This window comes from Rhea pennata, chromosome 11, assembly GCF_028389875.1.
Source record: "Rhea pennata isolate bPtePen1 chromosome 11, bPtePen1.pri, whole genome shotgun sequence".
Taxonomy (NCBI): domain Eukaryota; kingdom Metazoa; phylum Chordata; class Aves; order Rheiformes; family Rheidae; genus Rhea; species Rhea pennata.
The window spans coordinates 15,465,000-16,429,181 of NC_084673.1; the positions used below are offsets into that span (position 1 = coordinate 15,465,000).

The window sequence follows — 964,182 nt, forward strand, 5'->3', positions numbered from 1 at the left end:
TCATCTTTCCAATTTATTTCAGCTTCTTCACATTCTGTTTCCTGAGGGAGTGAAGGACATGCCCAAATACTCCAGGGATAGTTTATTCTCCCTGCACATTATAACTTCCTCCTTCAAGGAGAGTGGCTTATGAGCATGTGAAAGCTGGAATGTGTATAACAACAGCTGTGTGCTCCTTTTTTTTCTTCTTCTTCTTTTAAAGGATATGCTGCTAATCAGTGTGGTGGGATCACAGGGAGCCCGATATACATTTATTTAAATCTACATACCTACATTCTTCAGCCTCTATGTATGACCTTGAGTTGAAGATTGCTGAGCCATTTCTGGATGTGAACTCAGGAGAAGCACAGAGCACTGAAGGATCCAAGAGCTGGCAGGGTCTCTCATTTAGTAACTACCCTGAAGGCTCTTTCAGGTGGTTAGAGGCTTGTGTGCTGCTGGAAAGGCCCCTTTATGGCTACAACCTAAACAAAGAGTACCCAGTATTTTTTCTCAAGAAGACGATGCAGAAGAGGCTGGTATTGCTGCCAAGTTAACCTGTGGACCTTGCTGCTCTGGGCTTTGCAGATGCAAAAAGTGTATAGAAAGTGATTATAAAGGTCAAAAAAAAAAAAAAAAAAAAAAAATCAGATCAAGTAAATGCAAAGTACCCACCTCAGCAGAGGTTTACTGGGCTGGCAGAGAGAGTATCACAGTATATGTGCCCTACTCCTTGGGCCTCTGTCACTGCTCCTTGTAGGGACTGGACCTGGGGCCAGCTGTGGCTCATTTGATCCTGCACAGGTGGACTGATGGGGTCCTGCTGGGGGACACACAAGTGGAGAGGAATCTTTCATTCTGCAGATGCCCCCTCCTGAGGCTTCCCAGGTGAGTCTAGGTGTAAAAGACCTGATGTAAAGCCCACTAATAGGAATAGAGAGACTCCTTTGACTTCCCTACGGATCAAGAGATAAGGAAAGCTTTTCTACATAAAATCAGGGCTGATTCTGGATAGGAGGCGGAGAGAAGGACATGTAAAGGCACAGATCCAAGGGTTTTTTGTTGTGTCATTATTAATTAAAATGCTTAATAGGAATAAAACTCAGGTCAGAATTCTTCCAGTCCTGCTGTGCCTTATTGTAGGCAAATGCACATATAAAATGCAGGAGAGAGATTGCTGGTTCAGAATTCTGCAACCAAATCAAGACTCTACATCCAGCTGGAGCTGTGCAGTTGGGTGGAAAAGCTTTTCAAAGCTCTGGGAAAGCCTGAAATCTTCACTTCAACTCTCAGCTTTGTGTAGCAGGTGATTACTCAGGGAGATTGTGTCAGCTTCCAGATTGTTATCCCCCAAAGTCAGCCAAACCATACAGAAATATGCAGTATTCTGTCTGGTGTGTGGGAGCAGAGCGTGCAGCGTTGGTGGAAAATCGCAATTCATGGCTCCGCATACATGGATTGACGTGATATCAGATGTTTTCCACCATCAAGTATTCACAGACAATTGTATTTGCCAAAATAGCCAGATTCAGCCATGCAGTTGTGTGTTAGCTTCTGTGCTTTATGCTGTCTGTAGAAGCACGGCTGATACTTGATCTAGTGTGAAGCCTTTTGGGACACAGTCACCCCTCTGAAATTCTTGAGCAGGTTTGAATCAGTTGCATGGGCTAGTACCAAGCTAGTGCTTTGTGTCATGTGGCTGTGACATTTTTGACTGAGTGCTCTGAGCCTTGAAACTGAATTTACCTTCTTGTAGAATCAGAGCCTGTCTGAATTCTCAGTGGTTGTTGAATATTTGTGAACCTAATCACAGTCCTGTGTGCATGGCAGAAAACGGAATTGAGCCTCCCCACTTCCAAATAAATTTACAACCTATTTTCTGTCTGGCCAGTTCTCCTGCTGCGGGTCTCCTGGCTGTGGGTCTGTTCAGTAATTGCGTTCGCCTTCGTCAGCTTCTCTAGAGATGCCTAAGTCCTGATGGGAAGAGGATGGTGAAGTAATTCTCTGTGTATGTATAGCTGTTAAAGCACTTTAGGAGGAAAGGTACTATACTAGTGTAAGATGATCTTGATGTTATTGGATTATTACTACATCTGAGAATAACTTAAGGGAGTAGAGAAAATGGCTTTTAAAATTGTAGGTGGTCTGTTTTTCCCCTTGGTAAAAGTACTTTGTTAAAAAGCTAATAAAAGATTGCTTTTAGTGAATATGAATGCTTTTATTGTATTTCTCTGAAATTTCATGGGTTGTATAAGAATATGGTTTCAGGGGGAAAAGCTAACTGGAAAAGCACACCTTGCAAAGCTGACATCTCTGAAATGTTTCTCTCCAGACACATTAGCCAGCTAGTGCTTCTGTGCTGTAGCAATGCTGCAAGGTTAGTCTGATGTGGGGAAAACTGCTCCTCTGCTTGATTTGAGCTTTAGCTGTGCTGATGCCTTCAGCGATCACAAATGCAAGCTCAGTCACAGCTGAAATGCTTTGCATGAGCCCAGAGGGGTTTAACATTGTGCAGGGACAGAGCCATTTCAAGGGCCAAGGAAAATCTGCTTATCCTCTGAAAGGCCAGGTCCTTGAGTTTGGCTGAAATCCCAGTGGACATGTTAACACTGTAAATTTGCTTGTTGAGCTGGGAGTATCTCTGAATTGTCTCTCCTGTTCTAGAAGTCTCTCGCCTGCTTTGACCTTCACCATGCTTTCTTTTTTTGACTTCTAAAACTTAGCTGTCCCTCCTGTGAGGAAGAGGTCTGCTATTCTTTGCACAGTTCCTCTTTCAAAGCCCTGCAAGCACTTGTCTGACTGTACCTTCCAGGCACTGATAGCAGGGACTCCTGGCTGTGGCCATGGTCACAGTCTCCAAATAGAAGGGATCAGAAAAGCCCAGCTGTGATGGCATGGCTCCACGTGAAAGGATGGGGTCATTCACTACGAGGAATTTCCCTCTGCCAGTGCCAATAGAAGTGGAGCTGGAACTCAGCCCTTCCACATTCCTAAACCCTAAATTCAGCTGTGATGATAAGGACACATGTTCCTACAATGGCAGTTTTATTTTGGAAATGAGTGAGCGTAGACGCTTTCTAAGCTGCCTGGAAAATAAGTTTAGTACAAGCAGTTTCTGAAAGAATTATACTAGCCACCTCTCTTTCAATAAGCTTATCCCAATTTAAGTTTCAGCCTGCCCTGACATAGGACAGGATTGGTGCTGTAGGAAGAGGCTGCACAGTAAGGATGCAGGGCTTGTTCCATGCTTAGGATTGTAAATCAGCAGCAAATTCAATCGCCAGATGTGTTTTACTGAATGTCCCTACACATCCGTAAATGATGTTCCATACTGGCATTTCAGAAACAATAAGTAGTCCCTAGTTCTGTATTTTCTTTAATTAAAATGTATTCAAAGTATGAGTGCAGATCAAAATTTGAATTGTAATGATTTGTTCTTAGCAGTGGTCAGCACTCATTCCCTTTCAGCTCTTGTGTGTGTTCTCTAACTGCATCATGAGAATTGTTTTATCTTCCTGGTTTTGAATCTGATGGCAGAAAAAGAAATTATTAACAAAACCTTGACTTCAGAGGTCCTTTTCTCTGCCTCTCAGATGCTTCCTCTGGGATGAGTTACTCTGCTGCTAACTCTGCAGCAGACTGCTGCTTAGAAAGACATCTTGGTAGTAAGAGGCTGTTTCTTCTCCTAGCTGTTTCTTCTCCTACACATTCTCTCCCCAGGCTGCTCCAAAGCCTGATGGATTTGGGAGAAACTTAGATTCAATTCCGTTTTTGCGGTACAAAGTGAGGTCTGCTGGAAAGGTAGAGTTTAGTCTCTCCTATTAGTCACAGTTGGAACGGACAGAAGTTGGACGAGGACATGGGTAAGTGGTAGCGGGAGGGCTGTTCCCTACTGAAACCTTGGCCAGAAGGGGGCAGCAGGAGGAAAAATAGTGAGGTAACTGGTCACATCGCCCCAGCCCTACACGAGCCCTGCAGAACGCTTCACTGAGCAGATCCTGAAAACCTTGTGAGATGTGAGTTGCAGACGCTTGGCTGACCGGCTCCCCTTTGGAAAAGGTCCATGTCACCCCTGCAGCACCAGCAGGGTGTTGTGAAGGTGAGTTACTTTTAAAAACCCAGCCTAGGAGGTCTCCTAGAGACATCAGCTCGTAGAAGTCAAGCTGAGCATGTGGTTGTTACTGCCAACAGGGCTCCAGTGTGAAAACACAGCTCTGCTAAAGAGCTCTTAGTCATACAACAGAGAGAAGCATCATGCGGGCTTCCAGCCTTTCATCTCCTGTTTAGAAGAACAGCATGAGGAAAGCAGCAATCTGTAAACTTTCTGCTACCTCACAAGCACTTTTTAAACCAGAAACCTGCAGAATTGAAGGTGCTGATCATGCTGTGCTCAGGCCACGAAGGACACAAAGGTTGGCTAGGCTGGCAGTCTGCAGCTTCACCCGTCTCTTCCCTGCTGCTGCAGGAGTCCCTGGGATAGATGGTGAAACTGATAGACTTCTCTGGGTACCTGCTTGTAACACTACCCTTTGGGTACTGTTCTTGTCAGATTCCTCTCTTCCAAACATTGATGCTGAGTGGTAGGCACCATAAAGAGTTTATGCTCCTGGTTCCCACACCGGGGCAGGTGAGGTCTGCCCATTCATCGCTTTCTGTCCCATCAGAGAAATGTTAACATGGCACAGTGCTGTGCTGTGTGAAGAATTTGAGTTTCCTTGGATCGTTCAGTGAGGTCCACAGTGGTTCATACCTTATTGGGGTAATTTAATGCAGACAGAGCACTGAACTTGTACAATTATACTATTTCTGGCATCTAAGCTAATTTATTGAAAAATAGCTACTTATAGCATATACACCCCTGTAGCTGCATGATGACACTTCAAAGGTTAACACAATGCCTCAATCTGAACATCACAAAGTATGAAAAATAAATCTATCTTCAAGAGAAATTGATTTTTATTTCTGATCCAGATAGCATTCAGCTCCTTGGGCTGCTCTAAAAGACAAATGAAAGCCCCAGACCTTCACAGGCACACTTGTAGCCGCCCTGGGACTCCCTAGAGGGTGTAGACAACCCTTCAGGGCTCTGCCAAGCTGCCCTGAGTGAGCTGTAGCTGGATCTGCTTGGGAAGACCAGAGCACCATATACATGCTAGAGAGGGCTCTTCATCAAAGATAGGTCTTCACTACCCTTCAAGTGTCAAAAGGGGCAAAGCCACAGGGAAAAACCCTGCATCGAGGAGCTGCTCAAGGCTACTGCAAAACCTTCTACATCTCCTCACAGACAGGCTGCTCCCAGCTCTGTGTTCCTTACTGCTGCTGTGATTTTTTTCCACATGCAGTAGCACAAGTTGTCTTCCCAAACTTGAATCCGTCCTCTTCGAGTTGTGTCTGGTGCCCGACCCAACCTGGTGTGCTGCATTTGCTGCTCAGCCATTGACAGCCCATGGAACTGGGGGCTTGCTCTATCTCCCAGTTCACTGTTATCTCAGAATCTTGGGTCATGGCCTGGAGTTCCTCAGGTAAATGTTGAGAGTAGATATCATCAACCCAGCCTTGTTAACAGCTCTGCACCCAGGGCATTGCTTCCGCATGTGCTGCTTGTCAGTCCTCCGGTTTAGTTCTTGCACTGTAACTTTATCTCTTGTTACTGTGACATCTCCCACTGCCTCCAGACGAGCGTGCTGCTCTAGTGCACTCCTCTCTCCGCAACGCAGCACTTCAGAGAAGTCTGTGTAGTGACACAGGTTATTTTATTATATTGTAGGACTGTATTTTCTGCTGTGAAAGAACATTTACTTTACATAAAGGTTTTGACATTTTTATAGAAATGGCTATAACTGTTATTTCATATGAGGAAGGATTTACTAAGCCAGGGTCTGGATGTCATTCTTGTGCTATGCAAATGAGCAATAATAACACTTCTTCAGTACTGGCCTAGTACTTGAACCAGTGCTATTAGATCCTGCCCACTTCCCTTCAGTCTGCTTCTATCAGACTGCCACATTAGGCCACAACCTAATCAGAATTCATAAACCAGCCCAGACTTGTCCTGAGATATGAGGCTGCAAAATTAAAGCTGAGTTGCATAATATGATGGTTGAGTATCAAGAGGGGAGCAAGCCAAGGTATTTTCAAAGCATGGTGCATTGAATGAGGCACCATACCACCTTGTTTACTTTTGATTATGAAAAATTTCACAATAACAATACAGTGGAAAAAAAAAAGAAAAAGATTAATTTATCTCACTGCTCTGATCTACTTACCTGTCAGGCAGTAATATCCTGCTTTTTGTAGTTCCTGGAGTGGCTTCCACTGGAGGCCATGCAGTGTTCTCCTTGAACACTGCTACTATTTGCTCTGCTTTTATCCCAAAGATAGCTATGGAAAAGAGCTGATGGGCTTCTGGCGCCTGACAAGACTCCCTGGAAAATGTTTGGAGGGCTCTCACTGCATCCCCTGTGATGTTTAAGCCTTCATCCTTAGAAGATAAATCTTAGTACTTCAAAAAAAGTTTTCATCTAGTTAGAGTTTTGATTGGTGGTTATATGGTATACTTGAAATTGAAAAGTAGCATAGTATTTACCAGCAATAACGATCTTCCCTTGCATAAAAGGAACTGAGTAGGGAAATGCTATCTCTTTCTGGCATGTGGTTACCTTTTTGCCAGGAGAGCCTTCTTCAGTCTAGGGTTTGCCCCCCTGAATCTGTTCCCGAACAGCTTCTCTCCCAGACAAACAAACCACATAACCACATCCCTCCTTACAGGGATACCTTGCCCAGTGATTCAGTGGTTAGACCTGAATCTCAGAGCCCCCAAACCCTGTAATCGGTTTCTGCTGCCCAGAGGCTTCAAATCCCAGCTGGGAGAATTCTTCCATTCCTCTTGAAGTTGTCCTCTTTTTTTTTTTTTTTTTTTTTTTTTTTTGGTGGTGGTGGTAGAAGTATTCAGTAAAGTAATGAAAGAAAAGGTCCCATGACTTTCAGTTGCAGGTATTAAGCCATTTATTTGGAAAACAGAACATCAATGAATATGGATTTTATACTACATAGATACTAGATCCTAAACTCTAGACTAAAATTCAAATTTCTCTCCTCTGGATTATTTTAATCCTCAAAGACTCACTCTCTCCATCCCAAATAATTTGAATTATTCCACACATGAATGAGTAGTCCTCCCAGTCCTCCTATTCCTGGCTGTTCAGGGGCAGAGGGAGATCTGGATTTGAACTTTTGTCATGTACTCCAGAAACAGAACCTATTTTTCCCCAGCCTGGGATGACCACTCTAACCAGCAAAACTATGTAAATGGAGTGGGGAGAATAGCTGCTTCTCCAGCTTCTGTATCCTCTGAAAATACCAACCAAATCAAGTCCTGTAGATGAGAAAAGCAGAAGAACACCTTATCTGTGGACCTGGATGAGATTCATGTGTTGGCTAAACACCAGTGGTTCAGCTCACTAAAGCCCAAAATGCTTCTGGGTTTGTGGCTGTATCTCATCCTGGCAGAGATGTTTGGCAGTTTAGGTGGTCAGGTGAGCCCAGGAATGCACCTGCAAGAGACTCCAGAGATCACCATTTTGGACCCAGAAATCTTGGGCTCTGCATTCTGGTCTGTAGATTTAGCCTGATCTGATGTACAGAGTGAAGAAATACATCTTTGAGGAGTTTCTAAACACAATTTGGTAAGAAAATTATTCCTTTGAGTTTCATTCTTTTTTTCACACGGGAAAGCTAACAATATTCTCTTCCCAGAACGATTCCAGGAACTGTAATTACCTTTTTGTGTATCAAAGCAGCAGCATGTTTCTACCTAGCCTTGTCTCTAGGAAGATGATATCTTTCTTGGGAAATTGTCACCTTCAGGCTGGCTGCTCTCCTGCAGCTATGACAGTACACAGGTTTCCCCCGTGCTGTGCTCATAGTAACCTGCCAATATTCATCCATGCACTGGCAATTTTTTCACTGCTTTCATGTCTTTTGGGTCAGACTCTGGCCACATCAGTAGTTCTTCATAATGAGACAGTCTCCAGCTCTCAATCTAAAATTTCTATAATATGATACTAACTTCTTTTTTAGTGAGTATTTGTGCCCAAGCAAAACACATGGATAATTCAGATAGAAGGCAATATTCTGTACTAAAGTCTACATTGGATATTGGCATGCACAACTCCTGCTCTTCCCAAGCCAAACTCGATTTTGGGAGGCTGTAAAGTGAAGCTGAATACAAGGACTTCAAAGCCCTACTGTGGCACCAGCCAGAGCAGGGGCTGGTTGCAACTCCAAGCTGTGGAGAGGGCAGGCACATGCCCTGCAGCCCTTGGCCTCTCCTGACACGGCTGAGAGGAGAAGGGAAGGAAGTGGGAAGGAGATGAGCAGGTTTCTACAGCTACTACTGCTCATTCCCTGCTGAGCAGCACCATCTAGAGGAACTTGCCTGCCCACAAGAGCTCAGAAACCAGCCTGTTGCAGAACCAGAGAGGAGGAAAGCAACTTGTCCTGTTCTCTATTGGAGACCCATAGCTTCTCCCAGACAAGTGGTGAGGTCTGGGCTCTGCCCTTTGGCTAGGTCCCAAGGAGGAGCTTTTCACAGGGGGAGTGTGTGGCAGTAGGAGCACGTAGATGTGCCTGTGGTTCGACCAGGACTGCCTAGAACCCTAGTTGGGGGCAGATGGCATTAAAGAATTTATTTCTTTAACTTATTGCAACACTGGCATCAGAATTAATCAGGCCTGGGAAGCACAAATAGGGGGTAGTATTTTGGCCAGCCACAGATGATTTTCATGTTTGTTTTTGCTCTCTACACGGTTGGAATTTGGAAAAGACCTCCAGATCTGAACTGATCATCACCAGGGTCTCTCCATCACTTGAGTTAGGCATCAATTCATCCCCATCCCCTGCTCCCAAGGCTCTAGGAAATCCAGGAGCTGGTAAGAAGAATCAAGACAGTTTTCACATCATTTCAATCCCTGTTGCCTGCTCAGCTCCCTCAACAGAGTAATTGATTAAAGGGCGATGCAGGACAGGCACAGACAAGCTCTGGAAGCAAAGCATCCAGCCAGCCACCACATTTCTGAGTTTCAAAATGAAGCTCTGCTGTCTTTCAGAGCCTCTTCTCTTGCATACTGTATTGACCTGCAGTTTGACCAAGTGAATCTAGGTTGATCTAGGATGCTGAAAAGTAGTAGAGAAAGTCTCTGGTACCATTTTCCTGATTGCATAACTTGGAAAGGGTTAAAGAACAATTAGAGTAGAGACATAATTTGCATCCCCTCTAGGGGATCCTCTGTAGGTATTGTGCTCACCTGTCAAAACAGGCAGCTTATTTGCAGCAATACTTTGCTGGGTATCTGGACTGAGGTCCTGCAAGACGGACCTTGTTCCATAGCTGCGTGTGAAACTTGGTGTTCCTCACGTCCCGTGAGCCCACATTGGTGAAGGAGAATATATGATTCTCCGAAGCAATGCTGGGCTCTGGGATACGGTGGGCTGAGGAGAAAGGTCCCCTGTGGCATCATGCCTATGCCTTTTTAGAACACACTTTATTGTACACTAAAAGCATACAAGGTCTGAATGCTTAATGTAGAGGAAGAGTTGGTCCACATCCTTCTGCTCCAGGTTGCTACAGAGGCTGACAAATGCTACTATGATCAAGCATCAGTTGCCTTCAGTGCCAGTCTCTCACTGGGCCATCAGTCATTGTAGTTTTTGTATGTTGTACAAACACTGTAGTTTTATATATAATGCCATGAGTTTTCATTTGTAGTCACAGAGAGTTTCAAATGTCTCAGCTTCAGTGCCAGATCTGGGAGCTGACCCAATCACAGAATTGTAGAAATGCTTGTTTGAGCCTACCCTCCAGCTCAAAGCAGGAATCCAGTCAGCACTAGATAAGGCCAGCCATGGCTTTATCTAGCTAAGTCTTGAAAAATTTCATCATCTCTACGCAAACTTCCTAGCAAAGAATAGTAAATCTAGAGACTGCCTCCGTCCTCAGGGTTGTTAACAGCAGCTTCAGTTTCGTAGTTAGTCAGTAGATCGGTGATCACGTGTCAATGTAGTATCAGCTATTTCTCTAGCCCATTTCTCCCCCACCACTCTCCACCTTTCCTTCCATTGCTTTTAGGTGCTTTAAGACAATAAATACTTTCCTCTTGGACCACCATCAGGTGTGTTTGTTTGTGTGTTTCTGATGGCTGGAACACTTCCCTTGAAACGCAGCAACATGTTTGCTAGTTAATGCTCCCATGGGAAAGATCATCATAATTTTTTCACAGCAGTGAAAGGAACACCCTAATCCTTAACAGAGTTTACTGATAACCACAGTTACATCATAGTTGTATCCATTCCTCTATTTATCAGACTAGCTTTGAATGGGACCTTCTAAACTGCAGGAAAATTAGCCAGAATAAATCTTTCTTCCTCTGCAAGAGTAGGTTACTATGCCTTAATGCAAGTTTTCATGAAATATCCATCAAAGGTGAAATCCCTAGTAAACTCAGCAGAAAAAGTAACAAGCAAGGCAAAGAACAGCATCTGCAAGGAAGAGGCATAAGATTCAATGAAATGAGAATATTGTTTATTTAGAAAGCTATTGCTCTATCATTGAAAGGAATCAGTGAAACAGAACCATCCGTCATCTAGCCTTGGGCTACTGTTGAGTTAATGCTCAAGATTTTCATGTTCTGTACACAGTGTACTCAGACATGTACCATTCACTGCATCCTTTGCAGCCTCAAAACATAAATGATATGTCTTATATTTTATATTTTCTAATATTTTTATTTTCTAACTTTAATTATTGCCTCTAATTCTTACCATGAGGGGATTCTACAGCACAGACGTTTCACACAGCACCAAGTAGATAACTACTCTGAGGCTACTTCTACTGCTTAAGACACCAGTTTTAAGTCATGGATGGGGGAGGAGGTGGGGTATTATTCTTTTGATATCTTAGAGAAATACTTGACAGGGGAAAAGGGTGTTTTCTCAGTTTCCCATGGGTTATGGGAGTGCATGCCTGTGTGGGAGGGAGGTCACAGGGTACAGCAATGAGACCTGAGGTAGTGGAAAAAGTTACAATAGTGGGAAACAAAGAAAATCTTGCCCAGACTTCTACTGCTCAAGGTCCTTCAAAGCTCCCTGTTCTCTGTCAGCTTCTCAAAACACGCAAGTCCCTACATGCAGACCAGTCTCAGAGGGAGGGTTGATGCATTTGCCTTTATGCTGCTACTGAGAGGAGTAGAGGTGATGAGAAGTCTTCACTTGAAAGGAGAGGGTCACCATACTGAAAGTAAGGTTGATAAATACTAGACTACTCAAAAAGTGAGATATTTTCCCCTTCACATCTCTCTGTACCTGAATCCCATCCAGCCTAGGGGTCTGTGGATGAGGGTCCTCCACTGCCTGATAGAGAGCTGCTCAGAGGATCCTCCCATCTATCCTTTGGGGCTACTGAGGAGTCCACAGTAGCCAGCTTAGAGCTTTTTGTCCATTCTTTGTTAGTCTTTGAAGAAAATCAGAAGATCTTTGAGGTTTCAATACTGAACTCCTCTGAGAGCATCAGTAATTTTTCCAAGTGAGAGTTAAGGGCTATGACTGACTGTCTGTGAGTTCCCAAAGGAGCAGCAGGCCGGTCTACCACATGTCCTAGAGAAGCATTTTTGAATCTGGTGCCCAGGGAATGTAATGACTTTCTCCCATCTTTCTGGCTCCCCTGCTCCAGTGGGGCTCTTGTAGCCACTTCCAGGTTCAACAGCACAGGCTCCATGGTGCCGGGCACTCCAGTAAGGCTCGCTGAAGCAGTGTTGGAGAGGAGCAGGCAACACGCAATTAGGGAGGAGATCTAAAATAAGCTGGCAGGTGCTGATGGCAGGCATGTGATCTACAGAAGTGTCTAGAACTAGCTCTGCAAATACTCTCTCCAAAGCCTTTACTGCCCTTTTTGAATCCTGTCTCAAAATACCTTTCATTTTCCAGATTTTCATACTCCAGATCCTTCCTACAGTTAAAAACCAAACTGATATGTATTTGGTCCTCCATGCCACATCGTTATAAATTTGCCATTGTTTGGAATTAGGGACCATTATAGATCATTGAAAGTGTACAGTCAAACTTTCCCATAGATATTTGGGTATGGTCATACAGTTGCTACTGCTGAGTGACACCTGCTATGTTTGCCTTTTCCCAGGAACAAGGTGATAGTCTGTGCTTTGGACTAAACAGAGCATTTGGCCTGAAAGCCCTGGGAAGTGAGCAATGATAAGCCATTGATTCACTCTGCAGCATTTGCCTAGTGACTTGCTCCTTCTTGCACCTCGCAGGAAAGCTGGGGGGAAAGAGAAGTTTGACTTGCAACTATCTGTGCTTATTTGCAGAGAAAGTATGAACTGTGTTAATCTGCAAGTTAAACATAGGTTATTCTGGCCTCCTTTGAGCTGTGTTCACTCATCTGAAAGCCAAACTGAGGTTCTGACTGGATTCAAATATTTTGGGGGTAAAGTGGATCAAAACAAATAACTCCTGTCAATGCAGATGACCTTGGAGATTTTTATTAATGAATTAAGCTGCCACATGCAAAGGACAGTATTGAAACCACAGTCTCAATTAAAATTTAGCTACTTTATTAATTAAGCTGAGCAGGTCTGGCTTACATCCTAAACTGCTGGCATCCAGTAGTGCTATAAAAATATTGCCATTTGTTTTATTGGAGAATGCAAATAATATCACCGTTATACTGAAGAATGGCTTAGCATGTAGCAGAATAGGGAAAAAAGAAGATTAATTTTATAATGTTTCATAAATTTTGTGATAGGCTTGGCCCAGGGCGCTGGATCTCTGCAATGCAATGTTGTGGGCAACCATGCAATGTGCTGTGAATTTTGTTCTGAAAAGTTGGGTTCTTGGACTAGAGCATCATGAAGAATTAGCCAATTCATTTATTTTATTTTTCATTTTTGTGAAATATCTTTCTTCCTGGACAGTAGAGGTTCATAAAATAGGTAAGAGTATATGGAGTGTTGCTGTAGTCGTGATCTCTTAAAGAAAATGTAAGATGAAGGGTTTGGTAAGCAGAAGCAACATCTTTTACTAGATCAACTGACATCACTGTCAGAAAAAATAGGCAATGTTCCAGGACAAAAATCCTTATTATTCAGCAAAAGAGGCATAGAGCCCCTAAAAGTGTCTATTTGTTCAACTCTGTAAGTTAGTGCAAATGTTATCTCTCCCCACAAATGCCTACTTTCTTACACAGGAATTGTCTCCCTGCACTGTGAATCCAGTCACAAACGTGTATCTTCCCCCCCCACCCCCGACAGTGTCAAGCCATGACTTGAAACAAAGGCCCCATCTCATAGCTGCTCTCTCAGCTACACCATCTCCTCTGGGGCTTAGCCCTAACCACATAAAAACATTTACAAATTCTAATTATAAGCCAGTGGTTCACCATTGATGATGCAAAGCACTGCTTGTCTGTTGCTGGGAAATTTCATTTTTAAAGTCCAACCATTGGGGTCACTTGGCAGTTCTGCAAAACCAGGCCTTGTAATCTGAGTCTATTCCCGGCACCTGTAACCATGGTCCTTTCCCCGCTCCAGCTCCTTTTCTGATCTTCTGTTTTATAGCTTCCTTTTTTGATACACTACCATGGAAACAAACTTTGACTACATATATGTATGTATGCATATGTGTGTATGTATGTATTTATATATATAACTTCATATATATCCTTGAATATATATATATATATTCACAAGCTAGTGGTTTTGTTTTTGAATATTCTCTTCTCAGTTTTCACCTTTCCAGCAGTGCTCCTGCTGTGGGAATTCCTTTTCTCCTGCTGCCCCTAGATGGTATTGCTTCAGCAGGCCCCTTCACACCTGCTCTGCACCTTTTCTGAAATGAAGACGCCCCTGGAAAAGCATCAGCATCAGCCCCCTATGACATTGCAGGATGCTCCATTCCCACATGATACATTCTCAGTCTGAAGTTCAAAATTCTCTCTTTACTCCAAAAGGGCCCAAATGGACGGAATTCAGCACTTAAACGAGGGGATGCGTTAACATGTTACTGTTAATCTTTTGCAGGCAAACTGCCAGGCAATTCAGAGACCAGCTGCAGCATGAAAGAAGTGGAGGAGACAGCAAAAGCACTGGAGATGTGTGGCCGGAGCAAACAGACCAAACAGACATTTTCCTTGCATTTGCCGTTTGCTGGGACAACCAGGAATCCCTTCAGCAGTAGGTAGTACTATCTGTGTGCACACTGCCAGCAGCTGGGACAGCGTCCCAGGGAAGGAGCTGCTTCTTACGAGCCTGATTTCTTATCTTCTTCAAGCACCCACTGGTGACTGTTGTTGAGGACAACCTATTAGGATAAGTGGACCTTCGGTCTCAGCCAAATTGGCAGTTGTGTTGTAGCACAGTTTCTGCTTAAGGGCAAATTTATATTAGCTCTGTAATCCACAAGATAAGACAGGTCTATGGTCTGCCTGAAATTTCAGAATACTTGAAGCATAAAAGCTGAAGCAAACTGACAAGACTTTTTGAGTGCCAGATCTTTCAAAATAACTGAAACAAAAATGTGAACAAAAAGCTATTTTTTCACAGTCACAGAAATGTTGGAATAGAATCTAGCATTTCCCTTAAGTGCTCATGACAGAAAATCAGTTAAACACTCAGGAAATTATTCAGCACAGCTGTTACTAGTCTAGTGCCTGAGTGGATCAGTGTAACAAAATATAGAGCATTTTTGCATTAAAGAAGAGTGATTTGCACTGGTAAGCCTTGAGTGACTTGCTCCCGTTGAACACTTGATATGCATCTGTACGGTAAGCTGAGGTGATGTGAGACTATTCCACTTCTATGTTTCCTTGTTTTGCTATTCAGCTCTTATGTCCTTGCTATTTGGCAGTCTTAGGTCTTAGCTACCTGATATGGATCTTAAGAAACAAATGGGAGCGCTCCTCTGAGCTACATCCACTGCTGAAAATAAAAATCGCTTTACTTCTAAAAAATCCGCCGTCTGTCCTGCATAAACAGCAGCAAACGCAGGGAAAGGCCTCGCTCCGCGGCCCGCACCCGCGCCTCTTCGTCGCCATGGAGACCGCGAGGCGCCGCGGCGCACGCCGGGACCGCCCCCCCCCCCCTCGCGGTCACGTGAGCCGCGGGCGGGCGGTCAGCTGACCGGAAGCGGCGGGAGGAGGGTGTCGCGGCGGCGATGGAGCGGTACGACAAGGCGGCGCTGAACGCGGCCCCCGCGCTCGACCTCAGGTGGGAGGCCGGGAGCTCGGGGGGGGGACTGGGAGGCGGCGCGGGAGGGCGGGGGCCTGGCCGCCGGCCGCAGCCCGCGCTGTGACTCCGGTAACCAGCCGGGAAACGTCTTGTTCTCGTCGCGCCCGCGCGGGTGGGCGCCTGGCGGGGCGCCCCCCCCACCCCCACACGCACTGGTGCGGCTGGAAGCGAGTCATGGTGAAGGGCGAGGTCCTGAGCGTCCCTCTGAAGCTGCGGGCTGCGCCGCTTAAATGCGCGAGAACGTCTTGTAGCCTCGTCCGGGAGAGGTGCCGCTGGCTTTGGGGTGCACGTCGCTGCCCTTTACTAAATCTCAGAGGATGAGAATCAATTTTTGTTTAAATTTCCACTCGCCTTTCCAAAGAAACATCAAGGATGAAATGTGATTTCAAGCAGTGTGCTGTGGCACAAGTGTGTATGGATAAAACCTCCTGAGGCTGCTGATACAAAAAGTGCTGTGCAAGCGCCTGTGAGTTTTAAGAATTATGCATCCTGACTTGGGTTGTTTTTGCTGGATATTTGTGTTTCGAAGTCTTAAGGCCACAGGCCACTGACTCTGGTAACCTTTAAAAGTCAGAAGGGCATTGCTTGGCTTATGTGTTTACATCAGCACCAAATAACGCAGGCAGCCAAGTGGAGTGAGTAAAACTTAGCAGAAGCACACAAATGGAACCTGTGTGTGGTGTTGAGTAGAAATAAATCTGTTTTAGTAGATGAAGTCTGGGGAGTACCTTATCAAGTACATAATCTTTCAGTGTGACTGTCTTGTTCAATGTCTTTTAGGTTTGCACCTGTGAAGGTGGAAAAAAAAATCTATTTTGATGCATTGGCCCCATATTCTAACAATTGTTGCAGTTTTTCCAACTTTCTGTCTAGAAACTGAAAAATTATTCTAAGTAGATAGACAACACACAGTAAAAATAAAAAGGAACTCCATTTCCAGCAGTTAACCTGTTAAGTCGATCCAAGTACTTCTCTGTGTATCCTAGCCTGTGGTATTTGTCATTTTCCTACACTTGTAGTTCTTTTTTTCTGAAAGAAAAATAGGGAACTCGGAAAGATTTGACACAGAACACTGTCATTCTCATGTGTCTCTAATATTAGAGATTTAATAAATAGGAAATAATATACTGAAAAATGTTAATATGAAACCCATGGTTTTAATGATAACAAAGTGATAAAAGAGAGAAAATTCTAAATACATTATTAATCTTGCCAGGAAACTTTAACTAGCAGAACTGTTGCATCATTTTGAATATTGTCATTTTCAGTTCCACTTAGCAAATGCATACTTGAAGTCTTCTTTGCTTCCAAGTGACAAATGCACCCAATTCTTAAAGTAACTGGCTTATTTTTCCTGTTCTGAACAAGTTGATGTCCTGTGTCAGGGATATATGTTGTGATTTCTTTCTATGTATATTTTTTCTTGTTTATTTCAGAAATGAGGGTTCATTAACATCAACCTTAAGAACACTTCTGTTCTTCACAGCTTTAATGATCACATTACCTATTGGGCTGTATTTTTCATCAAAGGCTTATATATTTGAAGGTAATTCTGTTTCTGCTGATTAGAAATACTGTTTAAAAAAGAGGAAAAACAGCCTCTGATAGTTTCTTTGTCTTCCTCCCTGTTTGTTCCTGTTTTGAATGTCTGTTCCCTTTTGCAGGCTGAAGGCGCTGTAATGTGTAATTGAAACTGGAAAGTGATATAAATGGTCATTACATCTTTCCCTGCATTGATCTGCAATCTAATAGTCGCTGTTGTTTGTTATAGAATGATTTGTATTGTATATAGAAGCAGCATTCCTGTTGCCTACAGAGTATGTAACACCTCCTTTCAGCAGACCTTTATCAAAATCATCAGGGTATGTTTCCTGCAGGCGTTTTGAACTAATCATGTATTCAAGACAGAACAATTTTGTATATCCAGTTTATTTTTTGATTTTTTAAACATACCTGCATTTATAAGCATAAGCCATAAGCCTGGCTCCAGACATTGAATGTGGTTGCTTTTAGAGTTTTCACTCTAAAATAAGAGGGGAAAAAAACAAGAGTGATTTTTAACTGCTCATATGCAGTGGTTCTGTTAAACTGCTAACAGCCAAGTTTTAGCCTTGATTCTGCAAGGCTATAATAACTTCCTAATAGAGCAGAAGAAAAGCATCTCTTTCAAGAGGAGGGAGGGAGGAGAGAAGAAGAAAGCAAGCACATGCTCTTAAAAGCAGTTAATGAGCCTATAACTAAGTTCTAAGGTCTTTCAAGATGATTCTCCATTGGTGTGTGCTTCTATATGTAGTTCTGAAGCTGAAAACCTGCTAAATAACTTTCAAGATGCATTTTATTGTTTTGGCTCTTCTACCTGAGGCATAGCATAATTTGGCAAGCTGAGCCTTAACTTTGCTTTGTCAGTTAATGACGAGAACTGCCATCAATGATGGGATTGATTTTGAGTTTTTTTGGAATGAGTGAATGAAAATAAGTGATATTTTGAAATGCTTCTGGTATCTGAAGTCTTAATATTTTAGTAACTGAGGAGGAATCATTGTGTTATGGTCTAAGCATGCAACTTAGAAGAGCTCTAAATTTAATTGTAGTTCTACTTTTGTATCCTTTTATAATGGCAAATATACCTCAATATCCTCTTTCCAACAATAGAGGATTGATTTTCTTTGTAAGATAGATAAACAGAGGGGGAAATTGATTATGCAGTTTATTTGGTGCTAAAAGGTAATAGAAGAAAAAAGGAATATTTAGAAACTATTAACTTCCAAAACAGAGCATTTGTCTTAAATGTTGAATACTTGCAATGTTGCTTTATGCTAGAAATGTTTTAAGACGCGTGATTATCATGGTGAATTCTTTTCTATGCGTCTTTCTGAGCTCAGTCTTTTGATACGAGAGTAACTACAACTTTGGTCTGAAACAATTGTGATTTGATGTTTCCGAGTTTTTAATAACTAATACTCTTTACTCTTTATTTCCTCAGGTACCTTAGGAATGTCCGACAGAGACAGCTATTTTTATGCTGCCATAGTTGCTGTAGTTACTGTTCATGTGGTACTTGCTCTATTTGTGTATGTGGCATGGAATGAAGGTACTCGACAGTGGCGGGAAGGCAAACAGGACTAAAATGAAAATCATCACCCTGCAATACCTACAGACTGTAAATAGAATTTTTGTGAATTGTGTTAAAAGCATTCTTCAACATAGTATACATGTGTACAAAGATGAGGCTAGTTCTTCGACTATGTTTTGGTTAGAACAAGACTTATGCTCATCTCAGATATGTGCCAGTATTTTCTCTAATGCTGGTTAAAGTTGTACATCAGTTCCACTTAGGAGAGGCTGACTAAAGAGATCTTCACCTGAAATTAGAACAAAATAATTGTGTATTTCAGAGGGAGGGAAAAAAATCATGTAGCCATTTTTACCATTCTTAATATTTTTCTGGCCGTCTTTGGAAATAGCATTGACATGATGCAAAAATTATGTTTTTCAATAACTAAGTTACTAGTTATAAAAGCTACATAACTTACTAGCCAACTCAAATGGGAAAGGTGTGATTCCTCTTTGCTGTGGAGAGCTTCCCTATTTTCAGAACATACAGTTCAACTGAGCATTGTTTTGTGCTAATCAATATGCTAATACATATGCAGTCTAATTTTGTTTTTGCTGTTGGAAGTGGAATAAAGGTAATGGCTGAACAAGCAGCTCTTGGAAGTGGTTATGTTGTGTAGAGGCTTTTTTACTATAGAAACTGAAAAATGCCAGAACAAGTTGAGGGAATCTGAAAAACTTGCGAAGGAACAACTACTGACGTTTGTTAAAGCTTTGTCAGTGTTTTTCTATCAAAACCAAGAAAAAAGTTGCTTTCTGACTTCTGTTATTCATTTGCAGGAAAAGTCTCAAGTTAGAGAATCATGTAAGATGAATAGGTTGTTTAAATAGTAATGCATGGTAGATATGTCTAGTGACTCTGTAATGCATTTGCAGTAGTATGTTTGTTGAGTCAAAAACACTAGATGACTTTTGCCTCCTATAGAAATTAGTCTTCTAAAAAAAATGCGTTTCCAGTTTTAAGTCACTACAAAATTAGAACTGGTTAGAAACTCAGGTGGTGTCTTTTTAACGTGAAATGTCAGCTTTGTTTTTTTCATTTTTGAACGTGATTTTTGATTATGACATAAAATTCAACCTTTAATTTCTTTTTCCAGTGTTTGGCATGGGTTGCCATACTACTGTTTTGCTCATCATCTGCTGTCCACAGTTAATCTTGATGATGCAAAGGAAATGGTATAGTTTTGGGGGGGAGGGGTGTTGTTTTTTGTTTTAGTGAATATTTTAAGTTGTGGTTGCTCGTGAACTTCTATGCAGGTTCCTACTTCTATATAGTTGTATTGGTGGTGGTGAAATTTTAGACAAAGTAACAGCTATAACCAACTCTAATGGGCAGTAGAGGAGTGAGTGAGATCTAAGGGAGAAGACAAGCTGTAGCCATCTGCAAATGTACTTTATGAAGCAGAACACAAAAGTTGTCACATTATGGAAAACTTAAAATTTATAAAGAAAAACAAGTTGTATACTGTGGAATGATAAAACATGTTAACCACTTTTTTTTTCTTGTTTGTTTATAGGGACTTTCTGTAGTAAAACCATGGTGAAATTTTTATCTGCCAGGATAATAACCTGAAATTCGTTTGACTGTTGCGTTGCTGTTAGCAAACTTGTTAATCTATATTGAAAGTATTTTTCTCCCAAGGTTTTGACAATGCATAGAATTTTCCTAATGCTGATGACTGCTTTTAAGCTATTGTGCTTTAAGTCTTTCTGTTCCTTTGAGTTTTCCAGTTGTTATATCAGTTAAACATTTTCTAGAAGCTTTTTGTTTAGTATAGGACTTGGAATGTTTTTGCTACTACATTTGGCCTTTGTAAAACTTACCTATTAATATGACAACAATCAGCTAACCATGCACAGTAGCTACAGGAATGTGTTCCAGGGCTCTTTCTCCTCTCTTCCACCCTATTCTAGATGTGCACCAACATCCACAAGGTGTGCTAGAATGCAACTGAAGCATTAGCAGTGAAGCTTATTGCTACTTTGTAGCTTTGCACTAATGCAAATCAATCTTTACTTTTTGTTTCTGAAACATTAACTGTTCTCATCCAGTGTTAGATTGCTGCTGGCACACTGGAGAACCATCTTGTAGAAACTTCAAATTCAAATTTAGTTTGTACAATGCCATATTGAGGTTTTTCTGTTTTCCAGTATATAAACTGTACATTGTATAATAAATACTGCCTTTTAATAAAGGATTACCCTGCAATACAAGTTCCGCTGCTGAGATCTAGTAAACAAATACTTGTGCTGAACATATTTTGAATTATGTCTTTAATGCTATTTGTGTGGCACAGCTTATAACAAACAGATCAGCTTTAACGTGGTTTTCTAGCATTTTTATTCCTTTATAATGGAGTATAAATGGGAAAACTGCTATTGTTGTTCATTAGCTTGGTATTGTGCTGTATCTGTTATTTGTTTCACATACTAAAATCCCTAGACACTAAAATTGTATTTCCTAGGAAGGATAAGGAAATAATTGCTTGTTAAAATTGTTTAGTTACAAACATCTGAAACATTTGATCACTGTAATGCCTCAGCAATTCAGAGTAACAAGAGCTGAGTATTAATCAATCCAGAGGAAGATCTTTTCTTTCAAGGTAATGCGTTGGTCCACTGTGTTCTCTCTGAGAAAATAAGGTGACTCATGGGTCTCTGGGCAGCCACGTGTGTGTATGTTGCCTGTTTTTGGAAGCTGGAACAACCGCTTAGGTAAGTGATGCGATTAAAACAGTCAAGCAGTGGAATTGCACCATTACTGGAGAGCTCAAAAAAACCAAACTGTAGCCGTATGATGTGGAATGTACATGCAATTAGACACTCTGTCGGGATTCCTGTTGTGCCTTGTCAATACAAAAATTAATTATGCTTTAGAGCTTTATTGCAGTCTCTTTAGGTTATGTTTACTTTCATGTATCTAATATCCCTGTTCATGTCAAAGCTAATTCTCAGTCGCATTTTTTTTATTGTGCAGTGGCCACTGTGATTGTTCTAGAGTTTGCACAATACTGTATAGAGTTGTGGAATGATCAATATTCTAGTTACTTTGTTTTTTGTGTAAAACAGTAATGTAAACTGTAAAGTGGTACTTTAAGTGTGTGTTCATTTTGTTAATATGAATGGAGTTGGGACAATTGTTATTAACAAGAAAAATGTTGGGAAAACCTTGCCTGCACAAAATGTTCAGTACTTGAAAATCTGTCATTTAGATACAGACCATTATCTGCTTGTATAGATTGATAATTTTGCGGTTTAGCTAAAGCAAAGTGTTGTATCTAGCAGTGAGTGAATATTTTCCCTCTGCAGTCTAAGTGGGAAATCCCTGGAACGTTCCCCAAGTTTAAAAATAGTAAAGGCAACTGTGAGCATTAAGAACTGGAAAATCAGTAACTTTTCAAAATTGCTTTAATTTTATTCTGTACTACTTTATGATCTCTCTGTCTGGCTTTTAAATACTTGCAGAAAACTGTAGTAGGTACCCAGCTTGTGAAAGTGTGTAGGTGAGCAGCTTTGGTTTGTGGTTAAGGATGCCTGATTTAAATAATCTATTACCTGCTAGCACTGAGTAGGAAGTCTCCAGAGACAATAGTGGTATTGACAATCATGTGTTGTTAACTGGAACTGTATGTCAGATATAACACTGGTTAATGTATGCAAACATTAAACAAGTCTTTAAAACATATTTAAAACAAAGTAAAATAGTACCCACCTTTTATTACTAGGCAGGAGCGAGCCTAGGAATAACTAACGTGTACAATTTTAAAATTTTATTTATTTTTTATGAAGACTGAACTCCTGTGTAATCTTCACAATGATGATTGTTCAGTACTGTGAAATTGGTCTAGAGTTTGATTTTTGTCATGCTGCACTAGCGGTATGACAAACTAGATGGCAGGCTTTTCTGTCAGATCCTTGTGATGGCGGTGGGAAAGTTGATGCTGTTCTGGCCAAAAAATTATATTCTCATGTAGTGCATTGGTGAACAGTAACATTTTCAAGGTTATTGTACTTTTGACAGCTCTTAAACAACTGCCCAGTTATTCTAGCCAGATTAAGTATGCTTAGGTGTCTGATGGCCCACACAGTTGGAGAGGGTGCTCCAGGCCTTCAGGTAGAGGGGTCGTTGGTGGCACCTCAGTGAGTAAGAGGTGGGAAAGGAGAGGGCCTTTAAAGAAAACTAAGCTTTAAGTTATTACAAACAACATAATATGGGTATGATTAAAATTTAGTTAGGCTGGAGCCCATGAGAAGGGAGGGGAGGAAGGGTTTTACAAAAGCAAAGGAGTGCCTTGCGTGGAGGTAGGGTAGCGTGAGAACTGGAATGTGCTGGCGCCGCTCAGTGTTTGATGACTTAGGCACCATATTTTTCTTTTCAGAAGTGTTTATCCTGCTGTTCTCTGGGGGATTATGCAGAGTCATTGGTAGAAATATTAAATGTAAATCACACAGAATAGCAAGCCAGTTCCATTTTTAATTTTTAGTTGAAGTTGTTCATAGGTAGACAGCTTTGCATCTTTTGTGGATGATCTGGGACACATTTATTCTGCTTTCAGATGTACAGATGCACATTGTTACTAGTTCTAGTGAGTCATACCTTAGAGCAGGGTCACGTCCTTGGAGTGTAAATTGTATATATAATTTTTTAATACCAAAGAGCAACTGCCATTCTAACATCTCATTAGCTCTAATCAACTGTTGCTTTAAGTGAGATGCACAAGCTTCCTGTTTCAAGTTCACACAAAACAGGGCTTTCTGTTTGATTGCTTGCAGGGGGAGGCTCTCTTGTGCTTGGATGGGGCTTGCAACAAGGAAATACTGTGTAGTTTGGGGCCTTGCAGTCTTTCTCATATCTGAAGATAACATGTTGCGAGTTTCTGAGATGGAGGGATGCAGTTTGACTTCCTTTACTAGGAAGACTGAATCACAGCAGTGTGTAACAAAGCTGACGTGGGGTTTAAGACAGAAGTAAATTCTTGAGACCTGCAGTTTATATTCAAATGGTGTTTAAGAGTTTGGCAGAAGTGAGATCTTAATAGAAAGCAATTTTTTTTAAGATGCCAGCATCTCTGCTTGCAGTTGGAAAACAGAAGCAATGGTTTTGTCATTTCTGGAAGGCAGAGGTCTGACTGGGAAGCTTTGTGGTAAAGGATGACAAGGGAGAATAGCTTGGAAAGTCATGTAGTTATCTTGTTAGCTCCTCTGCTTTCTGGCTGGGGCTGCGCCTCAGCCCTGTCTGAATCCTGCTGCAAGTGCTGTGCACTGCAGCTGCAGCTCCAGTGGCTTGACTGTTGGGTGCAGCACTCCTTCAGTGGCTGTCTTAGTGTGGTGTCTTCTAGGCACAGAAGTTCATCTTGTTTCAAACAAACAAACAAAAACTCCCCAAACCCAGATTTGGATTCTTGCTACATCATTATTTATGGGAATCTTCTCACTGAGCCCCTAAAACTGAGTATCTGGGGCTGATTTTTTGATGCTGTTTTGCCCTCATGTTGCTAAAATCTCTTTTGGCTTGAGGCTGTTGGCTGGTTCGTTCTTGCCTGGGTTGAATCCACATGGCTGTTTCGTGTTTTTAGGAGTGATCAGGTGCTTGGTTTCAAATGTACTTTTACAATAGCACAAACTAATCGTAGACCTAGAGAAAAGCTTTTGATGCTTCTAGCTGGCATGTGACACAGCATGGTTTAATAGTTATACTGTAAATGGCCCAGGGCACAAGGTGTGTGTTGTTAATAATAATAATAAAAAAATTTAATTGAAGGATGATTTATGAGTGAAAGTTACAGCAGTCAAAGTTGAGCAAAAACTGCTGTGGGTGTGGGTCTGTGCAGCAGGCACCACGGAGGAGCTATTTAATAACTCTGCTGTTCTTCCTCCTCAAGATGCAAACTTTCTCTAAAGTTGTATGACCTGTCCTCATCAAAAATATGGCTCTCCTGATGTCGGAGATAGAATGGAAGTACCAAAGTGTAGCTCCGTGTCTGGAACGACTCAGACAGTTAAAGGGAACCAGTCTTTGTGTAGGTGGTCTTGTGCCTGGTGGAAGGAGGGAACGGAAGGACCCACTTTCTTCTCAAACCTCGTGCCAGTTTGAGCCCTTTCCTAGAGCAATTGTTACAGCAATTGACTTGAAGCATCATGATAGAGCAGTTTTCTTTGCAAGACTGTGTCACTTCTTCAATATAGTGTTTTTTCTCCTACGGTAATATATACCCTTGACAAAATACAAAACCAAAGGTGACTGAAAACTTGCGTGTTTGAACAATTTTGGTGGTTGTGTGTGTTAGATACAGCTGTGTTTAAATGTGGAGTGACTGTAGATCATAGTCTGCAGAATCAGCCCAATGTCCCTGAGAGAGCACAGCTGGTATGATGCCCACACAGTATAACTTGTGTATTTAATAGCAGAGTTCTCTGCTTGCCTTCATGTTTAATGGCTCCAGAAGAATTATTAGAAATATTCTTGAATAGCTGCTGTTTCATACTGTTTTACTTAATAAAAACTGGATCCTTTCTTCATTTTTGTATTTGAAATGAAATTATAATATCACCTCTTTCACAATAATAATCGACCATTTACATATTAAGCCAGTTTGTTTATACTTAAACGGCATTTATTTCTGACCCATTATATGTTTGCAAGAAGCAAAAAGTTCCTCACTCTTTCTTAGCTCTTCTCCCTCTTCATGTCTCTTAGAAATTTGTGAAGTGTTTTTGGAAGCAAGTGAATACTTTTTTACATTTATTGTGATCCCTAGTTGAGATTACATTGATCTTTATAGGGAGAGCTTTATATATCACTTGATGGGGATGGTGCCCTTCTGCTTGTATGTTTTCAGAATTGTTAGTGCTTTCGGCTCTGAAATTTGAGGCATAAAATGTAGTGCTGTTAATTTTTGTAAAATGGAAAATTTTGTCAGCAGTGTTTGTCACGGGCCTTGGGAGGGGTAGTTAACCACTCTAAAATAACAATGTTGTGTTGTCATGCTTATTGGATGCAAAACAGTTCAACACTGCTTTCAGATGTAATTTTATTTTAGCACATTACAAAATCTAACATTTAAATCCATTGAGTATAATTGTCAATGTGATCCACTCTGTCTTCACTTCTCCAGCTCTTAAAGAAAACTACTCTGAGCCTTTTGGTAGGGAAATCTTAGACAGCACCTGGGAAATGGATGATGCAGCTCTTCAAGCAGCTCTTCTTTGGCAAGGCAAGTCTGCCAGTGCCAAAAAGCTGTGTTTGCATTAATTCAGGCTTATGCAGGGGATTAACTTGGAAGCAGAGCTGAGTGGCTTGTGAACTTCCTACCTCAGGTCAGCTGTTCTCTAAGTGCGTGGCCTGAACTGCAGTTTGATGGGATAAACAAGTTCTGCGTGTGCTCTTTATGGACTTCGTTCAAAAGGTAAACAGGTAATTCTGCACAGTACTAGAATTAATTTGCTACAGTTCTATTCAGTTAAAGACGGAGCACTGCAGTAATCTGACTGATTATAAAATGGGCTCAGTTATCATATGTTAAATAGATACAATGGGTTAACTGATTGACCAGTGAGCCAGATGCAGTAATTAATTTTGTGTTTGTCTTGTCTCCGTGAATTCTGCCAAGGCAGTTCTCTTTCAGCTTAAAACCCAGCACTTTGCTCTACCTCAAAGATTACTGTACAGATTGATAGACCAGTAAGACAAATTGCCATGTTTGTGGAAGCTGATGTGCTCCAATCATCCTATGATGAACTGCTGAGACTTTGCATCATTAGGGAAGTTTCCTTGCTTGTGATCCTGGCTTTTGAGGAATTTACAAGGTTGATCCCAAGTCTGCTGACAATGTGAAATACAGAAAATCAGCTATTGGTAGTATGTATAGCAAGAGTACTGTGATGTGGATGGATTACTGTGATGTGGATGGGTAAAAAGAGCTGTACATCAGTAATGGGGAACTGAATGACTTCCTCCTCTCAGGTGCATTCCTAGCACAGAAAAACATAGTAGTGTTTAAAATATAGAGCAGTATAAAGCCATCACTTATTTTAATGATCTTTGAAAAACACAAGCTGTTTTTAATACTTCCACAGAAAAAAGTTCTAGTTAAACTAGAATTTTTAACCTTGGTACAATTTAAGCTATTTAGTTTTTATCAAAAAGAATTGCTTTCAGAAACTAGTGTGGGTGTTGATGGATTCTCCCCCCCCCCCCCCAAATATCCTGCTTACTTCTTTTGTGCAAAAAAAAAAGCCATCATGGAATAGTACCTGTATCGCAGTATCCACAGGGTTCATTGTGTTACAACAGAACATTTAACCTTCCCAGAAACTGCACCACTAAGTTACCAGTTATGACTGGAAGTAGTAAGGGCAAGTAGTGCTTCCCCTTAAGTGCTGCTATTCCTTGCAGCAATATCCAAAGACTTGGGTAGGATTCCTCTGCACTGCATCTTTACGAAGGTACAGTAAGAGTTGGTCACTCCCCAAAGAGGCCACTGTATAACTGTACAGGTTGGGCTAGCAGGATATTGTGAAACAAACACAGCAAGTGCCTTAAGTGAAAGAAGAGAGGTATTTAGAATAGTGCATTTAGTAGGTGGTAAATTCCTGGGGTTCCTGGGGCTTTGAATCAGTGGATATGTGGGGTGTCATCTGATTTTGTGTGGCTTTAGATATTTTCTAAAGTCTGCAGCTCTCACTGTAATGCCTGCTTTTCTTCTCTGTTAAATCCCTGTCTGCTTTGATCTTTTTTGTTGGTCAGCTGGCTGTAGACCTCTTTAGGTTTCTTTCAAGCTTACATTTTCTCCTCTGATACTTTCCTCCCAGTTCCTTGTAACATCTTCCAAAAAAAAAAAAAAAAAAAAAAAGAAAAAAAAAGCTATTTGAAATTGGATGCCACCAGGGGATGATACTGCACTTTGCTGTGTGATTCTATTATTTTTTTCAATAGCATTAGTGTTGTGCTTCTGTTCTCCTTCACACTTCAAAGCCACCACCCCTTCATTTGTGCACAAAATTCAACTAGGAATGAATTCTGTGGTCAGGGTCTGGAATCTGTGCGTGGTAGTACTTGTGGAAAGTATTGGTATGAGACTGATGGAAAAATAAGGAAGGGAATAAATGGTAACAAAATTAAACCAGTATATATTCCCTTATTCTTCATGTATGCCTTTGAGTATGTACATGTCTTAGCTCAAGTTAAGCAGTTTTGTCATGCTTGAATATATTTTCTCAAACAATAATCTGCATTTGTCTCCCTCTTCCTCCTCTCCCAAAACATCATTTTGAAATTTTTCTGTATTCAGAGAATATTCTTTCATAATCAAAATGCTGCATTTCTCTTTCATTTTTCTAGAACAATTGGTGGAACTGTTTTTATTAATCTTTTTATTACTAAAGTGCTTCTATCTGCAATACACAATAGAAGCAAATGAATTGATTTTTTTTTGAGACAAGCTTGCTTTTTATCCTACAGAAATGATGACTCATGAGATTCAGCCAAGCCTCATCTGTATTCCTCCTCCAGCTAATAAGTTAAATGTGAGTTTTGTGTTTATATTAAAAGGCAGCCTGTGCTTACCTCACCAGGGTGCGTGTTTGAACATTGAGTTCACAAGAGAAAAATTCCCTGCCACGGTAGAACTGCATCTCTGGGCGTTAAAGAGTTTTGTAAAGTTCTTTCCCTGAGTGAGGAAAACAGCATTAACTCATTGCTCACATTTACAGTGATCCTTGCCTGGTGTGGTGGTAGCTCTTCATGGTGATACCAGAAGGTTTATGGCTCTGATGCACAAATAAATAGCAGAAGCCAGACTTAAAACATTTTGTCTTTGGGCATGTTAATCCTGCAGCCAACAGAGCGCACCGGGATGTACAAGATGGTATGCTTATCTATGTTAAAAACACCGTTCAGTATTCTAACTGAAACAGTCCTGCAAATAGTTGTGCTGATGTTAATAGAGGGGAGCATGGAGCATAAAAATGAACAGAGGTTACAGGAGTTCAAGACAGTGTTGCTGCTGAGGTCCCCTGCTGTGAAAACGCACCCTAGCTGGAGCTGACTCCCATGTTCCTGCAGCCAGGCTTGCTTAAAGCTAAACCAGGTGTGGCCATGGTACTCTGCAGTGTGGATGTGCCCTAAGTTGCAGGTAAGAGAGAAAGAGAACTAGATCAGTGCAATTTACTGTATAAAAGGTATATGAGTCTTCTGTCAGCTTACGGCGTTTGCACTGGTTTTTTATGATACTGAGCAAAGGTCAGCAAAGTGTCCCTGGTGGCAAACCTTGGTCTAGAGCCTCCCGTGGCTGGGTTTCTAGGCACGGTGGCCATTCTTACTATTCTTGTGGGGGGAAAAAGATTCGCTTTGGTAGAACTTTGCTCTGTTTCTTGTGGTGTAGTAGGAAACAGTATTGTGGAGATCAGCCCATGGCATGTAACATGACTTTACTGTTGGTCACTGGTCTGACAGTTCAAGTGGGGAGAGAAGGCAAGGCAGAAGGATTTCTCTGGTTTTACTATTACTTGGGAGATGGAGATACTCTGTCTCTGTGGACAGAGATCAGTCTCTGTCAAGATGTCTTGCTATGCTTGATCTGTGCCCAAGCTGTTGTTTTGACTGGGGATGGATGTTTTTCTATGTTTCTTTTAAATACAAAAATATACTTTGTTAAGGAGAAGATGAACAGTAGATGGTGACCACATTTGGCCTTCTAAGGATATATGCTTCCAATTATGCCAGTAACTGCCTTCAAACTACCGACTGGTTTTGCTGCAGTCTCAGCTCTTCTATGAGTACACTGGAATGGGAGCTGTTTACCTGTTACAGTGAGGATAACATGACCCTGCTTAGACTGTGAAAACATCAATCACTGGCTCCATCTGCAGCCCATTTGAGGATGAACTTTGTTCAGGATGTCAACAAGATCTACCTATTTTAGTGCGTCCGTGTTTTTTGTCTCGTGGTGGATCAGTTTTAAGGCTGCCCACTGGCTTGGTGCTGCACACTTGAGTGTGCAGGGGGGTTTGAGAACCCAATCTTGTCCTCCTAGGCAGGGGAGAACTGTTTCAACTTGTGTAACTTTTATAGCCTTAAGGGAATCTCCTGAAAGAATGGAAAAAGCAGGGGGGATTTAGCTGCAGAATTTCAGGTTCTCCACTAATTAGCCCTTCATTAGGATACAAGTCCTTTGGTGTGAATTTAAAACCCCTTTAACAGTGTAGAAAGGTCTTTTTCACAACCTCAGAACCAGCCTTCCCATCTTAGCCTAGGGCACTCTGGCTGGTATGCAGCATGGTGTGTAGGGTGGCTAAAGGGAGCCAAGGGACAACAGCAGACCTTGAAGGAAAACACAGAACACTGTGTAGGTTATTGAACAGACAGAAACAGGAGCAGACTTTCTTCGTGCTTGTTTATGCAGCTTTTTGTCCTTTACTGATGGACTTGGTATGGGTAGAAGAGAAAAGATGTGGGACAGATCTGGGGTTTTTCTTACCCTGTGAACAATGTTGTTACAGATCAGATAGGGCTATTCCCTTTAAACTCCTTGTGGCTGCTGTGTATCTATGCCTCTCTCTGTATTAGCTTATCGCCTCCAGTAGCTCTGACACGTGGTTTCAGTCACAGGAATCAAGCCAGTGTACCTATAGCTGTTTCCAGGCTATGTTTTAGGTGTAGCTTTAGGAGCCAGCACACTGCTCTTGGAGATGGAGGGGCTGAAACCTATGAGATATGTAACTTCTTGGCTATATGAAAGAGTTGTCATCTCTTTGATATCTATTGACATGAGATATGTGGAGGAGTTTTCTCTTCTGTTGCATTGCATAGTTTAATTTATTAATGTATTAATTCATTAGATTACCGGAGCTAGGAAAAAAAAATCAGTTTCCTCACTTATGTTTCTAAGGGTTTTTTTTTTCTTGCTCTTTTCTGCTTCTGGGAGTTCTAGCATTTAATGAAACCTATAATCATTAGCAAGTCCTTTTCCAGTGCTTTATACTTTCAAAGTGTTTTGCCAACACTAATTAGTTATGTTAGTGTGAGCTGGAGTTCTCTGTATGAAAGCACAAAGAACTTTTGCTGTGCCCTCTTTCTTATGTGGAAGTAGTGAGTATACTGTGGCCCCATGTGTCTGCACAAAACTCCATTTTGAGTGCAGTAAAGGGAGTGTTCTCTTCTTTTAGAGAGCACTTAATGCTAGTTAAATGAAAAAATCCTGATAGGAGTGCACAGGAGTTGAAGACTTTCTCAGAGTTTCTCAGTCCACCTTAATGTGGGGTGGTTCTGGCAGAACAAACAGAAGGCATATCCTATATATGAATTTAACTTACTCTCCCCCCAAAACCTGTTTGTAGGCAACTCAAACCAGGAGCAGTACTGGAGCAGTACTGAGGCTGCTGTCATTCAGGATTAGGAAGAGTCTGAGGAACCAGTTACATTACAAATTGATTACTTTGGAGAACTGGCCTTTAAAGCTGGCTTGCAGGTGAATGTTAGGGTTCTCCATTTAACCTCAAACTCCTGGGCAAACAAGGTTTTGACTTCTGTTAAATAGCTGAGTAAGATGCCTGTTATATTAATTTGTAAACTTTTTATCCTTTTGTGATGTAAATATTGTGTAACCTGGAACAGGGCTAAGCTCCTGAGTCGGTCTTGTCTAAATGTTGATCATCCTTTGACTATAGGTAGTGTGCAAGGCCAATGCAGTGACATGGGTGTGAGGTCCAGTTTGGGACAAGTCTTTTGCCCTTTTGTTCCTGCTGGACTTTCACAAGAGCAAGCATTGTTTTTCCAAGCACTCATTTTGATTGAAATCTGGAGAAGTAAAAGAAAAGAAGCAGTTTTGAAAAAATAAATCCACACTCTGAACATGATGGTGGTTTTGTTTTTCTTGCTTTGGTTTCTTTTAGTTCCTTCTATTCAATCACTGCACCCTGTCCTGTCTTCATAATACTGTTTTGTAGATATTGGGATAACTGGCACGTAACTAAGTCAAGAAAGTTGAAATTATTTTCCAGGAACAGTAAAAACTCTGCACATAACTATCTCCTCTCTTCACCATTCCCTGGGATGGGAGGGACTGGCTGTAATTACAGAGGCTGCCCCATAAACATGTCTGTACTCTCCCTTGGCCTGAGCTACAAGCATCTTTCTGCATGACTTCAGCTGTGGCCAGGCTGTCTGCAGACTCCTGTTAAAAGGGCTTTGTGGAGATTTTGTGGCACCTTTATTTTCCAGGAACTCTCCACTGCAAGTATATTGCTATCAGTGTAGTTCTTGCTATGAGAACTTGCGGAGGTGTAGCTGCTTTTATGGTCATACAGGGCACAGAGTTAAGCTTTACATCTCATAGGTGACAATACATGTTGTGTACTGTTTAGTGTCCTTCTGTCTTGTGAAATACGGTCTGTAAGAATAAAAGGTGGAAGCAGCCCTAGGCTCTTACAGCTTTGTGTTTTCCAATGGGGAAAAACACTTCAGGCAGGGCAGTATATGGAAGAGGAGATCCCACCATGGCAGGAATGTGAAGTTGATCTATATGTTGTGGTTCAAAGACTACAGGCTCTGGTGGGAATTCATGCTCCTGGCTTCCTACCTCAGTTAGGATTTTGGTTGGAATTAGGGCAAACCAAGCCAAAAGCTGAAGTGAGACACTTGCTGAAAAATATTAGGTAGCTGCATGAATAGCTAAGGAATGTCTTTATAGCTTGACAGACGCTTCCTCCTCCCCATTTTATATGAAGACAACTCCAAGTGAAAAAACTTCATGATTATTTTATAGCCAGTGGGCCAAGAGAGGTCTTAACCTTCTCCCATTTCTGAGAGAGAGAAACATCAAGACTTTCAGCTGGTTTCAGTGAGCATGGGCATTTCAGCATTACTAATACAGAAGAAAATCCCTGTCATTTCCGAACCTTCCCAATTCAGAAAGTAATTCTAAAGTGTACTATTATGAAGATGTCTGTATAAAAATGTCTTATTTAGTGGATAAGTAACTTGCGCAGTCCATATCTTCCAGTTTGATAGTGTTTCATATAGCATGTTATTAGTTACCTCATTCATTTATAAATGCGTGCTTGTTAAGAGAGAGCTTTATTACAAAGCACAGGGGCTGTTTAAATGCTTGTAAGGGATGAGCATAATTTATTATGAGCTGAATGAAAATGCTTGTTACAACCTTAAAATATAAATGGATTAGAATATAGCTGGTGAGAAGCATGAAAGTGATTACTAAACTGCAGAAATAAATGCGCTAGAACCCTAAATAGAATTATAATCTTCTAAGGGGAAATTGCTTCCTCATTCATTTATGATGGAATTGTGATTGCCTTTGTTTTAGTCCAACTTTGAGTCAATGCCTCCATGAAAATCTCATGACTCGCCTTCTAAAATGACATCAAAGGCGAAGAGAGAAAAACAGACTTGACAAAACCAGGTCACTACATCAGCAACAGCAGAGTGGGCTGAGCAGCTCTGCTTCCTAAATCAAAGCTTCACTTCAGGAGCATTGCTGTACTCCCATTAATGTGTCACTAGTGTTACTCTCAGCAGCGAGGAACAAAATTTGTCACAGTAGCAAATAAAGGGCTGGAGTGCTTGGCGAAGCCTGATTCTTCCCTTCCATAAACACTGCTGTCCTGCGATGAGGGTATGGAGATGTATGAGGCAATCCCTGTGGTAGTGTCTTGGTCCCTGATAGGCTTCAGAGCCAAGCCCTGTAGAAGTTAGCAATGAGGAGGATTAGCCAGTCCTTCACGCCTAATCATTACCAGTGGAGGAACTAAAGTGTTCTGCTAGCTCTGTGCTTCCAAAAAAAGTAAGGCTCCCTCAGTAGTCCTGACTAGGAGCTTCTAGGAAAGTGGGAGACTAAGGATCTTCTTAAGCATAGACATACCTGAATTCTGTGAATCATGAGAAAATCTACTGACCTAGTGTGCATCTCAGACTTCCTTCAGAGGGGAGGGAACTATCAAGAAAGCATTGTGTTCCTGTTCTCCTATGCTTTCATCCTGTGTATCTCTGTAACAGCTGTCCAGCAAGGAACTCAGGGGGATTTTTTTTTTTTTTTTTTTTAAGTGAATGTCTTCCTTCTTCCTTTCACATATCTGGTTTCGGAATGAAGTGACTAGGGAAAGTATGAATGAAAGACATTTAAAATATTGCTAAAGAGTCACAAGGGGCTGTTTTATTTGATTGAAACTTTCTATTTTGTGTAGACTGAGCTCTGCCTGGGAGGATGTTTCATCTCACTTTAGGCCTCTATTCATTCCTGCACAAGAGAGTGTAATTCTACTTTTATAGGGTGAAAGGCTTTCAAGGAACAAGGAAGGCTCGGTATGGACCACCACATACACTTATGGAACTGCCATATACGCAATATAACTCCTTTGTACAAAATGTAGAACTGTGATGGTGAGAGAAGGATGGTAGGATGGGAATTAGCGGGCGTTTGCTAGTAGGACTTTTTGCTCCTGGATCCCAAGCAACAGTGTGCTCCAGCCATTCTGGTGAATAGCAGGTTTAATATATAGCCAAAGCTTACTAAGATCAGTGTGTATCTGGCATGACAGAGGAATTAATATCTTATATGATATACCATAACATACTGTTTCTTGTGTTTCATGCAAAGTTGAGATGCTGAGATGTGTTGGCTTTGATAGCTTGCTGCTGTTTGAAGAGAGTGAATAACTACAGGAGAGAAGAAGTGTATTTGTGTATGTTTTGGAGATTTAAATAATCAGCAATGGCAGAGTGCCAGGACTTCCCCGTGGGATATGCTCATTGAGCAAGCAGTTTGAAATGGAGAGTAGGAGGTAGGAAGCTCATACAGGTGTCTGTATGTCCAAGAACAGCATCTGTTCTTACCAACAGGCCTCCCCTTTTGTGTTGCTTATTTCTATTACTTGCTGTAGATGAGATCTTCGACTGGATCTTTGACTGTGCAGGTGCAAAGACAGACTCCTGGTGTTACTATGTGAATAATAGCAGTAGAGCATTCAGTCTGTTACCAATTTCACTAAATCCATCCAACAGCACTCATAACAGATGCTAAATGGAAGCTACGCTGCACTAGTGTTGCTGTTTGTATGGGACACCTCAGGCAACATTTGCAGAAAACAAAGAGCTAGTCTCTGGTGTGAAATGTCACAAAGAGCAACCTGCCTCCTAAAGGAGCAGCTACAGAGAGCTGTAAATCTGGAGTCCTCTTTTGTGCTCCTGATCCAGCCTTGCCCTCGCCCGCAGCCTGGGTGCGTTTTGTCAGCTGAAAACCCCATCAGCCCTATCCCATGTCTTTCAGTGCGAACCTTGGAGTTAGGGTTGGTCGCCTCCCCTCACAATGTCTTCTGAAAACACTGCAGGAACACAGAGAAAGGGGACACCTGGGACTTCAGGGGGTGCACATCAGAGGTGAGCTGATGACTCTACCGAGTGCATGTGAACACTTGCGTGCAGAGCCCTTGTGAGCTGGTGTCTTCCCTGCCCTGACCCAACAGGTCATCTGGAGGGGTAAACTCGAGCAAGATAAAGATAAACTTTCTTTAAATATTCGAAAGACCTGCCTTGGTTTCAGCTGAGTTAATACCAGTACAGACTAAATGACTTCTACTTTCTTGAGTTTTTCTGGGTAGGGTTTTAAGCAGAGCATGTTAATAGTGATTTGGACTCTTAGGGATTTTAAATGACATTCTTGCTTCTTGGTGTAAACAGAAGGTGATAGTGTAGCATGTGGGAGGTCTTTAAGCTTGCCTTCTAAATTTGCCTTTTGGAAGATTACAGCTTTTTTAAGCTTTTTGTTTCATCTTGAGCACTGACAGACGCAAGCAGGTGACTAAAGGTACTCGCAAAGCATTTTAATGTGCTTTTTCCTAAAATCTTCTGAGCAGCCAAGCCCCTCCCACCTCCTCCAACCACGGCTCCACCTTCCTATCTGCATTTCATAAGAGTATTAACGCTGTAATTAATAGGAGTTGTATAACAGTACCTAATTAAATTCTGATCATATAGTGTAAATTTAACTTGATTATCGTTAGCCTCAGTGAACTCTGCAGGAGATTAATCCTAGTGATTCAATCAGCACAGAAAGCAACGGTGCCAGTTCTGCAGAGGACTAAAATATTAGCCTACAGAAACACGGCACACTCTGAGAACCTGTGAGATTGTGGCATATACACAGCAATAACCGCAGGTGTCAGCAAGGGGATTACTGTGCTACTGGGATCTCACAGTTTCCAAACTGGTTAAAACCCATTAGAATGCCAGCAAGCTCCTATAGCACGGATCTTAAAATCACTGAATAAGGAGTCTGTGAGAGGATTATGGCTTACGTAAGAGTTTTATATCTGTACTAAAGCTACAGGCCTTGTATGTTTGTGGGGCTGCATACTGCGTCCACCAATAATTCACGGATATGAGTACCTACCAAACAGCTAAAAGCCACGTTTTATTTTAAATGAGATTTCAAGTATAGGACCTGATCCCTCTGTGGAAGCTGATGGAGTTTTGACCATGGGAACAGAGCTAAGGCAATAGAAGTTATTTACTTATTTTGGTTTCTCCAGATTAAAATGCTGAGTTCTTTGCTTTTGCACATCATGCTAAAGAATGTTTCCATTTTCCTATGCTACAATACCAAATGAGTCTTTGGTAAAATAATCTTTTTTCCTCCATCTAGTCCAGAAGTGCAGAGCATGATTTTTGTCCTGTCTTTCACTGAGCACATCTGTTTGTTTGCTGCTAATAATAGTTTGATCAATGGGGCTGATTCCTGCGTATTCTCAGTGTGACAGTAGTCCAGAAGATCCAGATGACAGCAGTAAAAGGCCTTTTGTATTTGTTGCTTTTTCCAAGTGTTCTGTGCTTAATTAAAAGCAAAGAGAAAGTTTTACTCTTGTTTGCATGAATGGTCACATCAAACAGTACAGGAAAATCTAGGCCAAGCTGCTTTCAGCAGGCTAAGGAACATTATACTATTGCACCCTGTCCTTTCACAGTAGCAATATCTCTTAATAAATGTCAGTGACCTTTTGAACTTTCTTTGATATGGTTAGTTTTTCTTTTTATTAGTATCCCTAAGCCCACCTTGCCCCTCCCCAAGTCGCCATGGAGTGGCTGTTGTTCTGAGATGTGTCTGTGTGGGATGGGAAATGAGAATTATCTCTGAGTGGAAGTGCAATTGGTACATACTCATTGCCTACAGAAATGGTGCCAGTTATATAACTCTCGCTATGAGTAATAAGGCAAAACTCTGTCAACTCTTCTGCAGGAGATTTCAGAGGGTTTGGTGCTTCTGGCTGCTTTGAAGGTAAGTCAGGAATATGTTTCTTGTGGTGGTGGTGCTGCATGTGTGCGTGTTAGTATTTGCACTACTGAAAAGGTGCTCAGAATTACAGGCTTAAGTGTATTTGCAGCCGGTGTTACTGCTTCCTGCAAGCACAGTCACTCTGCATAGTTAGCATGATGCCTGAAACTCCATTTGTTACAAGATTATTTTCGGATATTGATGCTTTGTGAAGTAGCTCTATAACCTGTTTGTAATTTTTTTTCTTTTGGTTTCCTGTAAGATGAGTATATGTCTGAAATGCATAATTAAGAATATATTGTACTGCAGTTTAAATGGCTTTCTCTTAAATTTTATAGTGGTAATAACGCTTCATGAGAGAAGACTATGCTAAGGCAGTGAAATGCTTAACAGGTAATGATCACAAGATGTTGAAGGTACTTAGAACAAAACTTGCTGGTGTTCTTGCTATTTGCACTTGCAAAGTTCTGCTTATTTGCAACTCAGCTGGAATGTTTCTGTGTTTGTCCAAGAGAAAAACATTCATGTTGACTAGTAAGCGCAGTATGTATGTCTGAGGGCTGGATACTCATGTCTATTTTGATTTAAGATTGCAGCAGTAGGTCTAGATGTGTTTGCTAGTGTGACAAAGTAGCTGACTTGCATGTGATGTACTCTTGCAGAGCTATTGTGTCAAATGTGCCTTTCTGAGAGCACAAAGTGGTCTCGGTTTGCAGCAAGATGCACAAGGAAGAGACTGCCTGAGCTTTTGAGGGTTACGCTGTGGAATTGCTTGGTCTCTGTGTGCCCAGAGTGTGTGCGAGTCACTGATGAAACTGCCGAGTCTCTTACCAAAACAGAAAGGCTGAGGAAGGGGTCTGTGAATCCAGAATACTAACCCAGTTAATTTAAGTTTGGGGGATTCAAACAAAGAGAAGAGACGCAGAAGTGAAATGAACCTAAATAAGCAAGGGACTCTGAATTATTCACAAACAGAAATGTTTGTTCCTGAACAGTCAGGTGCCTACATTCAGAGCAGCCCCAGGCTACAGGACTGGCATTGCAAGGGTGAACGTTGTCCTAAAATGAACTGTGTAACAGAAAAATCACTGGGTATTAGAGGCAGGCTCACATGCTGCTAGAACTGTGAATCTCCTGTGCTCAGTTTTTAAGACTCTCTTTTGTTATCATCTAAAAGCTACTTGATGTTACAATTCCTGTCACTTTGGCTTTTGCATTTGTTCCTTGCAATGTTCAGATGGAATAACAATATGTGGGCTTACTTCCCCTTTCATCTTTTCTTCTCCTTTTACTTAACTAGGATCTAGTGGTCCCATAGATCAGGCCACATCCTGTCTGGTTGAGTGATTTGTGTGTGAGGAGGTGGGTGTAAGCAGCAGCACATAACCTGAGGGCTGACTCTCACTCCAGACTCATTTAATTCCATGAGGACTTGTCACCAAACAATTTTTATGCTGAACTTCTGGGGTGATGAGTAATTGAATGTGTTCTGGTCACTCAGTTCCTACCCTTAGGAACTACAAAGGCCGAAGCTTTATTTTATGAGGAGACTTTGAGGCATTTAGCACAGCCAGCACACTTCTGCAAGCTAGGTTGCTTAGCAAGGATCACGGTAAGAGGTTATGAATGGGCCCACAACCCTTAACTACTGTTGGAGGTATGTGCTGGCTTTAGGCTACATCATTCTGTGCCCCAGAGAGGACAGTAGATGAGCGGTAATTACAATACCAGGTGGCAAAGTGTCATTCATCCTTCTATGATTCCAGGCATGCTCATGAGATCATAGATGTAGTTTTAGTAGTGTTCCAAAAAGTACCAGCAGTGCAGAATAACAGACATGTACACAGTGCAATGGGTGTGTTTAAAACCTAGGTTTAGATTCTCTTCTTGATCCAGATGGGTTCCTTTCCTAAGTCAGAAATGGATCACGAAGTTGAATATGTGATTGGTCTTTAGATAGAGAGCATCTATCTCTTGATGGCCAGTTCCTGGTTAATCCCTGCCAGAGGCAAAGAGCAAATGGTTCCATCTGCAGGTTGAGGTCTAATTGAAAGAGGTTTAATGGAGCAAGTCTGTATCCCAATAACAGTTGCCTACTGACAAAACAGAAACAGAGCAATTCAGATGACCAGACCACTGAGCAAGGGCACACTGATGAGAGCTTATGTCAAGGTATTGAACTGCAAGTTAGTTCAGATTGTTGCTTTTTTTTTTTTTTTTTTTTTTTTCCTTCTTCTTCTTCTTCCCTTGGACAAGAATTGACCCTAGTTTTGAGTTGGGTTTTTTGTTCTGGTTGTTCAGGCTTTTTTTGCCTTTTTTTTCTTTCTTTCTTTCCTTTTTTTTTTTTTTTTTTTTATTTTTTGGATGATGGTCCAGCTGAAAAATGTTATCTTTTTAGAGCTGTTCCTCACAAAGACTCCTGGAACTGAAGCACAATGCCAAAGTGCTCTCTCCTGTCCATCCTCTCCCTACCTCTCCTTTGCCAGAAGGTGCAGGATGCATTTTGGCTCTGCTCTGAGCTGTACTACCTGACATTCTCAGTCAGATCAGGGTCTTTCAGAGCTGCAAAAGGTGAGCTTGAGCTGAACTCATTCTACTGGGAGAAGACCAGGCATATTCTTGATTCCTCCTCTCCAGAAAGGGCGAAGTATGTGATGCTTCACCACCATTTTCCTTAGGGCACTCAGCAGGTCCTGTTGATCTCATCTTTTTCCCAGCAATCCCTCTAGGGTACTTCACTATAGGGACATGCATGCTTAGACATGGATTTTCTGGTAAGCCTCCTCCTCCTTGCCCTCTGTTGCCTGTTCCCTACCATAGTGCTGACTCCGTTTGGGCTGTCACCCATCATTTATGCCAGATTTAGGAATGAGAAGCCATGATGCAATGTTGAGAATCTGAGTGGTGCTATATTTTGGCAAGGGGCCAGGAGGTATCTAGGGAAGGGCTTTAACTCTTCTGTTTCATCCACTTGTGTTTTCTCTATGTGAGCTAGTTTCAGCTAGTTGCAAGCTAATGAATCAGTTTGATCCTGAACTTGGAAATGAACCAGAACACTTCAGTCACAAGTGAAAAATGCACTAGTACAACCCACCTTCCTGGTTCTCCCTACTTCTTGGGTAGAGTGCAGTTGAATAGAAGCAACACAGGAGCGGCCAAAAAACAAACACTGGTAAAAGCACAAAATTAGTCATAAAAATCATTGTTGGAAAATCACAATTGGAAGTGATGGGTAATCGTACTGGGAACTTAAACATAGACTTCAAGGTGTGGTTAGCTTTTTGATCTATGTGGCACTCTCCTCAAGCAGCAAGATAGCAGCTGGTCAGGCAGCTGGACAGGCAGCAACCTCTACTTTGTTTCCAGGTCTGAGACCAATTTGTACTGCAGGTATCAGCAATCCAACAGATTTCTGCAGAATTGCAAACATGCGGAAGAGAGCAATGGAATCATTGTGGTATTGGTGGCTTGCTAGCTTTGACAGCCCCACAGTTGAGCCCAAAGCGTCACGGCTGACTCCAGGGTCACATCCCCTACACATAGCCAGGAAGGCAGCCTGCTGTGGTGGGCTCTGAGAACTGGTGACCCAAGCAGGTCTGACAAAGAGCGAGAGTCTTGCCCCATGTAGAGAATGGATTTCTCTTTATATGCATTCTTATATTTAATTGCCATTGTGAAATGGTAATAAAAATTTAAAATATCATTATAACATTCTGTGGAGCTGGGATGTGGAATTCAACTGTAAGTTTCTGTTGCTGGCTGAACTGCTCTAAGTTTATCTGCACTCTACCATTAAACTTTTTGTGAACTGCTTTCTGACTAGACTGATGTTGCTACTGTTGTTTGTCACTGACTTTGCTGGATATAACTGTGTTAACAGCTTTCCTGAGTCTGTCTTGTGGAAGAAATTTAGCCTGGTTAAAAATCCTAGTGACCAGATACCAGAGCAAGAGCTTCCCCCAAGGAGTAACTAGCTTCTTGAAGGAGAGTTCTTTTGATGTAGGTGAAGGTGATAGACTGTTCTGTCTTCCTGACCTGGGTACGTATTCTAGGAAAATCCCTGTGGAGATAATTTAATATCACTGAACTCTTCTCTCCCTGATGCAGCCAAAAGAATAGTATCTCCTCTGAGAGACGGTGGAGGTGCAGTGCTGCATTACAGTACAGTATCTAATGCTGAACAGCTTTGCACCTGTTACAGTGATGCTGTATTAGTTGACAGCTATTCTACCAAAGGTACCAGCAGGTAGTTTCTCTGAGGTTTCTTTTACTTCCTTTAAAACATCACAAGGAGAGATGCCTGTTGGACTGAAGCTTTGGCATTTGGCTTTCTGCCTCTTGAGGTTTATAGGGCTGGAGTTCAGCTGAGATAAACCAGCACAACACTGGAGGTAGTGCCAGCATATGTTGGAGAATAACTTGGCCCTCAGCACACACCTCCCACCAGCTGTCAGTCACCAGAATGAGTAGTTTGGCCCTTTATTTTGGGTCAGGGCGATTCCAAAGGAAGCTGATTATGAAGTTCAGCTACAGTTAGAGCACTAATAAGAGCTCTTCTTCCATGTGCAATAAATATATTTCCTTGGCCACACTGCTGATGTCAAATGCCTGGTTTCATAAAATTGTAGGACCCTAGTTTTCTTTGAAACCTCTTTCAAAGTTAATCTGAAAGTGGCAAACAAACTGAGGTAACTGAGGAGGTGGAAACAGGGCACAAGACTGCATAAGCCTATCACCTTAGGAAACTAGATGCAACAGCTTGAGTTTTGCCAGCTTTTCTAAAACGTTTGTTCCCACTCACTTAAACTTAAGTGAATGTTTGAAGCAATTTTGTTGCCTTACGAAACATGGTCAGTGCTCTGTCTCTCATTCATACTGGAGACAACTGTGTACATGTTTGGTCGTCAGGCTATCTACTATTGAAGGCTAGTAGAGGGTCCCCTTTAGCACATTTATTTGGGTTTTTGTCTGGGATGTGTGTTAAAACCACAAAAACAAAGTGGAAGCAAATATATCTGCATATGTAATCATCAGATAGTAATAGCATTTGGTCAGTTCTGGGATGAATTGGACCAGAACTCTAAGTGAACAGTTTTATTTCTCTTACCAGACCCTGATAAAGCTATGATGTTGCTGGCCAAAAAAAGAGAACACATCATGTGAAAGCAACAGGAGTGTTTTTGTTTGTTTGTTTGTTTTTTTGTTTTGTTTTGGTTTGGTTTTTTTTTTTTTTTGGAATATTACTACCTGTCTGAAATTACTCAAGCAACTGTATTGTGGAGGAGGAGGGTTTATGGACTTGCATTGCATGTTTCTAGGATAAATCAAAACTGTATCTACCATTCAGATGAGGAGAACATTAAAATGTAGGTGATACACTCAAATAACCCTAAGAACTTTGGCTGTGTTAACCAATTTCAACATTATAAATAACCATATATCCTTGAATGAAGGCGTCAGTGATAAAAGCCAAGGGTTTCTTATACTTAGCCACAGTATTTGACTGTACAGAGAAGAGTGTTTCAGATAATGGGAGGGATTTATGTTTCCTGTTGAAACTTTGACATTTTAATTGTGTGCTCTTCATGCCGCCCTCTTAAATCTTGTTGCCTCTTTGTTGAACTTGAGAACTGTAAATGTTTACACGTTTGTTGCTGCAAGGGTAAATGAAGAAAAGTCCTTGAAAAGTTTTTGGAAGAAACAGTGTAATGGGGTCAGAGCTTGGCTGCTGTAGGCTACCATGGCTTTATTAGCCCAAGTAAGAGGCATTTAGGCCAGAAATGTATCCTTTACCACAGGCAAGTGGTGTCAGAGCCTTTCTCATGACAGGGCAGCAGGGGATCCCTGTTTAACTGTTCCACAGTTGCTTTGGTGTCCAGGGATGGAAGCAGTATCCCACCTCTCTCCTGTTCCCACCTGCAGTCCTCTTGCTTTTAAGACATTGCCCATTGCATGGCCAACCCGTCTTGCCTGCAGGTTGCAAGAGGAGCAAGGTCAGAGCAGTGAGAGTGCCAAAGCAGTGATACAATGTAAAGCAGGAGTTGTTTGTGCAGATTTGGGAAATGAGGCACACTGGAGAGGAGCCTGCTGCAAGTTGGGTGTGTGGGCTGGACTGCATGTGGCAGCAGAGACCAGTGACATTCCTGGGCAGAACAGAGGGCATTGCAGGGTGCTGCGGAGGCTAGTAGGAGCTGCCACGTGTCTCTGAGGTGTCCTCTCATTGCTTTCCAGAAGCAGACAGACTTGATGCCGCTTCAGGCAGGCACAAGGTATTTCTGTAGCGGAGGGCTGAGTATGCACATACATTAAAAGGAATCTACCACTAGAGTAGACAGCCTGAGTGGCATACCTGGCTCCTGGCTTTGCAAGCGGCAGGCAGGGGTCCCCTAATCTCCATAGGATACATCAACAACTGCCCATTTTCTTGCCCATCCATGGGCCTTCCTTGTCACATCAGCAAAGTGCCGCCTCGTGGTAGCTGCCAGAGCCTTGAGCACCAATTTTTATTCCCCTGTCAACAATCTCCCCAAGATAAAGCTGTTTGATTCATTTAGCAATAAAATGACTCTCTGGTGTTTATAAATCTTCAGGGTATTAAAATAGGCTTGAAACCTACAGTGTTTTCTTTCATGAGTTTGGAAGTGGCTTAGAGCTGGGCTTGACTGACAGTCCAGCCACTTCTTGCAATATAAGTTCTTTGTGATGAGATTATGCTGAATCCATTTCTTCTTTGGTCACTCTTCACCCCCTGCATCCTTCAGGGTGAGCTGAGCTCCAAGAGTTTTGCTCCAAGCATCAGTAAGTGAAGTTCTCAGCATGCAAGTCTCTGGACGTGCCCTGAGAAAAGGGGAGCAGGGTCGGAGCAAGCATCATTAGAACTGTCCCAGCCTCAGAAAATAAAGGGTTTTTTTTGCAGGGGAGAAGAGTAGAGAGGGAGAATGATTTCAAACAGGCTAATAAAAAAAAAATAAAGTAAATAACAGAATATTCTTCCATTTCAGTGTAACTCTTGGAATGTTTCCTAGGATGTCCTTAAATAAGAAAGAGCTCATTGTTAGAGAGTGGGATGTTCTTTCCCTACAGGTGTATGTTAAAATACAAACACTTCATTTTCTTCACTTGGAGAAATTATTGCAGAATAGCTAGATCTTAGAATTACTGTGAAGACCTCTGTGAAATCATTCTCTTGGGTTGCATTAACTGAGAAGTGCTACGTCTGCTCAGGTGCAGGGTTTCAGTTGTACAATACAGGAAGGGAACAGTGCCACATACAGTCTTGCTGCCTTGCTATGTGTAAAGGGGAACCATAAGTTTGACAGGCTATTTTTTTAACCTTTGTCATCGACAGTGAAATTGGAACTTTTAATTAACCTGTATTGAATGTCTTTTAAGTAGAAATGAATCTTTAGTAAACATGGCGTATTTGCCTAAATCTGATTTATGGAATCAATTTTCTTCTAATTCAAGTATTTTGCTGCAAGAATTAACATATACCTAATTACTACTGAACTTGTTTTAATATTACAACACAAAAACACTTATGTAGAAGGTGGTGATCTTCCCCTGTGTGCATCCTCTTATTTGCCTAGAAAAGTAGTCATGTTCTCCCTGCTGACACTGAGCACCTTAAGGAAGGTGCGGAGCCCTCTTGGCTGGGGACGGAGTACTCATGCTCTTCAATACTTTGGGAGTTGAGCATAAGGAAGACCAATAAATTGCAGTGTTTTCATTGGCCTCAGTAGGCTTTTGATTAGACTGCCTTTCCCTGCAGACTCTGTGATTTGGCTCTGCAAAAGGATGAGTAGAAAAGGTAAATACAGAGCTTGCATCCATGTTTAGCCATCCCAGTCCCCCAGATGTGCTGGTCTTCCGAACTTACTTGCTTTTCTGATCTCATTTTGACTAGAATGTGATTTTGACTTTCCATAGGTGGGTGAATCAGGCAGCCCTCTGCCCAAAGTACTTTTGATACTCTGATATTCTGATACTTTCTGATGGAAAATAATTTACCAGCTATGTATTTATTAATAAGCTGATTTTGTAAAGAGAGGGAGCACCATGTCTGAGCTCCTGTGGCAAGGCTACCTAATAATATTGGACAGCAGGCAACTGTCACTTTTGTTAAATCTGTCATATTGCAGGTAAGCTGATTACAGTATGCAGTTGAGGTGGACAAAACAACAGTGTAATCCACCTTAGGGCCTACTCAAAGTCAAATTTGGAGTTTACTCTTCTTGAAATCACAGTTATCCCTTGGAAATGATTGTCTCAGAGGCACAAAAAAAGCTAAGGAACCTGATTTGTGAGGAGCAGAAGCAATGTGGAATTTGTTTTTACATGCACGCACACACACACACACACACACACACACACACAAATATATACATACATACATATATATATAAATTCTTGTACATTGCTTGAAAACACAGCATAGTGATTTTCACACAACCTAAGGAGTTGGAATAGACCTTACATACAAAAAGCAAATTATTTGTGGCCCAGCTGGTAGAATCAGCCTCTTTTAAGATCTCTCATCCTGTGGGAGCTATGGCAAGTGGCACACAAAGAGGATCTTGGCTGTCTCTTGCTATTCCCTATGTAGCAAGATGCCAGTCTGTAGCTGAAAGACCTTGCTGTAACTTCACCTGTACCAGAGCTAACACAGCCCATGTACTTCCATATAGCTTTGTTGCCAGTTTGGGAGACTGGGAAAGCTGTGGGCCCTGCTATACTTTCCTTCATCTCTTGCTGGTGTTCAACTATAGGTTCTTCCTCCCTCCTGTTATGTCTAGTATGACTGTCCCTTCATGCTTTTGGAGTAGGAAAATGGACATAGTTTGGTTTCTCTCCCTGTTCTTAAAGCTGACACTTCACCCATTGATTGCAAGGCACAATCACTTTTGGAAATGATCCCTTGAGTTTTGGCCTTCATTTGGCCAAAGCCCTTAGCAGCTCCTTAAATATGAATAGATAATTCCATTGATGGAGATACTGCTTAATGTTAAACTGCTTACATCTATTTCTGCGTCACTCCCTTAATCTTTGGGAGCCTTTATGCTAGATAAGTGTTTATAAATGTAAACTTTAAATCATGCAGTTTCCTCTAACAGTGCTGAAGCATATGGGCGTAGTGCCTGAGCTTTATGGAACAGTAAAACTCAGTGTTGAATGCTGTGAATAGTTTCCTCTCTGCAGATCTTCATATTTGCTCTTAACAACCTTTCCTCTGTGGCATTTAATAGAGTTTAAGAGTATCTTCATTGTGTTCTCTGTAAATGTCCTGTTGTTTGCGTAGTGCCCCATGTGTAGAGGATGCTTGCTAATAATTTTGTCTTTATTGTAGCTTTATGAAAAGCTCCAAATGAGGTTGGAGGGCTATATTAAGCTGGGACAATAGATAGTGCTTAGTGTTTGAAAGCTATCGATCACAATGTGCATTTAGAAATCAGGAGATCATAGAAAACATGCCTGGAAGGAGCTTCAGGAGGCAGGTTTGTCTGCTCCCCACAAGGAGACCCACAACAATCAAAGTAAAGGTATGTGGCGAAGTGACTGCCAGAGTTAAAGTGCAGGAAAAGGGGACAGGAAAATATTTTTAAACATAGTTTAAATGCCTTATTAAAATTACTTAGTAATAGGCTACAGGTTCAATGCAGAGTTCCTGGCTATCAACCTGCTAAAACCAACAGCAATCATATGCTTCTGAGATGTAAAACCAAGATCTCTACTATTTTCTACAGATATTGGGGAGTTCATGAGACTCCTTGATGGCTCTTATAAATGATGCGTAGTGTGACTGAGGGTGTGGTTTCATGAGTAATGATCTAGGACCAAAAAAGGCAATCCTATCTTCTACTTCCTGCCATCTTCATTGCATCAGCACAGGCATTTTTGTGGCAAAGTAGTTAATTTTTTTAAAAGATCAGCTTTCTCTTCCACCTTTAGCTTTCAACTGTGATTGCCCATGCAGAGGGAGCTGGGAACAGAGAAAGTGCCTCTTCAATGGCAAGATGAGCTTGAGCTGGTCATGGAACTGCGCCCCGAGGGCTGCAGGATCAGGCTGTTCCTAAAAGTCAAGAGCATTTTAATGTATGAGGTGTTTATATCCTTTCTTGAATTGTTATAACGAGGATAAAGTGATGGCAGGCATCAGGGTGATGGAGTCACAGAGCTGAGCCCTGGAGAAATGCACCCCAGGCTCCTCTGGTGTTTGCCCTCCAGATGTGTTTGGGTTACTGACTGCTAAACATAGAAGAGCTGAAAATGCATTATCACTGTTCTGAATTTCAGATAATTTGGTGTATATTACAAGAGAGCTCATCACTGGTAGCTTTGACTAGCTGTAATACAGAGGCTGTTGAAAAATACAGTTCTATTACCATAACAGTATTTTGATCTACAGGAGGAAAAATTTATTGAAGTTATTAGCCCCAAAAAGTGAAGACATTTCTATTTGGAATAGTGTCCACAAGTCCATGTAACTGTACTTTGAAGGTGGGAAAAATGTTTACTGATATATTTGGTTGTGTTCTCTGTGGTTTTCAGCCAATGGGTTGTTATGGAGAGTTTCAGCAATTTACAGGAGATGCTGAACAGTCTAGGATTTCATATATTTTTAGATGGCTCTTCACATATGAGGTCTACAAGGATCAGCATGCTGCATTGCCACTGAGGAGAGATCCAGTGAGAAGCTTATGCCTTAAAAGCACTCCCAAACTTAGCCCACCTTCCAGATGGGAGGTCTACCTAGTAAGGACTTGAGGGGCTTGGTGAGAAATCAGTGGACAGTACTGGGAAACAACCAAGATGACAACTTCCTCAGAGGGGTTTAAGCTGTGCCCAGTCAGATTGATGTGTGCTTACCATGATGGTTAAACCTCCGCTGTCCAATTTATGTGGAGGCTACTGCTTGGGTTTAAAGTTAAGTATCAGTATACCTGTTTGTGGGACCTGAAAACAGCTCGAAAGAGACAGAGATGCAGTCCCTAAAATCCCTTCATGATCTATTCTCAGAAGTTTGGTACCTATTTGCTACCCTGTTCATAAAATTCGTGTTCAAAGCAAGCCAATGGCCAGGAATACTATCAGTTAAAAGGGTTTGGTGGGAGAGATCTGAGAATAAATTCCCCAAAGCAATGTAGAAACAGAACTCTTCTGGGTAAAAAGGCTTGTTTTTTAATTCAAGCTATCGATTTTTTTATTTAAATTATGCATACAAATTGGGACCAGCTATAGAAAATACTTTAAAAACTTACATATTTAAATAGTGTGACTCTTTTCATAAAAAGAAAAAGCATAAAATAAAATTCATAAAGATGTTATTCTGCCCATGTCTGTGGAATGGCTCAAAAATTGATGCAGAAATCATCATTTTTTCTATGAAGCTTTACATGAATTTAAAAAAGGGCTCTTGAGTCTTCCTTTTCTCGGATCCTTGCTATGTAGATACTTGAAATTTGTTTTTAAATACTGCTGCTCTGCTGAAGTCTTAAAGGAGCCCGATTCATACATTTTACTATGTAAGTGATCATTTTTCCCAGTAATCTAGGACTGTGCTGCACTCCAGAATGAAAAATAGCAAGGTGCAGACATCAAAGAACATTAGTAAATTAAATTACCAGAGTTAGAAAGCTGGCATTATATCCCTAAAAATAGCTCATCTCCCAGGAAGTGGCACCATTTAAAATTAGTGGTACAGAAAAGCAGAGAGGCCCTAGTGATCATCTTGGGCAGGAGCGAGTCTCGGTTTGTATGGGTCAGTTTATTTCAGACAGCAATCCAACATGTCTTGGAAACTGGCCCCTTTTTTAGGCATTTCAGTTTGGGCTAAGTCACTTTCCAGGAGTTTAGCACTCTCGCTTAGGAGTACAAGTGAGATGCGGCTGTGGGTTCTACTTCCCGGTGCCACACATAGCGTGTTCTGCAAATCCAGCTGTCTGTTTCTTGGCCTACTCTACACTGGACCAAGGGTTTTGTTAGAGGAATATATTTTTAAATAACATTTCCACTGGCTAGATCTTTGTTGTAGTTAGAAAAGAACTTTATTCTAAAGTGAGCACTGGTTGTGTGTGAGCTACCTGGCAAATGCTAACTGGCGTTTGCAAGCCCGGCTATGTTTACGCAAGCCAGGAGTTGCTGTTGCGGACAGGAAAGATAGGCACTTTGCTTCTGTCTGCACTCTTGAGTTTTGCTTTGGGGTGTCTTCTGTTTGCTTGTTTTGGAGAGGGTGTTTATTTAGATCTTTTTAAGTGGATGCTATTGGTAAGGCTTTTTGGTAAAGGCACTAATAGAAATTGAGCCTTAGCAAGTTGAAGCTAGGAAGCTGAGACTGGGGAAGTTAAGCCTTAGAAATAACATGATGATAATTACAGCTTTGCCTTAATGAATAAAGACTATTAAAACACAAAAATCGTGAAAAGCTAAACTGAACTTTCCACTTGCATAACAAGCCCTTTGTTGAATAGGGATGAATCTAAGTGCTAGCTTGAGTTTCACTGAGCCATATGCTGAATAAGAGTCTAAATTAATAATATCAAGTCAGTAGAAGAACTGGCTTCAGCTATGTAGGAAATTCAGGGCTATATTTTTGTTTTAAAGTGGACAAGTCTATTGCATTGTAACTCAAAAATGAGAAATCTATCTTGCATTCACCAACGCTGAAATTTGGTGGGCTGCAATGGATTTGCGTTGTGAGTGGCTCAGTAACAATATCCTGTATAACAGTGCTGTTGAAACAGGAAATAGTATTGGTGTCTGGAAACAGTTCTTATAAGGGAGAAAAAAAGCCCAGTTAGACATTGTCATGAAATAGCTCCAGACAAAGCACTGAGCACACGGCAGTGTGTAGGAAGAAGGTGCATTAAGGCTTCTATGTCTGTGTTGAATGAATCATCCAAACTTATGTAAATAACTGTCTTTTAAGCTGTATTTATCTTATTCTTATGTAGAAATCAATAGTAATGCTTCTCTTTCCTGAGCAGCAGTGATATATCAAGTGTACTATTTCTATAAGCAACCACTGTTAGGTTTGTCCATTATCCCTGTGGATCACAAAAGACCAACCAAAAGCACTTCCCCAAGACCATTATTTGGAAACTTAAACAAAAAGCTAAAACCCCTAAGCCAGGATGATAATGTTATATAATCTATTTCTGCAAAGAAAGGCATGAGAGTCTGAGTAATACGGCAGTTTAAAATAACCTTTTTCTCGTATGTGCTCTGTTAGATTGTCCACATGAAGTTTAAGATGCTGACTTAGCATAGTTGTAGTTCTCTTGAAATTTGTCAGAACCCAGTTGTAGCTGGCTGGGGACTTACTGGCAAGTTTCAAAAGCTGATATGACAGTAAGAAAAGGATCTCAACTTGTGTAAATTGAAGGCCAGAAAAGTGCTGTGCTGATCTGCTAGGCTAAATTACGTATTCTGGGAATGTTTATTTTTCGTAGCTTGTTCCAAAGATGAAGCCACTGCTCTTTCAGATGTCTTTAAGCCTTGCACAATCCTTCCATTCACTTTAAATATAAGTAAGGTAAATGTATGTGTATATTAATAGTGAGAGGGAAACTAACACGACTGAGATTTTGTGGGGTTTTAGGTGTGAACCTATGTTTGCTGAAGTCAGAGGTAAGTTTTCCATTAATAAGGGAATTAAGTCGCTATATAGTCTAACACTTAGTTTGTAACTGCCTTAATAGAATAGCTATCTAGAAAAGTTTTTGTAAATGTCAAACAAGATTTGACTATGGTTCCTTGTGGTTTTTTTGGGGGGGAATAACTAGATTTTTGACAAGAAAAAATATCTTTTAGAAATCTACTCATATCTAGAGTTTTTGTACTTAGGAAATTCAGTTAAGGGTAAATTAGTAACAGACCACAACATATCTACTTTTCTAGTGCTTGGATTTTGAAATCTTCAGCAACCTTTAAGAGGACTGGCTTCTCTAAAGGACGGGGGACTTACTAATGTTATGTACATTGAGCTTTGGAGACAATTTTGGATTTGAACCATCCTTCCAACCACTGACATACCACCTATGCTATAAACTTCACCCAGGGAAAATCCTTAGGTGTCTCTGATCTTGTACCAAGATCATCTTGTGCCACACAGCTGTGACTAGCTACCGTAACAGCAAGCCTGGAATCAGACATATGGTATGAATTTTATCCTGGTATTCTCCTTTCTAATGTTTTTGCCGAATACTTAATTCAAATCTATGGATGCCAACTTTTCAGCCCTGGAATCCATGCGGGCAAAGGGAAGGCTGCTGGCTCCAGTGCCCAAACCTTTGTCTCTTGTCCAGGACACAGCGAAGTATTTTCTTCCAAGCAAATATTTACTAAGTGCACGGAGGGAGAGTTCATATACACTTTGTTGACATTATGTCAATGCAGATTTATTCTGCTGTGTGTTTAAAAAGTTTAAGTAGCATGAGCCTTGCAAAATGTGCTGGAAAGTAAATAACAGGCACATCTTTATTTACTTAGCGGAAGAGTAACAGTTCTTTAGAAAATATGAAAGCTTTTCCGTGTGTGTAACTGTATTCACCAGCATGCTTTGGGCCAGCCCACAGCGCACACGCTATTTAAATCCCCTGTAAGCCCAAATATCAGGCTTAGGGGAGACTTAAGTGCTGTACAAATCTTGTGGTGATCCTTTGCATGGGGGACGAGTTTCATCCTAACATCTGAACACGGTGCAAACAAGCAGACAGACACAGGGCCAAATTAAATGGATGACTTCATCAGTTTGTTGTGTAGAACCGTTTATGGAAAATATTTCAGATGCAGAGGCTGAAGCTGTTTTGCAGATTTTGTCATGTTCATAATCAAAAATATCAAAAAAACAGAACAGAATACCCACATTAGAACAGTTTTGATTTGGAGGAACTTTTTGGCTGAGAACTTGGCTGTCCACTGAATTTTAAATCTCAGCTGGCAGTATTTTATAATGGGAGTCCTCATGTAACCTTTCACGGAGACTCACAGATGGCAACCATGTGAGAAGGCTACTGTGCTTTTGATGCCATCTGCATTCTAATCACCCTGGTAAAAAAAAAAAAAAAAAAAAAAAAAGCCTTATCCTATCAGTGATACATCATCCTCTGATGTCTCATCCATAAAGTCTGGTTCTGGGGCATTGAGGATTATTTATTTATGAGGCTTCTGTTATAGAAGCCTGAGATTCAGCCTGATCAATAGTGAAAAGTCAGTGCCATTGGTGAGAGCTCTAGATGGATAGAAGAAATCTAGTTTTACTGGGGCTGTCAAGCCTGCAGACGCTTCACGAGTTTAACTTTTAACCATCTGAGTAATGAGCTCTTACTAGCTTCCCTGGAATTGCCAAGGTGCTCAGAGAGGTGTGTGCACTTTTGGAGTTTGCAATCAGACCTTTAAAAAAATCTATTTGAGTTTAGAGATCCTTTTAATGTGATCGTATCGTGGCTCAAGTGCTAGGCTTATCTTTCCTAGACTGCATCCCAGGATTTACCACAGAAGCTTTTGACACTGCCTCAGTCCTTTCATTATAGCCTATAACGACCTGGGATAACAATGTTGTATTCCTTGTTTTCCAAGAAAAGCTTTCATTATTTCATAAGCAGCTGAAATATGCATAGCCACTAACTTCACTATGAAGCATGTAACATGTAGAACAAATCTAACAACAAGAAGCAGGTTTCTTGTTGGTAACGAGCCGCACTGGAGTGGCTAGGCCAAACTGAGTGCAACAGTCAAACTTCCGTTACTTTTCTCAATATCTCTACTATTTACACATAGCTGACCTTTCCTTCTCCTTCATTTTAATTTCTTTTTTGTTCTTCAAATATAATTTAAATGATATTTCATGCAAGTTAAATGCTAGAGAAATACTACTGATTGCTGTTCAGTTCAAATTGGACAAGTCTTTTGTTGTTCTAAGGCAACAAATTGCCAAATTGTCTTCTAAAACCCTGATGTAATGAACATTTTTGCAGGTCCTAATTATAGACAGGTAGAATAGATATATATTTTTTCCAAGGTTATGCAAGTATATGCATATTATTTGCTAATTTTTCCTCATCTCCACATAAATGTTTGCTGCTCTCTTACTGTGAATACGTTTTTACTGGTTGGTTGGTTTGTAGTCATCACCCGCACTTTGATATAGAAATTGCAGTGGGTGATGGTTTTTTCTCTGGACCTCTTAATAACTCTTCTTTCATCTGCCTCCTGATTTTATCTCTGCCTATTGAAATTTCGTGCATTCTGGGGGGCTGGTATCCCAGATGTTTTCATGACAATGGTGTCTTTATCATCAGGATTTCATAATTAGGCAATTATTTTTTTTACAATACAGTCATTCCAAGATTTTTGTGTAATAAGCAGTTAGATATTATAATCTGCTAGAAATGCATTTTTGTATAAGTATGGATTAGAATAGATTTTAATTTTACAATTTCAGAGATCTAAATTAGACATTGTAGTAAAGAAAAATGACTTTTTATGTCTATTAGAGCATTTACTTTTGTGTTGTGCTTATGCCAGCTAGTGTGAAATACTTCCGTATGTTTTTACTCTTAGGTTAAGTTAAAACTGCTGGTAAAAAAGATGTTGGAGAAAGACTTGTGATGGCACCAGAAAATGTAACTAGAATTTTTAGGATATCTTTAATGCCCCTCCCCTCCTGCCCTGCAGTAGGAAAGTCAAAATGTCAACAGAAATAAAATCTTAGTCAATGTGAACCAGATGGAAAGTTGAATAACTTTAAGGCATTTTGTTCTGATCCTTTAACCACTTTTTTTTTTTTAACACATGTAGCTAGAATATTTGACCAAGTTATTTAATTTCCACCTCTACCTATTCTATATGTTTGTGTGTTTAGCTGAGAGCTGCAATGGAAATAACTGCATGCAGAAATGGGCATTTTCCAATAAAAAAACATTTCCCTAAAGAAATCTCTCTGTAACTTCTCTCACTCTGTCTTAATACCATATTTGGTTTCTCAATATTTTTTACAGTAAAATACTAAGCTTTTCAAAAATTACATATTTATAAGTTCAATATTTATACAAATATATTCATTGTACATTACAGAAATTGTATAAATACAAATTGCTATTTAGCCTTGGTTTATCTTTTACTTCATCATTACTATTAAACACTGATTTCTCTGGCTGTTCAGGAAGGCAGATAGAGTTTCAAGCACCACTTGCTTGGTACCTTTCTCTGTTTCTTTGCTTCTTTTTATTATTATTAATAGAAATATTACAAAACTGTCTGGAAACTTGACACTCGGGTGCCTAGTCCGTCTCCATCTGGGTTTTGATGGAAAAGCTCCCCTGGGCTTCAGTAAAACAAAATGCTTTAAAGATGTTCACAGTGCTTTTCTGAACTGGGGCTCCGTTAAGTTCTCTCTTGTCCTGAAATGCCAGTGACCATGCTGAGATACGCTGGAGCTCACTGAAGTCTTGTGATTACTGTCTCTCTTCTGCTGGGCTCCTGAACAGCTCCATTCATGGCCTCTACGGTACTCCACAAGGGCTCTGTGAGTATCTCTCCACTAACTCAAGTGAGATGTAGGCCACTGAAATACTCTTCAAGTCTTTTTGCTCCTTTTTGCTTTAGCATCGATCCAATGATCCAACTCTAATCTGATGCTTTGTAAGAAGAGGAGTTGCTGTCAGTTGTAATTTTTTATTTTATTTTATTTGCCACTGGAACTCCTAGGAGTACAATGTGAAAATATGTGATCCACTCAGCTGTGAGGGGGATACTGATTTTGTGCTTGGTATTTGTTGTCTGACTGACTGGGACCAGCAAGTGTGAAGGGTGGGACTGTCTTTGGGTGATAAGTGCCTGAGATTACTTGATTTCCTTGTCTGCAAACTACTGACACTGTGTCCGGGCATACTTCAACTAGGGATGGTGCTTTTGTCATAGTAAAATGAAGACAGACCTTAAATAAGATGTAGGTTTGAATTCTTAGCACTCCAGGAGTTGTCCCAGAGGAAGGACAATCCTTACAGGATGTTGGATACAATCCTTTCTATCCTTACCTCTGAATACCTCTGCGCCCCCCCCCCCCCCATGCAGCACTTCCCCAAGTTCCTTCATTAACCTGGATGGAGGTAGCAAAGTTATTAGTAAAGTTATTGGCTGCTTGTCAGATTGGAGAAAGATGAAATAGGTTAGAAATTTGGGAGGAAGCAAGAGGGAAAGGAAGTACTAAGGACTGGTGGTGCTGATGTCTCTTGCCCTTGTCCTCTTGAAGGGAGAACAGGAGTGGAGGCCAGCAACAGAGCAGCTTTGGCTGTCTGAAGGTCCAGGTCTTCCTCAAGGTTCTCAAGTCTCCAATACCTTTAAAGACTAAGCTGTATGATCTCTGAATATCACTTCAGGTGAGGGTGAGAGAGCTGGAGTGTAAATAGCTAAAGCAGCTGTGGAGAAAAAAACCAGTTCTACCTTGTGCACTGCTCCCTTGGTTGTGTGGCACCAGTGCTATTGGAAAAACTTCAGGTTTCTCTGTGTGTCTGTCTGGTGGACTCCAAAGTCCAAACTTTGTCACATGGAACATGCGTGTTCAGATGGTATCTTGAGGTTAGAAACTGCCCTTTCTATTTCTGTCTAGGCTAAAATGATTTTTGTGGCCAGAATGAAGCAAATGATGACCACACGTCATCTAGCTCTTCCCAGCCAGACCCACTATTTGCCTCTAAGAAGTTAAGTAAGAGGTGACGTTGGAGTCTGAGCTGGGGGTGGCTTTCATGTTACGTGGTGCTCAAAAAGTAGGTTACTGGGTTAGGAACAGCAAGTTCTGACTGTTTGCCAGCTCGGCCTTTTTTTTTTTCCCCCCACAATGTTTATACTGCTGTGACCTGCCATGCTAAAATGAGTCTAAAATGAATGCAAGCAGTGCTTTAAAACAGTAAGATTTATTTGATTGAACTTGTCCTTCTGTACTTGCATCAGATTATTGGTTTGCAGCATGCTTGCTTTATGGTGGCTTCCTTTTTGGAAAGAAAAAGTAAAGCTAATCGGAATCCAGTTGCTAGGGAAAAAAAAAAAAAAAAAAAAAGACTGTCCTTCTTTTTAAATTATTAACTTGAAGTCAAACACTTTCCTTTAGCTTTCCAGACTCACCAGAGAGTGCAGAGACATGGCATCTGGCAGAATTCAGTAATGGGAGAATATAGTGGTTTGCACCAGGATGCGGGGATAGGATAGAGAAGGTCCTTTGAGATATGTTTGAATCTAGCTCAGGATGTTGAGTTTTGGATTAAGAGATTTGGTTTGGGGTTTGCTATATTTGAAACAACCTCCAGCTGTCTACACTGCTTTGTCCAAAACTGATGCCTCCCTCCAGAGGAGGAGTCCTGTCCTTTTTAGCATCTGTGAAGGCCGAGTTTGTCTCTGTGTGCAGTCAGGCACGCGGGCTGAGGGCAGCTCCCAACAGGATCGAAGCACCTGAGGAGAGCGAGGTGGCAAGCAGAATGTAGGAAATCTGATGGGGAACACGAAGGAAAGCAATTACGGCAGCCTCTCGACGGACGGCACGGCGGCAGGGGAGCTGCAAGGACGGAGCTGACTCCCGCTGCGGGCGGGTTGGTACCAGCCCGACGCATCAGGCCAGGTGGACCCTTCTGTGCTGTGCAAGGCTGTCCCTGTTGGCGCTGAAGAGGGTGGGTGTTGCAGCAGGCTGCGAGCCAACAGGCCCTTTTGTCCTCGCGTGGCCGCAGGGGCCGGTGCCGTGCAACGGGAGCCGGAGCAGCCACAGCCACCGATTTGGCCATGGCTTGGTGCAAGCCCTGGCCACAGAGAGGAGCCCAACTTGGCTCGCCTGCAAGTGCAGAGGACGAATTCGGTCACTTCATAGAGGTCAGATCCAGCAGCCCTTAGCACCAGTGGGATTTAGCTCGACTCTCCCAGATTTGCAGTTGGACTTAATGTCATATCGAAAGGGAAATTTCCTAAATCTTGGAGGCAAGTTTTTCTGTTGATCAGTGTCCGTGTCCAAATTTTTAAAGCCTCATCCTACCTCCCTCCTCTCCCTTCTTTTTAAGTGCAAAGAGTGGCATACACAAGGGATGAATGGCCTGGCTTCAAATGTTTGAATAATCTTCCCAATGAAAAAATATTACTAGAAGCAAAGCTTTAGAATATGATCAGTGGCTTGCTGCCAAAGCTGACTTAAGAGGAAACTATGTGGGCCATTCAGCCAAATGATTCATCGAGTTTTCAGTGCTTCTGAAAACTCATCTAAAAGAAATTAAAGACGAGAGAAAAAGAAAGTAGGATTTGAGGGAAGACTGTACCTTGTGAAATCTCTTGCTTAAATCAGATGTTCACAGAAAGGTTTCTGCCAGACCAGATGTACTAGGACAGAGAATGAACTGCATCACTTAATGCTTTTTGCCAAGCTAAAATGGCAACTAATCACAACGTATTAGCAGCACACCTAATAAATGTTTTGTGCAGCCTGCAAAGGCCACCCTCAGTATCATGGTTTTCACATGCCTCTTCATGTTTCTTGCCCAGGACTTGAAAATATTTGATTTTCTGCAACTTGGGGAAAAATATGTTGCTCAGAGAAGGGTGGGGTGGATAATCCATCTAATGAACCGACAAGTCTCTGTTTTTCAAAGTATAGATCTAGTTCATTTTCTGACCATTTAATGAAACACGAGTCAAACAGCATCATCTCTTGGAAAGCGTGTCGTTTGTAAGTGACTGTCAACCTCTCGGAGTTGCGAAGGTTCCCCACTGGCTGTGGCTCAGCAGGGTCCCGGTTATCACTGCTGGCTTACAGTTACCTCTCTGCTGGCAATCAGTTCAGAGACTGCTGGAGACTGTACGTTAAGTCTCACCCTGAAGACCCCAGTTCTGTGAGGTGCCAAGTGTTTTGTGCGGGAAGCAGCCTTACAGCGGGCATCGGGGAAGGGAACACATCACCTCCCATGTCCCCCATTCTCTGTTAAAATGCTGGATCAGGTTCTTGGCTGACAGAAGCAGATGCAGCTCTGTCGCCTTCAGAGGCACTGTGCTGATTTGTGTGGACTGAGAGTCTGACCGATGTCTGCTCAGACCCAAGAGCTCCAGAGCTCTCGGGAGAGGTGCGTGTACAACATAACCAATGTTAATTCATGCCGGATTTGTTTTTATGGGATTGTATTGATGATGATAGCTTGGCCTGGAAGTTGATCTAGATGACAATCTGTATCTGTCTCTCAGTTTGGGCATCAAGTCATTTGTGCATTTTGCAATCATAACACAGCTCAGTTCCATCGTCCTCCCTAGTGCAAAGCGTTGCAGGGTTAGTGAGGGGAAGTAATGGTCTGTTGGTTAGGGAGAGCTGTTGCATCACCTGCTCAGCGCTGGTTCTGCCCTTGCACTGCACTGTTACATGATCTTATGCAAAGCCCATAGCTGTGTTTGGCCTTGATTCCTCTATCTGCAAAACAGTGACGACAGTGCTTTTACCAGTTCTTTAGGTGATAAGCAACATAAAAAAGCAAAAATTTGTCTCTGTTCTTCATCCTTGCTAAGCAAATAAGCTCTCCAGCCTAGTATTCTCGCTTCAACAGCTGTAGCCTGAAAGTAAAGATATCGAAGGATAGTTTAAGGGTTCTGCCTAGGAACTTGCAAATCATTGTTATGGCAATGGAATATCCTAATAATACTCTCTTTCCAGTCAAAGAAAATATATATCTTCTCTGTGGATGGGATTCTGACCTAGGAATCTAGTTAGGCTTAATAAGATGTAACAGTTGCTCTGGGGACTGATAATAGGATATAGAATCCTTTATCTCTGTGTCACACGTTGAAATACAGACCAGGCCATTAGCAATTAAAACTTCTTACCATCTGATATCTGTTCAGTGGGCCTACGCAAAGTGAGGCTCAGATCAGTAACTAATGTATAAACTTTTGAGGTTGAGATTGTTTTGGGGGGGGGGGGGGTGGGGAGGTGCAGAGAGAGAGGTTCTTTGGAAATCTCATTCCTACTATTTGCCTACATTAGCACCATGGCCAGCTGTCTATAGTCAGGCAAGCAGCCAGAGAGACATGGAGCTGTGTCATTTTTCCTTCCCTAAAGATGATTTTACAAATCAAAGCTGAAATATGTTAGAGCAAGGCCCAAGGGAGAGCAGCCAGCACTGGCTCTGCTCATACCAAATTTGTTTTGGGACTAAATACACAGTGGCGTTCTCTTGGCTTATATTATACAGCAGCTATTTATGAATATAAAAATAATAGCTTGCAAAGAATGATGCATGTGTTTCTTCTCTCTGTTTCACACATGAAAAAAACAAAAATATTTATTTTCAGAATTATTTGAAAAATAGGAAATGGTGAAGAAAAGCTGTACTTGTGGCCACAAATTCATTCAGACACAGACATGTTTTTATTCCATTAATTATGCTGAGGGTTTATATTATATATTTTTTTCCTGTTTGTTTATACTGGTAAGATTTTTCTTTTTCTTTTTCATCTGAGAACACCCTGTAAGTGTGAAAGGCTCCACAGTTACTGTCAACCCTCATAAGGGCTATGGTAATGTTTGCACACAGATATTTGTATTTGAGAGAATTTTACAACAGCAGAGACCATTTTCGTTGATGGTTGGTAAAGCACAGAAGTTAAATTTTCTCAGAGTTTGAACCTGGATCTCTGATTTTTACCTGTGCTTTTACATACCCCTACTTGAGGCGGGGGGGAAATGAGTGCTTCTCAGAAGCCGGGAAACTCCATCTTTGTGTTCAAGTACCTTGAGTTTCTCAGCTCTGCAACCTACAGCCCCTAGCTGGAAGCCTCAAGCCGCTTGCAAGGCACTTGGCTGGCAGGTGGCTGACCTTCCTCGCAGCCTGGGCTCCTGACCCCGACCACCCATGGCCAGGCTGCCTGGGAGCCACCTCCCTGGCCCTTCTCATGGGAGCTCTTCAGGATGCCTCTCGCTCCTCTGGGCTCTTAGGAAGTGTTTAATTCAGGGAAGAGAGGACATTGTCTTTGGAGAAAGGTGGCAATAGGACTGAGAGAGGGGCAATTTGCACACCAGTTGCCTGGACTATGTCAGCAAAAAATACTGCTCTTTCAAGCAGCTCTCTAGCCCTCCCCCAGTGGATTTAGATTCTGGGCACCTCTGATCTCTTGACTTCTAAGTACTAGCTTTCCTCCAGATGAAAACACTGCAAGAGAGGAAGTGCTCCTCTTTCCTCCGTTTTGGATAACGCCTGTACTCCCAGCAGTGGCTCCTGTGTTGCCAAATGGCACGCTGGAGTAGCAGGGTTGGGAATCATTCAGTATTTTCTCAATATCTTTGGGAGCTTTGAGTTCCTTTGTGTCAGAGTTTATATGCCTGCTCAGAGGAATAAGAGCATTTTCATCCATGCAGCCTTTATCTACTGAGAAGGAAATGCAAAGCAGAATTAGTGGGCCAAATAGCTGGCTGATGTATAACACTGTTCGTGGTGGTTCACACCAATTAAAAGCATGGTCCAGTAGTGCTTTGGTAAACTCCATTATTACTTGTTACTTTTTTGTCATCTCTGGTTGTGGTCCACAATCTCTGACTTTGCAAGAGCCGGGCAGAATGTGAGCTGGGAATTTGTCCTTTTCCCAGGAGTACATAATACAGTGTGACATCCCCGAAATTGGCGGGTGGTTTCTTTCTGTGTTTCTGAGGAGAACCTTTGATAACATGAGGATATGATAGGTAATTCAGCTTCCCTGAGTTTATAGAGAGCAGTTTATAATAAATCAATTGGGGTCATCCCTAACTGTCATCCTGATGTACCTGCTCTAAGCTCCCAGGTTCAGAAAGATGTATGAGCTCATGTGCAGTGTTGTGTGCTCACGTGAAGAAACCCTGGCCTACCTTCGGCTCCTAGGAAGGCTTACAGAGTCACCCAGGAGCTTTTGTAGGCATCAACTTGGGTGCAGCCAAGCTGGCCTTGGGGCCAGCTCAGTGCTGGCCATGCCAAATCTGTATTATTCCTAAGCCAAGCTCCTTATTAGCCTTGTATTAATTATTAACTCTGTATTAATTAATTAGCTTTGTATTGCATCTCTTACGAGTCCTGTTCCAGGTGTGCTGAAACACCTCTGCAAACTCTGCTTAGTTGGGCTCTGTACTCTAAGTGGTTAAACTATTTCAAGAAACTGTGTTGAGTCTGATCTAAAGATCCCAGATGGACCTCGGTTTTGTTGCCTCTACTGCCATGTCATGGGCCAGACTGACTGGCCCTGTAGGCGACCAAGACAGCACTGCTGAGCTGTACTCCTGGAGATTTTCCTGGAGAAGCAAAACTTGCTTCTGATGTTCCTCAGAGCCCAGAGGTGTCATCGGCCCCACTAAACCTATGTCCTCACTTGCTGTTTGAAGTGAGAGTGAACTGATGGCTGGATTAGCCATTTGTGGTGTGGGAGGTGGTTTGCAGAGTTTAGATGAGAATAAAACTAATATGTCTGCAGGGAGAATTCTTCAATGAGTATTTTCCTTTCAGATTTTGAAAAATGCCAGAAGAGAAGAGATTGGGAATCTCTACTTCTAATGAACTGCAGAACTGAACATTCTCTCTTTCTGGGCTCACTATGTACCCATCCACAGACACTTCTAAGACTGCTCCACTTATGTTTTTCCATTTTTGTCTTTAATAGATAGTCTGAGCTAGTGATGGGTAGAGATGCCATTAAGATAAGCACCTGAACTGTACACAAAGGATCACAAGTATCCACTTGGATACCCTTAACAAAATGTTCAGCCCTTATTAAAGATAGAAGAGGGCTGCTACACAGATCAAATCATAAGATTCCCATCAGCTCTTGGATTGCTTGCCTCTCCCAAATACTTTAGTGTGCTAAGGTGTTTCCAGGTGAATTCAAAGGACAGAGGCAAACTTGAACATCAATTGCATTCTCTTAATTATACCAAAATATAACTGTTTTTGTAATCTTAAATTCTTCTTGTCAATACAGAGTGACCAAGGCAAATGTACTCCAGAGTAGGCTTTTCTGGCACCACAGGAAATGGTTAACCTTCTAAATATCAGACTGAAAGCACAATCTTGAGAGCCCGCAGCAGGCTATTTTTTTACCTGTAGGTTAAGGCTATCTAATTTCCCACTGTGAAGCACCAAGTTAAGAAAGTTTGCCGGAAATTGGGTAATTCAGCCTGTCTCGGAGTGTTTAAGCATAGCTGGGCCTTAGTTTGTGCATTCCTGGAAGCTGCTTCTAGAGCTTATGGTCATGGAACAGAATCGTAGAATGATTTCTGTTAGAAGGGACCTCTGGAGGCCCTGAGCCTCCTACTCAAAACAAGGCCATCTCAGAGAGGTGGATGGTGGATGTTCAGACTCTTGTTCTGTTGAATTCTGAGACTCTCTAAGGAGTATCTACCACCTCTCTTCCTTATTTGGTCCAATTGCTTATTTGCAATTGGAATTTCCCTTGCTTCAACTTGTTTCTCTTGCCATTTGCCTTTTTGCTGGGCATTGTGAAGTTTGGCCCCATCTTCCTGGTAGTCCTCCATAGCCAGTGCTTCCAACCTCAGGCCTTGCAGAGAACTGGCTGGGCCATGGTGTAGAACTTGTTAAACAGCATATCTACCTCAGCCTCGACAGAAGGTGCAATGGGGTCTCTCAGAAGCGGGAACAAGAGAAGCCAGCTCTTCCCTGAATGGGACAGCGAGAACAGCTAATGCTGTTCAGCATCAGAGCAGGGGAAAGCACAGTGATTCAATCTGAGAGTGTGAAACGTGCGAGAAAAGAGAAACCTTTCAGTATCTCAGTATCGTTACTTGTTAGTGAAAAGATCTATTGTGTTCTGGAGGGGTGGGTTTGAGCCTTTCCAACTATTATTCCTAATTACCTGCTAAGGGAGTGTGCTACCTCCTACCTTTGAGAAAATTGCAGTGGAAAAGAGACCCGCTTCTTGCAGATCTGGGAAGTTTGGAGTGTTTTGCCACTGCAGAGACATTTGTGCGTTTCCAAGCCCGCACGCTAGGACTTAGTTACTGGCATTTAGTCACCTTGACCTGAGATGTGCTCAAGTCTGTGATGAGCGAGTGGTGAACTGAATTCTGTCTGCAGACGAGTGGGGAACAAAAAGCTCTGAACAGTCTCTTCTCTTGACTGTGCTGAGATGAAAACTGTTTTTGTCAATATTTTGTATAAAAGTAAACGTTTCCTGTTCCAATATCTCCCCTTTCAATTTTGTCTTACAAGATAAAGAGGTTAGAAACGGGGTCAGCATTCGGATGGGAGACTTCCTAGGGAGACCACATAGCTTTGGGAAGATGGAGGCAGAGCCGTTGAAACCAGCTCCATTTTTGGAGCCTTGGCAGAGCCACGGATGCGACGTGCTGTGGCTCAGGGCAGCTGGAGCCGTGCTTTTCCCTGGCTGGTGAGTGCTGACTGCTTGCAGTATTTGCTGTCCGAGCAAGGGGCTGCAACCCTGGCTCTGTGGCCAAATCCTAATGTGAATAATTACACGCTGCCTACCTGACCTGCAATTTTAAAGGGAAAACTGCTGTTCCTCCCTTGCTGCCCTAAATCATTGGGCAATGCTGTCCTTTGCTGTTTAATAACTGCTGCTTTTGCCCTGGCTCCAAGGCTGGGCTTCACGTAGCCACACAGGGATGGCTTCATTGCTCTCTGGCTTTCGGGATTTTATGCTATGCTCTTGGTTTCCCTAGGCAGAAAGGCTCTGTTTCAGTATTATAGGATATTATTTCATTTCTCTCTCCTTTGCGGCTAGGGTTTTCTGTAAGCAGGACACTTGCCACTGCTTCTCTGACACAAACAACCAGGGGTTACTTAACTACCCACATCTCTCTAAAAATAGAAAGCCATGGCTCCAAAGTACTTGGACACGTTTTCATTAGTATATACAGTGTGTTTTCTCCAAGCTATCCCAGCCTATTAATGACAGCTCCCAAAGCTTTGGGGTTGCGGAAGCGTTTAGGAAAAATCACGTTTTCCAGACAGAGGCTGTTGATATTTCTGTAGTCTGAGATCAGAGCTGCCATCCTGCTCGTGCAGTAGGTATTGAGCACAAAGATGGGGGCGTGCAGCTTGCGCACCCGTTTCTTGCTGCGGAAATTTGTGGCCTGCTCTGCCCCAGGGAGGACAGAGACTGGGGGGGGGAGACAGTCTTGTGCTCAATGGCTGAGAAGTGACTGCGGGGAGAGGAAGGAGGAAGAATCAGAAAATGCGGAGATACATAGAAGTGTAGGAAATGGTAGGGAGAGAGAAAAAACAGCAGAGAAAAAGGCAGGGAAGGATGACATCTTTTTGTTGCAAAGGGATTAGCTGCGGGTTAGCTTTCAGATGTTTTTTGAAGTATTCTCCTGGAAAATACAGATCCTGATCAATTACAAAACCCTCAGGGATTTTTGAGGTCAGAGCTCCTCCGGGAAAGGGGAAAACTGGAACAGAGCAGTGGTGCTGTTTGCAGATTGCTTTGTTACTCTTCTGAGAAATGCAACCAAAAGATTTTGCGGAGTTTTGTTTTTGGTTTCAAGTAAAAATGTCCTTTTGTTATTTCTATGTGTGACCTGTTAAAATAGGTTCTTTAAGACCAGATAACGGGGTCAGTTTGGGATGATTAATACAAGTAACTGTCTATATATAACATAGAAACGACTGGGTCCACAGCAGGCACGTTTCCCTCAGACCCACCAGCTTCACCCTGGCAAGGATCTGTCCTGGAGGGGCTCTCTGCCTCGCAGTGCGTGGACGAACCTGGGGATCGTTTTCCCCTTTCCGAAGGTTCACGGCCTGAGCAATGGAAGTTTCCCTTTGTGGCTTGCGCTTTCTTCTGTACCCTGCTTAGCTTTTGCTGTAACCCAGCCCCCAGGTTAGTAGCCAGCGAGGTGCAACTCTTCTCCATCGAGCAGCATGCTCTTCCCCTCTTTCCTTCTGTAATTCTCTGCTCACCAGTGAAAAGGTTGAGTTGACACAAAGGTTGATTTCTAACAAACTGTGGAAAAGCTGCTGTATCCGTTTGTCTCAACATTACAATTCAGCCCTTGCTCGGGCTCGGCAGTCCTATTGCTTATTTGCATTTTTCTGTGTATGGCTCTTTCCATTTCCACACATTAATCTTTCTTTGTTAAGATTCTAACCCACGCTGAACAGACAGGAGGCACAGATGGCTTGATGTAGGGTTTTTTTTGTTTTGTTTTGTTTTGTTTTGTTTTTTACTCTTTAATTTCTACAGTTCATTGAACAGCAGCAATGTTTAAGTTACATAAACCTTAAATGTCTTTTATTTTCAATGGAAATTGTACTTGCTTAGCCTAACCCACTGCTAATCCCTGTGTGCTCCTTCAAGAGCATTGCAACTTTATTTTCCAGTTTAGCATTTGATTCTTCTGAGGAGGAGACTGTACTCCTTCCTATAGAAGTAATCTTGAGTTGGTTTGAAAAGGGAAGATTATTTGTTTCCCTGGGGATTATTTTATGACATTCTTGGAAATCCTTTTTCCTTGGCACTTATTTAAATGATCTGTATGCCAAATTGACTGCTGTCTGTATTTCAACCTCTTAATGTCAAATAAGTAGAGAGAGATGGGTACCTGCTTGATAGTGCATCAGTAAAGGAACCCAAGAAGAGTTTATTACTGTTAAATTTGGATCTGAGCATAGTTTGGAGTTAAATAGGATTGAGGTAAGGAATTCTGAAGTTTCTTAAGATATCTTTATTATAAAAAGATACAAGAGGAATTGCAGTTCAGTAGGTGATTCTGTCAAGACTTTCTCTGTGTTTATCATGATTGTCCTTGCTCAAGCATGTCAAGGAGGAAAGGTTCACACTCACCAAACTTATGCTCAGTTTGTAGCTGGACTGTCCAGTATTGTCCCCATAGTTGGTGGCATTGCTCTGGAGAGCAGGAATGTGCCTCCAATTCGCTGTCTCCTGGCCTACCTGCCACTGCTCTCCAGCAGGGAGATGAGCTGTTACCGTCCTTTCAGATGTGAACCTTTGCTCAACTACCTGCTGCTCACCATCCAGGGCTGTACATTTTAGATATGAACCCTGTGTTTCAAATAGCACTCAAATTCCTTTTGTAAAGTTCTTGAATCTTGCAAAAAAATTGCCTGCATGCTTTATTGCTTACATGATTACAGGTTTCTCCCTGAGCTTCATGGAATCAGACACTTTAAGGAGTGACTTTTTTTTTTTTTTTTTTTTAACATGGGGAGGCAGAGGATTTAGTGCTTGGGACTACTTTTTAAATTGTTCTTTTTTAATATCCACTTATACCCCCTACTCTGTGCTCGCTGTGCTGCAAGTAGTAATTGGGACTGATCCATTATACTTTAAAAAGCTGGTTAGAGGCCTGATTTATAAAATACAGAACTGTCACACAGACAATGTAGACTTTTAATGTGCTCAGGCTTTAAAATCGTGTGTTTTGACTCTTTCCAAGGTTTCCTTTTTGGCAGTTCAATTGCAGTGCTCCCTACTGGGACTTATTTAAGAGGAAGAAAGGACATAATGTACTTACATGTGTAAATGATGTATGTTTATTCCCCAGAATTGAAAAAGTGGCGAACCCAGAAGGTGAATAAGATAAGCTTGTCAACCAGGTATTCTTAGCTTTCTTTCCAGCAATTAAGATAAAGATTTGTACTTCCCTGTCAGTTGTGCCACATAATAATACAGGGTAGTTAAGTACTTTTTATAGTAGTAGAAGGTGGTGAGGGCACTTGTCCCAGCTCTCAAATACAGAGCCCACTTAAATGGGATTGAAAGTATTTAACACCAGTTGTTACATTTTCTATTTGTATTCAAAAATGGCCAGCAGTTATAGGGGGGAAATTCAAAGTAGTTCCGCTGAAGTCATTAAGTCCAAATTTACACTATCAGAAACATGAAATCAAACTCGCTCCAAAGTGTTCTCGGAAAGCTGACTTCAATTTCTTGTTTCTAGATGAGTTTGCTTACGTTATTTCAGAAGAAAACTTTTACATAGACAAAGAAAGGGAGAGTGGGAACAAGAGTTCCTCTTTCCTGCCCAGTAAGACCTAGAGGTCTGGCTGAGATGAGGCCCATAGCCTGCATATCCCTGTTTGATGAGCTAGGTCAGGACACAGGGAGAGGAAAGGACTAGACCCTGGCCATGGAGCAGGTCAAACCATGCCTTTCTGGAGTTTCCTGATCATGATACGTGTCCAAGTGCAGGCTTGGAAAGAGGGTACGCACCCAAGAGCTATGCCAGTACTCTCACGCTGTTTGCCCAGGAAAACACTGCGTGCTGCCCACTGTTACCTAATGAGTGGCTGTTGGGATCCCCAGCACTGTTGTTCTTGGAGCACCCTTGTTCCTGCAGATCATTCACAATCCATTTTATTGCTGCTTCTGACCAGCATGTTTCTTATGTGGGAGGCACTGATAGAGTGAAAGGTGCTCGAGTGCAAGCCAGCCCTACAAAAAGTGAGGTTCTCTTCCATGAAGATGAGACATCCAACTTGGATTCATTTGATCTTGCTATGTCTCTGCAAGTCCATCCATCTCCAGCTCTGCAAAGATCTTTCATGAGTGACTGCCTCTGCTATAGCCTTGCTAAGTCCTCTGGGCCACCACCGGACTGCTTGGGCTGGGTCCCTCTTCTGTGCAGTCTGGAGCATCTCAGCTGCTGCAGTGCAGTTTCTCCATCAGCTTGACAGGTCTCTGAACTCTGTTTGTAACCTCTCCCCTTCTGAGCTTAAAGATTCATGTTTTGGCACATCCTCTTCAACAGCTTCAGCCAAGTGCAGACAGAGGCACAGCGCTGATCTGCAGTGCTGCAGTGCCGAGGGATTCCCTGCAGCAGACATGACCCAGCAGTTTCCCGTTGGATTTGCATTAAGGTTCAGCTACCCTTTCATTAAGCATTATGGCCTGTCTGTGGATCAGGGATGCTGATGGCATGCGATCTATTCTTGCCTGGGAACTGAAGAGCTGCTGTCCTCCTCAACCAGTCCATTACTGTTGACTGAGGTCTACACTCCTCTGCTCTATTCACAGGCGAATGATTTTTCACATGGCGACCAGTTTACAGGCTCCCTCTGTTCGATTTTGATTTTAATGCTGAAGTTTTCACTTCAGTTCCTGGTTACAAAGCAATGATAGTCGTCATGCTTGTGGCCATATTTTCCTTTTTGCCCTGCCATGAATACATGAAATCCAGCTGAGAGCAGAGAGAATGGGAAACCTTGACTGCGCAAAGTGCCTCCTTCTGCCCACTCCCTGCCTGCACCAACTTGTCAGTGCAAGATAGAGATGGGGTTTCCTAGGTGGAGAGGGGCCAGCTGGAGGGATTGCAGCTTATCAGGCTTCCTCCAAAGCTTGTCATGTAAGATTTAACACTGAACTCAGCAGCACTAATTCCACTTCTTGCAGCTCTCCCACTGTTGTAAGACGGTATCTTGGTTATACTAAAAAGGAAGTAGTTCTCTGTGGGTGTCCTACACTCAAGCCCTTGCAGGAGGACACAACCATGCTTTCCCAGTCCATGCACAGAGGGAGATGCTGCTGCAGCCAACAGGCTGAGGGGCTGGGAGCTAAAGCAGAGTTTATAGACCCTTCTGAGGACAGCTTTCTGGAGGCTTGACACCACCAGCAGTGTGACACCACTAATCCCACTCTCAGCTGGATTAACTTTAAAAAATGATAACAATAGAAAAGGTTTCCACAGCCTCGTTAGGCAAATTTCCAAGGTTGCTGGTGCAGGCACAGTGATGCTTAGGAATGGCTTCAGCTCCCTTTTATGGCTCTGTGCAATATCTAGGTTTGCTTTTACCTTCAACAGTTGAGAAAGTGCTGCTGCTGCTTCTGGCTTTACACTTCTCCAGTCTTCATGGTATGCTCCTTTCCATGTGTAGCTCATTGAGAATCTGATTAACAGATGACACGTTTTGCTGCCAGGCCATCATAGGGAAAAGGAAGATGTTACCCGTGTTCTTGTTCGTTGTCTCTGTGGTAGTGAAGATACTATGTGAGTGATCCTAAAGCCCATGCGCTGCTTGCTCTTTTTATCTGCCTGCCTTAGTACCTGCCACTATCTTGAGAAGAAGCAGAGGCAAGGGGGAGACGACAGGAATCTCGCTCTGCTGCCAGAGCCCAGGGAAGCTGAATCTCCAGGGGGAGATTCAGGTGAATTCAAAGGTACTTCTTGCAACTCCTGTAGTCTGCGTGCAAACTCTGTTTAAAGTTGCTGGGCTTACAAAAAGACCAAGAACAAAGAATATTCTATTATCTCCTCACTTTGTTATTTCTCTTCGTAATTTATTTTAGATAAACGTAGAAAACTTATTAATAACACCTTAAAAAAGCAAAAATCAGAAGGAACAAATACAATCTAGGAAGGAAAAAGGACAGAACATGACTGGGGCCAAATCTTGCTGCCTTTTCTTCTTAGTAACATTTCCACATCCTTACAAAAATATTAGTCTATTCACTAGTTGGTTTGCTTCTCCTTTTCGGGGAAGGCAATGCAAGAAAATGAGATGTTGCTTCCTTTTCCAAATTATAGAAGCAAAAAAATGGTATCCTTGTGCAAACTGACTCCTAGAGTTTTGCAAGGTTACTACTGCAAATACTGCTTGAAAAGAAATTGCAAAATTTAGCGATTATATATATTTTTGAAGTTCTTTGCAATTTGGATACACAGCAGGACAGATGCAAAACACATTTCAAAATAAAACGCATTATCAAAGAGCAATCTACTGCCTGATTTGCAAGGGCTGTGAAGATAATGAAGCAAACCCACCAGCAATTGTTCTTTTGCAGAAAGTCCTGGTACATTTTTAAGCTACTCAGAAGCTGTTAAATAACTGGCCATCTTTTAAGCTCAGGCACCCTGGAGTGTAGGAGGTGAATAATTCTCAGGGGGGATTTAACAGTTATGTAAAATAATCTAAAGCCATCCTGGTTGCTCCAGAAAGATTATAATTAAGCAGGTTTTTTTAAATGTCTGCTATCATCAATTGATTCTTCTTTGTAACAAAACAAAACCCAAGTCTTGTTCTCATTTGCTTGAGAAGCAGTTTCTGTTCCTCTCGCTAAGAGGAAGGGGTTTCTGACACGCCGCTGAATGCGCTGCAGAGGGGCTGGATATTTGTGACACAGTATCTTTTGAATAGTAATTTTTAACATCTGATTAATCTTCCATTCTATTTGACTAGAGAAGCGCCATCGTGCTGGGCTGTGTACGAGGCATTCGGTACCGGCAAGCCCGCGGCTGTTTGGGCAGAGCCTTTCCACCGAAACCCATCGTGCGGTTCTCAGCCTTGCAGGTCTCGAGGTCGGCCCTTGCTTAGCTTAAGCCCTGCGTGCTTTGTGCTGCCCGGCGCGCGCCGCGGTGCTCCCGGCACCCTGCCTTGCCCACCCGCCCCCTCGGAGCGGCGGCCGGCCGGGCGCCCGCGGGTCAGGGTGCCTGGGGCGTCTGCTGGGCAGCGCGACACCCCAGGCACGCGGGGACGGAGCCGGGTAGCCTGGCCCTCGCCACCGCCTGGTTCGTGCCCTCCGCTCTCTTCTCCCCCCGTCCTGGGTCTCCTGCCCCCCTGGTCCCTGCTGAGAGGATATCCTGGTTAACGCTGGTGGGGCAGAATAGTCCCCGGGTTACCCAGGCTCCGTCACTGGTTAAGGAGGAAATCCACTGAGCTGCAGGCTTGGGCTGGCCACGAGATTTCGGGAGCTGCCGCCCCGCGCTCTGCATCTGCCCGCGTTGGACCTGGCCAACAGCTCCTCTGTCCGGCTCCAGAGAAGGCAGATGTGGCCCTGGGCAGCCCTGGCCTCGCGCCGCCCCGCTATTAACCAGAAAGGAGAGGGGAGCGGTTTGCTGGGGAGTACATTGACTGATACCCAATTTTATTAGAGAAACTGGTATTTAGCAGGCCTGGATATAAGCTGAGCTACCATTTCTTTTATTCTACTCTAACTAAAGCAGAACTCCTTCCACATGACTGTTCTGTGTTAGGATAGGGTAGTTTAGATGCCCTCCAATATGTTCACATATTTTCCACTGCTGAATGAAAAGGAAAAAAAAAAAAAAAAAAAAAAAAAAACAGTATGATACTCGCCGGAGGTGTCTGTGTTACTTGCTGATGGTCTACATTTCTGAGTAGCTGCTCCTCTGTAACAGGGCTGTCGGGTTTCACTATTGATTAGAGTGATTGCTTTTCTAATTAAAAGAATTCCTAAGTCTAACTATTGACTTGAACAGTGAATGTGCCAGATTATTAAAGATTAGTCAGAAAATATGTTATCCTCTCTCTCAAAAGAGGTCAGTGTAACTCGAGTAAAAGCACGTCCTAAAAATCAGAAGACAAGGCAAGGAAATGAGAAAGTAAGAGCCAAGCAAATGTTGCTTATGTAATTACGGGAAAGCAAGTAGGACAGAAGAGAGACCCGGTAGGTTCTGCGACAGGAACCTGCCACCCTGCTCAGCTTTCTTGTCCCCCCTTCTTGGGGGAAAAGACGATAATTGAAGATGTGATTCACTTCACTTACACGTGGAGGGCTTATTTCACTCAGCAGAGGCTATATGGTTAAAAAGAGAGCAAAAGTACTTGCCAGTCGTGAAATGACAGCGTGGTAGAAATGTTCTCCCTTCAGGGTGAACTTTCACAGAGCCACAGTGTACACCTATTTATGACAGATCAGGGGGTTAAAGGTGCACTCCAACCCTTTATTTAAAATATTCCTTCTCACTTCTCAACCCACCTTCCCCCCACCCCCCCAAAAAAAAAAAAGAAAAATAAAAAACTCCTAAGCTAACAGCATAACCACCCTTTTGGAAAACAGAATGAGATGCCTGCAATGAGATTTAAGTCACAGGACAGCCACCCATACTGTGCCCAACAAGCTGCTAATGGTGAGCGATGAGTCCTTCCCTGCAATCTTCTGGGCTGGGGACTTTTAGAAAAGAGCCTAAATGATTAGCCTAGAGTAAGCACCTAGCTTTTAAATAACTTAAATCAGGAGAGGTGAATCCTGCCCTCAGGAATCTAACTTCCCTAGGATGACACTCAGACAGCTGATTGCCCTAGGTGGACATTGTTCATGCCTGTTTGTGGCCATAGATCTTGTAGGTGGTTCTCAAATGTGCAGCAGTAGTTACAGGATTTGCAACATTTTACTTCTGACATCCATCACCCGGGGATATGAGAAGTCTGGTTTGCATAAATGTCAATAGATGGGCATGCTTCTGGGCAAACAGAAATGAATGTACATCACTAATGGAAATAAAAGCAGCTAGTTTGACACTAATGTTACCGTTCGTAGCATCACATGGTCTCAGAGCACATTTAGGAACAGGGGCCCTTTGGTGCTGTTCAAACAGAAAAGAGAAAAACAAGCAGAACCCCAAAGTTTCTAGTATAAGGTAATGTGAGAGGTAATAAGAGCCCATCCATCAACAGGAAAATTACAAAATAACAGTGAGGTTTAAATGGGGTTGTTCCCGGGGATCACCAGTAAAGTAAACCAGCTGCAACCCTGCTAGTGAGTCTTCTCCTGCTGTGGTGGTACATGATCAAGTCAGGCCTGCTTCTGAAGCACGCTCGTTCCGAATAGACATCAGCATTGCTAACAGTAATGTTTTAATAAACACGCACACTGAGAAAACAGCACGTGGAGGAAGAGAGCATCTCTCTGGACACGCTCTCTTCACTTCGGTAATTGAGTCTTCTCTTTTTTTTTTTTTTTTTTTCATTCTCCCCCTCAAATTTATCAATTTAGAGCACTTTTCCTTACATCAGAGAACTTTTTCCACTTCCTTGTATAAATGTTACCCTTGTCTCCAGTCCTGAAGTATTTATAGCTCAATGGCACACATAACCATTGGGCATACAGTAATTTTTCTTTGAATACTTTCCATATCTCTCCCGTGTGTTTTTCCACCCACACATGTTCCATTGCCTTATCCCAAAGGATGTCTTTATTCCGCCCTTATACTTTTGGTTTCTCTATTGTTTTTTTTAATGCCTTTCTTCTTGATGGATTGGGTCGTTTTGCATGTCACGCAGCTTGAAAGAAAATTCCCCTTTAGATGCTTTCTTTGAACCAAATCCTGTTTGTCTGATATGCACACAGTGAAATTCAATCCTGAGCAAAAGAGCTACCTACCTGCTGTGAAGAACCTATTTTGAAGGACAAAATGGGACAAAGGCCTCAGATTGGCCCCCCTAAAGGAATTAACTTCACCCACAAAACAATTCTAGTGGCCCCAAAAAAACTGTGACCTTTAGGATTGTAATTGTGTCTAGGTATTTTTGTTGGCATTTCTTATTGCTGTGGTATTTTTAGAGTAAACTAGAAATTTGAAATTCCTTAGATTTCCTTTTTCAAATATTGATAAAGTATTTTTGATGAAAAAGTAAAAATAATAAGAGTGATTCAAATTCTGCCGTTATTTTTTTCCCATTTTATCCAGCCTTGATGAGTAACACAAAGGGGATGGCTACTTGGGAGCAGCACATAATGTACGTTTCACTATGGGCTTATACAGAATCGTGTAGATTCTGCAGTGGACTAAAAGCAGCAGGGGGACTGGAAAGTGTGTATGTTGGTGAAAGACTCCAGGACTTCCATCTAGTTGGCTTAATGAAGAAAAGGTTTAGGATGACTTATTTGCAGTCTAGAAGGAGCTCATATTCCCAAGAAGGAAGAGTTATTGATAGACAGTTTTCCTTTGTGGCAGATAAAGGCATAAGGAGAACCAATGGCTAGAATCACAGAATCAGTAAGGTTGGAAGGGACCTCTGGAGATCCTCTAGTCCAACCTCCCTGCTCAGCAGGCTAGAAGGCAAAGCTAGCAGAACTCCCAGACTGATTGACGCTGCACAGGTCACCATGGTTCATCAGGGTGTGTGACAGATTCTCATGTACAGGGCAGTTTGAAGTCCTGACAGACTGTCTTGCTAAAATGCCTGTGTTAGCACAAAGATACTCCCAGCCACGGACGCTGGCAAGACCATCTCTTGCACCTTCATGTAGAGGCAGCGATGTTCAGTTAGTGGCCAGCGTTCACATACTTCACCAGGTTGGTTGTGTATTACTGTTTGGGTGCTCAAGTAGGGGTTAATTCAGACATCTTATGTGCTGCATTAAGGCCAGGCCTTTGTCAGACAACAAAGATGGATTTACAATATAGGAATATTAGCCTTTATGAACACTACAAAATATAACATCACACAGTCTGATTTTCAAAGGTCTAGAGCACAAGCAGTGCTTAGCATTTCTGAAAATCAAGCTGTAGCTAATTAACCCCTACATGCTAGTGAGTTTAATTACTTTTATCACTTAATTTAACAGAGAGAAAGAGAAGCTCTAGGCTTCTCCAAACTTAGCAGCAACTCTGTGGCCTGAGCAGAACTCAGAAGATCCTGAATAACCATCCAGTCACTACTCTTTCCCCCTTTCAAATTAACTTAGTGTTTATAACACAAATGCAATCCATTATATAAGAGAGACCAGATAAACTAGAGGAACAAACACCAAGAATACACCTGACTGCATTCCGTTTCAGAGTCGCTATGAGCCTGCCAGGAGCACATCCTGTCTTTAATTATACTGAATAGGTCTTGGTGATTTGGTGTCCTACATCAGTATTAGGAAGCTTGGGCACTGAATTGCTATAAATCAAGAGCTTTGCTGCTCTCACAACAAGCCCAGTGGGAGCCTGACTTTCTCAAAGAGCTTAATTAAAGAGTGCTTATTGTTAGCTCACCCTAGTAGCCCATTAGAGCGCTGCAGAGATTTCTGTTCTCCCGCATCATTGTGAAAAGTGGGACAGCCCTTGCTTCTTAGGAAGGTCTGTGTTCATAATCACTTCCTTACATGTCAATATGGTCCTGGTGATCTTACAGTCATGTTGCAATTAGTTGTTGATAGGTGTGAACAGAGCGTTTCTGAATAACTGTTTAGGGAGATACTGTTGGCTAGACAGTTATTCAACACAGTCATAATTTTCCACATAGCTAATACTGTGTCTGGCTGTATCCCAGTGTGGAGGATTAATGTATGACATTTCCAAAAACATCCTCAAAAGCGTGTAGGTCCCTGCCCTCTAGTGAATGCAGCCCCTTGTGAGTTGCAGAAAGTACGAGGAGCTCAGGTTCCTCTGTCATTAAGGCCCTTCAGATATGTTACTCAATTTTGACTTGCAATCCGTGTCACAGTGAGAGCTGTGCTGCGGTGTAGTTAAATGAATTATTTAGACCATAATCTCTCTCAGTCCTGGAACCAGGCTTTATTTTTTTGTGTGTGTATAAGGTCTAGTGTAATCAGGCCCTCATGAGTCTTACGCATCTTGAGCGGGATATTTTTATGTGGTTAAATATTAACAAAGTGGCCTGCATACTCAGAGGACAGGGTGGGTATGGAACAGTGATATTTTAGGCCTCTACCTATGCTTTCTATTTGTTGTATCATCTACACATGTGAAACAGAGGGGGTGATGATATCATTTGGGTTTGGCTTGCTCCCCTTATGGTACAAGTCCAGTTGTATTGATTCCCCAGCTTGTCCCATGCACACCCCAAAATCATCTCTGTACAGATGCTATCGCGCAAAGTCATTTCCAACTTGTGCCTCCTGGAGTGCTGAGAGCGAGCTTTTCAGTTTGATTCTGAGTGGACACTTCTCCACATTGCAAAAGCAGAAGTGGCTGCCTCCCTTTGAGCTGTGTTTGGGAAGTATTGCAGCCATGAAGCATGTTCCACTGCTCTTCCAGAAGATTGCACAGTTCCTGGCTCTTCTGGCCAAGCCACATCTCAAAGGAGCTGGGAGGATTCATTGAATCGGGTTTGTCCATTACTAAGAGTTATTTCTCAATGCATTTATGAAGCCATCCTACCTCCAAATTCCAACCCGGATGTTTGGAAGCTTCAAAAGAAATTTTGGACAGAGCAAAAAAGAGAGGCACTCTCATGGATCTTGAAGTTGTCCTTACTTTGCATGTCCTCCTTACAACTTCCTCATCCTTGTATACTTCATACCACCGTATGGGAGATGATACACAGATTGCTTTAACCACATGCATCATCACTGTCTTCCTGACATCTAATTTCTTTCTCTTTCCTCTTTCCCTCTTGGGCAAGTGTTTGCAAGATCTTAATGGAGAAGGAGTTTGTCCTGGAGATGAACTGATTATGGAAGAGAAGTTCTACCTGTCAGCAAGTTATGTATTCTAATATATAAAGCTGTCAGTGTGTCAGTGTTGCTTGTGCTCGGTTTCATGGCTTAATGATTTGTCCAGTGCTACTCACCATGATGTTTCACTATGGGGATTCTGTACCGATTCAGATACAGGCAAACACAAATTCTTCAGCTGTCTTTTGGCACAGGTTAAGAAACAGTGTAAACCCCTCTATGCCCACACTCAATCACTGGATGAAAAATATCCTCTGGCTGCGGTCCTGAACAGCAAGTCGGCCAGAGGGAGCTGAAGCACTGTGCAGAGCACAGTGTGTCCTGCACAGCTTCTCAAATGCCTCCAAAATGAGCTGGATTTCTGACATGAAGCAAATTGTTTGCTTTCCCCGTCCCTCTGGATACAGTAGATGCTGTGTCACAGTCAATGATAGCTTTGTGTGTCAACCACAGCATATGCTGGGTTTGGGAACCAGTTTAGGGTACGGAGCAAGGGAGTTGCTGTCCTCAGCCTGGGACACCTGCCTGTTGCAGAGTAGGTCCCGGGACAGAGCCAGCTCGCACCGTAGAAGCACAGGGAGGCAGGATTTCCCAGCAAAGCATAATCATTTTCCAGCCAGCTTGACTCATTAGGCATGTGGAGATGAAGATCCCTAGAGACCTGACAAAGGAAAAGAAATGTTGCTCCAGTCATTTCAATGTGAAAAAGATCTGTTTTTTCAAGACTTGTGGCAGAGGCAGGCTCCTGTCTTTGAAGAAGGATGTTAAGCAGCAAAGTTGCATATTTGGCTGAAGTATCCCCTAATACTACTACCCAATGCACAGCAATGCAGGTGATGAAAATATAATTGTCAGCTCATTTAGGTATAATAGTATATTTAGAGAAATGGCCAGGCAAACCAGACCAACACATTTTTTCAGGGCAAACTTGATATCATGGCAAATTGCTCTATTTCAGTGTTGTTACCAGAGGAAAGGATGGTTCCTCTGGTCTCCTTGAGCTTTTATATGTCCAGTGATGCTTCTTCTATGCCAGTGCCTACAGTTCTACTTTGCTATAGTGCTATCTCCTTCTTTAGTAGTGTATTTGGGCTGTCACAGCCCAAGGAAGGGAGCCAAGACTCTGTGTAGAGTGACCCACACCAGTTATTGTCATGGGGAAACAGAACCTGTGTCTTAACCTAAAACTCTGTTATGTTGTTGATGCTGAAAATAGTAAGTAAACCAGAAGCATTACCAAAGTGGTGTGGAACATAGTAATGAAAGCAAAGAACAAAGTAAGGAACATTCATGGTTGCTGTGAGGCTGACCCAAGCAAGTACAAATCAAAATCCAAACTCTTCCAGCAGCTGAATTTTTCTTATTTGCAAACTACATCCTTCCAAGGTTGGAATTCAAAGGCAGGTTTCCTTTGTTCGTTGAAATAGCTGTGGTATTGGAAGCAGCAGGTTACTTTATTTTTGTGCCTTTATTGCAATTGGATGACAATGTTCCATAGCTGCTGAAATCCAGAGGTGATGTAGGTCAGTGCTATGTGCTTGATTGCCCTCCTGACCGATATATTTTACGAAAGTTATTGTTGAGTGTGTTAGTCATAGGTACAGCTGTGCCACATCTGGAGATATTATGAACTGAAGAAAAGCCTACTTGTGTTACTGGGTTATATAAAATGGAGAGAGTTTGAAGCACGTAGGACAATAGCACTACCATTATCTTTTTAGCTTTATACTTGTATGAAGTAGAGATTCAGGAATGCACTTAAATCAAAGGGCTGCAGCTATGAATTGAGGATACTGGGTTGGGCTTCAAAATGGAGAATAGTGAAGTTACTGAATTTTTGCTTAAAAATAAACCAATAAAGTAAAGGAACATAACTATGTACTAACTGTGAAGTGTGAGCTTTTTGAACAAAAAGCAGCCATTTAGCTCAATTTGATAATTGCACTAATAATGGAAACCTAAATCCATTTTTTTTCATTTTATTAGAATGTAACTGGTTTTTATCCATCTGTAATTGACACATTAGCAATAATAATAATGATAATAGTAATAATATTCTTATAAAGTGTCATAGAAAATAGCCTACTGGATTTTGCCACAGTTATCCTGAAAGCTTTTTCTCTGTCCTGCATTCATGCTAGTAGAGTCATGTGATTTCAAATAATTCTGGACTAAAGACTGAGGTTCTTTCCAGTTCTCTGAGAAGAATTTTACTGAGGCTAGTGATAACCCTTAGAAAAGCATAACTCCCATCCTCACCATGCTTTATCAGTGTTAATAAGGGCTTCTCCATACAGGAATAGCTAAGTAGTTATTGTAAAATCAATTTTAATGATTGAATTCTGAATGCTTTTGCAGAAGAAAACACTATGTTTAGTGTTATAATTATACTGTGGGGGTATTTTCGACATACACTAATAGACCTCCTCTTGAAATTGATATTATCCTGGAATGGAGTAGATCAAATCACTGGAAAATGCATGCTCTTATCTGAATATATGATATTTAGTCTTTTATAATATCCTCTGTACTTAGTGACTGTTGATCTGTTGCATTTAGGTATCAACTCGTCCTTATAGAAAGATAATGACAGGCTGTTCAAGACTGCCTACATTAGACTTCTCAATCGAGGCTGATTCTTTGTGTCCCAAATTGAAGGATATTGATTAATTTTGACAGTGTCTGAAATACGTTCCTTCATTACCAAGGACTTACATACGTTTCAGACTTGTAGTGCTGTAACAAACTCTAGAATTCCGTTCTTTAAGGATAAAGACTGAGAACAAAGCAATATTGGGCACGTCCATAGCAACAGATAGTAATAGTGTAAATGGTAAATTCTGTAAGGTGCTGATGAACAACCACCAACGTCATGACAGCACTAATGGCGTCGAGCTGGGCCCAGTGTGTCTGACTGTACGTCTGGCAGGAGCCTCGGTGGATCTCTCTCCCCTCTCTCCTTCAGATGGGTCTTTTAAAATCTCCAGAACTCTCTCTATTGTATTTAATGTTTCGCACGCTTGTGTAGTTCCATCAAATGAAACAATCAGCCTTGTGAAGCTGCATGTATCACCTTTCACTGCAGACTGGCAGATTTCCACTTGATAAACTGACTCAACAAGTTTCAAACACGTCAGCTTTACCTCTTCCCTTTCCCTAAACACGAGTGAAGATCGAAAGCTGCTTCTTTCCTGCCGTCTCATCTGAAATGGCGAGCTAAGGACCTGAGTGCATTACATGTCATGGTAATACTTTTTAGCAGTGCACACCCAAAGCTACTCCTTCCACCACACACATTTCAACTAGATTATCTTCTATACTAAGTAGGATAAGATTTTCCTCATTATTTACTAAAATAATGCTGGCAAGAAAACTGTATTTTGCACAATCACTTCTCAATGTAAAACAGTTCCAGGCTAAATATATTCTTCTAAGATATGTGCTTTGGGCATCTGTTTTCATGCTGTGTTCTCTCTACAAGCAGCGTTGAAGATGCTTTTCTTTGACATCAATGTATGCAGCGTGGGTAGATCTTAGAAGAGAATTCTGCCTGAAGATTTCTGTTGTCTTTATGTTCAATCAAAGGATATAGCTCTAATTTTTCCCATTTGTAAATCAGTATGCTACTGCACACAAATTGCAGTCATATGCTGGGCTGAAAATCCTGGTTATACCTTCCAAGCTAGTCTAAAAATAGAGCTCAGGCCATGCAGCCCCCAAAGTTTAAATCCAGTGCTGCAGCCTCCAGGGTAGCCTAAAAGAATATGTATTCTTCATAGTACATTGTTACCTCTGCCGCACTCATTAGAGAATTGATATTCACGAAGGCTTACTGTCCTTTCAAATTTTGCCCATTTGATGAGGACACAGGAGCAAAGGCCCTGTCTATTACCATTCTGAGAAGATTTTTAGAAAATCTGCCTATGCGCTCTCCCCTGTGACTTCACGAGGGGACACCTTTCCACTCGCTTTGGGAAGCATATGCAATATCAGTTTTGTAATCAAAGAGATGCAATCTAGTTTTTCAAGGTTATTCTTTTTTATAAAGGTGTCAGACTTCTACAAAGTTGAATGTCTCACCTTTAGTGGTCAACAATACATACTACGCCAAAAACCTCTCAAAGGCAACTCTTGTCAGTCTTAGAGGTCATGCTCAAATAAACTGTCTGCGTACACAGGGAGCCCCACCCAATCAGCTTATTTTGTAAACACTTCAGTACTTGTTGCTAGCATAGCCTTTGGGTTCAAAGTTTTCTTTTCTTTACGTTCCTCCGAAAGAGGAAGTTTCCTGATACAGAGTGTTAAGTCCCTTCGTAGTTGCGAGCAATGGAAAGCCAACCTAAAGGGCAAAATGCTACTTCCAAAAGCTGGCAAATAAGCATGCAAATGCGTCAGCTCTGCCAGTCAGCCTCAGGATGAGTAGTCTGTCCTGTGGATATCCCAGTTTCCAGCACTCAACACACAGGTTGCAGATGTTTTTGCCTCTTATTTTCATTTTTTGCAGTCCCTCAACGCTGTGGGCTGTTTGTGATCAGGCAAAGCTGTGCATTCAAACTGCTGCTTCAGGCTGGTCAGAGCAAAGCTTGCACTGCCCCTTGTGCAGACACAGTTATCAGGGTGGCCCTGACATTTCCAGTCCACTTTGGAGATGAGTTGGTATAAGACTTATATTTAAAAGAATGGACTCTGCCTTCTGATCCGGAAAAGCAGACAAGAAAGAACAACCATATTTGCTTATTATTATTATTATTGACTGGGCAGACGCCAGTCCACTAAAGTCCCCAGGTCCAAAAATCTGAACAATAAGAAGTAAACTTTCTTTGTAGAAAACAGAAGTTGTCACAGTTCCCTCTTCCCCAGCCTGTCAGCACAACTTTAGACTTATCTGGGTTGGGTCACAGCCAGCTTGTCCTTATTCCAGCCTTGATCCTGGCAAGACACTAAATAAGCCGATCAACAACTCCACCCAGCTCCAGCAAGCAAGACCTGAAATAGAAAAGCACACCGAATGCTAACTGCAAACTAGGAGATCTCCAGTGTCCTCTCAGAAGCCACAGGGAAACACCTTGCTCAGAGACCATTCCCTTGCTTTCTGGCCCCAGTATCCTTTGATTAGTGCTATCTAAAGTAACTGATCATCCTGAAGGATCAACAGGGACAGTGGATTTTGCCCATGGCAAGCAGGAAATTAGTGCTGAAGTCACACAGTTCAGGCTGTCTGTGGTGCAGCCAATCTTGGAGCAAGACTGGCTGTTCTCTGGGACTACCAAGATCTTCTCATAGCAGGAATCTGTGCAGAGAGAGCTCAACAAATGGTCCTTTGCACTTCCTAAGGGTTGCTTCTTAAAAGGCAGGCAGTGCACAGGGGGACTGGCCTTCTTTGCCCTTTTCCTGGGCTCCCCTGGTGCCAGAGCAGGTGCTCCAGTTCGTGTGCAAGAGCCTGAAGCTCCTGCTCATGCAGCCTCATTTCAGATTCAGCAGATATTCTCATGGCCTCCTCCTCCCTCCTGCGGAAAAATCCTGGTCTGCTCTGTTGGCTTCAAACTGTAGGTTCTTCCTTTAGAGCAATCCTATTGAACACTGAGGCTTCCCCAACCCCATCCCAGACTGTGACTCTAAACTTACCTACTGAAGTTTAAAGATTAAGCAAAAGGTTTAGGAGGTCACTAATCTCTGATGAAAGCTGCTTTTCCAAGGAGAGGACCCACCTGAGTTCTGTGGAAGACTCTCTCTCGCTCTTTGTAAGAGAAACTCTCCTTCCTGCCAGGGGCTGTGATAAGCCCCTGGGAAGACGTGGCCAGGAGCCCCGTGAGACAACCAGCCATGTTGGCCAACGAAGAGGGCAGGCAGTGCAGAACTGGTTGATTCGGGCAATTGGTTGCACCACCCACAGTCATCTGCAGAGGGTTCCCAAACACACATGCGTAGACATCTGAAAGATTGTACTGCTTAATCATGACTGGGCAAAACTCCTTGTTCCATCCTAATATATTGGTCATGCTTTTAACTCGTCTTCTCCTTTGTCTCCACCACTCTCCCTGGAGGCAATTGCCTTGCTGGCGCCATTCACCAGCTGTGGCACCATCGATGCTACTGCTAACCTGAAATAGTGGGGTGGTGAGACACAGACTACTGTGTTTGCTGAGGATTTTTAAAAAGACTTTAACAAGAAAAGCCTGTTCTTTTCTCATCTGTAATTGGGAGTAGTGGTAACTTGGCCTCTACAATAAAATGCTGGTTTTCAGTGGAGAAATTCACTGGGATTTCGTATCACTTTAAGTATATGATCCTGCCTGCAGTTTTTGATTCTAATTCTCATAACTCAAATGTTCCCAAGAGGCTCGTTCAATCTGATAAGACTTTGCTCACAAGAAATTATGTATTTATTTGCTGAAGAGAAGACAGCCAGAAGGGTTTTTTGAGCAGATATAAATGTGTGAACAGTTAGGCAGAGACTATTACAACAGCTTGTGTAACAGCATGATTGAATGACAGGTAGCATTTAGTCAGCCGCCTATTTGGGTGGAGGGCTGGAGAGCCCTTCTCCCAGTGCGCTGCTGAACTTCCCGAGACATGTAAATCACACGAGCTGCTTCTGCCGATGTGGGTTAAGGGGTCCCGAAAACTACATCTCCTCTCATCTTTACTGGAAAACTGATCTATTAGAGGAATCTAAATCTTTGTCTTTTCTGACCAAAAACATGCCGAGATGGTGGGCAGTCATCATGTATAAGAGCAGAGTATGAAGATGGAAAAAAATGTCCCTTTGGTTTGAACTAAGTCCTGAAGCTACTGTTAATTCTTTGCAAAATTTGCCACCCACAGAATTGCAGCATATTAAAGTCGCCAATCAGGCAAAACTATTTCTCCGGCCGTCAGGGCCACTTATTCAAATGAAATGTCTACATGCTCTGTATTTGTCTGTTACTCAGCTGGGGCAGCACGTGAATAGCATTTGCTAAGACTGTTAGATGATACATTGGCTCCTTGTAGTACATACTGGATTCTGCATCTTTAGAACAATGTAAAATATATTTAAAAAAAAAGAAAAAAAAGGAAAGTAAACTATTGCATCCATATACGAATGGAAAATAATTTAATTATGAAATGAAACTGCTATATAGCACTGCAAAGAGGGCAAACAAATGAGAACTTAACCAAACGAGAAAATTGTCAGTCTTTCAGTGCATAACCATTTTGTTCTGAACAGCAGCAATTATGGAAATGTGCAGAAGACTGTTTCACTGATGATAAATCTGCAGTATGTCAAGCAATATTTGAAGATTCATATTTAATTACTGTGACTGCACAAATTAAACAGTGGAAAAAAAGTTGTCGATATTGTTTTTTAAAGTGGAGAAAGAGAGCCAATCCAAAGTAACATCGTTAATGTCGGTAACTAAAAGAGGTTATTTGCCTGTAGGCTGAACATTGTAATAAAGAAGGTATGTCACTTACTATGCACTTCTGAACATGTTTGGCAAGGTTAAGAGGTGAATAGCCAGAATGATTATAATCAGGGTTGGTAATGATTTTCTTAGCTAGATCCTGAATCTGAGCATATTCTTTGTGGTTTTGGTTGCTCATAACTCTAGGTCACAATTTGATTTACCTTCCCCCCCCGCAAAAAAAAATCATTTTAAAGCAAACGTGTGCCCTGAGCACACGACATGGTTTCCCAACAGCCGATGGGGCAAATTTTGGCGGCACAGTTCACGCGGTGTGTGTCCCCCGCCGCGTGTTGCGGTGTGCTAAGCCAAAGAGGACCTTTTACTCCTGCTTGCTGCTGAACTGGGCTGTCAGCCACAAGAGCAACTTGTTCTGGTAAAGAGAAGTAAGGTGTGCTCCTGGTGCCCTAACTTGCTGGCCCAAGTGACATGGGTTCAAATCCCAGCCCTGTCACTGCTGCACTCTGGCGCCTTCTGTAAACTTTTTTGCCTGGATTCCTCATGTATCAAATAGACGTAATATTTCTGTGTAATGATTACCTCTACAAAGTGCTTTGCAATCTAATATTGAAGGGCTACACGAGAACTGGTAATAAATAATACTAGACAGCAGGCAATATTGCTGTAAAATGTAGAAGAATTAATCACTGTGTCTAAAAACACCACACTGAATTGCTCTAAAGGATGCAGTGTTTTGTGGGATGTATGAATGGGAGCGTTTCCTTGAGAAGATGCACTGTGTGAAGTAGATTGTGTGCCACGCTCTGCCGCAGTTGTCATGGCAAGTATTCATATTTCCCATAGCAACGGAGCCAGTAAATAACTGTATAAAAAGCTGCCTTAAGTGACCAGGGCACAAGTTAATTCTCTCGTTGGCATCCTTAACTTGGGGGCTCTTCTTTAGATGAAGCGCTCCACTGAAAAGCAAGCTATTCCTTCTGTTTGTGTCATGTTTCCTCTTCATAGTTTCGTTATGATTCACCCACTGGTTGCTACACTAGTGACACTATCTGTGCCATGTCTATACTACTGCACGGTGCCTGAATGAACTGAAGGAGCTGAGGACAGGGCAGCAAACCCACAGCGAATGCTGCTTTACAGCATTTTGTGCAGTTGCTGTATAATGCAGGTCAGGTGAAGTTCTGCAAGTGAAAGGACCGAAGCTCTACAAGAAACAATGCACACTTTTCATTTTTAGAGTCTCTTTCTCTTGTTTTTTCTGTACTTGAAATGACTTTTATTCCATAAACTAGCAGCACCATCAGTATTAAGGGCAGGCATATGTATTAAATGGACAGGAATGGAAGGATAAAAAGTGTGGGAAGCTAGAAGGTGTCACTATAGCACAACAACTCTTGGTTAGTGATTCTCCAAAGCAATACTGCAGTTTTTAGCCATAACCAAAAGAAACCTGTTCTAAACAGGCATTTCCCAAGCAGTGGTTTGCAGTGCTCTGAGAAGCTACAAGCTTTGGTCTGCAGAACCATATTGCTTGTATGCTGGTTGAAATGAGAAATTGCATACAAAGATAGATGGTATCTGTGAGAACCATGGACACTTGACAGCAGTTGGTAAATGCAAAACAACCAAGAACCATTGTGTGGAACAGTTCACCTAGCACTTCTCTAGCTGCTCCCAGGTGTGCTGGAAAGCCACTTCTCTGCTGGCCACAGAATGTGAATCCTGTCCCTGTCCCCGGAAGAAGAAAGCAGATGGGGTTTCTCGATGTGGGCACGACTAGGAGGATCTCTCAAGAAGACAGTCAGGGATGGGTGGAAGGTCTAGGGGTCAGATGAGAAGGGTGGCAGTACTTACATCCACACCATCACCATCATGGGGCCAAGAAAAAGAGTCAAGCTTTCCAAAGAAAAAGAAATCCAATCCACATCCCACAGGTCTCGCTTCTGCAGAATGTGTCCCACATTTCATTATACCATGTGCATCAGACTGCTCTCTTTCCAGTCCCAGCCCTTCATTCACAAGCCCTGACCAAAACTGATGATTGCAGTGGACTGAAATTCCTGTTTAGATGAGGAAAGTCCAACTGTCTTGCATTTTCACTTTCTACAGAAATAAGAGCTATGTTCATGAAAATGTAATCAGACTCTTAGAGCTGCGTAATACAAACTGATTTCATGAGGTCAGTGGGGGAATTGTTTCTACTTATTTGGACTGACTTTTTGCAACATTGCTGCTAGATGAAAGTTGTCACATATGTTTATAGCATCATTGTTGATTCTCTGATGATGTTCAGCACCTCCTCTATGCCCATAAAAATGGTGTGCATTTTTGTGAGCTGAGAATGCAGTAACATCCCACACAGTTCTGTGTATTTGTTGACAAGTTTCAGTATCATTTAGGTTTTTAAACACAGTGGTAAAATCTCACAGACTTGCATTTTACCTTGCTTTTGTTTACGTATGACCACAGCAGCACAGCATCAGCAATGCCCGATGCTTTGGGTCCTTCCTGCTCCCAGGGTAAAATCTCTATTGAAGATCAGGTGAATTTTTTTATCCATTCATCATTTTATTTAGAAGGTTTCTGTGTTTTTTAAAAGGTAGAAGAAAAACAGTGGAAGGTACCCAAGAACCCTGTTGACTTCAGTGTACTTTGGCTCAAGGGTAGACATTGTTTTCTTTGGTGTGTATCTTAGAAGATCATTAAGAAAGGTGTTTGGAGAGCTGTGCCCAGAGCCCTGCATTCAGGACTCCTGTCCTTTCTAGCTGCCAGGTTATACTGTCAGTGGTCCCTCGGGGCAATCAGGCTGCTGCATTCTTTTAGAGAAGCGCTGGTAGAGCTTGTGCTCAAGAAGCCACCACTTGACATTAATAAACTGGCAGACTGTCAAGCTATGCCTAATCTTTCCTTGGTGGTTAAGTTCATGCAACTGTTTGTGGTCAGTGAGTTTACAAACAAATCACTGGTGTCAGATGTATATACAGATATACGCATCTGTATTTTTTAAAAAATCTTTGCCAGTCATGTAATAGGTGTGTAACAGAGGGATTGTTAACCCCACAGTCCTCTCACAGTGGATTAAAACTGAGCGTCCTGTCTGCAATCTACTGGGTCTTTCCACAGCCTTAAATATTCTTGAATTTAATGGCTTCTTGTCAAGCTGCAGTGCTGGGAAGGTCACTTTTCCTTGAAGAAAAAATTTTACTTCTGCACAGAATAAAATCAGGCAGTTGCTTTTCTTTTCTTATCACACTGTTGCATGCGATTTTGCAGGAGGAGAGCTCTCCATCAGCATGGTTGCATGGAGGATTAGCAGGGCAGTGTGCGCTGCAGTATTTTGGGGATGCAGATGCCAGCCATCTTAATGCCACCCTCACTTCCAATTACTCAGTTTCTCGCTGAGATTAAAATGTAGTTGAGAGCCCTCTGGCTGCAGATTAATCCCAGCAGAGCAAAGGAGATGACCAGCAGTGGCTGGGAGACAGATTGGAAGGTATGGGGACAACTAAAGCTGTTCCCTGTCTGAATTTGGCCCCACTGCTCTGCTCCTCAGCACACATTTTGTTTTTTGCTCACATTTGCAATGCAGAAGTCTGGTCAGACACCTAGTTATAGGAGAAGGATCACGTTTCAGGAAGAAACAAGGACAGCTTTCTCTCCATTATGTTTGGTGAGGAACACATTACTTCTTGTCTTGGATTCAGCCCTTGCAGTTCTCACCTGTGTTGTTGAAAACTCCATCAGATGAAAATATTAACATCTCATTTTCTCTGCGTAAGGGACAAATGAAGAGAAATGGATGCTTTTCCATGTAATGAATAATTAACCTGCAGAATTCCCAGCTGCTAGATATTGGGTCAAGTAATTAAGAGTGGGCAAGGAACAGAGAGGAACTTTAAAATGCTACTGCATTACATGTATAGAACTTAGCATCTGCAGAAGTATTAACAGGAAAAAAAATCATGTTTATCATGGATTTCATGCGTTAATTAGTAACAACTATGACTTATTTGGAAAGATGCTCTCCAGATGATGGATGGTAACTCGGCACTGACTTGTCCGTTCTTCCCCTGCGCTTTCACATGGCTTGGGCCGTGCACGTGGGTGATCCTCCAGCTGTGTACGCAGCCCTGCTGCTGTTGCCGTTGCATGGAGGTCCCTCTGCACATTTGTCCTCTGGGGGCGGGGGAAAAAAAGGGGGGGAAATTGACCCTTTAGCATAATTATTATTAATTCTCTATATTATTCTCTATTCTCTCTCCTGTTGGTAGCTGATTATACTAATTAGGGGTGATTATTGCCTATGCCCACTTAATCCGTATTTAAATGCAGCAGCCTGAATTTGTCTTCAGCACAGTCTCCCAAAGATAGAACCCAGGATCAAAGAAAATTCATGCATAGGTACTTTATCCTACGGGATCAAACTAAAATGCAGTCAAAGAGCTTTAGAGTCAGTGGCTGCTCTCACACAAGGGTAAGGAGAGGAAGAAGTAGCTCTGGTTTTGCCTAGGCAAGAATGCAAGTTATTCTTTTCACCTCTGTAAGCTAGGCAGAATAATAAATCACAAGGATTCTTAGGAGAAAATATTTTACTCCAGTTAAGACAGAACAGTTTCCTTTGTAAAAATAATAATTATTACTGAAAACATGATCAGCCATATTAAAAGTATTCTTTTATTCTTTTTCTTGGCCAGATCTCTCACTTTGGCACCTCTCAGCTTTTCAAGTAAGTACTGACATATTCCACATATCTGCAGATAGGCCCAGCGAGCATTTGCTAACCATGCTGTTACTCCAGCACAAGAAAATACTGGGTCTTAGACACCCACAAAATCCAGGTACCAATCTTGCCTCTGCAAGAACCATCTTAAACCATTTTCTACAAAATAAGATGCTCGATGATGGGAATGGAAGTGTTCCAGTTGGTTATGAAAAGCTTACGTGGAATTTTGTCCTAAATCACGTTTAATTCATTTAGGTCTCTAATTCTTTTAAGCAGCTGCATAAAGATTCAAAGCGGTGCTCAAAGATGTTATGTAGGACAGAAAGTATTTCCTTCCAGCCCACAAGGATGCGAGATATTACACAAACGGGGAAATCCTGTTCACACTGGGGTAAATGTGGTTTTGTCTCTGCCTTTAATGGAGTTTCCGTTCCTTTTTCTGCACCTAAATGAGAATGGGATTTTATTCACCTTCTGGCATGTGACTGTCATACAAACTTGAAATTTTTTTGAGTGTTTTTAAAAGAAAAATGAAGACAAAATTGAGGAAGCCCAGAGAAAAGGCACATCTCCAGAGGGAGAAGGAGCCTAATAATTGTAGGGTGCCCTCTGATGAAGAGATCTAAGCTCTAAAGACACAACCTTGAAGTGTGGCACAAATGTAAATACTCCCACTCATGCTGGAGAAGTCGCTGAGAAAAATTTCCTGGAGGTTTTCTTACCGGGGGCAGAGTACCTTGCCACAGTGCACTTTCTTGCCACTGCATGTGTGTGTTGGGGAGGGAAATGCTTAGGATGAGGAGAAGGTTGTTATGCCACAGAAAGGAAAATGTACCATTATTTCCAGGAGTTTTCAAAGGAAGCTTTAGAACTCACAAACGTCCCATCTGCTGCTCCATAAGGAATTCCAGCGATAAAGTTTCACATAGGCAAACTCTTGGGCACTGTTTTATGTTAAAATTAAATATGACTAAAATAGTTCAGAAACATCAACTATATTCTCTAAATTAAATTCAATAATTATTTATTCATCCTCCAACTTTGATTTTGTTAAATAACTAATAGTATGATTCCAGGCATGAATTAAGTCTACAGAAAATGCAGTCCTTGGAGAAGATCAAAGTGAATTCTCTGGTATTAGGCACCCACCTACAGCACTTGATCCTGAAAAAAAATTAGGTGCATGTTTAAATCATGCTGTCCGTTCTTACTGGTTCCTGTGCATGAACCTAAGCCTCTGCCTAAACATTTTCAGAGCCAGGATCAAGGACCCTTATAGATCTCAACGCTTCAAAAGTAGATATCTGAAAATGTAGCAGGCAGATGTGCTAAAACACTGCCCGGCTATCATACAAATGCTTATTCAGTCCTCTAAATCTACCACCACTATGACAAAAGATGGAAATATCTTTGGTGACATGAATATGGACGGTAAGTGCGTACAGTGGAACACAAAGGTAAAATGGCCCTGTTTATCAGGCACAATTAAAAGGAATAGAGGGTGACTAATAAAGAAGCAATTTAAAATCTTTACATGACACTGTGTCAAGGCAATAGCGTCATGCAACAGTGCCAACACAATTAACTCCACGTACCTGCCTTGCACGGCACCAGGAAAGGCGCTTCCCCACGACTTCTGCGGTCGGGGGCCGTCGCAGCGGGTACTGCTGACGGAGCACAGCCGCTTGAACTCTGGTCTGGCTGCCACCTCCCAGAGCTGCAGGGAAAAACACACAAAACCCGCCTCCTCAGATCAAGGCAAGAGTATTTTTACACTTTGTTTTCTATATTCTTTTCTCTCCTTTTTGTTTTTGTTATCTCAGGCCTCACAGTTAATGTTTTTTAAAAAACAAGAGCACAATCATAGAATTGGTGAGGCTGGAAGGGACCTCTGGAGATCATCTAGTCCAACCCTCAAACAAGTGGCCCATAAGGGGATCAAACCCGTGACCTTGGCATTATTAGCACCACGCTCTAACCAGCTGAGCTAAACCTAATCCTTACAATCTTGAATTTGTGTGTGCATGCTTGGGCGCTTGATGGGGCTGAGGTGCCGGATTCCTTGGAGGAGTCGGTTCTAGATTTAGCGCTGCATAATACAAACATTTCCTGGCTACGAGTTCTTAGAGTTTGTAATTTAAAGTCAAGTTTGTAGAACCCTTTTCTCCAGATGAAAGATTGTTATCTTGCAAAATATAGGCCAAACTATCCCTTTATTTCTTAGTTTGGTTATGTTACTATTTAATGGCCCATGTCAGATTACAGAATCCCCAAATCTGGCTGGTGACCGGGGCAGAGAGAGGCTGTAAATATGTATATTCTTTGCTATTCTTATTTTTGGGCCAAAATAATCTTCTCTTGGTCTTATTGTTACTGATGGTTCTTTGCAACACAGCACTGTTAAAAAATAATAATATAAAAAAATCTGAAGATACATCAAACATTGCAGAGTACAGCAAAAGCTGTCCAACACCCGCAGCTTTTTGAGGAATCTGTGGATTTTTTTCTTGTCAGAAATGTCTAGTTCACAGTTCTTTTTTAATTTGGGGAAGGATTTTGCTGGAGAGCGTGTTCTTTTAAATGAGATAATTGAAGTCATCTACATGAAATCTCTCTTAGATTACCACCGGAAGAACGGTCCTCGCTTTCACCCAGCCTAACGACAGCTTTGTCTCTACCTGTCAGGGTGCAATTAAAGTGGAAAGTGAAATTTCGGAGGGCCCTTTGTAGTCGAAGAGAGAGGCTGACGCTGTTCCTCCCGGGCAGGAGCGCGGCTCCCGCAGGTGATGCCCTGGAGGAAGGCAGGAAGGGTCCTCCACGCCGAGGCAGGGCGCAGCGCCTGCGTGGCCTGGCCGGCCCGGGATTCGCCGTTCGGGCGACCAGGGCGGGCGCGCAGGGCGCTTCGCCTCTGATCGCGTTACTGGCACCACTGCGGGACGCACTGAGAAATACTTTCCGCTTCCATCCAAGAGAGACTAACTGAGTGCAGAGGTTTCCTTTCGCTTGTCTGCAGCTTAATAACAGCAGATATTACTCACGGTTATTAACAACTTTCCTTTCCTCGGTGGTGTTAGACTGACATTAAAAACCCGCCGTAGCAAACCCTGTTGCCCGCTGTCTCCTTTTGGTTCGGATTTTGTGCTCTGTGGTTGGCTTCACCGTAGTGGCCAGGGGCACAGGCGCCAGCAGAGGCGGCAGTGCCGCTGCTCGCTGGCTCTTACTCGGGGCTTCTCCAGTGATGCCTGGGACTATTGCCACCCAGAAGATCTGTTTGTTTAAACCGTTTCCAAACATTTTCTCTATCTTCTCCACTCATCGCGTTTTCTCATCGTCCTGGTCCATGAGTGACTTTAAAACACCCCCCCCCCCAATTTGTTTGTCCCGCATGAGGTACGGTGCTGCCCCAGCTTGGCTGAGCCGACTCCGAGCAGCTTCCCAAGAGGAGCTGAAGGGACAGAAGAAATCTGGCCCATTTTAAAGACCGAGTGGGGCCGGGTTGGGAAGGGATTGTATGATGCGGCTGCCCGCGTTAGCAAGGCTCTGGTTTCGGTGACCAGGAGCTCCTTTGCAGCGCGGCGTTCCTGCAGCCACTCCAACAGCAGCCTTAAACGAGCAATACTTCCAGCCGCAGTTACGGCTAGAGCTAATCCCCTCCCTGAAACATCCTGCTAAAAGGGAAGGCCAGAAAACAGTCCTGATGCCAAAGCTTTTGTGATCCAGTGCTTGCAGAAATCAGAGACGTGTAAATGAGATCTGCAGCAAGCAATCAGCATTACCTAATGGGACAAGTGAAAACCAGCCCCGCCAGTGGGGCTCCAATGGTCGGCGCCCCAGCCTGACGGCGGGCCTTGCTCCCCGCCTGCCCCGTGCCACCCGAGCCGGGCATAGCGAGTGCTCTGGGGAGGGGGGGAAGCAGCTATGTCCCCGCAGAGAGGGAAGTAATTACGGCAGAGAAAAGGAAGAAAAAAAAGAAGTTGCATGAGGAAGGAAGTAGCAAATGTTAAATCAGTGACTCAGAGTACGAAATGACTAATCACGTCAAAGAACAGCTTGTTTCGGCAGGGAATGGGCGCCGATGCCTTGTCGAGAACGCACAGAGGTTATGTGAGCCGGCGGGGCTTCAGCGCGGGCGCGGAGGCCAGCGAGCGCCCTCGCGGGTGCCGCGGCCCCGGCCCGGCCCGCTGCCCCTCGCGAAGCGCCGCGCAGACGGCGGCGGCCGGGCTCTGCCGAGCTCCGCCGGGCTCTGCGCGCCCGCGCCACCGCCGCTGCTCGCCGTCGGGGCCGCCCGCGCGGGCGCGGAGCGACGCCGGTGACCTACTTTCCGCCGGCTGCTCCCGGCGGACGGCACCGCCGCGCCCCGCGCCCTGCCCCGGCCCTGCCCGGCCTCCGGGTGCCGCCGCACGGGGCGGCCGCGCGCGCGCGCGCTGCCGGCGTTCCGCGCGCGTTCTATCCCCGTTCCGCGCGCGTTCCATCCGCGCGCTGCCGGCGTTCCGCGCGCGTTCTATCCCCGTTCCGCGCGCGTTCCATCCGCGCGCTCCGGCGTTCCGCGCGCGTTCTGCTCGCGTTTCTCGCGTTCTACGCCTGTTTTGCGCGCGTTCTGCCCGCACCGCGCGTGTTGCACGGGGGCCGCGCGCATCGCCCCTCCCGCGCCACGCGCGCGCCGCGGGTTGCCTCCTGCCTGCGGCTGCCGGTGGCAGCAGGGAGGGGTGGAGGGAGCGCGCCTGTGCAATGCCAGGAGGACGGGCTCAGCCCGCCGCCGCGTTACACAACCGCCCGCCGCAATAGGCGAGTTTCACAAGTCCCGCCGCAGCTCGCCGGCAGCCCGGACCCACCTTGCGCGCCCGCTGCGCTCCGCGGCCAGCCCTGCCCCTGCCTCTGCCGCTGCCCGCGCCCATGCCATGTCTCCTCCGGGCAGCGGCACCCCGGGGCGGGCGGTAGCCCCTGGCGCCGGCAGGGCACCGCGCCGGGGCTGGGCATGGCACTGAGGGCGGCTGCGGGACGCGAATCCTCCCAGACGGTACGTACGGGCGCTGCAGCCCCCCCGGCCGCGGCGGAGCGGGGCGCGGAGGGGTCCCGCACTCGGAGCCCGCGGGGGGCTGCCCGCAGCCGCGGCGGGTGCGCTCGGCGCCCAGCGGCGTCGGGGCTACGAGCTACGGGCACGGGGTGCAGCGCGGCAGCCCCCCGCGCTCTTCCTGCAGCTTCCTGAAGGTCCCGGTGAAGTTTCGGGGAGAGGGGTGGATTTACTGCTGCAACTTAACACTGAAGTCGCCGTATTTTTTAAGACGTAACGCGTGTCTGCAGGATGGAAGCGGGGTTGCAGCGCGGTTGATCTCCCGCGCCGGAGGTGCCGGCGGGGGCCGGCGGGCGCGGGGCAGCGCGGAGCTGCGGGGCGCCGTGCGCGGAGCGGGGGGACCCGCGGTGCTGCGGCGGCGCTGGGGCCGAGCGCGGCTCTCTCACTGCCTCCTGGATTTTCTGTCCGCCGGTGAACTGTGTGGTCTGGAAGGTACGACAGAGCAAACGCTGCAAAGTGAGGTCTCCTTCCTAAATATAGAATCTAACATCCAGGTCGGAAAGTTACTCCTCCCACCAGGGTTATTGTGTCATTTGATTTTACAAACTGTTTACGTTACAAGTGGGGACTTAGGAAGGCTTTGAAAGCCCTTCATAGCGTTTCGGCTACAGATTTGTTGAATGATAACTCCAAGCGCTGGTCTTTAATGGCAGCAGTTGCCAACCGATTGCTGTGGGAGCTTGCGCTTGACCTGCGCTTCCACACTGAGCCCCGTGTGATTCGTAATGAGCTGTCACGTGTGCTGGAGAGATACTTATCCACTGGAAGTGTCCCCAAAGTCCCCCGAAGTCCCCCAGTCCCTGAAGGCTGCCAGCCCCCTGCACCCTCCTCCAGGCAGGGGATGCCCGCAAGGGGCTGCCCAAAAAGTCCAGCCACCCCTTTTTGGGGCAGAACTGGCACATTTTGCCAACCAGTGCTGTTCCCTGATCAAAGTCATATTCTTCGGTAGGGGAGTAACCCTGGAGTAGCTGAACTCCAAGCTATTAAAACGTACCATACTTTGCCCGCTTGCGAGGGTGCAGCGTAACCTGGCAGGGCAGGGTTATTTATTAGCCCGAGTTTATTGTTGTGTGCAGTGAAAGCAGAGCTGCTGATTTGCCTAATGAGACAAGAACTTCTAGTTGTGCAGATGGGAAAATGTCAGGAGTCGCTTCATTTCTGAGCACAGTGACAGTGCTCCCTGCCCTTATTTCGCCGGATTGCTGCTCGCCGGTCGCTGATGTGCTGAAACGGGAACTTGCCTGAAGAGGCAGCCGGTCACGTTTCTGCTACATAGGCTTGGCAGTCTTCAGGGGTCCTACAGGTGTTATTTAAAATTCTAAATAATTTGGGGAGTATACAGCCTTGTACTGATTATACTACAACAAAATGTACTGTTTTGTTCGGGATTTGTGCAATTTTTATAGACTTCCTCAGCTTCACCATAGTTTTCCGGTCAGAAAAAAAAATTGGATTTTTGCATTTCTAGCAGATGTATTTGGAAAAGATAGATGGTTTCCCTATGATGTACTAACCAGCGTGGAGTAGTGTGTCGCTGATGGATCGCAGAGGACCAGAGCAGCTTGTGCGCTGATACCCAGGAACGGTAGCACTGCGGCGCTGGGTCAGACACGCTGCTAATAGGTGCAGCAAGTACTCAGGGGGAGACTAAGCTCACGGGTTAAGCCAGAAATGGAAGTTTGTGTGGATGGGAGGCACTCATGTATCTTGAGCTGAACCTGCTTACTACTGAATCTTCAGAAGTTTTCTGGAAGATGTAATAGGAAAGATGAAAATTGAAAGAGGAGCAATTACTTATTGCTTGTTTCTGCTGTTCATTCAGAGCTATGTGTTAGGATTATTTGATCTAGAGGAAAAAGGAAAATTGATTTGAAATTCTTAAAATAAACTGCAAATTTCAGTGAAATTCGGTGATAAGGTATGTGACAGTTTCTGGTTTTCAGCCACTCAGTTTATGTCTGTATTGAATTATTTCACCAGTTTAAGACACATATGAAGTACTCACTTAAAAATAACTCAGGGTTAAAGATTAAAATTAGCAAGTGAATAGTTCATAATTAAAGTCTCATGGTGTTGGAAGCAACATTAAATTTCAACCATAGTGATGTTAAGTCCAACTTCTGCTCGTTAGTAGGAGAAATTTGGTACGACGTCTTTACCGTTTGAATCGAGGGCTTGTCTATACACAGAAGTTGCATTGTTTTGCCCTAAATTATGCAACCTCCCAAGATTCACTCGTAATGATATAAAGGTTTTAATGCCAGCATAGTTCATTCTTGCAAGATTAGGGGGATGATGTGTATATCAGAACAACTGAATCCATGGCTTGTACTGAAATAGTTATGTTTTTAGTGGAATAATAGGTCTTTAACCAAAATAATAATACCAATAAAAATCAAAATAATGAGGACCAGACTTTGTCAGTATTATTAAAATGATACACCTCTGTACCACACTCATTCCAACCTCTCTAATAAGGAAGTCAGATGGATACAAAGCTATATTTATTTTCTATGACCTGGATAACACCCTTCTTTCATGTGAATCTTTATTCATCAAGGCCGCGTTCTGCCCCGTCTGACCTACCCGGCTCGGGGCCGTGTAAGGCCGAGCCAGATCTGCCCCTGAGCGCGCAGCCATGGCTCCAAGGCTCGCGCCGAGGGTGCGAGGAGGAGAGACTCCCTCGCCCTGCGGCCAGCACGCCGAAGGGAAAGCGCCCCGGCGCAGGGCCTGGCCGTTATTCCCGACGTCCCCCTGGAGCCCTGGCTTTAAGTGGGATTTAAGTGGCGCATAGGCCCTCACAAGCCTTCTGTAGAAAGAGGTGTTTGCTTGCTCTGCATCTGCGCAGCCTCTGATCCGCGAGATTCAATCAAATTGCGTAGAGGTGTATACAATTAATGAGAGAATCTGACCTGCTTAATATTCCCTTATTGGCTTTGGCCTTGTCCACACCGGGAGATTACACCAATTGAGTTCAAGTCCATTTTTAACGTGATTTGATTAACCCGATGTGAACTCTTCGGAGGACGTTCTTATTTGGGTTCAAATAAACTTAATTTGGTTTAACCACAACCTGCAGTTAGTCAATTTACACAAAACTGAAATTAGCCATGCCTCCACTGAAAGGAGAACTTGCATCTCTAAATAATGACACAAGTTGCCCGTGTAAGCAGGACCTTCTGCAGAGTCTGGACTACAGTATAATTACTAACAAATCCGTAAGAGGCTGAAAGCTATTCATAGCAACGTGTATTAAAAAAAAACAAACAAAAAACAAACAAAAAAAAAACTTAAATATCCTAGTGAGACAAATGAAGGCGTCTAGATGGCCTGGTCCTGAAATACTGAAAGCACTGGCACCTTCTATCGCAAGTCTAGTAGCACGGCTTTTCATGACTTCTCAGCTGCGGAGGTGGAGAAGTGGTTGTATCTTGTAAGTGAAATCTCTGTACTGTCAAAAAAAAAAAAAAAAGTGAAGCAGGGAATTGTAGGCCTGGTGGTTTGAGTGCTCTAGTACACAGTGTCTCATGACGTATTTTGAAGGAAAGAATAATTATACATGAAAATAATGAGGAAGCAGGTTAAATTATGACAAGATTTTATCAAAGATGGATTGTGCTAGACTAATCTAACATCTTTTTTATATAACAGATTTCATAGGTGGGGTAATAGAGGAATGTAATTCATCTGAAGCCAGGCATTTGATACTATGCCGCATAGGACATCATTCTTAAAATGAAGATGCTGGCCCAATACTGGAGTTCAAAGGTGCAAAAGGAGCAGTCTAAGGAAAAGATAAAACAGTTGTACCTCAGAGAAAGTCACCTGGATGGAGGGAGGCTAGTACTGGTCCTCTAGGACTGCATGTGTTTAGTGCAGCCACTCTGACAGATGGGAAAGAAGTCAGTGTGGACTCGTGCATCGTGTGGGATGGCACAAAGTTTGGAGGTATTGTCACTCTGGAGGAGGATTGGATTTCCATACAAAAAACATTTAGAGGACTGTTGATTGGAGTGATAGCAATAAAATGAGGTTTAGTAATGCTGAGTGCAAAGTCATGCAAAGCTTGGATCTTTGAGACCAGTAACAAGAATTGCGGAAGGGAGCGAGGTGGCCGTGCTGGCCCATCAGAAGATCCCTCTGAGCCATCAAGGGGAACAGAGCTATGAAGGAGACTATTGCCATTCTTGGCTGCTCTAAGGAAAATATTGTAAAAAATACAGAGAAAAATGTGATTTTTATCATTGTACCAAGCACTGGTAAATGAGTTTTGTGTCACTCGTGGAGCAGCACACAGGGTATTGTGCATACCTCCAGACACCTCGATCAAGAAAATGTTAAATTACAACAGTAGGAGGGCTAGTGAAGTAATTATGTGAATGGAATATCTATTTTATGATGTGAGATTAAAGAGCTTAATTTGTTTGGCTTTGGCCAACTGAACAAATGAAGGGACAGGTTACAGTGAGTCTTGAGCCCTGTTGGGGCTAGGTAACAAGAAGGCAGAAAAACTGTTTAAGTCAAAGAATAGCATCAGCACAACATCAAATTATATAAGTTGGTCATGAATAAATTTGGATGGCAAATTAGAAGAAAGCTTCTAACTACCTAAGGACTGAAGTTGTGTAATAGTCTTTCAATTAGGGAAGTTGTTTTGAGATAGATCCTGATAATCTTATGGAAGAGATTATACAATTGAATAAGAAAATTCCTGGAGATAGGAAATCAAGTTTGTAGAGTTAGTCCTTGGGTCTCCAGTATTTTAGTATTTTCAAGGCAAGGTTGAAAGGAGAGTGGTTCAGGTTTTGTTTGCATTGTGTGATATTAATCCCATACATCAAGGCTTCTACTTTTTTCTAGGGAGCTGGGGCAAGAAGGACTTTTCCCTATTGCTGCAGATTTGACTTTCTTTCCCCATTTGCCCCCCTCTTGAAGGCTGGATGTTGGCCATAGCAAGAGGGGTAAAGACTTGCAGCCCAGAATCTCCTCGTAGCATTGGATTATCCCAGTTGCCTGGGCAGTGTTTTCTAGCACGCTCCCTGGACTGGCCTGCTCATCAGATTTGGAGTCAGAGAGGAGTTTTTCCTTCAGGTTGTGTTGCCAGGAGCTCTAAGCTTATTTTGTGCTTCTGGTAGTGTATTTCATGGCATATTTTCTGGGATCTATTGCTAGTGTTGTTTAATGAACTTCTTGTGGTTGCAAGGACTTGCAGTACTGACAATGCTCTTTCATCTGCCCCGCTCTTTTCTGTGTCGCAGTACAATTTTATCTTTTGCACTTCTAATGCATATCATGAGTTTGTTATGGGAGGCGAGGAAGTGGTCTAGATCTCCTGATGCATCTTGGCAGGTTGAAGAGCAGTTGTAAAGTAGGCATTAATAGCCTTGTTTCCTGAGATTAGGGGGGTGACGTTGATGTCCACAGTTTTGCCTTTCTGATATTTCTAAAATACGTTGCAAAGCTGGGCTTCAAATTAGCTCTGCTGAGGGATAAATCAGAACAAAATTCTGTGAAATGCACAAGATGATAACCTCTAGAAGAATTAAGAGATTGCTGGCCACTAGTGATGAATTAGTTTTGTTATAGGAAAGTTGAATGTATAATGTGCATTTTCTCTTATTACAAGAAAGAGAGAGCAAGGAAGAAAAAAAGAGGAAAAAGAAAGAGGGGAAAAAAAGGAAAGGAAAAGGGAAAGAGGGGGACAAAGAAGAAAAAGTAAGAGCAAGCAAGCAAGGAGAGGAAAACAGCTTGACTTAGCCTGAAGCAGAGATCACGTACCTGATAAGCTGCCTGTTAAGAGAAACTGAAATATGGAAAAATGACAGTGCAGATGGGGATTATATTGAGATTGTAAAAGAGGAAGTGTGTTAACTAAACTCCGCCGAGCTGTTGAAATGCATTGAATCATCTGACTATGACTTACGTTCTTCGGCAAACACCATTGTATAATTACTAATTTGTGGACGTTTCTTTAGTGCGTAGCGCCATGGCAACTGGACGGCTCACCGAACACTGTCGCAGCGCGCGCCGCAGCACGCATCACCGTGCGTACGGCGCGGAGGAGCCGGGGGGAGCCGCCACCGGCGGCGGCGCCGGCCGGCCTCTTCCCGCGGCCGCCTCGCAGCGGCTTCTGGCGCGAACTGGGTGTGCTTGAAGTTTTGCACGGAGCAACGACAGTCTTGGGCTCAGCCGGTCCCTGTGTTTGGGTCCACCGTGACCATCGCTGCGCTGCGGCTCTGGGCGGGGGCTTAGGGGGGCTGGTCGGGCCGCCACGGCCGCATCGCGGCACGCGGGGCTCCGCTGCCCCGGCTCTTGGCGTCCCCCTCGCCTGTAAGCCGTCTGCAAGGGGCTCCGTAAGCGAATGGGAGCTGCTGTGCCGCGTGCCGGGTAGCGACGGAAGGATTAATTGGTGGGCTGACAGCTAAATGCAAAGATACTTGTAGGTGTGTTTATTCTTGTTTACAAACTGCCTGAGCTCAGGCGAGATTTTCGAGTGTGTGGCAATGGAAGGAATCATACCCATAAAAATGCTAACCTCCTCTCTTGCTTCATCTGTTCGGCCCACAAACACACACATACACACATGCGTAAAAGAAATTAATATGGTTTGTTTGTTCTCCTCTTCTGGGCCCTGCCTACTTTAATCTTATTTTAACTCGCAGCCCAGTATGGCACGTTGCTTCAGGACCGCGAAGGTTTTACCATAAACATTGTACTAAGTAAACTGTGTTCTTGGAAAAGTAAATAAACAAGAGGTGAACAGATAACAGCTCCCACTGAATTATTTTTCGTAGACATGGCAGCATTATAAGAAGATTTTCAAGCAAAGGGGGAGTCTTTACGTGAAAGGGATCCAGTGAAGCCCTGGCCCCGTTGCCGGCGAAGGCTGAATTGCTGTTAATTCGTGTGCGTTCAGGGTCCCTCACAGAGCAGGAGCTGAAGGGCAGCGGTGCGTCCCCGGGAGTCGGCCTTCGGCGCCAGGCTGCTCGCGGCTCCGCTGCACAAGCGGCGAGCGTGTTTTTGTGCGCCGAGGAGGATGCTGTGTGTTTGGTCCAGCGCTGGCTTGCCGCAGCAAACACAGCAATTAGAGAGGCTGTAATAACTGGGGAGGGTTACACCCCGCGCGCAGGGAGTTTGGCTGTAAACCCGTTTGGCCTGTCCCTGAGTGCAGTATACACTGGCATGACTTACAGTTAAAAATATTCGCGCCGATCAAACTGTTTCTGATCAAATTTTGTTAAGTGAGGTATTAAGTGTGTGCATTGAGTGAGTCACGTGTGGCTGAAAGGCGAGACTTTGGGTCCCTCCGCTGCTGCCGTATGTATTAAAGATGAATGTCAACAGGTTGCTTTTGCTTCCAGTTGGCTAATTGGAGTGGCTTCATTTTGGAGCAGGCTTTTAATGGAAAGGGCACAGTAGGAAGTGCTAATAAAACAAAGTCTCTGTGCTGATCTTAACACTTACCTTTTCTATTTAATCTTGCTTATTGCAGAGGGCTGAGCCTTGTCATTAGTGGAGACAGTGAGTCAACATAGAAGAAGTGAGTTGCTTTCTTCTCTTTCGGTCATAAGCTCTGGGGTTGGCCTCCCACGTGGCAGGGTGATGCTGGGCTGCGTAATTGCAGAGGGAGCATATGTGAGCCTTTGGTGCCAGTCCTGGGACAAGCGATTCAGACTGATACTCTGCTGGAGTGTGGTCTTCCGTACAGCTCAGTGACTTTCTGATATGGGCTGTCTTGACATCTCTTGGGACTCGGTTCATCAACTGCAAGACCTCTCGATTATCTTTGTATCTCGCTGGGCCTGGAGCAGGAATCCACTCTTTGGGAAAGTTTGCCCAACTCAGGAACTCTTGCTAAGAATGCTGTTATATAGGGAAATTGTCTACAACTCAATTTTTCTACTTTCTAAAAATTACTCAAATTTTGGAAAGAGAGGATCCCAGAGGAGGGTTTTCAGAGTAGGAGAATGTGTATGATTCTGTAACAATCTGAGTATACTGTCTGTAAAGGGCAAAGATCCGTGGCCTGCAACGGGAGAAAAATAGATGCAATGGACTAAAACTGTCACTAAACCACTTGAAAGCAAAAGCAGGGGAAGAATCAGAACTCCATCTATCCAAAGCATGTTTCAAAACTGGAGTTGAATTCCTTATCTTGGATATATTCATAGTTAAAAGTGCAAGTAGTAGAACTATAAAAGTGGAGTGTTAGATAGATGATTGGTTTGTTCGTAATAGTCTTGCGACTAGAGGAGTAGAATTGCAGTGTTCACTCAAGGGATGGAAAAAAACTAACCCCAAAGAGGACAGCCTTTATGGTTTGGGGGGCTTTTTGGATAGAAAGCGGAGGAATATTAATAAGAGATCCAGATGGAGTAGCATCTTACTTAAAAGTTGTCCTTAGCAGTAGTGTATATTTTATTAATATGAATTTGATTGCACAGTAAGTAAAATTTTAGAAATATAAAACGTCTTCTGATTTCAAATGCTGCAGTGCTGAGGAAACTATTCTGAAATTTTCTCATATAGTCCAGTTTATGTTGCTTGAATAAGAAGTATCAGTGAGTAAATCAGATAAGAAGCTGCTTTAAACAGAAGAGAGATTTATGATGTACAGAAGTCCTGAGAGAGATGAGTTGTCAATTTAATCTCCTTTGGATTGTGTTTGAACTCTACTTTTTGTGAAGCATTCCTGACCGTTCCAGAGATTGCTGTTCAGGCACTCATACAGATTTTGTTTATACAGCTCTACAAGGTCCCTTGCAGGCAAACGTTCATTTTCTTCAGTTGTTTCTATTTGGTTCCTTGATCTTGAAGTAAAATTTGTAGTGATTATAGGTGTTGCCAGAAGTTTTCATCTGACCTAGTTGCTATTGTCAGAACTTACAAAACGCTGTTATCACAATGTATGAACAGTACAAAAAAAGAGCCGTAATTCAAATAATCTGTTTTGTCTTCGGCATCTTTGGCACACCAGTGAGGAGCTTTGCAGTTGACCTGAGAGAGGTGAAGATTTTTCTCCTGCTCTCTGCAGTAATGTGGAGTCTGGAGTCATTGCAATAAATACTCACTTTTTCTTCTTTTTTGTAAGTTCTTATCATAAATTTACTGTGGCAAAGGAGGTTGCTAGATGACTTAAAACAGATTAACTAAACATTAGATTTCTTTCTACATTTCTAACAGTGCACAAAGATGTGGGATTTACTTTTGTGTCTTTCCAGACATGAATGTCATGTTTTGTTAGAGGATCACCTCAGTTAGGTTCACTAGTAGCTGATTTTCTTGCCAGCCTTGCAGCACTTGCAATAGCCTCAATCGGAAAAGAGCCCGGATGGGGAAACGCTGTTGGAAGAGAGACCTGCGATGCCGGCGTCTGGCAGAGCGGCATTGCTGTTCTGCATAGGGGAAGAAAACATCTGTGAATATTAAAACCTTTTGACAGTGATAGGAAGATAATTCTCAAGATAATTCTGTGGCAGGCTTTGCTTTGACTCCCATCTCCTGCCAGGCTTCCTAAGCCCCAGGTCAGCAGGTTAGAGAAGATCGTGGGCTGGTTGCGTCATGCTTTACCTGTAAACACAGACCTTTCCAATCGCCGTCGGTTGCCAGCGGGATAGCGTAGCCTGTCGTCGCCCTCCTATTAAGGGTGACTGTTTCTAAACATTAACATTCATGTCAGGACTAGATATGGATCAGCACAGACAAATAATTGTCAGGAACAGATGTGAGATACCTAATCAGTTATTTCCTAAGGAAAATGAGTTTGATTGCATGAATAGTTGTAAATATTTCATCCAGCAATTCAGCTACTACGGCAGTGGTAAACAAGCTTCTGGGAGGGACGAGCGCCAATTTCTGGAGCTGTACGTGATTTCTTATTCACTTGAACCGTAGCGCAGAAGATGGCAGCTGGAGGCTCCCTGGGCGGCGTTTCGTGCCAGCGCGGGTGCCAGCCGGGGGCTCGCTTTGAGGAGGTCGAACGCGCTTCGCCCGCACGGGCTCTGCCCTGCCCTGCAAAGCGCGGAACTCGGCCGCAGGCTGAGCGCGAGCTGCGCGCTTTGCGCTGGGACCTGGCCGGGACACGGGCCGTGATTTTCGCTTCCTCGGGAGGATGAGGGCCCCGACGGCGCGCGGGCGAGCGGCGCCTCCCACGCCTGCTGCAGTTACGCCGGGATAGCTCTGCTCCCTCCTTGGAGCGTGGGCTGTGCGTGAGCAGCAATTAAGGACCCAGCCTTAACTGCAGGTTTGCTTTGCACCTCTCAGTTGTTTTAAAACCAAATTAAACAGGAGCAAAACTTCTGTGTTAACTCAAGAAACACATCATATTGCTCCCAGTGAAGATAATAGGAATTTTACTGCTGGCCTTTTGCGGAGGAGCTGACAAGGGAGGGGCAGAAAAGCAAGGAGGACGCTAGCTTTTCTCCCTGCTTAACAGCGTGTTTTCCCTCTTTGCATTTTGGCTTAGCTGTCACGAGGTTTCCTTGTGATTTATAGGAAACATGCACAAGAGCAATGCATGAAAGGAAGAGGTTGTGCGTACAAATGATATTTGCCTCTCCAACGTGGTGTGAAAACCTGACGGAACTGGGACTTTTTGCTAAAGGTCACAGACATTTTTAACTCTTGCTGCTTCATGCTGTTGTGTAGATGTTCGTCAGGGATCTTGTTGACCCTGATAGTATTACGTAGTCAGATTATCGTAGAAACAAATTCCCTTTTAATCACGTTTTTTTACGCATATACATTATGATGAGATTCTTCCCATCTGCTAGTTTTAACATGCGTCTTCCCTGCCAGCCTAATTTTGTTGTGTTAAATACAATATGGACACTGTTAGTATATAGCTCTGTGGTTTGAGGTGCTTCATTCACAAAACTGCTAAATAATAAATTTGTGCCTATCCTGATTCTGGAAAGCACAGATAAATCCCACTGCTTTTACCCAAAAGTTACACAGATGGCTAAAAATGAGGCATGTAACGATTGGTCATTGTGAGTCGAGGCGCTTTGATGCCCTTTGCACGCTGTCTCAGATCAGATGTGTTCTCATCCTGTCGCCGTTTCAGCTGCTCAGGTCTCGTCATTAAAACTAGGGCCACCGATGTCTGTAGGTGCAGCTCAGCTGTCCTTAGTGGCCGCTTTCGTAGAGCTAGGTCATCCGCAGGACGGCAGTGTCCACTGCTGCTTGCATTCAGTGTCTGCTAGAGAGAGTTGCCCTTCGAGTGAGATTTAACACTCCGTGTATTTAACTTATTGGTTGTACTGGAGTCATGATTTTGATTCTTAGTAGAGATATTCTTAGTACTAAACCATTGTAGAGATAAAATAAAGTGTATTTTTGATATGTTCTGCATGTTCACAGAGTTGTTTTAATCAACAGACAGCATTTAGATATCCAGAAAAACCGTGTATGTCCTTAGTTTTCCAGACTCCAGTGGCAGGCTGGGCGCCTCTGCCCTTCCGCGCGGGGCAGAGCCTCGGCAGCTGCCCGGCAGCGGGAGCAGCGGGTCCCTGCCTCGTCCCTGTTTCCCTGAGATAGCGGGTGGATCGCCCCTCCTGGAGGATGCAATAGCAGAAACATTGCTATTTGATCTGTGCCGTTTCTCCTGAGTCTCTATGTTTGCTCAAATGTTTTTAACTTGAGCTTTGTCTGGGAGGGACGCATCTTTTCCGGTCTTACGAAGTTTAAAAATAAAAAAAAACACAACTCCAGGACAACCGGACAATCCCCAAAGAGAAGTGGACATTCTGCTGTGCTGAATCATATTTTGTTATTTTGGCTGATTATCCATCCAGCCTTGCACATAGACTAAAAAAAAAAAAAAAAAAAAAAAAAAAAAAAAAAGTGAGTATCTTATCTCAGGCAGAATGAAGCCTTGGATCTTTGTGCGTAATATGTGTAACAATAGTGACCCTGTATTAAAGTGCTTCATGGTGACATGTTAGCAGTCTGAAAAAGATAACAAAGTAATAAGAAAGAAATAAATGATGATGTTTATCTTCCTTTTTCTCTTTCTGAATATAAGTTTTGCTTTCTTATTCCGTTTCTAGTGCAGTTTTGTGGTACCTTGCAGAATGATGAATATGATTACAGTTAATTGTTTAAATATTCTTTTATTCCTGAAGCTTTCAAAACAAATAGCCAGTTTTTGAAGAACAAATTGTCATGAGCAAGATTGTGCAAAAAAGAATATTGAATGGGAAGTTAAAAGTGCATTAGAGAAGAGAAGGAGAAAGTATGTGTGGGGGTTGTTTTGAAGAAGCAGATGGAACCAGATACATTATTAACAATTCCAATAAGTGGCAGCAATTCTTCTTGAAAAGATTTTGCAGGCTTCAGTGGTTCAAATCCATCCTTGGTGTAACTGAATTGGAGTTGCATGTGGATCAGCGTCTCTTCTGGTTCATAAGTCTTCTACTGCTATTTGAGGCAAATACTACAAATGAGCATGACTGCCCAAAATGCATTTGCTGACTATATTTATCATCTCTCTTCTTCATAGTAAACAAGAAGAGACACCTGTGTAGAAGGTCTGGTGGCCACAGAAAGTATTTTGCATCATATTGTTTAACTGGAGCCATTATTAGCTGTTCTCAGCTCAAGAGCTGTTCTTTAAGGAAGCTGAAACACAAAAGTATATTTGATCTTTGGGACTCTGCCATCATATTATATATCTGTAATGCAGTAGAAGTAAAACACTGGTTCAGAGGCTTTGGGTGGAAAATTCAGGACACCTGCAAGTGATTTTGGAAATTCTGAGTAATGAGATGAGGTTTCTCACAATAATGCTCAAGTTCAGTGCTTAATCATGCACTTGAAACAAGTGGGCTCAGACTTTATGAAAAGTGTTTACTTAGTCAGCTTCAAGGCACAGGCCAAGAAACAGCTTGATCGGATTAGTCAAGTTTGAATAGGACCAGCAACAGAGTCAAATGAGTGTGAAGCATGCTCCTGGTACACTGTACTGGAGAAATGTGGGAGGGCTGCTGTTACGGAGCGTAATCCTGCAGGATGCTGACACCTCCAGTCGCCTTGTCAGAGGGAGCTGGGCCCTGGGAACATCAGCCCGGCAGTTTCCATTTCTTGCCATTTCTCAGCGTTGCCAGCTGAGCAACGCTTTCTCTCTGAAATCCTTCTTTGCCTTCTTTTATAAAGGCTGATTCTTTTATACGTCCTCTTTCTTGAAAGGATCTTGACACTTAGAGGCAATGGGTGCGTTGCAGGTTATTCTCAGCTGCAAGATTACAGAGATGGCAGCAGTAAGGTCAGTGGGGCATGAACGCAGCTCGGCTGGAGAGCAGATGTGAGCACATCATTTAAGGAAAGCAGCTGAAAGTCTCAGAGCCAAATGAGGATAAGACAAATTTTGAAATGTAAGTAAGCGCTTTGTTTAAATTCCTTTTGACTTACATGCACATTATACCTGGAATGCTCCAGAAATGAACGCACCAAGAGGGTAAAGAAGTTTCTTATGCTTGAACTCGGGTGCAGGAAGCCAAAGATATAAAATGAGGTCAGTTAGCTCAGCTGCAGTGAATCCTTTGATATTCATTTAATGGATAAGTAGATAAAACTCTAAGTAAGCTTGCGTGTGAGACTTTGAATTTTAACTACTAAAGCTCTTTATAATTCTCTCACACGTCTTTCACATAGAGCCGTTCAGCTGTTCAAGCAACTAGTGCTGTTCCACTTCTGCTACAATATAGCTGCATGTCTCCTGAACCTATTTTCTCCTTTCTTCTGTGTATGAAGCAGAGGTGTGAGATGGGCTGGCGCTGGGAAGTTCCATCATTTTGGCAGTGTTTGGGTTTGTGATTCAGGCTAAAGTCAAGAAGTTTAATTCTAAATCAGGACTTGAGTTCCCCTCTGGTATAGGGAGGGTTTCAATCTGGTTCAAACTTATCTCTAATCCTTTTGTCATAATATTTCCTTTTTTGAATAGCTTCCTTATGTATTGAGTTCCAGAAATTCCAGGGTGGTGATATGCATGAGAAACAGATTGCAACAGAGAGCAGATTAAATTACTCAGGTTTAGGATTATTGGGGCAGAACGTTTTTTCTTTGTGTTGTTTGAATAAGGGAGAAGAATCTTTGGGGTTTTTTGATTTACTGGAAGAAGTTTGATATCAAACGAAGGTGAATCCTGAGGTGTCTTTCTGTCAGTCACTCAGTGATCACTTGAGGAAAAAAATAACCAAACATTCCTTCCCCCCCCCCTTCATTTGAGAATCACTTCTTATCAGTGCTACTAATTTAAGGAAGTTCTAAGACCATAGTCTAATACTTCAGGAAGCTTATTTTAGGAGAAGACTTGTCTGAATGCCAGTAGACAAAGCTCATCATAAGGACATCTGGATTCACTTCTTAACTCGGTTGTGTGACCTTGGGCCAGTGATTTAGATCATCTTTCCCAAAATGTTCCTTGGTTATAGGTACTTATGCTGTGTTTTGGCATTATTGAAAATTAGGCTGTAACTGCTCTCATGCAGGTACCCATAAACAGAAGCAGTTATTGTCTCAAATTCAGCTTTCCCGAACTGAGACACTCATAAAAAGAGATAAGGGTAAAATGTGTGTCCCTGATTCCTCCCTTGTACATCAGGGTCAACTGTATTTCCATTTCTCCTTGCAGCATTGACATAGTTTGAAAGGCTTAACCGGTATTTATAAGGCATGCTGAGACTTCCTGACGAACAAGCATCAGAAGAGAGAAAGGACAGTAGCCAGTCCTTTGCAAAGCATCAGAAAAGCAGACTGTTGTGCGGTAGAAATCAAAAGAAGCTGAACAAGGACCAGACTTCCAAGAGCTCCCACGTTACCAGCTGAAGGTCTCCCCAGTCCAGCATAAGGGAACAAGCAGATCTAAGGAAACATAGAAAGGACAGGGCCAAGGGTAGCCAGGCTATCTGCAGACTGTCAGTACTTCTTCCAGGCCATCCACCACTTTCCACGTGTTCCCCAGCAGCAGGCAGAGGAGCAACAGAGTTGCCTCTTTTCACAGGATGGTTCAGGGATTTACCTCTCTTTGCAGAGGGACAGGGCAGTGCAGTGCAGCAAGCCGGATGCTTCCAGGATGCTCTGATCCATATCACAGACAGTCGATCTGCGCTTGCCAGAAAGGAGCAAACTGCACTGGTGTGGATCAACTGTGCTAAACATCTGATCAGGTGGTGGAGGCATCCTGATAGCATCTGGCTTTACTCTTTAATTAAATGAACTATGTAGCCTAGCCAGAGAGAGGGATCAGACACCACCGACTTACAGTTTTTTCTTAAGAAGGCAGCTATCTTGGGACCCGAGGATGCGTTCATCAGGGAAGCTGATAGAGTCTTGCTGCTTTCATGAGTGATAGAAATGTGCATCACTTCCACAACTGCATCCTGACTCCAGGATTGATTGACTGGTTTCTGTCAGGCTTTCAGAATGAGCAGGGGTACATTTACAGGGAAGCACTGTACGTAGACGGAAGACAGACTGGTCTGGATGCTGCAGTCTGCAACCAGCTCTCGCCATCTGCAGGTCCTGCAGCATGTGAGCGGATGGACTCTCCTTTGAAGCAAATATATAGCATTTTTCTTCTCTCCAGAACAGAACAGGTTGTAAATTTGTTCTTAAAATCTTCCAGGACCCACTCCTGACAGAGTTTAAAGCCCCTGGTTTTACTGTGCAATGCAAACAGCTCTCAGACCTTACCTTTATTTTTGCATTATGAGTTGAACCTCCAGGACAGCAAAGCAAACACAAAGTGCATGTGCTCATCTCTTCAGCTGTGTCATCCTCCAACATCTGAAATGCATTTTATATACCAGACTGAGAAATAGAAAAGAACATGAAAACAAAAAATGTATTGTTTGGTGGATGTGGCATATAAGAAAGAGAGAGCAGCTAAGGGCATGGATTGCCTCTTTCAATGAAGTAATTAATGCTTCAAATTAGATATTCATTGAATATGCTTGCTATAGCATGTCATGCATCTTCTTTGAGTGAAAAATTTCCCTCTATTAGTGTAGGTCTGCCTTTAACCTGCCTGCCAGAAGATGAAACAACCAACCTATTAGACATTTTATATGGAATAAGTGATGAGAAGATTTTAAAGACTTGTATCATGATTTGTTTAGAAGAACCTTTTTCTATTTTGTGTGGGTAGTTGTTGGAGATTATTCTCTGGCTGATAGAGGTAGAGGAGAAGGTATTTAGTCTGATTAGATAGATCGTTCATTTTCTTTATCATTTAGTGATTATATTTATTTAGTGCACAAGGAGAGCCCAAGGCTTAAAAATAGATAGTTTAATGATGTGTAGACTTTTTATGTAGTTCTCTGCTTAGGATGAATTTCACCAGTAGTAAATAGAACAGAAGAGGAATTACAAGAGATATTTCAGCATAACGTATCCAAAAGACAGCTGACAACAAAAATCCCAAACCACCTCACTTAATGATGTCACAAGTACCACTGATACGAGCTGTGTCCTCTTGGTGGGAGTTGCTTGCAGCGAGGGTGCCAGCTGGGCTACCTGCGGACCAAGCACGCGGTGGTGGGGTGCAGAGGGACCTGCTGGACAGACCCTTGCTTGGTACAACACAGAGTCAGCAGAGAGTGCTGATTTCTTTTAAAGGCGTTCCTAGATGATTTGTTCTTAGAGTTTCAAAGATATTCTGAATGAAACCCTGAAATCCTTCTAAAACGCCAGCAGTGAATTTATGACCAGATGTTGGTCCATATTGCTTAAGCTACAGCATAAATAAATATTTTTTTAAAATTTGTTGGGCTGCTTCTTTCATTGCTGAAATCTATTGGGTTAACCCTGTCCCCACGACCACCATCTCTGTGTTTTGCCACAGAAGTGAATATAATGGCAAGTGCCTGGAGGGATGAAAGAGCGAACCCTGCTCACCTTTTTACATTCACGTAGCAGGAATAGTAATTTACCTTCAAACACCAGGAAGTGAGTAGTGCAGGGGTCACCCTGAATGTCACCACGACTTTCCTTGGTAGATTGCTCTGAATTTTTTGTTGTTTGGTTTTTTTTTTGCAGATTGCTCTGAGCTAGAATTCTGATTTTTAGGTTTCTATAGTCCCTCTTCCTGTCTCAATCTGCCTGTCATGCAAATAGTTTCATGAAAGCACACATCTCACTTTCCACTAAAGAATTTGATGTGAAAAACTACCTTTACTCCCATTCCCTGTGCGAAAACTGTATGTGTGGGGTTTTTTTTTGTGGATTGTTTAGCTCTAGATACTAGTCTGAGCATTCAGTTCTGGAAAGACCGTGTTAAGAGTCATACGTGTTGAAGAACTGTGTATAGGTTTATATGTATTATCGTCATTTCATGGCTACAGATGAACCCAGGTATTTGTCCAAGACTGCAGAAGAAGCATCATTTGCAGGTTCGCTTTCATCCTAGCCTGCCTGTGCCAGTAGAACTGTAATTTTTTGTACTATTTACAGTTGTGAATCAGCAGTTCTGCCTTTTGCCATGTTTTAAGAATTTTAAGAGGCTATTAGACAAATTGATAGAATTAATTAAATACATGCCCTTCTTGTTACAGAAACCCTGGAGACATTTTAAATAATCTCCAGTGTTGTATCTTCACTCTGCAAGGCTTAGGAAATCACTGGAACAGACCAAATTTGGCCAGCTATTTTCTCCAGGATCTTACAGAAATCCTAGAGAACAAAATGTTCCAGTAATTATTTTTTCTTTTCAACTGTCTGATAGATTTTTTTAAACCTTTTTTCTCCTTTTCTTTTGTCAGACAACAGCATATCCTGGTTTAAAAAAAAAATAAAACCCACCGCTGTTCATCCCGGTGTCTTTGCTTTCAGGGCTGTGTCCCCGTTGTGTCTGGCGCTCAACAACCATCACGATTCTGGGGCGCCGTTTGCTTGGCAAATGCCGCTCACATTAGCATGTTGTAATTGAGTCAGTAACACTTTCCTGAAAAGGTTAAATTCTGCCTTTTAAAAGTTAAATCAGCTGTTCAGCTGTCAACTGCCAACATGCCCTCCTGTTGCCTCGGGAAGAATGAAACACGGGCGTGCTGACATCTAAATCGTGTTGCTGGAGAAGGCACTAGCTCCCTTATTCATGGCTACGCTGCGCTACAGAGAGTGCTTCGTCTTGTATTTGAGGGCTCTCCGCTGAATTCATTGCATGTAAAATGTGGGGAAGTTATTAGCACAGCACGTTCCCATAATTAAAAAATTCCTACAGTTTAGATTTGAAGACTCCCCAACTGCCACATGTTACTCAAGTCCAAAATTTTGTGAGCAGTTAAATATAGGCACAGCAGAGTTTATAGGCAGAGAAAATATTTCTGATTAGACCAATTGATGTAATTGGAAGAACAGTGAAATTACTTAGGCCCCTTTTGCAGGTGAACAATAAAAGCTTTATCTTGCAGCTGATCTTGAAGAAATCTCTCCAGCACTGGATTTACAAAGTGATCTTTACCTTACCTTCAATGACTTGATCACATAATTTAAATTACGGATGTAATGAAGCATTCATAGGAACTGTTGGGTTTGGAGGATAATTCTTACTAATGTTGTGTTCCATTAACAGGCGTTATCCTCAAGATAATGTTAATATTTTGATGATTTGCAATAATCCAATAAATAAACATTTTCTGATGTCAGAAGATTGTAGTTTTCGTTCCTGAAGTCAGACAATTCTGTAAAACAGATTAAAAAAAAGAAATCTCTTGCTTTCTTTCTCATTCTCTCTTCAGGAATAATTGTACCAGAATACTGCAGGCAGCGTGAAATAGCACTTTAACTATTAGATGTTCTTCTGAGAAGTCCATTTGTCTTGTTAAGGCTGTCATACTCCATTACCCTTTCTGTAACCCTGGAAACGACATAAAATACTATGATAATAGAAAAATCTAAAATATAACTTGCCTTGGAATTTCTGTGAGCGTTTTTTGAGGCTCTCCCTGTACAAGGACAGGAAGAATCTTTTCCCCCCACATTAAGGGTATTAAGGAGTGATGCAAACACATTTCTCTGTGGGAAAACTGATCATCACTGATATGGGGTGAGAAAAAGATGCTGGCAGCACTGACAAGCATCCTCTCTCCTTGCCTGCTGGCAGAGTTCAGGAATCCTTCCCTCCAAGCATTGCAGAAGAGGATTTTCAGTAGGCAATAAATAAATTTTGATCCCTCTGGTTAATACAGTTAAGGTCAAAGAGATTCTGTCTGTAGCTATTTAAAATACTCTTAACATGCAGACATACTGCTGTCAATAGTGCTAAGTGCCTTATCTTGCTGAGGAGTGTATACGACCCTTATGAAACTATTCTTAAGTATTCTGGTTACTATATTTAGCTCCAGCTCATAACAAGACAAAAAGCACTTAGCTAAATGTAGTCCTGAAGTGCTTAATCCAGTTAAGAATATTTTGTCCTTAGATGTCTTCTGCTAAGACTTTTTATAGCTCACCATCCTGCTGCATCATGCAAAAAGCTTCGTGGTGTGTTTGGGCCTGCAAATTGTTTTATGGCTGGTTATTCTGTCTAAGCACCCGAATCTGTTGTTGAGTGAGGGTGTCCCACTCGGGCAGACCTGGGAAGACTTGTCCCCCTGCCCCTTGCAGCGGCCACCATCCATGCTGCAGTGGGCGGCAGTAGCTGCTCTCAGAGGCTGCAGAATCAGGGCTCCGTATGCTTGTTTAGCCCTGGTAAGCGTTAACAGGACCGTCATCTCACTCAGTGCCAAAAGAGCCTTTCTGAAGGTACTGCTTCGCAGTCAGACTGGTTGGGAGGACAGTCGTGTGCACAAGGCAGAGAACTTGTCTGGCTTCCTGGGGGTTTCAGGTGGGAGACTGTCGGACTGTGCAATAAGAGGCAAGATGGAGATTTCTGCATAAAGTTTTGCACTCAAAACTCAGGAAGAATACTTTTGTTTGTTTGAATTCTTACATACTTAAGCCTGAATAAAAAAAATGTTCTCTGAAAATTGCAATGGATCCATTTGTCTTGTTTCCACATTAGCTCATTGCTTTGAAAAAAAGCATTTTCTTTATGCATGTATCACTGAAGTTATTAAGACTAAGCAGAATTCTGGGCTGCTTGTCCTTTGAGAAGAGAAACAGCTATATAATTTTGAAAAAAATAGGACTAACTGATGAGCAACTGTGACTAAGATAAGAATTTCAGTTCTATTTTAGGTCAATAGGATAGCAAGATCTTAGCTCCTTTTGAACTAGGATAGACGTTTGTAATACTAACATCTAGCGTAAGACTGCTGTGAGAACAGAAGCATAGCAGGTCCATCATATTTAAACTTGTTACGTAGGTGTTAGTTTTAGTTACTGTTTCACTGGGGATATCAGTAGTTGCATAAGTTTTTCCCTGGAAGTTCATATTCCAAGCTGAAGATGATCACTTAATCTCAACTGTACCTTCTACTGAACTACTTACTACTAAAACACATTAAGTATTTTATACTTTTGTACTGCTTCTATTGTTTCAGTGCTTTCAAGCCTCTCACATATAACTTCCATGCTACAATTTATAGTCAGCATATTGCAGTTTCTCTGAGACAAATCTTTGAGCAAATGGGCTGGCAATTGCATTTAGCTGTAATAAACAGGAATTTGGCCTCCTGGCTCATCTAACTCATATAAACTGCTCCTGCAAAGCACTCTCTCTGTACCACTGGACTGCACCTGTGTTACTCGTAGTGTTTAGCAGTCATCCTACACTGGCAGTTCCTACATCTTTCCTTTCTGCCCTTTCCAGTATGCCTATCTGATGTGTATCTTCCAGCAGTTCTTCAGCTGGCTTGTTTCCTTCCGCTTGTGGGGTTTTCACTCATCTGAAAAAGGAAAAGCTATTGCTAGTCCTGCAGAGTATTAGAAATGTAGATATGTTTGTTTGTCCCCCATATTTACAAACATTTTGTTATTGGTAATGTCACAAATTTTTTGCAATGTCTTGAGCTGATTCTGAAAGTTAATGATAACAAGAAAAGCAGGTGGTGAACCTGTAGCTCAAAGCCAGCAGGTCACTCAAACCGCATTGAAAGTTTCTTAAATATGGAAACCCAGCACTTGGTTGTTGTTGAAGATACTACTGTCAGTCACAGACTGCTTGGTTGTAACTGTATCCTTCCTGTAAATTAGGGTTGCTTAAATCAAAATGTGTTTTGACGGCTGCGGTTACAGGGGTGAACACTATAGGGTGGATATAGTCAAAGAGATCAGAGAAAGAAGAGAGAATATGACAAAGATGGATAACTAAGAAACAATAAGCATTAGCTATAGAAAAAGAAACATTGCAACAAAAATTAAGTGTTTGGGATAATTAAAATCATCAAAATCTTAAAATTCATAGTAATCAAAAAGGAGGCACTCATGTCATGTCAGTAGGAAACCTTAGCGAGGTCCGAAATCCATCCTTAGGGACTTATTTGTGGCTTGCACTAGCTCTAAGTGATTGTGTTTGTCTTGAAGGTTTTTCATCACAAGATTGGACAAATCAAGTATGGAATATATTTGCTGCTTTTCATAACATACGCACCAAGTAAATTTCATATTTTGGAAAGGACTCATACTGATTCTTAGTGACCCCAAGCTAGTAGGGCCATTCCTCCACACTGCTGGGCCACATTATTGCTTGGAAATGGGAGCTCAGTTGGGCACTACCTGGCTTCTTCTGCAAGTCCAATGGAGTAAACAGTGCACACAGAATCAAGAGTCCCAGAATGTTGTCCCAGCTCTTCAGGTCCTGGAGGCTTTGCTGAGCTTTGACCAGTTATACTTGAGCCTGTTTCTAATTTACCGTGGTAGACTTTTTCAGCCTGAAGTGATTTCTATTTTAACTGGATTTGCTTTTCCTTGCAGGATTAATTTTTCTCCATCTCCATTTACATGGTGATAAGAAGTGCTAATCCCACTCAGTCAGTCTGGACTGATGAATCTGAGGAGTAGAACAGGTAATTTCTAATTTGGCTCCTTACTTTCAGTGACCCAGGCAGTGAGAACCACTCCCTCTCTGTGGTGTGTATTCACCTTTTGAGACAAAAGAAATCATTTCATTCAGTTTTCCTCTGCCCAGGTCTTCTGCAGGGAGGGAGATCCTCATCCTGGAGCAGGGAATCGAGGGTAAATTTTTGTTGCTTTATTATGAGCAGTATCTTTGACTTCCTGTCAGTTGTGGGTACTTCTATTTCATGTTACTTTTATAGCCATATAGTTGTTTGGGTTTGGAGTAGCCTCAAAAAAAATACTTGCACTGCCCCACAAAGAGTGTTCCTCGGGCACCGAGTATGGTAGGAAGGTTTTACCAGTGAAATTACTCACTAGTGTTGAAGACTGGTGGGTGCTGAAGCCGGGGATGGATGTGATCTCCAGCCGCTTTGGAGCTGTCTGAGGTGGGCTGCAGCCCAGCACAGTGGGCGCCGGGCAGTGAAGGCTGTGCAGTGATGGTGGCTGGCTTGCCTGTGTCTGCCTGCCTCGCACATCTCAAACGTGGCTCTCTGTCCCACTGTCTTAGCTAGTCTGAGTCACAGAAAGCAAACTACCAGTTAAGAAATTATCCTCATCATGTCTAATTTTCCATCATTTCATGGGACTTGAGAGTACCACGTCCCTCTTGGAAATTTTTGTTGCAAAATGTTCTCCTTCCTGTGCTGCATTAACAATTAGCATAAAATAAAAACAACAGCCCAGAATTTTTTTTTTTTTTGATGTAATGACAGACAGGGAAGCCAAATCACATTCTCTTCCTTCCCCTGGATAAGCCAGGGGAGGAGCAGTTTTAGCTTGAAGTCTTAGGTATGAATCCCAGTGGCAGGATGGCTTTTGGGTAGTATGTTTAAAGGCCAGTGGAGTTAGGAGCAGTCATTGCCTACAGTGGGCTTTGGATGAATCTGTCTATCATATGGTCCCTCAGATCTTGTGCTGGTACCCTGTTGTTGTCTAAGAGTAATCCTTCTTGGAATCAGCACAGTTTCCTATGTCCTCCTGTGCTCTTCCACTGGGAAAGAAATCTTAGATACTGTTTAACCACTGCAATGCAGTCCAGCAGCTGGGTTGATTTCCCAGCACAGGATCAAGCACGGTACCATCTGGCACAGACCAGAGAGTGAAATTGCAGTTGCAGAGTAGCTGCTATTTCCTGCACAGAATTTTGTGCAGATTTTGCCTGTCCGTGGTGCTCCCCTGGCTGCATTAGGCAGCTGCTGGGCTTGCATGTGGCTGTGTCAGAAACACAGAAGGGGAGAGTATAAAAGCAGCAGAGGGGTTACTGGCTCTTACCTCTTTCCCTGTAAAACTGCACTTATTGAAGCTGTATATTTTGGCTTTTAGCAAAGGTTTCACCTCTCAAGCTTCAGTACCTGGTGCAGAAAAAAAAAAAAAAAACTGCATAAAAGATTGGAGGTTAGGGAGAGGGAAGATAAAAACATCTGGGATGTCATGATGTACAAAGCAGTAAGCTCCATGGGGTTGAATTCTGACATCCTCAACAAAACCAGAGAATATGTCTCAGTAAGTACTGCTGTCTCTTCCTTCCAGAGCCCTGTGTTGTGTAGACGAACTGATGGATGAAGATGAGAAGGACAGGGCAAAGAGGTAGGAGTGGGTCCACAGGGCACAGAGGGTGGGAGCTCTCTCAGCGTGCGATTGCAAATGTCTGATGTGTAAAAACTAGTTAGAACCACGGATGTCAGAGGCAAAACTCTCATTTAGTTTACAGGCTTTGTATAGCAGACCAAAAATAGCATATTTCTGTCACCATTTTCAAGCCTCTCATGGTGTATTTGACCACCCTGTGGCAGGTTAATCAGCGTGGGGGTTGCTAGATTACATTGTCTGGCCCTCAGAATCCCTGATTATCCAGCGCCTGTTTATTATCCTGATGTCCTAACATGTCATTTTGTTGACACCATGCAGCGCTGCTCACCTGGGGTAGAGTTCCCTGGGAAACTTAGCGGACAGCCCTGCTTTAGCAGCCTGTGAGTTAGTCAGTCTCCCTTCAGAGAAGCATTTGGTTCAGTTCTAATTAGTCTTTCTACATTAGTGCCAACAGAAGTGGGTATGAACATAAGAGCTGAGCTGAGAACCTCCAAATGCCAATCTGAGTCTGAATGGAAATGGTTTCTGCATACCACACTCGATCTAGATCACAGGAAGCATGTGTCATCGTGAATATGCTTGTAAAAAATTAATTACTGCTGGAAGAATTTGTATGAAAATAAGGTTACCTCTGATATGAGCACTAGAAAAAACATTTTGGAAGAAACTGAATAGATTGGCTTTTTCCTTTATTGTTTTTAATGGAGGGGAAAACCTTAATAAAACATTATTAAATTGTATTAATGCAAGTTGGAAATCAGTCTGTGGTTTCCACAGCCAGACTGTTAACATACACAGTTTCATATATCACACTACTACCACTCCAGATTTTCAAAACCAAGTATAAGAGTACGTGTTTGGCTCTATTCCGTAGTTGTCTGCATGCAGCATCCTGTATGCATAAGCTACTTCTGCAAGTAGAAGTCAGGAAATAAGGAATCCTTCTTTTTTTGGCCCTTACATCTGTGTGAACTAACTGAAAAATAAAAAGGCTTCTCTTTTTGGAGGAATTTGGCCCGTAACACTTTCATCTCGTTACCACCACTTCTGAAATGAACAAACAAATGAGAACTACTGCTGAAATGAATGTGAAGAGATGGTCTTGCTTAAATAAATATGTTGTGTTTGTTACCTCCAGATATCCTTGCTGTATGTGAGTTCAGGCCTGCTGCAAGGCTGTAAGCATCAGCAAAGCACTTAAGTCCAAACCTAATTTTAAACAAATGAGCATCCAAGCAGAGTTTGGATTCTTACATTTTAAGTGTTTTGCTGGAACAGGGTCTTTTAGGCCCCAACAGCTCAAGTCCTAGGTCCTTCATTTTACTTAGTGGCATTTGTTTTTCTGTCACCCAGGGCATCACGCAACAAATCCGAGAAGAAAAGGAGAGACCAATTTAATGTCCTCATTAAAGAGCTTTGCACAATGCTGCAAGGCCACGGGCACCCTCTCAAGATGGACAAGTCTACAATCCTGCAGAGGACCATTGACTTCTTACAGAAACAGAAAGGTGCTGGAGAGTGCTGGACCCTTTCCCCAATCTCCCGGTGTCAAAGGCATTGGCTCTGCATCTGGTCGGCAGCTGAGTTCTGCTCAGAAGATGAGTGCTGGTTTTCCCAAGCATCTAAAATCTCCATAGATGGCAGGAACACTAAGCAAGGGGCAGAAAAAGGCGTAGCAGTTGGCCTCAGGAAATTTGCTAGGTTTGAATACATTGCTGACTGGTTAAACAAGGATATACTTGAAAAGATTCAGTATTGTATGGTTTTTAATGTAATGACATCACTCCATTTCCCTCACTGACCTCTGTCTCCCCTGCTATGTTTTGTTCTCCTTTTCCTGCACGTCCTGCTCTGTTTTCTATTCCTGGATGCTTTGATATTATCTTGTCACTGTCTGCTGTGCTCTGTAGCTTGCTTTTCCACAACTCTCTCTTCCCCGTTTTCCCTTGCCCAGTCCTCTGTCACCATCCTACTACCCCTGGGCCTGTTAGATCTCTGTCTATAATCTCTCCTTCTGTACATCCCCATTTTTTTCAGGGCATTGTGCCTTTCACAGCTTCCGTCCCCTTCCTCCTCACTTATCGTCCTCTTCCTTGGCTGTAGAAGAGGTAGGTTCACCAGCTGTGCTGACCTGAAATTGTTTTTCCAAGGTCTCTTCTTCTCTGCCAGCTGTACCGGTCCCCAAATGCTACTTCCCTCTTTCCCTAGAGGACTAGTGGAGAGGAGCACCAGGTGCCTCCTGGGTCCTCCTGCCATGTGCTATGCACACTCAAACAGGGCATGAGAGAGGGAAGAGCGGAGGAGCATCATGCATCATAAATGCATGGAGAAAAATGTTTCTCTACTCTGTTCCCAGGGTATCCTGGGCTAGGAGGTGGCAAGAGGCAGCCTGTCCTGCTGCCTGTAGACCCATGTGAGTCCTCCTGAAGTGGCAGGGTTGAGGGCCCTTCCCGCTGTCGGTGGTGCCGAATACCACCGAGCCTGCAGTACCTTCAGTGATTCTGCCGAGCTTACTCTGAAATTAGCACATTAGTCTTCATTTTTGAATGATTTTTTCAGACCACCCAAAATCTATCCTTTTTCTTTTCTTGATTTTTAATGGCATTTGTATCATGATGGCGTGGAAAATGACTGTTGCATATAGGAAGGCTTTGTACAGAGAATGATCTCAGGATGAGTCTTCTGAAAGCCTCTTAAAAGAAGTCTCATGTTACTTGAAAATGAAAAAAAATTCTCCAACTAACATGAGTCATATTGCTTTTTTGATGTTTTCTCTTTAAGAAATCACAGCACAGACAGAAGCCTGTGAGATTAGACAAGACTGGAAGCCTTCATTTCTTAGCAACGAGGAGTTCACCCAGTTGATGTTAGAGGTAAGAAGAAATTAAAGCTACATAGATTAGTGAGCACTAATCAGTTCAGTGGAGTAGTTCAGAGATACAGCTCCTTTCACCTGTAGGTACCGATGTTAATGATTGCTACTGTGCTGGCACATATAATCCAAAGCTGACTGAGAGCACTGTTGTACTGAATGCTTTGCAGACATAGAGTTAAAAAGAAGGTTGCTTCCCCTTAAAGAAAAATAGCTTTTCATTCAGGAATGAAGACCAATTTGGGCCAGATTTGGCCTGATGAGAGAGGAAAAACAGAACTGCCCTTCTCAGAACAGCCACTAAAACTGGTAGTATTAGCAAAAACTTGAAAGGACCTGAGAAATACAGAGCAGCTCTCTTCCTCCCACATCCCATTAGCATCTTTTCCTTGCATTGCTTTCACATGCATTCAGCAGAACAGCTCTGATGCTCTCACCTATAAAAACGTTTGGCTGATCTAAAAACATCCCTCTGCTTTGTTGAAGAGCCTGCGTTTTCCCCAGCCGTTCTTAAAGACGCAGCTTGGGTTTTGTGCTGTCTGCTCCTGTGCCTAGGAGCTCTCCTGCCCTGTGCAGGCAGCTGTTGCTCTTTGCCCCTCCAGAATAAGGGTGGACGCTGGGCTGAGCTGGGAGGTGCTGCAGTGTCTTAGTTGTTTCTTTTCATCGGGATGTCATGACTCACCTCCCTGGAAAATTCTGTTCAGTCTTTCTGGGAATTTCTCTCACCAAACAAACTGGTTTGTTCCAGCTGAATCAAAACAAATCCCCCTCGAGAAGTTACTGGGGGAGACAACCCTTTAATAACTGTCAGTTTGCTGGACTATATTAGGCCGTCGGCTAGTTGACTTAAAGTCAAAAGCTCATCTGTTCTGAGAGAGTTTATTTTCAGCTGAGGCAGAGCACAGCACCGAGGTGGGGAAGAACTGGCTGTTAGGGAAGGTGGTGAGCACTACCTCTGCTCAGCATCCTCTGCTCCTGATGGACTAAGCTGCAGAGCACCCTTGTGGCGTCTCCAGAAGAGCTGCCTTCGTGTGCGGTGCTGATCAGAAATTAAATGTCCTAGATCCTGAGAGCTGTTACAAAAGAATAGGAATAGAGACTGGATCAGTGGTACAAGAAGCTGTTGCAAAGAATAGGAAAAACACTCAAAGAAGAATTCAGTGTCTTCAAATCCAGGCCAGAAACCACCAAGAATAAGAAAGGAAAAACAGAACAAAATTTAAAATTGTTGAATCACTAGCCTAGCAAATGAATGCTTTAAAATAAATAATGCTTGAAATCTCACCCATGATAGCCACAAATAACTAAAAATACAGCATTGTGTAATTTGTCTGTTTCTACTTTTTCATCCAGCCATCCATCCATTCATGCGTCATGCTGAGTTTGCCATGATGATATCTAGCATCTCCATACACACTGAATTAGTTAACTATTGTGTAATTCAAAACATATAATGAAGTGATTGAAGTCACCAAGGTTGTGTGGGTGTAGAAAATTTAGCAACCAGTATCTTGCTTCATGTTAAATAAGTACTCACTGGATGCAAAGTGCAAGTCAATTTAATATTAATGAGAAAATACAAATATTAAAAGAATGCTGAATGAGACATCATGTGTCATTTTTATTTTTGCATATTGAACCATCATTACTTTAATTGACTTATGTTGGTTTTAGGCTGTTAGAGGCATCACCTTTGAAATAATTAGCCTACTGTATTGTATGCTAAGTTGTTCCCTAACATAATAGTTCTTTTCTTTTTCTTTTGATTTACCTTTTATCGTTAGGCATTAGATGGCTTTCTCATTGCTCTTACCACTGATGGGATTATTATTTATGTATCTGATAGTGTCTCATCTCTACTTGGACACTTACCGGTAAGTTCTGACAATGCAATGTATTGAAAAATCTTTCCCCTGCCTTAACGCAGCCCTGGTATTGCAGTCTGGGGTCCAGAGGGGCCTGGGTCAGGTGCCCAGCAATGGGCTGCAGCCATCCAGGGCAAGCGCTCTGGGGCCAGTTAAAGCTGCTGCTCTTTCTTAAAATGACAAGTATAGGTGATTCAGCTGGGGTAGATGTGTTTCACATCTTCCCCCTTCCCAGGCACCCGATCAGCATCGTGCAGGAAACCAAGCTGGATCAGGAGGCCCCCAGCAGTGCCATGCCTCCCAGGCACATCTGGCCCCAAGCCTGCCAGAAATGCCATTGCTTTCCACAGGCTGAGAATTGGGCTGTGCAAAAGAAATATGTTTCTGCCAGAACTGCAGGATTCGAATGCAGTAGCCAGCTTAATCTATGTGCATGAACAGGAAATGCGGGCTAACTGGTGCTTGCACCAGTCTGTTACCCTTTAAATCATATTTTACATACGGATCGATAACACTAGACCCTTGGTTAATAACATATTGCAGTAATTGTAGTGCAGGGCTTTACCATTACTCTCTGTGGACTTCCTGGCCGCGCAGTGCTTCAGCAAGGGACCCACAGGGTGATGTCACTCTATGGAAAGGACTGCCACAAATGGCAGTCCCCTCGCACGACTGTTTCCACTCTGTTGTGTTTGACATCAGCCATGGTATGAATGTCATGACTGTGGGTGGGGAATACACTGACAAACCCTTAGGGAGTAGCGCAAGCTCCTGTGAATAACAGATTCTCTCTTAGGGTCTGTGAGTTAGCTAAAAAAATCTATGCAAAATCACTGTAGTCATAACTCTTTGCTTGACTGCACATCTGAAGAAGGTTCTGGGTGGTGTTTATCCCATCAAGTACATGGAAAATCTCATGCTTATGAAATCTGTACTTGCTAAAGCTCTTCTCAGATAATTTAAAGGTGATTTTACTACTAAATCTATGCCCTTTCAGTCACATTAGGTCTTGCTGCTTTGAGCCCATAGTTGTCAGTAACAAATATGGGGCATAAGATTTTCCTGGGAGAATTTCTAGAAGTCAGTTAGTTGTTGGGTGCAACTTGGGTAGAAGTTTCTGCTAGCCCCTCAAGAACACTTTCGCTTTTATCTAGTGTCAAGCATGAGACATAGATGATGGTGTGTGAGGACAAATTTGAACACACAGTTAACCTGACTGGATATCCTAGACTGCAAAGTAGCAGACACATGCTGACCCTTTGGTAGAACCATCTTGGTCAGGATATATAGGTTTATCAGCACTGAGCTGCTTGGCAAGTCAAGTTGATTTTACCAGAAGTTCATCTAGAACACAAATGGAGGATGGAGAAAGAGCTCTCCCACTTCTGTATTGTTTCCAAAAGGAAATGTTATAAGTTTTCATTCTGAAATGATATTACATATCCTATTCTATTCCTATGGTGTCAAGGTTTCTTCTCCAGCTTGTTTCTGTCTGTAACTGCAAGGCAACCTCTGGAACCCATTTGGCCTTTTACAAATAGGTAGCATTCCCAGGGTAAAATAACCTATGGATTATGCCCTGCCCTAAATCTGTTTGCAGAGAGTGTGTGACTTTTCAAGTTGTTTCTTAAGTATAGGAGCACTGTATGTCACCTCAAAGAAAGCTCTGTTTTTAAAGCAGCACTTTCTAGTGTAGCTTTCTTGTATTAAGCATCTGTGCTAGATGGGCAGCATTTGTGTTCTGCTGTGGGATGAAAATGCATGTGATTGTGGCAGGCTGTACCGTTGAACATGACAAAGCATTCTTTTGTATCAGTCAGATTTGGTGGACCAAAATATATTAAACTTTCTGCCTGAGCGGGAGCAGAGTGAGGTGTACAAGCTCCTTTCTCCGCACATGCTCATGACAGATCCTGTTGCAGCCGATTTTCTAAATGGTAAGCTCTTCTCTTGTCTGTCTGGCAGGGAAATTTGCCAAAGGCAAACAGCTCCCAAGGGGAGTCTACACAGTGCTCTCCAGCTCTTTAATTCTCCTGCCTGCCATTTATGTTTTGTTAAATTCACCTTTAATATATCTGTTCTTTAATGCAGCGCATCGTCCAGTGTTCCAGTATGTTCCTACTAGTTGACCTTTGCTTTGGACAGGCTTTGTCTGACTGTTTGCTTTGCTTTGTAGGGCACAGCAAAGTTGCCCCGCATCAGATATTTCTCCCTGGGTGGGATGCTGGACCGAGCCTGTGAGAGGAGTGGGGAGCTTGGGGGAAGAAAGGGGATAAGAGGAAACCTGGAGAGGTCTGGCAGACCCTTCATTCCTTAGGACACTCACATGTCTTAGGGTAGTGTAATTTAAACATCAGCCTTCCTGGCTGAAATCTGGGACCAGATCTCCATGGCCGGCTGTTGCCTCGCTCCTAAAACGTCCCTTCGTCCACGATTCTCCTCAGAGCACATCCCAGCACCAGAGCTTGAAACCACATCTTCACCAGCCTCCGCTGGGAGAACACCCACCGCCCTCTCGTCCTCTCCTGCCTGGGGCCGCCGGGGCCTGGCCGCCCTCACCCGTTTGCACCCTCATGGGAGGCTCACTCAGGACCCGGTGCTGGCTGCAGCCTGGGGACAGTTTCCCACTGGCTGCAGATTGCCTGGGCTAATCCAGGGAGCTCATACTGCAGGCGTAAAATGCCATAAGGGCTTGGCATGCTGCCTGCCGTAGCAACTGGAAGGACTTAGGGTGACTTTGATGCCCTTTGGCTCAGGATCCTACGGAGCACTGCCAGAACGGAGCATTTCAATGTCACTTCGCAGCTTTGCATGAAATCCTGCCCGTGCTGGAGGCAGAGGCAAATGCCACCGACTTCAGCACAGCCAGGGCTTCCAGCCAGTGCAGCAGGGTAACTGTAAAGCCACAGAGGGGTCAGGGTATATTTCCTTAAGCAGAAACAGGTGATCATTTCTCCTAGTGGATGTGTATTTACGTATGGCTATCAAGAGCATCCTAGCAGAATGTGCTCAGATACCACAGTGACAGAGTTGGTATAAAAACCTCCAGCGATTAGATAAGTGGAGTGTGCTAAAGTGCAGACTTCTAGTAACATTGTGTTTGTCTCCCTCTCTTTCTCTCATTTCAGCGGAAAAACAAATAGAGTTTTGCTGCCATTTAGCAAGAGGCAGCTTAGATCCAAATGAACCCCTGACATATGAATATGTGAAATTTGTAGTGGATTTTAAATATTTTACTCATGGTGAGTTACTACTCCAGCCTACTTTACCTCTGCCTCTCTCCTTTAAATTGTGTCTTTATCCATAGCTGCGTAAAGACCTTGTTTCAATGAAAATGTCCCCTAATCAGCAGGAATGGAATGTGCTGCAGATATGTTAGAAATGTTTTTCATATAAGTCCTGGGGATGCTGCTGGTCAGAAGAGTACAATCTTCACACTGCTCTGCTTAAAGAGGTGGTGCAGGATCAACCCTACATTTGGCCAGCTGCCATTTTTAAAGCAGTCTATTTATTCAAATAACCAGTGAATTTAAATATTCTGTTTCATCTGTGGCAATGAAATGGCACTTCTTAAAAATGAAATAGTTTGAGAAACCCACAAAATCTTGAATCTTGCAGATGTTAGGTTGCAGAAAGGTGCTATTTCCTTGCTCTGAGCTCTTCATCACACCTAACATCCAGTGTAAGCTGTCTTACTTTGTGTTGAGAAGAATGTTCAGGGCAGAAAAATGGTATCAGGAGTTGTTTCTGTATCTTCTTGGTCCTCGATCTGTGATTGCAATGGGACACTTGGAAAACACGTGCAGGAAAATAGCAAAAATACTGCAAAGCCCTCCACCCTAAAAGTCAGCTGAATATCGTTGCCCAAACCACAGTCTTCCAGCCTTCTTACAGACGTCCCAGCAGGGAGTCTGTAGGTGCATGTTCCGAGCTGATGAGAGCTGTTTCCTAAAGCTTTCCCACTAGCCGGGGGGAGGTGGTTACGAGTGTGCAACTTGGAGCCTAAAGGGTCATGCTTTGGTTAAGGTTGATGTGTACCAGTGTGGCATCACACTATGGGCCGAAGGAACTCACTGCTTGGGTTTCATCAGTCGTTGTACCTGTCTTAATACGAATAGAAATGTCATCGTCTTCTTTTAAAATAAACATATCCGGTTGTATCTAGTGCCTCCACCCTCCTGTAATGGCTTTGAGTCAGCTATTGCACGAGCTTTCAGGTCAGCCACGGAGGAGCAGATTTGCCTCGTAGCAACTGTTCGTCTCGTCACGCCGCAGTTCTTAAAGGTGAGAGCTCTCAAATTGCATTTTCCCTTTTATTCTGGAAATCAGCACTCACTTGAAGAGCCTAGTGCTTTTACCACAAGCGATGTTCATAGCTGTTGCAAGAGGAGCCATGTTGCAGGAGCCTCTCAAAGAGTATACTTGGCAGTGTAAATTGTTTGTGCTGAGGATTTGTTAATCAGTGAGGACACTGCTGTGTTTGAGCATATTTAAGAATGAGGGAAAACGGGAGTTTCATTTGAGAAGAGGTAGTTGCGTGACGGGACATTTCAGAGCAGCAAGCTCAGGAAGTACCTATAAAGGTGACCAGCTAAACTGCCTGAAAAGTTGCAACTGCTGAAGAAATGTATTGCACAACTCCCTTGTGTAAAAGCAAGCCACTCATACTTTAAACTCTGAACATCGTATTTCATGGACCCTTTTCTCCTACTCTTTAAGGGTCCTGTGGCACAGCACAGTAGCAACAGTGATAACAGCTGTAGGTGCTTTTTGCTTGACAGAGCATTATCGAGCTTGGTTTGAAGCTGAAACCTGTTGCTGGCATCTGTCTTCAGTTGACAATATTTAAAACACAGTCAGGGGGAATTTTTCCTGCAGACTGCAAGACGAGGCCCTTAGGCTATTTATCCTAACTCTAAAAGTGACTCAGCCCAGGGTAAATTATTTAGGTGATTTTCATCAGTTCATGCCTGTATAAAACAAGGCTTCCATATTCCTTAGAGGAGAAAAATCTGGTGTTTTTAAATCTCTTTGTTTTACTGGGGTTTACTATACAGAGACGGTGCATTCTTAGTGTTGACAGAGGGCTGCTTTTGTTGTTCCCTAGAATTAAATATCTGAATGTGCCAACTGTTTTGCAGGAGCTCTGCAATGTTGAAGAGCCATGTGAAGAATTTACATCAAGGCATAGTTTAGAATGGAAGTTTTTATTCTTGGACCACAGGTAAGAGATTTGGTTTTGGTCAACGAAGAATAAACAAACTGTAGTTTAAAAATAGAAAATGCTGTGTAGCTATTGCCTGATATCCCATGCGGAATAGCTCTAATTAAATTAGACTACTTAAGTAACAATACTCTGAATTTACTCATCAGACCTCCTGAAAGACTTTGCCCTCTTTCATGTTTTAGGCAACTAATAAAATAAGTAAAGTGAAGGGAAAATGTCTAGAAAAATTTCCAACTTCACTGAGATATTAAGTTATTGAAACTGAGCAGTGTGTGTCCTGTTCGCTCTGTTAGTTTAGCATATTGAACCATCTCTGTTTTCCATCTACATGTTCCAATAATTTTTTCTAAATTTTTCACTATATCAATAAACTTTAGGTTTTTACCTTGATAGATGATGTAATTCATAAAAAATAAAAATGCAGAGGAATAGATTGTTTAATTACAGATGTATTTTTGACTAAATAGAGTATGATGGTCTAGGATAGGGCTTGGGGAATGAAACTGTCTGGGATCATTTTCTTGAGTAGATTAGTATAGAATTCATGTTCTTTGGAAGAAGCTGGAGGTTTTTGCTAGCTCTTTAGCTTCTGTATATTTGGCATATATGCAAGTACACAATGCAAAATCCTATCCTTTCCATTATCCCACAGAGCACAGCAGCAACTGTCTCTGCAGAGTACAAGCCTTGCAAAGCTAGAAAAAGAAGAGTATGAAATAAGCCTTATTATGGGGAAAAATAACCTAAATATCATCTGCACATTTAGTACAAGAAAGAGAGAGAAAGAATATAAATAGAACTTGCATTCATATAATAGGCAAGATGTGTTTTCCGTGTGTCAGACCTGGAAATGTAGAACTGTCCGTGTGAAAGCATTATAGTTAATGCTGTGTGGTTTGGGATAGTCTGCAATTTTTTGTGTCATCTAGATCTCACAGGAGTAACTTTGCTTCCCTTTATTTGGTCTCTCCAATAACCCACATCAGCAGGTGATTATTGTTCGATTCCTAAATCCCTTATTTCTCCATCTAAATAAGTGAGCTGGTTTTCCAAAGGGCTGTGTCCCCAGCAGCTCCTGTGAATCATGCAAGTAAGAGCCTTGCTGAAACGTATCAAAGAATCTTTTGATGAATCTGGGTTATGACTCAGAGAGGAGTTTCTCTGCTGCCGGGTGCTCGCAGCCACTCCAGTCCCTCTGATATCCCCAGTGAGGAAACCACTATTACAGAGAGTAAATTAAGTTAATATAGATGCCGAGCCAGAGTTTGTGACAGCACCGGATGTAAGCAGTGAGCACAGACACAAGAATCGGAGAGGAATCATGTGGGTTGTCTCATTTAATCGTTCATTCAAGCCTCTATCCAGTACAGACCTCAGGATCTCTAGCGCACTGTGCAATGTTGTTGAATATTTAGCTGTTTCTTGTTTATTTACGTCAACTCGCGTGGCCTGGTGCTGAGAGGGGTGCAGTCATAGGAGCAGTGGGTACCCAGCAGTGCTCGGAACCTGGCCTTCGGCTGCTAAACTAATATATATGACACTGATACAAAGTGGAGTGATGATAAATGGTGCAGAAAGCATTCTACATATCTGGATAAACATTAGAAAACTAGGAAAATCAGCATCCTGATCTGCATATAGGCATGCGTAAAGGAAGAAAAGCTGTGTACTTTGATAATGATCTGTTTCTGTTCTGTCCTGTGGTCCTCTCCTCATTTTCCCTTCATGGAATTAAAGATTGCAAGGTCTCATCCTGCAGTTCCTGCACTGGGAGGTTGTTGGCTTGAAGTCCCATCCTTCAGACTTTTGACACCGTCACCAATCCCATACTCAAGAAGCTCTGAGAAAACCGTGCAGTCCCATTTGCACAGCCAGTTGCAGGCTGGAAGTTGAACTACCAAGGCACTTTCAGATTGTTGCGCAAGCAAGCCAGCTCCTTGTCAAATGACAGATTTGAAGGATTTTGTGGTTAAATTCTAATTTAAAGAGTCTTGGTGAAAATCATGAAAGCATAGCACTTTCCTGATCAGCTTAAAACATTTATCTGATGTGCATCTGAAAGACATTATTGTCATGAAGCATATCATTAAAGACTCGAGAGACATTGGCACATTTGGCTAAAGAGGGAGAAAGAAAGACACTTTAGTAAGTACACATATTATCATCATTAACAGAAATCTGGGTCGCATGAAGAAAAGGAACACAGTGCTCTATACAAAGCTATTTGAATAAATAAGACCATATTGTGGTAGAGACCACTGTGTGTTAAGTGCTCTCTGTTTCAAGAGATTTGAGAATGTGGAAGACTGATCCTTCCAGATAAGTCATTATGCTGGGCACATTTTAGGAGATTGCTCAGACTCCAAGAGTACAGATTTAGAGCTGGATTGCTTGGCCAAGACAGTAGGACCCCCCAGAGGTCACAGAGTCGATCCATCCAAACCCAAATGTACTTACACTTAAATAATTTTTGCTTATGTTCTTGGCCTCATTATGGCATTCATCTTCCTTAAGAGGGTCATTTGACACACCAAGAGAAAGGCAGTGTAAGAGGCATGTTTAATAGGCAGTGACACCTTCAGACTGTCCCAGTTTTGAAACATTAACTGTTTCGGTAATACACTGCCATCTTTATTCCCGAGGAGCACACTGAATTTGGCAGTTGATCCTCATGCTATCAGCACATCCAGCAGGCAAAGCAAATAGGTGGAGCAAAATGCCAAATTAACACAGCATGGACAAATCCTGCCTCACAGAGTACGTGTGGTGCTTTAATTGATGCTAGCCGGAGTACACTGGCATGCTAGAGGACAGAAGGTGACTTGCTGGAATAGGAAGTAGATGTAAACATTGTATTTTTGACCTTTTAGTGCTGTTTCATAATCCTAAAAAAGTAGGCTCCAGTGCAGGCTGCGTACAAACTCAGTTTGGTTAGGACAGCAGTTTAAAAAAAAATCTTAAGAAGTTTTGCCTAGATCTAGACTTGATAACAGATAGTCAGAGAAGTTATTTCCCCCTAAGCATCCCCTTACTTCCTAGATTCCTTCTCTACCTGACAGAGAAATAACAGTCCTTAAAATTAGTCCCATACCTATTGTCCTCTTTACTGCCAGCCTAGGAACATTTTTGCTGCTTTGAGTTTCCCGAGATTTTCCATGGGAACAATTACTTTCTCTTTTACCTAAGCAGGTCCTGACAAGCATTGTGGCTTCCCACTTATTCTTTCTTCTACATTTACTAACCAGATGACATTTACTTCCAGCCTACTGGATAATTTTACTCAAGCTCTATATGAACATGAACATCCATAGCGTTTCTGAAGTTGCATGTCTAACAAGCATGCTTAATGGACTGAGTCACTTGCCTGCGTACATGCCCTTCTCTACACCCACGTAATGAATAGGCTATGAAACGATAAACAGACACCTTTTCATTTACTCAATTTTTACATCTCCCGTGTTGGTTTTTGCTTGTATGTGAAAAGGTCAACATGCACTCCCAGCTTCCCTGCCAAGTGGCTACAGGAGATCGTTTTGATTGTTAGGATCGCAGAGTGTCTAGCATGAAGTCACAGTATCAGGTTTTGTGTTTACTACCTGCTCTCCGCTTCCCTTCTAGGGCTCCACCTATCATTGGATACCTACCCTTTGAGGTCCTGGGAACATCAGGGTATGACTACTACCACGCAGATGACCTGGAGCTTCTTGCTAGGTGCCATGAACACTGTAAGTTCCTCTCCTTCTGCAGCATGCCTGACTTTGGTCTCCTTTTTCACTTGTGCAAAACCTTTTACTGTCATCACAAAAGGCATCCTTCTCTAGGGAGAAAGGGCATTCTCTCTTCCTTTAAAAGATTATCTGAGATGATGCTTCACCGGGAAGTTGAAGCAGTTCACTGTGGAATTCACACAAATTGGGAACTGTCTGTGCAGGTTTCCCGAATTGGCAGGTATCCCGTTTGAACACAGTGTCTGAAAGTGAAATTACATTAATGAATGGGCAGTCAGAACTTCCCGCCCCCTGCCCCAGCTTGTGAGAGCAGCCCTGATCCCTGGGATTTTGCTGATTGCCACGGCTTCTGGGGACTTTCTGTTCCAGTTGACTCTGGAGCTAAATGACAGGCTTGGCTTACTGAAACGCACTCGGATTGCCTATCTGTGCAATTAGGTGTTGTAAACTTCACTTACTGTTAGCGAAATGGTTCTGGAAATTCAGATCTTTTATACAGAAGTGCTGATTACAGATTCCCTATGGGCTACAACAGTTTAATCTCTATTGATCTCAAAGTAGTTTTGCTGAAGAGTAAAAGCCCTGCAGCCAGCTCCTCATTGCCTGACACAGGGGCTTGGGGGCATCCCTGGAGAGCACAGGCACCCTGGGCACTTGGGAATGCGCAGTCCAAAGCACTCCACACAGGATCAGATTGGGTTCAAGCACTCCACACTGGGTTGATTGCTGGGATTGGGGACCTTTCCTTCCACTGGGAATATCTGTGGGGGAAGAAAAGTCTGTGAGCTTTCAGCCTATATTTTTCTTGGCATTGCATCTTTGTGAAGATAGTTTTCCAGTTCTGGAGGTTCCTGAGCTGATGTATGAACACCAGAGAATCTACATGAGCCCTATGCGAGGTGAAATACTGTGACCTACAAGAGCGTGTGTGGAGCCAGATCCATAGGAGCACTCAGTCTGACTACTGCTGCAGTGTAGCGTGCTGCCGAAACACCAGGTCCCACTGAAGGCTGGAGCTGATGCAAGGAAGGGCCAGAGGTGACAGGAAACGTGATCTAATAACTAGTGCGGTTTTCCTACCAGATGAGCATGTGAAATGCTTTACCCTTCAGACTACATTTTCCATTTTGTTGCATACCCTTCAGAACAAGATACTGAACTAGAATTACCTCTGTCCTCCAACTGGTTTGCATTGCCAAGAGGTGTAGTGAAAAGTAACTAGGCATGTTGTAAAATGCATCTAGATAATCAGATATTTTGCCAAGAAGTATTGCTTACAGGTTTCCTGTTGGGCAAGCTCGCCATCAGTCTATGTACTCTCTGCTTGAGAGGAGAGTTTTATCAAAGGGAAACAAGGATACCCAGAGAGTGGGGAAAACGGGATACTATAATTAGTCTGAGACGCAGAGCAGCATGATACAGGAACGCCAAGAAACTCAACAGACTCCCCAGCACATGAGCCAAGAGGCTTTTTGTGACTTTGTTTCTGACCATGAATTGCAGACCGCCCCCATCTACCACTTACCCACCATGCATATCAAATACTATAGGATCTAACAGAGAATGGAGAAGACGACTTCTACTCCAAAGTGTCAAATTTCCCCACTCCTCCTTCCCCTCACCTTTTCTGCGCTGATCAAGACAAAGTGCTGTGCATAAAACAAGCATCAGGGGAAGCGTTTTGCCTGGCTGATCACACAGAAGCAGCTATGAATGGGGCTAGACACAAGTTATGTCAAGTGCAGCAAGCACAGAGATGGGAATATTAAAGGAATATTCTTAATTGCTCTCAACTCTGGTACTTCTTTAATGCTACTTGTTTAAAAAGGCCATGCAGACAGAAGTGAGATGCTTAAGCAGATAATGCCCTGTTGCTAATAGGTGCTCGCAGTTCGATGTACGTACTAACTGCGTGATCTGAGAGTGGAGTCTGCTCGTTCCACAGAGACTCCCTCTGTTCAGTGGTTGGCACCCCACATCCCTGTTAGCAACTGATGCCCTCTTAGACGTTAAAAATCTGTTTGCAAAACACACCTGCAGGAAAAGACCTTTCAATCTCGCTGTGAACGCTGGCAAAGTGAGGTGCTGGCAAAATGGTTTCTGTGAGGTGGCTCAGGAAGCTGCTGACGGGGCTAGGAATTGAGTGGTTACCAGCACGGCACCTTAACCAGAGCTCCTTCTCTAAACGTTTCATCTAAAGCCCATCACTGCTACTGGGACTTTGTGAAGAAGTTAGTCCTGCTACTTAACAATGTAGAGATTTGCAAGCGTGTAACAATATTTGTGGCTGGACAAGTTCCCCTTTGCCAGGCTGACTGCTGTGGGCAGGCACCTTGCCTGTTGTGAAGTGAAATGAGTTTGCTTAAACCACATTTATATTTCACTTTGCATTCATTATGGGTATTTTATTTGCATTAATTATGGGTATTTTAAATGAGCATGTTTTATTTTGTACTCCCAGCAGTCTGGGAGCAATTAATGTGGTCAATTAATGTAGTTCCCTCATTATGGTCCCGTTACACTACATCACCTGTCATTTTTCTGGACATACCTTGATATACATACCAGGTCTGTTTTTAGGTCTGTATTTAGGTCATCTCACAGAGGAAAACCTGTCCTCGACAGCTTAAGTCTAAGCAGTTAAACTGCTAGACTCTGCTATTGTATTGTTTTGTGCCATAATTAGGATCCTGACTTCAAGCCCGCTGTCTCTGAGAGGCATTCATTCTCCTGTACTTGCGAAAGGCCAATACCCTGTTTAACTGATGTTGTTTATTCTTTTCAGAGAAGCTCAGTGCCTGTGTTTGCCAGTAACTGACTATAAGAACAATCTTAAAATATAAAAAAAAGAACCCAAATAATAATTCAGTATGTGGTTATGTGCGTGTATCATGCTTATGAAGCAGCAAAAGCAGTTTTAGTGCAGTATCAGCCTGAAAGAGGAGAAAGGACATTTTATTAACTATCATTACATTAAGAAATCACCATAACTCTTTTTTTTTTTTTTTTTTTTTTTTTTTTGCTGTTAATTCCTGTCTTCTTTTTTAACAGTGATGCAGTTTGGAAAAGGCAAGTCCTGCTACTACAGGTTCCTGACCAAAGGGCAACAGTGGATCTGGCTGCAAACACACTACTACATCACCTACCACCAGTGGAACTCCAAGCCCGAGTTCATCGTGTGCACCCACCTTGTGGTTAGGTAGGAATAACCATCTCACATCACCGCGTGTCCTCCATGCTCTGCTGGTATTGTGCTGTTTTGTGTTAGCCAAATATATGCTGTGTGTCTTGATGCACTTTGATGATGCATAATTATAGAAAACTATTATGATAGGCAAGTTGGAAAAAAACGTAATGTGTTCTCATTGCTCTTTTTTGGCAACCGGACCAAAAGCCTAGAAGCCGCCGCTGGCTGCGGCTATCACTGTGTCACATTCCACTTTTGTCCCTAGCGATGACATGGCCACGTGAAGGATTAAAGCTATTAAGAATCCGACAGCTTTATGAGTGTAAATGGGATCATACATCTCCCACAAAACCTTTTGATCAGAGCTTTAAATATTTATGACTGCATGTTAGCTGCTGTCCTGGTATCCGTATTCGTAATGTAAAATTTAGCCCATGATCCCCCCCTAGCGGGACGCTGTTCTGTACTGGGAGAACCAAACCGCCGGGCCGAGCTGGGGGGAGGTTCCCACCTTGCGGGCCGGAATCTGGCCCGTTACCGCTGACAGCTCCGTGTGTTAATGGTGAGCATATAATTACTGGAAGGCTTGAGAAGGTGGCAGCATACTCATTTGATCCGTTAGCTTGAGTAGATGTATTCCTCAGATGTATTCTTGTTCTTCACTGACAGGAATCAGGATGTGATTCTTTTTTTTTTTTTTTTTCAAACATCTCAAAGAAAAATACACTAGTAGACTAGGATTATTTTTGATATTCTCAAATGCAGACTGAGAACATCTTACACCAATAAGCAGGTCTAAGTGGTTAGAATTGTGTGTGCTGATACAAACTACATGACATGCTATTTTAAGCAAATGTTTTATAGAGAGATTGCTTTTGAACCGTGTTGTTTCTGCCTTCCTTCAGGGAATTCGGCTGCACTTTAGGCTCTGAATTTACTGTGTGTGGACTTGTTTCTTCCTTCTGCTTCCAGTACCTCTTAGATACACCACTATACCTAGTGATATAGTCTTAAATAGACTTTGAAATATAGTTCTGTCCCTGAGGGTTTAGATATATTACTGAAACAGAGAATAGAGCTTTAGTCTTAAAAAGTGAATTGAGGAAAACTCAGGGCCTACAGCGGTTTGAGTTCAGCTCAGCAACTGCCATTACCCCCGCAAAGGTTACCATCCATTAATACTTCAGCAAAATGAATTCTGGCTTAATTCTGCACCCCCCAGAAACAGGGTCCCGTGCCCGAGCGAGGGGGTCGGTCACACGTAGCTGCGAGGGCCTTCGCTGGCACTGCCGCGGGTCTCACTGAGCTCCAGCACAACGTGTGAGAAATTCGTTCTTGATCATTGGCAGGCTAGAAAATGAGCATACGTTTCCTATGGCAGTTTACCTGCAAAGAAGCTGTGGGATCACTTTTCCACCTGATTGTGGAAAATGGGAAGCTCCTGCGTTAAGAAAATGATCATGAGGACAAAGACACCTATTTTGTCTTCAAAGACCAAGTGCACTTTGCCTTTAGTCTTGCCTTAAAGCATCCAGGGCCAAAATGTGTGAAGGAATGTCTACATTTGTGCGGGGAATTACTAGTACAACTGCTCACATAGACCCTGTAGTCTTGCTAGGGTAGAGTGGGACTGTGACTCTGCACTGGTGTTTCTAATCTATGGCTGTTCAGCACTTGCATTTATTCACAGCTTGTAAAGCAGTATGACAACACTGCTCTTAGCACCTTGTATGTGAGTGTGCGTGTGAGTGTGCGTGTGAGTGTATGAGCTGTGCAAAGCCAGTGACTCCAAATGAAAACTCTTCAGGGACCTGTTTGTCAGGGTTGTTGCATAAAGTAAATATTCAATGCTTACATTCAATGCCTACCACTGAATAATTGTGGTTTTTTTTTTTTTTTTTTTTTTTTTTTTAAGTTATGCAGAAGTTCGAGCTGAAAGAAGGCGAGATCTTGGCCTTGAAGAGTCATCAATTGAACTGGCATCCTCCTCTTTAAAGGTACCGTGGGCCTTCTCAGTTAAATGAATAGGCTTTTGGCCCACACAGAATCATTGCTTGTTAATCTTAGGAAAATACCTTCTCTCTCCCTCCAAGCCATCTATTGGGTTACAACTCCAACAGACCCTGAGAATTTTTAATGCTACATGGCTGTAAACTGCCCCTTCTTGTTTCAGGCATAAATAGGCAAATTGCAAATTCAGGAGTCGCACTGCTGCTGTTCTGCTTTATCAGATCTTCCTGAGACCTTTACTCAAATGATAACTGAAGCAAGCTCGGTTCAGAAGGCGAATAATAAAGCTGGAGCTGGAGCATAAGTTGATGCCGTTATCACCATTCCTCAGCCGCAGCGAATCTGAATGCAGAGCAGCACGGCAGGGAGCACAGCCCTCTTCTGCTAATGCTGGCTCACGGGTGGTGATGGGGCAGTGCCTGGCAGGGAAGGGGAAACGATTCTTATTCGAGGTCTCTTTCCAGCACTGGGCAGGATCCTACCCAGAGCAGGACTGAGATTAAAGCACTAATTGCCATGGCTTGAATCAGTCTGGCATCCCAACACGCCTGCTCAATTAACAGGGTCATTTCGATTACATTTAAGCTCTTCTTCTCAATAGTTTACAAATAAGACCAGTAATCAAAGTGATTTTAAGTGGATTGTTGGGTAATTATCATTCCATTAGCCTTATTGCTCTTCAGATATTATTTTACAGAAGCCCTTTGGAGGGAAGAGCAGGGGAAGCTGTCCCAAAGACCTTTCTGCACTCGAGCAAAGGCCACTTTGCAAACAGCTGCTTCTATCTTACTACAGCACAGTTCCTTCTGTGTCTTCCTTCCCTCCTCTGTCGATAGCCGAGATATTTTTCTACAGACATTAAGGTGCATCTGTCAGTGTAAGGTGTTGGTGGCTGGAGGAGAGGCAGAGGGAGCAATTGGTTCATCTGCTGGAGGGGAACAGGAAGCTGCGGAGCTGCCAGGGAGGCATGTGGAGGGTGACACCACGGCCAGTGTGGTCACCCATGCCTGGGAGGTGGAAAGTCTCCCCAAAGAAACAGGGCAGAAGGCAACTAATTATAACCGCGCATTTCCGTTCGCACGCAGCTCCGCGGGTGCCAGCGGGGAGGAGCAAGCAGTGCGGCAGCGCAGGGCGCAGTCCCCGCGCACTGCCTGTCGCGCCGGCAGCGAAACCTCTCGCCCCATCGCGCGGGCGGACAAGCGTGTGCTCGGGGAGCCCGGGGAGCTGCTGCCGCCGCCGGCGACTGCCGCGCGGCGAGCTCGGATGCCGAGCGGGGCTCTCGCGTGCCCGGCTCGGGGCACCCGGGGCTGCGGGTCCCCGTCCCGCGGGCTGGCGGTGGGAACGCGCGCCGGCAGCCCAGGGCCGAGGTGAACCTGGGGATGATCCCGAGGACCCCGTCTGCACCCGGACACGCTGCGCTTCGGCCGGCGGTAGTGCACCGGGTGGCTGCTGCAGCCTTCGGTGCTGTTACGCTGCAGTGGGGCCCTCTGAGAACCCGATCTCAGCCTTTTTCCCCCGAAACCGTGCAGTCAGAGAGGGGAGTGAAGCAGGAGGTCCCCTCCGATGCTGCCTTGTCCTGCTAATAGTGTCGCTGCTTGTGCTTCGCCCTCACAGAGCCACGGCAGCTACCTGGACGTGCGGCAGTGCGGGAAGAGCCAGGAGCCGAGCCGAGAGGGAGTGTCGCTCTCGTCCCACAGCTCCCGGCGCTCCTCGCACACGGCGCTCTCCGACTCGGCGTGTAGGTGTCGGCGCCGCCCGGGGCCGCGCGGGGGGCCGTGAGGAGCGGGGCTCGGGGCACAGCAGCCTGCCAGCCCGCAGGAGCTCGGCTGGGAGCTTTCCAGCGGCTCCGCGTGGCTCTTTGCTGTGGCTCAGCTGATGGAAAGTGCCTTGCAAAGCTGGAGTAATCTGGTGTTTATTGGAGCCCACGGCATGTGCGGTGTGGGGATCCAGCTCAGCCCGAGCTGACTCCTGCGTAATTCCCATCTTTAGGAAATTATTGCTGCAGATGTGTTGGTGAGGACCACCAACAGCCTTTGGCTGTGAGCAGCAGCAGCTGCTGCGCATTGCCTATGCAGAGAGTTCAGGCTTAGCCAGGGTAAGCGGGCATGGGTTTGATACGGCCTCTGATTGCTGCTGTATCACAATAAACCTTCCTTTTTCCAGCCACATCGTCAATGCGGCACACAGACACCAGCACTCCCACCAGGCCGTCAGTGCCAATGGGTCAATCAGAGAAGGCAGCTTTGCGCCTGGCATCAAGTGGAAGCACTCAGGTAGGAGGCCCTACAAACCTCCCTGACAGATATCATAAAGAAATGAGCTGTCAAAAGCCACTTCACAGCAATGAGCCTTGCAGGCCTACATCCCCCCGTCAGCTGGGTGCACAGAGCCCTCAGAGAAGTCTGATCCCATCCCATGATCCCATCCCATCCCTCTATGCTGGCCTTCAGGGTTGCTGAAGTTTCCCAGGGCTGTGAAGGAACTGCCTGCTCTCAGCGCTGGTGGAGCGGTTGGGCAGAGGTTGCATGGCTGCCCCTTGTCTTCTGGAAGTCAGTTCACGCCTCCAGGTCATGTGCATCCTCATACCACAAGCCCAGTTTTCTCAGGGCTTGTACACATGAAATGAATTTCATCCAGGATGTTCAAATGATGTTCAAACTGAGGATTTAGAGTTAGCAGGCAGGCATGCCAGAGGTTAAATTCTCTCTTTAGACACATCCTCAAACCTCCATGTGGAGTTCATCAGTGATGTCTGTTTGGCTAATATGATTTGATACAACACCAATGAGCAAGTCTTCTGGCATTGTACAGTAGAAGTGCTGTGGACCTAAAATAAGGTAAAGTTTTCATTTCTAGGCCATAGCAACTCCTCAAGCCCCTGTTGACCACCTCAGTCAGCATCCTGTGGCTCAGCCGGCAGTTCCCTCTCAGCAAGCTGTGATGGTACGTGTTTTATTTGTGTTAAACGCGCTCATATGTCCTGTCCACTGGGCAGACTTAGTGGCTGCACTCCACTTTGTTGCTGAACGGGGGATTGAAGAGGCTTGTGCAGGCTGTGCAGGGCTATTCTGGCCATGAAGGTAGTGCAGAATGTCCGCTGGAGCACGTCACTCAGGCGTGCCTTTGGGTGAGAGCCATTAAACACACGTAGGAGTAACAGGTACTAGGTTAGTGATGATTGAGGTGAGAAGCACGTCTCTAGAAAGCTCCTGTGCTCTGTGCAATGCATTAGCGCTCTCTGCCTTTGTCTCACCCTTAGGACTAGCTCTAGGCATTACAACCAGCTCTAGACAGGAGATGACGCGTTTGCCTTGCTCCAGGAGCAGTGCAGGGGCTGTGATGGGATTTCAGGCAATCACAGTATGGATCTTGTTTTGTTTCCTGTTCTTGGGAGGAGCAGTCTACCTCGTGCTGATAATTTCATTCTCTCCGTGCTGGTGTCTCTACATTGATTGGCATACCTTGGGGAGAACGAACTCTCCATCCTTCACACCTGTCCATGTGCCAGGGAGGGAGCAATGGTCTCTGGCTGCCCTTGCCAATCCAACTCACCACATGAGGCCAAGGTGGCTCCCAGGGACAACTGGAAAAGATGAAGTGTTCAATGCCCTTTTAGTTTCTCTCTCTGCAATGGAGATTTTCTTACAGTGAGATTCTTACTACCACTTACTCAGCAAGAGATAGAGCAGGTAGAACAACAAATGACCAGTCTAAAAGAGTATGTAGATTCATCCAGGCTGTTAGGGCCTGCTGAAGATTCAGCTCTGAATTATTAGTGACTGACTCTAAGATCTGGTAGAGGAAAGTGGTATCACAGAGGGATTGAGATAGGCAAGGGGGGAAAAAAGCTGGAGCTAGTACATCATAACTAGTCACTAAATCATAACTACATAGTGAAGTCTCATGCTCATAGGGTCATGTAGTAAATAAACATCCAGTATCTGAGTGCCCAGAACATAACCAAGGGATTGAAGACAGCCGACTTGGGATGTTAAGGATAGGTCCCAGGGTGGGATTACAATCCAGCTTAAGCCTGGCTGTTGGGAAATACGACCAACAGCAGCACTGGACCTCCAGGCTGGAGACCTTGCAGTGGTTAAAATTCAAAATGTCTGCTGCAAAATGTAGGAGGTCCAAAATCAGCACAGTATCATGTTTAAGAAGGAGGGGAATCACATGCACAGATGCTGCATCTAAGCAGAAGTATAGCAGAAGGCGATCTGGAGCGAACCACAGCGTGTGAGCTGCCATTCTGGCAATATAGTAGCACTTTGGGTTAACTAAGCAACTTGCATTTTTTTGTCAGTGTCATCTTTTCTATGTCAAAAGCTGTTTCTTAGGTAATAATGTTTCAGGAAGCTGCCTGCACAGGCACCATCATTTTTCTGAAGCCAGCACCATCACAAATTTGCGCAGCAGCGCTGGTCCCGCCTGTGACCTGTTCTCTGTGCTCCACAGCCAGTGTACCACTTCCCCGCGCAGCTGGGGATGATGCACCAGCTGAAAGAGCAGCTGGAGGAGAGGACTCGCATACTGCAAGCTGACATCAAGACGCAGCAAGAGGAGCTGCACGTCATCAAGGAGCAGCTCCAGCTAGTGCAGGACTCCAACCTGCAGGTGCGCAGCCGCCTGTGGGTGCCTGGTGCTCACCTCTCTGCTCTCCGGGGACCCACAGACCCTTTGCTTTGCCTTTTGAGCACTCATCAGTAACAAGATTGTCTGCAGCAAAAGTATTTAGAAATGTGCTCTGGTTAGATTGGTAGTACAGTGTCTCAGATGTGTGAGTGGCTGGAAAGGTATCCCAGAGAGAGGAAGCATCAGGATCTCTCTAAGTGTTGAATCAGTAATTTTCCTGATTTGGAAAAAAAAAAATCCTGAAGAAGTGATCAAAATAATCAAAAGCACCCTCTGCAGGAACTGCTCCAAGGTTTAATGGCTGATTAACCTTGCTGCATCCCTAGTCCATTCCCAGATCCCTAGTCCCATTCCCAGATCCTTTGTACCACTTCTATGAATGGGGTGGGCATAACGGGGCTGGAGCGCCCCTGGCTCTGCGTAAATATTCGGGCACAAGCCCAAATATTTGGTTCCTGTTATCCACCGTTCACTTTGCTGCTGGACTCAGCGTGGCTGCTGCTGCTGCACTGTAAACCCCCGTAGCTCGTGGCTGCCCGTGCAAGCCGTGGGGACGGGCTGGGGATGTCTCTTGGGACACACTGGAGGTGAGAGCGGTGGGTGTGAAGGAAAGGAGACCACAAACAGTTGCACACACACGACTGGCCGTGTCCGGGGGCAGTGAGAGACTGCCTGATAGCATTGCACTCACAGTACCACTTGCTTGATGCCACTGTGTCAGAAGCCTCAGAAAACCCAATTTTTAGTAGCAAAACGGAAGTACCAGCTAGCGGCAGTAGTGTAATAACTGCTGGGTCAGCTGGAAGGGTTCCTCCCCAGCCGCGAGGGCAGCGCTGCCCCGAGGACGGGCTGCAGAGGCCCTGCCAGAGCTGGTGCTGGCACCACCGGGCTGCTCACAGCAGAGCGGGGAGGCCAGGGGACGGCGTGGCTGCGCTCTGCCCGGGGCCAGCCAGCGCAGCGGGAGCAGTCCCTTCGCTCAGGCGAAGGAATTCACTCCCCGGCGTCGGCAGGCCACCAGCTCCGAGCGACGCTCGCTTTCCCCAGCCAGGCCACCCCCGAGCTAGGCGAGCAGAGCTGAGACGTTCCCCACCTCGTCACCCTGGGAGCTGCTTTGTTAGATGAGGGGGATGCAGAGCACGGGGATCGTTTCGTTCTGCGCTAGCGGTGTTATTGAGCAGAGCTTGCTGTTAGTTAGTCGAGCAGGTCGTTAAAACAAGAAACCAGTGTATAAACTGCAACAACTCCTGTATCTCTTTTTTCTTAAAGATGTTGATGCAGCAACCGATACCCTTAGTTTTTAACAACGTGCCGCACCAGAGTCCAAGAAGGCCGTCGCAGCAGCAGCAGCAGCCTGAGACAACCAGGCAAAGCACAGCCAAGAAGTTGCAGCAGCAAGGCCTTACTGGGACAAAACACTACTGTGGCCCTCACTTACCGTCCCCACGCCAATTCCTTAGGGAACCTGGTGGCCCGTCCTCCCAGGTTGCTAGCTACCGCTTTATCTTCATGCTTGTTTTCTGGCTTTCTAAATAACTACGTGTCAGCTCCTAGGGATAAAACTGATGCGTAGGAGAGTGTCCCCTTGCTGGTTCGGTGTTACACCTAGGCTGAAGGGAGCCCTTGGTACCTGTACCTCCCTCTGTGGTCCCTCTTCTCTCTCGCTTGTGCATGTTTTAGTCTCTAAATGGCATTAAAAGATATGAAGAGGAAATTGCAAGCGATGTCAATCCCGTGTCAAAAAAAAAAAAAAAAAGAAAAGAAAAAGAAAAAAAAAGAGGCCTAAAAGCATTAAATCACTGCAGACCAATGAAAGCATTTCTCCTAACTTCAGTAGAACTGTGTAGGAGAACGGTTTGGTCTTCTGTCTCATTTCCGTTTTCAGTTACACCAGAATGCATCTTTCGTAATCAGTGAGAGTTGTTATAACCTAATTATTTAGAGAACTAGGCGTAATTTTAAAAGTTTCTGTCTTTTTCTATCTGGGAATGCCTGGAAGCTAGCTTTAAAAAACAACAAGTTTATCCTCACTAGACCTAAGTCCAATACATAGATGGCCACATCTCCTTGGGAAAAAGCTTAGGTAACCAAAATTGAAAAAAGATTGAAAATGACTGCTTTAAAGGAAGCATTAGAAACATGTAAGGTTTGGATTTGCAGCCCTTCTCCCTCGCGCCTGTCCTCGCCCTTCCCCTGCGGTTTGGCCCGAGACCGTCCGCTTCCCCCGCGGGGCATCCCGGCGCTGCGGTGCGCGGGCGGCGGCGCGGAGGGCTTGTCGGCCCCGGTGGCAGATGCCCCGGCGTTGTCACTTTGCTCAGGGAGAGCATGCCACCACTAACTGTCCTTTTGCCAACTGCATGCTTAAAGGCCTTATTTTAGCCTTCTGGTAGGAAATTAAAAAAAAATGTCGTGTGTGTCTGTGTCTGCGTTCAGGTGCAGCAGCAGCACCTGATGAGAGGGAGCCAGGCCCAGCAAACGTGTCTGCCGGGACAGATGAGCATTTCAGTGCCCCTCTACAACAACCCCGTGGTGTTTCCGCAAGCGCATCCCGTTACCGTGCCTGCGCAGATGCCGACTGAAGTCAGTGACAGGCAGCAGCAGGCTGACTACAGCCAGGACAGGAGCCTGAGGTACGCGTCCAGCCCGCGACAGCCCCGGGTGCCGCGGCAGGGACGGTCCCTCCGCAGAGCCGGGGCTCTGGAATGGGTTACGGAGGGGCGAGATCTGGAGCCCGTCTCCGGCAGACTCTGTGTGGTTTAACAAATGCTGTCCCAATGTTCTTTCTTACACTTTCTTTTCCTCCGCTTGGCAGATTCGTCGCAGAGCAGCAGATCTTGCCTCCCCCAGTACAGATGCAGCCGATTACCGGCAGCACAGTCCGGCCTCCAGCCCCGTCGCCCATTTTCTCCCCGTCGCTGATGATCCCACACACCAGTTTCACTTCCCACCAGACCAGCACCCCAGTTCATCTCCATCAGTGGCCACAACAACAGGTTCAGCAACACCGTCTCTACCTTCAGGTAATGAAGGGGAGGAACCAGCAGGTCTAAGTCTTTGGGATCCTGGCCCCAGGGTGGTGGAGGGACAAGGCTGCTCTGCAGCTTCTTGAGCTGTTGCCCGAAGCTCCTTCCCGCAGAGGATGGAAGTTGCACATCCAGCAGAATTTGCTGGGCTTCCAAGAAGCATATTTTAGCTCTCCATCGCTGCTGGAGTCTTCTGCTGGGCTCCACAGAGGGTCTGTCAGTACAGGCAGGGCTTGGTTCACCTTTGTGCTCGCCAGGCGGCAGCTGTCATGCTGGTAACACCAGCATCCCCAGCTGCATGTCTGCAACCTGTAGCCTTGCCGGGTAGTGATGACCTTAGGGCTGTGGCTCACGCCCCTTGCTCAGGTCCTCAGCATCAGCCCCCACAGCAAGAGGGGCTGATCTGACCCGTGCCTCCCACCCCGCCCTGCAGATGCACAGCCCCGAGCCGGTGCCGGCAGGGCCGACCCAGCGCGTTTTCCAGCCGTCTCACGCCGCGCAGCAGAGCCCCTTGGGCTACTTCGTGCACCCGCAGCAGCCGAGCCGCCCCGCGCAGGGCCAGCCCTGCAGCCTGCCCGACGTGCCGGAGATGCAGCTGCCGTGAGCGCGGGGCCGGGCCCGCGGCAGGACCTCGGCCGCCGCAGCCCGAGGCGGAGAGGCCCCGCAGCAGGGCCGTGTCCATGAGCGTTTCCCCGCGGGCAGCCCTGCCGGCGCGCGGGGGGGGCCTCGGCCGCGAGCAGCTCCGGCTCCCGGCTCGGTCCGTCCTCCGGATTGGAAGTCCTAGAAGTCGCTGGAGGCGAGCCGGGGCCGCCTGGGGAGGGAGGGGGCCGCGTCGGGGGCCACCACGCGCCGGCGGTCGGCAGGACCCCGCCGAGGCGCGTGTGCATAGCTCACTGCGGTGTCGGGGGGCCAGCGTGGATTTTGGTGGGTTTTTTTTTTTTTTTCCTTTTCTCTATACCTCAAGCCCACAGGTTTTGTTTTCCAGCCGATTGGATAATGCTGCTAATTCACATAACACCACTTTTGCCTGAATTTCTTACTCTTGTTATACCAGCTCACAGCACAACCAGTAAGATATTTGTCCTGGTTCATTTTGGTTAACAAGTGCAGATGATAAATTTATGTGGTTCTGACTCCCTGTAGCCGATTTTTTTTTCAGGTTACAGACAAAGATTCCTTGCTCTTACGGCAGCGTTATTTTGTTTCAAGTGGGTGTTGCTGTACATGTTTCTTTACACCTAAAAACAAACAAAAAAACCCGTATGACAGCAAACTTTCTGGTTTTGCTAGGTCATGTTTCAATCTGACAAACCTAAAACTGCTTAAACTCGCAGTGCCGCAAGGGACGTCACAAGCCCGGAGGTCAGCAATAAATTGTATTTTTGTAAATTGTCACTTTTTAACTATATATGTTTATATTTATGAATTGAAAAAAAAATGTTTATTCCTCAGTGGGTATATAGTAAAGTGTCCCTACTGTTCGTGTCTTTCCAAAGGAAAAATGAAAATGTACATTTTCGAGGCGGGGTTGGTAACCGAGTGCTGCTTTGGGCACTGTTAGAGCTCAGAGGTAGGCGCTGGTTTATGCCATTACTAGACGCTTTCCAAGCTAACGGTCGGTCAGGAACAAATGCAGCTGGGGGCATGGTCCAGCCAGTCAGAGCAAAGTTTAGGGACAGGCTAGTGTTTAACCGCTAGCTAATCTAAGCAAAAGTCTTTTTATTTATTTTTTGCTTGCTTGCTTTTTTTTTGCGTTTGTTTGCTTTTCGCCCCGCGCAAGCTGCTGTTTTCCAGCTCCTTGCTGCACGGCGCCGGGGCGCTCGGCGCGGGGCTGCGGGGCGCCGCGGGGCCGCCCGGCCTTGGGGCTTGGCGCTGGTGGGACCGGGGGGGCACAGGAGGGCGGTGAGGGCCCCACCGGCGCCCACCTCCCGGTGACGGCGGGTCAGAGCGGCCGGAGGGGCTGAACCGAGGCCCGGTGCAACCCTCGTCCAGTCGAGCCCGCTCCAGCCCGGCCTCGGGGAAGGGCCGCGGCAGCTCGTGCTCGGGGGCAGCGCGCCGGCCGGCGCCAGCCCTGCGCCTGCGACCGGCAGCCTTCGCCGTAACGTGTATGTGTATAAATATATATATAGTTTTATATATATATATTTATATGTATATAGTCACAGTGTGTGTATGTGTGTGTGTCTATATAGAGAGACACACACATATTGTATACACACATATACATACATACATACATATATATATATATATATATACTCACACACATATATATATATAGGTTGGCTGCGGTTTTGTTTTTTAAAGCGCTATTACGTTTAGGATCCTCGCTGCCCAGATACCGAGGGGGTCTGGCTGGGGGGAGGGTGGGGGTGTTGCGTTGGGGTGTTTCCCGGGCTTGGCGCGTGCCAGCGGGCAGGAGGGGAGGCGCACGGGGAGGCGCACGGCGGGCGGGCGCGCGCGTTTCAGAGGCTGGGGCGGGGAAGGGGCTCTCTGGGGAGGGGTGGGCTGCTTTCCGAACAGGGCCAGGCAGGTAGCCGAGGCAGGGTGGCTTTGCTGGCGTTGCTACAGCCCTCGAAGCCTGGCTGCGGTCGGGTTCGGGGTCTTTCTTTGGGGGACGGGGGGGTTGCGCAGCGGGGCGGGGGCGCGCAGAGCCCCTCCGACGGCCGCGCGGGGCTGCACAGCGGCGGCCGCCCCGGCACGCGGCCTCGCTGCAGGGAGCGCGGGCGGGCAACGGGGATGTTTACACGTTAGATTGGCCTTGCCACAGCCGAGGCACTATAAACCACGCACTTTATCCTGTGCCCTACGCGCTGCCCCGGCGCGTTCCCGCCGTCTGCCCCGGCCCCGCTCCTCGGCCGGGCGCTGGAGGGAAAAATCCTTTTTCGGGGGCCTGCTCAGTCTGCCTCCAGGCCAGGGAAGACTGAACCAGGACCACGGGATTTTTGCCTTAAGCTCGTTCTGTCTCTCCTCCCGAACTAAAGCAAGCTCTTTATTCAGGTTGATTTGTATTCGTTTACCTCGGTGTTAGCTCCGACCTGTGTTTTGGGGAGCTGTTTGGAATTGGGGGTTGCTGGTGGGTTTGGTTCACCCTGGGTGAACCAGGTGCTTACAAGAAAACACACGTTTGGCCCCTCGGTCACAAGCAGACGGGAGGAACAGGGCAGAGGCCTCCCGAGTCAGGGATGCGGCTCCAGGCCGTGTAGACCTAGAAATGTCCCGAGGCTTTCTAGTACATGAACACCTATATACTGTATACATACATATATGTGCGTTTTCAATAGAGATATGTGTGTATATATATCTCCACACATATATACAGGCCACACAATTCCAGACCTCTGAAAACACAGGCAGCTTTAATACAGTCTTGCACTTTTAGCATATTTGTACATATAAGCTAAAGTCTGATGGATATAATCAGGCTGGTTTGACAAACACAGTGAAAAGTTACTGTACATAATGTAACATAACATAACCATGTAAAAAAAAGAAAAAAGACAAGAAATACCTTAGAATTGTCTATGAATCTTGGTTTATTTTATATGAAGTCAAATATAGATACATTTATAAATGTTACTATTCTTAAAAGTATTTTGTAATGGGAAAAAGGAAGTGTCTTATGAAGATGAACAGTTAAGATTTTATTGTCTTGAATCTATGTTCCTGCATAGCTCCATTGGATGGGAGCCTGTGCATTTTGACAAGCTTTAAACAGATTGTACATAGTATTTTCAAAAAAAATAAAATAAAATAAATAAAAATAAAAGCATACTTATAAGAACTCTAACACGCTCTGTAGTGCTTTTTGCTAGGCTGTGTGAGTCAGTCTGGGGATCAGAATCTGCTCCTGGCTCTCTAGGAGGTACAAAAGCAGCAGTCATCTCACATAAATGCATAGGAAGAAAGAGAGGACAGGATGGGGGGGAGGCTCACGAGTGAGACTGGGATTTCCATAGCCAGCACCAGAAACAACAGGGGGAACTCTCAGATTAGGAAGAACAAGGCATCAGAGGTAGTATCTGCACACTACAAATGTTTTAACTTGGGTTACAAAAAACAGATTGAGTTATGCTATTTTTCCTGGGCTAGTTTACCTGCCATTCCAACACCTGAATCAGGTTGTATGCAAGGCTGAGTTAGTCCCATGCATCAAAATCTGGGTCTCCTCTTTTATTTCATTTCCCCTCCGCTTTGGGGGAGATTGAAGTCCTGGAATGTTTTTAAATGGCTTGGACCTTGCTTTGGAAAGGACTGACTAAAAGTGGCTTTAATATGACCAATACTTTTGAAAGGATTTTTGAAAAATCCCATCATAAAGAATAGTGCCTCAATTGGATTTTTTTTCTTAAGTGAAAAAAAAATTATTTAACACCTCATTTATTTTAAAGTATTTAACTGCATACAATACTTTGTATTTAAAAGCCAATCTGCCAACACAAATGTGTTGTCTTCTTGGTAAAGTGACAACACCAGCAAAAAAAGACAAAATATCTGATTTTTCTGGAAATAAATTGGAATATTTCATTTTGTTTTAATCCAGATAAAAACTGCAATCATACACAAGAATTTTGTATAGTACAACTGGAGGAGAAACTTTTAATTGAATCAACACATAGCAAACCCCTCTAAAAAATTTTGTACGTTTTTATGCAGCCATTAGAGCGATGAGCAAGTGGCTTGTCTTAGGAACAGATCGAAACAGTGCTTTTGCTGAACCACACGGCAGACATCATTTCCAAGGCCCAGGAAATGCTTCTGATTGAAAGTGCTCTCTCCATGGTGGAAAGGGCTTGTTTTTTCGTTGTCATTTGAGCTATTCCCTCACGTTGCGTGTTCAGGCCCTTTGGCATGACCCCATAGAGACACCCCTGAACGGGTCAGAGAAAGGGAGTCAGCAGCCAGCTCCTGATGACGGTCAGTGCTGCCACCATCCAGCAGAGCATGGGGAACACTGACAGTCCCTCTGAGCAGCGCTTTCTGGATTGCAAGCATGAGGGAACATGTTTACCAGCTCTGCTGGCCATTCCCATGGGCTAATAATTGGGTTGAAAAAAAACACATTTTATGTGCATATATAACAATAATAATGGCCCAGTCATAAGAGAAGACTGTATAGTTTACACCAACAGCCACATGAAATTTTGGAGGACAACACAGCCATGGCATAGCTGCCCAGTCACACTGGCACCACTGCAGCGGGTAGTTCAATTTGAAAACTGTATAAACAGCATACCACTACTGTCAGCAATCTGTACCCTAGCTGTAACTGTTGGTTTTGTACTGATGATATACATTTATTTATTTCCTATGACTGAACCCTCTGCAAAAAAGCCAAATAACTTTATGAAAACTTTGTCCTCTATTTTTTGGTTTGCAGAAGAAATTCTTTTGTCAAAAAATTCCTCCCAACTTCCTCACTCCATTCAGCATGCCCTCCTACACTTCAAACCAGCTTTTTTTTTGTTACAGAAAGAAGTAACATAAATATGTGAAATGATACATCAATACTCATTTAAGCACACTGCTTCCTATTGAGGAATGAGCCCTCTCAAATTCCCAAAACACTTCTAAAATCTTCAAGTTACAATATCAGTGGAAAGTCCCTCCTTAAGAAGGAGCTGAGTAACTCTGAGTTAGACATCCTGCAGCTGCCCAAACTCTTCCTGGCACTTCTGCTTAATGCAGTAGCTACCAAGCTACATGCGGCAGCTGACCTCTTGCAAGAGACATGTGCTCACCCAGTGTCCTCATGCAACAGGATGTGAATCTGGGTTCATCTTTGCATCACCAAGAACTTCAGACAGCCATAAGGCATGGAGAGCTCTGCCCCGCCTCTGCAAGGCTAGAAAGAAGAGTGATAAAGTCGAGGAATCCCCCTTTGGGGCTGAAGACAGGGAAAGAGCTTCTATTGCTTTAGCCTCCTCCTTCCCAACTGAGCCTGCATGTATTTGTTAGCCAGGCTATCTGCACCACAGGAAGGGTAGGAAAGTGAGCTAACACTAGTTTTGGAGTTATTCTGCCCCATGCAAAGTAAGAGTGTTCCTCAACTTCAGTATGTTATGACAAACCAGGGCAGCAGCCCAGCAAACACACCTGCAGGTCACAGTCCTTGGCTCCAGCCTGGATTTACTACATCAAGATCTTCCCACAATCCATGAGCTCAAAGGAGCAAGAACTTGCCATTTAGGCAGTCACTCAAGTCGTGCCAGTCTGCTGAAAGCAACCTTCTTCCAACCTCTGCCCTGCTGGGGCTGGACACATGGCCACTCTGACTAATCTTGGTGGATCAACCTGTAGATATGTGACGGGAAGGATTTAAATAGATATTACATTTTGAGGGTAAAAGATATAAAGAAGTTGAATAGAAAATCCATGCAGCTAATAAACATTAGTATTCCCCTAAACATCCAAGCATTTTACTTTAAATGTATTTTTTTTTTAAAGTATATATATGCTGGTAATTCTCTGTTTACAAACAGATTTAACTGCTTTATGGACAAAAGCTGCTATATAACTGGTAATGGTTCTACAGTCTCTCGGATTGACATTAATGAAAACTAACGTTTTTAAAAGAGTATTCAGTTTTGCATAACCAAACCATGTAATATCACAAGGCTTTGTATTTCGCAAGTTCCTTCAGTATAGCTTTTATATTTTTATTTTAACCTGCATAAAACTGTGTTTTTCCAAACATCCTGGTTCTCCACCAAAAAAGTCATTGAGTTTCACCGATTTCATGTCTCTATGATGCATTGCTTAGTAAATACTACAGATCTTTGAGTACATCTTGAAATTAAGTATCCACAATGATTCTACAAAAGCATTTTGTATGAGTAGCTGCATCTATTTTCAAGGGACTACATTAATTTCAGCATGATTGCTTTGCATAAGAATTACTCACTGAGCAAATCTTATCTAATTAAGTCCTGGATGAGAACATCAGTTCATCTGCTTTGTATTTTTAAAATAATATTGTAACTGTATTTACTCGCTGTTTTCAAAATCTACTACAGTGGTGCCCTAATTTGCCTCAGAAAAATACATCTGAATGGATAATTTGTGTATTTTATGGATAAATATACAAAGCAGACTTATCAAATGTGATTACTTTATGAAGGCTTCTGAAGAAAGCTGCCTCATTTCTCAAATTAATGATATAGTTTTTGAAATTACTCTTTGTTCAATAAAACCTTATTTTACATTAATTCCTGAGAGCATGGGGCAGGAGGGTGGAAAATAATTCATACATTCACTACTCTTGATCAAAACTTCTTTAGAAGCAGCATTGGAACTTTAGTACCCATTGCAATGATGGCATTTCAACAACTGCTTATAAAACAAGTGGGATTTTAATTATATTCCTCATTCACTTTAGTATTGCAAAAAAGGCATCCAACACTGAGTAACCCTATCCCCATTCCACTTCTTAAAAAAAATACAACTTATAAAAATAATGCTGTTTTACAGAGAAAGATTGTCATATAGTCTTTAGAAACCCATTTTTAACCCATTTTAAGGTCAACAGAGAGATGTCTTTTTTTCCTTTTTTTTTTTTTTTTTTTGTTATAAAAATACAAGCACTTTCCTCTTTCTCTAAAAACCCATTCTAGCACAAGCTACCTAAGGTCAACGCTTATCAGCATTAAAACCGCTCAAGCTTGCCTTCACAGGTTTTTCACCATATCATTTTATATATATTAAAAATTCCAATTCAGATTCCAAATTTTGTTGTTGCCATTAATCCAGGCAGATACAAAAATATAACAGCAGCAATGATCCAGAGAGCTATAGAAAACAAGGAATAATTACAAGATTGAGGTGTGGACTCAAGAGCAGAAAAAGGAGCAACTATTCTGAACTATTCTATCCTTCTGTTATGTAAACACTAACAAAACCATACAACAAAAATCATACTTTTTATCATGCTCCTGAGAAGCCAACAATGGCTCCTCTTGCAAGACAAATAACAATCACTGTGCAGTGAGACAGCAAGAAAGATTTAGTCACTGCTTTCCCTTGATTTCAACTATGTACACCGGTCTTGGCATACACATGCCAAGTGACTTTCACCCCTTTCACATGTATTTTAAGAGGATGGGTACGTAAATGGGAAAGAGTATCTCGTATCTAGCTAGAAAAGTAAGAAACTAGCTGTAAAGGGTACTAGCTAAGGGCCACGTTGGGAAAAAAAAAAAAAAAAAGAGAGAGAGATGTGGGCTGGGAGGATGCAGTCCATGAACTGCCAGTAAGGAAAGACTGCTGGGATCTGCAACAGTCCACTCCCATCAGCAACATCAGAGCAAGGGAATTGAGAGCCCAGCAACTTTCTTTTCTAACCATATGCTCTTGTAGCCAATACAGACACCATTTCAAAGCCTCTAATTATAGTCTTTACTCTGCTTTGTCACTAGTCCACATGCAGGTTTAGAAATAACTATTTAAACTAATCTGGAAATCAATCTCCTAGCTGTCGCTATTCATTTTAAGTAAAAGTGGATGGAAATCGTTACATTCATTGCAATAACAGAAATGAGTCTGGAGAGCATACAGTGTTAACAGCTGTCATTCAGAAAGGTTTGTCAAAGTGCCATTCATAGATCACACCTAGTATTTCCTAGCAATGTTGCATATTTTAGTAACATGGTAAAAATAGTTTATTCTTCAGTCCTTTTTGGACTGAAACTTATGAACAATGCAAGAAAGTGATTGTGCTTGAAACTATTTTTATTTACATAAAAGCATACTGGTATCTGATATTTAAAGCTAACTCTTCCAATCCCATTTCCTATGTAAACTCCACACTCAATTTCCATAGTAGAAATCTTTTTGCAAGCGCAGAGTGCACTTACACTCTGCCCCAGAGTGCAAAAGTGAAGAAAATTATACTCTGCTTCTTGCTTTTAGTTGTAACATTTTAGCACTCTCTATTTTAGCTTTTATCTTATGCGGTTTCTCAAAAAATCTCACAAAGGCTGGCTCATTTAGTAAGGATGCCAGAATCTGTTCAAAGGCAAAAGACCACCCGTGGTCCTCGCTCGAAGTCTGTGCTCTACTGCCTTCAGCCTGCTCAGAGCTGCTTTCCTTCTGCCCTTTGTTTGAGACTTCAGCAGGCAACTCCATAACAGCAGCTGGACTTTTGACTGGTGACATTGGACTCTGCAGTCTTCTGCCAACTTCTTCCATTTTCAAAAGGAGGCTGGTAACTACTGCTATAGCCCGATATAACAGCTCCTCCTCAGGGTCCCCATGGAACAGATTGTACAGGGTTTTGGAGAACTGGATGAACTGTGACTACAGATAGATACAGAGGAAACTATTCAGAGAACAGCAACCCAACAACTCTCCTGCTTCATTGCTTTCAACCCCAGACCACTGTCACTAGGTGCCTAGTACAACAACAGCTCTGATAACAACAGGCACAAGGGACTAGCTTTAATAAACTGAGGTATATCTGAAAGTTCCTTTCTATGTGAACTTACAGTTACACTAGTTTAAAAAACACAATCTAATGATTAATGTGAAGGTATGAAATGTAAGAGATCCTACAAATCTTTTGGAAAACCACTAACAGGACTTAAAGGATAAACAGCAAACAAAAACTGATTCGTGAAAGACTCGGACATAGGCAGTTTTACCTGATTCATCCTCGGCAGATCCTTAATATTCTCTTCTTTTTTAATAAGTTCATCTTGCCACTGCTTCAGGTATGCTTGAATATCAACCTTCCCCTTCCCTACTTGAACAAACAAACAAACATGAACTAAGACCTTTCCCTGAGGGATTAGGAGCAAAAGAACTGGTGTCCTCAGGACATTCCTGTCAAACAGAGTTGCGGGGCTTAGCATTAAACAGGATTAGAGTTTACATCACATCTTCCTCACAAGCACTACATTTATAAAAGTGGGTATAACATTAGCACTATGCTTAAGATCATGCAAAACACCATGATATTAATTACTCTACTTCCTCAACATATACTTTCTGAACTCCTCTCCCCCAAAAACGCATGGTTACCAACTGTCTCCAGGATTCTCTACCTTTTCCTGGGCTGCTCTTCAAAGCATCACTTTCAAGACTATCTGCAGCAGAGGCAACTACATTTAGGAGAAAAAAAACAATTTGTTATTTCTTTGAGAAAGGAAGAACAAATGTTTCATTTATTTTTATCAGAAATTCCTCGATTCAGAAGCAAGACCCTCATGGATCCCTGTGTAGTCAACACAGATTAGGCCAAGGAAAAACTGCATGGTCAGATTTGTACAATTTTGAGCTATACAATTGTACAACAATAGCAACAAATACCATGAGCCACAGAGAGGCTGGAGATCTCAAAAGAATCTGCAGTCACATATATCATCAAGTACATATTCCTGATAATGCTTGTGACCATGTGATGAACTGTGGGTGAGAACAGTACCCATATTACAGATGTGCTACTTCTGGATAGTTCATAAAAACTAAAAAGGATCTGCCCTCCAAGCAAGTAAAGAGGCACAGCTTTCCTAAGAGGATATTTTATCAACCCCATAAATTCATACCCCACAAATTTTTTCAACACATTGATTTTAAAATGGAAGCAAAGAATTTTGAAACTCTGGCATACATGCATCAAATAATTATGGACTTGGATACCAAAATCCTTGAGGCAGGAAATACACCTTTATGCCCTGAACGCAAAAAGGAAATAGCAGCACTTCAACAAATAAAGTATGGCAAAAAAAAGGTTGAATGAAAAATACTGACCAGATATACTGCCCTATTTCCATGTAAACAGTTGTGGCCTTTGAATTCTGCCATCAGACATAAGCAGTTCAGAGCAAGGATCTCTGTTCTTTGTACAGCGATCACTGAAATGACTTGTGACTGAGGCTTGCTACCACATACATAAATAATATTGCTAAAGAAGAACTGCTTTAAATAAGAATGCCTATCCACAAAGAAATACTACACTACAGTGTATGAAAATACAACTATCTAGAGAAGATCTTCATATAGGATTCATGTCAAGAGTGACATGATTTGCTGGTACAGATGATTTCAAAACAGCAGTTGAAGGCTTTCAGAAGAGAGCTCCCCATCTTTCAGCACATAATAGGAACCTTCTGCTATTTTGTGTGCAAATCCAAACATTCTGGAGCTTACCACTGAGCTGGCTGAAGTGGATCAGTTCTTCTTTTGAAAGATCATCACCTTTGGAAGGGCTTAGAGATTCTACTTCAGTAAAAGCTGCAATAAACAAATTAATAAGTTGTTTTCAGGGCTCCCAAGAATTACCAAAATAGTAAGAGAAAACAAAAGCTTCATACAGACATATTGTCCCTATTAACAAAGCAGAAATGGTGTTTGAGATTATGCCCTTCCCAAAGAAAACATTACTCTAGAAGAAATATACATCTGTATTACAGTACCGTAGCCCGTGACAGCAGGAAGAAAGGTAAAGCTTAAAAAAAAAAATCACAAAAGATGATAAAGGATAGGAGGACAGGAACAGCCCTCCCCAAATGTCAGTGCTTCTCACTTACCTGGAGGGATGTGTAACTTAAAAAGCAGCTTGAGTTTCTCAGTGAAACTTCCATTATACATGATATCTGTTAGAGGAGAGAGGCAAGACAGTCTGTTCAACTGGATGAACTTTAAAATACCTTGTTAATCTAAACAATTTCAACTGAGAGAGGTTGGAACTAGACATATATTCTACCTTACTCCACATATAATTAGAGATTAAGGTTAAGGGAGGCAACACCCCTGCAGCTGAACCTTGGTTTGTCTGCACTAAGGAAAGAACATTGCTTTTTGACATTTCATGATACTATCCTATTCTTAAGTACATCTGAACATCTAGAGATGCACAAAAGCATGTCTCTCTGACAGACCATAACATACCTTCTGTAATGTGCTAAAACTATGGTTACAAAAGAAAGTACAGCCAGAGCATACAATATCACTTATCACATACTAAAATGAAACCACAGCACCAAATAAATATATCACTAGAGTCCCCTCATCATTTTCCCTTAAATTTTTGCTTCCTGCACAATAGCACTTTGAAAATAAGATGAAAGGAAAACAACAGTAAGTCCAGACAACTTTCAGTTCCCCAGATATCAGACACCGGCCATATTGAATGATCTGTGTATGAGGTAGTTGACAATGTGAGGAAGCATTTATCATCAACCAAACAGGTTGGGCAATACAATCACACTATTTCCTAACTTTCTGATACTTTGACGGTAAAGCCATTTTAAAATATAATCTCAAATGGGAAATTACTCTCTGCAGGATTAACGTTTCAGTAAAGTTACTAGTTTGTGAAGCCTAATGCTAGCCATTTCATGGTCAAATATAGACAAGCAAATTGGCACAGCTCTCCAGCTAAAAGCTCTTATCATCCACCTAAAGAATGTAGCACCCACTGTCAAACTTATGTAATCTGAGCACTTGACTTGCCATTTAATCTTTGCATTTAATGTTATGCAATAAAGATAAAACTATTTCAACTCTGAGTTAAAAGACTAGTTTCCTTAAGCTCCTTAGATATAACATGGAAGGAGATACACAGAAGCATTTCCAGGACTCCTCCAAGGACAGAGTTCCCTTGGCAATGTGCTATGTATGCACTGTTCTCATACCAAGAACACAGGCAAATTGTTTGAAGTTTATAAGGCAATCAGAGTTCTCATCCATAAGTCTGAATGTCCACAGTGCAAGTGAGTCTCTGTTTGCACAATGTGACCACGGGCTCAGGAGATTACAGAGAACCCTGAATTGTTGGCAATCAATCCGATACTGGTCAAGATATGGCAGACTGGCATCATGGTGTCGCAAGACAGGACTATTTACATTCCAATAACAGGAAAGAAAGTGCTCCTTCTGCAAAGGAAAGGCAAAATGTTAGGTGATATGAAAGGACAATTATCCCTCTGGGTGAAAGATGTGGGATGTTAACTACATCACTGGATTTACAGTTGACATGCAAAACACATGTTGAATCTAGCTTTCATCTGGAATTGTTAAAATTGTTACACACCTGTAGTACAGTCTGCCATTAAGATGGATTTTTGATAAATGAGGAAAACAGCACATTACCTTGAATAATTCATAAAGTTCTTCAAGGTCATTAGGACTGAATTTTACATCTTGGGACACAACACGTAGCTGAAGCAAAATTAAGAGAAAATTAACTAAATGATGAGTCTTCCCATCTGTTAGTCTATAGCATAAAGTTCTGGAAGCCTTAATATTACATTAAAAGACATAGTTTGAATATTCAAGGTTTTGGCATGTTACAGGTAAGAGTAAGAAGAAAAACTTTATTTTAAAAGCAATCAGATTATGATGGACTGGAAGAAAATTTCTCACAGAAAAGGGAGCTTAATGCAAGTCACATTGTTTGCACACATTGAGCCTACACTGAGGCAAGAGAGACAAAATTGAGTGCCAAAATATTTACAATAATGCAACATATAACTTCTTTTATAAAAGAGAAATGCACATTCAGCCCTTATCAGTGAAGCTGAAACTACATTTGTTTAATGAAAAAAAAAATCACAGCTTTTAAAATCAAAGTTAGCTACAAGATCAGGCAGATCTATTTTTGCAATAGGTACGTTTTATAAAACAAAATACAACAGCTAAAATCTTGATGCAATCAACAATATCCAACATCATTTGTTACCAGTCACATTTAGTAAAGAATGAAATACTGCTTGTTAAGTATGCCATTATCATCACCAGTTACTGGAATTGAGCCACTGAAGAGAACAGGCAAAGAAAGAAAGGTCCTTGCAATACTTGCCTTCATTTAGGAATCTGAACTTTAAGGATGATGGCAGCGAGAGTTGCCACACTACGCATGCATTACAGGACACCCACACACACCACAGACATAAGAGACAACCTTTGTTAATTTGCAGTACAATAATCTCTTCAGTGACATTTATGATCACTCCCTAGAGCAAAAATGCAAGTAACAAGTTGTTTTATTGTAGCACTATGGGAATTTTACAGTGCTTTATGTCTCTAAGAGAAATGCATTAATAATTCAACAACAGCTGAAAAAATACAGGTCAACCTCTTCCAATTAATGCAGAGTGTCAACAGATATGGTAGCCTTTAGAAGCTGTCTGTGACATTACTTGTAACAAGAGCAGAAGGTCATGCTGTGATTCACAGATTGAAAACATCATACGCCAAGACCTCAGTTAGCAAATACCTTGCAGATGAGAGGGAGTTCAACCTATAAAATGATTTATTTGGCCTCAGAAAGTACAGCTCATCTCAGAATTTTCTAAAAAAGAAGGAATTTTATCAGAGGAAAGGACTGAGCTCTCTCAAGACACTCACCACATTCTGCTTAGTTGTAGCTTCTAGTGTCTGGATAACATAAAGCCTGTTCCTGCAGCGCATGCTCTCAACATCCTCGTATCGAATATCGCCATATCTCTATGAGGAAAAGTATAAGTCTGTGAAATCAACTGCCGCTAGACACATCTAAGCAGATGTGTTCATCTTTCTTGCATCTAAGCATCATACAAATACAGATATCAAAACAAAGCAAGACCCTAGAAACTCAGCAGAGTCATTTGCTACAGCACTAGGACTCCCCATAAACAGTGCAACTCTTAAAAGGGCAAGTGTTTCAAAGAACGATGGGAAAAGAAAAGCAATTCTGGAGTAGTTCACTGTGGATGGAAAAACAAAGGAAGGGACCTTTCACTATACCAAAAGCAATTTGTTTTCCTCAGTGGCTTTGAAAAGCAAATCAGTAAAATGAGCACCCCAGAGAATCATAGAATCAGAAGTTATATTGGATATTAGAATATTATACTCCAAGAGCAGTTACACTGAATATTAGGATATTTTCTGACTAAAGGTAGAGAAGCATTACAACAGGCTTAAATTCTTGCAAGTTCTTTTTTTTTTTTTTTAAAGAGAGTTTTAAGAACAAGTCAGTATATTTTTCAACAATGATCTGGGTGTCTTCTGGGCAGGGAGTTGAACTAGATGAACTCTGGAATTCTCTTCCAGAACTGAATTTCTATATTTCTACAAAAACCTTCAGTCTTAGAAAAAAAGGGGAAGCAGAGCAGAAACTGCACCACTGAGTCATAACTCTTTCACTGGTCTGGCTCCTGGGCATTGATATTGTGCAATGGCCTCAATGAGAATATAAACAAGATGTATAATCTAACCCTGAATTAGTACAGTAAATTAAAAGCTACATGTTCTTCCATTCAGTAGTTAAACATGGCTTCTTCATATCAGATTAGACTGTGAAAGAATCAATCTTTCAGTTGTGCCTGAGTCATTAAGGCATAAAAGGGGACATCATTTCAAAATTCAACCTCTGTATCTTTTCACTTTATCTCATTTATCTTCCTAACACTCATGTGAAGCAATGGTATCACACAGAACATCTCTGTTCCTTTATTCACTATTAGTAATTAGGCCTTTCTGTGGGATGACAACTCCTTTGCAGCAATCGTCGCATTTTGAAATTTATTTTCATTCCACAGTGATATGAAAAGAAAACCTCTTGCTAAAACAGAATTATGTTGAAATGAACCGTCTGGTCAAAATAGGAAGTGAGAAGTTCACTCTTACTTTATATCAACAGTTCTCTAACAAGAGGTTGAGACACTTGGGAGCCTTGTAGAAATTCACTTCAACTAAAGATACAAAACTTGCAACCAGAAGAGGGGTCACGAGATAGAAAAGGCAATATAGGCCTTTGAACAGGGCTGCCAACTTGGGAGTGAGAAATTCAGGTTCAAGGTTCTGCCCAATTCAGTGTTTAAAAACTATACCAAATTACAGGCTACTTTCTTGGACCAACAAACTGCCTGTAAAGGCAGAAAGAGAAAGGCAGTTTCTTTTGCATTCTCTTATCTTTCAGTAATGATTCCATCTTTGTGAAAGCTTCGTTTTCCACTTCGAATTGCAACACTTCATTATTGATCACCTCTATTCTTTAACCTGCAACCATTCCCCTCATTGCTATGAGATTTCACCATGACAAGGAAGACCCATAAGAATGTGCAATTCTTCTTACAAGGATCTTAAAGTGTTTTACAAATATGATTGATCAGCACAACATTCTTATGAAACAATACTTGATAGCAGAAGCATAGAAATTTTACATGATTAGTCCAACACTACAGAGCGTTCAAGAGAACTTGAATTCCTGATTCTTGCCTTTTGCTCTTCCTACTAAAGCAAAGCCTCCTTCTCAGTGAGACTCAGAAGAGACAATTCCATTCCCTTACATTAAACCAATAACAGCTACCTAAACTCTTCTGAATCAAGACCAGGACATTTTTCCCAAAGAGATGTATTATGGCTCTTTTGCTGGAAACATACGATTGAGAGTCATAAAGACAGTATCACAGGGATAAAAGAAACAGGCTAATAGAAAAAACAAAACATGAACAGATCTCTTTTTCTTAGCTTGCCTTTCATTTCAGATGGACTGGGCAGAAAACTTAAAACACAAACCTATCTAAAAAAGGATAGATCTAAATCATGCCACGGAAGGAAATGGCTAGTGAATATCTGAGGATAAAAGGAGAAGAAGAAACTAAAGTTATTTCCTCCCCAACACAGAGCCACAAAAGCTAGATGCTGCAGAAAACAAAGTTACAAGTTGAAAGGAAGTGGTAAAAGATCATAACTGGCATTTCTTATCCAGCATATCTCAAAATGTCCATTTCATCAATGCAATAAACTACTGAAGCACATCCAGTTTTCTGCATTAGTTGCTATTTCAAATGTTACCACTCTCTACAACACATAGTAAGCAGTTATCAACTTAGTAACTGCAAGGGCTGCTTCTCCTCTACCTTCTATTTGTCACTTAATTGACAATGTACAGGGACTAACAGTGAATAAGGGATGCCAACACAGGATCTATGAAGAACCCAAGAAACTCCACTCTGAAGCACTGTACCAAGTACAGTTCAGGCAGTTTGAAAAGAAAGGAAAAGAAAAGAAAAGAAAATATCAAAAGACCTCAAAAACAAACCTATTGCATAACGTAACCTACAAAGTTTTCAGTGAGGCTCAGCAAATTACAGAGCCCAGTCTATGCCAGTCTAGAGGGGTCTTCTACTTCTCTAGTTTGTGCAATGCAGCTGTATTTATAAGGTAGCCCATGAACTGGGAATACTGCATGTGATGGGAAAACACGGCCATAATAAAAATACATACTTCATTTGACTCTCGGATCAAATCGGTAATGTCCACTTTTGGGTGGTCACTCTTCGTATTGCTGAGGTTGGAGCCCTGCTGCACAGTGGGAGGCAAGGGACTGTCTTTGTTGGTGACACTGTCAAAAAACCTGCATGAAACGAACATATCACATCAGCAGTGAAAAGCAAGCAGGATATGGGAAACAGTCAGCAAAAACCTTAGCAGGAGCAGTATGCATATGCTGTAACAGAACCACAGATGTGCACCACTGGAGCTGGCTACCCAGGGAAGACTACGAAGCCTCAAACCTTGGCGATTTTCAAGATGCAATTAGAAAACAACATGGCTTATGTGATCTAGTGAGTGCAATAGTCCTTTTTTGAGTGGGAAATTGGACTAGTGACTTCTGGAGACCCCTTCCAACCAAGCATTCTCTGGTTCTCTGATCCATCTAGAGGATGAAAAAATAACCAGGAGAGAAGAATGGAGGCTTGTGCTGCAGTGTGAACGAGGCAATCTACAACTCCCTCAGGTGCAGAAGCCAAGACATGCCTGATATATACCTACCTATTCATCACACATACATCAAAAGCCTGAACAGTCCCATTACGGAGGTCAGCCTTTGCCAACACTGAGGAACAGAAAGGGAGGAACATATCTCCTGAGAAATAGCTTCCTTTGTCTTGAGGAGAGGCACACTATTGAAACGATTTTTTAAAATATACCAGAATGCTGCTGGCTGCATTACCTGTGCAATGGAAGTGGTACAGCCAGATAAAATGTTGAAAGCAAGAGCTCAAAAGGAGTTCACAACAATCATCATAAGCTTCGATTCTAAGAGGAAGCAGCAGCATTCGGATCAAGTGGAAAACTAAATTTCATTCTACTTTCATATTTTAAATTTTAATGCATTTAAATTGGGTAAATGTGCATTTACTACTGGTGCTTTTTTAAAATGGTAAAAATTTTAAATGAGCACAGTTAGGTCTTACAATAAATACCAGTCTGTGCGGTTTAATAAAAAAAAATATTTTACTCATTAATTCAGTAGCGCTTACTCTTTTCAAACATACAATATTTAAAAGTCTGACTAAAAGGAAATTCTTACTATTAGCGTATAATAACTATAACTTGTGACTCATATGGCACAGTCTCAGCAACGTTCGCTATTCTAATATTCAATGACACATAATCACAGCAGCCACAAAATCAACCAAATTTAGGAAGGCAGTGAAGCCAGTATTGTACGTGTTTTGCTTGTAATACATTGCTTAAGAATGCACTTTATGTTGCATATTTAACTTTCTTCAAATATAATACAGAATAACCATCTGTTCATGATTGTCCCCAACATTTTTTTTGTCCCATATGTATTATCAGCTATTAGCAACAAAGGACCTAGTAGCCTGAACTACAAAAACGCAACTGCGGAACAAGTTGTTACTAAGTTAATGTCCAAAACGTTTGAAAAAGTCTACCAGCCTCTAGATTACGTGGTCATTAAGGAAAGCCACCTTCAATAAGTGATAATAATTTCAGAAAAAAAAAATAAATAAAGGTTTTACTTTAAAACACATAAAGTGGCAACAGTTTTAGAAGTTTAACAGAAAATAGAATTTTCAGAAGTGCACTTCCAGCCCCCCTTCCAGAATTTCAGCCTGAGATGAAAACCAAATTCTTCAGAAGCCTTTGGAAGTCTTGGCCAAATGTCTTCTCAGCTGCCCCCACAATGACATATCTATCTGCTACGCTGCCTACAAGAATAATAGTTACATTAATACCTGTTGAGAACAGTCACTGCTTCTGCATCATCCTTACATGTCAGCAACTTTTCAATATTGTAGTCCAGCACTGTGAGGCCGAGCTGCAAGATTGCCTTTATTCCATCATAGAAGAAACAGTCCACCACATTGACTGCACTTTCAATAGGCAGCACACTGATAAAAAGGGTAAGGAACCAGGAGAGAGAGACCGAGGAGAAAAAAGTCATGTCCGACATGTGATCTGTCAACTGAGGCAGATGAACCCTGATGAGCTCCTCAAACACTGCCTGATCTACCAAGGCACCTGCAGGGAGAGGACAACAAAACCACCACCCAGACCTTAATACAGAGAAGCATACTTTTCTTAAGAGTGCTGGCCAGAAATAGAAACCCTACCCTACTGCAACATTGTTATTGGGTGGGGGGGGGAGGGAGGGGGAAGAAGAGGGCACCACAGAGGCCTCGCTGCATTGGCATCAACTCCATCCCCTGTGCTGGGACCCATGCACTCAATGCACAGGGCCAGAGCCTTACTGCATGCTGTGAAGTACATTAGTACTTCTGTGGGTATCTGACTACTGATGAGGATTCTCCTGACAGATGATACGCCCACTCTGCAGTGAGAGAGAAATTTCATGTGCGATTTTCTACTCGCATATATATCTGCAAATACTGAGTAATGGATCAAAGAATAAGCATGGGAGCTGGAGCAACTACATTTCATTTATTTAAGCTAAGTTTCAGATTAATAGTATGATTTTCAGAAAAAATTCCAAGAGAAGAGTATAACAGTCTAAATGAATGCTTCCTAAACAGTCACCCTTAGAGCAATGACAATGCTTGAAAGTCACTACTCATGCTTAAGGAGGGTCTAGGTAGGTTCTGTTACTCTCATTTTCTACTTTACAATGCTGAATCATGCCCAGAAATTTCTCTCCAATGTTCAGATTTCAGGCCGTTCCTTAATACTTGTTCTCAATCAATGATCACTTATATTAAATTCTAGATATATAAAAAGACAGAAGGATATTACCAATAATTCGACGATTGAAATAATCAGGTAGCATTCTTTCACAGACCACAACCAACAGCCAGAATGCTTCCTCCTCTTTGGCATACAGCAGAAGTACTGATGTCAAAATATTCATTGCCTGCAATGTTTAAACACAAAAGGAAGCATTCACAAGAGAAGATAGTATAAATTCAGGTTTGTCAGATGTTAAAATTCCTATTTCTGAAGGTATTTTACAGCACATATCTTTAGAGTGCTAGGATAAAGTACAGCTGTATCCACTGTAAGACCCTTATCTCAGTATCATCAAATGCAGAGCATAGTATATAAGTTACAAAAAACTAAGTGTTAGAAGTCTGGCAGAAATACAGAGACATATATTCAATAGACATGCAGCACTGAACAGCAGATTCAAGTAAGCAGTGAGAGCTGATGTTATATAGTAGCATGAAATGAACAATGAGAGTGAGCCACGGAGCAAGAAATCATAAATAGCTGCGTTATTTTACGAGGCGCCGCTATACTGCTGTGGTGAATTAATGTTTAGACAACCAGCACTAAGGATCTCAAGACTGCTGTACCTGACAATATCCAATTTGGGGATTCCTGTATGCATAAGCTGTAAGGACTCTCCTGAGTGCAGAAATTCCTGTGTCACTTTGAAAAGCAGGATGCTCTGGTAAGGAGCGACGCAAATCTCGTTCAATTTCATCAGTAGCTAAAGTGCATGTTCCTAAGGACTTTTCCACCAACTCAGTGTAATAACCAGGGTTGGATGCCATATCATTTACAGCACCTGCCAATACATTTTATTGCACATCAGAGGACAATGGTAAAGTATTTACATGATTCTCTGCGATTCGTACGAAATTTTGGTGACCACTGAGGTTACATACCTCATGAATCTCCAGATATTAATGCAGTCTTGTATCAGAGTAACTCTACTGAAGCTGATGGGATTACACCATAATAAAAACAGAAAAGCAATATAAAATAAGGCTTGGAGCAGATCTAAGTGGCTTTTTGTTACAAACTTGATTCTGACTTGTTTCTTTTTCTCTGTTCCATTTTTAAAAAGCTTCTTTTTACCTACTATTTTGCCAAATTTTCTGGCAAATGCAATAGCTTACTCTCTGTAAAGCTGATAAAAAAGTTACACAAAACTAAACAAAGGACTGAAACGTATCTGTAAGAAGTATCCGTAATTTTTTTGCCAACACTGTTCAAAACAGTGACATCAATCTGGTAACAGAAGTATAAATGCCTAGGTAATGCTCAAAGAATGCTAGCAATGATAAATCCATGTTCCCACGTCCTCAGAAAGAACTACCATGAGCCAAGAGAATAGGCTAAAATTTATCTGTTATGATAAACTGCTCCTTCTAGAAGGACAGCAGAAAGCTTCATCCAGGAAAACACAGCGAGAATAGCTAGCAGGTTTGGTGCTGGGTGGCTCCTCAAAATCTGCAGATTATTTTCTTGATCAGACACAGCCTTCCTATATGACTCTCAAAAGTAGCAACTGCTGATTTGATCAAAGTGTTGTACTGAATGGGAGTAAAAAGTGAACAGAGTTGTTTTAAAATAGCCTTAATTCCCTAGACTTCTATTTCTGCTGAGTAAGTACTCGGACACAGATATGTTCTACAGAAGAAAGCCACAAAAGCACTCAGCACTTCAGCACGAGATCCCATATACGTGAGTAAGTTCACAATCCTCGTAAGTCTCATTCTTTGTACCAAGCAACACTGTATAGCAAATAGCCACTAATGCTGTGGCAAAATTCTCTGCCAGAAAAACACTACTTGTCTGGGATGCAATCCTCTCAGAAAGCTTAAATCAAAGCAGTTAAAAATAGTCCCACAAATATGTTTTTCTTTTAAGCAAGTAAAGAGGCTTTGAAGAAACCGATTGTCCCTTTGAACTTTAAGAATGCAACATGTAGTCTTATCACCATTTTTTAACTGACTGTGTGGTAAAAACACAGATTCAGGTTTAGTTTGAATTAATGCAGAACAGTATAATTTTATCTATTATTTTGAAGTGTTTTTCTTCAGAAAGATCTAGATATACTGCAGATAAGGGCATTTTTTGAACAGAATCCGGTCAGTCAGTATCCAGAACATTCATATAGCAAGAGTCTACAAAAATGAATGAATTATATTTGTTATGCATTACCTGAGAAGAGCAGCCAGAGTTCTCCTCTTAAGGTCTCTGGAATCCCTCTTACAACAAGATCTCGAGTCTTTTTTGTCCGAAACATACTGACACCATGTCCACGTTCAACAAAGAGGATGTTCCAGGACTGCTCTTTCATTTTTTCTTTCAACTGTGAACAGGTAAAACAAAAGACTAGTATGTTTACTGGAAGATTTTCTCATGTTTCAGAGGACATGCACAAATTTGCTCTAGGTAACATTCAGAAAAACTGAAAATAGCAGCTGTGGTATTAATATTGGTACCTGAAAATAAAACTGATGCAACTGTGTGCATATATACACTTGTGTGTGAGTGTGTGTGTGTGTGTGTGTAAACAACAAAAATTTCTTGATAAAGAGCAAAGCAAGAGAACAAGGAAAAAATACAAAATTGAACGAAAGCAGTAAAAAAGAGAACCAGGAAAAATACAAAGAAGAGAAGGCTGAGATTGCTTATCCGTGGTAGCAATTTTCTCTGTGTTAAGTTGAGAGCTTTAACAAAAAACATGAGAAAAAGTATTTGGTCATGATGGTGCAATGTAATCATATTGGTGACTATTTGCGAAGTCAACTCACACTGTCACAGACACCTGCTTCATCACACAGATAAATTATCATACTTTGCTTTCAACATGTCTATGAACTGTTCTTTGGTAACAGCAACAAACATACACCAACTCTGATAGAGATGAAGCAAGATCCTACAGACACTCAACAGTCAAAGTAGCTTGCTCTCCTTTTCTAATTCATCATGATTTGATGCATTATATTAGCCCGACAGATTTGGAACAGAGTGGGTACCAATGGTGGAAAGCAAACACAGGGATAGCATGGCATCATTATCCAGCCACAGCTTCTCAGTCTTTCCCCAGTTTATTTACACGAACTCCACATAGAACTAGGATTAGAATCAATAATCAGTAAAACATGCAGGAGAAAAAAGTCTAGTTAGATTGAGGGGAACTACTAGCTGAAAATAATTATGCACATATGGGTTTTACATTTAATCAAGTATTTATCAGTGAGAAACAACACTTTACAATCTAGCAGTTTCTGTCAAAATACAAGACTATATTGTTTGTAAAACCTGCTTCCCAGAGTGGAAACTGCAAAAATTTTTTAATCCAACCAGACTGAAGTTACAAGCATTTGCCTGAAGAATAGAAGAGAGTGCAGAGAACTGAGGTAGTGAACTAGATCCTTTATAAAGTACAAGATTACTAACAAACTATTGACTATGCACCTAAAAAGGAATTAAATTTCTCTGAAGCAGAGAAACTAATGATCAGAGGTCCTAAACCATGGGAGGCTTCAGGTCTGAGACAGGGTGAACAGTACTGCTACATTTCTTATATATGCAACAGTAAGACTTAACATTGTTTAAGCAGTTAAAGGTAATCTGCAAAGAAGAAAAGTAGATTTTGCCCAATTTTTTTCAACATGCTGTAAGAAGTAGGACTGAAAAATTCAGATTCCTGTCATTCCTGCACATAGAAAATGGGTTTATTTTCTGATATTTCTAATAACAGAAATTCTATATCTGATTATACTCAATTTTACTTAGACTAATTTTAAAATAAAACCTTTCTGCCCAGAGAAGCAAAAACAACATGATGTGCTGCAAGCAGAATTTAAAAAGCACCACGTTATTCAGAGCATGACTTTGGTAGACAGAAGTGAAGAATGCTGCAATGAAAAAATGAAGTCAATTGACTGATAACATTCTCCTTGTTCCCATAGGGTTTGAGTAACTGTGTATCTTGATAAGTCAGACCAATAAAAAACACGTTCACTATCACAAAACAAACAGCCTCCTCCCCCTGAGGCAGTGGAAGAGCAGGAGAAATTTGTTCCATGAAGATAAGGCATATCATTAGTAAATAAGAGGAGCAGAAAATCAAATGAAGCTTTGAAGAAGCACCCTGTGGACCCAAAATACAGAATACGCAGATGAAAAGACTGGCAAAGCTCCAGAGGAAATCAGCAGCCTTGTTGGAATACTTTCTGAATATACTTACGTCCATTCCAAAAGCTGTTGGTCAGTTTATCCCTTACCATTTTAGAGTCTAGATTCTCAGCATCCTGAGGATGGTAGACTGTCATCAGGGCTTCTGTACTGACAGTTTTGCTGTTATCCCTCTGACCCATTTTTGAGTGTCCTTCATCAAAATCCTTTGGAGTGTCAGAGTCAGAAAAAGCTGCAACCTTAAAAGAATTGGGGGGAGGGGGGTGAAAGACATCAATAATGGTAGTCATAAATGCCAAGAAGTCCTTCAAGGAGGAGAATGGATACCAGATGCTGTTTCACTTCTAGACCATCATTTCTTATGATGCTTTCAGTTATACATACCACATACAGCACTGAAGTTTACACTTACACAAAATACATATTTGCACGAACAGACTTCAAACATATGAAAAAACAAAGTAGTTGGTGACCTGCACAATCAAGTTTCAGGAGACAGCACTTGAAAAAATCCACCTGTACAGTCAAACATGTATTCATATTTTGAAAGAACAAATACTCATAAGAATGAGTACCATTATAGATATCAATCAGTCACCACTTCGGTTAAAAAAAAAAGATTTAAAAATGGAGCCATATACAAAACTATACAGAAATGCTTGAAGGCATTTCAAAACTAGTGTTAAAACCTGGACTGCTTTTCAAAACATGACGGAAAATACAGTAAAAAGACCTGAAACATGTTGCATTCACAATAACATAATTGGTCACTACATTTCTCTTCACTCTCTTTCATATGGGCATAGTTACTTATTTTTCCACACCTTAAAAACAGAGCTACACACTTAGCAGGGTTTGTCAAAATAATACAGATATAACCCAAGCAAGGGCAGTGTAAAGCTGAATGCCCTTGAGCAGCAGACTTTATCACTCAGGTCTCCAAGGACTGTGCTGTACCCTTATCAGTTTAGCATTTCTGCTGCTATCACATTATTTTTCTCTTATTACTCACTTGTGCCTTTTAACCCTTCAGAATCAAAGTTTCAAGGCAGAAGTTTTGCTGATACACTGATCAGTTTCCACCCACAGCATCTGTATGCTTCTCCGCCCTTACAACTTTAATTTTAGAGGCTATGCCAATTGATTCTGCTTAATTTTTCTGTGCTCCCCTAACCTCTCCCCAAAAGGAAGGGCTCACTCAGCCTACATGGATCTCCAGCTTCTCAGGCACTGGAGAGACTGGTGAGACTTTATACATCTGCCACACATTTAGGTATTAGGTTAGCAAGGGACAGCCAATCCTTGGGTTGGCTGCAAGTATCTGTTCAGTTCTGAGCCATGGCCCTCAAACATATAATGTGCCTTGTTGGAAAGAGAGAAGTGACATCTCTCATCATTCCTGGCATCTGCCATAACATAAATATGAATATTCATAGGTATAAACAAGCAAATTTTACTTTTTAATAAGTAAGGACACACAGGGTTCAAACATTGAAAATTTCCACTGTCAGTGCTAGAGCAATTTACTCAGCATCTTCCAGTGCTTACTGAGTTAAGCTACCATAGATTTATCCTACAGTAAAGTCCTGTCACTCAAAACTAAGGCATGCCAAAGCAGCTAAAGCCTAACAGCCTACAAACTACCTTGCATCTGACAGAGCAGGATGTTATAGATGAAAGGTCTCTGAACTCACATGTCAAGGTAAAAGTCCCATTGACTTCAGTACAGAACATAGTTCCAAATAAGGGGAGCTCTTCAACAGAGATCCACAGAAACTATAACACATAATGTTTGTTGCGGATGTTTTGTCACTTGCTTTATTGTCTCATGCACGTACAGATTTCTTCACATCTAGCAACCACCTTACAATCATTCCATCAACTTCCTGAGCCAAATAATCAGCTGGCAAAAACTGACACAGCTACCTATGATTTCACATCAGATTGGTGGATTTTGCTTTAAATGAAAAGGACCTGAAGATAAGAGATGGGAATATAATTTCAAAAAAGACTGTAAAATTCAAAATTCAGACAATCCGAAATCTAGAGGTAAAGCAGGCATTCTTGCTCACCTTTCACCTAGATTCATGCTTAAACATAAAACATTACATGGTGAAACATCGAAAACAATATGTAAATTCTTATTAAGACTAGACAACCTTCTTCCTATAAATAGGTAATAGGAAATTAGAATTAGCCAGGCAGTTACCTCTGTATTTATGATGTGCTGTGGACTTGAAGCTGCACCACATTTGATCCTGAGTTTTGCCACAAGCTGTTCAAAATCTCTAACCTCAGTGAAACGAAAAGCTGTTTTTCCTTTGGTACTAATGCTGACTCCCCTGTTGGCTGGATCTGCCTTATCCACTCCTACAACCTAGGGAAGCAAAGATGCATAAGTTCGTCAATCCATCTTAACAAATTTTATCTGCTTGCTTCCAAAAGAGGAAAAAAGATTAAAAATACCTGTGTACATGAAGCAGTACTATGAAGCATAACACGAGCAAAATTAATAATGCAGATGACAAACTCACCTCTTTCAAGCACTGTGATCTGCAGGTATTTTAGCACAAGGCAATAAATATTATGGGATAGATTTTTAGCAGATTAGCATTCATGATGCCAACTATCTTTGAAAAGGTATTTCTAGATTTACATACTGAGCTTGTTTGAAAATCTTGTCTCCTCCTACCTGCAGAAGCTGTTACTTTTCTTCTTACCATATAAGAACAGACAACACATGGCTCTTGCAGGTAACCAAGTGAAGCAGGTTTCACAGGAACTAGTTTCCACTGAGAATATCCTTTCAAAGACAGCTACTATAAAACATGACAGCTGGAACCAATCTTAATTGTCATGATGGAACAGTTATGGATTAGAGTAGTTAATACACTTTATTAATGTAAGTACTTTGAGGGAAATAAACTCCTAAGACAGTCACGAATAGTTAGACTGACTGCCTTTGCTGACGCTTTTACATCGCTATAGGCAAAGAGTGAAACACTACTGAAGTGAAATAAGTCTGCAGTACTGTAGAATAAATAGCAATGTCCTAACAATGCCCAAGGGAGAATTTAGAGTCAATTCATTTAACACAATCTCTTCTTGTTTACCACGGTTTATGGAAGTCACTATTGCTTACAGGACTACCAATAGACAGTCAAATAAACTACATAGTCTGGGTGGGGAATGCCAAATGTGTTGCTGAAATTAATTGAGTTATATCAGAAATTAATCTGAATAGGTGAACAACATTACCAAAAATTCTGTTCAAATAAATAATTCATTTAAGACAACACATAGAAGGGTAAATTTTGCACCAGGCTTACCTGCTATAACTACATTGACATGAAACAGTAAATCATACCAAGTGAGAATTCACCCCACTATGTCAGATATCTTTTATGTCTACATCAGGCAGTACCCAGAGACAGTAGATAGAGCAATTACAGAACCTGGTAATTTCAAGGCTATTTTAAAATATATCTGGGTGCTGCTGAAAAGCCTGTAACATTGAAAGACTGAAATGTGGCAATGTCCACAGATCACATGACAGTAGAAGTTCTCTCTTCTAAAAGTTCTTCCACAGTCTAGCTATAGTACCTTGTAGAACTATGAACGACTGTTGAGTCATTTACTTTATGGCCCTTGTTCTATCTATTGAGAATGTCAGCTGCAATGGCACTGATATTTGTCCTTTTAAGAATATAAATGGTTTTCTCTATAGATCTTCAAACAGACAGCACTGCTCAACTACTGACTTGAGCTAGCGAGCTAAGGAAGAAAGATGGCAGAACAATTACCAGTCTTTAAAGAATTGGAGAGAGTAGAGGATCCTACTTTTTAGCATAAGAATCTCTCATTAACTCAACCTTAAGAATTTACTATAAGCTTTTTTTTTTCTTTTTGAACAAAAAAAAGAGGTACTAAAAATTGGGATTCTGTACCTAAGTATAAAAATCAAAGTAGACAGAAAAGGCAAAGAGGATACAGGGAAAAAAAGCTAAAGCTGAAACATGAAAGCAGTTCTATAAGCCACAGGATTCCTACATGCAGCATCTAGGAAAGGAGAAATACATACGACATCAAGTAAATTAAGCAGATTCTAATGAAAATCTGTACTAAGAAAAAAAATTACTACTCTGGCATTAAACTACACAAGTGCAAAACTCTCAGTATTGCAGTTTGCATTACCTCTCTTAACGGAATGATTACACTGCACAAGCTGCCATCCTGGCTAGCAAAGCAGATATAGTTTTCTGAAATGCACATTTTCCCATGGGCGTTGAAATGACTGAAAGGAATCCATAAGAAGCACTCATGAACTTCCTTCAAAGTCTCTTCTTTGGGTAGCCTGAAGAATGCACTAAACTGCTCACTGTGGGCACGACTCTCCAGGCCTCTAGATTAAAAATAAATAAATAAGTGATGGAGGAGACAGAAGAGGAAAATGAAAGAGTTTAAAAACTCCTTATCTATAAGAAAGTCAAAATGTCTTGGGAGAAGTCTAATTTAAACAAGTACTATATCACACACTCCTACAATTTGTGGAGTTGATCTAGACAGCTGCCACACATTCAGCCTCTTCCTCAAACAGGCAACAGGCAGGACCAGATCTATATACACCCACTTAACAAAATAGTTAAATGCCTCACTACATATTAATGTATTTAAGCACATTCTCAAGTGTTTACAATATGCTAAAGCTTATTAACTTAAGGATCATTTTTGAGATGTTGAGCTTAAATGCAGCATGAAGCACATCACTGAATCGGGGCCTAAAAACAGTGGAGAAAGAAAAATACTAATAGTCCAATCTTCTCTGCTTACCAACTCATCAGAACAATCTATTTAAACCTAAAACAGGTTTTGGCTTGACAGAGGGCTAATTAGCTAGAAATGTAGCACATGCTGGAGACATCTGCCATGGGATAATTCTTTACAGATAACTGTAACCAGAAACAATGTTTTGGCAGTAGAGCAACATCCATCTCCAGCACTGCTACCAGACTGAAATATCAATTACTCAGGAAATATAGCCTAAAACAAGTTTAATTATCAGTGTAATAAACAATTTAAAAGCTTTCTTTTTCTTTTCTTTTTTTAATTGTGAGTGCAAGGGTCTCTAAGAACTAAGAAAATGAAGTTAGTAGAAACAGATAGTGAAATGTGTAAGAAAAATGCTTTTTCATCTTTTCTGATTTGCAAATAGATAACATGCTTCCAAACACATCTGAAGTCCCCTTTCTGTGAATTTAAATTACCTGACAATGGACTTGCTTCTCTTGGTTACTTTTCACAGTAACTAGCTGTGGTCCATAGGTCCACAGATCAAAACCCAAAAATTTAAGTGAGAATTTGGACAGTTTCCTGAGGAATGTTGAGGACAACATTCTCCTCAACAAAAACAGAGTTGAGGAGGAACTATATATTTATCATAAGGAATAACCACACACCGACTGAGAAGGGAGGACTCTAACCAATAGTTCTTTTGTTTTTTTGTTTTCACAAACATCTTTTATACAGCCCAAAATACTTTCATAATTAAAGCAAGCCATGTGCTAATCTGCAACTCAGTGATTTTATCACTGATCTCCAGTACTGGGAAAAAAAAAAGAAAAAAAAAATCACACAGTTACTATCTACACACACGAATTAAATTATTTATTCTTGTATTCAGGTCTCCCTTTGGAGACACTGCAGCTCCATTCTTGATTTTCTACACCTAATTGAGGCTAAAACACTTTTTAAAAAACACAAGCTGCTACATTCCCTAAGCTGAAACCTAGTGCTGAAGGTTCGATACATTTCTGCCTTCATATAGACTTTTGATACTACAAAGTAACAATGAATTATAATGCCTCATATTGTTTTGATCTCAGATTTTAATAAGATGCATTAAGAGAATACCTGCTTTGTAGGTATTTGCATATCTCCTTTCCCTGTCTTAAAAAAAGTACCGAACACAGAGCAGACAAACTACAAATAATACATTACCTCTTGGTGATCTGCAGAGGGTCATGAAGGACTAGGTCATTTTCAAATGTCTCTTTGTCAAAAAGCCTCCTAACAGCATAGCTTGCCAGCTGCTCCATGAGAAGAAACGTTTCATTAATGTGCAAAAACATGGAAAAGTAGTGATCTTCCCCACGGGAACACACATGAATGCTCTCTGTCAGGATCACATTCGAAGTCTTCTCAAGTTTTGATATTTCATCCCAGGAGATAATTAGTTTTACTGAAAATACGAATAGAAACAGATGTGAGTAACTTCTCTTAGCTGCTTACCCTCATATTAGGCAAAGGAAAGCAGTAGACAACAGAACTAAATAAAATGTAAACAGTACAGTTAAATCATAACCAATTTGAAATGGGCTACAAATCCACAGGCACAAAAAGCAAAGATTCTCTTCACAATTCCTATGGAGTAATTCTGCTAGCTAGAATCTTATAGAAAAAAATACAAAGACACACCATGTATGAAAACAAAATGTTACATCATCTATTCTTTGCTCTAATGCAAAACTGCAGATTGCAGACAGCATCATGTAAGCTATCCTGTTTTAAGTTTACCAATAGACCTTCTTCAAGTAAATTGACCATTTATTGCATATTTAGAGGAACCATGCCTCTTAGCCATTATGAATGAGAAGTAGTTGCATATATCTGCTTAGAAATTATCCTGCTTTTTAAATATTTTCTAGTTTTTAGTTTTATATAGTTATTGTTCGCATTACTATATACATTTGTTTGAGCAGTTCAAACTAATGTCACATAGAAAAAAAAGGTGCAAGTATCACCAATATGTACTAGATCCATAGAAAAATTAAGCAAGTCTCTGTGTGTGAAGAAATAACTCATCTTCACAGATTGAATTCATCCACAGCATGAACTACAGATAAAGACCCTTATTCACAGTCAGTCGCAGCAGCTCTGCCTTCTTTATGAACCTTATATAGAGAAAGAAGGTTAACAGACACTGTGTTGTAAGTTTTCCAAATGTGTATATTCCCATAGAGTATTTTTAGTTTGCTTTTTTTTTCTGCTCTGTGTTGAAATCTGCTCATATGTGAAATAACTCACTTAGGACATAGGAAGAATTCTGTCAAATCTGAAAAATACATAAAAAATATTAAGGAACTACATTTAGCATCAGAGCTTACTTACTTTCTGCTCCCAACAAAAATGAGTAAAAGCTAAGAAAGTTGGTACTAAGATAAAGCCATCCTTGGCAAGGCACTCTGCCCCTCCAGTAACTGCACGAGTAATAAGTAACCAACTTCTCTTGCTCAGGTAATCCAAAACACTTTTCAAATTTCATAAGACCCTCACGAAACTTCTCAGGATCTTCTTCTTTTACAAAAGAACCTTTCCCCTCTTCAGCAATCAAACCCTAAAACAAAAGAAGCAGTTACTTTACATACGTGTCCTTGTGGGTAGGTGTCATACATGCAGATGCATACATACAATACAGAATGCTCCTAACAGGTAAGTTTTCAAACAGGAAGAATGGTCTGATGATCAAAACACAAAACAGTCACAAATAAAATGTGCTATTTCTAGGTCTCCACACAACCCAACCACTCCCTAGTAGGTCTCCCACACAACCTTAAGTAAGACACAGCCTCAGATTTCCTCATCTGAAAACAAGAGCATTTTCCTCACTTTGTCACAAGAATTTATAAATATTTAGGATATATAAAGTGAACAGCTACACCTTCACAAAAACCCATATATACTTACTAGGCATTATCAATATATATTGTGAAATAATTTATCTTCAGTTTTAAACCACTATTTAAAGTCATCTGGACAGTGCTGTCCTTTCCTGTTACTTACTCTTATCTTTCCTTGGACAAAGCTCGTAATATCTTCATTTGAATCAAATACAGATAAAGTCTTCATAACATTGTGTTCTAACCAGTCCCAGTGTTCTGTTATTTCTTCTCTGCTGGTTCCTGTTTGAAAGGGCAAGGTAATAGCTCTTAAAATTAAAACAGATTTTAATCACTTAATTAAAAAAAAAAAAAAAAAAAAAAAAAAAAAAGCTAAATAGGACTCAAATTTATCAAGAGAAAACTCAGCAAGTTCTAGGTTCAAAAACTATTTTAGATATACAAGTTGAAATTACAAGTCTCAAATTCTATTGTCCAACTCTTGTACATTAAAAATGTATGCTATGTTTTCATCTTTCAAGCTCTTTATGCAGCTATATTTCTGCTCTATACATCTCAGCTTTTGGAAGCATCTCAGCTTTGTCAGTACTGTATGACTTATTGCAGTACTCGGACTTGCCTTCTCAAAGGTCTTCAGTTGAGTAAAGGTGCTCAGAATGGCTAAGTTGCAAGAATGCCAAATTTATAAAGTCCCTGTAAGAGCATCCAAAACTAAGACTAAGAGAACAGTGGACTTCTCCCTATCTGAAGCAACAGTGCAGCGCTCTCAGCACAGCAGGACCTCCCCAACACAGAGAGCAGAGCATCACTAGAACACACCCAGTCTAACAAGTAGGGCACTACCCTGAAAGGTGGCAAATGTGTGCTCAAATTCCTAAGACTAGTAAAGAAATTAAATCTGGGCCTCTGATATTCTCAGCTGTGGGCAACCAGTTCCTGGAGGAGGATTCCAAGATGCAGATCTACCATGCAAAAAAAATTCTAATAAATGTAATGATGTAAAGCATACATCACTGTAACCAAGAAGGTTGCAAAGATTTCTTTTTGGATACATGAAACAAACATTTTTGCTGCCAATAGCAAACAACTTAATTACTACTTACTTATGCTCAACTTAAGTCATGGTTTTATCTCATACACACTTTAATTATCTCTCTAATTGTGACAAAGTTTAGGCAACCACAATTCAGAAACAATGTCATTCTATCTACAATAACATCCTGCTCACATTGCAATTTCCAACAATGCAGTGTTTTCGTGCAGTCATAAGGTTTCACAAGAGGACCGAAGCATAGCTGCATCTCGGATGGAGAACATACACCCAATTTAATTCCTAATCCCAGAAGAAAAGAATCACTGACTCATACAAGCTGAATAATCCTTGAAATAACTTTTTGCGCCTCCAGAATTAGTACTATTTTATTCTGGACCCTCCAGAACCCCAATACACAGGAATAAAGAACGTTTTCTTCTACTTCTTTACATACATACAAGAAGAAGAAGAACTTAGAAACCCTGTTATCAATAACCTTAAGGACTGTATGAACTGTAGAGCCAAGACAAATTCAATGTTCCAAAATACAAAAACTGTATTTCTAAAATCCTTAGAGAGAAAGCAAGTCTGTTACTCTATTCACTTTACAGTACTTTTAATCTTAGTTTCAGAGAGCTACCATCTACTGCATACTGAACGTCACTGCAACTTCATAGCAAAGAAAAACCTAATTTATCTGAGCTTTCCAGAAAGATATGTAGATTAGTATTTTACTTTAAGTGCAAAGGAAAACTCTTACCCACTAGTTACTTTTTACAATCAATGAAATGTGGTAAGCCAACTACAAAATTGTTACTGTAATTCTGTTTATCCTTTTCATATACCGTTACAAAGTATGCCAGCAGTAACAGATAATAGAGCAGAGATGATACAAGTGAAACCACAACAATAAAGATCCAGCAAATTCAATACTGAATCAGTTCTTTAAAGATAGGCAGCTTTCTCCAACCCATCAGAAGGCGGGGGAGAGGGAGAAGGAAAGGGAGGGAAGCATTTATCTGTGTTTGAATGAAGGGAGTCTAGAGTACAAATTAGTTGGCGGTTTCATCCTCTGCAGGAGTGTTCACAAATAAACTGTCAGTATAATTGCGTACCATCAGCTCCCCTGAAGAAGAACACAACATTAACAATTTCTTCTTTCTAAATTACTTTGTAAAGACTAATTAAACAGTTTCCACTGGACTCAACAGAATTAAACAGGTTGCAAAGGAAAAGGTTGTACCACTGTTAATTCTAAGAGAGCACCAAGACCCTTCAACAACACTTCAAGGACTGTCACAGAAAGCAGGTAATCTGAAGTTATAATACGAAGAGTCCATAGATACATTCTGGGAAACTGGAACCATGTAATGCTGTCAATCTCAAAAGTTTGTAATCTCAGGAGCATCACTATACCATTACAGAATAATTTAAAATAATTTAGAGGTCATTAGAATGAATAAGGATAAGGGAAGATTGCTCTAACCCAAATGTTAATCCCTTCCTTTGTACCTTGACTAAAAGAACATTTTTCACTCTATAAACTCACTTAACTTCTATATAATAATACATACCACATGCAATGGACCAGTAAACTTGAGAATCCGGTGTCTGATGCAGGATGCGAAATGGGGCCACTTTTGATGTAGAATCCAACACTGCATCTAGGGTTCCCACAAGAAGACCTGTCGCATTGGAAAAATAAAATGTGTACAGCATAGTGAAACTAAGGTTTTTAAATGTACACTCACCTCTAATTCCTTACTTAGCGAACAAGAATGCCACCCGAGTAAAGACTTACTCTATATTGACCTCTGAGAAACTAAGTACGAATGAAAAAAAATCAAGAGGTGCACCCAGAGGGACCTTTTGAGGAGATGGTATCATTTTAAACTGGTGAAAGCCACTGAACACAATCTGAAGGTCGGGAATGTTTTGAGATGCCCATGGAAGCGATAACAATCCAGATTCCAAGCTGGAAAGTAATATGACACCTCTAAGCCTTCAATGAGCTCAAGTGGCATTTGAACTACCTCTCATTCAGTAATTTATTGTTATTTTCCTTTCCAGTCAAAGGAAATTATAATTCCTTTATGCCTGATTTATAAAAATACCATCCACTGTTTTCAAATAAGAATAGCATATCTTATTTTCTGTACATATAGAAGTTTTGCTGCTCATTCTCGGTATACACACACTCCATACTGTAAATACAGAGCTATAAAATACCTGCCATTCTTTATAAACAGTTTATCAGATGACTCGTACATGCAATATGGAAAACTAATATCTCATCCTACCATCCCAAGCATAAGAATATTAAAGTGCATTATTCCAGCATTTACTATACATGCAAAATACAATGGCTACACCATCCTCTTACCAATAGATGCTAAATTAACTTCTATTACACAGAGTTCAGATCACAGAATAATTTTATTAATGAGACACACTTCATTACTCCATAAGGAGTGAAAAAATCCTGATAAAACATGTGAGTATGCATTTTATCTTAACTGCAGAAGTTTTTCTTCCTGTACAGCAGCAAAAGAGGTTAGCTTAGCTATTTTTAAAGTAGCTTTCAAATCTAAGAAGCAAAGAATTCTAAAAGGGGAAGAAAAACCCATAGAGAAAAAATATAAGCTTTGAGATCCCAATATGCAAGTAAATTTTTTTCTTCTTATTACAACAGTAACAAAAATACAAGCCACAATAATTTCTTCCTGTATTTCCTATGCTTTGCATCCTTCTAGCATGGCCACATAAATGGAAAGCTCAAACAAAGCAAAGTGACTAGGGCAATCGCACATAGCTTTTCTTCTACAGGAAAACTGAAAAATAACATCAATAAAGCATGCAGATACCCAAAGAGATGCTGCAAAGTCTGTTTCATAAATCTGCTGAGATCATGGACATGGGACATTCTGAAAAAATGCTACAGGGAAAATAGCTTGTTTGCAAGGATAATACATCCCTTAGGACACCTCGATGTACCCTTTTGTAGGTAACTGAAGTTATCTTTTGATTAAGGCTTTGAATATTCTATAGAAGCAACAGATTGAGATGATTTCAACTGGATCCATCAAAAGTTCTTTCAGAATTTTTCTGATGGCTTCTGGCACCTTTCATTCCACCTTCTTTCCATTAACCCTCTTTCTAATTCTGAAAAATGTCAAATATGAGAGACTATAAATACAATGAAGTATAGTAATACAAAATAGAGCAAGTCTAGACAGTCATCTTCAGAACACGATTTTCCTATGGATACACTTCCAGCACAGGACCTGTGCAACTTATCTTACTGTGGCTATTCAAGTTTCAGAATGATTTTGCTTCATTTCAAAATAATGAAAGTGAATAATAATAATAAAAAATCCCAAACCTAAAGACCAGTAAATCACATGAATCAAAAACATCATCTTGTGTTGTCTGCAACTCATAGATTGTAAGTGACCATAAACATCACCTCCTCTTGCAAAGCAGAGGGGTTTTTTATAGTTTATAACTGAAATCAGACACTGAATAGATAATACAACATTTATGTCTGCTTAAAGCACTTTGACTTACTGAATGAGTCACAACATCGAGCTCATCTCAAAGTTGTCTTTGCTTTAGCAGATGTTTTATTATCTCTATCACCATTTTCCTAATATCATTTTCTGATATGATACATGGTACAAGGACATTAGTCACCATTTATGAGGTTGATACAACTGCTAAGCCCGAAGGGATGATTACGCCACTGCATTAGAAAGCAGTCCTCCCAAAAATGCCCAAACAGTATCTATTTGGAAGGTCATTAGATTTTAGACACAACAAACTGTAGCAGGTTAATATCAGTCACTTCAAAACTTCTACTGCCAGTACTGCTTTGTCCATGAACATGATAAAGACTCCAGGTTTGCGCTTAAGGTGACATACTCGCTACATTATGAACTACAAATTTCATGGCTTTGGTAACTAGCATACCTGCAAGTAATCAGTAAAGTTACACCTTCTTACCATCGTGCTAAATGTGCTCTAACTACCAGCTACAAATTTTTTTTGAATATCATATTATCAGTCAGGGTTTCTGTAACTACAAGTTGTTCCACGGATCTCAGCAAGAGCTCCCTTTTATTGCTTTTTCCCATTGGGAAAAATCAAGAATCATATTCACCCAGGGAGCTGTGACCAGTGCTGAGAGTTTTACTGGCACTCTGCTAATTCTGCTCACACAAGTCTATTGAAAAATGATTCATACCCAGGGTTACAAGCAAAGATTTAAAACCCACCTGTATAATTACAAGGATAAAATCAGGTAATACAGGAGTAGGGAACAAGAGACTGGTAGCTAGCACTATTCAAAAATTATACATCTACCTTTATTAACACCTTGACAACAAAGCTAATTCAAACCAGCTTTATTAGCCTTACAAATGACAAATTCTATGGCTTCTTGAGCAGCCACTGGTTTTAAAAGTAGAATAAATTCCTTACTTCGAGTTACTCATTCCTGGCCAAAAAAAAAAAAAAAATGCTAGCCAAAAACCAAACAACACAGCAGCCTCCCTAAAGGATTCCCAGTCATCTGAAATGCATCCGGCCAATGACTACAGCTGGTTAATGTTAACACTTTCCTACGAACAACAAATAATACAGAAGAATGGTAGAGCATTCCCATGTTAAATGGAAGGTTTTCCAGTCAACCACCATGTAGGTGTTCAGGTAAGAGTTTTCCTAAAAAGGTAAACTCAGAAAACACCAAATAAGAACAGATTCCAACCAAGATTCTGATTTTAGTACTAAGAAGTACTGATTTTAGTGAACAGAGAACACATGCTGGGTACAAGGACTGCTGAGCTGTGTTCCCAACCCCTTTTTTCAGTTGCTGAGATTCTAAGTTTGAACTACATAATTCTAATAGTCATTTCATCCTGGCACAATATCAGTAATTTCTAGGGGAAGTATACGAGTTATCTGTGGTCCCTTAGGAACCCTGAACAAGAGATGCCAAGAGTGATCTTATTGCTTTGGTATCTGTGTTTTTGAAACTGTTACCCATATCACAACAATATCCCTATTATAAGTATCAGTACAGAACAGAGATCCAAACCTCATCTTCCAATGAATAAACACTGAAAAATACAGAATGGGAGTTCTCTGTGGCCTCTCAGGATATATTACTGCTTGATTTTAATGCAGTGTTAAGAAAGCCACAGCAAGGCTCTCCAATATCCTTAACAGGCACTGGATCAGGATCAAGAACTAAATATGGGTAAATTCACCACACTGTGAGTTTAGAAAAGGCTTACTTTTCCAAATAGCTAAAATTTGGAATCAATGAGCAAGGATTTCACCCAAGTTTTTTCCAATTACTGCACTGGAAGTAACCTGCCCCTGGCAAAATGAAGTCACTTGCAGGTCTCTGCCAGATAAGATCTTAACAAAACCTTTCAAAGGTGCACCTAATTCAAGCTATTGATTTGTAGATGGATATATTAAAAGAGAAAGTCTCCATGAGCACAACTCGAATTACAAACTACAACACTTGTCACAAGCAAATGAATAAAGACAGCCAGATTTATTTATGGGCTTTAATTATTGCTATTAACGCAACATGACAATCATATAGACTATTTAAGTTTATTACAGACTATTCATAAGTACCTATTTAAAAAATCCAGCTGAGCTGAGTGAGGCCTGAAAATTTACACAGCCAGTAGGCACTGACGTAATGCAAAGGTAACAGGAAAAGTTTTCATCCAGGTGACCAGAATTCTTATTCCTCAAGAATTCCTTATTGCGAAAACATATCTCTAGTAATAAAAAAGTTGTCTACTTTGTATCAGCACAGTACCACAAAGCATCTAAATCTTGTACATTCAGTACTAGGTCCTCTTCCCCAAACAGGAGATTCAGGAAACAGTGTAACAGTTTCCAAACCAACACATTGTTATCATTGTAAATTTAAGATTAAATTTAAGGAAGCATAAACAGAGCTATATTACATTGCAAAGTCCCATCGCAGTCCCTTAGAGCCAACAAAGATTATACAAATTACAGCATTTACAGAAAAGAACTAACTTAACCTCTCCATAATGAAGGCAATGGGAAAAAGTGACTTAGGCCGTGTCTGCAAATTGCTTGCTAATGAAAAACATTACCTGCAGCTCTCAAACAACCAATTCGGGGACAACCAGAAGATCATACACCTTCTACTCTTACCTCTGCTCAAAGTGAGACTCCACGGCTTCCAGTGAGGATTTCACCCAAATCATCATCTAGACTCACACTGAGGCACAACTTTAGCTATGCACATAGACAGCAATGCATATTTACAGGAAAAAAAATTTTTGCTTTTATGAAAACATTTTAAATTTCTCAGTTATTTGAGTAAAACAATTAGGAAACACCCTAAATATTTAAATAAATAGGGTAAAATACCCTAGGAAATAAAGAGCAAAGAAAACAGAACAGCTTTGAACTAAGGATATGCTCTTTCCACAAGTCTCTGAAACATATGGTTGACAGAAGATCAACATTAGCGGATATAATATCAAAAAATGGAAACAAACTTTCTCAGCAGCCTCAAACTAACATTCCCAGCCCAGTGCAGATGATTCAGCACTAACATAAAGCAATGTACCAGAGGTAAAGGCTTGGATCATCGCCTTCCCCACGATCACCCTCCCATTATTTTGCTGCAGAGATCTGCACCAAAATGCATTAGCAATGAATTTTGCTCTGAGTTTTACCAAGTTATTGCAATAAAGCCTGATATGTTACATAACTGCCTGGCACTTAGCAATTTGGAGACAACACCATCACATTCTTCCAGATTTATTTCACCAAGTATATCAAAAGAGTACTCATATTTATATTTTACAGTATTTTTCATCCCATAATCTCAAGACGTATTTCTGCCATAGCTGCCAGTTAAATTTTTTTTTTTTATTGCTGAGATTCTTCTGTTACCCTTTTCTAGAAGGGTGCTATTATTCTGAAGCAAAGTTAGCAGAAGCCTGCTCTCTCCTTTGTTGTTTAACAGCAGTTTTATGATCAGTAATTAATGGTATTAAAAAAGTACCAGTATCTCCTGATTTACTAGACTGGAGATACTAGTAGACATAAAATATTAGTAGACATAAAATATTTGTAAGACAGTAACAGCTCCTTACAAACAGGACTGTTGTATTACCACAACACTGGTCAGATCCATAATGCTAAGGTCTTGGAAAGCAGCCACTTCAACGTACAGTTTAGTCCTCACTCTTAGTTGCAACTGCAGACAGTGATATTCTGCAGCTACAGCCAGCTTTATTTTGATAGTAACTGCTCGTTTCTATGACCTGAAGAATTCAAAGGCTGATCACAGCAGAACCAAAGGGGAAAAAATATTGTAAGATGAGTAAGTTTTTAATAGTAAATGTTGTTCATTTTGATCAGATGTCTGTTATACCTCAAGACAGTATTATGGAAGAAATGAAACCAGCTCTGAAAGCTTCCTAAGCTTTCAGCATATAACTCTTGACTACCTCACAGTACTCAATAGGATCCTACAGATAACGCTTCGCAGCAAGAAATCCAGGAGAAATCTTAGGAGGGGTTTTGAATAGCTATGCCCTGAAAATTAGAATTTTAAGTCTGAGGAAATACAAGACATTAAAATAACCTTAAACATTTTTTTCAGTTATTTTTCTAACATAAAATCAACCTGTTAGTAAACTGTGAATTAAAATGAAAAATAAATCTTGAAGATAATGCAATGCCTAGAAATAACAGTAAGGAGTAAAATCAATAGAAAATATTTTAAGTATGTGCAATACAAAGATTTAAATGAAACAGAAATCCTTTGCATGAGCAAGCAAAGAAGAATTTAAGTAAACCAGCTGGAGTTTAAATAGACTACATTTTTCAACAAAACCTTTTTAAACCAGAAAATGCAGGTTCTTTGAAACCAAAGCTATCAGCAGAAACATAGCATATCTTATATATTTTCCACAAACTACGCTTTTCCAGGTTCAGTGCATAACATAAAGGGAGAAATATATGTCAAGTTAAAATTAATCATTGAAGTACTGCCAAATTACAATGTGGAGACCCCAACTGTAAATCCCTACTGCAATAAAAATATATGTACAAAGACAGGCTAAAGCTTCATTTCAGAAGGGCAAATTGTTTTACAGAGCATTTTGGGTATTAAAAGAGAGAGAGAGAGAGAGAGAGAGAGAGAGAGAGAGAGAGAGACTAAAGCACAATCTTCACTAGGTAAACTAAGATCCAAATACATAATACATCATGAAAAGTCACCATCTCAGTGTATTTAACTTAAAATACATGAATGCCGGCTTGTGAACAAGACTTTTTCCTATTTCTTCAAATTAAGCACAGAAGTCTCTTTTCTTTCTTCTTTCTCCTCAAATGAACCTGATCTCACAACTAAGAAACCTCAGCTTAATGAACTACATAGCATGAGTTGAGATGTAGGTGTTCTTACAGATGTAAAATAAGTTAGCTTAAGCCTTCAATGAAAAAGATTTCATCTCTATCTACTGCAAATTAAATAAGTTATGGTCAGGAGTCAGGTAAGAAAGACACCAGCAACTCACTGAACTAAGCTGTGTATCCAAGCCCTTATGTAAAAGTATCTGTGGCAATAAAGATATTCTGGGAAGTAGGAAAACTAGAAGTACAATTCTGAAAAATGGTAAATATTAGTCTCCTTGTTAAGTACATACAGAGAAAAGTTTCACAGGTATCACAGTGCCTGCTTCTCTTTGCTTCTGTTCAGCTAAAAAGCTATATAATGAAAGAGACAGAGAATTCAGTACAGAATCATAGCTAAACACAGAGGTGACAAGAACTCCTGCAACGTTTAAACACTGCAGTACCACCTCTAAGGACCAAGTAGAGGAGACTACTTTAGTCACAGTTCTTTACTCTCTGGCCCAGTGGTATATCTACACTCTGCAACCATACAGAGAGTGCTGTCTGCTCCTGCCAAAAGAAACAAACACAGATGAAGCTTGCAAGGCTGTTAGGGATTCCAGTACTTTTAATGACTATTTCTAAAGTAAGCCACACCGCTTTTTCACAAAAGCATGTGGCATGGTGCTATAGACCGAACTGGTAAGTGAAAGCAGCTATCCTGAGGACTTGGTGGAGCACAAGCTTTGCATCTTCAGCCTCACATCCAATCCCTCTGCTCTTACAGTTTCCACTTCTTCAGCAAACCATAACACCTCCCGCAATTGTTGGCAGTTTGATTTCACATCTCCAAGGGTGGCGACTCCTGTGCACCCAGAGTGCACTTGGTGCTGTGACTCTGGAAGTTAAGGATTATATCCTCCAAATTACGCCCTAGTCATTTTCCTGCCTTCCATCCCCAGTCATAAACATGCTTTGTAAGACAGTGGCACTATTTGGCTCACAAATACATGCACTGCAAAATAATCTTTGCTCTAGATGAAAAAATACGCAGCACAGATCTTTCAAGACCTTTATTAACGAAGAAAGCAGGTTTACCTTTCAATTCCCATCACAGCTAGGAATCTGCTACAAGTAAGTCCCAGAAAAAGCTCAGTCTGCTAAGTGGCTGCAGGTATAAATGGTCTCTGCTATTTATGTTAATAGGCTATATTTAGGAAAGCCACAGCATAGACCCTTATGTTTTGAAAAGTAAGCACCATTTTTGCTGCATACTGAGCTTAGTCATAGCCCGAGTCTCATCTCCTTGCTTTCCTACTTGCTGTTCCTACTAAAATAAATTTCTGTAAGTTTGTGAAAAGATCACCAAGTACTTTTGAATGGGTCCAATGGAAAATTCTGTTAGAGCGAAGCTCATCATCATCGATATCCACTTCTTGGTAACACTTTAACATGACTCCTTGGACAGACAGTAGATGAAGAAAATTCTCCGCAGAGCACACGTGCATTGTGTCCCCTTCCTCCCACCTCCTATTCATGAGCTAGCCAGGGACGATGCAGACAACAAGATATATATTTTAAAGAGCAGCTGCACCAGCAGGGTCCTTCTATTGATTCAGGATTGCAATAATTGCCAAAAGAAATCCAGACTGAAGTGTCAGGACTTTTCCATGCCTTAAGGAACTCCCTTTTTTCCCCAGCATGGAACACACAGCAAGCTGGGAAGACTAGTTGCAACCATGTATTTTATCAAGAAATTTTTCTCTCTCTCAGTTCCATTTTACTTAAATTTCTCAAACAGAAAGGCAAATGAAAACAATGGAAGCAGAAAACAAATAATTTGCTTTCTGATGTTTCAGTGAAAGATCGGTATTTTGTGACAGTAAATACTCATTTATATAACTACTCCAGAAACACCTGTTTTTTAATTAAGCTCCTGTCTAAACTGTAACTAAAGCAACATTTTTGTGACCAACATGCTTCATCTCACTGTAACCATTTCTTAGTTACAGTGTATGCATTCACTATGCAGGCTTTGAGTCACCGTAACTGTGCTTTGGCACACAGGCCATTCCGCCTGCCCATAGCACCTCTGCAAAGACACAATGGCCAGACAGGACTTGGTCACAAGACTGCACTGCTAGACACACAGCAACTATTTGGGGATAGTCTACTACACCGAATTATCAGGATGTAGAACCAGTCAAACAGGTTAAGATATCCGTAACCTTAGGTGAGGTCTAAGAAAGAAAAGCAAATGAAATGTAAACCTAAGCAGGTGCACACCTAAAGAAAGAGAGCCAAGTCTAAGCAAAAACAGCACAAAAATATTGTTACTGACGACGCTTAGTAGGCGATTAGGAACTATGCTACATGTGGGCACAAGTCGTAAGAGCTAACTATCACCAAAGGATTACAAACCGGTTCTGCTGTAACAGTCAGTCCACAAGTGTCATATACACAAATCTAAGCACAGATTTCTTTATAAGCCTGATACAGTACAAGAATTCCCAGCTTTCATGCAAGCAAGCATCTCTGTTGTCATCTATCCCTTTCTCTTCAGTCTGTACCTTTCTCCTGCTACTAGCTGCTTCCTCACACCACATCTCTCCTCCCCTCCTTACACTCTAGATTACTATGTGGACTTCTGCATTCTTGGGAATAACTTGCTACAGCTGCCGCCACAGGTAATCCCCATTACCTCTACTCACCCCGCAGCACTGTTTATCTCCTCTTCCACTCCTATCCCGCAGCCCAGCCTCTCCCTTCCCTCAACACATGCTTGCACTGCTGGCTGCCTCTTTCATTCAGAGCTCCCCAGCTCCTCAGGGCTGCCTGGCACCTCGCACCTTATGTCTCACCAGCTGGGAAATGCTGGTCAGGAGAAACAGAACAAAATTTTACTCGGCACATTTGAGGTGATCTCATAACACAATAGCTATTCATTGTTTTTTCTACAGTAAGCTCTAACTTTGAGTGACGTATAGCAACATAAAATTAAAATCAGACAATGGCAAATTATGTTACTTTATACCTAGAAGGTCTGAATATTTTCATACCTACAATACAAATTTAACTCTTCTTATTCATATTTCCTATCTTAATTCAGAAGCATTTCACTATTTTAGTTTCTTGAAAAAGGCAACTTGTACAGACAAAACCTGTATAAACCCAATACTATGAGAAAAGCTATAAAAATAAAATGTGCAATGCCACAGATAGGAAGGCATACTACAGGAATTATCCCATCCACACATTTTTCTGCACTGTAAAATACCATCAAGGACAGAAGACTAGCAGTAGAGGTCTCAGGTGCAGGAAAAAAAAATCAGTTGGACAAGTGTGACCAGCTGTAAGTATACAAAGATGTTTTTTTTAAAAACGTAACTTCGAAGAACATGAATACCTAATTCTAATTCACGTTAGTTACATTTTTTTAATTAATTCTGTCATACAAGAAGACAACATACCAGCTTGGCTTGCTTTGGTCTCCAAAGATGTCAAGGCAGAGAACAGCCAGCCTAACCTACAACACCTCCATGGTTGAAAAGCATCACCCATGGTTCTAAAGCCAAAGCTTCACATTACCTACTTATCTGTAAATATTATGATATTTCTAGAAGGGCAGGATGGGGAATTTGGAAATGATTTAACATTTCCCTCTTTCCCTGCAAGTAGCTCACATACTGATGAAGGATGCCCTACATTGATCTGCAAGGTCTCTACAGCTGAAATCCTTCAGTCAGAAGTTTGGACATTGGATTTTTGCCAGAATGAATGTTTCAATGAGACAGTTAAACTTCATGTATAATACAATCCACTTAAATATAACTCACTCTACAGTGACACAATTAGAGAGCCTAGAAAACAGAGAGGTGCAACTCATACAAAACCCTGAAGCTTTACTCTTTGCTTTCCAGTGGCATTTCTCCTCAAAAGGGCCAATGAGAGCTGCCACCATACTATGAAGCATTCTAGTTTGAAGAACTAAGGTCTTAGTAGTAGCCAGGGTCCCTGCAGTGCACAATGATACAAACAGACAATAAACAAGAATAGAAATTCACATCTTCAACTTCTCATGAGACAAAGTTTATTATACCGAGGTCAATGACCTGTCAGTCACCTGGTACATCACCACTCTCTCTTCCAGGAAAGTGCCATCATATGTTTATTTTTAAAAGGTGAGACCAGAAACACCAGAGCATGAGCTTGTTCTAAGCAGCCTGAGATTCAAGCCGGAAGAGGGACTCAGAAATAAGCAAAACAAGGCAGACTGGCCATTCCTCCAAACCTCTCCCCTTCTGAGAGGCCAAAAACCTACTTGTGCCAGGGCCTCCGCTGGGGCAGGGGGTCGTTAAGCTAGCACAAGGCGCCGGGCTGCTGACGCGGCGGCGCGGAGCCCTGCGGAGCCGGGCAGGCCCCGCGCAGCCCGGGCGGCCCCGCCGGGTGCCTCGCCACGGCGCGCAGCCGCGGGCCCCATCCCGCGCCGAGAGCCCCGGAAACTCCACCGCCGCCCGCCGCTCCCCACGGGGCGCGGGGCGCGGGGCAGCCCAGGAAGGCCGGGGGCCGCACGGCTCCGGCGGGCCTCCCCGCTCCGCGGCGGGGCGCCTCAGGCCCAGCGAGCCCCCCGCCGAGGCGGCCCCGGTACCTGCGAGCCCGCCTCCGCCCTCCTCGCCGTAGCCCCGCCGCCTCTGCAGCACGAAGTACTGGTTGGAGCGCTCCAGCACCCACAGCTTAAGGGCATTTTTCAGCAGCACCTCCTCGGGCTTCAGCCACATCTCGGCGGCCGCCTCACGCCCCGCCGCCGCCGCCCATGCCCGCCGCGGCGCCCGGCCTCCCGCTCCCACGTACGCAGCGAGGCTGCCAGGGCGGCGGCGGCGGCGGCGGCGGCTGCCGCCCCAGGGGCTGCCGGGAAGCGTAGGCCGCGCCGCCGCGCCCGGCCGCGCCGCGCCGCCGCCTCCGGACTACAGCTCCCGTCGGGCGCTGCGCGGGCGGGCGGCCTCCTCGGCTCGCGCCTGCCTGGCCGTTAGGGGCGGCTGCGGGCGGGGCCGCCGCCTTCGGGCGCGCGCGCTGCGCCGCGGCGGGAGGCTGCCGGCGCCTCCGGCTCCTCCGGCCCCCGGGGTTCGCGGCTAGAGGCGGCCTTCTCCTCCCCTCACACGCCCCATGCCCCTGGGGCCCCGCCCGGCAGCCGCCTGGCGCCAAGCTCGCTGCTGTCACGCAGGGACCCCCTCGCCTGAGGGGTATTCTTAATCCAACTTTTATTTTATTTTTTAGTGAGCGCTCTCACTGTTAGTCAAAGAAGAATTTTAAGTCTTGGCCAAGCAGAAATCAGATTTCAGCCCAAATGAGAGACAACCATTTCCCCAGAAATATTTCTGTTTGCCTTTTACATTATTTTCTAATCAGAACCAAGCCTTACACCACTTCTGAGGCATCAGGAACGCTTTTCTGTTCCTGCAAACAAGCAGACCAAGGAGCAGAAAAAAGTACACGGAAAACTCGAAGGAACTGAGCCGGGACCGTCCACATCACTAGGAACGCCTGACATGACTGCCCTACCTGCTTGCCTTGCTGCTGGGACTCGAGGAACAGGCCTGCCCCAACGGCTGCTAAAACAGGCATATATGGTCAGTATATTTACATTTCACTTGCTCTGGGCTCTGCTTAGAGCTCTTGGTAGAAGATGGCACATACACTATGCACAGATTACAGACTTGGCACTTCTGTCACTTCATCCTTCCTTTCCTTCATCCCTTTCCACAGTCCCTAAGGATTTAATTCCCAAGAACATTTCTGCTAGCCACTCGTATAGCTGTGAGCACAGGCAAGGCAAGTTTTTGCCAAGCACTCACAGCAAGATACTTGACAATGTCTGTCCAGCTCCAATGACAGAAGAAAGCATTTACCGGCATGAAAGTAGAACCAAGTATGCAGTCACACTTAATTCAGTACAAGTCTTCAAAACTGGATGAATTGCACTGGTGTGAGATTTAAAAAAAATCATTGCTTCATAGCAAAATAGCTCCAGTATTAAAATGATTTACCTTTGTGACTGAGTATAGATTTGACTCTAATACTACCGTTTTCATTTTACCTGTGTTTATGACAGGACAGAGTAGGAAGCAACAAGTTTCCTGTTCTCTCCCTTTAGTAGTAAGGAAAAATGAATTCAAACTCATTAACCAACATGTAGTAACTAACAAGAATAAAACATTAATGAGACAAGGCAAACAGCTTCAAGATGTATTAGCAGATTGTTCTTCACAAGGGAATTTGTTCAGTCGGCCCACCTGAAGTGACTGAGAGTCTAACACGCACTAACTGTTCCCGTGGGTATGTTATTACTGTGGCCGTTCCTGGAGATTTACCAGCAGAACTGATCCAATGATTCCTGCATGGATGCTGCTGTTCTATGAGCATTTCCAGAGGGAGTGTTTGCCATTTAATTTTCTTCAATTAGACAAGCCTTTGGATAGGAAACAGACATGTAGAATCTAACACGGCTTCTAATGCTGATGGCTAATTGTATGGGGAGATGACAGACGACCTTAGCATTTCCTACCCAGAGCTTGGCACCTGGCATCTTACACTGGCTGAACACATTATGACATACATAACTTTCTTATTGAAGCTTCAAACTTTGCTAATCAGATGGTTTTGCTGTTAAAAAAAATAAATAAAAAACAAATTCTTCTGCTTAGAAACTATGTCTGTTTTGTTTTCCTCTCTCCTTCTCCCTGGGTTCAAGGTCCTGGATATCTCTCTTACATTCCCTCAGGAGCTGACTTCTTAATCAAATACTATTAAAATGTCCTCTTGGAGGAATTTATTTATAGACACAAATTCTTTCTTAATCAGTGCAGTCATCCTACAGTTTAATCAATGCATTCATAGCAAGAGAGATCCATTTAGAGCTGCAGAATTTTTCTTTCTCTGTATTAAGGGCCTCCAGGAAATGTTATCCCTCAAGCAGCCACAGCCAAGCTATGTAACCAGATGTTTGCTTCTGTCTGTATTATTAATAAACAACCAGCAACAGTGGGACACAGCAGAACAACCTGAATATCACAGTTCAGTCTTAAGTTTCCCTAAGACCCAAAATTAAATTGTCAAAGCCAGCAGATTTTCTTTCATCTACTCCAAAATGCCAGCCATTATCCCTCTTTGGAAGCAGTGCACTATCCAATCTGCATAGGAATAACATTCGTATAAATCTGGCCGAGAAGGCAGGCTATCTTCTGAGCTAATGCATGTCAAACATGGAACAAAATTGCATTAAATCACACAGCCAGGATGCGTGCATTTATTTTGTCCAACTATTAGATCACTTGGTAACTGCAGATATAAAGTCTGAGATAGATTTGATCTCACCATTTTGTAGAGAGTTCAACTGCCTTTTAGACTCAGACTGTTTTTATACATTTGCAGTCCCTCCTGACAATCCCTCTTTTTCTTTAAGCAAGACCTCACTGTTGTAACTACGTTTCTATAGTGACACCTGAAAAATTCCCTCTATGTGAACAAATTATTTTCTTTCAGCCTTGGATTAACAATAAAAATCACACTGCTGTATAGTCTGGTTTACAAAAGCCATAGCAACCTAGTATCAGGTCATAAGGCTACCTGTTCTTCCTCTCCTGCTGAGGAATTCTTTCCCAGGCTCTGTTAGAGAACATGGAAGCATTTCTGAGTGAAACGTCTAGATCAGAGCTCTTTCATGGGGAAGAGATAAATGACAGCAGCAAGTAAACACACAGGAGACGCTTAACCTCTTCTGTTTTCTCTTTGGGGGAGAACAATTGAAATGTCTACGTGACCCAGTGGAAATATTAACAAAGTCAAACGAGGTATACATTTTTACCAACTGTTACCACCTGTAGGCACATTATTTCTAGCATCTTACATTCAAATGTTAGCATATACAGCAAAGCCCAATGCCACTGCATAAGAATTGCAAGCTTGCATAGCTTTTCAGGAGCAACCCTATCCTCAGGCAGACTCCTGTGTGCATCTTGCTTAAAGGAAGTCCATTATGCCATAAAACATATATGCCTACAACATATGTACAAACAGACACTGAGTCATTTCAAGACTGCAATATCACAAACTCTGTTGCATAGTGCTGCGCACAGGTAAGGACTAGAGACAACCCTATTGGAACAATTGCTATCCACAGAAACTTGAAAATACAAAGTTAGCATGCAGTCTTGAAATTCCTTCTAAACTAGGAAGAAACGTAGCCATGTTCTCAAAGGAAAAACCTCTGCTGAGTTCAGTGAAATAAGAAAACATTTTCTCAAAGTGAGAAAGCAACTGATCTGATCTCACTGTAATAGGTTTCGATTGCATGAAATCTGCACTTTCATTTTTAAACAAAATGCCTCTATACCTGGTATTTGCAGAGTCTGCACACACACAAACATGTCTGACTCTCATCCTAAGATGCAAAACTAGAAAAGAAACATTAAGTGTCCTAGCTTAGCAGTAGTCTAAATACTGCTTAGTTACGCACACTGCTTTTATTCCCTTTACAGTACTTCAGAGTTGTTGCAAGAACTTTCAGAATTTTTCTGCAGATCAGCATAGCTGTCCTGAGCTCAGCAAGTTCACAGCTTTACAGAATACATATACAGCATCTGATCCTACTGTAGTATGAGCAAAGATCCTGACTACATTGTTCTGCTACATCCTCCAGTACCAGTGCATTCCTTGAAAAAATGCTCTGTGAAACTGTACTCGTGGACTTGCCATCAGAAATATCAGCAGTAGAAAAAAATGCAGGCTTATTGCTCTTAGAAAATAGTAAATAGAAAGACTTGAAACCTATAAATACAAAGCACCACAGATGCATAGATCAGAAGTAAAAAATTCCAAAGCATTTTTTGACACAAAGAATTGACCTGAATCCCCCCCAGCCCTTTTTTTTTTTTTTTTAAATGAAATCATTTTTCTGTTAAACACAGAAGATCAGCAATTTATTTCATGGCAGCATATTCTCATGAAACTACTGCCTTACTACTTGTACACCACCATTAACTTGTAAATGGCTTTTGAAAAGAAAATAGTTAAACAACCAAATGTTTATTTTTATATTTACTTGTTTATATTTACTACTTGGCTGTTTCTTGCTCTGCTTCACACTTCAGCTGTAGAGTAGAAAGATAATCACAGCTACCAGCACAATACAGCTTCAGAATGAAGTCAGACTACACTCAGACTTACAAATTGAGGACATAACTAAGGCTTCCTGGACTGGACTTAGAAGTCTGCAAAACAGCATCAACATCAGACTGGTAGGGTAGCAATCCTGCACTTCATGTAGTCATTCCCTTGCCTTCCCTATGAAATAAGCTAAAAAAGCAGAAGCATAAGGCTGTAACTACTAAGGAATCTACCAAGGAATCTGACACCTTTTTACTACATTTAACATTGCAGTACTGAACATCTGCAATTTAAGTACTTTCAAAATGCCTTAAGACCAAGTGAACAAATACCTTTAAAGGGATGGATGCCAAAGGCAGACCTGACCATGAAAAGGGAAATGTAACAAGCTGACTGATCCAAAGAGATCATGTAAGCCTGCCTTGTGCCAGCCTGCATCTAGAACAGCAGTTCAGAAGTACAATCAAGCAGCTCACTCAACATCCTTCTGTACTTGCACACCCAGGAGGCCTCTTACAAAAGGGAGGATATGGCTCAAGACAACACATGCCCTTGTGTTACTCCTTTTCTCAGCACACTTCAACCTCTTTTAGTTGCTTAACCTTGATAACCTTGCCCTAAAGCACTCGTTTTTCCTCCTTGTAAAGCACAGCTCCTAGGGCTTAGGTCTCTTGACACAATTTCAGTCCATATGACAATAGTATCCTGTGTAACATTAGCAGTCCTTATTCCAAATAGTTTGATCAAGCACTGCTACTATCGGCCTTTCAAAACTCAGTTCTGGGGATGTGGAATGGGGCAAATTAAGATAACTGAAAACAGCATCAGTTTCTATATAACAGCTAGTACCAAACATTCAATGTCAGTCATAAGCAGGTCATCAGAATATAGTTTTATTTACATTTTCGTTTTCAAGTTCAATACAAATCATAAGTATTTACAACAATTGTAATTACACTACAGATAAGAAAATGCATTGCTTTTCCCCTCCAGATTCAATAGTACTTTATTGTAGACTTTCAGACAAAGTTCTACTAGCATTAGAAATAAACCATAGGTACAGAGATAAAAATAAAGTGCATATGCAAGATGCCCTTAGTTACCTTTGTTAGACAAGGCCATAGACTTAATATTGAGGCACCCAGTGTTCCTCCTGATCCCAATTCAACTCCTCAAAGATGGCAGAAAACTTCTCCAATAATCTGTTGCATTTACAGGACATCAGCTGTCACTGCCACAAGCAAGACAATGTACAGCAATAGTCAGCAGCATTATTCAGATGTTGGATTCTTTTCCTGATGTTGCATGAACAAAACACAGCAGATCCTTTGAGAAGAATACATCCTTTCATTTTAAGCTGTCTTCCTGAAGTCATATCAGACTTCCACAAAGCCAGGACTCCTGCATATTGCTGGTGCTAGAGATGATCATAACACAAAATCAGGTAGGCTCTTTCAGACTGTTTAATATTATTATTAAAAGGTTTGAAAAGTTCCTGGAATTGTTCTTTCTACAGTATTGTGCAAGTCAGGTTTGGCCTGTCAGCCTGAAGCCCTTTTTCCCCTTTAGGACAGTGTTGTAGGTGGACTGGAGTTGAGAGATAAAGAGATTCAATCAGTTTACCAGATACCTAAAGACACTGTGGGCAAATTCCAGTTTGACAGACATTAGTTTGTATTTTGTCCTATCAAATTAGTGCACAGAAATGGTAAAACAGTGTTAAACTGAACAATTGTGTCTGCTAAGTATTAGACCAGATTAAAATGAATGTCTGCAATGAAAATCATAAATCAAAACACAAGGAAAAGAAAGAAAGTCAAACAATTCCTAGCAGAGACAGCTACTACATAACAAAGAATTGTCTCCTTATTTAAAAGTACTCAAAGGCTGAACAGAACCTTTACTGAAGATGGAACATTTGGTTTAGTGTTTAAATCTGATGGTTTTCTCTACATGCTTAAGACAGCTTTAACTCAAGAGTGCTAAAACTAAATTTCACATGGGAGATACAGTTTTAAGTATTGCAAACCATGTAATTATGATTTAAATAAGTCTACTCTCAACATTTCCAAGGCAACATTGCTGTTTCAGTCATCCACCAGGTTCTTATGGTGTTTTTTGTACATGTGACAGCAGTTGGCAGCTCCTTGCAGAAGGTTTTCACCATGTTGCTGGGCATGTTTTTAGGTCCTGACTTCACGAACTTGTGTTTCATCTGCTTCAAAAGTTGGGTTATCAAGATGTGGAAGAACATTCACAGTTGAGGGTTGGGATTCATTATTTACAAGATGTATGTTGTCATCTATCCAGAACAAGAAAAAACAAGTTAAGGCAAGCTTCACTACCTTAAAGAAAACCCACATTTTTTCTTCTCAAGCCTACTGCAGTGGTCTCTTCACAACACTTCCTAAATAGTGGGAATCCAAAGCTATGCCTCAACTACCCCTCTTCCACTGGCCTTCATTAGTTTGTGAGCCTATTAGCTGTTATTTCTAGATGTGTCCACTAGGCTTTGGAATTCACTCCTCACTAGGGTTGAGCAAACAGACTGTACATCAAGTGACAGAAGGCAGTGAAGGCTACAAGATCCAGCTATAAGGAGATTGAGAAATCTCATATGACTTTAAGGGCTACTGAAGACAGGCATCTGGAATAACTCTCAGAGACTAGTTTCAGGATACAGAGTGATTCAGAGAGAAATTCTTTCCCCACAGACTAACTTTGTCAGGCTGACATTAATGCTTGTTTTTGCCACTCAGAGTGAGAATACATATGAGGGCCTGTGAAATCTAAATAGTTCAGATTCACTTAATTTACTTCTAGGAATGCAAACTAACTTTGATGTTTTGCTTAAAGGAAATACCCTCTCTTCTAGTGAGGTGCCTAAGCAGGAGCACTCCTATATACACTTTATTTGCTGGAGCAAGATGTCCCACAGGTGGCAGCAAATCCCATGCTTTCTAGGGATGGCTCCAGTGGGAAATAAAAGCTGACAACCAGAATGCATCCTTTTCACCTCTGAAAGCTTCCCCACTTACTCTTCTTTCCAAGTCCATTCTACAATTCAGCAGAGAACCACACTAGTTTTGTTCTGTTTACCTAGAGTCTTTACACTTTCAAAATCAACTGCAACACTGAGCACATCTTGACAAAAATAAGCAGTAGGAAAAAATTTTTCAGTACATGTGTTCTTGTTTAAAAAGATAAGATATTCGAAAAAGCTAGTAGTCTTTCTCAGTAAAATTTCTCTGTGAAAGTGTTCAAAGATGACTCAGCCTCTGTAAAATCTGAAATTTGGTATGAAGTATTTGCAATTTCTATTCATCATCTATACAAGAGCAAAACTGACTCCCTAGAAGCTTTCTGTAAGTAACTGCTCAAAGCAGACAGATCTAGTGGCAAGGCAGCACCTGCTTATTCACAATGTAATTTCCAAAGAGATGAGGTGTGGGACATCTTCAAAAAAAAAAAAAAAAAAAAAAAAAAAGGCCCTTTGGCCTTTAAATAGCCTCAGATTTTCAGTTCAGTTTTTACTCAAGTTTAGGTTGTGCTTTAATAAAGAATAACTAGCAAGTATAAATGCCAACTGCTTAAAAAACAGGAGGTTAAGATTACTCTGAAAAACAGCAAGCTCAAGGTGTTCAAGCACTATTAGATGTTACTCAGAAAGAAAAAGAAAAAACCCCAATTCATAGCATAACCAATGAAAGTGCAATGCAACCTAACAAGGCAGGTGAGGTGAAGTAATATACTCACTTTCTGATGGTGCATGTTCTTCCAGAACAGATTCATCTGCTCCTTGTACAGAAGCATATCCAGATGATGCAGTTTCACTATTACTATCCTCTTCATTAACTGAAGTAACATTTGATGTTTCATTGGATACTGTGGCTTGCACAGACTCTGCCCCATCTTCTATATCCGCCTTTACGAAAGGGAAGCAAAAATGGTTAAGTTACAACTTTGTGGAAAGATGCATCTTTCAAAGAGGCCAATGCTTTGCAGAGACTGGAGTCTAATGGACTTCAGGCCAGAAAGAGGTTTAAAATTGAAAAAGCTCTACTGTAAACCTCCAGCCTAATAAGTGAAAGCCAGTTACTGCCTAGTTAGGGTGGGAGGTTCAGATGCAGCTTCTGTATTTTTCAGCCAGTTCTTCCCTTTTTTCTGCCCAATATCAGGAAGAGAGATTCCTCCTTCCACTAAGTGCAGTTTTCTACCCTCTAGAAGATCTCTGCCATACATTTCAGCTGGTCCAGGCAGTGGCAGGCAATGGCAACAGTATCTTTCTTCAGTATCTGCCACCATGACAAGTAACAGAACATACATCAGGCATTTCTTATGTTTCCCTACTACGAAGTTGCATGTGTTAACCTATCCTCTGCTCAAGGACTCTGAGTATTTATAACTGAACAAAGGCTGGTTTCAAGTACAGTATTAATTACCAAAGCCTGCCTAAACTTCAAGAAACACCTCTAATTGCAAATAGAGCAATTCTTCCGTCATACATAACAACCAATTTAGATTGCCACTTTGCCCAATGCTTTAGACAGATATCAACTCAGACCACATCAGCTGCAGGATTCACTAACAGGGGTATGCTCTACCATTAGTCATGTAGCATCCCACAGTTGACATGCAAGGTTGGTGCTTATTTGCATTCTAGAGGCAGCATAAAAGAGCTCAAATGCTGTCAACTACACCAGCAAACACTGCTAATGGCATTTGTCACTAGGAAAGAACACTGACTTACCTCAATGCCCAAAGCTTTGAGTATGTCACATTTGCACATGGGGCATGTCCTGTGTTCCAGAAGCCAGGGATCAATACAGTTCTTGTGGAAGAGATGGCTGGTGGGAGAAAGTACCCAACAAGTTAAGTTTCACACCAGAAAACTGTTTATACAGCTGCTGTCAAGGCTCATTTAGAAACACTGGGAATTCATTCATTCTAGAATGAATATACTTATTTTGCTCCAAGTTACAGTTGAAACTAATGGCATGTTTATCACTCACAGCCTGTAACTGTTTTTTGCTTAATAGTACCTCTGCATGACTCATTAAAACACTCAGCACTATTATTTGTGCTACACTTTTTTTCAAACTGTACAATAGGTTCTTAGCTGATAACCAAGACAGGTATTGACATTAAATTCTATACCTCAGTCTTAGCTCTAAGGTCAACTTTTACATGACAAAATGCCACTGTTTCTGTTAAAGCTATATAGAAAATCATCTAATTAAGTTACTTCCTCAAGATAAACCCACTCATTTACTTTATGTATGTAGTCACTGTCTATTCCAAGTGGATAGAAGGAATGTAATATAGTTCAGCCATTAAAGATGCTAATGTGTGCCCCTGTGAAGATACTCAGTTCCAAAGTGGGTCTGAATTCGGACACAGGATGGGAAGACTACTTGAAATTCTACTTGAATTTCCCATCCTCAGCTGCAGCCTACCTATCTCTTCAGACTGAGTAGAACCAACAAGGCAGATGAACACTGTTCAATATTAATCAGAACTCTTCTATGAGACACTACACTTGAATCTTGTACAAGCGTTCTCCAAATAGGCCACTATAAGCAGCACATCCTTTCAGCTGCACTAACAGAATGTCATAGTACATCCTCAGACTTCCTTGACGCATGCCTATTTTAAGTACTTGTACTTAATATTGGTTCATGTGCCTCTGCAGTTAAGTGTCTAGGGTTTGACTATCAGGATAAGAATGCCTTCTGCAAACACATACACCCCATATACTTAGATACCACTGAGGTGACTCACACTAGACTCACAGGAACATCTGATAGCTTATTTCTTTTATGGATACTAGTTACATACTTGCAACAAGTAGGCTCTCAGTGTTGAGGTCCACCACCAACATTCAAGTACGTTCTTGCTGTAAATACCAGTTTACAACTCACATAAGAGTACTGCAGTATAGTTTTGGCAGAGTTTATCAAGCAAGCACAACCATCTTAAGCTAGTGCCTATTAGAGCTACATTTGATCACAAGAGGAATGAAGCATCACAAATATATTTAAAAGCAGTAAGCATACTTTTGAATGTATCCACAATACATTCAAAAGAAGTTACTCTGCTCTTAACTCATATTTTGTGTGCAGGTTTATATCAAGGTTAGGAGGGTTTATAGGGAACTAACAGGCAAAGTCAGCTCTCCTATCAGCTAAAAGTATCTAGAGCTTGTCTAAATGCCTCCCCACCCGTGGGGCTTAATTCATTACTAAACAGGACTACCTACTAGCATAAACCAGACAAGACAACTGAATAATCATTAACACACATTCCTGAAAGCTTGCTCAGTTTTGTTTTATTCTAAACTACTAAGCACTAAAACAAGGAAGTTTGTCAGTAACACCTTAATGGACCAACTTCTTGGTATCAAAACAGCAGAGAAGTCCTATTACTTGGAAACAGAAAACTTTTGCAAAACTGTAACATTTTGCAAGGCTACAGTCATCTGTAGAAGGTGACTCCAGCTCAAATTAGATAACATTTGATAGATAACACTGCTCAGAGCTGAACAGCAGCTTCACTTTTTTCCATCCTTCAGAACTTGATTTTTCCTATATAAAAATGTTTCCAAGTACTTTTTTGTAACCCTTCCCATGTAAAAGCATACTCATACAAAATTTATGTAGTTCACACAGCATTTAACTTAAGCATTCTTGTAGCCATCTCATTTTGGAAGTTTTGCCAAAGCAGTCCCATTCAGGAGGCTTATGCAGAAATCACACTGGAAAAGTTTCCTTAAAACCTAACAAGGCTTCACTCCTCAGCTTAGGAACAATTTTAAACTTCAGGGGCAGTTGGCTATTTTGGTTAATACTTCCAAAAAAGGATGAGACCTGTTAAAAATAATTTTCCAAAGTAGAATCAAAGCTATAGTTATCTACATGCAAGTACTGCAAAACACCAGCAAGTCCAAATAGGTCCACAAATTATAACATTGGTACTACAATACTAGGCTTCCATATGAGCACAGAATTGAGATACAGTAGTAGAGAATTCTAGAGGAATAATAATAATAATAATAATAAGCTCTATTTTGGTCTTAATTTCAGAGAAGGCACACAAGAATAGAACAGCTTTCTTCCAAACCACAAAAGTCAGCATGGTTTAACAAATTGAGATTACCAGGCTGATATCTGTAAGAGCATGATCCTCTAAGTAACCAAGCAATCAATAAACCAAGTGACAAGAAACAGGCATAGCCTATCATCTACAATTTAGAGGTAATATTTTTATATACCAGCAAAGAAAGAAATCTTAAAAAGACCTTGGAATCCCTTCAGACAGGCACTGCGGTCAGCTAAGTTCAACTTGTCAATCAACTCACAGTAGAAATTTTAAACACTGTCAACTGGTAGCACAAATACAGTATTTACACAGTTCCTGTAGTTTGAAACACTGTAACAGATTCAAGACTTCTTGCTGTGCAAAAACTTAATCAGTTTGCTACCATAACAGGAGAAACAATTAGTAGAGGCATGTTTCAAGATACTGGATTACAAGGCAGTTCAGAAGACAACTTACTTGCAAGTTAGAATGCGCACTACTTCGTTTGGCTTGTATACCTCAATGCACACTGCACAGCTATCTCCATCAGGACCAGTTTCCTAAAACAATGAATTTAGAGCGTTAACCAACTTTGAAAGCTTTGCTTGAGCTACAGTCAGATTTACTGCAGACACCAGGGGGTCTACCTAAAGTAATCTAAAGCAGTCCTTGCATATAATCTTTTATATAAGCACGTCTTCTGGACTACTCATAGTAGAGCTGACATTTGAACAGAAGCATTAGAAGTTTATGTCCACAGTTTACAAACACAGCTGCAAGCCATCACTGTATTATTTTAGGCACTACTTCAGAGGCTTAGAAACTACTACCTCCAATTTTGGTCACAAAAAAAAATAGCATGGGAAGCCAACTAGTGATACTAGTTTACCTTTAAGCATCCATGCCAAAAAAACAGCACCTTTTGCCTCAAGCAGCCCCTCAGGTAAACAGTAACAGATTTATAAGAATGTGCAAACTTGAAAGTTTGAAAAGGGACTTGTCTGAAAGATGAATCAAGTCTGCAGCAGAAGGCAAAGGGTTCAAGGAGGCTTCTGCATTCTTCTTCTCCAGCACTAAGAACCAAGTTGTAGATTCTGTGCCAAAGGTGCATCATAAAGTATGGGAGGATTATAGGGTTAGCTATACCTTGTCCCCTTGCTTCAGGGTGCGCAGCTGTAGCTGTCCAATGGCCTTCTTTGCCTCAGCTTTTAATCGTCGCTGTAATAGAAAGCAGTTCTGATTAAACAATCATTTTTCCTCAGAAGCTGCGGTTACAAATATTTACCAAAGCACCTAATGCAATCAGGCATCCATTTTAACTCATACGTTATTAAAACACACGTACTACACCCACCTCAAAAAGCATGATTATGCTGTTTAGAAAATGAGACAGAGGTTTCATGTGGTTGTTGAATTCAGATGACATACTAACAAAACATTTGGGCATGCTTTGTTTTTACCAAGCCTTTTCATAAAGCACAGGAATTTCAAAGGTTTTTTTTTTCTTTTAGAATCTGGGAGATACCATCCTGATCAGATTAGACTTGCCAAAACAAACAGAAACCTCCAAATTAACTTGGAGAACTGAATATTTTGTATCTAACAATCAGCAAGTTTAACCAGGGATTTTATGACAGCTTCCTGGCACAAACTCAGTACACTGCATCCTGACAAAAGGCAAGTTTCCTTATCAATCAGCATGAGTGCCACCAGCACACCCTGAACTAGTCCTCTGCCATGTCTGCTCTGCAGAGCACAAACAGCTCAGGAGCCTACAGCTGAGCATGGACCACTCCTGTTAAGTGGAAGAATGCAGTTTTATCTCAATATTGGTTCAAAGTAACATGAACAGAATAAAAACCTCCTTTCCCTGGAAGCTATTTCTCCCTTAAAACAAACAAAAAGTTCTTGAAACAAGGTGTGATACAAATAACTAGCCTCAGGTGAATTACAAGGCAGCTCTAATAAAAGCTGAGGAGGAAGCTGAATTGCATTTCTCTTCATCCAATTTGTTTGATGTTCTCAGGACATCAAGACACAGACAACCAGACAACAGAAGCCCAGCTTGCTTGGCAACTGCTCCTGCTCAGCTTTCACTACAAAGCATTTAATTAGCACAGGAGCAACATCTGTTTAAAGGTCACAAAAGCTACACCAACATCAAGAATGACTGTCCTCTCCTTTCCTGGGGCAGTTATTGCCTAGGGATACAGAGGAGTATCAGGCAGCTCCAGCTCTGCTACAGCAGTACCACATGCTGGCCCAACACAGCAGTTCTCTGGGACAGAAGACTAGAATTCTGCAGATAACCAAAAATGCTGTTTAGGACAGGAACACCTGTTCTGTGACCTTTTCAGCATTACTCCCTCCTACAGATTTCACTTCATTACAAGAATTTGGGGGCTACAGTCGCAGGTGTGATTACAACAGCAGAAGTGCAGCAATATTGCACTTCTCACATACAGCCAGAACAATATGTCATAGTTTCTTGTTATAAATTGAAAACTAAACTATCTAGCAATGCACTACCTCATATAGTATCTAATCTATGCATCTAATGTCAGGCCAATACTATTGGACAGGACTTAATTGGCTGCATCATTAATAATTTACTGAAACAATATTTTAAGTTTTGCCTGAGCACAAGTTTAATTGCTGTTCATGAAATGCATCAATGGCAAAGTCACCTTTAACACTGATTTTAGTAAATACATCAGAACACCCCTCCAGCAGAGTGGAGAAAGGTTGCACAAGGAAGATTTTATGGGATAGCCTATCATGAGATCCAGGATACTCTAGGCTGGAATGTCAAAAGTATTCTGTGAGGTCAAGTTTTCTGAGCAAACTTTAAATGTTAATGATGTTAAAAGCCAGCTGACCCAACAAGTCTAGAAAAATAGCTGAGTAGGTTGAGGCAGAGGAAAGAAAAAACAACTAAACAAGAGAACCCACAGAAAAAATAAGATATTATAAGACAGGTCAAACTGGCTTCTATCCAGGCTCTGACATGTTAGAGAGGCACCTAACCAGGAAAGTTAGGCTTTCTGTCGCTTAGTCCTCAGTCTTTTCTGGTCCAGGTCTGCAAATTCAATCTACAACACTTTCCATGAAAGAGTGCCTTCCTAGTCCCCCACGAATTCAGTGATGACAATGTAGACTGGCAAGCTCTACAGAGGTCAGGAACTCCTGCTTCCCTCCTGTAAGCTAAGGGAAGTTTTTGCCCACAGATGGATACTGTCATGGAAATAGCTTTGAACTGTGGCAAGCTGAGCAACTTACCTCCTCTAAGGCCATTAATTGGGTCATTTTTCAGCTGCAACATCTAATCTTCATAAAAATCAACAGAAGTGAAGACTCCAGCTTAAATTAGAAACCAGGCCATAGAGTAACATCACTGGCTGCTTTGACATGTTAAGAAAAGCTAGTATATTACAGAACTAAGTTTGTCAGTACTCTGCTGACTAGAATAGTAATAGCAAGCCACATATCATACTTCCTTTCCTTTGCTTTTCTGTCTTCTTGATACTGCAAAAGACTCTGCAGAGATGGTGACTTGAATTTCAACCCCAAAAGAAAATTGCATTCAAATAAACATAGCAGGCTACAAACAGTTTAATTAGTTGACTCACAAGGATAAAGATACTCTATTTCTGTTCCATTAAGACAGATCACTTATTACTACATTTTTGTTTTCACTTGGACTACAACACAACATGCATCACTGGCACTTTTCAATATTTACTCAGCTTTTAGAAAAAGGGGTTTGCACAGATTTACATCACTAAGTTATATGCAATTCCTGCTAAAGTGAGTGAGGGACAGAGCTGCTGCCTTCAAGAAAAATCTGCAGTGCACGAAGTGTTTGAAACCTAGGTTATATGCAATCAAAGCAACTAGAGACTGTCATTCTGCCAGAAAATACAAGTAGTCATACCAGAAGTACAGAAACTGTTGGCAAATGGTGACGTTTAAGTGTACCAAATGGCCTATCTACAAAAGAGATTGCTTCAGCAAGCACTGAAGTCTGAACATTTTTCCTCAAGACAAAGGAAGGGAAAAGAACATTGCCAGAATAATAACACCTGAAAACAATCCAATTCAAGCAGGGGTTACCGCTAGCTCCATGCATGAATAACTCATGTTGTTAGCCAGAGTCCTATTTTGAAGAGACCTTTGCAGAAGACACAAAGCATCTAGAAAACAGTCTTCCCTGTCTCAACCCAGAGCATGACTCTTTCCAGTTCAGAGCAAGAGTTCCCCAGGCCTGAAGCTCACTCCACAAGAATATGCCAAGTATTCAAGGATCTGAAGAAGCAAGTGGCAAACTGCAGAACATTGTTATATCACGACTAGCTCATTGTAGCTCTCTGTCCAAAGCAATTAAAAGCATTCTTTTTGGCTAAAGCGAGTCTGACACTTTGAAAGACTGAACTAGCCAACCCTCAGTCATACCTTCGGACTTCTCACTCAAGAGCATTATACTCACTTTTTTTCCCCCCACAAGAAAGGTCAAGAAAGGGGACTGAAAGAATATGAGAAGGAACACCACCGGTAAATGGATACTTTCAGAACTCACTTCTGGAAAAGGGAAAAATTATAATATTTAGTAACTATCAAGACACCTGACTTTCTTAAACACACCTCCTAGAAGGATGCATAACCCTTAGACATCTTCGTGATCAAGGAGGAAAAGCATGTTTCTTTACTCCAAACAACAGACTAAAGTCCAGATAATCTGAGTTTCCAGGGCTGGATGATGACAGGCAAGTTCCATGTGTGAGGTGAAAGCTCATAAGTGTTTGACTAGTATTTGGGGTTTCATGAAGCCAGCTAGGCAGCTAGAAGTGTTAAGTGCTACTTTCCATGTAGCATGAAAAAATCCAGCCTGCTGGCTAACAGAGAACGCTGTAGAAACACTGTTTTACTGGTTCACCTTCACTAACTTTCTTGTTATTCTTTACTTATCTAATCATTGCGTGGTCACAGTTTTTAGATACCACAGTTGAAAAAAACTACTGAAAAAATTCTATGTTATCTGAGTTTTACTTAAATAAAATAGTACACTTTTTTTCAAGATGGTAGAGAAGCTTCTCTCTCTCTCTCTTTTTTTTTTTTCACTTCATAAGCTACTGTTCTAGGGCTCCCTATCTTCAGCAGTTCAGCTAAAATCAGCTGGAATGGGCATGTCATTTGTCAATGTTATTTTTCAACCTAAAGTAAACTCTTTGCGCACATAGAACCCAAGCTGGAAATAGTCAGCAAAGGTACTAGCTAAGCAGATGATATTTTCCTAGTATCCTCTGCCACTAAGGCATTAATAACATTCATAGCTCATTAAAAGCCAGGAAGCTCAGAGAGTAGAGCTGGACTTCCACAACTGCTGGATTAAATACCCTCAAAGGAGGAAAGATTTTTGCATGATTCAGTTCACAATGACTCTTGCGGACTAGCTTCTAGGGTTCCCAGATCTTCCTGCCCAAATCTGTTTAGCATTGGAACAGAGTTCTAATACTGAAGTAGTGCTAAGGGAATGGAGGGGGAAAAAGTTAATCAGCAGGAGACAGTACACATGATTCCCAGATGTTAGCAAGAGGAGAGCATCGAGATTCAAAGCTCCAGGTCATTCCTCCCAGAATGTACTAAACAGAGATAACTCCATGTGACATCCAGTAGCAGCTATGCTATATCTCACAGGCAGACAATAGCTTCCCATGCTGCTCTTTCCAACTATTCCCTTACTGTACTCTTGTCATTTCTAGGTGTGACATGATGTCTGAACAGGAGAACAAGCTTAAAACAAAAAACTTATGGGAGGCCTAGTCTAGAACACAACAGCTGTAGCTTAGGCCAGATGCAAATACAGTTTCAGTTCACTGTTAGAGCTCTAGTCTCAATCAGTAAATTCAGAGTCTGTTGACAGAGCCATCAACCACAAGACCACATTTAGACAACAGGCTCTCAAAATATGCACCAACTCAGCCAAGTTCAGTTCCATGATTACTAGAAAGAACCCAACATTCAATTCTGATCAAGGTCCCCAAGAACATTTCTGTAATTTCCTTTGATCTCGCTGCCTGCTAAGAAAAATGGTTCTGCACATTAACATTCTGGAGAAGTGAGCCCTAAAAATTTGTAGAAGCCTGTAACTAGTCTGAGTTTCAACACCTGTTCCAACTCGAGCTCCATCAACTTATTTCAGAAGAGTCTTACTCAAGGGGCCTGAGATCTTCAGGATAGCAGAGGTGCTCAGTAGGGCAGGTCTTTTGCAACAGCAGACCTGCATGTAACATCTTTAAGTATCTAACCACTGGTGCTGAGATCATTCTCATACTCAGAGCCAAACTAGAGTGAGATGTTCACACTATTGCCATCTGTAGGAGATGAATCAGCAATAACTCTTCTTTCAGAGTTCAAGTAAAACTGACAAAGCAGGATTACAATACCAATAGACTCCTTTGCAACACAGCTCTAAGGGCAAGACTGAAATAAATGCTCATATTTGAGATGCTCACATTTTCTCATTCTGGTCATCACCTTTGAGAGGTATCATGATAGGACCTTATTCTCACTTTTCTTTTTTTCTTTCTTTCTTTTTTTTTTTTTTAAGGCTTTTGCTTAAGACCTGAAGTAGCAGGTATAAGGCAGATCTCATTAGATCATTAGACTGAAGTCAAAGCTGTGGGCACTACTATATCAGCTGATCCAGATTACTGCACAGAATAGAGAGTTACTTGCAAACGTAACTCATTAGCAAATCTCTGTCTGCAGTTTAAAACTACAATAAAAAAAAATCCCAACACTGCTTTTTTTTTCAATTCCTAAACAAGGCAAAAAAAAAAAAAACAAGGCAAAAAAAAAAACAAAAAAAAAACCCAGCAGTTTCCTAGCTTGTGGTTTACAGAAAACAGCAAAAGCCATGTGCCATTTTGCAGACATGTGTGGTTTGGTCTCCCATTACAGCTAGCACACATGTGGGAAGCACAAGGTCAGCTGAAAGCAGTTTCTCTCACCTCCTTCAATATCTCAGCATTATTGCTGCATCACAGGTCAGGGAACAAGATTTGTAGAAGACAAACATTAGTTATGCATAATCAGTTGCATTCCCTAGATAAATACATCTTTGGAAAGGCTTAAGCTGTTTAAAAATGTACTTATTAACATTTTAAGGATCACACTCTCTCCTTCATGTGGAAGCAACAAACTCAGTGATTTTGGTGCTCAACTAGTATTTCATGCTCTAGATCCACAGCATGCTGTCTCAGAGTGATAACAAGCAGTGCAACACACAACACAAACTCACCTGCTTCCTGGACTGGGCCCTTGTGATCCTGAATCTCCGAGCAGAATAAAAAATGAAGTAGCCCACAGTTGCTGCTGTGACAATGAAAAATGACACCGAGACAAAGAATATCGAGTAGTGATTCATCAAAGGACCATGCTTTTTCCCCACTTCAATAACCATAGTCACTTTCATGCCACTCTCAATCCGGCGTAAAATCTCTGTGCCTTTCAGATTGCCAATCATAATTGCAACGATGCTTCCTGCACCTGCAAAGGAGAAGGGGAATCCATACTCAGTTTCCAGGCATTGAACAGAAGTGATCTTAGCAGTTCTAATTCAAGCAGCATACAGCAGACAAAGTTGAACTGGCATGTGCAAATTTAACATGAGCTGGTGGGTTGTAAGTGACACATGGTAAATCTCCATGTTCCTGTTCAGCTGAAAGGTATTCATTACCTATAAGCTGCACAGATGAGCCATTGTTAGAATTCATTCCTCTCCATAAAGCCTCTTTTCCACATGGAACACTCGTAATTGTTTTAGAAGTAATACTTTGGTGATTTACATTTTAACATGCCTTTGAACGGCATGAAGTTAAAAAAATTTTATATATTTATATATATACACACACACACACATATATGTGTGCATGTATGTCTTCTGTGCAGTGAGGTCACTAGGGACTGTGGCACTTCCAGAGCTCACAGACTCCAGGCACATAGCTAGTGGCATAGGGATGCTCCCTGCAATGCATCTGCCTCTCTCCCTGCTCCACTGCTACTTCCTACCACCTTTCTCCTAACTTTGAAAGTACCATAGTACTTATCTGAACACTGAAAGATTAAAACCATGGCTGACCCTTTGCTTCTCTGTTTTTGGAAGAAATAGGGAAATATTTTACTGAAATTTAGCGGTGAACTAAGTTTTGTGGGTTTCTAACGCAAAGTTGGAGGGAAAACAATACTGATGTGTGGTTGGCTTTTAAGCAGTCTGCCAGTATGGTTGTATATGATTGTAACATCAGATTTCCTTGGTTGAACATCATGGCAAGCCAGAGGGACCAAGGCATCCCTTGATGCTTTATGGTAGGAAGGACCTTTAAGCAAGTCTGGACACTAAATACAGACCAGAACAATGCTGCTCTCATTTCAAGTGATAAATACATGCTAAGAATGCTTTGCACTGTTTGTGGGAACTTCTGGCAGTCCTAGTATAAGGAAGATTTTCTCAGGAGGGAGGAAAAAAGGATATGCAGTACATTGTCACTGGTTTCCCTCTAAATCAAGAAAGAAATTAAATTCAAAGACTAGCCAGTCAGGAGTCTCACTGCATTAAACTTGTAGCTCTGCAACATTCATAATAGATATTACATAGAGAAGGAAGAAAGGCTGTTACAGAACTGCTATTTTTATCTAGTCTAGCCAAAACTATTTCTAATGGGAGAGCAAATTCCTCTTCCTTCTCTCAATAAGAGAAACTTCACCGAACTTTCAGCTAGCAAAAAAACCCCCTAAAACTGGTGTTAAAGCACCAAGGCTCTCATTTGAGAAAGCATTTACTAATTTTCCAGCTTGCTCATGTAATACCTTTGATCCAAGATGGCTAAGCATCACGTCTAGCAATTCTCCCCAGTGTGACGAAACTCATCTTTTATTTAGAAAGCTCCCTGTAAGAAGTATACCACAGAAAGTCAGCCAGACTGCAACTACTGTCATTTATGATGAGCATGGGTTTTAGGTCAGTTATAAAATGAGCTGGAGTCAGGAGCAAGCAAAAATTCAGCTTGGCTCAAGCCAGGAGCTGAGACTTCTTCCTTTCATGGCCCTGGAGGAAAGTGTGGAAGAACAGGCTGTGACAAGACACTAAAAACTTGACAAAAAGCAAGAAACCTGTTCTGACCTTTCATCCTTGAATAAGCCTCACTAGTCAAATACAGCATGTGGTTAAGTGCAGTACCACATGCAGTTTAGGGACACACATTAATGTAATGTCAACATCAGCCTGCAAAACTACTTTAGCTACCAACCATCAGTTATGAATTAACTTTATGAATTTATTCCCCACCCTCCAAAAAAAATTATTATTTCCATTTTACTTCCATTTAAGTTTCAGGCTGGCTAGGTCACCCAAGATGGTATTAGAAGATTGTTTTAAACCATTTCACCACCACCCCCCAACTCTTTCCCTTTACCCAGGGTTCCTCTTGCAATTTCAGCTCTGTGTGGTAATGTGTTAGAGCAACATGTGTGAGTGGCCAGCTAGTAGAATTCAGAGAATTACTCACTGAAGCCACTAAAGAAAGAAAATTTAGGTAGATATATCCTGATCCTTCTCATACATACAAACATGCTTGCTATAAGCCAGAAATTGTTTTCCCTCCCTTCAGTTAACACTTCAGTGCTTACCCACATCTAGGGAAGGGGGGTTGTTTCATAAAGGAATGGCAAACCAGGACATGCTGGGGTCAGAGCTCAGGTTGCAGGTATTGCAGCTAACAACAACTTTTAGGTAAGAGCTTTGACACAGAGCAATAAGGGCAGAATTGAGAGGATGGTCAATTCCCAAAGCTTGTGCACTACTTGCCCATAGGCCAAGTACCTGATGATGTAAATCAGCAGTCTTCACTACTTCCTACTACGGAGGCAAACATTTAGAACCAACAATTAATTCCTGAGGGAAATCATAAGAGAGCTAACCTGACATTGCACAAAGTTAATTGAATGCCCTGTGCCAAGAAAAGGGACAATAAATCCAGCAGCAGCACCCCATTTCTGAGCCCAGTTCACCCGGACCACCTGTAGCAGAACAGTTTGGTATCACTTCAGAAGTGACTTCACTTCAGAAGTTCCTTTTGGGCAGGGAGGAAACAAGGCTCTGGCACTATCACGCAGGGTCTCTCATGGGGGCATCGTCCTTACCGGGCAAGAAACAGGGCCTCCTTTACACACTAACAGGAGCTTCAGTAATTCCTATTAGCCTGAAGCTAAGCTAGAAGTCCAAAATGTTATTTATTTAGGACTACTGCTGTGCTTCTAGAGTAAAACCAGCTAGATTCAGCCTCACCTAATGTTTCCTGAGCTGCTAGGAGTCCCATCAGGATGACACATACTGAAATAATGTCACTGTGGCCTGAAAATCAGACAGAAGCTTCTCACAGCACTTGTGAGTTTTAATTGAAACAGGCCATCTGAGAGGACATCTGAAGAAGCATCTCAAACATAGCAGTTACCCTAAACTGTCTTTTTTTTTTTTTTTTTTTTTTTTTTTTTGTTCCTCCAGGATCCAGCAAAGCAAGAAGAAAGTCAGTAACCTGTGTGTGGCCCAAACCAGACAGAAACCAAGATGCTGAGTTTGCTTCTGGCATTCAGGTGAGGCTTTCTGTAATACTTTTTAAGAGAAGTTAGAAAATGAGATGAAACTGCTGCCTCTTTAGCTAATAATGGGGTCATGGCTAAACAGAAGCAAAACCTGTTTAGTTAAACATTTCCCAGCCTCACTCCCTTTCCATCTTGTATGAAACAGGAGAGGGAGAGTCTGGCTCAAGCCCTTTCAGTAATGGTCTCTAGACCTGGAATTTTACAGAAGGTGCCTTGCAAATTATAAGGCAGTATGCTAGTCAGAGTCTGAAAGATGCTGTTTTCAGACACTGACTGACACAGATGAAGAACAAGACCTTAAATGGTTTGTTGGGGCAAGGAGAGAACTGGGACACAGACACATTTGGCACACAAGAGTACATGACTAGGGATCAGTGTTTTACCTCCCTGTATCAGGTTTACTTAAGATGCAGAGTAGAGTTGCATCTGTTTGTGCCAATATTAAATAACTATATTAAACTCTGCTTTGCAAAGACCTTGCTTGTTCCACCACTACACTTCTGCTCTCTGTAAACACAGAGTTATAGGTTTGGTGATTCAGTGGAGAAATGCAGTACTCAATATGTGTGCAGAACTGGGAGCATTAACTCTTGCACAGTAAACACTTGCTTTTTCACTTTCATTAAGGGGATTACTGTAATCCATTGCTACTCTTGCATGTGCTACAGATAAATCAATTCTGAGCCAAGCAAAGCAGGTCCTGAGAACAGCCACTCAGAGATGTTTAGCAGACTACAATACAGCTGAATCAATGCCTTAAGTGGCAGTCATTTGTAGCTAAAACCAGATTCTGTTAATAGGGTGAAACACATCACAGCAATGATTAAACCTTGGGTCCAAATAGAAATTCTCTGCTTCAAAACAAAGTATGGCAAAGTTGTGCTTTGGAGACATTGCCCAATTCAGACGAACTTGTATAATGTGTAATATATGGGAAAAACAATGCTTTAGCTCTTCGATGTGGGTAAAGCCCCCGTGACTAGTAGTCCCCTCTGCATTGCTGCTAAGTGCAGTGAGACTGCTGCATACATCAAGGCGACACTTGCATGGCAGATCCATGCTAGAAGCATCCACACTACCTTTAGCTAGTCTCTCTGACATCCCCAGCTAACAAAAAGCTTCCCTCCATAGGAGCAGCTCTGAAGAGTGCCACCACATGATCAGGCCAAAGCAAGCCACAAACCAATTCCCACAAAGGAGAGATTTTCAGACTTGCCTAATATTCTTCTCCCTCCACCTCCATGAAAGTAAGGGAGCAGGAAGCTCTAGCAGCTGAGAAGAAAGACCTCCTTCCCAGGCATATAACAAGTACAGCTACAATTTCAAGAAACAGTGCAACACCCAGAGAAAACTGTCTTTTTTTTTTTTTTTTTTTTAATGAAACAGAATCAAACTTTCTGTAGATATTGATCAATAGGCAGTAATGAACATTCCTTTCTCACTTCTCTGTTGGGACCTGTTAAGGTTATTCATCCTTTCAGGTAGCTATTAGTACAGCTTCCAGGTTGTCTGGGAAGTTTATGAAGTGAAATGGAATTACACAGCAAAAGAGGAGCTGAAATTAAGGAACGGAGTGCACCGGGTTTTGTGGTAATTATTAGTTGTGCAGCTGGAGGTTTTCTGCCCAGCCCTAAAGACTCTCTGCTGGCTGAGTAGATGAGGGGAAAGCAGTGGACATTGTGTACCTTGACTTCAGCAAGGCTTTTAACAGTGTCTCCCATAACATCCTCCTAGATAAGCTCAGGAAGTGTGGGTTAAATGAGTGGACAGTGAGGTGGTTTGAGAACTGGCTGAAAGGCAGAGCTCAGAGGGTTGTCATCAGTGACGTGGGGTCTAGTTGGAGGCCTGTGGCTAGTGGCGTCCCCCAGGGCTCAGTACTGGGTCCCATCCTGTTCAACTTTTCAACAACAACCTAGATGAGAGGACAGAGTGCCTCCTCAGCAAGTCTGCTGATGACACCAAGCTGGGAGGAGTGGCTGACACACTGAAGGGCTGTGCTACCATTCAGAGAGACCTGGACAGGCTGGAGAGCTGGGCAGAGAGGAACCTCATGAGGTTCAACAAGGGCAAGTGCAGAATCCTGCACCTAGGGAGAAATAACCCTAGGTACCAGTACAAGCTGGGGGCTGACATTCTGCAGGGCAGCTCTGAAGAGAAGGACCTGGGAGTGCTGGTGGATGACAAGTTGACCATAAGCCAGCAATGAGCCCTTGAGGCCAGGAAGGCCAATGGTCTCCTGGGGTGCATTGGGAAGACTGTGGCCAGCAGGTCGAGGGAGGTGATCCTGCCCCTCTACTCAGCCCTGGGGAGGCCTCATCTCGAGTACTGTGTCCAGTTGTGGGCTCCCCAGTACAAGAGAGACAGGGAGCTGCTGGAGAGAGTCCAGTGTAGGGCTACGAGGATGATCAGAGGGCTGGAGCACCTGCCCTGCGAGGAAAGGCTGCGAGAGCTGGGCCTCTTCAGCCTGGGGAAGAGAAGACTGAGGGGGGATCTTATCAATGTCTACAAGTACCTGAAGGGAGGGTGTCAAGGGGACAGGGACAAACTCTTTTCAGTTGTCCCATGTGACAGGACAAGAGGCAATGGGCAGAAATTGAAGCACAGGAAGTTCCACCTGAATGTGAGGGGGGAATTTCTTCACTGTGCGAGTGACAGTAGTGGACCAGGCTGCCCAGAGAGGTTGTGGAGTCTACTTCTCTGGAGATATTCAAGGCCCACCTGGATGCAACCCTGTCTAACATGCTCTAGGTGACCCTGCTGAGCAGGGAGGTTGGACTAGATGATCTCCAGAGGTCCCTTCCAACCTTACTGATTCTGTGATTCTATGATACTATGAAAGCCCTTGCTCTGATTCAGAAAGAGAAAATAAAACTTTAGAAAGGAGCTACCAGCACCCCAGGTGGAATGGCTAGAGCAGAGTAAGACTTAAAAGCCCAGAGACTACAGCTATGGTATATAGCCTTGAAAGGAAGTTCTGCCTGTCAGAGAGACTTGCAATGGGCATCACTGAACTTCCTCCTGTTTTTGACTTGAAATATATGCTACTGGGGGGCCCACCTGCATGGGAAGACCATGACAGCCCTTCAAGAACAGCTGCTATTTATTTGTGTAAACAAAACAGGCAGATTTCCTCATCTGGGATGAAAACTGAATACTACCTAGTTTACCATAAATAAAATTTAGTCCTAATGTCCTGCATTTCCAGTTGAGAGCCACTTACTGCATCAGCACATCAAAACAAGCAGTCTTCTGACTAAACTTCACCCATTCATGCTTTCATAATGACCATTCCTTCTGAGGTAGCTTTTGTAGGCAAATCTTTTCCCTTAGGAAAAGAGGGTGTTGTTATAGAAATGTGTTCTCCAGGGTGAATTGCATTACGTATTTCACTCTGTATTTAACAGAAGCAAATCACAATCTGGAAAGGGGAGAAAAGGGAGACTCTCCAGTAATTAACATCTTTGCTGTGTTACCACAACCCTTCATGTCATAAAGGACATATATAAATTTCTCAGCTAATTAACTTACTGAAAACAAGTTTACTTTAAAAAAAAAAACTTTTTTTTGGCATTTGAATTTAAGGAATCTTGGTTTCATTCCCACATTTTTTATTCATCACTTGAGTTCTATAACCAGGAAACCAGCACTGGCTTAGCCTGCTAACCATGATGCCTGCTCCTGGCATTGCATGCTTCTGGAACAGCACATTTTAAGATCTTCTTAATATACTAGTAACCAAATATAAGACACAATGTGCCTTTGAGACTTAGGAAAGTCAGTTTTGAAGTCTGCACACATCCTCTTCCTCCACAGCCGACTAAGAACATACCAGTGCTGTTACTCTTCAGTATCTAATGCCACAGAGAGCATAATTTAATCTAAGAGAAATATTAAATATTTTCTGTGCAATAATCAAGATAACACTGACAAATACAGTATATGTTTGTCAAACTTGAGACACTGGCAAAGCTTTTTATGGTGAATAATTAACTTCCAGTTGTTTGACCATTTTTCACATCACTGAAGCTAACTCAAGAACCTGGAGTTCAAGTCAGCTCCACTAACCTCACTTAAAATTGGTTCCTCAGCTTGTTCAGATGGAGCTCAGTATTGGAACTATTTTGTATTGTTAAAACTTGTTTTAATTAACCGAATCCAACTTAAATTAAACCACAAAAGCCTGTTTAATTTCAGCTTAAAGATGCAAGTGTAACCTAGGGCAAGTCCTGTAAATCTTCAAGCGCACCTTTTCTTGCATAGCAAAGGCCTGTAATGTTTCTTCTGTTGCTCACAAAGAGAAGGCTGTAAAATAGCCTGGTGGGAAACCCCCTCCAACTGCCTTTGGTAATGAACTTAACTACAATGCAGTTTGGTGAAAACTGAAATATTTTAGGAAGGCAATTGTTTTGCAGGCATTTTGAAGAAAGTAGTTATTAAAACACAGAAACACAGTAATAAGTTACTTCAGAACACGATAAAAAAAAAAAAAAAAAAGATTCCCCCTCACTCCTCCCCAAAATCCAAATTTCAGATTCATTGGTGTTCATTAGAATTCCCTTCATGGAATTCTGAAGTTTTGTACCACATTTAAGTGGAGCCAAATTTTAAGCGTCCAGTGACAGTATTATTTCACTTCATAGAGAGTGTCTTGTGCAACTACTGACTGAGCAGCAGCAGGAGCCCAGGCATCCACTCCCCAGGGAACAAGCCCAGTCTCTTCTGTGCCTTGCCTAGTCCTGCACTAGCTATACCACCATGAAGACAGAACAGTTTGCTGGTATCTCAAAAATACGTTAAATGTATCCACTTTCAATAATATTCTAACCCAACATCCAACCGACATTCAATTTTCCTCAGGATTCAACCGTTTTTTTTAAATACATAAGATAAATAGTTTTAAGCAAGTCACTCTATATAGAGGAGGGAAGAAGTACAGTAACACTATCCAAAAGTTAAGTGTTGTATTTCTGCATGCAGAAGGAGCTTTCTGACAGCCTAGAAACAGCTAGCTGATTGGAAGTCATTTAATAGTGCAGTGGCAGAGTGAACTGTATTAAAAAAAAAAAAGGGGGGGGGGATTTTTTTTTTTTTTTTACAAAGAAATTAAATAGCCATATAGAAGAGAACCAATTAACTGTTTTCTGTCATTGCTTTAAGAGGACAGAAATGAAAAATGTAATTATTAATAGAGTAAAGGCTGCAGGCATTCTGCTACAGTAGACTACATTCGAACAGAACTACTACAGGAAGAAGGGTTTTTTTAAAAAGAATTTGCATTATCTTGCAGAGACTTCTTTAGAGAATGCAGCCACACAAAAACTGTTCCAAGTGCCATGGCAATCATGCATTGCCACCCTTTTTCCAGCTCTTTAAAACTCTAGCTCACCACCATGTAAGCCATATGCTCAGGGAAGGGGAAAAAGAAAAATCACTTTTGATTTCAGTTGTCTCACACAAACAGAAAAGCAAAAAGCTAACTTTGAATTGAATATAAATTCTCAAAGAAAGGTTCTCCTTATCCACAGCATAATCACTATCTGAAGACTCTAGGGAGATGAAATACTTAGAGAAACCCCGGGCTGGGTCAAGACAGTGGCTGGATCTTTGTCTTTATCTACGTGATATGGTGTTTGTAACACAGAAATAGCTGTGCCTTCAACCTTAGTCAGAAGGGGCTAGTATTTCCCCTTCTTTAATTAGTCATCTACACACCTCTCCAACCCAGAACATTAACAAAAAGCCACTAAGAGATCAATCCAACAACTCCTGTATTTTAAAGACATAGGTCATATTGGAGTCCATTTTCAGTTGACTCTCCAAACAATCATGCAAGAATCATGTTTGTTATACTGTCTTGTTTCTTACTTTTTTTTTTTTTTTAGACCTGGATATCTTGAATACCACTTATCTCACTGTGCTGAAATAGTAACAGGTACAGGATTCCTGGTAGTTAACAATTGTACCAGTTTGTTTGGTGTCTGTTACAGGAGAAAGGAAAATAAACTAAGAGTGTACACACACTGAGATGATATTATGGACTCAGTGCAATTCATCTTGGAGGAAAGGCCGGCACTGCACACAAAAGCCACTGCGTTTCAGCATCATGCCATCATGCTACAGACAAAAGGCTTTCACCTGGTTTCAGAAAAGTACTGTGAAAGCATGAAGCCTGCATTCTAGCTCTGCTTTATTAAATGGCACAAAGTTTACAAGAAAATTATGGCTCTCATCCACACGCACAATGGCAAGATTCTTCAGGAATGCAGATCTGATTGAACAGCACCTATCCCAGCACTCACTACAGGCACCGTTGCAGGAAATTTCATCCCTATGCCCTATCCACTGTGTGATAAGCTCTTCCCTTTGCAAGAGGGAAGGGCAACTGAAGTCATAGTTACAGGAGCAGTTTCAGCCGGCATAAGCTGATATGTAGATAGTCCTCTCCCTTCCTTTCCTACTCCTGCTTTGTACTCTTCTCTTACCTACCCCAAATATTACCTGTTGCAAAGATAAAAGAATTACTTTCATGCTACTATCTGGTATTTAAAGCAACAAGCCTCTCCACTCCAATTTTTTGATTAAACTGTTTTCTTGCTCACACTATCACCTACACTTAATTAAATACATTTTCAGCTTGCTTTACATGGCAGTTGACATTATGCCTGATCTCTTCCTTCTCATTGTACAAGTCTTTCAAACTTCAGAGCTAAACATGCAACAGCAGGGCACTGAGAAAACATTGCAGAAATTGGCAGGAGTACTTGTAAGTGGGCAGCAATAGTGAGAGCTTCTAAAAGAAAAATAAGTACATTTCTCCATAATGCCCCTTCCCTTTAAAGATGAGAGTGCCTTAGAAGATCCTAAGATGGTGGGGACAGAAAGAATAGAAACCTCCTGACAGGTAATGACATTGGGCCAAAGAGAAAACATCTTGGAGAGTTCATATACACAGCACACACTTTGCCTGTAAGCACGTACGTGACTTTGCCTTGGTCAGTTTACAGCCCTCATCACCACTACATTTATTAAGAGGACTACAAGAGGGAACACTAATCTTTGGTTAATAGAATTCCTCCCTAGCTGTAGCTTGTAACTCATCTTTTCCTCAGCCCAATGCTCAGACAGGAGCCTTCACATTCCTCTTTTACCAAGTAAGAAATTCTGTCTCAACAACACTATATTTCTATATTATCTGCAAAGTTACACTTCAAGTGGTGAAGATAAAAGACTTGTCTTAATCAAGCTGGAAGCTTGGTCCAGCACGGCAGCAATAAGTACTATACTGCATGGGTACTACCACCCTTGCTTGTTTAGGGAGACTGTTTTGCAGGTTGGCCTTCAGATCAGACGCAACAGTTGCTAGCAAGTAACACACTAGCAAGTGTGGAAAACTTTTACCAAACAGGTTGGGTGTTTACTAGGAGCATGTCAAGACCACATGTGCTTTTATATCACTGGAGCTGCCATAGGTTCCAAGTGTATTCTGGAGTTGGAAATCCATTTGCACTGTTTGGTTTAAATAGTGTTAAAAAGCGATTATCTGCCAGATGAATCCAATTGCCAGCTTTTTCCTTCTGAGCCTTTTCAAGACATTTACATAAATGCTACCAGGCCCCACTTCTTAGAGCATTTAAAACATGAAATCAGAGAAAACATGAAACACATCAGCCAAGACAGTAATCTTAATAAGGGCATTAAGATGTGAAGAGAGCTGTCCCACATCTCATTCATGTTTTTTTGTCAGTGGCACTTACACAACTAAAGTTTCATCTTTCTTTCTAGCAAGTGAGATTGAGTCCACAGCTCATAGTCCTTTCTCTCAACATTCTGGCAGCAGCCAAGCACTCACTGGAAACAAGCAAGTTCGAGAAAGCTAATGGTAAATAATGCAAGTCAGCACAGTGTAAACCACAAGGCATCAGTCTGCAAAGAGACAGGTCACATCGATACACTAGGACAGCGCTGAGCCTGACGATAGCTATGCCACTGTTTGCTCTTTGGCACATTCAAGCCTGGAGGTGAACACACACTACCATTGTTGTAGGGTTGCATGTGCCCCATAAGGAAGCCTCTGCTACCACAGCTGCCACTAAGATTTTAATTCATCCTTTCATATTTCAGCAGCTCAACAAACCCGAAGAGCAAGGACACTTAACAGACCTGTTCCAGTCTGCTTCAAGGCTGATGCCTAACCTGCAGTCTTCCATGGCAGAGGTACCCAAGCTAGACCTAAACAAGCAGGGTCAGAGATCAGCAGCATGGACTGGTCTATTCTGTAGGCAACCCTAACTAATTACCATACCCCCACCATGCCCCTTGGTTGCGAGATTAGGGCCATCAGACTAGTGTACCATGTTCAGTTACCCGAATGCCAGTTTAGCTGTGACATTAGTTTAATTAGTTATACCAGGGAGCCAAGAGAACCAAATGGAGCACATGGCAAAGGCAAAGTACAATAAATACATGTCAAATAGCTATTCTTAGCTACAAAGTACAAACTCAAGGTACCACAGAAATTCAGTCCAGGCACAATGGATTCATTCAAGTCCATTCCAAATAAGGTCCTGCTGGTAGGAAGGGCTAAGTAATCTGTAGAGATGCACCTAGCAGTGGTTGAGGGACATGAGAGCAACAGTCTTAGGAAAACGCATCTTCATTCCTCCCCCCGGATATTCTCAGTGCAAGCCTTCATTCCCTGTGAAGGAGAGCAGTCATTTGTTTATACAACATTTACAAAGCACAGCCCGCCTTGGGATTACCATTTCATCTCAATCCTTCCCTTTCACAGGACCAGTTTAACAGATCACATCAGCCTTTTAATATCATGACATAGTTTTACTTTGTTTTTAAAGATCATGCTGAATTCATACAAAGTTTGAGCAGAGCACAATTACACTCTTTTGCCATATGCTGTTTCTTCTATGCATATGCTTATTAGTCTTCACCTTTCTGGAATTCTTGCAGAACAAGTTTTAAGTGGCAGTGCTACATATTTAACCTTTTCCTAACCCTTTCATGCATTTATGCAAGTTTAGACTGGAATTAGGTCCTTCTTAATCTTGTTAGCCTGGGACACACTGCTACTGTTACTTTTTAGTCAGAATTATCCAGCTCTGTTCCCCCAGAACATAGCCCTGTAGATGAAGTGCTGGCTCGCTCAAGGCACACGAGGAGAAAAGCAAAAGAAATAATCCCAACCACTTGCTGACCTGCAAGGAATTCTTCTTTGCCAACTTTAGAGATGCACTTAATGCTGAAGAACCTTCCATAGCTATTCATGTACCCTGACACCAAAAACTTTCAACAGCATTAAGTCAAGGTCCACCTTTTTAAAAAAAACAAAACAAACAAAAAAACAACAAAAAAACTCTTATTGTGTCCCTTTTCCTCCCCCCCAACACACACTGCTGTTTTTCTCCAATCAAATGTCTTTTTCAGAAGGTCAATATAGATTAGAGAAGTGCAATTATAAGCACACAGAATTGTACTTTGAAACTCTGTTCAGCCTGCCACAGAGAGGTACCATCTTTTTAAAATGAGCACAATTAAAACTAAAGTTTGCTAATTGATAAGGTTTTGTGCTTATAAAATTACTAAGCAAATATTACTTTGGACTCTGTTAGATGCTTGACATTCTACGTGTTAGAAGGGATTAAGCAGGATTTGATCATATCTGATTTGGCTATTTATTGTATTCTGCTGTTTTGATTGGCAGTTCTTTAGTAAGTTGGCATTCCAAAAAGTTTCCACACAGAAGACAGATAAAAGCAATAAAGAATTCATCAGACTAAACATATCATAACAGCAGAAATGTCTCTAAGCAGGATGACTAGGACAAACACTACTTTCAATTGCAGACACATTTGAGTCTTTAAATAAAAAGTTTCTTCAAAAGGTAAGTTTGACACTCATGGAAAAGAGCACACTAGACTTCTAGAAAAGCTTCTATTAAAAACCTAGGTGTTCTGTTGCTACAGAAATTCCACAAAGAAAAGCAAATCAAGTATATTGTGCTGTACATTCAAAGCCCACCAACAGGGATTTTCCTTTTCTGTCAGGCAGATGAGGGCTCCCACCCCATGCTGTACAAAGGAGGAACATGCTAGCTGCCAAAGCACAGGCAGGAGGAGGCATCATATGCAACACTGTACAATGACCCAGTTAAAGGGGAAATGAAGTCAGTTAGGAAATACAGACCAAGTTCACCGTTAGCAGAGCTACAGCCGTTACAGAAATGGCAGGAGCTGTAGTTGCACAAAAGCTGTTCTTTCACTAGAAGGACTCTCTCCCCCACGGCCTCTGGAAAAACTGGAGCATCCAGCACCACCGCCAGAGGCCAGAGGAGGAGATATATCCAAAACAGTGCAGTGCAGAGAAAGGCAATCCAACCAGCTCTTATCTCCTACATTTGAGCTCAGACTATGGCAGTACCCCTTGTCAGCCTTATACAAGGAAAATCATGGACTTCGCAAGACTGATTACTTGTTGCCTGCTTCCTCTTGGCCTTGCTATGTTGAAAGCCTGCAATACTGTCAAGTTTCACTGGAGAACCACAGGCCACAGAGGCTCTGCACTCCTCAAGGAGTGGAACAGAGCATTTGGGTAAAGCCACATAAGCAGAAGGAAGAGCACTGCTGTTGAAGTGAGAAGGGGGCATGAAGGTCCACTGCAACAACAGGAAAAGATACAAGTCCAAGGAAGGAAAGAAAAATGAAGGTGTAACAAGAAAGACAGTAATGGACAAAAAAAAAGGACATGGAATAGGAACAGCAGCAGCAAGTTTAGCCCCGTAAGTTTCAGCTTTACACTTCATAGAATCATAAGGTTGGAAGGGACCTCTGGAGATCATCTAGTCCAACCCTCAGCATAACCCCGTATGGGGATTGAACTCACGACCTTGGCATTAGCAGCACCATGCTTTAACCAACAGAGCCAGACTGTGCTAGGACTTGATAAGGAGTCACACAGATGAATGAGCAGTTTGACAGAAAGTCATCTTCAAGTCACTCTCCTTTTTATCAACATTCTGGTTGGAACATACCTTTGGGCCTGCAACCAATCATGTAGGATGATCAGAATAGCTAGAGCCATCAGAACATAGCATAAAGCTCAAGCACAGCATGGGAAAGGAGGCAGCTCTGATCTGAGCAGACCCCGCAGAGAACAGATGGCTCCCTTCAACAAGAGGAGGCTGCTAGGAAGCTTAAGACAGATGCTGTAGGTCTTCTCCTCGCCCAGCTGGCTAAGCAGCTAGGGGGACATAAACCTACTGAGGTCAGCAGTGCAAAAAGAGCTCCTCTCCCAGACCTGCTGGATTATACAATCCTACAATGAAGAGGGCTCAGGCAGAGATGCTGCTGTCAGTTTAGCAGGAGGGACTTACCCAACTCTAGCCAGAGCTCAACAGCATTTGTCAGCAGGTCATTTTGTTACATAAAAAAGCTCTGCCTCATGGGTCAGAGCCTATCCAGATTGTATGTTTTAAATTCTTAAAGCTGAGTACAGAGTCCCACTGCTCATTCACACAACGAAGCTCAAGAGTTTTCCTTTGTCCTGTTTCCTTTGTCTCATTTATCTCCACTTCTAAGACAGAAGTCTTCCTCATCCACTGTAAGGTGTATGGCTGTACATATATAATTATTTTTCAAATCAGTCTAAGGTTTAAGGTGACTCACTATTCATTCTTGCTGTTCCACTTCTGTCAAGACCTGGCTTCCCAAAGCAGGGAAACCCACAGTGTTTTGCTGTGTTTTCACTTAGCAAAACACAGATACATTAGGTGAGTGCACATTAATCCAACAGCCAAGGACTGGACATAAACTATCAAAAAAAAGTTCATTTTGCCCTATCACAAATATGGAACCTATTCTTCATATTGAGAGAATTCAATTTGAAAGATGGGCAGTTTGGGAAAAAACCCTGCTGGCAAGTAGGAAGCTTTTTACAGCAAGAGAATAGAAACTCCATCAGCCACTGCAAAATGGAGATACCCTTTAAGAGGGCTTTAGCCACTCACACTGGAAACGGCACTTTGCCTGGCCAAAATGACCTTTGGAAGAGCAAATCAATACCTTCCTCTGCCTATTTCAGAGCTGGTTAGTGTGTGGGACATGGGAAAAAGCCTATGTCCAAGGGTGGGGAAAACAGCCTGTTTCAAAGCCAAAATCTAACCCACACAAGCTTTATTGGCCTTAAAAAAAAAAAAAAAAAAAAACACCTAACTGCGTGCAAAGTTAAATAGATCAACTAGATGTGCTGAAAACCCAAACAAGTCGCGGCCAGAGCCACCAGACCTGCCTTCACCCCCCTGCATATCCCAGCAAGAAAACTCAAGCAGCTCCTGCTCTGTTTCAACCCACAATAGCTTTTCCAGCTATCAAACTTTGTTACTCATTAATCAAAGAAAATTCAACATTAGCGGCACCTTGAACAAGCAAGACTGACTAGTCTAAGCAGAAATTCTCGTGCTAATACTGGTACAGCAGGCAAGTCAAATAAACCCCAGCCTCCTGTTCAGTGTCAAAGCTGAATATGCTTAATAAGGACTGCATGAGCTATAGGTGAATCCCGGGCGAGCCTGGTTCTCCCAGCCGGCACCGTTCAGACAAAAGGGAAGGCTGCGCTCCCAGGCGCCGCGCCGCAGCAGGGATCTGGGGGCTCGCCGGCGGGTCGGCGCCCCCCAGCCCCAGGAGCGGGGCGAGGCGCGCCGAGCCCCCGCGCCCCGCTCCCGGCGCCGCCGCCCCCGGCCCGCTCTCCGCCGCCCGCCCGGCGCCCCGCTCACCGGCGTGGGACATGGGCAGCACGTCGTTGCCGGTGCCGCGGTAGTTGTAGATGACGGCGGCGGCGGCACCGCGCGCCGCCGCCAGCCGGATCTTCTCGGCGAAGGTGCAGCCGCCGCCGCGCTGGATGAGGGCGAGCCAGTCCGCCCCGCCGCCGCCGGGCGCCGCGCTGAAGTTGGTGAGGGCGCTGCAGGCGTTGAAGGCGTCGCGGCCGTCGGGCAGCACCAGCACCCCCGCGGCCGCCTGCAGCGGCGAGTCCTGCCCGTACAGGCCGCTCTCGCTCGCCTCCCAGCCGCTCCGGTTGCCGCCCGCGCCGCCCTCCCACGACACGTTCACCCACGCGGTCCACACGGCCGCGGCCGCCCCGCCGGGGCCCGGCGCGGCCGCCGCGCACAGCAGCGCGCCCAGCGCCAGCAGCGCCGCCCCCGCCGCCATCCCGCGCCCGGCGCCGCGCCGCGCCGCCGCCTAAATCGGCTCGGCCCGCCGCCGCCCACGGGGAGGAGCGGAGCGGGGCCGCCCCCGCCGCAGCGGCCCGGGCGGGCAGCGCCCCGTCTCCTCCCGGGAGGGCGGCTCTCCGCCAGCGCTACCCCCGGGCAACACCTCCGCCTGACCGCCCCCGGCGGCGAGGCGTCGCCTCCCCGGGTCGCCCCCCGGGGCAATGGAGCAGCCTCCCGGATCGCCTCCCGGCCGCCCGCCGGTCGCCTTCCAAGGGCAATAGGTCTACCGCCCCTCCCGGACCACCTCCCGGGAGTAGTGGATCGCCTCCCCAGATCGTCTCCCGGGGCAGTGGTTCACCCCCTGGATCACCTCGCAGGTGCGGTGTGTCAGTCTCCAGATCACCTCCTAAGGCTGGTGGATGGTCCCCCGCATTGTCGAAGGCAAGGGACCATCCCACCAGATCACCTCCCAGAGGCAGTGGGTCACCCCCTGGATCACTTCTCAAGGGCAGTGGATTGCCTCCAGTCAGCTCACAGGGGTGCTGGATCACCCCCCATCCCGACTCCCAGTGATGATGGATTGCCCCCCTGCATCACCTCCCAGGGTGGTAGATCACCCTCTAGATCACCTCCTGAGGTTTGTCCCAGTTTTCCCCATGGGAACTGAGCACCAGGGCTCCCAGCTGGCCTGCAGGAACCCCCGGATGGGCCAGCCACACAGCAGCCCCACAGCACAGCACCACCAACACCAGCACCCAGCGACCAACCATAACCCAGCCCACTTTGCACCATAGAGTTAATATTTACTGAGCACTCAGCAACATGTGCTATCAGTCCTGCCTGCAATTAGTTTATCGAGTACCAGCTTAGCCGTGCTAACTCGTTGGCTGTTGTTCTCAGTGTTATTGAACATGCGTTGTAAAACTGCCACTTCAACCAAATACTCCTTTTTCTATTTACATGTTAATTGTGTTTGTGTAATTAATTATTATTTGACCTATGCAGCTTGCAAAGCAAATTCACATTTCTTCAGGGCTCTGCAGTTACTTTTTGGACAGGCACTTTGCATTCAGAGGTCTTCTTTTCTTGCACACATTTTTGCCACGGGTCCTGCAGCTCAGTTTAGAATGCTTGCAGGATCAGTGCACGTACAAACGTGACCATGATGTAGATCCTTATGGGAGTATTTGAGGCAATAAATGAAAATAACAAGAGAAGGAAGGACATTTCAAGCTCCTCTTCTGCATAAAGCCACTTTCCTGACAGAGAGCTCCACAGGAAGTGCCCCCAGCATTAGGAATCACTGAAATACATCTCCAAATGACCATGCTTCACCATGTGCAAGTTGGGTTTCTGGAGAGGAGCCATAATTTAAATAGGATTATTCCTGTGCAGTGATTAGTCTGCTGCTGCCTATGCATTCATGAACAAAATCGGTGCACACAATGAGTCAAACTCTTTCTAATAGGAGTTGGCACTGCTTAGTTTTTAATACAGGCTTCTGGCTGAGCCTGAACCTGTGCAGCTGATAACTGATAACTCGGTGTAGATCTAAGAGAGGTTGTTTTCTGTGGCACACATTTTCCTTCATCTACACCTGTGCCCAATGCAGGACACCAAATGTTATGCAATCTAACTCAATTCGTGGGGATGTGATGGGAGTTGGTGCAGATGTGAATGACTACCTGGGAGCAAGGGATTCAAACACAGCACGCTGTGCTGCTGTCTGCCCCGCCGAGCAAGCTGCCTGGCAGGATGGGTTCAGGACCCTCTGCCCAAGAGGCTGAATCAGAAATTCATCAAAAGAGGAGGAACACGTTCAGAGAAAAACCCCAAGAAAGATCTGAAGCAGATCCAGTGTGCACCCTAGTTAATGTCTGCGAACTGCAATTTTTGGTTGCAAAGAGAGTTTGCTGCTAGAGAAAAGCTGCAACATAGTCACAATCTGAAAACTTTCACACCTCCAGATTAACCTAAAGCTCCCAACATGGACATGCAGCCCCTTGGAGACGCAGCCCCGGCAGGGCCTGAGAGCTGCAAACGATTCCAGAGCAGCAAAACTGTACAAAGCTCTAATCTCACTAAATTCATTGCTTCGGGACAAAGACGGTCTTTGGTAGTAGCAGTTCTTCTGATCCTCGTGAAAATTCTGTAAAGGGAAAAATGGAAACCTGAAACCAAGCAAAAATAAAGGCAAAAGGGGAGACAGCCTGAGGTGCTTCATTATGTCTCTAACCCTTGATAGTTTGCCACTACACTCCTAAAAATATTTCCTCTGCTCTGTGTCTGTGGAGAAATCAGGAGAAATTCTCTGATCATACAGAAGGGATATGTGCCGTTTACCAAGTGTCACAGAGACACACTGCTACACCAGGCCTTCCTCTGGCGTAGCTCACAGTACTCATCTTTGTACTGTTCGGAACAACAGAAAGTAGCAAAACCTGCAGCATAGCACAACTTCAAAGGTTATATATTCAAAGATTCCCCTTAAAGCAAGTTTATTAAAAAAAAAAAATCTGTTCTGTCCCTTGAGCAGCTGGCTGGGTGCTATAGCTAACTGGAGAGACCTGCACGACTCCACATGAACAAGGTCCAATCTTGCAAGCATTCGTTTATTTATGGCATAAATTCTGCCATGGAGCAGAATTATGACTACCCCAAAGACAATAGCGGCTTTGCCTTTTGCATCACTTTGCATCACTTGATACCATCACTCCTATGTATCACACGATACCATGACACTCCTATGTATCACATATTCACAGCTTTCCAGGATTATAGCCTAGTTCTTATCATAGTGATGTCCTGGAAGAGGCAGGCAAGTAGTTCATAACCTAGGCATGGTTAAGCAAAAATGTGGATGTTTAGGCTATTTTGATGAGAGAACACTGAATAGGCTAAGGATAGAAGAAGGGTTTTTTCAGTTAATAAACAGAAAATGTGACTCAATATACAGAAATTATCCATCCTTACTTTTGTTTCACTTCTGCTGACACCCAGTCTTCTGCCAAATATATGAGTCTTGTGACAAATAGCACTCTTATTTTTGTGTATAATACTGACAAGATAAATCTGCAGGGATACCAGCACAGAAACTGGTGGGATTTTCATAGCTCAGTAGTTCAGTGAGATCAGAACTTGGTTTTGCTGCTGAAATAGCAGAATACAAAGCAAGTAACAAAGAACAGATGAAGCAATTTGCTAAAGATCAATATTGCTTAATATGCAAAGCTCACTAAGCAAACCTTTTTGTCCTAATCTAAACAAGTTTCTCATGTTCTCATGCCACGTGTAAGCAGACAACTTACTTCAATAGTAACATGCCTAGATATAGTAAGAAATATACCTGTAAGTAATCAGAGAGACATGTTTTAATTCTGAAACCTGTTCCACGGAGGTACAGGGAACAGCAAGGCTCTGAAAACCTAACCAAGCTTTATACAATGGACATGAGCCAAACCACGCAGTTTTGAATGCCTTCAGAGCTTTAGGGATGTTTAGCTTTGGCATTTTCACAAAGAGAGGAACTGGAGACAAAAAACACATCATCATCAGGATGCAAAACTTTATGGTTCTGGGGATTTTGAATGTGATGCTTTAGCCACAGTCTCCTACCCCTATATACATTACCAGTTTATAACATGATGGTAATAAAGTGACACCAGCAGTGCAGACGTGAAAGCTGCAGCTCCTTGCTGCGTATGAACGCGTTCCTGCAGCAGGCAGGAGGCCAGGGAACAGACCCTGAGGGGGATCGCAGGGGACCCTGTTGGGACACAACTTTTCATCAGTTCCAGTCTAGCTCTGGGCAGCAATAAATAACTCCAATGCTCTTTGGCAGCTGTTGAGAAATGTGCACGCTGTCCAACCAGAGCCTGCTGACAAAAAGTCCACAACACATTTGGCAATCTCACCAACACGGAGACTAAACCTTTCACCATGCAGCAGCACAGAGCGTGGTAACAAGCCACAAAGGCTCTCAGTGTGGTTACAGACATTTTGCTGCTGCGTAGTTAATTCAGTAGCAAGTTTCTGACTCCTTGCTCAGGCAGTATTTCCATGCCCCTGAAAAGAACCAAGTAAGCAACCAGAAGGCACAACCAGAAAGTTCGCTCACAGTTTGGGTGAGGCTAGCAAAGCGAAGGAAGTCTAGCATTTGTATTGGAGAAAAAGTGAATATGCCTGCTGATAAGTGAGCCCTTCCACATAAATCCATCTTGCTTGGGATGGCGGGGAAGCGACCTTGCTGCAGGCTCTTGCGCTCCTCGCACATCCCAGCACAAGCAGCTCTGCACCGGTGCTGCGCGGCTGCAATGGAAGTGTGCCCGAGCACAAGACACACACACTGGCTGTAGTTAAAATGGGTATGTTTTAGAAAAGAATACAATTTATACCTATTTTAAGCTACATCTCTAACATTAAGAACTTTCTGGACATTCAAAATCTTCCAGAATCATAATTTGTAAATAAATCTGCAGCCATCATGAAGTGTACCCTTTACTCATCTTAGAAAAATATAGTTTGGCTAATGACTTTCAGTTCAATTACCTGTAATTCACAATAGAAAAGGGGCATATTGGATAGCATATCAAAGTAGTCACTTCCCCTAGGAAGCCAGGCAAGGACAAGGCAAGAGAAAAGCTGAGAGTTTTTTTCTTCTTTTTTCCTCTTTACATTGAACACAGGCATTTTCTAGTTTGGAGAAAGTCCATGTTGCAGTGGAGAAACAGGCCAGGCATTTGGGGGTCTGTAAGTAGTACAACAACATATTGCTACCACAATTTTTTTGAAAGAGCTTTCTAAAAGTTCCAGAAATTAAAACACTGTAGTCCATGATGACTACAGATATGAAAATGGCAGGATAACAGCATTAATAGACTTCCACAAAATTAGAAGCAGAATTAAATCTGTAATAAGATTTAAGATAAGATCTGTAAGAAGTATAGCATACAGGAATTTCTTGCCCAGATCTGATCTTTGTTTAACCTTAAAAGATCTTTTATTATTAAAAAAATTAGGCTGCATAATTTTTCTTTTCATTTTTTCCCCCATGGCTATTTGTGGAAGCTCTGAGAAGTTCAAAAGCAGGCCATGACTTTCAGATAAACAAAGTGAAATCCTGGGAATGCTGGCGCTGACTTCTATAGGGATGGCTCCTATCATTATCTGAGGCTTTATCTTACTTAAGTAAATGTTTAAGCATTTTTTTTCCAAGGTGAAAAATCTGCATGCTAAATATTGCCTTTAATGTCAGGACAGACCACTCCGGGCACTTTGCTGATGACAGACCCATAGCTTAAACTAGCTTGCTATTCTTATTGCAAAAACCACAAGCTGAAATGTATGTTCATGCCCTTTAAAACTGAGTTTAGCTCTCATTCAAACACCCAGTTCTGAATTTATCTCTTTGGAGGAAAGCTCACAGGAACACAAGAAATCTCACAAGAATACACAAAATCTCCTCCATTAGGGCAAAGTGTTACAAGACCAGGCACTGAAGCTTCCACGAGCTGCGTATGGGTCTGAGTTGTGTCTCTGGGCCTTCTCCACTGAATAATGAAATGGAAAAGAGAAGCACTTATAAACATGGAAAAAGCAATCAAAAATAAGAGCCCTAAAATGAAACTCAAGACTGAGTGACACAGCACAAAAATTCATGGACAAATATTACTCTGAATCATGAATTAAAGACAACAGATGTAGCATCTTCTAATCCAAAGATAGCTCACAGCCTTGGACTATGATGGAAAGGTCTTGAGGAGCTGACTTGCTCCAGAGTAGGCAACTGTTTGGGCTAAAGCATGCCAAGATTTAACCCACCTGGACAAAAATGAGATATGAGAATGGCACTTGTGGCCCTTAGCTGCCTTATGAAGAGGTCAGGTCCAAGGCAGAGGAGACAGAAAGGCTGGAAACCTTCCTAAGTCCTGCCTGAACATTTTAAGAACTTTCAGGAAAACCTGTGGTGATTCTTGTGGCCACAGGCAGAAGATACCACAGAGGGTTGCCCGTTCCAGCTAAGCTTCACTATGAATCTGAGAAGTCGTTTGGCTCTAACGCAACTTGGAAACTCCAGCGTACAACTCTCTGCCTACTGGAAGCGGAAAGAAAAGTGCGTCAGATCGCGTTGTACGCTGGAACCAAACACTTTCACTCGGCTGGCGAGATGTGCGCAAGAGTCCCTGGTGCCAGGGAGGCAAACACTGTTTTAAGCATTTCTGGCACAGAGGGACCAATTGTTACGACAGTGCTGGATGTGCCCTCTCCTACCCCAGGGAACAGAGTTAGAGCGCTGTCAGCTGTGGCGGGAGATACACCAGGGACAGGTGCTCACACACTGACCAAAGGTCACAGGCATGCTTCTTCCCATCAAACCACCTTGTGATTTCATTAAATTACATTTTCCACCTTCCATTTCAAAGGGAACTGGACGATAAAGAGAGACAGGCAGTAACTGGGAGCTGTAAGCAAATAAAAGTGAAGATAAAGGCATTTCCCACCGGTGACGGCAAGGAGCCTCTAGCAAGGAAAGCACTGAGAGTTCCTCTGAAAAAAAATTTTATAAGCATTCAAGAAAAGCCAAAGCTTCTAGGAAACCATGTGCTTTCCATCTGTTTTGGCTTCACATGTCAATGAGCACGCTCAAATGCCAGCGGCTGATCCTTGGGCTTGTTGATTCAGCGGTGGTCGTTCAGTGGCAGTGAAGTTTCCATGAATCAGTGGCTTCCTTCCCTCCGCAGTGGGTTGGGGAGCTGCCCATCCAGCCTGGGGACCGAGATTTTCCATGCAACGCATGTAGTGCAGTTGACCAAATGAGGAGCATCAGATGACTAGAAGCCTGAACACATTCTCAAAAGCAGAAAATATTGCCATTTAGCCTTTTGGGGAAAAAATGAGTAAAACTCAAAATGTTTGCTCTTTTTGGATTTGTACTGGCCCAGTTTCCACCTACCCACAAAAATCAGTAGCACATGTGTAAGGGACTTCTGTTATCCAAGGTACAAGTGTGTCTAGATTCACTTCATATGTCATTCCCACCAAATCCTCACAGATTTCTGCAAAAAGCCTTCACTAAGTTCAACAGGGAAAGTTTAACCACGATTCCAGCTGTCCTGACATCCTTGTTTACACGTCAGAGAGCCAAACACAGCAACTCTCTGGACAGGAGCTTTTAAGATCACACAAGTGTTACAGCTCAGCTGCCAGCGTAATTAGGGTGTAAGTGGTGACAAACTTCAGTGGCCCCAGTAATGTCAGGGAACTTTGCCAGTAGCCTTGATGTGCCGGTGGGGAGGACGCAAGCCCCTGAGCACACGCAAAAGTCAGGAAGGGAAAAAGCAATCTCTGGGGAGATGCGCGAGGTTTAGGTTTTCAGTGCTTAGCTGCTCGTGCACGGCTCGGGGGGCGGCGAGAGCGCACAGCTCCTACGCCGGCTGCTCAGCGGCAGGAACCAGAGCGGCCGGGGTGGCTCGCAGCCAGAAGCGACCAGCATTCGCTTCCGTCCCAGGAGTGCTGTTGAACCATCTGAATCAAAGATCAGTTTGAGACTAAATGATTTGTTATATTACATATCTTTTTTGCTAAGATTTATTTTGGCATGTGACTTCAAAGCCTGACCAGCCTGAACTGCAAAATTTGGAGCTAGAGGCACTGCTCCTCCCGGCCTGTGAGAAAGGAGGCTTGGCATGTTGGCTTAGTCTCAGTGGTGCCTTCCACCATATGTTTCTTTCCACATCTTCCTCTCCTTTAGATAGGAGAAATTTTAAACTACAGATTTTTTTTTCCTGATTTCCCCTTTGCCCATTACTAAGCTGAGTTCTGAGCTAAGGCAGCCTGGCCATGGCTTGAAGGACATGGCACAGTGAAGGCAACCCACTACAGGCAAACTGTTTTCCTAATGTGAAACAAACAAGATTCATAAATATGCAAACAATTATATTTACATATGTTATAGCTGTAGACAAGTAAGGTTTGTAATTCCGGTCTTTCCTAATGAGCATTTTCACTCTTTAGTGGGATGCACATAGTAATGCACTTTCATGTAATGATCACTTTATGCTTCACCAACTCAACACATAGAGCAGCAGCAGATTTTAACCAAAAACATTGACTGTGAAAAGCAAGTTGACATATGTAAGCTGAGACCATTTCTAAAAATATCAGTATTATAATATTTAAGATTAATTTCTAAGTGAGATAACAATAACTGCATCTGCAAGAGAGGGGCACAGACTGTTGTAATGTTGCTGACTCAATATTTCCACACGCAAAGCACAGAGTTTAGAGTCTAATGAAATCAATGGAAAAACTCTCACCAATTTCATAAGGTGTAAGATTTTTTTTTCTGCAGAGATCATTTTTTTCCTGTAAAGACCCTGTATCCCCGGTTAGAAAGCCTGACGAATGGTGTGGTAGTAAATTTCAATGGATATTAAATTTCAATGGGAATTTTAAAAGAAACAAATGGCCTATCCCAAAAGAAACCTAGTAAAATTTGGGTCCAAAGTGTATTCTGGAAACATCTAATCAGTTGGTACTTAGATCAGCTCCAAAATCTGAAGGTGCTTCTTTTGTTTTTGGTTTGGTTTACAAAGGAAATAAGCTATGCAATCATTGTTTGCTATCCGCCCTCACACCCATCTCTTCCCCTTTAAAATTTTTCCTGCTTATCTACAGCAATGCCCACTTTCAGCCAAATTGAGCTTGCAGACATGTAGGAGAAGCTTCCCACAAGTTTTCTAGAATTAGCAGCGGGTTGGAAGCTAGAAATCGCAGTGAGGTGCCCTGCGCCCTGGAGCAAGGTGAGACACGAGGCTCGGCAACCGTGCGCTCTCCGGACTGCCAGCTTGCTTCTGCCTCCGTCCCAGGGAGAGAACAGCACGTGGAAAAGCGAGGTTTGCTGTGTCAAGTAACAAGGAAGCGAAAAGGACCACGGGCTTGTGCTGGGAAGAGTGCTGAAGTCAGAAACGGGGAGGGGGAAAAGAGTCACCCAGGTAAAGTCCCAAGGACTGGACGCAGGGACAGGCATTAGCAGAAACCACACCTTCTAAGTTCTTTTGCTCACAAGACAACTTATTTACTGCAGGAGCCCTGCTCCTAACACCTACACCTGTCCTACAGGGGAGAGCAACCCGTTGGCTTTCCTGCAGAGCAATAAGCTCAAAAAGGAGTAGTGCAAACACCCCCACCTCGGCACAGCCTGAAGCTTGGAGGAGCTCCAAGAAAGCAATAAAATGAGCTCAAATCTTCTCAGATAATTAAGAGAGCCAAACCCAGCTCCCTCCTAGGGGGAGTGAATGCCCTGAGCTCCTTTAAGAAAGGTCTCAATCACACCCTTGGTACTGCAGCAGGAGGACTGTCCTGAAATGCGTCAGGCCAGCCCAGCTCCAAGCTGTGCATCCTGGCCTGCGCAAGGCTCCAAGCCACAGCAGCTTCAGCAGAGATGAGAATTTAAAGTAAATTCTATTTGTCTTGAGCATTTTCCCTTTAGCTGTTTATACACAGCTCCTTGCTCGGGTGGTTGTGCTCCAGCAGCTCACTTCTTGGTTCATCGGCTTTTATTGACCCTTCCGAGGTGTTTTCACCACAGCTCCACTGTGGAGAAGAGACATCAGGGCTGAATTTCACCAGTCAATGCTGCAGTGCCTCTGGGGCCTCATTTTTGTCATAGTTGCATGTGACTGTTAGGCTTCTGCTATTACATTTTTTTCTCTCCAGTTCTTGGGCTGTAACAGCTAGCATGACTGCAACTGCAATAACAGAGCTGATAACACAGGTTAAGCTGATAAGTGACTGACGAAAGCTGTGCATACTCTATAATGTACTACATGCTTGTAATTAGAAGCCAGGTTGATTGACCTGATTAGATGTTAATACTTCTTTCTCCCCCCCCCCTTTTTTTTTTTTTTTTCTTTTTTTTTAAATCAGACTAGTGGCCATCACTAAACAGAGAGTGTGAATATTCTCATTTTGGGGGAAATGGTTACCCAGAAGGTTGGCTTCTATTTCTAGTTGTGACAGTGAAAGTTCTGGACAGCTTCTCAAGCGCAATGGTTGAAATGATAATGATAAAGGGCCAGTTTGGACAAGTTTCTTTTGCATCAATAAACACGAAACATACAGGCATATGCATTTGCTGTTCTGAGACTCAACAGCATGGCAATATTTAAGAACAGAAGAAATTCCCTCTTGGCTGAGACCAAAGGCCCATCCAGTGCAGTAGCCTGTCACAGACAGTGTCTGGCACAGATGCCACCCAGGGAGAGTCCCATCACCATCTGCTGCCCACTGCATGAGTGCCCCTCACGTTCCTCTGCATCTGAACATGATTCCATATATCAGGGAAGTCAGAGGGCACAGCCTTGCCTGTTTTCTTCAGTACTTCTTTTTAGACTAATCATCCATGAATTTGTCCAAACATTTATCCATGTATATACTTAGTTAGAGAACAACTTTTATCCTAGAGTCTAGCTAAAGAACGTCATAAGAGCAGCATGTTCTTCTATCAAGGCAGACCTTCTACTGGTTTCCTACAGAAGCAAAATTTGGACTCCCTATGTCCATATACCTGGTCACAAACATGAACAGGTGGATCACAGCATGTGGTTATCTGAAATAAACCCAGCACTCATCACAAGGATTATTTTGGGAAACTAAAGAAGCAGTAATAAATATCATTGTGGTGAGTTCCTGTGATTTGCTGGCTACATGATCTGTGGAACCTGTAAAATCCCAGACCCAAATGTAGCTTTCTTGGTGCCTGTACTCTGTGGAGCCTTTAGGGATTTTGCTGGCCACCTGTGGAGAAGCAGGGAGCTGGAATGAAAACGCTCGTTGCTCAGACCATGGATGGCAGCTCAGGTTGGCTGAAGCTGGCTGGCACCTCTGAGCCAATGCTCTGAGCCAAAATATCCAGTCCAAGCCCTCTACAACAGGTTGCTCAGGGCTGTGTTCAGTCAAATTTTGGATATCTCCAAGAGTGGAGACTCCACAACCTCTTGGGGCAAGCTGCTCCTGTGTTTGAGCACCCTCACCATAAAAAAAAAAAAAAAATCTTATGTTTCTTATGTTATGGAATTCCTTGTGTTGTAATTTGTGCCCGTTGCCTCTTCCCCTGCCACTTGACACAACTGAAAAGAATCTGGCTCCTTCTTTGTGTTCTCCCATCATGCTTAACTGGTAGATGGTTGCATGCTTTGACTTCTCTGTCACGGCGCTCACTTCATCCTGCAACTCTCACTGTACAGAAGGCATGGAGTTACTTGGCCAATTTTCCTTGACAATATATGGACAAATGTAATCCATGCTATTACAAAACTGACTTCATGGAAGCATTTGAATTGCTGTTAGCAGAGCTAGTTAATTCACAAGGACTTACTGGAAAAGGAAGTTCATGGCATCTGCTTCTCAGGGACATTCCAGGAAGTTCATTTGTTTTCACACACGAGTTCCATGGGCTGTTCAAAGCTAGGACAGAGAGCCAACTTTTTCTATAACTAATAGAGGAGATTATTGAAAATGTACTGTAAGACATGAATTACTCTGAAGATGAAATATGCAATGATATTTTAGAGAGTTATGATGAGGAATCAGAGCAGGATTTTACACCAACTTCCAAAACAGAAGATAAAACCAAATTCCATTGTCAAGCATTTAGTCCAAAAGTTTATAATAGGTATTGCATCAACAGCTAATAAGATCCTATCTTGAAAGTAATTCTGAGATAACAGAAGTTAGACTTTGAGACTACAGAATGCCCTGAAAACAAGTTGGAAGGAAACACAGATCCACAACAATTCCTTTTTAATTATGGTCAGGATTGCCAATTATTTGTATTGTATGGACAAACTGAGATAGCTACTTGACCCAATTGTACAACAGCTCTGCTAGGGTCATATGCTTTATGAGTCTTGAAGGCTTTAATCTCACTTTCACTACCTGAGTCTTAGTAAATCTCCCAAGGAGGAAACAGCTCAAAACTCACTTGATATTGCACGTTAGCAGCTATGTGAGAATAGTGTTCAAATATGAGCAATAAAGGCGTTTTTACTTCCTCTTTTCCATTCTCCAACCTCCAGACTCCTATTTCCTTTTGTAAATGAACAGAAAAAAAATATTATCACAAGAACATGCCTCCCTCTACTGGTCTGTACCACCACTGCTTGCACAGGATTGTCCATAGTTCAGCTGTTCTGTCAGTTTACGGAACACAGTTATTCTGCTACAGTGCATGCTCCATACTTGTTATTTTAAAAGGTGCTTCAAAGTATCTTGCTTAAATCTAGCTATGTTTCAAAAACTAGATTTGATCATTCCTGCTAAGTATGTGACTGCACAGTACATTCAATCACCCAGTCACACAACTACCTTTTTGCAAATTCTGTCAGTGCTTAAACACTACTAAGTACTCAAGGAGTCTTCTAGGTACCCAGAAAAACGAGATACCCAAATTACAAGTATATATTTATGTGCTCCCCAAGTGTCATCTATAACAAAAAAGTTTCTTGGCGTTCGGGGGTACAACTGTCACCTTGAAGAAAAATAGTGTTATTTATGAAAAACTGAAATAAAAGTCACCATGCATTTTCAACTGTGGAGAATACATTTTCAAACAGTATCTAAAATTTGATTCCTAAATCAATATTTAGGCACTCAGGGCAAATGAACCAGCCTCATTAAGATGAAAATACATACTACTATTCCAGTTTCACTAGTATATTCAGGAGTTCAGTCATTCTAAAAATCAGGACAGTTTAACTTAAATTTCAAGGAGTTGTGCTGGAGAAATAGGTAATATAGTTGCACGTTCCATTTCCTTTCCAAAGAAAATCATGTAAGTGCTGGAACTACCAAAAGGAGGTTCATCTAGCAAAAGACTAGAATCAATCTAACTTCGTATGAATAAGACACAAACACCTACTGACAAATCTTTCAGACTAACTTGGAACATTTTCCCACTGGTAATTCTTGTAACCAGAGAGAGAACGGGAAAGCCGTTACTCACATCTTAATGTCTAAAATTTTCTGTAGTAAAAGCTATTACTGTATGAGCTTTATCGTAGGGGTGTGTATGTGCGCGTAACAGTAATCCAAAAGGCAACAACACATAAAACTGATACCAGGAAAAGAGACCTGCCTTAGAAGATGAGGAAGGAGTTACCGAGAGTGGAATTTTTTCTCTTCCCTGCCCAGCAACTTTAAACTTCTAACATTTCCTGGGCACCTGAACTTTGCTCAGAACAAAGTTAAACAGAACATTGCTGTAAGACACAGAAGGTGTTTTATGAAATTATTTATATGAAATATAGACAGAGTGTTGTGCTGTTGTAACAGAAAATAAGGTTGGCTAAAAACCTCTATTGATTTCACATTAAAGGCAGCAGGAAGCAAGACGAAGGAACCGAGATAAATAGCAGCCAAGGCTCAAAAGCCTAATAAATAACCAACGTGACTGAATTCCTACAGCTGCACACAGTAGCAGGCAAATACAGCCGCACGACTGAGGATGGCTGGCCCAGCTCTGGTTGATAGCCAGCGATAACCCCAGAGGTTGCCGTTCATAGTTTAATCATCAACTTGTAGATTGCTGGCATTGGCTAAGCAGATTTGCTCTCAGTGCCCCACCAACAGGGCTACATCTCACCTCCAAGGGTCCCTTAACCAAATAACGAGAGCGTTAGTCACCATGGCTGAATAACCCTCTCTTTGGATGATGTCACTTTTGGTAGATTCCATCCCAATAGCACATTTCCCTTCCCAGCTCTTTGAAAAGTTGTATCATTAAAAAAACAAAAAAAAAATAAAAAAATAAAAAAAAAAGAGAAAGAAAAAAGCAGCTACAAGCACTTTTTGTTTGATTGCCCACAAGCGTTTATGATACAGCGCATAGATTACCCCTCTCCCAGGCATTTCTATTTTACCTAAAGAATGTATGAGCCAACACACAGCAACGAGGGAAACAGACAGTTATATGAGAGAGAATATCCTTCTTCTATACTGTCTAGGTGAAGTCAAGAACTCACCTCACTAAAATATTTTACCCTTACTGCATCCAACACATGTGAACACTGCACTGATTTACAAGCCTTCTTTGACACCAAATAGATCTTCACATTGCATCTAAAAGAAGTGGTCCTATAAAAATCACAACTTGCCTTTGGGAAAACTAAATGAATTAAATTAAGAAAGATGAGTCTGTCTCTTGGGTGGTATATCTGCTTCTTCCAAAAGCTTAAAAATCTTAGCAGTTTTAGAAAAAAAAAATAGGGTCTGGTTTCAGAATTCTTCTTAAGTAATTGCCTTATTTCTGAAGTCAGTTCCCAGTGTCCTGTGTGAGACATCCCAGCTGTCTGAACAATGCTGTCAATGTGCCAAAGCAAGGATCCCGCTCTGCTCCCTGCAGTGCCCTACACCACCTTCCACGGGAATTGCGTTGCCGGAAGACGCCATTGAATGATGCGGATCGGCTCCAGCCACATTAACACTTTGGTCCAGCTGGGGTCACTACTGCTCCACAGGAAATTCAGCTAATGCCAATTCTGCAGCTACATAAACCTGCTTTTTATTTATGCAGATTTATATAAACTGACAAGATCCAAAATCAACCCAAAATATCAAGTTATATTTGAATCTTGATATGCTGTCCACTTAAGTCTAAATCACTTTCTCCAGTGTTGGAACAAAGTCTTTGGTTTATTGACCACACTTACATTTCCAGTAATGCATTTCACGTTCTATTCAGAGACACTAACTCTAGCATAACACTAGAAGAGTCAAAGTTAGTTGCATATTACAACACAGCACTGTGCTCTCAGTGCCATAGAGCAAATTTTTATTGTGTCATGCAGGACTTTGTCTAGGATGAATGTTCTGGGGCTCAGACTCACACGGGCTGCTCCTACTGAACAGGAGATGCATAACTAAAACCATGTACCAGCCTGCTCAAGACCTGGTGCTGGCTGACTCTTGCAAACTGTCCAGTCTGGGACTTCCTAACTAGAAATCTTCCTGAAATGTTAAGCCAAAGCAGTATAGAGGGTCTCAGCAGTAAATTGCTAGCCTCTCTAGCTTAAAAATTTGTGAACGCTGACAAAATCAGACAAGCAAGATTTAAGCCAAAGGATTCCTAGCATAGCACTACCAAAATACACCACGCAGGAAGGAACTACATATACTTAAGCTTGATGCTAAATTGCATATTAGGCATGTTGACCCAGATGAATTTACAAAGAGATGAAAGCCAAGCAATGCAGTATCACAGCTGACTTCATAGCTCCTCACTAACAATAGATTCATAGTTATTAGGGCTAGAAGAAGCCATCACGATCATCTTGTCTAATCTTTGGTTAAGGAATCCCAAAAAAGGCAGAGATAAGCTACTATTCAGAAAGGATTAAAGCAATTGAAAAAAAGCAGCAAGGTCTGCCTTGCTGTTTGCAAAGCACCTATCTATAATACAGTCACTCACAAGCTGAAGGTTACTAATGGTACTAAGTTTAGAGACTCTCTAGCCTGGCTAGACTGCACCAAGCTCAGAGCACAACAACAGAGTATTTCTTAATAAGCACAAAACATTTGAATTGCATAATACATTTTTCTTCCATTGAATATCTTGGTTAAAGCAACAAACACAAACACTCACAAACACAAACGCTTCCTTATAGCTCAACTGTGTTGTTCTGGATCAAATTTAACAGAAATGATCAGGTTCTAGAGCTTCACACCATAGTACTCACCAATATGTGACATCGGAATGGGGTAATTGCCTTTGTCTGCGGCATTGTAGATCACAGCTGCTGTTGCACCCCTTCTGGCTGCCAGCTTAATTTTTTCAGCAAAAGTGCAATTGCCTCTTTCAATCAGTGCTATCCATGGCGGTTCCATGCTGGTGAACTGGGTATTCAAGTCACAGGCTTGAAGATTAGCAGATTTAGGAATGCCCACAAGCCCCTGAGCACTAAGCAGAGGAGAGTTTAATCCATACAGGCCACATTCACACTGCTCAGACATAGACCTGTTACCAGTACTGTTGAAATAGAATAAACTCACAAAGGCATTCACAGGAAGTGTCCCTGCAGCCTTGAATAAAATATTAATAATTACGAGGAGGCAGGACAAATTGAAATTATTCTCCTGCTTCATTGCTTATTCATTTAAGTACAAAATTTAGATGTCTACAGCTATTTTCGGCTGCTGGTGGCCATTGTTAGCCCTCAGTCTGCTGATTAGCTTGAAATTTCAGTTCCCAACAGGAACTTGACACCACCCACCTAAGTCCTCAGTGCGTCAGCAAACTTATCTGGAGGCATGGGGGGAGTGAGAAGGAAAACAGGCGACACACCTACTTATTGTTACACAGGTTCTTTTAGTTTGCATCCCTGCAAGTATTCTTTGGCTCTAAGTTTCTTCTACTCTTTATGAAGCATGATTACCTCTCTCCTCCACTCACATTTCTGAACAAGTTTTAGCCTTGATGGTGTTTCATAAGAGATTGCTTTGAGGCTGCTGCTCCAGGAAGTCTCCTATTTCAACCTGAATATCACTTGCAAAGGACAAGCTCATCTTTCCTTCAGAGATGTAACTCAGGGTTCTCACTTCACAACACAATCTGGGATGCAAATGGCCTTGTTAAAAACGTCAAAACCGAACAAAACTAAAAAAAACCACCCAACACACCTTACTCATCTTACACACCAATAGCCAAGTACTCTCTTCCCCCCCCCCCCTTCCTTCTTTCTGGTCCTATCAGTCACCTGCTCTGTCAGGTCCAGCTTATTCTGGTGTTCATAATGAACTGATTTTAACATTGATTGCCATGTTAAAAGATGCAAAATCAATTAAACTCATCTTACAACCAAATGACCTTTCAGCCCATTTTTTCCCCACCCAAGTTCCCTCCTTTCAATTCTCACTGAGATGCTTGAGTTATTGTCACACAACTCTCCATTTCAGCATGTAAGTCCTCTAAGTTCCTCCCCTAAATTCAGAGTTGTAGTCCAGAACCATTGACTAGTTTCCCGTTTTCCCGTAGATCCCATTTTCTCACACTAGTAACATTTCAAATTTTGTTCTATTCACAACTTTGCAGTCCATAATGAAGGGGAAAAGGAATGCTGCACACATCATGGACAGCAGAACTGAAAGTTAATCCCCTGTAAACACTAAAAGGACAAATTACGAAGTCATCCAGACCTTCTTCTAATTTTTCTGCTAAAGTCATCCTGTATAGTGTTGCAAGCCAAGAGGAGCTGCAATAGAGATTCTTTGAATACTGAAACAGCTTTTAGAGGTGAATCTACAAAATTAAAAGAAATAATCCAAGACATCTTAAGATATAAATTCATTTATTCATAGTCTCTAGTTTTCAATGATACACTAATTCTACATTACATTAAGTTGAAACTGATCTTACCTCTAAGATCTATGACTTAAAAGTTTTATACACTCAAAAGTACCATCAGTTACACTCTGTTTACCTTCCCCTTGTTTTCCTTGAAATTAATGCTAAGAACACATAAAACACAGAAACTTAAGATTTTAGAATACAGTTTTTTGGTTGGATATGAGTATTACAGTTAGGGGATATGCCTGCAATATTCTCTGGTGGTAACATACCCTCAACAGTGGCAATACACAGCAGTACGAAAGACGATTCTTATGGTATATTTTGCACAAAGAAAGACTTTTTATGTTAGTTTCATATGGATAATTAACATATTTTGACAGTTTCACGATCAAAAATACTTTGGTTTTATACTTGCATGAAACAACACTGAGTGAAGTAAAACAGCAAGTAGTTTGACTGCAGAGACTTGAGCTTATCCTCAAGGTCTACAGCACTGTTTTGGCAGTGAGGAAGGAGATAGACAGACTGGTAGAACCATATATTAACACTACAACACTTCAAAAACTGAAGCTGGAATATTAAATTCCAAATAATTTATGTCAATGGAGTAAGTGCCTCTAAAGAATGACCCACACTATCCAAATTCCACGTCTAATACAGGTATTATATATCCTCAAGCTACACTAGGAGCCTAGGCTTCTAACATAGGCACTTCATTCTGTTCATATTGCCTTCCCACTTTTTACCATGAAAAAATTCAAATAATACTTCTGTAAAGTAAAATTATACACTTTAAAAGTCTTTAGCTCATATTATGCACATTTCACACCATTCTAATTTTTCTTTTAGAGTTAGGAAGTTCTAACATGGAGGATCAAGTGATTAATGCTACATGTTTAAAGAGTAGTAATCAGTGCAACTCAGCAAACTGAACTTTTGCTGGATTTCTATTGCATGGGATGAATTCAGTGGCTACAACAACTGAATACAGTGGCTCTGTATCAGGGTCTACCACATCAATTCTAGTATACAAAGATAATTACTTTACAAATTGCCTTTTGGAAATAATGATTTCATTAAACTTAGACTTCGACTTGAAGTATATCTAAATAAAAAACACTGGCTGACACAGTCAGCATGGCTCAGTTTGGAACACGAAGTGCTGGTGCGAATATCTTTCTCTCTAGAGCAATGACCCCTAATCTTCACATACCCATAAGCAACCAAATTACACAAACAAATTGAAAGCAACACCACGTTCTTCTCTTATTGGTGTGTTTTAATTTTGCCTTCCGTGGCCATGAATACCATCAGGTTTCAAAAGTTACTATGTATTCTGAAAGCCATGGGTTGAGAAGCACCGCTCTAGAAGTAATACTATACCATTCATATAAAATACAAACATACAATACATAGTCACATTTAATTAACTTTTACTCTCTGTGCATATTTAAATTAATGTTTTTCCATTAATACATTTTAAAACTGTAAATTATACTAGAAACAGAATAATTTTATCTATTTCTTTAGAATATTAAAACTTTCTATCTGAAGTTACCTATGAAACTGCACTATAATAGACATAGTTAAGCTTCTCCTTCAATTAACTTTAACTGAAGCTAGGTACAGAGTTGAAGCACTAAAGAAAATGTCCACTGTCCCCAGAGCAGACACCAGTAAGTCTCCTATTTGAATGAGCTACTCAACAATTGATAACAGGCTGCTAAAATGACCCAAGGAAGTTTTCTGTAAAAGAAGAATAAATCTGTTCCTATAAATTAACTCCATGAGCTTTGGTCAATAATGGTACAATTTAACTGGCAAGCTTCCAAGCTGCAGTCATTTCTTTTCAAAGACCTGATCCAAAATCAACATTTCATATGGGCAAGCTATTAAATAGCTGTATGTTCTAGCTCCTGCTAGAGAACAACTTCCTAAGGATCTAGCTGTAAAACTGATTTAAGGCCAATGTTTCATAGGCGAGGAAAAAGTGGAGTTGTTTCTGAATTCAGCAGTAGCCAGTAGCTGCTACTTGGTATATAGTCAGTTGACTATATTTTATGCAGTCCCTTGCTCTTGTCCAAGCAGCAGCTTCTTGCTCCTGCCAAGTTCCTTCATGTGTTCAGAATACAGCTATTACTAAAAAGGAAGATGATAGTACCAGTGATGATTAACAGAAAAAATAATAATAATGTGTGACAAACTGTGCACCCTGGCATGCTAAGCACTCCTTAAAAATCAGTTTTTCTCTTGCAAAGTCACAAGCTAAATCCACTATCAAAGAGAAAGTTTTGTTTTTTAATATTTCAATGTTTCCTTTGTTTAATAAATAAAATACATTAAAAACCTTTGGGTGCTACACTCACAACCCAACACTGTATGTACAAAAGTAGACATATAAAAAAATGCAGCTGACTTTGCTTAGGTAAAAAGAACTGAAGTGACTTCTTGGATCACTATCCCCAGTCCCTGGTATTAAAGGCACCATGATATATAACTCCTTTCACAAAAACAGTAAGCATCAAACTTAGAAAGCAGTTAGGCTGTCTCTAGTGCTCCCACTGAGAGATCATAGCAGAACATAAATCTGCTCCTCAAAATGATTCTAATTTCCAGCCTAAATTTATTTCACGGCAGTTAATTCTTTTGCCAACATTGCCTTTAATGTTGGGAAAGCTTGTCTCTCCTTGTAGTGCCCACCTTGACATATACATTTCCTGTGTATGTACATGTAGGCAGAGAGAGATGACAGTCTTACTCCTTGCTTTATCAGAAGATAAGCTTACTGTATTCCCTAGTCATCCTTCTTGAACATAGGTGACCACGACATTGTGTAAGAGGGTTATAATAGCCTGTTCTGAGGCTGACAAAAGTAAGGGCAACAATTGTCTTTCTTAGTTACACAGACAACAACTACAATTGCTTTAAGACATTATAACTTTTTGTTGTTGTTGTCTCTGCTAGGTCTAGGAAAGTGCAATGTGTAGAGGGTGCATTCCAAGTTACAGCAATTTTATTTCCCTCCTTTTGAACAATATATGTGTGAAAAATAAGTTATTAAGTTACATTGGATCCAGCACATCAGGTTCCACTGTCCTGTAGATTTTGCTCAGAAAGACTTCCACCTTATCATCACCCAAGTGACAGACGTCCAAGATACAGACAACATGTTTGCCATCTAGATCCACCGCTGCTTTTACAATTTCACCTTGAAGTTAAAAAAAAGTAGTTTTCATGAATGTACACTAAAAAAGTAGGCTGAATCAATGTTTTCCATGCAGTAATGTGCACACATTCAACCTTCTTTCACTGAAGGGCTAACCTGAGGTATATAAAGTGCTGGCCTACTATAAACATTCTTTTCTTTTTTTCTTCCAGAAATTTATTACCAAATTCAATCACTAGAAATGACAGTAGTTGAACTTAGATATGGAAAAGCTGAAATGTGCATTACCTAAATATTAGTGATTCTCAGATTTCACAGTTATTACTCAATGTAAATAAAGATGTATCTGAATAAAATCAGGTTGTCTGTGTAGATATATACATGCAGGAAAACACTATGCTTATATAGCACTTTCCAGTATGATACACAAATTGACAGTCTTCACTGTGTTTGTTGTTAGCTACCAGTAGCTAGAATCATAACCTGAAGGAAAATAGTTTAACAGCAGACAAATACGTCAGCTTATAGATCCTGTAGGTTGCGTTAAATCAGCTGTTCTAAGTGACTTTAGTGAAATGGAGTGATTGACTGGTACTTATTCCACTCTATCATGAAGCAGATCAAGCCAAATATTCACATATTTGGACATACATACTGACTTCTATGTCAGTATCCTTTTCTATCAGCAAATAATTGCAAATGCTATCTAGGTCATTGGGAGTTTGTTTTGAGCATTACAATATTATCTTCAAAGTATAAAAATAGGTCCAGTAAAAACTGGCTTGAAAATCCAGGATTACATCTATTCAATAAAGGTGGTTACACAGAACTCACATATACTTCATTGAAGATGTGAAAAACACTTGATCTACAAGAAATTTCTATAGAAGATTACTATCGCATTTAGAGTTAAAACAAGAAACAGCAGGTAACGTCTGAGAAAGCTAGTCTTACTTGAAAGTGGAAACATGTCATGAAGCCCTCCATTGCTACTGGCCTTCTGATGACATGCAGAGATGCAACTCATACAGGATAATAATGTATCATTTTGAATGTCCTCTATTTGAAGTAAGTGGGTATCTTCAGGACAAAACAGCGGAAGGAATGCAACATCTATTGCTACATCATGGTTTATACCTGTTGAAAAAGATACTTACATTAGCAGAATACTTCATCTCCAGTCCATTAGCAACTTCATACATCATTTATTTCTTCATTTTTTTAAAAAACCAGACTACTGAATGCTGAACACTGATAACTCATCAGAAGATTTTTATTTATGTGCCCTTTGTCCATTATGCAATAACCAAGGTCTAATAATGTATTTCAGTAGGGAATATACATATGCACATTGAAATTGGTATGATGTTATAACATATTATGATTTAAGGTTAACAATGCCGCTTGCTCAGAATACATTCAACCAGTATTTGAAGCCATTTTGCACTCTTTTTAACTCTTTCAATGGTATAAGGACAAAGTAATTCATTTTACAAACAGCGTAACTCTAAGTATGTGGTATAGCACTTGTGCAATTCCCAGAATTCTAATGGCTGTAAATACTCAAATACTTTAATCAAAGATGTGATGACATTTTTGACCAGAATCACAGCTTTTTCCAGAACTATCTTGCAATAGAAAATACAATGAATATTTTGATCTAGACTAAAGAAAACGGGCAAGATGATGAAACTTCACATACTTATTTGCTAAAATTAACTTTAAAGTGAATGCTTCTGTTCAAAATTTCAAAAGCATTTGCAGATTTTTGTCAAAAATACTTTAGTTCTTGAAGGTGGTATGAAAACAAAAAATACTTCTCCAATACTCTGTAAAATAGATGTCAGACTAGTGCTTCAAATATCCTACAAAAACAAGCTTGGTTCATTCCTCTAACAGAAATCTAAAACATCAATCATTTTTTAAACTTAAAAGAATACACAAATTCATTCAGTTACTGCTGAAGATATAATACATTCTTAATTTTACACAGCCAACACCTAAAATCTTATACTGCGAGGGCTTAATCTTCTTTGGAAGCCAAGCTACCAAATACTTACCAAGTACTGTCACTTCATAATACCCAAGGCCACTAGCACTTTTAAATTCATTGATATTTTTATCTGATCTATATTCTTTTGGCTGGTGGACTGCTGCATGAAGGTTATACTGTTGCATAAGTAAGTCCTTGTGTACATAGTCAAATTTACGCGGGATGCTTTCTGGGAAAACGGTGCTGTGATGCAAATACTTCATTAACTTGTCTTTTACTTTTGCCCACAGGTCACTCTGCCATGAATCACAAGTTCTTCCAGTCTCTCCAGTTTCAGGTATGTCACTCATTCCTTCTTGGTCTATTATAAACATAGCAAATAAGCAAATATTTAGTTGCTCATATGACCATGGAATTATACTACTTCTTTACTAAATAAGAAATTCAAAGCAAAAAAACACAATGAATTAAGCTAGGGCTGGAATGACAGTGACCAGGCATACTTAGAGGCTCGATTTGTAATAAAAATACTTACTCCACCATACGAAAGAGAACATAATTGCTTGTTTTTAGAGAGAGTACAACTTTTGCTTCATGAATATCTAGAAACCATGAAAATATACGTTTAAAATGGCAACAAGCATAGATAAATTTTTCCATCCTTTGTATAATAAATATTCTTGCATTGAAGTTTAAGCTTGATTACTTCAAATGTCTTGTTATATAGCCAACGATTCAATCTTTTTTTTCCTGATTATACATAACTTGAGGATTGTTAATGGCAAAGCCTCACACACATCATTACTCCTAGTTTTGGAGGCAAGCACTGAATGGTTTAACACCCATTTCAAAATATTCCCACTGTAGCTCAGTATCTCCATCTCATCCAAAACTTGTTCTCATCAAGTAGCCTCTGAACTGGACATCCACTCCAATATTTCCCTGTAAGCATATGCTTTTTTATTTGCTTATTTTCTTTTCAGTGCTGTAATTATTAAGATGGCATATCAGAGCATCAAAAAGCGAAGAAAACAGAATGTACATAGATAAACTTGATACAACACATGCAAGAACATTAAATGTGAAATAAGAAGTTTGATGTATTGCATTAGACAACAAGTAACAATGAATTTAAAGAAAGTTGATACTGAAATCAAAAGCATGTTACAGATTGCATAAAGCAAACTGCAGTGCTTTTTTCACAAAACTAGAATTAATCATTTGGGGAAAGAGGGCACATGGAAGCTGCTACATGAAGACTCATTTTTCTTCACCGTTTTGAAGAAATTACAGGAATTACAGTGGCAATGCATTTGAGAAAATCACTACTAAGCAACATTAATCAAAAATAAATGGAAAATTATGATATTAAGTTATCATCCCTCAAATTAAGTGTCAGCCATGGTAAAATTCACTTTTAACCTTTTCATCTTACTAACAGCATATTGTATCACCTCACATCTAGCACCATATGTTTTGGTAGCAAGAACACCAGAGCTATGCAATGCTACACCAGTGATTTAATGTGTGAAAAAGGCAGTAACGTGGAAATTTGATAATTTTGAACAAATAAACATCCATCTGGTTAGAAAGATAACTATCTGATATAACATTTTATTGGGATATTCTGTATAATTATATTACGAAAGAAGATACAACTGCTACTGTCTGTAACAAGCATGAAGACTTGATACTACAAATTCTGCAAATAAAATTTAAAAAGTTCCAGAATATAAATAGTAAGATTAAAAGTCTTTCTGAAACTTCAACCATGCTTTTCCTTTACCTTTCTCCCTCAATATATTATTGGGGCTATAATTTCCATGTCTGATCTGCACATTTGCATTTAAATTAGCATAAACAGATGCATAATTATGACAGCACAGTAGAAACAGCACCCAGATTTTTTTTTAACCATAAGATGCTGAAATCTGTAACAATGTGACCATACTTCAGAAGAAAAATAAAGCGAGTATTTGAACTTCTCTAGCCTCAAGAGAGCTTCTTAGCAGCAAACATTACTTTCTGCTTTAAATCAGTCAAAAATATAAAAACGGCTTTGGTGAACATTTAAACACATGATTTCTCTCACACAGAGTAATTAAAATGAATCATATTTTGAGTTCAGTTACCAGAAAGGTCTTTTTATATCTACTGTCTAATTATAGTACACAGCAGATGTTATTTTCTTGCTTAAGATTAGCAGTTAATTTGATCCTCAGCCTACACTGTAACTATAAAGCACTTTTCTTGCAAACACATTGGCTAGTAAATCCAAGTCAGTGCATTTCTGCTTTATAGTTATGTTCCACCTTATGTCAGAGAGCAGACTACCATACTTTCCTGCTTGTTCATAACTTCTTGCAAAAAAATAGTATCTGGAGTGAATGAAATTCCAATGAGAGTGATATTTACCCCAATACTGTTTCTTTCCTTTTCAAAATATTTTAACAGTTAAAAATACAATTTAATATTTTATTTTATTTTGGATATCTGCTTCACTTTCACACCTTTCTCTTGACTTTTCCCAAATAAATCCATGGTTATGACACTGCTTAAAAGATCTAGTACAACAGCCAGGGAAGATTTCAGACAAAACTCTTACAGCAAGGCTGTCCGTATGCCTGTCAAATGACTATTTAAGAACTGCTACTGTTGATTTAAGTTGCTATGAAACGGAGCTGCCAAGGGATGGAAGTGTCAACACTGCTAATAGGTAGCTGTAAAAGGATGGCGGGGGGGGGGGGGAACAATTTATATTCCCATGAATAACTTCTGAATTAAGGGCAGTTTCCCTTGCAGGTATTTTCAGAAAAAAAAAAAAAAAAAAAAAAAAAAAAAAAAAAAAAAAAAAAAACACAACCTACCTGGGACCATAGCAACAACACTAAGAAGCTCAGAGTAACTTTTTTTTACATTTTGAAACATTATGTGTGGCCTGAGTATCAGTAAATGGAAAAACAAGTATATGTGATTTATCATCACAGAAAACAGGTGTCCAGTTTCATATGTGTATCATAAGTAGTAAGGCTGTTAAAGAGAATATAAGCTTGCTGTCATTTAGAGTAAGCTAGCATCTGCCAACCATTAGTATTTCATGTAAACCTAACAAAAATATTGCCACTAGGACTGACACTGTGCAAGGAAAACATGCACATCCGTTTACTAGCTCAATATAATAGAATATTCACATAGTTATTTCAAACTTATGTTTGATATGAGATCATTTATTTCAGACTGCATTCAAAGTGTCAGTCAACTGAAGTTAAATAAGGCTTCTTAGGAAAGTGGAAAATAGTTCATATAAGAAAAGATGCCGAAGTTCTTACTTTTCGAATGTGGAATATGGTACCTCTGTCTGCATCTTGCAAACTCTGATAATATGACATGCAAAGAAGTCATTTAAATTAAAGTCATACTTTAAGTAGCTAAATATGCTGTGACATTTTTTTCCTACTGTTAATAAATGCATGCATTCCATGCATGCCTTCCCCTTCTCCTGCTTTTTTAAGCCAATCTGCTTGAAAACAAACACATGCATTTATTTTATGAGATCTACACAATATCTTAACAACTCTGGAGACAGTATAGTACAATAAACACTACAGCTATGTCTACCAAGAATTCCTGTAAAAATAATTATAAAAGCCCAGTTCAACTCCTCATTTTTAAAGGATGGAAATTTCACCAAGGACGAACAACATAAAGTCATTATTTATCAAACTTGCTTACAGATACACTTTCTGATTTTTAAGGATACACTTTCTGATTTTTAAGGAACATATTTTTATATAGTACCTACTGCTGGTCTTTTTCCGTTGAGTAAAACTCCACTTTATATGGTTACCTGTACAAATTTTACTTCAATGTGGAAGTTTTCTCATCATTTCAATCTCTAATATATTAAACATTTGAGAATATTTACTGTAAATTCTATTGCTTTAAAGCAACAGAACGGAGAAAACTACTGTAGCAACCTATCAAGAATATGAGTGGAGTATATTAAGACGAACTGCTGCCTTGCACAAATAAAAAGTTGAACAATGAAGACATAATATGAGTACATATAAAAGTAAATATGCTGATGTTAATGCTGGGACAGATGCTAAAAGTAGACAGATTTTTAGATAGTTACATGAATCAGACTATGTTTAGTCAGCTTTGAAAAGAGGAAAACATGTCAAAATATTTGCATGAAATAAAAAACAGACCAAGCTACACTTAATGACAACTAACAAATTAGACTTCTTCCTTTACCCCAGAACAGATTTCAAGGAAGTAATGCTTAGAACATGCGTTCATATTTCAACTGTAGAGGAAGAATAGGAATTTGATAACACTAACATGAAGGGAAAAAAAAAAAAAAAAAAAAAAACGTTGTTCTAACTACTGCTTTTTATGTTCCATCTACTTCCTCCACATCCTGTATTTGCCCCTTTAATTATGTACTTATGCAGCTTTGAGGCTATCTTCCTGAACAGGAACAATTGCATCACATAGATCACTGTTGCAAGGAAACTGTCAACAGGAGATAAAAGTCTTTTTCTACTAAGTCTACCACGCAGTGCTTCTGAGGTACAAAACTGACTTAAAGCTGGTCTAAAGCAACATTAAGAATTTATTCTCCATACTTGAAAACAGCCCCGCACTATCCCTCCAGGCATCCTCCAGAACACGTCAGGGACCTACCCAAGCGCTACAACATTAACAATACATTGCTACTGTGGCTCCCTAGAGGTTGATGCAACCAGATGCATATAAAAGCTGTCCTGTAAGGATAACTCTGTTGACTGTTTTGAACCTGAAGAGAGGAAGCAGACTCAAAACTCTATTAAAGTTAATGTAACAACTATTTGAAACATACCTGCACAGTAGTGTAAACTTTCTGATACAACCTCTCCATTTTTATTTTGCACAAAATCTTCATGCTGAAATTCATTCAAGCTATTAAAAAAAAAAAGGCATAGTGTATATATTTTAAAATCTATTTAACTTCAAACACTACACAGCAAAACTTCAAAACTTGACAGGTTTCTACTGATAAATGATACAAATTAGAACGAAGGAGCATTAGTACCTGGTTTCACATCACAAGAGGTGGAATATAGCAGTTAATGAGATGTACTGTGCTCAGTAAATCAGTTTTGAAGAGCTCAGGACAAGAATTGCATTATTACATTGCTCTATGAAATAAACAGAAAAGTATTCTACACCTCCAAAAAAAAGTCTACTGTTGGTTGCCCTTTACCAGGCATCTTTTGGGAACAGCATGACACTAAAACCTGAACGTAAGACTGCAATAGGTTTCTAACTTTATTCTAAAAGAGGACTCCAGGGCATGCTATTATACTTACATATCAGCAAACTACAGCAGTCAAAAACAAAGCAAGAATGGAGCAGAGATACCACTCCAGAATCCAAAATGATAAGAGAAATTGCATGCAGGTTTTCCTTCAAACATACTACCTTGCCAGAACAATCAGTTCAATGAAACAAACTGGATTTTTGTTTTAGTTTCATTTTTAATTATGACTTTTGAATTAACTGTAAGCAACACTATTCTCTAATAATTGCTAACCAATTGCCTAGGATATTACACAGTAGAAGAGCATAAAATATATTACTTCAGCCACACCCTTGTAAAATAAGCTCTTGGTCCCATTTATTCCTTTCTTCTTTGCTCCATTGCCCTTTATTATGATGTCTGAATAAATTTGGGGGGGGGGGAGACTATTGTGCATGATAAACAACTGAGACATAGGCAACACTATACTCAGGTACCATTAAAATTCTAGATAATCAAAATAGTAACTAACAAAATACTGTAACTGCAAATACACAGAAAAAAAATGTGAGAACAGTAAAGAAGGAATCAAACCTTACATTCTGTTTTGTGGCACATTCTATATTTCAGTTTTAAGTATTTAGAGTTTTGCATGACTTTTCCCATCTCATATTGAGGATAAATCTTGAAAAATATAATGTGAATGTTTCACAGTAAATGAAAAATATTTAAGATAAAATTTAAGTGGAAGGAAATTCATACTCTGAAACCACAGTGTAAATACATTTTATGAAGTGAACTGTCATCTGTGGGCTAAGTGTTAGAATGATCTTATTGTGATCGGCCAACTTCAGACACAAAAGACTTCTCATTTTAGCAGTAGGGACTGTACAAATTAGCTTCTAGATACTTGATTTTGAAGATAAAAAAAAAAAAGCTACCTCATAGAAAACTTTAAAACAGTGTGACCCTACTTGCTCCCCACTACCAACCCCAGCTTTTGAGCAGAGTTACGTTGAAAGTATTGGTAAATGAAAATTTATATGTGCCCTTATGGTCCAAAATATTTTTACAGAAGTTTTGAGGTGCAGGGGAACCTCAAAGATACATGCAAGATGGCAGACCTGAGTTAGTGTAGTGGTATTTTCATGCTTTTTTTTTTTATGAAAGATAGCAAGATAGCTTGTTTCCTTCTAAAAAGGTAATTCATTAATTACATCATGCCTACCATGTTGCTATTGTTAAATAAAAGAATGTTCCCATAAAAATAATATCTTATGAAGGATTTCAGTTAATTCATTTTATAAGAACCATCACAGAAAATAACTACTATTGTACATGTATAAAAATACATTAAACATTTAAACACAAGCTATACTAATAAATTTCTAACTTATTAGAAGACATTAAAAAGTATTAACAAAATAAGTCTAATTAAAAATTAATGCCTACAAAATTAACTCTCCCTTTGAAGACTCAGACTTCTCAATTAGAGAGAAGAAAATCTAGTGCACCTTTATGAAGAAATTGACACGTCAGTTAAGATACGTTTTTCTTTTTACCCATTACATGTCAACTTCACTCTTAATTTAAGCAGAGGATTAAATCAAGTCACACCTCTGACAAGTTGATATTATGGAAATGGTTCTTTTCCTCTTAAAACTGTATATTTTTCAAAGTGAGGAGATCTGATTTAGAGCTGGTAGTGCCTCTGAAAAGCACAGAAACAACTTGTCACAGTTTTTCCTAAATTCTAGCATAGATCTATGGCTGTAATGATTTCTCATACACACCCTGATGTGTTATCCTCACAGGACTGCTTCGTGCTGGACTTTGTGTGAACAGTGTAACTTGTGCTGGGCTGATAAGCAAGGGGAAATTATCCGCGTACACTGAACAGCTTAGAAGCTTCTTTTCCAGCCAGAACATCTGCAAGCCCCCTGACATAACCCAAGTCCTTCAATTCATTGCAATATGCTTTGGCTGTCGTAACCCAAAGCATTTATCTTTCTATTTGCCCATGCCAGTTTTATGAGGGCTTGCAATATACTCATTTGCTGTTCCCAGCTTGCGTTCTGCAGGCTCTCCATTTCAAAGATGCTCACTTAGGTATTTCCAGATGCATTGGTATTCACTTTTTCAGTCTTTTTACTTTAAAATATTGTCAAGGAAAACAACATTAACTGAAGTAGAAGGCAGATGAATAACTGTAGAAAGCCCTGATATAACAACGACATCTTGTGATCCACACCTGTTTCCCAGCGCTCAAAAAATAAATTAAGGAAGAAAATAGTTACAACTTGTAGTTATGCAAGAATGATGAAAGGGCCTCAAAACAAGCAAAGAAAAAACCTTGACAAACATAATAGATTAGACAAGCCTTACTTTACAAACTGGTTTGATACCAGCTTAATTGAAATGTAATGTCATGACAACACTATGATACTGTCATTTACTATGACAAGTAACAGACAAAGAGCTTTCCACAATAATTTGTCTATATAATTTGATGGTTTACTTATCAATTTCACCCCTTTTGTGAAAAAAAAGGGGGGAGGAGGTCTGAAAAAACCATCAGATTTCAGGAAACTTTCGACCATGCAAATCTCAGACTGAATTTCCCCATGTGATAGAGCACGATGGGTAGAGGAGCAGAAGGAAAAAAGGAGAAAGGGGTCTATGGCACATTAAATATTTTAGGAGTGAAACTGCAAAGATAAAAGCATACAAATAAGTTATCCTGATGCAATTTAGAGCATGAATATGAAATACATCAGCAATTCCATAACTGCAGTGCTAAACTTCTACGGATTAAAATACTAAGAAAACTACTGTGTTTTTTTCCCCCACTTCCACATAAAAATAAGCCTTTCTGAAATTCCTGATTTTTCTTCATGGACAATAAGCTATCAATTAAACTACTTTCAGGTATATTAAATGCTTAAAAATACATTTATGTTGAATGTCTCTACCAGTAAGATATAAATATCAATGATAATAATAAAGTAACCAGTTTCCTCTTACCTTTTCCTTTCTCAAACCCTTAATAATCAGAACTCTTCTTGAACATCCTGGTAATACTATATTACATCACATTAATGACAGCTACCTCAGAAATGTAGGAATTGAAGCTGTCAGATAAAGAGCCTTAAAATAAACTATTTCTATTTAAAAACAAAAAAAAAACCCTTCAACAATGCAACAGCATGCTGAAAAACTGCACAGAATACTTGACACAAAATAAATTAAGCTAGAACCTGAACTTCAAAACACATATCTACTGTTTTTATTTTGTCCATGTATTAAAATGCTTCATGGCAAAAGCTGACATTCTGCTACTTTTAAGCAACAGAACAGAAAATGATGCAAGTTTAAGGTACATTTTTTTTTCCCCATTTTTCTTCTGCAATTTGAAGCATTCAGCACAACTTCACAGTTAATTACAGAAATACTCTTGAGTTACCTTTTAATTACATAGAGTGAAACAGTTCTCCATAATCCAACACAGACTTTGTCCTCCTTTAGCTGAGGTTCTAGTACTAATGGCATAGAGTGGACACACAGGTAGCGAGGATAGTAGCAGATTGAGAAAAGCAGAGAACAAAGTAAACATGCCTTAACTTTTTGTTTCACTTGTAAAAAAATGGGGAGAAAACATTCTTTCCACCACCGCCCTCCAAGAAAAAAAAAAAAAAAGAAACATTTTTCAGCAAGCAAAAGAATCCTCAGATTCCAAAAAATGTCCTGATTTTCCTATAGACTTATGCCACAAGTCCCCCAACACTCCTGCACCACAATACCCCCACGTGCTTCCTATGTCTCATGACTACATTGCTGCTTGTTCACAAGACAGCAGGTGTCAGGCTCAGCTCAGAGACATGTATGTGCTGATGGACCAGTGGAGTTGGCTGCTGTTGAACAGAAAGCCTAACAGTTGAGTCTGGCCTGGGTTACCCTCAGGGGCTACATGACTTGAAAGACACCAGTCTGCCAGACATGTTCTTAAAGCCTGGCATCAGGCTGAATGAATGAGTTGCAGGGTCTAACAGCCATTTTTCCTACAAAATGCAGTATCTACCAAGACGGCAAAAGCAAACAAAAACGTGAGCTCAACAGAGCCTAGTTTATCCCACAGAAAGGCTTTTCTGAATACAGCTCCCCAAAAATGTTTTTTGAGAAAACAGGTGTACATGTAAAGAAATAACATTGGCTGAATTGTTAACATCTTATTATCAACTCTGTTATAACAAGTTTTGCTATATCCCTAGGATCATGATTTTTCTTTTTGGTGAGGAGGAAAGAGATGCTAAGAGGAAGCTGAACAGTCAACTAAGAGTCACAGATATTCATGACACAGGTTTAAATCACCATCTCCAAGGAAACAGACATTTAAACTGATTCACACCAAAAAGTTCTAATGTTCCTTTCATCAGGTTACTCAATCTGTATTTGGAACAAATGAGAAGAATTAAAGGCCCTTAAACAAATACTCACCAAGTCTGTAGTAAACCTAAGAAAAGGTTACTGCACAACCATTGTAATTACACTAACAATGAAGCTGCCAATTATAAATTTTAAAGTAGCTTTTATTCTAGACTAACAAATAAGAACAGGCATTTAGCTTTCATATTATTTTCCCGTTTTTAGTTATTATTTCATTAGGCTCCAGACTTGTCAGGGCTCTGGATTTAAAACTCCTACCTAGATTGCTTTTTCAAATACTTCTCTGGATCCAAACTGAGTTCAGTAAAGACTTAGGGTTGGGTAGTGGAAGGAGGAGCCAAATGAGGATTTGATTTAGCTCAGTTGGTTAGAGCGTAGTGCTAATAACACGAGGGTTGCGGGTTTGATCCCCATACAAGCCACTCGTTTGGGGGCTTGACTAGATGATCTCCAGAGGTCCCTTCCAACCTTACCAATTCTGTGATTCTATGAAATGACTTATCATGGATAACTACACTTACACCTCAGTAGCACCAAGGACCATGTGTGGCTCAATTATCACCAGCAAATCCATGCATGCTAGCACACTGTTCACTCTGGTTGATAATTAAGCATCTCTCCCTCCTACCTGTGACTTTCCTATTTAAATCGTAATCTCTAAAACAAAGACTGTGTATTTCTCTGCTCACCATGAAGGACCTCAGTTCCTATATATTTCCCTAAATACTACTACAAAAGTGTTCTTAATAGCGCATTCAACATTGTATTTCAGAATAATCTGATACGTTCAAACTAGAATTAGTGCCTAGGAAGCAAGCAGAAAATTTTAAAATCTACCCTGTTCTTTTATTTCACTTCCATACTGATTCTTAGCCTACGACAGTCTGACTTCAGATTTGTTTCATCACTACAATTATTTAACACGACTATTGTCACATGACTTACCCGAATTTCTTTGTTGTAGATCGTGTGAAATAAGCATGAGATGATACAGGAATAACAGATCCACTTCCCCTTAAAATAGGAAATTCACCATTATTGTACAGTCTTCCATTAAATTAAAATATATGGAGCAAAGATGCATGCTTTTTTTTTCAGGAGAAAAGCAAAACCTATTAAAATCAAATTTTGGAATTTTTCTTATAGAAGGGAAATCCACTAATAAATGTGAAGTAACAGTGCAAAGATAGAACTTCTGTTCACTAAGGGTTTGCTTACCTTAAGTTTTCATTCAATCTTAGTTATATTTCATCTCATATACCCTCAAAATGTTCTGAATGCCTGACCTTTTTTACATGATGAGAACTGTACATGAAAAGAATCATGGTTTGCTAGATATTTTAAGATTGAATCTCTCAATACATACTAGGCTCTGTAACACTGCATATGGCTACACTGGATTTTGCACAAACACTGCAACAATGGGAAATCCTTTACAAGCAGAAATTCTACTCTTGAAACTAACAAGGTTGCATTAGAAAGAACTTTTTTTTTTTTCCTTATATTGGATTGATATCCTTTGCCTATGCCTGACTAGGTGCAACACAATTGCATGACCTGTAACACAAACAGAAGTAAGTACTACAAGTTATTTTGAGCCTTTAGGTTACTACATTACTGTCCTCTATTTGTCTTTCTGACAGCAAGTTACAGCTGCATGGAATACCTTCCATTAACCAGAAAGATTCAAACACACAAGCACTTTTTTTTCCCCCTACAGAATAGGTACACTAAACATTATTCCTTCTGATTCTGTATTTTCAATGAAGAAATCTGATTTCTTCACCACTGTAGCTGATGCTTGTTCCACATCTAATTACTGAACTATCCCTTGCTCAAGAACTAACAACTATTTATTCAAAGTCTCCAAGATCAACAACAAAGTAGCGTAAATATTAGTCAGAAGAGTGCATCATCAACCAGACACATCTGCTTTAACCATTCATTAGCCTAACAGTGTAACCATCATCATCATCTGATGCTAACATATATAAACCACCTCTTAAGAATTGAGCTTTTAAGCTTTTTGTATGCTTTTCTGCAGCCTTGGTTCTGAAATAATTTACTTAAATACTTCTGAGAAGATTCACTACCTATTTCTACTGCTCACCGAGAAGTTACCTTTCAACCTAATACTTTATGAAAACAGCTTACTGTTCTGTATCTGTATGTAATCTGTGTGTTATCTTTCTCTTGACTGAACTCTTTCTTGGTAGTTGAGCTTGAAGCTGATGTCGTTCCCGAGGAGAGTAACGTCCACCAAGAAGAGACTTAACTTCTTTATTTTGAAGGTTTCTGGTTTTTCCCTTGTGAACACAATCTTCCTTTGACATGACAGAACTTTCAACAGATGGAGAAGCAGCTTTCTGCAACCACAGGTAATTATTTAATAGTTAAAAAAACACTTCACATGGTTGCTTCTAACTCAAAAACCTAAAATTTTGTTTTCTTCAAACAACTTTTAAAGCTAACTGAATTATTTATCCTACCTTTTGAAAGTCACAAGAGACTAGGAGGTATATCTAACAGAAATTCTCTTATCAAATTAAGATAAATTCTGTTTAGGAAGTGACAGTGAGTACACTGAAGTAATAAGCTCTCCTACATTCTATTTTATATTAATGTAAGTTACCTGGTCAGTTGATAACTTCTAAACACTTACGTACTTTTATGGAAGACTGCCAGAATACTCTCAAGAAAAGCACTAGATCATTGTTTTTAAAAAGTTTTAAACTATGACTTTCAAAACTTCTTTCACTCTCAAAATGGCAAATACAGTTAACTAAGAAGCAATATAACTATGTGCTGAGTTCATACGCAAAATTCTCGGTTCTCATTATGATCATAGTTGCCCAAGTACTATAGCATTAATTTTTAAGCACTGTACCTGAGCAGGTTCCACTCCCGAGGCATCTTGAGCTGCATTACTAAAGCTGACGTATCTTATGGCACTAATTATTCCCTGAATAGCAATGCGCTTGTGCTCCCTGTAGTGCAAGTCTTCAATCTCTCTTCCCATTTCACCTATGGCTTTCAAAATCGATTCAACTGCAAAAAGCAATTCCCACGAACAAGCTTTAAACAGAGTATCAGAATGTCTGAACACAAGACTCAAAAGAAAATTGAATAGCATTTCTGCTTAATATTTAACTGTTTTAAATTTGAACTTTTGAAGAATTTTAAACCCTTTTGTTGTTCACATCACATGAAAAAAATTGAAGAATATACTTTTTCAGCCCACAAGCATCTTTTAGTATGTACTAACAAATAGGTATCATTACTTGGTTCCAGATGAAAGTTTTGTTATATTTTTCAGTATAACTGTCGTTAATTTTGATTTAGCATAATATTCAGAGTAAAACTTCTGGTGGGAAGATCTGCAGCTCAAGTTGTTACAGTTTGCCTGCAGCTCATGGACCCATGACATTTTCTGTAAGATGAGGATTTAGCATATGATACATTTTTAGTTGTGAAAGTTTCTCTCTGTAACTTTTCTGAAAGTTATTAATGCAAACTAAATCACAAGCCATTATTAATACAAACTTGTGTAATATCTAAAAATATCTGTGTTGCTTTTTAAATGAACTGTAGTTTTAAATGCTTCGAATAAGACTGAACTGAAAAAGGCTATAAATCTTAAAGACACTTGATAGCGTACCTTTATTGTTTTTACAATATCTCAAAAAGTTACTTGGAGGGCGTGGAAAAGGGTAATAGCCACCAATGACAGTTTTCTTCATTTGATCAGCTTCACTCTGTGTTTTAGTCCACTGAATAAAGTTTTTCACTTTGGCATCCTTGGTGTATGGCTGGCCCTTGTGCCACCCTTTAAAAACAAAATGATCAGGTATCAAAGAATAAAGTAGGTTACCGTAATCAGTTTTCATCTTGAAAGTATCCTGAACAGCCCATAGAAAAAAGAATGAAGAAAAACTGTACTAGAGAATGCAAGGAGATCTACTCAATGGTGTATAATGAAATGCCTATTTTGAATTCCTTGACTAACACTTGCATTTCGAACTGAAAGTTAGATAAATATTGAACAGTAAAAAGAAATAAAATGATGAAAAAAATGCTGATAGAATACTCTTGCACATGAGCATACAAAATAAAAGATCAATAAATAGTTCTATTACACTGAAGAAGACCTACACTTTCTTCTTTCTTTTGTAATCTCAGCAGGAAAGAACACAAGTCATCTTTCACAGGTTTCAGCCAGGATTTTTGCTGAAAGGCGACTGGTAAGACATGAATTTATTGCTGGCCGATTTAAAATCAAGATACTAACTCTAAATACTAGTTTCAGCAAGTAAATTGTAACCTGAACAAGTCTGCTTCTGAACTGTGAATTGAAATGTATCTCCAGTGTTTTGCAATCTCTAGCTTCGGTTCTCATTTAGGACCCAAATGAACATGAAATGAATTCAAGTTAGAAAGAGGAAAGTTTGGACTGAAACATTTAATGAGAAAGCCAAGCACAAATGACAGAGAAGAAACACGAGGAAGAAAAATCTTAAGCTCTTCATTTAGGAACAAATTAAATCATTAGAAATCTGTTAAGAAAAAGATAAGCTTGCTTTGCTAGCCCAATCAAGCACAAAATGCTTGTCAGGGAAGACTGTGTGTATACTACTGACTAGGTTCAGGTAATTTTCTAGCACGTATTTTTCTCTGTTCCTACTCATCAGTGGTTAAGACTCAGACCCATTGGTGTGCGGGCTATTAGGAATACCGAAGGAATGAGCTGGATAGACAAACATGGGAAAGCTACACCTATCAAATCTTGTGTTCCCTTGCAATTATGCCAGTACACCACTCACCTGCAATACTGTGCTGCGCGACCTGTCTCCTGATTCAGGAGCAAATGTGCCAGAAACAGTTGCGCCTCATCCTGCCTGTGACATGCTGACTAACAATATCTAGCATACAGTATCACAGGGCCACAGAGCACTGCACTGAAGCAGAGAGTATTCAAACAAGTCCAGCTAGAAGAAACACACTTTCATTGCAGCCCAGCACCACATCCCTTTTCAAGCCATGTAATCTGCATACAGCCTTGCACATTGGGAAAAAAAAAACATAAGAGCGCTCCTTTTTTTTTGGGGGGGTAGGGTAAAAAAAATAAGTTTAGCACAACTATATATTTTTTTGTAATAAGGAAATGTGCAATCAAGGAAAACTGCAAATGTTTTTTTTCTTCCTTTTTTCTTTTTTTAAAGGAAGTGGTTATATGCATTGTTACACTATCAAATGATCAAAAGAGTCTGGAAAGAATTAGTAAATATTTGACTTAAGCTAATAATAATAGTTATGCACTTTTTAATAAGATACACCCATTAATGTCTCATCAGAATGTAACCCCCCACTTTTCTTTGGCAACGTTATTTCATTATAAATTCAAGGTTAGTTCTGATAGGTAAACTTATGAAAACTAATACTATGCACATTTTTTGTTATAAAAACAGACTTCTCTCTGTTTCAATGAAAGACATTGACCTTGAAATTACTAAAATATCTTTTTCAATGAAATAAGATTATAACTACATAAAACTGACACTAGCTTGAGTTACCTGTAATGAACATTTGACTTTCATTTGAAGTCGTAAGGTAAACTGTCCTAGAAGGATTCTCCGTGACGTCCCGTACCACTCTCATCTGTGTACACACCAAGTATGTCACTAAAGAAAAAAATGACTTCAGTTTTCCTTGATACTTCATTGATTTTAGGATTTCAAGGCTGATTTTACTGGAGTAATTTTGAGTGAGTGCTCAAACACAGATATTTCACTTCTTGACCCTGTAAATGCTTCAGCATGCATTCAGCCTTCATTAGAAGTTACAACATGGGGATATAAGTTGATTTTCAACTTGAAAGTACTGTGCAAGGAAACTTTCAACACACATATTAGCACTAAGACATGAGGAACTTCATCAGGTAGGATATCAGTGAATAAACAGTAATAATATGAACATCAGACAGCTGGGTTTCCTAAAGGAAAAAAAAAACATAACAAACATAGAAAGCACAAGAAATCAGGAGGTGCCACTGCAAAAGTTCTGAGTAAGCATATTAACTCACTCTTTAGTTAATATTTCCGTTAAACACAAGAATGTCATTCTTTGCCATTTCCCACAAAATTCAAGAGGAATGCATCCATAACCTTAACAGGGTTGTGCAGCTGGTCCTGCATCATATGATATAAAATGCACATGGCACCAACCAGTGCTAATGGAAGGGTGAGTTTTTGAAGAGAAAGGCAGCAAGAGGAAATATTTAAAGCCCCTTTAAAATTCATAATTAAGGTTTCCTCAGTTTGAAATTCATCATTACTAGCTCACATGCAATAACTAATGCAACTGGGGGATGATTTCTGTTTTGTCAAAAAGTGTTTATTCAAGGAAATGAAGATCTTCCACCTTCATCTTTCTCTTCCCCTACTCCTTCCTAATTGTTCCCCCTCTATAAAAAAAAAATCACTTATTTACAGGACAAAGGGAGTAGCAGACTTTAATGGTTTCCTTCTTACTTTATTTACCTCGGATGCAAGTGACATTGTTTCAAGTGCTTGAGGCAGGTTTTTGTTTGAAACCAGGTCAGAAAAAAAACAGCCCGAGGCCATACTGCCTATTTGCCTAGGGTATACTGGCAGATTACAGTACGATAAGGGTTGCCAATACTTAATGTGTTGCATTTTTTAAAAAAATTTGAATAACTGATCAGCTATTTGCTGATTTGAGGAGAAAATTTGGCAATTTTTTCTTAGTCAATGGCAATTACATTTAGAATTTGAAATTAGTAACCAACAAGAAAAACATTGCAAGTAATTAAGTACTATGAAGAGATAAATACTTGGGTGAATACGCTCAAACACATCTGGCTGAGATGTTGCAAATAATTCCAGAATGAATGGTTGGTCTGAGGTCCCATCAATGGCATGTGCCCAGCGATAGAGCCAGAAGTCTTCACCATGCTCTATATAAACAAATATGAAGCAAAACATATAAACATTTCTTCAAAAAGTTAAAAATGATTTGATAAATTTTGAAAGTGATATTTAAAGAAAAACCTCTCTTTCTTGCTCTTTCAGCCCGTCCTACAAATGTCACAAGACCAATAACATCACAGGAATGATTGTTTGGCAAGTCATCCAGTTCTGACCTAAAAACAAAACAAAGCAAAAAATCTGGTGTTCATTAATAATAAAACATAAAGCTTTCTCAAAAACTTCTCAGAAGAAATTTCCAATTAACATTCTATGTAATTTAGTAAAAATTAACTTCCAGCTTAAGAAATAACAAGCCTTTATTTTACCTTGTGATAAATCGATATTTGACTTCAGGCAATCCCCATTCTGGCTTCACCATTTCTTCTGGAATAATACTTATTTTAGTAGGCGGGTCTCGAACATTCAAGCTGATTTCTGATGAAGAAAAAAAACACAATAGCATTTAAGGTATGAATACAAATTCAAAAATTTTTACTTTAACGAAAAAACAACTAAAGCCAACTAATATTTATTAAATGACATATTCTAACTTCATTCCACTACTTGTGAAATTACTAAGCAAGTCTTATGACTTTAGTTTTCATCTGGATAAAGTAAGGAATTCAGGTATGGTATTCAACAATGCAATGATTAATCTGACCAATGCTAAACTTTCCAATTCTCAATATAAGCCAATTTATTCTGATCCAGCCAGATATTTTAAAAATCAACAACATGTACTAGTAGAATATTAATTAGCTATGAAATACTTTTTACACTAGCTTCATCCTCAAAAGTCACTACAATTTAAAACTGACTTGCAGAGAATGAAGTATAACAGAAGACAAAAACTAACAGCTCAGAACTTCTGTATTTGATTTATGTTCAATTAGTTATTAACACGATTTAAATATACCATGGCCATGCAGGAAAACAACAAGTCTTTTCATGTGTATTCTATTGCCCCCGAAAAATTAAATTTATCAAGCAGACTGCACAGACACTGAATAACATGGTGGAGTGTTGTGGAAGGCAAGTGGAGGAAGGAGGGTTCTGCAACCAGACAAACAATATGGCAGGAATGGTTTCAGCATCTAAAATATGCAAGATGATACCCTATTGCATCTCACCACAAGGCAAATTTTGCTGACATTCAACACCAATTTAGTTTCTGTAAGATACTTTGATTTGGGTAAGGGATCACTCAAGTAATGTGCCCAGAAAAGTAATTAAACAGGTATAAATAACAAATACAGTTGTTTATATAACAGGCCCTTTATATTTACACTATGCATCTTGAGAACAAATGTATCTTGAAGACAAATGTGGTTTGCATCTAGTGTTTCAAGACAATATTTCAGATAAAATTTCTGAGAAAAATGTTCTTGCTTTATTCATCAGTAGTTTCATCATTTTAAGATTAGGTGGAAGTCACATACTCAACTTGAGACCGTACTCTGGGATGATTCAGAAGCTAAGGTCAGTCCAACCTACTAAAACAGCAGTTTCCATCAGTACCACATAAATTCAGTGATCTGTGAGATGCACACATCACCCAGAGGCTTCTTGATGGAACTCAGGGTGCTGATAGCAACTTTTCAAGCTCTAAGACCTACAGCTGTAAACTGCAGAAGCAAGCAATGTAGACCTCGCTTCATAAAAATGTAGGACTATGCCAGAAGCACAGTCTTGTGAGAACTTTTAATCTTGAAAGCACTTTCCCTTGCAGCCTAACAAACTCTGACTTTGTTATCTTTCCAGATGCATTTTTAACAATTTACAGGTGAAAGATTTTAAGAAAGCATTGGGAAGGTGGAAATTGGAACAGATTATAAAAAGAGTAATGCTTACTCAAACAATTCAGAATAATGGATTGCCTTAACTAGCTAGCTGATGAACTTTTTGATGATGTAGTGTGTACTCTTTAAAAACCTGAAATATCAACCCATACAGGGGTATATACATTTTAGGAAACATTCAGAGAATATCGAGGATTTTTATACATATTTTTATATTAACCAAGAAACTACTGAGGCATGAATTTGAACTATATTGTCATCTGAACAAAAATAAAATAAAATAAAAAAAAAATCCAAAGCTACCTATGCTCAAGAGAATCAGTAAATCTGATCTACCCTAGGAAGTTTCATAGATATTCTGTTCTCTTTAGTCTCTGTTTTTAAAGGCCAGATGGACATAAAACCCATTAGTCCATGGCATGAAATGCTTTGCAATTTATATATTGGGAAAAAAAAAAGAAGAAAAAAAAAAGCTTTGTGCTGAGAGAAGATACTGTACATACACATTGAGAAGAACCGAATTAATTTTTTTTTTCTTTTTCTTTTCTTCCCCTTTCCCCCCCCCCTCCGCCCTTTACAGCACACTAACAGTCTGAAAGTACTCCATGGCACATCACCGTGGAGCAATTGTTTTAATTCTTCCATCACATATCTATCATCATGCACTGCCCATTGGACTCATTTCCCAAGTTGATCCCTACATCAACATTTCCACCCCACTAACACTTACAGAAATCAGTAGTGTAATGTCACTAGAACTATTTTTTTTTAAAAGTGCTATTTGTTCAAAGAGAAAATCACCTCAGATAGCAGATTTTATTATGTCATTTTGCTGCAGAAAGATTTGCAGCAATTATAATTGCTGTGAGGCTGGCTTGTAATAATCAGCAGCTTCCTCCATTCTTCTCCTCCCAAACTTCCCTTTCTGACTAAGTACTTCTCTCTTCTGCCAATTATTCACAAACACTTCAGACATTAAGATCTGTTTTTAAGGCAAAAATACACTGGACAGAGAATACACTGCTTCTGGCAGTGAAAATATTGTTTATTTTCATGCAACTGCAGCAACTGCATTAGGAGACTGTCACCATTAATAAGTTATATATACACACACCAACCTTCACTAACGCATATTTGTTTATTTCAGGGAAGATATTTGAATTTTCTGATTTTTGGCCATTATTTTGTTCCAGGTATGAGTATGTAAGAGAAAGAACTTATATTCAGGGAAGTAGGCATGAAAAAAAAATGATATAATGTAGTTTGGAAAGGTTATTTTTGTTATTCTGCAGCACTGGTATTTCTGTAGCACAGCTCTCTCAAATATCTGTCACATTAACCAACAGCAGAAAAGAAACATTTTTTGCCAAGGAATACTCTTCATCTGTGCATTACCCATGGTGCTACTGTTTCAGTAGAGACAGTGGTCATCATTCCAACTTTTTATTCAATGGAGCTTTGCAGACAGACTTTAGTGTATAGGATAAGCCCCAGTATAGGAGTCAGATCACGTGATAACAAGATTCAGTGATCTGGAAGAAGGTGTGAGCAATGCACAAATAGTATTTGTATTATTAATCGGAAAGTAGAATTAGATTAAAATATAGTACCAAAACCCTGTGCTTACAACCCCAATACTTGAAATCAGGAGTCAGATTTTTTTCATCTTTCTTAAATAAAGGTTTTAACCGATTTTGGCAAAAAACCCTTGTAGATGTGATCCAAACAAACAGAGACCAGTAACTACCTGGATGCTAAGAAACTTGTTAGAGCTAATATTTAAGGACAGGTACCACATCAGTTAATGTCAGCAATGGATCACTTGCCGTATTATTTCTGCAAAAAGCTACATTTTACCTGTTTTTGTAACATGGTTAAAAGACTTTTCATTCGTGAGACAGAGGAACAAGAGACAGGATCTTGGTTATATAACATCTGGATTGGCATGAATGAATTTTCATGAGTTATGCAAAAATGAATTCAGCTAGCTCTACCTTTCAGCAGTTTCTAATTCTACTGACAGTTAAAATATGTAAAAAGCCAGCATTACTAGAACTCGAAACAGAGAAATGAGACATTAGGCTATCAAGACAAGTCTCACTTGCCTAGAGAGAAGAAATCTTGGTATTTGAGTAAGAGGCTGATAATACTTTCTGTAAGGAGACACACATACACTTCCTTTGCCATTCTATTCTGCAAACACCTTCCACCTGAATAGCTCCCAAAGTCTCCAGTAAGAGTTTCGGTCTTCAGATCTCCTGCACACAAGAAATTTCTCATGCAGAAATGGTACCGAGGATGAAACCCATGATTACAGCAACAAATGCACGAGGCTCCGTCTTAAAATTGGGAATAAGGGGTCCATTACCAAAAAGGGCATCAGTAAGACAGGATGCAAAGTCGGAGGCAATATACCCAAAATATGCCTGTCAGGTCTATGCCCATCAAATCATAATCCATGTTTGCAAACCTCCATCAACATCCTTTTCAAAAAGGCATCTGTGTTTTATCTGCCTTGAAAAACAAACTAGAAATACACCACTTTAGTGATCAGAAGGCTGCCTAACTTCGCTGGCACTCTTGTAACTGTCAGCTGATACAGTATTTCATTTTTACAGCTATATTTCATTGAATCAAAACAGATTTCTGCAATACTTAACCAATCGTAGCAAATCTCTTCATCTGTGAATCCCCTGGGGTCGGCTGCGTTTTAAAGGGATAACTGGTTTTGATAGCATACTGCTCAAGAAGTAGTACTGTGCCAACCTTCATACTGTTATACCATTCAGGACATAATGAATTCCACAACACCATTGACATCATGCCTGAACCATCAGCAACTTCAAAGTACGCCTAAAAGGAAAAAGAGACAAAATACATTCATTTGTATTTATCACCATTCTAGTAGTGCTTCTTTTGGATAATGCATCAGCTATAATATCAGCATCATGAACAACAACTCTTTTAAAGAGATGCAGAGTATGTCCCAAAACTTGTACTGAAAACTAGAGTTGAAGAAATCTCCAATTTCTGCGTAAGAATCCACCCACAACTACCCCTGCCCAAATGCTTATCCTTCTAGTGCTCAGTAAGGGTAAGTGACACCAACTTGACTCAGCGTTCTTCAGAGGAGATTCAGGAAGTATCGTACACAAGAAATGACAGAAAAGAGAGTCTTCCTTAATAAAGTAACACTTCAAAATATTCATGAAGAGAAAGTGTAATTTGAAGGTTGAATTATTACAAGATCATTGTATAAATTGTTATGATCAAAGTATTATATGTAATTGATTTTCAAGCAAAAAGTGATTCAGAAAACAAACAAAATGAATCTCAGCTCCACCAAAATGCTCATTTTATCCACTCACCCACCAACCTCAAGCAACCGTCTGTCTTTGTCCATACTACCACTTACTCTCTTTAATATTCTCATTCCTAGATGCCAACATCTTTTATCCCGTTTCAACTCCCTCTTTTCCTAATTCCACATAATATGCAGATATCATACACATTAATTCTTGTCAGTTTACTTTCATATTCCAAAATACTTACAAACCAATGCACATTTGAAATTAAACTATTATAACATCTTTTGCTATTCCACTGTCTATCTAGTAACAACAACACACAATTCTTTCTTTTATAAAAGAAAGAAAAGACTGCATAGAGCAAAAAGCATACAAAATCTCTCTAATTTCTCCAGCTAAGTCAAGTCTGGGTATTGATTCTGCCATTAATACCAAGAAACGTGACTGATGAACTTCCATGAAAGTTAGAAGCACTATCTAGACTGTACACTGAGAAACATCAACAAAAGACAAAGACTTACCTTCATGCAAAAAGCGAATGGAAACTTAGAACAACAGAATAACACAGCCTTTCATTGAAAAGTTTTATATACCTCTCTCCCCACAAAAAAGAATTCATGTAGGTTATGGAACTTTTTTGTAAAATGTTGCCCTCCCTTCTCCACTTCCAAGCAGCACTACACAAAAATAACCATTAGGAAAAGCATTAAGAACTTTACAGTACACTAACCTAACTATCTGTAAGTCATCAGATGAAAGAATTAGGGGAAATAGATTGTTTTGTTTGCTCATGTTTTTTGGCAAAAGATAGATTAACTCCTGCTTCCATACCCAGATACCACAAAGTAACTATCTGTTAAGCTATTAAAAACTCTAAATACCTTTACACCAAAACCTCAGCTGAAACACATGCCTCAGACTTTGTACGTATGACCACCACATCCATAATTTCCATACTTTTAAGGGCTTACAATTTTTGTAAAAGTAGCCTTTTCAGCATAAATTCACTGGAGCATAATTCTTAACTGTATGTGCTATACAGAAATAATAATTTCCCAACATCCTACAACTATTGTTCAAGAGTGCTAACCAATGTCTTTGTCCCTCTTTACCTGATAAGGCATATCCATTTTTTTGTCTGGTTTCCCGTAGTACCTTAGTCTAGATTTGTGCAGCACCCTCACGAGCAGTGGCTGGAAGTGAACTCTGCTTCTCCAGGTCATTTCCAGCTGACCAAGAGAAGTCAGCTTGGAAACTATGGAAAAAGAAAAAAAAAAGAAAAAAAGAAAAAAAAAGAGCAAAACAGACTGTTAATGATTGAACATTTGTTTTTAGTAGTAAAGGTTGCAGATCAGAATTCACGTGCATTTTCTTAACGTTTCTGACATTTAAAAAGGCTTATTTGCTAATACTACACACCTTGAAACCCTGCCCTGAGCTACCTGCACACGGCACATATCTTTATTTTTTTTCTCACTTAAAAGAGACTAGTAACACTTTTTAAGTTATACAGAAGTGTTTGTCAGATGACATAGCTGCAGTAGTTCTGCATATGCCTCTGCAGCTGGCCTAACCCCTTAACAGCCACCGCATCTTCGCGGGCAGTTACTAGGTGTACGCGCTCGACCCCCAAGAGCGGCCAACACTCCGACCGCGGAGCAGGCCTTTCTGAAACCTGAGAAGATCCGGCGCAAGCACCAACGCCACGTGTTTTCCATTAAGGTTGAGGGAAAAAAGAAGAACAGTCTGACCTGAGAACCCCCCTCGCCAAGCAGCCGGCAAGGGCTGTGACGACCCGCCCCCACGGGCGAGCGCCTCACGCAACCAGCGCGTCGCTTCGGACCGCGGGGCCTGCCTCAGGGCAGCAAACGACTCGCTTACCGTCGACGTCCACCCGCGCCGCGGGCTTCTCCGCCAGCCACATGTCTCCGTAGGGGTCCTCGTTGTTCCAGAGCGGGAGGTAGTGCTTCTTCTCGCCGCGGAGGGGCGGCGGGCGGCGGCGGGCGTGGGGGCCGGCGGCGGCGGGCGCGGCGCCCCCCGCCCGCTCCAGCCCCTCCAGGCAGAGGAACCCGTAGTTGAGGCGCTTCTCGTCGTAGAAGTAGGCGCAGCGCGTGAGGCGCAGGCGCGCGCCGGCGCGCAGGTGCGCGCGCTGCACCAGGCCGTTGAGGTGCGGCGCCAGGTAGCAGCGCTGCTGGCAGGCGCCGTCCGCCACGGTCACGTCGTACCAGTAGTGGGGGGCGACGGCGGCGGGCGGCGGCGGCGCCTCGGCCAGGTAGCGCTCCACCGCCAGCACGGTGACGGGGGGCGGCTCCGCGGGAGCCACGCTCAGCTGGGAGGAGCCGCGCACCTCCTCAAAGACCCTCTGCAGCCAGGAGGCCCCGCTGGCGGCGCCCGCCGCGACCCCCCGCCTCTCCTCAGCGGGGCGGGCGCTCCCGGGGCGCTCCGGGGTCGCCTCCTGCATGACAGCTTCCTCGCGGCCCTCCCCCCCGCGCCGCCGAGAGCGAAAGCCGCCGGGGGCCCGGGCCGCCGCTGGGGAGGGGGAGGGCGGCGGGGCTCGGCGGCCGCGGCCTCCTCCTGTCACGGGCCGAGCCGGGGCGCCGCCATGGCGCGAGCGGGGCGGGGCTGCTGCGCGCGCGCGCCGCGTTCCATTCAAAGCTCCCAACGGTCACGGAGGGGGCGGGGAGGGGCCGCGGCGGCGGGCGACGGCGGGCGACGGCGGCGGGCAGAGCTCGGCGGCGGGGGGGAGGTAGCGGGGAAAGCGAAAGCGAGGGGAGCGGGGGGAGCGGGCGAAGGGCCGCCGGCTGCAGGCACCTGGGTGGCCGCGGAAAGGTGTTCTCCGGAGAGCCTCGCTTCTGAGCGCCCCCGGGAGCTGCCGGCGCGTCGCTCCTGCGGTGCGGGCCCCGCTGCGCCGGCGCTGCCCGGCCGTGAGAAGCGGAGCGCGGGGCCTGCGGCTCCGCAAGGCCCCTCAGCACCTGCTGGCCCGCGCTCCGGCGCCGGTCGGCGGCCCTCCCGCCGCGTTTCCTCCCTCCGCGTTTCTGCAGAGCTGGCACGTCATCTCCGAGGACTTCAGTTCTTATTTATTTTTTGCTAGGGTAAACCAGGGCTATTGTTCCATCTCTTGAACAGTAAATATAGGCTCTTTATTCCCTTGGTCATCTTAGCGACCTTTTGCTGCACCTGTTCCTCCTCCTCTCTTTTTTTTTTTTTTTTTTTTTTTGAACAGATTCGTAATTACTGGTTGCTGCATCCATAGCAGGACGGACCTCTAGTTGTCGGGGAACTGTCTCAGTGGACCCTCGTACAGTTGTGTTTATCGTTCTCATAGCTGCAGAGTGCTGATGGTCATAATCATCCTGCTTTTGGAAAAATTCACCTTTCTTCTTTGCTGTTTCTAGTAACAGCTGTTAGGAGAAATTCTTGTTATTGGTCCCTAAGTGCGTGACATCACATCTTTTACTGTTGAATTTCATCTTGGTGCTACTCCAGCCCTCAAGATCATTCTGTTCTCCTTTATGATATCACAATCATTTATGGTGTTAGTGAAACTCTGAGGATTAATAACTTAAATATTTAGTGCTATTACTTCTTGCTTGAAAAAGTTCCTATTCTAATCTCTCTTCATTGCTTTGTCTCTCTGTTTTTGTGCCACATACAAATCCAATTGGATTTTTCAAGCTGCTTCAAATGTTGGGCCAGAAGCAGTTCTGTATGAGCTCATAGCTTGAGAATGATTGTGTTCCCAGTCTTCTGCCTTTGAGATTATGGGGCATTTGTCTTAGGGAAATTGGAAAACTTATTGCTTGAACCATTTAAAACAAATTGAAGAATTAGATGCTGTAGTACAGAAACAAGCCTTTATTAGCCTTTAGACTAGAATTCTTGGATTTATGCAACAATGCAGTCCTTTGTGAGAAAATTTAAAACAAATCAGTTGTGTTTATGTTGAAGCCACGATGTTGAATGAAACTTTAATGATTTTTTTTTTTGGTGTACACATGATCTGATGTGTGGACTGATAAAATTGCATTTATGATTTTAAAAAATGAACAAAACTCTAAGCACCTTTTTACTAATGTTGCACAGGATGAGTGTTTCACGTTACATACAGACCTTACCCGCAGGTTTGTGGCTTAGACTTTTTTCAACTAGAAAATGAGTCATCAGGTATAATGAGGAAATCTGTGGACTGTTCGTACCTTTTCTGTACATTTGTATGTGGTTGTGATACAATTTTTAGAAGAAAGGTATCCTATTTGTAGCTTTGCTAATTGTTATGTGTACCACTGTTTTCAGGATCTTTTACTGTATTTCACTCAGAAAAGCTATAGAACTATCTTTTATAGACTGATAGCAGAGTAATATTTTATAACTTTAGATAAATTTGTATGTATTGCACAGTTCTGTAGTTCCTGTTATCTTCTTGATCACCAGCAGAGGTCTAGCTAATATACCAATTTCAAAACTGAAGCAGAGTAAATCTCTTTCTGCTCTACAGAATTATCAGCACTGGAGGAATCTGCCTTTCCATTAAGTTTTATTCAAGGACCACATGTTTTTATGACTGGCTCTGTCTGTCAGTTCCTCTGAATATGGTTACTTTGCCACAGTCAACCAACAGGGTGAAATCTGTTGCTATGTTAAAAACTGAAAGTGAAGAAATTCTCTGGAAGCACTTGGAGAATCATTAAGGATGGGTGGTGATTTGTCAGTAAGTGGCTATCATCACAGAAATCACAGGTGCATCACGTTCAGCCTGTGCTATCAGAGCATATAAAGAAACTCATTGAAGACTGTGTACAATTCTGGGCTCCCTAGTACAAAAGACATGGCACTCTTGGAGAGAATGCAGTGGAGGGTTCTGAAGATGATTACGTCACTGGAGCATCTCTTACCAGGAGAGGCTGAGAAATCTGGGCCTGTTTAGCCTGGAGAAGAGATGGCTGAGAGGGGATGTTACCAGGGTATACAAATACCTTAAGGCAGGGTATCAAGAGAATGGGGCCAGACTCTCTTTCACTGGTGCCCAGCAACAGAACAAGAGGCAATGGGCACAAACTGAAACACAGCAAGTTCCACCTGACCAGGAGGAAGAACTACTTTACACTGAGAGTGACAGAGCACTGGAACAGGTTGCCCAAAGAGGTTGTGGCGTCTCCTTCTCTGGAGATATTGAAAATACACCTGAATGTGATCCTGTGCAGCATGCTCTAGGTGACCCTGTTTGAGCAGGGGGGGTTGGACTAGATGATCTCCAGAGGTCACTTCCAACCTCAACCATTCTATGATTCTGTGAAGAAAATAAGATTATTCACATACCTAAGACTAAGTGTGTACTTAATTGCTGAACTATACTAGTGTCTGCCTCTGTAGGATCAATACATAGGCTCAAATTGTCAGCAATACTTAGGAGCCAATGCCCTCAGTTTGTATAAAGAGTATGCCTTAAAAATCTTCCACCAGTTCGCCTCTATAGTAATGTTTGTGAGGAACAGGCTATGTTTAGTAGGAAGTTTATTACATTGTGGAAAATAGTACATTAAAGGTGTCAGAGAAACAAAAGGCACAAAATAATACAGTGTGTGTTAGGTTTAAGAAAAACTTGCTTTTGCACAAAATCATAATGCTCACAATTTTTTTGCCACAGAATGTTTTGAGAACAAAAATAAAATAGCCTTTTCAATATGTTTCACCATTATCTCCTAGGTGGTTTTGTTAACCCATCCTTGAAAATAGCAGGAAGTGATTAAACAGTGCTAAAAGTAAGATCTGAGGTGATTATCCAGTAGACATCCTCTTGCCATTTAATCAGCAGTAGGCACTTTGAAGAACAGTTTAAGAAAGTGATGGACTATCAGCAGGAAGATTTCTTATACTTTTGTTACGTGTAAGTTTGATGTATTGCACAGGTCTTATGATCTATAGAAAAGTCTTTTTTATAGAGATTAAAGGTTTGTTCATGTTTCATTTAAGTTAAATACAGTTGTCTAAATATGGAATTGAACTTGTAAGCCAGCCTTTACGATAGTCTTTGGAGAAACAGTCACGCTGCATAGCAATTTGGTACCATGGAACAAACTACTGGAAAAAAAATTACTTGAGCTCCAATGGAGAAATAAATACAAAATACATAGTTTGGGTGATATACAAGGTAACTTGCACTGTATGGTTATATAGCTCCATCTTACTGCCTAGCTGTAACCATCTTTATTGCTGGTTTTTGACTGGGCCCAGATCTGCAGCTGTAGGAAGAGGCATGCTTATGACCAGGCCAGTCAGGCTGTAACAATATGCCTGCTAGGATTTTATGAGACAGGCTTTCATGAATGGTTAAATTGAGTTGAATATCTATTCTTAGATTTATAACTTAGCCCAAAATAGAGAAATTTTAAATAGATTCCCCTCTATAGGAATGGCAAAAGCTACAAAGACCAGTAGACCAGCTTGCCAACCAATTTTCAAGTTCTGATACCTGAATTTTCATACTTTTTCTCCTCCACAGGAAAAACCTGCCTGTTTGTTTGTTGGTCTCTTTTGGTGAAGGGAGAAGTTTGCTTTTCTCTTTTTATAAAAATGAACACGGACAAAACAAGTACTTGATTTGTCCCTAGCCTGGAAACAGTAGAACCATCTTGACTAAAATTAAGGGGAAACAAATCAACTGATAATAGTGGACATAGAAGATGGAAACTGTAGGCCGCAGTGCAAAATTTGACAATATCAAAAGCAAGGGGAAAAACAGGTTCTTAATAAAATCAGCACTTCTCACTGCATGTATTACTACCCTTTACCAATGTAATGCATATCTACAGTCAGAAAAAAATAAAGGTAACCTGAAAATAGTAAAACCTTGATTTTCACCTGTATGTCTTTTCACATATATAGGGGTGAGTACAAGATTGTTCATGCTGGTGCTAGAAAACAATGTCTCATTTGTTGTTAATGGTGTGGAAAAAATTGGTATCTGTACTTTTCTGTTAAAAAAAAAAAAAACGCAGAGTGAATGTTCAAGAACCAAGTCACGGGCAAAGCAGGAAGTCACAATTTTTGCTGCTCTTTACGTACAACAATTGCGCCTGATTTTGAGGGAGGTAAGCAAATAAAAGCCCCAGAGAAAAGCACCTGTGCACAAACAGAATTGTACTGGAACATGAGCTCAAGACGTTTTCTTTTAGGGTGGGGAGAGAAACTCATTTGAAGTCACTGGGGTGGAAGAATCCAGGTATACGGTGCTACTGAAGCACAGATATAACTTTTAGTGAAAAGAACAAGGATGACTGACTAGTCTGATCTACTCAGTCAAGCAACCATGTTATCTTTAAACTTCTGATAGAGATCCTACTCCACACATCAAACACTGGAAACTTGCATGCTCTACTAGACTGGAAGAGACGGATTAAAAACTTGGAGAAGGACACTCATCTTCATTAAAAAAAAAAAAAAAAAAGAAAATTGTGCCTTATGTCTTTACCCTTTCCAACTCCAACATTGACTTAAATGCTTAGTTTCCTAATTTTCACTCCTAAAGGTACAGTTACAAACTGCTATTGTGCCTTATTATGTATAGCAGTACACTTTACATGCTGCAAAGAAAACTGAGTGAGCGCACCTGAGAAAAAGTGAAAGAGCTAAATTAGCATTTATTGAATAGCACGCATAAAAGCCAGCTGCTGTAGTGTCAATACCTGTAAGCTGTCATTTCATTCTAGTTTCATTGCCTTCCATCCTACCTGATACTTGTGTAAAGAGAGAGGCAGAGGCACTTGTAAAGCTCATTAGTAGCAGGCAGTACAGTGACAGCTGTCATCCTTACTAGCATTTTGTGTAGTCTGACCTCTCACACTGTCACCTTGACATCTTTGTCTACTGCAAGGAAACATTCATTTCATTTTTATAGGCAGATACAGACAGAATGAGCTAGACATTTCTGAGTATACTGACAATTTTTTAAAAAAACTTGCTATGATTTTTACAATAGGATTATACCAATATAACAGAAATTTACAAGCAAAATATTAGTTTTGGTTTTCAGATTATTTTTATTACTGTTTCAAATGTACAATCTGAACATTGGGGACCAATAAAAAGAACCCACATACATGATGTACAGTACATAGCTTGCATTGTTCCCAGTTTTTAAAGTCACATGTCAAGGTTTAGGCTGCAGAACAGAGTTCACTATTCCTAAATGAGAGCAGTCCCATACAATACTATGTTGATGTAATACTAGCACAGACTTCTCTGGGCAAATATATTTACCACTTCTCATTAGAATACTGCATATATCAATGGAATATTGATAAGGATCCTTAATATTCTGATCTTCTCCACTTACAACATTTATTTGCATCAACGTGACTTCAAAACAAAACCCATCTATTTCAACTGTTCATGCCTTGCTTTTAAAAGTTAGTGAAAAGATACAGCTAAGGAAACTCCTCACAAAGTGAAACTACAAATTTGATGAATGTTTTGCTTAGTTAGATTTATGACATTAAAAATTAAGTCTCTGGAACTTTTTTACCTTCTTGCCTTTGAACTTTTGCTTTGAGCTTTTAACAGTTATTCAGAACTCTCATTCAGCGTTCAGACCATCAGTCATTCCAGATACGTTTCTGTCTTTTTCGTTACTTTCCTCTCCTTAACATCTCTTAACCTCCTTTTTGTACTCCCATAACAAGTTCTAGACATCCACTTCTCCCCCTTTGGCTGCTCCTGTTTACTGTGTTCAGCTTCGCCCTTCTCTTCAGTCACTTTCCTGCTTTCCAATTAATCTTTTCAACATCTCTGAGCATTTTCTCATCATCAGCCATTCTGATTTTCTCCTGATAGGCTTATGCACACATTCTTTTCCTTGTTGCCCTCAAATGCCATTAATTATTACTTGGAATCCCATTTCTAAATCCATTAAAACATTTACCTCTAATGGCCAGACTGTTTCCATATTTACACACGGATGTAACCCAAAATCATTCCAACAGCTTTACATGCAAAAAAAAAAAAAAAAAAAAAAAAAAAGGCATGAAAGTTGTCGTCCAACTCATTATAGCTGAAAAAAACTTGTGGAGCAGAATGAAAGATTAAATTCTTAATGCTATAATACACATTCCCTCTCTCTCAAACTCATTTCTTTTTTCAGTTTCAACTTACTGTCACTTTTTTGTTACAATATATATTAAAATTTAATTACATTTGCTTCTTTAATCTCTTGGCATGAGCTCTTCCAATTTCCCCTGTCCTCTGCTAATTCTTCTGAACTAGTGCCTAGCATCAGGAAAAATCTGCCTCCTACCTGTTGACACCAAAATGGGGTGGGGGGAGAATTTCATATGCCTCCCATGTAATGCAAAGGCTGATATGACAAGCACATTTAAAAAAGAATACTATATGGCAGCCTGGATTACTGACTGCTTGTAGCAAGAGCAGTTTTGAAAACAAGTTTTGTACAACCATTGGGTGCAAAATGATAGCTTTCTTTTCTTCACAGTGTCTTAGAATTTTTACTTTAAATCAAAAGCTAGTTCTTGTAGTTCTGATTGTTAGCAAATTACATTTTGCCTCTATTTGTAACTTTCGGTTTCTGTTAAGGGTTAGTTTTTTTTTCTTTCTTTTTTTTTTTTTTTTTGCTGTTGTTGTTTAAGCCTCATGTTCAGTAGCATGGGAATCCAGGCCAGGCCAAAATGTCTGTCTGGCTGGCTTATTTGCCCCTGTTTTATAGGCAACAGATAGGAACACTACTACAGATAGACCTACAGATTTTATGCAGCTCTTCCTGGGCATGTTATACTGCTCAGATTTTAAGTCTGTGCACAAACTGATTGTTTTGGATTAAAATCCATTTTGCGTATGCAACTGCACATATTTTTTAGCATGTCCTTAGGCTTGTATTTTTTGTAAGTTAAAACACTTAAGAGGAAAAATACTTCATGAAAAATACTACACATTTGTAGATAAACTAATGCTCATGAAAAGTGCTAGGTTAAACACTCTGGAAAGTGCAGTCCTCCGTGTAGGCAAAGAACATGGCAACAGTGTAGGCATCTCCAGTCTGCCCTGCAGCACCTGAGGTGCCTCCACTGGGGGTGAAAATGGTGATTTGTCCCCAGTTTGATTCATTCCTGGACTTCTCTGCTAAAGTTACGTACAAAAATACCAGTTCTGGAGCTGACAGTTGCAATCTGAGCACCTGTCAGTCACAACATCTATTAACACTAACTTAACCTGACATACTGTACAAAACAGCTACTGGTTCTAACAACTTTAATTTCACCCCTTCTTAGTCAATTTTGAATCATCATTCTTGAGGTAGACGACCAGATATTCCAATACACTTTCCCTGCACCTTTCTGTATCACATATTTCAAGTAAAATATAACCGTTTTCAAACACTGTAGCTAATGATTTCACTTTTACATACAGTGTCATCCATACTGTATCATGTCTGGAACAAGCTCTTTTGTATTGTTTTTTATTTGATGCTTTACATTTTCAAAGCACATCCAAAAATCAGCTAAATGATGATTACATTAAACCCTACAATTTAATCCTAGAACATTTATACAGTTTTATGGCCAAGTTACAAGCCCCCTGAGAACAATTTTATGGCAGAAACACTGGCACCAATACCACTGGTGGATGCAGCTTTGTTTAGATGTAATTAGCATAGAAAGCACCTGAAATTATTTATATTTTCTATTTATAATAGATCAACTCTTTGGATATTTTCATAACTATATTAAGAATACCTTTGTTAATCTTGATATCTATTTTGGAAAGATTGTATTTACATGGAAATACATGAAAACTTGATGCTTAAAGAGTAAGAAGGGGAAGGGGGGAAAAAAAAAAAGTGCCTGATCCTGTGCCCTTGTACACAAGGGTAGTGCCTTTAAATCAGCTCACGTAAGTATGGGTCACTTGAGTGAAAATTTAAAGATTCAGGTCCATAATGCGTTTATGCATAAATGATTCTGACAAACTACTATTTAAACTATTTTTACAAATACATTCTACAGTAACTGTGTCTAAAGGCTGAGACATCCAGCCCTGAGAGAAACAGGAAGACTGTCCCCTGTATTTTGTAAGATCTGCCACAAGGGGCACACGTCTAGAGTAGCTGCTTTTACAGCTCTGCCATGAAATGCACCCACCCTACCTAGGACAAGATACAATCCCTCAGGCTCCAAATCTGCATTAGGTTCCTGAATGAACAGTTGCTCTTTCACTGATTAGAAGACCTGGACAAACGTGCTTTAGCGAAACAGTAACAATTTTGTTAAAATGTAAAGCAAGCCAAAACAAATTCAAAATAAGGTAGATTCCAATGTCACCCAATATGTATGTTTTATATCTACATACAGACGTTGCCATCCAAAAAAAAGTCTTCAGTTCAAGCTAACTGTATTACACTGTCCGTGGGAAAAACAAAAAAGTACATTTTTCATAGTACAATAGGTTGTATGTTGATTACATTCCTCATTACAGTTGCTCTTTGCTAACACTGTGAATACAGTCTTGGTTTTTATCTTAGAAAATAGACCTAAACATGTTTGCAATACTTTGACAGGAAAATTGAATTCTTTCCAAACTGAAAGAACATGAATTTTGCTAAGTTAATAATGTCAGGATTCTTGTAGGTAAAAAGTGCAAAATTGCTCCAAGCATTTTACACTGCTAGCTAGAGGGAATTTCAAAACATCCTTCATTGTGATGTGATTTACCAGTTGAACAGTACATTTTGACCGAGAGTCATAAAGTAAATTTGACTGCTGCCTCCTGACTGAACAGATGCAAAGAATACCTTGGGAAAAAAAAAAAAAAGATAAGCTGTCAGTTTATATTTATGAGAATATTTTTACCCATGTAGGAGATCTGAGAGAACAATACTGTCCCACATACAATGATGTATACATTCCAATTCAGTTTTAATTCCATAAGAAACCTTTTAAAAGCAAAACAGCACTTGTGCTACAACTATGATATATTTTTGGTATATTCCCTTTTCTTATTTGGAAAGGCAGGAGAACACATTTTTTAAAAAAAATAACAGTTTGGGGGCCTAGTTTTCTAAATATAACAGTGGGACTAAAGAGTTTTCAAAAAAATATTTATCAAGCACTGCCAAGCCACATGCAAAAAATCATACTTGATTATCTGTGCTCCAGTGCTTGTGACATCTCAACTATTAGTGGCTTTTTTTTCTTGATAGCTGCTCTGATTCACACTTAGTAGCCCAGGAGAGGCAGTTTTGTAGCTGGGCATTAGAAGAATACAGTGGCTCACCAGCACTCTCCAATACACTTGCTGCGCTAGCGTCTCGCCAGCTCGTGTGAAATCTGGGAAGGCCAGGTGCAACAGGAGTTACAAATAAAAGAGCTGGCTGTAGCAGGACTCTGTCAAAGTGCAGGGTATCTACAGTGTGTGGTTTGTGGGGTCTGACTACATCTGCTTTGGGTGGAAAACTTATACTAAGGTAAGAAATAGGCAATGTAAACACGACGTTAAAAAAAATTAAATAGTCTCAGTTTCTTAGTCAACTATTACTCTTTTTTTTTCTTGCTAAATCACCACACTATAGTGATGTCTGTACCTTGTCATTTCTTTCACATAGAAATTTTAGCTTCTGTGCTTTCTTGTGCATAAATACTCCTTCCAGATTCCCTGTTTCCACAGAGCGTAGTTCAATTGCTTTCTCTCCCCAGCCCATGACCTGATTTGACTGAAGATAAGCTAAAAGAAAAAAAATGATTTGATAAGTTAAAAAATGCCACCAGTATATTTGCCTGTTACTATTAGTAAATTAGAATGCAAACATAGTCAGTCATTTGTGGGAGTCCAGTATGAAGTGAGAATTTCCAAAGCTTGTTTCAAAAAAAAAAAAGAATCACGCACAACAAATTTGCTAATGCATTTTAAATGGACAAATATTAGTTTCCGATACAGATTTGAAAAAAAGAGACTACACCAATGTGATCTAAAGCAGGAGCTATGGCTTTTTCTCCCTGAAGGTGGTAGCATGACAAGCAACCTGACCTACAGAGTTACTCTGGCTGTTCTACAGTTTCTGGGATTTAGCAGCACTAACAATTTTGCCTTTGAGTTCCTTTTTGAGCATTTTTGAGTCTAATGACCCCATTGTTCTTGCTCCACTATAGTGGATTGAAGGCAAAGAACACAGTTCTAGATAACCAAAGCAAGATAACCAAAGCCAAGTTATCTCCATATTATAGCTCTTCTTTACTTCACTCAAGAGATTAGAATCTTTCATTTGCATATTCAGAATTCCAGTCTATGTACACTATGGATACGAAAAACGAGTTCTATAGGGCTGTGGAAAGAAGCTTTGTATGCTGTAGCTATTTAATAGCTAAAAGACAGATTCTTGTCAAGACACATCTGAAGCATCTCCATTAACCTCAGTAAAGATTTCTGAATTGGTATCAGTATAAATCTGATACAAATCATTCAGAATAAATTGTTATTTTAAACATTTTTATGAAGTTTCGGAAACAGCAACTGAAATACAGGTTCCCAGAGTTATTTTTGACTGTATATATACCTTAACATTGTATATTTCAGAATCACAGAAGGTTGGAAGAGATGCCTCTGAAGAGCATCTTCTCTCTTTGTTTGGCCGACTTTCCTTTCAGTTGTTCTCTGTGCACACTGAAGGCTTGCCTGCTACTAGAACTGAAAGCAAGAAAATTCTTTCTTCTATATTCCCAACATGCCACTGCCAATATCCCAGTCATGCAGAAAGAGGAAGAAAAAAAACCTTCTAATTTGAAAAGAAAAATGGTAGATAGGAACTGAGGATAAGCGGGAGAAACAAATGAGGTTTTCTGAAATCAAACACCTGAAATCAAAAGATTTTTTTTTAAAATCTTCCTTTATACTTCAGTTCCTAGGCTGTATAACAGATCATTACCACTGTAGGCAGTGAGGAAGGTAGTCATTAAGGTTTTGGAATCACTCCAGCAGTAGCAAGATGAGCACCAAGGTAGCACCCGTGAAACATGCAGTTAGCATCTAATACAGTAGAAGATGATGAAAATATACTCAGACATTTGCTGCTGCTGCTGCTTCTTTTTTTTTTTTTTTTTTTTTTCTTTTTTTAAGCAACTGACTAAAGTTTTCAAACTTAGCTTTTAAACACAACATACACACAGGTACACTCAGATACTGGGGGTGGGAAAGAAAGAAAGGTGTGTATAGGTGTGTGTGTATGGAAACAACAGTATGAAAACATTCCATGGCTATGCTGCTTAGGATAGGTCACCTACGTCCTAAAGCAACAAAGAGTTAATCCTCTCATAACTCTTATCTTTCCCACTCTGTGAAATCTGCACCCGAATTGCCAATATCCCTGTCTGCATCAGCTGTATCCATGCTTTTGGCAGATTTCAATTTGACGGTATCCTTGCAGCTCTCAGCTTAATCAGACTCTTGCAACCTCTAGGTCATCCAGGATAAAAAGCCTTGGATGACTGGGCAAGCCACTACTGCTATGTTCAGATGAGACTTGATCTCCAAAGCAGTGTACAGTGGGAATATAATAACATATGTGGAATCAAGTTCATCCACTTACATTCTGCTGGCAGGCCAATATAGCTGAGCAACAGCAAATTTCAGTACAAATGTACAAAGTACAAGTAGCCCCAAAGCTCATTCCTGTAGCAGAATCAAAAACTTCTTTCGCAAATTGTGGCTATGAGATTACACGCCCAAAAAAGGCCCTATTATATTGTTTGCGGGGTTGTCTAGCTGTAAGCATTTATCAGTATGTGGAAATTAATTTGAAAGATAGCAGGCTGTGAAATCCAAGTTCAGTACTAATTCTTGATTATCTTCCCATGTGAGAGTACTTACTCTGGAATATAAGCGTGCCATGTGGAATTAACTGAAAACAGATTAGATATTCAGATTAAAGACTTCTTATTCTGGAACAAAAGCTCCTATACTATGAACAATTTAGGAACAGTTATTTTGGATCAACTTTCCACCTCAATAAGCCTTAGATTAAAACATCCTGTGCTTCCAACTGGCAACATTTAAGGATGTTTGTATTACACAATGCAGTGCTGCATTGGTTTTCAGCAACCCTAGACATGGACAGCTGCTCTGGTCCTTTGGACAGCAGCTCAGCAGAGCAGGTATATACAGCTTGTATAACCCCGACTAATGTACCAGCATTGCTTAAAGTTCTGGAGCAAGGTCATCCAGAGGTACCTGAGGCTCCCCTGCATCACCCACATCACAGCACATCTTAAAAGACCTACAGTTGCACACGAGCATCAATTTGGCATGGTTCTTGTTACACCTTTTACACTAGCATTACTCCCTGAACATCAAAGCATATGCACTATGGTTAAAGTTAGTATAGTGAAGTGAGATCAAAATCAGTCCCTTAACATCATGAAAGCATTAAGAATGCTCTAAAATGGGCAAGACCTGCTTGGTGTTTCCTGCTAACGGAACATATTGAAATTAAACTGAGGAGATTCCACTTTCAGGAAGTGACTGCTTTAAGAAGAAATGGTTGAGATAATTAGAAGAGATGAAAGAAATTACTGAGCCCTATTGGATCCATTATCTTCTATAAAGTGTCCTCAACACAAGCTAATGATCTCAGAGCCTCACACTAGCAGCATACTCTGAGACAACTGCACTTGGTACCACAGAACCCATGCATTGCTACAATTTCACTTCCATTCTTAAACTTTCTTTTCTTTTGTAAACTTTTCTTTCAAAAATCCCATTTCTAATCTCATGTACTGAACTTGGTTTACCACCCTAAGCAGTTAGTTATTTCTGATTTACTGCAGAATCAGCTTTTAAAACACCATAAAACACTGTAAGAATCAGGCTTTTCTGATTATCATTACAGAAATAGGGCAGGAAAAGATCTTGATGTACCTTCACCTCCAGCCACATCTCTGTGCCACAACAGAGCTATCAGTATCACTTCTGAGAGCTGTTTTTATAACCTGACCTTAGAGACCTCTTGTAATGGAGACTCCAAACTTTCTCAGCTAAGTGATTGCAGACAGATAAAAAAGTTTGAAATGAACAAACTGAACATGAATTAAAAAGATTCTGACCAGCTTTTGCTTGCATGAGCGATGACATCAGACTTCATTTTACAACAGAAAAGTGTGTACACTACTTTACAGAATTCCCTTTTGGAGAGCGACAATATCTGCATAGACATAATTCAACACAGAAAACCTACTGAACTTCTGTATACACCTTTGAGAAACTTGCTTTAGGCAAGTGAGCAGCTGGGCATGAACATTAAAAGAAGGACCTTCCTTCTTCGCTTGTTGAAGGTATCAGCTATTACAGACCATATAGATCTTAAAACTGAACACACTTTTCTGTGGAATCCTTCTTTGGCCCCTCAGTCAAACTTGCAAACAAGTATCTGGAACAAGTATCTGAAATGCAGACTTCCCCAGTCTTTGGGGAAACCATTCCTATTTTTTAGGCAAATGAAAGGAAAATGTGTGTATTGTGGGCTGGAAATGAAAATAAATCAGAGAGATACCTACAGTGTTTTGGGACGTAGCAAAGCTTGTTACCACTCAAATCCAGTCCCAAATAAGGTGGCAGAGGAGTTGGAAACTCGCTAAAGATGCTGCTGACCACAGATTAGCTACTCGCATGTACTTCTGTGTGCTTCTTCGAGATTTCCTGCCCCACAGATTAGGTAACTTTGGGAAGGGAAACAGAGGAAGGAGTCCAGAACTTCTCTTGTGCAATTCTGTTAATTAGAACAGTTTTACTGCTATTATTTACATTACCTGGATAGAAGAGGACACGTTTTCTCCCAGCCACAGCTGTGGAGACCTTTTGCTAAGTGAAAGAGGTTAGGGAGTTAAAAATCAAGAAGAAGGGAAAAAAAAAAAAAAAAAAATGCGAGGCTGAGTGAAGTCACAAATGGGGCAAATTAAGAAGCTGGCCCAAGGAGACAAATTTGTCCTGACGTATGTTTTGGTTAGATTACACTGGATAAAGGGCTAACACATACTATTCCCCAACCACCACAATAAAACTAGGAATAAATAAATTTACAACTGTGAATCTTGTAATTTTTTTTCAAATGTATATGTTTCTATGCATCTATATTTCAATGCATCTCTGCTCCCAGTTGTTGCTCATTCATCTATAACTATTTAGTGTAACTAATAACCCAACCCAGAAATGTATGAGAGGCTGCTTGTTTACATGCTTTTTGCTGGTTACTGGTGAAAAACTGCACAGGAGATCTGAACAGTAAGAATCATTTGGATATGGGCAGGCATTTTCTGCGCAAAGCTAGACAGCAATTATTTCAAGAACTGCTTAAGTATGTTGATAGAGCACTGATACATTAATACAAGCAGCTTTTGGTAATGCTATCTTGCTTCTCCACATAACATCCTTTTGGCTTCCAACATGAACACTACAAAGGGTATTCAGTTTTCTGCCAACCCCCTACGAAGATATAATTTACTACTCATATGCAAATAATGCATTACTCATATGAAAGGGCAAAAGTGCTCTCAAATCTTATTAACTTGATGTTTCCTAAATCCTTTTTTAATCTTGTTTTATAGAAAGAAATCATTATAGCTCTATTTGTATTTAGCCCTACCTGTGTGAAATATCTTCCAGATTAAATATAGATGGAGTAGCTCTACAATTTTAATTTCCCACTGGATTTAAGCTTCCTCACTCTAGTATCTTATTAACAAATCGGTCACAGAGGTCCCAACTTAAAGACTATGAGAGGCAGCTATATTTAGTTTCTCTGACCTAAATCCATCTATTACAACTATTTTTTTTAGTTTCCATAGTCACTCAAGACATTCTCACCAACTACAGAAGTTTTAATTCAAAATAATTATTTAAAGAAAATAACTGCAAAAATAGAACCCTGAGGCTAAGATGATACCCTTTTATCCGTGAAACACACGGTCAAAACTTTGAAATAAGCTCATACAGACTGCTGTCAGACCTGCTAAAATCTGTAAATTCTAAGAGAACAGTATGTTAAGTGAAACTTGCAAGTTCACCCTAAGTTTGGGCATGCAATTAGTATGGTTAGTCAAACCTCTCTCATAATAGTTACTGGTTTTGTCTGGAGCCAAAAATTTCAAAGGAGCAAGAAAATGAACAAGAACTGGCGTGAAACAACTACAAAAAAAATAGTTAAAGCTGTTTGTTTAAAATTTGAATCAAGTTATGAGTAATGGATTGGGTCAGTTGGTTCTTAGCTAAAATGTGATTCCATTTGAACGTGAAATAAATTTTGTACCGTATCACAAGACCTTACTCAAATGTGCTATGGTTGACAATTTCTGTTGCAAAGATATCTAGTTCTGCGATCCAGAAGTGCCGCAGCAGCAGCAACGAAAGAGCTCTCAAATTAACATACTGGAATATTTCAAAGGACAGCTGAGAGGGTCTGTTTGAAGGCTGCCTCCCTTTGGCTGCGGAACGTATGGAAGTATAACTAATGAAGGAGAGACGGAGGTACAGACAGACACTTTTCCTTCCGGAGGACACGTGGGGATGTTCCACAAAGAGCTAGCTGTTCACTCAGCCCTCCTAACCGTTGCCACCTGAGCAGATGCTTCATTACTCTTGTCTTAGCTTCCTGTCTCCAGATGGGATGACTTCCTAGCTGGAGATGCCCATTTATCTAGACTGACCAGAGAGACAAGTTAAACAACCAACACAGGCTGGACTCCTAGCTTCTATATTGTAAAATTCAGCAGATAGTATACCATTCTCAGAAGTGCTGTCTCCATCCTGTTCCTATTTGTTCCACTGCTCTAAAATACAGTAACAAAAATGATCAGGTCATTTTTCCCTGCAAATGATTGCCGTACATCATTTGATGCCAAAGAACAGGAGGAATGGCTGTGTGAGCGTGAGGAAAGAGAATGTCCAAAAGGCATTCTAGCTATTAAGATGTAATCAACCTTGTGAAACTGAGAATGTCACGCCTAGCCAGATGTGTACAGAAGGACTTTTAAATGCAAGTAATTAACTGGCTTAGAGAATCACATACTCAGCTGTGGTCAAACTGGTGAAGCTTTATTCACTTCAGTGCTAGCTGGGTATGTACAAGAAAAATTTTAGTGAAGTTAAGGCAGTGTGAATTCCAGGCCACAGGAATGCTTTACAAACCTACCTCATATTTCTCTGGGTTCGATGATTCAGTACTTTCAGCAATGCAGAAAAAAGGATTTAAGCTTTTTTTGGCCGACTTCTGAGGCACTCCTGCAAACTCTAGATTAAGTAAAGAAGCTCTGAGGGCAACCAGTGCCCGGTGTCACAAACTGGTAATATCCAGATAGGAGACATAAATCTAAGCAACTCTTCTTGTCATATCCTCCTTTCTAAAGCAAGATCGAACAAAGCCCTTTCTTCCATTCCTTTTTTTTCCATCTGTCTTTGGAGAAGGCTGACTTATTAATATGAGGCACTCTTTAGGACATAGCAGATAGTAAGAATAACACAACTGGAAAGACCTGTAATAGTTACAAATAATATCCATGCTTTAAAAATTATTAAAGCATGAGATTAGGGTTAGTTTTTGGCAGGACAGCAATATAAAGGCAGCTTTAAAATTCTGTTACTTCCCAAGGCAGGAAAAAGGACACTTAATCACTGAAGCATACGTGGGAAAACAAAAGAATTTAAATACTTATGAAAATCACGTATCATATATGCACACTATAAGGTAAGACATTACAGTTAAAAAAAAAAAAAAACAAAAAAAAAACCCACTTCATATTAAGTAAGCTTGCAACTTTTTGTAAGGCCTAAGGAAGGTAATTCCCGTAATGATATGCTTCTTGAAAGCTTCTGCCTCCTTCAGATAACATTTTTCAATGCAGCTTCCAATTACACTCAATATTTCTCATTAGAACTTTTCTTTTTCTGACCCTGCTTGGTAATTGCTCTTTGATCTTTATTTCTTATGGTGCTTCTAACATTAATTCAGAGGGATGTAAAATTTCAACATATCAAAGACCATTCAATTTTCAAACATGAAAAAATGGCGAACTAACTTGATATATTTTAATTATGCCTTGCAGCTCTGGGTATGAGCCGAAAAGTAAAGTGGAGGTTACTTACTGGCGAAAAAGAAACATTAGATAGCAAGTTTATAAACTTACACAAACATGAACCGATTCTTAAAACTGAAACAGTTTTGATACTCAATTTTATTCTGACAGTACAAAAAACCTAAGTTGCCTAGTAGGAATCTGCATTCTGGTGGTGGGCTATTTGCCCTCAGAACTGTTGACAATCCTCTAGAAACAACGGACCTTGTATTTACACTGGTGTTACTCTACTGATTTTAACAGAATTTCCCTATAAGTTACCCAGTTTCCTAGAAGTGGAAAGAAAAAGGTGAGCACACCTGATTCTTCACTGTGGTCTCCAGTTTCTCCAGTATGCTCACAATATGCTTTTGCACAGTCCGAGTATAACAGGCTTTTGTTCGGTTGGGTTTTTTTTTTTTTTTTTTTGTGTGTTTGTTTTAAGATGCAGATGAATAGGAGCGAGCCAAAACAGAAATTAAAGGCACCAAATAATAAAAGCAAAAATCTGCTTGGGATGTTCTTGTTTTTCCCCATACTGCTAGCTAGAAGCCCTCTAGGGAAAGTGAAGCAAACAGCTGTTAAGGCTACAGTACAGTCGGGATGTCCTTCCTACAAAGTCAACCAGAACTTTGGAGAGACTGAGAGTCTATCACAAATACCCTAGATCAGCAGCACTCTGAATTCAAAGTGGTAAAATTAAGGGGCCATTTGGCAGTGGTTATAGACCTCTTCAATGAGCCCTCTAAAGTTAGGAGTTTCTAACATAAAATGCTATGGGCTATCAACAAATCCAAGTACGGAACAAGAACACGCTTTTCTCTCTGTGATTCATTTAAATGACATAAGTAAAAACTAGGGTAGGCTGCATCCTCAGTGAAGTTTCATTGGATAGTAAATGCCTGATGTGTGAGAGTGTGATAGGAATATAAATTCCATGGTACAAATGTGAAGACCCTTTTACAATCATTGGCTGTCTTAACACAAACATACATAAATCTGTTTACTCTTTAGATATCTGCTTTGCTCTGAAGTTGCTTAGTGTGCCATACAACAACTTTCAGAGGGATACAAACCTAATAAAGAAGTCAGGTTTCATACAGCAGGACCTTACATTTAGTAAAGTGCGAGTTTTCATACATACCTACAGATGCTGGCATTTCTCCCCACTGTAAAACAGTTTCCTTTGTGAAGTGCCCATATATATCAATGTAGATGCCTTCATCTTCATAGGTAAGTAAAAGTTCCATTCCACTGGTGTTCGGGAGGATGATAATGGCATGTGGGCGAATAGTCCCCTGGATCTGAAATTGTATTTTACTAAGATTTATATCAGAAAATGGACTGCAATTTCAGTGACTATATCAATCTAACTAGGCTTGGCAGAGCAATAAAAAGAACTGGCTCGCAGCTCATGGAAAGTGAAAGAAGTGTTTTCAGGAAGGCTGTATATTTTGCTAGCTAGCAAAAATGGGCTAAACATGGGCTTTCTCTTCCTCCTCACCCCTTTAGATATTACAGAAGGTTTGCAAATAAGCCAATGTTCAATATTTCACTTCATATTTACCAGTATTACTTGCATTCAAGAAGCCAAGCAACCACTGAGAAACACTAAGATTTACTGACTCATTTGTGAAACGCTCGCATTATATAAATAGACAGAAGGAGAGTGAATAGAATTTGAATTCAAAATTATTTCAAAAGAAGATGGAGGAAGGACAAAAGTTTTCACATACCAGAAATCAGTGCTTTCACTTTCCACGATATTTCCTTAGCCTCACTCACGAGCTAAAACCTGCAAGCTTAACAGTACTTAACAGTGTAAGCAAGTTAAAAAGTTACCTGGACCTTTCAAACACAAGCTCTACTACGCCTCTCCCTCCTACATACTTTATTCACTAATAACAGTGGCCTTTGAAATGTTGTTCAGTATACATTTTCTGCATGCCACAGGAATATTCCATTTCACTTACACAAATTATTTTAACAGCTGTTCAGTGCACTAGAATCTCTCCCAGAAGCCAACACATGTCCCAAGTGAAAAAAAAATACACGTATACAACTATGAAGGTAGGGGTTTATGAAAACATTTTTGAAAGAAAAAGAGGAAAGCCTTAAAATCAATAACAAAGCATTTCTTTTCTCAAAGCACTACTCAAACCAGTATGTTAATTAAATAGTAAATTAAGCCACTGCAATTAATATTTCTATAGGAAGCACACAACTGGAGTTTCTACATCATTTCCACAAGCCAGCAACACACAGATCTTTTTTCTTCAAGCACATACATTTACACATGCCGTAGCGGCACAACGAACAGTAAAGAAGCACTGAAGCTGTACTTGCCAAACTGAATATACTCTGGCCAACCACTTGACTCCGTGCCTCCGCAACAACTATCCGTAACACTAGAACGGGTATCCAGAGTCGCAGAGCAATTTTAATGCGTTGCCTTGGTACTCGCATGAGCAATCGAAGCAGGTAAGAGATGGAGAAAGAGGTGGGGAACGAGGAAAAGAGGATACCAGAAAGCAGAAGTATCTAAAGTCAGCCTGTAAGAGTCTGGTCTGTTGCCACTACACAGCTCTTTGAGAGAATTATCTATCCAGTCTATCGATGCTCTTTAAAGCAACAAAATACCAAAAAAGATACAGCCACTGTAGCAGCAGATTTATTTCAGGTCTAAGACTCTTAAGGGAAATGTATTTTTAGTACATGCTAACTTTTGGTGGAAAAGCACACACAAATGGAGTCATGGTCCTCTGAAAGGTATTCAGAGGACATATTCAGGACATCCACCTGGGGACTATCTCTCGTCATGTACATAATTATTTTTGAAGTCTGCTGAAAAACTGAAGTGCTAAGAAGGTTCACTTTTTTCTTTGCTTTTCATATCTTGGGCAATTACACTAATAATCTTTTTGACAAGTCATTATTCACCTTGCTTAGCAACCAGCTTCCAGGGAGGACATGCAGGCATCATGGTTAGATTTATAAGGTGATGTCTATTTTCAACAGCTGCATAGTTAACAATCAAATTTGATCAATGTGGATCAAACACACCACTTAACAACAGAAATTTAAAGTTGCTTAACAAAACAGCTCTTAGCAAGTGATTCAACACATTGTTCTGAATAGCTAGAAAAGTTATTTCTCACTAAAAGAAGCTTATAGACTTAACAACCATCCTCCAACATTGTAGCTATTAGAAATACAGTTTTGACAGCATTTGAAAGCTTTCACTTGCTAGCAGGGTGATCAAGTAGCTTGCTAAGGAGGAGGCATAGGTTTTCATTTGGTTGGAAAACACCGGGCTGAGAGCAGATTACAAACAAAAAGATAAAAATGAGTTCAAGGCACAGACTGCAACATGCAGATCTGGGATCAGATTTCTTCAAAATTCCCCAAATTCCCTTTGGGTCACATTGCCTTGGGGTCTAGCAAGGCAATGGCGCTTGGATTAGCTAACTAACCCTTTGTCACTACAGAGCACTGTTGACTTCAGGGAGGTTTTCACGTGAGCAGAGAAGTCCCCTGCAGGGAGCCTACTGCCAGGCTGGAGCACTGGGCACACGACAGTATTTTGAACCTAACTCCTCAAATTTCTTTGGCTTTTGGAACCCAGAAATTTGGAAAAAAACTATCTGTAGCTAAAAAACAAATGAAAAGATTAAAACCAGAGCACAGACTTCATACTGGGCAGCCCCATGCCTGTCATTCACATCTATAGAAGAATTACTTTGTTGTTAGCTGAGTTTAAACAGGATTATAGTGGTCACCATCATTCCAGCAAACAGGTACACAATACAATATGTACAAATTAACCCAAAATGAACATCTTCACGCCAACTTCTGCTTGCAAATCTAATGAGAAAGCCCCAAGGAAAGTGTAAAAATTCTTTTGGATTTCAGGACGGTTTCATGGGCAGCTGAACAGTTAGAAGCAAATTTATTTAGTCTGGAAGCTGGGATTCTGCAAAGTCATGACTGAAATGCAAATTACAGATTGGACACTGAAGATCTGTAATCATGTAAAACTCATGTAAAAAAAAGTATGAAAAAATCATGTGCTCCAAGGTGAAGGAATTAAGACTATTCAAGGGAGCACCTGTATACACATGCTAATATATAGGACTGAGATGCAAATATTTTTATGGAACATTATTTATATTTGGGCTTGGCTTATACCTGGCTTCTCTAGCTACAGGTACTCTTACGGCAAAGGTAACATTTTTGTAGTAGATCAAAATTTAAAAAATCGCAACAGTCTTTAAAATACGGCCCAAATTTCAGCTCATTTCAGCACTATCTTAATCAGCTTGTTATTAACATTCAAAAGCACACTGGTAGATTGTAAAAGTCACCTAAATTCATGTAGAAATTTTTGTGACTTTTAAAGCTTTAGAGAAGTCCTAAACTTCCAGGAGAAATCAATTAAACACAATATTGTCCATATAATATGCCTTCTGACAAATTACAAAATTAATACTCTGAATATGAAATAAGAAAGGTTTTTAATAGAAGTTCATTGTTATAAAACCCATGTAAAAAGTAGTTTTCTATTAGCTGGCATAGAAAAATTAGTCTCCTAACTTGTGTTCTGAAATATAACACAGCGCTTTACTCAATCATTATCAACATACAACCATCATCAACATACAGCCCAACAAATAGATGCATTTACTTATTTTTTTGAAATATCTTACGTGTGTTGGAAGGTACAGGTCATACACAGATCCAGAATCCACATCAATAGCATGAAAGCCTACTAGTGAGCCATATATCACTTTTAATCTTTGTCCATTTTCAACTGTCAGGTCAACTGACAGTGGTTTGTGATGAAGTGACGTAAAGGACTGGAAAAAGAAAAAGCAGACACTATGTAACACAACGAAGCTGTTGGTTTCCAGATCAACATACATGATCTTTCTTTTCAGCGCTCAAACATTAGACAACTATTTTTGTCACAGCCGTATGTTGCATTAAAGGGGTAAGTACCCATCATCCACTGAGCTTCAAAGAAAGCTAGGTAATTCACTTGTATTTTGAAAAATATCCAGATTCTAGAAAGAGATTAAGCAAAAGCTAGGCTAAATACCATTCATGTTAAATTTATCCCTCTTTTGAGGGAAACCAGCATCAACTTTTGTGAATTTCAACGTGCATTTTGGCACTGAACTGAAACAAGTTGTTTACATCCAACAGAAACATGACTGTGACAGTTTTATGCCCGTCATCTCTGATGCATGCCAAATGATCTACATTCTCTTTAAAAGAGTATTCATTTTATCTTTAACTAGAAATAAATGTTATGCAAAGCAATGAAAACCAAAAGCAAAGAGCAGATGATAAGACAGTGAGAGACAGTGGTACATCTGAACCAAAGTGAAGTTTCACTTACCTTAAAAGCCATGAATTTGTGATAAGGCTTTGGAGCCCAAGCATAAACTTCTACTGAGTTTTTCAAAGCAATTACAAGGAATTTAATTCGCTCATATTTTACTGTAATACAAGAAGAATAATTTCTTAGGTAGCAGATGGGCACTTAAGTCAAAAACTAACTTAATCACATGGAATAACTTCAGAGGACTATTTGTAGAGGAAGAAACTATCCAGCAAGGGAGAATACTGGATTCTGGATGTTAATGTTTAGTATCGCTGATGATACTACCTTGAGTGCAAACCTGTGGTTCAATTGCTGTCAGTAAACCCAGATGACTGTTAACAACATTTATATGTTGGTTTTTGTGTGTGTGTGCATGTGCATGTGCTGAGTGACTCTATTATATTCTGCAGTCTCAATTTTCATTTCACTGCTCATGCATGGGGTTAAATCTCCCCATGTGCTAGTGTGGGCAAAGGACTCCCCTGCTTTGGGGATGAGTAAGCATTTAAGAGATGAGCAATTTCTCCAAGTTGATCAGGCTCATGTTGGGCCCACTGAGAATAAATGAAGAATTGTGTATTGAAAAAATAAGGCTTCTTTGTACATTTTGTTTTAATTCTGCTAGAGGCAAGCATTTGCTTTGGAAACAGACTGCTAAGGCCCAGCACCCTGATGCAGTCTCCCCTTATTTTATGTTCAGTGTTTGCTTGACAGGAAGTTTTAAAAGATGCAGGTGTTATACAACCAAGTTAAGGTTTGTTTTCCATGGGAGGCGGGCTTGCCCAGCCCTTGCCACTTAAAACAGGAGCACTTCATACTTCCCAAACGTATACCAGAAGCCAATGAAGAGTAGACAAGGATGGACATTGATCAGGAAAATTTAACATAGACTGAGAAAGAAAACAAACAAACCAACCAACCAAACACAAAACAATCCATTCTTTTCTTATTCTACCTGGAAAAATAGCTGTAAAAGCAAAGGTCAAGATATGAGAAGATTCACCATCAAGAAAACAGTTGCTGTTTTGTCAAAGCAGTAAGATTGGTTTGCAGGCCATTTTTTTTTCCACGGAAACCTTATTTGCATAAAAAGAGTAATCAAACTGTCAACTTTATAGGGAAGGTCCTAGCAGTTACTCAGGGTCAGGAGAAAAGTTGAATACTATGTATGTGGAGAGTCTCAGTCCAATGAAGGCCTTAAGTAACTACAGAACTTCTAAACCACTGACTGAGCAACAGACAGCAGCCATCACTCTCTTCTCCCAGCCTGTGCAGAAAATAGCTGTAACACAATCTGGTAACAGCTGCAAGGAGAGAAGCTATCTGGAATTAGAGGGAGCAAAGCATCTGCCATGTAAAGCAAGGAGATGGGGCAACAGTCAGAGACATTATGCCCAGTGCAATTCTGAAATAAAGTTGAAGAAAAACGCTGGTGTTGTGAGACTAGGATGGTTAATCAAAGGATGATTATGCAGAACTCTAAGGACAAACCAAAAAGAGCTTACCAACTTTGTAGTGTACGCAGCCTTCCAGGTCACCTACAGACACCCAGCCTTGCCGCTTCTCCACCTCCGGATCGTTACGCAAAATTTTGTTTCTTAGCCATGATAAGTAATACACTCTTAACTTATTCTTCTTCCCTGGGATTTGCAGAAAAGACAGATGGAATGATTTAGCTCACTGAAGCACAAGCTCTCCTGCACCCACAAAAAGCCTGAGATTTGTGACCTTGAAAGCAGGGGGCCTTTGTGCCTCATCAAGGTGAGAAAAGAGACCAGCACTGGAATATGAACAATCCTATGGTGTTTGGCATACGTGACTCAAGCTTCATGCAAGATTTTCATACCTGATTAAAATTTTTCCCTTAGGCTAAAGAATAGATCTCTATATATGCATGTATTATCAGAGATAATCTGATTATCTGGCATTTGCTCTCTGATGGGGAGGAAAGAATACAGATACTGCCAACAATGGCCATTTTGAATATGCAACTCTTAGTTCTAATTAACTGACAGTCCTTATGACAGGTAGCTATTTTCTTTTGGATGTCTTGCAGGGTGAGAATTACTTCGTCGTCTTTTATCTAAGTCAGCCTTTCTATTGCTTTAGCTTATAAGGATGTAGAGTAAACAGCAGTCTAGGATCACACAGTAGTCTAAAGAGAAGAACCGTATCATACGAACAACTGAAACCAGCAATGAGGGACAAACAGCTCTCACCATTATCTACCACTGAGGGTCTGGACTGCAGGCAAGTTGTAGCAATGTCTTGCTGGACCTACATCTTTTACCTCACTGTGTACTGAGCATCCTTAGAGGCCACTCTCATCCATAGGCAAATCAAGGCCTCAGTACCTTGGCAAGGTAGAATCCAAGCTCTTTGTCAGCAGAGGTTGAAGATGCTACTCTGTTTGATGGTATTGATAATTTCACAGCATAGATCACCCTGACATTATTGTTTGCACGTCTTGTTGACCACTGAATGAGGTTATTTAATGGTATTTTAATACAACTGCAATTAAATTAATGCTCATCCATCACAGGAACAAGTAAACAAACACAAACTGACCAACTATTACTTGCTGAGAACTAGTTCATTTTAAAGATATGACCCACAAACTATTTTACGCAGTAAACTGGTAATGAAATATCCCAAAACCTCATCTGAGGTGAGGTAATAAATAAGATAAATAAAATAAGAATGTAAATGTTGAAAATTCAAAATTGTTTTCTATTAACAGGAATAACTGTCCTATGATTTTTCCTTAAGAGCAAATTCCTCAACCTAGTTTATAACCTAATTCTTCTTTTTAATTGCTCCAGCCCTATTGCAGGTCAGATACTTTTAGACAATGAACTAACCTGATATAGTAATTAGCACATTGAGTCCTTCCAGAACATCCATTTGCTGGAATCGTCTCCTTGTAATTAGAGAATAAACTCTTCCTTGCCCACTTCTGTCCAACAGCCATAACCCATTCTCTGTTCCAACCAGTAAATTTACTCCTGTTAATACACAGTAAAAAGTACAATGCAAGTCACCTAATGATTCCAAGCTAACCCAGTGTTAATTAGTTTTAGAATTGATCCTTATTTGATCTTTCTTAATGGTACCTGGTGATTTTTCTGTTGTTCGGTGGATGACCTCTCAGAAAAATGAAAGAAAAAAAGAATCTCACCACTAAAGCTTTTACCCTGCAGAACACTTATATGCCCATATAACTTGAAGCATGAGTAGTTCCAATGAAGTCAATGTGTATTTAAAAAACAAGGAAAGGCCTTGTAAACATGAACTTATCTGCTGACCGTGGAAAGTATTGTAAGCACCGAAAAAACCCAAGTCCAGCACCACTCTGTTGTCACACAGGAGATCCAACTAAATGATCCAAGAATCTCTTCCAGTTTTAAAAATTAGGATCCTCCTTTCCCCCAAAGACAAGATTCGAAGTTTAGGAGGAGGACTGAACTTGTTGGAAGGGGGCTGCGGATACTAGGAAGGGGAGCGGGTGTTTGGAAAACAGTATTTTGCATAAATGCTTTCAAGTGCCAAATTTAAGGAGTGATTCTATCTGAAATCCCAGTTGCTCCCAAGAAAGCAAAGGCTCCAGTGGGCTGTCGGCACCAGAGGACGCATCCTGTATAAGAGTCTTGTTTGACTAGCATGACAGCTACATTTCCCAGTCAGCAGGTTCTAAAGAAATGACATAAAGTATCCTGCTGTAACAAGCAAACTTTTACTGGCAATGCTCTGCTGAGTACCTGGTGCTCTTCAGCCTCAGCACACATTTAATTACAGGCCTTGCTACACAGCTCTGTTCTTAATTTAAAATCTTGAGCTTCTTCAAACATACATTACACAAAACCTGTGAAGCTGCAAACCGGAAATCTACATTTCCTTTAGATAATGTTTCACCTACTTCACACATTTTTCATTCCAGAATCAAAAATTGACTAAAAGTAAAAGCCTGAGTGAGTCCCATAGATACATACATCTTTTCTATAGAAGTAGATAGATGGTTAAAACAACTCAAGAATTTATCTACTGTGAGACTAGGTCAAGGTCTTTAGTTGTTGAAAATCAGTCTGCCTACAATGATCTTGGTTTCATGCCATGCGAAGCTGACCTTGTAAAAAGGTTGATCCAGCAAGGTGGAAACTAAGGCAGGCGTGTATTTGGAAAGATTGATGCCTAACTTGCTCCAGTCTCCGATTGCTCAAATTCTCACAGAAAGATTCTTGGAACAACTAACAAACACAACAGCAAAAACTTTCAGGTTTCAATTATTTCCAGTCTTCAGAACTTGATGGATACTGGGGCAGAACTTAATCAGCTGAACACTTATTCAGGTAAGGAAGACAAAGTATCAGAAATCTACTTTGGTTCACATTACTAAAACACATGCATCTATTGGCTCTTTCAGCAAGCAGTTTTAACTCAGTGCCTGTTCAAGATGTTTCTTATTCTGATGCACAAAATCCTTTGCAACTGTAACACATCTGATTGCCATTTTTTATCAGGAAGGCAGTATCATGTCAGTGGTGTATAGCTATGTACTTAGTGAACTACTTCACTATTTTCTGGACAGGAGAGGTGCAATAAAACTGTGAAACCTGCCTGACATATACTGACACTTCAGCTGCTGCTGCCTTCCCTCCATACACAAACCCACGTGTTTGAGCTTACCCCACAAAGCAGCACAAAGGATCTCCGAGTTGAATTTCTTCTTGTATTTACGGATTTCTGGACTGTCACTCTGTGGGCGGATATTTGTTGGGTTAACGTTGACAACAGAGCCCTTCCTCACATTTGCTCTCCTGACAGGCTCGAGTTTTGCACTAGATGCTAGAACAAAAGACACATGGAATCATGAAACATGTGACTGTTTGGCTACATCTCACATTTGGCCTGTTTATGGCAGACTCCAGAGAGATTAGAAGACACCTTGGGAGCATAAGACAGCAAGAGAAAGAACCACATGTCTGGAAAATTTCTCACACATTCCTGAGTATGCACTGTGACAACACAGCGGTGGAGTAGAGCAAGCTGCATTCAGAAGAAGAGTCAGAAATAGTACAATGAAGCTCACAGCAATGTGGAGTTTCAGTTTCTGGGAGATTTTACTGACAGTTTCAATTTTCAAGCAATAAACCACCCCACCTCCACTCTCCCAAGAAAGAAAAAGAAAGGCCCAGGAATGTCATTATATGAGAAGAGCAAAGCATACTCACAAGAACTACAGGAAGGTCCTACTGGACTGGTGGGAGGGGTGACTGGCAGAAGTCTAGGATCTATGAATGAAGTAAATGATGTTGTAGATGATGTACTGCTTTTTGAAGGTGTACTTTCAATGCACGATGTCTACAATGAAAAACAAGGTCTGTTCAGGAAGATGATACTAAGGGAGCAGACAGCACATAGCAACATGAGTACCTCTGAATTTTAGATGAAATGGCATATGGCATAAATAGATGTGACAAACGTCTTATAGCAGTAGATGGACAGTACAAATTCAGTGAGAAAAATAGGAAGCCTGAGCAGGGAGTTGTGTCAGGATTCTTAGCTAGACACTGCACTGCAATGAAATAATTGGTCCCTCGAAGAGGAGAATGAGTAAGAGTTTCCTTACACTTCGATCTCTCCCTCCTGTCTCATCACCTCAGCAGAGAGATCTGAGTAATGCTCTGCTCCAGGGAAAAAGCTGTTGCCTGTAGTAAAGCTGTTTCTAGGACTTGTCTCATGACAGAGCTATTACCTACTTTCAGTAACACGCTTCTCCCCAGCAGAGATATAGCATCCCCTGCACTCGTGGCATAATTAAAGTTTCTTGAGGCTGCCAAGATGCGTTTCTCTGCTCCATGCTTCTGTGTACTGTCAACTGACACTTGTGCTGAAGGCAACCCAGAGACAGTGAGTGGAGGCAGGCCCGAGTGCTGTGCTGATGACACTACAGGTAAAGAAGCAAAGTGAGCTTTCAAGTATGTATGGGGTGTGGTGGAGGGGAAGGAAGGAGAGAAAGGGAAAAGGAGATGGGTCAAGGAGAAACACCAGGAAAAAAGGCAGAACAGGTAGGGAGCCCCTAGAAAAAAGTTTTTAGAGAAAAGGAGGGATGTGGTCAAAGATCTCATCATAAAAGAGACAGGATAGATGGAGTTAAAAAACTCTAAATCTTAGGCACCTAAAACCTAGAGGGAAACAATGGCTGAATTCATTCAATCTAACAAATCTAATTTTATCGTGTACCTTATTCACAGATTTGTTCTGAGGATCCTGGCTAGTCAGTGGCACTTTTGGCTGGTTCACAGAGGAGTCTGAAACTTGGCTTTGCTGGAGAAGATCTGGCAGGAGATAGTTCTTGCTATTTACACTCCAGAGGCCTTCTTGGGTACTAGAAATTTGTTTCCCTAAAATCTGATCCTGCACAAAAGAACATATGGTTGAAGTTCACATCTGGCATACCTCAAATGCACTATGTAAATCCAGTTAATGAGGACAATAACTAATAAGGATACAGAGGAGGGTGCTCTTATACTCTGCATCAGGTAAAGATGAACCCCACAGAAAAATTAAAATAAAAAGAAAAATACAAAAGCATATAGTAAACACCTGAGACATCAACACAGACTTCCATCTCTGAAGTACTCCACAAATGTTATTTATCTACCCTACCCCAAGCAATAGGTAAAGAAGTAACTTCATCCACAGCGACATTTGAGACAGAATCAAATGACTTGTCCTAACACAATAGATCTGACCTCTGCCAACGTCAGAAGTAGGTACTTCTCAATTCAGGACCTACATTTAGTTCAAAGCCCTTATTAATTTCATTGCTACTTTACATCTACTGAGTTAGGAAACTTTATTTTAGAATGAGCACATTCATTAGGATTCAGTATCAGCCTTGCAAACACAGTAAGATTTTATTTTGCAGCCTTCCTTGTAGGATTCCACCAGCTTTGAGGATATACTTGTCAACTACGTAAGTTATGAGACATCACACAAACTCTCTCCACTGACACTGTGGAGTACAGAGTCATTGGACCACACGGGTAAGCTTCTGGGAAAGCAATCCTAGGAGCTTTGAGAGGAAGAATGGTGAGTTCTGTAAAGCAAGCTCATCCCAGATGGAGAGGGCAATACGGAGGACTACCCTTCTTACCACAGGGTACTAGACTGCCATAGGCACTGGAATGTAAAAAGGGATGTAAGTGTTACACTGAAGAATCCCTCCTGAATTATGCCAAAGCAAAACATACTGCCTCACTCAGTTTTTGACTGGTTGAATTCAAGGCAAGTCTGTACATTGTGCTGACTTTGATAAACAACCTACTGAAATCAATTCAGCTTTATTTGAATGCTGGCCAATATTACAAAAAAAAAGTAGATAATTCTAAAATAAAAAATGTTTGCTTTTAAAAAGTCAAATAATTACCTAGAAAACAAATTGTTGCTCTAAGAAATTTACATTTTACTTTAGCTATTTAAAAAAAATAATGTGTATTAGTATTTGAGATCAGGGAATCAAATCATTATGGAGCTTTTTTGTTCAGTTGTGGGCCAGGTTTAGCTGAACTGAACCAATCTCCCTTTGAATTGTTTGGGCAGTTTAGTACATGCTAACCAATCCAAATCAGTTTATGCTGAAGGACCTGGGAAAGGGATGCTGGAAAAGGTCAGGGAGACTCAGTCGCTGTGGTTGGTGAAGTGGAGGTGGGAGGAATAGATAGGATTCTCCACTAGAGGAAGGGAAAAGGCTGGAAGGGGTCAGAGATGTTTGTGAGTAGAGGTGCAAGTCACCTCTCTGTTCCGTCTCTTGAGATTCCTTCCCCAAGCCCACCAGAAAATGGATCTCCACCCTTGTTCATCCTCCCCCATCCCCAATCTGGGACTCAAAGACCCCATCCTTTCTCCCATCCCTCAAGCAGTGAACACCAGATATCAGGGGAAGGGGAAAGCATTGGGTTGTTCTTACAGGCAAGAAATGGGTAGGCTCAATTTGAAGAGCCAGGAAAGAGCTCTGAAGCTGGGAAAGCAGAGTTAGAGAGAGGCTAGAATAAGTATTTTTATTCCTTTGCAACCATGCAGGTGGAGATGGAGAGACCGCAAAGGTGAAATTGTTTAATGCAGCACAACCATTTCTGTCACACTGCTGTTCTGAATTGGTGGAAATGAAATTCTATCATTTCTGGTATGGATCGATAAACTTTAAAATAATGGCTCACTCAAGTTCAGTTTAGATTTGAAGACAACAAACAGTGTGAGCTGCTGAGATTACATCTTGGTCTGACTCCTTGTTTATAATTCCTTCTCCAAAGAAGGGTCTGAAGCTTAGAAATCACACCAGGGGTAAAAGAAACTTTTTTCTCCTCCTACCTCTGTCACAGCTTATGTTAGCAGAAGTGGGGAAAACAGCTTGACAGCAATTTATTTTCCCTATCTGTTAAATGAGAATACGTTCAGTAACATGAGAAGTGCTCTGACATTGTATACAAGCCTTATTACTGTTTGTTTTTTTTTTTTTTTTTTTTTTTGGTTTTGACCACAAAGAACATTGTTCTGCTTTGTTTGTCTTCATCTTTTCTGTGCTAATATTTATCATCAAAGAAAAACACAAAATCACAGGACTCTTGAAGTCTTTGCTAGACACTACAGCTGGGAAGGAACCAGAACACAGCATATGAGAAGACACACGTTTGTGCTAAGTCTGTAGGGATGAAGCGTTTTTTCCCTTTTGGGTAACATTTTAAAAATTAAGGAATATTTCTCTTAAAATTGGAATAGATAAGGTCAACATTTTTAAAAATAGCAACAATACACATCAATTATGATCAACAGTATTGCTTTTTTCAGCTTCTCCAGTGCATTCAGAAAATATGTTGATAACACAAAGTACTACCGGGTCAATAACAAGGACAAATAAAGAGGCACAATTTTGTACCTACATGCAAGCATATTTATAGGAAGCACTGGAAAAATCTGAAATTGTTCATGTTTTTTCAAGGCTTGCAGCTATAATTTGAAATGACTGAGCAGGATTACATGCAAAAAGGCTGCCCAGAGGAAATGGATGCAGTGTTCATCACGTACATTAATGATCTGACTCCCCATGCGTGCTGTACCCACCCCCTTACAAATGGCCAAATTACCTTCTGTTCTGCAACGGTGCTTTGGGGTTTCAGTTCAATCCCATCTGGTACTCTTGTCCTTGAGAAATCTGCTACTCGGTTACTTAGCAGTTGCCTGGTAACAAATTCCAATTAATGAAGAGAACTACTTGGGGGGGGGAGCAGCCCCCTCCCCGCCATACACGTGTTAAAAACTGAGCATAATTAATGTTCACCAGTTACAAGTTAAGGTTCTCATACAAAAGCAAGGTGATTAGTCCATGGACATGCCTGAGCGGCCACGAGTCTGGGGGCCCCTCACAGTAGGAAGCTCTCCCACCTCAAGGGTGGCTTCCCTACAGCTCACGGATCATTCCAACAGACATGGCATTGGTCAGGAAAGTGAGAGCTGGTCCTTCAAGTAGTCCTTTGGAAATGTCTAGCTCAAAACCTGTTCTGCCTCTCCTCATACAGTGCTCTGAGGGGTGCAATCATTAGCTCCCTGCTATCCACAGAAGGAGCAGCAGTGGTACCTATGAAGGGGAGAGGAGCTGAATAGCTCTACACTGATACCAAGGGCCCGGAGGGGCAGGGCCCATCTGCTGAGGCTTACTGTGACCAACTAGGCTGGCATTTCGTAGCACTGTGCAGCAGTCCCTACAATGTGACCATCCTCTCTTTACACAAAAAGAAAGTGAAACACAAAGAGTAAAAGAATATAGGTGCTGCTGGACTGGTTCAAATCAAATGTCCATCTATCCCAGCATCCTGTCTTCAACAGTAACCAAAACCAGATACCTAAGAAAAGAACAAGAACAAGAATAGAGCAAGCACATATCACGATACACCCCTACTCTTCCAGTTAGCTACGACTAATGGAGTGCCTGCACAAGCAGTGGTATCTTTGTGTTTTAAACTGTTGGTTTTATGCAGTAGTACAACAGCCTCAAACTTCTGCCAATAAAGCTCTGACCCCATTTCTGTACGCTTTCATTCCATATTTATCTATTCCAGAGTATTCTCATTACTGCAACCCATTTAAGCCTATTAAATTTTTGTTTCTTTCCCAGTAATTAGTAAAATGATTGGATTCAGGATCCTGGTGTGAAGGGCACTACAGTGCTACTAGTGCTGAACTGCACTTGGAGTTTTTTTTTTTTTTTTTTTTTTTTATGTTGTCACAGCAGTAATAAAGAATGTGGTTTGGTGCAGAGGTCTACTGTCATAACATGAGTGTGAAGAAGTTTATTTTTCTCTCCTCCTAAAACTTGGAATGGCAGGACAAAGTAGGATGAAGTGATGAGTGCAAGAACATGCTCTTATCAGGAAAGCAAGCAGCAGGGGATCTTAAAGCATCTTAAACATCGCATGTTCTAGCAGTGGCCAAGCACGCATATGCACCTATCTTGTTCAAACTTTGCTACTGAACAGCTTATGAAGAGCTGAAAAAGAAAAGTGAGCTATATTTAGAAGAAAAAAAAAAAGTCCTAGGAAATCTAGTGTTCAAGAGGCTTTGCAAATGCTTCCTCCATCAAAGGAGGAAGTACTCTTCATAGAGTGGGAGAAATGAACATGGAATACGTATTCTACACAAGCAGGCATGATGTTGGATCACATACTATGACATCCTTTCCCTAAAACAAAAAAGGATGTGTTTGAGGAGGAATTCTGGTTCATCTCATCGAAAAGAAAACCACCACCAAAAGCTGTTTTTTCCAGTGAAAGACAGCTGCCCTTGGTCCCAGCTTCCTTGGAAACAAACATTCTCATTCGAGCTAGCAGGATTTGATGAAGAGGATATAAAGTTCTTATCCTGCATGTGCTTACATCCCTCCCAAGCACCTTTTCCTGGATATGCTTACATCCCTTCCAAGCCTTGTTCTCCTAAGTACCTCAACATGAAGGGTGGAGCATGAATATCAAAAGGTGCTCCACAGGCCAGTAAAGGAAAGAGATCATTTTCAACAGTCAACTAAAATCTGGCCCAAGGTGTTTCAGCCAAAGCCCACACAGAAACACTCCTACGGAAGGAGCTTCAGACCTGGCATTCACATGCTTTAGATAACAGTAAATATGCACTTTTTCAGGTGTACTGAAAGAGTGTGCTGAATAAGCTCCAAGATTTTCAGCACTCTCCTTCCATATCCCTCAGCTTTGAAAATGAATTCCAAAAATGAAAATCAGAGCATATGCAGGCACATTCTGCCTTCAGAACAGCGCAGTAGAAAGGACTGGTACCAAGCCAGTGCAAGACCTTGCTAACAGTGCCATAAAATCCACCTCGTCCTGATGCCTGACAACACTGCATGTGCAATTATGTCAGAAGAGCAACAGTCGTATCCCAGGGAGCTCTGTGGTACTGTGATGCATTTCAGAGTAAATCAAGTCTCTTTGCAAGAAAATTAGAAGTCTCATTCATCAATATTAAAAAATAATTTTGCTTGCGGTTCCAAATAGCATGGTTGACTGACTGATCCTCTTACTCTCTTTCATTTGGATTAGCAAGTTATTCTCACTCCATTATTTCTCAGCAGAATACACATTTTGTATGACAGGTAAAACACCACAAGATGTCAGTCACAAAATCAGCAAGAGAAACGGGAAAGCTAAAGAAAAACAGTTACTGTGAAATCAGGTTGGTAAAAGCTGCAATGTAGCATCTGATAACTGCAGCAATTTGCAAAATTACAATATTAAAAATACAGCAAAATTTTACTTATTCAAATCTTGCTTGCACCATCCCTATTTATAAATAGCCCAGGTGCAAGAATCAACTTTTCAGTGGTAATTATTTCTACTGCAGTGAAGAGATTGATTGAATACAATAGTCATGTTTAACCTGTTTTTCTTACTCTATTCTGTATTTAGCATGAAAGTACCGTCTTTTTTTTTAAGAATTCTATTTAAAAGTTGATCAATGTGAAATAATCTCTATAAAAGCACTATGTACAGATATTCAGTTAAAACAAGACATTTCCCCACTGTCCCAAGGCAGCAAGTCATCAAAGCTTATTACACTGCATACATTTGATGGAGCAAATATTGACCCCAGGAGTTCATTACAGTGAGATTAAACTGTGTAATTACAGTTGACATAAATGACTGATAGTAGTTTCAGAGGAGAGGTATTTATGGATGCCAATTTTTTCCAGATATTTAGAAGTCTGTAATAAAAAGGAAAAAAATCAAGCCAACCTTGTGTGGTTCATGTCATCTTCATCACTGCTGCCGATTTCATCACTAGATGAGGAATAGTCCGCTGCTTTTAAGAATGAATTGGCACTGTCCTTCCCCTTGGCAAAGGAGCCTGGACTCTGAATAAAGAAAACTCAGCTGATTTTTTTGCTATGTAAGAACTCATCATTAAACAGCATGTGCAGTCCCTGCAAATGTAGTTACCATCACTTCCATACTGAAAACTTTACTAGGAAGCTGGTATTTTGGGTGGTCCATCACAAGTGGATATTTCATACAGGACTATGACTTAAGACAAGACATTTTATTTTCTTAAAAGTTGATACGTGACTAACTTTAATTATATTATATTATAGTATATTATTTTCAATATTAAACTTTTATGATTTAATCTTCACATTTTGCAGGAGTATTGAAAAACTTTTTTAGTACTAAAAAAAGGAGTGCTTTGCATCAGTACCAGCAGGTCATACCAGCCTGAGTTGTATTCTCCAACCCACACCAGTCTGAGGCTTGCAAGAAGCCAGGCCTGAGCACGTGCTCGTATCCAAGCACGCTGGGTATGAAGCACCTCTGGGCTAGAAAGACACTTAACAGAACCATGGCTCACATTTGCAGAGGCATTTACATGCCAGTCCTACAAGAACTCATACACAGGGCTCCCACACTATTGACAACGACCTAAACATAAGGTCTTCTTAAGCCAGCAGAGGTTAAGGCCACCAGGATGCTACAAGCCTCATGCTGCACATGACCTGCTGCCCAGCTCTGCATTCCTCGGGGCCACCCAGGCTCCCGACAAACTTCTAAAATACCACCCATTTCATATATGAGCTCTTGCACAAGGCCCCATGAGCTCCAGTTATCTGATAGGCAACCCCTGCCCCTGCAAACAACATCAAGGCTCAGTAAATAAGATACAGAAGCAGTAATCATCCTTTCCATCAGCTGCATGTCAGCAAGTGGCAAGCAAATACATTCTTAAGCATACATATCCTAGGCAGTTATAAGGTGGATGTAAGTACAGGCTACCAGCCCAGTATTGATTTCTGGACTCCAGGCCAACTGATTAACCGCTTGTTAAAACATTAAAGACAGTCTTCCTTCTAAACATTTACTCAACACACATTCCCAGAGGGCGTGCAGGAAACCTGAGTCTCTGCACATGATCTGCACTGGACACACAGCAGACCTGGTCTGCAAGCTGATGAGAAGCACCACGACAGTGGGATGTACGGCCACATTCAGCCTCTCGGATGGACTTACTCGCTAGCAAGCTCAAGCATCACCAAAGGAGCTGACTACACAGACATACCCTTAATGGAAACTACGAACAACACAGAATTAGCAGTGGATATGAAAGACCTACTGCAATCTGGCCAGGATGAGAAGGTTTTTCAGGCTTCTTATTCTGCTGCAAGTGGTTCTGGGACAACACATTCTCTGCCTTGGCTGATCCTGGATTCCCCATGGGGGGGGGGGGAAAAAGAAATTCTTTTTAAATTCTTGTGCAAGAGAGGGAGAAAGAGAGAGAAGGAGAGAAAGAGGTGGGGAGCAGGGGAGGAGCAGTAAGACAGGCCCACACTGTTACCACTCAGAGCAGGCACCAACCCCTGCTAGCAAATTCAGGGTTTTTTCTTCTTTGCAAAGAGAAAACTTTTGCTTGTTTCCCATCATTTCTGGATGCCACAATATTTTACATGAAAGTTCATACCAATGCAGTTTAATGCTGCAACAGTAAGAAAAGCAGACCAAAACCTCAGTAGCATGCTTCCCTGTCCACCAGAAACAGTTCAGGAGACGAGAGCAAGGCTTACAAGGGGAGTGGGTGAGGCCATGCTAATCCCTTCCTCTGACCCTCTTGTTGAGGGGGGACAGCAGCAACTGCTGGGCATATTCCTGCATTAATGGTGCCAGTCTGTTACGTTCTCATGTGACTACAGACAGGGGCAGTGGAGATGGGGCAGAGGTCCTAGCCCTGTGGTGCATGGTTTCAAGAGGATATAGATACGGTGCCAAGACTTGGCCTTTAGAGAACTGTAAAGCAAAAGCAGTCTAAAGTTTAAATTCTCTAAACCAAATTGGGCTTGGTGCGAATACCTCCAAACTCACTCCCTGTGCATGTGCTCAAGCTAAAAGCAGAAAGGGATTTACCACTTCCCACAGTAATACAGAGAAGAATAATTTTTCAGACCCAACTTCCCCTCTGCACCTTGGGGGCAATATGGAGTGTAACTTTTCAGCCTCTGCTTCCCCTTTGCACATGGGGAAGTACGTAAAAAGAGCCCTCTGCGCAGATGGCGAGCCTGCTCTGCTGGCCAGCATGCCCACCAGCACCAAGCGGCAGCTCAGGGTACTCTGGAGCCAGGGCAGGTACAAGGAAGCTGCAGCACTCTGCTTCTTCTCGGATGCACTGCCTATTTAGCAGTTTGGGTACTTTACTTGCCAACATGCTTGCACTACTATTGAATACCCAGACAAACTAGATTAGATGAGCTTGAGCCCATCCGCATATGTAGATACCATGTCAGGAGCGATGCTTGCAAGTTACCAAGTGAATACGACCTTTCAATACCCCTGCTGCCCACAAAGCTACCTAGGAAGAGCAAAAGCAGCCTTGGAGACATGCTGTCTTCTGCACCCAATTTCTGATACAAGTGGCTCGTGAAGGGAGGGCAGGCAGATGTGCCCTCATCTTGCCACCCAGACACAGCAGGGAGCTCAACATCCATCTTGTTCAACAGCTTCCTCCGTCACTGTCCCACTGCTACCGTTAGGACTCCTTGCAAGATAAGGGGGAAGAATTCAAGCCCATACAAAATTGGAATTGTATTTGCTCGTTTAGATACTTCTATCGCAATGGTTATATGCGGTCAAACATTTTACAAAGAGCTTAACATTCAGAATTCCTCATTGGTCAATGAGTACCTAAGCAACTCAACAGCAGTATTAGTTTTAATGTATTTATAGTCCTTTCCTGTCCAATTCATTATCCCTGTGGGTTTGGGAAAGCAACAAACTCTTTCTGGAACACCATATGCCAGAACTAGCTGTAATTTAATGACACTTAAGAACCCAAGGAGACAGTTTAAACCACAGGGGAGGTTTTCTATTCTTTCCACGGCTGGTGAGGTTTTCATTTCCCCATGCCAAAATAGCACAGGAATTACACATCATGCAGACACTGCAAAGTTGAGCTGGGCTGCTGCATATTGCTCATCACTATACTATTATTCAAACATAAGATGACATAAGAGCAAAAGAAATAAACCCCAAGCAGTTTAAAATGTGCTTTGGATTCCTCTTGAAGCAAAGTTTCATATTCTGTACAGTTAGTGAAAGCAAAATTGGCTTGCTTGTGTAAGTGTAATAAATAAGCAATTTGTTCTTCATTTATCAAGGGTTTTTAAATTAACAATGTGAACTTCAGTTTAAAAAATAAATGACCTCATCGGCTTACTACTGTGGTTTCAGAACACTTTAAGTGTCCACCCTGCCTTTAACTGGGCATGATTCTCTGTCTTTAGTAGTCCACCTGAATGCAAAGTGGTATAAAACATTACCACTCCACAAACGGCTGTACAAGAAATTACCCTGGCAGTGACCTAAAGAAAACACCCTAAGGAGTAACCAGAGAGGAACAAGGCTGTCCGCTTCCACCCCACGGCCACATCTGCTAGAGCCCGAAGTCATGTTGTAGAAACCAAAGTCTGTATTGCAAAAGCTCTGCATAGCCATGAACAAGTCCACCATGCCCCTACACCACTACTAGTGATACCTCATTCACTACCTTAGCCTGATTCACTGTAAGCAAAGTACAGTTTTGTAGCTCTACTTTTTAATTATTTTTGCTTTTTTTCCCCCCCCTTCAGTTCCACTTTGTTTCTGTAAATAAAAGGACACTGAAGGAACGTTTTATAACCTGGTATGTGGATAAACTTATGCTTCCTTAAGCCAGAATAATATCAGAGTGCAAAAATATCAGTGTACAACAACTGCTCATCTGATTAGTGGTAATGCAAATAAATAAATAAATAAATAAAGAGTAAGTTTATGCAGAAAATGCCAACAGGTGATTATTAACATTGAATTGGGCCTGTAAATCTGTACTGTTAGCTCTGTTAAGTTTCAATAGTGTCTGTAAGTGTAACAGAACTGATTTTTTCTTTTTCTACTTCTTAATTGAGGCAATTCAGACTTTCCGCATGGAAATATGTTCACAGCTGCTTTCTGCCTTGAAAGAAGAAGTGTTTATATTTTAGGAACATGGAACCATAAAATCCAGAGGGCTCTCAGAAGCCTACCACCAGGAGACACCATAAAAAAAAAAATCCTATTAGCAAAATAGCACTTCATGTCCCACACAAGTCCCCATTTCATGTGATGGGAATTTTGCACATTCTGATTGATGAATCATTGACTTAAGAATCACCTGAGGTTGATCGGCTGCTCTGATGAGATCCCATCTCCCACTGCTTGTTGCCAGGAGAGCTACTGCTGCTGCTTAGTTTCAGAACATGTGCCCCAGGGGATGGCTGGTGAGCGTTACTAAACAAAAAGACAAAAACCAGATGAATTTTGCATTTGGGAACACAGACTGGAATGGACCTCCCAGGCCACTGAAATGAGTTTGTTGCTGCTACCATACAATATAACACCCTTGATAAACAAAAACTTCACATTCACTGTTGTTCCAAGCAGGGCCACCCAGACGCGAGAGGAGGAGAGGGAGGGGACAGTTTCCTCTGGACGTTCACGCTGGGAGATTACCCAAGTCATTACAAGTTACCCAGCTATATGTACTTTTGCCTCTTCAAATCTGTGTCACTTCTGATTCCAAAATGTCATGGCTTTTACTAATAACGAACCCTGCTCCAGTACCCTCTTAGAAGATATATTACCACCCACTTATCCGTGCAGAAAAGAACATATAGAAGAGCAAAGTAAGCTGTCAAGCTTGAAAAGTAAAACTGAGGCTCAGTTAAAAATCACAGGCCAAGAAACTTCTCACTCACAACATTGCGTTCTACCTACATGTTTCCTTTCTTCCTGGCTTCCTATAATTCTTAAGTCGAGAGCATTTAGGACTTGACTTCACTTGAAAGCTATTTCAGATGATGTTTACGACTTTGGCTCATCATGAGTAACTATTCCAAAATGCTGCACATCATTTTGTTACGTCAGTTTATTCTACTTCCCTTTCCAATCTCTCCCACCCCAGTGGGATTAGAGAGCCTGTCAGGGCTCCCCTTTACTGTTGAGCTTTCAGCATCCTTGGTCTTTTCTCCTGGGACACAAAGAGAGTATTCTAGCCTTAAGGGCAAACTGACAAATTGTCAAGATACATTTCCCAACAGCCCTCGCACATATTTACCTGCTAAAACTGCAGTCAGGCAGAGCAAAGGTACAGGCACCAGCTTCACAAGCTGTAATTAAAGTGCACACGCAGGCAGCTGGGCACAGAAGCCCCACTCCCCTAGGTGCCCAGGCACCCACCTCTGCTTTGAAACCGAGGCGCAGGTGCTGATGGGCCACAGAGCACCTGCCAGAGCGTCCGAGCAGCCCGTCCGAGCCCCTCGCACCACTCCCCACCACGATCAGACGTCAATAGCTTGGGATCTCCAGTAACCTGCACTGTCAGCAGTCACTTACTCCAATGCAAAGCGGAAGTAAAGCATCACCAAATAATGCAGAAGAGCTTAAATGACTGCTCAACATCGTGCCCATTAACAGGGAATCAGATGCACAACTTGCATGCAATCCACTGAGGCAAGCCAAATAGACTGGATCAGATGAAACAACTCATTGTAGGAATTATTACAGATGAAACACACTTGCTAGATCAGCCCTTATATATCAAAAATATTGTTTTCCATTAGAGGACAGAACTACCTTGCATGAAAAGAAGGCGATGAGCTACACGAGGCATGTTTCTCTCTAAATCAGGTATGTCAGTCACTAAAAGGAAGCTAGCTTAGACATTTCCTTAAGGTTCACGATCAAGAAATTTGGTTAGTTATTTAGTGGAGAAGCTGACTCAGAAGACAAAATAACTGTAACTGCCATTAAATGAGATATGAACCAATGTCAGTTTTAGAGTTACTGAAATTAAGGCTTTGGTTTTAATAAGCTGGCTTCAATTTTCCTATTGATAATAAATCAACATTAGTATAAGCATAAAACACAGAAAAGCTTACCTTGAAAGACATCTCTGATGGCCAGGCTGATCCCTGCTGTAAAATTTAGAGGTTGTCCTTTCAGGAACCTTAAGGATTTAATCATATGTTTTAAGATTGCTACTGATATTTTAGACTTAGTTAATAAACCTAATGCTTGCCCTGTATCAATACAAAACTGAGCTTAACCAATGTAAAAGAATAATGCTTCAGTGGTACTTCTGGAGCTGGGTCTTTCATGACACCAACACTGGAAGCTGCATGTCAGCACCAGGTTCTTCCAGTTTGCTCTGAGCCTGTGCAATCTATCAGGGTGCAGCCTGTAAGTGGTATTGTACCCTTGCCTAGCATCAGCATTATTCCTGGTCAATATTTAAAGCAGACAGGGAAACACATCTGCAGTCACTGACTGCAACTTTTCCTAGCAGAACTGCCTTACGTTGCTACCAAAAAAATAAAAAGAAAATAAACAAAAGGCACATACAACTTGCAAAGTAAAAAAAAAAGGGGGGGGGGGGCAAAACAAAACAACACAACCAAAAACCCCCCCAAACATACATGCAAATACACACACACCTCACATGCAGATATTCTGCACTGGTTCTTAGGAATTCTGTTAAGAACAGAAATATAACATCATCTGATTTACACACATTTATGAGCTTTTCTGCAGTAAGTCACAGTATTCACAGAAAGGAAATCTGCAAATGCTTGGTCTCACAACAGAGGTGTATCTACACCCACCAAATCCCACTGACACTGTGCATACATACACGCACGTGTGCACACATACACAGAATATTGTGTATGCTTAATCGATACAAATCTATATAATCTATATAAATTCGTATCTTCAGAGGCTTATATCTAGATTAATGAGACCCAGTCGATTTGCAAGCAATGAGATTTTTTACCGACTTTCCTGAAGTCAGGCACATGGATGCCACCCAGCCACAGGGGAACTGACTTGAGCAATACTAACCACAGGCAGTGCCAAACATCCTCGTTTCACATACCTTTGGGGGCTGTTCTTCATTTTGACTCATACTCCAGAATACATCGTCCTGTCCAGGGCTGACTGGTGTTGTCACCATATCTGACAGCGAACTGCTGTGGAATGCATCTCTACTAGCCCGGAAATTTTCACACTTTAAATAAATAAAATACATACTGAGTTGCACTTCCCTGCCCATATAACAGGTCCCAATGCACAACTGTCAACTATTTGGTTTGTAAGATCAAGGTTTTAACAAAAGCCTACAGTAAAGTATATTGTATTCTCATACAACACAGCCTTACTTACTTTGCTCACTATAAAGCAAGTTACTGAATTTCAGCTTGTGAAGCATGAATATTTCACAATGAAAGGTACAATAAAAAGAAATATTCAGTAAAAACATTTATGCTGTACAGACATTTCCCCATCCTGAACCTTTGGAGAAATTAATAGCTCTCTGGTGATACATAGCCAACTGCATAACTGGATGAGGTGAAACAGATTTTGCGAATTAAAGATTTCAAAAAAAAATTAATGCAAAAGTAAATGTCAAGTAAGTGAATTTCATCCAAATCTCATCAATGCTCCTATTTCTGAATTTAGATAGTATAACTATCAGAGGAATCCATCCCTCCCCAGTTGGACGTCCGCTACTGAACCAGTCTTTGCAAGCCTGCAGTCAGTGGAGACAAACTACCATCTGGGAGCGCTTATAACTCTCCGCTGGTTATAAGGGTGCACGGGCCCTCTTCTGCAACAGAGGCTTGCAGTTACTTTGAAAATCAAATTTCAGACTGCAGTAAGAAACAAATCAGAAACTACGCTCATGCTACACCTCATGAGCAATCATGCCCAAGTGCTCCAGTTTGGGACCATCTGTGTTTAAAAATATGTCTTGAATGATATCAAGTTGGGGGTATTAGGATTGCAAATGCCCTGATCAGGAAAAAACAAAGCGGCAAACAAGCCACTTTCTTACCAACTCTTCATTCCAAGTGAACACCACATTAGTGGTATGAAACTCAAGCTAGAATACTCAAAATCTGTTCCTCTGATTATTGCTGTATTAAAAAAAAAAAAAAAAAAAAAAAAAAAGGAGAAGGAAAATGTCCTTAAATTCTATACACTAATAGCAGGGTTTTCCAAAGGGAAAGACAAGGAAGAGAGCTAGAAACATCAACTCGGAGTACCGATTCTCTCTGAAATGAGAAATCTTCTTGGACATCAGACTGAGCAAGAATATACAGAAATGTCGCGTAAGCTGGGCCACCTTGAGGAATTTTTACACTAGAACCAAACTAATGTTACAGAAATAGTAAATATATTAAAGAGATGCCTGAAGCTATACCACTTTGTGCTTTTTGTTGTCGGATCCGGCATGCAGGACAGGACGGGGGCTCTCCGGAGACGGCCCGCACGCAGCACGAACGCTGTTAGCTCGTCCCTGCTCGACACCCTTCCCGGGTCGGAGGGAGCCCGTGCTCCCGCACGCTGGCGCGCCTCTGCGGGGAGACGCCTCCGGCTCAAAGGCGCTGCGGGTCCGGACCGCTCGCGGCCCTCGGGGAGAACCCTGCCGGTCGGTTTTGTCCGGCTCAGAGCCTTCGCTCCCGCGTCCCGAGCGCGTTCCTGCTCCTCGGCCCAGAGGCAGCTGCAGCCCAGTTTCCCCAAGGCTGACTCAGAGGAGTATTTCACCGATTTCTCAGCTGAGGTCTGCAAAACCTGTCTCCTGTTGCCCCAAGTCTCCTCAGGTGAGGGACACTACAAATGCATGGCTATAGTATTTACCTACTTCTCCATTAATTTTAAGTGAAGTCACCTATATTAAGAAGTAAAATGCAGTAACTGAGAACTGCGCACAATCTTTCAAGAATAAAACATGGTTATACAAACTCCCTATAACTCTACAAAACTGATTATTTCATGGCAACAGTGTTCGATATCACTAAAACATTGACAGGAAATAATTATAAAGCTAGTTAAAAATGACAAATATCCATTCAAATGTCTCTTCACAAACTCCCAGTCCAGGAAAGAAAAGTTAACTGGAGAAAAACAGTCCTGGCAACTTCACTTGGTTAAATACTCAGGTGCTTTTTCTGTCTTTTGGGGATAATATGTTCTGTCGACTTCCTTTACAGAAAATAGCTTTTTCAGCAGTTAGAGCATCTAATAATCTATGTCCTTTCATTTTGTCAAAACTACTTTTTCGTCCAACATGATTGTCACTAATAATAGCTTTTAGTTAACTGGAATTATTTTAACAGCAAAGTGTTCCCTTGAAATGACTCATCTGGGGGACAGGGATAGTTTTACAGCAAGTTTATTATTATGACTGCATAGGAAGTTTTTTTCCTTGCCACTTTTTCAACAAGATACTAAAGCTTCCTCCTAAATTCCAGCTTTTGAGTTCTGCAGAGAATTAGAAAATGATTTGGGTTGAAAAGCAGGGATGAGCAGTGCTGAATCATGGTATAAGTGCCTGGGTGCATCCAAGCTGTATACCCTCCCCACAGGTGGTACCAACATACTGTCTTTGGGCAGAGATAGACCAGCACACCAGTGCCATGTAAAGCCAAGAAGCAACACTCATTTTTGGGATGATTTCAGTAGGACCCACGTTATCTTGCGACTCCACAGCAAGGCAGAAATATCTCAGATAACACTGCAAAATGATATTGTTTTTATATTCCCTTAAGCTTCTACAGATAGAATCATTTGTATGGGAGGAAGCACCTGAGAGTAATTCTAAACTTGAGCCTTAAACTATTTTTATAATAAGTAATACTGCAAAAAGCAGCAGCAGCTCTCATATGCATAGAGCACTGATAGATGAGATGTTACTTACTAGATGTCCTTGAACCATAAAAGCACATCCTAACAAAATGAAGAGACCCTTTGCTTCCTAAAATCTGCAACACACCATGACGTAGCATAAAAGATTAGTGACTAGAGTTAGCTCCAAAATATTTAGGAGTGAGAAGTTGCAAAAAGGCAAGCTATATTGCTTTCTGGGGGATGCCCAAGTTACTGATTTGAACCAAGCCTACACACGGTGCTAGACATGTGCAAGTGTTGTCACAGAAACAGCATATGGAATGGAATTTTCTTAAACTCATGGGTACATCTGCTCTGGGATACTGGATCAAACCATGATATAATGTACAGCTAGTTATTTTAATAAGGTTTTTTTTTTCTGCTTTGGCCCTATTACTCTAAAGAATAGAGGACATCTAATAGAAAATCCTATAGAAAAAGCAAAAAGCCATTTAAAGAAATGCAGTTCCTGTCAGGTGCGTGCTAAATTCTCTGCTAGCCAGACAGCGTGAGATGCTGGGCAGGGACACAGACTCCGTGACTTAGTTCACAGAGCCTCTGCAAAATCCTGCAGTTAGCCCAGAATGGCTCCTTCCAGGACACACAGACAGAGTCCTGATCTGCCACCAGGTTGCACCTCACCAAATAAAAAACAGACAAAAAATAGATGGAAATGATGCACTTTTATCTGCTAATGTCACCCATTCCCCTTGCCAGATAATCATGTAGGATACAAGTCACTGAGAAATCCTGCTCCTTTCATCTCAGGGGCTGGGGTAAGATTTCTAGTGTAATCATTTTGAGAGAGTTTTGGGAAGCCAGGAGGTACCATATAATCTCACAGTAAGCAGTAGTTTAAAATAAAAAATAATTTTTGTCTGGACAGAATATCGATGATAGATGATGCCTCTCAGACAAACCTGCATAGATGTTCTTCAGCACAAACATCTGTCGCAAATTCAGCTTGCATTTTCGCTCTGCAGTTCCTTTTAACCTTCATGAACACAGCACCTAAATTTTGAAATTTGAGTATATTGCCTTGAGTCTTTCAATCTCTAGGTGACTAACTGGCCTATCACTCATATTGCAATATAACTTTATAAAGTCAATACTTACAACGTTAATGCACTTCCAAACATGCAACTATTAGCATCAACAGCTGCTGCCAATCAGCAAAAGGAAATGTAGCCCTGAGGAAGATTTATATACCACACATTGAAGTTCATCTGGTTTCCATGCGAACACAGCAGGTAAGACTACAGATTGGCTTCTCCCTGTCTGACATGATCTCTGTCAACCGGAGCACCGGCTTGTGCGTAGGCAACAGCCGCCGGCAGGAAGCGAAATCACGGGGCAACAACTACACATCGCTGGCTGCTGCTATCCTTGAGTAACACTAGCACTTTGAAGACCATCAGCGTGGTTTCTACCCAGGAATGTGAAAGAGGGTGATAAAGAGTGATTCATTTCTCATGATTTCCCTAAGTAGCTGGGAGATGCACTACCAAAGAGAGGAGCACCAAGAGGGAGACCGAGCCATAACGAGGTTACATGACTTGTCTTAGGTGACAAAGAAGTCCGGGTCACAGCCAGGCTGCAGCGTAGCTCCTTTCAGCCACAGAGTGCCATTTTGACAGGGCAGGACTGTTCCCCATACAGCCCCTGCTCTCCTACCGGACCCCAAACGCTGTGCAATGGCCTTGGCACTCTCCCACTTCTGTGGCGGAGCTGAAATCTTCACCTTAAGGAGGCTGCCAGCCTCCATCCAAGGCTAAGGTACACGCGCCCGTCCCGTAGACCCTGCACCAGCTCTGCAGTGTTTCAGCGCAGCCTTCTACGAGCCAGGCCACCAACCCAGCCCAGTCACAGAGCCAATAACCCGAGATGATAGACGGGCCCTGGAAAAGGGGTTGTGAAAAGATGCACAAATATTTTCCCAGCGAGAAGCTATCAGACGGAACACGGCCTTTCCTTCTGCAACGGCTGTCCACGGCGATTTGTCTGCCACCACCAGGCAGCGGCAACCCAAAGACGACAGGCACGGGCAGGCTCTGACTGCAAGATACCGAGAGCCAGCCGACCCGGAGCCGCTGAGCTTGACACAGCGCGGTGAGGCATCGCGACGGGCTCTGAGCGCGGCCGAGCTGAAACTAACCACCCAGGCCCTCCTCCTCCGGGGTCCGACCTTCCCCCTCCGACGCACAGGCCTAACGGACTAGAAAGCCCGGCCACGGGAGGCCGCAGCCGCGTGCAAGGCACGTCCGAGCCCGAGCTGAGCGCCACGCCGCCCTGAGCGCCGCCGACCAACGGCCGCAGAGGCGGTCGGGAGCTGTTCAGCCGCCCCGGAGCCGAGCGCAACCGAGCCCCTTCCGGAACAAAACCGGCGCTACGACTGCACGGCCGTCTCGTGAGGAGGACGAAGGACCACGGGAACGAAGCGCTGTGGGAATTGCAACAGCAGTACGGGTACTCCTGCCGCTGCTCGTTTCCAGAGCAAGTGGCCGTTTCCAGCTGAAACGAGCCCTGCCCACACGTGCAGCGTTTCACTCGGTTTCTGCTTGCTGTCTTGCTTGTCTTTCACTCACACATGCTCAGTCCCCTGGCAAGAGGCTGGAGAGCAAAACAACTGCAGCCTAAGCTACTTATTTCACACACTGTGAAAGAGCAAGACGTTGAAATTAAACCGAGTTTTTGGAAACACGGTGAGAACACTAAATCTGCTCTCCCAGAGCCGGTAGAAATAGCAGGAACAGAAAGGATTCTCATGCAGAACTTCTTCAGGGTGCTTCACCGTATAGACGGAGCGACCTGTTCAGGTACCGCTTCGACCTTTCAGAACAGAATTTTTCAAGTCAGTCAGGTCAGAAATCAGTATTTAACTGACAGATATTGGGTGACTTCAGTCAAATTGACAAAAATACATAGAAGCTGCAAAGATGAACATAAAAGAAGATAGAGAAACTCTTAGAAGCACCTTCAACCAGGGAAGGTGTGAAAAGCTTGGTTTGGAAGGTGTGCAGATATAAAATAAATACGTCCAAAATATTTCACATCACAACAGGAAAGAAAGCACATAGCCACCCGTGTACAGAGGGGAGAGATCGTCTGAGCCTGAGAGCCCACCACAGGACAGCATATTAGCTGGCGCACAAGCGATGGTGCCACTGTAGACACTTTACACTCAGAAGAAAGAAGTCCTGTATGCACACTGTACGTATTAATTCTTGTTCAAAGCTGTGCCCTAGAAGAGCTTTTGCCTCAAGTACACTGCTCTTAAGAGCTAGGCATCTTGCATCTGTAGCTGAAACCACCTGTTTCTTCAATAAGAGGTAAGTGTTGATGCAGCAACTGAAGAACAGAAATGGGACATCATAAATCTTATGGGCTCTACTTGGAGGCAGAATGTGACTCTGCATTGATAAGTAGCCCTTACTGCATCTCTGCATGCTTTTTGATTATTTCATAAGATCAGTAACAATCTTGCTTGCGTATGTGATCTTCAGGAATAAAAACTGGCTTTACACTTGTTTTGTAAAGTGTCACAAATATTTATGATGCCATATAAATAATATACCATCCAGGGACAGAAACAGCACATTCATTCAGGCTTTCTGTGAAAACATCTAAGAGTAATATCACAGAATCAGCACAGTCAGGCATCAAATATCTAAAAATAATTGTTATCTAAACCCAATTTGCAATGCCTAAATATAATTCCGCTTATAATTCAGTTGCAAATGGTGGCACTAAAAATCGCTGAGTTAGATTGTCACGTTCCTCAGTCATTTATGCCAGGAAGTGAAAGGAATCAGGTTTCCCATTTACTATTCTGCTTAGAAACCATCCCACACTTTCTCTTCCCCATCTGGAGCAGCAATACCATACCTGTACTAACACCACTCTTTGCATCGCAGGGGTGCAAGGACTAGAACTACTGCCAGAGCCCATCTTAGCGTGTGGTGTGGCTTCATGCCCAAGCACCGCTGACCACTGGAGAGAAGGCTGCATGCCATCACTTTTCTTTTTTCGGTCCTCGGCCTGAGAACGAGAGAAGAGGAAGTAAGCTGCACATACAGCATCAGTCTTCACTGCTCGGGTATTTTCCGAGAGCAGCACAGCGCTGCATCAAGCCTGATGGACCTCCTTGTCAGCGAGAGGTCAGCACTGGCACAATACATGCCAATACTGTCTCTCAATCTGCAACCCTACCTTTTTCATCAACCTTTTTCCCAATCTGCAGCAAGCCTCAACACGGCACATCCAAGGAAAAAGCGTACCTGAGGTGCCTCAGCTGCAGCCTGCTTTATTCCAGGCCATCCCATTTGCTACAGGCTGGGATTTTAGGTAGAAGAAATTCTCTCCCTCCTCTCCCTGAATTTTTACAGCATTCAGCCTGTTTTGCTGTGCATTTATTACCTGCTTCTACAACAGTGATATGATTGCAAGTGGCTTTCCACTTTAAAGTGCTTTTAAGGCTCTGTTGTTTGGTGTGTTAACAGTACTATGTAAAAAGACTGAGGAAAATGATCTAGAAGGAGTACAGATCCTTTCATCTCCTGGGAGCTCTACAAATTACAAAATCTTTATCCCATGGTTTTGACCTCATTGTTCTTTCTAATTTCATTCAACATTACTAATTCTTATTCTCCAGTATAAATATTTAGCATATCCTGTGATTCAGCAATCTCAAAACAGTTCTACCAGTGAACTAGAGATTAATGCTATCCCACATCCAGGTCTGTGTCTGGACGGGCATTTGTAATGGCATCTCTCACTGCAGCTGCACGTCTGTGCCTGTGTCAGGAAGTTAGGCATATTCTGCCTAACAGAGTCAAGGAACCTGCTGAGGAGACAGAAAACGAATCCTTTTAGCTTCACAGATCTTGACTGGAAGAGAGACTTGCAAAAACAAGCAACCACAGCCAAATACCAAGAAATGCGAGCCCCAGTGAACTGAGTGGTTATGCTTCTCTTCAGGCCAAGTTTAGGCATCTCCTAACACTGAAAGGAAATTTCACCATAAGAAAGAAAGAAAATGTGAAAACTAGAATGGTTTTACTAAGCTAGAAATAATTTAGCTGCTACATCCGTGTTCAAAGGGTATTTGTAAGCACTGTGCTATCGTCCAGAGGCAAGCTCCTTCAACCTACACTTTGGGCTCCCAGAACTGGCTCCAGCTCCAATCCAGGCATCAAGGCAGTGGACAAGTGTGACATCAAACCTGAGCTAAGTGTCCTCTCCTCTCAGCTTATAAGGTCCTGCACCAGGGGACTGGATGCAGCACAGGCCACGAGCTCACGCCTGCTTATAACACGGAAAATTCACTCTGACCAGCCCACAGCAGAACACGCATGACAGCAAAGATGAGCAACTCCCCGAAGAAGGCTCTGTGGCTCCAAAGACCAAACTTGAGGCTTGCAAGGGAAGGGAGGTTGTTTTATGGCTTTGGGCTTTTTTTTTTTTTTTTTTTTTTTTTCTCTCTATCTCACCTCAACAATCATTCTGGAGAGTTTTCACATATCAATAATCAGTCCTACAAATGCCACAGAGCCTTAAAAGTCATGTCAAGAACACACTCTAGGAGAGCAGGCTATCTCCACCAGTGTATAGATCTCTCCACATAGAAACTGGCATCCGTGTGGTTAATAAACTGGGGAAGATCAGTATTAACAAGAGCGAATTCACTGAGTTATCACTGTTAAAAATGGTCAAAATTTTAAACATTTTTGAATCGTTCTGAACAATTATGACTGCTGACATAGTTCAAGTCTTAAATTTCAACCAAAATATGCAGCCCTATTCCACTAATTACGATTTTAGTGGAAGAATCTGTGACTTCCAAAAAGGTTTGAGATTACATAAACGATATTTTAAAAGAATTTGTCCACAAAACCAGAACATATTATGGTAGCCACAAGAAAAACAGCATAATGCTGTGAACCTAAAAGGCAGGCAGTACTTTTTAAGAGTCCATGTGATTTTCCTTTTGTTTTTATACTGTGTCCAAATGAGCCTAACTTATCTGCATCTAGTAATATTTTATTTCACCCCTAAATTAACAGTTAACAGTGACTACGTACAAAAAATTCCATAATACATTTAATTCTTCTGTCATTTACAAAATACATGCCAAAACTAGAAATGAGTATTTGAGCTGACATTTTGTGGTTCTTTTGTCTTCTAGCTACAATGAAGTAGAAAAGAAAGTTAAATGAATTCAAAGTTGCATTTTCTCCCCCACCTCCACCTCTGGCCCAAGGCCTACCTAGCAAAGGCAAAGCACTTCCATGGACGTCTGTAACACACATTCAGCGTAAGAGGATTGCCCCTCTGTCCAGATCTGACTTACTCCCTAGCTGGAATAAGATATCGTGAAGAGAAAACAAAACGAAACCTGGCCCCCTCCTCCTTGTATAAATAATGGTTTCAAAAAGAGCTAATTCAAATTTTAGTAGTGTTTTGTTTAATCAGTCAGGACCATAAACCCTTTGGAGCTAGGGCATTTGTTAGACAGGTAAGTCGCACTTCAAACAGCCTCTTGCTTTCACAGACGGCTACTTTAACAAGGGGCTTAATATCTTTGGTCTTCCTGATTTCATACCACCACTTAGCTGTTTGCAGATTCTATTCTGTTATTAAAATTCCAACAACTGCGGCAAACAGTTAACTGTTTACATGTTTATCGACATAGAAAATTTCACCTTGGAGAGCTGGTCACAGGACACGCACACAGACTGTCACCATCAGAAGGCGGCGCTTGCTTAAGGTTAGGGACCTTAGCAAGACGCGTCGAGGAGGAGCACTCTGCCTTCCTCCCGCGGCCCCTCCTCAAAGCCCTGCCCTGGGGATGCGGGGCGGACACTTTGCTACAAATGCACTGATGCTACCACACCTGCAAACACACAGCTGTTCCCGAGGGGGGACCTGCAAGCTGCTGAGATTTCTGACACCGATCAAGTGAAGTTCTTCGCTTTAGGAAAGCAACAGTCCCATCAGCTGCAGAACTGCCCTCACAAGTGAGGATATATAACAACAACAACAAAATAAATTGCTAGGAATTGTGAGATAACGTATGTGAAATAGACTCCTAGCTGTTCACAATGTGAAGAACAGAATGAGTTGGTGGGCAGAAATACTTCCAGAATTAGCAAAAGAGAATGAAACAGATTAAAATATGTAATAAAACACTATACAGTTGCCCCATATCCATCAACTCTGAAATACCTAAAATCCTGGGAGGTAAGGAGCAAGAAAAGGCACCACAATGGGACCTCAGCGCACAGAGACCTGTGCTTGGGAAGCAGGACACAGTTCTGAATCTGGGTTATCTTGTGAACCCTAAAATCAGGCTAAGACATGTATTAAACCTCAAATGATGCTACCTTGATTCATTCCCCTTTGGAAGACAAATGAATGACACCTGGCTTACCAGCAGAAGGATCTTGCTTCCCTCTTCACCATAGTCAAACACTTCTCTGAACTGCAATAGGAATGACAGAGAGCCCAACCCTTGTCCTCCACATTAATGGAAACTAAAGGTTTTACCATAATACACATGCGTAGGAAAGCACAGGTCAAGCCCCAGATTTAGGTTTAAAGTCCAGCCTGTTTTCTGCTTCAGCACTACAAATTGCACCTACAACAAAACACTACATTGGGTGGGATGGTACCTCTTTGCTTGTGCTGCTTGAGGGAGGATGTGCTGCTGAAACTGAACTCTTGGGAGGCTCCTTTTTCTTCTGCTTGTGGTCATGCTGGAGAGACAGCAGCTGTGTCTGGTCTTTGGGGAGAGTTCGATGCACCTTCTTGTGCTGCTGCTGCTGCTGCACATCTTCCAGCTTTTTCTGACAGCAAAGAAAAAGTGGTGAAGCTCAAAGAGAACAATGTCTTGGAGGACAACAGAGTCTGCTGGAAATACTGGCTGCAGTATTTTCAAAAGAACAAAAGTGAGCAGAATTTCAGCAGGGGCAGACCAAATAGCCAGACCTCTGTGCAATAGGAAGCATAAAATGACCCCAAACAGACCATGTTTGGCTTCTGACAGAAAAGCTCGACAGAACAGTTTGGCCTTTTTTCAGCACAACACAAGATCATACTTTTCTCTTTACTTTTCCTAAAAACAGAGCGCCTTATCAAACACGCCATGCTTTCATCTGATTACAAATCTGTTTGCCTGCTGAAACATTAGGAAAACATTGTGGCCAAAGTGACCTGACAATGAGATTTCAGCATTAAAATTAACCCCCACTTCATGTTCATTTTTGAAAAAGAGATGGTCCTGCTTATAACCCAAAGACAAAGTAGAGATGCTGGAGATTTAAGCTTAAGCTGAGCTGATGCTGAAGCTTTCAGGATAAATATATTTTAAATAGTTCTATATTTATAATAATCACATATAATATTTTAAATTAAATAGACCATCTCAGCAAGCAGGAACAGCAGGGATGAAAGCACCACACTCATGGGAGTGGAAGTGCCATTGCTGTAGATAAGAGGTGACTCAATAACATACAAATAACTAAGGAAGGATGAATGGGAAAACAAGAGGCAGTAAATACATTTTTAAAAGTCCCCCTGCGGTCTGTGACTCAGAGGATGGGAACGCCCTCAGGGAATGGCGAATAACATCAGCTACAGGAGCAGGGAGCTGTGAACTGCTGTCAGTAAACACACATTTTTTACCTGCTTCTTTTCTGATTTTCTCTGGCCATCTACCACGCATCGTTCATCCTCCACAGTCCTTTTGTCCTCTTTACATCTCTCCTCTTTCCTCTGAGTGGCCTTAGCCTCTGGCCACCTTTGCTCACACTCCTGCTGCCTCCGGAGCTCTTGCTCTCGCCTTTGATGCTGGATAAGGGCCAGGAAATAACATTGCTTATTTTGCTTTACTTCTGCACCCACCAATTCTTTATGCCGGTATTCATTAACCACAAGGTCCATTTCCTGACGTGCAATCAGCAATAGGGGATACCTCATACGCACCACAGCAGCAGCAGGCAGTCACAAATTGCCACCACAATGACTGTCAAATGCTTGATGGAAAACCTTTGCCCTTTTGGCAGTCAAGGCCATTCATTTAAATGGGCATAAGAGTTATCTGTGGCGGCTGGCAGCTAAGCTAATGACAAATGCCTTCCCGTCATTTTGAGAAGGAAGGTTTTTTCCAGAGTCCCCCAGTTCTGCTGGAGCAGCACTGTGCTTCACCAATGCCAGCTCTGGGGTGTTTGCCCATGCTTGAGTATCATCAGATGCTCATGATAAGAGACATGCTGGTGATTTAGCAATGCCTGCAACAGCATAGCGTGTCAGACAGCTGAAAAGGCAGCTATCTTGCAACATCTCAGAAAGATGCAGGCCCAGGGCTCTGGATCAGAAGGACAGATTCAGAATTGGGCAACGCACATGAGAAAGAAAGCAGGATCTCTCATCCCATCAGCCTGGGCTCCCCCCGCAGAGCGCACTCAAACGAAACGCCCGGCACGTTCTGCTCCCAGAGCTCCGGGCCGGCTGTCAGCAAGGACAGAGGCCTTTTAAAATCATTTAACATCACTGTGTTCAGAAGTGACAGAGTTCTCCCAAGGTTAAAGACTGCAATACAGGTTGTGCTGACAGCTTAACACAGCCTTCTTGCCCTTCAAAGCCTACTCTCTACTGGCACATTCTTCTTTTTATTTGTGAGTGGAGGTGGAATAACAAAATAAGCGAGTCCCTACATCCTCCAGCCGCCTCCTCTGCTCTTTCTGCTGCTCGATTCGCTTCTGCCGCTCCGTCAGCAGCTGCTTCTTGTACTTCTCCTGGTCCTTCAGCTGCTGCTGCTGGTGATGAGGGTCAGAACGGTTTTTGTTCTCCTGCTGCAGCCTCAGAAATTCCCGACGGAGAGTTGACTCTCCCGGGAGATTAACTATGGAGCTGAAAGAAAAGGAAAGTTTCTCTATGACTAAACGTAACATTAAAGCAGAGTACAAAGGGCGTTGGGAATTCCTTGTTGTCTTGTGTTAGCAAATTAAAACATTCTGATAAATCTCCAGTTTGTTGGAGACATATCGGCATTTACTGTGCTACAAAACAGCCTGGAGCTGATTAACGGCTCCTTCACTTTCAACTATCCTCCCTATAGCAGAGAAAGCAGTTTTATCATCAACATCTTACACTCATCATTTATACTCAATAGCTACAAACTGTTAAAGCAATGGAGGGAACACAGGAGATAAGGGATTGAAAATAAGTTAAAAAGCCAATCTGGCTGAGGAGAGCTGCCTTCAAGAGAACAGCTTGGCTAGGCAAATTTTATATTCCAGTAATAAAAATTAACCTTGGTTCTCCTTCATCTTCATTCAGCTCATCATCTTCCTCCTCACTTCCACTGTAATCATAGTCTGTTTCATCTAAAAAAAAAAGACAAGAAAAAAAGGAAAAAAAAAGTGAACTCCAGTGAAGGATGGTGCTATTTAAGGTATTACTTTGAACTTTCCTTCTGAGCTACATGCAGCTCACAAGGAGTTTAAGTGCCACGTGTTGCCCTAGGAGGCTAAGGGATTGCAGCGTAAGGTATCAAGGCACGTAAATCACAGCCTAGTTCAGGTACTGTTTCAGTGGGCTGCCCCTTTGCACACTCCCATCTCAAATCTTTTCTCCGTGAATGGCTACATGAGTTTTATGAATCTAACCCATTTCCATAATCTGGAGGAAATCAGACTAAACCCACAGAAAAATTCTACCTCCATAACAACATTAGCAGAGAGATTCCTTCAGAACGAAACCAAGATAGGACATAAGGGACTTACACTGCCCTTCCCTGCTGTTGTATACCTGTTTTATGGTTAAGCTGAGGTTGTCAGTAAACTCAGATTAAAAACAGCACTTTTCAGATCTAAATATAACTATCTAGCATTAACTGGTCATTATCATTACATTTTTCCCCTTACGTGCATTTGTGAAAGCCTCTAATAAGCTGTCTTTCCATTCAAATGTGCTTTGAGGTCCACAGCTGAAAGTAGTCATGGAATTCACTCTTGTTATTTGAGTCAGGAAATCTACACTGCAACTGCACTTCCATTTTAGATAACAATACTGCAGTTGCCAAACCAATACTTAGAATTTGTATGTTACTTTCCAACTTTTTAGTGCTTTCCAAGTTTGCCCTCATGGTCAATAATCTTCACAACACCCTTCTGCAGGCATCGTGTAGACGAAAGAGGAGGGGGCGAGAGAGGAAACGACTGCTCAGCAGGCTACGGCTCCTTCTCCTCTTTGCACCGCGATTAGCGTGCCGGCATTTACACCAGTATCACACACTCCAATATTGCTTCTTCCAGGCTTTGCTCTGAATAATAAGACTAGCGTTTGCAGCAAACTCGGATGCTTTCGCTTTCTTCAACTGTTCTGTAAAACGGATGATTCAGTACACCCGTCTGTGCTTTGCTGGAAGTTGGAGGCCTTCTCAGGACTCTTTCATGCCCTCCACTGCAAAAGGCTTAAAGAGCACTGCCACCCTCAAAGAACTCACAAGCTAAAATTACATAGAGATGCAGCAGGCAAACGAAACGGATAGCGGGCAGGTGGATGAACTAAGGGACTAGGAAAGGTTTGCTGAACACTGTTTAGACACTCAAAAGAGTGGAGGCCTAGGATTTATTTGGGCTCCCTGATCACGTTTAGCATTATTTTCAGTGAAATCAGTGTCAGTCAGGCTCCAAAGACTTTAGCATTTAAACACCATTAAGGATCTGAGCTTTGTTAAAAAAGATTTTCAAAATGGCCCTACCAGCATCAGTGACAAAACTTTTCCACAGTTTTAGCAGTGTCAGTGCATCAGTGACATTTGTCTTGTGCTCTGCTGCCAGAAGTAGGAAGAGGACCTACTGGCTGCATGCTTTTTACTTTATTTTTGCCACTTTACCCTTTTCTCCTTTCTTCTTCCTGGTCCTGTCCAGGTGGTCTTTGAGCATGATGCGCACTTGCCGTTCATTCTGCATGTCTCGGATGAAGGAATGCTTAAGCAAGGTCTCAGTGGATGGCCGGTGCAAGTAATTTTTAACAAGGCAGCTTTCAACAAAGTTAAGGAATTTCTTTGACCTGAAAAAGTTAGAAAAAAAAAAGGGAGAAAATAATAATCCTTTTCCACTCATGTGCCAGGCACTACCCCTGAGTGACCTAAAGCACCAGATTTGCAAGGTTTCCTTCTGCACTGGAACTGTGTGAACTGAAGGTGAATTTTACTCGTGTGCTACCTTCAGCCTCCCAGAGCTGAGGACGGATGATGGAGAGAACTCCACATCGACTCGTTTTGGGGGAGGTACGCTGAATTTACATCAGTCTCAACATGATTACGATCTGGCCAACACAACAGCTCCTTGAGAAAAGTACTCTTATCCTTCTAATGTGGCAAAGATTTTCATTATACTTCAAATTTAAAAGAGAAACTAACTCTCCTTATGCCACAACGACTACCATTAACCCCTCAACATCACCAAAGTGTCCTGACAAAACGCTGACCCCAGACAGCCCCATCTGAGCCTTGCGGTAACTAAATTTCAGCCAGCCTTTAGTGACTGCATTGACTGCTGCTGTTTAGCCAGAGTTGACAAGAACAAGGCTGCTTCCCAAGGGTAAGCTATTGGGCACGAGCAGCTTACTCCAGAAACGCTGTGGGAAAAACCTTGCAGCTCATTTTAGGATTTGACAAGATCACAGTCCCTACGATCAACAGGGCTCAAAAATCCTCCTAAGCCCAAAGCTGCAAAACCACAGTTTATGCATCTTTTTACCATTTTCTGGATTTCAGTTTGGGGGGCGGGTTCCGGGGGATGAGGAAGAGCGCTCGCATGGGGTGCATGTCACACAGGGCTGCAAGGGAAACCACAAGCCATTAAAGAGCACTTCGGAGCCACCCCCACCGCGTTCCTGCCCGCTTCTGATCGCTTGGACCCCGCCAGGGTGATTCCCGTGCCCAGACAGCTCCTTCCCCAGTCCTTCGCGGATGTCCCAGCTCCGAGGAGCAGCGTGCCTGCCACAGGCCCTCCCCGTTCATCAACGGGACGCACACTGCAGCCAAGAAACACTGAGTACAAGAAATCTTTCATGACAATACGTTGTTATGGCCAATTAACCGGGATTCACTCAAAAGAAAGGCCACGTGATATATATATTTTTTATATATAAGGTTTCGGTGGGTCATGAAAAGTCTTTGATAAAAGCACATTTTTACCTAAATATAAGCTAAACTTGGGATCAAAAAACATACCTAATTTTACTATGCCTTGTTTATGGTTCAGATAAATAATAAGCTAAGCATCAACCAAACTCTTAGCTATGTAGTTTATAGCATAGGAGGAAATAGAAGAAAAAGAAAATCTGATGCAATTCAGGGAGCAGATAAACTGTCACTGGAGCAAAGCGTAGTAACTTAGGACATTTCATCAATTCTACATTTTGGGAGCTTGAGCACCATTACTCGACAATCAGCAATGGATCCTACCAACGTGCTCAGATGCTGGTTTCTTTCCAGCCCAATGTACTTCTATTTGGTGCTATTGCTGCAAAAAGTTGACACCACAAAGAACTTTGAAAAATGTAACTTCGAGCAACCCGAGACCGAGGATGCGGTCACGGACCCAAGCTGGTCTCTGAGCAAATATGGTACTCACCCCAAAAGCAGTGAGAAATCAAGATACCCCCAGAGTAAAAATCTAACTGTTGGGCCTAGCTTCCCCCATTTTTTAAAAAAGGACTTAAAACTAAAATCTTTTTTGTCAAATATTTCTGCTAATATGAACCCTGCTAATTTCTGCTTATCTGAATTCACACGCAGTGATGTACAAAGTGACGCTAACATAAGCTCTAGGGAAAAACTTCCTGTCTCCCCCGGAAATGAAGGCAAGGCGTGAAAACACGAAGCCAGGACTTGAAAGGTAGATGAAAGCAAAGGCGTGCAAATGAGCAAAAGTCGCAGATTATTTGGGAAGATACAGCCAGAACTTTGTGCAGCTGCGTGTTAGTCAAGCACGAGCTATTCTGATGCGTCGAAACGCCCCCGCTCCCCAACAGCGGACCACTTACGAGGAGCTCCTTCGGCCATCTCGATAGCCGTGATTCCCAGGGACCACAGGTCACTCTGCAGGAAAACACACAGTGCACATGGCAGCTTGCAGCATTTACGGGCCTTGTTTCGTTTTTTAAAAGTTTTCCTAGATTTCTGCCGGAACAGGTCACTTCAGCGCGCGAGTGACACACGTTCTGCTCCCTCCCACTCCCTGCTGAGTTTTCAGGAAACATGCTAATAGTCAGAAGCACCCCGTTTCCCACGTAACACGGAATAGCCGATTCATCATTTAAGCAGCCCGACCCAATATGCAAACCTCTTGCCTTCAAAATAAAAGATGCAGAATATAGCAGGCACTATTTGAAAATACATCTTAAGCCTTTAAATTGTCACCACGAGGCAGCAAGATAGGACTCCCTTGCACCCTTGCTCCAGGCCAGTAAATTCTGGTCTTAATGCTTATTTCAGAGTAGTCATTCCCGAGTTTCTACACTGAGGGAGTAGAAATTATAGTCAGGCCCAGGGCTTGACCCTCCTATCCACAAAGTCTGCAATTGCATGTTTTTGGGCACTTGAAAGGAGAGCACAACCAGGCAGCCAGATTTACACCTCAGCATACGCTGAGCTCAGTTGCCTTAGGCTGGAGTTTCCTTTATCAACTTATGTGGATGATATGGGCCAGGCTCTGACTATGGAAGGTAAATTGGAAACACTACTAGTGACTAAGTAAAAACTTCACTTGATTAATCGTGTGCATCGTTTCTCTATTTTTGTGTCTAAATGTAGCCAGATGAAAGACACAAAAATGTGACCAAATCAACAGTGGGGTTTTTCTAAAATTATCTCTTAAAAGAGACAGTGATAGAAGGCAAATCTTCAAAAATTAGAAGCGATATGCCAGCTTAAGAACATGATGGTGTCTCATATTGGATGAATGTGATTGTGCATATAACATAATGACGGCTCAGATCAGACCAGCCCTCTTTCTAAATTTAACTTTACCAACAGCGCCTTCTCAGTCCAGCTGCTCTGAGCTGCTTTATGCAAGCCGAAAAACAGTTTGCACTATGGCTTGCAGAAGAAAAACTGCTAGAAATTTAATAGATTCAGGATCCTGACTTGCTGTTAAATAACTGCCTGAAAACAAGAAGAGAAAGTCTTTTAAAGAAACATGAGAAGAACGATTACCACACGGACGTACTCTGGGGGGAACGGGAGAAACAAGCAGGCTACAGAGAATTTGACTGGGGGCTTCAAAGGGTGAGGGGCAGCCAGGTGAAAGGGAGAACCACAGCTGGATCTGTAAAGGTCAACCTGTGCATGTGCCCTTCTGCCTATCTGTTTTAACTCATTTATCATCATTTTTGTCATTTTTTTCCTCAAAGCTGGACCAGCAAGAAGTTACAGACGCAAAGAACAGCTTCCTGCTACTTTTCTCATCACATCCACTATAAATCTATGTAAAAAAAGACCGGCCCCTTGCCACCTTCTGAGTCACAGCACTGTCCGCATCAGCACTTCCAAAACTCTCTGCTGATCACTTTTAAACTACCATCTGCAGAATCTGTTCACAAGCAGGCATAAAGACATAAATGCAAGCAGATGAACTGCATTTATTATTCAAGGCACGGAAACCTCAAAAATTAGGGGTGCATGTTCCCTAATGTTTATGTAGTCTGAAAAGAACACATTCTGAAAAGCAAATCAACTGGAGACAGAGAACGAAGACGAGAGATTCATTTCTTGAGGTTTCTGCATAAGATTTATATGGTATGAAAAATAAAATAAAATCCAAGAACATTCCTTGGTCATGACTGCCATTCACACAGCGTAACTTCACACTGCCAGTGCAGCACAGAAGGTCTTAACGACTGAGACTCACAACCTCCGATTCAGCAGAAAATGGAAGTAACAACGGAAGGCTTCTGACACCACGATTAGAATTAGAGGTGGCAAAGAGATAGCACCCAAACCAAGAGAAGGTCTGGAGAGAACAGCTCCCATTAAGAGGATGTCCAGTATGTGCTCATACAGGAGCAAAAACAAGCTCAGGGGCTCTTCAGTGCAACTGTAAGGATATAGCAGTAACAGATAAGGCCCATTTATTTACTCAGCCTTTTCTGCTTGTGAGATCGGTAGTGAGGACTAGGCTGCATCAGGAAGGGTGATGCCAGCAGGTCAAGAGAGGCGATAATTCCTCCCCTGCTCAGCACTGGAGAGAGCGCACCGGGAGCGCCGGGTCCAGGTCTGCGCTCCCCAGCGCAAGAAAAACAAGGACATACCGGAGTGAGCCCAGTGAAGGGCCACAAAGATGACTAAGGGACTGGAGCTGGGAGGCTTCAGGCTGCAAGCCAGGATCATTCAGCCCAGAGAAAAGAAGGCTGAGGGGATTTTACTGATAAGTATAAATATATGATTTGGGAGTAAAGAAGGCAGAGTCAGACTCTTCTCAGTGATGCCCAGGGAAAGGACAAGAGGCAACCACACAAGCTGAAACACACAAAATTCCACTTAGGCATTAGAAAAACCTGCTTTACTGTGAAGGCGGTTAAACACAGGAGCAGGTTACCCAGAGAGGTTGTGCAGTCTCCATCCTTGAGATACTCAAAAACCAACTAGACACAGCCCTGAGTAACCTGCTGGAGCTAATCCTGCTGGGGCAGGGCTTGGACTAGACGATGCCCACAGGTGCTGGTCACCCTGAGCTGCCCTGTGCTTCTGTAACAACCAGAAATCATTCTGGGATGGGAACCTGTTAGTCTCATGCTCATAAATGAGTGAAATGAAACCAATTACTGCCAATTAACTCAGGAATTCCAGCTGAATACAGACTAAAATAGCTCTATCAGAGGAAAGTAGTACCCAGCCATATTAGCATTACTCTACTTGTCAAGCCTCAATTAACCTTTAATTTTCCATCCTGACCAGCCACCTCCCTGTATTAGAATATTGCACTTTTGCACTGACTGGAAGCTCACAGAGGTGCATTTTACATATTAACAATTCACAAAGGTAGTCATAGTGAAACTTCATTCTTAGAAAAAGAAAAAAACAAAAAACAACCACCCACACATTACAAATACTTCTATTTGCACAGTTACAATATTATTGCGGTTTAAAAGGAGGAAAGCTTTAACTTTTCAAGTTCACTGCTTGAAAAGGATTTCAACAACAACCTGCATGCTTTGCTACCCTACACAGAGTTGTAACGCTTACTCTGTAATCATATGTAGAGTCTGGGTTCTCCTCACAAGCAATGACCTCAGGCGCCATCCAATAGGGAGTTCCAATAAACGTGTTTCTCCTCCCAATAGTCCTATCCAGCTGGGCGCTTACACCAAAATCCACTGAAAAGACAAGCAGAGGTAAAGAAATGAATGAAGAGCTGTATTCATATAGCCAAATGTTCGCTCAGTTACTTTCAAACCACTTAGACACCAAATCTTTGGGCTTCAACACATATAACATCTGAGTTCCTGCAGTACATGGCATCAAGCAGCTGAAATATAACTGCTTTTTGCTTCATTTTGACAGAAGGATCACGAAGAAGATAAACAGCATGGTAAATCTAGCAGTCAGATTACAACTGACATGAACTATTCTACAAAGATATCACAGAGTAAGTTATTCTTAGTCTAAATGCTACACTGAGGAGAATTCAAGATCTTTACCTGCTGTCTGAAAGGAAAAACAATACTTATGAACATAAGAAAACTGGATGTGTCTAACAAGGCCATTTGTTAAAGTCGGAAAGAATTCTCCTATCACTGGCACTTGGTTTTGAACTGCTTTGAAGAAATCCTTCCTCGCATTTGTATACTGAAGCGCTGTCTTAGAACAGGCTGGGCAGTATACTAGTTTATTCAGCTCTTAAACTCATTATAACCAGAGAATTGTGTGGTGCTCTTTGTGCTGAATGGACACTACTTTCTCATCAAGAGTGTACCACAAAATGGTTTTCTTCAGATATGAAGAGGGCTCACATAACCAATAATTATGTGATTTTATTTTTCTTTGAACAAATCTCTAGAATACACTAGTTGGATTCACTGGGCACAGCGTGAATGCTATTCACAGAGAAGACAAAATAACAGGGAAAGGAAAGGAAAGGACAGGAAGGAGATCAGCCCTATTCTTACCATCAAGGAGCCAATTTTCTCACCTCTATTTCCTCAGTGCAGATCATCTGCATAAAATGATAGTTGGCACTACCATAATTTAACGTGCCTGTTTATCAAGTCTTCTCTAATAATAAGGTGGACCTGACCTTTGGAATCATTAAGTCTTCTGTGCTTCCAAAGGGAAATGTGAAAGTAATTTATAAATAACACGCTAAAGTGGAATGCAGCTGGACTGAGGACCTCTAGGCTTCCAAAACTTCTTTATTTTAAGATACATTTGAGCTAAATCTCTCAAAAAATTATTTTCTTTTACTGCTCTAATTAGTAAATTTGTCTCATCTTTACCCACCTAAACTCAGAGTTAGAAAGGTTTAATTCTTTTCTCAAGTATGTGAAGAGCAGCAGCACTAGTAACTGTAACAGACTAAATGCGCACACAAACACACACACCCCAAACGAAAAAAAACAATCAAATAAAACCTTTGCCAGTTTCAAGACACAACTAGTGAAAGCTGGTACATAGAAAGAGACTAAAAGGGAGGCAAAATCCTGCCACCCTTGAGCTAAACAGCAAAACTCTCTTTGACATCAGTGAAGCCAGGATTTCCTCATAAGGTTAAACCATAATGAGATTTAAAGTACTATTTTGCTTTGCTCCAGCCTACATCCATACCTCTTACTCTACATCCATAGGAAATGTTTATTATTCTTGCTCTCAAACTCTACAGTGACTTCTTTCAATTAAAGAAAAGAGAGGAGGCATAAGGGGCATCCAAATGGGAGGTGCTCTCCTTGCGATTGCTCCTTTAAAGCACTGCCAGTCATTCTTTGTGATGTTTTCTTGAAACATAACACAGACGTACACCCCAAGGGAGACATGTACTCAACTTTGGTCTTAGAAAGTTAGAAGTTGTCAACATCGACATGTCACAGCTAGAAAAGGAAATGAATAAACTCTTAAACATTCTTGGGAGGTGTCTATTAGTAACCGGTACTTTTCAGTGATAGCCCCTGCGCATGAGTAATTTCACATCACAGCCTTAATATCTATTGTCAGATTTACGAAAATCTCTAAAACCACTTCCCTTAGAGAAACGGATTAGCAGAATTTATTCCCCAAACATGTTTTTTTCTAAAGTCATCTTGTGTGAAAGGACAAGAACAACTTTGTATGCTGGGAGTTGGCTGTGAAGGCCTAGTAGTGCTGTGACCGATTAGACAGCTTCTGTGTTTGACTCCCCAGAAGCAGCTGTATTCCCAACATGCTGTGAGTGACAACCTAGCAGGAGATGCCATGTCTTTTCAGCTCTTTCTACATGACAGCCACCTCATAACCACAAATCATAAGCATTACTGACATAGCTGTTGCCCTTGGGTTACTGAAGGTTCTTTCCAAGAGAAGATGGAAATTTTAAAATTTTAATGCGGAGGACTCTAACACACATTTAAGGAAACTTACCCAGCTTTACTTCTGCATTTTCTGTGAGTAGAACATTTTGTCCTTTAATATCTCGATGGATGACATGGTGAGCATGAAGATGTGCTAAGCCCTGAAAGAAAAACAGACTTTCCTTATTCTTTCTATCTGTCATTATCATGAGCTTGGCATTGTTGCGATTTTACATTTTTATCCTTCTCAGACTTCATTAGATGCTATTAGTAACATTATCACCCCAATAATGGCAAGGAGAGAGAACAGCAACCACAGGCTGCAGCAGGGCCACCTTTACGATTCTGGAATGCTGCTTAGTCATCATTACTTCTAATAGTGCAGAATACAGGCCCTGAACACATGCAGATCAATGAATTATGATAAGAAAAATCCTATACAGCATGTATAGCTGGAGCAAAGATCATTAAGACCTGATTATGTGGAGGGCAGACCTAGCAAACATGGACAATTTATTTACATTTGTAGATGCCCAGAATCCAGACTTCTGGAAGAGTGGCTATTTGCCACAGAAAGCCATAAGCTATGTGCTCTTCACACAGGACATGGGATTAACTAGAACAATATGGGATGTCAAGCAGCCATCATGCTGGCTGACAAACCTTTGGGACCTTCTGAACTTCAGGGCCGCAGCCCATGAGCCCCAGGCTTCAAAGCCTTAAACTGATACTGCTCACTGGTGTCATGTGTTAGTGACCAAAGGCTGGGAAATGCCTGTTGTGTGGCAAATGAACAACAAAGCTCTGCTGGTACGACTCACCCTGAGAACCTCTCTGCAGATATATGCAATCCAGTCTTCCTTGAAGCAGTTACCCTTTGTCTTCTTTACCAGATCAGTCACAGAGCCGGCACCACAATACTCCATCACCAACTGCAGGGAGACAAATGCAACATCTTTGCACAGCACAGATAGGACACTGGCAGAGACACCATGGGCATCACCCGTCCCCATCATGATCAAGGTGTGGTAAACCACATGCCACCCTCCCAGATGGGAAGTGAAGTAAAACCTCTTCTTTCCCGAGTGACAAAAAATCTCAGTAGGGTTCCTCTCCTTTTATAGGTTGTGGGCACTTCTTTTCTTTCTAGAAAGTATAAATAGCCAGGAAAACAGGAATTAGCAGCACTGAAAAAATGTGGGATTTTTTTTTTTCAAAATTTTCAACTTCATTTTGCTGCAAATCTCCAAAAATACTGCAACCAAAAAACCTGGAAAGGTCATTTCTCTTTCTTTGTTTCATTGCCTGTTTCTTTGCTAGCTTTTTTAAGTTTTTCAACTGGGAAAAGGAGGAGGAACAGACAAGAAAAGGGGGAAGGAAGATAAACTCTCTTTTGTGTTTATTAAAGAAAAAAAGACAGAAGCATTTAGTTATGCAAAAAAGTTCTAACTAGAAGTCAAGAATGACAAAACAAGCATCATCACAAACTTATGCCCATCATCAAAAGAAATCACAGGAGATGGGAGATGTGCGGGGTGGAGGGTTTTTACCCTTTTATAAGATGTTCCTCGGAACACTGCCTCAGAGTTTCACCGAGGCAGGATCCAGCCGAGGTATACCGAAGCTCTGCAGAAAGGAGCTGAAAACCTGACAAACATGAACAGCCGTAAACACTTACCCAGAGCTGATCATCTTGGCCTGCTGGGCTTTTCTTAACAAATGCACCATAATATGTAGCAATATTCCGGTGATGAGAATATTTTTTTAACATATTTATCTCCAGCTTGATTTCTTCTTCTTCATTCTGTAGCAAAAGAGAGCAGGCCACTTCACAGGAGACGAGATCTCTGAGAGTCAGTGTTACCCAGAGCAGCTGGGCAATCTCTGTCTTTGGAGGTTTTCAAGACCCAGCTGCATCTTGAAAGCCCTCAGTAACCTGGTCAGATCCCACAGCTGACCCTACTTGAGGTTGGACTAGAGACCTCCTGAGGCCTCATCCAGCTTGAGTTATTCTGTGGTTTGAAGACAGCAAAGGGCAGGGTCTGAAATAGGGGACTGAATCACCCCAGTCCTTTGGCCTTAAAGAATGAGTTGCTAAGGTTTGACCTAAAGAATCAAAAATGTCCCAATATGGCTATAACAAGTTCATATCCTTCCTACCTGGGACCTAGACAGGACCTACAACTCCCCCACTTATAGTTTCTGTACACAGTAATTTAGTCATGGAGAAATTAACCAGATTTAAACGCAAATAAAATATTTCTAACACTCCATTACTTGGGAAAGCACTTAGCACGCACATCAGCCAATTTATCTTCCCAGTTCTGTGGAGGGTACTGCTCAGGGAAACCAAAGCCAAGAAAGAAGTGACTCACCACAAATCAGCCTCCAAAGCTAGAGCAAGGTTAGGAGTTGCTCCTTCCTTCTAGTTATGAGACCTCCAGACCATGCAGTATTTTTCACCCTTCTCAAATTATGCCCTCAGTTAAGTCACTGGTGTGCTAAGGCTAATACACATCACTCTAAACATCTTGTTCCAGAAACTCCTCTTTTTGCTAGCTGTGTTTTTTCCATTGTTTTTGTTTTAGCCTCCTCAGAGCAGAGACTCTCTTTTGCCCAGTGCAGCACCACACGCAATGAGACAACGTGCAGCCAGAGCTGTGGGGTGCTAATGGAGATACAAGTTACAATTATTATATTACAGGAAACTTCTTCTCAGAGGAGAGAACTCCCCGATATAACCAGGGTCTCTCAGAGCTAGCCTTTTTGTGATATTGCCAAGGAAATGGCACACAACTCTCGGTTAAATGCATGTGGATTTTGCCGTCTCAATTGCTGTCCATGCACTGTGCTGCAAGGTATCTGTGTATAAGCTAAAGGACTAAGACAAAATTGGCAATTATCTTCCCTCGCTGCAAAAAACATCCCAGCCAGCATTTACTAGCTGAAAGGGAAATAAATAAATACAAAAAAATCTGTAAGAACACAACAAGAATAGCCCAGAGCCACAGGACATTCTTCTGCACTTTTCCACAATTTTCCAGCAGCTTTGCCATGAAAGCATTCCTTTAACCATCACAACAGACTGCTCACAAAACCAGCAGCTCTGTCCTTTCTACCTGGATTAAAACATTAAAGCTGGACAGGGTGAAGCCAAATTCCCTCAAATGCTAATACATATGACACTGCTTATTAAGTTCCTTCAGAAAAAAAAGCAATCCTAGCAGACCAGAAGGGGCCAAAAACTTGCCCAGTAATATCAATCCACAGGAGAAATGTTGCCAGACCAAAGCCTAATTGTCTTAAGCTATAGGAAATAGGAAATGTAAAATAACTCCACTTGAAGCCAAATCAGCTATTTCAGAACAGCCCCTCTGTGGAACACAGGCTCTTAAGCAGCATAAATTGTATCAGATATTTCATTTGTCTTACATTTGCAATAAATAAGAAAGGAGGACCCTTAATCCTGGGCTTGATTGGGCCCTGGATGCTGAATGACTTAATTAGAGCGGGTGAGGAGGAGCCCAGTACAGCATCTGGAGTCCCCAAGAGAAATCAGAGCTGACTCCCAGACAGCAGGCAGGAAATGATCCATGAGCAAGGTCATATTTCTCTCTGCACGTGGCCAAGACAGGATCAAAGGGAGCTGAGAGCTTGTGCTGATGCTTTCTGAGAGGGGAAAGGGCTCTCCTCCCTTTGGGACTCCCGACAGCACCCACACAAGGATGGAAATGGGCTGGTGAGGAAAGGAGGCAAAGAATAAGAACTTAACCACTGCCCCCAGTCAGCGACGAGGAACTTGTCACTGATATAGGTTTCTGGTAATGGATCTTTAGGGAAGAAGAGCAGAAAAATGGACAAACAAGAGAGGATTCCTTCCTCTGCTCTGCTTCCTTCCTCCTGCATCTTGTCCACTCCTCCTACTAGGGCTACAGAATCTGTTCAATAACCATATTAATCTTTGGTAAAGGCCTTCTGCAAATTACTTAAGATCTCTTCAGATTTTAAGGGTTTTTTTCTGTTTTGTTTTTTAACTTTATCTGCAGGAACTTGCTCACTGGTTGTGCCAGACTTAAAAGCTTGCCTACTATGTCCCTCAAGACCAGCATATAGAGCTTTCACAGAGTTCCTCTTAGGGAGCTGGAAGACCTCAACCACTTCCTCAGAGTTGTTGCGTCATTATCAGCTCTTCTTCCCCTGCTCGTTCACTGGATGGATTTTGGATTCACACTGGCATGGTTCTTATTTGAGTATTTTCCATTCCTTTGCAATCCCACTTCAGTGCTTTTAAGACAACAAAGATATGCATGTGTGTGTCTGTGGAGACAGCTGGAATACCAGGTAGGCACATTTGCAATTACCGGCAAGAGCAAATAGAAAGGTCATGTGTGTGTAAAGTGATCCTTTCCCATAGCCAGCAAGACGAACCCTGCTCTATCTCATGTCCTTATTTATCTACCCAGAAGGTTGGAACCTGCACAAACTACTCTGTCCTCTCAGTGCTCAAGTGAGTTTGGGAAAGACTACTCCATTTCAGATGGAGAAATCAAGGCAGAAGCGGGATTTGGAGCAGTTCTGTCCCATGCTCCATGTCTGAGGCCAAACCAGGAATGAAACCTAGACTTGCAAAGGTTCAGCCCTACGTGCCCTGTGAGCTTGGGGATGGGAGACAGAAGCATCTTCAACTTTCCAATACATGGACATGCTCAAGACTTCTGTTTTTCACCTCCCTTGTCTTAGCATTACCATCAGCCACATTTCCCAAGGGTCTCAAAACCAGCTCTTAAATCACATTGCCTAAGAGAGGAAATAACCTCACAGATGTGCAGGTGCAAAAAGCTGTTTGCCTGCACAAACCAGTGCGCTTCTGGGCACAGATGGCTGCATGTGCAAAGATGATAGGTTCATGATCAAAGGCTGTTTCTGAAGATGTGGGCCTGTCTGCTGACATTAGGAAGCAAAGAACTAGAAGGCACACGCCTCTGACCTCAAGCGGAAACAAGATCAGCAGCTGATAAACACTCCACCAGGAGACTCCTTAGTAACGGGGCAGCACTAATGATAAGTTTCTCATTTAAATGTTGCTGTGATATCTGAAAAGATTGAAAGTAGATGACAGGGAATGACCTGCTGCAGAAGAGCTCCTTGATCACCTGCCATAGATCACATGCACTGATAGCCTGAAAGAAAAGCAGCAAAAATTCAACCTCTTTGCAAGCCCTTTGCTTGCTTGGCACCGTCAGATAAAAGGAAGCAGAGCCTGCATGGAGAGACTCACGAGCACACACTGCCCTCAGCTCCACTTCACCAATTTCAAAGGGCTCCCGCCGCCCCTTCATAACACGCTGCTGCAGCACTTCCTGACAGATGTCCAGAGGATCCCACAGTGACCACAGTATCCTGCTGCTGCTCTAAAGAAAGCGGCCCAGGGCTGCAGCTCGTAACAGCCAAGGGCAGATTTACTCAGCTCTTGGTGGGCCTCAGATCTCAGAGCTGAATAATCACAGCTGGAGCCAGGCAGGGCTTTTCTGATGAAATGATCTCTTGCTGGAAAAAAAAAATGTAGATTTGGTGAAATAGAATCTTTTGGCAGAAGCATACCAGTTTTGATGAAACATTAGCTGAAATTCTTCTTAGGCTGGATTTTCTGGTGGGAGCAGGATACTGGGGGGAAAAGAAACCTACTGCAGAATATCCAAGAGGCAAGAAAGCACCTCATGTCCCTGGGGTATGAGATATTCTGGTTCAAACCCTTTCTTCCCAAGCTGTACAATACTGATTCTGCTACTGAGCAGCCTCTCAGGCGAATGACCGAACCACAGACCGCCTGCACGGATACAGGCCTCTGTCAAATCTGCCCACCGGAATTGCCCCATTTCAAATAAGAGTTTTACTGGAGGCTTGAACTGGACGAGTCTTCTTGGTAGGGATCCAAACCACAAGGTCATGCTAATGTCCTTCAGCTCTTCTCCACTTTTTCTGACAGTGATGAAGGAAAAAAAATTGTATTTGTCTTTTTTTAATTTTTTTTAATCTTCCCATTTTTATCCACATGAAATTTTCACTCCCTACAAAAATTATTCCCTGTGCAGTACTAATCAAATTCTATAACCACCCAAAGATGCAAATGACCACAGCAGCTAAGAGCCTCACATCTCACTCAAGCAGGTTTACTATGAGAGTTTCCATTTTGCACAGGCCAAGTTCCTTGAGAGATGGTGCTCTCAGGTGCAATTTATATGCAGGACACTGCAGATGAGGATTTCAATATTTTAAAGACCTCATTTAATGCCTCAAGCCAGTTTTTCAAGCCCAAAGGAACAGAAAATAACTTAAACCTGAGCAGACTAACAATGTAAAAGAAATACCAAATCCTTGGTAGGCACTGCATTTACCACACTGAATTGCTGGAGATTTCTGCTTTACAGTTAGGACCCGCTATTACTGTAAGAGGCTTCAGTACTTAAATGCAGTGAAGCAGAGAAAGGGTATTCCGGATTTACAGATGCACCACCTCCACTAGCTCCAGCCTTACCCAGCTGCATCCATGCTCCTACCTACTGTGGCCGCAGAGCAGAAATGCACTGGCCTCGGCCAGCCTGCAGAACATCCCCACGTCCTCGGCACTGCAGCAGGTCAGGAGCACGCGCCCAGCCAGCCTGCCGGGCTCAGGAGGCCAGCAGAGACCCGGTTTCTTGCAGCTGGGCTGCCCGCCCCGCGCGCCCCGACGTGGGAATTCGCACCATCATGTCCGAAGAGGTTTGGGACCGCAGCTGCCTGCCCCACCCTGCCGCTGCACACGCAGCGTTCGCAGCCCGCTGTGCTAAACTGAAAGCAAAGGCAGTTTCTGGCAGCGCACGGCGCTGGCGATGCTGTGGCCGAGGAGAGGACATCCCCGCCCCGCTGGCGCTGGCCCCGGGGCAGAGCACCCAGCCGCAGGAGGGGCTGCCGGCTGCCTCGCAGCCGCCCCTGCCACCCCTGCACGAGCGTCGCAGCCTCCTGCGGAGGCACCAGCCAGGCTTGCAGGAAACCTGTGCTAGAGCAGAGGGCTGGATCCAGGTCTCCTAGGGCCGTGCCCTGACAGCGGGAACGCAGCCAACGCAGCACTGCGAAAGTGGAAGTAGAAATCCTGGCACTCAACCTGCAACGAGGCCAGAAAGCAGAAACACTCAAGTCCTACTGAACCAGACTTGTTCAGGGCTTGGTGAAGGGGGAAGCACCAGGGAAAACCCCTGCAGGTGGCTGCACCAACATGCTCGCTGTCGACCTCTTCAACCGTCACAACTGCTTTGGTATTAAGTGACTCAACGCGCAAACAGCACGCTGTGTTATCGTTGCCACTCGGGCCCCCAAGCAATGGGGCAGATTCCCCAGTATGATGCTGCCTCTTTAAACTGGAAAGCAGCAGTAGATCAAGCCTAACCAGCTCACAGTGTGAGCTTACAGCTGCATTTTGTTCCTAAAACCATGCAAATTCACATGTCGGTGTGAATTGCTGAATCTGGACCGCTAGATTATCTTCAGTTTAAATTTTGCTTCCGAGCAAGCATTGCTGGACACTGCATCTTGTTGCCCACATGGAAAGTAGGCTGCGTTATCTATAGCAAAGGGAAGGAAATCTTTCCAAGGTTACCTTCCTGCAGTTGTTGCTTCAATTGTTTCATCAAGGAAGGGACAGTCACTCCTGTTAACACTGCGGCCCCTACGTGACATGTTTGGCCAACCCTCAAACACTGCTGACTGACCCAGCGAGGCACAAAAGCCATCCGTACCGAAGCTCCGGATCGGTTCGGAGTCCCTGACAGGATCCATCCTTTCAACTCCTCCATTGCGGCAAGGAGGTGCTCCCATCTCAGGAATCCGTCTGCACTCAGAGCCTTCCCCCTCCTCCTCCCCCCAAAAATGAGCCCTGTGTTCACTGACTGCCGTTCCTGGGAACCAAAAAGCCAAAGCCGACCTGCACCTGGTCTACGGGGAAAAGTCCAAGCAGGCCCTGATTTTTTCCCCTGTCTTCTGAAACAATCAAAGGACACACAAAATCACGGGCAGAGCCTGCACGCGCTTGCCCAAAGTATCCCCACAGACCCAACCCACCCCGGCAGAGCCCGGCTTGGCCCGCAGCACCTGCTCCTTAGTTGAGGAGGCTCCGGCCCCTCCACAACGTGCCAAGAGGGCTCTCACTTTGTCTCAGGATTTGATGCTCCTGCCCAGTGCACATCCATGCTGCCATAGGGGCAGAACGGGGACTTGGTCTCAAGTGAGAGCAGGTGCACCCTGCTCCACTGCGAATGTCCAAGAAATGTGAGAAGAGGGAGCCTTGGCCACCTCGCTGGAGCTCAGGCTCACGCGGCCTTAAGGAGGCAAGCTGCTTCGCTGCTGGCTGCGCGCTCAAAAGGAGGAACAAACATCAATACTTAGCAAGTTTTTTGACATCATGTTCTAACACTGCCACCACTTTATAAATGTGAGCAGGAACAGCGCCAATTAAAGCGTCTCCTTCTCTCTTCTGTCAACAAACGACAAAAAAGCGCTACATTTGCAGCTCTAACATGTTCCTGCTCGCTAGCTGTCAGGGGAAGGGCACCGAGGAACGGCTGGCATGCGAGGGGAGAGGATGTGATGACACAGAGCAGGGGCAGCACAGAACTACAGGAAACCTTTTACTTGCTATCTCTGGAAACAGACAATCAACCAGAAACGAGCAGGAAGCGAGCCCTCCTCGTCATTATTAGACCAGCACAATTTGCAGAAGCGCGCTCCCCGACTGCTTGGCCACCCCGGGTCGGTTACGATCGAAAGCAAAGAACCTGTTTGTATTAACACCTCTCGGCACTTTGAAAAACAAGAAACAGTTCTCAGCAACCATAATTTATACCACCAGATCATCTTTCACAGCTACCTACAGTCTCCCGATACATCTCACCTTGGCCACAGCTTTTGTTTGTCTTGTACGTACCTCAGTTACATTCATCACTTTGATTGCTGCTAGCTGCCCAGTCTTAACGTGGCGACCCTGTTAAAATAACAAAATACTGTAGGTAAAACAAGTATGCACACTGTATAAATAGTAGCATATTACACATTTTAAAGCTAGGTTTGGGTACTGGCTTTCAATGACCTATCAGTTCCCATCTTGGGATACAGAATGACTAAGGTAAAGTTTGCTAATGTGTAATCAGCCCCGTGGCCTTACCCCGCTCTGAGGTTAAGTGCCTCTGCAGGGCTGAGTTTGCCTTTCAGTACAAACCAAGCAGAAACGTCAAAGACCTCTGTTTTCAGAGCACGATGTGGAATGAATTTATGAGTCTCCATTCAGCTCTCATTCAACAGGCACTGCCACCCCATGACCCTCCTCTTCTGGGAAATCTCTGCACAGACCCAGGAAGACCACATCAGAATGACCTCCTTGTCCTGCAATCCAGCACCTCCATGTGCTGGGGGAACACAGCGTCCTGCAGCTGGCACTGCCCCACCTCCCCAGCCACCACGCTTGGGTAAAGAGAGTTTTGGACTTCAGGACTTAAGTTTGGCAACTTTTATGTGGCCGCTGAGAAAATAAAGCTGCACATAGTTTTTTTTTCAAGGTTTTCTAGTGTGAGATGCTTAGTTTTTAACACCCTCAGTGCAGCTGAGTTAACTATGGCTCAGCTACCTCTCCCAAAAAGCATGCAGAGGCTTTGTACTTGAAATGTAGTCCTCTATGACAGTGGGCAGGAACTCGCTTAGGGTTGTGACCACGTGTATGCCCACCCACACACCCGCACCTCACTCATGAAATGCTCCCAGACCATGATCACTACCAAGCAAATGGTAACTGGGAATTTTAGAGTAGGTACATGGCTAGTTTTTGAGGATAAAGTCAGCAAAAGGGAGGAAATAGGGAATAAATCCACTGAAAGAACAAACATGATATTGAGACTGACCAAATGTGGTTTGTAAAGATGTAAATTAGAAACCGAGATGCAATCAGAAATCTTGCTGTAAATTGTACAATTTTGCAGTCTGGTTAGATCAAGTTGATGCGAAGTACAAGCATCCTGTCACAACAACCAACACTAATCTCGTAGTGCCGGATGGTATCGAGAGATCTGTGTGACCAGTGGATTGGCTGCACATCCTAACTCTTCCCCTCCATCATTCCCTTATGGCCTAAATGTTCAAAATGGGTTTGAAGCTTTGAGACTGCAATTTTATTCCTGAAATAACTGCCTGAAAAGCTGCACACTGAAGTAACTAACATCGAATAACTGGCATCAGTTAAGTAAGCCACAGAAAATCAGGAAAGCAAACATGAAATGCTGCAGTTCATAGACAAAATGATTTGCAGGTGCAATTTACGCCTGCAAAATTAAAAGCTGGGTTGATGTCATTTTAAAACCCAGGATCTATCTGTTCAAAACTGCATACGAGTGTTGTTTGTAGGAATAAGCAATTTTGCATCAAAGAAAAATGATTCCTTGTTCTCAGGCAGTATGTCACAGTCATGTTTTCTGTTACAGAAAACTAAATCCTGCTGAGTTTTTGTATATTTTAAGCGTCCTCTTTCTGTGGAAGCACTCCTGGGATTGCAAAGCTCTTTCTCATCAGCAAGAACGACAAGATTTATGTGTAACCGCAGACCTCAGGCGGAAGATAAACGAGGCACACCCTCGCCGGGCCCCGGCGCACGCCCCCGCGCGCCCCACGGCGGATCGCGCGCCCGGGGCGCCGGCCCCGGCGGATGCCTGCGCTCGGTCAGCACCCACGGCGGCTGACGTCAAGCCCGGCGAGCGAGCTTCCTCCGCTGGGGCGCTGCGCCTTTGGCGGGGGCCGTTGTTTGCAGACGTTTCCAGGCACTGAACGCCTTGGCAATATAGCGGGAATATAGGGCTTTCCACAAAATCCAGGGCTGCTAGACATGCCGGCACCCTGATTTAACTCCCCAAAGTTTGCCTGTGCTGATAACACCACGGCCCTGGCTGCTATGAACTGCAGGCAACCAACCCATCTGGCTGACAAGCCTCACTTGGGATGCCGCATATTCTGCCAAGAATTATGTCAAGAATCAACACTGACTGTCATAATTATAAAGCAAGAAGACGTGTTTCTCTTCTTTACAGAAAAGAAAAGAGAAAAGAAAAAAGAGAAGAGAAAAAAAAAAGAGAAGAGAAAAAAAAAAGAGAAGAGAAAAAAAAAGAGAAGAGAAAAAAGAGAAGAGAAGAGAAGAGAAGAGAAGAGAAGAGAAGAGAAGAGAAGAGAAGAGAAGAGAAGAGAAGAGAAGAGAAGAGAAGAGAAGAGAAGAGAAAAAAGAGAAGAGAAGAGAAGAGAAGAGAAGAGAAGAGAAAAAAGAGAAGAGAAGAGAAGAGAAGAGAAGAGAAGAGAAGAGAAGAGAAGAGAAGAGAAGAGAAGAGAAGAGAAGAGAAGAGAAGAGAAGAGAAGAGAAGAGAAGAGAAGAGAAGAGAAATCAGCAGTACATTAGCATTGTACAGGATACTGGAAATTCATCAGAATAAGGAAGAGGGAAAGGCTTGACATTCAATTTTGATTTCCAAACATGAGACCTGGTCAACTCTTCCTCTGTAGCGCAGACATCCTTTATCTTGAAGCCACAGTCATCTCTGCTGCAAGCAAACCTGCTGTTCTCACTTACTTTTACCATTGTAGATGAGAAATGCTAAATCTTGAAAAAAATGGTTTGGAAAACTAGCATTCGCGGGAAAGAAATCAGCACATCCTTCTGCTGCGTGGGTCACGCTTCACCTCGGCACAACACACGTGCTCGCCCTAACGGCGCTGCGCAGCTCCCGCCTGCTGCTGCGCTTCCGACAGCTCCCACGCCTGCCGGGGCCGGCTGCCGGCCGAGGCGCGCTCCGCCGGCTCCGCGCAGGGCGGGCAGGATCCTTCCCCCTACTTGTCTCAGCGCCAGCTCTTCCTCACACACAGCAAAGTTACTGCTAGCCTCAGGGAAACGCACTGGCCCATATCCAGCCATCCCTCCGCACAGGCTCACCTGCAGTAAACGCTCTCTGACGGGGGAAAGACGCCTTTACACGGAGGAGGTAAATTACATTAACTACCTGCACTTCTCACCCTCATGTGCTCTTTTACACTCCTTTAGGCTGCAGCAAAACAGAGAGGCTCAATGCATATGAGACTCCAAACCTTCACAAGAGGGGAAAAGGAGAAGAGCAGAGAGTAAAGAAGCCACAAAAACTCATTCCTGCTAGTTCGCTTCGATTTTCAAATCATAACTTATTTTCAACAACTATTATCACAGCTTTGGAAAAGAGATTTCCACATTTTTTGGCTGCGACGAAGGAGGTCAGGACTTCCCTCCTCCCCCCGCCCTGGAAATTTGTGCAGGGAAATGCAGAAGGCAGCAAGTTAACTTCACAGAAAGATTAACATACAGATAAGTTTGCATCTATCTTTCATCATTTATCTGAGAGGGATGGATTCTGAGACCAGAAAAAAAGAAAAAAATAATAATTAAAAAAAATCAAAATACCTTGGAAAGGATAGCTAAGTATATACAACATTTTAATCATCAGATACTAATTTTAACACCACTTTGGCACAACATGATCAATGGATTTCAATTATACTTGCATCTTTTCCTAAGATAAAAGATTCATAGTCCAGTTTCAGGTCCTTATCTTGGACAGAGAGATGGAGCTCCTCAAAAGTCTCTGCCCTTGCTCATACACCTAACAAACACAACACAGCAGAATTACATAGCACACACCATCATTTGCACCTTTAAACAATGCCAAAGGAAAAGGCAGTAAGAAATGTGGTAATAGGCACTGGAGACAAAATAATCAAAGCACCCAGGAGACTTCCTATATGTTGTTCAAGAGAGCCTTCTCCTCTCCAGACTCTAGTTGACTGGTTATGAAAAAGGAGCAGAAACGATGTCTAATGTCCCAGGCGCCCACGGTCCCCACAGGGTATCTTCCCACTAGCAGTGGCTGCACACGGAAAGGCGAGCGCGTTACTGCAAGGCTGCGTGCCACGAGGCTCACGCGCGCTCGGGAGGGCAGGTGCTCGCATGAGGAAGACTCTGTAATGCCTGCGCAGCTTAACGGAGCAGCCTAACAAATTGCATGTTACAGTTGCTTTAATGCACACACTATGACTACTCTGGCAGTCGGAATTAAAATCACAGGTTTCTGTCTTTTATACTGACTTCTCAAAGTGCTTCAAGCTTGTTTTCCTTGGTATCTTTAAAAGCAGTAAACATCCTGGAGTTCTTGTTAAAGCATGGAGACCAGTGCCTAAGTAAGGAAAGTTTTCAGCGCCTGGCCCCTTATTTTCTCATTTATCAATAAATCTCAGAGGTTAGGCGGAGTTCATGGGAACCGATACACATTGCTACTTCTGTTGCAGCCACAAAGTTAAGCATGTTTGAATTGTTTTTATAGAGGTGGTATTTTGAGTTTTTTGTTTAAAGCTCCTAGGAGCCACTGCCTGTTTTAACTGTTTCCTGACTAAATGAGATCAACAGATACACTTACTTCCAGAGAAAAGACAACCTACAAAAGTTCATCCTTTTTGGTTTAATCCAGAGAGACATTCCAAGGGAAGGAAGCACAAGAGGTATTGCACTACCAGCCCTCTGTGGGAGCTCATCCTCTCCAGATCACTAAAGGGAATCAGTCTGCTGGGATTTAAGATCCAGTGCACATTTCTTCAGAAACTAGGCAGAGTGGAGTGGTCTGTGGGACCCTGTTTCACTAACAAAAGGTTTCATCTTTCAACCAGAAGTTTAGTTTGACACATTGCAACTCTTGAGAATGCAGCCAAAACATTCAATACTTCCATCTGCAAATCATGCATATTCCTACCCAAGAATACAGTATTAAACACTATCAAGCTCATACAGAGTGTAGACTTGAACAATTCTGAAGCTCAATGACTTTCTAAAATTGAAGCACCTGCCTACACTGCAGTGAGGTGCCCAAGCTGGAAGGAATTCCCCCATTAGCTTTGAGCTCAGCTAAATTCCTCCTCTCTTGCCCAAAATATCCCCACATAAAGTCTGTTGCAATTGCCAGTTAGTCACTACAGTAACACTCTGCAAACCTGGAGTCAGCTATATGCATTTTTCAAACCTGCACCCTGCTCATCATGGCCATGTTTGCGGGAGATGCTTCACGCCAGAGCTCTGGCTCTGCTGAGCTCCAACTGCATTATTTCAGCAGGGAGACATATATGTGGAATGGGACAGATCATTTGATGTTATTTCTACTACGTATGTACTTGCCTTCTTAATTCATTTAGATAAAGGCAACATTTATCTACATCATCTGCTGAGAGTCAAGACACATTATTATTCTTTGTTGATCAAAAAAGAGTACCAGCATTAGTTGTCAAGCTATTAGCTGATAAAAGGGCTCTACGGGAATTAAGTATACTTCTATAAAGATGCACTCAGTTATGAACAATACTTCTTCCTATTAGGCCCAAGCAAAAATTTCTTGGACTCTCAGGCTCAGACCACTATAGATAACCAAGGCCCCAGTTCTCAGCAACATACATCTGAGATCGTAAGATGCTTCCACCAGTGGATCACATCTGGAAAGTCTGGTTTGATAACTTCCTTCTAATCTCTTGCACATCTCTCTTCTCCCAGGGGTGAACAACAGCTCCTACAGGGCTGTCTACTTGCTAGTGATCTGACAGATCCAAAATGGACAATATAAAGTATAGAACATGCAACACAGATGTCCTGTGACTGACCACCTTCCCCTCCTCTCAATGCTGCGCTTGGTGCCAAAGCAGCATGCAGCAGTCTTATCACATGCTTCCTTTAGCAACGGGTGCTCATTTATTTCCACATTTCTGGGTCTGTTTGATGTAGCTATCCCCATTTAGCTGCAGTAGGAAAAAGTGCATGCGAAGAACAGGGGCTGTCTGCCCTAGGACCCCAGCATAACACACGGCTGGTAGTTCTGACCATGTGGAAGTCCGCTCTGTCTCCATTTCCTTTCCAGAGCCAGAAGCACAGCCTCAACTTTCCCTCCCTTAAAAGCAGGGTTTGGCAAAGCTGCAAGACTCTATGTGCAGGAATATCTCAGATATGCCAGAAGCCTTGGCACTTGCCAACATGCACCTTGGTGCTCACACCCAGGGCAATTTCACATCAAATACACACTGTAATCAGCCACATTGCACGTGCAGAGCACAGACACTGCGTACAGGCACAAACAGCTGGAAACACCTGTGCAGGGGCCACGTGAGTCCCAGGTGACCCTTTAGACAGCACTGCCTGCCTGTGCAATCCAGAAAGCTGGTAGATACCACTTCTAGGACTTACAGGAACTTCTAGGGACTGTATTTAAGAGCAAATCCTGACTGATCAAGGTGGCTTGCAAGACCAGAGGACTTTTTCATGCAAAGGCTCTTCTCTCAGGACAGCCAGGGCAGCCTGGAAAGCCACCCTCCCAGAGCAGGGTGAAGGCCCAGCTGTTCACTGCAAGCTGTTACTGCAGGGAACTTCAGCCGTTGGTTTCTGGTTCAAAGCTCACGTACAAACTTTGAAATCTGAGCCCATGTCAGGTAAATCAGTGTGTGGCCCTGCAGTTGCTGACAGATCATGAGCTCAGGTTTCCGGGGCCCGAAGGATGGGACCCACCCTTTCGCACCTCTCCTCACCAGTCCTTCCACCCTGGTAACACAAGGAAAGCCTTTAAGAGACTACACGCCAAATGAACAACTCTGCACAGGGCTTCAGGAAACTCCATATTCTGTTCCACACGACCTTAACGAAGTCACGATCCTTCTGTTTCCCCTTCCACCTAGAGAGGTCTTTTTTGCTTAGATCTAGCTCTTTAGAAGAGATGAGCAACGCTTGCTAACGCCAACCCCGGAGCTGGCCAGCCAACGCCAGCCTTGCCGATCGCTCAGGCTGCAGATAGGCAGGAGCAGCCTCCAGCACAGCTGCCGTGGGCTCCCCTGGGCACGGTGCAGGATGCCAAGTGCATAAAACTGGCAGATATACTGCCCTTTCACTGCAGTCTAGACACAGCCACTGTTTTCCAGCACACGGCTGCCCACAGCGGACATCCTGCTGTTCCCTGGGGTCTTGACTAACGTAAACAAGTGTACCGAGCCTGGACACCTGGAGCTGCAGTGTTTTGGTGCTGAAAAGCGTCACTCTATGACAGTTTGTAAGAAAGCTCTGCCAGGAAGACTGGTTTGCACTCCTCTTCTTGGCAGCCAGTACCAAAGAGCCAAGAGGAAGGACATGAGATAACCTACTGTAGTCATAGCTGGAGCCTTCCAGCTAAAAAAAAAAACACTAGTAATGAGAAACTTTAAATGGGACAGGAATAAATAGCAAGGAACAAGATATTAAGAGCTTGGAAGTTTATAGCTTATTTTTGCTAGTTAATGGTCTGAGCCAGAGCTCAGAGTAGTTCATGCACTGAAAACTCACACTGAATTTCAGTAATGATCAAATTCTTCGGGACTGCATCATTTAAAACTATAATGAACAATCTACAAAACCAATTCTGACAGCTGCATTGGAAAAAAGACCTTCAATCCTTCGTAGATAATTATCAGTTTCAAAAAGTTTTCTTTTTAACCCTCATGAAGAACACAGGACTCTGGCCTGGTGGGAATGGGGCTACACTTCTGACCATGGCCCCTGAAAGCCTACTTTGACTGGCATCATCAAGTCTTGGTGACACTTCTGTCACAGTGTCTTTGGATGTCTGTTGTACTCTAGAGATGTAAATCAAACTCTTGTATTCCTCTAGACCATTTCTTCCCCCTTTTTTTTTGACACTGAGAGGTACTGAGATGTGAAAGGCCAGGCCTTGCCCCAGGTCAGCTCTGGCGTAACCCTTTGCGCCCTTTCCCAGCCGTAGCACGCCCTCCTTCTAAGTGACTGCTCTCACACCAGCAGCACAAGGTGCAGGGACTTCTGCAAAACCGCAGCCCAGCTGCACTGCCTGAACGCTGCTTCTATTCCAGGCAATGCTGACGATGTGGATGCAACAAAGTTGTCCTTTCGCACACACCCTCCCTTCAGCACCCAGCTTCCAGACAGTCCTGAGTCTCACCCCAAACAAGGTAGCGTGAACACTCCTGCTAGGGCAGTAACTGGAGAAAATATTCGCCCTTCCCTGTCCACCGTAAGCACCCTCCCCGAATGGCACTGGGATAGCTGTCTCTGCTATTAATGCAGTGATAGCAAGAGCAGAGAGCCCAGACTGCTGCATCACAGCAAGCTCCTGAGCTGCTACTTCAGCAGCCTGAAGGATCTGCACTGCTCTTGGGCTGTCTAACAGTAGACACCACCAACCGAAGTCTCAGGTTGAGCTGGGACTGCTTGATTGACTTAAATGGGATATTGGCTTCAGAACTAACCAAAGGCATCTTCTCACCAGGGAAGATAAAACATGCAAAGGCCACCCTTGTCCACAGCTGGCCAGTGTGGTCAATGACGTAAGTATTAATACACTGTAAATCAAGACATGCCCTTCAAGGTTTACGTGTTGTTTTTTTTTTCTCTATATATGCCAATTCTCATTTTGTTTTATCATTGGATATGTTCCAGGAAGTTAGGTAAGATTTATCACACTTTCAGAAGAAATACAGGCTAAACCATAAAGCTGAACTCTATTTAGTATGCCCCTAAACTGAATTCATAAAACATTAATAGTGAAACTAACAGGTTTGCATATAGATATATAGAGAATGAATTTAATTAATAACATCTAGTGGACTATAAAGCAAGTTAATGCAGAATTATAAGAGCTATGTACTATTTATAAAGAAAATTACTCAACAATCAAGATGTTGCACTGCATTCGAAATCAAAAATAGGATAATTTTGTAAAGATTAGCAAATGTATGTAGCAAAAATGAGTTGACTATTCAGCGAAAAATGAGCTTCCTTCCTCGCAAGCACCACTGCCCTGTTTCTGCGCAAAGCAGGCCACTCTACCTCTCCTACTGCTTTTTCCCCCAGCTTTGTTTTTTCTTGTCTCAAACACATAAATATTTTGGGCTAATCTGAAGTGAAAATATTAGCTTTATAAAGTTTAAGGGTTAACAGGCATAAAAATTTGGAATTCCTCTCAACTATGTCACATGCTTGAATAAACAAACAAAAAAAAAAGATCAGTGTAACTCACAACACTACAGAAGACAGCTAGTTAACAGCTTTTAATATACACGGCTTCCTATATATTAAAATAGCAGCACATTAGCCAAGAGAAGAGCACACAATATATAACTTTTATCAGTTATAGTCCACATGGGCCAGAGGAGAGGGATGAATCAGGGTCATTTGAATGATACCAGGCAGAACAACCTTGATCACTGGAGGCAAAGGACATTTTCTCCCCCCCACTGCAAATGACTATACCACAGCCCTCATGAACTGCAAAACCCAAGAAGGCAGTCAGCTACCAGAAGCAGTTTCTGCATCCAATTTTTTTTAAACCATCTCAGTTCCTATTTCCTCCCATTGCACAAGTGGAAACGCAGATTGTTTGCTTTGTCTGTGTTTGACTGCACACCAGCAGGAAAAGAAAATGAAACAAAAGAATGGATTGAAGCCCTTTAACAAACACGTATTTGAATATCTGCGTTCTTGCAGTATCAGTATGTTATTCAGTTTTGATCAGACTACCAGCCCCATACAAAATACAGACCATACAAGGCTACTGCTGAACCGTCAAAGAGGGAACTAGAGATCAACTGGGGGGTTCAAAAGCATCAGCACGTGCTGAAATCTGCCCCCCACCCCGAGGCAAGGCACATAGGATTGAGCTTGCTAACTGCAAAGCACTTGTGAAAATACCAGGCTACTCTAGTCGTGGTGTGAAGAAAGGAATTTTGTCCACTACTTAGTCAAAATCAGGGTGGCTATCAGAAGGCAGTGTCACCTCCCGCACCCCGCTGCGCATTTAGAGGGCTTTGGGAAGTCCCCATCCCCACGGCTTCCCCGGCACTCAGCCACGGCTCTTCAGAAGTCCTGCTGCCCCGGGAAGTTTCCAGACGGCAGGAAAGGCGAGCAGCACCGGGGCTGCCACGACCGCGCAGGGAGCAAAGCAGCCGCCGCGGCTGCACGCGCATCTGGGGACCAACTTCGCGAGCGAATGGGAGGAGAGGTGCGAAAAGCAAGCTGTTCAGTTTATCCCCCTTCCTCACGTTTTATTTATTGGGACATTAAACCCGATTTCTTTAAGCCTAAATTTCAGTACTTACATAAGTAACAGTTTAAACAGCCTTGCCATTCATCCAGGGCTTAAACATTTGTCACGCCTCTTAACATCTGTTGAAACATACTGTAGGGCTCTCAACCTCAGAAATGCAATTATAATAAGGATGCTGCTATCGAGCCATGCCAAGAAAGCGGCGATTTTGCGAACACAGGAGTCTTTCTTCCTCCGGAGCCTGGGCTTGGCGGTGCCCGTGGCGGGAGGTGCGTGGGCTGCAAACGCCCCGGCACCCAGTGCAGAGGCCTGCGGCACCCACGTTCTGCTCATCCGGGAAAACAAACAGTTTAGGGGAGAAAAAAAAAAAAAAAAAAAAAAAAAGGACAAACTCGGGCTTTGGAAACCTCTCATTTCAACCGTCCGAGGCCCGTCAAGAAACTACGTCTCGGGTGAGGTAGAAATTCCTCCACCCTAGTGAATTTTCTCCATCTGACTCATGCATTTACAGAAGCGCAGGGAACCACAGGACATCCACACGCAGCCCGTCTCTGCCGGACTCCGCCGCGACCGGTTGAACGCGCCTCCCGGCCCCCTCCCGCTCAAAGGGAGCGGAGGTCCGACTTCACGGCGGCCGGCCTCTCGCGGCAGCGGCCCCAAGGAGGTGTTTTCTTGGCTCAGCACCACCACGAAGCTCTGAAGGTCAAGCTGCACAGACCAATTACGAATCCCACGTTATGAAATTCATGTTGTAACTTTGGAAGTAATGCAGCCTCCCCAGATTCACTCTGCCAGAGCCTTCTGTCTCACATAAATTTAACTTTGCATGCGTGTATACTCTCAGTAATTGTATTACTGAATTTTTAAAAATCATAATAAAAATCCTTTGTGTACCATAAATGTTGTAATTTAATTGAATTTTCTCTTGCATACAATGCAAAATATGGATGAGGCTCTGCACAGGTTAAAATTGTGGTTTTAGAGGGTTTTTTAATGGAATTTAAGGCAGGCAGAATATACGATTTAACAGCAAATTCCAGCTGAGATGACTGCACCTACAACAATTTTAAAGGTGATTTACTTTTTCGCTCCAGCCCTGCTGTTTTCCTTGCCCAGATTACAATGGCACATGGATGTGTGTCCCTGTGCGAGGGAGCAAACTCGGCTCTACAGGGCACAGGCAGCCCCTTAGCCGCGGTGCTGAGCAGCAGTAAAATGTACTGGGAAAATACTAACCAGATGCTCCAGTACTAAAAATCTGTGGGGCATTTGATGGGTTTCTCTTGCCCCAAAAAAGCGCTCTTACTTTTATTTTTTTTTTTTTTTTACACACACATGCATGTCTTCGCACAGTATTTCACTTGGGGCTGTGGGCACCTATTCTCAGTGTCTCCCTTTGGCTCCATTTGAGGCATCATCTGCAAAAATACGGAGGGAGCTAATGGACACAATTAGTCTGTGAAAAAACACATCCGTCACTAGATTCCTGAATGAGCTCTGTATAAGATAAACTACACGACACTAATCTTGCCAGCAGTCAGTTCCTATTCTCTTCAAAAACCCTATTGGCCAGATGGGCCACGAAGCTCCAGGGAGAATGAGTTAAAAAGTGTGGGGAGATTTTCAGTAGAAAGTTGTTTTCCAAAATGAAACCAGACTATTTAATTATTCTAAAAAGAAGTCAAGTATACCTTGCTTATCCAATAAAATTAAGAAAGAATTGTGCTTCCAAGTTTACTTTCCTAAAGAAAAATCTGAATTTGAAAAGAGCGTTGGTTTTATTCTTTCCTAAACTAATCAGCTTCATATAGCAGAGGTCCAGTTGGCAAAGGCTCTCTTCCTGAGCAAACTAAAGGCTGGATGGGCAACAACAGTTCCTCAACAGCTACCAGCAGTTGCTTTTCAATGCCGTATCTTCCAATTCTCTGTATTACTTTCAGGGACTGAAGTCAATCAAGGCATGAACAGAAATGAACAGTGAACTCCTGAGAGGAAAAAAAATAGCTAAATGCTTTACAGCTGAAGAGCTGAGGAACATGAAATGGCAACGAAGAGCTATTGCCATCAACCGCACAACAAAAGCGGCCAATAACTTGTTTGAAGAACTGGTAGCAAAAGGCTAACCTCTGGAAAAGCTTTACCAGATTTTGAAACTCTCATCTCCTTGCCTTGTCTTATTTAAATAATCCAGGTTCATTTTGTTCAATGCACCATATAGTGAAGTTCACCATATAGTGAAATACACAGTTGGGTAAAATAAATGCAGAGCCCTTGCACAGGCCAGGGACTCACCTGCTCTCCTGTGACCTGCTCTCGACTGCACTAGACTGGCCCCAATCCAGTTTGTGATGGCTCCCTGCAGGACTTCCACCAACAGCTCCTTATACATCTCCTAACACTTGAGGTCTTGCATGCTGCTGACTCTCTTCTGGTCCCACTGAAATCAATGGGAATTTCTGCTAAATTTATTGCACCTGAATTTGCCCCATGAAAGGTCAAATTTCTCAAAGGGAACAAATCCTGCTTGTACCAAGTTTCTCACTGAAAAAATGTATATAGATTCAATGCTTTCTCCACTGGAGAAACTCCAGTCACACAACCCTTTGCAGGTTTGAGCTGGACTCTGGGACAGGACAAATTAACCTACACCATCACGGCAACGTGTCCCCATGTGTAACACTGCCTGAAAACAACTGTTCTACCGCTACCCAGCGCTCACTGCAAAGGTCACTACCCAACCTTCACAGAAATTGCTCTCTTCCTAAAGCCGTGGATGAAGGACAGATGAACATGACCTCGTTGCTTGTAGTTTGTAATGGCAATAGCCAGTGCAACCAGCTGCATCGCATCACAAAACATCTGTCAAGAAGGAAAAAGTAGAAAAAAACAGGAAAACAACCTGACCATTCCACTCAGCATCCAGTTTGCTGGAGAAAAGCTGAGTAGCAAATACCTGTAGCCTGGTTTATGGGTATAATGTAAACTTTAAAAACTGGCATCGCTGCGTTAACATCTTCTTCTAATTCTATTCACATTCAAAATGACTCTGAAAGTTTAATCATCCATCAGTTCCAAAATAACTTCCTTTGGCAGCTTCTTTGCACGTTCTATCATCCACATCCAGATGTCAAAATATACTACCAACAGCTCATTGCTCCTTAGGATAAATCTGGTAATAAACACAGGAGAAAATTTTTGGAAGATCAGCTGAAACTCTACAGCATTGTCAATGCACATATTTAAGTATCGCAAGCTAGGTCACCACAATCAACAAAAACGATTAAAAAAAAAAAAACAGTATATGAAAACAATACATCAAAAATCCTGCCTCCTGAGCGTCCGTATTGCCTCCTAGGTTCCGAACCTTCGGGTTCCCGGAGGCACACAGAATTCCGGAGATCTGCAAGCCTTCCTCCGGTACCAAAGACCGGAGCTTACTGAGCCAGGTTTCTCAAGAACAAAAGGCTTGATTGTTTGTGCTGTCCTTGCACCCACCCCCAATTTAACCTTGCCAGCCCATTCCAACCAAAACTGGCAGGAAGACAGAAGTCTCAGAGATGATTAAAATCCTACATGCTTGGTGCAAACCAGAGACTGAGCAGAGGAGAGCAAAACGCAGGCCAACTCCCTGCCTCCAAGGACGAAGGCCCAGCGGGGCGCAGAGGGGCCGGCGGCACCCTCCTCGCGCGGCAGCCCCCAGCAGCCGCGGCGCACGCTGCTTCTGGCCCGCCGGCAGCAGATTGATGGAGAGGGCCGCTGCAGAGGTGGCAGCCACGGACGCACGGGGGACACGGGGGTATCGCGGAAGCGGCAACCCTAAAAGATTCAGCAGAGAAACCGTGATTTGTTGAGGTCAGAGGAGGAAGATGAGATAACTAAAGACAAATGTGCAAGCACTGTATTTTGTTACTTTTAGTATTTTGTTTTACCTCAAAGAACAGGAGGTGTAAACTACTCCCAAATTTACCTTGATGTAGAAACCTGTGTACCAGCAGTACCTGCAGGCTACTTTCCTGTGTTCTTAGCATTAACATTGCAAAAGTGTTTTCATGTTTGCATCACTAAGACTTACAGAAAAAAAATGTATTTTTGACATCTGTTTGCACAGAAAAACTATATTCATAACTAAATTCAGTAACAGAAGGGCTGCAGAAAGCCAAGTACCTAACAAGCACGGGTTCTGAAACTAGCCCACCTCAAGGGGCTGGCTCACCGGCACTGATCCTTAGTTACCGCTTACTTTATAATCAAATGAGTGTAAGGTGAGCATAAAGCACTAGTGTGTCACCGTTAGCATTTTACACCCCCTTTGAATAGGAAAAAACAAATGACACTATGTGCAAAGCACTGGAAAAAATAAAGCTTCAAATACTTATCTTCAGAGACCTGGTTTGCACACATGGCTGACCCAGTTTAATTAGAAATGTATTTCCAGCTCAATTTTGTTAAGTGTGGACATGCTCATTGGCCTGCATCAGTTTTGTTTGTTATTTCCCATTGATCAGTCCAGCCACACTGGGCATCATTTCCCAAAGTGCTTATCTTTTGCATAACTCTATTCTTGCAATTTCACAGCGGTTTTAACAAAAAGAGAGACTAATATTGAGTTCTTTGGAAATTCCCCTTTATTTCTGTTACCATATTTTTTTAAAAAAAAAATCAGTTTAAGAAAGTCAGCAAATAACACTGATTTAAAATCTGATTGGTATAAGCTTAATATTCATATGTCTCATGATCCAATGAGAATAGGATTTTTATTACTAACCTGGACAGCAAACATTGGCCACAGTTAGGGCTGGGCTCAGCTAGTGGTTTTGCCCTTGCAGCAGTTATATGCAAGAACATGTTTCTGTGGTGAGGCAACAGCCTTCTACCTGCTAAAGCTTCCTTTTGTTTTTGCCAAGAAAAATGTTGGTAATAATAATTTTTTCTAAAAAAAAAAAAAAAAAAAAAAAAAAAAAAAAAGCTACTTTCCGCCAAACCTCAAGAGAGCTGTTGCTCTGCTTCAGCAGCTCCATGCACACACCTAGTTATGTATTAGCCCCAGCACCCAGGTGATGGCTACAGCAAGCAGGAAACGTTAAGCCTCTGAGCTAAAAATGAAAAGGTGAATATAGTACCAGAAAATAATTTCAGAGGCAAAGTCCTCTGCACAATCTCCTGTATTTCAAGCCCAGCTTGCTGGTCAGGCCCTCCTTCAAGGAGGTCTGATGTGCAAACACAAGTGACACAAGTGGCCCTAGCAGCCAGGACACAAGCTAGATGGGGCTTATCAGATCTCCGCCGGCTCCTGGAAGCCCACCTAGGGCTAGCAGCCAGCTCTGGGGGAACAATTCAAAAGCAGCAGCTTCCCCATTTCTCCTGCTGATCATGCTCCCAGTTTTATAAGGGAAACCCTGGGAATGAAAATATATCATGCAATCGCAGGGGATTTTGTATATCACATCACATCTATAGGAAATGAGCAGCTTAGATAAAAGCACACTTTATAACGACATTCACGTTACTTGCTTGGCATCCAAGGAAGCCAGAAAGGAAGGAAAACCCACTGCTGGCATGTGCGCCAGCAAGTCCGGAGAGACAACCCCTCTGGAAGTTCAGGCAGTGTTTACACACAACAGGATTCAACCAGTCAGGCTCCCCTTTCCTATTCACAGTTAACATAGCGTGGTGTCACCTCCATCCTAAACTCCACCAGCACCTCCGGTCCCTGCCAGACCCCAGCCCAGCTCCCGGGGGACGTCTCATTGCTGCCTTTACCACAAGACCCTGGGAACCCCACAGTCAAACCTGCTGGAGCTGGAAGAGAAGCCTATCTCTCTAAAATGAGGAATTACTCTATTTAATTACATCAAAAGGGAGAGACTTGCCAGAACTCTGCAATGTAAATTATGCAGGATACAGCAACTACACAAGCTGAGAAAGCCAAGCAGTCTTTAATCCACTCACAACGACACCCAGAAGCCAGCCGCACGGCAGACAGGGCAGGGGCTGCACGGGCTTGGAGCATCGCCCCGGACCAGCAAGGCCATTTCCATTTGTTCCTGGGCAAAGGACTGTGAACCGGACAGACTGTGTCAGAGCGGCAAGAAGCCGAATGACACCACACAAATTGCATGGGAATCTGTTGCGACTATTTGAACAGCCTCATAAATGCATGGGGTGCTCTGCAAACACATGCAGAAGCCCAGTCCCCACCTGACCATGCACGTGTGTCTAGGGGTGCACAACCCTGTGCCAACATGAAAATCCTCTAATCTCATCGTGCAAGCAAGAGAGACAGGCTGCGCAAAACATTTTGTCAGGCAGGTCCCTACATAAAACACGACGCAAAGAAAGGAAGAGGGAAAGATGGGAACGGGTGAATCCCAAATCCTCTTTCTCTAACCTTTATTCTCCAGCTTGCAGGATCAGAGACCTAAGTTTCCAGCCTTTGTTTTGCAACTTCCTCTACTAAAAACAGTTCTGACTAAAAATCTTTCAAGCGTCCAAGACAGCTGCACCAACTTTCCTTTCTTAATTCCTTCATTCTTTCTCTACGGTCAGGCTTATCTATGGAGATTAGGCTACAGTACACTCAGTTTCTCTAGACACATCCTCTTTTCCTGCCTAGGCAACCGTCCCAGTAGGCATCCAGAAACCCACTACGCTCATGCCCACCTACTCTGCAGCATGCGAGGAGGTGGCTCAGTGCATCTGGGAGATGTCGGATCTGCTTAGGCTGATCCGCACACGCACAAAAAGCCCAAAGTATCCTGAATTCACCACATTTGGCATGTACCACATCTGCAACGTCCAGATTCCAGTGCTTCACAACTGCTGGTTTCACTGGGCACCCCCTGCTCAGCAAGCGTTCACGTGCATCCGCCTGGGAAACTCCACGGAAATCTGGCAATCTTCCGTCAGGAGACGTGACAAAACATACTCTAATGTCTCTGGAAACAAGTCACCCTTCATCTATCGTCAAAAGAGGTCCATTTTTAGGAACCCCTCCCGAGGCGGGCACCTCTGGGCACCCAACAGTCTGGGGCGCCCGTCAGAACCAGACCCCACTGGCAGCCGCTGAGGGAACACCAAACACCACAGCCCTGGATTTTAGGGCGCCAGGCACACTTTGGTCCACAATACCTAGCTCGACCCCATTTATTAATGGATGATAATCATGTATCTGCTGATACAATTTGGCTTCTGGAGGCAGAAATGTTTGCAAAGATGCCTGCTGTGATAAATATTTCATGTCAGACTGGAAAAAGCAAACAATAAAGCAAAGTAGTTTTCTCCTGGCTCTTTCCTTTTTCCACATTACACGACAACCTCATGGATAATCTGTGTAAATAATACATTCAAGAGTCCATTATCTAAACCATATGCATATTTATATTGTTTTTGTCACATATTTTAGTATAATTGTACACAGGTTTGAAGCAAAGAGTAAAATCAAGAGATTTAAGTAGATAAATCTACTACAGCAGAAATAATTAGTAAATTGGTTCTCTCTTGTTGTTATTTTTAAATATCAGGAAAAATCTTTGCTAACATTTAGCCTAATAAAACCAGAAAGTTAGAAAGTGCTTTAAGTTCAGTAAAATAAGTATTTTCAGAAGGCCACCAAACATTTTTTATCTTCCTCAAAATGTTCTCACTTTTAACAATAGAGATGCAAGAAAATTTTGCATAAAAAATGCTGGTATCAAATGTAACAACTGAATAACTGTAGAGTCAGAAAATGGAATTCAGTCAATTCCAGCATGCCATAAAATTCAACAGAATATCAATATTTTGACAACTGTTTTCACCCTGTGTTATAAACATTCCTCACACAAATGCAACTGAAATACATGAATTAATTTTTACACATATATTTTAGCAATGCCAAATTAGTTCAGTTTGATAGTGCCTTCTTTTAGGATGTGCAGTCCTAAAGACAATTTATGAAACTGTAAATGTTCTGCTAACCTAAAACGTGTGTTCCAATGAAATGAAGCAAATGAAATGCAATGTTTTGACATTTCTGAAACAAAGTTGGAATATCAATTAATTTCTTAAAATTTTCCCACTAACATTTTAGTCAAACTCAGTATGTTTTGAATTTTATGAAGCTACATTTTCAAATGGCCAGTTGTTCAATATGCAGTCATCAACTAATTCTCAAAAATTAGCTCTAAAATTATGTTAATTTCTTCTAACCAGAATCCTGAGATGCTTACAAAAATATGAAGGAGGACTGTCTCTGCTTTAATAGATACGGTCAGAAAGGAGCGCCCCATACCCAGTGAACTCATGTGTTTTCAAGCACCCAGAATTTCAAAGCAGTTCAGAGCTCAGGTTGTTCCGCTCCTTTGAAAAAATGGATCAGCAACACCACAAGCAGAATTGCTCAATACTGATGCTTTCCTCAAACATCTGCCCTTTCCATAAGGATGCAAGGCACCAGCGCCCTTCAGTAAGTGCTGGCCATACCCATTAAGTAGCAAAAAATGAGTGGCAGAGCCCAAAGGAAAAGCTAGATCTGAACTGCAGTTGCCCATATCAACTTCTCTTATCTTCATGAAAAAAACGTATTATTTATATTACGGGAATGCTTAACAACACTGTCATAGGCCATGTGCTAGCTGTTACCTACTACCTCAAAATACTACTCTTGTAGGGGACTGGAAAGACCCAGTCTGCAACCAGGAACATCATCTGGATTGGTCGCTTCCTAAGATCCCAGCAATTACTACGGCTGTGATTTTATAGGGAAAAGAGGGTGGGAATGACCTCCAAAAAGTCTGCTTTTAAACACTTCTTAAAAACCTTTCACAGTGTTATAAGGTTACAAGGGAAGGATTATAACTCACAAGGGCTTTAAATAAATAAATAAATAAAAGCATGCTACTAACAGCTGAAAAACAGTTTCTTGTTTCATTTTACTCCCCAGATCTGTATTTGCAGTTCTGCTCAGGCCAGGAAAGTTGCCAGCAGCCTGAGAACAGCTGACTGCCCAGACAGGAGATGCACAATTTTAACGCATTTATGGACATTACAATTTAAACTTACTTACTGGAAATTTCATTACAAGAGGACAAGGGCCTGACCCACGCCTGTGTCTAACGACGGAGTTGTTCAAACTGAGCCAACAACAAAAATTAGCTTTTAAACTCCGTTTCCTCAGGAATGTCACTGCAGGGTAGGATCACCGATCGCTCCCTTGCTCTTGCTGCTCTCCATCAGGCTTTGCACTCTCCATCCTCAATGAAACAAGTCTCACCACCTAACTAGGAGAACTTCTGTGCAACCTCAGTACTGACAAGAGTCAAGCACACAGTTCGCAGGACAGCCAATCACCTGGCTCAGGGCTTGATCTGGGCAACAGAAACAACTCTTTACTGCTGTTTGCTTCTGCTTGCCCCAGAAAAGCAGCACAACGAAGGGCCTGCGGCTGCTGCAGTTGAGCTCCAGTGCTGTTCCTACTGCTACCCCAAGTTCAAGTCCCAACCACATATAAAACCCTTCCTGCTCAAGTGCTTTTACCTGCTGTTGAATGGCCTTCAGAGGGCAAAAGTTACACCTCTACAGCTACAACTCAGCAGCATCTAATACTATTGTTTCTTACAGTGTTTTTTCACAACATGTCTGTTCTCACCCCAGTCAGACCAACTCCAGAGGAATTACCGTGAGCTCACCTTTGCAGCAGCGAGCGCAGAATGAGACACAGCTTCACTTTGCAGCTCCAGCAAACTGTCATCCATTCTCCTCCAAAAGAGGACTGCAAGACTAACCAGACACCAAGGAAGCTAAAGGCAAGGGTGGGAAAATCAGAGGTGGGACAGAGAGGAGCACAGCCAGGCTGGAGCTCTAGGTGGTGGTGCCAGGGCAGGAGGCAGCCTAGCAGGAGATTTGAGAGCGCAGGTTGGAGGGCTAAAGTGAGCATTTTGCAACAGTCACAGTGCACAATCGCTGCTCCATGCACATTACAAACAGGGCGCTGTGTCCAATCCATGGAAATTGTTAATCCACTACAGTCCTCAGCAGGAGAATCTGCCTTGTTACCCACCAGCATATTTGCCTCTGTTTTTTCCAAAGCAAGAGCTGCAACAAAGCACTGCCGCTATGGGATTACTGGAGACCCACATTCACCATTTACATAGAAAACATCCTTTGGAGCAGGACGACTCTTTAGTTTTCTAAAATACACACCAGAAGTAATCGTTTGTTCCCAAAGATCTCATTTTGCAGGGCTTAACTGCTTAGCTCAGTATAACAGACTTGCTGAATGCTCAAAAAGTAAATTGTAAAGCTCTATCATGGATAAATCTTTTACAAAAATGGGTTCCTCAAACATAAACAAATTCAAGATATTCTTATGAAAAATACCTGAAGACTGACCAAAAAGCTCAGGAAGAATATTTACCACTGGTGAACCGAGGTGACATCTTGTTTATGTGGACAACTGGAAAGAACACAAGTGCAGCACATGTTCCATACAGTTCTTTTGACCGATTCATTACACTGTCAAGTTTTCTGCACCATATGCTGGGTAAGTCCATGAAATACACATAATAATACAAAGAGACAAATAGATTGTCAATATATTTTTGGAGATCAATTGATAGGTTCTTTTTATTAGGTTCTACTACCTATAGCCCAGAGATACCAAAGCAGCACGTTCAAAAACATACATGCCTCTTTCAGATCATTAAAACAGATCTGGAAGGTAACATTCACATGGAGCTGTTAGAATTAGAGAGGTGGAGACACAATGATGTGGGTTGCAAGGCACTGAAGACCTATAATTTATTCAGAAAAAAGGTACAGTAGTTAAAGGCAAATTGTAGCAGGGTTTATCTCAAACATCTAGAAACAACACACTGAAGTCTCTACTCTTTAAAATTATATAATATCATTGCACTCATTTATTCCAATTGCTCATCACGTGTCTGGAGAGGTTTTTGACTGCAAATAGACCATTTTTCAAAAGTTTTTCCCCCCAAGTCCACTCATTTATTCTGAAGAACATAGACAAGGAACTATTTCAGAGTTGGTCAGGCTCTGTACTGGAGCATCATAAGCTTCAGTATGCAACATGCTGGTCACTCTGATCCCAATCTTCACATACACGATTCTGTACGCTGCTGAGCAGCTGGACTATTCTAATCAATGTCATCAGCTATGCATTTAAAGTGCCGCATATCCTCAAATGGGGATTTCAGAGGTTGAACTTACTATTTCTTACTATGCTGAGAAGATAACCAATGCATTTTTAGCATGTTTTCTTACCTTAAAATAGCCTACCCCCATGACAACATCTTAAATCTTACGCAACATGAGCTCAAAATGCCACCAGTTAAGAATGGAAATGCATTGCTGTCTCCCATGTGGACAATCAGGTGCAAAACATGGAAGAGCTGGAAGTGGCAGGCCTACCTACAAATTATTTGCAAGTATTTTACTAATCTCTAATGGCTGATCTGGCACATCTAATTATTGTACGTTGCTGGGCTCAAAGAGCCTTTATTGCTGACAGTTTTTTCCATCCTTACTCTTCTATTTTTGATAAACTAGTCCTACACTTAAGAGTCTTAATTGAATTCTTCTGAAATATTCACTAACTAGAACCACAACCTTATGATTTGCTAATTAATTTCACATGTATGATCCATTATTTTAAATGCCAGTGCTGAATGTACTGCAGCATTGCCATGTAACTAAGGAAAGAAGCCAAGATATAAAAACTAAAAACAAAAACAACCCCCCTCTCATATTTCTAAAAGTCCCCATGAAAAAGAAAACTGCTCCTGGATTCAGACTCGGACCACTATACACACAGGATGAATTTCAAATAAAAGTCATTGTCACTATGTTTTCGTGTGTTCTCTAAGTCAGTCATCCAGGATCCAGTAGGCTGGCTGGACAGTAGGTATGTTGCATCTACCAAGACTCACATCTCCTGTACTCCCCAAACATCCTCCCATCCAGGTGTAGGAAACTATCAGGAAAATATGGCATTCGGTACTTCAAACCTTAACACTCTCAGAGTCAGGTCTTCGACAGTGGCACTATCATGCATTAATCTCAAGCTTGTTCTAGAATCACACCCCTGTTGCCAGGATTAGCAGATAATCTCCACTATTTCTTAGCTCTCCTGGAGCAAGGATATACACAACGAGTTGACTCCATCCAGTAGACAGCAGCAATACATTTTCTGTACGCTCCAGCCTACAATACCAAACTAGCTTTTCACGTAGACAAGACAATCAGCTACGCTATTAAAAACCCAGATAAAGAAAACAAATAGACAAACAAGTACTTCTATCAACTGCTCTTGAATCACAGAATAGCATTTCGTTATTTGTCCAAAAATAAGTGATTTCCCCACTTGATTCATTGAAATCTTAGCACCTTGAAAGATGATTGACTTGAAAACTGTAACTGACCAAAAATTATAACAAAACACCCTGAGCTGATGTGACACTTTTAATGCCTGTTCACAGCAATCTGGAGACTCTGAAATCACAGCTCTGCAAGGCCAGGCATTCCTTAAAAGGTGGCTACCTATGACCAGACCTTGGAAGGGAGGTTTTTGAAATCTTTAGCTAATATATAATCACCTTTTGGATTGCACTGAACATAATGGCAACATTTCTTAAATTTAGCCTTCCAGTAACTGCCTGAGGCACTACCATCAATTAAGGCTTTCAATACAGTCCACAGGCTTTCACACTTCATAATTTAGCATGGCCATGGAATTTTTTCCACATAGTACCAATTCTTCCTCAAAAAATAAACCACGTTGCTTTTTAAAATTTTTCCTGCTTGGTCTCATTTACTTCAGCCAGTCCTTTAATGAAATGAATTATGAAAAGCTTAAGAGATTTAAAAATTGCTTAAGATAAACGAAGAAGTCATATTTATGCTTCACTGCACCCCTGCCACTGTACATCAACAGCAGAGTAACTCATAACTTATGTCAACAATTGAAGTGTGATTTAATGCCAAGAAACAGCTGTATGAAAAAAAATGGCACTTCCTTACTCAGACCTGCTTCCTTTAGATATATCCACAGTCTTATACAATTACATAAGAAATAAAATTATTGGTCGTGCAGGGCCCCTGGGGGGGGGGGCAGGGGTAGTTTCCCTCTGCCAGCCTCAGCAGCAGCAGCCCACCTTTGTCTTCACCAGATGCATTACTGGGAACCCATCTCCTCCCTTCCGAACTTCACAGTCCCAAATCTCAAACTCTCCATGCCCTCAGATTCCATTAAAGATATAATCAACTTGTACACAAATCAGCTATAGATCTGTTGCAATTTATTATCAGCCTGCAAGATCATACTCTAAAAAAACTTCAACTCTGGGAATGTGTCAAAGACACTGACCTCTCATTCCCTAAGCTAACCAAAAATGTTGGCTCTGGAAAGGGGCTGATCTGCATCATTAAGGCAAAGGAAGTAAAAAGCCCCAGTCAGGTGCTTTTCAACATCAGAAAACTAGCAGATTGTGCAGATGCTGCTGATGACCTCATTTGGCCCATGAAAACTTCTTAGAAGGACGAGGACTCTCAGAGCACAGCTCAAAGTGTAGGATTAGCAATTCAGCAAGTTTTATTTATCTTGTTCTTTGGGGCTTTTTTTAGCTAACAAAAAAAAGCCCAATAAGCTATGAAGCGAGTCCCACAGTCTGTTTCAGACGTCATTTTCTGCAGTGTTACTGCCACCCCAGATGACAGCAGATTCAAACTTCCTTAGCTTGATTGTGAGAAGAAATTCCAAGTCCATGTGACTGCAGGTCAGAGAGGAAGTGAAATCCAACAATTCGCGTCTGACAACTTCAACAGTCTCATCTCTTCCCAGATGAGGCTTGCAGTTAAGCAATGCAAAACACTGCTCTGCCTGAAAGCCCTTACTAATCAGCAGCCCAAACAGCCACTGGTCCTCATACTTGGAAGGGTTGCTCCATCTCCCCAACAAAGCCTTCTTGGCCCCTATCACTTATGGTCCACAGGAGGACAGTTCAACTAGTGCCTGGGAAGGTCCAAACTTCCCTTTTCCACACGTGTTCAGTGGAGACTATGCAACTGGACACTATCTAATCTTCTGTACTTCAAACCTGAGGAAACAAGGGTATGAAAGAGTAAATATTCATATTCTTCCAACTGCTGGCCAGTGCGCTACCTTCAACTGCCTTCACAGAAAACCCACAGAAAACTACCACTTTCCACACTTTTATTCAGAGTCATTCCTCCTGCCTTTGGCTCCTGGAATCAAGCAATTACCTGAAAAATTCATCTGTCATTTGAAGAGATAACTAAGCCTCTAGGTCTCATGACTTCTGAGCACCACCAGATTTTTTAACAGTCATACTTTTTTCAAAAGGGTTGAAATCATCAGTTCTGATGTATTTATGTCCTACTACTTCATAAGTTGTCAAAGAATCCCCTAGCTCTTAGCCAGTTATTATATTAAAATTCTAACTTTATAACTTTTCTAAACAGCTCTAGTATTATCGTGGATACAATTTATACCCCTTTCATTTCATCAGTGTTTTTATATGAACAATATTGTCCTTCAATAAATCTTTTTCCAAATCTCATGATTAATCCTCTATTTTTTTTTATTTTTATGGAGTTGCATTTATCAAAACATATAGCCTAATGAGTCATTTTCATAGCCAACCAAGCAATTCAGTGATCTTGGATATATTTGGTTGCGACTATGTGCAAACTACTATGTGTATCTATTTTTGAATGTATGGAAAATTCTGATGCTTTGAAGAATAAACACATGCAGTAGAGGCATGACCAAGTATGCGATTTCTTTATAACTTAAATACTTAGGATCACAGGCCTATACTCTTGACTAGACAAACTACAGGATGATTCCAGCACTGCCCAATTAGCTCCATCACTCCTAGCATTGTATACATTGAGACACATCCTACATAGCAGTGAAAAGAGAAGTGAATACTATAGCCTCACTTCTTTGGTCACTTCAGAAGCAGTAGTGCTGTTTGCATCAGCCTTCCTTCAAAGGAAATGGGATTTTTGTTCTGGTTGCAAAGCCAGCACCAGAGAGACTACCTCTGAGTACACTTGCTTGGTGTGCAGCATCTTTTGCAGAGGTATTTGAAAACACATTGGAGCTTTGGACAGCATGAAAACTGTTCAAAACGGAGACCGAGCTGACCACCTGCAGTTTGGAAGCCACACTTTGTATCTGCCCGCGTCAGCTGTCCTCGTTTGCGTTCTTCAGCTGCAGGGCTCACTGCCAAACTCCAGGGAAGAGCAGCTCCGGCCCCTAAGGAGGCCTCAGCAGAAGACTTCCTTCACCGACTGTACGTGTTCACATGAACAAAGCCTTTGTTACGAGCATGCTTCCACAGAGCTAAGTTTGGCAGAGCCAGGCTTTCACAGAGCCCCTTCACCTCTCCATCACGCGAGCTGCTCGCACCCCGCGCCTCCAGGAGCTCCCCAGATGCCCACAGTCCTGCGAGGCCCCATCTTTTGGTGTCTCGCTCAGGTGCTGCGGTGGCTGCAAGAGCAGGAGAATGATCGGAGGTTCAGACCACCCACTGTCCTGAGCTGTCAGACCCTGCTCTCCTCTATACACAGTGTAGTCACAAGTTAAGAACATACAGAGAGCAACTCGACTGATCCCTTGGGTATAATCTTTAATTTTGTCAACATTTCTTGCACGTTCAACATTCAAGTGAACCATATGATCATTCAAAACATTCTCTTTTGCAGCAGAAGCTGAACTATATTTTTCCTTCCTGTTTCTGGCATGATTAAGAAGCAGCTGATTCACCCTCAACATTGTTAAAAGATATCTAGATCAAAGTTTTTCCTTTCCCTATATGAAATAAGTCCAGACATGGGGTGGGGGGCAACATTTAAGAGGCAGTTTAGGGAGTTTTAGCAACTTTCATTGGTGAAAATCCCTGCGATTCCACTGGAAAAAATGTTCCTAGATGTTTACTGGCATCTGATCTGCCCATATGAACTCTCAAGTCTTTAGTTTAGTAATCCCGACCTCAGTATCTGAATGTCAATCTCACATACAACACAGGCTTAATCAGTGCAACAGACAGTTACATGAGGAAGATCCTGTTTCCGACATAAAAATAAATCTTAAAAGTAATATGAGAAAGTAGAAAATAACGATCAATCTTCTCTGCTTCTGCAGAGAGTTCTCCAGTTTTTGAAAAAGTATCAATAGCTTCAGACAGAAACTTAAATGCAATCACAGCAAATCAGCCATGAGAAGACAGACACCGGAAGGTAACAAGTGTATGAAAAAAGGATTCATACGCTGGAATCAGAGAAAGACAGGTAGTCCTCCTCCTGCGTTTCTGTGCATTAGGGGATCAATGCAGGAACAGCCTGCACGGATATACAGATGCTCATTACGTAGGCGCTTGCCTGCAGGGAGATTTGAGGGAAATTCAAGACCAGACAGCTCCCTCCAGGGCTGCGCTTCCAGCGGGCCAGCACCGCAGCCTTTTCCTTCCCATCTTCTTCCTCTGAACCAGAATGATGCATGCTCAGTTCCCTACTTTATCATGCCTATTTTCCCTTCTTAGATCATTCTTAAGAAAGGCTTTGAAACGAAAGAACACTTTTCTAGATTACTTCTTACAGCTTAAGGTGCGCATCGCACAACGTACGTAGCACGTCACGGCAGACACACTGTTTTGCTGCTGTGACTTCTTGACTAGTAAATCTGCTCTGGTATCATGGGCAGAAATGTAGTAATGGAAACCAAAAACTTCTTGGCCTGCAGAGCATGGTTAATTCACACCTTTGTCTTGCACAGTACTGCTATTTTAGTCTAAATTGGGTATTCCACCCAATTCAGCCTAAATTTAGATATATTGATGTTAATTTGCGCCAGCCAGCTATTTAATAATTTTGAAGAAGTGGAAATAACCACAAAATAGAAAAAATGGGGCAAATGGAAGTCAGTACAAGAGCCAACACAGTAACCTGGCCTGCAGCAGCCAAAAGACACACGAACGCATCAGAAGGAAGGGACACAGAGTTTCTGAGCTGACACCGTCTTGCATCGAACAGAAGAGATGGTGAGATAAAGCACACTATTATTGAGACAGTATCTTCGGCTTCTTAAACGGTGCTCATGCTGCTTCAGGAAAAAAACCTTGATCAAGAACAGCATCATAAATTAAAGAGGCATCCAAACCTTATAGACTTGTCCATATGTCCCATTTCCAACAACCTGCACCAGTTCAAATATCCCTGCAGGGTCCTGCAAAAAGCAGAAGAAATAATGTTATTTGCAGCAAAGCAATCACTTCATAAAGGAGCAGAACTGTTCACAATCAGATGAAAACATCTGTGGCACATCTAATGATCTATATTACAGACTAATGGGGAAACAACACAGCAAATACAGTATACTACACAGTATGCGATAGTATACTGTAAGCAATATATTGTTTTTAACATTTTCAGCCAAGTTGCTCAAAACTCCACAGAAGACAACTCAATGAAGATTTGTAACATGTCAACACTTTTGATATGACAAATAAATGGAGATGCAAGAAGAATTTGGAAAGTCAAGAGATATATCCAAGGTTCACAATGCAGCTTGGTGGTAGAATAAGGAATAAGATCCAGGCTTCCTATGCCTTAGAAACCACTGAGCTAGTGTAGAGGCTGAGCTGCTGTGCTCTGCTATGAAACGGTCAGGATTAGTAACATAACAAAGGAAAGACTCTGAATAATAATATTGAAAAATATCATACAAAGCAGCTGAGCCTGATTACCTTACGAAAGGGAAATACATCATCCCAGGGGAATCATAATACCAACCACAGGCTGAGAACTCTCAATTGCCCTGTTCTGCAAACACAACAAGATGAATTTGACTGATGTACTCAAGTCTTGGCTTTGAACTCAAACTAGATTGCTGCGAATTTACACAGAAGATTCACGTGTCCACTGAACAGTGTGGCGCACGAACCACACGAGCCCAACTGGTGGCTGGCATGAGTTGCACTAAGACCAGCCACTGCAGCAGATGTCCTTCTCCAAAAACTATGCGTGAGGAGCTGCAAGGGCTCGGAGGAACATTCTGCAGCAATGCACCGGCGAGTAAACATTCACTCCTGCGTGAGCGAGCGCATTAAAAAAAAGAACAGTTGCTCTCAAAAACTCACTTGGGAGATTTATATAAAAACATTAAGAACTCAGGAGACCAGTTACCAGTTTCATGGTATCTGGCAGAGCCATTCATCAGTCCAGCTCATTTCTTGGGATGATATCATTGAGAGATTTATATAAAATATTATTAATTCCATGTGTCAGTTTTACCACATCTGTTTCAGCAATCTGTCATGTCAGTTGATGTTCATTGGTATTGCTGAGGGATGCAACACAGAAAAGTTCTTTATCTCAGAAGCACAATTTCTACAACTGTGGTTGGAAGACTTTTTTTTAAGATACAAAACCATTTCTCCATGCAAATCCTATTTTAATTATATGTTATTATTTTAATAAAAACATTGCATTCCTCATATCTGATCTAGAAGTTTTACTTAGGCATAATAACCATGGAAACACCTGGGATTTCCTCTGAGTAGATTCTGCCTTTATCACCGTGACTGTCATGACAAAAGGGCAACCGTTTTCCCTCTCAGAGCCACACAACACACACTTCCCACACTGCCTTACCGACCAGCTATTCAAAGCAGCTCAAGTGGTATCAAAATGCAAGTCCTCCTGATATCCTCAAAGATCCAGTTTAGTCTCACACTGAAGGTATTAAGCAATTCATTTTTTTCTTGAAGTTAAATGGGGTTTTAATCTTATGCTTCCCAGAATGTCAACCTCACAAGATTTTTTTAACTATTATCTTTAAACCTAATTAACAATGCATTGCCAGGCCAATTTGCTCACTTTTGGACCTGTGCACTGGCTAGTCTGTTCTGCCTCTGATTTTTAAGACAAGAGTAGTAGGGCATGTCCGCCTAGGCTTAGTCCCCAATTCCTCTTATGCAAGAGGAAGTCAGTGAAACCGCTGGGGTACAGAAGTAGGCACAGACATAAGAGGGCTTGCAACACTGGGATCTTTGTAAATCACTTGGCTTCCTTGCTGTTTCTTCATTTTTCATTTCCACTAGCCTTGGATATACATGAGCTATACTCTTAGCCGCAGCCCAGCTGGCATCAGCGACATCCCACTGTCGCTGCTCGTACTAGAGCGAGAAGTCAGGTGGTTGCCACAACCCTGACTCGCGTGTGACCTGCCCACCGAGCCGCACCTGGTCTGCGGGCTGCTCCGCTCCGCCGAGCTCCTCCCTGCAAGGGTCTCTGTGCGGAGAAGGGCCCGTGTTCCTCCCCGGGGGCAACCCCAGCAGCTGCCCCACTGCCACACCTTCTGCTGCCGAGAGGAGCACTGAGGAGTTCGGGGGGGGGGGGGGGGGTGCACAGCATGCAGAGGTCTGCAGGGAGCTGAACCACATTTCTAAATTCTGAGTATGCTGCCACTGTCCCTTACACGCAAACACGTCCTCTGTCCTCACTCTTCTTCTCCAACCTCATCTATTCATGCAAATATAATAATTTCATGTACCTCAAAACCAGCTTCCCTCTCTCCCTCCAATCAATTTCCTTCCAATTTAGCATCCTAATAGCATGTTTCTAAAGGTTTCAAACACTTCCAGAAAAAAAAGTCTAAATAGGTATTAGCTTGAACTTTAATATAACTAAAATCCTACCCCTGTCCTTGCAATTAGGCATCAGTGTCTCAAGTTCCCAAAGCACTGACTGCAGCCAATACGCTTGGCCATCTCCTTCCTTTCAGTCAGGACTCAGTAGCGAGCAGAGCCTTGCTGGAGTCATAAAAGATATTACTTTGGGCTCTGACTTCGGTCCTTGCACTGCCCTTGTTTGCTTGGATATCAGCACTGCATCCTCCACCAGCAAAGTCTTCACAACAGGCCAACTTCTTAATTATCTTGGAGCTACATATCATCTTTGATGTAGTGTTTCCTCTCAGCTAACACTGAAGCCCCATGGCCCAGCTAACCCTCCAGCAGCCAGCCCCTGCCAAACTGCAAGGCTTCCTTTAACAGATGCCAAAATCCTGACCTGAACATTCATCACTTTAAGGTTAATTACTGTAATGGACTATACCATATGCTGGTCTTCTTGCTTTCCTGCGAGTCATCTGCAGCATGCTCAAAAGGCAGCAATGAGACTGCTGATCCGGAGGCACCCAGGCCATCTACTTCTCCTCCACCCAGCAGCATGGCACACAGCAGGAGCCCAGCTGAAACGCGCCCTTCCAAATGGCTGCAGCAAAACCCATGGCAGGTGCTGGAAACACCAGCACCACCACTTAGCCCCTACCCTCCAGCACTTAACAGAGTGACTGGAGGCATTTTAACCACCTGGTTGCCCTGATGAGCCCAGCCTCAGCAAGTCTGTAATCATCACTGCTTTCCCCATCAGATCACCCAGGCCTGCCTGGGCAGTAAAGCAGCTTGGGGCAGAAGAACTCCAGGGAGATGCTTCTCCCAGCACATGGGAGCCCAAACCAGCCCTTTCCATGACCCAGGGCAGGGCACAGCGAGCCCCTGTTTGGAGAGGACAAGGCTGGCTTGCACAGGCAGGGAGCAATCCCAGCCAGGGATGACCACATGTCCTCGCTGCCCTGTTGGTTCAGGCTTCCTCACCCCAGCTGAATATTGCAGGCAGCTCCCCAGGAGCCCCTAAAGCACAGTATAAAGGAGAAGTACCTTTCTTTACATAATTTCCATGGGGCCCAGCCCCACTTCTTCTTCATCCACCTCCACTTCCCACTAAACATGAACCCCAGACTCAGGCTGCAGACATGTCAAGCATGCTTCCCCAGGATGGACACATTCCTCCTTCCCCCGCCACGGCTGAAACTTGCAGCACTCCAGAGCCTCCGGGAGGTTTCTGCATCATCCACGGTTTGACACAAAGCCTGCTGCCTGGCTTGCAGCACTCTCCTTTTGCAAGCTTACACGGGTTTCTTATCATTTATTTAGGAAGATAAGATTCATCTGCTTAAGCTCTAAAGATCTTTCCCCATTTTATCTTACTCCTCTGGGCAGAGCTAGGGGGTCTCATACCATCTTCTCAAACACGACCAACTCCGCTGCCGTTCCGCCTCTCGCTTTGGCTTGGCCTCCTAGCGATATGATTTTGCAAAAGTTTTTCCCAGCCTTTTTTTTTTTTTTTTTCCTGATATTTTCAGAAAGTAGCTTCTTTTGATTTCCTTGTCTGGAGCTCACAGCATTTTGCCACAGCTGAGCTCTTCCCCTTCCTTCTCTCCCTGCTTCCGGAGAAGAAGCTTTCCTGCTCCAGAAAAAAATAGCATTGGTCGGACTGGGTTGATAAGCTTCCAGGTAAAAAAGCAAAGTGGAACTAAGGGGCATCATACACATTCTTGTTAACTGTCTGCAGATGCAAAAGACTAACTGGGTCACTTTTAACATGCCCAAAACTGGATTACCTTAAAAACTGCAAGCCACGAGTATAATGCCAAAGATTTACAGTAAACTAGGTGAACACTGACATTTTTAGCTTTGCAAAAAACAAAAAACCAAAAACAAACAAAACAACATCCCCCCCCACACACACACACACACATTTTCCTCTGGAAAACCCTTGTTTCTTGTTTGCCTTCTCTGCACAGCTCCACAGGACTCAAACCGCTCTCAGTGAGGTCGGCAGGAATTGCCCGTCAGCTCGGGGGGAGCGAAGCGCACGGCGGGGCGCAGCCGCCGCCGCGGGAAGGCGCCGGGCTGCGCGGCGATGCGCGCTCCCCACGCCAAGCGGACAGAGCCCGGCCGCCGCCGCAGCGCGCAGCGCAGCGCAGCGCAGCCCCTGCCCCGCGGCGCAGCCGGTCCCCCCGCGAGCAGCACGCCCGGGCCGCGCCACGCGTGGCGGGACGCGGCGGGGCCGGCCCACGCGTGCCACGGCACCACCGGCCGCGCCGGCTCCCCGCTGCACGGCAGCGGCGCCGTCAGAAGAAGAAAACGCGGAGCGGGGGGAGCGCGGAGCCCGCTGCGCGCCCCGAGCGCGGGCGCCCCGTCCAGGCGCCCCGGCGCCGCGCGGAGGAGGCGGCGGCGGCCGCGCAGCCCCGCGGGGGGACACGCGTCCCGGCGCCCCCGCAGCCCCCTTACCCGCAGCGCCGCCAGGTCGATGCCGTCCAGGCTCCGCGCCGCGCAGTCCCGCGCCATGGCCGGCGCTCCGCAGCGGCGCGCGGGGAAGCGGCGCGGAGCCGAGGGCGCCGCCGCCGCCGCCTCCGCGCGGGCCGGGCGCGCCTCGCGGCCGCCCCGCCGAGCTCGCCGTGCGCGCTCAGCCCGCGCCCCGCGGGCGGCCGGGCATGCCCGGGAGGCGCTCCGCGCTCCGCGCTCAGCGCCCGCGCACGCCGCCCCCGCGCCCGGCGGCCAGCGGCAACTTCGGCGGAGACATTTCCTCGGGAAAAGTTTGCAAGGAAGTGACGTGCCCGCCGGGGGGCTCGGCCGCGCCGCAGCGCGGGGCTCCGCGGGGGCGCCGCGGCCCGCGGGCACCTGCGCGGGGCAGCCCCGCGGCGGCGGCGGGCAGCGCCCCACGCGCCACGCTCCCGCGCGCGACTCCTCCACGCGCGACTCTCCCGCGCGCAGGCCCCTCCCCCCCACACTCTGATCCGCGGGGTCCCCTCGAGACCGCGGGGCCCCGCTGGCCCCACGCAGCGCGCCCCGGCCCGTGGCTTCGGACAGCTCGTGCCCGCGGCCGGCAGGGCGCGGGGCCGGCACGGGTCCTGCCGCACCTTTCCCGGCTCGAGGCAATTTTCCGCGGAGAAAGGCAGCTCCGCGGCCCGCATCCTCCCCGCTCCTCCCCACGGCGGCAGTCGGTTGTCCGAGAGTTTATAATAAAGTCGCGACACGGAGCGCGTGCCGGGAGACGGCTCCGGTCGCTCGCTTAAACCTCGGCAATGCTCAGCTCGCCACGCGTGGAGATTGGGGGCAGCGAAATGGGGCGGACGAGGCGTTCGAAAGCGCCTGCTCCAGCCTGGGAGTTTCTCGCACCTCTCCCAGACATTGCACAGGACTGAAAGGAATTGCATTAAAGGGTATTTCAAAAAAGATTTTTTTTTAATCACATGAAAGATATAAATGAAAGGCTATACTTTGGGGGTTATTTCTTAAAAAAAAAAAAAAGGCATATAAAAACACCTTTGATGGATGGCTTTTCATACGTCCCAAAAGGCTCTCTCGGAGGTAAAGACCCCACTCCGGGGCTGCCCTCATGTCAAGTACCCAGGAACACGAAGGAGCCGCCTCGGCCGGGAGCCATCCCAGCCCCGCGGCCGGGCACAAACCCTCGTGGGCCGGCAGGCCCCGCGGCGCTGCCCCCGGCAGGGAAGGGTCGGGCACGCTGCCGGGCAGGATGGCAAAGCCTCCGTTTGGCGAGCCTGCCCTGAAGTGCTGCCGCTTGTTGGGAGCATGGGGCATGTTATTATAAACTCTGCTGCCCGCTACAGTCTCTTTTGCCCTGTAATTACGAGTGCAGAAAGAACATAACATACAACTGTGTTGTAGTGGGATGGAAGGGCTTGTGGATAATTTGGGGTCTCATAGTTACAGACAAAAAAAATCAATGGAAATACAGATACAGACTGAGATAAAAGTCCTTAAACACTCCCCGATGCTCCTCAGCACTAGGATCCTGGCCAGAATATTGTCCTCGCACAGCAAAAAGCGAGCAAAGGGGCCGAAATTCTCAATCAGTATTTTTACAATCATAGACATGAAATCAAGCCAAAGTGGCCAAAGTGCTTTCGGTGCCTATTAGCACACCATGGTGAGTGCAATGCCAACAGCTGCGTGACACAATGTTGTAATAAAGTCATTTGGCAACTTCCCTGAGAAGAAACACCGATGCATCATTCGACTTCCAAATACTCTTTTACAATAGCCCATGCTGGGTGCATTAACTGCTGAAGTGGCCCCGGCTGTATGCTCCCTGTCCATCTGTAGGCAACATATTGATGCGCCATGACGGATTTGAGGCTGGTTGCTGCAGTAAAGCATAAGAGTTTTTTGGAAGACCTAAACGTACATAATGCAGCTATATGTGACATCTGCAGAAGTCAGCACGCAGTGACCACACACTTCCCCTGCACCCTGCCACCGCTCCCTGGGGCACCAGTTGGAACATCCTGGCCCTGGTGTCACCGTCCCATCAGCCCGAAGAAGTCAAACCAGAGCGTTGCTGTCCCTTATGGTCTTCCTGCCTTACATAAATCCATCATTAGCCTTTATGCTCCTGTTACTTCTCACAATCCCCTCTCATCTCTTCCCTGACCTTTGGGTTGTCCTTTGTCTCCTGCCACTTCCAGCTTCCTTCCTGCTTCCCCGTGGGGAACTGGTGTGAAACTCATGGCTCTTTTCCACCAAATACCAGCTGTCTCTCATTCCCTGCTCCATCTTCACGAGATTTTTTGCTTAAATTAATCCTGCTTGCTTTGCTTACCTCCCCGGTCTCACCCCTCGGTGTGATAGCTGTTACTTTGTCAGACCCTTTCTTTGACAACAACCTCTTTGGGAGCAGGGAATGTTTTAACACAACTTTGCACGGCCATTCACAAACAGTGTGGTGTATGAGCTTTTATAAATGACTAGTGAGAATAGCAATAATTTACAATGCTTCCTGTCTCCCTACACCAGCTGCTGGGCACGTGCAAGGACCTGATCCTGCTTTCGTTGAGCTAAAAGCCATACTAGCATTGGCTACCACATAGCTGAAGACATTTCACAGCCTGCTCCTGCAACCAAACCAACAATGGTCATTTTTCTGGTTTCCATAAATAAAATCTCAGTGAGGAGTGTTACTCCCTGGACTGCAACTCTTTTGGACAGGACCATTGCTTGTTTGTTTGTTCCCTGCTTGTACAGCTCCTGGCACATCTCAGCACCATCTGGTTGAAATCTGCACTGTACTGGGGAACATAAAGGATGCGTGCAAGGGCCCTGTTAATACCACCGTGCAAAGCTCCATCACTCAGCCCGGAGTCAAGTTATTTTGACAGCAGGATATTGCAAAAGGGAGGTAATAGGCCAAAAATATCAGAACGACATTGGGGCAGCGGGGAGAAAACCAGTGGCTGCAAAGTAAAATCCAAATTAAAAGTCACTGCGGTGCAATTCCTGTGTACTGCTTTAAAAGGGTACAAGCGAAGTGTGGAGGGAGGGAGCCGCTGCTCCCCAGCACCCGTGCGTAGCTGCTGCCGCTTGCACACCTGGAGGGCATGGCTGCACAAATGCAGCCCTTGTGCATGCTTGTTGCTTCATTTCCACGTGGCAACAAGCTCCCCCGCAAATGGTATGGAAGTCTGGTTTTAAAACTATTTCATGCCTTGTAATATTTTTGTAGGTGTATCTCAGCGTGTCTTTGCTACATGCTTCTATCACTGCTTTTTGTCGTCTTCTGTCCATCAAACCCTGCTGCTGCTGAAGTTTCTGCGGACAGACGCACGCGCCAGTCGCAGGGGCACCTTGGCGGGCCGAGCGGCTCCTCGCTGCTGCCGCCGCGGAAGGCGGTGCACCCCTTCCCTGCAGCGGCCTTGCCGGGCAAACAGAAGCAGCAGCTGCTTTTGCCACTAATATTGCAGCAGACCCGCTCGGGGCGAGAATGCCACTTGCCCGTAGCTGCTGTGCAGAGCGGAACTGGGTGCAGCAGCCCCGTGTTTTGTCACCACCCCGCGGCCTGTCCAGCGCACCTTGCTGGTCTGGGCGCCGGAGTAACCCCCGGGAGTCGGGAAGTTCAGTGTTTCAGCTCAAGCTGCCATTTAAGACACTGAAAAACCACATTCATCTTAGTAACAAGTGAAAAGCGTCCCTTAACACAAGTCCAATCAGAAAATGCAACAAACGCAACAGATAACTGCATGCTGTTACTGCGGCTTTCCTCTCCAGCAGCTCCAGGGCAGGTCCAGCGCAGCCAAATCCAGCGACCACAGACCTGAACATAAAAACCTTCCAACCCTCTCTCCACAGAGAGGCAGAGGATGTTTTGCGTTGGAAGGGAAGTGCACGCGTGCAGGGGGAAGAGCTTCCCTTGTTTCGCCAAAGGAAATGCCATTGTGCCCAAGAAGTGTGGGGCTAATCCTGAACTCTTCTCGCCGCAGAAACTCCCACTGAATTCAGATTTGGGCCCATCATAACGCTACTACTACTACTAATTGCTGCTGCCAGATGTGACACGTGGTAAAGGAAGAGAGTGTTTAAAGCTGAGGCTTGAATTGACACGCTGGCTTGCTTCTTTTAGCCTTGTTTACGCTGGGATCTTGGCTACAGGTGTGAACAAATGTGAAGCTGGCAGAAAAATAATTAAAAAAAAAGATAACCCACAACAGTACAGGATTTCCTGTTTGCAAGAAATAATCAGCTTCTTAAAATTTGGTTTCAGTCTGAATTAGGCAAACTGACTCTTTGCAACATTTCTCGGTTCTCTGAACTTCAGAGAAGTTCAGAGAAATTATCATTCAGAAAACACTCATGCACACAGCATCTTCTCCATGAAATTGTACCCCTGATGCTGCTCCGGGAAATGGATGTTCCTGGCCCTTCCATGACTGCGGGAACAGCAAGGCTCCGCAGTTCATGCCACGTTGGCAGCTCCAGAGCCAGCCTCCCTCCAAGTCCTTCCCAGCACGTTCAGGATCCAAATTCCAGCTCTACATCAGGGAGCCCTGAAGCACAAGCTATGCTCCCTGCTATAGAGCGAGGAGGCAAATCCTGCTCTGAGCTTCTTGGCTTCCTGGCTCTCGGCTTTGTGGCCCAGTGCCAGGGCCCAACCCCGGCATGCCTGCCTCCCCCGGGGCCCTGAACCGTGCTCTCTGCCATGATCCCGAGCGCTTGTGCCAGAGGAAAACAGAATCCCTGTACATACCCGCTTTCCCTGGCACTGAAACGTTCCCCGAGAGCTTTATTTTGCTGGAAGGTTTCTGACCTTCTGTAAGAAAATTGTGTTCTGCCAACGTAAGAGGTGTCTGCACCAGGGCTGATGCAGAGTCTAGGACTCAGACACCAACGTCTTGCTTCCAGAGTAAGAGTCTTTCGTAAAATCCCCCATGATGTCTGGTTTTTATATGAACTGAAGATTTTAGATCTCTCTTCCATATTTCTTTAGACACAACCCTGAGCTAAAAAGCAATGAAGTGACACCAAAGCACATCAAATCTCCTGGTAATTACGGATTTCACCCCCTCCACACCTCCCAGGAGTCCCATAAGCTCTATTTGGATTGCTCAGCAGGGAAGGCCAGTCTTCCTGCCTACCTAACGCTTCAGCAACCACTTTGTCCTCATTTGGTTGCACCAACACCAAGTATCTGTTACCTGCTGATTACAGGAGAGTCAGTGGGTGGCAACAGCCAGCATCATATTAAGCCTAACACCCATCCATCAACAAGGTTTCTTGGCCGCTGCTTGAATCATTTCTCTTTACAGTGTCATTCTGGAAGTGATTTATTGTCACTAACGTTTTTTTTTTTTTATGAGTCCTGGGGTACAAAATCTCTGCTGCTGAAAATCTTGATTAAGTAGGCCTGCCACTAACTTTAAAGTTTTCCCTTTCCCTTCCTAATTATAGTATGGTTTCTTGCCACGAGTGACTTCGGTAGGCTGTCAGGAACAGGATTACACACTGCCAAAACCGCATAGGATTGCACAGAGCCTGGGACCGTCTTCATGCTAGCTTTGTGCAGGCTGAGTGGCGGTATTCACACAACATACATACTGCCTGACGAACACAGAAAAGCTGAGAATAGTTTCATCAGGTCACATCTTTGAAAATACTGGTACAATTTATCTCAGTTGCTGCTGCTGCAAAAAATCTTTGGATTGCAAGGCGGGGGGAAATTTAGGTTTCAGGCCACAGACACCCTGTATCTTTTAGTTACACATTGAATCCACATTTAGTTAAAAGACTTTAAAGCAAACAGACAAATTCCTCCAAAACTCCATCCACTTTATACTTCAGTGTTTCTACGATCATCCCGGCAGCTCTTTGAGATCAGGAGGATGTCTTTGTTTTCAGTGGGTTTTTGGATCAGGCACTGAATATTTCTCATGCTTTCTTCTATTTGAACTAAAGAAAATTCCACAGTTAAACTTTGTTCCAAACATATTAGGATTGGGCCAGAATGCAATACTTAAACCTGAATCTGTCTTCAGATTTACACTTTTCCGAGCTTGCTGGTGTTGGTGTTGAGAGACAGGGTTACTGCCCTTAGTAGACCGGGAATACCAGGAATCCAGACAAACAAAACAAAGCAGTCATTTCCCATACAGTCCTCGGTAGCACATACAGTAGTTTTCAGCTCTTAAAAAATTAAATAAATAATTTTTTTCCAGTTCCTGGCAGCCGTGATAGTTTAGTTTCACAGGATATCCAAAATGAGACCAAACAGCTTCCTTTCCAAACGACTCCTGAATGGACAGGCAAGTTGGAAAAAGTGCCTCTTGCTACTGTAATCACAGCCAGGATGTCCAGCTCATTTCCCAGGGCAGAATTTAAAATACAGGTCTCCCACAAAACTTGCACTGCTCAGACCACCACTCAGTGGGATTCTGCAGAAATTCATTTTCTTTTCAATTGCGTAGCAGCAGGCGTGCCTGAGCGATGTGTCCCCCAGCGCATAAACAGCACGAGAACCCCCTTCCCTGCCGGACCGATAACCTCTCCTCTACTGCGTGACCCAGGACTTGGCAGTATTGTTTCAGCGCAGCAATTCACCGTTTCTCAAGTAACACTCCGCCGCTGGAAGTTTCCTGTTTCCTTCAAGCCCGGTACACTTCCCTGCTATCCCAGCAACAGCCGAGCAAATCTTTCCAGCGAGAAGAGTCTTATTTTCTCTTTCTGGACTAAAGCTAATTTGCATTTCTGTCTTTTGGACTCTCAGTCCAAATAACTGGTTGTGATTTTCTGCAGTAACACAGGAATCACACAAGTAACTGTTTCCTTGTGTGAAAGCTGTTTCCACTACGCTTTCTCCCATTAAAATTTTTCCTCCTTTGATTTTCTTTTCTTTCCTGTTCCAGTGGGCGTTGCGCTCTGAGTACATGCCTAGTGTCCGAATACCAACATGGTATCTGCACACTGTGACAAGACCTGCATAAAGACCTGGCCTGCAAATTTTGCAAAAGAAGAAGATGATTTATTGAAATAAATTGAACTCAAATTTTATATTACTGTTTATATTACAGTATATTACTGTTAATGTAGGTATGTGCCTATCTAGAGGTTTTTCACTTCCCTCCTCTAGGACAACTAGCAAAGTTATTTCTGTAGGGATTCATTCAAAGTAGCAACCGTTTAAAATGAGTTGCAAGGAACAGTAGCTATATGTTACTAGGTCATCAGATCTCAAAAGATTTTATGAATACCATAATGAATTTCAGCCCAACATCTGTCTACTCTCTGAACCAGATGCGATTCTGGGAAAAAATAGCTGCTGCCTCTTCACAGGCAGATTTCTTAGTAATAAAATCCAAATACAAAGAAATCTGACAGAGCACAGTTTCATTGCTACCACATTAAATTTATCGGTCAAAACATGATGTGGCACACAACCAATTTCTTTTGTGAATTCCAGACAAGTTGTGGTATCTTTTCTGACAGACAGAGGTTTTTGACTTTAAAAAAAACTTGTAGGCATGGTTTTGCCAGCCAAATGCTACCCTTGGATGACTCAGATCAGAGTTCCTTTTTATCCAAACCACTGAAGTTTGATGGTTAGCTAAGAAGGAACTTCTATCTGAATCATCTGTGGTTTGGGGGAAATGTGAGATAAATGCCATTTTTGTTTTGAAAAGAAATAGACACAGGGCCTTGGGTTTGTGCCTGGCCCCTCACCTTTCTCACCCCCTCCAAAAAGGCAAATTCCAATGCAGGGATGACTTCTGATGTACTTAAAAAAAAAAAAAGCTTTGTCCTGTTTTTTTTTAATGTCCTATGCCAGTTCTCTGTAAATTAAAGAGATTTTCTCAGTCCTATTGCAAGCCTAACCTGTGCCTCACAAATTATACAATTTTAAGCTTGCCTTTAGCCACAAACATAGTCTACCTCATTACTCAAGTCCCACTTACATATCTACAGTTCCCAAGACTGTTACTTCTCCTTTTCTTAGGGGAAAAATATGTAAAAGAGGAACTGCAGTTTACGAGCCCTCATCCAGCCCTTTGGAACAAAAACTGGCCTCTGTGACCTATTAAGCGTCTTCAGGAAAGTTTCCTCTATTCTCACTCCAATTTCTGTTCAGTTCCAAGTTATTTTTTGTCTCAGTACTTCATCAGCTTTGAACATTTCAAACACACTTGGATGCCCTAGTGCAGTGCCTGAGCCTTTTAAATCCTCCTCTTGTCCTCCAGGGAATTGTTGCTCTGTCTTTGGGAGGTTGCCTACTGCTTTTTGAAGTGTTTTTTTTTTGGGGGGGGGTATTGTTGTTTTTTTATTGCTGTTTTTGAGGGTTTTTTTTGAATTGCTGGATGGGAGACTCCAAGGGAATCTCGTCTGAGCCTCGAGCAATAGCATCCTCTTCCAGCAGTGACCCATGACTACGTCCATGCCTTTTCCTGAACGTCCGTGCCAGTCTTATCTAAATGTTCTCTGTCTTCTTATATTAATAGCAGCGTATCGCTTCCAGCCAAGTCTCGGCTGCGTCTGCACCGCCGTGCTCCGTCCGCTGGTCGCTAGCGGGGCCCTCTCAAAGGGCTGTCGGCGCTTCCCTCAGCTGGTTAGGGCACGGTGCTGAAAATGCCACGGTCAGGGGTTCGATCCCCGTACGGGCCACTCGTTCGAGGGCTGGACTAGGTGATCTCCAGAGGTCCCTTCCAACCTTACCGACTCTACGATCTATGATTCCCCTGCGCCCCCAGCCCCACAGCAGCGGGGCTCTGCAGTTGCCTTGATACTGCTGCTGCACGGCGCAGCTGTCAGCTAAGACTGCAAATAGCTTAAAAAATAAATCAAAGTTGTCCAGTGGCCTAGGAGGAACTGGAAGTCACTGTGCATCTGCCAGTCATTCACAGATGTTTAGTCATGGAAGTTTTGTGGGTAGGGAACGCGTTCGTGGCAGCGGTCCGAGACAGGGCGTATTCAACGTTTCTGTTGATAACCTGGAAACAAACTGCTGCCTCGCCTGCGCAAAGAGGCAGCGCGATAACCCACGGCGCGGGGCCGTCCTGTACAGCACGGCCGGCCCAGGTACCCCAAGCCTTTAAACAACATTGGCCCTAACACCGGTGCATGCCAGGCTACATGCACCCCGTGGCGGGGACCCCCCTTCCCGCGCCAGCACTGTAAGCACGGCACGGCATGGCATGGCACGGCACGGCACGGCTGCAGAGGTGAGGGAAGGGGCTGCACCTCGCCCATGGCTTTGTGAGACGGACGCTGGAACGCCAGCTCCATTTCTGCTCGGCAGATTATTAAAAACACGCTGAGAATTAGGATTCAGCGCAAGGAAGTGGCACAAAATCTAACAACTTAAGGTCAAAATGTCTTACTGCACGCACCTTGAAGAACTAAAGCCCTTACTTTATTAATAACAGAGGTGACTATGTATTTTCTCCTAAGGAGAAAATAGCAGGTACTTGAATCACAAGAGATATAATGAGAACCAGCAGCTGAAGCAGAAACTAGATAAAAAAAGCAAAGTAGAAATAAAGGCACCACACTTGGACAGACCAGTTGGTTTCCATTTCTTGTGGGTCTCTTGCTTTCCACCTCCTAGGGCAAGTGAAAGAGATGCTCAGGCCTCAGTTCCTGCTGCTTCCAGCAGCCCCTCGGGGACTGCTGCAGTCCAAAACGACCGGCGAACGAGCCGTCCCGACCACACGCAGCGCTGCGCTTCGGCACCCCCCAGGAAATCGCTCCCTTCCCGAGGCTGCCGGGCTGCTTCCCAGTGCCTGAGCCTCGGCAGAGCCCCGAATGGGCACCCCGGAGCATATTTGGGCTTAGACTTCCAGCAGGGAGAACTGGGGATTTAAACCTGCTTCTCTTTTAATAGAGGCTTAAGTACTTTAAGGAGTTTAGCTCCATAAGCCAGTTAAGTATCCGTAACTCCTCGAGCCCTCATACCTTCTTTGAGCAGTTTGCATGCTTACACTGCTCTAAAGAGCAAAAGCCGATTCCATCTAGCCGAGTATTTCATGAGGCCACGCGGCGAGCAATCCCACGCACATCCGGGAAGTCCGGGGTCTTCCGCAAACCGGATGCGGGGCGCACCACTCCGACGGCCTCGCTGCCGTGAGCAGCTTCTTGCAGGCTTGGAAAAAGCCGGCTTCACCCGTAATCCTTCTCTTTCCAAAAGCCCGCGTTCTGGGTTATAAGGTAGTAGACGGGCTTTGGCCCACGCGCTCACGCACGGAGAGCGAGAGGAAAACAGGCCGGTTATCGTCCTCTCTCGCACGGAGGCGGCGGCGGGCCGGGCAGACGCGATCGACGGGCCCAGGGTCGCGGCACAGGCGGCAGCGCCGCCGGGCGTGCAGCACGCACCCCTCGAGTCCCGTCCCGGCGCCTGCCGGCCCTTCTTGTCTTCTTCCTCTTCATCGGTTAACTTTAAAAGCTGGAAAGTGTTAATGCATTCACCTGATACTTGAATATGAAAGCTTACCACCCAGTCTTTAAAGCAGTGGTAATTTTTTCTTTCAAATAAACAAATCAGTAATGTCTCGAAAGCTAGAAAAACACATCATAAAATTTTCTGCACGTCACCAGGCCCCTCAGTTTCCTGCAGGACATTTCTCACATCACCTTATGTAATATATACGAAAAAGAAAGTTATTGCATATCCCCCAAATGCTGTAACCGTCACTTTCCTGGGCCGCTCCTGTTTGGTAATTAATAAGTATACATCGTAACACTGCGTTACGAGACACGGCTTTAAGCTCCTGCGCAGGAGAATTAACATGCCTGCGATAACGGTACGAGTCTGTAAACAGTTGTGGATTAACATTCAGCGACCACAGAATCTTCCCTGTGATTAAAAACCCCACCAGCTGCCCAAGCTGCTTTCGTCAGGAAAGTCTGCATCATTTTGTAGCCACAAAAATGCAGCTTGACTGCTTACTTGAGGTCAGTCACGTGCTCGTGCAGAAAAGGAGCATTCCCATTAGCGTCAGAGGACGGGCGGGCTTGCTCCCCTCCTCTGGGAGCGCTTCGGCCGTGGCGAGGCTGCCAGGTCGGCGTCTCTGCTGCTGCTGCTGCAACAACAGCAGGGCCACGTTGCGCAGAGCTCACCGCTCTGCCTGCCAGCCCCAGAAAACGCCGTGGCCGGTCCCCTCTGCCTTCACAGCCCCCGGGCCGTGCCCCCCGCATCGGGCTCGCCTGCCGAGGTTGCCAACTCCTTCACACCGTTGGGTCTCGTCCTCGGTGGACCTTCTAGTAGAAGGTTCTCCTCCTGGTTGTCACGGGCCCTTCCTTGCAGGGGGCAAGGAAGGTGTCTCCAGGCTTCAGCCGCAGGCCTGCAGCTAGCGCCGTACGCGGCTGCCGCGGCGTGAGCCGTGGCCCACCGCGCTTCCTCCAGCGCTCCCCGCTCCCTTGGTTTCGTGGCGTTACCCCCAGCCCCGAGGCAGAGGATGGCCCTCCCGGGCGGCCTCCCCACTGCCCGCTCCCGCTCCCGCTCCGTCCCTCCATCACGCGCTGCCGCCGGCGGTTTGCAGCCCGCGGTGCGGCGCGAGGGCATGGGTATCGCGTTTCTGGCCAGCCTCGCGCACTCACCTTCTCGGAGCAGCGCACTCTGGCCACTGCTGGCTTTGGAGCTGCAATAACACTTCAGTTTTTTCCTAGGGTTGTGTTTTTTCTGAGCAAATAAAGAAAAAGACCATAAAAACTGTTTGGTTAACTCTGCAGTGCTTGAACATTTTTTTCTTTTCTTGGACTTAGGTTACCCCACAGAGATTGATTGGTTTTTTCTCGCATGTCCAGACATGTCTTTCTGCTCAGCCAGATAATAATTTGCCTTACTTTTGTGCGGGTGTATGGGTTTGTGTTTTCCCTTGACGTTTGTGTGAGCCATGTAGCAAAAGTCTGTTTCGAATACACATCCCCTTTTCTCTTTTTGGCTTATTTTGATGAATCTCCCGTACTGATGTCAGCTGTGCTTTTTCAGTCATATTTAATCCCTTTGTGACCACTTTTACTTTTCCATTAATGCTGCCACTAAAAGGCCTGCTATCCCGTCCTAATTTCCAGGTGACAACTGCTGGGAGGATCATCACTTACCCTATTCGTTTGTCTTTGCTGTGTCTCTTTCTATCGTTATTCTTCATCTAGTTTGGAAGGGCCTGCTAGTCCTTTCATGGCTATTATTTTCTCAAGTCCAAGAACTGAGAATAAGGCGGCTTCCAGAGATGAGCCTTACTTGGATAGCATTTCTATTGCATTTTTCTTTTTAATCTTTTGAGAGCATTTTCTGCAGTTTTGTCTCACTAACTTAGTAGATATGAAACCAGAGGCGATAAGGAAAAGCAACCAGGAGGCCAGGCCCTGGGGTAACCAGGCTCTGGGGAGGTATTGAGGGCTGTCGCCAAAGGCATGCTATGGGAAAGATAACTGAACTTCAGTCAAGTTGTAACCCGATTGCTATGGGGTCAAGAAGGAGTCTCCTGGCCTTCTGGGCAATGTTGCTCTGCACCCTTCATGGTCTTTTGCAGTACAGCTAGATCTGGCAGCAGGATTTCAGCTCACTTTAAAATTTGGTGAAATGTTTAATGTCTTACCCATGTAAAATTGGGGTGGGAGGGTCTTGCTAAATTTCTACTTCAGATGGTAAACTGAAAACGTGACCGGTGACTCCCCTCAATGTTACAGGGAATCACAAGGTCTCTGAAACCACATCACGTTAACTAGCATAGTTACAAAAATGCGCACCCTGTACCTCATGGGTAATTTTTGTCCTCAGCAGAAGCTGTTGGATCAACTGAAACCAAATGCTCAGTCTTATTACAATCTTCCTTTTAAGCCTCCCAGATTAATGGGATAAATTCTTACTTAGAGGAAGCAGGTACTGAGCCCTAGCGACTACGTTGACCTGACTCTGTCTTCACAGTGGTAAATTCACAGCAGAGAATCATTATTAATTTCAGCTGTTCTCTGTTCTGGCAAATTATCATTCATCTCCCTAAAGAGATATCTCAGTTGGAGACCTTTATTTTACCATCCAAGTGCACTGCCTTTCCCCCTCCAATTCAGCAGGCTATGATTTTTTTTGTGGGGAAGCGTATCTTGGGCGAAGTGCTGTCACATTACGCCTGACTAACATCCCCAAGACTACATGTGGCACCAGAGCATTTTTACCTTCCCCCACATACCTGAAATCTTTCACCAGGCCCTTGACTGCCTGCTCTGGAATTAGTCACTTCCTCCATGGCCTGCAGGGAAGCGAGTAATGGTGAAGAAATGTTGCTGTATGCTGGCAAAGCCCATCGTCAGAGGCTCACTGCTCGCACATGTGCTTAATAACGTTCCTCCACAGGCAAACTTCCCAGGCTGCTTGCTAGCCTCTCAGCTCTGGGGTCATTAGAGCCTTCACCTGGTTGCTTGGGGTGCTTAGATGGGCTTAAGCTCCTGGATCCACCAAGTACCGTAATACGTGGTTCCTGCAGCGAGCTCCGCTGCGCCAGCGCTGCGCTGCGTTGCAGGCTGTCCCTTCCGCACGCGGCCCTTCCCTTCCCCAGCGGGCTGTCCAGTGCAGCAAAGATACGAGCTCAACCTGGCGTCAACAGCAAAACCACGTCGTCCCCGTGAACGGTGCCTTACGGCTCAGTGACGGCAGCCCAAGCGCAAGGCAAACTGGAGATTTGCCTTGGAGATGCCCAAAATGGAGAGCTGGCCAAGGCGCCGGCGGTCAGCGGGGGGCTTCGGCTCCCGGGGCCGGGCACAGCGGCACAGACACGTTGCCATTTTTTAAGCGCTATTTAAGAAGCTAAATAATAACTTGCTACAACTTTAAATGGTCCTCAGTAGGTGCCTGGTAATATTTAGCCTTTGGACACAGTAGCTGTCCGATCAGCGCGGCTCTTCCCCTGCCGGGGAAGCGACGGCACTCGCACCCGCGCGGGCATCCCCACGCACCCGTTAGCACCCCGCGGACGTGCTGCGGCCAGCCACCTCGTCCCTCTCCTTTCTGCCCCCTCTCCCGTCAAAGCCCTGCACAAATCACGCGTGTTCTCTTAGGCTCTTCCTTCCTCGTCCTACTGATTTGTACTTTACTGTCTTCCTGTAAAACAACAAGAATCTGGCTTCTAAAATGGAGAAGTTTCTCTGAGGAGCTTCTGTGCTTTTGCTATAATCACTCCACATGCTCCTCTGACAATTCCTGTGACCTTATTTCTCAAAAAAAAAAAAAAAAAAAAAAAGAAAAAAAGAAAAAAAAAGAAAAAGAAAAAGAAAAAAAAAAGAAAAAGAAAAAGAAAGAAGAAAAAAAAGACAAGTGCCATCATCCTTCAGGTCTCTGTAGAGCTCTTCACATGCTGAACGAGCAGCCCGGGCTGCCAGCTCTCTATCTGGAGCTCCTCTTACACGTTTGTCAACCCTCTGGGTACGATGGATGTCGAGAATTATTCTTTCGTAACATTTGTTTGGCTGCCAAAAAAGAAAAATGATTAGCAGCTCAGAGGTTACATTTGCTGTATTTTGCAAGAAAAGCCCTTGGTGCGGGCTGCCGCTGTCTTGCGGGCTGCGGGAGCCGCGGCACCGCGCTCGGCTGCCTGCCGCGCGCCGCGCCGGCGTACCGCCAGCAAAACGCCCTCTGCTAAAGGCAGCGCTGAGCCTATGCCCTCTCCAGGGCCTTCGGTGTTTCAAAGACAGGTGAGATGATGAGTTTACAACATACAGTTTCCAGTTGACAAAAGGGATTGAAAAACTAATTGCTGTATTAATACAGATGTTGTTTCCATCAGCGTCCCCTCCCAATCTGTGGTTTAGCCGGGCCGCCAGGTTCACCACCGGGCAGCTCCGAATTCCCTGTGCCCTCAGGCGCACCTGGAGCTGGGCGTTTTGCAACGAGAGACCCTTCAGAAGGGTAACTGAAGGCGTCGCAGCCGCGGGTGGAAGCTTTCCCAGCACAGATGCTCGCTGCGGTCATCATGCTGGTGGGGTTAGCACTGAAGTTTGAACTTTGTTCAGCTCTTCCTGGAGTTTGGTAGTTTAAGAGCCAGAGCTCTGATATGGGTTCAGGACAGTTGTTAGGTTTAAATTGTCCTGCAGTCTAATGTTTTCCCCCCGCTGTCTCCTTTTGCCAGTAATTTGTTACGGCACACAGATTTCCTATCGCCTCATCTCCTTGCCCGGCTGTGTCCTCTCCTCCCAAGGTCACTTCGTGGCCAACGATAAGCTCCTGCGTTTCCCCATCTCTGCAGCGAGCTGCTGATCCCAAACGGAAGCGTCAGGATTCGCTCTCGAGCGCCGTCCGCGTCCCCCGAGCAGCGGCAGGGCCACCCGGGGTTGCTCTGTCTTTAGCTATTTATCGCTTAACCGAAGCGTAGGTTTATCGAGGATCTCTGCACCCGGTTTCTCATGACTCGCGGCTGCCAACCACAAGCCCAAACACTCTGTTTTGTGCAAATTGTCCCGAGGTTTCCTCCGAGCGGGAAGACTACCCACTGCCTGGGAGAGCAGGGCGACGGCCCTGCTCCGCCTTGGGAGTTTTGGCAGGATCTCGGACAAAATGGATCCTAACCTTGTTTTCTACTTGCGAAAGGCAGGAGGAAAACATTTCCCCAGCCCAGTGAGGTGTTAGATTAATTGTTTCATGATCACAAAACCTTTGATATCCTTTAATCAAAGGACTATTAAGGATTTTAAAGGTTGCTATTATTTGTGGAATAGATGTTAATTCTCTGTGCACAGTCTAAGCGGAATATAGACTCTCTCTCTCTCTTTAATGTTATTTGGGGATTATGTATTAAATGCTCCCTTTTGGGTGCTGGCAGAAGTTACCTTTAAGCCACATATACACGCTGGTTAGAATAAACAGTACTTTAAAAGCTTCTTCACATCTCATTACACCTCTTCTTGAGTCTTCTCAAAAGAGGCTAATTTACATTAAGTCTAGGCTGCACCAGGGTCTGGATTTCTCATGAAAATATGCCTTGGTAGTAAAAGTAAAGCCCCTTGCATTCCCTGCATGAGAATCACCGACACTCTTCTCCACAGCATAAATCCCAAGGCCGTGCTCTGAATCCAAAATAATTTGGATTTATGTAGGAATGAGAAGCACCATTCTCCTTGTGACAATTTTCATTTCTACCTTGGCTTGCCTATATTTCTCCAACAAAAGAGGGCACAAGATACTTTGCAAATCACTCGGTGCAGCCTGAGCACAGGCCTTGCTATGCTCTCTGGCCACCACTGGGCTGGACGCTGGAGCCCACAGTGCCATGCATGAGCATGTTGGATGCCCTGTGGGATTCCACCATTCCCTCCAACCTCAGTCCCACCACTCCAAGGGGGGCACCAGTAGTGGCTGGTGCTCACACTTCAGCCACGTCCTGGTACACACCTCACTTCGCATACCCAGAGGGGAAACTTCCAACCAGCAAAACGCTCACCACCCACTGGTGGGTACAAGGAAAATACCGACTTAAAGAAACCTACACCACTCGTCTAGTACAAAATACATTGCTTTGTGTTTGTGTTTGTCCTGGAGAGAAACTCTTAAAATATTGCAAAGCCAATTGTACACCATCAGAATGAATCAGAGGAGTCATTTGTGGAATACCTACCATGAGAACCTGGCTCAGTTTGACAAACTGTTTTTCTATTATTTATTTGTTTTCCTCCTTGGTCTGTAGCTGTATAGAGATACTGCAATGAAGTGAAAACGCTGGCAGGTCATGTTCTGCTTCTACTGGCAGCGCTGCTGCTTTGTATGCACATGACAAATATCCTGGCAAAGCTTCGTAACTTTTACTTTACATTTCCTTTGTTTGTAGATGTAGTTTTATACTTCCTTGGAGTCTCCTTATTAAGCTCTGTTCTGAATTTCTTTGGTGGCACTGGAATGATCCAACATCTTCTTGGGCAAGCCCTGCAAAGCTGTCCTTCCTTCACTATCACAAACACTGTCATTTCTTTAGGAAAGCAAAGTACATTTCAGCAACAAGAAAATGTAAATCACCATGTTCTTTCTGCTTGCAAGAACATGGCATTTCATTACTTTTCCATTTTCTGATTTTATTTTCCTCCTGTAATGAAGTATTCCAAAGCCCCATATTTTTAAATACATGCTGTTCTAACTGGGGCCAAAAAGGAAGTATTTGGAGAGTGCTGAGCCCCACGGCAGTAGGCGGGCAGCAACCAAACGGGGCAGCAGTGAGGCTGAGATGTCCTCCAAATCGCCAGGACCAGGAGGTAGAAGACACACAGTAGCGATGGGATCAGCGTTGTGGAAAAGCCACTCACCTTGCCTGACTCACCAGAGATGATGGAGTAATGCTAGTGGCATTATGGGCGACTTTCAAATGCACAGGAGCAGCAGGAAGCACGAGCTGCTACTTGGTGGGGAATTTCCACAGGCACACACACAAAGGAAAAGCACTTTTCTGTGGGAGAAAACCCAGAAAATTTCCCATCCAACAGCAAACTGAAATTTAATTTTAAAAGGATCAGAACAAGAGCTCTAGAGTGAGATAGCTGGCAAGGAATGGTATTTTCTGGGGAACTTCGCCCAATGTCCATTGAGAAGTGGACAAAAGTAATGCATCCATGCAAGTGTCATTGTGCTATACTGAATCGTCATTTTCGTCTGGAAAACCCTTGGACTCTGGCTGCTCTCTTCTTCCTTTCCCTTCTCTGCACTCTGCATGTACTCTTTAAACTTGCAACAACTCTGCAGCCTCCATGGGATCCGCCCAGGGCGAGAAGATGCACAAAACGCTGGTTGGAGGTGGTGGGTTCCTGCAGGTTGTACTTCCAGCCAAGCCGTCCCACTGCTGCCGCCTGTGTCTTAAGCTCCCAGTTGTCCCAGCGGGACACACACGAAAAGCCATCGTTCTGCGGCTCCCGCCAGCGCTGGGGGACGTCGCTGCCCGGCTGCCAAGCGTTAACGACTTTCCCTCTTGCAGCCGGGACTGAGAGACGTGTGACAGCTGCTCTGCCCTAAGACTTGGATCTGCTCAAAGACTGACATCGGAAAAGCTGCTATGAGGCTCTCCGTAAGGGCACAACTCTAAAAGCAGTTAAATGCCATGATTTCCGGCACTGGTCTTCAAATCACTCTTTCAGGCCCCTACTCAGTAAAGCATTTCTCACTGAATTAAGGAGAATTTAAGTGCGTGCTTAAGCATTTGGTTGAACAGAGAGAGCTTCTTGAATCAGAAGAAGCTACTGAGAGCAGAGCAGAAGCCCTTAAAAATCACAAGGTTTTTTTCCTAAAAGTATCTTATTTATTCCCAAGTCCTTATCTTGTTTATAACAAAGAAATGCACTAAATTCCTTTCCCAAGGCTGAATAGTCCTGCAGCACATCCGCACCAAACAGAAACAAAAATAAGTTTCATTTTAGGCAGATTAAATAAGCAAATGGTTATTAGTCTCTTGGCTTCTTTCTCTCTGTCTTTTTTATTCCTCTGTTCACAATAAACCTAGAATTTTAGGACCTAATCCAAGGTATGCTGAATTTGATGGAGCTCTTTCTGTTGGCTTGAACGGGTTTTGGAGCAGACCTGCAGACAGAGGACAGCAGTATCTTTATACAGCTTTCTCATTCAGCATCTAGAGACAGGAATACTAATTACTGAAGCACTGGTCCAGCACACAGTCCCCCCGAAACTGCTAATACTCACTCTGCCTTGTTACTTCATTCAAAACTACACTGTTTTCTGTCTGAAAATTTTCCTTAGGAAAATAGTATCTGCAGAGACTGAATAGGCTTCCAATTTCTAGCTCATTTTTATAAATAGTCTTCTGAAACGTCTGTAAAACATCGCGCACAAGGATAAGTACGCGAGAATAGTTTCCAAACGTTGCAATGATCCATCTTCAAAACGGACGCGACCCAGATCAGAAGGCGCCGGCAGCAGCTACAGCAGCGACGTTCGCTGCCGGAGCGCCCGTCGCCGGGGCGAGACCGCGCCGCCGAGCCCGGGGCACCGCCGGCCCCGCGGCACCCAGCGCCCGCGCCGGCAGGCCGAGCGCGATCGGTACGCCGCTCTCGCGAGGGGAAGGAAAGCGACGCACCCGCTTCAGCTCGTGAAGTTCGAACGGAGGAGCTGGGCCGCGTCTGCCAGCGCGGCCCCGCGGCCGCGGGCAGGGAGCCGGGGCGGAGGGCTGCAGGGAGCTGCTCGGCGCGGCTGCCCCGGGCTCGAGCTCCCAGTCCCACGGCACTCGCGTGCCAGACCCTTAAACGCTGCTGAAGGACGCGCCAGGCTTCCAGCACGCAGCAGCTTCGTCACGTGAAATTAAGGGAGCGATAGAGCTCCCGGGCTCACGTCCCCTTCCCCACACCGAAAGCAGAGGGGTACAGCCAGTTCGGGTTTACGTATATATTCTCGCAGTACTCAATATACACTTTGAAATCTTCAAGCGGACTGTGAGTTGTCATCTATAACTAAAATATAGCGATACATAGATATTACACAATGTATTTTGCAAAATGAGTGAAAAACTGTTCTTTTCATGTTACCTCAGTGCAAACATGATTGCTTTTGAATGGCTACTGCGCTAGGAGAAATATTGTCACCAGGTAAATGAATCTGCTACCCATACTTAATCATTGTAAAGAAAAGAAGCAGACCAACCAGAATATGGATTTTTTTTTTCTTTTTTTGGAGTTTGCATGCTTAATACAGAACTAGTAGGTTTAAAATCTCACTGAACATTCTATGTGAATTAACCAGATTTAAGTTGAAAAGGAAAATAATGAAAAGTACAGCTTTTCGTTTAAACATATGCAACTCTTCTCATGCAAGGTTTTAATTGTTTTTTTTTTTTAATTACACTTCGCATTAAAGAATATAGCCAGTGTAAACACAGTCTATAACACTTATAAAACAGTGCAAATTTTTTAAATTTCTGGGAGGGAGTTGAAACACACATTCATACTGGAGGTAAAATCACTTTCTTGGTAGAAAAATACGTATATTAAACACCTATATGTTCTGAACTTAACTTCACAAAAGAGCAAGTTATAGTTCAATACTGTGTAATAAATTAGTATCGTTGCTAGTTTTCCATGTTCTGTGTTTGTGTCAAATGCATAATAACACTAAAAAAAAAAAAAGAGAGAGAGAGAGAAACATGTATTATTTAAAACCTAATGAAAATCTTACAGATAATTACTGGTATAAGAGGCCACAAAATAACTAACTGGGGAAAGAAGTAATGGCAAGAATACTGAACATCCATGGGTTATTGCGCATTTGAGGTCATTCTCATGGCCTTCAGGCCCATTCGGAATTTTTTACGTCTCAGATTGGTGTTTGTTTCCATTTGGCTGTAGGGTACAATTTAAGAATCACTTAAAAATGTTAAGGATTTACTGGACTCGTTTGCTGATTGAACCACAGGCAGCTGTGAGCAGAGCACTAACTTTTACTCATGTAATCACAGAGAGCGACACTAAAAAGATACTGAGATACAGGCAAGGTTGCCTGCCCTAAAAACACTTTGGGGGACTTGCTCCAGCAGATCTTACTGAGACAAAACTCTCATGTCTACTGTGTTTTCCTTAATGCTTTGCTAAACACTGCAAAACTGGCTTTTACCTTCATTATTTAGAACTTTTGCCCTGAATACTGCTGTCTCCATGGTCCGACTCTGCAAACCTCAACCGTTTGAGTATGTGAATCCTCATGAAACATATTGGTTGGCAGAAAACTCCACTCAGTAGTAATGCGCGATGCTGAGTACCTGTATAACGCTTGTCATCCACGTGCAGCAAGAATGTTTTCCACAACAGATGAATTACTGCATCCTCATTTTACTGACAGGATCACTCACGTAAGTGAGACATGCAAGACCTCACTAGCTGCTTAAAAACACCACTTTTTACTAGTTGCACAGAGAGCAGAAATATTCCTGCTTCAGCCATATTTAAAAGGTACATAAATTGACAGGTAGATAAACAGAGAGAACTGTCTCAGGTGATTATCACTGCAATTAAAGTCAGACTGCTAGTAAACCTGAAAAATTTAGCACTTCATTTCTGAATATTGCTGTAGAAATTATTTTCTATTGCTGACATCCTCAGTAGAAGATTATTTTTAAACTGTAACTATCAATTTTGGAAAAAAAAAACCCTATGCAAAATCACACTGCCTTTACTACAAATCTTAAAACAGGTCAAGAGATCTTAAGAAATTTCAAACTAATGATTCACCAACAGACAGATAAATTTATAATTAAATTCTTTAAAAAAAGTCATAAAAAATCTGCAAAAATTGTGAAATAATCTATAATCCACACAAAAACTGTTTAAAATCCTTCTAAACATCTTCCAATATTCTAAGTTGTTTAATAAAAACACATTGCTAACCATTGACAAGGAGTACAACATGCCTCAAGAATAAAATGAAGAGATGCTGATGTGAGCAGGCGATTAACTCTGCAGTAACTTTTACTATGCACTTTATTGATAACGCTGGGAGCACTTCATCTGCATTGTTTGAGCTGGTCATCTTCTAAAATGTATTTGTGAGACAACGTTACTGGGAAGGTTTCCTCCTCCTTCCTTTTAAGAATGGCTCATCCCTTGTGGTCTACGAAGGAGATAATCATTTTTGTAGCATGACATGATACTAGAAGTTCCAATCTGTACTGAAGGATATATGGAAAAACCCAACAGCTTCTGTATACTTCAAATACTATTACATAAATATGGATGTTGGAGATCATATACAGTGAACATTTATTCATCCCAGATTGTAAACCTACTGTAAAATGATGGGATGTGTTTTTTTTCTCCCCCCTCTTTTTTAAAGGACCAATAAAACTGTACATTGAAAGATAGGAAGGACATTATTGGGTTACAAAAAGAATGTCCCCTTTGTCAAGAATTTGTAAATGTAAACAAAAAAAGTTCAAGTAGAAAAGCAAATAAGTGTGCTGCTGCTTCAAATGTATTTTAACACCCCATGGGACTAGGGTAAAGTTCTCTAAAAATGCGTCTTCATGGTGGTCATAAAGCGTTTCAAAAGCGTTCTGATCTTCACTACCAAATATCACTGGTGAAGCTAAGCTCCTGTGCTGATAAAGGTAGCAATGGGTTGTTCCTGTGCAACTCTTGGGGATCCTTCACGGTACTGTTAAGAGGTAGCTGTCCATTTAGTAGTGTCAAAGGTATGTTACAGTATGTGTGATGGTTACTTATGGAAGCTATTGGCAATGTTGCTGCTGACACATCGTATTCGTATCCTCTGCAATAGTGTCTCATTTGCACAGAATCTGCCTGATGGTAATCAGTTAAATCAGCTCGCGATTCTACCAACGTGGCAGAAGTGCCTGTGACAGCAAGAGAGGGTACAGTCTGGAGGTCTCCAAAAAGGCCCTGTTCTGCAGAATCCAGGACCTGACGCCGAGACACCACCTCCTTTTTCTTCCCTGGCATTTCAAAGACTAGGCGCTTCCAAAACTTAGAATTCAGTTTGCTGCTTTTTGGTCCTTTCCACTTGACCACTGAGAGAAGTTTGATGGTGTGCTTTAAAGATTCCACTTCAGGATAATTCACTTTCCCTTTCAATTCAGTACACTCAATCAAAATAACTTTGATTTCTCCACTGACTAGCATGTTATGGAGTCTGTTTTCCATCTCAAAAATACTCCATCCTCTCCTTAGAACATAGTCTGGAGTTAACACGATAATGAGTCTTCTGCTTTGCTCAATACATCTTGTGAGATCTTCAATGTAGGCTAAAAATTATAGAAAGAGAGAAAGAGTAAAGAGTAAAGAAGTCTATTGTATCAAAATATCAGGCTTGCAATTAAGTATAACAAAATCCTATAGCTTACTGTTCCACACCATTTCAGACGAGGGGCATTTCACAATATATTCCAACAAAAATAGGATTGCATATCACAACACGCTTATAGAATACATATAGAAAACTCCTTAGTAATATCCTCTGTCCTTTACTGTTTTTCCCCTGTTCATCTCAACACAATGACATCTACATAATATCCTCACTGTGTAAATGCATTTGAGTTAATCAAAATATACAGTTAACTTACTGAAAAAATAGAGTCCAAGATGAATGCAGTATTTGTGTAAATTTTAACATTAACACTGGTTATGATTAAAGTTGCATTGAGGGAAGTACGTTTTGGGAAGCAGGTCTTGTGTTTCGAATGTGGGACATGAGAATGCTGCAGGGTGTACAACGTGTAACCAGCAAGAGCTCAAAAAGAAATCAGCCCTTATCACATGCAGAAATCGTACTATTGCATAGAAGCATCACGGTAGCTCTTTCTTCTTTAGGTATTGACCACAAAAGCACAACGTCATTCTTCACAGCCCAATGGTCTCTTTTAATATTGCAAACCTGTGCTTCTATGTACCCAAGGTATTAACAGAAACTTCACAAGTGACAGGAACTAATGGAAAATTTAAGCATATTGGAGGTATTTATTTTCTGAGACAAAAGTGACAAAGAAAACACTATTCTTCTTTTATTCATGCACGCCAAGTAGTTGCAGATGATCAGTGTAAGCAGAAATGCTAGCCCCATCATTAGCTCCATGATGTCAGCTTACCGAACTACAAAATATTGTTGGACTTTGGTTTTTGGTTCCAAATTTCACTTGCCCCAATGATAATAGGGAGGAGATGCCAATTACACTGGTCTGACATGGAACACGATGGGAAAGAGGTCTATCCACAGACCTGATCCAAAACCCACTCATGTGAACAAACTGCAGTGAATTTCAGTAGGTTTTGGATCAAGTCCAGAAAAAGGCAAACACTTGAGGGGAAAAAAATACTAAGGTCAGAAAAGTGTTCATTGGTTGCACAGCACTATGACTGCAAACGTAGAGAGAGGAGATATATAAATAAATATATACATATATATATATACATATATATGTATTTTTAACTACATGAACTTCTTGAGCACGCTACCCAGGATGTGTTGTCTGACAACGGAGAAGCAGCACGGGTTATAAATGAAGACTTGGACACAAGAGCTGCACAGAACAGATCTTTACTCAGCACAGGGCAGGGCCTCGCTTACACACACTGCCCTCTAGCAGAAACAACGATTACAAATAACAGCATTATTCAACATCTGTTACTGCAAGACTTATTTTTATAGTCCCAGGCACCACACCACAGCATGCTTTTTCACACCACTTCCAGTAAAGTAATTAGCTACAAAATAGACCAATACGAACATTTTAAAATAGCTTATTTTCATAAGACTGAAGGCATAGTTAGCATAAAATCTGCCTTTACCAATGTTTTATTTCACCACTTAGCAGCAAGAAGAATTTTTCACAAATGAAAAAAGGCAATTGTAAACATCCTACAGACAGACAAATTTAAGACATACACATACATTACAAATGTCTATGCAACAATCCTGACTTTTAGTTAATGTTTTATGATTCTTTAATCATGCAGCATTTACAGTTATTTAATTTTTCTTCTTAAAATATTTTGAGGAAAACCCTCACATTGCTCTGTATAAAATGTTTACTCATTGATGAAAAAAATTCAACACTAAAATCCATGGGAGAGGCAGCGGAGGGGGGGCAGAGAATCAGCAACACTGAGAAAATGATAAGCAGAACTGGTGAAACAAAACTTAAGGAAAGGTAGAAATGTTCAATACAATGGAAAGAGATTATCCCAATGTATCAACAGCTCAGACTCTTCATTTTCTTCCTTTCTTTCTGCTCCCAAAAAGAAAGAATTTAGGTGGGAAGCTTCATCATTAGAGGTTGAATCTGCAAGATACAGTAAAACAACAAGCTATCATGCATCTTTCCTGAGATATTAATTCCTCCTTCAAGCAACTCAGAATACGGCTATGCACAGACAATTCTCCGCAGGACACAATACCATTCCGTACCACATATCCAGTTAGTGATAAGCACAGCTATGCATATACTGTGCGCATCTACTGAAAAAAAAAAAAAAATCACTCCACTTTCATCTCTTTAAATATCCAGTGGCAATAATTTTAATAGCAACAACCCATCAATAATCCATTATACCAGCTCAGTCAAAAACTCACCAGACTTTGCTTTAGTTGAACAGGGAATGAAGGGAGAGGAAGGTAGGAAAAATTCCCTAATTTTCCAGATGGACTCTTCTCCCCTCTGTGCTTCTCCCATGTTTTGCTATGTCCAGCTTAATTACTGGATAACGCAACAATTTCGAGTTTTTTCTTTACAGATGACTACATAGGACATTTCACAATTACTACTTGTTGCTCTTTAAAATACCAAGTTTACAACTGCCTCCCTGTATATAGCGGTCTACTGGTGCACTGAGGATGAAATACTCTATATTAAACACAACTAGAAGCCCAAAGGAAAGGCAAACAGGTTTTCAAGCCCTCTGGCCCAGACACACTGAGCATTCCCGATAACCTCAGCTTGTGACTACCACTAAACCCAGGGAAATGGCGTAGCTGAAAATGTACCTCTCAATTTTCACCTATAAAGGGAAGGAAAAGGAGCCGACAACTTTCCTGGAGCATATGGTTCTGTTGGTATGGTTCTAGAACAGGACCAACGTGTGTAACCGAAACATTTCTGCAAGGTGACGCAAATGGGAGTAGATTCCTGGCTCACTAAAGCCTGCAGGAGTTCAATCTCAATTTTCAGCAGGATCAGGCTGACAGCATAAATATACGAGTTGCTGCATCACTCACTCCGCTTTCACTTCAGAATTAAAGGCGGCTCAAAATACCGCAGGTTGAATTGTCTGCCTTAAGTGTTCAATTCATTAAAAGCTATTAAACCCAGGCTATCTGTATGACAAGTTAGGATGAAGAGAGTTGCTCTCGCCTTTCTATTGAGGATTTGTCAGCAATATCTTTGTTTTGACTAAGAAATCAAGGAAAAATTGAGCTAGGACTTCAGGATTTAAAGTATCAATTAGCATCAATTTTAGGATCCCAAATATATCTCTCTAGATACATTTCCATCAGGTAATATAGTTTCACTGAAACTTCATTTTTCCCCAAAAAAAGGTTTCAACTGCAGTGAAATTTCATTGTGGGGGGAGAAAAAGTCTTCTTAACAAAGTCACCATGGAATTATTCATTTTTATTTTCCAAAATAATATTTCTTTTAATTTTTAGCTCCATCATAAACTATAACATAAAACAAAATGTCAGCATTAGAATCAACCCACCTGATTTTATTGAAAAAGAACATTTTAATTTCAATCCAAGACTTTTTGTTTTTATAAAACACCATGAATTGAATATGACACAACACCAATTTTCAAAATGTTCGAATTTCTCATAGGTCAGAAAATCACAATTTTGGACAGCTCTATCAGTAACTTACTTGCATCACGTTCAACATGATATCCAAAGAAGGACGGAGAGCAAGAACCTTTAGACCCATGAACAAACATGGCTTCGTGCATAGTTGCCCTTCACTAATGAAAACAGATCACCTGACAGCAAATATATGTTCACTAGACACTGTTAACATATAATGATGCTGAGCTGTAGTTTGAAGCACTGAAAAACAGAAATCTGAGACATGCATCACATTTGCAAGAGTTTAACCATGCAGAACTGCCTACTGAATCTCGAATGAGCTACACAAACCAGAGGCTGGAAAGAGACCCAGACAACCTACTACGCAAACAGACTGACAGCAAGAAAATTAATGAACACTATGGACACAGAGGTGCTTACAAAAAGAAATGATTAACCAGGTTCAGACAATCTGCAGAAGCAATGGAGGGAGAGAGAAAGAACATCAAGAATTGTATCAAGTCTTACTGATATTTCTGGGAAACAAATCAGCAGTACCACAAGGACCAAGGAGTATCAACCATCAACCACAGCAGCTGGCTCCTACAACTCTGTAAGTAACCAGCTCTGCTGCATGGGTCAAGAAGACTATCACTTGAGAAAGAGTTATTTACAGGAGAATAATTCAGTCCTGATTTTCTATCTGGATGCTTCCCAAACCCTAATTCTGAATATCTCATTATAACAGAAAGTGTTAAGTGTCTTGTTTTTCTTATTAAATATTTATTACTTGTGTTAGCTCAGGCTACAACACCAGTGATGCTGACACTGCTGAAACACAAAATAGAGTGATGGTCCCTGTCCTGGAAGGCATAATCCCTGTATAAGCTAAGGGACAGCTGATGAGTACAATCTACGGAAACAAGTAAAGCAGATTAGTGTGACACATTGCCCTCTCAGCATACCACTCACTTAGCCACGTCAAGCTTTCTGTATTCAGTATGACAAGGGAGAGAGGGCTCAAGGAGGAGGAGGAGGAGGAGGAGATAGCTCCTTGCATGACAGAAAGACTGAAGTGTCTGAAATTTTAAGTTTGGTGATTGATGTTGGCACCACACTTCCTGATATTTAGAATCATAGATTCATAGAACAAAGCAAGTTGGAAAGGACCTCTGGAGGTCCTGTGGTCAATCCTTTGCCCAAAGCAAGACCAAAGTAGGTCCAGTTGTTCCTAATTAGGGCCTTTTCTGGTTGGGTTTTGAAGATCTCTAAGTTTAGAGATTTCTCTGCCCTTTAGGTCCTGCTCCAGTGTCTATCCACCCTCAAGGTGAAGAAATTTTCCTAACTGGAATTTCTGATGTTGCTGTTTGTATCTATTACCTCTTAATCTGTGACTGTGTGCCTCTGACAAGAATCCAGCTCTACCTCTGTACTTTCCCACTGGGAAGACAATAAGCTTCCCGCTTGGCCTTCTCCTCCTTGGCCTTTTCTTCAAGGAATGCAGTTCCCTCAGCATCTCCCTGAGCATCTTGGTGGCCTGCAGTGGACTCCTTCAGGGCAACCAGCTGCCTAGCTGATGCTAAAGAGCGGGCTTTTGCTCAGTTTTCTTCCACTTGCAATTGCCATTCTGTACTTTTTTCTTTTTGCTCATGCACTATCGTAAAGTAGAATATTCATACAGAGCAGACTGCCACAGATTTCTGAAAGTAGCCTGTGTTGTGCTAACCTTAGTGGTGTTTACTACTCTATGCCCATTCCACAAAACTGGGGTCACGTACCTGATTACGACTCCCTGAGGCCCCCTGGCACACAGTCCCATTGTTTTTTTCTGCCCAGGAACCTGGGAAGTTGGAATTCACCAGGTAAGAAAGCTGCAAATGGGCAGACAAAACTACAAAGGACCAGAATGGCAACAGTGACCCTTGGACACCTCTTGTCACGTGCCTGAGGTGCTCTCCAGGGGCGCTGCCAACCCCTCATTTTCCAGGTAAAAGCAGAGATTTTTATTCCGTCACTGTTGTTCTTTTAGTGCCTGATCTCTGTACCTTGGGCTGCGCTGCAAGGAGTCACTGGTGTGCCTTCAGTGCTGTGAAGATCCAACACGCACGCGCTTACAGAACAACTAGATACTGCTCTAATAGATTTGCATTGCCAGTATTAAAGGTACAATTTGACCTCTTCACTTTAACGATTTAAGATCATTTGCAGAAACAATGGGAGGAAAATATCCTTCTTTAATGCAGTCCCAATTTTGAGAGCGCTAAGTGCAAATGTATCATTCTCTTTCTGCAGACACGTCATCCTTAGCCAGACAGAGAACAGCTTAAGTAAAAACATACTATTCCTGTCTTTTGCCCCAACTGTTCAGTCTCCTCAGGTCTTCTAACACTGCATTAAAAAGCTCTCAGGGTTTCTGTGTCTAGCTGGCTGTGGGAAAGAGTTTGTTAAGAACCAAAGCCAACCGCAAACGGCACCCAGCCCTGCCGCCGGAGCCCGGGGAGCTGCTTTCCGGTGGCGAAGCAGCGTGTCGGCCCGTGAGCTCTGCCCTCCCGGCGCCAGGCCCAGCTGCGCCGGCGCTGCGCGTCCTCAGCTCGGAGCCGGAACGCAGAGCTCGGACACGCAGCGCCGGCACGGGCAGGGGAGCTCGCCGCCCGGGCCGAGCCGCGGCGAGCGCACGTCTGCCCACGGTCTCTCCCGGCTGCCCGGGGAGATGCGGAGGCTATTGGTTTTTCCCCAAAGGTTAGAGATGAACCAGCTAGATAAAAACCGTAATCAAACTTGTCCCTGAATTCTTCTGGAGTCAGCTTTTTAGTTTGTTCAGAAAAGTCTCCAAGAAAGATAAATGAAATACTATTTAACAAATCTATTTTTGCTTGTTCTCAAATCCAAAGAGCAGCTGTACGTATTGCCTCACGCCGGGACGCAAGCGCAATAACGCACACCCTCCTGTGGCAGCACCTCAAAATTGCAGAGATTACAGGAAACAACCAGCCGTGCAACACACACCTTATTTACTGCACCACTGGAATCGCATACGTTTAAGCAAAGATATAGAAGGAAACACATCAGAGCGGTGAGTGGGAAAGCGTTATGGTCCATGGAAAGACATCTACACCAAAAGACAAGGAAATGCGGTACCGGAGAGCAGAGACATTTCCTAAAAGCGCACAACATTACTATCAAACCCTCCGTTTCTCTGCAGAAACCTACCCTAAAGAGCTACGCGTCTCGTCACACCTGCCACTTCTGGAGACACACTCTCCAAAAAGTTTTGCTCGCGTGTCCCTGAAGCTCCCAGGAGGCGGGCAGCCCGCCGCCCTGCCGCGGTCCTTGCGGCCGGGCCTCGCGAGGCGAGGGAAGAGCCGCCTTCCCGCTCCCTGCCCCGCGCCAAGGGGCCCGGAGAGCTTTTAAATACAGCAGCCTGGCTCTTCCCTCCTTCCTGCCGCCTCACCCTCTCCCCTCCACCCTCGAAATCAAGTGTTCTCCCCCCTACCTTTTCCAAAGCCAAAGCATGCAAACCATACTCATTGCAGGCACGCGTTTTATTCTGCATTAATCCGACGGAGCGTTCCTGGAGCCCCGTAGGCTAGAACGGGCCCTTCCACAATACTGCAGAAGCGAGTTTCAGAGGAAAAATAGACGCATTAAATCTGTGAATGTTCATAAATGAGAATTGACGTTTTCAGGTACCCTACATTTTCAGCAGAGGATTAATGAACACCCAAAGCAATGACATGAATTTGCTGAGTGTCTGACTGACAAAAATAGACAAAAATAAAATATCTGGTTGATACAGCAATTGGAAGGAAGAATCTCATTTCAGATTAATCTGTACCTCAGTACAGCTATCACTGAAAGGCTAGATTTAAACTCCTCAATTCACTTTGGGTAATTGCTACATATAACTGCTATATTGTCAGATAGGAAACAATTATTTACTGCAGTTCTGTGATTTTTAAAACAAAACCCCACCTATTTTCTCTTCATAGTATCTAATAATTCAGTATTGCTTGTGCTGACAGAGCTAGAAAGGCTATGAGCCAAGTCCCCTTTCTGAAATACCCCACGGCAGGAGGCTAACGGGTAACACTAGTGGGACTAACTCTCCAGGACAGGGCGAAACTCATATGGCAAACAGCTCTGACCTAGAAGCTGCAAATGCAGATGATACATTCAAGTCACTGTCACTGATGGGGCTGTGGCTCCTGTCTGCCCAGGGGGAGAGCTCAGAGCTCTCTCTCCAGCTCCCTGAAATATCAGAGAAGAAATAGGCTCCAGCTTCTGGGGCAGGCACTGGCATCCGGCAACTGTACAGCAGCAGTTCCAGGTCTTCGGCAGGTGGGCTGCAAACGCAGCTGCGTTACCGCTGCTCTCGTTTGGGGTCATCTGCTCCAGCACAGCTATCGCTTTGTTTTCTTGCTCAGATTTCTTATGTTCTAGCATATTCAGAGAGAAGTTCATATTCTCTCCTAGCATTTTTCATGCAAGTGATCTGAGACAGAATTCATATAAAAAGGCATGTTTCTCATATAGGCAGCGTTTCCAATAAACGTGCTATTAAGGCAAACACACTCTGCATGCAGAATTCATCAACATGATGCACGCTCCTCAGGATCTTTTTTTGACTTGTCCAAAAAATGAATCTGGAAAGGCACATGTCACAACCACAGCTAAGAAGGTATTAGCTGTTCTAACAGACATTCAAAGTGCTGCAGACTCTTCTGACACTGCAGCAAAACTGACTGGAAATAGCCCACTGTATTTCACCCTCAGCATGGAAAACAGCAGCAAATCACTCGACTGTACGCAGCCCTCTGAGGAATTAGTATTACTTACTCAATATCAATACTGTTTAGAAATGCAACTGTTGGTCAAAACCCTAATGAAAAAATTGCATGTATACCATTAACTGGGAACTAAAGTAGCTATCTATGACACTTCAAAGGCAGGAGAAGAAGTAAGACTTAATAGGAAAGATGACTTTTACTTGCAAAGCTGCTGTGGACAAACAATTACTGAAAAGAATCCCATTTTCAATGATAAAACAGAGATTACAAAATCTTTTTTAAAAGCCTCCAGTTTAGCTACTTGTGTCTGACACAGAGGTTTTGGATGACAGCTTACTGCTCTCTCCGCTTGGAGAGGTCCAGCTCCTGTCTCCACCAAAACCAGCAGCAGCTCCCCTTCACTTTCAGTGGTGCAGGAACAAACTCTGACTTAGAGCTCCAATCTGCAGCACCGAGGAAGTGCTTCCAAACTGGCAACCACTTCACAAGAAGAGATTTTCCACATCTAGTATTTATTGTGCAGTCTGGGCCTTCACAATGCATCAGAGAGAGCTAAAACTCAAAGGTCAGAAATACTTACTTCCACTAGGGATCAGGTCCCTATCCGGAATGAAGAGCTTATATCCATAGTGCTTTTCCAGAACGTCGGGCAGAATTTCAAGCGCAAACTGCTCCTCGTCGTTATTATCACAGTCTAACGCATCAGGATCCACTTTGGTGTACGAAAGGTACGCATCGTACTCCTTGTTGTCTGTAAGAAAGCAATACCGTGCTCAGGCTGCTGCTTACAAAAGCGCTATAAAGAGCGCAGGGCGACTCAAGTCAATACCGAATCTGCAGAGAGCAACGACAAATACAAACCAACCAACACGTTCTTTCAGAAAACCTGGTAGGCTTTAAAGGCAATGCTGCAACTTTGGGGGCCACTTGACCCAGGCCACTCTGAAGTATCTGGGCCTCTCAATGTGCGAGCGGGCAGCACACCCAGGAGCCAGGGGGTGCAGGGAGGGCTGTGCCCCGGCACGGTGCCTGCAGCTCGCGCCGGGCCGCGAGCGGGGCCCACAGGCCGCTGTGCCACGCGGTGCCACACGCTGAGGTTCAGCTAGAAAGGGCAACCTTCCTCCTCTTCCTCCTCTGGGGCTTGCCTTCAGCTCTCTGCACCCAACACATGGAGTGAAGAGCCAGCAAATGTGCTGGGATCGGAGGTGGCACCAGGAATGGGACTGGGGAGTAAGAAATAGAGATTCACAAAAAGGCGAGGAGCCTAAGGCCTTCGTGCACCCCCTATCCCCCTCTCCCCTGCTAAATCCACACTGGGATTGGGCTGCCTTAGTAATACTTTTCTTTGCTATTTTGCCATAGTAATGGAAAATAGTATATTGGACAAGTCAACCTTCAGCAGTTCAGTCTCGAGGGAAGAGCACAGCTGCCATTATTTCAGAAAATGAAAAATCAAGTAGTTAACGTTGTGAGAACAAAATTGCAGGAATGTAGGATTGCTGAGCACCAATTATGCATAAAACCTTGCATACATGAAAGATAATTAAAGCAGTTAAAACTCATCAATACGTTCTGATAAAAAGAAAAAAAAGAGCTAATCATAATACAATGCATTCTCTGATGACCTTGCAACGACGATTACTTTCTTCTTATTCTTTACACAAAGCCAGATCCATCCGGGTAACAGCAACGGAAAGCACGTGAATAATTATACTTCTGTGAAAGGCAATTTGCCTAGTGTCACGAGAGCTGTATGGGAGAAGGTCCACCTGGCTTGCTGGTATTTCTCTGAAATCAACAGCTTACTAAAATGGCAGTTACTGACGGAAAAATGACAGAAGAACAAAGAGCAAAGATACAAAGGCCAAGAAGCTTTGGAGGCCTGTCCAAAACCTGCCACCCCTGTCAGTAAGGGAGCCTGCCAAAACAGTTTACGAGCAGCCAGCCATCGAGGGATCAGGGAGGCAAAATCCCCACGAACGAGAGCTCTGCAAAGGCAGCAGAGCAAACCCCAGCGTGCTGCCATGGCCAGCGATAAAGCCATTGGAGAGCCTCACAGAGGCAAAAACACATTATATTCCTAGCAACTGAATCTCCAATTTAAAAATACATGCTTAGCTTTAGGCACAGAACAGATTAGATGCTACTGAAGTGCTGGGGAGGCGGGAATGCTGAAAAACACCCCGTGTTATTCCTAAACGTACACTCCAGGCAATCTATGCACTGCCATTAAACTGTTTTCAGACTCCCAACTAACCGAGGTAACTAGTTAACCGGAATAACAATTGTCCTAGTTACCACAGTTAGTTGGTGGTCTGAAAGCAATTTAATGGGAACGTAAAGTGAAAAACATCCAGCGGAAGACAGCCTGAATACAGTACGGCTCTCAGGAACAACTGATCCCAGGCAGAGGTGGCACTGCACAACCTGAACTGACTTACACGCGAGGGGTTTCCCTGAGGAATCGGGTCACAAACTGTATTCAAGCCTCTTTAACAGACTTCTGAGCACCTCTTCGCATTCCTGTTTTCTTACAGCATGAACGACCCAGAGACACTTCACCAAACAGGCTCACTGATTTCCACAGGCTTTGCGAGGTCTTGGGGCCTTACACTGCTGGATGCTAGGCAGTTCGGACTTAAACTAGCAGCAGCTTATCTTTCGGGATTCATTTCAGTCCACAGGTTTCATCGCTTTGGGCTCTGACATCTTTCCACGCGGTATATTCAGTTCCCTGAGAGGCTGCTTACCATCCGCCGCTTCATCTCCTCCGAAGTTCTGCCTGTAGAACAGCATCAGCTCTATGTTGTAGCACTTATAGATGGTCACAAGCAAAATAAGCAGAAGAAGGATGGCTCCCAATCCTCCAGCAAGCTCTATTTTGTAGATCAAATCTAAAATTAGCAAGAAAAAACAGAAAGGCTATGATCTTTCCAAACTTAAATTGCTCTAATCTATTGTACAATCCCACACAAATTTGCACAGCTTCCTGTTAAAACCACAGTACAATTAAGTATGCCTAACTTTTTGTTCATTACCTGTTATTTAACTTTACCCATTCATTCTTTCTACTGCCAGTCTGAAATTGCCATCTAGAATGCATTTGAGGCTATAATCATAATTCTTCTGCAAAGGAATTATGTAGTGATTTTCACACCGAGGATTAATCGATCTTTAATGTGCTTGCAGAGTTTGACTGAATCTTCTGTCCTGGCAAAGTGCACCTAACATTGTATGCAGCATGTGCGAATAGATGTACTAGACATATTCTACCTCCGCTGTGAGACTCTAGTCCCCCAAATTAATATTAAACTTTGCTTTTGTATCAGTTGATGTGACCTGCCAAGCCAGACCTTCAGCTGAATCACTGGAAAATTAATTGAGCATCTAGAGCACCCAAGATAACGTGAGAAGTTGGGAGCAAACATCCAGTTGCTAAGAGCTACTTCGTTTGAGTTGTGATGGCTACTAACAGAATTCTCACACGTTTGTTTAGTATACATTATATTTTAATGGAAACTGGCTCTAGTTAAAATTTCCTACTGGGATGCTTTTGTTAGGAAACATCACAAACGGTTTGTCGCAATGTACTTCACAAATTCATTCAAACGGAATTATCCATCTTTTACAGCTGGGGAAACAGAGGCATAGGAGAGTGAAGCAATGTGTTCAAGGTCATTCAGCAAACCAATGACAGACCAAGAATATAAAATACCAGTTCAGTGCTCGACCTGACGTCAGCCATTAACTTTCACAGTAGCGTTGCTTAGCCTGAAATGTCCTCTGAACACAATATTGCTAGTAACACCACTTGGCATATTACATAGCCATAAAAGACACAAGATGACAACAGCCTCAACAGCCTATATTAGTTTAGATACGATGTCACAAAGATATTTACTGCTGTGATAAATACAATGTGAAGATATAAAAACTCTAATCCTAGAGAGACATAAAGTTTTCGTGATCTTCACGCTTCTAAAACTTAGGTCAGAAAAAAAAATTACTGATATGTCATTCGTGTCATTTTCAAGACAAAAAGAAAATTAGTTGTGTATCTTTTGGGGTTACTCTTGCCTTCCCATGCCTTGTATTTCAATAATTAACATCAGATGTCAAGTTATTCCCAATTTACAGTACCTCTGATGTCTGTCTGGTAAGAAGTCAGGGTCTAAAAGATGGAAAAAAATCTATTATAATAGCTGTTTAATCTCTCTTAGAACACAGAAAATTTATGGGACTTTTATTACACTGCATGGTAAAGCTGGCATATGTTCTTGAGATAAATCTGGTCAAATGGAGAGCAGAGTTGGTTAAAACCATTTTTCAGTGAGAAAGCAGCTTTGTGTGTTGTAGTGAAATTTTTCTCCCAGGAAATTGAGATTACTCCAAGACTGCCAGCTTAGACAGAAAGAAAATAAAGAAAATAAAGAAGGGCATTCAACTTGGTCTAAATTGACCTATGCTACCTTGCAGAGTAAAGGTCCAAGGACAGAGCTTTTTGTATAGACTGTATTATGTGGTATAGATCTGCTTTTGCCTTTCTAATACTCATCCTTCTGCCTCGTAACTCCCCTCACCTCCAGACTTAAGAAGGCAGAACGCCAAGGCTTTTGGGCTCCTTATTTCTGTTCTACAGTAGAGGCAATGGAGAAAAGCCCCAAATGCTCCGTTTTCATACCTCTCCAGCTCTGGGGCCCTGCCTCTGATTAACGCCTTTCTCCTCAGATGGTTCTCACTGAAGTCAATAGAAAGGGCAGTTAAGTAAAAGCCAGGGAACGAGCTGAATCTGGACTTTCGCCTTAATAGTGACCAAAAATCAGTAAGTAATCATATTCAGACAGATTCAGATTGAAAAAGAATTCAGCCACAACACATTATATACAGGATTATGCTCTCTGGAATATTAAATGTCCCATAAATACCTAAAAAACAAGACTCAAATATATCTAAGAAGGTTCCTCATTGTTAGTTACAATATCAAAAAAACATGTTTCCTTTATACTTTGAACAAAGGCAGCATTTCTGAGATTAAGTGTTGAGCCAACATCATTGTAATATTTACTTTTGTCTAAATGCATTGCTTCTTTCCACTAAGAGCACAGAATGATTTTATTCTGCAGTTCTTGACAAGCTATTTATGTTCCAGGACAGTTACTTAATAGTATACTTAGACTTCAGTCAGAAAAATCCTGGACTGTTTTCAAATTCATTTGAGGGAATTCTGAACTATTTCCACAACTTCAGGGATAAGTAGGTGTGTATTGTCACTCCATGTAATTCAAGTATCAAACATCCCAGGACAGCACAGAGCGAAAAAAAGAAAAAGCAATTTATTTTTTGAACTACATGAAAGCAAATAAAGTGTTCCTGAAACCAGTCAGTAAAGAACATGATAGGAACAGACAGTGGCATTCAGGTCTCAGGAACAAGCCCAATTCTGTCTTTGCATTGGTAGAGCTAGGTGTATGAAGCTGGATTTGCTTCTCTTTTTAGATACCTTCTTCCCCACTCCTCCTCCCCCTACCCCCCCCAAAGAAAAAAAAAGAAAATCCTGACTGAGGATACACACTCTGGAGCTGTCCATACACCAATGCTGTGCAGACAGCATTCCTGGATTCTTATAAAGCATTCATGAGGCCTCAACCACTAATCCAGCAAAGACTTCAACATATTTTAGCTATAATTTGGTTTTGTTTTTTACTCTCTTTTATCCTAGCCTAGTATAGGTGGACTCCTGAGTCATGCTAGTTTGGGTGCACGCAGTGGGCTGCAATCACACATTTGAAGAAAGGGCAGATGTAATGTGCAGAAAAGCACCTCTTGCCAAATGTGGAAAAGCTAACCCTTAGCAGGCAGTGCTTGGGAAGAAGAGGGACAGGGATATCTGTGCTTTCTCTTTACCTTCCCTAGGTCCCCCAACTCCTGCAAAATCACAATATATCACAACAAGAATCCATGATCCCTTCTTTGACGTGCACAAAAGGTTACTGGTCAAGAAAAGGATACTGGTTCTACCAGTCCCATTCTAAATCCTATTACAGATCAGTAAATATACTAGTATTTCCTGGATTACAGTAAAATTTCCTCTACAATCAAATACAAGCAGGAGAAAGCTAGGATAAGAAGTTTTTATATTAAGTTGCAGAAAGGAAAACTTTGGTCAAGAATTCCTAAGAACTTAATGAAAACTCTAAAAAATAAGACAATGGGACAAGCAAAGAACAGTGGAAATACTAGGAATAAACAGCATGTAAAGTGATTGAATATATATTCAATAGATATTCTATCTATCAATATTTTATCTCAGTAACTACTGAGAATGCCTAAGAGGCCTTCTACAGCCACAGTGCAGAAAGAAATGAAATAGTAGCTAAGAAGTGATCCTTCACATTTCCAAATTCTGTACCCAGCAGTGCTTCTTCCATAATTTCAGCAGAGCTCGGAAAGGTCTGCGTTTCCTTGTTATAAATAAGCCTGGCTTGTTATTCTAATGTATGCAACACAGCAGAACATTTAGCAGTGTCAACAAAGATATATTTACTATCAGTCATATATTTACTGTGTTCAACGGATGGAAAGGTAGCACGCTTTCTGCTCTAAAGAGGTTAATCCTTCATCATGATGACCAGATTCCTTACTTAAAGCTGTGATGTCCTGGTAATTTATATGTTAAATATTCATTCATGTGTGTTCCACGTTACAACTGTGTGCCCTTGTTACTCAGAATGGTTTACTCCTTTTGTGTTGTGTTTTATCCCCACTACCTAGCACAAAGTCTAATTTATGCTATGTCTCCTTTCTAGAAGGACATAAAGCTTTTCCACGCATAGGAAACTGTACAAGTAGGACTTGATCCAATAGATTTTGGCAGGACTGAATAGTTACATTCACACATATGACCTTACACATGTAAGAATAGGAACAAAGAGGGACACTGACCCAAGGATCTCCTCCCCTTAGCAGCCCTTCTTTGTCTCAATAACCCTTACCCCTCACCTCTGCTTTTATACGGGTTATCTGAGGGCACAAATTATAGCTATGGAAGCAGTCTTTAGCATCCAGCATGCTTTTAGCTGAACCTCCTGAGTAGGGGGAATGTCATGTCTACTCTGGGTAAGAGGTAGATCTGCAGCATGCTCAGGTACTAACAGAAAGGAAGACTGTACATGGCGGGAAGAAGCACTGGGAGAGAAGAGCTGCTGAGTCCCTATCATGGTCCCAGGGGGGCTTCTGCAGTCTCTTAGCAAGCACATGTCACCACAGCCTCTCTTCGGCTGTGGCTGACTTGGCCAGGGGCTGGCTAGCTAGGACAGGGCTGCGCGTTGCATCAACGCATCTCCCACTGCCGAGGGAGGAGCTGTAGGCCTTGATGCTGCAGCAGCCAAACAGAAAGCTAAGCTCTTCCAGGTACGCAGTCTTAACCTTCAACAGGTAGCACTCTGGCTAGGAGATCTTTACTTGGCTCACTCTTTTCCCCCATTTTACACTTGCTAACTCTAAGCTAGTAGAATATTTTTAAAGTATTTGTTTTTATGACATCTCTGCTGGATAAAAATGAATATAAATGAAATGAATAGAAACCTGGCCCAATCTTTCCCTACTGCATCCTACACCCTGCACTGACTCTCTGATCTTGCCTGGAGACCTGAACGGAGTGGTTGCATGTGCAAAGCTGTAGCAGCAGCGCCAGGGCTCCTGAGCTGCTTCAGCAATTTGCCTCTAAAGCCAGGACACTGGCAACTGCTGATTCCCTTCCCTATCACAGCCTATTGAAACCGTCCCCAGATGGTGAACCTTCTGCGGGATTTCACTGGGAACGTGGTGGTTGGAGAGGGCTAGCTACTTTAGCCAACACCAATAGCTCAGCGGTCTGCAAGCACACAGAGGATAGGAACACCGCTGGGATCACAGCCTGTGCGTGTGCCCAGTGAAAACATTCCTTTTTCTCTTTCAGTAAACTAATTTACAGCCAAGAATAACAGCAGAGACCTGAACAAATTATTAACTCTTCAGTCAATCTCCTGTGCTGATGGCTCTGTGGTTTCCCATTACTGTTGTATTCCGAGTGTGCAATCTTTCCTTGCTTTCCAAAGAGCTACTGTTTTACAGCTTTTGTACCTGTTAATACTCTGCATTTTTAAGATATCACAATCAAATTTAAATGTCACCCTATTTACAAATAGAAGAGGCTGCTGAATTAACCTGAGAACAGTAAAGAAATACTGTTACTCTCCTTAGCATAATGACTTCTATGAACAGCAGAGCATAGCAACACCTTTTAATTTGGAACATCCAAAACCAAATGGTTTGCTTTTTGCTACAGATAATTTGTCACTACTGGCACTCCCACTTTTAGGTAGAGTATCAAGGTAACACAATGATGAGGTAATTCTCTACTGATTTGTAGCTCCCACTGCAATGTTTTCACTCCTGCTGCAGTTAAAAATCAAAATGTATGGCAAGTGTTTCAAGTTTTCCATTTAAACAGGAAAGCTAGGAAGTGGAGAACCATGAGAATATCTAACCATATATTTTAAGAAATACATATTGTAAGATATGCACATTTTAACTCTCCCTGTCACACCACTACCTGTGGGGTACAGTCCATCAACTCTAGGTCAGATTTGTAGGGTGTTTTAGACTGAAATACTCCCACTGACTTTATAGCTGACCTGATTCGAGGCAAGCATATCACCTGCAAAGCTTATTCACCAGTGACTAAAGAACAGTTCATTAGATTTCTTTACAAACAGTAAACTGAAGCCATAGCCCAAGCGCAGGTCAGCTCCACTCAGCGCGCACAGCTGCAGCCCGGGCCCGAGAGGCCAGCAGGACCCTCGCTCCCGGCGCGGGGGCCGGCGGGGACGGGTGGGTTCTCGGGGGGCGAGGGCACAGGTAACTGATGATTACCCTTCTTGCGCAGCAGAACGCTGGCATGCTTCCGTCCGTTCCTGTTCTCCACGTGGCACGTATAGTTAGCCAGATCTGCCTCTTCCACAGCATCAAAGATCAGCGTCAGTTCAACTTCCTTCTCTCCAAGATGTTCTCTGAGGAGCCTGGAAGGAAGGATACAGCCTTCTCTTAATGCAATTAAAAAGAGGCAGAAGATACCTTAAAAAACCATGACTTATCAGTGTAAGATATGAAGTGTCCCAGGCCTCTTGCACTCCTGGAGAAGGACTTAGAGGAAATTAAAGGTACCTGGAAGAAATTTAATATAGGCATCTTCTTTGCTGTCCAAAAGCCTCTTTTCTTTTCATGTCTGTAGCAAGGAGCTGAACCACATGTAGGAAGAGGGGCAATGAGCTCAACAGTTGCACATAGCATATTTACCTCAGCTCCCCCAGAATTAATATGCTAAAACCAATGCTTTTTAAAGCAGCAATAAGCACTCACTTTCCAGAGAAGCACATTATTAAGTCATAGCAGAGCAAATTATAAGGCAATATTTTAAAGGCTGTATCTTGCTCTACATTTTAATGTAGTCTACCGTACCGGCCACAGGAGCTAGGCTACTCTGTGGAATTCTCCCTTTTCTTTTTTTCTGCTAGATTATGACTTTAAAAGGGGACAGTGTCAAGAACAAGAGCTCTTTGCTCTTTTGAGAGCACTGAAGGGAAATGCAAAATCCCCACTAAAGGAATAGAAAGCTCTAGCTGAATTTCAGGCCAGAGGTACAGTCTTTTCTGTGATTATTCTAATGCGAACATTAAAACAAACGCGAAGTAAAAGCAAGTGTTTTTTGATGACGATTTAAGACTAAAAATAAACTATCCTGTTTCCTCAAAAGGCTTCTTATCAGCTGCTCAAAAAAGTTACTGGTTCTTTCAACAAGGAAATGTAATGTCAAGTATAATCTGCGAGATCCATTGATCCTTAGTGTACAGCTGCATAACGTGTAAGGAGATAAACATAAACTGCACGATGCACGCTCAGGCCAGAGACCGTGAACGCACTAGCGCATGTAGTACTGCTGCGAGTCTAGCAGGGTTTCACCAAGAAAAGATAGTGTCGTGCACTAAGAGCCAAAGGTATGATAAACAACAGCAAAGTTCACCAAAAGAAGAAGTGTTTTCTCTGTGGACTGGTGCATTAATGGTAATCAGACACAAGGGAAAACGGGCCATTAATCAGAGTGCTGTTTGCGCTGCTTGGACACTGCTTCTCCTGTTAACCACCACCACCCCCAAACTTCTTTATTACAAACCAAAGTTTTCTGGGTGTTCAAAAACCACATGTTTTCCTATGGAAAGTAAATCATTTCACACAGCAAGTGTGAATCTCTGCATCTGAATACAAATCAGAATGGAAGTGTGTGCACATTGCACTTGAGACTCAAAGATCTAAGCCTGACTTATAAACCACATATTTATGGTAAGACTTCATACAGCATACAGCTTTTAAAGGCTTACGTGATCTGACAAAAACTCAGAAGACAAATAGAATATCCACAACAATTTATCCTCTTCCATTTTAGCTGAAAAGCTTGTAAAAGTATTTGTTTAATAACAGGTATATATCTTACTTTGGAAAAGGCTGAATTGCATCTTTTTTTTGCAAATTCATCCTCATTTGTTGTACACTACTGTATTTTCTCATTCTAGCCCTGACTCTAAGTGCTGAAAATAACGCAAAAAATGCTGAATTTGTATCACTTCTGGCCAGAATAGAAAGCATCCAAGAGACCCTGATCTGTTCACAGACTCAAATCTTTTGCTTGTGTTTCATCAGTCTAAATACCTGTGAGTCTGATAAATCAATTCTCATTTACCTATTAATTTTCTACATATACAATGAAATATTTTGTACATTGGAAAGTCTTCCTTCTCTGTTGGTAAACAACATGCTCCACAAATTTTAGCCTACAAATCATGCTACAGAGAACAAATAAAACCATTAGCAAAGAAAATATCTGAGACATTAATCTGGAGCACTTTGTGAATGTTCAAATTGTCTTGTGTTTATTACAATCAGCATATTTTACTCATGGTAACAATTATGAAGATAGATTATAATCTAAGATAAAATAAACTTTGATTGTGAATCTATTTAAAATAAATTAATCAATTCTTAACCTAAATTTAAATAATATCTGATCATCTACAGAAGAAGCTTTTATAAAAGGAATATGAACTTAGATTTTTTTTCACTTATTTTCATATTAATTGCAATCTCTATGGAGACAACTTCTTAGAATGGGCTTTATCATGCAAATGCTAACAGATGCTTAAACAGCATGTTGGTAACAAAATGCAGGAAGCTCTTAATGGGGTTAAACCTTTTATTCCTGCCTTTTTTTTTCCTTTTTACCAATACTATACAGCTTATGATCAATTAATGTCATCAATAAACACAATCACCTAAAATTTTATAATGTGTGTACAACTTTTAATTGATTGTGTTTTGCAGCTGGTCCAGAAAACACTGAGCACAGTATTTTAGGGGAAGAAAAGAAAAACAATGTCAACAAGTTAGACTTTAAAGCTGCAACAGTGTTCACTCCACACCTGTAGAGGAAGTTCTGTCCCTGTCAGGGTGTTGGGAACTTTGCCAGCAATGTTACCAACATATGCCATTTCCCACAAGTTGAGAAAATAATGGCTTTTTTTTCTAGTTTAATGTACAAACTGTAAGAATAATTAGCTCATTTAATGCATACATAAATCAGTGGTGCTTGTCAACTCCCAATAAACAGTACAAAAGGATAAGATGTAGCTGAAATGAAAAAGAAAAAAAAAAACTCTTCCTTTTGGTCAAGCTGCAGCATTTTATTTGATCTAAAACAAGATATTTTATTTTGTCTAGCGGTTATTTATCACTAAGAAAAAATGAATTAAAAAACAAAGTGTCATTTCAGACTGTTTTCTTTGAAAAACATCGAAAGAGTGTTTCAGACTGTTCAAAGTTATCTGTCATAGACTGTTTATGCATTAGGTTGAACCTGAAGTTACAAATGCTCTTCCTTTGAAATTATGTTTTCCTGAAATTCTCACATTTGATAGGATCACAGATCTAACGGCTATAAGAATGCTTCACCTGAGTCTCTTTGCAGGATCAAGGCATTAATCCAAACCTTTCCTAACCTGCATGTGAGCTGGGACTTTCCAAAAAGGCAAACTTCTATTCCTTAGACACTTGAGGACCTAGATTGTTAACAGGGATGTGAACTTTAGTCCTTCCTTCAGAAAATTGTTAACAACAGTCTGCAGATAAAAGAGCTTATTTGCATGCGTGTAAGTACTCTCCAAAGAAAAGTAGTTCAACTAACAACATGGCACGGTGGTCTTCCCTCTCAATCACTTCCCTGCATCCTGCTTCTCATTCTCTGCCTGTAAGTCGTCTACTTAAATAGCACAAGTTTTTCAGGAGAGGGATGTCATTTCCCCACTTCTCTGCAAGTACCTAAGATGGTACTTAGGTAAGTAAGCGGTGATGGCAATTTTGCCTTCCTCCCTCAGCATCCTCTCCTAACACAATACAGCAGCACATCTTGTCTGAGCATTTTGCACCTACCAATTAACTTCCATGGATGAGCAGGCAGAGCGCTGAATTAATCAGCGAGAGGAGATAAGGCTGCAGTTTAAAATGTCTCCATTCACCACTTCTCACGCTTTTAGAATGAGTTAAGCTATTCCACTTAAAAACAGAGAAGGGAGGGAAAAAAAAAGACAAACATGCTCTTCAAGCTGAGCATTATGAGCTACCTGCAAAGTGTTCTGCAGTGTCGCCCGAAAACAGAAGAGAAGCGACTCATAGGCAGCCGAGAGAGTAAGATTTATCCCTGAAAATACTTCTTTGCTGTGGCAGAGATATGGGGTTGAAATTTGCTCTGGGCTTCTCTGATAATCAGGTGCAACTGACAGCTCTGCAAGCAGGCTTACAGACTAATTCCTTGTTTAATAGTCTCATTCAATTTACATGACATTTTTATTATTGCTGTGGAAAACCAACCTGTCAAGCAAAGTCTCCTTCTCCTTTTCTCCCTATGAATTTCTAATGTGGGGAGCTTAATTCAAGGGCAGACAATGAGGCTGGTAAGAGAGGGGTCCATCACCTGTGCCCTGCAATGCTGGTTAGTTGCTTTTTTATTATGAGGCTCTCAAAAAACACCTAATAAATAATCGTAAACCCAGGGCTACACACCTTATTTATGGGGAAGAGTATTTACCAAAACAAACAGCTCCACGGCTCTGATTTGAACAGTAACGCTCAAGTCACATGCATCCTTATTTCAGTGCTTTCATAAAAGTGCACAGACTAATTGACTTGTAAATAAGCATACCAGAGATAGTGATGGATGGTTTAGATCCCTACAACGCATTTATGTGTAAACCTGCTCCCTCACCAAGTACAGAAAATACAGCGACACAGTGGATGGATACAGTCCAGGGCAAGGACAGCACCAGAAATTCAGAGTTCTGCCTCCAAATTCATGGACCAACTTAAGACAGGGGATGTAGAGGTAAAATACTAAACATTTATCAAAGGAACAACACATGGAGTGTTTTCATCCAGTTGTAACAATCTCCAACTATGTAAAGTTTCTCAGCATTAATAGAAGTGGGTTGATAATACCATATAAAAGCAAAGTGATAGGAAAAGCATCTATTTGGCAAGTTCACTACGGGTCATCAAATTTGCAACATCCATGATATTTTTTGAAATACACTAATAATTAGGTCTAGGCAGAAGATGTGGCCTGGCTCAGGTGCCGACAGAACAGTTAGCGCTGCTTAGCCTTGCTAAGTCAGAACCCCCATAATGGGATGCATAAGCGAGAACTGTCACTGTAAAAAAGTCATTTGCAAAAAAGTTTCTACCGCAGTTGCCATAGCTACTTCTAAATCAAAAAAGGAATGGCCTGTGGTAATGCTGGTAATGATGCAGCAGGCTTTGGTAAATGCTATGCTTTTAATGCCGGCTGCAATGCAGAAGACTGGGTACATGATAAGTAGCTTTACTCAGGACAAGACTCACTGGATTGCGAAGGGTCTATAAATTGAGTCAGAACATTTTATCAGAGAGAGAAAAGAGAGCTGTAACGCAATTAGTTTGAATCAAGAATATGCAATGAGATGAGGCAAAGACATACGGGAGCAAGCTTTTCAAACTCAATTTTTACCCACAGAAATGCACATAGAAGACCAGTTTGGACCTGTGCTAGTGCTGGAGGGCTCTTTAAATGCAAACCTCAAATTATCCTCCTGATGTGAAGGAAGAACGTGATGAAAATCACTCTGTCCATATAGCGAGTTATATGCTTATTACTTGCAATGGCAGAAGTTGCCAAAAATTGTCTTTTACGGTCAGGAGCCCAGAAAGGAATTGTACACGTAAAGTCTTCTGACAATAGATGACAAATTTTGTCTGTATGCAATTAAGAAGCAAAGTTAGGTCAGTTATTTTAGTTTATTTTAATAACTAGTCGTTATCACTAGTGGTTATTATGGACTGAACTTCAAATTATTGATCACACAATAAAGTAAAGGAATCTTCCTCTCTGCCTGCTCTCCAAGTAAGAAAAAATTCTGAAACTGGACCAAAAGCGAACAGTAGAACATGTAAAGGCTTTGGCTTTCTTTATGATCTATATTCATCACCTGTGTATGGGAGCTGGGACCACCTTGTCCATTGTGTAGTCCTAGCTTAGTCCTTGCCCAAAGAGCTATTGATCAAGTAATTATTTATCAGGAGAGATAAGAAGATACTGTCAGGTACAAACTCCATGAACATGCATGGGGACACAAGTGATCTTGTTCCGTACAGCTGGTATAGCATATGAAAATCAGCATCTGGAAGAAGTCAAGCACAAGCTGGGTATCAGACACCCTCACACAGTGACTTCCCTCTCTCCCTTAAATGCATGTGTTGAAGAACAAATCCTACCGTCTTTAGAAAGTCTTGGTTAAGGAGAGAGCAGAGCAGAGAGTATTATCATGGGCAGCCAAAACATTTAGTAGAGAAAAAGTATGGACATTTTGACAGGGGAACATTCATCTTTAAGATTAACAGTGACGCTGAAATTAATGTCATCTTGCCAAAGACTGCCACGAGGGGCCACGGCAGGGGACAGCAGCATTTCCACTCGAGGCTTAGATCACCCCCTAGAACAGTCAGGGACGCGGCAGCTGCCAGCTTGGGGGTTTGGTGATGAATTTTCAGGTGCACGGGGAGCAACTACATCTCCAGAGTTTATCCCTTAGAAAGGAAACTGAGGAGCTCACACTGCCCTGCTTCTAAGTCGTTCATCATTTGTTAGACAGCTCAAACTAAAAACTTGTTTAAAAATAAAACTGGCTTTTGGGACATACCACATACTTAACAGTAAATACTCCAAAAAGTACCTGACTTCGCCTTCTCTAATGTGACCTTCTAATTCTTCAATGAATTTTTCCCCTTTCATCCAGTAGATCATGGGGCCCGATTCTCCACTGAATCCAAAGAAGGCTTTGCAGGCCACGGTCAGCGGGTTGCCTGAGGACGACAATCAGAGCAAGGGTTAGACCCGTCGGCATGCCTGCTAACGAGAGAATGATGGCATCAAATCTCAATGCTTTCAATAAAATTCCCCCATTTAAAAATGAAAATAAGGGAGGATAACTATAAACCACAGGGAAAAGGATGATGTGGATTTGAATCCACCGGAAACAGTTGTGGAACGAAACTCTGAGGTTACTCATCATTTCACTATTCCTGGCGAGACACCACGTGAACAATGAGAGGGTATGGAAATGGTGGCAATGAAAGCTGATGTCAGACTGGTTATTAAAAAAAAGCGGCTGCTTCGTCAGACTCTCGAGAGCTCCGCCAGCACTGGAGAGTGCCCTCGAGAGGCAGGTATTTCACTAACTTACTTACAGCTGCCTATCCACCTGTAAAAAAGATATAGTATTAATTTCTTCCTCAGTTAGAAATCAAATGTTAACAAAAGCCTTAGTAAGCTGTTCAGAGAGCTTTTAAAGATCTCCAAGTAATGAGAGACGCCAGTGAGCACCCAGCAACACTTGTGTTACTTTCAACAGCCTTCTGGCAAAGCACAAACTTCAAAGGGCAAAGAACGCTCCCTTTCAGCTCTTCAAAAATATTCCAAAAGAAAGAAAATAAAACTTGGAAACTAGATCAGATTTCTCTCCAAGAATTCAGTGTTTAGATGGTTTTCTGTTTGGCTAGAGCTTTAGCTGTACTAGCTAGTCAAACACTCCGCAACGCCTAGGCTGCCAGGACAGATGGTTGTCTGCCTGCAGAAGAAAGAAAAAAAACCCAAATGAAGCCAGAAATTTAGGAGAACCATGCACATTCCCTGAGTACACAAATACAGCTGTTGCATCCATTTCTCTTTGCCCACTTTACCAGGCACACGTGGCCCAGGTCACAAAGCGACTGTGAAGTTACCAGCTTATACGGGAGGACAGGCCTCATCTAATGGCAATAAAACCTCCTATGAATCTTCCAGGACTTGGATCAAATGCAGAGAGTCCAAATGATGGACTCCACTATATTTGGAAGAAATGTTTTATTACGCTAGTCATTCACAGCGCTGGTAGGAGACTCTTCGGAAGCTGAAATAGAGCAGGCCTTCACTCCTCGCAAAGGCAGCTAACAAACTTCCCGCACCTTCATCAGTTACCTCTTGCACGCTTGGCACTGACAACCGACTGTGTGCGCACTCGGCGCATATCAGAGCCGTGTGCAAAAATGTCTTTGCCTAAACACCCGTAAAGCTGCGCTCATGCTTGTCTGTCCATAACTTCAGTGCCCAATTTAAGGTATGCCAAAAGAGCCTGATTACTCAGGAAGTGTAGCATTCCCAGGCACCAAACATCAGCTGCCTTTAAACTGTTTCCAAGTCAAGAGCCAAAATTACAAGCCTTTCTTAAACATCAGGGTACAGCAAGAAAAGAAAGTTTAAAGACTGTACTTGAGTTAAACTATGCTTCTCACGCACAAAAAAAAAAAAAAAAAAAAGGCAGAAAAGGAAAGGAAATCTGAATGTTTATCCTGAAAATGTTTTACAAAATCTTTCATTATCTCCATATTTCTTTATCTCCATATTCACTATGAACCCTGGTCCCACAGCTGGCCTCTGAATACATGCTGATGCTTATAGATTGTATAAGACCAGCTCAAATGCCCAACACACACAAGAGGGTGGATAATCACAGTTCTTCGCAAATCCCACAATCTGTCCACAGTCATAACGTTTCAGACTTTGTCAGTTGATGGAGAATCTAACAACATTTCTAGGCAAACATCTACTTGCACTACAGGACACTATCAGAGAAGTCCATTTTATTCTGCTGCCTATCTCGTGCTCACAGAGACAAAGTCAGCCCTGCGAGGTGCTGCGTGCCTTGCATGGGTAAAGGTGAGAATTTGACCCTCTAGCTATATCCATCTCTGTCTCATCCCATTTTTCTAACATGCTGAATGCCAGGTGCAAGGTCTTTTGTGCTGCTTGCCTCAGAGTCATGATATGTGTCTATTTAAATACCACTTAGTGATTCCTAGCATGTGGCTGCTCAGCCCATGTTTGATTTTAATGGAAAAAGACAATTATAGCAATATGAAAAAGAAAAAGGCTAGATATGGCCATCAGCAATGACAGTATATGCTCTTTACTTGGCAAATCATGCTGGACATTAAGTGTTACAGATGTAGTATTTTGCAGGGTGCATTTTTTTTTCAAACCAGCATATTTCTACTTAAAAAAAAAACTGAAGAAACAAAAATATTCCAAAGTGAGTCTAAGATTTCTATATATGTGGAGTAAATAGCCTGAGGTAGTATGATCAGTCTGAAGAAATAAAAACATTTCTATACAAATAGAAAAAGCTAAAAAAAAAATAGCTGTTGGTACACAGCTTCTGGAACAAACAAACTCAGCGTATGATTTGGGGAGGAGGCGTCACTACCCTTTATTGCAACAGCCTGCATGCCCTGGACTTGCCCGTGCAGACCTATTTCCCAGCTTTGCCATCAGGAAAAATCTGCAGAATAAACTAATTTAGCCAACAGTAACCTTTAGTTAGAGCTTCAGCCTGGAGCCCAGGACTGGCCACACCTGAACAAACCCATGGTTCATCTTATCTGCTAACACATCATTGATCACAGAAAGGTCTAAGCAATTGTATCACATGGAACAACGTATTTTTATTTCAGTGGCAGAACGATACATCAAGAATGGTTTGATGAGACCTCAAGATCCCATCCAAATGCAAACTCTCACACACCGCTCTTCCATTCCTCAAGCTCAGGTGAAAGATCTGTGCTACAGGTCTGGTGAGGACATCCCACTTTCCTGCACCTCCTTGAAGGAGCTTCAAGTTTTGCAACTCTCACAGTTCCTCTGTGGCCTAGCAGGAAAAAGTCAGAAACGGCAGTATTGGCTCTGTCCCAGAGAAACTCCTCACCTCCACAAACAGGCCTCCATAAGGAAAAAGATAGGAGATTTCCCTCTCCTCCATGTTAAGACAGCTGGCTGCCCCTGGTTTTCAGGGAATTCCAACCAATTCATATCCAGCAGAGAAACAAGGCATGTCCCATTGCATTCCACCCCAAGCAAGGAGATCCTAACGCTGTGGCCAAATTCCCCAGTTCCAGAATCTTCCTGGGAATGTGGGGAAGGAACCGGCACTCAGCAGGAACCTGCAGCAGATCCCAGTTGGGGGCTGGCTCTGAGCCATGTCACACTGTACTGAGTCCGCATCCCACGCAAAAGAAATTAGCGGGCAGTATGTAACTCTGACAAGTCATCTTGAGTGTGGCCCAGACCTTTGAACACTGTTGCTATTGCTCTGCATTCCACTATCAGCTGCTCCTATTAAGAAAAACTCCCCTTGCATCATTTAATTAAAATCATCAAAGTTCCAAGAACATATGGTATCCTGAAAGTTTCCCGTTTATAAATGGCTTCTATTTAAATGAGATAGACATTTCAGTTGCATTTTCAATTAACAAAATAATTTGCTGAAAACCAGAGAAAATGACTAGAGAGATTTGCAATGAATCAACAGCTAATGAAATGTTTGAAGAAACATGGAAAGACAGTAGAAAAGCCTCCTAGTAGACATCACTGGATGTGCTGCTTTGCTGGGGTCACCTTGTTACTGTAAAGCCTCAGGATCCACACAGAAGTCTCTACTTTAGCTTTTTTTCTTACTCTGTCAATCAGACAAGCTTGTTGCAAACTCCCAGCTGATAAGACACAACCGCTGGCGATGGAAATGACTTTTATGGCTAAATCTTATTGTATAATTTTCATCTGACCTTTTTCACAATAAATGCGTGTGAACTCTACCATACACGTGAATGTTTTTTTCTGAAGAAGAAAATTCCACAGAAATGCAATTATTCAAGCAAAACAGCTGCCCGGTGGGGAGAGAAGTCTTGGCTAGGGGTGGAGAAAGGGGCTGCGAAAGAACGTAGCCAGGCACGATTCTGTATGTGCTCACTGCAGCTTTGACACATCGTGAAAGAGAATGACAAATACTGCAGCACAGGCTTTCTGCAAGGAGGCACACTCCAAGCATCAAGTAAACGAAGCTGAAAAAACCCCAAAGTTGTTCAATCCTTTAAAAACTTAAATGTCAAGGCTGAATGACTGACCAGCACAGAAAACAAAAGCTGCTCACAGATTTTAAGACCTGTCCTATATCAAAATAATTTTTCAGAGATTTATTTGAAAATATTGATTAATTTCTCCTTTTCTCTCCTTTTGTGCAACGAGGTGTATTTTGTGGCTTATTTTCTAGCATCCATTCAGGGGTACAACACACAATTCACATTCTCTCGCATCTATACTCTGCTGGTGCTCTCTTCTTCCAGCAAATCAGGCTTTCATCCCTGGAGCAAATTACCTCATCTGAAAGCCATCAAAGTCATTTGTGGATCCTTCTTTCATTTTTCTATAGCTTGAAACATAAGTTTTTTTCCAATTCTTTTGCAATCTTGTACCTCATACACCATCACTCACAACAAGCTTGACCAACGCTTTAGCATCTCCCTGCGTGGAAGGTGCAGGCTGTTAACCATCAAAGCCCAGAGCAATTATTAATTTCCTAAGAAACCAAAAGAAATAATTACAAGAATAAAAGATAATAGTAACAACATCATCGCGCCTCCATTCTCACAATCCCATCCCGACTGTCCAAACCGAATACCAACAGTAGGAAGGCTGTGCAATTATCCCCCAAGGCAGAGTGCCAAGGCTCCTGTCATGGTAACATGAATGTTTTGAATCACAACTGTTCCCCAGTTTGCTTCCTTTCACTGAACCCTAAAATGATAGCCACGCGATTCACACACATGTATTTCAAAAGACTCAATCAACTGCTATCAATAAAGTCTCTTCTGGCAAGATGTGCCATGTCTTTAAGGGAAAGAGCTCTTCTCTGGTGGCCAAGCAGCCTCCCCTTGAGACAACGCCACCAGGAGATTTAGAGCAAGGAAACATTAAGGGGCTTCACCACACTAAAAAAGGGAAACAGATTTAGAGGGACTACATTGCACTGACTATGCTCAGATCTTTTGAAGCTGTTTATTCAGGTCCCTAAAGATTAACACGTGGTGTTAAAGTTGTTTGTATCTAGTTTACACCAGACAGAGCTAAGCCTTTGCTCATGAGGAAAGTAAGTGTGTGTCCCTAGGCCTGTACCCAACATTCCCCCTTGAAAATTGCTCTAAAATAAAATAAGGTTAATTAAAAAGTAAATAATGAACAGTGGGGTGAAGCCCAGAAAAAGAGTGCTTTTCCTTTGGCAGAAATCGGACTTTGCACAATAAAAAGCTGCTGCGAGGCAGCTGCGCTGGAGGAAGTGGGCCTGGGACCACGGCGGCAGAACCGCCAGAGGAGCCAGCTCCAGCCTCCATAGCTGCACACCTATTCTACAGAAGTTCTGTTTGGCTGGGGAAACACTTTTTCTAATGAAGCTCACAGCTGCTCCCTTGCTCCAACAACGTAGTACATGCGCCCAGCTACTGTTCTTCAGCCTCTCTTCTCCATGACACACAAATCTTTATCCTTTACCAAGCCAGAAATTTCTCCCCTTCACCTGCTCAGATGCACAGAGACCACTTGAGGGCTGTCCTCTGGCATGCAAGTGGAGCACGCTTCTCCCAAGCTGGTGGAGTTTCAAGTACCATTTTCTGCAGTATAGTGGGAGTTACACTTTCTTAATTACCAGAGCTAAGTATATGGGGCCTGTGGTAGATGTCTTCAGCGTTGTGAAGACCAAAAGACTAGAAGCTTGATGTTCTGTGACCCGTCCTATTACAGACGCCCATTGCATGGTTGCTTACAAAGAGGCAGAGGGACAGATGGACTCACTGACCCAGACAGACCTTCCAAGCCAACGACAGAACTAACTCAAAGTGCGAAAGAGGAGCCAACAAAAGAATACCTGTGTGCAAAAAGGAAGATCTCCCTTTGTAACAAGCAACATCAAGTCATTTCTGCATACCCTGACACCTGCATTTTTATCTTCAGATCCACATGGGTATTAGCATTGACTGTAATGCCAATGCTTTTATCTATTTCGGGGCTGGATGCTGTACATGTGTAGCAGAGAAGATGAGTGCACTGCAAAAAAAATCATCCTGTCAGGCCAAGTCTCTCTGATCGATGCATATGCACCTTGTAGCTCCTATCTGATAATGGTGCCTGTGTCTTTTTCCCTGAAGACTGATAGAGAGAAGTGTTTGCCAAGGAGCAGCTTCCTGCTCTTGACACATGCAGATGTTACACAGACACTTCACAGGCTTTGTTTCTTCAGTTTGCTGAGACAGAGGACAAGGAAGGCAGGTTACTTATCACATCTCAGTAAGTGTATTCGACAGGCCGTCTGCAGGATCGAATCTGACTCTCCAGGCTGTGAGGTTTACAAGGCAAATCATTGTGTCACTGACAAGAACATTATTGCTCTAATGTGCTCTACAAGTGTTAGAAACTGGCCAAAGAGCAGCAAATTGATTTAAATTCTTCTGGCAAGGCAGGCTGGACTGTGTACAATTGTGTAGTAAAAAACACATTTCCTGTTTCTTCCGAAGGACATCCTGGATATCAACAAAACAAATGCCAGGGGCAACACAGACCTTGAACTCATGAAAAACAATCTCTGTGTGTGGTAGCTTCTACCTAGTTTGCAAAAAAAGGGAAATTTTCTCCAAGTCCCTTGCAAGGCAAGGGTATCCTTTTAGCCATTCTCTTATGCTCAGTAATGCCAGGCAGCCCCAGCAACACTCTGATGTGCTGCAGCTCTAGCTAAACCTTCCCAGGCTGTGGGTGCAGGCACCCTGCTGCTGCTGGACTGAGGGGGCTGATGCTAGCAAAACTTTGGGCTGAGCTGCTGCAAAGGATGCAAGGATGGCAGCGATAGCCAACGGTGCCCACTCGAGGCTACTCTTGCAATCTGAGGCCAAACCCTGCAGCTGAGCTGCTGATCCCTAGCCCCTTGCCCAAGTACCCTGTACCAAATGTTTCCTTAATTATGTAGGCTGTCACTATACTCATTAAGTTTATAAGGTTGCCTTTAAAGTTTCAGCTAATTGAAGGTCTAGGCAGACAATCACAGGTGCCTGCATCATTCATCCAGAACAAAGACTTTCACGCTGGTTTAAAAAGGGACTTTATAATCTTACTATTCCAGCATTAGGTAATTTCTCTTAATTCAACCCACCACATCCATGCCAGGGTCAAATCCCGAAAGATGCTGCAGCTGCCAATTCATTCCTACAGAATGAGTGTTACATGATACCTCTTGGGATACATCTCCTGCGGTTCAGTATCATCTGCTTGATTGAAAAATTGCTGCTCATCCATTCATCCTGGGCTAACGTGGTGAGCAATGAATACTGATGTTAAAAAGTTTGGTGTTAAAAAAGGGAAGCTGTAGACTCTGGAAACCAGGCACCAAGACTGCCCTACTACAGTATTCAAATCCTGCATTTGGATGCTCAGTTAGAACAGCACTTAAGCAGCTCATTTTGCACACATCAGAGCGAGTTTGTGCATCCTAAAATGGCATGTCTACAGGCTTATAACCCTGAAATGTAATTGTAGTCCCAATCATGAAAACGAATAATATAGTAAAATAAGGTACTTCACTAACCATACTATAAAGATGTGAGCGCTGATGCTGTACTGCCTCCTTTCCATTTCTCATTTTAAGTCATTTCTACTTACATTCCCTGTTTCTGCTGTGTCTATTCTACACTCTGGCTTTCCTTTCTTGTTGACTCGCCCTTGTCTCCGTATGTTGAGCTCCCACCGCAACCACTATACTCTGCTTTCTGCAGTATTCCCTTGACCCTCATGCTTTTCCTACAGATTTAATGCCTCCTTCATTTTGGCTTCCAGTCTGGGTTGTAGTCTTTTGTCCCCCTTGTCCCTGCACCTGAACCTTCTCCTGGATGTGCCCAGAGAGGCCTTCCTGTGTTCCCTTCCTCTTTCTCTATTCTACCCTTCGTCCATGGAGCAAATGACTAGAGCAGACACCAGCCACTTTCATGTTCCAAGACCAGCAGCAAAGGATATGGTCTCTAATAAGCACCAATATGGTCACCTGTTTATTAGGTCTGTTTCACCTCAGCCACTTCCCAGATCTTCTAGTCCTCTTCCTTCCTCTCATTGCTGCCCAAATCCCAACTCTGTCCCCCCTCACAGGTCCATCTTCCTTTGTTTTCCACAGCAATTAGTAACACCCCTTACTGCTGAAGTTTCAGTTGTCCTTGCTGGCAGCACCAGCCACCAACTTATCCCCATGCAAAACCACCACAATTAAATCAGGTCAGCCCTGAGTTTCAGTAAATAGTTCCAAGGTCTGAATAAAATTCTCATTTTTTTGGTTCATCAGTCTGCACTGCCCAGTGTGGAGCCAGCTGCTCCAGCTGGCTCAGGTCACGAGGGGATGCTGCTGCAGCTCATCCACAACCCAGACAGGAGGACTCGCTGAAGTCAGGAGGCATTCGGGAATGGGAACTGAGATATGCTTGGGTTTTGCTCATGTCACCTAGCACACCTGATCATCTGTATTTCCTAGTCCTCTCTCAGCACCAGATTAAAGCACCACAGCAGCACTTCGCAACATGCAAACACGCAACATTCTTCAGCATCTGTTCCTATAATTTGATAATGCAGCACTGTGTAATTCTTCACAGATTTATGCCCTATTGGATTTAGATAAAGCTGAAAAAAATCTCTCAGGTACCTTATCACCTCTCTCTCTCATTCTCCCATAGCCATTCCCCAGCATCAGCTGATTAAAGCTTCCATGTTTTATTTGGTACAACAGGAGTTATAAAGTTAGTGCTAATTAAGGTGCCTGGGCTTCTTTTCCCTCCCCTTTTACTTGATTAATCTTCAAAATACATACTTAGCTGTGAGTTAAATCACTTTATCCCCATTCCGACAAAAGTCTCGGAATCCAGTGGCTGTTTGGTTTGAGCGTTTTTAGACCCAGTGAAAATAATACACCCATTCAAATAAAATTATTTTCTCTGGTAAAAAGAAGTCAGAAAATCCTATACAGTTTCAAAATCTATTCCAGCAGCCAGTAGATTTTAATCAGGATATGACTTCCAAACATTTGCATAATTAAAGATCAGCCAGGAATTAATGAACTGAAACCATTTTAAACAAAATTAATATATAAAGAAACCTGCTTTAGGTAGTGATAATAATTGCTTTAATAAGGTCAAATTATAGTGAAATAAAATCTAACTAGCCTCTAGCTATTTCAAATCAGTTTAACAGCATTTAAAAACATACATCTTTTCTCCTTTTTTTCTAGACTATTTCTTTCTCCAAATTTCTGCAAAAAAAATGGTCTAAAGGAGGTGCTCTTCACCTAAATACAACTGTGTGTTATGAAGAGCATATGTTTGTCACTAAAATGATATTTTGACAGCTGTACTGATATGTGGGAAAAAGAAATAGCAGTATGCAACATGCATTAAACTGGCTATTCACTCATATAAGAATTCTTTCACTAATACAAGTCTTTGGCAGTAAGAAAGAGCCCAATAAAAATTTTGACAAGAAAAATGCAAAAGATTTTTAGGTCTTGTTTTGACCTCAGTAGTTTATGATTTTAATTCTAACTTTCTTTTTGTTCTGCTCTTGCTTCTTACGCCCTGAGACATCACAAAACACATGACCATGAGATATTTGTGCTCTTCTCTCTGACTCAAATGAGCAAATAGCAAATATAGAAAAGAGCAGGAAAAAAATAACACTGACTAAAAGCAAGCCACAAAACCCTTAAAAAGAAACAAACCCTGCTAAACCTCTAGACAGCTTATTGCTAAGAACAAAGTCAGCGTATTTGCCATCATTCCATACAGCCTAACCCACAGTCTTTAAATTTCTAATTTAAAGAACGGAGTCAAGACCCACTGGAAGCACTGCCTTTGGCCTCGGCTACTGACTGTGACTCTTGCAAAAACAGAAAAACAGAACTAAAGCACACACGAGGGTGAAATCTCGCTGATAAAAATTTATCAGATGTTCTAAGCTCCTGCTGGAAAACAACACACACACACACACACACACACACAAGGCAAAATCTCCTAGAGCAACTTTCTTCCAACCCTTCCCCCAACGTCTCCCTCATCTAAACCATCTAAAATCCTTTATCTCATTTTCAAAACTGCCATAGGGTCAGAGTTTTAAAAGTCTTTAGTCACTGTGAGCTCAGGTAGAAGTAACACTCAAGGACTTCAGCTTTGCCGTTACTGAGCTGCAATGAAGACAGAGGCTCGGTGGGATTCCCACAAGCTGCTGGACAGCTGACTTGCCCTGACAGGAACTGCTGTGCAGTGCTCGGATCCTTTTGAAAACTGCATTAGGTTCCTCTGCGCATTTTTATGCGCACAAGTATTAAGAAAATATTTTTTTATTAAATAAATATTAAAAAAAAAGTCAAGAAAAACAGCCCTTTGGTATTCAAAAACCCCTCCCCTTGATACTGGCAATCCCAGAGGCCAGGGGAGCACATGCTGACTTTGGGTGCTGGTCCTCCATACGCTGCTCCAAAAACCCTGCTTGTGTCCCCTGCACTTGCAGGGCTCCAGGAACCACCCTGGGAGCTGCCACGTGCCTCCTCGGAGACTCAAAATGAGAAGAGGCTTTTACTCAAATGCCCTGGGTAGGCCAGGCAGGGTTCAGCCACTGTACAGGTCACCGGAAGGAGCAATAACCCCCGAAAGGCAGCAGCTAGCATGCCTCTATCGTGCTCCCAGGGACTCCACAACCCACTAAACTTAAGGAAAGTGGCACCTTAGACACCAAAAAACAAGTGTCCTGGTACCTGTTTTGTACAGGGCTGGGCACCTTGGAGAGTACCAAATAAGCTAAAAACAAAGTCTTGGAAAGCTTGCACACAGATCACCCCATGGGATTCTGCAAGCATGCAGGAAACTCTAATGTGCAAGTAGTAAACTCATGAGGTTTGTACTGCTCCTCCCCGTCACGGCCATCTGACGGCAAAGTGCTCGTCTGCCAAACCTAACCAGAGCTGCTCTGGCAACGTCCACGTGGACGCGCCTCCTCCAAGGCAGCAATGCATGAGGCAGGACTCTGGCCTGTCTCATCAGTGCTTGATTTAAAGTCAGCGTTTCCTTTCATTAGGCGCATCATGCAGAAGACCAGGCCTTATATCCTGCTCTGACAGCCAGAGGAAAGATGGATACTTGCCTTTGACGACTCTTTGCTACTACTTGCCTCCTGTTATTACAGACATCTGTCTTCTCTTTTTGCCTGTTCTTCTCCCCTTTTGCTCTAGACCAGACCTGTCCTTCAGCCTTATGCAGACACCTCTGCCCACCCTTCTGAGAATGTACATAAAGTAGCAGCAATTACACGAATCTCTAGGTAAAATGTTTTATGGAATGGAGTTAATCGAACGGAAGCTATAACGTAGGTCTGCATGCCCTCCGAACGAGCCAGCCGCACGCGGGGCAGGGTGGCAGGCTGGCTGCGTCTCTGCAGGCGCAGGAGGACGCGTTACGCCGCGAGCCCAGGGTGGCTTTCTACAGGCATTCCTTTCTTACATTTCACTTCCCCAAGCAGATACATCTTGATCTTTTCTTTTGGGAGGAAAGATGGCAAAACCCAGCACCTCTTTCTGAAAGAGCTATCTGGCGTCAGATGAAGAAAATAAAAGCGCATGGAGGGACCAATCAAGGCAACATCAGCTACCATCTGTGTGGCCAAATCGCTTCCCTTATTCACATGTATAAGTAATGGATATCTGGTCTTTTCTCTTAGCAAGTTCCCGTTTGCTAGGGCACAGAGGGTATCCTCAAGGCTGCTAAGGGAACCTGCTGCATGCAGCAAGAGACTCTTAAGAAATTACATTAAACTTCTTTCAACTTTTGTGTTCATTGATTTTTAAAAAGGCAAATGATAAAATTAGCATGTTAAGATAAAGACCATTAAATGGATATTCTTCCTTCACTTAGAAAAGAGGAAGCAAATGTAAACTTGCGCTTCAAAGTGTGGATGTCCTGCCCCGTAAGTAAGATTGGATTCTTTCAAATAAACACATGCTGGGTGTAAGAGGAGTCAGGAGGGTATTTTCACACTCATTTTTGTACTGAGCTGTTAACAAAAAGCCCAACTCTCCCTAAATAGCATGCTAATATCTCCCTAGCGGCCTGCTGCAGGCACATAAGGGCATAGCAATAAATATTAGTCTGGCTAATAAGGCCCCTAATATAATCTTGGTACATTTTGATGTCATGCAAGTGATTTCTTCTCTCTGGCGACTGACCACGCTCCCAATACAACGCAGGAAAAGGGGATGGGAAGGCTAAGAAAAGGGGCCAGACACAAGGGGTGGTAACTGCTGCAACCCTTTTCATCCCAAGCTTTTCTAGCCTTCCTAAAACAAATCCAGTGCGGTGCTGGTTCTGCTCAGGGAGATGGAGAGACGGATGCTGATCACCCCTGACAACGAAGGTAACCACAACTGTCACCTTGCTCAGCCTCAGCTACGCAGGTGGCTCGTATCCAGAGGAGACAGGGTTTGCCATGGTTCGTGGTAAGATGACGCACGTTCCCACTTGCCCTGTAGAAAAGGACTAGCGGGGACACAGCTACTGAGATCAGCTTGTGCTCAAATGAGAATCAACAGCTGACTGATGTGCTTAAAATTCAGCTAACGCTTGAACATTTTAGTGAATAGGGAGAGGTTTCCTTGCTGATTAAATTTAAGCAGGTGTTTAAGCGTTATGCTGAGCCAGGGCAACAGTGAGACTTAAATAAAGACTGTATCTATTAAAAATATAGAAAAAAAAAACCTACAGCCACAAAGAGTGACCTTTCTTCCAAGCCAACTCCAGTAAATAATTTCCATTTAATATTTACTTAAATTTAGAGATAATACTTAAGGAGAGTAGGACCATAAACACGGTTCAATAAATACAATTTGTATTTCGCTCTTTGAATGAATCAATGTTGTACTTTAGCTCTTCAGTAAAGAATTTACAAGCAAGTTTAATCGCTTCACGTTTGTCAAAATTAAAGAAAACATTTTTATTTCTCCTTACTAAAAAAGTAATACTAGAAAAAATAACTAGCATCAAGATGGACATTATCTTGAAGAAAGATCTATCAGACTGCAAACACTTACTATTAACAGTAAAGTAGGAGTAGTTTTACTTCCTTCTTCTTTGTTTCCCCCTCTACTCCCCAAGAACCTTGAGTTAAAAATCTTTTAAACAAGATGTAAGACCTAAAATAGGTAGGGTGTAAGAATTTTGCAAGCAGTTCAAGATGTAAGGATCATAGGAGACGTTAACTCAGACAACTTCCTGGAGTTACACCCATTCCTTCCTAAAGGGACATAGTGGCATTCCCTTGTGCTCAGTGACTTGAGACACAACCTATCAGATCAGATACACTCCATGCTGGAAATGACTTTTTTCTCTCTGACAGATGTGGTTTGCAGATGTCAATAGACCAACTGCCCTAAACCTGTTAGTGATGAGGACTCAGTTTTACTCTAAGCCTCTTGCCTTACATTCTGCTGATAACAGTCATATTAACCACACATTAAAAGCAAATTTAGTCGCATAGAGGTCTAATAATCACAGGTTTCCCCAGGTGAGTGCCAAATCACAAAGTTCACAACTCAGAACTCCTCAATTCTGTCCCATCACTTTCTTTTCCTTGCAACTTGAGATACAGTGAAGGCCCAGCCTGCTGTTTCACCTGCCCCAAACCTGTGTACTCTCCCTTGTCCTCAAGACTGCTGATTGATGATGATTCTCCTTGCTGGTCCAAGGAGAAACTCCTGCAAGGAGGAATTACCCTGTTCACACTCACAGTGCTTCGCATCGTGATCTGTGACATCCAATGGCTTTGGAAAAGACCGAGGATTTCTACAGGCAGCAGGCAAATCATCCAAGGATTGCAAGCTACTGCTGCGTGAATGAGGAAGAAAGATGTCTCTGCAGGGACTGACATGGGCCTTCTCCAGATCACAGCAGAGCATCCTTGAATACAGACAACACTGCCTTTAGTTCATGGAGTCAGAGGAGCAGGAATCAACTTTTGAGGGACTCCTGTTCCTGGTCTGAAAAGAGGCAACTCTGTCACTGGGGTAAACTCCTGACTTCTCTGGAGTCCACCAACTTAAGCCTATGTGCCATTGCCAGGGGATGCAGCAATACCAGCACCGCACATGCCCTTAGGACTGCCTGGTGAAGAGGGTGAACACAGATCCTCCCACAGGTGTTCCCAGTGCCTTGGCGCTTTCCCAAGTAACCAGGACAACTGGCTATGCATTCCCTATGGCTAAGGCAAATGGCACAAATGGATCGTAACACGGAAGGAACACAGGCTCAGAGCAAGAATCTCAGCCCTTGATGTGATGTGGAAAGCAAATGTAAGGATAGGAGACAAGATCTTTTGCCCTAAAATGAAGTGAAAAAATGCAGACACAGGTCAGTAATAGGTCAGCCATTTCCTAGCAAGGAATCAGTCCTCGAAGCTCACTATGGGTTAAAATCTGGATGCAGAGTCAATGTGGTTAAAGGGGAACTGGCAATAATAAATAAATAAAACCAAGTCTCCTTCCACCAACCTTTTGGTTGAGGGGGACATCAACGCTTACAAGAAGATGCTATGAAGAAGATGCTACGAATCTGAGTCTGAAGTATGTTGAGGAGAGGGAAGGTACGCTTCCCCGCTGCAGAGAACTCTGCATGAACTCTTGTTCCATTTGGGAAAGCTATTTTATCAGTTAATTTAGAGCAACCTTCTGAGAATTTAGTCTAAACCTGTGGTTGATCTTAAAAAAAGGAAAAGAAAAAAGTGTGTGTGTGGGGGGAGACCATTAGCTGTTCTAAAATGAAGAGCAATCAGGAATTCCTCTACCACATGCGCAGGGCTGTCAGTCATGTTTTGAACACAGACAGAGCATGAGTGAGCTCCTCTTGGCCCATATAACATCTCGAGCCTGCCCTTCATTCCTGCGCACACGGAGTAGCAACACGAGGGCACTCTGCACACAGAGCTGCCTTCCAAAGATGAAGAGACTTTGATTTCCTGCAGCCCTCGGATACCCTGTTGTGTCCTGCCCATGGTGCTCTTCGGATACCAGGAGTTCAGCGCAGGATCTTACAAAAACCTTCCCGAGAGACAAGAGCTCTGCTGTTCTTTATTGCTTATCTCTTTTCTTAGCTGCGATAGGGACGAGAAAAGAATTAAGCTGTTCCATGCAAGATCGAATATGAAAGGATGTGCACTTCAGTGTCAAGATTGTTATTTGAGCTGTTTCTAATGCCAGAAACTTTGCTGTGGCCTTCACCCCTGCATTAACCAGAGAGGGTTACAGACTTGCTCTTCTCTCCCCTGGGAAAGCTCCTGCCACCACCCAAAATGAAGCAAGAACTCCATTAATTGTGATCATCTGGAAGTGTGATGGTCTAATCACACACACATGTGCAGGTGCAAGACCACAGGACTGGCCTATGGGGCTGTGCATCTACTACCTTTTGAGCCCTAAATAAAGCTGTGCTCAGAGCTGATGAAGAGGTTGAGGCAAACATCTGCTGAAGAAGTCTGGAGAATGTCTTTCTGAGTGATTTTTAAAGGGATGCTGCATGCTGCTCATGTAGCAAAACAAAACAGGAGAAAAAAACAACAAAAATCCCACTGTAGTCCAGAACGGTTCAGATTCAGAAATTCCACTACTGTGCTGTGCAGTAGGGAAATGGTCACCCATGTTTCACTGTTATTTCCCACTCCAGCACTTAGAGGAATACCAGGCAGGTGGTACCCAGGGTTGGGTGATGTTTGTGGACAGTTGTTAGCTGCCCTGTGGCAGCTGCCACTTTTTGAAGTTGGAGAAATTCTTCTCCAGGTCTTATTCTGCCAACTCTGATGAGTGTTAGAGGCAGAAAAGGCTGGGAAAATTTTCCCACTGTTTGGATAATTACCTTCTGTGCTATCATGCTGGGGACTAGCTCACCTGAAGGAATTTCCTTCACTTCTCTGTAAAAATCATCATTATTTCTTTAGCTGATTAATTCTTTCTTGGGTTAGGGCTCATAAAAAGGCAGTAATTCAGTTCAGTTTGGCAGGAATCACCTTCACTGAACTCTTTTCCTCTCAACTGTCAGCTCCAGAGTCCATCTTCCCAAAGCTTGAATCCATACCACCACATCTGTGCTGACTCGGTGATAGATAGCAAGCCTCTTTTCCTCGTATGGTTTATACTCTGCAGTTTCACTGGAGGCCTCTAATATTTTGCCTTCTACGCTACTGCTGCTGCATTTCAGCCTATTCCTCACCTCAATTCTCCCCTGCTGAATTGTGGAGCTAATGGGCAAGCTTCACTGCTTACTCAGTGCCAGCGTGGCCAGGTGGGCTCCTCTCTGATGGAAAGTCTGCCTGCAGGGAGATGGGGCTGGATGAGGCATCAGAAAAATACTTCCACGTTGCAAAACTCAAAGAGCAGGCAGGGCTGTCTGAAGAGCAGGGGATCGAGACAGCTGCCTGGCTCATCGGACCGTCACGGGAAAACGGAGGACGCTGTCGGCTCAGACCGTGGAGGACAGGCCTGACTGAAGGCTTGGTGAAGAGGAGAGCCAAAAGCAGCACTCCTTTGGGGAAGGCAGGGGAGATTCGTGCTCTGTGCTGCCTGAAACTATAACAATCTCACTCCGCAGCTCGGAGGACAGAGCAAATGCCGCTCCCTGCAGCACGCCGCACTGTCCATCCTGGTGTGGTCAAAAATCGGCCCCCTTGGGTAGTTATCAGCCTTATAGCCCTAATAATCCTCGCTGTTCCCTAACACCAAACAAATCCACTACCCACGCACCTCCATTCTCCTTAAATTTCCTAATAAAACCCACTTTAAAAGTCATTTCCATGCAGAAACGTAGCTACACTGGCTAACAAGTTTCTTCCTTCTTTTTCCAGTGTGTTCCTGAATGTGTCCCCTTCCCAAAAAACAGAAGCTCCAGATGCTCCTGTGCCCGACTGCTGCAGCACTGGTTTTCAGCCTTTTCCAACTTAGTGACCCCTACAACCTTTCTGCTGGCCGTTGTGGAGGGCACTAGGAGCGGGCTGCGACCCCAGCAGCGACAGCGCGCGAGTGCGAAATCCCCCTTGACGCAGCGGATTGCAAACCGCAGGGCACAGCCTAACGGCGCCGGCTGCAGAAAGCAAACAGCAGCCTCCCATCTGGGGGGGATATTTGAGCGAGACGACCTCCAGCAGACCAGCGGTCCCACCGGGGCGATGCAAAAGCCAGGCTGCGACCACCCCCGAACCGGGGCGGGAGGGCTCCTAAAGCGCCCGCGGGCGACTCGGCGGCAGCACCGCCGGGCACCGCGCTGCAACGGCCCCGGTCGCCCTCAGCAGCACAGGCGGTCGCTGCAGGAGAGCGGAGCTCCCCGAAGGAGCTGGCGGGGAGGGCGTCTCTTCCGCTCCGGGGGAAGCGTCGCAGCGAGGTGCGCCGTCCCCCGCAGCCGCGCACGGTTTGTGCCCATCCGTGCAGATGTGCCAGCCATTCTCCCCCTGTCTCCTCCTCCCTCTACCCTGCCATGCAACCAGAAGGCGACTTTCTGTGCATATGTTTTAACACAACCCTTTTAGCCTACAGAATATGGCCTGGCATAACTTAGGGAAAAGCTGGAAGCATAAGAATACTACAAGTCACTCTACAGGGTGATGCAACCCATTTTAGTTCAATCAAAAAAGTCTAACACTTCCCCCCCCTCAATGTTTTTCAATGTGCTAAATTTCTGGAAAAGTTTGATTTTTTTTAGTGACCTCAAAGTATTTTCTTAATTAAATGAAAATACACGTTTACTCATGAATAGCAAACTACATGCTTTGCGCTTGGCGACCACAGCCAAACAGGAGGAGGAGAAGCTTTACAAAGACAGCAAAGGCAACAAAGCCTCCGGGTGCATGCAGACCTTGAAGGGTAAGGTCTCAAAAGCATGCCAGGGGATTCAATTGCACACAGAAACTTGAGCAGCAAGGCCTGCCAAGGCCACCAGTGACGGCGGTGGAAGCACCCATGAGCACGCTGGTAGCTCCCTTCCAGCTGCTGACACACGCATGCTGTCTGTAGCTCATACTAGTTCCCTTCCAACCGAGAATATGCTCAGATGTCTCCATCTTGAAAAAGAAAACAACAGTAGCCTCTCAAATACACTCACTGAAAACAGAAATGGTTCAATTTCCTTTTGTTTTACATCATCTGTGCTTTAGACATGCCAACTTGGTCTCTAAAGACATCCCTGCCCGGCATTGTCTCCTCCTCTAACTACTCAAAGTATGCTGGGTACAAATCTCCCTCCCCTACACATCACTAATCACCAACGTGACCTTGTCATTTCAATTTTTCACACCTTTTCTTTTCCTTTGCCCCACATCTCTGCAAAGTCTCATCTCTACAGCTTATTGCCATCGGCTACTAATGTTGAACAAAGCGCTCTCAATTTCAAATGTAGTAAGAAGAAAAATCAGTAACACAAAAGAATTAACCATGGAAACTGCTCTCCCAGGGCTGGGCAGGTTGTTTAGGTTCATCTACTGAATCTACTTTACAGAAGCACACACATTCCCCTGCTGCTGCTGTTCTTCATGATCGCTGAGGTTCAATTCCCACAAATGATTCACTCCCAAAGCCAGCAGAAGAGCGGTGGCATGGGTGCCGATTTGAGAGCGCCCCGTCGCCCTGCTGAACAGTGCACAGGCAGCCTTTGGCCTCCAAGATCCTCCTCGCATGCACACACCCCTTCAGCAGTTCCAAATCTCTTTTACAGTGAGCAATGATTAGAAGAGATGTTGCATGAATCACCTCCCATGCAGACGTGAAACATGCCTCTTTTCCTTGTTATAACTGGAACTCAAGAGAGCTGCTTACATACCAGATTTTCACTTAAAAAAGCAATTTGTAGAGTACAAGTGATACTTAAATTTTCAAAGGTAGTGACTAGTGCTGGGATTTTGAATCTCAGACCTGATCCACTGAGACCAAATTAGGTCATTGCCACCTTTCATTGGGTGCTGCTAGCAAAAATTCCATTTTGTGCTAATTGTGAGTTTAAAATTGTAAAGAACTTGCTGTTGAAAATGGCTTCTTAATGAAGCCGAGGGGATCCAAAGACATAGTCTGTGTTCGTGTAAGCATAGAAGCACAAAACAGATGATTCACCCCAACAGCATTCAGCTACAGGACAGAAAAAGATGAGGAAAGCAAGCCTGCTTCCTTGTGGGACAGTATTTCTGCTTTACCCAGTGTTTCCACATCTCATCTTTTTTTTTTTTTTTTTTTTTTTTTCCAGAAACGCTCGTTTTTCAAATCACTGACAAAGTTTTAGAAGGATTCTCCATGGTGCCTTAACAGGTTGGCACAGGCTTGCTTGCAAGCTGCATCCTGAGGATGTAATTATCAGAGAAAAGTCGAGGGAGGCATCCCAAAGGTCTGCACAACCAACTTCCAAAACAGAACATAACCAGGCTTGGAAGCATATGGTAAATGCTCATAACCATGGACTGGGAGGACACGAAGAGGCTGAGGATCAGTGATTCTTATTTAATAACACAATCAAGCAAGAAGCCAGGAGGCCAAGATACAGCAGCAAACAGTGACTTTAAGAAAATGAGAGGACATTAAGAGCATTACCGAAGCCCTGGTGTATTACCAGTGGTTCATCTTGTCGTATCCCTTGATGCCCACCACTAAGATGGTTTCAAAGAGATTGCTGTGGAAACAAAAAATGATCTGGCATGGACTTGCACGGCCAACCTGTACCGGCAGTCCCACAGGGCTGCTCCTAACCCCTCACCCTCGCAGGAGGGTAAAGAAGGGGAAAGCTCTGAGTTTGGCTCTGCTTCAGAGATAGCAGCAATTGCCTTGCTCAGTTGGTCCATGGACTGCTTCTGGCATATGCTTTAAAAGGCAATAAGAAAAAGCAAGTTCCTGCAGCTGCATAGGCTGCTCTGCAGCTATTTTTTCCCAAAGCAGCCCTCACCTCTACTGTGAAACCTGCTTCCTCCATAAAGCAACAAGCCCAGCCTTGGAGGAACTGGGCTTGTATTTGTAATCCTGCTCTTGTGTAACAATACACCACGCCTTGCTTCTGGTCCCATGCAAACTCATGCTCTTGTCCAAGGGCAGTATACACTTAGCAGATTTAGGTAGCAAATCCCTTCAATTCTTTAAATGATACCTTGCAGGAAAATATTTTTGATCGAAAAAACAAAATTACATGAGAAAAATCTCACTCCAGCTGATACTCATAAAGTAGATGTTACATGCTTCAAAGGATTTGAAGATTATCTGCAAAAATTAGCAAAACCTTCCATTCTATCTTGGCCCCAAGTCTGCAATGGTAAATTTTGTATAGACCTTTTAAGCACACGCACAACACAAAAAACACATCTTTTAATGGAGCTTGAAGGAGAGACTTGACAACTTGCTTTTGACTTTGGCCTTCATTCAAGAAAGCTTCAAAAATGGTGCTAGGCATATCTAAATCTCTTACAACAACGAACACTCTTTTCATATTGCTAGATGGCCCAGACATACAGGGAATAAGGCCCACCCGGATACAACCCTGTCTACCATGCTCTAGGTGACCCTACTGAGCAGGGGGTTTCGACTAGATGATCTCCAGAGGTCCCTTCCAACCTTACCGATTCTATGATTCTATCATTAACTACATTCCTTCAGAGCAATTAGTAAAAGCTGACCAAATATGTAAATAATTCAGAAAGAAAGCACGTCCCAAAGAAAGCATGTGGTTCCCGTTACAATCTAAACACCTGCCAAGCACCTTCTCCTTCGCTGCCTAGGGCCAGTCCTCCAAGCTCTCACATATTTCCAGTTTGAAACGCACAAATAATCTGACCGTCATCAAGTTAAGTACACATATATGCATTTGCCAAATAAGAGTCTCAGATACTGCAGTGCTTTATGACCCTGAAAGAGACACATAGTGATTTGTTTACTCAGCATTTTGCAAGAAAACAGCCAATTTGAGCTTTATGCTTGTGACTATTTGACCGCTCTGTGCACTCACACTGACGCCAGCAATACCCGGACATTCATGGACGTTAAACTTCGCCTGATTTCCTTAAACCACCCCAGACAGAGAAACCCTACTACTGCTGCAGCTTGTTAGACACTGACCCAAATTTCCTACACGTTGTGGTGTAAAATGGGAACAACAGAGACAGTCTGTGGAACTTCACAACGGGTAGCGACCAGGAAGGGACTCGAGCACGCTGATGCTCAGACCAATTTCAGAGTGAGGTCTCGGAAATCCACAGGAGTCTGCCACCCAGCATGCTGCCTCTCAAGGCCAATCTGATTCAAGCTGAAAATTGAACCTCTCTCCTGCTGTTTAATCTGTGCTGTTTTACTAACAACCAGGAGTTCACTTGTCTAATGTCACTCTGCTCCTCTGCTAACTGCACTGCACCTTGCAGCCTTCCTGGACGTTTAAGGCCAGAACAGCCCATCAAGACCAGCTCTCCTGCCCAGCCCGCAATGCCGCCCTTCACGCCGTGCCCACGAACATGTGCCGAGGTGAGTGCGCGTCAGAGGAGGCCGAGCGTGGCCTGGGGAACTGGAAACGCTCTGCAGTCTCTGCCCCACCACTCAGGAGAGCTGCGACGGACAGCTGAAGGCACACAGAGGCCAAGGCACCCACATACTCCTCCTCCATGGAGCAGCTTGCTCGTGGCTGGTTTCGCAGCCTTGTGCACCCGCGGCACCGACACAGAGACCAGGGCCCATTTTTATCCCCACAGCTCCTCATTTCAGTAAGCCTCTATACTATTCTCTCCAGGGCACGCAGAGTTTTTTTTTTTAAGTGCTGGCTGTATATGCATCCATTTTTAAAGGAGACAACATCAGGTAAATAAGGTGATCAAATGCCAGCCTGCTGGCTTAAGCATGTTCCTGGAGAATATTTCTGCAACAAAGTTATTTCAAAGCAGCTTTTAGAATGGTATAAGCCATCCCTGAGTTACAGAGCAAATATATTTTGGAAGAGAGGCACAGCTACATGCCCCTAACAGCCTCTAACATTGCAAAGACCCTGCCCCTGTCCCCGGTAGAGATTAGCAAATCCAGCAAATCTCAGCACGGCTGGCAGTCTCTGCTCAGGGGAGAACTGTGCAGTGACAGGAAGGCTTCTGTCAGGATTAATTTACTTTGCCAAAACATGTTTAAGAAGCCTTTCAGAAAATATTGTCTCGTTATGGATGGCTCTGGCTATGCCAGAAAATCTCCTGCACACACTTCCCCCCAAGGGGAGGCAGGGTTTAGGTCCTCTCTGCCTTCAGCAAGATAAAACACATAACTAACCTCCTTCTCTTCTCTCCTTCAGCAATCCCTCCTTCTGCACATGGCCCCTAACCCATCCTAAATAAACTTTGGCAAAGAGCCATCTATCACTTTTAACGTAAGAGCAGGTATTTCATGAAACTTAATAAAAGTAATACTCATATTCTTCACCCAGACATAAAACATGATAGATATGGATTAGTTGCTGTTTTTCATGAATCTGTTCAGAGCTTTAGTGGATATAAATTATGGTAAAGAGCAAACCGCAAGTTCGACTTGACTTGCAGTAATGAGAAACCAATTCTGCACATAGCGTGTCACCAGATGACATGCTATTTTTTGTACATACCATTAGTATTTATTCATTTCTTGTCGGAAGGATTTTCCACGTATTTAGTTCTTCATGTTTGTCAGAGCCCTTGTTAACAGTTCAACCAGGTATGGCTGTTCAGTCAAAATCAAAGGCCAGCAACCAGTAATAATGATCACTGGTTTTTGAAACCTATTTTGCTTTTAAGGAAGAGAAGGAGAAAACAGAAGAATCTTGTTGCTTTTGCAGCATATCTAATTTCTGTCATTTTGGCATTTCCCAGAGGTAGGTTTTTATGTCCAAGTATGATAGCTTTGTCTGCTTTGAAACATTCAGGACTTCTATTACTTATAGCAGTAACACTTCTATCTTGATGAGAAGATAAAAAGTCAGGCTCAGATTCTGGGTGCTGGTATGGGATGTGCAGATTTCTAATACAGCCTGATCTAGGACTAAAAAGAAAAAAAGAAAAAAAAAAAGCCAAGAAAAAAAGAGTTCTCATTTAGGCAGAATATGGCCTGTGTGTTAAACAACACTGCCTTGAGAGTTCCTCTTCTTTCAGTGAAACTGAGGAAAATGAGCTATTTTAATATTTTGACCCATTTGAGTCTTAGCTCCCTAACATGAACATAGAGCTGTTAGTAAAGGATTTCTATACGTGAGCAGAGAGTCCTTTAACATGTTGCCACCAGTTTCAAGTTCGCAGTTGCATAATTTTCACGTAGATCTTTCTCACTAGAGAGCTTCCACCCGGAAGCAGGAAGAACATTTCAGTCACTGTATGGGATTCTAGACCCAAATCTCCTGTGCTAATCCCCACCACTGAGTACCATGCTGGGTGGGTCGCTGTGAGCCCCACTGATGGGTGCTGGCTGCAGCAGGACCGGGACCCAACTCATCTCCACTCACTTTAGAAGCTATCTCATACTTCTGGGCTCCAGACTCATTACTCCAACTGCACTCCAGCAGAGGTTTTGCCACTAATGAGGCACAACTGAAAGCATGAGATGAGCCCTCTATTTAATGGTCAAACATCAGTGACAGGCTACTGTGAGTGAATTTGGGGAAACAGAGGTCCGGGGCTAAATATATTTGTGTAACACAGTGATGAAAACAAAAGAAGTGTGTTGAGACAGAACAGAACATAGAAAGGGAAAAAGCAAGAGGACAAGTGTAAATGGTAGAGTAAAGTAAGTCAGGCTTGATAAAAATCACTTGGCTTTACCAAGGTTATTCAAATGACAGAAGGGATTAAATCAGATAACAGAGTCCATCAGTCTGACAGTGGCAGCAAAGTGCAGACTGGAACTAAGGTTTCTTTGGGACCACAGAGGGCAGGAGGCTGCTCAGCACAACCGCCTATTGCTTATCTTAACCACTGCAGCAAAGTCTACACTGGCTTTTGAAATTTACTGCAAGAAAGAGGCAAGGCAGAAGAACAAAGTGGACCACTGAAAGCAAGTGGACTGAAAGACCCAGAGCTCAGATCCTATTCTCAGTACACACCCAAGCTTCCCTCTCAAACCAGGAGGACTTCTGAGTGTAAGAGGAACAGTGTTTGATTGAGCTTACTACTACAGTATGTGATTAATAAAAACAATGTACAAGGCAGGCTGGGGTAATTTTTCCATTTGCAATTCTTTGTGAACTTCTCCTATTAGGACAAAAAAATCCCATTAGGTTGAAAGCAGTGAACAAGGGGAGGAGACAGACAGGGACTGCACAGTGCCTACACCTTCCTTAATGCTGTTACGTACTTCAGACGGGCACCTCTCTCCTTTACACACCTTAACCACCCAGCCAGAGCTAGGAACCAACTTTCGAGCTGAAGAGTAGACATAGCTATGTTTTAGATTATATTCTCTGCTGAGCATCAAATGCTGCCAAAGTTTCATAAGAGGGTTCATAAGAGAGTTCATAGGTGTCTTTCTGCACTAGAAAAGCACTCTCAGTGCATACAGTTTCTACAAGAGATACAGCTTCTCCCAGAGGTATCACTAAAGCACTATTCGGGAGTGTATCAATGAGCGGACATTTACAGTGGCAGTTCCAGACAAGATGACCTCGGATCAGTTATTATATTGGATACTGCTTACAAATGGCAGAGGCATTACTCAGGCAATTGATCCTGACTTTACGCAATTTAAAGATCAACAGAAAACAGCAAACAATCAGTGGGCTGCTAGTAAGGGTGTGCTGACACCCTTACCGACAGTCCCCTTGGACTTCAGGCACTCACAGATATGTGCATACCATGTTCACACCCCTGTCATCTGTGGGTTTTCTGCATCCCCAACCGACACGCAGAGCTCACATCGACTTTTACAGCTACTCCAGAAGCTCATCACTTCGGTGATTTGGACCCATTATCAACATTAGTATTTCAGTACCATCTTGCACACATTCTCCTTAGGATACACAGGGATGTACCAATGCACCAGCAGTACTCAATAGCTGCCTTTTGCATTCTTAACAAATGCTTCAGTAGTCAATTTATTATGAAGACTGATAAATTCAATCACTGAAGGACAATAAGAATTCTATATTGCTGTTTTCCTAAATCACAAAATAATACCAAATATGCTTATGTTGATGATCTTTCTGAAGTATAAAGATGTCTAGAAAAGTATAGGATTTCTTGTTCAGCTGTGTTTGCATCTTCAGAACTGACCTTTACAAGAACTCTACTACATTTTCCCACATGAAAGGAAAATGTTTTTTTGACACTTGACTTACAAATTTCAGTTTAAATTCCTGTTGCTTCTCTGACAAGCAGGGTTTGAGTAGACACAAAAGCTGTCCCATGAGATCACCTGTATTTTCTTCCAATCTGGCTAGTCATTAGATCATCGTGTTTTCTTATTTCTAAACTGCCAGTACTCCAAAAAATCTGTATTTCATTATAGTCTCACTCTAAGAATAGAATCCTCAAAAGGATTTATGAATGTAGAAAATATAGCTTGATTTCCTTTTCTTCCCTGAAAAAGGAGACTCATTAGTGAGCTTAGTTGATGGTGTTTTGAAAGCAGATAGTGACTGTCCAGTTGCAGGTGAACAGAAACCTGATACGCAAATTTCTCAAATATATTTAGAATCCCTTGCTTTCACTTTGTTTTTTTTAAAAAAATCTATATATCCCAAGAGCGAGAATGAGATGAGAAGTTTCCTAAGATTATTTATAGTTGCACAAGTCACACCTGCTCTGTTACCGCATTCCCTCCCCATCTTCTTCCACTTAAGCACTTCAGTTTTAGCCTGACATAGCTTGGAGAAGGTTTGCAGACTAGCAAACACCCAAGGACACTAAAGACCGTAAGAAATTCTGCCTAGGGTTTAATTGCAGGTGCTATGGATGATGAGTTTGGTAGTGGATTGAAGTGACGGAGATAAGAAGGGGTTTAGATAATCTTTGACTGTTGCCGTTCAGCTCCAAAGCAGAATCATAGGTGAGAAACTCCTCCAGGAGGCAGGCCTATTCTCACTTTCAGGGCATTGCTTCAGAGATATCAGAGAGAACACACAGAGAAACACAGGTGAAAAATCCACTTGGAGTCAAAAGAGGCTAAGGAGGAGGAAGAGGGGTGGATTTTTTTTTTTTTTTTTTTTGACAAAATCTCTAAAAGACAAATGTCAAATCAATTGACTGGAGCAAAAATACCACTGTTGCCTTACAGGCTAGTCTTCTTATTTCCTTGCTGATTCATCAGAAAAGTATTAATGCTGATGGATAGAAGATGATCCTCCAATACACACGATCTGAAATATCCAAAGCCCTTTTGGGGGTCTGCAGATGTGGGAATCTCATTAGTTCTTGTGGAACAGCGCAGTTGAAGGTGCAAAACTCAATAAGGACTTTCGCTTTCTCACTTCCAACTTATTTTTGCAGAGCTACAGCCACTCATTCTGTTCCCTTTACACTGACATTGCAACTGTCAAATGAATAAATAGTGATGTTTCAAAGGAACATCACACGTTGGGAAGAGGACATCAAGGAAATTAGAACGCTGAGCAGGAGCCCGGCTGTCACACAGGGCATGTCAAAAAAATGACATTGTAACTCTGTCTGTGAATGCAGCTGTACAGTCAGTAAATATTGGCACAGCCTTTTCGTTTTATTCCTACTGGCACAACTGCCAAAGGAAGAGCTGCTAATTTAGCAGATTCCTGCCAAGTACAGTAAAGAAAATAGCCTCCTTTGTGGCATCGGTGGATTTCGTTACATGGTACCATGTTTTAAAGCCCCCAAAGATCTGGCTGATAAGGAAGTCTGCACACTCAGATGTTGGTATTGGCAAGTTCTCTGATTTAAGTGCACTTGCCCCTTTGTTGAGCTATGGTAAACAAGCTGTGCTTTTACATTTTTGATGTGTGTGGTAAAAGCAATGTGATATGACATCAAAGCAGCTCCCATAGCATTGCCCACAATCTCTCTTGCATGAGGAGCAGAAGGCACTATCAGCACCTGGGGATAAACAAGAAAGAATCCTGCTGATGTGCTGCAGCCTGTGCCGAAAAAGTTAACTTTCCTAGAGATTAAGCACTCAATGATGTGACTCAGTGATTACATCTCAGCAAGTTGTGCGCAATTTCTTTGTATGCCAAATGTGGACTGGCTGACTGCAGCAAATTTAACTAAACTTGGCAGCGTCCAGCGCTGAACAACGCTTCTTCTCTTCACTGTGCAAAAGGTACACATGGCTCCACAGTATTCAACAGGAATTCATAGCCAGTGCTATTTTACCTACTTAGCCAAATCCTCAGTTTACCATCTCCAGTCATGATTCTCTGATGAAACTCCCTTCTTGATGCAACTAGTTCTGTTACAATCACCGAGTCTTGAGATGTTGCTCCAGTCACCAGCTCAGGACGGGATGCAGACAATCACTGGAAGGGCCAAGGAGAGCATCACACCACAAGGATTCAAGTACTGGCACACTCAGTCAGAAAGAGGACTGAGAGGTGTCTATATTACAATATAGGAGGACTTCACTAGAAGAAAATGTAAGATGATGGAAGGCTTATTAATCCAGCAGAGAAGGGGTTTAGAGACGAATCATTGGCTGAAAATGGACACTAGAAGAACTCTCATTGGGAAGAAAGCACCAATTTGGAATAGTGAATGCGAACAGCAACTGGAACAGATGATTCCAGGAAACAATTCTCCAACTCCCAGCATCTGCAGATCAAGGCTGGATGTCTTCTTTGAATACATGATTTTATTACATACAACGTGTTGGACTCAATGCAGAGAATGACTGAAAAAATTAACGGCTCATAATGCACAAGAAATGAAAACAGATGAACTAACAATCCTGCCTCTCCTGAAGCTCAGTGAGTCTATAGGCTGATGTTGATGGGATTACTCTCAAAAAAAAATACTCAATGACTGAGAACTTTCACCAGCGGGTCAACTTCTAGTGAGAAATGCTCCCCAAAGATATCATGCATCTTGACAGTGCAAGATGACCTACATCTTCATTTAAAAAGGGAAACAGTAAAACCCAGGGACCAATCAAGAGTTTTAGCAAAGAGGTTTGTTTGTTTGTTTTTTTTTTTTTTTTTTTTTTTTTTTTTTTAATAATCTCTAGGGTGTTGTTAAGTTTTTTGTTTTCTGCAGGCTTGGCTAATGAAGTGTTGTTGTCTAAATCTAATCTCAGCACACCCCTTGTCTATCGGATTTCACACATCTAATGAAAATCTTCTTTCTCATGACTATGCATTCATTGTTTAATTTTTCCTGTTTTACTGATAGGAAGAAATCATATTACCCCTTAAACATAGAGGTCACTAATAGGATTTGGGGAAAGGCCATTTTAGCAATTTATCTGCAGAAGCAAAGCTATTCAAAATACAAAACATGAAATTCCTTAAATTAGTTTTAGGTTAAAAAAGAAGAGCAAACAAATACAAAAATGGTCCTCAGGCTTGAATGAAAATCTGCTTATCTGTAAATTGTCCTTTCCTGAGCAGTCTCTTGGCAGTTTTTGCCTCAGGGAAGGTCTAGAATGTTAGGGCTGCTTTCCTAGTAAAGTAATAAAATACTATGGGACAGATCCTCATCTGCGGTAAACAGGCAGCTCTCCAGGACTTGTACATTAGCTGATAATCCAGCACGATATAATTTAACACATACGGATTTCACATAGATGAACCAAGTCTTTACGGGGAGCTTTGTATTTCATGAAGCTGTGCAAAAAATAATGCATCATTTTGGCTGGTAATGCTAAAAATGGACATTTCCCCATCTTCCTCCTAGCAGCTACAAGGTAGTAGACATTCTATGATTCATTTCTAATTCTCCAGTTCATCTGCATCTGCTGTGCTGCTCTGAGAATGTCAGCCCAACTTACGCTGGCAATTATTCTGAACCAAGAGGACATCTTTAACGAGCCAGGACTCTATTGCTGACCTGCTTCCAACTCATTAATGCCTTTTAAGTCTTTGCCATCGTTCACTTCCACATCAAGTTCTTCACAGATGCGCTTACCAGTACACACGGCACTTTGCTAACAAATGATACAGTGCACAGCTCTCAGCCTGGAGAGATCTTACTCCAAAATTAGAGCCACACTTTATAAGTGCATTTGAAGTGACAGTGAACTCCTTCAGGTCTGGACTGCTTATTAAATCAGCAGCACCTCAGTCAAAACCTGCGCAGCTGTCTGAGTCTATCACCATTCTTCACTGATGCCATACTATTCTAATGACTACATTCTTTACTCTTGAATAATTAACAATATCCTTGCAACATAAAAACAGCCATACTGGCTCAGGCCAGAAGTTCATCTATCCTCCTGTCTTGTCTCTGACGGGGACTGGGATGAATGCCAAGGGAAAACAACGATCCTTCCCCCGAAACACACTTCCTCTCTCCAGCAATCAGCAATATAAGGACTTCCTGAGCTGCAGGTCACATTTTATTTCATAGCCACTGATGGTCATATCCTACCAGCCTCTCTTCCCATCTGTTTCTGCACACTGAACCTCTCCGTAGCAGTGCTTAGGAACTGAATCATTTTATCATCTGAGATTTCTGACTAACCAATTACAGATAAATACCAACAACAGCATATACTCACGCACTTGTAATGAGCTTTGATAATGATAATTCCTCCAGTTTATGCAGAAGCACAGTCTTTGCCAAAATATTTCAGATTTTGTCATACACAAAAGCCAGCTCATGACGCAGGCAGAAATACACTTTTCTGGGTGGTTTAAAATTTATTCACATATTAATTTCCCTCATTGTTATCTATTTAATTACACTAAAACTTACCAGACTCTCCAGTAGTTTGGACACACACTAAGGTTATCTCAGATGCACGTGTTGCTGCCTGGAAGAACAGTATGTGTTTCATGTTTTTTCCTGTTTTGTAAGGTGGATGTCTTACACAAAACAGGATTCCTCGAAGTGTAGGCTACTGCACACTGCTAGTGTCACCCCTGGACCGAGCAAACGGCGATAACATGCCAGCACGGTAGCCCTCACGAGGCTGCCGAGTTCCTGCAGTGCCGAGCCAGGGCTGCCGGTGCCGGCGGGCTCTGCGTGAACCAGGGGCTAAGCAGTGACTGCTTCGGCTTTATCCTCTGCAGCTGCAGTTTTAAACACTGCAAGGGCCCTGTTCTGCCTGGACAGACAGCAACGCCTTAGGAAAATGCAACATCTCCCTTGTGGAATAGGTAGGGTGGGACACAGTGTCCCTTGCTGAGAACTCTGCCAGTAAAAGTCCCCTGTCTGGGACTGCCCACGTGCCAGTGAAAGGATGGAGAAACCTTAGGCAGCCTCATAAGGCAAAGGGCTGATTAAGGGTAAAGCCTGGGGAGAAGAGGGGTGAGGCCATCCTAAGCAGGTCCTAATTCCCACCACCAATCTGGGACGCTCTTCACAGGAAGCCAAGGGCAAGGGGAGCGAGCACGGGGCTGCCTCCTCCGTGGCTGGGAGCTGCACCTCCAGCTTCCTGTGTGCCTGCTCGGCGGTGGGCGAGAGACAGGAGGGGTGCACGTGAGTGATGAGGGAGCAAACAGAGAAGTAGTTCTTCTCTAGGGCCTGCACAAGTTGTGTGTGTTCAGGGTGCTAAAGCTGTCACAAAGCAAACGTGCTGCATTGGTTAAGATGTGAATTGTCTGCAGAGAGTTACTTACAAATACAACAACTCACCATGTAGGTGGGTGAAGTTGAAGGTGGAAACCACGCAAGTGCCAAAGCTTGCCTGTCTCCTGGCGCTTTAGCTGCAGCAATTTAGTTGGTGTTCCTGCGCGGATGTGTCTAGAGCTCTACGACAGCAATGTGCTTTGTGAGAAGATAAATGGCATATTTATCCAAGAAGCACGCTCTCAGTTCTAGCAGCGGCCTGGGGTGAACTTCACATTCATCACGCTGTCCCCCTGCAGTAACGGAAAGTTCATCTATCCCACAATATATTCTGATAACCTAATACTATCATAAACATGCACTCTACCTATTGGAAATCATTAGCGAGAGTTGGGCTTGCTGCCTCTTAACCATCGTCAGGAGCGAGCTGCCATCGCTTGCATTCAAGTTAATCTGCATGTCATTTACAACACGCCGAACCGAAACGACCGAAGACAGAGCGGTTCCTGCAGCGCAACACGTTCCCGCTGCTTGCGCTGCAGCCTGACAGCTGCTATGTGCTCAGCTCCTGCTCCTGACACAGGGCTCGCTGCTGGGCTAAAGTGGCGTCTGTGGAGAGCCCACACAGTCCCAGGTGCTATTCCTCATTTTCTTCCTTGAGGTGCAGGCAATTTATTACGTCTACACTAAAGCGTACAAATCTTGTAAATGATGCACTGTCCCGAAGCAAACCCTTCTCGCCGTTTGGTGGCAAGGGTGGTAACCAGTTTGCACAAAGTTTAGAAGCCCAGACTCTTCTGAAGACCTTCCCAGGGCCAAGTACAATCAGAAAACAGAAATGCCTTGAAAGCTGCAAATAAGTTTACTGATCGTTCAGCTTTAGTTCACGTTTCCATGTGACCTCTATTCTATTTTATTCTACTCTACTCTACCCAAGAACAGCTTCCCCTGAAGCTCTTGTTCCTGTTAGGGTGCTTAAATGTGTGCAACATCAATGGAGTACTTGCCTGCTTAAATGTCATGCAAAACAAACACTGGGATATCTGTCCCCAAAAGAGGTGTCTACACATCAACTATATCAAGCCAATAGTTTCAGCATAAACACTGTTGGAGGTTAGTTCCCGTAGTGCTCACAGGAATGTAACAAACTGAGGTGACCTTATTTATGGACAGCAGCTACACTGCAACTATCTGGGCTGCAGTAAAAGTAAGCATCAACTCCCGTGAGATTTTGCACTGACGCTACTATGGTAGGATAGTTCACTATTATAGTACAAATGTAGCATATTATTCTTACTTCGTTTTACAGTGAGAACATACCCTCACCAGAGAAGGCAGACATAGTGACCAAGAGCATCACAGCTGTATCAAGGCAAGGAATGTGTCACAATCCCAAGACAACACGAGGACACAAGACAGACGTGAAGGAACGCAGCAGAGAGAAAAAGAAACCTTGGGAAAAAAAGACGAGAACTCCCCCTTAGCCAGAAGGATGCAAATCTTCCTTTTTATACTTAAACTGTAAGTAAATATAGATGAACGTTCTCCAAGGGAATAAAAGAGTTGCTGAAACTATTCATGAAATCCACCTGAGTTTACTAGTTAGTCATAATTGAAAATATAAATAAATCAAGCTTGATTTTCTATGGATTTCTGTAGGAAAAAGTAAAGTCCTTTTACCGAACAGCAGAGGAGCGTACATGGGGAAGAAGGCTGGTTTTTAATTTCCCTCTGACAGAAAGGATTTGAAGCCATCCCTATCAGCGATCTTAAGCTCTGAGATCTCCAAAACAAGCCCTCCAGCAGCAGGCACCACCATCTGACCTCCGTTCCCTGAACACTTTTCACTTAAGTCACTGCCCACCGCGTGAGAGTCAGATTCCCACCAGCGTTTAGAGTGCACTTTACGGAAGGGGGCTGCAGCCCGGGTTTAACCACCCCCAGAGCGCCAGTGGCAGACCCAGAGGGTCTGTCCCCATGGGCACATCCAACGCTCCAGCAGGCTGCAGCTGGTTTGCTGGGAGGATGGGGAAAGGGCGGAGGGAGTCAGGGTCCCCAAAGAAGCACCCACCTCTCGGGGTGACTTCACTGGCACCAGGCCTGCGCGCTCGCCCCTTGCTGCCAGCTTTACGAGAGTGCTGTTGTCTGGGCCTCCTCTTTTTCTTAGTGCAAATATCTCAGTGTCCAAAACGAGACCCTTCACTTCAGTTTTAGTGCAGCCTTCTGGGAAACAAAGCTTTCCAGGAGTTGTTTTTTGCCTTCTCTTAGTGAAGCTAAAAAACATACAGGCACTGAATTTCATCTGCTATTAATTACTTATTTCTTTTGCTTCGACTCCTAAACTAAAAAAAAAAAAATAAAATAAAAAAAAATACATGTATATATATAGATTTTGGCAATTGTTTGTGGCAGACAGCATCTTCTTGTGTGTTTGGACAACACCCTTCATAATTGCATCTTGGTGCATGAGAAGAGCGCTCAGATCCTATCGCAACACACACTTAAACACAGTCACACAAAGCATCACAAAGAAACAAAGGCTGCAAAGTCAAGGGCTTGAAAGCCAGGAATTAGCAGAATTAAGATTGTCTCAGCAACATTAATACGGCCTCCTTGTGCAATTGCATTACCATACAGTCTAATTACACGAACGCACATATTTTTTCCACAGAGACACTGCCTCATGCACTGCACAAGATGAGTGGTGTCTGCTTGCAGAGCAGCTATTCCACATTTTGCTTCCCTCTCTCAGTTTGTTGTGTTGTCCCATGCATTATTTACTTCCCACCATTCAAACACTGCTCTGAAGGCAGAATTATTAATTTCCTCCTCATGTTTTCTACAAAGTTAATTCCTCTAGTCTCCAATGGCTTCACAGACAAAAAAAAATCTAATCTTTGCAGCATCTGAGAAGAGAGGCAGGGGTGCAGGAGGAGGTGCTGAATCTGGTCCACACAAAATTACAATGCATTATGTGGAAGATCACTGCAAAGTCTATTTGGATTGAAAATTGCCTCAGGCAAGGACTTTTCTTTTTTTTTTCTTTTTTCTTTTTTTAAGTGCCACATGTATCAGTAAATCTATACTGATCAGTTCTAGCATTACAAGATGTCTCTTTCTAAAAATCCTACCACAGAGATATGCCTTAATGTCACTTAAAAAAAAAAAAAAAAAAAAAAAAAACTCTTAGAAATGATAAATGTATTTCCTGTTATCTATATGGAAAAGAGAAGTTGGTGGAGATGAACTAAAGAGTAATGCATAGTCAAAAAGCAGCCTAGGGCCAGATCCAGATTCCACTGAAATGCAAGGAATTCCCACTCTGGTGGCATAGACTGATCAGGCCCTAAAAGCTTATGTTACATTTCTTTTGGAAACAGGAAAATAACCTTCATACATGTGTATTTTCTGCTGGTGGAGAGGTCTAAAGCCTTCTTTCTGCAGAGCAGCCTAGTGCTCTATCTTTTAAAATCTTTTCTGTGAGCCACGTAGGAATGATGCTGTGGCTTGCCTGGGATTTAGAAACATCATTGTTGCTAGCACTATTTTAATCACAGTATAAATGCGGTGCAAAATGGGATTTTTACGGAATAGCCTCTGTGCTGGATCAACGTTAAAGAAAAACTTTCTGGCAGGGTGATTTTGTAACCTCTTTGCAGAAACCATTTACAGTGTTTGATATATTTATATACAAAACCTCAGAGAACATTTTTTAGTGTCAGAGGAGAAAATCTTTTGCAGAGGGTCTGAGACATTGGTCAAAACTTGTTAATTAGTCAGGCTGGCAGCCTGTCAGATGAATTACATGGATTTGCAGGTAATAGCTCATTAACAAGAAATAGCCGCTGCTAATTATAACAAGGTCATGAAAGCAATATCATACCAAATTTATGAAGGAATTAAAAATAATAAGGCAAGTGTCTTTTCATCTGAATGCAGATTAAATGAGTACTAAATGTCTTTTCTCAGTAAAGCGTAGTAAGTTCTGGTAGTTGAAGTTAAAGCTGGGTATATCTTTTATTGGAAGATGAGATTAAATTAGATAGGCCCCACTAATCTAACATTACCCATTATTCATCCACTCACATTGACTCATAACAACTACTACTCAGTGCTTACTAGTTATCTACTTAATATTATTTTCTATGCCAAGACCTTGGCACAACCACGTGTGCAAGTACAGAATTCTGCTTTCCAGATCATCTGGTAAATGGACTTAACTGCCACAAAATATCATGTTTGTCATGCATTATCCTACTCTGCAATTTGGTTTAGCCTAAGGTAATGACAAATGTAACTGCTTTTGAACAAACAAATGACAGTTTTCATCTAGGCAACTGCTGATACAGAGCAGAGCAGAGCGGTAACGGCTCGGCGACACGTCCCAGCACGACGCAAGGCAGCTGTTCCACGCTTCTGCGCCACTCAAGTTAACAAAACGCGACGAAGCAAATCCGGATTTTCATTTGACCTCAAGGTTAAAGAAATTTCACTGCAATCTCACGTACCTGCAGTTTTCCATTACATTGCCAAAACCCAAAGACAACACATTCCCTCTACAAAACATAAACACAAAACAGTTCAAAACCTGGCCTAAAGTTCCCCTCCGTAGTACTTTTAACTATCCTGCTGAACACAGAACCACTTCCCTGCCAAGGAACTCTGCAAAGCAGCAAATCAAAAGAATAGCTTCATTTTGCATAAAAATGGTAATGTTTTTCGAATATGAAACCGCACTGAATGATTTTCCATGAGGACTAAAATGTCTTTTGGGGACGCACCAGCCTCTGCGAAACGTTTCCCCTGGCAGCTAATGGTGCATTTCCATTGCTTCAGCGGGAAGTATTCCCACCGATCGGATGGGTGGGCCGAGTCTTAAATGCTCAAGCAAAGGAACTTCATAAACCCAACAGAAAAGCAGGCAGTAGGTGAATTAAAAAACAAAAACAAAAAACAAACAAAAACCCCTTTACCTCTTAGGAAAAGCTCTGTAGAAATGAGTTCAGTGCAAGTTGCAATAAATGACGTGAAATCAGTATTAGCAGCCAAGAAAACCTTACTGCTTTTGAAAACTAAAAGGCAGAGTCAGTTTTAAGTAACACTTGTCTCACTATAACATCTCTAACACCTAAATAAGAAAAACCGAAGGATCGTATTTATCCCTGCACAGCACATGTGCTTTTAGTTCAGAGCTGTACATTCCGAAAGCGCTTTCTGTGCATAACCAAATATTTCCCTTTTTATCCAGTTACGTTCTGTAGCTTTTGGCTGAACAGCTACCTGCTTTTCTGACAAACTTATACTGACAATTAGCACCGACTTTTTCTGCCAATGGCAATTTTTTCCAATACACTTGAGCTCCCAAATCAAATTGGAAAACTATTTTGTCTCTCAGCTATTCAATAGGCTTCTTAAAGAAAAGCAGTGCTTGACTTCCCAAGCCTTGCGTTGGACTTCAGGAGCTGTTCTCTGGGTTTGTTTGGCCTTTTTCATCACCGCGTTCCAAAACGGGTTGTGCACCCCAAAGCGACGCCAATCAAACGACAAGACACGCGCTCTCCGCCTGCAACGCAGACGTCTTACGGGACGCCCCTCGTCCGGCTGCAGGGACGCCGCGGCCCCCGGGCGTCTACACCGTGCGGGGACCAGATCAGCACAAAGCTCTTGGTTCTGTATCTGCTTAGTTTTACAGTATAAATAACAACACGTTTACCACTGGGTTTATCACAATCCATCAAACCACCCTGTACCTACTGCAAAGTGGGGTAGCATTACATAGGTTTGGAACAAGTGAAAATCATTTTAGGTTTATTACTGAAGCAAGCATTTTGTTTACCTGTAAAAGCTCAGTCTCATTTTTTTTAGCAGGCAGGAGCCTGGAGCTACAAAACACCTGGCAATTAAACATTTCTTTAGAAGAAGGTGAATGTAAATCAGAGATTGAAGGAGACGTTTGCAGAAGACATGGTGAGTTCCTAGGGATTTCTATTTGCTCTGGAATTTTTCATCTCAGCAGGCACCAAAAGTTTTAATGAACATTAACAAACTATAATTCATGTCTCCATTTCATCTGCACAGACCTACTTCACATGAGATTTGGCACCCGAATCCCAGGCCTGGCACCAATCTATCGCGCGCTCTCTGCACCGTGCACTGCTCACCATCTGTCCAAGCTACAGTCGGAGAAGTTCCCTCGTCACAGTCCTCGCGCTCCGAACGGCACAGGCTGCTCGCAGCTCCCTCCGACCTGCGGGACCCGCACCAAGCGGCTGGCTGATCCATCTTGCCCATTTCCCGCGTGGGTGGGCCAAGCCAACGCTGCGTTATTGCCAAGAACCCACAAGATTTTATTTAACAGCTGATTACTTAATAGGTTAAACATGGTAAAAGGAGGTCCTACATACCCCAACAGGTAAACGAACATACCACTTTTAATGAAGTTATAATGAACGTTCCCAGAAGTACCTTGCCAATTTTAAGAAATGTCTCAATTAAGCACTTAATGTACATCATTTTTTTCTTGAAAATGCAATCCCACTTACGGTCTGATGTTCCCTTTAGCTTACATCTCTATTTTGTACAGATAAAGCTGCGTGTTGGTGTACTTGTGTGGGTGTGTGCTGATTCTCGAGGGGCAGGGAGAAGAAACAGAAACCCAATCATGAGAGCTGCAACCTACTGCTGAATGGACCACCAGTGTATAAAGGAAGACTAAATTAGTGCTAAGGATTTATCTGAAACAGCTCTGGCTGTGAAAGATGGTAATAAATAATACAGACACCTAAATTTGTGTGCATCTTATCTGGGAAATTCACAATCCACTAGGGTTGGTGATTATTTTTCCCACTTAAGAAACGACACAAGCAAAGCGCAGAAGGATTATCAATTTGTTTTGCAGCATAATGGACAAAACGGGATATTAGTATGCAGGAAATATGTTTTTTTTCCCCCAGCTCTGCAATCAGCTGCTGCATGTCCTTGCACAAAGCCGCAGGTGCCAGTTTCCCCACCTGTAGCATATCAGACTCCTTAGGGCAAAGCTTTGAGCTGCCCCGATCTGGAGATCTCCTCTTTGCCTGGAGCCAGCCTCTCCGGCACAGCTGGAGCCGAGCTGCCGCTGGGAAGTCCGCGTGGACTTTGCTTGCCCCGACACAACTGCTCAAAGGTCTCTGTGCCCTGCTCCACGAGGCTCCCGGCAGAAGGCTTTGGCCTCGTGGGCCGAGTGACACAAACGCCCGAGCAGGTCGAGGCCGCCGCCGCTCCGCAGCCAGCGAGCTCTCCCGAAGCCTGCGCGGCTGGCGAGCGAACGCACGGGCATCCCGGCGGGCTTACGAGCTCCACCTCTGCACGGGTCTTCCCAAAACCCGTGCCGCCCCGGCCCGTCCTAGGCCTCCCAGGGCTCTGCAGGCGGGGAAGGCAGCGCAGGGACGCCCAGGCGGGCTCACGGCACGCACCGGCTCCGCGCTGCACCGAAGCGGCAGCGCCGCGTCCCGCCGGGGCAAACCAGAGCCCCGGCTCCGCTTCTTCGCTCCCTGCTGCTCCGGTCAACAGCAGCGAACGTGCTCTTACTTACCTCCTCCTGCTGAGCCCTACAAATGCCATCAGAGGGAGGACTTGAAAGTTTGAATAATTATATTAGAGGAAAGAATCTTTTCGGTGTCTCAGAACCTCGGCTTTGCATACTGCATCCAAATGCCCGCTGTCAAAGCCTCCTCGCTTCTCCATACCAATAGTCCCATTGAAATCAGTAAGTCCGAGGAGATTTGGCCTGCTCTTATTAAGCTAGAAGCACAGAGAATGTCATTTTCAAGGTCTATATTCACAGACTACAATAAATTAGTCTCCAGTGAACGTGCGTACATTTGGGTATTTTGTTTTATTGATGGCTTTAGAAATTTTTAAACACCTGGCTCTTGCTCCCTATAAAGGTTTAAAACAGAATATTTATGGAGGAAAATAAACGATCGTATGGATGAGCAGGGCCTTTGTGTGCTAACTAAGTAGAAGTTTGAGCACTCACACTGAGCTTAGTTGCAAACCTCCTACTAATTTTAGGGCAATAATCTATGGGGATATAGCACAGAAACTCAACGTGGCTTTACCTATCGAGTTTTTAATCTCTTTAAATTTCTTTTTTCCACCTGCATAGTTCCCTTGACCAAATTTACAGCATATAGCTTGTGCTTGCTCAGTTCCCATTTGGCTTTAACCTTTAGTAAGTATCACTAACCAAAGTTATTGCTATACCAATAAGGATGGATAGATTTAAAAGAAAACCACAGTATGTTTTCATTGTTTGGTTGATCTCTAACTGCCTTTCATTTATTTTTAAAGTAGACTCTCAAAACACATAAAGTGAAGCCAACTTTTCCTTAAAGATCATCATGGTTTAGCTAAGCCACATCTTTAATATGCTTTGAAAATTCCATTTATTTATTTATTAATATTCCGTAGTATATATCTAGGAATATTTTTCCGTTGGTTATACTAACATTCTCTTAGAAGTGAATACACTCATCTCAGCAGTGAAACAAAACTCTTCCATTCTGTAAACTTTTGCTAGAGGAACAACAGTGTTTTGGCAGGTTTGGTGAGCTGTGCTGGGTTGTCTGCTATCCACTCATCCTCCAAGGATAAGAACATGAGGACTCTTCAAAAACCAAATGAGACACATCTGCCTGTTCACATTGCTGTGAAGAGCTTTTGTCTCAAACTCACGAGCCTTTGAAGGTCGGGATGCTCTGACTGATTATTTCTCACTGTCAGTAAAAAGTAAAAGCTAAGAGCTGGGCTTTGAACACACAGGAAGTCTTCTGTGGCCTCCAGGGCAGGAGGATGCCAACTGTGGGCACAAATGCTCTGTCAGGTAGAACTAAATGTGGGTGCTCCACAGGAGGACTTGCAAAGACCGATGTTCATCTGAACGCTAGCCTACATTTTGATCAATGATTTGGGAACAGATACAAAATCACTTGCTGGCATATTTGCAGGTGACACAAAGATTAGCACAGTGATAAATCATGAGGAAGACAGGACAGTTATAGTGATTTGGATCACTGGCAAGCTGGCTCCAGTCAAATTAAGCACATTTTAATACAGTCAGATACAAGGTTTTTAGAGACAAGAAATGAAAGTCTACCTGCCAGAAGGAGAAAGCATCTGTGAATCCAAAATGGAGCCACATCATTGTGAGGAACTTTATACAGGTATATATGCTCCAGTATGACTGTAGTAGGGATGAAAATGCTAATTTATTCCTTAAATGTGATTATTGAGAGGCAAAAAGGTAATGTAGAAAGGTGTATATACACTGTGTTCATGCCTCATCTTGGGAAAAACTGCAGGATACAAAAAACAGCCCCAAAATATTGACTCCTGGAGAAAAATCCATGGAGCAAAACCACAAAATCTCACTGTAAGAAGTTTATGAAGAAGACAGCTGACAACTGACCAGTTTACACAATGGAAGGAAACAAACACTGGGTACTTGGCATCTTTTTTAGCTAGCAAAGACATACAAAAGAAGAGCTAATGGCTGGAAGCTGAAGCCAAATTCATTTGGGAAACAGGGCATTACTTTTGAGTGCTAAGGGTGATTAGCCAAGTGAAATAGTGAGTTCTCCGTTTCTGGGAGTCTTCCATCGGAGGATGCCTTTTGAGAATAAGCATTGGATAGACACAAGTTCTTGGGCTCAGTTTGAGAGCAGCTGGGTAAACTCACATACAGGAGATCAGACTAGATCATCCTCCAGTTCCTTCTGACCTTAAACTAAATGCATTTTTCAGCATGCATCGATCTTTTGTTACTTCTGTATAGAAGAAATGGTTTCCTTTAATTGACAAACACAGCAAGGCAGTAACGCACAGTCATCAACAGATTTGCTACCAACAAGCAGCAACACTTTCAGAAAACAAGTCTGCTCTTATTACTACAGAGGGGGACAGCTTAGATACTACCCCCTGCCTTCTCTGTTAGCTGTGAAGGACAGCTCACTGGGTATTACTAGTTCCTCCTCAGTGATGTTTCCCACAGCACCTTGCTGACAGTTTCCTGCCCCTTTTTGAACTGGATCAAGTTCTGCTTGAAATCCTTGAGCGGCTTCCCAAAGCTGCTCGCTGACTTTTGGCAAAGCGAAATTTTGCCAGTGCTACTCGAGATTGGATCCATCGTCAATCAGCAGCTGAACTGATACTACCAGGCAAGGACAAAATCCACAGCCTGTCACTGCAGTAAAGGAAGAGGAAATCCCAGGCCTAAATGCTCAACAAATTACATTGGAAAAGTCTGCTCAGATACTTCATAACCATATGCACACAAGTACCCAGTCTCTGGCAAACACTGTATAAGATCTAAAGGACAGACCTGTATAGCAGCATATGTATTACTTAGCAGCACATCATGCTGGGAGCCACTTTACTTTGTATCTATATTGCTTTCTTAAGTGGTTAGGGACTTCCCTAAATTACCTCTTTTCAACAACTTTGATTCCTCCAGTGAACCTCTCTCCCCCCCCCCCCTCAAACTTCAAGGTGTTTTTACACAACTGAAAAATCAGGACAGATGTAGAAGAGTCCTTAGAACAGGAAATACTTTTTTCTATATGAGACATTGCAGGAAAAATAAACAAAATACCTCCAAACAAACAGAACTGTCTCTGCAACAGAAAAACGTATTCTAATGCTCCAGCTCTGATCATGTCTCCAAAGGTTTGTCAATTGATTTCACCTAAATTAGCTTTGTCTGCAAAAAATATCATACTAAACTGGGATGAAAGAAGATATGCCCATTTTGTGTTATTATTGCATGCAAAGCCTTAGGAGCGGGTATACCTGTGGAACCATTCAAACACGCCCTAGATGTTTCACTGTCTGCTGCTGGCAATGGGAGTCACTGCACTAACAGCAGTACTGCACGCTCTCCCATCCCAGTAATACTGGCGAATGTGTTTTGCGATAAAATTCATGAGGATGCGGGACGCAGTGCTTAATGCTCCCATGGATGAAGTGCCTGAGCAAAGCTTAGCACATCTCATGGCAGCTCTCAGAATGGTATTTTAGTGGTGCATGGGCTCAGGCAAGCCAACAGCACATAGCAGGTGGAAATCCCTCACATCAGTATGCACATAAGAGTGTTACATATGCTACAACCATAGGACCTGGCATAGCACCTAGATTTGCTCCTGTCACATCACACTCATCATTGCAGTGCCTGGGACCAACACCAAAGAATTTGTGTACTCTGCATAACCTCTAAATAAAACCTTGTAAAACTCTGAGTGATCCTGACCCTGGCTAATGCATTACTAGGACAACTGAATCAGATGATAAAAACCAGAACAACCATGCTATTTGCTAATTTAGCACTTCTTCCTCTCTCCCCCAAGCAGAGCAGAATTAGCTTTGTTCTTTTTCTTTTTCTTTTCAGTTTGTTTTACAACAGAAAGAAGAGGAGCCCTCTACGGCAAACACGACTATCAATGGGTTGATGCTCCTTCACTACCATCTACTATAGACACCTGCAGACCATCTCTGCTACAGAAAACCTTAGCATATGAGTTTTGGAAAACAGGGGGATATTTATTTAAAAAGATAGGTTTGTAGTGAAATGCTGACTGTATTTGTTTTTACACAAAGGGGTTCCCAAACAGGAAGGTTGCTTGCAGATCCTGAAATGAATTAATAGATTTAAGCGCTGGAGCCAGTCATCGCTATTATCATCTAGTTGGGCCTATGGCGTAAGGTAATAGCTGGGATTCGGAAACAGAAAACACCATCATCAGGGAAACCGCAACAAGACGACAGCTGCTCAGGCCTTTGGGGCCCGATCGGCACTGGAAGGCTGCAGCCCTGGAGGGCGATGGCTTGGGTGGCAGCCGGAGTCAGGCAGGGCTTGTGCGTCGATGAGAGCGGCCTGGGTCTGCAGGACCAGCCCCCGCTCTGCCGCCCAGCGCCCCGGCAGCCCCTTCCCCCTGCACACGCCTGCGTCCCACCCCTGCCCTCTCCACACTTGCCGAATGATTAGCAGCAACAAATCGAACCCTTACGGGGTCTCAAAGCCCTGCCCCGAGCTGATCAGATTCCTGTTTTAGGCTTCCAATCAGCCCTCTGGCTCGATATGGCAGAGCACATCCGCGTGCACGTAGCTGTACAAGAAGCCACGCATTTGATGCCTACCAAGGGATACAAACGTATGCCGAACTGTTTAGCAATGGACTTCAGCACAAGTTTTGCTGAACTCAAGGCCTTAAATTCCAAGTTTTACTGCGTCTGCTACAACAGCGATGAGAAAACAAACTGCTTAACACGCTAAGCACAGCACCAGCAGTCTGCTCACAGTCCCTCCTTTGCTCTGTGCACTCCCCCAAGTACACCTGAACAACTACGTGGCTTCCAGGTCATGGGAAATTATCCGTGCCAGGTACCCAAGAAAAATTAGAAAGGATTGGATTTGAAAATAGGTAATACTAGGGTGGCAAACCAGTACCCAAATGGTTAAAATGGAGTTGGACTAAAGAAAGTAGGTTTTAGAAATTCTGGAGTAGGCAGATACACTTAGCAGCTGCAATTCAAACAGCCACTGATTTCAGTGGACGGGACTCAAGCTCCCCCGGTCACTGCCATCGCATTTCCCTCATCGTTGTCACCGCCACGTAAAAGCCGAGTTTTGTGCTGTATGCAATGGGCAGGGCAAGATGGGAAGGGGAGGTTGGCGCTGCGACCTCAGAGACCCCACGGCGGAAGCAACATTTGGGCAGTGACAGCAAGGTGGAGCAGATACTTCTCTGATTTCTTTTCAGATGGTAACCCCACGATACTGTAATGTCTTTAGCCTCAGAAGTAGCAAAGGAAAGCTATATGTGAGACTGACTGCTGCTCTTTCATCTGTTTAATGTTGCTGGTGTAACGTCTCTACTCATTCTGTGACCTGTGTTCTTATTTATGCTTGTAAATCCATGCTTAATGTTTTATATTATTTCAGCAATAAGCTTCTTTTAAATGTTCTGCTATTTTTTATTTATTTTTATTAAAACACTTAAATCCTCGTTGGATTAGTTTCTGAGAGAACACATGAACTCTCAACAGTTTTTTGCTTCCGAAATAGTATTTTTATCGTCTGTACCATTTTAAATGTGTTTTTTTTTTGTACAGTCGGGTCTTTTTGGGGTTACTTGTAATGTGCTGTCTTAAATTGCTTTACTGGTCACTCAGAAAGATGAATTTAGCAGTTACAGGATTTATCATTAGTGGATGGAGGCACTTTTGAACTACCTCTGTAATTACTTACCACAATCACCCAGGGCTCTGCTCAGGCACCATGTTCTTAGGGAAGACCAGAAATAGCACCCAAATCCTGCTCTTTACACTGATGTTATTCCAGTTTTTCTCTCTGGGTAAAACCTAGTCCTTTGCAGCTTTTGGGGGGGTTTTCTTGAGCTCTGAATGTGCATATTTAATCTTTGTACTGGTGCTCTGTAGGGCAGGGAATTACCAACTGTAGAACTGCAGCACCCCATCTACAAAATGCAAACCTTTTCCAGAAGAGTTTGCCACAGCTCCTTTAGCCCCTGGTGAGACGACCTCAAGTGGCTCACATAGGCTGACTAGCCAAAGAAGGATCCAGAATTTCAAATTCATATTTACAGTCATCAACAACTTTGCAAGGCCAAATTCATTATGCAGATCTGGCCTGCCACCTTTACCAGCCACCTCCCTCAGCCTCCAAAAATCCATACTGCTAGAGCCACCAAATCCTGTCTGCTGCTGTTTTGCACACACCAAGCTACTTGAGTGTCCAGCTCTGCTTGGTAATATATACCGTCCAGGAAGCCTGTGACTTATGCTGCTACCAGCATTAGTGCAGCTTAGCAGCATGTCCTGGAATTTACCTAAATGGAATAGTTTGAACCTAAAGCATGGAGAGAAAAGCAAGCAACTGGACAACACTCCCAGAGCCCAGATCCCAAATCATCGCAGGTGGCAGAGCATGGCAGCTCTGACCTTAGCATTAGACCTGGCCTGTATTCACCACATCAGGCCAAGACTGACAGCAGAAGAAGCTGTATCCCCTCTCAGTTTTTTCAGATAATCCATGCCTGCTAGAAGCTGCCTATATTATCCTAGTCTATCAAAGCTGGGAAAAACTCAGACATTTCCAAGGTTTACAGATCAGTATCTCAACCCAGAGCACGGTTAAGTTCTCTATCACGCATCATTCAGTAGTAATTCTGATTTGGCATATATCTGATAACTGCTGCATCTCCATTTAACTTTTCACTTAATAAATACCAGGACCTGTCCAGAGCAACTCCCCAGCTTTGAACTGGGACATTAAAAGTCCTTCCTTCAGTAAAGTAACTCCCAGTAGCATTAGTGTTTCCCAGGAGCCTTAATCCTGCACCAGGGAAATACTACTGATGCCCAGCCACTTTACCTTGCCAGTCCAGTTCCCGTAAGCATGGCCCGCAGGATTCTCTGATGTGTTGTGGTTTGCACATGAAAAGTTATCTTGAAGAGCATAACCTGGCCCAGTGGAATAAACAGTTTAAACTGGATTTGAGTTTCCTTGTAGGAGACAGATGGCAGAGGGATCTGGCTTCAGCAAACCAAGAATGACTAACTGCTGTGGGTATAGGATGTGATCCTGGACTGCATAAAACAGTGAAAGGGTTTATTTCAACTGCCTTCATTAGGATCAGATCAAGCGTTCCACAGTCTTTGTCTTCAGGTCTCTACTAGCTTTTGCTAATCCCAGCAGACAGTCAGTGCCTCATTCCCCCAGAACAGCAGGATACTCACAAACCAGTTCTCAAAAAGACCCTACATCCAAAGCTATTCTTTTCTTTCTTTTCAGCAATTTCTCAATCAAATAATAAGTTTTCATTCCTTCAATCTCTAAGCAGACGATTTGCATATGTCTTAGCACTGCACCATGCCTTCTAGTCCCTCTCCTTCTGAATAGCAAAGCATGGTTAAAGACTATATAAAAAAAATAATCTGTCTTTCTAGCTACTGATGGCTGCAGTGCACTGTTTCTCTTCCCTAGGATTACTTGTTAAGCTGCAACTTAAGGACTTCAAAAAAAAAAAAAAAGTTTCTTTTCACTTTTCTCTTGGAGCAATGATTTCAGAGGAGCTGTTCTTGACAGAAGAACAAACGTTAAACACCTGAACCCATTGCTCTTATATTCACGGCAAGAACACGAATCACCTTTTGTACAATGAGAAATTACTTGACTTCCAAAAAGTGGAAAAGATGTTAGAAAAAAAGAAGGAGCCAAGAGCAACGCTTTTTGCTCTGTAGTCTCCTTATTTATCTAACTATAACACATCTCAAAAACTCCAGAGTTCAATTTTGGCTCAAAGTCCCAGAGTCCCTAGTTTGCATGACAGTGACTAGAGATACACGAGCAAAACGGAATTACAGAGTCACCCATTACTACGGTGAAAAGCGTTTACATTGCTAACAGGAATTTCAATTAAGAACCACCTGATCCCACACATCACAGTACACAGTATTACTGCAGGGTTTTAATAACGCTTAAGAAGGTTTGGGCCAGCCTAATTCTAAGATTTATGATGACAAAAGAGATACTTTAAAAAATATACCCGAGAATTCTTTGATGTATCTAAGTGAATTGGAATTTGGTGTTCCATTGACTTTTCCCGCAGCTGTCTAAATCACTGATGTATATTGCCAACACTACGTGTCTACCGCATCCCAACGTGGAGTAAAACACGGGCACCCAATCAGTCCTTTCATTTCAAGCAGCTGGAAGTGTTTGATTTTAGATCTGTTCCAGGAAAGAATTTAAACACATGCTAACATGCTTTCCTGCGCAGGGAAATTAGAGACTCCTGCTGGATACGTTAGAATGAACATGTCAAACAGGAGGGAGGCCAGATCACACACACAGCCCCAGTGAGGTGAAACGCTTAATTTGAGTGTGGGTTTTTTACAGCATGTTGATAAAATAAAAGTCTTACGGTTTTTCCCCTCCAGGTGTGTATGCACATTCACTTGAAATTGCACATGTTCTTATCCCTAAAGTATGACTGGTTTCAGAGGGATGACTGATACTGGATCAAGCATTCGGCTGGATTTCTAAAGATCTTCCAAAAACACAAATGGGCTGCCAGCTGCCTTCTCCTCCAGTTCTGCACCAGGTAACAGTGGCAAAGGCTCTGCCGCCACTGCCTCCAAGCTGTCCTCTGCTGCGGAGGATGAGCCTGAGCAGAACGGAGGGACCGACTCTCCCCAGAGAGCAATTTGTGACTGCTGTCAGTCTTCTGTGATGGTAGCCAGCTAGGTCCTTCCCTGCCAGCAGGATGTAATGCCAAATTCTGCTGGCGGAGATGCAGCTTTAGCTTGCAAGTGCCCAGTAGTAAATGGACCTCATATTTTTTACATTAGTACCACAAGCAGATAAACCACTTCCTAGTAGTAAAGGACATCTTGCACTAGCATAACCAGACCCAGTTTAAGGTCTCCACTGCTACAAAAAACATAATGCAATATAGCAATCAATCAGTCACTTATTTCTTGACCACTTTCTCCACCAACATCTTTTTATCTGCCACAATTTTTTGCACAGATCTGACTTAACCTGGGCAGCTTTTTTCATGTATTAAGAACTTGCTACAAAAGATTTTGGATTCATTTTATTACAGCAGTGGTGAGAGATCCATCCAAAGCCTCTTCAAATCAGCAGTTGTGTCTGTGCGTATGCTTTTTATCTCTCCAGAAAACTGCCACTATTAGGAAGAGAGACTTGGGAAAGATGACATGCATTTTCTAAAGCTCACAGCTGTAAAGCAAGGTTCTTAGGGCTGCAAAGAGAAAGACATCTCAAAGACTGGTGCACCCTAGTAATCAAATGAGTTACATGTTTCCTTTTAATTCTCAGCTTTTTGCTTCCCCGGCACTGGAAAACCATAAAGATGATGTTTCTTTCAATGTCTGTCTATTGCTGTCTCATCTTGTAATCCTAAAATCATTACTGTAGGAGCTTAGTAAGTTGAACATATGAAGACAACGATGACAACTTATCAAAAGCTTCTTACTGTTGGGATCTGGCATAAGATGAAAATCTGCAAGTGAAAAGATTCAGATCCTCTCCTCCCAGGCTTTGCAGAACAGACATGTAAGGGCCCTCTGCGTCCGCGTGCCTCCACGCCAGGAGCCCTCTGGCAGCTCCCTGCCCCTGCTGCAAGCCCTCCAGCACCAGAAGCCCGGGGCAGAGGCTCGCGGCGCCAGGGCCCGCGGCTGGAGCGAAGCCCACGGGGCTGCCGGAGCGGCTTCCCTGCTGGCCTTCCACCGGCTTTGCTCCAGGACTAGGGTCGCTGGCAGCAGCCATGAACAACAGGAGAGAAGGCACAAGAAAAGGACTGCGAGGGCAGAGGAGTTACAGAAAATGATTTAGGCACCACTGTGCATTTGCTCTTGCTATAGAGACATTAACGACAGCGGCAGCTGTCCTGTTTTTATTGTTTTCCAGAGCACTACAGCTTTAATTTAAGGCAGCCCCTGGTCTCTCCAAATCACCACTGCAGCAGTCTCCACTTCAACATGCTTATTGCAAAGTGCAACTTCAGTTAAAAGTGGAGAGACTAGGTGAGGTACAGACACTCAAAATACTACTGCACAGGCGGAGACAGACCAAAGAGGGGAACGAAAGAGAACAAGGGAGAAGCAGAGGCTTGGTCCACAGCTACAAGAGAGTCAAGGGGAGCTTCTTCCAGCAACTTCAAGAGCAGGCTCTGGTGGGATAAGCAAAGGACATGGAATTGCAAAATTGGCTTGAAAAACTCCTGTTTGCACTGGTTTCCCATTTGCACTGTTTCAACTATTTTTTATTAGTCACCCCTGAATGACACAGTGAATTCTGCATTATTTTATGACTCTCTTGGGATGACCTAATTGTGTAAAAAAATAGTGAAGTCATTCATGTCTAATCAGATGGCCATGTGATTACCTCATTCACAACCAGCTTCAAGCCAATTTTATAAATAGATGTAAAGGCCTTTGTCTCCAAACTTGAAAAGTCTATTTCAGCGTACGTACACAGCCAGGCTGAGTCACCCCCTCGCTGCTAGTCAGCGAAAAGGCATGCTATTATAGGACACTGCACTCTTATCTATTTGTTGCTTGCATTTGTAGTTCGGAAAGACTTCAATTATTTATTTATTTTTGTCCATTGCGTACATTTAGTGCCTGGGGACAAACGCGTTAGGTGACACCAGTGTCAGACCCACCCAGAAACTATTTTTAAAAAACCCCAGCTATTAAACTCAAGTTCTTCCTGTTTAGACAAGGCAGTATTACGCAGTAATGCCGGGAACTGGGAAGGCAATATTTAGATTTATCAGGGCTCAGGAAACACAGATGCAGAGCCTAATTTTGCCCTGTTTCTAAAAACCTGTGCCTGATCCGTGAAACAGAGAAGAGCACTCTGCTCTCTTCATGCAGTGTACCCTGCACGCCAGATCCCCAGACCAGCTGCAACCCAGGTACGACTGCCTCGAAGCACTGAGACAGTTATTTGCATTATGGTAGCACCCAGGGGTCACATCCCATTATAGACCAGTTAAATGCAACGCTTTAATATGGAAACATCTTTTTTTAAATTAACAAAATAATTCTTCCTCCAGAAAGGCTTACACCTCCCCTCCAGAAGGGAAGGCGCAACGCATGCAGCTACTGAAGACTTTACAGTAGGTTTTACATCAAGTTCTACATTGCAGCTGAAACCGAGGGCAAACGGCAGGTAATGGATTCTAAAGAGAAGGCTTACGAATCTTGGTCAAGAGGAAGTTCGAGCAAAATGAAGCGCTTCCCGAATCTAAGCTAAGAAGAGCAACTCTAAGGTATTATTCTGCTCTAGATAACGATTAATTCTGGCCTAAGAAAGACGACAAAACTTAAAACCAGTGAGTGAACGTACTACAATAAAACTTACTGCTTAGTTGATTTATGATTTCCTAAATCCATTTTCCATGATTACTGCTGTAATTCTTTGGAAGCTGATTAGGCAAGAGCAGATGTCACTGCTATACAAATCTTGATGCACATGCACAAATATTGTAATTACAAGATTTGTCAGGTCCCACTAAAAGTTGCTTTTTGAGGAACGAAAGAGAAGACCTACCCCAAATATTTTTCAACATTTAAAACAAACAAATCAACTTACTACTAGAAGTAAAACCTAGCTCTCCATCACAGGGATTAACTGGAACAAAAAATTTGCCAGGGCCTTAAGCCGCAAAGCCCGTGGGTGTGCGTGGGGCAGGTCTGCGCTGCACGATCCGGGCCACGCGAGCCCCGTGAAGCACCACGCAGACGCAGCAGGAGCCCACGCAGCAGAGCCGGCAGCAAGGTCCTGCAGAAAGCAGCCACTACCCAGAGCGCCAGGCAGCTCAGTCCTTCTGAACAGTGCGTTTAATTCAGGCTCTGCAAGTGGTGGCTGCAGAAGTCACGTAGCGCTACCCAGCGCTTAAAGTCAAGCCCCGGGGCCTAAATAAGGCTTTTAGCATCAACCGTTCAGAAGAGGCCGGGTCCGAATCTCATAGAAGTCAAGAGAAGGTATCTTGATTTTAACAGGCTTTGAGTGAGCTACTGTCTCTTAGCACCTGTAGGTAAGGGCAAGGTATATTTCAGTTGTGTATGCAAAATTAGCTTCCCCCTCCCCCCAATAAAGAAACTTTCAATCTTTCGTAAAGAAATTAGTAGAAAACTCAGGTGTCTCCCCTTTGTTTAACAAATGTAAATTTGTTTAGCTCTAATGAAAAGCAGTTTGTACAATCAATCTGCATATCTGAGACCAAGGAACAATTTTTAAAATCTTTCCTGATACTATTATACTGCAGTACAGACCTAGCAGAAGAAAACTAAAATCCAACATCTAATGGTGTCTCCTTATTGACAGGGAAAAAACCCTTCCATCCGAGTCACAGCAGGACAGCACAGAGACGAACAGGACACAGTTTGCAGCTTGGATTGTGCCTGATATAAGTGTCTCAAAAGCAGATTTTCGAAAAGCACCTACGCAGTCTGAAGATTCTAACTTCCATTGGAAAATTGGGGATATTTGTACTTCTACAGCAACAGAAACTGTGTTGAAAACTCCATCCCTCTCAGTCTATGAGTTTATAACAGTCTGATTTTTTTTCCTCCACAAGTCTTGTTTTTCTCTTGTCACTAGCTAAAACCAATGCCTGCCAAGCCATGTTCTACCACTTGACTAACGATACACGAGCTCACGCAACTCCTGAACGCCTACCGGTATTTTCTTTTTTGACTCTAGTCCCCTTTTTGCTGAGTTGCTTCATGTTACTGTTATTCTCTCCAACCATGGAGGCTGGGCTCTCTATATGAGGCTTAACGGGTTTACTGAGATAACGAACAATCTTTTTGAGTCATCTTAGCTTCATTCAAAGGAAAAGGTCCCACTTCGGAAAGACAAAGCCCAAAGGTGATTATCACCTGACTTGCAAACAACAAAAAGAAGAGAAACAAACCGTTCACATGTGATGCAACTAATATTTAAAATGGAAAAACGCAGGAAAATTTGACATGGTTTAAAACTTTTACTTGTTCTAAATGAAGCCTTAGATATTTAAATTGCATGACGCGTTTGTACTCAGGAAATGCCTACGATTAATAACACGATAAAGACATCAGCTCTCACCATAGCAATAAAAGAAACAGCTTCAAATGCAAATCACTGGATGATAGTTAACAGTCCCGAGCCTGATTTCAGTTCAGAAAACCGCAGGAGGCATAACTGCAGAGCACACATCACCTGGACTGCAGTCCCGGGGCAGCCGTGGCGGCTGCTGCTGACGGCGCGCGCAGCAGGGAGGCCGGGGCCGGCGAGCCCGCGGCGCTGCACTACCCGCGGCCGGGCGCCTTCACCGCGTGCTTGCGGGGACGGCCGCAGAAGCCGTGCTTTGGAAAAGGCAGATAATCCAGCTCAGGATTAACAACTACTGTGTGGCTGCAGAGTTTACTCAACTACATGCAAGGCTGTCTGCCCTTAATCCAGCTTTACACGGTTTTTGGCTTTTGGCCTGTTTCCCCTTCAAAGCTATTTTTAAGATGACTCTCTCTTAAGGAAGACAAGCCCATTTCCTTGTGGAGGATTTCTTTGTGTGGCCAGTGGGAAGCCCCCACGTACTTTCTTAGCACTGCACCAACACCCCAGAGCCTGGTGGGATTAGACAAACTCAGACTGGTGAAGAGCAGCAGCATCTCCAAGTTGGTCCTTCACGGGAATGTCAGAGCTCTTCCAGAGACACCTTGATTGGGCCCCAGACAACAGACCCAGTACCGAGACAAATCACAACTAGCGCTAGCTGCTTTTAATCCCCTTCGTGAGCCAGATGCCAGGGAGAGCTACTCTTTGCTTTCTCACGCAGGACAGAGTGAAGGCAGGAGTACAGAGCTGTTCTGCCCGCTGCTCTCCTCCGCGTGCCGTTCCAGGCGCGGGCTGGTCTGCCCTAGCAGAGCGGCGCATCCCCCCGGCCACGGCTGGTCTCCGCCGGGCCGCCGCACCGGGGCGCTTGGGTCCAGCTGCACAAGCCCCAGGTAACTACTGAAAACATGAAATCTGTGATGCTGCATGTTCAGCCACACCGTGAAGGTTTACAGCTGCGTCAAACTGGACAGATTTTCTAGGGGATGTCAGATTATACATTGCTGAAATCCATGTCAACTTCCCCTAGCACACTAGCAAGTTTTTGCTTGTAAAGCACTAGTCACACAGAATATTTTCTTTTGCTTTGCTCCCAGAAACATCTGAGTTGCTAGGGCTTTATTTATTTATTTGCCTGGAGTGGATCCCCTGCAATGGAAAATTTGAGATCAAGGGTTCCATTTTACCCCAAGGTAGACGAGGACAAATGAAAACACTGTCTTACACTGCAGAGTGTCTAATAATCTTAGTGACAAACAATGATATGAGTGCTACTTATAATGCACAAAGTCTATTAGTGCTCCTTAGGACCATTCAGTAAAAGTGAACAGCCCACAGCGGGTATATACATTGTAGTATAAAAAGAACAAATACATTGTAGTTAAAAAGAACCAGTAACAAAAGTGTAAGGTTTTGTGTAGTTCATTCATTTCAGATTTCATGTTGTTCTGAAAGAAAATAGTGCAGTATTTATTCCTGCTTGGGGGCAGTAGATATTCATCACTTTGTCATTTATGCTGGCCAGTCCCTGTTCTGTCCGATGACCTAGGATACACACTAGCTCCCAAGGCTGACAGCCAAGGAAGCAAGCTGTGCTCCACAAAACCGGCTGTGCTGCCCTCATAGCTTGTAAGCAAGTTTAACAGACATGAACTAACAAATTTGTTTGCAAAAGCCAAACATGGACTTTAAATCAAATATTACAAACGTATGGTACACCTCCCTTGCTATCTGTGAAAATGTGTTGATAACATCAAATTTCACACAACTGTCCATAACGCTTTTGAAGATATGAGAAAAGCCCCCCAACCACAGAACAGGAGGAAAACTACTGGGGTGATTGTCATTTCTATTTTAAAAATCTGAACAAAATTTGAATCTGGACACAATGAGTTATACAGAACTGGGTTTTAGCACAAGAAAAAAAGAAAAAAGAAAATACAAAAACCCCAAGGTGGTTAATCAACGTTTTGGACTATTACATGATAGCATGAGCTGTATTCCATTTGCAGCTTTAAGATACGGGAAGATAAGCAATACAACACTGCATTCATGTGACTACTCTAAGTTATTCTTCTATGAATAGAAATGAGGGCTCTAGATCAGGCAGCCTCCAATGTTTCAAAACAACATCTTTGTCTTAAATTTTCAGGGTCTGGAGATGGTCTTCAGATACAGCATTTCCAGTGTGCTGCTATATGTGGAAATAACATGCCTCTGTAGCATGCTGGCATTTCAAAGTGGGATTTCTTAACTCTAAAAATTCTAGTCTGAATAAATAAACACCAATGATTTCTCTAGCAGTCCTCATACTGCCCACAGAGAGCAAGAGAGATGCAGAGATGGTGAAGAACAGATTCTGCTGTGTGAGGAAGCGGACATCCCAATTTTAGTGGACCCTGAGTTGGAACAACTCTCTAAAAAACCTCCTACCCAGAGGTCTGATTTATCTACAGGACTCAAGCCTCATCATGCATTCAACATCAACCATATGTATCTGTTTTTCTGATTGAGAGCAAATTCACATACTTATTGGATGGATAATTATCAGTTCACCTACAAGCCGTGATTAGATTTGTAAATCTAACTTGCAGCAACTAAATCACTAGGGTAAATAATTTGAAAAACAAGCATACTATTAGTGCTGTAAGCCATTTAGCTGATTGGCACATCGTTAAAACATTTTGCATAACACTAATTCTTTGAAAGCAGCCATTCCTACAAGAAGCTACCACTTGGCAGAGTGTTAAGTCCTTCTGCTTTGCCTTGGGCTGTTAGCTAACTAAATGATCATTAATTCTTTGGAAATAACAAATACCTCAGAGATTACCACTTTAATGTTCAAGAGAATCTATTTTGGTAGAAGGAATGCAGAGAAATATTAATACACTACAGAAAACTGGCATCATATTTCTAATTATCATGAACACACATTTTAGTGCGGCAGACCTGTCCAGGATTTTAAAAATCAGTCACATCTATTCAGTTGCCATATATTTACTCAAGCATCTGCTATGGCTAGAACAGTCCCTAAACTCAGGTCACTATTTTTCACAATCTGCCCCAGATCCAACACACACTGAAGAGATTCCCATAGACTTCAACAAACATGCTTATAAGTGCAAAGCTGGGGGAGACAGAGCCTAAGTATCAGGTATGCTATACATAATAGCTATAACATATAATATATTATGAGAAAACCCAAAGCCAAAACTCATCCACCCACATGGCAAGCAGAAGCAGGAGGATGCCTCCTACAGAAGGTGCCAGGGTGCCACAGAAGGGTAACAGCTCACGGAGTCCAGGAAGAGCACCGTGTTGACTAGTGAAAGAGAAGCACTTTCCATTAGCCACACATCTATTTGAGAGAGTTTTCATGGTTTCAGATAGCCAGGCCACAGTTCTTGGGAGTAGGATGCACGACTGCTTTGACTGTGGGCTTTGCACAGGGGTCTTGGCACGAGTGTGCAGGGAAAGATTGTCTTTCAGCTCCTCACTACGTTGAGGGTCAGGATTTCACCTTTTCCAATTTGAAATGGGTTCCCAAATACTGAGAACGCTAAAATCCTTTTCTGGATCTAATCAAACAGAAACCTCTAGCTTTCTTGACTAATGGCACTCATGACTTCTAAAAATTTCACATTAAAATAAATACTTAAAGATACCACGATACATCAAATTTGCAAGCGTTTGTGCCTTGTTAAAATGAGATCCGAGCAACACATGAGCAGTTTGCCTTTGTCTTTTCTCATTATAGCCAAAATTTTTTGTTACATGTCACATCAGCTCACTGGAGCATTGATGCCTCGGTAGCTAAAGGTTGATAAAGTTGATTCCCTGAAAACCATTCAGCGCTCATCAGCTTCCTTTGCTCCTTTTGGCTAATAAAACATGGCAGCTAAGACACAAGCATAATTATCCAATGAGTTGGCTGCACTTCTAAATTCATATAGTCCTTTTGTGCATTTTCAAAGAGGTTTTTGTCAGACATGGCTGATGACTAAGAGGCAGTTTGAGAAAGATAGCCTGACCTTTCCTGAGGACTTATATCCTCTGTGGATCAGGCTCTATCAGCTCAAGAGATCTGGGCCAGATTCTTTGCAGGACTCTCAGCTCCATCACGCCAGCTTTGGCAGCAAGGGCACGGCAAGAACAGTCACTTCCAGCTCCAGCGAAATGCTATGAATACGGGTCTGAAGCTTTCCTCATCTTCCTGCAGGCGTAGGTGTGCCTGAGAGATGGATGAAATGTTCGTTTTCACCCTATTTTTCTTAATTTGGTTCCTCCTGTTGTTGTACATTATGTAATGAATCTCACCTTGCTTTTTGTGGGTTAGAGTGGCTGAGGAAGCAGCAAGTTGAAGAGCCCTCCTAAGTTCGGCAGTATCTCTACGGAAAACCACAGATGTGACCTTTTGCTACCCAAAACGACTGTTGAGCTGCGGGTGTTTCGCGATTGACTCAGATTTCCAGTGTGGCCTCATCTCTTTCACTCTGACACCACTGATGCTAGTCTGTGATCTCAAAATGTATTTAACATACAGAAGAAAATAACTGACAAGAAGAGACATGAAACAATCTCTTCCCTCCCCCAAAACAACTCTACAGAGTTTGCAAAGGGCTATTAGAAATTCAGCACTTGCATGAAACACGCAGCCATTTTCTATCAAAGCACAACAACTTTATACCAGTGTTATAAACTATTCAAAACAACATGGATTATCACCAAATCTCTTTACAGTTCTTCTCTCTGAAGTGCCAAGTCTCCAAGGAGATACACATACCATATTATCTACCACTTTCATGAAAAACATTGGAAAATAGATGCCAAGGAAGAGAACACAAAAACTATGTAATTAACAGTCACTGTGAGGTAAATGGGAGGAGAAATTAAATGAGGAGTGGTGGCTGGGAAAAGGGAGGGATAAATCAAAGTTTCCACTTTGTTTTGGAATAAAAAGCAAGCTTTTTATTTATAGGACAAGATTCTGACTCATGTTGAACTAACCTGAAGGCTGTGATTAGCCCTGCTGATGTCAAAGGGATTTTCTTCAGTAAGTGGCCTGAGCTGCAGAAGTAGAGATGTGCTCTGGGAGCTACACATCTGAGCGGGCAAGGCATCTGCTACGCACCGAAAACCACCAGCAATTGGCAGATTACTCCACACAGGCACATATGGCACCCTCACCTGCTCCCTGAACCTACCTGGATTTTTTGGTATGTGAATAATCTTTGAAAATCCAACACTGTGGGATCCTGCCACAGTAACAGTGACAGAATCTGACTTGTTGCATGGCAAAGTAGGAAACTATTCTATTAAAAAGTGATGCAAACTAGGGCACTGCCAAATAACCAAACCCCCCAAATTACCCTAATAAATCTCTGTATTATTAAAACCACTGTGCAGACACAAACCACCACATGTGCAGCACTTCCTCCCCATCATTGTCCAGAAAAATAACTTAGAAACGCAGTTCACCCTAAATTACCATGGCAGGGGATATATCTCTTTCACGATCTGTCAGAGCATCGTATACATGACAAATGCTATTGTGTCTGTTTGTAAGGGGTTTAGAAAAGAGTTAGTGGCTAAGATTATACTGCGGGATTCAAACTTCTGCCTTTATGGAGCCTAACAGGGTTAGACACCACGGCATCTTAGCCCGTCAGAACGATGACAGCCATGCAGCGTACAGCATGACACCAAACTGGAAGATTTTCAGACAGAAACAAACTGGGACAACAGAAACAAAAGCAAAAATCAGCAAACACCTGCCGAAAAGCTGCCTAACAGTTTTCCAAAACCACGAGTGAAGAGATTTGTGATTTTTTTGTTTGTTAAGTAGAGAGGCTTGTACATTTAGAAAGAAGCAATGAAAGGCTTTCATGTAGCAGCCAGTAACAATTTTTCTTAGGTATGGAAGAGAATATGTTCTAAGTGTCAATATCCACTGCTCCAGAAGAAGAATACATATTTATTTTCCAACCATCACCTATAGCAAAGCCTTATTTTAAAACACTACACTATTTTTCTCATCCTACTGTAGCATTAAATTGAGTAATGCCGAGTTACGTAACGGGAGAATTAAAAAAAAAAAAAGGAAGTCTATATATAGAAATACTGGTAATCTATTCAGCACACATAATTAAAGGACTAATAGTCCAACCCTCTAAAGCCACGTCTCATGAGCATTCAAAAGCCGAGCCCTCCGCCAAGAAACCCGAGCCGGTGCCGCTTTCCGTGGCGGCCGGGCGCTCCAGAGGAGCTCGCTCCCTAAGGGGAAACTCTCGGAAAAGTCTTTCTGTCCTACCTGAGATTGGTTTTGTTCTTCTGACACTCTGATGGCAGAAAGTGTTTTGTTTAGTTGCACAAACCACAAAATCCTGGGCCGATGGATGCAGCCGGGGGCGGCGGACAGACCCGCGGGCGTACGGAAGATCCTGCGTGTCCTCCGGAGCCCCAACAGGGAACTCACGCCGGCTACGTGAGGATGCAGGGACCAAATGAAAACGAGGAGAAAACCCCTCTTTTTACGATGATTTGATCCCTGAAAACATCCTCATCCCCACGATTTTAGCCCGCCCACAGTGTGTCCCGAGGCGCCGGGTGCCCACAGCCTCCCTCGGCCGGCCCGGGGCTGTGCCGCTGGCTCTGCGGAGGCTGCCGAAAGCACAGCCGCGCACCCCGGGGCCGGCAAGAAGCGTGGGGCGAACAGAACCGGCTGCCAGCTCCCCTGAGACGGACCGACTACGGCCTCTGGATCAACACGGACCAAGGGCATCCGGTTAAAGCCAGGCTGGGCTCGAGGAGACACCGAAGGGCTGAGACACGGAGAAAGCTTCTGGAGCGACTCGCGCCCCTTCCCTGAACGCTCTCCTCCGGCCCGGGAGCTACTCCGGAATCGGCTGTCACCCCAGAGCCGAAAGGGGAGGAACTGTCTCCAGAATTTTTCATTTCATTGAACATTGATATCAATAATTGAAAATAGCCAGGCGCCAGTACCGCATGCTCCCTATTCCTTATCTGAGCTGAAGTTAAGCAAAAAAGCGTTTGCACTTCCCCCTTCCAAAGGCCTTGCGAGCTGGCTGGGGAGAAGCACGAACGGGAACCTTCCCATTACTCCTGAGTGAGGATTATAGAGATGGGACTGTAAATAATATCAGAACTATTGAAATGACCTGACAGGATAGTAAGATTTATTTCACAGTTTATCTGAACACTTTTGCGAGCAAGACGATGGAATGGAGCTTGAACATTCAATTTAATCCCTTCCTCCCCTTTTTTTTTTATTGAGTCAGGAGACGTTTAAAGAAATTTATGTAGCTGTTTGAAAGTCAGAATTTTTTAATAAGTGACACAGAAAAAGAGATTACAGTGAGGAAAAGACGCAGGTAACACAATACTGTACATAGGACAGAAATGGCTTTGCAATGACTTTTCCTATGAAGGCGAAGGGACAGATGATATTACTTTTTGTGATTTATCCATTCAGTTTTCTTAGTCAACATCTGCATTTGACTAGCAGAGGAGAAAAGAAGCAACACAGGACAAGTTGGGAACCTCACTGTGGAGATGCAATAGATGGTGCAGAACTTCCCAGGGGGCAGGACATACATGTATGAATATATGCAAGAGACAGTGATTGGGCATGATCAGCGTATACAAACTGGTCCAAAAGCAGAATTCACATGGACACATGAACAATAGGGGGAAATGCTGTTTCTGCCAGTAGTAGTTTTATCCTCAACTTCTCTAGGGCCAGTATTTCACCTTCAAACTTGAATTCTCAGCCTAAACGATACGGTGAGGATAGCTGCTGACAGAGTTACATGACTGCTTATGCAATATGCTTTCAGGATTATGGGAACCTCCATTTAGAAACAAATTTCTCACTCTGAATCTTGACTTTTTTCCCTAGTGCAAGAGATGATTTTAAAATGCCTAAAAAGTCAAGTTCGCAGTATCTGCCCTTGTTCACTTCACATTTGGTGTTGATATCCTAATTAAAAATATCCTAATTAAAAATTCATCTCAAATTTAAACAAATGGAGAACAATTTGGATTTAAATCTCATGTAACTGTAGTTTTAAATCCTTACTTGCAAGTAAAATACCATATTTATGCAGAAACCTGTTTCAGAGCTTCTTCCAAGCTTCTGCATGAAGCAGAAACAACAATAATTCATCTCTAAAAGACAGCTGAAATATGCAGAGCTTTGAATTGTTTTAATATTGTGCACATGGGATTGGTGAAGAAAATTAAGTGCCTTATGCCGCCTGGTTGTATGTATCAGATGGATAACAATAAAATAGAAAACAAAATCATTTAGAACCCTTTAAGGACCATATGCTCAACTTCACAGGCAATAGTCAACTATAATACTTCATGATTCAAGGCAAAGAACTGGAGAGATAATCCTCACTCGTTATAAAGATGGTTACATAATACAACCATACAAAACTCTTGCTGCCCTATTTGTGGCACTGCTTTAAGCATTCCTGAAAATACACATGGATACACCGACTCAGCCTTTTACATATACCCAATACAGATTAATTTAAACAGTCACACATACTTGCCAATAAATAAATAATAGACAGAGGAAAGAGTCCTTAAAAGGGTCTGCTGTGAATTTCAAAGTAATTCAGGCAGGTTTCAGGTTTCAGGGAGTATTAATGTGGCATAGCTGCCAGTGTTTGAATGTAATTGAACAAAATTATTCAGGCTTTAATAAAACATATACATCTGAGTAAATGGCCAGGAGAAGAAATATCCTATTTATGCATCTCCTTTTCAGGACAGATCTCTTGGGGTTGGATGTTAAGGGGAGACATTTCCTAATTCTCTCATTTTTTTCTTTAGATCCTTTCTCCTCCACCAAGATCTTTTTGTTCTTCTGTTCTTCTCTTCTGACAGTCAGAGTCTTTCTGCAGCCTTCTGCTTACTGTTTATCTCTGCCTATCTTTCTGCTATTCCTTTCCCACCCACTCCCTCGACGGCTTTTTCTTTCCTTCTCTTCAACCCCTGCCCCATACCTTCTTGGATCTCCTAATATCTCTCATTTTCTCTCTCTCCTGATGCCACATTGCTCTCATTCCTTATTATCTCTCTCATAGGCCACTCATTGCAAAAGAATTAAATTCTCTCAGAGAGAGCTGGTGGGGAAACCTCCTTGGAGTCCCTGACAGAGACAAGGTCATAATGTTGCCAGCTTTGGTATTTTCTAGAGGTTCTCAAACTAGCTGACATCTTAATATTGCTCCAGAACTCTCTGCATTGATGGGCTAGGATAATTTTTACTTTAGGACAAATTTCTCCTGCCTCCTATCAATTTCATGATTTTTAAAACATCATTATGATTTTTTGAGATGCTACTGTTCTAATGCTTAGCATTTGTGATTTGCCATGTGAATCAAAGCTTATTTATTCTCTGGGTAGCGTGAGGAAACAATGACAACCGATATAGGTAAACAGAGGGAGATGCCAGAAGCAAGTTGAACCATAGTTATGAAGGTCTCTGAAGAACAAAGGTATGAACTGACCAGCCGCTGTCTTCATGGTTGGAGTTGCAGGTTATATTTAACTGAAATCCCTTTCAAGACTGTTAAAAACTGGATGGTATATAATCATTAAGATTGAATTCCTCATCACTGATTCTTCCTCTTTCGGGCTGCAAGAACTCTAGTAAAACATACAATTTATGGCCAAGATAGCAATGGATGTAGGATGTTCTGGGCCTATATAACAACATAATTGCTTTAATTTATAGTGATCTTTAACAATAGCAACTTGGTCATAATGAATTATCCCTTTTGTCTGAATATCCGGTGATTCTGCATTGCAGGCAAAGGGACAAGTTGTTAGAAAAAAAGACAACGGCTCTACTAAACTTTGCATCATTTTCTCCATCTGATGTGAATTTTGAGAACTGCTAGAGTGCTACTTGGAAAGGGAGCAACTCATGTTGGGCAGAGTCCATTTGAAGCCGATAAAATTGGGTCATTAAAAGCCTGTGGATAAAATATCAGGTCCAGATTTGCTGATTTCCCTGGGAGTTTGCCACACTATCGAAAATTCCATTCTTCATTTCTGAAAAATTGAGAGAAAGCGTATTTCCTCCAAAGACATGAAAGACAGTGGTAACAACTATACGTTAAAAAAAAAAAATGTCACAGCCTAAAATGCAACAATTAAAAGTCAAGGAAAAAAGTGCCCGTCTATCTATGAGCATTTGGTTTTATCACAGTATCTCAGGACCTCAAGTTGCAGACTGCAGTAAATTCATCAGCTATGAGTGAATACATCAGTTCTTGGTATATGAACTCATCTTTCAGTAAAAGAGACCAAAATTGAGGTTTACTAAACAGGATAAGGTTTTACACATTCCTTGGCAAACCACAAGATTTATACATTATTTTCTGGTAAGAGGTAGAATCAGATTATGCACCCGTATTTCCTTGGGAATATCTCCAACAAATTTTCTTTTTGCATTCTTTCCTTCATAAAATATAGAACTGAGGGGAAAAAAAGGAGGTTGTTTTGAACACTAGAAACAGCTCACTTTCACAGTCTATTTTCCTCTCCTATATTAAAATGATCCAAAATGGAATTTGCTACCAGAAAATCAGGCCTAACTGCATTACACAACAACAACTTCTGGAATCAAATCCCTCTTTGCAGGCGTTTAGGCATATGTAACTACAGCTCAGCTCTTTATTTATAGAGAAAAAAAACAGAAATAGAGTCTGCACATAAAAAGCTAGCATAATCTAGTATTTGTTATGTGAAAACTCAGACCATCAAAGGAGGTTATTAAAACTATATATTACCTCAGAATTTCTACATACAAACGTCGACAATCAATGCTAAGAACAAAAAGCCATCTTGGACTATAAGATACCTTTATCTTATTGTAACAATATACCAGGGATTGCACCTGCGTAACTATTTCAAAAAAGCAGAAGATGCTTATTAATTCATACCTTTGCCACACAGGTGTCTCCACCTCTCAAACATATTCTGGTTCAACCAGAAAGAGAACAGAGCCTGGACTAGGCTATTTTCCCTTGTGTACTGTTCCTCTGCACATGAAACTAGTAAATAACGGGGCATCCAACAGAATTACAATTTTAGACAAGGAATTTGACTTTGGCCATGCACTGAGGCATGTGGGGCTGAACTCTGACAAGTCCTGTTTACTTCCAAAGGGCTACAGATGCTCACAGCATTTTCAAAATCAAGTCACTTATATTATTACAGACTCGAGTGCTTGACACAAGGCATCCAGGATCTTTGCAGACAGTAAAGGCAGAAGGAGCCACCACAATCTCCCACTCGGAGCTCTCCATTATCAAATTTCAAAATTCTCTCTACATGGAATTCACAGACGAAGCTATTTAGCAAGTGTTGAAAAGGAAGACACAGTTCCCAACTCGTTCCCTTGCCTCAGCCTTTGTTACGGGTCTTCCTCAAGTGCTCTCCATCTACTCAGCTTCTTCCCTGGAGTGAGAACAGCCAAATTCCTGCAGGGATCCCATCAAGATGTCACATACAAAAGGGTTATTTCGAGGCTCATCTATGAGGGTACTTTCCAGGGACTATTTTAGTGCTCCTGGTCACAGTACCACTCCCTGAAGCACCTCCAGGCAGACCACCTCATCCTTTTTGTGTGGCCTGCGCCTCACGTCCTTACAGGGGCGAGTAATTTAGCTGCACTGAGGGGCCTGTTGTCTTGTACATCCGTGTTACTAAGTCACATACCTTCACTACTTCAGTGGTAATTCAGGAGCAAAGTTTTCATTGCTATAGACTTCTGAGGTTTTTAGTAAAGCACTCTGCTCCTTTTCCCAATTCTTGTCCACAGTTCTTGCTTACATACTACAAGCTGATTTGCTGCATCATTTTTGTCAACACTGAATGTGGCTCCTTTAAAGCTGCTTTTACTCATTTTGCATTTTGTCACAGGCAAGACAACCACAACCTTTCAGCAATGCTGTTATCAAAAAGAATATTGCAATGCAACGAAGTGGCCCAATACTGTTGACCTTTTGGAAGACTTGGGAGGACAGGGTCCTCTCTTTTGTCCTTCTTGCATGTCCCAACTCCCTTCTAGCCCCACCTCAGCCAGCGTGGCTTCCCTTGGCGGAACAGACAGGGTGAGGCAAGATCAGCACGAAGCATCACTAGATGCTAACCCACAAGGGAAGGAGCCAACCCACAAGGGAAGGAGAGTAGAAGCTACCGAAACAGGTAGAGCTAGCAATCAATGGCACCATCCAGATGTTTCACAATAACAAGACCAAACAACGCTATGGAGACTTGCCATAAAATGAGTTCCCTGGGCCACAGGAGTAGCATGCAAGAGGGACTGTGGATACAAACCTCCTGCCTGGCCATCCATGCTCCCTGAGGAGCAGCAGAGTCGCAAGGCAGCTGAAGATGCAGTCCTACCTTGGCATAACCTCCTCCTGGGATCCCCAATGGCTTGGCCTGCTTTGTCACCTCTCCAGGGAGAGGAGCACGGTGAGCAGGATAGGGATGAGAGGGCAGGTCCTTCCCACTGTGTGGAAGGAGGGTAGGAGCGTTTGCTCCGGTCTCTGGCAGCCACGGAGACTGAGCACAGCAGCGCTTGGCGCAGCTGAGAAGGGCCACGTAAGGCAGCAGAGAGCACGGCATAAAATGAAGCGTAGGCACTGTAATATTATGATAGCATCGATGACAAATAAAGCTGATATATTTCTCATGTTTAGAGGGCACTCACTGGTTCGGGCTTCATACAAGTTTGCCAAACCACATGCCTACACCTGCTTAAACTGAAGCAGCTTTGAGCGTTCTGGCCTGTGGCTCCTTGCCTGTGAGGACAACGCTAACACATACACCTATTTTTAAGGGCATGGTGTATTAGGGGGGAAGTTTTAATGCTGAGAGTGCGATTCCCAGCTGGCCACCCCCAATTTAACACAGAGAGAGACTTAGTAAATGGCTCACCCCCTCTGCCGCTGCAGTACGGTGGTCTGCAGAAGCCCCGACCCATTTGCAGCCTGCTCTGCCCTGGCTCAGGCACCCAGACTCTGCCTTCACCAGAAGGTGCTTCCAGGCTGGCAGAAGCAGCAAAAGCCACCTCTGACAGACTGCTCCTCCCTTCCTCGTCTGCACTCCTCAGCCACTCTAAATAGGTTATAAACATGGATTTTAACACTGCTATAATGCAAATTATTCCCACCAGATTTCCATTCCATTACTGACTAGGTTGATTTAAAACCCATAAATGAGCCATTCGCTTTCATGTTGTTTATTAGCCAGGATTGTTGCATGGGTGTGTAAGCAATTAAAAAAATCTCTTTATATTCCCTGATGGCTTGATTAACTTTGTTCTCGATATCTCGATTTTTTGCTCGAAGAGTGCTCATTTGTTCCCTTTCCACCTGTCTTGTTTGTTGCTAGTTTAATGCCTGCTGAACTACCTCACTCATTCATCTTGGACTGGGGCTTACAAAGTCTCCGGATAAGAGAAGTTTCAGAGTCTCAAATTACTACTGTCGAGGGGGCTGAGCTCGAAGAGAGGCCCCTGGAGTCTGTTTTCATGAGGAAAGCATACATCTTTGGAACACATTTACCAGGGGAAACATCCAAAAGCATAAGAGAGACAGCACTTCTATTCACTTTGCCCAGTCTCCCCAAAGTGATCCTATCGGGAAACCCGGCAGGAACCCACCCCCCTCTTGGCATTAGGCTGCTTCTAATTCAAAAGGTTGCAAACTAGCATGTCTTGGTTAGTCACATCCACAGGACATTACTGGCTGTCTAGGGGCTTCCAGCTGCTTCCAGAAGTGAAATGTTTTTGTTTAAACTGTCCTTGAGCTAATCATCTGTTTAAAAATCACCACCAGCACCAACACCCAAAGGAAAATCAGATGGAGCCATTTCACTAGAAGTCTCTACCTCTAGAAATGGCTCAGGGCATGAAAAGAAATTCCCCATACCCACAAAAAGGCAGAGGCCAAAACCAGAGTTGTATGGTCCTTTATATACCACTTGGACCCAGAAGACAGGCTGTGCCCTCTCCCCAGACCTCTCCACTCTCAAACCTGCCAAAGGCCAGGAGCACCAGAAGATGAGAGGCTGCGAAAGAGCAGCCCACAGCAGGGAGTGCGCCAGGAGCTCATCGCAAAGGAACTCGCGCAGCTCAGCCCTGACTCCTTGGGCACTAGTCAATGTTTTATTAACGTGCATGCACATCTGTCTTTTTTTGGTCTTTTTTGTTATTCCCATTTGAACCACAACTAGACAACAAAAACACAAAAGGCTTTATACATCGTACCAAATGGTTTTGTTTTCCCAAGGTTAACCGCAGTACGATCAGCTGATATGTAGAACAAGAATGAACAGTTCTCAAGAAAAAAAAAAAGTAAAAAAAAAAAATCACCGAGCTTGATGGTACAATTGTGTTTTCTTTTTGTGAACATCTAAGAGAAGCATTCATTCATATTCTGAATAGGAAAAGGGAACCGAAACAGGTGGCCTATTAGTAGATCCATTAAACAAGAGATTTATGCATTACATATCCATCTTGAGGCAATTAGGCTGATCATTTCTTTCCCCCTTTTATGGCTTCATTGAAAACTTCTGGCAATAAAGCAATTAAAAAGTAACTATCCAAGCATTTATCTGTGATAAAGTCGACCAGTTTTTCTTTTCACCAAAAAGAAGCTGCTTAACTTTCCATCCTTGAGATGTACAAATTTGAAGGCAACACTCACTGTTAAAGACAGCGACATAACACTGCCATTGTCTGAAGTCTGAACGCTGAATTACAGAGTATGGACTTGCAAAATCATTGTTTACTTTCCTTTTTGGAAAATGATTCTTTTAAGCTTGACTTTAATGTCACGCGGCATTGGAACCACAAACAGAGAAACAAAGCTGCCATAAAATCCAGGTCTTGAAGGAGCAGCCTTGACTTGTATGTGCCATGGGTAAACCAGAGGGTTTCTGCAGACACTCTCCTGAGCAGTGAACACAATTTACAAGCAATAGTGATTTTTAAAAGTCAGCTTGACCTTACATATGGAGCTAGTCAGATGCTAGAACATACAAGATGGCTGCACAAAAAGATGCAGGTGCTGCAAAGATAGTTTTGAGGTGCTTCACCTGAGAAGTGGAAGTTGAAACTCCAGCATAGACTGACAAGCCCCACAGTCTCTTTTTCCCTGAGAACTGATGGCAGAAAAAAGTATTTGTGCTAAAGGAGAAAGACTAGAGTCATCATTAATCTCCAAAACCAGTCCAAATTTGTAGATTCTTTCCTATACTTAACTACTGAAGAAGTCAAAGTTACAGCTCTGTTGCCAATTTAGATAATCCAAACTTTGGGCATATGCTGACTATGGAGACTAACTGATGTAATTAATACAGTTGTAAGCACATGACATGCTTGCAAGAATATACTTAAGCATGGCCCTGAAGTAACTCTTTTGAAGTTTTGAGATGAAATAAGTGCTTGCTCATTCTCTGTGGCAATGACCTCATTTACTTTAAGGATGGATGCGTGGAACTGTAGTGTTGGAAATCCTTTGGACCAACCCCTACGTGGAGTCAAGCTCGCACCAAAGTTCCCCAGAGCCAAGCCTTATGATACCAGAAGCTATATGTGACAGCTCCTCTAGTTTGGCTCACTCACTAGTAGAAAACAAGTGCAAAATGACTAAATTCAGCTGGCTTTCATGCTTGAAAAACTTCTAGCCATAAACCCATGCTTAGTCATTTTCTTGTATTCCTTAAGAGTCATAAATACTTGAGGGCTTGATCCATGACCTAAGGATGGAATTCAGAAAGTTCCCATGACTTGAGGGGACTAGATTAAATCCATCTGAACTACATTCTTAGTGATATATGCTAATGAAAAAGATCACAAGGGTACATAAGAAGCAAACATCTATAGAATGACATTTTAATAATTTGATTACAGATTTAAATTAATTGCAATTAAATAGTCTAGAGAAAATATAGAGGAAGATGACATCCACTGCCAAATTCACCAGCAGCTTTGGTTTTTACCATCAGTCTAATAATCTTCTTAAATCCTCCAGCTTCTTAAATCATAACACAATAGATCCTGACCCAGGAAGGGTGTGGAGAGGTTGGGGTAATCCATCCCTAACCCCCAGGGCTAGGTCAGCTATTACTAAGTCAGCAACACTTGTATCCTTTCTTTCCGCAGCCACCCTGAATAAATGACTATGTAGTCAGCTCTTCACTGCGCAAGAAATGAGCGTTGGGGTGCTCCAGATAGCTGAAAATCCATTAGCATGGGTACTATGGGATATGAAAGACAACATTTGAAGTATAATTCTGATGTGCTTCTGAATAAAAGTCTAAATTGTGATCTGAATTGAATCTACAGTCACAAGAAACAAAAAGGCAAAAAACCTCAGAATGATATGTAATTCAGTCTAGTGATTTCTGGAGACGGAATTCATGTCTTCTGAAGTCTGGTAATTCTGTATATTCTAAGAAGCAGTGGGAACAGCCACATAATGCACAGGTCTAACCATGCTTATAACAGTGGCATCTATAAACCAACTTCCAGGGTTGAATTCAGAGTAAGAGTAACAGCAGGACACATTGCAAAGAGAGCACTTGGCCTTGGTCTAGCCTACATGGGATAAGTTAAAGTAAGTTCTGGAAGCCATGCAACAGTTTGTAAATGATGGATGAAATGAAAAATCCCCGCTCCGTGCACAGAGAATAGCCACCTCCCATCTGTGCCACATCACTTATTTTCCAGACACTCAATATGCAACTTTGGTGAGAGACATTCAGAAAGTCCCAGGGAGCCTTGATGTCTCAAAAATAAAAACAGAACATTGCAATATTGTCCCAGTACTTCAGCAAGTTTTATTCAATTTTAATTTTATTTTTGCCTACCTCTATCCAGTGACCTGCCTTGTCACTGCATATTATGAACTCAAAACACAGACAACTGCTGCTGCTGGTCATGCAGTTATAAAACAACTTTAAGGGTCTAGTTGCTTCTTCTCTCACTAAGGAGATAATATACATGCAGTGAAAGTGTGCTCTTCTTTGAAAATGGAATGAATGAAAAATCAGTGAATAATCTATCACATTGATTAATCAGAGGCCACAGAACCACATATTGTTTTCCCTGTACTGAGTGGGCTGATTTCTGTAAAACAAATCAAACCACTACAGTTTGGATCAGCTTCTAGTGATCCAACTCGTCACTATCCACACTGCTGGGACAGGATTAGCACAGAGGAGGAAAGATTTGGGAATTGTCTTGCTAACATGCAACACAAGTCGGCTTTACAAAATCTGCTGCAAGGCTCAAGTCACAGCTTTACTTTTGCTTGTTCTCCAATAACATAATTATGCCATATCAGGTTACTGGATCAACTACCTTATTGCTCTGGAAAGGTTAACACTGTATACATCTTGTTATTTCATTGTCTTGTCTCTTCAGTTCCTAACTCCTGCCCACTTGCTGGTATCATTAATATTACTTCTAATAACTGTAGCAGATAACATACTACTTAGTACAAGTGTGGGCAGAAGTCAGAAAGAGGTGCTTTACTTATGTCCAAGTACAATGGCCTCTAGTTGTAAATCCATTAGGAATGTTTAATGAGAAAAGCAATAAAATAGTTTAATAAATGAATCCACTTAAGCTGCAGCTGTATAGTTAGGAGCAGGGCATGAAAGGAAGAGAAAAGAATTAGCTCTATCTCCACTATTACTCCCACTAAGCTATCTCCTGCAATGGAGAAGGTAGGATATCATTTAGAGATTACATAGTGTAATATACCTTTATTTACTCTTTCATTAGCATTGTAAGGGTGCTGGGTACAGCTACAGGACTTTACATTTGGACAGTATTTCCTACTAGATGTAGATAGATGTAAACTCCACTTTAAAGACAGAAAATTTTACCTAAGAACAACACTGAAAACATAAGTCTTCACTAGTGTCCATGTACCAGGCTCAACTCAAAATCCGCAGCCACTGCAGGGCTTGTATTTAGCACACTGGAAATGAGCGATGAGGTATCTGCACAAATCAACCACCCAGACTTGTTTTAGCTGACAAGGTATAAGGAAGACATTTCTATTAAGAAGAAAGCTCCTCTAAAGCATATGACCAGAATCCAACCCATTAAAATGTTTTGGGAATTTTTCTGGATTGCTCATCTTGACCCAAAGTAACAGTGATACCCACCCAATTCTGAAAGAGTGGAAATGCCATTGGTGCTACACTGATCCATCACTGATTACCACTTCAGCCAACATTGTATTTTAGTATCATCTAACTCTAAAAATGCTTTTACTTTTTATGTATGTACCAAAAGTCTGACTGCTCTGGTTGCCTGGAAGGGAGGGCGAGACTGTCTTCCCACAGACTTTTTATTTTCCACCAATTCCCTCAAAAGGGATATTAAAGGTCAAGAGTAGAGTGGGTAATTCCCATCTCTGGGTGGGAAATGAATCAGACAAGTTAGGCAACACAGGCTTTCACTGATTAAGAAGATGCTATATTCAGGTAGACAACTGGCCAGAAACAGATGCTATTTGTGGGCATAACTGAGCATTAACAAATTGGCTGTTTATTAAAACAGGTGTTTGTGGGGCCTCACATGCCTGACACTGCAGATGTGGCAATCTGCTGAGTGATCAAGTTAGAGTATCAGTTTCCTTCCCAGTTACATTTATGCTTCAGCTGATTTGATGAAGGAACTAAATTAGATTCAACAGAGTCAGCATCAGCTTTGAAAACTGATTATTTCAATCAGGGATATAGCAAGGAAATACAAGTTTTCATATATGCCAGCTGTTCTGCTGCCCACTTTTGATCTCAATCATTCATTATTGTCTGGTTAAAAAAAAAAAAAATCTGGTCAAAAAAAGTTTCTCAGGCTTCTATTTTGAAAGCAATCTTCCAGAATTCCCAAAGATACAGACCAAATATACTCTCAACACCACTAAGAATGGGAACACACACACCTCAACGCTTCTCTTCTCTTCTCTTGCTCTTTCATGAATGTAGTGACACCAGGAGAGCGATGATGTCCCAGACTGACACCCTGCCAGAGACAGGGCAGCAACATGGCCTGGGTCACTAGTGAGACCACATTTACTTCCTTTGCTCCAGGAGACATCATGATTACTTCTCCATTTATCGAAAACATTAATGAAGGGTGCTACTTCATGCAGATCAAAAACATTTTTTCTACATCAAAGTACCCCTAGCACTGAGATGCCCATGGCAGTTCATTATGTTTTCCTTATGAAACAAGCTGTTTTTGCACTTCTGTTCATAATTTAGATCCTCAGCTCCTCCCCACTCATCTTTTAATCCTCATGATGCCAAAAGCCAGCACATGCCTGTATTTCTGATAAGAGAGCTCCCAAAATACTTAGTGATACTTCTGATGGACTTTTGAGACTGTTAAGGAGGATCACTATACCATGATTTAAAAAGCACTGATCGCCACAGACTTTCCCAAGAGCTTGCTTAATCATGAGATTTCTGTCATTTTAATTAATGTAGGCTTAGAAGCTAGATGAGTGGAATCTCGGAAGGCGGTTTCAGTGCTTGAGACTGCAGGTAAATAAACATGGAAATGGCATTACAGGAAACAAGACAATGATGTGTGTGTGTATGTGTATGTTTATACACATACATACACATACATACACACGCACATACACATTTATGAGATATTTGTAGGGACCTAAGCCTTACATAACACAGGAAAAAAAAAATCTGAAGGCCTCCAGGTGCCTTAGAAGGATGGTTTTGTAAACACATTGGAAAACACCTCACTGCACAGCTGGCACAAAACATTGTACACGACAGGTGTGAAAAAAGTACCTGATAGAAATTTAGCACAGAAAACATGTCTGCAGATTTCCAGGGAGGACCTATCGGTCTCTCTTCTAAAAAAGCTACTCTAAAATAATCCAAGACTATCATGCCTGTTTTTACACACTGGACATTGTAATTTGCCAGTGAATTTCCTATTCATTTTATAGGCAAACTATGGTGCATAATCCCTTGAATGCCTGCTAAAAATTTAAATATTTGAAATCATGAGTTTGTTTAGGAGCCTTGTGCATTAAGAGGCCCTTTATAAAATAGAAGTCAGACTTCTAAGGGATGTGCCGGGTTGTGTGGTACTTGGGATTGAAATTCAGGAACTGAGCACAGCCGTTTGTTTGCCTGCATCTGAACAAACCGCTCAAATGTAACATCCCTTCTCAGAGGCAGCGTACCTGTGCTGCGAATAACAATTTGATCTCTACATCATTCACTTTGCCAGATGATATTTCAAAAAGCTAAACTGCAATCCTAAACAGAAGTGTCTGATCAGTGATCTTCAGCACGGTTGATTTCTTACTGTTAAGAGTATAGCCTCTACAACTTAGTCTCCAAAGTGAGTAAAGCATGAAAGCCAGATGGATTCGGACACAATTAAACCACAAATATCCGTTATACGTAAATAAAAACTCTCTGCTTACTCTGTCACAGAATGGTTGAGGTTGGAAGGGACCTCTGGAGATCATCTAGCCCAACCCCCTTGCTCAAGCAGGGTCACCTAGAGCATGTTAGACAGGATTGCATCCAGGTGGGCTTCGAATCTCTCCAGAGAAGGAGACTCCACAACCTCTCTGGGCAACCTGTGCCAGTGCTCTGGTTGTTATGCATTCACTTTATGTGGGCAAATGCTCAAATACTCCAGCAAAACAGTTTTCTGCCTGGAATGTTTATTAATATCAAGAATTTGAATGATAGGCTGCAGAATATTTTCTATAAATTTGATTTCAAATTCATCAATGCAGATCAGGAAATCATTAAAAAGAGTTAACAGTAATGTAATCAGGAACCAGAAGTCTTCATTTGATCAGCCTGGCCAATCAAAGCAGTTTTACTTTTCAAATCCTGCATATTCATGGCTTCACAACAAACTATTCAAAACAGTGCATCAAGCCCAGAACCCTTTCCAAAATGTATCTGAATAATTCAGGAAGAAAGATTCATGTGGACACTCTTTCCCTTCAAAAGAAGAGAGGTAAAACTCACTGAATAAATTATTTGCCATTAATTAATTATTCACTCAGCTCTAGTCACTGGCAGTGAAACAGTAATTTTTTAAACAAATGACTGCATCTTTTTAAGTAAAGCACTTAAATGCTGAACTCAAACTACTCAGCTTGTTCAGAGAAATTAGCAGAGGATTACATAAAACCTGACCAGCAAAGCATGTAGCGCTATTTGCAAACTACATAATTGAGTCGCTGGTGGTGTATGCAGTTCATTTAGATTAAAGACTCTTCTAGATTTAAAATGATATTTACTTATATGTTTTAATTAATAGATTGTGCAAGTCTATCAGCAGAATTTGTATATGAGCAATAAAAAACATTGCTCAAACAGTTGCATGAAACTCTACACACTTGAATAAGCACCGAGGAAATCTCAAGGGACATTTTCATGGCTAATCTCATTCACTTCTCATGGGACTGGAGCCAACTATGTTAAAACTGGTGCACTTTGCATATAATATTAAGTAGATAACAAGAACATAGCCAATACTAGAAAGCTACAGTCATCATTTACTTTGAGGCTGCCTTGTTAAACTAAAAATATGTTAGAGAACAACACGCCTCTACTGCCTTTGCACAGATCACTGCTTTACATATTGCTGCTTTCCAGCTGCTTGCAAGTACTGAGAAGTCACGTACCATGTGTTTTTAGCAGACAGTAAAGGTATCTCCATTTCTAGAGAAATCTTACTTTGACCTTCTTTCATTTGTACCTCCCTGGTCTGACATGTCTAACATGAGAACATTAGATCCATCTGGTTGCAATGGTCAAAGTTCACTTCCATAATACAAGCTATTAGTTTCTGTAAGATAGAAATTTAGACAAAGAATACTGAACATGAAGTTTAGAGCAAAATTTATCAAATAACAGGTTAAAAGCAAAGATTTGGTAGGTAGAATTTGACTTCCTTTCTTTCGATGGTAAGGACTACAACAGCTCTGACTTTTGTAGCCTCTAAGATCATGCCATTATAATTTTGAAGTTAAGAAATAAAAGTTATGCCACCACTCTTCACTTGCTCCACTGTTGTGCTTGGAAGAGAATATGAAGCACAGATTTATTATTTTTCAGTGAAGAAAGAAACAAACAAAAAAAAAATCACGAGAACAGTTACTGCAGCCTTTCACCCCGGCTGCCCAGGGAGAAGAGCAGTGCCACGGGCGCCCCTTCGCTGCGCTACCCGCTCGCTCCCTCTCGCCACCAGCGCGGCCGTAAACAAGTGCTGCAGCAGGCCCAGCAAATCACAGAATGCTGAAAAGGTCAAAACAGTGCTGCCGGACGGCTCTACCCTGTAATTTATAGAATATATGAGGCATTTGCAGCTTCATAACTCATTCATATGACAAACACTACAGAGTGAGAATAAAATGGCAGAACATGAATCCCTTTCAGTGACAGTGTTTCTAATAAGCATGAAAAATGGAGCAAGCTTTGCCCATTTTATTACTGGCCTGTGGTTCTTTCTTCTGGTACGTAAATACTGCCTGATTTTCAATGCACAATGTTATATGTCTGCCAATTGTGTAGCCAAACGAGTCTGTGTTTGCATCTGGGTACAGACCCTGAAAGATAGAGACAGAGGAAGAAACATTGGTCAAAGCTTTCCCTAGCTGCAGACCTTCCCGCCCTTCTCAGCGGGAAGGGCCAGCTTCCTTTAAGAGGGTGCAGATAGTGCAAGGTCAGCAGGCAGGAAAACTGCAGCAGAGAAAACACAAAACAAAAACACCCCAGCTCTACAGCTCTTCTCCAGCAGCCTCAAACTGCTTTCCTATAATTAAATGATCTTTTCTACTTCCAGTCCTGTAGGCTGAGCTTCGGTTTTCTGGAGACAAACTTGTGTCCACTTCTCAGACACAAGCCAAAGGCAGCAAATCTAGAAGATGGACAGGAGCTCCTTTAGTGAGGCTCAGAGCAGCTGCGTGCCCGTGGCGGCTGAATTGACGGTCCAGATTCATTAGGGACAGCTTGGTCCCAGGGAAGTACTGCAGATGTGCACCCTGGACACCCACACAGAACTGTCACCAATTTTAGAGGAAGTTTTAATGGTGCAAGACGATTTGAGCCATTCCCTGATCGTAAGTTAGCTTGTGTCCCCAGATGAAAGACTTTGAGGACATGTAAGACAGTACATACAGGCATTTATTCTTTCCTATTTTCTTGTAGTAAAAAGAACACAAGAAATCTATCTAAAGCATTGCTATTAGAAATGTAAATGTAAGGTTATCTGTCTGATATCAATGAATATTTTTCCTTAGAGACAGTGTAATCATGTCCCCAGAGCATATATGATTCATCTAATAACCACTGAAATCAAAGCAAACAATAAATAAAGTTTATAGGTGTACAAAAGGAAAAGAATTCTGAAAGGGCAAAATCTCACTTTGAGATATTAGTGCCAATCACAGAGTTCCCAGCAGGCATGAAATCATGGATCACTAGCCAGAATTTGGCTTTGTATTTTCAAGCCAGTTAAAATGAAGTGTGCAAATAAACTGTTCTCTGCTTTGCTGCTGTAAATCTGGATTAACCACAGAAAAGCCAAAACAACTACTGTGGATTTACACCAGCCAACCCACAGGTCCCAGCCTCAAGTCTCTAGAGTACAGCATTTCACTGTTATCCCTGAGAGAAGCAGGGATATTAACACCACACCAAATTAGCACCAAAGCATTAGCTGTAATACACTTAGGGTATTTAGGAACTACTTCTAAAGCTGAATGTCAGACAAATTGTCTCTAATATTCCCTATAGATTAGTTAAAAAAAAACGTAATAGATGCAAATCCTGCCTCCCATTGTGCAAGCACATAAGGCTGAAATAGCAGTGGAGCCCTATACCCTGTGCTGCAGAGAAAGGCAGGTCGTAAAGAATGCATCTTCAGATCTCCATTCCCCAGCAAGAATTGCTCTTTCAAGCATTTTGTGCAGGAACAAGGCTTGTGGTGTTGCAGTCTGTGCAGCTGGGAGCAACTGATTTTTCCAGTACAGAGTCTCTGGTCATTTACACTCGCAGTCTCTCATCTCTTGAAGGAAGGCAAATAGCATAGGGGGTTGGTACCTACGGGAAGAATGAGGATCTCCCAATTTATCTATGGGAAAAGATGGATGCAATGGAAAGCCCTGGATGCCTGGAAGGTGTGGAGGAACTATGGCACAGGTCTTGGCTCAATTCTCTAGATAAGAATTAACATAGATGTTCATTGTTTTGTTTAAGTAACACTTGCGCTACATTTCTAAGTAAATGTCTGAAAACAAAGCTGGTAACTAGTTTAAAAACAAATGGTACATAAATTTTATATTCAGTTAATACACTGAGACATGCAAACATTCATTCTAGTCTCATCTAACTCCCACTCAATATTCACAAGGAAAAGACTGAATATTGCAATTACTCTTATGTTACGGAATTAATAGAACAGAAAATATTAGCTCCTGTTTAGATAGGACATTTTTAGGCCTTTGGATACTATAAGGAACACATAATTGTAAGATACCAGCCACAGGTTAGTTCCATGACTCTGGAAGCTACTTATACACAGACTAGTCGAGCTACAGCTTCTAAGAGATCCTTAGTGACCCTTGTCCAGCCAAGAATCAGCAGAGCACAACTCTCCTTCCTCTCTTCCCTAAATGCCCATGGCCCTGCCAGGTTGCTTTTATACCAGCTGAGAGCTGCTGGGCAGCGTGAAAGTTTGCCACTATCCACACATAAATCAGATTTTGGCTCCTTGATGCTGCCAGAATTGTGCAAGGCAGTTAGCTTGGAGGAGAGCCCTGCTCTGCAGTCACATGGCAGCCTGCAGCACAAGAGACAGGTTATCTTTCTGTCCACGTTCTCAAAGCACAGAGAGTGAACAAAGCTAGCTAAAAAAGAATTTTAAAAATAAATTAAGAAATCAGTAGAGCGATGCACCAACAAGCCATCATAAGATTGATAGCACAGCATGCTCCACTTACATTCAAAATGGCTGCATTGGACACAGACAATAGAGCTTTAAAACTTACTGCACAACAACCTGTAGACCACAGGCCGTATATCTGACTGGTCTTTACTTTTTCCAATCACTTTGGGAGTTCTGTAGCCTCAGTGACAAGCCACGAACAATTCACACACGCTTAGGTTGCGTAAGGTCTAACAAAGCAGCAAACACTCTAGAAATAAGGATCTTTCAATAACTACTTTGAATCACACTGGCACAAGCTTAATAAATTCACATTCATATCCTTACATGGGAAACAAGTCACATTTTTTGAACAGAAAGCGAGGAGTTATGGTACAGATCTCTTCAAATGTAACCTTAAGAGCCTTCCGTTAAAATCAGACCATCTCCTGGGCAGAACCAAATAACCACCATCAGCAGCAAGACTTGGGATTGTCCATGTTTTCGCTCATACATTCAAATTTGGGTTTAAGGGGTACCTTCTTCGGGAAGCAAATGCTACTATAAGATTGACCTGATGAATTTGCAGGAAATATTGTATAGAATAAGTTATTTGTTCAAACCAGGATACAATAAGATTAAGCATGCTGTGTATTATGCAGTCTAGTAGTATTGCTACCCCCTGCCTCAGTGCTAATAACCATAAAACATAAAAGTGTGTGTGAAAAGGAAGCAGCAAATGAAAAATAAAAGTTATTTTCTAGGTCTGCCCAGAGATGAAGTGATTATCTGACCTGGCAAAGCATCTGTGACAATGAAATTGTTTTGGACTATTCCTCTAGTCCTCTGGGATGCTCTTTCGTTCTCTTCCTCATCTCTTCTCTTGCACATGCTCTCCCCTCATCTCCATACCTCTAACATGAGCAACTATAGAAAACAAGAAAGAGAAATTCCAGTTTCTGCTTCTGTCTAAGCTTGATAGAGTAGATTGGATCTTTGTCAAATTCTAAAGAAAAAGGAAAAAAATACATTCATGCCACCTAAGACGACCAAGACAAGCTCTGGGCCATGTTTGAAGCCTGAAGGGACCCTTTTATCTACCAGCAGTAGGAATCGAACACACCCCTTCTCATTTGAATCTTCCTACAAAAGCAGGAAGCCAAAAGGTGAACACTGAAGTCTGCAATCACATCAACTAGGAAGTTGCTTAAATAGTAAGCCTCTGCCTACGTCTAGGAAGGTACCGCGTTCATTGTGCTAATCATTAAGGATAAAAAAAACAGTAAATAACTATTAATTTGCTGTGGTTATAGAGCAAAGACTACCATGTCTCTAAAGATTAGTCTGCCAACGGAAGTCTAAAATAATCTCTTCAGAACAAGTAGATGGATTAAACTCCATTTCTTTTGAAGTTTAGTGGCACACTCACACCTGCATGACCACTGAGGAAGAGCAGGCGCACTGGTTGACTCCATGCAACCCTTTCAGATAGGAATCAAGGCAAAGTTTCTATCCAAGTACAGAGGAACAGTACTCTTCCAGAGCTACTTACTAGCTTCGCAAGTTTTTTTTAAATAGTTTCACAGCAGATAACCTTACCCACAACTTGCTCACAGGACTTCCCCTTCTCCATCACCCAGCTGCTATCAAACAACCGCCTTTGCTACGCTGCCCGTCTGCACATCCGCAGGGCCTGCGGCAAACTCGGTAGGTCAGCGCGGCCCCCAGGCCGACGCTGTGGGGGACTCCCCCAACTGGGGGTACTTCCCCAAAAGGTTGCTAGCTCTAACTCTTTGCCAGTTAAAAATCAAAAGGTAAATCAATGAACTGAAACGTTACAGAAAGAAGTTCAGGGTCTTTCATAAATATTAACCTTATAGCATCGTCTGAACATGGTTTAGTGGCAATAAGCAAACTTATTACTGCATCAGAAAAAAAAAATAATCGCCATATGTAAATGCCCTGATCCTAGGAGACACTAATGGATTCCATGCTAGAATATAAAAATGTAAGATTTATATTTGCCTCTAAAGATCTTCCAAAATCCTATTACTGAGGCATATCTCCAAGGAGAGCAAGGGCTTTATTTATTTATTTATTTTATTTATTTATTTTAAATCAAGTCTCTTTTTAATCAGGCAGAACAAAATGTTTTCACGTAGGGAGAAAGAAGAAATGCAGCACAAAAACAAGACAGTCCTAATGAAACAGAGGGACTTGGAAGAAGAAATGAAGATGGAATAAAAATGCAGGAAACAAAGGTACGCAGTCTTCTAGTACCTTTATTGCACAGACACATGCAGGGACAGCTTGCTCCCAAAGGAAATCATTAGAAAGTTGCCTTTTAAGAAGCTGGAATTGGAGACAAAATTCAGCCTTTTGGACTGATCCAAAAGGAGAAAACTCCTGTGTTGCCTGTGATGATTATGGGGCCTCAGATCCTTTTTGTATTTTCCTCTTTTATGGCCAATTTGTGCACTCAGCTACAGGCATGCGAGTCCTGTGAAGGTGAACCCGCACGCGCATGTATGCGTATGTCTGCAGAACTCATCTGGCACTGGGTACTTCCCAGATCCATGGCTGTCTTCTCTGCGCAAGAGCTTACAACTCCTGAGTGAACTTGGCCATATGAGAGTTAGCTAAGCTCACAAATGATTCTTACGCTTGCCACAATTCAATCTCATCCAAGAATTCAATCCCCATTTTTAAATGCTTCTGTAATTTACGTGTCTGAGGTGCTTTGCCGAAATTAAGCACCTGATTACCAAGGATGTGTCTTTACAGCTTGCTTAAGTAGGACCTCACAGAGTGTCATAGGAAAGGCTTTACCACTGTTACCAGCCCACTTGCATCTTTCATTCTGATCCTGCTTTCATTAAAACAAACAAACAAAAACCCACCCTTTCCAGCACTGAAGCCCGACCAACTTGGGTACAAAAAAAAAGTCAGCACAGAATAAATAATTGATATCTGCAATGCATCTCTTGTCATTTAAACTCGTGATACCCCAGTCCTCAACGATAACTTCAATTCTGCCTCTCAAAATTAGAAATCTATTTTCAAGCCACAGAGAAAACTGCTGGAACTTCAAAGTTGAACATTTCTCTCAGCACCAAGATGCCCAACAGTTCCCAAAGTCTGCAGAACTCTCTAACAGACTTTCTCATTGTGAGTGGAAATATAGGCTGTCAACTGAGATTCAGAGATACACAATCACAGGAGAAAGCGTAACAGGAGTGAAAAAAGCATACAAGCATTCTAGTCAAAAGCCCTTTCTAGTAAGCATTCAGGATAAACTGAAAATGAACTGTTTTCCAATAGCTTTTAAGGGAATCAGCATTTCTTTTATGAGAATATTTGTCTTAGGGCAAACATCGATAGATCAATACAGCAGCAACATAGATACGTGGTTTTCTATCAATCATACATTAATAAGAGCAGCAGCACTTTATATTTAATACTCAGTGTAACCAATTAGTACTGCCATTCCCCAATGTTACAGAAGTTCATTGCCTTATATTGCCATGGCAGTAAATTCTACAGTTACAAATGAGAAGTTACGAATTGATTTGCATGAGGTAACAGTGCCACTAAACCTTCCGTGCTTCTTTCCATTTTCCCCCATCTGCTACCAGAGTGGAAGCTTAGGATCTATTATTCCCAGAAGAGGACTTACCCAGCTGGACATCTATAACAGTCGGCTGGTTCTCCATGGGGAACAATGGCTTTGGAGGCTTGTCCGTGAGCAAAGCTAGAAAAGAAAGTGAGAAAAATGTGATGGAAAAATTGAGATAAATGACTGGATAAGAAAAATTCTTCCAGGAAAGCAATTGAATGTTTGCACACTTGATGGCACGTAAACATTTATTACATGATGTTGCTACTTTGGCTGTTACCCTGCCAATGCAGTACTGTGTTCCTTGAAGGTGTGGAGGCCTACTGATTTGAAGGAAACAGGCTATTTTAAGAGATACATTTTTATTCAAAGTAAACTGAACTCCATTTCTGATTCTAGTCTATACATATCTAGGTCAAGCACTGTAGATACTGATCTTGCAAAGCTAATGTACCTGACTGATCTGAAACATCAATCTAACTAGTCCAGCGCCACCAGTCCTGATACACCTTAAAGCTTGTTAAATCTAGTATTTAGATGCCAAAAAAAGCTTGCAGAGTTCAGCCTGAGTCCCAACAGCTTCACACCTAGCTTACACTCCCACTCAATTCACATGCACCCTTCTCAAAACCTCCAGTGGGAGGCTTTGCCATCTATCTTCCCACATTTTGCTGTTCTGAGAGCAGAAGGCAAAGCCCCAGCCCACTCCTTCCCAGGTGACCGCTTGAGCCACTAGAACTTATGACCATGCACAATACCACCATTAAAAAGTACAGCTACAGAAAACAGCTTTACAATGCAGTTTGAGCACTCAGGATCAGACTTCATAAATGATTTTTATAAATTGGAACTAGCTTGAAACAAATCACCAACTATCCCTGGAGATGGAGGAAACTGTTCTTGTCAAATATAGCACCCAGCACCACAATTCAGGAAAATTAAACATTTCAAAATTACTTAAAAAATTTCTCAGTTAAAATTCCCTGATAAGACTTATTTGATCTGAGTTTGTAAACTGAATCTGTGTTTTTCAGTAAGACTCAGCCAGAACTGCCCTGATCGCCTCTGCAGCCTCTGTGCCTCCTAGCTTGATAAGAAATGAGGCTACTCCAAGTTTTGTTAGCTCAGGCTGCGGGCCACCGCTGCCCACGCGGCCGGACCAAACAGAGCGAGTTCCTGCCCCGCACCGCGAGGACCCCCGTCCCAGTGCCAGCCTCAGCTCGGCTGCTGGTTCAACGCACCCTCAGCAGGGCTTTAAAATAAGCCAGCCAAGTGCCTGGAGCAGAGGAGCAGCAACCATGAATTTCACTAACGTGGCTCTGGGAACCAGCTACCAAACAACAGTGGTGTAAGGCTGGGGGGAAGTTCAAACATTCTCACAGCTGGATTATTCTGCCACAACCGTATAGTTTGAGGAAAAGTCTTCAAGTCTCCCAGAAGTCCAAATGATGAACTGTATTAAAGCAGCACCTATTCGATTTTGCTTTACAGTTGACACTTATTTTAAGCTTCTAAGTGATTTTCAGCACAACAATCCACTTCCTCAGTTCCATTTAAATGGAAATGGTCGCTGCCAGTGACCCGACAGTCATGCCTGGCTTAGCGCAAAATACGCATTTCTGTAACCAAGCAGCCAGTAGTTAGCCTTTCAGATCAAAACCACTTGTGTTTTAAGAAGGATTCCTTGTACTGTTTACTCATGAGAAGACCACAGGAATCTCTCAAGTGACTTAAGCAGCAGGCTAATAATACTAAAACCACAGGCAGGGCTCAGAATGAGAGATAAATAGGGAATTCTGTTGACAAGAACACAGCAGTGAAAAAAACGCTCATCCAACGCCAAGTCACAAGACTGACACAGAGGCAACACCAGGGCCACCTGTACAATCACATTATTTGGGGATTAGCTGGTGAGTAGAAATTTTCTGGCAAGAACAAATAATTAATTTTCTGTGCTAACGCACTTAAGTCCTCTGAATGTCATTAGAGGGTAAGAAGAAAGTAATGCCTATCTACACACAGAAGTATGGTTTAACTACTTCCTTTTAAAGGAATTTCAATTCTAACCAAAGTTGAAAATTCCTAAGAGTTTTAGGCATCAAACCCAAGGAACTCTGGAGGACATTCCACTTATTTAAGCAATGTATGGTTTTAAACTGCTGAAAGCTTTTAAGAGGCTCTTCCTCATAAAATCTCATTGCATGCAAGCAGAGATAGATAATACTTCAAGAGCTCCTCCACAAGTGCTTAAGTCAAACAGTAAGTTTCTTAACTAAAGTTCACCCCTCCTTTGACCAAAGTTCATTCCCAATATTCCAGGAAAACAGTCCATTCTCCAGAAAATCCTAATGCTCTGATATCCATAAAATTTCATGGGGGGGGGGGGGGAGACAAGAGGGTGATAGTTCATTTTCAGTACAGATTTTTCATTTGCTGTGTATTGGAACTTTGCTTTTCTTATATTCCAACTCCTCACTGGAAAACCCCTGTCAATAAATACTAAGCTAATAATAAGAGTCACTGGAGTCATAAGAAGTGCCTTTTGGCTGAAAGTATTTGCTGCTTTCTCTTTGCTTATGGTAGAAGACTAGATGTACTGTGGTCTATCCCTGGCCTCTGCTGAGGGGGAACCTCATCACTACAGTCACAGCCTGATACTGCTTTTCCGCAATTTTGGTTTTGATTTCTTTATTGATTTTTATATTCTCTAGGCAGGCTTCCTCAGAAGGCCTCCTGGAAAGGGACAAGAGAAGAACTACTGAAAAGGTAGTCCAAACATAGCAATATTCTGCAATAAGTGCCTCTGCACAACTGAGGTCAGTAACTTCATAACAGAACAAGACAGGAAAGCCCTAGCAAATACTTTTCAGCTTAGGAAGGATTCAGCCTCCTTAATAGGGTAACACAGTGGCCTGTGTCTAAAAACAGTAGTACCCAGATGTCCAGCATAGAGAAAAGAGCATATTGCTGCTGGGGACTGCAGCTATTTGCTGCAGCTCCCTCATGGGCTTGATTCAAAACATTCCAGCTGGGCATGGGCTCTTGTACCTCTCTGCAGAGTTTCACTTTTGGTGTATTACCCTCACTTTGCTTCTCTTCTTAGTCTTTCAGACTTGTGTTACTACACTGAGGCTTACCTTGTACTATTACTTTTCTTCATTGGTACTACATTCTACTCTAACTTCACACACGCTGCAAGACTCTGAGAAAGCCGGCTGGAGCAGCTGCACCCATGCTGCTCTACAGCAGGTTCAGGCTTTTCTTCGTTAATGCTCTTTCATAGCTCATTCACACCTGCACCCTTCACAACCCAATTTGAGCAGGGTTTCCCCTTCCTCCTCCTTGCTTTACCTGCAGCCTTGGAATGTTTTTTTTTAAGTATGCTCATGAGTGTCAAATTCTCAGTAGTTACATCATGCCATATTGTTCTTGTAGGGTAATCATCCTAATGAACTGGCAGCCTGTCAGAGCTCTTTATGTAGGAGCTGAAACAGCCCAAAAGGGATTTTTGAGTCTAGATAGCAGTGGCTTGTTGGCTTTTCAATGTCATATGTGTTTACAGGACACAAGAGCCATTCCTTACTTTAGAGGTCAGGCATGAGATTACCTATTCACCTGCCAAAATTCACTTTTGGTCCTTTCTCAACAATAAGATGGTGCAAAATATTCTCAGCTGCAAGAAATTTTCATCTAAAACATTTGACATAGAACTTTTCCCTCAAGAAAATTAAAGGCAATCTTTTACAAATTAATACACTGATTTGCTCTTCTGCAGCTGTTCATCCAGGTGCACTTTCTCTCTCACAACACATGCTACCTTTATTCCCCCCTTTTCACATACAGAAACAACACACTGTCCCAGAAGTGTCTCAGGAAAGCAGAGGAGAGCCCTGCAAAAGATTTGGACTCTACAGTTGCTTACACAGTGATCTTTAGCCAACAGGGAGATTAGGATTGCTGCATAGGGACAACATCTAATTACCCACAGACCAACTGGAGAAGAAAACAGCCCTGAGGCAAAAAAAGAGCCTCTGCCCATAAGTGCCAATGCACTGCAGGGACACAGAGCTGCTTTTTCCTTTTTTTCCCCACCACAGCCTTACTGTTTCAGAAGTCTCAAATTCCATATCCAAACACAAGTCTGACACACTAAGGAGCTTTCTTGGAAAAAAAAAAAGCACATAGAAGCAAAGAAAACAAACAGCCTTGAGACCAAGATAAGTAATAATAACCAGACAGAAGAATTACTAGGCCTCTAAGTAAGAATTCTCTCTCTCAAAAATCAGCAAGTGGAGGCAACATTGTTCCCATACACTGTCTCCTACCTTGCCACCACGGCAGCCTCACAGCACTCCTTCCAAAGCTCCCCCAGTTCCAGCTGGGCGTCTTTTAAAGCAACCACCCCTAACCACCACCAGCTGTGGGGAGGCACAACTCAGGCTGCTGCTACCATGAAGGCAGGTCTCTTACTGTAATTTTGGGGTGGTATAGCTAGAAGCAGCTTCTGAAGTTAATGCAGAGCATCTTCTTCAAGTGCCATGCAAAGGCATACCCTAAGCCCGTAGGGATTCCCTGTGCTCCAAGCACTGGAATCACTGCCAGCTGCTGAAACCAGGCAGCATGAGGTGCATGCATTGAAATCCAGCTGCTTACAACTACAAGGCACCTTTCTTGTGACTCAGCACAGCCAGAATATTTTCCAGACTAGTTAGCTCTTTAGACATTTCTAAAGCAAATGAAGACAGGAGACTAAAAATGCTAATTTACATGTGGTTAAGAACTCTTCAAATGCCAGGGAAGAGTCGTCTTCTTCCTCTTTAGGGTGGATAGTGACTTTTCTGCATGTTGTGATGAGAATCAAAATATATTTGCTATTCTATAATTTTGCTGTTGATATATCACCCGGACATTTGTTCATGTAATTTGCTATAATAGGAACAATTATCCAAATATGAAGCAGAACACAAGGAATCTAAAGAAACTGTTTCAAATCTTCTATGAGACAATTATAAGACAACCTACTTCCTCAAATCAAAGAACCTGGTATTTCCCCACCATTAATTAATATATAGCCTCCAGTGTCATTCAATCAAGAATTTGGCTAACTTTTCGACAGCAGAACTGACTTGTTTGAATAACATCCTCCGGGGCAAATAACAGCATGCCAAATCCTTAATCTTAACTAGCTCTGACCCACCGTTAAGCTTTTGTTCACTTCTAGTTCAAATACACATGCTTCCAGGCATGGCTTTGATCTTTCTGGCATCTAAAAATCTTGGCAATGACGTTGCAATATTCACACTATAGATGAAACGGAACTAACTGTGTGAAATGCTAAATCAATATGTTAACTACAGGGCACATGTTGCTAAGTGAAACTCAGCATTACACCGTTTGGAAGGACGTACCTAACGCTCTTCAGCTCATCTGAAATCCCAGCTTGTGCCAAGAGATTTCCTGACGGCTGACACTAGAACGCTTCAGGCCTGATCTACTGCTGCTTTGTCTTTTATGTTGCTGCTTACACCTCAGCAAATGTGAGAGCCCATTGCGCACACGTAAACATGGATGTGACAGCTACGGTCTTAGCTGCCAGGGACTGGATTGTGGACTTGCAGTTAAAAGCTTGTCTAAAGACCCAAGTGTTCACAGCTGGACCTGTAAGAAGGCAGTAGCCTCTGTGGACTGCACCTCTAACACATGTTCATCAGCAAGTCCTGCTACCAGATCGAACTGATAACTTTCCATTTTCTGGGCACAGTGGTAAATTACCACACAAGGTGAGGAGCCATGGAGAACCATGGAAGCTAACTCATTCGTAAAAACGTGGCTCGGCAAAGCTCTGTTTACATGGAGACACTGCTCCCCGATTCGCCGTATTGTAGCCTGCTCCACTCGTCAGTCAAAACAGTTACTCAGCATTCAGCGATCGTGCTGCCTTTCCTTCACCACAGCAATACCGAGCTGACAAAGTGATTACACCTACATCCGTCATTTGCTGTAAGAGAAATAAAGCCATTGTAACAAAATGTTGTCAAAGGATAAATATCTCCAGCTTTGAAAGTAAACACAGAACACTTATTCTCAATAAACGTCTCGGAGCTCGCGTGGAAGCCAGGAGTCATTATCTAGTGACAGAGAGGTTTTCTCTATTTATTACTATTCAAGCAGGAAATGCATCTTTTGGGACAACAGGGTGAAATGATATACCAGCCACACGCATGCCCTTCCACTACCACCACTTCGCTTTTTGCAAGCTCTACCTAGGATCTAGAATGCTTTAATATACTGTTTGGTCTGCCTCTGTGGGACAATTTTCCGCAAGAAGGAGTTTAACATTTTTGTATTAGCAATAAACAATTGCAATTTGTCAAATTAATTCTTTTTATGACACAGAAAGGGGGATAATGCAATCACAGTTTCAAGGAAGACGCTGTCTCTATGCTGAAATACAGCTTCAAAAGCAAACGATTTTTTTTTAGACACTCAGATGGTCTCGGTTTATTACTGGCGGTTTTGAGTTGAACCCCTTAAGTCCTTGATGACTTGAAACAGACTCGTGTTTGAGAGGCCACATTCCTGGCACCAAGAAGAGGCTGGGCCTCACTGCAGCACCCTTGACTTCGAGAGCAGTCAAAAATCTTAAGAGGAGAGCTGCGCCGGACTGAAGAGCTTCTGCTGCAGGCACGGCCCTCGAGGCACAGGGCAGCCTGCTTCACGCCGGCGACAGCAGCTCGCCGTTCTGTGTGGGAAATCCTCACTGGGTGAGAAATCTAGCTGCCAGCCTTCTCACCTAAAATGCCTTCAGCTACTGTACTTAAGATGCCATCGCTGTCCATGTAGACAGACAAACTGCTTTAGAAAAGAGCAGGAGCATCAGGTACTAGACAAACTCTGTGGAACTCATGGAAATATTAAGAAAAGTAAGTGTACAAATAATGAACTGGATTTTGTTTGGTTTTTGCATCCTCTAGTATGCAGATTTGTGGAGGACCTTCTTCCCTTCTGCTTAAGAAGCAATCAAATCATTTAGACCTATAGAAATTGAACAGTGAGGTTTTGGTGGAACACACGCAACAGAATATGACTTGGGAGGACTCCGGTTAATTAGGATGGAAACAATAGCAACTCATAGACTGCAGATTACTGAGGTACAGATGACATTATCCCCTCAGGTTCCCTTCACAAGCCCTATTAAGATAGGGCTGAACATTAGCAGTACTGCAATATCCCTGTTAAATACCAGTGGCAGCTGCAAATTATGCATCTCTTGATGTGAAACACTAATGTGCTCAGTGGCACTGATAGGATGGGTTACTGCAGGCACTGTCATTAGGGGCATTACAAGGTGGGTGCTGGAAAGCGGGAGAATTCAGTTTTGGCAGGGGTGTCATCACACTGATGCTGTCAAATTATCTTACTCCTACAGTTGCCAACACACCCTTCTTTCCAACGTATTTCTAAATTTCACAGGTTGGATATGATTATGCATGATCACTTTATTTTTTTCCTAAATGTGGATCATGGAGCCTTTATTTATGAAGCAAGCATGGATTTTGTGTGAAATAGAAAAAAAAAGACAATAATAAATTGTCACTAAATATAAATTACATTTTCCCTCAATATAATTCATTAAAATCTCAAATGAAGTGTGCTTTATTTAATGACCTAAGTGTATTTAATACAAAGGACATATAATTTCATTTTTACTCAGAATGTTTCTCTTGATCTTTGAGTAGAAAGAAGATGCTTAAAGTTACCCTTCATTTCAAGGAGATCTGCAGAGAACATTTTATGACATTTTATCTTTTGGCTTTCTTCATTCTTTTTTTCTTTCTTTCTTATAAAAAAGTAAAGAAGTGGTGACAGATGAAGCCAGATCCCATCATCCATCTTGAAAGGACAGCTGGAGACTTCGCATGCAAATGAAAGCTATCATTCTTGTCAACCTGAAGCCAGAGCACCAAAAGCTCGCAGTCCACAACCAATTAATATTCCCTGACCAATCTGACCACTCATGCACAGTGAGCTACTGCAGCACAGCATAACCCTAGCAACATGAATTATCATGGAGTGGATTTTATATGTTATTGTAATAAAACTCAAGGCAATCCATTATATTCTTAAACTAAAAATCTCTTATTAAATATAGATAATCTTTCAAAAGAGAATTATTGTGGACAACTAATGCCAGCCAGACTATGTATTAAATCACCTCAGATGCTATATCCAGGCAGAACTGTAGGCTTTTGGGGCCTACAGTTTTTAGATGGAATTTTAGTTGCAAGTTTTTTAGATTAACAAGATTCACAAGAAAGAAATATGGACACTTCTGTCAAGTCACCTCTCCTCTTGCTGATTGACTTCTCTCTGTAGGGGTTTAATGAGTAGGCTTCACCTTGCCCCATCTATTAATTTGGATGCATTCTTTGGATTAAGACCCAGGCTGCGAAACCTTACTACAATGATGAGAAGTGTTACTATACTTTACCAGGAAAATCTTTTAATAAATGTTTATGGAATATTTATGCAGGTTCTTTGTCTCCAATTTGTCTTCAAAAGCTACAAAATATATTTTTACCAGGCTTTGCTTTATTTTTTCTCCATTTTTTCCTTTGAAAAAGTGTTGAATTTTATTATTCACTAAACACCTGTAGCATTGTTAAGAAAAACTTGGGTAGACTCATATTATTACTGTATGTGTTAGGGAGAAAATGAAAAAAGGCAGAAATAATAAAAGCATGTAAAGTAATTGGAGTTACAGTCGCTTCTGTTTATCCTATCTTGTAACAGAAGATCAAGGAAATTTAAAGCTTCCAATAAAAGAAAATGCTTTCAGAAAAGAAAGAGATAATTATCCCATGAAATTTAGTGCCTTATTTGAGGCAAAGGATTTAAAAGAATTAATAAAAAGAAGTGTCATGCATAGCAATGTCTAGTAGGATGGCCTATTTTCACAGTCAGCTGTGCAGCCTTTCACCACTTGCATCACAGTTTATAGCAGCTCATGGGAAACAGAATGACCCCCAGAGATCAGCACGTTGTTTTCAGCAACAGAGTTTTTCAGCATCTGCTACTATTAAATACAGGGCAGCTTTGTCATCCGATATGGCAGTTTCTTTCTTCTCAAAGAACAAACCAGTGATGCACAAAGCATCTTCTCAAAGAAAGCTGCTAAGGGAAACCTTGGAGCTTTGATAAAGCAAGTTCCAGATAAATGCTTTACATCCTAAATCAGTGGGCGCACTCTCAGACCCAGGCATCAGGTTTAGAGGAGGCAACTACGCAACAACAAATGTGTAACACCTTAAGACTAATGTCGTACTTGAAGACATGCAATGATCAGCAGAGGTGGAAAGAACGGCAGTGCTAAAAATGGAGACAAGGGAAGACACAGCAAAAGGTAAAGGGGCCAATGCTAGACTTGTTTTGGAGCTCTGGGACCACCTGGACACCAGGGTATGCTGTGGACATTCGCCCCAACAACCTCTGTGCCCACAGGCTCTTGTGGAGGTGTCCTCTGCTCTCCCACGATCTCTCCATCCAATCAGCGGTACAAAACGCAGCACTGTTCCTGCCCCTCAGCCAACAGGATATTTTTGGAGAAGCAGCTCTGAGCAGAGATCGCTTTCCTTAGCTTCTAAATTCCTCTGCCCGTCTCCAGAGACCATCCATTACCCAACCTGTAGGTTGCTGCTGTTGTTTTTCTCCGGCAGTCAGGTATGTTTCCCACTAGGAATGTAATTTCTGTGATTTTTTTTCATGGAATTGTGTCATATTGCTGTAACAAACCTGTCTGACACTTTGTGTCCCTGTTGGAAGGGTCTCGTGTTTGTCAGGTGCTGAAGCAACTCGAGATTTTCCTTTGGCATTTTCAACAAGAGAAAAGATAATTCAATCTGTTCTGGGTAGTAACTGCCATTACATTTAAACTACGTCCATGGAAATAAAACTCAACTTACCATTTTGACTGCCATTTTACATCTTCACTGATGTATTATTATACGTGATAATACTGCTACAGCTCATGGAACAATGTACAGGTAATAAAAAAAGTAATTTAGAGAGGACCCCCCCTCCAAATTTTCCAATTAATAATGCTTCTCAGAAATGTCCATTTCTTTCTGAAACAGTATTTCCAAATGACTTCCCTACACGAGTGGAATTTTGAAAGTTTTCATTTTTTCCAATTCAAAATGAAAACAGAACTGAGAAAATGTAATAGACATTTCCCACAAAAAGAAAATTTAAAATTGTTAACCATTTCTAACGCTTCTGTTCCATCAGATGGGATGACAGGTTGATGGCGAAGACGAGCACAAACTGTGCAACGGCAGTGTATGAAGGAGAAAGGATATATTGTTCATCACGTGCATCCTACGGTGAGGGTGACAACCAGCCCTGGGAATGTATCACTATTTTACCCATCAGCTACCCTCATATGAAACATTGTCTAGGTTACGTTGCCTGCTCAAATGTACCATGTGCAGGTCTCTCTAATCAGCATGTACATGCCACCAACTCTTTCTGAAACACAGTATTTATCAATCATTTTCTATTTATTAGAGGAGAAAAGATTCTATCTTGTTCATCAAGAGTCACTTCAGTTCTAGGCTCTGTTTTGGGGATACATAAGGCACAGTGAAAGACAGGATACATAGCTGAAGTATGACAGTTTCTCAGGAACAAAACAATATTTGGAATAATAATTACAGAACAAAAGCATTTTAACAGGGTAATCTGGAGATAATCTAAATACAGGATTACAGATGGAAAATATTTTCACATTCTCTCCTCAGATTTAACTAATATTAAAGAAAATCCTCTAGTGCCAGCACACTTGTAAAATATGTTTTATATAAAGATTGATGGCTTATCTAAAATAGGCATTACATAAAGACTGATGGCTTATCTACAAACCATATGATTATCATTGCTTTCTACAGCACCAGTGGATTAAACAGAAAAAGAAAGGTGTAGGATCTTTATTTAGGAAAAAAAGCATACTAGTATTGTAAAAGACTTGGCCCACAGAAGCAAAAACCACAGTGAAGCAATAATATTCAATACACTTTTAAAGCAAAATGTCTGCATTAACCTGTTACTATTTTCAGATAGTGTCTAAAACCTATTTTTATACATGGTTTTGTTTACTATTACCCATTTACTATTACGAAACCTATACATGCATTACTGATATCACAACCAGTGATATCAGTATTCAAATGCAACTGCAGGATTGGACTCCACTTGAGATACAATGGCAAAGTAAAAGTCAGAGACCTCTCCCAGCCTTTGATAGTCCTCTATAATGATGTGCATCGTTACCAAGGTACCGCAAATACAAATTTTGGCTAAATGCATGGAAGCACTGTTCTTGAGATGCTCCAGAGCTGGTATTTAGGGAATGTGGAGTTGTGGAAGGAATGCTTCTTTTCTCCTCCTATACACTCTCAAGTTAGTAGGGCTTGTTTTGTTGGTAAATAAGCATCTTTTTGTTCAAAAGCAGACTACTCTGGAGCTGCACAAAACAGTTAAATTATCATTAGCAGCTTATACTGATCTTGCTAGGAGTCGAAAACTCTGAAGTAATTTCATATCAAAGCAATGTAGCCTTAAGCTTTTGCATCTATGAATAATGAGCAACATTACTTCAAATGACACCTTTTTGTCAGAGTTGCTTGAGCTAAAGACAGAGTGAATCCATTTGTATAAATTGTGGCTTTGCCGCTGAAAGATTACAAAAAGACATAGCGCAATCCTTAAGTCTCAAACCATTAATATAGTTAAAATATGCCATCTTTTTCTAGGAAGAACTAGCAAGTCCTTAAAACACTATCATCAATCACAACTAATTCACTAAATACACAATTTAAATAGCAATAGAAAAAGAAAATATAGTATAGTTTATCATCCGTCGCTACATCAAATATCTCTGTTTTTCAACGGAAGCTGCAAGTCAAGATTTCCAAGGTCTGTGATACAGATGATTCATAACTGAATTCCCATTCTACCAGGATTAGCCCTTTGTTTTCAATTTGTCTGATAGGTCCAAAGCAATATATTTTTATTTGGAAAAGCAAACCAACACGAATTCTTCCCCCAAGAATATATGGCTCTGGATGCATTAATTTAATCAATAAAGCAGTTCAAAAAAATGATCAGCAACCAACTGCATCTTATTTAAAAGTATTTTGAATTCTTCAAACCTACACATTGACAGATTTATTGTAATTACACAGCATTTATACTGCCAGAGTGTCTGAAAAACATTACAAATTGTGGGCCAGAAATTCACTGTTCTGTATAAAAAGTACCTGCCCAGTGGTACTATCTTGTTGATTCAGCTCATTGCCTCACTAGTCATATTCTCGTCATGTTATGTCATGGTTTGGAGCAATGAACATTTCACTGTGAAAGACTGAAGGTCACAGTAACAAAAAGGAACTCTAACAGGGTGAAGATGAAGTATCGTGGGAACAATAAATCACTCTTGGAATCCTATTTCATTGTTCATTTTGTAGCTGACCTTGCTTTCATGGAAGTCAATGGCAGAGCTCCCAGTTAGGTGGATGTGAACGGGATCAGGTCCTTTAGAAGTACAGAATGTTTTATGAACGTTGAAAGGAGCATATTTCGGACTAGACTTTTTATTACTTCCCAGTACAAAATTTCACCGGCAACGACAAATTGTCATATAAAAGCACCCTATAATATGGTACATTAATTTAATACATGATACATTTTCATGCTAGTAATATTAAATGCTGTCTCTTTTAACATATTGATGTCTGACATAGCAAATTTTCTCCTCGCCCTTCGCCTTTCTCCCCCAATATTTTTCTCCCAAATTTTACAAACATGTTGATTACAAACCACCATCTCTCCAGCTTTGGCTGGCAGTTTGATGTTTCCTTTAATAATATTTGAACTACATCTCAGGCAATCACAGCTCTCCCTAGGACCCAGACTGGACGGCACAATGCCCACAACACTATGAAAAATGACTTGGTGGCAGGATTTATGTTTACTTGAAATGGAAACAAGGGAACAAGGCTTACTTTGCAGCCGTATTTTTAGATTAAAGAACCGCACTCAGCAGAGCCTGACATGAGTCATGAGAGATGAGGGCAAGCGCGGTGTCAGGAGTCTCCATGCAACCCAGGACCACGTGCGCGCCTGGCGAGGGCAGATCCTCCCACCATGACCACGCTGAGCTGGGCTCAGGCACGCAAACTCGGTCTGGTGTAAATAAGCCTCGGCTGCACCTGGGGAAACTTGCTGGGGAAACTCTCCCTTTCCTCAGGTTATCTTAACTCCAGCAATACCACTATCTCTTTTGTTATGGAGTTATTCGTTGCCTGAAACTGTTTGTAAATTAATGTCAAGTTCAGTTTTAGATGGAAAGAAAATGAAGGAGAAATACATCTTTCCTCCCAAAACAGGAACACTTTGGTTTCACGTTTTTCCTAAATGAAATATATTGTTATATGTTTTTGTTTATAAAATTAAGACCATATCTTTAAAGCATAATACTTAACTTCCTTCAATCTAAAATCTATTAAGGAGGTCTTTAGGGAAAAAAAAAAAAAGAGCGAGAGAAAGAAAAGAAAAATCATTTCATAGCCATTACTTTTCCCCAAAGTACTAAATTCAGCTACCGTATCAAGGAAATTCCCATACAACACTTAGCAAAGACTCATCTCCTTCCAAGGCTGTTAAAATACACAGTTGAATTTCTACATAATCTCCCAAATTTTGTAGCCTTTTATACTTTGCCATTAATTTGATTAATCTAGGTTTCAGGATACTGAATTTCCCTTGGTTTTGCTTCATTTCATGTGATGTTTTCATTACTTCATTATCCAATTGATTGAGATGATCATTCGACACCCTTACATTTTCAGGCTCCAAATTCACGCAGATGAAAATTCCTTGTTTAATTCCTTGTTAATTTTTGAAAGCTCCTTTCACAGCTGCAGCAGCTAGGGGTTCAGCTTTGGTCAATAAAATAAAATAAAATAAAATAGAAAGAAAGGAAGAGGAAGAGGGCCTTTAAGACAATGAAAGAGCCATTCAAGACTGGGTGTGTTGCAAGACGGGATACTTATGTGAACGAGGATCAGGAAACCCTGTGCTGAAATCTGAAGTTGCACAACTGCTAAATGTATTTGAGGTATTGCCTAAACTGAAAGAGCAGATGGAAAAATGCATAGAGATGAAGCCTGAGAGTTCCTTATGCATTTATCCAGTGTATAATCTCGTTTATACCAGCATTTAAGGTAAGTGGGTGAACATGTACACCAAGTGTGAACTGTGTGTTAAAGCTGTTCCCAGGGAAAACACAAGTAAGAGAACTGCAGGAGTATTTTGAGATCAGAACAAGCAAAGAGAAGTATCTGCTATGTTTCTTTAGCTATATCACTTGACAGAGAATTTCGTCCCTGAACCCCATGACACAGGGTCATACCAGCTCAAATGAAATCAGAGCTATAACTGAAGCCTCCATGCACTTAGTATAGAAAATAAGTAACAAAAGCTACTCATGAGCCAATGTCAACAAAGAAAGCCTGTCACACATCGTTATGCAGAACAACACCTACGTGAGAAAGGAGAAATCACTGCACCGTGAAGGACAAAGCTCCAGGTCTGGCTAGAAAGTTTCTGGTGGAGGCCCCAGAAGAAAGGGCCATTTCCTCTTGGCAGCTCCTTTGCAGTCTGCCTCCAACTGGTGCACTAGGCTTCGTCTCTCTTCTAACTCTAATCCTAAATCTCATGCTTGGTTGAGTCTTAGCTTGAGACCTACAGCCATTGCATATGCTCGCCTTTAGCTCACAGACAATTCACATTTCTGTTCTGCAAAGGCCTGGCTGGGCTGGACTTAGGTGCTCAGTTAATCATACTGCTAGTGTGTGGAGCACCCAATGGCATCTCTCTTCCTTTCTTTTAATTTCCCTGTACATCTGGAATTTATAAAACCTAATCACCAGCTTCCGTAATGTGGGCAAGAAGTAATTGACTACTCCCAGACCAAAATATGTGTGCAACAAATCCCAGATCAAGTTATTCTAAGTAGCGCATTTATAGCAAACCCACACACAGAAGGAATTTGACTCTGACACAGTCCATACGAGCACAGCACAACTAAGGAGAAATAGACATGTGCTTCTCCTTTTCATTAGCTTTATTTCCCTCATGAGATCACACAAAAGGCATAAGGCCCATTTCTGTGGGCTAAAGAGGGCCATTACTTCCAACAGAAACTAGTTCTAATCATGCCGTACAATGCTCTGTCGCAAGATCTGGGACTGGCAGGGAATTAACCCATCCTGTCCCTGCTGTGAATCTGGGCTGACAGGTAGGAATGCACAAGATAGCGTCATCTGAAAAGATTCATGATCCATACCCAATGTATGCTACTACTTTCTGCTTGCTCATTCTGGACAAAACAGAATGAGCAGAAGCAGAGTGAAACATCAGCTTGTGCCACATGTGAGCTATGAGCATGTCCCTCTCTCCCATGGAACTGTAATCCTGACCTCAAGAAATAAGAACTTGGCTGAATGGTTGAGATGGAGCTTCTGGGTTATGTCAAATGATGGTGCTTTATATACAGAGAATTTGGGTAGCTGCTGGTGGACACAGTCCATTACAAGAGCATATATAAAACCCAACAACCTGTGCATGTCTTCTGTACACTAGATCTGCTTTCGAAAAATGGACAAAATTAGTACTACTGCAAAACAAAAGCATTTTGAGGCAAAACCATTTCTGGATAAATCTTTTTTGAAAATTATTTTTTATGAATATTAAGTATTCTAGCTTTACAGTTATTAATAATTATATAATATATTATTACAAAACCCAAATCCTTTAACTTTTCTGTAAGAATGATCTCAAGTCCTAAAGTATGATCTTGGCATTTTTATTCTCCACTCAGCTTTCTCTTATATTTCATTTAAAAGGAAGAAAAGATAATTTGAAAAATCTGAAATGTCTGCTCAGACAACATGGTTTATTAAAACTAATATATTATATTAAGAACCATTTTCACAGAGCCACAGAACAGCTGAGGTTGGAAGAGACCTCTGGAGATCATCTAGTCCAATCCCTCTGCTCAAGCAGGGTCACCTAGAGCACATTGCGCAGGACCCTGCCCAGATGACTTCTGAGCAAGGACAGCCCAGTTCACCCACATAGCCCACGCAGGAACCCACGTGCCCTCACCCCCGCGGCCCAGCAGTGTTCAGGTTTCCAGGATGGGTTTTGTAGATATGCCTGACTCCCCTTCTTCCTGGACGCAACACTTTGTACCTCCTAGTGTTAAAACACATTCTGTTTTAATATATCCGCTTGACAACTGATCCAGATAAAGTTCTGCATTTTTAAAAAGATGACGCTTATTTTGATCAAAAGGTGTCTTCCGAGAAAACAGGATCATAAATAAAACACATTTGATTTTTAATAATGGAATTAATATCTAATGGAAACGTTAGCAAAGCAGGAGCAAAGCTATTATTATAAGACTTATTTTAAAGTCTTTATTGGCTTGGGATTTTTTAATAAATAACTCTTGTTTGTACAGCACATCTAGAGTTTTGCCTTCAGTTTTCACATGGCTTAACTGACACCGTGTGTGTGTGTGTGTGTGTGTGTGTGTGTGCTGAAGTGGTTAGAATGACCCTGTAGCACTTTTGGAAAGCTGCCAGTACCTATAATATCATCCGATCCCACTTTCAGACCCATACCAAGGAAAGGGCTCTAGAAGAACAACGGACATTACTGGCACTGGAACAAGCAGCTATATCTGACCATGAATCCATCTACGCTAGGAAAAGGTCATCTAACCACGAGAGAATGAGCACTGAGACTAGCTTTGTCTGAAGAAAGCAGAGACAAACAATGTCATTTAAAACAAGAGTGACTAGCTTATAATATGAAATATTTGATGTGGTTATGCAGGAAAAAACTGGAACAAGCGACCTGGGAAATCCTTGCCATACACTCTTATTTATATCAATGGAGTCCTGCAGTAGGAAACGAAGGACTTTGGGAAGGCAGGAAGGCAGCAAGTCTTACCTATGCCACATTGCCATCTGAAAGCAGACTAAACTTCTTGCCAAGCATGAGAATCTCTTTTTCCATTAAAATGCTAATAGGAAGGTTAACTTCAACTTAAAAAACATTGCAAAGAAGCAGCAAAAGCAGAGAGCTTAGCATCAGGTTACACTTAGGAAAAAACAAGCTTAAGCTAAATGGAATTTCCACAGAGAAAGAAAACTTGCTCAAACAGCGACAAAAAAAAAGCAGCAGAGAGCAGTTCTAATACCTGCATTTGCTTAGGTGACACAGCCGCAGATTGATGTTTTCCTTTAAGAAACATGAATTCTGTGGCAAAAATTAATACCTCCAGAGTGGAAGCGTATCAGTAGATAACTTCGTCTTTTGGATACGGTAAAACTTAAGAGTCAGAGCAAACGTATCAGTCGCCTGTCGACTTGCTCTAAAGAGAGCACTGCCTGATCTCTCGTCAGTCTGCTCACAAAAAGTGTCTCTCAGCACCTCGCGCCTTCCCTGGGCTGATGTCTTCTGCCATTTTCCACTTTTTTCTGAGGTAGGATAACCCAGTTATCCCCACTTTATGCCAGGAACTGAACCGCAGAGAGCGAGCGACTCGCTTCGCACACGGCCGCTGCCGGCGGAGGCGGCGGGCCGCTGCTCGCGCCCCAGCTCAGCGCCTTGTGTCGGGCACGTCACAACTAGACGTGGCCGAAAAGGCAGGCGCTGCTTTCAGCCCAGGGCCAGAGGCCACGTGCGTGTTATGTTTTAAACTGCCAAGAACTTTTGCCATTTCCAAATATTCTCGTGCTGGTGCAGCTCTGACTCTGCGCCCAGGCCCTGAGCTCCTTGACTCGATTCCCTCTGGAGCCAGCTTGCTTTGGGCTAGAGGCAGCTCCTTGGCTTGCTTCTTTCTCACAGCTATGGAGAAGCACGAGCAAGCAGAGGCGGTGGCTCTGCACGGCTGGCTCCCTGGCGCGCAGGCCCGTCAGCGAGAGCCTCTGCCCTGCTGCTGCCTAAGCGCCCATGAAGGGGGAGCACGGCAACAAGCGTGGGCTCAAACGAGTAGGTGACCAAGCTGCAGTCTACTCCCACCAGAGGAGGACAAGATGTTGAGACGGGCTCAGGGGTCTGTGCCGACTTCCACGGGCCCCGGGAGACCAGCTCCTCGAGGTGTGCACACAAGCTGGCAGCCCAGTGCTTGGCATGAGCCTCTGCGCATGCAGCACAGTCCTCAGCGGTACGGAGCAGCTTCCGCAACGGCGCGTCTCTGCGGTGAGCCATGCAAACCAGCCTTCGCTCCTTCAGCTGAGCACCAGGGCTCCTATTTCATGCTGCATCATGTTGAAGTATGTTCACCAGCATATGGGTAACATGCAGGCAGGTGACCATTTTGACCCATGTAAAATTCAGTTGTGGGGACCAAAAGGCTCCTCCTTCACTGTTGCAGATACAGACTTGTAAGGTCCTTTCATTGAATCATAGAACCAGTAAGGTTGGAAGGAACCTTGGAGATCATCTAGTCCATCCCCCCTGATCAAGCAGGGTCACCTAGAGCATGGTAGACAGAGTTGCATCCAGATGGGCCTTGACTATCTCCAGAGAAGGAGACTCTGCAACCTCTCTGGGCAACCTGCTCCAGGGCTCTGTCACTCTTACAGTGAAGAAATTCCCCCTCACATTCAGGCAGAACTTCCTGTGGTTCAGTTTTTGCCCATTTCCTCTTGCCCTGTCGCACGGGACAACTGAAGAGTTCACAGCAGTGTCTTCATCTGTGTCAGGCATAGGCCCACTCTTACCCTTCCTGCAAAGGACACTGCTTACAGACCAGGGACTTAGGAATCCCCAGCTACAAAACTCAAAAGAGTTGCTGGAATGTCATAAATTGAATGAGGAATTTAGATCTGAATGTAGTCAAGGGAAATATGAATGTAAAGATAGGAGGAGGAAATATCTTGGCCCCAATAAATTGCCACTGTATGTGACCCAAGTTCATTCCCATTTTACCTTTTAGTATCTGCATTTTATTCCAAGACTCTTAATAAAACAAGCAGAGAAAGGGTTTCTTCTGAGTACTGCACTCAATATTTTCATTGTTCTCTATGTCTTTCCAAGTGGGGAGGTATCTGCATTCACTGCTGTTAACATTGGCCTGAGAAATCCAATCTTTTTAACCCTATCAAATGGTAAATGCTAGGATTCAACAATAACTTCCAAAGATGATTAATGTGTTACCCAGCCAAACTTGGATTCATAATCCTTTTGATTTTGTTTCGAAGGTTCACACACCACCTATCTGTTTCCGTGAACATCTGCAAAACTGCAGCTGTAAATCTCAAAAGATATTTTCACAAATTCTGGAATCAAGATGTTACTGTAACAGATAATATTTTTGATTTTCTGCAATACTCTGGGTGGAGGGTCTTTCATATGTTTTAAATCCAATATTTCAAAATGTCATTTGCTTGCTTGAGGACAGTGGAGAATGGCATTGTTGATTCTCAAATAAATTGCACTTAGGTGTTATTCCTGTTTGCAAGTTTTTAGAGTAAATCCTAATCCTCAACTTGTCCAAAGAATCCCACTGTAAACAACTAGCTGGTAAGGTATATTAAAAACATTTTTACAACCGTTGATCACAATTCTAATTGCCAAATAACCAGGCAACTCAGGATATGGAGTATTATGAAACATTATATGAAATATATGTGATCCAAGAAGGTTGTACATCCTTCTTCCCCCTAAATCTTCATATATAGTGGAGTTCTCATGCTTCAGAGACCTTTACTGTTTGAAATGCTCTCAAGAGTAGAACTAATGATTGAAAGAGAAATAAAAGCAGTTAGAAATGTTATCATCACTGCATTTGACTGACAAATCTCTTCAATAGAAAATGGGGCTGGAAGCTACCCATAGAAATCATCTTTACCATTCCCCAGATTGCAAAGCAAGATCAGCTCCACTTTTAACACTCCTATACTATCATCACTTTATTGTCAAGTGTTGAGCCAGCCTCTTCGTCAGTATTACAGTCGGATATTCAAGGTGACATGGAGTCACTATCTGAAATGTACTCTGGAAACCACTTCTTTAAAAATCCTTACGTTTTATACAGGCAAAGGAGGCTCAAGTATTCCTAAGCTAAGCTCAGATATTTAGCTCAAATTAAAGTATTCCAAGTGAACTAAGTGGGTAAGTATGCTCAGAATTGGATACTATATATATTGTTAATCAAAGCCAAGAAGTCCTTAGGTCGACAGTGGTTTTCCCATGACAAGAACAAAGTCATAATGGACATGCACTGTCTTCTTTATCTCTTGGCTCTATCCCTCCCATTGTATCCCAGCATGTGGTTTGCCCTATTTGCCACCAAACACTCCATAGCCTCATTTTCAAATTGGCATCCACTGCAAGCACCCAGGCCCTTTCAGCAGCCCTCTGTGCAGGAGTAAATTGCATCTCTGTGACTGTTCACACAAGGCTTGGCCCTTTCAGCTCCCATGGGTATGAAAAAAAGGAAGTTTTTAGTGAGAAATGAGGGTATCAGATTCCTGCAAGCTTGGGTTCAAGGGTTCCCTGCCTTCCCTGAGGCATCTCACTGAAATGTCTTAATGCTCTGAAATCCATCTTGCCCTTCACATGCCACTAATGGGCAACTGGGAATGGGAGGTTCCCAATTAAGTGTCTTTCTTCATTAGAAAAGTTTGAGAAAGGCTTAAACGATACTTTTTCAACCATTTAGCCGTGATGGGGAACAGCTGAAACTTTTCCAATTATTGAACCTGTAAAAAGTTATCCAAGGGATGGGAACTCGTAGATACTTCATATTCAGTGATTAAACACAATAGCTTGATCAAATTACAAATGGCAAAAGACAAAGTTGGCTCAAGGCATTCAAATCTCTGTTCTATGGTCTTATGCCCAAGGCATATTTTTGAGGTCTTATTATAAGGAATCTCCTTAAGTATTTTTTGGAGGGCTGCATCCTTATCTCATTCATGACAGTCTTTAGTTCAAGATTCATCATTTTTTAAATGACAGGCACTAATGTATTCTTTTATAATCTTTTTTTTATTCTTATTTTACAAGACTGTGACTTTGTCCTGCACTGTGCTTAATTCTTTAGTTTCACTGCAAAGAAGTTCTTAACTTGCTAGATAGGCAATCACTAAGATACGGAAACCTCCTTTGAGGAACTGTCCCTTCATGACACCCTTGCTTCCAAAGTTGCACTATAATTTTCATTTTATGCACATACTTTCAAGTCCAGAACTCAGTGGAGTTTTGGAAAGGACATGTAAGACAGGCATCTGTTTATTCTCCAAGTTCACCTACTAACTACCAGTAGGTCCTGGATTAAGTTGATCTTTCAGCAGAGGGTGACTTTTTTTTACTAAACATTGCAGCTGGTTAGCATGTTGCACTCCTGTAGCAACAAGAGGCAAAAAGATGTCATGCAAGGAATGGGGGCAGGAGACTATTCCTCCTGCAGCTGCCCAGTTCAGTTTCAGGGCACCTGGTTCCCATGTTTGGCTGAGGCTCCTCAATGTGAAAGGTTTGTCAAAAGGTAACTTTGGAAACTGCAGGTGCCTCACAGAAAGCTTCCAAGGAGAGCTTAAAAAGCACAGATAATGCAGACACTCTTCTAAGATGGTAGCTATCCCATCCCGATTTCCCCATTTTATCGCTATTTCAAATTCTATTCTCCAACAGCAACAGAGTACATAAAATTGGAATATTTGGCACTAGAAGATGTAAAATTTGGCACTAAAGAGGTAACTTCATTTGAAGTTGTAACTTAAGTAGAAACTTCCAACTTGTAGCACAGAAGTGATCTTTGAGAAATTGCCACAAATTGTCCTCTTAACACACAAGTCAAGACCATAGGATTCCTGACTTGTCTATGGCTATGGGCTACTGAGTCAGCTGGAACTAAGTGGCTTATTTCCCCACGGGAGCTATGCTGATTCTCACCCGCATAGTCTAAGATACTGAACTAAACACAGCTATTCAGCTGAGAGAAGGAAGAGTACATACATCTGCATACATGAATTTGCGAGCATCGTATCTTGCCATTCTGATTTATGGGCTCTTTTTCACTAATGGGAATAAATGCATTATTCTGACTACAGAGGATAAAGCTCATAACTCACAAACGTTCAGTTTATGTCCTAAAAAATATTTCATTGTCAAAGTATCTTATGTGCTATTTAAATCTGCATTACTCTCATACAAGCTCTCAAAAGCAATAAAATAAAATAAAATAAAATAAATAATTTTGATATGTACTGTGATTATTGAGTAATTCAAATACCAGAACTGTTCTAGGCTTTGGTACACATCCTTGAGAGATAACACAGCATTACTTTTCAGATGAGTTCAGATCACCACACAGTAAAACAGAATACCCAGAGGTTAGTCTATTAATAACCATTTGATTTCTTGTATTTTTTCTAAACCCAGCCATTGTGAAATTATATTCCTTGAAAGAAGTGATAAAGCCTACAAACTGTGACGTAAAGCCCTATGACCGGACCACATTCACACAGTGTATTGTAGAAATTAGAGATGGAAAAGTAACCCAAAAGATAGTTAAGCTCAGACAAGCAAGGTTATGTACTGTGCAGTGAAAAATGATTTTTTCACCTGATTAAAGTTTTTGTGTTGCACGTTTTGCAACACAAGACTCCACAGATTTTCACGTAACATGATCAATATTTGCAGGAACACTGGCAAATGTGGTGCTTGCCATACGAACTAATTGTAAAACCGTAGCACAGCCCATGGTGCTGCCAACACCCTCGCTTGCGGAGGGCAACACCAGCACCCAGAGGGCAAGCGGTCTGGGGCAGGCAAGAACTGGACAGAGGGGAAGCTGGGATAGAGCAGGAATACTGGGGCAAACGCACCCAGCAGGTATCTAGCATGATTCCCACAGCTTCATCTTTGAATTTCAATATTTACCTAGATTAATGCTGTTGTTTAGGGAACAAGCCATGGGGGACAAACATGCAAAAGTGAAGCTGCAATCCCCTGAAGGGAAAAGTCCCACAGGAATTTAGCAGGATGGGAGATCTGACCTTTCTGCAGAATTTAAAAAACCAGCTATATAATTTAATAGACTTAATTTGCTGCAGAATGCATCTCCATTATATCAAAGCAATCTTTAAAATAAATGTGATCCTGAGGAGAGTCATGGTAACCAGTTTTCTCTGGGTGTTATAAGAAGAAAAAAATGTTCTCTGGTAGTTTTGTAAAATTAATGTACTGTTGGACAATAAAAAGTAAATAAAGAATGTATATTTTGGGCACATTTCTAGGCTCCATCCATAATGTATGTAAATAGAAAATAAGCAGTACGCTAGCTAAACTACTTCAAAATTTATCATTAGGACTAGAATCATTAACTTACTTTTCTGCTCTACTCTGCAAAATATATGCCCATGATACGCAAAACATACTGTACTTGAGACGAATAAATAATCCATGGATATCTTAATCAACTATAGCTCAAACTGTTTTCGGCTCCCCCACCACTCCACTTCTTTTTCATGCAGCAAACCACCCTTAGCATGTCGGATTACCCATACTATGCCCTCTCTGCTGCTTCTCGGGAAAAGCGATGTGTTTAATGAGAGTTGTCAAGGTCTGAGCATCTTCCAGATCCCAATACCCGTACTGGGAATCCCATAAAGCTGTAATGTACGTGATTACGAGGATGACTACTGAACGGACGAGGGCAAAGCAGAGCGCTGAAGGCAGCCACGCCTCACTCCAGCAGGGAGGTGCATGCTGGCAAATCCTTGCACCTCCAGGCAGCCCCACGACAGAGCAGCAGGCACACTGGGCATCTCACTGAGCCCTGAGCATTATCAAGAGAAATATATTCAAATCTTTAGCCAACAAATAGAGAGGTTACACAGACCTCCTCCCCCTCAGCTAGTTTCTTGTGCTTGGTTTATTGAGTGTACAACCATAGCCCCACTTCTCCACATGAACATGCCAGGACGGCCAACTCCTGCTACAAGGAGGTCTCCTCTGGCCCATGACGATTCTCCCCCAGCACCAGTCATAAGACTGTGACCCTGTTTTTTGAGAACGCGATTATTCCCCTTTTGCAGCGGAACGGCAGCACAGAGCCCTAACCAAGGCCACAGCAACGGAGCGGCAGCAGGGGCGGCTGGGAGAACACGTCTCACAAAGCCTCTGCCAACCTGCACGCTCCTGAGGTTTAATTTTGATAAGGATTAATGCTGGAAACCACATATTCACTTGCACCCCAGCAGAAGCCCATCATAAAGTCACCCAAAGGGCCTTGTTTGTGTCCAGCATCATCTCCTGCTGGGTACACCTATGAGCTGAGCAAGCCAGAAGGGACATCCTCCGTGCATCCCTGGTTTCCATGGCCCTTCCTCCTGAGCCACGGCAGGACATTTGGGGAAAGCCATACGTGATGCCACAACATCTGACCTTGGCTAGCACTCAGGGGACAAGCACAAAGCAATGAGTTGAATTTGGGCTGAAATACAGGCCAGCCAGGAGCAGAATTTCCACTGATTTAAAGCTATGCTACGATTTTACGTCCTATTTCCCATTACCAGTTCTCCAGAAAACATTTCAGGTGTTAATGCTTTCCAAAGACCTTATAATATCCAATATTATGACACAGCAAAACTCAGTATAGAATAAAGACAAGTGTGAAAAGCAATAAAAATACTTCCTGCCATTTAGAGAAGACAATTTTCTGCACAAAATAACCTCTCTAGCAACCAAGTAATGAAATCACAGAATGTGATACAGAAAGAAATATCTTGGAATAGTAGGCTATGTCCGAACCACTAACAAAACAGTAGGACAAAAAAGAAGTCTTGGAAACAGCAGTTGGGACAACCAAAAAAAAAGTACCATGGTAAACATACAGAAAAACACATATAATATTAAAGTAGCATCACTTATACTGATGTGATTTCACACTAAATATTCCTTGGCAGCCAATTATTTATCATCAGAAATACAGCTCCCTTCTCGTGCTACAATTCTCAATTGACTCTAATAAGGAACTAATTAGCAGAGATTAGCACCCTTTTTGTGTAACGAGCCACAAAGCCAATCAAGACAAGATGATAACAAGATGCAATCAAGAGGTATTAAAGACAACAAAACGGTGCCTAAGACTTGGGAGAGAGATGCTGCAAGAAAAGAAGTACTCAGCTATAGAGAAAACTTCTTCCTAATTAATTGGTTGCCTCAGATTTTTAAATGTCCATTCAAAGCATAAAAGAGAGGGCAAGGTTTGTTCTGATAATCAAGAGCTATGCTGAGCAACTGAGATTTTTGGACTTCAGTAAAAGCTGTATCCTATTTTCATGCAATACCTGTGAAAGATTTGCTAATTCCTTTGCCATGGGACATAACATACCATGCCCTGCATCACTGTACGCAGAAGCTGGAGGACATAAACAAGGGCCTCCTGAATTCGTTCAAGCGCTGCACCGCAGGTCTCAGCACTGCACGCTGCTCTGTTTCCGCACCTCTCGTGACTTGCCCCACGGGAGCCAGTAGCAGCCTGGCGGCCCAGGGCACTGGAAAGCGCCCCGCAAGGAGCAGGGTGGCACTAAGTAATTCCCCTTCCACTGCTGAGAATGCGTAAGGACACGCTGCAACAGACATGTGAATCACCAGTGGCAATAAAAATAAATGGAATGATCTTCTGACCTTGGAATGATCTACGTTGTGACACCAAGTGATATATCTAAGGGCTGAACTGTGCAGTGTGCACACAGAGACTGAGCCTTCAGGACACACATCTCCAGTAGAGAGTTTGGGTCAGGCATGATCCGTGTCCAGTTTCCATCAATGCAAGGGATTTAGAGATAATCAGAAAACAGCAATTCAGTCTGCTAGGAAAGCAGGAGGAAATCAAGATTTCCAAAACTATTTCTCATCTAGAAGCAAATTCTGATTTTTCTTTCCCAAAACATTGAAGAAATGCCCTAGTGGGAGACTGCTCAGTGGTCTGGCAGTAGAAAAGCAGTCACCTGGGAGGACGGGCCATGAGCTACAGCTCCCCTAGCTTCCCTGACCATGCCAGACTACCAGGTCAGTCCTGCTCTGCCCAAGGAGAATTTACTTGCACAACATGGCAGGTCATTGCACAACATGGCTAGAGGGAGCTGGCAGCAAGTCTCTTGTCTAGAGGACGAGTCCCAACTTCCAGTCCCCTACCACTTCCACGGGCAGGTCCTCTTTGATGAGACAGTACTTCAAGAACCAAATATAAAAATTTAATTGAAAAAAATCTGACAGGCTCTTTTATCAATTAAATGTGTATTTTTTAAATTAACTTTGTCTTTTAATTATGTGAAATTGTGTAAGACTGGGGTAAAATGTAGCTGCTAACATTAACAGCTAAAACTGATAAATCCTAATTTTACAGAGCTCTCAGGCTATACCCAAAGCTCCTATAAAAAGCAACATTTCAATTTTATTTTAAGTTTCTGTTAAAATGTAGACAGAATCAGAAACGGTGTATTTTCATACCCTGTCTGCACGAAAATCTAAATCACCACAAAGTAATCATTCACGTTTGAATCTGCCAGTCATTTAATTACTGCTAAACGGAACCCGGAGCGGAGCTGAGAGGCGCTGCGCTCACCCACAGCCCTGCCAGCAGACCTCTTCGCCGCAGAGCACCTCAACCCGTCACGCCTTGGCCCTGTCGCACCATGAACGTTCAATGCACTGGACCCACTCTACCGGAGCGGCGCGGCCGGCGGCCCTTCCTCCTGCGCCGCTGCAAAACCAGCTCCTACCTGGCTTCAAAAGCCTCTGTTTCTTATGGCCAGTAGTGCAGTGTTTTGGGTGAGCGAGGCTAGGCAGGTGCCAGAACACGTGTAGGGTGACGGCTTATTCCTGATGAACTGGCTCCCCTGCGGATGCCCATTTCTGAGCCGACAGCCTTCAGCCAAGGTGCACCCGTGCGCCCGGTCCGGGGCGTCTGCCCGGGCTGCACACGCAGCTTCGCCCCCCACGAACGGGGGAACGAGGAACCCCACGCCTGTTCTCCCTGCTCACACAAATGCTGAGAGCTCCTGTGGAGATGGAAAAAGCACAACAAAATCCAGAATTGTGATGAACTCCTGGAAAAAAAAAATACAGGTGCAGAAGATTGGGTGAGATCTCTTGTAAAAACGACAGAGAAAAGATGGATCACCTCAGGCTGAGATAGTTTGGGCACCAGAAACAGCCAGGCCCTCTGCACAGCCCTGCTTCAGCCACTGGCCCTCGGATCTCCTGGTCTGTTTGACCAGAACGATCCATGTACAAAGCAAGAAGGAGCTTCCCTGCCTTATTTCCCAGAAAATCAGGAGTCGGTTTTAGCCCTGCAAGCCACCGCGATGCCGCACCTTGTAAGCAGAGAGCGAACAGCCAGGAGACGGGCACCGCCGGCACCCGGCACCGCCAGGACCGAGGCCTCCTCACGCAGCGCCGGGCTGGCTCGCACGGACCCTCGTGGCCGGTGGCACCGGGAAGGACAAGGAAATCTGGCAGGAATCGCAGAAGTGCTGATGGGGAGGCAGAGTGCTGCCATGACCAGGTTACTACTGTTTCCAGCACTGAGGAGAGAGCAGCAGGAAAAAGGATTTTCTCTGTTAAAGACTGAAAAATAGGTTAATATAAAACCTAAAGGGCCAGAAGCAGATTTCATATTTCTTGCAGCTTGGGGAGGTAAGTACATTCTGCCCAGGCAATAGCAAATAACAGTGAGTAAACAGTAGATATTACTCGGGAATGTCTCACCAAATACAACAGCACTTTCATCAGGAGCAGAGGGAAAAAAACGGGGCTTCATCGAGCCCTCTAACTTCCCATAAGCTTTGGCTGCATTAAAGCAAGGAGAAGCCTTTAATTTCACAGATCACCTTTAGGGAAACTGTTCTGAGTTGCTGTAAATGAAAATAATTCAGTCGCAACCCTAGGGGCGGCGGCGGGGACCCTGCAGAGGTTTGGGACGGCTCTCTTTCACTTTGTGCTACAGAGATTAACACAGGATGTTCCCAAAACCAAGATCAAGAGAGATTCTCCGTGCAATGCACGTCTCCAAGCCTTCTCCAGCTCATCCCTGACAAGTTGGGTTAAATCCTCTATTTACACCATCCCATTTGCTTATAAATGGCATTTTCAAACCCATTTTTAAAATCACACTTAATCTGCAACCTGAAGCAGGCAAGTACAAATGTGCCTTTGACACCGTCTCTTCCATTGAAAAGAAGACAACCCAAATGTCAGGAAATCTGCTAATATAAAAGCAGTTCTTGAAAAGCAGAGATTTCTCCTAGCAACTGCATTCCTGATATCTTTTCTATTATTTGAACTAGACTTTTGAAGTTAACAGGAAATAATCACAAAAACAGATAAAGGCCAAACCGATACTTTCCCCCACCTTTCTACTGCTGCTGTGGGCAGCGTTTTTAGAGGCTAGTGTGTATTAAATCAATGAGCTCCTTCAGAGGAGCAGCAACCACGACCCCAGCTAGAGAGCGAGCGCCACTGAAGCACCGTAGCCTTCACAGTTCCCTAGTATTTCTGGTAAACAAATCACATGAGTAAAATAACACCAACACCTCCTCCTCCACGCCTCAAAAAAACACTCTCTGCCTATCTAACGGGTAACAGAAATGCAAGCAACAGGCAGCAGAGTACTGTCAAGAACAGACCATGCCAGACAAACCGGCAAACTGCAATTCCTTGGTAAAACAACAGCAAAGACAGGCAGCAGTACTGGTGATAAATTCACGTTAGCAAAATACCTCATACTGCACCTTATAAACTGACTACGAAAACATATTAAAGCATCCTAGGAAACGCCTGCTGGCAGGGGAGCTGAGCTCCAGCCGCCAGCAGGGTTGCAGAGGGCAGCTGCACCCTGCCCCTGGCCAGCGCGAGGACCGGCGCCTGCAGCGTGCTGCCGCGCGCAACGCGACGGAGGCACGGATCCTCCGGCCGGACAGCCAGCTCCCTTCTAGGTTGTTCCTGTGTCTGCGAGTCACTTAAAAAAAACACAGCTTGGGCTTTAGGCCTTTTGCTTGCTCTTAGGAGCAGGAGGGTCCTGCAGGGAAGGGACAGAGCTGTGCTGTACGCTCCTACGGTGGCAAAGCCACCCTTCTGCCTCGCGGCTCAACTGCCTGGCAGCGGCTCTGACCTCCATCGCAGCGAGGCCTCGTCTGGTGGAAGAGGCCAGAGAAGGAGCTCTGCGAGTTAACGAAGTCCCAAGCCCTCGCGGAGCTGCTGCTGCTGCCGGGTGCAGCCCAAGGCACGTGTCCGGCACCGTCCCAGAGAGCGCACCTGGCTGTTCTGTGTCCCCTTCCAGGCTCAGGCTCTGCTGCTTTGCTGAATTAGGACTGAGGTAAGCAATCCCAAAACAGCACGGCACTCTGGCAAAGGGAGACAGCCCTTGAAAGAGAGCACCATTCCCAGGACTGCTGTGCTTAACACTCCTTGAAAATTCAAGGAAGTTATTATGCTGTACAAAGTGCGGACATGGGCACATAAATCACTGGGATTGGATTTGCAAACCCATACCAGGTGAGGTAAGCTCTAAAGCTTTCAAAAATGAGAAACCTGAGCCATGTAAAATTTCCTCAAAAGACCTATTTTTAAAGTATTTCCTCTAAATTAATATTTTAACTCGGGAACTGCTTATGTGAGAATTACTTCTTATTTCAAGGCCCTTCAGCATGTCCGAATGGACAAATCTCTTTTGTCAGCTGAGCTCCATTACTCTATTCTGAATGAAGCGCCTCTGGGATGGATATAATAGATACAATTTTTAACAGCATATCGAGTCTGGTAATAAAATGATGCCAGACACTGTCTGCACAGAGATTTAACACCGGTAGGACTTTCCAGCAAGTTTTTGCTCCTGTTGTGGTGAATAACTTCCCAGCAGGCTCAAATCCTACAGTTTTCACCCCAACCTTCTTATTCCCTGGCAAGGAAACAGATAATATGGAAACACCAGAATCCAGTTTCCTTTCTAACAAAAGTGCTCTTATCACAGACACCAGGAGGAAGAGACTCCTTGTCCTTCTTTACCATCGGGTACAGCCTCTTCTTTGCTAGTGCCTAGGAAGCCGCTGCGCGGTGTCACAGCCTTCATGTCCGAATCCGTAAGGGACAGGCCAAAGCTGGAACGTCTGAACTGACCGTCCTCAAACTCCTGGTGACTGATTTGACTTCACTGAATCCATCACCATGTTCTTGATTTCAAGAGGGGCCTGAATTTAGTGTGGTCTATTTTAAAAGTGTTCGGATTATAATAGTATTTGGCCACAATTCTTCCCCAGCTTCTAAGTCATAGGACCAGCACAGAGCTAAGCTAATCAAGTGCTGTCCTGCTGGCATATTATCAATTAACTAAAAATTATTTGCTGATGGTGGGGTTTCTGCCAATCAACTCCGCATTTCCAGATAAAACAGCCTGTGAGATTAGATGATGGTTTATGCAAATAAGTGAAAACTTTTTAGCCACAGTCAAGGGCAGGAAGAATTAGGAATTCTCCGTGATGTCCTGGCAGATCAACAGCAGCTGTAACTGTGCTTCTCTCCTTCTACCTAACAAATTTTAGAAGCAGAAATTCCCCAGTCACCCTACACTCTGTGCTAACACTACGTAGGAGTGGGCTTTCCCAGGAGGGCAAAAGGACCCCCTCTGAAGTTAGGTACCCAGTTTAAGGCCATGAACCAAGTAAGGTGAGCAGCAGAGCTAAAACTTTGAAGGTTTAAGTTTTGGCAGCTTCAAAACTCAATGCAGGCACACATATCAACAAAGCTAAAGGATCACTGCTATTTGCAGCCAGCTGTGATATATTTTTTATCACCCTGGTTCTATCAATAGCAGGAAACAAAGCCTCATCCTCTCCCGGTGCAGATTACATCTGTTCTGATGTACTGCTCAGGACAAGCATCGCAATAATAGATGAAGATCTATGGAAACTAAAAACAGAGACATTTGCACCCTCAGGGAATGTTCATATTAAATATTTTTTCAAAATACTATTTAAAGGATGTATATGTAAATGCAGTGCGGGCTCTGTTATTAAACCAAGTCCCTGCATAGAAACTATGTATTTTTTCAAGCTCTGGTTTACAGTACCAAGTGTGTAAATCCTCACAGCTTTCTGTTGTGTTTGCTACACAGAATCCCAGCAAAGAAAAAATGTTATAAAATACTCAACTGCACTTACTTCTATGTGCAAAGCTGGCAAGTATGTGTGTTAATTATAGGCTAAAAAGCTATACAACTTTCTTCAGATCAACTCGAATCTTAGATAATTGTTTTGAACAGATGATTATGTGTCTGCTGTTAAAGGAACTCAGTAAATGACTTTATTATTTTGCAGTCAGCAAAGTAATTACATATTCACAGAAAGCTGCATGTGCTCTAAGAACGGAACCAACATGGCATCGGAGCAGTGACAGACAGTATGTACATATTTATATTACATTTCTGTCTGCATTAATGACAGAACTCAGGGTGCTTTGAATTTCAATCACCACTAGAAAAGTCTTACATTTCTTTAAGCTATTCTGTATTTCACTAAAAATATCCCTCTTAATTTAAAGCCATTGTTTTTCAACAGTAACAGAATTAAAAGCTTCTTTCCTCTTCCAACTAAATGCGGGCTGAATTACATAAGCCAGAAAGATTCTTGTTTGAAAGATGTTTTTGTTCTGCTCAGATCACAATGGAAATAACCCCCAAACTGTGTAAGCGAATGTGCAATTTCAATAAAAGGGAACAAAACATTTTCTATAGATTCCTTCCTTTGCATCCAGACACTCTGACTTTGCAGAATGAATTCTCCAATATTGATTCACACAGTGTGCAGTGATTCCTATGGTGGCTTACATTTTTGCCTCTCACCTTCCCGAAGGTATTTTTTGTACAGAATCAGTGCAGTGATTTACAACTAACTGCGCTTCCTCCTCTGAGGTCTCATAGACACCCCTGTAAGGTAACAAACTTCTTTCTTCCCTGGAGCTGAAGCATGCAAGTGTCCCATCCTTAGATTGAGACCTACTTACAAAAAGCCAACTGCTTTTTACTGTGCAAATCTGATTTGCTTTTAGTACTTACTCTGCAGATACCAGACAGACCTGAGCTCTACACCCATGTTACTGCTGTGAGCGGAGAGACGCTGGAGCTCGCTGGCAGAGAGCCAGGAGGCTCTCTGTGCCCTACTAGCCCAGGTGCAACACTAAGCTTGCAAATCCGGGTTCACCCTCTTGTGCCTCTGACCTGCATCGCTCTGCACTGCAGCGCTTCCTGGTCTCCGCACTGATCTTCTGTTTACTTTGCATTCTAACGCAGGCTGGTTTTCCAGCTGGCCAGCAAGGAGAAAAAAACACACTGGATGAACTATTACCCACACCCAATAGCCATTCAGCCCTACAGAATGTCTTCATTACACAAGCTTTATTTAGGTTCTTAATGCAGTGTGTTTTTTTAACTGTCCACACAGACTAACCTCTGAGTTTAGTTAAGTTCAGCCTCATTACCCTCTTGGAGGAACGATTAAACACAGACTATGTTTTAGCTTCTTACATTTTCCTCTGGAGGCCAAACTATTTTTTATGTGACTGAAACAGTTCACTGGGAAGACCCCCAAGGATGTCTCAGCACAAGGTCCGACATCCTCATGAAGAGAGAAAGCATGGTGGCAGACACACACTTCGCTCTCTGTGGAGTAGGCTAAGTGAAGTCCTGAGAAACTTGGCACTGGATTTAACTGCGCAGCCAAAATGAACACCTAGTGTGCGAGGAAGACCGGGCTGGCACTGTACCTGCCTGCACAGAACGGAGCTGAACCCATGCGGAGAATTCCCTGCTAAGCTTCAGCACTCCTTGGTGGAAGCCCCGTACATTTCGCATTACATACATTTTGAGTGAGGGACTGCTGTCTTTCCCTGGCATCCCTACACTTGCCACAGTTGGCATAGTATCCTGCTGGGAAACAGAAGGGCTAGAGGAACCAGAAGAGGCAGGAATGATTCAACAGGGAGGCATAAAAAGGCATGAGGATGATTTAAAATCTCTGAGATGGAGGAGACTGAATCGTCCATGGAATACAGTAAGTCTCTATCACTTCGTACATCTACCAATACAAAGATGATCAAACAGCCCTCACAAAAGTAGCATCTTCACTGCTGTGGGAATGCATGTGTCCTGTCCCTGGGACTCTAGAAAATGCAGTATCAGGTGCTCAACAGCAGATACAGCAGATGACCTCTCAGTTTCAGAGCCAGAGCTGACATTTCCTCCAGCTTAGACAGATATCTCCAATCACAAATCCTCTTTCTGATACTTACTTGATCTGTTATCAGATCAACTGGCACTCTGAGAGCTCTGATTAAGGAACAACTTTGGTTGCTTGCCTGATTCAAAACTCTTCCTCTCTTCTTTGCCTCACACCAATTGACACAGGATAATGCAATGCTGAGCAATATGTCAGTGCTAAGGGAACCATCCCCAGTGATCAGTCCATCTCCAGGAGTCCAAAATCCAATGGCCCTTTTAACTTTACTTTGCATAATTACAAATAAGATTTATGGTCAGAAAATTATTTCATCCTCTCAGTAACCTTGGCATTATCTTTAGCCAACAACTTGCATACTTCACTTAAGCTTCTCATAGATCTTGGACACCTCCCGTACTTACAGTGTGTTTTACTTTCAGTACACAAAAAAGAATAAGCCTAGGGATCATGCTTTCTACAACGGTCTTCCAAGAGCCATTACCTCTATGCCTAGTACAAAATTATGCAGTGTCTTACTGTTCCCCACATTTTCAAAATCAACAAAGCAAGGCAAATGAACTTAAGCTTTTAACAGAAGGCTACTGATGGCAAAAAACAAGCAAAGAACTGTGAAAACACATAAAGGAAGAGTACAGGCTACCCTAGGGAATGGTCTGTATCTAACATAGCTAACGATTTATTTATGTGCACCATTTTGTTAAGATATCATCTCTTCTAGCTGGCGTGCAAATCCAAGATCACGTGTCTTACAATGACAGGAAACTTTTCCAAAATTTATACCTATCTTATGCTTCCAATTAAGGCAGTGTCTTGACAGCAGGCACAACTTCCCATCCAAATTCACTCAACAGCCTTCAAATTCCACAGTCAGTTGTGGGGTTTATTTTTCCCCTTACTCTTCCCCTTGCAGAATTCAGTGCTGACAAACTGCACCCAGACCATGTCCATGTTATTAAGCGCCACTTTGTCCAAACTGCAGAGATGTATTCATCGGGTCTCCAGACGGGGCACACCAAGGTAAAGGGGGAGTGTGGAACTGACTTTCACTGCTCTTTGCCGTATTGACTTGCTCCTGCTTTTCTCTTGAATCTATGGAAAGTTCTCAGATAAGCTTGTTCCAAAAGTGATGGATGTCATCGCTGTTAATTATTCCACCCATTACAAGACACAGTATAAATCACTTTTTGTCTGGTGACTGTCGCTCAGAATTTGTAGAGCACAAAAGGCACTGCAGATCTGTGATATGGCTTTGTTCTTCTCATTATATGAATGTGAGATAAAGATACGCTTATTTAATAAATACATTTATTTTAATGAGACGAAGAGGGGCCTAACTCAAGTGGTAGCATTATTGAACAGGGTTTTTTTAAATTATCATTATTATTTGGTGCAGGAGAACAAGACAGGTTTTATTTTCAACACAGCCTTAAAAGTAGAGCATGTTTTTTGCCATTTGTACTTTTAATACCTGCAGCTAAAAATGCCATTCAGAGATGAAACTGCTGCACAAGTTCACTTTGTTTGGTACAAGTGCCAAAGATTGATTTCTATCATCAGCTCCATAAGAAAATCTTCCTTATTCATAAGGTATTGATTCAGCCTCAGGTTCCTATACACCTCGGAGCATTTAGGATTAGGTGGCATTAGAAAAGAGGCCGTGAGCGTTAAAATGGCCACGGCAGCTGCAGCTCTGCCATGGCTGGAAAAGTTGCTCGGGGGTGCACCAGCCTCACCGGAGAGCGGGCCAGGAGGCGAGCAAAGGCAGCCCGGGGAAAGAGTGGGATCCTGCAACAGTTCTGCGTGTGTCTTCTCTGAAAACCCATTCCTGTTCTGTGAAAGTCTTATCCCATGTGACTGCCCTTAAGCATCACACTTAAACCTCCTCGACTTCCAGGAGGATCACATGCTTATTTATGTTTTGCTGAACAGCGAGAGACAGTCGGTTAAGGGACAGGCCATAGCCTCATGCTTAACCTCGGTCCCTCAGAAATCAATTAAGTGCCAGGAACACCCTCCTGACCCTCACGAGCGATGGAGTTCAGAGCCTGCATCAAGACCGGAAAGCTCAAGCTGTTCCCGAAGCCCTTCTCTACGCATGGAGCTGGATCAGAAGAGGAGAGAGAGAATGAGGGGCTCAGAGTAAAGTTTTTTTTTAAAAAAAAAAAAGTAGCATCATTTCCAGAATACACAGGGAAACATATATGCACACTGCTCCTGGTACCAACGCATTCCCTATCTACCTTTATTTTAAGGGACTTCTATTTCTCTGCAGAGTGGAAGACACAGTCCAAAAACCAAGTGAATTAATTATTTTGCTGTTAAGAAACAACAGCTTCTCTCTCCCTCCCTCCTTTCATTTTGCCTTCTGAATGATAAACTGTTTAATATAAAATACACCTTTTATCTGTTAAATTCCTCATGAGCATTTTAAATGCTTCTCAAGTGACTTCACTTTTAAAAAACTCTAAACTTGATTTGAACTTACTCCTGGATGAAGGCCTTTGCTGTGACATGCTTGCAAAAATATGACTGTGAAATGAAGCAGCAAAGTCATTTGAGGCGAGCTGACTGCAGGATAATTTTCATTTTCATATGCAGCTGGAACTGCATATGTTTCTCTTTAGAGTGGAACAAGGTATGGCTCACAGAGCTTGCTCCGTATTGCAAAGCAAACTTAACACCCACCACAGATCCAGTCTTTTCCATAAAAATGGGAGCTTTTTGGCCTGCCTCCCTCACCTGTTACTTCCCTAACTCTGCAGCCAGTTCCTCTGAGCAGCTGCTCTCCAGAATTGCTGAGCACGTGTGCAATGGACCAAATTCCCAACTTTACACTGGTGGAAGACCGCTGAGCATAACACAATTTATTTTACCATTAACAGAAGCCAGACAGCTCATTTCAGATGGTCCGGCCGCCACGAGGCAGGGAAGCGCGTCCGGGAAGGACGCGCAGAGCGGCTGCCATGGACGCGAGGAGGGGGGAGGAAGGGCTCTCCTGCTTTAAAGAGACTGGCTTTTGATGGTTTTCAAACTCATCAGGATTTGGTCAAATTGCCACTGGATCAAAGACTACCCAAGGATAAAAACAACTTAATTTACATATTTGCTTTTGCATCCTAGATTTGTGCTACTGCCATCAGCTATGTCTAGAGCAGAATCACCTTCAACTCAGTAAGTCTGTAAATACTCTTATTTCAGTTTCATGCTGCAATGGATTTCTTGCAAACCAGTTACTATTTACTCACTTCGCTAAATTTTTATCTCCTTCATTGCTCGCATCAGGTTTTGTCATTTTCAGTTTTCTTTGGTAGGTACACATCAGCCCTTGCTATGATAGTTACAGCTAGGTTGCACTTTCCAGCCAAGTCAGTGACTTATGAATCTTCCCCTGTCAGCTGAAATTTCTCAGGCTTGATCAAAAACCAGAGTTTTTTTCACTGTTGCCATTCTTGTTGTAAGAAAAAAAAATCTGTTCAGCTGTTCTTTTCCTCTTTTGAAGGTCAGAAACTCAAAAATCAAGGTCAGATTTAGGAAAGGATACTTGAAAATATTCAGAGCCTATTGCCAATCTTCCATGAATTTTATACCACTGTTACTATTCATTTCAATGAATCTATTCTTCATACAAACCAGTATAAAGGATTCTGTAGTCAGCCCCACTTGCAGATGAGTTCTCAGTCTCCTGCCTCTAATACAAATGACTTCATGCCAGAGGAAATCAGAGCAAAGCCGCAAAAATCAACTTGCACCTCCACTGTTAACTGCAGCAGCTGCTCAGACCACGAGCACTGCGCGTGCCTGGGCGACGTGAGGGATGGCAGCATGGACAGCCCCAGCTAGCCCTGCCAGAGCAAGCTTGGTCCTGCCTGGGCGAGAGGCTGGACACCACAGCTCCACATCCCGGCCACTGCCACCGAGCATCACACGGATTTGGCAGCAAGCCAGCTCGGTGCCATCTAATTTACCCCTCTAATTTAATCATCACCATGCTCCCTGAGGCAAAGGGAACAGGCTACCTACCTCCCCCGCTTGATATTACGCTCACATCTTTGCCTCCTAGACAGCCCTCGGAGTGATGTACTGCACACACGACAATGACCCATCACTACAACAGCCTCTCTGTTACGTTGACAAACGAGCTGAGCACGAGGAACTGCAGCCCCATGCTTTCAAGTGACTCCAGCCTCCCAGTCCTTGTTCCAGCTCAAAGGAAAATAGCCTATTTAGAATAGAGTATTTTGTGTTTCAAAAGTGCTATGAAAGAGTTTATTACAAACATTATAAATGGTGACTTTAATTAGAAATTGGTAGACTGGGTCTTCAGAAGAGACAAGAACAACCGCTGTTGTTATTACTGCCGTAATCTCGCAATGCCCTCTCTGGGGCAAGGTCCTTGGCATACACCATCAGCTGGAGCCAAATCTAAATGAACAGGACCAACTTTTTAAGCCCACCTCTGTAATAAGTAACTGAGAATGAAACGTAGAGGCTCCCCAGTCAACATAAAGCAGTTCTGTTTCATAGATTCCTTCAACACAAGCATGCGTTAAAATGGAAGGAGAGCCTCAACATGTAGACATGGAAACCAACTCTGCTCATATTAGCTTTAATTGGAGTCAGGTCTACAGGACATGGCTGTGTCATGGAGACCTCAAGCTGCTCCTTTCCAAAATGCACATCTTTCTCATCCCAGCTTCTGGGCTTGGACCATGCCTTCTGTTTAGCAGATGTCAGAATAACAAATGGTTTTGCCCTAATTTAAGTGCCTTTTCCTGAAAACAGGGATCTATGTTTTCATTTCTTTTCCTTGTTTCCATAACGTAAACCCAGCAAGCTGTTATTCACCAAACATGCTACCAATCACAAAAGCAGAGAAACACAAATGTCTGTGAATTAAAGCAGAATCAGAGCAGTTAAGTGCACTAAGCCAAAAAACAGTCCTATTTAAATGACTGAAAGATGCCACAAAATGACTAAGTATGATTGATAATATTCTTGAAATACAGTAATTTATCAAAATGGGCACTAATTTATTTTCCTTCATCACCCAGAGAATTCAAACAGAAGAACAGCTTGTAACGTTTAGAGGAAAATAAATGCATTGCACTGTTAACTTCTTTTTTATCTTAGACTTTATTATCAATTTTAAAAAACGTCATGTTTTAGCAAAAGTCTTCTATCCCACAGCTCCACTCTTTTCACCCTTGGATACTTCAAAAGAAATCATAACAAGAGGGGCTGACTTTTGTAAAGTAAGAAAAAAAAATCACTATCACAATGAAAACATGAGAACGATTCAGAATCAAAGGAATAGGATGTCATCGAAGGTCCTGTGAGATGCCGAATAGCCCCAGGAAGGAAATGGGTTTTTTTTTAATTTAGAGTTTAACATTGAGAACGAATGCAAATCCCTAACCTGGCTGTGCAGTGAGATGGAGGACTCTGGAAGGCAGACGGATGGGAGGAGACGCACTGCACGCAGCAAGGTACGCAGCAGCACGCTGCAGGGCAGGTGCCGAGCGCTTTCAACCGAGAGCTGTGTGTGTTTCTGTATTCCTGTTGACGGTCTGTCAACATAAACAGCCCCAATTATATTCAGCTGGATTGGCACATAAAAACTCAAGGCCAGGAGAAAAATATTACAATAAACAGCTGACTTACTGCAGGCTGGAGGACGGCAAGTTTCATTCTTGCTTCCTCCTCCCTCTGACATTTTAAAATGTCGAGCTAGTGTCCACACTGTTGCCTTGTTTCCTGCCTACTCTGCCAGAGAGCAAGGGCGAGTTACCCGTTTCCTGCATAAACGGAAATACAGTATCACTGTGAACTTTTAAAATGAGAAATACGTGACTACAATGTTGGGTTAATGGCACAACTGCTAGGTCAGGAGCTATAATGTGGCCAACTCGCAAGAGTTAAAATTCCCATGTGAAAGACCTGCAACTACCAACACCCAAGTCCCCGGGCAAACTGGGAAGATAGAGCTTTGCATGAGGCGGTGTTATCTCGGGGCACAACAACCCTTTTGCTGACGACGGCGTTACAGCACCAGATAGCACAGGGACCTCAGTGCGGCCCGGCGCCCACTGTCTGTGGGACTGATGGGGCATCAGGGAGTCTCAGCACCTTGCGCTAAAGCCCCAACACCCACAGAGCCAGCGAGGAACTCCTCGTCCTCAGCAACGAAGCCCTTTCCTTATGCCAAAGAAAAGCTGGTGCTGCAGCGCAATATTTAAACACTGCAAAGTCCTTATTAAATGTGACAGTAACAGCTGTAGCAGCTACAACACTGGCAGAACAAGAAGAGAAATTAAAGCCCTTTCGAGGGCTAGAGAAAGAAAACGCACAATTTTAAATATTAAAACGAGGTCTGGGCTGATGGGGAATATGGATATGGTGGCAGGTAGCCAGAGCTCTCGGAGATGCTGAAAGCCATTGCTCTGAACCTCCCACAACTTAATGAGAAGGAACCATCTTTAATTCTCTCCATCAAATGTCTTCTGCATTGAATTAATACATGCAATTCCCACTTCTCTTCCTCAGTGTACAACGGGTCACATTAATCTCTTCTGCATGTCATGCGATCCAGCTGAAAAAAAATCTCAATATCTGCTTGTGAAATACACAATTCTAGTACTGATACCATGAATTATTCATGTTTGGAAAGTGGAGAGAGACTAGAATTTAGAAATAAAACCCCCAAAAGGGTATTCTTTTTTCCCTGCGTATAGAACTGTACAACATGCACATTTTAGCCCTGCTTCTCCTGTGACTGCTTTTGCAGAATAACTGCTTTGGTAGCTCTCCTTGAGGGAATGGTCTGAAATACCCACGCGTTACTACCCTGCTGCAGGCATGTTAGCATATTTCATAGCAACTTGAATTGTCCTATATGGAAAGGCTCTGACATGTAAGAGAAAAATCCACTTTGATAAGTTTGCTCCAAACAACCCCCAAATGAATCAGCTTCAGTATATAAGTAAACTATTGGCTCTATGAAAGCTGTTAAAGATAGGCTTTAACAGACCTGGTCACTGCTGGAGGTGCAGGCACCACCACAGTGGCAAAGGCTGGCCACATCGCCTTTTGGGACTGACCTCCATCTCCTAGCTTCTTTGTGCATTGATGAAAAAAGCTTTTTAGTACAGAAAACCACGACTTCCCTCCCTTGACCATGATTCCCCACAGAAAAGCTGCAGTTTTAGCCTAGAATAGAATTTTTGCTATTAAAGGAAAAAAAGTGGGGGGAAAAATATGGGGGGAAAATGTTAAAATTCTCCTTCAACAGAACTTGTGAATTTAGGGGGAAACTCACATTTCTTCACTGATATTTAGGCTGGGATTCTCATCAGTTTCACACTGACTTTTACACCAGCAAACCCACTCAATTCCCATGCGTCTTCCTTTCTGCCCTGCCAGTCCTTCCGACAGCATCCTCGAGCCCCTCTTCTCGCACTGCAACCAATGCCTATGACCAAACACCTCTCATTTTATTTACAGTTAAGCTGCTTGCATTTCTGCAGTGTCTTGTGTCCCGAGAGAAACGCGATTGAAATGACATCTTTAAATTGGATCACTTCACTGTGCACAGACAGTCATATGTCCCTGCACATCCGCAGATAACAACATTCCCCTTAAAAGCATCTGCCTAAACACAGTTGCTGAGGCCACTTGGAGGTCGCAGAGCTGTCAGAGTCCTGGCAGAGCCACACTCCCCTCGTTCCAGATGCCCCTCTTTTCCAATTTACAAAGAAAAACAAGCATGTTAGTGTATTCCAGAGAAGCCGAAAGGGCATAAACAGCTGATGGCAAATCATAGCCTTCCCTGCCAAAAGCTATAGCCAGTCATGGCTCAAGATGGAGCAACTCAGCTATCCACAACTGGATTGCTAATGGGATATACACTCTATACACACGAAAAGCCATCTGGTGTTTGAATCCAGTCTTCTTCGGTATACCCAAAGGCCTTTTATCATCCCAAGCCATTATGAAATTATCTTAGATCCAATCCTGGCAGACACGTATCCACATTACAGATTATCAACACAACGGGCACCAGCCAAAATGAAAAAATCAAAGTCCAAGGGACAAACTGGCTTTTAGCAGCAGAAATAATACTTCTGGTGCATAGGTTGGCTCTACCAGAAAGAACTACAGAAGAAAACAACCCAAAGCTGCCCTACAAACAAACAACCATCTTGTTTATTAATTTTACTGTTTAATCTTTTTTGTTGGCAAATCTATGCCCTATTATTTCCTACACTCTCAGAGTACTTCAGTCCATAAGGCTTGCAATAACCGTATCTTTGAGAACTTTTCATTCTAAGCCAAAGAAAAAGGTGGGGGACAGATTTAGCTCGGTTGGTTAGAGCATGGTGCTGCTAACACCAAGGTCGTGCGTTCAATCCCCATATGGGCTATGCTGAGGGTTGGACTAGATGATCTCTCAGAGATCTAACCTTACCATTCTATGATTCTATGAAAAGTTTAATCACTTCCATTCCCTTCCCATTGGTTTCAAATAGATTTTACTTACTGAAACACGCTTGCATTGCAAAACCATTCAGCACATACAGTAGATAAACCAGTACTTGAAAGCCTTATGTAACCTAGTAGCTACCTATCTTTTGAATTAAACCAGAGATAGTTATAAACACCTATACAAAAATTTAGTTCAACACTTATCTTTCTCCTGCTTGCAAGAGGTCAATCAATACAATCAAAGGCAAAAAATAGCTTGGCTGGTCATGAGAAAAATTCAGAGTATGTACTCCATCCTGCTCCACAGTATTAAAGAAAGGAGGGTACTTAAAACACCAAACATGGTTTTGTGTATCCCTTCAACTTAGAAATTGCAAGGCACAGAGCAGACATTGGTAAGTTATTAGCTTCAGTCTTCTGGTGAACATCATACGAGTAGCATCAGAGCCTGCAGCAATACTAGCACTGTCAGATCTCATAAGCTAAACAGGGTCAGGCCAAACAGGCACTTGAATAAGACACCTTTGAGGATCACGTAAGTGCAGCAAGAAATAGTGCTGACAATTCAGCGGTGGGCACTATTCCTTCCACAGCACGACTTTTCATCTCTGATATTCAGCCACAAGCACTCTGCAGCATAAACCAGCTCGGAAAGGCTTCAGCCTCGTGCAAAGAAAACATAACCTCCATCCCCAGCTAATGGTACTACTGTTCACCTACTAAAATTTCTCCAGTCATTTCAAAGGCACTAGATACTCTTTGCTTCCCATCCTCATGCCTTTGTTATGAGACCAAACATTACTCAATATTTAAAATGTTTCTCCAGGAGAGTGGCAAGGCTGAATTTTAGTGGGTGAAGCAATCTGCTCACATGCATGCATCTATTTTACCATTATAAAATCATTTCAGGGGCAGTGTTTCTCCATGTCTGTGTATCTCTCTCGCTATCTAAGTATTTATTAATAAAGAAGAATGAGCATCCAGGCTACATTTTCACACAGGAAATGAAAACGTAGAGGTTTATTTCTATGGCTGTGCTTTACCTCACCGTTGTGGGCAAAAAAGCCACAATCCTATCATTTACACTAAATCACCTCTGCTACTGAAAGCATGATACACGTTGAGAGTGTACCTGTAGCTCAGCAGCTCCCAGAAAAAAAGGCAGTTCTTACAGGGGAAGCTCACAGCTGACATCTACAGTATATAGCAAATGATCCAAGGAGCTGCAGTTGCTGTGCACAGTGACAGATCGTTGGATAAATTAGCAACTGATAGCAGGTGTGGAAATCTTGGTTGTCCACATCAATAAATTAGACAATACCAAATAATCAATGCTACAAACTGCAAACTGCTGATTTAAGGCAGAAGGAAAAAGAAATAGATGATGTTCAAGAACATGACAGAGAACCAGGGGGCATCACAGGTCAATAAACACTACCGTTATTTGCCATTCTAATTACTTTGCATGTTCATAAGACAGGAAAGCAGTTTGTGAAGCTGTAAGCAAAGCGCCAAGAGAACTGACACTATATATAATTCATAGACTGCAGCATATTGCTACATTTCTCATTCCCCTACAACTTGTATCTGATGTAATTTCTCCAGGAAATACGGAGATAACACCCCATGCTTATCTTCCAGACTCATTTTTCACCAGTTCCTACATTAACAGGTCACTCAGGTGAAGAGGAAAGCCATCGATCCGGATGGCTTGGGGGGCTGAAAGCCGAAGGGCCTTTACCCCGGCGGGTTCGGCGCGTTGCCGCCCCCACGGCTCTCGCAGCAGCCGCGAGGGGCTCGCGCTCCCTTCGCCCGCCGTCAGGCCGCGGCTCGCCGCCTTCGCCAAGGCGCCCCTGGAGCCCGCGCAGCACGGCCCGGCCACCGCGCCCTCGCGGGGCGGCGGGCGAGGGGACGGCGGGCGAGGACGGAGCAGAACCGCCGGCGTGGCGGCGCCCGGGGGAGCGGGCAGCCGCGCCGTGCCGCGCCGGGCTCCTCCCGGCTGGCTCGGGGCAGGTGCGGAAACCTCTGCGTCTCACTGGGTTTCAGTAAAGCGCACCGGCAAAGAGGCACGGAATTTGCCCCGTTTTCCAAACGTGGCCACCGAAAGCACGCGGTCCCGGGTTCGCCTGAGGTGGCTACGGAGGCGGAGGGAAGGGGCGGCGGCCGCGGAGGGCAGCGCGCCTGCGCCTGCGCCTGCGCCTGCGCGCGGGCCCGGCCTCTCCGCGCGGAACGGGGCGCCGCTGGCCGAGGCGCAGCTCCTCGGGATCAGAACCAGAGCACGAAACGAAACCGAGAGTTTACCAAACACGGACCTGGATGAACACCAATACAAACCACATAAAATACATCACAGTAAACTCTAATTTTTGGCACCTCCTACGTGCTGCTTTAAATAGACCGTTATTTCTGCAGTGGCTTGAGAACCCAGCTGTGAAATTAATTTCCTGGTCTTTTAGTATCATATTTGTCAGCACTTGACCCATTTCTGACTTGGTTTCTGTCACAAAAAGACAGGCTTCCTTTCAAATATCAAAATACTATGAGATATAATGCATCATTTATATAAAACCAGCATCTCCTACTAATGTTCTAGTGGGAACTTAGGTTCCCGGTAAAAATTCTCAGTACAAAAGTTCTCAGTAAAAAGATATTTGGGAAGGTACTGTTCTGTCCTTTTGCAGTTAATGAAAAAGCAATTCCCTGGCACTGCACCAAGTCACTGCAAACAAGGAGAAAGGATGAAGCCTTGCTGTAAGTTACCACAGCAAGAAAATATCACTCTAGATATGAGGTAAATGTTAGACATTTTAACATGGCAACATCAGAAGGAAGCAGGGAGGATTTTCTGTTCCCAAACATAGTTTGTAGCATCTCTACTAGAAGAGCAGAATTTCTGTAAATTTAACTTGTCTACTCAAAGAATTCTCTTCTAAATTAAAAAGAAAGTGTTTACTTTTGACATTTACAATAGCTCTAGTCACGAGCAAATTGCTTTTCTCTTCTTCTTTTGCTTTTGTAAATATTTTTCCCACAACCATATGCTTCTCTAGAATTCACCTATTCTTTCTTTTGGACTAAATATTGGTAAAAGCCCTAGATGCAAGAAAATGCTGAAAGGTGCTCTGGACGGCAAGCAGGCCCTGCAGCCCTCACCACCCTAAACACAGCCCTCGGCTCACACCAGCCCCGCGAGTCGCAACGGTACTGTCCGGCCCGGCGAAAATCTTGGGGGCTTATTAACCCCCCAGGCAGGGGAGTCCGCCGGGGAGCAAAGGCAGCGCCACGATCGCGCGAAGGCCCCGGGCGGCGGGCTGGAGCCGCCGAGTGGGGAGGGGAGAGGGGGGCGGAGGGCAAGGCTGGTTCCCAGGCCCCGCAGCCGGGAGGACGCGCTGCCCGTCTGGTGACCCCTCGGCGGGGAAAATTTTTCATTTGGAAATGCGGCGCTAAGAAAAGACCTCTCGAGAAGGAGGAGTTCAGCAGCGGTTTCCAGGAAAAGAGAAGCAGCTCTAAACGCAGCAAATTCTTCCCATTTCCGTCAGCAAACCCTGCAGGACAGGGTCACTCCCACCGTATACACTTCACCAACTTCTACCTTGAGGTGGTTTTCAGCCTGTTTCATCAGGAAAATTCAGAGGCTGCTTTAGGCTTTTTTGGAAATATTTTCTGCTTTATTTGACACAACAAGCACTCTGACCCGTGCTTGAAAATATAAATAAATACGAAAGGGGGAAGCTAGCAGCACTCATCAGATCCACTGGCCAAAAATTGTACTGAAAATACCCCTGCAAATCAAGCACCTTCGAAATCCTAGGGATAAGGTGAGATGGTTAGTGTTGATCAGGGACTACAGTCTGCATTTGATGAAAATTCTGGCATTCTGAGAGAAATTTCCTGTGAAATACCAATTCTGAAAATTTTTGAAATAGGAACTACCAGAAATCTAATTTAAGAAAGCAGAAAGGCACTAGTAATATACCTGATTAGCTATACGCATCATTAAAAAAACATACATTCACAAATCAAATGAAAAACTATCAGGTCGCTAAGCAGAAGTGACAATCAAAACAGAACGAGATAGGAAATACAGAATGTTGCAATAGGATCTTTCATGTTAAAATTACTAAACTGAAACCGAGACAATATTCTAACCAACACACTACTGACTTATTAATGATGAAATGGTGGCAACAACAGGGATTTCACCCCATTCTCAAAGAAGAGGCCCTGAAGCTTACACTACTAAGCGGCAAGGGGAGCGTGAGATGCTGAATACATCATCTTTATCAAAAAGAGAATCCCAAATCCTTCAATAAGGAAGCCAAGATTGCCACGGCGTGTTGTGATCTGTATCCAGTATGTCTGTCTCTCATGCCGCCCATTTCTTGTTTTTCTTTTTTTTTTTTTTTTAATGTATACCCAGTTCCCATCTGCACAACAACATTCAGAGCTCAGCGACCTTTTGGAGCTGAAGTGCTTTTTTGGATAAGCAATTACGTAAGCAACACTGAAGCACTGCATAAATTCATTGTAGATTCTCTAAACTGCTTGTGCCAAAAAATAATGCTCTTGGGGCAGAACCAGAATTAAATGTTTTGAGATTTTTTAAAAGAACAACAATTTTTGTATTTTACATTTAAAAAGTAAAACTCTTATAATAGCCTGAATTCCAAGCAAGATGTTTCAGTTCAGTTCTAAAAAACTTTTAATTTTACTGAACAGCTTTTGCTGTTGCTGCTTGGAAGCTGATGACAAGCCAAGACTGTCAACGTGGCATTTGTGTGACTGTTGGTAACTCTCTACCTATTGTAAACTGATGTGCCTTCGTGTGCACAGACGACTGCAGGCGTAAGCTTATCACTGGCCTTGGTACCCGCCAACGCGTCATTAAACCCTGGGTATGCTATTAATGTGAAATAGCATTCCCAGTTTACAGTGGGTTAAAAATGTTAAGATAAGCAACAGCCACAAAACAGTAGAATTACTGTGAGTTCATGTCCTCACTTGCTCTATAATAGCTTCTCTCTGTGTCTGTACCTTGAGTTGCCGGAAACTATGACTAATTGCTGGCATTTTTAAATCCGATTCTGATTCACCCCCTTGGTGCAACAATAGCAAATCACCATTTATGAGCTTATGCTCATAAAAGGGTCCCAAACACACGAACAAAACCTAGGAGTAACAGCAGGTGTAATTTGAAAAGTGGGGAACGTAATGAGATTTGAAATAATTTAATTGCAAAACTATGAGCAAATAGTGAATTCAAGCAGAATCATTCAATTCTTCTGTCCATGTGGAATAATTTGTCATTTACGATGGTCAAAACAAATATTGCTGTATAAATGACTTTTAGAACCAGCCAGGCATTTTAGCAGTCTGTAAGAAGAATATGATGGAGATGAAAACAGAGTGGTGTTGAAGGCAACTCAGAGGACAGGGCTGCCGGATAGAGTGGCCCAGTAATTCCCATATGTCACTCCAATTCATCACTAGCAGTTTATAAAGTCAGTTGCATGGCTACCTTCTGCTGTCAAACTGGAAAATAATTCCCTGGTTCAAGTTCACAAATCACTTCTTTGCAAAGGGAGCAGAAAGGGCAAGGTGAAATCTCCCGCCAACAGAGCTGTCCATGGAAAAGCACCTTGCTGCAAGACGGCACATCTGCCGGGGATCCCGCTCGTGCCCGGAGCAGGAGGGCTCACGCTTGTGCAGGAGGGTCGCTCTCTCCTCAAGCTCCTATTACATCTTGAGAGACACCGTGTTCTGCACTGTGCTGAAATGACACTCGTGCCAGGCACTGGGCTTACAAAGGGATGACATTTCTGGGCGAGGTGACAAGGCCACATTTTCCCTTTCTGCACTGTTATAAGCTTGTCTCTCTACAGATTGCTAAACGGGAAAAATACTGAAGCAACAGGTGAACACAACCTGTATTTTTCTCAGCTGCACCTTTTCCTCCCAAAAGCTATGGCAATATTGCTATTTATTAGACAGGGTAAATTGGCTGGTAGAGAGTTGGGGAAAGCAGAAGGTAGCCTAAAACTGCATTTCAAAAACAATACATTATTTGATTTTTTTAACTGAATAGTATAGTTGCATCTTAAAAAACACTGCCATTTTAAAATATTAATAAATTATGATATTGCTGAATATCTGTAATTTTATATTAGTATGCTCTTATCATCTATTTGACTGTACTTTAATTTATACTCTAATTAAACACTGGAAGTTCTTGTTAGATTTTCAGGTTTTAGAGGCTCTGGAGATTAAAAATTGAATAAGGTCATATGTGCTAATCTCACTTGTTTGTCCACAATAAAGCTGCCAAGAAGCAAAGCAAAAACACATAATTTTCTTACAGAGACTCAAAGGGTTACACACTACTTGATAACAGATAATGCTGTTGTCATGTTCCTTCCGTGAAGCAGGCTGACAAGACTTGTTTCACATCTGTCTGCATAATCTAACAAAACCTCAAAGAACTGCTGATGAAAAAACTATTTTGTTGACAATCTATTATTACTAAATGCACCCAAACACCAAGACTTACACATGGCTTACTGGTGCTTTCCAAAAACGAACATAGCTCAGGATTTTGTACTTTGAAGTACTTTGTATCAAAATATTTTTGAATATATTCTATACTGGAAGTTGTTTCTTTACAGCTCTGGAAGTGCTATAACCTCTGAAACCTTTTATCACCCTGCTTGCTTGCTCCCATACTTTAACCATCTTAGCCATAAGATGACCTTGCCAGCCACATGCTATGTCTAACTAGCCCCTTCTACAAAATATTTGTGTTCTGCTCAGCTATTCATACAGCCCAGATCCCTTTTGCTTACTTAACCACAGCCAGACATTACGTTGATAGCTTTAAGTTTCCATCTACTACTCCAGAAGCTTTTTCTTACAAGTATCTTCCAGCAACTAATAAATACCATGGCTTAGTTAGAGAAAGAAGAAAGGAAGCAGGAACTCCCCGTCTATACCTAAATGAGCCATCGAGTCAGCCTGGGTCTGCAAAAGCGAGAGGGCAAGACAGAGGCCCAAGCTGAGGAAAGGCAGAGCCTGGGATGATGCTGTCCTTACATGCACTGGCCTAGAGCCACCCCGCAACAGCCCCGCACTCATCCCAACACAGGAAGATACGCAACCCCTTCTACACCTTCTAATAACACTAATGACTTTGGTGGAAGTTTGTTTGAATAATGCCTGGATAGTTAATAAAAGAAGGGCTTTGCCCCTAATTAAAAGTCTCACTTAGCAGACTTAAAATACATGCTTGAGCAACACTAATACAAACAGCAAATACAGTCATTTTCGCATAATCTGCTACTGCCCTCTTGTTTGTAATTAACTTTGATCAGGCTACGGGATCGCATCTGCCTTAGCCTTGAATATCATCAACCTGTCTGACTACCTGCTCCAACAGCAAGTTATAATACTGCTGCTGGCTCCTGCATCTTAAAATTTTCCTGCAGCTTTCCATGACTCAAATTTTCAGTTCTGCATTTATTCTGATTTCACGTTTTTAGGTGCCTATACTCCATTTACATATGAATACCAATTATTTTATATAATCATTGCCATAACTACCAGAATCGCCAGAGGACTAAAAACTCATGATGTGCTAGATGTGATGTGACTGTACAAAAGGCAAGATACTTGTCTTACAATCAGTGGGAAAATATGAACCAGGATTTAGCAAAAATTGGATAAACCAGTCAAGAATTTATGATAAGTATTTATGTACTGATGGTCCCAAATATGCCATAGTCATGTGATTTATTTGTTCATTTGCCTGCATTATTTTACTGGATAATTACCATTGAAACCATAAATGGCTTTTAGTTTTTCTATTTGAATTGTCTCAGAAATAACACTGGGCATTTGCTTTAGAACTCAGTACCAGAACGCACCACCACTCATCTACTAGTAGGTGCCATTGCTGAAGGTTATTTGGAGACTTAACAGAAGATGCATCCACTTCCTTGCAAAACATAGCCTGTCCAAAAACCTAGCACAGTTGTTTTCATACCTTAATAGTGTCAATCTGTTGCACAAAGAGGTTTGAATAGTTACATGGCCTATGCCTGAGTTTTGGGGTCTTCTGATTTTCTTTAGATGCACAATTCTCATTCAGTACAAACAGCAGTATATCCTAAATGACAAATACTGGTCATTTCTTTCTACTCTTCTCCTCACCAATTCTGAAAGATACTGTCTGGAGGGCACAGGCATGGCAGGTATGGCAACTAGGGGGAAAATAAGCATCAGATCATCTTCTATCACATCTCCATGTGCAATTCCCACAAAAGCAGACCTCCATTCTACATGATGCATGTACAATACACATCCATATCGCAAGCTGAGAGGACTTAGAATAAATCACTTCATTGACTTCACTGGTATTTGAAACATTGCATACTTCAGTGAGTATCTGAAAAGATGCAGTGAATCTAACCGAAGCCTCCTCTCCCGACATGGCAGTACAGCTCTCCTTGCTCGAGGGGGCCACAGGGTGGCCTGCTTCACTGTCAGAATAACTCTTCACTCTCATAACAATTTCAGGTTACCATGGCTGCTGGCAGTAACCAACAGGGTCTTGCTGTTCAAAATCTATATTGTTAGAGGAACTCGAGCACTTGTACATAAACACCAGTTCAGGCATGTTAATAAGCAAGAGTAATAGAAACAGCATTAGAAAGTCTCTGCAGAGGAAACAACCTCCAAAAACAGTAGGCCATATCTTCCTTTCCACATCTGCATTACAGGTGAGTAGTGATAAAGCTGTCAGAGCTATGTTGCTAAGCCTTCAGCAGTACTCGCTGACAGTGATTTCTGCAGAGCAGAAGGTTCAACAACCTGAGCTCAGGTCTCATCCTAGGCTCCTCTTGGTATAGTAATGTCTTATGATGAGAATTTATTTTCAGATAAGGAAATAACGTGGTCCAGTGCCCCAACAACCTGGCCTGAAGGCTCTCATCCCTGCATTTCCCTGCAGTTATCACAGCTTGTAGGTGGCCTTCAGAACAGATAGTGGCAGAGACACAGTCTCAAACATTATACTAAGATACATTCAAGTCAGAGGGAGCCCTGTGTTTTCACATTCTCATGCCCAGGTTTACTGGAACTTAAACTTACTGTCACTATTTTATCTGCTGCGTCATGACCACAAGTACAGAGAGTTCTATGACTCTATGATAAGAAAGTAGACGTGATCACACTCCCTCTGAAAAGCTGGCATTGACTGTTTCCTTGCAGTAAAAGAGCTTTGCAGTAATTTTGCTGCTAACATCGCTTGGCTGTGTGATAGGCACACTTTCTTTCACAAAAAGAAAGCCACAGCAGCTGGCAGCAAATGTGCTTTTGGCTTTGGCTGAATTGTACTAACTATTTGCTGAGGGAAGCTTTCAATCAGTTGGCTGGACTTCACCAAGCTCCGTATAGAATGGACTCTTGTACCACAGGGGCACTGCAATTCAGTAAAAAAAAAGGTAAGATAAAAAGTGTTAGAATATTAACACATTTCCCTGAACAGACGGCAAGCCAGATGTCCCACAAGAATTAAGGAAAAAATCTGTCTTAACAATTTACTCTTGTACTCCATTTGGTCTTCAACTTCTTGTTTTGAGGGGGATTATCTGCAAAATATTGGCACGTCAACATCATCTTGGTCCTTACACATATAGCTCCAGTCAGATGATGATAGAGAAAATATTTAGGCATTTAGATGAAGGTCTTTCTCTCTCTGTGATGAATATAGGCTGTATGTGTACATACAACCGTAACAATGCTTACAATTAGCCTTTGGCAAGCTAGTCCTACTGACCGAGTGCCATTAGGTCACTGCTTTAGGTCAGCACAAGTGTCAATAGCAGAGGTTGAATCTGTAACTCAGAACTACCTGGTCTCAGCTAGAAGGCTGTTTCCAAATTTTAAGTACAATGGAACGAAATTAAAAAGAAGCCAGAGAAGAACAGTGATGATAAGATGTTTATGATCTAACTAGGAAGACTGAAGAAAATGAGTTTAGTCTGGGAAAGAGGGGACAGTAGTCTTCAATATATAAAAGGCAGTTGTAAAACTATTCTCAACACCCACTAGAGGCATGGATATCTTCTTAGTTGGTAGAAGAAAGGATCTAGGTTGGATTACCAAAAAATGTCTTGTTTTTAAAGATTAATTAGCCCTGAAACAGATTTCCAATGGGATTGTGAAAGCCTTTACATTGGGCATTTCTAAGACAAGCTGAAAACAGACATATGTCAGGACTGGACTAAGTAAACATACAACTTAAAAGGAGGCAGCTCCACCTGATGTTGATGCCCCTTCCAGATTAAGGTCTTTATGCTCAGTAGCTAGACAAGTCCAACCTTAAATGACTGCATCACTTAATCTTTTGTACAGTTAGCTTTTTATAACTGTCTACCAAAACATATTGCATAAGAAGTTTGATAGAATTCCTGAGGACTGGAAAAAGCCAATGTCACTCCTATTGCCAAAAAGAGCAAGAAGTACTATCTGGGAAACTACAAGCCAGTCAGCCTCACCTTTATTCCTGGAAAGCTGTTGGAGAAAATCCTTCTGGAGGTCATTTCTAAATATACTAAGGACAAAGGTGATTGGGAGTAGTCCACATGGGCTTACAAAGCAAAAAAGGCATGCTTGAACAACCTGACAGCCTTCTATGATGAGATGACTGGCTTAGAGGATGAAGGAAGAGCTATGGATGTTGTTTGTCTTGACTTTAGTAAAGCTTTCAACACTGTCTCCCCAACATCCTTATAGATAAATTAATGAAGTAGCTAGATAAGTGGATATTCAGTTGTACTGAAAACTGGTTGAACTGCCTGGCTCAATGGGTTGTGATCAGCAATATCTAGTCCAGCTGGAAGCCAGTCACTAGTGGTGTACCTCAGGGGTTAATACTGAGGCCAATATTGTTTAGCAAATTCCTGAACAATGGAACCAAGGGCACCCTCAGCAAGTTTGCTGAAGATACAAAACTGGGAGAAGTGCTTGATAACACCAGAGGGTTCTGCTGCCATTCAGAGGAACCTCAACAGGCTGGAGAAATGGGCAGAGAGGAACCTCATGAAGTTCAACAAAGGAAAGTGCCAAGTCCTGCACCTGGGGAGGAACAACTCCATGCACCAGTACAGGCTGGGGGCCAACTAACTGAAGAGCAGCCTTGCAGAGAAGGACTTGGGGTCTAGTTGAACATGGGTCAGCAATGTGCCTTTGTGGCAAAGGTGGCCAACAGTCTTCCAGGCTACATTAGAAAATTAGATTAGATTTGTCATTAGGACAACTTCTGTTTAGCACTGGTGAGGCCACATACTGAGTGTCGTGTCCACTTGTGGGCTTCCCAGTATGACAGAGACACGGGACACTGGCGCAAGTCCAGCAAAGGGTCAAAGAAGATTAAGGGAGCAGAGCGTCTGTCATACAAGGGAGGCTGAGACAGCTGGGACTGTTAAGCCTGGAGAAGAGAAGGCTCAGGAGGATTCTATCAATGTGTATAAATATCTGATCAGAGTGTGTAAAGAATTGAGTGAAATGCATGAGTTTTCTTTGACCCCTCCATAAAAACTGAAAGCTACTTGCAAGTAAAATTCACAGTCTGAAACAAACACAAACAGAAGAAAATCTGTAAAACATCAAGCTATAAGATAATATTCCTAAGTGGTCCTATCTATTAAATTCAGAGCTCTTATCTATATAGTCAGGTTGTCATCTACAGAAACTAACTAGCTGATTGCAGATACCTAAAGAGATTCAAACAGCAAACACATAAAACCAAATATGTCTCCCAAACCCTTTAAACTGGGAAAAGATATTTGATTAAAAATCATCTACTGTTTATGTAAATGAAGATGATTTCTTTTTCCCCGCTGTGCTATTTGCTGCTGTGTCTAACATGGATTATGTAACATATGATATATGTGGCTTTTGCAAATTCAACAAAATATAATTTAATACGAATTTCTCATCAAATTACAAGGCTAACATTCTCTTCATTCTCAAACATTTTGTAAAAAAAAAACACTCTCAGATTCCATATTTACATATTTAGTAATTCAGGTTATAGGCATTTTAATAGAACAAATGGCTCCAACATCTACTACAGTCAGTTTACAGCAAATACATTAAATTGTGAAGTATGAATATACCAGAGTGTTCAAATAATGAAGAGAAGATACGAGCTCTTGCAAGGTCATGATGAGAGAGAGAGAACAGAGTATCTGTTATCTACAGAATATCCATCATGTGGAATTGAATTAGATGCACCTAATTTTCACTTTGTCAAACTTATTTCATATTTAGGTTGAAGACCAGCATGCTACCTAGGATAGCAACTATTCACAAGGTAGGTATTACATCTTCATTTGACAGGTTTGGGGTCGGGTAGGTCAAATCAATACTTTAGAGATCTGTCCATGGTCAAAATGGACAAGAAGGAATCGCATGATATATGAGCCTGACACTCAGGGAAAAGAACTCATTTAAAATGAAGAATTACGATAAGAAAAGACAAATGGATTTTGCTTACAATAAAGGGAAGAATTGTATTTCAAAAACACATTAGAAATATCATATAGACTAATTCAGTTTGATACAAGAATGTGAAATTCCACTTATCTTATCACTGCTTCAAGCAGGACTCCATTTCGATCAATATGCCGAAACACAGATGGGAAAACACCTAACCATTTGTTTGCATGGTTTTGTGTGAAAGACTGAAAAAAAAGCTACTATTTTCAGATATTTGGAAACTCCAACAGACACTGAAAGCAAAATAATTATTATAAATGTCATGTTCTACAGTGAAATGTAAAAGAATCGGGAACATACAGGTAGGCAGTACTTTTCTAGCCATTCATGTCTGTTACCTGACAAAAACAGATGAAACGTACTGTTGATTAGTGGCTACTCCATGAACTCAGAAACATACCTACTGTGTATGACCTTCCTGGGAAGCAGACTGCTTTTCCCGTAACAGTTGAATGTTCCTACCTTCATTCCAGGAGCAGGTTGTGCCACCTTCTTCACTGAGGACAATCTCTAGACTACAGAAGTTGATTATCATAAATTAAACCAAACATAATCTTATGATCTTATCAATGTATATAAGCACCTGAAGGGAGGGTGACAAGGGGACAGGGACAAACTCTTTTCAGTTGTCCCATGTGACAGGACAAGAGGCAATGGGCAGAAATTGAAGCACAGGAAGTTCTGCCTGAACGTGAGGGGGAATTTCTTCACTGTGAGAGTGATGGAGCACTGGAACAGGTTGCCCAGAGAGGTTGTGGAGTCTCCTTTTCTGGAGATATTCAAGGCTCGCCTAGATGCAACCCTGTCTAACATGCTCTAGGTGACCCGGCCTGAGCAGGGAGGTTGGACTAGATGATCTCCAGAGGTCCCTTGCAACCTTACTGATTCTATGATAAAATTATGGAACAATCATACAAAAAAATAAATTAATGATGATTTTTCTGGCTGTATTTTATTCTGGAACAAACCCTACCAGAAGTCTGTTTTAAATGTTTAGCCAACCTTCCCTCAGTTTATCATGGAAGATGGGACCAAACCAGGGTCTGAATTCTTCTACCATATAGGGAGGACTTGGGTCTGTTCTACGTTTTGCTTTATGACTAGCATTTCCATGTTTTGTACAGTGCAAATGGCTGAAGAGGTCTGCAGTGGAATTTTACAGGAACCTGATCTACATTTCTCCCAGTTTGGGAACCTAGGACTTGTCTCTTGGGATTTGGTGTTGAGTTTGCACTCACTTCTATCAAATACATTTGCTGATACATGCAAGTCACTTATTTCTTTTAAAACTCATTTTTTTCTTCTTGCATACAACAAAGATTCTTACCAGTAACCTTCAGTTCGGTTGTTCTTCGTATAAGTTTGCCTTCAAACTTCAGTTCACAGGTATAATTTCCTCCATCTTCTTCTTGGACCTCTTGTATTAAGAGAGTATTTCCCTTCTGAATTACAATGCTTCTCCACATTTTTGGCTTACATTCCTGCAGAAAAAAAAATCAAATGCCAAAATTATCCAGCTTGTTCAACAAAAGACAGTGCATTTTTTCCAGATTTTCAGTACTATACACAAGTAAACAACAATCTCAATGTATTTTGTAATATATCTTGAAATTCAGTTTCAGATATAATTTCAGACAGCATGGAGATCTAAAAATGGGTTTAATTTGAAGACATTGCATGTAAAATGAAACAGAAATGTTTTTAAGGTACAAGAGCTCTCACTGTATCACATGGGCCATCTTTCATATGTGGCGCCTTGAAGCAGTGAAGAAGTATTTTCTCTTTTTCATGATGAACAACTGCCAATATGTTTATTTTACTTTAGGACAGATCATTAAAATACACCTTCTGATTAAAGGAAGTATAGAAAATGTCTGTTAAGAATTGGCCTGAAGGCAAACTTTACACAGTTTCAGGCTAGAACCATTTACCAACAGAAAAAAAAAACAGGAAGAATAGTAGTAGTTTTGGAGCAAAAGCCTGGTCTTGTGTCTCCTCATTGGCTTCTCTGGCACTTGATGAGGTGTGAGCTCTGATTCAGTCTTTTCCCATTACCAGGCCCTTTGCAGCATCCCACTCCCATGTGGGTACTCTGACTTGTACATGCTACTGATGGTCTGCAGCTCTCTCTGACTTCCCTAGGCAGACCTAAGCTGTTATTTAGCAAATTTAGGATCATCCTCATGAATTATGGAACAGCTACGGGAACAGCTTTGGAAGCTGCTTGCTCACCTCCCTCACATCATGTACCCTTGCCACACAGATCAGTCCCTGGCCACCCTAATGTTACCCATGATTGAGCACCTTTTAAATACTCTGGCATAAAAGTATGGGTACAATCTTATCCCTGTCTTTAAAATCGTACTTTACGATTATATGTGTATTGTCTCTCAGTAAGTTCAACATCAAGTGTGCTCAGTCTGCAAAGAAAATCAGTTTCTCTCAAACATGGAGTACTGCTGACAACTCTGCAGGCTCTGATTAATTCTGCTGCCCAGAGCACACAAAGCAACACAACTAGGCGCCAAAGAACCTTTAAACGCTGCTCTATTCCCTCTCGCAGTGTGGTAGCATAGAAAAAGGTCTCAGATTGCAAGTAACAATCTTGCATCAGCTACAGCAGGCTCAACAATTCATGTAAAAAGTCAACCCATACCTATGGCTCATTTTCTGTTCTTGGCTGCAACAGCCGGGTTGGAAATAGAGCAAACAAAATAGAACAAAGCCCTCTCATAAAACAACCAAACACGAAAGCATGCTGATTCGCGCAGATATTCTGTAAGGGAGCAAGTGATCAGAATGGCACAAATACAATTTTTTCCTGGGAATCCACAAATGTTCCAAATCCACAATGTCAGTTTCTAAATTAAATGATAATAATAAGGAAGAAAAAAGACGGGACAGCAAGCTTTTGCCCTCGCAACGGAAATGTGAGGATCAAATTGCCTACTAGGGCAAATTTTAGTCAGTTACTATGCGGTCAGATTTTGAATACTGAAACTGTGCAATTCTATTGCCTGTCCCTGAGTGTTATCTTTCCTACTCCTAAGTATGGTTGTAAGGAAAGCAAAATTGGGTCTTGCATGTGAACTTTAGTTAACACTGATGCAAGAGAATGCACAGAAACAAGATCCCTGTCTGCTGTGCAAAGAGGAATCAGAGCTTATTTTTGTTACTGTATTAGACTAACATGGCTCGAGAGCTCCTGAGCAGGAAAATGCCATTATGCCCTTTCTGATTCACACTCAATTTTTAGCTCTGTTCAAAGGTGTGATGTAACTGCATCAAAAACCTGCTTGGAGTAACTGAATCTGAACACTAGGCAAAGACTATGATGTAGTTCTTTCAATCTTAATTTAGAAGGAAGAAAATGCCCAAAATACACAAAGCAAGCATATTTCAGAGGTGCATCCTTTCAGTGCAGCACTGAAAGACCCCATATGCCACCTCTTTTATATTTAGTATTTTATTTTGAAAATTATGGGAGTGAAGAGATTAAGAATCCCCACTTTTATGTACTTTACATTTTTATATTCTGCTTGTTTGTAATATGGAGGGTGAAACCTTTACTACTGCAGAGATTAAAGATTCAGCACAAAAACAGTGCTTGCACATAGTGCAGTTTTACAGTGAGGAATGGTTCTACTGGAACTGTATCACTGACTTCCTATCTGTTTCTTTTCTTGTCCACTTAAAACTTTTCATATTAAAACTGATTTATAAGCTTTTCTCGCTCAAAGAGGAGAAGCCTTTCTCTTTTTCGTCTGTTGTCTGCACAGACTTTCAAACTACATGTTGAAAATGCCTGTTTAATTCTGCCTGTTTTTTCACAGACTAGTTCAACCTACAAAACTAAAAGCTAAAACAAAGGAAGGTGAAGAATAGTATTTATTTTAAGCAATAAAAAGGCCAATAAACAAACCATAAAGAAAATCTAAACAGTCTTCATATTCTGGAGACAATCTAGGTATTCTTATCAGAGGTCTGCTAATTTCCCAAACCAGTAAGTACCAAAGTGTATGAGGGTTGCTCATTTAACCAGGTTTTGTGTTCTTTTCTAGTTTTGCACCATATTTAACTGATGGGAGAATCTCAAAGTTTCCTTTTACTAGGCTATTTTCCTTAGACATCTAGAATAGTTGGTTTTTTTTTTTTTTTTTTTTTTTTCCAATAACTAGGTTGTTCATTATTATGCTTCTTTTTCTCTTCTTTGACATTTTACCTGGCAGCACCTCAACAACTCTAGTTTTTGTAGGGTAGATAACAACTACCTGTCCTTCACCTGCCACTCTGACAGTTTTCACAGCTGTTCTTTCAACCCAGTAATAGCAAAGAGGTGGTAGAGATGGATTAAGGTTCTACTTTCTAGATGTAATACACTTTTTTTTCCACTGCCAGTTGATTTTTTTCATGAAACTGTTCTTACTCTTAAATTCTGTTCATTCAATCTTGCCTTGACACATACATTTATTTCACAAAAATCCTTATTCTTCTTGTCAAAACAATTCTAACAGGTCTAATGGATCTGTGTGTGAACAATAATAATGGCATTAATTGTGGAAATCTTTAAAACCAGGTATTTCATACAGCATAATTCTAGCAAGAAGTGAAATCCACACTACTGTTAAAACAAATCCTGAGAGCAAATGTTTTATCACTACCTATTGAGCGTGCATGTAGAAATCCATTCATGCCTAATTATTTTAAGAGCATGTTTAACTTGCAGCTAACTCCCTCTAAATAGATGCAATTATTGGCGCTGATTCGTTAATCCCTCCACACAGAGAACTCTTCTGGAAGCGGGCTGAGCATGGTGCGCAGCAGGCCTCCCATGTTAATGCCTCGTGTGACGGCAGTTCTTCGGCCAGAAGTCCAAATTCCCAGACTATGAGGGGACTGGCGGTCTTTCACAGCCACAAGGATTTCTCTTTTCAGTCAAAATTATAAAGAACAAAACCCCACGGACTTCCTCATATTTATTTGTCTACTATCCTATTTTGGACAACTTATGTTGTGTCACTGGATAAAGATTTTCACTAAATATTCAACATAATGAAAAAGCAACTGCTCTTCAAATGCCTCTGCAGCAGATTTACATGGGAAGATGGCTGATGTCACCTGCATTCATCAGTCACACTCAAAAACTGAGGATTCAGTGTGCTGGGTCTGGAAACACATGCCAGCCTCAGGAAGTGAGGGGCACGTCCTAAGCCAGAATACCACCCCACAGCATTCCCTGGGAGCTGGCACCGGCTTTTTGTTACATACTTTGCCTTTCACAGCACAGTCTTAAGTGCCACAGTGTGGTTTCTAGGGGTTATCATGGTATTCATGATATTATTTTGAAATTCAAGCAATTATTATAAATGAATTTATGCTTTTTTGTAGAGATTAATTTCTATTAACAGTTAGTACCATAATAAGCTTTAGAATATTTTAGAAAACTCCAGTCCAGGGATAACTCGGCATATATACCTTCTGCATAACATCACTATTGACATTTCAAATTACTGAGCTTCCTGACTCAAGTCTGGTAATACAGGTGTTTATAGAAACTGAACTGATGGCTCTTTATCATTAATTATGAATAAGCAGGTACATGTAATAGGTTATTCCATTAATGTCTCTTCTCGTTATCAAGCCAGACCAAAGGTTGCTGACTTTGATTGACCTGCAGTTATCATCAAACGACAACATCAGCTGTGCTCAATTCCATCATGGCAATGGCTTGTCAGTCAGATGTCACACTGAGGCTGGCGTCACACAGCCTGCATGGGGAACCCGGATAATATGTGAATTTAGGGAACAAAGGCCTTTCCTTTCCCATTTTTGGTCAGCACAAAGCATCACTGATATGGGGTTATATGTGCATTTTCCTTAGGCTGATTTCTACTCCATGACAGCTGAAGATTACTCCTGTCAGATTATTTTTGTAGCATGCTCTAGTAGAATGAGATCTTCAGTGATGTAGTGTTCAATAACACACAAATAGATAAGGCAAGAAACAGTGTAATCCTAGTACTTTCTTTCTTAAGATTTCAGACTTAACTGAATACATGTATTTTATGCATGAACAACACTGAAGGCATCCACTCATATGCTGAGAGAAACATCTTTAATGCTAAAAGAAAAACCTTGTTTATCTAACTGAGTTATGGCAAATGTTTTGTTAATATAAACTGGAATACGTGAGATTTCATTAAAAATATAAATAGATAATAACTTCTAAAATTGTTCTTTTCTGATGAATCCTGTTAAAGAGTAAAAAAATCTGTAGCTCTGCATATATTATTTATTTCACCAAATAACCATTTTCAAAGAACGTTATCAAGGCTGACCAATCAAGACCTCAAAACTTAGGATTTAACTGTTTTGTACATTATTGCCTTTATTACCTGAACCCAGTGTGTCCTAAAGTCATTCTCCTTTTTTATTCTTCTTTATACCAGCAATCCATCTCCCATCTTCCAATAACCCCATCAAGCTCTTGCCCCAACATCTGTTGTTCCCTCTGACTTTTATCTTTCTTTCCCTCTCCACTGTCTCCTCCTATCTCCTCATACATTAGGGCTTTTCAAACAACAGACTTCAGTTCAGATCCAGACAAAAAGTAAAATTTGCCAAGATCTTCCTGTGGTCACATCTTGCCTGACATCCTGATTTTAATTATTCTCCTAGCCCCTTGCGGAGGTAGGGCAACACATCACCACTGTATCTGCTGCTGAAAGTGGTGGGTGGTACCACAGAGGCCTTGGTGAAGGTGCAGCCAGCAGAGTTACCTACTGAGTAACAGAAGTACCTAACAGACCTCTGTAAAAATTAACAGACCTCAGTAAAATTATTCAATGAGCCTCAGCAAAAGTAATTGCATCTCTGTGAAATCGGCCAGTAGACTTTAGTAAAAATTAGCAGGCCTCGGTGAAATCACCCAATGGCCTTCATAAAAACTAATTAGGGACTGCATAAAAACTAAGTAGGGAGCCCTACGGAATTTGGTAGTGCTGATGCAACTTTAGCTGTGTTTTAAGTCGTCTCCCACTGTTTCTACTATAGTATGAGGTAAGCAGACATCCCACCATGGTGGAAACTGTAATACAGATGCACAGCGGTGCGGGAACACAATTTGAGGTATAATGTAGCCTGCAGCAGTTAGAACAGCCTCACTGATAAGGATTTTTGTTGGTCAATGACTATGCCGGATAATTTTGCCTGTACTTTGGTTTACTTCTACAATGCTGGGAGAGCACCCTCCATACCAGTCACAAACTGCTCAAGGCTCAGAAAAGGCCATTTCTAAGCCTCTGACTGAAAGCACTGGCAGCTTTTTAGAGTTTCAGTACAACAGCAGTCATACAGTAGTAGTTACCTTGTACCACACCACGTCCGGCTCTTGATTGGCTGTTTTGTAATCCTCAATATCAGGACAGGAGATTGTCTTTCTCTTAGTGACTTCTGATTTTTCCAGGTATCTGATCTTGCTGTTGTAGCAAAGCCCAGATTCATTCTCTGCTACCGTCAAGGACATGGACACCTTCATGCAATAGGTTGAGTTTCTGCAGGGACAGAAAGATGTTTCTGTTTATCTTACTTCCTTTTTACCATATTTCTTTCAGCACCGTAAGTTTCTTCATTAAGCTCTCATCTTCACAAACACTTTGGGGACACATTCAAATACTGTGCATTTCCATATTGTGCAGTTCCAGCACCAAGGAAGCACTAGAAAATGTAGAGATTCATTCCTGGTTTACTGTGAAGAACTCTGTAGGAAGTGTGCTGAAAGGAGATCTAACTCAGTGTGGCAGCTCTTACAAGCTCCAAAGTCCACAAGTACTGGGACCTAATATCACCTCAGATGTGTAGGTCAGAATGTATTGATTCATCATACTCCTGCTTCCTACACATGCTACAGACACTCCTCTCCCTCCTTCTCGTCCACCTTCAGGAGATGTCACTGCAGTATGTAGTACTTCGTGACTGAGAAGAAGGTTTATACTGTCCTGTACGTGTACATATTACAGAGAAAGAATTCCTCCCTCCGAAGGAAATGCTAAATATAATCCTACAGCACACAATATGCAAGAAGTCAGACTGTATGGTTATGCTGACACATTTTGGCCTTAAAATCCTGAAAAATATAGTCCGTTAGATCTTAAAAGCACTATGTGTTCTATCACCAGAGAACCCTGATAAGGTTAAATCCAGAAGACTATTGTGAGTGGTCCAAATCCAGATTTTCTTAGTCTTCCCAATATTAAGGTAGAATAAATACAACCAACCCAGCTTCCACGTCTCACAATCACGAAAACAGGGTTAAATTAAAATCCTCTCAGACTCACATCTCTAACAGAGTTACCAGAGACACAACAAAAACTCAAACTGGTATTTGTCATGGTGTTACTGTAAAGCATTTACACTTTGCACAAGGTTGCTGCAAACTGTCAGCTTCTGGTCTTCATTAGGTGTGATGGCGAACAGAGACCTTTAAAAGCAAACTACAAAGTACAAGCGACAGTATAATGAAGCTATTCCTCCTATCATGCATCATTTTGTCATTTTAATTGACTGTGCTATAACCAAAAAAGTCTGGAGTAAAACTGACATGCTGGGTGGTTTCTCCCATCAAACGGAGTTGAGGCGAGCTCTTGCAGAAGGTATTACCACCTCACTACTGCTTCTTCCACAGCAGCTCTGTCGCAATTAGGTTTAGCTGAGGTAAGAGGGTGCCACTGCAGAAAAAATTGCCCCATGCATCTGGAAAAGGATCTGCCAGTCAAACCTAGACACTAATGGTACTGGATGCTTACGCCTTCCAAACAGACTCATGACAATGCTTTTAATTAAAAAAAAAAAAAAAATCCAACATACTCCCTAACAAATCTTTCTGATGCATCATTTCAGCAACATGTCACTCTGTCAAGGCAATGTAGTTAGGAAGAAAATAAAAAGGTCTGTAGGGACACTTCATCATGACTCCAAGCTCCATGCCAAACAAATCGTGACAAAGCACAGCTTCTTGTCAAAGGTGAGCCATGAGCACATATTTGTAGAAGAGAAGGTCAGGAGGCTTCTGAGGCAATCCTTGGAAACCTCCAATTTTCAGTATCATCAGAGCTACAAATTCAACAGAACTGCACAAAACATCGGGTTCCAGTACCTGATGCAGGTCCCAGCATGGCCTTCTGCAGTGTTACAGCAGGCCTAGTACTCCCATTTTTAAAAGGAAAACTGAGGCACAGAGAGATACAAGGAGAGTAGGACAGGCTACAGAGCTGAAGTCACCTTCCAAATTTCAGATTAGCACTAGAACGACTCTTTTGCCCTCCCACTGTCCACATGAACAACCATCTCAGTGGATACTACAGGAAAAACTGAATTGCCACAGACGCCTCCTTCCCACTCCCCCTGTTCAAAGTGTCCCACGTACATTAATGTAATGAAATTGGTGGATATTTCCCCCATACCCCATCTTAAAGGGAAAAGGCTATCTTTGCACTTTGCTACGTTCTGTTTCAGCTAGGAGCTTATAAAAAAAGCCGTATCTTCACAAACTATGTAAATCACATTATTGTACCTGCAACAAAAGATCCTTGGACTAAAAAAGTCATTTTAGGGGACTTTTCAGAATTACTTATATGATTTAGGGAATACAAGTTAACTTTCTCCCAAACTACTCACTTTTGAAAAGTATACCTTTTTTTGTAGGAAGAAAGAAAACTTATTTGGAAAATGTCAATGCTTTGTAATAGAGCAGCAATAATCCACAAAATATGGATAAAATCACTCTGTATAGTCAAAAATGCTCTGCAATTACTATTTATTAACTTTCCTGAATGACTACAGGTATTACTGAGTGCAAATCAGGTCACATGCTCTCAGTCCTAATGATCCAGACCGACCAAGAATAATGCCTTTGAATAGCTGTCCATTACTCGGTGTTATTTAATAGCACTGTATTTTCTGCTAACAATCTTGCATTACTTAGACTGTATTTCAAACAGTGCTGGAGGCTAGTTCTATTTAAAATGCTTCCTGGAACCCCATCCTGAAAATGTAGTATCCTTTTCATTAGTTACAATTAGAATTGAGTAGAATTGAGAAAACTAAGTGCCTTGTGAACACCGTCACTTTTGTTCACACTCCATGACCAGGACAATAAATCCATTCAGGCTCATGATGAAGAGAGGCCTCATGAAGCCAAAAGCAAGAGACTTGAAAGCTTTCTGAATGCTTCTTCATCAGCCACTCACGTTAGCTCTACTGCCAGCAATTCAAAAAGGGTAACTTCTGCAATTGCATGAAATCTAGTGTCCGAAGCCACAGCCTTCCTTTAATCCACTCAGTTACCTTTCAGTCACGTGCAACATGAGAAAAACAGTTTAGTCAACCTCACTGTTTTGCTCCGCTTTGAAGCAGAAACCCAGGAGCCTTTGGTTCTAGAAACTTGAGCTATTCCTCTTTGAATTTGGCTAAGCATTCAGCAGGATGCTATGGATTTCAGCCATCAGCCCTCTGCATAGGTGGCAAGTCTGTGGCTAGTTTTTCTTGGAGACTCCCACAGTTACCACTTTTCAATCAGTTGAGATGATGTGAAACAGAGCTTCCTAAAAAGATACACTCCCTCTGTTTTAACTAGATAATTCCCATAGTATTTGCCTTACGGTCATCCTACCTTGCATTTCAAATCTCACCTTAATGGAGGGAGATCCCTATGTTCATTTTACATGGGGATTTGTAGACGAACAGTGAATTTTTCTACACAGCGAGAAACTTGTAGTTTGACTGGAATCTGGAGAAATATATGCCTTTGATTTCACTGATGCAAGGGAACAGGCCCTCTCTCCTCTCTTGTGTGACCCGTGGTATAACAGGATCTCTGGTAGGCAATAGCTTGAGTCAGAAGTCAGGAAGGGGATCGCGGAGTAGTCACTAGCCACCACTGCATTCTGTAAATCCTGTGGAAGTGGATAGGAAAATCACAGCGCAGGCCACCTCGCAGGTAGCTGGGGTCAGGCTCACATCTGGAGCACCTAGGAAGGCCACACAGCTGCCGCACTAGGACTGATCTAGCTCTTCCTTTCCAATGGCTTTAAGGACCTCCATGGCCTCTAGGGCTCTCCTTGATGAGCTGCATTTGAGTTGTTTGTGGTAAGCATCCTTTTTGGTAACGAAGTGCAGACTGGCCGGTCTGAATTCTGCATCCACTGCTTTCCTCTTCTGCTTTTAAGAACAAGTAAGTGACCTACTACCCAGAATTATAATATGGAGGCCCCGTTTTTGTTTTCAATGTATGGTCATGGAGCTTGGCAGGGGGAGATCAGTACTCCCAGCAGTCTGAAGGCTGGCAGGAAAGGTTTGTATGACCACATTTAATGAGGGGGGCTGGAATACACAGGGAACAACCAGACCAACAAAACTAAGCAACTTGGATTTGCTGATGAGGGAGATGAGCAAAAAGGAAATGCTTTCCAGGTAGATGCAGATGATGCTGGGAGGTCTGTGGCAGTGATCTCAGCACTACTGGAACAGGAAAGAAGAGCTGTACATAAATGGAGATATGTACAACCCAAACAAACCAAGACCTGGTAGAATGCAGTCAAGCTACATGTAAAGGAAATAAGCCCATGAGTTTGAAAGTGGGTCTTTTAATGATTTTCCTTTTCTGAAAGGTTTCCAAACCATTCATTCTCCAGGAGAGTCAACTTCCAAATGTTTCAATTTCTGTAAGAGGTAGCAGTGATCATATGGGGAATGGCAAGACGGAAGAAAACAAAGAATCACTCTGCAGCTCAGAGGAAAAGAATTATATTTTAACATTGAAACTACGATTTGTAATTCCCTATTTCAAGAGACTAGTGCAAAACTGGGCCTACTCTCTGGAGTGGATATGGGAAGAAGGACTTAGCTTTGCCAGAGTTCAAAAAGCAGCTTTCCTTTGTTCTGGTGGCAAGGCACTTGTAATCCCCAGGCCACCTGAAACTGGCTCTGAACCACAAATTGAAACCAACTGAGAAACCTACAAAAAACACAGGCAAAACCAAGGGAGTTTAACAGGTCTCAAAACAAAAAACAAGCAAAACTGTGAGTTTGGCTTGACTTCGAAGCAAAGACCAGAGGGGAAAAAAAGAAGAAAACAGAGAAAGGGATAAGAAGGAAATTTGAAATTGAAGTTGCAATCCCAAAATAATTTTTCATCTAGTTTTGGATTCAACACAATTTATCAGTCCTGAGGTTGAAACAAATGAGAGAAAATATTCATGACTTTGACAAAACTTTTTCTTTGGCATTTGTGGTTCTACCTGTAAGGGTGTTTTTTTAGAGGAGTCAAGTAAAACAATTTTGCATCCAGTACGCAAGAAATCTCCCCTCCTACTCCCTATTTATTAACTTTCTTATACGGAGAAAAAGGAAGGAGGAAGCAAGGTGGTTCAGTATTTTATATCTACTAGTTTGAAGAACACTCCACAATTTGAACTGCATACTTCCCACAATCTGAACTGCATATTTATACATGAGGATTTTTCCTCGTGTTTTCCCTAGCATGCAGGTTCAGTTTTCCATAGGTGTTCATTTCTTTAATTACATTAAAGTTTTCAGACTACAATGTGATATGCTGTTAGCTCCAAAATCTGGGAAGAGTATATTTATCAAAGCTGTGCTCAGGAAAACCCAGCTCAGCCTGAGATCTCTCCCAAGTGACCTAAACACTCTGCCTGCTCATTTTAATGACTTTTTCATTGGCTCGCTAAAGCACTGACTGCAGGAAGTCAACCCTTACATTCATCTTTGTAGGTGCCGAATTAAAGGCGTAATAGAAACAACACCAACTATCTTTGCCCATCTCAAGGTCCATAGAAATTAATCCACTACCAACTGTTACAGGAATGTACTTTTGTCACCAGCTTTCAGACTCAATCCAGCAGTTGGTTGTTTTCCTCTCCTTTCATAAGAATTTCATACATTCATTCCAGTCTAAATTTCACACTTCATGTAATATAATATTCATATAATATTACCAATATATTGGTATAATATACCTACATATTCATATAATATTACCATATAATGATTACCAAGCAATTTCATGTATCATGCTTCAGTATCTGAAGCTGTTTCACCCCATTCTATGAGGCCATGGTTTGGTGACCTCTTTAAAGAAAAAAAATTAGTAATTTTACTATCAATGTTGTTTCAGATCACATAGACACAGCACCTTTCCTCCAAACAAGTTAATTACTGCTTATCTGCCCCGGTTTCACTCAGGTTCCTCTATGACTACCACTGCTGCCTGTCTTCAGTCATTGTCTAGAAGAGGTCAAACTCACACATGATCATTCTCAGAGATTACAAATCATAGCTACATTCAAAATTTTTGGATTATCCTGCTGCATTCTTTTCTTCTGATCAATTTGTCTAGTGAAAGGGCAATACCTGAAGAAGAACAATTCAACAGATGATTGACACAACTGCAGCTGCTTACTGAACCATAAGCCACAAAGTGCACTCAGTCTGGGCGTCCACTCCTATGTTACCTGGGCTTGGTGCAACCCCAAACGCTCCTGCCGTGCAGTTTGCTTGCTTGCTTTCTTTTACAACTGTAATTCTAAACCCAACTCCTATGTATGGTGAAGAAAAATCCAAATCCCATATTATCTTTCTTTTAATGTCTTACTGGCTTTTAAGATCCTACTAGTAAAAGAAAACAGCATCACAAAAGTACGATCTCAGAAAATTAAGCGTGGGATGCTAAAGCAGCACCACTTCACAAATCTTCTTTCATTACTTCTTTTCTCCGAGCCTCTAATAGAAGCCACTGTTGTGAATCCAGATGGAGGTGTCCTTTAAGTCCCCTTTGTTCAAGCAGAAAAAGTATTTATGCTGAGATAATCCATGATTCTTTATGAATTTTTAGTCCTACTGCACTTCTTTCTGCCTCAGATTTAATCACTACACAAGATTCACTGGAAATAAAATGACAATTTCAGCTTGAATAAAATATGCTAGATGTCCCTGGAGCCCATGTTTTACAATGAAGAAAGGTTATACCATCACTATTCAAAAGAAACAACTGAGCGAAGTCACTGAAAGATAACTTTTAAAACATTCACATTAATGATAGTTTGAAAAACATAGCTAGGGCTGCCTCCTCAGATTAACCATCAGGAACACAGTTCTCACCACAGGCACTTAAAAGCAAAACTTGTATTCCTTACTGTGTGTTTATCCCTTCTTAGGGAGTTTTCAGGCTTCCCAGATACTAGGAAAGGAAAATATGTTTTGAACCAGCAGTTGGGCAGAATTTCTCACAGTTGGGTCTATCTGACCAAAGCCTAGATAGTTTGAACTCAAAGTTGGATTTTAGCTAACATCCTTGTTAAAGAGGGTAATGCCACACAAAAATGTAAGCATGTGCCTGGCATAGTCAGTGATACAGCCCATGACAATGAAGACCTGGTTTGAAAATTCAGAGATAATCTCTAGTACCATGTTAACTCCCTCTGAAAGTAGTTTGAAACAGTCTGAAATAGTCTTCGAACGGTCTGAAACAAGCAAGAACAGGCCTAGTTTGCACATGGGAAAGGCCAGCAAAAGCTATTTTTTTCTAGTTGCCTCCACATGCACAAGCACTGGTCCTGCTGATCTTTGCGTCTGGGCAAAACCAGTCAAATCATCAGAAAACCATTCCAACAGGGAATTCTCAGGGAAGGAAGAAAAATCTCCTAGCTCTTGAGTTGAATCATGTAGGTTAACAGTGCTCCTTGTCCTTTTTGAAGCCTCCAAAATTGTTAGTTAATAGAAGTAAGTATATGGAAATAAATTACAGAACATAGAAAAATGAAGAAGTCAAAAGAACACCAAACTATCTCACTGTATCACACCAGAGTTCATAGAGTATCTGGTCTCTGCCAGCTTCCGCACACCCTGTTCCAGCCGAAGAATTCCTGTAATTGGCTGGGTTTGCTCTGAGGGAACACTTCTTTCTCTGCCTTAAGTATTAGAAGGCAGCAAGTTGCCCTGAAGTTTGGTACTTCAACTGACTAAGCTCTTCTCATTTATTTCTTAATAATTTTCTATTAGAACTCTGGATATTACTGTTAAATTATATTGTCTCACTGAAAAGCCTCATTGCAAATGACATAAATCAAAGGCCCACGGACAACTGCTCCAAGGGATGTATTAAGAAATTCCCTTCCAATAATTTTCTATATGCAATACCCTGTTTCTGAGACCATTTACCATTTTCTCCTTCATTTCTTCCAGCCCCACACAATGCACGAAGCAGTGTATCTGCTCCACTTGCTTTCTTTTAATTAGACACCTAGTAAGCAAAACAGAAGTTACATTCAGGACACCCATCAGATCTGGCTGCAATGCTAAACCTCCCTGGTTTGCCTCAGGGAATAAAGCCTGCGGAGTATATTCTTCTTTATGCGTGCATCCTTATTTATATAGGCAAGGAGAGAAAGGAAGGCCCCCTCAGTTTGTGTATGGGCCACTGAGCATGTAAAACAACAGATTTATTATTATCTGATAGAGTGAAACCAGAATGTTCTCACAACGAAACCCCAACATGAGTGCCGCTACGCTGATCTGCAGAGACCGCCAATGGGAGTCCTGCAGATGAGTCTTCCTGGTTGTAACCTACCTAAAGTGCCCAGAAAGAAAAAATTATCCTCAAACATCACTCACCAAAGAACAGTTTCATTCCCTTTGGCTCTGCCATCCTGTACGTTGGATGTGAGGGATCTCCTTAGGCAACCTTGTTCAAGCTCTGGGCCTTTTATCTGTGTGCTCTGGGGGGATGTACAATGCCATCAGCTGATGTGCTGGGTTGCAGCTGGCTTTTGACATGCATTTCAGCAGAAGCAGTACTGGGGTAAGAACACTGCCCTCCTCTGACCATTACTGGAGCAGAGTAGGGGAACAAAACTTCCTGACGGGCTGGAGCGGAGAGGGCTGAAGGACATCTCAGAATAAGAGCTCTTGAAGACAGAGATGACTGCATGACGAAGCAGTTGCTACACTTTGCATCCTCTTTCCGCACCAAAGCGGGTATGAAACCCACCATTGGAAGCGCTTCTTCCAAGACAAACCAATGAGGTCGAGCCCAAGTGTTAATGACACAGTACAGCATGTACACATACACAGTCCATTGGAATCAGGCGATAACACAAGTCAATCTTATTGGTGCCTAAAGCCATGGTCTTACTACTAAGAAAAATCAAGGATGTTCTCCTTTTCCTACTCCGGTGTTCTCCTTCTTGTGCATGCCACTACAACAGGGAATCTCTGGATTTTCTTCAGCTGCACAGCAACACATATCCATTTCTGCTTGAAGCCCTGACTGCCCCTACAGCTTTCATCAGTTGTAAACACTGGCTTTCAGAAAAGCAGAGGATGGGTATCTTCCCCTTCAAAGCCTTAGAGAAGAAGGGTGAATGAGCACAAGTCTACATACCACCAGGGAAGAGAAACAAATCTTTTTTTCTCTCTCTTTCTACGTGTAAGCGTCAAACGCACAGATAGAACTCATTTTTCTCAATAAAACAATATAATCAAAATGATTTTATATTGTATCTGCTCTAATATTGTATTCAAATCTTGCTATATATTGCAGGAGTTTTGTTTCTAACAGAATTCATCACTGATCAGCAGAGTCTGGGAAGACTAAGCCATGCTGAGCCCATGCCCTTACCAGAAGTGGGAAACCCACCTGGCTTCTACCAACATGCCATGCCTGGGATGCTACAGCAGTGATAGCTGATCCTATACCATCTTCCTGGTTTGTGAGTTAACTAGGAGAAGTCCACTCCTGTAGCTATTTAGACATGCTCCTCTTGAACATCTAATGATCAAAGAAACTGGTACACTAGAAAGGATTTTTAAACCTTTTCAGAGTAAGTTTGTGGAAAAAGGCACTTGCCTGTGAAGTATATGGAAAGAGATATTGTATGATTAAAATGGAATTATAACACCATTTTCAAAAGGTTTTAAGATACAAAGCCACCTTTGCCATGAACAGTTGAGCACTGGATAAATCCAAAGTGCCTGAACATTATACATTCTTCAGTGAGAAGATATTGACACCAACAAAGTGAATGAGCATATTAAAATGCATATTGTAAGAACCGTGAGATTTAAGAGGTAGCTGCAGAGAAACTGACCTTACCCGAGGCATTTTCACAGTGTGTAGTTCAACTTTCCTGTTTGGTCTTAAAGATTTGAAATTACTTTTCTCTCCTATTGTTTGGCAGCCAGATCTTCAATGGTCAGAAAAAACAGATGCAGCTTTTCCTGGGAGGACTGGCCCATATGCAGCCCTAGTTGTATGTATTTGAAGCAAGTCCTTCAGCTCCTTCTAACATTGACTGAACCAAGAGCACAAAGGCTATGCTGAAAATGAAGTTTTACTGACAGCCCCTCTAGGCTGTCTGAATCTCATTTTGATTTCCTGATCACGTGCTCCACAGGCACTCAGAAGCCTGAAGGCTTAAAATCCACTATCAGTGTATTTTATTATTGCTCAAAAAGTAATATTGCAATATTTCACTGACGGCCCATCGAAAGCTTTATTCTTCTGTGCATGCACATAACAATGCTGCTCTGCATTAAGAACTGTACAGATAGTGACAAAGTAAGGCAGAAAGGATAAACAGATTTCCTAACTTGATTTGTTGGCGGTTCTCTAGCATCAAATGCTCGTATTAAAGATCGGCAGGCTTATTTCCTCATATGTATTCAAGGACCCCTCAACCCTTTGCCACTCTGCATCTTATGCCTACGTCTGGTAGCCACAAACATGAACCTTCTCCTTTCTTTGCACCCCTCAGAGACCAAACTTATTATTCTCCTGACTCACATTATGAGAATTATATTATTTTATTTCATCAAGGATTCATTAAGAGAAAATATGTACTATTTTTACCACATTCTTACTGCTCTTGCTGGTAAAGCATGAACTATAGTTCAGTTTATTTCAGAGCTGGGCTCAGTTAGGAGAAAAGACTTCAGGTGTAGTATCTTGCTGATGACAAAGGTGCTGCTGAACTTCCACAAGATTTCTTCCCCAGGTCACCTTCTCTTCTTCTGTCATCATAAGAGCAGCTAAGTAGGCCTAATTCTTATTCCCCTCTAAAAAAAACGAGACTCATAACACATGAAAACAAACTTATTTTTTTTCAGAGAGTAAAACCAACACATGATCTGGCAAGTGAACTTCTTGCACATCCAGAACCTTGAGGCCATTCTATGCGTTTAGATCAATTTTAGTTTTCATGTTTGGTTTCGGTGCTCTCATCTCTGAAAACTTTTCAATCCAGCATGCTGATGTGAAAAATCCCTGAAAAAATGAACCTCTGTAATAGAAATGTTGACAATTTTGACTAAGTGTGCCACTGGTGGGCACTGGAAGATTAACGGCATAGCTAGGGACTGTACTCCAAAGAGGCCTCCACAACGCATCATTTACATATTGTACCATAAAACTGTGATACAAATGTCTCAGCATTTATCTGCACTTATAACAACACATACATCCGTCAACCAAGACCCCTTTTGACCCCCTCACTAGATCTTGCTATTGCAATATCCCTGACCTAGCACAAAAAAAGGCATCTGTGAACAATCCAGTCCCACTGAATTCACACAGACTTCCTAACATATCTGACATTCATCCTCATTTAATTCTTTGCAGGATCAGGATCCTATAATACATCACAGACATGTTGAACACTGAAGAAAAGTATCACTTTTTGGCTTGCATCTCACTATCAGTTCAATACCAAAATGTATTGTGAGAAAAGGGAAGCAAGCTTTAACGCAACAATAATTGTAAGCAGTGTGTATTACCGCCCAATACACACACGCACACATATTTATGCAACAATTGGTTAATAAAGAGCAGGCAACATGCAAAATTACGACATTACAAATTTTTTGCCTGAAGAAGCAATCTCTTTCATAACTGCTACTCTTGTGTTAATTTTATTCAATATTTCAGGTTCATTTACAAAACAGACATTATGACTATTAAAATGACATTTCTGTATAAGAAATAATTCACTGGCACACTTAATTTTTACCTATCTCTAAATCACTGTCCTATCAGCATTTCCTTCACCTGCTCATAGCTATCCTCCTCAAGCACCTTCTGCAAAATTCCTTCCAATTGCTTCTAAGACATTCATGTCATGACCCCATAAGCACCTGTTAGCAGCCAGAAAATTGAGCTTCTTGAAAACCAGTGCTTTTATTCAAACTCTAAAGAAACTTTTTACCAAATAGGAAATTCACTGCAAAGTACAATTACCATTTTCCCAGCTTTCATGTTTGCCAGGTTATTTTGATGGGAGCAAAAGGTAACAAGTTGGGGGAGACCGAATTAACGCAAGTGTTGCTATAACCCATGTCATCCTTTATATAGCATTTGTAAAAACCCTTGGCGTTCAATTCCTTTCTTCTATCAGAGATATCCCAAGATCAAGACTATGTCCTTCCTTGCACACAAAGAGCCACAAACTCTTCCTGGAAATGAACCTCTCATCCCCACTTCATCTGTTTAGCCTAAAGAAAATAACATTCTCTGAGGCAGAGAGTTAAGTGCAGATCTACCTTCCAAAGGGAGCTTTCACCACTGTGTTCCAGCATCTCACTCCCTTGCTCCCTTTATCATAGACAAGCAAAAATTTCAGACAAGAGACCTGAAGCAGGTGTCACTGTACAGCCTTTGCCACAGGGGCACATGGGGTGGTGTCACCCCTCAGGCCAAGGCTTTCCACACCCTAAGTGATCACAAAGTCACCAATTTACATCTACATTTCTTTTGATTTTCTCTAAAAGAACCAAAATATAACTTTTTGGATTGTTTTAGCATGAAAAAAAGAAAATTTTGAAATTTATCTTGAGACACACACATTTTTCTCCTCATTTTTTTTCCATTCAACTAATAAATGGGAAGAATCAATTACGTATGTGCAGCCCTAAACCCAGTGTTGCATACCAATGGGCACAGTTGTCTCTTCATTTCCACTGCACTGTGTTCTAATAGTCTCTATTCATTCAGTTTACAAAAGAAAGCATTTCTAACAGAAATCATCAATGTTTCTAGAAAATTAAATCATATTCTTGAATTACTGCTATCATCTATGACCTTCAATTCTCACAAAGCAGGCGATCCTGATTAATGACTTAAACACAAACATCTGCTTACCACAAAAAATTGGACTGATAACAGTGAAATTTCACAGTTAGTAGTGTGGATAGTACACCACAGAAGTATGATCATTTTTCAGAACATTGTATCTAATCTATTTTTAATAAAATTATAGTAAATTAATATTGCTATTCCCTCAGCTATTTTAAGCCACCTATAATTCTATAGGTGGCTTATTAAATAACAAAGGATACATGACCAAAATTATGGAAGAAAAAATAAATAGATTCAAGGAAGAAATGAGGTCATTACTATATATAATATTCTATACTCCCACATAAATCTGAAAAAGGCAAAAAATCTGTAATTATATCAAAAAGTTTTAGGCTAAGTAGAAAAAGCACATAACTGACAGAGAAGATGATACTGCTGTGTAATGCCTTCCAAATAGCATTTCATATAGGTTTATTTGAAAATAAGAAGAATACATGAATTATTTAAGAAATTGCCCATTTGTTACCAAAACTACTTTGTCATGTAAATGAGCAAAGGGTTTTGAAATTTCTCAGATAAAAGTATGTCCTAGAATTTGATCCAAGATCAATTCTTCTTGTTCACACAGGATTTGCACAAAAATTTCCAAGCGTATTGGACTAGTAACTTGCTTATCACAACAGCTACTTTTTATGAAAAATGTGCAGCTCTCCTGAAACATATAAATCACTAAGTTCCTGTAACATTTCAAAATCATGGAACTCACATTACACCAAACCTGTGACAGAAGATCCAATAAGGATATAATAAACTTCAAAGGCTACCTCAGAGACTTAAAAGTTTAGCGTATTCATCTGATATTTAGCTTGGATGTTGGTCCACAGTACAAACCACTACACTGCACGAATCTTGATCCTTAGGATCAGAATTGCTAGAGATTGGCTGAAAAAGGCAGCAAGACCCAGTCCAGATAAAAACTGAGCTGCTTCTCAGCTCTGAACAGTGCAAACATTTGGTATTAAATTCATCAAATCTGTATACAACTTCAGTATGGAAGAGCAGGCAAGTAGGAGGCAAACTTCATTCTCCAAAACTAGAGGGTCTAACGCTGAATTGTATAAAGTACCTGTAAATTCCTTTAATTCGAATCTGTATCATTTAAGGAGTATTTATTCACTCATTTTTAAAGAGTTCTCATTTTTTATTCTTTCATGTTAGGTACATAGCTGGTATTAATGTCCGCATGATGGAAGCAATGAAATCTAGCACATATTTAATTAAAGACGCATGAAAGAGTTCCAACATACTTTTGAGATATACATTTAAGTGCTTTACTAGACCAGGTCTGCCTAAAGTCATAACAAAGAATAATTGTGTATTAAACATTTCTTAAAAAACAGAGACAACTTTAATTCCCCATGGCCTAAACTCATCCGAATCATTCAAACTGTGTCTAAACTCCTGGGTAACTTTCAGAAATGAAACATACCCTGGGTAAAAGATCACAAAATTACCAACTTTGAAAACTCATTTATGATTATCATTTGTCACTCAGAGGATATGAAAAGGAGCATTACTTAACCAAAAAACTCAATGATTTGTTTAAGAAGCACCCAGTTCTGAAAGGTTCATGGCAAAACGAGAACTTGCTAATGTTGGTCTTAAATAATGAAAAGGTAAAGAAGTGAAGGCATATATTTAATTATAGCTATTGGAAAAGGTAACTATAATTACTAGGGAAATTGTAATTTTAAGACACAATATCAACGTGACAAATATAATTAAGAGGAAAAAATAATGAGTATATATTAATTGGCAGAATATTTCAATCCTAAGAGCTAAATTTACACATTTCTTTAAACAAAACATTCTATGCATTCTTAGTTACATTTTAACACAATACTCACCTTAGGACACACGTGTAGAAACCACTGTCTTGCAACTCAACCGAGTGAAACCATATTGAATCTTCATCCTTGCTCATCCTAACTTCAGAAAATATAATGGGTTCTTCTAAATCTCCTTTGTTTTTGTACCACATAAGCCTAAGACCTGTGCTTTGGGCCATGCTATAATTAGTTCTGATATAGCTGTAGAAAAGGGCACATTTCACTCGGACTGGTTCACCTGCCAAAGCCATGTATGTCTTGAGATCCACTGACCAGTCAATGCAACCATCAACTGAAAGTAAAACAATAAAGAAAGATTAGATACAGACAGATATCTTCTCAAGATAGTGAGAGGCAGCCTGTGAAATGCAATGCAAATAATCAAAAGAAAAGAACCTTTATTTTATAGCAATTTGAAAAACCCAAAGCAGCTATTGGCAGCTAAAGAGTTTTATAAATCTTTTAAAGTTACTTATAAATGCAAAATGTGTAGGCAATTAATAGAGCACATTAGGCCAACTCAATTCCATTTCTTTAGAGAGTCATTATTTTCATATATCTCTTTTTTTTCACTTTATTTTCACTTTATTTATTTTCTTTATTTTCACTATCTCTTCAATAAATAATCCAAGTGTTTTCACCTTAACTACTTGACCCAATAAATCAGTTTTGAATTCTCTAATTCTTTGCTGGAGGAAAATGTACTTTGACATTCGATCTCATTCTATCCCTTAAAACTTCTCCATTCACCTCTAATTATCTGTTACTTAAAAAAAGAAAAGAAAAGAAAACAGTATCAGATATGACATATATCATTTTATTTTCAAAGTAGATCCACACAGCTCTTTTTTCTCCTACTCAAACTGCAGAGGGAAGCACTATATACAATGGGACACAATTACAACACGCTACCGATGCAATCAAGCTGAATGAAGGAACAGTGCAAACATGAAAGGGGATCTTTTGACATTCTGTTCAGCAAAAACATTTGAAGCACTTTTCTTGGCTCTAGGTTTTATACTTCACTTGATCTTCACTCAATCAAATGTGTACTTTGTATAATTTATTGCTCATATCCAGGCATATGTAATTGGAACATCTTTAACCTTGATGTAGCTATCTCAAATTCAACCAACTGCAGTTCATCTTGCCTCTTCTGCTTTCCCAGGATCAGTTCTCAAACTATGAATGTTAGATGCTCTCATACACTTTTTATTTTACATAAATCTTCAATAGTAGCCACTCATTAACTGATTTTTATTTACCTCTTAAATAAATGTACAGACCCAAAGTTGTACCCGTGGTGGAATATCAAATCAGGTCCTTTTTAGTGGCTTGTACTACCTCTTAATTTTGAGGCTACCATTTATTCAGGCTTCTCTTGAATCCTTCAAATCTAGCCTTGGCAAACGGAAGGCTCTAACGTCCACACTGCCGCATAGCAGCTTTAATTATACTATGCCCACTTGAACCAAGCAACTGAGAGAAATTTTAAACTTGTTCATAACGCTCACTTTCCTTCACGTTTCTAATACAACCACTTCCATCTTAGAAAAGCACACATGCTTTAGAGGAGGTGACAGGGCAGGGACCCAGTGCTGGGCTCTCTCTGCTTCCTGCATCCATGGTCAGGAGGGCGCTGGGGAGCAAAGAGAGCCGGTGCAAGCCCTCCGCACGGCTGAGCTTGCCCATGCCATGCAAATCGCGCTAGCTACCAGCCTCCACCGCCCACCCAAGCAGGCAGGTGGAAATGCTGCTACTGCTTGTGCCAACTGGCTGCTTACTCCAAAGGAAAGAGCCCCATCAACAAAACATTCGCTCCAAGTTAAATACACCTTTTGTCACTACTAACTTCAATTTTTATTTCCATACTCCTTTTGCAGCTGATTTGAAATAAAACCTTTGCTTCTCATTTCTAACTGCAACTCTTATTGACATAAAATGAAAGGCTGGTAAAAAAAATTATTGACTTTTCTTCCTTTTATTACTTCAACAGCATTTCTTCTTCTACATTCTTCATCTCACAGCTTAGTCCGACAAAAAGTAGGACAAGTTTAGCTAATCATTACTTAAAAACCATATATTAAAGAGCTTGGACAATTCCCTTTTTTTCACTGCATCCCCTTCACATTTATAACATCCTTCAGATTTCACACAGCACACTTCATCAGCACATTGTATTTCAATCTCTTACTAGAATCACATTAAATACTACATTCACCTATCTGTTACGGTGCTATGTAGACATGGGCAACCAGCAGCAGAACTGGAAGAACCACCCAAATCCCCCAGGCCTACAAATCCATCCAGTCTATTTTTTAACATTGAAACATGGTTCTGAAGTCGTAAATGATTTTACATAGGTGGCTTGGAAGGTGTTTGCATTGAGTGGGATCAGTGGGTTCTTCACAAAAGCTCTGGGCTTTTTCTAAGCTCTGCTCTTTAGCCTTCACAACAAAAAGCGCCACAAAGCTTGCAGCCTCGTTTCCTCAGCGCGGGGCGTGAAAGGAAACGCTGAGCTCCCCAGTCTGCTTTCGAACCGATGCTGGTTCAGCAGCGCCAGATGACAGCAAAGAGCGGCCGACCCTGAGACAGACGTGCAAACGTGCGGGTCGGCGGAAGGGCGCCGGTGCCCAGCGCCGCAGCGCTGCAGCGAGCACTCGCCGCCCAGAAGCTTTCGGGCAGAGGTACGAAGCGCGGCACTGGCCCAGCGCGGCAAGCGGCTTCGGAAACCGACAGCGCTGCTCTTTCTAACGGCAACAAAGTTTGCTGTCATCCCTACCGGGCTGGCTCTCAACGGGCAATACAATAAGCGTGGTAAGGAGACAAAAATAATGGCATTGAAGAGAGGCTCTTGCCATATAATAAATGTACGTACATCTATTCTCTGCTACCCAATAACCAGCTGATCCTTCATAAGTGCCTGACTGAAAGCGCATTCAAATCAAATCCCTCTATTGTGGGTGGGTTTTAGACACTTTCAATAATGACAGTTATTTTAAATATTCTCTGGAATTTGGACTGTTGAGAGGACATGGAAAACATCACCCCCTTTTCGCCTGGCCTCCTAAGGAAACGAGCGTCGCCTGCCAGCCACTCTGTCCCCTGGCTCCGGCCAAGTGACTTCCCGCGCCGGTGACTGGAGGCGGCTCAGCTGCCCGGATTACAGGGCTCCCACGCGGCGCGTCCCGCAGCCGGGGAGAGACCCCGGGCGCGCGGAGGGAGGCGGCGGCGAGCCGAGGAGCTCGGGAGGCTTCAGACTCGTGAAACGCACCGTGGGTCAAGCTGGCTGACAGCGAGTTACGCTGCTTCCCCGGCAGCAATCATCCCACAGCGCACAGGGCACCTCGCCCTCCATTTTCTGGTAATTTGCCATTATTCTTATTTTAAATAAATCTAGTTGTCTGGGGATTCTAGACGCATTTTAACATGAACCATAATAATTTATGAGCAATTACAGAAGAGCTCGTACAGTCTCTGAGTAATTTGTCTTTCTGCTCGCTGTCATATAAATAATTTTTGCATTGCGAATCTGCCTGTAATAATTTCTGTAAGGATCTGTCACCTACAGCAATTTATACCATGGGATTGTTGAACATGTTTGCCTACCTTGTTACCTGAAATCTCATTTTAATTTGAAATCATCTTCAAATAAATAATTAAAAAATAAATATACTAGCTAATGTACTAAATTTATTGCTCCACATAGCAAGCAAATGCACTGCTGACTGTAAATATTTAGTCAGGAAAGTATTCCTCTGATGCAGGAGCTGTACTTTTATTTCTGTATCGGCTTCAGAGCAGCTGCAGAGCGAGGCGCAGGGAAGGCGGGAGGGCGGCCGGCCGGCCGGCCTGCCGCTGCCCTCCCCTGAGGCGCTCCCCGGCCGCCGTCCCGCCGCGAGCCCCGGCCCGGCCGCCGCGAGCCCCGGCCCGGCCGCCGCTTCCAGGAACGCTGCGAAACCGCCGCTCCCCGGACGCGTCTCCGAGAAAACGCGCGCGGGTGTCGCGCTGCGCTCCCCGTGGCTCCCGCAAAGCGGGGCGAGGCCGGCGCGGCCTCCCGAGCTCCCGCAGCTCGGCCGACCCACCGAGCTGCCGGGTCCGGGGACGCTCCCGCCGCCATCAACGAGCACTCGCCCTGCGGAAAGACGTCGGGGTCTCCGTCTCTCCTGCTCCCTCTCTAGCCTTGTACAACACTTCTCCAATCGCACCCACTGGGGTGGTTTATCTCAGCAGCGTATAATTACAGGAAAAAGCCTCACGGCAGCCATAAAAAACCCAAACAAAGTAAGAGACTTCCCTCTCCCCTGAAGGTGACAGGGAAGCCACGGGGAAGAGCCCACCCGGCCCGGGCGTCCTGCCCCGTGTGCTCGGGGTACACCGCTGCCGCAGGACCGCCTCCTCTCCTGCCAGACTTCAAAAGCAACATTAAAAAACTGGAAATACCCGTGACTTAAAATAAATTTGGTGCACAGAATTAAAGCCTCAAATTCTACAGCTTAGAAACAGATGCGGTTTGTTTATGGTACATGCAAATACATCCAGCGTATATTTGGTCCACCAACAATAACGGCTACATACGGTCAGCGAACGTACAGGTTGGTACTGAGTTTCACAGGGGAGAAGGAAAAGGCCACAACGATGGTGGGACTTCAGAGGGAGCCAGTCCTCAGTAGCAAGCAGTGAGGAAAGAGAAAGAAGCTAACGCTAAGGGTCAGTGATGCTTCTTCTCTGAGTTCCAGTCTCACCCTTCTTTTATTTTAGCCAAGCAAATGCTAGTTTTTGATTGTGACTATATACATAGATTAAACTACATTTCAGAAAAACTAAAATGTATGCCCTCAGGGACACAGTAAATCAAAAATCTATCTGTAAGAGATGAAGACCATTTAGAAAACTACCTGCAGTCTTGAGAGAAAAAAGTCTATCATGATTCAAGCTGAGTGAATTTTGTCAGTGTTTCTCCTACTACCCACAAACAATTCTAATTACATAAATTCATTTTTACCTCAGCAATATCTAGCTTCACCAGAAGTCTGTTTTGCTTCCGAAACACAAAATCACAAGAAAAGGATCACACAAAAAAACACCGTGTACTTCCTCTGCTCTCATCTCCATTTTCTGTGTGCTTTCTAGCAATATTTAGACTATTGAAGTTTACTGATTCAAATGTTTGGGATTTTTCAAGACAGATAAAGGTGCAAACGTTTCACTGTTCTCAAATCAACCTGCTATGAGTGCTAAGAAACTCCATTTGATTTAGAGATACAGAGGTATTTCTCCAAAGATGGCTCATAAATAAATAAAAAGATATCGACTTACACAGGCTGAATTTTTTCCAAATTTTTATGAAAACTTTAGATTTCTATAAGACAGGCCAAGAAACTTTAACAACAATTTGCATATGCTTCATTCTTTTTGACCAACTTTTCTTATGAGCCACAACCCAGCTCAAATGTCAAAGATTCCAGCTGAACACTCATAATTTCCTTTGAGGTCAAACAAACTGTAAATATATACTGCCAGAGGTCCAAACAACAACCAATTGCATTGGCCTGACTTACTTATGCATACAGAGCTGGAAGCGTTTTAGTCTTACATTCAAAATGCAAAAGAAAGAACACAGTTGTAGATCATCAATCTGTAAAATTCTCTAGGGATAGAAAAGAGCAGCATGGACCCTGAACAACTCCCAGCTTCCAGGGGCCACAGCATATTAATGAGGTTGAGACTCAGAAATTCTACTTGAAGAAGCAAAACACTGAATTCATGTCAGTAGAAGTTACTGGACAGGGACGTTTCACCTTGTAGCACTTGTCAGACCAAACATGCAAACCGATGGCTCTGGCGCCAGCTTTTCCGATGGCACCAGATCACAGAGACTTTCACAAATACTTGCTGAGGAACAGAAGAGCAAATCACTGCCAGTAGGTAAGAATCTGCTGGAGAGAGGAGCTCTGAAACACACTGCATGATGGAAAGGAAATCTCTGGTCTCCTCTTGCTCTCTACTACCTCTTCTGAGTCCAATGTCCCTGGACTGAACTGAAGCACCCTTTGGAAGCTCTGCTGGTTGCTTTCAGCTGATCGTTCTGCTTAGTGAAGAGGAACAGAAAGGAGGGTACTAAAGCAACAGTTTAAAATGAAGCATATTTACCCTAAAAATGAGAGTTTGGTGACCTTCATTTGAAATCGCTTCAATATCTGACAGGTTTTCAGAGAGTCTTCATTGAAGTAAGCAGTGTAGAAATTGGAATTATATTTTGTGACATCCTAGACCTGTTTCACAGCTACAAGCTTACGGCATGCATGGCAGCTTATGCTGTGTCCTCAGCCCCTTGCACAGCTCTCTCACAAATGCCCCTACAGCTCTGATTTCTCTCCTACAGGTGTCGAGGAGGTTGGGAAGAGCTGTGGAAAAGTTCATTTACAAAGCTCCCATTTCTGCCCAGAGTTAGTTTTTGCTCCCACAGAAGTAAAGGCAAGCCATGATCTGCAGTGAACAAGTTATCCAAACAATTAAACACTTTTCTTGTTTGTGGATCATCACTTCTTCAAAGTTAGTCATGACATAACTCAACGCTCAATGAAGTTAGTATACTTTCCTTCTTCCTTTATCCCACTATCAAAGGAACATTACTCAAAAACTCTGCTGCTTAGACTCAACTGGCCAAAATCAGACGCATGATGGGATGCCTGCTCTTGGATTGAACAATCTTTCTGTTAAAACTGAAATGTAAATGCCATAAACAAACAACACCTCTCAGGCACACAGCAAATCGGTGTGAACACAGGTATGGACTCAATAAACGCTGTAAATGAGCTGTTCATCCAGATCTAGTTTCATTCGAAAGATTTAACTGTGAAACTTCATGCTCTTTTCTTCACTTACTTTCATTCATTCCTTTCAGCTGATTTCAAATATAGAGCACTTCTGTTATTATGACTACTATTTGGAAGGTTGACATCTGAACCCCAATATTTTCACATAAGAAAGGCGATATGATGCTCACCAAATCTACTAAATAAAAAACACTTCCACTTTCCAAGCTTCAAAAAGGGGAAAGATCTCTGGATTCACAAGGATTAGCTTTTTGGATCCCTGAGGAAGTTAACAGAATGATACTAAAGCATTCTTGACTGAGATTTTTTCCACTCTGAAACAACTACACAAAGACAGTATTCCCAGTCACTCTGATACTTCTTTGGTGCACACAACTATCCTTGGACAAAACAGATACACACTGGTTCTTGTTTTCTTTTTCTAAGAAAATGGAAAATAATAACTGATGTAAGTAATAAGTAAACTGGATTGAAAATATTCTGTTGTGCTTTTCAGCTAAGGAGCAACTCTCTGGAAAAACTTTCCATACCTAGAGGCATATGCAATTATTCTTTTAAGTGGTACTGACTATTCACGACCTCTTTAAGGACGCTCTTTGAGATGGTTTTCAGATTCTTCAATCACATTAACCAATGGAGGCTTTTGCACACACTGTTCTCAAGTCTTTAGCACCATGTATACTTTAGGAACAAAGCTGAATTCATTTTAATAATTGATGAACCTTTTTTCATTGCAGTCTCTTTGAATAAAGTTACTGAAAGTAAATGGAAACTAGATCCCAGTTCAGGTAGCTGCAGTCTCAAGTAATCACACAATTAGGAAGCTCTATATCCACTGCTTGTTATTCCCAGCAGACTCAACTGCCTTCTGTGAAGGCACAACCAGCTGCACAGAAAAGGGAAGAGCAGGAGATTCACATACCTTGACCTCCCCAAGGCCACTGATCAGAAGGCCTGGACTCCAGAGGCCCCTTCCAACCTACATGGTCCTGGGATTCAGTCCTACAACCATCACTGCTCTTGCTAGTTATAATTCGCAAGCACAGAGAGGGAACCTCCTTTGCAGAAGCACTTCCAAAAGAGTTAATCCTTTCATACAACTCACCTATCCAGATGCACAAGGGACGTGGGAGCGTTGCTCTTCGTCACATTCTCTAACCTGCTCATAAATCATCTCTTTTTATTTTTTGTTTTAGAAAGTTATAGTCAGGCAACCAGAAGATTACTAGTTCTTTATCATAAACACAGTAGTTACAATGAACATTCTGGATCTTGAACATTTGCAGACTATTTGATGAACACTTTGGAATAAAAAAAGAAAGAAAGAAAGAAAGAAAGAAAGTAGAATGTACAACTTTAAATCAGGACTTGCTCATGAACAGAAAGGAAGAAGTTAAGCTCACCTGAACCTATTTGTGACAAATAACTAGCTTTGGTCACCTGCTTTGTCTCTACCCATTTACCACTGCATATACTTGCCATTTGACAGTTGCTTACCACTCGCCGCTAGCTGGCATGGAGCATTTCAGTGGCACTGAGCCAATTAGCATTTCCACTCACACGACCAGCGGTCCTTTGCTTGAAAAGGTTGTTACCCACACTCCAGCCTAGGTTGTAATTTCTTCTCTCATTTCAATTCATTAGCTGCATGTACACAGCAGAATTTGAACATGAAAATCCTGCCTAGAGAACACACCAAATCTCATTTCAGCAAAATGAACACTTACAAATCAAAATGGTATTTGCTTTATAGGACAACCCTGAATAGAACTGTTAAGAGAGTTATTTGACTAAAATATGTTTGTAATATTGATAAATCACAAAGAAGTGGTTTTAGAATGAGATATTTTTAAACAATAAACATTGTTCTGAAGACTTTTGTTTCTATTTTAAATAAACAAACTGAATTATCCTTCTTACAAGCTATTATAATTAAATGTAAGAAAGATAAAGGAAATATGACTGAGAAATGAATCTCTACAGAGCTACCTGTGTTACAAATGTCTCTCTAGATAAAGCATCAAGCTGTAATGCAATGCTCTACAACAGCATCTCACATACATTTTAGTATGAGTTCACCATATAAATGCACTTCTTCTAAAACCTGTCTGTGACAACAGAAAAAAGAGAATTCCCATAGCACCGCTTCCAAAGCCAGCTGCACACACCGCACCAACTCAAACTCCAGCGCAAACCCAGGCTGCGTTTATCAAACAACACGCAGGATCGAGCCCCATGGCAGCGGTGGTGGGGCCACTTCATTCTCACAGGGGGCAGCTCACTGCAAAGGCACGCTCACGGAGATTTTGTGTACTTCCTTGCTTTTTTCCCCCGAAGTGTTAAATCAGACCAGAGCCTACAGCTGGCTGAGCCACCATGGGAATGCACACCGCTTTCAGCTCGCGCAGACACTATTTATCGTTAAATAACAACTATTATGGAATAGACAGTCCTCAAATCAGCCTGGTTTAATCCCCAGCAGGATACTCTCAGCAGGTGTCCTCTGGGACACGAGGCGCTCTGGGCCGACTCCAACCTCGCGTGTCCCCACAACTGCGTGAGCCAGGAACCCGAAATGCTTCGTGTTACACTAAGCAGAAGTGACTAACTGCAAATACTTTATTACTAATGCATAATTTGTCCCCTGCTCAGAACAGCACAAAACACACCAGCCTGTATTTTATTTATAAGCCTCCTGCCCCGGGGGCTTCTCCCACCCGCTGGGTCCGGCTGGCTGTTCCCGCTCCTCTCAGCAGGCTCCAGCTCCCGCACAGTGCTGGGCCTTTGCCCTGCAGCTCCAGCCCCTGCCATCTCACCCTCCCGTCTCACCTTCTGAACTGAAGTTGACTCCAGCAAGTAGCACTGAGTGGGGAAGCGGGGGGGGATTGATTTCCATGAACAACATTCTGGTTGGGTGCATTCTCAAATAAAAATACTCTATTTAATTCTATCTACTCAAATTTTATTAATATTTTATTCATTTTTCAGTTCATCTACCAAAGCAAAAGGATTGTCATCTGCCCAGCTATACATCTGAAGAAAGAAGAAAAGGACTGTTCCTATCCACAGTGTAAATACACATGAGGTATGTGTCCTTGTAGTATCCATCATGGACCATGGTCAGCTAAAGGAAGTGAGAGGTCTTGGACAATATAACACGCGTTCCAGGGATTCAGAAAATTCACTTTCATTTTGCTTCCCTCAAGGTTAAAGCAGAGTTTGATGGTGACAGATCAGTTCTTTTTTTTGTGTGTGATCTGTAAAGTCTAGCCTTAGAAGTGCTGGTGGCATTGAGCTCTGAGCGCGCTACGCAATTTCTGCGCCGACACGATCAGATGCCAATACATTCGGGCGCACACGTCTGCAACAAACCTTCTTCATGAAAGGGGAAGGAGTATGAAAGACAGACAGACAGACAGACAGACAGACCAGAAGCTAGAACTAGTGGTATGAATCAGAAAGATTTTTAAAAAATGCAGATGTCTTACAAACTGTGTTACGGGAACTGCTGATAAAGAGTTCTTTAGAGATGAAGACACTTGCTGTTGTATTTTTATTAAAATCAGAAGTACCACAAATGCAGTCATTTTTTTATGTGTCACTTGTGAAATAAATGGTATTTCAGTGAGGCTGACAGGGTAAGAAATGCAATTATGATGATTTGCATATTAAAGACATTATTATGTCTTCATTATAAATATTTCCATTATGGTAACTTTGAATGGAGTCTTTGTAAACAGAAATATAAATACACTAATGCTAGATTTCAAACAATCTGAAATCATGCTGTCTCAAGTTGTCAATTTCAAGAAGTCTCCTAAGCTGCTACAAATTTCATTTTAATCTCTCTAAAGACTCATCTAATTTTATATAATTGAAAGTAACCACTGCTTGTAATGTGTTGATTTTGATGCACAGTGAATAACACAGTGCCAGAACCCTTCCAGCCAACCAGTATTTTTAAAAGCTCTGCTAAATTTTGTCTACATGACAGCCTGCCTAGGGCTCCATGAATCTTTACAATGCAGTTTTTTGCTATGGTTTAATACTAAATACCCACAAATATGTCATCAAAATGATGAAAACTGGATTTTTTCTTCTTCCCTGAGACTGCAGAAGATGAGTAAATTATGACTGAAAAGATGAGTAAATAAAACCTCCTTTATGAGTTACAAACTTAACGATAGCAAAAGGCATTACTAACGGCCCTGCTGCTGTTGGACTGCTTCTCTGTGTGGTGGCCAGATGCTAGAAGAGGAGAAATCTACTCAGCAGGTATAAAAGTCCCTGCATGTATTTGCTTCTATCTGCCTACACGCAAACAGAGTCTCCACACCACAGATAGCAGAAACACGTCTGAAGGATGGGAGGAACCACAACAGTGTCCCACTAGACCCAAAGGCACAGTCAAGCAAACACAAGCATGGAAAGAGACAAGTGTAAATCTCAAGAAGATTCACAAACTTCCACTGCACACACATGATGCAAACCAAAAGAATATCATGTAGCAGAGTGGCTCTAAATCTGGTTTTGAAAACTTTATATTAATTGGGAAAGGATTTCTCAAAATCTTACGCATCTTCAAACTTCACATTGGGAAAACCAGTTAGTTCTAAACAACAAGTGTAGGTTGCATGCAAAATACTCTGAATCTTAGGTTCTCTAAACTGCTGTCAGCGCAACATTATTCCTGCCTACCTTGGGTTTTTAAACAGAATTACATGTAGCCTGCAGCTTCAACTCTAAATGAAAAATGTAGCTCCAATTGAACCTTGGGAAAAAAAAGGCAAAAGTTAATGAGATTTAAATTAGTAACAGCCAAAGCTTTCCCTTAAAAAAAAAATTATTGATTTTAAAGAGTTACTTAATGAGAAAGAATGGCATTTATTAAGACTTTCCATGAGCGACATTAGAGATTCATTTATAATAATAAATAAGGATATGCTTTATAGTGAAATGAATCAGCTGAATTTATGTACATATTTTTGATGAGTTAACTACACATTCCTTAAGCCTTTAATCACGATTTCAGTGAACTGTGTGTTTATGGAAGTAAAGAAATTACAGCTGTTAAGGCCCAGACCATCAAAGATAATTAAGTATCCATTCCCTACAAGAATAAAACACCTACACACCACTGGGGTTTATAATCCATTCTTTATTTTTAAAATGGAGATGGATACTGTTTCCCTTTATTCTTTATTAAAGAATATTACCATTTTAAGTTCAAGTAACTAATTCTCAGAAAAATTCTCCTCCTATGAATGCTCTATGATTTTTACATGATACATACAAGAAGCAAGTATTACGAGGAAACAGCAGAGTATGCATCCTTTGTAAATTAATTATAAGGGTAGAAAGTTTGCTAAGTCCTTATTTCTATGTATTTTCATTCCAATGCAATTTTATACACTCAAAAAGATGCTTTAGCATGTAAGAGTTGTTTAGGAATGCAATGTTGTAACTCTATGACCTTTAAACATGGACCACTGGTGCCAATGCAGTTAGTTACCTGGCTGCATTTGGTCAGCTCCCCTACCAAAGCCAGTTACTCCTCTGAGAACTGCTACAAAGAAGAACCAACACTTTCTTTGAAAACACATGAAGTCCAAGATTCTCCAAGTTAAGCAAGTTTCAAATGACTTTTAAAACCAAATGACTTTTACACAAGAAGTAAACATGCCTGGACATAGTCCAAGCAGAATTTCACCTTGTAATTAAAACCCATCAGAACAAAAACAAACAAACAAAAAAAAAGCAAGCTCATTTTCTGATATATTAAAAAACACCAACACAGATAAGTGGTCTGAGTTCCCTTCGTCTCCGTGACCACCTCCATGCCGGCCCAGGGCGCTGCAGCCCCGGCAGGTCCTTGGCTCTTCGCCAGGCTGCCCAGCTCCCGCCAAGGGCAGGTGCCCGCTCGGGCTCAGTATTCAAGCCGTGCTTGCAGCGCCTCGCAGAGTCATCGTGGTGACACGCGCTGGCAGATCGAACTTCACCATATCAACGGCAAAAGGTAGTGTTTAATTCTGAGAAACCCTAAGGAAGATACTTCTTCCACGTACATTGAAACTATGAAAAAACATAACTGCAGTTCTCTCAATGAACCAAGCAAAATGTTCACATCTCTTGAGCAGATCCTATTTATGACAAGATAATAAAGGACACGTAAAGGTCCCCCATACAGTACAAGCAAGCACCGTGATCCCAGTAGAGTTCTGTTTTCACAGTATGGTATCTTCAAGACATAAACAATTTCACAGAAGAGAAATGCTTGTTAAAGCATGTCTAAACAGTTGGATTTAATTTTTGCTTTGTTAAAGCAAAAGATGTATTTACAAAGAGACTAGCCAGAGAAAAAAATACATATTTTCAATAAAAAATATTCATATCCATTAATTTTACCTGCTGCAAGACTGTGCCTTGAACAGATTCTTTAAAGTAGTTGAATAAAACACACCTGTTCCATGAAACTTAGAATTACATCTGCCTATTTGCAAGCTGCTCTGCAGGTCTGTGACAGATCTCCTCCTCTATCTTTAATATCCTTCTGCTGTCTGCCTGTCCATGACTTTGGCCATCCCGTCAGCATTATTATTCGGGGCAAGAATGCAGTTTTGAATCAAATCCTGCTCTCATCCCCACTTGCTTCCCTCAGTTCAGTTCATAGATTGGTTTTGGTGCAAGGAAACCAAGCCAGGAGCTCTGCTCCAGGTACACACCAGATGCACTTCAGCCCAAATGGAGACATAAGGGTTCAAACTAAGGACTGGTCTTTGGACAGCTTCAAAGCGGATACGAGACTGGGGACATTCAATCCTAGGGATCAGGCTAAATCTGATTTGAAGTTATTCATCACAAACCAGATATAGTTTGGATGTAAAGGCTTCTACTCCAAATTTTTTGTTTTAACGATCTGCTCCAACAGCTCCAAATTACTTGCTAACACAGATCTAGCCTAGGGTGCCCCAGGATGTGACTTTCTATTCATTTCAAAAGCGATACGCTTCAGACTTCATGCATTAAAAGAAGAGCTCCCAGAGGCACGCCAGCTCTCAAGCACGTAATCTTTGGTAAAAGCTTTCTATGGAGAAAAGGAAATTGTAATTGAAATACACTAAGTTGCTTTTGTACTTTGTTCTTCCTTTTCTTTAATTATGAAGTAAATTAATAATTGTGCGATGTTGCATTTGTTTTTAACCTGTGGCATCCCCTAAGGCATGACAGAAAACCATCAGTGTGACTGAAACTGCAGGAACCACATCCTGAATGGACCTTAAGGGAAATAATACAATCTGTCCAAACATATTTGTTTCTCTAAACAAATATACTTTAGTAATTTTCAAAGAGCTGGAGTTCAGCATAAGTCAGTCCTCTCATCCCACACCAAAGACCCAAGTACACTGGCAAGACGTTCATTAAGGAACAGGAATGGTTTAATCAAGCAAACCAAATAATAACCAAAAAGCCCAACTGCCACAGTGCTTTTCACTTCCATCCTCATCAGAATAAGGCCAAACTTGATAGCATTGCTCTTACTTCCATTTGCTTCCGTTTTTATCTGCGTGATCCAGAGGTCACTTCCTGACGGGTTATGGAGCGCAGCTCCAGAAACCCTCCTGTACAGCCTGCCTCCCGGCCAGCCAGCGTGCCCGGGCACAGCCTCCTGGGGCAGTGCACAGCCCTGCGCCTCCTGCTAACAACCCCTGAGGTTCTCCCAGCCAAGGCTCATGCTTAATGACAGCAGTTTAACACATCACCTCTGACTTCCAAACTCTTCAAGCTGCAACATGTTCTTTTTTTTTTTTTTTTTTTGTCCCAAATGCTGTTTTTTTCATTGTTTTGACCTGCAGAGTTTAACTGAGTTCATCCGTACTTTGTACACCAGCAAAAACCTCAGAACTTGGACATTTAAACTTTGCTTGCCTCCCCAAGAGAGCCCTCAGATGAATTTGCTCTGTTTTAGAAATTCTAGTGGGAATTCATACAACCAACTTGCCCTTTTATTTCTGCCTGTGGGAGGACTGCAACTTTTCTTGCAAGGAGACAACTAAAAATATCCCGGTCGTACACCCCCAAGCATTCCTAGTGGAACGCTTTACAAGAGAGTGCTGTTTTGGGGGGCTTGGGGAAAGCTGGTGTTCGCAAAGTGCTGACTGACTCATTCGAGCGTTCTTCATGTCTGTAATTCCACCAACTCTGTTTTGAATTCTGACAAAAGATTCATGAGACCCAGCATTGTGCTCTTTAAGCTTCAAATCACAAATGGAAGAGAATTTCCTACAAAAACCACGCAGTGATAGTTTCTTTCAGCTTTGCCAAGCCAGGCTTTCTGAGGTCTTACCTCCCTCCAAATGGTGAAGACTGTCTTACATGGCCTTCTCACAGAGATGCTGCATGCCCACTTTCAGAGGCAAGGTTAATACGCTAACAAAATTCCGTGGCTGTTAAAGATGTGCTTTCAATTGTGATTTTCTTTTTTTTAGGAAAAATGATCCAGTACAGATCTTGTCACCGAGCTTTGATAATACTGTCATTTGCAAAGCAGCTATGCTAATATGACATTTTTCATCTTGTTCTGTACTTTCATGCCACTTAACAACGAACCGCTACAATTCTCTCACAGCCCTTAGTGTTTGGCCACGTGACTGCTTGGGAGGCTGCTTCTATAGTACTGTCACTGTGCTAGTTTATTGTCATTTATTACATAAGTAGAGTGCACCTGCACTTTAAACCTGACTAAATATGCCATCTGGCTAGTAGTCTAGTTGATGCAATGTTAGTATAACAAAAATGGATCCTATTTTGGTATGCCAGAATCAAACCATTTGAGGAAACTTCAACTCTCTATATGCAATGTCCTCCATTATTTCTTACAAAATATGCCAGTAATTTTAGCACAGCACAGCTATGCCCCTTCCTCCCAGTCTCAGCTCTCTTTTATAGCACCCTGAAGAGGCTAAAGAGGGAAAGTACCAGGGAACTCTGGCCATTAAAGAAATAATATCTGGTGATCACACTTGAGAAAGGGGACAAAATGGACATCCTCTCCTAACTGTGCAGGAGTTTTGGAAAGCCTGGATTCTGCAATTCAAGCATGCAACTATCTTTTATCCTGAGAAAAGGGAAGAAAGTAAACTGATACTTGTGCAGCCACCGAGGCTGGTGGGTCCGGGCTAAGAGCCCTTGCTCATCTCCTCTGTGGGATCATGATGTATGTTCACAGGTTAGTGGGCTCAGTAAGAACAAGAGGCGGTGCTGTCTTACGTGGTTTTCAAACCCAGCTAAAGGAATGTACAAGCCTGATAGGGAAAGCAGGTAAAAGTAATAACTCTCCCCACTTCCCAGAGAAAACAGGAAGATTGAAGCTCTAGGGCAGGAAACCATTTTCATCCACAGTAACTCTCTAAAAGAGACACTGCAAACAATGTGCAGTCCCTGGTTTAGGCAATGGCAGTGACAGGATTAGAACACAAATCTGCAGGCTACAGTTTTCATTGCTAAAGCATCCTGCTCAGGGGCCTCCAGGCTGAAAAAAAACCCTAAATCTGGTCTGAAATCACAGACCTTCCACTTCTCCTCAGCTCTCAGATGCTGTGAAAAGAGTCTGCGGTCTGGGCCGACCCCGTGCAGTCTCCGCCAGGTGCTGAGCCCCGGCGGCTCCCAGCATCGCGGCCGGCGGCACCGAGTGCACCTCCCTCCGGGCACTGCTCCCCGGGAGGGGCCCCGGCCCCTGCACACCCATGTCCAACCTCTCCGGCGTTACCGTGACTTTCCTATGCAACACACTTGCTATTACCACTTGGATTTTTTTTCCCCCATCTTGGCTCTCCGCATTCACTCAGCCATGACATTTCAATGCTACCTGCCCCACAGCTCAGCAAGCACATCGTGAGCATTTATTTCTGTAAATATTTCTGAATGCATAGCCTCAAACCATTTCATCATGGACAGACGTCTGTATCATAACCTGAACAACAGGCTGACCCGCTGCTTCAACAGAGCCAGAGCAGTCAGAGCACACCGTCCTCTCGCCCATGTGTGAGCTAGCAAGGAATGCTTTGTGCCATATGGCCCCATCATGTCGAGACTGATGCTCATTACGGGGACAATATGGCACTGGCTTTTATTCTCAGAACAAACAGAGGCCTAAAATCTCCAGAATAGCAATTCTGTAGGAAAGAACAAGCTTACTTACTTGGCTTGCTCAGTTGCTTTCTTCACATCCTGTTTTTTTCATTTGTATTTTAAAGATCTGATCCCCAAATCAAATCGAAGACCAAGTATCAGTGTTTGTACACTGAAAAAAACATTATCTGTTCCACTTCCACCTGCAGTGCATTTTTTATCTGTAAAGCTACAGCTGAAAACAGTAAAGGTTTTCTACAAGTGTTATAAAAGATTCTTCACATTACAGTGGAAAATCACTGATCTACAATTTTCACGCAGCTACTGGCTGAGCCAGCTGCAGTATAAACCTTCCATAGAGCTGGGAAGCTTTGCAGGACTCCAGACAACTGTTCACAGACCCCACAGACTCAGCTCATTCTTCAGGACAAAGGTTGCCAAAAATTTCACTTGTGGTCACATCGAATGGATGGGTTCTTCTGAAGAAGCTGTCGTATCTCCTCGTTTATCACAGTGGAGTATGAGGGCTGCAAGCCAGATCTTTGCATTTCACAGAAAGCTACTTGCAAAACTTGGCTTTCATTGGAGGGAAGGAGGAAACCTAATAAGCATCACCAATTGGTCTCTCTTTCCTATCAGACCGCAACATCAGCAAGCATGAAGCAGTGGTTTGTCTCAGCTGTCAGGCCCTGGGATTCAGAGGCTGGATGAGCTGTTTCGTGGCGATGTCCCCCCAGCTTTGCCAACCCCTGTGGCTTCCTTCTCCTGTGACCGGTACCACACTTGCCTGTGCTTCAGAGCAGGCAAGGAAAAAAAAAGTCTTTAAAAATCACTGTTATGGGAAATGTATACCTGAAATGAATTGTGCTGCTGATTAAAACTTAATTGCCTTTTGTTCAGCTTGGCTTAGTTAAAGTATATGACAGCTGTTACACAGCATCAGGAGTCAGTATGAAGGGACACTTAGAAGCCAGATTCCAGAAATTTGTAACTGTGAAGATCATTACCCTTATTCCTACTTTTTACATCTTTTCTTTTTTACCTTTCCTTTCCTTTTTTTTTTAATGCCTCCTGCAAGAGATACAAGAAAGCAGTAGAGCTTTCTTTCTTCCAAGAGCCATAACTAAGAGCTCATTCCCAGGAGACACTGTCCAAGGGGCAGGGGATGCTGCAACCTCCTCTGCAGCAGATGTGGAGACCACCAAGCTGTGCAAGCAGTGGTCCCCATGTTGCTGGGCACCCTGGTCCCAATGCGCTTTGTGGGGTGAGGGCACGTGCACTGCAGGAACTGCAAGAGCAGGCTTCAATCAGACTGCAGTTACCGAGCAAAAATCCTCCTCATCTGGAAACGCTGCCTCCCCAGAGGTGCCTCAGAGAGCTGGTGCTGGCAAGGGGAAGTGCGCGAGTAGACAACCCCATTTTTCACTGTCTTCTTTCCAGCGACAAGATGCAGATACAGGAGGCAGGCAGCAGAGTTTCTAGCAGCAACAGCCCTAGGAGCACGCGCTGCTCCCCAGACCAAGTGCCCGGGCACAGCTGTATGTCCCTGGCAGCCCATGGGAACAGAGCAGCAGCGAGGAGTCTGCGCTGCCCCGCGCCGTCTCCAGGGAAGGAGCAGGCTCCAGGGAGACGTTCGCAGGAGGCCACCGGCTGCACGCACGTGCAGTGCGGTCTGTGCTGCAAGCTGTTAAACTTGCTGCGGCCCCCGCCAAAGCATCAAAACATCCACACTGCGCTTAAGAAGAGCTGAGCTTAGGAGCGCCGCCAGGGCACGGGGCTGCAGCGGGCCCCTCACTGCCTGCCCCAAGCCCCCCCAGAGCTCGTGAGCATGGGGCCCCGCTAGGGCAGCGGGAATACCGCCGCGCTCCTTCACCAGATGCTGGGCAAAGCGACCTCCTGGCACGGGCTGGATGATACTGAACGCTGTGCAAGTCTGCTCTCGTGTCCAGGCACTGACCCATGTGTAGCCAGTGGTTACAGTCTCCTTCTGCTCGCCGAAGCAGAGAAAAGCCTCTAGGGACTCTGCTCGCTAACCTCCCAACACAGCCATCACGCGGGCCCGCTTCGGTCACTATTTCAATGACGACGACAGCATTAAGAGCCCCTCCCCATGCCCTGACACGGTGCCTCCAGCCATCCCATCTGGCAAAAGTCTGACGGAAAAATAAAGATGAGCCTTGTAGCCGACCTTGAAGGTCAGCAGGCTCAGGCATGTTTGAAAGTTGAACTAAGGCTTAGTGGCAGGTCGTCTTCCTATTTCCTGACGTGGAAACAATTTTATTTAATACTTCATTGAGAAAACAGACAATTGTGTAACACCCCAAGAAGGGTCATCAGCGGAAACTGCCGCTCCAGCCAGGTGAGGCCCCGCTGCAGCGCAGTGAGAGGGCTTGGAAAGAGCAGCTCCGTACGACGCCCCCGAAGCTGGGGGCTGCTCCTCCCCTGCATAAATGCTAGGAGATATGCTAGAAATGCTAGGCAAAACAGACCGGCACTGTGCCAAGGGGCTGCGTTTTGCACCGCTGTGACCTGCCTGGATCAGGTAAAACCGCAGCTTTCCGCAGAAAGTGGTTCAGGAGGCCGGTTTACCTCTGCTTGTTTCAGTTCACAACATCTCGTGAGAAGCTAGTTACTTAAAAGCTGTATTACATCGCTGATGACACCGTTAATACAGCTCCCACTGTGAGGCACAATATGGTTTTTCCAAGCGCGGAGGTGGGAAACTGTGTTACCGTAAAATATTACACTGGCTGCTGTAAGACACTGCAGCTCTGAGGCGCCCGGCGTAATTACGTTTGGGGGACAAGTGCCTTCCCCGTCACAACAAAAGGCTCTGCCAGACCCACGCCACCTTCTGCCCATGGCCCCGCCACCACCCTGCCGCCAGGACGCCCACGCGCGCCCCCAAAGCGAGCCAGCGGCCGGCGCCCCGCCGCCCCGCGGCTGAACCGCAGCTCTGCCTGCAAGAACGAGGCGGCTTGGACTGAAGAGACTGTCCGCGCTAAGCGCTCGGGAGAGCACGGAAACACGGACAGGGCAGGTCACATCCACCTGCTTTAACCTTTTGGAAGAGAGGGCAGAAAACGTAGAGAGACTGGAAGGTGCAAAATGTTGCACCAAGCACAGTTTTGCCCAATAAACCACACCGTAAGTTAATAAATAAATAGAGTGATCAAGTTTCATTCAAATTTCGTTTCTTAAATTTTACCTTGGAACTGCTTTCAGCTTGAATAAAGCACTTGAGAAAAGCCCAGCGTATGGCAACTTGAAACATCCAACTTAGAGCTGAAGACCCTGGAAAAACTCCAGCCAAACACGGTAACAGCAGGGGAAGGCTGAGAACAGCTGGATTCACTGCAGTTGTCACCGGACACCAAGCCCTAAAGCCGACCGTATTGCTCTCGAGCAAAACCTTGAGGGACTGGATTACAGCCTAAATGTAAATGCCAAAGACATGTTGAAAAAAAGCAGGGGAGGGGAGAGGAGGGAAGTGCACTTCACAAAAATCGCACTGAACTCAGATTAAAGACCAAACTTCTGTTTTAAAGAAGACTTTGAAGTAAGGCGGGTGCTAAAAATCTCCGGATGAGTCGGTCGCAGAGTTTGCTTCTCAGAGAACAGCTGCTTATTTGGATTCTCTGTCTGCTAGAAACAGAGGCCAAATCCATCAGCCAGACGTGCAATACGCAATTAACTGAGATTACTCTCCATCACATTTATACTCTACTCAGCAAATGGAGCCAGAAATTACATTTTTCCCTAGATGTACCGAGCTACTACTATTCTTATTCCAGGCCAGCAGAAAGCCTGCACGAGAAACCACATTAGGTACATCTACCTCGATCAGTTTGCATTAATTGCGAAGAACTAGATGCTGGCGAGCCCCAGACTCTTCTGTTTCGTGGGAAGGTAGAAATGGGAGCCAGTCACTAACCACAGAGCAAGAGCCATATTTTTAAGGGGGGGTGGCTCTAGCTTTCAAGGTCCGGAGGGCAGACAGCTTGTGGAAGCCGCCCAGATTCACAGCAGCGTTGTGAGAGATAAGTTCACATATGGATCTAATGCCTCCAAAGATCAGATGGCTGCCTCGAGCTCTAACGCCTGGGATGGCTCGCGGGGTTCCCGGCAGTCTGACTGGGCAGATGGAACTATTTTTTCCTAATCAGAAAGCGTAACCGCAGCAGTCGCCCCCGCTGGCAGGCAGCTCCCGTTTGCCTTCTCTAGAAACCATTACAGCCTTCTAAATACTGCACTGATTCCAGCGCTAACATCTTTCACACCTCCCTGTCCCAACAAAATCTTGCCCGTATTAGATGAATACAGATGCTCGCGGGACCAAGCATTAAGCAGACTTGCACAAGGTAACACGGATTCAAACAGATGGCCAAACCCTGGGTTTTAAGCTGTGCTTTTCCATGGGGTTTCCTTCAGCCAATTCCATCATCTCCGAGGAAAGTGAGCTTTACACCTGATGCATCTGCGCGGAAAGACCCCCTGCCTTTAAAATGACTTTTCTGAGTGTTATTGGAAACAACAACATTAAGATAATGGCAAGACTGACAGTGAGAAAATCACAGGAGATGCAAAATAAATGAAATCAATTAGGATCATAAATACAGGCTGTGTTTTGCATGTCTCACATGTCAATTATTCATACCAAACTTCTGAGACTTTATTATTAACAGGCTTGTTTGGGCAAAAACTACGAAAAGTGAATAGAGAAAAAACCAACAGTGCTGTTTGAAACTTTTGCCACCACGCTGTAGTTTACATAGCTAGAAATAGAATAGAAGAATATTTTTATGAGCAATCAAATGGGTCAGCTAACACCGAGGGGCACTTTCCGAAACAAAAATTCTGAACAAGCCTGCTTAACAGCAAGCCCAATGTTTTATTTTTTCCAGTTTAATGGAAAACAATTCATACCCATTTATGAAAGGGGACGAGCTCTGTTTAAGTATCAGCCCTGGTGGAGGGTACATTAGCCGAACGCATCCTTTTCGAGGTCAGCTGTCATTCTTTCCGAATTGGTCCCTGAACAGATCACAGAGCAGATGGAAAAGGGCAGTTTGACATGACTCTTTGGCTTAATTATAGCATTACGAAGACAGCATATGGAGTTGGTATGTACTGTAGAAGTTTATGCAGTACCTTCATTTCTCAGAAATTCAGTGATCTGCTTCATTTGCTTTTACTTGATCTTCAGCATGTATATTCACTGCAATGGAATGATTTTGATCTCTGCATTACTAGGTCAAGCTTTCTCACTAAGTTACAAGAGATGTCAATCCACATTAATTTTTAAAGAATCGCAAAATTTAAATTCTGTATCAAGATCTCTTCCAAAACGTCAGTATTCATCCCGATTCATTGTTTTCAGCATTAATTGTGTCAGATCCCTTGAGTTATCCTACAATTGCTCAGAGACACGCAACGCCAGACTGGTCTAGTGACAAAAAGTCTGTATTACGTGGGCTAAACCTCCCCCCCCCCCCCCCCCAAAGAATCATTTCTTGGCATATACCTACCATCTGCCCGGTGCACCCAGAAGGCAGTTGTATGCAAAGATATTCAAAACACTAGTAGTAGGACTGAACTCACTGTAGTCCCTCACACACTACCTGAAACCACGGGCTGGTCTAGCATCGCCACACAGCACTATTCATTTAGATATGCCTTTGGTTTGCAGAAATCAAGGCAGTTTGCAGATCTACAAAGCAACAAACAACCTATCAATAAGAGTGTCAGTTCTTGACACTGATCTTTTGGGTTGTACAGAATACCGTATCACTGACAAATGTACAGAAACTAGGACACATGAAAACCAATTCCTACAAGGGCATTTTATTATCCTTCTCCCATTTTCCTAAAAGGAGGAAATGGAAAAAGGACGGGTGTATCACACTGTGCGCAGAAGTGCTTCTTTTCCACTGCTCTCTTTCAAATCGTTTTTGCTTTTTCCTGCTGGGCAGTAATAGAAGGAGGCAGATGTTTGAAATTAGGAAGGAAAAAAAAGAAGAAAACTTGTTTTTCTATTACTTCAAAATGAAACTTTTTGAAGACAAGTTTCATTTTGAAAATTTACCCTGAAATTAAATAGAAAACAAAGATTCTCTCTTTAAAATGTTATCACAGAAAATCAGATTTTCAGTAACAAGCTCTTTGACATTTTTAATTCACCTTTCAGTTCTTAGCTCTAAGGTCTTCTAACGCAGTGACTTGCCCTAACAAAGCAGATGGTCAAACTTCCCACTGAAAACCTTTTCTCCAAAGCTGATTGTCAGGCCTCCATATCATCTTTGACACCTTTTGTTCTTCACTTTATCCTTCTTAAAGACAAACCCAGATTGAATTAAAAATAAGAGTGAGAGACAACACAAAGACAATAGAACATAACACTAAAAATGTAAAGGTTTTAAAAGATTCTCACCTGCCTCAAAACACGAAGATGCCCAGTTTAAGAGGCTGGTTTCCAGACTGCCACATTAACAAATGAACACCATTAAGCTGCAATTTAGCCATTTACATGTATAATCTCAGTGCAAATAGATGGATGGTGGTTAATGGTTTTTCATTTGTTTCCCAGACAAGAAACAGGCTCTTTTGCAAGCTGGCCAGGAGGTCCAAGCTCTCCGGGAGGCTGCCTACACGTGCTCACCACCTCTACACCTCTTCTCGGTGCTTTCAGCCCTGACAGTGTGCTGCAGGTAACGGGATCTGAATCCACAGCAATCACAGCCTTGCTACAAAGAGCAACCAGGATGAAGTACCACTGACTGGGGAATACCAAACAGGGAAAGAAAATGAGGAATGAGTGTGAACAAATAAAAAGGAAGCAAATGAGTACTTATGGATGCTCCTCACGAGGCACTCTCCATGTCTCACTTGAACCTTGTGGCACTCCACCTCAAACGCACATAAGCCTGCGATTTAATATTTTCTCCAGTTCAGGTAAAACAAGAATTCTTCCTGTATCATTGTAATTCAAAAACACAGAAATGCCCTCTCCTGATGCTTTTCACAAAGCACAGGTCAATTTTGGCTGTTTCATCTCTATTATACGTTGCTATCTCTAGAGTCTGTGCATAATGCTGGAGTTCCTCCTGGCATGAAGGAAGCTGTCATCCTGCCTTAATAAAACTCCAATGGTGAAAGCTAAAAATTGATTGTAGTAACCAGAAACACTGAAATTTCTGAGTTGTATCCTGACAGTCTGGAATTCTAGTTTTGAAATTTATGTTTTTGGTAGAGAGGAGATGTAATATGCAGATCACATCTTCCGGGTCCCAGCAGGGGTAGCCTTTGGGTGCAGGAAGACCATGGGTTGGTCCTATTTTAGCCATTATCTTAAGCCCTGTATCGCATGACAACAACAGATTCTCTGAGACTCCAGCCATGTTTGAGCTGGTATTGAAGCCTACAAGGGAATTCCCAGTTTAACAACTCAAATCCTCCCTCATCCTTTGCAGGTACTACTGAACGTTGCAACTTTGATCCATTTTTAGGTTTCTACTAAGATTTGCATGACTTTGATAGATATGATTCAGGCTTATAGGCAAAAAACGTAGATATTTATGGCTGGGATTTTTAAAAGATTCAGGCATCCAACCCCATTGGAATACTCAGCCTACAAATCAGAATGCTATACACAAAATGCTATAGTCCACCCTCATAAGATCGTACTTTTCAGCATCCTTAACATATCTGCATTTTAGCTGTATTTTTACTTTTAAAATTCAATACTAAACAGAACAAAATGACTTTGCTCTATAATGCTTATTGATATAAAAAAACAACATTTCTAAGAGGATTATCCAACTTTCACGTATAAAATTAAGTTTTCTTATTCACATTTGTCTTGGAGTATTTTTAAATGAGCCTGTTTCTATCACAACGGCTTTGCGCAGTGAAGTTTACATATGAAAGACCAACTACAGGCACACAATGAAACGCGACAGCGGTAAACTTCCAGTGAGCTGCAAGTCCTACAAGTTACAAATACACCTTCAAGAAGATATGGCATATGCAATTACTCCCCAGAGGCAAATGCAAACTTGAAAGAGGTCTCCTCTGAGCTTCTTTCACAATTACTACACAAAAGCAGAGGTGAAAAGCATTTCTCCTGCAGATGCATCTCCCCAAGAAAAGAGAATTACACCTCCATCAGGGGGAACGTGTAACAAACTTCCAGATAGTCTAAAAGAAAAAAAAAATAGGGCAATTTTAAGCAGGAAAAATACTTATTGCTTCTACCTAACGTCTAGACATTACAATTAAGAGTTAAAAAAATTCACTTTCAAAGCTAAAAACAGAATGTTTCAACTAGACAAATATAAAAGAAATAAATGAAAAAAAATGCTCATGTAGGGTTTTAAGCAATGGTCTGGATACTTCAGTTTGACACCTCAAAATACAGAATTCAGCTTGTGCTGCATCCTGCACGACAAGGAAGGCAGGTTGCATGGGATACATGTGATGAGGTTATCTGCTCTCCCAGTACCAGCAGAAAGAACTGGAGTCTGACGCTACCTCCTTAAGCCTGGCCCAAATTAAATTGTCCTAGAAAAACTCCGTTATCAATATGAAAGACAACAACGACCCTGATCTTTTAATAGAAATATTTACTCAAGGGCCCCTGCTCCTGAGCACGGAGGGATAAGCAAGCTGGGCACGCGGCGGCGAGCGCGGGCTGGCCCACCACGTGGCCAACGCACGTGTATCCGCACAGAGGCTGCCGGCAAGCAAGGACCAGCTTTATGAAGGCAAGAATAAAAACGTTGCCCAGGTAACTCTGATATTATATGGGTAAAGGCCATGCAAAAGAGACAGAGGAAAGCTGACAGTGCTGTTATATTACTCAACATGAGCCCATGGGAGCTATAGTCATATTTTCCACTGAATCGCTAAATGCAATATTCCTTAAGGCTGTAACCATCACATTTTCAATGCCAATTTAAAAACTAAATAAACAAATAAATAAATAAAAAAATCAGCAGGGTGGACTTAATTAACTCGTAACAGAAGAAATGCATTTTCTTCCAGTAATATTTTCCAAAGACATACTTTCAATCTATATTTAAAATGGTTTTAGAAAATCATGTATAGCTCAATAAAACCCAGGCGTGTGTGTGGTTTTTTTTTGTTTGCTTGGTTTTTTTTGGAGAAAAATGTGCAGTCAATAGTCTCATCTTCAAACAGTCTCTTCCAGAGAGGAGAGGAGAAGGAGAACAGAAAAGAAACTTCGGTTGTCCCTGGCATTTGCAATAGAGTCAGTTTATGTAAAATTAATGATTTTCTTGGGGGCAGAGATTCCTGCAGTTAAATTGTCCACAGAGCAATTTAACCTGTTCCAGACTCATAAGATAACACAACTCTCGGGAAAAAAAAAAGCAGAAAATTTTCTATAGCTTCAGTATTATCATGCATTAAAAAAATTATGTATAGAGTAACTATAGTTCAGATATTTATTTCTGACCATAAACTTTTCTAGCTCATGGGCATTAAACCTCTACAAAGGCATCAAAAGCAGCAACCATGCCAAACATAGCTGGCAAATTCACACAGACAGTTTTCTAAAACTATCCCCTCCTTTTCAGGCACGACATGATAGTCTTAGGTATTATGCACTAATCCACTAATCTATGTCATCTGGGAAAGCAGCGAGCAGAAAAGCAAGCTGAATAAATAAAATAACTAACTTTTATAGAGATGAAAACCTTACTAGACTAAGTTTCCTAGGGAAAAAAAAAAAAAAAAAAAAAAGAGCAATGAAATCAGAACTCACGGAGGTCCACTTGAGGAAATAACAGCATTAGCACTTCTCTGTATACTGCTAAACGGGATATCGTACCTCGTATCCTTACACACTTGGACCTCCCGGAGGAGCTCTGCCAGGGGCACCCGGGAGCCACGGAGGGGCCCGGCGGCAGCCCCGGGCCCAGCCTGCGCCCCTGCAGAAAGCGCGGCCCCGCTCAGGGCGGGAGGCTCCCGTCCTGCTTTATGCACGTACAGTTCGCTTTTGGAATTAAGACTAAAAGCAAGCAAGGATTAAAGAAGCAGTATTTTAACACATGTCAAAAAAACTGTATCACTTCATTCTTTCAGGACTATTTTGTGTTAGAGGGGTGTGTAAAGAGAGGGTAACCATTGGTCTTTTTTTTAATCCTAAGGAACAGAAGCTTTGAAGCCTTAAGTCAGCTTTCGGTCCTCCTAAACACCAGCAGAAAATGATCCACCATCTCCCCCGGAAAGACAGGTTCCTTCTGAAGAGTGGTTAAGATAAAGACTAATTTCCGGATCTTACTACCCTCTCCCCTGGGAAGAGGAAGAACTGAAACAGTACAGCGGCATTAGTGCTTCCTGAAGGCACAGTCTAACTGTCAGCCTACCCAAAACACAGGCTCAGCTCCCAGCTCCGAGGGACCTTGACCTGGTTAAGAAATACACACTTTCAAACCCAGAAATGCAGTCAGGTCACTTCATTCAACATCCATTAAACAAACCATAAACACATGTCAGCTGCTCTTTAGAAATGATCATAGTTAAAGCCTCAGAGTGAAAAGAAGAGGCAAGAATCTAGACATATCTCACTTAAACATCAGTCATCGGATTTCCCACTTTATATCCCACTCTGCCCCCACGGAAGCCAACAGGTGTCTGATACCGCCCTGGAGACGAGGCCTCACAGGCTGGGGCAGCTCCGGAGCTGCCGGCCCACGCTCGCGCGCTCAGCTCTCGGCGCGTTTTATTTTACACGAGACACAAATACATTACTGAGGTTATCTCAATATTGGTGAAAAACCTGCACAGGTGGAAAGGTTCATTACGAGAAAATCATCACAAATACGCTGGCATTACCACAGCGTTTTGGATTCTGTTTGATTTTCTCCGTTTTTACATTACACAGATCAGTCTGTGTAAATTTTAAGCCATGATAACCTAAAATGAATAGTAATGTAGACACCTATTATAATCAAAACTCCATGCCATCTGATTTCTGTCCATACTAAACCATCCAGCAACCATCCCTTCTCCCTGTCAATCACAAATCAAGAGATGAAATTTTACATTTTAGTGCAGTCCAGCAATGAAATCAGTTGGATTATTTTGCAGATACTGGAACAGTTGAGGATGGCCGAACCACAGGCCAAAAACTCTCCCAAGTAAACACTTAACTGAGGGTCTAAGGTCACAGAATTTCAAACTTTCCCAATTAAGCAAGAAGTTCTCTTCTTCTGCTCCCACTTTAGCATAGGTCCTTCCTACCATGAAAAAAAGGCAAATTAGCAATAAAATACTAAGGCTGAATTCAGTTTGAAGGAGCATACAATTATGTGCACAGAAGTCAACAACCTCTCACAGGATGTACAGAACTAGTAGGAATATTGCACTGTAAAAATGTAGCATTTTCTGGTTTTGTTTTTTTATACAGACATCTTCATTTTAATCCGTGACACAAAGTCTTCATATTGCACAGCACAGCCAAATAAAAACTGTTAGTATCTTTAACTGGAGGAATTCACTCACTTGGGTGGCTGGATTTTCAACATTAATGTTAGATTAACACTAATTGCCTAATTATCATGAAAGGATCACAAGGAAAACAATTACGCAACCAAAGTTATACATCCAGAGCTGTAGTAGCTAATGCTAACAGAAAGACTATTGGAGATAACACTAATCACTGACAATGTTTAAAGCAATCTGTAATTCTTAAAGAATTACAGAATGAGAACAGGGGGGGATGACGCACGACATATGAATCCACCTTGTTTTCTGTAAGTTTTTTTACTTCATCCTCCAGCAGATCTAATGCTGCTATTTAGGTCTAAGAAAACCCAAATGTTTACTCAACCCTTCTGTATCTACTGCAGTGTTTAGCTGCAGGGTATCAGTCCATCCAGAGACATGCCAGGTGAGGACGAAGGACGGTTTGTACCTCCCAGCCATCACCGCCGTGCTATCAGCACGTGCTGGAAACCAGCTCTCTGGGAGCCACTGCACGCTTTATTCTCCAGCACGTCTCCCCTTTTCTCCAACAAAGTCCTGTGCAGGAGCTTTTTGTAAATACAGATTTGCTTCACTCTCAGAAACCCTCACCTCAGGCAAAGCCAGGAGCTTGCGTGGGCAGGGCGAGCCAATGAAGTGGTGATGTGATGGATAAAGGCAGGGCTGAGCAAGTCCTGCAGACAGTGACAAGTGCAATGACAAACACCCTGGGCTTCGGCTTGTTTATCAGACAACACGGTGGGACTGGACGTGAAGTGTTGGGGGCAAAGTCTCCAGCGGGGGCTCATGTCCAGCAAGGGCAATGCCAGAGTAGAAGAGCACCATCCTCTGGGAAACTGGGGGCTGGAAGCTGAGCCCAACTCGCAGCATCCCCTTTTCAGTCCAAAATCTGTGCAAGAACCTGAACTGCCGAATTCAAAGCACTCCAAGTTAATTCCCACAAGGAGCTACCATGATTCAAAGTGAGCAATTTGAATGTTGGGGGTGTTACGATGTTCAGGAGCTACCCACCATCCATTACTTTTAGTACTGTGTTGGGAACAGTGCCTGGGGCTAAAATAATTTGTCTCCACACCAACCTGAGTTCAGGGCTAACAAGCTGATTATTGATGTGCACTTAAGTCATTCTGATCTATTTGAAACTTTAAGATTCCATTCAGATCCCTTTGTTAATCCCAAATTATTGACAGCTGAAGGATAATTAATCCATCACGGCTTGGAAAAGCTACAAGGTTTTCTATATTCCTTTCCAATCACTTGGTGATTGTAGTATCCTATACAACAATTTTTATAATTTTATCAGAGTCTTTCACCTTCTGTTTCTTAATTTTAAGATACTGAGCAATTCCTTGATTTAGTTCCAAAACAAAAGCTGCATTCATTGAACTCTGACACCTTTCAGCTAACCTCCACCAAATACAATTTACTTAAAAACCTAAACCTATCTAGCTGGGCTAGATAAGAGGCTTGCAGTAAAAGCTGCTTTGTAAATAAACAATGTACTCTTTCATTTGAAAAAGGTAAGAGCTTCACTAAGGAACCAGAGGGAACCTGTACTCTGACTCGATACAACCAGAAGAGACATATCAGTACATTCATCCAAAGGGTTCTGCTAATTAAAACCAAATGACTTACAAATTGAGCAGCAGTTTAGCTTGGTTTGAGTAGGCAGCATGTGACTCTCTGCTTTCAGTTCTTGAAAATGTGACAGACATAACAGACAGACGTTAAGTAAGAAGCCAGTGCCTCCACAATGCATTTAGGGCCAAACTTCAGTTTCCTTGTCACTGCACTGTGATTACAAAAAAAGATTATGAATTGGTTGGAATTCTTCTCCCTGAACATATTTCTAGCCAAATTAGAACTTTTCTGATGGACATCAAATGTAGTCCTCTAATGGAAGAAAGTCTCCTAGACCTGACTGGGCTTCCTGTGAAAGTTGCATCTGGACCAATCGGAATAAAAAATACAGATTTTAAACTTGATGCTGCAAAACTACTTTAATATACTTTAATATAGTCAGAAAGCACTGACTGCATTTATAGTTCTTGGAATATTTAAAATGCAAAAGAATTTCTTTTTGACACCATGAATTACAAAGAAAAAAACATCTCTCTTCCTCAAACATGCATGCACGCCAACCATACTATTATAGCGTATTTGGTCCTGTGTTAAAATACCACAAAGATAGCAACCGTATGAATGAACCACTACAGAGAGATGAATTGGAGGTAGTAATAACCTTAACTACTTATTAGTAGTACTTTTCTTAGAAATGCTTGAAGTTCCTGTATAGATAAGATGAATTCTGAGGTCTAGCAAACTATTTCAGATTAAAAGTGTTCACAAGTAGTTATAACCCAGTTCTGACCACCTCTAGCATAAATTTCAGGTATTCAGTGCCTCTTGATATTTGACCTTTCATAAAGACGAGCTCTCGATGTGCCCTGAAAACTGTGTTGGAAATACATTACACATGACAAAAATATTAAATAAATTCCATCTTCTCCAAGCTTTCAAAAAGTAAAAAGGGAAGAAAGTCAGTTTTAAAGGAAAGTCAATTGAAATCCTTGGAAAATTTAGGAGTTAGGTAAGAAGAAGAAAAACAGAACTGCCTTTCACACAAAATAATTTTTTATGAAAGCTCCAGAGTCATTTAATTTTCTATCAAGTTTTTAGGACACCACAGTAAAACTGTTTTGGTTGTTATACCAACATCTCTTCCCCTCCTCCGCCTCCCCTCCCCCCAGAAACTCCCAATTGCACACGCTCATTTACAAAGCTCCGGTGATATCCCTGCTTCACTTCTGATCCTTAAGAAACATTCCACGTGCAGAGCCCTTTCGTGTTGCCTACTATCAAGTAAAACGCAGAGTTATTCGTTATCATTAGAGACCTGCTAGAGATGCTTCGGGAGGCTTGTTTCTGTGGACACAAGTCAATTTGCTGAAAAGAAAGGAAATTATCCTCTTAAAGCTCTAAAAGTGAAGCTGGTATCTATCTCACTACCTGGTGTATTTAAAAAATGAGCTCATTTAATTAGTCTTCTGTGTGACTACGGAAAAGGAGCAGGACAGCAAGGATAGGCACGTACGCAGGAAGCTCGGTAACAGCAACCACCTCAGCACAGACAGGAAAGCTGAGCGCGGCACAAAGGACGCCCGAGGCGGCTCCTGCGCCGGGCCGCGTTCACAAGCGACACTCCGCCTCCTGCGCCAGACCCACGCGTGGCGCGCTTCCTCGTCGCCGGGCCCTGCCCGACGGGGACGAGCAAGTTCGCACACTGGGATCTGCTATCTGTCACCCCCTTCCTTCTGGTCACAGCCAAATATACCAACGACAGAGACTAAATTATAATTGAAAAAACAGCAACTTCCCAAATCAGAGGTGACTGTTACACAAATCAGAAGGGGAAGAAGGAGTAATTCATTCTGGCACCCTAATTAATTATCACACAAATTGCTTATTGATTTCCTTGTGTTCATGCTGATACTTTATGATGTACTCTCATTTCACACAAGCTTCTCACAGAAGGGGAGACACTGGCAGACCCAGCAGAAGCAGACGCACAGGGGGATGCCAGGTCTGCATTCCCACAAGGGCCACGGCACATCCATCCATTCGTGGCACTGAATCTCAGCAACAAGAAATGAGGTTGTCCAACACGTAAAGGCTATATTTTAAAGTAATAATCTCCCAATGAAGCAACCTAGCTCGTGCTGGCAAAGTAGCCAAATTCCCAAGGTCATCTTTGCGCCACTTCAGCTTCTTGAAAGCCTCCTGCATCAGGCAATAGGCTGGATTCCCAGAGAAGTACCTAACAGAACATTTTCTAATTATAGAATTAATTACTGCTACAGAATAAACAGCAGAGGCATGTCACGCTAGAGGTAATGATTTGTACAATTAGCACTCTCTCATATCAAATAACCTTTTACAGCGATTCTTGAACTGGGAATTCATAATATCAGGAGGTTCACCTGTCATCATCCCTGAAATATTATGCCACTAGAATAGCCAAACTAAAACTGCTTACATTGTATCTCTAGAATAGTACAAATACATGCTGTTTAGGTTGTTGATTTTCTTTGGCATGTTCCAGGTACAAGGGAAGCAGCTTAATCACCAAGAATTTAGTCTGCTTTACTGTGTTTTGAGTGGGTAACAAACTGGTTTGCATGACCACAGAAAAAGTGCCTGTTCTTAAGATGACGGTACAGTAGATAAGCCACGATAATCAAGGAAAATTCTTGAGAACAGTGTCTTGTTTGCTTGTGCACAGGGAAATGGCTATGGTCTCATTTCCAGCACTTCACAGGTCCAGTACAATTGCCCTCATTACAGTGATAAAAGCAGCCTCTGAAGGTGTTGCTGTCTAGTAAAAGATCTGCCAAAGAGGAAGCACAAACAACCTTAGGAAGGGCATAGCATGATGCTCTCTTCTCTAGCACTGCTGAGGGGCTGGTCTCCAATTCTGCAAGCCAAAACCAGGCATGCATGAGCCAGCAAAACATTTAGGAAGTTCCATAACTGAACATGCAATCGCATGCTGGATTCAGATCCAAATCAGCAAAGCACTAACAGAATCTAAAACCAGGATCAGCGAATGGCCTATAACTATCCCATCAAAACTACCAGTAGCTCCTGCTATAATCCCCACCAAATACTTTGGATTCCCCTTAGACAAAAGCAGAGCCAATGTCTCTGGTGTCTGGTTGGGAGATCCTGGGATAGACCACGTTTTGGATAGCTCACACAGTGCTCAAACAGTTGCAAAGTAAAAGTGCTCGAAGAGTTGCAAAGTAAAAGTGACTCCAGTTTAGCAAGCCAAATTTTTGAAGGTTAGACAAGAAGCAACGAGATTTATTAAGATGTTGGCCCAGCTCGAGGACTACTCTGAACTTGGAATCTCCCCCACTCAGCTCTGATTATTTTCTCCATGAATATTTCCCCTCCCAGATGCACATCACCATGCCAGACATACCCAGGCTCTGCACTGAGTGGGAAACACGCTCAGAGCCAGCAAGAACGGAGAGGCTTAGAGCTAGCTGTCAAGGAGTGTCATGACACAACCACCACCATACAATCTCAGGTGAATGGATTTCCTGCCTTAGGAGCATTCTGGGCTCCCCAAAGGCTCACCACCCTTATTTGCCCAGTAGCAGCTCTGTAAATCTTGTAAACACAGACTTTTCTACAAGAGTACCAGTATTTGTTTTGGCAAGCTCAGAGATACAGTGAGGAACTGCCTCAATTCCGTATTTCTGCTGGAAGCTGACTTCTGACACTCATATATATACCTGGGGAGCAAGAAGCCATGTGAATCTCCTTAATGTAACATGCTCCCAAAAGGGATAATGCCAACAGTTGCCAAGGTAAGATCTGAAACAAACTGTGAGAATGACAACCCCAACAATCCCCAATATGAGATACCCTCCAAACTCACCTATTTCCATCTCAATCTGAACTGCGCACTTCTCTTCAGAATGTTTTGGCAAGACAAGAGAAAACTGAAGAATCTGACCAATTTACAAACATCTTGAGGCCTCTGAGCCCCCAAAACCCAGGTTATATGTGGAAGGAACCAGGCTTACTTGGTAGAGTATCAGTACAAAATGCAAATTTTTCTAACCATTTTTTCAGTAACTTCCAAACTTACCTGGACAATCTCACTGCTGCAGAGTTACCTAACTGCCTGTTACAGGAAGCATGTCTCGTCTTTGAGTTGTTCAATTAAATGGACTGATTTGTCAATCCAGCACTTCAGTTAAAGGCTTACACCACCGTAATGAGTACATAGACAATCATTTATAGCACTAGTTCTGAAGGAGTAATGCAACGGTGTTTGTAATGAGCACCATTAAAAAAACAGTTTCTTCGACAAAAAGACCAAAACCCCATGCTAGCCAAAGAAACAAATTGTTCTGGGACCAGCAGATCTAAAAGATTCTACTTTCTTCTGGATTTGATTTGATTCCCAGAAGTCTAATAAACAAGCTCATCCTTCAGTTCCCTTCTCGAGATGGGCCATTCACACCTGTACTTAGCAGTTGTTTTTATAAAATTTTAAATTTACCCATGACACCCCTCCTCCCTTGTCAAATGTAGGCAATGGATTCAAAAGTTTGGGGAAATAGGGAATGATGGAGAAACACATGCACAGAAGGTGACTGTGTTATCCTCATTCCTTTAAGGAAGCAGGCTAAAAATGGTCAGAGAAAACAAACCAAAAGAATACAAGCTTGTATTTTGTAGCTGAGGCTTCCTGCACAATGACAAGGGCAGATAACCACAGCAAACACATGTCATAGGCAGGACATCTCATATGTGAAACTGGCTGAAAGCACAGGTTCTTCAACCCTGAAGTTCCCCCAATAATTTTCTAACTGGTAAAAAAAAGATAGCTGGAGCCCAGGCCCCAACTATTCAGGGCACTGAGAAGTCCCCCATACATTGAACACTCAAAATGATGGTGAACTGCAAAAATGCGAGCAAATGCACGATAAGTGTACAGTGCCTTGCTAAGCTCCCAAGGAACAGCTTAAACGCTTACTTTGATACAAGCTTGAAAACAGCCTTTTCCCTCAATTCCATTCCACAAACAGATCCTCTAGGACTGAAGAACTAAATTAGTTACCCCAAATTAACGCACAAACCAGCCATAAAGATGGGAATAACTAAGGAGTTAAAAAAAAAGAAAAAAGAAAAAGAAAAAAGAAAAAAAAACAGAAAGAAAGAAGAAAAAAAAAAGGGAAGTTAAGCTCCAAGGGAAGCAGGTACATGAACAGAATGGCTTGTTGCATTTTATGATGGATATCTGGATCAAACTAGCAGTTCTAATTCTGAAAAGTGATGAAGATTAGAGTATGCTTTCCTTGTTCCAGAGGAAAACATAAGTAATCTACTTAAATGAAAATCAATTTTAGATATTCCTCTATTACGCTTTATGGCCTGTGAAGTTCTTTTCTTTTCATACTGTTATGTGAATGGTATGTAATTCCTACACTGATGACAGATTTTCTTTTAGAAAAGTAGTGAGGGTCTTAACTTTTTAATATAAACTATTCCTTGGGAATCATTAGCTGCTATTGAAGCTGTTCAATTCAAAGAGTTATATCTCTCATTCAGAAAACTTTAAATGACACTAATCGGACTCAGCTATTTTTATTATTAATGTACAACAATGCTAATCTGGCATGACTAGAGTCTTTAGCCAGAGTATTAAGGGCTTCTTCTCCCTAAAGTGGGATTTAATAATAAAAATTAACATTTTTGCATAATCTGCTTAAGTGTGCTGCATTTGCTGAAGATTAGGTCCAGTATTTTACTCTCTTTTCTGATCCCCTGTACAGACATGCACATCCTAAAAATGAAATGATGCAAGTTTGGGAGCTAATGGAAGCCTATTTTGGTGTGTTTTTTCAAAGACGCATCATGCACTATGCAATAACACAATCTCTGGGGTAATCCACCCCTAAACCTCATCAGTTACATAATCGGAAAGCAGCTGTAGATTTTCACGTCACTTTACATTTTAAAAGATCCAACAGAGCAGGCGTGTGGCGGCCGGGCCTCTTAAATGCGGCCACACTACCAGCACAGGCAGGCAGATCTGCACCAGCACTGGATCTGGCCTCAGGCCGTAACGGCTTAAGCAGAGGAAGAAGCAAGTCCAGTAGGTAGATGCTTGCAGGGGAGACTAATAAATTAATACACTGAATTAACCTGAATATGCACTTATTTTATCAGTGACTGAAGCGTTATGAGAAATAAACTGAATCAGACATTGCATATAAACTGTAATCCAGGCATGTTCAGGAGCCTACAGGGGCATAGCCACAAAAGCGCTGAATTAGGTGTGAAATACCTTTATACCTCTTAATTGGGCTGTTGTGGCTGAAGTATGATCAGACTCACACAGTAACATCCACTCCAATCAGAAACAGTGCAAAGAATTTCAACGCCCTTCGCTGTCCGAATTTGACTAGTCAAAGATAAGAAGCAGGCAACAGATCTCTTACGTCTGTAGAAATTATCCTGTTGGTGTTCGAGTTGTTCTCCCCCTACAAAGCACACGGACACCTCCTGCTGTTTCCAAGGACGGAGGTCAGAGCCGAGCCTGCCAGGCACCTGGCGAGCAGTCGACTTCCCCTGCCCCTCGCAGTCAGCAGGAGTCGCGCAGCCGATTCTCCATGCAGCACTTTGAAAAGGGGCAATTGCAGCTGGGGCATCGCAGGCCAGAAAGACTACTAGATCTTAGTAATTTAGGCCTTGTCCCAAATGGACCAGACCAAGATCTGTGCTAAGAAACTATTTATAAGTAACTGTACTAAGAAACTCAGCCTCAGTGGGCACCTGGCAGGAGCTCTGAAGCAAGCCCACGAGCAGCTGGCCACTTCCCTTCCATTGCGCCTGAAACCGATTTTTGCCTAGAAATATTTCTAGGCATAAAGTTTTATGGTCTTTTAATTTATTTCAAACTTAAAAAAATGCATGCAATTTTGAAATGTGTTTTAATCTGTGATGAACCAACACAAAAGCTTGAGCGCACGCATGATACACCTTCTGAGAGAAGAGGAGGCTCTAAGCTAGCAAAGGGCTGTGATGGTGTCAGCACGGTGGCCGGGCATCAGGTACAGGACACGGCAGCTTGCCATGCAGTTAATACAGCGTAATACTGTGTCATTACCACAAAATCTCATTCAAGTTTATCTAAAAAAAAAATCTAACTAATTTTAGCCAAAGGGTGAAGGAATTTGTGTCTAAATACACAGGAATACTCACTTGCCTCCACAAATCCTTGTGAGCCAGCTGCAGTCAGCAGCTGCGACCACTTGCTCAGGTTGGGGCAATTCCCTTTAAAGTTGTATTCTCTCTTTCAGAAACAGGTCGCACAGCTTTGTTTTTAAGGGGAAAGGGAGTGAAAGGGCAGATCCCTTCCGTAACCACAAGCAGTTTTCTGAGGGTAACTCAGAGCTCCGGCTTACATTACCCAGGATGGATGAAGTGTTTTTACATCCCCAGCTCTCCGCCTGCTCCAGCTCAGCCACCTGTGCGACACTGCTGAAGCGCTGCAAATTACAGTCTGGCATAGTACGGAAAAAAGAAAACGATGCTGCCCTGCATTAACGAGTCAGGCTGTAAACCGACTTGTCAGGAGCTGTCGGTGATAACTACGTTCATAGCAGCTTCAGGAAAACAGGCAGCCCGGGAGGGGAGGGGAGGGGAGGGGAGGGAAGAAGAGGGGACGGAGACTCCGCTGCTTGCACCACGGCAAAAGCAGGCTCCCCTCACCAGGCGCCAGAGAAACCCTGCGAAAGGCACCGCTGCTAACCCCGATGGTTAGCAGCAGCATGTGGTTTTGCTCCTCCGCTTATGCAGCTACTGTCCAAACCCGACGGGGCTCCAAAGCTGCCGTCACTCGAGCCCTTCTCCCGAAGTCCTTTCTGCCCAACGCCACCGTCCTGCAGGAACGGAGCACGGCACGGCACCTCACGTCGACAAGCAGTGCCGAGGGAGAAAACGCTGGCTTTGGGAGGAGAGAACTTCTTGCGTTAATAAGATAGAGCATTTGAAACAGTGATACTTTTTATCATATTCTTTTAGCATTAATTTTGGCTAACACAGTGCGACAGTCTCTAATATGCTCAGTCTTTCATACACTACTGGTAACAGCTAACACTGATTCAATATGATTCTGATGTGATAGGATGGGGGGAAATTGTTGATGTGGTAAAAGAGAAATGCTAAGTACTCTTCAGTAGACTTTTCATGTACCAGATTCAGGTCTGCTAATAATTTTCAAAAAATCAGATATTATTTCACTATATAAATGAATACGTACCCTGATCAAGGCACTTCTGTTTTTTCTTTTATCCTCTAATAACTCTTTACAAAGCAGCTTTTCCCAGTTCACATTATTACCAAAATTCTTCCCATTTTCAGCCACCAGAACAGGAGGTAGTACAGTAATTGCTGCACTAGTATTGCATTTGCTATAAAGGCTCCCTCTTGCCACTTGATATTCCAGTGCTTCCATACCCAAGCCCCCTCCTGCCCACAGCATTACCTCCTGAGGTCGTATTTAGTCGGTTTTCCAGTGTGGCCTCTATAACCTTTCCAGATCCGCTGCTCTCCAGACACGGTTCTCCATCAAGTGCAAGCTATAGTCCTTCCTCCTAGATGTATGACCTGAACTCTAGATCACTTTAAAATCCACGCTGTTCAAATGAACCCAGTCTACTGTGTTAACTAACCTGCCATCATTATTTACCACTTCGCGGGTTTCTAACCCTTCTACAAACTTTATCAGAAGAATTTTTCATTTTACTTTATGCTAGATCACTGAACATTTGAAGAGCAGTAGAATATTCCAAGTGACTATTTCTTCCCTTTACCTTTTGGACCATTTTGAGAAAAGCAAAAAACTCATATTTTTCTCATCTGTAATTCGTTTGCTATAGCCTGTGATCTGAAATATACTCCTCCATTAAACTAAAGAATACAGCTGAAAGAACTTTTAATTTGAATTTGGCAAATTAACCACAGCACAGAATCCTTCAAGCAGGACATCACATCACCAAAAATGTCACGTTACATTTAATTTAGTGAATACATTAAAGCAAGGCTTGAATATTTCAACAAGATTTTTTCAGAGCAGGATCAACTGTGAAGATATAGCTGTAACATTAATAATCCTGGGAGCGTATAGTGCATCAGAGTCATACGCACAGAATGTAGACTTTGTATTTCTAATACTATCAAAACAATTACCCGTCATTAATATTTATGTTCATAGAAAGGTAGGATCACAAGAGCAATATCCCTCCGGTTTCCCTTTTTTCTACGCCATAGCAAAGAAAACAGAAAAAAAATACAGACTATTTTCATACCTTATTCTCAGTCTGGGAATATAGCAAATACTGATTAGCAAAGGGACTAATGTTACTGAAGAAATGGGACCCTCCATTTCTGCAGATTACAAAGGATATTGTTTGATTTTTTTTCTTCTTAATAAGGCCCTTGCTGCATTAAGAAAATTGTTATTCAAAAATCAACTGGACAAAACTTACACTGACTATAATGAGCTTTGGCTCAAATCCTGTGCTGATCTGCTTTAATCCACAATAAAATTTAGAAATGCAAAGAGCTCTGTATCGGTGCATGTGACACTAAAGTCAGGTTGAAAGCCTCAAATTCAACTGGTAAAGTTGATACATGTCCAGCAACACTGTAAGGTATGGAAAGGAGATCTGCTCATTGGTATGAACATTGACTAATCCATCCTAAAAAGATTCTACTAATTTCTGCTATATTTGACAACTAACAATTTTTTGATAAGAAAGCTTATTAGGAAACCTGTGAATCACAGACACACCTGCTTTCTCTCCAGGTATCAAACCCATACACATATTGCAGTCACACGTAAAGTATGTAACAGCCTGGCAGCAGAGAAAGATCTTTCATCTTAATTACAGATCTCCCAATGTATATAATGGCCAAGACTCTATTTGTAGTTGTTAAATATTTGCAGTAATTAGCCAATAAACTGTCTATGTGGCCCTATCTCTTTCTCCTTCTGGTTTCCATCCTAAAATCTGACAGGCCATCACTTACCATGGCTGGTCTTCTACCAAAAGTTACTTCTATACTTCTAAACTTTGTAGTTTTTTTCCTTGATGAGTAAAGACTTCAGATTTATCTCCATGTGTTGTATGCCATTTAAAAATTCTTATATTTAACTCATTACAAGCCATTGTAGAAGAAGAACAGGAACTTCAGACTAGCCTGACCAGACAGAGGATGACAGCCAGCAAAACAGAACTGCCATTTGTATCGTGGTAGCCTGAAAAAAGGCAATGCAGATGCAGGCCCAGCTCTGCTAAACGGTACATAGTTGTGCAACTGGATGCATAACCAGATGTCCTCAGAGCAGGATGAGATTTATCTCGGAGAGGTTTAGAATAGACCTGCCTGAAGCGAGAGGGCACAAAAAAAGTACAGATGATGAACTAAGATAGGAACGTGGCACATAAAGGTGATCTCACAAGTCCCCAAAGCAGAGATGTGTCTCCAGGTCCTCTGTTGCTAGACAAGGGAAGTCTCATAGAAAGTGTAGATGATGGGTTTTCCTAAATTAATTACAAAAAATCTTCCTCAGAAAAACCCTTTCAATCCTATATCTGGAAATCAAGTAGCCCCAGGCTCTAGCTTTCTGGATATTTTTGCTCCCTCCTGTAAAGTTAATAGCAGGAGTGAGTAGGTTTTAGGGAGAAAATCTTTTGTCCATAAGCCTACTTGTCCACAGCAGGTAAGAAAACTCCACAAGTGTGACTACCACAATGGCCAAGGAAGTAAAGAGTCTAAACTAATAAAGAAAAATGCCATACAAAAAAGGCTTAAAGCATAAAATCCTGCATAAGAAAAGAATTGAGAATGTCTGGGCATATTCTTTCATCATAAATTAATGTTAAAAATATTGAATGTTCTGAAAAGCAACATGAAGTTTTCACTCTTGAGTTGATTTAACCAAATGTAACAACATATTAGTCATTCTAACTCCCACTCTCAGAAATACTTTATTCACCCTCTGAAAAAAAGCAAAATAGAGATCCATTTTTTGGATTTGTGTAATTTCATTTAATTGTTATTTTATTTGTCAACTCTAATTAGTGGGCTTATTAGCTATCTTCTCTTCTAGTATTCATTGAACATTTGGTCTCCTTTCAAAATGTATTCTGATGGCAGGCCTGGGATGAAGATGACCCTTCTGTGGACATCCACAGAGAAGCAAGCCTACCTTCATGAGATGGTTGTTTTCCCCATTTCAGTGGGAAAATTCAGACATATGAGTACCAGAGAGGGGAGTACCATATGATGCTAAATCTGGATTGCACCTGAAACACACTGAAATTTGAAGAATTTTTGGACCAGGTTTTTGCAACACAAAGCAAGAAGAACCCACATAGGATTTCTGGATGACAGGAAGCCACTGCCTGGAAAAGTGCACAAAATAAAGTACCTGAAAACAAATATATGTGGAATGGTAATAAATATAAGGGGTGCGATACAGCTAGATAGGAGAACAGCAATAGTTTTCACCTCTTTGTCTGACTCATTGACAACGGCCTGGTTAATGTCTTTAAATTGTCTGGGTTTTGACAAGTTGGACCAAGCTGAAGGTGGTATGCACAGCTCGCTTCTTCAGGCCTATCAAGGCTGAAGAACGGTGACTTGGAATTAGGGACAGAATTTCCCAAACCTAATGAGCTTGCACCCATAAAATCATCTAAAAGAATGGCCAAGCTGGCCTTTCACATGATGACTATGAGGCCTATAATTTGTTCTGACAAGAAGATAGTTTCTTCAATAAAGCTAGTTGAAACAAGTAGGAAGGTAAGTAACTGAAAGCAAGTCACAGTGGGAATTACTGGCAGCTTGGAGCTCAACCAGTTGTACCCTTTTCTAATGTATAGACTGCAAAAGTCAAATTTTGCAGGCCTCGGGTCCTCTCTGATTGTGCCACTGGGAGCTAAATAGGTTGTCCAGCACTTGAAGAGGCTAAGAGGGACTGACTTCTCACTCCTTGAAGCTGCTTCTGCAGGGAAGAGGCTGCATCCAGGGCTCCCCTCTGCGCTCAGCCCTGCCCCACAAGGACGCCTCCTGAGCTGCCCTGAGCAGGGTCCTGCTGCTGTCTTGAGGCAGCTCCGGCAGCCCAACACGCGAGGTGCGGCGCAGAGCTGCAGGCACTGACCTCGGGTGCCAAGCAGCTCCTGCGGGACTCCAGGGCCGCCGTGAGGTCCTGGGGTCCAGCCTCTCCTTTAGAGCATGGAGGACAGGAGCAGACTAACAGTCCCCACTGCAGCCTCCTAAAAATGCACCAGGTGTCTCCACTCAAAGTCCATCAACACTCCAGTGTTTACAACAGGCGGTCTACAGAGTTAACCGAGTAAAATGTAATGGCCTTCCTATTACGTGTGCATTAGCAAATATTTGTTCCACCGTTCCAAAAATAGGGTTTTAAAGCATCATTACTAAGATCATAATCTCAGCCTTTAAGAAAAATCAATAGTATATTCACTTCCTTAAGTTAATACATTTACTGTGCAGATTGCCAGTACTTCATTTCCAAGAGCTCCACGTGAATATTGATATTTGAACTATACAGATGTAACTTTATTTACCGTAGAAAAGTATATTAACAGTGATTTATTTAAACTCTTTACCAAAGTGGCGGTTCAGTTTAGTCAAATACCAAAATACTTGGGTTATGCTTGACTTTAAATTTTGAAAACTCAACCCCAGGGTTTATCAAGGACTGCATTTATCAAGGTTATTATCACTAAAAGTTTACATCACGTAGGGCAGCTACGCTGACATTACGGGCTGAGTGCCCAGCAGCAAACCTTTACCAGCTGACCGTGACTGCCCCCACACTCTGCACCCTGGGCCGCAGACTTAAAAACGCCAAGTTTTGCACCAAAAGCCCCAGGATGAAAACCCTCTCATATTGTCGAAGGGGGTAAAACACAGTGCTCTTTTCTGGTACAAAAAACCGCACACATCCCAGTCGCTATTGCGACGCCAGCTAGCATTACGCCCTTATTCCTCCTTTCGGTCCTCCCCCCGAAACCCGCTGCCTCGCTGACAGAGGGTGCAGGGTGGTTACGCGCCCTCGGCGAGGGCCGCAGGGCAAACCCAGGGCTTCCAGCAGCCCCTGGCGGCTTGGCCACGGAGAGGGTCAGGACAGCGCTCCCAAATTTGCTGCAGGCAAAACTAGCTCTTGCCATTCCTCTGAACTGCTGAAGCTCAGCTAAATCCCGCTGCAACTGAGAAAATGCTTAAGGTCCTCAGGGGTCCTCCCCTGCCCCTGGATATTGCTGCCCCCTTGTCCCCACCATAATGCAGTTTTCCCAAACGCTTCCTACCCTGCTCAGGTCAAAAACGGGAGCCGCAGCGTGTCACCACCCCGCCGCCCCGCAGCGAGCCGCTGAGGGCAAGGCCTTCTCCCAGCGAGGTGGAGGGCTCCAGAGTGTGGAGGAGACCTGCAGTGCAGCTCAGGAGCAGCTTCCCGTCATTTTTGTAGCACTCGCCCTTTGCTTTTTGCTTTCCTGATTTACTCAGCGCTGGTTAAGCCCCTGGCTTTACAGCTGCAGATCCTCCCTTACTTTTGCCTTAGACCTCCAGGCCCACCAGCTGGAGACTAGACAAAATCTGTCCAAGGAATTTTTGCTATGGGACACCACACTTGAATAGCCAGTAGCTACTCTGCCCAAGGGTTGAATTCACCATGCACCCAGGATCAGCGTAAATCCACTACTTTCACTGGGGGCATGAGCAACCTCAGTGCAGTGTGTCTGCTCCACACCAGGCAAGGATGGATTTGTCCTTGCACTTCCAAAGCAGCTGATGAGGTGGTCTGCACCACTCATCTGACATCCCGTACATGACACTGAAGACTTCTCCACAGCTAGTCATCCACCCTCCTCTCCGCCTCTTTAGGAAACTCTCTAAGGGCTCAACAGCGATTAGGAACAGTTGAATCCATGACCCGTGAGGCACAGCGTCGTGTGGAGCTTGCACTAGGGACAAGAGGAGCTGCCAGTTTTAAATAAACAAAAGCTTCCATTAGGAAAAAAGAGACTGATAAAGAAACATTCACACTGAATTACTTTTAAAATCTGTTCTCAGAAGCATAGGTGCAAGAAAGCAGTGGCAGCTGGAGGAAAGCCACTACATTGAACTAAGCATTCAGAATTATCTTTTGGAAAGAAATCTGTCCCATCAAACTGAATTTTTCTCATATGAACAAAAACATCCTCTTGACAGAAGCAGCCAAATAGAAGACAGTTTAAAAGAAAAAAAAAAGACAAACAAAACCCTTGTGACAGTTTGTCAAATAATTCTTTACCAATTCTTTGTGTCTGTACAGAGAGGTAGGTTCCTACACCTTTATTAGTTAATTCTCCCCGATCATACATTTTAAGTGATGTTCTGGCCAAAGATCATTTTTCCCAGGTTGTCAACACTTTTCGGTAAGTGAAATTTTTTGAAAATACTAGGAAGGACATGTGGAAATTAGAAATGGCTACTGTCTCAGCTGAAGTTCAACACATCATTTCACAGTGCTAACTCAAAGTTAAACACCTCCTCCTGTCTTCTATTTTGGCCCCATGACTAATGAAGTTGTTAGATTTTGAACTGAGGCCCATGACCTGTGCCTGCCTTCAATTAAACCTAATTAGCTTTCCTATTGCAATGTTGGTACCATACCATATACTCTTACAGGATGTCTGTGCTTTTCTCAGGTATTGCAAAGTTCACGAATCCCTGATACCACAAAAAAGACTATCTACTAATTTTCAAATGACCGTAGTATGAAAAACTTGCAAAATACCTACCTAAAACACGCTAAACTGACTCTGTCAAACAGCTGAGGCCAAAAGTTTAAGGCTATAGAAGAGGCTTTTAGATCTCATATGAAACCTGTAATGAATTTTCAAAATAGTATGTGTTTTACCTTAAATGTAAGTATTTACCTACAGTTTGGGGAACCCACTTCACATTGGTCTATTTCTATCAGCAAGCTAAATGAACAGTCTCCAGTTAATACAGGAAAAAAAACATGGAAAAAAAATCACATTTTCATACATAAAGTTCTAGTAAGTAAACCTAAACTTATACAACCCTTCTCCTTTATTTTCCTTGCAAACCCACCCCAAAGCTGGGATATGTCTCTAAGACGTCCCACCTGCAGACAGCTGCAGCACTTCTCTCGGTGATACTCTCTTGCAGTTTATCTCTGAGTGCACCTCTCTCCAGACTGAGTGCCTGACTCCAGACTAGTTGAGTGATCCATGCACAGCCTTCTCCAGGCCTCCCCAGCACTGTACCACCCTAACGAAGGCAAAGTGAGGGCTTTGCACGCGCCCCCTGCATCAAGGCAAATTTCAGCACAGATGGTTATCTTGATAGTTCACATTTAAGACATACTGATCTCAGCAATGATAATCTCCCCACAGGAATCATGACCATTTTTATGTGGTAATAAAAATGAAGAAAAAGACTTCTAAAAATCAGGTCTAACTTTGTCAACATGAATAGATTTTGGGAGCTTTTAAAAAGTGTGTATTAAGAACAAGATCAGTTGTAACAGCTTCAAACAAACCACCATAAAGCACTGCATAAAAACCTTTGAAGACCTTTTCAAGGCTCCTCCTCTGGCGTTGTTATAGTCTATTGCATTGAGAAAGCCAGAAGCTCAGTAGGTGGATTTTTGACATGAGGTCAAAAAACTTTTTATGACCAACTATAGGGCTACTTCAAAAGCAAGTGAAACGCCATCCTCTGAAAGCAGTTCTCAAACGTGCCCTGAGTAGGCACGCTGGAGTGCTGCGTGGTGCTCTGCAGGAGTCTGTCCCTGTGCCTTATTATTCCCTGTTTCCTCAACTCTCAAAAGACAAATGGAGAAGAGTAAGGACCATATGTCCTCCCAAACACCTGTACTTAGTATAGGACGGTGCTGACTTCATAGCCATGAAGGCAGGAGGCAGACATGGGACTACTCGTGTGGCATCTCCATGCTCTCTGTTCCAGGCCGTAGTTACCTGCCCCAGCTCCCTCCCAAGCTGCCCTGGCAGCATCAGTACCCAAACCTTAGTCCTAAGCGCTTAGCCAGGGCAGCTGCGAGGAGGCGGCGGCAATGGGCCAAGCCCAGGTAGGTGAAGCCTTGCACATGCATTCACAATCCGGTTCCAGCCCTGGAGCTCTCCCAGACTCATCTTTTCACTCTGGACAAATGACTCTCTCCACATCTGTTTCCCAGTATTTCCACTCTCCATAAGACAGTAGGCACTGATACCAATTGCAGAATAGTGCAACGTATCAACTTCAAGTATGAAAAGGCAAGCATAAAATTCCTACAAATCAATCGTCTTCTCCGAAAGCATTAAATTACAGGAATAGGAAATCCTTTCTTGAAATATCTCCGCACTCTGTTTGCTTTAACGACTCAATCTTTGGACCACTTTTATAGTCCTCCAAATAAAGTAAAAACAAATGGCCTCAAACTAAGTGCTGTGGTTTTTTTGTGTAAGCTTTGAAACAATTTTAGTTGATACAAAGCCTGTTAAAAGGAGGGAGGATTTAAAAAACGCTGATGGTACATCAACGATGACAAAAATAACTGTGCTTTAATTGATAATTCATGAGGATTATGGAAAGATACAGTATCCTTAACCCCTTTTCTGTTTTTAACCACTTCCTGCTCAAGCAACTTATCAAATCCCCTGACACATGCCAGTTGGGTTCTTACCATCCTTGGAAAACAAATAAAGCGCCAGAACATGAGTAGGCAATATAAGCAAGGTAACCAGCTCCAGTACTAAAACAGCAAGAAAATTTCCTGCAGTAATTCTTCCAAGCATCTTGATTTAGGGACAATCTTGAACTTTAACTCTGCTGGAAAAGATGCTGCCAGGAGTCAGACAGAATTATATTCAACGTGGATAAAAATTGTTAACTTAGGGCAGGATTTTTGAAGACATTTTCGATTTTTTTTTGAGCTCCTAAGTTTTCCAGGTGATATATGGGCCTCTTACAAATTTTACACCCATAAATGTCTACATTTCTATATGAAAACATTGTCTTTCACTGATCCTTTTCAAAGCAGTCTACCAGACTGCCCCCTAGGCCCACCAACCATGCTGAGCGCTACTGATCAAAAGAAAAAAAAGGGGGGGGGTAAAGCAACTCTAACAACCTTGCACGTTCCTCACGTGTGAGATCCCATGCCAGATGCGGTGTTTTCCAGCTGAATCTCTATTACAAGCTACAGGAACCCCCCTGCAGCAGGGCTGGTGCAGCACAGAGGCCTCCCCAGGGTAAGCGAGGCTGGAAGCTGCTCTGCAGCAGCCCGTAACCAAAAAGCCCTCCACGCATAGCACAGTCCACTGGCAAAAACTGGCCAGGTCTCCACGAGACACGACGTGTTGAGGCGCAGAGCGGCATGCCTACTGCCCCCGCAGCCCCGTCCCCCCGTTTCCCCTTCCAGAGACTCCCCCGGGATTCACTGAGGCAAGGCACCATCTAGCATTTGCAGAGGTTGCAAACAGATTCAAAGCCGATTGCATGCCTCACTTTGAATGAGGCTTCTAACTGCTGCTCCTAAATAAAAAGCTTCAGTTTTGAATGGGGGGGGGGGGGGGAAGAGCGACTGTGGTTCCTCATGGAAACATGCAATTAAAACATTCAGAAAAATACTTATTAAAAGTGTCTAACAAATGATTTGTATTTATTGACTACTTTGATCATTTAGGCTTTGGTCAGCCTTATGAATATGCAGTTGATTTTAAAACTGCCATCAGTAGTTGTTAAAACTATGGTTTCCTAAATTGCTAAGAATAAAAACTAGAAAATGAAAAGCTTGTAATGAAAAGCTTGTAAATTAAACACACAGGCATCTAGCCCCCAACCAATGTATATAATTTAATATAATAGTACTGAAATAGCATTTCCTTCACGCAAGTTGGTACTTACAAATCTAGATGGGTATAAAGGTTTCATTATCTAAATGATATGCTAACGCTTTTTGAATTTCACAAATTATAAGTTAGTGGCAGTTTCTATTGTACCGCTACTCATTTCAGTATCAAATCACCTTGTATAAAAAACAGCAATGGGATTTAATTTTTTCTGGGAAACGTTGCATAATTCCTGGAGTATGATTAAGTTTAATTCAATGCATTAAAAATAATCAATATTTAATTTTTGCCTACTACTTTACAAGTGTTCTTCCTGGGGGCTTCCCGAAGTGTTTTCTTAGCAATCAAGGCATTTCTACCATAAAAATGTCAGAAATTAGAGTGGTTTAAGCAGTAAAGAACCACCTAATTCGTACTGATCTTAACAGTTATTTCTGTTAAACAGATGGTCTCTTGTTCCTGACTGCACTTCCCTGACTTCTTAATTGCTAATGTACATGTTACTACTAATTGTACAGTACCACTAATACTAATTGTACGGTACCAGTCACCTTTGTACAGGTCAAAGCTGTTTACAGACCTTCTGAGTTTTGGTTCTCATAGTTAGAGCTTTATGAATCGTCTTCCACCCAGGGCGCAGACTTGTCTTAGGAGGCACGACAGAGCACACTAAGTGGAGGAACAATCTTTCTCCTAAAATACACAACAGTAAAATACTCCGTTCTGAGAGAGCTTGCCTGAGCTCAGGATGGGGCCCTGTGTGGTCCTTCAGTCAGTCTGTTGTTACTTCGCTTGAAATTTGGGGGTTCCAGGTCCTGCACCTTGTTCCTTTGCCTCCTGTGGTGTCACCTTCTCTCGTTCAGCGAGGAGGCAGTACCTGCCTGCCTTCTGCGTTATTACCTGACCTGCTCACTGTATGGAAGGACAAAGACCAGGTCCTCCTACCCAGCAGGAGGATACAAAACTGATGTGACAGCTAATGAGGCACCCATTAGGCACAGCAATAGTGTCTGAAGGAAGCTAAGGTAGACAATACTCTGATTTTCATGCCTCATTTCAAAAGCATTTGCATGCCATATGATCCATATAATGCTAGAGCAGCATTAGGAAAAACAAAGCAATGGTGATTCCTTTTCACTAGTTGCAGAAATGCCCTTCAGTCAAAAACTATTCTCCAGCCCAATCCACAAATATGCTGAGGGAAACATTTGATTAATCCTGCATATTCATGTGCTGGCTACTAAATGACTCCTTTTTCATATTCTCATCAACAATGCTCCCTATGTAACACCTTCTCCTGCTGTGCTTTTGGTATCTGATCTTTGACATGTCCCTAACTGCATGAGTAGAACTCACATGAGGTAACGGGTGTAGGACAAAGCTGGCTGGAGATGGAGGACTCGTCGGATGAAAGAATTACAGAATGGTTGAGGTTGGAAGGGACCACTGGAGATCGTCTAATCCAACCCCTCTGCTCAAGTCCTGCTCGTGTTTGAAAATACCGTCTTCTGTTGAGCTTTATTTTAAGCATCTAACATTTGTAAACAAACTATCAGAAGAAAGAGCAACTAAAACAGTTCCCTGAGAAGTCTTGGGATAGAAGAGACAAAAGAAAAACACAACAAAAGCAGCAAGTCTATAAGGAACCTCCACCAGCCTGCTGGCACTGTAGCCAATAAGGACTTCACTAGAGATGCCATCTGCAGGGAATTTTACTACTGAAGGCGTGTTTGGTAATACACCATAGCACTCCACAACTGCGTACAGTGATTCACCTATGTGATGTGGTGTCAGAATAACTCAGTAGGGTCACTGTCTGCACTGTGCCAGATTAGCATTCCTAGGTTGAAAAATTTGCGGCAATTTTCACAAAGACGCATACATTTGTAATTCATTACTTCTTTCCCAGTTTTGGCTGCTTTTCAAAAAGGTTCAAAAACCAGATGTGGAAAATCAGATTGCTAAAATCATTTGGCAACTTAATAAAGGCCTGCTGCATGTTCCCAGGGCAGATTGCAACAACAGAGCACACACACGATAAAAACCTGTCAAGGCAAGGGGGAGAGGCTTGGAAAATTTAGCTTACGAGGAGAATGAAGTAAAACATTTTATTAGTGTGATACAGTTTTCTGCAAAATATGTTTGCCTACCTTCACGTAAATATTTCCAAGAAGTTCAAATACTCACTTCTTGGGCGGTGGGGAGGGGAGGAGTAATCTCATCTGCACATGATTTTAATTCTGCATCCTGTTCATGTTGTTTTCTCTCCTTTCTTTAGGATTAGGCACCATAATATACATAGTGCGTAAACATACAAAATACTACAAACATGAACACTATAAAAAACCCAATATAACTTAAAACACGATGTAGAATGGCAACAACAATGCAAAAATCAAAACCAGAAAATAATCTCTGGCAACATTTGCTCTCATCCACCATGCAAAATCCTGCCTGGCCAGCTGTTAGTGCTCATCAACATCCCAAAAGCCCGGCTGTCTGACAACCGTGCTTCAAGTACAGTCAGATCCACCCCCAAAACAATCTGATCTGTTAGACTGGACAAACAATGTCACACGTCTCTGCCTCTACTTGCTATCCCAATACCTCACTTTTCTTTTCTTTCTTTTTTTTGGGGGACTGAGTGGGGGGAAGGGAGAACCAGATGTTTTTTCTGAAACATCTAACACAACATGGAAACACTTTCTATATTATAAAAAAATAACAGTAAGACATCTGGCAAATAGCCCGAAAGAGGTTTCTCAGGGTTAGGCAATATCTTGACATATGCAACTACAAATCATGCTCAGCTGAACTCGACAGCCAAGAGTTGACCTCAGCTTAGAGTCAGGCTATGAGAAAGGTAGCAAGAGAGGAGAGTCTCACTCACACAGCCAGTCAAAATTCGAAGTTTATATCCTACAAGAAAACCTGGTTCTTCAGAAACGTGGGAGCGTAGAAGGAGTATTATCCTAATTCAGAATGATAACCAGAAATCTGGACAAAATAATTACTGCAGTAGGCTATACTTGAAAAAATGCTCATATTTCTAGATTGTTATCTCTTTACCCCCCACCATTTTCCTCCAAATAAACTAGAGCAGCTGACTGCTGGGACACCCAGGGAAGGGACTCCTTAGCCACCCTTGCCCTGAGCATCGGGGCCACGCAGCAGATAAAGGAAGAAAGGCCATTTTGTGGAAACCTGTTTCAGTTCTACCAAAGACTTTTCTGCACCCTTTTGATTTCAACAAATCCATGTTTTCTAACAGAAGAAGACTTCCATCTCTCTTTTCCACAAGAAACTATCTGTAGCAAACAGTGAAGCCCACCAGCTTTGTTGCTGTAACCCAATATGGGGCATGCCCCACACTTCCACCTTGACCTTCAGCATCTCCTCTCTCAGGTCCTTTTCTGTGTATGTAAGAAAGAATCTCTGTTTCTGGAGCTCCAGCAACCAGGAGGAAAGGTCAGACAATGGTGGAGTCATTGCTTAGTCTTTCCTCCTCTTAGGAATAGATCCTTCTGAACGTGAAGAGGGACTGGTACTAATGTCGGAGAGGTGCAGTAGAAGACCACTCCCCGCTCGAACAAACAGAGATCTCACGTATCAGGACTCTGGGCACGGTTCTTTGCAGTTTCCCCTCCTGAGACCGGAAGAGAATGGGAAGCAGCTCCTCCGAACGGTTCCTAGCCCATGGCTGACCAGAACACCTCCATAAGGAAAAGATATTATTAGGGATGGCACCCAGGATGAAAGAACTTCATACACTGGAAAAAACAAAAACAAACCAACCAGAAAACCAAACCCATGAAGCTATGAAAACATCTCTCCCAGAAAGCAGTGGAAATCCCATTATCTCAATTATGTAAAACCAGAACGGAAGACACTTGAAAATGCAGCGTATGAAGTAACCCCATATCAGTACGGAGGCTGAACGGATCCGGTGGGCCTGCTCAAGCTCTAACTTCTTCTCTAATTCACCTCCTTCCCTGTCCAAGGGAAGCCAGTTCCATCCAGATTCTTCACGTGCTTTCAGGCTCTGTTACTCAGCAGCGCTTGTCAACAGGCGTAAAAGAAATCCACTCAGAAAGCTCAGAAGGACAGACCTCGAGGTCAACACGAAGAAGCACCCCAAAGCCTCGTGCCTTCTCAGACTGAGTCAGATTAATCACAGCTAACAATCACAATACTATCTGTTAATACCCACCACTTGCCATCATATAATCACATTAAACTCAGAAGCAGCAGTTTTTAGCAAGGACTGAGGAAATAGTCAAAAAGGAAACTCATACGAAGTAGGATAAAAATACTTTCTGTGATAAAGCCCTTAAAACAAGTCTTTTTCACAGCTAGAGCACAACTGCTCCAAGCCATGCCATGCCAGAGAAGAAAGCAGTGTGATATACATCACTACCTCTTGCAAAAGCCAGGGAAAAGAGGAAGCCATTTTCTAGACATATAATAAATAATGCACAAACCCTAGGATGACAACATGGTCGTATATGTTTCAAAACCAGTGACTACATTTTGTTAAATCAGTCAAAATATTTCCATGGCATCTCCCTTCTAAGCCACAGGGCAAGAATGGGCACTTGCTGCCAGCATGCTGCTTCAGGATGCTGGCTGACCTACCTGAACGTCCACCATTTCAACACAAAGCTGTCCCAGGTGCCACCTATTCTCATTTGGACTGGATTTGGTTGCACTAGATGATCTCCAAAGGTGCCTTCCAACTTCAACCATTCTGTGATTCACTTCTGCATGGTTTGTTAGTCTCATCCTCACACGTAAACAGGGGGAACTACATTCAGACTTTTCCAGAGGTTGAGGGGAGATGCTTAATCTTTAGGTAGGTTTGTGTCTTCACCCAGACGCCAGCCCTTTCTTGCTTAAATATTCTGCGCAGGCTAGATCCCACTTGGCAAAGTAACAGGCTTCGTCCTCAGTCCGTAAAAACTGGCAGAGCTTCAGTGGCCTCTCTGAAGCCCTGTCAGCTTATGCAGAACTGAAGACATCAGACCATGAAAGCAAACACAGACATGCACAAAAAGCAAGCCAGAAGAAACAAAGCCTGCACGCTGTTGCAGGAGGGCTCCGATGACCCCCATTAGAGAGCTGCCTTGTGCTGAACTTCATGAACATGGTATAAATGCTTGGTATTTTGAGAACAGCCTGAAATGATAATGTTCTCTAAATGTATTTTGCATGCCAATTAAATATTCTAAATTTATAGTGAGATTATTGTCACCTATTTAATGGCTCATTGATTTCAGAAGCCATACCAATTTTCTCTTTCTTTCCATTGAAGTAGTTACAGTAATGACTAACCATAAAAATTGGATAACATGCTGAAATGTGGTTTAAAAACATCTGGGCATTCCACAGCTCTACTTTTAAGTGAGAGGCAAGTTAATATCCCCTGCCTCCACCTACAGCATCACCTTTGGCCTATGCAGCTCCACAGACAAAGGCAAATTAAATTACACTGAACAGGATTAAAAAAAAAAAATTAGATATTCTCTCACCCAAATCTTCTAGGTTCATCTGAAGCACTGTGTAAACTGATGCAACCAAGTATTCCAGTGCTTTTTCTAGCTGAATGGCTGCAGACTCAGAACTCCAGTAACAGCTCCAGCTTTCTTTGGAACGACTTTGGGAAGCTGCCACAGCAACATCTCTGGTCTGAGCCATCTTCCTGTCTCTCTCCACGTTCTTCTTTTGCAGCAAGTCAAAAATTGCTTCACTGTAACATTTTCTATCAGGTAAACATTTAATTCTTGCAGTATCACATCCACTTTCACATTTTTATTTAGAAAAAAAAAAAAGAGAAAGTTTGGAAAATGTAGGCAAAGCATCAGGCCTCACTATTTAATTAATGACAAGTTCTAATTTTTCCTTTCAAGCAGATTTTGTCCTAAATAAAATATTTTAAAGATGATGACAGAAGTAAAAATCTGAAGGACACACTGGCAGTTCACCAAATCAAATATCCTATTAGAGAAAATATATTTATTTTTTTAATTGTATTTAACAAATAAAATTCTTCAGGCTTTTATGCTCCAGAGGCATCAGAGCCCCTCATCGTCCTCAGGGCAGCCTACCTGCCCCTGCCCCAACGCAATGCGATTGCCTCAGCACGTATTTGCAGGGCAACTACTTACATTCCTGCCTTTACTCTGTAATAATTTCATTTTTTTTTCCTTTAAAATGTGCTTCTTTTGTCCTTGGTTGTTTCTTGAACATTCTTGTTTAGGCAAATTAGCCTTCTTCTTTCCTACCGGTATGTCCAGTGCTAGGTAACACAAGTTACCTTGGGGAACCTGGTCACATATCTTTGAACACTTTCCCAATTCATGCCTGTGTCCTTGGCGTCTCTCTCATTGGATTTCACATAATTATTTCATAACTTTATCTGTCCCAAAAAAATCTATTTGTAAAATTTCATTTTTGCAGCAGCTACTAGACCCAAGTGATTAATGTTCATGATCTTACACGCCTCCTGCCTTTCTCTGCGTTTCCTCTCAGCGTTCCAGTGCCCAAAATTACCGGGATGTGATTTATTTGAAACAAAATGTAAGTAGTTCTGCAGAAAATTGTCAGTGAAGAGCACGGCATACCTTGTACCGCAGCTCTAACTGTAACATACTGGCCACTGACAACACAAACCCATTACAACCAGCACATGCCCAATCACAGCCTTGTATAAAACTACTCCATAAACGAGCTACAGGCCAAAAAACACTCGTTAAAATAATCCAGTGAATGCTCTTGAATGAAACCTAGAAGAATACAGCTATGCATTGTCAGGCATTTCACATGCCCCCAACCAGTCAAATTCACTTGATAAATGGCTAATTATCCTAAGCTGCATTAAAATTCAAACTTGAATGTGATTACTATTGATTAAGTACTGCTCCAAGTGTACCCTTCAGTTCAGTACAGTGTGTGTCATTCAGCAGATGAGCAGAGCGCCCATTGCTCGTGGCAGTGGTTCAAACACACTCCAGCGACAGCAACAAAAATAGGTTCTGTCTTGACAAATACACTTTTTCAAGCAATTCAGACTTTTTACACAATCATTCTGTAATACAGTCTCAAAATTATTTCTTATGTATTTCCTAGCCTTTTTTTACCACTGCTACTTCTAGACCAGCTGACCAGTTCCCTGTCCAGTCTTTTACATTTTCCAAACATACACGCTACTTCTTCTGCTTTCAGGCTTCTGCCTAGAAGATCCCACATGAAGCTTTTATGCTCTAATGCTTGGGGCTACTTCCAATATTAAAGCTCTGGAGCTACAGAGGAGAAACACAGGATTTGCAGTCTCCAAAGTGCCTGGAAAGCCAAGTACTGACCCACCTCACACAGGAAGATCTTCAACTGAAGCCAGCAGAGCTGGCCCCACTGCAAAGAGCAAACGCTGACCAATAACTTCAGTAACTTCAGAAAAGATCTGCAAGATGAGAAAGGGCACTAATTTAAGGCAAGTGGCATTGAGTCAGGGACGGGATCACAAGCCAGTACCACCTACCACTCCAAGTGCCCAAACCTGCTGCAAACACAGACATCACGTGCACAATTTACTCCAAACAGGGCTTGCTGTTCATCCTCTTATTTGATTTAAGAACTGGCAAGAGCACTCACGAAACATAAAGGTAAAGCAACAGCAAAATTCACAGCAAATAAAAGTAAACAGAGGAAACGCTTCCTCAGCAACTGCAGTCCTGGCCCCACATACACGTCCAAGTCCCACATCTGCAAAGGTCACTTGCAACACATGGTAGAGAGGGCCTACAAGGGACACGCTGCCCTCCACGAGCTGCAAGCAAAGAGCCTCCGTTGGCACCTGGCAGAGAGCAGACTCAGATAATTTCAAGGACCCTATTACTTACAGAGTGGCAAACATGGCGCTGCCAGCTCTGGTGCCTTTGGCCTCCCGCACACCTCGCACTGCAAAGCGGCTGCCCAGCCCCATCAGCTGCTCCACTACTGCTTTGGCCCCGGGAGCTTTTGCCATGAGCGTACTCAGCTGTCGAACGGCTTGCGGTTTGGCTGCCCACATGGGAAGCCAGAAAGCTCTCCTGGAAGAGTCCCCATGGGAATCCAGCTACTCAGCCCTGGCCCTGGAAAGAAACCCAGTGCCTTGGAGCAGCATCGCTATTGCTGCACAGCTCCAGGCACGCCAAACTGGAAACACAGTAAGACTCTCAATAATTAAATGTGAGGATTAAATAATACCAGGCTGAGTAGCCTCCTATAGTGAATGTCCCTCTTGAAAAACTGGCATAGAGAGCTAGTGCATAAGTCAGCTTTCCAGGGCTTTGAACATATCACAGGAACAAGTCAGATACACTAGGAGATATAATCTGATATTCAAACAACTGAAAACTAAATTATCACTCCCTGTGACATATACTTTGATTCAAAAGGATGGCTCTTCTTACATCACTCAAACTAGAGATGGTTGAAACACTGTGTCAGGGCTTGTGGGACTTTTGGAAAATGTTTTTTTTTCAAATACAACACTAAAAGCATTTTTTTTGCTCCTGTTGGTCAAAATTTTTCAGCTGTCCAAAGTAAAAAATTTGTTGAGTGTCTTCAATGAAATAATATCAAAAGTAGTAAAGAGTTCCTCAGAAAATTTAGGCATTTAAAAAAAAGACCTTGTAGGAAAAAATTGTGCAGCTGGAAACCATTTGATCTCTTCATCCCACTGCTCCAGTAGTAAAACAAAAACTCAAGACATTTCCCAGCAACATCAACTTAGACTCCATATCGAATAGTGAAATTATGCTACGGGAGAAAGGCTAACAAATGGTCTGAGGGTGTAAAATTGTGCACAGAGAATAAAGCAAACAGTCAGGATCCGGGGAGTTTTGCTCATCTTCCACATGCTGGACAACTGCTCTTGCTGAGTAAGAATCTCAGTTGGGAAGGTGACTATAAAAGTCTGTAATTTGAAGTATTAAGTCAAATGTTAAGCAAGTAACATAACAGTAAACTAAGTTAAACACAGCAGTTCCTGTGCTTCAGTACATATTTAGAGATATCAACTTCATTCATAAAGAAAACACTGTTTTAAAACACGGAAAACAATGAACTCCAAGAGAGAAGCCCTCATCCCACTGAAGTCAACAGCAACACTTCAAAAGATGAGCTGTAATTTCAAAAAGATAACGTAATTTCACTGCAGCATACCACGTCTGCTACCTTTAACCAGATAACCATAGTCAAAGTTCATTTGTTATTTTAATCAATTTTAGCTTTCCTACGAGACAGTGGCTTTAATGTCTGAAGACACTCCCTGAAGTCATTCAGGCCAATACAGGATTTTCTACCACCAGCAGAAACCACCTCCCCAGCCACTGCTTTTTTGTGGCAAAATAGAAAGTTGATTAAGTCTGAGCAAGTCTGTGTAGGGCTTTCGTATGTCAAAGGGTACATACTCTATTGACTACAAGCAAGCGTGCAATACAAAAACAAGTAATATTTCCTTACGCTCATAGCCCTGACCCGGATGGTCTGGACAACAGTCTCAGCTTACTGAATCTCCTGCAACTTTGGAAAGACTAGCAGGCGAAGACGTTAACCACTATTCTGTCTGCCTTTAAAATGTGTATTTGACCAAAAACTTGTTCATACTGAAGAACGAATCCCCCTTTTGTGCTAGTTGAATATTGGTATTTTGTTATCTCTTGTACATCACTTAGATAATTAAGTCCTCCATGAACAAACTCTTTTCAAATGTGACATCAAAGCAAACAACATGAAGCACAGAAGAAAATGCAACTTTAATTTCACAGCAAGGAAGAGGGTTACTTCTTGATATTTATTTTACCCTCTGATTAATAAATAGTATCTATTTACTGGATTTGTAAGTCAATCATTTTTCCTATTCTCTACTGGTAATGCAACAGCATATAACAGCACAGTTTTGCTGCATTATTAAAAAGAGGGTCAGTATTTCAGTATCATTCTTGCTATCAGTATGATTATTCTGCAGTCATGAAGTATAAGCTGAACATCCTGTGACTCTGAAATGTTAAAGCGTATTATTCCAATCATTTTTCCGTTCCACGCTAAGTGCCACTGCAACTCAGATTGCAAAGTCAGCTGCCTAGATGAGGATTATATAACTAAGTGGGAAAATAGAGTGAATATCTAACTGCAAGTCAGCATGAAAATAAATGTCACAAACAAAGAAGAATTCAGATTTACAGAGTGATACCTGAGATCATGTTTGGGTCCACTTCTGTGCAAAAAATACATGTTTATTATCAAACAAAGAAAATATTGGCATTGTCTTCTGCAAAGAACATATTTCATTGAAAAATTCAGTTTCCAAATAGATTGTAGTGTGTCATCCGTGAAATGGTAGGAATATCATCAGAGAATAGAGCTTTTGTAGCTCATAACAAAATTACAGTGCTTATGGTTTGTTCAAATACTTCTCAAAAACCAATTACATAGAAAGGAAAATAGCCAAGAGACAGCCAACGAAACAAAAATGTTGAGAAATCCTGCAATATTAAGATTTAGAAGATGGAGGAAGTTGTTTCTGAGAGAAGAATGGTAATAACTAACATGAGACATAGGGCACAGTACAGAAAAGAAGGCTAATGTGATTGTATGTCTCCTCAGTCATAAAATAGTGGAAAGTACACCATAAGGATGCAACTCAAAGTAATAGTAGTATTTACACGTTTCCAGAGCTGGAGGTGCTAGAGAATGCTGGGTCTATACATACATTGTTCTGAGCCATGTGATGGCCCTGCCCAACCTTCCTGGAGTCGCATACCCCACGGCAACAAATTGGCTGGCCAGCGAGACAGATGGAAAGGCTGAAGCCAGGAGAGAAGAGTACCTCCAACACTGTCTGCAGGAGCCAAGCCAGGAGCAAACCCAAGACACAGAAGATGAGGTTAAGGAATTTAAACAGGGGTGCAGATAAACAGAGGGACACAAAGTCAGAAGTCCAAATTTAGTATCTGGACTATCTTTGCCCCTCCAAAACAGTTTCACACCATCATTTACAGGTTGGTAATTTTCAGATCCAAATCCATCTATATTTAGATTCCCTCAAAATATCCCAAGAAAGGCTTTTAATTAATGAAAGAGCACTGGTATTGCGATAACGCTTCCTGCTCCAAGAAAAGACAAAATAGCTGAATCTCCTTGCCTGCTTCCATGAGAGAAGGCCTTAAGTGAAAAGCTTTCCTATTTACCATTCAGAAGCAATGTAATTCTGCTCAACCAAGCAAAAAACTTTTGTCTGGTTTCACAGATGAAATAGGAAATTTGGCCACAGTTTTCAACAGATGCAGATTTTGACCTGTGAGGAAATATTATTTCTACTTGGATTAGTTTACAATCTGAAAGACAGAAAATCCAACATTGCCCTCCTACTGTTCTACATAAATTTGGTGGAGTTTTCTTATCTCTGACTATATCACAAACCATCAAGGTCAACATGCTCAAGATGTTGAGAAAAATCAGCATTTCACCCAAATCTAATTTCAGTCTATTTCCACCACTGGCATACATGTATACATCCATGGAAAAAGCAGAGAGGAGGAGAAGAAAAGTAATGGGCATGTAATCTTAATAAAGGCAAAAGCAGAGTCAAAGGCTTTTCTCTCACTGATGTAAATCGACTGGTTGATTTGCAAAAAACACCAGTAAGAAACTTTTTCCCCTGAGAAAGAAGTTTGATGCAGCCAAGTGACAGGCAGATTTTATAATCCACCTGGAAGTACTGAGCGTTTTGCCCAACCAAAGTGAATACAAGACAGAAAAGAGAGGGGTCACATACCATAGCCCAGATGAGAGCTAGCAACACTACCCTGACAAGAAGCATTAACCAGACCCTGATTTGGAAACCAACAGGAAGAGAGGGAAAGTGGATCTGCCGAGCTGTATGCCAGATGGGTCAGGCAGTGTTTAACAAACAAGAGGGGAGAGGGAGGTAGAAAGAAGAGCTCTGAGGTGGACCTGAAGGGACCAGAGATGTAATTTGAGCAAGATGTTCAAAAAACACTCTAGGAATCCCTGCAGCTGGGTGACAGTTCCCTTGAAATGCATTAGGGACTGGAGGACATCCCAACTACGGTTATATGGACTGATTTTTTCGAGAGTTTCTGGATTAGATGGAGACATAAGAAAGGCAAAGGCGTGTGTGGAGAGGGATGCTAAAGGAAATAGTGCCTGAGTTTTAAGCACTTTAGGAGCCTAAATGACATGTAATGCAAAATGCATTAAGATTCCCTCATGAAACTGATAAGCAGGCTCCTATCAGATACTGCCCCGAGGGGCAAACAGGACCACAAGAGTTGGGTGATCTGTCCCAAAGCACAGGAAATCACCCTGACAGGGCTGGAAGGCAGCAGAGCTGAACAGGGAGCTCCTAACTGTGTAAGACTGGGGACAGAGGGGCTATCCAGGAGGAACACAGGGCCATCACCCATGTGGGCAGGGATGGAATTAGAAAAAACAAAGCTTGACTACAGGTGAAAATGAAGAGACAGATCCTTTCCTGACCTTCTGTTTGTACAGCCCTCAGATCTCTCCTCCATTCCAGTGACCACATTGCAGAGGACACCACAGATCATAGCGGTGATCATATGGTCCTTTTAGAAAACTGAACCATCATGTCGTCTTCTTTTGCTCTCTCTCTCCCTACTGCTGCTCCTTATCCTGCCACCCTCTCCTCCGCGGCCCCTCTCCATCCCCGAAACTGCCCTTCATTCAGGACTGTGCACTTCTAAGACTTCCCACTTTACATCTTAAAAGTAAAGACCTCCCTATGACATGTTACACAAGATGGGACCCTGCCTTGGAGGTGTCAGACTACAGAACAGGACCCAGTGCTCCTTGCCCGCTATGCACCACACTGTGTGCTGCCAGGGCTCTCTACAAACCCACCAAGAAAGCCAAAAAAGCAGTCTGGGGCCTCACTGTACACAACTGCCAACAGCCCATTAACGACCACATAAGCTCTGTTATTCTCACCAGCAGACCTGGATCCCTTTGCCAGCCGCTCACAAGCACAGTTCAGCCAAGCTCTGAACAGCACAAAAGGGCCAAAGCAGATCACAAGTAGTGAACTCCAGCATTCTGCAATGGTGCTTTTTTCATAGATGGCCAAATATACTTTGGAGAAGAAAGTGTTTGTGGAGCGCTACATTTTACTCAAGTTTTATAATTGAGTTATTACGGAAGCGTGTAAAAAATGGGGTTTATAATAGAAATGCTGACATTGGAACAGCATGAACACAGCTGCTATAATATAGTAAACTTGTAAGAAATTGTATAGCTAAAAAAGTAGGTCAACAGCTTCAGATGAAAAGCTGCATTTCAGATGGCATGTTACTCTATCTTAGGAGATTTTGATGCTTTTCCAAGATTATAACAGAGAGGCTTCCCATTCCGTGCTAATTCCTTTTTTTTTTCTTTCTCTCTAAATATTCAAGGTAGAAAGTGGGGCTGACATCTACAAGTGAGTAAATATAAATTCAGCACTTACAGGTGCAGCACGGTGGAGTACAGGCTAGGAGACATAAGAATGACTACACCAGACCAGCCAAAGGTCCCACTCGCCCAATACTCTGTCCCAGTCCTGGAAGCGAGGGTGAGGTACGTGAGCAGGGTGAGCCTGCAGCCAGCCTAGCCGGGCTAAAGCACCGCTGCTGCTCCCACGGCCGACGCAACGTTCCCCCGCGCAGAGCCTCAGCCACGCGGCCCGCTGCACCGGCCGGCCGGGCCCTGAACGGCACAGGACAGGAGCGAAGAGGCTCCCCTCTGCTTTCGTCCTGAGATTCTCTCTATAGCCAGTATTATCACTTATCAGCAGTTTACCTCAGAGCTGCTATGCTCCAAAATTTCAGTAAGGCTGAAATAACATTTTTCCTCAATACAGCCATACCTACCCATCTACTTTCTTCCCTCAAATGTAATCTACAGAGTAGTCCTCAGACAGGAGAGTCTCATATAGATGTAGGACAGTTAGAACTGTTAAAACTTAAGGTTTTTCAGTTCAGATTGTATTTTTTCCTTACTGCACTCAGTTCTGGAAGTCCTGAATCAATCACTAAGCTCCAGAAAGCAGCAGCTTGTTCTGAGTAAAACCATCACAAAAATCTGAATCGAACACATAGTCAAATGCTAAGTAATTATCAACTTTCATATAACATATGTAGTGATCTTGAAAACTTTTATGTAAAGGTTGAGCTTTGTGCACAAGTGATGCCATACTGAAATAAACTAAATATTCCAATTTCCGAAATTTTGAAATAAACTAAATTATTCACGGCTGCAAAATTAAGCATGACCATGTTTGGCAGGATCAGGCCTTAGAGTGATTCTCTCTGATTTCCATCAGAAAGGAATCTAGCTACAGGTTAATGTCGATAGTGTACAGAAGTTAAATTAAATGCTACAGTTCACTTTAAAACGCCCAGGAAAACCTTTTATCTGTCCCTACCTTCTTCAGATGCAATGAACAAGTGGAAGGATTTAACTCCGGTCCATCAGTAGATCTTTCAAATCGCTACCTAAGCATGTTTATGACAGCTGTCAATACAGAAATCCTTTTGCCACAACAGAAAGATGACAGAAAATGCTGAGTTGATAATGACAGCAATAGCAAAAATTCGTGAAAGCAGGCATCCCTGTAGGAAACGTTTCTGCACTACAACAGATGGCCAGTAGTTAGGGGAAACCATTAAAGCCTGAATTGTGGAAATTGGTTGATTTTTTCACAGCAAGGGATAGCAGATAAACAAACTTGACCAACCTTCCAGGGAGAAAGAGTCCTCTTACAGCAAGCATGTGTGTGGTCAATAGTGCAGGAAATGCATTATATTTTACAGAACAGATTATGTTATATTTCAAAATGATTTTATAATCATTATACCATTACTATACACTATGGAGACAATACAGCCAAGCAAGTGTCATAACAGCATAATTACTGCATTCCTACATGCAGACAGTCACAACACAAGAACCCAGAAAATCCATTATTTCAGAAAATGTAACTGAACAAATATGGAAGAGACACAATTTGAGGTCTGAGCTATACTGCATTTCTTACATTTTTAATAGAAACTGGAAAGACATTTTACTTTCAGCTCTTCTGGAATATGCTAGTTTGCCTGAGATGAACGGGAGCCTCCTCTGTCTCCCTGCATTTGGGAATTCTCAGTGTCCCATGACCACATGCTGGCAGACTGCTTCTTAAACCAGCCTCCCCCAAAGCTCACATCCTTTCAGACCAACCCTCCACCCAAACAGCACTGGCCAGGCCTGTTTTTCACAGGAGTGAAGTAATATCCTAGCACAGTAAACACACGGAAAATTTCCTAAGTATTAAGGGAAACTGAAGGCATCGGCGCACAGGAGCGAATGTGGGCTGCATTCCAGGGGCACAAGGACTCAGCTGGGAGATTGGGAACTGAAAAAAGGCAAAACTTTGCCGAGTTTTCTTTTCGGACCCACTTAAACACGAAGCTCAGGGACTACGAACCCACAGGAACCAGGAAACAGATTCCTGTTTCTGAATGCCTCTTCCCAAGAGAAGCCCTCCGGAAATCCACCACATACCAATCTGAGTGACAACAAAGGGATAAAAAAGGAAAATTCAAATGCAGTTAAGGATTCAAAGGAAAGAAAAGACCGAAACCAAACTAACAATACTATTAGGCAAAGCTGCAAACTTTTTCATAAGAGCTCTTATCATCTGACTGAAGATAACCATGCTTCTCAGCACACTCTTCTTATTTAATAAAGAGATATAATGTTGGATTTCTGCATATGCTGAAAAAAGCAGAAGTGACAGATAGCCCAGTAAGCTTTGTTTTTACTATTTGCTTTTTGGAATAGAAATACTTGAAGAGGACCCTCTAGGCTGACAAAACTCATTATTTGAGCATCAAATAAAAATTTTTAAAAATCCATCAAAAAAACTTGTGTTTTTATTGCAAATTGCTATAATGTCTGTTATTTGGGCCTTCTCTGTTTCAGGCCTTTCATGAGTTCATTTCTGCTTTGGGAGTCCAAATAATCTGAACATGCAAAGTAAAACAGCAGCATTGTCTCAAATCATGTAAAATCACCTGCACAGCTGGAGTTTGAACCTGGAGAGCAGCAGTGAGCAGGACACCACGCGGAGAGCCACGGAAACCGCTGCTGGAGACAAGCCCATAGAGATCCAGAGCAGGGTCAGCATGGGCTCTCCTCCCCGTGGGCTTCGCTATCGCACTGGCGATATCTGGCAGATCTTGAGATGACACTGCCATTTCTGCTATAAACTATCTCCAAGATCAATGCCAACCCTTATAGCTGCATGCAGATTCATCCATCTGCTGAAACAAGATGGATTACTAACAGTTAAAAGCTAAAAAGGTCTTCGGTATAAATTCCTTACACAGTGAAACATGCTCCTCTTTTTTAAAGCCCTACAATCGTAAGAGTTGTTTCTGATAACATAAGCCATTTAATTGCTTAACTTTGATCATCTTGACTTTCTAAACTTAACTCTATAAATACACAAAATGTGTATGTACTTTTTAGACAGGGGCAGTAATTACAGCTGACAGCTATGAGAGCATTTAACATGTTTCAGTAATAAAGCTATCTATCCCTATTAAATATTAATATACCATCTCTCCCTATTACCTATTATGTCATGAGTCACATCCATTTTTACAGGAAGGTCAGGAAAACACAAGATAACAAGATTTTTGTCATTTTTTAAATACAGATTGAACAGTTTATAGATGTTAATAAAACCCTTGACAAGACAAGCATTATTTATTAACAGGGCTGATATACAAGCAGGAAAAAATAAATAGAATGTTATCCTGCCTTAAATTTGTTTATCTGTTGTACAAATATTTCAGATGTCATATTTCAGCCAGGACAGGAAGGACATGGAAAAGAAGATGAAATGAAAATGTACTGGCCTTGTTACGACGGTCTTTCTCTACGCTGCTTCTCTGCAAAGGGTGGTGGAGTGCCATGTAGTGGCACTTGGGTAAAAAGTGTTCAAATAGGACTTAAGAGCTGTGGTGCCCCTGGTTCCTCCAGTCCCACGGAGGCTTCCCCCCGCCTGTGGCTCAGAGGACACAGAAGAGGTAGCCTTCCTTCCACATCTGCCACTGACTGAGGGTTAATCAGCAATAATGCTTCTCTTAATCTTATTAATTATTTCCATGTTTTCCCAAGCAAGGATGACAACTCTGGCTGGTGTGAGCATATGCAATACCCAGACTCTGCAGCTTATTTGCAAGGGTTTTTTTTGTTTGGTCGGTTGGTTTTTTTTTGAGTTGACAATACAGTTTGGCATATGGCTCTAAAGGTAACTCACTTGATACTCAGACTTTTCTGCTGAAAATCCTGATTTGACAAAAACTTTACCTTTCAGAGAAATACACTTCAGAGGAATTACTTTCAAAAAGTGAAACCAAAAATGTGTCTTTTCATCTTTGGAATTTTCCTAATATCAATATCAATACAATTTTCAAGAAAACTCAAATTTCTATGGACACTTTGGTTTTACTTTCATCAGTTGTTTTCACTCACATAAGCTTTATATCAGTCTTTTAAAAGGCTAAAATAAAATACTTTTTCAAGTTTCTTTTTGTGAGAATTTTAGAGATTTACTTTACTACAATTTAGGTTGGAACCAAGAAGTCTGGAGTCTTGGACTTATTACAGGTATCAGCCTTCTGCTTAGGGATTCAAGGCTAGGAAAGACCCCTCGAGTCACTGAGCCCCGGACCTCAGGACTGTGTCACTTAGCCACGCTTGGTACAATTTGACTTTTTCTCATTAAAAACTAACCATTAAGAAAATCACTGTTCATCTTTGGTGGTCAGTCTTTTTTGCTCTTCACATTTTTTACTCTACTTCAGGCTCTCCTCCGCCTTCCCACCTTCCCTAATAGTCCTCAGACTAGGGAAAGGGTGGATGGGCTTCCCAGGTGCCAGCTGGAGAACAGCAAAGGCTGCAGTTCTCCAGTCGCCTGTCAAACAGAGGTAGCAATTTCCATCTGGAGGAGGAGCAAATTAAATACATTGATACTACTGATTAAATAGGGAACCTTATTAATCCTATACATGACCGCACTGGCTATCTTTTTCATTAGTTTATTAAGCTCAGACTTAAAACTAGTTGTTCCTGTTGGCAGACTGCTTCATACCTCCCTCCTAGGTAATTACAAATTTTCTTCTAGTCTGCACATAACCAATTTACATATAGCTTATTCTTATGGCAATCCTGTTGTTTTTCCTAAAACACATGTTTTTATTCTCTGCCGCTACCCTGATTATTGAAGTAATCCCTCTTTGACTTTCCAGTTTGATGGCACCTTTCCCATACTAGCAGCGTACACATGACTCCAGAGTATAGAGCATTCGACATTATTTAGATTTCTCCATTAAGCAGGACTTCTCCCTAACCAGGATTACACTTGTGGACCTCCAGCCCACGGAGCGCTCTCCCATCCGCAAATCTGAAGAACTCTAGCACTAGCACTCATTATCTTTTTTCTCCAATTCATTTTTTCATAGGACTTTCTCAGATCACACCAACATCTGTCCACTCTCTGCTTAATGCTTTGATGTTTTCTTCACCCTTTCAAAACCTCTGAGTGATCTCCAGATTTCTTTTATATTCCCTTTAAACTTCGTAGGTGCACAAAGAACAAAGGATTTCACAGTCAGCCCCCCATTTCAGGCATATGGTTTGTATCTATACCTTCCTCTCTCTAGATCCATTAACAGGTTAGTATGGCATTAACTACCTATTTTGGTGCTTGTCAGAAGATCTCCATATTTTCCTTTCTGTGGTTAACTCCTGTGAAGCACTGAAGTATCTTTTACATTACACGAGCCAAAACACAGAATTGGTTCCTCTCTTGGAAAGCTGACTATTTTTTGCAAAAATACATATATTGTCCTAATTTTTTTCCAATTCAAAAACTGTTTTGGCAACAAATTTTGAGTCAGCCTCAGTACTTATTACTGGTTTCAATTTACTTTTACTCTGGGATATAGTGCCATTAAATCAGTGTCTGCAAGACCGCAGTCCAGGAGAATTCCATCTTATTTCATGCTTCATTATGAAAGATTCATACAGCTCTACTCATCGTGTTTCTACAGTCATCTACATCAACTTTAGCGTACTAAAACGTTGTACAGTATGAAATGACACGTTGAAATGATCAGTCAAGTTCACTGCGCTTAACCATTTTGACAATGATAAGTAACGTTACTTGGGTTAAGGATAAAACAATGTTCTAATCGGCACACAGGAGCAATCTTTATTGTTGCAATTGCATTTACCAAATTGCAACATTAAGCTCAAAAGGTTTAAAAGTGCCCTGGAGGCCCAAGTACAGCAGAGAGATTACCTGAAGGACAAGGAAAATGGAAGCTGCCTTCGTGCGGGAAGAAAGCCTGCAGTGATGTGGCGGTCACACGCCCATGCCTGTTTTCTACAGGGAATGGTGGTAATGGGATTAGTTTCTAAAACATGACATTTTAATAAACTCTCTCTCACAAGCAAACACCCACTCCCCTCAAGAAAGAATGAATCACTGCAGTGCAAGAAAGACTGAATTATTTAAATGATGAAAAAGGTACCTGGAAAGCAACACCCAAGAGGAGAGATAGAAAACATTTGAATTTCTTGGCCAGTAACTGGTATTTTATCTTCCTTCCTTTTTTCCATTATATGCAAGATACCAATTGAAAGGCATAAAACCGGAGCTAGAAAATAACCTGGCTATTAACTCTGATTTGACAGATTTTGGCTATGTCATCAAATTCTGGATCTTAACATTATATATTTAATCAGATCTTCATACATATAGTAGCACACAAACTTTTTTTTTTTTTTAACCCAGTCTGAGACTGAAATCATTACACTGAAGGAATCGCAGCTGCTACAAAGTCCAACTACTGAACCCAGGTAAATTCCTTCAGCTGCTTCCCATTACAGACACTACTTAAGGTTTTTGAGAAAACCATTTGCAAACTATCAACTGTCAGAACAGAGTAGGTTTCTACAGTTATCTTTTACTGCCTTTACATCCATTTTTATCTTCTTGCCCACCACAGACTCCAGCTGGGATGGGGAAGACGGAAATGGCTCCTGCAGCAGATAACTTTGTATAGCAGTAATGTACTTGTGGTCAGAACGATCCAACTATTCAAGGATTTCAGGGACTTCTAGTTTCTCACTAGACTGACACCATTTGAGAAAGCAGCTAGTTTGGCTACCATGACTACTGCTTTTATCATTCATGCTATCTCCTGCTCATGGTTTTGCTACCTCCTAGTGATCCACATTTTCTTTTCTGTATTTGTGCCATTATTTTACTAGAAAGAAAAAAAAAAAAAAAAAAAAAAAGGTAGAGCGCCTTTGCCAGCGGCTTCATTTGCATTTGATGATTCCACTCAATACCCTCGTGGACTAAAAGCCAGTGGATGAAATTTTCTAATTCACAATGGCAGGAGAGGACATTAACCCCATTAGCATCAAAAAGAAATGACCAAGTGTCACGACTGTTTTCACAGATCGATTCCTGCCCTTTTAGGCCAGTTGGGGCTCCCAGACTCAGGTTACCCAGTGGTGCAGACTAGTTAGCATTTCTGATGCTGCTGTCAGACACCACACCGTGACTGCATCAGTCATGCTGTTGGCTCCAGTCAGTGGAAATTTAAAGCACTAACAAACCAGAAGATATATGATGCATTCTTTATCCTTCAAAGTTCTTCAAGAAAAAAACAGAAATCGTGCCTTTAAATTTTTCAATTTAAAAACTACAGCACTGGAATAAAACGAATGAGATGACGAGGAGCAGGATTTTTCAGTACTGTATCATTCGTCCTTCTCACTATCGTGGCACAGGAAAATTAAAGTGAGTTTCTAGCATTCTCAAGCTTAACCAGATAAATCACGGGGAAAGTGTGGAGTTTCACAATACTCCTTAGAGATCAGCCCCATAAACTCAGCTGGATCCTGATCTGCCCCCCCAGTCTCATTTTGAAAAGCCTCCCCAAGGACTGCCACAAGGACTGGCTTCAAGCTGGCAGCCTCACCAACCTCACTGTTCCTAAGACTTTACTTCAATCTTTTTAATTCTTTCTAAGTATCTACTCTTCCTCACTTTTATCTATTAGCCTAAACAATACACTTCTGCAAGTAGTACAGCCAACCAGTATTCAAAAATGTCAACTGAAGATCTCTCAAGAACATGCATCAACATGCAGTGCAAGAAAGTTAACTAGCAACAAGGTAAAATTATGTAAATTTTGCAAGCTTCATCTCACAAGGCACTGACTGCCCGGCTCCATATGACGTGCGCTCTGCAGCTCAGAGAAGCCAGGTGTAGGGGCTACCAGCAGCCCAACCGCTTCTGAGCTGCCCAGCTTCTTCCTGCTGCCTTGTCCACAGAGGTTCAACCCACAGGTGCCAGGACTCAGTCCTTCCCCACTCCCCAAGGTAATTATTTCAAAACATTGACAGAATCCACAAAAAGATAGGTCAAAGAAAATGCACTAAAAAAAGTTTTATTTAGCAACAATGTTTTCCCTTCCAACCAAATTCCACACTTGTGTTCAGCAATCTTGGACTCTTCAGTCTATTAATAGCTTAATGCACAATAAATAATACATTATTCAGAAGGAGCTTGTACTTTCACATGAGCTACAATACTTGCACGCTACTGGCACTGCCTTCCACATGATTGCAAGTGACATGCCCAAAATCTTTGCAAGGAAAAATAAATGTGCCCATTCAAAACAGATACTGCCTATGCCCAATTGAATGCACCTTTCTTTTCTGCGACCAACAAAAGGAGAAACATTGCATTCAAAATGTACTTTAAAGAGGAGGAGAGCACATACAAAAGGATGAGGTGTCCTATTCAATTTGGGTCACACCATTTCCAAAAGGGTGTAGCAGAAATATAAAAGATTCAAAGACGGGCAATAAAAATGATTAAAGTCATGAAGAGTCTTCCCTATCAGTAGAGATCGAAGATGTTGGGACTGCTTAGATCAGAGGGGTAGAAATCAGAGGAAGAGATGACATGAAAATAAAGAAAACAATATGATAAAAGGCACAGCAAAAGTAAATTGAAGTCTCCTATTCAGTCTCTTTCATAGCAAAAGAACAAGGGTAAGTTCAACGCTTTCAAGAAGTTTGCTAAAATGGCAAAAGGCATCACCCATCTGTGGGACTCCAGAGCACGCGGTATTATCAAGGTCAAGAGATCAGGCAGAATAAAAAGACAGGCGAGTTATGCATAAAGAGATCCCAGTGCACCTTTGGGTTAATGTGCTGATTTAATTACACGAATTTCTTTCCTCAGCCTTTTCTAAGAGAAATTCCCCAGACTCTAATTTTGATAATGTCAAGAACACTTCATTTTCACTTAAATCATGTGGCCAAAACACTTCAAGTTTTATTCAATCATAAATCATAATATAACAAATGATTTCAACTTTACTGACTTTGTTAATTCCAAGACAAAACATTTGTATCTCATGCTGAACTTTTCAATAATATCTTTATGGTCTAAGTTGCAAGGAAAACAAATTTATAAACACTGAAATTTCTTTCAGAAGCAGAACTTAGTTTCAGCTAGCGTCTTTCTAAAAATACTGGAAATGTCAACACAATGTTATTGTCAAGTCAGTAATACCTCTTCAGTATGAAAACAACCCATACTGCCAAGACAGACTGAAACAGCATCGAGCATGAATTAACTGCAAACGGGAGAGCAACAATCTTCCTACGGAGAGCACCACTTCGGCAGTGAACTCCTACTATACCGCTAAGGAGGCCACCAGGAGATACTGGCCATTCTTTCATCTCTTAAGCAAACACTGTAATGTTTCCCAGCACAAGCCAATCCGGGAGAAAACATTTCCTATATTCAACTCCTCTTAGTTTCTTGAGGAACAGCAAGGTCCGCATAGCCAGGAAGATGGTGGCCGAGGACGGCTCTCATCCTGCGCCCATGGCTAAGCAGGCAGCGCGCTGGCCAAGTTCCCTCCTGCGGGGCCAGAAGCGTGTCCTGCCCCACGGCGAGACTCCCTATGCCACCCGCCGTCACCGCGACGCAGCGTGGGAAACCAGCAGCAGGCGAAGGCACCAGCTCCCTGCACTAGCGCTGAGCTGCAAAGCTGCTGAACGAGAGGGAAAACAGATACCGTACAGTGGCAAAGAGGAACAGCAAGTCTATCCATGGGATACAATAGCGGAAAATCGCTGATGGATCACTTTACAGCTGTATTACTGTTTTCTTGTTGCTATGGGAACATACCGAAATAAGCTACCATTTTGTATTCAAAGACCCATGCAAAGTCTAGGTGTGAACAATGTTGGTTGTTTGCAGCCTGTAATTTTCTCTTCCAAGCTGGGAAGAGATAAATGGTACGCTGGGGGTGGAAGAAGGGTATTAACATTATTCTCTGCTCTGTTCACAGGTTAAAATTAGCTAACCTTCTACCTGCTCTGGAGAGCATCCAAGAAAATCTAAAGCAATGGCAAGAACTAAGTCATCAGGGTTAAACAGATCTTTTATCTATATAATTAAAATTAACATACTAACTGGGATACTTATCACAGAGCTGATGTTATCTTAGGCTGAGGTGATCTACAAAAACTTATTCCATCATATTTAACTTGTGTGTCAAGAGCAAGGACTTCAAAACACTGGAGAGGAAGCAGCTTTGAAAATTTTATTGAAGATGGCAGGGCCAGCTTAAAGACCTTTCCGGTCCTAACTGCACAACACTGCCTGTATTCTCCTAGATGTGATCTGTGATGGAAGCAAAGGGAGGTAAGTCCTGGAATTTTATTTTTTTTAACTGTATCAACACAGAACAGGAGAAGAAAATGCACAGTATATAATAGACTGTTTCATTTATGTGAGGACTCGGCATTTCAACGTGAAAGTAAATATGATTCTCAGATGTCGTCAAGCAGTCATTGACACAAACAAGCAGTAGTTGAAGAATGGGCCTAATTTTTAGCTTCAAAAAATTATTTGATTGTACTCAGTAATATTCAAGTGTTACCAACACCATTTTTATATCTCAATAAATTGTTTGATGTTTTACCTGATGTTTTAAGTCATGTAGAAGTAAGAGAACATGCCTAACTAGTGACTGCATTGCTCTTCACATATCTGAAAAATTTAAATCCCTTAATATCCTCAGACCTGAACTCTGTAAGCTTCAACAACTGCACCATCAATCCCTGCTTGGAGGGCGTCTCCTAACAGCTTATTTACAGCAATGATATAATAGAGAAAATAATACGTAAAATCAGGAGAATGATAATCATCAATCTCTGAACTATTTTCAGTGGACTGTGAATACCTGTTTGAACCCCAAGCTATGTTTCAGTCGGAGGCAATCTCCTGGAGCCGGGAAGAGCCATACGAAAAGGCTCTAACAGCCAAGCTTCCCCAGTGAAGAGTTAGTAAGTTTGTTACTAAAGAGTTACAAATTTGGAATTATTATTCCCAAACTGCAAGAGCCATTACGGTAACCAGTTCTCCCAGAAATTCTGACAGAGTTCAACCATTGTCAAAGAGAATTAGTGTTCAGACTGCAGTAGGCAGGATAGGGAGCTATTTGCTGTTCTCCCAGTTCTAGCCATCTTACTCAAGTTGCACAGAGATCAATTGAAAGAGTCCATCTGACCTCAGGAATTTCAGAATCAGCCCCCTCGGTGCCTTTAATAGCACTCCAAAGATGCCGTTTATACTGAGAATTGGTTGCACAAAAGTAAATACATAAAGCTGTAAAGCACACATATAAACATACTGAAGGGATGCTAAAGGGGAAGACTATTTCCCCATGAAATCAGAAAAAGGAGGACTCTTGGGGGGAGGGGGAAGGCCACTTGAAAAAGAAATACATATTTTGATCCATTTCTCTCAGCAAATTCTCTTAGTGTTCTCTTAGTAAAGATCACTAAATACTGTTCAGGGGAAAATGCATGTCCCAGATGTAGGCTAATGCTACTTAAAGGAGCTGGAGGTATTTTATGCAGCACGAAAACACGTAGCAGCAGTTAGAAATGGCTGATTAAAATTCAGATGCTATAACCAGACTGCATGAATCTTATAGAGTTACATAATGCGTAAATAGAAAGCTACATCAGACACCATTAACGATCTGGGTTACGCAAAAGCCAAGCCGCCCAGAGCGGAGCAGGCGCTAGCTGCTCCCGGCTCCCGGAGCGAGCCCTGCCAACGCGCTCCCAGCACGGGCGGCACTCGGCGTCGTTGCCAGCTTCGCTGGACTGCCTCAGCAGCCCGAGGAGGAGAGGGGCTCGCGCCACGGCGACCAGCAGACCTCGCTCGGGGGGTGCCACGAGCGGTTAAGCCTCCTGGGGTGCCTGGGGACGCGCAGGGTGGCGACAAGCTAATTGTTGGCGTTTCGAGGCAGGAGTCCCACCGGCTTCCGCAGGCTCGACCGGCTCAAGACCCCGGGGACCGCTCCGTCGCTGCTGCGCCTGCTTCTGCCCGTTCAGCCACCTGCTGCCCGGTGATCGGTACTGCCAGACATTTAACTGGGGCTTCGCTGGTGGAGCCGGGCAGACAGCGGCAAGGTACTATGCCAGCGCCAGTACTGCTATAAGCGAAAAACAGGCCAAGTTCTCCGCTGCGGTAAGTGACTCACCTTCCCCGAGGTCAATGAAACTACATCAGCAGGAAATTTTGTGCCATTACAAAGAAATAATGTGTACTGAATCATTTATCTAATTAATCTTTATTTTTCAGCATGAATGCTAATAGGGTTCAAATTCCTCTCTTATTTTTATTTGCTGAATATAGTCACTGAATAATCCTGGCCCTCGATCTAACTCTCCGGGAGCCTGCTGCAAGGTTTCCACAGAATGATGGAGAATTTCTGACTAGTCCTCAAGGTCACGTGGCACGATTCTGTCCACCAGGAATACATGATTTGGAAAGGGAAACTGTTTCTCACAAATATTTTATGCCATTTGCTGGACAGGCAGCGCCATCATTAAAAAAAAAAAAAAAAGAAAGAAAAAAAATCCTGCCAGTGACCTGACTTACTAGAGCACTCAGAAAAAAACTGAATGCTACAAATTACATAATAGAAAGTAAAACAGAAATTATTTACTGTTCCTCCATTGCTTAGGCTAACAAAGTAGGTAGCAGATATAATCTCTCTCTTAAAATAAATGCAAGGCATTTTTTTATGGAAATGAATAATTGAATAACTCATTAAATATATAAAATCTATAAATCACTACTCTCGTCTTTTCTTTTCATTCAAAAGAGTCTGTAGAGATGAACACTCAATGGATCTCCCTGCCGTACCAAGGCTCATTTTTTGCCCAACATACCTCCTGCCAACCGCTAACTCATCACAGCTACTGTTTTAAGCGTGTCCTTTCCATGCTCCCTCTGCTTCCTATGTGGTCTCCTGTTCAAAATCTGGGGAGGTGGCTCTATTCATTTACCCAGACATCTGTTTTTGTCCAATCCCCTATGCTACCGCAAGTGAGCACTGAACATTTGGATTAAGTTAATGTTTAAAAAGCCCAGCCATGGCTGACACCATTCTGCCAGATACCACGCTAGTTAGAAAGACTGTCCCCATCCCAACCACACAGGAAACAACGCAGGACACAGTCCAGCAAGGCATATGCAGCAACCAGAAGGGGCTACGGTGAGCCTTAGCCTCAGAGGTGCGTTTCACCACGCTGGGCACTTACCCAAGGCGGCGCTGGAAAGCGGCCGGCTGGCCGGTTCTGCAGCACCGCAGTCAGCGGGCTCCTCTCCTGCACAGCCAGTGGCTTGCAAGCGGCTTCAGGTCTTTCTCAACAAAAAGGTGCAAGAAAAACATAAGCTGTGGTCATTAGCTGTTGCTGAGTCAAGAAGAGAAAAACATCTGGCCATAATTTCTGGCTGCCAGTTGTCCACCAAAACATTGCAAGAGATGGTGCTGAATGCTTCTCATTGCTTCTCGGACACTCATGTAACTACCAAAACCCACTTAGTCTCGAGCACATGGTCACAAGTGTGTATTATCTGTCATCCACTCATTTTCAAACCATCTTATTTATGCTACACAATACTCCTAGCACTTCTGTCTTAGCACAACTGCCCTTTCCTGGTGAATTATCCTGCATTCACTGTGGTCAAAACTCTATGAGCTGAAAGATTTTAGCAAACATTTTGCATTCTAAAAGAAGCATAACCCTTCTCCCCCTTTCACTGTAACAACATTTTGTTGACTGGAAGAAAACAAACGGATTAACAGCTCTCATGCTTCCAATTAAATGCTTTGGCCCTTTCTATTTCGCCTTTTAATCACTGGCTCAGGGGCCTATTCCTTGTATACATTAGCAAATTTAATATTAGCTCTTAATGAACCAGTTACTGACGGCCAGGAATAAAAGTAGTGTAGAATAGAGGAAATTACTACAGAAACATAATTTGACTTTCAAATTGCATGCAAGAATAATGACAACGGCACACCAGCTTATTTGTGTGTGCTTTACCTGTTTTCACTAATCATTACATAACCCACTGCTATGTGTTACAGGGCCTACTGTTTCTAAAGTACAAAGATCGATCTGCTACAGTCAAACATCTTATTTCAAGATGTTGCAGTTATTGCTTTTAGCTCCAGAAGCCCTGCTTCCCACCTCCTACTTACTGACCCAAGACTTCAATCATCACGAATATAATGTCCAACATTAAAAGAATTCCCACAAGTAATGTTAAGTATGTTCAACGACAACTAACATATATACTTTTCTTTCAGCACCAGAAACCAACCCCTGTGATGGTTTCTTGCTTCATCACTTTCGGGAGCTTTGAAGGCTGTCACTGGGATTGACACAGGAACTCTAGCACTCCCCATCTGCAACAGGCTTGCTTAGCAGAGCATTCAGACTCAGAAGTGTCGTGCTCTTTGGAACAGGAAGAATCATTCAGGGTTAAGGAACAGATGTCCCTGTGCAACCTTCATCGACAATCAAGGCATTTGAGTCGTTCTGGGCATTTGCTGAATTAAGAAGTGTAGAGGAAGACAAAATCATCAAAAACAAATGTACTTTGCCATTCTTTCCCCCCGATTTTATTCAGGCAGACAGGAATCCCAACAATACTGCATCAGACATACCTTACAATGCTTTATTAATTGACATTAACCAATACTTCAGGAGGTAACATTTCACCAATTAAAAGAAAATCAGACACAACCTATTATAGTCAGCTCACAGTAATAGTACCCTTCAGATTTTGGCAGTAATGAAGATAAAGCAATAATGCACTCACAAATAATTGTTCCCCACAACTCCGCATCGCTTGGATAGCTATTAGCCTTAAGCACAATCAAGGCTCATTAGGACTCTCCAAATAATACGTTAGAACAAGAGATAAAGACTCCTCATACACAAACTCACACGGTTTGTTCAGATCACTGACGTACTTGAAACAGATTAAAGTTGTTGCAAACATTATAGGTTTAAATTATTTAAAGCATTTTCAAGACAGGAGCCAAAAGGAAACACAAGTTCTGTTCATGCTGTGTCCATATACATCTCTCCTGTAACCTCTTCTATTTCCCCAGCCTTTTCTCCCAGTTTTGCTCTTTACTTCTCCAACACTGCTATTATTCTTTCAGTGTCCTCTCAAGAAAGGCGGCAACTGAGGAAGAGGGAAATGAAATAGGTCTCAGGCAGCTCTAGAAAAAAGGATGAAGGAAACAGGTGAAGCAGACATGAACAAGAAGCTCACTCAGGCTGTATGAAGGTGAAAAAAACCTCTCATCATTCCTCCTCTTCCTTTCAAAAAAGCAGCACATCCAAGGAGGTTAACAGATATGTTCTTACCAGCAGAGCAGCAATGGTAGTGTTGCTAATGGGACAAAACTTTTCAGCATGCTGCAGAAGCCCAAAGCAAACAGTAGGATCATTAAATGGAGTATTCCCCGCAGCACTGTGCTACAGATTGAGTTCTGCAGGATACAACAATTGTTGGAAGCAAATTAAAGAGGTAAAGGGAGTGTCCAGCTTCACAAAGTCAGACTACAATCATTAACTCCCAGGACCTAGCAGAGATTACACCAGGGGTAGATCTCTACGAGCCTCCAGGTCTTCCAAAGGGGAATCGACCATAATCCCAGGAACAACATTTAAGCCGCACAATTTGCCTGCATCCCACTTTAGGAAGCTGCTATCTTTATTCTCTATTTGATGGACAGAATGAACCTCAGACGGGCCAACTCCTTCCATTGGAGATGTGGAAAATCAAAAAATCTTGGCTGTCCCACAGCGACCGAACAGAAGAGAAACTCTGAATGGACTAAAAAAAACAAGCTGGGAAAAGTACTCCAAATGCAAAATTTGGTCCAGCTGCTGCACCTAACAACTCGCCCACATGTACTTTCAGCCGGAATTAACAGAGACAAAGGCAGGAAAGGTCCAGCTCACTTAGGCAGAAAAGTTTATAGCAGATCACCACAACTGTGTAAAAAATTCATTACCAAAATCAGAATGGCGCCTGGGGGCTGTATGAAATTAGAAAGGTTGAGCAAAGAACAAAAGTAATACTGTGGACTGAAAGTCAGGAGACCTAGATTTCACTCCAGTTCTACCATGGTCTTCCTAATGTGATCGTGAGCAAAAAACCTGACCTAGCTTGGCCTCTGGCTCTCACCCTCCTTTCTCTACTTGAACTGTAAGCACCACAGCAGGGCTTCTTTCTGCTTGCCTAGCAGCATCTCAATCTCAGTCCAGGTATTTGTGCTTTAACGTAATAAAAACAATTAATGATGGACTGACTAATAAATAGGTCAAACAGAGCGTAACAAAATCAAACTTCCCCTTTGAAAGCGCACGGGTCCTTCAGCCAGCAGAGAAGGGGATTCGTGTGAAGGGGCTCACATAGAGAGACAGCTCCAGAACAAATACTGCGATTAAGACTCTCCACAACTGGTCTTGGTAAAAACTGTTAAAAATGTCAGATATACATGTCAAAACAGATGAAGAATTGCTGAACAAGAATCCACACTAGTTAATCTGCCAGAGCAAACAAAACCACCTGGAATCATATCGGATAAAGACATAGATAAAACACTGTCAACAATAAAAACAGTAATACAAAATGTTTAGCTTGGGAACAAGAAGCTTGCTTGGGTTGTGAGCACAGCGGCAGTCAAAACTATACAGCCATATGCTGCACCAGTCCTGCTCAGGCTGCCCAACTTGTGCCCTGTAATGGTTCAGAGAAGCGCTGCAACAAATTTTTTTCCATAGCAAACTTAGATTTTCATCACTCGTCAGACTACTGGAACAGAGAAGATAAATTGCAAAAGCACAGTAATCAGATTGATGCGACTAAAGCTATTCCAGAACCCTCTTTTCTCCTGTGAAGGTGGTAATGAAAAAACAGACTGACTGATGAATCGTTGGGGATCCCTCTTTCACTAAGGTGGAACCGACTGCCATCAGTGGCAGCCCTCAGTAGAAGACAGAGGCAAAACACTGCCACCCTGGTGGTCTCCTCTGTCAACAGAAGGTGAAGGCAATGGCAGCAATTTCAGCGCTTTAGTCTCCTGCTTTATTCTCCTCCGTGTCAGACCAAGGAATGTAAGCAATTTTTATTTCTAGTTTATGGGGGTGAGACCCAGATGACCTCTCTGCCTGCTATTACACTGAAGTAAAGGAAGACAGATGGGTATAAAAAACAACAAAACTGACCTTCTGCCTGGCTAAAATTCTGGGAATTACAAAGACTGATATGAGACAGTGTTGCTGAACATTTGAAATGAGTATGGTTGGAAGACTGTCATTTACTGTATTACTCTGAAAAGCTGTATACAAGCTACATTTCTGGAAACACATCCGACAATGTATAGGAGTATTTTACAGCAACCACTACTTTTAGTGTTGCTTTAAATTCCCCTTTTCTCCAACTTTTACAGACAAGGGTACTCAGGGGTTATTATTCAAGCAAAAACAAATGAAAAATAAATTGACACGTTTCCCTGTCCAGCAAATGGTGAAGTCTTAGTGACTTCACTGAAAGCCAGAATGTCATCCTGAACTTTTTATTTTTGTAAAAGAAACGGGAAATTATAAGTAGGCTTTTATTAGGGACAGCCTCTACAAACTCCCAACTCCCCGTAGGGAAATCTCACTGTGTCTTTCAATGGAGAGGAAAACTAGAAAGATCATATAAGCAAAATAAACATGCATCCCTACGGAGAAGTACAGAGAGATCATCTTGTACTTTCTCCTATCTGAGAGACAGTAAAATTGTCGAGTCTGTTGTACTCTTCCTTGCTAAAGGCTATGTTCCATGCTTATCTTTGATTATCTCCTTTGCGCAACCTTATGGGGCAGAAAAAGGCCAACCAATATATCTGCTACATTTAGTTTAAACCTATTTAGACACAGTTCTTCTGCTTTTAATGAATCTATGAGCTGAGTACATTTTGGCATACTGGTCATCACAGATAGTACTAGTGGTTATAAGGAGGGTACGGAAGCGTTAGGCTGTTAAAGGAGATACACAAACTGACAATGACATTTGACATTTGGACATTGGACATTTGACCAATACCAAAAAGAAGTTTCTTCCCATCATATATCAAAGCGGAACACACTACTCAACATACAGATGTAACTCAGCGTAAAGGCCCTTGCTCTTTACTTGGTTGCAACAGTAATTCTGAGTCAGTCTTCCTATTACTAATAATAATAAAAAAAACAGTAAAGATCTATAATTCGCACAGATCATTTTGTGCCTGTGCTGATATATCTGTAGTGTAAGCATTTGATACACTAAAATTCAATGGTGTTCTGAGTGCTGAAGCACAGGCTTGAGCTGAAGCATTTTAGTCATCATATTATAATTAGCTTGATGCAAACAGTCACTTCCTAACAGCAGAACCCATTTCCCTCAGAAAAGAATAAACTAAATTCCTAGAGCAATTTGGTCTTTAATTAAAATCAGCTATCAAGATGTATCTTAATTATGATACTGTTCCCATATTGTACATGACCAGACACCCTGTATCGTATGGGAGGTCAAGCACAGGGTAGTCATCCAGAATGTCCACTGCATGGATGCACTTCCAAAAAATCACTGAGAACAGGGTAATTTCACCACTGACATCACTGGAGCCAGAAGCCATATTCTCCGTTAATCCAGCTGCAGCAGTCGCATAACCGCATTACGCTCACTCCAGTTATTGCCAATTTGTGCTGGTGTGAAAAGTAGTTTGGATACTTTGCTCCTGTAGTTAATCAAATCTGTCCCCAAATTAAGTTCTTCCAGAGCCTTAAAACCACCAGAAGCCTCTTCAACTCCCTGGAAACAAAAAAGTAACACGAAAACAACTGTTTGAGGCAAACGAGCATTGCTGCAGCTCAGGCCAGACCTGCTTGGTCCAGGGGTCTGCAGGGAAACTGACTCCAAACAAAATTGAACCTGACCAGCTTAATTCAGCCCCTGAGCCCAGAAAACACAGCGCAAGTCAGTCACTCAAGTAAAAAGCAAATTTAAAGTCAGATTTGTAGAGCTATTTAGGTGCCTAATTCCCATTGATTTCACTGAGAAACAGACTCATTGAGAAATCAATGGGAGTTAGACACCCACATAGCTCTTAAAACCAGATTTGAAAAATTTTTCAACATACTATGCTGGTAAAAAAATCAGGCCAGAAAATCAAGTAAGTAATGCTTTCGTTTTTTTCAACCTGACATAGTCAGTATCTTTAAGGAAATACATTTTATATTTAGAGAAATCTATAGTCTGATAAAAAGAGTGTTCTAGGTCTCAAGAAAGTGATCTGTTTGACACGCAATTAAAAATTTAGTCTCAAGAGTTTGTTTGTAAAAAATTACTAATCTGTCTTTCAAGATTTTTTTGCCACTCAGTTTCCTTATTTTACTGATATAGTATCTTACTTGTATAACTTTTTCAAAAAGGAAATACTATCTTAGGTATTAAAAAGTAAGTGCAGTCTTGTGTACAAGAATAGAAACTTACAGACTTTTAAAATGGTTATTTCATGAAATAATGTCTCCATCAACTCTAATACTGGAGCAGGTGTGGCATGTACAGACAAAACAAACTTTAATGAAATACATAAGAGAAAAGACAGGGTAGGAGAGAAAAGAACTATTTTACAGCTACTTCTGTCACAAAGAAGAAAGTTGATTATCACTCTTTGATAATGAAGAAGAAAGCTGTTTAATGCTTCTAAAGCTAGGTAGGCATATAATTTCCCTTTAAGTTCTTTGACTTTCTCCCAAGAGCCTTCCTTTTGCAAGGTTATACGACTAGACAGCAAGCAATTGCGTTTCTGGCTCTTTTCAAAGCACATATTAGGATTCCTAAACTTTTGAGAAAGTCCTAAAAGCAGACATCACGTGACAAATCTTACTAATCATCAGTGTTTCCTTGTACAGGGGAAATAATCTACCTGAAAAAACATTTCTTCCCCACCTCAGCTCAAGGACCCACATCACCAAGAGAGCTTAGACCCCCGGCTGCTGCTTCTTGCCAGTCTCACTGTTCTGAGAATCAATGTCACAGGCCAAAACAGAGGCAAAATAAGAGGTTTGTTTTCTCCCTGGTGAGTCCATCCAGTTTGCTGTGAAGTTAAAACAGCAGTTCTGCACATGCATCAAATGAAGACTAGCCAGTCTCCATCTTACTAAATAATAATTTTCACAGCAATCACTTTACTTTCAAACTCAGCTCTTAGCTAGGCTACTTCCTTTTTCTTTTCAAGTTTTTAGATTTACAGTGGCCCTTGCTTTCAGTAAGCCATTAGCTGCCAGTTTATCAATAACAGCTTAGTATTTGTTTCATTTTTCCTACTGATTCAACCAGATAGCCACTATTGTCTGCTGTTATCAGCATGCTCTATTCTGTATTTCCAGTGTCAAGTTTTAAAACAACAGACATTCACAATAGGAAACCTTCTTCAGAATCCTTTAAAATAGCTTACATGTATACACGTGGCCTATACACATGTCCATATTAAAGACAACGGTGGTCATAGTGTAGGTATACAGAAAGCATCAGAGACAAGAATCAGCCTCAGCCATCATCAGCCCGCACACAAACGTGCCTTTTCTAGAGTTACGTCTTCCTTTTTGAGCAAGCGAGCTTTAAAAGGAAGTAAAGTAAGAAAGAGCTGAGACAGGGACAGCTGATGAGGAAATGAGGAAAAAAATGGTCAATATAAGCACAAACAAGCGGCAGCAGACTTAAAGAAGGAAGAATTGTCTAGGAAGGTATGCAGTTCCAACAGAGTGCTCGACTTCCTATGTTTTCAAAATCCCTCAGGCAGGCTGAGAACATAGAATCATAGAATCAGTAAGGCTGGAAGGGACCTCTGGAGATCATCTAGTCCAACCTCCCTGCTCAGCAGGGTCACCTAGAGCATGGTAGACAGGGCTGCATCCAGGCAGGCCTTGAAGATCTCCAGAGAAGGAGACTCCACCACCTCTCTGGGCAACCTGTTCCAACATGACCATCCTCTGCCTCACTGGGACATTTACAGACACACTGTCCACATGGAGACTGCTACAGAGCTGCTTACAGGAATGAGGATACATACGTGTAAAGATTGAAAATAATGTGCTTCAATCAGCACAATGGCAGGATCCAGGGGCTTTGGGGGTTTTTGTTTGTTTGTTTTTTCTTTTTTATAATTTCAAATATCCACATTCTCTCCTTATTTTAGATGCAATTAGTAAATGTTGTGCAAAACAAATTCCTCTTCCTCCCGAAACCCAAGCTGTGCACAGTCCAGCTTGTGAGTGATCTCTCCCTTAACAATACACTGAAGCACTGACACACAGGTTTTGTTCCACAGCTCGCAGCTTTTTATTTTCCCAGAAACTCCTTGCCAGGTTTCGGTGACCTTCTACCTCAATGGCCCTCTACTCCTGGGATTAAAATCGATTTTTCTCCTTCTTAGCATATAAAAATCTCATGTGCTGTCCTTGTTTTACTAGACAATGTAAAGTTGCACCCAGAGCAGAATATGTGAAATCAGGCTTTTGTACAGCTCTGAAACCAACAGTCTCGGCAGCCAGCAATGAAGTAATACAAAGGCAGCACACAACTGATCTGCCTCTGTCCAAGATGCACTGAAAGAAGTTGCTTTCAAAATACAGCAGCACACAAAGCACGGGGGCTGCCCAGGGGTTGTGAGAAACACAAAGGCACTGACTTATGCCACTAACTTCTTACAAGAAGTAAAGAATAAAGAACTACTAAAAACAGAATGAGAAATTAGCACCCTATTTAAAGTCCATTTTTCACATTCAAATACTCTGATCATCAGAAGGGACTAAAATGGGTGCTTTTCCTTAGATAATGAAGGCATCACAAACAAGTACCTTCCAAGATGCAGGTGACTTCCTACTGCATGTTCTACAACCAGCTCTGACCTAACAAGAGCAAATACCACTCCTTCCCCCACCGCTCGGGAGGGGGTGTTGAAGCATCCTCGTCAGACCCCGTTCAGCGTGGAAGGTGCTGCCGCCCTCAGACCCTGGGCTGCAGACAGCAGGCTTCATCGGTTGGTCCCAGGAAGGGTCCACTCCCTGCGGATCAGGAATCCTTTCAGTTCCCTCACATCTAGCCTTCTCCCTTCCCACAAGCAGCCACTGCCCAGGGATCTTCCCAGTTCCCAGATGACCTACAAGCTGTCTGAGACTCCCCCCTCTGCTCTTAAGAAGCTTCCTGCTTGGACAGGCAGTCTCCTACTTCTGAGCAGAGACAAAACATTAAGCTCTCTTAGCAAGATGAGATTTTATACTGTCTTATTAAGATGGGGGTTTTTTGTGTTTTTTTTTTTTTAAGATAGTTGGCTCTACAAATCAACAGTCTTCTCCAAGCAGGAAATACAATGGAAGAAAGATGTTTATTAGCAATAGAGAAAGCCATTCAAGCTGTAGCTGTTATCCTGAAAACAATTTGTCACGTTTTCAGGCATAGGTAACATTGGCTTTGCTTCCCCTGTTGGAGGATCACATTTCCACAGAGAAGGAATGCAGCTCAATGCTCTGCTCCACAAAGATGTCAAGGCTTTAGGAGCAGGCCTTGAAGCAAGCAGTGCTCACGGGAGAGATGTGGCATGGAGAATCAGGCACGTAGATTAAGCTGAACTACAAAGCTCAGTCTGCCAAAGTTATTGCTCCCTGTAGACCAGCACCAATGTTATGATAGCTGTATATTGGTCTGTATTGGGGAAGTTAGGTTAGTTCTTACAGATAATCCATGTTTCACATTCTCGATGAGTAAGGCTGCACTCTGGACCTTGGCTGTTAACATACAGAGATGGGCATAGGAGACTCAAAATACAAACAGTACTCATAATTTAGTTTTTTTTTTTTTTAAAGCAAATGATCTTTTATGTTTTAGAGGTATTAATTCATGTCTGGAAGGCTCATGTTTCACTTAGAAGCAAAAATGAAATATGGTGGGAGCTAAGAAATCTTTTCAACTGTTAAGGAAAAGTAAACGGAAAGCAAGATAAACTAAACAAATTTTAGTACACTAAGCAGAAGGGATTAAGGGGGATTCAACCTGCACCCACATGACCAAGGTGTTTCTAAACATGTGCAAGTTTCAAACAGACAATTTCTCTTCTGTGTGTTGTTCACATTTCCAAAATCATCAACATGAGCAGTGCTCTACAGTTCCTACAGCTTTCTCCACAGATGTTTCAGTACACTTAGAGCAGAAGAAAACGTAGGATCCATTCTTGGGTTTTGCTGGCTATCAACAAATTGTGTAGGGGCTCTACCGGAGAGCAGGAATTCAGGTCCAATTCTGATCATCTTTTAAATGTTCCAGAAAGCTTGCCTTGAACAAACTCTCATGTGGTCAAATCGCTCTCCCCTCCAAATTTACAGATTTCCAACAGGTCTTTATAAATGACTGAATTACCTCCGTGAAGAAAATACTCAGTAAAGAACAGAATAATATCTAGCACTGCACGTTAAGGTCCTCAGTGGTAAGATATAATTTTGCTCCTCTATTGGAGCAACTGAAGTTAAAGTCTATTTTAATGATGATTACCAAACAGGAATTATTTTTTAAAAAATAAGCCAATTTCAATATTGTGCTTTTTCTTTTACCAAAAAGCAATGAGAAGCATTCAAAAATTTTTTTCCCGATTACTTGTTTTGTTCTGAATTTAATATGAAACTCCTCCTTGCATTTGGCAACTCACTTCCACAGTGACTTCTGCTTTTACGACTCCATTAAGGCCATGACTATCTCTGCTTCACTCAACAAATGATCTCTTCTCTGCTCCACTCGGCTAAAATGTCACTCCAGTGGGGCTGACCTTCAAAGCTTTCAGCTTTAAAAGAACTCACAAAAAGCAACAGTTTCATTTCTCATTTCATTCCCATTGACTGAGTAAAAGAAATATCTAGGCACCGGCCTCTCGGATCCATTACCTTCCTTCATAAACGCTGAACTCACACTCGAGAGATCAAAGCCCTGTAGTCTGTTACGGTCATGTGTGTGTGATCTGCACACTTTCACCCCCTACACCATATCTTTTCCTTCCTCACCCAGGCCCACAAGGAGCTTAGGGGTTCATTTACCTTCAGGCAGGTGAACTGCAACTAAATGAACGAAGAGAACAGAAGCACAAGACAATATATTACCGGACCAGACTTTTTAACCTCTTTTCCTGGTATCTCTGAAGTTCTTTCCCAAGCTTAGCACTTATCTGAAAATAAAAAGGGTTCCGACTGAAACCTGCAGAGGCAGGTAATGATTTCTGACGCACTTAGTGTGCTGATGTTCCTCCACGGTCCCCGGGCCCAGCCCGTTCGTAAGACGAGAGCTAGGAGGAGGGTTTGCATCTGGCACTGGAGCCACACAGATGGGACTTCATTCACCACTTCGACACAGCTCAGTTATGTGCTCAGCCCGACAATCGCCCAGACAGGTGCCTCTACGTTTCTGTAATTAGCACAATCATACAAGAACCAGCATACAAGAACAAAGACTTCATTATTAACTCTAATTAGCTTTAAGCTAAAGGAGATTTAACATAATTTTCTCCTCCAATATGGATGTCAAAGGGGGAAAAAGCCTTTTGTAACCATTCACCTAGTTTCAAGATAAGACAATTACATAAATAGGCATGTTTGCAAGAAAAGATAGGCCTCTAAGATCAGAAGACATCTAAAGCTATTTTTAAGTTTATGGGTAAGCATTTCATCAAATGGTTTGCATTCGTTTAGATTTCTTTTTGAATAGAGTCTTAGGACAGGCTTCAACATCTACTGGAGTGCCTCTTAGTAGCTCCCAACTATTTTTCCCTAACAAGCAGTGGTACGAGATACTTAAAAACACTCTTGTTCCTTCCTTCCTGATATTTCAGGATTCCACACTTTGTGGCTGTTTGGTTTACTATTATAGGGTCCAAAAACTTGAATGTGCCCATGCCTGGGCTTACAGTGAGTGAAGCAATGAGGAGGATCCCAACGATTTGATGCAGTCATGTATAAGCTTGGAACTATGGCACATGAAACAAGTTCTCTACTCCATGGTCATACCATGATTCAACTGAAACATCTAGACTGTCATACAAGGAAAGCAGATATCACACTTCTACTTTCAGAAAGTCTCAGTACATTCTACATTCTCAAGCACTTTGATGACTTTCAGGAAAAAATGATGATATGCTATGTAAGAAAAAAAAAAATCTAAGGGACAGTTATAACACTGATCAGATTTCAGTAATTATTTGGACAAATACTATAAGTTTCCTTATCTTTAATAAGCTGAACAGACTCAGCTAATTGAATTTCCATGATTGATTTTTAGGCCACATACATCACATGTATGTAAATAGTGAGATTGCATCACCCTTGTTTTTCCAACAAAAACAAGGGGGGAAAGAACAGCTCTTCTAGCAGACCTACATATTTAGAATACTCAATATTAAGCATTACTTTTAAATTCATTTTCTTTTCAGAAAATTTTGAAGTTTTTCAGGAAAAATAGAATGGATTACTCAAACAGCCTACCTATTTGTGAAGACTACAGATTTTCACTGTTGCTTCATATATATGTCTGTGTTTGAAATCAACGTATGAATATACATAAGAATATAGAGCTTTCTAAACACCAAATATTTCACCGATGAATATAGTGAAAAAGTCTGTTTTCTAGATCAAGACTTGGAAAAGTGATTTGAATCATTTAAGAGCAATTTGACTTTCAGTCTGGTTGCTCCAAAGACTCTGAAAACTAGTTCCTTTGAATTACCCTATGCTCAGCATCCACAGGATGAAGCATCTCCTGAAAATATAGTTACAGATTGCTTCAAAATATATTGTTCTGGTCTGAGATTATGCTTCCATTTGTCATTGTTATTTTATTTACTTCATGCTGCTTGTGACTTGTGAGAAACTGCTGGCTCAAATATTCTCTGGTCTCCAGCATGGCAAATTACAGTAAGACTACATATAATCAAGGACGACATGATGAGGTTTGCTGAGTTCCATAACATCAATAATCTCTTTTCATAATGTAGAATTCACATCATTATGACACAGAAAAATTCCCCAGCCATGAGCTGCTCAAGATTTCAGACAGTGTTTAAATCACAGATTTCCTCACCGAACACTTCTGCACATAAACAGCACAAGGATTAGTGTAATCTTGGAGGCTTGCAGAGACACTCATTTGCTTGTTGTCAGCAACTTAAGCAAACATAGCCATGCATTACAAACTAGCGCCAGCTTTTCAAAACGGCCCCAAATTTTTAAGTGTTCTATTTGAAATCATTTCATTTTCTTAAGTACTGTGTACACTTTCAACTTAGTAAAGTCAAAAGGAGCTTTGAAATTCAGAGCCACAGCACTTGTGTGAGCTTTTCCTTCATCTCACCTTTATCCATACACTTTGTAATGGGACTCTGCTTTTCTTTTAAGGCATATGAAAGTCTTTAAAAAGTCTCCAGCAAAAACAGCTTTATCCAAACCAAGTCTATTTTGAGCAACTCACTCTGCTTCTTTCCCCCCCCCCCTTTCCCTCTTCATCTCAGTCATTTTCTTGATAAAGAGTCAAATTAAAGTTCATTCAAGCAAAGATGCGGCTGAGATGGCTGCTAGCCTCAGGCCAGCTTCCACTCCTGAGATTTACAAGGCAGCCACTTGGAGCTGATTATACACTTTCAACAACACATTTTTGATTTGACATTGGGTCACATAAGAGTTTAAATTTAGGCTTGCTGTATTACAGCACAAGCAATGTCTGCCTTCCATGGAGCAGCCCACAGCTGCTCCAGGGGCTCCAGCCACCTCTCGCCTTCGCCCCCTGCCCAAGCATTTCCCCACCACCTGCACTGTGCACCTTCATCCCCACAGCTACGTGCATTTCTTAGATCCATGCCATGCATGTAATATATTCTAATTAAAACTCCCCTGCCTAAAAGAAAAGTACACTGCTATAAATACAATATATTAATTAATACTATCACCTTATGTTTCCTCTCAGCAGACCACACTATTTTTATACCCTCTACAGTTATGATTATAGCTCAGCTAACAATAGTACATAAATATTACACAATCAGCACTTCCCCCTGCAGCAGACTTCCCGGGTACCTCTTTACTAATGCAGAAGCCCGTCAGAAACCCAACCGTTCAGATGCTGAAGAATTTCCAAAGAGCACTCCACCCTCGCGGTGAGCTACTGCTTCCAATTTAGACAGACAGCTCAGAGAGTCACCGGTCCGTCAGAGCAGACCCCAGCCCCTACCGACCTGCCTCCTCCTCGCCCGGCCTCGCGGCTGAGGGGGGCCCGCGCGCAGCTCGGTCCCCAGCACCAGCAATCAGGTGCTGCTGCGCTGGGAAACCCGGCCCCGGCTTCGAGCTCTGCCCTCGTGTCCGAGCACTGGGGTAGAGCAGCACCAGGGCTTGCTGACGGCTCTTGGCCGATATAGCAGGCAGGCGGGTATGTGGCACCACCAGTTATACACTCTGTTTTATCTCTAGCTCCTCCGGCTACTGTCTCGAGGCTGCAGCAACACCTGCAATTGTATTAATCAATATTCATTATTTCCTGTTAAGCTGGAGCGTAATCATCTGGCCAAGTTCACTCCTGGTACAAGCAGACACTTCTTCAGTGAATTCAATGCTAGCTACATCTGTTGATTGAATTTGGCATAGCATGTCTGAGCCTGCTTGAATTACATCAGACTCCTCTTTTTAAAAAAAGATCTGCCAAAATAACTGTTGCATGCTTACTTGTGTACATGTGTGTGTGTACATATATTTTTCTTGTTTTAAAGCATGCATATAGTCAAGAAAGGTCTTTAAAAAAAACTGTGGGTTTAAAAACCAAAACAGTTACAGACAACTGTTCGCTGTTTTTGTTTTCATCATGGTAGCTGACTAATCATTTTGTAACATCAGTTATATTTTACAAACAAGCTGTTTACAAACAAGCTAAGTAAAGCATTAAATTTAAGGGTAGTTTTGAAAGACTTACCTTGTTTATTTAAATCAATCTGAAATTCAATAGAAAAATAAGATCTTTGATATTGTGCTAATTAAAATGAGTTAAAATTGAAAAATAAACTGTTACTACTGCACTCAGGTGCTCGTTGAATCAAAGTGTGAACGCGTTCAGGCCTCAGACCAGAAAAAGCAAACAAACTGCATATAGATTTACGCCCCAAACACCCAACAGGGAAGTGCTGTCTGGAACTGAAGTCCCAGCGTCAAACCTGGGTTATGCTGAGCTCAAAGGGAGTCTGGCCACAATCACCTAGAGGATTTGTTCATAATCAAATTACTGGCTGTTTATCCTGCAGATACTAACTGCATGTAATCTCCAGTTCACTTGCAGATGGAGCTCTAAGAAATTTAACGCATTTAAAATTACACAGGTTGCCCAAGCCAACTGAGATTTACTGTAGTCTTTACCGCATAGCAAGACCAAGGGATTTGTCTCATCAGAAGCTATTAAATTTTCAACATTACTTTTGGTGACTCCATTAAACATGGTGGCATTTTAATTTTTAAAATTCTTCAGTACTGCAGGCTGCCAGCCTGTTGTTTTCTTGTTAATTTTTTAAAGTCCTAGCCCACAGCTTCACTGCTTTGCTTTACTGTACTGCAGTCAAAGATTTCTGCACATTTAAGCGTGCTACATCCACCTCAAAGATTCCTCCCTACCGATGCAAACCTGCTACCTTGAAATCTCCATTTAAAGCCGTTTGTGTTGAACAACGGGTACCGCCTACAAGCACGGCGGCTGGCAGGAGCCGGCCCGCTGGCTTCCCGCAGCACAGCGCAAGACTGCGCAGGAAATCACACAGCAACACGCTTCACGTCAGCAGGCTCCGCGTTCCCGGCCGCTTCTTCGCCAAGAGCCTGGTTTCGAGCCGAGCAGCGGCCAGCAGCGCGCCGGCAGGAGCGGGACAGGCTTGCGCAGGCCGGCGAAGCGGCGCCGGCGGCCACAGCCGCTGCCCCGCGCCGGCGAGGCTGAGCCCGAGGGCTCTCCGCCGACGAGGGCGAGGGCGAGCGCTCTGCGCCCAGAGCTGGCCAGCACTGACTGCAATTCAAAGATTAAAAAAAGAAAAAGAAAAAAAAAAAAACACTCTTGCTTGCTGGAACACGGAGATTACTTGTGGCAATATGGGGAGGTAGAGGAACAGCCTCCTCGGGATTTCACACCTCCCCGTTACAGACTAGCGAGCCAGGAAGTCCCTCACGGCCAGGACTGCCAGAGCGGCGGGCGCCCGGGACCGCAGGGAGAGGCGACGCGCGGGCCCAGCTCCCGGCTCCGGCTCCCCGCCTCGCCGCGCGGCCCAAGGGGCCCTCGCCCTCACGAGAAGAGGCCTCGGCTAAAGGAGGGGCCTGGGGAAACGTGTTACGAGCGCGCAGCGGGGATCAGAGCCAGGGCCCGCGCTGTGCCTCCTCCCCGCCGCACCACCCGCGACACCGCTCCGGCCTCGCTCCGCTCTCGCGCCTGGCGCGCGCGCAGACCCTCTTTCCGGAGGGAAGGGAACAACGGCTCAGGCGTCCGTCACCCGCGTCCAAGCTGATGCTGCGTGGGCGCCTGCCTTCCCATAGCTGCACGCTGCGCTTAACCAGAGCTGCGGCCTCGCTGGGGTGAACTCCACGGTTTTCACCGGCAAACTGCAGCGGCTCGGAACTGGGGACTCCAAATTTTCCATGTGTACTGCCCTGCAAAACCTGCGCCAGCAGACACCTGATCATCAAACGATTACCAAGCCACATCATGTTTAAACAGGCAAAACCTCGCACTGTCTTTTTGCAGTGTAACATAACATATTCTGCAAATAAACTATCAAGACCCAAGTCTGCTCTAATCCTGACACACACTGCACCTGTGTCTCACAGGTCAACACATGTTTTCTCCACACCACCGCTACTCCCCAAGCAATAGGAATCTCACTATAAATCCTCTCAGTTTTCCATCAGGCTTGAGAAGGCAACTCTTCACTGCACTATCCCACCCTCCGTACTTAAACGGAGGGAGGGACGATTAATGTCTGCGTAAGAAAGAGCAGGGTGAAAACAGAAGAACATTTTGAAAATATGGGTTTGTCTTTGAGCTGTGGTTATAGGAAATATATTAAATATGAGTTTTCTGAAGGGATTACAGCCCACTCCTGAACTAGGCATTTTCCATTCTGGTAAACAGACCCAAATCTCTCAAGCTTCACTCCCGGGGTCATAGAATCGGTAAGGTTGCAAGGGACCTCTGGAGATCATCTAGTCCAACCTCCCTGCTCAGCAGGGTCACCTAGAGCATGGTAGACAGGGCTGCATCCAGGCAGGCCTTGAAGATCTCCAGAGAAGGAGACTCCACCACCTCTCTGGGCAACCTGTGCCAGTGCTCCATCACTCGCACAGGGAAGAAATTCCCCCTCATGGTCAGGCAGAACTTCCTGTGCTTCAATTTCTGCCCATTGCCTCTTGTCCTTTCACATGGGACAACTGAAAAGAGTTTAGCCCCATCCCCTTGACACCCTCCCTTCAGGTACTTAAACACATTGATAAGATCTCCCCTCAGTCTTCTCCTCCCCAGGCTGAACAGGCCCAGCTCTCGCAGCCTTTCCTCGCAGGGCAGGTGCTCCAGCCCTCTGATCATCCTCATAGCCCTACGCTGGACTCTCTCCAGCAGCTCCCTGTCTCTCTTGTACTGGGGAGCCCACAACTGGACACAGTACTCGAGATGAGGCCTCCCCAGGGCTGAGTAGAGGGGCAGGATCACCTCCCTCGACCTGCTGGCCACAGTCTTCCCAATGCAGCCCAGGAGACCATTGGCCTTCTTGGCCTCAAGGGCACATAGCTGGCTCATGGTCCACTTGTCCTCCACCAGCACTCCCAGGTCCTTCTCTGCAGAGCTGCTCTCCAGAAGGTCAGCCCCCAGCTTGTACTGGTACCTAGGGTTATTTTTCCCTAGGTGCAGGATTCTGCACTTGCCCTGGTTGAACCTCATGAGGTTCCTCTCTGCCCAGCTCTCCAGCCTGTCCAGGTCTCTCTGAATGGTAGCACAGCCCTCCGGTGTGTCAGCCACTTCTCCCAGCTTGGTGTCATCAGCAGACTTGCTGAGGAGGCACTCTGTCCCCTCATCTAGGTCACTGATGAATAAGTTGAACAGGATGGGACCCGGTACTGAGCCCTAGGGGATGCCACTAGCCACAGGCCTCCAACTAGACTTCATGCCACTGATGACAACCCTCTGAGCTCTGCCTTTCAGCCAGTTCTCAATCAGCTAGGTATACTCCACAGCAGATGGGCAACATGGCTGAACAGGCCAAACCCAGGCACATCGCATGGATCGTAACTCTATGATCAAACCAGGGTTTGATCAGAGTTCATTACTGCACACCAGCTCTTGGTGCGATACTCTGCTGCCCAAATCCTTGTGCTGATGCAAGGGACATGAGCTCTGCCACAGCCCCCGGGCAGCCCTGCACACCTCCTCCATGCTGCCTACAGTACTCCCTTCATGGAGAAATTTCTTTTTAGTCACTTTACACCTTACTGCAGCTACTCACCATTTTTTTTCTTAAAAAAAATACACCATTCTCCCAAAATGCCAATCTTTGTCTACATAAAAAGGTCTACTAAAATGCAGATGGCAGGGAAAGGGGGCAGAAGCTGAAATATAACATGCTAATGAAAATGAGAGCATACCTTAATGCCACCACTAAGCTCGCTGTGGTGAACCTGACATCAGCAAACACAGCAAGGATAAAGTAACACTGTTCACATGCACCAACAAATGCTAACAGAAAAGCAAGAGTTGTAAACTTGCACGGATTACAAAAAATTCAGACAAAACCCAAATTTGTTTGGTTTATATATCCAGAGACAAGCGGGATCTGAATCCTCTGTAATAAAATCTCCTGCATTCCAGCTTAGTGTGTTAGTGTTGCCTCGTTTAAATAAAGACCTTATTTTTTTTAAATTCAATCAAAATCTGAATCTCAGCTAGGCAATCAACCAGGTCTTTAAATCTGCAAGAGCGAGCTAAAAGAGAGGACATGCAATGGAGCAGCGCTCCTGCCGCTCAGCACACTTGCACCAGCTCCACACTGCAGCACTCCTGTTCCCAGCGGATCCCCAGCACCCAGCAGAGCCTGGACTCTGGCACTAGAGAAAGCAGCAGTTTTGCCAGGTTTCCCACCCAGAGGGCCAGCACGCGGCAGCCTGCTGGGAAAGCAGCAGGTCTGTCAGGTCCGCGAGTGCCACTTTCTATTTCGCCTCAGTGGAGGTAGACCCATAAGGACACCTGAGCTGCATGTCGTGGCTCCTTGGGAAGGCAGCCGAGACACTGCCTCTCCTTGCCTCCAGCGAGTCTCCTGTCTCTTCCAGAGGAGATTCCTCGTGGCCTCACTGCCCCCTCCTAATGCCCTGCCTCTCTCAGACTCCCTGTCAAGCACAGTATCATTTGAGACCTCTGCTCTGCTGAGCTGCACAGTCCCCACGTGAGAAATTCCTTCACCCCCTTAAAGACGCTTGAGCTGCCAGAACCACATACGTTTGCTACCGCAACGGAGTGCCTTGCACTCGCCTGCACCACCTTTACGGGGCATCCTGTGAACTACTGCTACCCGCAAGCCAAGAGGGGATCATCGAAGCCGTGGGAGCTGCTGGGGCAGGGGAATAACCTAGCCTCGCAGACCCGCTCCTGGCCACAAGCCCCCGCAGTCAGCAGTCTGGGACTGGCACGGGGGATGCAAAGGACCCGTTCTGACGGGTGGAGGAATGGAAGCCAGTTTGTATTTCAAGCCATTGGCTGGCTGATCATACTTGGCATATCACAGGCGATTTGAAGGGGCCCGTTCAGGCAATAATGATTTACATTTTCTTCACTTAAGTGCACCGAAGCCTTGTGCATGAATCAGGCTCTTGGAGGAGGCTTCAGAACTGGTCTAACAAAGAAGCCACTGCTGCAGATCTCTCAGACCTGAAAACAACCTTCTGACTATGGACCTTTCAAAACACAGCCTTTGACAGAGAGACATAAGAAAAAAAAATCAGTAGCAATAAACTACATGTTAAATAAATACCAGTAAAGCTTATAACAAAATTACAGACACGCAATTCAAATTCTCTCAAGAGTCTTTCATACTTCAAGGAAAATATCTCCCAATTATCATAAAAAGCTATATCTAATTTTCACAGTTCATCTATAATATACTGATTGAGAATACAGAAGGTATGGCTCAGGTATTTTTGTATAATCAGCTGTAACCATATCCCCAAGTGTAATGACAAGCAATTGGAATAGCAAGACTAATACTTTAGCTATTTAAATTCAGATTCTTGGTGTTTACACTAGTATTCCCAATAGAGAATGGAAACAAAATATTTGAAACAAGCAAGCATCTTCTCCGTATTATTAATCTTCTCTCATAAAAGAGTCTTAGCACAAAAACAGATTAATCAACAACAGAAGAGACAGTGATGCCGCTCTCTGCATCGTGTTTCCAAGCATAAGCAAAAAGCCAGTGTGTGCACAGAACAAATATTTTGCATCTCGGGGGGAAAAAAAAAAGAAAAAAACAACATCATGAAAGCAATACAAGAATCACTGCAGAGCCAAGGGAATGCAGATTGGGTCAGCAACATGGAGAAGACAACGGCTTGGATGGACACTGCAGCCAAAGCCAAGCGCCTCTCTGAAGTGCCCAGCGCGAGCACACGTGCCAAGCCCGGTGCCACCGCCTCCCCTCCTGGCCGCAGCCCAAACCTTCCCGGGGCCCCGAGCTGCAAGGACAGGAGATGCAAAGCTGGGCGCAAGCAGGAGGGGAGAGCAGCTCCCCAGTAGGAGCCTGGGTCACTCTCGGCAGCATGACACAGGGCCATTTTTCATAAAAACCCAAAGAGTCTCAATACACAAAAGCTGACTCTGTATGCACAGGCTCTTCTACTCCTGGAGATTATACAGCTGCTTAAAACAGCAGAAAATCTGACACAAGATTGCTGTTTTCCCTAATAACCTAATCTGTGAAAAGATGAGGTTGAAATCTTTAACCTCCAGGTAAACTATCAACCACTCTGATGACATGGAGGTTGAACAAGTGTAAATGATCGTTAGAGAAAAAATAAAATTAAATAAGAGAGCATTAGCAAATAAGGAAAGACTTTTTAAACATAAACACTCCTGAGCAGTCACAGAAAGTTTTGGTAGCAAACCCCATGTTCAAAAACCACAACCCTGGAGAAAAGGAAGGACATTCCTGCTTTTCAGTTCTCCACTACTTGTCGTTTGTAAATAAGTCCAGAGCCAAAAGATGCGCTAAACTGCAAAAAGCTATAATGCAAAAGTGAAAATATGTCAATGTAAATTAATCACTGATGTGAAGAGGTTTTACAGTTCAGCAGGCCCACAGATGTTACTGTGTCCACACAGTTGCCTTTAAAACGCAAGTAATGTCAAAAAGAAAAGAAAAGGAGATGTCAAGAAGACCTATTCCTAAACACAGTGACTTTCCATGTAAGCATGAATCTAAAGGCAACAAAGTGAGTAAGAAAGGGGAAAGGGAAGAAAGTCCAAAGTTCTTACGTGAGGAGAGAGCATGTGGATTTTTGCAAATCAGCAAGGTAGGTGGAGCGACGCAGGCTGGGAGCTGCCTCACCACTCTCAGTGCAGTTTGGAGGGGCTGAGTCCCTCAAGAACAGAGCCAGGCAAACTACAGGGTCAGGGCTCAAATTCTACTCCAAAAATTCCTCTGCTTCAGCAAAAGTAAAACCTAGTTTAAAGGCAGAATATATCATGTCTGTTTGAGTATTCATCCTCTTGCTTAGATGTTATAATTCCTTGCTAGAAAGTCATTTCTCATTTGATTTTCTGCATAATTCCAGGTGCTTTTATACTGAGCACAAATCCTTTCTGTTTTACCACCCCTTCTTTCTGTCCCTTAGGGGTGTATTCCCTCTCCTCTTAGGTTCACACAGTATCATATTGTACCTGAACTCTGGAAAAGCCAACAATTTTGCTTCTGGAGTATTCACAATTATCATAAGTAGTAATCCTGTTAATCCTGTCCAAAAGTCCGAAGTCTAAGCAGCATAATACTGCTTTTATATGGTAAAAGAGCAACATTTAATCAAAGCCAAAACTGATACTTATGCCAACATACTCAGAAAGAAACTCATCATTTTTCAAAGAAAAATTTCAGAGCAAAAAGTTGAAGGTTAATTGCACTTGTGAAATGACTTCGTTCCATCTAGTGCTCCCTCTCTAAATATGCAAGTCAAGGAAAAGAAAAGAAAAACTTCATCATTTTTTCATGAAGGGAAGAGTTTCCCCCCTGGAGCTGAAGCCTCTTCCTACCTCTTTGTGTTTTGTCAGCTTGCGTGGGAGGCATATTATCCAGGAGTTAGGCACACATTTCCAAAAGGGAAAGAAAACAGACAGTGTAGACAGTTCATCAAGAAAAGAGGAGATGCTTAAACTTGCAAACATCTCAGACACACAAGATAGAAGAACTACTTTCTTCTAGTCCTGCTAAGTGTTTCTACCCCTGTCCCCCTTCACCAGTCCCAATTTTATATCTGCTTACTTTGAGTAAACAGCTGCCTCAGAAACCTGTGGGAGTAACTCCAACCTTCAACTTGTGCTTTACTACCTTCCTAAAATCAGACCTCTGCAGATAAAGGAGGAGCTGAGGGAGCTTCTTAGCCTCTACAAGGAAGAGATCTGGGGAAAAAGGAAAACAGGAGGAGGAACCTATTTTGCCTCCAATATCTCCAACACGCTCCGTTTGTCCTTCCTGCCGAGGCCACCCTCCGCTGCAGAACGTGCAGCTGCAGGTTCCTTCTGCGCCCAGCACCACGTACGTCCACCACAGGCTTGCAAAACCTGGGGACACGCACACAACAGACATCTAAACCACCTAAATACTAACAGTAATGTACCTCATTTCAGCCACATTTGGATACACAGCTTCTGGGCAACCTGAAGTCTAACAGTCTGAAATACCTGTAGTAAGCGGTCAGTCTGACCCTTACGTACCACCGTATTAATGAACAAACATGCAGCACTATAGCTAACTGCAAAAAGGCAAAGTAAGAACTATGGAAATTATTTCTCTTTGTTTCTTACATGACAGCATTAATCCAATAACATTTTAAAAATGGAAGATAGCTGGCATAATCAGATAAATTATTAGAAGACATATAAATCACTACCACCTAATATGACTGCAGCAAAATTCAATGCAATTTACAGATAAATATGAGGAATGACTACTGATTTTCACTGAATTAAAACTGGGAAAAGTTTTAACAAGACAAATGATGCAAAATGACCTTACATTCATTTGCAAACTAAAAAGGCAGAAGGAAAGCAGTGGACAGATAAATCTTACTTTTTCAATTGTTTTGCAATTTGCTCTGAAAACAAATATTAATCATAACTGAAAATCCTTTCTTTTAATTAGAGATTGGGTGGGCACGGATATGAAGACACTCTAAAGCTTCATGAAAATCCTTAACACTTTTGCAAAGGAGGTGCCCTGAAGTAAGATGGGGATGTAATCTTACAGAAAGTCCAAATTCAGAACACCATCTAGATAGCTTTAGATTGCATTCTCCTATACTGTGGTGGCCTTTACAATGCAATATTTGCTCACATGATCACATACATTTTTCTCACAGAAGACCCACCTCCTTCAGAATGCATCTGCTCTGCTCCAAAAACAGAGCTAGTTAGAGAAGAGAGTTTGAATGAGTCCTGCTTCAACTCCTACAGGGAACGGAAGAAAATGTGAACAAAATCTACCGCCAAAGCAGGGAACTGGAGCTTGCAAGTGGCTGAGGCTTCACCAATGCCGGAAGCCAAATGTGGCCTGGCAGAATTGGCTTCTTTGCCCTGGAGTTTCTCCATATGCTATTTAAGATCCTCAAACCAAAACTTTCACAAATTCCCACTCACCTTTTCGGTTTCCCTAATGTACAAGCCCCTTTTGTGATCATGAGGCCCCATCTGCAATTTCCAGCACTCCCACGCAGCACCAGCTGCGGGAATGTAACAGCACGTGCTCTGGAATACAACCTTGCGGCCTCCGCCTCGCTCAGGGATGGTAAGGGGAGGATTTTGATACAGTTTCCTCAAGCTGCCAGAGAACAAAAGAAAAGTTAACCATCACTTACAAAGCATTACACCAGCTACTGGAATTAATACTTCAGAAAACTTCAGAGGAAACTTAATTCTGTCTAAGAGCACAGGCTGAACAGTGTGCACGGTCCCACACTGAACAGAGAAGATCCAAAATACCTGTAAGCTGCTTGCTCCTTCCAGCCTGCACACTAACCAAGCCTGGTGCACAGCGCAAGCTCCAGGACCTCCATTTCTTTGTTCCTTCACATCTTTGATGTGCCTTTTGTTAGAGTTCAGATCTCGGCAGATCTTCTGCAGCACAACACAGGAATCCTATAACAATGCAAGTCACAAGTTCTTCTGAGAGTCTCTGGCCATTATTTCCTGCTCATCTCACCAAATTACTAGTCTTTTGCACTGAAAATCTGAATAGCCTAAAGCATCTTCCTCCTTTTGCTTCAGCTCCATAGTCAGGAAGAGTAGGGCAAGAGGAGAAAATGTCAGAAGAATCTCTTCAGTCCAGTTTTCAGTATGAATCCTTCTTTGGGATGTATTACTGCTCTTTAGCCCATTCCAGCAGAGTCATCTAACTGCCGCCTCAGCTTCTAATCCAGATTCAACAGGAGCTATTCATATGCTTAAAAATTAAATACATGATTATCTGCCTGGGTAGGTGACAGACCTTCTCATCAGTTGATCTGAGGAATCTGAGGATCAGGAACTGCAGACTAGCACAAGCCCTAAGCCGTGCACTTCAGAATTCCCTTGAATGTAGCATTCTCTAATGATAAATACACAGTATTGCCTGTACTGGTGCTGCCACACCAAAACACAGCAACAAATCCAACCAAAACACTTTGTTAAACCAAAATACTGCTTCTGCTGTCAGGGAAGACAAGGGAAAATGGAATAGTACGAAACAGGCCACGGTCATCCTGCAACATGGTAACAAAGCCCTCTACAAAACCTGCACAGATAGGGAATTTCAACAGTCGTCTTAAGGACTATGGACTGCGTATCCGTTGTATACTTATTTTAGGCACACACATACCTATATATCCACATGCAATATCCTGTTCAACAAACAGGAATCCTAAATGCATTTATCCTAAATGAGGAAAAGAATATTAACCCATCGGCATGGCTTGCTGCCTATACTGTGCATAGTATAATTGCAATAATGTGCACCTTATTTACTGGAGCCCTGCCACCCTCTTCTCAGACTCCTCCAGCCCTGTTCTTATTCAAAGGTCGTTTTTTGGGTTGTGGGTTTTTTTGCATAATCATGAGTTTGCAAACACTTCCAAAAATATGGCAGTTACTATCACCACTCAGAACTGAAAGGCAGTCTCTTCCCTGTTGTTTTAGTTTCACGGGATATCTCCAGTTCTTTGGCTTTATGCCTTACCTGCCAGGCCCATTTAAAATACAGGGAAAGACTACTGAAAAACAAGCACGTAACTTCAAAGTTGCAAGCTAAGAGCTGGCAGGGGCTGGAGGAAGGGGGCTGGAAGAGGCAAAGACAGGAGATCTTTTTCCTCAGTTGTAGCCCTCCATTTCAAAAGCCCCTCAGTTTCAAAGCTGGGATCTGTGCAATCTGTGCCTGTACTGCTGCTCTATCATCCTCTCTCTGTGACTTGTAAAGTTACAGTAATTTTAATGGAGCCCAAAGCCCAGTTTTTAATACAAACACTTGTGCTGGGGTCTGGATTTCTGCAGCTGACATGATTCTATTGAACAGCTTTCATCAGCTTTCATTAAAAAAAAAAAAAAAAAAAAAAAAGGCCAGGAAAACCCTTTTTTTTCCTGCTAAACATTTTAAGCAGACAGGATCTATATTATCCTAGCACAGCAAAGGCAAGTATCTAAATGCAGCTATGAACCAGAATTCATAACAGGTTGATTATAGATTAAAGTGACCTACAGACACCTGCTGAAGGCTCTCTCTTCTGCTATTACTTCACAGATTACAACATTTATTGGTAGTAGAATTAACTTCACCTTGACAGCTCTTTGGGGAGGAAAGGGTTTACGTACATCTGTAACCAGTGCCCCTAAATAATCAAGCTACCAGACCATGCAGCTTGCCATTATCCTCTGCATCACCGAAGCCCTGGACTACACATTTCCGAAAGCAGAATTCAGGCGCTGTCAATCTCCTGCCATTCCACAAGAAAAAAATTGACAGAGAGAGGACAGCAATGATTTGAGATGGCTTTAATGAAAACAAAAGGCACAGGTACAAATACTGGAAGCACAGCACATCCCTGATGTGTCTTCCCCACTAAAGCAGCAGTGGGGGAAAAACTAAGCTGTACAGGCACTGGCAGAAGGATCATACTGGAGGACCAAGCCTTTCCCATTTCATGATCCCACTCACTAAAAGGGGACCGTATATGAGGAGCAAGTCTCTCCCATTTCATGATCCCCTTAAGTAGGCAGAGTTTGTACTTTCACTTAGAAGAAGCCCCCCAAAAAAATCAGCAGACACTATGGACCCATTCCCACCTGCCTTCCTTAGGGCCATGGGAGGATTTACAAGAGAGCTTACCACCACTTGGCTCAACATGTCAACATGTAACCTCCATCTCAAGATGAGTAGTGGGAGGAAGGAAAAAAAAAAAAAAAGCATCCCCACAGTCACAGCTATAGCAGCACAGTGGATAAATATTAGCAAAGCAGGCAACCCTCTTGCCAGAAATATGCTTTGCTAGCTTCTAGCTCTATTTGAATTCCCTACAGCAGCTAGTAAGCTGTTTGAACTTCTACAGAGCAAAACATCACTTCTGAGTAGCATCCTGAAGATTTAACTGAGAAACTAGGTGTTCAATGAGGTTATGTCTGAACCTTCCTCCATACTGCCACATGGAGATGGAAGATCCTGTCTAGATGAGTGACCGGAGACAACAGTGAAGGACAACGAGCTAGAAAAGGCTCAAATCCACAATGTTAACACCCAGTAACAGTCATGAAGGCAGACAGCTTGAAAACAAACTCCAAATGCATCTTTCCTAAAGCTCTGTGCTTGAATGGAGACTAGAAAGGGTAATTCAGACATGACTCCATGCTATAAACATTCCCAGTGCAATTTGCCTTGTTTCACTTCTGGAAATACAACATAACATCTCAGCAAATAACTCACAAACAGAATGTTTTTAAAACGTGGGTGATTTTCAAGTATGTGGAATCTTCTCAGAACTTCATAACATCCATATGCCAGATTTTTATATATAGGTGCTCCATACGGCATTTGGATTGCATCATTCTTCACAGCTGCTGATAATAGTATAAGAAAAAAAATAAAGTCTTGTTTTCTTACAGCTGAAGTACCAGGGCCATTTTTAAAATATACTTTGAGAGCCTATAGCTCAGTTATATAAACAAGTCATACTCTTAGAAGCTCAGTTCACACAAAGAAATCACATTATGACTTAAGTGCTTCAATCACTTGGGAGGATTTTTAAATTTTGTCCCAAGGCCCCAGGACAAAACCCTGCCCTACATCAAGGGGCGAAGATTTGCAGTGCCTTGCTGAAGAGGGAGGGGAGGCAATCCTGTTTGCTTCAAACAAGAAGCAATTTACCACCAGCAGCAAGTCTCTCATTTTCATCTGCTTCTACCACTGCTGCAGATCAGCATTTCAGTGGGCTGAAGTCAGCACTACTCCTGTTCTCCAGCTCTTCTCTTCTGTCAGGTCTTGGCAGCCATGAGGAAAGGCAAAGCTAGTTCTTACCTCTCACTCCACTTTCTCATACCAGGAGGCTGGATTTTCTTTTAGAACCAAGACAAAGGTCCCAAACTCTCCCACGTGCCCAGGTATACTTTTCTAGCTCTGTCTTCTTCCATGTCTCTCCAGAGAGATCAAAAACCTGGCACCAGCATCCCTGGTTCACTTTACTGTTTTAAGCTCAGAATTATCTACAAAAATTGAACATGCATAAGGCTTTAAGCCTGGACAGCATTTTATTTTTATTACCCACCAAAAACACGTTTCTGGTTTGTCAAGCAAGTTTCATTTCCATAGGCTCACAGCACTTGCACACAACTCATTTTATTCTCAGCTTGTCTCCAGAGTGGCTGTAGGAGTATGTCCATATGGTCAGACCTTTTCAGCTAAACTGGAGGTACCAAAACAGAGATGCAATTTTCATGCAGGTACACAAACTGCTTTGCCTTCTACACGGGGCACCACACAGCATCTCGCTGCCTCCACACACACAAACATGTGACAGCAGCGAGGTTCAGGGCAAACAGCGGCTCTTCCTGCTCCGGCGGCAAAAGTGCTGGGGATCCGCTGCTGCCTGGCGCCAGCCCTGCACGGCTCTTACCTCAGATGCCCTGTGCCAGTCACAGGGCCATGGAGCCACCAAACCCCAAACTGCCAGTGGAAAGCTGTCACCTTTGCCAGCAACCTAAGATACATATGAGTAAATTAGAAATATGGAAGCCCTATGATCTTCTGACTCTTGAATCTCAGTAAGCAGGCTTTTAAACTCTGCTGCCAGTCCTGCTCAGACAGGAGACGAGGAGGGTCCTAAGGACTGCTCCTTAAGGCCCATGAGCATTTTCAGTCAAGGTGGCCGGAGCTCCGGATGACCGGCAGCACACGTTTTCTCCCTCGCCAGAAAGAGCAGAAGGCCACACTTGGGGCAGAGCTGGGCACTGGTTCAGCCACCACGTTGCCACCAAAGATGCCTACAGCTCCCAGCTTTCTCCTTGGGTCTCCCTAAATCAGTACCAACCAGACTCCCCTGCAAGTAGATAACGGGATCAGGCATAAATCAAGCTAAAAGTTTCCTGAGCTGAAACAGCACAAAGGCACTGGTCTGACTCAAACCTGGGGGCTGCATAATACGCACCTGCAGAGCCTGGTTTCTCCGAGTGCTCTGTCTGCAATAAAAGCTTTTTTTATTTTTTTAAAAACTTGAACTCACTTCTATAGGTATACACATATATGCATATAACAGCCAATTGAATTTCTCAGCAAAGCCTAAGAAAATGGAAATACCTTAGACTATATACCTACATCACAAGCAGGTTCATCTCCTTAGAACTTGAAGTTCAAAAATTCACAGGAAGGGGTTTGATAAATAAATTTAATGACTCTGCACAGACATATCCACCTCCTTTTATAACATTTGTGATTAGATGACAGGCGCTCACTGCTAGACTTTTTGTGTACTCGCTCATCTGCATGCACTAGAGAATTACCCATTAAAGACTGCCTTTTCTTCTCAAATTTCTACCTCTGATAAATGGCCAGCTCCACTGGCTTGACTTAGTGACAGTCCTTGGTCTTGACAGCTCAACTTAATTAGTCTATTTAATTTACTGATCAAGCCCAAAGCAAAGGAGCATTCCCCATTAAATAGGATTTTTATCATCTTGAGTTATATGACTAAATGCCTTCTTAAAATCTGAAATTTAGTTAGTAGCTGACACGCTGTCTATCCAAAAAGCCACTCATAAAGAAGAAAAGTTAGAGATTAAAAAAATGACTCGATGGTTTTAAATAATGACAGGGTCGGGTTAGAATTTGAACTATAGTCTCATTGCCTATTTCACAAAAACTGTATTACAAAGCAATAATAAATCCTCAAAATCTTATTCTGTAGACTGGCTCCTCCACTGATTATACTCCATTACATTTGTGTTACCCATTGCAAATGGGACAGTTCTATCTGTGTAAACTGTGACAAGCATTTCTGCTGGGAAAATGCAAATTATTTAGCACAACTGTGTCTCCTGGATGAGTCATTAATATAGATGTAAAACTTTACAGTTAAAAAACAAAGCAGCAAACTATAAGCATATGCAGATAAATAAAAGAACAGACCAGTCTTTAAAATGAAAAAAAATCATGTTCAGATCAAGGACAGGAGTTCGTTGTTTTAAGGGACCCAGATAAATCATTCCTCCCGCTGCCTAAGCCCCAAAGTGTTTGCCTTTCCCTTTACAATCAGATAACTGGAAGCAATTATAAACAGTAGGAAATTACATGCCTAACAAGCCAGTCCATAAAGCTGATATTCTAGATGTTAGCCTTACTGTCTCTAACACTACAACTCTCTGTACTTCCACGTGTTTGTAAGAAGATGTGAGACTTAACTCTTGCAGCAGTCTAGCCACTAGAAGATGATTATAATAAATACTGTTTCTGTGCTAATTACTATTTGTCTTCTTTACTATAAAACTAATTTATTCAGGGAAGCATAACTGAACAAGTAGAGACAGCTAGACTGGACAACCGATAAATGGGCTCATCCTAATTACCTACAGTTTAATTCCTAGATATTAAATACAAAATTTTCTTTTTATGGAATGCCAGTGGTAGCATTTGGGCATTAATATACTGCATATTTTAAACCCATTGTTTCATTTGCTTGCTAATGTATTTTTAAGCTGGTGGCTACTAGGGTGAAAATTTTATATACATCTTTCTAGGATCTGATATCACTTAGTTCCAACACGTACTGGGTGCAGCAGTTTGAGGGAGAGGTGAAGTTCTGAGAGTGGCCAACATGCACATTTTAAGCATGCTTTTCACCAGCACATTTGGAGGCAAACCTTGGTTTGTCACCCGAAGGTGTCTCTATTCCCACAGTGCTCCTTACCAGCTGGGCCGACCTCCTCCTGCAACGCAGGGAGAACAGCAGCAGTCACTCCTCTCCAGCCCCCGGAGACGGAGTCTGCAGTCAAACTGAGCAGTCTCATCCAGATGGAAAAATCAGATGACAACCTTTTTTTTATCCCAGTTTTGAGTCTAACTCTGGCAGGCAGCAGTCTAGGCTAACATATTATTATGCATAATTCCTCTAGCAGAGGGGAAAACCAACTGTTACTACGTACCCACACTGTTAAAGGGTCCAGAGTGGCCTGGCATTTCCTTCCACCTCCTGTGGCTCAGCTACCCTTCAGCTATGGCATGGGCTTTGCTTAGTGTGAGCTTCCATGTCCTGCCAGCACCGCATTCCCCCAGAAGGGCTTGCTGGTGCCACAGCTCTTGGCGCAGCCCTCTTCCCTACAGACCGCAGAGGAGCTGCTGCCTGACCCAGCTGCATCGTCTCTGTCCACAAAACACAGCCGGCACTGAAAAAACAAAGGAGAAGGATCCTTTGCCTTCAGCCACCTCTCACCTAAACCCTCAGTGCTGAGCCCTGCCATCACACACAGCTTCAGCTTCTGCTCATGGTCCTGCCTGGGCAAGCTGTGACCCACCACCCCGGCACTCTCCTCTTCTTTGGCAGGGTAAAAATTAATAGATTCATTAATAATAAGTGTATTTAAAGCAGACATTCTTTACAATTTTTCATCTCTGAAAAGCTTGTCCTTTATCTCCTAATTAAAATTCACAATGTTTTCTAGTCTACAGATTCAAATAAATAGAGAGAGGTCTGGAAGTGTCTGCTGCTTTGCAATAAGATTTTAACACATCACAAATCACAATCACCCAAAAGTGCATTTGATTGTCTGTGGGGAGTTTCAGCCTTTCAAGGGCATCAAATTATTCCTGACAACAAAGAACAATCTGAAATAAACTTTGAGAGGTCTCTCTCTAATCTCCCTCCCTCCTTCTCATGCTGCAGGAAGCAAAGGGCCAGATCACACTTATTTGCAGCATTTCTTTGCCAGTGCAGTTGTTTCCATATGGTGGATGGATTCCCAAAGGGCTTAGATCTGACACTGTCCAGGAGTCTGGAAGCTGAAACTCCCCTTTTTAAAGATAAAGGTACCTCATTAAGATAAAGGTACCTCAACTTGATCTGTGGGAAACAAATATGAACAGAAAAATTGGACGTGAGCCTATCTGAATCCATGGGATGCTGCTCTTCTGAAGAGACAAGATTAACTGCTCCCAAGTCCGGCAAGGTTTGCTGAAGTAGCTCTGCATGGATGCAAACTGTATGTCAGGAAATGCATTCATATTAGCACATGGCTGACAACAGCCATCAAAACACTGCACTGCACTCTACTTTCCCCACAAATACGCTGAAAAAAACCCACACCCTTCCCCTGCTCTTAGCAAACATTTGTATGTTCTCATGCTTGCTTGCATTAGATATTCCTGTGCAGTGAGGCATTTTGCATGATCAGCCAGGACCCCAGCTCTGAGCACAGCTGGCAAGTGCTGCCGCAGCAGGACACCCCTGTTTCCTGGTACCAGCTCCAACATGTCCACATGTATACCGCTGAGGATAGGATTAGACAGGATTTTATTTTGTAAGATGCTCCTTCAGTAAACAAACTCACTGAAAGTTTGGTAGCAGAATCAAATGCAAGTCTAAGAAATCAAATTAAAAAAAAAAAAAAGTTGAAAGAATCCTAGTGCCAATTCTGCCTCAGTGTGCCAAGAGGCAAAGTTTGAGATACAATACTTCTGTATTCAAAACGTAGTTTTAAAAGCAACTGAGATCTCCGTATAATTTAAGTGTATGGTGTAGTAAAAGTCAAGTACACTTCAGCTATCAGAAATACTGTCAGTGTATTTCAGTTATTCAAGATACTTTTACAATAGTGTTATGAGCTTTTCAAACTTTTGTTATCCTGAATTCACAGCATCACAGTGTACATAAAATTATTATTTTTAATTAAGATAATAAAACACTCTGAAGCAAAAGAAGCTTCCAATTTTTCTAATTAAGTGATGCAGAAAAAAATGCTTAAATGATTTCCAAACTAAATTTCACAATGGTTATGCCATTTAAAACTACAGAGCTTAGAAACTAGGTTGCATTCCTTAAGAGACGCTTTAATAATTCAAGACCTTTCAAGGTCATGGAGAAAGCAGCGATACAGTGATTTCTCTTCTCAAATTTAAGAGCTATGCTCAGTCCTCTCATATGCATATACTCCATGGGATCTGCAATGCTCAGGGTCACCATGACAAGTCAGTATATTCAGCCCACTACTGTATACCAGCAGTTTGGCTTCAAAGCATCACTTATTTTAATAATTGATTTGGTGTACCCTTGACAATACAGCCTGGTAAGATCCTCTTTCTCAAGGAGCCCTTACATTATCTCCTCCACAAATTCAAGTAATCCGTTACACAGAAGCAGTCAGGATGACCAGTAGTTTTCTCCTTGGCTCTTCCCTAATGGGTATTTAGCATTTTCTCAAGTCTTCCCAAACTTTCCTTTTTATAAAAGCGTAACCTCAACTCTGAAGTCAATGGAATAGGAATCATCTTTTTCAATCTATCTAGCTGTCATTTAGTATAGGAGGAACCTGACCTCTAACTGAAGTCTGTTAAGAACTACTCCAAGAGAAAAAAAAAACTAATAGTATTTATTGACTGTAGTAAACAGAAATAACTCCCAATTAACTGCCAATTCAGGTTGAGATTTGGTGGACCGAGTACTTGCATGGGAGTGTTCAATTCTTAAGCAATCAATCAGACCATTACAAGTCATTGAGAACGAGTATGAAAACTTCAGACTATTACAGAGCAAACAACTGCATTACTAAGTGTGAGCATGAAAAAAAAGAGTTCCTAAAACGTATTAGAGAAATGCAGAACAAAATATTCCCCCTTATAATATGAGGCTCAATGCACAGGTGGGCTACAGAGCTTAAACTTAATGGTTGGACATTTCCACAGTGCCAACCAAGTGTCAGACCAAGAAGGGGAGCTGAGAAATCCTTATCTTGCCGCTTGCTGCAACACCTGCTGGGGCAATGGTGCTTTGGTGAAACCTCCCTCCCCTCTGTGCTAGCACACATTGGCCGAGCCCCTTTAGAAAAGGGTCACTCCCAAAAGAGCTTCTCAGAATCCAAATATTTAAGCTGACATCCATGCAACTAAACCCATCATTCAACTGTGCGCGGAGGCTAGATTGGAAAACATGCTGGCAAGCCCAAATGCAAGTTCATATTCAAATTTAGATGCATACTGATGACAAATTATGGACACACCACCTGGCTCAAGAAGGGAGCCCGCTCTCCTTGCTTGTGGTTCTCTACATAGCTGGATGCTCTGCTCTGCCTCCAGAGAGCCGAAAACCAGGTCCTCTGCTCCCTGAGGGTACGAAAGGCTTCACAGAGAGGGCAACCAGAAAGCAACACCACGAAGTGTGTGACACCAGCGAAAACACAACAGGCCCAAAGCCAGCCACCCTCTGTCCTCCCTTCATCATTCAACCCAGAAGAGTGCCTGTGAGCTCTCTTAAAAGTTAAGTCGGTGCCTTTTTACATTTTTTTAAAATGTAATTTTGGGTAGGTTTGTTTCTGCACTGATCTGTCAGCGTGTTGTGCATAAAATGACAATTCAAGTCTCAAACTATCAGCCTCTTTCTGCCAAGTAATGAGTAGCGGATGCTTAAAAAAGTCTAGTGGCACTCCAGAGAGCTAAAGGATAATGAATCACAACCTGGGCAAACTGCAACGTTTGTTTTTCTTCCTCCACTTCCCTTCTTCCTTCTCCTACCCTCCCTCGCTTGCTCGTGGGAGGTGGCTAGGCAACGGGGTTCAAGGAAAGAGATTTTTCACTTCTGAGCTTCAGCAAAGTGTTCTTAAACACAAGCAAAACCTCATTTTCACTTTGCATGTGCTTTGCCATTAATTCGGACAAGATGTCAAAAGCACAGAAAACAAGCTGCAACACCCTCCCCCAGGCTACTTTCTGCTGTTAGTTGGAAAAGGCCAGGCTAATAAAGAGACTAATAAAATGTTTGTTGTGTTTCCTTCACCATGTAAATCAAATTTTCTGCTATTTTAGGACAAGTTTCACATTTTTAAAGAATTGCATCAAACCATGTATTTTAGTTTTATTCTCATTTTTAATTACTTCATCGCATTCATTTTTAAAAGTTTTTTTTTCAATTTAGGAGTCCTCTCCAATGCTTGGGACCATATGCCAGAAGCTAACCGTAACTAAACCAACCCACAATAATGACACCTTGAAAAAGCAGGTAACGCATCGCACATTCAGCTAGTCTTTAGAAGAACAGAAGAAAAAGAATGAACATCTGGCAGCTGTTTACCACATTTCTAAGACGCTGAAGAAAGTTTCTCTAGTACTGAAACAACACAGATAATACTGGAACCTGAGCAAAAGGCAAATCAAAACAGCACGGCAAACTCCCATGCGCTCAGAGCAGAAACTTCCTTGTCCCTCCATCCTGGCAGATGTTACAGAACAGGCAGGCAAGATCCGCCACAGGATTTCACTGCAGAGCGTGCCCGAACCCCACAGCCTCTCCTGTGCCCCACCACAGCTGTTAGCAGTCCTCACCGTGGACAGAAGTCCTAACGGTTTCAGCCTGGTCTGCTCCCCGCAGCCCGGGCTGGCACCGGCTCTCGTGGGCCCCCGCGGGGCGCAGGCTGGAGGCCCTGCAGGGGAGCGGAGAGGCCCGTTCCCTCACCAGCCTGCCTCCCCTGCGGCGACGGATGTCTTCCCACTTACGTCTATGAGTTTCAAATCCAGCCCTGTATTTCCGTCTTTCTGACCTTGCCAGAGCAAACGAATAATTCATGCAGGTCCTGAGATGGGACATCTTTGTCTTTTGAAGTCTACGCACAGTTGCATTCAGCTCGGAGAGCCCAGTTACAAAAAAAACACTAGTTAGGACTGAATATAAACACAAACCTACTGGTCAAGCGCGGTCCTAAAAAAGAGTACTCGTGACTGGGTGCTTAAGCGATGCTTTCAGCACAGTCTCAGGACGGGGGCAACGCACAACGAGGAGTGACGACGGACAGGACGGACCCACGGCCCGCGCCGCTCCCGCTCCGCAGGAGGCGCGGGAAGCTCTCGCGCGGGGAGGAGGAGAGCCGCTACGCCCTGGCGACGAGGCGCTCGCGAGGCCGCGCTGCGCAGGCGCAGCCGGCCTGGGAGGTCTCGGGGCAGCCGCAGCCTGCGGGGACGCGGGGCGGCTGCCCCAGCGCCGCCGCTCAGCGGCCGGTGGGGGGAACCGGGCTGCCAGCCCCTCGCCCACGCAGCCCGTGCCACCACGCATGCCGTCACGTGCGCTACTCAGGAGGGGAACGGCACGCAAAAAGCCTAGCCAGCAGGCACTTGTAGGAGAAAAACAAGTTCTGGCACGTGGAGAAGAGCCTTTTATCGCACAACTGTCACTTGCAAGCATGCTGATAATTAATCATAATTTGGCTAGTCCCAGATCGACTAACACTGAAGTAGAAAAGCTCACCTCTCCCTTAGCGCTCGTGTATCACGCAATGAGAGCTCCCACTCGGAGTCCTCCTCTCCTACCACCTGAGCTGTTCCTGACATTGCTCAGTCTCCTGATGCTACTGAAAACGGTTTGTATATTAATTAAAGCTACCTGATGATAACCAAAGTCCTGATGCACGTGTTCAAGTCAGGGGAGATACAGTGCGGATTAAAAACCACTTGGCATCTGGCAATTATCCAAGCACCTAACTGCAACAAGTGGTCAGCAAAACATTCCCTTGCAGTCAGCTAAAAACACAACTTTCACGATCCTGCTTTAAGTGCCTCAAGAGGCTTGGCAGCATGGAAAAGCAGCCTGGTAGTAGTACACAGAGCTCCCTACGGCCTTTTGACCAACACACTGCAACCGCATGAAATGCAGCATCCACTAGAAAACAGATAAATCAATCCACCAAAATACACCAGAAATCATCCCTCATCTTCCCCTGGGTGAACTGAAGGGCGACTCATGCCCCAATCCACAGCCCTGGCAGCAAAATTCGCCTGGGGATTTGTCCAACACTACCAAGAACAGGACACAGCTCCCAGCTCACAGGCTCTGGAGCCAGTGGGAGACTCCCACCGTTACCTGTAAGTCTGGATTTGGGTCCTCCATACCTCCAACTTGGAAAGAAAAAAATGTGAGTAAGAAACGAGACAACCAAGTGCAACAGGAAAGAAGAGGGCTGAGGAAATTAAAGGGGGGAAATAAATTTGATTAGAAATTAGAAAGGAAGAAGAAAAATTGTATTTCAGATATAGGGGTCAAAAATGTTTTCTTCACCATTTCAAAAAGCATCAGATTCTGTTGTATTTGAACTTTATGATGCATAATATATAAGCAGTCAACAATGGATGAATCAGTTTGGGAGGGAACCATAACTAACCTAAGCATTCTTGCAACAATAAATTACTGTGATAGGTTCAAGTTTTCTGTCAACTGATTCCTTAAATGAATATATCACATGCACAGATACTCAGTGGAAAAAGTGAATTCTTAACCTTTTGAAAATTGAAGTTTCTAAATGGAAATTGTTTTTACTACTTATATAGACACAAAAAAGGGAGATGACAGAAATGTCAAGGGAGTCATATTAACCTTTTTTGATCAATGACTATCTTGTAGGGCTAGGTACATTTTTGAAGTTGTGAAGTTTCTGATGTACACAAGCCACCAAGGCTGGAATCAATAAAAAGTGAAAATTAAGTGTTTGTGTAGACTAAAATTTGACAGCAAAACTACACATTATTCATACAGAAATCTGTCTATAATGACTGGAAGAGATTGAGATGTCTGAAAGCTTACACCTGACTGAAAATTTAAGACAAATCACATTATTAAAATGAGCTTTGTTTTTTTTTGCAGAATAGAGAAATCCAGTCTCTCTCCTCTATAGATGAATTTCTAATATGCACATTGCTGTATCCCAGTATATATACGAATAGCAAAAACCTCTTCTTAGAATAAGATAGAAAGGGTTCCTAAGAAGAAAAAGCCAGACTTTATAGGAAAAACAACAAATTAGGCTCCACAAGTAATTAAGATGGTAAATATTTACCTTTTATACAAGATACCTTCTTAGATTTTCATAAACAGTTGTTCTGAACAGATAGACTCCTAGTTAGCAAAGTATTTAGGATGCTGCAAGGGGTTAGAAAATTTTTCCCAGTGGAGCTCTCTGTACCTCTAGGACACTAGCAGACTACTAGGATAGGATTTCCTAAGACATGAAGACACTGGTCTTCTGTTTCTCCCAGTGGTTAAGCTTCCCGGATTTAAAGGCGCAAATTACCCAGCCGTGGCTTGGTCTTCATTAGCAACGGGAGCACATCCACAGAGCGTACTGCTTGGTGCTGAGGACCAAACGCCCACGTTTTATGTGTTCTGAGGGTTTTACTTTAGATCAGCGCTAGTCTGGTCTCACAGACCAAATGTGCAACCACAGTTGGTATGCAGCAAGCAAGCAGTGGGAACACTTCTTCCCATTTACTTCCACGTGAAAGAAGCCCAGCTCGCCAACACCTCCTAGCCCAACCAAGCACGGTTAGTGGAGAGACTCAGGAAATGCATTTAAAAGCACTCTACTGATCCAAATTAACACATTAGTTAGGTGCACCCAGTCTACTACTTAGCTTTAGGAAATGCAGACAAAAAACTGACTTGTTAAACATTGTTTATTTAAAGATTTCTTCACTGTAAGTACTAGACCATTTCCAGTAGCTCCCTATAAACTTAACAAATACAACGGACCTATTCCTGTTTCCTCTTGGACCACGCCTTGCCAGAAGGCCAGCTGATCAAGTCCTGTGGGACAAAGTGAACTCTTGCACACTCTCTGACACAATTCAGTTGGCCTTGAACTTTTCCCAATCTTCAGGTAGCAAAACAAACAAACAAAAAACCCACTGAGGATTAGAAAAGTCTTCAAAACCTGCATATAATACAAGATATCATAGGGAAGAGGAAAAGCGCAAGAGGAAACTTGAATATAAAAAAAGTCAAGAGAGCTTGTACAATTTCAACAGCATCCAGCTGCAATTCAACTCCTGCTTCTGCTGTAATCTCTAAATTGATCCAGATCTGCCTAGAAATGTTTTCTTAGACAGGCCTACAGATATAAAAGGGAAGTGCAAGAAATAGCAGTTCCTATTACTTTATGATTACTGTCATTCAGCTTTAAAACTTATTTACCTTGAAAGTACTTCGAGATTGCAGTATTAATTATTTTTAAAGGACACTCGCTGCAATTGGTGACTAGAATTGATGAGTATATAAAAAAATAATACAGAAGGCGAATTAATTGGGGATCTTGGGACCTTATTAAAATCTATTCTTGCTTGAAAGTTCCTTGACTTTCTACTGTTAAAATTCTCTTGATGAGCTAACTGCATTTTCACTTTAAGGATACCATTTGGAAGTGAAGAATAACCAACTTTTACGATAGTATACAAACATACATGGAATAAAAATTGGTAGTTTTCCGAGAGAAAAGATTAATAAGATTAAAAGTATTTACATTGAATGTTGAAACAAGATCTGATTCTCACATTCCAAAGAGATTCCAAAGAATGGCAAAGAGTAAGTTTGCAAGGTTACATTCTCTAGAGAAGTGTAAAACTTGTGAGATAAAGAGAACAGGTCCCTTCGCAGGTAGCCCTGTGGTACTACCCAGCTCTCAGATCATGTTTACACTGGGCTGGGGAACACCTCGGGTGCTGCAGACGTGCAGGAAAGCAGGAAACCCTGGTGAGTCCAAACAGACCTGTCCAGGTTCCCAGTAACATTCATATCCATGCGGTAAAAGGACTGCTCCCAGCCTGGGGGCAAACTATAGGGAAGCCACCAGAGCTTAGTATCTTCCCGGTAACAGGCAAAGGTGGGGGGAAGCAGAGGTGCTGGACAGGCCACCCCATCCAGCAGCACAGGGAGCCGTGCGTGGCTCCCTTCAGCCTAATCAGGCCCAGGGTGGTCCACGTAGCCGACTGCTTCGCACCACATCACCAGTCTTGGCAAACTGCTTAAAAGCCTGAGCCAACCCCGTGCCTTCACACAGCAAACTTTAACAGGCAAAAGAAATGGGTAAATCTTCCATAGCATTAGGGAAAACAGCTTTGGTTACAAACACTGGCAAGAGCCTCCTTTTTATTTTATCACCAGCCAACTTCAACAGCTGTTTGGGCACAAACCTCCCCAAAGCCCTCACTGTCTCCTCAGTTTCTCAGTATCAAAGGCCCCATCTGTCTTTTATTCAATGTTTAGTTTTCTGAGGTTTGTTTTGTTCCATTGGCAACAGGCAATGAGCTTCTAGAAGTTTACATAGTATGGCAAAACATTTATCAAAACTATTTCTTACTGCTTCTTCCATATCCTGTTTTACATCCGAAGTCTCTTTGACCATGCAAAGTCACCTTGTTCCTTTGTGGAAATCTTAATTACACCTCACACAAAGTGGAATAAGTAGAGGAATAAAGAATCTGAGAGCGGAAAAACTTGAGCATAACCACTGGGGAAGGCGGCCAGATTTCACCCAGCAGTATCAAAGAGTTTTGGACACTATTATGTTTTCTGACAGCTTCTTTGCACAAACCTCTGTCTTTCTTTTATAGAAGGGGAAAAGTACTCTCTTCTGAGCCAAACACCAAACTCCTCTGTCCTTTGCAATTTTATTAAGAAATTTTGGCTATTTTGCTTGCTTCAACTGTTGAAAATCTGCTAAACAGCATTTAAGGTAGAAGATCTAGGGTGTAATTTCCTGAAAACAAAATAAAAAGCTTTTTACAGTAAAAACTGCAAATTTAATCAAAACTCTAGAGCTTGGCTGCTTGTTGAGAAACTCCTCAGACACACTTCTGCACGCTGCTCTCCTGCACTGCAGCTCTGCTTGCCCGCTGCAACGACTCTGAAGCCTACAAACATTGCAACGTGACCAGCAGAAATACCTCACCATCCTCTGCTTCAGGAGCTCCCTACTGTCCCAAGGCACTTCCCGCGTTCCCCGGGATTTCTTCCCCACAGTTTTTTCCTGGAATTCATTTTGCTTCCTTTAATGCTCGCTAGGCCCGAGTCGCCTCTCTGCAGCCCCCTGCTCGCCGGCCCTCTCTTCTGCCCCGCGCAGCAGGCGATGCACACTGTCAGCCGTGCTCCCAACGGCTCCCGATGCCCGGCTGACACAAATGCAGGATCTCTCTTTTTTTTTTCCCCCCTCCCTCCTGTCTCATAAACCCTTATATACCCACCAGGAATTTGTCCCTTGAACTTTTAATGCAGCTTGTCCCCACAACGCTACTCTTAACGCCTTGCCTTTCCCCCATCTCTGCCTTCGCTTCTTTTAACTTCTTCTTGCATTTTACCCTGAGCTAGACTTAGATTTCAAACGGTGAAGGAAGCAAGTAGAGACCACCTAAAGCTCTGAAAAATGGGAGGTGGGCAAATGCAAATGAGTCAGGATGCAGGTAAAGAGGGAAAGGAGGAACTGAGCTGTCCTCTGGGAAATACGTAATTGGGTCTCTAGTGGCCTATTCTAAGCAAAGGCGTGGAGCAAAAGCCTTTGTAGCTTCCACACAAGAGAGGCAGCTAGCCCTAAAGGTTTTGGAGTCAGCGTTGACTAAAAACAGTCTTTGGTGAAAAATAAAGACAACACAGCTGCAGGAGCACTTCCCTCAGGATCTCAGCATGGCCAACTGTTTGGGGAATGTTTATAGCAGGGCTCATGAAATGGCAACCGCACAGCTTCCTCAGACCATGCAATAGTAGCAGAGGAAGAAAGGGATGCAAGTATAACTAGAATTAGGCAGGCCAGACTGAAATTTGGACTACTGTCAAGAGCAATAGATGGAGAACCTGCTCACAGAGAAGACAAATCTCACTTTGGTTTCACAGATACAATCTGCTGAAATCTAAGACCTGCCCCAGAGAAGCTGCACCTGAGTCTGCAAGAGTAATGGAGGAAGGGGCAGAAGTACAACCTAAAGCACATCCTGCAGCCAAGCCAAGGGCAGCAATTTGCCATTCTGACACAAGCCTGTACCTCAGGGTACTCAGCCCTCAGTTTGCAGAGGGAAGAGAGTAAATCAGTGACCAAAAACATCCATTCCCCCTCAAGAACCCAGCTGGCAAGTCCCCCGCAGACCGGTACGCAGATTTACAGCTTGTTCATCTCAGCCACAGGCTTTTTGCCCCCCTGAAGAAGTAAGCAAATGCTAGTTTGCCCAGGATGTCCACACAATAAGATGGCACACTCCACCAGCTCCTACCATGGTATGACCATACTGAATTCAAGCAACCTGTCCCCAGGAAAGAGCCCACCTGGATACGGTCACCGAAATAGTATGGGAAGGCCAGTGGCACAAATACAGCTGTGTCCTGCGACGGGTAAGAGCGAAGTCCCAGAACGCTGGCAGCCTACAGCACTCCTACAGCTGTGCCCCACACAGCATCCCTCACCAGCGTTCAGCAGAGTCTTTGGGCTGCTAAGAAAATCACAGCGGTAAGTAAAATGTGAACAAGCAGAGGGGTTCATCTTGCTTTAACTTCAGATCCTCATTTTATCTTGAGAAAATTCAATTAGTTTCTACCCAGAAGCAGTTTAGCTGCCATTGTTGGCAATCAATGGTCCCTAAATGCTCAGAAACTGGCAACTGTTCAATGTGCTGGCAGAGAGGCTTTCCTAATTAAAGATGTCACTTTTCCAGCTAATTTAAGTCTGCCATCTCTTTAAAGTACCAATTGCCACAACAAAATATGAATAGGAAATTGACTTTCTGTGCATCTGTTTTTGCAAAATACTTCCTCCGAGTCATATGTTTGAGCTTAAATGGTTTAGGTCACTTGCAAGGAGGTGATAGCAGAGCTTTGTTCTACCTTGCAAGCATCTTTTAAATAAAGAAGAAACAAGGGTGGGTTCAGTAAAGTAAGGGTATGAAAAGGTATTTCTTGTCTTTCCTAGCTTCAGTGAGCTGTACTGTATTCTGTCCGGTACTGATTTTGTTAGGATAAAACAACAACAAAGAAATCCTCACTGAATCAATCTGCTTATCTGAACACCTTCCACTACACCATGCACTTAGGCTCCTAACATCCCTGGAGATAGGGAAGTGTTGTTATTCCTACTGGAAGGAAATGCGGAGGGATAAGTCTAGACAAAGATATTTGTATGTCTAACATCTACTTAATTCAAATGTCTGATTCATGCTATTTAGGTCTTTTCCATAACAGCTTAAAAAAAACATACTCTTCTTAATCTAGTTACCCCAATTTATTTGGATAATAGCACAATGTTAAGACAATTCAATCTCTTCAGCAACAAATGGAAAACAAAAGCAAAGTATCTGTGAACAAAATCCCTAAGTTCTGCGATAAGGCAGCGCAATAACTTTGGCATGGTATCTAACGCAATGCCAGCTACTCACCTCTGCCTCCACAAAACCTTCCTGCCAACAAGCCACTTGCCTTCTGCAGGACATGAAACGCTCTCCCCTTCCACCCCCAAAGAGAAAGGAAAGGTCATTCAATTTTGGTGCAGCATGGTTGATACAGCTAGGCAAAAACTGCCTTCTGTTTAGCGCCAAGAACCATAAAACCCTGACCTTTGAGACTTTAGTCTTCTTATCATACATTAAAGTCAAATTCAACATGGATGAGATACATTCAACAGCCAATGCACCCACATGAGTTTTATTGACATGATGCTGTGTTTCACAAGCTTGGGAATACTGTCTGCCTAGCTAGAAATGGTTAAATAGAAGTCATACATTATTTATAATTTATTAAAACATATTTTAAACAATTCTGGTCCCACACCATCATTTGATCAGTTCTGTTTACAGTCTACAAGCGCAGAGTGGAGGCGCACAGCATTAGTTACGCCACAGGGCTCTCCCACCCCCAGGTATGACAGAACAGACCCACACTTCCTTCCTGAAATGGAAACCCTGGAACATTTGTCAGGAAGGAGGGAGCATTTTATACTTGGATGTTTCTCCTCTGCCAATGCCAGTTCAGCTATTCCCACTGCAATATGCCCCTCAGCCTCCTCCTAGAGCTCAGGAAGGACTTCTGGCAGAGTAAAGCAGCAGCCAGGATTTGAAATAAGGGGATTCATGCCAGAATAAGGCAAGAACACAGATATATTCCCATCCTCTCAATCACTTGCTATAGTCAGAGCATGCAAAAACAACACACACAAGCACTTTGGACATTATCTCTGCCCCTGCCCATTTCCTCCCCCCCCCCCCCCTTTTTTTTTCTAACAGTGATGGGCATTTAAAGAGTGAGTTTTGCCAGGATCAGACACAGAAAAGAAGTGCTTCTTCAGGCAGTGTCCAATGCCAAACCAGCGTGAAGAGAAACTTCAGAGACTTGTGGAAGAGCTACAGCATTTCAACTCATTCTGAGAGGCAGCCAAACCTGTTTCGCATGCCTCTTCTACTCTGCAGCAGAAAGCCCTCGAAGGGAATTTCCTTGGACTCTGCCTCCTCTTTTCGAACCTCAAAATGTATTGCTTAAATTCAGTAACAGGAGAGGGAGTACAGTGGTCCCAAATTATTTGCAAATAGGTCCCTTGGGCTGTGGCAATGGTAAGTTTTTGCAAGCCCGTTTCAGCAATGTCTCCATTGTAGCTGGCTCCAGCCCTGGGGCAGAGTGTGACCTCCGCACTCCAGAACCAAGGTCAATGAGGCTTTCTTTTTTAAAAAACAAGTTGCAGAGCACTGGAATGAACGCTATGCAGAACTAATTTGTAAGCCCAGCGTCAGTGCCATTTTGTCTGCATATTTGTCAGCATATTCCATCCCCCTCGCTCCCTAGACGGTGTCCTGCCACCCCATGCAGGCGTATCGTGGCTGGAGTCAATACTTGGACTGTGTCCCCCTTACCCTCCTCCTCAGAAGGAACTTTCCACTTTGAACTCTCCCTCCATAAACACATATTCATCCTCACAAGCCGCTGACTAATTGCAAATTAAAGATGAGAGAGGAACGAACAGAGTAGCTGTCGCACCAGGACACCTCAAGCCTCTGTCCGTGGTATCTAGATGTCATCCACTAGTTACCTGCCCAGGGAGACGAGGCGAAGGGCAGAGCTCACATGCAACCCCGCAAGCTGCATGGACCCAGCATGGGAGATGGCAGCTCTAATGGCTCCTCATGATCACGTAGGAGGCTATGGGCAAGAAAGGACAAACTAGAGCCTGGCCCATGGCTACTCCAGCTTCTGCTCTCCAGGGTGCTTCAGAAGATGTTTTTTTAAGCCCAGTTGCACACATCAGGACATGATACTGCCATCTGCAGGCACCCAAACATAACAAACGAAAAAGATACCATAAGCGGCTTACTCCAAAAGAATATCCAAAGGCAAAGCCTTTTTCCACAGCTCTAGGCGAAGGTTACTCTTCCAAAGAGCCACCAAAGCCCAGCTCAGTACGCTGTTCAGAATGCAGAATATGAATATTCAAAGATATGAGGCAAAAGGAGCGTTAGAAATCATGAACACAGCTACAAAATGAAAATCAGGAGTCACAACTCAAGATCAGATCTAAAATAAGTGCAACATGGAAAAACTGATCATCAAGAAAATTCAAAAATATTTACTATATTATATGCATACACACATATATGTCCACATTTTATTTTATAAAACTAACATTTGTAACTGTATATTTCACGTAAGCACATTCTCTTTTAATTCAAAGGTAAATCATGCTTCTTCCAAGTTAATTTATGTACATAGCTATGCGCCACGAGGAAACCCGCAGGTGCTGCTGTCTCCATCTACCTAAGCGCTAATGGAAAAATAACCTGCACAAATACTTCTGCCAAAGGAAAGGAAAAAAATTTATCCCTTGAGGCAAGAGCCACACTGCACGAACACCAAACAACCGTTTTCCACTAGAAAGGCTCTATCCGTGCAGGTCCACATTCAAGACAGTAACATGTCTAAACACGTGTGCATCCACATCCGTTCCTCACTTCACTGGCAAAGCGAGGTCGAGCGAGTGTCCCACTCCCGGGACAGCCTCCATGTGCCCCGCTGGGGTGCCCTGGGCCACGGCAACACAGGGCGAGCATGGGGCAACACCAAAGAGCAGCCACCATGGGAGCAGAACTAGGGGAAGGAAAGTGTGTTGGTACTTGCAGCACTACAGCCAATTTGTTTCTCATTTAGCAGACAGCAGATAGCTGCATTACCCAGCCACACCACAGAAATGGGAATTAAAAAAAAAAAAAGAAAGAAAGAAAGAAAGGAAAGAAAACCTCACACCACCTCACTCTTGGCATAGGCACCTTAATCAGCAAGAGGGGACACAGTTTTGATGCTTTCAACAGTTCTGTTCCTCGAGGAGAGGCAGAAACAATTAGAAGTTTGGGACTTAAATTTTCCCGTTCTTTGGATAAGAGAAAAGCAGAGCTGCTCTCCTTTGACAAAGCATAATTTGGCTTTGCTGCTGTCATGCTGCATGCCTAGGGGCTACACTTGCATGCAGACCACTGGAAAAGAGTGGGAGGGACCCGATTATTTCTGTTTAAACTATTCCCGCATTAAGGCTGTGGTCTGAAAGCAGAAAACCCACAAAAACCCCAGCCTGGCTTCTGAGGGTGGCTTGCTCTGCAACCATCTGTGCTCCTGGCAGGAGCCATCCTGCTCCTACACATCCTTCAGCACCTTCTGCTCCCTGAAGTCTTACACAACTGTACAGCTAAAAGAAATCAACAGAATTAACAAGTGGCCAAAGACAGGCTTAGCAGCTGTATTAGACCAGCTGAGAGCCAGGACCACCTGCCCATCACGTCTGCCCCGCAGAGCACACGACAGAGGAGCGCCCAGGACTGCAGATTCCTTCCTCCCTCCTTTCCATATCACCCTTTCCCATCCAAATTGTGATTTGCCCTCAAGAGCCGACTTATTCCCGGGGCAAGAACAACAGAGCTGCAGCTCCAGCGACCGAGGAAGCGGCAGCACGGTCGCTGCGCGAGGGCCGGGCGCTGCCAGGGCCAGCCCCGCAGCTGCTGCCCGACCACAGGCTAGCGGCCGCGCTTCGTTACCGCTCTGCCGCTCCTTTTCCCTTTCATCTTCGGTATTAAGGCTGCAAACTCTGGGAAAACAAGAGCTGATCTCACTTGTAGCCCTTGGCTACTAATCTAATAAATAATTACTAAATTGCTTAGGAGAGCAGGGTAGAACAGCATAAAATTAAGCGATACTATCGCTCCCAGCTCCCTCCCACCTCTCCAGCTTGGGCTCTGCAGTGGCACGTAGCAGCCCCCACCGCACTAATAGCGGTGCCCACTCCTTCAGCCACCCTCGGCTCTCATGGATGAACTCTGCAACTCCGGTTTTGTTTTTATTATTATTATTTTGTTCTGCAAAGCTCACTGCAAGCCCAAATCTGAATCCGTAATTTCCATACGTTCCAACATTTTGATCCAGGATGTAAAAGTACCCTAGCTGCCACAAAAAGAGGACAACTAATACAACTCCCCTTTGCTTTGCGATGGGACCTCTCAATCACTTAACTGTGGGAGCCAGATTTTTGTAGTACAGCTCACTTGCAAGCAGAGTGAGCCAGCTGCAAAATATTTATCATTATCCAAATTCTCTCTAAAATTGACAGTTTGGATCACTGGATTTTCTTCTGATCCGGTTCGAGTAGTGACTGAAAAAACCCAAGAGGCCAGACAACTCACTTTTATCCGAGAGCAGAGCTTCCCCTTCAGAAGTGTTAAACTCTGCCAGTCCTTGCACTGGAAGTATAATTTAATCCTTTAAATTTCTTCATTATTCTGCAAATTCTAAGGCTTGATATTTAAAGATGATGAACAATTACTTTAACAATGAATTGCACTTTTTTTCTAGTTAGCTAGCTGTAATTTTCATTAGCATAAAATTCAACAGCCTGATCATTTAAGCACCTTCTTTAAAGGTTGAAAATTTGAAGCACTGCTGGAGAGAGAATCTTTCTCTAATACAATAATTTTATCAATTTATCAAAAAAACACATATACAATTGCAACATAAAATAGCCTAGGATACTGCAGAAGAACCAATTTCTGATGTAAGCTATTCCCACCCCATATTCAACAATCAAAATAATAATTTACAGTAATTAAAGTTTACAAGCCAAGGTAAACGGCAGCAGTCATCAACAACGCATTACCAGGAATGGGTAAACCCTCACGGTACAGTGCTCAACAGGTACTAAAATAAGCAATGCTGTACTCACACTGAGTACTCGCACTGAGTGTCGACAGGAGCCTGCAAACAAATGGTAGCATTTGTTACTCAATCATCTAATCAAAATGCATTTATTTTTAAACTGGATCTAATTAACAGTTTTAGAAACTAACACGTTTAGAAACTAACTAATACGCTGACAACGTATGATAGTGGAATCTATTAGCGAGTGCTGCACAGAAAGGGTGACAGGGTAAAACACTCAAAATTACTGAGATAATTTGTGAGGCCATGTTCCACAGGAAATCAACGGGATTTAAGTGCTCAGTAATATAACTCTCTTTGCAAAATGAGATTCATAATTATTTTTCTCTTTAATTACTAGAATACCACAAAGAACGTTGCAATCATCCCAACAAATCCCTCTTGCGTTTCTGCCACAGCTTTTTTTCTCTCTCCATATGCAGAAGATACAAGTCAGTACCCTGAAACACATTCCGGACTTCAGCGACTCCAAACGCTGATGTGCAGGTGCAGAAGTCAAACCACTTGGATCACACTACAGGCTTCAGGAAAAGAGAGCAATCGTTTACTCCCAGACCACGATCGGCTGCTCTACCTGCACGATGAGGGATTTTTAGGATCAAGTCTTAGTCATCAGTATCAACTTCACTTTCGTCAATGTGCCTCATAGCCTAAATCTCATTTAAGCACTATTTCCTTGTATTTACGACTGAATCACAGTTCAGCGAGGTGGTCCACTGAATCATCACCCTTCCTCCGGATAAAAGTTGTACAGGTTAACAGCATCTCCATCCCCAAATGTCCTTCAGGTAGCAATGAAAAATGAAGCAGGCAGCAGAGTGCTTATCCTGGAGACATGAGTTACCTCACTGCACAGTTCTCAGTGCAACGCAGGACGGTCACAAGAGTCTTACAGAAAAAAAGGGAAATTTTTCAATTCATTTATAATGCACTGTAGTGACTTGATTAGTTATGTCAAAGAAATTACCCAAGCTTCCAAGTATCAATATGCCTAGCAATGTAAAATAATAACTTCTAAATACAAAGGAAACCTTGATTCACCAAATAGCATTGGGAGGCTCTGAAAGATTTCGCTGTATATGTATGTAACTGAACATTTCCTTTAAATTAATGTTCTTTTTCAACTATATGGCAGATCAATTTATAGCAACAAAACACAGCATTCTAAAATTCCTCCTTATTATAGTAAATCTTCAAGAAATGAATACACTAGCTGGTACTAGAAATCATAGGAACATTATTTACCTCTATTGAATACTGATCTAGATGCTTAGCAAATAAAATGCAACTTAATTATGTGATTTTATCTAAGGAACTTTGATTCAATATCAGCTATATTTTCTTATTTCAATCATTTCAATTATTATTAGCAATAGAATGGGTGTTACTTTAACAGTAATTTCTCATTCCAGTCAAAATGACTTTTAATATAAATTCATAATGATACTTTTGTATGGACCAGACTAATCTGGAAAGTAGGTTGTGCATCTGAATTAGTGCTCATGAATCAGAACCTGGCTTCTTATTCTGAATAGTGTTACCGTTTCTGACATTTCTTACAAAAATAACCAGTAGTGATAAAACCAGTAGTGACAAACTGCCAGAGCTAGCAGTATATACAGGCAAGGGCTGTTTAAGCACATTTGTTCCATTAACAGGTGGATCCATTTACTTGCTTACGCGCATCGATGAATCAAGGTCTGTATGTCTAAGAGTAGAAATGGCATATTTTCTGAGTTACCTTAAAGCCAAACCTTGGGCTGCAGGTTGCCTATGTCGTGTATCGCAATGGAAGCGAGTCGGGCAAAGCCAGGCCCTTACAGGGGTCAGTACTAGCTCTTCCCACGCACCCAACTTTGACTTACTGGTATGCGACTAACTACCGAAAACAAGTCAGGACGGGACTATTGCTTCATTCAGAATACAGAACTGCTGTGCCCTGGACCCGTGCTGGGAACTCAAACTCACATGCTCAGGAAAGAAGTATTCAGCCATGGGTAGAGAGGGGCATGGCCTATATCCACACCACAGGAGGCAGCTGGAAGAGAACCATTTGTGTTCATAAATCCACCACTGGAGATGGTAACTAAGAGAGGAATTGAGGCCAGCACCACTCCCTCAGATGCTGGTGAAGCTCTGCAAGTAGCTCCTCTCCCACAGGAGAGGCCAGAGCACAACCCTCACTAGCAGAGTCACCAGGGCTCACTGCTTTGGGGAAAGGTGGCTGCAGATGGGGATCAGCAGTAGCTGCTGCAGATGTTGGATTCTCTAAACTGAGAAATTTTTCTCATGCCTTCTGCACCTGACTCCCTAAGTAGCTCTTCACAGGTATTTTCAAACTGTAAAGCTGCAGGGTAGAACCCCCTTGGCTAACAAACCAGCCAGCTGGGAAAAAAACCTGTCTCATCCTCAGAGTGTTGAAGTGGCAAATGCTCTCTGAGCTTGATTTGCAGAAGTGGGACAATCGTGGCAGTTCTAGTTTAGAACAAAATTTCGATCTAAAAATAGTATGGCAAATCACTATTGTAATAACCCTCCTCTCCTGGAAGCACAGCCATTCCTGGGAAAGAGCACACTTCTGCCTAGAGAGCTACCCCAGCACGTTCTGGTGTTTAGCCTATAGTCTACAAATGAAAATTATTTTGCCTGACAAATATATACATTGTGTGAGTGTGTGTGTGTGTATGTTTTCATACTGATAGAGATGTATAATCCATCATTTCTAGATGAATTAAACCAAACAGCGATCACAATGTGTTATTTAAATATCACCAGGGATTAGAAGGTTCAGAAAGACTCCAAACTCCATAAAGTGATGCTAAGCAGGATTACTTCCAGGCAGCGTGTGGATACAAGTGTAAGCTGATTATACATTTTCATGACCTACATCTGCACACAGGGAAGAGCCACTGTCCTCCCCCTCTTCAAACAGCATCAAATCAATTTGTATACTTCCCAGTGATGGATTCCAACTCACCTTCTTCCTTCCCTCCTCTTTAATGAATAAAACGGAGAGAGAGATGAGAGATAGACTTCAGCAGCTGAAACAAGGTGGAACTGCTGAGCTATCAGAAAAGCCACAGTGTAGAGTCAATGGCGTTCAAAGCACTAACTGCAGGAATCAACTGAAAAAACAGGTAGTAAGAAGTGTGAATCTGAAGGTAGATAGAAGGTCAAAACAGCTGGTGGGAGAAAGCTGAGTGATAGCAGAGGAAAAAAACCCCACACCCACCAGGGACTGTTCACATTCACAGCACAGCATTCTTGCAGTAGCTGGTATGCTCCTACCTTCTTACCAGTAATTTATATTACACTGCTTACAACTAAAAAGGGAAAGAAACACTGCTAATTATAACACCGTGCTACACAAGCAGAGTAATGCCACTGCTATTCCTTACAGGTCAAGGGCAGGCATTCTCTGCTATCCTGCTCAAGAGAGGCTAAATAATGCAGCAACTCCATTTGCAAAATCATACAAGCAAACAAATGTCATTTTTCATGCACAGAGCAGTTACATTTCTTCACGCATATAATCTTCAATTATTAAAGAAATTGTGATGTCAAAAATAAAGCTGCCAAAACAACAGGGGCTGAAGACAGGTTCTATATTCAGCCTCACAACTCTTCTGTTTTACAGGATGGTTGAGATACATGAAAGCAGCACACGAGTAGAAAGCAGTATTATATGACTGTGTATATAATCCATGTTACAGAGCTAAAGACCTTTAATTAATCGCATTGCTAGTTTTCATTCAGATTCAGGGATAGTCAGGAATGAGAGAAATCACTACCTCCAGCATTTACAAGGTTATATTTTTTATAATTAGAAACTGAGCTGCTCTTGGACTATTTGTAACACAACTGTTCAACCCTGTGCAAAAGGGCTCTAACAGTAAAGGCAAGGGAAAAAATGTGCTGGTTGTAGCATGTTTTCCTCTGCCCAGATTAAGAGCTGTTCAATATAAGTATAATAGAATCTGTAAATCTGCTCTGACTCGAGAGCAGTGTATCTGACACTGAAGATACAGAGCTGTCATACTGGAGATAACCTGTACGTTCAACTGCAGGCATCTAGGTATAGATAATATACTATTTGACAGCACCGAAGTAATAAAAACAAATTTAAACCAAAATAAAGTAAAATCTGGACATACCATAGAAGGTACCTCAAGCTTTCCGTTCAATAAGCATTGACATGTTTTATCTGCTCCTCCTTTAAAAGCAAGCTGTAAGCAATCCATTTTGAAAATCTGTATGCGTAATGAACACCATCGCCCAGCTCCTGCTCGGCACAAGCGTGCTGACATGGCAGCAGCAGCACTGGCGTGCCCAGGGAGCAGGGTGCCCAGCACCCTGCCAAGGCATGGGTGCTACGCTGCCACGTTCCAGTGACCAGGGCCAAGACGACCACACGCATTGCCCGTACAGATGGTTTTTCACAGTACATAGCGCAGCATATGAGAAGGGTCACGTGCTTGAATCCTGAATTTTTCAAGGTTTCCTTTTTGCTTCAGAGAGTTCTGAAAACAGGTCCAAGGAGCACGATTTAGGACTTTTATACTTCTTTTCTCTAGAAAAGCCTCAGACTGCTCTGCAGCCTGTAGCCCTCCTTTAGCTCTCCTTTAGCCCTTTTGAGCCTCGCGCTTTTCAGGGAAGCTCAGTTCCTCACACTCCAGGGTTACCATCCCTGCACCCGATTGAAGTCCCACCCTCACTTTCTCCTGCAGAAAGAACTTCTCCCCATAGCTGAAGCCCTCAAATAGCAATGCACCTCTGTGTCCAAGAGGGTGCTCTCTATTTCCATATCTTCAACAAGTCTCTCTCCCTCCACCACCTCATTCTATCACTGCAGATAAACACCTAGATGTTGGGGGGCCAGATCTGCAATCTGAAATGCAGACAGGACTCTTGTTTAGGCAAGTTTTACATTGGTAAGAGATGAGCCCCATGAATTTTGGTGACATTGATGAACTTCCTTCTTCACCTCACTGCGCACAGCGACACAGATCCCTTCCCTTGTTTAACTCATGGAGGTACTCATGATTTCATGGGCAGAGGCTAAAAATTAAGAGCAGCACTAGTCCAGATCTAATAGTTCCTCCATGTACAAAAACCTACACCACAGCCAACCTGTGACAGCAGGTAATTACTACCTCAATTTTTCATAACCCTTTCAGCAGTCCTGCCCTATTCAGCATTAGCTGTAGCTTCTTTAAAACATACAAATACTATAGATTTAAACTTTTGCAGAGGAAAAGGAAAGGTAGAGATTTGAGTTGTTTAATACAACATATAACCCAAAAACTGAGTGTAAAAAGGGACGGAGGTTTTGATCAGCTGAGTTAAAACCTCACTTTCGAGCTAGCAGAAAGAACTCCACAAAGAACAGAAGCAGGTTTTACTTAGCTCCTTGATATCCAAAACTTGTCCTACGATGTCAGCTCTTCCTACATATGTTGGAAACGAGCCATAAATGCTATGACACCTATCGAGATTCCTCTGAAGAGGAGCAGGATTTCCTCTTCATCTTTTATATAGGGAAAGAGGGCACCTGCTGATGGCACAGATCAGAACAAAACAGTAAGGTATTGACCTGTTTGGATGCCAAGTCATTACTATAAACAGAAAACTGCAGAAACATTAGAAAGAAAAAAAAAAAAACACTGCTTTCCAATAAAGGCATAAGCAATCTGTATCTAAAAAAAAAATCACAAGACTTTTGTGAGAAAAAGAAAATTGATGGAATAGAGGTAGATGGTAGGATGTTCAGATTAAACTAAGGAATATATGCTCATTTCATCTCACTGCAGGTGATGTGGATCTTAAGCATCAACAGGAAAATGTTTTTAAACAAGTGCTGGAAGTAGCATAAGAGAAGCTCGAGCACCTCACTAAGAGGACAGGATCTGCAAGGGAGGACTGCAGTGCTGGGGATTTAAAGGAGACTTACAGGCTGAAGAAGGCAAGCACAAAAGCAGAAGTTGACTCTGAGGCTTCTAGTGTTTGCAGATGGCTTGGACAATCTCTGCCTTCAGGGCATCATTGCTGGCATGCCTAGAAACCAACTGCAAACGTCAGGACAGACAATCACTGCTGGGGCGTCAGCAACAGCACGGCCCTGCCAGCTGCGCTGGTGACCTGACTGCATTAGTGGAGGTAGCAATTGGCAGCTGCGGGGCTGCTGGATGGACGCAGATCTCACTGGAAACCAAAGCCTCAATTAGTTAATTTAGAAGATGGGCAGGTGTACTCTGACAAATACTTCCCCCACCATGAGCATGAGTGCCCACAGACCTCAACACGTGCATACAAAACACTGCTGTTCCTAGGATTTCTGCTATTTTAGCTTTATAAAATTATTGCTTTAAGCTGGTTTATGGCCTGCCAGTTGGCTGCATTTCAGAGCTATTCCAGCCCACACAGCTAGATTATTTTTAAGGCACGAAAAAGTAAAAATAAAATAAAATAAAATAATCCAAACAATGCTTACAATCTTGATGAAAGCTAAATAATCCCGATCCTTTTCTATTAGGAAAGAATTAGCATGCTGAAACCACCATTCTAAGAATTAACACATTTTAAAGGGAGATTTCAAGATGCCTTAATCTATCTTTCGTCATTAACATACCTGTTTTTTTGCAACTTGAGCATTTGCAAGACTGGCACCAGTGGACGCTTACTACCCCTCTTTTCCAACATAAAGCATGCAACATAAAGCTGGTCTCCCCAAACTGCCTTTTCTTCTCCACCCCTTCAGATAAACCTCTGACGCACCAACCAAACCAAAGGTCGATCCCTTTTTTGTAGTTCAGATATGGGAAGAAGATAAACTGGAAACCACTTCGCAGGGAGGAGGAGGGGAGTTCAGACTGTTAACACCAATGCTACAAACAGCAAAACTCAATCCTCTTTTATGCGTGCTCAGAGCTCTAGCTACTCTTCAAGAATGGGCAGGATTATTCAAAAGTGCTAATACTTGATTGTGACCACAAAATTCCTGCAAGCACATTGCACATGCTGCTGTCAGAGAAAGTCACTGCTCCCAGAGGTTATAAAATGCACATGGCAAAAGTTACTATTCCCTTTCTGAAATGCTCCAGCACTGACCAGTGTGCTGCCTTCTATGCTGTGGGTGAGGAAAACATGATGCTCAGGGTGAAGGCCACAGAGAACATCGAAAGGAAAGGATGCCCATTGCTTTCACAATGAAAATGCCAACATGCTAGGTGTGGTATGGATGAGAGCTGCGGTGTTGTGCTTCAGGAATCAGCTTTGCATTTCTTCCAGGTCTCTGATTCATCCTTCCCCTACGCAGCTTTCCACAGCTTATACATGCTGCTCCCCAAGCAGCATCTGCTCTTACAGCCAGCTGGATCCCTTCTCTCCCACACAAGAGGTCCCTCTCTCAGCTCCCTGTGACCCAGGTGCCTTGCATCCTTCTACTGAAGGACTCTCCCACCTCAGCAACACCATCTTCATAGCAGTTTTAGGCTCCCACCTCACTTGAAAGCCTCGCTTGAAGCCAAACCAACAGAAATGAAAAGCAACAAGCCGAGATGGCGGCCTAACAGGCAGGCAGCCCAGACACAGTGGTGCTGCTTCCCTGCTCCTGCACACTACCACGCTGCACGCCCACCCCAGACCTACTTGCCGAGACCTACAGGATGCAGAAGCCTCCTGAAAGCACTAGCACTGCATCTGGTCCCGCAGCCGAGCCTGCCCCATGGCACAGAGCGAGCTCCTGCCCAGCCCACTGCTGGCGAAGCCCAGCCCTCGTCCACACCTACGGGAAGCGCCTCCTGCTGTGACCAACCTCTGCTGCCTACCGAGCCTTGCTAAGCAGCGGGCAAAGGCTCCCACATCGTCCTACTCCTTCCTCTGCTTCCCAGCAACACGTCTGACACCCTAAGCGTCGCCTCTGTGCGCACGCGAACCCTCCCACCCAGCCGCCCCGGCGGCGGGGCAGGCACTGCGCGGCGATGCCGGGCGAGCAGAGCGCTCTGCAGGTCTCCTCCTCCTCACCGAGCTTCGGCGCTGGATCGCGGGGCTTGAGAGGACGTCGTCATAACTACACCTGTGTGTCTGCAACGAAGTGCAGGCTCTTACCTCTCTTTTTATTACAAAAGAATCCTTTCAAAATTGGTAAATTAATGGCTGCACACCAGAGGTAGGGCTGTACGGATAGAAGCAGAAATCCTAAGAGGGTTTGTTCCAAATTTCCTTTGCTAGTAATAACCCTAAAATAAAAAATCCCAATCAAATGATCACAAATACCATATACGCATTTTATTCCTACCGTGGATTTTGGCTTTCCTTTTTTATTTTATTGCAGGATATTTAGTTTCTTATAAAATATGAATTTCAATGACAGGGAAGACTTTTAAAACATCATGCTTATAGCAGTAGCAGATCTTAAACTTACTTTTTATAGAGTATTTTTAGAACTCTCTCCAAAACAACAGATCGCCAACTCCCATGGTTGCGATTAAATGTCAGCATTTGACAGTTTCCATACAGTTACATCTAAGATAACAGTTTCTGTCTGTAATTAGGACTGTAACTGTTGTAAACCTGAAGTTGCTGTTGGTAAACATGGGCATTAAGGCAGGTTACTGAAGAGACCGAGGTCTGGAACAGCAAGCTTTAGGGGTGTCATCCTAAGTGTGTTCAAAACCAGGAAACTCTCTTGAAATCTGCCCTCATTTTTAACAGAAATGGGAAATTTAGGGAAAAAAATAACAGATTCTCAGTCAGGGTCAGACTTACTGTTATTGTTTACACAGGGCACATTTTGCCAAAAATTTACTCATTCAAGTACCTTTTTAGCAAAGGATTCTCACAGAGCTAGATTAAGATACTTCTCTCCTCTTGCACAAGTTGGCAGTTGATCATACAGTTCCTTCACATTACCAGTGGGTAAGCAAAGTTAGAGAAGTCACTGTTTTTTCCTGCTTCATTCTGTCTCTTCTGTTCTGCTCATTTATTCCAGGATTGGAATAATCCAAATCATCAGACATATTTCCCAGCCTGCAAAATCACAAAATTTCAATGTGCTACCACCTCTCATTGGAAGAAACATACTCCTGTTCTGCCCCAGGGAGGAGCAACTGCACGTACACACACAGGAGCACGTGAGCCAGCAGACGAGACGCAGGATGCGTGGGAAACGACGACCACCTTGCGTCTTACCACTCAGCGGCCCTCCAGCACCCCAGGCAAGTCTCCAGTTGCCTCTAGCAGGAAAAACCGTCTCAACACACTCTTGTGGGACTGTTTATACAGACATACGCAAACCTGAAACCCAAACCTATGTACCCCTTGCACCGCTGTGTTCCTCTTCTCAGATGCAGCCTCCAAGCAGGTAGCCAGACCGCAGCGCAGTCTGGCTGTGTTGTTATTCAGAAGTGGCAGGGTGCTAGAAGAAAGATGTTCGTAAACTTTGAAGCGCAACGCATACTGTTTCCAGCACACTACAAAATGGTACCTTCCGTTACCATGTAAATAGCCCCCATCATCCACCTACAAGGCTCCTGAGGCAGAAAGACAGAAGCTCCAAGTCTCAAGAGCTTTGCTAAGATACCTCTACTGCTTTCGGTATACTTAAATAGGATTTGGTACTTGCATTTGTGACACCACAACTGAACGCAAACATACCACCAGAGCAATTTCTTCTGAAAGCAAAGGTGTTTAAAAATACAAAAACTAAGTCCCAATTTAAAGACTCCTCAGTATTGCTAAAGAATTGTAATACTGAGGACGTACAAAAGAAAATATGCTGGACACGCTAATTGCATCTTCTGTCCTCAAAGACCAAAAGGAAAATCAATTATCACATAAGCTCAACAGGCTACAGCACCAAAATATCCATCAGCATAAGGCAGCAGCTCAGGCAGCACATCAGCTAGAGTCTGTTTTCTCTGTGATCAGCAGCTGAAAAAAGTTTGCTCGGAGATAGCACGAGAAGGAAAACACAACTGAATCCAGCCGGCATTTTAACCAGAGTTCACTGTACACTGCAGCAGAGGATGAGAAAACATTTTTTAAAGAAACATACAGGAAGAAAAATAAGGTTGTCTCTTCAAGAATCGAGCCCCATTCCTGCAGACCACAAATATATTCAAGGACTTTTCTTGAGTCATGGCCTAAATGCGTGCTTTCCCAGAGCAGACACCCACAGCAATTACATTAAAGCAGAGCCAGAAGGGAGAAATAGCTTTTTCACATGCTTCAATGGCTGTCAGCACTTTCACTTCCATTTGGCCACCTTGTTTTCAGCCCAACTCTTCTCATGAAAGCAACTAGGAAAATTAACAAGAAGGAAGAGCATATTTTTGTAAGAAGTTGAGCTGGCCAAAAAGCTAGGACAAGGACTGCCATCTTGCACAGGGTCTAGCGAAACCCCTTGTGAAGGGGGTCACAGCTCACAAGATATCCTGGCAATTAAGCACTGCTTGCAAAGCACCTCCATTCTCCAGCCTGCAGATGGATATGCCAGCTGCAGAGAGGGCAGCAGTTGCCGGATGGTGCTGCTCAAGGCTTCCAGGCATGCTGGCAAAATTGAAATTTGCTGCCCATGGATCAGGACTGGGTTGCTCCAGCTGCTAGACTGTCAGACTTCCCGTTCCTGCTACTAGAGACATGATAGCAGATACATGGGCAACAACTGCTGACGTTGGGACCAGGCCATCTTCTCTATCACCCATATGCCTTGCCCCTTCCCTAAAATCCCAGCCTGGCTTGCCAAGGCACTGGCGCTAACTATGAGGCAGCAGGGTAGCAGCTGTTGGGTTGCTGCTGGCAGAGGACAGCTCTTCTTTGCCTGCCTGCTTTCATGTCCCCCTTTATCAGAGCAAACCTAGCAAACTTGAAACAGTACAACTTGGGTAAAGTACAGGAGCTTCACGAGTGGTGGGGAAATGAGGCTACATCAGGGAAAAAATAGATCTTACGAACGATTAACAAATACAAAAGAAATAATACATGACAACTAGCAAAGGGAGGAAACACGTAGAAATAACTGTATGAAGAGCTGAACACAACAAAAGTCAGTCTCAGTGTAGAACACCAGCCACAGGTTCAGAAACCGTATCAAAGAGGAGAGGAAAGGGATGCAGGACGGGGCCAGAGCTCTCCTGCCTGGCAGGACACACACCTTGTGGGCACACACCACAACCGTGCCAGATCGCAGGCAGCGAAGAACCATGCAAAGGCTATTCCTTCCTCTGCAACCAACCAACTGCATATAGACTTCAAGCCAAATTCTGCTGCCAGAGCCAGCTCCTCTAAGTTGAGACAAGCATAGAGATGGGCAGATTTTGTCCTGCTGACATTAGTTTTAATGTTTTTCTCAGACTGAAGTTTCCAGAGACTTATATACCGCTCTGCTCACACACTGCTACCAGATGTGACAGCCCAGTCATGGTGCATCACTACACTTTGTTCACAGCAGACAGACCTCAACATATTCCACCCACTTCCAAAATCCTCCAAGAGTAAAGCATTTTTTTCAACTCTGTCATCATGAAGGGTCACTTAGAGCAGATATGGTTATAAAACATCAGCATTCAGAGCAATTTTTCACTCCTACCATGGCCAATTTTTGACAGCACAATGAATTCTGCAACTTTCATGTCAAGTTGAGTTTAGTTCTCTCAAAGATTTAAGCCACCTGTTCTTCCCAACCATGTCAAGACACAGCAGTCTCAAGCTTAAATTAGTTGGCTTGTTGAAGTCAAGTTGTATTTTGTAAAAGCCAGCACAGCCAAGTATTCCTGATCTTCTTCTGTAAATCTGAGACAGGGCTCGAAAGAGTATAGCATCTCCAGAATATATAAAAAGATGAGAGTTGGCCCACTGTGATGAGCAGACTCATTGAAATGGGTTTCACATCAGATAGGCAACTGAGCCCAGAGCGGCTGGCTGGCGGTGGCTGACACTACCACACGGAAGTTACTGCTCTGACACAGAGCTGGTCTAGGAAGGTCTTACAAGTTCATCCTCAGCACTACTCTGCACTGTCACCAGCAGCAAGACATGGTCTTGACAGCTTATGTCTCAGTCATCCTTCTCTTCTCAGATGATAGATCTTCTCTCACTTCCTTGGAGGTGAGCAATTTAGGATCTGATCAGAAACTTTGTTTTAGAACCTTCAGTTCCTGAAGCTTTATTACGTAAAACAAAACATTTGATATAAAATTAACACAGTAAGCACAAGCATAAGATCATCTTCTGCCAGGATGGATCTCATTGCCTGTTTTATGATCAGAAATAACACAGCAATAGCTTTCTCTCTAATGAGTACCTTCTGGATTCCCATCACTACTACAATTGCCTGGAATGATTGTCATCTACAATATGCATCTGCTGTGCTGTGCTAACTCATATACGTATATATTTTGATCACTTATCAAGAATACTGTCTAACCCGAAGAAAGATACCACCAAGTCCTTGGTAAGACTGTCTTTGCAATCAGGTAGCACTATTTAGCACAAGCTTCCTTACTTAAGTCCTGATACAAAAAGTTTTATCAAAATTTCATAATCATCAAATGATCTAAATAATCTAAAGGTTTCTCGTAAGAACAGCAAAAGCAGTCCCACTATTATTAGAGAAAGAGCTCTGGATCGGACACAAACATCAAGGTTTACGCTCCTCTGCCTGGCGGTCAACTCTGGAGAACTATCGTTTTATCCAGAGAAGATAATTTGCCTCATTTGCCTCCTTTTTTCTTTCTTTTTTTTTAAATCACTAAAGAGATGCTGAATTACCACAGATGGTCATTCATTTTCATTTTGTGTGTCTTACATGTTACATTTTATAGATTATAATAGTTAATTAAATGTTACAAATAAAATTAATTTCAAATTCAAATGTTGAGTTTGCCTAATCTTTGCAACATGCCATTACAGTAGGGGTAGCACAGTTTGAATATAATAGAGGGAACAGTGTGCTTTGGCAGCCTGTTCACAGAACAGATGCTGACTGGAAAGTCATTTTATGACTTGAAACTCAGAGCAGTTGACTGCCACCAATGTATGGGGTGCACAGCTTCAGATAGTATCAGGCCCCCAGTTTCTTTAAAATAAGAACAGTATTGTCTATTTATCTCAGAAAGGCTTTAGCAGGTAGTTCATATTCACATATTGTTCTCTTCTTCCAAAACTGTATTTGCAGATTCTGTATTTTTCAAATGCAATTTTTGAAAGTAAAAGATAACAAATAGAGCCAGGCATTTGGTATTATGCAGGACAGAAATACAATTCACCTCCCTATAAGAAGGCTGCAAAAGCATTTATTAATGCCCTATTTGCAGAGTCAACAAAACTGCAGCTCTAACGAAAACTTTAAGAACAAGCACTTAACCCACTCCACCTACAAAGGTACTACTTGAAGGGAAAACAGAAATAATGGAAAATTAAAACGTTACCTATAATGTATTGATCTACATATTTCAGTTAGTGCTCTCTATATGCATGTCTCTGATCTTTGTTAAGCTCTCTGCATTTTACAGAGGCAGCTCAGAACTCAATAATATTTTCAAGTACTATTCCAATAATCAAATCATATTTTGGAACTGAAGCAATGCTTTCAGTAGGAGATCGTCGTGGGGTGGAATACAGGACATGAAGAAGAATACTGGACTAGTGCTCAGGCATTCCAACACTTCACTTCGATTGCAGATGTTGAACTTGAAACATGTCAGCAGGGACTCATTTGCAGGAAAAAGAATGAGCCTGAGCCTTTTCACACTGAACATTCAAAAAGTTGCTAATAACGTTTAAAAGTTATTAGCAGAGGAACAGCTTTCCACTCAGGAGCGAAGAAGCCCCAGTCCCTGTTGGCGCTTGGGCAGAAACAAACGTAGACCAGGAAGACATTCATAGACGAGGGCAGGATCATGGCAAGACTCAGCCTGGATTGCATTCATGTTCCACAGTAAGAGAGGACTCAGCTCTCTAAACCACACCATTAGGACCTTCCATGGATGCAGCATCACCACCACAGTCTTATATTTTTCTCTTTTTTTCACAGAAAGAAGATGCACATCAGCAGAAACACAGCTTTCTTAACATGGTATTACGTGCAACGGTGTTGAGTAGCTGCTAGACTGCTAAAAAGAGCAAGATTCCCCCGTACATCCACTTTTTGAAATTATCTAACAGTCATTAAGGTATATGGGACTAACAGCCTGCTTCTGAAGCTGGGCCTTACTAGTTTCATCACACCTCACCCATTCCTGCAATGTCTTTACATTCAGCTGGAGTTTCTAAATAATCTGTTGTGAATTTCATTTTCCATTGACCAAACAGTTGTATAGTATTTGATGACTATTTTTTCCTTCTTCACTAATTGTGATGAACATACGAAATTGTGTTCATTATTCAATATTATTCAAACATTTTATCAGCAAATAATTCTTAGTTTATAGGTCATTCACACTGCAAACTGCAATTATAGGCATAGTTGCCATTTAATTTTTAATATACGTAGTTTATTTAACTTCAGTAATGCATACAGCCAATTTAAGCAATGCACAGTGAATTTCAATTTGCACATTTGACTTTAGTACTCTTAGTTCCATAAATCATGCACTCAAGAAACTGAACACAATAATATGGGAATTAAGTGAATAATTGAAATCACATGAACTAGTTTCATAGAAAACATGAAAATACTCACATATACAAGCAAATCTAAATTCACTTTCCAAGTCCTAAGAACATTTGCAACTCTTTCTCCCTTTCTAATTCACTCTCCTACAGTTAATCTGTAACAAAACCACAACAGCAGTTACAGCAGACATTGCCAGATTGCTTTCCACTTCCTCCTCTGTATCCTTATTTAGGATATTAAATGACCCTAGTCACTATTAGCTTTTCTCCATGCAGTATCTCAGAAGATATCTGTCCACGGCATATACCAAAAGACCTTCAACTTCCACAGCATCTGGGAGGCAAACTGCAATTAGTGGTTACCTGAATCGATCACAAATAGCCGAGCATAGCTCTAGTTACTTAATGCTTTTGATTTGATTATAATACCAGAGATAAAACTATAATGAGGTTCAGTGGTAATAAGAAGTTGGTCCTCTGGGACTTAAAAATTGAAGTAAGTAGGCAGAAATTAAATGTATATCTAGCAGATTCCTGTTTGTTCGTACTTTAATGTATACCTCTATCCATGCCTCCACTTCAGTTAGGGAATAGCCTGAATTATTCTGATCATTCTCCTTCAAGAAGAGAACAAACAAAAAAAAATTTTTTTAACTTTACCAACAACAACAACAAAAAAAATCTGACAGTCCAGTTCTGTTACCAGCTTGATTTTTTCCAGTTAAAAAAACCTTACTTGGAACTGGCAGTGATTCAGAAACACTAACTCCGTAGCACTGAAACTTCCCCCTTTAACTGAAACCAGCGTAGAAAACATTCAGGAAACCTGAGCACAAGGAATGCGGAGTAAGTTTATACTTGCTCACCTCTATCAATATATTGTCCAGTCTACAAATGACTGGATAATCTCTTGGTGGTAAGAGCAGCGAGATCCTGTGTTATATCACTGAAGTTAAATCCCAACAAAAAATCACAGCCCTTACCCTCTGCAACTAAGTCTAGAAAGAGGTTTCCATCCTCCCCAAATAGATGTGAGACTCAGAGCTGAGTTAATCAGGAGATAAGAATCAGCCAGAGAAAGTCTAGATTAAAAAGTTGCATTTTCTCTCATCAAGCAGTGGAGCTGTTCAGATGTGCAGGATTTTGCTTCAGGCTGCTCTCCAGTTTTTAGAGGATGAGTATTTCACAGATGTCGGATCATATCCGAGGCAGACTGACATTTAAAAATATTGTAACCACCAAACCTTGTATTAGTTTTTATATGGAAAGAATTTTTGTTATATGCATGAACCAAAACGGGCTTTCTTGGGTGGACAGGGGAAATAGCAGCTTCTGCCGCCAGGTTTTGTGTACATTAGTACAAAGGCCTTCTGTCTCATGCTGAGGCCAGATGCACTAACAACATACCACTCCTACGCTGGGGTAGAATATATAAATGGTCAGTTTGGAAGCAACAATCATTAGAAAGATCAGTGCTCACAGACAAGCTCTTCTGATTGCAATTACAGAAGAGAAAAGAGATTTCTGGGGTGGCCCAGACATTAGGCACTTTAGGTCTGAACAAAAAGGCAAAGAAGGCAAGTGGAGGTGCCCACCTGAGGAATTACTGGAGCAGCCAAGCCTAAAGAGGATTAGGCTGGAAACAGCATGGCTTAAACATTCTGTTCACTTGGGTGATAAATCAGAGCTCTTCAAAGGAATCCAGACTACTGTGTACAGGGTAAATACCCCGAAAACGGTAACACACCCAGGCATTCAACGCGATAGCGTGAACGAGTTAGGTACACCCTTACATTGCACTAACTCCACTGCAAGGGGGTATGTAACTCACTGAACTCATTCCCAGAATTTAATAACCTTCATTTCTGTCCCTGTTCTGTCCAGGTGGGAGCACTGATTTGCTCAGCTCCTGCTGGTGGGCAAATGCCAAGGCAGGACACAGCCCACACCGACCACTCCTCGCCCCGCGCCCTCTGCACAGCGGGGAAGACCACCACACATCTCAGGGCTCTTCGCACGGTGGGGACCACAAGAGCTCAGAAGGGCTTTTCCACGTGCCACTTCATGCAGCGCGGCCTATCGCGTAGGCAAACTGCTCCTCCACAATTCCCCCCATCAAATACACCACTAAGGCAGCCCAAGCTTAAAAGTGGGCAGAAGGACAGTTGGCCCGAGGCAACGCAAGCAGAACCACTCTTTCTTCCCACCACGCGGCTGGGCGTTGAACTGTGGCCCCTGCCCGTCTCTCCCAGCCCCACGCAGGAGCAACGCTAACCCACAAAAATGTTAGTTGCAAAGTTTTTCTCTCCCTTCCATTTGAATCTTTTTTCCCCTGCTCTATATGACAAAATCTGAAATCCTTACTAAACATCGTGACACACTGCACTGTTATTAACAAGCTTATCAGCTATGAAACAGGATTCCCGGTATGTAAATCTCCTACTTTCCCCATAGTACAACAGGATACCACCATAAGTAACTTAAAATGCCCAGTGACCTACCTATTGCCTTGCGACAGAAGCAATCACATCTGATGCTGCCCTTTATGAATTCTCCAGCTGTCTTGATTCATTAACATACTGCTAAGTGTTCCTTGTCTAGCAGTGAAAATGTCCTGTTCTCCCATGTCATAAGTAGCCTCCTCTATTCAGTTCCTCGTTTAATCAATGCTAATTACATAGTCCTGTGATTGTCTTCTGAAATGACTACAAATGGTAACAAGTTCTTTGATTGCTAATGTTTTTAAAAATGTTACATTAAAATCAGCACTAAAATAACAGCAGAGCCGAAACGTGCATTAGACCCATGCGTGCTGTTTAAAAATTCACAGCAATGAAGGCATGCAGAGGGGGAACCCACTGTCATTCATTTCAACGGATTCAGTTGAAATAGTGCACTAAAACCCACCTACTTCCAGTTTGGAAAAATGTTAGTGAGGGAAAAGAAAATCCACAGTGAGTACTAGCAATAAAAGAACATGACACTACAGCTGCAAACTCTCAGTGTGTCATTCTTTTAAGACACAAAAACATTGATTAAGTTATAACTGCATTAATTGAGCAATATTTGGGGATGAAGAAGTAAAAAAAAAAAAAAAAAGGGTTGTGCTGATTCCAGAATGCTGCTCAGAGATTTCTCAAAGCCAAGGCATTTTATGGAGATTATCTTCATTATCATATTTCTAACTGAGGGGCATCATGTAGCACCAATCTCTATGCAATACAACCACCAGTACCAAGTGAGAACTTAAATAAAATAAAATAAATATTAGAACCCTCCTTCTCGGAACCAAAGGTTGAACATTCAGAAACTCCTACTTCCCAACAGGAGCTAAACAACTAGAAGAATATAGGACAGCTCATTTTGGCATACAATGAGATGGGAAATAAATCACTGTCCAAGATTTTTTTTTAAAAAAAAGTTATGTAAGTAGGTCAAGCTATCAATTCCAAAAAAGAACTGGAAGCCTGGCAGATAATTCAGATTGTCCAAGACAAGGAACTGCTTATCAGAGAAAGTTTTATGAAAATATTATTTAATAATAAATAATTTAAGATGCTAAGGCAAATTCCTGGAGAATAATCAGCTTTATCAAAGATGGGACCATTGAGTTGACAGCCTCAGTCACAGCCCTACAGGATCCTACCCTGATCAAGGGGAGAAAAACAGCACAAAGTCCCAAAGCCTCTTAGGTCAGCAGCAAAATCCCCACTGGTTTCATTCTAGCCCAGATCTTACCAGCTGTACAGTCATGATGTTTCCAGTTTCCTCAGCCAAATGCCATACCAAAGACTACTTTTGAGTAATACACTTAAGTCAGAATCTGTTAAATTCATCCTCTATGAATGCAACTGCAGTCAGTTCCCTAATCTGACGAAGGTCATCACTTCTTTGTGGGCACTCTTCCACTCATTTGCATGATTCAAGACAATAATGTGCCCTTTCTCCCATCAACTCTTCCTCTTCCTGAATTTCTCTATAAAGTTCTGTGAGACAGGAAACATCTTAGTAGACATTAGTCAAAAATAAAACACCACGAAGTCTAGGTTTGGTCCTCTATTTGTTATCATAGTCTTGTTGCATATTTCTTATACAGGTGGCCTTACTTTTTTTCAGTTTTCAGAAGGAACGGAGTGAGAATGCTTTTAAAACAGGTAATACTACAATGCCAGACAGCAGAACTAAAACCAAGCAATCATTGTCATCTTTGCAAGATTATTTTGCAGCACAGGCAATTTAGGTTCAATGTCAGCCATCCCTTTGCAAAGACAGTAAAACAGCAGAACAAGTTATTTACAACTACAGAATTTTCTAATTTTTTTAGGAGCAAATTGGACTACCTTCTGTTAGGACTGGTTCAAGCAATACTGAACCTCACTCTGTGTTCACCAGTTCACTTTTGGACAGTCTTTTCAGTGCTATGTTTCTATAAAGGCTTTAATTTTTTGAATATTGAAGAACAATGAACCTGAAGAATCTTCTGTCAACAGAACTTCAGAAGCATGGTGTTACAAATAAATATAATCAGAAATTAAAAAAAGTAACACTGTCTTAGAAGTTCATTCTGAATTTTGTACAAAGCCTTCACAGAATATCTAACAAAAAGGTCAGTCCGTTGTTACTGATGTGTTTATTACTCCATTTAATTTCTATCTCCAACATTATCATGAATGAAAGCAGAAGCTCCAGGAAGACCTACTGCTCCATCAGATTGCAGTGCAGCAAAAAAACTTCTAGAAGATCTAAGCATCACATTCACGCTCCAAGCACCTTCCAGAGCTTCCAGATGCTCTGTTGGGACAGCTACACACTGTACTGCCAACACCACACACAGCATCTGTAAGGGGCAATTACATCCAAGGACTGTTTTAGTTCCTTACTCTTCCACAATAAGATGAAGAAAGACAGAGGCATAATATACTTCAGCTAGAGAAACAGCTAGCAGGAAAGAGGTTATTCATTATGCAAAGAAGAACTGGTATGCAATTTTTAAACAGATGTAATGGTTAATTAATGCTTAATAATTGCTCATGGCACTCTGAATGTGAACTAATAACAGTTCTGACCTCTTGCAGAAGACAATTCACTGCCCAGCAACATAATCATTTTACAAGAAACTCAAATACCAACCATCTTTAAGCTTTTGCTAAAAGCACAGGTACCCTCAAGCCCTTCTTCATGGCCACTGCAAAGATTCCACATAGCTGTGGGACCTGAAGAGATGCTGGGCGAAGACTCTACAAAACTGCACAGTTCTAGTCACCCATGATTGAGAAATTCAAATTGAAAGGAGTTCTGGAATGGGTAACCTGGAAGATTAGGTAAATTGAGATTCAGTTTTGCAAGACGAAGCTAGCAAAATAACTGACTTCTAAGCACATCAGAGGAAAGCACCAGGGTGGCTCAAAAGCTATTTACAACAAGTTCTAATGGTAGCACAGCCCAGAGTCACCATGGATACCTTTGGGGTGGAAATGAGAAGGTTTCTAGCCATCAGAGCACAGTAGTTTGTAGAGAACAGCAGTAGTGGGAGCAAAGAATCCAACTGCTTCACAACAGATCTCGTTAAACATAAGAAGGGGAGTACATGATGTGTTTGCCTATTACGGTAGATAACTTGATCCAGTGGCCTAGGAGGTCCCTTTTACATCAAAGACTTCCCTTCCCATCCCTACACACGCACATCGTCATTGGGCTGGGACTACCAAGTTGTATGGCCACCTCTTGCCCTCTATATTGCAGAACGTAAGCTCCAACTTCAGAAAAGTCACTTACTATTAGGCCTGCAGAGAGTCTAGAATTACTGGGTATGCAACCCCGCTGGGATTCTTTGATGCAGCTATAATGCTAAGAGAACACCCAGTCCACCTGCAACTACAAAAAAAACTCCAAAGGGCAGGCTGTAATATAGGTAAAGGATCAACATGTTCAAAGAAATGCACAGTAGTTCACCTTACATTTAAGCCTTAAGCATTTTTCAATGTGTTCTGCATTGCAGACAGTACGCATTTTTTTCCAGGTCAAAGATAAGTTTTGGTAGATTGCTAGCTACACACATAAACGCTCTCCTCTTCTACTACATAGGAGCCCGCTGGCTCTGCAGAACACAAAAAAACACTAGTACAGAAGTCCAAAATCCAGAGGAACTTACTTGCAGGGTGGACCTCTTTATACTGCCTAGATATGTACAGAATTACAGATGAAGGCCTAAACAAGAACAGCTTAACCTCCCAAAGCCTCTACAGCTAACGTGCAGTACAGGCTATGAAACTCTGCAAGACTTAGAAACAGTCAGCAAGAAACACCAGATACAAGAATACCAAAGCAAAAACATGAATCTGAGTTTCTAACAATCTTAATCACCCCATTTCAATTCATTAGTTGCACTCTGCTATTTCTAACAAGTCTCAGCCTTTAAAGCTTGAAGAAGTGTCTACAGCAGAATTTTGTCATATGCTCAACATCCGACTGCTTCAGTAGAGACTTTCTAGCACTCCATTGGATTCCCTTGCCTAAATACTCTGGACAGTCCCACACCGTCCGACAATCCTAACTCCAAGTAAACCTAAATGGAAAACTCAGCTTGTCTATGGTCAAATGTAAAGCCAAACTCTAAACACACATTCACTACATACCTGCGCATCACACCTCCACAGCCTGAACACGTTCGAGGGAAAGGCTGGACAATGCCATGTCATCCAGCCAGCAGCAGCGAAACAGCGAAAAGCGATTTTTTACTACATATATACTACATAGGGAGAGAGAGAGAAACAAACATATACACACACACGCACCCCTTATGACCTCATTTGCGACCAGAATATCAGTGGTTTGACTTCAAACACTTGAAATACCACCTGCCACTGGAACACTTACCTTCACAGGCTGTTCACAAATACGAGGCCACAAAATCTTCCAGTACAAAATAATCACAAAACGGACAAGCATTCCTCACTGCCTTTTCCCTTGCTTTTTTCCATCTACACTCTCTCCTTTTTCTTTTCCATTAAGAAATTTCTCCATTTTTCTCAAGGGCTTGTTAACCTTCATAAAACATTCTTTTGTCACTAGCAAATGTCTTCTGAAATGGCTAGTGCTATCAGAGCAATCTGGCCTCTCAAAAGTCTATCACCTGTAACACTAGCACATCCTCATCTGTCTGTCTTTAAGTCATTTAATCATTTGTTGATAAGCAATTATCAGATCTTCAGAGGCCTGTGGAACAACTTATCCTTTTCTTCAGCTCACTGTTGGCTCTCAGACCTTGTGCGTCGTACTGCTGGATAAAACCCTTTCCAATTTGCCATCTGCCTGATGAAATAGTTGATAACCAAGATCCACAGCACTGATAGAAACCAATTCTACAACTGTCCACTACTCTATAAACATGCTAGGTGATTTCTTCATTGCCTATGTATCACTTTTTCAAGGGCCCAGAACATGAAGACATTTCGTGGGAATTCAGTATAGCCCCAAACTCACAAAGCATTCACACGTGCTTGCGAGCACTGCGGAATCAGGCTGTCCTTTCTTCCCGTGGTCCCTCGAACTACACCTTGAAGATTAACATCCTACTTGCTACAGAACATGTTTTGTTACTCTGTCTCCTTTCCTCCTGTGCACCAACCCTTCTTCCTGCTGAGCTGAACACACAGCTATAGATACTTTATAATCTAAGATTTGAGTATTTTCTGGCCAGGGTCATGTTCACAAAATGGAGGCTTAGGAGCAGCAGCTGTTTTGCATAGCACATAGCCTGTGTCACTGCTTAAAGGAAATAACATGGGTTCCTTCCTCTCAGAGGGGAATAAATGTATAAACGGAGAGGCCTTGGAGGTATAACTTCTTCAGGAACCCGATTTTGAGCTTTACCTTGGAGTCATTTGGGAATACTATTATGAACAAACGAGGGCAGACTCTGCCTAGCAAAGAAGGCTCCAAACTCCTCTCCCAGCACGCACAGCTTTCAACAAGTAAAGCAGTGATTACGGGAAATGACTCTAACTGCTTCTCCTAAAGAACAGGCCCATTTGCTCCTTCTGTGAAGGATATTTTTGAAATAATTTACCTTGTCAAGGGCTTGTTCATTTATATACAAACCCACTCCTCTGTTTAAACCAATCCTGGGGTTACGGCCCAGCCTGATGGCATCACAGCCGCTCAGAAGAAATCCTGACTCTCTGCGCTTAACCCATGGCATGGTGCTGCTCATTTTCATATCTACCAACGCAAAGGACAGAGTGTCAACTTTAATTTTGAAATTCCTGGATGCTGTCACTTTGTGTCAAAGCGTTAAGTGGTTTTGATTATTTGATGTCAACTTGCTTTACTTAAAGCATTCCCACTATTTGCAGTTGCTCTCCACCAAAATGTGTCAGAAGTCTTCTGGGTTAAGAATGGTTCTTGTTAGGAGGGGTTAGCAGGACCCAGCTGCAACTGCTGGTGACTAGAGCCTGCAATATTTGCTTGATAAGATCTCCATGCAGAGCTGTCCTCAGCAGAGGAAGTGTCATTCCCACCACTATGGGTCACACCCCCAAGAGCCAGTCCTAGAAAGTTTTTACATGGAAGTATTTCCAAAGACAAGGGAGGACATGCTGTGTCCGAGACCAGCCAGCCTGCCTACCTGGCTGCCTAGGTCCCTTCAACAGGCAAAGGGCTTCATTTCCCACCACTGTACCTTTCACAAGGTAAATGCTCTGCTTCAAAGTATGACCAGACTTTGCTCAAGTACCACCAGTGTTAAAGAGCAGTAATGGCAACAGACAGAAATACTTTCCATTCATTTACTTCACTATAAAAAAATTTTTGCTTTTTTGTGAAGACAGAAACCGTGAGTGCTGCAGTCTCCCCTCCCATATACACTCTCAACATGCAAAGCAAGTGATGATATTTGACTTTTTAGGTTTTCTCATTACTCATTCATTTCTACAACCTGGATTCACTCCCTCCTCAACCATGGAACATTAGCAGCCTTCTCAGAGTATCCGGGAGGCAAGAAATATCAGGTAAAATGCACTTCCACTGACGTCCAGCTTCCCAGGACCATGAAAACCTTCACAGCCAAGTGATATGTTCCAGTATTGAGCTCGAACACAAACTGCTGAGTTAGATGAACAAATCATTGAACATCATGAAAATCGTTAGGAAAATGAACAATAACATGTTCTTTAAAGCTCTCCTGACTTTGTTCTGACCTTGTAACACACTGCTCGTGTTGATAAAGCTTCCTTTATGTCAAGGAAACTACATTCATCATAAACTGATTCACACATGATGAAAATCAGTCTTCTATGTTTTCATCCTGGCCATGAACCAAATGCCATTAGTGTCAACTAAAGAAAGTTAACAGTGAAAAGCTACCAGAAAGAATATTTTTTTTTATTTAGTCAGAGAATGACAATATTCTTAAATTATAGAAAGATCAAATTTTCTCCAGAAACACCCGAATCATCATTAACACCATAACAAACTCTTTGCATTAATTCATACCAAAATTCAAGGCTATGCATGCTGTTAAGCTTCTTTCTTCCTATTCATATTTGTACACGATTAAAACTTCAGTACAGGTGCATATGGGTTAGTAATCACACTTTTATATTTTGCATGCAGATTAGTCTTATTTGAATCTGCATAAATTTGTTATGCATCACTGCAAAAGTGAATGTTCAAGCAACTTTTATTTTTATCTAATCAAATCACTGTCTAATGAAAAATGAGCAACGGTGCACAAAGGTGCTCTCCGGCAGGCTCCAGGGATCGCGGGGAACAGGAACACTTACTATGCAGCAGGGCTACCAGGTGCAAGTCTCTCTAGCCTTGTAGTCAAAGCCTGACAGGGGATCACACATACCAAAAAAGACAGTGCTATCTTCCGCAGAAAGGTTCAGTGAAGTCTTTCACCATGGGATGAGCTCAAAAGGAACTTTTATCAAACTCCTGGCCTAGACATTAGAGCAGTCAACCAAAAATTGTTAGATTATCATTGAAATTCTCTGTTCCATATGACAATGGACAAGTCTCTTAGCTGTGGAATAAGCACATTATCTTTTCTTCTAAGGTGAGCTGAACCTCAGGCAGAAAAACAGTTCATTGACTTAAACTGCCAAGAGTCACATTACATAGTGGTAGGTAATATTTAATAGTTCACTCTGGAAGTAAAAAAACAAAGCACAACCCTTCCCCTGCTGAAACTGTATTAACTAAACTTGGTCACATGACTCAATTACCCCCCAAGTTCATCACTTGCCATCACAGCCAGCAGCTGAGGAAGGAAATTCATGCAGAATACATGACAAGTCCCTGGAAGGGCAAGGCACCCCATGCACCCATCCTACTCCAATCAGCACTGTACACAACCATTGCTATCTTCCCTTATCCCAGCAGGTAAAGCAACATGATTATCATGATCTGCAAAATATGGGTAAATCAGGAGGAGTGGGGGGGCTCTAGCACAGCAATCAGAGTTCATTCACCTGAACAGCCACAGCCGAGGCAAAGCCTTGAATGGATATAGATACTATATCACATTTAGCTCATTTTAACATCTGCCTCATTGTGCAAGAGAACATTGTGCACCGATCTCATCTTCAAACTCACAAAAATTTTACGAGCATGCTGCCGTCGCAGAATCACGCGCTCTTCATTTCCTATTTTGCAGCGTAAACAGCAAGGCACAGCGGCTGCACCCTATTTCAAGTTCAAATCAGCAAGAGAGATGCTTAAGTCAAACTACAGCAAAATTAACACACTGCTACACCTTCCTCTCAGCTCTATTACCAGCATCTCCCTCCCGTGAAAGGAAAGCAAGTCATTACCGTCGCGCAGGTACTGCTGCTCGCAGGCGGCAGCAGCAGCGGGGGGCTGCGGGGCTATCTGCAAAGCCCCGAGGCCACCCCGCTTCACAGAGCTCCCTCCGCCCCCAAGGGCAAACACCCACCCAAGCAGCCTCTTCTATTGCCGTTTCTCCTTATTCCACATGAATTTGTTTAAGGGATTTCAAAAAAAAGGAGTTTGAAAGGAATTAAGCAGCAACTGGCAATAACAGGTTTCCCAAACTGAAGGGCGAGAGTTTGTCCTCCTGGCTCACAGCGCATTTCAAGGTCAGTTACGCTCCCCAACAACCCCCATCACGGCAGCTGGGCTCCCGGGCTCGCACTCCATGCCAGAGAAACACCAACGGCCCCCAGCCATGCTCTGCCACGCTGAAATCAAAGCTGTCTCCTTTCCTCCAAGGAAGACTCCGAGCTCCTGCTGGAAGCTACAAGCTCTGCATGCTCTACCCTGTTCTTGACAGGATAACCATCCTGCTTACCTTCACCCAATGGAGGTAACAGAAAATCAAATACTTAAAATATTTACAAAATCTTGTCAAAAATGAAAAAAATGAATAAACCATTTTAGATATTTCTCTTCACCAACCTCTTTTCAGAGAACACACACAATTTTTCAGCTTAATTCTTATGCTCGCTGTAGACTTGAAGGAAGATGCACGTTAGCAACCCACATTTCTTGTTTGCCTGTCTGCGCATCATCCTTCCAACTTACCTGTCTCCAGAGTGAACAGCTTCTCTCACTTTCCACACAGAAAATGATCTATTTCAGAAATAAAATCCATGCGACTCATTTAGAAAAACCCTCTAGACCACCAAGGAATATGAATATACTTATTCTCCCGTGCAGACACTGCTCACTGCATTTGGGCTCTGGAGAGACCAAAGGGTTACAACGAGGGACATGGCATCTCAGGAGGCAATTCCTGCCCCAAAACTACCACCACATAACCAAGATTTATTACGTACTGATAGGCTCTTAAAAGTCAAGAACTTAGCAGAAATCCTAGCATTTAACTGTTATTTAGGGCTACGAGGATGATCAGAGGGCTGGAGCACCTGCCCTACGAGGAAAGGCTGCAAGAGCTGGGCCTCTTCAGCCTGGGGAAGAGAAGACTGAGGGGGGATCTGATCAATGTCTACCTGAAGGGAGGGTGTCAAGGGGACAGGGACAAACTCTTTTCAGTTGTCCCGTGTGACAGGACAAGAAGCAATGGGCAGAAATTGAAGCACAGGAAGTTCTGCCGGAGCCCTGGACCAGGTTGCCCAGAGAGGTGGTGGAGTCTCCTTCTCTGGAGATCTTCAAGGCCCGCCTGGATGCAGCCCGGTCTACCATGCTCTAGGTGACCCTGCTGAGCAGGGAGGTTGGACTAGATGATCTCCAGAGGTCCCTTCCAATCTTACCGATTTTATGATTCTACATTTGATCCACTAATCTCTAATGCATTTTAGAGCAGTTTTCTTGCTCTGTTATTTAAAAGGAGGCTAATGCAGTCGAGAATCAGCTTTAGACTGACATGTTACCTGAATCATTTGCCAAGATAAAATATTTTTACTGATCAACACACTACTATTCAATAACTAAATGATTACACATGTTTGAAAACATTCTCCTTTAGGCAAAAGAGATTAAAACTGACATGAATGCATTAAATCTATTTTCGTTATTGTGGCTGAAGACAATGCCAAAAATGCATTTAGCCTAGTTTAACAGCTCTATTAAGCTATACTTGTTAAAAACCAAACAAAAACAAAAAACACTGCAGATAAACTACTTTCATTGTGGTGATGTTATACCTCTTTAAAATTTTTTTTTTTTTTTTTTTTTTTTTTTTTTTTTTAAGAGCATGATTTTTCAACTATCAGTTTGCCTTCACATGCAATTTATGCAGGACTTTGAAGAACTTCAAGTGTCTAAACACTGAAAACTGATTAGACATTTAAATTTTGCAATTAGCTAAATTGTTTCCAGTTACTGTGAGACAAGAGGTTACTAGGAGCCACCTCTTTCTTCTTCAACCTTCACTTAGTACTATTGATAAAATTTTGCATACAAAAAATCAGGTTAAAAAAAAGAAAAAAAGAAAACAAATGCAAAGTGTGATGTGAAGGAGCCAGAGCTAAGTCACAGGTAAGTATGCTCCAGGAGGAGCACTGCAGTTTTGCATGACTGAAGCCAACGAGAGCTTTGTCACTGACTTAAATGAGGCCAGGATTTTGACCTACAGCACTTCCTTTTGTAATTTGTGGAATATGGTGATTAACTAAAAGTAATTGGCTCATTTTAAAATGGCATAATCTTCTTTGTGCAAGATGCACATTCTAAAAAAGGATTAGCACCGGGTCTAATGCTAGAGCCTCTCCAGCATTAAAGGATTACAGGACATCAATCTGAACTCGCAGCTAATTGGGAGGGCTGCAACCCCACAGCCAAATCCCCTTGTTTCGCCCGTGCTGCAGGACCAGAAGGAGCATGCGTGGAAAAGCACACCCCTGCCCCCCAGGTGTGCAAATTTAATGGCTTTTCTGCAGCTAAATTGATCACTTTCTGCAGTGCCGATTTTTGGAGAGCCCAGCACAAGGGCATGCGACTGGACATTGTCATTTAATAACCCTGGAGCCACAAATGCAGATGTCTACATTAATACAAGGTTTGAGAGGGCAGCAGATGGTTAGAAAGCCCTTACTGTGAAGGCTCTAACAATTTCCAAATGTAAAACAGCAAGTAGCTTTTATATATAAGTGATACTCACCATATGGTAAGCATGATTGAAATTTTAAACAAAAAAAAATCAAATTATAACATTTAGATTGAATGGCATCAAAACCAATTAAAATAAGGCTGAGCTTTTTGATAAAGAATGGTAACATTTATATGAATAGCATTAGTGCTATTTGAAAGGGGGAACAGGGCACACACCAAAAGAATAAACGTTCTTAACTGCTGGATACAAATCCCATTACAATTCAATTTGTTCTGTTGAAGACGTACACAAATATGAGGCTGACACTTCTAGGTACTAAATGCAATAACCTCCCCCCCTCAATCAATACAAAATCATACTTCATTGACAATTAATCGATTAGTTTATTGATTGTGACTATGCACTATGATTACAGCCTGATCACAGGCTGCGAATATTTTTTTAAATGCATAAGCTATCCACAAAAATAAAAAAATAGATGCATACTTCTCCAGTCAATCAGAGAACCTATGCATACGTAGGAAGGCCAGAGATTGAGGCATTCTTAGTAAGAAAAAAAAATTGCTCTTTCTAGTTTTCAGTAAGAAACCTGGACACATCCTCGGCAGCACTGTTTTTTGCAAAAACACAGAGTTGCTCATCACAAAAAGGAAGATGAGAGTAAGCTGCCCCTTCCCAGCACCCTTTCACCCGTGCTGCAGTGGGTCTGGCACGTTCTCGACCACAGCTCCATGGCCCCAGCATCGCCATGGCATGTCCACCACCCACCTCAACTCACAGGGAGACAGCTGCCAGCCAAGTCTCTCGTCCTGCCCCCTCTGTGAAGCACCTCACAGTTAAAGCAACAGCTCAAGAAGGCCCAAACTGCCCTGTATCACGCTTGGTCAGGCTGCAAGATTGAACTCCTCCGACAGGTGAAGGGACACCTACTGTTTTGCACCACTTCTAGCTCCAAGGGAAAACACTGTTCTCTTTGATAGCAAGTTAAGCGTACATTTAACTTCACACAGTAAAATCAAAATAGCCACCTGCGGATCATTAAATTATCTACCGCCTCTTAACATAATGAGCAGTTAGATTACATGGCATCCCTTGGTTCATTAAATTAAGAGCACATGACAGAATGTAGACTGTCTCTTGGAAGTCTGCTTATTGTGTCAAATCCTATCTGTCATTCTGTTTGTCACAGGCCTGTGATGAAAAAACACCTAAAATTCTGGATTCAAAGCAGTCAATCTGCAATTTCCATAGTCTTTAATGGAGACAGCTTTTTGCTGGATCTGACATGAGACAGTCACAGCAAAGCCCAGAGCTATGCCCAATTCTGGTCCAGTTCCACTACAGGCTTGCAATTCTGCAGAGGACTGTCAGCATGTCTTCAAATCTTTTCAGCAGGTCCAATGCGAGCTGTCAGTGAACCAAGCACGGAAATGGAGCTTTTACAGATAAACTCTAGTTTGATCTTTCAGGTTCACTAGAATCCAAAGTGAAACTCCAGAGATGCATATTAAATCCTGAGGAAAAGACACCTGCATGCGTGCCTGCATGCACACACACACAGAGCCTGTCCTTCTTCCCTTCCTTGTTTTGTCCCTTTGCCAACTCCCTGGAATGCCAAAACCCAGCACCTGTGGCTACCTCATCCTGTGAAAATATAGGTGTTAGAAGAAAACTCTAAGGGGTTCCACTGGGCTACTGTGGCCAGGAATAGCAGGTCCCAACTCCATGAAACTCCAGGCCAAGGGATTTGGGGAAGATCTTTGCTATAGACCTCAATCCCTTTCCAGGGCACAAGCCCATTGCTCCTGTGCTGTGGAACAGGGAGTCTCCAGGCTTACTGGAGGCATGTCAGACCAGACAGGTAGCCTGCTACTGAAGGGCAATTGTGTTTTTCCTCTCTGAGTACCAGACTGTCTCCCATTCACTATCTCTGTTCAACACTGTCAGTCAGGAAGCATATGCAGATATGATCCCCTTTGCTAACCCAGTTCTCTCCTGAATTACAATCTTTAATGCACATCTAGGCCTTCTTTACTGTGCTGGGAGTGAGAGGGAGCCTGCCCATTCAATCCAGCAGGCTAGCTTCAGCAGGAACAGAGGTTCTCCTCATCTATGGCCTATTATGGAATGAGCCCTTACTCCTCCTGAAGGCAATGCACACATGCAGTCCTTCAAGATAAAGCACGGCTAACAATCCTGCCAGCAACTCACTCACTAAATTAGGAAATACATATAAAACCATGAGCAAGGTTTGATGATTCCCAGAGATCCTTTTAGAGGAGAAGTTGTGCAACAGACCACGGTTCTGGTATTGCCACAGCTCAGAGCACAGCAGTGGAGTAGCGTGCAAGGATCCTATCATGCACAAACTGGCCTAAAGAGCCTGACATGCACCAGGGCCTGCTTTGGTAACATTTATGACTCAAGTGCTTGTTACATATGGACAGTTTATTTTTGCATTTTAAAGAAAACATCCAAGCTACCTAGCAACTAGATAATAAATACTATCACCATGCAATTCTTGTGCCATATGATGGGTGGTGGGAATAGTTTTGTATGAACCAGAGCTTCAGATAGGTTTGTGAGATTTAAAATAAATCTACACTGATAGGAAGAATCAGCCACACCTGTGACAAAAGCCACTTGCATTGTTCCTGCTTTCTTTTGGAGAGAAGAGTTAAAATGAGTCCTGCCTATCACTGGTTAAATCTATGTAGCTGGGAGACAGTGCTACAGAAAACGCCATCACGAGACAAGATTCTGCAGCTTCAGGTCCCACCACACAGCATCATAAGGGTGCAGGCAGGTCAGCATGAGAACAAGCAGCACCTGGGTTGTCTGGTGAGAACTCACTATGGCACAGGTATTTAGGAAGGCTCTGGCACTTTCACCTGGTGCTGGCAGATGGAAAAATGTAGACTGACTCCAAAATCTCTCCTCCACCAGGTGTCCGGGGCAGAGGATCTGAACTTGCTGTCTGGCTGCATATGGGAGTAAGAGGGTGACTAGAAGCCAGCCTCTGAGGGAGATAGGGAGAAGTAAGAATTTCTTAGTCCTATCTTAGTCACTGCTGACCATTAGAAGTTCTTTCATGAGTCAAAAAGTTCATTGTTTCATTGTTTCCCCACGCTGAATAGGTACAAAGAAACAAGGAGCAAGTGCAGGAAAGCACCTGGCAACACACCTCAGTCAGGGCCAGCGCTGCTGTAGGTATTTTTTTGCTGCTTTCTTTTTAAATCTGGCTATCTCCAGGAAAATACAGGCAATTGGGATAAATATTTTGCAGCAATTTAGTGCTGTACTAAAACATGAGGAAGATGAGTGCATTCATCTAGGGGGTGTGACAGATGGGGCACACTCAGTGTTACTAAGTCCCATTCCTTGTCTTTCAAGCAATGTACAGTGAGTCACTATTACACTATGCCATCCCATCGCAAAAATCCCAGAGTAGTAACACTGGGTACCAGTCACACATCCTTCTCTCCACTGAAGCACTATGCTGCAGAATTATACAGACACATCAAAATAGCTCTCCTTCTATTTTCATCTTCCTTCGCTGCAGAGTCATTTCAGTGATGCAGAAGCAACTCTTGACACCTAAAGTGCTTCATTCTGACGGGACTAGCCTGGAACAAGTCACCACTGCGGAGCCTGTTCAGGAAGCTGATAGTCCTGAAGAACTTCTCACTAAAATGTTCTCTTTTTAAAAGGCAACAAGAAAGAGAAGGGAACACTAACAGCTGGGTTTTTTCTGGTTACAGCTTAAGTGGATAAACATTTGGATTTCTAAGTGGCTATGAATTATGAGAACTACCAGTACACATTATGGGAAAGTTGTAAAAACTCCACCTTCTACATGCTTCTCTCTTACTAGGTGTTCTCAAGTGTTATTCTTCTACCTAGTGCCCAGACGTTTCAGTGGTGCCCTCAATCCATACTACACCCTCCACTGAGATGAGAGCTGCCATTCACAGGCTGAGGGTGGCAGTGACACGGAGTAGCGCACACTGAGTTACACAGCAAGAACACCCCCTCCCCCCCGGGATTCAGGCTCCAATGCAATGCTATAAGCCATCACTCCAAAAGCAGGGGTCACACTTTTGTTTGCTTGTTTTTCAAGACAGTGGGTTCTCCCAGCAGTAGGTAGAACATCACGGTGAAGTGCACAGGACACTCCCGAAGGACACGCTCAATCCTCTGCACAGCACAGAAGACACCTGAAGCACTGTATCTAGATATTACCTCCTACTACCACGGGAAGACATTCACTTTCCTATCCCAACTGCAAAATGTTGCATACATCTCCAGAGTGTGACAGATGGGGCACACACTGTTACTAAACCCCATTCCCTGTCTTTCAAGCAACATTCAGTGAGTCACTATTACACCATCCCATCCCATCACAAAAATCCCTGAGAAGATGTTGCTGTTCTTGTTCCTCCATCCTGATTTACACATACCAGAGACGAGCACTAAAGAAAACATGCCATCAGAATCTTATACTTTTAATTATTTTATCACAGCCTTCTCATACCCTTTTTTTCGGATATATTACCCTGAAGAGTATGCTAACAACCTTAAGCTGCTGACTAATTAAGTTTTGATATACTCCAAAGTTGTTTTTTGCACACTAATTAAATTTACAGGCAGTTAGATCTGACAGGTACTACAGTATCTGCCAAAGTGCCTTCACAATCAGTTAAATTATTAACTATGAGGCAGCAGGCCACTTCCAGGGCAAGCAGGCATGCACTCTGCAGCGTGGCTTCCCCAGGAGAGTCAGCAAGCCCGCGCTGCCGGGAGCCCGGGGCACAGGGGAGGAGTGTGCTCTGCTCCCAGGAGAGCCTCCCCGGGCAAGGTAACAGCTGGGGGACACCCCTTACCTCCCACATCACTGGGGAGCCCTCTGAATTACACCTAGTCTTGGCCCTTGCTGGAAGGCGGAGAGGAGATAAAACAGGTGCACAGTACATCTCTCATTCCTTCTGCCAGCGATGGACTGCAAACCCCTTTTGGAGGTGAGACAGCCTTGGATTGACTCCAAAATACCTCTTCCACCAGGTGTCCAGGGCAGAGGACATGAACTTGCTTCCCTTATGCCCTGCTCTGGAGACTCAATCTCTGAGTGACAGCAAAAGGAAGACCGAGCAGCAGGACACTTGTCCTATCTGTCACCAAGAGTCCTCTCCAGAAGCAGGCAGGCAGCCCACAGCACCTGCGCTGCCGCTACCACACTGCTGTTTGCAGTCCCACCAGCTAGACGAACACCTGAACTCTGCTACCCATGCTATCACACCTCCAGGCCCTCTGCAGACAAAACATTCATTTAGCAATCTATACGATACACAATGTCAAGCGCCTCTTTGATAGTTCCCTTAGGATAGCTGCTCTTGCTATTTCATCTGTTAAATATTTCCAGAACCCAAAAATCCTCAGGGAGAAAAACACTTATTTTGACTAACTGCTTCTCCTCCTCAACTAGTTACTGTGTTAGCTTCCTCCCACTCAAACACCATGAGTTGATTAAGACATATGGATTATCTCAACACTACCAAGAAAACCCTTTTAGAAAGTGAAATATTGACGTTTTAATATCACATTCATTTTTCACTTCGGAGCACTACCTCACGGCTGACTCTGATCCCCACTGAAGCATGCCAGCATCACACAGACTGGAATCAAGGATACCAGATTTTTTTTTTCCTTTGCTAGACTTTTTTTTTTTTTTTTTTTTTTTATGTTTTGGGGTTGAAGTTGCTCATGGAATCCACCAATCATGCTTTCACGAATCCCACAGAGAAAACCACTTCCAATTGACTCTTGCCTTATGGAAGGCTTTGCATCATTAAAAAAGTATCATCTCCATATTAAATTCAGGGTTTTTATGGTTTTTCTCATTGTTTAAAGCATTATTTCACAATATGTTTCTTTTTTCAAATACAGCATTAAAATAACACAGGAAGAAAAATCATAAAGGAAAATTCTACGCTAAAACATTTGGAAGTCCTTCAGGAACATCTCTCTTAAAAATAAAAAATTATGTCCCAATGTAAAGGCTCTGAAAACTCTGTGTTGGACTTTTTGTTCTGAACTGGAACAGAAACTAAACTTAAAAGTTCTCAAAGTTTCCTGTTAAATGGAAATCTCAAATTTGGATCAGTTCCTTTGGGATCCTATGAGCTCCCATATAACATAAGAACCACCAGTACACCCTAGAGGTCCTGTTGGTATCTTCTTTCACCAGGTTTCTATATGGGACAGGTGGCTTTAAGTTGCAATTATGTTTTTAACACAGTGAAGAAAACGAGACCAAAACCTCACTGATTTTTTAGATCTCAAAGTATCAGGCAAACATGTTTAAGTTAACTATATCCCTATATTTTTTAAATTCATGCAAAATATCTCAAAATAAAGCCACAAACTCTTGAATTCAGCTGTTAGCTCGCATTAAGATTAATGCTTTACAACAAAGAAGCAATTTTAAAGGGAAAACAAGGGGATCGCTGTTGCACAATTGTGTGCTTAACACATCAGAACACGTGGTTATCAGCACTTGTAAAATTCAAAATTGTAGCGCTAAAGAGAACTCTGCTCTACAACAAGGCTGCTTGCTGACCTGGTAAGAGAACTCACATAGAGCATGAAAAAGTAGACATTAAGTAACAACAGCGATGGAAGGAAATAATATGATTTGCTAAAAGCACAAAATTATAAATAAGTAGCCTTTCTCAAAGGCATTATTTAAGACAACAGGCTTTGGCAAACGTCTGAAAACATGTAGTCTTAGCAGGGATCCCATCAGGTAGGGGAAAGGTCTCTATCTTTACTGGCAACTCTTAGTGTCACAGATCTACAAAGCTCCTCAGAAGTGGAAAAAAAAATCATGGTAACTATAGTTCCGCAACATAGAAGTTCTGATTAAATACTAATTCAAGAGCACTGAAGTACAAAATAAGCATTGGTCCAAAATGGGTTGCACAGCTGCAACGCCTGAATACTTCACACTGGAGCTGAGGCTGCTCAGCAGGATTATTTAGGGGGAAATAACCCCAGAGACTCCATTCATCAGCCACTGCTTTCACTCCTCAACATTTTGAAATGTCCCCCAATTTACATAGTTATAGGTGAGCCTCTTGCTCAGCAGTTCTGAAACCAACATGAACCTCACCTTTGTGTTTACTGAAACTGTCCGAAGAACCTCCTATCCATTCTATACAAACATTTTAAAAAAATAAATATCAAGTACATCTATGTCCCCTTTTCAAGCACCAGAAAAACAGACAGCCTGAATAACTGTACATGAATCTACACAGGTCCAGAGCAATGTTTGAAACAAAGTAAAAGAAAAAAAGTCCTGGAGATAACTAAATTCCAAAATAGGTAGTTGCAGCCCCCATCGTCATAGTCAAATGCACCCAGGAAAGCAAACTCCTCCTGCTGCCATGCTCCTTCTATGGCTCTGTCCCAAAGAGGAGGTAGAGGTATGGTGCTTAGAGCACCAGGTCTACTTGGAGCCAACATGCCTGGTGAGCTGAGCCACCTTTTCACGCAGTCACAAGTTAAAGAGGTAAAGGAGACTGCTGCATTTCGTATGTTGATGCCAGTCCTCAGTTTGAGTCAGTGAACCAAGAGCAGAGAAGCATTGAGAAGTACTGAAACAAACAAACTAGAAACAAGCCTGAGGGAAAGAAAAGAAATTTTATATATTAATTATACTCTGTTTTTGGTGTCTGCCTTGAACAGCAGACGTATAATAAAAGTCAGCAAGCACTCATCTCTAGTACTGCAGCATTGTATAAGTCAGTAAAATGACCTCCCAGCACCAGGCCCATTCTCTTCAAAACTGTGGAAAATTTGCCCGAGGCAAAGAGCCATTGCTCGTTCTTGCTTTGCTCATACAAATCATCTTTACTTTGACAGCCGTCCCTTTGCTTCAGCACACGGGGAACTGGGAGACCTTGGCTCTCGCACTGCCACCAGACCTCCGCCTCCACCGCTCTGCCCTGCCATCCGCAGAGGACGATCAGAAACAGAGGGCAGCACTTTACACCGCTCTGTGCCCAGGAGCAAAATGCCCCCTCGCAAAGGAAGGCAACAGAGACCTGGAGCCAGAACTGCAAACTCAAACTTCAGGAGTCCAATCCTGATTTGAGGCAACTCAGAGATGACAGCAAAGCCGCGTCGACGAAAAGGCTTTGCTTTTATGTTTCAGAGACAAAACTGCAACTGGGCTGACAAGAGTATTACCTGGAGTCCTCTTTAGCTATTTTAGAATTGCAGGGATTTTGTGCATTTTTTATTGTATTCTGCCCCTTCTTTGCTTGCTGATAGCCTGAGGCAGGGAAGGAAACAAAACTATTTATAAAGGCAGGCTGGGATTCTGTAATATCCTAGATGCTGCAGGTATTAGATATGCTTTTAATTTGAGGGAAAACTTTGCCCTGGTTGCCCCTGCAGCCTACATGCATGCAGCAAGGCGTGCAACCTGAGATTTCCACTTGAACACACCAAGCGCAAGTCCCTTTCTGAGGAGTGAGAAAAACTAGTCTGATTGCAGGCTGCAAACACAGAAGGAACTCAGCTCCTCACCCCCTTTTTGTATTTAGAAAAGGACATTCTCTGCCTGTTTTATGTTTTCATTTCCCTCTAATTGCTTCAGTATCTCTTTGCTTTTCACTGAGCAAGTCCTTTTCTCCTGTGCAAGTCCCCTTTCCTTACTCCAAAACCAGCTTTCCCCTCTGCCTTCAACCAACATAGAGTCTGGGACAACAAGAGCTTTGTAAGCCCCACTGTGGTTGATCCACAGGAGCTTCCAGGTGTTGCACATGCTTCTGCAAGCCCCACATGCTGCCAGGGTTTCCCAGGCAAAGCCAGAGGCCAACGCACAGCGCGAGGACAAGCATGCCAGCCTGGTTTGCGGCACCGGGATGAACAGAGGCTGTTCTGAGCTCTCAGGCTGCCATACCTTTCAAAGGAATCCAGTAAGCATTTGACAGTTTTGGCATACAAGCTTTTTGCCAGCTTATACTTGTTTTCCCTCTCCTCTTGCTGTTCTGCAGGAAGTTTTGCAGGCAGGAAAAAAAAAAAAAAAAGAAATGAAGAAAAAGAGTATGCAGTCCAGGCTCCAGGCTAGCTGGGAGCTGTTTATTTACCACAGCTAGCACTATGCTGAGCCAAAGCTAACACGTTCCCGGGGAGAAGCCCCCCTCTGCTAGCAAGGCACCACCATAAGGACACATCCTAAGATAAAAATCAAGGTGATGGGGAACAGCGAGCCGAATGAACAAGCCCCTCTCTGCAAACGCAAAAGCACCATTCTGTCCAGCTTCTAGGTGCTGGCAAAGCTAATTTGCTTTGAAAAAAAACCCTTTAACCCCCTCTCTTTCCTTCCAGTACTCATTGCGTAAATACACTCTTACAAAGCATCTGAGCTACACCAAGTCAAAAATATGCCTAAACATTTGCTATGTATTGGCTTATCTTTCTGATAGTTTCAGTGAAGCTACTGCACACCTCCGTAAATTCAGTGAGTTTGCTCCGCACCCTAAAAAAATATTTCCTGGAAAGGAAGGGTTTAGAGTAAGAGGCAGGCTGTGAATGAGTCAGATGAAAATATGAGTATGTACACAGGTCCTGCAGTCATTATATTCTACTTGTTATGGTATCTGCCCTTCAACATACGCCATATGTGCCAGGATGTAATGCTGCAAATTTACTCTTTTTTTTTTTTGGTTAGCAGTGCAATTAAAGAAAAAAACTTCATTAAATTTTACACCTCTAATTTTGAACACACATATGCATAACATTTTTGCAAGTCATCCTGTTGATTTTTTTTGTTTAGCTACTCTATTATGCAACCATTTCAAGTGTTAGGCTCCTCCAGTGTAGGTGAATAAGAACCACATGGTTTAATAAATCCCTACAGACTATGGTGCACTATATTTGGAAACTTATGAACACACATTAGCAATGAGGATGTGCTAATATAACCTGAACAAGACCTTCCATCTCGGATTGGTCCTCTTGCCAAGAGGAATGATGCATTTGTTTCTTCCCCAGAGGTGGAAGAAAAAAAAAATGAATTCGTCTTGTTAATGACAATCAGAAACAAACCTGAACCGGCCCTCAGCAGCAGCTACCAGAGCCGGCTCCACCAGGAGCACCCCAGCTCTGCTCCCAGAAGGTGGCACCGCTGGATGCAAAGAGACCAACAAAAACTTCCTTCATTTAGGTGTTGAAATTTTAAGCAAGGCTCCCCAAACTCCCTACTGCAGGCTACAGCAGTAGGCTACTGCTGCTTCCAAAGGCAGTCAGTGAGCATGCCTGATGGTTTGATTTTCACTGGTGCTTAAGCTCTGCAGCTCTCATCAATGTCTCATCAATGACAGTGGAAGTCATAGGTACTCAAGGCCAACTTTTTTTTAAATGGTAAGTATTTTAAAACATATTGCAGTCAATAAGGTTTGGCAGCTATAGTTCTTTAGAGGACATGAAAGCCTTCAGCATTTCAGGGAAGTTGCATGAATTTATTCTTTTTCTCCTTATTTTTTGCTTTCTGGTTCAGAAAAGATGACAAACACTGGAAATCCCCTTTCTATCATAAGTGAAATGAAAAGATATACCAAAATATGTCCCAGAAGAGGAACAAAAATGGTGCAGAGACACCCTGGAGAATTTGAAAACATGGAGAAAAAGAAGAAAGAAAAGCCTCTCTTCAGGGCCATTTTTTCACTTCCATTTGCAATGGGAGAAGGGAATCCAGAGAGGAAAATTCACCCATTATCTTTAAACCCCAATTTATCCCCTCTGTCAAGAATTATTTTAGTTAGAAACAGATCATTTTTGATTATTATTGTCAGAGAGATCTCAATTTAAAAACCTCTCTTCGTCAGTGCTACAAGAAGTTAAATAGTAAAACTGTGTTTTCCCTTCAAGGTTTGTTTACATAAAGGTAATTACTTTTACATTTCTAATTAGGTAGTTATTAACTAAAATACATGGAAACAACAGCAGCATATGAAGGTCTGCTTTCCATTAGCACTTATTAAAATGAGATATCAAGATCTTACCAAAACAAATCAAACATAACACTGTCTTCAAATAATCAAATATAGTGCTCATGTTAGGCTTTTAGAAAGTTCTTTGGATCAGCGTATCTTCTCTATAGATGTCAGAGAGAGTTTTAGCACAAACTTCAGTAAGAGAAAAGCCAAGATTTTCAAAATTTCTCTGGCATTATCCTATACACAAAAATCTATGAACTACACTAGATTACGTTAAAATTAGATTATTCATCATCATATTTCCACCATTACACAGGGAAAAAAAGCTGTTATAGTACTCAGAAATTACCAGAAAATCTTCAATTCCTTTTGAACAAGCAGTGAAGAGCAGATGCTTGCTGGGCTGCAACAGGTCAGAGCCCTCTAAGGAGATCTCAAGTGCTTAGCCGACATTCTGTGATCCCTGCACAAGAGATTCTCTCATGCACATTTTTTTTTCCCAATAGAGTGTGCCATGAGAGAATTCAACTCTGACATTTTTAAGTCTGCTGCATTACACACACATGCATTTTTCTTTTATCCATTTTTCTGGTTAGAAATGTGACTTGATGCAGTGTTGTTAGTATGCTGAGACATTAAAATAAAGAAAGAACGAACCAACGTGCCAAAGAAGCATGTTAGTGGTGCTTTTGGAATAGCAGCAGTATGTGATTGTACCAAAGACTACGGCAGAAAGGAGCATAAATTACCCACAGCCTTAATTAATCTTTCTTGATTTGGAGGAGGTCCTTTACTAGATGTAGGAGGCTGCACTACTGTATGGTACTAGCTAGAAACATAAGCCTCATGGAGCCTGAGCTGAACTGTGAAAGTTGTAAGGAAATGCAGACTAGATGACTAATGCAGAAAGAATTTATAACAGAAAAGTTCATGATTCTGTAATCCCATAAAGCATGAACCTGATTTTCCCACAGCCTGGGAGGGGGGCCGGGGCCCCCCCTCCCACGACTATACCATTTAGATCACAGAAAACAGCTTGAACAGACTTCAGGGGCCTCAGTCCCATTTTTGTTCTGAGGAAGACACCTGATAAAGTCTTGCTATTCTCCGCGGTTCTTAATAGCCACGACATAGAGGGGAAGGCAGGAGAACTTCAGCCTGTCATTCCTCCACAACTCGGACCAGCAGCTTTCACCCTTCATACTCCCCCGTTCCATTTAGTATGAAATGGACATCAAGTGGAGCAGAGGCTTGACTCTCAGCCTTTCCAGGCTGGAGTCTGCTTATGAAAATGACATTTAACTTAAAAGAAGAATCAACTTCTTTGTCTCCTAGGACACTTTAGGATGCATGTGGCAAGATGCACTGAAGCTAACTCTTCACTTCACTAGCCAGGAAACGTGCATCACCTCTGCAAAGAGCAGCCTTTCCCCTTTCCTCATCACCAATCCACAACAGCAAGATCTCACGTAGTTCAAGACTACCAGGGCCTCCTACCACGTCCACACACCAGTCCTCAGCCCCTCTGCTTTCCTCCCAGAAGTTCTTCATCCCTCTTAGCAAAACAGCTGGGAAATTCTAACTGGGGGCAAATATGCTTGTAATAAAACCAATTTATTTTAGCTATTTCAAAATGCTTCCTGTTTTTCTCCTTATGCAGGGATATGGAGATGTTGCTACCATTTTAGCAGCATCCCACTGTAACGCTCCGAGAACTAGTGGGCAAACTCTATACATAGCACTTGGACTGGGTCTCTCCACCCTGATGAACTGTTTGCCTTCAAAGGAGTATCTTTAAAAAAAAAAAAAAAGTTATTTCCACCTTCAGTCCAAGAGTCTAATGCTTGTACTGTTCGGTCAAAAAGATGTTATTTGTCCCCATTTCACCCCTCTAAAACAGTCAGTGCAGATTCTGGAAAAGTAGTAGCATTGTGGAAAGAAATCATAACCCTTCAGCAGTCAAGGGTAGTGACATTCCCAAGATGTGGGAACCACTAAGCAGATTTGCTTCTGCAAACCAAACAGGAAAGGATGGGACTGAGACAACCCTTGAGGTTCACACTGAGCAGGTGGACAGGCAGTCCTGCATCTTTTCTTTGAGAGAGAAGGTAATTTGTGGGTTCAGTCAGGCTGGTTCAGTACCACTTCGGCCCTTATGGCTGAAGAACTATCAAGGAACCTTGGTTCACAATGTAGTTCTCAACCACTCAAATTATCTGAAGTCCATTAAAAGTTAATCACAAATAATATCAGTAATTAAAGTAGTTCTGTTTCTGAATTAAAAAAAAAAAAAAAAAAAAAAAAAAAAAGCTCTGCCTGGAATTGCAGCATTTCTGCCCTTTTTACAAAGAGACAGCAGTGCCTCTAAGTAACCTTAATTAATGTTCTGAATGATTAATATTTTATCACTGTCATTATAACCTCAAACACATGCTTTAGGACAGGCTGTAGCCCTCTAATGAGCACTACTAAAGTATTACTGCTCTTCTGTACAGCTGAAGCACCCAAGAGCTCCAGTCAAATACAGATCTGTTTCTAGTCTAAGAACTTATGGTTTAAACGATGTCAACAATTCCAACTTCAGAGGCAATTCTACGACCGCATCTACTTGAGAGCGGATAGCTCCTTATTGATACAGTCAAGCCTTGTTTTACAATTTCCTTTAGCTTTCCAATTGTAAGGCAGCTTCGCAGGCAGAAAGCTCAGCTGGAGACCACCATAGGTTTGCTTCTTTATATCATATCTAATTGAGAGGCTTTCCAAGGATAATCACTGTTGAGAAATGTATTGATTTGTTTCTGAGAAATAAAAATGCTTGAGGAATTGCAACTGCAGGTTCCCCCCCCCCCCCCCCAAGGATCTGTCTTTAGAATAATAAGAATAATGATGTATTATTTTCCTCTTGTGAACTAAAACAACTTCAATTAAAATTCAAATCACGTATTGCAAACCATGCTGTGGTATCCAAATGGATCAGCATTAAAGGGCCTTTTCAAGTGGATACGCTGAGAATACCTGCACAGCATGCCTGAATTCGGTCAGTACTAAGCTATTTGCTGATTGTTTAGTCAATCTACAGCAAGGCATCATTTTAGGGGAATTTTTGCAGCTACAGCTACCGTGTTGACAAGCTTGTCTATCATATTAATGAAGAGCCAGGTCCCTACAAAATCCACACCAATGTAATTTTCAGCATACTATCTAAAAAAGGCAAAGATTCTTTGTGGGGATTTACTCTGTTATGCTTATGCTTCTCTCTCCATTTATGTGTTGCAATGCCTGAGGTAGAAGCAAGAGAGAGAACTGTAAGAATCTACTTTTGCTGATAACTTCACCTCCTCCAGCTTGCATTTCTCACCTCAGCAATTTGTGGTACACATCAAACTACAGTGGCAGGGAAATTTCATTTTTAAAATGCTTCAGATTTACAGAGTACAAATATGTATTAAGTACTCATTACCTAAATGATAATTGTTGTCCATTTGCAAGCACAATACTCAGTCCAGAGGCAGGATACATGCATAGGAACTGCTCTGACCCTCTCACAAGTGGGGTCAATGGGAGGTTCCCTGCAGCAAGTGTCATCACCACCGGGCACCATAACAAGAACTGTGTTGTTACAGCCTAAATAAGCAGGCTTTGCTGCTTGAGCCTTTGGGTTACAAGGTAATTAGCTTCTGAATAACCAAAATCAATGGATGTTTTGCAGAATCACACCAAATAAGCAGAAGCTTGGCACACAGAAGGGAGAAATATTCCCATTGCTATATAGCCATGTTTGTTAATTCCTAGTTTAATTCCATCAACTTCAATAGCTTTTCAGTGGCGGGGGAGAAGATGTACAACACAGCCTGAGGTTACCAGCATTACCCTGAAATTTGAAAGCTAACTTAAAGTACTGTTCTTCCTGCTCAACATCTTCACCTTAAAAGCCTCCTCACTTTCAGGAGCATGTATACTGCCACCTCTGAACAGCTTATGAAATCCCATTGCTGTTGAAAGCTTGGAATTTCCTTGGAAATCATGTCACTTCATGATTTCCTGTCCTTGAAAAACCCAAGTCCTCCCAGTTTCTCCATCAAGAAACTAAACACTTTCAAGAGTTATTTCTTCTAAAGTCTCCGTCTTTACACAGTTTACTGCATAGAGCTTTCCCAGTTCCCTCTGCACATCAACTTCTTCATCCTCTCATCTCTTGATATACCACAGTAAGTTGCATTTCTACTTGAAGCCATCCTTACATGACCTTGGAAACACACTGAATCCCATTACAACAGAGCAACAAAGCATATTCCATTGTTTCCTCAATTTTTTCAAGTCCAATACTTGAGTTCCACAAAATAAACCTTGTTTCATGCTAGTTCTGCTCCTTCCAGTGAAGGAGCTCTAGAAATCATACATGCATCAAAGGACTGAATTTGAATCCAAAGTGGAACTTAAACTAAATTGCAATCAATTTAAGAACTAGAAATATGATACAAAACACTCGTGTATCACTAAAACATGCATTACAAAAGCAATATTCGTGGCAACTATTAAAATATTTTTCATAGACTGTATCTGTTCCTGCTAAGAATTATCCACTCTGGATTAATATTTTTAAAGATATTGCATATAAATGTTAACTCAGTTCTACCAAAATGCCATTTTAATATGTGCATATCCAATAAGGCAAAGGCCAACCATGATAAAAAACAAAAACAAAAAAACCCTATGTTTTCTTTTTTCTCAACAGCAGTATATATTCAAATAATAGACATCAAATCTATCAGAAAGGAAAAAAAATAGATTGAAACAACAATGCAAATTAAACACACATACGCTGAAAATACAACAAGCAGATCCGTTCAGGGCTTAGAGAGAAAATGCGTACCAAAATGGTGCAAGTTGCAGCTCTATTTTACACCCCCAGGAAGGTGTGAAACGTACTTAGCGCACAGAGAAGAATCAACAAGTGAAATATTTATGCTGCTTTCATTAGGAAGAATTTACCATAATTCACACCAAAGATGCACAAGTATCAATGGTTAAAGGAGCTCTAGACAAAGTGCAACTATACAGGAGAGCAACATTTTAATGGCTTTGATAAGAATGATTATTTGAGGGAGTCTGATTTCTTCCACAGACCATTTTAAAGAAAAATGTCTCTTAAACAGGAGAGCCAATTTGCTTATGAATTCATAGACAAGGTGAGGAAAAGGAGTCTCATTGCACACAGCAGTCAAGAGCAGTAATGATGAACAGTAATTATAAGAGGAGTTCAAACACTGAGCAGGTATAAACCCAGAAAAGACTGCCTGAAGGAATGACAGCACAGTTGGCCCCTTGGTCCATTAAACAAGACACAGGACAAGAAGCAGAAGGCAAGATTGTCACTTGAAAATTAAGTCATGATTCTTGTCACCTGATTTTAGACCTACAGCTTCGAACCCAGGAGACCCAGGCGGGTATCTACCCGCTGCAGAGCCACCTCAGCTGCACTGGCCGGTCTGCAGGCAGCGGTGCCAGAGGGTCTCAGGCCCAGCGCTGGCTCACACGCTGCCGAGTGGAAAAAGAGGAAATCTCCTTCCCCGCTCCTTGCGCTGCTACTGACTCGGCATTTGCCCCCTTCCCTGGTTGGTGATTTCTTAGTCATCCACAAGCACTTGCAGAAGAAATCCAGCTCATTCAGCAGTGAAAGAGTCCTATTTTAGATAAACCACTAACAAAGTGCATATAGAAAAACATCATGCGAGAAAGAAGAAAAAGCAGAAAAACTACATATGTATTCCAAATAAACATTACTGTATTAGTCTCTGAATAAATCTCTCCTCTAGGCAATTATATGGGTAAACGAGTTACTGAATAAATGAAATAGTTATTGTAAGACTGTTCTTGCAATACAATTTTTCCAAGAACACTGAATTACTGTATTTATCATAATCTGTTATCTGCAGAGAAATGTGAAAACTAAATAAATTTATGAAAATGCCTTTACCTAATGATATTTACCAAATTACACTGTTCCCTCTGCTCTTTGTAGCAAACTCAGTCATGGAGACTAAGGACAGGTTTGCCTTACTAATACAGCTCTCTGCCTGTGTATTTTAAATACCTTGGAGCACAGAACCATCTGTGTGTATTCTGCTAATGAGCTACTTCTCTGACTGAAGAAGGCCAGCCAGCTAACAACCGATTACTCAGACGGAGACTGCCTAATTTTTAAGCAATTAATGAGCCCATCTCTCACATTACACAGAAGCTTCCTCCGGTTAATTTTCCTGACATATTATGGAAGATCCTATTCCAATGAAAATTTCTCAGAGGGGAACACGACACAGCCCAGGCCAATACCTTAGTCCCACTGAGTGGGACACGAGCTCCAGCAGCCTCCTACCAGGACCACACACAGCAGGAGCTGCACAACCACCTCCCATGCAGCAGAGACGGGCAACAGCAGCAAGCAGCAAAGTCTCCAACCAGGCAGGTAGCTCAGCTCTCTCCATCTCTCCAGACTGTCTGGGGTATTAAGACACCTCCAGGATAGCCACAGAGGGTGGCCTGAAAGAGCCAGTAATGAGTTTATACAAGACCTCTGATGGTTTTACTTACTCTCACCCCCAAGTCATTGGGAAAAATCTGACCCTGAGTACCACCAAATGCTGCACAGCTCTGCAGCTGGGGATCACCAACATCGGATGCTGCATGCTAAAGAATCACTGAACATTTAGCAAGATGACTGACTGCTCCCATCTCATTCCTTATCTGATTGATGTGATTTTAATAGAGAGAGACTTAAGACACTATTGGATTATGCAAAAATAGAATTCCCTCTCCTGCCACTAAAAAATATTTCTTAATAATCTAAACAAAGTTTAAGGAGATCAAAATTACTTTTTACAGCTCCCAGTTGGAAAGCACTATAGTAATGCATAGAAGGACTATTAAATTATCCCAGTAATTACATTGATAATGCACAACCTTCATGTGCACAATAAAATCATTAAAGCAGATCTGATTTTTACAAGTATATTATAGTCTGTGATTCTGAAAGAGCAAACCTATATGGAGGAAAGGATGCACTTGTCTTGCACAAACCTGAGAAACATGCCAACTCCAGTCACAGCAACAAAACTGTTAGAAGAGCAGCTTTTACCCAACAGTCCCACCAACAAACTGGTTACTGAGGGATTAAGGATGCTCTTACACACCAACAAGAGATTGAACGTGAATTTTTGACTTGAATTGACATTACCAAGCCATATGATGGTCACATTGCTGAATTTGTATTTTCTCAGTACAAAGAGCACTCATGACAAAAGTACCCAGCATTTCATCTAGGAAACAAAGGAAAGTGCTCCAAAAGAAGGAGACCGACTACTCTAATGCATCAAGGGACTTCTCCAGTCTTCCTCACTGCAGGATAAAGCAAGTCGGTGACACTACAAGCAAGTGTTCACACAGGATCTGCATCTTTCAGAGAAAGTCAGTAACCCAGCTCTTTGCAAAAGGCAGTGAACAGTTCATTTGTAGACATTTCTAAAATAGGATTTAATAAAGGTCCATTCTCAATCAGTTGAGCTTTACAAATTCCCTGTTTAAGGTCAACAGTCCTTGCAGCCTGGCACCCCAGGTGGTTAACTTTAGGTTTCATCTCCGGTTCACTAAGTCAGAGGCATGTTTAGCAGTTGGAACAAAACCATTTGCAATAAACACTGAACAGTAAGGAGCAGATTTAATCACCCAAATCCAGATGAAAAAAAGCATAATGCTGTAAATAATGTTGCAAAGTCACTGTGAATAAGAGTTATGTTGACCTAAATCAGAATTCAGCCAAAAAGCTTTCAGTCTGCTCCAATAAAGCTGAGAAGCTCCATTCCTAAGCATAGTTTCCAGAATAGTCCTCCAATTTGCTTAAAATTACAGATGTCATTTTGAATGGAAATATTACATCCAAAATGTCATTAGTGATATACATCCTAACTTCTTTCCACATTTGTGATCATTTGTCTATAAGCACACCATTATTCAAGCCTCTTTGCCTTTTTACAATGGGACAAGACAACTTTCAAGGTCACATAAAAAATACATAATAGATTCAAAGGATCGAATCTACAGTATTTTATGGTTTCTGTTTCAAGTTTGTTGTTCTAGATCAAAAGTTCAAGAATAAACCGGTTTCAGAAACACTTTGAAGTAAGTGTATTTCCTGAATAAAACAGGCTTCACAGTAAGAACCTACAACTAGAGAGGGACAGACTGAGGGTCCAGAAAATGGTTCCCCTTCCCGAGAGAGACCTGCAAGAGAGCAGTGCTGATGGCCGCAGACCCCACCACCAGTCCGGGAACTGAGAAAGCCTAGGAGACCTGACTCCCTCTAAAGTCCTCTCAGCTTTTAGATCTCTTTTTGAGATAATGCTCTTGGAGTGTTATTTCCTCCATAGGCAACCTTGGAGAGTTGGCATGGTCAACTGCTTCCCAGGAGGAAAACAGAGACATTGTAGCATCCCAAGCACTATGTAAGCTGCCTGCTCAGAAGTCTTCCAGCTGCTTCATCCTACAGATGATATCAAGGACCCTAAAATCCCACTTTTCAGCCACAACTCTTGAATGCCCCAGAGAAACAGGGCCTAGGAATAACCCTATCTTTGATTCATGTTCCAGGAATTTGCTTATTAAATGTATTTATATCAGAGAATTTATTGCTCAAAATGAAACTGTCACTGAAAAAGAAATTCTGACCAGTCCTATCTGCATAACGTGATCATATTCGTGTTTTACTGTTAGCACAGAGATACCATAAAGTGTCTATTTTACATTATTCTTACCCTTCTAGGCCCACTCGCATATATATTTTGCTGAACATAAAAGGCAGCGTGAAACATTCGTGAAGCAGCTTTGCACATTAATCCAAACAATCTTGGGATCACAGAGATCATCAGCAAAACAAAGATTTAATACTTGGAGAAAGTGCTCAAAGCACATTCTACTCATGTGCCTATTTAGCTTTAAAATTGCCTTGGGAAATAGTAGTGGTTTCCCTGTCCTTGTTTAAGGTGTTAGCAATACAGCAGAAGTCAGGGAAAGACTTTAATTGCATCTTCTCTAACTTTTGTACTGCGTAGGACTCAGCAGCTGGTTTATTCCCCACATAGCGGACACATAGGACAACCTGCACATTCCTTCACCTCCATCTCTGATTTTCTATAATATATAAAATGGGAATAACTATGATGCAAATACTAGAGACAAAAAACACTTGTATTAATAATTATGGTGGCAGGTGCTTACTCGAAACACCAAATAGCTCCATGAGATATTAAAAAGCCTACCAAATTAGCAAGGTACCATCAGAAGCACAAGGCACCATTAGAACCACTGAAAACACAAAAACATTACTTCTGTCAGGGTTCAAGGCCACATAACACAGCTGTCACAGATCTCTAAAAAGTACACATGGTTACTGGATGCCAGAGCAGTATGTCCTCCAGACAAAGCAAGTGCATCTTGCTTGCATACAAAATACTGTACTTTAAACATTAGAAGGGAACTTGAGATTATTTATTCTGCCCTGGTTTAAGCCTGTTAACTGTATGGGGAACAGAGTCTTTCCAGAGGCTTGCCCTGAAATGTACCTTCCTCCCCCTTGAAACATTCAGCTCCAGACTGTTGTTAGGCAGGTTGTTAGCAATCAGAGCCCAATGCATATTCCCCTTACTCCCACTTTTTTTCCTGGCAAAAGAAAGGGAGATACCCGGATATAAGAGGCTCATATTAAGTACAGCTTTGTCTCCAATTTCTTTATTAATAATCACTGAATAAACTTACAGCTGTCTGGATAAAATGTTCTCCTAAGTATTCTATTACTACTTAATTTTACATCTGGAGCAATGGATGCAGAAATCTCACGAGATACCCTTTTAAAGGTATAGTGACCCCTCAGAGAGAAGCCAAAGATCCCACAGTACCTGTCTTCACCTTAAAGTATTAAAACACCCTCTCCTCTTTTCAAAAGATATTGAGAGTGAGTTTCCACAGGTCATATGCAACAGAGCATTTCGAGTTTTGTAAATCTCAAAGGTGGAGGAAGTTTAAATGAAGCAGAAAAAAAGTCAAGCTAACAGAAATATCCTCACACAGCCTCCCTTCCTACCTTGAACAAGGACTTACACAGGATGGTAAGTGAGATGGAACTGATGGCAAAAGCTGTCATGCACAGCAGGGACAGCCTGGTTACCACATCTTGGAAGAGTGAAGTATGTGAGTACAAAAATTAACTTTCATTTAAGTCTCTGTCTTCACTGGTGGAGCACTGAAAACAAAACACAGTTCTTTGATCACAAACCTTTCCCATCTATCTCCAGAACACCGTACGTTTCCATATTGGCACATTATCAGTACTGGTCATGCTTCCTATAGGAAAGAATTGATTGGACTTGAAAGGGTTAGAGATTATTAAAATGATAAAATGTACACCCTAGAGGTGACACAGAAGCTTGGATTACTCGTGCCTTCAACTCACAGACAGGTAATCATTTCTACTTTAGGAATAAGAGGCACTGTAACAAACTCATAGGTCTATATACTAATACTTGCACTTACGTACACTGTACTAAAAGAATTCCTTCTTACCTCATAGGTCAAGAACCTAACACACTTAAACCTGTGCTGCTTCAAATTGAGAACCTCTGATGTTTCCTTTATGATATGTAAAAATAACTTCTCCAAAATTAAATGGTGAAAAATTCCAAAAAAAAAGCAAGCATGTTCTTATTTCTCGTTTTGATCATTGTTTTCCATAATGATACCCATGTCTCCTACCTCTTAATTTTTCTGCTTATTGCTTTCACAGCTACATTCATGGCAAAAATAATTTTTAAAAAAAGCTCCTGATACAAGGCATCACAGGGTCTAGCAATTTAAACCTGAAATGTACTTCAAACAGCAAGCAAGGTTCAGAAAGTACAGAATCTCTTGTTTAAAATTACTGGACAGAAACATGAGAACATACTGATAGTCACCCGTCGTTCAGCTTAAGGAGTTGCATTTACATCTCTCTAAATACGTACAGCAGCCTGCAAAACCTGCCTTAAACGTCTACTCAAATTATCCAAATCCAATCACATTTTAGAATTGTACTTGAGCTGGACATCCCAAAGTTAGACCATCAAATCACAGATTCCTTATAGATTTATAGGTCCATACCCTCTAAGCGACCTCTGAGCCTCCGTGTCACCAATAGATGTCCCAAACTGAACAGACATTTTTTTGAACTTAGGCTTAGATGCTATGGATCCTGCAGAGAGTCAGAGACACAACAGATGCTATGGATCCTGCAGAGAGTCAGAGTCACAACTGGGAACAAACACATACCTGGAACATCTGTCCTTTTCTAGGGAAAGGCTTGAAATGAAACATCTAACCACTTTTTAAGAGTTGGACAACCTTTCTGTGGAATGCAGCAAGCAGTTTGTGGCCCCACACTGGCTGCACAGAGCCACAGAGCCAGCAACCACTCTCCTGCACAAAACTCACTCAGACGTAGCCACTGCCTGACTACAAGGGGAACGAGTGGCCATGAAAGAGCTCAAGGCATTTAAACAAGAGCCACTGGGGGCAGGAGGAACTGCAGAGCCATCTGCCACTGTCTGCCCTGTGCAATATCGCGAGGAACACGGTGAAATTTTATCACCAGTGCTGGCAAGGGGGTAAATTCAAAGGCTACCACACTCATCCAACCATAGCATCAGCAGGAGTCATACACCTGAATGCATGAGCTCAAAATCTGCGATGGAAAAGCAAGCTTTCCCCAGCCTCAGCAGCCTGCAGTGCCTAGCACCCACGCGCAAGCTCCCGGCACACCAGCAAGGCCCTGGTCCCCCCAGTGCTGGGGCGTGTTGCTTGTAAAACAGGATATAATGGAGTAGCTCAGCAAGGCCCCACCTTCAGCTGTCACTTTGTGTCCTGCTAACTCTGCCTTTGTGTCACAACTGACTGCAAATATGGACCAGAACCAGGCCAGACCCTACCGCAGCGGTCGCAGGGCAGCCAGTGGAGGTGGCCTGCCCCACGGAGAACGGGGCTACACTCAGTTTGGAAAGGATCCTACCAGCTCGAGAAATACGCTAGTTTTCTTCAGCTGCCTGCTCACTCATACGCCAGATGCTACTATGGGGTGCACATTCAATTATTCAACAGCTGCAAGTAAAATATTTAAGAAATGAGTTACTAATGGACAGCTTAGAAGGAAGGGGCACTGGGAGCAGAGAGGTACTAATTTACACAAATACAGCTTGACCTCTACGGGAGCTACTTGGGAATCGTTTTCCCACAGTGCTCAGTTAAGAGGAGGAAGAAATACAGCAAAAGAATCACAGTATATATAAAGTCCACTTGATTAGCTGTCAGGAAGATCACTAGAAGCGCTGTTTAATGAAATTAAGAAACTAGCTTTATACTTAGAAGCCTTCCCAACAAAACACAGCCTCAGGCTTGCAAAACAGGCGTACGACCATCTACCCGGCAAGGCGGACAGAGCCTGTCAGGGCAACCACTTTCACAGCGCCCAGCTTCTGGGAACTCTGCTTCCTGGCCCAGTCCTTTTTCTAATACAAAGTTCATACTTCAATAGCAATAGTCCCTGCTACTCCCACAAGCCTATCAAAACCTGCAGGTATCTCCTCAGCGCTTCTGGCCTCCCCAAGGGGGACTGACATCCAGTTACTTCCTATAAACTCTTCATCTCTGTTCCATAAAAGAAATTATTCCAGAGAGGTTCCCTGACATCAAGAGGGGAAAGAGAGAGACGTGAAGCCACTGACACCACCTCTTCCGATGCTGACAGCATGACACATCAGCCCTTTCACTTCTGTGCCACTAGGCTTCATTTAGCTACGTGCACAACACACTGCTTAACCCACATTCCTGGATCCAAGCACTGAACGCCTGCTCCCAAGGCTTCCACACAACCCCAGAATAATGCCGCATTGGAAGGAGATGCAACAACAGATCTGTGCCACAAACAGCAAGTAAACTAAGTGGTCTAAGAAGTAAGCTAGCCCTTCACTTAGCCTTTCCAATACTGGCTTTTTATTTTTTTTTTTAATTTTTTTTTTTTTTTAAGTAAAGTGAGAATCTTTAGCAAGCATGCTGAGCTTGAAGGCAATATTCTAGGTAAGCTTCTGGCTGTACTATTTATGCTTTCATTTGAACATCATGTAAGACAGTCCTTCCAAAAATATTTTCATGAACAAAAGAAAACATGCCAGAGAGACTTTACCTGTCCCTCAAGACAGTCAGTCTCAGAATAAGGACATGACCTAGGACTCACTTCCTTAAAGAGAGCATACTAGAAATATTGAAATTAAAGTTTCTCCTAAACATTTCCATTTGAGACTGGGGGGAGGCGGGGGAGAGGAAGACACCCTGACACAAGAATTTTTTCAAATGAAAAAAAGTCCCATTTTGGAAGAAAGTATTATCCAAATAAAGGCTTACAGTTGAAAGATTTCTCACTCATGAAAGCATGCCTCATGTTTCTCTTATTTCCCCCTATCCCTAGTGATCCTACCTTTGTGATACATTGCAGTTTGAATGAAATAAATGGACACAATTAAAATCATTCCAGATATGGCTGTAGTTTCCCCTTTTGGGAAAGGAATCTAGCTTTAATTTTTAAATATCAGTTCAATATTTTAATTGCTTTAATTATACATGAGCCCATTTTAAATCAGTGCAATATTTAAACACTCAATTTTTTAGCTAAGATCAATATTTAAACCACATCAGGTTGAGGTAATTAAGAAAACCCCAAACCTTTAGCAGGTTATTTCCACTCTTCTTTTTCCTCTGTGCATCTCCCTTCTCCGCCAGTAAACAGAACATCTAAACGCTGCCAGCTGTCACCCAGATAGGCCTGTCTAGCTGTAATGTCACTTTCTGTCTGGAGACAAGAAATCTAAGGCTGAGAATCACATAATGAGGTGCAGGCACTACCAGTGCCTCCCAGCTAACTTGCTGGCAGCCCCCGGAGACCTGACTGGGCTCACAAGCCTGGCTCCTCCTCATTTCCCACACATCCAAACCAAACAGATGGAGGGCAGCCATGAACCAGCAAGAGAGACCGTACGTTCATGCATTGATGACAGCTTCGAACAACAACTATCCTGACTTTTTTTTTGGTTGCTGGGGCTGTGAATAACTTACGATCTTTAGTTAAAAAGAGGGGATTAGTGTGCACTAAGTAGTGATTCCAAGCTCCAACTTCCTCTGTGTTTGCATGTCTTCTAAAGGACAAGAAAGCCGAAAAACTCTCCCAGATTTCTCACGCCTCAGAAAATTGGAGGGTTCACAAGCACGCATTTTACAGGATAGCCAAGAAGTCAGCTCTTCAGGCACACGCAATTGCAACAGAAAGCAAAAGGCAACTGTGAGCATATGTCCTGCAATTCCTTCGGGGCCCCTTCCAATGACAGCAGTCGACTTCTGAGAGTTTGGCTCTGCCAGGATATCCACGCACACCCACGAGTTACCTCTGAAACACACACACCTCCACTTCTACACGTGCAATACTTTTTTGCCAGAAACCATCAGGCAACATAAGGCAAAGACTGAGCTTCACAAAAGGAAGCAGAGGAAAAATCCTGGGCTAGTGTAGCAGTAATTAGCAGGGAAGTAAAGGTCCCCCGAAACTTCTACAGCAGACCACAGCAAATTGTTGGAAGACATTTAAAAGGAAGGAAACATGAAGTCAGCAAGTCTTAAATGAATGTAAGAAAGCACTATGTCCCAACCACTGTAACATCAATTACAGCATTTAAGACAACTTGGCTATGCCCATGCACAACAGAGCATGATGCTAAGTCAACCCCTCTGTCCCCCAAGCCATTGCTGACACAGACAGAGGCAGCTGGAGGGTCTCAGGGGCACGCTTGCTCCTCGAGCACACAACTGCCTCCCAGGCGGCCCTGAGAGGGAGCAGAGGAGGAGGCACAGAAGCCCACGGTGCATCCCTTTGCCGCAGTACAGGGGAGAAGACGCTGGCTCTGCGGCCTGGAGGACATACTAGCACCAGGCCTGGGCCAATTAAGCCCTGCCTTGCAGAAAGGCCACTTCCAGTTCTGCAGTGAGCAGGCTCGTAGGAAACTCAGCAATGTTTGCCCCATGCTCCATCGCACAAGGCAGACATGCCCTTTGGAGCTCAAGCGTGTTGGGATGGGGTGTTTCAGCTCAGCAAATAAATACAACTACAAACAGCACCAATTATTCACAAATGAAACCATATCTAGTAAATGAAAACAATCTATAATCTGAAAAATCTTTTGCTAAGTGCATTGATTTTTTTATTGGTTTTATGTTCCCTGCTATAACTGTTCAAAGCACTACATACTTTCCCAAGCCCTTTAAGTCATTTAATCAGTTTAAAAGGAAACTCCCTACCAGCTGGGAATCTAACAGCTCCCACATCCTCAGTTTTTTTTTGTTTAACATCCACTTGTAAAACTTTTTTAGGGTATCACTAGGGCTGCAGTCCCAGTACTAGTTGTCTTCTGAGTTCTACTTCTCAAATCACAAGAAAAGGATGACCTGCAGCTTTCAAAAAGGCTTTTTAAGAAATGTTTGTGAAATTTAAGTCAACATTATATTCACACAGATGCTTAAGGTAAATTGTTCCCACCACAAACAGCAATTACTGCTCTGTAGACAAGACAGATTTCTTTTCTAGCATCTCGAAGTAGCTGCCTGTAAAGTACAATTTGATTGGCATAATTAAATTAGTTCATCCATTTTAATTACTTTGGCACAGTATCTCAAGCAAGAAAAAGCCAAACACATATGTATTGGTACAAGCATTTTGTGGCATTTTTTCCACCACTGCAAGGTACTCTGAAACCTGTCTGCAGCTGTCACGTGCATTCCTGTCCTATGGACACATGTACTTATAGCAAAGGGCAAGTAAAGGACATGAGACAAATCTCTTCTTTCAGTCTTGGTCTTTTCTTTCCATGAGGACCATCCTCCCAGGAAGCTTTAATTGTATGCCTGGAACTGAAGAACCACTTCACCACCTTCTTTTTCACATCTAATACCCTCTGTTCCTCATCTCTTTAATGCCTCTTGCTCAGTCCCTGCACTTTGTCTGCACTTGCTGTCCTGAGCCCTCATCCTCTTTTTTTCAATCACCCTTCCATTTCTCCCTTTGGGTTTCCATTCCATTATGTCTAACTAATATTTTCCCCCACCTGCAACTGAGGATGCCTTCCTAGTCAAACTCCTATTCCCTTCAGCCAACTTGTTTCACTGAAAGCTCTTGTGGATATTTTGTCCTCTTAACTTATTTCATTGCCTTAGCTTTTGTGATTTGAAGCTAACACTGCACCTTCCCAGTGGTTTACCTCAAATTCTCTTCAACTTGTAATTCCCGGGTTCTTCATACTCTTTAAACAAGATATATTCCATCATAGGATATTATACACATGCTAGCTGAATTCATACATACTCTTGTTTTTAACAATAATCATAATTCTGGTCATTCACGCAATAATCATCACTATTGTTGGAAAAATGGCAGTCTACCTAAGTCAGCGAAGAAACACACATACCCTCATTTTGCTGGTTTCTTGCCCTAGTAACCCGAATCTGTCTTTATCATCAGCATCAGCATTTTCCATGCACAGCTTCACACAGCTTTACATAACTGTCTGTACAGCTTCCCTTCCTCCTTTAAGGATGCTCATCAGTTTAGATGTCCCCATACTGGTAGCCAAGACCCCAGACTATGATGCCCAACCAAAACACTGCTGCTGAACACCTGAACACCATGTCCATAGGGTGTCATTTGGGCGCACACACACACACACCCCTCCGCAGTCCTCCCCATACACTCTCTGCTCTATACCAGCCCCACAACTTTTACCACATAACATTCATGTGCTGCATCCATCATCTTAGATAATCTATTTAAACAATACAAAAAGTTAAAGCTCAGAAGCCTCCTGAGCATCTGTCCCTTCACACTACATCCTCTTGACAACACACAGCATTCAGCTAAGCTCCAAGCAGTCAAGCAATAGTCCTTCACATGTAAAGGCTCCTTTCAGAGAGGGGAGTCAAATTATCAAATTTACTCCACATGGTGAAATCACAGGAACAGAAAATCCATTTCACACACGATATAGTGGTAAAAGCCAACTGCATGATCATGTTTTCTTTGCAAAGAAACTCATTTTACCATACCGGTATTTCTCCTGTTCATCTTATAAACCAACTCAATCAAATGAAAATAAAAAATGTTCACTCGAGCAGGTTATATTCAGCAATAGGTAGTCTAACATTTTAAAGTGCTTCTCCTACCAATGCTCAACCTGAACGGATACCAACAACTACTGCCAATAACACAAGGCATGTTGCAAAGCCAGTCAAAGCAAGTGTCTTAAAATATATCTATATATATACACACACACACACTAAAATATAATTAAAGCTAAAATACAGTTGAATGATGCTATAACCACAGGCATTTTACTTCTGCAGATGTGTACTTCTGATAAAGGAAATGCAAAGGCCATTCCTTGCAGCCAGGTGATGCTGGCTGGGATCAGTGAATGAAGGCTGTCTAGTCATACAGATGACTGATCTCTCAGGGGTCCCCATCCAAACCACTGAAATCAGAAGAGGGGGTGCTGGGTTTTCTTTTGTTTTGTTTTTGGGGAGGCAAGGGGGCAGACACTTCATTGCTGCCAGTAGACTTTAGATCAAGCTCTATCCTGTAGGCAAATCCTGATCTCCACAACCACCCCCACAGGACAAGGAGGGTTCAGGTCCTGCAATAACCATGACAAGAGGCTGCAGACTAGTTAGATTTAGCAGTACCCATTTATACTTCCTAGCCCAGTAGAAAGAATTCAGCCTAACATCTGGTGGTTCTGAGAGTAACATTAGCCCTCCTTGCCTGGGACACACATCTTGACTTTATTATGGATGGTACAATAATCTTTCTTCTTCCCTTCTCAAGAAATACAGAAATTAAACTTAAAACTGGCCACATCAACGAAGTTAGTAAATTCTGTTTGTGCCTGTATGGCTGAATGTCTTGGCTGAAGATGCTGAGGACAGGAAGCTCAGTATAAGCCCTCACACTCACATGCACAGCAACTCAATTATTAAAGAAAAAAAAAACGTGTAGTTTATACACAATTAACCTAGTAAGGCATACAATGCTCATTTCAGTGCTATTAAAAAGTGTACTTAGTCCCCACCTAACTTTTCCAGCCTTAGGTTTGTATCTACGCAGAAGTTATAGTGAAATAAATTAATAAGCAAGTTTAAAAATATGACATCCGTGTTACACCACCTGTGTTTCACATACAAATACGTGAAATAAGAATAGGAGGTTTTTTTTTATAAACATATAAACAGAATTGCAGCAGTGTATCAGGTTATCTTCCCACATAGACAAGACTGGCAGATTAACAAAGCTATGCAACACTGGAGCTAACCTACTCACCTGCCTAAATCCCCTCTAAAGTCAGAGTTTGCTTGAGGGAGATGAATGGTTTCAGATGGATCTGTCCCAGTGAGAAAAGAGGGCTGCAGGGACTAGAGGACAACTCTTGACTCTCAAGACTGCAGATGAAATACTCCCCTCTGAATCAGCTATCTATCCTGGCAGGAATACTTGGATTCCTCTTTGAGCTACTCCACTAATATTCGCAGGTTTCAAAAGCAAATGTGAATATAAACCAACTCCTGTTCCCTCCCACTGCCAGAACAACATGAGAGTTTTGGCAGAAAGTTTCAAAACTTTCCTATTTAGGTAGCAAAGCTCCTTTCAGTTATCCTGCACGTGATCAGATATAGAGCTAGCAGACCTTTTGGAAGACCCCCTTCTAATCTAAAGAAAAATCATCCAGACTTAGAAGCCATCAGGAACCATGCCCACAGTTAAGAAAGTGCAAGTTATGGTATTAAAATAATGACAACTTTATCAGTATTTTTGTGGACTTCCAACTAGATCAACTTTGGGGGGGGTTGTTTGTTTGAAGAAAATGTAAGGACATTTTCAAGTAGCTTAAGAAATTAGAAATCACATTAACACAACCTTACAGTGATAAAATTCATCCTGTACCATCTGGTAAACAGACTGCACTGGTTATGATATTTTTTGCAGAAGAGATCAAGACATATACATGCAAAACAAAAAGCAGACATCTAAAACACTTGATTGCATGAGCACTAAATACAAACGCAAAAATAAAAATATTTTGTGTGACTTACCAGAATTTCTCTTTGACACGAACTTCAAATTCATGCTGACTACAGTACAGATCACAAGAACCAAGAGAACAAGAGGCTTCATCTTTCACTTTCTTTGACAGCTGAAATGCAAACATAGTATGAAGTCTGAATCACAGCTCTTTGCTACAACAAAGCAGCAGCTACAGTTAAACATTTCTCAAAGAACCATTATGGAGCAATAGCTTAATCTAGTGACTTCTGGGTTTATTTTTATGCAAAGGTAGGAAAATATAATGGTTCAAAGTAAGTGTCTATGAATAATTTATCTCTGAGTATCACACAAAAGGGTTGGTTTTTTAATGATACTGGAAAATATTATTTGGCTTTTTAAAAAAAGAAATGAAAACTTAACTGTTTATGTGAAACAATATGGGTCTAATCTAGTAGATTTTTGTTATAACTAGGAGACTCTGCTGGCCATAATTAGTCATCTCACACAAATCACTTACATAGTTAAAACAAAACAAAAAAAACAAAAAACACCTGACATTATTCAGTAGAAGGTAAGAGTAGGCTACTCATATAATTTCTCTTAGAAACCTTATTGCCCACTGGTGACACTGTAAAAGCCCCTACAACTAATTATGCTATTCAAAAAATTTCTCCTATAAAATGAACGAAAAAGAGGTGAATGAAATTCAGAAGTCAATGAATGCAGGTCTCAGGATACTTATTAGAAAGATAAAATTAGTCTCTCCTGTGAACTTTACTGTCTACTTTATATTACATACTTTAAAAGAGAAAAATCTAGTTCAAAATTGTAGCTTGAATTTTATATAATCACTAATAATAATTCTGTTCTCATTTATAGGCACAAGGTCATTCAAAAAAAACGTAGCCAGAGCAAACTGAGGCTCCTTATTTAAAAACAGCTATAATGGATATGAACCCACCTAAAGTCCTCATCTATATATGTGTTTAATTATAAGCTGGAGTCTTCAAATATATGCTCAGCTACTGAAGCTACTATTTGAAGTCACAGGCCTCAAGTGATTTGATGTATTTAGATACTAGGAATTCATCTCCATATCCGATACAGACTTCATACAGACTTTAGATCAGACCCTTATTCGCAAGTAAAGAGAATAGCTATCTAAATTAGTATAAAAAAAAATAAGAATCAAAAGAATTAACATTTTAAAGCAGTTAAAAAAAAAAAAAACAAAAACAACAAAAAAATAGGTAAAACAGCCTACGTTAACAGACAAGCAGGAAGCCAACGGAGCAGAATCATTCCTGATGCATTGCACCATGTGGCTGCCCAGCCTGGCACGGCCAGAGCCATCCACAGCTCCAGGACCAGCTTTGAACATTGGCTCAACACGATAAAACAGCAAGGGAGAATGCAATGTCCTGCAGTTCTCTGAAAATCATTTGGTTTAATTTGAGTTTATTGCATCAAATATTCTCCCTTTGTAATTTTACTACTAGCTTACTGTTGTGTGAAGAAAACATAAGGAATCATGTATAATCTTTTACACGACAGCAATTATGCTGCTATTCAATTATTTCAAAATTATCACTGACATCTGAATCACAGACCTCTCACCCTGCTGTACTTACTGTAAGCTATAAATAGGATTTTTTTTTCCCCTGAATTCTACAGTCCCCAGAGCACTTTATGCCTATTGATTCCCCAGGGTAACAGTGCTAAAAAAACTAAAGGAGCATGCAAAGAATAAAACTCAGTGAAGGTTATCTGATGATAGTTAATGACAAAATTAGTATTCATTTTTCCTTAACCTCCCCTTGGAGTACCAAAATCCTAAAACAAGCAAGGCCATCTTGACAAGAGAGCTTAAAAAAAAGTAATTGAACTAAATCTTTTGACAGATAATTGTAATGATGATGTTATGCTAGAATGATTTTCAAGTGTAGCTTTGCAAATTACTGTTGCCACTTTCCTCCCTTCAGTTATTACAGCAGAGGTATTCAACTCATAGGTCTTTTTTCATGTAGATACCACCTCCACCCCAAAAAACTTAAGTGTTTGCATCAAACACTTAAAATTTCAAGGCAAGTTCTGCAAAGCAACAGTCATGCTACCGATAAGGGAAAATTCTTGGTTCTGCCAATATGAATAAGAGTTCTGCTTTTTAAAGTCCCGGCCTTACTAAAGCAATCAGTCTCTGTACCTGCACTAGCAAAACTAAGAAAATGCAACAGGAAAGGGGCAAGACACCAACCCCAACAGCCAGTTGTTTATAGCCCAGCCAAGAGATCTGGCTTGTGCCACCTTACAGAGCCCCACTGAGGTTGGCAGGAAAATGCAATCAGTTTGAGGTGTCATCTTCACTGCCCCAGCTGGCTAACCAGAAGAAAGTAGGATCAGACACATGAGTGTGGTTGGTGGGCCAGCTGGTTACTATCACCTCCTCCCAAAAGCATTAAAGAGCTTAAATTAAAGAAGGCTATTTAAACAGCCACATCACATCACTCGTTAACATACAAATTGACAGAGAACATAAGGTATGGTAAAGACGTGTTTCACACAGAAGAGTACCAAGCAGCCAAAAGAGGGAGGGTTCCGCACGCGCCGGACATTACGCGAGACCGAACTGCTCAGGAAGAGACGGTGGCTATTGAGCCTGTCAAGACTCCCAGCAGGATCAGCCCTGGAATTCCCTCCTCCGGGCCACGCGCTTGCACACCAGGGTTCGGGAAGAACCAGGCACTCTTCTGCCACACTTACTGGCACATCGCAAAGTGAACAAGTGGGAGAGTGTCTCTGATCTCATGAAGGACCTGAATAAAACCATACCAGCTTGCAGAGAAACTAGACAGGATAAATCAATTCGTATCTATTATATCTTTTCTATAATCAAGACATTTTCCTCCCAACAGTGTTGACCTGAGCTGCAATTACATCTAAATTCCAAGCATCCGTGAGACATTTCTTTAAGAAAGGTTATTTCCTGATCCATACAAATACTGGAAAACATAGGAAAAGGGGTTATCCACCCATTGTATTTACAAGAAAGGAAAAGAAACTAAGCCTGAGAGTCCAACATTCTTATTGATTCTACCTCATCTATTTCGTGTGGTCAGAAATGGGACCATGTTACAGGGTTTGATTTAAATATAACCACCTAGCCGCCCACACAACTTGCGGATCACAAGAAACACTGGACAGCCACAGAGAAGGGACATCTGTCCTCAAAAGCTGAAGGGAAAGAGAAGGAAAATCTGCCTACAAATTGCACACCTCAGTGCTTCCCACACTTCCCAACCACCAGTTGCAGCACTATGCTGTGTGCATTTTTAGCACTATGCTATGCAATTTTGGCACTGCCAAACCATCGGTTAAGTTCTTACACTGCAGCGTGCGGGAGAGCCGTGCTCAGCGGTAAGTGGATAGTACACTGCCTTCTCATTTACAGCAGTGTCATCACCAACAGGCTGAATTCTGGCTCTCCATGGAGAGCTGAGCCTAAGCTTAATCTACTGCCACTACCAACCTCCAGTCTAATTTAACTTCCTATGTCACCATAAACCTTCCAGTTTGAAAGGCATTTCATATAAAAAGCTGATTACAGCTAGGACTTTCAAAGATTTCAAAGTATATACTTCAACAGAATTTGACATTAAGGTTTCTTTCCATTGCAGGTAATCTCCTCATTTCCAGCTCTCCATGGAGCAGCTAAGATTTTTTTTTTTTTTTTTTTAGTCTGTTTCCATTCAGGGTATCTGTTTGTCACAACAATACTTCTACGAAAATGTATCTCATTTCTCTCACTTCTCCCCTTCATTTCAAATCTGGGGACAAAAGACAATTCTGGTCACTTTGTCTTCTGATTGCCCATACCACTCCAACTCCCTCTCTCCCACTGGCACACAGCAGATTCCAAAACATCTGCAAAGCTAAGGACTCTGCAACTAACTTGAAGACTGGGGACTTAATGACTCAAGACGGCCAAACTACATCACAGAAACAAGTGCTCTTGTCAGTAGAGGGCTACAATATAATTGCCACACCCTAGATGGAAAAAAAATTAAGCATACACTAGGCCTGGAAATGGAGATACCTGGGTTGATACAGGGACACGAATGCATCAGACAGACGTTCGCTCACTAAGCCTATGCGCTGAACCAGCTCCCATCTGAAGCTGCAGCCAGTATTACCTTAACACTGCATCTCAACATACGCTTCTTCCTTTCTCTCACAAATGGGTAACACCAGCAAGCATTTTATGTATGCTGATATCTACATAAGGGACTTGGACTGGGACGCTGCTATGCCTGCTCACACATTCAACCAGCCCAGGCACAGCTGGAGACAAAGATTTAGCTTCACAATTACCTGAGACATGTGATGAAGCACAAGACAACAAGACCTACCACCATGGTGGCAATACTGGACATCCCAACCTATTAGCAAAGAATGGACATGTGACTAAAGGAGAGAACCGCTTCACAGGACCTGAGACAGCACAGAGCAGCTTCTGCAGAAACGGCTGGCACCGGCAGCAGACGCTGGCGAGCTTGCTTCTTGTCAAGTGACAAATGTTCCCTCACAGACACCAAGCAGCACTTCCCCAAGGAGCTGCTTAATCTGATTCTGCCAACTCCAAGCAGCTGGAAGTAGGGGATCACACCTGTAACTAAACATAGTACACTACCAGGCTCGTCTCACAAGATGACGACCAAGTCTAGGACTATTCCCAGGACAGTGAGGATGGAGTCTTAACGCTGGTATAGAAATCCCAATTACAGCTCACTTGCCCACAATTACAGGGGGGAGGGAAGAAACACAGGACAAAGTGCTCCTTGACAAGGCTGAAAGAATTTCTAAAAAAATTAATTTGGCCCTTGTTGGGACCTACAAGGTTGCATTTGTATGGACATAAGTAAAGGGAGGTTGCTATCATTGGCTAGGTAGAGAAACAAGGTGCAACGACCTCATTTTCAATCATTCACAGAATGGGTAAGGTTGGAAGGGAGCTCTAGAGATCATCTAGTCCAACCTCCCTGCTCAAGCAGGGTCACCTAGAGCATGTTAGACAAGACTGCATCCAGGCGAGTTTTGAGCATCTCCAGAGAAGGAGAATCCACAACCTCTCTGGGCAACCTGTGCCAGTGCTCTGTCACTCTCAGCTGATAACAAGGCCATCCCTTCCCTCCTCCTCCTAATAGATGCTGCAAACCACAGACTTCAGGCAGCTTTCCCAGTCTCTGCTGTAAGCATCCAGCAACTACAAGGGGACAGGGCTGCAATGCAGTATAAATTCCGTTCTTCTAACAGAAACCTCGATTCCCATATGCTGCCTAATGCCCTTCATCTGTGTGGACAAACTTGGTCATTACTGCTGAGTCTCCTCAGAAAGCAGGGCTTGGGAAATCCTAGTATTTTCTTAACATACTGCTTGATGTCCCATCACCTAACTCCAGCTCTCATAGGTTCCAAGACTCAAAAAAAAATTTCAACTGACAAGGTCAGGAAATGTTTAGAAAGAGGGAGGAAACTGGACTATTAATATTCTGCGGAAGCCCAGCATTGAGATGTCCAAGTCCTTGCTTTCAATGTAATTTAGTTTTGCTCTGATTTCTAGCATGAGTTTTGTTTTTAAAGTGTTCTTTTTTCAAGAAAGCACGAGAAGAAAAACATGTATGCATGCATTTTGGGGTGGGGGGGGTGCATGCGCGCACACAAAAAGATTTGCTGACACACCACAGGGCTCTCTAGGTTCTGGTTTCTCCAGAGAAGTTGTGATGCAGAAAGTGCTCATTAAAAGCAGGAGCCCACCTCTTTAGCGGTTTCTAGTTGTCAAGTTTTGTTGTTCAGAAATCTCAGTGAAATAAATTACTGCTTTCACCCAAGACACAAAGGATGAAATGGTAACAGCAATTCTTTCGTTGTCTTTACAGTACGTTGGATGCTGATCTATGTTCATTTCTCTCCAAATTGTTCCCTCACTCTACTTTTTAAAGGCTTTTAATTTTAAGAAGAATTCTCTCTCAGCTATTCTCTTCTCCTTTCACCAACACACCAAACTTTGAGCCCTGTATTGCTGAAGGATTTTTAGTCTATGCAGTGTGCTGGTTGGAAGCAATCTATAGCAGACACTAGTCCCTTTTTGTCCCCCTTTCAATTTCACACAAAGTCTTTTTAAAAAAAGAGTCTGGCTGTTGAGTATTTATGCAAGAAAAATGCCTCCCAGTTACAACTGCAGTCTGATTTGTGGATGCAAACCTATAGAGCCTGGACAACAGCAGACCCCTACAAGATCCAGGGAGCCACTAAGGGAAAAGATGAAGCTACTGCTGCACCAGTCTACAGGGAGTCAGTCTTACAGATGCCAAATGCTCCAGTTTGACTCAGTCCCCAACATGACTCGCTTCCTAAGTGACTTTGCTGGAATAAGGATGGCCAGCATCAGCTCCAATCAGACCATCTGAGAAGCAAAGCACCAAAAATACGAAGAATCATTTTCAACTTCATTGGGATTAAGCTCTCTTCCTTTGGGGGGGGGGGGGGAATACCAACTCTGAGAGCCTTCTTTTCAGGGTTGCTCATCTAACTGGGCAGAAGCACTGACCAATTCAGAACACAACAGTCCTGTCCAGACTTTGAAACAGACTGTGCGGAGTCAGTCCCCCTGCCTGCACAGATGGTTCAGCAGATCTGTCATCACTAGAGCAAATCTCGGTTTGTCAATACCTTCGTAAATTGTCCTCTTGCCTGATATCTTGATGCCTTTAACATCTCTTCACTTCAAACTCCTTCTGCAGGAGTAAGAAGCCTTCCTACTCTGGGAAGTCAGACAGCAGCATCCAGTTCTGCAGCCTGCCACAGCAGGTTGACAGTGCCTTTGGCAGAGCTGTCCAAAAGGGAGAAAGAACCCAAGCCAGGGCTTGCTGAAACATGTATTGGTTCATTTAAGGCCCAAGCTAAAAACAATCTCAGTGCTGCAAAAGACAAAAGTGATTTTTAGCCGTGTTTAAAGTGGCACTAAAACTCAGCTCTATGATCAAACTGTTGGTATGTTCTGTACAGAGGAAACCTGCAAGGTTTTAATGCAAGAATCTTTTGCTGCAAGACTTTCTAATCCAATAGCCACCTAAAACAGCGTTTGCTTACAGCAGCAGGAAATCAAAACATCACCTGCAATATTCCAAATACTGATAGGGATTCCAATATCTACAGAATCAAAATACTAACTGAAGAGGTTATGAGTATGTGATGCAGGCACCCAGCTTGATCTTTGCTTGTAAAATTCAACAAAAATCTGAGCAGCCCATCTTAACAGATTTGTGAACCAGAAGAACTGAAACCATTCAACACTAATTACCAGATCAAGCACTATCAGCTCACACCACACGCTGGCCTCAATTCCATAAGCAACTCACACAGAATATAAATTTGTCGCATCTTCAAACTAGATTGATTTTAAATCCCCAAATTCTACTCCTCTGCTCCATAATTGCAGGAACTCTTGCACTTGGGAATGCAGCAAACACCCATATGGAAAGAAAACAAGAACAACAAAGGAATGGGCCAGTTAGCTGTTATTTCTAAGCCTCGCATCTAACTGGCACATCAATGACGTACTGATGCAGTGCTACCCTGGATTCTACAGAGAACTATTGTTCTGGCCTTAACTTGGCAATGTCCTAACTACACATCACAATATATACAAATATGTTTGTCCAGTATTACCACTTTTAAATTTGAATACTCGGGTCTTTTATAAATGTTCAAAATTAAATACATATTGCAGGAGGAGGACTGCAGCTCTATTTCAAGCCCTTGTGGTTATGAGGTCAACATAAGGTATCTATTAATTTGCAGCCTTTTTTTCCCCCTAGAGTAAGGGCTATTAATATTCTACATATATTTACTTCTGCAAATTGTGGTTTAATCAATACAGTACCTCAGGCAATGTGAAGTACTGTAGGCAACACAAAGACTGTCAGAACCATAGATTTTATGTCTGCAGAGTGGGGCTTAGCCTCTTACCACTTCACAGAAGCACTCAGAAGATTATAGAAAAGCTAGCTGCCAAAGAAAGGAAGACTTGAAGATGGTCTACACTTGGAAAGATAAAGTAGTACACTAGCACTGGAAAAAGGGGGGTGATTTTGGGAATCAACTTTTATTAGCATAAGTCCTAGAGACAATGCAGCTTCAGCAAAACCGTTCCCAAAGCAGAGTAGGCTCCAGCAGTAACCGCAACCACACCAAGGGAAAGGCAGCTCACTGCTATGGACAACTATGCACATTTCCAGCACCAGCAAACCCATGGGGCAAGAGAGCAGACCTTCCAAGGGCACAGAGAAACTCAGAGGCAACTCTCTCCAGACCCAACCTATCCTGACAGCCTGCCTCAGGCTGTTGAGGAGCTCTGCTCACAGAAAAGGACTCTGAATCCTGGTTTTAATTTCTCCAGCAAAAACTGCCAAGTGCCAGTGAGAACTCCTAGGCTTCAGAGTTGGTGTAACCCAGTGTGGTTAAAAACCCACGGCTTAGCCCAACTCTGGCTCTTCAGTCATTTACGCCTGGAGTAGACACCACTGCTCGGGTCAGCAGCCTCACCCTGCTAAGTGCTTTGGATGATCTCACCTATGATCACAAGTCTCCTCCAAAAAGTTTCAAACACAAAAGGAGAAGACTTTTCAGACTGAAAGAGATGAGAGAAGTCCATTCTCACCCACAATTTCAAAACTCACCACTTTTGTATCAACAAGAAAGGCTTCCTATTCACAGCAGCATATGCAAGAGCATTATTAGGCCAAAAGATCACAAGCTTTGTGTCTTTCATACTCACACCAACCTTGTTCCACAAACAGCTTTTGTAGAAAAGTCTTAAGAATGAAGATAGACAGTTCAAACAGAGGTCCCAATCCTGAAAAACACCACACTCCTCCTCTTTCCAACATCACTTCTCTCAGTTCCCTTTGCATTTCACAAGGCTTGTTACAGAGATGCACAGCATGCTACAGACCTAGGTTTTAGACTGAGCTGCCACCTGCATGCTGAAAGTTGCCTTGGTTTTTACAGAGAAACTGCTTTTACAGACTCTTAAAACAGGTCCTGGTTCTTTCTGGAACCACTCAGAAGATGGACTGTAGTTATTACACGTTGTCAGTAGTGTCAAGTTTATTGCTGCTCATATGTACATTCACACCTCTGTGATATTTACACAGTAACAACATTTGCACTATTCACAGCAAACCTGGCCCACATTCACTCCTACACATTAATGAAACAAGCACCAGGAGAACACAACTTTGCTTGCAATGTGCTTAGAATTTTATTCCTTGATCTCATTCATGGCCACACGGCTCCCTAACTAATACATAATGCTCAAAGTAGACAAAATTAGCAGAAAAAGATGACATACCAGCTGTTATGCTTCTTAGAAAACACACTTTTGCTAATTCCAGAGAAGAGAAACAGGGCACTTCACTCCACCATTAGCAAAAGGTAAGTTGCTTTTACTTTATTCAGCACCACCTCAGAGTACATTAGAGAAATAAAAATATTCTCAGTAAGGTTTTTATCTTACCTAACTAGAAACTAGCCTTTACCAATATGTATTTTGCCAGGTCTGTCTGGGTATTTAACTAAGCAAGTAAACAAAACCCCAGTATTTTAGAATGAGAAACTGCTTATAGAACAACATTGCTTCTGAATATTTTGTGAAAATCTTGTAAACAACGTAGTTTTGTACTGAATTGGCCAAAAATCAAGTTAAAAAAAATATGCACCCTAGAATCATATTCTCAAATAGGTATCCCTGACAATTTCACTGTTGCACAGAGCAGTGGGAAAGGGATGGAGGGAACTTTCTCCAGCAGTGCTTTTGGGATGGATGGAGGATGGAAAGGAAAGGATTAGCAAAATGACCCTGCAGAAGTTTCTAGGATGCGGTCTCCCTCACATGGGCTATCACCGAACACAGCACAACCCTCAGTCCTCAGTCAGTTCTGATGGGATACTCCCTCAGGGCAAGTTCCAGGCACTTAGATACTGAAAGAAACTCTGACCAAAGCTAGCAGCAAAATTTTCATTATTTTCAACAAGGACAAGATCTTTTTCCTCTCTTTTCTTTTCAAGGCTCTTTAAAAGAAGATTTATTCTTAGTTGGGCATCCTGAAAAGCATGCTCTTAAACTGCCTCCTTGTTTTGCGATAGTTTAAATGCTTACTTCCCCTTCCAGCACTAAAGACATCCTGATAAACAGCTCAGAATCACATTGGCTGCGAAAGGCTTAGGAACAATAGCATACGTGGTTTCCCATATAGCTCTTAGAGGCTGTTTAATAGTTGTTCATGATTTAACATCCCTTGGTATTTTCAGCTCCAGCCTCAGTTTGAAGCAAGAGATTACTTAGAGACAAAATGTATTCAAGAGCAGGAAAAGCCTATACATTATAAATGCTTTATTTGTACTGCTTATTGTAAGTACAAATTCTGAGCCCTTTCCCTCAGAGGCAGAGGCCAACCCCACCAGCTGGGAGCCCCAGCCACTGCCACCCCCGGCAGCAGCCTCCTGCCAGCAGCGCTAACCGGCCACTGTGCGGAGACACTTCTAGTAACTTCTCCTCCTCCTCCAGTCCCACACGGGCATCTCAATCCAGGACACACACAGTTTTGACCAGACTGCTGCTGCCCCTCTCTTTCAAATGCCATACGGAAGGCAGCGTTCCCCGTGCTTTAACGGGAGAATTGTAACACCTGCCCTTCTACCCCTAAGAAACAGCTTGGTACAGTCAGGGAACGAACTGTTCTGTCTGCGCAAGCAAATCAGCCTCTCTCAGACTCATTCCAGCAAGAGCGCCTCAGTGGGACGCTAGTCTCACTGCCGCACCGGCACGGCATCCCAAGGGCTACGGGCCTTGCCTTTCCACTCCCTTCTCTCCAGCTGCTTACCTGCCTCTCTGCCTGCCCCCTCGCACACGCTGCCCACCACTCCTGCAGGAGCCAAAGCCACCCGCTGCCCTATGCCTCCAGACAGGCTAAAGCTTAAGCCCTCACTGGCTCAAGCTTCTCACAAGGTGGCAAGGTGCGCAACACAGATGGCTAATGTGGTAACTTCTCAGCACGAACAAGAGCGTGGGCCAGGCGCAGCATGCTCCTACCTGCCTCCGGCTTCCTCTCTCCCCTGCAGCTTCTTCTGGAGAAGTCCGCAAAATCCAGCTTCTTCTGAGGCCCTGGTCTGCAGCCTCCATCAAATCATGGAATCTCTTCCTTCCCTCTTCCACTTTGACTTCAGCTGGCCCCACAATCACAAGTAATGTGTGTACATGAACAGCCCCTCCACTGACCTCACCGTCTCTCCATCCGTCTCCAAATCCCTCCTGACCCTCTCAGGCTCTTGAGGACTTTCGTTCTCTTTAGAGAACAGAAAGCCCCCCCACAAATACAAACAGGTTTCCAACAGCTTCCACTACTGTACTGCTTCAAAGTGCTTCCACTAGACTGGCAGCCCTGAAGATTAAAAGCCTTTCCATCGCTCCTGCTCTGCAAGATACGAAGCAGTCCCGATAGAGCTGGCTGATGCCACGTATGTACAGAGGCTCCAGCAATTGTGCAGCATCCACTGAAACTCACAAGTTGGGCACAGGCATTGAGGTGGCACACCAGGGTTTTTTTTTTTTTTACATCTTGTGCAAACATCCTTTCTTTCTTCCCCCCCTTCCTGTTTCACTGCTGAGATATCAATCACCAAAAAATTTTGTTTTTGAAAACAAACCTCCTATGAGCTTCCAGGTACTGTGAAAGTAAAAGGGAAGTCTGCAGAGAACTCCTGAGCCTTAATAAAAAATAAATAAAATAGTAACAACAAAGGTTCTTCTCTCTCTACTGTGCCCACTTCCAGCCCAAGCAGAGGGGATGAGCATAAGAAAGTCTTGTCATCAGTCAGCTAACAACTCTGCACTTTCCCAACTGACTACTCCTTTTCAGCATCGAGGAGTAGGCCAGAAATGCTTGTACATGCACACACATACATACAGTCTACTACTCCGAAATTAAATGTTTTCTTCTGTCTTCCGTGACCAGCTAGAAAGATTTTGTTTGCATAGATGGAGGTCTGTCTTCACTTGCTGGGATCTGGAGTAAGCTCTAGGTACAAGCTGCTGCCTAGCAACACAGGCGTACTGCCGGGAGACCGGAGCATGCCCCCAGTCTTCCCACTGTACGAGGTCTCCTGTGCACAAAGAAACAAGTTCAGAAGGATACAAGCACTCGTAATTTCTTGAAAAGCCGTCCTAGACACCGCTGACTGGAACCCACACGTAGCGAAGGACTCACCAAACGCTGAAGAACACCGTCCGCACCTCAGTGAAATGGCACAAGTCTTCACTCCTCACATTTGTTGTGCTTACGTTTCATTCAGCTGGCTTATGGAGCCCAAAATCAAAAACCCCAGCCTCTCCCTCCATCTCCTCTCAGCTGCATTTCTATTTACAAGAACTTGACTCACTGTCAGACAGCTTCAATCCCAGATCTACCTCCTGCCTCAGGTCTGGCATTAGAAAGGCTTTTCAGTCGCAGTATCCTGTCCGAAGCCGCCAGCTCCCCCGGGCTTGCTCCACCACCTTTGGCGCAGACCCTCTTCCCCCTGCTCTGAGCACCAGCAGGGACGCAGTCCTCTTCTCCTGGAGCTGAGGTATTTGAGGCAGACGCGGCCAGGCAGTTACACAGTTTTAGCCCTGCTGAGAAATAAAGTCTCCTTTAAAGTTCCTGCAGCAAGCATTTTGGGCGCGTGCCTTGCACCTGTGGGCACAGCCTCACTAATGCAAGGTCCAAGTGTTCAGATACGGTCTTTCTGCATTACGCTTCCTCGTTCCCTTGCAGACAGGAGTTCACCTTGCATCGCACCGAGCTCAAGTGATTCTCTGAAGAGCCTTGAAACCATGCACACGTTATGGCTTTATCTTAACAGCCACAGCCCCACCACACATACACTCTAAAAATATACTTTTTAAAATAACTGGAAAAAAACAAGAAAGTATAAACACTGCGAGGCAGCACTGAGAGAATGCCAGTTTCTACAAGAATGGGCTTTTCCTCAGTATATACCTCATTTTTTTTCTCACGGTACAAATTTAAGAATTAATCCAAAAGGAGCACAGGTTGCCCAAAGCTCAGAGATCTTACAGTAACTTTGAAAAACACTGATTCCTAGCATTTGCAAGAAGAAACTTCAGACTCTCTGAACCCTAGCTGAGACATCTGTGAAGTGACAGGCTTTTCAAAAAGTCACTTAATCCAGGGCTGGAAAGAAATTTCGGGCACTCCAATCGGTTCTCACAGCGAGCCCCCCAAGCGGGACAGTTACCACCCCAAAGGCGGCCAGCGCTGCTGCGCAGCCCGGCCGTGAAGACGCCGCCGGAGAGAGCCGGGAGCCGCCGGCTCGCCAAGCACACGGGCCGCCTCCAGCCGGCTCCGCGAAACCGCGACGGCCCCGAGCCCGTCCCCCTGCCTTTAAACCCCCGGCACCCGAACGCCGCCTGCGAGGCGCCGCACACGTGCGGCCGCTTAACAAAAGTCTCTCGACACTAACCAAGATTTTTCCCTTCGCGGAGGAAAAGAAAGTAAAGGCGGGGGGGGGGGGGGGGGCGCAGCTCCGCGCCCCGCAGCGGGAGGGCCCGACGCGGCCGGGCCGGGAGCGCCGCTCCGCCGAGCCGCCGCGCGCTGCTGCGCCGCAGCCCGGCGCCTCCCGCCGGCAGCGCCGCGGCGGGCGCGGGGCAGCGGCGGCGGCGCTTCGCCGTCGGGAACGTCCCGGGTACCGCGCGCTGCGCTGCCCCGCCGCGGCCGCCCGCGCCGCGCCGCGGCCCCCGGCCCGGCGGCACCGGCCCCGCGAGGCGGTTCGCTGCCGTCAGCGCCGGCGGGTCGCACCGCGCTCGGTGCCGGAACTTTCCGGCGGCAGGGGAAGAAGGTGGTAAAAAGGGAAAGAGCGAGCGGAAAGCGGCGGCGCTCACCTCCCCGGCGGTCCGCGCTACGTCTCCATGCCGCCCGCGGGCGGCGGGCTCCCGCCGAGGGGGCTCCCGCCGAGGGAGCTGCCGCCGGCGCTGCCGCTCCTCGGGGGCGGCGCGGCCGCCGTGTGCGCCGCGCGCGGCTTCCCGCCGCCGGGGACCCCGTCGAGGCGGCGCGGCGCGGCGGGGCGGGGGAGCCGGCCGGGAGGAGCGGCGGGCGGAGCTGCCCGCGGCCCGGCGGAGCCGCCCCGCGGCCGCGCTGCCGCCCTCGGCCCGGCACGGCGCGGCGCGGCCCCGCACGCGGCAGGTGCGTCCGCCCGCCCGCGCGCAGCGAGACGCGGCAGCGCCCCCTGGCGGCCGCGCCGCGCAGCGCCGCCCCCGCGCCGCGCCGGACCCGACCGGACCGGACCCGACCGGCTCGAACCGGCCGCGCGGCATCTCGGCGCCGACAGGGCGGCCGGGGCGGGCGTTGGGCACGGCTCAAACGGCGAAACCCCGGTTAACGCCTGTGGCCCCGCCGAGCGGGAGGGCCGGGGCAGGGAGGGCCGCGTCCCCCGACCGCGTCCCACAGGCCCAGCAAAGACCAGCCCGGCCATTTCAGTAACGCCCCCCCAGAAAGGAGGAAGCGTGAGCAAGCCTCCGTGGGCATACAAGGAGCCCAACGGTATTTCTTCGGCTAATCGTCACCGTAGAGCTTGACCCCGCACGGCCTAAATCAGGCAAAGCTGCACGGAGCGAACGCCCTGGGCTCGGCCTGGGGGGACAGCGGGCACCAGGCAGCACGGCCCGTGGCCTTGCAGCGCTCTGAACCGCTTAGCGTGGAACCGTGCTAAACCCAGAGAAGCCGTTCTCGAACCCCCGTAAATTTTTGCACTATGATTTGTGACAGTTTAACCAGACTGGTTTGAATAAAAGCAGGTTAAGTCTTCCCTAATGCAGTGCCTCATCTGGATGAACCGCTGCTTCCGAGATGGCCCATCCACGCTTTTTATGGCTCAGCAGCCTTATTTTTAGTTTCCTGGTGCTGCTTTTTGATTTTCTTTCAGCTATCTTAGAATAGCTCCATGCAAAAAATAATCTACTTCGCATTTTGCTTAGGCTCCTCAGATGCCCCCTGTTCGGGTAGGCAACTGCAATACAGGCAGAAAAATCAAGGGCCAAACGTCAGCAAAAAGCTGCACTTGGCACGCGAGCAGTGTGGCTGCACAGCGCCGCTGGCCGGGGCCATCGCAGATTTTGTTATGGGGCTGGTGCCGGCTCATCACCTAGCGTACGCCAACCCAGCCAGCCAGCCCCAGGGAAACCCCCATCCCAGGAGAGCCTCCCGAGCAGATTTAGTGCCCTTCGGCTTCCTCCACCCTGAAGGCTGCCTTCTCCCTCGCCAAGGAGGAGCTGGAGCCTGTCCAGCCACACATGAACCGCCTCAGCTCCGCATTGGTGTCAGGATCTTTGCAATTATTGATGTCGAAACCAAAAAATTGCTAAACTCTGCTCTCAGATCCCTATTTCATATGCAGATCTCAGAATAAAAAAAAAGTCCGTATAAACTAAGCAAGTCTAGTCTAGATGTCATACTGGGACAATAAAAATAGCACCACTTCTAGTCATTTCTTTGAGTATGACCATACTTTAAAATCTCTTTTGACTTGAAGAGGTATACTGGAATAAACAGCAAACTGCCTCTTTGCTCTGAAAAGCAAGGCCAGGAACAGTCAAACACGATGACTTCTCACGGCCCCAGCTGTGCTGAGGTCTCAGACACATACAAGGTAGTCCTACACACAGTGAACGAACAAAACTACTGTAGTGTAGCAATGTGACAAAAATCAATAGACTAGCCTGTTTTTAGTGCCCATATAAATCTTTTAACTAATTAGAAAGAGTCAATATGTTGCCAGGAGACCTTGCTTCTCCACATGACATCGACTCCTTTACCAGGATGCTACTACCTTTGCTGCAATTTATAACCTCTGACACTCAGCTACCCTTTCATTTCTCCTGGCATGATTACAGTGTAAAAGTGCTATTTTTTTAAGTTATTTATCAAGTCACTCAAAGTCTCTTTTTAGTTGAATTAAGAGATTAGATGCCTAGAAATAAAACATCTGATGGACCTGAAATATACAGTTAGGTGAAATTATATTTAGTGATACCTTTGATTTATATTTTAATTTTAATGAGCAGACAAAGTATCATTAGAAATACTTCAGCATTTTGTAAGTCAAAAAACTTAATTATTATGCTACACTGTACAAGTATATACATTATTCATAAAAATGAGAGGACATACCACAGATTGATTTTTTTAACTAATTTCATTTTCCTTATTCTGATATCATCTCTGCCCATTATGGAAAGTAGTCCATTTCACAGACATTAGTAGTATGATATACAACCATCAGTCTTAGGCAAGCTTAGAGGGAAAATGAACAGTTACTAGTGGGGTAAAAGATGGAGCAGAAGAGACCAAGCTACAGAGGAACTGTAGGAATAGGTTGCCATGCAGTGTACCTTATACTAATTTCTGATGCACCATTCAAGTAACAGTGAAATCTGTTTTGGCTTTTTTTTTTTAATGCATGTTATAAAACAGCCTAGGTGCCCCAGTTGAGACATCCCAGGTACACGGCATGTTGTAGATATGCATAGAAAGTGCGGAGAAGAGTGTAGTTGCCATTGATAAAACGGGGAGAGAGAGGAGTAAGAGTCATCAGAGTTCAAAATGGGAACTGAGCTCCAAAAAGGCTGATTAGTGTGGGCATGCAGTAAGCCAGGAACCAAATGCTTAACCTCAGATCACACTTACTCCTCTGATTCCTGATTTGTTAAATCCCTGCCTTCCTTCTGCTAACTAGATTATTCCATGGTATATTTCTAGGGTTCAGATCCACTGCCAGAGAATTCAGTGAGTAGGACTCTTTTCCACTGACTTCTGTTGCCTTTGGAAGAGTCCCCACATGCATTTTCTTCATCAATTTTAATCAGTCCATGCATGGACTTGCCCATACCACCCACAGTTAGGTTGTGGCCAAACATCCTCTCCTGACTGCCCCCAGTGGAGGCTGACACTCTTCTCTCTCCTGCCAAAGACTGATTAATCTGCCAGGGGAGTGCCTTATGCTCTGTCCTGCCTCAGTCAAAATGAAAGAGGTTTGTTTTGACACTAAAGAGCAGAAATTAAAGGGCTTCCATCTCAGTAGCTTGCTTGGCAGAGCTGGAGGAGAGGGCGAGTAGCCTCCAGCAAGAACAAGGTTATTTGGGGGTCATAACTGCACTAATACCACCAACATCGCTAGTTCTAGAGGGGAACAGCATAGCTGTGGTCTGAATCTCCACAGTCTTGCCATGAGCCTCTCCTTCTGAATCTACATGATTCTCATGTCTGTCTTGCCAGAAGGGAAAAATGACAGGATGAAGGAATTTATGGCTAGATAAAGTGCTATTTATTTACATCACGCCTGGTCTTCAAATACAGCAGCTTGGACTCCAGTCTGATCTTTGAGATGAAAAATGCAGCCACGTGGAAGCTGTGCACACTCAGAAGAGACCCTGCCACCACCACCACCATATACAAGAGGTAATAAGGATGAAAGTTAACCCAAGCTCCAAAAAAACACTATCATCCCTTTTCCCTTCCCAGCACTTAAATTTCAGAGGACATGGATGGGAAGCCGGTGGCTAGCTCCACTGAAGCCAGGCTCCAACATCTAGCCTTCCAAAGACATGTGGCACAAGGGTGTTGCTGAGGACCTCCACCCCAGCGCCGCGTCCACCACTGCCACCAGCCCTGCTGCTCCTGGTGCTGAAGGCCCAGCACTCCCCACAAGCTGCTCTGCGCCCATGTCACCACAGTGGGAATGAAGCAGCAGCAATCCACAGTGATGGGAGATGCTGACACCACAACAGCAGAACACAGAATTGAGCTCATCACAGCAAGACTTGGCAAGCCTGTGCTTACAAGGGACAAAAGCCAAAGCAAAGCAAGAGAGCCCATTGCAAAAGGCATGAGGAGGACATTGGATAGAACTATAGCTGGATAAAAGATTAGTTATAGGAAGGGGTGAACAAACAAGGAGAGAATCCTGCCTGTTTGGGTGGTAGCAGCCATGATTCTGGTCACCACTGATCAGGACACAAGGACAGAGCTGCACAGTTAGGTATTTCTAGTTCAGCTCTGCAAGGAAGGGAGGGAGTTTTACTAGGGTGCCAATTCCCTTCACTTGGAAGGACTTGCACAATAATGTCACTGCTGTTGAATGAAGTTACACACAGACAGTATAAAGCAGCAGTAAATGCCAAGATTTCAAAAAATGATTTTACATCTGACATTCTCCTGGGTTATTTCAAGTGAAAGATAAATACACTATCTTCCAAGCAGTAATCTTATTTTGTACCAACAACATACACAAGTAGTTAAGTTTGGAATAGGATATCTTCCTCACTTTTATGCTTGAAAGCTGAAGATAAAGTTATTAAGTGTTTTGCAGGTACAGAATGTAAGAGGAGTGACTGCTTTGCATAAATATATGGATTGGAAAATAAGAATTCCCCACAGAATAACATGACAGGCATACAGCAGCAGTAACATCTTCATGCAGTAGGCATTGTATTTCTGTAAGAGAATAAAAAGATACAGCATACTGACCATTTACCTTTCTCTCTTGACTGGCCAACAGTAGAAGTGGAAAAACTGTTTGGGATTAATTAAAAGATCAGACAAATCCTAACTTTGCTTTAATCCAGCAAACATCTATGGAGCTTGTTAGTGAAACTACTCAAATGGAGCAATTTGCATGTGCAGAAGATCTTAGGGAGCAGAAATGCAAAATCCACTAACAGATAGCAGAAATGTTTCCATTTCCTAATGGAAATTTCTCAGATAAGACCAAGAACAAATGCTACCTTCAGCTGTTTATTCCGCCTTTTGGGGGGAACCCATAAGCAATAAAAAAAAAGAATAAAAATAATTATCACACACAGACACACAAACTCCTTAACTGGAGCTTTGTCTGTCTTAGGCAGACCATAACCACACAAGCAATTGATTCTGCAGTTAGTACCACCAAGGCCTCTAGGGAGCAGCAGCAACACCCTAAAGCAGATCGGCCCCTGATGACCCGAGAAGTCTCCTATCCGCCCCTTTTCTCCTCCTTACATCCCCTTCAGTTCTGCTCTGCCTACCTGCAAAAGTGTGGGTGGCAGAGACAGACAAAAGATTAAATGCAAGTTGTGCTTCCTCTAATCTCTTGTGGGAGTTAGAGAAGCAAATCAACTTTGGGCACAGTTGTATTCAACAGATCATTTTTGCTTGGCAGTGTCTAATCATAACTGCAGAAATCCCACTGCATTACAGAATTTGGCAAACTCATCCTGGAGCAGCTCATTTGGTGAAAACTTAGGTTATATTTTAGCTTCAATGATAAGAAATTACTGAGATGACAAGCACAGTTAGTTTCAGATGCCACCAGTTGAGAAATAGGCAAGTTACCCAAAATGATCCCATCATATTTTATAACTTTGTCCTCATAAAATGCAAATTTCTGCAAGTGAATGTTGAAAAACCTAGTTTAAAAAAATAAAAAGGGAAATAAAATCCAGAAATCAAATACTAATGCTCTTTTTTTTTTTGCCTTGCAGATTTCCTTTCTTCTCACCACTTTTTGCTGCTGCTTCTAAAAGAGAAGAAATTAGTGCAGTACTTCGTTTACTTCTGTCTGCAGCTAACAACAACTAAGTCTAGTTGTAAAAATCTTCCTATTTTGCATTTCATTTCTGCTCAGATTATCCCATTTCAGGCCACAGAATCTATTACTAACAATGAAGGGAAGGTCGTACAACAAATGGTCTGAAGCTCTGAACTGGTGGAAATAAAACAAATTGCCTTTCTGGACAGAAGCCACCATTTTTAGGGTCACTTAGATTTAGGTGAATAATGGATTTTTCCAGGTTGGTTAGCAAAAGGAAAAGAAAAATGTTGTTTCAGCTCAAAATGAAATGGAGTTTCAGGGCAAGGGAGAAATGTGGTAGAAATAACAATAATCAGTTTTTAAGTATTGTTTCATACCCTTGCTCACAGATAGCGAAGCTTGCATTAAACCTACATATCTGGGTCATACATTGAGCAAGTGTCTGTTCTTGAAGTTGACCAACACTGTTACTAAAATTTACAGCCCAGGGTTAAATGTTATATCCTGGGGTCAGATTCTCTAAGGCTTCCCAAAAAGATAACTGAGCTTTGACTTATGCATAAGCATAGCACAAGCCTGGCATGCAAAAATGGAAAATTTGCCCGCTTCCCTCTGCACGAGGGTCCTGTCTGGCTCAGTGTTCTCACACACACTGCAATCACCCGTGGGCCAGTGGGTGATTGCAGAAAGAGCCAGAAATTGCTCCCAGCATGATGCAGGAGCGCTGGGCACAGGTGGCATGGAGAGAAAGCGCCCCTCGAGGCTTGCATCTCAAAGGCAGACATAGCTGAAGTCATGAAGAGCCTCTGACTTTTGTGCTGTACAGTACTTGCCAGAGAAGAGGATCCTTCATTTTACTGCGGTGTACATACATGAAATACATTCAGCTAGAAAAAGGCACTCCACACTTACAAATTGTCCTTTAATTCATCACAAGTGATTCAGTTCTAACATTAGTATTTGAAGGTCTTTTTGAGCAGTAGTAACTATACCCTGTAAATAAAGAAAAAAAAAAAAAAAGAAATTAAACACATTGGTAGCAGTCAACAAAGCAAAGTTATGCTAAAAACTTTTTTCAAACTTACCTGTTTCAGTGCTTGACTGTAAACACATTGCAGGGCATTTGTTTTGAGGCTCTCTCATCCTGTCGCCTATGCAACTGTTCTAAGGCACTGAACTGAATCCCCCTCACTTGGGATGTCTGTGATGACGAGCATTTATGGCAATAGAGGAATAATCTTTGAATTTGTGATTAAATAATGAATGATGGTTTTAGGTACAACTTCCCCTCCACTTCTTTTTTCTTCAAATACACCTAAGCCAATCCTGCCCTCCAAGCTGTCAGTGAGTTCATTTCCTCAAAAGCAGTGAGCATTCCCAACAAGGAAAAAAATAAAACCAAAAAATAATTAAAAAAAAATCATTGGAACTGGAGCTAACGCCTTCAGAAACACCTTTGACTGCCAATGCTTTTGGCTTATGATAACACTGTAATATTTTAAAATTGGCTTGAATTTCTGTAAGAAGCTGTTCAGTGTATTTCAGACTTGAATGTTTCTTACCTATTTAAAAATGCCAATACTTGGAAATACCAAATACAATTGAACCATACGAGTCTGAGAGGAAACAGAACATTCATGCCAAATCTACTTAATTTCTCTTTTGAGTGTAAATATTCCCTGGCAGAAGACATGTGGAAACTAAGCACACAGGTATGTGTGCTATACATGCACATACTGCCTGTGTTCTCCAGCCTCCACCTGCTCCTCTGCTCCCACCAGGCCTCCATTAAGTAACTTTCAAAGCATCTACAGTCAAATATATCTCTTTCAGATCCAGAAGATATATGTCGTTACTCAGAAACCCACATACACCCCCTTGTTGCCCGAGCAGAGCAGACATCACTTGGCTGGAATTTGAATAAGGGATCGCTTTGATTACGCACAGGGACAAGGCTTGGTCAAATAGCAGAATCACAGTGTTGACTTCAAGCACCTCATAAGATCCAAAGAAACATCTTCTGCAGTGTAAACACCCTATGGTCTGCAACCATTGAAGGTTAGGTGCTTACTCCTGCAGCCTGTGCGTGCTGACAGAGGGACGTATCTCATAGCTCAAGAAGCAGGCAGGAATGAGAAATGGGGAGCCCTTTGCTGAGCTGGGAGCTGTGTGAGCAGGGTTTGAAGCCACCATCTGCAACAGTAGTGTATGGGGTTGCAAAGTAGACAGAGATCATAATCGCAGAATATCTGAGAGGTTGTTCAAAAGCTGTGATCCCTGAGGTTGCAAGAGCTGCTCACAGACCCAACAGCACATCTCTGAAGGACTGAAAACAGATCCACACAAAACACTGAACACTGCAAACACTGAGTAAAACAAGGAATGTGTGTCTGGGGACAGTGAGAACAGGGCAGAAGAAGGGTTACGGAAAGCTCCATAATTTTAATAGATATAGGAGAAGGCTCAGTTAAGACTGCTGCAATGAAACACTCAAGAGCAGCAGTCTGATGTGAGAGCTACAGACAGATTGACAGCTTTCTAAAGCATATTTCAAATCCAATTCCCTTCCAAAAAAACTTGTTTTAAATCCCTGAACTCCATGCTTGAGACTAGCAAAGCTCTGTCTATTGAAGGTACCCAAGAGGTCACTGTCACCTCCCCATTTCTGAGACAGGGACTAAGAGAGCATCATGGTCTCTGCAGGGATCCGAGATCACTGAATCATGTCCTCCCTGGGCTCTGGGAGAAATACCAGCAATAACATCTTCTACAGTGAAAAAGGAAGGCATTACCTAAACAGTCCTCAGACTTACAGGGAGGGACTTTTCCACAGCTCCTCTCAGTCCTTGCCTTTCCTCCCTCTGCCTTACTGTCACTGTGAAGCTGTCACAACTCATGCAACAGAAGTAATCCACTAAGGGCAACAGACAATATCTGATGTTCTTAGAGTTCATAGATCAAGGTTTATGGATATTAAAAATAAAAATAAAGAGTGTAGAATAAAACATTACTGAATCAACATTCAAGGTAGGCAATCAGATGCCTGAATTATTTTCCCACTTTTAAAATATACAGTGCATAAGTTTTTTAAATGGTCCCTGTAAAAACTACTGTGTGTACTGTACCTTGACCTTAAGTCCACAGTAAAGTACTTACCTTCAGGATTTTCCCCACTTATAAGTCTTTATTCTGTTTCAAACTAATCAGAGCAGCTGCTTCAGAATGTAAAAAGAAAAAAGCAAACATATGATTTACTGCCAGACTTCCAGTGAGCAAAAGAGCTCATACCCATCACTGCAGGCAAGCAGCAAGCAAGGGGAAAGAAAAAGCACTCCGTGCAGGGGACGAAGGCAAAAGGGCAGAGGGTGGGGGCTGGGGCTCAGTATGCAACAGCTCATTAATGTGACTATATGTGAGGCCAGTCTGACCTCAGGAAAGTTGTTATATGATTGCAGCAGAGTTATGGCATATATAAGCACAAAACAGCTCCAGAGTACCACTTATTTGTCCCCCTCAGCTAAAGCGGATCATGCCTGATCCCACAAAGCACATTGATGCATGCTCAGCCCTATCTGCTCATGGTTCAGACTGAAGCACTGAAGCTCATCAGCTCTGCCCCAACAAAGCAACTCATCCAGCACCTCCCCGCAAGCTCTTCACCTTGTTGCTGGCAATCAAGACCAGGCTGCACAGTTATAACAGCCAGGGGGCTTAAAACTGCGCTTTATCCTGCCCAGACTCATGTGGATGAGAAGTTGAAAATCTCCCATCACATCTAGGGGAGCATCAGCAGAGTCAGAAAAGCTCAACTTTCCAGAGACTGCTGAGCCTGACATGGACTCTGCCAGCTAGGAGGCTCATGCAGAAACCTTTCTGCTCCCTCCACACAGCCATCTATTTTCCTAAAACTTGCCAAAACTTAAATATCAATGAGACTTGTAACCCCTCTCAAATTTGGCCAGAACTGGCTATGTGACCAAAAGCTACCAGCCAGGGAATTGAGATACACACACACTTTCTTCTTGGCCACGTAAGATTTGTTTCTTCATTAAAGCAGGCTAAAAATCCCATTAGCTTGCTTGATGATAAACAGGAGCTAAGTCAGTCAGGCACAGATGTATCATAGATCAAAATGTCTTGTTAAGCAGCTCACATCCATGTCAGCTAGCACAGCCATGGCCAAGCCATGTCCCCAGATGCACCCACCACACATTGCCACTGTAACCCATCATGTGCCAGGGCTCCTCCTCAGCACCATAGCATGCTGCTTCTCAGTGATTTGAAGGAGAGCGTGTAAAAAGTGGGACCCATTTTAAAATTCAGTGAAAGTAGCCACTGCCTAGGAGTAAGTTCCCTGGAGACCAGCATGCTGTGCCAGGGCAGGAAGCAGCACCACCCTGTCTGCACTCCTGGCCAGCAGACATCAGCAGCTTTGAATTTAGAGCTACCAGCCCAACTTGTAACTAACACCCAAGCAAACATCCTGCCAAGATGCAAATAGGCATCCTGGGGAGGGTCCAGTCTGCTCAGAGCAGTCAGAACCAGCTCACCTCTGCCCACCCTATACCACACAGGCATCCTGGGGACTCAAAGAACCCATGGCAAAGGACAGAGCCGTGTTCTCCATATTCCTGATCCCTTCTCCCTGTCCACTGCTCCGTGCCTTTGTTGTGCTCTAAGCATGGCTGAATGCTGCCAAATTTGGCGCATATCAAGTGGTCACAGTCAGGGATAATGAATGCCAGAACTTCACAATAAGTTTGCTCATCCTTTCTCATGGGAGCACGGGATGCAAATCCTGCTGAGGACTGGCATGTTTCCCTCTGTAACTGCAGCTCTTGTCCATTTTTCATAATCCCTTGAAGTAGCAGGATTTCATTTGTCACTACTTCCACCAGACCACAGTAGTTAGGAGTGATTCTAGCTAGTTCAGCTTTTCCCTCCTCACTTTTTCGGAAGGAACATCCATTCGCTGTCTTTTCTTCTAGGACTGCAACCAAACATCTCCACCAGCAGTTTGCAGCCCCCAGTACTGGCTGTTCAGCCTCGGGAGGGAAAGCAGAATTGGCCCCTTAACATGTCATCTCATGTTTTTCAGTAGGAAATTCAGATTGCACGTATCTAATTAATGGAAACAAGAATAAACAAGCAGATTGCTTACTTCAATTATGTGCACAGTGCCTGCAGGGTTACCATTTATAAAATCACAAAGAAAGAAAACAGTCAAGATGGGTAAAAAGCCACAAACAGAAATATATATTCTGCAGCTTACCTTGATGACAATTAAAAACACCTCTCTACCAAGAGTGAAGAAAGGGATGTTATTCTTGGCAAATAAGTGTAGTCCAAAAATTTTCAGCCATCTGTAAATAACATTTACCTGGAGCAGCTGTACATAATTAAATGGTTTCCTTATGAGTATTGCACAGATCCATCTGTGTAGAGAGGGAATAGCTTGCTCAAAATGAAGATACGAAAGGAAAGAAATCAAAAGCTCTCCCTTTATTTATTTAAAATTCTCCCAGAGGAAATTTCTCCAGAATCTTCCAATTTCAGTGAAGTCAAGCATCTGCTTTACTTGCAGCTTAACTTTCTGAAGGAGACATTACCTGGACAAACAATCCTCTCTCTAAGTAGCTTAACAAGTTTGTGTAAATGTTTGAGCTGCTGTAAAGAGGCAAGAAAGTCACAGAAAGGTAAATAATTTCCTTGCTATTTGGAGTCTCCCAATTATTTGTACTACCAGAAGGATTAGATAAAACTTCTGTGGGGCAGCTATTTTGGGTGACATGACTCACGTACAGTAGAAAGTTCAAAACTGGGAATGAAAAGTGATTTCCAATTCAATAATTTTAATAATTAGATGCTAAACCAAGTCCTTTGAATGGCTTCGTTTGTGCTTGGTAAAAATGTTAGTGAGACTGATGATCAAAATTCATCACTCAGTTGCATTTGAAAATTAAAATGGCCAACAATGCCAGCACACTGAATTCCATGTTGGTCCTCTGTGCAAACTAGCTGATTGCAAAGCAAACACTGGAGTTGTTTCTATTGCCTTCTGTATTCAGTAGATGCTAATGCTTGGTACTATGCAGGATTGGCTGAGACACTTGGCTTTTCACCTTTTTCTGGTTCTTATTTTATTCTCCTAAGAACCTGTGTGAAAAAAAGAACCCGTGTGAATATTTCCCTCTTACAAAAGAAAAGAAATTCTCCCAAAAAAGTACGACTTTCTGATCAAAGGTTTCTGTGGGGCTGTAGAAATTGCACTAACCAAAATTTAGCTCCAAAAATGGCTTTAGGAGTAAGCATTCTGCTAGTATTCCAGCAAAACTTCCTCACTCAAAGTAAGCTGGAAGGCCAAAGTTCTTCATGCATGGATTTCAGCGTTTGCATTAGAAATCCTCAGACATGAAGAGGATTCCAAATTATTGCACCTGTCCAAAGCCTGTCTGAAGGAAGAAAAAAAAAAGGAAGAAAAGAAAAGAAAAAGTTTTACCATACAAAGGGCCAGCATTTCTGTGAAGATGTATAGTGATCATCATTTCAAACTTAATTGTATTAACAGGATGAAGCAAGATAAGCTCTGGCTTACAGTGAACATCCCTGGATCATTACTTGCATGTTCTCAGTCACAAAGGTGTTACATGACCGGAAATCATTTAGTTCTAACTCTCCAGGGAATAATTTGCCAGGCACATCAACAGTTCTGATACTGAGCATCAAACACCTCAGCAAGATGATCTAGGAATAAGGTTTATATGAGATATGGTCAGGGTCAACAGCCTTACTTCTTATGTGCTAGCTGCTGTTTCAGTGACACCCAGATACAGGACGAGCAACTTCTCAGACATAAGCAGCTCACTCTGAACTAAAGCCAAAAGCCCCCAAGATGGGGCAGATTCCTACCCTCAATGGGTAGGAAGCTTGTTGGACTAGATGATCTTCAGAGGTCCCTTCCAACCTTACTGATTAGAATCAGTGTTGCAGTGATTCTAAGACACTACAACACAGGCACTGCAGGGGTTACAGATATCTGCAGAAGGGAGAGTTGCAGAAGGTCATAGGGCAATTCAGGCTGGAAGGGACTTCATGATGTCTCTAATCCAACCTTCAGCTCAAACCAGGGTCAGCTGTGGAATCAGACCAGGTTTCTCCAGGCTTTCAAGATCCAGGTCTTGAAAATCTCTGAAAACCTCCAGACTGCACAACTGCCAGGTCCCTTTTTCACAGCTTGACTGAGCTCATGGGGAAAAAGTCTGTCTTGATATCCAGGCAGAACTTCTCTTGCTTCAGCTGAGGCCTGTTATCTCTTGTCCTTCCATCATGCAGCACTGAGTAGAGCCTGGCTTCATTTCTTTGCTGCCTCTCCATAGGTATTGACAGGCTGTTGTGGGGTCACCCTGAAGCTGCCTCTTCTTCAGGTGGAAGAAGTCCAACTCCTCCAGCCTCCCAGGTGCTTCTGACCATCTGGGTGGCTCTCTGCTGAACCCTCTGCAGTTTACTGATATCTTTCTTGAACTGAAGGATCAAGACTGGACACAGTGTTTTAGATGCAGTCTAATAAATGCTGAGAAGGGGATTATCATTTCCCTCGATCTATTAGCTGTGCTCCAGAAAAATAATCCATATATAAGAACATAGCCATCAATTCTGCTTTCAGTGCAATGAGGAATTACCTGTTAACATTATCAAACATCACAGGTACATTCAGGACTGGCCAGATGCACAGCTCAGCTGCACTGCTAGAGTGCTATTGATGCAGAAGGGCTTTGAACCAGGCTAGAGCCCAGATTTGCTAACAGCTACAGTGCAAAGCAATATGCCCAGAGCATCTCACATGGGATATACTGAGCACATGTAGCACGGCTGATCTGAGCTACCGAGTTGCTTTAACATGCACAGTGGTCATCCGTCCAGGAGGGCTCATGTCTAGCAGCTCATGTTGCTGAACATGTGATGATCATCATTCAAGTCAATAGGGTGAAAGGATTACAGCTGAAACAAGTTTTTCCACCTAAATGAGAACACCTGGTATGCATGGCTAATCCCCTAGTAACTGTATTGGATGGAGTCAATACTAAGGTAACTGAGATCAGAATTTGACCCCGGGCTTGTAGGAGTCAAACTGCGGAGAGTCAAGTAGCTTGACCTACTTCTGTCCAGCTCTGTGGAATTCCTCCTCACTCACTGTGCTAGCACTAACTCTACTCAATTCTCTCAGGCTCCAGAGCTGCAGGTATGACTCAGTGCCATAGGACAGCTAAATCATATGCATGACTGAAATCCCCACAGATAATACTAAGCATGCAAAAAGATGTAATCAATTTTAGAACAAAGTTAAATCTGCAGTCATTTACCCTACTTCCATTAATATCTAAAGATAAATAATGTCATGCATTAAAAACTTCCATTGCTTTTGTTCCAGTGTTGAGAATCTCCTAGCAGGTACTAGAAAGCAAAAGCAAACACCAAGTACATAAAAAATAACTCATAAAAGTAACTCTCCTAGTGCAGTATGTTTGCATTCAGCACAGATTTTCCAGTCACCTCCATTTTCAGCATGGACAAGGCTGCATAGAGAAGGCAGAACTAGAGGAAAGGCAGGTTCTTTTCTGTCTCAGGTAACATCTGATCATCTCTAGCCCAAATACAAATAACCAAAAAATGCTTGCAATTGTATAGACACAATCTCCTCTGATTAAAAAAATGCTGTATCAGAACAATGAGCTTTCTTTCTCAAACTGATTCCAAGGAAAGCACAAAAACCAGCAGTGAGCAGGGGCTTTCTAAGCCTGCACAGTCAATGAGAGCACATGGGTTAATAAGCCTCATCAACCCTTAGCCTACTTCACTCCTCGTGTTCCTTTCCAGGCATAAGGGGAAAAGACAATTTTGAAAACTACACACTGTGCTTGCGTAGTCATGATTTCATCTTTTTAAAAGATACCCAAGGAAGTTACTTGCTTCTGCAGCAGAGCATCCTCTGATTTCTGGCTAACATATAAAGTGATGTTATTTTAAAATGAACTGAATAGATTGAAATAGGTAGCGTGGTATGTAAAATTCTCATTGCTTTTGTATCTCAGTACCTCCCATAACACAGGGCCTCAGGGAAGCGAGGTCTCCAGGTTAAGTCTTGCACAGAGTACAAAAGAATGAGTTACTCAATTTGAGCCCGTCACCTTTGCTTTCCACTGCACCTCCCTTTCATACACTGCAAACATGCAGCAAGGAAGAACCCACTGACTTTCTCTATGCTCCTCATTACTATACACCCTCCTGTCATACTCCTATTAGTCTGCTCTTAAAATTAAGTGGATTTTCTCCTGCCTAATAATGTCTCAAATGAAAGTTCTCCTGTGTCTGTAATTATTTCAGTTGCCCTTTTCTCCCTCCTTTCACTTTCAGCTCTAACCTTTTTAGACAAGTTGATTTTTGCATCCATTTCTCTAGCTGCGAAGGAGCAACAGTAGGAAAGCCTAGCAACAGGTACATAGTAAGCAGGGAGACCCCCCGAGTTAATATTTACTTTATGATGATATCTGGAGGCATCAGCTGAGCCAGAGCCCTGTTGTGATAAAGCTACCCAGCCATGTAGACCCTGACAACCCTTGCTCAGAGGATGGCATCATAAGGACTACAGGGATCTGGGAGCAGGAGAATTCATACTGCAAGTTTACTTACCTTATGCAAACTTGCCACCTTTCAGCCTCCCAGCAGACACAGGCAGCACTCGGTAAGAGCGCAGCGGATGTTGATAACAAAAGCTCTTATTCCTGCTCGCCCATACAGGCAACTGGGCCCTGATGGCACACAGACCCAGGCAACTTTTGCCACAAAGTCACAAGCAAAACCTTTGCAGTGCTTGTGCCTGCATATGGTAGAAGAGTAGCACAAGGCCATCGTGTCCCCAAGGACTGCAGTGCAGGCAGCAGCAAGGGGCAGAAAAGCTTATGGCCTCCCACAGGCACCTGCCCACTGGGGAATCACAGAGAGGAAAAACACAGGCTCCAAACTCCACGAGGCAGTCACTTTAAAGCACAAAGCATTTCAGTGACCAAGATCACTCCAATCCAGACCCTGGGGAGCACATATTAGGTATTAAATAGCCTATTTCCAGAAAGTACAAGTGCCTATACTGGTGGTGTAGCCAGGGAGAAAAAATTTCAGAAGCATCAAGAGAAGAATAAAGCCTTCAGAGCAGGAGGGCAGAGCTGCAAGCCCAGCTCCAGCCACACCTTCCAGTTAACAGCTCCTAGCAGCTCAGAAAAGGCATCAGAAAAAGTGAATTCTCACCAAAAGCTGCTGTAATAGTTCAGCCACAATTGGTACATCAGCCAGTTATCCTCCAGATCCCAGCAAGAGGAAGAAACCCCCAAAACCAAAACAGTTCAATGCAGCAGTGCAAATCCATGACCAGGATAGCAGGCCCTAGGGGTGATACAGCAAGGGACAAATCCACAGGCACCAGCACCACCCTTCACACCCCTCAGCCTCCCTGGGGACCAAGAAAACTGCTGTACTCAGAGGCAAAACCATCACAGGCTCAGCACTACAACTGACTTCCTTCAGTGAGGGAGAAAAGGGAAAAGGAAAAGGAAGGAAAGGAAAAAGCTTCCTTTCCCCTAGTTTTATCTAGGTCAGTCAGCTGGCCACAATGATGGAGACGGGGACGATGCCCAGCTGATCCAGGGCTCCCTCTCTTCCCCTGCTGAATTCTCCTGCTGATTTGAGGCAGAGCAATCGTCTCCATTCACCTGTGTTATACTCCGGGGTAGATTTAAGCACGAAATAGGGGCTGCATTCCTAATGCACAACTAGGAATGGAGCATAGATGACTGCAAACTGCAGTTTGTTGTTCCTGCAATGTTTAAGGGTGAACAGAACTTAATATATTTTTAAGCAATTACTCAGTTATAAATTTGCCTGCTTCTTAGCCTTGCACGTGCATTTCATGTGGTATAGCCAAGTCAACCAGACAAGTCATTAAAAGCAGCAGCAAAGAGTGGATTTATCAAACATTCTGAGCTAGATTATAAACTTTAAAAATTCCAATTTACTGTAGGTTTTAGAAGAGAGAAAGAAGGAGAAATTGGTGAATATAAGCAGAGCTTGTGCCATGAATAAGACATGGTACTGCAGTTAATTCTGTGTTAGAACAAATGCATTAAACATTTATTACACCAAAATGTTAGTTTAAAACAATCATTAAAATCACTTTTCTCTCTGTCCGCTGGAGATCAGTTATTCATTTAAAGTTCATGAAGCTTCCCTAATTCCAACATCATTATTTCTGTGTGCACATAACAGGAGCCATTATATTTTAGTTTCATGTAGTAATGTTGCCCAATTTATTTCTCACACTTTCTATCTCCTGTTTGCAAACCTTTGTACTGAACATGGACATTTCATTTTAAAATGAGCCTCTTAACAACCATCTTCTGGAAATACATGTACAGCCTGTATGAAGGGGAAGAAGTCAGCTTCCAGTAATACACACATTGATTATTTCTGAACTGGATCATTCCTGCTCTTTCACCTTAGACTCTTTGTTTGACTAGTCATTCACATTAATTTTTTTTCTATTTTGTTCTTCATCATTTTCCAAGTTATTTGTTTCCTCTCCTGGCTTTGCTCGGAAGATTTCCGAGCGAGAGCTGGGAGGCGCCCTGGCGTGGGGCTGGGACGTGGGCTCCCGGGTACTCCCGCCCCAGGCGGCCTCTGGCCAGACCCCGCAGGGGTTGGGGGCTGCTCTTGGCCGAGTTCCCCTTCGCTGCCACGGTGATGCTATGGGCGGTGCTTCGGAGCCTGCGCGGCGGTAGCGGGGGTCCTCGGCTGGCAGGGAGTTTCAGGAGGCGAGCGTGGGACAGGCAGGCAAAGGCGCTGGGCTCTGCTGCTGCCCAGCACTGCACAGATGCTTCTCTTGATCTGCTACTGAGGCCAGTCGCAAGGGGAAAGCGGGGATCACATCTTGGTTGATAATGAGGGCTGAAAAGGGCAACTGAAACCATTAGCTTTTAATTTACAGTAATTAACATGCAGATCTTCAGATTAGGACCAAGAAAATTGCTGCCATCTACTGCTTAAAAAAAAATATGTGAACATTGAAAGCCTCTTCCCAAAACAAGTTATGATCAACTTGATGGCATTTATCTCAAGTGCAAGCCCAGCTCTGAAAAGTAGAGTTATTAAAAATGAGGAGGGATGTGACACTGCTGTCTGACAGTCAAGGCATCATGCGGGGCCAACAGAGCTCTTCTTCTGTCAGCAAACCATTTCTAGTCCATGGGAACAGCAAAACAGTGAGGCCAGGAGGCCTCAAACACTACGCTGTGAAGAGCTGTACTTGGAGCCTGATCATCTCCCGCTTGTGAAGCACAGACACTTCTCATCAGAAGAATAATTGGTTAAGACGGGGGGAAATCTTCTACTTTGGACCCTCCATTTGCTTAAGATTTAAGATGTGTTCCCCCCGGGTTTATAATAACTCAAATGAGATGGAGGGGAGTAGGTTGTTTCCCATACAACCTTGCTGGGTTCAGAGAGGTTAATCCAGCAAAGATGCTGTTCTGCCAGGGATTTGTAGATTTGATTTTCAGCAGACAAACTCTAGACTAGTGTGCAGGCAGGTATCCTTCATGAGAGAGGCAGGGAGAGAGAGACAACGAATCGTACAAGGAGAGGACAAAAGCGTTTGGAATAAATTTGTATTCAGCATCTTGGGGGGGGAGAGCAAGAGCCTGCAAACTGACACCCTGCATCCCATTCCCAGTCCCATGCACCCGGCAGGTGTTCTTGTGCTTCCTCGCACCAGGGCCAATCTCAAACCCACATGGATGTTTTGCCTTGACAACCTATTTTCCCATCAAAGCATTTGGTGCAACATCCTCTCAGTCCCTATAGCACCAGAGCCTTGGTGGGTTTTATTTCCTTGTATTGATATGAAAGTGATGTGACTCCATCAGCCCCTCCACTCTCCTCAGCACCTCTCTCTTTTATAGGTTAATTTTCCCACTTGATTTCCAGGCACATTCTTGCCCGCCCCCCGGTGCCAGCAGCCTCGGCAGTCCTGCCTGCTGATCCTCAGTGCCCTTCGCCCGGCTAGTGCCACATGCTTCCCCTTGCTCCGGCGCTCGCACAAAGTGACCCGCTGCTTCAACCCTTCCTCCTCATCTCTGACCCTACTCCCTGGGCTAAGAGCAGTTACTGCCTCTATCTATTGCTACTGAACAAAAAAATGACATGAGGGGACAGAGAAACATCTTTGTAACATGATGAGATCCATGCGGTGGGACCAATTCCTTTAAATATGTCATAGCTCTGTCAGGACTTTTCCAGGGAGGTTTGAAGCAGAATTGCTCGCCCAACAGGCGTATTGCCTTGAGTGAGCTCCACTGGGTTTCACATTTGCCTGATTTTCTCATGCTGTTCTTTCTCCTCGGTGAGGCAAGAACGCAGCACGTTTTTAGTTTTCCTCTGCAGCAACAGCTACCTTAACCAAGGAAAGCACCAGGACACACAGCTGAGGCAGAGGAAGAGCATCTTTGGCAGCAGCTGTCGCAAAGCCGTCCTCAAATCTTACAGGAAAAGAAAAAATGGGCCCATTTACTCAGCCCAGCCCCACAGCAGCTCCCCGGGGCGGCCGCTGGCGTGGAGCTGCATCGCGGGGGCAGAGGTGCCACCACACATCTGCCCGGGTGACTCTGCTGGTCGTTCTTCTTACTTCTCAGAGCCATTTCACTCCATCTTGGACACAAAGCAGCTGAGAAATAGCACTTAGACCTCAGCCTAGACCTTGGAGCAACAGTAATTAGGAGGGTTAAAACCAGTAATTTTCTTGAGTAGCTCTCTCTTTCTCCTGCACACACATCATGCATAGCACATTGATTCATGTCAGCAATTAAGACTTACTCTTTAATCTCAAGCACTTCTTCATTATATCACTGATAGTCAAAAATATCTGAAATGCCCAGAGCAGTCTCTCCATTCCCCACCCCCAGTGGCAAAAATAGAGAGAGAAGGAAAATAAAGGAACTTCTCAAATATGTTTCTACAAGTTTAGGCAAAACCAGGCTCTGAAACAAGCCTCAGAGACAGCAGCTGCCGCACACAGACACATTGCCCTGGGTCCACACACTCTCCCAGCACCTCTGCTCCCTGTTCCCACAAACACGAGGTGGTACCTGGCACCAGGCAGCTAGTTGAGCACCAGTTTGTGTTTATAGAGAGAGACAGGTAATCGCTCCCTATCTAAAAATGCTGCTGCATTTATACAGGGGCATTGCAGCCTAAACAGACACTGAGCTGCCTGCTGTTTCCTCCAGAGGCTCCTCCTAAGCACGAGGGCTCAGGACTGCACATTGCAGCCGGGCCAGCTGCAGCTGCAGATGGAGAACAGGCAGCTTTAGGGCATGGCAAGATTTGGCTTTCAGTCTCTCCCCAGTTGCTGGGGACTCCAAAAGATGATAATAACTACAGGTAACTTATTTGGGAGGATTCAAGGTGAGACAGCTATTTCCAGGCCAAAGTATTTCCAAACAAGCCACCAAAAGGGCTGCTAGTGTTGGCTAAACAGTGGCTCTGGCAGCAAATTATTCCACTCAGCTGGTAAATCTTCCGCTTCACTTGCAAACTTGTACTCCCAGTACTAAAGAAAGTGGGCAGCTGAGCCCTCCCTGCTGTGCAGCCAGCCTGCAGTTTGGCAGGTAGGAATCTGTCCCTATAAACACAGACAGATTTAAGCATCTGTTTAATAGCTTTTATGAAACAAGACTCTGATGCATTTAAGGGGGAAAAAATAGCATTTTTTTATTTGTATTATCCTGACAGAATCAGGTGCCTGAAGAATGTTTTCCCAATAGAAGGAAACTGTAGAAGCTTTTTTCTTTCTCCTAGGAAAATAGCAAACAGTCTTTTAGTGACACAGAAATCTGCCTAACAGAAGCATTTATGTCAGGTTATCCTACAAGGAGCATTTCAGCTGAAGAACATCTGTACAATATTTGCCTGCCAGGAAAAAAGTCTCTATTGCATTTTCCCAAAAGGAAAATTTTTATAACCTTTCTCTGACAGGGAAATAAGAATTATCCACATAGGGGCAGATCATTTGGGTTCCCCTGACAAAGGTTTATTTATTTATATATTTTTGCCCTGGGAGGAAAGAAAAAACATTAAATGTTATGAATGAAGCACTGGTAGAGTTCTTTTGCTAATAGAGCTGTGGAGAGAGGGGGAAAAAAAAAGTCATCGTGCAAACAGACCACCTGAAAATACAAATATCACAGCAAAGCAAATAGCAGCAGCCCAACCGAGACAATGTCAGGGACTTTGCAGGCCCAAACCAGAAGGTGAACAGCTCCAGCACTGAGCTCCTCGCACCCAAAGGTGACCTGTTCACTGAGCACCAGCTGTTGGGTGCACCCTGAGGGACTGAGCACCCTCACAGGAGCACACAAAAGGCTGCGGGACGGAAAGGCAAGCGCAAGCCTGGCTCACATGTTTTCCTGGCTCTGCTGTGGTACTCTTCCCTCCCATCCCCCTTGCAAGGGAGTTTGAGGGGCTTGCAGAGAGAGGACATATGGTGGCAGAAATTATAGGAGAAATTCAGTTTAATATACTCTTTAGTTTGAAAATGGGAGAACACTACAGCTAATCACAGGATCATTGCTGTGGTGAGATGAAAGAAAATGATTTTTTTTTTTTCTCAAAATGTTTTTCTGGAATGTTACTTGAGTTTTGCAGTGGGAATCAAGACCGCTAGTCCCTTGGCTCCTATATAAACAGCATTACAACGCAGGAGCTTCTTGCTGGATGACCATCATTTGTTTGCTGGCCTCCTCATGGATGACCTGTCTTCTGGCCTTTGTCAGCACCAATAGAAGTGCTCGTTGGTCAGGGGCTGGGCAATGGGAGAACATATTCTAACACTAGAGGGTCATCATGGGCTTTACATGAAATGATTAAAGGCAGCTAATTCCAAGCTGTGGAAAGGAAGGCAGCACAGGACCTCCTCCGCATGGACACAGTGGCACTGGAGGCTGCCTCCCTACCCATGCACTGCTATGTCTTGTCCACACTCTCATTTTGAGAATTACTTGCAGAGATCATTACACTAACAAAGTGTTAGTGAATTAAAGTGAAAAAACTTCTCTGGCTCTGGGAAATAACTGGGACATCTTCAAATGCCCATGCTGTAAATGCCCTCTCAGGATTATACCTGGTGATTTAACCAAGGGAAACAACCAAGCTACAGGAACTTCACTGCAGATCCTAGCATCCAGATCCTTTCAGGAGCTGAAAGAACGGGATTTCTGGAACCCTGGCAGTTGCAGAGACATACCATGGTTGTACATCCTCATCATGGTCAGGAAGTTTCAGTAACTTGGTAGTCTCCCTTGGATTGGGGGTCTCCTTCAGTTACTCAACTGAAAGAAGCTAGAGCTGTTTTTCAGTTCCTGATTCAAGAACTATTCAGACACTGGACATGAAATAGATACAAAAACCTGGGGTCAGGGACATACCACCGCCCTGTCATAGGAGTGCTTTGGGGAGTTGTGCCCCTTCTTCCGGGGCCCAGTGACTCCTGAATTCCTCTGCAGCAGCCCCCAGCTTGGTACTGTGCCACCTCCCTCGTGATGGATTGGAGACCACAGGGATTCCTTCTGTTGAAGCAAGAGATAGAAGTTTGTTACCACTCAAGAACTGAAATGGAAAAACGAGTCTCCTCTGATCACATCTCTACCCCAAGACTATGTTTAGGTGATATTTCCCAGCCTCTGTGGCATACCCTGCCAGCCATGCTCTGCAAAGTGCAAGTGTAGCACAGAGCACCCATGCATTACTACAGATAATTAATCCTCTGAAGCAAAGTATAGGCAAAAAAGGGACAAAAGAATTAAGTCTCCAGTTCACCTAGAAGTTAAGGAGAATGAAACATACAAATTCTTTCAGCTCTTTGGAAAAAAACCTGCATGCCTCAGGAAGCAGGAAGTCTACGCCTAAACAGCAAGACATATTAGAGAAGCCTACAGAAAAGCATAGAGAATGGAAGTGTTAACATCCTTGAACATATTTGCTTCTGTGACTATTAGGATAAACCCTTGTTGATGTTGCTGGACTCTGCATCCATGTGACCTGTAGCACTTCACCTCTCCTAAAGACTCCAGTCACTGGTGAGGATAACCCAGCACTCTGAGGCACTAACTGCATATTGGACAGCCCAGCTCTGAGACACACTTACTCCTAAGGACCTCTCGATCTTGCTGTTAGACAGTCCTAAGCTCTGATCCCAGCATCTTTATTGAGCATTGCCTCATTCGCAACAACACCTGATGGAACTGATGCCTGAATAAGGAGAGTAAAAATTTTGAGCTTGAAATTTCCCTAAGAACCTGATCATAACCCTTGGCAGAATAATGTCTTCCTTCTCCACTAGATTATTTACACCTTTGATTCCTGTTAACAGTCTTGTCAAATAGATATAGATTTATTATTTTAATTATCTCAAGCTTGTAGAGATTTAAACATCTGTTATAGGTGTTCAATAAGTATTAGAACAGCAATCAATTCTTTTTAAGCAGAAGAGTGATTCATGGGGTTCTGAGAATAGATAAACTCACTATAGTCAATACCAGAAAGATATTTTGAAAGAAAGCAGAAGGCTCTTTTAATTAGCTTCTAATTAATTCTATTTAGGAAGCTTAGATGAAACATAACATTTAGGAACACTAAAAGTCATTTAATTACAAGATTTGGTGTGTTATCTTCAGATCTTTCATTGCCAAAGAAGCAGTGCTTTCTATTCCATTTTCCAGCAGGACAGCTTATATGGATTATCTATACAGTTTATGTTGAACATCCTCTATCCCACATGGCTTTTATGTCTGTGTAATAGATTTATTCTTTAGCAGTGATGAACCTTGGAAAAGTTCAGCCCAGAGCTTTGCTTGATGCCAAAAAAGGAGTCAACTTCCTGGTCTGGCTTGACACAACAGGCTCCATTAAAACAGTATGGCTTGGCTAGGACTCCCAGACTTGTCTGCCCTCCACTTTATGCCTAGCATCTGTCCTGAGATGAATAAAAGAACAAATATTCATCTCTACAGTAACAGATATGCCTGTACAAAAGTATGTGACTTAATTCTCTGGAAAACTTTTCTGAAGTCAGTGAAGATACAGAAGGAAACTGGGAAACAGGAGTCCAGAACACAACAAGTAAGCTGGTACTGCATTTCTGAGCTATTAGGCCCTTTGTAACTGTAGTGCTGGTCATGGATCAACAATCCCCAAGGACTTGTATAGATTTGTACTTCAGGTCCATGGCCTGGGAGCTGCTAGCTCAAATGATATTAACTGGTATGGGAGCCAACACACTCAGCTCTGGAGCTGCCAGAGCACCATCAGCCCAGTTGAGAGAGCAAGAGCCTCCAGTGCTCCAGCATTCTCACTGTTCCTGGGCCCACTCAGGACCTCTAAACAGGAGCATTGCAGAGACAGTGCTGCAAGACCTCCCGCTGACCCTGAAGATGGTGGAGGGACCAGCACTTTCTCAGTGGGTGCCAGTGCTGATTTCACAGGCCCACCCTAGATAATTCCAGGAACTCACCTCACTCTCAAGGGCACAGCTTCCCATTCCAGATAACTATGGGCAAAACCACCGAAGATCCAGAGTTGGCACAGGCCCTGGAGGATGTGCAGGTGGCAGGTCTGCCCATGCCTGGACTTCACCTAGAGACCCTTGGGACCACCCAGGTGTGCGCCCCTCAAGGTGTCTTTCACTGCCTCTCTCATTCCCCCTCTGCCATTCCTGGCCCTCCCATGCAGCAGCATTTCCATCCCATTTGCACTCCATCTGTCTGGATGCATCCTCAAGAAAAAGAAACGAAGAAGGAAGCAGTGGCCAGAGAAGACATTTGAACTCGTGCTGCTATCATCCAGCTCTGTCCTGTCATCTACATTGTCCGTTGAGCAGCAGGCATTTTCACAGGTGCCACCTAGGACTGGTGCAGAGCTGACATCTTGTCCTGAATGTGTTATGCACCAAATCCCTAAGAGGAATCTGGCACAGCACAGGTATGGTTAAGCAGAAAACATGTTCCTCTTAAAATATTTTGAGCCACTGCCCTGGAAAGGAAAGAGAATGGGTCTTTGAAGGTAATAAGGCTTCATTTCATGCAGAATAAAGTACCACAACAATCATGCTTACCCATTCTACCCCAGTCTGTCCTTGAAGAATTTTAAAAGATTAAAGGAGTGAAAGCTGGGTCAGCTAAGAAAGTGCAGAATGCATGAAAGGCTGCAAAGATAGTAATGGTTCTTTTTATCAAGTTTTATAAGAGAAAGAGATGTGCCTCAATATAAAATTAAAAAGAGAGAGAGAGAAATTTTTGTAATTTTTGAAATAAAATCTTGTCCTAATGGAAAAGTACAGGGCAAAAAATAAATTAATTTCAGGAAATTAAATTTATTCTAATTGCCCTGGATGTCAAATCCATCAGACCAAAGAAATGGACAATCTACTTTTATGCTAGCCCTTGATGTTTCCTATCTGGAAGAGAGAGAGCATCTCTGCACAGTAGCGTTACCTTCCAGAGTCAAACCTGACTCAAGGCCCAAAAGTTTAAGCCCGTAGTTAGATTTTCTAGCTGAGGAGCTAACACAAGGATTGTTATTACTTACTGTGAGTAGAGCTAAATGAATTTTCTGATGAGTTTTAAGCTAGGAAGACTTGTGGATAAGCACATGTCCTATGAAAAGGAGGCAGCGTGAAAATGAGACACGGAGCTGTTTATGGGAGAAACGGATGAATGGAGCATTGAAGATCATCAAGTTAATGATACAAAGCCAGATTTCTGAAACGAGAAGGATTTTACTAGGATATCTGAAAGATGCAGTGAGCAAAAATAAACACCATAGAACTGATTGCTGCCCTCCTACAGAAACCAGACAGCTTCTAGCTCAAATTATCCCCAATGGCCATGATAGGAATATTGTTCTCTCCTGTACAATAGATTTCCTCAGTTCCCAAACCACAAAGCCAACCCCTCATGCAATCAACAGACAAAGCCAATATTTTTAGGAACAAGAACCTAGATACAAAAACAAAGGCCAACTACCAGTCTTAATAAATCCACCATCCAGTCCAAGAAAGCCTTTGGCTAAGTACTGAACAGATGAAAATTAATACACTAGATTTGTCAGTTGGTGGAAATTTAATACTGGATGTAAAACTAGATGTGGATCTGTGCATTGCACAGAGTTCCTGATATAATTAAAAGCCTTTTAAGTGCTGTATTCACAACCCATGAAATCAGTGACATTCCCATGGGCTTCAGAGACCTTGGATGAAACCAAAAGTACTAAATTAATACAAAATAAAAAAACATGTTTTCAGTGCTGGAAGCATGAGGCAGAGCCAAACTTCCATTTCTTTCTACTTCCACTTGTTCTTCCTGATAATGTATGATGCTGTGGGCACAGGAGCACAGAACCTCTATTTTTCAAAACTTAGGCTACATTTGCAGGAACAGCAATTTTGAAAAATATTACAAGGCTGAGGAAATGTAACACAGAGTTCATTGAGAAAATAAAGCTGGAACACTATGGTATCATTCTTACATTGCCTTTTTGAAAAAGAACTGCATACAGTTCTTTTCCTTTCTGAGCTTTCTTTTGCAACTGTATCTAATTCTTCCAAGTCAACATTTTAAAAGCTAGTGGAAAAAAATCCTAAATTATTAAAGGAAAGAAACATATTTTATATGTATTTATACTGGTATATAGCAATTTCCATATTAATTATGCTATGCTGTTCATGTAACACCTTGACTAGAGTGAATTCTCTACTTCATTTTAGCATCATCATAGGAACACACATTTAAGAAATTATAAGAAGGAAAGAATTACCTTAGGAAGTTGCACTTGCTATTATGTTCTCAAACAAGACTTCCAAGAAAACAGATTTCAACTTTCATGAAAAATATTTATTAATTGAAGTCAGGAAACAAAAATACGTTTTTGTAATTAGTCTCATTTCCTAAGGAGGCACCCACACCCAGGAGTTACTAAGGCCATTGACTAGTTTCGTTCAAATTCAACAAAAAGAGAGAAGTCTAAAAAAACTTTAAGTTCCTATAACTTTGGCAAGGGTAAATAGCAGATAGGAGATAGAGCTTACTAAGGCACACAAATAAAAAAGGAAAGCATTGCAAGTTTAATCAAGCATCAGAGAATACATTTTGGAACCAAAAAAATCCTACCCTATGCAGATCTCTCTTGTCTAATACAATTTAGATAAGAAGTCAGTCAACCAAAAATCCATAGAAAACTAGGTTTTGTCCATGGTACCCATCTTGGCATGTGGTAAAGAATTCAGAGAGCACAGGCTAAAGGTGATTCATTCTCTCAAGCTTGTAAGAAATGGCAACAATTTATTTAAGACGCTGTCATAAGCCTTTACCTTTGCGCAACATATTCCCTTCCCTAGCTACACACAGGCTGTATGTGCATGGCTTCCACCTTGCTCTGTGCTGTCATGTTCCCGAATTGCCCATCGCTGCTTTTGGTTAGCAATTCTAAATAGTAATGATGATGGGGAAGCAAGGAAGTGCCCTGGGGATTTCAGCAGGAGTTGAGTTTACTTAGTGCCTCCTACGGGCTGGTCTGCAGGGCCTGCAGTGGGGCCTTTGGGAGAGAAACCTTTTCCTGTTCTGCCTGATGAAACGGGCACTGAATTAATTAAGGCATATTGAAAGGCAAGCTAATTAGTAATGAATTAAATCATCACCTTTAACGGTTTTGTGGTCTCCAACAGTTGTGCAGCGTCTCCCCAATTTGCAAGTGTACAATTTCTATGCACTTTCACAGATTTGTCAAACTTTTCCCCATTTCTGGGGAAAAAAAAAACTGTAAGTAAAGGAGAAGAATGTATAGCCTGATGAGGAAACAAAATAGTCAAAGGGCACAAACAGCTAAATCCCTCCTGGCTACACACTGCTGAAACGGACTTTTATTACGTTATCGAAACATACTTTGATATAATACATACAAAAACATGCAGCTTCCTGACATTTTAAATTATTAGCAGAAGGACTCAAAGTGACTTAAGGCTCCATCCTGAATTTTTAGCAGATTTCCAGATCTTTCTGTCAGGTTAAAAGGAATTGGAGCTGCATAAGGAATGCAAGATTGAGGAGGGACTGGCTTTGTCTTTTGAATCTCAAGTTACATTATACATAGCTAAGTCTGAAGCTGTGAGTCCACACCATGTGCTCAGCTTTTCATCATGTGTTAAAAGCATCACTATACTATTTGTGCTGATCACTTACCTGTTTTCCCAAGCCCTGCTAGCCCTCAGTCTCTCTGAAAGAGAAAAGAGAAACATGTCTCTAAAGACTGATGGAAAAGAATCACATCTGAGAACTGCAAATGAATAACACTACCACTTGCACCCAGTAATGGCATGGAAAGTCAGGAAGAGAATAAAGTCCATCAGCTACACGAGATGTACACATGGGTGGGCTGGCAATACATTTCTACTCTGCCAAAAAAAAAAATAATTTTTTTATCAGTCACTTATAAGTTTTTATCAGTCCTGTTATTCCACTTTCCTGCCGTTTTCTGTGAAAAATAGAAAGCAGAAAAACCTACAGATCAGCATCTAAGATACTTGTTTGAGGTTCTGCAAACCCAACCTGATGCCCCCCCTGACAGGGACTCAGCTTAACCTGCCACCTTCTAGCCAAGTGCCACCAGCTCACTGACTATTCAGATGTGGAATTAGCTGTCTCTTTTAGAATCATACTGTGGTCTTGAATAATCTTCCCCTTCAAGCGTCCATAAAATATCTTAACATCTATGCATGTCCAAAATAGTGCCTGACAGCATCTTGCATTTCCGAACTCCTCCCCACTGAAAGCAGGGATGGGACTGACTGCTTTGGTGGCACTCTTTGGAATAACACAGCTAGACTCATCCCAAAATCAAAATGATTCCTGATTGGCATTTCCCCAGAAGCAGATACCTTTATTTAACCTAAGAAATCTTTCAATAAGAAGCAAAGCCCCACTGCAGTGCAAGTACAGGGGACAGCATCTGCAGAGAAAAGTTAACAATCTCAGCAGAAAAAGCAGACAAGAAGCAAGAGAAGAAATAACAGCATAAGGAGGAAGGGTCATATCCTTAGGGCTGCTGCACAGAACCCAGGTGTCCTGGCTCCAGCCCATGCTTACGCCACCACATCACTATGCCAGGCACACAGATGCTGGAGTTTTATATCTATCAGTCTTCATGTCAGGAGTCACCTCAACTAACATGAAGCAAAGCTGTCATAGTAACTTCTTCCAGATTTCTCTACATTTTTTTTGGCCTTGCCAGCCTTGTTGGAAAGCAGTTCACAAACACTGGTGCACTGGAAAATCTTTGCTTTCTCCTTTCTCAAGGTTTTTACTTTGTCTTGTTTGTCTGCAGACAAACAAACCTCATTGTACTACAAGTGAACACAAAAACACATATATGTCACATTATCTTGGAGGGTGTTACATCTCCCCCAGTCCTCCCAGACTTGGCCTATCCATCAAGGGTCATGCTAAACTGTGTCACACTCAGATAATCTATGGTAGTTCAAAACAGTCCTCACAGCAAAGCATGATTTTGGGAAAAAAAAAAAAAAAAAAAAGTCAGTACACTGTGGTCAGAAAGCTTACCTTAAGTAACTTCTACTACCAGGCTACTACCAGAGGTCTCTCTAGACTCTGACAGCTAACAGTGCATAAGAGAAAGCCAGCATCCAGAGCAAACTGCTAAAATCAGAGAGGAAGGTTAAGAGGGAAAACAGCAAGAAAAAAGATCATAGCTGAACCTCTTAGTTTTCAAAGGCACATCTGAGTTATAGGAGGTCTGTAAATGCTGTTAGATGCTCTCTGAGAGAATAGGTCACCAGGAGGTTAGGGAGAGGAAAAAAACCTGATGAAAGGACCAGCAAAATGAAGGAGGGCCATAATTTTTCCTAAAAGAGAATTTGATGAAGCTGCCAGGGCTGACACTGCCCTACATCAGAACCTTTCTTCTTCCCCATGGAGAAAAAGCAAATCTGTTAAAGCTCTGCAATCTTCAAAAATTGTCTCATTATAAGGCAAAAGAATATCTGCTGCACAGCGAAGAAAGTAAGAATTAAGGTTGCCACAGTAACCTCCTTGCGAGATGTTATGGCTGGGATTTTTCACAAGAGCTTGGACAAGGAAGGGGCTTAGGTCACACAGATAACAGCAACAGGAACTGAGTGCCTAACACCTCACAGCTCTCCTTTACGTAGGAATCCAATTAGCTGTCCGTAATAGATCCGTCTGGCCTTTGTCTACGAAGAGCCCCAGCCAGCAGTGTCTTGGTCTGAATCCTACAAGGATTTTCCTGGTGGAGGAAACAGCTGAGGGTGCTCTGAAACTTGCACTTGCTTCTGCTCCAGACCTTGCAGGCTTGGACTCCTCTATTCCTTCAAAGAATGGATGCAGGCCAGACTCTCAGCTGAGGTGTACAGCACAGGGCCACCACTGTAGGAGGCCTGTAATTCTTCAACACTGGAGAGTCTTTAGAAAGGCTGTGATCATCTTACAGCCAGACTCTAGACTCACCAAAGTCTAGGTTTCTTCCTCTCTTCACTGGCCACTGTGTGACTAATCCCTTAGGCAAAATCTAAATGAATTACAGAATCCATGCCTCTTGCTCTGGAAATTCACTTTATAAAAAAATATGTAGAAATGCAATTGAATGAATTCCTCTTCTCTTCCTCCCCCTCCAATTCTTTCTCATTCCTTTCTCAATTTTGTTTACTTTAATTAAGTATTTCTCATTTAGAAAAAGGGGTCAGGCTGACAGGAAGCGGTTGTGATGGAAACATGCTCAAGTGACAGGGGAGTACTCTTGAGACTCTTCTGCTCTCCACCAGAAGGCACAAATGCAAGGGAGACACCAACATACTTCCAGCCTGAGGTATGTTCCTAGGCTGAGATCTGGCAGACTGCAGACTCACTCCCCTCCTGGTCTTGGCAAGAGGAAATGCTACTTGTACTTCCTTCACCCCACCTAAAGTCTCCTTGCCTGAGGAAACCTCCAACTGCCCAAGCTAAGCCCAAATGTCTGATCTCCACAGAAGAGCAAACAGCAAACCTAGCCCATAATGTTGCATAACATTAACTTATCCGTTGCTTTGTCAACGCACACACAGCACTCAGGCACACAGTGAAAGGTATATTTTGGTTGCGTTCAGTGATCTATGTAGTGGTCTTACTACTCTGTGGGCCCTCTGGTACCCCTCACCTTTACATTACACTTTATACACAGACAAGAGGGAGAGCAGAAACGTGGAGCAGCCAGAGCAGGAAGCAACACCGAGCTTTGAGCAGTGACAAGACAAGCCGAGCCAGGCGAGCACTCCCTGGGCCAACACAAGGTGTGTTTGTACTCCAAGGCTGCAGTTCAGTACCTTCACAACATCACTGCATTAAGTGTTCTGGCCTGTGTTAAAAGCAAGTCTGAATACAAAATTTTCAGCCAGAGTATTATTACTAAGCTTCAGTGCTGAAATGCTACACAAAGCCCCAACTGTACATCCCCTAGACTTCCCCACACACAAGCTCTGGACATAGAGGAGTTTATGGTGAGGTCCCACACACCTGCACAGACACTGTAATTTGTAGAAGTCATTCTCTGTTTTGATATTCTAGCAAATGTTCTTCCCCTAAAGTGCAGGAAAGACACATGGTGAAAAACTTGTATAGAGCATATGGTGCTGAAATAGCAAGCTGATAAGTCTTTAACAGCTTTTGACAGTGGTAAAAGATCAATTATTGCATCATAAATATTAAAAAGTTCCTCCAACCTTTTGTTGGGATGAATGTATATTTAAACATCATCCCATTTATACGGGATAACAGCATATAATAGTAGCCTTTAATAGTTTCCCTTTAATAGTAGCCCATTTGCCTCAGAATCTGAAAGTTATGCAGCCTCACAAAGTTAAATTAAATACTTCGTTGCTATATGGTTACATCTCCAGCTGCCAAAGAACAGCCATAGCATTTGCAGCACAAAGTCCTGAAGCCACTGAAGCTGCAGGCAACCTGAAATTGGCCCTTGATGCCTTGTTAAACCTAGAGGGTAAAATGGAATCACCATTGCTTTTCTTTCTCTGTAACTACAACAGCTTGAAGCAAAAATAAGCTAAGATTCCCGTAGAAAGGGGGAAGGGCAAAAGGCAAAAGGGGCTGATCTCTCACATTGACTACTGTGTCTTCCCAGCTGAAATGCACAAGTGGAATGGTTTTATCCTCTGAATTTATTGAGCCATGACATTTCTACCTTGGATTAAATATACGTACATATATCTATGTGAGTATATATCTATGCATACACTCTTACTAGCCTTGATTTTAATCATGGAGCAAATTGGCAACCCTTTCCAACAGTTCTCTGTGGCAAGTCACTGAGGTTAAACAATGATGACATATTATTGCTACTAAAATTAATACCGCACATGGCATTTTTATGGAGATTTAATGGCAGAATCAACATGTAATGACCCTGGGGTCCAGTTCAAAGAAGCACTAAATGGAAATTGATACTGAGCTGCACATCTTACTTTTGGATCTAGAGCCAAACTGTCCGTATCATGGTTCTGAAATCATTCATTTGGATCCACTGTTATTAATTAATGGTAACATATGCCAGTAGCATATCAACTTCTTGCTCTGGAAAGCTTCCCATCTAAGGGAAGGTATCTGACCGTGCTCTGAGCTTTAAACAAGTACCTGTCTCTGCTGACTGGTTTAGGTAGGACTATTAAAATTGTAATATGTTATTTCTATCACAGAAGGGTAGCACTGGAGGTCAGGGCTCATTTGTGCACCAATGGACAGAGACACCCACTTGCAGTGTGAATAGACTACTGAAACCAAAGGAGAAAGAGGGAAAGAATGCAAAGGATAATGAATTCACGAATCCCAGCACAGCACTGCTGAAAAGCCATGCCAGAAAGAGGGAGAGAGTTTCCTGGCTCCTAGGCCAGTGCATCACCTGCTTGGCTAAATCGCAGATCTACCTCTCACATGTTTCAACATCTGGTTGTATTTGACTCTGTATGAAACAGCTTCCCAACCTGCCCTGTGAACAAGACCAACCCAATAAAAAGCAAGGAGACCTCATGCACAGGAACTGTTTTCAGTGGGACTCTTTTATCCACATTAGTGCTCTATATACAGCTGTAAAAGTGCTATGGTTTAATTAAAGCCAAGCAGGCTGATTAAAAAATAATATATTAAGAAAAAAAAGAAAAAAGCTTAGGTTAAAAGCAAAGGTTTTCAGGCCATATCTAGCCTGGAATGGTGTGAAATCTCACCTCAATATTTACAACACCTAAGCTTGTTACAGAACGATACCTCCTCCATATGAGAATCTTCTATTTTCTTCTTTGGTTGTTCTAGCTGGAAAGACAAACTTTGGCTTTCTACCTGCACCTTCCCACTTTACATTGAGCAAGCTTCTTCAGCCTCCTTCATTTTCTGCCATATGCAAGGTGCGCTGCTCAGGGCTTGTGACTGCAAGAACTGTGTTCTCAGCCAGTTAGATTGTCCTATACTCTTCTTTGGATGAGTAAATTTAGTTTCCCCTTTTTGCCATTTTGAGGATAGTCCATTGGACAGCAGAAGCACAATAGCTGTTGCTAGCCTTTGCATCTAATCACCTAACAGGAACCTTGTCCAGCAGTCTTGAGTGCTCTTCTCTCCTCCTACCAATATCTTAGTTGGAAACACCATCCTGAAGTTAGATCCATCTGTTCTACAGCATCCTCAGCTCCACAGCCTTCTGTTCTTTCCCTCATGTCCAACCTGAGCCAAGGTTCAGAATTGTCCCAGCAGACTGTGAGGATACCAATCTGTACTATTTGCATGCCTTCAGCCAAACCTGCCAGAGAAATTAGCCTGCATGGGAGAATCAGAGAGCACATGGTAACAGACAAGATCACAGCAACCAATAGCAGGTGGGGTAAGCTAAACAGAAAAGGAATTGATGAAGCAAAGTTAAAAATCATAGTGGGGCCCTTGGGAAGCCCGTGGCCTGGAAAAGCAGAGCTTACATCCTCCTTGCACATCCCATACATCTGCTGTCTATCTCATTGCATTGAACAACCCCCTTCATTGCATGAGGCACAGCAAGCAAGCCAGAGCGGACCCAGCTGACTGACAGGCAGGTCAGCAGAAGCAACCAGAATCAGGCCTGTTGCTGCCAACCTGCCCCAGCCTGGAGTGCCATTGCTCGTAAAGGGACAGCTCCCAGCTGGCTGGGGCCCAGCCAGCCTGCAATGGGAAGAGTGTTCGTAGCTAGCTTTCGGCAAATGACTTCATGCAGTGGCAAGCTATGGCAAGCTATAGGAAAAAGCTTTCCCTCAATTACCAGACAAAGCAAGAAGCAGAATCCTGTAGGGGACGAGGAAAAGAGGACTCCCTCCTCTAGCCAGATGCAGAATGGATAGAAGCAGCCTGGAGGCAGAGAGCCAACATGATGCCTGGCATCTGTGAAGCTGCCAGGAAGTGAGGCACCATGCCTGGGGGAGCTGAAGTCTATTACCAGAGACCCTTAAGACTAAATTTCTTCAAAATTAGGCAGTTTCCTCCCCCTGTCTAAAGCTCTTGTCATTTTTTAAAATGTTTATGCTTGTCTAACTGTGGGTAATTTATTTCTGCAATTTGGCTCTGTCTCAGTCCTAAGGGTATTTTTGTTTGTCTGGGATTTTGAAAGAGGATTTTGTGCTCATGAAATATCCCAGACTGACAGCTCCAGGAAATAAAGTCTCCCACTAAGGTGCCCATGTCAGCCATGACTAGACAAGTACCCTGCGCCATATCCTCTCTGCTTCCCCAGGTGCGCTGCACTATCTAGTAGAGCAGCAGGTGCCACTGCTATCTGATGTAGAGGACTGCGGCTTCAGCAAAGACTCCATAGGATGAGCCAGGTTTACAAAGTGAATAGCAATCCCCAGAAAACCGAATGGGGGCCAGTCACTGTGAAGTGGCAGCCCAACCAGCAGACACATAAACTGGCAACTGCAGTCCCCAAAACCCAGAGGTGGAAAACATCTCACAATTTTGATGTGAGCCTGATAGGCCCTGTGTTATTTAATCACTTGCTGTAATCTATTACCAACGCTGATTAAACCTCTACATGGTTCAGCTTCCCTCTCAATTAGCCACAAGGCAGTGGGAGAGGAATAAAAGAGCTCAGAGATTGAGATAGGTTCTGAGACTTTTGAATGGAACACAGGAATTCACAAAACATCAAACTCAGAAGACAAAGCAGGCCACAGAGATATTAATTATAAATACACTTTAGCTTGTACTAGCTAATAGGTTTGATATGATGGGCCAAGAAGGAGAGAGACAACATTAGTCCAGGAGCAATATTTCTTCTTTACCAAAATGTTAACCTCCATTCATTTTTATGCCTTAATATTCTCATTCTATTTCATATCACTTCACACTGCTATCATTTTCTTTTACATTCATCTTCTTTACCATTTTGGATACCTTATCTTATGCATATTGTTTCGGCTCATTCAATATAAAAACACAGATGTGATCTGAGTCCTTCTGATTTTGTACTTTTATTTCACTTACAAGGATTTGCTCTAAAAGATGCATATTTCATGCCTTAATTTCAACAAAAAGAATCTTAAAATATCTAATCGCTCTTCTTATGATTCATTAATCACAGCCTACTGCTCCCCATCCAAAGCTTACCAAAAATCATGTGATATATGTATACAGGTACATAAAGTAACATGGAATTTCTAACAAGTTCATCCATAATTATATCTGTTGCTAAACTAGGCTGCTAGTTGGGTTAACTGTTAAATGCTTCTGACTGTATTTGTTTTTATTGCTAAAAGTGAGGAAAACGCAGGTAGCTCAAATTGTGTAGTATGCAAGGTGTCCCCCCTACACTGTGTCCTTATGTCCTTGGCAGGATGGATGCCCAGGCCCTGGAAGCTGATGCAAAGAGCCAAGGAAATTCTTCCATAACATATGTAGGACATAAGGGAGGGATTTCTCCTTGGACATTCCCACTGCACCTAAAGAAAGTAATCCGAGAATCTGAAGGAGAGCATTGTGCTTTGAAACTTACTTTAAAAATAGCGCTATTTTCAAACAACTTTGGAGCAACAAATTGCACCATTCATCAAAAACACCCTTCCATTGGGCCATGCTTTTTTGAACAGTAAGGCACATGGAGAGAAGCATGAAAAATGAAAATGAGATCAGTCACGCAGTTCTCTTTTTTTAGGCTGACTCCAGCAAAAGTATGACCACTATAGCACGTGGGCATGGGAGGGGAAGCAGAGCGCTTGCTAACACAGTTGCCACATCATCATTGGCTTCTGTTTCTGGAATAACTTAGGCCACAGACAAAAAAATGAACGCAGCATCTTCAGTGAATGAAAATACAAATGATAGCAAGGAGCACATCTGAGGGCATGGCTGCAAACCCCTGCACAGACAGAGCAACATCTGCCTAGCAAGAGCTGCAAAAGAACTCCATGCAGCAAATCATCATGTCTGACAGCAAGGATGCTTCCTCCACAGCATGGCAGAGGGAAACCTTGCAGTTTTCCCACCCTCCAAACTATATTGCAGGTTTACCTACAGGAAACTCCAGCCAACAAGCTCTTACACAAACTAACCTTGCACACTGACAGCCTCAGGCATAGGTTCAGTTAGAGAAGAAATAGAGGTGAAATGATCCATCCTCTGGTGACTGTACACTGCCCTGTGCGTCAGGTAACTTCCAAGAAATACTTATGTTGAAACTCTTCAGAAGGTCTTTGTTGGAAAAGACGATTTTCCCATTACATATCTTTTACATTACTTACAATATCCTTTTTTTGCAAAACTGCTAGTGATACGTCATATTACAGTGAATAAAATATTTTGGTTTCATGCCTTAAATCGGCAGCTGCAATTTGTATTTAAAGTACTGAAACATCAAGATCACAGCATGTCCTTCTAGGACGAGACAAACTCAATTTGTGGTGCATGAACAGTGACTATTGCTATTGTGTCAGGCCATGTTGTCTAAAACATAAAGAATGAAAAAGGAAAACAGAATAAAAATATGTTAAAAAGTCCTTTCAATTATATATTTTTATTTAGTGGTGAGTCAGCAACTTTTGCATACTGTCCCTCATTAAAGACCGAAGACTGTATTTTTTCCAGATTCCAAACCACCAACAAACATGATCAATGCTGCATGAGCTGAAAGTAATTAAACATCACTTTAGGATGGTTTTAGGGTGTTTTTTGTTGTTTTGTTTTGTTTTGTTTGAAATAAATTGTGCAAGCATGTCAGGAAAGTAAGGAGTTAATACCTCTGCCTTGAACCTGTCAGGTGAAGTACAGCACCTGTCTGCTCAGATGCTTCAGTCGCAACTGCAGGGACACAGTTCCTGACCTTCCCTTTACCTCCAGCTGCAAAATATGCCAGACCACAGATTTCAAAAGACAAAAATGGAGATGCTAATGTCATAGGAACCAAAACTGGTGGGTCACCTTGGAAAGTCAGGATACCACCTACATTAATGAAAGCAGAACTGTGTGTACCACAACTCTTATTTCTCAAAGGAGCCTGAAATGCCATTGGAAGAATTTGGGTAAATAACACAAAGCAGAGAAGAAGCAGCTGAGGTAGAGACTGAGAGAGAAGGGATTTCGTGGACCAACGTTCCCAGGGAACAGTCTCCCAAAAGCAGAGTTAAGTTTGAAAGCCATACCAATCCTGCAAATGATATTCAATGAAACAGACAGAAATTTCTAGCAGAAAGCAATTTCATCCAAAAAATCCTTCACTCAGTGAAGTCAAAATACATTTTGAAATCAACTCATGTTTGACTGACTTAGGAGAACCCAAGAGAAGATCCAGTGATTAAAGCCAGGCTGCAATTCATGGCAGAGGACTCAGGTACTTGCTTGCTATGGCTCAGTAAGCCAAGCCACAGAAACCACAGGCCATGGCAAGGCACAGAGACAGCAAGCACGTGCACAGAAGGTGGGCCTCTGTTCACGAAACCAGATCTGCTTACCACAAATCGGGATCCTGAAGAAGGATCAGGCAGGATCAGAGACACCCAAAGTAGCATCTTGGGTTGACCAGGTGAAGGGATGGGGCAGAGCAGCCTTGGCCATTGCCTCATCACATGCCTGGCAGACACCCAGGAACCGGGGGGCCATGGATCAGAGCCCTTTGCACAGAAGAAGCCCCAGATCATCACAGCCCCGGCTGCTCCTGCCTGTTTCATGGCTGCTGTCAGCAGTGGTGATATGGAAAAAAATAAATGCTTTTTGCCCAGAAGTAATGTGAGCCTAGAGGAGTATATTTACAATGACATATTTCAGCATTTCCAAAATGATGTTTTGCCAGGATATCCAGTTCACAAGAAGTGTCAAAATATTTGGTAGCAGTCTGATTCAAACTGACACAAAATATAATTAAAAAAAAGCAAGTTGTTTTACAACATGGAAAGTCTGCCTTTTGGCCAGCTCTAACTGATAGCCCTATGTCAGCTTAAAAAAAAAAAAAAAAAAAAAAAAAAGAAGAAGAAGAAGCATGTGTTTCTTCCTTTTATTTTTCCCTTATTGAGTTGCACAACTGTAAGAACAAGCGGGTAATTTGCCTGTTAGATTTCGTCTGGCTGATAGGAATCTGTCCACCATTTTCAATCAGCAGAATTAGCAGGTGACTTGTCAAGTTCTTTTCTACAGTCATAGCAGAAAATGCAAAAGGCTCACATTCATTTTATAATTTTAAAGCAGCCAGACTACCTTTATAGATTAATGCCTTGCTTTTATGCTTTACAGCACCCCTCAAAACATTAGTAATATCTAGGCAGAAGCAATAAAATGCCAGGACCCTTTACCACATGCAACTGTGTCTGACACCAAATCAAGTTTCTCAAGTGAAATAATAGATTTAAGAAATAAGTGGCATGAGGAGCGGAATCAAATTCATCTCAGTTATACTCATGCCACTGATGTCAATATATTACATCCCTACTGGGCTAAACCAAGTGTTTCTTCTGAAAGATGCAAGAGTGTAAGTACAGCTTTGGATCTGAAACTAGACTGACATAGAACTCTGCATCTATTTTTAATGTTACATGGCTTTATACTTTGTAAACTCTGAATAAGCCTCCTCGCCGCCTCCTTTTTTTTTTTTTTTTTTTTTTTTTTTTAAAAAAAAGCAATTTCTATCCTTTCTAGTCAAAGGCATATTCAAACCACAGTCTGGTGATCACACTAGATATCTATTCCACAGATGTTGTGGAGTAGAAACATTCACTTCAGCAGAAACCTTCTATGAACTAGTTGCACCAAGCTGCACCAACAAAGGACCTTCTCACTCAAACCAAGATACTTCATGCCATTTTGATAATAAGAGCACTTAATATGAACATGTTTTGTAGGCTCTGAAATGCTGCCAAATAAAGGTAAAAATATTTCCACGTAATTGAGAATTGAACTCGTAGTGTAGTAAAACAAACAAGAATGAAATCAAACTGCCATGACAGAAATGACTTACATAAAAAGCCTAATGGACAGAACTTGACTATTACTCAGGGTGCTGTTTGAATGCTATGATGTACCTGCCAATCTCCATCCTTCAAGATGGTCCAGCAGCAAAATATTCACTGTACTGTCCCTCCTGAAGACTTCTGCTTGTTGTCCAGCAGAATTAACTAGATTTAAGGCTTTTCCCTGTTATGCTCTCCTTGACAGCTATCAGATAAAAGCTACTCTCACCAGCAGGGCTCTCCAACAGAACGCATTGGTCAAAGCATTTGGTGTTCAGCCCCCACTGCTTCTTATGCCCAGCACCTGCCACAGTCTTGCTCTTGTAACACCCTGCTTCATACTCAAAAGTTAAATGCTTTCTTGACACACAGAAGTCCAGAGGGACCAGAGCTCAGTATGTCTCCAGAAAAATACACTTACTAATACATATATTATTAACATCTAAGTTAACAATTAGTTGTTGCTTTAGCTAAAAAGTTCAGGAAAATGAGGCCTCAGTCTTCCTGAAATGGTGCCTTCCAGATACAGAAATGATGAGTTTGTAATGCAGAATGAGGTCTGAGTTATGAAAACACCCCTCCATAAGAGGCTGTGCTGTGCCCTTGCTGTGAGGTTAATGGGCAGATCTGACATGCTGCAGGTGCTGATGCTGTGAGGCCAGCCTTGGCTCTGGGGAGGAGAGCTTTAGGGTTCAGTAAGGGTTACAACTGTTCATTTTCCCCAGACCCAAAAAGCTGGCCAAAAGCTTGCCTTTCACATGTCCAACTGCCAGTATCCCTTGTCATGCTGATCAAGCAACAGTGAAAGAACATACTTGGTTGGTGTTGGAGGCATATCCCAGGTGCTCCATGGTGTGTCCCTCCCTTGTGTAACCAGGCATCGTGTCACACATGGAGTACAGGATAGAGAATACCTGCACTTTGAGACTGATATTTTTGTAGCCATCTACTAGTAAGGAGGTTGCCACTTTGGACCACATCTGGCTCAAACTTCAGCCTGAAGTCAAACCTTTTAAAATACCTCGTGCAGAAAAAAAAAAAAAAAAAAAAAAAAAAAACCACACAAAAGAGCATCTTCTAAGACCACCTTCCCCATGGACAAGCTTCCCTTTACTCCCACAGCAGCCAGGGCCTGCAACCTCCTACATGACTACCTGCAGCCATCAGGCATGCGCCACAGACCTCTTCTTCCACTGAACAGGCTGTGACACCCAGCCCCACATGCTGCCTTGTGGCTAAACCTTCCTGCAGGCTGAGAAACATCCTCACTCATGAGCACTCATGGCACTTGCAGCAAGGACATACTGCATAGCCTACTCTCAAGAGACATTGCTTTGAATTCAGACATATCTGGAAATGGTGTTTCTCTACCTTTCCATGCAGTGAGGATTGGTAAATCACAGTCAAAATTCATTGCTTTATAGAGACCATCAGCAACAATGATTTATGCCTTAATAACAGATTCCCCATGAGTGCTTAATAATATGAATTAAACCATAATAAATGTGTTTCCTGCAGGTTTAAGTGACTAACTCTATAATCTATTAGACTTGTCTCATAATATATACAATTTTTCTTGGTAATCATACAAATTTCTAAAGAATTGGCAGCATCTGCGCCAGAAGTATTAAAGAAATCTATTTTTACTGGAGGAACTTCATGCAAATTCATTCCAGCCTGGCATATAAAAATGCTAAATTCCAAATCCTCCATGAATATCTATTAGAAATATTCAGAACAAACATTCATAATCATTAAGAAAATTAAATGTTAAATACTCCTCAAACATTACAATGAATTATGTCAGTTTACAGTTTTATATTTTATTTTCTAGCTATTTTATCTGTTTCAATTATACATTCATAGCACGTAACTCAATACACGATGTTATTCCTTGCAATTCCTATCACTGTTGTGTGTTGATCACTAAAAGAAAAATTTGACACATAGCTGATTTTAGTTAGCATCTGTCAGAAATGCAAAAGATTAATGAATATGGTGCTGAGTAGCATGTCCAGATTTCACAAGGATCTGGTAGTGTTTTGATCATTCTGGAGCAAAAGGGTATTTAAGAGTCTCTCTGACAGCTAGAGGGAGGAAAATAATCACTTTGAATGAAAAGTCCAAATTCACTCAGCTGGTAATGAAATTGCACTGAATATTGATTCAGGGCTCTAATAAGCTCAGAAGTTCAAAGCAAGCACTGGAAGGCAAATATTCCCTCCTCTTCCTTCAGACAAATCTGTAGTACTACCACAAGGTAGGATTTTACTTCGTTCTAAATACATAGGATTATAAAAGAGCTCTGAAAACAGTCCTGTGATCTCTCTCTCTCTCTCTTTTTTTAGGCTGACAAATTTAACATCAACTAAATTTCAGCCCACAGAGCAGCACTTTAAAGTGATTTACATCTAAATGAATAGGTTTCTCTCTCACTTTGGTTTTCAGAAATTATGCAATAGTCTTTTTTTTTCCCTAAACCAGACTAATCTGAGATTAATGTTCAGCCAGAGTTCATCCTTCATTCCTCCCAACCGCACCAGAGACATTAATGACAATGTTAAGGACTCTGATTTGCAGAAGATTTCAGTTACCACAGCACTGGAGGAGAGTTACTCATGAGTAAAAGAAAGGGACTTCGTCATATTGCTGCAAGTTACTTATCAAGTTGCCTTTCCTCGAGAGACCATAGGACAAGGTATGCTAATAAAAGGAAGGAGGGAAGTCTTTTGGCTAGAGTTTTGCTTAATTAAGGAGCTGCACACATGGCATAAGAGGATGATTTCTAGTAAGTTGCCTTCCACACTGAAGATGAGTGAGTGCAATACCCAGATCTATTTTAACTGCAGAAACTTCCTGGTGGCAGCAAGGAGACTCCTCCTCTGTCTGCTCAGACAACCACAACTTGTTGTGTGCAGTGACACATTCTGCATGCTGGGTAACACAGGACTGGATCCCATGTGCTTAAAACTGCAGCTACTAGCTGCAAAACAACAGCTACCAGGGCCAATGCTGCCAGCCGCAAAGTGCACTGCACTGGGACACCAGAGGTCAAGGCTGCAATCCTGGCTATGCTGGTAACTGGGCAAAGCACCTTCCTGTTTGATTTATTTAGTTCTCTACCTGTAAAGTAGGAATGAATTGTATTATAAAGCACTGATGAACACACTGGGCACCTGTAGCCTTCAGCTGCAGCAAAGTGCCACATTGGCAGCTCACAGACTGATTTCAGGCTGCCTCAGCTTTCTGCAGCCTCCTGCTTCCCTCCCACATGACCTAGTCATTATACTGGGAGGTCTCATGCAGCTTTAGATCCAAGTGTGAAGTGACTGTTTCAGGCCCTCCCTTCCTGAAGCCCTGTTATCCTTGTCTTTTACCAACAACACCCGCTCTCAGCCCTCTAGTGATTTGTGACACTAGCATCAACCTCTCTGTCCTCCCCAGAAGGTACATACGTCTCTCTTCATATCACCAGGAAGCTGCCACTCTCCCCAGAAAGTGGGGCCCTTAGTCTCTCCTCTTTGAGACCCTGTCTCTAATCAGCCTCTGGAAACACTGGCCAGCCCCACCTTGGCATATGCTTTCCTCGTCCAGCGCTGTCTTTTATGATGACCTTCCACTACTTCGTCCAGCTCCCCATCTCATGGTCTAAAATACCATGCAGTGTGAGGAAGAGCCTGGGAGTGTGGTGTGAGGAGCACAGGTACCATTTTCTTCATCACCTATAAAGCACAATTTAGCTATTTCAGTCAGGCCTGCAGGCATGAGATGCCAAAAAAAAAAGAACAATAACAATCCACGCCTCTGGCACCCTCTTCACCTCCCAGTCTCACGCTCTGTAGGGCCATCTGCATCCATTCTCCAACCAGAAAGTCAATGTCCCCCAAAAGACCAGCTGGTGATTGAAGTGCATGGTAAGACCTTGCCCAACCACACTGAATGCATTTCTCAGAGTGAAACCTCAGAAAGGACTACTCAGAATATATCAAGTAATTGACAGGCACTTTAAAATTTTTGCCCCCACATCTTCCATACCCTGGTGCAAAAGCTCCATATGCTAACAACTGCCTCATTATTTTCTCTCTCTCAAAGAAAAAAATCTAAAGATTTCAAAGGGAAAACAAGTCTTACTACAGCTCTGCCCAATCCAGCCAGGTGTTACAAAGCCAGTATTTCAACAGATCATTTGAGCATTGCAGAACTGCCAACTGTTGTCAGAATGCCTTTTTCTCCTCTGCCTCCCCTTCTCTCCTGCATAAGAAGCCTGATTGTTTTCAGCTGGTGAAATATTAAAATGTGCAGCTCAGTCTTTATGGGAAACTCATTATGGTTGTCATTAGATGGCTTTTTATTTTCAGGAGAGAGAGAAGAGATTAGGAAATATCTGGACTTAAGCGCTTGTCATTAAAACTTCATTGCTGAGTGTTACCAAAAAGAGGTCAGACTGGCTCTGTTGTTCGCTTTGGTTGAAATTCACAAAACAAAACCTACACTAAGTGTGAATATATGCATCTTCTCTCATTCCTTCCAGGACTGAACACATACACAAAAATGCTTGTTCTTAACCTAGTACTCTATGTTCTTCACACATCTCAAGGCAATGGCCCTGACAAGTCATCACTTCCAATTTTCCTGTATCTGAACATCATATTGATCACTTGCTGCAGTGCAAGTGCAGATCTGAGTACATACCTATGCATACCTACAGAAGGGAGGAGAAACCGCATACAATGGGGCTGCACAAAGATTTCATTGGTACACATTCAGAAGCGTTGCATTAGTCACAAGCAGCAGAGCTGAGTGAAAATCTTTATAATGTGCAAACCTCCTCTATTCTACACGTGCACCTGTGCTGGGAAAGTTACATGGAAAGTTGCACGCATGTTATGCATGCACTTCCAATCAGTGTAGATGATCATGTCCCACAGATGTTCCCTGTGTGGTTAAATTTACTAATACAGATAGAGACTTTGCGGGTTAGCCTGAGCCTAAAGTACAGAGGGGCGACTGGCACTAGCAGAACTGGAAGAAGGAAGCAGTAACTGGGTGAACTGCTGCGCTAGCACACCCATGAGATCTCAGCAGCTCTGCCCAGAATATAAATTAGCAGAGGAGCTGGCCTTGGGAGTGGCAAGTGTGTCTCCGACTGCATCTAAACTTTGATCACACAGATAAAAAGGGCTGTATCTTCCTCTCTTCTTTCCACCAGCTTTTTATATAAAACAGACCTGATTCTAAAAGCACTTCAAGTTCCATGACTAGCATATAGATCAGACCATCTTCAGGAAAGTTTTGTTATTTGCTGCTAAGAGCTGTACTGAAGATCTTTGCAAAACTGCTATTTAAACTCTGCCTATCTGTAACAGGACTATTAGGTTTCATGGTTGCTAAACTCATTTTTGTGTGCCTGGACAGGAATATCAGGTACTTCATTGTTTGTGTGCAGAGCCAGGTGCTTTAACAAAAGCATTCAAGTATGAAAAAAAAAAAGAGAATTTAGATCAAAGCAGCAATACAGCATTAGAGATGCTCTGTCCTAAGGAATTTGGGACTGGGATTTGGTTTGGCCAACTTTGCAACTCCAGGCAGGAGAGAAGGGGGAGAGCTTTGCCTGCAAGGCATCTACTCTGGGGAGCTCTGGAACGGACATGCTTGCTCCATTCCTGCTACTTTCTGTCCTTTTCTGGTAGCCACTAGGCTTCACACTGCAGATTTCAAACAGCCTCTGGCGATGCAGTGCAGTCATACCTTTAAATCTAGGAAGTCCCTGGCTTGGCTCTGGCTGCCAGCCATCCATCTGCACAACGTTACAAACCTCGCAGGGCAGCACCACTGACACAGTTCCCAATATGTCTATTGTCATAAGCCACAGTCCTTTGTGTCTCAAGAATCTCACAGATAGGGCAACTGAGGAGAATGGATTACTGAATTATGCCTTATGTCATGCTCTGAAAAAAAAAAAAGGTATTAATTGTTGTAGAAGACAATAGGGATTGGAATACAGGACTGAAAAGGACAGTTGTGTTATTGTATCCTATTCCCTGCTGGCACCACCTTCTCACATCTCTTTCCTCATCTGAACAAGCTCCATCTCAAGAATAATCAGATTCTGGGAGGGCTGAGAAATTTTTGGGGCACGCTGGCTCAGATCTACCAATATTGCATGGCACTACCACAACAAATTGACGTTTATGGATGTGCCTTGTACCTGGTAAGCAGCAAGGCACACAGCATGCTGCCAACTGCATATGCTCTCTCTGGATAGATCTGTACAGTAACTGGAGAAAAAGTACTTACCAAATCCCTGGATGCAGCATGAATATCAGGGTGACAATGAGACGAAAGCACCACCCACATAACCAGGCAAAAACATATACATGTGTTAATAAGGAACAAGAAATCCTACTGCAAAGATTGTGTCCTCCTGCAAATCCCATGTGCGCCCTGGAACGCAATTGCATCTTTGAGAGTTAGATGTTGTCTGGACAAACACAGACTGCACTGAAGTGTTTGCTTTGCTGTTGCTCACAGTCTGATTAGCTTCAGGGCACAGTCCCAGGCTAGATCCTCACAATTAGCAACTTCCAGTCCAAGCATCCCAGTAAACATTACTGTGAGTGGAGCTTCTGGGAGAAAAGGGCATGGGCAGAGTACAGGAACTGAATCCTTCTGAAACTCAGTCTCAGCTCAGATCCATTTTCAGATTTTCCTTTACAATGTCTCATTTGCCACATATATAAGGGGTGGAGGAACTAATTTATAAAAGGCCCAGAATATGAATTGACAGCAATTTCTCTCTAATGAGAGATAGCATCTGGCATTTAAAGATCTCTCTACCTACCAGTTTGTAAAGCCCTGTTTGAAAGGATACTACCTAAAACAAAAAGCAAGCTATGGTGTAACAGTTTGGCAAAGGATGCAGAGAGATGCATATCTTTGCTTTAGTAGGGGGTTTTTAATATTAACTTCTTCAACAGTTGATCCTTTGTTACTGCCTTGCTTGAGACAACCATTTTCCTTTCTTTCTGTCCATCTGCAGTTTTGCAGAGAAAAAAACTATCAGCAGCTTTTCTTTCATCACATACTTTGCACAAAAGTAACTTCTCTGAAATCTCCTAGCACATACAATGTCCCTGCTGCTGCAAGATAAAATGTGTCACTGCTCCATCTGCTACTCATTTGCTGATGAGGCTGTACAGCAACATGCTGCTGAGCAGAATATTCCAAAAAAAAAAAAAAAAAAAAAGAAAGAAAGAAATTGGGCAGCCCAACAAATCTGGCTTTGACAAAGCTGGGGCTAGGTCTCATTAATCATTTTGCTGTGCTGTTTACAGTACCTGTTGGAACATTAGGACTGCCTCCCTGATTTGGTATTTCATAGTACCATCATACAGTAGCAGGACAACTCTTGATTTGGCACAGGGGTGGAAAAGCAGAAGGAGGCTCTCTATGGCAAATGATTCCATATTACAAGATTGCGCTGTTATTCATAAACAAAAGTCCTTAGTTACTAGGGCAAAGAGAGATGCCTCTCCAGCTGCAGACTGTACCTAGCAGTCACCCTCCTCTGTTATCTTAAAGCCACATCAGAAGGTGCTGAAATTTTAAGACACATAGCACAGAGGCATTGCCAGCTACACTGGGTTCCTGCCCAGTGCCTGCTTAGTAAGGGGAAATCCTACCTTTTGTTTTGGAGGGAGAAACTGCCCCTTGGCATCAGCCATGGGGCAAAATCCAGGCGTGCACGGCAGGAGGTGTGCAACCTCTGGCCACATTCAGCAGGCTTCCCACCATGCACAGAGACTGCACGGGAAACTAGGCAGATTCTCTGCTCTTTCAGCAACAGCCAGGGAAACTGGAGAGCAGATCTGCCCCAGAGGAGAGACCTCACTTTCTTCTATAGGCCTGCCCTGCTCGGGGCAGATTTGCTAATGGAGGTAGGTAAGGCTAAAGAAGCTGCAGTGCCTCCCCTTCTCTTCCTCATGCACACAGGTCCCATTAACATCATCTAGAGCAGGGCACATCCCGTGTCATCCTAGATGGCCTCCACTGAAATCATGGCAGCGACCAGCCCCATCAAAGTCCCATTGGTCTGGACCTAAAAAAGAACCGTAAGGTCTGAGTCTCCTTCCCTCCCACAGCCTGCTGGCTGCCCTGCGGCACTGGAGGGATGCAGTTTAACCTTTTTTCCCCCTCAGTAAGGGGGAAAAAAGTGTCCTTTCTATAACAAATTAGCTGGAAGCCACACATTTGTAAAGATTTCCTAATAGCCATGTCTACCGAAGCATATTTTTAAGGTAAAAAAAGTAATGCTCTAAAATGCAAATGTTATTCTATTTTTCAAAATAATTGAGGGGAGGAAATGGTGGTTATTTGCATTTCATTTTCATTTTTAAAAGTAATTGCAATCAAAGAAATGCCTGATCTCTATTGAATTACAATCTGCCTTTGAACTCTTAATGTACTGCTCCTTCCAGTACTTCATGTAAATAATGTTGTTATAGTACATGCCCAGCCACAAAAGGATGCATGGACAGACAGATACAAGAGAAGTGAAGAATCTGAAAGCAAGGTGATAAGATTTTCAAGGCAGAAACATATTTTTCTGCTTACCATTGCCTAAGGATAGAACTATTTGAAGCATAAAGACATGCAGCTCCACATGTTTGATGAAAAGTTACTAAAAAAGAAGAGAAGAGAAAGTTATGACATTTCCCCCAACTCTTTCTGATTTGAGTCACAGCAAAAACCCAACATGCCTAAAGGGGAAGCAAAGAAGCTGCCTTAAGATATTTTCTCAAATTCAAGTCTTTACTGAACAACCATATGGTGAAATTATAGCCCAGGTTGAAGTTGATGAGACAGGATCCTTAAATTTGAAAAGGCAGGTTTCTAAGATACCTGCTGAAGAAGAGCCCTAAAGGAAAATTCTCAAAGAAAAGCTATTACTGTGTACTACAATTTCATTACAAATGTGAGGAACTGACAAAGGCAAACATCCCTCACCAATAGAGATGTGTGAATAACTGACTTTTTTTTTTTTTTTTTTTTTTTTTTTAGATCAGTGGTTGAGCTGGGGAGAGAAAAAAATATATATGTGTGTATGTATGCACTTTTTTTCAATAAATGGTAACAATTCATTTTAGCTTGAACTATTCATTTCCACCTCAAATGCTTTTGTTTTAATTTGCAATTTTTCAAAGAACAGCAAAGAGTAGAAGTTGCCACACCATCACAAAACCAGCAAGACGTCATATCTGCTAATTCAGCTAGGAAAAGAAAAATGTAGAGTGAAAGGAAAAATCTGTAGACATACCTTCTATTTACCCAGCTCAGAATAGGGACTCAGTTCTGTTTGTCAGGATAGTTTTTTAACCACTAGAATCTCTCTGGACCAGTTCACTTCTGTTGAAATTGGTCCAGTTTGTAATAAACTCTGGAAAATTTTCCTTGAATCTGTAACACAGGTCCACAGCATTATTTTAAACAGATCATGCATTACATGCCTGATTATACGCAATCTCCTATTGTAGCTGTCCTTCTATGTATGAAATATTTAAACAGTTCTTAGGGAGGATTATGGCTTTATAGCTCAGAGGCTTAAGTATTCACATAGGATACAAATACCATCCAAGGTACTATACCTCACCCCTCATATACTAACACTAGGCTTACAAAGACTCTTCAGATTATGAGGTTTGCTACAGGCCTAATTCTAATCCAAACTTCCCATCTTGAAAATTCACATTAGCTAAGTTTAACTTAATTCAAAGCAAAATGCCCATGCTAAGTCCCAACCACCTTCTGAAAGCACCTCACTGTTCCACTGTATGTGCAGTCTCTATATAAAAAACAAGTCTTCATCTTGCTCCAGAATCAAGACCACAAACATATTTTGCATGACCTTCCCACTCAAAAGCAACCTCGGCCACAGCTGGAAGTTCAGCTATGCCCTCCAGGGAGGACTGATGCCATAAAGCTTGTTCTAGATCTCAAGACTATCTCAATATTCAACTTCCAGCTCCTCTCTAGTCATTCTGTGATTTAACAGACTCCTCCAGCCTCCACAAGGCAGCAAAAATCTGGCAGCATAAAAAATAGCATAACCTGGAAACTTTGAGACCTCATAATAAGACAGGAGATAAGGCTAGCCCAGGTACTTTGAACAAACCAGGGCAAAGAAATAAAGCTCCTCTGCAAGTCTTAATTGCTCATTACCAAGATGCAAAGGAGAGCAAATTTGGATGGCTCTAAGCAGTAATCTCTGCTACTGTTTCTCCAAGCAATTGCCCATAGTCTTATCCATGGTCAGCAGTCAGTACATCAGCCTCACCCCTCGGTGACACTCCCTGAGAACTCAAGCACCAAGCATACTTTCAGTCACTTCTTAAAAACTGCAGATGATAGCAGATTTTGTTGGCTTGTCACTTGTTTGGTTTTTTACAGAGAAGGGTATTTTGTAAAAATAAATCTTTCAAGGGTAGGGGAAATGAAGGGTATTTATAAAAACAGCCACAGTCCTTCCCCAGGGCATTTTGAATAAGACATTCCCAAAAGCTTTAATGTTCAATGTCAGCAATGCAAAGGTCAGCAAAGCACTACAAAGTTGCACTCCTCTCCATAATTAACAAGTAACTTCATTTTTGTTGACTTCAGTGGAGTGACAGTGAGGATGTGTTTAGCTCAATATCCAGAGAACTATAGGCACTGAACCCACTCCAAAAGAATCAAGCACACAAACATTCAAATAAAGTAGTATTTTTCAGTCTCTCCCATGCTGTACAGAAAAATGTGATTCCTTATTGGATAGTCAGAAGTGTTCATTTTGCCTTCTCCCCAAATCTCTTAATTTCATACTGGAGCAAGAAGAATATTTGAAGCCAAGGGCTGAAAGGCTGTAAAAGGTACTGGCAGTTGGAAGCAGAATTATACAGTGAGAAAAGCTGGGTATCAGTAATAGTCACTGTTAATGCTAACTTGTCAGTAGATCTGAAAACATTTTCTTTTGGTCTGCATTCTTGCACCTGCCTCACAGGTGGCAGAGAAAAATGAGAAACAGCTGTGCCTGAAATATCTCATTTAAAATTAAAGGAATAAATAGCATAACTAAATAGCATAATGCTCTATCAGGCCTTGTTTGAAAACTGTGTACAGCTTTCTAAGTATTTGTGCACATGCACAGCTAGGAGCCTAGCACTTACTCGCAAGTGTTATTGGAGGGCCCCTATTTGCACACAGTACAGAAGAGAGGTATCTATTCTAACTGTCTTATGTAGATAAACCTAGACCTCCTCAAGCTGTATTAGACACCAGACTTTTCAATGTCATGTTAGTCTCTGAGAACACTGGTGCTTGATGTTCTGCACCTTCCTGTGACTGTCCGCTTGCTTATGCCAAAAAAGGGCTTCAGCGCAACAGCAATGAGCAGACAACCAGTGAATCCTTTAGTCTGAGTACTGTCTCCCCTGTCTGGTATGTGCTGCTTGTTTTCTCTCCCCACCCTCAACCATCTCTGCTGTCCTTCTGAGCCTGATGTCAGCTACACACTTCTCAATGGTTTGAATTTATACCAAATAAACACCTCACAAAGGACAAGACTGGCTTCTAAGACAGGAGACAGAAAGATGCCATGTTCTAGTTTAAGAGATTATTTTGAGAAGCATACACAGCATGCAATAGTCCCACCCCACAGTTTGGGGGGTGCTGTTTGGGCTACTAATGGTCTCTGGAACACTTTACTTAATTTGTCAGGAGATAGGCATGAAATCCCTCTCTAAAATTATACTGGTGATCAGCAGTTGATCAGCAGTTTCACTCAGGAAGGTGCGGTGGGGTTTTCTTGCACTCAAACCGTGACCAATCCCACCAAAAAACTTCTCCCAGAGAAAGGTAACTGAGGTGTGTAGTGAAGGTTTTACTCTGTCAGACATTACAAACCTGAGATGGTGGGAACTCAGTTTGCGGAGTCTGAGAACATCCTCTGCCTGCTAATACTTTGCACTTTGTCTGCTTCCCTGCAAAAGGCCCACCAGCACCCCAACCTGTGCCAGAGGGTGACCCAACCAGCCCTGTAGCCATCTCCTTGAAGACTTCCTTCTCTAGCAGTGAGAACTCTACCTCCTGATAGCAATACTGCATTCACAGAAAAACTTCTGATTTATTTTTTTAAAGTCTTTCTAAAAGTTCAAATTCTCATCTAGGTCTCAGTGCTTTATGAAGAGCTTTACAAATCCAAGAGATAAACTCTTGGTTTTACGCCTAACACAGCTGGCTTCCAAACCTTGCAAACCCCCTCACAAGTCTATTTGTTCTTCATCCTCCCCAGCTAAGATACATTGATCTGCTATTTTTTTCAAGCTTGAAGCAGCCAAAGCAACATGACTGTACTTTCACCTAATTTATCACACTCCTTTGCCTCAACTACAGCTTACATCAGCTTCTTGTTTCCTTCCTGCCCTGTCCCTTGGGCCCTGGAGTCATCCTACAGGGTCTCATTAGCTTAATGGCCTTAGAGTAAAAGGGTTCTGGTCTTGTGGGTTTTGTTGAAGTGTCCCTGGTTACACACAGACCTCTCTGAAAACCCAGACTTACAGAAAAAATCCCAGTCATGGCACAGAGGTTCAGTTCAAGTCAAGAGAATAGCCATTTGAATTAGTAACATATCCTTTCCTTGCTAAATACATTTTTATCTGGGGCATCACATCCAGCAGAAGTAGCTGTAGTTTATTTCTGGATTTCCTCCCCGAGAAAGACCTCCAACTCAGCTGCCACACATCCACATAGTCACCCCAGAGCCATGGAGCCCACATGCCATGCTATGCAGAATGCACTGAAGTCCAGTCCTTTTCAGAAACCTCAGCTTGCCCTCCAGGGTCACCACAAGCCCAGGTCTGAGTGTTCACAGATGGCTCAGATAACCTTGTGGTACATGAGCTTCCCACTTACTTTGCCCTTGCAGGACAGTAGGTTTGGCAGGTCTCAACTTTTGCTTGCTGTGCCTATGTAGAATATCTACTCAAGAGAAGTCCTGTAGCCTGATGCAACCTGAAAAGGCCAGACTGCTGTAATGCAAGCCACAGGATATGGAGAGTCAGAGCTCTCACTGCTGGGACTTGAAAGAGCCAGTGCCATCTCACTGCCACCAGGAACTGTCTGCCACAGAACAGGGAGGGCTGTCACCTTCTCATCTGCTAGTTTGCTGCCCTAGGCAACTGCACATTGTGCCCATCCCTGAGGCCAGCCCTTAGCAGGCCCCTTCCAGCTCTGGATCTCTTCTTTCCTTCTCACAGGCTCAAGAGCAGAAATCTCAGCTGTTGGGGGGGCTGGTAAGGGGAAGGGGGTTTCTAGGTGAGAAGAACAGGCCAAATGCTCTCTTTCTATCACCCTCCAATGTGCCAGCTTCACAAACCTGCTGACAGTCTTCGAGAGCTGATGACATTTTTCAAAACATTGACAAAAATAGACAAACACTTCCCCTTCTCATTAAAAAAACAAGTATCTCCACAAAGCCCTTCTGCTCTGCACTTTCTTTGACCACCTTACAGAAGGTTCATCTCTACCAAAACATGCACATAGACTCCCCATTTCATAGCAAAAAAAAAAAAAAAAAAAAAAAAAAAAAAAAGAAAAAAAAAAGAAAAAAAAAGAAAAAAAAAGAAAAGAAAAATTAAAAAAAAAGTCCTTCTTCTAGGAATCAGCTATCTGGCACCTCAATCCATTAACAGATGCTAACATTTTAATAGCAGCTCCCATGAGTCAAAAATTCTGGTCCTAATCTCTCACATAAGAAAAACTCCTAGTGACTTCCATGAAAAGATCTGCTGAGTGAAAATTGTAATGTAATAATTTAACATAATGTAAATGGAGCCATTATTACCTGTAACTAAAACTGAGAATGGAGTTAAGTGCTCATTGAGCTCATAATTTAAAATTAAAAGGAAAAAAAGTATGTTTTAAAAAATATAATTAAAAGGATCCATAACCCATTGCTTATGTCTTGGCTCGCTGTTAAAATACTTCTGTTTCTCACATCCTTTTCAGTTTAGCAATGCTAATAAATCAATATATTTGTAACCTGAGTACATACAATTGCTATATATACAGTGTCCTCTGGCAATACACAATAAATTGAACTGAAAAAATATAATACCATTATATATATTTTTAAATATATATTTATTTCAGTGCTTCTTGTACTGATTCTTTAAAACCTGTAAGTCTCTACATTGGATGGAAATGTACCAAGCTATTTATTCTAGTGGGACAATCTAGATAGTTTACATAAGCAGAAGATAATACGCCTATTATGAGCCATTAGTTGGTGTAGGACTTAAACTTGCAAGATGAGAAGTATTTTGGCTCTTATTCAGCTTGAACTTAATACACTTACATTCAGCACATGCCTAAGTCCCCTGTCGAACCAGAACCAAAGTGATTTACCAGGTTCAGGGGCATGAAGACCCGCATGACTAAACTTTGTAGGACCAAACTCTCACTGATAAAAGATGTTCATGTGGCAGGTACTGTGATATATGTGAATGATCAGGTATCACAGGCAGAGTAAAATCATATACCTCTACTAGAACCCAAAATCCACAGCAGTTCAGATCCATGCCTTTTCAGGAACTGACTCCTATTACGAAATTTTACTAAGGTCCTCAGAAGTTATCTTTGTTTTGGATGGCTCAGATCTCCAGGAATGACTTTTGCTTCTTACATTCCTCCAAATTCAACTAGCTCTTCTCAGGCACAATGTAAGTGGTGTGAAAGCCCTTCATCCTTTGTTCCCTGCTCCAACAAATCTGAGAACTTACCTAAATCACTGACAGTCAGTGTCATCTGTCTTTAAAATAAAAGGTTACGAATAAAAAACATCCAGAATGCAACTCACAAACATGAATGCAACACTTCTCATCTCCACATATGTGGTACCATCTTCTGGCTGGAGAGGAAAGTAAAGAAGGTCATGTTAGCGATTGAGAAGTTATCAGATTGTGTACTCAAGTAAAGCCAAGAATACCCTGAGATCATCTTTCGGGCTAGAGAGCACTGGCTCCAGAGGGATTCAAGTCTCATTGCTTTATTTATTTTTATACATATTTTGGTAGGTTTTTCAATATTTCTGTGCTGAGCTTATGTTGAACTGTATCTGCCATAGCTCCCTGTTTGTCTTGTCTACAACCAAGCAAGGAAGAAACTCAGAAGAAAGGAAAGAGAATAAAATGAGGGAGTTATGATGTATCGACATTATGATGTGCAAAGTGTCACCATATAATTACTATAAGAAATACTTGAAAAAAAAAAAAAAAAAAAAACTAAGTTAATATGAAGATTTTCATAGTTGAAAAGAAACAGCATGGAGTTAACACCTGAATCTCATTAATATGCATGTCAACCTGTTTCCAAGATAAATAACAGTATTCATGTAAACCACTTAATATAAAAGCAATCACACAGAGACATACACAATCCAATTCACGACAAGTTTTTAATTTAATATGTAGATCATAATTTTGCCTTTTTAAATTGAGTATCAGAAATAAAAAATAACCATACATAAAGGCCTACTTTAGTTTTGCCTTAATGTTCAAGAGATGTAAACAGCCTGGCAGAGGTTGTCAGGAATTTGAGATTTATGTCAAAAATATCCCCAAAATCCAGAGGTGCTGTAATTTGGAGAATTGTCTCCAGTTTACGAGGATTATGGGAAAACAGATTATGCCTTCTACTTCTTCCTTATAGGTACGAAGACTACCTACGTTTGTGTAAATTTCTTAAACTTCTGGCATTACGAAGCTCTGAATATTCTTAGAAGCGGTCCACCAAGAGACAAATTCAGAAATTTCAGGAGATAAATTTAAGAGATGTTCCAAGTCTCAATCAAACAAAAACTTTAGACATCCTCTACTGTTCAATTTGGACTGACATTCTGAATATTAAGACTATTTTCAACATGAATGCACAGATATAAATTATGCTGTAGTTCCTCAGCTAAGCAAAGCTAGGCATGGTTATCCTCAAGAAAGGAGACCCTCCATCCCTGGAATAGCATTTGGGCCATCCTTTGATTTCAAGAATAGACTTTATTGTTCCATCCTCAGGTAAATGTTAATACAGGGAATAAATACTGAGCATTAGCAACTGCCAGAAAATCCAGGTGAGACCCAGAGCTATGTGCTTTATCTTCACATCCTTGGTAGTTCAGCCCTACATTCAAAGAGGACTAATTTAATCAAACCAGTAGTCAGCTAGTGGGACAAGAGAGATGACTGTTTCTGACTACTTATGACATACTGACCAAGCCAAAGAGAACCACTGCATGTGTCAGGCTCCATTCTTGAGGTCCTATCATAATATGGCCAAAAAACACAAGACGATAATAGTGATGGTGAATCAGGTGGACTACTCTTCGTATCTAGCACCTTGCTGCCTTCTTTTGGGACACTACTTTCATCACCATCTTACCCTTCCCTGAGGCTTTTCCATAGGAAGGATGACCCACCTATGTCAATAATACAAGAAAAAAGATGCATTTTCCCTCAGCAGTTGCCTGCAAGAAGGTTTGCAATTGTAATACAATTTATTACAATTTGTATTACAAATTGTAATACAATTTATTACAATTCATACTCTCAACTTCTATCTCTCAGGCTCCAGTCTTCAGTAACAGCACCCTGACAGCTTCCTCTGTGTCGTCCTTCCTCTCTTCCCTGGTCCTTCTTCCAGACTAACCCCCAGGCCTGTAATTACATTATTATTTCATCAGAGTAGAAATGAGTCTGCTGTGCAACCAGCCCCTCTGCTTCTGCTATGAGGACCCTACAGCTCCCTCCAATTCAAGACAACATCAATCATATTTCAGTACAAAAAGCAGTCATTTCCAATATTTGTTTTTGTCATTCTGTCATTCTGTACATTTTGAGTATAACACATAATCTATAGGATTTCTCCTATAGATTCAACACTGGCTTCAGAAGAAGTCACAGTAGATCTATATCATACTTAGCAATTATTAATGATTAAAATCCTATATTAAAATTGGTCTCTTGTCTTACAGCTTAATCAGGAAGCAGATTTTATTTGCCTCCCAAGAAGCACCTTGAATGTTTGTTAACAAATTCTTTGACTTAACTTTTCAACAAAACCTCCTTATCCCTCAAAAAATATATAAATAATGTTTATTTTCAATGGTTTTGTATAAGTAACTTCAAATTAATGATGCGTGTACTGGCATAACATTTAATTGTATCCTGCTTATACACACTCCGGCTCTACTATTTCTATCCCTGATGTTTACCATAAAGTTCTTCTTTCCAGTTGAATAACTAAACAAATTGCTGTGGTGTACATAACATAGGTAATAAAGAGCTGGCAAACATCACATTCACATTAAGGTAGCCAACTATCTCATAAACTTCTGTTTAGCAATGATTGATACACCATTATTAACATGCAGAATGAGATGCTGCAGCAAGTCATTTGGTTCAATTCCACTCATTGCTTATATTCATTGAGGAAAGATGAAGATCCATAAAGCACAGTCTGTCCATAAATAATCCTACTTACATGAAACTAGAAAGCCTTGATTAATGTAAAGCAAGCCATGTAACTCCAGAGTGAGCTATCAGCAGAGAAACTTCTATGCTTGTGTTCTTGCACTGGAATGTTTGCAAACAGAATGAAAATCATCCCTGAAACCCCACCTCATCCAAAGAAGGTGTCATAATTCTCCACCTCCCTGGAGCATTTTTTACAACTGTCCAGTCAGACAGGATGTTGCAATAAGGCCAATAAATAAAATCTAACATAACAACAAATGGCTGAACCTAATCAGAAAGTATTGGTAGCTCTTCAACCAATTTAAGCAATTTTGTTTGATTAGCCAATATATCACTTTCCCCCCACTGACAAACATGGCCTGCGCATGCTACTAATCTGCACTGGGCAAAACACATCCCTCTCCTTGCAGCAGTGAAGTGAGCTGGAGACAATATTAACAGCATCAGCAATAATTCAGAGGGGCCAGCCTGCCAGAGGTGAAAGTGGCTGTGCATCCAATCTTCTCGTGGCTCCTAATTCTCCCTGTCACACTATGCCCCATTCTCACTGAGCACCAACCACAGTTGATGCAGGATCAGAGGCAAATGACCTGAACTTGCATACTGGATTTTTTATTTTCCAGCCCTTCTGCACCTCATTTCAGTGCTGCTTGTGTACTTCTGTTACTGCTCTTGGAGCTACATTGTCCCTGCATGATGCTACAGCATCTAAGAATGATCTGTTTGCTCAGCCTCAGGCCCTTAGCTTTGGGAAACAGTCAGCTCCATTTGATGTACTAGCTAAACATTGTACTTCTGAAGTCTACATTAAAAAAATTTATGGAAATCCCATTACACTGGGTAGCTCAGAGTACTGAAATGTATTCAGTGCCAAGTGCTTATACACAGAAGAACAAGCAGATATTGGCCTAATTCTTGGCATGCTGAAAGCTGAGATACTTGCATACATTCTGAGTGTATGACACTGTGGATTTAGCTAGCGAGGAAAAGCTCAGGAATGAGCTCATGAATTTAGGTCTTTTGCCCAGTCTCAGTCAGAGTCAGATGCTATATTTCATTCTGCACAAACCAGTCCTTATTTGTTCACCCAGAAACTTGAGGGGAAAGTTTACTACACTGAATATTTCAGTCTATTTGACTAATGCAGATTCACAGATCTCAGATGAATGGGACTCCTCTGTATTGGCTGTCTCCTACCAGAATATCCTCTCTGTACTTAATTTGTGGCCTGGACTGCCCAGAATGCTCACTATTCTCACTATTTTTTTCCTTCAAAATTGTATGTTTTAATGAAAGATACAACACAATAAAGGAGATTTCCAGTAAACTGTGTATCTCATTTTCAATCTCTTCTGTATCCCAGACAAACAGGAACACCTCAATTTGCTTCTGACTCCAAAATTGGTCAGAACACACACAAACATAAAAAATGTGAGAAAATAGTTGGAAAATGTTACATAATCACAACTGGGAGAAGCTCAGAATTATCTTGGGTAAGAGCACATCTTTATGAAGCAGAGAGATAGACCTTGCATTGCTCTTGGGTGTGCAAGGAATATAATTGCTACCAGCCCAGTGCTGGAGGGCCTCAGGAGAAAACACAGGAAAACAGAGGAATGCGAGAGAGCTCTGGCATCGGCCATCTTCTTCATATCTTGTGCCCAAAACTTTAAATATTATGTTGCATCACAGGTAGGTCATTTATTCAAGGCAGCTATGCAGTCTGTAGTTCATAAGGTAAGGCAGTCAGGTTAAAGACTATGGCAGAGCTAAGTATGCATCCAGACCGCTAGTTCATGTTAAAACTGCAAGATCTAAATTTTTGCTAGAATTTTACCTTTTATTAATGGAGTACAACACATCTCATTTTTCCTCATGGAAGTTAGGAAGCAAGAAAAGGCATTCTCACCTCAGCTGTTCATAATCCTTCTTTAGGAGAGGAAAGATTAGAAAGGGAGAACTAGAAAACAGCAGATCCTTTTACTCTAAGATGTGGAATCAAACTACTGCATCCACAGCTGAGGAACTACTGATGGAGGGGCGCAATCTTACCCTCTTTTGTGTGGATCCCTCAGCCAAGTACCTTACTGTTATGCCAGGATGCTTAGCTATAGCTCGCTGTGCTCTTTACAGCTTTCTGCATTTCCATTGCCTAGAGACAGAACATTCCCTGCTGCCCCCAGAGAACAGAGCCTGTAATTCTCTGTGTATGAGTGGGACAAGGGAGAGCTCCCTTGTCTACTGCACGTTAACAGAAGACTCAGGCTGGTGCTGGCCCTACACTTGCAGGCTGCCTTATATGCATAAATAGCCAAGCCCTCAGAAGAAGCATATTATTGCTGAGTCTGGAAAGCAGCTAATTTTAGTCAGTAGTAGAGTTTTTCAAACAGAAATTCTTTGTCAGCACAACCTTTTGTTCCTGAAAGATAACATCTCTTTCACCTGAGAAACAGAGGTACATAGTTCTGTTTTTCCGGTGACACTAATGAGTTACAGCTCTGGGAATAGTTCTCTCTGAGATCCCTTTAGCTGGCTTTCTCTAAGCTGTCAGCTGCTGGCTGCACCATAACTCCCTACCACTGAGTAAAATCCTCTGCAGCATCATGTTCTCTTTCCACTATGCTCTGTGCATTTGCTTCCCCTTCCCTCTGATTCTAACTTTGTTCTCTAAACTTAGAGCAACCAAGGATGAGACCATGAGGTGTTAAAGAGATCCTGAGAGGTACCTCCAGGACTGTGGCACCTGGGGAGGCTTCAGAAGTCTATGACCAACCAATAGCCCCTATAGTGGAAGAAGGCTCATAGGAGATGGGCAGGGCTGAAATGCCTGCCCGTGAAGCCTAGGGAATAATGTAGGGTGTGACTGACCACAGCTGTTGCAAAGGAAGCTGAAGGTTTCTCAACACAAAAGGGGCCAGAAGTGGGGGGTTTGTTTTAGATAAGCAGCTACTGACTACAACCGACTACATCCCATTGAGTGGATGAACTGGTGGTGTAAATGGAGTTCATCAAAAGAGCATGAATGTCTCCCTGAGTTAGGCAGACTAGTATGGGGGAGTGTACACACAGATTAGCCAATAGGTTATGAATAACTAACAAAATAATTTTGAAAAGACCAATGGGCTCAAACTGGTTTCAACCCAAATGTTCCTTCCCAGTGATTAGGGACACCCATCATGTCATGATGGTGAGCATATTACAGAGATCGGGGTTGAGAGTCACATTTATATTGTAATTTAATTGTATACTGCAATTGCTGTATTTTGCTAACTGCAATTTACACTTGTGTTGTGATTTCAATATAGTCCTCTATTACTCTGCTACATCAAAAATTAAGTGCAACATCAAATATCTTCAAATAAATAAAAGCTGATATTAAACATTACACCCTCCACATGTTGAATTTCTAAAAGAACAGAACTTGGTCAGAGAGTATTAGACTCTCACAAGGTCCCACAAGCCACTCCTGCAGCTGAAGGCCAGAGGAGAGTCTAGGGAGAGTGAACCACCCCTGGGGCTGTGGCACTGAGGGTAGCATCAAGGATCCGGCAAGCCAGCCCCAAGGCGGAGATGCCCAGGGCAGTGATGGGGGTCCCATATGCCATCCCTGGGGCTGTTGGGGCTCTGACAAGCCAGTCCCTGGGTTGTGGTGATAGGGGTGGTATCAGGGATTCAGGGACCCACCCCGAGAGCTAAGGCAGCCAGGATGGTGTTGCAATCTGGCAAGCCACCCCCAGGGATGAGGCATTTGAGGCAGCATCAAGGGTTCATGAAGAGTTTATTCTCTTCCTCCCACATAACCCTCACCTGCCATCACCTCTCTGAATATAGTTACCTTCACCCTCTCTTCTCAAGCCTTTACTCACACTTTGGTCTTTTACAGCCCTATTAAGATGCAGATCTGCTTTGAAATGTTACTCCACAGGACTAACAGGGCCAAAATACAATCCAAATTGAGTGCATCACTAAAGTCATTGGATCTGGCTCCACAGACACAGTGAATAGATTCAGTACAAATAAAAGTCATATATTCACCAGAGTTCTCATGCTTTAAATATACAGGCTCTAAGCCTTCTGTGTTCATGCAGTGACTCTCTCACACTAAGACTAGCTTCTAATCCCATCTATCTTCCAGCCTCTTCAATGATGTTACCACAACCAGTGCAGACAATTAAAGCCATCTATACATAAACATCCATCCAGTCTCCGTATCTAGTATCTACCTCTTCCCCAGCCTCCTCCTCTCTCTGGTCTTAATCTCTGAGTCATCTTCCATCAGTGAAGGCTGCTTTTTTATGGGTATTGCCTGACAAATTGCCTTCCAAGCCGTTGAGCAAAGCTATACGAAAGTAGCAAATGAACAAAGTTTTCATGGACTTCCATGCGAGCATTTGGTTCTTTCTTCTTCTGAACAATGTCATAACTCAAACATTTCATTTTTGCAATGCTAAGGGGTTTGTGGGCCATTCTGAACACGACGTCATGTTCTCATGAGAGGTGTGTCCTTCAGATTGCAAAGGTGAAGACACAGTGTTTTCCAAGATACAGAGAACTAACCAGATCAGGTGGAAACAGGAACTGCACAAGCCTCTCAGGGCAGAGAGAGACAAGTGGCTTGTAGGTTCAGTGATGTGCAGCTAAGTAAAAGGACTTTATGGGGGCAGTAAGGACATGATTCACTAAGTGAATTTTCCTTGGGGGAAAAAAAAGAAAATAAAAAGAAAAAAGGTCAATACAGATTGATAAAGAGATATAAAGAGCACTAGAGGCATTCAAACATTAAACATCAGACACTGAAGAACTGGCAAGATTAAAGTTAGCAACTGTGAACAAATGGGAAGAAAAGCAAAGGGGTAAGATGAATAAAAGATAATGCAAGATGTTCAGACAAATAATAATAAAAAATTCAAGTCCAGAAGACACATGGGTGCTATGAGTAAAGCAGCCTGAAGATACAGCAGCTAGGCTAATTTATCGACATAGCAAAATGACATTTTCTAAACAAGCTAAATTAATTATTTGCTTCAGCGCTTCCAAAGGAGAGAAGCAGCTGACAGAAAAAGACATGTCATATAATTCTCAATTGACAAGGAAGGAACTAGCAGAGATGAAAGGGTTGGGGCCTATACAGCCCTTCTGTGCTACTTGGCTGCCTAGGGCAAACCCACAGTTGATGAATAGAGACAACATACCAGTGACATGCCAGAAGCACTTCATGAAGAGTTGTGTCTGATCATTTCCATGAAACTCAGGATAGTCTCTAGATCTAATTCTCCTTTACCATACCTTTTGCATCTTCATTTCTGCCCACACAAAGTGGTTATGAAATTCCTCTAAATCAGAATTATGCATTTTTCTTGGTGGCAGCACAACGTTCTTTGTTCACAGGTGTAAATGCCTAGACAAGGTGCAAAGAAAAAAATGAGGCATGAGGTCAAGCTGCTGATAGTACTGAAAACAGGTCAGAAACCTTTTTCAAAATCATGTGATATTAACAGTGGGGGATGTGGCCTTCCACACAGGAGCTCTATGAGCTTTGCCTGCCACACTGCCTTGCTGCAGGGTGAAGTAGCTGCTGATACTGACTAATCTCAGTGTAAAATGGATTTGCAGAAAAAATGCTAGCTCACAGTCAGTTCTTCCACTCAGCATCAATGTCAGCTCCAATTTTTCCTTTTGCAACTCAGTTCCTTTACAAAAGAGCTCCACTTAGTGACTGAGGTTACCCATGCATGTATCCTGTCCAATGCATTATAATAACTCTTAGTTGCATAAATGCCTGGAGAGTCAGTGACTGCTTCCAAGGTCCTCGCTCCATCCTCCAGCTTCCGACTAAGTCAACAGCAAGACTCGCATTGCAGGAAATTGCATCTGCCAGGATATAAACTCATGAGAGCTAAGACTAGGGTAAATAAACTAATTCTGATTAATAGAGAAGGACATATCAACTCTCCAAAAAGCAGCATGTAAAATTCTTTGGTATGTTTTTCCAGATGCCCAGCTCTACACTAACATTCAAAGCTTCAGACACAAATCAGTAAAACAAGATCTGCATATACTTTTGGCATTACTGTTGCTATGCTTTCCATAAGCATACAAAATCATTTGGATAGTATGATACATGGAGAACATGTGATCTCAAGGTGTTATTTAGACAAACCTTACCAAGATATGCTTAACTGAACAGACAGTGAAAACTTGAAGTGGTAACTTATACTTGCAGTGAAGCTCTTGAAAGTTGTAATAATCCAGAAATTGTCTGTTCTTCCTGCACAAGTCTGATCAATTCATTTCTCAGCTACACAACTTCTCCCTAAAACAAATAAAACCACACTGGATAGTATTAGAACACCACACTGCATAGTATTATTACATTATACAATGCAAGCAAGCAGTTACATATGGATGAACAAAAGGGAGAATGAAATAATGAACAAACTACTAAATTCTGTAAAAGTATTTAAGCAAAAGTGTTTGAAATGAGGCTGTTTGAACTCCCTCTTTTCAGATGCCAATGACTTGGAAGATTATGGCAATTGCTTATGATAGACACCTAATCAATAAAGAAGAGAAAGAGTGACAATGCAGTTTAATTTAATATAAATAGACTAGGAAAATAAATATCTCTCTAACAGATTAATCCTTTCCCATTGTGTTCCATTCAGCATGTGTGCAAGTCTCTGATGAGATACAAAAAGTGCAAAACTAAGCTAAAATCAGAAGCATGTCTAGAATCACATGAGAAATGCAATAAACACTCAAGTGGATATGCAAGACAAGGAAATAGTTTTCCTCACATTTTATATAGCATATAAAATATATGCTATATAAAATAATATATTATTTTATAGCACTGCAGGCTTCACACAGCTACTAACAATCCTGAATCTGTGATATCCTGGAATGATGCATTTTGAGGCATCTGTATCAAACGGGTAAGAGAAAACAATGTTGTAGCAATTCCGAGTGACTGGAAACATTGTAAATCAAAGCACTAGGGTTAGCATGTAAATAATTATGCACTCTGGCTTAGTTCAAAGCCTGTCATCTTCATTGGAAGGACTCCTGATGACTTGATTGGGCTGTGAATCGCTTATTCTTTGAGTACACATACAATTTCAAAATTCCAGCATATCAAACACAAGTAACATTTTCTGGGCACAATCTCTCTATTAATTATGCTAACATTCTGGTCAGGAAAATCTGCAGAAAAATCTGCAGCCATCCCTTTGGGGATAGGAAAAAGGAAACAAAGTATGTCTTCAATAGCTACAGGTTCCAAAATCCCCAAACCAGAAGTAACAAAAGATATGTATGTCCATGTTACATTTCAGATTTGTATTATATCAAAGGAATGTAAAGTTGACTGCAACATGTATCAAGAAGTTATCAGCTGTAACCAGAAAAAGATTACTCTAAGGCAGGCTAAGGAAGTAGAGAGGCCAAATTTCAACTGCAATATGAACAATGTAAATTATTCCAATATAAAAGGATGGTTCAGGGATGAAGCAAGTGTAAGAAACAGTGGGGCATAATGCAGCAACACTGAAACTTTCATGATTTTAGAAGGTTTCTGGAAATGAGAAATTCAATCCTTACTCCAGAGAGAAGCTGAGCCATCCTCGTGTCCAGCACATCCAGGTAACCTGAAAGATCATCAGCATTTCTCATGCCTCTTCACTACTGCAGAAGATGTAAAAAACAGAGTCCAGGCAAGTGAAGTGACTCTTGTTCCTACAGAATCAGGAGACACTCTGAAGGGATGTTTGTGCACAGAAACAGCTCTCAGCACAACATCAGCAGGACTCCAGACCAGTCGATAATTTCAGGATGGCAGTATATGAGGGCACGTTGTGCTGGAGAGGAGAGCTGATCAATGCTTCATTACACCCTGGCACTCAATACTGGATGCTGCAGGTTGCTCATAGCAGCAGGCATTAGAGTTTGGTGCTTTCTGTCACAACACAAAACTCTTCGTTAAAAACCAAAAGGAAATAGGATCCACTGGTACTCATATATCAGTGCTTCTTGTTCCTGTCCTCTTCTGCCCTGTTGCTGTTTCAAGTCTGCTAACTATTGCTTTTGGGCAAACCAACTCCCTGAAAACATGTAGCGAGACAAATAAATTCTGGTCCAAGTTGTCCCCTCAAGCTCCATCTTTAGAACAAGGCAATGGAAGGAAATGCCATGACTTTCTTCCAATCAGATTGAGATACGAACCCTAGGAAAAAATAAACCTGACCATCTTGATACCTTACCTTCTTTGTGCTGAAAACACAGCAATTACCCATGACCAAGTTCTGGGTTCATTCTTAAACTCAGAATTTTCATCTCTCTTCTCCAAAGTCCTCCAAGACACATGGCTGAGCACCAGACTGAGAAGAGTTCCTGACAATGCAAACTGGAAATGGACACAGGAAAAAACAGTCAAAGCAGCTCTATGGAGATCCGCATACATCTCTGAGACTACAACCATCCCAGGAAAACCCTACTTCACCCACAAGCAGAGAGAATGCCAGCTCCCAGATCAGATGATGTACTGATAATTCATTCGTTTCTTGAACCTCTCTCTCAGATTTTCCCTGGTAGAAACTTCTTGGGCCATATGTTAAATGCTCCCATGCTTCTTTTTGGTAAGTGCCTGGTTCTGATCTGAAATCTGGATCAAATAGAATATAATTCCATTTTGCCTACTTGACAGCCTTACACCACAGGTAACAAAGATAATGCAGAAAATGCAAACCAGCTGCCTCTCCCAGAGCCGTGTTAGCTCTGCCGTGTGGACTTACATTAGCAAGGCAGAGAATCATGTGTGTTGGGGGAGGTGCAATTCCCACAAACTGGAGCTTGTTCCCTGCAGATAGTGCATGGATTCTTTTCACATACAGTCACTTCTCTGGCCATCATTGCACTTAGAGGACATTTCCTTCATTCCTTCAATTGTCACTGATGGAAATCTAGCAGCAAAGTCTCCTCATTCATCTCAATTATAAACACCAGATTTTGACTGAGCAATTTACATCTGCTTACCACTTTGCCTGCCTTGGTCCTTAGAGATGCTAAAGTTTAATTTCTACTAGCATGCAAATGTCATCACCTCGCCTAAATACACGCTTCCATGTGTGTTTTGATTCATTTGTCAGTGGCCAGACTGCAAAGAGATCTCACTGCTATTTTTGGCCCCATCACTTATACAGCCACTTGTCAGCTTCCCAAGCGTTCCACGCTGCAACACTTGTGTGCTTATTAGCACCCATATAATCCAGAAGGAAATGGGCACCCACTCGAAATGGCAGCTCCCAGTCAGATTGGTAAGAGAGCAAAATGAGAAATATTTAGCTAGGGACTAGATAGTTCACCAAGGGCACCATCACACAAGCACTAGTTTGTAGAACACTACCCAACCATGCAGAGCAGTCAAACCAGGGTTCAAAGAGAGGCCTTGCACAGAAAAAGGCCACCTTGTCCAGCACCCTGACTTCTCACTTCATACAAGGTCGGTTTCCTTGAGCAGGTGCTGAAACACAGCTGTAGTGTCAAACTACTCTATTTTCATTATTCCTGTCTTCCCATTCCTTCCTGCCTGTCAGATCTACTTCACTGCCATTAAAGAGAGGAAATGTGTGTATATCACAACACTACCTAAATTCGTGCTGTAAACATAACCCAGGGCTTGCAACGGCAAACGGTCTGGACCATGGCAGGGAAGAACATATGATTCCTAATTCCTAGGCACTGAATTACTCCTTTCAGCTCTCAGCCTAGATTTTCCTACCTGAAAGGGAAGATACTCTGCCATACACCCGAGGGAGCCTGCAAGATTCAATGTCCAACAAGATAAAAGGTAGATCCCACCACAGTGCTCTTTCATACGCGTGCAGCGCACATGTGCCAACAGATTGCTTTTTGCAGCTGCCTTATAGACAGCCAACTCCATGCCAACAGCAGCAAGTTGCAAGCTAACAAAATTAAGACACAGCACTATATTCCATCCCACTGCAGCATGGCCATAGCCAAGGGTTCTGAACAGAGTTTCTTAGGCTAAAGTGTCCAAATTTCTAATGATAGAAGGAAAACAACTCTGCAAACTAAAACAGAGGCTGACAAACTTTCTGTGGGCCCCAAGGTGTTCCAGGCAATCAGTTCATTAATTTGCATTAATTTAACACTGTCAGGGAACAGTAACTCTTTTGTGCTCTAAGGATCCCTGCTGATTTGGCTACAGGACTGAGAGAAAAGGATATCTTATATGGACAAGTTCAGCTACACAGATATTTAGGAGAGGCTTCTCTCCATGGGATGTAGGCAGTTGTTCAGTGGAACAAACACGGAGTAAAGAGAACATTTTGTTCTAACGGTCAGGGAGGAGGCACCAGCTCAAAACCTCAGGTTTCTTTCTGGTACAGTTAGCGCTCTGATTCACAAGCACTGTCAGGCTCATCCTCAGTGGCTGAAGAGGTCGGGTACAAACTAGCATGAGATGTTACAACTGCAGCTGCTGCAGCCAGCTCTAACACAGAGTGCAAACTGGAGCCCTCGGCCACTGCAGCTCCCCCTGTACCTTGTTCACAGGCTGAAACCAGTGTTGGGTTTACGTTACAATACAGAGCTGTGAACTGTGAGGACTCAGGAACTGAACCACTGCCTGGTCTGCTAGAGGTGATTCAGTCTCTGCAGAAGAGCAAGAGGTGGCTGTATGTATCATCTCATACCACCCAGCACACCCGGACTCCTCAGCAGTCTAAATTCCTGCTGCAAGTCAAAAGGATACTAAGACCTTGACCGCTCAGACATCTTTGAAAATAAGACAGCGTCCCAAAAATGCACCAGCATTTTTAAAAATGGATTTGATATCCGTGCAAAACCCCTTGTGCTATCTGCAACCAGACTCTGGCATTCAGAAGTGATTTTCTGTCCTTTGTGTCTGTTTGGCTGGATGCCCAACAGATTTACTCTCAGTCTGAGACGTTACCTCTATAAGAGCTATTCATATGCTCCTGTTAAATTCTATGCAGGTTTTACACCTGCATCTACTAGGCCAATGCTTTTTGCCTTATTCTTGCTTGGCTTTTCTATAGAGACCACACATAACATATTGTTCATTCAGATGACAGACTCAGTAACAAGTTGCTTAGCTAGGGAAAGAAAAAAAAGGTTCCCTTCTTGTCCTGTTTCTTCTTGCTTTTTCTTGGTTACTACCAGTACTTTATGTCTGAAACAAGCTAATTTCAGCAGCTTTCCTGAGATGCTGCAGAACAAAGTTTTTGAAGATGACTGAGGCTCCTGCAATCACAGAGAGCAGGTGGCATTGCAGCAGGTATCTGCTTACTTAACTGATGATTGCTTTAAAGCTGCCAAAATACAAATTTACGTGTGGAGCACCAAAATCTTTGGAGAGATGCAGGCTCTAAAACGAGAAGGCAGCTCTCAGGAGCCTGTAGGTGACGGGACCCAGGGGCGGCACCCCAGGAGGAGCGAGGGCGGCACACGAGGTCCCGCCGCCGCCGAGCCCGGGCCGGCAGCACGGAGCGCGGCCGGCGGGCGACACCCGGTGGCCGGCGCGGCAAGGCCCTGCCAGCCCGGCCGCGGCGCTTCCGCCGCTAACGCTCAGGAAAAGCGCTGATGAGAGCGAGCTGTGTTGAGAGTGAACCACTTAGGCCTTCCCTCAAACGAATCTGCCCTAGACAAACCCAATCAAGTTGATGAAGCCAGGACACAGATACCCCGGCAAGCCCAGGAGAATTAGAGCATAACATGAGATCGGGCAGACCAGGAGCAGGGTAAGGGCCAAGGGAGGAATAAAAGATTTCAGGCAACTGTGGCCAGCTGCCCAAGCATGGTGGCCAGCGAAGAGGTGTGGAGCGCTGGCAAGGTGGGAGAGGGAGTGAGGCTGGGGAGCCAGGGAAAGGAGAAATCTTGCTTAGGGCCACATGGAGCTCTAATCTGAAGGGGGAGATGTCATGTCACACTCACCCCACGGGACAGTGCTAACAAGTTGTCAGACCCTGGGGGCAGAAGGAACTTTGCAACACTGCAGTTGCACTTGCTGAGCTAAGGAGGGAGAGGTGCTGACACTAGCACAACACAGTGCACAGGAAGGAAGGGAAAGGAAGCTGGGACGCACACTGTGTTTGAACTGGGTTAGCTCAAAGCCTGTAGCTATTTTAATAAAAAGCCACACTGAAAATTCAATTGCATCCCTACAATAAAATAAAAGATAAAACTGTTAAGTCTAACTCCAATTGCTGAACTTCAAAGCAGGGTGATTTCAGTCTTGCTTTAAGCAAAAAGGTCATTGGACTCAATCCAGCCACCCCCATAAAGCAAGCAGCAACTCAACCAATCTCAAATTGATAGATAAGGCTGTCTCTTAACAGATCGCTGTCCAGAGAACAACTGACTCCAGTCCTTAAACCCACAGTAAGTTAAATACTTAATGCTGCATTGGAGCACACACAGAAGTTCAAATAATAAATTGAAAGGAGAGAGTTTATAGCTATTTTCTGTTTTTATCAGAGGTTCAGCCAAATTTCTTCGCTAACATTTTAAAGTGAGATTTTTGTCATCCCATCAGGGGCAGCATAGAAGTGCAAAATCAGGCTATTCCCTGGGCAGATGAATAGGAACAGCCAACTGAGTAGGACGTGTCTGGCTTCCTTTGGGTCAGCACACCGCATCTGCAAGGCAAGTGCCAGCCCTACCCCTGGGCTGGCTCATGTCCTGTGGGGATCTCCCAAAGGGGACCTCAGAGGACTAGGACAACACACTGGTGAGAAATATGCAGTTATCAGGGATTCTGTATGGCAGGAAGGAGTTTTCCTTCTCCTTTATTTTATGTCTTGGACAGCACTGGCCTGTCAAGAAGTACTTTGATTTTGGGGTGATTGGATTTATGCCAAGTAAATCTCAGTATTCACTCAACCAGCAAAGGATGTCAGACCCCCAGCTACATGTCTCCATAGCAAACGTTTGGACTCAGGATGCAGTGATGCCGGAGAGGCAGGCTGGCTAGCAGTTCATCTGAGGTGTTTGCACCAGCAATTTACCCATAGGCCTATCTGTGACCCCACTCATCTAGGGTGCAACTTGAGCAGGTGGGTTTCAGACAGAACCAAGTCTTTTCTCTCAAGACATTCACTGTAACATTTATATAAAGACAGAAGTTTTTCCAGCCCTCTGCTACTCTGTCCCTCCACCTCTGGGACCTCCCCTGCATCAAAGCGCACTCTTAGTGTGCTGCATCTCTGTGTCACTGCAAGCTGATAGGACTGGACAGCTGAGTACATCTTGCTGCTACATCTCACAGTCCTTTGTGGGAGTCTGTCAGCAGCAGTACAATCAGATTTGGGGAATTATTATTGTGTACTGGCTTGCTTCCCTCCAAAACATCATTCCAATGGAGATGTGGGTATGATTATGATGGGGAACAGTTGGGGTTTCTCTCTAAAATGCCTTTCTGTGCAGGAATTCTTTCACCTTTTCAATTCAGCTGAACAAAGTACCTTCTGCAATTCTTGCACCTATCTTATCTGTTGGCTCAAAGACAAGCTTTGAGGACTTACATCCTTAATCATGAGAGACCCAATAGCTTTTCAGGAAAATTCATCTTCTTGTCTATTACTGCAGAAAGTCTTCACATAATTGAAGCAACACATCTGCTTGATGGATAGAGTGCCACAACCCTCAGGCTTTTCACATTGAAGATTGATGGCTCCTAGAAATAGGTAAGTGTCATTCACCTAACAACTGGGATCCCAGCTTCTTCAAGGGAATAAATGGACAAGGGAGTAAACGGACCTTTCCACACATCTACAAATTGCTGAACCAACTCCTGGGCACAACAGACTCCGTTGGTACCAAAGACAGAAGGTCACTGCACAAAGACCATCTCAGAGAAGCAGTGGGTACTAGCAGCAGCCAGCCCCTGCTTGCAGAAGTAAAATGACACCTTTTAGGGAGAATCCTTTTAATTTTCCCATGTCTGGGATCAGTTTTAATTCAGAAGAGAGGAGCAATGCTTATAAAAATCATCACAGCACTGAAAGTAACGGGGCTGCTCCCACATGCAGCATGTTTTCAGAATTAGAACTATCGTTCATGTCATATTTGGAAAGGGTACCTGAAAGGTGCGGGCTATTTTTCTTGGTGACTGTTTCTGTGTTGTTATCTGCATCTTGTGTCTCAGTACTACTTTTGCATTCATCAGCAAGACCAGCTAAAAATCACCCGGAGCACCATTTGACCAAGTGCTTATCTGCACAACTGTACAACCCATACCATCAGTTAGGGAAAAACAATTTCCCCTGGCTACTAGAGACAGCCTAATTACCTAATCTGACAGGTTATTAATGGTTCAAGTCAACAAAAAGTATAATGGATGCTGATAAGCACAAGCTGCTTGGATGTTTGGCGCGTATACCCCAGCTAGAAATCACTGCTGTGAAAAGCTGCCGCTGGCCACTGGACTAAATTGTCTGATCTCTCAGGGTTTCATTTAACAGGTCTATCAACATGATAAAGAGACAAACTAGTAAGTTTAGTGCATTAATGAGGACTGTGAAAGAGTCTAACAACATGAAAGATATTTATGTTCCAGGTTAATGTAAAAAAAATCTCTGCTTCATTTCACTGTAATTGCTACACCTTGCCCTTTTATAGGGATAATTTGGGGACAAAAATCATGTTATTGTCTGTACTGGGAAGGAAAGCAGTGCACATAAGGGTTCACGAGGAAATGGGCAGCAAGAGCCAAGAAACAGTCATTTCTTAAAGCACTGTCAGCCCTCCTATAACTTGTTACAAGTGCTGCACTATTTCATGGCTCTGTTCTAAAGATCCAGTTGCTACAGTTATGAGATTATATCAGAACATTAGGTTTTCATTTTAAAGAGAAAAAGGAAACATCTCTCTTGTGGTTACTGAGAACAGTGCACATATATGAATAATGAACAGCTCCAAGCTAGAAAGCAAATAAAAAGGAGTTCATGATTCCAGTTATTTATTGTAATCTCAGGGTTTTCCAGGCCAGTCTTGTAACTGTTTGGCACTTATGATCTGAAGTGTAAGTCTGGAGCTAGCAGCACTGAAGGCTGTTTAAGGATAAAGAGAAAGAAACATATTTGTCCCACAGGCTTCAAGTTCCAGTTAGCAGGTTGAAATGCGGACAATCACTGGGATATCTCTACCACAAAGGCCAACCGGAAGCTTATACCTCCAACACCCAAGAGACAGGTTTTCCACAGATTCCTGTTTAGCTTTGTTTTGGTTCAGTGGCTTTTGTTCTTGTTTTTAGTGGAACATTTTTCAGTGTATTTTGCTGCCCTAGTTCTCTGAGAGATATTTCATGCAACACTTCTGCATGCAGTACACTTCCTCAGCCTAAGCATCCATCCTCTATTGTTCATGCAATGAGAGGGCTTCAGGGGGCTCCTTGAGCAATCTGTACTGTAGTAGAGCAAGTGCATACTTTCAGATATGTCCCATCACTAAGCAAGACTTTATGCCACTGAAATATTTACCTCTGTATCTCTGCAGACCCCCAGCAACATGACATCATACTTGAAAAGTATAAGAGGAAACATCTATCCACTTAAGTGCATCCTGAATAACATGTTTGACTGACACTTAACATGATGAGATTTCAGACTAAGATGTTCCACATTTACAACAGCTTGTACTCCTCAAAAATACAAGTCCTGGAGGCTCACTCACTGCTTCCATTGCTTACAGCACTTTAGACCTAAAGTCCAGCTCCTTAACCAGACAAAGCCACTACTGATTTCCTTGTGTTTTTTCTATGTCAGCAGTAAACCAAAAGAGAACAATAGAAATCTACCTACTCATTCCACAGGTTCCACAGAACCATTCCATAGGAAACACAAATTCTCTAAACCACAACAAAGTGTGGTTTGCAAAAGCTAAGCTGTTTTGATTGAAAAGCAAAGCTATTTTGATTGGAACTGTCCAGAGAAATTCAAAAAAATCAAAGCACTGCAGTAATGTTTACATCTTCAACCATTTTCTCAAAATCATGATATATTTAGCCAATACCAATGGCTTATATTGTCCACAAGACTGTCAATGATGTTCATGATCACTGTCATTAAATTAGACCACAATTAAGACCAACAGAGAAAGTGAGACAGGACATAACCTGCAGCATGTTGCTAGCTTGGATACTGCTGTCTAAGCAGTGGCAAAAGCTGGTGACCCTACTCTAACATGAGGAGAAAGAAGATGCCTCACACAAAACACTCCACAGAAAGTTTGGAACTCAGAAGGCTCAGGAAAAACAGCCTACTGATGCCTAGCAGGTCCAAAAAGCTTCCTCCAACAGGAAGCTGTTCTACTCAAAACAATTTTTCACATCCTGGACTGGATGTTTGAACACTGCCAAGGAAGTTGACTTTAGGGCAATGCAAAGAGAATGTTTCCTACCAATCAACGCTGTTGAGTTTTTAATTGAGTTAAAAACTTAGACAATGAGATCATCATTGTTTAACACTTGTCATTGAGTCAAAAAGTCAGTAATTCTATTGTGCTAGGTTATATGCAAATGAGCTACACCTGTTTCTCTTTTTTTATTATAAACAGATAACATAGTTCATCAGTTGCAGTCACCACAAAACTTCTCACCTGTCTGCAGCTCCTGACTTGCTGTATCTGCAGGATAAGGCTTTATATTAGTTCATTACTGTGGAATATCTTGGGGTCCTGGAGGCTTTAGACACATGCATGCACAAAGTAACCTGAAGGCCTATTGCAAAGAGATGAGACTTACTATACACCCCCAGTGAGGTCTCCTTCAGACTACACTCTTGGTCCTACAGATGACATTGTATATCACTCTACTGCAAAGACAAGAAGAATTGATTCTTCTCTAAGTGGATAAACGCTTCCCAGAAAAGAGCATCATCAAAAATGGTATGATAACACCCAAGCAAACACTGTATCCTTACACAGCATACAGTAACCTGCACTAATCTGGGGTCTTGTCCTTTGCTGCTACTCCTTTTCCCATTTTTAGGATAATAATTCAAGTAATTTCCATCTACAGGATAAGGATATGTGGACTTCTATCTAAATGTCATGTGCACTATAAGGTCAAGAAAGCTAATCACACCTAAAACTAATGTATTTTCCACTAGCAGATTACAAACTTGCAGAAGACTCAAGAATGGCAAAAATATAGCAAGTGACAAAAAAAAACCTGCAGGAAGTACTGTGGACACTTTAGCCAGTACTGGCCACATTACTCCAAGCTGTTCTTCTTCCTGCATATTTAAAACCTGATGAACAGAGCATATATGGAACTGTTTCACAGTTTTGCATTCTCCAGTTGTTTCAAAGCTATAAGGTGATCCCCATCCCCTGGCTCAAAAAAAAAAAAAAAAAAAAAAAAAAAAAAAAAAAAAAGGCTATTTGGTGTTCTAATCTCGAAAAAGCTTTTACTTCCATGACATTGGTGCTAACATCAAAACTCTCATCTCTTTCTGTGACAAGAAGTAAAGGAAAATGTATGCATTTGTATAAAAACGTATTTGCCTGTATGTACAGGCAAAGTTTTATCCTCGATCTTTTTTTCTAGTTTCCTGCATCTACCACAAGAGGGAGCACAGAGTTCACCTGCCTTAAATTGTCCATCCCAGAGAGCAGGTACCGGAGAACTGCTCGACGTTATCATTACCGATGGCCAAGTCCGGACTCATTTGTACAGCACACAGGTCCTCAGACAGTTAAAAAGGACGTTTCTTTTCTTGAGAAACGTGTCACCTCATGTCCGCATTGTGCAGAACTCTTCTGACAGCCCGTGGGTGCTGCAAAGCTCATCTGAAGAACAGAAAGAAAGAGTGATGCTACAGTCTGGTAAAATCCAACTGTCCTCTTCAGGTTGCACTCCAGAGACTATCCTGATGGAAAGAAACCGGCAGATTCATCACAGTACAGGAGAAAAACCACACCTGTAACTGCACATACTTCTTTTAACTGCAGTATACTGTGACTCTCTCAGCAAATACACCCATCTGAAACTAGCTTCCTAGAAAAATTCCCCTGAACACCATTTTCTGCAGAATAAGCTTTATCACAAAGAAGAGGTAAGACCTCTGTAGAGAGGGGCTCCTTGGTCATTCCTTCTCTCTTTCTTATACACCTGTAACCATTGACACTCTTTTTAAATGCTACTGTTACGAAACAGAAAAGATAAGAGAAATAGTTCTTAGATTCAGGCAGTTAGAAGGTGCAGCTGAAAAGTTATGATGCCACCAATACACAGCAATAAATAAAAGCCCATTCTAGCAAAGCAGCCATGCAGGTAATTAGGCCCATTGATACCAATCTACAGAATTTTTAACTGTATCACTCCTACTACTAGTATAAAGCACAGGAAGTTGAAAATCCTTAAACATCACTGGATAAATCCAGACCCAGGTTTGCTAGGAACAGGCAAAGAGACCTGAGCCCTCTGCCACACACTCACCTTCCTCTTAGATAAGCGTACCTGGCTGTAGTTATGCACCTCTCTGCTCAGGTCCAGGCTGCATTTGTCCCATTGCTCATAATTAGTTTCAAATATGTGGATGAGGGGTTTGCTCAGCAGAGGTCTTAGCCACTTAGTTGCTTCCTTTGATAAATCACTCCATTCCAATTTTGCAGAGATAATTACAGAGTAATTTTATATAGCCTCTGTTGTTAAGAACTGGTTCATAAAATAATGAAGCCCAAGTGACTGATAAATGCTGATATCCATTCCATGCTGTTCATCTGTGGAACCAAATCACAGAATCGTCACAATTTAAAACTGCAGACAAATTTCCTTTGCTTTCTATCATCTCTGTGGAGTCCTGAGAGGTCAGCTTGGCTGTAGATCACATTTATTTCCCTTCGATATTAATAGCTGCTGTCAGAAGCACCGACAGTGGCAAACTCCAAGCAAGTGCTTCTCTGTTACCAAATACACTGTTGTTCAGAGTGAAATATTATCAAATGAATGCAGTCCAGGCCTAATTCGTGTCGCACTGGTACAAATCAGGAATAAAAGTGCTGCAGTCAGAAAGATGTGCGGTAGCAGACGCAGAGTCAGACTCAATACCCCAATAAATCCAGCAGAGGGAGTTCCAAAATAACCCTACTAGCAAACGCGGGCGTTCGCCAATCCTTTTCATTACAGGTACTTAAAAGAGAAGAATGAGTCAGAGACTCAACCCACAAATACTACAGCTGGATCTGTTTTGCAGTAAACTTCTCAGCTATTAATCAATAGCTGTAAGCTATTTACTAAGAAAAGAACTGATTACTACAACCTTTAACAATTGGTAAACTGTTTCACTTATAATTTTGTCAGGAGAAATCACACACACAAACTAGGTATGTCCACAGTTATTACTACTATAATTTTTTAAAGTGTATTAAAGGGGATGTCAATCAAGGAACAGTTTGATAGTCCAGTCAATAAGGCAGAATACGGGTGAGCATTTTATATACAAAGACCACCCGACAACCTTTCCTACATCATCTCATCTCTCTGTGCCTCAGGTCTTCATGTAAACTGATGGCAGCTGACGAAGAAGCAAACAGCTACTTCACTTGTGGGAGCCTGAGAGAAGGGTAACACAGAGTTTGTGTCAGAAACACCCTAGCACGTTACTAAGCAGTTCACACACCTTGAAGTTTGGTATCTTTGATCCCTGTCTGTAAGCACTTAAGTGAGCGGAACTAGTCATAGTACCTGCAGTGTATGGGAAGAACTGAGTATCTACAAATCCACGTAAAGAATTCATGGCGGACCTTGGACAATATTGAAGAACAACATCTGGTAAAAGACACATTTCTAAAGTGGTTACTGTAATTAATTTGTGTACAAAAAATAATCACCAAAACAGAAATAGATTTTTCATTCTCAATTTACAATTACAAATGGGTAATCATCAGATGTGCAGTATTTTAACCACATTCAGCTTTCCAAGAGATCATTTTATCAGCAGAGCCCAATACTTGGCAAAGACAGGATCAATATTCCCATTTTACAGATGAGTAAATGGGGCACAAAGATGCTGCAATTTATCCCAGCAGGAACCAGGAATGAGAAAGTCCTCTGAGTCTAGTCCGATATTCTGTCCGGTTAGCCCCCTATACGAAGTCATTTAGAAAAAGAGAATGATTTTCTCTTAGCAACGTACAACCTAGTAGATTTACAAGCCAGTCGCTGTTTAAGAGACTCTTTCTACACACCCCGAGGGGTGTCAGTCCCTTATCAGAGCTACCCGTTATCTGGTATTCTCTCTTAAGAATGCCAAGAAAGAATAAATGGATTGTGAATTGTTTTTATTTATCCTTGGAAATCCCTGGGTTCTATCAGGTTTTTAAGCTCTTCTCTATAAAAGACAAAGTCTAGAAACTTTTGGAAGTTAAAACTTCCAATTCTTTAACTTCCAGAAAAGATGAGAGCCTCTTATAATCCTGTGGTTCCAGCAGGAGTGGCTTTAGCCAATACTGCAATATTGCAATAATGCTGCAGAGCTACCCATGCAGCAAAGGGCTCTTCGCTTTCCACCTAAAAGGTCTGAGAAATAGCCCGTTACCCCAGCTCTGACAGAACACTTAGCGCAGTGTGTTTAGGTTGTTCAAAGTCTCTCACAATATTTTAGCATGTAGTTCCAACAGGAACCTTTTATACTTGTCTGTCCTCTGTGAGCAATCCCTTCAAGAATCAAATGCACGAAGGGAAGACTGAGATGGTCTCTTTATTTGCCTGCCTCAAATAAAAAGCCTGCAGAGAGAGAGAAAAACAGATCTGGAATTCACACCACAAATAGATTTGGATGTGGACACAACCGAAGCGCCTCAGCTCCAGGCCTGTTAGTGAGAAAGAGCACAGTGCCAGCACTGTCCGCCAGCCAAACACGATGGCTTCTCCAGAGTTAGCTGCAACGTGCCATTTCTTATCTCACTTGTTTTGCAACCAATACTTTATTGTGCTCTTGAATATGCAGCACAGAAAGGGAAGCAGATTTGTCATGTACCATGCACACACTTTTTTCCAAGCAGTCAGGTGTGCCTAATCAGCAAAAGGCAGCTACATTATTTTCAGAAGTTATTAACTGAGACAGGAAACCAACATACTGTGATTTTATTACAGAAGAGTTACTGCACTCAAGCACAGCTGGTATAATAAGCATCCACTTGCTTCAGAAAATCTACCTATGTCAACTAAGAATCTATCCCACAGTGCTCAGTCTTGCAGCTCCCCAATATTTGTATGACTGCCACACATAATCTTAAGATCATCATAGATCTTGTCCCATAGAAAGAAAGAGAGGTGATCTTCAAGTTCACCTAGCTCTTCGGAGAGCTATATAAAACAGAAGTACAGTGAATACCAATTCTTTCAATAACAATATGAAAATCTGGAGAGGTCAATGAGCATTAAAGATGCTCAGCACCTTGCAGTGCAGATCTTAGAAGATCAGCCAAAGTTGACTCAGCTCTCATCACAGCCACTTCTGCTTTATGCCAGTTCGGCATTCAAGTCTCTAGAAAGCAGTCATATTCTTTCTTCAGACCAATAAAGATCCGTTCTGAGCTGGCAAACTACCTTCCTGGACTTTCTTCAATATTTTTTTTTCCTGTCATGTACTTTATCTCATAATTTTCTTCCTATGTGATTAAGGACAGGCTTTGCTTTATATGCTTAAATATAACACTTTAAATATATATATTTTAATGAAGATTAATAAAAAGCCCTGACACATATAATCAATGTGCCTTTAAAACAAACCAAAAAAATGTTTCAAGCACAACTACCACTACCCCCCCCTCATATTCTTGCAACTCTACTATCATCCCAAACATACACATATGCTTCCTTTCATCTTTAAAACACTTTGTGGAAAAGGTGAGCTTTTTGATTCATCTGTCACATTTTACTTTGAATGGGAGCCAAAGAAAACCAAGAGAGCAGCAGCAAGGTTGGTTAAACATGAAATGATGAAAATCTCATTTAGATTACACTCTTTGGGGGGCAGAGATCATTTTTCAATGGCATAGGACAGCAACTACCAAAAAGGGTCTCTGGCTCACAACAAGACACAATACAACTGCAAAATACTAAGTCAAAAGTCCAGCTGGCAGAATACTGTGACTTGTCTGAGGACATCTCAGAAGTTCAGGTGACAACAGAAAAGTAAGGACTACACTGTACCCAGAAATAATGTCTATAATACATTCATCCTTGAAAACTTTCAAGGGAGAAACATGATTCACTTAATCATAAAACAGGAGGAGAAAGTAGGAAACTGTCAGCTAATAGAATGAAGCATCTCAGAGTAATCAACAAAAACTTAAAATAGGACTGACCTTCTCATTCAGATTTTCTTGATAAAAATCTATTTTTATCTCCATTTTAAAACAGTGTTCCAGCAAAACACATCTGTAGGAAGAAAAACTTCCTGATAAACATTTCTGAGGGCAATGCAGGAAAATACTTTTTTAGAAAAATCAGCCTGCCTCAGATGGCCAGTGCTGAATACATAGAGAGATAATGGTTCTTTATCTACTGTTCACAGTGTTCTTGGATTTGGTTTGTTTGGAACATAGAAGCAATACAACTAGTCACTTTTGGTTCCAGGAGATCTCGTCAGAGTTCCAAAGCCTGAAGACTCAGGTGCTTCTCTTCAGGCAAAGATTTGTTTGTGACTATGACCTGGGAAGAAGGGACATTCTCAGGGTGTTCAACAAGCAACAGATTCCTCAATAAGGTTCCAGTGACGCTTCTTGGAGCCATGAGAATCTAGATAGCTCAAATCCTGTTTCCTGGAACCAAAAGAAACTATGTTATTTGGGCCATAGTATGCACAGAACCAGTGCTTTTTACACGGCAAATATGCCCAAACCTTGTAGCTCGAGTAAGGCCCTCAGTATATGAAGCCAAAAGCTATTAAAATTTCAATGCACTTTGCAAATAAGGAAAAGACGGGAAGTGCTCTAAGCTGCTGAAGTATCGGGGGAGTGTTAGGCAAAAACACCGAGAGCAGATAAGCAGGAGCAGGCAGGGGAGAGAAAAGATGGAGGAGATTTTGCTCATTTGGACAAGGAGTATAGCACAGATGCCCTGCGCACGCACACACACACAGTGTCACTCTTCAAGGGAGAGCACTGAACGTAGCTAATAAATCTTGCTGACTCAACCTAGACTCCTCCAGCACTACTTTGGACCTCTGCACTGTACTACTCCCAGACCATGCCTTACTATTCCTATGTTATACCAGGAAAAATTTTCCACTATCCGCTGTAACTGGATCACATCCCTCCTTTACTGCAGGCATACACTGAAAAATACATCATTCAAAGATGCCAAGTTTATCTTTAATTTATGATAAGCCCCCAGTGCCCATTTCTTACTCTAAAAGCTAGTGTTTTCAAAGCACAAGACAAGCTACCTTGGTACCTTTACCAGTGATTCAGAATGGTTTAACAATAAGCAGCTCAGAAGCAATACCACAACTGAAGCAATGTCCTGGGATCCAACTTCAGAGAACTTCTGCAGCTAGCAGAAGCACTAGATGTAATTCAGACAGGAGATTTTTCAGCCATTCAGTGGGCCAGGGAGCCTTTACAGTCACTCACATAAGGCAGAGGCAATACACTTAAAATACTACCAGTGCCTGTGGCATGAACATCCTGGTTACTTGTAAGTAAAAGCAAATTATTGGTACAGTCACTTAAAACCATAGAGCAAACACACCTGACTAAGTGTGAACACGGGGAAATTGGAAGTATCTTATTTTTTTTGATCTTTTGTATGGAAAAATATATACCTAGCTGTAACACAAGCCCTCCTGTGTCAATGTTGCAGCTCCTCAGTCGAAGGCCCCTTAAGGAATTTACACAGCAGCAAGCCTTCACCCATAAAGCAGGGGATGCTGCTTTCCTTTTGCATACCAGGTAAGTTCTTAGGATGCTGATGGAGAAAAAAGGTTTTCTCACTCCAGGCTGAGTTTAAATGATGCACATGGCCAAGCCCCTTCCCCTCCAAGAGGCTACAAGGGGGCTTATGTTTTACATGTAGATCTTGCAAAGAGAAGATGACTTCTGAACCCCACATTTTTGTGATGACTCCAGCTGAAAACTACAGCCATATGTTGAGATCCAGAAGTTCAGTCTCACTTCCTCTCCCTTCCTGTGCTCGCCGCAGCACTCACTGCTATTACACATCTCTATGATCTTACTCCAAGGAAGCAAGAGCCACACTAACCTTGAACAAGGCAGCTTGGACACCAGAAACAGCGCAGTCCCATCTGCAAGCAATTTACTTGCATCCCTGCAAGGCATCCAGAGATGCAGAACCAAGTATTTCACCATCTACATTGCTTAAAAGGTCAGTTATAAACAAAAAGATTTAAAATAAATGTCTCATTTCTAATCTAAATTTGACTGGCTTCAGCTTTCAGCCACTGTTTGGGGGATGCTATTTTCTTTAAGCCCGCCTCTGCCGCACTCTCTAAAAGCCACTCTAGAAACCGATGTTTTATTTCCATCTCCCAAGATCTAGATCGCAGGACCAAGTCATCTGGTGATCTAATTTATGTCAGGTGCTAGCACTACAACGCAAGAGATCACAGAACCGCTGGAAGTCTGCGCGCGGGAATCGTTTCCAGGCCTCCTGCCGAGGGCTCCGACAAGAGCACCGACAGCAGCTCCAAGCAGGCTGGAGCAGAAGGAAAGATCTCCCGGGAGAAAGGACTCGTCCCGCAGGGCTTTGTGCATCTTCCCCGCGCTGCGGGCGCGCGGCACTCGGCAGCGTCGCTCTGGAAGAGCCGAATTCAGGGACCGCAAGTGCAGCAGGAGCGGCAGAGCCCCGCTCCGGACCCGCTCCCCGCTCCCCGCTCCGCGCGCTCCCGCCCCGCACCCCGCAAGGAGCCTTCAACAAGTCGGCGCCCGCCCGCCGGGGGCAGCGGCCCGGCCCGGCCCCCGCGCGGGAGCGGGGCCCGGCGCGTCCCACCCCCGCCTTGACGCCAGCGCGCTAATGAAATGCTAATGCCGGGGCGCGGAGCCGGCCGCTGCCCGCGCCAATAAAACCCGGCGCGGCGCGGCGCGGCGCGGGGGCGCAGCCTGCCGCCGCCATGCAGGGCTCGGCCCCCGCCGCCCCGCCGGCGCTGCACCTCCTCACCTCCTACTTCATCGACAGCATCCTGGGCCGCGGCCCCGCCGCGGGGCACGGTGAGGGGCGCGGGGGGGCGCCGGGGCCGGCGCGGCCCCGCTCCGCTCCGCTCCGCGGTAACTCCCCGCTTCTCTCCCCTCAGGCGAGGAGCGCGCGGCGCCGCCGCGGCCCGGCCGAGCGCGCGCGCCCGCGGAGGAGCCGCTGGCGGCGGGGCGGGGGGGGCGCCCGCCCGGCGCGGCGGCGGCGGGCGGCGGCGAGGCGCCCGGCCCGCTGAAGAGGAAGCAGCGGCGGTACCGCACCACGTTCAGCACCTTCCAGCTGGAGGAGCTGGAGCGCGCCTTCCGCAAGTCCCACTACCCCGACGTGTTCACCAGGTAGCGGCGCGGCGCCGTCCGCCGGCGGGAGGGGGCGTCCTGCCCGCGCGGAGCGGCGCGGAGCGGGGCCGGGGCGCGGGCGGGCGGGCGGAGGGCCGCGGGCGCCCCGCGCTAACGGTGTGCTGCCCCGCAGGGAGGAGCTCGCCCTGCGCCTGGACCTCACGGAAGCCCGCGTGCAGGTGAGCGAGGGGCGGCCGCGACCGTTGGGGCGGCCGCGACCGTTGGGGCGGCCGCGACCGTTGGGGCGGCCGCGACCGTTGGGGCGGCCGCGACCGTTGGGGCGCGCGGGCGCCGAGAGCCGTTAAGGGCGAGGGCCCCGCCTCCCCCTGGCGGGCGGGGAGGCCGGGGGCGCCGGGCGAGGCGGCCGCTTCAAACCCCAGAAGGCTTGGAAGGAGCTGTTAAAAATAACGCTCTGTTCCCGCCTCCTCGGCCGGGCGGTGCAGTAACGCAGGATGGGGGAAGGAAGCAAGTGCGGAGCGTGGTGGGTTCTGTCAGTTTTAGCTACTACTGCAACTTGATTTTAGAGGAAGGAGAAACTGGCAGGTTACCTGTCCTAACTTAAGTCAAAAAACATCTACACTTCAAAATGAATGGTTAAAAAAACAAGAGTAATTTGACACTCAAGATGACAGTAAGAAACTGTCCAAGGGAACCTTACGGTTTAGCTGAGCTGTAGTAGCAGCAGCCCCTGCAGAGCACAAGGCATACGGATACAGAGACGATCCAACTCGTCTAACAGTCCGCAGTTCTCTTAACAGCGGAGTTAAACTAAGAACAGCCCTGGTAGCTTGTCCTGACTCTTAACATCCATAGTTAACCTCTTAAAAAGTAGTTTATCTCTTGTATAAAGTAAAAGTTCTTTTTAATAGAAAAGATTAGCTCTTTGTTTTTTTTTTTTTTTTTTTTTTTTGGTTCTTTTTTTAAAAAAGTAGCTTCAAACGGCTATGGAGGCTTTCAAAGTTTTGCAAGCGTGACATCCAAATTGTACAAAACTTGGCTTGTACTGGCTGTCAGATGTTGACTGAATAACTCTGGGTATTTGCATACTGGTGGAAGTGGGAGAACGGGTGCAGCTGCTCCGCGTGTCGGTCCTGCTTCCTCCGGCACAGCTTTGTGGCCATCAGCGCCAGCACCCTGTGTGCGTAAGCTGTCGTTACTGCCATCACTGGATCCGTGATGGCTCACACTAGCTGAGGTCCGTAAGGCTGTCAGTTTCTTTACCTTTCTTGTTTTAACGTGTGCCATCTTCAGAAAAGGTCCTTGTAAGCTGAACATTACTTCCAGTGCTCCGTAATTTACTGATCTGGGTGTAGTCGGATGTACTTTCATCTGTTTTGTGGACTTGAAGGAAATTATGTGCTCTTCCCTCTCCCTACCCTGAGCAATCACTAAAACTTGTAGCCACTGAAATACCCCAATATCTGCTAACTATATATTGCATTTGCCATTAGAAAGAACATGCTGAAAAACTTTTAGCTTACCTCTTCACTGTCACTTTCCCCTCATGGGGTACTCGTTCTGTGGCCTGTGAAGGAATGGTGCAATGGTAGATAGCAAGGAGGAACTCCTTTCCTAATGACAACTACTGGAGGTAATGTTCAGGTCTGATGGAAGTGAAGAGGAATCAACATGCTAAATATCAGAGCCTGCGTGTCCCCGGTGGATGTGAGGAACCTCAGAGAGCTGTGCCTTGCTCTTTTAATGCTCCTTGACAGATCTTGCCAACAAGGCTTCTGGACAGGAACACCCAGTCAGCACAACATAGGCTTTGGGTGGACGTGCATCTACCAGTTGGCTCTGCCCCGTGCATGTTCTTGTTTTGTGGTAGATAGACAACTTAGCCCCGGAGGTAAGAGGACACACACAGGGAGGAGATGGCAGCAGCAATCTTCATATCCTTCCTTACTTTGGGAAAAAGGTAGTCTAAAAGCCTATAAAACCTTTTCATAACTGGAACCCATCTTGGGACTCTCTTCAGTAGTATTTACATCTATTGTTGCCATTCTGTTTCTCATAATTTCCCTCTAGACCAACGATGTGAATTAAGAAACAGTTATTAAAGGAATGTTCTGTTAATGTGAAGAGTCAAACATTACATGGGTAATTCAGTACCATTAACTGCATCAGTATCAAAATATCAGCTTAGTCTATTGGAATTAAGTATCCTTGTGATTTTTTTTTCTGATAGTGAACCTGTATTCAGCTGCAGCATAAACATGTAATACCCAACAATGATAAGACTCGAATGTGGCTATTACATCAATTAAATAGGATATATTTTTAAAGAAAAAAATAAACAGCAAGAAAGCTACCAAATTTTAGATGCTCGCTTCTGTTTTCGTTTAAAAAGACTAACATTTCTTTTGTCCAATATGTGCAGTGTTAGTAATTACAAAATAACCTGGATAATATTTAGTGTACAAATTAGAGTTTAACATGCTCTTTCCTGTTTAAGCTTTTTTTCCTACTGATACTACACTTACAAAACCTTGAGACTGATATAGTAGTATCTCATATGTTTAGTTTAGCACTTTAAATGATTCTGAAAATAGACTAAAGGCAACCAAAGCCTTTTATTGAAAGCAAAGGAAAAGTACTTAACAAAAGCTTCAAAATGACTAATCTGAATGTTAGTGACTAATATATGCACTAAATTTTGGAAGCTGTTTGTCACGTCAGTGTAAGGGATGAGGTATGTCTGTGTCCCTTTATCACATGTGCTGATGAGTTTGTACCAGTAAGGAACTAAAATTTGGCTTTTTTTAAAAACATAATTATTAGATATTTAAACTGATATTTCCCTCCAGTTTGGTAAATACAAAATCTGAGAGATTACTAAATGAGTTTGGTTGTAAACCTCTGGGTTTTTTTAAAAAAGAAAAGTTATTTTGCAGTCAGTGCAAGTCGAAGTGATCAAAGGGATTCACTTTACCATAGAAAATTCAAAAAAAAGCACACATTTCACGTTAAACTTCTTTGTAAATAAAAATTTAATACTTTTGAAGCATCTATTTTGTCCTTTTTAGGAAAGACTTTACCTACATGGCTATAGTGTAAGAAAGTTCTCTGCCTTTTCTCTATTGGATTTTATTCTAATGGAAAACGCTAACACCTCTGAGTTGGTGTCTTCTCTTGTGACATCTCTGCTAAGCTCCACCTACAGATACTTGGGATTAATGGTTAACAGTGATTTCAAGTCATGTAATTCCCAGTAACTGAGTTCATTTTTTATACCAGACCCCTAGGCATAGATTAATACAGACCTTGTAGTCTTTACTCCTACATAGGCATAGCTGTCCACTGGTTCAGATACTCCTTTGGAAGACGTTTGATTCTTTAAATTGCTTGACCAGTGGCCAAAAAGCCAGTCAGAGCACTCAAGAATCCAAGTACAAACTTCTGAACTTTGATGCTCTGACTTTTCTTCTAAGAGCACCTCCCCTGTACAGTGCAGCAGGCTCTGTGTTATATACACAACACATAATCCAAATCTCTTCTCCAGGGGAACAGCAATTTCCCAGTGTAAAGACACTAGAACATATGCAATGAAAGGACTGGAGTAAGCAGTACGTCAGCTGGGGCTTGAGCACACCGTAGGAAATGCTTTAAAAGAGTAGATGTCATTGATAGAGGTAGGAACAATATCAGACTCGGGACAGCAAGACTATGGCACACTATAGCCTTCCAGGTTGGGCTGCTAACACCTTGTTAGTGGACAGGGTAGTCCTGTCCAAACCACTCCACACTTGGTATTATTTAAGCACCTGAAAGTCAGTCAGTCACAGGAAAGAGTTATGTGGAGTATCTGAGATTAAAGTGAGTATTGGTAACCCCCAAAACCTGATTTTCAGTCAGCTGTTTCCTAGTCATTAATTGTTACAGATATTATGCAGTAGAAATTTTAAACTCTTGAAGAGCATTTTTTAACTGAAATAATTGTAGACAAAAAAGTAACTATTAAAAAAAATTCAAGTCTTCCATTTCCAAATAAAAAGGTTTTATCATTATAGATTTCCGCAGAATCTGACAATTTTAGAAAGACTAATGCCAAAAGAATAATTAATTTGCATCTTCTGTCATTTTGTTGTGACTTAATTTTTGCAATATAATTTTCAGTTATGTTTTTAGTTTATTATAGTAATGTTTATTATCTTAAGAATCTATATTCTGCGGTAAATGACCCTAAGCTTTAAACTTTTACCTTTGCCCCTAATCAGAGGCAAATTTCAAATAGTGAAGACTCTGCATAAGAGAGAAGTTGGCCTTTCTGAGAACTTTGTGCCTTGTGTTACTGCTCTCTAATAACTATTAAATCCCAGTTAGAGTACTATTCCATTCAAGAGTACCGTTCAAGTACTATACAGCTGACGCTTCGAGCAGCAGCTCATTCCAATAGTAACATGCTAGGCTGCTGAACGAGATGATGGGCCACAGCTAATGCCTTTTTTCACATCCAGATTCAGTTCAGAATCCAACTTGAATGGACCCAACTCCCTCTACTACAAAGGTAGCTAGAAGACCTGAACAGCTGAGTAAATTTGGATTTTGAACATTCAGCCTTGACGCATCCATTTCTGAGCTGCTTGTTTTTAGGTCTTCTCTCCCATGTGTTTTAGAGCTGATATGCTTTACTCTGCTTTTTGCTGCCATCCCGGGTTCTGAAAGATTCTGCTCAGTTAATGATGGAGAACAACAGAATGAAGAATCAGTTTTCTGACCTGTAGACTGGATTGACTAAAACCTTTAAAATATGCTTAATGGGCTAAAATAATGACTTGTCAGGCTGAAAGAGGCAATATACTCAATAGTTAACAGCACAAAACCAATACTAGCTAAAGCCCCTCTAGGAAGAATCGGATTCCCTGTTCTAATACTACTCACTAGATTTTCTAGTTTAGTACTGGCTTTCAGTGCAATTCGATTGATCACTTTCCTATAACCATATGTTGTTTGCATTCATGGTAGATAACAAAAGCTTCTCATTTTATTTTTAACCTCACATATAAAATCGTACTATCCAACTATCAAAACAAAAAGCATATACCATATACTTGGCCTAGTTACTGTTACAGTCATGACTAAACTGCTTCCTGAGGCATTTGTACAGAAATAGACACTCTTGAATGGCTTTGAAATTTACTGTTCAATACATAGCTTATGAAAGGATAAATGATCTGTTAATAACTAAGTTCTTAAGGGATACGTTAAAATATTACAAAGGCTTTAAAACTTAAAGGGCCATATTCAAACGGAGCAGCCACAAACGAGTCAAATTTGCAATATATTTATAGTTTTGATTATTTGCTTATAAACCGACTAAGGAATTTATGAATGGATCTTTAATATTAAAGTGTTTTTTGGTTAAATGCTTACTACTCTGCTATCGCTAAGACTGCATCCAGTAGCTGGTGTGATAAACTGCAGAGGGAGTTCAGCTAATGCCTTTATAATTTCTCATTGAAGGTCTGGTTCCAAAACAGAAGGGCAAAGTGGAGGAAGCGTGAAAAAACTGAAATTCTGGGGACTGTTCCAGGACTCTCCTTAACACACCCACTTGGTCTATTTTTGGATGTTCCATTGAGTCATTCTCCCCTCCTAGATCACACATGGAGGTCAATGCCTCTTTCAACACTGGCTGTGCCATCCATGTCTCCAGCCTTCAGTACTTCAACCCTGGGGACTTTTGGCCTCAGCAGTCTTACCTGGACTTCTCTCTTCAGAAATCCAATTTTAAGTCCACATTTTGGAAGGTAGTATCAAATATTTTCTTTCCTAAATCTCAAAATTGTTCAAAAATACTGTATTTGTGTTAGTTTGACACTTGCATGCATTCTCATTAAATATGCTCCTTTAAAAAAATAAACTTAGCGAAATGGGGTTAGGTCATGCATGGGTTAGCTAGGTTAAGAATATCACGATTTGACTTTAAGTTATGCTAGTAAAAATGTCATATGTAATTACTACTTGAACAACAGTTATGCTTACTTTTGAAATGTTGGTCTCATTAAACTTGAGTCTTCAGAACAGACTGCTGCCATCTAATCTGTAGGCTGCAGCGCCATCCTTATCTTGCAGACTGATGCAGATTGCACACAGTAAAGATGGGAAGGCAGAGAGACATGGCTTCTAGGTGATTTAGATGGGACTACAGACAGGCCTGGCTTCAGGGTGATTTGCTAGAGTAAAGGTGTTAAACACTTTTCCCAGGAGGTAAGACAAGGAGACTGGCTCCATGTGCAAGATTGACAAAGCTTGAGAGAGAGATTTTCCTTATCCTTACTTGCTGCTAAGAGCAGTGCAGCCAGCCTGGTTCCCTCTGCAGGTGGTATGCTCTCAGCGCTTAGAGCAAACCCAGAGCTACGCTCCATTCCTTTCTCTGTGGTCAGGTACATAGAACACCAGCAATTCATTTCAACTAAAACTGCTTCCTGGGCTTTCCTGCCCAGCAACCTAAAATTCATCAGCAGATTGCTACTGCTGTTCTAGTGCACTCCATAAAAATAGAGACAAGGATGTACATGTAGTTTTTTATATGTTAGGATAGCGCTGCTGAATTTATACTCTATATTGTGTGCAGTTCTGCATTAACAGGCAGATCTTTCTGCCACACTGACTTATGTTGCTTTTCACACAGAATAACTTGTAAAATTGGCTGCACAAACAGCTATAAAAAATTGAGTTTTTGTGATAGTTTACTGTTTTCACAGTACAGACTGATTTACAGTATTCAGGATTTGTTGATAGAATTTAGCATTAGGAGTTAAGGAAATGGTTGCTGTTCTAGGTATCTGCATGCCATATCTGATTATCTCCCTTTATTTTAATTGAAGGTGACTTTAAGAGCAAAACACTGCACTATGAAAAACTGAAATACAGTCTGGAAACAAAAAATATACATTTAGAAGAAGCTAGAAATTTTAGCAAGTTCTTTACTAATATTCCTTTAAGTCCTGTGATTTGATTAATAAGTACTTGTTCTCCAAAACAATTTGTAGTTTGGATAATATTGACTTCTTTCAAATACAGGTTTCTGAATGCTTTAAATCCTCTCATGACAACAGCTTCAGTACTAATGAAAGCTCCTGGACCCCTCTCAGACCCTGCTCTCACTGCCTTCACTGATCCAGCAGCAGTTGAAAGGAAAACGTCGAGCATTGCAGCACTAAGACTCAAAGCGAAAGAACATTCAGCACAAATCCCTCAATTAAACCTCATCTCTGGCCTTACAAACACTAACAAAGAACTTTGTTAGGCGCTCTCCCACAGACTACGGCCACAGAGGGGAAAGTGAGTGCTTTCTTCAAACAATAACTCCTGTTAGAGATAGGTATCTTAAAGTTGTAGTTCCTCTGTTTTCAGAAATGGACTGAAAGAATCTTACTAAAATAGGTTTCCTTCATTATAATGTGAAATCCTGTAGCCATATAGCAAATTGACTTGTCATCATTTCTATAGGCAGTGAATTTCTGACATCACCGAAGTATAAACTGGAACTGTCTCATCTTCATATATCAGGCTAATGGGAAACTGAGGCTTTGAAATCCCCACAGTCAGTGGATGCTAGTTCAAGGATTCAAAATTCTTTGTAGGAATAACTTCAGTTTTATAAGCAATCCTTAACTCATTTTTCAGGAGGAACTCTTAGATGCAGTACTTTAGACATGAAAATTGGTATACAGTATGTTTCAAACTTGGAGGTCATGCTTCATGTTGAAGTAAAAATGCTAGTGAAATCTTGCATTTTAGACAAACTTAGAAAGAATGAGATGTAGACTATTTTCAGTATAGATTTTTGATTCATAATGAGGTTTGTATGAAGTATCTTGTTTCAAACTAAAAAATAAACAAATGTTTGCTTTGTGTCCAGGGTGGCAATGTTTTAATAATTAAAAATAGTTCAACCTTTGTATATGAAAATTGTATCCTGTGAAAATAGGTTAGTGTGCAGTAAATTGTGTATAGTCCTCTATATGTATATATATTTATCAGTAAATAGCTAAGACCTGGAAATAGAAGTTGCTGAATCCTTTTAGCATGATTAGTGGCACATAATACTAGACCAGTAAGTTAACTGATCATTTGTACATTTCCAGATAATTCCTGCCTTGAGTAGATTCAGAATTTAAGTGAAACTAAATGTAAGGTGTTACATTCTTCTTTGGACTGCTGTTGGAAAGAGTGAAAACTGAGGCCCTAGTGAGCAGAATTCATAAAAACTTTGAACTCCCTTTCTGGCCTCAGACAAGTCATTTTAAAGTTCTTGCTCTACTTCCCCATCTGTGGAATGGTAATGAGAAGAACTGGCCTGCCTATGTGTCTGATCTTAAGTGAGGGTAAGTATCACTATCCTCATTTTACAGCTCAATTGCCTACCTCACAGGGCTGTTGTGAGGATGGATTAAACAAGCATGACACCGTGCAGGTAGTAGTTATGAAAATGATAATTGTGTTGTTAGCAATCACAACTGAAGGATGAACAGCTTATGACTTTGCCTGAAGATTTACCACATCCCTAGCAGCCCTCTAAGGAAGCTGTGATTTTGTGGGCTGATGGAACATCACGGAGCTCATCTATTGATGCTGCTGGTCCCTCAAGACTATTCTTATGCACTAAACTCGTACAGAGGAAGTTTTGTGTATTTTAGAACAAACTTCTCCAGTTTCTCAGTGCTCCCAGCACTTCTAAGACTGCTTTTGAGGCAGATGTTTTCAAGTTTGTTAGAGGTTTTGAATACAGAACTCCAAGTCTGTAATTGCTGCTTCTATAGATTTCTTGATCTCACTTGTTAACCTAGGTACATGACACAGACAGCAGTTTGCTGGATTAGTTAGTCATTCCTCCCAGCTGTTAAACTGCTTTGACTGCTGTTGAGTCATAACCTACTGCATAACCAGAAGTATTTCTGGTTCATAGACATTGATGGTAATGCAGGTAGAAGGTGGTGGCATTTTACTTTTTGAAAAAGCAACCTTTTAATGCTAGTCCTGCTTTGTGAGTCAGGCAGCAGGAGACTTGTTACCAGAAGTTAACACACAAAAAAAGCCTGCTGAAGGCAGTTTCAGTACATCGTATGAAATACCAGGTCCTTCACAATCACCAGAAACATCATTGCTAACTCTAGGGAGACAGAGATTTCACACAAAAGATCAAATCCACAAGCCAAAATTCCTTTGATTTCAGCAGTCACATCAGGGATAACTTGTCCAGTAACAACAAAGTCTTTGCCACAGCTACAGACACTTGGGAGTTATTTGAGGACATTAACTAATATGTAGAGGCAAACAACTTTGCTCACTTGCACTATAGCTCATGCCAGAGCCAGGAGCTGCTGCATCTGCCTAGTGCAACACTATCTTAGCATGAGGCCACAGGCTTCACTCAGGGAACCTCTGGGTTAGATAGCCCTGCAGTGGGATTGGCTCCTAGAAGCACACCGGAGCTGATATCCCCAACCTACCTGGGCCACAAGAGTAGCAACAGTAACATAAGTGTTCACAAAACCAAGCCAGCAATTCACTTTTAAATAGGTAGAGTAGAGAGAAAGGAACGATACCACTGTGTTAACTGCGGTTTTATCACTGAAGTAAAACTAAACACACATACCAAGATCTGCCATGAATACAAGGGAGGGGGGGGTCTCACTTAAACACCTGCCAGATGACTTGGGATTGCTCATCCCAGGTTCCCCTTACAAGAAGGGGCCGTTTTTCCAAGACGCTGTCCTTTAACTGTGACCACTGCCAAGCACCTGCTTGGCACCACTCCACTGTCATCTCAACCAGTGGTATCTGCTTCTCTTGAAGTTGTCATAGAGGTAGCAATTGCCTCATTTTTGGTGTATATTCATGCAGGGCTCTAGCTTCAGGCTGCTGGGTCCTTTGATACAAGAAAGTGTTACAAAAATAACTTCATTGCCTACTTTATTATATTATGGATTAAATAAGAGCTGCTATTCCCATGACATTTGGGTGGTGGATGGTGTTTGCAATCCTTAGCATCTCCCAGTGGGCGCAAGTAGAGAACACAACTTGCTGATGTTTAATCCTGGTTGAGTTTGAAATACAGAGATTTTCTTTAGCCTGATTTCATTTTCTCTGCTTTAATGAGTCATTCCAAGAAATTTCTATTCCTTCATATGAACTGAAAAGCTAGCTGTGAGAGCTAATGATATTATGAAAACAAATAGGCAGAACAACACTTGAAATCACCTTAGAAATTAAAATGTGTCTGTAACCAAAATTGTGCCGAGTTCGAACTCACCAACTTTTCATGTTATTACTGTTTTATTTTATTAAGGTATCACATTAAGGTATCACACCAAGGAAGGAAGGTTTACTTAGTCAAAATGTTCTTGTCTTTTAAATTCAAATAAAGAGGCTTAAATACAAGCTATTATGAGCATAGTTACTAAAATGACAATAAATGTTTGGGTGCCTTAGAGCAGCTGATGCAGAGATTCTTATTATCAGTGGATAGATTCTTGTTGGCTTAGGACTTGGACATTTTCTCCTAGCGGAGGTCCCCTTGCTGGGGAACTGCAAGCACAAATATTTGAGTAGTAAAAAGAAAGCATTTCACACATGCGCGCACATGCACACACACACACACACCCATCAGAGCTTCTTTATTTATGATTTGGGGTTTTATTCTGTTTTTCTCTTGGGTGGGGTAATGGGTAGACTTTTCTGTAATACTTCTTAAAGAAGCATAAACTGTAAAACCCTTCAGCCTAAGTTCATAGCTATACATGGTCAAAACTCTTACGAACCATGCAGAAACATTTACTTTCCCGGTTTCTCTCTGTCCAAGGAGAGCAGCATCCCGCATTCTAAACAGGACAGCCCTTTCATGGGGAGCTTTTCACACTGAACTTTGCAATTATTTCTAGACACTTTATTTTGCCTTATGCATTAAATCCCTTAGTCCTGATTTAGGCAAGGCTTGCACTGATCTGGATTAAGACTGCAGGATTTGACCCTATGCCTCTCTTCTGAATAAGGATTTTAGTCAAAGTTGCAGCCTAATTCTGCTCTGGGTGACATCCACAGGATTCTTGGCATAGGCTCCAACTGAAGCAGGCTTGGAGCCCTAGTTATTTTACTAGGTTTGTCTAGTTTTCCCAAATTCAAAAGTGCTGAGGAGGATTTTCAAAGCAGTGAAGAAAACCTGGATATACACACACGCGCGCACGCACACACACGCACCTTGACTTTCTACTGCCTCTAGCCCACTTTGAAAAATGTTCAACCTCAGAATGAAACCTCTTGACATTATCCTCCATGTCACAATTATTTTGAGGAGTTTTGTTTGAAGATTCTGCAGGATATTGGTATTCCTCCAAGAAACATTGGCAAATATTTCTATTGGAGCGCTCACATTTGGCTAAATTGTTAGGTTTGTTTAGCTTGTTCTCTGCCCCAAGTTCAGCTCTGATAACACAAGTCTTTGGGTAAATTTCCGTATTTCCAAGGGCATAATATCATCAGAACTTTGCCTACAAAGAAAGAGCAATTTTGTTGGGGGGGGGGGGGAAGGAGAATAATAGGCCAGGTGTTTGAAGAAAAGACAAAGAAACAAGCACAGTAGGGTGTTCTGACTCACAAATCTGTATTGAGAAAGAAGTATTCATGAAGAAAATTAATTTAAGAAGTATGTAGCTCAGGTTTTGAGCCCTTAAGTTCCTTTCAAAAACAGATTAGTGATTAAAAACTTTTTTAGTCTAACAATCTCTTAAACAATTAGCACAGTAATTGGAAAAGGACTACAAATTCAAATCTAGATGGACATAAAAGAGTTTCCCCATAGAGCTTTGCCTTGGTTTTGTGGGCAACTGGCATGCACCTGCCTTTACCATTAGCGGGGTGAAATACTGAAGAAGTGCTCTGAATAGGGATACAAATGCCCCAAACAGCAATACCATACAAATTACTTAATTCATGGAAAGTAGTGGTAATTGTATTGATCATGAATGTGTGAACAATTCCTTTATTTCAAGTTATATGAGATGTAAACCACCCGCTTGCAATGGGGTCCTCACTGCAGAATGGGATGTTACTTTTTTTTCCTTATTCCCAACAATAAATCTGAATACACTGTCACATGGAAATAGATCTGCTGACTTGAATCTAAACCAGGTAAATGAGAATTTCTCTACTTACAGGCTTGCTGCCTGTATCCTGTTCTGTGATGGTTTTCTCTCCAGCCAGGTAATAATTCTATTCCATTTGTTCATCCTGAAAAAGATGCCTGAAATGAAAAGAGAAGGCTATAAGGGACATGATCCCCAAACTTGAGATGATTTTCCCCAAGTCAGAGCTTTCTTTTTACTACTAGGATTTTTAAATCACATGTTAGTACTCAGCCATGTCATTAAACACCATGGACCACAAACAGCTAAAGAAAAAAAAGAAATTGCTCACACATAAGAATAAGAAACATGATGACGTGCATGCCATCCTTACTGCACTTAAATTTAAGCTATGCAACCACACAAATTACATAAAAGGCAGCTAAGGACAGGACATTTCTATATACCTTGTATTAAAACAGGTCTACATCTGGATTACAAACAAATCATGCTAACAGATTGTATATTGATGTATGCACATGGAACCATCAGCACAGAGGCTATCAGAGCACAACAGTGCTTCACTTACACAAATGCACCAGTGACCTTTATTTAGCTTGGCTGCTCCACATGCACGTAAAGCCTGCAGCTGAAGTATACATTAGTCATCAGCAGCACACAGGACAAATTTGAGCTTCTCATCTCACTGCAAATTTCTCCTAAAACAAGAAGATGGGCAATTGTCCAAGCAATATGCTGCTGTAGAAAAACTGCAGGCACCTTCAGCGAGCAAACATACACCAGGATCTATGATAATACAGCATAAATTCCTCAGTCAAGAAGCAGCTGAATTCACCAGTACCCCAAGAGTCAATAGGCCAGTATCTCCGATAAAGATGATACATCTCCTCTGCTTTGATGTCTTCTGAGGGAAGCAGGTACTGGCAATCACAGGACTACAAGCATCCCAGAATGACACTTCAGAGTCTGGCAGCAGCCAATGTCCTACATTTGCCCTCTCTTTTCCCCCTCAGGGGACTGATCGGGGGCTCCCAGCCCAGTTCCTGCATTGTTTTTAGCTTGGACATCAGACGCAGACAGTGCAAGAACTCTCACCCTGCCTTCATCCCATCCTGATTTTACCATCCCATGAAGGACAGCAGAGTGAGACAAACACGGGCTGCAAAGCTGCTCCTGAAGATTAAATACAGCCACTACCTGCATTTTCATCTGTCAATGTTTCCTTAAACAGATCTAGGATTCAAAGTAAATCCTACTGATAAAAGGCCCAAACATATAGGTCTTCCTCCCTCCCCACCTTGCCCAGTGGCATGAAACTATCGGATGAGTATTTATGAGGTGCTATGTATAACAAGCTCACTTTTGTACATAAACCTAGAGCTTCTCCACAACTTAAGAAATATTTGATTCTAGTTAAGGCTATTCCTATTAATTTTTGCATTCATTGCCTATGCACTGCTTCCAGGTCTCAAAGATATCCCACAGACACCCCTCCCACTCCATAGAGACCCAAAGATGGGGCTATCCCTTTTCAGGTGAACGAGCCACAGCATGAAGAAGCCACAGCATAAAGAAGCTAATGTATTACCTGACAACAGTGGCAGAATACCCAGAATAAACCAGCTTTTCCAACTCCTTGTCTCCCCTCTTCACTGCTCAGTCATAGTGTCCCCCATCCCTAATGTATTCAGTTGACTAAAGAACACAAGGATAACCTTCAAGGATTGAAGATGTTCAGTCAAGCAGCATGCCAAAGCACAATTTCTGGATGGAAAAGAATATTCTGAAATAACTTAGTTTGTTGGCTGCAGCAACATTTCTTATATTTCAGCTGGAGAGGAATAACTCTACTGCAGCTGGTGAGAAGTCACTGAAAAATTGGACAAGCTTGCAAAGTCACATTGACAGAAAAACAAAAATTTTATACTAGAAATATATACTGAATAGTTTTTTTTCTCCCAGAAAAGCTATCCATCAGTAATGATCTTCCAAAAAACTGGGACAAAATAGTTGATGTAGCTGTTACAGATAAAAACTTAACAGTCTTTGATGTGAACAGCATAGTGACATTATTGTGAACTAAAGCAGAAGCAGACAAGACAGCTTGAATTATGGTCTCATCTGGTTCAAAAGAGTTGCTAGTAAAATGTATTTAGGTGATCTGCTAAAGAAAAGAATATATTACATTTTGTAAGTACCCAGTCACAGCTAGAGATTTTGACAGAAGTTGACTTTCACACACAATTAAACAAAATAATTTCAGTTTTCTAGTTTCATAGAAGCTGATCCACAGACTGCCCTATCTCCAGGGTTATTTTGTACCGATAAAAAATCATGCGATTAATGTTTGTGAAAGAAGATAAGAAAGGACAGCATTATTATAGCTTTATTTTCTATATATCCCAAAGTGAATATAAGAAAAGAAGTGAAGAAGGCTGCAATGTTAATGTATGAGAAGAGCCTGGAGACACTCTTTCAGAGGTATCTAAGTCCCCTTGCCTTTGTTAGTGCTCTCTCAAACTGGACCAGTAGAGAAGTTGCTGACCACAGCAAAATAAATAAATTAATTAATTGATGTTTAAGCAACGGCCCCGTAAGCTCTTGCCTCCTTTGCAGAGAGCTAAGCAAGGAGAGAGCAAAGGAGCCAGGGGGTTGCATGTGGATGACAGCAAAGCAGGTGGAGATGATAGATGCTCAGCTCTCTGCTCCACAGTGGGGTTTCTGCTTTGGCACTGTGGGAAACAGCCCAGCTCTGGGTGCGAGTAACGACCCCTTGGCGAGTGCCAAGGACTGCCAAAGCTCAGCCTCGAAGACGTGAAACAGCAGCTCCGGGCAGTACTGGGGCAGATGATAAATTCTCAGTTCTAACAAGAACTCAATCTACATCTCAGTTTCTCATTCCAAGTCCAAGAGAAAGCAGGAAAGAACCTCACTGTTTCCAGCAGAGACGTGGCTGTTGCGAACGACTCTCAGAATTTTATCTCATGAAGGTGCTATTTCAAGAGCAGTTATTCTTGAACATATTTAAGGTAAACACATGTGTCTACACTGCAGTCAACTGCATGACTGCAGCTCCTGTAGATACCTGCTAAGCTCCAGCTGAGGTCCGCATGGTGACCGAGCCATCTCACACAGCCACCTACATGTTCTCCCCGGCTTGCTTCTGCAGCCCATGTTGAGCTTGGGATCCTGAAGCTATGCTGCCAGTAGTACCCAAAGTACAGCAACTTCAGTCACATCACAGCTGCAACAGATGTATCCCCGTGGAAACTGGGCAACTTTTCACCATCAGGCAAGACTCAGCTCCAGTTCAGCCTTGAAAGCATCCTCTATCCACTGGTTTGCCCCTGTGATCTGCAGATGCCTGTGAATGTTCAGGCCACCTCCAAAGCAATCACTTTCAATTATGAAACTGTCCATAATCTGTAAACTGGAAAAGGCTGGAAATCCATCATCCTTGCCTGATGCAGGTAAAACCTGCCTCCTCTTTAAACAGGTGACATGCGTAAGTAGTCAGTAACTTACTTAAATTCACATCAAGGTACACTCCCCAGGTGAAATATATGAAGGAAACAAGGTGATGTCTTAGGACATCTCTTGCTCCTGTACAGGAATTATAAAGATTCATCTCTTAATTCAACAGAAATTTTCAATATTTACCATCTGTCACAGCTATAAGCACTCTCATTTTTAACAAACTATCTTTTTCTTGTAAAGGGTTGTGCTGATTAAGATAGCACCACACCTTGGCATTGCTAAGGATCTTGATGCTTTCTCCTACCAATCCTTTGGACTGCAAAGTCGTGTTAATGAAATCGTTCACCGCTCCAACACTGAAGCATTCAGTGGCTTTGTTTGGGGAAGAACTGAAAACTTGGATCAAACTGAGAAACAAAAATAGAGCAGTCCTTTCAGCTGTCCGTACAAATCGCAGTCCTGCAAGCCTTGGATATGTGTATCTACAGGACGATGTACCTGATAACGAAAGGGAGTAACGTCTGGATAGAAAGTTCCTTGCATGGAATGTAACTAACTGAACAAGAAAATTCCAGTGGAGCTTTAATTATTTTAGCAAATCTAGAAACACCACCAAAACCCCCACTGTTACAACTCCAAAACTAGTTACTCACTCCCTGAATTTGATTAGGTGGTCTTCACTCACCCTGAATCTCTGTGGCATCCCCAATAAAACAGTATCTTTAATAAATTGTTCCTGTATACTAGTAATGATCCATCTAAAAGCAACGCATGTTTCTAGCCTGGAAAAATCAAAAGAAAAATCAAAAGAGAAAAAAGGAAAAAGGAAAAACACCTCTAGCTCCACATGCACCAGGCAAAGGCCTCAGCATCCTGCTGAATAGGAGCCATGGATCACTTTAATTAGAACTAAAAACAGCTCAATCTATCAGTAAAGAAAACCTAACCCAAGAGAAGATCTAACTCCACCAAACAATAATCTTCCCCAGCCTACTATCCCTGTTAACAGGCCAGGGCTCAGAGACATTATTAGTTATTACTATACTTCTGGTACCAAAAAGTTTTGAAAAAAAGGCACATTCCTCCAAATTCAGAAATTCGTATTCACTGAATGCCTGTTTTCCTGGAATTGCCTTCGTGTCAGGAAACTAAGCAATAGTAGCTGGCCCAGAACAGCACCCTTCACTCCAGAGTTCGTCCGCTTCCTTTTCTTTTCCACAACTCTATTATTAATCAATTAATCTATATTAATAGAATTAATATATTTTGCAAGGCATAATATGTAATAAGCTGTTTTTGTAAATGCAGTTTTATGTAAAACATAGCTACGTAACCATAGGAAAATATATGATCTACAGATGCTACTGTCTTATATCCTTCCTACGTTACTTACAAGAGAAAAGGAAGGGGGTCTGCATAACAGAGCACTGTTTCTCCTCTTCGGAGTTTAAAAACCATTACCTACAGGTTTTGCAGTTTGGCAGCCACACATCAAGAACAGAAAAAAAAATGTTCTATCCTCTGCTGCTGTTTTACTATGGAGAAGTTGTATATCCGAAGCAACAGATTCACAGCAGGCCCCTAGAAAATCTTGTACCTTTAGTGCAATCTTTGGGTAAACAAGGGGACATTAGAAGGAGAAAAATGAATACAACAAGCAATCCAAACAAATTTTAAAATAATTTCACGAATGGTTTCCCTTTCAGGAGGACAAAAAACTCTGCTACTCTCTAAAGCACTCTGAACTGATAGCTTACTTATTAGACAAAAATTAGTATCCAATCAACCATGAAAAAGACAAGCCATTATATACTAGGAGAGATCAAACTGGCATCAGCTACTGTACGTCTTGACACTTACAACATAATCAAAGTAAACTTTGCTATAGGTGGCTGATCTAATGTACCTGTCAGTTATCACCATCTCTGCTCAGATGAGTCCCTGTGTCGCCCATATACACAGGACAAAACAAATAAATAAATTGCAACGTTATCTCTTCAAGCTGCTCGCACAGTAAGGGCAGAGTGCTTAGTATTCAGTAATGGAGTTAGGAGTAATTTACTGAGAGATAATTTCTTTTGGACCTAAGATCTCCTGCCTCCCGTAGAGCAGACAAATAGAACTATCTAACAGGAAATGGGGCATGATAATACCGCTCTTTAAATAGAACTAACAAAATGGAAATACAATAGGCATTACAAAGTATACAGCTAACAGTTATCAAAACCTTTGATGTTTTTACAGCTATTTACTGCAAGAAATTGTATTTGCTGCTCCAACCCATTTTAATACAAGTAAATTTTAAAACATTTAAAATAAATACTTAAAAAAAAAAAAAAAAGTTGGAACTCTGAAGTAGTCCTGGGTATCTGGGGAAAGTAAGTGTGAGGAAGAAAAGCCACTTTGTTGATGAAATAGCAAAGACTTGGCAATCATCTCTAAGCATGGCGTACACGACACACTACAGTCTTAATACTACTCCCTGTTTAATCACCCAGAACTAACCTTCCTGCATCCAAACAGAGAGGCAGCAGGGTGCGGCGGCCGGGACACTCGCCTGGGACTTGAAAGACTTTAATTCTGTTCTCGACTCAGCCCCTGCTGCTCCACACGCACGGGGCAACACGTTCCACCCGTGTGCCGCGCTCGGCCCCGTCCGCAGAGCTCGGCCTCCGCGGGGAGGCTGCTCACCCCGCTCCGCCGCAGCGCCGGCGGCACCCCGCGCTTCCACGCTACCCTGCTGCGGCCGCCGCCACCGGTGGCCCCCGGGCGGCCGCACGGGGGTCCCTCTCGGCTTCCCGAGGGGCGACCGTCACGCTACAGCTGAGCGGGGCTGAGGCACCGGCAGAACCAAGACGCCGAGGGCCCGTCTCGCGGCGGCAATCCTTACGCGCCGCCCCGGCTGGGCCAGCCTGGGCCGTAGGTCGCTGACCTCGGGCAGCGGTGGGCTCCGTCACGGCATTACGGACCAGATTCCAGAGGCCCAGTTCAGCATGCTGCTCCTCCCAGTCCTCCCGGCTCCTCTGGAGGAGATACTGTCCATCTGCTACCATGTGGCCAATAAACAACAAAATTAGACATGAGTGCAGTAGGGCTCATGACTTCAGAAGGAGCAAAAGACGTTTGGAGGATTGGGAACTCCGGCACAGCGCCTTGCTCAGAGAGTTGTTGTGTTCAGGTTCCTTCTTCATAAGGACTTGACAGCTCTTCTCCAGTCTGCCAAACACGGTTCTTCAGCACAGCACACCTCTGCCCTTTGCCCAGTACCCCAAAGACCGCCTCGAAGGATTTACAGGACCCTGTAATACTGTTCACCTGGGGTTTTTTTGTTTGTTTGTTTGTTTTTTGGTAAATTCAGTTCTTGTTACCCAACAGCACACTTTTTTGGATACATACAAATTCCTTTCATTGTATCCCCCCTTGATAGCATCATTATGCTGAAATCACTCTGCCTTCCCTTTCGTCTTTTCTCTTCTGTCCTAGACCTATTGACAGCTCTGTTCCTGGATAATTTATCTTTTCACGTTAAAATTGTTGCTGTAGTAGAAGGTTGAGTGACTTCAGCTCCCTGAGCCTCGCTCCATTCTGTGTCCTAGGTCAGGTTGGAATCTCCTGCCACCATGAATGCTGCTTTAAAGCAAAATTTCCAGGGCATTCATTGCACTGAGCTTCTTCCAGATCATCTCTTTGTCTTTTTGGTTGGTGTCACTTCCCTCTCTCAAGGAACCTTCTATTACAACAAAAGATTTATCAGTACTGAATTCTCTGCGAAGTAGAAGAGGTGGGGACATTCTCTTCAGTGGAAGATAGTTTAAATATTTCACTTCCAAGTAGCTCTGACTGTGAACACAGGAAAGAAATACATAAATTAAACACAAGGAGCTACTGAACCAAAAGTGATTAGCATTAGCGTAAAGCTTTCAGGCCCTTTTTCATCTTATTGATTCTAAACAGAATAAATCCGTAAATGATAATAGGGCTCAATTTAAATTACCTACAGCAAGTGCTGCTTTTCAGCTCTTGTCAGACAATCACGCTGTTCAGTCAGCTCTATTCTGTATGTACAAAACAAATTAATGTGTATAAAACAGTCGTAACTCAGGCCAGTTTTCAACAAAAGAATCTTTTATGTAGCACAAACTGCCTTTTATTGACATGCTTTTAATTGAACCCATAATGCTATGTCCATATTCTACCCTAATTATAGCAGAAAATATATATACCTTTCAAAATACTGACCATACCTTTCCCCTTTTAAAGTTCCCAGAAACTTTGCCAGCATAAAGGCAATGATGTTCCCAGTTAAGCCTGGATTTGTTTAGAAACACTAGAAGGGCAGGAGAAGACCCTTCTTAGTGCACCGCAGCCAAGCAACGTCTCAAGGACGATTACACTAGCACACTGAATCGGCAGGGCCTGTCCCTCACTGCTTGAAACCGGAGTCTGTAAACATGCTTCTCAAAAGCAAGTCAGAGGGCACCGCAGCATCTGACGTTAACAGAGAAGCTTCCAGCCTGGAAGACTTGTTTCTTAAGCAACTTGTTTCTATGCCTGGAAAGGAATCCTTAATGTGTCTTATTCTGTTCAGTTGTGTTGTTCAGATTATCAGGGAGCCAGCAAGTCCCCAGAAACTGTTACTGTAAAGTCTGGACTCCTGGGCAAGAGCAGCAGCAACGGCAGCAAACAAAGGTGGCGAACTCTGGCAAATATTTTTGGGGCAGTTAAAGGCATTTGCCCAGCGAGATTGCTTTTGCGAGGATAGGGAAGCCAGGAAGGGTCACATGCATTTGTCTGCGCCATTTCAACCTGGACAGTTTAGGAAAGCTAGACTGGGATTACAGACAAAGATGAAGGAGGGAGATCAAAGATCTGGGAAGGACAGCTTCCAAGAAGAGCATGAAAAACGCTCCATTGTGCTCAAATATGGGGGGCAGAAAAAAAGGTTAGATGGACACAGGCCTTACACTTAATACTGCCAAGTCCAGACCTTCCTGCAGGCAGAAGTCCACAGCCTTTGCAAAAAGGTCTCAAGCCAAGATGACAGCATCTGGTCTTTAGGAACACATATGCTGTACCACGGTCACCAGTGGCAGAAGGCAAATAAAGCCAAGGGTGAAATCAGAGTGTTGGCATCAATTTCAACACAGGCAAAATCTCACCTTGAGGATGCACATCGGCAAGTCATTTTCTCAGCAGACTCTTCCAACTGGTTGGTTTTGGTCCCACCATCCACGGGACTCCTATCCAAGGTTTTGCTTTAAACATCCTTCATATCGACCAGCAGCCCCGAATACGGATTAAGGCGAGTGCCGTAAACACAGTCACTCTTACCGCACGCACGAGCAGCAGGTGGCTGGGAACACCACGCGGGAAGGCAAGTCCTTCAGCAGCAAGCAAACACGCTTTCCGAACAACACACATGCAAAACAAACAAACAAACAAAAATCCAGCGTGACCAGTTCAGCCCTGCCTCCCGCCGTACGAGCAGGCCTGCCCGGTGCTCAGACGGGCGCCGGGCAGCGCTCCCGCGCAGCGCCGCGGCTCCGCGCAAGCGACCTTCTCTTCCTCTTCCATCACTCTTCCTTTCTTTACAGAGTCTGTCAGGCACCGCAATTAAAGTCTGCGAGTGCTGGCGGAGTTAACATAAATGGATGTTTGATCTCTAAGGGGAAACATTTAAGAAGTGCACTGAGATGTATTTACTGAAGATTTCACTAATTCAAATAAATCAAGCTAAAATTACACACTGGACTAGCTACTGTCAGTTTTCCGAAAACCTTCCATTCAAAAAAGCAAATAAAGATGGTGAGTTCATTTGTCCTTTGTTTTCTGACTTGGAAGAAGAGCTGACATTGATGTTGCGGTGAAAGACCTTAGTATTTAACTACTTGAAGAAATTCGTATTACCTCAGTGTCTCTCTAAATTGCTGTACTCATGTTCGCCACATAAGTTGCTATTAGCAACTGTAAAAACTTATATTACTAGCTTGAACCTAGCAGCAGGTTATTGTATTAAATTCTTTAGAGCCTCATCCACTCAATATTTGAAATAAAATTAAAATGTTGTCCCTGAAAAAATGTTTTCTTCCAATAAGTCCTTCATTGTAGACACAGACCTTAAAAGCTAACGCAGCTGACAAGTAATCACTGAGTTTTACAACATAAAGTAAAATAACCCCTTGTGAGAATATTGACTTGCCTCTTAAACTTCATTTTCCAGCTTTTAAGCTAAATAAAAAGTATATTGCTAAGATTCTTACACTGACATGATCTTGATTCCTCTGAAGCATCGGTGGTAATTCCCATTTGCCCTTCAAAGTTGTATTTTATTTTGCATATCACTTCTGCAAATCTGCATCACCATAAAGATCCAAATGAGTAGGGTATGGATGCAATATATCTAAAAATGAAACAAACATACTTCATCTAGGACAAAAACACTTCAAAATGTGGGCCTTAAATACTTAAGTAATGCTTCCCTTGAAGAACAAGCAAGTTCTTCTGCTGTTTAAAACAAAAAAAATATTTTGTTTTAATGTCTGCTTTATTAAACATAATACCTGGATAGTATCTAAAGTTAGGTTGACAAATTCAATAGAGAGAACTTTTTATTCTGTTAAACAACATACTAGTGAAATATCAGCTGAAATACTTGTTCCCGAGACAGTCACAGTCATCATTTATTTGAGCTGCATTGCCGTGCAGCACATGTTAGAGAGTCTGGTAACGTTCCAGTTGATTCCCATTTTAGCATACTCTTCACCAAAAAGGGTCAAATGACCAATCTGAATGAAGAAGGAAAGGCCCAGTCTAACAGTACTGTAGTATTAAAGAAGGGATAGATAAATAATTAAGTCAGGAAGAAGGATGGAGGGTTCTACACCCAGTTCTACTTGATGAGTGGCAGAAGCTTGTTTAGCTCAAAGCCCAGTTTCCTCCTCCATGGAACGGATCAATAATCTCAGATTCCTGGCGAGGAAGGTAGGAGCAACCAGCTTGGGTACTACAAACTCATTCATGGTGCTCTGTGTGTGCAACCTACTTCCACATCCGCCTCCATTTGGGTACCTCAAAACACAGAAGTTTCAGAAGATGGAGTTCTTTCACTGATCTCATATGCTTTTCTCTCTCCATTTTCATGTCTAAAAACTGAACTCATCTCAAAACATCTCTTTGTGAAATTCAAAGTCCATTGCACTGCACCAGCACAGGGCAGAATCCCTTGCACACATTCCTGAGGCTCCAACTCAATAATATAGGAAAATAGGAAAAGTCAACTATTAAAGGCAGGAAATTGTTCACATCATATGTGTCTACTTAGGTGAGATTATTAGTTTGGAAGATGTACTTCCCTCAGACTTCACTACAGAAATGTAATGAAGTATGTCTTCAGGAATGGGCTGAAATACTGCTGAAGTGGGGCTTTCAAGTCTGTAGCTGGCCTCAGAGTCCTCTTAGTTTTCAGTTATTTTTCTGGCAGCACTGTAAAAACCTCTATCTGGATTAGTAGCTGTTCCTGTTTTAGACAATTTTTTTCTGTCTCAGTGAGAAGACCAGATTCCAGTTTTCAATGCCTTCCCACTTGTAAGAACTTTGGGTTTTTTTCCTGGAACAGAGGACCCAGATTTAGTTAAGCCTTTTCATTCATCTTTCTAATGAATTCCAGGTCTCTGTAGACAGTTGGTTCAGGATATATGGAGATAAATGTAGCTATTTCTCCATGGAGCAAACTGTTGCCTCAGGTTTCCAAATCCAAATTAAGCATTTAATGATTTATGTATACACTGAGCATTAGCATCTTTGTGCCACATTAGTCATCACATCACAAGAGGCTCCTTTTAGTCAAACAAATGACTATTAGGTCCAATGACTCAGCTTACTTCAGCTAAACAGTTCCAGAATTTTCATATTGATCATCATTAAAAACTGCACAGAAAGTGGGCAATTATAGTTGTGAAGTTAAAGAAAACAAACACTGCTACCACAGAAGCAGCAACTAGTCCTAGGCTTTTTTTTTTTTTTTAATTTAAGATTCATCACACTGAAATGCCCTTCTCCAGGCACATTATCCAAGGTTGCAGGCATTCACTGTAAGTAGTGTTTTTGTTTAAGCTTCACTGATGCCATTATTAAATTGCAGGACTGTGTCTCTTCCTTTAAAGATAACTTTCAGCTTCCATAGCTGCAAGAAACCATGAAAGCACACATTCTAAATCCATAACCAGAGGTCAGCTATATTTACGCAAGCATGCTTGCATATTAGTGATTTTTAAAGTAATTTTCTCATGTGGAGATCTAACTGAATTTTTTAAACACTGAATGGGCAATACAGGGCAGGTGAGAATTTTTCATCCTCACTGCACCTTCTGTGTGCACATGTTCCTCTCCAAAGCAAAGTTGCCGCAAGGTTTGTTCTCCCCCCGATCTGATGCTCGGCACACTTCCTTTCTGTCACCTGAGTGATGTATGCAGATCAGCAAAAGCATCATTTTGGATAAAATAGCATCTAGCTACATCAATGTTTGTAACTCATCTTTCCCAGCCTTCAATTACAGAGAATGCTTGCTCTGCATATGCTGGTTTCTGGTTTGCTAAAAATGCCTCTCTAGTGCCTGAACAAAATCAGAGATCTTTTTCTAGCAAGTTAACTACAATTTCGCTTTGCAGTACTGTCTCTACTAGGTAGTTTGTTATTTGGTTTTGGTATTTGCTGCATTTCAGAAAACATGAATTATACTGTGCCTCTTAATTGCTCTACTCTGTTGCACAAAAAAATAGCTTAATTATAGTTTATACATCTATTACTCCCTGATAGTTGAATAATCATCAGTATTACCTAGCCAGGGCATACTTACGCTAGCCAAGCCTCTCTGGACTGCTGGTACAAATCACAACATCCAACTGTTACGGGGCAACTGTTCATCTCCTTTATAAGTTCCATTTCACTGGGAGCCTTTAAAACGTTTCGTGTTCTGAACACCCCTATCCTTCCCCAAGCTTGTTTCACAGCAAACCTTTCTATCAGGCTGCAACGTTGTGCAAGCGGGACTCATCTCTACCTTCAGTCTTCTGGCAGCGAGCAGAGACCCTGGCTGAGATCTGGGTGCCGCAGCGCCGAGTGCTGTACAAACAAACCCGAGGGAAGGCTTCGTTTTGAAGGCAACAGCTGAAGGGTAGAAGAGGAAAACACTGCCAAGAGATGGAGCAAAGGCACGGGACACGACCATGGGACACCAGGCGTCTAGTTTGTAGACCTAGTGCTCTATTTGCTGGACGAGGCAGACAGACTCCTGCCAATATGACATTCTGGAATAAGAGTTACTATAAAAACAGAAAACAACAACAAAAAAGCATTAAAAAACTAGCACGTTGATGTCCTGTTTCTGAACAACGTAGGTGTTACTGAAGAACAGCATAACTCTTTCTAGTCTTTACTGGGGGGTGGGAGGAAAGGAGGGATAGAGCAGGAACATGGCAAGGCTTGATAACGCGTCTTAACATATAGCAAATTAAAAATGTTTCCTTAGCAATAATGACTATCACTTTCCATAAAGGCTCTTTGACAGCGTATTTTCAGAAAACCATTCTGAGGGCATCCAACCAGAAACGCAATGTTAATATGGTAAAGCTGAACCCCTTTCTAGAATGGGAGATTTGGGTTTACTTTGCAAATTGTAAAGCAAAGTAGTTTCAAACATAGACAGTTAAGTGTACTGGCTAGTTTGCAAAGATGGCCTTAAAAGAAAAATTTGGAAGCAAGCAGAGTAACACATGTTTTCAGGGTTAAATTATTTTGACTTTGCAGATGCAAGATCATTACTGTAAATGTTTTGACTTGACCGATAGAATAATTAAGTTTCAAGGAAGGGAATAGTTATCCCCCCCCCCTCCCCCCCCCCCCAAAAAAAAAAAAATCACTTTTTGCTTAAACTTTGCTTTGGATAAACTGACATCAAAAGTCTTTTAACAACAGAACTGTTCAGCTGTATTCCCAGTCCCACATTGACAACAAGGCAATTCTCCGAATGCAGAGAAGATAAATGGAGTTAATGCCACTAAGCAAACATGACATTTTTGTTGTACTGTGATCATAGATGACTCACTAAGTAAAATGATTAATCACAAATCAATGTTACTAGGCTCATTTAGAGATGATTCTCCCTTTGCAAAGCAGGTAGAACTCTAAATTTATAGGCTAATGCGTTTATTCTAGCTGTAGCAGTCTCGTTATTGGTCTTAAGCATCAGAGTCTGCAGGAAATTTGTATGCAATTAAGCTAAAGTGATGACCTCCTTATACACATTTTGGCACTTTTTTATCTGATAATGTGCTGTGCAAATATATAAATGAATTGAAGCATTACATAGAAATTACAGCTAATGTAATACTAAGAAAAATAGATATATATTCCAGAATTTTAACACATGTGCCAATAAGGTATATAGAACATAAATTACACTCATTTTATCAGTCTGCAAATGGGTTTATCAGTCTGCAAATGGGTTTGTTCTAAGATTTTAGACCATGCTTCATTTTCGGTTGACTAACATTTGTAACTTCTACAAACAGTTTTATGATCTAAATTGTTTCAGGAGGAAGTGCATGGATTTGTTGAGTGACATGTTTGTAAGTGATACACTACGATACTTTATTTGGTAAATAAAATCATCTTATTTAAATATTAAGCAGAAGAAAATATTATTTCAGGCTTCATAAAGGCTTGCTAGCACTATGACACTTTTTCCCCTTCTTGAATTTAATGAATTTAAATGCCTGCCTATACCTATGCATGCATCTTTATCTGCCCACCAAATTAATCAATGTAAGTTATTTCTGGAGGGATTATTTCCAGCCTACAAAGGGTAGTTTTACAGGGCAGAAGATTGTACCAGTCCCAGGTAGGGACTGGTCCTGGACCCCTGTATTAGACAGGGACTAATTTAAAGCAGAATTGGCTGAATATCAAACATGATTTAAAGAACATTAAATAAATACATGACAATTTGCTCAGCTTCAGCGATCAGGTATGCTCTCAGAAGGGAGTCCTTGGTTGACTCTAGCTGAATATACTCCTGACGGTACGGTGCAAGCCATAATCAGGACAGTAATTCACAAGTGTTTAGACCTAGCACACACAATGTTTTTGTTCTGATCTGTCATGTTGGTAATACTAGGAATCACGGTCATTTGGAAAATACAGGGTTTACACTGAGACTGCAGCCTGATTCTCCACAGTGTAGCAGCATTACCAAAGGGGTATGGTGGCAAAACCCCCAAGGTCTTCTCTTTTCCAGAGGAGCGGGCAGGCATTGCCAAGCAGAACCATCCAAGAGCTGTGATGTCCTAAGCGAAAATAACCTAACTGCCAAGCAGCTCGTGCTATCGCCAGAAAGCACTAGCCAGCAGAGGTTGAATGTACACAGTGCTCTGGCTCAGAAAAAGGTAAAGCACAAGATCTTGGGATAAACACAAACCTGTCCCGTATGGGGAGCATCTGCTGCTCAACGAATAAATCTGCTGCTAGCAGTTCCTGCGTACTTCTACTGCTTTTCCAGCTAGTGGTTGGTGCATAACCTCTCTAGGTATCCCTTGAATGCAGGAGATAATGACCAGACCTGCAAAGTGATCTAAACTACGTCCAGCAAAATTCATCCTCAAAGAATAACCAGCTATTTGAAAGAACATGCTCAGCTTACCCTTTGCTCCTACTATATACAAACAGAAACAGCCCCTGTAACTCATCAGTTTGTTCCTACTCTGAACAAAGACAGCCGAGGCCTAGATGAACTGCCTCCCAGCTACCTAAGCTTGGAAACAAATACCAAGAAATGGGAAGGAACAAAAAAAATTAAGAGAATTACATAGCTGTTAACAGCTGTATATTGCTTTTTTAAAAGCACTCCACTCTGCAATCTCTGACAAGTTTACTCCCTTCCTTACAAGATTACTTGGGCACACACTTTCCCCTAGGGGAGCTATTCTGGAATTAATGATTTAAGAAGCTGCTCCTGGGAGCCTGATAGGAAGTTTACCTTAACAGGAGCCATATTACAATTTAACATCCACACAGATGTTGCTAAAGTGCTATTTTAAACTTGGCACCTTAGCTTTCAGGCCATTTGCTCTGTATTTTTTCCCCCCATTTACAGGCCATCAGTAAGGAGGGATAAGCAAGGCAAGTTTCCCAAGAAATTTCACGTTTTGGTCACAGAGGAACTAGCTGCCCTTTGATCTCTTCCTCAGGTTCGGCACGCTTGAGCGTGAGCCAACTCAGCTCCTCCACAGCCGAAGCAGTGCACTGCTGCTAGAAGTGAAGCAAGGAAATTTTTGAAGCGCTAGTACAATGTAGCTTGTTAAACTCAGGCAAAATTCATATGGCAACTTTTAACCAACTCCTATGGGCAGAAAAAAAAAGTCTTCTTGAAAGATCATGCAGTAGCTAATCAGGAGAGAGAAAGAGAGCACAAGGGCTTGTGAAGTCCAGGACTTCACAAGGACCCAGCCACCAGCATAAGTCCTCCCCATACTCCAGAAATAGCAGCCAAACATGCTGAGAAGTTGAACTTAGCTGGGTCATACGATACACACGACGGCACTTCCCTTGTGAAGGCCGGAGAGCTGAGAAGGAAGAGACAGCTTTTTCTTACGGGAGCAAGGCTAAGTGAGCAGCCAGGCACAAGCAGCCCTGGCTCACCCTGCCAGACCACCAGCACGCTCCAGGCTTGACTGCAGCGGCTTCCCAGCTGAACACAAGAGAGCATCTCTGCACTGGAGGGAGGTGCTCAGTTCTGAGCCAAACAGCTTATAAAGCTGTGCGCTGGGCAACAATTTGTCTAAACAAGTGTTTCACTCAGTGACTAGAACTTCATTTTCTTCTGCATTTTACAGAGGCTGTTGATAGGTGACAGCTGTTGGCATGGCTGTGCAATCACCTCCAAGTGCTCAAGGCCCTCCTAACTCTGTACAGGACCTTTTAAAGCTTGACCTTCTCCAAGTCTGAACCAGAGATACCAGGGGGAACACCTTACATGTTCCCTGCATTTGTAACATGCGTTAATAAGCTTTTTAACACTAGTAAATGATTGTCAGACAAGTTGGGGGGAAGACTAAAATGAAGCCATAACTACAGAAAATCTCCAGCAGAAGCAGCATTTTCCCTTGCTCCAAAGAAAGCCCTATTCAAAAGTTACTATCAAAAAAATATAGAGGTAGGCAAACTATGTCTTCTCTCCCCTAGCCCTCCTCAAAGCAGTGACGGACAGGTATCTGCCTTATGCGACTCGGTGCGTTCAGAACTGATTGCTCATTTTCTATCAGCCCCTATCATTTTCAACAGGAAAATTCACGGCCCACATTGAAGAAGGCTGAAATCAAAACAAAGATTGGAAAATTTAAAGTAGCAATACAGTAAGTGTACAAAATTAACATTAAACAGGAATATACCTCCATCTTTCAACTGCAATAAGCAGTAGCAGGCAGAAAGTAGCATTCACCACTAATAGAAAAAGTAGATCTTTTCTTCCTAGTCACTTAAAATGCTTTATAATAAAGTAATTATTTACAGGCACCTTTCTCCTACAAAAACAGCATAAGAGTAGAAATTAATCTCCCTAATATTTTTTTAGTGGAATATAAAGGAATAAAGCAAAAAATATTTAAAATTTAAATTTAAAAGCACGCCGCAAAGCAAGCTTAGCAGCTAGTCCCACCGGGCAGTAAAACGACCACAGCACTCCCTCTAGCGAAAGCAAGCATCAGCGAGCGACTCCTCTTCGCGAGCAGAGCTGTCATTCCCAGGATCAGCGACAGCGACAGATACCCTTCCCCCAGAAGAAACTCCGTAGCAACGTGGCAATTCCTTCAGCTCCTGACGAAGGCTCTGGAACAAGGCGAATAAACATTTCCTTGGACATCCGCTGGGACGCACAGGTTAATATTAGAAGTACTTCACCTTTGATGGAGGATCTAGGAACCAAGTCAGAACTACTTCAGTGCTAGGAAGTGTTGGACACAGTTCAGGCCAGCAGTAAGGGCGGGCTGCGGACAGCAAGCTCATAACCAATGCCATCTTTCCCTACAATTTGAAACGGGAAGTTTAAAGATTTTTTCGCCAAAAGTGGAAGTTAAAGTTCAGCTTGTGCCCAAACAACATCTGACTGTCACAGAAGAAAATCTCATGGTAACGAAACACGGCACACTTGAGACAGACACCAGCAGAGCTTTAAGCAGGGCAGTAAGAGTCTCGTAACACGCAGTATTTAGCTGTGCCCGTACGGCTTCCCTCGGCAGAGGGGCAGCCGCTCGCCAGGGAGGACCCTCGCACAGCCGCTCGGCCGACGCTGCGGCGGGGGACCGCGGCATCAGCCCCTCCGCAGCCTCCACAGGCTATCCAGGGTGCAATTAATCCTTAATGCTGGAGACAGCACAGCGCGTCGAGGTCCTTAGCAGTGCTTCAGTTTGTTCTGCTGCTGCAAAACACCCTCCCCTGTCACTCGCTCTCGGGTGGAAGGAGGCAAAAACCAAGCACGGTGCTGGAGTAAATGCAAAGCGTCTTAAGAGCGGTAGTTTCTGTAGTTAAATTTTGCAGCTTCCTAGTCACGCTCTCTACAACAATTAGAGGTCTCTGACAGTTTGACAAAATTGGCTGTGACATGCAGTGTTTCTACCCCCATCTGTCCCCCTCCACCTCCATCCCTTAATACCTCCAGAAATAGTCTGGGGGTGGAAATGTCAAGAACTTACAGATGTTAAAATCTAAACAAAAATCAGAGCCTTTGCTGGGATGAACAAGGCAGTTCATGCGCCTGAGGCAATGCAAAAGGCTGCATGAATCACTGACAAATACATCCCTAAATTAGCTATTCTCTTACTAGATTTTCAGGATTTTTCTGCCAAATTCCCAGGAAACAAAAACAAACAAACAAAGAAAAAATCACGACACTACACTTGAAACCTCAGTGTTGCAGAAGGTGAATTTCATCATGAGTTCAGAGGCATCGCAGAACATACAGGTGATGGCAAGAGCACCCTCACTGCAGCCCACTCAAACCACCGGCTACCACCAAGCCATAGCCACTACATCGTCCTTGCAATTGCTGTGGGTCCTGGTGTGCAGCTTCCGAAATCACTGACCACACTTGCTCCTGCTCCAACAAATGAGGCCTAGATTTGTGATACACTGACATACAGGAGTTGTATGATGAACTCCAAGAGCATGGTAAATTATCAGCCTGTAAGAAAGTCCCACTAGGGATTAAGTATTACAGGATAAGTGAGAGTTTGATGATTACAGACATTGAGAGTAACAGCTGAGGAAGATCTAGAGTTACTGCTGGAAACAAACAATTAGACTACCTATGTCCAGAAGCATAGGAGAAAAAGAGGGGGGGGGAAGGGAGAGGAGGAGGAGGAGAATATGAGAATCAAATAAAATTTAAAAAGAAATCATCCTTTGGCATAAAAGTCAGGTTGTTCAGAACAAACGATTGTTTTTCTACAAAACAATTCTGATCAAGTGTTGTGGATAACCAAAACAGAACTAGTGAGGAGGGACTGGTTTGCTTTCCAACACCAAGGATAGTTGATACGTGCTACATTTATTTGTATTTTCTGCCTAAGCAGTGAGTACACAAGCCCTATGCATAAACCCCTCCTGTTCTGAACAAGATACCACATAGTTTCATCAGAATATATTTGCTATGTTGCCAGTTTTAATTGCAACCCGTGCTTCAATATGCACATGACTATTTTCAAATACAATGAAAGCTTGAAATAAACAGCGTCAGTCACCAGCATGGCAGCTATTGATAAATCCTTCACAACTTCAGAAAAAAAGTCTCTTATAAACATTGTGGAAAGTAGGTACAGAATGTACAGAAGACAGTTTCCTATACAAAAGTGCATTGTAGCATACAATTAGCAGAGAACCTGGAAAGAAAGAAAGAAAAACAAAAAAAAAAAAAAAAAAACAAAAAAAAAAAAAAAAGAAGCCTCAATATAATCACTTCCATTCACTCTAATCTACCCATCCAACCTTCTAACCTCCTATTCTCCCCACCCATCCCCCAAAAATAAACCAAAAAACAGAAAACCCAAACCCCCATACACACCACAAAACTCCACTTTCTCCTTGCTTTGGTTATGAATTATATTCAAGGCTTCAACATCACGTTTTTTCCTTTGTATTTAAGAATTTTCTTGCAAACTGGAAGTGTTTTAAAGTTTGCCAGATAAGAGAGAAATGCAGGTATGATTACTGAGACTTAATAATCAAAACAGACAAGCTTTGACTGTCACTAACATTTGCACTTGGTATATTAATAAGCAATCCTTGCAGTTCCGAAGTGGAAAACCACATGTTGACCAGATTTTCTGGGCCAAAGAACTGCAAGAACAGTAAACTCAAGAACTTTCATGGCCAATATTGTTAGATCTATTGGCTTAAAAGTCTGGCTTACAAAAAGTGAACTTCAAGAGCACCCCCAAAATAGTTAGGTAATTAGTATTTATGGAGCAAGGTGTCAACTGATTTCAAAGCTCATAGAGTCTTAGGAAAAAGTACTGGCCTCAGGCCATTTAGCTTAGATGAGCAGTAAATATTGCCATTTTTATATGCTTCTCTAATATGCACTCTGATGTAAGCGCATATGAATAAATTTAAGCAGCTTTTTCCCCAGACAGTAATCTTCACAGGTTTTAAACCACAATACGAGAACTAAAAGTTAAACCCAGGCAAGTCTTGCACGACTTTGCTTGCTCTTCTCAGTAAGCATCCCACGCTGAATATACTATAACTACCCTTTAATCGTTTCCCATATAAAGAAAAATAGTTAATATCTTAAGAGAGACGAAGGGTTCTGAAGTTAGATAAACGCACAAATATTAACAGGTCTGTCAGGCAACTAGTTTTCTTCCTCATATTTAAAATCATATATATATATATATATATATATATAAAAAAAACAAGTCTTCTCTATTGTTTACAGTCCTCTTGCAATCAGACTTTCAGTGCTCCTTCTAAGCCTTTTTAGAGAAAGAATTACCATGGAAGCAAACAGTTAATATTACAGAGTGTAAACTGATTACATTCATATTACAGTGGGTTCAAAGCACCTAGATATATTGCTTCAGTACTGTGGAGCCATACACATACTAGTTTTTTGTTCGTCTCTGTTTTTCATTGAAGGAAATGTCAAGCTTAGAAATAAAATTCAAATCCTTTTTAAAAAGCACTGCCAAAAAAATTGGAATTTTAGTTAAATCTTATTTTGCTACTTTGGCTGTTAGCCACTGCTGCTCCTGCTTTGTTTTACAGGAGACTATCTAGAACTTGTCAGGTTCCGATAGCTACAGAACGACAACAGACTGCTAAAACTAACTGCCAGACTGACGCCACGGGTATCCAGCACAAACTGTAAGCATCCAGCACCTTGCAAGGAAAGGCCCCAGTATTGGGGGGGTGGGGGGGGAGAGAGAGAGAGAGAGAGAGAGAGAGAGAGAGAGAGAGAGAGAGAGAGAGAGAGAGAGAGAGAGAAGCTCATCACTAGAACTACGAGGGATCTCATATAATATTGAGCACTGTAGAAAGTACGGATGCAACCAATCTGGAATATCGCAGTTACTTCAAGTCTGGTTTTCTGAGATGCCAAGTACTTGGCAAAGACAACGTTCAGGCAAGCACTGGCATAAAGACAGTCTGCCTTCTGATCAGAGCTTTCGCAGTTTTGTAGCCTTAAGCTATAAACCTCCTGGAACTAGGAGACCACAAAGCTATAAGTTGTTAACACAGTGCTTCTGGAAATCCACTTTTTTTCCTCCTTTGAACAGTTACACAAGTGACTGAAGTACCCAGCTAGAGATGAGCTACCACTATTAGCTACTCTGGTACTGCGTACTGATTAGGTACTCAAGACTTTCATTCAATACAATAATTGGTAATTGGAACCACCTAATCATTCAGATTAATTACCTGTTCACACCAATATAAGGATAACTACTGTCACTCCCTCATTTCATATTCCCTGGAAGCTGGTAGACAGGTGACCAGAAAAAGCTGTACCTCTTCAAAAAGAGGGGTCTCAAAGCCAGAGGGATTTTAAACTCTGAAGAGCTGCTGATACAGAATAAAGCAAGACTTCCACAGTCCACCACACTGAGGTATTGCACACTTCTTACAGTTCATTTCAGAGTTTCAGTGCTCCACAGTATCAAGCATGTATTTTTTCAGGAGTGGGAAGGAGAGAGATTAACATTTCAAAATCACTGCAGAAAGTAAAGGTTTACTGAACTGTAACAGTGCAAAGACAGTGAAACATTTCGTAATGAATTCCTCTGTAACTGCCATTCTAAGTTGCAAGAGTTCAACAACTGGACACTGAAAATAGTCAAATTGACAGCAATGTATTTTTTTTCCTCTGAGATTCTAAAAATAAACTCTACATTAAACTCCTGCATTCTCAGGCATCTGAACACTGTTAAGTTTTTAACACTATTTCATCAGGAGGAAAGGAGTATATCAGCCAGCTGTAGCACTGCGCAAGGAATATTGACAAGTTACAGTCACTTCCAGTTAGTGGCCAAATGACTGGCAATATGAGATGGGTAGTATGCAAGTTTAAAATAACATTATTTAGTTTTTAAGTGGTCACTGGCCAAGTCTGGGTACCTATGGTCTAGTGGCAGTGAGAGTGTTTAAATTTACATATACTATTTTGATTGTGGACCTCTTTTTTTTTTTTTTTTTTAATCAAAGATGTTTCTCATGCTATAGTTTAAATATTTTACTGTTTAGGTTATTCAGAGACTACATAGAATACCATCTCTGAAATAAACACATTCTAGCCATTTCAGAAACCTAACACATCCTGCAGCAGTGTACAAGTGGTTCTCAGTTGGCAGTTTGTAATTAGAGCTGCGTGTCCATGTCTTGATAGTAAGGTAGGCCTAGTCCTAGGCAGGTTCGTTATTTCCTAAAAATACATAAGTTCACTTTTAGTTTTATTCTGATATACGATCTTAAATGTATTATTGTTAGCATTTCATTGCTCACAGAATACCATTTCTCCTCAACTTAGTTTAACAGCCTGCCAAGAGTGAGATTTAAATGGAGCCCACTAAAATGGATCCATCAGGGCTAGTAAGTGCAAGTAGGACTTATGAAATGGACATGAATCGTCCCATAGCTACATAAAGTCAATCATGCAATTCAGCATGATTGGGCTATATCCTTGCATTTATACGTACCTGGGCCCAAAACTGACGAACTCTTTATTCACAAGAGCAAAATGAAAATAATGAAGCACCAATATAATAAACAATCTCCTAAATTCAAATCCAGAAAATATTTTTGTAAACCTTTGAATTTTGCGCTCAAATTTAGAAGCATCAGGAGGGGGAGGAGGTATCCTGTAGCAAGAAGTTCTAAGATAAACACAGAAGTCACTTTACAGATTGACAGGATTAGTAAAAAAGGTAAAATTATCTCCCTACATGAAAGTCCCAAGTTCACCTCTTTTTCTTAAAAAAGAGGTATTTCAAACACAGAATTCTGAAATATTTTAGTAATGATGCAATGACCCACAAAGAAAACTTATACTCTGCTAGGTCATAAAGTGACTTAACATATAATTAAAAAGACACAATTGCATTAAGTTCTCTTGCCAGCAAAACGAATATATTTAGATATACTTCTGGGTTTAAAAAAAGCGCCAGAGTTGTTTGCACTTTCTTTTCAGTAGCCATACTGTAGTAGTGTCCTAGACAGTTTAATTGAAGATTAGTGTACTTTAATGCATAAAGATGTTTTAATTAGTAGCAATACTAGGGATGTGCTGGTTAACTATTAGTAACAATCAGACTATAAGATATTGAGCAGCAAAATAACTTTTTAAATACTAAGTTTGCAAGGTTCTTTTTTTTAATTGTAAATGCTTCCTAAAGAACTATATTACTAAGTATTATTTGTGTTACAGGTTCTCTACATTAGAAGTCCTGCTTCTTCTTTTCTGTGGAATTTGAGAAAAGTCACAATCATAACTTCTAGAAAGATTTATCACAGTGTTTTGATTTTGTATGATCCAAGAGCAAGATCAAAGAAAATCTTATATAATTAAAGACTTGTTTCTCATGCTAAACAGTCTTCCCAATAACAAACAAGGAAAAGAGAGAATATGCCAAGTGAAACATTAATTAGGGAAAAAAGCTGAAGCATACTACTGCATTCTTAATGTCATCCAAAAGCATCTCTAGATTGATTTCTTTAGGTAAGTAGCATATTAGCCAAATTAATTTCTCCTTAAAATAGTATCTATTCAGCAGATTTTCAGAAGTCAATGAAGTTCCTGAAGTATTTGTTGCGAAATTAGTCTAAAAAGATCAAGCTACTCAACACTTAGAACAGCTTACCAAAGTTACAGTTGAGAAAGGATCTGGTTTATATTATTAACACTAATCAAAATTTGGTCAAGAAATATATGTAAACAATAAGGATAATACGTTTAAGGCTTAGAAAGAACACTGATAAATTCACCCCTGTCACATTAAAACATCCACATCTCCTTCATGGTCCTCCTCAGTCACTTTTAAAGATAGTACTTCTTCATTAAGAAATAATCCACTCAGTCTCTCCTTACGAGCCTGTCTTTGTTCTTTCAGCTGTCTCTTGCGTAAAGCCTTTTGCTGTAGTTTCCGTTGTTTAGAACGTTTCTGTCAAAATAGAGATAAGACAAAAAATAAGATTTTCTTCTATGAATTAGAAACTGCTTTTTAAACCAAAGACATACATGAACCTCTAAATTAAGATCTGCTCTGAAAAAACAACCAAAATGACTCTTCAGAGGTGGTACAAGCATTCACCCAAAGTCATACTTGGTACTAAAGTAAATAAGCTTATTTTGACTGCATTAGATAAGTATATAAATTCTGTTCTACCTTGTGGATCAAGACCGTTCACCATGTCTCAGTTTTATAGCACAACACCATCCTGTTACGTTGCATAGCTGAGTCTTTGATCAGAGAATCCTTATTATAGAAGAGTTACAATCCTACAATAAGAGATCAAACCAAAGTCCAACTTGGGATGATGAAGAGCAAGCAGGAACTGCTCTTCCCCTCCACACTTGAGATTGAAATTATGACACAGGACAAGTGCCACAGTACTACTTTTATTGAATCATGCTTCAGTATGTCCCTCTTCACCAAGTAATCTCATGAGACATGTTGGAAGAGTAATTTGAAGAAGATTTGAAAAGCCTGATGAAACTTCTAGTCAATATACCGAGAGAGTCTTTACTATCCAGAAATTATGTCTAGATGAGATTGATTATTCTTGAATAAATTTTATTGATGAAATTGTGTTCATTCAACAAATGAGATTAGATTCATCAGCCCTTCAAGCACTCACCTTATTCAAAATAATCGAAAGCAATCAGAAGATCTACCACATACAAACATCAGACTTTCACTTACAGGAGAAATTATGAGAAGAACAGACATTTATATTTCTTATGGTCATGTCAGAGAAATCAGTCAACACTGATTTAGCTAGATAATTTCAGCAGATCCACAGTTACTAATCACACTCCTTCAGTACAAGTATCCCAATCAAGATCACATAAGTGACTTTAACAAGTTGCACAGGTTAATACACATGCACACGATTAGAAACTTTACTTTTGAATCCCGGATTCTTTCTGCAGCACTTGTTGACAAGTTACTATCACTGTGCGCTCGACTCATGTTGGCACTTGAATTTGAAGCAGAGTTGCCAACACTAGAACCACTGCTGCTTGCAGAGCTGACCATGCTTGCACTGCTGCTGCTGGCACTGGCACCGCTCACACCACTGGTACTTGCACAGCTGTAGCTGCTCCTTTTCCAGTTTTCCCTGGCAGATCGTTGTCGAGGTCCATGTTCCTTGATATAGTTTCTCACCTTCAGGACAGAGGCAGTAGGATTACTAAAGCCTGATAAATACTGTATTGAGATACCCTGTTTCATGGTAAAATACAGCTTGCCTATTAATAACAATCAAGTTCTTGGATTAGTTCAGTTAACTAATAAACTAACTAACTTTTTAAATGTTTAGCTGTGGTCGGTTAAATGCAAGCCATCTGACAACCATTAAGAGGACAACTAGCTTAACATCTTCAACATTAACTTAAATACAAAAAGGTAAAAGCTAAGTAGCAGCGGTCTGTGTGGGAGTGGGAGGGTCCACCTTCCCCCTCACTCCCAGTTTTCTGCTAGGTAACAGTAAACTATAACACTACCACTGAAGAGGAGCATCAGTCAGTTTCCAGTGAATTAAATTATTTAGGCACAATTTTAAAAGATTTTCCTAGATATACCCAAATAAAAGTGGCCATAAGGAAAGCAGTAGCTTTCTACTTTAAGATATTTATAAACTGCTTGAAATATGAAATTGGCCAAATCCATAAAAGCAGCAAATATTTGCTATTTTAACTCTTTGTTTCCATTATACTCACAAAAAATAAAGAAATTCATAGGAGTTCAGCCTGTCTGGATTCTGTATACTGTCTTTCCCAAACAACGCATCACACTTCAATGAAAATTAAGCTGACAAGAGAGTATCTACAATACTCATCAGTCACAATATCCTTCTGTTACAAATGTAAATATCTTTAAATACATTGTTTTAGACCCCTTATATGAAGTTCATGGTCTCCCCCACTGAAGTTTAAACTCTAGTGTACATACAGCAAGCAAATTAAGCAACAGCTGGTTCAGAGTCTTACAAAGGGGATTAAATTTAGTTGTAAGTAGCAATGGTCCCAAAGCATAACTCACTACGTACATGCCAGCATTTCAAAACCAACTGCTAGACTTCCAACATTTACTGAGATCATATAATCAAAAGTCTTTCATATGAACCTCTAATATCTAATATGCTTTTGAACTCTAGTTTTCTTCTTGACAATATCATAGATTGTGCTCTACTGTATCTACTTGTATCTAGTGACTATGCAGAAAAATTGATCACGATCTTGTAAGAGACTTTGCAAGACACACCAGATGTCAGAGGGCTAAAAAAGAAGAAAAAACCAACCCCCCCAAAGGTATGCATACAAATCTTAACGCACCTGTTTCAGTTTTTCATCTGTAAGACAGTTCAGTTCAATAATGAATTCACTATCTGTAGGTGATATCTGAGCAGTAGGATCAATAATCTTAATAATGTCAAGTTGCTCTCGAAGCCCCATCTCCATACTGACTTTACGACTCAAATATTCAATATATTCAACCTAGGATCCAGAGAAAGGCAGGTCATTTTTTTAAAGTATTATTGATTCTAAAAGAATAACACAAATAAAAGGAAGAAACCAGCAGGGCAAAATGTTCTCAAATATCACACTTCCTATGATGCTTGCCTTATTTTTGAGCCTCTTAAAACTCAGGATAGAAAAGCACATGTTAAACTGCCTATTACAGAGGGAACAGACAAGAAAATTCAGTTTCAAAAGATCAAGTACTACTGTATAGGGCTTCATTTAAATCTACAGCAATCAGTATGTCTTAAGATGTAGTGCTAATTAAAAATTCTTCTGTATTTTACTGTTTGCACATAGGAAAAAGCCAGTTTCACCTGTTCATCATTTGTCATTGCACTCCATGGAAGTTCATCGAGATTCCTATGCTTGTTTTTCTTTTTTGGAAGCAGACAAGGAGAGCTTGGAATACTAGGTATAACATCAGAAAGCACATCACTCCCACTTGTAATGTCGCTGCCAGGCAACTTGCAACATGCAAGAGAAACAGAACAAAGCCTTAGAATACGGTAAGCACGTTTAAAGTCATTCCAACACTATTAACAATTCAAAACATACTGTCAAATTAGCACAGCATCAGTTATCTATGCACGCTGTCAAACTTCTTAATAAACAAGTACTGCAGGGTTATGAGTAATTTAATGTTACAACAATTTGTAGAACTGACGTACAGCAAACTCGAACCATACCTTCTATACTTATTAATCCTCTTAAAATTTACATTCAAGGAAACAGAAAAATGTAGCTTTTTACCATCTCCCTTCTCTACGAAGGGTACAAATCATCCATTACAAATAAATATAAACATCCAGTTCTAAAACATAATTTTAAGAAAGATAATTTTTAAAGTAGGTTTCTAATTTAGACTATATCCAGTAATTGCACAGGACAATTAAATTAAATCACCATCATTTTCTTGGAAGCAACTGCAGAACTTTATCTTCATTTACACAACCGACACGTAATTTAGGCATGCGCCTCCAGCTAAAGTGACAGTTGGATTACTCACGCTCAGAGTCTGCCAGATAACGCTGTAAAAAGCTATGAAAATGTCTTTGTAAAATTCTGTAAGTCCAATAAAGTACATCTCTTAATAACAAATGCTTGCTATAGAGAAATCCAGTCACTAATCAAAAATGTCAGCTAACCAAGATGTGGGAAATTGCCTCTCTTTAAGATAAAACCACATTTTATCAGGTAATTGAAATTCCATAACTCACAGAATCACTGGGATCCAATCAGAGTTGTTTCTACAGGCTGCATTACATAAATGCAGTTGTAACTTCTTTGGTACAATGTACATACAGAGACTAGCAGTTAGACTAAAATAGTAAGAAATTCAGAGCTAACCTCAGTCCATATTATCTTAAATTCAATTGCCTTTTCTATATAGCAGGATTCATACTTTCCTGAAATCAGTGTTTTCTGTCTTTGAGACAACATTTAGAAGACTGTGCATCTATGCCTTCATGACAAACTTTGAAAGTATCTTCAGTAAATCCTGAAGCACCACATCTCCTATTTCAAAGTCATATATATGTTGACATCTGGTCTAAGCCTCTAATGTAAAAAAAATTGCATATCTCAACTGAAAGACTGCTATACAAAGAAGATCACAAACTACAGATATCTGACTAGGACTGCGTATAATACAGACCAGGCAGAAAACAGCATAGGTTTCATGCTTTTCTCATCTTGGGGAGATGGAAAATCAGCTCTCCACTCTCATGGCACAGAAAGAAGATAGATATTGGATACGGTAAAAGCTTCTATGCTTTACCTACTGCCAGCTCCATTCCAAAGAAGATTCAATATCTCTAAATCACTGGAATTAGACATCTATAACCACATTTCATTAGCAGCGCAGATCCCCAAAACATAGAATCTAAGCTCATGGGATACACATGGTCCCTAAAACCATGAAACCATAATATGTAATGACTTCTCTTTGAGGAACTGACCCTACTTCCTAATGCAGACCAAGAAGCCTAGAACAAAATAAAATAAAATATTTTCTTTATCATTGAAGTTTCAGGTATCCACCTTTAGGTTTCAGCACCTATCAAGAAACAAGTGCTAAGGATTTTTCAATTAAAACAAAACTCATCATTTAGTGGTCTCCAAAATTTTATCCTTACCTGCCATTCAAACTCGCTGTCTGACCAATCCCAGTACGTGCTGATAGAAGAAGAGACATCACTGCAGACACTACCTTCGGGGAACAGATCAAAAGAGGTGAACTCCTGGTCATCCAATAATGAATAACAGTCATCTTGATCACCAACTGAAACCGATGAGAACAGCTCCTCACTGCACTCTGAGCTGGCTACACTTGTTCCACAAGAAGTCAAGTTCCACCTGCAAAACAAGCCACAACAATAGAAATCAGCAAACATACTGGCACTATTTGTCCTGGAAAAATGCTTATTTCCAAGTCTCCTAGTTATCTCCGTTTCGCTCGTCAACAAAATTTTATTTTGATTTTGTTGAAATAAGTTATAATTATGTAAATGGAAGTATTCTAATATTTTTGATGGAAGTATTCCAGTATTTTAGAAAAGGTCCGTAAGTAAAGCCAAAGGAAATTTGACATTAAAAATGCCAAGCAAAAATCGATACATAGTTAGTACAGCCACAACTTTATCTCAAGATCTTCCACCCTAGGACCATAGTTCTTATAGCATGTAAATTGTTTGTTAAATACAATAATCTAAAAACACAGTTTCTCATACATTGGGATTTTAAAACTGGTAGGATTTTTTTTTATAAATTGAAAAGAGCAAAACTATGAAGTAAATCAATTGGGCTTCTGGATAGTATAACACTTGCTAATCCAAGCAAGTAATTCTTGGATGATAAGCCCACATAAAATTAATACTTAGAGAAACATGGCACGGATATATCCAAGGCTCCATTATTTGCCATTTTTAACTCTGAACGCAAATAATATTGGGCACGCCTCTGGAATGGAACAGTGCCAGATAGAAAACTGACCCATGTGAAAGCCTTACTGTGTCAAAACAAAACACTTTTTCCTCATAATTTCATGTAGGAGATAGCAAATGCTGTTGTTAAAGGAAAGTATTTGAGGAATTAGATTTCACAAAACAGGTTTCTACTCAATGACAGTAAGTCAGAATTTAAAGAGCTCAAGAAACCCGTCTCCATATCTGGATTTGTTTTACATATTGGTGAAAAGTAGGTCGAGACAACTATGAGTCAGCATAGCACTGCAATACGGTCAATTCAAAACAATTTGAAGAGGGCTTTGAAAATTCACCACACATACAAACCTATGCAATCAATTCCTATTCCATCAGTCTATCCACTGTGTTCTGGCTAACTAGAAAAACATTTACCTATTCTAAATGCAAAAGCTGAACAGTGCCTCTTTCCAGAAAGACCGGTACTCAGCTTTGTTATTTAAACTGCATACCTGGTTGGCTATATAAATAATGTATTTTAGTGATGCACTCTCCTCCATGCCTGTTTGGCCAGCAATGAGTTTATCCAACATTAAAGACATCATTTCAAAGACATTTCTCCTCGCAGCTTCAGGAGGCCCTGCTCTCCCTTTTGGCATCCCTTATATACGTGCTTTTAGGGGCTGAGCAAGCAATCAGTACATAGCAGAATATGGAAGTGGGGACGTAACATGCGCTCGGACATCAGTATAGTTCCAGTATTATGAAATATTGATGAAAGGAAAGATAGAAAGGACAAAGTTTCGGAGCCTGTTAAAACACAGGATGAGGTGCAGAGCTCCATCACCACCCTGCTGTGCACAGACACTCTACATAGGCAACATCATTGCAGCTACAGGCAGTCAGCTCTCTCATTCACAGTGGAGCTTGCTGCAGCTGCTGGGATGAACTGGGTTCACAGAAATGGGAACCATCTTACAATTACTGTGCCTTTGAAAAATAGAAAGCCTTTGCAAACACCACAGGTAAATCAGTAGGCTTCTAATGGCTTAATTAGTGCAAGACAGGGCATGTCCTTGCCCAAGCAAGTGAAATACCTAGTTAAGAAGCCTTCAGTGCCTGCGTTTGTAAAACAAACAGGCTTGGGTAACACAATCCTCAAGTGAAAGGCAACATATAAAGACAAACCTGCACAGGGAGCTAAAGGCAGATTTGGCCAGTATCTCACGTGTTTGTATTACAGATTTGCTAGAAGTACTGTTCATGCTACATTGAGTCTTATGACAAGAACCCAGAGCACAAGGACACATTGTATTTAATCAGCATTTTTTCTGTTGAACCACTTAGGAATCTACAGTTAAGAGCTTGTCCTTATAAGCAAGGTTTTACGGTGTAATTTTCATATAGTTTCATAAAAATTCAATAGAGAGGTTGCCTTATTTTTCAGCCATATGTTGTGGTGTACTAGAAGCACAACAAGAATATTTTGTAACTCAACTGGGAAGAGAAAGCATCCCACCCACACGTGTTCAGGGTTGAAACTGCATTAAGTTATCTCTGAAAAGCTACTGATATATATAAAAAAATTAGTTCTACACATTAGAAGATGGAGGGTTCGGTTCCCGGGTGAGCAAGAGCCGGCTTGGGCTCGATCCCATAAGCACAACTGGCGCTCCCTTGCAGCGCTGCATTTGAATTTCCAGAACACAGATCCCCTCAAATCGCAGCCTGCCCGAGCCACCCTCCGCTAGCGGCGAGGGGCGGGACCGGCCCCGCAGGGACACCCCGAGCCGCCGCGCCACGGCCGCTCCGAGCTGCCCCCAAACGCGAGGCCCCGGCGGCTTTGAGACACCCGGGAAGGCGCAAATACACCTGAGAAGCGACGGAGCCGGCGCGGAGCGGCCCGGGCGGCGGGGCCGGGCTTGAGGCCGCGGCGCGGCGCGGGCAGCGCGCCAGGAGGCCGCCGCGGCGCGGCGCGGCCCCGGTCTCGGCGCGGCGGCCGCCGCAGCCCCCCGCCCGGCCCGGCCCGGCCCGGCCCGCAGACCTGTTGGAGTGGAAGCGGTGCAGCGGGTCGGTGCGGTGGCACGACGAGAGCTGGCAGCCGAAGTCGCTGACGTCCAGGCAGCCCTCCTCGCTGAGGCTGCCGCCGCGCGGCGGGTGCTGGGGCGAGAGCAGCGGGCACGGCTCGTCGGGGGCCAGGAACTTCTCGTACAGCTCCTCGGTCATGGCGGCAGCGAGCGCCTCACGCCCGCGGCGACCGAGCCGCAGACGCCACCGCCATCAGCGCCGCGCCGGCCCCAGGATTTACCTCAGCCGCCGCGGCCCGCGCGCCGGGCGCCTTCCGGCCCCGCGCCGCCGCCGCCGCCGCGCCCCCTGCCGCGCCCCCTGCTGCGCCGGAGGGCGAACGGCGCGCACGCACGCCTCGCCACGCCCCCCGCCCGCCTCGCCACGCCCCCCGCCCGCCTCGCCACGCCCCCGCCGCCGCGCCACGCCCCCCGCCCGCCGCGCCACGCCCCCACCGCCTCGCCACGTCCCCCGTCCGCCTCGCCACGCCTCAGTCCGCCGCGTCACGCCCCCCCGCCCGCCGCGCCACGCCCCCCGATTCGTTCCCGCCCCCGCCCGCGCCCTGGCTGCACGGCAGCGGCCGCGCCTAAAGGGCGGGGCGGGGCGGGGCCGGGCCGGGCCGTCATGGCGGCGGCGGGGAAGGCCGCGGCCTACGGGCCTGGCGAGAGCGCCGGCGGCAGCGGCTTCCTGGGCGCGCGGGTGCCGGCCGAGGTGGAGGCCATGGCCCGCGCCGTGCGGGAGGTGGACAAGGAGACTTTCCGGCGGCTCCTCAAAGGTAGGGGCCGAGCGCGGGCGGCCCTCCGGCCGCGGCCTGCGCGGGGGCCCGGTGGCGGCCAGCGCGCCCCCTCCTCCGCCCGCCGCCGCCGGCCTTCTGCGGCGGCGGCGCCCGCAGCTCCCTGCCCGCCGCCGGCTTCCCCTAGAGGGCCGGCGGGGGCCGCCCGGCCCGGCCCGCTCCCCGGGCGGGCGCGGCTGAGGCCCGGGGGCCGCAGCGCTGCTCTCCTCTGCCTTCCGCGGGCGGGCTGCAGTTTTCCTGGCGCCTCTGCTTCAGGAAAGCCCAAGCCCGTTTTCGGGGGGCTGAATAAAACGAAAGTTTTTTCCCGGTTATGTTCTGTTTTCCCCTGAAAGTCTGTGAGGCTGTGGCACTGATTCTGGCAGCTGTGGATGGCCTCAAAAGCTCACACAGCCCTGCTGCAGCCCCTTCTCTCCCTCCCCCCAGAGCCAGTGGCTGAGTCCCTGTCAGATTGCTTAGGTGATGGGAAAGCTGGAGGCCCCCATGTACACGTCTGTAAGGTGCAGAAAGAAATATGGAAACCTCGAAGTGATGGTGTCTCCTGCTGAAGCTGGGACTTGGTTTTTATCTGTGAGGTTTCCCTCTGCAGTAAGGCAGGACTGGTGAGGTTCTCTCATGGCACCTTTGACTGCCCAAATCAGAATCACTGTTCCATATTGCATTTGAATTATTCCCCTTGATTAAACTATAATATTCAAAATAATTATGGAATAATCAAAGGGTGGGATTGATTAAATAGCAAAAGAACTGAAGCTCTTTGCAGAGCCTGCTGAAATGAGACCAGCTTCTCCACAACATGGCATATCTCTCCAGCCCTTATGTGCATGTCCTTCCAGCTAACTTAATTTCAGGATTTTTCTTCTTGATTTGAGTTAGTAAAGATTCAAAGAATCTTATAGCTGATAATTCTTTAAACACACACATCTATCTGTCTGTATCTTCAGAAGCATTACTGCACAGGGTTAGAAAAGGAGCAAAGTACCTAGTATTTCTTTACAATAAGTGAGAGTAAGAAAACCATAGACTAGGGCCTTTGAGGCAGAAGTAAATAGATACAAGGAACTGTATTTACAGCCTAGGGCACCAGCAATGGAGATGAGGAAGTTGTTATTAATTAATGCCAGGAAGTCTGCTCCTTTCCAAAGCCCCATGTGATTTTTAATTTCACTGTAAGTTATCACTTAAACTTAATGTGCAATAAATGCTTTTTACTGCAGGGGGAGCAAGCAGTCTTTAAAAAATATTTGAAGCTTCTTCCAAAAATTTTTGAAGCTAGAGCAAGTGAACGTTGCCCTGTTGGTTCACAAAGTCTGAGCCAGTGGAAAGCGTTTTCCAGGTTAAGCAGAGGAAGCAGAAGTCTACAGTTGTCCTCTGCTCTTCTTGGTTTGTGTTAAACAATTTGCAGGACACAATAATTTTTCCTTAGAAGGACTGGTTGTCATTGAAGATGTGATAGATTTTAATAGACTATATCTAAATTGCTCTGGATCTTGCACAAAGTTGTCTTTTTAAGTTGCTCTCATGCTATTGCTAAACCATAACTCATATAAAAAGTGCTGCTTCATATGCCTGCTGAGTTAGCATATAAAAATTGCATGTACCAGAGTCTCAGGGCTATCCAGCTGGTGTTATTACAGGCTCTGCCAAATTGCAAGTGTAAGTTTGAGACTACAGGCAAAAGTTGAGCTCCTCCTCCTTAGGAGTGTTATAGTGTCTTCTCTTGCAAGTAATGCTTTCCACTTCTGTAGCTCCTTCCTTGAACGGACCTCTGCTAATACTTAATTCACTTCCTTTACAGGAGTATTTTTAATACGCTGATACTATTCTAGGTGTGGTGAAATCGCCTAGTAAGTCATTTTTAAAGCCTGGTTTCCTTATGTTTTCTTCTACAGGGAGAAATTGACCCAGCAGATAGATTTTTCACAGGATGTTTTGGGGTGGTTGGGTTTTTTTTTCCCCTCTTAGATTTACTGTTAGAAATATAGCTGATATTTCTAGGTTCCCTGAGGCTTACTGAGTAAAAAAAATATAGAATTCTGGAATAACAGAAGTTGGTCATACAAGATGATGTGGATTTTTAGCCAGTTCTTAGGGTCCGTCAATAGGAAGAATACAATAAATACTGTTACCAAAGTCACCTGGCTAAAAACTGTAAACAAAATGCTTTCTTTGTAGAGGTAGATCAAAGCTGTATTTCAGTGGACAAGTAGACAGGAACCTGTTTCCTGTTCTGGACATGATCTGACAGACAGACCTCAGTGCTAATCTGTGTTTGGTCTTTCCAGTAAATGGAGTCTTTCTCCTCTTCTCAAAGGCAGTTGCTTGAGCTCAGGGCAAAGCCTTTTCCAGACAGTGTGGGAAGTTTGGTACTAGCATCATGCACCTTCTAGAAAATTTGTGCCAAACCTGCCCTGTGGGTCCTGTAAGATGAATTCAGCCAGCCATATCAATAATTCAGGACTCATCACTGAATTTTATGTGCACTTTAATTGAAAATGGAAGAAAACTTATCCAGAAATAGAAGGTAGTAGTCACTGGAGTCCACCTAATACGAAAGGAAGGCAATTCAATTCAAACTTTTTTAAAACTAGTATTAATCTTAAGACTTTGCTTTCAATAAGACTTGCTAATCATTTTTATCTTTTCATGTTTTATTGTAATTAAATGATAGTAAGTCTGTCACATTGTAACCGACCAATCTAATTCCATGATCCTGTAATGAGATTGCGTGGATTGTCTCCTTTTCCACTGTGGAGCTTTCTATGGCTCCAGCAGTCCACTCACTGATCAGACTGCAGGACAGAAGCTGACACAACAAAAAAATTTATGTAAGCTGTATATGGAAGAAGGAAAAACAATTAGATGCTGCAGTTTGAGATAAAACCAGACCAGTTAATAGTGTCTGATACTACTACGTGGCTGAACAGTCATTTCCTTCAAAAGTTTGTACCATCAGCAGTTGTGCAAACTATATGACTTGAAGGTTTAGTTTTGCTTCCTTGATTGCATAATATTTAGTCACTGCTGATGTTGCAATGTAAATTTAATATGTGGAACACTGAAGACCAGCGTTGACTAGTTTATTGTCTCAGTCCTCTCTTAACCTGTGTGTCAGAAAATGTAGTTAAGCTGCAAGCAGACTTCTGATGCAAGTTAAGTTTGTTGAAAAAAGCTCAAGTCAAGTTTAAGCTAGTGAGTGATGAAAAACTTTCTCTTTCTTCCTATATCCCATTGGAACAAAATTCCACAGCAAAAACATCTTCAATTTTAACATGCAAAAGCATAATCCATTTAAATTCTCTTGGTAAAGTATTGTGAGACTGACCTTTGGTAAATGATTGGATGTATTTACAGAGATGTGGAGTGACAGTTTCATATCAGGAAAAATGTCAACACACTAGGTCAAATAAAATTATAGACATATATATGTTCATGTTTACAGTATCTAAATTTTCCCATTTGTAAAAGAATCTTGCACTGGTTTCTTATTTGCAGTCACTGTAAATGCATTGGAAGGAAAAGACTGCAAAGAATCTGTCAAGCTGATCGCAGAAAGCACTAACCTCTCAGAAGAACAGCTTGCTTTCCTCATTTCTGGCATGTACACCCTTCTCCAAGAAGCTCTGAGACTCCCCTTATCAACTTTCAAGCAAGAAGTAAGTTCTGGAAGAACTCAGGGCCTTGATAAGTCAAAGCTACGTCAGTCATGAGTTACCATTTAAACTTTATTTGTAAGGTGGAGGAGGGGAGAAGCTCTGCACAGGAATGTTTTTCAAAATTAAAGTAGGTGGAAGAAACTGAAAAATCCAGAAACTATTATTCTTCGTGTTACATAGATCTACAGTGAACTTCTCAGAAGAGTGCTTCTTCTACGGGAAAGATTTCCATATATTTTACTGCTTCAGAATCTTGTTTACTGTGCATGTTTGTTTTCACTCTTGAATTAAAACCCCAAAAGAAAGCATTGCAAAATGTTTTTTTTCTGGCATCAACTCTCTCGTATTATAATTGTATATCACACCTACCACTTACTTTGTTTATGCTTAGTTTCTCATATTTATGTGTCTGTTTTTGCTCAGACTTTCTTCATAGAGGTAGATCTTACGGGCAGAACCCGTAAGATGGTTTTTTATGGCTATTTGCTTTCCTTTTTATATTATTTTACCTTACACTCTTCTTTCTTTCACTTAATTTTTGTGAGTTAACCACTTACGAGCTTCAGGCACCTTGCTCTTGTTTAAGATACTGTTTTCATATCTATTCAGGCGTAATGGAAAAGCTCACATGTTGCTGTAGACATAGTGAAAGTATGTGTTTAGTATTCAGAGTTTATCTTTTGCAACTTCCTTTCTGTTCTCATAATTTAAACAAGTTAGTGCAAAGCACATGCAAGAATGAGGTCGCATAATTACTCTAAAAGAAGAATATGCTACGGATAGGTACATAAAAGAAATGGTAGGAACACTGGTTTTAAAACTAAAAGCTACCAGGAGATTTAGGACTTCAATTTCTTACAACTTGCTTATGGAAATTCTTCCCATTATAAAACCTGTAATTTCAAACCTTCTTCCACTTGAGACTAAAACTTCTGGAGAGAAGTACCAAACAAGCAACCACTACTAACTTACTTTGTAAGAAATCTCAAGAGTACAGCCTGAAAAATGTTACTTTTTTTGTCTATCTAGGTTTTTAAAGAAGACCTAAAGGAGCTCAGGTATGCCTGTTTACTTCATTTGATTGTTTTTTCATAGCTTTTATGTAACTCCATGTTCCCCAAATCGACTTTTTATACAACAAGCTTGGTATAGAAATTACATGTAAAATAGCACGTAATACGTCTCTTACCAAATGTTATGTGATGCTAGGGAAAAAAAAAAACAGGTGTTGTGTAAGACTTTATTTGGCACCAAACATGAGCAATGAATTTTGCATGCTGAGGAGATCAGTCTAATTTAGTCCATAATGTAGGTTAATGCAAATGTGACTGATCTTCTCTTTGCAACCCCCACCTGGTCCTGCAATATTTTTTAACGTGTTTAGTAAGACAATGATAACATTATCAGAAGCTAAGAAACTGCCCTACTTTTTTTTTCCTTTGAAAGGCCAATGATATAACACTAGTAAAATCCTACTGCATTGTTCAGCTATGATCTCTTGCAAGTTAGCCAACAAAGCATAGCATTTGTTACACAGACTTAGTCAAAATCTGTATTAGTGAGTTTATAGTATCTCTGAATAGCAGTTCCTTAGACATCAGATACTAACAATCTTTTTTCCCTCACCTTATTCACCAATAACAAGAGAGTGAGAACTGTACTTATGTTTTACTGCGTAGAGAAATTGTTAACGTCCTGAGAGTCTTAGCATTCTCGTTACTACCTAGGAGTTATAGATTGATAGATTTGTCTCTAAATCTGTCTTTTTTCTCATCCTCATTCTTATGGTGGCCTACAATTTGGCTTTCTCCTCAGACTTTGCTCTCCAAAGTCATAAATAATCTCAAGGAACTTCAGGCAGGTTAAAGGAGCAGATTTAGACAGCTATGCCTGATGTAGTTGGGGCCCATGGTAAAAGGTGCCTGCCTTGTTGGGACAATTTTGTCTGTAGCTGACTGGTGTAGTTTGGCCTTCTCTTTGCTTATGAGCTAGAACTCGAGCTGCTTTCTCTGGCACATGACAGAGTTCACAGTCAGGTTAAAGTGGGTCAGTGAAAAATTGAATTTCTCTTGATCCAGTAGGAGTTGGGTTTTTTGGTTGTGTTGTTTGTTTGTTTGTTTGTTTTTTGTTTGTGTACACAATGTGTTCAGAGTGCTTAAGAAATAATGAAAAATAGTAAAAGTTCCATGCCAATGTCTCTGGGCTAGGTGAATATTCCTCTATAGAACAGTGGAGAAAGCTGACAAACAGGAGTGTCACAAGACACTGGAAGGGTTGGCTGGGTACAATGGCTTTATCCAAAAATAGACTCCCAGGCCTCTGTCCTTGTCATCTGACCACACTTTAATGCCTCATACTCTTGTATTTGTTTGGGGTTTTTTTTCTCTCCTTTTAATGGATTATTCGTGTCAATATGAAGATGATGTTCAGTCTGGATGATCTTTTTATAGGTTTAGCCTAGATTACCACCAGAAGAACTTGACCGCAATAGTATGCATATCTTGCTCTGGTTAACGTGACTGCATATAGTAGCAATAGTTCATGTAACTGTGGGTTTGAGCTGTTTGCAGACTTGTATGTTTTATTTGCTGCTCATTGTTGATACATCCACTTGATTCTTACAAGTTATTTGGACTCTAACTTCTGTCTCTGACAGTTTTTGTTGTTGTTGTTTGTTGTTGTTTTTTTTCCCCCTGTGAGTAGCTCTTTCCTCATCTTATGGCTAAACTTCTGGAAGAGTAAATAGCTTATTTTGCTCTCAAGTTATGGCACTTTTGTAATTTTTTTGCATCTTTATCATCTTTGGTTCCTATGGGAAATGTCATTTCTTGTGTTTACCAATGCACCTAGGTCTGGAGATGAAACACTCATTTTTAGCACTTACTAATATTCAAACACTTACCCTTCTGTAGTGACTCCTGTGGGTCATCCTGTGATCACATGCATGAAAAACACATGGAATTGGTTAGACAGCAGATTGTTGGCATGATTGGCACCCAGCATTTGGGCAGGCAATCTGTATTTTAAGGTAGAAAGAGTGCTTCTTTCTTTCTTTTTTTGTCACATCTTTTCTTCTTTAAAGGATTGAAATCTGAGCCATGTTAACTTGTTTTCACCTCTTCTGCATTCTGTTGTGTTCAATGAAGCTAAAGATTGGTCTGTCTTATTCCATCCCTACAAAGTCTTGTCATTTTCAGAGTCCTGGTGATGTAACTGGTCTTAGTATCTAGTTCTAGTGGAGAAAGAAGCTGGGAGACATGCACACTTCTCTTTAATTAGATTGGTACTGCTGGTTTCCCTGAGTTGACATCTCATATCACAACATACTCTGTTTTTTTTTTCTTCAGGCACATAGCATGCAGCAGAAATAGTAGCAGTCCCTCAAATTAACTTTTTTTTTTCTTTTTTGCCTAACTGGCTGAGCTAGTGAGAATAAATTCATTCTGAGTGCATTCTTTTCCCTCTGTTCTCAGGATATTTAATATTTTTATGGCTCAGGCCAATAACATGGGATTGGGATGTTCCCACACCTCCTTCTTTGCCCTTTGAATCCCTTCTTCGGAATGTCCTTTTTCAGAAAATCCTTTAAAAAACTGATCACCATCTGTAACTCAGTTCTATACCCCACCATGCTATGTGTCTGATCTGCTTAGTCTGTGACAGGTCTAGTATAAGCTGTTTGAGCCAGGAATGGATTTTTCCACAAAATTGTTAACTGCGCAGCAAAAATAATGCAAGCTTAAAGGTGGCATTAGTGCTTCCAGTTTAGTAATAAATGCTCTTGTACTTGAACAAGTATAGTGATACTTATCATAGCAAGTATAGTGATACTTATCATATTGTTAATACCATAACAACCCCTTTATTTAGTGGAATAGCTGGAGAAAAGAGGATATTTGGTCATCATAGGGGTGGGTAAGGTAATGTGCTCGCACAAGCAATGTTTGCAGAACTAGTATTGTCTCTTCTAAGAGAAAGATGCATGCGGCCAAAAAAGCTCTGTCTAGTTCCTCTTTCTCACTGCCCAGTATGCATCAGATAACTACCTGGTTAATGATTTTATCCAAGTCTCTTAAAAAATCTGTTTCAACTCCACTTCTTCCATCAAGGATTCAAGTTCTAATAACTACTGTTTCTTCTTCCTACTATGTGAGTTGATGAGTTGTCTTTTTCCTCCCATCATTAGACACTAAGTTCTTTAGGACAGGTTGCTGCCTTGTTTGCTTTGATTTTCTTTGATATACTGCTGTGTATGTTAAGGCAGTGGTGAGTAATGTCTCTAGGCACTGATTCATGATGAGTGCTGGTTTTAGCAGTGGCAACCGAAGTGGTTTCTTCTCCCACTTGTCCAACCTGCTTCCCTGCAGGAGGCTACTGTCCCTGTGGCAAAGGCAGCTGAATGGATGTTATTTACTCTGCAGTCTTTGCAGCTCACAGCCTGATATATTGAACTGAAAATCAACAACAGCTTGTTTATAAGGCAGCCACAATATTAGAGGAATAGTAAAGTAGCGGAGAGGCAAAAAGTACATGGGATATGAGTTGGTTTGTTCAACCAACTCTTAGTTCATGGTTCCAGTCAAATTTATGCTTGTCCTCCCCATGTTAGATATGATTCTGTTGTAAGCACACACAGCTATACAAGGATCTCTGGTTTTACTCTTGGGGAGCAATTCATTCTGTCTTCTTTTCATTAAAATTCGTGGTAAAAGTGGAATGAAATATGTGGGCTGGGATTTTTGAAAGCATGCATTGCTGGCTTGCTTTGGCGCATAGAGCCACCAATAAAACTTTCCTAGAGTTTACTGAGAGAAGAGTTAGACAAACACTGAGTTCTTTTGAGTGCTATATTAGCTGTATGTTCTAACAAAGATTGTCCTAGGTATGAAACAAAGATGGAGCTCTTAAGGTTCCTGATACAAAAAAGCAGCAGAGCCCTTCTGAGCAGAACAGAGCCTAGACTAAATCAATACTGAAGTGGTTACTTAACTGATGGCAATTTTAAGCAAGGGAAAACAGAAAATGTTGATACTTCTTGCATTGTATAGTAGTCTTTGCAGCTAAAGCCGTATATTTGTGGTTACAAAACACTTAACTGTTTTGTATTGTTGATCTTTTGTTTAAGGATACCAGAAGATTTCATCGTGGACTTTTCCAGTATAGTCTTTGGTAACAGGTTAGTATTTTCATGTTTCGTGCAGGTTACAACCAGCAGTGTTGCACAGACCTTTGCTAGCAAAACTTGAAGCTTACTCAAGGAACAGCAAAATTCTCTAAATTAATGAGAACAAAACTTGTTCCATACATTTGATTCAACATAAAATAGTGGCCATATATGCGGCAAGTAGCTGTCTTGCTATTTTTTAATTTTTTCTGGGCTCAACAGCCATCAGTAGTATTAAAGAAAATATTTTTACAAATACAGAAAGAAGTCATCTATTATATATAGAGAAAAAAATTTGGTTCCAATGCTATGCTGTTTGGATTTCTTTTGTTCAATATGATTTCATTTTGACTGTATTGTAAGTCATACTGCAAATTCAGGCATGCCAGATAAATACAGCAGCTCTATATGCAGCATTAGTGATTTCAAATGAGTTAGCAACAATTAGGCTGATGGGATGTTTATTGTTGAATTCTTTCATTGGCCTGAAAATTCCAATCAGTGTGCATATAACTGGAGGGCAAGCAGTTATTTTCCAGATCTGGGCTGTTTTCAGAAAAGTGAGCACAACTTTTTATAGTTGACCAAGAAAGATTTTTTTTTGATTAATTCCATTGGTTCTCTTTTGTGTAGGCTGGAGATAACTGATGTTTTGTATCCTCAGTTAGTTGCAGGAATACCTACAGATGAAAAGTACACTGCAGAATTAACTATTTTATCATTAAGTCTGAGTGAAATGCAAGTTGGAGTGAAAATGAAAGACTTGCTTTTTTGAGAGGCAAGCTACGTATGCTATGGTTCTTGGAAACTTTCTTAGGTTGTGTTTAATCATCAAGTCTTAATGTACAATTGACCTGAGAACTCATACTGGGTGACTTGATGATACATATGCAATATGAAGTGCAGTGCTAGCTGGAATTCATTTACTAAGTAATACACCTCAGTAGCTCAAGAGGGTGTATTAAATCAAGAACTTTTCAAAAAGCATCTCTTGTGCCCCTTCTAGGAATTTTTTTTCCTGTATGGTTCTCTGTTCAACTGTATTTAGCTTCTTCTGTATCTGGAAATTGCTTGAACCTTTTGCATATGCAAAGCTTTCTTCCTTGAGACTTGAGGTCCCTCAGCATGTAGGATGAGTCCCATCACCAGAACAGGACTGCTGTGGATGTTTTGCATGGAATCCCAATAATCATAGCCATGGTATACCCTCACAAGGATATGAATGATACTACCAAAATTAAAAATATATTTAATTTACTTTATTAGGATCTTGGCTTAAAGTTAATGATTCTTGTAGCAAAAATAAATTTAGCCTTTGCGTCTTTTCTTTGCCCTTCTGTTTGAATTATAGGTGTTAAGAATGCAAAATTCATAGTTGCAAAGTGAAATATTGTTTGCAATGGAGAAAGAAGATAAATTTAGATGTCACTTGAAGCATGCATGATTGTCTGTTTTCTACTGTGAAATCACGATGCTGGAAAATTTAGCTTTTTCTTATTTCAAAAGCTATGATTATCCAGTGTAATCTTACTCTGTTTTGAGGACAGAGAAGAGCACCTCAGAGTTGATTTCCAGACAGATCTGCTTTTATGATTTTAAATGTAACACTGAATCATATATATGCTTATTGAGTTATAAATATATGAATAGTGATGGTAAGGGAAGTATTAACATCTGATCAAAAATTCAATATGAGTTAGAAAAAAAAAAAAAGAAGCTAGGAAAAGTATTAAAAAGCCCTGAAATTGATTTCTCTAGGTTTCCTATTTTGTTCATTAAACAACAGCTCTGAAGTGCTGGAAAACTAACATTTGTATTTCAATGCTCCCATAATTCCAGCTCCTTCAAGCTTTATAGACTACAGAAGAAATACATGTTACCAAATTGACTATCAAATTACTGCAGGAAATTAAAAATTTTTTTAAAGGAAATGGAGTACAATAATTTTCTTCTCCTTGAAGGCTTGTAATAAATGTACTACAATAGTTTCTAATACTGTAGCTTTAGCTCTCACCATGGAAGTGGGTTCCGTGTACTATATGAGTAATGCAACTCTTCTGTTGCATTTTTTTGGCAGGTGAATTCTTGTTCTTGTCTGCGGGTGTATCATCCTTCTCCCAGTATAATTTGGATCATCTCTAATTGATCCATGGTACCTTACTCACTCTTAAGTTCCTCATTCTGTAATATGTGCTGACTGTGTTGTGGCTGTTGGCAAAGAGCATTTACCAAATAATTATATTCCATTAGTTTTGGATACAAAACCCATTGCATCTCTTCTGTTCCATTTTGCCATTCCTATTAGAAGTCAATGGCTTGATTAATGGTCTGTATAACCCCCTGTACGTTGGCCACTCTGCATGTTCTGTCATCATCATAGAATTCCTGCAGTTCCAGTTGCAGTCCTGTCCAAGCTTGGAAGGTGCTGACAGAAGCTGAAACTAAGCTCAAGAAGGTCTGACCCTGTCTGAAGGAATGATATGGAAGTGTAGTCTTGACCAGAACTGAAGCGTTGCAATTTGGCCACAGAATTTCCATAACTTAACAAAATTCAGAAACTCTATCTGTGTTCAGGTATTGCTGACCTTGACCTTTCCCACCAACACTATCTATAGTATCTTTCTGTTCTGGCTACTTCCCCCAAAATGCTGGTGCTGAACTGAACGAACTGTCTTCCATTGACAGAAGTTAGTATGACTTAAGGAAGTGGCAGCAGCACGGCTATTTTCAGGCATTCCCCAAGTTAAGCAATACCCTGGCAGCAATTCACTGAGGGAAAGGCCTGTTCTTACTGTTTAATCCTGCTAATGATGACTCTGGGCTCCTGCCTTTCATGGTTGCACCCAGCTGTGGTGACCTACTTCCTACCCAGTAGTTAACAGTGAGTAAGAATGAGCTGATCTCTGCTTATTCCTGTGCCATACTACTAGGAATGTGTGCCATTTATGACACCCTCTCACCCCCTGAAGAAAAGGATAAATTCTTCCCTTTATTGCATGCAAGTGTTTTGGGGGATCTTAGCCTGTCAGTACTGTGTATTTTATCAAATCATTAATCTTTCTGGGCATCTTCTAAAGGCACCAGTTAACTTGCACAAAAGAATCTAAGTAGGGGTGTTAGTCTATCATTCCTACAGTTCTTGATTTGTTCAGAGAAGATTCCTCTCTGATGTAAAGTCTGTAATTAGATTATGTCTAGCACCATGGATAAAGGATGTACCATTTCTTATCCTGGCCTTAGCTGGAGAAGCTTTGAAATGCACCGTAAATAACTTCCAGAGACACAGGATGCTTAAAAAAAAAAAAAAAAAAAAAAAAAAAAAAAAAAAAAAAAACATGTCTAGCTGTGTGGTAAGTAACGCAAAGTCCAGACTAGCTCCCTAATGGACCAGAGTTGTGATCTCATTCTGAAGATATTTCTGTATGTATACCTTAAAATGTTTGACTGTTATGTCTTTGTATCATATTTGGCTTGTTTACTTACCAGGAGCTTAAGATGCTATTAAAATTTTAAAGACTGTCAAGGATCTGAAGTTTAATCACTGTCAACTGCATTTCCTAATAGAAATAAACTAAGGCTTGATGAGCCTGAATCTTGCTGCAGTATGAGTAATAAATGAAGGTCTTGGCTTAGACTAGACAAAAATCTTAAAGGTTTTGCTGGGATTAGCAGTGAGGAAGGAACTTAGTTTGTAAAGTTTGTTAGATTTAGCAAAGATCCCTATGTGATTCTTTACTATATGCCTAAGAGTACATTCTCATATCATTATATTTAAAACTTTGCTGCTAGCTAATACTAGGTGCTTTCTGCTGAAGGAGCACAGTGAGCTTATTCCAACATTTTTGCTCTGGTCATCTATCTTTTGTTCCTGCTTGTTTTTTCCTGCTGTTTGTGCTGGGTTTGCATGAAGATCTCTTTATCCTGGTTTCATTAGAAATAATAGATATGCCAGCCACTACGATGATTCTTACTCAACTCTACAGTGACCTCAGTTTACTGGAATTACAGAGTAGCGTTGTCTCTTTTTTTTTAACGAGGACCATAGTTAAGCATAGGATGAAAGGTAATCTGAGCACAAACATCCTAAATGTACAAAACTTCCACCTATTCAAGTTTCTCTAAATGAGTATAGAGGTAGAAGAGAAATCACCTCCATCTAGGTTTGTGAGGAATCTTTTCTCTGTGGATTGCTGTTTCTTTTATGAATTTGCATTTTAATCTCCCATTTCTGGTTTACTTGGTAGACGACCTGTTTTTGAAGGCACAGCTCTGACACGAAGTAGGCTGCCAAGTGTCCAGGACTTTAAGTGGAGAGTGGATGTGGCGATATCCACAAGGTAAAGAAAGGAGTCTTGCATGACCACAGAAAAGACTTTTCCAATGTTAAACTGACTTGTGCTGCTTAAAATGTTAATAGTGTTAAAATCCATCTTGCCATTAGGATTTTGCGTGCAACATTAAATGGTAAGACACAGAGGGAATTTTTAAAACTGTGTGGAGGTCAGCTAAATGCAGAAAGTTGCTGCTGTTGCACATATTTGTCAACTGCTGTCTCCATCTTCTGCTGATACATTTTTATGCCCCTTGTTTGCTTTGATCTCTAAAACCTCTGCTTGAACATCTCACTCAAATTCTGAGTCCCTCTTTCAACAGTTTAAAACTTGATGGGCTGAGACAACTCAGCCAGGCCTCAGATGATGGAAGCAATTAGATGGGTTGAACCTCAGCCAGCCAGCCAAGCTTTTGGTTTCACTGGGGGAGGGAAATAATCTATTTAGATTTTCCAATAGGCTATCATTTGTATATTGCACATGAGTTAACAAAAATGACTTCATGAACCTTAGTCTGCTGTAGTCTCTTAAAAAAAGAAGGGGGGGGGCTTCAGAAGAGCACCCTTACATTGCCATACTCATGCACTTATCATTGATCTACCTCCTAGTTTCTTTCATAAAACAGGAATAAAGGCCTCTGACCATCCTGCCTGTCTCTGCAGCTTCTTGCTCCTCTTGTCCTCTGAGCAAGTTCTTGCCATCTGCCACAGCAGAGACAGCTAGGAGATGGATCTTTGGCTACAGCCATAAAGAAATAGAAGCCTGTTATCTGTGCAGTTTCTGGTCTTTGTCTAGGTCTAACCAAGACTGACCAGAATGAAAGAAATTGGAAGATGATCCAATCTGTGTCAGTACGTTTAACTGTTAGCATAGGTGAGTAGTTATTGTATTCCTGAATAACTGGACAAAAGAGAAGGTATAGTTTCCTCATTGTTACAGCTGAGACACCCATTGTGATTGGGGATAGTCTGCCTGAAATCAAGCAAAAAGCTTCTAAGTGAAAATTGTGATGGCTACAAGCTCAGCTGACTCACAGATAAGCGGTGCTATAAATGCCACACAAAAAAATCTTTACCTGTAAGAGAGCAAAATGTACAGATAAATGCCCTTAGGCACAATGCCTGCAAGCTGCAAGCAAATCCTATGATTCACTTTCCAAACAACACAGGAATAGTGCATTTTCCTTTTCTGTTTTCCTTCCTCTTACACTCCTTTCCAACCAGCCTCCCTCTGGGAATTCTTGTTTATCATCCAGCAGCAGCCTCTGAGAAGAGGTATGGCTTCCAGCTCTAATGCCTGTCAGTACCTGAGCAGGCTTTGGCAGCATCCGTTGATGGAAGCTGCACAAGAATGACTCATTTCCCCTCTTTGGGTCATCAAATAAAATAGCAATGTACAAATTTAGGATGAAGTCTGGAAGAGCTTTATTCCCCAGCTGAGATGGCAATTGAGAGCATGAAGGGATGGGAAGGGTTAAAGCAATAGGGAAAACTGCACAAGAAAAGAGCATACATTATTTTTACTGGTGGTAGTACTTGGTCAGCTCTCACTCCTACCACAGTTCCACTAAATTGATTGTTATCTAAAATGTAAATATTCTTAAGACTGCAATTATTAAACAATAAAGAATTCTTTTTAGTGTCAGTACTGAAGTAAATTGGACAGGACTTCTGTGTTCCTGAGTCTCCTATTCAGCCAGATATGACTGTATAATTGAAATTATTCATATGTTCTGTGTAAAGCCTACATGAACATCTTAAATTTTTAATGCATAATGCTGTACTGATCACACTGCCAATGTATGTTGTTATACTAATAATGTAACTAATTTCAGTTCATTGGCCCGTGCACTTCAACCATCCATTTTAATGCTACTGAAGCTTTCAGATGGGACAGCTCATCGTTTTGAAGTAAGTCTGATTGCTCTAATAAATAAAAGAAACCACTTGATGTTCTTTTTAGAAAGTTGAATTACTATATAAAATGTTAAAGCTTTTGTAAACAATGAATTATCATTGGTTAGTTCGCTTTGGAATCCTCCAAGTTCAGTGTAGCCACACACAATATATAACCAAATAACAACCAAAATAATTTCTTATCTTGTTCCTAGGCATGCTTTGCTGAAACCTCATTTGTTAGAAGAATACTAATCAATGTTCCATAATACCTGATTTGATTAAATCTTAGTTTTGTTATCAACTTTAACCTTAAGACCTGATGATGGTATTTGATAGCAGAAAAATTACCAGGGTATTTTATATAATGTATGATGCACTACTAAACCTCCTATCTGACAACATTCTCTTCTGTGGCAGAAGTAGTTTTTTGTTTTGTTTTTGTTTTGTTTTTCTCAGTATAGACCTTGCTGGTAGAAAGGAAGTAAAACACCTCTGTGCTTTTTACCTCAAAATTAGTCAGTGGCAGTATTTATGACACTGTACATAATGGCTTGCCAGAAAATGGCATAAACTCATCCATATTTTTAACCTTTGAGAAGGAATGCCATTTGTTCTATAAATAAATGGTGGTGCATACAGGAATTCAGTGCACAACAGGCATTACATTTGGAGTCTAAAGATTTTTGGCTTCAGTTCATAAATTAGTGGTAGTCTGGAGGAAACACCAAAGGGCTGTGGGCTGAAAGAAGTGGAATGACTTTACTGTTACAATGTTTCACAAGAAGACAGCTGTTAAGGAAGGCATAATTTCTGTGCTACATTGCAAAATGGTTAGGGCATCATTTCACAGAAGATCAAATTCTCTTCTGCGTGAAGGAAGGGTCCAGTGCTAAGCAGCACTTAAGTCCTGTTTAAGGGCTTCCATGGAACTTAAATGGTGCCATGGATATCAAATTAACCCTTTACAGCACAGTGAGTTTCACTTACGAAAATAAAAACTACCCTATCTGCTTTATTGCTTTGATCTGGGACTTTGTTTCCTGGTGTGTAATGTCAACTCTTGGTCTTGGTTGGGTGGTTGTTAACTTTTAAGTCTGTGAAGAAAGGATCCTTTGCTGGAGCTACTCTGCAGCAGCAATGTGTTGCTGAGCCTGGCCAGTGCTTGCAGAATTGTAGATATCTGCCAAGCCATGTGGCACACTCTTAGATTAGCTCTTTGCTGCCGCTTAGGCCTAGATACCAAAGATCTGGCTGTAAACAGGATTTCTGTACCCAGTCAGCGTACGTCCTACAGTTACTACCTCTTTAGGATAAATCTGTTTTAGTTCAAAGTATCATATGCAAACAACCATAGTCTTCATCTCTGTAGTTTCCTTTCATTCAGATACGTACAGAATGTTCTGTTAATTAACAGAGCTAATGTGAAATTGTAAATCCAGAAGATAATTGTTATGAGCAGTTTTAAAATGTCTGTGTTACATAGAGAACTTGCGCTGTTCTATCTTTTTTATTATAGTGAGTTTACTGACAATGAAGATCTTAAAAGAGCAATAGGTATTGCAGCATCTTGAGTTTTGTAGCATATATGTCATAAGGGAAAAGAACGTGATGCTTCTTTGACTTTTTATGCGTTTCTGATCCATATGGAAATTGCAAATCAGATGGTGGATTACTCTCACATAACTGATATCTCTGCCACATTTGGCAGAAGCATGGTAGGAGACTGTCAACAGAACTGTGTCTTCAGGGTAGACAAAAGCAGAGTAAAGTAGCCTGTGCTCTGCAGAACAGCATGGACCAGCTAGACTGCAGTGGGTACCCATGCCAGCACATGCATTTGTGCACTGCACTACTCTATCTGTGCCTGTGCTCACATGTGCTCTCAGATTTTAACGGCACTAAGTAGGCTGTTCCATCCATTTGGCTTCTCAGGCTTGCAGTGGTAAAGGAAAGTCCATTAATCTTCTGCCTCCCCCCCCCCTTCACTCCAGTTGAGTCTCTTCCAAGTGAAATAATGACTATGGGTACAATTTTTGCATGATCCACAGAGAACAGACTGTTTATTTCTGCAACCTGACCATATCTCAACCTTTGAGAAAGCTGATGATCTTTGCTTTGCAATTTGTGCATGAATAAATGCCTGCTATCCACTTGTCCAGTTACTTTCCTAGCATTTACAACTGAGTTGCAGCAACATCATTTTTCCTACCTAAAGCTCATCTTCTCTTTAGCCTCACATCTTCACATTAGCCTCTTAATCCAACCTTTTACTGAGACTGAGAAGCCCTTTACTAACAAAATGAGCTTCCTCATGAAAGAATTCCTGGTGCTCTTATCTCAGGTAGCTATGGCAGCTATGTGGAGTAGTGCCTGTTCCCTTTGCTCCTGAGGTTGCTAATAAGTCTCTTCCTTGATAGTCTCCCTCTTGCTTTGATTTTTTTTTCCCTCCTGTGAGTTTGGACAAGCAGTATGTCTAGGATTTGTCTGAGATTTCTGTAGCCTCCATGATGCTCCAGAGTATCTTTGTCTCTCCTTCCAATCCAAGACACTCTTCCTTTACCATAGCAGCCATTGTTTTACATTCCAGAGGAATTCCTTCCTTGCATCAGACAACATAGAAAATGCAGTGTGTAATCCAGTAGAATTGTTCCATACCTGATGGTACAGTATTAAGCACAGAAAACTTGCCTTCAACATGCAGACAGACCACCTCTGAAACACATTTATTTACTGCTTCTGTTCACCCAGTCACTTTTTTTTTTTTTTTTGGTAGCTGTTGTTTAACAGCTACTCTAATAGGAGTTTTTTTAAGAACTTCAGGAAGGAAAGCTGGTCAAAGACAGGGTAGTTAGGAGCTTCCCTCTGTACAAACAAGTCTTCCTCCCTCAGCTTGTTCAGAGTTTAACAACCCAGTTATGGAACCTGCAGTGGTTCCCTACTTAGAAAGCAGAGCTGTGGACTGCATATTTTTTTTTAAAAAAAACTCCTGTTTGCCCTGCAACAGAGGTGTAGGCAAACAAACTGAACATAACTTACATGAAACTTGAAACAACTTCGGAGCTTTTTAAAAGTCAGGAAAAATAAAAGGTTTTGTGGAGGTCATAGCAGCTCCAGTTTATGAAATTGTAAAGGAACTCTTTTCCTAACTTACAGTAAAACAAATTTAAAATGACCCAATGTAAATGAGCAGCTTGTAAGCAATAGCACAGTTTTATATGCTCTCCTAACTGACTATTATAGTGTGAACCTCAAGTTCTCAAACTTCATTCTCTTCCTGGTCATTTAAAAACTCCTGTCCTGTAGAATGATACAGTTTTTCCTTTTTTGGTCAGACAGTGAAAACTCGTTACTCTTACACTATTAGAAGTATCACTGAGTTTCATATTTTTCTCTAGCAAGCATCACTGCTAGCTTTAAAAAGCTGCAGTGGTACTCAGCACCACACTTTGCACAGGACTTTCCTGTCATTTCATTCTTTGTTGTTCACTAGTTTGGGGAGCTTGCTCTCTTGCTTCTCCTGTGCTGTATTGCTTATGAAAGATGCTTTTGTGCATTTTGGTATGTTCTCTAGAGCAATTAGATCACTAGCATGTATCTCCCATTTTCTGCAATATAAATCCTCTTGAAAAAATTGTAACTTGCCTCTTGCCCTCTATTCTTGCTTTTATTGCATGACCACACACTTTCAAAGGAAAAGTCATAGAAAATCTTTTTAGCTCTTTCAACAAATGATTCTCCCTTTCTTTGTCCATTCTTTTTAGCTACCTTTTTGTGGTGCTTTCAAACTTGTGGCCTGTTGAAGATGTGAGAGGGTTTGGTTTTACAGTGTACAGATGTAACTCCTTGGGAACATTGTTTCAGTATTGATAGAATTAATCTTTTTCCTACTCTCCTCCTCTTCCCACCCCAGTGGGCAAAGATGGTTTAGTTGAATTAACTGAATTTCCTTTACTCAAGTTTTTTGTCCGGAGTCTAAAAAATTTTCATTCTGAGCGAGATTGGGCTGACACTGTGGGATGTTCCCTCTCCATAGGTATACCTTAAGCAAAATTTCTAACATCCTTCATGTTTTCTAAAATCTTCTATTTCAGGTGCCTGTTGCAAAGTTTCAAGAACTGAGATACAACGTTGCCCTTATACTGAAAGAAATGAATGATTTGGAAAAAAGAAGCATACTGAAGATCCAAGACTGAACACTTCGAAAATGGGAGGTTACAGATTTGAAACCCTCAGCAAGGTTTGTGAACGGTAAAGCAGACTGGCAAAAAGGTGCTGTTTCTAAATTGCAGTGTAGCATTTATGATGTCTGCTGTAAATATTTTTTTCAATTCAACTGTTAAAAGCACCAGCTCTTTTCTTAAGACTTGGGAAAAACAAGAAATATATTGATGAAAAACTATAATCCTGTTTGTGAGCATTTTTGCATGATTCATCAAAACATTTTTTAAATAACTGTCTTAATAGATGTAAGAGCCATTTCTTCCTGATTATGATTCATCACTCTAATTATTTTCAAAAGCCTGCTACCGGAAACTCCATCAATGTGTATCATAAGAAAGCTCTGCAGTGTCTCAAAAAAAATAATAATAATAAATAAAATAAATCCTCCATTCTAGTATGACAAATGTGAAATTGATTGAGTTTTGCATAAGCAAAATTGCTGTCTGGCTTCTCCGTAAGTGACTGAGGTACATATACATTTTTTTAATGGTAATTTTGAAGGAAACCAGAGGCACATTAAGAAATATGGATTGAGCTTTCAGAACCAATTCTATGGAATTGCAGAAGTGGAAAGGTGTAATCTAAACCTTGCTCTGGTTGATCGGAATGGGCTAAAAAGCAGTAATCTCTTAGATCTAAGTGCCTGCCTCTTGTTTCACATATTTCCTATGTCTGATGTGAACTGAATCATCTGACTCTATTACAGGGCAGAAGCCTCTGGCACTGAGCTGATAGCAAACAGCAGGAGCAGTAACCTTGTAGACCACTGCAGCTATATACTCATTAATAGTGCAAGTCAGATCCCAAGATGAAGAGGTTGCATACAGCCACTGGGATGGAAGTAACAGGTATGAGAATGTCCAAGCTCTCAGGTCAAGAAAACAGTTAAGCATGGGCTGAAGCTCCTTTGCCTGTGAGTAAAGCTCAGAAGCACTTGCTTAACTTGAAGCATATGTTCTAAGTCCTACTAAAACTCAGAGGGACCACAAGTATATCCCTAAGGGCTTTGCCAAGAAAGGATGGATTCCTAATTCAGTGCCTGAATGAGTTCCCTGCCCCCATCCCCACCCCCCAGCAGCAGAGATATGGAGACTAAGCAACAGCACAAAGACAACGTGGCACATAGGCCCTAGAACTTGTGCACAACTAGTGCATGCAGCACTGTTGTTCTTAAGCAGTAGCTTATTGTAGCTGCATGCTGGGTTTCTGCCTCAGTGGTAGTACCACCTGTATTTCTCTTTCATTTTTTGATTGCAGAACTCTCCTTTATTCACCTCACTCCCCATAAAATACTACTGAAATTACTGTGGATTTGAGAGGCCTTTTACACTTTTACAGGTGTTTATGTGGGAGGGGATGACTTGGCTCTTGGATTTTAAGAATCACAACAGGCATAAAAAGACTTTAGTGTGATGTTGGACTTCAGTGTGAGTTTCTGTTGGAATGAATCAAGGTATCTGAAGAATTCAGAGTAACATTACTGAGAAGGCAGTATAGCAAGGGCAGTATTGAGAACATACTGTCTCTTTCTTGAAAAGAAAGACCTGATCAGTCCAAACCTAGTAAGGACTAAATGTCCCTACTAGCTTCACTAGGTGGATGGGTAGGAAGCTTATTGTCCTTTGAATAGCCATGATTTAGAAGAAGATAGCTGGCTTCATAGTGTTTCTGTATCTCCAGTATGATTTCAGTTGTCACTTTTGTGCCTTCTCGATACTGCTGGAGACTTCTGAAAAGTTTAGGTATTGGCTAGAAAACAGTGTTTGATGGTAAAATGATACATATTGCTGCTTCTAAGCCATATTACAATTTTACCAAGAATGCTTAAAATGCTAGGCCTTCTTTCCCCTGTTAAAATACACGAATTGGGTAGGAACCAATAGTAGGGAGCAGTCTCTCTCAAGGATCTCTGCAACCAAAGTAATGATACTTATTTTTTATTTTACTTGAAAATCATTAAGGACTCACTGCACAGCATGCCTACAGGTTAATAAATATGTTTCTAAACCTGTTTATTGAATGGTAATTTCTGTCCCAGGGTAGTATTAACATAGGTAAAGCCATGGGCTGTTCAAAAAACAAGTTGTGGGTAGAACCAAGCAGAAAACATCAGACTTGAAGAATTCTTATCCTTTTCCTGTAATACTGTAGAGCAGTTCCTTTTAGATCTAGTTTCTTCTAATTACTGTTTTATCTGGTGCTAGATCAGTGGGTCACAGTTCAGTGTTCAAACAGCCAAATAGCTGAGGTGTCCAGAAAAACCTTTCAAATCTGTGTGACAATTTGGCCTGTAGTTTTAAATCTATCAGCCAGGATTTTGAACAGTTATGAAGCTGGATTTTCCATTTGTTGTCTTAATAGGCCACCTCCAGGCTTGGCCCATACTGTATCTTAACTACTGTATTCAGATCATACCATAGCAAATAAAAAGGAGTTAGGTCCTGTAACATGGCTTCAGCTGGACTGTACATTACATTAATTTGATTTTTTTCATGAAGTTTGTTCATCATCTTACTGGAATTGTATTATCACAAACTGTGAACAAAATATTATGTTCTTATATTCCCTGTTATTGCCTATCCCTTCTGAATGTTTAGATTTATGTGGCTTTGAACTGAAAAGATATCTCAACTGAGACCATTAGTTAAGTCTTTTAAGACAAACTAAAAACCATATGGGCATAAAATGACCTCTAACATTGCTAAAGACATTTACAAAGTATTTTCTACTGGTCAAAATAAAATAATCCATAAATACTTCTATCATCTATGCAAAATATATTCATTCCATGGATATCCTAACAGCAATCACCCATGTTCTACAGAAATGGAAAGGCTTCCGAACTGTTTTCCTCCTGTTCCTTAGTCTAAAGTCTGTATTGTCATACATTAAGTTTACTGTAATTGGAAGTTACTATGCACACTGAAGGGTACAAAAACCTTTAGCACTTTCATTATTTTGTACTTAAAGAAGCAGTTAATTTGGGGTTTGTTTTTGGCAGAATAGCTTTTTAGTAAAAACAATTCAGTTGTCATCAAAATGGCTATTGGGAATTTCTTGATTTTTTGACAAAATATATATGTTCAAGTTATTGTTAGCTTTCTAAGAATTGCATGGTGAATTATGTATTAATTGTTGTTCAGCACAAACATTTTCTTGCTTCCAAGTCAAAAATTCAATGTGGAATGCGAATTATGGAATATTTTAACTTCCAATATAGAACAAAAATAACCACCTCAAAATCTGGGTATGTCTGAAGAGAACTTATTTTATCCAAATTACCTGAGGTTTAGTTACGCCTCAGGGACACACTCTGAATTCCCCTTTCTGTAATACACAGTGGAAGATGGAATTTGAATGGGATGCTCACAGTGTCAGTCCCAAGGTCTTGTCAAGCTGATCACTAGTCAGTAGTCAATTTTGAAGATAGGAGGCTTACATGAAAAGGGCACCGCTTCTTTCTTACTACACGCTGTTCACGGATCAGTTGGTAACAAGGACCTTTCATAGGTTCTATTTGCGGTTTTCCCTGAAAAACAAAACCCCAGTGCTCCAGTTGCTTTCTATGTTTGGTGGTGCTGTGTATTTATTTAAAATGACTAATACATTTGTGAATGTTTTAATTCTTGCAGATTTCTATGTCCACATAATGTGGACATAAAGTTCTCTGTTACACCTTTTCTCTCAAGATTAATGTGTTAGAATATATTTAAGATAAAAACTTGATTGTTTTTTCAATGTAAATAACGTGTATATATAATAGTAGAGAGATGCCCCGTGCATGGAGGACTAGTTACAGAGTTAGGCAGTATTTAGGAGAGTTGAAAATAATTGCCAAAAATCATTCAGAGATTCAATGGCAAAATAATACAGAAGAATTTGCATCCTTTGACTTTCTGTTATTTATCTGACCATGAGTTAGTACAGCTGCTATAATGGTCAGATCTCCTTTTTTTTTTTTTTTTTTTTTAATCGGCTGAACTCCATGGGCCATCAGTCCAAAACTATTTTTGCCATCGACCATTACAGTGTGTGCAGAGTGCATGAAAATAAAAAGCCATCTGTGGTTTTATTTGTTATATGACTTCTACATCCCTACTTCTAGTGCAGAAGGAGCTTTGTCATGATGACTAGTAGGTCAGAATTTCACACTTCAGTTAATTGTATAAAAGAGGGAGAAAAAATAGAATTGTTGATTGGTTTTGTGGTCTCAACTATGATACAGGTTATAAATCTAGAAGAAAGTTCAAGAACGTAGTCATGTTCTCATACTGTCTGTTATGCCAGTCATTAACTGCTGGAAGAAGATTGGTATTGTGCTCATTGTCATTAAAAGGAAGAAATTAAACCTCCCTTTGTGGGGGAAAAAAAATCATACAAGGGAGATGTGCTTTTGCAGAGTGAGTCACCTCCTAGCTTTAACTTTTTAAGTGAAGGATAAATCAATTCTTGATCTCATGAACAATACAGATAGGTATGGGTTTGCCTTTTTCGCTTTCTAATCAAGTGCACCTTATGACCCCCTGCTGTTCCAGATTCATGAATGTATGAAAGCTCTGAATTGTGCTTTCTGGATCTGCTATACAAAAAAATCAAAACTGGATTGAGTATGTATACTCTTACACAGCTGTTTTTGCTAATGTAATATTTGTAGAGCTTAGCCAGATGTGAGGACCAAGTATTTTGTGGTAGTTTGAGTTCTGGTGAGCAGCGCAGATGTAGCTTAGGTTAAAATTCTTTGAAGTTAGTGACTGTAAGGCTCACTCTGTACCTGTTACACCCCACACACTACTAACATTTACCAAACAACACAAATCCCAGGAACCAGTAGAGGCAGTACCAGCTGGTTCCTTTCCTAAGGAGTCTCAGTGTTTTTCCATAGGCCATCCATAAGTATTTAACTGTTTTCTGGCTTGGGGTAAAAGTCGGTGTTCTGACTCCTTGTAAGCATACAGCTCCTACCACTATAGTTCACATGCATAGCTGCCTTTTTATTTTGAAATGTTTCAGCTGCGTTCCTAGTGGTGTACAAAAATTCCCAGAGGTACATTTCACAATGCTTGAGACTCATTTTAGTCCCAAGTGATCAGACTTAGCTAGCCTTGCAGACACTTTCACACATTGTAAATAATCCTGTTGAAGTTCATTTCAGAGCACAAACTCTGATTAAATTTTCTGTGATAATCTATTTCCATTCCCTGTTTTTGAATTCATGTAGTGCTACTACCCCCCCTTTTATACTATGACTTTTACTTCTTAACTATGTGCTATGTAACTATGTAAATACTGTTGGCATATCCCTGATAGAGAGATTGTGGTTGCATTGCTGCTGGTAACCAGTGGTTATGTCACTTTCCCTCGCTTGAATAGGCTTTGACTCATCGTGGTTTTCAGGACAATGGTTATAAAATAGCACACAGAAGGGCTGCTGAGACTATAGTTTTGCAATTGAGACAACTGTCAAGCTCAGGGCTACAAGGAAATATTTTCCTTTTGTTAAGGATTTTATATATGTAATTTTTTTTTTTTTTTTGGTCTGGAAGTTGGAAAACAAGGTGTCTATGCCCAGTAAACAAGTTTGGGTTTGATGGGAAGGAAAGTTGTGGTGTGGGGTTTTTTTAAGCATAGCATAGACTTCTGAGCAGATGTGCTGGTTTTTTTTCCCCCAACTGTTCTGAACCATTGCTTAATTGAAACTAACGTAAGTTCTTAACCTAACTGTCCTACCTTTTTCTTTGAACTATTTGATAGCAGGCTGTACTGCACTTTGGATGGTTGCCTGACATAACTGATGGCAGAGAGAATTAGTGAAACAGTTGTTCTTCCATTAGTCTTTTTCTTTTTTAATTAAAGAACTTGCTTAGCTGCAACAGTTAGTGTGTGCGCCTTGTTTTTTAAGATTGAAGAGCTCCGGAGACAGTGACCAGTGCAAAGTATCTTAGCACCATGGGAATCAAAGACAATTAAAACGTCTGATAGCTGGTTTCGGTTCCCAGGTATACATCTGACTTTCTCTGTAAGCCAAATCTTTATCTTATATCACTAAATTCTTCTTATTAAGGTGTATAATATTAAGACTTAGTCGATTATATTCTGAATCTTACTCACTTTACGTTCATCTGAACTTTCTCAAGCATCTTCTGTAAATAAGCTCTTACAAAAGTCATGTTACCTCTCCCTCCTTCCATCTCTTGTGTTGTGTACTTAAACCCGACAAGGCAGGGCCTGTCCCTTAATACCTGCTTACATTATAATACAATGTAGGCTGGAAGTCTGGGCGCTTCTGTAAGAAATGGGAAGTGAATTCCTTCAGCCCCTCTCAAGCTTTGGGAGGAGGCCATTAGTATTACTAACAGGATATCCTCAGGGATTTCAAACTCTGCAGCGGATTTAAGACTGTGTGAAAAGTGACCTATACTTTTAGTCTTTGAGAATAGATGTATGTGTATTGTGGACATTTCTAGAAGCAAGGTATAAGAGTCCTGTAAAACTGCAAGCAGAAGATCAGACAACTTTGAAACAACTGCTCCTGTCCATGTTCTAACTACTAGCAGAGGTATTTATATGGTAGCACAGGTAACTTACTTAATCTTCCAGAATCTTTCCTTTGATTACATTTAGCCCAAAGCGTTACACAAGATAGATGCCTTCATATAAAGAAAATCGGTGGGTATGTGCTTATGTGCACGCTAAGACCCATGCTTTTTTAGCTAGACCCTGGTGGCGGTAGGTATAGCTATCCATGACCAAACACGGCATTTTCATTCTAATTTTCTGTTTCTTTGTCCAGAACAGCACGATGAGCTGACAGAGCAGCCTCGCTGCTCCATCGCTTTGGTTAAGGCCAGGGGCTAAGCGTACCGTTAAACCCCGCAACGTCCCCGCTCGGGCAGGATGGCTTTGGCCGGGCCCCCCCTTACCGTCGGCCGCGGTCCCAGAGCGGCGAGAGCGGCGCTGATGCGCGCTGTGTAGGTCAGTGGGTCAAACCCCGCTAGGCGCGGAGCCGCCGCCGGCCCGGCCCGGCCCGGCCCGGCCCGGCCCGGCCCGCGGGCGGCGGCTCCCGGGCGCCTGCCGGAGCCGGCGGTTCCCGCCCGCGCAGGCACCGAGGAGCGGGCCGGGGACTCAGCCCGGCCCGCGGGGCAGCCAGGAGCGGCGCCGGCGGGAGCCGCGGCGGGGCGGCCGCCCGCGCTCCGCGGGACCCCGCGCCGGGCCGGGCCGGGCCGGGCCGGGCGGCGCCGGGGGCAGCGAGCGCGGTTACAAAACTGTCTGGTTTTGTAACGCTCCGGCGGGCGCCGCCCAATGGGCGCCGCGGCCCGCGGTCACGTGCCCGCGCTTTATATAACGCGGGGCCGCGCGGCGGCCGTTAAGAGGTGCCGGGCGGAGCGCCATGGGGCGGCGGCGGGCCGGGCGCCGGGGCTGGGGCCGGGGCCGGGGCCGCGCCGCGCCGCCTCCGCGCCCCAGCGCCCCCCGCTAGAGCGGCCGCCATGGGCTCCCAGCCGCCGCCGCGCCCCGAGAGCGAGGCGCTGGCGGCGCGCAGCCCGGAGCCGGGCGCCGGCGGCCGGGGGCCCGACTGGCAGGTGCTGCTGGGGCGCGCCGACTCGCTCGCCCGCGGCGGGAGGCTGCACGACGCCTTCCAGCTCTACCAGCTGGCGTCCCGCCACCGGCAGCTGCGGGCCGAGCAGCTGGGCAGGCTGGTGGAGTGCCTGGCGCAGAGCATCCGGATCAAAGAGGGGCTGCCCGCCCCCGGCGGCGGCGCGGCCAGCCTGCTGCAGCCCCGCGAGTGGGACGTCTTCAGGTGCCGCAAGTGCCAGGGCTTCCTCTTCGAGCCCGTCTCGCTGCCGTGCGGACACACCTTCTGCAAAAAGTGCCTGGAGAGGGAGCGGGCGGCCGAGGCCCGCTGCGTCCTGTGCAGGCAGGAGGGCGGCTCGGCGGCCGGGCAGCTCCTGCGGGTCAACGTCATCCTCAGCAACCTGCTGGCCAAGTGGTTCCCCGGGCAAGTGAAGGCGTCGCGGCTCAGGCACGAAGGGAACCTCTTGTACAAGGAGAAGAAGCTGCAGGCTGCCCTGCAGAAGTACAACGAGGCGGTCAGCTTAGGTAACGGGCTCCGCGGGGGCGCCGGCGCCGGGGGGGCTCCGCGGCGCGGAGCGAAACTGGGTCAGGAGAGCAGCGCGTTGCATAAGCCCGTGGCCGGCGGCGGGGCTGGGCGCCCTGCCCCCCTCCCGGGGCGGTTGTGTAAGCGCCGAGGGAACAGGGCGGCGGCGCCCGGCGCGTCCCGCGCGGCTCCCCCGCCGTCGCGGGCCGGAGAGGGGCGAGGGCGGCGGGGGAGGCGCCGCGCCGCGCCCCGGCGGGCCCCGCGGAGGCGGCGCCGCTCGGGCGCCTCGGCGCTAGCGCCGCTGCGGCGGGTCGCGCGGCGAAAACTTCGGCCGCGTCGGTCCTAGCCTAGTTCGAGAACAGGCAGCCGCTGTTGCGTGCGGTCAACGGAAGGCAAAGGCAAACTGGTGAGGGCTTCATGTGAGCGATGGGCATGTGCCATCAAACGCGAGAATCCGCCCGTGGTGGCGCGGCGCGGCGCGGGTCGCGGAGATCATCCTGCCGCCGCTGCTGGAGCACTGCGTAATTCTGAAACTTCTGTCTGCACTACGAGAGCATCGCTCTTGCCACCGTAAATGTTCCCTGTACGTTTCCACGAACCATCTGATCCTCTGTCTGGGCTGGTAATTTATTGTACGAATGTCTCAGCATTTATTTATGCAATGTTCCCTGCAGTTATATAATACGTAGCTGACATTTTGTCTGGAGTAGCCCAAAGAGGTTGCCGTGTTTGATTTAGTACGTAGTTATTTAAAGAATGGATATTTTGGGTTGGATTGTTTTTTATATAACTTCGGAGGAGCAGCATGCTTTTTTCAAAAAAAAAAATGTAGGGAATAAAGCTTATGTAACTATCCTTTAAACAATTCTAATTAGTCAGTTTTTTTTCTGTTTACTGCAGCTCCAAATGACCACTTACTATACAGCAATCGGTCCCAGATCAACTCTACTTTGAAAGCTTGTGAAGATGCATTGCATGATGCAGAAACAGCATGCAGACTCCAGCCATACTGGTTGAAAGTAAGTTCTGACTTCAGTTGTAGTTTGTTTTAAAACCTTTTTGCTGCACCAGTTACAAAGCCGTTAGGTTGTTCAAGGAGTTGTGAATTTGAGAGCTGCTTTAAGTCTTGTAACTTCTTTGACTCCTGTGACTTAGACACTCAACTATGATATTCTTCTGCTTTCTGGTGTGAGGGAAGAGAGTGGTAAGCAATGCAGGCCCTTCCTGGAGGATAAGTTACTGAACGCTATTTGTCTTTGACGTGGAGGAGTCTCAAGCTCATGAACTGTCCTTAAAAACTGAGTGCTGTGCTTATATTTTTCTTTAAGATATAGTATATAAAATAAACATTTTTATAATCAGTAGTTTAGGAGATTAATAGGGAAAGTAGATTTTTTCCAAGACAGATTATAGGATTCCTCAAGGTTCGAATGTGTCAGTGATCTGGGAGAGCTGTACTTACTGGAGTTAGGGAATATCTTGTTCCCGCCTGTAAAAGTCTGTGTATTCAAAGAATTTTCAGGACTATTGTGGTTAAAAATCCAGCCGCTGTTGGTATCAAGGTATAAGAGACTATTGTAACGAATTTTGGCTGCCTTTCTCTTTTCTGGAAAGAGCTTCTGTGATTTCATTTTGTTTTAATTGAATATCCTCACAGCAAAAGGAACAAAAGCTGCAACTGTGGATATATTTTGTTTCAGGGTCACTTAAGGAAAGGACAAGCATTAGCTAATCTGGGAAAAATAGAAGAAGCTTTAAGAGAGTTTCTGTTCTGCCTTGCTCTAGATACTGGGAACAAGATGGCCAAATCTGAGGCTCAAAAGGTGAGTTCTGAAACTGTCCAGACCTCCTTAATCATCTTCAGTGATCTGTCATAGAGAAGGATAAGAATTCTCTGCCTCTTGTTTTTCTCTAATCTCTCGCCTCGTGCTCACTCCCTTTCCTTCGTCTCGTGTGCTCTCTCTCTTTCTTTCGCTGCTCTCTCTCCCTTCACAGGCACACTCACTCACTCTTTGCCTTTGCTCGCTCACTCTCATCTCTTGCACGCACTCTTTATCTTGTCTCACGCTCTCTTGCTCTTTTGCTCGTCTCGCGCACACGCTCGCTTTTTCTCCTCACTCTTTATCTCTCTCTTTCTCTTGTCTCTCTTGTCTGTCTCTCTTCAGTAGATACTGCAAAGGGCTGGCTGGGGATATAAATATAGAGCATTGTTGAAATTTTGATTTTATCCATTGCCATATTTGAAATTGATTGAGATGGCAAGAAAACATTAAGCAGACACTGTGGAAACAGTTACTCATGTAATCATGAGCATCAGCAAAATCGAAATAAAACGGAGTTGCTGATAATCGCCACCCACGGACTATTATGATTGCCTATAATCAAACTTCTAATCTGTTTCCTAGCTTGGCAACATATTAGCAATTACTGAGCACAAAAGAGGGGGAGTTGCTATTTAATGTTTTATCAGGCCATTGACTGGTAGAAAGCAACACACAGCACCCTTCCAGCTCCACTTGGGAGCAGCAGCTCTCTGCCTGCAGCCCTTATGCATTGCTCCAAGTTTCAGCACATGAAGGGACCAGGAAGAGGATCACTCAGCGAAGGAAGAGATCTGTTTTTAAACAGTTTCAAAGGCTGCTAATAATTAATGTTAAATAAGCAACATAACAGATCTGCAGTAAACCTGCAGCCTAAGTCACAGTTTGTGAAATCTTTCACCTTTCCCTTTAAAGAGGATTGGTGAAAACCATTAGTTCTGTTTTGTACACCTCTTAAGAGTTAATTACGGCTTCCTTTCCTGGAATGAATTGGCGTTTTCACCTTTGACCATTTTTTGTTCCTGTTGTCAAATGGCTTAGCATCACAGCGAGAATAGGTTATGAGAATAAGAATGTAGCAGTTATTATTCTTTACCTTCATTTTATTGAGTTTTTTTTTTATGGTAGTGAATTCATGCTTTCGTCTGTGGTTGGTGGGATGGGAAGCGTCAGGCCCTGACATGAAAGGCTTTTTAAAAGCATAGTAGAATTCTTGCAGTAAAGCTCTGTTCATACAGGTAACTGAGAAAGTATAGCCTACATGGCTGTATTGCAATCAGACTTTTATCGTATTTTGTATGTGGTTGAGATTTCCATTTCCCGTGTGATTTTCTGTCATTGTTCTTTTGTTTGGGTTTTTGGTTGGGTGGGGTTTTTAATGCATGTTCCATACAGTCTTTCACTGTCATTGTATCGTGATTTGTTCTCAGTCATGCTGGGAGACTTCCTATTTGCTAGAGCAAGAAAAGCAAGAACAAACAGATATGTTTCTAAATTCAGACTCTAAATAGCCTTATCCAAGACAGCTTATTTCTGAGCCATGGGGTTCTGAGGAAAACTATGCTTCTTGCAACTAAAAGAATTGCATACAAGCCCATCAAATACAGAGTTCATCCATGATGTAGTATTTCATTGGGTCTTTTCCAAGCCTGTTTGCATAACAATGACAGACTATTTTTTATCAAATTCTTCAGGTGCAGCTATGACGTTCTGTTTGTATTCGCTGTCCGTCCACCTTAGTTTTGACAGAGTATGGTCTTGTGGAATCCTTTTGCCTTTAAGAAGAAATCTTAGCTATCATGTGGCTTTCTCATGCATCAGCAGGATCACCCCAGTAATATGCTGAAATTAGTTTTTAAACTACATGAATTTTCCATTCAGCAATTTTTTTCCCTTGACTAATCATCTGATGAGTTGTACTGTAGTACAAGTGGCTATAAGTTGCTAGTGATACTGATGTGCTTATTTTCTGATAGCAAATGAAGACTATCATTTTTTTCCTACTGCCTCCTCCTTTTTTTTTTTTTTTTTTTTTGTATTGTCACATAGGTGAATTAAAATAGTTACAACTTACAGTGTCAGAGACATTTACTTGATTGAACTTGGATTAAACCTGTGAGATGAGTGCTTTCTGTACTAATTAACTCCACTGAAAGTTTCTGATACACAGCAAAAATGTATTTGAGAAAGATGTTAATAATTCCTGGTGAGCTCTAAACTCTAGAACAAGAGGACAAAGGCATGTTTGTGTCACCTACCATAAAGAATGGTTAATAACATACTGGCACGCTGAACTCCAAAAACATCTCTTCTGTTCGTTAAAGCCTATATTGCATCAACTTCTGTATTTCTTTCTGCTTTCACCCTAGAATAAAAGGCTCTTTAAATGGTTCTAAAAAATCAAGGATGCTTCTTTCAGCTGTTCCTTTACTTGCTTTTTTTGCTGAGAGGATACAAGGAGAGAACTAAGCAGTGAAGTATTCTGTTTTATATCACAGCTTCTACTTAGTTTATTTTCACTCATCCCGGGAAACGCTCAGGAACACTTACCTGATATCCTGCAGCTGTTGTCACATCACTCTAGATTAAAGGGGAATCTTTTAAACTCAGTGGGATCTGGAGGCACCAGCCATAATCTACAGAGGTTGCTCAAGGTAAAGAAATTTGATATGCATTTTTTAATTTTGCTATGTGTTTCATGTTCACATTGGGAAGTTTTCTCTCCTTTTCATCTCTGAGAGATTGGATGATGCATTTCCTCAGATTTTTCTCTGAGTTTCAGCATATATATAAAATATGACTTACTGGATTCTCTTTAACTGACTCTTCCCTTTGTTTAACGGAAGCCTTATGCTGTTGTTCTTAATTTTTTTATCAGAGTTGAGAATGTACTATACCTGTAACTGTCTTTAGCTCTTAAAAGTAATGGGTAGTAAAGAGCCTCTAGAGCCTAGTGAAGCAAGTCAATTTGAGGGACAGTTCTCTCATCTCTCTACATACTAGGCATCACCACAGCTCCTGATCACAGTCTACAGTATGTAATTTCATGTTCATCTGGGGAGCTGATGTGACAAGTTGATAGGTAATGATGTTTTATGAAATGGCTGTTAATAGGTTGTAACCAGAGTGGGATAGTAAATGATCATTTTATCCTTTGCGAAAGAAATCAGTCTTGCTGAAGAAAGCTCTGTGCACTTTCTGTGCATTTATGCTGTTTTGTTAGAATAAAACTCATGTTGCTTTGATTGTTTTGACACAATGGTTGCTACAATCATTATGATACAAACAGTATATATTTTTCCATAGGCTAAGTGATAAAAACGTGTCATGCTGAGATTTAGTCAAATTTCTGCATGAATCAAGTTTCATGACCAACCCATGAAGCCATACATAAAGACTGAAAATATTCAGTGAAGTGTGTGTTAGGGGGGTTAGTTTGAAAAGAATTTCAATTAAAATCAGACCCTGATGCAGCAACTCTTGAACTGCTGTGTCTTGGCCTACAAAGTCCTTCCTGAACAATCTATAATATTAAGACTTATTAAAGGGTTTGTTTTTTTTAATTTTCTTTACAAAGCTGTTTGATGTTTTTAATGTTGATCCTCTCTTTACACAGATAAATGTGGAACAGAAAAAGGGTTTTCCTGTTCAAGAGGAACAAAATGTAACTACTTCTGGCAGCTTGAGGAAATCTGTACAAATAACAGAGAGTAAAAGGGACTGCTCAGATGGGGAGAACAAACTCACCTCCATATCAGAGTCTGCCTTTCTCATTTCTGAGAAGTGCAACCTTCTGAAAAGGAAGTGCTGCTCTGAGGAGGTGAGAAGTGCTGAGGTGCCCTGCAAGCTCATGAAGAAAGGTATGTTTAATTAAGCACAGGATGAGATCCACGACATGCAATCATTGGAATTTTTTCTTGCTTAGAGGAAGAGGCTTCAAATTAGACTTTGGTATTCATATCTAATCTAGTCAGGGCATGATGGGGAACTTGGGATGCTGCACTTTCCTTGTAAAATTAATTTTTAGCCTAAAAAAGGGCTAAGAAAGTTGAGTCAAGTACGTGTTTGTCAGAAGATCTCTGAATCTTGTAGGAAAGATGAATGACATGCATGCTTTTGGCATTTTTCACATTAAGGTAAATATATATATTATGCTTTAAAGCATGAATTCTGTTTGCTCATGATATGTGAGATCCGGCCGTGTTCTTAAGCTGTGGGATGCATTTACAGTGGCATGACAGAAGAATTTGTACCGTTGTAGATTTTCAACACTAAAAGATACTTGGTAATGCAAGGCTGAATTCAGCCTTCTGTTAGTAGGCATAATGTCACAAAAAATTAAGGGAAGGTATGCTAATTTGTGCCAAAGCTGAATTTGATGCTTTGCATAGAAATTGCTCTAATGATGCCAATGGTTCAATAACCTGCAGGTAAATACAATACATGTTTAAATATCGGATATTGTTTGTGGATACACAGGAAAAAATTGTCTTTGAAATTCTGCATTGTCTATGTAATTGTGTCCAATCATATATTGTAATATATATTTTTTATCATTATTGATAGATACAGCTGATATCAAGGGAAGTAGTGCTGGGTACCATATTCCATTTGAATTTGTGGATCCATCAGATTTGGATTGCTCCCTGTGTATGAGGTATTCATTATTCTCTCACGCGTGTGTTTAGTTCTTAAGTTTTCTCTGTTGTATGATCTAGAGATTTCCTAGCTTGCTTTTACTTATTTTTCCTCTGACTTGAAATCTGCTTTTATTGCAATGATTATTCTATTAACACGTTTCTCGTTCTTTGGTTCTGAACGCTGTTGATGAATTGGAACTGTTTGATCTGGTGAAGACTAGTGATTGTTTGGGAAAAGACAGATAAGGTCATGTGAGGGTTAAGTGCATTAGTGAACATGTCTGAAAGATTTCCCCTCACCAGATACATGTGCCCACTCACAGACTCACATAGTGCACAAGTCCACAGTTTGTCCTTTGGAATTAGTAGAGCCATATATGACATTATATAATGCATAAAATAGCAAAGGGAGCACGTTCTATGAATATTCTAAGTTTGCATGTAAAATATTATGTTGCTGCTATTGTAGTAGGAGGATCCTGCAAGCAAAGAACATGTTTTTTTTCTCTAGCACTTAAATGTGATGTACTGAATTCCTGCTTTAGTTTACTAAGGCCACTGTAACGCTTGTTTCGTGATCTCCTCTTTTAGTTAAATAACAGATTTATTCTCAAGGACAGCAATGACTTAATACAAACAGAACTGTTAACTCCATCTATTTCACTACTTGTTTTGTAAAAACATTTTCAACTTTGGGAAATATACATGAGGATTTTTGTTACTAACTTTTAGAAAGAAATATCTGGAAGATGTTTTTCACAGCACTCCTCTACACCTACACTGAGTTTTGTTTTGGTGGTTGTCTTAATTACCCAAACGTATAAACAAAGTATGTTGGCATTAGTCTTGCACTGTATTTTAGATTCTTAAATAGCATATGGCTTCTTCATGGAATGTATTTTTAAAAGGCCTGAAAAAATGTGGATTTTCTTTTGTTGTACGGTTTAAATGCTGTTGGAGAAAACTCAATTTATTTCAAGCAAACTGAAATCTTTGGGAGAACAACTGCTGTGTTGTTCAACTTACTTCTGCTTGGAATGAATCAGGTCTGCCCCCTCTCCCTCTGTCCGCCTACAGCTGAAACATGCTCCAAAAGTTTACACAGCTGTCAAAACACTTGATATTGCTAAGAGCAAAACTTTCCTCTAACACAAAGCCACACAATTGGTCTTAGCTGGTTTTAATGAGTCTGCATGTTTATGACCATTGTGGCCAAAAAGCATTTTTCAGATGTTTTTAATAAAATTAACTCTATTTCCTCATCCTCTATGTTAAATCAGAAACAGCTAGACTACAATACATTCTTAAAGGAATTAGCTTAGGATTTCTGGTTCTCTGAGAGCACAGGGGATGCCAGCACTGATTCTACATTTGTAGTCACAAATACAGCCCTTACGTTCAGAGGTGCATAACTTTGTAACTTCATTACAACAATGAAGGTTTGCACTAAGAGAAGCTGTTGCAAGACCTTTTCTCACTGTTACTGTAAACTGATCATAATTATTTCCTGCCATGTTTTGAAGAAGTATGTTACAGATTTGGATCCTGAGATACCTTGGACTAATTACCTAGTAACCTACTGACCTGTTAGCTATTAACTGCAGGAGCTGTTATTAACCTGTTTGTCAGATGGAGTGGCAAAGTATTATTGATCTGCGTTCACTCCAGCAGCAAGCAGAAAATAGAAACTAGTGGTAAAACAATATATTGGTGAGAAATGAGAGAGCATTACTCAGTAGGAGTGAATATTTGGTTTCTATCATCAGAATCGCTTAAAATGCTGTCACAGGAAATCTTTCTACATAGTGTTTCTTTCTCCAAGTCATGAGGCTCAGTCCAGGCCCTGTTAGAGTCTCTGGGAAAAGCTGTCTGCTTCAATGACAGCTAGGCCAGGATCATGCAGTCTAACAGGAATTTCTCATCTTTATTATAACATTTCAGACCAAATAAGCCACTGCTAAATAATTACATATGCAACCAAATGCTTACTTACTGAGAGATATTTTAGAATTTGGTATTTTACATAGTTCAAAGGAATAAGTATTGTTTGTGCTGTGAAGTTTCTTTAAACAATTAACAAAAAAGGGTTTTCAATTATACAGTCAGGTTGCAATGAGATAGATGTGGCATTTGATATTTCTTCATCTGTTCCCTTGCTTAAATGCCAGTATTTATAGTAATTAATGACATTTAATAAACTGGCTATAGCAATTTTGTAAAGAGCCAATTATGTTCTTAAACATATTCATATTGCTGAAGATATTAATAAATGATTTACATATTTATAATTTCCACATGTATAATAGCAACTTAGTTTATTACTTTGATAAACCATAATGTTTTTAAGAAAACTTTTTAATTCACTTAAACTAATATTTGAGACCTTAAAATGCTTAGATAACATGTTGTAAAAAAAAATTGTTTCTAGTTTTTAATGTTTTATTACAAAGAAAAGCCTTCATGATTTTTGCATTTCTTGAAAGTACTAATTGGTGAGGCAACATCTCTTTGCAGCATCATATAATCAAAATAATGAAAACAAAAATCCCTACAGGAAAATAAGTGTCACAGAGGTACTTAGATTAGCTCCTGAGATACTTTGAAGATGTGGCCTCCTGTATTTAAATATTTTTCTAGGTGAAACACGGAGGCAACATCATTAGTCTTCTAGAAAAGCAGTCATTTTAAGGTTTAAAAAAAAAAATCTGTGTTCCAGAAAAACTGCATTCCAAGTCTAGGTTAGAGTTAGTAGTAACACACTTTATTGCAGTAACTTTTATCTGTGCTATTACTGCAAATAACTGTTTTGTGCTTAGCTCTACATATACAAGTAATCATATTGATTTGCCCAAGTGTTCTTGTGTGAGTATTGCTCAGTTTCATTAGAGAAACTCAGAACGTTCAACTTCTGCTACTATTTATTGCTCACATAGGCTAGGATTTCATTTTTCTCTGCCTAAAGTTAGTGACACAATTCCCCATCACATTCACTGAAATCAGAATTCTTGGGGATGCCTTCCATATTTAGGTGGCAATAGCAAAGTCTGTAAGCTGAATAGATACAAAAATTGAAGAAATGAAAAGCAAGAAACAACTTTTTCGCTGAAGTGCAGAGTCAGTAGTTAAATTAGTGAATGAATACAGCTGGTAACAGCTTTTTTTTTTTTTTTTTTTTTTTTTTTTTACTTTGGTACACGATATTGTTGTCTTTTTGTTTTTGGATTTTCCAATCCAGGCTCTTCTATGAACCTGTCACTACACCTTGTGGGCATACGTTCTGTCTCAAATGCCTTGAGAGATGCCTGGATCACAACCCAAAATGCCCCCTGTGCAAAGAAGGTCTCTCAGAGGTAATGATGCATGGATTTAGTCCGCATGAAGTAGAGGGTGCCTTCAGATGAAGTAGCACCTTCAGAAACCTGGTATTTCCAGACTCAAATATTATGTAACCAAAATAAATACAATATAAATATTACAATACAACTTCTAGGATGTCCTGGGGACTAACAAAGTGTGGATAATCTTCTCTGTTCAAACTTTAAGACCATGTTTATATGTGGAAAATCTGGAAAGGGAAGATCAATCACCTAGGGATTGGCAAACACAATGCCTATAATTTAGTGAATGGTTCAATAAACAATTCTTGAGTGGTAGTGCAAACTTAGAGGATCATTTGTATGTGCAATAGACATAACAAAATGGAGTTAGCAGATGATTACCTTGTGCATAGGCATGGTACTTTGAAATGCTAGATATTATCTAATAACTGCTTTTCCTTTTTCTCCTGCAGTGCTTGGCTATGAGGAAATACTGTAAAACGGTACTAATGGAGGAGCTGATAGCTAAATATCTTCCAGAGGAACTCACTGAAAGAAGAAGGATTTATGAAGAGGAAATAGCAGAGCTTTCAAAGTATGTAATCGATTTATCTCAAAGCCAGTCTCTAATAGCACAGCTGTTAGCTAACGAATAGCTCCTGCTGCTGTGGAACATGAATGAAGGTGCTGACAAAGGAGCTTCTTGCTCTGTATCACATGATTCAAAGAGGGCAAGGTCCAGGTGAAATTATACTTTAAGCAGCATAACTAAACACTATGCTAAACAATAAGCAGAAGCAGAAGAAATTTAGGACAGTTGCACAAGGTATAAATAAATTTGTTGCTTTCTGTGGCCCTTGATGTGGCCCTCAAAGTGAGACAATGGGTAGAAGCGGAGTCCCACGGCTGGGGGGTTAGAAATTATTGTATAGGGAAGAAAAGGGATTAAGGAAAGTAAAATAAACTGAAAATAGTAATGGAAACGCATTAACACTTTTACTAGCAAAACCAAAAAGCATACCTAAAAATCATTCTGTTAATAACCATGGAATGTCAATTTCCATTATATCTAGCCAGATACCAATTTAAGACGAAAAATAATTTTAGTTTTTACTTAAAACTAAATTAAGGTTAAAGATGTTGTAACTTCAATTTAAAGATATTGTGATTTCAAAGAATCATAGAATTGGTAAGGTTGGAAGGGACCTCTGGAGATCATCTAAGTCCAACCTCCCTGCTCAGCAGGGTCACCTAGAGCATATTAGACAGGGTTGCATCCAGGTGGGCCTTGATCTCCAGAGGAGACTCCACCACCTCTCTGCGCAGCCTGTTCCAGTGCTTTGTCACTCGCACAGTGAAGAAATTCCCTCTCACGTTCAGGCGGAACTTCCTGTGCTTCAGTTTTTGCCCATTGCCTCTTGTCCTGTCACATGGGACAAGCGAAAAGAGTTTGTCCCTGTCCCCTTGACACCCTCCCTTCAGGCTCTTACAGACATTGATGAGATTTCCCCCCCCCCCCCAGTCTTCTCAGAATATGTTACTGCATAAAATGTAGGTATTTTATCTCTCTCCAATATTCTGGTAAAATGTCATCTCTGGTGACCTTTCTTACAGCCTAAATAAGAATGTTCCTATATTTGTCTGCACAATGGCTTATCCTACAGTCCCCTGCCCTTTGCACATCTTTGAGCCATGTTATCGACTGATGATTCGACGGTGCATGGAGACTGGCACCAAACAATTTGGGATGTGCATCAGCGACCCTGTCAAGGGGTGAGTGAGCAGCACACTTGGACCATGTGATTTACTCCACTTAGTCTGGAGCAGCTCTTTGGAGGAAGGTGCAGAAATGTCCTTGGTTCTAGACATTTATGTGATAGTCCTCCAATTAAGAAAGTTTCTTTCGAATGATGACAGTTAATGACATTGAGAAGATCAAAGTTTGCTTGTTGAGCACTTGGATCCTGTCTAATATCACTTCTCCCACACTGAAACGTACAACTAGAGCTAGTATGTATTATATGAAGTTGAGCTGCAGACTTTTTACAATACATGAAAAGGAAGCATATTTTCTATTACTCTGAAATCTGTTTAATGCTTTGGCACAAGCAGTCAAATTGAAATGGCAATAAGGCGTAGGGTGGCTTTGTTTTTTTTTTTTTTTTAATTATGAAAAGAGTAACCAAGCTATTGGGAAAGATTTAGGTCCTTACAGTGTTCTGAGTATAGTGGAGGGTGGAGAGCTACAGCAGAATCCTTTTAAGGACAAACTGAGCGTTTACATTGAGCCATTTAGTCTTACACACTCGGATCTTAATGTGTCCATCTCTGAAGTGAGCAGGGTTGGGGGGCAGGGGGTTGTGTTTGTTGAGGGGGATGGGGGTGGGGAATAGGGATAGGGAAGGGGGAATGGTGTATACCTATAAGCTATCAACAGTAAGTATGGTGTATACTTTGTGTACAAAAATAAAAATAGTAACAAAAAACTGCTGAAGTTCTGAGGAAAGCTTACCTTACAGATTTAATTTAATTCCAATACTCTGAACTGCACTCATTCTTTTGCATTCACAAAATGACTGAATGTTTCTAGATATATAAAAACAATAGGGAAAGTATACTTTTAGCCACATAAAACTTTCAATTTCTTCACAAATTCCCTGTATTTCAAAACACAATGTTAATCAGATCAGACAGCCTGAATCTTCCTGACTGATAGTTTTGAAAACTATTGTTAATAACGTGAACTATAGCAGGTCAGTACTATGAGCAATATAAATAGAAATGAGCTAACTCTGGTAAATACCTTTGTGGTAGGGACTGGCTGTATGGCAGTTCTGTGGAGAGACTAAGACTTGTTTACTTACTTTTGTTCTGATTTAAAATAGGTTTGCAGATTATGGCTGCATTTTGGAGATCAGAAATGTTGAATTCTTTGCTGATGGTCGCTCTGTTGTGGATAGCATCGGCAAGAGGAGATTTAAGGTGATACAGCACAGCCAGCGTGATGGCTATAATACAGCAGATATTGAGTATATCGAGGATCAAAAGGTGAGTTTAGAAATATTTCATATAAAGTGTTAAATTTGGAAATCTAAATCTTGTTCTCAGTGAGTTTCTTTTTTGATGAACAGTTGTTTCTAGTAAAGCAAACAGTGTGGTATTTACTAAATGTTTGTGGTTAAAGATGGGAAAATAGTAGTTACCACATGCATACAGATACATAGCATTTTCTGAAGAATGCTTTCCTGGAGGGTTTTAATAGAACACAAAACAAAGTGAATCTAGGATGAGATTTTACTACTGTTTTAGATGGAATGTTTTTTTGCAGTTTATAAGATGACCAAAAAAAAAAGAAAAAGCCTCCGTTCTTATGGAAGCCAATTGGAAAGCTTCCATTTAGATAACTGGGAGTAGCTTTATGCCCAGTACAGCTTTTATATGATTTATATTTTTTTTTTAATCAAAGCAAAAATCATTCTGGGTGATGTATCTTTTGCTACACAGTGGGAAAACAAAATGTCTATTCTAAGGAGTCAGTTAGTTTTAAAAAATTTTGCACAAAACTTTTGGTCTATGAAAATGTGATATCTATGTAGAGGTGATTTCATTTAGCAATCTGGAAATCTTTATTCTGCAAATAGTTGTCTTTAGAATAGAGCAGAAGAAGAAGGTGAAGGAGTTGGTAGATGGGTTTGTTTTAGGAGAAAATTTACTATAAAAAAATTACTTTTCAGGACTTACCATGGAACTCTCTCAATCTTTCGCTTCTCCCCTCCTACCAAAAGAAACCTCAAAAATTAATTTGGTGCTTTCTCCAATGTGCTGAACTAACAGTGACCTTCCTTCTTTCTCTACTCATTTCAGGTGCAAGGACAAGACTATGCTGCATTACTTGTTCTCCATGATTCTGTCTATGATCAGGCATACATGTGGTTTAACTCACTCAAGCAAGCGCTCAAAAGTCGAATTCTCAGTCATTTTGGTCCAATGCCGGCTAAGGATCCTGACCCACAGGTATCCTGAATCAATAGTTTATGTAACTTATTTTTTAGATGGAAATCACAGAACAAGCAATAAAGTAGGAAGCATGCTCTTTTGATGATGAAAACAGGAATCTTCATAATTTATCCTGCCTAAGCTTATCATCTGCATTATGTTGCCAGGCACCCATGGTAGTGTTGTTCTGAAAAGAAAGTTCATACTTAATATTGATAAATTCCTGAGAATACATGAAGTATCGATCCCCGGAGATTTATATGCTTTCTTGCCTATTCTGTCTCCAGCTGAATGAATAAGAGAAAATAGAGGACAAGAATTGTGATACATTTGTTCAAAGACTGCAGATAGCAGGGTTCTTAAACTAACAATACAATGACATAAGTTAAATATGCAGAAACGGTGTATAAAGTGAAGGAGAGGCAGACTCCCAAATATTTGGGTCAGTAGTAACATAAGAGTAAAAAAAAAAAAATCCAAAAGACCAAACCTATAAACTGTTACTAGAAATAGAATTATATCTCCCTGCCCCCCACCTTTAAGATCCTATTTTTAGGAAAGATGCAGCTTGGCTGTAATTTTTGTTTCAGGCCAACCTGTAAATTACAAGCCATTAGTTTGGCAGTTAGATGGCAACTTAGCAAGCAGGTTATCAAAATTCTGTCTAAGTTCTTCAAAAACAAGACCTTACTATCTAAAGATAACCTAATGTCTGCTTTTCTCCCTCGCTGTAGGCTAACCCTAATGGGCCAGCCTGGTGCTGGTGGGTCCTAGCTGTCCTTCCACTTGAGAACAGAGCTCAGCTCCCTTTCCTTGCCATGAAATCCCTCAAAGACCGCTTGAATGGCATCAGACGTGTCCTTACATTCATGACCCGTACAAGATCACGGTGATGGTGAGGAGAGCTGTGAAGTCTCCCACAGTACTTGACTGTAGAGTGTCTCTTGTAACTTCACCTAACTGCAATAATGTCTTACAGATTTGAGTGTCAGGATGTTTCAAGCCTGAAATTCAAAGGAAAAAAGTTATAAAGAGCAAAGGATGTTTATGGATGCTTCAGTAGTTTCCTTTTGGAACTCTCTCTGAGATGGTTATTCAATCACTGCACTGCTAAATTAATAACAAATGTGATAGGGAAAAAAAAGTGATCTTGTTTGCCATAAACCTTTTAAAAAGCTTAAGAGGTTTTTTTTTAATTTATTTTTATTTTATTTTTTGTAGTGGATAAAGGAAATTGTGCAGTTTAATGTGAAGCAGAAAATAATAATGTTAATGCATTATTTCAGTGAACTGCAAAATCTTTTATTCCAAATGGTTCAGGTTTTATATAGCATTGTGTAAAATAATGTTCACAACTTCCATTTGATAATTTATTTTTGCACTATGATTTTTTTTTGTTTCCAAATGTATATTATTTATGTGTACATTCTCTAAAGGAAAATAAGTTGCTATATTTATTTATAGTGTTATTACCCTGTATTTATGACTGGGGAGAAAACAATATTAGCAGTGCACAAGCAGCTGCTGTGATCATTTTTCAGTGTATTTGTGTTCAAATACTTTGAATGTTTTCTTACTTATCCCCAGTTCTATTGCAGTCTAAGAGAGATTTTTTTTCCCTGAAACAGCCTGCCATGAAGTTGTCAATATACACAGATTGTCTGAGATGATTCAAGCATAGTTAGAGCTTGATCATTAACAACTTGGTCTCTGATATCACAAAACAGTCAAGCAAGTGCTTGATTTTAAGCATGAGCTTTTAAGTGCTTTGCTAAATTCAAGTATTGTCTTCAGTGGGAACTGGCCAGAGTGGTGACTGAAGGATCCCTTCCTTAATACTCCACAAAACAAGAATAACTTGCAGTTAAATTGATATCTGAACCCTTTCTCACAAGAAAGGGTAAAAGCTACAACAGCTGCTAAGAAAGAACCAATATTATATGAAAAGTGGCTCTTCCTAAAAGAAAAGTTTTGGTATCATTTCATTGTGGGGTATTACATTACATTACGTTATCATTACATTGTGGGGTATCGATATAAACATAGTTTGTTTATATCAAGCCTTGTTGCTGTTAAGATTTTTTTTTTCTTTTTTTGATTGGTTACTGGGATTTGTTTTAGGGGAGGGGGCAGGGGGGTTGATTTGAACTGTAGGACTCAGAGGGTAGTTTGTGCCACATGAGAAGGAATATGTTTAAATAAATATGCTATTTATTTCATCCCAATCTCCAGGTTTCTGTTAGCTTCAAATCTCTACCCAGCTACTGCATTTTTCGTTAGCAGAGATAGGGTAGTGTTGCTAATAACAACTGACGCCCAAGGGAAACAAGTAGATTTTAGGGCGATCGCTTCTAGCTATAAGGCAGGTAAAAACAGGACAGAGAGGAGAATAGCAGTATCTTGGTTTTGGTTTTAAAGCAATAGTTCACTTCTTTACTGCTTTCATTGCTTTCTGTCTACCACTTTATGGGATTGATCTTGCCTCTGCTAGGATGAATTTGACTTTCACTGATTTCAGTACAGCCAAATTGGGCCTTTTATTCTAACCTACTGTTTCCCTTTTCAGTGGAAAAACAAATAAGTTGAATTGAAAATATTTCGGAATACTACAGGTTTATTACTTTTATCCAGGATAGCACTGTGTGCCATTCCATGCCTTTATGGAAGAAATGCAGTAGAACTTAATGTGTTTTCTGTATGGTTTTTGTACCATTATTGAAGCATTAGAAATAACTGATTAGTTAAGAATAATTTCTGTACCATTAAGATTTCATAAAACTGTTTCCCCTCTTGTTAAATTCTATAGGACTTTTCTATAAGGATACAAAGAAACTAATGGAACTGAAACACGTTTCAACATTGTGAAGGAATATGTATCCTGTATCTGCATTTAGCTATTCTAGAAATGCTACAACTCTTTTCCAAACTGCTAGATTGCTTCACTCTTTTCTGTAGATGGTACTTTACATGCTTCTCTGTGAACAATGTATAGAAATACGTACACATTCTGAACAATAACAAGTGTGGTGGCTGAGACCTGCTATTGGCATTTGTCTTCATAAGTCAATATTTAAGTGATTTTTATTTGTTTGGAAGTTTGGAATTATTAAATACAATTCTTCTTAAACCATTATGTATTAATGCATAATGTCAGGGGCCCATATTGCTCCCATAGAAATAAGCTGGCGTTTTTTCTTTATATCAGTGAGAAAAGGACTTTAAATATCTCTCATTTGTAGACTTCCTCACTGACCTCGTTCTTTTTCCTGCATGCTACATTTCCTACGTACTTATATTCTGCCTATTTTGTTGATTTAGAAATTGCCATGGGAAGAATCCTTGACTTTTAAATGATTATTGTTGTTTTTTTTTTTTTTTTTTTTTAATTAGCCAGGGGTAAAGCTGCCAGACTTTCTTAAGCAGAAATTTGTGTGCACGCACTATGGTCATGCATACCCAGTGCATCTGTTGCAACCTGGAAACACTGGACCTGTTGCACATAATGCATACAGTTGATTTGCATGTGCACAATAAATCCAACATACTGAGAAAGTTAATCTGTATATGTACAGCAGCATTCTATCTGGGACTGCTCTGTGGCCGCACATCCTAGATCAATGTATAAAGTGCAAAATGCATCCAGGGTGGGGGAAGAAATGGGGGGAAAAAATGCTGGAAAACACAAACCTGTTCAGGAAAAGCTGGATGAATAGCTTTAGCCTTTGGTGAGTTAAGATGATAATTCAGTATTGAGATTTAAAAACAAAAAAAATCTTCCAATTATGCCACAGCACTCTTGATTTTTGAATTGTATTAATTGGTACAATTATGTAAATACAGCATTTATTAGAAGCATGAATAAACAGCTGAATAGATTTAAAAATACCTTCACTTTAATTAGAGATACAGCATTGATCAGATAAGATGATCATTGAGGGGATATTCTATTTATGCTTTTCACAGTATTCTAGATTCCTATTTGTCCCCCTACCAAATCTTGCTGATATTGTTGAAAAAAAATCATGACTCAATTTTGCATTTCCTGTGTGGCCAGAAGTATTGATTAGTCTTTGTTAGGGCATAAGCAATACATAATTTTTGCTAGCCCTCCATCAAGGTTAATTTCTGTTGACCCTAGATCACTGAGTTTTAGGATTATTAAAATCAATGGATTTTTTTTGATTCCATGGAAATGTGATCAGTCCCTCTTAAAAGAAGGAAAACAGAAAAAGCCATTGCCCTGTGAGGCAGAGGGGAAAGGCAAGAAAAGGCTCAAACTATAATTAAATAATCAGTCTCCAGAAGAATATTGTGTGTAAAGCCACCTAAATCTCTCCTGGAGGCTTCTTGAAAGCTTTAGATTTCCATTTTTGAGATAGTTTTGTTCATTTGTAAAACCCCCTTCACTCTTCTGTAAGTAAGTGAAGTATTTAATCCAAATACATTAAAATAAGTAACAAAGGCTGGCTATGTCACCTTTCCAAATATCTGTATATATGTGTGTCATTTCTAATTAAAAACATTCTCTCAGACGAGTATTATGTTCTCCGAAAAACTTACTTACTTATCATTCTCATGCGTAGAGCAACTTCTGACAGTCATGGTAACTTTCCTTTGTTTTATATACTATTTTGTCTAGCAATAGCTTAAAGGAAAATATTTCCATGAAAATAGCTTTCATCTCAGTTGGCACAACTTGGTTGAAAATAAACCTGAGGTAGGAGTGGATTTATGGGGGAGGGGGGCAGCAATCAAACCTGAGAGTGATCTCAGACACAGTTGTAGAAAGTTGTTTAGTAGTGTTAGTGAAATGATAGAATGGTCTGGATCTAATTGACATTCTGGTGTTAATTGAAACTAAGTTCTTATTACTTTAATTTCAAGTGCTTCTATCTTCTCTTCTTTAGCTTGTAGCAATAAGAAATACCATCTGCCATACTGAATGGCTGACCTATTGCTGGGCCTATGCTTCTGTCCTGTATGACTGACTGCTCACTAACAGAACACCTGAACCACTGACTTCTTAATCCAAAGATTATAATAATCTCTGGAGGGAAAAAGGAAAAAAACAAACAAACAAACAAACAAACAAACAAACAACCTTAGATTTGGATTTAGCATTTAGATTTATGCTGTACAGTAAACTGTAGAGAGAGAAAACTTTATGGAAAATCAAGTTTTGTGGTTTAGATGGTGATTTAATGATTTCCTGCTTGGTGCTGGCATTTTACTAGTGTTCAAGATAATGACAGACAGGAGTTGTATTTCAATGCAATGTTTAGGAATGGAGAACATACATACAAACTCCTACTTCAAAAAAAAAGCATAAAGTAATTACAATTTACATGTAAACCCTGATGAAACTGTATGTGCTTAGGATAGTGCTCCCCAAAGTGCTTTAGTCTGCAGGTCCTACGTCAGATGAGCTCAAGTCCTCATTAGTTTTCACTTAACGTACCAGCTTCACAACCTAACTTGTATCCAGTGCAGCACATAGTTTAAGATCTAGTGATTTGGGGTCTCTTCCAAAGCACAGTAAATCACTACAAAAAGTCACTATTTTGAAACAGATTGCTAAATAAATACTGTCTGGGAACAAGAAACTAATCTGCTTAGTCAGGATTAAAATGATAGATAATAAACAAAAAAATGAACTATTACTATCATATGAAGTGCTTACTATTGTCAGAGTTTCATAAGGTCTAAATTAACCCTCACATAGAAGTGCCTGTATTGTTATTGGTTGCCATTCTTAAGCTTTTTCAGAAAGTAAGTCATAGCCATATATTTTATATATACATATGCACCTTTAAGTCTTTACATTAAATTTGCAGAACAAAGGTTTACAGAGCAGAAGTGTAGCAAAAACAATGCAATAGCTTCTATATTTTAATGGTAACAGAAGGGAGAAGTACAAAACTGAGGAGGAAAAGACTATCTGTGTAAAGATGTCTTAATATGACACCATATAATCATCCAATTTAATTCCATGAAGTGATGTGGTTGCAAGAATGCCAGAAATATATCAAGCCATTTCAAATGAAAACAGTTCTTTGTGGGCTTGTGTATTCCATTTGTTTGTAAAACATCTTTTTTGTGCACTGTAATGAACTTGAAATGAAACAAGTTATACTCGTATCACTGAACAGAGTACTGTTCAGCTACCTCTACGTAAGATTGAAGTACTTTATTTTTTTCCAAATTTGTTCGTTGTCATATACAATATATTTTTTAAAAATCATAGTCCAAAGAATCTGTATGTGTTTGTAGATGTACTTAAAATTCTGTTGTACTGACAAAGTCTGTGTGGAGAGTTGTGTTTGCTAATTAAAATTTTTGTGTTCTTTACTCTTCGGCTCTCAACAAAATTACAAAGATGAATATAATTAAAAAGGCAATTACAATTTCAATACTAAAACAGGACAAGAAAGCACTGGAAAAGTTATCTTTTCAGATGCATCCTTCAGCAGTTTCTTTTGTCTACTGTCTTCAGGAATGCTCTTCCTGCTGCTCTCAAACTCTGATACTGCAGTTAGATAGGAATTTACCCTCAACAAGGAGTATTGTTATATCAACTACTTATTTCTGCAAGTTTTCATAACACAGTGGTTGGGGTTTCATAATCACTGGGATCAATCACAAAATACGCAAGCCACTTAAAACTTTGCTTTAGTAGGCACAGTGGTGTTAACTGAGAGAGATCTTTCTTGTCTATTATGTTTTACTATGATTCTCTGAACTTTCCATCATGATCATCTTTACAAGCATGTGTTTCACCAGGTAATAACCAAGTTGCTATTCTCACTCTTGTCAGAGAACTCACGCTGGATTAAAAGTGAGCTGCTACTTTAGGTATTTTAGATAAAGCACCAAGAACAGATCCTAGACTGAACAATCATACCACAAAACTTGAGGTGAGGGAACAAATACATAGAAAGCAAATTGCCAAACTTCACAGTTTGTAAAGGACCCTGAATGTTTTTTTTTTCTTGTCATTAAAGGAAGAATAATGGGAACTGAAGGGGGCCTGGCTTACAGCACTGTAAGCACTTCTGCAGACTTCAGTACCTCTTGTACATTACTGTTTGTTTTACTGTGAGCTACTTCAGTTTGTGACTTAAAGTAATAACCAGGGTACCTTTTCATTCAAAGTCTGGGCAAGACTGAGTCATAGCTGTGTTTAAGCTTCATTTGTGAACAGAGGAATGGTCTGTTTTTAGCAAGGACAGAACAAAAAAAAAAAAAAAAGAAAATTTTGCTTAAATCCTGACCTTTATAGACAAGGGAGAAAATAGCAGTTTAATCTTACACTTAGTATTACAAGAGAAATGACTACCAGAAGACCCAGAAGAGTTGCCAAAGTTTTAAAAAGTTAAGTATATACGGGCTGCTCTTGTTGTTTAAGTGTATAAGATAAAAGAAGGATGCAAGGAAGTCTCAAGCACTTACAGTATTGGAGTTTAGCTTGCTGGTCCCTTAGGTAGATTTGTTCAGGCCCTGTGTTTGTTTAATTAGCAGGGCACAGGCTAAGACTGTATATGGTAGGCCAACAACTAGTTATGTCAGACTATTATTTTCTATAAGTGTATTTGATTATTCATTGAGGACATGTTTTGACTGAAGTGTTTTTCCTTCAAAATAGTCAAAACTATTTACTTGGGAACGCATTGATTTATTTCCTTCAATTCTTGATTTTAGTTTTGAAACCATTAAGCTGGATTTAAAAAAAAAAAAAAAAAAGTATTCAAGTCCCAAAACTGCAGTCATCAACCTGGTTTATCAAATCTCTGCTATGCCAGTCATGGCTTGCCTATGCTTCACTCTGTACTAATCACAACTACTCACAGTATAAGGTATACTATCCATCACCCCCCGGCCACATGCACACACGGGAAGAATATAAACTTCATTAATGAACTACTGTAAGGCTGTGGTTTTCAGGGAGGGGCAGGGAGGCAGCTGTTTTTAAAGGATTTCTAATTTTCAAATTGAGCAAGTTTTTAATCAGCAGTCACTCATACCAAGTTCTCCAGAAACGATGCAACAGAAGAACTAATTGTGATTTTTTTTTAAACTAGTAAGCCCTAATGTCATCAGGCCTTCTTTATCAGAAAAAAAAAATGTTTTTAGCTAAACAAGTTGTATATTATATCAAAAAAGTAAAATACAGAGGCAACCCAAAAACTGGGGCACTGACATGAAGAACAAGAATTGCTGTGAAGATTAGCTCTGAGCTGCCACATACTGAATAGCTTACATCTTACACTAGGAGGGCTCTTAACGTTGTTAAAACAGAAAATATACTGCCTGAAAGAATCTATATAATGAAAGCCTGAGTGCGCTGTCAATACCAGTCTGATGCTAGCATAACCTCTTTTGTTTAAGTAGATCTGCTCTTGATTTATAATGCCATAAATGAAAAAAAATATTAAATAACTTTTATATAAGTGACTTATGCTGTATTATGTGATTGAAAAGAAAACTAAGCACATGGCTTTTTGTGTTTCTACGAGCTACAGAAAGATTTTGTAAAAGTAATACTAGTAATAAAGTTTTCTGTATGTGGCTTATATTAGAATTTCAGTCTCATCCACACAGGTTTTATCATGAGTAGAAAACATAGTAATAAATGACATGATAATGTAAAGGATTTTAGCAGTTCTGCAGACAGTCTAGAAAATATGACTTCTGAGCATCACAATTTAGACCGTAGGTTAGTTCAACAAAGCAATTGTTATTCCTTGGATGACTCAGTGACTTGTACTGTGACTATTAGTACTGAATGTACCATCTGAAATTCATTTTGAAAGATTACTGAAGCATTAGTGATTTAAAAGCAGTTTCCACACATATTTTTATCAATGACAAGCCCAGACTCTAGCAAGGCTGAAGAACATACACAAGGATCTTCAACATAGCTGAATTCACTTTAAGTTTTTTTTACACTGTTTTTCACTTCTTAGTGAACGATGACTATATAATATCTAGGAAATCGGGGTCAGTAGGGTAAACGTTTCCATAGCAATTTGGCAGACACACCTTTCATAACCCATAAAGTCACTACTGGAAAGGCACAACTGGGTCACAGAAGTGCATGGTGGGATGCATTGCAGTTATGCAAGGAGGGTAACTAAAGGTTAGAGAGGGAGCACTAGAATAATGAGCTTTTTGCCAGAAAGAGTGGAACAGAAAAACACAGTCTTTTTAAACACTGGCTTCTGAACAGCAGCCGTCTAACGTGTCTTGTTAGGAGTCATCAAACCGAAATAGAACCGGATGCGTCAGAACTTTGAAGAATGGCAATTCAACATCCCAAAAGAAAAGATTCACTTGTATTCCAGAAGCAAATTCTACTGATTATCTGATTCTGATAGAAGATACTAGAGCCATTTGATGTGTTCTGCTTAGCTTATTCTTTTGGCCTGCTGCAACTAGCTTTATTACTCATCTTTCCCCTTCATCCAGCAACATCTTCAACTTAAGGAATTCCACAATTTACCTCTATTTTATTTGCACCATTTTTGTCATCCTAAACTCTTCTATTCCCCTGATAACTTATAGCTCATTTGTCTGCTTCTCCCCCCACATACTTTCTTTCCTGCTATTTACATTTTTTTTTTTTTTTGGACTACTTCTAATAAATAAAATTAGTACGGAATTCTTACTAGACTTCTTACAGAGGAAAGAAAAGAAAAAGGAAGTTTTGTTTCTGCACTGTAAAGATTTTCAAGGTTTGGAGAGCTAGGACATACACCAAGGGCACAGATTATCACCTTAACTAACAACCCCCCATCAAGTTTTGGGATGTTAGTGACAAAAACTGAACACTATACTGTAAAAAGACAAAACAGTGCTCTTTCAATCCCAATTGCATCTCCTGCTACAGCTGCACATCAGATAAATATATTAATCAAAATGACCTCATTTTAGGCATGAGTAGCAGTGTGTTATATAACCATGTTAAGTATGCTATTTTATTTCCCTCCCGCCAAGGAGAAATGGTGTTTGTCTTACAAGAGTTCCAAATAAGTCTGGTTATAAAATGATAGGGAAAAGAACAGGAGGGAGAAACGAAAGCAAGAGAATTAATGAGCAAAAATGACTCACTCTCCAACTGCAGAGGTGATGTTAGACTCCACTGTTAAGTATTAGTAGCGCTACAGGAAACTAATGTTGTCACCAGCAGTCTGAGTGCTCCTAATGTGCCCAGCATTTCTCAGGATAGGAAATACAGAAGTGTTACAAAAAATGGAAAGTATTTCTTCTCAGACTTCTCAATCAGATGACATGGGTTTACAGCATTCCTGTTTTGTTTTTAAAGCTATTTATGAAGGCTGTCTCCATAAACAAGGAGTTTGCAGAATCCCCTGCCATCCCCAGAAGTAGTTCACTTCTTTCATGAAAGTGGCATCAAATTATTTCTTTTCCTAGTGCTACTAGTCATGCATTAAACAAGCTCAAAAACACCCTTGAAAGTAGAATATCCCACATACACACACACAAGGCTGAGACTCATCTAGATTTATACTGCATTACAGAAAAAAGGACCAAGAGGCGTACATTTTTGCAATATAAGATCACTCAGGCAGAGAACTGATAAGTGCTGAAAACGTGAAAAACAAATGGCAGGGTATGCATTTCCCATTTGCTCAATACACACACATAAAAGAAACACTGTGTAGGCTTCACTGCAGCATACCAGTGCATCCAAAACTCAAAGGTTAGTTACATAAATGATAAGGCGTGGGCTTAAATGCTTCATTCAGCTTGTTAATTACTTGCTTTGTGGCCCTAGCCAATGTTCTGAAACAGGTTCATCCAATACTGCGTTGCTTCCTCTGCATTTTCATTTAGTGTATTAAGGTGAAGTGCTGGGAACAATTTATTGCAATGCCTAGGAAGAGTCTGTTTTTCTTCTCAAGCAATTTACAGAAGAAACTTACTCAGAGTAATTCACAGATGCTCTTTAAATGTCCTCCCTATTCTGGAAAATTTTATAATTTACATCTTAAAGCCTTGTCTTAAATAAGAGAACTGCTGGCAGCCATAAAAGTATATGCATTATCGAACACTATGTTTTCATGACTCCTTTGTATTCTTTTTAATCTACATACCTAAAGTGAGAATTATTATGAAATGAACTGCAGCATGTTAGAAAACTCTTAACTTAAAGTGCTAATAAAAGCTATGGTTTGATGGTAAATGGAAATATCTTCTGTTTGGTTAATTGAGATACCTAGTTGTTAAAAATTTTTAATACCATGGGTAAGAACAAGCCTTCATTATCAAGCAGCCTATCCTAAGGAGGTGGCAGACCACCTATCCATTTCGTGAGATGCAGAGGTAGAAACTGCAGGTTTAGAATTCCTTACCGCTGCAAAAATAAACCGTATTGTATGTGGAGCAAGCTGTAGTTGTAGCAGGAAATATCTCTTGAAGGTACTTAGGAACCTCCTCTAAGATTTACTTGAAACATTATCATTTGTTTTAAAACTAAAACCCTGTAACTTGCATTATCTTCATCACTGTACTTTTGCAGACATCTTGATTTCTAACACAGACACGGTCTAAGATGCCTAATCTGAGCTTGAATATGTTTTAACAGCTACAGGGAAAAGGAAGCAAACTAAAGGAAAATATATCAGAACAGTTTTTGACTCCTGCATTTTATGATTCTGATGCATTCCCTTTAAATCTTACCATCCGTTTTCTGCATTACGGATCTTTTTTTTTCCTTCTATGATTAGGTTGCCAGTTAGAGATTTCTGAGTCACAAATGCAGATTAGCATTTGGATCTGAATTACAAGTCTCCAAAAACTGAAGTTGATTAAAACAGAAGTCTCATCCAGCGCATTATAGATAGAGAGACTAACTGCAAAATATAGATTGCAGTTTGAAACCTGGGCTGAAGCGATTTGGCCTTTATGCTGTGCTGTGTGAAAGGTGATGAGATACATGTCATCTACGTGTAACCTTCTGTTTCAGCAGACTGACTCCCCACTGAAATCACTATGGACTTCTACTCAAAAATTGATAGTGCAATACAGCCCCATGTCTCTATTCTTACACACCTGGCCCTGTTCAGTTACAGTCCCTCTTTCATATTTCCTTTCTTCAGATTACTCAAAACACTGGAACATTCTTAACTGCATTTAAACTATCAAAGACAATTTCTAAATGAGAACATGTATAAAAGCACCTTTTCTATTAGCTAGTGAGACCTGACCACGCTACTTAGCTGATTTCACCATACAGATCACTTTCATCTTCAGGCTAAACATTGTTTCTTCAAATTGAAGATGAAAGCTGCAATTAAATATAGGCCACAGATGTTCAGGATACAGAGGACAAAAATACAGGTTTCATAACTCGATAGTTATGCAACCAGTTGCTTTTTCATATATTAAAACGAACATGTAATTTTATGCTCTTATTTACCCTTAATCTACACACAAATAAATCTATGCATGTCCTTAAAAATGGTAAGACTTTTTTAAAAAAAATGCTTCTGATCTATTTTAATCACTGATATTTTTCTCCCTCAAGATGTTCATCATTGTTTTCTAATTTAACTTCAGAACCCCAAATACTCAGACCTCTGATTCTCTGTTAAACTACTGAAGCACCTAAATAACCAAGGATCTGAACCTTAATTTCATAGCAGATCTGGGAAAGGCAAGACTATTTTAAAATAAGGTCACTACATATAGGTGTTACCTTACCTCCTGCATCTCGGTTAAAGTGTCTACCCTGATAGTCAGGGCCCTCTCTGGGAGTGGCTGCATTACCCCCCGCAGCAGTGAAACTCTCAACTAATGCAGCACAGTCACACCTGCAAGAGAAAAATTTTCATAGCAGTTGGACCTAGGCAATGAAATTTAACCCCTCAGTAGATATAAAAATTATCAGGGGACTAAGCACATCTGGCATTTACATAAAAATCCTTTTCTTCAGCTTAGCTCCCGTTTCGTAAATCGCACACATTAGTTCCCTCGCACAAAACCAAAGCAGCAAACCAAGCAAACTGTTCCCTTTGCTGACTAGGAATGCAGAGGGAATGCATAGATAGGAGAAAAATCATGTTACAATTATTTGTACTTTTAGCCTGGTTTTCTAAGGAGGCTCAACTTATAAAATTACATTGCCTGTCAATCACTTTTGATAAGTTTTGAATCAGATGGCTGTTTTTTAAACCAAATTTGAAAGGAGGCGGTAGAAATTTCAAAAATCCTCCCAGTTTCATTAAAATCAAGGGCTAGTAGAGAAAAATGATGAAAATTAACAGACTGGCAGGAGGAAAGGCATAGAGATCCCAGCCATTTGCGCCCTGTTTGAATTTGCCGGTTAAGTCACACACACGTGCGCAGGGAACAAGGGAGAGGGACAAACGTCCTGGCAGACACCCAAGCACGGCAATACGTCTCCATATGAAACCAGACTTTTTTGGTTTCAGTGTTTGCAGAATTACTGCTTAAATACTCAGCAGGTACTTGAAGGCTGTGGTAACAGGAGCTCTGTTCACACAATGAGAAACACAAACTGAAAGGTCTGCTAGGTATCTAGCACATTTTTAAATGAAGGTCCCAAAGCACAACCCTAATAATAAATATTAATAGCCAACAGCAGCTCAGGAAGACAACAGGCTTGCTTACAGTCAATAAAGGCAGTCATCCTCAAAACGAGTGATTTTGGGGTGATGGATGAGGTAGGGCGTGTAAAGGTCTCAATTTGTGTTTTAGATCACAGTGTGAATCTGCAGAACTGGTATGTTTTTACTTTTAAGCTAAGGAAGTTTAAGTCAGCACAGAGCCTCACAATGCCATTTTGCAGTCATTTTAGAAGCAAAATTGCATTTTGAAGACTTCAGATAAGAAGAGTTAAGAGCATAAGATATCTCGGGTGTAACACAACCTGTGTAAATATCTAGAAGAGCTCTCAACCTTTCCGAAACATTTAAGGAACTGGGGAACTACACAAACAAGATTCTTATAAACTTGAATTACTGCTGCTTTTATAAAATCCTAATGTGTAGGCCTGTTCATTGTGGGTCCCCACAGCCCTGCGAAGGCCGTCCTCAGAACCAAATGTTCCCAACCCCTAAGAAAGCAAAATAAATAAAATTCATTAATCTTCTCCTCTAAGAGACTCTGACACAACTTGGTTGGGTTTTGTTAGGTTCAGCCAAGCTGCGTGAGTCACATCAGACGAGTCTCCAAGGTGAGTCTTACAGCTAACTCAGGGAAGGTGACAGAGAGACGGTTGTTTGAAACCCCCCGTTTGACTCTGGCAGGCCAGTTCCTCTCCACAGCACAGAGAAAGCCTCTCAGCCCCTAAACGAAGCACAAAGTCCTTAATGCAGTTACCAAATGAGAAGTGGCATCTCAGTGGGCTGCCTCAGTGGATTAATTTTAAATGCATAATTCACTACAGACCCACATAAACCTTTATGAATAGAAATAGAGGTTATATAAGCTTGTTCTTAGAGCATATACTGCAAACTCCAAGCCCAGTTTGAGTGCAGATTAACTGTATCTTTTATTTGTATTTTCACCTTCTCTTTGGTTCACTTCTCTAGCACATGGGCTAATCAGATTACTTTCTTCACTCATACACTGAGATGCCTAAAATAAAAACAGTATCTCCCTTCCAGTGTCAGAGACCAATCAATCCTTTAAAAAAAGTTTGTCAGACAACTCCTGAGGCAGCAGCTTGCATCAGCGACAGTCCAGCAAAGGCGCCGGGTGCTAAACCATCATTTCATGCTGGTGAAAGTTGAAGGTCTCCAAGACCTGGAGGGACCTCTGTGCGTCTCACAAAGGCTAGCAGTAGCAGAAAAGATGCTAGACATGCTTCTGTGGAGAACCAGTGCTAGGAAGTGTCCCAGGAAGCATCTTTGGGCAACTTTAACAAGGTCTCATACAAGAAGGAAGTGGCATATTTCCTAAAAACAAGGCAAAAGCTGTACATTTACTCCCTGCCTTCCTCGGAGCCAGCACACACACACGCTCTTTGGGAAACCAAAAGAGGAAACTGGCCTCCAGTTTTCGTCTATTCCTAGCTAGACAAAAGAAGCATGCCAGACAAACAGCTTTGGACACACAGATACTTGTCTGCAGTAAACAGTCACATAAATTAATCCTATATTTTCTAAGCTTTAAGTATATAGTTGTTAATTGATCAGCTCAAAGATCTCAGAAAACTGGAAGACAGGAAAACCTACCTCAAAACCATTTTCCACATGGTAGAACTGCTTTGAAAACACCAAAATAGTGTACACTACCAAAAAAAAAAAAAAAAAAAAAAAAAAAAAGCTCACTCCATATTAGTTTTACTATCTCAGAAATACAGTGATAGTTGTCTTTTTAGCCAGGGATTAATATTGTCTTCAGTCAAGGTAAATCCCTATCCCACTGAATGCCGGTTCTGCAAAACTGATTAGCAGCTTCACTAGTTAAAAATATATATGTATGTCCAAAGGGTTACCACAATTCATTTTTAAATATAATCAGATTAATTAAAGTCAGAATGCTAGGCTTGGGCTATTAGTAGAAATATTTATAATCACATGTTGCTATTTAAAAACAGCTGCTTCTCTATTAAGCTGAATATTAACAGAATGACAGATTGGTTCAAAATTAACGAAGTTTTAAAGAGTTATAGAATTGCACAGGTTATGAAAACAGAACAAAACAAAAAACCCTTCAAATGTTCCCAAGCTTTGAGGGGGTTTAGATCCTGATTTGGACCTGAATAGTACAACAAATGTACAACTCCAAACCATGTGGACCCAAAGCCTTAGTTCAAACACTTGCTGAAGTTTAGAGAACTTCACATCTGGCTCAAAATCTAGCTTTCCGTGTTGAGGTTCACCATCACTAAAAGCACAAGAAAACAGTTTTCTTTCCACAAGTAAAGATGACCAAAGAGATGTCTACGCCAAGTTTTGCAGGGATATGGGAGCTTGCTCTGCTTTTTGCCCCCAGACACTAAACTAAATTAATTGAACGTGGTATGAAAGACACTAGAGATCACATCTGGACAACTACTGGCAGCAGCTCAGTCATGAGCCTCCCTAAACTGAAGCTGCACAAACATTTATTTTGCTATGTTGTGGTAGGGAGGCTTCTAACTGAAAGTAAAGAAAAATATACAGTAAGCAGTATGCCTGCTGGCATGGATGCAAGCACACTGCATGAAGCAGCTGCTCTTCATCTGGCTTTAAAAGAACCTCAGAAGTGACCTATTAAACTTGGCTTTGGAGAAGACATGTTTGTTTGGACCTCCTGGCATCGTCAGCTCCTTCAAACACACTGTTTGGGGCCGTAACACCCAGGACCAGGACACAAATACCCAGCAAGCCTAAGCCAAACAGCAGCATAGGACTGATCACAGCCCCAGTGCCATGCTCTGCTGGTTACCACCCTGGACCCCAGGAGCCAAGGGAGCACCTGGCTCCCTACCAAGGGCAGCTGGACCCAAGACCGCAGCAGCACACTTTGCCACAAGTGCCCATGCTGCTGTGACCTCCAGGTTGTACTCCTTGAGTTTGTGCAACTTGAGAAATGTCACAGGCTGCATGGAGACTGGCCCTTCCCAGAGGTTCCTGGAAACGACACAAAGCGAAAGCTGGTGCTAACGGGAGCTAACCCCAAAATTTGGGGATGGCACCAAGGCTGCAGTTCATTGCTTTTAAAGAAGGTCAAATAGTGGGAAAATAAAACTTACCCATTCCACTTGATTTATCTAGCAATGAAAAGGTATTTCTAGTCAGCTAGGCAGGTAACATACTCAATTTGAATGACATACTGTACAAATCCTCTTAAAGTGACTAAGGAAGATACCAGTGTCTTCATCTACTGAGCCTCAGACACCAGCAGTTATATGTGTAACTGCTCTTTCACACGCTATTCCTAGCAATGTATTTAACTTGACTACCAAAGGAAGCAATGCACTGGTCTTTTCCAAGAGATTTTGTTCCATTTTGCTTTACTCCTCTTAAGCAGGGTCAAATCCAGTTTCCACTGCAGCCAGTCAAGAACAGGACTAGCTCTGTAGTCCACTTTTTGACTTTGTCAGTCCAAGCCCTGGCTCATTACTGACCCATGTGGAAGCGCTTCACAGAAGTTGTGCTTTAGGAGCTAGTCATACTCTGAAATCATTAAACAAATAGCAAATAATAAGTGATGTTAATTCTTTTAGCATTTTACATGCAATCTAAACACCGCCCCACTTACTATTCTACCACAACACGTAGCATTTTTTCCTGTTGTTTTCAAAATAAGAGCTTTGGCTGTGAGGTAAGGAGACAGTTATTTTCTCAGGAGATCATAACACATGCTCACATATTAAGCTGTTGTGTCAAAATGACAAATGTGAAATGAAGCTCTGTTTTGAAGCGTCTCTGATTTCCTTTCATACAATACAGATCAGGTCATTTATCTTTGGATTGAACTAGCTCTCTTTATCAATGAAGTGGTCTGCTAAAAGAGAAGAGACCACATCCATCTTCTTCAGATGCTTCTGGATCTAAACAGAATGAACACACTCTGCATTTAAAAAACAGCTCTATTATTTAATGTAGATGTAACCCAACTTGTACATCTAGTCGGGACAGAAAAGTCACCTTATTTACTCCTGGATAAGTAAAACATACTTTCACAGCTCACAAAGTCCAGTGGAGTTATTTCATCCTGTGTGCACAACTGCTAAAACGCAGACTCTGTGGGGGGCACGTCACCATTGCTGCTGGACCACGGTCACTTTGCTTAGCTGCTCCATTTGCCCTCATCACCAGTGACATAGCTGGTATTCAGGACGGCAGGAATGACACACACACACTAGGAGCCAGCCAGCAATGTCTCCTCCTGCCTTGTTAGCTCCCTACGGTGCCAATGATATCGTTAGGGAGGGCTGCTGCAAGTGATTTAAATTCTATGGAAACAAAACAGCTCCAGGACTTAGACCCTTTCCTATGCATCACTGCAATTGCTACACTGACCTTTTTGCGTAATTTGGAAAAAGTTACTTAAATGTCACAGAACCATATTTCTGAGCAGTGTGAAGAGCTTCTAATTTTAAAACACAGCCTCACTTTTCTGCTTTATAAAAACACTTGCAAGTCAAAACTGATTTGGAAGTGAAGAAATGGGGTAATATGGAAAATGTGATCAAAATAGCTTGAATTGCTTAATAAAGCAGGTAAAAGCGATCTTTGAGCAAGGCAGTGCTTCCTGTATTAGTAGATTCCTACAAAATACAGCTGATTATAAGAGAAATTAAATACAGAATGTTTTTAATTCCACAAATAAAAAGTAAGGTTGAGAGAGAAACTATCTTTTTTAACAGAAAAATTCCAAGGCAGATAGAAGAATGGCTGGACTGAGAGAGCTTCAGACGCAAACGAACTGTTTCCACATGGATTGTTTATGTCAATGTAACAAGGCTGCTGCCTCCTCATTTTTATATCATACAAAATTGTGACATCAATTAGTTACCCTACACTCTCACTCATTTTCATACCTACTTGTTGTTTAGTGGCTTATTTGATTTACAGATCAGTCTAAGAATTGAAAGTTAATACTCCTGTTTACATAATCTACCTGTAGCTTTTTCTTTTCAGTTGCCTCAAAAACATAAATAGCTATTAAAAATAGCTTATTTTTAAGCCTCTCCTAGCAAAATAATAACAACAGCATCTCACATTTCAGGAGTCAGTAATCTGCCTTACAAGCCAGGAGAAGTTGCTAACTACAGCTTAGCTCCCTCCTATGAGGCTGCATTTTTAACACATAGATCATAGAGCAGTTTCATTTAAAGAGCTGCACCGCTGCCGACTCGAGTGGCAGGTCACAGCGTGCTTTGATCTGCAGCATAATCAAGGCACTTACCCACTCACTGTGGTCCAGAGGAAGGGGCTTAGTGACACAGTGTTTCCTCTCCTCATCAAGTTATGTGGAAAGGTGTGAACTGCATCAGTTAAAGAAAAAGCTGGTGATGGCAGCATGCATCTTCAATGCATATCTACTCCTTTCTGACGAGGCATGAAGTCCTGCTTCCACGCGCACAGGGGGAGCAGATGCATGAAGAACTTCTCTACTCAGAGGCCCCCTCTCAATACCTTCCTTTGCACTTCCCACCAAGCAAAATTAATTTAAGTCGTAGCTTCCCACTCCAAGTTTTTTGTTTCTCAGCTTGAGCTATTTTCTTCCACAGTTGCTCATCTTCATTCAGCTAGACCCCTCCATCTAACCAGCTTGAAGCACAGGAGCAGCCTCTTCATTCTGGGCAGATGCACAGTTTTGTGCTTAGGAGTTCAGAATTTGAATTTTATTTCACCTACCTGCTTCCACAAAGGATGTTAAAAAAAAAATCCAATTAAAAACAGAGGCTTCACTCAACCACTGCAAGAGCTAAACCCAGCCTGTAACAACAGCAAGAGCTGGTAACAAGTACTGCTGCTTTGGGTACAAACACTCCTGACAACACAAAGAACAGAGAATGCAACTGCTTTAGCTGGCAAGAAATCAGGGCCAGAATCCTGAACAGATGTGAGGTGTTTCACTAATTACTAACAATCTGGTGACAGTTGATGAGACATGTCTGTCAAATCATAACAAGGTAACTCTCTAATAGAAAAACAGGCAGGCTAACACACACTAGAGGAAAAGAGAAAGAGAGATATGTGTCTGGTTAGCTGCTAATTAAGTCTCTGATTACTAGCATGCTCCAGGTGTATCACTTTTCAGTATCAGTTCTAAAGACAAAATATCTTCACAGGCCAATGTCTTTCCTCTATTGATCTCAAAAGCACTTGCCAGAGCAGGTGGAACCAGCTAAGGACTTATTACCTTCCTAAGCTGAGAACTTCTACTGTAATATTTCCAAACAAACTGTATTTAATATTTTAAGTCACTGCACTTAAAAAGACACAAGGTAATATTAGTCAGGAGGACCCTTTCTATTCAAACTTTCTCATATGAAAAGAGCTAGTGCTTTCAATATGGCTAATAATTCCCAAATATTCTAAGACCTTCCTCATAACTACGGCCATTGAAATGAGGGTTGGCTCCTGAGTTGTATGTGTACTTTAGAGTAAACTGTTTCAGGCTATTGAAGATGTGTACTCAACACAAGTAACAATTACACTGTCAGGGTCGGGCTGAGGCAAAAGTGTGTGGCTTTGAGGTTTTCAGGTCTTTTTTCCTTCTTTAATCTGATTCCTTCCCTTTTGTCCACAAACCCAGTTAACTCTAGGTAGATCCTCAGCTGGATGGTAACAAATTCTCTTTTAGCCCTAGACTTTACAGTTCACTGTTAGAGTAGGAGGAGTCCCTATATCCACCATCTAGGTGTTTGCTAAGTTGCTGTTTGTCTCTAATCTCTCCAGTAAAATCATCAGACTCCAGATCTGGATGGAATGAAGATCAACTTCTAGCCAGGCACCAGTTGTTCTAAGCAGTAGAGTTAAAATGCCGAACTGCAAATGCCCTTTTTGGACATGTTCATAGATCCTCCTGCACAGGACTGAAGTCACCATGCAAGCTGTCTTTTCCCACAGTTGTTACCAATGTTCAGTGGCTTCTTGTAACAACAGGATGAAGCATTTTCCCAAATTCTATAGCTCAAATAACCTCAGTCAAATCACAAACAGAAATTCACCTCTCTGCCTCCCGCTCCCTCAGACTCCTCTTCTCTGAATCAATGAAAGCCTCCAGCCTCCTTACTGTAGCAGTGAACATTTA

General features: G+C 42.2%; 11 protein-coding genes and 1 long non-coding RNA gene across 20 annotated transcripts; 5 read left to right on the plus strand and 7 right to left on the minus strand.

Annotated features, from left to right (window-relative positions):
- Window positions 1-15,167: 15,167 nt before the first annotated feature.
- On the plus strand, window positions 15,168-20,600 carry VMA21 (vacuolar ATPase assembly factor VMA21). Its single transcript, XM_062584510.1, has 3 exons — window positions 15,168-15,251; window positions 16,709-16,818; window positions 18,256-20,600. The coding sequence occupies exons 1-3, from the start codon at window positions 15,199-15,201 to the stop codon at window positions 18,396-18,398; spliced, it is 306 nt and encodes a 101-aa protein (XP_062440494.1). The 5' UTR covers window positions 15,168-15,198; the 3' UTR covers window positions 18,399-20,600.
- Window positions 20,601-114,887: 94,287 nt separating this feature from the next.
- Window positions 114,888-143,721, plus strand: PASD1 (PAS domain containing repressor 1). Its single transcript, XM_062584519.1, has 21 exons — window positions 114,888-114,931; window positions 115,054-115,100; window positions 116,514-116,570; window positions 117,927-118,081; window positions 119,355-119,446; window positions 121,230-121,319; window positions 123,127-123,247; window positions 124,439-124,552; window positions 125,476-125,594; window positions 126,452-126,534; window positions 130,156-130,262; window positions 133,317-133,464; window positions 135,368-135,449; window positions 137,077-137,200; window positions 137,626-137,735; window positions 138,319-138,405; window positions 139,921-140,079; window positions 141,364-141,579; window positions 142,528-142,724; window positions 142,907-143,114; window positions 143,551-143,721. The coding sequence occupies exons 3-21, from the start codon at window positions 116,539-116,541 to the stop codon at window positions 143,719-143,721; spliced, it is 2,415 nt and encodes an 804-aa protein (XP_062440503.1). The 5' UTR covers window positions 114,888-114,931; window positions 115,054-115,100; window positions 116,514-116,538.
- Window positions 143,722-146,633: 2,912 nt separating this feature from the next.
- On the minus strand, window positions 146,634-189,224 carry TBC1D8B (TBC1 domain family member 8B). 4 transcript variants are annotated; one of them, XM_062585113.1, is made up of 21 exons: window positions 189,013-189,224; window positions 177,530-177,640; window positions 175,086-175,204; window positions 174,414-174,639; window positions 173,244-173,484; window positions 171,441-171,648; window positions 169,456-169,623; window positions 167,336-167,485; window positions 165,261-165,411; window positions 163,664-163,878; window positions 163,104-163,221; window positions 162,089-162,374; window positions 160,326-160,455; window positions 157,464-157,562; window positions 156,207-156,275; window positions 155,750-155,990; window positions 154,643-154,708; window positions 154,263-154,346; window positions 153,158-153,214; window positions 152,756-152,853; window positions 146,634-152,411 (listed from the first exon to the last, which is right to left on the minus strand). In XM_062585113.1, the coding sequence occupies exons 1-21, from the start codon at window positions 189,140-189,142 to the stop codon at window positions 152,001-152,003; spliced, it is 3,378 nt and encodes a 1,125-aa protein (XP_062441097.1). In that variant the 5' UTR covers window positions 189,143-189,224; the 3' UTR covers window positions 146,634-152,000. The 4 variants fall into 4 exon arrangements, with proteins under 4 accessions (XP_062441097.1, XP_062441096.1, XP_062441098.1 ...); XM_062585112.1 differs by having other exon boundaries at window positions 152,756-152,856; XM_062585114.1 differs by lacking the exons at window positions 146,634-152,411; window positions 152,756-152,853; window positions 153,158-153,214; ... (2 more) ...; window positions 155,750-155,990; window positions 156,207-156,275 and adding an exon at window positions 156,922-157,356.
- A 5,179-nt stretch (window positions 189,225-194,403) lies between these two features.
- On the minus strand, window positions 194,404-240,672 carry RNF128 (ring finger protein 128). Of its 2 annotated transcripts, none has more exons than XM_062584545.1 (7): window positions 240,213-240,672; window positions 207,904-208,151; window positions 201,750-201,821; window positions 201,081-201,163; window positions 198,277-198,373; window positions 197,283-197,451; window positions 194,404-195,828 (listed from the first exon to the last, which is right to left on the minus strand). In XM_062584545.1, exons 1-7 carry the CDS (start codon window positions 240,616-240,618, stop codon window positions 195,710-195,712), a joined length of 1,194 nt encoding a protein of 397 aa, XP_062440529.1. In that variant the 5' UTR covers window positions 240,619-240,672; the 3' UTR covers window positions 194,404-195,709. The 2 variants fall into 2 exon arrangements, with proteins under 2 accessions (XP_062440529.1, XP_062440528.1); XM_062584544.1 differs by lacking the exon at window positions 240,213-240,672 and adding an exon at window positions 224,044-224,476.
- A 1,131-nt stretch (window positions 240,673-241,803) lies between these two features.
- On the minus strand, window positions 241,804-271,372 carry RADX (RPA1 related single stranded DNA binding protein, X-linked). The gene is made up of 15 exons (XM_062584919.1): window positions 270,683-271,372; window positions 269,914-270,056; window positions 268,154-268,346; window positions 264,021-264,129; window positions 263,776-263,867; window positions 263,559-263,681; window positions 262,279-262,386; window positions 260,367-260,534; window positions 259,596-259,756; window positions 258,863-259,074; window positions 257,654-257,722; window positions 251,846-251,925; window positions 247,049-247,342; window positions 245,943-246,125; window positions 241,804-245,030 (listed from the first exon to the last, which is right to left on the minus strand). Exons 1-15 carry the CDS (start codon window positions 271,260-271,262, stop codon window positions 244,885-244,887), a joined length of 2,661 nt encoding a protein of 886 aa, XP_062440903.1. The 5' UTR covers window positions 271,263-271,372; the 3' UTR covers window positions 241,804-244,884.
- A 5,441-nt stretch (window positions 271,373-276,813) lies between these two features.
- Window positions 276,814-377,485, minus strand: NRK (Nik related kinase). 3 transcript variants are annotated; one of them, XM_062584999.1, is made up of 31 exons: window positions 377,429-377,485; window positions 372,451-372,516; window positions 345,074-345,130; window positions 337,796-337,921; window positions 336,939-337,049; window positions 336,188-336,278; window positions 333,824-333,954; window positions 330,625-330,679; window positions 329,334-329,412; window positions 328,466-328,641; window positions 326,879-326,951; window positions 326,280-326,475; window positions 325,249-325,413; window positions 324,237-324,410; window positions 320,452-320,604; window positions 313,772-313,903; window positions 312,777-312,844; window positions 311,012-311,127; window positions 307,949-308,037; window positions 306,580-306,698; window positions 303,427-303,520; window positions 300,524-300,697; window positions 299,512-299,641; window positions 298,967-299,125; window positions 297,145-297,288; window positions 295,789-295,923; window positions 294,299-294,399; window positions 293,604-293,753; window positions 290,042-290,201; window positions 281,388-281,527; window positions 276,814-280,598 (listed from the first exon to the last, which is right to left on the minus strand). In XM_062584999.1, the coding sequence occupies exons 1-31, from the start codon at window positions 377,483-377,485 to the stop codon at window positions 280,515-280,517; spliced, it is 3,705 nt and encodes a 1,234-aa protein (XP_062440983.1). In that variant the 3' UTR covers window positions 276,814-280,514. The 3 variants fall into 3 exon arrangements, with proteins under 3 accessions (XP_062440983.1, XP_062440984.1, XP_062440986.1); XM_062585000.1 differs by lacking the exon at window positions 297,145-297,288; XM_062585002.1 differs by lacking the exons at window positions 276,814-280,598; window positions 281,388-281,527; window positions 290,042-290,201; window positions 294,299-294,399 and having other exon boundaries at window positions 293,624-293,753.
- Window positions 377,486-399,384: 21,899 nt separating this feature from the next.
- On the minus strand, window positions 399,385-775,388 carry IL1RAPL2 (interleukin 1 receptor accessory protein like 2). Of its 2 annotated transcripts, XM_062584647.1 has the most exons (11): window positions 775,295-775,388; window positions 761,346-761,446; window positions 580,448-580,721; window positions 565,764-565,950; window positions 559,725-559,878; window positions 504,045-504,119; window positions 423,805-423,934; window positions 417,371-417,516; window positions 411,208-411,351; window positions 409,038-409,208; window positions 399,385-400,143 (listed from the first exon to the last, which is right to left on the minus strand). In XM_062584647.1, exons 2-11 carry the CDS (start codon window positions 761,425-761,427, stop codon window positions 399,446-399,448), a joined length of 2,061 nt encoding a protein of 686 aa, XP_062440631.1. In that variant the 5' UTR covers window positions 761,428-761,446; window positions 775,295-775,388; the 3' UTR covers window positions 399,385-399,445. The 2 variants fall into 2 exon arrangements, with proteins under 2 accessions (XP_062440631.1, XP_062440632.1); XM_062584648.1 differs by lacking the exons at window positions 761,346-761,446; window positions 775,295-775,388 and adding an exon at window positions 610,540-610,582.
- Window positions 775,389-820,452: 45,064 nt separating this feature from the next.
- On the minus strand, window positions 820,453-824,018 carry LOC134145291 (uncharacterized). The gene is made up of 3 exons (XR_009959578.1): window positions 823,905-824,018; window positions 823,202-823,268; window positions 820,453-820,536 (listed from the first exon to the last, which is right to left on the minus strand). It is a non-coding gene; the product is annotated as an uncharacterized LOC134145291 (long non-coding RNA).
- Window positions 824,019-857,542: 33,524 nt separating this feature from the next.
- On the plus strand, window positions 857,543-866,039 carry ESX1 (ESX homeobox 1; the record flags this gene model as incomplete). The annotated part of the gene is made up of 4 exons (XM_062585042.1): window positions 857,543-857,676; window positions 857,810-857,855; window positions 863,140-863,426; window positions 864,703-866,039. Coding segments are annotated over 4 exons (693 nt in total), but the record flags the coding sequence as incomplete, so codon positions are not given.
- A 22,780-nt stretch (window positions 866,040-888,819) lies between these two features.
- On the minus strand, window positions 888,820-901,786 carry FAM199X (family with sequence similarity 199, X-linked). The gene is made up of 6 exons (XM_062584883.1): window positions 901,496-901,786; window positions 898,666-898,885; window positions 896,845-896,994; window positions 896,342-896,503; window positions 894,912-895,172; window positions 888,820-893,945 (listed from the first exon to the last, which is right to left on the minus strand). Exons 1-6 carry the CDS (start codon window positions 901,675-901,677, stop codon window positions 893,775-893,777), a joined length of 1,146 nt encoding a protein of 381 aa, XP_062440867.1. The 5' UTR covers window positions 901,678-901,786; the 3' UTR covers window positions 888,820-893,774.
- A 314-nt stretch (window positions 901,787-902,100) lies between these two features.
- On the plus strand, window positions 902,101-923,586 carry COMMD5 (COMM domain containing 5). 2 transcript variants are annotated; one of them, XM_062584609.1, is made up of 8 exons: window positions 902,101-902,290; window positions 905,801-905,961; window positions 906,991-907,019; window positions 911,087-911,137; window positions 915,370-915,462; window positions 917,291-917,366; window positions 921,446-921,591; window positions 922,282-923,586. In XM_062584609.1, exons 1-7 carry the CDS (start codon window positions 902,140-902,142, stop codon window positions 921,545-921,547), a joined length of 663 nt encoding a protein of 220 aa, XP_062440593.1. In that variant the 5' UTR covers window positions 902,101-902,139; the 3' UTR covers window positions 921,548-921,591; window positions 922,282-923,586. The 2 variants fall into 2 exon arrangements, with proteins under 2 accessions (XP_062440593.1, XP_062440592.1); XM_062584608.1 differs by lacking the exon at window positions 922,282-923,586 and having other exon boundaries at window positions 921,446-921,756.
- A 5,473-nt stretch (window positions 923,587-929,059) lies between these two features.
- Window positions 929,060-949,788, plus strand: LONRF3 (LON peptidase N-terminal domain and ring finger 3). Its single transcript, XM_062585044.1, has 13 exons — window positions 929,060-929,669; window positions 930,568-930,686; window positions 931,368-931,490; window positions 933,986-934,141; window positions 935,104-935,347; window positions 936,054-936,144; window positions 939,363-939,477; window positions 939,918-940,039; window positions 941,059-941,217; window positions 942,330-942,492; window positions 943,309-943,458; window positions 944,175-944,335; window positions 946,831-949,788. The coding sequence occupies exons 1-12, from the start codon at window positions 929,060-929,062 to the stop codon at window positions 944,331-944,333; spliced, it is 2,211 nt and encodes a 736-aa protein (XP_062441028.1). The 3' UTR covers window positions 944,334-944,335; window positions 946,831-949,788.
- Window positions 949,789-964,182: the final 14,394 nt, after the last annotated feature.

Excerpts from the sequence above, each read along its gene's own strand:
- IL1RAPL2 (XM_062584647.1), bottom strand. The coding sequence starts at position 761,427 with ATGAAGCCTCTTGTTCTCTTGGTTCTTGTGATCTGTACTGTAGTCAGC. Across the intron at positions 504,120-559,724 it reads AACCGAACTGAAGGTTACTG|CTTTGCTCACGGACAAGCCT; the intron begins GTAAGAATCTTT and ends TTTCTTTTCTAG. Across the intron at positions 409,209-411,207 it reads AGGAGATGAAGCGGCGGATG|ACAACAAGGAGTACGATGCG; the intron begins GTAAGCAGCCTC and ends GCTTTCTTACAG.
- PASD1 (XM_062584519.1), top strand. The coding sequence starts at position 116,539 with ATGGATGAAGATGAGAAGGACAGGGCAAAGAG. Across the intron at positions 133,465-135,367 it reads TGCACCCACCTTGTGGTTAG|TTATGCAGAAGTTCGAGCTG; the intron begins GTAGGAATAACC and ends TTTTTTTTTAAG. Across the intron at positions 138,406-139,920 it reads CCTCTCAGCAAGCTGTGATG|CCAGTGTACCACTTCCCCGC; the intron begins GTACGTGTTTTA and ends TGTGCTCCACAG.
- VMA21 (XM_062584510.1), top strand. The coding sequence starts at position 15,199 with ATGGAGCGGTACGACAAGGCGGCGCTGAACGCGGCCCCCGCGCTCGAC. Across the intron at positions 15,252-16,708 it reads GCCCCCGCGCTCGACCTCAG|AAATGAGGGTTCATTAACAT; the intron begins GTGGGAGGCCGG and ends TGTTTATTTCAG. Across the intron at positions 16,819-18,255 it reads AAAGGCTTATATATTTGAAG|GTACCTTAGGAATGTCCGAC; the intron begins GTAATTCTGTTT and ends TTATTTCCTCAG.
- LONRF3 (XM_062585044.1), top strand. The coding sequence starts at position 929,060 with ATGGGCTCCCAGCCGCCGCCGCGCCCCGAGAGCGAGGCGCTGGCGGCG. Across the intron at positions 940,040-941,058 it reads GAAATAGCAGAGCTTTCAAA|CCTAAATAAGAATGTTCCTA; the intron begins GTATGTAATCGA and ends CCTTTCTTACAG. Across the intron at positions 941,218-942,329 it reads ATCAGCGACCCTGTCAAGGG|GTTTGCAGATTATGGCTGCA; the intron begins GTGAGTGAGCAG and ends GATTTAAAATAG.
- NRK (XM_062584999.1), bottom strand. The coding sequence starts at position 377,485 with ATGGCGCGGGACTGCGCGGCGCGGAGCCTGGACGGCATCGACCTGGCG. Across the intron at positions 330,680-333,823 it reads ACTCTACATATGATTACAGA|AGTGACCTGTGGTCCCTGGG; the intron begins GTAAGCGTTACA and ends GTTTTCCTGCAG. Across the intron at positions 326,952-328,465 it reads GAAGAAGAAAGGAGAAAAGG|ATGAAACAGACTATGATTAC; the intron begins GTAAAGTGGCAA and ends TTTTTTTTTTAG.
- TBC1D8B (XM_062585112.1), bottom strand. The coding sequence starts at position 189,142 with ATGTGGCTGAAGCCCGAGGAGGTGCTGCTGAAAAATGCCCTTAAGCTG. Across the intron at positions 177,641-189,012 it reads GGGCGGAGGCGGGCTCGCAG|GTCTTCTTGTGGGAACCCTA; the intron begins GTACCGGGGCCG and ends CCAATGCGACAG. Across the intron at positions 167,486-169,455 it reads AGCACATCATAAATACAGAG|GTTGCAGCTTTTTCTGACTC; the intron begins GTAACTGCCTGG and ends AATTCTTTTAAG.
- COMMD5 (XM_062584609.1), top strand. The coding sequence starts at position 902,140 with ATGGCGGCGGCGGGGAAGGCCGCGGCCTACGGGCCTGGCGAGAGCGCC. Across the intron at positions 905,962-906,990 it reads TATCAACTTTCAAGCAAGAA|GTTTTTAAAGAAGACCTAAA; the intron begins GTAAGTTCTGGA and ends TTGTCTATCTAG. Across the intron at positions 907,020-911,086 it reads GAAGACCTAAAGGAGCTCAG|GATACCAGAAGATTTCATCG; the intron begins GTATGCCTGTTT and ends CTTTTGTTTAAG.
- RNF128 (XM_062584544.1), bottom strand. The coding sequence starts at position 224,476 with ATGGCGGCGGGGGCGGCGCTGCTGGCGCTGGGCGCGCTGCTGTGCGCG. Across the intron at positions 208,152-224,043 it reads GCTGCCCATGTCCCACGCCG|GTGCAGGAAGCATCGTTGCA; the intron begins GTGAGCGGGGCG and ends TCTCCTTTGCAG. Across the intron at positions 197,452-198,276 it reads TCAAAGCTTTGGGCATTGAG|GCGGATATAGAAGATGGGGC; the intron begins GTAAGTCAGTGT and ends CCTTTCGTAAAG.
- RADX (XM_062584919.1), bottom strand. The coding sequence starts at position 271,262 with ATGCAGGAGGCGACCCCGGAGCGCCCCGGGAGCGCCCGCCCCGCTGAG. Across the intron at positions 263,868-264,020 it reads AAATATCGATTTATCACAAG|GTCAGAACTGGATGACTTGC; the intron begins GTAAAATAAAGG and ends TTTTGTTTTTAG. Across the intron at positions 262,387-263,558 it reads GTTTGAGCGTATTCACCCAA|TGACATACTTGGTGTGTACA; the intron begins GTATTTATCTCT and ends TTTTTTCTTTAG.
- FAM199X (XM_062584883.1), bottom strand. The coding sequence starts at position 901,677 with ATGACCGAGGAGCTGTACGAGAAGTTCCTGGCCCCCGACGAGCCGTGC. Across the intron at positions 896,995-898,665 it reads ACAGCGAGTTTGAATGGCAG|TTGCCTGGCAGCGACATTAC; the intron begins GTAAGGATAAAA and ends GCATGTTGCAAG. Across the intron at positions 895,173-896,341 it reads CAGATGAAAAACTGAAACAG|GTGAGAAACTATATCAAGGA; the intron begins GTGCGTTAAGAT and ends TCTGTCCTGAAG.